The sequence below is a fragment of the Erithacus rubecula genome (assembly GCF_903797595.1).
Source record: "Erithacus rubecula genome assembly, chromosome: 15".
Taxonomy (NCBI): domain Eukaryota; kingdom Metazoa; phylum Chordata; class Aves; order Passeriformes; family Muscicapidae; genus Erithacus; species Erithacus rubecula.
In genome coordinates, this window is record NC_136667.1 from 419943 (window position 1) to 1412369 (window position 992427).

At 47.8% G+C, this 992427-nt stretch overlaps 14 protein-coding genes across 30 annotated transcripts; 7 read left to right on the plus strand and 7 right to left on the minus strand.

Moving 5' to 3' along the window:
- Window positions 1-279: 279 nt before the first annotated feature.
- Window positions 280-145454, minus strand: FGF13 (fibroblast growth factor 13). Of its 3 annotated transcripts, none has more exons than XM_079318674.1 (6): window positions 144952-145454; window positions 70586-70753; window positions 35851-35961; window positions 33549-33652; window positions 2453-2651; window positions 280-1587 (listed from the first exon to the last, which is right to left on the minus strand). In XM_079318674.1, the coding sequence occupies exons 1-6, from the start codon at window positions 144998-145000 to the stop codon at window positions 1451-1453; spliced, it is 768 nt and encodes a 255-aa protein (XP_079174800.1). In that variant the 5' UTR covers window positions 145001-145454; the 3' UTR covers window positions 280-1450. The 3 variants fall into 3 exon arrangements, with proteins under 3 accessions (XP_079174800.1, XP_079174801.1, XP_079174802.1); XM_079318675.1 differs by lacking the exons at window positions 70586-70753; window positions 144952-145454 and adding exons at window positions 37806-38566; window positions 38751-39095; XM_079318676.1 differs by lacking the exon at window positions 70586-70753 and having other exon boundaries at window positions 144952-145298.
- Window positions 145455-184566: 39112 nt separating this feature from the next.
- F9 (coagulation factor IX) lies at window positions 184567-195491 on the plus strand. Its single transcript, XM_079318738.1, has 8 exons — window positions 184567-184635; window positions 186376-186539; window positions 187134-187158; window positions 188932-189045; window positions 191287-191415; window positions 193169-193419; window positions 193916-194039; window positions 194918-195491. Exons 1-8 carry the CDS (start codon window positions 184569-184571, stop codon window positions 195463-195465), a joined length of 1422 nt encoding a protein of 473 aa, XP_079174864.1. The 5' UTR covers window positions 184567-184568; the 3' UTR covers window positions 195466-195491.
- A 757-nt stretch (window positions 195492-196248) lies between these two features.
- On the minus strand, window positions 196249-248791 carry MCF2 (MCF.2 cell line derived transforming sequence). Of its 3 annotated transcripts, none has more exons than XM_079319355.1 (30): window positions 248601-248791; window positions 239891-239959; window positions 239267-239381; window positions 233887-233977; window positions 227615-227734; window positions 226594-226710; window positions 225779-225928; window positions 223981-224105; window positions 223420-223534; window positions 222986-223105; window positions 221788-221979; window positions 220451-220642; window positions 219238-219409; window positions 216981-217069; window positions 216387-216475; window positions 215390-215456; window positions 213615-213730; window positions 213443-213512; window positions 213044-213136; window positions 211621-211713; window positions 210589-210714; window positions 209707-209928; window positions 206205-206297; window positions 205852-205930; window positions 205269-205335; window positions 203881-203987; window positions 203703-203815; window positions 203351-203463; window positions 202150-202250; window positions 196249-198120 (listed from the first exon to the last, which is right to left on the minus strand). In XM_079319355.1, the coding sequence occupies exons 1-30, from the start codon at window positions 248716-248718 to the stop codon at window positions 198080-198082; spliced, it is 3375 nt and encodes a 1124-aa protein (XP_079175481.1). In that variant the 5' UTR covers window positions 248719-248791; the 3' UTR covers window positions 196249-198079. The 3 variants fall into 3 exon arrangements, with proteins under 3 accessions (XP_079175481.1, XP_079175482.1, XP_079175480.1); XM_079319356.1 differs by having other exon boundaries at window positions 196259-198120; window positions 205269-205332; XM_079319354.1 differs by lacking the exon at window positions 196249-198120 and adding an exon at window positions 201358-201898.
- Window positions 248792-252838: 4047 nt separating this feature from the next.
- Window positions 252839-308795, minus strand: ATP11C (ATPase phospholipid transporting 11C (ATP11C blood group)). Of its 6 annotated transcripts, none has more exons than XM_079319350.1 (30): window positions 297821-297959; window positions 291770-291889; window positions 290083-290172; window positions 286801-286881; window positions 285751-285858; window positions 285059-285187; window positions 281378-281481; window positions 280827-280877; window positions 279960-280024; window positions 279334-279415; window positions 278811-278961; window positions 277083-277280; window positions 276066-276227; window positions 275809-275966; window positions 274920-274991; window positions 274001-274074; window positions 273276-273379; window positions 272540-272721; window positions 271204-271467; window positions 270693-270867; window positions 269968-270070; window positions 268682-268827; window positions 268254-268313; window positions 267138-267265; window positions 264739-264874; window positions 261993-262058; window positions 261158-261261; window positions 259766-259919; window positions 257052-257147; window positions 252839-255981 (listed from the first exon to the last, which is right to left on the minus strand). In XM_079319350.1, the coding sequence occupies exons 1-29, from the start codon at window positions 297905-297907 to the stop codon at window positions 257055-257057; spliced, it is 3447 nt and encodes a 1148-aa protein (XP_079175476.1). In that variant the 5' UTR covers window positions 297908-297959; the 3' UTR covers window positions 252839-255981; window positions 257052-257054. The 6 variants fall into 6 exon arrangements, with proteins under 6 accessions (XP_079175476.1, XP_079175477.1, XP_079175479.1 ...); XM_079319351.1 differs by lacking the exon at window positions 257052-257147 and adding an exon at window positions 257885-257975; XM_079319352.1 differs by lacking the exon at window positions 252839-255981 and adding an exon at window positions 257885-257975 and having other exon boundaries at window positions 257070-257147.
- A 6655-nt stretch (window positions 308796-315450) lies between these two features.
- Window positions 315451-319774, minus strand: ARL13A (ARF like GTPase 13A). The gene is made up of 9 exons (XM_079319346.1): window positions 319617-319774; window positions 318562-318632; window positions 317736-317985; window positions 317292-317397; window positions 316997-317151; window positions 316549-316678; window positions 316265-316463; window positions 315837-315938; window positions 315451-315568 (listed from the first exon to the last, which is right to left on the minus strand). Exons 1-9 carry the CDS (start codon window positions 319673-319675, stop codon window positions 315495-315497), a joined length of 1146 nt encoding a protein of 381 aa, XP_079175472.1. The 5' UTR covers window positions 319676-319774; the 3' UTR covers window positions 315451-315494.
- Window positions 319775-322153: 2379 nt separating this feature from the next.
- On the plus strand, window positions 322154-333659 carry XKRX (XK related X-linked). Its single transcript, XM_079318739.1, has 4 exons — window positions 322154-322281; window positions 328175-328529; window positions 331196-331455; window positions 332871-333659. The coding sequence occupies exons 2-4, from the start codon at window positions 328237-328239 to the stop codon at window positions 333614-333616; spliced, it is 1299 nt and encodes a 432-aa protein (XP_079174865.1). The 5' UTR covers window positions 322154-322281; window positions 328175-328236; the 3' UTR covers window positions 333617-333659.
- A 1300-nt stretch (window positions 333660-334959) lies between these two features.
- Window positions 334960-339885, plus strand: NOX1 (NADPH oxidase 1). Of its 2 annotated transcripts, none has more exons than XM_079319317.1 (13): window positions 334960-335271; window positions 336233-336328; window positions 336696-336806; window positions 336889-336973; window positions 337048-337190; window positions 337266-337447; window positions 337702-337840; window positions 337948-338040; window positions 338186-338412; window positions 338492-338654; window positions 338738-338884; window positions 339085-339209; window positions 339343-339885. In XM_079319317.1, exons 1-13 carry the CDS (start codon window positions 335227-335229, stop codon window positions 339467-339469), a joined length of 1683 nt encoding a protein of 560 aa, XP_079175443.1. In that variant the 5' UTR covers window positions 334960-335226; the 3' UTR covers window positions 339470-339885. The 2 variants fall into 2 exon arrangements, with proteins under 2 accessions (XP_079175443.1, XP_079175444.1); XM_079319318.1 differs by lacking the exon at window positions 334960-335271 and adding an exon at window positions 335392-336092.
- A 525-nt stretch (window positions 339886-340410) lies between these two features.
- On the minus strand, window positions 340411-348388 carry CSTF2 (cleavage stimulation factor subunit 2). Its single transcript, XM_079319358.1, is given in 17 exon segments — window positions 340411-340618; window positions 340743-340868; window positions 341009-341134; window positions 341681-341883; window positions 342176-342260; window positions 342262-342328; window positions 342695-342836; window positions 343440-343499; window positions 344567-344629; window positions 344939-345062; window positions 345178-345333; window positions 345429-345548; window positions 345654-345692; window positions 345694-345791; window positions 346228-346397; window positions 348052-348130; window positions 348268-348388. Coding segments are annotated over 16 exon segments (1713 nt in total). The 5' UTR covers window positions 348326-348388; the 3' UTR covers window positions 340411-340618; window positions 340743-340745.
- Window positions 348389-348436: 48 nt separating this feature from the next.
- On the plus strand, window positions 348437-352078 carry TRMT12 (tRNA methyltransferase 12 homolog). 2 transcript variants are annotated; one of them, XM_079319360.1, is made up of 7 exons: window positions 348437-348700; window positions 348779-348926; window positions 349011-349183; window positions 349444-349594; window positions 349696-349805; window positions 350385-350542; window positions 351164-352078. In XM_079319360.1, exons 1-7 carry the CDS (start codon window positions 348655-348657, stop codon window positions 351608-351610), a joined length of 1233 nt encoding a protein of 410 aa, XP_079175486.1. In that variant the 5' UTR covers window positions 348437-348654; the 3' UTR covers window positions 351611-352078. The 2 variants fall into 2 exon arrangements, with proteins under 2 accessions (XP_079175486.1, XP_079175485.1); XM_079319359.1 differs by having other exon boundaries at window positions 348440-348700; window positions 348997-349183.
- A 654-nt stretch (window positions 352079-352732) lies between these two features.
- Window positions 352733-893304, plus strand: SYTL4 (synaptotagmin like 4). 4 transcript variants are annotated; one of them, XM_079319082.1, is made up of 18 exons: window positions 352733-352881; window positions 353740-353887; window positions 354002-354217; window positions 354708-354817; window positions 354976-355090; window positions 355252-355359; window positions 355604-355718; window positions 355826-355916; window positions 356071-356174; window positions 356260-356346; window positions 356694-356872; window positions 357002-357104; window positions 357912-358073; window positions 358487-358592; window positions 358969-359068; window positions 359283-359491; window positions 359569-359713; window positions 893293-893304. In XM_079319082.1, the coding sequence occupies exons 2-17, from the start codon at window positions 353778-353780 to the stop codon at window positions 359709-359711; spliced, it is 2058 nt and encodes a 685-aa protein (XP_079175208.1). In that variant the 5' UTR covers window positions 352733-352881; window positions 353740-353777; the 3' UTR covers window positions 359712-359713; window positions 893293-893304. The 4 variants fall into 4 exon arrangements, with proteins under 4 accessions (XP_079175208.1, XP_079175207.1, XP_079175209.1 ...); XM_079319081.1 differs by having other exon boundaries at window positions 352738-352881; window positions 353737-353887; XM_079319083.1 differs by lacking the exon at window positions 352733-352881 and adding an exon at window positions 353465-353583.
- On the minus strand, window positions 360674-365959 carry SRPX2 (sushi repeat containing protein X-linked 2). Of its 2 annotated transcripts, XM_079319099.1 has the most exons (11): window positions 365861-365959; window positions 364784-365796; window positions 363115-363198; window positions 362841-363032; window positions 362572-362748; window positions 362155-362281; window positions 361948-362069; window positions 361664-361843; window positions 361417-361550; window positions 361229-361350; window positions 360674-360948 (listed from the first exon to the last, which is right to left on the minus strand). In XM_079319099.1, exons 2-11 carry the CDS (start codon window positions 364851-364853, stop codon window positions 360768-360770), a joined length of 1389 nt encoding a protein of 462 aa, XP_079175225.1. In that variant the 5' UTR covers window positions 364854-365796; window positions 365861-365959; the 3' UTR covers window positions 360674-360767. The 2 variants fall into 2 exon arrangements, with proteins under 2 accessions (XP_079175225.1, XP_079175226.1); XM_079319100.1 differs by lacking the exon at window positions 362841-363032.
- Window positions 366321-371473, plus strand: TSPAN6 (tetraspanin 6). Its single transcript, XM_079319313.1, has 8 exons — window positions 366321-366474; window positions 366569-366757; window positions 366990-367064; window positions 367599-367697; window positions 367912-368067; window positions 368768-368851; window positions 370435-370533; window positions 370771-371473. Exons 1-7 carry the CDS (start codon window positions 366331-366333, stop codon window positions 370501-370503), a joined length of 816 nt encoding a protein of 271 aa, XP_079175439.1. The 5' UTR covers window positions 366321-366330; the 3' UTR covers window positions 370504-370533; window positions 370771-371473.
- On the minus strand, window positions 372813-381375 carry TNMD (tenomodulin; the record flags this gene model as incomplete). The annotated part of the gene is made up of 7 exons (XM_079319339.1): window positions 372813-373103; window positions 373970-374139; window positions 375267-375420; window positions 377142-377243; window positions 378043-378183; window positions 381115-381249; window positions 381328-381375. 7 exons carry the CDS (start codon window positions 381373-381375, stop codon window positions 372894-372896), a joined length of 960 nt encoding a protein of 319 aa, XP_079175465.1. The 3' UTR covers window positions 372813-372893.
- PCDH19 (protocadherin 19) lies at window positions 404774-467108 on the plus strand. Of its 2 annotated transcripts, XR_013775930.1 has the most exons (6): window positions 404774-407060; window positions 409911-410232; window positions 433302-433360; window positions 436536-436696; window positions 463313-463956; window positions 464128-467108. XR_013775930.1 is itself a non-coding variant. In XM_079318554.1 (5 exons), exons 1-5 carry the CDS (start codon window positions 404920-404922, stop codon window positions 463888-463890), a joined length of 3261 nt encoding a protein of 1086 aa, XP_079174680.1. In that variant the 5' UTR covers window positions 404774-404919; the 3' UTR covers window positions 463891-463993. The 2 variants fall into 2 exon arrangements, 1 of the variants encoding a protein (XP_079174680.1); XM_079318554.1 differs by lacking the exon at window positions 464128-467108 and having other exon boundaries at window positions 463313-463993.
- Window positions 893305-992427: the final 99123 nt, after the last annotated feature.

A 992427-nucleotide genomic window follows, 5' to 3' on the forward strand; every position in this document is an offset into this window, starting at 1 on the left:
GGGAGCCTGAGCCCTGTGAGAGGCCAGAGCTCCTCCCTGACCTTTCCATGAAGAACAAACCTGACCTGGAACAATCCCCTTCCCCCCCTCAGCCCTGACAGTGCCCAGAGGCAAAGGGGGAATTTCTGCTCGTCTGGTTACAGGAACGACCGTCACACAGAAAGATTTTCAACATTAATTACAGCATCTTTTGTAACTTCATAATTTAATTGCCAACCCTTTTCCCTTTAAATTAATCATGGATGTACAGCATATAATCAAACAAGCTTTTTTAAAAAGTACATCTTAATATAAATAGTTTATTCAGTGCATGGTTGTGTATACAACAAATAATAAACAACTCTTTTTGCAGCAGGCAGGAAGCTGCCTGTACAGAACTAATTCAGGTTTGGAGCACAGAATCCAACGATGATTAATGCACAAAATCTTACACATCATGCAACTCTATGCCAATATTCCAACTTTCTCCCATGCAACAGACATGATGGCCTAAATGGAAACCTAACTACATTTTTAAACGATTGTTTCCAATAGCTTGTATAAGTATAAGTTGTTCAGGGGTAACCTGTCCTAACGCTCCCTCCTACACAACACTCACGTGCCCCTTACAGTGAAAGGACTTTTACAAAGAAGACGTTTCTTATAAAAAATTAAGTCACCTTAATTCCACAGTTTCTGTCTTTAGAAAAGAAGCCACAACGATAGTTTAACATGACACACAAAATGGAATTAAGAGAAATCTACACTGGAGGATAATTTTATCCCTTTCTGTTAACGTCCACTTGGGATAACAAAACAGCTCAGTTCCTACAGACTGGGGTTAGCACAAGAACTTTACCAGAAACTACAAATCTATAAAAATTTATATTTCGTTGTGTTTAAAACCACAAGAATGCTGTTTGCTTGAGCCTGAGACACCAACTCTCAGTTCCAACCCTGAATTTTGAATTATTTTTTTAAAGACACAGCTTTAAAGACCCATTGGAGTTCAGAAATCAAAAAGTTGCACTATTCCAAATTAAAGGAAACATTTTTTTTTTTTATCAAGCCTTAGATATAAAACTGTAAGCCAAGGAAACAACAGAGTTTACATATTTGTTTTTCGTTTGCCCCTATAAAACATACAAGCATTAAAATTTCCTTTGAAGAGCAAAAGTGGTCTTTTTCTGAGTTGGAAAGCAAATTCTTATCAGCAGTGAACGCTGCGAAACGTTTTTGTTTTGTTTTCCACCAAGCACAGGGGAGAGAGAGAAAGAGAGAGAGAAGGGGGAGAGAAGAGCTGGGCAGCTCCTCCCGAGCTCCTGCAGCGCTGCCGCTCCCGCTGGGGCTGCAGGAACTCTGTGCCGGGCTCAGCCCGGCACGGCCAGAGCCTCCTGGCGCCCAGGAGGGAGGGCTGAGTGGGGATGAGGAGCACCCAGAGTCTGCTCTGCCAGGGCCTGGGCTGGCCTGGCTACGTGGACTCGTTCTGGCTCAGGGACTTGCCCCCGTTGAGCACCCCCGAGACGCTGCGGCTCTTGGTCGGGGTCCCGCTGCCCGAGCGCGAGAACTCGGTCAGGTCGTGCAGGGAGGGCTCCTTGTACATGGCCACTGCAAGAGAGAGCAGAGTCAGCACAGCTGGAACAGCTGGGAGCAGAGTCAGCACAGCTGGGGAGCGGGGTCAGCACAGCTGGGGAGCGGGGTCAGCACAGCTGGAACAGCTGGGAGCAGAGTCAGCACAGCTGCACAGCTGGGAGCAGAGTCAGCACAGCTGGAACAGCTGGGAGCAGAGTCAGCACAGCTGGGGAGCGGGGTCAGCACAGCTGCACAGCTGGGAGCAGAGTCAGCACAGCTGCACAGCTGGAGAGCGGGGTCAGCACAGCTGGGGAGCGGGGTCAGCACAGCTGCACAGCTGGGGAGCGGGGTCAGCACAGCTGCACAGCTGGGAGCAGAGTCAGCACAGCTGGAACAGCTGGAGAGCAGAGTCAGCACAGCTGGGGAGCGGGGTCAGCACAGCTGCACAGCTGGGGAGCGGGGTCGGCACAGCTGCACAGCTGGGAGCAGAGTCAGCACAGCTGGCACAGCTGGAATGGGCTGGGGCAAAGCCAGCTGCACACCCTGGGATGGCTCAGCCAGCTGTGTGCACTGACAGGGACTCAAACCCAGGGCAAGGAACGCTCTCCCATTCCCAGCCCTCCCCGAGCCCCTCTGGGCTCCCCTGGCATTTCACACAGGGAAACCACTGCTCCCTCTCAGCCCTCCCCAGGGCACTCCCACTGCCTGGGCTGACCACAGTCTGCATTTCCTCAGAGCACAGGCTGCTCTGAGCAGCTGTGACTGACCTGTCTGAGCTGTGCTTGACAATCCCCAGGTCACAGACCATGACAGTGCTGGCACAGCACAGCTGGGCCCATCACACACACACACACAGAGCTAAACACACCACACCAGACCCATGGGCAAACCAAGCCATTACCTTTTAAGGGTTTTGGAAGAAAGTGTGCTGCAGGTTTGTTTTTCTTCACGTGGTTTCCTTTCATTATTTCTCCTTCTTTGTTAAGACCCAAATACCAGCCCCGGCCAGACTGCTGCTGTCTGTAGATCATGGAGGAATATGTCACATAGTAGTTCTCAAATACTGATTCTTTGAACTTGCATTCAGGTGTAAAATGTTCCTGTAAGAAAGCAACAGATCAGTACCTGAAGGGCTGAATCTCGGAGCAGTTAATGAAACAGCATCCAGTATCATTGCTTTGTGAAAGTTAGAATATACCTCTCATCCTCAGCTATGAAACATGGGCCCTGAAAGTATTAACAGCAGAGTAACACGATTTGAAACCTGTGAAATGATGCTGTGAGCAGTTCCAAGTAGAACATAATGAGATCTTTCTGAACAATGAGTAAAAATCTGAGTGAAGGTTTATTGATTGCTGCAGCTAATGGAGATCAGCAGGCACAGAGCCCTGACCCCTGTTGCTGTCCCTGTTCTGACTGTTCCTGTTCTGCCTGTCCCTGTTCTGCTGTCCCTGTTCTGGCTGTCCCTGTTCTGACTGTCCCTATTCTGACTGTCCCTGTTCTGCTGTCCCTGTTCTGACTGTCCCTATTCTGCCTGTCCCTATTCTGACTGTCCCTGTTCTGCTGTCCCTGTTCTGGCTGTCCCTGTTCTGACTGTCCCTGTTCTGACTGTCCCTATTCTGGCTGTCCCTGTTCTGCTGTCCCTGTTCTGACTGTCCCTGTTCTGACTGTCCCTATTCTGGCTGTCCCTGTTCTGCTGTCCCTGTTCTGCCTGTCCCTATTCTGACTGTCCCTGTTCTGCTGTCCCTGTTCTGCCTGTCCCTGTTCAGCTGTCCCTGTTCTGACTGTCCCTGTTCTGACTGTCCCTATTGTGACTGTCCCTGTTCTGACTGTCCCTGTTCTGCTGTCCCTATTCTGACTGTCCCTATTCTGACTGTCCCTGTTCTGCTGTCCCTGTTCTGCCTGTCCCTGTTCTGCTGTCCCTGTTCTGACTGTCCCTGTTCTGACTGTCCCTATTGTGACTGTCCCTGTTCTGACTGTCCCTGTTCTGCTGTCCCTATTCTGACTGTCCCTATTCTGACTGTCCCTGTTCTGCTGTCCCTGTTCTGACTGTCCCTGTTCTGACTGTCCCTGTTCTGCCTGTCCCTATTCTGGCTGTCCCTGTTGTGCCTGTCCCTGCTGTTCTGCTGTCCCTGTGCAGTGCCCTGAGGGACCCAGAGCCCCTGTCCTGCTGTAAAATCAGCCACAGACAGGGGACAGGCTCTTACAGCAGCATCAGCCCCTCCCAGAGCCCTGGGAATGTGACAGCTCCTGACAGCATCTCACCTGTGGGTTCTGAAAGCCCCTAAAACATGCAGAGGAAGGGCTTGGTGTGGCCCTGCAGATGTTAACATCCCACTGTTCCTGTCACTGCACCCCAGAGCAGCCAGATGTTTGCTGTCCCTGTGCTCACAGTGCCCTGCAGAGGCCTGAGAGAAAGGAGGAAAAATGGTGCTTGTATAATCATTGTAATTTTGATTTTAAAATATCCCAGGAAATTAAATGTCTCAGGAGCTTAAGATATTCTTATCTAGTTTCTAAAATATTCTCATGTGAGAAAAGGATGGTGTTGGGGAAAAAAAAGAAACCCACCACTGCATTTTCTGCACATCTTTTGCCATTTTGTCTTTATAAAAGAAAGAAAAAGCTCCCATTCTCTGACTGGCATTTGCTTCAACAAAGAATGTGAAGCAAGCAATTTTCCTCTTTTTTTTTTTTCCTTTGAGTTAATTGGTTGTTATTTAGTTAATTGACAATTGGTTTCAATTGCTGTCAAATGGGGACAGTCACCGCATTTTTGTAAGATTCCTGCATCAAAGCCTTCCCTCCCTGCTCCCTGCCCAGCACAGCCATGGTAACAAAGACCATTGCAGGGCATCATCCAATTAGCAGCAAAATGGAAAAGCACAGTGCTCCCACTGGCAGATGATGGTTTATGTACAGTAATTTGGAGCTGGTTTGGGTACAAAAGGCACACTTGTACACAGCAGCAGAGGGTCAGACTGCAAACAGAAGCAGAACATTTCCTCTGGAGCCCTCAGGAAGCAAATTCACCTCAGAACGAGCAGCAGCCCAGAGGGACAGAAAGGGAGGACAGGAGGAAAGACACCGAACTCTTCCTTCCCTCACTCCTGCTTCTCCTTGGCTCTCCTGAAATGCTGTGCCCCTGGCAGTGCAGCTGAGGAGCTGCAAGTGCAGCCCAGGGAAATCCATCCTGGAAATCCCAGGAAATCCATCCTGGAAAATCCTCCCTGGAACACCCAGCCTGCCATTCCCAGAGCACCCCAGGGAAATCCATCCTGGAAATCCCAGGGAAACCCATCCTGGAAATCCATCCCTGGAACACCCAGCCTGCCATTCCCAGAGCATCCCAGAAAAATCCATCCTGAAAAATTCCTCCTGGACTATCCAACCTGCCACCCCCAGAGCACCCCAGGGAAATCCATCCTGGAAATCCCAGGAAATCCATCCTGGAAAATCCCAGGAAATCCATCCTGGAGCACCCCAGATCCTGCAGGGGCTCCAGGGGCTGGATGCTCTGGACACAGAACAGACCCCTCTCCATGGCACACTCAGTAAGGAATGGAGCTTGGGGGTTTTCCATGAAAATGGACTTTCCTGAGCTTGGCCAGTGCAGCCCAGGTGAGCACAGGAGTTCCCTGAGCACAGCAGGGCAGGGTCAGGGCAGAGCAGGAGCTGCAGAGTGGCCCCTGGGACAAACCCTTCCTATGGAAAATTTACAAACACCAGTCTTGAATTCTAGGGACAGTTTTTTCCTCTCTCAGCTGTCCTGTCAGTCCATCCTCACAATGAAAACAATGCAAATGAGTTCTGGAAAGTCCAGTGTTATGGATCCATTATCACACCAAACATGAAAACAGCTATTTCAGTGAGACAGAAATGTCCAGTATTTCCATTGTGCTCCCCTCAAAGGTCACTCTGATGGCACCAAATGACAGTGAAGCCACTGGAGCCCCTGACAGCCCCTCCCTGTGAGTGAAGGGAAGGTGACAGTGCCAAGGCAGCTCTGGATTCCCTGCAGCTGGGGCAGCCTCAGGAGCAGCAGCATGAACTGCCAGGGCTGCTGGATCTGGGACCAGCTGAATGCTGAAAGGCTCCTTCAGCAACACACCTGCACCTGCACTATGTGAGAAACAACCAAAAAATAATTATTTGCTGTATAACAATATGGAAAAAAGGCTCGTGGCAGACACTTGGAGTAGCTGCATTTCCAGGCAGCTGAACTAGATTATATCTAAAATAATTCAGGCTGCATTACAGAATGCCAAGCCTGAAAGCTAAAATATCACCAAAGCCAATCTGGAATTCTTCCTGCTCTATTTGTGCAGAAGACACATCTGAAGGCCAAACCCCTCCAATTAGCAGCAGCACACCCACCCACACTGCAGGAAAAATGTTCATTATTCTGTGCTCCCCATGCTGTGGTGCAGAATTCAGGCTCCCCACAGGCCGAGGAGGGCAAGGCTGCTGCAGGGAAGGGGTTAATGAGCTGAAGGGGTTAATGAGTGAAGGGGTTAATGAGCTGAGGGTTAATGAGCTGAGGGTTAATGATCTGCAGCCTCTCCTGGCATGGTCCTGCACTCCATTTGCTGCACTCTCACTCTGCCCTGTGCACACCATCACCAGGCAATCACCAAATCCTCAGGTCAAGAGTGGCTTTGTTCAATGTTTCCCTCACCACAGGTTGAAAATCCTACAGCAGTTTAAGAGAACAATCCCAGCTTTTGTCCAGGTGGACTCAGTGCTAGAGGCATGAGTAAACAGCAAGCAAAGAAAAATTAACTTTGAAAAGTATTCAAGGAAAGTATTGTGTACTTGGGAAACCTGGAAAATGTTCTGATATTTTGAGCATGTAATTATTTTCCTTGTGATCAATGGCTACTCTGCCTATGGGATTTCTCCTTTATTTTCTCCACTTAATGAAAGTTGGATTTTTTTTCCCTCCATATCCCAATTTCTTTCAGAACTATGATGCAGCCCAGGATTCCATTTTATGATCATGAATTTTTGAAGGAGCCTCGTTAAGGCTGCAGAGTGGTGATTTTCTGCACCAGTGAGCCTGCCCTTCTTCATTAACAGGGATTGATTTTCTCCATCCTGGCATGGGAAGCTCCAGGTGCATCCTCTGGACCATCACCCTGTGAGGTGCAGTGGTGTCAACAGCACAGGATGGAAATTCTCCAGCTTTGATAAAACCAGGAATTGCAGCTTTGAGAAGTCTGCAGGAGCTGGGAATTCCTGAGCCACCCAAAGCCTTTGCTGCAGCCATGGGAAACTGAAATTAAAAAGAATTTGGGTCACATCTGGCACTGTCACAGGCAGGTTCCAACCCCATTTTAGCTGAGTGCAGGATTTTGGGGACCCTGTGATGTTGCACACTCCTCTGGGGTGTCTGACCATGGAACTGTGGCTGGACCTGACAAATTCCATAACAAGGGGCTGTGAAAAAAATCCCCTGGAGTTCACTTCAATTACATCAAAAATTATATAGAGAAGAGACACTGAACTTATTCAGGAAAACAACTTAATGACAGGAGAGAGAGGGAGGCAAAGTGTTCTGGAGAGTGATCCCAAAAATCTGCACAGAATGGATTTTCCTTCTTGCCAGTGCAATAAACAGGAATTTATCAAGGGAAACACAGACTGTCAGTGGCATGTAAAATTATTTAGTGCAAAGTTCCTGTGAAGAGGAGAGTGGAGCCCAGGGAACAGCTGGATAACCAGGATCTGCAGGGAAGGGTTTCAGGTTGTCACTAATATTCTCTGAATCCATCAGAAAAGCACTGAAAAATCCTGTAATGATTCCCTTGACACTGCTCCTTTGCACAGCAAACCAAACACACAAATTCAGGGGAAAAGGGACACACTGAAGGGAAGTAAAAACATAAATTACAGAGATTCTGAGGTGTGAATAAAAACATATTAATTACAGCTACAGCCATTCTGAGGTGTGAATAAAAACATATTAATTACAAATACAGCCATTCTGAGGTGTGAATAAAAACATATTAATTACAACTACAGCCATTCTGATCTGTGAGCTTTTCTTTTCCTGCCCCCACCAGTGACTCAGTGGTGCCAAGGTCCCCAGGCCATGTGTGCCAGGTTTTTAAGGGGCATTTAGAGCCAGCTGTTCCCAGCTGTTCCCAGCTGTTCCCAGGGCTCTGCCCTGCAGGATGTGCTGCAGAGGAGCCCAGGGAAGGGACTCAGTGGCTGGGAACAATGCTGGGTTTCACTGGGACAGGAATAATCCCATTACTGTTGCCCTGTCTCTTGGTGATGCTTCACTTGGTGCACACAGAAATCAGGAGCTCCTCTGATCCTGCAGAGGGATCAGTCCTGCTGGGGAGAAGCTGCCCTGGGTTCAGGGATCTGCAGGTGCCCAGGGGTCCATGTGAGATGTCAGGCACAGCTCTGACACAATTCCCAGGTGTGAGGACAGGGGCTCCAGCCCAGCCCAGCTCCTGCCTCCTGCACCACTGGGAGGGAACTCAGCTGTGCTTCAACACATCCTGTGCTTGCACCCTGGGAATTCCTGCAGCTGCAGCCCCATCCCAGCCCTGCTGAGAGCTGCTCCCCTGGGACCCCCAGGGAATCCCTTTCCTCCCAGCCCTGCCCAGAGCAGCCAGCCCTCCTCACAACCCTCCCCAGCTCATTATCTCTGCTCCCTGCCACAGGTGAATCCAGCGCTGCAGAAAACATTTTAAATGTGTCTCTTGTTATTTTTTATCATAAGCACACTCCTTGTCTTTTTTGTTTTGGTTTTTTTTTTACAGCTTTCTTGTCTCAGCTGTTAATTTTGGAAGGCAGAACACAAAGTGCTCAGTGTGTCTCTCCTGTGCCATCCATTACCCCACATCTCCCACCCTGCCTCTGCTTATCCATCTCTTGCCTTAACTAAGCTGGCCTAATCTTTTTTAATCTCTTCCCATATGAAAGGTTCTCGGTGCCTTTAATAATTTTCAATACCCTTCACTGAATTCTTTCTTTTTTTTTTTTTTTTCCTCTATCATTTCCGAAACTGAAACAACATTTCAGAAGAGGCTGCACCACTGAGTTGCATAACAGAGGTAAGATACTTTCAGTCACTTGTCTTGTGACAAAGTAAAATGGACTTTTTTGCTCAACCTCCCTATTGGGCATTTGTAGAAAAGTTCTCTATCTTTTAAGTGTCTCTGATAAATATAGTCCAGTTTGATGGTATTTCTGACCCTCATTTCTGATTTCTGATTAGTCAGTGTACCCAAGCTCAAATATTAAAGGAAGGGAGGAAGATGCAAAAAGCAGCTGGAACAGCTTTCTCCCCAGAACTAGAGCAGAGAGCCCCAAAGATGCCAAGCAATCTATTTTATAATAAATCCATTATTGCAGAGATAACCTGCCAGACACTGCAATCAGATTTCCAGCAGTTATAATTGCCATCAAACCCTGGTATTGTCAAATCCCTCCAGCACAGCTGTTGAGCAGAATGTCCTCAACTGAAGGGTGTGGTTTGAGTGTGTGCTTTTTAAAAAAGAGCAGATTTGAGTTGGAGAAAATCCCTTTGAAGTGTGGGGGTCAATCCTCTGCTAGAGCAGCCAGCCTCACCCCCTGCCCAGTCCCAGCTGTGAGCCCACCCAGGCTGAGGGCAGGGTGGCACTGCCTGGGATGGAGCAGAGCTCACTGCAGCCAGGAATGCACTGCCACTGTCACTGTCACTGTCACTGTCACTGTCACTGTCACAGGGTGGGCAGCAGAGCTCACTGCAGCCAGGAATGCACTGCCACTGTCACTGTCACTGTCACTGTCACTGTCACTGTCACAGGGTGGGCAGCAGAGCTCACTGCAGCCAGGAATGCACTGCCACTGTCACTGTCACTGTCACTGTCACTGTCACTGGGTGGGAAGCAGAGCTCACTGCACCCAGGAATGCACTGTCACTGTCACTGTCACTGCCACTGTCACTGTCACAGGGTGGGCAGCAGAGCTCACTGCAGCCAGGAATGCACTGCCACTGCCACTGTCACTGTCACTGTCACTGTCACAGGGTGGGCAGCAGAGCTCACTGCACCCAGCACTGCACTGCCACTGTCACTGTCACTGTCACTGTCACTGTCACTGTCACAGGGTGGGCAGCAGAGCTCACTGCAGCCAGGAATGCACTGTCACTGTCACTGTCACTGTCACTGTCACTGTCACAGGGTGGGCAGCAGAGCTCACTGCAGCCAGGAATGCACTGTCACTGTCACTGTCACTGTCACTGTCACAGGGTGGGCAGCTGCTCCAACCCTGCCCTGCCAACAGCAGCTCTGCAGCAGGGCAGAGCTCACAGGCTGCTGGAGGAGCCTCTCTGCTCCTGGTAAATGACAGCAGGAGCTGCAGGAGCAGGAATAATCCCAGAGCACATCCCACAGGCTCCTGCCTGGCTGCTCCCAGCACTGCCAAGGGACTGGGAGCCCCTGGGAACCCTGTCAGGTACTGCATGCAGGGCTGGACTGGGGTTGTATTCTGAAAAATAAACCCAAAATAACAGGCCTATTCATTAGTCTTTTATTCTGAAGCATTACACTGCAAGCACAGTTGTTAATATGGATAATGACAGTGCCACTGCACTCAACAAGAGCAGTGACTCCTTCAGAACCTCAGCCAAAATGCATTTTAGCCAAGGCTGATATTTCCCATGCCTTTTCTGCTTTGGTTTGCCCCTGATGTTCAGGCAGCCTGCACAGACACAGGCACCTTGCTTTAAGAAACCAGGATATTTGATATTTGGCACTATGCATTCAGCTCACCTGCTTACTACAAAGTGTAAATATAAAAACTGAGCATAGTAATGATAATGATAATTATAATTATAATGATATGATAATGATAATGATATTATAATGATAATGACAACAATAATAACAATAATAATAATAATAGTAATAATGTTGCAGGTTGAAGAAGTGGTCAGCTCCATCCTGAGCAAACCAGCCCCTGTCTGGCCAAAGCACAATGAGACTGTTCAATGAGCTGGATTTACTGAGATTCATTCACTCCTGGGTGGATGCTCCTCAGAGCTCAGCAGGCTGCCAGAGCCAGGCCATGCCTGCAGCCCAGCTAACTGTGAGATCTGAGAGGTTCCAGATGGAAAAACTGCAGTGCCAAGATAGTGAAGGGTTACCCAGGGAGAGGAGCTGATGCTCTGCTGGGACACGCTGGATTCAGCAGGTGAAGACCCCCCCCAGGGAGGGACCCTGCAGAGAACAAGCCACATTTCCCTCTGGAAATCACATCCATGGTTTGGAAGCATTTTGATTTTGGGGGGAGCTGTCCAGCATGTGTCCCCAGCAGCAGCAAACAGCCCAGTGCCCCGAGCCAGCTGAGCTCAGGAGCTCCCAGAGCTCTGGTTTCTCTCTGCCACAGCCCAGGGCAGTGCCAAGCTCTCCCTGCTGCCCTGGCTGGGACAGGATGACTCTGGAGCCAGACTCTGGGGACACACCACTGTTGTCTAAGCAGCACAGAAACATGTCCCTGGTAAAACACTTGCAAAGCTAATTTAAACCTGGAAGGCACCCAAATGTCTCTGGGAGGTGCAATTTAAACCTTACCCCAAGATAGCCTGGGCTGCAATCACAGGTTTCTGGGAATGCTGTGGGACACTTGCTCCAGGAACCAAATACTGCAGTCCCTGAACTATCACATTTCAACAGCAGAGCTCTCTGACAGTGCACAAACCACAAAAACACAAAATCCAACCACAGGCATGACTTAGACTTCTGCAAATGTCTCAGCTTCCCGAGAATCTGAGTCAGAGAACCATCTCCATTTCCATTTCCATTTCCATTTCCACTTCCATTTCCATTTCCACTTCCATTTCCATTTCCACTTCCATTTCCATTTCCATTTCCACTTCCATTTCCACTTCCATCTCCATCTCATCTCATATCTCCACCTCCTTCCTGACAGTGTTGCCTGGTGAGCAGACAGGGAGCTCCCTGGAAGGATTTGGGAGGTTTGGGTGCAGTCTCTGTCCCTGGACCATGCACAGGGTGGGTGATGTGAGCACTGATTCCCCAGCTCAGCCTTGTGTCTGTGCCCCAGCAGGATTTAAGCTCAGCTCAGCCCAAGCCCTGATGACCTGCTGTGCTGTGTGGCAGGAGGGTCTGCCAGCCCCAGGGGCAGTTTGCAAACTCCTGCTCTGGTTTTTTTGGGGGTATCTGAACTCCTTGGCTCAGCTCTGCCCTGAGCTGGGGCTCTCTGTTTCCATCCCATGTAATTCCCTGTTTGCTGTCTGCAGGCAGCCAGGGGAGGGCAGAGCAAGCCCAAGGCACCAGGTGAGGCACCAGGTGAGGCACCAGGTGAGGCACAGGTGAGGCACAGGTGAGGCACAGGTGAGGCACAGGTGAGGCTCAAGGTGAGGCACAGGTGAGGCACAGGTGAGCCCCACCCTGCCTCTCCCCCTGTCCCTGTCCCTGTCCCAGACCTGCCCTGCAGGGCCTTGGGACACTCCTGGTGCCTCTGGGACTCTGGCTCTGCACACTGACCCCTCTCTCCCTGCAGGTCACACTTTGCTGTCCCCTGTCTCATCTCCAGCTCCTGTGGCTGCCACCCCTGGGTGTTTGTCACTGCAGAGCAGCTGCTGCCAGAGCTGCAAACAGCAGGAAAGCCCAGAATGAAACTGGAACTGATGAGGAGGAAAAAGATGAATTTCTTCCCCTAGATTGTGCAAAGCCATTACCTGTTTCTGAATGGCATTTCCAACTCAACACTGGGAACTGCTGAAGCATTTACATAAGAATGCAAAAATGCACACATTATCACTGCAGGAAGCACTTAAAATTTAAGATAATTACATAGTATGGAAACCATTTCAAAGGACTCCAGCAAAATAACAACTAATTCTAGAGAGTCACCCTTTAAGATGATTATTACTCTGCACTGCTGCTGATCTCCCACTAAAAAAATCCTTCTCTTTACAATTATATGCACATTATAAATTCCTACTTTGTTCTTCCACCATCAAGCTCCTCCAGCTGCCAGTGACAAATCTGCATTCTCTGAGAGCTCAACCAGACAAGCAAAATATTCCCCCTGGGAGCAGAGGCAAAGCCCACGAGTGCCAGGGCAGGGCCACCCTCCCTGCCCCTCTGCTGCCACTCTCTTCTCTTGGCCACAACTGTCCCAGGGAAAAAAACCAGAATATTCCACCCTAGCTCTATTGCTCAAAGCAAACTCATTTGGGGAAAGCCTTATCTGCCAGATCCTAATGTGTTTTTATGGGTGTCTGCTAAGAGAGATTTACAGAAGCTCAGGCCACAGTCAAACTCTTCCCCACTGCAAGGGCAAAACACAAACTGAACTCAGAGCAAATGAAAATTTCTTGTCTCAGGTGTTATGGAGACTCCAGAAAGTGCCATAGCAAGTCTCTGGCTTAGTGGGCAAAATAAAGTGTTTTCTGAGTCTAATAATTTGAAATAATAGCAGCAAGAAGAGCTGGAACTTTCCCACAAACTTCAGCCTGAGAAAGAAAACTGATATATTTAAAATCTTATATCTGGACAAAGTAGAGAGTAAATAAAACAGTGTCTGGTGATGGAAGTGCAGCCACCTCGTTACTGGGTGCTACTGGATTTTTAAATAATGTGATTTATATATAAAAAGTGCTTATAACCTAAGAATTGAATGATGCATAGACTAGTTCACATTGGGTTTTAATATGAAACCTCTAAAATCTGCATAAGGAGCAGTGATTACAAATAACCCACTGTGACAACACAGGCACACAGACAGGGATGCAAACACAACAGCTTTAAAACCTTTAAACCCCCCAATTCCCATTCTCACTGCTATAAAAGAAAGAAAAAAATATTTAAATTAAGTTGGCTTTATTATCCCTTCGTAAGTCTTAATCCACTGCTGGGCTACCTTCTACCACAGCACATAAATAAATCAAAATCAGCCTGTCATTGTCACAGATCTTCACAACATTGCTGTTGTTCCTTTACTTTCAGTTTTCTGGGTATGCTGGGCATAGCCCAGGCATGCAAGAAGGATCTACTCCCTAAAAAACTCCAGATCAAACAATAAATATGATAAAGATGATAAATACTCATGAGGCAGCTGGAAAGCAGGGGAGCAGAGCAGGGCAGACAGGCAGCAGCGATGTGAGGCTCAAACCTGCATTTAGAATAAATAAATGCCTGGAGCTGGGGAGCAGCTCAGAGAGCAGCAGCCTCAGCCCAGGACTGCTCTGCTCATCCCCAAATTCACCCCTGGCTGCTCCTCCACACCAGAGCCTGTCTGCCAGCAGCACCTCCAGCTCAGATGGGATTCCCACAGCAGCATTTACACAAAGCAGGAAATCAAAACCCAGTTCTGGCACGTTTTGCCCAAGGCTGATGAGGAATTTATTGGCCAGCCAGGACACTCCTTGCTGCTCTCAGTGCAGGCTCCTCTGTCTCTGCTGGCTCCACCAGGCTCTCCAAAATTACTTTTGAAAGAACAGCTAAAAAGAAGTTATTTTTTAAATTAAGTGAATATTAGCATTTTTGTCTGTGTTTGCTCAGCTTTCAGGAAAAGCCTCTTTGTTTCTTTGGTGGTTTTTTTGGGTTGTTTTTTTTTTTTTTTGCAATAAATCTGAGCCTGAGGGATTGTGGCTGAGGTCCAGCCCCAGAGCCAAGGGTGGGATGCAGAGATAACAAGGTCACCCTGCTCTGCATGGGGAGGCTCCTCTGTCCACCAGCCCTTCCAGCAGCCCCTGACAAACACCCCGTTATTGAACTGATCACCCTGGGTGACAGGGCAGTGACAAGGAGCCAATTCCACAGCAGAACCAGCAGAACCAGGTGTGCACAGGGCAGGAAATGAGGCTGCAGGCACAGCCACAACACCAGCCAGCAAAATCCAATATTGGGGAGATAAAAGTCTCCATCCCAAGGCTCCTCAGTGACAAGAGTGGAACAGCATAAAAACAGGGAGGAAAAAATCCTGTGAGGAGTGAGAGCTCCCAGGTAATGAAAGAATGTCTGCAGGGATGGGAGAGGGGCAGAGAGGGGTCCAGAGATGGGATCCAGAAATGGGATTTCAGATATGGGATGGGATCCAGAGATGGGATCTATTCCAGAGATGGGATCTCAGTGATGGGATCCCAGATGGGATCTATCTCAGAAATGGGATCTATTCCAGAGATGGAATCTCAGAGATATGTGATCCCAGTGATGGGATCTCAGATGGGATTCCAGTGATGGGATCCCAGAGCTGGGGTGTCTGAAATGGGATCTCAGATGGGACCCCACATGGGATATCAGTGATGGGGTGTCTGAAATGGGATCTCAGATGGGACCCCACATGGGATATCAGTGATGGGGTGTCTGAAATGGGGTCTCAGATGGGATCCCACACAGGATCTGCCCCATGGATGTCCCATGGGTGGATCCCTGTGCCCCTCCCTGCCCTGCTCAGTGCAGGGGCCCAGCCAGGGCTGCCCCCTCCCCTCCCAGCCAGAAGAGAACTGGGCAGGGGCTGGGGAGGCAGAGCACACACAGAGTGGGCCATGACATGTTTTCTAACAGCATGACAGATTTTAATGAGCAAGCTATTATTCAGTTTTGATTTGAGGTGTATATAATTAGGAGATGTGGGTGTTGAGTGATAAAACCCACAAGAAATACACAAATTAGAAGCACTGATTTTTGGAAACTGTGCCCTGTTTCAGACTAAGTGGCATGACCTATTTTTATTGTATTTGGAAATAAAAGGAAATAATATTTGGAAAATAAAAGGGAAATTTTTCTTTTTCATCTGTTCTTCAGCACAGGAAAGATTGGGGACAGATGACACTGTTCTTTTAATGTCTCCTCTTTCAAAACTTAAGAACTTTTATTTGTGGTTTGATTTCTTTTACTGTTTACTGGCTTATTCCTAGAAAAGATGAGATCTGTCCTGTTTTTTCCAGATTTTCCAGTATCACTTGCACAAACTTCCCCACAAACTCAGTTGAGTCTTTCTCTGTTCCAGATTTGGGTAAGACCAGGGAAAGCTAGAAATATTCTCAGACTGCTACCAAAAGCAAGAATTCACAATGGATTTCAAGAATGTCCTTTTGAAGGGAATTAAAAAAAAAAAAATAGGATCCTCTCTGAATTTTTGGGCATTGCCTCACAGGGCAAGACCTTTCCATGGGCTCTGAAAGTGAAATATCCAGTAAGTTCCTGTAAGAATCTCTGCTCCTCACTGCCAGCACAAAACAGATCTGTCTGTCCCAGGAATTCAATCAATTCCTTTACAAATGAGGTGGATTATCTTCATTAAATTGAGAATGTGAGGTCCTTTGGTGTGTCTTGTTCAGTGTCTCCCAGCTCTCCACCCCAGCAATGGGATCATGGCCCATCCTGTCTCTGCTGCCTGCAAAAATCCCCAAAAATTCCCAAATCCCTCAGCAGGGCAGGGCTGGTTGTGGACTCTGTCAGGCACATCTGGCACAGCTCCCCCAGATGTTCTCCCACTGTGCAGAAGCTCTGGGCTCTGCCAGCCCTGCCCAGCTGCTCCCAGAACTGTCACTGTCACCTCTTCCTGCACCATGGCAAGGTATCACCAGAGCCAGAAAATCACATTTAGTGCCATGGGAAACACCAGCACTACAGACCCTGCTCTTGTTTCAAGTCAGTACAAAAACCACCAAACCCCTGCATCTTTTTATAACACAAAATACTATAAACCATCTCCTGATACTCTTAAAATGCTGCATTTAGGCTATTATACAACAAAGGACTGAAATTGCCATTTTGAAATGTTGGGGGTTTTTTTTAGCCATAATAATAGTATTTTCTCAGAAATTTTAGAAATAAGACTCGTAGCTTTCCTCCTGGATCTGCCATCTCTCTGCCAGCTCTGCTGAAACCTGCTCTCCTGATGGAAGCACAGCCCTGCTGTGCAGAGACTGCACACAGCCAGAGCACCCCTGAGCCTCTCCTGAGAGCTGTCACCCATTCCAAGCACAGCAGATTAATGGCACTGAGGATGTGAAGGCAGCAGCAGCAAGAGCTTAGTGACAACCTGCACTGCTCAGTGAAAGTCCAGCTCTCCCTTCTGAACAGCACTGAGCTCCAACACTTCTTGATTCCATCTCTTTTTCTGCCTGGCCTTTTGCAGGGAAAAGATCATTTTTATTCTTATGACTGGGAAGGCACAGGAGCAGCATTCTGAGTGCTCAGCTGCAGACCTGCAGCCACCCCTGGCCCTGCCAGGGTGAGCAAGGACAGGTTCCCAGAGCCTCTCTGGGGAGCACAGGGCACCTTCCCCACAGCAAAGCACTTGCACAGAGCTCAGAGCTCAGCCCTGATCACTTCCTGATGCAAGAAGAAAATGCTTTTACCAGCTAATGGCTCAGAAAAGTGCATGACTGGTTGCTGTAACCACAACAACACATTCAAAAGCAGGGAGACAGAAAGGGAAGTGCTCGATAAGCAGATGTTGTTTTGAATAAGGAATGACCTGGTGCTGAGTGGGGCACAGAGGCTGCTGGGCAAGAGCAGAACGTGGGGGAACCCTGGGGAACCTCCTGAGCCCCTGCAGCACCTGCAGCACCTCCCTGGGTCCTGCTGGGCACCCACCAGGGCTGGCACCTCCTCACCTGCTCACCTGCAGCATCTGCTCACCTGCAGCACCTGCTCACCTGCACCATCTCTCACCTGCAGCACCTGCTCACCTGAACCATCTCTCACCTGCAGCACCTGCAGCACCTCCTCACCTGCAGCACCTGCTCAAATGCAGCACCTGCTCACCTGCAGCACCTGCTCAAATGCAGCACCTCCTCACCTGCACCATCTCCCCACCTGCACCATCTCCCACCTGAGCTGGGCTGCTGTGGCAGCAGTGCCAGTCCCAGGTGTGTGTGTGCCCAGGTGAGGGATGGCAGGAGGGCTGAGCTCTGGGATCCCACCCTGCTCAGAAATGCTGGTGAAATGTTTCCACTTCACCCCGTGCCTGGACCCCAATGCTGAGGAGGCACAAAAGCAGCTGCTGCTCTCACAAAACCCAGGCTCTGATAAGATGCTGCAGGTTCCAGCCCATTTCCTGGAAGGGAGATAAGGACAGAGTTGGACAACTCACATCTGGGCAGTGGTGACTCAGAAAATCTGCTCCGGGTACAAAAAGCACTTTCAGGTAAACTCATCTGCTGATATGGAAAAGTAATTCAAGTACAGAGATGGAAAGTGTTTTAAAATCTCATAAAAACAATCAGAACAAAATGCACTTCAGACTTTACAGAGTCCCTGTCATCCCTGCTCTTAGGGCTGCCCCTGCAGCTCCATAGGTCAGAGCCAAGCCAGAGGAGCACTCTGGGCTCTGAAAATCCCATCAATTCTCCAGAACATCATTTCTGGGGCTCTGCCAAGGGGCAGGGAGGGGTCCCCAGGCTGGCAGCAGCAGGAGTGCAGAGGGGCAGTGTGCAGTCCCAGGGGTGCAGCCAGGGCTGGGCTCACCCTGGGCTCACCCTGGGCTCACCCTGGGGCTCATCCTGGGCTCACCCTGGGCTCACCCTGGGGCTCATCCTGGGGCTCACCCTGGGCTCATTCTGGGGCTCATCCTGGGCTCACCCTGGACTCACCCTGGGGCTCATCCTGGGCTCACCCTGGGGCTCATCCTGGGGCTCACCCTGGGCTCATCCTGGGGCTCACCCTGGGCTCACCCTGGGCTCATCCTGGGCTCACCCTGGGGCTCACCCTGGGCTCACCCTGGGCTCACCCTGGGCTCACCCTGGGGCTCACCCTGGGGCTCACCCTGGGCTCACCCTGGGCTCATCCTGGGCTCATCCTGGGCTCATCCTGGGGCTCACCCTGGGGCTCACCCTGGGGCTCACCCTGGGGCTCACCCTGGGCTCACCCTGGGCTCATCCTGGGCTCACCCTGGGGCTCACCCTGGGCTCATCCTGGGGCTCACCCTGGGGCTCACCCTGGGCTCATCCTGGGCTCACCCTGGGCTCATCCTGGGCTCATCCTGGGGCTCACCCTGGGGCTCACCCTGGGGCTCACTCTGGGGCTCACCCTTGGGCTCATCCTGGGCTCACTCTGGGGCTCACCCTGGGCTCACCCTGGGCTCACTCTGGGGCTCACTCTGGGGCTCACCCTTGGGCTCATCCTGGGCTCATCCTGGGGCTCACCGTGGGCTCACCCTGGGCTCATTCTGGGCTCATCCTGGGCTCACCCTGGGCTCACCCTGGGGCTCACCCTGGGCTCTCCCTGGGCTCATCCTGGGGCTCATCCTGGGCTCATCCTGGGCTCATCCTGGGGCTCACCCTGGGCTCATCCTGGGCTCACCCTGGGCTCACCCTGGGGCTCACCGTGGGCTCACCCTGGGCTCATTCTGGGGCTCACCCTGGGGCTCATCCTGGGCTCATCCTGGGCTCATCCTGGGGCTCACCCTGGGCTCAACCTGGGGCTCATCCTGGGCTCACCCTGGGCTCACTCTGGGGCTCACCCTGGGGCTCATCCTGGGCTCATCCTGGGCTCATCCTGGGCTCATCCTGGGCTCACCCTGGGCTCATCCTGGGGCTCATCCTGGGCTCACCCTGGGGCTCACCCTGGGCTCACCCTGGGCTCATCCTGGGCTCACCCTGGGCTCATCCTGGGCTCATCCTGGGCTCACCCTGGGGCTCATCCTGGGGCTCACCGTGGGCTCACCGTGGGCTCACCCTGGGGCTCATCCTGGGGCTCACCCTGGGCTCATCCTGGGCTCATCCTGGGGCTCACCCTGGGCTCACCCTGGGGCTCATCCTGGGCTCATCCTGGGCTCACCCTGGGCTCACTCTGGGGCTCACCCTGGGGCTCATCCTGGGCTCATCCTGGGCTCACCCTGGGGCTCATCCTGGGGCTCACCGTGGGCTCACCGTGGGCTCATCCTGGGGCTCATCCTAGGGCTCATCCTGGGGCTCACCCTGGGGCTCACCCTGGGGCTCATCCTGGGGCTCACCCTGGGGCTCACCCTGGGGCTCATCCTGGGGCTCACCCTGGGCTCATCCTGGGGCTCACCCTGGGCTCACCCTGGGCTCATCCTGGGCTCATCCTGGGCTCATCCTGGGGCTCACCCTGGGCTCATCCTGGGCTCACCCTGGGGCTCATCCTGGGGCTCATTCTGGGCTCATCCTGCGCTCATCCTGGGCTCACCCTGGGCTCATCCTGGGCTCATCCTGGGGCTCATCCTGGGCTCACCCTGGGCTCACCCTGGGCTCATCCTGGGGCTCATCCTGGGCTCACCCTGGGCTCACCCTGGGCTCACCCTGGGCTCATCCTGGGCTCATTCTGCGCTCATCCTGGGCTCACCCTGGGCTCACCCTGGGGCTCACCCTGGGCTCATCCTGGGCTCATCCTGGGGCTCATCCTGGGCTCATCCTGGGGCTCATCCTGGGCTCACCCTGGGCTCACCCTGGGCTCACCCTGGGCTCATCCTGGGCTCATTCTGGGCTCATCCTGGGCTCACCCTGGGCTCATCCTGGGCTCACCCTGGGCTCACCCTGGGCTCATCCTGGGCTCACCCTGGGCTCATCCTGGGCTCACCCTGGGCTCACCCTGGGCTCATTCTGGGCTCACCCTGGGCTCTCCCTGGGCTCTCCCCCGTTTCTCTCCTCCCTCCCTGTCCCTGGCTCAGCCCAGGTGAGCTCAGCCCTACCTGCACACACAGATCCTGCCCCCTCCAGCCTGGGCTGGAGCTGCCCTGGGCACTCTGGGGCACCCAGAGCTGGAGCTGCCCCTGGCTCTGCTGCTGCACCTTCCCAACACACACAAAGGAAGAACAACTTATTAATTCTATTAAATATATTCTATACAATTATATCTAATTATATTTATTATTATTATTAAACATTAATTAATTATTAAATAATTATCCTTCAGAGCTGCCCTGGCTCTGCTGCTGCCCCTTCCCAATAGACACAAAATAGGAACAACTTCCCTCAAGGCTTTCAGAGTTCTTTCATCACGAGCTGCTGAGACAAAGCTCCCCCCAAAGCCCAAATGCTCAGCTGTCATGAGCCAGCCCGTGGTGAACTGCTATAAATGGGTCGTTCCCATCAAGGTTTGGCTGAGCACTTAATTTAGGCTGGAGGAACAGGCTCTGTGCTAACCCTCTACTCACATATTTCACACCAATATTTGACAATCTCAAATATTCTTCACTCATGCTTATGCTTTTCTTCTTGGTATCAAAAAAAATCAGGACAATTTTAACATGTACCTTCAAATCATCTTCACGCTGAAACAAATGTGAAAGGTGTGCACTTCCCCACAAACCCCCCCAAAAATACCTGCTGCTGCTTCCACAGTGAGCTGAAATTGGAAACTACAGGGAACATCTTTGTTGGGCTTGGCAGGAAAAAGGAACCAAGCAGGATGAGCTGTGGCAGCCCCAGAGAGCAGCACAGCCCAGCCAGGCTCTGCCAGTGTCTCCTTCAGCAACTCTGGAATTCCAAACTCCACTCCCAGGGTGTCACTGGGAAGGAGAACTCCCACCCAAAATGAACATCTCAGGTAAACAAAGGGATCCATCACTGGAAAGTCAGATCAAGGATTTGCAGGGGCTGTTGTTGGTTTTTGGTGGGAGGAAACTGCAATGCTCTTGCTGGCACAGGCTGGTTAAAACTGCCTGTGCCAAACTGTGCTCCAGACCAAAGGAAAAGACACACACGTGCACAGGGAGGCAATCAGCAGTTCTGGAGGAAATGTATTTCCTCTGAGGGAAATTGCTGCATGTTTTAGGATTATGAAGAAGAAGACAGAAAATGCAGCCCTGGTGAATCCTCACTAACCATGTCTGCATTCACCATGTCAATTCTGTGTCAGGGGGCTCAGCACAGGCTGAGCCCTCCTCACCACTCATTAATTCTTTCCCAACACTTCTCTTTCTGAGTAATCTTCTACATGAACAAAAAAAAAATAGATTAATACTTTGCCCATCTGTACTTAGTTAAGAATAATCCCCTCAGACGTGATGGATGGCTGTCTGGTCCATAATACATTTGCTATACAGTATTTTATATTATCCTGCTTGCTTTCCTTGCCTAGTTCTGTTCTTTATTAATTCATTCTCTCCCTGACATTCCCCTTTAGTAATTCTCTGCTTGGTTCCCAGCCTTATTTTTATCCCTGGATTTTTCCATGGCTCCTTTTCCTGGCCCCTTGAAGAGTTTTGATAACCAGAGCTGTGTCCCAGCCCAGGGGCTCCAGACCCTGCCAAGAACAACTTTCCCCATTTCTCTTCTTTTTGAACAAGCTGGCTCCCAAATAGAAAGCACAGTGCTGGAACGGCAGAGCTGCTCTCTGGCAGGGATGATCACCCCAGGGCTCTGCAAAGGCAATTCCAGCACAGCCTTCACCTGGGGCTGGGATTCCCAGAGACAAACCCACTCTGCTGGTTTCATCCCAGCCCTGCACCCCCTGCTCTGCTCTGAATGGATCCCTGGGGCTCACACTACACAGACCTCCCACTCATGGAGATCTCACATTACCCACCATGTAGATGAGTTCAGTTGAATATGTATGCCCACCACCCCCACTCCAAATGGGAAATTGCTTTTTTGGTAACAAATGCCTATTTTGAGCAGAGTGTTTGGAAAAGAAAAGCCCTCCCAAGCCAGGGTGTCCTCTGAAGCAAGTGGGAGAAGAAACAGGTTTCAAACCCACTCCTTTTGTTCCCAAATGTGAATTTATTTGGTTTCTCTCCCAGTCACACACTTGCCACGGGCTCCAGCAGGGGAGGGGGTTGTTTGTAGGGATGCTGGGGCAGGAGGGAGGGCTGTGGGGAGGAAACCTGTCCTGCTGCTGGCAGAGAGGGGTCAGTCAGTGCTGGAGGGGCAGCAGGAGGAGATGCAACAGATGAAATCCTGAGAAGGGTTAGAGGGGGTCCTGCCCTGTGGGGTGACACTCAGGGGTCCCTGAGGTGGAATTTGGGGTCCCTGAGGGTGGATTTTGAGGTCCCTGAGGTGAAATTTGGAGGTCCCTGTGGGTGGAATTTGGGGGTCCCTGCAGGTGGATTTGGGGTCCCTGTGGGTGGATTTTGGGGATGTGGATTTGGGGTCCCTGATGTGGATTTGGGGTCCTTGCAGGTGGATTTTGGGGTCCCTGTGGGTGGATTTTGGGGATGTGGATTTGGGGTCCCTGCAGGCTGCCCCTGCTCTCCCCAGGCTGAGCTTGGCACACTCAGCCCGTGCTCCAAAGCAGCCCCAGGCTCCTCCTGAGCTCATGAACCATTCCTGAGCTGCTGCTTCAGGGCAGGGCTCTCCTGCAAAGCCCTGCAGGTGCCAGCAGCAGCCCCAGCCCTGCTCAGATCCCACTGGCTGCACCAGGATGCTCCTGGGAGCTGTTCCAAGGGATGAAGTGTCAGCATCAGAAAGAAAAGAGGTGTGTGGGTGTGAAGTTACTAAATGCAAAACTGTCAACCTCCTTTCATTTACAACCCTGAATATGCATGCCTGCAAAAATGTAGGGCTTATATTAAAGTTTTTACTCCTGGAGCAGAAAATATCAAGGAAAAAAGAGACTAAAATGAGGCTGTGCAGGTCAGGATTCTTTCTTGCTAATCTTTCCCATCAGTACTGATTCCTGTTAATAAACCCTTAAATGAGACTGTGCTTTAGCATCTCAGGGCAGGGCACTGTCAGCACAGACACCTTTTGCTGGTGACTGGTCCAGGGCAGCAGAGGGGATTTCTGAGTCTCTCACCCAGTAAAAGCTGTGTCAGAGTCAGTGCCCACCCAGAAGAGCTCACAAAGCTGCTGAACAGCCCTGTGCTCAGAGCCAGCTGCAAACAGCTGGGAACAGGGAGGGCTGAAGGGGAATAGAAACACCCTAGTTTGATATTTGGTATTTGATTTTGATAGTGGGTTTTACTAAAGAAGGGCCTGGATTTTGGTTTAAGGACTGCATGAGCTGTAAAACCCCAGCAGACTCTACCAGAGAGTCAAAGATGCCAAAACATCAGAGAGAGGCTCAAACTCTTCTCTTGCCAAGGTGTGTGACCTGCTCAGGTGCCACGGGGGCGAGGGGATGGGAGGGACACCTGAGCACAGGGAATGTCCCCTCCCAGGTGACCCAACACTGGCTCTCAGTGACAGTGGAGATCTTTGCACTTGGCCTTTCAGTAGCAAATGGCTCCAGAGGCATCAGCCTAATGACAGCTGAATTTCCCAACCCTGCCTGACCCAGTGAAAACCCTGCAGATTGAATAATTGCTGTATCAGAAAGGAAAGCAGAGCTACCACAGTTACCCACAGAACTCCAGTTGTTTCACAAGAAACTGTTGTTTAGAGACTGTCAGAGGGGAAAATCCCTTGTGTTCTTTTACTGTCAGTGCTGACAATAAAATGAGGGGCTGCAAGTGCACAGGGTTTGCTTTGGGTGGCAAATGAAGCCTCAGATGATCCATGGCCAAGCCAGGATGACTGAACTCATCCTCCCCTGGCAGCACACAGGAGCTGATTTCCTTTGCACAGATATTCCCACAGGGCTGCTGGACACCAGCGTGAGGAGATTTTGTTTAGAAAAGAGCTGCAGATTGTTTACAGTAAATGCTTGCCCTGCTGGTAGTGCCCCTACAAGTACAATTAAAGGAAATATAAACTGTTAGGGCATCACAGAGAGTACAGGTGTTTTCTGGCATCTCACAGATTAGAAATTCTGATCTGGAAAACAATTAATTAACGGGGATAGAAATCAACAATCTTCATAAAGCTCTTGCAGGTCTTTCCTACCACAGCTGCAATTGCCCCAGAAGAGCCCCAGGAAGTCTGTGCTGAGCTCTCTGCCCGAGTGCCCAAGGGTCTGTGTGCAGAGCAATCAAAGCTTTGCTCCCCACAGAGGCAGCCACAGCAGCAATTCAAGGCAGAGTCTGCAGAGCAGCAGAGTGCTGCTGGCTGCAGGGCTGGGGAGCAAACAGCACCAGGAGGGAGAGGGAGCAGGAGGGGACAGGCTGTGCTGAGCCTGAGCTGAGCCTGAGTCTGAGCTGAGCCTGCACCTGAGCCTGAGTCTGAGCCTGAGCTGAGCCTGAGTCTGAGCTGAGCCTGCACCTGAGCCTGAGTCTGAGCCTGGCACTCCTGCAGCCTCTCCAGCTCCCCCCACACCTGCAGGAGCTGAGGGCTCCAAACTCCTGCAGCTCCCTGCAGTGAATGCCCAAGAGCAGCAGAGTTTGAAGGGAAGGATGAGCTGCTGTGTTGGTGGATGTGGCCAGCAATGGGAATTGTGTCCCATCTGTTAAACCAGGGGGGCAGTGACCCTGATCTCCTGGCACACATTATCTGCTAATGGGCCACCTTTAAACCAGCTGGGACAATCATCTTTATCTTTCCCTTGACCCACCCTTCATCCAGGAGCTATCACCTGTTAATGGGCCATTGTTACAAACTGGGTGTGGCAGAAATTCTTACCCCTGTGGGAGATATCTCCTGTTAATAGGCCATTGTTTAAACTGGGTGTGGCAGTGATCTTTATCTCCTGACACACATTCTCTGCTAATGGGCCATCTTTAAACCAGCTGGGGCAATCATCTTTATCTTCCCACAGCCCATCCTCCCTCCAGGAGATATCTCCTGTTCATGGCCAGTGAGTCCCAGTGCATGGCTGATAAAATTCCATCATCCCACTGGGAGATGCTCCAGCCAGGGGAGGAGCCAAGCCTTTCCTACCCAGATAAAAACTGAGATTTTGGACACCAAGGGACCTTCTTTCCCCTGGATTCCAGAGGAAAGCCAGACCTTTCCACATCATCCCTGGAGCTTCAGAGGAAACTGCACCTTCTCCAGGAGCACTGCTCCAGCTGAGCCACATCTGCCCCTGCAGGAGGATGCAGCACCATGGAATGGGACTGTGCCACCACCCTGACTGACTGAGGGTGTCAGCTTGGATTCTGGCTCTGGCAGGGTTTGGGATTGTTCTGTGTAATACTGTACTTCTATTGGAATTTTCCTAGTAAAGAACTGTTATTCCCAATTCCCATATCTTTGCCTGAGAGCCCCTTAATTTCAAAATTACAACAGTTATTTGGAGGGAAGGGGTTTGTATTCTCCATTTCAAAGAGAAGCTCCTGCCTTTATTGGCAGACACCTGTCCTTCAGACCAGAACATCTGGGAACACAGTCCTGCTCTGGGGCTCTCAGCCAGGGGCTCAGGGTTTGCCATGGCACAGCCAAGGCTCTGTGCCCCTGCTCCAGCCAAGCAGGCACTTTTTTAGTCATTAAGTTCCACAGGCCTCCCAAACGTTCTGTTCATTTTTTAATGACACAGAAATCTCATATTGTAAATCAATGGCTGTCTTGTCCAGACCCTGAACATTTTACTCAGATAAATTAATTCTCCCTCTGGCTGGCAGTCAGAGAAACTGCATGAGAGAAAGGATTACTTACATGAGAAAGGATTTGCAATATCAAGCCCATTAAACTCTTAGTTTATCAGGTGAAGGGAATAGATCTGCACTTCAAACTGTGTCTATCTCACTTATTAGAATTTCTCCTGGTTTTTGTTCTGTTTCAGATCATTCCCTTATTTACTCTGAGCTTACTGTGCCTTCTGCCAGTGTCAGCATGGCTCAGCTGGCAGCAGATGCTCTGCTAGCTCTGAGCACACTGGTGTGAAGAAACAAGAACAGAGTGAGAATTGATGTGAACTTTTGCCTGAAACCTGAGCTCAAACCTTGGTATTTATGAAACTCTGCTTCTAATTCATGTAGCAGCTCACTTTAAAAATACTGCCTGCCAGTTTAGCTGGAGGACAGGAGCACTGCCAGGGGGAGGAGCAGCCCACTCCTGGCAGCTCCCTAAACCCATTTCTTACAACACCAAGCTCTGGAGCTGTCACTTGAGGAAACGTGCTGACAAATCTTCTGAGGTTTGCCCACTCACAGTCAGTCAAGTGCCAGCAGCAGCTGGGCTGGAAGGAGCTGCTGTCTCAGGACAGGGTTGTGGCTCCTGAGAGGGCTCAGGGGGAGGAGGGTCTGTGCTGACCCCTCTCTGCTGTGCCCCCAGGGCAAGCACAGCAAGAGGGGAGCAGCCAGCCACTTGTGCTGTGACTCTGAAAGGAGCTCTCTCATTTCCAGACACCTCCTGAGGCTTTAAATAAACAGAGCTGCACTTCACCAATTATCATGCCTGTTTTGCTCAGCTCCCCAGAGGATTCCATTTTAGAAGAACAGTACTGCTCAATATACAGAGCTGTTTGGGTAAAATTACAAAAATGAAAAAACAATGTGATGGCACCTGTAGCATCAGCAGAATGTAAAATATGAAAGGAATTATCATTCCAATTATTTAGACCATCCCATTCACTGGTAAAAGCTGTTATATAGGCATTATACCCAAAAACTCCCTAATCCATTGTACATTTTGGATTCCTTTGTTAATCCTACATTGCCCAATGAGAGCAGCTCAGTATGCAAATGCAAGTTTCTAGATACAATCTTTGTCCAACAGACTTTTTGCTTTCCCAGTCCCTTTTTGTATTTCCCACCCAGGAGCCCAGCAGATCTAACTCCAAGCCAAGGCTGGAAGGGCACAATGCAAACATGACAATTTTCCATTCCTCTGTGCCTGAGCAGCTCTCAGAAGGGTTCTGCTGCTCTCCAGGACCCCTCCCTGCACACAGGGCTCGTGCCAAGGGGATCCAGCCTGGCACTGAAGGGACAGATTGGCTTTGGAAACCTCCTCCAGCTGTGCTGCAGTTCTCAAAAGCAACCACAAACCTCTGGATCCTGGGCTTAGTGGCTCCTTTTCACCCCCACTGACTCCCCAGTGGTATTTCTCTGTACTCTTTTCAGAAGAAGCCTTTTGGCTGACAAGGTGAACCTTTACAGTCAAGCTGGATCCTCAGTGTTTGCACTCTCCCTTGCAGCAGAGGTTCTGCAAGCAAAAGATGCTTTTAGTAGCTCTTTTAGCAGCCTTGCAAGGATGTAAAGGGCCAGGAGCAGTAAACATTTCCCTGGAGGCTGCCAGGTGGAACAGAAGTGAATTCTGCTCCCCTTAGCACTGCTGTCACTGCAGGGCTGCACAAAGATAAAGACACCAAGAAGAGCTGAACAAACCCACTGCCAGCACCCCATGGCAGTGAGCAAGGACAGGCACCCTGGGCTGCCCAGGGGCTGCTCCTGGCTCAGGAACTGCAGGATTCAGTCTGTGAGGAGCAGGGCTCTGAGTGCTGCCCTGCACTGCACTGCCAGCACACCTGAGCCACCCTCACACCTCCCACCCCACCTGGGCCAGGCTGGCACTCTGGGATTCCTCATCAGAGCAGCAACAGCCCCTGGAAATCACCCACACAGACCAGCAGCAGCCCTGGCACATCCTGCTCAGCCTGCAGCTGCCTCAGCTAACACAGCACAGGAACACTGCAGCTGTCTGTGAGAGACTGCAGGAAAAACTGCAACTGTCTGTGAGAGACTGCAGGAGAAACTGCAACTGTCTGTGAGAGACTGCAGGAGAAACTGCAACTGTCTGTGAGAGACTGCAGGAAAAACTGCAGCTGCCTGTGAGAGACCAGGAAAAACTGCAACTGTCTGTGAGAGACTGCAGGAAAAACTGCAGCTGTCTGTGAGAGACTGCAGGAGAAACTGCAACTGTCTGTGAGAGACTGCAGGAAAAACTGCAACTGTCTGTGAGAGACTGCAGGAAAAACTGCAACTGTCTGTAAGAGACTGCAGGAAAAACTGCAGCTGCCTGTGAGAGACCAGGAAAAACTGCAACTGTCTGTGAGAGACTGCAGGAGAAACTGCAACTGTCTGTGAGAGACTGCAGGAAAAACTGCAGCTGCCTGTGAGAGACTGCAGGAGAAACTGCAGCTGCCTGTGAGAGACTGCAGGAGAAACTGCAGCTGCCTGTGAGAGACTGCAGGAGAAACTGCAGCTGCCTGTGAGAGACTGCAGGAGAAACTGCAACTGTCCATGGGAGAGAATAGGAAAAAACCTGCAGCTGTCTATGAGAGAGTGCAGGGAAAAAACTGCAACTGTCCATGGGAGAGAACAGGAAAAGGGAATCTGACCTCCCCACCACACTGCCCTGGCCTCTGCTCAGTGGAATTCCCAGGTACTTCCAAGCCAAACATAACAGCAAACACAAAAAACCACCAAACACAGCCCCAAACACAGCCCCAAACACAGCCCCAAACACAGCCCCAAACACACCAAACACAGCTAACCCTGACCCTAACCCTGACCCCAAGCACAGCCCCTCTGCAGCTCTCCCCTCTCCAGCACTCCCCAGTGCTGATCCCCCAGCTGAGGGGGTCTGGGCTCCCTGCAATGGGCTCCCAGCTGGGCAGGGGCTGTGTGACCACACTGCTGTGAATTTACAGTGTCAGCCCCTGCCTTCCAGTGCCACCAGGGCAGAGTGCTCTGCTCCCAGCTCTGCTCCTGGGCTGGGCTGGGATCTGCTGGGGCTGTGTGAGTGCCCAGCCCTGCTCTGGGCTCTCCCTGAGCCCCAGCAGCTGCAGGCAGGGCTCTGCTGAGTCCCTGTGCCAGCAGCTGCCCAGGAGCCCAACCTGCAGCCCAGAGGGAGGGGAACCCTGCTGGGCCCCCAGAGCAGCCTCACAGCCCCTCAGGGGGAAAGGCAGGGGCAGGAAAGGGGCTTCATAAGGGCATTTTCTGCTAATTAAGTCACATCCTAAAGAAACAGAGTCACCTTGGAATGGGATCTTGCTTCTGAACTTGAAGACAAATATCAGGAAAAATAATCAGCAGCTCTAAAATCCACACAGATACTGGCACAGACATTTTGCCAGTGAACTGAGCTCTCCAAGGGGCAGGCACACATGCACAGGACCCCACAGCCACAGTGCAGCTCCCACCACAGCTGGGAGCAAAGCTGCACAGAGCAGCAAAGCTGCTCTGCTGAGCTGTCCTGAGCTGACCTGGGCACACAGACCATGGTCCAGCCTGGCAGTGCTCTGCTCACACTCTGCAGGCAGCCCCTACCTGCTCCCTCTGCTCTGCAGGGGCCCAGAGGAGCAGCCCGCAGCCCTGCAGCCCACAGCCCTGCAGTCCTGCAGCCCTGCAGCCCATAGCCCTGCAGCCCACAGCCCTGCAGCCCTGCAGCCCACAGCCCTGCAGCCCACAGCCCTGCAGCCAGGATTCCTTGTCTGCTGCTCACAGTGCTCAGTGTGATCCAAGGTGTGAAGCTCTCAGACTTGAGTCTAACTCCAAATTCTGCCAAGGCTTTTTTTGTCCTCGTGGCAGTTTTGTGTCACTGTGACCCCAGTGAGAAGTGCCAAGGACTGAAAATCTGGGTGTTAAGAGCTCCACTGCCATTTCTGCCACATTCTGAGCTTGCTGAGTCCCCAGCTTCTGCTCTGAGCCGTATCTGAAGTCTGAGCTTACAAAAAACTTTGCCATATCCCTGTGCCATATCCCTGTGCCATCCCTGTGCCATATCCCTGCCATCCCTGTGCCATCCCTGTGCCACATCCCTGTGCCACATCCCTGTGCCACATCCCTGTGCCATATCCCTGTGCCATATCCCTGTGCCATCCCTGTGCCATATCCCTGCCATCCCTGTGCCACATCCCTGTGCCACATCCCTGTGCCACATCCCTGTGCCACATCCCTGTGCCACATCCCTGCCATCCCTGTGCCATGCTGTGCCATCCCTGTGCCACATCCCTGTGCCACATCCCTGTGCCACATCCCTGTGCCACATCCCTGTGCCACATCCCTGCCATCCCTGTGCCATGCTGTGCCATCCCTGTGCCACATCCCTGTGCCACATCCCTGTGCCACATCCCTGTGCTATATCCCTGTGCCACATCCCTGTGCCACATCCCTGTGCCATCCCTTTGCTGCCCCCAGAGAGCCCAGCTGAGCAGGGCTGGGATCCTCCCTGCAGCATCTGCACCAGGGATGGAGGCACAGCAGCTCCCCTGGGCTTTGCAGTGCCTGGGGAAACACTTGTGGAGAAAAGCAGCACAATCCTCCCATGGGGGGACTGTGCCATCTGCACTCCCTGCTGGAGACAGGAGTCTGACCCAGAAACCAACTGCTGCCCCAGAGCATCCCCCAGAGCATCCCCCAGAGCATCCCCCAGCCCAGCACACCCCCCTACAGCAGCACAGCCCTGCTCCTGCCCAGGATCCTGTGACTGATCAGCGACTGACCCAGAGCATCCCCCAGCCCAGCGAGCAGGGCCAGGCAGGCACAGCAGCTGAGCCATTCACATTTGAACAGTCCACCCAAAACAATCCCTCTTTGATTATTTCCCCTATCTATTGGTTTGTGCCATTTCCCTGAGGTGGAAAAAGGCTCTTTGCCAGTAATTCATTATAAATGCCTCAGCCATTCCCATCAGCTGCAGCAGGTCTGCACTGCACTGCTCAGTATTCAAATATGCACAAACTTCTCTTCCCTCCAACTCACCAAAACCAATTTTTGAATCACTCTGAGAATTTAATCACACCTCAGTTCTCTTGGCTATCATCAGTGTGCACGCTTCACACAACATTTACTTTCTGTGCAGGTCCCAAACCTAGAGATGAGTTTATTTTACACACACAGGACACTGTTACTGGATGCTCTCTCAGGGTAAATTACAGGCCCAGCTCTGCACAGGGTTTTATACTAACTGCTCCTTAATCCCGTGCTAACTCCCTGCAGGTTGGTACAGCCCTGATCCCCCTGGAGAAACACACCTGGCTGCTGCAGGGTGGGCAAACACTGCTCTGCCTCTGGGGCACACCTGTGCCCACACACAGGAACCCAACAGAGCCCAGCAATCACTCTGCTCATCAGCTGCACCCAGTGCTGACCTCATTCCTGTCTGGAAAGCTGCAGCCACCACAGTGCAGAGCCCTCTGCCCCTGCTTCTCCCAGCACCTGGCACGGCTTGCAGGGCTGGATCAGTGCTGCTCCTGAAAAACACTCAGGAGCACATCCCTGCAGCCCCTGAGCCCTCAGCATGGATGGATGGATGATGGATGGATGGATGGAGGGATGATGGATGGATGGATGGATGATGGATGGATGGATGGATGGAGGGATGATGGATGGAAGATGGATGGAAGATGGATGGATGATGGATGGATGATGGATGGATGGATGGATGGAGGGATGATGGATGGATGGATGATGGATGGATGATGGATGGATGGATGGATGGATGGATGGATGGATGGATGGATGGATGGATGGATGGATGGATGGATGGATGATGTATGATGGGTGGATGATGGATGGGTGGATGATGATGGATGGATGGATGGATGGATGGATGATGGATGGATGGATGGATGGATGGATGGATGGATGGATGGATGATGGATGGATGGATGGATGGATGGATGGATGGATGGATGGATGGATGGATGGATGGATGATGGATGGATGGATGATGGATGGATGGATGATGGATGATGGATGGATGACGGATGGATGGATGGATGATGTATGATGGATGGATGGATGGATGATGGATGATGGATGGATGATGGATGATGGATGATGGATGATGGATGGATGGATGATGTATGATGGATGGATGATGTATGATGGATGGATGGATGATGTATGATGGGTGGATGATGGATGATGGATGATGGATGGATGGATGATGTATGATGGATGGATGGATGATGTATGATGGATGGATGGATGATGTATGATGGGTGGATGATGGATGGGTGGATGATGGATGGATGGATGATGGATCCATGGATGATGGATGGATGATGGATGGATGTCTTATGAGGAAACAGAAACGACCACTGTTACTAAGGGGGAAATAGGTGTCAGCAGTTAATTTTGCAATGACATAAATATGGAATTCAAAGATACTGAAGGATTCAAGGAAGACCCAATCCATGGGAACGTAACCACATGAAAAATTACCATTAACTGATGCAAAGAATAAAAGTCAGAGCCCAGGTGAATGCCAGAGCTCTGCCTGAGATGCATCCAGGCTAAAAGCTGCACTCCAGCTGAGCCAGGGTCCCACCGTGCCCCTTCTCCCATCAGGGGCTGTCCAGGGACCCCCATCCCCAGAGCTGGCACAGCCCTGCCCTGAGCCTGCAGCCAGGAGGGGCTGCTGCAGCAGCAGGGCACAGGGCAGGGGAGAACCAGGGGAAAACAGAGGAAAAAACAGGGGAAAACTGGGGGAAAACCAGAGCACAAGGCAGGGCAAAACCAGGGGAAAACAGAGCACAAGGCAGGGGAAAACCAGTGGAAAAAACAGAGCACAAAGCGGGGGAAAACCAGAGGAAAAACCAGAGGAAAAACAGAGGAAAAAACAGAGGAAAAAACAGAGCATAAACCAGAGCATAAACCCAGAGCACAAACCAGAGCTCAAACGAAAACTCTGTGTGGCTCCTCCAGCCCCAGCCCTGCTCTGACACAAGACAAACCAAGCAAAGCTGCCCCTGCTCCCAGCTGGCAGGATTGCAAAGTCAATGAGAGATTTCAATAAGTTTGCTGCATTTTTATCAGGATTAAGGGAATCATTTATAGGATAGAATCATTTGTAGTAGATGAAAGAATACACTTTCCTCTACTTCCCTCCTTGAAAAAAATCTATTAAAACTGTATAATTAAAACTCCTGAACATAGTCCAGCTAAATGCTCTTAATTGAAATGTGGTCTATTTTAAAAAATTCTCTTTTGTTTTTTAATAAAACCACTGTCTGCTCTTGTGAGAAACCTCTGAAAATCATTAACTGTCATTCATCACCCAAATTACCAATAAAGCTGTTCTTCACTCACTCACCTAGTGCAAGGCACAGAATTTCTCTCTGCAGTCCTGGCCAAAGGAAGATGATCCTTTCCCCAGTTTAGTGACACAGATGGCACAAGCCATGGTCAGGCACCCTTGGGGTGTGAGCCAAGCTGCCCCTCGTCCCAGTGCCCTCTGCCCAGCCCCAGGGACACAGAGGGATCCCCCAGTCTGGGTTGCTCAGGGTTGGTTTGTTTGCATTCCACACCTGAGGATTATCCAGGGGCCCCTCGTTTGAGCCCACTGGTGCCAGGTGTGGAGGGAGGCACAAAGCAGAACCAGCCCAGCCCAGGCAGGCTCAGAGGGTACTCACTGATGTGTACAGGTATCCTTCACTGTTCATGGCCAGGTACAGCTTGGTTTGGACCCCCTGGATGGCCACCACTCGCAGCCCCACGGGAATGAGGTTAAACAGAGCTGGGGAGAAAGGGGGAGAGCAAAATCAGCCCTGGGCAGCAAAACTGGAGAGAAAATTAAACCAGAACCACCAGAAGCAAACAAAAACGTCTGTTCATGCAGAGATTCACCCCTGTGGGGGCTGCAGGGCAGCACTTGCACCATCAAGTGCTTTTCCAGCAATTTCCACCTGCAGCTCAGGAATTATCTCAGGGTGTGAGTGCATCTCCTCCTCCTGCAGGTGGGAACTGCTGGGAGAACCTGCTGGGCTTTTCTTAGGGGGTTTTCTTTTGCCATCAAGTGCAAAAAGGAATCCAGAAGCAAACAAACAAAAAAAACTTCCAAGACAATCAAACCTTTTTTTCAAAGTCAATAAACATCTCGACCGAAAGGAAGAAGATGAAATTCAGAAAAGTTGAAAACCATCATTAGCATCTCAAAATGTTTCCACTTATAACTCACTGGGGTTTAATTTCTCCTCTTTTTTAGAGGAGAATTGGTTTTGAAAAACAGAGTTAAATAACTTCAAACTGAAATGAAAGGGCAGCATATTCTTTAGATCAACCCCTGAATCTGTGCTTTCAAAACTCTGCTGCTTTGAATGTTCTGCTTGTGCACATGCTAATAGTGGCAGGATTTATAAGCACAGAAACAACTCTTCAAAAAATGAAGATTCTGGTTTGCAAAGTGGCAAAAAAAAAAAAAAAAAAAAAAAAAAAAAAAAAAAAAAAAGAAAAAAAAAAAAGCAAAACTCTGCCATAGCTTGGATTAATGGATATGTTAACACTGAACACAAGAAATAAGGAGTTGAATGGAGCACTCTGTGTTCAGTATGTAGGATTAAAAATAACAAGGAGTTAAGAAAATTATCACAACCCAAAGTATCTCCTTCCACTCTGTGGAAGTGCAGAGATAGGATAAAGTGATGCCAAACTACTTCTCATTTCCAGAGATTTATTACTTGGCTGAAAAACTCTGGTCTGCTTCAGGCACAAGCTTGATATTTATGGTCACTGTCTAAAGCCAATTTAAAATCAAATTATGAATTTGAAATATTTTTATTATTTTCAAAATTATGGCTACGAATTATGACCCATTATAAATTCCCTTTTCAGCCTGAAAACCCCCAAGTGGTCATACTTTAGTAAAAAAAAAATTACAGCTTGACAGCATTTGACACAGATCCCAAATTCTGTGTTTGGGGCTGTCAGGAGCCCTGAGGTGGGAGCACTGCACTTTCTACAGTGGTCAAACATAGCAGAAAAAATGGAAACATCCAGAGCTGGCAAATAAAGGCAGGGAATCATCAAACCTGTGTTTTCCCTGTCACAGCCAGGAGTGCAGACACACCCCAGACCCTCAGGACCATCCCCTCCTCACCCTGAATTCCCTGGGCAGCTTTTGGCAAAAGAAACCTGGATTTTCACTAAGGGAAATGGACTTTTCACTCACTCTACCAAATGAAAATAATCCAAAGTGATTTGCACCCTACTCCTACATGTTTCAAGTGAGGGTATGAGGACAAGGATGTCCATCCAGGCTCAGCAGTCCAGGGACAGGTATCCCTGCTTGAGACAGAAATGAAGTGCTCAGGCAGAGGCAGCAGCACGGCTGCATTTGGGAGCACAAACATTTCCCTGAGCTCCTGGTGGGGCCACCTGGACCTTCCTGCAGGGCACTGCTTCCTGCACTGCCTTCCTTCCCCCTCCTGAAACCTTTCTGCTAGCTCTGTGAGACCCTGGAGTGTTTTTCACACACCAAATCAATGCTCCAGTCATCTTTTCTTGTGTTCTATTAATCCTCAGAGCTGTAAAAATCCCCAATCAAAAACAACAAGTAAAAATCCCCAGAAAAGCTGGCTGGAAGTTGATGGTCCAATTTAGAAGAGGTAATAAATATGAAAAGTGAAGTGGCAAATGCTGCTGGAGTCCCAGGCTGTGGAAGAGCAGGGTGCTATGGAATGAGCCCCTGTGAGAGTGGAGATTGCATTTTTCTATTTCAGGCTCTGAGTAGGCGAGCAAATTTTCCCTGCCGAAAAAAAAAATCTAATAAAATCCAAAGGACAGCAATGAACTTCTCTGGATTACCATGGAGATAACATTTGCTTTGTTTGTCACATGTGTCATCATTGCCTCCCCGAGTTCATTATTCCTGGGAGGATTTCTCCCAGTGTTCCCCCAGACCCAGCCACACACACCACTGATGCTCGTGTCACTTACTGTAGCTACTGTCCTCCTCTTTTGTTCCATCAATTGTTCCATCTGCTTGCAGCTGCAAGTGGTATCCTTGCCTGCTGTACAGCTTTGTTACTATTCCTTTAAGCTGAGGCTCTGCAAAAAAACAACAGGGAGATTAATGTGGGAAATCCTGGTGTGCTGGGAGCAGGACGTGGAAAACAAATCTTCAGGGTTCTTCCCAAGGCTGAGGTAAGAAAAGGACCCGAACAAAAGCAGGGCTACCAGCCTGGCAACACTTTCCACTTAGGCTGAGATCACCTTTATGTCTATGAAATCAACTGCCAAAATGATTAAATGCCACTTTCCATTGCAACGTGAGCAGCACAGGGAAATCTCCTTCCAGTGAATGCAGGTTCCAGCAGCCCAGCTCTATCTCAGTGCAGATTAAAAACGAGCTGGCTAAGAATATAGTCAGTCTTTGAACAAGGTGTGAGTCCTCAGATGGAGAGGAAAAAGGAGACTATTTCAACAGCATTAATAGGAGCCACAGTGACAGCAGAGAGCCTGAATACACAGCAGCAAACGTTTAGCACAGGAACTGCTGCAGCTCCAATAAACAAAGCCCCATTCCTCGCTGCTCCAAAGAGCACAGAGCATCCAGAGAGATAAATTACTCAATGAACATATGGAAAATGGAGAGGGAAACCCTGAAATGCAGCAATGTGTGGAGCTGCAAAATAAATATTACCATAAGGGCTGAGGTAATTACCTCATCAGCTTGAAGAAGGAAGATCAAAACAATGCATAGTTTGGACAGATCTCTTTTTTCCATCCCCAGCTTCACAGCTAGAAAGGGAAGTGTCTCACACAGCTCCATATCAGCCCAGACCACAGGGCACACAGCAGCAGGGCTGCTGTCAGAGTGCCACTCAGCACGTCTGGCTGAAGCAGCAGCAGTGACTGCGAGCCAGCTCTACGTCCCCTGCATGCCAATGCCATCTGCACTGTGCCACACTCAGCTCTGGCTGCCCCTGCAGCTGATGCACAGCCCTGCCTGCCCAGGGCAGGGCTCTGGGATGAGCTGTGTCCCTGGGGCTGGGGTCCTGCAGCCAGGGCACCGGGCTCTGCACTCCAGCAGGGCTGGGCAGCGCCTCCAGCAGCCGGCACCGGGGCAGCAGAGCTTAGCAGCAACTTCGGTAGGAGTCCTGACGCACACACAGCTCTTATCGACCAACTCCTCTGAGCAGAGATCATCCCAGCCCGGCCCATGGCAAAGCTGCGGCAAACTGGGAGCAAGGCAGAGGCAGAGCGGGGGAAGCGCGGCAGCACTGCCGGAGGGGTTTGTTCCTCCCACGCACAATCGCCCCCCGGGGCAGGGGGCGAGTTCCTCGGGCTGATGCTGCCCTGGGAGCAGACAGACCCGTGCCCGGGGCAGCTGCAGCTGGGCATTCCTAGAAAGGCACAGGGCGCCCAGCAGAGCTCTGGCAGTGCCACAAAGCACGGAGCAACCTGCAAACAGGATAAAGCGTGGCACGGGCACGCTGTGAAGCAGGACATGAAAACCTGATCTCCAGAGCACAGAGTTATTTCAAATACAGCTGAGAAAAATGAGTGTGAGGGGACCTTCCCGCTGGCATCTCCCCACAAACAGCCTTGTGCATGTGTGTGACAGGGACAGACAGGTACAGGGACCTGGCTGACACAGGTGTGCACTGAGGCACAGACAGCACTGCCTGCTCCCAGACAGACCAGAACAGGACAGGGGACAGGACTGCCATGGGGTGCCCGGGTCAGCCAGGCCACACAAACCACAGCTGGCAACACCTGTAGGTCTCAACAGCTGGAGCCTGAATCCAACCAGCTCAGGTATTGCCAGGGCCTCTGCAGGAGCACGGAGACACCATCCCTTCCCCACACTGACACACACCCCAGCTTCCATCACATCCCACCCCATCCCATCACCCCAACCCACCCCCAAAGACACAACCCCCGCCAACCTGGTCGCCTCCTTCTCCTTTTCTTGGAGCCAAAGAGTTTGACCCTGGAGAAGACATTGAGCTTGTTCTTGTCGCAGCTGCCCTTGCTCTTGCTGGGGCTGCTGACACACTTGCAGGCGTTGGACTTCTCCCGCTCCCTGGCCTGTCTCTTCTGGCGGATCAGGGAGCTGGCGATGGCAGCGGCCATGGCCGCCACGGCTCAGGCACGGCGGGGCCGCTGGCCGGCGGGGGCCAGCATGCTGCTGGGCGCCCCCGAGCCCGGGGACCCTGCTGGCTGCCCCCGAGCCTGGGGACACTCGGGCCAGGCCGGCCCGGGCCAGCACCGCCCGCCGCGGGACGGGCGCGCAGCCCCGCTCCGCACGGAGCTCCGGCGCTTTTCTCCTCGGATCTTCCCCTTCTGCCTTCCCGGCGCTTTCTTACTCCTCCCGGCCTCTCGCAGGGGGCGGCTTGCAGGCGCAGGGCAGCGTGTCTATGCGGATCGCAGGCAGGACACGCTCCGGGCTGCTCGCTCGCAGACACGGCGCCTCCGCTCGCCGCAGGCTCATCGCATCGCTCCTAGCCCCGACTTCTGCACGGAACTTGTCTCCCCGCCCGTGCCCTCCCCATGGAAATCCCAGCGAACACCTGTTAGACTCCAGCAGGGCAGTCCTGCAGGCTCTGTGGATCCTTCCCCTCCTCTCGCAGGAGGAGCCCGCAGTGCTGGAGGCGCTGGGCTCGGTGCAGCGCCCGGCCGGGGGAGGCTGTGCCAGGTGAGCGCAGCTCTGTCCGGCCTGGGGGGGCTGTTCCAGATGAGCGCAGCCCTGCCAGGTGAGCGCAGCCCTGCCAGGTGAGAACAGCTCTGTCCGGCCGGGGGAGGCTGTGCCAGGTGAGCGCAGCCCTGCCAGGTGAGCGCAGCTCTGTCCGGCCTGGGCGAGGCTCCGCCAGGTGAGCGCAGCCCTGCCCGGCAGCTCGGCTCTCCGCAGCGTTTCCAGCAGGTGAACGAGCGGCTCCGAGCCGGGGCTGCGGCAGGAGGAGCAGGAGGAGCAGGAGGAGCAGCAGCAGCAGCAGGGTCCCTCCGGCAGCGATGCAGGCACCGCGCACTCCCCACGAGCCGTGCGCTGGGTACAGAGATGAGACGACGCAGCAAACCCTGATCACCGCCTCCTCCTCCTCCTCTGTGCCTCCTCCTTCTCCTCCTCCTCCTCCTCCTCCCGCTCTTCTCCAGGCGCGGCGGCGAACGGCGGGGAGAGAACGGCGAGCGGCGAGCGGCGAGCGGAGAGCGGCGAGCCCTGCCCGGCGCTGCGGGGCCACGGCGGGGAGGGGGCTCGGGGCGGGCAGGGGAGCGGCCCCGGGGGAGGATGCTCAGGTGCGGCGGTGCCAGGGCAGAGGATGCTCAGGGGAGCGGGTACCAGGGCAGGGGATGCTCAGGTGCGGCGGTGCCAGGGCAGGGGATGCTCAGGTGCGGCGGTAGCAGGACAGAAGATGCTCAGGGGAGCGGGTACCAGGGCAGGGGGTACCACGGGAGGGGGTGCCAGGGCAGGGGGTACCTGCGGCGCTCGGAGCCGCCTCCCGGGAGCGCAGACACCCAAACAGACGTGACTGCGGTGAGCAAACAGCCCCGCTGGCCGCGCAGCCAGCACACCTGGGCTCTGCAGCCACGGCTCCCCCCGGCCTTCCCCTCATCCCCGCAGGGTGTCCCTCATCCCTGCACCGTGTCCCCTCATCCCCGCAGGGTCTGTCCCCTCATCCCTGCACGGCGTCCCCCCATCCCTGCAGGGTCTGTCCCCTCATCCCTGCACCGTGTCCCCTCATCCCTGCACGATGTCCCCTCATCCCCGCAGGGTCTGTCCCCTCATCCCTGCACGATGTCCCCTCTCCGCCTCACGCATTTCTCGGAGGTTTTTTGCCCCTCTCTCCGCTCCTTTCCACCGCCCGCTCTCAGCCCCACTTTTGCAGGAAATCCCCAGAGCAATTCTTGTCGTTGTCGCGTTCTCCCGTTTGTCTCCTCCAGCCGGGTTTACTCCCCCAGCTCGGTGGCACCAGGGCAGCAGAGCCTTGCTGGGCAGAGCCTGGCACCGCTCAGTGCCCTGCGGTGGCACCGAGCCCCGCACACATCCAGGAGAGGGGACAGGGACAGGGGACACGGGACACGGGACAGGGACAGGGGACACGGGACACGGGACAGGGACACGGGACAGGGACACGGGACACGGGACAGGGACACAGGGAAGGGACGGGACTATGATGGCAACAGGCTGCTGTCACCGAGTGTCACCGAGTGTCACCGGGCTGGCAGCTGAACCCCCGGCCAGCCCTCCTGGACCCGCAGACACTGGGATGGGTGGGCTGGGGGCACAGCACAGCTCCTGGTGTGCCCCCACCCTGGCCAGGCTCCTGAGGGTGTCTGCCCCTTCCTCCTCTGCCCCAGGTGTCCCCAGCCAGCCCTGGTGCTGTCCTGGCCCAGGTCACACACTGGGCTGAGCCCTGGACCCCAACACCTTCCCAGTCCAGCTCAGAGGAGCTTTGCTGTCACTCTGCAGCACCACAGGCTGCACACAGCTCACAGCACTGGGAATTCCCTCTGCCTGGAATAATGCCTGCCCTGCTGGAGCTGGGCACTGGCCAGTCCCAGTGACAGAGAGTGCCCATCCTGAGTGTGACAGAAAGTGCCCACCCTGTTGTCCCCTGTGTCACTGCAGGGACAGCGTGTCCCAGTGAGTGTGAGCCTGGCACCCCAGTGCCCCCAGTAATGCCCCCAGTGCCCCCAGCACTGTCCCCAGTAGTGCCCCCAGTGCCCCCAGTGCCCCCAGCACTGTCCCCAGTAGTGCCCCCAGTGCACACCACACCTACACTCACGGTGTGTGAGGCAGCCCATGCACACAACACGTTGAACAAATACTCCTAATTCCCCATTTCAGTTTACAGCAGGGTAAAAATAGCTGCAATTCACAAGTTCCACCACTACCCTCATGTGCCAGTCCACACAAGATGTGGAACCCAGCCCAGCCCACAGCACTTGGGTATTATTAGCAGTAACTCGTCCCCTCAGCTCACTGGGAACGGATGGATTTGCCATCCTTCCCCTCCCAATGCACTCAGGAGTGAGACTTGGTCTCCTTCCTGAGACTCACCCATTGCTTTATGCACATTCCCAATTTGGAAAGCAGTGTTTGATCTTCAGATCAAAGTGAAGCTGCCTCATTGTGATCTGTCCTACAAGGTCACAAGGCGTTGCATTTTCACAGAGACTAACCAGAACTCAGAACCCAGCTAACCTTGAAAACCCCAGGGAAAAGCAATATATAAAGGCAATATTTGGGATATCTTCCTGCCAGCATTCCAGCCTGCATGCTTAAAATCCATAATGAAAATTCATTTGCACAAATGTTCCTTGACAGATAACTAAAGAGAAGAACAAAAATAGCATATATGCATAATTAGATTTAAGTTCCAAAAAACAGTCCTCCAGTTTTTTTTTGCATGAGCAACCTCTTCCTCTATTGGCACTCCTACAAACATGCCTCCATTTACTATAAATGGCACATGGAAATGAAGATCCTGTTGGGAAAACGTCTTTGGTACAGGACCAGCCTTTGGACTGCTTCAGTGTTCCAGATACCAAAATCTCAAGGAACAGCTTTATTTTCTTTGAAAAGCAAGAGCTGCTCACTCCCCACCACGCTGAGAAGGTAAAATAAAATAAAATTACATTCCAAGTGACTTTTGAACATAGAAGACATTCCCTGAACACAGATTGTGTCTCTCTGTTTATGATTGTTGCATGGGCCCACTAAAGCCAAAGGGTTAAGTGCCAGTGCCATCCAGTCCAGAATCCAGCATGGGCCACTTGTGCAGCCCCTGCCACAGACACTGCCCTGACCTCCCTGCAGCTCCATCTGACCACAAGCAATCCCTGCCTTGAGCAAAGATCTCACCCACTCTGGATTTATGGCTTTCCCTCCCAGTCATGTGCTGAGTGTTTGCTGATGATGATTTCCATGATTCTGCTCATTAAAATGTGCTTGACCCTTGGGCAGCAGCAGAGGCTGCAGTGGCAGCCAAGGCAGGAGTGGCCCTGGGACTGAGGCAGGGCAGGTTTCCAGAGCAGGAGCTTGTCCTGCACAGAGCAGAGCCCCATCACCATCCCAAGTGCAGGCAGGGCTGCCTCTGCCAGGGAAAGAGCCAAAGTTCTGCTTTTCCCTCATCCCTGAGCCATCTGTGCTGTGCAGGTCCCAGACTGACTGCTCTGGGTTTGAATCTACCCTGAGCACTGGAGATTTACTGTCAGTCCCATCCCATGCTGAACAGAACAAAACTGGGTTTGAATCTACCCTGAGCACTGGAGATTTACAGTCAGTCCCATCCCATCCCATGCTGAACAAAACAAAACTGAGTTTGAATCTATCCTGAGTACTTCATCCCTGAGCATCCTTCATCTCATGCTGAACAAAACCAAAATTGAGAGCAGGTGAAGAACACCAAGGCAGCAGCAGAGCCGAGTGCCACGGGAGCAGCTCCAGGACAGACAGACAGACAGACAGAGCCACTGTGCAGCATGGCCAGGGCAGCCCTGAGCAGAGGGATCCTTCCCCAGGTGTGACCCCAGGGCCCCACACTGCTCTGAGCCCTGGGAAGCAGCAGCAATCCCCATGAACTAGAACTGACTCCAGCACCCTGGGACACAACACCCCATCCTCAGAACAAACTGCATTCTCAGTTGTTTCCTATATAAAAGTAGTAAAAGATTTATAGCAGCCCTATATAAACTAACAGTGTTTGGGCAAAAGAAATGCTGCATCAAAATCAGACCAGAATAAAAAAAACCCCAAGCCAGGTCCAAGCCCCACTCAGTCCATCTTAAACCCAAACCACTCCTCTACAGTTACAAGCTTGAAGCTGCTTTGGTGGGACAAAAAAAAAAAAAAAAAAAAAAAAAAAAAAAAAGACACCTCAGCCTGGCACTGGGTGTCAGGAATCCCTCCTGAGGCTCTTTTTTCTTGCTGTTACAGAAAAAGTAGGAAAAAAAGCTTCAAACATCAAACCTATGCACAATTTCCACTGCCTACACTCTCCAAAAGTAGAGCATTCTTTTCTGAAAAGCTGCACCAGGATCTGGTCTCTCTTTTCAGGATGAGACAAACAAGACTCTCCAGTCAGGGATGACACAGCAGCACTGAGGCCCCGGTGGTTTTTGCTCTCCCAAGTAAACAGAATTACAATTCACCAGGAAGCAGAGCTGCTCAGAGCCCAGTCCTGCATCACCGCGCCTGTGAAACATCCCTGCAAATGACTCAGCCCTTCCTGCACAGCCAGCCCAGGCTGGGCTCAGCAGCAGGGCAGGGGCTCTGCTGGCCCTGCACCCCAAACCTGCTGAGCTGCACCCCAAAACCTCCTGAGCTGCCCCTGCACCCCAAACCTGCTGAGCTGCACCCCAAAACCTGCTGAGCTGCCCCCCCGCACCCTAAAACCTGCTGAGCTGCACCCCAAAACCTGCTGAGCTGCACCCCGAAACCTCCTGAGCTGCCCCTGCACCCCAAACCTGCTGAGCTGCCCCTGCACCCCAAACCTGCTGAGCTGCACCCCAAAACCTGCTGAGCTGCACCCCTGCACCCCAAACCCTGCTCTGCTGACCCCTGCACCCCAAACCTACTGAGCTGCACCCCAAACCTGCTGAGCTGCACCCCAAACCCTGCTCTGCTGGCCCTGCACCCCAAAACCTGCTGAGCTGCCCCTGCACATCAAACCTGCTGAGCTGCACCCCAAACCTGCTGAGCTGCACCCCAAACCTGCTGAGCTGCCCCCCTGCACCCCAAACCCTGCTCTGATGACCCCTGCACCCCAAACCCTGCTGAGCTGCCCCCCCTGCACCCCAAAACCTGCTGAGCTGCACCCCAAACCTGCTGAGCTGCACCCCAAAACCTCCTGAGCTGCACCTCAAAACCTGCTGAGCTGCCCCCCTGCACCTCAAACCTGCTGAGCTGCCCCTCTCGCACCCCAAACCCTGCTGTGCTGCCCCCCTGAACCCCAAATCTGCTGAGCTGCCCCCCTGCACCCCAGAGCTGGTTTGCCACCCCAGCTGGAACAGAGCCAGCCTGGCTCTGTGCTGAGGCCAAGATGAAAGCTGCTGTTTGTCAGGGGAAGCTGAGCTTCCATCAGCTCCAGCCCAAGAGCTCAGGTTGAGGAGATTTTGGTAACAGATTGACTGAGCTACCTGAAAATCAGCAGCAAAGAATGGCTACAACCAGCAGCTGCAAACAGAAGGATTGTATGTGGAGAGCAAGAGGACACTTGTAAATAGTGATGTGGATGTTCCTGTGTGTGTCACTACCATAAAAACATGGTTTTTTTGCAGGAGTGCACTGGGCAGCCTTGCTCTGAAACAGGAAAAACAAAGATAGATCCCTGTGACACCAGTGTAGACATGGCACTAAACTCCCCATAAGTTCAGTTCTTCCTCAGAGGAGGTGATTGGTTTATTTTTGTCTTCTCAGGGTACAGAATCACACACCCAACCCCAGGAGAGACCCCAGCACAGCTCTGGATGTGCCAGAACTGTGCAAAGCACAGGAACACACCCTGACTTCAGCACCTGAGACATCTCTCTAGGAGCACTGAGACATTAAAATGTTTGTGCAGCTGATGCAGCACAAAGGTTCTCACAGTCTAAGCCCATTCTCTCCTTGTATCTACTCAACTTTGCCAGGGCAAGCTCTTCAAGAACCTGGGTCTCTTCATGACTTACATGGCCTGCTGAATGCCCACAACACCTCATACAAAAATCACCAGTTTCCTCTCAGATTCTCACAGAAAACACAGAGAAATCCCAGTTCTGCCTTCTCCCAGCTGTGGATTCCAATTCCTTTGCACTGTATCAGTAAAAACTGGGTTTGATGTCACCTGGCAGTGCAGCCATTTTTGGAAAAGGAGGGCATTGTTTGAAGACAGAAAAGTAGAAATATTTTTGCCTAGGTTAATTCATATTCAGTCAACCCAAAATGTCAAGCACAGAAGCTCATCTGTGTGTTGCACAAGAGATCAGTCAGCTGGGAAAGGTCACAGAGCAAACAGAACAAACAGGGAGAGCAGCTCTGCAGAATGGGAATGGGTTATCCCAGTTATCCCAGTTATCCCAGTGCCTGGGCCAGCACAGGATGGGCTCCAGGGATGGAGCAGGGACTGAGTGACTCCAGTGGCAGCACAGCCAAGCCCTCCCACACCAGCAGGATCTGCCTTTGCAAATGACAGCTTTGGGTCCCTGAAATATTCTCATCTCAGCATGGGACACGCCACAAGTGTGGGCTGGATGCCACTGTCAAACTTCAATAAAGCCACTTCACACATGACAAAACCCTGTAAAAAGTCCTTCACAGAGCCAAGGCAAGTTGTCTGGAAATTGCCACGTTACTCAAATAAGATCTTTTCCCACCTTTTCACAGATCTGATGGCTCATCCTTTGTCAACAGCTCCATAAAAACAGACTCAGTGGGTCTCCAGTGAGTTGGAGCTCTGAGAGCTCTGCTCCTTCCTCCTGCAGCCCAGAACTCCCAGCTCCTCACAGCTAGAGCCCATGGAGCCTGGCAGCTCCCACTGCGGTGTTAACGAGCTAAGACTCATTAATGGTCCCTAATGGGGAAAACAAATTGCCTGGGCTGGGGTGAGAAGGGCCTGGCACTGGTTTGTGAGACTTGCACCCAGTGCCAAGGTCATGGCACCACAAGTGAGCAGAGCTGGTCACAAAGGAGGTGACCATCTGAGGAAGAACCCTGGGCTGTGTCCTGGAGGGAAGCAGAGCTGGAGTCAGACCCTGCACTGCTCAGGGATGCTGGAGCTGTGCCAGTCACCCTGGCTCACTCACTGGCACGGACTGGAACCAGTTCACCCAAACACAACGCTGGTCCCAGCCTCTGCCAGCAAAGGGAGGAACATCCTTGAGGACTGGCAAAGGAGCCCTGAGCCTCCATCCTGGCCCACTCCCCATGGCACAGCCATGGCCTGAACAGGGGTGTGGTGTGAAAATCAGGTTTATCTCAGCTCATCTGAGCAGCTGCCTGGGCTGAACACTCCAGAAAGAAGAGAAAGACAACTCCAGATGGCAGCTCATTGCCATGCAAAGAACACCATTATTCTCCATCTGAAGGAACAGCAGCTCTGCTTTACTCAACTTGTTGCAGTGATTCAGGCTGTACCTCATGATGACAAGTAATGCTCACCACCACCAAAATTAAGTAATCACTTAATGAAGGTCAGAGCAGCCCAGGGCCTTGCTTCTGGCAGTGCTCACTCACACATGGGGAGATAAACCCAGCCCAGGCAGTGGCTCAGGCACACTTCCCACACCCAAGGGGCCCTGCAGGAATTATCCTCATGACAGGAGCTGCTGCTGGCAGCAGCAGAACAAAGGTGACATCTCCAAATCACACAGGGACTTTGGATTGAAAAGTGCAGTGCAGCACGAGCAAACAGAAGGGAACTCATTGCCATGGGCTAGATACCCTGTTTTCACAAGCAACACCATGAAAAATACTGGCCAGAAACAGGAACAGGCCAGCACCTGCTCTGTGGGGTTTAAATAAGTCTGGAGACTAGAAAAAAAACATGTATGCAAATTTCACATAAGCAAATTAGAAGAAATTCAGAGAAGTCAATTCAGAGAAGGAAGCTAATGGCAGAACATCTGCTGCTGCTCCCAATATTGGCATTACTGGCTGGGAACATTTCTGGGGACCTCATCAGAAAGCTGAAAAAGGTTCTGTTGCTATGCAGAGAAGAAGGCTCAGAAATCAGAGACAGGGAGCTGCCCAAGCTCAGCCTGCTGATCCTCAGCCCAGCCCAGCCCCAGCAGGGCCACATTTGCTGGCACAGGCTGAGTCCCTGTGTCCCTGTGTACCTGAGTCCCTGTGTACCTGAGTCCCTGTGTACCTGTGTGCCTGTGTACCTGAGTCCCTGTGTACCTGTGTCCCTGTGTACCTGTGTACCTGGGTCCCTGTGTACCTGAGTCCGTGTCCCTGTGTACCTGGATCCCTGTGTGCCTGTGTACCTGAGTCCCTGTGTACCTGAGTCCCTGTGTACCTGTGTCCCTGTGTACCTGTGTACCTGGGTCCCTGTGTACCTGAGTCCGTGTCCCTGTGTACCTGGATCCCTGTGTGCCTGTGTACCTGAGTCCCTGTGTACCTGAGTCCCTGTGTACCTGTGTCCCTGTGTACCTGTGTCCCTGTGTGCCTGTGTACCTGAGTCCCTGTGTGCCTGTGTACCTGTGTACCTGGATCCCTGAGTCCCTGTGTACCTGGATCCCTGTGTGCCTGTGTACCTGAGTCCCTGTGTACCTGAGTCCCTGTGTACCTGTGTCCCTGTGTACCTGTGTACCTGGATCCCTGTGTGCCTGTGTACCTGAGTCCCTGTGTACCTGAGTCCCTGTGTACCTGTGTCCCTGTGTACCTGGATCCCTGTGTGCCTGTGTACCCGAGTCCCTGTGTGCCTGTGTACCTGTGTCCCTGTGTACCTGTGTACCTGGATCCCTGTGTACCTGGATCCCTGTGTGCCTGTGTACCCGAGTCCCTGTGTGCCTGTGTACCTGAGTCCCTGTGTACCTGTGTCCCTGTGTACCTGTGTACCTGGATCCCTGAGTCCCTGTGTACCTGAGTCCCTGTGTCCCTGTGTACCTGTGTACCTGGATCCTTGTGTACCTGTGTACCTGTCCCAGCCTGGCAATTTCTGCCCAAAACACCTCGGGAGGAGCCTGAGCTGCACAATGATGGCACCACGATGTCAAATCCGACTGCCAGCCCACACTGTGGCCCTGGCAGCAGCTGGGCTGGATTTAACACAGCCACAGGCACACAGGTGATGGAAATTGGGATTTCTGTCCTCTCCCTGCAGCCCCCAGCCCCTGTTTATCACTCTCAGTCTCCACCTGTTCCAACCAGACTTCTTTCCTTGTTTCATTAAAAACTACAACACGCTCTGATGAGAAGTAGCCACTAAACCCATCAGTGTCTCCATGTCCTTATCCTTCAGCTGAGGTAATCCTGACCTTGTTTACACACAAATAAACTTACTTCAGCTTTATCCACAACACAACATTCCCAGGCTTGGGAGCTTGTGCTGGGAAGGGACAAGGAGCAGATTTAGATTGCCAGGCACAGAAATAAACCTGCTGGACTGTAAGAGTTCTCTGGGCATATATTCATACAGACACAAGTGTAGGCATTTATCTTCTGCCTTTCTTCTTCCTGACTCACAAATGCAAGCAAGCCCAAAATGTCACAAAAAGGCTGAGCTGCACAAACAGGGAATCACAGGGCAGCTGTCAATGATGCAAGAAACCTTCACCTCCCTCAGTCCTTTCTTTTTTCCCCCAATACATGAAACATCTTATTCAGTGACTATATTTTTAAACCACTACTGCCATAAATTTTAGCCTACTTAAAAAAATTCGGATGTACAGCCTTCCAGGAAGCTTTCAGCAAAACGCAGAGTTTCCTGTACAGGATGTAGGCAGCAAAACCTGAATTTGTAAACAGCTACAAACCCAACAACGGAACAGATTTCCAGTCCCGAAAGTCTGGGAAGGAATAAAGTGCGGGAAATGAGAAGCAAGGGGGACACCTGCAGCCGGAGCGGGTGAGTGCCGGCAGGGCTGGAGCTGCCGAGCGGCTCCGGAGCCGGCGCTGGTCGTGGTGCTGTGGGGCGGCCGCTGTGCCCGGCCCGGAACCGAACCCACCCTGCATCTCCATCCCGCACCCTGCATCTCCATCCCGCACCCTGCATCTCCATCCCGCACCCTGCATCTCCATCCCGCACCCTGCATCTCCATCCCGCACCCTGCATCTCCATCCCGCAGCCTGCATCTCCATCCCGCACCCTGCATCACCATCCCGCACCCTGCATCCAAAATCCCCCTGCATCCTCCACCCTGCATCACCATCCCGCACCCTGCATCACCATCCCACACCCTGCATCTCCATCCCGCACCCTGCATCACCATCCTGCACCCTGCATCTCCATCCCGCACCCTGCATCTCCATCCTGCACCCTGCATCTCCATCCTGCACCCTGCATCTCCATCCCGCACCCTGCATCACCATCCCGCACCCTGCATCACCATCCCGCACCCTGCATCTCCATCCCGCACCCTGCATCACCATCCCGCACCCTGCATCACCATCCCGCACCCTGCATCACCATCCCGCACCCTGCATCTCCATCCCGCACCCTGCATCACCATCCCGCACCCTGCATCACCATCCTGCACCCTGCATCACCATCCCGCACCCTGCATCACCATCCCGCACCCTGCATCACCATCCCGCACCCTGCATCTCCATCCCGCACCCTGCATCACCATCCCGCACCCTGCATCACCATCCCGCACCCTGCATCTCCATCCCGCACCCTGCATCTCCATCCCGCACCCTGCATCTCCATCCCGCACCCTGCATCTCCATCCCGCACCCTGCATCTCCATCCTGCACCCTGCATCACCACCCTGCATCACCATCCTGCACCCTGCATCTCCATCCCGCACCCTGCATCCAAAATCCCCCTGCACCTCCACCCTGCATCTCCATCCTGCACCCTGAAACACCATCCCGCACCCTGCATCACCATCCCGCACCCTGCATCTCCATCCCGCAGCCCGAACCCCATCCTGCATCTCTATCCTGAATCCTGAATCTCCATTCCGCAGCCTGAACCCCATCCTGCATCTCTATCCTGCATCCTAAATCCCGCACCCTGCATCCTCCATCCTGCACCCTGCATCCTGCACCCTGCATCTCCACCCTGCATCCCGCAGCCTGAATCCCATCCTGCATCTCTATCCTGCACCCTGAATCCTGCATCCAAAATCCCCCTGCATTCTGAACCCTGCACCGTGCATCCTGCATCTCCACCCTGCATCTCCACCCTGCATCCTGCAGCCTGAATCCTGCATCTCCATCCTGCACCCTGCATCTCCACCCTGCATCCTGCAGCCTGAATCCCGCATCCTGCATCTCCATGCTGCACCCTGCATCTCCATCCTCCATCCTGCACCCTGCATCCTCCATCCCCAAAACAAGGACACATCCCCAAAACAAGGACACATCCCCAAAACAGGGGCACATCCCCCACCCCAGTGCCATCCCCCCACCCCGCCTGCACCAGCTGCACACTGGGGCCATTCACCAGCCCCACAGCCCAACCCACAGCAAAGGCTCCCGATGCTTCAGCCCCAGCTACAGAACCCACTTAGCTGACAGCCCTGTTAACAGTCCTGGTGATCACACCTGGAAAATGCCAAACCATCACAGAGTGCCCTCCTGGCACTGCACACTCCCCTGCACTCAGGTTTACCAGATTAAAGAGAAAAGGAAAAGTGGATGCCCCAGGCAATGTCATAAAGGGTGATTATTAAGTTTGTTATTTGCAATGCAGAGTGCACAGCCCAGCCAGTATCACAGTTAGTGCAGAGTGCTGTGTGCTGCTGACCAGAGCAGGTTTGGAACTGGGGCACTTCCCAAAGCCCCTGATCTGCTCTGCTCTCCTCCAACGCTGCAGGGCTGGGTTGTTACAGAAATCTCATCATTGCATGCACCCCATGCAGAGAACACCATTTTTTGTTACTGAGGAAAACTAAATTACACCATCAAAAGCCTTCAGCTAAAACCTGGACAAAAGAATAGAGAAATTAAGATGGTTTTGTATTGTAAATGTTTTTACATCACTAACACCATGAAAAGATTGCCTTCAGTTAAGGTTAAGCACAGTACTCTGATGAAAGGCAATTAGAAAAGAAATGGAATCATTTGGTTTTTCTCCAAATCAATCTTTATACCTGACAAAAGCTTTGGTACAAAATTAACTAAATATATGGCACAGATGTTTAAAAGGCCATAAAATCAACCTGTTTGACATGGGAAACACATATTCAATCAGGACAAACCTGCCAGTTCAGGAGCATGTTCAGCCTATTTACAGTCTCAGTCAGTAGGAATGGACAGTAACACCTTTTCCTTCTTAAATGGCATTTTCTGAGAGTTACTAAAGAAAATTCCCCAAGTCAAAGAACAACCACATTCTTAGTATTAAAGAAATACTAACCCCTGATTTCATTATATAGTTTATAACCTGCACAGAGGATTAGCTGCCAGGAAATCCCTTCTCATTTTTTCCTGTAAAAAAATATATCTAAAACCCACCTTACCTGAGTAAGACTTTCTGATGCCCAAAGCCATGGTGCCTCACAAGCTGCTCTGCCCAGGCAGTTGCAGTCTGCATTGGGAGCAGCCCACGGGCAGCAGATCAGAGAAAGTTTAAGGCACATTTAAAGTATTCTCTAAGGTACTGGCCAGAAACATCAAGCCATACTCGTGGTATAGAGAGATCATTAATGGGCATTAGTGACAGACCATTATGACTTTCAGAGTCATTAAAGATTCATAATGGAGCTGCATTGTTCTGGCAACATCTCGCCATTTCTTGGACATAAATGCACGTTTCTCCTACATGATTTACTTAAACTTATTATTTCTCAGCGTCAGATTTTGTTTTCTGCCTCCTAGAATTACAAAGAGAGGCTGTAACAGGATCCTGCAGTCATCACACCAGCCACAGGAGCCTGTGCTTGCTTCACTTGATGCCCTTTCTGAAAAGCAATTTACAACAGGAATAGCTCAACAGCATCCATGAGGCTGAAGACGCACCAGCATTTCTCCCTACTTTAAATAAGGTGAATTATTGATGTAGCACACATGTCACAAGCACAAAAGCACTTGCAAGGATTAAACTAGCTAACAATTCTGAAATAATTACCTTTTGAAATTGTTAAGCTTTGTCACTGCCTTTCAGGAGAGTTCATCATTTGGTATTTGGACAGAGTGAGAAATATTGCAGATATTCAGGGTCAGCCAAACCCGCAGCTCCCAGTGCAGTTTTGGGAAGTGAGGAAAACACTGAGATTTGCTTTTAGAGATGCACAGTACTGCAAGCAGTGAGCTCCAGAATGTGCTGCAGTTACACTTCAGCTGTGTCCATCAAGGGCTGGATTTACATCTCTGCTGAACTAGACTGAGACTTTGTTTAACTCATCCCTCCTCAATACAGAAATGCTCACACATTATGGAAAATATTACATTTAGGCACTTCAGAAACAGAGTCAGATTTCAAAGTCAAATATTGTCTCCAAGTGTGATTTGCTCATTGTGAAACCACAAAATCCCAAACAGAGAGGAGCTGTTTGCAAAGGCTGACTCTCCCAGGGCCACCACTCCCTCCAGACACAGGTACAGCTGAGCCTGAGCTTGGCTGGGTTGGCTTGGTTTGGTGTGGTTTGTTTGGCTTGGTTTGGTTCATTTCATTTGGTTTTGTTGGGCTTGGTTGGTTTCATTTGGTTTGGTTGGTCCGTTGCATTTGGTTTGGTTGGGCTTAGGTGGTTTGGTTGGGTTGGTTTGGTGTAGTTGGTTTGTTTTGTTTGGCTTGGGCTTAGTTGGTTTCAGTTGGTTTGGTTTGGTTGGTTTGGTTTGGGTTGGTTGGTTTCATTTGGTTTGGGTCATTTCATTTGATTTGGTTGGTTTCATTTGGTTTGGTTGGTTTGGTTTGGGTTGGTTGGTTTCATTTGGTTTGGTTGGTTTGGTTTGGTTGGTTTCATTTGGTTTGGTTGGTTTCATTTGGTTTGGTTGGTTTGGTTTGGGTTGGTTGGTTTCATTTGGTTTGGTTGGTTTGGTTTGGTTGGTTTCATTTGGTTTGGGTTGGTTTTTCCTGCTCACTTTGCTCACCCACAACCAGCACACACTCACCTGTCTGCCAGGGCAGCTCCCAAATCCCTGCACACTGTCACTGGAAATGTGACATTTCCAAGGCTCAGACCCCTCAATGCTGGCCCTTGGCTATTAAAGTGAGATGCTGCAGCCAAAGCCTGTGCTGATGCTGATCTAGGCCTGAAAGGTGAAGCTCACCAATTCACCACTAATAAATAATTTCCCCAAAACAGTATTTCAGTGTTTACTAATTCACATTACTGCTTATTTATTTGCAATTGACAACATGGAGCACACAGAAACACACCATGCTGTGAACTGCACAGTTTTAGAACATTCCCTATTTCTTATGCCACAACTGCTCACAATCAAGCTGTGCATAATCCTGATATTCAACTGCACTGTGCAATTAAAAACATCCTTAATTATTGTTGCCAGAGATGAACAGTGCTGCACTGAGGTAAAAATGAAGTTGGTTTTGAGACCCCTCCCCTTGGGCATGGCACTGTTCCCACCAAAGGAGTAAAAAAGGCCCATGGAAGGATGGAGACAAGTGCATTGCTAATGGTCTGCTGAGCTTATTGATCCCAGCCCTGACCTTGAGTCAATCGGTTTTCTGTCGGCCCTGGCAGGCAGAAGCCCAGAGTGGCTTTGCTTACTGCCAGGCAATTACAAACAAGGTTAATCCCCTGGAAATGCAGTTCTTGTTCTACTGGCAACAGGAGATTCCCAAAGCCTCCGTTACCTTGTGATGGTAACTCCCTAAAACTGACACGGATCTCATTAAAAATCCACCATTCCCTGCTCTTCAGCAGGTTCAGATCGTTCCTAAGGTTTTACAATGTAATTGGAGCCGTGTATTGCAAACACACCGGGTTCAGCCAGTCCTTATCACCCTCTAGTTCCTGCTATTAACTGGGTTTGTTTGTCAGTGGGAGGAGGATCCTGTCTGCTCTGCTTTGCTCTGGCCCCTGTCTGTCCCTCGTGTCCCTCAGCACAGGGATTGACCTGGACTGGGGAACTCAGCTCTGAGACCCTCCCTCCAGCCCAGCTCCCCCCTCACCTCTGCTGCTGGGGGGTTAAACAGCTCAAAATAAACAACTCTGTAGTGCAGCAGAAGGACTGCAAGTGGAATTTGCAATCCAACCAGCCATTTTTTATCTTCTCCAGTGCATCAATAGGAATCAAGCTGCTGTTTGCCACGAGCTGCCCCCAGAGACTCTCCTGTGCTGGGGAGGAGCTGCTGGCTGGGACAAGTGAATTTTCCGTGGCAGCTGGAGCAGGGCTGGGCTCAGGGGTTGTGCTGGGAGCTGTTGGTACCTCAGGGATGTTTCTGCTCACACAGAGCCAAGGCTGGGGGTGCCAGGGGGACACAGCCAGCCCAGTGACCCCAGGGATGCTCCAGGGGCCACCCAGCCTCACAGGCAATGAAAAACCTGGGGGAAGGACAAGGAAGGGGTGGGAACTCGAGTCCTTTGCCTTCCCAAGGAGCCTGGACCTGTGGTGGAGCCCCAGGCTCCCTGGAACCCAACAGGAATCCCCCAGGAGTGAGTCTGGCAGGAGAACTGCCCAGCCCCAGTTTGCTGCTGGGACCAGAGCAGCTCCAGCTGACACTGGGGCTGAGCCAGCAACAGGAAAACAGGGAAACAGAGCAGAGAGCTCCTGCTGCTGCCAGGAGGGAATGAGGAGAAAGAGAGCTCTGCTGCTGACTGACAGACTGACAGACTGACAGACTGACAGACACAGCACCCCTTGGCAGCTCTGGAGCCCTGCACAGACTCCTGCTGTCTCAGCCATCATTTCATTTTCATAAAGTGATTCAGAATGATGGATTTTAGCCCCAAAGAAAAGCGACTCAATCCAATTCTATAATTTTGTGTTCCAGATCAGTGGAAATATCCTATGTTTTGTATGGGAAAGTACGTATTTCCTTCTCTTGTTGACCTGACTGCACTACCCTGCCATGCAAATGGAATCAGGAAGAAACTCATGAATGAGTGGAACTGTTCCCTGATGCAGGGAGTGTTCCAGTCTGTGCTTTCCCGAGGGAAGCAGAGGGAAGCCAGTGCAGCAGTTTTGTTCTGGGCTCCATCTGCCACCTGGTGGAGCCTGAGCTGGCAGAGCATCTCTGGGTCACTGCAACAGGCACCTGCAGCTCCCTGCAGCTCACCTCGGAAAAGCTCTTACAGAGAGGGAAACTCGGAACCCTGATCCTCCAGCCTATGGAACTGAACAGCTGCAAACTCCCAAAATGGCAGAAACTGCCCCAACAATTCATTTATTAATTGTTTATCACGTTTAGGAAAACTTCTGAGCCCAAGGGAAGCTCAGTCTCGGAACCAGGACTTGCAGCACACACAGGATGAAACCAGAGGAGCAAAAAGAGGCTTTGATACCTGCAGCTGAAATTCCCTCTGCTCTGGCACACAATAAAGCAGAGACAGAACTGGTGCAGGCTGATCAAGGACTCCTGCAGACACTGCACTCCATTAACAGGATGTTTATTTCAGGTTCTGTTCTCAGCATTTCAGCAGAGCTGCAGGACAGGCACAGCCAGCAGTAACTGCAGTTTGCACCGTGGTGCCTGCAGGGCTCCTGCCCCTGCCAGGGCTGCTCAGGAAATCCTTTGGTCCTTGGAGATGTTTGCTGTGCCCACCAGAAGCAGAGGCACAAACCTCTAGCAGACAAAACAACTGCCACCACTCACTTTGCAGACAAAATTTTGGCCTACTTTCCTCATTAGGTGAAACACTCCCATGACTGGAGCACTCAGAAAAATCTCAATAAAGCATTTACCACTAGAGGAGGCTATTCTATAATTTTTTCCCAGTGACACCTGTACCACCAAAATCTCAGTGGAGTCTCTGTGAAATCACCACTGCTGTTTTCCAGCTATTCCTACTGAGCATTCCTCTGATAACAGGAAATTCCTCAAGAACTGCACTTGTACTTCTTATTCTGGAGCCAAAGAAAAAATCAATTCAGAAAACCCAGAGTTCCTAACCTGGATAATTTGTCTCTTTTAGCATGATGGTGCTTTTGTAGTTCTATGCAAAATGCAGGTGAATAAACTGGGGGCTTTCAGGACTCTGCTAATCTGTAAATACAATAATCCCAGGCAGAGATAAATGGATAAATTATCAGTGTGGCCCTACCATCAGCAAATGCATCCATTTTCTTCACTATTTCCCATCTTTTTAAAAAGCCTTTTGAGCACCTGACCCTCACCTTCAGACCATCAGCCTCCAGCTGACCAGGTTTAGGATTATTCCCTTGAAGAACTCTGTGGTTTTTGCATTATTGCTCCACATCTGCATAGGATCACATTTTGGAACATCCCAATTTCCTAAGAAACACCTTTGCCCTTTCCAGTCTGGCCTAGGTATGAACTGATATGGAGGGAAACAGGCCAGGCAATGCTGTGGGACCAATCCAGAGCTGTGAAACATCTGTGGCTGGTGGTGCCAGAAACATCTGCCCTTTCTGCACCCACAGAACAAGCACATCCCAGAGGAGACCAGGGGGAAAGGTTTGTCCAAAATCCCATTTCTGGTCCATCCATCACAGGCTCCTGCACTCAGGGTGAACCTTCTGTGCTGTTCCTGGCTCAAACTCAAACTCCCATGACTCTGTGCCATTAAACAGCTTCAGCTCCTGTGCAGAGCAGCCCTTGTTTAAAAAAGCACCAGGCTGCAGCTGCCCAGGTCAGCTGGGAGCCAGGAGGAAGCAGCACATCTCCTCTCTGCTCCTCTCCACGCTCTGCTCTGCTCTTCCATCCATCTGTTTTCATCCCTGGCTGCAATTAAACCTGCAGGAAACGTGCTGAACACAGCTTCCCACAGGGCTACTGCTCTGCAAGCCCCTGGGTACCCCCATGGCCCCTCAGGGACAGATGAGCATCCACAGCAGCAGTGCCAACTGCACTGGGGATAAAGGAAACAGCCAGAGGCTGCAGCGAGGGCTGCACTGCTGCAACAGCCAAATGCAACCACAGCAGCCACCCCCAGTCTGCAGCAGCTCTGCAGGACACAGACACTGGAGCTGGGCTGAACCCAGCACAGGTGAGAGCAGCACACACCTGGACACCTGAACACAGCACAGGTGAGAGCAGAACACACCTGAGCACAGCACAGGTGAGAGCAGAACACACCTGGACACCTGAACACAGCACAGGTGAGAGCAGAACACACCTGGACACCTGAACACAGCACAGGTGAGAGCAGAACACACCTGGACACCTGAACACAGCATAGGTGAGAGCAGCACACACCTGGACACCTGAACACAGCACAGGTGAGAGCAGAACACACCTGAGCACAGCACAGGTGAGAGCAGAACACACCTGAACACCTGAACACAGCACAGGTGAGAGCAGAACACACCTGAGCACAGCACAGGTGAGAGCAGAACTCACCTGAACACCTGAACACAGCACAGGTGGGAGCAGAACACACCTGAGCACAGCACAAGTGAGAGCAGAACACACCTGAACACCTGAACACAGCACAGGTGAGAGCAGAACACACCTGAGCACAGCACAGGTGAGAGCAGAACACACCTGGACACCTGAACCCAGCACAGGTGAGAGCAGAACACACCTGAACCCAGCACAGGTGAGAGCAGAACACACCTGAGCACAGCACAGGTGAGAGCAGAACACACCTGGACACCTGAGCACAGCACAGGTGAGAGCTGCACACACCTGAACCCAGCACAGGTGAGAGCTGCACACACCTGAACCCAGGTTCAGCCCAGGGTGTCCCTGCACCTGCTCAGCCCCCTGCACCCCAGCCAAGCCAGGCCAGAGCTCCTCCTGCCCAGGAAAGTTTCAGTTTCACACAATAAAAGCTCCTCCAGCTGTCAGCAGCCTCTGGGCACCCAGGTGAGCAGGCACCTGTATTCCAGGTGCACACTGCAGCCTGGAAGGGATGGCATGAGCACCTCCATCCCCAAATACTGCAATATTTGTAACATGCAAAACCTGGGAGCACAGTGGGGTCCAAAAACTGCATCTGCAAAGGGATGGGGCAGACATGAGCAGGAAAGCAGCATCACACTGACACATCACTGCCCCTGCACCAAGAACTGACTGAAACTGTGCCTGGAAACACAAACTACAGGAGACAAAGCTCTGGGGCATTCTGCACGGCTCTGCCTCGCCTGCTGCAGCCTCACAATTAATCCATTCGCTCCACTGGAAGAAATGCAGATCTGCTCTCAGCTGAAGCAGGAAGGATTTTGTGGTTTTGCTGAGTTTCCCTGTATCTTGCCTCTTTTCAGCCTCTTTGAAGCTCCCAGAGTGACAGAGGTGTGATGGACCAGTTCCTAAGACATCCCAAAACATGGACAGGCAAAAGAATTTAATGAAAAAAAAAAAAAAACACTTTTCTTTTTTTGGCAAATTGAATTATCTGCTGATTTAATTTTGGGTGAAATTTGGCTCTTATACAAGAATATATGATGCATATTTACTATTGTTTCCTTGGCTCAGCCTTTCTTAGTGCTGTATTACAGGGCAGACTTCTCCCAGCACTTTGCACAGGTCACAGATTTAACCCAGGGGAGCAAAGGGGATGTTTCTGTGCACAAACCTGGGAATGGTGGGGAAATTCAGAATAACAGCTTGGAGCTGTGCAGGGACCTGAACATCACCTGAGGCTGCACCTGCACTGGGTGTGAGGGCCCTGACTGGCTGCAAACAACAGAAATACAGATTTATTCCTTATTTCACACACTGCTCTGAGCTCCTGCACTGTGCCCATCCCAACACACACCCACAATAATCAGGATTTTCAAGCACAACCTTCTTCTACCTGCAGGGGACATGAATGACATCCAAGAGCCAGGAAATTTTCTGCAAGGGTTATTTCTATCAGGAATTAACACCAAATAAAGGAGACACCACACCAGGCAGAAATGGAAGCCCACTTACCATAAATACTAAAAAGGAAAGTATATGCATTTTTCAGTAGATACCTCCTCTTCTCTGCCAACTCCATCTGATACTATGAGAGTGGTTTAAATACTGAAACATCTGAATGTGAATCCCTGCCAAAAGCTAGCTGCAATTAATCTACAACTAGATATTTTGATCACTGGCACTTCCATGGAGACACAGACAGCAGAGCCCAAGTACCTCCCCAGCTATCCCCACGTGAACTGCAGTTTCCAGAAGACCCAGCTCAAATTCACTATATTTAACTGTGTGTTTACAGAAAAAAAAATGAACTTTGCATAAAAGTTTAGAAAACTGACACCCAGCCTCAGACTGAAGAGTCTTAAAATAGTGTCAGAGTTGGAGTCTGAGAGGAACTGAATTAACAACTCATTTTAATCACAGCCCCATTCACTGCCAGCAGCAGGAGCTGTGGGATAACCCCAGATTAACCCCTGGCATCCCCAGAGCCAGGGCAGCAGCAGGAGCCCCAAATATGAGCCAGGGCCCCAAACATGAACCAGGGCCCCAAACATGAGCCAGGGCAGGTTTTCTCAGCTCAGCCAGCCCCAGCTCTGCTCTTCCCAGAGATGCTGAACCAAAACCCTCCTGAGGCCATCTGCCCTGACTCTGCTGCATGTCTGCATCAGCAAGCAGCTGGAGAGCTTCTCCCTGGAAATGCTGCAGATTGCAAGTGCCAGAAAGGTTCCTTTGAGCCGTGTTGATAAATCCTTGTTTAGCAGCTGTCAGGGGAAGCTGACAGGCTGGCCAGAAGGGATCTCTGGGCAGGGAGCACAGACACAGAGTGCAGATGTAAGGAATGAGCACAGCACAGCAGGACAGGGAGCAGCCTGGGAGGGACCTGCAGTGGGGCTGCACAGGCAGGGGGACCTGCAGCAGCCCTGGAGGAGCACAGAGCACCAGAGCCATGCTCAGGCTTGCTCCAGAACAACTGCCCCAGCAGGAATTGAGGAACTGCCCCAGAACAATCTGCCCCAGCAGGAACTGCCCCAGCAGGAACTGCACCAACAAGAATTGAGGTTTTACTCCATCAGGAGCTGCCCCAGCAGGAATTGAGGTTTTGCCCCAGCAGGAGTTGAGGTTTTGCCCCAGCAGGAGTTGAGGTTTTGCCCAGCAGGAATTGAGGTTTTGCCCCAGCAGGAATTGCCCCAGCAGGAGTTGAGGTTTTGCCCCAGCAGAAATTGCCCCAGCAGGAGCTGCCCCAGCAGGAATTGAGGTTTTGCCCCAGCAGGAGTTGAGGTTTTGCCCAGCAGGAACTGCCCCAGCAGGAACTGCACCAACAAGAATTCAGGTTTTACCCCATAAGGAACTGCCCCAGCAGGAACTGTCCCAGCAGGAATTGAGGAACTGCCCCAGCAGGAGTTGAGGTTTTGCCCCATCAGGAGTTGAGGTTTCACCCCAGCAGCAGTTGCCCCAGCAGACCCCAGCCTCAGCCTGGCCTGCACAGAACATTCCAGCTGTCTGTGCCTTCCCTCCCCTCTGTGCCTGCCCATGGCACCCCGCAGACTCCCTGGAGCACAAGCACTCTGCTCTTGGTCCAAGCAGCACATCCCAGCTCCCTGTGCTGCTGCTGTCCTGAGCAGCCCCAGCCCAGAGCAGTCATCTCCAGAATGTTTGCAGTATCTCTGCAGGAGTTTCCTCCTGGGCTGCAGTTTGTGTGCAGCCCATGCATACAAGGGCACTGAGGCCAGATGTGCAACCTGCAGCTGAAACCTTGACAAGCAGTGCAAATTCACAGTGGGTGAAAAACCCCTGATGTGGGACAAGCCTGATGTTCTGAGTCTCTGTGTGCCCTCCCATCCCACACTGCTGTACTTCTATGTTAATTTATTTTAATAAAACATACATGTGTTTGGAGACAACATATATCACTGGGCTGTTTCTGCTTTAGAAAACAGAATCATTAACATGATATAGCACACGAGTGCATCTCTACCTCGTGTTATTTTTATTTTCTGCTTTGTCAGTTTGACTCAGTCTGGTTTGAACTGCACAAGCTATTTTAATGTCCTTTTGGCAATTCAAATCTGCACTCTCTAAGTATAACTGAAAAGATAACAGTTCTTTTTCAGTACTGCACTCAAATCTGTTCAAGGAGGCTTTAGCTGAATATTCTGTTACTTAAATTAACTTTTTGACTAGTAATTTTAATACAAATTTGTTTAAAAAGCTGGTCAGTGAGAAAAGGTGAGGCAGCTCCAGGAGTTTCCATTTCTCAGAGACTCCAGAGTCCTGCTCTGCAGTCAGACCACAGACAGAGGGATGCTAACAGCAGAGGAAGAGAACATTTCTGAACTATTGATTTTTAATTAATGCTCATTTTTTAATTACTTGTCTTTTTAATTAAATTGCTACCTTGGAAAGCTGGAGCATCCCCAGAGGTGAGTGCACTGCTCCTCTGTGTCCTCCCCTGGAATGTTTTATTGCTGAAGGGAAGCTGCAGATCCCTGGAGCAGCTGCAGGGCCCAGGATGTACCCAGGACTCTGGGGGCACAGAAATGGGAAATGCAGAGGAGCATTGCTGGAAATGCCCTGACACTGCAGAGCTGGGATCCTCTCCCAGGCCTGGGAACAGACAGAAAATCCCATTTTAACTGACACCTGTGTGTGTTACCCCCCTGTCTCTGCTGCTGCCCAGGACATTCCTCTCCTTTCCCTGCCTCACCTGCAGCACCTGAGCACTCACTGACTCTGGGCTGCTTTGCTCAGAAACTCATTATCTGCCCCCCATCTGCACTGAGCTGTGCTGCCCTGCTGCAACCCAGGTACTCAAAATTAATCCCCATCATGGATCAGATTAAATTGTTGCTCATTATCTGCTTGACTCTCAATTCAGCACCGTTTGTAAAGCTAAAACCTACTTTTCATTCTATTAATCAAGACTTTTGGTGACAAAAAGCCACTGCACTGCAATCTGAATAATCTACACCAGCTCAAGTGATATTTCTTCTGTCAGCCAAACTTGAATGTTTCCATATTTTTCTTTTCCCTTCCTTTTGAAGTTCCTCTCTGCCATCAGCCATTTACAGAAACACAAATTTAATGCATTTAATGCACATTTCTCTAACTTGTATCATCTCCTTGCAGCTAAAGGTTCTCAGTGATCAATCCCAGCATATGCAGCTGTTTCAGAGACCTGATAAACCAATTTCCTATTGCTTTTTTAACTGGATTAACAAGGCCATTTCCTTGCTGCTGGGTGGTGCAGTCACAGAGAGCAGAGCTGTGACCCTGCAGAGAACAACCCTCAGGTTCTGGGCTAGACAAGAGCCAGGTCTGAGGAGACACCAGGGAAAGGCTGATGCTGCTTCAGACTCCACAGGAACATCCTCAGAGGATTCCTGTTTTCCTCCTGACTGCCACTCCCTCCACTGCATCTACCCACGGGTAAAACGGGGAAGGGCAGAAATAAAAACGGACACCTGCTTGAAATGCAATTTAAAATGGCTTTGTTCCAGAACAGAGCAAAGGTTTGCTGTGTCTCAGTGCCAGAAGCACTGAGGGCAGCTCTGAGCCCACACCTGAGCACAGGTGGGCTCTGACCCCACACCTGAGCACAGGTGGGCTCTGACCCCCCACCCTAACCCAGATTCTTACAGTTGCCATTAGATTTTTAAGGACCATGGATGAGCCCAGAACTCTGTGAATTTGCTCTGCAAATCAGCTGTAATGAATGATCTGTTTTGATCCTTCCCTGGAGTCTCATCCTAAATCAAAGTATTGCAACTTAATCTTTTAACAAGTTTCCTTCCTAATGAACCTGCAGCCTCACAAGTCCCTTGAGAAATCTGATGTGTGAGTTTAGGTTTGCACGTTTTTCCTTATAAACCTTGATTTATAGATTATAAAAAATAAAATTTCCAAGGGTCTGTGCCCTTGAAAGTTAAGTGTTCATCCAGCCCAGGAGACTGGAAAGGTGACAGTGTTGGACTGGGCTTTCCTCCTCTTCTGGAGGACAAGGGCAGTCTTGAAACAAGATGTGCAAATATTTAGCACAGTCCTACAAAACCTGGAGCTTTTTGAGCATCTAAACAAATCAAAGAAGTTGTACACAGCAGGAAAATTCTGTAAACAGATACCAGTGGGCAAAAAACCTGAATATGAACAGCCTGAGCCGTGACTTCTCCCCACACACTCAGGTACTACAGAAAAAGCACTCAGTAATTTTATGCAATTGTTCTGTAAATTCTGCCATGGTCCCAGCGCCAGGCACTCAGTGCTTGAACCCTGCAGCCACTGCCACAGGTTTGTCCAAAAATTCTGATTAGTAATAAAGAACTGCATCTCCTGGTTTAAAATGAGGACAGATGGGGAAGGAAGGCTGATGCTTCCTCAGGAGAGTCATGGGATGGAAAAGCAGGACAAAGGCCTTCCTCCATCCAAGGAACACTTTGAAGATCCCAGAGTCCTTTAAAGATGAGATGAGAAGAGAGTATCAGGGTGACTCATTTGCTCTAAATGTCCTACTTCAGCTATGCTGAGTGCCAGATACTGTCTCCATAGTGAATATTTACTTTGAGATTAGAACAAAATAGCAAAAGGCAAAAGATAAAAGATTTCTCTCAAAGGGTACACAGGTAAGATAAGAAATTTTTTTTTGGGTTGCCATGACCTGTTCAGGGGCAAGGGCAAAGTCCAGTGTGAGAATTAAAAATGATTATCTTGAAATAGAAGTTCTACAACTCTACAACCAGATCTTCCTGAGACTTTTCCAGTGGCACAAACCTGGCTCAGAGCTGCAGCACTCACACCCACAGCTGCACCTCTGGCTCTGGAGCAGGAACAGCAGGTCAATAAATCAGTTCATTATTAGCCAGCTTTGTTACTGGCATTTCATCTCCCTCTCTGCAGGCACTCTGCTCCTGTCTGCTGTTTCCTGAGATGCTGAGCACGGGGAGGGTCTGCCCAGACCCCCAGAGGTGCCAGTCAGTGCCTGGGGCTCAGGGGGCTCAGCACTGCTGCTGCTCTTGCTGCTGACAGGGCCAGGCAGTTCTGAGAACCAAACCCTTCTCCTCCCTGGTCACAAAGGGAAGATGGAATTTCCCTCAGGGCTCCTGGGATGAGCTGCATGGTCAGTAACACGGCCACAGGAACTGTGAGTGGGGAAAGAAAAATCAAACTGAACCGTACAAGGGGCTTCTGATCTCATTTGCAGACAAGTAAATACTGAGTAAATCTCAGATTTTGGTGGAATTACTCTGGATTTGCACTGCCTGAGCCTGAACCTGAGCTCAGGTAAGCTCATTAAACACCTCCAGCCCCGGGGCTCTGCTGGGAGCACTCCTGTTCAAAGTTAGTGCTCAAAGTTAATCTCGTGCTTAAAGGCTTGGGAGGAGCAGGGCAGGGCTCAGCCTGGGCAGGGCTGAGAGTTCTGCTGCATCTGCTGAGCTTCTGAGGCAGAGTGCAGGGTCCCACTGCCCCCAGACCCAACCTGGGGGTTAATCAGGGCATCCCCAGCCCCAAAACTGGGGATCACCAGGACATCCCCAGTCCTGGGGGTCACCAGAATGTCACTGCAAGCAGGGACACTTTCTCTGGGGAAGAAACCACTGGAGGGTGGCAGCTGCAGCCCCTGTGCCCCCCCTCAGAGCTCCCTTGACTCAAGCACGGCTCAGCCGTGCCAGGAAAGGGTTAAACACAAACGGGCTCCAGCATCCCCCTGCTCTGCCTCTCACCCACGGCCAGGGAGGAGAGAACAAGCCTCTGTCAAGGGCAACCACAAAGCTGCTTCTTTCACATTAGCATCCTTAACATTCTCTATCTAATCAGATTTCCTGTTGGTTGAGGAAAGCTGCCTTTCCTCATTACCAGCTGCTAGCCCAGATTTCCCTCTCCCCATCCCCAATACACATTTGGCCATGCTTGTCTGCTTTTCTGTGTAAAAAGGTTATGTATGCCCAGAGGGAGACTAAATGTTACCAAAAAAAAAAAAAAAAAAAAAAAAAAAAAAAAAAAAAAAAAGAAAGAAAAAGGCAAAAAAAAAAGTCCCACATGAAAACAGAACTATGGGCAAGTGTCCAAGGCTCCTGACTGTGTGACTGTGACTAACCAGACTAACCAATGGGTGCTTTTTAAAAACATCTCTCTCATTTTATTCCCTTCCCTGGATGTAATAATACAACTGAAATTAGTTTTCCAGGAGCTGACTCCTTTTTATGTAACCATGTTTTATACAGACAGCAGCAGCAGCTTATGTTTAAACTATTTAAGAGAACAAACAGCTGCAGAAGCACTTGAGCTGGGCCCTTGTCCTGTGAGCAGTGAATTCCTGCCCTGAGGGACTCTGGGCTTGCTGCTGCCTGGCTGCAGCTGTGAATGATGCACAGAGGGGCAGCACCCAGGGAAGGATGGAGGGATGGATGATGGATGGATGATGGATGGATGGATGATGGATGGATGGATGATGGATGGATGATGGATGGATGGATGATGGATTGATGGATGGATGATGGATGGATGGATGATGGATGGTGGATGGATGATGGATGGTGGATGGATGGATGGATGGATGGATGGATGGATGGATGGATGGATGATGGATGGATGATGGATGGATGGAGGATGATGGATGGATGGATGGATGGATGGATGGATGGATGGATGATGATGGATGGATGGATGGATTGGATGGATGATGGATGGATGGATGATGGATGATGGATGATGGATGATGGATGGATGGATGGATGATGGATGGGATGGATGGATGATGGATGGATGATGGATGGATGGATGGATGGATGGATGGATGGATGATGGATGGATGGATGGATGGATGGATGGATGGATGGATGGATGGATGGATGATGGATGGATGATGGATGGATGATGGATGGATGATGGATGGATGGATGGATGATGGATGATGGATGGATGGATGATGGATGGATGATGGATGGATGGATGATGGATGGATGATGGATGGATGGATGATGGATGGATGGATGATGGATGGATGGATGATGGATGGATGGATGGATGGATGATGGATGGATGATGGATGGATGGATGGATGATGGATGGATGATGGATGGATGATGGATGGATGGATGGATGGATGGATGATGGATGGATGGATGATGGATGGATGATGGATGGATGGATGGATGGATGGATGGATGGATGGATGGATTGGATGATGGATGGATGGATGGATGGATGGATGGTGGATGATGGATGGATGGATGATGGATGATGGATGGATGGATGGATGATGGATGGATGGATGGATGATGGGTGGATGGATGGATGATGGATGGATGATGGATGGAGGGATGATGGATGGAGGGATGATGGATGATGGATGGATGGATGGATGATGGATGGATGATGGGTGGATGGATGGATGATGGATGGATGATGGATGGATGGATGGATGGATGGATGGATGGATGGATGGATGGATGATGGATGGATGGATGGATGATGGATGGATGATGGATGATGGATGGATGATGGATGGATGGATGATGGATGATGGATGATGGATGGATGATGGATGATGGAGGATGGATGGATGGATGATGGATGATGGATGGATGGATGATGGATGGATGGATGGATGGATGGATGGATGGATGGATGGATGGATGGATGGATGATGGATGATGGATGGATGATGGATGCTCCACTGCCTTTGAGAGCCCCAGGCACTTAAACTGACAAACAAAGCTGGAAGGAGCAGAAAAAGCAGGAGCTCAGCATTTGCACAGCCCCAGCTCCCCAGGGCAGCACCCACCGCAGCACAGGGCTCAGGTGGAATCTCCACTCTGGGGCAGATCTCATCCTGCTGATCTCCTGCTGCAGCTCCTGGCCAAGGACCTCACCTGTGCCTGCAGGTACCAGGGAACTGCCCTGGACCAAAGAACTTCCCCAGATCTGCTTCCCTGAGTGCATTTGAGGCACTGGGGATAAAGATGATGCTGGAAGTAGGTGAGGGGAAAAGAGGAGGAATCCAAGGAATTTTTAATTCAGGAAGCATGGATCTTATTTTCCCACTTTTGATTTTAGAAATAGGCCGAGGATATGAGAAATGATGGAGTCCCAGGCTCAGCCAGAGTGACTGAACACTCCCCACACACCCCTACAAAAAGCCTGGAAAGCCTTTTCTGGTGTCATCCTGCATGTGCAGGGAGCCCAAACCCTCAAGTGATGAGCGAGGCTCCCTAGCACTGCCCTGCCCCAAAGTGGTTCCAGGAGCAGAGAAATCCTGAACAAAGAAACCTGAACAAAAGAGTGGCAGAGTCAGAAACACACAGGCTTTAGTGGGCTCCCATGCCATTATCCAGCAGGTTAAAAAAGTCAATTTTTATACTCTGCTGAGTCCTCCAAGCCTGCAATTTTCCATATAACTTCCATTATGACATTTTACTTGGAGAACCCTGCTAACAGCTTCCTTGTTGTCATACACTCCAATACCTTCAAAAATGTGTAATTTCTGTCACAGTAACAAGTTTAAACGTTCCTTTTCTTTATCCTGACAGCACAATGGGGCTGTTACCTGCTGGGCTCCCACTGGAAGGGATTCCTGCCAGGATTTGTTTCAGCCACTCCATTAACTTCCATGGAAAGCACAGCTCAGATCACCTCCCACCAGAACTGCTCGAGGCTCATGCCCACAGAGGATGGCACACACTGGCACGTGTGTTATCAGTCTTGCAGTGGTCTGACACCACTGCCAAGCAATTCACAGAGACTGGAAAAAAGATAAATGCAGCCCTGGCAATCTGAGCTAAAAGGATTCCTGGTCAGATATTCTCCCTCCTGTGCCAGAGACATCTTTCAGAGAAATCCCTCAACACCAAGAAGTGGCACCCCTCTGAATTTCTCAGGTGGCCACAGCAATGCCAGCGTGGCCAGGGCTCTGGTGCCTGTCTGGGAATGAGCAGCCCAGAGGAGGGACACAGGGGTTCACACCAGCACCATTCCTGCTGGTGCACAGCAGTAGGAGGTGACAAGCCTTCCTCTGAGAAGCAAACATTCCCTGAGGATGAGGGACAGTGCCATGGGGCAGTGACACAAGGCTGCAGAGCTATGGAGAGCACAACAGCAGCAGCTCCTGGCTGCACTGAGCTGCCCCAGAGCCTGCACTGCTCCAGCAGATCCCAAACCCCACACTGCACCACACATGGCCCAGGAGACTGAGGAAAGGCCAGAATGGCTCTGCCTGCCTGGCTCCTCTGGGACAGGCCAGGGATGAACTGCTCATTTAATCACTGGTACCATTGATTGAGCCACTGGAGCCATCTCTGGAACCATCAGGTGAGAACTGGTGATTCCATCACTGGAACCATCAGGGGTCAATTGGTGATTCAGACCCTGGAACCATCACTGGAACTATCAGGTATAAACTGGTGAATCAGTCCCTGAACCATCAGGTCAGAATTGGTGATTTCATCACTGGAATTATCAGGTGTGAATTGGTGATTCAGTCCCTGAATCCATCAGGTGAGAACTGGTGATTCAGTCCCTGAACCAGCAGCCCAGCTCAGGGCTGTGCTCTGCAGGGATCCAGGTCCCAGGGCAGGTTCCACTGGGATGCCCTGGAGCTCCTGCTGGTTCCAGAGCAGCAGAAGGAACTGCCAGCACAGCCAGCAGCCAGGGATGCAGGGGCAGGGCCACCTTCCTTCAGGGCTCTGGGACCCTCCTGCTCACCACGTGCTGAGCACCTGCAGAGACTCAGCTGCCACCACCTTCCCAGAGGAGCCTGGCAGAACAGCTCTGGGCTCAGGACGCACTGTGAGCAGCACAAACCCTGCCAGGGGACAGAAATCAGGAGCTCTGCTAAGCCAGGAGAGTGCTGTGGAATTCACCTGGCCTTCCTGCTCACTGACTCATGAAATCAAACCTCTACCAAGTCAGATCTGAGATAACAACTGGGTTTCTTCAAACCCCAATTTTAACATCCAGTTACATCATCACTGAAACAAGAAACCTCTCCCCAGGCTGGAAACTGGAATGTGATCAGAGTTAGTGTTTCTGGTGAGATGACAAGTGCTATTTTAATAAAATACTTTTACTTTAAAAGATGCAAGTTTCCCAGAGGTGGTAAAAAGAACATTCATGCAAAACTTGGGGAATGTAACAGAAGAAACAATTGACTGAAATATTTTGGGCCAACAGCGACAGCTCAGAAGTGGTGCCCATCATCACAGAGAGAATAATGCAAGTGATTTGCAATGAGAACTCCAACCTGCTCACTCTGCCATTCCTGCAGACACCATGGTGGCAAAATCCAGCCCTGAATATTTCATCTTAAAACACTTCTAGCAGCAGTGGCATTATTAGTCTTGGCAGATACTGGAGCTCATGCAGAAAGTAGAGGCTTACCACGTGGAATAGGGAGCAGTAATGCAAAGCACATTTGGCACAATAAGAGAAAGTATTAAGAAATAGAGTTTAAAATAGCTTAATCTCATGTACACTAGATGAACGAGATACACCTCATTGGCAATTTCATATCAGTGAACACAGCGTGAGGAGAGACCATACCTTTGCTTTATCTGAAAAGGAAAACAATCCACTCATTTTTTTTCTGCTCTGCATGCATTTCATTTCCCAAAATGCAACCAGGCGTGCACTGCAAACAAACTCCATCCTGCTGCACCCCGAGCAGCTGCCACGAGCATTCCCCAGCACTGAGCAGAAGCCTGAGGGGGGCAAGGGGCTGGGGACAAGCTGAGCCCAGCCTGGGGCAGGGGACGGGCTGAGCCCAGTCTGGGGCAGGGGATGGGCTGAGCCCAGCCTGGGGCAGGGGATGGGCTGAGCCCAGCCTGGGGCAGGGGACAGGGGGACAGGCTGAGCCCAGCCTGGGGCAGGGGGACAAGCTGAGCCCAGCCTGGGGCAGGGGACAGGGGGACAGGCTGAGCCCAGCCTGGGGCTGGGGACAGGGGGACAGGCTGAGCCCAGCCTGGGGCAGGGGACAGGCTGAGCCCAGCCTGGGGCAGGGGGACAAGCTGAGCCCAGCCTGGGGCAGGGGACAGGGGGACAGGCTGAGCCCAGCCTGGGGCAGGGGATGGGCTGAGCCCAGCCTGGGGCAGGGGACAGGGGGACGGGCTGAGCCCAGCCTGGGGCAGGGGACGGGCTGAGCCCAGCCTGGGGCAGGGGACGGGGACAAGCTGAGCCCAGCCTGGGGCAGGGACAGGGGGACAGGCTGAGCCCAGCCTGGGGCAGGGGACAGGGGGACAGGCTGAGCCCAGCCTGGGGCAGGGGACAGGGGACAAGCTGAGCCCAGCCTGGGGCAGGGGACAGGGGGACAGGCTGAGCCCAGCCTGGGGCTGGGGACAGGGGGACAGGCTGAGCCCAGCCTGGGGCTGGGGACAGGGGGACAGGCTGAGCCCAGCCTGGGGCTGGGGACAGGGGGACAGGCTGAGCCCAGCCTGGGGCAGGGGACAGGGGGACGGGCTGAGCCCAGCCTGGGGCTGGGGACAGGGGACAAGCTGAGCCCAGCCTGGGGCAGGGGACGGGCTGAGCCCAGCCTGGGGCAGGGGACGGGCTGAGCCCAGCCTGGGGCTGGGGACAGGGGACAAGCTGAGCCCAGCCTGGGGCAGGGGACAGGGGGACGGGCTGAGCCCAGCCTGGGGCAGGGGACGGGCTGAGCCCGGCCTGGGGCAGGGGACGGGCTGAGCCCAGCCTGGGGCTGGGGACAGGGGACAGGCTGAGCCCAGCCTGGGGCTGGGGACAGGGGACAGGCTGAGCCCAGCCTGGGGCTGGGGACAGGGGACAGGCTGAGCCCAGCCTGGGGCAGGGGATGGGCTGAGCCCAGCCTGGGGCAGGGGACGGGCTGAGCCCAGCCTGGGCAGGGCTGAGCAGAGTGCAGCCCCAGCAGTGGGAGCAGAGCCTGGCACTGATGCTGTTGGAGAGCAAGCAGCTTTGGGCAGCCAGAACCAGGGCAGTGTGTGAGGCTGAGCTGAACAAACACCGCACTGGGAAAGCAGCAGCTGTGTCCAGAGGGGCCAGAGGGGCTCTGTGCCAGAGCCTGGCAGCACCAGGCACTGGCAGGCAAGCAGGGACAGGAGTGCACGGCCCCCACACAGGCTGGGACACACAGCACCCCCCAGACACCCCGAGAGGAGCAAACAGACAGAACAAGGATCCAGAGTGCCACAAACCTTCCGGCTCTGTGTTCTCTTTGAGGTGCACTTGCTTCAGTGGGCAGCAGAAGATTTCGTGACACTTAGCACGAAAAGGGGACTCTTTTTTCTTTAATTCCGCAGATTGGATGGAATCTTGCCGTAACATAATGTACTCCTGAGTGCCAGGGGGAGCGTCATCCATAACTGTGGTCACCACACAACAAAATGAACTCAGGTTAGAGCTCGAGGAAAGCAATCCCGAGAAGCAAATCAACTACAAAACGTCAGGGGAGGACAGCAGGGGAAGGAAGGTTCACAGGAAGGAAAACAAACTTTAAAGTGCAAAGTATCTTAGTCATGGTGGCAGAAGGGCAGGGATAAACATTTATTTTATAAACAGTACTTCTCATAAACCTCACCACCACCCCACTTCATGCAGCTTTGATGAACAGTAGATTAACACCCCACTCCAGAAGCAACAGCTCCCTCCTGGGTTTGTTTTATTGTCCCCCAGCACCTCCAGCCACCCTGCATGCAGACCAGGAGAGAGCAAACCAGCCAGGCAAGAACGGCCTGGCCATGGGCAATGTCTGCACCAACCCAGAGAGCAACACCCCACAGCTGGGTACCTGCCCCAAACACAGGGGATGGGCCTTTGCAGGATGGGAAACACACCCCATCCCTTTAGCAGGGGAGAGAAACACACCCCATCCCTTTGTCAGGGGAGAGAACCACACCCCATCCCTTTATCAGAACACAGAAACACACCCCATCCCTTTATCAGGACAGAACCCCATCCCATCCCTTTATCAGGATACAGCCCCACCCCATCCCTTTATCAGGACAGAACCCCACCCCACTCCTCAGAGCAAGGATAATCCAGTGACATTTGACTCCATCATTGTTTTCCACGGATAGAGGAGTAGATGTACAAAGGGAAAGCACATTAATCCTTCTGATGGTTTTCTTGTAAAACAGCAAGTAATTTTTAAAGCTGATCTTATAAATCAATAGTGCCATTAATAACATAATGGATGCACAGGCTGAAACGTTTCTGAATGGGGTCAGACTATTAAATAGCAAAAAGATAAAATATATAGCATAAAGAAAGTTCCAGCTACCTCAAAGTATTACACTGCCAGAAAGAATTGAAACACTTTCCCACTATCTAAGACATGAAGCCTTAATAACAGAGACAGTGAGATTCCCCAGCTTCAGGCACAGAGCATCTCACAGGACAGGAGTCAGCTGCTGGCCCACAGGACAGCCCCGTTGTTATTTATGGTGTAGCACAGACACAGACCCAGCCCAGAGCCTAAGCAGACCCCACAGGAGCATTTCCCTGGAGGCACACCTGGCCCAGGTGCAGCCCCAGGGGCAGGGAGGCTCTGCTGCTCCATTCCAGCTTCTGTCCCTCCAGTGCACTCACCCCACGGGCAGAGCTTGGGTGCTCCATGAATGAAACGTGCCATGGACACATGAATGTACTGCTAAAAACGTGAGTATCCTCAGGTGCAAGTGAGAAATAAATACTGCACAGCTCGAAAAAATGAACCCTTGTTTCTTGCCCTCACAAGGTGAGACCAAACCCACAGCAACTGACTGCACACGAGGAATTTGCTCAGCAGTAAATATAAAATAACTGCAGCAACTATCATGTTTCCTAATCAAAACATTCAGCTTGCTAAATATCACCCTGCAGCACATTCTTTAGCTGAAATAAAATAATAATAATAGTTAATTAATAAAAACTTGCTGTCAAAAAGCCAGCAGGAACACAATTTCTCCTTCCTGTAAGCTTCACTGGGTGATGTCTAGCATGGCTGCTGGCACCAGGATGTTTTTCAAGATAAATTCAAACATGTTTACTTTCCATAAACACACCAGCTAAACAGTCTGCTGGTCTGTATCTTTCTTTCATGTCCAACTGCATTTCAGTCCCATCCACAATTGCCAGAAACCACAACATCAACCCTGTCCACAGGCCTTGGCTCAGGCTCCAACCGAATCATCTCTGATGTAATTCAGAGTTTAATAAACTGTAAGGAAGTATCTTTCCCCCTGATTTGCATAGAGAGGCTGCAGCTCTGCTAGCTACAGGGTAAATAAAATCCAGGCACAACAAACCCTCCTGCTCCTGTTGGACTATTGTTCTCGCATGTACAACACAATTTAACACAAAAAACAAGCATTTCCATGGATGCATTCAGCCTTGGATGAACGTTCCAGGTCATCACCTGGCACAGGCTTTCCTCAGTTCCCTGATGGTTAGATCCACATCTGAGCCCCAGGATGCTCCCACTTGCAGTAAATTCCTTTTGCTGGCATTTTGGGAGGACTGAAGTCGTGGTTCAAGCCACAGAGAGCATCAGAGCATCCCTTAAATCCTGCACGGAGAGAAGGAAACTCCTTCCCTCTGGCACAGGGCAGGGAAACACTGCCAGAGGATGGCTCTGTGGGAATAATGGCCACTGTCACCCCTACTGTCACTGTCACCTCCTACTGTCACTGTCACCCCTATTGTCACTGTCACCCCCATTGTCACTGTCACCCCTCTATTGTCACTGTCACCTCCTATTGTCACTGTCACCCCTATTGTCACTGTCACCCCTCTATTGTCACTGTCACCCCCATTGTCACTGTCACCCCTCTATTGTCACTGTCACCCCTATTGTCACTGTCACCCCCATTGTCACTGTCACCCCTCTATTGTCACTGTCACCCCCATTGTCACTGTCACCCCTCTATTGTCACTGTCACCTCCTATTGTCACTGTCACCCCTACTGTCACTGTCACTTCCTACTGTCACTGTCACCTCCTACTGTCACTGTCACCCCTATTGTCACTGTCACCCCCATTGTCACTGTCACCCCTCTATTGTCACTGTCACCTCCTATTGTCACTGTCACCCCCATTGTCACTGTCACCTCCTACTGTCACTGTCACCTCCTATTGTCACTGTCACCTCCTACTGTCACTGTCACCCCTACTGTCACTGTCACCTCCTACTGTCACTGTCACCCCTATTGTTGCTGTCACCCCTATTGTCACTGTCACCCCCATTGTCACTGTCACCCCTATTGTCACCCTCCTATAGTCACCCCCCCATTGTCACTGTCACCCCTATTGTCACCCCCCATTGTCACTGTCACTGTCACAGCACTGGCCCCCTGCCACCCCCTCCATCCCCTGCCTCCCTCCCCCACACAAAGCAAACAAAGGTCACAGATGAGGTTACCCAGGCCCTGGGGCTGTTTAGAGCTATGCAGGAATTTTTATTTTTTTCTCCTTTTAGGGGAAAACATTCGGCTATCAAGCTGCTTTCAGCTCCTTACAGGAACCAGTCTAAAAAAACCCTCTCTAAAATAACTCCTTCAAGTGCCTGCCTTTTGGGCAGGACATTTTGGGTATTTTGTTGCAGTAACATTTTCCTGCTTGAGACAGCTGAGGCAAATCTCCCAGGTATAGGTGCAGTAACAATTCCCTTCACTTCCTTTCATCACTGTTTTGTTTGTCCCATAATTTCTCCCAGCTGAAGGAGTGATTTTTTTGTTAGCCACCTGCACAACATAATAAACTCAGAGCAATACTTACAAGCTAATTGAAAAAAAAAAAAATTCTATTCTGGGGCTGTAAAACACTCAGAAGCTTTTAATGACCACACAGCCTATCCAATCCATCTCACCATTTAGCCTTGCCAAAATCCTGATGAAGTATTCTCACCAAACAGTCCTGGCACTTGTGCATCACCCAGAAATCTTATTTTCAGCTTGCAGCTGTGTGCTCCCAACTTTGGAGTCTGGTTGACTCTGACTTGCAGCTTTGACAATGAGCTCAGATATGGCAGGAAGCACAAGCAGCCAATTCTCTGATTTTTATTCACAGCAGCCATTTCTCAGTCCCTCATTTACACCACTCCTTCTCCCCAGACCCAGGCACCCACCAGCCTCTTCCAAACTAAAGAAACAAAACAGAAAAAACACCTTGTGAAAGACACAACTTTGTTTAGAGGATTTTTCTCAATTAAAGCAGGCTCCAAACGGGCTGTCCTTGCAGCTGGAGGGGTCTGGGGCAGGGGGGCTGCCAGGGCCAGCCCAGCTCCTGCTCTCTGCTCTCCAACCAGCTCCCCCAGCTCCTCTCAGCCACTGCTCCTGTGCCTGAGCTGGCTCTGCAGCACAGATCCATGGCAAGCACCAGCAGAGCATCCCTGGGATGGGCAGGACTGCAGAACCCAGGCACAGGAGAGAGCCTGGGCTGAGCCCAGAGCTGAGCTCAGAGGGGCTGCAGCCCCTGCACAGCCCCAGGGACTCAGCAGCTCTGGGAGAGCTCTGTGCTGCTGCAAGGGGAGCCTGACCTGCTGCTCACGGCATCAACACCACAGGATGTTGGAATTCTCTCACCACTGGTGTCCAGGGAATGCTCCACGGTCCCAGCTCCTGCTGCCAGGCAGGGGCACCAACAGCCAGAGCCTGAACCCCAACACTTCCCTCCAGGGAAGGGCCCCCATCCCAAACAGCCCCCAACAACCCCCAAACAGCCCCCAGCAGCACCCAGGGGATCCCAACCTCACCCAGGGGATCCCAACCTCACCCAGGGGATCCCAACCTCACCCAAACAGCCCCAACCTGACCCAGGGGATCCCAACCTCACCCAGGGGATCCCAACCTCACCCAGGGGATCCCAACCTGACCCAAACTGCCCCAGATGCTCACAGGCTGCAGCACAAGCACCCCCAGAGCCTCCTGCCAAGCCCTGAGCCTCCCTGGGCTCCCTCCCTGGGCAGCAGGCACAATTCCCTGCGCGGAGGGATGTCCAGCCCTGCTCTGGGTGGATCACTCAGGTCACTGCTGAGACACCCAGGGCAATCCCCACGAGGGAACAGGAGCCAAGAGAGCCAAAGCCAGATGGCTGAAACCTCCTTCAGGCAAAACATTTCATGCTGGATTAATTCTTAAGGTTTGCACAGCTCCACCTTCACACCCACAGCAAAGAATTTCTCTGATGATTTTAAATCATTTGATTTGAAACTACTTTCCATTGTGAAATATTCTAAATAAGTGACTCTCTTGTGATCAAAATTGAAACAGCTGTCAGCTCCTCCAACCTTGCTTCCACCAACATATGTAGAAATATCTTAACTTTTTGTTCTGCTGAAAAAATTCTGAAATAGTCTCTCTTTGGGTCAACACACAGAATAATTTTTTTCAGATGTTCCAAAAATATTTGCACAGAACCCTCCCCCTTGACCTAAAAGAGTAATTGGATTAACTGCCAGCAGTAATAGTCTGTTATGCTCTGAGAGACTAGCCCAGATAAGGATGCATTTAGATAATAAAGACAAAGACATATGACATCAAAAATTTGTTGATAAATGCTGCTTTCTTCTTTTCCCTTTTCCCTTCCATCAGGATCTGTGCTTTGCCATCCCAGACGTGCCACTCTCATTTAAACGGCAGCTCAGCTCAGAGCTCTGCTGTGCTTGCCCCCAATGAATGAATGAATGAGTGAATGAATGAATGAATGAATAAATGAGTGAATATTTCCTCTCTGCCTGTTGTGAGTGGTTCCCTGCTTTTCCCATCTGCTCAAGCAAATGCAAGCTGGCTGCTCTCCAGGCAGGTGGGTCGGTGCAGGCAGCACAGCAGAGTCATTCACAGGGGCCACTCATGTCTGTGGAGTGTGTGCATGGCAGGGGGCAGGCAGCTGTGCAGCTGAGCAGCTGAGCAGGTGAGCAGGTGAGCAGGGACCCAGGGACCATGGAGCCAGGTGACCATGGAGCCAGGTGACAGGTACAGGCACAGCTCAGCACCTCACAGTGAGCTGTGTGCACAGAGATGTCTCACTCACACTCAGCTCCACTCTGACCCAAGAGGGATTTCATGTGTCTGCAGTGAAGAGCTGAAAGCCAGGACTGTGCAAATCCAGCCATGAATAAACCCCTGAACTGGTGGCTCTGGCCATGAATAAACCCCTGAGCTGGTGGCTCTGGCCATAAACCCCTGAGCTGGGGGCTCTGGCCATAAACAAACCCCTGAACTGGTGGCTCTGGCCATGAATAAACCCCTGAACTGGTGGCTCTGGCCATGAATAAACCTCTGAGCTGGTGGCTCTGGCCATAAACAAACCCCTGAGCTGGTGGCTCTGGCCATGAATAAACCCCTGAGCTGGTGGCTCTGGCCATGAACCCCTGAGCTGGTGGCTCTGGCCATGAACCCCTGAGCTGGTGGCTCTGGCCATGAACCCCTGAGCTGGTGGCTCTGGCCATGAATAAACCTCTGAGCTGGTGGCTGTGGCCAGCACTCCCTGCCCTGCCCACACAGCCAGGGTGCTGGGCAGCCTCTCCTGAGTGACCACTGCCACCAGCAGGGAGGACACAGAGGTGACACTGCAGAAATGAAACCTTCTACAAGCCAGAACGTTTCCCCAGAGCTTGGCAGGAGATGCAGGTGTCTGTCCAGGTGATCTCCTGAGAGCCACAGTGCCAGCAGCCACTGCCAGCTCTGGGGACACCTGGAGCTCCCTGCCACCAAACATGCACATGCACTGCTCAGAATTAACCTCTCCAGGAACCAAAAGGAAAAATGATGGAGTAAGTTTGTTCTGTCAGGGCTGAAGTAACAGTGGGGTTGATTGCCTCTGTGTATTTTTATACCACATTGCATAATCTGCTCCTGTTGATGTTCAGCACCGTAAATGACACAAAAAACAACCCAAGGCAGTGGGCACAGCAGAGCTCCAAGAAAAAAATCACATTTCACATTCCAGTGCATGAAGTGAATGCTGCAGTCCTCCAGCTCACAAGTCTATCAGAGTTAGCAAAGACAAATGTGTGTCCTAGGAAAAAAACATTTCAACACTGAGCTATAAATTAGCTTCTGGTTTCCAGGAGGTAGTAAGTTTTTATTTTAGTACAAGGAAAAGCCACTCTTCAAACTGAGGACACTGCATGCTGCAGCTGGGAGCTGCCCTGGACAAAAAAATACCAAGAGAAGCTTCAGAGCAATTTGCAGCAGCTGAAAACTTGCCCCAAAGAACTGCCAGAAGAATTCTGGAGTAGCTGAGCTGTGAATCCCCGTTCCTGAGCACTGGACAGCTCCAGTCTGCAACCCCACAGCAGGCACACACTGCCAGCACCATCCATCCCCACTCCTGCCCTACACTGCTCCCTGCCCTGCACCACACACACCCCCAGGATTTTCAACATCAGCCCCACAGCCCCCTGCACACCACACACACCCCCAGGATTTCAGTGTCAGCCCCAACTCCATGTACAGCACAAACACTCAGAATTTTCAATGTCAGCCCCCAACCCCATGTACACCACACAACACTGAGAATTTTCAGTGTCAGCCCCCAACCCCATGTACAGCACAAAACACCCCCAGGATTTTCAGTGTCAGCCCCACATGCAGGAAAACTTGCAATGAATTTTTAACAGCTTGTCAGAGAACTCATTCAGGGAACCAGGTCCTTGCAGGGTGCAAACAAACCCACCTTTCCTCCTCCCTCTGAATTCACTGATCTGTAACTTCCCCTCTACCCCTGTACTCTGCTCCTGCACTGAAATTCTAAAGAGCATTTATTAGCAATAAATCTATACATTTAACTATATATAAATATATTTTATATTTATATTTATATATATATAAATATATATACATTATATATATTATACATATACATATACATTATATATATATATATATTATACACACACACACACACACATATATATATATATGAATTTATCTAACCCTTGCCCACCAGGCAGCCATCTGGCAGAGGCTGTGCTGCCCTGCACAGGGAGCAGGCTCAGCCAGCCCAGGTGAGCTGTGCCAGCCCCAGTCCTACCTGTGCCCGAGCTGTGGGAGCAGGCTGCCAGCAGCCCTGGCTGGGGGCGAGCCAGCAGGGGCTGGGAGCTGCTCTCCTTGTCCTGGGCTGCCATGCAGAGGTGGGATGGAGCTGTCCTGTGCATCTCCAGCTGCCAGCACAGCGAGCAGATGACTCACTGTCACTCTCACTGTCACTGTCACTGTCACACACTGAGTGCTGCTGGGGATCTCTGGCTGGGCTAGAGCTGGGATTGCTGTGGCTCACAGGGGCTGGGCTCTGCTCTGGGCTGCCTGTCCTGGGGCTCAGACCTTGCACAACCAGCTGTGTCTGACATTCCAGGGCTGGAGTTTCTCTCCAGGAATGCTCTGCAGATCAGGTATTGCAGATTCTGACCAGCAGCCTCAGCTCCACATCCAGTCTAGAGAAAGAGCCCTGCTGTGGGCAGCAGCCTGGAAGGGCACAGGGACAGCTCTGGGTGAGCAGAACATGAACATGAACCGTGCTGCTGGCAGGCTGTGCACACACACTGACTCTCCAGGAAGGGAAAATGTGGGAATGCCACTGCAGGTTTAGGCAGAAAGAGGCCAAAGCTCAGGCTGGCCAGAGAACCAGAACAGCCCATGCTGCCCCAGCCTGGACATCAGGAAGGATTTGTTCCTGGGAGGGGCTGCCCAGGCTGGTGTGGAGCCACTGTCCTTGATGTGTGCAGGGAGCACCTGAGCCTGAGCCCCTAAACCTGAGCCACAGAGCCCCTAAACCTGAGCCCCTAAACCTGAGCCACAGAGCTCCTAAACCTGAGCCCCTAAACCTGAGCCCCTAAACCTGAGCCACTAAGCCTGAGCCACAGAGCCCCTAAACCTGAGCACCTGAGCCTGAGCCCCTAAACCTGAGCCACAGAGCCCCTAAACCTGAGCACCTGAGCCTGAGCCACAGAGCCCCTAAACCTGAGCCCCTAAACCTGAGCCCCTAAACCTGAGCCACAGAGCCCCTGAACCTGAGCCCCTAAACCTGAGCCCCTAAACCTGAGCCACAGAGCCCCTGAACCTGAGCCCCTAAACCTGAGCCACAGAGCCCCTAAACCTGAGCCCCTAAACCTGAGCCCCTAAACCTGAGTCCCAGAGCTGCTGATCTCTGCCAGCCCCTCGTGCTGCCCCACACGAGAGCAGCTCCAGCACTGGGTGCACCACAGACATTTACACCTTCAGACCTAAACCAGGTCTAGGTTTTAGTTTTAATTTTGGCTCACTCTTCATCCCAGGACTCCTCCTGGTCAGATCAAGCTTTTATCCTATCCAAGGCTGGATCAGCCAGGTGCCCCCTCCAGCTCTCAGCATTTCATTGCTGCTGCTCCTGGCAGATGGAGAGCTTAGATGAAAACAAGCAAATACTGGGGAAAAACTATTCCTGAAAAAGCTGAATATTTATGGCTTGTACACAGGAGCCTGACTGGCAAGTGAACGTTCAGGTAGAGATAAAAGGAGTGACAGAAGAGTAACTTTTATCTATGCAGACTGCACTTAATGACTGCATCAACATTTGCAGGTGATTAGGGCCAACCCAGAGCTTTGTTGTTCCTTTGTTCTGTTTCTGAAGGGTTCGGACTTTATTTATTCTTTTTCTTCTTTTTTTCCTTTCTTCCTCCCCCCCATAGCTGCAACTAAATATAAATTTTGGCTTTTAAAGCCCAATTTCCATGAATAGAATGCAGCTGACAGGCTGGGGATGATGCTCGCTAGCTGAGCACTGGCAGAGATAAGCGGGCAGGGTGAGCGGGGTGGGCTCTGTCAGCTCCCCATGCCAAGCTCGGAGCAGTGTCTGCCCCCTCGGGATGTTCTTCCTGCAGGAGATGAGCCCCTGTGCTGAGGAAGGGAGGAGGGCTCTGTGCCACCAGGGACAGGGACACAGCCTGACGCTGCTGCTCTGCAATTGCTCATCATCAGTTTAATTACGGAGCCACTGGAAGGTGTGGCCGAGCTGCCAGGCTGCTCTGCTGGGACAGCTCACTGCTCTGGGCTGCCTGTGCTGGGCAATCCTGCAGCCCCAGCCCTGCAGGGTCACTGCAGGGTCACACCCTGTCCCCAGGACACCGAGGGGACAAGGGCACCGAGTCCAGAGAGGAATCTCCAACAGCTCCATCAGAGTGCCAGAACAAACCCACAGCCCCTCCACTCTCCTTTCAGCTCTGCCTTTGATTTGCACATCAAATGCTCTGCAGCCACAAACCAAATGATGCTGATAAAATTAGATCAAGGTACTCCTTTTCTTTGGAGATGGGCCATTTGATGCTGCAAAGTGTCACCAAGTGAATCCTTCTGGAGGCAGACTGAGTGTCCTGGCTGTGAGGAAAGGAAGCAGCACAGGCTGGAAGGGAGCAGTGAGGAGTCTGAGCCCCCAGAGGATGGGCTGTGACCCACAGCACGGCTTAAATGCAGATGCTTTTGCTCCAATTACCTGAGGCTTAACCAAATAATTACAGAGGATGTTTCCCTCTCACTGTGCTCAGATCTGCTCCTTGCCATGTGCCAACAATTGCATTATTAGCAGAGAGCACAGGCAGGCACGGAGGGCAAAATCAGGCTGATTGCTGCAGCCCGAGCTGCCAGGCACTGACCAGCACTGCCCAGCCAGGCACAGCCTGGGCAGGGTCTGAGGCTGCCACGGGAGCTCTGCAGAGCAAGCAAACCATTAGAGAAAGAAGTAGGAGCTGAGCAGCTCCTGGCGAGAGCCTGGGCTGCTCCTGGCAGGAATCTTGTTCAGCAGGTGATGGCAATGCCCAGGAGGAGAGAGCTGGTGCTGCTGAGCACAGCCCTGCACTGCAGCCCCAGCCCCTCACCTGCTGCCCCTGCCCGCCCCAAGGGCACTGCCAGCATCCCCTGCCCACCACAAGGGCACTGCCAGCATCACCAGTGCACCCCAAAGGCACTGCCAGCATCCCCAGGGTGCCCCAAGGGCACTGCCAGCATCCCCAGGGTGCCCCAAAGGCACTGCCAGCATCCCCAGGGTGCCCCAAGGGCACTGCCAGCATCCCCAGGGTACCCCAAGGGCACTGCCAGCATCCCCTGCCCACCCCAAAGGCACTGCCAGCATCCCCTGCCCACCACAAGGGCACTGCCAGCATCCCCAGGGTGCCCCAAGGGCACTGCCAGCATCCCCTGCCCACCCCAAGGGCACTGCCAGCGTCCCCAGGGTACCCCAAGGGCACTGCCAGCATCCCCTGCCCACCCCATGGGCACTGCCAGCATCCCCAGGGTGCCCCTGCATGGGCTCAACCCTGCCCAGCCTGGCACCCACAGGCCCTCCCCAAAGCCCTCAGCTCTCCCACCTCCACTAAAATTAAAACTGGCAAACTGACTGCTGTCCTTGGCACTCCTGACATCTATTTATCCTTTTTTTTTCTTTCTCTCATTCTTGCTCTCTGCACCTGACACAGGTGTCAGAAAGGACGTAGGTGGAGAGAGCACCTGACACAAGAATGAAACAAACCCTCCACAGTAAAACTTTCCTCCAGAGCAGCAAAGGCTCCAGCCCCAGATTCTGCCTCCCTCTCTGCAGGAGCAGGGCAAGAGATCACCCAGATGTAATTTCAGCAAACAATAAATCCCTTTATCAGTGCTGCTGCCCTGGAAGTCAGGAGATGGAAATCTCAATCTGATTTTCCAGCTTCTACAGCGTTTCATTCCATAAGATCATTAAACTGCAGGCTCAAAGTCACAGTTTAAATCATGGCTTTCTGCAGAAAAGTCTAAGCTGCAAACAATCAAACTGTGATTCATAATCTGTCTTTCCAGTCAATATATCATGTCTAGCAAACATCGATTTACATGTAAGATTAGACTTTGTGGTTGCACTTTCCAAAGCTATTCAATAGCAGCAATCACAGCCAGCAATTGACAGGTGATTTTTCCAGCATGCACAAATTAATCTTTGCTAATTGGACCCTAAATTACAAAAGTCTCATGATTCATTTTCCCATACAAAACCGCAGGTTAGTTTGGTTTCTTGGTCACATTATTCTCCCCCTGCACCTTGTCCTTCCATTATTAACCTCAGTGCTCATCCCTCGTTCTTTCAGAGCTCATTTCCTCTCTGTGTTTGGTGGAAATTCAGCCTTTCCCTCTCCGTGTGTGACCCCCTGGGCTGAGCAGGCTCAGCTCCTGCCCCTGCAGGTGCCAGCCCTGCTGGGGAAGGCACCAGCAGCCCCACAGGGACTGGCACTGGCACCTGCTGATTTATTAATAGAGAGGATCACACAGAGCCTGAGGTAAATTAAAATTCCAATTCTGCTGTTCTGTGTCAGGCTGGAACATGCCAGGCTGCTGTCTGATTTGGTTTCTAGCAAAGCAGGCTAACAAACTTCCTTCCAAGCCATTAATTCAGATCTGCAATAAGCTAACACAACTGCACTGGCTCATTAAAGCAATTTGAGGCAACCTGCAGTCATTAGAGCAGCCACCATCTACATCCTGGGACTGCAGCCTTGTTTCCAGAGATGACCTGCTGTGCCAAATGCCTCTTGAGTCTCAGGGAAACTTCAGGGAAACAGCAAAATGGGAAACCTTGATTTGCTCAGGCTTTGAAATCCATTCAAATGCAAGACTATTAAAACATTTTGAGTCTCTTTCTTTCATCCAGAAAAGGATAATTTAACCAGATGAAGGGGAATTCTTCACTAAAGGCAGGACCATGGTGACAGCCATGCAGGATGCAAGTTTACAGATAAAAGTGATAAACTCCCTGCTGGATCTGCTGGAAAGGAAATAGAGGAATTACAAATTATGAGTGTGCCATAGCTGAAATAACAAGAACCAACCTGTGACCTTGTCTGCCTTCAGTGAGCTGCTGCCCAGGTAAAGGAAAAACAAAAACCTTGCTGTGCTTGGTAAAAAGGGACACCAGCAAGGAGGAGAGAGATCTGAGGCACAGTCACCTTCCAGCAGGGACAGCAGCACCAGGCACCAAGCTCAGCTCAACTAAGCCTGGCCCTGCAACTACATCAGCCCCTTCCAGCAGCTGGAGGTGCAGCACAGAATCCTCCAGTGAGGCTGATTTTGGGTGCTCCTGGAGGAACTGAGCAGTTTAATCAAAGCAATGGACTCAGCACACTGAGGGCTAATGGAAGGGACAGGGTGCAGCTCTGACCTGTGCCACAGGAAAATCATCTGCCTAAACCACAGCAACAGCAGCAAAATCATCCCTGGAGTGTGTCCTGAACAAAACCTGCAATTCCAGAGTTCCCACCAGCACTGGGGATGGGGCTGCACAGGCTCTGCAGCTGCTCCTCCTGCTCTGATGAGCTCATGGAAAACTGTTAAATTGAACGTTTTTATTTTATTTTCATTTCAAATCACTGTATCTCACACACCAGAGCTGGGAGAAGCACCTGGAACGTGCATGGAGGGTTCTGGGACCAGAACCAGAGTTTTCCTACCCTCAATGTCTCATGTGAACATGAAAACTCACTTTATCTGCAGGAGACAGCACATCCTCTGTCCCCCTGGGCTGGCCCAGCTCAGGCTCAGCTCTCAGCTCTGCTTTCCCTCCCCAGGACTGATCCTCCCGTGTCTCCATGACTTCCACAGGGACTGTCAGACAGAAGGAAGGAGAGTTTCCTCCAGAACTTTCTTGCTGAAAACACTTCTGAAGTTCTTCCTCAATTCTTTTTTAGAAAGCCTCCTGAGAAACCTGCTGTGTTTTATTTTGCTCTGTGATGTGAACAGTGAATCTATCCCTCAGTACCTGTCTCACAGGTGGATCCAGGGGGATTCTCCCTCCCCTCCTGGGCTCTGGGCTGGCTCAGGTCCTTGCCAGGCCAGACAGTGAATTCACTCAGCCCTGCCTCTGGTGAGCAGCACAGCCCAAGCCCAGCCCCTCCTGGGAGCTGAGACCCTGGGCCAGCAGGGAGCAGAGCCCACACTCCACAGCAGAATAATCTCAGATTATTCTGGGACACTGCCAAGGTTTTCTGGAGAGCTGCACCAGACACAGCCTGAGCTCTCCTCAAAACCCACCTGCCCACCAAGAAACACTCTGGTATCAAACTGAACAGATTTTATTTTGGTTTTTATAAAAAATCACTGTGCTCCTATTTGCTGCCAAATCTCAGTTTTAATTTTTAAAGATTTTCCTGCCTATGTCAATTAGAATTGTGACCACATCTTGGTTTCATTTTCCTCCCACTTTTTCTCTGGCTAGAAAACCCTCTTAATTTAAGTTTGTTAACATTTCCTGTTTTCCTTCTGTGTGCAGAGAGATTTTAGGCATTAAAACATGGAAATGACTAAATCAGGAGAAGGACAGTGAAGACACACAATTACACAGTAATTAGTGAACCTGCAGCCTTATTTCTGTGAAACAAAGGAAGAAGCTGCTCCAGTCTCTGCAGAAATGTGGAAATGAGCCAGCAGAGCAGGAGCTGGGGGGTTCCAGTGCTCCAGGCTTGGGATTCAATGGGATTTAACTGTGGGAGCCCCCAGGAGCCCAGAGCAGCCCCATCCCTCTGTTTGCTCTGCCCTGGCTCTCCTGGTGCAGGGATGTGCATGGCCAGCACTGCTGCTCCTTCACATCTGTCCTGCTCTAAGGGACACATCTGGAACAGCAGCTCTCAACATCTCAGCTCCCCCAGATGTTCCCCCTCTCTGCCCATGTCCCAAACACAGAATTCCCCCCTCAAACCCAAATGTGGTCGAAGTTCACTGAGCAGTGCAGCTGCTCTTCCCACCCTCCTCTCTCCACTTCTGGCGTTTCAGCACCATCACACCCACAGAGCACCAGCACAAAGCTGAAATGCATCCTGGTGAGGAGCTGGGAGCAGGAGATGTTTGTACAGACAGCCACAACCACACCAGCCTGCCAAGAACCTGCAGCAGGCATTCCACTCCTGACTCCTGCAGGAAATTTCCCCACCCACATTTTCAGCCCTGAGGGTGAAGGAGACTCTTGGAAAAATGGAGCAGAGTGTTCCAAGCAGCAGCAGATCACATGCAGCACAGCCATGCCTCCAAATCCACCAGAAGGTCACCAAGCCTGCACACTGGGAGCTGGGATCTATTTAAACATTGCCCTGCAAAGTGTTATTTCTTCCCTGTGGCCAAAGGCAGCTCAGCCCTGAGCTGTGGGATGTGCTGCAGGGTCTGCAGGCTGCTGAGACCCCTCTGGCAGGGTCACCACTCCCAGCTGGCCAGAGGAAACTCACTCTGCTGGAGTCTAGGATGCTCTTCAGCTGAAAGACACTAAAAGGAAAGGGACAAACCAATTTATACATCCAGAAAGGGAAAGAAAGGCCTGTGAGCATCAGGTTTAAGGATCTCTGGCCAGTGCCTGTCCCAAGCAGCAGAGGAGCTCAGGGGGCTCAGCAATGCCCCAGCCCTGAGCACCCCAGTGCCAGTGGGGACAGCAGGAAAGAACTGCACCCCCTGTGGGCACCAGCCACAGGCAGAAAGCCCCAGGAGCTCAGGGGAGGAGGAGGAGGAGGAGGAAAGGCCGCACAACTCCTCCCTGGGGCTGAGGACCTGCACCTGCTGCCCACTGCATCCCTGCTGGGGGCAAACTGCCCCAGCTGCACCCTGATTAACAAAAATAATCACCCAGGGAGCAGCCAGGCAGGAGGGGGAGAGGGGATGGACAAGAACCTGAACGTGCCACACTCCCCTCCCAGCAGGAGCTGCTGCAGCCCACAGGGGGACAGGGGGACAGGAGAACAGAGGAACAGGGGGACAGAGGGACAGGGGGGACAGAGGGACAGGAGGGACAGAGGGACAGGGGGACAGAGGGACAGGAACACTGCAGGGAGTGATGCAGAGCTGCCCCAGCTCCCTGCTGAGCAGGGACACAAACACCTCCTGGGAACTGGCATTTCCATTCCATTTCTGCCTTCTTGGCTTCAATTTATTATTTTTTTTTCCAAGCTGCTCTAGGCAACATATTTGTACTTCACTGGGCACAGCTTTCCTAATAATCATTACTGTCCCTGGTAATTTTTAATGAGTTGTTGCAAGGCAATTTCACTTCCTTCCCCCTTCAGAAAGAATTTATTAAAAATATCTGTATGGGCATAATAGGCCCATAATCAGAGAAGCCACATGCCATGATCAGAATTAAAGGAGCCATCTGTTTCTTTACAGTCATGCACATCTCAAACAAAAGTACACACACGACATATGTCATTACTTCCACTTTCCTGGGAGAAAATATTTGTCATGATTGCCTCCCACAGGAGCCAGGAAGCTCCACCAGCAGCTCCCAGTGCTGGAGGAACCTTCCCTCCCACTGAAGCTGTGGCTCAGCTTTTACCTCTGCCTCAGCCAGCCCAGCAGAGCTTTCCATGCCTCTGAATCCTCTGCAAACTTATTTTCCACCAGATCTGCAGCTGGGCTTGGTTTGCTGCCCACCACCAGCAGGAGCTGCCCTGCTGAGCTCCACACACACATTGTGTCTTAAAAATTCCAGTTAGGAATCACACTGCTCACTGGGTGACACATTTTCATGTCAGGATGTTGGAATACACAATTTTCCCCCCTTTTATTTCATTTCCAAATGCAGACCCTCCTCAGCACCAGGGACCCACAGGAGCTGGGACAGGGAACAGGGACAAGGAACAGGGACAGGGACAGGGAACAGGGACAGGGACAGGGAACAGGGAACAGGGACACTGCAGGGTCCTGCTGCCCCTGCCCCACACAACAGACAGGGACAAATGTTCTGGAAATATCCTCTCCTGGATCCTTGTAAACCCTCCTCTAAAGCAGCTCCTGCTGTCCCCCTGCCTGGCTCAGTTCAAACCCTGCAGAGTTCAAGCACCCACTGTGCCCTGAGACTCTGGGGAAGCATTTCTGCACACACATCAAAGAGGGGCTGCATTCCAGTTTGTCTGACCTGGGCTGCTGCCCTTGCTTGCAGTTATGGAAAACCTTTAAATAGAAACAGACAAAAAAGAAAAAAAAAAAAAAGAAAAGAAAAGTGAAAGTTGTGTGTGTTTCTTCAGCTTTTCTCCCTGCAGGCTGGGTGTCTGTGCTGTGAGCTGCTGGCCAGGGGAGCAGCTCTGGAGCTGAAACTCTGCAGGGGGATGCTCCTGTCCCTGTGATGTGCACAGACACGAATTCCATCACTGGCAGCTCCCTCTGACCCTGGATGCTCTGTAATCCTCCTGCAGCACTGCCCACCCATGGCAAACACTCCTCTGCTTTGGTCATCCCTGGAATGCACCATCAAACACACTACCATGAAAAATAAATCACTCCCCAGCCTCAATTCAAACACTGCATTAACACTGTTTAAAGTCTAATTTTAAGTCCTGTAGACACACACACACATTTATCCAGTGCATCTATTGTTTATGGAGCCTTCTGAACACACCCTTGTACTGAGAGATGCACTGGGGCCAAGATAAATCCCAGATCTGAGCTCCAGAGGCACAAAATCCAAACCCAGGGATGCCCCAAACCCCAGGGGATGCCCCAAACCCCAGGGGATGCCCCAAACCCCAGGAATGCCCCAGCCTGGCACTGCCCTGCCCACTCCTACATGCTCCATCAGGAAAATTATTAAACCAAACCCATTAATTGGTTCTGAACAGACACAATATGGAAATTGCAGTTACACTGACTCCAGCTGCTGAGGCAGAATGTGAACAGCCACAGACTCTGAATTGCACTTGAGCAGCACTTCCCAAAATTCCCCAAGAAGGCTGATGCACACAGACAATCCTGCTGTGAGGCTGAAGTGTGTTTTCCTAAAAATATCTCTTTCCATTTTTATTGCCTTTTCTAGACTTTTTTTTTCTACACTCTGTGCATAATTGGCACAATACAAATTATAAATATGGTGTGTGCCTGCCACAGCAATGACAGGGCTCAGACCCACAGCAGACCTTTAGTGCAAGTGCAATTATTGCAATATCTGACAGTGTGATAAGTGTGAGGTCAAAAATGTCATGTGGGACAGCTGTGAATGGTTTGGGTTGGAAGGGACCTCAGAGATCATCTGGAGCAACCCTGGAAGCCCCAAAGCTGCTGCATGGTGAAACCTGACCAGAGGCAGGCAGAAGAGGAGAATGCCATTTGCAGTAAGAATTACAAGGGATTACATTGTTTGGAACGATTTTTCCACTCCTACTGAACATCAGCCACAGCTCCCACTCCCCAACTCCCCACTGCTGATACCCTGCTCACAGAACAGTGAAAACAAACTTTGTTCTCTTTCCAGGTGCATCACTCCTGCTGTTCTGTTGGGATTTTTAGCTCTCCCCCCTAAAGATGACCATAAAAAGAACAAAATACATTTTTCCATTAGATAAAAAAACAAGTCTCACATATTTACTGGTTTCTCTTAAGAGCCATTAGGTAAAACCTAAAGAACAGGAAAGAAGCCCCAGTTAAAGCTCCCAAGTGAACTCCTCCTCCAGTCAGGCAGTGAAATAATCTGTGCCAACCTGAGGGTTCTCAATCCTGCCACAACAATCCACAAGCACTGATGGCTATAAAATATATGAAATATTAGTTCTGAACTGCTCTTATTGACCTGAACCAAACCACAAAGTTCAAACTCAGCTCAACTAGAATTAAAAAAAGAGTGTTTGCACCTCTAAGCTGGGCAGGCTCTGATCCTGTGTGGAACACTTGGATTTAAGGAGGGCAGGGCTTGGCAGGGCTTCTCCAAGACTGATCTGCAAGTTCACCTTCAGCAAACAGTGCCAAAAGTGCTCTCAGGAAAAAGAAATGGCACGATGACAACTTGAGCAGGAGATAGAAAATGTCTGTGAAATTATAATGAGAGCTTCTGGAATGCTGCTGTGATCCTGCTCCCATGGGAGCTGCAGGAATCAGCACATCACATTTTCAGGAAAATATGCAACATTTCCAGTTCCTGAAGAGCCATGAAACGTCCTGAGGAGGCCACAGCACCCAGCAGAAAACCTTCAGTGTGCAGGGAGAGCATCCCAGCACACAGGGACCTGCAAACCCCAAACTGCCTGGGGCAGCAGCTGGGCCAGCTGTGGCCAGATGTGCAGCACAGCTGGGAGCAGCCACTGCTGTGAGAGAGCAGCAGAGGGGCTGGGCTGAACTGTGCCAGCCCTGCCTGTGCCACACTGCACTGCCCACACAGCAACCAGCCCCTAGGGTTTGTATTTGTAAATAAATGCCTGTTTGTAAGGCTTTAGTTAACCCTGGGGAAAGGAAAAGGGGAAGGAAAAGGGACAAGGGACAAGGGAAAAGGGAAAAGGGAAAAGGGAAAAGGGAAAAGGGAAAAGGGACAAAGGAAAAGGGAAAAGAAACAGGGGACAAGGGACAAGGGAGAGGGACAAGGGAAAAGGGACAAGTGAAAAGAAACAAGGGACAAGGGAAAAGGGAAAAGGGACAAGGGACAAGGCAGAGCAGGACAGGGAAGGGGGAGAACTTTGCTGTACAGCATGTTTTGCTTCACTGTTATTTTTAATGCCTGCTATTGCCCAGGGCAGTTCACACTGAGTGAAGAGGTGCAGGAACAAGGAACCATTTCTGTTTTTTCTCTCCTACATTCCCATGTTTCAGTCACTGCTGTTGCACAACTTCTGTCCCCATTATGTTCAGGATGGACTTTCCTGCTGCTCCATCACACAATGTTCTGTTTCATCAGAAGCTGAGCAGCAATTTCCTTCAGAGCTCAGATCACAGACATAAAAACATTCAGCACCAGCAGGATGATTTACAAAAGGCACTGTCCTCTGCAGCCTCCACACAGACACTGGCCTCCCTGTCTCCTCTTTTATGACAGGTAGACAGTGAAGTAATGAAGTAGAAATAAGTAATAAAATAAAAATAAATCATTCATCTAAGGAAGGTCTGCATCAGACCAATTAAAATAATGCCTCAGACACACTGCCACAGCAAATCATACCTATGGGAAGGAAGCAGCATGAGCAAGCCTGCAATTACTACTTTCTCCAATTATATCCTCAGAGATTTCCAGCTCCAGCATAATGAAAGATTAACAAATTAAAATATATTTAAAAAAATGAATCTCTATCTTTTTTCCAGTAAGCTATTAAAGGAAGTAACAGTGACAAATCTCTGCCTGGGGAGGAAGCATGCACAGAACCAAGAGCAGCTGCAGGGAGAACCACTGAGGATGAGGAGGGTTTGCAGCAGAATTCTGGGCTAGGATTTTATTCCTTGAGTCCTGGTCCAAAACCAGCTCCCATTCCCTCCACATCTGTTGATTTTCAAACGATTTTCTAGCACTGCTGTCTAATTGGAGCTTATCAGTGCCTGTTGCAATTACAGGGCATTAGTGACTGGGTGACCCATGGAAACCCTTCTCACACTTCAAAGAAAATCTCCATCAATGCCACACTCAAGATTTCAAAGTCCAGCAGAAAAACTGAAGAAAACAGGTTTGGGGGTTTTTAAACTTATCATTTCCGACCACTTCAAAGGTTTACAACAAAATTGAGTGTCAAAAACAGTGAACAGGAGCAGAACATTGGTGAGATTGCAAAGCACAGAAATTGAGTGTGACAGGATTAACTGAAGCATGCTCACACAGGCTCTCAGATCTCATCACCTGAGTGGACTGCAAGGCTTGGGGGGAATTTTCCTTCATTTATAATTAACCAGGGGCTGCCACATCCCTGCATCCCTGGGGTGAGTGTTTACAGGGAGATCTCTGCAGGACAAAACCTCTTGTCCTCCATTGAAAGTGAACACAGAAAAATCAGGTGTTTGCATCAAGTTCTTGGAACTTTTATTCCAGTCCAGAGATGTCCCTTTCTGCCTTGGGGTGAAAAGATAATATCCCCTCACCCATCACCAGTGTGAAAAGCATAAAGCCAAATCCCAGTCCAACAAAAGCAACATTTCATGATGTCACACAAGAAGCAAGAACAAAAAAAAGTTTGGAAAAAACCTGCAGCAGGAAGCAGCACTTGAAATAAACAAGCAGCAAAGGATGTGAAAGGCTGTAATCCATTTTTGTTTGAAATATTCCTACTGGATGGTTCAGCTCAAAGCCTCTGGAGCTGATCCTCCCCAAATGACTCCAGATAAAACCAGCCAGCTGATTTGCAGGATATATTGATTAGAGAGGATTTAGCTAAGGCAACATGAAAACACCCAGCTCTACCCTTCAGTGAGAATGAAGAGAAGAAAGCAAACCTGCAAGTTATCATCACTGGACAGAAATGAGTAATTCATTAACTAACTACAGAGAAAATGCTAGATCAGAGTTAAAATAATGGCATTTCTCGCTGGAAAAAAAATTAAAAGTAGATCTCAGAAAAGGAGTGATGCACTCACCTGGGACACTCACCTGGGACACTCCCACTCACATTCACACACTCACCCTCACCTGGGACACTCACCTGGGACACTCCCACTCACATTCACACACTCACCCTCACCTGGGACAGTCCCACTCACCCTCACCTGTCCCCTCCCTGCCCAGGGCACTTTTCCCACCCTCCCCTGGCCCTGCTTTATTTCCTGGAGCAGCCAGCTGAGCCCACAGTGACTCCAGACTCTTTCCAGGGATGCAGCACCGAAATTCCCTCAGGCTGGGAAGGGAAATGAGCTCAAATCCACAGTCTGAGCTCACCCAGGAGCCACTGGGAACAAGTGCTGCATCCCAGATGTGCTCTTGTTTTATGAATCATGATGCTCCAGTAATTAACTCATTTCAAGAGGACAGAGCTGCTTCGAAGGTTTTTTATTTTTATTTTTGGTTTGAGTTAAAAATATATATTCTTGTCAGTGAGACATGCTGACAAATTCTCCTTTGGTTTCAGAGCATATCTATTTTGTTTTTATGTGCTATTCTAGATCAAGCACAGAGCAAAAATAACAAAAAAACAATGATATATTCAGCTCTCTGATAAAGTTGTTTCATTTAAAGTCAAACCAGAAAGTATTAACAGACAATGACAGGGTAGAGAGTGAAGAGGCAGATTAAAAGATCCAGGAATTCTGCTTACTGGGCACATTTCTGTGTTTCTTGTTACAGCCCTTCCCAAAATTCTCATTATTGGCAAGAAAGCCCCATGAGAAGAAGGCATTCCTGATGACCCTGGAGCCCCAGAGCATCAGCTGGCAGAAGATCCCAGTGAAAATGAAGCAGCCCCTGCACAGAGAGGGGCTCACAGATTGCAGCCCTGCTGCCTTTGCTCACCTGGGCTGGGGATCCCCCAGGGCAGGAACACACTGGAACCCCCAGGTTCAGTTCCAGCCCAACACAGAACTGTGTCCCATGGAAATCAGCTCAGGTCATAAAGCTTCCTTCCAAATTCAGCTGGAAAAAAGGGAATTTTGCCTTCAGGTTCCAGCAGAGGCATTGCCAGCCCCTGGGGCTCTGTGGAAAAGCCCAAACTCCACAACTGCACAGAGAAAAGTTCTCTGGCACTGAGAATGGCCAAGTGAAGCAGGCAGGGTGCCTGAACCAGCAGAGCATCTTCCTCCCCCAGAATGAGCCCATTCCTGCTGGTTTATGCCCAAAGCAGCCTTTCACTGCTTCACCAAAATAAATGTTCAGCCTTTAAAAAAAAACCAACCTCACAGATCCCTCGGTTCCCACACCAAGAGCACTGAAATGAAAATCTCTCTTAATCTGTGAAATTGCTGTTTGTTAAGATCCCATTAATTTAGGTCAGCCAATTGCTTGTAAAAGTGTAAAAGCTCTTGCAGACTTTGTGCATGTTCAGCAATTAAAGCTCCATGGCACCTGGCAGCCCCACCTTGTCTCAGAGAACAGCTCTGGGTTTATGGATGCACAGCATGTGCTGTGTAATTACTTCCCAGAAGTCAGCTAGAGCAGTTGGTCTCTTTTACAGTCCAATAACTTTCAACACTGAAATCACTTTAAAGAAACGCTTTAAATGAAATTAAAGAACCAAATTGAGCTTCCATTACTTGAATTCTTTTTAATTGCTACGAATGCTGAAAAGGAATCTGTGCTCCTTCCATAGTGGCAGCCCAGGCTGGAGGCAGCACCAAAAGCAGAGCATTTCCCTGAGCTCAAAGCCCTGGGGCACTCAGCCTCCATCCCCTGCACTGGAGGCAACAAGAACTTGATTTTGGCAGCAGGTCAGGACTGGAGCCATCCTTGGCTGGACTGTGCAGAGCAGAGCTGGTGCTGTGAGCTCTGCAGGAAATATCCCACAGCCCCTGAGAGAGAGCCCTGGAACCACCCCCAGTGCTGCAGCATCACTGCTGGGATGGTTCAGCACAGCCCAGCAGCTCTTCACACCCCACAAGGTGCCTCATTTCTCTTGCTCTTCCCCTAAATCACTCACATGAGCACAGTCCTGCCCTCTCCCTGCTTGCCAAATAAAGAAATAATTCCAAAGCTGAGGCACTCACTGATGGAAGCTCCACATCATCATTAACACAACTCACCAACACTCCAGAGGAGCATCAGCTGCTCCATCCCCTGTTACCAGCAGCTGCTTTGGGGTCCCACTGCTCTCACAGGCACCCACTGCACCCACTACCCCATCCCAACCCACCCTGGGCTCTCAGCACCCCATGAGACAAACCCCTTCTCTGCCTTGGACAAGCTGGGACACAAAAATACCCTCAGCAAATGGAGCCAGAGCTCCTGACATCACAGCTCTCAACGAGTTCATCTTCAATCCTACAGAGAACTCATGAAACTGAGCAAAATTTCACTAGATCAAAACCAGAGTTCATTATGTGAGAGGATCAGAGGCACCACACCACTGAAATTATTCAGAGAAATGCTGGGCAAAGGCTGCAGGGAAGTTTCTGAGGGTGCCAGTGCCCAGCCCAGAGGGACTCAGCAGCTCCAGGGGCAGCACAGGCAGGAGCCAGGGCAGGACAGCAGGGACTGGGCTGGGCTTGGCAGCTCTGGGCTCAGCCAGGTGGGCTCAGGGCCACTCACACCTGCAGGGATGCTCCAGCAGCACAGAACCTGCTGCTGCTCCTAGCAGGGGGAAAAGCAAAATCCCACCAAGGAGGGTTTGCTCTGAAATTCCCACACTGACAGCTGGGCTCTGGCTGGGATGGAGTTAATTTTCTGTGGCAGCTGGAGCAGGGCTGGGCTCGGGGTTTGTGCTGGACTGTGGAAAACTCAGGGGTGTTCCTGCTGCCCCTGAGCAGCACTGCCAGAGCCAGGGCTGGGGGAATGGGGGGAATGGGGGGGAATGGGGGAATGGGGGAAATGGGGGAATGGGGAAATGGGGGAATGGGGGAAATGGGGGAAATGGGGGAATGGGGGAATGGGGGAATGGGGGGAATGGGGGAATGGGGAAATGGGGGGATGGGGGGAATGGGGGGGAATGGGGGGGAATGGGGGGAATGGGGGGAATGGGGGGAATGGGGGGAATGGGGGGAATGGGGGGAATGGGGGGAATGGGGGGAAATGGGGGGAATGGGGGGAATGGGGGAATGGGAATGGGGGGAATGGGGGGGAATGGGGGGAATGGGGGGAATGGGGGGAATGGGGGGAATGGGGGGAATGGGGGGAATGGGGGAATGGGGGGGAATGGGGGGGAATGGGGGGAATGGGGGGAATGGGGGGAATGGGGGGGAATGGGGGGGAATGGGGGGAATGGGGGGAATGGGGGAATGGGGGGGAATGGGGGGGAATGGGGGGAATGGGGGGAATGGGGGCACCTTGCCATTTTGCCTTGACCCAGCCCCAAACTCTTCTCTCTTCCACCTCAGATGCCTGAAAAGCTCAGGCAGGTTTGATCCCCAGATAAAATCTGAGCAGCAGGGACATGGTGAGTTAGCTCTGGGTGTTATCAGCACTCACTCACTTCAAACACATCAACAGCTCTTTTTTTATTTATGTATTGCCAGGATGTCAATCCATATTATGAATTATGAGCCTGATTCTGCTCCCAGTAATATTAATGGCAGACTAATATGTCTCCACACTTAATATATTCTTTTCAATGTCATTAAGTTATTAGTGAATATCAAGTTCTGCTGTCACTACAAAACACTTCATGTTATTTTACAAAATGATCTAGTATCTCAGAGCAGGAAAAATGCATTCTAGAAGAACAGTCATCTCTCTTCTTAAGAGCCTAAGACAGAACATCCCTCTGATGTCACTACTTTCCACATTAATTTAATTTTAATAATCCATATTTTACTCCAGCCCAAGTGGTTCAAGTAACAAAAGAAGGCAAAATATTGCAGGGAATGTCTCAAAGTGACACCACTTCCTGCAAAATGAACTAAAACAAACCAGCAAAAACCAAAACTAAACTAACACCACAGGAAAAACAAACAAAACCAAAAGCCAACAAGCCAACAAAACCAAACCAACCCCTCACTGTTTTCTAAATCTGATTTTGGATGGGCTCAGCTATTTGCCCAGATCAGCATATCCCCTCCTAACTACAAACTTCACTGAGCACACCACAAATGTAGAAAAAATAAAAAGAAATCCAGACCACTCAGAACCACAGATCAAGGGAAATAATCCTCTCACAGTAAAAAAACCACAAAGCACCAGGGACTTGATGAGCATGAGAAATCAATCGTGCATCAAGTGACTGATGCAGTTTATTTTAAGTCCTTTTCTGATTTATTGCCACCAATTTGCATAGATAATAGAACAAGACATCCTCTTAAAGTCTTACTCAGGAATTAGAGCATAATCCACTGCTGCATCTCTGCTCATCACTGGGCACACAGTTGATGTTGTGCCAGTTTTGTCACAGGAGTGAAGGAGGCACTTGGGCTGCTCTGTGACATCACCACAACTGTGGCTGTAAAAACCCAAAGCCAGCAAAGCCTGCAAGCTGCAGCAGGCTGTGACCATGATCTGCCACAGCCACAACTGCAGCCTGTGCCCCCAACACCCCCAGAGCTGCCAGCTCCTCCCCAGAGCACATCTGGGGTGGGCACTTTGCTGCTCAGCACAGTGACTCCTCTGACAGGTCCCTGCATCATTCACAAACACACAGAGCTGGGTAAAATCAGCAAAACAACAACACAAGCCCCACAGAGCCAGAGCAAAGCAGGAACAGCAGGTGTGACAAAACCTGAGGAGAGAGGGGAACTGAGCACATCAGCACTGAGCTGCTGCCTAAACTCCTGAGGATGTGCAGAGAGGAGGGAGCAAGCTCAAAGTGTGCACTGCCTTCAGCAGGTGCTGCAGAACCTGCTCACAGGGAAGGGAGGCAGCAGAAATCACCCTGTGCCTCAAGGGGAACAGAAATCACCCTGTGCCATAGGGAACAGAAATCACCCTGTGCCTCAAGGGGAATAAAAATCACCCTGTGCCTCATGGGGAACAGAAATCACCCTGTGCCTCAAGGGGAATAAAAATCACCCTGTGCCTCAAGGGGAACAGAAATCACCCCCTGTCTCATGGGGAACAAAACTGGGCAATGAAATGAAACAGAGGCAGGAGACGTGCTGGCCATGTCTACAGGACAGGGTCTGGACAGGATTCTGAGAAATTCAGGACCATACACCCCAAAAGGAGTGAATTCAGGTGAGAATTGGGGTCACTGCTGCACCCCAGTGCCCAGGGAGGCACAAACAGGACTTGGTGCTCCCCTCCCAGAGGAGACCTCTGCAATTCCTGATTTCTTCCCTGTGCTCCCGAGTGCTCAGAGCATCTCTGCTCTCTGCAGTTCCTGATTCCTGTCCCTCTGCTCTCTGCAATTCCTGATTCCTGTCCCTCTCCTCTCTGCAATTCCTGATTCCTGTCCCTCTGCTCTCTGCAGTTCCACATTCCTGTCCCTCTGCTCTCTGCAATTCCTGATTCCTGTCCCTCTCCTCTCTGCAATTCCAGATTCCTGTCCCTCTCCTCTCTGCAATTCCTGATTCCTGTCCCTCTGTCTCTGCAATTCCTGATTCCTGTCCCTCTGCTCTCTGCAATTCCTGATTCCTGTCCCTCTCTCTCTGCAATTCCTGATTCCTGTCCCTCTCCTCTCTGCAATTCCTGATTCCTGTCCCTCTGCTGCCCTGTCTCTGCTCAGGGACACAGCAGCATCCCTGGCTCTGGGACAGAGCAGCTCTCAGCCTGCAGGGCCAGGGCAAAAGAAGTGAGAAATGACAGAGAAATGCCCTGGACCTGCTGAAGCCTCTCCCCAAACCTTCCCAACAATTGTAGGTTGGGTTTGGGGCTTTTTTTGGCTTTGTCATATGTGTGATCTGTGCCTAACAGACCCAGTTCTGGGATTTCACTGAGATCTCAGAGGGTCAAGCACATGGACAGCCAAGTGCTGAAAATAAGGAAAATGTGATGGGGGCTCTGACATAACACAGCTTTATAGGTCTTGCTTCCTTAAACTCTGCTAAAATAATGAAGAATTAGGGTTTGCTGAGAAGCTTCTCCCTTAAAAATCACCTATATTTAGATGAAAGATGAAATCTGCCACATGTCTCCATGTTAAAAATAACTGCAGTATTAAAAATTAAAGTATCCTACAAAGGACTGTCATTATTAGCAGTTCTAATGCCAAGTTAAAAATTAAATCCAATCAGCACAGAAAAAACATTTGGAAACTCTTTTAAAAATGAAAGAGACAAGGATTAGCTACCATAAAATACAGAATCAATTGCATGAAGTGGAAATTTGCTTCCCAGGGAAAAAAAAAAAAGAAATCCCTTTCTGTTCCTGAGGTGTAGCCAGAGCTGGAGCTGGAACAGGAGGGTGGTGGACCTTTAGATCAAATCAATTCCCAAGGCAGTGACCCTGTCAGCAGGGCAGCCCAGGCTGCAGCTTCTGCTCACTGATGGGGGTGACAAACCAGAACCCCTGAAATCCCCAGGAAATTCTCCACACAAACCTGGGAGATCCCTTCACTCCCCAGCTCAGGCCAGGCTCTGGTTCCAGCTCTGTCTCACCCAATGTCCCATTACAGGCATCTCTTCACAAATTCACCAAATTCACTCACTGCACTGAGTGGAATCTGAATTTCACTCTGCTCCACATGGAACAGCTCAGAGCAGCGAGCTCTGGTGTGGGAGAAGGAACTCAGTGAGAATGGAGACAAGAACTGCAGCATTTCACTGGAGAATGAATCCTCAGTGCAGGTAACTGCACCATCCACCATGAATGAGAACCTGAGGAGAGCACTGTCAGCCACAGAACATTTGAAGCATTAACCATGTAAAGCATCTGAGCATCTCTGAGCTGTACCAGGGGTGTTCTCTATTCCCTTCCAGTCACCCTGTTCCACAGTAAAGCTCTGAAATTCACATTACTGCAGAATAATTCCTTCTCAGGCTGCTCCTCCTGAGCAGGACCCTGAGCAGCATCAGACTGGAGATGGGTCCCAGAGATAACCAGACTGCCAGCACCTGAATTACTGTAAATTATAGAAATTATAGAAATTATAGAAATTATAGAAATTATAGAAAGGGGAGTACCTGGAGCTCAGCCTCTGCTCTGGCTGGGGCAAAGGGCAAACATCCCCCACCCAACCTTCTTATCCCAAAGTGGCCAAATTGCTTCAGGAAGCAGAGTTATGCTCATAGATTGTTTATAGTTTTGACACCTTTTCAGGCTCAAAAGCAAAGGGATTGAGTAGATTGAAGATTTGAGGTTTTAAAACATCTTCATCCACGGAGGAAGGTTTTTTTAATCTCTGATACACAGGAGGGGCTGGGCTGCTTTGTGTGGTCCCTTCCCACTGAAAGTGGGACTCATTCCTGCCAGTGGAAAACAGAACTCAGCTTCTGGATTATCTCCTGCATCTTTTCCTTGCTCAGTTGTTACAGCATCCTGAGATGCTCTGGGGTTTGCTTTATTATGCCAAGGATATCTAAATTGTATCTCTTCAGTTACATGCCAGATAAAAACTGCCCAGGATGGTTTTCTTTGACTGTCTTCATGCTCTTATACTTCAGGATCTCTTTATCTTCAGGATACTAAAGCTGGTAAAAAATTATTTTCCCTGTGAAACCGGGTTACTACTTCATTATTGCATTCTGGTTTTTGAGTGAAGGCTACAGAGCAACTCCTCCAACAGTCTAACAAAATTTTAAAAAAGCAAAAAAAAAAACAAAACATCAAACCCAGAGGAAAGTATTTCCCAGAGAATGAACAGCTCATTCTAACAATAAACCTAAGGATAATATTTATTTTTATTTATACTTATGGCATCAGCAGCAGCCTCCCCTCTCACTCCATCCCACAGCCCCAGATGCAAACCAGGGTTCTCAGGGCAGTTTAAAGGACTTTTAAAAGACATTTTCTGGAGCCCAGCTCAGCTCCAGCTCCCCCCTCTCATCAGCACAAGAGCTCTGACTGTCTCCATCCCCCCTTGGTCTCTCAACACCCTCTGCCTCTTCTCAGCTGATTTTGAGAAAATCTCTGAGCCACAGCCCATTGTGCCACGAGCCACGGGGCATTTCAGAGACCCCAAAGCACTTCAGACAAAGACTGGTTCAGGTAGGAGTGCTGGTTTGGTTTGGTTTTAATACAACAGATTGGAAAGAATAAACCTCCAGAGCATCTCCCACCAAACTGAGTTTATATTCCAAGGCTTTTGTGACCATGTCTTGGACTAAAGGTTAGATTTTAACCCAGACATCTGGGGCTGGATTATCCTATTGGAAGACAAACTAAAAACAACTGCTCCCCACCCCACAATCAGGAGCTGACAGGCTCCTTCCACTGTTCCACAACAATCCTGTGGAAATGAGCTTCAAGGAACATTTCCACTCAAGCTTTTGTTAAAGAAGAATGCTAATCATTCCCATCCTGCATCCCAATTACTCACTGCTGATTCCTGAGCTGTTAATGAAGTTGAGAGGCACAGAAACACGAGTCCTGCAGAGTGAAAGGCAGAAATAAACAGCAAAGTCTGGAGGCTGCTCTCCCTGCCAGAGGGAGCCCAGGGGGATGAGCCCTGGCACTGACCCACAGCTCCAGGGCCACATCCTTGGGGTGACCCCAAGAACAGCCTGGGAGGGGCTGGGGCTGCCCCAGAACTGAGTGTCCCCCTTGCTCTGAGCCCTGAGCAGCCTCTGGCTCAGAGCTGGGGCTGCACTGCTGTCCCCTCACTCAGAAGAGCCCAGCTGCTGAGCTCAGGGGTCTCACCTTCACACAGCTGAGCCAGCAGGCAGGGCACTGGGACAGAGCTCATCAAACACCATTCCATCCACGGGAAGGCAAAGGATGGACGGGCTGCAGGAACAAGTCAATGCAGCCAGTGCACATGTGACAGCAGAACACAGAATGCACAGCTGAGTGCTCATTTATTTTAAATCTGACCTTCACAATATGCAACAGAGGTAGTGTACACACACAGCACGGCTCCAGAGGAAGAACTGATCCATCAGGTTCAACTGAGCTTCTATAAATAATGCAGAACAAAACACTAATTGCCTGTTGCAGCAAAACTTTGCATTTCACAACTCGCTGCTCTCCCTGTGCATTAGCTGGGGGTTCATCCTGCCCAATCCAAGAGTGCAGACATCTGCCCAAGCAGCCAGCACACAGCTCCCAGAAAAGCACCAGCTCTTTCTTTTTTAACCTCATTTCCTGTGAAAAACAGCTCAGACACTTCCACTGTCCAACCATCCATCCCTCTATTACTTCATTTCTCCCAGGAAGCCTCTGCAAATTTCAACCACATCTTAAGACAGGAACATGCCTCAAAAATCCTGTTTGTAAAACACAACCCAAAGCAAAATGCAGGCACAGAGAGACCCAAACCAGTGGTGGGACAGCAAACCCCTCCCTAGGCAGCAGGGACCCCTGGAGGATGGGCAGCACTCTCTCTAGCTGGGCCAGAATTACCTTCTAGATATGAAGACAGATGTTATCTTTAGAGAGAAATTCACCCCAAATCTCCAATACAGGCCCCTGAAGAACCTGGCTTTTAGGAAGGAGCAGTGGGAAAGGCATCAGGAAGCTGAATGAAGTTGTTCCACTGATTCCTCTCAGCAGACAGGTTCCCACACTTCCATTGAGAAGAATCCATTCCAAAGCACTGCTGCTGTCCAAGCTGCTTTCCACAGAGAGCAGATCACAGAGAACAGTCCTGGAGGGAGGCCAGGCTAAAGTTTATATTTACAAACAAGATCCTGCCTCAGGGTTTTGCTCCTTAAGAGCCCCTACCAAGTGTGAGTTTTGGACAATGTTCAGAAACCTTGAAATCTTAAGAAAAATTATAAATGCTGAGCCAGAGCCAACCATTCCAGTAATTTAAACAGAATATTTGCTTAGCAGAGGTGATAAGCAAACAAATGACAGTCCACAGGGATTCAGTGTGGAGCAGACTATGGGCAATGCTCTTCTCCTGAGTGTGACCTGGCAAGCTCCTGGTTTGTGCCCTGAGGCAGATTCAGCTCAGGGGCCTGATCTCCCTTCCCAGGGCTTAAAGGTGAGCCTTGCCTAACACTGGATTTCCTAGAGAATCTTCAGAAAGGGAAATTACATCCTTGAAAACAGATAAAAATGAATCCACTGCCATTCTGAATGAAGGTCATCCCAAACTGATGAGACAAATGTTCCTTTATTTCAGTATAAATTGCTCTGGATACTGGTGTGAATTTCACTCCCTCCCAACCCTGCCTGCTCAGTGGCAAGAATTCACTTGTTCCACACTGAGAACCACGTGCTTCCCCAAAACTTCTCTGCACTAAGAGCAGGGATGAGATCCCCCCTTACCCCAGGCTGAAACAAATGGGGGTGACTGTAACACCCACAGCCAGCCCAGGCACACTGAGACACAGGCAGAAACACTCACACACATTGACACACAGGCAGAAACACTGAGACACAGGCAGAAACACTGAGACACACACTGAGACACAGGCAGAAACACTGAGACACACACTGAGACACAGGCAGAAACACTCACACACATTGACACACAGGCAGAAACACTGAGACACAGGCAGAAACACTGAGACACACACTGAGACACAGGCAGAAACACTCACACACATTGACACACAGGCAGAAACACTGAGACACAGGCAGACACACTGAGACACACTTGGGACACTCACACAGGTATTATACAATAAGTGACATAGCACATACCCTATATAAGTGACATATTGCATACCCTGTATATAATCAGTGATATGAGGGATATATATATATATATATATTATATATACAGTATGCACTATATCACTTATCACATACCATGTGTGCAATACGTCACTTATTATATATAAGGTATGTGACGCATCATGTGGAATGTGCAATATAATATAATATAACATACTATAACACCAATTACACAACATTCAGGATGCCCCTGTTTGGACAGATGGCACCTCCTGCAGCACATCAGTAACAGGATTCAGGGCCAGCAGCAGGAGTTGTGTGCCAGAGCTTGTTCCAGCCAGGCTGAACAGCAGCACCCCAAGCACCCCTCTGCTGCTCCTGCAGTGCTACTCACCCCATTTTCAGTTCTGAACTGTGGGCAGACAAGAATTAAAGCTGGCTATCAGCTGGAGGAGCCAGGACGTGCACTGCCCACCCCACACTGCCAGAACTGCCCTGAGCCCCCCGGGCAGGTGGGCAGAGCAGTGAGGGGCAGCAGAGATGAGCCCTGTGCTGCAGGAGGATGCTGCTCCCTCCACCCAGACTGTGCCCCCAGGGCTCAGCTGATGATGATTTATGCATTGTGCTCATTACAGCAATTCCTGCACTCCTGTTCAGAGCCCTGAACACTCAGCACAACTCACATTTAGCCCAACTGCAAAAGATTCACTCAGAGATGAGCAGAAACCCCAAACACCAGCAGATCTGCCCCGTTTCAGTGTCTCCACGTGTCCATCATCTCAGATTCTGTACAAACCTCAGGTGCAGGGGGGCAGACCCTGCCCAGGGCCAGCAGCCAGCATCTCCAGGGTCTCTGGGAGAACCCTGCACCCCCAGCTCTGCTCAGCCCCAGCAGCACTTTGGGGGTGCCCAGGCGCCCCCTTGGTGGGGGCAGAGCAGGAGGGGACACCCCCAGCACTGCTGGCCCCAGCTGGGGACACGGGCAGGGGAGGGGGGCAGGACCCAAAGGCCCCTCAGCCCTGCAGGGCTCAAGGTGGTTTGTAATTATTCTGGGAACTGAGTCTCCTTGCCCAGGGCTAGCAGGAGAGCATGTGCCATCATCCTGAGGACAGACTGGGAATGAAAACCTCACAGATTCTCCTCTTCCCTTTCAGAATCAGATGATCAGCTGTGGCTTTAGTCCTGCCAAATTCTGTCAAATATAGCACAAAATTATACAGAACCATAGTAACTGCACTCCCACTATTGTTCTGGTTTAAAGAGGAGTTTGATTACATTAGGTAAATATTTGTCCTTATGTAATAGCTCCCTCCAACATTCTAAAAATTTTCTGTCTCCTAGAATTTAACTGAAGAGGGTGCTTTTATATGTCACTGCTCTGCCCCAAAATCAAGTACACTCTCTACCACCATGGGTATTAAACTGTGAGTCATGTTATTACAAGCAATAACAGTTATCCAGACAATTATGTAGTTGCAACTGCAGTTTTCCTATTAAATCCAGCAGCTTTAAGCAAATCCAGCGTCAGTAGGAATTGCAACACCATCTCTGATGAGCTAAACAGCAGTTATTTATTCACAGATTGTTAAGTTCTCATGGCCCTGGGACTTCCAGGAAGAAAGCAACAAAGAACTGACTCCCCATCTAAACACTGGCTCATTCCTTGTGTTGATATAATTACGAAGTTTCAGTCATTGCAAAGCTGCTCACACTGCTCTACATGCATTGCAAAATCTATGCTAACTGCAGTTTTTCCATTATAAACTCACTGCTGAAGTCACTGTTCTATTTCCAGCTCAGCTCTGGCACTGTGCAGATGCTTGCTGCTTAGTAAATAGAATTTTTTTTATTTTTTTTTAGGGAAAAAAGAACACACTGAATCAAAAAGCTGGAGGCTTTTGATACCCTTTCTTCCAAGTCATTTCAAATAAGGTAATGAAACAAATGAATAATAAAGAGCAAACAGAAGCTTGTGTGATGACTCAACACAACAGGAGTCATGAGGAAGATGCTGAATTCCTGAGTACACATTCCAGCACAGGAGTGTGCAGGCTGGAAAGCTCTGACCTGCCAGAGCAGGAGCTGCCAGCAGCCAGGCAGCACTGGCAGGGAACAGTGGAACCACACTGCTGCACACGGGCAGAGGGGGAATTCAGGATCCTGAGGCTTGGGAAAGGAAGGACAAGGCAAGAAAGCTCTTGCAGCCTCCTCTCAGCTCCAGCTGGGTCCTTGCTCAGCCTCCCAGAGAGGAAAACAGCTCAGCCCATGCAAATACAGCAGCTCCTTTTCCCAAAAATATCTGCTCAAGAAATTCCTGCCCTTGCTTTGGCTGCATCCGTGGATGCTCTGTGCATCTCGGAGGGGAGGTGATGGTCACAAACATTTGCTCAAACAAAGGAATAAAACAAGCAATGAAACAGATTTCTTCTGAACCTGTGACTGTTTCTACCTGAAGCACAGTTATGGAGAGTCCAGCTCAAACAAAGCCAAACCTGCAGCACTGTCACAGGCCAAAGGGCTCAGTCCCCACAGAGTCTGCAGGAAAAAATTACTGACCCCAAACCCAGGGCCTGGGCATTCCTGACCCCAAACCCAGGGCATTCCTGACCCCAAACCCAGGGCATTACTGACCCTAAACTCAGGGCATTACTGACCCCAAACCCAGGGCATTCCTGACCCCAAACCCAGGGCATTACTGACCCCAAACCCAGGGCCTGGGCATTCCTGACCCCAAACCCAGGGCATTACTGACCCCAAACCCAGGGCATTACTGACCCTAAACTCAGGGCATTACTGACCCCAAACCCAGGGCATTAGTGACCCCAAACCCAGGGCATTACTGACCGCAAACACAGGGCATTACTGACCCCAAACCCAGGGCATTCCTGACCCTAAACTCAGGTCATTCCTGACCCCAAACCCAGGGCATTACTGACCCCAAACACAGGGCATTACTGACCCCAAACACAGGGCATTACTGACCCCAAACCCAGGTCATTTACTGACCCCAACCCAGGGCCTGGGCATTACTGACCCCAACCCAGGGCATTACTGACCCTAAACTCAGGGCATTACTGACCCTAAACTCAGGGTATTACTGACCCCACACCCAGGGAATTCCTGACCCTAAACTCAGGTCATTACTGACCCCAAACACAGGGTATTACTGACCCCACACCCAGGGCCTGGGCATTCCTGACCCCAAACACAGGGCATTCCTGACCCCAAACTCAGGGTATTACTGACCCCAAACACAGGGCATTCCTGACCCTAAACTCAGGGTATTACTGACCCCACACCCAGGTCATTTACTGACCCCTAACCCAGAGCATGGGCATTACTGACCCCAAACACAGGGCATTCCTCACCCCAAATCCAGGCCATTATTGATCCCAAACACAGGGCATTTACTGACCCCACACCCAGGCCATTCCTCTTCTCTTCTAAACCACTTATTAGTTAAAATTATCTGGGAGAGTTACAAATTACTCTAACCACTTCTTTCAGCATGCAAGAATATTTGACTGTAAGGAGATTATAAATGTATTTTCTTACAGCTGAGCAGTTCAAGCCCAACATTTAAATGTTGGTATAAAAATATGCGAAACCAAATTGTATGACAGAGCTTGCTTTGTCAAAACACAAATGTCTCATAAAATATGCTGTCTGGCATCAGAAGCAGTAGGTGATATTTTTCAGACAAACCTTTTCAAGGAAAAATACTAATTAAAATTAACAAAAAGGCATTCAAAATTAGGATTTGATATTTTGTCTTTTGATTTCAAGTGACAACAATTCTGAGGCTTATTAAATTTGTTTAAAGGTCAAAATAAAAAAAATTAGCTGTGGAAAGTATTTTGTTCAAGACTTCATACCTTCCAAAAGTTACTGTTCCTCAGGAGAAAACTGCCCCAAAAACTCCTGTATTTATTTCTGCAGTTCCCCAAACACACCATTTGTTTGGCTCTAATCCAAAGGACTTTCACCCATGCAACTTATCAGAAGGTTTTTTGGGTTTCAAGTCTTCCCAGCAGCTGGGATCTTTTGGCAGCTCGTGTGAGGAGAAGGGAAATTGAATTTCCTGGAAAAGAAACCACTCTGAAGCATTTGTACACAGCTGAGCAGCACTTCTGCCTGGCAGGGTGAGAATGCCCAGGGTGGGGGTTTGGGCAGAATTACAGCCCCAGAGGATGGAAATTGGGGTTTGCACAGAATTACAGCCCCAGAGGATGGATGGTTCTCTCTGGGGTGAGGGGTTTGTACACAATTACAGCCCCAGAGGATGGATGGTTCCCAATGGGGTTTGTACAGAATTACAGCCCCACAGGGATGGATGGTTCCCAATGGGGTTTGCACAGAATTACAGCCCAGAGGGAAGGATGGTTCCCAATGGGGTTTGCACAGAATTACAGCCCCAGAGGATGGAAATTGGGGTTTGTACACAATTACAGCCCCAGAGGATGGATGGTTCCCATTGGGGTTTGGGGTCACAGGAGCTGCTCCAACCCAGCAGGATCCTGACCTGCAGGGGCTCCTGCTCCTCCTGCACTCCTGTGCCCCTGCCTTTCCCTAATTACAGCCCAGAGCTAGCACAGCTCAGCTCTTGAGAGGCAGCCCTGATGATTTCAGAGCAATCAAAGCAACTGAAAGCAAGAGCTGGACATTCACTCCAAGTAAAGCAAAGGGTATTGGGCAGCAACTGTATTATGATCAGTTTTATCCCTCTAGAAAAGGCCTCACAAATAACCAAAAGACCTGTGAGCACCAATTTTTCTACTCAATTGGACTATGAAGTGTTCAGTTTCTTTGATGGTGTGGAGGGTTTGATGTTCTCTAGCTTTGTCCTGGATCCATTCAGTTCCACTGTGGTCACACACAGTAACATGTTTTTGGCAGCAGGGCAGGCACCAGGTGACACAGCCTTGCCCTGCACAGCCTCAAAAGGCTCCTGTGTCACACACAGCCCTGAGAGGAAGGAGATAAAAAAGGGAAAAAGGAAAAAACAGAGCTTTAGCTGAGACAGAGCTGAGCATCCCAAAACCCTTACTATAATCTATTTACACAGCTCCTGCAGAGGCTCTTTGGGTGGACAACTGTTCACATTCCAGCAATCTACCTGAGCAACTCAGAACTGCAGATAAAACCAGAAGAGATCAGAGCTCCTCAGCCAGACAGCTCCAAATGGAAAGCATGGCAGTGAGAGATTCTGTGCCAGGCAGAAAGGAGCAGCAGCTGTGGACACTGCACTTCACACAGGCTGTTATTTAATATCTCACTGGACTGGTCACATTCAAACCACCTGACATGGCCAGTGGCAAAACCTGACCAGGATGACATCTGACTTGCATGATACCCATCCTGCAAACAAACAGCCACATTCTCTCTGATAGGGATGGCAGATTTTTGTTTTTACACAGCAAATGAGTGTGAGAATCAGGTGAGCCACGGGCCCTGCACTGTGTCAGTCAGATCAGAGCCTGCTGAGCACCCTCAGTGCATTTTGCACTGCAGCAGCATTCAGGACATCACTGCATCAGCCCCAGGGCCAGGGAAGAGCTGCTGATGGCAGGGGAGGGTGCAGGAGCCAGGGGGAGATGGTGCAGGACCCAGGGGGAGATGGTGCAGGACCCAGTGAAGGTGTTTTTGGGAGACTCCTCCCTTTGTGGCAGCCCCAGTGCACCCCAGCCCAGCTGCCCCGTGCCAGGGCACAGCTGCAGCTCTGTCCTCAGCTGGTTTCTCCTGAGCAGAGGAACAAGCCCAGCCTGCAGCTGCAGCAGCAGCCAGAGGCACTGGTGGCCACAGGAGCCCTTCCTGCCCACTGAACACTTCTCCTCTGGCTGAGTCTCTATTTCCATTCTGTGTGTTTCCCACCTTGTCACAAAGCCTCTCCCCAGCTCACGCCTTCCCCTCACAGCACAGTTGGATATTCTCCATCCTCTGCACCTCTCCAATCACCAGGACCACAGCAGCAACCATGAGCTCACCCTGATCTCCAAATCCAGCTACAATCAATTCCTGAATACTGGAAGAAAATGAAATAAAAGTTGTACAGCAGGATTTCTTGCTGGCCCTTCAGGCTGCACTCTGTCTTACATTACACAAGCCATAAAATATTTAAAGTGACCATGTCTACACAATTACACATAATTCAGCAGAGAGGAACACACTGCTCAATGATATAAATCATGCTGGCATTTGTGTCTGTGCAGGACTAATACTAAACATAATTAACAAACTTCTGTTTCCTCCTGGGAGGGACCATCAGCTCCTCCCAAAGAGTGCAAGATGCCAAGCCAGGAGCCACCACCACCCTGCCCACGCCTCAGCACCCCAAACCTGACTCTGTGCCCTCCCCTCTGGGCTCAAAAACCTCAAAGCAATTTACCAAAGAGAAAAAAAAATATTTAATCATGATAGATTAAATAAAGAGCAAGTGAAACTCATTGTCCTACAGAGCAGAGCTGTGTGCTCTGGATTTTCCTGCATCTCTGCCCTTTTAGCTGCTTGTTTTAAATAACCTCAGGGGGTTCTGCTTTATTATGTCCAAAGGAAGTATTTTCTGTTCAGGCTCTTTCCCATTTAAGGCTATCATCAGTCATATTGATTTTTCATGGACTAACTAGACTGAGGAAAGGGATAATGTGTTATTCCTCACACACAGCTTTTCCAAAGGGTTTCTCTGCTGATGTGGTGGAGGCTGTGCTGCACCTGCTGCTGAGCAATGCAAATGATGCTGCAATCCCATCCTCTGCAGGATGCAGGGGTGCAGGGGGTGCAAAGGAAAGCAGAGCAGCAAAGAAAAGCTGAGCAGACACATTTCATACCCAGTGTGGGCCATGCAGCACCACAACCTGCTGAGCCCCAGGCAAGGGCAGCCTTGGTAGACACCATCTGTGACAATTTGAGATTTTTTTTTTTTCCCCAGTAAAATTCCAGACAGAAACACAATATTAGAAATTCCTTGATCTAGAGCATGAAATTGTCTCAAAGACACGAGACAGTGCAGGGGGAAAGGAGGAACCATGGACTCATTTCAGAGCTCATGGACTCATTTCAGAGCTCATGGACTCTCATTTCCCAGCTCAGAGGCTGGCAAAGGGGCAGGGCATGGCCCCACAGGCAGTGGCCCCAGCAGGTGCAGGGATGTGCTGGCTCAGCTCTGCCTTGGGCTGACAAGGAAAACCTTCCCAGCCTGTGGAGTTCACCCTTTTACTGGAACTGGGAGGGTATTTATGGAGTAAAGCTCCACTTCCAGCCCTGCCACACACTGCATTACTCAGGAAGTGTCAGAAGTGCAGCAGCAAAACCCAAATGAATTCAAACCATCTTCTGGACCATTTTCCTGGAGCAAGAGGACATGAGGAGCAGTGAGAGCTCTGGAGGCCAAGAGGAGCAGAGTGCTGTGCATCTCTTTGGAGCTGCTCCCCTCTGAGTGTTTGGGGGACTGGCACACCCAGGACAGACTCAGCCCTGACAGAATCTGCACTTACACGTTTTCATCCCTTCCACCCTACCAGGGCCAGCAAATTCTGCAATTCTGCCCCTCTCCCAACCACAAGAGGTGGGACCCCCTCCTCTATTCTCTTATTTTCTTGGGTTTATTTTGCCATCCGTTTAACACAGCTCAAAAAGGAACATAATTAAAAATTTACTCTTCAGAATCAAGTTTTTATCTTTTTTCCCACAGATCCAGTGGAGAGAAGAGGAGAGAGGGAAGAACAGAAAAAAAAAATATTTCCTGTCACATAAATAATGAAAAAGATGCTCAAAGACTGAAATTTTCACATGCAGCTTTTGAAGTTATTTTTTACTTCTTTATATTTTGCTGCATGCTCTACCTGCTGGTTTTTTCCCCTTAGGTAGTTTGACAAGTTCCCTTAAAAAAAAAAAGATTTTTTAAAAGGCAATCCAAGAAGTTTTCACTGATCTTGTCCAAATAAAAGGAAGATTCTTTTCCTTGAGAATGCAAACTGCAACCCTTTGAACAAAAGGCACTTGGCCACATGATGCCAAACCCTCCCTGGGCTGAGAGCTCACAGTGTGGGCTCCATCCTCAGGAGCACCAGTGCAACTGGGGGAAAATGGAATTTGTACTGACAGCAGCCTGCTGCTCTACAGGCACAGCACACAGAAATCCTGGCTCGGGGGGGGATTGGGAGGAGGGGGATGTTTTTTGGGGAAGGGGATGTTTTTTCGGGAAGGGATGTTTTGGAGGAGGGGGATGATTTCTGTGCCACCTCTCTGGAGCTGTGGGAACTGAGGTGACAAAGGCAGCTCAGCCAAGCTCAGAACAGACTCCCAGAGCTCAGCTGGTTTCCCCAGAGCCCTTACAGAACAAAACCACTGGGCTGTGACTGGGCATGGCCAGCACCTGCAGCCAAACGGGAGACCACCTGTGCTGAGCTCACCTTGGCTCAGGTGTGCCCTGCAGGGCTCTGCTGCTAACCCCCTGCACATGCTGTGCTCACAGGAACACCCACTGCACACAGGGACCCCCAAAACCCACCCACTGTCCCTGTGCTAACCCCCTGCACATGCTGTGCTCACACAAAAATCACACTGGTGCTTCTGCACACAGGGACCCCCAAAACCCACCCACTGTCCCTGTGCTAACCCCCTGCACATGCTGTGCTCACAGGAACACCCCCTGGTGCCTCTGCACACCTGGACACCTCAAAGGAGAAGGCACTGCCTGCCCTGCTGCCCCCAGCCCTGCTGCCCCCTGCCCTGCTGCCCCCTGCCCTCACACCCCTCCTGCTGCCTTTGTCCTGCTCCACCTCCTGGGGAAACCCAGAGAGCCAGATGCACTGACCTCCAAATCCCCAGTTACTCTCTGCTGAATTAACTCCAAATTAATGCAGTCCCACAGCCCCAGGGGTGCTGAGAATCCCTTCAGCAGCAGCAGCCCACAGCAGATCCCTGAGCAGCACAGGGCAGCTGAACTGTGCTTGCTGCTGTGGCTCATCCTGACAGCTCCCCAAAACCTCTGACAGGGGCTGTGTGCCCAGAGCAGCTCCCCAAAACCTCTGACAGGGGCTGTGTGCCCAGAGCAGCTCCCCAAAACCTCTGACAGGGGCTGTGTGCCCAGAGCAGCTCCCCAAAACCTCTGACAGGGGCTGTGTGCTCAGAGCAGCTCCCAAAAACCTCTGACAGGGGCTGTGTGCCCAGAGCAGCTCCCCAAAACCTCTGACAGGGGCTGTGTGCTCAGAGCAGCTCCCAAAAACCTCTGACAGGGGCTGTGTGCCCAGAGCAGCTCCCCAAAACCTCTGACAGGGGCTGTGTGTCCCAAAAACCTCTGACAGGGGCTGTGTGCCCAGAGCAGCTCCCAAAAACCTCTGACAGGAGCTGTGTGCCCAGAGCAGCTCCCCAAAACCTCTGACAGGAGCTGTGTGCCCAGAGCAGCTCCCCAAAACCTCTGACAGGGGCTGTGTGTCCCAAAAACCTCTGACAGGGGCTGTGTCCCAAAAACCTCTGACAGGGGCTGTGTGCCCAGAGCAGCTCCCCAAAACCTCTGACAGGGGCTGTGTGTCCCAAAAACCTCTGACAGGGGCTGTGTCCCAAAAACCTCTGACAGGAGCTGTGTGCCCAGAGCAGCTCCCCAAAACCTCTGACAGGGGCTGTGTGTCCCAAAAACCTCTGACAGGGGCTGTGTGTCCCAAAAACCTCTGACAGGAGCTGTGTGCTCCCCAAATCTCTGACAGTGAGCTCTGCCCCAAAGCAGCTCCCCACATTTCTGACATGCAGCTCTGTCCCAGAGCAGCTCCAGCCCCAGGTTTTGCAGGAATTTCTGCAAAGACACACTGCAGAAATCCCCAGCAACACTTCCCTGTAGCAGCCACAACTGTGAGGGCAGAATCTTTTTTCAGCCTGTGCCTGACACCACAGTATCTCTGCAGAACGCCCTCCACGCTTCTGGGACACATGGAAGGAGCTTTTCCTTCCCTTCACACAGATATAGCAGCAGCACAGACAGGATACACACAGCACTCCTCTCCCACAGCCTCAGCACGGAGCTGAGAATGGATCCAAACACCACTGACACCTGATCTCTACACTTTGAGTAAATCCTACAAGCAACAAGCAGCATTGTAACAGTCTGAGGCATCACCATCATTATCTGACAGGGCTCAGAGCACCCAGCTCCATCACTGACCCAGGGCATTGCTCTGTGCAGCACCCAGCTCCATCACTGAGCTCAGGGCAGGGCTCAGAGCACCCAGCTCCATCACTGAGCTCAGGGCATTGCTCTGTGCAGCACCCAGCTCCATCACTGAGCTCAGGGCAGGGCTCTGTGCAGCACCCAGCTCCATCACTGAGCTCAGGGCAGGGCTCAGAGCACCCAGCTCCATCACTGAGCTGAGGGCAGGGCTCTGTGCAGCACCCAGCTCCATCACTGACCCAGGGCATTGCTCTGTACAGCACCCAGCTCCATCACTGAGCTCAGGGCAGGGCTCAGAGCACCCAGCTCCATCACTGAGCTCAGGGCAGGGCTCAGAGCACCCAGCTCCATCACTGAGCTCAGGGCATTGCTCTGTACAGCACCCAGCTCCATCACTGAGCTCAGGGCATTGCTCTGTACAGCACCCAGCTCCATCACTGAGCTCAGGGCATTGCTCTGTGCAGCACCCAGCTCCATCACTGACCCAGGGCATTGCTCTGTACAGCACCCAGCTCCATCACTGAGCTCAGGGCAGGGCTCAGAGCACCCAGCTCCATCACTGAGCTCAGGGCATTGCTCTGTGCAGCACCCAGCTCCATCACTGACCCAGGGCATTGCTCTGTACAGCACCCAGCTCCATCACTGAGCTCAGGGCAGGGCTCAGAGCACCCAGCTCCATCACTGACCCAGGGCATTGCTCTGTACAGCACCCAGCTCCATCACTGAGCTCAGGGCAGGGCTCAGAGCACCCAGCTCCATCACTGAGCTCAGGGCATTGCTCTGTACAGCACCCAGCTCCATCACTGAGCTCAGGGCATTGCTCTGTGCAGCACCCAGCTCCATCACTGAGCTCAGGGCAGGGCTCAGAGCACCCAGCTCCATCACTGAGCTCAGGGCATTGCTCTGTGCAGCACCCAGCTCCATCACTGAGCTCAGGGCATTGCTCTGTACAGCACCCAGCTCCATCACTGAGCTCAGGGCATTGCTCTGTGCAGCACCCAGCTCCATCACTGAGCTCAGGGCATTGCTCTGTGCAGCACCCAGCTCCATCACTGAGCTCAGGGCATTGCTCTGTGCAGCACCCAGCTCCATCACTGAGCTCAGGGCATTGCTCTGTACAGCACCCAGCTCCATCACTGAGCTCAGGGCAGGGCTCTGTACAGCACCCAGCTCCATCACTGAGCTCAGGGCAGGGCTCAGAGCACCCAGCTCCATCACTGAGCTCAGGGCATTGCTCTGTACAGCACCCAGCTCCATCACTGACCCAGGGCATTGCTCTGTGCAGCACCCAGCTCCATCACTGAGCTCAGGGCAGGGCTCTGTGCAGCACCCAGCTCCATCACTGAGCTCAGGGCAGGGCTCTGTACAGCACCCAGCTCCATCACTGAGCTCAGGGCATTGCTCTGTGCAGCACCCAGCTCCATCACTGAGCTCAGGGCAGGGCTCAGAGCACCCAGCTCCATCACTGAGCTCAGGGCATTGCTCTGTGCAGCACCCAGCTCCATCACTGAGCACAGGGCATTGCTCTGTGCAGCACCCAGCTCCATCACTGAGCTCAGGGCATTGCTCTGTGCAGCACCCAGCTCCATCACTGAGCTCAGGGCAGGGCTCAGAGCACCCAGCTCCATCACTGAGCTCAGGGCATTGCTCTGTGCAGCACCCAGCTCCATCACTGAGCTCAGGGCAGGGCTCTGTACAGCACCCAGCTCCATCACTGAGCTCAGGGCATTGCTCTGTGCAGCACCCAGCTCCATCACTGAGCTCAGGGCATTGCTCTGTGCAGCACCCAGCTCCATCACTGAGCTCAGGGCATTGCTCTGTACAGCACCCAGCTCCATCACTGAGCTCAGGGCAGGGCTCTGTACAGCACCCAGCTCCATCACTGAGCTCAGGGCATTGCTCTGTGCAGCACCCAGCTCCATCACTGAGCTCAGGGCAGGGCTCAGAGCACCCAGCTCCATCACTGAGCTCAGGGCATTGCTCTGTGCAGCACCCAGCTCCATCACTGAGCTCAGGGCATTGCTCTGTGCAGCACCCAGCTCCATCACTGAGCTCAAGGCATTGCTCTGTGCAGCACCCAGCTCCATCACTGAGCACAGGGCAGGGCTCAGAGCACCCAGCTCCATCACTGAGCTCAGGGCATTGCTCTGTGCAGCACCCAGCTCCATCACTGACCCAGGGCATTGCTCTGTGCAGCACCCAGCTCCATCACTGAGCTCAGGGCATTGCTCTGTACAGCACCCAGCTCCATCACTGAGCTCAGGGCAGGGCTCAGAGCACCCAGCTCCATCACTGACCCAGGGCATTGCTCTGTGCAGCACCCAGCTCCATCACTGAGCACAGGGCAGGGCTCAGAGCACCCAGCTCCATCACTGAGCTCAGGGCATTGCTCTGTGCAGCACCCAGCTCCATCACTGAGCTCAGGGCAGGGCTCTGTGCAGCACCCAGCTCCATCACTGAGCTCAGGGCAGGGCTCAGAGCACCCAGCTCCATCACTGACCCAGGGTATTGCTCTGTGCAGCACCCAGCTCCATCACTGAGCTCAGGGCATTGCTCTGTGCAGCACCCAGCTCCATCACTGAGCTCAGGGCAGGGCTCAGAGCACCCAGCTCCATCACTGAGCTCAGGATATTCCTCTGCAGCTGCAATCCCACTGCTGCTGAGAGCAAAGTCCTGCCCAGGCAGAAAAGGAAAGGCTTTTATTTGGTTAATGCACTAACAGCAAATGCTTTCCTTATTTGTGATTTTACAATGTTAATCCTGCAATAGCTGGACTGGAGCTATTTATCATCTGGCACTCTAGACTTTGTTTCCATAGAAGGAAATTAAAAAGGCCAGGAAGGTTCAGCCAATTTGTCTTTTAATACTCTTTATTGGTTCATTAATGATTAATTCTCCTTAACACTCTGCCCTAGATCCTAAATTCACAATGGCTCAATTTAGATGAAAGATTTCAAATCCCCATCTCTCCTCCCTCTTCTCCTGTTTGCTGAGCCTATTAAAAAAAAAAAATAAACAATAACAAAAACAAAGCCAAAACCAAAACCCAAACCCATGGCACTGCTCAGCACACTGCTGTCACACAAAATCATCCTGGACAGAAAAACCTTCCTGGAAGCTGAAGTGGTACCAAAGGTGAACCAAGCAAAGAACACCAGGCAAGGCAGCCCTGAGGAGGCACAAAGAGGGAAGGGCTCACTCAATAATGACAATATTGCCACCCTGAGCAGGAGTGGCTGTGCCCAGCCCTGCAGCACTCAGCTTGCTCAGTTACTGAGCTCCTGCTCTGCAAGGAACATGCATTTCCTGCAGGTTACTGAGAACAGAAATGCAGTGCTCCACAAACTGAAACCAAAGAAACACTTGAATCAGAACACTTGGGCATCTCCTTGGATTCCAGACAGCACAGCCCTGCCCACAGTGGGCTGTGCAAGCTCCATCAGAATCCAGGAGCGCTGCATTAGTCCCTGCCCTGTCCTGGGTGCTGCAGCATGCACTGGATATTCTGTGCTGAATTTCCTCCAGGATTTCAGCTCATCCTTCCGTTTCCTGGAGCTGTAAAAGAATCAGATGAGCAGTGGAAGTGTCTCAGATCCTATTCCCACCACAACTATCAGTACAACAATTCTGCCTCTCACTCCTGTTTAGATAAGGCAGCAATGAAATAACCCCCTTGGCAGTGTGCTCTGAGACCTCTGGAGGAATGGATGATGCCTTTTCTGTTCAGTACTTTTATTAATCTGCTTGCATGCTGCTCCTTGCTGTGGCAGCTCGAACACACATTTACCTCAAAGGACACTTGGCAGGACTGAGCTCTCCCATTCATCTCAAATGAAGGGAAACATGCAAACAGAGCATTTCCACACAAAGCAATTAACCCAGGTGATGCATTTACCTGAATCACAGCAGCTTCCTTTCTCATTTAAAATGAAGGGGAAATAAACAAAACCACAATAAAAAACCATCTAAAATAACCACTACAAAGCACCTCAGCTCCCTGGACAGGAGAGTGTTTCTGGCCCAAGGACTGGCAGCACCATCCTGCAGCTCCCTCAGGAATCTAAAGCTCAGGCACCACAGGACTGCCACCCTCAGCTCAAGGTGAATGGGAACTTTACCTGGTCAGTATTGAAAATGCCTCTGGCACAGTGACAGCTGAGCATCCTGCACTCAGCAGTTTCCCCTGCATCACCTGGGAGCAAACCTGCACGAACCAAACACCAGGGCCCGAGTGTTTTTGTAACTCTGGCATCACACAGACACTCAGCACTGCTGGAAATGCCTCTGCAGCTTAACAGCCCCAACAATTCACCCTTAATTCTGCTTTTCCATTCCCTTCCTCCTAGCAGCTTGTGATTCTCATCACTCTTGATCTGCAAACATTGGGAACTATTCCCAACATTTCTGGGTTTAAGGAACCCTGACTTTTTCAGTACAGCATTATGTCATTTTCTCCTGTATTCAAAGGATTTTCAAGATCACCCTTTTCTGTGTTACTGAGCATTCCAAGGGCAGGAAAGCTCAGCTGCCCTTGAGCCTTCCTACTCCAGAGTTCACAGCCTGCCTTGGCAATGCCAGGGTGGGAAACCCCAAGGGGGGATCCCTGGGAGCATCCCCCTGCCAGGTGGGTGCTGGTGGAGCACTGGGAGCAGCAGCAGCTCCCCAGGGCCAGCACTGGGATCTGCACACAAGCACATCCCAACACCCTGCACTCCTGGGCTGGCCCCTTCCAAACCCCCCAAAGTGTTGCACCAGCAGTGCAGGAGCTGCAGGTTTGTTTGGTGGAAAGCCACAGCAGCAGCTCCTGGAGCAGCAGAGCTTCAGCCCCTCTGCAGTGGGGAGAGGGCCAGAGCTGCATCCCTGCATCCCTGCTCCTCATCACACACACAGACCAGAGGCTGCAGCTCCATGAGAAACAAAACAAAACAAAAAAACAAAAAGCAGTCTGCCCTCATGTTATTTTAAGCAACTGCACACTCCAGTTGACTTCACAGGACCTGCTCACACGCCAAGCTGGGCATATGTTTAAATTCTTCCCTGCAATAATGCCAGACCCTACCTCACAAACCCTCTGCCCTCTCCCTCACCCTCCCCCTGAGGGGCTCAGGGCAGCTCTGCCAGGTCACTGTGCCCTGTGGGAGCACTGGTGCCCCAGGGTGATGCTCAGGGATTGCAGACCCTGCTCTGAGAGCCCACCTGAGCCCCAGCCATGGCCACACCTGCCCTGCCTGCATTTCCAGGGAACAAAGAGCAGAACCTGCCAAAGCTGGCATCTCCTCACACAGCCTCTCCTCCCCCCAAAGCCAACCCCTGGATTTCAGTCTGGCTGAAACAGATGCTGAAACCATCTCAGGTGGGTGACAGAACACTCAGGTAACTCCTCCTGGGCTGGATCAGGGGAGCACAGGGAAGGTGCTGGATCAGCCCTGCTCTCACTGCACAGCCAGGACCAGCAGCACCTCAGCATCTGCTCAGGATGGTGCAGATCCCATCCCATCCCTGTCCATCCCATCCCTGCCCATCCCATCCCTGCCCATCCCATCCCTGCCCAGCCCTACTGCCCAGCCCTGCTCATCCCATCCCATCCCATCCCATCCCTGCTCATCCCATCCCATCCCATCCCATCCCATCCCATCCCATCCCATCCCATCCCATCCCATCCCTCCTGCCCATCCCATCCCACCCCACCCAGCCCCTCCTGCAGCCCTGCCAGCTGCAGGCTCACACTCAGCCCAGCTCTGGCAGCACTCAGCCCCTGAGCTGCACAGATCCTGCTCTCTGGATCCCCCTGCACCCTGCTGTGTCTCAGCAGCTGTCACCATCCCTGTGCCCTCCCCCTGCAGCCTGCACTGCCTTTCAGTTTCCAGATGAAGACATGGGGTCAATAGTGCTGGGATTAATTTTAGCCTCCCCCTGGAGGTGACTCGCTGACACCAAAATAAGGTGATAACACTTGACAGAGCAGAACATTCTCCTTGCCAGCATCATCTGCTCTGGGCTCCTCAGGACTGAAATAACCTGTGGAAAAACAATCCCAGGCAAAGAGGTGCTGGGAGCTTTGAGAGCAGGGGAGGAATTAAAATAGCTTCATTCCTGCCAGTCTGCAGATCAGGCTCCAGGCAGGCATGGTCTGAGCACAGAGCACAACAAATCTCCCTGAACTGACACATCTGCAGGCTGAGCCACGCTGGGTGACAGCTCTAAAGGAGCCCACCGTGAGCTCAGGCTCTGCACCCCCAGTGTCCTGCAGCCAAAGCCTCACCAGGCGTGGCTGTACATCAATTTTCCCTCAAATTTGTTGAAATATTGTAATTTAAGCTTCTTTTTGACAAAAATGGTCAGACGTCTTTTCTTGTTGTTATGCTCAGCAATTCCACAATTTTGAAAAAAAAAAAAAATTACATTTCCAAAGTCATAAAACTAAGTAATTCAAAGCAGGGAATTCTGCTAGGCAAAAATGTCAAGACTTTTCTAGTTTTTACCTCTCCTGTCTTTTAAAATAATTTGCAGGAAAGCATGTGGAGAATTCCACCATAAACAAATATGAGCAAAGGAAAAAACCCATATAAATATATGGCAATACTGACAGAAAATAAATCCAGACATCCAGAATGAGACTGATCCAGTTACAGAATAAAAACTTATTGAAAATGGCCAATTCACTTCAAGTTTTACTTACTGAATGTTTGAAAACATCTTGTCATGAGCAATACACAGAACAAGAATTCATCATGCAAACTCAATTAAATTAATAACTTTAAATGTTGTACACTTTTCCCCTCAAGCAGTTTATTTTCTCAGTGGAGAAATAAAACCTACTTTTAGCAAGCATGCAATTATTTGATCAGTTTTCATCTCATCTCTGAATAAAGGCCCACAAAGAGGAGAGAGAAGCTTCATTATAAAACCAAACTGCTCCTGCTGCCAAGGCAGAAACATCTCAGAATCTCAAAGATTTTTACACATCCCTTAATCAGACCTACAAATAAAATTATCAGCTTTAATTGGATCACTCATTGCATCTCTCTGCAACTATTTCTGCACCCACGTTTACCTGCTCTGAAACAAGAGATGTGTGTCTTTATTAGTGGGTAATTCAATTAAGCCAGCTGTGATCTACATTCTGTAATTAACAGATGTTTACAGACACGGTGGCACCCAAATTACCACACTCCCCCCTCATAGAATTCTGATCTTTTCATTAACTCAGCTGTGGAAACCATTCTGCAGAGCCCTGCCAGTGTCCCTGTGCCAGCTGTGACCCTGGCACTGTGCTGGGCACCAGCCCCAGGCCCTGGCAGAGGGAAATGGGCAATGAACCAGCCAGGACCCACCTCAAGAGCTTCAGAGGGAGAAACCCTCACTCCCTGCAAAGCTTTTCCCATTTTGTGTCCTCTGCAAAGCTCCTGCCACGAGCACAGGACAAAAACCTCACTGGGACCTCGCACAGCCCAGGTGAGCTGTGCCACCTGCACCTGGCATGGCAAGCAGCAGAAAAGTGGAAGCATTTGAAAAGTGAAAGAGGCAGAGACAGGGAAAATTAATTTTCCCATTAAACACCACCAGGCACAACCACCAAGGAAAACTTGTCCCTGTTTTCCCAGCCAGAGCTGGAGTGAGAACCAGAGCCAGATCTCTCCTTGGGAGATTCTCCTGTTGCTCCACTGCAGTCTCCAGACTCTGTAAAAACCAGACATTTTAATTTACTTTTCAATGTCAAATAACTGATTTCAAGTGCATTTCCCACAGCAATCCACACATTCTCTGTGTGTGTGATAGCTTGCAGCTCTCTGAGGCTGCACTATAGATTATACTGCAAAATTACCATGTCAACAAATAACTTATCTTTCCCTGTAAACAGATCCTTTCTGGAGCTGGCAGATGTCTGCCAAATCACTCTTTTACTCATTGAGATGTTCATGGGGGAAAGTATCAGGAACAGCAACAAAAGCCTTGATGGAGAATGACTCCCCCAAAATACTCCTGAGTCAGTGAAACCAGCTGGGAGCCAGACCCTGCAGCTGTGGGACCAATTCTTTACCAGGGCTGTGTAAATAAACCCATCAGCAGCTCCCAAACTCTCAGCAGTGCCTGGGGCAGATCCAAGGGGCAGAGCAGCTGCTGTACCTGCACAGGCTGCAGACACAAACCAGCAGAACCCCCTCTGCAGGGCTGGGCTGCCCCCTGCCTGCTGCAGCTGTGCTCCAGCTGTGCTCCAGGGCCATGGCAGGCTCAGACACCTCCAGATGTGCTGAGAGCCTCAGCAGCCCATCCCTGCCTGCTCCAGCTGTGCTCCAGCTGTGCTCCAGCTGTGCTCCAGGGCTGTGTAAGGCTCACCCACCTCCAGATGTGCTGAGAGCCTCAGCAGCCCAGCCCTGCCTGCTCCAGCTGTGCTCCAGCTGTGCTCCAGCTGTGCTCCAGCTGTGCAAGGCTCACCCACCTCCAGATGTGCTGAGAGCCTCAGCAGCCCAGCCCTGCCTGCTCCAGCTGTGCTCCAGCTGTGCTCCAGGGCTGTGTAAGGCTCAGCCATCCTCCAGATGTGCAAACCCCCAGCAGCTCCAGCTGAGTTACTGGTTCCCTGCAGTAATCAAAGCCCCAGTTACCACCAGGATTTTGTCACTGGCACTGAAGTGCTGCACCAAGAAAACACCTTTGTTAAACACCACGTGCTCATTCACTTTTTTTTTTTTTTACTAGTCACACCCTCTCCTTCTCTTTAAAAACAAATTTATCCAAGTTTCCAACACTTGCTCCAAATCTGCTCTTTGCTGAATAAGCCTCCCAGTTTCTATATTCTGAGCACAGCCGATGCAGAAGTCTCAACACCCACTAAACCTGAATAATTTATACTCTTACAGTCTTGTATGGCAAGATACAAAGTGACTTAATCATCAGGTATTCATGGCATTCTCCTCCACAGAAGTATGAAACTTGGTGAAAAATATCATTGCAATGCAAGTCCTCAGGCAGTGTGTTCCAACAGGAGACAGAGCCAAGCTTTCATTAAAAATTTAGAGCCACAGACAAATAAAATACTTTTGGTTCTGTGTGACTGCTTGCCTGGGCATTTGGACAATTCATTATTAAGCACATTTCACTTCCAGAATAAGCTGAGAAAACAGGATAGATTGCTTTAATATTCACCCACGTGTCTGCACGGTGCCCAGTGCATCTCCTGAAGCTTTTTAAGCCTAATTCAGAGTTGAAGTGGCTTTGCAGGGCCTGAGTGCTCCCAGTGAGCTCCATCCTGCCTGAGCATCACTGCACAGACTCTCTCAAAAGGAAATCCCAGCCTGGCAGCAGCTGCCTGCTCCCCTGCTTTGCCTTCATCCTGCTGCTGTGTTTATAAACAAATAAAGCAAACATTTCCCTCATGCCCTCAGACAGAAGCTGCTCCAACAGTCCCACAGGAGAGAACTGATTCTGTCTTTGGGCTCTGTTCTGGTTTTGGACAGAGACAAGGAGCTGCCATTACTCAAACACTGATTTTCAGAGTCCTGCAGCTGTTTAGGTTGGGAAAAACTTTCCAGATCACCAAGTGCTACCATTAAGCTAAACCACCAAGCCCAGCACCAAACCCTGTTTTAAAGTGCCACAACTACACTAAAACTGCCCTTCTCATCCTCCTCCTCTGCCCTTCCTCATGCACCTGCACCCATCCCCTCCCCTCTCCCCTGCCTGCCCATCCTGGCCCTTCCCTCCCTCTCCATCAGAGCTGAGTGTCCACAGCCCAGACAGAGCCAGATCCTCCTCTGTGCAGGCTGGATGCTCAGCTGTCTTTGAGAAAAGAACTCCCTACAAGAGATGGTCTGCTCCTTTAAACACTTTAAAGGTTTATGAAAGTGAAAGGAGATTAAAATCACCTATATGTGACTGTCCGTTACATAAGTGGTTTTTGAAAGCACGCTGAGTTTAATGATCTCTCAGTGGAACAAAATGAACAAAATCACTAATCAGAGTTACAAAAAAGTATTTTCTCATTAGCTTCATTAGTTTCTTGTGTAAAGTGCCAGGGACACAGCAGCCCTGTCTGGGAGGGCAGAGTCACCCAGCCTGCTCTGAGCAGCAGAGGGGCCAGGGCAGCACTGTGAGCACGGGGATGCAGAACTGACCCCCTGGCAGTGCCCAGCCCATCATCTCCTCAGCAGCTGCACATTCACAGCCTCTGACACTGTCACCACCTCTCCTCCTGTCCAGGGACCACCCTGTACCTCCCTCACCCAAAAAACCCTGCTCAGGGCTGTCCTGGGCTCAGCAGAGCTCGGGGCCAGGACAGGAATGGGCTGCATGCCTGTGCCATCCCAAGCTGCTGGTTCTGACACCCAAGGTTTGACAGAAAATCCACCAGCTGGCCAGTCCAGGGGAGTGAATCTCTCTTTTTTATGAACTGCAGACAAGCTGTTGATACTGCAGCTCAGTTAATGCCATGGCTTTGTGGTTTCTCAAAGCATGTTTCAGCATTTCTGCTCTGGCATCTGGCAGCACATCCTCACCATTCCCTGAGAGCACCCAGGGCTGCCAGCACTCAGCCTGGACTGCACTCACCTGGTCAGACCTCCCTCTGCAAGTGCTGCCTCAGGTACCTTCAAACCATTCCCCACAGGAGGGTAAGAGCAATGGATCTGGCCTCAAACACACAAGAACTTGCCAGGGGGAAGATTTAAGGATTGACACCTAAATGAATGAAATCACTCACGTGGCAAAAACCCACCAAAAGCAGAGTCATCAAGGCTTTTATAAATGAAAAAGCTTTTAAGAAATCAGCTCTAATTAGCTGAACTCACTATCATGGAATAAAGTAAAGCTCAGGGTTTTATTTTTAGCATCTGCTGCATTACAAAGTAGTGTCTTTGACAAAAACTCCTCATCACCCAAAAGACCCTTCTGCTGTCCTCAGGTAAAGCCACTGGGGCCAGCTGGCACCCACACTGTCCAGGTGAGTGACCTGTGTCACCTGTGTCCTCAGCCACAGCAGGCAGCCCAAGGGCAATTCCTGGCTGAGCAGGGAGCAGCCAGCACAGGTGGGTCTGTGTGTCAGAGCCTGCAGGGCTATCAACAAACCATTCAACAATCAGACTCTGCTGCTGTGGGTATGGGCTGCCCCCACCAGCACCTCACCCCACAGCCCTGGCACCATTCAACAGCCTCTGAAGGCACAACCTGGGAGTCCCAAGGATGCCCCACCAGCCCCAGGCTGGGAGAGACAGAAAATGAGCAAATCAGGCAAATCCAGCTCAGCTTCTCTCGGCCTCCTCTGTCAGTCTCCCCTGCTGGTTCAGGCACCCCTGAAATGCAGCTCCCTTCCCTCTGCACACAGAACAATTCCTCCCAGACCAGGCACCAGAAAGAGGAAGGGGAAAAGTAACAGGAAAGAAAAACTGAATTGGGATGAGATCCAAACCCTGCCAAAATCAATAGGAGCCTCTCTGTGAACTCCAGTGGGTTTCTGATGCAGCCAGAGAAGCCAAACAGGCTGAATGGTGAGAAAATCAATTTGCTGGATCTCAGCACAGTGAGTGATGCCTTGGGCACAGACTGGGAGCACTGATTTCCTCTCACAATGTTTTTATGTATTATACATCACACACTCACATGCAGATCTCCCAAATAACACTGAACAGGGAGAACACCAGAATAAAGGCATTCTGCATTACCTCATTAAGCACGTCCAAAAAATACTCAGGAGAAAATATCACCCATCACCTCCACTTCTGCCTTCAACATTAGATGTTCCCATTACTTTTTAAATAGCAATAGGCTGGCAAAAACACAGAACAACTGAGACTTGCACTGAAAACATGCACTAGCAGCAATTACTTTTTCTGAAACTTCAAAATATCGTGAAATTGAGTCTAATTTTGAATGCACACAATGAGAATCAAAATATATGTGTCCATTTTTCAATTTCTAATTCACTTATCTCAGCAAGCACATATTCCCATGGAGCACTTAAAAAGATTATTTTTCCAATGCTAAGGAAAAACAGGACTAAAATAAAAGAATTTCTGCAATAAGTTCTGAAAAGGACATTTGCAAACATGGCAGGTAATAACAGAAGAAAGGAACAAGCCAGTGATTATAGATCATGGTCAAGAAACACAAGCAGGAGTGTCTGTACATCATCATTATTGCTAACTGTACTTCATCCTTGTGCCTTGCTGTCTCATATGTTGTTATTCATTTCACTAAACTCAGGCTAACTCTCACCTAAGTTTCTCTTGCTCAGAAAAAAACCCAGAAAACAGAAAGTTCTTGGCTGCCAGGCTTCAAGCAGGGATCCTGCTGGGGGTGGGATCTTGGCACCAGGGTTAGTGTGCAGCAGGTGAGAGCTGCAGAGGAACAGCCCCATTCCCTGGGTCCCCAATTCCCTGGGTCCCCATTCCCCTGATCCCCATTCCCTGTGTCCCCATTCCCCTGGGTCCCTGCTTTCCCCACTAAAACCTTGTTTTTGGGAATCTTTTCTGTGTCCATTCACTGGTTTCCACACCCCAGCAAGCAGGAGTGCCAGGGCAGGTCTTTGGGGCATTGACTGATTGGTGCTTTGGGGTTTGGTTTTTTATCTTTGCATCCTGTCCTTTGCAGTAGGTTCCAAACACACCAAAAGCCTCCTTGAAATTTGGGAAGTGTAACGAGTGGTGGGGCCATTCTGCAGTGCAGGAGCTGCCTCAGCATCACACAGGGAATTATCACTGGATTTCCTGCTCAGCCATGCCAGCCTCCTCCCTGAGCCTCTCCTCACACCCCACACAGGCTCAGCTGTGTTTAGCTCATCAGCCCACAGCTACAGGCCTGCCCTTTTTTTGGTTTTTTGCCTCTCTTTTCTTTTTTTTCCTTTTTAACTGAACTGCTTTGGACACAAGCAGCTCTTCCTGCAGCGGAAATCAATTATGAAATAAATCTAATATTCAGATCAGACTGTATTAGAAGGGACTATTCATCATATATATGATATTTCCAGATTACATCTTAGCAAGGCTCCCTGAGTCATCACTTCAGCATTCTCACTAAATCAAAAATTAAACAAAGCCAGTCAGTCAATTAAGGGGCTGCTCCTTGCTCTGTGCTCACATCATCCTTCCAAGCCCAAGCCTTAACTCAATTTGGAGCAGGGAGTGCTCAGAGCCTGGGAAGGACAGCACAGCCCAGGGGCTGGAGCTGGGCCACCACTCCCCAAATCTGGGCCACCAACCCCAAACCTGGGCCAGCTCCAGCCCAAGCCCCAAATTCCCAGCAGAGAAACCCTGCAGTGCTCAGAGGAATGAACAATCACCACAAACCAGAGCTGATGATCCCTCTGCTCCTTGCACACACCAACATCTCCCCAAACTGTGCCGAGCACGGAGCCACCCTGGGAATCTCTCATTCCTCCATCTATTGATAACCTGGCTGCACCCCCAGCCAGAACAGGAAGGGTGCAGGGACCCCCAGCTCTGATGCTCAGCAGGCACTTGCTGATTGCACACACAGAACTCTGTTTTCAGCAGGTCCCTCTCAAAGGGAAGGGAAGGATGGACTCAGGGCACAATGAAGTATTTTGCCCTTGAGAAATTCCTCCTAGGTCTGAAATATCTGTATCAGCACAGACAGGCCCAGCACCATCAGATGTGATTCATGCAGCCTCTCTGCAGGGTTAGGTGCCTGGTTTTAAAGCACAACAATGGCCTGCATAAACTCCTTTTGGCACAAAAAGCTCCAACTCCCAGTGCCATCCCTGAGCTGGCACAGAACAGTTCTGCCCTGCCCCAGCAGCAGCCCAGCACAAAGCTGGGCTCAGTGTCCAGAGCCACACTCAAACCTCTGCTCAGCTGGGACACAGGCAAAAGCAAGGGGATAAACATCCCTCTGCAGCAGCTCAGGTGAGACTGGTGCTCCCTCTCACACCAGTGTTTGTGCACTTTATCTCCAGTTCAGAACACTCCTCCTTCAATTCTCCATTCCCTCCTCACACACACGTGGCTCCAAGAAAAGAAACTCTCAACTGGTGAGGAAAAGAGTTCTAGTCCCATTAAAGTCTGCAGAGTCCCATTAAAGTCTGCAGAGCAGCTTTGCAATGGCTTTGGAAGGATTAGAGCCTTTATCTAGATTAACAGTGCTTAACAGCACAGCTAACAAACAAGCTGCTCTGCAGGAGGAGAAATGATGGCTGGATTTTTCTTCACTAAACTTTTCCCCCTAACCAGCATCTGCAATGTCTGTGCACATCCCAGCCTAAATATTTCCCACTTTTCCCCAGTTTCTGCCGGGCTGACGTGGTTCTGACCCCCTGCAATCACAGCAGCACCTGCCCAGCCCCCTGAATGTGAAGAGCAGGTTTGAGCCCCCATCTCACTGAAGGTGCTTTGGACCCTTCCCTTGACACAACAGCACTTCCCATGAAGCTGCAGAAAATCAACATTTTTGAGGTGCCACTGACTTTGCTCAGTTCAGGCTTTGCACATATGAAAACATCTGACAGACCATGTAACCATGCACAGCACTGTCCCTGGGAAATCACACTGGGATGTCACATTTCCACAGATGCAGGGGTTGAGTTTAATGTGCTGGGAGTAGGAAACCTGGGGACTCACACCTCACCTTGCACCTGCTGCTATGCTGAGCTGGGCCAGCAGTGCCCCTGACTGGGACAACCAGCTGTGGCAGCAGAGTGCTGCTGCCAAATACCTGCATCATTTCTCTTGTGCTTCATACTGTTTAGATAAACCCAAACAGTTTAACTGCAAGGATGCTGTTGCACCTTGGAAAACAACTGCAGATATCCAGCAGCAAGCACAAACTCCTGGGTTTGGACCAGGAGTGAAGAGATTATTATTAACAGGATTACTGCCCAGTGCTTCCTCTGGGGAACACCTGCCCACAGCTCTGTCCCTGCTTTCCTGTCTCACTGTGGAACCTCCTGGGATGGTCTGAATGTTCAAACACACTGCACTGCAAAGCCAGGCATGCACAGCACCCTGTGCTCTAATGCTTCCCAACAGAGCACTGGCCAGATTTTATCATCTTTAAGACATCTTCTGCCTCTGATTACTTCACACTTAATGCACAAAGAGCATTCACGTGTAATCTAGACATGCAGGACATACAGACTAATAATTATACAGTAAAGAGCTCCCATATTTAAATATGTGCCATTTACATTGAAATTCCTGCTCATTTTTCTTAACATTCTATATTAAAGCTGATTTAAATTATACCCTAATACTGCCTTGTAATTGCAAGAATCAAATTTAGTATTTATTCCAAAGTTAATGAGTATCTATAACTTACATTAACTGGGAAGCAATAAATTACAGTAAAATATTATTTGCTGCACTAAGACCTAGCAGAAATTCTACTGCAGCATAGCAGGTAGTTCCAATTGTGGGATTTACAGAAAAGCCCAAAGCCAGAGCTGCTCAGAACTCCAGGAACAGTTATTTACTCAGCACCACCACTGCCAGGAGAATGGGCCTCTCAACACCTTCTGAAGGCACACACCTGGATTTCTAAGGAAGTGAGATCTGTTTATTGTGCACAGGTGTAATTCCCATCTCCAGAGTGGGTGAGGTACCTCACTCTGCTCCTGGTCACCAATTCAGCCACTCTGAACCTGCAAACTGCACAGCCAGACTCATTACTGTACACCAAGACCACCAGTTGATCCCACCAGGACCTGCCCTCATTAACCCGAGTTTGAAATGACAAAGTCACAGATGTACTCATCAGCTGCTTGATGAAGATCCATGTGCCAATCTCATCTCACAAAAGGAGTAATTAAGGTGAAGACACTGCAGGCTGATGATTGGACTTGTTACAGTGCAGGACTGCAGACAAATGGCAAAGCACCTGCAGATCTGTAACAATTAGAAGCTCTCTCCAAAGTTCCCATTTACCAGCATAATTATAAGAAATGAAGTAAAAAGCACTGAATTGCATCAGTCATGGGCTGGTTGTGCACACAGAAATACAATTCTGACAAATTCATGTCTCTCTGTTTGTGGTTTGAGGACAGAAAGAAAGAACTCTGTCATTTCTTTGGTCATTTTATCAGGAAAGACTGAACAAGTCTTGGGCACAGAATCCCTTCAAGCAGATGTGACAAAAGCAGAAGCAAACCCCAGGTTAAATACAGGTTAGACATGTCACCTGTGGAGGGTGAGTGGGAGATGAAAGGTTGGCAGCTGTGCAGAAAGGAGGCAGGACAGAGGAAAAGGGCCCCAGGGAGCAGCTGAGAAAATAACAGATCAGAGCACAGAGACACCAAAGGCTCAGCATTCCAGGAGCCAAGGCTCTGATCTCCAGGAAAGGGCTGGATGGGATCTCCTTTCCTGCATTTTCTGGATGCTGGAGGAGCAGAGATGCACAGGGTACACAGGGCAAGAAACCCACTGCCCTGTGCAGGGCCCTGGGCAGCAGCAGGGCTGCAGCACTGCTGAAAAACCTGGTACTCACATGCAGGGGCTTGGGTAGGAATTCCAAACTGCACCTCTCTGCAGGCAGAGCAAGGTCCTGTGAGACTGAGCTCCCCTGGCCCCTCCTGGGGTACCTGCAGTGCCCCCACACCTCAGCACAGAGCAGGGAGCAGCTCCCCTCCCAAACCTGAGCTGAGCCTGAGCTGAGCCCTCCAAACCTGAGCTGAGCCTGAGCTGAGCCCTCCCAAACCTGAGCTGAGCCTGAGCTGAGCCCTCCCAAACCTGAGCTGAGCCTGAGCTGAGCCCTCTCAAACCTGAGCTGAGCCCTCCCAAACCTGAGCTGAGTCTGAGCTGAGCACAGCACAGCTCTGAGCTGGCACACACAGCCCCAGGCAGTGACTGCACATCTGTGCTGTTGTGCAGCTGTGCCAGCCCAGCCCTGCAGCTGTGCCAGCCTGGCCACAGCTGGAGGCACAGTCAGAGCATCCCTGCAGGAGCTCCCTGTCCCCTGCTCACAGGTTATTGCAGCATCCCATGGTCTGGGCAGCTCCTGGACCTCTGCAGCCTTTCCCAGCATGGCCATGCCCCAAAATCCAAATTCAAAGGTACAGAACCACAAAATACTGATTTTTGTAGTCAGAACAAAGTTACTGAGGAAAGTGAAAGCTGTGCATCTGCAGGGGTCTCCTGGCAAAGACAAGTGTTCACATCTCCACATTCTTGTTCTTCTTCAATTCTGTCTCACCACTGTCATTTAAGAACTCCCAGGCATTTGCTGAGGATTAGTTCAGCTCCAGACACTCTCCCCCCACCCTGCTTTGCTTGAAACCACCTGATAGTCAAAAGGACCACCAGCACACAAGAAACAAACCACAGCCAGGGGAACCAACACCCCACAGCCAGGGGAACCAACACCCCACACACAGCCAGGAGAACCAACACCCCACACACAGCCAGGGGAACCAACACCCCACACACAGCCAGGTATTTACAGAGCATCACCCTCACAGCACCACTGAGGACTTGGGGCTTTAGCCCAAGCTCATTTACCATGAGCAGAGTAAAATGCAGTAGGTGACAACACCAGCCCAGAAGCATTGCAGGAACTTCAGAGAGAGAATGGATTCCCAAAAAGGCACCACGGATATGTGAGAGGACTGGAAAAGCAAATGAGTGCCCTTGTAAGGAATGCTGAACCAACCTCTTCCCTTCAGTGAAGAGCACTGAGATCTCATGCTAAGATTCTTCAGCAGCTAAGCTTTTCTAAACACACCCAGGGACAGAGAGATGCTATTTTGGAAGATGCCTAGAAGGGTTTTCAGGAGACAAAGACAGAAAAATAAAGTCAATGCTGAGCAGGAACTGCATCATCCCCAGTCTGTAGTGCCCATCTGAATGTCAGCTAATTCATGTCCAGCTCTCCTCTGACATTTCCCTTCCAAGGCTGCTGCCTGCTCAGGGCTCCAGCCACTCATTTCCCAGCTCATCCTGGCCTGGCAAGTTTTATCAGCAGCTATTTCATAGCAATAGTGCTACTGAAAACACAAGAAATGAACAGCTGGAGTGTTAATGGACAGATTTCCTTGCACAAAGGAATAAAGACAATCTGAGGGTGCACACGGCCACTGAGAAGTTCTTCCACTGAAATGAGAAGTGCCAGCTTGTGAAGACCTTGTTATTAATGAGAAGAATTTACTTAGCTAAGCAGCCTGGAAAATCTCATCTTTGGGGATCTGCTTTCAGTGTGAATGCACTGCACTGGAGCCTGGACACACCAAGCAAAGAACAAAACCCTAAAATATTAAATATTAACTAGATACTATTCAATTAAGGAAAGCTTTCACACCATCCATGCTTTACACTGGAAAAGGACTTGACCAGCTTGAAGGCAGCTCAGCATCCAGTGGCTCCACAAGTGCAGGAGCACAGGAACACATTCCACCATCCCTTGTGCTCCAAAGAAAAACACAGACTGTGATCATTTAACATATGAATGTAACAACCTAGAGAATGCCCTGACACCGTGTCCCCAGTTAAAAAAAAAAAAATAAAAAATATAATAAAACCACAGACACCTTCAGAAGTACAGGTATTACATTTTGGTGGCAATTTAAAAGCTCGGAACTCAATGTCAGCCAAGTGCAGCATCCAGCTCTCCACCCTCATAAAGTCAAAAGGCTGAAAGGTAAATGTGGCCAGAATGGTTCTCATCAGCACACACCTGGATTTTCTCAGGCAGGGCACTCAGTGTGCCATCACCTTTGGGGCTGTGGATAAACACTCTCTAAAATGCCATTTCTGACAGGTTATGTACAGTTTATTGGGGTTGTCACTTCACATGAGACAGGATCCATAACTCCTCTCCCCCTGGGCACCCCTGCAGGTTTGGCCATGGACCTGGAGCAGGTTTGGCCACCTCACAGTGGCCCAGGCTGGCACAGAGAGCCCTTTCCTGCCCTTTCCTGCCCCTCCCTGCCCCTCCCCAAACCCTGATCAGGGTGAACAGAACTCCCAGCACACCCACACAGGACCCACAGCCACAGATCTGTGAGGTGCCCTGGGCACCACGTTCATACCCTGATTTTATCCTCACCCCCATCTCCAGAAACACCCAGAACCCTAAACTGGGTCACTGCTGCCTGGAGGGTGGCAGGGGAAAATTCATAAATATTGATGCAGGGAAAGAAATAAACTTTTCTTGGAGGAGTGGGTTTGCCTGCGTGCCCCAGGAGCCTCTGTGCCATCAGCATTTTGTGGTGCCAAACCATCATTTAAAGGCTGAATTTGCTGCCAATTCACTGGCCCTGTCAAGGCTTCCCATTTTCCATTTCAGCCCTCTAATATCACGAGAGCCAAGAGCTGCTTTGGCCTCAGCAGCACCTCTGGAAAGGACCTGTATCCCTCCAGAATCTGCCTTTCCTGATGAGGCTGGAGAGAAGGGGCTCTGCACAAACCCCTCCAAGTCCAGCAGCAGTCAGCAGCATCTGTGCTCCAAAGTCTTGCATTTTCAAGAGACAAGGTTTTCTGATTCAGAAGAGCCTTCTAATAATGAACTGCATGGCCCATAGCTATTTCAGTTTGGTGCTTTTTAAATAGTACAAAAAATTCATGATAAATTGTGTTTTTTAAATAACTCAGGGTAAGGAAAAAATAATCACAAGCAATTCATCCATTTGCAAGGCAAGGCCTTCCAGTAAACACCTCCATCACGAAGGAGAGGACAGACAGGAGAGTTCTCTCTATCACTAAAATTCAGGTTTTGCCAGAGAGGCAAAGAGCAGACAGCAGAGCTGAGCTCAGTACGTCAGCAGCTGATTATCTCCTGAGAGAATAATGCAGCTCTCAGATCAAGAACACACAGCTACAGGTCTCTGCAAGGAACTGCTCAGAAATGCAATTAGCAGGTAATGTCATTGAACAAATACATCTCATGGAAAGGACACAAAGCCCAAATTAACCCAGGGACTTTGCTGCTGGTCCCGTTTCATGCAGAGCACTGCCCACCCCAGCACCCAGCCCTCCCCAGAGCCTGCAGCCTGTGCAGCCACAGGCACCAATAAACCTGACCAAGGGTGAAGGAGACTGAAATAGCTGCTTGCCTCTCTCCTTCTGCAGCCCCTGGCAAAAATCAACCAACTGAAATCAGGATCTGAGTCAGTTCCAGAGCAGAGCTGGGGCTGGATCCCAATCCAGCTGCCAGTGCAGGGAGGGCTCCAGAGGCATTAAGGCATTAATAATGTCAATAATGACAGAGGCAGAGCTCGGGCCACACCATGGGAACAGACCTGCATCAGCTCCCAGCTCCTGTCTGACAGCAAGCCTGGCCCAGGCAGGAATTAAACCAGGAAGCAAAGGGGGAAAATTGAAGGGAATAAAAGAAAAAAACAACAAAAAATGGTGCAAAGACACAGAGTCAATAACGAACATTTTTACAAAGCAGTTTAAACCAAATGTTTTCAATCAGCAGCTGACAAAAGCACCTCACAGAGCATCCATGTGGATGTTTCATGGACAAATTCTGTCACCTGGCCAAGCAGAGAGGGAGGCTGGACCATCACCTCCAGCAGAATAAACACACAGCACAAGCTCTGACAGACCCCTGAATTACTGAAAGAGGTGCACAACAGAGTCTTTGCATTCTGAGGTTCCCACCCTTCACCTCTCTTCCAGATAAAGTGGTGACATGTTTCCAAAAGGACTGGCTGAAAAAAGATTAACCTGGACAGGTGCAAAGAGCAATGCTGAACAGCCAGAGAACTGCCTGCTACTGCACAGGAGGGGAATTCAGCTACCACCATCCACACCACATCAAAAAAACTCCATCATGTTCCAGTTTCCTCATTTAAAATCTGTCCCACGCCTTCCTCACATGTCTGCACGTCCTGAGCAATTAGCTCACGTCAAAGCCTTGCCACACACACTCCCAATTTTAATTGATTTACTCAAGTCAGTGAGCAAGGAATAAATGACATCCTGGGAAACAGAGCTGGGCACACTGGGGCTGCCTGCTGACTGCTGAGGGATTTCAAAGCTCAGGAACAGAGGCACAGCTGGGCTGTTGATCTTCAGCCTGAAACTGCCTGGTGCTCTGAGAGCTGCTAGCCCAGCTGGATGGATTGTGTCAGTGTGGCCACAAATCCAGCCACAAACTGGCACTGACCACAGCAGTGTTAGCCAGAACTCACAGAGCACCTCAGCCAGAACCCACAGAGCCAGAATTCAAACAGCACCTCAGCCAGAACCCACAGAGACAGAACTCATACAGAGCCAGAACTCACAGAGCACCTCAGCCAGAACCCACAGACAGAACTCATACAGAGCCAGAATTCATACAGAGCCAGAATTCAAACAGCACCTCAGCCAGAACCCACAGAGCCAGAATTCATACAGAGCCAGAACTCACACAGCACCTCAGCCAGAACCCACAGACAGAATTCATACAGCACCTCAGCCAGAACCCACAGAGCCAGAACTCATACAGAGCCAGAATTCATACAGCACCTCAGCCAGAACCCACAGAGACAGAATTCATACAGAGCCAGAACTCACACAGCACCTCAGCCAGAACCCACAGAGACAGAATTCAAACAGAGCCAGAACTCACAGAGCACCTCAGCCAGAACCCACAGAGACAGAATTCATACAGAGCCAGAATTCAAACAGCACCTCAGCCAGAACCCACAGAGACAGAATTCATACAGAGCCAGAATTCATACAGCACCAGAACTCACACAGCATCACCTGTCCTCTCTGCACAGTAAAACACAGACATCACTCTGCACATCTGAATGCTGACCAGAAAATGCACATAAAACAACTAACATTTCCATGCTTTGTGCTGGTATTTGACTGGGTCACAAATTGATGCCACCACCTTTTAAAGGCTCTTCATCCACTCTGTATTTACCAAGGTGTTAATGGTCCTCCAAGACCTTTGAGTCAATAATCCTTATGCTTGTGAATAAAGATAAAATATAAATAAGAAACAGATGGAGATAATGCAAGAGACTGAATTACACAGTGTAATTCCCAAAGCCAAGCTTTGGAGCACAAGCAACCAAAACACAGCAGAGCTGTGAGCAGCAGCTGCCCTCAAGGGCATCCAGAACAGGGTGGGACAAACTTCCAACCTCAGTGTTTCAGTTCAGCATCTTCCAGAAAATCTGTGAGGATGCAAACTGAACACAGGACTCTGCTCCCTTTTATTCACCAACATGGTTCTCTGCTGCTGCAAGACCAGATTTCAGGAGCCAGGCCAGTTCCTCTCCCATGCCTCAGTCTCTGCTGAACGTGCTGGAACTACCATGGCAATTCCCTGACACACACAGATCCCAACCTGCAGAACCAAGCCTGAAAACCACAGTTCATTGTGGCAATCTCCAGGCTCATCTTGGAACAGAACACTGATTCAACACATTCCCCATCCACACACTTTCTATAAAGAGAAAAACTGGGGGGAAAAAAGGCAAATATTTTAAATATCCATCACAATAGTGGTCATCACTATGAAACACAAAGCACACCCCACTTCCACTGAGGATTTGGCTCAGAGGGCTGGTGCTGAGCAGCACAAACCAGGTTCCAGTCTGACCTGACAGCACTGCACTGGCTCAGGCTCTGGTACCTACAAGGTGCCACCCAAATAAACACAGATGAGCTATCCAAATCTCCTACCCATGGTTATTCAAACCCATCCAGGCACAGGGACAGCTCAGGATGCTTGAAGCAGCAATAAGAGCAGTAATGGGAGATCTGACTGAGGAGGCAAAAGCACTCTAAGAAAAGCCATTTAAAAGAAGAGTGTCACTCTGAGTGAGAGCTGTGGGTGAATTAACAGCAGAAATGTCCCCAACTCTATGAAAGAAGAGCAGTGCCAGGGTACCTGACAAACAGCTGAGACTGAGCCACAGCATCACAGCTGCCAGGGCTGCTCCTTTTCCTCACCAGCCTTTTGTCACTCCCTCCCTCCCTCCTGCTCAGTGGCTCCTCTGAAATGCATTTAAGGTGAATTTGTGACAGTGGAGCACGACAGGATATCCCACCCTCCCTGGCAGGGCCCAGGGCAGAGCTCCCAGGTTTGGGGTCAATGGAAAGCGTTTGGGATGTTTGGCACCTGCAGGACAGCTTGTCACACCTTTCACCATTTCAGGCTGTCACACCTGTGTGCTTCCACTGCAGCCTGGTTTTACAGCCAGCTGTGCCTGTAGTATCTCCTCTTCCATTACATTCTCCAGAGACTTTGCTAAGTTAATTTTCCATTGTTCAAAGTCTCACAGAATTTGCTTTTCTCTTTTGCCACTGCACCACACTTGCTCCCCTTCCCTTCTCAGCCTGGCACCTCTTATTCATTCCACAAAACAATTTCAAGTTCATCCTTCACGATCAAATGTGGAGTGAAATAAGAACCAGACACTTCCAGGCCAGAAGGCACAGCCCTGACTCCAAACCCTGCTTTTTTCAGCTGTTACATAGTTCAAAATCTCTTCCTAACACTGCTCAGAAGAGCCTAACTAATTTTTCTGATCATACTCAAAAGTCTTATGAAAACATCTCAGATCTGACAGGAGCCTTTTCAGACCAAGGGTGGAACAAGGACAGGGATGGAAAACCTGACAGGTCTTTTTCCTTCAAATAACTCCAGTGTGACCATTTTTCCTGAGTAACCTCAAAAAAAGTTTTGCTTACGTCCCAGTGGGGGAACAAATTCAAATTTTAACCCCTGAAAGTTGCCATGAGAAAACTGACAATTTTCACAGCTCTGCATAATCCTTTTCTCCTCTACATTTATTAATTGCTGCCACTTAAATTAAATATCCTTCAACAGGAGCATCTGCTGCTCTTAAATGAACTGCCAGGGCAAAGTACAAGTTTGTCTTTCTCCTGCTTTCCATGCTGCTCTCTCCTGCTCCAGGAGCTGTGGATCACAGCTTCACTTCTCTCCATCACCCCCTAACAGGACACAAACAGAACTTGAAAACTGGGGTTTGCACTGACCACATAAAAAAAAAAATAAAAACCCAAAAAAACCAAACAAACAAAAAAATAAACCAAACAAAACAAAACAAAACAAAAAACCAAAAAACAAACAACAACAACAAAAAAAACCCCAAAAAAACCCCAAAAATAACCCCAAAACCAAACAATATGAAACCCAGCCCCAAAACAAAGAGCCCAGCCCCTGTTCCACCAAAGGAATGAATCTCTGCTCTGCAGGGCCTGGACAGGTCACAGCCCAGCCCACAACCTGCAGCTGCTGGAGCCTCCCAGGAGGGGCCAGGGGGAGTTTGCCATCTGATCCCTGTGCACTCTGAGCACTCTGAGCACTGCTACTGAGCCTGCCAAAACAAATGAAAGCCAATATCCTTTCCTCAGAGCAAACACGGGCCAGGGCAGCAGAGGAAAGTCACTGCAGCTCTGCTTGGCCATGCCCTGGCAGCAGGCTGCTGCTCTGCTGCCCTGAGCCTGCAGTCACTGCTCACACACGATGCTCTGCCCTGCACAGCCCCTCTGCCCAGCAGCAATCCCATCTCCACACCTGCAGCTGGGCTGCCACCTGCACGGGGGGACGGCCACAAAGCACAGCTCCCTCTGGAAAACATCACCTGTGGGTCCCACAAACACCTCCACTCCCCCACTCCACTGGGGAAATGTCACAGATCAGGTGTTCCTGCACCCACAAGAAGGGACAGATGGGTCCATCCTGCAGCACTCAGAGGACAAAGTGTGAGAGCAGCTCAGAACTGGCTGTGACTACAACAAACACTCAGCATTGCCAGGGCAGAGCTGCAGCACAGCCTGAGATGCAGGAGCATCAAGAATTCACACGTGTGCTGAACATCAAGGCTGCTCAGAGCTCCAGAGCAGATGCAAATCCAAAGGGAAATGTCTTTGTGAAGCAATTTGGCAGCACAGACAGTGTGTGGAAGCAAACCCAGCCTCAGCCACTCCAACACTGTGGGCAGCACTGCTGAAGAGACAAGGGAGGAGAAAGGATAACCATGGAAAACTGCTGGAAGAACAAAACCCTTCTCAATCTCTGTCCCTGTGCCTGCTGGGCAGGGCAGGGTGTGAGCAGAGCTGGGCACTCACCCTGCACTGCTCCCTCCCTGCCCCCTCCCCTTGCTGGCCTCTCTACTTCTTCCACTCTTTATTTCTACTGTATCTTTCCATTTCATGCAAGAAAAAAAATGCCCTGTGCTTTTTCCTTTCATTTAATGAAAACCAGAAATTTCTGAAATTTGAGCAACAAGTCACCTACAACAGAAGAGGGAAAAACTCTGAAAATTCCCGATTCCCTTCCTGGAGGTACTGAAAGCTGTCTGGACACAGTGATGTGCTCAGGAGATCCTGCTTCAGCAGCAGGCTGGACTGAGGAGCTCCAGGGCTCCCCTCCATTGAGGACCATCCTGTGATTCCACACACAGCATGAACAGAAAAGTGAAACAGCCAGAAGAGTGCTAATTACCACTGGATTTGAGTAAACAGGCTATGGGGGCAGGGAGAAATGGCTCAGAACCTCCAAAGCTCTCTAATCAAACTCCCACAGTGACACCAAAGCTGCAGAGCCCTCAGCCAGATGAGAGATGAGGACTCCACCATGGCCTGAGCCCACTGACACTGAACAAACTCATCCCAAACTGGGAGGCAACTAAAAGCTCATCCATCAAAGACATCAAGCACTGGTTGAACAATTGACTCTTGAAGCCACCAAGAGAGCTTTGCACCAGTTATGTCAAGGCCCAGGATGTGCAAAGTCTGGGGAGTCCTGGGCACCAGAGCAGTGATCTCTAAACACACACAGGATGATCTCTGTGAACACACACACACACACACACACACACAATGATCTCTATAAACACACACACACACAATGATCTCTATAAACACACACACACACACACACACACACACACACACATATGATGATCTCTAAACACACCCTACTCCAGCTGCAGGCACACAGGCACAGGTGACAGAGTGCCAGCTCAGATCCAGTCACTCTTGACCTGTGGACATGGAGTGCAGCCCAGATCAATGGCAATTCCATTGCTGTTTCAGGAATATCTCTTCTTCCCACTTCATTTCTGTCCTCTGCTCCCTCCCACCTCACAGTGATGCTCTAATTATTCCAACAACGTAAGCAGTGTTCAATCCGTGCCAGCCCTTTCCTCCTTTAGCACTGACCTTGCCTTATACATCACTCTCACAAAACTAATTAAGTGCAGAACAGTCTCACTTTACACTCTCTTCATGAAAAGAGCTGAACTGTTACCTGCCCGAGGGTGCAATTCAAATTATTTTTGTCTTCACTTCACTCAGCAACACAACACAAATATTGAGCTCGAAACCAGACCAGGCAATTCAAGGAAACCCTTTACCCAAGCTACCACACACAAACTAAAAGGATTATTGTAAATAACATGTATAATGTAGTTGTCTCTTTTTGGTTTTCAACATGCATTTTCATGTAAGCTTTACTAAGACATGTTTTGGGGAAAGCAGGGAATTTTTTTAGATCGAGTGACAGAGTTGAGGAAAGAAAAAACAGTTTGGGCTACACAAGCCCTAGAGCCAGGCTCAGCTAAGAAACCTCCAGTGCCACAGAGGGGACCAGAAAGCACAGAACCTGTGAGAGCATCCAGCCACCAATGGGGCAGCTCCTCCCCAGAATCAAACACAGAATCCCCCTGAGAACACCCAGCTAGAGGCTGCCAGGAGTGAGCCTTGTGCTCTTGGGGTACAAATGTTCTGTTTGCACACAGGACACCTCCAGATTCACAGAGGATTTTACAAAAACAGGGATTCACAGCTCGTCCTCCAGCCTCCTCTGCCTTGGAGTTTTCCCTTTCAGGATGAGATTTGGCACCTGCCAAGAAGCAACTATTGCTAAGTTTTCCTCTAGGAGCAAACAAAGATGACTTTTAATCCTTCTGTACAGCAGGGACAGCAGCCACACAGGAACCAGCACTGTAACAAACCCCAGAGCTTGTCCCTAAAAATCCCCCAAAGCCTTGCTGTGCATTTCCTCAACACTGAAAATCATTCAGGAGCATCAGCACGAATGTGCTGGCATCTTGATCTCAAGATTGCTTCCACTTTTTAGTCACTGACGTTTTATCAACATATGCGAGGGGCCACGTCTGGGGATTGAGAGGGAAGAATGTTTCTTTTTAAACGAGTTCCTGTGGTTGGTGGCAGCAAAGCCAGCCCCAGATCATGAGTCAGAACAGGAGGTAGTTACTGTAAATATTCCAGGCATGGGCACATTAACAACCACCCACTAAGGAGAGGCACAGCCCCAGCAGAGCCGAGCTGGCACCGCTGCCCGGGTGGAGGGACCGGGACGAGCCCAGCACAGCCCATCCTGGCTGCCAAAAACAGAACCCCGGACGGGAACGATGCTGTGAACACAACAAAGCCTCCTGCCCACTGCTCGGGGCCAGGCAGCATCTAAACAAACCAGGTTCTGGTGTGTCAGTGAACAGCACCAAGTGACCACACATGACCCAGATGGGGCAAACACTGCCCCAGCACAGCCCAGCTCACAGCCTAAAGCACAGCTTTAGATACCCCCAGAGCCCGGGGGGATCCGGGCTGAAATGCAGGAGATGTGGCGCCCACATTTCTGACAGACAGACAGACAGACAGACAGACAGCAGTGCCTGCTATCTGCAGGCAGCTCCCTTCCCCCTGCTCACCCAGGGCTGCTCTTGCTGCTAATTTTGAATCCGTGGACTCCGACCAAGACGTGGTCAGCTTACACTCTGCTCCTCCTCAGCCCCTCAAGTAAGTTGCTTTCTCATGATTCAGTACTATGGAAATATAACTGGTGAGATCAGCTGCTTTATTTTTGTCAGCTTTTCCCCAGACCTTTCAATCATAAGCTGCATTACACTATATTCCCATAAAGCCAGGAAAAATCAGTAATAGATACCTCAAAATTGTGACTTGTTTCTCCTGCCAAGTGATTTCTCTAAGTGCTTTGTTTTCTGCTGTCACTGAATTAGAATAGCACCTGTACTTCCAAAGTCTTCACTGTTACTGTCACTATTTCAATTCACTCTTCTCAGATTAGAGCTTCAAAAATGCTCCAATTTTGCTTTCTGCAGAAGAAAATACCCTCTGCATGTTCTCACTGCTTATGGCTGAGGTGATCAGGCTTTTGGACAAAAGCTCTCCAAGTTCCTTGTGGTGACAGGAAAAGATGCACCTGCTTCAATGGGGAAGCCAATAGCACACAAACCCCTTAGCAAAAAGCAAAACAAATGCAGATAAATCCATTCCTCAGCTTCAGTTTGAGACTGTCTGCTCCAACTGTTGACTTTGCTCAGAGCCAGAGAAACTGAGAGCAGCCTCTGGAAAGAGCCAGCAGGAGCTCTCCAAGGCCCAGGTCCAAAGCACTGGGCTTGCAGCACGTCTCAGCTCCTGTCCAGAGCCCAGCATCCTCCCTCTGCCCCTCAGCTCTGCCCAAACAGAAGATAAAGAACATTTAATTCAGAGCAGGTTACACTGGTACAGCCCCAGGAGCAATGGGACACCCCATGCACTGTGCCCAAAGTGCAGGGCAAAAACTTGTGGGGGAAGTGCCCTGCCCTGGCACACCTGAGGCTCTGGGCACAGCAGGACAAGAACCTGCCTGGTGGGAACTGCTCTGGGCTGGGAATGCACCTGGGGCAGCTCCTGAGCTCAGGGCTGCTCAAATCCAACCCAACCCAACCATGAGTGACAGTGCTGGGCTGGGAATGCACCCAGAGCATCTCCTGAGCTCAGGGCTGCTCAAATCCAACCCAACCCAACCATGAGTGACAGTGCTGGGCTGGGAATGTACCCAGAGCATCTCCTGAGCACAGAGCTGCTCAAATCCAACCATGAGTAACCAGTGCTGGGCTGGGAATGCACCCAGAGCATCTCCTGAGCTCAGGGCTGCTCTAACCCAACCCAACCCAACCATCAGTGACCAGTGCTGGGCTGGGAATGCACCCAGAGCATCTCCTGATCTCAGAGCTGCTCTAACTCAACCATCAGTGACCCCTGTGGGATGCTGAGCTGCTCTTCTCCAGATCCTCACATTCCTGCTGCCCCTGGGAACAGGGCACAGTGAGGGCAGCTGCAGCAGATCTCTCGTTAGGGGTAGAAATGAGCCAAGACACAGACTCCCATTTACCATATGAATTCCTATTCCAGATGATCCATCCTGACTCCAGCTCCTCACAGGTTCCCATTTACCACCACAAAAAGGGTCCTGGTCTATTCCCATTCCAGATGGTCCGTCCTGACTCCAGCTCATGGCAGGCTGACTGCAGCACACTCCCTCAGCACACTCTGCACAGGTTATTTCTTGCTGGAATGTGACTGCAAGCACCAGTTTGCAGACTGGCCACAAACCTTCACATTGCCCAACTCTGACTGGAAGCACCCACCAGCACCCACCACAGGTAACTGCAGACCCAGACTGACCTCCCTGAGCTCCTCCAGGCCCTCAGGGCTGCTCCACATCCTCTCCCTCCCACTCCCCAGAGCAGCCACCCACCCCTTTTATCACACTTGCCTTTATTAGCCACAGCTCACTCCCATTTAGGGCAGGACTGTTCTCTGTAATTAACAGGGTTGTGACTATCAGGGGCAAGGTCCCCTGTCATCTCTTCTCTGCCCCTCCAAAGAGAGAGGACGCCTGTCCCAGGGTGAGCAGGGCAGGGGACAGGCTGCTCCCTGGAACCAGCAGCACTGCCCGTCTGCCTTGGGGAGGGTCCCGGGCCCACAGCACCCCCAAAAATCAGCAGGGAGGGGAATCAGTGCCACAGCCTGCTTCACCTTACAGGTGCACACTCCCAGTTCATGCAGCAGCTTGCAGAAAGTAAAGGTGAACATCCCTGACTTCATCCTGTTAATCCACGAGCTTTACTTAATATTAGGGTAGATAATTCTCAGATGTCCACAGTCTCTTTTAAAAGCAGCCAGATGTGAAGCAGAACAGTCACCACTGGGTTTCTAGGCAGGACTTACAAGTGGAACCAACACCAAGCACAATTTTCCTCTTTGGCTTCAGAAAAAAAGTGAAAAAACCCCAAAGGTCTTTAATTAGATTTTGATACTTCTGTAACACCTGCAGAACTCCACTGACACCACCCTAGACTTTACAAAAGTGTAATTTAACAGCAAATAACACTGCAAGGCAGTGAAAGTATTTGCTCTGGATTGTGCTTTTTCCCACCAAAATCCATGGCCCTTCGAGGTTCCATATAAATCAGTTTTTTTCTAAAAATACCCACCCCAAAAGCCAGCTGAGGAAAGTGTCTTTCAACAGCTTGCACAGCACAGCTCCTTCGTTTGGGATGAACATGGCTGTGCCCAAATTCTGCAGAGAACTGCACGAGGTGTCACCTCAGGCAGGGCCCTGCAATGCCCGAGGAAGCTTCAGCAGAAGAAAAGCTGGGACAGCTCTCCCTGAGGAGCATTCCACGTTTATTGGGCAAACATCCCCTGGGACCCCTGTGTTTACTGCAGGTGCTCATCCACACCCTGTCACCCTGCAGAACGGGGTGCAGGAACCAGCACCACAATAAGCAACTCCTAAATAAAATATCATTATTTTGTTCTTTGAAAGAGAGGTTAATACCTGAAAACACAGAGGTTTCTCCAGTGCCACAGCACAACTGCAGAAAGATGCAGGAAATGGGATCCCATCCTTACCAGGCAGGTTTCTGCTTTATTGTATAAAAACTCCAACCAAACAAAAAAAATATATAACAAAAACCCCATCCATCACTTTGCTTTGGCTGGAGCCAAATTCAACATTCCCATTCAAGAGTATTAACACTTGAAATCACCAAAAGAGAATTCGGGGGGTTCAGAGGAAAAATCATTTCCTATTTTCGTCTACAACTGAAGAGGCTGGAGCCGAGCACGCAGCCCTGCCTGAGCCAGTATAAACATGAGCATCCCCCTCCGCAGCCGCTCTCCGGGCGGTGTCTCCGGTGCTGGCACGAAGCACCGCACACACCCCGCACCCAGAGGAGCCTCCGCGCTGGGAGAGCGCACACGAGGTTTCCGTGCGCTCCCGGAGCCGCGGAATATTCACCTGCAGCTGCACCTGTCAGCGCTGACACGCTGGCATCCCTGACTCACCGGGCTGGAACTGCCCGCACGCCGCAATTTCACACGCGAGGGGTGTCGCTGACGCTTGGCATTGTAGCACAAAATGGAAAATGTAAGCTTGATTTTTGAAAAAAAACAGCTTTCAGGCAAGCATAGCCTAAGTATGGCAATTTCTTTTTGTTTACGGTTGTAACACGGTTCTAACTAATTCCTCAAAGGCGGGAATCTTTTGTTCTGCGTTGCTTAATAAATTATTTAAAGCGCAATATAGTGAATAAAGCCACCATGGAAGAAAATCAAAACCAACCCAACTTCAATGGATATAATGTAAAGGCAAGCCATATTTATCCAGAAAATTGTAAGGTTCTGCTATGCATCTAAGCAATGAAGTTGGTTGTGTTGCTGAGAAAAAAAAAAAAATGTCGTGCAAACCCAAAGGATTTGGACATGAGACAGAACATAGTAAGAAGGGGAAAGACAGAGTCGGGGAAAAAACTCACAGGAAAAAAAAAAAAAAAAAAAAAAAAAAGAAGGAAAAGAAAAAAGAAAAAGCTTTGCAAAGTATTAAACATAAATTTTCAGAATCATGAAAACAAAAAGCTTTTTATCAAGAATATACAGGCTGTATTGTTTTTACTCGGCCTCTCAGACTGCTACAAAAGTGGACGACAGGAAAGTATCCCACTCGGTTTTACGAACCAGGGGATTTTGAGGAGTTTTTGGTCCTTTGGGGAGGCCCGGCCCGGTCAGAGACCACACAGGAGGGTGCGGGGAGCCCCGGGGACAGCGAGAACCGGGGGACAGCGAGGGACAGCGAGGGACAGCGAGGGACAGCGAGCCCCGCACCGCCCGGGGATGGGCACGGGGGGTCGGACACCGATACTGCCACTGCCACCTGTGCGACCCGGGCACGGACCCGGGCAAAGAACCGACAGGGACCCCGCCAGGGACCCGGGCAGAGACCACCGCACCCCGGCCATGCCCCCGGCTCGGGCGAACCGGGCCGGGGAAACCCCCCTTACCCAGTCCAGGCTGGGTCCCCCCGTTCCAGCCCCGTGCCCGCCCCGGCCGGAGCCCCCCGTGCCCGGTGCAGCCCCGCTCCGTGTCTCCATGGCGATGTGTCTGTCTCTCCCCCCGCAGCCCCGAGCACCCCCGGCCCGGCCCGGCCCCAGCCGCCCCCTCGCTCTCTCCCTCCGGCGGGGCCCGGGGGCTCCGATCCCCCGGTGCCGCATTGAGCGGCCCCGCAGCCGTGCCGGGATGCCCGGGGTGCCGTGGGGTGCCGTGGGGAGCCCTGGGGTGCCCTGGGTGCCCGGGGTGCCGTGGGGTGCCCGGGGTGCCGTGGGGTTCCCGGGGTGCCGTGGGGTTCCCTGGGGTGCCCGGGGTGCCCGGGGAGCCGCTCCCTCCCGAGCCGGGGTTTGCTCCCCGGGCCGGAGCCGAGCCCCGCTCCCGGCCCGGTAAGGTCGGGCTGCCCGCGGGTACCGGGGCGCTGCGGCTGCCTTACCCTTGGAAGCATCTTTCTCTTCTTTGGGCTTGATCACCTTCCCGCTCATAGACCCCAGCTTGGGTGGGAAAATCCCCGCGAGCGTGGCGAATTCCGTCAGGAGCCAGAGGAAGCTCGGGCGGGGGGCAGCGTGCGTGCGGGTGGGGGATCGCGCACCCCGAGAAGGCAGCGGGGGCCCGGGGGGGTTCGGCCGGCTGCCCGCTCCCCGGGGCGCGGAGCCTGAGCGCAGCGGGGAGCGCGGGGCTCCGGCAGCCGCAGCACCGAGCCCCTGCGCCGCTCGCCGAGCCCGAGACAAAAGCGATCCTCCTTCCCCGAGCGTGCCCGGCCCCGGCCCCCTCCTTCCCCCGCCTCCCCCGCGCTGCCTCCCCTCCCCGGGGCCAGGGAAGCGCAGCTGCTCCTGCAGGTCCCACCGACCGGGGGAGGGGGGTGCCGTCGCTCGGGGGGGCCTGTCTGCTCCGCTGCGCTGGCTTCGGGTTTTTCTCTTTTCGCATCCTCCCCTAATAATAATGGGATGGAGCAGCAGAGCTGCAGCCGCGGATAGGAGGAGGAGGAGGAGGAGGAGGAGGACGCGAGTCCCCGTCACTGCAGAAGGGGCGGCAGGTTTACGCTGGCGGCAGCGAGCGGGGCTGGGGGCGCAGCTCCAGCGGACCCCTCCCCATCGCCCGCCCGGGGCTCCCCCAACAGCCTGGGGGGAACACGGGGCAGCTGGCACCCCGCTGCCCTCTGGGGACACGGCCACGGGCGGAGCGGGGCTGGCCCCAGTGCCACCCCCGTGCCCAGGGCGCTCCAGAGCGGGGCACAGCCTGTTGCTGCCTTCGGGGGAGCGCAGGGCGCCGGCCGGGACCGGGGGAATGGGGGACAGAGAGGGTTCACAGGGCACGGGGGGCACAGGGGATCGCGGGGTAAAGAGGGTTCACAGGGCACAGGGGGGCACAGGGTGATGGGGTTCCCGTTCTCAGGGGGCACAGGTGATGGGGTTCCCGTTCACAGGGCACGGGGGGCACAGGGTGATGGGGTTCCCGTTCACAGAGCACAGGGTGATGGGGTTCCCGTTCACAGGGCACGGGGTGATCGGTTCCCGAAGCAGCCAGCCCGCAGAGCTGCCGCCCAGCCCCGCTGCCCTGCCCGGCGCTCGCCCCCTCTCGCCCTCCCTCCCGCCGCTCCATCCATCCCCTCGGGGAGCAGGATGAGCCCCCCCCGAGCAGCCAGAGCCCCTCACCTGTCCCAGAGCGGCGTGTCCCCCCCTCCTCCCCCTGGCCCCGTTCTCTCGGCGGGCAGAATTTCCTCAGCCGGGGCCGCCGTAAGAGAAACCCGAGGCACCCTTGGAGCCAGCCCCGCTCGCAGCGCCCAAAATAAACCCGGGAAGGGCGAGAGGTGCAGTGCTGGGAACTTCGGGGCTCCTCCTGTCCCTGTTCCACGGCCGGAGGGGCTCTGGGGCCGGGGGACACGAGGGATTGAGCAGGGCAGAGCTGGCACCCGGGGAGGGCACAGCACTCTGTGCCCCGCTGCCCAGCGGGGATCCCCGGCACAGCAGCAGCCCCTGGTTTTAGAGGGGCCGAATTCCTGCCCGGTGCCATCCCCTGCTGCAGCCCGGGACGGCTGGGGACAGCTGGGGACAGCTGGGGACAGCTCAGCTTTCCTGCCCCACGTGTTCTGCCCTGCCCGGCCAAGGCACCGCGCCTGACAGAGCAGCTCCGAGCGAGGAAACACGGCTGGGATGGATTCTCACTGCCCCTGCACACGAGTGGCTGCAGGGCAGGAGCAGCTCGGGATGCTCGGGATGCTCGGGATGCTCAAGCATCGATCAGGAGCGGGGGTGGCAGCTGGTCCTGGCTCGACGGACTCGGTGGGGTCGGGTCTGCTTTGCACAGGACTGCTGGGGAAATGGTGAGGCAATCGCTGGGGACATTTAAAACCGCAGAGATGTGGCACTCAGGGTCACGGGCTAGGGGTGCTGGCTGGCAGATCTGATGATCTCCGAGGCCTTTCCCAATCAGAGTGACTCCAGGGTTCGGTAAGCGCTCCGATGGTAGCGAGTTGCAGTGCTCTCCATGTAAGTCTGTTTCATACAAACCTCTTCAGCTGCTTGTAACACACCAGAGGCTATCCAGGGGTTCAGAACCTGGTCTTTTTCTTGTCTTTTTCTGCAAACAGGGACCACTGAATCCAGAGAGCTGGAAGTGGAATGGGGAAGGAGAGATTCTCTGGTTCAGCTGAGCCAGCACTGTGAGACACAGCTGATGAACCCAGCAAGGAGATTTCAGCTGTCCAATACAACTTGCAGCTGATTTTCAGAGGCACTTGCAGTGTCTTTGCTGAGAGTCAGTGACAATTCACACTTCTGCTCTGAGATCTTTCCAACCCCAAATGTCACTGATAAATGCTGTCAGTGCTGACAGTGAACTTGCCTTACCTGAGCCATTCTCCTCTCTGCCAGACCTGTTCAATTCTGCAGGAATAGTTATTGCACTGTAAAACGAGGCCCACACACTCAAACTTACTGCACTGGAAGGAGGCAGCAGCTCAGCAGGTTGTGGAAGATTTGTACCAACTGGTGGGCAGAGGGAGCTTCCCCTGCTGTTTTAAAATGAGTTAGTTTTCCCCTTACTAGTTTTCAGGGCTTAGAAGTGTCAGTTAAAACAGCAATAAAATACCGTGTTGTGCATGCAAAATACAAGGGGATTTGCATGAAGGCTTATTGCAATCCAGGTACAGTTTGCACAGGCTTTAGTTTGAGCTGCCTTGATGGCTGGAGTATCCTCGTGGAGATGGTGTCTGTGGTCAGGATGGGACTTCTGCCTTCAGATTCCCCCATCAGCTCCTCACTTTCAAGTGAGCATCCCTGGATTTTAGGGGAATCACTTCAGGTCTGGCTTTGCAACAGAATTTCTGTAACTCACAAATCTTTAAGCATGAATTTGAGCCTCAGTGTCTTGGTACATCACTTGCCAGCTATAGTAGGGGAGATTGTCACCTCCTTGCTTTCCAGCGGCAGCCCGGGAAGCTGAGAAGGGCTCGGGTGCTGCGGTGGCAGGAGTGATGCACACACACACCTGCACAGCACAGCCAGGCTCAGGCAGCACCCTCCCCACATGGGCTCTGCCCCGGATCCTGCTCCTCTCACTGGCAGCATTCGCAATTTACAGCGATCTCTGCACCTCCAGATAAATCGGGTAGCCAGGGGAAGAAGATTTAGTGAGGTTTAGAGCACAGAAATCTGATGTGTCTGTGTAAATGCTGTCGAGGAACACCCTGTGTGCCCTGGGGGGGTTTAGATTCAGGACAGCCTTTGTTGGGGGAGCACACTTTAAAGTCAAGTATCAGTAAATTGTCCTACTGCCACACGTTCAGTGTCATGCCCAGCCTGGATGGATGGTTCAGGCTGAGGCAGCACAAAGGGCTGGAGCATCATCCTGCCCTTGGGCGGTGTCAGCTCTCCTTCCCGGGGACAAAGGGCTGTCCCGGGCACGCAGGTGTGCAAGGTGTGTGTACAGGTGTGCAGGGTGTGTGTGCAGGTGTGCAGGGTGTGTGTACAGGTGTGCAGGGTGTGTGTGCAGGTGTGCGGGGTGTGTGTGCAGGTGTGCGGGGTGTGTGTGCAGGTGTGCGGGGTGTGTGTACAGGTGTGCGGGGTGTGTGTGCAGGTGTGCGGGATGTGTGTGCAGGTGTGCAGGGTGTGTGTACAGGTGTGCGGAGTGTGTGTGCAGGTGTGCAGGGTGTGTGTACAGGTGTGCGGGGTGTGTGTGCAGGTGTGCAGGTGTGTGTACAGGTGTGCAGGGTGTGTGTGCAGGGTGTTCACAGGTGTGCAGGGTGTGTACAGGTGTGTGGGGTGTTCACAGGTGTGCAGGGCATGCAGGGTGTGCAAGGTGTGCAGGAACAGGAGGCGCTGGCACCACACACTGTCTGTCAGTCTGTCAGTCTGTCAGTCTGTCTGTCAGTCAGTCAGTCAGTCTGTCAGTCTGTCTGTCAGTCAGTCAGTCAGTCTGTCTGTCAGTCTGTCAGTCAGTCTGTCTGTCAGTCAGTCTGTCTGTCAGTCTGTCTGTCAGTCTGTCAGTCTGTCTGTCTGTCAGTCTGTCTGTCAGTCAGTCAGTCAGTCAGTCAGTCTGTCTGTCTGTCAGTCTGTCTGTCAGTCAGTCTGTCAGTCAGTCTGTCAGTCTGTCTGTCTGTCACTCAGTCAGTCTGTCAGTCTGTCTGTCAGTCTGTCAGTCTGTCAGTCTGTCTGTCAGTCAGTCAGTCTGTCAGTCTGTCTGTCTGTCACTCAGTCAGTCTGTCAGTCTGTCTGTCAGTCTGTCTGTCAGTCTGTCAGTCTGTCTGTCAGTCAGTCAGTCAGTCTGTCTGTCAGTCAGTCTGTCAGTCTGTCAGTCTGTCAGTCTGTCAGTCAGTCTGTCTGTCTGTCAGTCTGTCAGTCTGTCAGTCTGTCTGTCAGTCTGTCAGTCAGTCTGTCTGTCTGTCACTCAGTCAGTCTGTCAGTCTGTCTGTCAGTCTGTCTGTCAGTCTGTCAGTCTGTCACTCAGTCAGTCAGTCTGTCAGTCTGTCTGTCAGTCTGTCTGTCTGTCAGTCTGTCAGTCAGTCTGTCTGTCTGTCAGTCTGTCAGTCTGTCTGTCAGTCAGTCTGTCAGTCTGTCAGTCTGTCAGTCTGTCGGTCAGTCTGTCTGTCTGTCAGTCTGTCTGTCAGTCTGTCTGTCAGTCAGTCTGTCAGTCTGTCAGTCTGTCAGTCAGTCTGTCAGTCTGTCTGTCTGTCAGTCAGTCTGTCAGTCTGTCAGTCTGTCAGTCTGTCGGTCAGTCTGTCTGTCTGTCAGTCTGTCTGTCAGTCTGTCTGTCAGTCTGTCTGTCAGTCAGTCTGTCAGTCTGTCTGTCTGTCACTCAGTCAGTCAGTCTGTCAGTCTGTCTGTCAGTCTGTCTGTCTGTCAGTCTGTCTGTCAGTCTGTCTGTCAGTCTGTCTGTCAGTCTGGGCTCTCTGGACGCTCCAGCCCGGGGTGCTCTGGGCAGCAGAGCTGTGTCTCTGCTTTACTCCCCAGGAACATCTCCCACGTTCTGCCTTGGCTCAGGCTCGTCGAGTCGAGTATCACTTAACAATCTGAATCTGTAAACTCTAAGTGCTTTTATACAGCAAAACTCTTCTGCTTAATGTTCTGCATCTGTGTGCTCTGTCCATAAAACACACTCGAGCCATGAACACGCTTCTCCTGCCCTTGTAGAATATCCAGAGAGACACATATCCCCTGAGGAGTTCTGGAGCTCACACTGATACAGCACTGACATTGCTCCTCCGTGTACTTATGCCTTGGCTCTTTGGCTGATTCTCAAGTTGAAATTTTCGTTTTTTCTCTGTAGGCAGGGGTGTGTGAAAGATCCAGATTCTGATATTGTGCCTTTAAAGCTTTGTCATGATGGTCCTGGTATGTTCCCAGTTAAATCTGAAGTAAAACTCTCCCTGCATTCAGGCAGAGCAGGATTAGGCCTTACATCTAAGATTCCAGACATGACAAAGTCTCACTAATGCAAGCACTTAATCCTCATTTCAATTTATATTTCAATATTCACCCTGGCATCTCGAGGTATCTATTCAATGTTGATAAAATAAGTGAGGCATGTGTCTGGTTTAGCAGCCAGTGTTCTGCAGTGGTGCCTGTAGAATCAGCCCAAAGGAATCCATTGCACATCTCCTTCTTTCCTGGCCTAGCACAGCTTCAGCTGGAATGCCAGATTGCTGTGCCAGCAGCTGTGTGCTCCAGCAGAGCCCACGAGGATGTACAGGTGAGATGAACACTAAACCAGGGCCAAAGCACAGCCTGTCCTCCAGCAGGCACATCCCTGTCCCAGTGCATGTTTCATTTGGCCCCAAATCATTTTCACCATTCCTATTCCCATGCAGTCTCAAGCACTACACAGAAGATCTTTTTCGGGCAGACAGCTTGCTGTGCACAGTCTTCCTCCTTATGATTGCCAAAACCCAACTGCTACACACAAAGAGTTCCAGCTAATGGATGGGATGGAGATTGCACTTTAATTTCTCTGAGTCTGATCCACAGAGATGCCCTCAGGAGATCCAGGGGGAAAGGACAGTGGTCACACATCCCAGGAGTGCCAGGTCCCACTGCTCCATCCCTGCCCTCCTCAGCAGGACCTTTCCTTGCCTTGCCTTGCCTTGCCTTGCCTTTCCCCCAGCCCTGCCCATATTTGCACACACACAGACAAGGTGGGTCCTAGCAGAAGTGATTTCTTAAAGCAAAAACTGAAAGCCATCAGTTTAGTTCAAGAAACTCATCCTAAAGAAAGTTCTAAGGGTTGCAAGGAGCCTACAGTGTGTAAGACAAGATATATTCTGCTAATTTGAACGTGCTCTTTCACAGCAGGCAGCACTAGAATTGTGCAGCCACAAAATAATTTGCTTTTTCTGACATGAGCCTATTACCTCTGCTACTTTTGTTCTTTTCCTCCCTGGAATTGCCTTCTCCTTCAAAGCTCTGTGCAGCTCACCCCATTGCCTGGGTTCTTTTTAACTTGCAGCAATTTTAAGCAGCATCTGATGGAATTTTTTCCTGTCATTTTCTTCACTCAGACACTCAGGTTCAGTCCTCAGCCAGGATCAGAAGGTGAAGCTCCCCCACGTTGCCCTGGGCACTTCTGTCCCATTTCTCCTGTTCCCTTGGGTCATGACCCTCTGACTGAGTGTCCCAGTTCATCTCCACTGAGCTGAGCTCACAGACACCTCACCCACCTCTCCATGTCTTCATCAGGTGGCAGCTGCTGCTGGTGACAGCCAAGCTCTGATCCCGATGACATGCACGGTGCCACGTGTGAGCAGGGGCAAATACATGAGAAATACTTTTCCCTTTTGCTTTTCTGGAACTGTGTGAGTCCTGCTGACCCCCCAGATTCCCACAGCACAGGGCTCTAGCAGCCTGGAGAAAAGCAGAGCTCTACTCTGAAAATCCAGTGTCTCATGACTGGAGATTTTTTTATTTATTTTCTTTTAACAAAGCAGACTTCAGCTAAGTTGGGGGATTTGGATTTGTTCAGGGCAGAGCTTGCAGCTACAGCCTTTCTCCTTTAGACCAGAATCCAGTGCAGCTCCTTGTCTGGCCAGCCAGGAGGATTCTGCTGCTCATCCTTGTGGAGAACCACAACCACTTCAGGAGAGGCACCCTGTGCTTGGAGGTCAGAGTTCAGCAAGGGAAAGGATTTTAAACTGCTTTGTGTGCATTTAAAAATCTCTTTCTAAAGCTCCATATGAACTGTGTTGATAAAATTGATTTTTATGTTTTCCTCTCGCCTCATCTCCAAGCAGCAGCCAAACAGGGCTCAGATCAGAGATGCTGTGTGCAGTCACCTGTGTGCACCAGCACCTGGCCTTTTGAGGGAGGCAGAGCAGCACCTGGGCCCAGTGCTGGGGATGCAAATTGGTGCCACCCTGCTGTGCCATGCTTCCCTGGCCTCTTCCTGAAACCTGGGAGCACCACTAAAACTGATTCCAGCTTTGGCTCCCTGCTCCCCATGTTCTCCTCCAAGTTGTCCCTAGGTGCACATGGTTTTGAATTTCTGGTGGCACTGTGATAGCTGCAGGTGCATTATTTACAGCCCCAGGGTCTGTGTCTCCAATTAGCTCTCACGCTTTGTGTCCCATTTTGTTTTTCCTGCAGGGGATGTGCCAGCAGGGATGGGGCTGAAATGCTGCTGGATCAGGAGCAGAGGCAAATGCTGCTCTGTTTGTAAACACTTCAACCTAAAATTAGCAGGAGTCAGAAGATCATTTATGAACTTCAGGCTCCCCCAGCGTCCTGGGGAAGGTCTCAGGCGTGTGGCCACCTGTGCCAGCTTCAAACTGTGCCCATGTCACCCTCCTGCCACTGCCACTCCACGTGCCCAGCCTGGCCTGGCTCCACACCCTGGCTGGCACCAACACCAGCACCAACACCAGCACCAGCACCAGCACCAACACCAACACCAGCACCAGCACCAGCACCAACACCAACACCAACACCAGCACCAACACCAACACCAGCACCAGCACCAGCACCAACACCAGCACCAGCACCAGCACCAACACCAGCACCAACACCAGCACCAGCACCAACACCAGCACCAACACCAGCACCAACACCAGCACCAGCACCAACACCAGCACCAACACCAACACCAGCACCAACACCAGCACCAGCACCAACACCAGCACCAACACCAGCACCAACACCAGCACCAGCACCAGCACCAACACCAGCACCAACACCAGCACCAACACCAACACCAGCACCAACACCAACACCAGCACCAACACCAGCACCAGCACCAACACCAGCACCGACACCAACACCAGCACCAACACCAGCACCAACACCAGCACCAACACCAACACCAGCACCAACACCAACACCACCACCAACACCAGCACCAACACCAGCACCAACACCAGCACCAACACCAACACCAGCACCAACACCAGCACCAGCACCAACACCAACACCAGCACCAACACCAGCACCAACACCAACACCAGCACCAGCACCAACACCAACACCAGCACCAACACCAGCACCAGCACCAGCACCAACACCAGCACCAACACCAGCACCAACACCAGCACCAGCACCAGCACCAACACCAACACCAGCACCAACACCAGCACCAACACCAGCACCAACACCAGCACCAACACCAGCACCAGCACCAACACCAACACCAGCACCAACACCAGCACCAACACCAACACCAGCACCAACACCAGCACCAACACCAGCACCAACACCAACACCAGCACCAACACCAGCACCAACACCAACACCAGCACCAACACCAGCACCAACACCAGCACCAACACCAACACCAGCACCAGCACCAACACCAGCACCAACACCAACACCAGCACCAGCACCAGCACCAACACCAGCACCAACACCAACACCAGCACCAACACCAGCACCAACACCAGCACCAACACCAGCACCAACACCAACACCAGCACCAACACCAGCACCAGCACCAGCACCAACACCAGCACCAACACCAGCAGCAACACCAGCACCAACACCAACACCAGCACCAACACCAACACCAGCACCAACACCAGCACCAACACCAACACCAGCACCAACACCAGCACCAACACCAGCACCAACACCAGCACCAACACCAACACCAGCACCAACACCAACACCAGAACCAGCACCAACACCAACACCAGCACCACCACCAGCACCCGCACCAACACCAGCACCAACACCAGCACCAGCACCAACACCAGCACCAGCACCAACACCAACACCAGCACCAGCACCAACACCAGCACCAACACCAGCACCAGCACCAGCACCAGCACCAACACCAGCACCAACACCAGCACCAACACCAACACCAGCACCAACACCAGCACCAACACCAGCACCAACACCAGCACCAACACCAACACCAACACAAGCACCAACACCAACACCAGCACCAACACCAACACCAGAACCAGCACCAACACCAACACCAGCACCACCACCAGCACCAGCACCAACACCAACACCAGAACCAGCACCAACACCAGCACCAGCACCACCACCAGCACCAGCACCAACACCAACACCAGAACCAGCACCAACACCAGCACCAGCACCAACACCAACACCAGCACCAACACCAACACCAGCACCAGCACCAACACCAGCAGCAACACCAGCACCAACACCAACACCAGCACCAGCACCAACACCAGCACCAACACCAGCACCAACACCAGCACCAACACCAGCACCAACACCAGCACCAACACCAGCACCAGACACCAACACCAACACCAGCACACACAACACCAGCACCAACACCAACACCAGCACCAGCACCAACACCAGCACCAACACCAGCACCAACACCAGCACCAGCACCAACACCAACACCAGCACCAACACCAGCACCAACACCAACACCAGCACCAACACCAGCACCAGCACCAACACCAGCACCAGCAGCAACACCAGCAGCAACACCAGCACCAACACCAACACCAGCACCAGCACCAACACCAGCACCCACACCAACACCAGCACCAGCACCAACACCAGCACCAGCACCAACACCAGCACCAACACCAGCACCAGCACCAACACCAGCACCAGCACCAACACCAGCACCAACACCAGCACCAGCACCAACACCAGCACCAACACCAGCACCAACACCAACACCAACACCAGCACCAGCACCAGCACCAGCACCAACACCAGCACCAGCACCAGCACCAACACCAACACCAACACCAGCACCAACACCAGCACCAGCACCAGCACCAACATCAGCACCAACACCAGAACCAGCACCAACACTAACACCAGCACCAACACCAACACCAGCACCAACACCAGCACCAACACCAGCACCAGCACCAGCACCAGCACCAACATCAGCACCAACACCAGACCCAGCACCAACACCAACACCAGCACCAACACCAACACCAGCACCAACACCAGCACCAGCACCAGCACCAACACCAACACCAGCACCAGCACCAACACCAGCACCAACACCAACACCAACACCAGTACCAACACCAGCACCAGCACCAACACCAGCACCAACACCAGCACCAGCACCAACACCAACACCAGCACCAGCACCAACACCAGCACCAGCACCAACACCAACACCAGCACCAACACCAGCATCAACACCAGCACCAGCACCAACACCAGCACCAACACCAGCACCAACACCAGCACCAACACCAGCACCAGCACCAACACCAACACCAACACCAGCACCAACACCAACACCAGCACCAACACCAGCACCAACACCAACACCAGCACCAACACCAGCACCAGCACCAACACCAGCATCAACACCAGCACCAACACCAGCACCAGCATCAACACCAGCACCAGCACCAACACCAACACCAGCACCAGCACCAACACCAACACCAGCACCAACACCAACACCAACACCAGCACCAACACCAACACCAGCACCAACACCAGCACCAGCACCAACACCAGCATCAACACCAGCACCAACACCAGCACCAGCATCAACACCAGCACCAGCACCAACACCAACACCAGCACCAGCACCAACACCAGCACCAGCACCAACACCAACACCAGCACCAACACCAGCACCAGCACCAGCATCAACACCAGCACCAACACCAGCACCAGCACCAACACCAACACCAGCACCAGCACCAACACCAGCACCAGCAACAGCACCAGCACCAACACCAGCACCAACACCAGCACCAACACCAACACCAGCACCAGCACCAACACCAGCACCAACACCAACACCAGCACCAGCACCAACACCAGCACCAACACCAGCACCAACACCAGCAGCTGAGCCCATTTCAGCTGCAGGGGCTCTCCAGGGCCCCTCTAGCACGTTGCAGGCGCTGGGGAAAGCCCCTGAGAGTGGAAGTGCCCCCAGGCACCCTGAAGAGCCTCCTCCCTGCCCTCTGCTGTGCTGCTTGTCAGCATTTCCATTCCCCTGCCTTGGCAGGGCACACACATGTCACCATGCCATGTCCCCAGCACACCCAGCTGCACCTGTGTCCCCACACTCTCCTGCATGCAGAATATCCCATCCTTTTGAGCAGGAGGATTGCAGGAGGAGCAGGAAGCTTGGCACAAACAATAGCTGTGCTCCAGCCCTGCCTGCTGAGGGATTTGGGGAAGTGTCAGACCTCAAAGGTGGCAGGTGCTGCTCTGCCTCTGAGCTATTTATACTCCACAAACACTCCTTGCTTTAGAATGCTTGGAGGATTCCTTTCAAAAGGAGAGCAGAGGTGTGGAGTATGAAAGCATGGGCCAAGTCTGTAATTTTAAAGATAACAGAACTAAGTGTTACATAAAAATCCCACAATAATACACAAAGAGGAGTAGCCTGACATGAGCAGCTTCAGAGTAGGGAATCACAACAAACAAGGAAATACATAATGGGGGGAAAGACAAAAGGAGTGGAGGGGAAAAAAAATGAAACATTTTTGTCTTGGAAAGCACAAACCTTAGAGATCCAGGCTCTGACAGGATTTTGTATTTTTACATTTTTAACAAAGGACTCCCAGGGTTAATCCTCTACACTCTCCTTGAATGGGGAGCAGCAGAGATGCCCCAGGCTCTGAGCCCTGCCTCCACCTCCAGCCTCCCTGCAGGGGCTGAGATAACAGCCCAGGGCTGCCAGCCTCACTGGTGGCAGTTTGCAGAGCTGCTGTTTCTGCAATAAAATACAACTGCAGTGTCTGACTCACAGTTCCAGCTGTGTATGACACAAAGGTTAGCACCCATGTCATTTACATCCCAGCTCAGAGCCACTCACAAAGGTTAGAGAAACAAAGTCAGTGAATGTCACCACTTTTTTCTATTTTTCATCCTAAGCCTTTCAGCCTGGCACACCTCTGATAAAATGAATGAGAACTTCTGTGCTAAACTGGCAAATTCACCAAAAATCATCCTCCTCATGTTTGTTACAGCCATGTGGTTTCAGTGCTCCTCAGACACTGTCCTTGTAGGCACGAATTGCATCACTACCAGTTATTTTCTTGATGCACCAAGGATCACTGTCACCATGTCATAACCAAGGCAGCAACACAAGTCTCAGAAGGGATTTAGGGAAATAAAACAGATCTGGTTAGCCAGCATCTTCTTTAAAGCAAACTACCACAAGTCATTAATCATGAAAGTTTCTAATTTCAGAAATGAGTTAACTGAACTTTAATGAGACAAACAGCTTTTAAAAGCTGCCACCATGAGACTGTCTGCACTGGGCTGGGAGAGTGCTGTGAAATGACTGATTCCATCACCAGCCCCAGGAAATGCTCTGCCAGCAGCAGCTTGGGGAATCTGAGACATCTCTAAATCCCTTTTTAAAGCTCTCCTTGTTCATGGTCTCTGGCAGAGCAGCAGCCCCAGACCCCAGGGCTGTGCAGGGACAGTGCTCTGCCCTGCTCTGGCAGAATCCAGCCCTGCTGAGTGCCAGACCTGCAGGGGGACTCAGGGTTAGCAGCACCCCCAGGGACTCATCCCTCTGTACTGGCAGGAATTGGGCAACAAGCTCTTCAAGAACCTCTTCACTGTGCTCATCAGAACAATGTGGTGTCATACTTGGTTTTCTCATTAAAAGATAATTAAGGGAAACAGCAGCAGCCAATAACCTGAGGAAAGGGAATTGAATCAGCTAAAAACTCCCTTCCTTGAGCAAAAAGTTGGATACACCTGTATTTACTGACATCTAGTGTGACAAGATAATGCTTCCCAAAAACAATTCAACTGCTGCTCCTGGCAGAGGCACGAGGAACAATTGCCATGAAGAACCCTCCAGGAGCTGCTTCTTCCTGAAGGAGGGATGAGCTGAGAGCTCTTCACTGACTCCTTGTCATTCATTTCCTCCAGTGCTGAGGCACGTTGTGTTCTCCTCCCTGAGTGGAGCCCCTGCTCCTCATCCCAGGGCTGTGCCCAGGACACAGCTCAGCTTCTTCCCTTTCCTTACTCAGAGCTTTAAAATGCCATCCCAGCCTTTCTTTGCCCTGGAGCAGAGCCCTTGGCCCAGGGAACACTCAGCCTTGTCCTGAGTGCTCTCTGTTAGCTGCTCTTGAAGGGATGGATTGTACGAAATATTAATTACCATCCTGCAAGTTCCCAAGCGTCCTTTCACCCACAAATCAAGCTGAAGAGATGAATCTGTTGCAGAATGATGCAGTGAGTAGAAGGAGTGAGTGCTCCTCTGTCCCACGCAGGGCTGTGTTTGCTGTGCTCTGGGGTGAATTGCTGTGGCACACCACGCTCAGCAAGGACACCTGGCTCTGGGGGGTGAAAGTCTCTCTAGCCTGAGATGCTCAGAGCTTCACAGCCACTGAGCCCTGCTGCCAGCAGGAAAATCCCAATTACAGCCCCCGGGGAAGAGCAGGGAGAGGGGTGGGTGGGTGGGTGGGCGCTCCTGGGGGGCAGCAGGAAGGAGCTGCCTGTTCTCTCTCACCTCACCTGCTGCAGCTCAGCAATCAGCACTGGGCTGGGGATTGTAATGGGCTAACTGTGTAGGCTGGACACGGCTCTCAGGTGCCCTAATCACAGAGATGAAAGGGGCTTTTTGTCCATCAGTGTCTAAGGGACTTTTGGATCCATTAGCAATTATGATAATGGATCTCTTTCCAGAGAATTAATTGCTCCTTTGCCCAAATCACAGACAAGTTTGCTGTAAAAATTAATTACTTGGCATATACAATACGCTTAAGAGTCAAGTAATAAGCTAATTCTCAGAGAATCCACAGAGGGCCCCCCAGTCTCCCAACTTCTCAGAGCAGTATCTGAATATCCAGTGAGAAGTGCAGTGGCAGCTGCAGCCATTGCATTCTGCAGCATTTCACCAAACTGTGCAGCAGCAGAGGACAGCAGCTCACAACAAGACATCCCTCCTTAGGAAAGCAGACTGGGAATTTGCACAGAGTGTTTGCAAGCAGATAATTATCTCTCCTGAACCACCCACCAGGTAGCCTCAGAGATTGATTGCTGCTGGGTGCTCCTCTTGCCTGCCCCAAAAGCAAACTGGAACATTTCCCTTAGATTAGCACAAAGATGCTGGCTTTGACCAAGATCCAAATCCCTTTGCCAAATGCCCACAATAAGTAAATGCTTTCTGTGCATGTGTGATCACAGGATGGTTAATGAGCTCGGGTTTGTAAGATGATCACTTTACAAAAGGGGAACACTTGGCTGTTTGTGGGAGTGTTTAGTGCAGCTATCTGCAGCCCCTGCAAATTTCTTTCAGCAGCTGAAATATTAAAGGTCTTTTTATAGCCCTCACGAGCACATGGAGCACTTTGCACAAACCCCGTGCAAAGAGAGGCAAAGGGGCTGGAGCTCAGCACAGGGCTGGGCTGAGTGTGGATGGAAATGAGAGCAGAGAGCCTGGGGGAGCAGGGGCAGGAACAGCAGGGCAGGAAGGACAGAAAGGACAGGAACAGCAGGGCAGAAAGGACAGAGACACCAGGGCAGAAAGGGCAGGGACAGCAGGGCAGAAAGGACAGGGACAGCAGGGCAGAAAGGGCAGGGACAGCAGGGCAGAAAGGACAGAAACACCAGGGCAGAAAGGGCAGGGACACCAGGGCAGAAAGGACAGGGACAGTAGGGCAGAAAGGGCAGGGACAGCAGGGCAGAAAGGACAGAGACACCAGGGCAGAAAGGACAGGGACAGTAGGGCAGAAAGGACAGAGACACCAGGGCAGAAAGGACAGAAACAGCAGGGCAGAAAGGACAGGGACAGCAGGGCAGAAAGGACAGAAACACCAGGGCAGAAAGGACAGAAACACCAGGGCAGTAAGGGCAGGGACAGCAGGGCAGAAAGGACAGAAAGGACAGAGACACCAGGGCAGAAAGGACAGAAAGGACAGGGACACCAGGGCAGAAAGGACACAGCCCCACAGGGCCCCCAGAGCCACCCATGGCTGGCCATGCTTTGTTTGATTTCTCCCTGAAGGATTCAGAGACCCCTGACTCCAAAATCAGAGTGCAGGGATTGAACTGGAGCCTGTGGGTGCATTGAAGTGTATCAAACCACTCACACATAAAGTAGAAGTTTAAGTTTTAGTGCAAGGTTAAGTTTTAGGATAAATAAGTTTTAGTGTGAGCTCTAATGCTTTCAGTAAGTAAAAGGTTCAGATACCAAAGTTGCAGTGTGAGTTCTAGTGAAGGCTGAAGAACACATTAATGTTTTCAGTGGAGGCTCCAGGACTGTGGCTGCAGACAGTGCTTAGACACACCAGAGCTATAGTAAGAATATTGCTGACATTTTTCAGATAGAACAAGACAGGTTGTATGCACAGTCTATACATAACCTGGTGTGTTAGGAACTGGAATTCTAGCAGGTTAAGGAGTGGTGGTCTGAGTTTGTGTCAGTTTGTTGGGAAGATTCTGTGTAAGAGTTGGTATTGGGGAGAGTTGGTGATTTTTGTCATTTGTTTTTTGCCATTGTTTTTGTCATTTGCTTTTTGCCATCACTTTTCTGCTTGCCTTTTGAGACTGATGTGCTTCTGCAATAAATAACCTTTTAGCCCCCATCAGCTGCTTTGCTCATTCAAGATCCCCTGATGAGGTTGGTGCCCAGAGCAGCAGAGGATTTTAGCCTCAGTTCTGCTCCTTCCAGCAGAGCTGAGCAGCCACAGCCCAGCTCTGGAGCCCCAGGCTCAGCACAGAGGGTCCCTTCAAACACCTGCCCCCAGGATGGAAACTGCACAGAGGGGAGCCAGCCCAGCTCCCCTGGCTGCCAGGGCAATACCCTGAAAATTATGCTAAGCATCTGGAGGAGAAAAAAATAAAACCAGAAAACCAGCACCTTCCTATTGGTACAAATTGCAATTTTTAACATAAAGCTCCTATTAGTAAAAATTCCCATTTTTAACATAAAGCTTTTTTGCTGGTGGTTCCCATGACCACTTTGCCACATGCAGGTGTTTTATTGCTTTTAGCAATAAAATGATCTACAACAAATCAACAGCCAATCTAAATGTTAATCAAACCTCCCTATAGGAAATTAATCTGTTTTAAAAGTACAGGACAGTCCTGGCTCAGTTATTTTCTTACCCTTCTCACTGCCCTTGGCTGGGCACAATTCATACAAGGAAACAGCATTTCCAATTTCTTGTGGACATATGTTATCCAACCTCACAGAAGAATGCTGGAAATGATCATCTCTGCAGAGCATGGGGCTCCCATCTGGCACTGCTTGGATTTGAGGCTGACAAAAATATCCTGCACAGAAAACACTGAGATTGCTAATGGCCCAAATGCATCTTCTGGGGAAGAAATAGGATAAAGATAATGGAGATCAGACAATCTGCCAAGAGGCATTTCAAATAGAAAAGGGGAGATTTGTGGTTTGGGCTGTGACTCTTTTTCCCTGTAGTGCTGTGAGTGTGCTGGTTCCTGCTGCAGGGAGCCACACAAATCTCCTCCTCAAGTTTTATTCACAGGAGGGGGGGAAATCACAATTGCCAAAGGAAGGCAGGTCAGGATTAAAAGCAAGAAATATGTTGGTTTAGTCCCAAAAAATTCAGTAGGAAAAAATCCCATCAGAAACATTCAGTTCTTTGGCTCATGTCAAATGCAATTGAAATTTTAACTCATCTGAAATAAAACCATAACCAGTATCAGTTTAATAGAGAATTAAAAATAAAATAACAATTTTTAAAAGGTAGGGAAAGAGAGATCCCATGGGAAATCACCCCCTGGTACCACCCAGAGGAGGCTGGAGTGGATCCTGAGTCCAGAACAATTGAGAACAAACAGATGTGGCCACAGAGCTTTTCCCCTCCCAGGAGAGGCTTTCACAGCTCTGTGGCTCAAGGCAGAGAAGGGGTTTGGAGGAGTTTCCACAGCACTCTGCCCCTTGCTCATGTCCAGCTGCAGTTTTATGTGCCAGGAACTGATTAATGGACTAAACATCTCACACAAAAGAGATTCTGCAAAAAATAACTTCTTGCAGTGAAATCCAGTGTGTGGGCTGCACCATCAAACTCTTACAGACTTCCAAACGTCAGCCAGGCTGGCAAGAGCCCTCACTGTGACCCAGGACAGTCATTTCTGAGGAAACACTCACATTTATTTCATGGTGGGGCTTTAAGGGAAGAGTTGAGCTTTCCTGTAATAGCCTGATTGCCTCTGGCTGCAGGGATGAGAGGGTTTTGTGTCTTCTGAGGGATTTTATGAAGTTTGGGCTCTGCTCTCAGACAGGAAACATCTGCAGAGCAGGGCTGTGCCAGGAGCTGCAGGTGGGAGGGAGGGAAGCTCTGTGGGGCAGGATGAGGTGCTGTCCTTCCATCCCCTCCTGGGCTGGAGCAGAGACCTCCACCTGCTCCTGCCTTGGCTCTGAAAGGCTCCCAGAGCAGGGATCTGGCCAGGATGCTGCAGAGCCACCCGTGGGGGATTGCCCCTTCCCCACAATTAAACCAGGCAGAAACTGAGAGCAGCATCTCCCCTGCCCTGAGCTGGGTTGTGGGTTTGCCTCCCCTTCCCTCCCACTGGCATTTGCTCTCTGCCCTCCTTCACACACCCCATGTGCCTCATTTCCTGCCCAGGGCTCAGCACAGACTTCCCAGCAGCTGCAAACAGGGCAAGTCCTCATTAAATGGGGAGGTGCTGCCTGCTCTGCCATCCCATTATCCCATCCCATTATCCCATCCCATCCCATTGTCCCATCCCATTATCCCATCCCATCCCATCCCATGCCAGCTGTGGGGATCCAGCTGTGCTGCCTCCATCCTCATCCTCTCCCTGTCCCTGACCTGCTGCTCTCCAGCCTTGCACACATTTCTGTGCTTGGGGAACATGAAACACACTTTGCAAGCAGAACAAATCCCTTTAGATCCCTTCCTGCAGCAGGATTTCCAGGAATGGCAGAGGAGTTTGGGGGTTTCTCTGCTGCTTGTCCATCACAAGCCCACCCAGGGCCCTTGGCTGTGCCCCAGCTCTGGGTCAGGATCCCCCAGCACAGGGTGAAACCCCTGCAGGGGCTGAGCTGTGATTTCACCTCTCTCAGAGCCTCAGCTGCTGTGCTTTGGAAGAGATATCTCCAGACTGCAGGTGCTGCTTCAGAACATCCACAGAAATGTAGACAAGCTTTAAGCATCATGTTTAAAGGAAATATTCAGCTGTTAAATGCCTCAGCTGTCTACCTCTCTGCAGAGAAGGGTGCAAATCTCTGAGTCTAGGCAGTTTCCAAAAAAAAGGCAAATTTCTGTCTGGCACAGTTACTGTTGGGCTCTAAGAAATGTTTCTCTTTCTCTGATATCTGGTGAACTCAATCCTGGGGAGAATTTAATCTTAAACTAATTTTTCATTTGGTTTAGCTTGACAGATCCTGCACCTTTACCTCCCAGGCACCTGGAAACTCTTACTTGTGACAGATCCATGGCACAGGAATGTGGGGAGAGCTGCAAATCAGGCTGGATTTGCTGCAGGGGATGGGGCTTTCCATAACCCTGGGAAAAGCTCCAGGCAGGCACAAGAACACAGGTGTGGGAGGGGGAACCAAAGGCAAAGCTCAGAGCAGCCAGCTGTGGCCCCAGGGCAGGCACAGCTCTGCTGGCCAGCACAGCCTCTGGCACCCTGTGCTCCTCCTTCACAGCTCTGGCAGGAAAACCAGCAATTCTTACTCTAGAGCATGCAGCTCCTGGCATTGCAGAGCTCCAGGTTAGATTGACATAGACTGAGTGCTGATGGAGCCTGCACATCTCCCAGGGCCCCTCAAGGGGAAAAATGCCTCTGAGATCTCTGAATGAACACAGTGTAGGACCAGAGCCATGAGGCTGCAAAGATCATCAAATGTCTTACAGGAAGAAATCTCCAAACTGTGAAAGCAAACTTCATCATTGGTGAGAACCACGGTTGGGAAACATCCCTGGCAGCTGTTCTTCAGCATCTGGAGCCCTGCCAAGCCTTACACATGTTCCAGCTTTGAGCTGAGAACAAGTGTGATGAGTTCTGGGATGAGTTCCCACCAGGAGGGAAATGGCTTTGAGCTGCAAGCACCAAAAAAATAGTGTTGTGTAATGAAATTGCTCCTGAGCTGTAACTGCTGTGAGGGAACAGGGCACCATGACCCCAGGGCTGGGGGGCTCCTGCACCCACTGAGCAGGACAGCACTGGCAGGGGCTCCTCTCACCTGTGCTCACCTACCTGTGCTCACCTGTGCAGCCAGGACAGCAGTGTTTGCAGCACAGTCCCACTGGGAGAGCAGGGCTTGATCATTTCCAAACATTCCCCTTGCAGTGCACTCAGCTCACTCTGAATCTGATAACATTTGCCAGGAAATCTTTGGGTCAGCAATGAAAGCAAACATTGCCCAGCCTGTGCTGAGCTGCAGGACAGAGCAAGTGCTGCTGCACTTCCCTGAGCCCTGACAGCTTCACTGGCTCCACCTGGGCTGCTGCCCACTCAGCTCACTCAGCTCAGGGTTTGTGCTACTGATTTGCTGTTTCATTCCATCCTCGGTGCCCCTCGCCCTGGATGGATAAACCAGGAGGAGTTAACACCTTCCCTTCCAGCACACACACACACACACACACACACACACTGGGGTTTATCCAGCCCCACTTCCCTGCAGGGCTCTCACATTGGCTGAAATGCTGCAAGATCCATCTTGGCAGCAGCAGGAACGTTCCCAAAGGGGAGTTTGGCAAAGGGAAGGTGCTGGGATCAGAGCAGGAGAGGGACAGGGCCCAGCAGAGGGGTGGGAATGGGTAACAAGTGGCACAGAGAGGGTGGGAGCAGACTGGACCCGTCCCTGTCTGGAGGAGCCATGGAACAATTTCCCCAGGTGTGTCAGCCCATGAAAATGTCATTTCTGCCACTCCTTAGGCACCAAGCCCAGCCTGGGGCAGAGCTGCCTGCTGCAGCCACAGGAGCATCTGAACCTGCAGGGGAGCACAGACAGAGCTGCCACAGTGCCTTTGCTTCCCTCCCTGGGGCTTTTCCAACAGCCTGAGCCTCATGAGCTGGAGTCACAGCCAGTGCCATGGGCAGCCTGAGCTGCCAGAGCCCAGCACAGGCTCCAGGGCACTCTGGAATCACACCAGCTGTGCCTTCCAAGGGCATCTGCACTAAAACATTCCCTAACTAGAGAGTGCAGCAGAAAAAGCAAACTACTGTACTGGAACGTGGAGCAGAGGAAAGGCTGGCTAGGTGCAGCCAGGAGGAGCTGGCCCAGCACCTGAGCTCACCTCTCCAGGGCTCCTGTGAACCATTAACCCTTTGTGTCCCTGCAGAAAGTGGAGCAGAGTGCTCAGTGCCTGCTGTCCCTGACCCTGGTGCCCTCTCACACTGGGCTGAGCCCTTTCCATCCCTCAGGCAGCCCAGGGAGGTGTGTGAGCCATGAACAGGCAGCCCCTGCCTCAGCCCTGCCTGGGGAGGGTTTGTCACAGAGCTCTGTGCCCAGCCACAGCAGGTTTATGGTGGCCACAGTGTGAGAAACACTGAAATATTAAAGTCTGAGTATTGTGATTGCTCAGCTGGCTCTGAGCAGGAGCTGGGGCTCCATAAATAGCAAGTGCTTCATCATTTCTTGCCTGCTTTAAACAGGCTGCTGTATTTCAGTGGTGGCTCAGAGTAACCCAGGATCAGTGCTGTGTGCACCCTGAGCTGTGTAAATCAGGGTGCCAGCTCCTGCCAGCTGCAGGGCAGGACTGGGTGCAAACAAACAAACATCAAACACCAGAGCACTCACTGAGGAATCACTGCCCTCCTGGATCCAACAAAGCAGCTCCAGGAAAGTGTTTATCCCCTCTGATGTCACTCACTCCTAGAAAACTATCAGAAGTCTTGTTAATATTTGCCATAAATCTCCATGTCCACTTTGTTTAGGAATATTACCTGGGAATTAGAAACCCAGTGAGCCATTGATTTTTAAAATGCCATGGGTCCAGAATTTCTCCACGACAGGATGCAAATAAACTCAAACAAATTAGTGCTTGCCAGAGGGGAAAAAAGAACAGGATCTATGTGCTAGGTAATGTCAGAAAACAAAAGATCAATGAAACCCTCACTTTAACGACCAAGGAACTAAGAAGTGTGCCAGTAAAAAGTGCTGTTAACTGGGAAATACACAGCTGTACAGCACCAATGCATTCCTGCATTCTGCAGCACTGTGCACACCCTGTCCTGTGAGCTGTGTAAGAGCAGGATTTAATGCACACCCTGTCCTATGAGCTGCATTGGAGCTTTTAATGCACACTGTGTGCAGTGAGCTGCATTGGAGCTGGATTTAATGCACACCCTGTCCTGTGAGCTGCATTGGAGCTTTTAATGCACTCCCTGTTCTGTGAGCTGCACTGGAGCAAACACTTCTGTGCAGCTGCTTGCAAAGACTCTGAGGTACCTGAAAGGCAGAAGCAAAGATTCCTGTTATCCCATTTTTCTGAGTCCTGGTTTTCAAATAACCTCTGCTGGTGGCATCAAAGCCTCCCAGTGTGTCTCTGCTGCCACAGGAGAGTGCAACAGGCACAGGCACCACACAGGTTCCCCAGCAGCACAGGGGCATGTCCTGAAAGGGTTAAAGCATCACCACCATGGGAAAGCAGGCTGCAGAGCTAAAAATAGAAAACAGCCAAAATAGAAAAAGAAAAAAATTTAAACCCCCTTCAACTCATCTTAAATAAATCCATTTATTCCAGGGTTTCATAGAAACCATATAGCTGAAATTGCTACAGGATAATTCCTTTTAAGCCTTATAAGAAATGTTGCTGTCCCAGAGTCCCACTACAAATCCTGGCAAGAGTATTGGAGATAACAGATTGGATGCCATGGAAACCGAGACAGACCTAATTTGAGCAGTAACCATTGCTGTTATTTATTTAATTCTGATAAGCCATCTAAATGTAGAATGACTAAAGGTTCCACTGGGCTAAAAATAGCAGCCTTGTAATATTTGAATTCGCAGATCTCTGATGTTTAACAATATTTTGGGCATCTGACATTACCATTGCTGGTGCACTTGTGGCAGCTCATCACTAACCCCCTCCTGTTCCACCCTGCAGGGAGGAGAAGGTGCTTGTCCCTCCTGATGCCCATTTTCTGCATGCAGGATGTTTTCCACCAGCCCAGGCTCCTCGTCCCTGCTGCCCCCTTGTCCCCCCAGGCTTAAAGCAAAGGCAGAACTGGCCACAGGAACCAAACCCCTCCTCTGGATGGTGCCAGGGATCTTCTGTGCTTGTTGGGCTCAACTAAAGCTCCTCCTGAGGCACATCCCTCCTGAGCTGCCTGGGAGCTCCCACCTGTCCCTGCAACCTGCCTCCATTTCCTGAGCTGGGGATGCAGAAACCTTCAGGGGTAAATTTGCAATTCCTGGGGTTTTACAGCTTCCAAAATGCCTGGAAGCAGAGGGGACACTGCCTGTGGGATGTCAGTACCAGCCCAGATTGGATTCCTCCTGTCTCTGGCTGTGGTTTTGCCCTTGTAATCTTCCTTGTTTCCCCAGCAGGAATAACACCTCCATTTCTCCACTGCTCTGGGTTTTAACCTTAAAGTGTGAATGCAGCTGTATTCCCTGGGAGGTTGTACACAGCATGTACAACAAATAAACCCTGGATGTGTTTCTGTTCTCCTCTGTTCTTGCTGTGCTGCCTCCAGAGGGGCGTGGGGAGCCTGTTCCTGCTCCTCAGGCAGGATCCCCCCTTGGCAGGGAGGTCCAGCTGCCCCAGGCACTCTCACATCCCCCTCCCCAGGAGCTTCCCTGTGCTCTGACGCCTGCCTGGGGCTTTGTTTTCCCACCTTTGGAGCTGGGGGGTGGTGCTGTGGGAGATGGGGCAGGGCTGGAGCAGCAGCCCAGAGCTGGTGGAGCCTGGGTCCTGCAGCCAGTGGAACCTCAGTGCTGGGGAGAGCAGGGAAGGTCCTGATCCCCAGTGCAGGCTGGGCTTGGGAGGAAGGGAAATGATGACCAATTTTGTGTTTGACTCAGCTGGGCAGAGCCTTCCCTCTCTGCAGCACAGGGCTCAGGGTGAGCTGTCAGTGCTGTTTTCTTCAATGGTGCAGAAGTGGCACTGCAAGAAAGATATTCTGGGCAAGAATCAAAATGAATAAGAGTCGCTTTCAGGATCTGTCACAACTACAGTCAGCATATATTTAGCTTCCATTGCTCTGGTTTAGAAACAGGGAGCAATGCTGGGGTATTTATAGCCCTCAAAGACCTTTTCCAATGGATTGCAGCTCCAGAGGTTCCTGCTGGGGTGGACAGGCACTGATACTCTAGATTAGTACAGTCAATCTCTGTGTGGCACAATAAGACTGGAATTATTCTGAGCACAGAGCACAGGTTGCAATTACAGCTTTTTACCATTTCCCTGGCTGTGCTGCAGGAGTGTTGCCAGTTTAAGGCTTTAATGGTTAGCAATTACTCACACGAGGGAAGGGTTCATTCATCAGCTGGGGTTTAATCTCAGCCATGATCTGGCTGCACAGGCTGCTCTGTTATCTGGGTAAATGAGATTCTGATGGGCAGGCTCAGGGTGAAGAATCTGAACTGGCCCTTCCCTCCAAAAGCCTCTACAAGGCTTCCCACAGCCAGGCTGTGGCTGTTACAGAAATATTTTCCAGTCCAAGTTTCCCAAAAGCCAAAGTTGTGGGGGCAGAGAGCATGTGTGAGCTCACATCCTGGGCTCCTCTCCTCTGATGAGAGTCTGCAGAGATGTTCATCTTCTGAAGGGGATCCAAAGGCTCATTTCACAAAGGAAATCTCTCCTGGGTTATCCAACCAACAGCAAGAAGCAGCTGCTGAAAGGGTTTTGCTCAGACAGTCTCACAGCACGATAAAACACTGATTATTCATAGGTAATAGGAAGATGTTGAATAATTTCAAACTGAGATTTCACATAATAGGTATCTCAGACTGTCTATATTTAGCCTCCCAAATCTATACTTAAACTCCTACGTAAAAATGGCCAAAAGGAAATCAGCCATTTGGAGCAGCTTGTTACAGCTCATTATTATTGCCATGAATTTGTTGGTTTAATTTTCCCTTTCTCTTTCTAATCCTCCTCCTCTCTCATCCTAAGCTTCTTCCCCTCTGTCTTTGCCTTTGAATAATGTGACAGCCAGGTTTGGATGGCAGGCACTTGGACAGCAGCACCTCTGAAGGATTTGGGCAATTCTCAAAAACTGGAGTGGCCCTAAAAGTTGCTGTGGTGCCAGGTCTGCTGCCCAGCTCCCCTTCTCTGGAGAGCCCATCCACCACTCACCACCTGCACTGAACAACACGGGCTCTGTTCACTCATGAATTAAACATAATTTTGGGTCCCAAGTTTAAGCAGACAGACCTGTGGGCTGCTCTGCAGGTGTGTGCACACAGGATGGGAGCACTGCCAGCAGCTCTCCTGCTCAGCCCAAAACCTTTGGCCACCCTTCCCCTGCCTCAAAGCAATTCCAGCAACCACAGCAGAGGACATGGGAAGAAATTGCTAATTCCCTTGAATTCCTGAGCTGCCCTTGGCATTCAGCAGAAAGAGGTGAGTGTGCTGAAATAAGTGAACACATCAAGAGAATTGCAATAAAATTGGGAGGTGCCACGTGCTGGCAGCTCTCAGCTCCTGCCCTCCCTGCTCTCCTGGGCACCCTCTGAGTCCCAGCTCAGCTCATTGGGAGCAGCAGTGTTTGGTGTTTACTTACTGCCTCCATCATCTTGGTGTTTTCACTGTTTTCTTGGTGCCATTTTCCCCCAGAGGAGAAAGATTTATCCTGCTGGTTCTCATGCAGTAGCCCTGAGTTTCTGCATTTTGTTCACTGCTTTCTCATGTCCTCTGCTGCCTCATGAACCTTCAGCAGCACATCCCCTCCCCCAGAGCTGCTGCTTCCCCTCCCTCACCTTCCAGTGGCATTCAATGGAAGTGCCCTGCTGGCAGCCTGATCAAAGCTCACAACATCCCCTAAACCATTGAACAGTCTTCAGAGACTGGGTTTAGTTGTTTTTTGTGTCAAAGAAATTGAAGAGAAACAAAGATAAAATTCCAGCCCCCAGAATATGTTCAGGTAAGTGGCACATGTGAAATTTTGACAAGAAAACACCTCACAGAAACTATTTATGTGAATGCTGATTGTGCCTCAATGAGAAATGTAATTCATCTTTTCTCTGGTTTTTCCTAGCTAGAACTAAATATTGCCATTGGGATATTTTATGTTACATGGAAGAATGAATTTAAGTCTCAATGGGAGGCTTCAACACAGCAAAATACTTAAGCCCTTGTGTAACTTTCAAAGGACAGGAATAGTCCCACTGAAGTCAATGGGATTTAATGCACATTCTCCAGAGCCAAGCTGAATCCTGGCCTGAACAAATGTTGGTTTCATCTTGCAGGATTGTGTGAGCTGATTCCCCACTTGAGCTCACTGCCTGCTCTGCATCTGCCTGAGCCCAGCCCCAAACCCTGCCTCACCTGCAGCTCAGCAGAGCCCCATTTCTAAAAACCACATTCCCATCTTATCCTTTCACCTGCTGTTAGAGGCAGCACTTGAATGGCAATTATGAGCTGAGGTTCCAGGGAAAGGCATTTGTCAGTCCATTGAGTGGTGCCCTTGCCCATCAGCGTTTCACCACTGTCATTATGTGATCTCACTGTCCCTGGGCCTGGTGTCCCCTCCCAGCTCCTCCTGTCCCCAGCAGGTCCTGGCAGCAGCAGGGGCACAGCAAGAGAGCCAGCCCAGCTCCTGCAATTGTCAAAATTGGCCAAAGCAAGAGTCTTCACCATGGACAGTGAGCCCCAGAGCTGTGTCAGAGCAGAGGCTCCATCCTTGCCCTGCACAGGAGATGCTCCAAGTTTCTGTTACCAAAAAGGGAACAGGCAAGGTGAGCAAACCTGTTTGCTTGCCAATTTAAGGATTACAATTCAACTGAATGCTGTGGCTCTGTGCACCAAAGCAGCTAAAATATTGACAAGGCTCCTTCCAGGACTGATAATGTTGCTAAAAAAACCTGCAGTAAATAGGGCAATTGACTGGAAGCTAAAATGGGGAATGTTTTCTGGGCTAAAAATTCCTTCAGATATATTTATTAATTCATTATTCAATGATGACGTGCACGGTGCTGCGTGCATTTAAACACGAGACTGCTGCAACTGCTTCTTGAAATTCTGATTTGCTTAAAATATTTAGTCCATTTTCATGTTAATTAAGGAGCAGTCAAGAAGGGAAGCCACATATCTGTGAGAGGAAAAACAGATCCTCTCAGTGAAAGGAGACTTGCCCCTTTCACCTTGGCCAAAATCCTACATGGCTCTACAAACACCCTCAGGCATTTGGGGCATTTGGAGTAATCCCAGCTACAGAGAGCACAGGCAGCACAGGTCAGGGGTGAGGGATGCCAGGAATCAGAGGTGAGCTAAAAGAGGAGCTAGAGCTGTCCAAAGGAAGCCAAGCTGCTTGCAGCCTGCTGTGCCCCAGGCCAGAGTCTTGTGCTACCTCAAGTGATAATTGTACAGCTGGCAGAGAGGATTTGAGCACAGGAGCAGCTCTCCAGCCTTTTCTCAGTTGCAATTGTGGCTGGAGGATGCCAGAGCTGCCTGACCAGCTGGGAAACAGCAGGTCTTGCCAACAGGATCAAAAGCCTAATCTCTCTGAACACTGTGATTTTATTAGTTCTGAGTTCCAGGTTTTGGGGGCTCAGGATTTTCATCTCTCTGTTTCAGCTCTCCATCTGTTTGCCACCCCACCCACCCTCTTCCTCAGGCAACAAATAAAGTCATCCACAAAAAACCTCTCAGGGAAGAATGAGGGGCTGGCAGCTGCAAACCAAATCCCAAATTTTGTTGTTACAATTGGTTTTGGAGCCATCCCAATAATTAAAGCAGCATTTGTTTGGACAGTGCCATTCTCTGGGTTTCCAAGGCTGCTCCTCCTGCCTGGCTGGCAGGAGGGGACTGACCACAGCAGATCTGCTGGATCCTGGTGCAGGGTGGGAAAGAACCTCAGCAGGACAAGGCAGAGATCCCATTTCATTTTACCCATCAGGCCAAAAGCAATTTTCAAAATGCTGCCCAGAAAACGCTGCTGAGAGAAATAAGTGGAACAGGCAAAGCAGAAGAGAATGATGAGAGAATGATGGCTGGGGAAGCAGTTCTGCTTGGGGAGAACATTGCCCTAAGAAAATCTCTGTTTGCAAGTACATCTTCCAGCATTTCACAGTTCAACAGAAACTACAAGCAGAGCTCCCTCAGGAGATTTTGCTGCAGTGAACAAGCACAAAGAGACTCCAGAGAATAGACAGGCACTTGCATCTTCCTAGATTACTGCACTTCTAGAGCAGCTTGCAGAGAACATGAAATGGATCTGGGTGACTTTTCCCACCTGCACAAGCTTCATGAGCAATTTCCTTGCTTTGTCCTGCTCTACTATCCTGTGTTCAGTGGCAGCAGCAGCACTTCACCGACAGCAGAGGCAGGGAGGGGTCTCCTTCCAGAGCACCCCTGACTCATCCTGGTGAGTCAGGCTGTCATTCACTGCACTTTGTCTGAGACATTTCAGTCCCAGCTTTGGGGGGGTGCACAGATCTTCTCATTGTGAGTGCCAGAGGTTAACCCTCTACCCACCCAATAAAACTGCAGTGAGCTCAAACAGGGTGAGCAGGGCTGGCTCTGCCCTGGGGGCTGGGACAGGCTCTTGGCTTCCCAGAGCTCTGCAGACCCTGAGCTCTGCAAATCCATGTGCAGGAACTCCAACAGCTCTTAATGTCCACAGCTCTTCACTCCAGCTCTGATTCCTCTCTGCAGTCTCCAAATATCCACCACATGATCCAGCAGAAAAGCTGCCTGGCTGCCACCCACCAGCACTGACCCCACTCTGACCTGGGGGATTTCTCTGCACCTTCAGCTCTGCTCTGCCAGCTGAAATTCCTCGCTGCAAATTGCATTTGAGAAGATCTGCAAATATTTTAAGTGCACAGTGAACATGATGTAGATGAAAAATTACTGAGTAGAAAAGGAAAAAATCCATGGCTATAAAGCACGGATTCAATGTTGAATTAAAAAGTCTAATAAAGTGACAGCTACCATCATGAGACACAGACATCTGATTCACTCTGCCAGCAACTGCATTATTTCAAAGAAATATTTATGTGGTATTTATTTTACCCTATTCATCAGCTCCCATCAAATCAAGAGTGTCCCTGCACTGCAGACTGTCTATCCTTAAAATAAAGCTGTGAAAATTGAAAGGGATGAAAGTTATATTATGGATAATGTAGAAATATATGTTAATTAGCCATGTATGCAGGATTTCAGTGCAAACAGTGCTCTGCAGTCAGGCAGCAGTGACTGACACGAGCTGTGATGCAAGAGGCATGTGGGGAAAGCACTTGGCAATGTTTTAATAAACATTTTCCTGTCCAAGGATGATTTTTAAAGTGATCTGAGTAGTGCAGGGAATCACATGGCACAGGATCAGTCTGTGCCCATCCTCCTGATGCCCCTGGGTACCTGATCCTGCCCTGCCTCTGCTGCTGGGCAGAGCCCAAATCCCACACCTGGCAAGGGGACGATGCTCCTCTTGCACTGGAGGCTGAGCTGTGTCTGTGCCTGCTGGGGTGGGCTGCAGACCCAGATGATGCTTTTTACAGAACCATGAAAAAGTTCAAGGATTCACCTTTCAGGTACAGGATTCACAACTCCAAACCTTTGCCTGCAGCTTCAGACCTTTCCCAGCCAGGTGCAAGCCGGTCCATCATTGCTCAGAGAGCAAATTTCCATTTCTCTGGGACAGGGAAAGGAGGAGGGCAAAGAAAAGCCAAAGGAACATGTGGGCACTGCTGAAGGCTCAGGGGAAAATCCAGCTCAGATCTTTCCCAGGCTGGGGACCTTTCTCAGAGACAGAGAAGGGGAAGAATGAATGACAGAGATTAACACCTGGTGTTGGTCACAGAGCTGTGTGTGTGCTGTGTGATGTTTTGCACAAAGCAGCTTTTCAAAGAGGTGTTGTCCTCTTGGAGCAATGAGCCTGTTCTGCTCTCTGTGGCACAATCCTCTGTAAGTGCAGTGCCCTTTCAATAAATGGCTTTTCTGCTGCCTTGGAGGAAGGTGTGTGTGTTGCTGTATTCACCATTCCTAGTCTGACAGTGGCAGGAGCACAGCCAGGTCCCACAGGGGATTGAGGAGCCCACCCAGCAGCACTGCCCCTCCTCAGAGCCCCCAGAGGCAGAGGAGTCCAGCCCAGGGCCCCTGCAGGGCTGAGAGGAGCAGAGCCCTGTGCAGAGGCTCAGCCATTCCCAGCTGCAGGCAGAGCTCTCTGGGACAAGCTCCCCTTACAGATTAGTGTTTTCAACACTTGAGGAAGGAGAAAATTGGGATTTTTGCTCAAAGCATTTTTCCCAAAATCAATCTAACTAAGCCCTAGAATCATTCTCCTCTTCCTCAGCCTTGGTTTTGGATCAGGACCACTCGAGTCTGGTGTCTCAGAGGACTTCCCAGGCATTTTTCTGACAGACATCAGCTGAGCTTTGCCTTTCCTTCTGTCTGTGCTGGCTGGAGGAGCCAAAGGCTCAGTCTGTGGCCATCACTACATGATTTTCACACCTGGGAGAACCCAGCTGAGCAACCACCTTCAGAGGGGCTGCAATGAGATGCACAGAGGCATTTGCTTAATGAGTTTGATGGAGCAAGCATGAGACAGGCAGATGGGTTTGGAAGGCTGCTCCTCTAATGGATGGAAAGGTGCTGGAATCTGAATCTGGCTGGTTTGAATCAGAGGGAATAAACCAGGCTGTAAAAACGAGTGTGAATGAGTGATTGGCCTGTCTCCTTCCTACATAAAAACACCATTAGCTCATATCATGTGCCACATGTTATTTACTGAGCAGGTCGCTGCTCAGCCTGTGCTCTCCACCCAAAATGCTGCTGCTAATGCACAAATGCTTTTTCCAGAGGGTGCACTGAGGCAGGAGGGGCTGTCCCCAGCACAGCCAAGGAGCAGGGGAGGCTGCCTGAGGAGCAAGGAGGAGAATGGCAGGTGGGAGGAGGAACCAGCCCAGGGGACAAACCTGCAGCCCCACTGCCATAGCCACCCATTGATTAGCCCTGCTCCCCTGAGATACCATTGGAATCACTGGGATCGTTGCAAGATTGGGGTGCTGCTGCATTTTGGACCCGTTTGGGGGCTCAAGGCTGGGTGCTGTGGCTCTCAGGGAAGTGTAACAATCCATGTTACACTTGGATTGATTTGAGTGATGCTGAGTGATTGATTTGAGTGGTGCTGAGCAGGAGCACAGGGCACAGAGGGGTGTGAGCTGGGCTGAGAGGCAGCAGCACAACACCAGAACCTGACCCCTGTCCCCAGCCCCTCCACCAGGCTCCTGGAGCTCCATGAGCATCTCCAGGGACAGAGATGCTGCCAGGCCAGGAAAAGCAGGCAGGATGATTCAGAGCTGCTTTTAAACCAAGGCTTCCTTCAAAGTGCAGCAGCTGCAGTCCCAGCAGCTGCAAGACGAGTGCCATGGGGAGACAACTCAGTTTCTTCACTAAATGGAGTGGAAGAGGCACCCTGCTCACTCTCACCAGCTCTAATTGCTGCTCTTTGCATCAACTTTCAGGACTGGATGCTGAATAAGAAATAGAGTTCCTGTTTCAAGAGCCTCCTTGGTTCTTCACCCAGTGCAAAGACAAGGAGATTTAGGAAAAGCCCCAAAGGTTTGATGGGGCAGAGGCTGGAGGTGCTGATTGCCTTTCAGGGAGCACAGGCAGGATGGGCTCTGTCTCCAGGCTGAAAACACAATTTCCCCCAGACTGTCACACTGCAGGGGTCCACAGAGGGTTTGGGACTCTCCCTTAGCAGAGGGGAACATTGCTGTGAAGGAATTGCTTTGAGACTCTGCCCTAAACTGCACAGCAGAGCCACAGGTCACCCCAGTGCTTCACCCTTCAATTCCACATCGATGCTAAATGCATCTGCAGTTCCGCAGCAATGGTCCTTGACCATGACCTCTGTAATTGTCCCAGTGACCATTCACTCCTATTTCTTGAGTGGAGAGGCTTCTTTTCAACCTGCAGGATCTGATTAGAGCTTTATCTCCTCTGCTCCCCTTGCAACCTTCTGTTCCAAATGTGGAGAGTTCAGACTCTTGGTTAACACAAAACTCTTATTTTAACAGCCAAGCAAATTGCTCAGGTTTCTCACAACAAGGCATGCTAATGAATGCTGCTGTTATTTTTGTAAACCTTCCTAGAGGGGGCCCTGATTAACCCCAAACCTTTTGAGCTGCTGGCCTGGGCATGCTCTTCATGCAGCAGTTCTTGCTCAGAGGCTCTGCTCCCTCTCCACAGGATATCTGACCAAGCACCACACTCACACTTTGGCTGGAGGTGAGCTCACATTCAGTATTTTCCCACCCTTTGCCCTCTCCCCGTGGCTCTGCCCTGGTTTGTGGCTGGAATCTCCATTTCCAGCCAGTGCAAAGGGAGACAAGGTGAGATCTGGGGAGCACCCCCTGTGCCAGCAGCTGACAGTGATCCTTTTGAGCATCATTAGTCAGACAATCTCAAATCCTTCTAACACACACTTTATTCATTTTTGTGCTCTCTAGTTACTTACTAGGAAGGACTCTGAGATACAAAATTATCTTGCTGAAGTCTATATATATTCTGCTGTATCAACCCAAGTGTTTTCATCAGCTGGACTTGTACATTCACCTCAAATACTGAGCTCCTCAGACAGATTACATTTCCCTTAGCACACAATGGTAGGAAAGAAAGAAATTTTTCCTCTACAATTCACTGCTCAATCTAATTCTTTGAGATTTCTTTCAGATAACAAAAACAATCCATAACATTTGTGATTCTCTGCATACATTCAGAACCCAGCAGGTTTAGTCACTGTTCTATTTGCATTAGCTTGAAGCATAAACACCAAAGACTTAAAAGAATTTCTATTCAGAGCAGGTAAAAAAAAAGGCAGAAAAAGAAAACAGCAACAAAAATAACTCCTTGCCTCTACATCCCAATGCAAACCTAAATTCATTTTTATTTTAAGGCACTGGATGTTTTCTGCTGTTAAATGTGCCTCAGAGCTGTGGGACAGAGACCTGAATATCCTGTGTAATGGCAAAGAGAGAAGCACTGACAGACTGTACACACATTTGAGCAGCAGCAGGATCAGGATGCATCAAATCTTCATGGGGCAAACAATGGTTCCTTCTCAGAAGGGCTTGTTCCAGCTCCATTTCCCCAGTTACCAGCAGTGAGGCTGATCCTGTCACTGGGCTGGATGAGCCCTGCTGGAATGAATCTTTCCCAGGCCCAGAGGGGAGCCAGGAGCCAGCTCAGCTCCCCCAGCTCATTCCTGCAGAGCCTGGAGGAAAAACCATCAGCTGCTCCCCAGGATCTGAGCAACAGGCTGAGCTGCCCTGGGCTTGGTCAAACCCTAGAGCTGTGCTCCATCTTTGCCCTGTCTCTCATCTCCCTGCAAGGACCTGGGCACTGCAAGGACCTGGGCACTGCAGGGACCTGGGCACTGCAGGGACCTGGGCACTGCAAGGACCTGAGCACTGCAGGGACCTGAGCACTGCAAGGACCTGGGCACTGCAAGGACCTGGGCACTGCAGGGACCTGAGCACTGCAAGGACCTGGGCACTGCAAGGACCTGGGCACTGCAGGGACCTGGGCACTGCAGGGACCTGGGCATTGCAAGGACCTGAGCACTGCAGGGACCTGAGCACTGCAAGGACCTGGGCACTGCAAGGACCTGGGCACTGCAGGGACCTGAGCACTGCAAGGACCTGGGCACTGCAAGGACCTGGGCACTGCAGGGACCTGGGCACTGCAAGGACCTGGGCACTGCAAGGACCTGAGCACTGCAGGGACCTGAGCACTGCAAGGACCTGGGCACTGCAAGGACCTGGGCACTGCAGGGACCTGGGCACTGCAAGGACCTGGGCACTGCAAGGACCTGGGCACTGCAGGGACCTGGGCACTGCAGGGACCTGGGCATTGCAAGGACCTGAGCACTGCAGGGACCTGGGCATTGCAGGGACCTGGGCACTGCAAGGACCTGAGCACTGCAAGGACCTGGACACTGCAGGGACCTGGGCACTGCAGGGACCTGAGCACTGCAGGGACCTGGGCACTGCAGGGACTTGGACACTGCAAGGACCTGGGCACTGCAAGGACCTGGGCACTGCAGGGACTTGGACACTGCAAGGACCTGGGCACTGCAAGGACCTGGGCACTGCAAGGACCTGGGCACTGCCCCAGCTGGGAGTGGCTCTCTCCACCCAAAATCCTCCTCATGACCACGGGGCAGCTGCCCAGACAAACCTGAAACTTTGTGATCAGAGCTGCAGCTTTGTCTTCTGTAGAGAAAAGTTTTAAAGTTCTTTGAAAAACTTTTTTTTAAAAAAGTTTTAAAGCGTTTTTTGTTTTTTCAGAAAGAAGAAATACAGGTATTTGGGTCGTTGAACAGGGAGAAAAAGTTTCCTCAGATTTCCCAAACCTGAAGCTCTTGTCCTCTGAGATTGCAGCAGGCTGTTCCTGCACTGCTGAAGGGAAAAACAGAACCCAGAATAGAACAAAGAGCCCCAAAGTCCCACAGCTACAATGGGGAGCAGCTTGGGGGGTCTGGCAGAGAAACGCCAGTGCTGCTCCAGCAGGGAAAGAACCACAAGAACTTGTAAAGACCAGGAGATTTAAGGGAGGAAAGAACCCAAACACATCCCTAGCTGTGCTACAGAGAAGACAAAGGTGCCAATCGTTTTTCCAGACATTGTAATCTGAAGTGGCATTTTCTGTTTGGTTTTAATCAAATGGATTGTTTCCCTCCTTGGAATGGTGCTGAGCCTTTTAACATTGCTGCAGAGCCAAGAGACTGCTAATAAATATTTAAAGTCTCAGAGCTTTACGTGAAAGGAAGGATTTGTTGGATAATATTTCCTTTCCTTTAAACTGTTTATTCACCATTAAAATTGAAAATTTTAATTTTACGGGGATTGCTCAGAGAGCTGATGTTCAGACACTTCCACAAAACACCAAGAGTCAGGATGACAGTCTATAAATAAGCACCTTGGAAATGAACTTCTGAGAGTTGGACAGAACCCAGATGAGATTTTCAAGTGTGCTGTAAATTACCCACAGCCAGGGCACAGGTCAGAAGTATTTACTAGCACTGAGCTCCATTGCTCACACTTACCTGGCAGCAGAGCTTTAAACCTGGAGCACAGAACTCAGGGGCCTGGGGGAGTTTTGCTCACCTCCAGCCCTGGGGGTTGTTTATTTTATTTATTTTATTTATTTAGTTTATTTTGTTTATTTGTTTATTTTGTTTATTTGTTTATCTGTTTGTTGTATTGGTTCCTGTGCTGGCACAGCAGCTCTGTCCCTGGCCTTGCAGTGGTGCCCATGGTTAAATGCAGGAGGTGAGATGGGCACTCAGTCCCTGCAGTGGAGGTGCCTGCCCTGCTCCCAGTGCCCTTCACCCTCTGCACCCCTGGACCCTGTGCCACCCTCCCCAGGCTCTGCCCTGCTCTCAGTGCCCTTCACCCTCTGCTCCCCTGGACCCTGTGCCACCCTCCCCAAGCCCTGCTCTCAGTGCCCTTCACCCTCTGCACCCCTGGACCCTGTGCCACCCTCCCCAGGCTCTGCTCCCAGTGCCCTTCACCCTCTGCTCCCCTGGACCCTGTGCCACCCTCCCCAGGCTCTGCTCCCAGTGCCACTCACCCTCTGCTCCCCTGGACCCTGTGCCACCCTCCCCAAGCTCTGCCCTGCTCCCAGTGCCATTCACCCTCTGCACCCCTGGACCCTGTGCCACCCTCCCCAGGCTCTGCTCCCAGTGCCACTCACCCTCTGCTCCCCTGGACCCTGTGCCACCCTCCCCAGGCTCTGCTCCCAGTGCCACTCACCCTCTGCTCCCCTGGACCCTGTGCCACCCTCCCCAAGCCCTGCTCCCAGTGCCCTTCACCCTCTGCTCCCCTGGACCCTGTGCCACCCTCCCCAGGCTCTGCTCCCAGTGCCACTCACCCTCTGCTCCCCTGGACCCTGTGCCACCCTCCCCCGGCTCTGCTCCCAGTGCCACTCACCCTCTGCTCCCCTGGACCCTGTGCCACCCTCCCCAAGCTCTGCTCCCAGTGCCATTCACCCTCTGCACCCCTGGACCCTGTGCCACCCTCCCCAGGCTCTGCTCCCAGTGCCACTCACCCTCTGCTCCCCTGGACCCTGTGCCACCCTCCCCAGGCTCTGCTCCCAGTGCCACTCACCCTCTGCTCCCCTGGACCCTGTGCCACCCTCCCCAAGCTCTGCTCCCAGTGCCATTCACCCTCTGCACCCCTGGACCCTGTGCCACCCTCCCCAGGCTCTGCTCCCAGTGCCACTCACCCTCTGCACCCCTGGACCCTGTGCCACCCTCCCCAAGCTCTGCCCTGCTCCCAGTGCCATTCACCCTCTGCTCCCCTGGACCCTGTGCCACCCTCCCCAAGCCCTGCTCCCAGTGCCCTTCACCCTCTGCTCCCCTGGACCCTGTGCCACCCTCCCCAAGCTCTGCTCCCAGTGCCATTCACCCTCTGCACCCCTGGACCCTGTGCCACCCTCCCCAGGCTGTCCCTGCAGGGCTCAGGGCTCTGCTGCCTCTCCTGCTGAACTTGGCAGTGAATGTCTCTTCAGCCCTGCTGGCTCTGAGCACTGGCAGTTCAGAGATGCATCGGTGAGGAGAGGCACTGCAGGGCACTGGGGCAGGGAACAGAGCACTAAGCACAAGCAGGTCACACTGATAAAACCCAGCTCGTTCTCAGGCACCACATCCCAGCTCTGCTCCTGGGGATCTCAGGGGCTCTCTGGAGCAGTGCCCAGTCCCCAGGGGTGAGGTGTGAGGGCACTGCAGGCTGTGCTTCCCTCCCTGATTCCAGCCCTGCCCAAGGAGGGCTCTCATCCCCACTGCCTTGCAGGGATGCTCTAAATCACTTTTATTGAGCAGAGAACGGGCTTTGACTGCCCCTGCTGCCAGTCCCTGTGGTGTCAGGGATGCACAGCCTGGAAAACCCCTCTGCCTCCTCTCACATCCTGCCCTTGGATTTCAGTGCTGCTACCACAGAGAGTCTTGTTCCCAAAGGGCAGAGGCTGAACTGCAAAGAGCAGAGGGAAAGGGAGGGGGGAGAAGTGAACAGGACACAAGGATGCCCTGAGCCAAGGAGCAGATAAAACCTACAGATGAAATATGGTTAAGGCAAAGAAAAGGAACAAGGGAACAGCCACAAATGTTGACTTAGGAAAAGGGCAGAATGTTGTTGTTTTAGCTCAGGGTTAGGGGCAAGAGCTTTGGCTGTGGTGAGTTTGATGTGCTGGTTGAGACTCATTTCACCCCAGTCTGAACTACCCAAAATTAAGTTTGACATGTAATGTGATCTAGTGGACAGAAAAGGAGAGAAGAGAGGACACCTCCCTGTGCAGCAGGCAGAGCAAGGCTCAGGGAGTGCAGAGGAAATCCAGCTCAGAGGGATCCCAGCCTGGGCCAGGACAGGGACCTGTCCCACCCGGGCTGACACTGCCCCAAGCCACATCCACAGCTTGCATTTAATTCAGTTTGCATTCAGTTCAGCTTGCATTTAATTCAGTTTGCATTCAGTTCAGCTTGCATTCAGTTCAGCCCCTGCTCTGGTGTTTGATCTGCCTGACCCATCCTGCAGCAGCTGAGCTCCTTTCATGGCTTTTCCACAGTTTGGAGATGGTGAATTCTGAATTTAGAGTGGCTCCAGCAGCATGCTGGGCACCCCTGCCTGCTCTCTGCCTGCTGAAAAGACGATGGCCAAACCAAATCCAGATTTCCTTTCAGTCTGGCCTATTTTAAATCAAACTGCAAAAAAAGATACTAAAGCTGCTCCAGTGAAACGTGCTGCTCCATGAATTAGTAATTGTGTTTATCTTCCACATTGGGGATTTTTTGCCTGTGTTGCTGTTTTCTTATTGCCACTCAACGTCAGCAGCTTTTATTTGAATGAGACTGTTTCAAAGCACTTTTACACTCATGTGGAGTCAGGCACTTATTGACTTTCTGACAGTTATTTACTTCCTGTAAATATTTCACAGCCACAGGACCTCCCAGATGAAAGCAGAGTTTGCTCTGTGCTCCTGTTCAGGAGTCTAATTAAAAAGAGAATAAAGCAGGAGGGATGGAGCTGAGTGCTGGCTGCAGTGGGGGGATCTGGAGGGAATTCAGCAAGGAGCCTTTTCTTGGCACAGCCCTGGAAGTTCACAAGCAGAGGGGAAGTGCCCAGCTCAAACCTGAGAGGCTGAAAAGGAGAGGAGAGGCTTGGAGAGGAGGCAGAGCCAGGAGGGCTGTGCTGACCCTGCTGCCAGAGCAGACCCCAGAGTAATCACAGGAAGAATAAGAAAAAATAAGGATCAAGCATTACTTCCTCTGATTTGTTGTTTGGCTGTTTGTTTTGGTTTGGGTTTTTTTTTTTTTTTTCAGAAATAGCTTGTTTGCTCTTTGTGAAGGAAAGATTACTTATGACAGCTGTCTAGAGGGCAAAGGCAAATTGCCTCAGGTTTTGAGTGAGGATTTTTCACTTCAAACAGTGTATTTGGAGACAAGGGAGATTATGAACAATCCTTTAACAAGGTCCTCAAGCCATCAGGCAGTTTAACATTATTGATCAGTGCAGCCAGAGCACATTTTTTGAATAATCTATCAATGAAAATGGAAACAGATGTCTGGTTGTGGCTCCTCACAGGCTCCACTCCTCTGGCAGAGAGCTGCAGGTGACCCTGCCAGGAGGAGCTGCCCTGCCCTGGGCACACCTGGGATGCTTCTGCTCCCACAAAAAGGGAATATTTCAACAAAAAACCCAAACCCCACCAAACCAGGAGACACAGCTCATTGCTCCAGCCAGCCTGTTCAATAGCAAGGACCATCACTGGGTGTAAATTTAAACACTCTGAGAACACTGAACTGAGTCCAAACTCATCCAGATCCCATTGGTGTCACCCACCTGAACAGCAAAGGTGTCACCTCCAAATTCTGAGGATTTGTTTGCAAAATAAATAAAAAGAAGCACTTTACTTTCTAATTAGTGCCCCAGAAGTTGACAGCAATAGTAGTAAACAATAGAAATTATTTGTATTAATAGCTAAGCTTATTCTAATCATGTTGGCATTCTCTGTGAAGATTAATTGGCAATAATGTTGCAAAAAACTATTATATGTGAAATAAAAACCATAAACCTTAAATAATTTGACTGACCTGTGTTCTGAAGTAAAATATTTACAGTAATGAGATTCTAATTATCCTTTGTTATGGCAGGCCATTCTCTGCACTCCTCTTTATTGATAGGAGATGTATTGTTTCAGCATTTTAGCTCAATTTATTTTCTCACATTTGCATTTCCTTATGCACAGAAAATGAGAGATGATCATTGCCTTCTTCACTTTGCACTCAATTTACATCAACAGCACATTACCTCATCCTAACTCATTTATCAACCACAGAAATTTGATAACAAAAGCTGCTGTCAGGGATGAATAAAGATCATTTCAAATGGAGAAAGAAGAAACAAGATGGATTATAGGTTTCAGGACCTTTTGTTTGCTGAAGAGAAGGAAGATAAAGGATCTTTTCCACCTGGAGAAGGCAGATCTCAGGAGCTGCTCACCTGCAGCTGCTGGGGCTGTGCTGCTCACAGAGGGAACCCCAAACCAGAACCAGAATGTCTGTGCCATTCACCTCGCAAAGGAATGTTCCTCCTTGTCTGGAGTGCACAGAATTTGGGGTTCAAAGCTCAAACAAGCACACAACCACTGCAGCCTCAGAGCAAGGGGTGCTGCTGCAGCCTGGGGACACCAGCAGGTCCCACAGCATCCCTGTGCCAGTCTGGGGACACCAGCAGGACCCATCCCTGTGCCAGTCTGGGGACACCAGCAGGACCCACAGCATCCCTGTGCCAGTCTGGGGACACCAGCAGGACCCATCCCTGTGCCAATCTGGGGACACCAGCAGGACCCACAGCAACCCTGTGCCAATCTGGGGACACCAGCAGGGCCCATCCCTGCCCCAGCCTGCAGCCCCCCAGAGCAGGAGCCCCCAGGCCAGTCCCTGCACTCTGGGCACTGCAGCATCTGACCCTGCAAGGGTCACCCAGAGTCAGCAAACAAGCAGCTGCCCTTTGGAACCAGGGCTGAGCCCTGCCTGAGGCAGCCAGAGCAGGGGAACCATGGCAAACACCCCCCTCATCCTCTCCATGTGTCTGCTGGGAGCTTGTCTTGGTGCTGAGAGCACAGGTGAGTTGATGCAGAGCCCAGCAAGCCCCACTGTGGCAGCAGGGTGTTACAGACAGGGCACAGGCTGTCACCTGTGCAGCTTGTGCAGCCCTGGAGGGGACAGAGCTCCGAGCACTGCTGCACTCACAGCTGCTCTCTGAGCTCTGCCTCTGTCCTGGGGAAGGAAATGAACCTTTCATGCTGGTTTTATACAGTGTGTCACAGGGATTAGCTTGGAGAATGGGCTTTTTTTCAGGTTTTTGCATCTTTAAGCTTTCAGAGCAGGATTCAGCCATTTTAGAGGGCACACACAGAAGGGGAAAGGGAGAGCACTGCTGGTGGAGTGACAGTCACACCTCAGTGTGTGCCACCCTTTGTCCTGGAGAGCAACCAATGCTCTCCTGCACAGAACACTGTGAGGATGGTTCCGAGGCAGAGCCAGGGTGATTTTAACAAAGCTGGGGCCCAGCAGAGCTGATGGGTGTGGGCAATCACACACACTAATGCAGCAGGGGCTGCCCCAGCAGAGTGAGCTCCTGTTTGCTGCAGGGCTGCCCTTCCTTCTGCCATTACAGCATTGCTGGAACCAGGCTGGGAAAAGGCTCTTTCCAAACTGTTTGCTCAGCAATGGAAAGTGAGCAGAAGCTCATGTTTTGGCACCCCCCAGGCAGGTGTTCCCCAGTAAAATGCAGTGCACAGGACAGGTGTGCCCTGCCAGGACCTGCCCAGGGGCTCTCAGTGTCTCAGACTGTGGTTCAGGGGTTTTGTCGTTATTAGATCATGTGAAACTGCATCTGAGTGATCATCATATGATAAATAATGTGATTGTTAAATGTAATGATTGATTGGTAATTGAATGGAATTAATCATAATAAGAATCATGAGAAACGATGTAATCCTAACAGGAATCATGAGAAGGGATGTTTGGGGGACCTGATGAAAATTACAGGAATTCATACTTGGATAAGATCAATGTATACAATAGAACAATATGGGTTTAATCATTAATATATAGTTATATAACAAAAAGTGTATAAAATCATGTCCATCTCAAATCCACCTCGGAGTCAGATTTGGGTTTGTACCCTGCAGAGGCAAAATCCTTCCACACCAACACAGGCAGGACAAGCTGTGTGCCCAAACTAGACCTCACCAAGCAGCAAGAAAAGCCTTTTGCTCCCCCCTAACAGCTCATTCCAGGCTGTGTATCTGAGCTGGGAGATTCTCAGAGCATCTGCTTTAAGCACCATTCAGCACTGCCCATCCCCCTGCTGCCATTCCTGGAACTGGCTGTGCCCCTCTGGCTCTGCAGGCTGATCCTTTGGGCTGGGCTGGGCTGGCTGATAGAACCAGCTCGGGTCCTTGTGACAGTCCTGGAATGTGGCTGGCAGGGGGCAGAGGAGGGGAGGGTTTGTCTGGGGGAGCAGAGCCTGCCAGCCCTGCCCAGCCCAGTTTAGCCCAGTTTAGTTTAGTCCAGCCCTGCCCAGTTCAGTTCAGCCCATCCCATCCCATCCCAACCCATCCCAGTTTAGCCCAGTCCTGCCCAGCCTAGCCCATCCCTATATCCCTATATCCCATCCCATCATCCCATCCCATCCCATCCCATCCCATCCCATTATCCCATCCCATCCCATAATCCCATCCCATCCCATTATCCCATCCCATTATCCCATCAATCCCATCCCATCAATCCCATTATCCCATCCCATTATCCCATAATCCCATCCCATCAATCCCATTATCCCACCCCATCCGTTGCAGTGTTCATGAGCAGTCCCGAGGCCAGCTCGGTGCTGCAGAGGCACAGGAGAGCCAATTCCAACCGGCTGGAGGAGGTGATTCCTGGCAACCTGGAGAGGGAGTGCATCGAGGAGAGGTGCAGCTACGAGGAGGCCAGGGAGGTGTTTGAGAATGAGGAGAGGACGGTGAGTGAGCAGGGAGCAGCCCTGGCTCCCTGCAGGGACAGGGGAGCAGGGACAGAACCTGCAGGGACAGGGGAGCAGGGACAGAACCTGCAGGGACAGGGGAGCAGGGACAGGGGAGCAGGGACAGGAGAGCAGGGACAGAACCTGCAGGGACAGGAGAGCAGGGACAGGAGAGCAGGGACAGGGGAGCAGGGACAGGAGAGCAGGGACAGAACCTGCAGGGACAGGGGAGCAGAGGGACAGAACCTGCAGGGACAGGGGAGCAGGGACAGGAGAGCAGGGACAGGGGAGCAGGGACAGGGGAGCAGGGACAGAACCTGCAGGGACAGGAGAGCAGGGACAGGGGAGCAGGGACAGGAGAGCAGGGACAGAACCTGCAGGGACAGGAGAGCAGGGACAGAACCTGCAGGGCAGCTCTGCCTCGGTGCTTTATTCTCATTTGTGGGGCTGGGGAGCTGCTCTGACACCCCCATCACCCCCTGGCTGTCCCTGCTGCTGTCCCTGCAGGGCTTCTCCTCCAGCTTTGGAGCAGCCGGGCACTGCTTCACCCAGGAATGAGAAAACAAAGAAACTTCTTCTTCTTTCCCTTTGCAGATGCAGTTTTGGCAAACCTATGTTGGTAAGAGCTGCTTTCTTCGTGTTCTAATGCTTAATGTTCATCTCTGGGTGCATAAAGAGCTGATGTTACTGGGACAAATGTATTTCAGCATCCAGAAACTGTAATGGCAGAGCCAGGCAGAGACCTGCACCCCAAATCCTGCAGCACCCACAGATTGGGTCTGTCCTGTTGGTATAGAAATGGCAAGCAAAAAAATCCCAAAAAAAACAAAACCAAAAAAACCCCAAACAAACAAAAAAACCCCAAACAAACAAACAAAAAAAAAATCCTAAAAACTAAACAAAAAAATCAAAACAAAACAAACCTAAACAAAAAAAAAAGTCTTAGCATTTTAGCATAACTTCAGCATAACTCAAGCAGGGTTCAGGGTTTTTCTGAACACATTTCAGAAACCTCACAGAACAAAACCAGTTCAGGCAGCCTGTGGATCCCACTGAGGCCAGGTCACGCTCTGGGTCTCAGTTCCAGCTGTGGCACAGAGTGAAACAGCCCAGCAATAATTAACACCCCTCAGCCAACAGCAAAGCCTCAGTTCTCAGCAGAGAGCTCAGACAAGGCACAGTGAGAATCCCTGGAAATGCCATTTTGAACTGGAGACTCGTTGTGATCATAGCAAACAGCTGTTTGCAATTCTCACTGGTTTCTTTCCACATCTACTTTTCCTATTCAGCTCCATCCCCAACGACTCCTTGGTCCCTTAACAGAAAGATCCCAATGCCCACTACACCATCTGAAAGTAATTTTAAGGACTTTCAATAAATGAACTGTTTTGTAGATTGGCAAAATGCCCAGAACATCTCACTAAAAAACCTTAAATAATTCAGATTGCTCAGTCCAGGCTATAAAATAAAAACATTACATTTGCATTGCAGGACTGTCCTCTGAATAGACAACTGATGGAGCTCAGGGCTGCATTTGTTTGCTGCCACTGTAACAAATCAGAAATAAGGGATGCCATCTATTCCTTAGTTTGCTGTTCAGGATCTCCCCCTGCACAGCTCCCAGGCACCAACAGCAGCTGCAATCCTCCCCCAACACTCAGACAAGCCCAAACATCCCATCCCTGTTTGCATTTTCCATCCCAGCCCATTGCCTGCCTGTCCTGGCACCTGCAGGACACAAACTCTGCACTGCCCTTCCTGCACACCTGCCACGAGCACTGCAAAGGGCATCCCCCATCATTTAATATTTGCATTTAACATCACTGATTCACTTCCCCTAAGTTTTAGATCACCCATTTTGCACTAGTGAGTGTTTTCATTAAAGCCTGAGGCTGCAGACTGCAGGCAGCTGTGACAATGAAAGCTCTGGAGGAAAAATCTGGAGCAGGTGATGTCAGTACAGGGCTGGGAAGGAAAGAGAAACAAGATTCTTAATCCCAGATACAGACAGGTCTCCACACCCCCATGGACAGACCCAAACCTTCCCAGAACAGCATCAGTGTTAAATTAGTGTTAAAACAACCCAGATTGGGACACTTAAAGCCCTCCTGAAGCAGCAAACCTAAACCTGTGTGATTTGGCCAGATGTGAGGTCCTGCTGGGGAGGCTCTGCTGGAGGAGCAGGAGGAGGGGACAGAGAACAGGGGAGAGGGGACAGGGGACAGGGGACAGGGGACAGGGACAGGGGACAGGGGAGAGGGACAGGGACAGGGGACAGGGGACAGGGACACAGCCCTGCTGCTGCTGCTGTCCCCCAGAGCTGGCAGGGGCTGCCAGGACCTGGCTGCTGTCCCTGGAGCAGCCTGCTGTGACTCTGCTGTGCTCTCTCCAGACGGGGACCAGTGCAGCCCCAACCCGTGCCAGAACGGAGCTGTGTGCAAGGACCAGGTCAACTCCTACGTGTGCTGGTGCCCAGCTGGCTACGAGGGCAAGAACTGTGAGATTGGTAGGTGCCAGGCTGCCCTGCTGAGCCCCGGGCTCCCAGGGCTCCTGTCCCCTCTGGGGCTCCGTGGGACACACCTCGCTGTGCTGCAAGGCCCGGGGGTCGTGCCTGGGGTGCAGCAGGGGGGTCTCTGCTCCCCTCTCTGCCCACCCAGCCTCAAGGGCTGCAGGGCAGTGCTGGCACACAGCCCTTCCTTTGTGTCCCACCACGAGCCCCCGTGGAACCCCCACTGCCCTTTCCCTTCCTCCTGCCAGGCTGAGCAGCAGGTGCTGGGCAGGGCAGGATTATCCTGACTAACTCAATGGCACTCTGCTTAATTCATAATTATAATTATCAGCAGCAACCTTGATTCTGGAGGCAAATTAAAGGCAAATATTTTCCTGACGGGTTGAGGAGTTTATGGAAACCAAACAGCTGATAATTTAAGCAAGAGGGATATTCAGCTCCTATAATATAATCAGGGGCTGTGCAACTGGCATAATGTGCTAGACTCGCTGCACTAATAAAAGATTCTCTTTCTAGTTGTATTTCTGCTCTGGCAAGAGAGGAGTGTACGTTAAAAAGAGCATTTCAAAGTTGCATCAAATTTAAATAGTCTCGTTGCAGACTTCTTGGGGAAGTGAGGAGCAAAAATAGAGCTGGAAGTGAGGCGTGAAGAAGAGCTCTGTAAAAATAGTAAATGATGGCATTGAAATGGCTACAGGAAGGGAGGTGTCCTTGAGGAAGTAGGAGTGGAGTTAATCTGCCGTGAAGTTATTTGGAAACTAGCTGAGAATTGCAGATTGGTGGTTCCCCAGCACAGAGGAGTGAGGGCTGGGCAGGGGAGGGACAGGGGAGTCACTTGCTCCATCACCCTCCTGCTGAAATCTCCCATTTCAGACTGATGGAGCCTCAGCAGGAGCAGAGCCCAGCACAGAACTCAGAGTTCAGCACAGAGCCCAGCACAGAACTCAGAGTTCAGCACAGAGCCCAGCCCAGAGCCCAGCCCAGAGCCCAGCCCAGAGCTCAGCTCAGAGCTCAGCACAGAGCCCAGCACAGAGTCCAGCACAGAGTCCAGCCCAGAGCCCAGCCCAGAGCCCAGCACAGAGCCCAGCACAGAGCTCAGCCCAGAGCTCAGCTCAGAGCTCAGCACAGAGCTCAGCACAGAGCCCAGCCCAGTGCTCAGCTCAGAGCCCAGCCCAGAGCCCAGCACAGAGCCCAGAGCCCAGCACAGAGTCCAGCACAGAGCCCAGCACAGAGCTCAGAGCCCAGCACAGAGCCCAGCACAGAGCTCAGAGCTCAGCACAGAGCTCAGAGCTCATCACAGAGCTCAGAGCTCATCACAGAGCTCAGCACAGAGCCCAGCACAGAGCTCAGAGCTCAACACAGAGCTCAGAGCTCAACACAGAGCTCAGAGCTCAGCACAGAGCTCAGAGCTCAACACAGAGCTCAGAGCTCAGCACAGAGCTCAGAGCTCAACACAGAGCTCAGAGCTCATCACAGAGCTCAGCACAGAGCCCAGCACAGAGCTCAGAGCTCAACACAGAGCTCAGAGCCCAGCACAGAGCTCAGAGCTCAGCACAGAGCTCAGAGCTCAACACAGAGCTCAGAGCTCAGAGCTCAACACAGAGCTCAGAGCTCATCACAGAGCTCAGCACAGAGCCCAGCACAGAGCTCAGAGCCCAGCACAGAGCTCAGAGCCCAGCACAGAGCTCAGAGCTCAGCACAGAGCTCAGAGCTCAACACAGAGCTCAGAGCTCAGCACAGAGCTCAGAGCTCAGCACAGAGCTCAGCACAGAGCCCAGCACAGAGCTCAGAGCCCAGCACAGAGCTCAGAGCCCAGCACAGAGCTCAGAGCCCAGAGCCCAGCTCAGAGCCCAGCACAGAACTCAGACCCCAGCACAGAGCCCTGCCTGGCTCCATCTGGCACAGGCTGTTCTCCCCCTCTGCCAAGAGCACAACTGTGGGGAAATCACGTGGATTGTCACCAAATATTTGCAGGAGCCCGTCAGGGTCAGGCTGCCAAATTCCAGCTGTTGGAGGCAGGAGGCTGTGCCAGGGCTCTGTGAGTTCCTCAACCTGCCTGCTCAGAGAAATGCCCCTTCACCCTGAAGGGATGGGATTGCCCTTCTTCCCATCTCCCTAAAACCATCACCTGCTTCCCTTGGCCTGGGCGTTACTGAGCCCAAACCCCCAAACCTCAGCAAGTGTCTGGCCAGCTGTGCTCCCAAACAGCTCTCACAATTTCATTTTAATTTCTTTCAGACTTCACCTGTGCCATTAAAAATGGAGGCTGCAAGCACTTCTGCAGCCACCAGCCCCCAAAGAAGGTTGTGTGTTCCTGTGCTCCTGGCTACAAGCTCCATGAAGATGGGAAGTCCTGTGAACCTACAGGTCAGCTTTAAAACTGTTTTAAGGGATTTGGGTTCAAGTTTTCAAGGCCTTATCCTGGGTTTAGTTACATGAATTTCCTACCTGCAATACCCTCTTGGAAACCTTGTTGCTTGTTTTCCTGCTTAGCAGATGAAGAGCCTGACCCTGCACTTTCCCAAGGCAGATGTGGGGTCTGCCTGGAGGGACTCAGTGCAAACATCCCTTTTTTAGCCTGGGTGAGTGGGGAGGGAAGGTACTTGTCTAGGAATTTGTTCAAAGGCAAATGCTGGTTTCAGATGGCTGCTCAGACAGGCTCCAGCCATCCTAGAGTTGTAAATCTGGATCAGGAATTTCCTGCAGGCAGGAAGGTGATGCTCAGCTCCACCCAGCCAGGGCTCACTCCTGTGTTCCTCCAGCACGAGTTATTTACTGACTCTACACTGAGGAGCCTCTGAACTTCTCAGAACAAAAGATTTGCTTGCTGTAAATCCTCCTGAGGGTCTGTTTTGAGGCTGGTCATGACCCAGTGTTTTATAATCTGAGCTGGGTGGGTGCTGGTGGAGGTTTGTGGAGGTGCTGTCCTCCCAGCAGTGTGGATCTGCAGGGACCCTCAATGAGAACTGGGCTGTGGGTGGGCTGGAAGGAAAATGCACAGCTTGGGGCTGCAGCTTCCCCAGGGGCTGAAGAATTGCTGTTCCCCAGCCCTACCCTGCTCCCACACTATTGCAATACCCAAAACTACACTGACACAGACCCAACCCACCACAACACAGCAAATTAATTAGGCATGAACCTCTCAGCAGCACATCTGGCAGAGAGGAGAGTGAGCAGATAAATATTTGTTCTCTGAAGTCAGTTGAACATTTGATGCTATCACACTTCTGACACCTGACTGCCTGGAATCCTGGCCACAGGGGATTCATCAAGAGCTCAGGCCTTGTTGCCCAACATGCTGTATCACTTTCACTGGGGCAGAGAGGTTTACAGTGTGCAAGAAGATCAGATTTCAGGCTGGGTGATTGCCCTTCCTGTAAAAGCTTAGCTTTTGTTGGCTCTGAAACCTTCATTTCCTAGGCTAAGCTTGCAGGTACCACTTTCCATCACTCAACACTCAGCTGAGTCCTGTTCCTGAAGTGAACTGTTTAAAAATAAAGGATGAAGTCTCAGTAGACCACACTCAAATCTGATTTTACACTAATGTTTGTTTGCTCTGTGCTTCTGAAAGCTTTTCTGATGAAGGACAATGCCTGGTGCTATTTACTGTTTTGACTGCCACCAGCAGCAGGAATTCAGCACGCACTGTGTGGGAGAGGAATGGGAAGAGCTCGTCTGAAACGAGCTGCTGATGAGCTCTCCATTAGCAGAGAAAATATACAACTCTGGGAAGAGTTTATTAATGTTTTCCTCACCTTGGTGCCAGGCAGGATTATGTGCACAGTTGGCAGCTGCTGCTTCCTGCCCTGTCCCAGCTGCTGCTCTTTGTTCTGCAGTCACTGCAGCCAAGTGCTGCCTGTCCAGCCCGGGGCTCCAGGTGTGCAGCACACCCTGCCAGGAGCAGCCACAGCTGCCCAACAAAGCTGTTCTCCCTGTTAAAGCTGTCCAGGTGTCATTCCAAAGCCCAGGAACAATCCGTGCTTTTGCACACACCACTCTCACTGCAGCTGCCGGGCACAGGTACCCCGGGTACCTGCTGAGCAGAGGCAGCGTCCCCTGCTCACCTGCCCCTTGTCACCGTGTGACACAGCCCGTCCCAGCTGTGCCTGCTCCTCTCCAGTGCCCTTCCCCTGCGGGAGGATCACGGCTCCCGAAGCCAAGAGGAAGCTGACCCGATCCATGAACACCTTCGAGCACTGGAACATCACCGGCGATGACCTTGACGAGGGGCTTGACGAGGGGCTGGAGAACAGCACGGAGAGCAGCGCTGCCAACAGCTCGGAGCCCGGCGCCAGCATCTCCCCCGTGCTCAGGACGGGCACTCGCGTGGTCGGCGGGGCAGACAGCATGAAAGGAGAGGTGCCCTGGCAGGTACCACCCTTCCTGCATCCCCCGGCACCCTACAGTCACTTCTGAGCACAGGATCATCTCACTCCAATCCCCAAAGCCTGTCCCTGAGGTTGGGCTGGCAGTAGTCTCCAGCCTAACAGAGCACAGCTGTTTATTCCAAACACAGCTTTATGCCACAGCAACAAAACCTGTCTGCATGGGGCTCTCCCCTGGCAAAGAAAGCCAGAAGTCAGTCACAGCAGCTTTACCTGGTGGGGCACAAAGGGCTGAGCTTCACCAGCAGATTGCCCAGCAGCCCATGGATGGATCAAAAGTGAGCTCAAGGCTGAGGGAAGCGAGGAGCAATGCAATTGATTTTTTTGGCTGTATCAGTTTTAGCAAATCATAGAATCATCCAACAGTTTCGGTTAAAAGGAACCTTAAAGATCACCTGGTTCCAACCCCCTGGTGTGACCAGGGCCCCTTGCACTGGTCCCGGCTTACCCAAACCCGAGTGTGATTTCCCCTGCTCCCACAGGTGCTGCTGGTGAACAGCGAGGGCTTGGGCTTCTGCGGCGCCTCCATCATCAACGAGAAGTGGGTGGTGACGGCAGCGCACTGCCTGAAGCCGGGCTACACCCACAACCTCACTGCTGTGGCAGGTGAGCACCTGGCCAGGGCAGGGAGCACCTGGGCACGGGGATCCCGCCCCGGGCACGGCCCCGGTGCTGCCCCTTCGCCCACCCGGCCGCTCTCCCTCCCCTGGCCGAGCCCCCCGAGCCGGACAGGTCACCGGCCCTGCGGGCACCAGGGGCGGCACTGTGCTCTGGGGGCTGAGAAAGGGGAAGGTCAGGCTTCTTTTCACTAGTACATTGCTTATTTTAAACCAAGATTTTTCATCAGCGAGTTCTGCGCTCTTTGGAGCAAGGGCGACATCCCCTTATACCTCTCTGAGGATGCTAAATCCCCAAAAGAGCCGGGGGTGCTAAATCCCCAAAACGCAGCTGAATCCCCAAAACAGCCACTTTGCTGCCGACCCCGGCAAAAGCAGCTGCAGCTGTGGTGCCGGGTGTGTGCCCGGTGTCCCAGCCTGGTGCCAGGTGTGTGCCCGGTGTCCCAGCCTGGTGCCGGGTATGTGCCCGGTGTCCCTGCCTGGTACCGGGATCTCTGGTGCCGGGTGTGTGCCCGGTGTCCCAGCCTGGTGCCAGGTGTGTGCCCGGTGTCCCAGCCTGGTGCCGGGTGTGTGCCCGGTGTCCCAGCCTGGTGCCAGGTGTGTGCCCGGTGTCCCAGCCTGGTACCGGGATCTCTGGTGCCGGGTGTGTGCCCGGTGTCCCAGCCTGGTGCCGGCTGTGTGCCCGGTGTCTCGCCGGGCTGTCCCGGGCCCGGCACGGGAGGAACCTTTGCAAGGCTCAGTCCCAGAGCAATCCGGGCCCGCAGCCCCCGGGCTGGGCTGGGATCACAGCGCGGTGGCCCCGCACGGCCCCGGCCCGGTCCCCGCTCCCCGCAGGGAGGACGCAGCCCCGTCCCGCTGTCCGTGCAGGTGAACACGATGTCCGCAGCGATGAGCACACGGAGCAGCGGCGGAAGGTGGTGAGGCTGCTGCCGCACCCCACCTACAACGCCTCCATCAACGAGTACCACAACGACATCGCGCTGCTGGAGCTGGAGCAGCCGCTGACCCTCAGCCCCTACGTGACCCCCATCTGCCTGGGCAGCCGCGAGTTCACCAACGCGCTGCTGAAGCAGGGCGTGGGCACCGTCAGCGGCTGGGGCCGCCAGCTCTTCCGCGGCCGCAAGGCCACCACCCTGCAGGTGCTCAGGGTGCCCTTCGTGGACCGGCCCACCTGCCTGAAGAGCACCTCCACCACCATCCTGCAGAACATGTTCTGCGCCGGCTTCCCGTCCGGGGGCAGGGACACCTGCGAGGGGGACAGCGGGGGGCCCTACACCACCGAGATCGAGGGCACCTGGTTCCTGACGGGCATCACCAGCTGGGGCGAGGAGTGCGCCTTGCCGGGCAAGTACGGCATCTACACCAGGGTCTCCAAGTACGTCAAGTGGATCAAGCAAACCACGAGGCTGCCCTAGCCCGGCGTGCGGCTGCTGGGACGGACCGGGAGCTGCACGGCGATCCCTGCGCTCCAAGAAACACTTCTGAAGGAAATGACTTCTGCCCTTGGGAGGCGACACTGGAGAGAACACAGTGAAAACGTGGTAATAAGGAAATAAAAAGCCCTTTTAATGACCCGTGGTTGCATTTCTGAATGCGCTGGTGCTGTGAGGCCCCAGACCCCGAATGCAGAGGTTGGTGGATCAGCAGGGGAATGGCTCACACGTGTCCCAGGCCAGTGTGCCACCAGCACAGGCACTGGTGCTTCAGCAGCATCCCAGGAGCAGCAGCCAGGGAGGGGAACACGGCCAGCAGGGCACCCACTCTGCTCCCAAACAGATGTTTGCACATGGAACAGGCTGGGGTTCATCACAGGCAGCAGCCATGGTCCGGCTGAGATGGGCACGGGGGGCTGGGGACAGGCTGACCCTGCTGGGATGGGCACGGGGGGCTGGGGACACCCTGACCCTGCTGGGATGGATGCAGGGGGGGCTGGGGACACCCAGACCAGGGCAGGGTGGCAGCAGCTGCTTGTTCAGACTTCACTCTGAGTGCCAAGGTCCCTCTCCCACTCTCACTGCCACTGCATCCAGCAAGAAACTGACTGCATCATCTGCCACTGCTTACCTTAAAACCAAAATGCATGCAAGAAGGTTTTAAGTTGTTCCAAGGAAATTAAATGAGACCAACACTGTGAGCACTTTTTTTTTGTCTGTAATTCCAGCAGATGTGTCTTTGAACAGAAATGCATATTCTCAGATGGATTTATTTAACAAGTTTTTAATCTTTAAATATAGATTTAACACATTTTTACAGGTACATATACAATATAGTTCATTTAAACTTGCAGTCAGAAAATTCTCTACTGTAATTTATACATACACATGAAGAGCCTAGTTCAACAGCATACTCAGGGGAACATACCATGTGTGCAAAGTTTCAAATGTTAAAAACCTCAGACTGTACATTCAGATTTGCAGAACTTACCAACCCCATAAATTAATAAAAGCTTATATTTAAAACTATGGAAGACAAAAAAGATTAAAATCATTGAATATGCAATGTGTGCTATGTTTCAGACAAATATTTACAGTTGTACCTCAAAATGTGCATTGTTACCACAAGAATTGTTACCATCACAAACAGCCCCACCAGGAACTGAAGACACTCCTACTGTCCCAGCTAATTAGTGCACTGTGATTGATTTGAAAGGAGATGAGAGGAACCTTCAGAGGCTGAACACCTCTGCACTGTGACTGCCCTGGCTGAAGGAGCTGCTGGTTTTACTCAGTCCAGACTCAGTTGAGCCCACCCTGAGGGTCACAAGGGTCACCCCAAAAACAGACCCAGAGTGGAGAAATGGCCAGGCAAGCACAGCCAGAGAGCAGCTCCACAATTCCACAATTCCCCCACACAAAAACACTCACAACACAAACCCAGCATGTTTTAACTGAACTTGGGGCTGTGCCTGAGGGCTGGTTCACAAATAAAACTCAGATCATAAAGGTCCCCCTTTAGTCCATGTACAAACATCTCATTTGGCTGGGGCAGAGCAAGCTCACCACTGCATGCACATGTGAACCCTGTTCCCACACACTCAGCTGCTCTTTGCACACATCTGCCTCAAAGTTCAAACCACCTGTACCCACCTATGTTCTACAAAAGCAAATCTAGCCAAAGAAACACTAAATTAAACTATGAGTCTTCAACATTCTTTTTCCTTTCCCAAAAGTTTACTAGATACATTATTGTTAAAGATGCTGAAAAAGTCTCATCACAAGAACATCCTTAGTGCAAACATGGACATTTAGCTTAATTTATGGCACGTGTTCCAAAAGTACATACATGAATGTAAACTTCAACACTTGCTAGATACAGGTTCAGCCCTGGGACACTTGGGGACCCTAAAGTGATTGGTGACAACCCTGAGTTGTCAGTTTGACCTGATCCAGACCTCACTGAAATCAGGAGGCTGCAGTGGGCTGGAGTCAGGCCCTAAGTGCAAAAAGAGGATCTTTAGTGTTATTGCATCCTCACATGTGAGTCAGCCAGATGATGCTCTTACAGAACATTACATTCACATAGCTGAAGCAGAGACTTAAGAAAAATCCACCCATAAAATCAATTAAGCAGGACATAACAGCTTCTTTGTTTGTTTGGTTGGTTTTTTTTCTTTTTGGTTTACCAAAACTCAACTCTTGTTTGCAACTTCAACAGTTGTCAGCTAATAAGTAGGCAAAACCTACTTCCACCTGTAGAGGAAATTTCAAGCATCTAAACAAAGTGTCAGGAAACTGTAGTGTACTTCTCAGATGAAACATGATGTATGTCATGGAAAAACAGCAGGAAAAAAATCAATAAAATCCCATCATTTCCACAGGCAAAAAGAAACAAAGAGCAGAGAATGGCTTCCTTGATGAGCATGAGAAGCTGCTTAGGACCCCAGTCCCACTCAGAGCAGATGGAGCTGGGGAGGTCTGGGAATGTGATGAATTGCACAGGACAACTCCAACTAGTGAGCTAGTTCTCTGTAACACTGAGCTGAAAGTTCCAAAGAGCATCGAAAAGAGGATGCTACAGTTCCCCCTTGACTCAAGGGGAACTAAACTTTCTCGTGTTACACAGGGCAGCATCTATAAAGCAATGGAGAATGATGTTAATATCAAAGCATCTTATTCCAAGAAATACATTGTTCCCTGTAATCAAGTAACATTCGTATCACAGAAAATAACAATGAATGCACTCCTGCACTTCTCCCTAAAAGCTGAACTCCCACTGGCTTCAGTGAGAGCCTTGACTAAGGCAGGAGCACAGGCTTTGACTCATTTCCATCCTCTCTCACTCCATTATCACAGCAAGGCCAGCTGGTACCTCCTCTAGGCTCCTGACTTTGTCAGGCTGGCAATGCTTTCTGCAGTTTCTCAGAGCTGTTCTGGGGCCACAGGTCCTGGGAGAGACCCTGCTGAATGCTTCAGGGGCCAAAAAAAACCAGCAGTGCCCTAAGGGACCCTGCAGAGACACAGCAGCCTGTGGCTGCAGTCACTAAAGTGCTGAGGGGCAGGGAAACAGCTGTGCTGCAGCTGGAAACAGGGACAGGGAAACAGCTGTGCTGCAGCTGAAAACAGAGACAGGGAAACAGCTGTGCTGCAGCTGGAAACAGAGACAGGGCAAACAGCTGTGCTGCAGCTGGACACTGAGGGACACTGCAAACAGCTGTGCTGCAGCTGGAAACAGAGACAGGGCAAACAGCTGTGCTGCAGCTGGAAACAGGGACAGGGCAAACAGCTGTGCTGCAGCTGGAAACAGAGACAGGGCAAACAGCTGTGCTGCAGCTGAAAACAGAGACAGGGAAATAGCTGTGCTGCAGCTGGAAACAGAGACAGGGCAAACAGCTGTGCTGCAGCTGGAAACAGAGACAGGGAAACAGCTGTGCTGCAGCTGGAAACAGAGACAGGGCAAACAGCTGTGCTGCAGCTGGAAACAGAGACAGGGCAAACAGCTGTGCTGCAGCTGGAAACAGAGACAGGGAAACAGCTGTGCTGCAGCTGGAAACAGAGACAGGGCAAACAGCTGTGCTGCAGCTGGAAACAGAGACAGGGCAAACAGCTGTGCTGCAGCTGAAAACAGGGACAGGGCAAACAGCTGTGCTGCAGCTGGAAACAGGGACATTGCAAACAGCTGTGCTGCAGCTGGAAACAGAGACAGGGCAAACAGCTGTGCTGCAGCTGGACACTGAGGGACACTGCAAACAGCTGTGCTGCAGCTGAAAACAGAGACAGGGAAACAGCTGTGCTGCAGCTGGAAACAGGGACACTGCAAACAGCTGTGCTGCAGCTGGAAACAGAGACAGGGAAACAGCTGTGCTGCAGCTGGAAACAGGGACAGGGCAAACAGCTGTGCTGCAGCTGGACACTGAGGGACACTGCAAACAGCTGTGCTGCAGCTGGAAACAGGGACAGGGCAAACAGCTGTGCTGCAGCTGAAAACAGGGACAGGGAAACAGCTGTGCTGCAGCTGGAAACAGGGACAGGGCAAACAGCTGTGCTGCAGCTGGACACTGAGGGACACTGCAAACAGCTGTGCTGCAGCTGGAAACAGAGGCAGGGAAACAGCTGTGCTGCAGCTGGAAACAGGGACACTGCAAAAGCCTCAGCAGCAGTTACATTCTGAGCATTGCTCTTTCTCAGCACAGCTCTCTCCAAATATTTTTCATTTTGAACTCTGCCTATTACCACCTGCAATACAAAATTGTGCCTTCATGCACATTACAAAAATCCACCATGGTTTGCACAGCAGAGAATAAATCTGTCTGGAAGAAAGCAGCAAGGACTAATGTCAGAACTTACAGCTAGAGGCACACCAGAAAGAAAATTCATTTTCAAAATGATCTCCAGGCCAGCCACCTTCCTCCCAGAGAAGCTCATGGCTGATATCCAGGCCAAGATTTACAGGAGGACTGTGGGTTTGTAAAGCTGGAATGGCTGGGGAGTGAAGCACTTAAATACCCCTCTGCTAACTTAGAATGGACAGCAAAAAGATCCCTGTAACTTCATTATGATCTGTATTGGCTCAACACTGGAATAATTAGCAGGAGGGCAGAGGAACAGCCTGTAGCCATGCAGGTACCAGCCATCCTGAGGTGGGCACAGCACAAATCCAAGGAGAAGTGTGAAGGTAAGGAAACTATTTATGCTATTCAGATAAAGGCTTTGGCCTGAAAAAATTCCTGGATTTGTATTAATTCTGCTCTGAAATTCTGTGATTGGACACAGAGTTTTAATTAGGGGACCCTGGAGCTGAGCAATGGGACAGGCACTGCCCCACAAAATGCCAGAGCTGCCTCTCCCCAGCACTGAAGTGACTCCAACCCTCTCCAAGCCCTTGGGGACCCCAGAGGGTTAGTGAGGCTGACACTGCTCACATGCAAACCTGCATTTCTGCACAAGCAGCTGACAATCCTAGAGGGCTCTGCTGCTCCCTCCTGCCCAATCCTCCCTCTGCTCTGCTGGAGCAAGAGCTCCATCTTCTGCAGCAGCAGCACAGAGCCCAGCCCAGAGCATCCCTGAGGAGTCAGTGCTGCAGTGTCACCTGCAGGGTGAAGCCACCAGCCCCAGGGTGACAGAACTGCTGAGTGCAGAAGGACTGCATGGAAATGAATTTTCAGAGTGCAAGTTGGCTGCAAGGACACATTGCTGGGAACCTCCAGGAAACAGCAGGAGAACATCCTACACCATGCCCCAAGGTCTGCTGGAGTGTGGGTAGGATGAGAATCCTCAGGACTGCAGGCATGACCAGAACAGCAAAGGAGACCAGCAGAGCTCAGTGCTGCCAGCCCTGGGACACAGCCCTGGGCAGTGCTGTGCCACTCACTGCAGCCACTGCCTGTGGTTCTCAGTTTGTGCTCAGCAACTTCATGGACCAGGCTGGAGCTGAGTCTCCAGGTTTTTGGGGACATGGCCACTGACAATGCAAACCAGGGTGCAAAGTTTCCCAACACCCTTTTTTGAGATGCATTCCCAGCTGGAAACCCTTCTGCAGAGGGGCTGGGGAAGCTCCACGTGGAGAGAAGATCAAGGGAGCCACAACTGCATCTTGGAAACAGGGTGCCAGCAAACCCTGAACATTGGTTATCAAAAACCACCCCTGACAGAAAATCAGCAAACCTTCAACCTGTGAGATTGGACTGCCCTGCAACAAAGGGGATAAAAATACCTTCCTCTATAGCAAGGATTTCACTGAAATGTACCAAAACACCATCAAGAGCTGACTGGAACTTTATGCCTCTCAGATGGCTTCCTTCACATTCATCAAAATAATAGATTGTGACAGAAAGAAGTGTTTAAAGAGAAATCTCCTTGCAAAATCTGCTTCATGCAGTCATAACTAGTATTTTATTTTTTTTAATGGACTAAGTCTATGTGGGCTTCCTGAGCTGTACCATGTCCAACCCTGGTCTCCCATTTGCAGAGGACAGCATGGTGATGAGGCACACGTGGAGCAGTGACACTGCAGACATGGCAAGGGCAACAGGCTGCTCTTAAGGCATTTTCTTGGGTCATCTCTTATGTTTCCCTGTTCCTATGTACAGCTAGAAAATGAGAAATATGGGCTTGGAGATTCTAAGCCTTTGGCTGAAACCTGGAAACCTGTTCATGATAAACTTGATCTAAGGATGGATTAAGCAGCAGTGAGGCAGCAGTGAGGGCAGGAGTGAGGCAGCAGGGAGGAAGTATTGCCTTTACAGAGCTGGGTCAGGCCACGATGTCTCTTGCAGCAGGAGCAGATTTTTAGGTACCTGCTGTTCACATGGGCTTTGAGTTACAGCAGGGAGGAGCAAAACAGTCACAGGAATCCCTGGTCAGACTCCATCTCTTCTCCCAGGTCTTCTACCCAGTGCTCTTGCAATGAAATCTACATTTTTAAATGTTTGGTTTTAATTTACTAGTGCCTAAAGTCTCAGAAACGTCTCATTGTGTTAGATAAACAATCAGAAAAAGCTTAATTTGCTACTTTTGCAGGCTTTTTGGAATAGCTGCTTGCTTTTCTATTTTTCCAGCAGAGGCAGATGCAGCCAGATTTAGTACATCAAGTGTAATGCAAATGGCTTCAAAGACCTGATTTAAAAATATTGCAATATTTCTGCTAGGTGTGCTGTCAAATACCTGCAACTTTGGCATTCCGAAATCTGCAGTCACCAACTACAATCTGCAGACTGTGCACAGGGACCCAGCCTTCTTTTCTTCTGTTCAGGTTTTTCACCAACCTTGGAATGACAACAGCATTAGGAGCAGAAGCCAACCAAGCCAGCAGCACTTTGGTCAGGCACATCCTGCACAGCCAGGGGTGCAAGCAACCATTTGGTCAAACCATTTTAACAGGGGCTGGCCATGCATTTAAATTTAGGAATTAATTAATTAATTAAAAAGCCTCTAGACAATGGAGAAGAACAGGACTCCCTCTCAAGTCACCCTGCCTGAGATCTCCAGAGATTCCAGCTGAGGAAAACTGAAGGAGCCAGGGGCAATTATTTATCTCATCTCTCTGCTATTTAGACTGGTGGGATGATTTTAGGGTACTGGAAAGAAATTCAAACCAAGATTTAGGCAGCTGGAAATACTCATGGTCATAAGTGACAGCCCTCTGTCTCACCATGCAGTGAAATTTGTGCTAACAAAAAAACTTGGTGTGAGAAATCTGGCTGGCACTGGCTGAAGTCCCCTGGAGTGGTGAAATTCCAGCAAACCTGAGATGCTTTGCACCTGCTTTTGCTAACAACAAACTGAATTTTACAAAATGCAGTGGGCCCAGATGAGCCTTGCAGATCCCTTGCAATTGAAATGTTCTATTTTATCCTATTCTGATTTCCAGTGGACCAAGGTCCAGCAGCCCAGGGGGTGCCCAGGTGATGCTCCCAGGCACCTGGGAAGCAGCTGGGAGCTGGTCTCTTGTGAGCCACAGCTTTGAACACACCAGGAAGAGTCTGAGCCACCCCAGGTCACACTCCTGCAGCTGTCTGAGGGAGGAAATGCTCTGCAGTTACTGTGGCTGCCAATGAGCCCAGAGCTGAGCTGGGATGGGCAAAGGGAACCATCTGAATCCCCATCAGAGCGTGGCAAGAGGGGCTGGGAGGGTGCTGGTAAAACCCAGCTCACACAGACACCCACGGCAGGGCAGCCCTGCCTTTCCCCAGGCCAAGCCAGTGCAGATGGCATCAAGGGCTGGCAGGAGAATGAATCCTCCAGCTCCTGGAATGGTCTAAAGCTCACTCAGGAGTGCAGTGAGTGCATCACCAGGCAAGGGACATTTCAAGGGACTGCCCTGCAGGCTCTCAGAGATAAGGCAAAGCCATCCCAAAATACCTACCACTGTCCCTCACCATCCTCATGCACCAGCTGAATTTCATCCCCGTTTTTCACCAGCAGGTCCTCTGATCCTCTCCTCTTGCAGTCTGCAAGGGCTTTGTACTTTCCTGGAGACTGGCAGAGAGGAAAACTTATCTCATTTAGCTGCATTTTGTGTCATGCAGCTGTGATTTCTGACTGCTGCAGGGAATGTGACAGAGCCCTATCAGCTACCTTAATTAAAATTATTTCAACAACCTTCTCATTCCCCAAGGTGAGCTATGGAAATTCTGAGACAAGGACAAGACCCATGCAAGGTCCAGCAAGGACAGCAGGGCAGGATGCCTGCTCGGGGGTGCCCCACCCCCACCTACCAGCTGGTTCCCCTCCTCCTCCTCGGTGTCCGAGCAGTTGGACAGGTCCTGCTGCCCCGACCACTCCTCCAGCCCCTCGCACATCTCCAGCGACTGGGACATTCCTGGCCAGCCTGCAAGACAGCTGGGGCTCAGGCTGGGAGCCCAGCAGGGCCCGGGGGCGGGGAGGGGGGCTCACCTGGGTGGGCTCTGCCCTGGGGGGAGCCCAGCCCGCTGTCCAGCAGCACGGGGCTGGTGCGCTCCGAGTCGTTCTCCTCCGAGCTGAGGGAGGCTCTCTGCTGCTTCCTGCAGGCAACAGCAACAGAGCCAGCTCAGCTGCATGCACCCCTGGCAGCCCCACCAGCTCTGGGTACATGGGCTCAGAAATAGCACTGCTGGTGCTGTAAAAGAACACCAGCACAATAACACTGCTGGTGCTGTAAAAGAACACCAGCACAATAACACTGCTGGTGCTGTAAAAGAACACCAGCACAATAACACTGCTGGTGCTATAACAGAACACCAGCACAGTAACACTGCTGGTGTTATAACAGAACACCAGCACAGTAACACTGCTGGTGCTAACAGAACACCAGCACAATAACACTGCTGGTACTGTAACAGAACACCAGCACAGTAACACTGCTGGTGCTATAACAGAACACCAGCACAATAACACAGCTGGTGCTGTAACAGAACACCAGCACAATAACACTGCTGGTGCTATAACAGAACACCAGCACAGTAACACTGCTGGTGCTGTAACAGAACACCAGCACAGTAACACTGCTGGTGCTATAACAGAACACCAGCACAATAACACTGCTGGTGTTATAACAGAACACCAGCACAATAACACTGCTGGTACTGTAACAGAACACCAGCACAATAACACTGCTGGTGCTATAACAGAACACCAGCACAATAACACTGCTGGTGTTATAACAGAACACCAGCACAGTAACACTGCTGGTGCTATAACAGAACACCAGCACAGTAACACTGCTGGTACTGTAACAGAACACCAGCACAATAACACTGCTGGTGCTGTAAAAGAACACCAGCACAATAACACTGCTGGTACTGTAACAGAACACCAGCACAGTAACACTGCTGGTGCTGTAAAAGAACACCAGCACAATAACACTGCTGGTGTTATAACAGAACACCAGCACAATAACACTGCTGGTACTGTAACAGAACACCAGCACAGTAACACTGCTGGTACTGTAACAGAACACCAGCACAGTAACACTGCTGGTGCAATAACAGAACACCAGCACAGTAACACTGCTGGTGTTATAATAGAACACCAGCACAATAACACTGCTGGTGCTATAACAGAACACCAGCACAATAACACTGCTGGTGTTATAACAGAACACCAGCACAAAACCACTGCTGGTGCTATAACAGAACACCAGCACAATAACACTGCTGGTGTTATAACAGAACACCAGCACAATAACACTGCTCGTGCTGTAACAGAACACCAGCACAGTAACACTGGGGCAGGGCACCCCCAGGGGGAGGACAGGGCACCCCAAAAGGAGGGCAGGGCACCCAGAGCCCCAGGCTGGCACTCACCTGTCACCCAGCTGGGAGGAGAGTGGGGGCTGCTCCGAGCACGAGCCAGGCTGCTGCTTCTCCACTGCTGGGAGGGCAAACACAGCTGAAAACTCAGCTCCTTACCAGCAACTGTCACACTTGAAGCATTACTTTGAAAATTAGACTTTTTGTACAACCCGATTGATTTCTGTTCAGAGAAAAATAACCTAGGTCTAGAAAAACAGAATCTTGCAAAGAACAGACTTAATTCTGAGTAAAGTGACATGTCAGCACAAATCCAACCCTGAGCATGCTACTGAGGACCACAACATGCTTATGTATCTTGTTGAATTAAACCTGGGACAACAGATGTGAAATAATCCCCAAGGTAATGACAACCAAAAAAAATGTACTTCTGTGATTGATTTCACATGAGCACCCAGTTTTTACTGCTCCAAGTTATGTTATTTCTCTGCAATGTAAGGCCTCACTCCAGCATTTCACTACCAGGCTTCTAAAAATCAATCCTCCAGTGAGAATTAGTGGACTTAATATCAGCAATGTGACAATAGGAAAGCTTCTGCTGCAGAGGGAAAGGCACAGAGAAATTGATTAAATGTACCTTTTATAAGCTCTTGCTGCTTGAACAAAATTTTTCTTATTTCATTCAACCATGCCATCTTCAGATCTACTGTTTGGGCCTGGAAGAAGGGAAAATTGTGTGAATTTTTAATTAAGAGTCATCCATTATAATGTAGGAATAAAATCTCACTTTTCAATGCTGTAATTATCTGAAATCCCCCCTTTCCTCCCAAAGCCACTACTAAATTTTAAACAGTCTTGATCTTTTAAAATTGATGATTCCCATTACACCCAGGCAAGGCACTGTGGAAATTGCAGAGCTGTCACTACAACCACCCAGGAGACATTTTCTTCTCCTGCTCTGTGCCAATGCCATTTTCCTGGAGCACACACCTGTACCACGTACACCTCTTCTCTGCCACTGTACCAGATCTCGAATTTCCTGTGATCTCCTTTCACATTCTCTGTGATTCCAACTGCATTCATCTGCAAATCCAAACCAAACAATTAAACACAATACAAAGCTCCCTCATCCCAGCAATCCAGCAAGTTAAACCCGTGTGCACTGAGTGTTTCATCAATTTTCATTTAAGTAGCAACTGAAATCATTACCTGGCTCATCCCTCCTGACTTTCCATCAGCTGCATTTTGGATAAGCTTTCCAAAACAAATCAGTGGACCTTTGGGAACCTTTCATTGGGAATCAGAAGGACTAACTGGAGCTGCCTCTTTCAGCACAGAATTCCTCTCATATGAAGATTTATAAATACATGACATGTTATTTACCCACATGCATTATTTCTGCCATGTTATCCTTTATTCACTCACTAATTTCCCTGTTTCCCTCTGTCAGTGATCTTTCAAACCCATTTGTGAAGCCCTTAGCTCCTTCAGGAGTTTGAGTCAATGCCTTTTGACCCCTGACCATCCCTGCAGTGGATGAATTTAGAAGAACTAACCTTTCTTCCCAAAAGGAGGGTTAATTTTTGGGATACAGGCTGAGCTGCCCCCAGGCTGGCTTCCAGCACACGTGCAGGCAGGAAGCTGAATGCTCATTATCATCTCACTCATTATCACTGACACTTGGGAGAGTTTGGATGGAAAAAGGCCCAAATCCCTCAGGATCTGCACAATGGGACCCACCTGAGCCAAGCTCAAACCACCAATAGAGACAAGAAACTTCAGACACAGGAGAGCTCTGAGCTCCCCCTGCAGAGCCATAAAGCTGAAAACTGCTGTAACAGCTGACACCACATGAGCCACCCTCTCCTCAAAGCAGGGCTTGCTGGCAATTATCCACTGATTAAAGGATGGCCAAAAGCAGCTCAAGTGTCCCACCTGCATGCTTTGGAACAGATGTAATAATAAAGGTATCATCTATCATAAATTATTCACACAGATTGGATTAGACAAATCCACTCCAAACACAAACAAAACCTTAGAAACAACATCTGTTCAACACTGCTGCTCCTCCTTGGTGATGTGTGTGTGCCCAGAGCTTTTGGCCTGAAAGACTTGGATGATTTGCAGAAGAAGTGCCATGGACAAATGTTCTGTTCCAGCTGTTTCATATCTTAGTGCCCCTTTCCAGGGACACAAACAGCCCCAGGGAGCAGGAACAAGCTGCTCTCAACATCACAAACATTTAGGCTGGAAAAGATCCCTGAGAGCATGGAGTTCAACCCTTCCCCCAGCACTGACCTGTCCCCAGGTGCCACATCCACAGGGCTTTCAATCCCTCCAGGGCAGGGGAGCCTGTCCTGGGCACTGTGCCAGTGCTGCCCACTCCTCAATCCAAGCTGAGCCCCCTGGCACAACTTGAGGCCATTTTCCCTTTAGACAGTTGGGTGAGGCTGCATTTTGATTTTATAAAAATTCAAAATTGATGAAAGCTGTTGGAAGGGCACCTCATCCAGCCACTGCAATCCCTAGCTCTCTGCATCCTGTTTACCTTGGCAATTTATAGAGGCTGCTACAAAACTGCCCAGGCAGCCAGACATTAGAAATTTCAGATGATCTACTGTGATGATGCAAAGAACAAGTGCCAGGAAGAGACAGATTTAAGGTCTGTTCATTCAGGTTAGTGGATTTTAAAATTCCATTTCCTCCCCCTGGCCAGGATTTACTGTCAGCTGTGGGATCTCTGCAGTGCAGACCAAGCTGGGCTGGTGCAAAGCTCTGGGATGTTCATCTGCAGCAGGCAGATTCACCTGGCCCTGCAGTCACCTGCACCCCAGAGCATCCCAGCTGAACAGGTATTCACTGCTCACCTCACAAGGATGCAGAATATCATCCTCAGGGATTCTTTAGTTTGTTTTAAGGATGATCTGTTACACAGCATCTACCCAACAGCTCATTTCAATCCTCAATCCCCCTAAAAACATTGCTGCAAAGAAAAACCATTTCCTGATACTTAGGGACATGGTTTAGTGCTGGCTCAACAGCTGGACTCATCTTGGAGGTCTTATCAATGTCTGCAATTACAACTCAAATCAATGTGCAGCTCCAGAAACAGGATTTTGCCCTCAGGACAGCAATGCTCAGACCATGTGTGCAGATGTAATCCTGCCTCTGTGTGTTAATGGACACATTGCCTGCTCTCCTGAGAGCAGCATTTTCTCCTCTGAGCTGCATTTCCCCTGCCACTCCTCAGTCCTTCCAAGAGCATGTGTGGCAACACAAGCCCTGCAGGGGGAACAAGCTCTCCAGAAAACAAATGATGCTGTTTGGGGAAAACACTGGGTACCAAAGCACACAGCCTGAGGCTTGCTTTTATTTCAGCACTTGTAGTGTGCACAGGGCTGAGCAGACTCTCTGCTGTCACCTTGTTTTCCGACTGCTCATGGCAAACCCCTCCCCACTGAGAGCAGGGACCTGCTCTGCCTCCCAGTTCTCATGTTTTTCCAATCTAAGACATTCCCCCATGGGTTTTCATTTTTCAAGAAAAGGCAGAGCACTGAGGAAAAAAATGCTGGTCTGGAACTGCTCATCACACACAGAATGCCAGAAGGTCTCTGTTAGAGCAGCACTTGGGGAATTTTACTGATGTTAGCATTTACAGGGTTGGGACAGTTGTTTGCATCCCACATATTTTGCCATGGGCTACCCCTGTCATCTGATAATTGTCCTTTTAGCTGCAGCTGGAGCCTCCAAAGCAGAGAGGAGTGGGGAGGAAGAGGAGTTAACCCTGCAGCCTCCTGTGGGTGGAAAACAGGGCTCAGGAGCAGCTGGGCTGGGCAAGACACAGAACCCCCCCATGGGCTCAGGCAGCCCTGGAACAGGAGCTGGAGCAGGGCAGCACTGCAGCACCCTGACACTGGCACAGCTCCATCTCCCTGGCACAGCCCCATCTCCCTGGCACAGCCCCATCTCCCTGGCACTGGCACAGCCCCATCTCCCTGGCACAGCCCCATCTCCCTGGCACTGGCACAGCTCCATCTCCCTGGCACAGCCCCATCTCCCTGGCACTGGCACAGCCCCATCTCCCTGGCACAGCTCCATCTCCCTGGCACTGGCACAGCTCCATCTCCCTGGCACAGCCCCATCTCCCTGGCACTGGCACAGCCCCATCTCCCTGGCACAGCTCCATCTCCCTGGCACTGGCACAGCTCCATCTCCCTGGCACAGCCCCATCTCCCTGGCACTGGCACAGCTCCATCTCCCTGGCACAGCTCCATTTCCCTGGCACTGGCACAGCTCCATCTCCCTGGCACTGGCACAGCCCTGGGGTTCTCAGAGTTCAGCCAAAACCAGCTTTCCATGGACAGGGCAGCACAGCCTCAGCAGCAGAACCAAGCCAGGACAGCACAGAAAATCCCTCTGGCTCTGCAGAATTGCTGCTCTGCAATACACACTGCTGTGTAAAACCCCTAAAAACAAAAATCACACCCCTTACTTTCAGGAAGTGCTTAAAGCTGTAAGATGAGGTTTTGTCATATCCATCCCCGTGCTCCTCTCTCTTCTTGCAGAAGACCAAGGCTTTCTCATAGAGGAACAGGTGCCTCTGCATGGGCTTGAACCTGGCCAGATCCTTCATTTTTGTTGGCCCTTTTCGGTGTCCTGTCCAAACACTGAAAGATCCCTGCATCAACACCTTCCCCAGCTCACTCAGGTCACCCTGGGACAGCGTGGCAAATAAAAAAAGAAAGAAAAACATCAATTCAAATGTGAGGGGACTCTGCAAACAATGATGGGACATGGGGCAGCTCTGCTCCAAGGCACGTCCCTCTAAGAATAGATTTCCTGGAAGGATCAGAGGACCCTGTGGGAGTGAGGAGCTGGTGCCAGGGGAGGACAGGCTCATGCAGGCTGCAGCTGGGCCAGGCAGTCAGAAACTGGGAGAACTAAAGAACAGAAAACCATCCAGCCCCTGTGCAGGAGCACATCAAGGGCTCTGGCTGCTTCAGTGGGACAGAGAAGTGAGACTTGAGCCTGAACTGAGGTGTCAGGGGATGGAACTCTCCAGGAGCCCAGGCCTGGGATCAGCAGCTTCCCTGAAACCCTAGGAAAGAACAACCCCAATGGGAAAGGTTCAAAACCAACCTCAGGGAGTTGTTTGTTAAATGGGAAATGCTGTGAAAACAGCCCAGGTGAGTTATTGGGTCAGCCACAAGGTGGCAAGTGTGGCACTGTGCAGCTCTGGATAATCCCAAAGCCCTGAAATCAGAGGGAGCAATGTCACCTGGCAGGTGACAGCCCTGATCTGGGCTCACACATTCTGGGCACCCCAGTGCCCCCCCAGCCCCTGCAAGGGCTGTCCCTGCTCAGATCCACTCACATCATATCCTGTGATTGAAATCTGATGCATGGAGTCATTGACTGACTTCAGCAAGTCCAGCATTGCAACCAGAGCCTCCTGGAGCTCCTGAACTCCATCACAGCTTGTGCTGTACTTTAGCAGCTCCTGAAAATAGAAACAGAAGAGCACGTGTTAGCACTTGAACAAAGCAGATTTTTCCACCTTGCCCAAAGTTTCCAGTGCCCAGAAGTGACCTACACTGAGTTTCTTTTTTCATGTCACTGGAGAACAGGCTCCCTCTAAAGCACAGTCAGTATGGGGTGTGGAACAGCTCAATAAGGGATGGCCTATTTTAATGTATTTCTTTAAGGATGTGTCAGCAGAGAGCAGCATCACATTCTTCTGATTCCTCTGTCTGTGTTTTCCTGCTTGCTAAGATCTGGCAAACAAGGCTCAGACTTTTCATCAGCTGCCAGTGCCCTCAAATGAGCTTGCAGCAGATGACTGTCTTCAGACTGGCAGACACAAGGAACAGAATTTATAAAATCCAGAGCCTTCAAGTCAGTAAATGGAAGACAGAACTCATTTCCAATCTCCTGTGCCCACACACAGCTGCATGTATTTCCATTCAAGAGGCCAGAAGGTGGTTCAGGAGCTACTACCAAGTGTTATTCAAAATAAGAATAACTGCACTGCCCTGCCTGAGATGGGAGAATAAATGCATTAAATATTAAAGGTGCTATCAACACCTGAGGAGAAGAGATGCAACAATAGATTTCATTCATCAGATTCTCATGATCATCTCTGGCTCAGTTTTCTCATAAGTACTTCTGTAATTTTGCATCTCTGAACAGATTCAAAGAGTCTTTCCTTTAAAAATGGCCTGTTAAAGCACTTGTTCCTTTTTCAAGTGTGTGAACATTCATCTTCACTGAAAGTCACTTCAGGAGAGGCCAAGATAAGCAATATGTCATCCAAAGCTTGGTGCTGATTTACAGGTGAGCTTTAATTGAAAAATGAAACAAATCTAATCCATCAGCTGATGCCCTTTGAAAGCAGAACATGAAATACCTTCAGAAGCAGCTGGTACTTTGTCAGGCGCTGCACTGGCTTGAGCAGATAGGAATCCAGCCCCAGTTTGTGCTCTAATTTTCTTTGGCATTCCTGGAACACAGAACTCAGCCTCAGTAAGTTTTGCAGCATCTGTAAGCAGCTATTCCAACAGCATGGCCATGGGCTTGGATGGCTTCAAAGGCTCCATGTCAAAGGGTTGGATGGTGCCCACAACTACAGAAATATTGTGACAACATGGAAATAACACAGCCAGTGGATCTGCCTCGTGCTCCTGGGGCACAGGAAATGCCAACATCCTTTTTTATGTGCAATTGGTGCTTGGTTTTACACACAACACCAAATAAAATGCAGAACTGTGGGCTGCTGGGGAGGGGTTTAGAATGAGGAGTGTCCCACGGTGGGGCCTGTGTGGGTAGGAGCAGCTCACCTGGTGTCTTGGGTTACAGCACTAGATGTAACCAGCAATGGGAATTCTGTCCCCATCTGCTGACCCTGGTGGGGCAGTGACCCTGATCTCCTGGCACACATTATCTGCTCATGGGCCACCTTTAAACCAGCTGGGCAATCATCCTTATCTTTCCCATGACCCACCCTTCATCCAGGAGCTATCACCTGTTAATGGGCCATTGTTTAAAACTGGGTGTGGCAGTGACTCTTACCCCTGTGGGAGATATCTCCTGTTAATGGGACATTGTTTAGAACTGGGTGGGGCAGAGATTCTTATCTCCTGTTAATGGGCCACTGCTTAAAATTGGGTGGGACTTTGCTCTTTATCTACATGGCACGTATTCTCTGCTAATGGGCCATCTTTAAACCAGCTGGGCAATCATCTTTATCTTCCCACAGCCCATCCTCCCTCCAGCAGATATCTCCTATTCATGGCCAGTGAGTCCCAGTGCATGGCTGATAAAATTCCATCATCCCACTGGGAGATGCTCCAGCCAGGGCAGGAGCCAAGCCTTTCCTACCCAGAGAAAAACTGAGATTTTGGACACCAGAGCACCTTTCCCACTGGATTCCAGAGGAAAGCCAGACCCTTCCACATCATCCCTGGAGCTTCAGAGGAAACTGCACCTTCTCCAGGAGCACTGCTCCAGCTGAGCCACATCTGCCCCTGCAGGAGGATGCAGCACCATGGAATGGGACTGTGCCACCACCCTGACTGACTGACTGTGCCAGCTTGGATTCTGACTCTGGCAGGGTTGGGATTGTTCTGTGTAATACTGTATTTCTATTTTAATTTTCCTAGTAAAGAACTGTTATTCCTAATTCCCATATCTTTTCCTGAGAGCCCCTTAATTTTAAAATTATAATAATTTGGAGGGAGGGGGTTTACATTCTCCATTTCAAAGAGAAGCTTTTGCCTGTATTGGCAGACACCTGTCCTTCAAACCAGGACACCTGGACAGGAGCAGCTCACCTGGAAGAAGGAGCTCTCAGAGCACTGCCTCCACAGGGACTCAGAGCGGGGTTTGTTCTGGCAGTACTTCTCATACATCTGGAAATCCTCCCTCTGCAAAGCAAGCCAAGAGGCAGGTCACCCCCAGGGGCCCAATCCTGCCTCATTTGGGCAGCAAAGGAGCCAACACCAGACTGGGAGGGCTTTTGTCTCATTCATGTCTGAAAGTGACAGATTTGGGGTGAATAAAACACAGCTGGGGGTCACAGGTGTGGTCAGTACAGCTGCTCTGCCCCATCTCTGCTGGTTCTGAGGGTCAGGAGCCTCTCACTCAGCATAACTGAGGTGTTAAGGAGTGTGACAAACCAGCAGAAACACTGACCTTCCAATCTCCTTTATACATGAAAGTTATTCACCCACCCTGTCTAGAAAACAGCATCCCACTCTCTCGGGTGCTCCCAGGCAGTTCTCCAAACTGTGCAGGAAAATTCTGCAAGAGATGGGAGAGGGGACAAAACCACAGCAGTGAGCAGGGTGAGGTCTGGCACCCAGCATGGCAAGGGAGCAGTCTGGGAGCAGAGCAGCACCATACTTGTTGTGGAAGTCGTAGATCTCGGGCATGTTTCCAAAGAGAACATCCTTCCTGTTCCTCAGCACGGGGGGCAGCAGGATGAGCATGGCAGGATTGTCCATCTCAGCTCTGTAGCCCTGCCAGATGGAAAAGGATCATCACTCAGCTGCCACCTCCCCAAAGGCAGGTGGAAAGGGGACACGAGCACACTTTCAATGTGATCTCTGTTTCTCAGTGCAATATTCCTTTTATTCCAGTTTTTGGTCTCTAAATCCTTCTCTTTCAGGCCCTGGGCACACGGGGCTGTGGTCCAGAAGGGGATGGTGTGGGACAGCTCCCGTGGGGCTGGCAGCACTGCAGAGATTCCCAATCCTCCACAGGCAGAGCAGCCTGACCACAGGAACACTTGTGTGGGGAGAGCAGGGCACTGAGCAGTGGCAGTGTGTGTGCAGCTCCACACAGAACCACTGCAGGAGCTGAGCTACAAACAGAGACAGAGACCAAACCCTGCATCAGGCCTTTGGGCCCCTGAACAGTGCTGAGCACGCAGGTCTTACTCCCCTCAATGATTCAGGAACTCTGGGCTCTGCCTGCCCCTTGAAATCCTGGGCTCCCAAACTAGGGAGGAGCGGGAAGGGACAACACTGAAATTCAAATTGTTGAGTGGAACTAGGAAACAATGTAAAGCTCCCTGAAGTAACAGCCCATCACTGCACCAAGAATGGCAAATTTGCACTGCAGTGCAAGGAAAAGGCACAGGCAGAGCTCAGCACCATCAGTGCAAAGAGGCCCCAAAAATGCCACAGGTCAGGCTGGCCCTGCTGCTCAGCAAGGACTGAACTGAACTGAGAATTTTTAACATGAGCAGCAGAAGTGTGTTCAATATGTACAGCACATCTCCTCTGGCTTTCCAAACTAATCTCTCACACTCACTGTGGCTGAATCAATATTCCCCATACTAAGCAGGCATTTTGTACTTGATTAAAGATGCAACAGATGATAAGTATCTGGAAAATTAGTCATTTTTGTTTAAGGCCAGCAAGCAGGCTTCCCTCTTTAAAGGAAATGCTGCTTTCAGAAAACTGAAGTTTATGTGTCCGTTTTTCTCCATCTAGACTCGGTGTGCACAGCAATAAATCTGTGTACCTGCCAACTGCTTCATCACTGAGAGTGTGCTTTAACAAAAAACCCAATCAGGGCAGGGAAATTACCTGTACCTACCTGCAGTCCAACAGATTTATACCCTGCTTGCCCCTGGGTGAGAGAATGTGAGGGGGTGAGATATTTAGCAACCAACTTGGTTTGGCCATCAGCAAGAGTTATTTTGGAATAAAGTAGTAATGTCTAAAATGACAGTGTGAGAAATCATTATCTGCTTTCTAAAGCAATGTGCTTCATACAGTCACAAACTGCACAGTATGGAGACAGAACTCTCCCAAGGATTAAACACAAGCTGCTTCCTTTTGTCTCCTAAAGGTAAAGGAAATGAGGGAGCCATAAAAAAAAATCAGCTTTTTGTATATTTTACAGGCTCTGCTAAGGCTAATTACCAGTGCTTTGTGTACAAACAGAAGGATTCTCCCTCACTGGAGATGAAAAGCTCATCCTGACACCAGCTGTTCCTGCAGATGCCTCCAACAAAGAAAACCTAAGGAGCAAACTGGAGCATTTATGGCTAGGCTGGGACCTGACAGTCTGGTGGAAGCTCAGCTTGAGAGAGGGGCAGTGCCCTTTGCACAAGCCACCAGGGACCAGCAAAGAGCAGCCTGGAGAAGGAGCCTGCAGCAGGCACTCACCGTCAGAACAGTGAACAGCTCCTCCACATACACTCGCTCTGTCTCGATTAGCTCGTTTATCACATGGCTGAAACGGGAACAAAAGAGAGAAGTGCCTTAATTTCACACCTACAAAAGCCCCACAGGTGATCAGTGCAGTTCAAGGAGCCCAAAACACTGTGTGATGTCATTAATAATGCTGTGTGATGTCATTAATAACGCCCTGTGATGTCATTAATAATGCCCTGTGATGTCATTAATAATGCCCTGTGATGTCATTAATAGCATCCTGTGATGTCATTAATAAGTGATGTCATTAATGTGTGATGGCATTAATAACACCCTGTGATGTCATTAATGTGTGATGTCATTAATAATGTCCTGTGATGTCATTAATAACACCCTGTGATGTCATTAATCTGTGATGTCATTAATAACGCCCTGTGATGTCATTAATAAGTGATGTCATTAATAACACAGTGTGATGTCATTAATAACGCCATGTGATGTCATTAATAATGCTGTGTGATGTCATTAATAACGCCCTGTGATGTCATTAATCTGTGATGTCATTAATAACACCCTGTGATGTCATTAATCTGTGATGTCATTAATAATGCCCTGTGATGTCATTAATAACGCCCTGTGATGTCATTAATAAGTGATGTCATTAATGTGTGATGTCATTAATAACGCCCTGTGATGTCATTAATAAGTGATGTCATTAATGTTTGATGTCATTAATAACACCCTGTGATGCCATTAATGTGTGATGTCATTAATAACGCCCTGTGATGCCATTAATAACGCCCTGTGATGCCATTAATCTGTGATGTCATTAATCTGTGATGTCATTAATCTGTGATGCCATTAATAACGCCCTGTGATGCCATTAATAAGCAAAAGGTAAAAGCACACGAGGTGGTGCCCGGGCAGGCTGGGGGAGCGCAGGGATGGGGCCAGGAAGGGCTTTGGGCAGTTCCCAGCACTGGGTGGTGTGGGTGGGCCGAGTGCTCACCCTTTCAGGGTCTCCAAGCTGTCATCACTGTCTGCAATGAGGTACTGCAGGGAATTCCTCTTCTCCTGGTAGTCGTGCATGACTTCGATCTGCAGGAGGAACGGCAGCAGCTGCAGAGGAGCAGCCCAGCCCTGGTGCCAGGCAGGAACCTGGGCAAGGATGGAAGTGCCTCCCACAGGCTCCTGGGCACTGACCCCTCACAGGCAGCCAAATGCTCCCAGCAGTTACCCTGCTACACAGCACCTGCAAGTGCTGCTGCCATCATCCATGGGCCAGAGGACAGCTTCCACAGGGGGAGGACCTGTGGATGGGGACAGCTCCTAACACACACCTCTGCTATGTAAGGAATAAGCTCAGGGAATAGCAGAGGAAATCAGTGTCCAGATATTGGAAAATCAATCCAAGATAGAGCTCAGGGGTTGGACTAATCCAACCAAACCTTATGGATGTAAAAGGTTTGCCTTTGCTTGATTTCTTTTAAAAGGAAAAAGAAAATAACTTTATCATCTCCAAATCCAAAGTACATTCAATCTTTAGAGCAGCTTCAGTTTTCCAGTGTATAAAACTAACTCAGGTTTCATGAATAATTCTTACCTTGCGAGAACTTGGAGTTTTTCTTGAAGTTTTCTTCCCAGGGAGAGAGAGATCAAATGAAAATTTCAAACTGGAATTAAAATCTACACCTTGAAAAAAAGCAGAATTACATAATGTACATCTATAGTGAAGGAGATTCTGCAGAAAGAAACTAATAAATCAGGAAGAGAAATGGGGTACACTTTAAGAATAAATAATAAGCTAGCTAGCACTAATAGCAAACTGACAAAATAAAGAATATTTATCCCAAACAATGCTGATTCCACACAGCACGTCACAGGGTCATGAAGGCCAGAAAGTACAAATATTTAGAAAAAACAAAATGCCCACTAAGAGAACACAGCAATAAAACCCAACAAAGTCTCAGAAGCCTGAGCATATGATAACAGCAAAAACAACAAAAGCAAATAAACCAGAAAAAAGAACATCCCCTGCTAGGACATGGCTTTAAAGTCCTTTTATGAATGTAGGGCAGGATGCTCAGCTGCAATCAAGTGTTTCTCCAGATGGATTGGTACTGTCAGGTGGGCAGCAGTGACTCTGCCAGCCTGCAGGGCCACTCTGCACAGCTCACTGCACTGAGACCTCAGGGGGGGACACATTTACTCTCCCCACCCACAAAAAATGGTTTCAAAATTAGAACCACATTTCTCAGACAGGTTTCAAATCCAGGGCAAAGATAAAAGAGGAGGCACCCATCCTCAGAAAGAGGAGGAAGGGAGGGAAAGGGGCACAGAAACACAAGAGAGAGGAGCAGAGGAGGAAAGTGATGTGCTCAGAGCTGGTTTGGATCCAAGCCCCACACAAACCCATCCAGTCAAAGCTCTCCCAGCAGAGCTCAGCATGTGCCTTTGACACTGCCCATCACACCTGCAGCCTGCAGCAGTTTGATGTTTGATATCAAACAGACTTCATTAAACAGCTCTCCTGTCATGATCCATCCAAAGAGGAGCCTTTTGTCTTTGCCACATTGATCATTTCAGGCAGCATTAAGGGGGATACCTGTGCTGTGCAGGTGACTGGGTGCCTCTGCTGGAAAACCTGTCCCATAAAGGCATGAAATAAATCCAGCTGAGTGATGATGATCTCCCAACACCCCACAGAGCTGGCCATCCATTCACCCCACTCTTTAGGTCAGTAATTTGCCTTTAACCCTTTCCTCTTTCTAGAAAGCTGGAAAAGCTGTGCTAGGTAAAATGGGCAATGCCCTAGTTTAAACACTCAGAGCTGTTTTACTGATGGAGGAAAGGGCTGCTGTGCTTTAGAGAGGGTGGCATCAGCCTGGGAAGAGGAAATCTGGGATTTATTTGCTGCACTGGCTGCATCTTGAGTAGTTTAATTTCCCTCATTGCATCCAGCTTCATTCCACCCCTCCACTTGGCTATTTACATTTCTCAGTCCCTGAACTGAAGCTGCTTTGGTGCTGTTAGACACCTGCTACAACTCACCACAACCAATATCTGTTAATTCAGCATAAAAACCTTGTGCTAAAACACAAATGTTTAATTGCTTTTATGTTGTCAGATGGCTGAATTTAATATTCTGACATAATTTAACAAGTCCCTGGTTGAAAATATACAGATGCTACTTTGAAATCTCTTAACTCTGCCTGATACACTCAGGGCTGCAAAGGATGAAAAGTTGAATATTATCATTTAAACTAACATGGTGCCACATCCCATTACCAAAACTAAGGCAGAACATCCAGTGACCTCAGTTCAGCAAGAATTTGTTCATTTATGGTCTTTAATTATTCCACAACTGGGATTTAAGGAAGACATCCTGAGGAATCTAAAGCAGTTTGATTCCAGCTAATTTCTGTTCATGAGATTTGAGCTCCTCATCTCTCCAAACTCCTTTGCAAACATCAGTCTAACTATATGTCACTTCCAGAGAACAGGCAAGCTAATAAATTTATAAGCCCTGCCCTTTTTTCCCTGCAGTATTAATTCACCAGTTCCCAGCCCAGCAGGATGCCAGAAAAGCAGGACTGGAGCTGTGCAGTACTTCCAGCTCTTTTTCACTGAGTAGGAAGTGGAAATAAATAACAAGCAACCAGCTTCATCCTTCCCACAGGTATGAGAACACAGACACAAATATTGGAATTAATAAATCACCTGATATGTATTTAACACAACCCAATAACTCTATCTGCCAGCAAGGTTTAGTTGGCTTCTCAACACCATCCTAAGCTTTACTCTTCCTGCCTCAAAGCAGAATTAGCAGCTGAAAACACCATAAGTGCACAACCCTTTACCATGTTTAGGAGAGAATAAGGGTGACTTGGATCTGGGAGGGGTCTCAGGCCGAGGAGGCACCAGCTGGACGGGCCTGACGTGTTTGTCCAGCAGCTTCTTGAAGCAGGACTGGCGGCTCTGGAACAGGCTGCGAACGTTCTCCAGCTTCACCTGCACAGCCTGCACCTGGCACTGCAGGGACAGCAAGCACATCACACAGGGAACTGCACTCAGGGCAGGGGCCTCCAACAGTGGCAGCTGTCTTGGGCTGATGTGGCCAGCAATGGGAATTGTGTCCCATCTGTTAAACCAGGGGGGGCAGTGACCCTGATCTCCTGGCACACATTATCTGCTCATGGGCCACCTTTAAACCAGCTGGGCAATCATCTTTATCTCCCCCATGACCCACCCTTCATCCAGGAGCTATCACCTGTTAATGGGCCATTGTTTAGAACTGGGTGTGGCAGAGATTCTTATCCCTGTGGGAGATATCTCCTGTTAATGGGCCATTGTTTAAACTGGGTGTGGCAGTGATCTTTATCTCCTGGCACACATTATCTGCTAATGGGCCATCTTTAAACCAGCTGGGCAATCATCTTTAGCTCCTGGAGGGAGGATGGGGTGTGGGAAGATATCTCCTGTTCATGGCCAGTGAGTCCCAGTGCATGGCTGATAAAATTCCATCATCCCACTGGGAGATGCTCCAGCCAGGGCAGGAGCCAAGCCTTTCCTACCCAGATAAAAACTGAGATTTTGGACACCAAGGGACCTTCTTTCCCCTGGATTCCAGAGGAAAACCAGACCTTTCCACATCATCCCTGGAGCTTCAGAGGAAACTGCACCTTCTCCAGGAGCACTGCTCCAGCTGAGCCACATCTGCCCCTGCAGGAGGATGCAGCACCATGGAATGGGACTGTGCCACCACCCTGACTGACTGACCGTGTCAGCTTGGATTCTGACTCTGGCAGGGTTGGGATTGTTCTGTGTAATACTGCATTGCTATTTTAATTTTCCTAGTAAAGAACTGTTATTCCTAATTCCCATATCTCTGCCTGAGAACCCCTTAATTTTAAAATTATAATAATTTGGAGGGAGGGGGTTTACATTCTCCATTTCAAAGAGAAGCTTTTGCCTGTATTGGCAGACACCTGTCCTTCAAACCAGGACAACAGCACTGCCACAGGTCCAACTCTGCTTTTCACTTGTGTGACCAGGAACTGGAGCCTTGCTTACCTTCAATTCAGGCGTTAAGACTGACTCAAAATCATAGTACAGGGCTTGGGGATCACAGTTCAAGTAGGCTGAAGAGCTTTCAAGAAATCTCTCTATGTCCTGGAGAGCTTTCTGAGCACCTTCCTTAGACTGGCACTTGTCCATCTGCTGGTTGGCGAGCAGGTAGGCACCTTCATCACAGCACTGCAGAGCCTGGGGACAGCATGGGGACAGGGACCTCAGTGCCACCTCCATGCCAGGAGGCTCTCCTGAGGAGCATCCCTGACTGCATCTGCACACAGCTGAGCATTCCCCAAAATCCCCCAGCACTCACTATGCTTCAAGTACAAAGCACAAAAGCCACATTTTTCCTCTGTAAGGTAAGTGCAGTCCTCAACATACCCAGGCAAGTTGTTCCTGAACCTGGCTGAAATCAGTGGTGCACCTGATTTTGGAATGCACCAGTGCACAGCTGATCCCAGTGACCAGCAGGTGCTTATTTCTCCAGCTGGGAAGGCTGCAGTGGGCACTGTGGGGCTTACAGGGAGGCTGGCAGGTTTCCTGGGGCTCACTGCAGCCCTGGACTGGGGGTGCAGAGGGTGAGAAGATGCTCCAGCCAACACCAAGAGTCTCTCCAGTGCTGTGAACAGCAAGGCAGCCAGGGATAGCAGGATCCTGCTGTGCTCCAGCACAGCCCCAGGTACCAGCCAGGCCTGAAGGAGCCCAGCACAGACCCTTGTTCTGCAGCTGAGAGGCACCAAGGAACTGCCTGTCCCTATAGAGCAGCACCATGCTGAAGTGGAGCACACAGAGAGGAAAAAGAGCTCCCCAAAACAGGGAAATGGAACAGGGTCAAAATTCACTGTTTCTCCTAATTGGCCTCAAGCACATTACAGCCATGTGCCTTCTGGCCTAATAAGTGTGAATTTCCCTAAATGAATATTTGATGCTGATTAAGATATCAAGGAGTGTTGGGGCCACATGACTCCACTTCCATGCTAGCACACAGCAGCTGTGCCTATCCACCAATCTGTCACCTTATTTTACACCCAGCTTTGCTCACTCTTAATAAATCACTCAGAAAAAAGTGCTGGGGTTTATGTGAAAGCATTACCTCTGTCACACTGGGCATGGAAAACCCCCAAGTCAATTAATGCATGGATGCAGCAGAAGTTGGTGTTCTGTAGAGATGCCCAGCTCTTTCTGCAGTGCTCACAGCACCGCTGTGTCCTGCCCAGCTAGGGGAGGGGTGTGGAACTCCTCTGTACCATGGCCTGCTGCAGCAATGTGCACACTGCAGCTAAGCAGAGGGGTGACCCCAGGGGGAGCTACCCATCCCTGTCCCAGAGTGTGGGTACCTGCTGGAGGCGGGTGTGCAGCTGCAAGGTGCTCTGCAGGTGTGCCTGCCTGCTGCTGATGCCGTCCAGCAGCAGGTCGCCGTGGTGCCGCAGCTCGTTGCACTGCTGGCAGATCAGGTTCAGGGCGTAGTGGTGGTTGGCTGCCAGCTGGTGCCCGTGCAGGATCACCACCTGAGCCTTGCCTATCAGCTCCTGCAGGCAGAGGGACAGGGCACACTCACAGAAATGGCAGCACAGCTGCTCTCCCACCTTTCAGGGACACCCGGGGTGATGGAGGTGCCATTAGGAGTGGCACAGGATAAAAGGTACCCCCACCATCTGGGAACACAAACCTCTGCTATCCATAAAGAGGATGAAGAATAAAACAGCATTTCAGCAGACTAGCAATACTGAGTGGCTGCTGGCAATGCATCACTGCCCCCTCCAGGCACTGCACCCCAACTAAACTGCAGCTGAGGTCCAGGTCAGGCCCACTGTGCTCCCAAGCAAAGGCAATTGAGTAGTTCAGCTTTATGTGATGCCAAGAACACAACATCTCCTCTGCACACCTCAGTGTAATGGCCATGGCTTCTCCAGGGCTGGCTTCCCACTGGCCATGGTTTTCTGATCCTCCTCCCTCTCTCCATAAACACTTCTTCCAGCAAGCCTCAGACCTCCCTTAGGATTTCTCTGCTGACCCTGGCCCATGTGCCCAGCACATCCCTTTGCAAAGGTCACCTCCTCAGCTGGGCTTCTGTGAATCATTTCACTTCACTCTTCTTTCCCCTACATCTAGTCTTCACCCATATGTTATGTTCAAGTCACAGACACGTCAGAATACAACTTTTTTTTTGTAATTCCATGTGCCTGGTAACAAGTTTCTGCCTATTAGCATAGCTAAAGCACTTAAAATATAAATAATTCTTCTCCCAGCTCATTAAATCCCACGCCTCCCCCACGTTCAGACATTTATCTGTTCCGGATTTTCACGGTGGCTCAGCAATTTATTTTAACTCTGATAATTAAATACCCTGTTTCTGGCTTTCTGAGTGATCCCAGCATGGCTGCTCAGAGCAGAGACATAGAACTGATCCTTTCCTGCAGCCCTTACCAGCAAATTACACCAGAACCAGGCGATTCCAGCAAACACCTCCTGCCACAAACACAGAATGTGGCTCCTGTGTTCCATCAGTGCTGCTTCTGTGCAAGACCAGCTCACCTGAGCCAAGCCATCCAAATGCTCCAAGTCCTTGAGCCTCTGCTTCACCTGGGGGACACTGTCACCAGTGTCAGGCAGCTCTGCCTGCTGACCCATTAAAAACTCAATGGCATTCTTGACCTAGACACAGAGAAGAAGACTGCTGCAAAAGGGGACAAGGCACAGGCAGGAAATCACTGTGAGCCCAACACTAATCACACTTGAGCTAAGATTGCTAAATCCAATATTACAACCAGTGTCTAAGAACTAATTTCTGAATTCAAAGATGCTTCCATCAGCAAAACACACACAGGAAGCACAGCTGCCTCCCCAACCTGCCACAGTCAGGGAACAGCAGCAGAAATTAAACACTTGGAAAAAAAAAAAGCATAAAAACTTCTCTCCGTCAGATCTCCAGCTCTCCCTTCTGCCAATGGAAGCACATCTGATCCTACCTCTTGAAAACTCTGCTCAAACTTCCAGAGTTGCAGATATTGCTCCATTTTTAGCTGGTGTTTTTCCCAGAAGCCATCAAAGGCAGTCTCCATCTCACACAGCTGACCGAGCAACCTTGGGCACAGAGAAAGGACAGGACTGGAACAATCACAGAGGCAAGCAGAGATGGACAAGTCCCAGAGATCACTCACACAGGTTCCTCTGGACCCAAGGTCTCAGAAAAGTCAACAGACATGTACATATGACTGGAGAGGATCTCAGAGACTGAATGAAATCATCCCTGCAGAGGACAGCACCTGTGTGAAGCAGCTGTTGCTGTCTCCTTTGTCTGGGTACCACTGGCATGGGAGAGCCCTGCAGCTGCTGCACAGCCTCATCACAACAGGGGGCACAAAGGCCAGAGATGTCAAATCATCAGAGAAGTCTCCCAGCAATTTGAATGACTGGAGCACAATTCTGGTGCCTTTGTCTTTGTGGGTGACCCAAACACCACATCCACAGCTGAAGAATTGAGTGTTTCCAGTGAGAAGTCAGGGGATTGAGGAACACCATGCACTCACCGATTGACAGTCTCCCAGTCCCCAGGCCTCTCCTGCTGCTGCTCCTCACTGCACTCCCCAGAGCCAGGCTCCTCAAAACTGCTCAGAAGCAGCTTGCCCTCCTTTGTGACTGCTGTGATCTCCTCCTGAATAACACAGAGCATTCCTCATTCAGACTGCTGACTGGGAGATAAGGAGAAGTCATTTTGTGCTCCCCTGTGTGAACAGAAGCACCAATTCCCAACAGACCAAAGGGCTCCCAGCAGATGTTTTAGTCCCTCAACATGGAATGAGCCCCTGGAGCTGCAGGAGCATGGACTGGTCACCAGGCTGGGTGGAAACACATGAATCAGGCCACAGAATGATTCAGAGCCAGCACTGCCCCAGCTCTCTCCTGGTGCTGGCACACTTCTGCCCACAAGTTCATGTCCTAAAGTGAGATTGTCCACAGCTTGAAGGCTGTGCTTCACCAAGGTCAGGAGAGCAGCATCCCATGGGGAACAAAGCCAGGACACAGCACCACTCACTGCAACCTCCACACAGGAAATCAGCAATCCAAACACAACCTCTGCTCAGGGCAAGTTTAAACCCCTGGTGTCATCACTAGCATCAGCTGAGGTGCCCCAGAGCAAACATGTGCATTGAGTCAAGTATTTCAGGAAAAGAAAAAAAACCACAGAAATGAGGAGGGAGAAAACAGAAAACTCATGTGCCAGATGAACTGGGTAGAAAAGGCTCTGAGGAGTGACTGTGGGTGGTTCCACTGGAGAGCAGGTTCTGGAGGAGTCAGAGCCCATCCATGGATAAACCTCTTCAGGAAGAAGATGCACAAAGCCCAGACTTGCTCCAGTGCCTGCCTGCCCCAGACAGCCCCCAGCAGCCTGAACACAGCTAACACAACACCAGCAGGAGCAGGACCTGCAGGGCCCTGCCCTGCCCACACAGTGCCCAGTGCCAGCCCTGCCACTGGAACACCCTGGGATGGCCAGGGCAGAAACCCCTGTGGTGGTGGCACAGGCAGGAGACTCAGAGGAGAGCAGGAATGATGCAGCATGTCACAGGCTGCTGATATTCCATCTCTTACACCTCACTCCAGAGACCTCTGCTCCTCCTCTGATTCACAGCCCTTCATTATCCACAAAGCAAAGTGGCCTGACTGTCAAACAGGTGGTAACTTGGATTTTTCTGTTCAGTGTATCAATGGGGTTAATTTCACAGTTACTCTGTTTAATTAATTTCTGTCATCTGCTCATTGTGCTTGCCACCAGTTTCTGTCCAGCATCACAGCTACATAAATCATTCTGATTGACTAATTGTTTGAATTCAGGAATCAGCTGTACCAGTCTTGGGCTGTCATGAGAGTGACAAGGATCCCATGTCTTGCTGTCACCACAATCTGTGCAGTTTCTCATCTGCTTTTGTGTTTCAGGGGCTTAGAAGGAACAAAAGGAAAAAGCCAACAGACCTCACTTCAGACAAAAGCCAATGAGTGGTTTTGATATTTGAAATTAATAGATGAGGAATTAAAAGCAACAGATGGCCTGTACTGAGTGCTGCTGGGCTTTCTATGCACATGAAAACACGTGATGGGTTTTATTTCTCCACAGAGCCCAGAGCTGTGCTGAGCCCTACCTTGAGCTGGCAGTGCCCAGAGCAGGCACAGAGCTGGCACAGAGCTGGCACAGAGCAGGCACAGAGCTGCCACAGAGCTGGCACAGAGCCCTACCTTGAGCTGGCAGTGCCCAGAGCTGGCACAGAGCTGGCACAGAGCTGGCACAGAGCCCTACCTTGAGCTGGCAGAGCTGGCACAGAGCCCTACCTTGAGCTGGCAGTACCTCTGGGTGCGCAGGGCCAGGATGTGCTCAATGGAGTTCATGTCCTCAGGCAGCTCAGTCTCTGCCAGCTCGGTGCCAAAGCACTGCAGCAGCTGGGCAATCTCCTTCACTGTCAGTGCAAAGCTCTCAATGGCCTGTGGGACACAGGGACTGCAATCAGCTTGGGGTTCCTGGCATTCCTGCAGCCCAGCAGCTGTGCCAGGGCACCCTTGCTCTCAGAGAGCTGGGTGGGATGTGCACAGCACACAGACAGAACATCCCATGATGTTCTCATCAACCTGCCATCCAGCTGGGAGACAACAGCCCAGGGAGAACTGACAGTGAACAGGAAGCATGAAAACATCCAGCAAGGCACAACAACTGATTCCCGGCAGTTTGAAAGGAAAGTTCTTGCAAAGGGAAAGAACCAAACCTAGAAGGAAGTTTTCTGAATTCTCTGCATTTGGTCAGTATTCAGTAGGCAGTCCCATTACCCTTCTTCCCAAACACAGCCCTGATATTAATCACATTAATCACCATTATTAACAGAAAAGCCTATTTGGTATCTCCCATTAAGGGAATTTTAATGAAGATTTACAAAGACAGATCTTCCTGGAGCAGTTTCAGAAGGAGCCTGAGGGAGTCAGTCACCCAGTTCCCCTGCAGACCCATCCTGACAGCTCCTGGCTCCTCTGCATGTCTGGCCCAGGAGGGGCAGTGGCTCTGGGGATGATTTCCAGCCCCCAACATTCCCTGCCTGACTGCAAACCTTCCCAGGGAGTCCCAGGGGGCTGGGGGCCCGAGGCCAGCCCGCACTCACCGTCCTGAAGACCACCCACTCGCTGTGGCAGTACTCCAGGGAGCCCCCCAGCTCGGGGGTCAGCTGCTGCTCATCGATGTAGGTCAGCAGGTCACTCACCGAGCTCAGCATGACCACCTGCAGAGAAATGGGGCACAGCTGAGATGGCATCACCCCCTGCCCTCCATAAACACCTGCAGAGAAATGGGGCACAGCTGAGATGGCATCACCCCCTGCCCTCCATAAACACCTGCAGAGAAATGGGGCACAGCTGAGATGGGCATCACCCCCTGCCCTCCATAAACACCTGCAGAGAAATGGGGCACAGCTGAGATGGGCATCACCCCCTGCCCTCCATAAACACCTGCAGAGAAATGGGGCACAGCTGAGATGGGCATCACCCCCTGCCCTCCATAAACACCTGCAGAGAAATGGGGCACAGCTGAGATGGCATCACCCCCTGCCCTCTATAAACACCTGCAGAGAAATGGGGCACAGCTGAAATGGCATCACCCCCTGCCCTCCATAAACACCTGCAGAGAAACGGGGCACAGCTGAGATGGCATCACCCCCTGCCCTCCATAAACACCTGCAGAGAAACGGGGCACAGCTGAGATGGCATCACCCCCTGCCCTCCATAAACACCTGCACACACACAGGGTATGGCTGGCATCACCCCCTGCCCTCCGTAACACCTGCACAGATACAGAGCACTTGAGCAGGAAATTCCTCGTGGCTGAAGCGAAATCAGAGTGGGATAGAACCCCCTGAGCCCCCCTCATCCCCCCGAGCCCCCCGAGCCCCCCGTACCGGCAGCTTGAGCAGGAAGTCGCGCTGGCTGAACCCAAAGCAGAGTGGGTCAGAGCCCCCCAGGGCCCCCAGCCCCGAGCCCCCCGAGCCCCCCGAGCCCCCCGAGCCCCCCGTACCGGCAGCTTGAGCAGGAAGTCGCGCTGGCTGAACCCAAAGCAGAGTGGGTCAGAGCCCCCCAGGGCCCCCAGCCCCGAGCCCCCCGAGCCCCCCGAGCCCCCCGAGCCCCCCGTACCGGCAGCTTGAGCAGGAAGTCGCGCTGGCTGAAGCGGAAGCCGATGTCGGTGAAGGTGCGCTGCAGGAGGCCCGTGGGCCGCAGGACCATCACCAGGTGCAGGTTCCCGGGGAAGGAGGCCTGGGGGGACAGGGGCAGCTCTGCGGCGGGCACGGGCACAGCACGGCCCCCCGGCTTTGCCCACTGCTGCCGACAGTTCACTTAAAACAGGAGGGAGACGCTGGGAGAGGTTAGGGATGCGGGATGTAACTGCAGCACGGCTGTCCAGCCCCACTTCCCCTAGCTGCAGGCCTGCAGGCACACTTATTACAAACTTTAATAATATAGAGACTGTTCATCGTTATAACTTGGGGAGTGAAATTACAACTTAGCAGGGAACAGAGGGCTGGAACACTGAGAGGGATGACAGATTGAGGAAGCAAAACTTATTGCCAAACTTGCTAATCATCCCGTAACTGCATCAAGCACACTCATCTTGCCCTTGGTAATTACCAGGCAACATTTAATTTGTGGCAAGAATTTGGAATTTCCTGTCTACACTGCTGGAGCCTTTTTCCAAGCATATGGTTGGCAGGTGCATTTTTAAATAGAGCTGTGAAAAGGGTTCTTGAGAACGAAAAAGAATTTTTAAGAAAGTAGGAGTTGCATCATTAAATTATGGATAAGCACATGATGCAAAGAGTTGAGTTAATTAAGACATGATTTGCTCTGAGGTCCTGCCAGGCCAGGTTACATTTCTCTCCTCCTTATATCTCTTGCTCCACAAAACATGATATTAACCTCTCTAGCAAGGGTGAGAACAATGAACATGTTCAGGTACTTTGGGGCACTTCACCTGTGCCTTCCAAACCAAGATCACTGCCACAAACAGCACTGGTGCTGTTTAACACAGGCCTGACTCACCCCTGAGATCTGCATCACTCTCTGCTCTGCTTTCCTGCCCAGGAAGGGGCTGGTTGTGGCTTCCACTGCCCACAACTTCCCTTAGAAATGGACAGGCACTTTTAGGATCATATAAGCCACATAAATCCAATATATTGATCTGCTGTTATTTTAAGTAAGAGCAGAAAAAAAAAATATATTGTGAATGAAACGATAAACCCATTCCCTTTGGAAGTCAACAAGAGTGGTGCCAGGGACAAAGACTTGGCACTGGAAACAGCACAAACCATTAAACTCCAGAGACACTGGTGCTGTCTCCTGCCCCAGCACCTGGGCAGCACAAAATGCCTCCTCTGCAACTGCAGGCTCCCACCCCAACCCTCTCCTGCAAAATGCAGCAGGAATATCCCACCCTCCCTGGGTCTGGGATCATTATTCCTCTCCATCCCTGTCCCTGTAACCCTGTTTGGCTCTTGCAGCTTTGGCCTCTCTTACTCCTCGAGTCCTTTCTGCCAGGAACCCTTTGGGCTCAGAGCAAACTCCCTGCAGGAGGAGGCTGGCTCTCCAAACCCTGCTCCCCACGGGCAAACCTGCAGGTTTTGGATGTCTGAGCCTGGGGCAGGGAAGCCACAGCTCCAGGAAGAGGGAGCAGCAGCAGGAGACAAGCACAGCCTGCCCAAATTCCCCTGCACAGGAGGAATCCCTGAGAGCAGGGATGCCCCTGTGTGGGACACAGAAAAGGTATGAAACTCTCAGAAAGCTGTGAAAACAAACCTCAGGAGGGAGAAATGCAAGGAGGCTGAAGGAAGACACAAGCACTATTGGCTGGAAAGTTGTTAAAAGACTTTGTAACAAAGAGAACTTCAGCTTTCAGATGTTTCAGCTGATCTTACACATACAGGATCAAGGTCAGCACTCAGAAGGAGGGACAAAACAAGTAACACAGCTTTGCAAATGATACCTAACATATTCCAAGCATGGGAAAAAATGAACAAGACAAGAAATGAGCTTGTAGAAAGACAGACACCAGCAAGCCATGTCCTGTGCCCTCTCAGACACTAAAGGGAAAGGATGAAATGTTAGAGGAAAACCTACAGAGACCAGTAATTCCTCAACATTCCTGTAGGGACTGTATCTTTTTTAATCCTTGCAACACTTTTAGTTTTTCTCAGGAATGAAGTACAAGTAAGTTTCCTGAAAACTGAACTCTAACCATACTGAAGGTACTGCTGCAAAAACCCCTTCCCACAATGTATTAAAGAAATCAAAGACAAAAGGATCCTTAACCTTGCCTTATGCTTTATCTTATCATTTGTAAGACCAAAAAGAATCCTGTGCACTTGATAAACCTGGGGTTATGTAACAGAACACCTAAAGAACCCTCTAAAGCTTTGTCCTCTGCAGCACACCAGAAAGGCAGAGAGCTACCAGCACAATTTCACTAAATCAGGCAGCTGGCAACATTTCACTGTGCTCACTGTCTCACTGACCACACACATGGACACCCTAAGGCCAGTTCAGCAACTTTATAAATGCACATTTAACTATAACCACACAGAGAGCCTGGTTTAATCAATACAGACAAACTGGCTAATAAAGCACAGGAAAGGACATGCACTGAAAGCATCACAGTTCCTGCCTCATTACTGAGCATCTCATTCTGACACATTTAGTGGTATTTATACATTTCCCTCAGTTTCAGGAGCTCAGTTTTCAGAGACTATTCTTCCCTGCAGTTCACTGGGGCATCCATGAGGCTGGTAATCAATAAACATTAAAAAAATGTTAATTGCAGTAAGTTTCTTTCTAAGCCCTGCAGACTGAGGCCAGGAGTCCTTATACAGGTGCTGAACTTCATGACTTCCTGCTGTCCCTTAAAGGAAAAGTCATGCAGTAAAAAGGCAGGTACAGCTGCTTTGAGCCTTTAACATCCCCCAGAGCCAGAATGAAACTCCTGAGTGCTCTGCTGCCTTTCCTTCAGCTGGCAGAATTAACCCCCAGAGATGCTGCCAGCAGCACCAGGCACACATCTGTGCAGGGCCCCTTCCTGCCAGGGCAGCAGGAGCTGGGTACCAGTGACACCCAGGGGTACTGGGGCACCAGTGACACCAGTGACACCCAGGGGTACTGGGGCACCAGTGACACCAGTGACACCAGTGACACCAGTGACACCCAGGGGTACTGGGGCACCAGTGACACCCAGGGGCACCAGTGACACCAGTGACACCAGTGACACCCAGGGGTACTGGGGCACCAGTGACACCAGTGACACCAGTGACACCAGTGACACCCAGGGGTACTGGGGCACCAGTGACACCCAGGGGCACCAGTGACACCAGTGACACCAGTGACACCCAGGGGCACTGGGGCACCAGTGACACCAGTGACACCAGTGACACCAGTGACACCAGGGCACTGGGGCACCAGTGACACCAGTGACACCAGTGACACCCAGGGGCACTGGGGTACCAGTGACACCAGTGACACCAGTGACACCAGTGACACCCAGGGGTACTGGGGCACCAGTGACACCAGTGACACCAGTGACACCAGTGACCCCAGGGGTACTGGGGCACCAGTGACACCAGTGACACCAGTGACACCCAGGGGTACTGGGGCACCAGTGACACCAGTGACACCAGTGACACCCAGGGGTACTGGGGCACCAGTGACACCAGTGACACCCAGGGGCACTGGGGTACCAGTGACACCAGTGACACCAGTGACACCAGTGACACCCAGGGGCACTGGGGTACCAGTGACACCAGTGACACGCAGCAGGACAGAGGTACCAGTGGTATCAGTGGTACCCAGGGGTACCATACCCAGCAGTACTGGGTAACCAGTGATACCCAGCAGTACCAGCAGTACCAGTGATACCCAGCAGTACCAGTGATACCCAGCAGTACCAGCAGTACCAGTGATACCCAGCAGTACCAGTGATGCCCAGCAGTACCAGCAGTACCAGCAGTACCAGTGATACCCAGCAGTACCAGCAGCACCAGCAGTACCAGTGATACCCAGTGGTACCAGTGATGCCCAGCAGTACCAGCAGTACCAGCAGCACCAGCCGTGCCCACCGCTCCCGCAGGGATGACCCCACTAAATTCCCCCCGCGCCGCCGGACCCCGAGCGCTGCGGGCGCTGCCCCCGGGCCGTGCCGGTGCCGGTGCCGGTGCCGGTGCCGGTGCCGGTGCCGCAGCAGGCGGCCCAGCCTTACCGCATGCCGGGCGGGCCGGTAGCCCCGGCGCGGGCCCGCCTCCGCCATCGCCCCGCGCCCGGGATGCGAGCGGGGCGCGGACGCTGCGGATGCTGCGGATGCTGCGGATGCTGAGGATGCCGAGGATGCTGATGATGCCGAGGATGCTGCTGATGCCCAGGATGCCGCTGATGCCGAGGATGCTGCGGGTGGAGCGGCGCTGCCCCGCCGGCCCGGCAGCGGTTCGGGCAGGCAGGCACAGCCCTGCCGGCTCCCGGCTCGCAGCCCCGCTCTCCTCCCCAGCGCCGGCTTCGCTTTTAAGGTGGAATGCCAAAAATCATCCTGCAGACTGCCGCTGCGAGGACTGTGCTCCCAGCTCGGGGCTCTCCCCTTGCCTTTCCCCCTGCCGAGCTCCAAGGTGCCTTTGCAGTGCTCCGGGGGCAAACCCGGGGAAAAGGCTCCGGCCACAACCCGGGGCTTGCCCGACACCGCTCCCCACAGCCCGGTCTGCCCAGGCAATTAGAGACACACATAAAGAGTTAAAGCAAAAATCTGTACAGTGTGATAGAAAAATTTCCAAGATCAGATGCACCACCGCAGAGCTGCAGTTGCATATACATATGCTGGAAAAAAATAGGACACGGTCTGTGCTTTAAATTCAGCTTCATGGCACTCCTTTGCTTCAAAATTGTGCAAAGATCAAAAAAGGATTATTTTTTTTTTAATTGCATCAGGATTTATGACGTGTGATTGGAAAAGAAATCAGGATTGAAATTTTTGTCCTTACACCTTCTGGACACAGAGACAGCCATTTAGGACCTGACTCTTTTTAAGGCAATATTCCCAAGTCTTAAGATTCAGTGGACAGAGGTTTCCGGCTTCTCTTCCCTCTTTGCACAGAGCACCTCCCATTCCTTGCATGGACAGCCCAGATACTGCAGGCAAAGTCACCTCTCCACACGGACACACAGCTCACCAGCCACACCAACAGGGTGTATGCTCAGATAATTACATTTCTTATTAACCACAAAATGAACGACACTTCTGTAGAAGCTACAAATTAGGACAGGATTTTTTCCCATTTGAAACTTCCAGACTATGCAAAGCAAGTGCATCACCCTTAAAGGATGCTCTTGGTATTAGCACCTGTTCAAACACTGGCAGCAGGGCTGAATTTTGATGATCACCTTCAAGAACTCCTTTCTAAATGCTGCTTCTTCTCTAGAGGTATGGTAACCACACCTGCAAGTTCAGTTTCTAACATTCAGAAAAATCAGAACCAAAAATACTCTTAGTGGTTCCTCATTCCCACTGCAAAAAGGAAACCCTCTCTGCCTCCTCTGGGATGCTGACCAGCACAGCCAGGTATTTATAACACCCAGTTCAGCTGTAGCAGTACTAACAATTTAAAATTCTGTAAGATCTAACTTTATCAGAACCAGGCAATTTTCTGTCTCAGTACCCACCCTCCACTTCTTCCTTTCTCAGATGGACTGATGTATTTAACCATTCCATGATTATAAACAGAAGCAAACACAATAATAATAATACACCCAGAATATTTCCATTGATCTACCCTCATGGGATGGGGTGGTTGGGAAAGGATTTTTCTGTTAGCTCCTGCCCCCCCATGCACCCATAAACACAACTTTCCTACAGCTGCATGCTCTGTTGGGAATCCAAGCTCTGATTCCAAGTCACAGTGCAATGCAGAATTACCAAACCCCACTTGTGAGCCAGGTTCAGATATGTACTAGATAATTTAAAACACATTAATGCATCCAAACACTTTTAAAATAGATTTTTCCACCCATGCCCACATAGAAATGCTTGTGAAGCCTGTTTAAAGAACTTACAACTTCCAGTCACCAACAATTAGTAAAATGAACTAATAACCAGTGTCAAGAAAGAACACATATGAAGCCAAATTTTCCACCCATCAAAAGCACAGAACATAGCACAAAACATATTTGAACCACTGCAACAGAGTATAAAAACAGCAAATGGATCAAACAAGCAAATTAACACACAAATAGCTCATTTACACAGGGAAATTAATTCCAGGGCCATAAAGCAAACTGCTGCCTGGAGAGAAAGCAGGAGCAGCACTGCTCCTGGCTCCCAGTGCTTTCTGAAGGAGATGCATCAAGGCTTGGTGAACCAAATGCAATTACCATTACACAGGACTTACTGCTATTTTCTGGAGAGTCGTTTTGACTGATGTCCATGTGTCCAGTCTCCTGTCCAGGATCAGGATAAATTTAGTGTCAGACTCATGTTGACTGCAAGACAAGAAAATAACAATAACCAGATCATGTTCCAAGAAAAGTGACTGTTCCCAAAAAAAAAACAAATCCAAGAACTCAGAATGCAAAGCACAATTTAGCATTTCTACAGCTCCTGAAATTCCCTTTGAAATTCTCCTGAACACCCAAACTCTTTCCACTGATGCTTTTACAGCAGGACAAGGGGCAACAAGCACAAAGTGACACACAAGAATTCCACCTGAACATGAGGGAAAATGTCTTTCTGCTGAGGTGACAGCACACTGGAACAGGCTGTGAGGAGAGACTGTGGAACCTCCTTCTCTGGATATTTTAAAAACCCATCTGGAGCTTTCAATACCTCCAGATACTGCAGCACAGCCTGCTCCAGGTGAAGCTGCTCTGGGGGATTTTAGGATCCCTTCCAACCCAAGCTGCTCTCTAGCATCTGCACATCTCCCACCCCAACCCTTCAGTGGTTGTGGAAGCCCAGGGTGAAGCACCTCTGAACTGTGTGCAAGGTGGTGACAGCAGAGTGCTCCTGAGAGCCCAAGGGGTGCTGAGAGGGGCCCTGCAGAGGAGAGCTGAGCCCCTGCCCAGTGCCCAGCCCACAGCAGCAGGGGATGGCTCCTGCCTTGTTCAGGGACAGCAGGGGGACACCAGGGCAGGGCCAGCCTGGCACTGGGATTGGGCTCTGTGGCTCTCCCAGCACGTCCTGCTGGGGAGGCAGTGATTGCTGGCAGGAGTTTTCCAGCACACTCCCCTTGGCTGGGCAGCTCCTGACATCCCTTTTAACACCCCAAGCCTTTGAGCTGCTTTGAAATGCCCAGTCTGCCCAAGCCAGCCCAGGGGATGCTCAGCTGCCCTGTCTGTAATTCAAATATTCCAGCACACCCTGCAGGCAGCTGAGCTACAACCTGCACACAGCTGTGGCCAGGCCAGCTTGGAACCAAGCCCTGCCCCCTGAGTGAATTTACAGGATCCCCAGGTAATATCTGCAATATTTATTTTGTGGATGCTGGAACAGGATTGCCACGTCCACAGCACCTGTCCAGCCAGGGGGAGAGGCTCCAGGACACGTGCAGGTGTCTGCACAGCCCTGGGCCAGCAGCATCTCTGCTAATTCCTGTGCTTGGCAAAGCAAACACATGCTGGGTTACTCAGAAGTATCACACAGCACACAATACTTGGCAAGGCACTACAGAAAAAAAAAAAAAAACAGACACTTGAAGCCAGTGCAGGAGATTTCATTCAGTGCACATCTTGCTCCTCTGGTCTGTGGCAGCTACAGCTCTGACAAATGTACTTAAGAGGAATTAGCAGCTGTGCTCACAGGGATAAAACATAAAATTCCCTTTGACTCATAACAATAACTGACTGAAGACAGGCAGAGGCACCCAACTCCCAAGCCATCCTACAGATCTGATGGATCTGTAACATCACACCCAAAGTGCAAAGGTTCCATTTGAATTTATTCAGTGCCTTTGAAGTGCAGCAAAAAAGAGCAGAGAAAATGAATATCAGATTTTACATATGGGTCATACACAGAACTTTTACATGTAATAAAGTCTGAGGTTGTGAGCATGGTGAGCCTGAATTTTCAGCCAAAACCTTTATTTGCTTAGAATAGTTTAGGCAATGTGAGACAATTCTGCAGGACTCTGCCAGCTCTGGTCACCCCCACCATGAGCTGTGACCCAGGTGGGTGGGAGCAGGAAAAGGGTCCTTTGGTTTCAGGCAAAAACAAAACCCCTGGTTTTTCAGCACACCCTAAAATTTTAAAAGATATGTCTCTGAGCTATAAGAAACAAAACTCCCCTGAGTTCCTAAGAGTCTGTAATTGAAAAATCTAAACTGTGTTTACACAGAACTGCTGTAACCACAAGAAAACCCAAAGAAAACCCCCAGAACCCAAGTGAGGAGAGAGGGCAGCCAGCCTGTGGTGCAGTGGCAGGTAAGAAAAGCTGAAGCAGCCATGAACTCAGGACAAGGTCATGCTCAGAGAGCAGCCCCTGGACATGCTCATTTACTTTTGTCAGCTCCCTCAGAGAAACAAAGAGGAAAGCCCCAGCAGTCAGACAGCCTTGTCCCTACTGTGGGACATTTGCCATTTATTCTAGGGCCAGTGCAGAAAGTCTGTGACTATTTGCAACACAGCCCTTGCAGGTTTATCAGATTTCCAGCCTGTGATGTACCTTTTAGCCTGACAATAAAAATAAATCAATGCTTTCTACCAGGGCTCTGGGGGCTCTTGGTTTGCATCCAGCAGCAGAAAGATGGAGACAAATAACCAAGGCAAGGATTATTTCTCTCTGGGTGTTTCTTGCCCCCTTTCCTTTTCCCCTCATCCTTAACTTTGTATGTGTTGCAGGATGCACCAGACTAAAAATAAAGACCTGGGATGTTTTGCAGGACCTGAAATTGGATCCTGGAGCCTGCAGTTGTGAGATTTAGCACAGGACTGAGAGTCTCCTTGCTGCTGGTGGGATCAGAGCACACCATCACGACCTGGCCAGTGCTGAAATTCAGAGGTATTTATAGCCACCAGCACCCTGCACTGAGCCACTGCTCTGTGCTATCAGTCACAGCTCTGACCCACTCTGCACCTCCCCTCCCAGCCTAGATGGAACAGGCAAGGCTTGTCTGAACACCAAAGAGCTGCAGAGTCAAAGAATAGAATAGAATAGAATAGAATAGAATAGAATAGAATAGAATAGAGCAGAATAGAATAGAATAGAATAGAATAGAATAGAATAGAATAGAATAGAATAGAATAGAATAGAATAGAATAGAATAGAATAGAATAGAATAGAATAGAATAGAATAGAATAGAATAGAATAGAACAGAACAGAATAGGAGTAGAGTAGAATAGAATAGAGTAGAATAGAGTAGAATAGAGTAGAATAGACTAGAATAGACTAGAATAGAATAGACTAGACTAGAATAGAATAGAATAGAATAGAATAGAATAGAATAGAATAGAATAGAATAGAGTAGAATAGAGTAGAATAGAATAGAGTAGAATAGAATAGAATAGAATAGAATAGAATAGAATAGAATAGAATAGAATAGAATAGAATAGAATAGAATAGAATAGAATATATATATGATATTATATTATTGATATGATTTGATATTTCAGTAGGAAGGGAACCACAGTGATCATCTAATCCAATTGACCATTGCAGGCTGACCAAAAGTTAGAAGATATTTTTAAGGACTTTGTCCCAATGCCCCCTAAGCACTGCCAGCTTGGGGAATCAATGACATCTCTAGGAAAATCCCACAGAGGGATTTTTTTTTAGTTTTCAAATTTTACTTTAATAGTAATTAAGTCAGTTTTTTGTAATAACAATTTTGCAGATATTGTAACTGACTTCAATTGATTTTTACTTTTTTCTTTAAGCTTCTACTGGAATTCTGGCTTAACTTGGAAGAGACAAATTCTGTCAGGCTAGAGAAAAGATTTGTATTTTGTGTACAGGCCACACTGTCACTCAATCCAATCCTGATTAAAATGCTGCTTTGTCACTCCTCAGGTCTCTTTTCTGAAATTCAGGATGTCTCACTTCCCTGGGGCTCTGCTTCAAGCACCCCCCTGCAGGCAGCCAGGGCAGCACTTTGAGCTGGATGTGCATGGAATACAAAGTGGGCACCTACTCTATTTTCCCTCACAGCTCACCCACACAAGCACTTTGTGCAGCTGCCTCCTGCCTGCAGACAGTTCCCAGGAACCCTAAAACCTGAACTGCCTGCAGGACTCACCCTGCTCCTGGCTCTGTTCATGCCCTCCCCTTGAGGACTCAGCAGCAGCTCTCACAATCCATCTCCTTCATCTAACAATTACTGCCAGGAGAAAAATGCCTGATGAAATTCAGCTTCCCAGAACACTGCAAACCATCCAGCTTCCCCAAACACTGCCCAGCAGACACCCATGAGCCTTTCCCAGCTGCTGTGGGCAGCACATGCAGCTCCTCTGACAGGACAGGCACAGGGTGAGTCCTTTGGTCTGCCCTGCACACCCACAGGGCAGGAGGTGCTGCTGCACCCACACCTAACCTGATATTTGGGAAATCCAATACTCCTGGCAGGCAGGTATTGACCTCTTTTAGTGAGATCTGAGCTCAAAGCCACGATGTGATGCTGTGAGGGATGGGCACAGAGCTGACACTCCTCACCCAGGGGATGCCCTGCCTGGCCACCTGAGCCTTGCAGCTCCCAGGTTTTAGGGAGCAGATGATTTCAGGGAGATCAGACATTGGGGCAGGCTGGGATGGGGGTGGGAGGAGCAGAGCAGGATGGTTGAAGTGGCTTTGCTAAAAACATGCTGAAGGTGTTTGAATCACCAGCAGCTCTCAGGAGTTTCCTGAGTGGGTTTGACCCATGACAGGGACAGCAGGGCTGCTCATCATACTCGTGCCAGGTGTTTGCAGCCAGGTGGGACAGGAGCTGGAGAAAGCAGACAGAGCTGGCAAGTGCAGATGCACAGACTGCACAGGGTGAAGGAGAAACCCGTGGCCAGCCCCTGGCAGGGACCTGCTCCTGCTGGGCCAGGAGCCCCTGAAACCTCAGAGTCCACCAAAAAGAGGAACCAGAGGCTCCATTTCTTTTTTTTTTTTTTTTATTTTTTTTTATTTTTTTACAGATGTGACTAAACACTGCACACTTCTTCCAAAGCAGCTGCTAATGGAAAGCTCCCATCAGCTGCTGTCAGCCTGCTCTCCCTGCAGGAAAAAAAATACCAAAACAGGCATTATTCAAGAAAATTAAGTATTCCAGGGAACTGAGTCACCAGGCTGAGCAGCAAGAAATAGGAGGGCATTAACCTGAGCAGGCAGCCCTGTATGGGCACAGACAGACTGTCAGCACTGACCTGACACACACAGGGAATGCAGCTGCTGCTCTGCTGAGCATCACCTGCCAGGGGACCACAAACACTTTGTTCCTCTCATTAGTCTCCTCCTCTGGTCTCATTTCTCTTCTCCCACAGTAATGACTCTCTATTTGTACAGGTCAAGCATTCCTTTGCACTGGCATGGCATATTTCAGTGCTGACACATACCAAAGCTTGAGGAAAGCTTGTTGTTAATTAGAAACTTAATCAACTGAATGTGTGATACATTCCAGCTGCCAGCTCACAGGGGTGATGTCCACTCCTTACTCTGCAGTTCTGGCACACAAAGCCCCTCACCTGGACACCTCTGAGAGCTGCAGGAGCCCCTCACCCACAGGGGCTGTGCCCTGAAGATCCCAGGCAGGACCCAGAGCTGTGCCCACCAGAGAGGAGCCAGGAGGGAGCCCCATACCTGGGCACTGAGGTCAGGTAGGTCAGCACTTTGGCCACGTTCTCCTCAGGCACCTCGTTGAAGCCAGCATTGTCAGGGAGGGTGATTATCCAAGCCTTGTCCTTCCCTCTTCCCCCTGGAAAACAGACAAGGATGCTGCCCTGGCCACGAGGAGGGAGCAGCAGAGCCCCAGCTCGCTGCCACTGTCACTGTCACTGTCACTGCACAGGGGCTTTACCCACCAGGACAGCAAAACAAAGCCAAATCTGCCTCTGAGTCCAAGCACAACTCACAGTGCAGCTGCCAGGAACAAATGTGTTCAGTGCCAGGCATTTCCTTCATTTACTGGGTGTGCTTTACACAGGACAGCAACAGAAATCAGAAATACAAGGGCAGAAAAACTGGTCTGGAGCCCAGAACACATCTGACAGCACAGGGCTCTTAGTGCAGGAGGAGCTGGGAATGTTTTACAGAGTGGCACGAGACAGGAACCTGAGCTGCCCTTTCAAACTCCCCCATGTTTTATTAACAGCAATTCTGGTGGCACTGGATCCTACCTGAGGGCCTGAGTGGAGTATCACTGACAAACTGCAGTATTTAATCACCACAGGGACAGAGGGATCCTGGAGATGCTCTCACACTCACCAGACAGAAAAGCAAATTCCTTCATCAGATCATCACTGATGTCCTTTGCACAGATGGGTATTGCAGTTTCTGCACAAGGGAAAAGCAGCAGTCAAAATAAAGCACAAATGCAAAGCAAACATATTTATTTATCAATGTCTTCATCCAAAGGTGGAACTTCAACCAAGCACAGCTTCCCTGAACCAGACATGAAATTGTGTAATAAAGGATAAATGGATCTTAGAGCTGTTATTTCTAATGTTCCTCATGATTCTGACAGGGTGAAAGCCACAGGTCAGCAAGAATTCCACTAAATGTACCAAGTGCCCCTTAGCTGGAGTGCCCTCCCCTCAGTGGGCCACTGTACACTTTATATTCTGGAGTTAATCCTACTCCCAGCTTCACAAAGTCTCCCCAGCCTGGCAGCACAATGGGCTGAGGCTCTGCTGGGAGCTGCAGCATCCAAGCTGCTGCACTGGGAACAAGCCTGAGCTGCCAGACTGTTACAGTCTTTAATTTTGAACAAATAAGCTTCTGAAATCATGTTTTCACCTGGCATGTGGCCACAGACATTGGAGAGGCTGTTCTTATGTTCAGTTATTAGATTTCTTCCTAATTAAATAATGGGAGAGGCTGTTTCAATGCCACATTTAGCACCATGACCATTTCAGTGGCAATGAAGCACATCTGAACACACACAGCTTCACCTTTCCCTGGGAGGAGGAAACAAAGACCAGGCTGGCTAAACACAAGAACAGCTTAAAGCTGGTAAACATTTGTCTGGATTATCTATAAATGGAATGACAGCTAAAAATTAAACATCCTTGTTCCTGCAAATAAATATTTTGAAGCTCATCTATACAGATTAAACTCCTTGTGCTTTCTGATAATCAAATTTTAAACACTGATTATTTCCCAGGCTTGGTCTAGGGAATCATCTCCTGGCTGTTTGAAATCAGACAGGCTGCATAGCTCAGCACACTCCAGCATAATCAATACTTATCCTATTGCCTTTTCTCAAAAGCTTTCTGGTCTGAGGATTTGTCAGCCTCCCCCAGCCCACCAGCCCCAGGCTGCTCTCTGCCCTTCCATGCACACCCTGCTGGTTTTCCCTCCCATAGATAAAATTGTGATTTCTATTTGCTGAGCCTCAGTCCCACTGGCATCTACAGAAGCATTCTTGATTTTAACAGGCCCTGGAACTGGTCTTGGTGAGGAAGAAGTTTGTCTTGCAAGGATATTTCAAATATTTGTCTTTCATTTAACTGTTTCACCCAACATGAGGACAAGCACCAGCAAGAGATTTCTTCTCTATTTGGTGATTTTTTTTTTTACTAAGTCAATGGTTTCATTGCAAAATTCCCATTTAATAACTTAATGAGTTCCAACACACGAACTAGATGATATCAAACGTGTGTTATTGAAAATATGAGACAAAAGCCCAGGCTGTGCACACACAGTCACTCATCAGAGTGGGGCTGCCCTGTGTCCATGGGCTGGGTGAATCCTGTCCCCAGAGCTCAGCCTGGCCCTGGCTGTCCCCAAAATGCAGCAGCAGCCAAGCCAGGCACAGTCTCATTGCTGTGACACCCCTGTGGCTCAAGGGCAACAGCCAGCACAGCTCCAGGCTGGCAGAAAATGAGATTCCTGGCTGGGCTCTGCACTGGTTCCAGAGGGACACACCAGATAACTGAGGCTGACCAGGAAACAGGCAGCAGAAAGATAAAATTTACATTATAAAAAAAAAAATCACTTAATTTAGAAGTTGCACAAGGCATTTCTCCCTGAGAGGCACCCAGCAAGGTGCAGGGAGGCAGGGGAGGTTGTGCCCATCCTCTGGGAGCAGGAAAAGCCCAGAAGAGCAGGATGCTGCCCCTTGGCAAGGTCAGGGCACAACAGCAGCCTGTGCTGTGAGCTGAGCTGCTCCTCAGCCAGCTCACCCTGGCACTCGCTCTGTGCTGGCACTGAGCTCACCCTCCTGGGCAAATATCAGGGAAATCAAGGGCTGGCAGAAACCCACAGCGTGTGGCTGTGCCTGAGGCACATCAGGGGATGCTGCAATAAATCCTCCACTGAAACACGACCTTTGTCCTCAAATATTAATTCTGGAGAAAGAGCAGTGAAAGGCAGGGAGGCACCAAAGACATCAGCCTCTCAAAGGCTGGTGCTCTGCAGCAAACTGGGGGTTTTATTAAAGGACACTCTTGGAACAGCACAGAAACCCCCAGGGTCTGCCCAGTGCCATGAACAGCACAGATCTCCCTTGGCACAGGGTGCAGGCAGTCAGGGCTTCAGCAAAGTCCACTCATCTCTTTCCAAGCCAAAAAAGAGCCTTTGTGTTCATCAGCTGTTACAACAGCAAGCCTGGAGTCCCCAAGCCACAGCACCTCAGAGCCCTGCACAAACTGCTGTCCCCACACAGCTTGCAGGGTCTGACTGAAACCAGCAGCACCTGGGTGGTAAATTGTCACAGCAGCAGTGTCATTTTTAGACAGGTTCTAAAATGGGCATTCATAAAGTCACTGAAGCTCTTCCACTCAGAGACTCCTCTGCAGGGGCAGATTGTTGCCATGACAGAATTTTGGAGGCTGCAGGAATCCCAGCAGAGAAGAGACAAGAGGGATTTCAGAGCCCTTTATCCCATGAGGAAAGGCAGTGTGGGTGAGCAGGGAGCCCTGCTGGGTCTGCCCTGGGCCCATCCCTGCAGGGGGATGCACCTGGGGATGGGAATTAACCTCAGTGCCACCACCAGCCTGCAGGAGACACAGCCAAGGGGGCTCTCCTGCATGGTGGGGGCTGCAGAGACACCAGAGGCACAGCTTCCCTCCTGGAGCACTCAATCCAACTCTGAGCTGCTTTGCTCTTAGCAGCTTTTCTTTCCTTTTCCAAACCTCCCAGGCCCACAGCAAGTGCAGGCAGCAGCTGTGCCACACATCTGCCAAGCTGCACCCCACTGGGCAAACACTGCTGTGAATCACTCATTCTGCCATGAAACCCACTGGAGGAGCTCTGCTGCTGCTGCAGCTTCTGTGGGGGCTGCTGCTGTAGCCTAGGAAACAAAACTGGAGTAAATCCAATGGGAAGTGCAAGGATCCCATGGAGCTTCTCCAGGATCTGCCTGTTCCCAGCTGCTCCCTCTGCACACCCAGCAGGGCAGCATTGCCTGGCACTGGGGGAGCCTCAAGGCATTTCCACAGCCCCTGGAGACACCCTGGGCTGCCTGGGGTCACCAGGGGCTGTCCCACCAAGCAGGGACACCTGGCACCAAGGGGGAGTGTGAAATCCCTGCTGGATGCTGCTGCACTCACCTGCACAGCTGGCAGAGCAGGTAACTCCCAATTCCAGCCATTCCCCACGCCAAGTGAGTGACACAAAGGACACAGTTAAATATTTATGGCACAAACTTCAACACCTGAGAGGGCTGCACGTGCCTTTGTCCCCACAGCCCAGGGGACAGCTCACACCTCTCTGTGGCCAGGGGCTCCTGGCAGCACCTGCACTCCCTGAGCCCTGCCTCAGCCTGCAGGCACCTGCTGCCCACTGCAGCCACTCAAAACCAGTTTTCATCTCCAGGGAAAGGTCAGGATTAGGTTTATAAATACCTGTTTTTCTGGAAGATGTGATGCATTGATTCTGAGCATGTGGCATGTAAGTCCCACCAGGATCAGTCCATCACTAGGAATCATGGCTTGGCCCCCTCACCAGGTTCAAGGATTCCTTCAATTATCATTTCTCAGACTGGGGAAGATTTTTAAGGAAAGGCTGACTCTATTTTCAAGCTCCTTCCTCTACTTCTCCCCAAGCACCTGCTCCAGCACAGTGTAGGAAGCAGCACCAGATGGTTTTATTTTCTGACCCAGGGCTGTGCTTCTCCTCGAGGCCTTCCAGGGCTCCTGAGCTCAGTGCAGAGACATTCCCCCACCCAAACCTGGGGGTGTGCTCAGCTCAGCAACCACAGCAAAAAGGGAAAGCTTCTGAAAAACCAGAATGACCTTTTTGAAAGCTTGGATTTAGACACGCTGAGGATAAGAGGAAATAGGCAAAAAAATGGTGCTGTGAAAGGAAAAGAGAGGAAATAGAAAATGCAACTTGGGGCAATTCAGGTTTGAGGATTGTCACCCAGGCAGCATGGCTGACCCAAGGAGGAATGTCCTCACAGAACCAGGACCAGGATCAGAATCAGGATCAGGACCAGGACCAGGACCAGAATCAGGACCAGGACCAGGACCAGGACCAGGACCAGGACCAGGATCAGGATCCACACCTTCCAGCAGGAGCTGGCCCCTGTGCTCAGAGGGGTGGGACCAGCACACCCAGGTGTGCACAGAGACAGCTGGGTCTGGCTCCACAGCCCAGCTGCAAGCCCTGTGGCAGGAACATCCCTGTGCCAGGCTGGAACATCCCTGTGCCAGGATGGAACATCCCTGTGCCAGGCAGGAACATCCCTGTGCCAGGCTGGAACATCCCTGTGCCAGGCAGGACATCCCTGTGCCAGACAGGAACATCCCTGTGCCAGACAGGAGCATCCCTGTGCCAGGCAGGAGCATCCCTGTGCCAGGCTGGAGCATCCCTGTGCCAGGCAGGAGCATCCCTGTGCCAGGCAGGAACATCCCTGTGCCAGGCTGGAGCATCCCTGTGCCAGGCAGGAGCATCCCTGCAGCAGCTGAGTGGAGAAATCCCATCTGAGAGGCAGCAGGAGCACCCAGGGGAGGCACAGCCCAGCTGCAGCACAGCCTCACTCCTGCTGACCAGGATCCTGACCCATTCCTGCAGCCAGGAGAGATCCCAGCCGTGGAAATGTCATCCTACAACACAGCTCTGGGAGCTGGAGTGGGCAGCAGGGTCTGCAGAGCGTGACCATGGAGTTTTGGGGCTGGGGGAGGGGGGAATCTCTCCCAATTTATATTTAGCAGCTGAGAAACTGTGGAACCTTTGCTAAAAAAAAGGTGAAGCAAAAGCAAATAAAGCAGCAACAAGGCTCAGTTGTTACCTCCTGTCATGCTGTGATGTTTTAATGTCCAATGAGAAAAACTCTATTCTCATATCACACCAAACTAAGCAAAAACCAGGAAAGATAAAATCCTGCACCACCATACATGAATTCACGTCTATGGCAAGAAATGTAATAAAAGATTCTCAACTCCCACTCCTTTGGATTCAACCACAGTGTGGGAGCTGAGAAAATCTAGTTTCTTGCATTTCTAACATATAGGAGCTTCAGTGTACTTTCAGTTTTTTCCTTTTTCCAGTTTCAGTCCCTCTTCCCTCACCACAGAGCAGTACAGGTGTTTGCACTGCCAGCTGTGCAGGAAAAGGAACATTTGGCACCTGCCACCAGTAAACAGCATCCCAGACAAACCATCAGCCCCTACAGCAGACAGAGCCCATTCAGCACAAAACACTTCCAAAACCCAACAAAAACATACAGACATCACTAGCTTTCCCATCATCATTCAGTACCATGCAAACACTGATTTTTCAAAGAGAAATTCTAGCACAAAATAACTCCTGGGAGATATTTCAGCAGTAAATCCTGGGGCCCCACTACCTGCCTAGGAAACCTGGAATGAAGTTCACTGAGGACACTGGAACAAATCCTTTCACAGCTAATATAGCCAGGAAACTAAACTGGAAATGCAGCCAGGTTCTCCCAATGGCATCACCTGGAAACTCTACTGTAAAGTAAGGGAAAATAAACACAATTTTTCCAGAACTGAAAGTGGAAATGCCCAGTCCTGGCATGCCCCCACTGAGCACATTTCCAAACCCAGCCCTGCAGCAAGCCTGTGCAATGGGCAGTGGGATGGGAGGGTACTGCTGGTGCTGCTGGCTCCTCACCCTCCAGCCCTGCACAAACAGCCCAGAGCAGCAGGACAGCTCTGCAGTGCTGGGGCCCAGGAACAGCCCTGCCCCAGCACATCCTGACCCACCTCTCCTCCAAAGCCAAGCCCAGCAGTGCCTGGGAGGAAAAGGGGCTCAGAGAGCAAGAGGCAGCCCCAGCCAGTCCCTTCCAGCAGCACTCCTCACTCAGCTCCCCTGCCCACTGGTTCTCCAGTGCCCTTGTATTTCCCTTGGCCAGGGACACTGGCAGCCCAGCTGGGCCAGGCTGTGGTGGGAGAGCAGGGTGAGCAGGACCTGCCCTGTGCTCAGCACTGCCCTGTGCCCAGCATTGTCCCCAAAGCTGCACTGTCCCCACAGCAGCACTGCCCTGTGCCCAGCATTGTCCCCAAAGCTGCACTGCCCCATGCCCAGCACTGCCCTGTGCCCAGCATTGTCCCCAAAGCTGCACTGCCCTGTGCCCAGCACTGTCCCCAAAGCTGCACTGTCCCCACAGCAGCACTGCCCTGTGCCCAGCATTGTCCCCAAAGCTGCACTGTCCCGTGCCCAGCACTGTCCCGTGCCCAGCACTGCCCTGTGCCCAGCACTGTCCCGTGCCCAGCACTGTCCCGTGCCCAGCACTGTCCCGTGCCCAGCACTGCCCGTGCCCAGCATTGTCCCATGCCCAGCATTGTCCCATGCCCAGCACTGTCCCGTGCCCAGCACTGTCCCGTGCCCAGCACTGTCCCGTGCCCAGCACTGCCACAGCCACACGTGGCACTGCACCTTGGGCACGGCTGCTCTGCACTCCAGGATCTCCTGCCAGCCCCACCTGCCAAAACCAACAGTGACAAAAGGCTCACAGTGGGCAGTGTCCCAGCCCCAATCCATCTCCACACACAAGGGGAGATCTGGAAGCATCCCCCAGGTCAGGGGTGAAGTGAGTGCTTTGGAAAACTCTTTCTTTCCCTCACCATGTTTTACACTTCAGTTGTTCCCTCCCACACAGCCCTGCTGTCACTTCACTTTTGTCCTGGTGCATGAATGATAAGCTGATTAAAGTGGTTGTAGCAAGTGTGATGCAGGGAGAGGAAGCACATCCCACGTACTACTGACTGCTCCCAGACTACTACTGCTCTGTGGCCCCCCCTGAGGTCTGGGCTGATGCAAGCACAGAACTTCTGGAGGCTGCTGTGCTTCTGCCACGCTCTGAGGGAGCCCAAGCCATTTCAGAGATGAGAATGGCCATAAAAGGCTTGGGATCTTTACAGGCTTTTATCTCAGATATGGGGAGATCACCTTCTACCAGAAACAACCAACGAGTTTCCAGTACTGCTGCATGTAGAGAAATGGTTAAAACATGGCCCCAGATCAGGCTGAATGCTCAGAAATCAGCAATAAGGAGAAGAATCTTCTGATTTATTTTTAATCTCATGATTTGGAGGACCTTACTCAACTTTGTCTCTTTCTCAATGTTTTATTTTGAGAACCTGTGTAGATGCCAAATCATGGGTCCGGATCCTGAAGCTCTAACCACACAAATGTGCCTTTGTGGGGATATTTTGGTTCTGTATGACCATTACACAAAGGTCATCTGCCAACAGCTGGTTAGGAGACAGAGCTCATGCTCAGAAGAATCCCAGTGCCTGCTTCCACCTGGTTCCCATGGCACAGCTCATGGCAAACGTGCCCCATCTGTGTCCCCATCCCCTGCCACCAGCTCACCCCAGCAGCGAGGGTGTCTGTGCTGACAGCAGCACAAGGAGCATCTCACCACATCCACTCCAGCAGCATCCTGTGCTTGGGACCATGGCCACCCCTTCCCCCTTTTAGGGACACGAGCAGGGCCAGCACAGGAGGTGCTGGCACCCCTCAGGAGGGCACGGACACACACAGGTGACACGTTGGCAGAGTCCTCACCTGTGACCCTGACAAATTCTTCCTGCAGCCCCAGCTGTGCCTTTCAAAGATGTCAAGAAAGCTGCCATTACACAGGAAGTATTTTTTGTGTCAGTGTGTCTTTTTTGTGCCCAGCAGCAGCTCCACACACTCTGCCAGCTGCAGACAGGTGAGCAGTGATGCCCGTGCTGCTTTTGGCTCCTGACAAGGTGTGCATCCTCCAGAGAGGCTGGAGTCACCGAGGGGACACTTCTGTCCTCTTTAGGAAAGACCTCACTGCCAAAATACCTGAAACTCCTCACAGGAAAACAGCAAAATAATGAAAAGGTGAGGGCTCCACAAACTTCCGAGCAGATCGCTGTCCATCAAAGGAAACATCTCGAGGCAGCTACGGCCGAGAAAAGGGATCGGGTTGCAGCTGCCTCTGACGTTCAGGGCGTGCAGCCACAGACCCACAGCCAGGGCAGCGGCCGGCACTCAGAGGGGCTCCAGGGACACGGCGGGATGACGGGGTGTCCGACGAGACCCACACCTCACACATCTCCTGCTTCCCCATTTCAGCCCGGGCACGGGCAGCACGGCAGCCTGGGAGAAACTTCCCCGGGAAGAGTTCCTTATTCCGGGCCCGGGAACCGGCGCAGGGCGCTCGCACCGGCGAACATCCTCCGGCCCCGGAGCGCCTGCTGGGCTCAGCCCGCACCTGGAGCCGCCAGCCGCGACATGTCGGGGGATGGGTTTCTCCTGAGAGCCCGGGGCCGCTCCGCACCCATCGTGCCGTCCATTGAATAAACACCAGAGGAGCAGCTCGACCCTCCCCGGGCTCCCCGCGGGCGGCGGGACCCGAGCGCGCACAACGCGCCCGGCACCGGCACCGGGAGGGATGGGGCACCTGTGCGCACACCTGGGGCACACCTGCGGGCACACGGGCACACCTGTGCGCACACCTGCGGGCTGTGCCGTGTCCCCGGGGTGCCCGGGAGAGCCACCATCCCCCGCCCGCCCGGCCCGCACTCACCGGCGGCGGCTTCCAACAGCGCGGCGGAGCGGAGCAGGCGGTAATAGCGCTCCATGTCCCCGGCCGAGGTGCCGCCCGGCGGGGGCCCGCCCGGGGCCGGGGCCGGGGCCAGGGCCATGCCGCGGGCAGCGCTCCCCGCCGGCAGCGCCCGCTCCGAGCCCCGGGCCCGCCGGGCGGGGCTGCAGCCTCTGCCCGCCCCGGCTCCGCTCCGGCACCGCCCCGGTACCGCTCGGTACCGCCCCGGTACCGCCCAGCACCGCCCCGGTACCGCTCAGCACCGCCCCGGTACGGCCCCGGTACGGCCAGCACCGCCCCGGTACGGCCCCGGCACCGCCCGGTACAGCCCAGCACCGCCCCGGTACCGCTCAGCACCGCCCCGGTACAGCCCCGGTACGGCCCAGCACCGCCCCGGTACGGCCCCGGTACCGCTCAGCACCGCCCCGGTACGGCCCCGGTACGGCCCCGGTACGGCCCCGGTACGGCCCAGCACCGCCCCGGTACAGCCCCGGTACCGCTCAGCACCGCCCCGGTACGGCCCCGGTACGGCCCAGCACCGCCCCGGTACGGCCCAGCACCGCCCCGGTACCGCTCAGCACCGCCCCGGCACCGCCCCGGTACTGCCCGGCACTGCCTCTGCCCGCTCCGCATCGCCTCGGTACCGCCCGGTACCGGTCCGACTTTGCTCTGCATCGCTCCGCACCGCCCCAGCATCGCCCCGGTACCGCCCGCATCGACCCCCGCCCAGCCCCGGTACCGCCCCGGCACAGCCCCGGTACCGCCCCGGTACCGCCGCCCCCGGCCGCGGGCAGTTCTTTTCCCTTTTTTTTTTTTTTTTTTTTTTTTTTTTTAGCGCCTTCCCCCGCTTTTTCCTTCGTGATTTGTTTGTTTTTGTTTGTTTCCTTTTTTTCCCTCTTCCCCCGTGATTGTTGCCCCCCCCCCCCCCATTTCCCTCTTTCCCCCTTTTTGTCCTCTATTCGTTTTTTCTCTTTCCCCTTTATTCCTATTTCTTTAGTTTATTTCCTTCCCCACCTTTCTCATCCCCTTTTCTTTTCCCTCTTTCCCCCATTTTTCCTTTTTTCCCCCTCTTATTTTTTTCCATTATTTCATTCTATTCCCTCTTCTGCTTTTTTCTCCTTCCCCCCTTTTTCCTTCCTCCCCCTTTCCCTTTTCTTTCATTTCCCTTCCCTTTTATTCCTTTTTTTCCCTTTAATTTGCCATTATACCCCGTGCCCCCCAGCAAAGTACCCTGCAGCTGGATTTGCTCCCTGCCTTAGTGCCTATAGCACTTCTGTAGGAAAAAAAAAAAATAAAATAAAAAGCATTTCCATCCTCTGCAAGCAGCATTCTAGCAAATTCCTTGAACAATTTATGAGAACTACATTAAAGCACACTGCAGCCAGTGCTGGCCAGAGCTCTGAGCACTGCACTGGGCTGGCCCCTCATTCTCAGCTCTGCTGAGGTTCAAACGGTGCCAGCTCATTCTCAACAGGAGCCTGAGCTGCCCAGGAGGGCAGCATGGAGAAGTAGATGTTCCTGTTTTTCCAAAACAACCTTTTAATTATGCTCTTCACTGTAATAGCAGCCTTTTCCCAACACTTCAGCAGTCAGGGCTATTAATTAAAGAGCCAGGGTCTAACAGGTAATATAAAACCCAGCATCTTTTGGCAGCTCCTTCTTACACGGACACAGAATTTTTCAAGGAAAAACAACCCGTTCAGTCAGTGCTCCCTGTTTGTGACACAGCAGGTTCTCACTACCAAAGTCTGGCTGGAGGATTTTCTGCCTGGTCATGAAACACTTCCTGTGTGACAGGGAGAGTTCATGAAAAAATCATTCTGACAGGGAAGGTTACAGGTCAGGAAAGAGCCTTGCCCTGCTTGCTGCTCCCCTTCTGCAGGAGTGCTGGCTGTCCTGAACTGCCACAGCTCCTGAGAAATGGCACATCCAGCTGCTCCAGGCCTGTTTTGTTCTACCCCTGTGCAGGAGCTGCCCTGCTGGAGCTGGGACTCGTCCCCATGAGTGTCACACCCCCACTCCTGACACAGGATTTGGGGAGGATGAAGCTCCCCAGTAGAAGATGCAGCTGTCACCCCAAGGTTTCACAATCACTCCACTTCTTGCTGTCTGAACAGAAGGTAAAACTGAGAGAAGGAGCAAGGAGACATTAAAAAAAGAAACAATGACAGCCAGAAGCATGGCAGCTTCTTTTCCAGGGATTTCCTGTCCCCCATAGCAATGTTCAGCACTCTGAGCTGGCACACACGAATTTCTCTGAAGGGCAAGAGCCCTTTAAAGCTCTGGAAAATCTTGACAGCACCTGCAGCACCTGTTGGCAGAGATTTATTTCATGTGGGTGCAATGCCTCATCCTCAAATCTAATCTTAGGGAGAAGGTGTAGGACGAATTCCAACTAATTTCATTAATTCCGTACCAGGGGCTGAAAAAGCCCACTCAAGTAAAATTCAAAACCTCTTGAATTTGAAAAAGGAAACCCGACTTTTTTTTTTTTTTTTCCTTTCCCAGATTAAAGCTAGAAGGTTGGGTTGAGACTGGAGCCATTATTTGGATTTGAGGAATCACCCTTCAAAAATACCTGTTCAGTCAAGTGCTGGGAACTGGAAAAGCAGAGCAGGCTAAATAAACACAGGTTGGAGTCAAAGTGATGTCCAAGGGAATTGCTCACCCCTGGAGCAAGCACAGCAACAGGAGTAATTAACCTCGGGTTGGTTTCCATGAATAGGGATTTTAGGAGGATTTTAGGAGGATTTCCTGAGCACACAGCAGCATCACCCTCATTCCAGGAGTTCTGCCCAGTGTGGTTCTTTCCAAGGTTCTTTCCAAGGTGGAGCAGACCCTCCACAGCCTGGCAGAAATCCTGGCCCCACTGAAGTCAGCCACACCTGCAGATTTAATCAGGAGGATTTTATGTCTCCTACTTGAACGTGGAAAAAACCCAAAAGGTTTCTCCCACTCTCCTTCCCCTGTCAGTCAGACCTGATTTGCCTTATTTGCTGTTGGAGCTCCTGGATTTGGACAGGAACTCTCACAGGTGCACACACACCCTTTCTCCAGGTCTCTGTGTATTTTCCAGCCTAGCAGGTTATCCCCAGCCGTGTGAAATGCAAAAGCAAAGCCCAGCAGTGAGCAGGCTGTGGCTGCATGTCCTGCAGCAGCTGCAGGGGCCAGCGAGGGACAGGGACACTGGCCCAGCCTGGCCTTGGGTCACTGCTGTCCTTGTCACCTACAGCAGGACACTGCCTCTCCTCTCCAGCCACAAGGGCCACAGGGCTGCTCTAAATGCTGACTGGTGCTTTCTGAAAGCCCTGGCAGCTCCCATGGCTCACACTCAGCCAGCTCAGAGGAAAACCCTCTGCAGCTCTGCAGATTTTCACCAGCACTTTGGATTCCCAGCGTGTCTCGGGTTCCCAACAGCACGAGAGCTTTGGAAAGGTTAGTTTGTTTTAAATAGCTCAGCCATCTGTCCTGCGGGGCCTGATGGGAGCTGCAGGGATCACAGCAGCCAAAACAGAATTTTTCAAACTGTCAGTTTCTCATTACAAACATTTCTCATTGAAACAGACCCCTGTGCTTAAAAACAAAGTTAACTCTGTGTGTTTTTCTTGTGCATTACACAAACACTGCCAGTGGTGCTGCAGCAGTTTCCTTGTGTTGGAATTTCACCAATGCAAATATTGGGCCTGAACCTCACCAGTACCAGGCACTGTGCAAACCTCATTTGTGTCCTTCGAGACTTTGAACTCAAAAATACTTATTTATTACAGGCAGCCCCCACACAGAACCAAGAACCAAAACAGAGCAGTAAGGAAACCCTTGGTGAATGGAAATCAGGCACATGGGCTGACCTTTTTCTCAGCCACTTCCTGCTGCCAGCTGAAAACCTGGGTTCACTATTCTAGGAAGTTAAATCAATTTATTCACTTAATTCACAAGATTCACTTTCTTAATTAAAGATTTATTTCGAGGGGAGTGAGCTGAGAGCACACAGGCCAGCTATGCACAGCAGCTGATACCAGCAATTGCTGATACACTGCTGGAAAAATAAAAATGCATGAGAAGCAAGCAGCATTTCCCTAGGCAAATGCTCCACACCAACACCCAAGCATGGCCTTGTGGCACCTCCCCCAGTGAAAATGCTGATTGACCCCAGTACTGCCCTGGAAAAGGCCTCACAACCACCTGCCCCAGGAGTACCAAAGAGATGAGACACACCACAAATATATATTAATCAGAACAACATACCAAAGTTTATTGATTACTTCAAACAAAAGTTTCTGTAATGAAAAAAGAGCAAGTTGCATTCATAAAAGGTAACATTCACATTCAATTTCCTTGATATAAAGCAACATAAATGTATAAAATTGCATTTAAGTGAAAAAAATGTAAGGTTGCAGTCCTCTTTCTTTGCAAGAAGCTGAAAATGTATCTGCTCATTGCCTGTATATAATTTACATTTTCTATATACTACATGGTTTTTTAAAAAAATTCATAGCTGGGAAATTGGATAAATGGTGCAGTATTAGGAAAGTTTTTCAACTGAGTGTATACAAATTCAATTTGAAGCTTTTATGCAATTCCAAGTCATTTATAATATTCTCTTGATTAGGATTAGTTTTTGAAGAGTCGCTATGACTACACCAAGCTCCACTGTTATCACATAAAGAGTTTTAGAGGGAACCTTAATTAACTTTCCTTATCTTTCAGTGTCACTAGTCAGTGATAAAACTTCAACAAATTCTGATGAGAAAACCCCAGCCTCCTTTCCTTCAAGTTTCTCCACCGAGAAGTCTGTACTGACCTTTTCCTGCACCTGAGGAGCAGCAGGAGTGAGGAGGGGACACAGCAGCCCCACCTGGCCCTGCTGTCCCTCACTGCCATCAACCCTGCTGCCCTACAGCCCCTGCCACCCCTCCCCTCTCTAGAAGGGCTGTTGCCCCTGATTTCACAAGTCACCCCCAGCAATAAGAATTTCTGAGTGATGAGGATCAGCTCTTCTGCAGGACCTGGCTGTCCTGGCCCCAGCACTACACCAGCTGAAGATCCAAGCCCAAGAAAAGCTGCATTTTCCCAGAAGAGCTTCAAGACATCCCACCTGAATTCCACCCCACCTGTCAGCACACACACCTGGGGTTTGAGCCTTCAGCTGTGGCACTGGCTCCTTCCAGCTGCAGACAGGACACTTGGAAACACCAAGAGAAAGATCTGGAGCTCAGGAGGCTGTGTTGAGACAGGCAGCAGAAATTATCCTGTTTCCATGATTATCTGAACAGTTCAGGCTCAGTGCTCCTGCTGGTCACCAGAGGGGTTCCAGGGGAACAGGCTGACCCTGGGAGCAGAGCATGACACAGAACAGAAGCAAGGTGTCAGGCTTGGGACCACTGGGGCTTGGAATGGTTTGGAATCACAGGAATCAGGCAGTTTAGTGCCTGTTTCTGCAAGGTTATGTAAACACAAGTCAGCAACCGTGTATTTAAGGAGAATGGTTGGATTTGGCATAGAGAGCAGATCTTCATTGTGTTCACTGTGTACTTGATCTGTAGGCACCACATTTCAGCAAGAAAACTTGAGAACGGGACAAGGTCTGCAAGTCGAATTCTGGTCTGTGAAATGAGCCAGGAAAATAGGGGGAAAAAAAAAGAAAAAAAGAAGAAAAAGAAAGCTTTGCCCACAGGACACATGCTGGCAGTGCAGCTCCTGCCTTGCATGCAGCAAGAGCTGAGCTGTGCTCACTGACACAGGGCAGACTCTGCTTGTGCTGAGGCAGTGCAGAGTGTATAATACAGGGTCCTGTCCATCTGTCCATCCATCCCCTCCCGTGCTGGGTGATGGCACAGCAGCCACAGGGACCTGCACTCCCCTCTCCCACTGGGGTAAGGCCCATCCAAAATCCTCCTGAGGCAGGGAGTGTGCCAGCAGCTGATCCACACCCTGAACCACAGCCATGGCAGCCAGAGAGCAAGACTTGATCTTTCCAAAAATTGACAGTCTGCAGTTCAACAGAATGTGGTGAGGGGAATGCTCTGTCTAGTCCCAAATTGTTCTGTTGTATATACAGGACACAAAGCCTGAGGAGCAGGAGCCAAACCCAGCACAGAGCTTGCTGTTCTCACAGGAGCTCCTCTGGGGACAGCAGGAGGGAGGGACTGTCACAGCAACCAGCAGTGGCACAGAGGCTGGCTGGCACTGCTTGTGACTTACAACAAAAAAAGCTGCTCTTTCCACATGTGAAGTATCAGAGGAAAAAAAAAATTGAGAGTCAGGCATCTCACCTTTGCTGTGCAGAATCTAGAGAAAAGTTCCTACGACCATGGTGCAGGCAGATTTCAAAAGAACATGCCAATTTAAAAAACAAATAGAACGTAAAATAAAATCAGGTTCATGTACTCGATTTTAAACTGTCTTCTTTTTTCTTAGTGCAAATAACTCAAGATGCAGTTTTGTACAGCTGCAGGTTCACAGGCACAGCCCATGTCCCTGGGCTCAGCCAAGGACTGCACTGTCCCTCAGGCTTTAAAGTGTTGGAGCAACTGCACGGTGCAGTAATGCAAGCACTGCCCCAGCACCTGGGGCTCAGTCTGCCACAGCACAGCTTTGGGACTCCTTTCTCCCCCACGAGTGTTCCTTCCACCACAAACAGCCACAAAACCACCATTTCTTCACCCTCAGCAGGCACAAACCATCAGCAGAGTGGTTTTGGGAGATGCTCTGGCACTTGCCAGCACTGCAGCTCTTCACATGGACACACTGCTGTGGACACAGCACAGATTGTTTCCAGCTACTCCTGGAGCAGGGAGCAGCAAAGATTTCTCCCCAACTTTCAGCTGATCCTGCCATGTGCAATTGGGAACCCGTGGCTGGGAGGGGCTCCAGGGCTGCATCCACTTTGAGTGTGAGGGAGCAGCCTCTTCCCAGCACCTTCAGGGTTGGGGGAATGGGACTGGGCTGGAGTCTGTGCTGCTTCTTTGGTCAGGCAGAGCAGGAGCTGTGAGCAGCTCTGAGAGGGGCTGGCACTGCACTCCTGCCCTTCCATCCATGCTGCTCTGGGTGAACTCCTAAAGATGCCTTCTCAGCCTCCAGTGATGCAGGACTTGGCAAAATTGGTTTTTCAGGGAAGCCACAAGACCAAAGCCTAAGGTGGGGCCAGTGCCCTGCTGCTCACAGTCCTTGGCACTAGCAAAGGGCACTGCCAGCTTCAAACCACAGGTTCCCTACAGCATGACACTGAGCAGTGGCTGTGTGGAGCACTTTAAGGTATCCTGAGAGGATATCTTTCTGCCAGATTAGTAACAGCATCTTCAGCCTTCACATAACCATTCTCTATACGTTTGTATGACACTAACACAGGCAGATCAAAGGGGCCAGCCTGCAAAAATCAGAAGGAAAACAAACATGGATTGCAACTGTTAAATTCGCAAACTCTCAAACCTTTTCCCTGGTTATTAAAAAAAATTATATAGGAAAAGAAGAATGATTAGCCCATGATAAAAGTGCCAAATATCATTCACAACCAAGTAATCAGATGAAAAATGAATTTTCACAATTTGCAAAATGCTGCACTGAAGTCTAGCAGTGTCATCTGCCCCACTGTGGCTCTCACTCTGTGCTGGCCCAGCCTCCCAGCCCAGTCTCCAGCATGTGCTGGTGGAGAGCACCCCCTAATGCCAGGGGCAAGGACTGGCTGCACATCAACACATTTCTTTAGCAGCACTGTGGGCACAAAGCTGAGGCAGGTGTTGGAGAACCTGCAGATTTATGTTTGCAGCAGACACCACACATAACATCCCCCCTGAAAGCAGAATTGTGAATTCAATCAGGCACTTTTACTTTTTTTATTCTGCTTACTACAAAGTTTAAATCAAGTGAATTGATGAGGATGCTCTGGGTGTGTGCACAGGCACAGACACCCAGACATGCCTCTGTCCCATGTGCTGGCACACAGATAAGTACATTTGTTTAGTGTCCATCTATGCAGATGAATTAAAACATATTTATTTCTGACAGAACAGCATGCACCCTAGAGAAAGGGATTTTGGTACAATTCAGATGCAATACTGGAATCATTTTAACAACTGATTTCCATCCTTCACTGTAAATGCATCAGTTTAGCTTTTATAACCAGTGCTAGCACAATTCAGACTGCACTCTCAAATTTTCTGCTAATATGAGACTGAAGTCACAGTTAGATTGAAAGATTTGTTTAGACACTGTCAAATATTTGCAAGGATCTGTACGGATACAGATTCTGAGGAAGTTGGAGAGCACAACACCCCCAAATTAAAATGCATCCCAAGCATTGCATCTCCATTCCACAAGGACAGGTGCCCCACACCAAGAGCCCAAGGATTACAAGAACCACGGTTTAATTGATTTGGAGGGAGTTACACTGGGTTAATCAATGCTTTAGAACCATCCCAACTCCTCCAGACAGGGTACCTGTTACAACACATTAGACTCATCTGAGAATGTTCTCAAAAGAAGTGGTCTGACAGAAGGTCTGGCCGACAATGCCTCAGGTGCCCTCCTGCTGCTCTGCAACAGCCAGGCAAAGAGACTTATAGCACAGAGAGCCCAGGCTGCCTGGGCAAGCAGCACCCACAGCCCTGGCACAGCCACAGACTGGCTGCCTCTGAACTGCTGGGAGATTCATGCTACAGTGCTCTTGGGGCAGGAGGAAAACATTCCTGATCCCCACACAGCTGTTTTTAGAACAGCAGGTAATGGAGACCTGCAGTGGATGCAAACACCAGGGATGTGCAGTCAAGGTGCTTTGCTGTGGGTGACCCCACAAGACCCATGGTCAGCAAGCCCAGGACCACCCCTTGATGTGAGGGCTGTGGTTTAATCACACAAAGGCAGCACTGACAAGTGGGATGGACTGGGCAAGCTGCTCCTAGGTCAGACAAGCCTGAGCCATTTGACAAATCACCCAGAGGACAATCAGCATCAATTCCACCTTGTCCCACTCTTATCTGCTCCACTAACACAAAACTACAGCAAGGAAGGAGAGTGTCACCAGCTTTGTCTGTGTCCCCCTCACTTGGACATCCTGAGCACGACCAGCTCACCCACCTGAGGTGCAGCAGAGACCCAAGGGGAAGAGACAGAGGAAACATTTCAGCAAAAGATTCAAATTAAGGCAGAAGGTGGGGAAAAGCAAGGTTCTGCTGTGTGAGCAAATCTAAACGTGGGTTCTCAGGAGTCAGGCAGTGGAAGGAAGAAAAAAGCAGTTGAGCAAGCAACACATTGCGACTCAGAAAGGAAATCACCTTATTCACTCCAAGAAAAGCTGTGATTGCTGGAAGTTTGAGAAAGCATGAAGATAGTGGATGTTCCTGAGGAAGGAAGGCGCTTCGTTACCTAGTTCACAACAGCACAAAAGACAGAAAATTGCAGTACAAGAAAGAGAAAGGCAGAAACCAAGGAAAACACAAATGCGCCTTGCAGTTAAAAAAAAAACAAACAGAACCAAAACAAAACAAATGCAACCACCACATTTCACACAGAAAATTTAATAAAGGCTGAGCAGAGCTGATGCACTGTGTTACAGGAAACTGGGGTGAAACCTTGTCCCACTGGGATCAGCCTGGCCTCAAATCCATCCTCCCCTTCCAAAAGGGACCCTGGGCCACCAAGTTGTGGCTCAGGCTGCTATAATGTCCCAAAGTTTGTTCTTCACTTAATGCTTCCCTTGGGACACTGATCTTCATTTTATTTCAATATTAAGGTCAAGATTCTCTATAAAGGTTTTGATTTGAAATCTTCTACCTGGTGTTAGATGCCTTTAGAAATCAGGCAGCTGGCTTTGGTGTCTGATGGCTGGGACAGATACCCAGAGCTGGTATCTCCTTCAGGCACCTGGAATAAAGCTCTTACTCAAAATGTACATTTAAATGTGGCTCAGCCTGTGTTTGGTTTGGGATGCACATCTGAGGAGACTTTTCTAGCTGACACTCACTTTGCTTTGCTAAGTGATGTCACAAGAGCCTTTGTGAAATGAATGTAAAGCACTCTTGAAAGTCAGTACTGCAAGGGGGGATGGATCTTTGGCCAGCAGCTGAAGGCAGAAATGGGTCACCTGCCAGGTGAGCTGAGCTGGGGCTCAGAAATCCCCAGGCCACCCTTCAGGGCTCTGTCCCCAAACTGACCTGTGGCTGCAGCTGAGAGCAACTCCCTCCCAGCCAACACAACAGGGGAGTCCAGCTACAAACTGAAACCAGACCCGAGTGGAAGAAGCTCCAGGGATCCTCACAAAACACAACCACAGCTCTCCCACCATCTCTACTGTTTCCAGCTTTGATGGTTCCCCATCCCTGGAAGTGTTCAAGGCAGGCAGGGGCCCTGAGCAGCCTGGTCCAGGCATCCCTGCCATGGCAGGGCTGGAGCTGGGTGATCTCCAGGGAGCCCTCCAGCCCCAGCCATGCTGAGATTCCACCAATACCCAGGGGTGGGGGGCATCGGGCTGCATGTGAGCCCACCCCATCTCCCTGCAAACCCCAGGGTTGTTTTTGGGGGTTTTGCCCCTGTGGGATGCTCAGCCCCCTGTGGGCAGGCAGAGAGAAGGGGCAGGGGCTCAGCACAGCCTGGCAGTGCTGCCTTCACCACCTGCAGGAGAATGGAGAAAACCTGAAAGGGGGTTCATTCCAAAGGGAGCCCCCCTCCCCAGCTCCAAAGAAACCTGGCAACCTCCTGGGAGAGTGAACATCATGGTCTGAGCCTTGGCTATTTATGGAGGATGGGCAAGTGTGACCAGACCTGCCCTGCTCCCACTGCACCAGCACCTGAGGACACACCTGGGGGAGCCTCCTGTGGTGTTTCCTGACACACAAAAGCAGCTTTTTGAGGACAGGATAAGGTGTGCCTGGTGATCAGCTCAGGCTGGACAAGGCTTGTGCACTTCCCTAGAGACACCACATCCCACCCAGGGAGGGCAACTCAGGAAAGAACAGGGGGACTCTCCCTGCTACAGATCTAGGGAGCATTTTTAGAATAACTTCTTGACATTTTTGGCAACTGAAAGAACAAGACAAGACTCTGGAAAGCCTTCCTTGAGATGTGAGTGGTATGTGGGATTCCTAGAGGTTCATCTAATGCCTGAGGGTAAGAAAGGTCTTCCTAAAAATAGTGTGATGCATCATCTTGTTCCTTACCTGATGATTTTTCTCTTTTATATTTTTTAAAACTATTAGAAGAATTTCTGGGAAAAGGCTGATAAAGATCAGGAGAATTATTGCCAGCCATGTGGAAACAGAAGTCAGCATATGAGCAAATACAAAATACATTCTTTGCTGCTTCAAGAAAGGCCTAAAAAAGAAAGGATACAAATAAATTCTGGTTAACATGGGTTTTTCCAAGATCAGAATCAAAGGAGACTTCAGGTGAAGCTATTAGCAGCTATGCCTCCCTGTCAGACAGATGGATACAGCACAGAAACACACTGTCCATCCCTCTCCCAGAGCATCCCTGCCTCCAGCTGCACTATTTCTGGAACACTGTCATGATCCATTTTGCATCTTCCACGTCTGTTTCTTTTCAGGATGGGAAGGAGTTTGAATTTAGCCACCATCACTGAAGAATAAATTATTCACCTCATCAAAATCCAGATCATTTTATCTCAACTTCAGTCTTTGCTGCTATAGCTTCTGGTTTGGTTTTGGCAGCAGAAATCCAGAGTCTCTCAAATCACAACAGGTTATTTGTCCTTCCTCCTTCCCTTGATGAGGGAGAGGAATCAAGAGCTGCTTGTGAAAAACACCTCACCAATAACTGAGGACAAGGATCCCAAAGCAGTTTTTGCTTACTGTTAGATCAAAAATATTGAGTTTTCAGTAGAAAACTCCCATTTAGCATAGAGATGTGGCCAGATTGCAGATCTGGATCTATTGGTCAGCAAAAGTTAACTGAAGAGCTAAAGTTTGTGATCCCCGTACAAAATACTGAAATCTATTCCACATCCTTATTAGCAGGCTGCTGGATCAGGGATCCAGCCAGCAGCCCATGGCAAAGCAGAGGTGTAAAAGAGATGCTGTTTACTGTGAATCTACTGTCAAATGACCATTTACTGCAGCACAGGAAACACAAAACTGCTAATGTTTGTAATGTACTAATGCTTTTGCAACACATTAAACTTAAAACCCTGGGTGCTCTCAAATCAATGGGAATTTCTTCTACGCAGATCCATGATTTCAACACCTCGACCTGGCTTTTTCCTGTTTATTTTCCCTCTGTCCCAGAGGGCCAGGTCCTCTTGCTCTGCATCTGCCTCACCTGTTCCTTCCTTCTGTTTCACTGGGGTTTTTCCCACCACAAACTCTTTCTGTTTCTCTCATCCACATGCACAAACAGACCCTAAAAGCTTCCTCTAGAGCATTGGAGGGTGTTGGAGGAGGCACCCCCTCCTCCCTGAGCACAGAGAGGAGCAGGGCTGCACACACCCTGCCCCTGCAGAGCCCAGGATAATGAGATATCCCCAATATTGCACTGCCACAGCCAGCACTGGGCACTCCCAGCAAAGCACAGTGCAAAGAAGAAAAGATACTTGCCAAATGACTCCTCCCCAAAAGAATGAGAAAAACACATAGAAAGCAAGGGAGCCCCAGATCACAAAGTGGTTCATCCAGGTCCAGAACCGGGTGTCTAACGCCAGCTGTGGGAACAGAGAGACAAAACAGGCTTTAGATGCACACTGGGGAGGGGTGACTGAAATGACATTTCACTGGCTTCACATCAGGGCTGCAGGTTCTCCAAACAGCTCCCTCTGTGCATATGGGCACCAAGAAATACATTTCAATGTCCACAGGCTGGCACAATGCTAGTAGGGAAACAGCCATTGTAATTGTAACTGACATTTTTTAATGGAATAAATTTGATGCAACCCCTGATGCTACAGGAAAGAAACAGCCAAAGGTTACAGGGACTGTAATTGCCTCTTGTCACCACCTGCTGTCCTGAACCAAACACAAAAGACCTTTTGTAAGGTCTTATGCAAACAGTTTGCTCTGGAAAGCTCCATGAAACAAAATAGATTTGCCATTGTTATTTAACACGTGTGCTTTTGTGATCACCCTGGCACTCAGCCTTGTCTGAAACAAGGTGGACAAACCCAAATTCTGGATTGCTCCTCTCCTCTTGCTGGAACTGAACATCAAGAGGTGAAAGAGTGGAGAAAAGTCAACCATAACCAACTGGAGTCCTCAAAAGAGGGAAAAAATAGAAAAAAAATTTAAACAAAACCAACACTTACACAAAGGAAAGCAAGCAGGTTCTGCCTCTATGGAAGAGCAGATTTAAGTGTGGTGGGAAATAGTCAGAGTGAGCACATTGTGTGATTCCCCAGGCACACAGAGCCTGCCAGGGCTGCAGGGAGGGGCTGCTCACCTTGAGAGTGACAGTGAACACCAGCACCGTGAAAACAATCGTCCCAAAGGTCCAGTTCCCAAAGACCTGCAAAACACAGAGCACTGCCACAGGCATCCCTGCCCTGCCCTACAGGCACGGGGACAACGGGGGACACCGGGGGACAACGGGGGACAACGGGGGGACACAGCAAACAGGAGAGAGGGAGGGCTGGCAGGGAGCACTGGGGGGGCACAGACACTGCCAGGGGGGGCACGGACACACTGCCAGGGGGGACAAACAGACACTGCCAGGGGGAACAGACACACAGACACTGCCAGGGGGGACAGACAGACACACAGACACTGCCAGGGGGGACAGATAGACACACAGACACTGCCAGGGGGGACAGATAGACACACAGACACTGCCAGGGGGGACACAGACACTGCCAGGGGGGACAGACAGACACACAGACACTGCCAGGGGGGACAGATAGACACACAGACACTGCCAGGGGGGACACAGACACTGCCAGGGGGGACAGACAGACACACAGACACTGCCAGGGGGGCACACAGACACACAGACACTGCCAGGGGGGGACAGACACACAGACACTGCCAGGGGGGCACAGACACACAGACACTGCCAGGGGGGACAGACAGACACACAGACACTGCCAGGGGGGCACACAGACACACAGACACTGCCAGGGGGGACAGACACACAGACACTGCCAGGGGGGACACACAGACACTGCCAGGGGGGGCACACAGACACACAGACACTGCCAGGGGGGCACACAGACACACAGACACTGCCAGGGGGGACAGACACACAGACACTGCCAGGGGGGACAGACACACAGACACTGCCAGGGGGGACACAGACACACAGACACTGCCAGGGGGGACACAGACACACAGACACTGCCAGGGGGGACACACAGACACACAGACACTGCCAGGGGGGCACACAGACACACAGACACTGCCAGGGGGGGCACAGACACACAGACACTGCCAGGGGGGACAGATAGACACACAGACACTGCCAGGGGGGACACAGACACACAGACACTGCCAGGGGGGACACACAGACACACAGACACTGCCAGGGGGGGCACACAGACACTGCCAGGGGGGGCACACAGACACACAGACACTGCCAGGGGGGACACAGACACACAGACACTGCCAGGGGGGACACAGACACACAGACACTGCTGGGGGGGACAGACAGACACACAGACACTGCCAGGCTCCAGCACACACCCCCCTCACACCCACTCTGCCTCCCTGAGCCATGCAGTGCCACACAGACAGCTGTGAGCTGGGACAGTGACAGGGACACTCTCCTACTATCAGCAATGTCCACCCAGGACAAATCATTGCACCAGCTGCATTTCTTGGCAATTTCCTCAGTTTCTGCTTTCTCAGCACACTCATCATCACCCCTCTGCAGCCCCTGAGCAGAATGCAGCAGTGGGTGCTGCTCCTGCTGGCTCTGTGGCTATCAGTGACTACACACACAAAGAAAATCAGATACTGTCTACAGATCCAAATGATGGCAATGAATGGGAGAGATGCTTACCAAAGCTGTCAAGATCTGAGTGCATACATTAAAACAGAAAGTGAAATGTAAAAGTTTTCAAAAAATGCAAAAAAATTAAAGTCAACAGGAGTGAAAAAACGAGTCAAACATACATGGATATTATGAACAATTGCTGGTAGCAGTTCTTACAGGCATAAGTGTTTACAGAACAGGACATAACCACAGGTCTTACTAGATGTCACACAGACTTGACCTCTGAAGGCATTCACAGAGCCCATCAGTGCTCCATGTGTCACCCAAATACAACCAGAATGGCTACAGGTACAGAGGAGCACTGATCTGACACTACAGGGCTGGACTACAAATAGCTGGGGCCTTAAATGCTGCCATTGATGCCATGTATGAATACACAGACAAATTTCATCAGCTTTTCTCCAAGTGTTAGCCACTAAAAAAAGTTCAGCTATTTTCAAGGGTCACAAGTGATGGTGTAAAGAAGTTTCCCATCAGTCAGGATCCACTGCACATTCCCTTGGGGAAAGAATCCTGAAACAGCTCAGGCCACCACATGTGGCAGCCACCCTGCACTAAGGCTTTGCTCTGTACTCAGTTAACCAGCAAAAAAAAAAATAAAAAAAGGAAAAATTAAAGAGACCTCCATCTTTTTTCCTCCTCTTTCTGTGCAAGTTAACCCCAGCAGCTCCCACAATGATGCAAGCACTGCTCCCACAGCAGAGGCACAGCAAGCAGGAGCAGGGACATCCTGCAGCCTCCTGCAGCTGGGGACTCCTCCTGGCTCCAAAAAGGAATAAAAGACCAGCAGCAGCCTTGCCCCAGGCCAAGGGAGACCAGGGCTGAACTCACAGCTCATCAAGGAGGGCTAATTCTGCTGCTCACAACCAGCCAGGCACCAGCTCTGGTGGGAAGGACAGACAGACACTGCTCCTGCCCTGGGGTCACACAGCACTGTGCTGAGCTCACTGGGTGGGAACAGAGCTGTGTGTAAGACTAGTCATTTTACCTAGTGAGGGTAACCAGCTCTGCCCTGTTTCCATGGCAATCTGGAGAATGTTTTATTTCAAGCAATTGCTGCAGAATCACACCATAAGCAAGGCTAGGCTGTTGGACAGGACTGGAGGCACACTGCACAGAGGAAGCAGGCAGATATTCCCTGCCAGGAGCAGCAGAGGCAGTGCACAAAGCAAACACTCACCATCCTCCCCTTCATTACCTTTCCATTATCTTCCAAAGACGAGTTCTGGAACAGAAAATAAACCCCAAAGAAAAACACGAGTCCTTCAAAGGCGCCCAGGAAGGTCCAGTACAGGAAGGGCCTCCACTGCAGCATTGCATTGTCTGACACCTTCCTGCAAGAGAGGAGGAACAGAACATCAGCATCACATCCAGCATGCACCACAAAGCTCCCTGGAGCAAGCCCTTGCAGCAGGAGGCAAGAGGGGAAACCACAAAAACACCTGTCAGGACACAAAACTTCTCATATACAGCTGCTGCTCATGAGAGATCACAAGAGGTTCAGCACATGAATTGCTTTGCCCTTCTCCTCTAGGTAACTTGGATGAAAAAGCACAAAGTGAACAGAGGCAATGCTGTCCTGAACCTCTCCTGCTGCCCCTGCACTGCCCATGGTATCTGACATTTTCTGTTAAATTCTAAAAGCAGGGATAAGCTGCAGATCCGTGGTGTGCTTCCCTCTTTGTTGAATGTACAAAGTCCTTTTTTGAGAAAAGCTCTGCAAGTCCTGTTCCCTGAAGTGGTGTTTTTCTGCACAGGCTGAAAATAACCTCCTGAATTGTATGGTGGGTGTTTTTATCACAGGGGCTGTAGCAGGAGGCTCTTGGCTGCATACAGGATGAGATCTGGCATGGAGGCAGCAGCAGCAAATGGATGGGCTGTGAGCAGAGCTCTGCAGGGACCAACACAGGGCCTGGGGAATGCAGGGGGGCTATTAGGGCAGGAGAGAGTTAAAAACAGTTCCCCACATAATTCTTTTCAGATTATTTTCCTTAAAGTCCCCACCTTTTTTGCATTATTCTCCTTAACTCCTAAAGCCATACATCCATTTTCAGCAAGGTGCACCTTGCAAACCTGTGTGGTGCTGGGCTCCTGTAACTGCAGTTCCTGAAAGGAGACCCTACTGAAACCCACACATGATGATGCTGTGACCACACTCTAACCCATCCCAATTTGGGTCTGAGAAAAGAGCAAGGATAAACCAGACTGGGAGTGTGGGCTATTGCAAGGAGAGAAAATACAAGCAGCTTCCTCCCTGCCAGCTCTGTTTTGCATTGCCATTTCTGTCCTGCAGTGCTGGTGGTAAACAGGCTTTTTCCAGGATCTGCACTGCAGCAGCTCAGCTCTTCCTCCAGCAGGGCTCTGCAGCCAGCAGCACATGCACAGCCATGAATATGCAAACCCAGGCTGTTTCCCCTCAGACAGACCCCAGAGATCAGAGAGCCCACCAGGGGAAGGACAGGGGTCTGCTGTTACTGCTCTCTGCTGCACAATATTCAATTACCAAGCTATTTAAAAATACAGACTGTGGCATTTTGCATGGAGAGAATGAATAGAGCTCTAATCAATCACAGCTCTGAGTGTTTACTTCAAAACCACCCAAATCCCTTCTCAGCCTTACAGCTCTTATTGCATTCACTGCTTTTCTACACCTAAGGCAACTTGCACACAGTGTTTCAGGCACCTGGTAATTCCCTTTGTCTCTGCACAGAGATCTCTCCTGGCTGGAGCAGCCCTGTGCCACACTGCTGAGGGGCACCACCCACAGTGACAGGGCTGCCACAAACTGCCCTGACCTGGCCCTTCCACAGGGCTGACTGCCAGGCTGGGGAATTAGCAAACAGAGAGGGGCTTCTTCCAAAAAAACATCTTCCTTAGTCTTTGCTGAAGGGCTGCCCCCAGCACATGTGAGGGCAGGGCTGGGAGAAGATGGAAAGCATCTCTGTTTCTGTGCAAGACTGGAGCCTCTCCTGCTGCAGGCAAGGAGAGAAAACAACAAGCAAAGCAGAGAGGGACAGGCTAAGCTGTCTGAAAACTGTGTGGATGGATGAGCAGAGCTCCCTGGGGTCTGATAAGGGGACCTGGCTGTGGAGGGGAAGCCTGGGGGAGCACATCCATTGAGACAAGCTGAGAAAGCACCTGCCTGAGCTGGGCTTCAGAATCATTCATCTTTCTGAAAATGAATGGATCTTTTTTCCTCCTGAAAGCTGCATCTCCTCTCCCTGCATTACAGGCTCCACCATGTGCCTGGCTGAAAGGTAACAGGAATGAATGAATGGTCTGGCCACACTCACAGCTCCATTTTTCTTATGGATGAATTCCACCTACAGCTCACTCTTTCACAGAGATACAGCAGTGCAATTTGCTAAACCAGATACTGTCAGAGAGCACAAACAAGCAGCAACAGGCAGCAAGCACAAGGCTGCTCAGCCTGAATGCAGGAACAGCTGAGCCAGGGGGCACAGAAATGGCTTTTCCTGCATTTCAGTGATCCCAGCCCTGAGACGGGGCAGGGACACCTGCTCACACTCCTGCACCCAGGAAGCTCAGGGCAGCTAGCAGAGCTGTGCAGGGGCTGAGGCAGCCCAGCATACTCACATGTAGAGCTGGGGCTCCGAGGTCAGGGTGTCAATGCTGATGTGCTGCTCCAGCAGGCTGTAAGCCAGGATAGGCAGTGATGTGAAGCAGATGTTGTACATGGTCAGGTAAGCAGCATCATACAGTGGCTTAGGAGGGGAAGAAAGGGTTAAGTGAGAGACAGAAAAAAACACTTCTCTCCACAAAGAAATGAAACCATCAATTTCCAGCCCTTGTCTCCCCCACAGCCTACAGATCAAACCCTTCACTGGGTGGGAGCTGTGCCCCATCTGAGCACCCCAGGCTGCCCAGGAACCTGCTCCCACTGAAGGAACTTTTGTAACTGGCTGGTCTCATCTCCAGCTTATCCCCCAGAAAAACATGATTAACCAGCCTTATCACAGCTTTCCTCTTGCTGCTCCTTTTTCTATTAATACATTTGATGCCTCCTGTGGCTCTCTAAAGACTAGACTGGTTTAGAGGAACTATAGTCTTTTTTTTAAAAAAGAGAAAAGCAAGTGTTTCTGCCAAAACAGAGAATTTTCTCTCTCACCATTTACTCTTCCTGTTACTTTTGAGCCCAAATAGACACAAAAAGCCCCTTAAGTTGGCACAAAAATCAAAGCTCTTGTCTCCAAGCACACGAACCCACTCACATGGATCTACCTCTCTGATGCTTACTTGGACTAAGCAAACCTCTGACAACACCCATTGTGTGTCTTTTTTTAAATCTGCCACAAAAGAATGGTTCATTCCTCCTTCTGAGTGACATTTCTAATGCAGTGAAATGCAGCAGAGGAGACAAAAATCAGAAAACCTTTCAAAACTCGTTCTCATTGAGAGAAGCAGAAGTAGCAAAATCAGGCACTGAGAAATCAGCTAAACCCTTTTCTCATTACTTCAGGAAGGTGTCCACAGCTGGGGGATGGGAAAGGAAAGAAAGCAGATTGCTTTCTTTTCAGTTATGGTCTCAATATCATCTCCCAGATATGGAGCTGAGCAACAAGGTCAGTTCCTACTGTCCTCTAGAGCAAGGTGGTGAAGGGACAGGGTGCCAAAAGCCAAGTCTCTGCTAGGAAGCCTCATTATGCCACTTGCTTTTCATCTTGCCTTTATAGACAAATTACTGGAAGTTACCTGCTGTGAGAATCCACAAAAGAACTGGTATAAAAACTGTGGCAAAATGAAGCAAAGGTTCTAGGAAAACAAAAGACAAATGGTCAGCAGGGAAGCACTTGACTTCTCAGTCTAAACCCAAATGGTTTTTCCTGTTATCAGACATTAGTGTCTGACATTACAACATCAGACAAGGCAGGGCACTTGTTCAATCAAGCACAAAACCAATCCAGTGAGCAGTTAGTATCTGCAGGAGACATCAGAAGAATGCTCACACCCCTCTGGAAGCAGTTTTCAATGGACAGGCACATGGCAGACACAGCCTGTCCTAGGGAAGGAAAACAGAACTACAGAATACCCCAAGGACATTTTTCCTGTTTATTATTTTATTCTATTGCCAAAGAAATGCATAGCACAAACAAAGAAACCAGCTGCACACTGCCCCTTACCTTATAGAAGAAATACTGTACAAGGTGTGCTATTCTCACATAATATAAATGCCCATGTGCCAGTAGCAGTTTTCTCAAGTGTTTAAACTTTGGCACAGCATAGTCACTGTTCCTGGAGGCCTGGCGTCCTTCTTTGCCCTTTATCCCTGGAGACAGAAGCATGGCAAGGGTTAATCCAGGGGGGCTGGGACCCTGAACTGGGTTTGCCCACATCACTCAGCGGCTCAGGGCATGACAAAGCTGAGCTTCCCTCCTGAGTGTCCCAGGAGGCCAAACATGAAAACTTTGTGTGGTTTTGGCTCCACAACACTCAGAGCTGCCTCTGGAGTTTTTAAGCTAAATTTAGGCTGCCCTGAGATTTCCTGTGTGAGTGCAGTGAAGGGTGTCTAGGCAAACCTGATGGAAGATAAGGAACAGGATCCCCACGGGCTGGCCTACACCTCACACAGCTCAGTTATGGCCCTGCAGTGCTCAGCCTCCTGAGACACCCCCACAGAGCTGCTTCTCCTCAAAAAACAATCCAGATGAGCTGCACGGGATTCCCCTCGTTAGGGGGCACCACAGCATTTCCAACAGCCCCAAGTGAAGAACGTGCCCTCTGTCCTGCACTGACCCCTCCTCAGTGTGCTCAGGAGTCTCCATATTTCAGACAGCAGCCTGCAGACAGGAGGGGGCTCCAGCTCCAGCCTGCTGCCAGTCCATGGGCAGAGCAGACACAGCACCTGGGCACCAGCCCCAGCAAACACATGGGTTCCTGTGCTGAGCTGCTGCCACCAGCCAGCACTGAAATCACTGCACTGCCACCCATCACTGATTATCTGCTTCTGCCCCTTCTCTCCATGAGCCCCAAGCAGCCCTTAGCACTGCTCTGGTCACAGTTTCTGAATTCTCTGCAGTGACAGGGAGATCAGTGCCAGCACAGGTGAGCAGCATGTGATGATCTCATCTCATCTCTCTCTTTTACAGTGGGGGTGGTAAAACACTGGCACACTGAGGCTGTGGATGCCCCATTCCTGTTCAGCTTGTACAGCCTCTGAGGAACTGGATGGAGCTGAAGATCTCCCTGCTCATTACAAGTGTTGGACCCTTTTAAAGGTCCCTTCCAACCCAAACTATTCCATTATTCTATGATCTCAAGCATTAATCTGGAGTTAAACTCTGTCTGCAAAGAAAGCAAGAGCAGCCTTCCCACATTTTTCAGTGGGATTGGTGCAGAAACACCAACTGCACCCAGCAGTGAACCCCAGACAGGTGTGGGCTGTGAGATGGGTGTTTCAGGGACTCACCTATTCCAACATGTGCTTCCAAAATCATACTGACATCATTTGCACCATCCCCTATGGAGAGAGTTATTGGGCTTCCTTTCGTGTTCTTCACCATTCTCACAATCTAAAGGATTTTAAGAGGACAGCAGCAGAACCCAAAATTCAGTTTAAAAGCCTCCAGAGACCTTCCCCCTACTCCCCTCAGGACAAGCAATCAGGACTTTACAGCAGCAATACAACACCTGGAGAGCTCAGGTTCATCAAAGCCTTTGTTGCTGGCTTTGCAGTCACAACCAGAGCAAAAGCCCAATCCAGCTGTGCAGGGCTGAAGGACAGAATTTAAAAACAAACCCCAGCAGCAACATCCTGCTCTTCCCTTCTGCCAGACCCTGCCCAAGGTGGGCTCTCACATCCCAGGGTGCAGAAACACACCAGTGATCAGGCTGGGAGTGAGGAAGTCACTGACTCCACTTGACAAATTTGGAAAGGGAAAAAAAAGCAAACTGGGAGGTTTTGTTTATGTCTAATTGGCCTGAGTTTATGGGTTCCTGCCAGCATACTACACAAAGGGCTTGCATTCAGATTTGAAAGAATGGAGTGCTTTCATCATGCTCTGAAGCTCACACATAGCCTGGAGAAGCCCTGCTTGATTAGGATGATCAGGTCAAACCTCAGCTGATGAATTCAGTGTGTATCACATCAGCCAGTGACATGCTCCAGGCAGGGAGAGGTAAATAAACAAATACCTGTGCTTTCTGCAAAGGAGCCATCCTGCAGCACAGCACTGCAGTGCACTTCAGACAGATCTGCAGGAAGATGCTTTTGTAATTGCTGGAGCCAGAGTCCTGAGAAGGGTTGAGGATCAGGGACAGTGTGGAGCCATCTATGATCAGTCCATATTCCTGACTCAGTGTCCAGCTTCTGAGGCACAACAAGGAACATGTTTGAAGCTTAATCAGACTAAGAAGTCAACCTAGCTGCTTGTATCATCTTAGTGAAAAAAAAAAATTGGTTTTGGGTTAATCTTCTTCCTGTCTATTTTCTGGGGCTTAGCAATTTTAAAAGGCTTACACTTAACAGAAGCCCTTCTCTAAAGGAACAGGGCAATGAAGTTCAAAGCCAGCTAATACCAGAGATGATGAGCAAAGCCAAGGAACCAGGCACAGTTCAAGCAACCAGTGCCCAGGCCCACAGCACGGGGCTACCTCTCCCCCAGATGTGTGGGATGCACACAGCTGGGTCCCCTGGCCCACTCACCTCTTCAGGCCTCCCCGGTTTTTGGGAACATCCTGAATCAGTTTTTTGTGGTACTCCAGCAGCAGCTCATGGAGCCGATCCTCCTTCCTCTCCGAGTCCCCCACAGTCCTGGCAGTCAGCTCCAGCAGCTCAGTGCTGGTCTGGAACAGCCTGCAGGCGTAGCAGGTGGACTTGGCTGTTTCCATCTTGTCCCCTGTCAGCACCCAGACCTTCATGCCAGCTGCATGCAGCGCCTCGATGGTCTCAGCCAGCTGCTCCTGCAGCCTGCAAGCACAGGAGAGCCCCAGAGCCCTGACTGCCTCTGCACAAACACACACAGAGCTGCTCCTGCAAGCACAGGAGAGCCCCAGAGCCCTGACTGCCTCTGCACACACACACAGAGCTGCTCCTGCAAGCACAGGAGAGCCCCAGAGCCCTGACTGCCTCTGCACACACACACACACAGAGCTGCTCCTGCAAGCACAGGAGAGCCCCAGAGCCCTGACTGCCTCTGCACAAACACACACAGAGCTGCTCCTGCAAGCACAGGAGAGCCCCAGAGCCCTGACTGCCTCTGCACACACACACACACACACACACACACACACACACACACACACACAGAGCTGCTCCTGCAAGCACAGGAGAGCCCCAGAGCCCTGACTGCCTCTGCACACACACACACACACACACACACACACACACACACACACACACAGAGCTGCTCCTGCAAGCACAGGAGAGCCCCAGAGCCCTGACTGCCTCTGCACACACACACACACACACACACACACACACACACACACACACACACAGAGCTGCTCCTGCAAGCACAGGAGAGCCCCAGAGCCCTGACTGCCTCTGCACAAACACACACACACACACACACACACACACACACACACACACCAGCTCAGGAGATGATAACTGACTGCTCCTGTGCTGGGAGGGCACTGCCACAGGAATAAGGAGTACAAGTCAGCAACACCAAATCTTCATTTGCAGGCAAAAAGAGAAATCACTGCTTTACACGCTTGACTGTTAGGCCTCCCAGTAAGAGTTTAATTTACAGTTGCAGTTCCTACAACTGAATGTGAAATTGAATTTGTTTTGATGTGCAAATTAATGCTCTGTGCTTAATTCACTCTCTAGAAGTGCAAGTATTTCTGTAGTTTCATTAATAAATCCCAATTCCTACTACACCAGCCAATTTAAGCTACTAGGGCACTGTGAAATGAGTTGTGCCATGGTGTAATTAATTGCCCTGGACACTGCCAGCATCTGTTCACCCCACCACAGTGAGTGTGGGCCAGGAGGCCACGTCAGAGCAAGCACAGTGCTGGAGCCAGCTCCTTACCTGTCCTCCACAGCAGTAGCCCCAATCAGGTGCATGTCTGCTTCTGTGTCATCAAAAACCTTGGCCATCTTCTCCTCCCTGTCCTGCAGAGCCATCTTGGCTTCATTGAGCTGCCTGTCAATTTTGTCATACTCCTTCTCAGTGAGCTCTTTGAAGGCCACACACAAAGTTCTGTAGCCATCCTGGCAGCAGGAGGGAAAGAAAATAAAGTGGACAGATGCCCTAAATTCAGATTTTTTACAGCTCCTCACTTTAGGGTTGGTCCTTTTGTCTACCATCAGTGCTTCTGGCAGAACTGACCCTGAGGGCAAGGAAAATTTGTTGGCTTGTGTCAAAAGAGCAATTTTCTGTGTTTATACAGTAACTTCTTCCCAGAGTAATCATGGTTCTGCTTATTATGTGCAGATGGAAACTAAGAGAAGGACCAGGGCTGAGAGTGTGCAGCCAGCAGGGAGAGCAGGGACTGGGTGTCACCACCACAGGGACCAGGCTGCTGATGGTACTTCTATTTTTATCTTGCCTGGGAGATGCTTGGACACAACTGCACTGGAGACCATACAAGTATTTCAAATAAAGGTGGAAGCCAACCAAACAGAAAAGGGAAGAAGCCTGACATCAAAACAATGTGAAGTGACACTGATTTTCAACACTTCCCTCCAAAGCAAGGTCACAGCCCTATTTTTGGAGTAAGGCTTTCCTGACCCCAGAGCCAGCCAAACTCCAGCCCTGTGCTCACCATGGCATTGCGGTCCACGTGGACTTTTGTTTGTTGGATTTCTTCTTGCTGCACCCTTGGAAAAATAGAGGAGTCTGCTCCTTTACAGAAGAGAAGCAACTTTCCTAAAAGTGAATTATAAACAGTTTGTAGTCCTCACAAGCTGCAGAAAGACAAAGTCAATAGCAAGCAAGTGATGCAGAAGGAGGAAATCTGGCAGGACTAAAGAGAGAACTCCAGAAATCCAATTCCTACCCAAAATGGCCTTTGACCAGCCTGTGAAAAACCCCTGGCTGAGACTTTGGGTGTCCCTACCTGCCTCTGAGCAAGTTTTCAGCAACAGGCTGGGCATTGCATCTGTAAGCCTTGGCAACCTCTCCAGGGAGGGTAAAAGCAGCATCCCAAACCTTACAGGGCTGACACTTGAGAGGGACAGAGACCTCGGGAGTTTTGTCTGTTATTCCCATGAAACCCCATCCCACCCAGGGGACATTGTCACATGTCCTCCCTGTGCTTGTTCCAGCCTGGAGCAGGGGCTGGGAGCTCCAATGGCTCACTGTTCTCACCCCCTGATCTGCTGCTGGTCCCAGGCAGCTGCTACAAAGGGAAGTTAACTCTATGGCAACCAGACCATAGAGAACCTTAGTCAAGAAAAGCTCAGAGCTGAGCCTGTGTGGGTGACAGGAGCAAGATGTGTCTCCCAGCTGTGCACACAGGCTGGGAGCCACAGCAGCCCCTGGCTGTACCTGTGCTGGTTCTCACAATGACACTCATCCGGCGACGCACAGGGTCAAAGTTCAGCACGTGGAGAAGTTGGTACCTTTAGAAAAGGGAAAAAAAGCTCTGACTCAGTAAAGGAAAAATAGAAAAAATAACTATTTGAGACAGAAAATCACTAACAATGAGCTGCAGAAATCAATGCACCCTGCAAGTGGCATCAGCCACCTGGGAATGGATTTTACAGCTACTGCACAAGAAACTGGAGGGGGAAAAGCCCCAATTCCAGCAGTGCTGGGGTGCTCTGAGCATGGGACTGGGGGTGTGGGCACCCAGCAGTGCAGCAAGCCCCCAGGCTGGGCAGGGGCTCAGCAGGGAATGGGGCACCACGTGCCACAAGCAGTAACAGTGAGTCTCCCATTTAAACAAGAGCTTTCTTCATGGGGGAAGTAAGAAGTGAAACTTGCTTGTGAAGGCAAGTTTTCAGGGAATGCTGGGATTAGGTCAGTGACTCACAGATGTCCACCAAGCTGTGAGCACAGGGTAAAATCTGTTTTCAGCTTGGGAGGGGAAAAAAGGTTCCAGGGAATGGAGCTGTATCACGAGTTCAGGCTTGCAGTGTCCTGCTGTGAGCCCCAGCCACAGAAGATCAGCAGGCACCTCCTGAACCCCAGGAGCCACCTGCACAGCCTGGTGCAGATGAAGGATGCATACAAAGGACTGCAGGCTCCTGAGGACCTGAATTCAGACATCAGTGAGCCACCCGTGGATTTTTGCAAGCCAGCCTTGTCACCCACACCTTGATGTGCTGTGCTCTGCAAATGGGACAGGAGCTCTGACAGCCTCAAGGAACAGCTTTGACCTTGCCAGGGTGACCAAACCCAACTCAGCTGGGTGGGAGTGGTGCAGAAGAGCAGCCCTGTTCTCAGCAGCCCCAGCAGCACTTACATCTCAGTTTCATTCTTTTGGTTTCGTATTTTCATGAAATCGTTTTCAAGTCCTAGAAAAGTGAAACCATACCTGTCAATAGACAAAAGGACAGAACAACATTGAAAGCACCCATTGGCACACATTATACATAACAATGTTCTTGTTTCACCCCCTGCACTGCAGAGCAGAGCTTGGAGCCTGAGCTAAGGGCTGGATGTTTGTTTGCTCCATGCAGAGCCTGCTATGCTGTCCTGGCACTGCTCCCAGCCCCTGGAGAGCCTGGGCACTGGAGCACACAGACCCAGAGAGCCTCTGGACATGGTCCACTGGATCTCTGGCAGATTTACAAGGCATGAGCAAATGTACACAGCTGCATCAGCCTCCATCTCAAACCTGGGGACTGGCAAGAACACAGAATCTCTGAATGGTCTGGGCTGGAGAACATCTTACAGATCACCTGTCCCTTTCACTAGACCAGGCTCAAATCCCCATCTAGTCTGCCTTGAGCATCTCTGGTAGGATTGAAACATGGGGTTGACAAGAGTAACCATCCCATTATTTTGCCACTGCACAGCAAGGAAAAAATTTCACTGCAATTGCACATGGTCTCTGTTTCTAGGGGTTTAAAGCACAAGGCCATGTGGGCTCCAGCAGAGCCCCTGCCACACCTGGGCACTGCAGCACCCTGGGGCTGCTCTCAGGGAATGCAAACCAGGGAAGATCCTCTACAGAGCATCCCTTTAACAGAGAGCTCACTGAACCCCCAGGGCACAGGACTGCAGGCCAGGCTCAGCAATGGCATCACAACCTGCTTCCCAGACAGCCTGGGGAGGGAGGGATCCATCCCTTCAGGTCACCCTCAGCTCCCTGCAGAGGGGGAATTCCAAACCCATCGTCCCACTCTTACTTTTCGGCGCCTTTCACCAAGGCGATTTCGTCTGGGGAGGAGGAGATGTAGGTGCACCTGCGCCCTGGCTGTGCCAGCAGCCCGTCCACCTGGTCTGCCTCCTTGATCTGAACCGTGTGGCACAGGCACAGGGCTCTCAGGAACAGCTCCTCACGGCTCTGCCAGGAGGGAGGGAGGCTCATTAGCAGCTCAGTGAATGCCACACCCAGCCAGGAGCTGGCCACAAAGCCCCCACAGCCACAGCACACAACCATTACCTTCTCAGCCTTGCCATAGTACTTGAGGGGCCCATCAGCCTGGGAGAAGCCATCCACCTCTGAAATGCAGTCCTTGTACTTGTGCCCATCTATGCAGCACTCGATGAACTCCATGCTGTTCTCTGTCAGTGTCCCAGTTTTGTCTGTGAACACATACTCCACCTGCAAGCACAGGCAGCTGCCACCAGGGCTGGGCAAGGAGGGCTCTGCCCAAAACCAGGGGCTGGGGCATGTGAGTGCCCTGTGCCAGTGCTGGAGAGCCCTTGGCCATGCTAACCTGACTGCAGCTGCCCACCACATCACTCTGCAGTTCTGCTACTTTGCTCCTCTGTTTTTCAGCCTGTTGCACAGGTGGCAGGAGGCAGCTTCTTAAAAGAAGACTTAAAATCTCTCTCCAGGCTCTTCACTTTCCCCTCATTCACTTTCTGGGGTCCTTTTCTATAGCCCTATTGCTTACAGAACTGCTGCTGCCTCCTCTGGGGGATTTGCATCTTGAAGCTGGATTTCAATTAGCTAATTGCAACTCCAAGTATACTTTTATTATTGTTTTTAAAACAAAACCAAAAGCAGGAGGCAGTACACATGCCCTGCTCTCATGTCTCCCAGTGCAGATCAGGAAGGGAAGCCTGAGCTGGGTGCAGCAGCAGCACAGCTGCACGTGCTGTGGCTGCCCAGGGAGACAACTGGGCAGACATTTTCCTTAATCCTCAAAGAGACAGGATTTTTAATTTTTAATTGAAGCAGTGAAAGCAAAGCACCCTGACACGCAGAGTGCTGTGCCTGATATTCCCCAATATGGAAACAATTGGCGTGACCCAATTCCTGCTCTTTCATGCACTATTTATAACCTTATCTGGTTCCAGAGCAAGTGCAATCACATTAAATGAAAAGTGCCACCACAGAGGGTGAAGCTCTGGCCCGAGGGGACCACAAGGGATTGCCACAACAAGGCCTCCTTGCAGGGAGGGCACTTTGATCCACCTTTTCCTGCAAAAACTGTCAGAAAAATGCTCTGACCTGCCCGAGCTCTTCATTCAGGTCTGAGGTGTTCACCAGTGCTCCCTCCTGGATTTCCTCATCATACATCTCCTTGTCCCAGGAGATGAAGAAGGAGCCCAAGAACTTCTGCATCTCCACTGTGACGTACATGGAGACAGGGATAATAAAATTGAAGAGGACCATGAACGACAGGAAGTCCGTGAACATCCTCAGGACCTGCAGAGGGAGAGGAGGAGATGCAGCCTGTGGCTGTCAGGACCCAGGGGCAGTCACAGCAACTCCCCAGGGATTCTAGACAGCTGCTCAGAAAAGGTTAAATAGGAAAAACATGAAAATTAATACAGCTGAGATACAGGGCTAAACCCCATCTTCCTTTGGCACAGGAAATCTCACTGCCCTCTGCAGATCCTCCAGGTACAGGAGTACATCTCACTGCCTCATGGCAATGCTCCATAAGCAGGTTCCTCTACACTGCTACAGGCTCATCCTGAGCCCAAGTCACCAGAAAAAAGGAGCAGGTGGCTTCAGACCAGTCAGGCTGTGGCAGAGGTGCAAGTGGAGCAGTGACATCCCTGAGTCCTCCTCAATAACCCATCCCATGGGGATCCCTGCACACACTCCCTCAATAACCCATCCCATGGGATCTCTGCACACACTCCCTCAATAACCCATCCCATGGAGAGCCCTGCACACACTCCCTCAATAACCCATCCCATGGGGATCCCTGCACACACTCCCTCAATAACCCATCCCATGGGGATCCCTGCACACACTCCCTCAATAACCCATCCCATGGGGATCCCTGCACACACTCCCTCAATAACCCATCCCATGGGGATCCCTGCACACACTCCCTCAATAACCCATCCCATGGGATCCCTGCACACACTCCCTCAATAACCCATCCCATGGGGATCCCTGCACACACTCCCTCTTTTAACCCATCCCATGGGATCTCTGCACACACTCCCTCAATAACCCATCCCATGGGGATCTCTGCACACACTCCCTCAATAACCCATCCCATGGGATCCCTGCACACACTCCCTCAATAACCCATCCCATGGGGATCCCTGCACACACTCCCTCAATAACCCATCCCATGGGATCCCTGCACACACTCCCTCAATAACCCATCCCATGGGATCTCTGCACACACTCCCTCAATAACCCATCCCATGGAGAGCTCTGCACACACTCCCTCAATAACCCATCCCATGGGATCTCTGCACACACTCCCTCAATAACCCATCCCATGGGGATCCCTGCACACACTCCCTCAATAACCCATCCCATGGAGAGCTCTGCACACACTCCCTCAATAACCCATCCCATGGAGAGCCCTGCACACACTCCCTCTTTTAACCCATCCCATGGAGAGCTCTGCACACACTCTCAGGCTTCACTGCCCACTTGGCAAGTTTAACAAATTGGTTGACATGGCCTCAATTTAAGTTCACCTATTCAAAGCTGAAAGACAGCACAGTTCAGATAAGGACCCAGGCTGAACCAGCTGTATTTCTATATTTTATAGTATTTATTTATGCTTTGCCCTGCCCTACAAAAATATCACTGTGCACATCACAAGCATGAGAGAAACACAAACAGAAGGAGAGACCAAAGGAAACAACAGCACTTTCTGTGAGCACACAGGACTCCCAGGGCAGGCAGCAGGCACTATCAGATTCAACAAAACAGCCAGAATAACTCAAGCTGGAGGAGGTGATGAAATCCAAACCCACTTACCTTGAAGGTCTCTCTCTCTTTTTTAGTCTTCTCATTGTACCAAGGCTCATCATTAAATGGATTACTCTGCCAGACATATTTCAGAGTCGTGCATACAGTGGCCTTGCCCAGTAAGATGCACAAATACACTATCAAGAAAGCGTTGATAGATCTGAAAAACAGATTGCTTTTTTTAAATTCTTGCAGCTATTTTTACAGAGAAAAACATGTTAAGTAGGCAGGAACAAAACTTCCTTACTTTTAAGAAGGGAATTACAGAACAACTGCTTTTAACAGTGCTGTTATTGAGGGTCAGGTTTGTATTATTTTAAGATTTCTTAATTTTGCTTTTAAATAAGCAAAGCTACTAAATGATGCTGCTTCTTGCAAGATATGCTTTACCAAATACCCAGATTTTTCTATGCAATCAGAGAGCATCTGAAACAAAAGGCAGCAGATTAGGGGATTATTTCTGTACAAGTCATTCATTAAAAACCCAAGCCAAACAGGTTTTAATGATTTTTTTCTGAACATAAAGACTCACTTTTCCACGGCAGACCGTTTCTGAGATTTCCCTTGGTAGTTGAGAGCCATTTTTGTTTCCATTCCAGTATAGACTGCAACTCCTGCAGGGCATGAAGGCAGAGCTCCTAAGGGACTGGCAGCCCCAGAGGGAGCCAGCTGGCACTTGGCCATCAGGAACATCAGTGTTTGCATCAAACCCCAGCCCCACAAGAGGGAAAGGACATCACCAGGGGCTGCTCAGCTGCACAAACCTCTGGGGCTGCTCATGAATGGCACTGCTGTGCCCCAGAGCATGAGCAGGGGTCTGGGGGTCACATAGAGCCAGGAAAAGCATCAGCCTCCCATCACAGCCCTCAGCAGAGCTGAGACTGCTCCCAGTAAAGGATCTGGGGACAAATCCTGGCTCATCATGTCCCAGGCAGAAAGAAAAGCTGGCTCTGGAGTACTGACACACTGGGCAGCCCTGCAGACAGAACCAGGGCCTCCTAATTTCACCCTGCAATTGCAACCAGCTTGCATGCAAGCTGCAGCTGCACAGCCCAGGCAGACAGGCTGCACAGAAGAATGTGTAGTCCAGACTTAGCAGTGAATATCTACATTTGTCATTACTTATCAGAACTATTTAAATAAACAAAAAAACTTCACCATAAATCTTCTTGGTATTTTTGAGGGTAGCACCTTTCAACAACAGGTTTTCAGGACCCAAAGACCTAAACATAAAAGGAATTATAACATTACATCACTCAAGGAACATTCAAACTCATTTATAAATCAGAAGCAGAAATAGGATATAAAGATAAACAACTTACATCTGATTACATCATTTGTATGTTAAACTGGGGGCTTGTTTGAGTTTGTTTTTCTTTTTATATAATTACATTTCCATTTCATCTTACAAATTCTATCCCCAATGCACAGAGTTACACTCTTGTTGGGAGGTTTTCAGAAAGGCTTTTGAGGAATAATTGCACAATGTTCAGACCCAGTATGCTCCATATTTATATACAAATGCAGTGTTAAAATCATCAGAATCCTGTCCACCCCAGCCCAGGCAATGGCACCAGAGCTGACAGCCCCATTTGTGGTTTTATTTCTCTGTGAAACCCCAGTGACCATCTGCTGCTCCCAGGGTATGATCAGACCCACCAGAGCACAGAACCCACCCTGCTCTGCTGAGAGCCAGCTCTCTTGGATGGCTTATCAACATTATTTGTTAATTTTTTCTGTGAAACACTGATTGATGCTTGAGGGTTTTTTTACCTTTGAATTACAATATTTTGTCATTGCCATCAGCAGGACAGGACATTACAAGTCCTGCACTGCTTCCCCAAAAGGGGCTCAAACAAATCACAGGGTGGCAGAAGGGAAATCAAGGGAAATCTCCTTTTAGAATGAAATCTTTGGAATGGTTTAAGAAAAAAAAAACAAAACAAAACTTTCCAAACAATGGCAGGACAAGCTCAGATCCTTGAAATTCTGTGTAGATGCCCAACCCCTCCAAGGAGGACCAACCTGGCTACAGGCTCTTGATTACTTCTGTAGATGATAATTCTTCCAACAAATCTGTGATAAAAATAGGAAAAACCTGTATTACAAACATATTATAGGTACTACAAACATATCAGAGAAAAGCCATGGACAGGAAATGGAAGCAAATACAGAAACAAGTGAATTTGAGAGCTGAATGTTTCAGAGGGGTGGCTGTGCTCAGGACAGGGAGCAGCCAGCTCCCAGCACATCCCCATTTCTGAAAACCCCCCAAGGGATTCAACCCCAGAGGCCACTGCAATGGCACATGGCCCATTCCTGCTGCTGAGCTGACCCAAACCAGCTCACCACAGCACGAGAAGTGCTGCACAGGGGAGGCCTTTCTGCAAAGCTTTGAAGGCTCTGCCATCCTCACACAGAGGACACCCAGAAGCTCATCCCTGCCTCGAGACACGCTGGTCCCTGATGCAGAAATGGCCTTGGCTTTGCTGAGCTGCAGAGCCCCGGGGATGGTGCTGAGGTGTCAGCAGGGGGGCACAAGGAGCTGCAGGGGGGTGCAGGAGGCACAGACTCACTTGTAGAGGTCGGGCTGGGGCTGCTCACACTCGATGGTGGCCGTGAGGGTGTCGATGGCTCCGTCCGTGCACAGCACGCTGGTGTCCCGCACGGCGTAGTGGGTCTGGGGCAGGAGCACAGGCAGAGTCAGCACAGCCCCACCCCACAAAGGCCACTCTGCACAAGCCTGCAGCACCAGCAGCTCTCCAAGCCCTCACCACGCTACCACAAAGCAGCTGAAGCCTCTCTCAGCAAAGAATGAAGTCACAAACACTTATGAGAAAGCACAGCAGCAAGAGCGTCACCAGTAGGGCATCACCAAAAGCACAGCATCCTTGCCTTGCCCTGGCTGGGGTGGAGGGGAGGTGCAGGTAGCCCCAGGAAGGGGCTTGGGGACCACCTGCCTGGCTGCTGATGGTAACCAGCCACCAGAAACAGCACCAGGGATCACCTGCCCTGGCTGCTGAGGGTAACCAGCCACCATCTCCAGCCCCAGGGATCACCTGCCCTGGCTGCTGATGGTAACCAGCCACCAGCCCCAGCCCCAGGGATCACCTGCCCTGGCTGCTGAGGGTAACCAGCCACCAGAACCAGCACAGGGATCACCTGTCCTGGCTGCTGATGGTAACCAGCCACCATCTCCAGCCCCAGGGACCACCTGCCCTGGCTGCTGAGGGTAACCAGCCACCATCTCCAGCCCCAGGGATCACCTGCCCTGGCTGCTGATGGTAACCAGCCACCAGCCCCAGCCCCAGGGATCACCTGCCCTGGCTGCTGAGGGTAACCAGCCACCATCTCCAGCCCCAGGGATCACCTGTCCTGGCTGCTGATGGTAACCAGCCACCATCTCCAGCCCCAGGGATCACCTGTCCTGGCTGCTGAGGGTAACCAGCCACCAGAACCAGCACAGGGATCACCTGCCCTGGCTGCTGATGGTAACCAGCCACCAGCCCCAGCCCCAGGGATCACCTGCCCTGGCTGCTGAGGGTAACCAGCCACCAGCCCCAGCCCCAGGGATCACCTGCCCTGGCTGCTGAGGGTAACCAGCCACCAGAACCAGCACAGGGATCAGGCAGAGCACCGGCAGACTCCGAGCTATTTTTAGCAGCTGCTGCTGCAAAGGTTCATCTCTCATAATTAACTGAAAAGCCCACAAAGGATCTGCTCTCTGCCTCTCAGGCTCTATTTTTAGGAGCTGCTCAGAGCTCCAAGTCACGGCAGGCTGCCTCAATCCATCTCCACAAACAAACTCATTAGAGCTCTTCCTCCGCTCCTGACGCGTCCCGGGAGGCGCCGCTGTGTCACACAGCCCATGGCAGCACAGACCCCCACCCTCTGCTGCTCTGCCTGCTCCAGCTGGCCCTGCTCCAGCACACCTGCACCCCTGTACACACCACAGCCCTGTATCTCTGTATGGACCACAGCCCTGCACCCCTGTACACACCACAGCCCTGTATCTCTGTATGGACCACAGCCCTGCACCCCTGTACACACCACAGCCCTGTATCTCTGTATGGACCACAGCCCTGTATCTCTGTATGGACCACAGCCCTGTATCCCTGTACACACCACAGCCCTGTATCTCTGGGACAGAGCACAGCCCTGTATCCCTGTACAGACCACAGCCCTGTATCTCTGTATGGACCACAGCCCTGTATCCCTGTACACACCACAGCCCTGTATCTCTGTATGGACCACAGCCCTGTATCCCTGTATGGACCACAGCCCTGCACCCCTGTACACACCACAGCCCTGTATCCCTGTATGGACCACAGCCCTGTATCTCTGTATGGACCACAGCCCTGTATCCCTGTACACACCACAGCCCTGTATCTCTGTATGGACCACAGCCCTGTATCCCTGTACACACCACAGCCCTGTATCTCTGTACAGAGCACAGCCCTGTATCTCTGTACAGACCACAGCCCTGTATCCCTGTATGGACCACAGCCCTGCACCCCTGTACACACCACAGCCCTGTATCTCTGTATGGACCACAGCCCTGTATCCCTGTATGGACCACAGCCCTGCACCCCTGTACACACCACAGCCCTGTATCTCTGGGACAGAGCACAGCCCTGCACCCCTGGGACACACCACAGCTCTTGGGAGGCACAGGTCAGAACTGCCCCTGCAGTGCCCCATACAAACACAGCCCTTGTGGGGTCTTGCAATCTCCCATCAGCACAGACACTGTGCAACCACTGAGTGGCACTTCAAAGCCACCTCCCAATCAATTCCATGATCTTTACATCCTTCAGTGCATTTAGAAAACACATGTTCTTTTAGCTGACACACGGCCAAAGATTCGTGCTTCAAAGACAGAGCCCTGACAAAAATCCCTTCTACAGTCCTATTCCAGTTTCACTTCATCAGGCACCTTTCGCACACCTCAACCTGACACATCCCAAATACCAGAAAAGCCCCCACCAGGAAGGCAGCAGAGAGCCCTGCAGATGAGGTTTGCTGATTACCCAAGAGTGCTTCCCTCACCCCCTTTTGCAGCAAACCCTGGTTCCTAATGTTAGATCCATTTCCCCAAACAGAGCTGGCTTTTCCTTCCCCTTTTTCCTTCCCCTTCAAACTCATCTTCAACTCCTCATGAATCAGGAGGCAGCTCTCAGTCACCTACAGGAATCCATAAACCTAGATAAAAACACCACAGTGCTTGATATAGAAACTCAGCATCACATCTCCAGACTCACAACTTAGTAAGAGCCAAGACTGCAAAAGTAAAGTGAACTCCTGCATATAATACAGCTGATACAAATAAACAATAACCTTTTAAGATGGTTAATGGCTGCCTTTGGCCTCAAGCCACTGCAGAGCTCCAGCTCCTGCTCCCTAGTGGAGCCAGTACTGTGCCACCAGGTTATCCAGCACCAATTAACAGCTGCCCAGAGAGAAGAGCCACAAATCCCAGATAAACGTATCAGATCCACAGTGGCATCCCCACTGACTTCAGAGTATGCTGGAATGAATCCTGTCATTTTAAAGTATCTTCCAGTCCTATTACTGCAGCTGCTAGCATCTGTATAAATATTTATCAAACTCAAGTGCAACCAAATGTTCATGTCCTCTGACATATATAAGGTCTTTGTTGTTGCATTTTTCCCCAGTTTAGAGAAGGGGGGAGAGAGAGAGAAAGAAAGAAAGAAAATAAACTGAAGATATTCATCCTGAGCAAGACCAGTATTAAGTTTCACTGCTTGCTCCAGGGAAAGGAAGAAAAAATCCCAGAAGTGATGCTTTTCTCATGCTGGTGAAAAATTCCCCAAATGAATCCAGACATGCTGCTTCAAAGAAGTCCTAAATCTCACTGGAAATGCTTGGTTAAGTCACAGGAGTGCTGGCAGGTGCTGAAAAAGGGCTGAGAGCTGCAGGCACTGCTGCCCTGCCACACCAGAGTGTGGCTGGAGCAGGGAAGCACAAACACACTGGCTGCATCAATAAATGGCAATAGATTTGGGGCAGTGCCAGCAGAGATGGCCCTGGGAGACAGAACAGAGCACAAACAATCCCCCAGGGCTGCACTGCTGACGCACTGCAAGCTGCAGGGCTGGGAAAGAGCACTCAGGCTCAGGGATGGGCTCCAGGGCAGCCCCTCCAGGGGCACAGCTCTCACCTGGCAAGCAGTGCACTGTCCCCAGTGCCACCCTCCCCAGTGCCACCCTCCCCAGTGCCACCCCCAGCCCCCTCACCTTGAAATTGGACTCGCCATCCAGGCTCGCTGTCGTGACATAACAGGTGCCATCAGTGCTGCTGGAGGCCAAAAATATCAAATCACAGGGGAAGGTCTCATCTGCTTTCACTTCTACTATGTCTCCAACCTAGCAGAAAGGGAACATGCACATGAAAAGTTCTCTTGGTTGTTATTACATAGCGATGGTTGAATTTCTTTCAAAGCCTAAAAGAAATCACCTTGGCTGAAAGGTAAAAGGTGCAGGAGGTGCACAGAGCCCTGAACATCACTGCACAGGCTGATGATGCAGCCCCAGGGACTGAGAGCACCCACCTGGCACAGCCAGTGGCCACTGCTCTGCTAAATCTTGATGGAGCAGGAGGCTGCACTCGCCTGAAGTGTGATAAATTAATGTCAAAGCTAAGTGTACTTTCCTGGTGTCCTTGGGAGAGTTGGAAATAGAAGAGGACTGCCTGTCCTGGAGAAGTGCAAAACACTGACAGATCTGTCACTTGTCAGCCCCAGTGCAGCTTTTGTGAGACAGCTTTGCAAAGGCAATCAAAGGCAGCTCCACTCCTTCCCTGGGAGCAGCTCCCGTGCAAGTGAGCACCCTGGGGCAGCTGTGACCCAGCCCAGCTCCCCTGCCCTCAGCACAGCTCTGTGCTGGGTGACCCCAGGGACAGCCACATGCAAGTTCTCAGTGAACATTACCTTGATTTTTTCACTCTCTTTCCGCACTTGCTTTGCATTTTCCACAACAAAGACGTTGCTTTTGTTCACTTCGTTGTCAGCTCTGTGCCTCAGCCAGTCCTCATACCCCTAAGGCAGACACAGCAAACACAAACTCATAAAGTGAGCAAACTACTGAGAAAGGAGCAGTGAGGATGAGAGGGACACATGAAAACAATGAATAAGGCAACCGTCCTCAGACCTCCTTCATGCCTGACAAAACATCAGCCACAGTAGCTCAGACTGAATCAATTTATTTTAAAAACTTCAATATGCATATTTGACAGATTCAGAACAGATTAAAATAACACAAAAATAATCTATATGCAGGGCATGCAACAAGCAGCCAAACTACAGTAACACATTTCTATTATCCTCAGCTTTGGTAAGAACAGACTGAGAACAGAGAAAATGAAAAATCCACTCAGCAGCCTGCAACTGCTTCCTATGGTAACATAGCAGGAGACTCTTCCTCTTCAGTCTTCACTGGAAGAACAAAGCATTGAGATTTGAAGCAGAGAGATTTTATTCTAGCTCTCCCTTTCCAGCCCCCATAGAAGAAACTTCTTTTTTATTATTCAATCAGGAAATTTTAAATGGCACGTGTGCCTGTGATGGGAGGCAAAAGGTCTTTTACCAGTGCAAGGAGGTGAGGACTGCATGTTTCCAGGAGCAGCTGAGGCTGAGCAGAACCTCCTTTCCACCTACCAACACAGGGGCAGAGCGTGGGTGTATTTGGAGCACGTCTCTGCAAGGACTCAGAGTGTTTCCAAGAAAAGGAAAAACATCCAAGTAACAGCAGGAAGCTTTCCTGACCCTCAGTGCTGCTCTCAGCAGCACAGGGATGCTCTGCACTGCCAGAGCAGGAGACACCAATGCCCAGAGGGGACATGCAGCCCCTCTGAGGGGCACCAGAGCCTGGCTCACCCCTAAGGGGCTGCACCAACCCTCAGCACACCTGGGGCACTCTGAGTGCAGTTCAATGTGTGTCTCTCCACCTGTCTCAAGGAGCAGCTCTCCTCCCCACTGTACCTGTTTGATAGCTGTGACAGTGATGACAAAGAAGAGGGGCAGGCCACTGGTCACAGGGCTGGTTGGGGTGTCCACAATCACCTGCAGAGACAAAAATGCAATGCCAGAGCCCAGAAAGGGAAGGAAGGGCTGGTTGTGAAAGGGAGGGCAGTACCACTTGAACCACTGACACTGGGAGGCTAAAAATAACACCCAGCAGCCCAAATTACCTATGAAACACACTGCAGAACAGACATGAATATTTCAGTAAAACAGAAATCCAGGCTTCATCTTGAAGCTCTCAAATTTGGAGCACAGAGCACCATGGCTGCACAGGGGCCCTGGGGCAGAGCTGGATCCTTCCTGAGCTCAGTCCAGGGCTTGAGCCAGCACCAGGGTAAGGACCAAGCCCCTTGATTAATTAATTAAACCCTCAGGCTGAGGGAAAGCACTGCTCCTCCTGACAGCACCAGGACTTGGTTCCAAGGGTGAGAAAGGCAGGACAGGTTCATCAGTGGGTAGGAGCAATTTCCACCCCCCAAACACCACAAACTTTTGTCATTTTTCCTGCTGCTCCTGGAGAGAACAGGAGCATGAGGCAGATGATGACAGCTCTGATGAAAGGGATGGGGAAACTCAGCAGAAAGGCTTTGTGTGCCCACAAAGGGACTTTGTCTCTTGTTTGTGCTTCCCCAGCACACTCACCACCAGCAGCATTTGGATATTTATTGTTCCAGGCTGCCTGTGAAAAGCTGTGTTAAGGACAGGACTCCTCTCATCAGCTACATGGACATTTTTGACCATGAAATGCTGCACACTGCAATATTGCCCTGCACTGCTGAACCCAGAGAGAAAAGCCAGAAGATTCCCAAGTGGAAGAGAGACACCACAAGAAGCAGCCAGATAAATAGCAGATGAGTTAAGCAGCAGGAGGGAAAACCAATATAAACACCAAAAATATTTCCAGGTATATGAAGCCCTGGCTCACTCAAATGGGTGTAAAATGTTTCCAAGCAGAAAGTCTGGTAGAAACCCCACTTGGGAGGAACAGCCTCAAGTGAGGACAGTGCCAAATGTCACATAGACACTGCACATGGGATGGGCAGTAAGCCACAGTTATCCCACAAAAATTAGACAGGTCTTGGGAATGCAAGAAGAGCTTTCTGCTGAGAAGGGCAAAGCAGAGGATCTCCTGCTGCCCAGGAGAGTTTCCTGCACTGGATAAGATGTAGTTGTATGTATTTATGTAAAAAAATACTATTTCTGTCTACACAGATATAGGATTACAGATACAAGAATATATAATATGAACTGCCTGGAATAATTCATGCATGTATTTGGAGTTGGGCTCCCTGCAAAATCCCATGGCAGGACACTGCTCTTCCCCTTTGTGGCTGGTAAAAAGCTGAGGGACACACAAACAACAAGCCAGGACAAAGGCAGCCTCCTGAAACTATTTTTGGAACTGGTTTAGGACTTCAACAGCTTAATTTGAATCCACTTAAAAGTGACAAAGTCCTCCTGTTACTTAGCAGTTTCTTCTTACAAGATTCCTCAGGGCACTAAGGACCACACTCCCAAAGTTATCTGCACTTTCCTCCTCAAGGAGACTCTTTTCATTCCTGCTGCTCCTGGAACAGCTCATTGCCAGCAGCCTGCTCTGTCTGCAGACACACCTGGTCACACACTCAGCCCCTCCACCAGGAGATTCCCTGCTGTTAGAGTGAGCCAAAGCAACAGCCCTTGGTACCCCTGTTTGTGGGCAGCCTGCTTTGTGTTCAATGCACAAACTCTGTCTCACAGAGCTGGGTCTGGGGTCCCAGAGCAGCAGATGTTTGGATAAAGCATTTCACTGCAGGTAGGGGATGCACCAGGAATGCCTCCAGCACTGTGACCCTCCACTCCTCATGCAGCAACCAGGTGGGACAACCCCACTGATTTGGAGATACTTAAAGATAAGCATGAACATTAAGACAGAGGTGGAATTTTTCAAGGTATAAATGGAGTGGCCCTGATGCCTTTTTGATGCAGGTGACATCTCCAGAATGACAAGCAGCTGGGGCAGGGCTGCTCCACAGTGCTCAGTGCTGTCAGCCTGGGCTCTGACCATGAATGCTGCCTCCTGATTGCAGAGCAAAGGCCAGGAGGAGCAGCCAGGCTCTTCTCTCACCTGCACAGACCTGTGCCTAAGGCAGGCAGGCAGCTAGGCTGAAACCAGGTTTGTATTAGCACCAGGAACATTCCATGCTCTCCACAGCCAGAGGGTCAATAGATAAAATGTAATAGCACGTCACTAAGTGGCCAGCTACACAAAAAGGACATCCTGACTCCAGGGTATCACTGCACTTCAAGGCAAATTACAAATTGGGGCTGACAAAATGGAGCAGCGCCAGCGAAATGAAGAGATGGAGGGCAGCCAGCTGAGGCTGAGCAAATTGGCCTTTCATGTCCCCCTGCCAGGGACTGTGACAGCATGGCTGGGGATCCCTGCAGCAGCCCTGACTGCAGCCACAGCCCTTTGCTGCACTGGCAAGGCAATCCTGCTTTACACAGGAGCCCAGCACAGAGGGAGACCCCAGCCCTGGAGCAGGAGCCTGCAGCAGCCCCATTCCCATCTGCTGGGCTCAGCTCTGGTGCCTGTTTCTGGGCTGAGCCTGAGGGTTTAAAAGGTGACCACAGGCCCTGCAGCTTGAGATTCTCCCCAACTCCCTTTGCCCCAGTGCATTCTGACAGCTTGCTTTTCTTGGATGAGAACAGAAAATGAAATTCCTCAGGATCTGCCCCTTCACCCAAGCCACAAAGAGCAAGAGGAAAAGTTTGTGCCTGTCATAAATTTGCTGTTTTGCCCATGCAGAGCAACTTCCTGAAGTCTCAGGTTTCCAAAACTCTTCCTATGCATTTTCTGAGTTCACTCTCTCTCTCCTGCTTGCCTTGAAAGTCGTGATATCTGGGACATAAAAATATCATATCACTTGGGGAAATATGAAACGAATAACAATGGTGACAAAAACCAGAGCTTAATTGTGTAGTACCAAGTATATTTTCAGTGGTTGAATAATGTTAATAATTAGAATTAAGATGCTTTTTCAGTGTTTTAGCAGTCATTCAAACCCGATCCCAGACAAGCCCAGATATTCTAATTATTTTTATACCTTGGATGGTGTGGCAGAATTACAACAGCTTCCAACTCAAAATTTTCCAAAGGTCTTACAAGCACCAACAGTTTTAAAGCTCAGTTCTTGTTCAAGCTGTGTTTAACACCAGTGCCTAAACAAAACTGACCCTTAGCATCAAAGCTCTTACCTGCACGAGGAAGATGATGAGGAAGTAGAAGTTGGCAATTCTTCTAAACTGCTCAAAAAGGTTCTTCGGGAGGAAATTCCAGAGGGTGTACTGTGGGAGAGAGGGGCACTCACCAAGAGCCAGAGGCAGGGCAGGGAGGGAGCTCCCCCTCCTCCCCCAGGCACAGGGAGGTAAAAGGCACTGGTAGACACTTGAGTTCATCACAACATAACCCACAGTGGATATATTTTTTCCAAATTGTCAAAGCCATCTTAGAGATGCTTTAAAAAAAAAAAAAAAAAAAAAAGCCATGCTGCCCATACAAATTCAGTATGAGGTTGTGCTTCATTATAATTTTAAGAAGGCTGCTGAATCATTTACTCTGGAAAATAATGGGTCTAATATCTATCTTTCAGTCTGCCTGGAGTTAAAAAAAAAAAAAAAAGTAGTCAAGTCTCAAGACCAATGTCCATTTAATTATAGAAGAGACTGGTCAGGTCCCAGGCCCAGCAAATATAAAAGGAAAAAAGAGCAAGGACATAGCATTCAAAAATAAACCAAGGAAGAACTAAAATTAGTGTTAAAGCAAAGCATTTGTCAGGGAGGGAGCTGGGATGGGGGAAGGTGTCCTCACTGAAGGCCCCTCCTGCATGCCAGGGAAGGAACTCTCCAGGAGTTAAACAGACTGATAACTCTGCCCAAAAATAAATCAGACATGCAAAACCAGGCAAGATCCAAGATGTGTAAAGAAAGAAGGAAGAGGGAAAAACCCCCTGCAGCTCAAGTAGAGCAGAGCTGAACCCAAGTGTGTGCTGAGCATCACTGAGTGAACCCTGAGCACTGGGACACGTTTCCAGCTGTGTTGACAACATGAATGCCACTTGTTTGATATTTTACTCAAATTGGCTCCAAATCTTTGGAAATAGCTTCATGAATGTCACAGGAAAAAGCTAAGCAGAAGGCAGAGGGTGTCATCACAGTTTTCCACCATAAACAAAAGCTGCATTAATACCATATGAATGTTTCCCCCCCTCTCATCCAAAGGGATAAACAGAGCATGGTTATTTTTGTCTTATCTCAAGAAAGAAAAATCCCATAGAACAAAAAAGAAGGAATCATATTTTATATCCCTTTATAACATAATGCCACCCCCTTTACAAATTTGAGTTGGTGTTGGAGTGTTTGAGTTGGAGCAGCAGGCAGTGCCCAGAGCAGTGCCAGAGCAGCAGGCAGGGCCAGGCTGTGCCAGAGCAGCAGGCAGGGCCAGGCTGTGCCAGGCAGTGCCAGAGCAGCAGGCAGTGCCCAGAGCAGTGCCAGAGCAGCAGGCAGGGCCAGGCTGTGCCAGAGCAGCAGGCAGGGCCAGGCTGTGCCAGGCAGTGCCAGAGCAGCAGGCAGTGCCCAGAGCAGTGCCAGGCTGTGCCAGAGCAGCAGGCAGGGTCAGGCAGTGCCAGGCAGTGCCAGGGCAGCAGGCAGTGCCCAGAGCAGTGCCAGGCTGTGCCAGAGCAGCAGGCAGTGCCCAGAGCAGTGCCAGGCTGTGCCAGAGCAGCAGGCAGGGTCAGGCAGTGCCAGGCAGTGCCAGGGCAGCAGGCAGTGCCCAGAGCAGTGCCAGGCTGTGCCAGAGCAGCAGGCAGTGCCCAGAGCAGTGCCAGGCAGTGCCCAGAGCAGCAGGCAGGGTCAGGCAGTGCCAGGCAGTGCCAGGGGAGCTCACCTTGGAGGAGACGATCCTGTTGTCACAGAACTTCTGTGCCACGTGTGCCGCGGTGTCCGGCACGGCGCGGTGCCCGACCAGCACGGTGCGTGTGCCCACCCTCTTCTCCTCCCCAGCACACTGTCAGGGAGCCAGCAGAGAAAACACAGCTTTAGCTCACTGCAACCCCAGCACCTGTATGAACAGCTTCCAGCTCCTCAGGGCACCGTGCTGCCCGGTGGGAACAAGGCAGCTGGAACTCAGGAACCCGCCGAGGAACCCACCGAGCCCAGGAACCCGCCCAGGAACCCGCCGAGCCCAGGAACCCGCCGAGCTCAGGAACCCGCCGAGCTCGGGAACCCGCCGAGCCCGGGAACCCGCCGAGCCCGGGAACCCGCCCAGGAACCCGCCGAGCCCGGGAACCCGCCGAGCCCGGGAACCCGCCGAGCCCAGGAACCCGCCAAGCTCAGGAACCCGCCGAGGAACCCGCCGAGCCCGGGAACCCGCCGAGCTCGGGAACCCGCCGAGCTCGGGAACCCGCCGAGCCCGGGAACCCGCCCAGGAACCCGCCGAGCCCGGGAACCCGCCGAGCCCGGGAACCCGCCGAGCCCAGGAACCCGCCGAGCTCAGGAACCCGCCGAGGAACCCGCCGAGCCCGGGAACCCGCCGAGCTCGGGAACCCGCCGAGGAACCCGCCGAGCCCGGGAACCCGCCGAGGAACCCGCCGAGCCCGGGAACCCGCCGAGCCCGGGAACCCGCCGAGCCCGGGAACCCGCCGAGGAACCCGCCGAGCTCAGGAACCCGCCGAGGAACCCGCCGAGCCCGGGAACCCGCCGAGCCCGGGAACCCGCCGAGGAACCCGCCGAGCTCAGGAACCCGCCGAGCCCGGGAACCCGCCGAGCTCTAGAACCCGCCGAACCCGGGAACCCGCCGAGCCCGGGAACCCGCCGAGCTCAGGAACCCGCCGAGCCCAGGAACCCGCCGAGCTCAGGAACCCGCCGAGCCCGGGAACCCGCCGAGCCCGGGAACCCGCCGAGCCCGGGAACCCGCCGAGCTCAGGAACCCGCCGAGGAACCCGCCGAGCCCGGGAACCCGCCGAGCTCAGGAACCCGCCGAGCTCAGGAACCCGCCGAGCCCGGGAACCCGCCGAGCCCGGGAACCCGCCGAGGAACCCGCCGAGCTCAGGAACCCGCCGAGGAACCCGCCGAGCCCGGGAACCCGCCGAGCTCAGGAACCCGCCGAGCTCAGGAACCCGCCGAGCCCAGGAACCCGCCGAGGAACCCGCCGAGCCCAGGAACCCGCCGAGCCCAGGAACCCGCCGAGCCCAGGAACCCGCCGAGGAACCCGCCGAGCTCAGGAACCCGCCGAGCTCAGGAACCCGCCCTCTGCCCCAGCCAGAGCAGGGAACCAAGAACACTGAAGGTGATTTATCAAAATCAAAGCTGTGCTGAGCCTGAAACACCTTTGCTCAGCCATCAGCTCCCAGGAGCACAGCCCACCCTGCACCCACAGGTCACTGCACTCCTGCCCTGTGCAGGACAGCTGCAGCCTGGATCTGCAGCCTGTGCCAGCTTATTCTTTCTTCTTGAAGGAGAATGTCTTTATCAAGCACTTCAAGCCATTAGGAATATCATTTAGCACCAATACATCTCTTGCTAGTCCTGGCCTGGAGAATCCTTCAGCTCTGGTTTATTCATTGCATGGAGGATGATGGCAGCTGCACCCCCCTTACACTTACTCTTCTGTCCAACCCTCAAACCCCTGCAAAATGCCTCAGCACCACACTGGCACACACAGATTCAGTACTCAGCTCAAAAAAAAAAAAAAAAAAAACAGGTCTGCTCCTGCTATTTAAAAATCTCAGCTAAAATCACGAATGATGAAGCAGACAGCTTCACACCACAAACTCCTCAGGATGACACACAGGGTGCTGGGAAGCCAGCTGGGCTTGCTGGGGCTTTAATTTAAAGCAGAATGAGATGTCACAAGTGAATGCCAGCCTCGTGTCATGGGGGCTTGGTGACAGCCCCAGTGCTCTGCAGCAGAGGGATCTGCAGAGGAATAACCCCACAGGGCTGCTGTGCAAAGGGCCAGGAGACACCTGTGATCAGCAGCAGGGCTCTGCAGAGACACCCCAGAGCCCTTCCAGGGAGGGGACAGCACCTGCAATTCAGACAGCTCCTGAGCCAAAGGACGGGATGCTAACACACAGGAAACAAAATATCTGAATAGAACACCTCCGTTACAATGTAACTCTTTAACATCCAATTTCCAACTTCTTGTAACTCTTTCTAAAATCTTTCCCGACTTGTGACAAAGCCCTGGCCAGGCAGGAGCTCCATCTCCATCACCCACCAGCTCTGGCCAGCCCAGCACACTCAAGTTTCTCAGTAGAATAGAAAACTTCATTTTCAAGAACAACAGAACTGTGCAATAGCTTAAAAAATCAGCTTTTTATTCTGTCCAGGTTCCCCCTTTCATGTAACAAAGTGTTCTTGCCACAGATGCTCACAGCCAAGGGAGAAGACCTGGCTGGCACCAGGAAGCATTTGGTGACATTAGACTTAAAATTACAGAGTGAATTTAAAATGCCCACTAAGAGCAAATGGGGGAAAGAATGGTATTAGACCATTAGGTATTAGATTTCCTTAGAGTTCAGGTTTTGAATTTTAAAGCATGAAGAAGGAAGACCTTTGTCACAGTCTGTGATTTGAGAGCATCAGAGCTGCTAAAACAATAGCAGATACTCTTCATACTCCACTTAGTCACACCAATCCTCAACCCTACAGCCTGCCTGATTTGAAACCCCACCATGGCAGGTGCCAAAAATGCCAAATCCCTGTCCTGAGCCAGCTGCCCTGCTGCAGATGGATGCTCTGGAGTGCCTGGATGTGGCTCAGCATCCCCCAAGGGCTCCTCACAGGCAGCTCAGCAAGGGGCACACAAAACCCAGCTAGAGGCAAAGCGCTCTGAAGAAAAACATGCTAAGACAGAAGGCCTGGGACTAACTGCTGCTAGGGGAAAGAGTCAAAACCAAAAATTTAAATAGTTCAGACTGATGGACCTTGAGCAGCAGCAACTGAATGGGTCCTGTAGCACCAGGAGCAGGAGCTGCCCCAAGGAAGTGACAGCTTTTCCCTTCCTCTGTTTCCCACCCATGTCTGCAGACCTTTAATTAATGCAGTGTTTTTACACCATGCCTATGCCTGGGGAGGTGTGCTGAGTGCTCTCCCTCCAGCCACCCTCACACCTCCAGGGGCTGATGCTGGAGCAGGAGGATTCCCACACCCTGCACCTCCTGACAGAGGCAGCAGCACCCCAGCACTGAGCACCTCCAACCCCAGCAGGGCACACACTCCCAGCTGGGGAATGCCACCATCCTCCCAGCCAGCCACACCTGCAGCACCTCTGCCAAGCTACAAACCAGACCCAAAAATGATGTACCTGCTGCACTGCAGGGGTGCCAGCTGTGGTGTCACCAACCTGAGCCCCAGCAGCAAGAGGCAGAGCCATCCCTCCACGCACAGCAGTGGCAGGCAGCTGACACACATGTCCCAGCTCTGGTCCCTGCACAGCTCTGGAGCCAGGCGTGCCTGGGGACATCCCCAGCACAGGGAGGAAGCCACAGCTTCCCCTGGCCGTGCTGCTGGCACACAGCAGGGCCAGGGCTGCCACTCACCCCCTGGCACGGAAACCACAGGGTTCTGCTGACAGCACTTCTGGAAAGTGCACACAAGGATTTCCTGACTGTCCACAGAGAGCACGGGTGTGGGAAGCCCCAGAGCAGAACCCAAATCCAGGTGTGGACACAGAGTTACCTGCACCAGCTCCCAGGAGGGTTTCATCCTGCAATCCCCCAGCTGGGTACCTGCAGCACCACCTGCACAGGTGAGTGCTGTGCCAAGGGGACAGTGGCACTGGGACTCCACAGTGCATGCCAGCCCTCCCTCCAGGGTCTGGCCAGGTTCCCAAACCCACAGCACCTCATTTCCTATTCCCCCAGGCTCCCCATGGTGTCACACCCCCCCACAGAACACCAGAGGCTGAAGGCTTCACTCCCATCTCCCTTCTCCACCCCCAGAAAGTGAGTGCACACCAGACACCTGAGCCAGGTGCTGGCTGAGCCCAGCAATTAAAAACTCTCACTTTGAGCCCAGCCCAGGCCCTGGCTGGGTCATTAGTAGATTGCTACATCTTAATAACTGCTCTACACAGAGACTTAGAGGCAGATTTAGGGAATAACTGCCAGGCTTTGGGGAAAATCATAAAATATGCAGATTAGCAGGGAGAGGATTTAGACTTCTTTTTCCGACTGCCTTTCATGAAAAATTTTAATTCTGATGGAAAAAAAAAAAAAAAAAGAAAAAATGTTACTTGGATGCCATTCAAGCAGCTGCCTTGCTGCCTGGTGGGGCTCTACACAGCCCACAGGGCTGGAGTGAGCTGGTGCAGGCTGGAAGACAAACCAGAGTCAAACACAAATCAGAGGAGGCAAGTGAGGCTGTTCTGCCAGGAGCATCCCTCGGGCTGGCAGCTGCTCCCTGTCCTGGTTTGGTCCTGGGGCAGCTCCAGGTGCCCCCTGCACCCACAGGGACACCTGGCAGGCACAGGGAAAACCTCCCATGAATGTGCTCTGGCAAGTGCCTCGAGGTAACCCACCCTTCCACTCTTGCACCTTCTCTAAAGCCCAGCAGCAGGTCTGGAATCAGGCATTAGGAGGGATGATGACCATTTTCTTACACTGCCCAAACTTAGAAAACCCAACTGTGTGCCCATGGAAGGTCCCCTGAGGCTTGGTATTTCACTATAGTTTTTCTCTCAGGAGATAAGAATGGGTATGATTTGGAGGCACCAGGCCAGGAGTGAAAGTGCCCATGGATGCTATTAATAACCAAACATATTGTAATTAATAACCAAACATATTGATGACCTGAAGCTGTTGGAGCATTACACAGAGATAGCAGAATTACATCTGCAGCCCACAGCAGTCCCCAAATTCCCCACCTGAGTTCAGGCAACTGTCCCTCCATGCCCCCTTGCCCTGCTCCAGAAGGCTCCCTGCTCAACCCTCCCCACTTTCTGGGAATCCACCACAAACCAGGCACAGCACCCAGATGGCACAGGATAAAAGCTGCAAGCCTGGGTAAAAATTAGCAAGCCTGGGTAAAAATTAATGGAGTTAGACTGAGTTCAACAGGAGAGGTGAACCTGTGCTCTGCAGCCACTTCAAGAGGACTGTTCTAGGGCAGCTGCAAACTAAGTGTTTAATTATATCTCCCATATGGAAAGCAAGTGTCTGGGCTACCTTCTGGCCCTGTTTCCTGAAAAAAACAAACAAACAAACAAAAACAAAAAAAACCAGCAGCAGAAGAAAAACTAAAAAAAACACCACCATTTGATTTACTACAGTTCCAGAAAGCACCAAAACCAGAACTAACTGGTAAAAAATAGTCCCCTTTCATGTTGGCTGAAGATAACTTTAAGCCACAAAGTAAACACAAATAACTCATAGAAAACAGATCTAATAAAAACCACAAGTATTTGAAAAAAAAAATCATCTGCTAAACCCAAAGATTATAAAGTACAAGTACAAAGCTCAAACACTTGAATGAAACCACAGCTTGTATTAAATACATGCAAAAGAAAGATTAAATCACATTACTTGGCTTCGATCTCATGAATAGTTTAAAGTCTAATTGCTCCTGTATTGTTCCATTTATGATAAAAGCAGTAGAGAAGGCGACCTGATTTACAAAAAAAGCTTGCAAGAACAACAGCACCTCCCAAAACAGCCTGTTCTAGCTCCTGTTTCATTTAGCCTCAGAAGAACAAAGGAGAACACATCCACAATTTTAAAAAGCTTCCATAAATTTACTGCAGCCTCCCCAAAACATCCATCAGCCTCAGGAAGCTGCTCAGCACATCAACCTCATTGCCCAGCCGATACATTTTTAATTGAGATTTCCACTTGCCAATTCTCCCATGGCTCTTTGTCCTCAGTCATCTCCATGAGGGTACAAGGGATGCTCTGAGAACATCCTTCAATAATTCAGCAGCTCGGGCTGTGCTTACCCACATCTCCAGGCAGATCTCCTGATTCAGGGAGAGCAGGATCAAGCCCTGCACTCTCCCCTGGCTGCATGAAAGGGTCAAGAACATGCCCAGACCTTGGGAAAACAACCACCCACCAGTGGAGCTGCAGCTCTGGCAGCTCATAGGTCCAAGAGGAAGGGCTGAAGGCACACACTGCCCGACCTCATTTCCCACTGGACAGGGCTTGGCTGCTCATTCCTGAGCAGGATGGGAAGGCTGGTATCTTGGGAAAACACAGGGTTGAAATTTAAACCAGTGTCCCTTCTCCTGTGCTGAGGCTGGAGCTCCCACTGATGTTTCAGCCAGGGACAAAACACGACCACCAAGGAGTGAGTGCTGGGGTAAGGCAGCTCCAGCCAAGGTGGGGGAACAGGGACAACCCTGGGAGCCCCCAGAGATAAAGACAAGGCAAGAGAAAAGAGGAGTGATGGGAAAAGGGGTTTTTACAGCACAGCACATGATGGGCTCAACCCCCAGACCTCATCCTGCAGAACAGGATGAACTCCAGCACAGCATCCCTGAACCACATCTCACCACCCTTCAAGTGAAGTGAGAGGCACCAACCAGAGCCTGTCCCCCTGTCCCCAAGACCATGTGGGGAAGGGAGATCACCTTCAGCAAGGACAGCAGAGCCCAACCAGGCTGCATTTCCTGGAAAAGGTGACTTAGCCAACAAAGCCACTGATAAAAACAGACAGAGACATGGCTGGGTGGAGAGAACAGGGGAAAAGGCTACTTGAAAGATTTCATAAGGGTGGAGAGAGGAAATACATGTCTTTTTTTCCTAGTTAATAAATTTAAAGGAGGGCCCAGCCCTATCCTGGACTCGAGGAGTGCCATGGACAGGGGTGACAACTGAAAAGACCTTTTCTGGCAGGGATTTTGTTTTTCCTTCTGGAGGCAGTCCAGCCCCAGAGCAAGCAGCACTGCATCTTCCCAGCAAACACAGGCTGCAATCACAGCTCCTGCTCAGCAGCCCCCTGCACACAGCCAGGCTCAGGGAGTGATGCAGAAAGCCAAACCCAGGCTCAACTGGGGCAGCATCACCTCAGTGCTGCTGCTCTGTGCAAAATCTGTTGCTCCTGCTCCAACACAGCCACCGACCTTTGGAAGTTTTCAGCATCTCAATTCTTTTTTTCCCTGCCCTGTTGGCAGCCAGGGTTATGAAACCATTGCTCATCTTTAAACAAAGGCAGCAGATCTTTATTTTTGGCAGCCCAAAAGAAAAGTTTGACCAGCATGCCGCCAGCATATAAAATTCAGGCTCATAGGAACACTTCAGGCTGGAGAACAGAAAAAGGACTTTGAATAAGAGCCAAATGTTTTGCAGAGGTCACAAAGCAAATACAACGAGGTCTTCCTGCCTCCAAAACTCTTCCTCCCTCCTCTCCCTGACTCAAGCTGTGCACATATGTCTGTTCATCAGCAGCTATTTTAGCAGGGCAGCAAGCTCTCCAGAGCAGTGATTTGGCCTGGCAAAAATTAAAATAAGAGTAAAATGGAAAAAGCCTCCGACTTTGCAATTGTCAGTGCTTGCATCACCCAGCAGAGCTGCAATTTGTTGGTTTTCCCGTTGTTTTCTGGTCTCTGAAAGCCTGAGCTCCTCAGTTATGGAAACAAAAACCCCTAAATGTTATGTTATGCATCCCAGCCCAGCCAGACATTACTCTAACCTCTGCCACCTACAAACACTTTACCCCTTTTTAGGTTTTCCCAGCATTTCAGAGCCAGGCTGCCTGACTGGCCAGAAGCCCATTTCCCAGAGCAGGCTCTTGCCTCTCCCCTGGGAAATGAGCCTGCCTGGCTGTGCCCTGCCAGGGTGCACCCCAGCACAGTGCCCCAGAGCCAGGGCTGCCACCCAGGGCTCTGTCCCATGTCCCAAACTGCCACCAGCAGGGAGGGGAGGCAGGTCCAGCCTGCAGGACTCCCCAGGTTCTGCACCAGCATCCCTCAGGGGGTACTGAGACCCCAGCACCTCCCCATGCACATCCCTCAGATGGCTCATATCAACTTCTTCCCTCCAAACCCAGAAAAGCTGTGCTTTTCTAACTCTGCCCCTTGCTGTACTACAGACAAATGTTCCCACAGGAGCAGCAGGAGATAAAGGGAGGTAGAAATCACCTCCTTCACCCCTTGCTCCACAGCCAAAATCAGCTCCACGTGACCCAGCCCACACTGGGAATATTTTCACCTCTGGGCACTACAGTGACCAATGGTTCCATCCTTGGGGCTTGCAGGCACAGCCATGCCAGGGTATTGGAGCAGTGAAATCCACCCAGTCAGGAGAGAAATCCTCAGCATGTGGCCCAGAACTGTTTATCTGCAGGAAATCCTTTGGTTGCTGCTGTTGGGGCAGGCAGAGAGCAGAGGCTGAGCACAGCACAGGAGAGCTGCAGGGCACAGGGACAGTGACATGGGGTGTCCCTGACCCTGGGGGCCAGGCTTGGAGCCTGGGGGGTCACTGATTTCACCATCAGTGCACAGTCAGCCCATCCCACCTGCAGGGTGGGCCAGCAGCCCCAGAAATCCCACCTCCATCCACCCAGCTGCCCTGGGCAAAACCAGCCCATGGAAATGCTGTGCTCCACAGTATTCATTATATTAATGATTAATGAATAATTAATATACATGGACAGCAGCCCTCCCCCTAATTTTACTGCGCTCCCTCCCTGAGCAAACAATGTAAGAACAGGTGAGCTGTAAGGAAGGAGGAAAAAACAAAAAGAATAAAAACATTCAACAACTCAGACTGAACAAAAGTGGCATGCAAAACACCACCCAAAGCAAACAGGGAAAAAAAAAATGTATTACTAGTGCATTTCAAGGCTGGCTTTGCAGCCCCCTGAGTGCAGTCTGAGTCCCTACAGATAGCAGCTGCCTGGCTTTGGATGAATGCTGGGGAGGAATTACACAGAAATCATAATAAAAGATGGAAGGGCTGCTCACAAAAGTGGATTTTTTTTCTCTCTGCATTTAATTTCCTGGCAGTGAGATTTATTTTTTATTTTTTTCCCCTCTTAAGCCAATTGAGGCTCCAGCAACAGAGCCCAGCGTCGCTGCAGTCAAGCAGTATTTAATTTCTATTACTGCTGAAGAGATCTTGGATGACAGCACCAAAGAAGTGCTTCAAATTGTCTGGTCTTGTCTGTTGCACTTCTTACTCAGCTTTTCTAGGTCCTTCACAGTACAAGGAACAGAGGATCCCTCTGGTTCCCAAATCAGTGCATTTGCCACAACACTGCAAACAAATTACACAGACCAAGTGAGCAATGTCTCCGTTTCCCACTTCAATCATCTCACAGAATCTTGTTAAGGTACACAGCACACTTTAAGACATGCCAGACAAAAAGATTCTTTGAAAACACACGGCAAGAAATTAGCAAGCCCTCCATAAGCAAGGCTGGAGTCCTTTCAACCCATAGATCCTGAAAATTCAGCAGAAAACAAGAGCAAAAAGCCTACAGCAAAGCATTACTCAGCAAAGGCCACAATGGAGTTTAACAGGAATCTTGTTCAAGATGGGAAAAAAGAAAAGCCTGATTAGAGAGCAAAACCCAGCTAGAACAGCCTCACAAGGGCTCCCCCCTCCTCCTGCTGCAGGAGGAAAACAAAAAGCTCTTTACCAACAACTGGAACATGCAGCAAGCTTTCATTAAGGAGAGCAGGACAAGGGTCCCTGCAGCTTTCTCAGCCAGGCTGGATGGCCAGAGGAATAAGCTTCCAAAATAAATGGGCTTCAGCTGGAATTCCATCCCCAACAGCACCACTGGGGCTTGGGGAACAAAAGCACTGGAGCCACAGCATGCAACAGGTGCCCACAGCAGTGGGCAGGCTGAAAATCACACCCAGAAGGGGTTAAACATTTCAGAGTATTGGTTCTGCTCAGCACCTGTGGCAGTGAGCACCTTTATGAGAGCATGGAAAATGATGAAGGGGAGGAGAAGCAAAACCTGGAGCTGCTTTCCTGCCACCAGGGAGCCTCAGCTCCTCTCCCCAGCCCTTCCCACGTGCAGCTCAGTATCCAAATGCACTTTGCAGCCATCACAGTGGTGCCCTGTGCTAATCACTGCCCAGCAGCTCCCTGGGCTTTGGCCAAGCCTGAGAAAGGGCCCATAAGCAAAAACAAAAATTCATATTTAATGCATCTGTACATATTGCTTATATGCATATTTAATGTGCATATATTGCATGCATGTATATTTAATGCATATATATATATTGAAGGCACTGCAGCCTCTGGGCAAAACAGGCTTTTCCTGAGCCAGCAGCTGTGCTGCTGCCAAGCAGGAGCAGGTGAGGGCAGGAGCCAGAGGAGACCGTTTAAAGCAGGAAAGTTTCACTGTTTCCCCAGGCTACAAGTTGTAAGTCAGGCTTTAAACCAGTTTGGCACCCACTGCCATCCCCTGCAGCAGCACTGCCCTCCTCCCACAGCAGGGTTAAGGCACCCCACAGAACAGATCCATGCTCAAGGCTTGGAGCCAAGTTTATTGCAAAAAGAGCAGAACACTGACTGCCCAAATCAAACTCAGCCAGTTCAGCAAACCTAGTGAAGAAGTCACTGGAGGGTGCTGGACAATTGCAGGCAGCTCAGCAAGCTGATGGTGACACCCAGAGCAGCAGGGGCTGCTCCTGCAGCCAGCCATGCAAAGGGTGCAGGGAGCCCCAGGGGGGCAAACTACACAGGGTTCCTGTGTAATTATTTCAGTAGCAATCACAGAAATGCTTACAATCAGCAGCAGTGTCCTTGTCACCTGTGTGCAATGAGCAGGACTCCCCTGTGACTGGCACAGTGTCCCCAAGGGCAGGACAGGGGCTGGCAGAGCCCATCCCAGTGTGTCCTTCATGCTGCCAAAGCCCAGCCCTGCCTGCACCCCACCATCTGCAGGGCCCCACAAGGCAGAGGAAGCTGCAAATCCCCAAAACACTAAAAAACCCACCCCTGAACCCCAATATTGTTTGGTAATAGAAGTAGTGAAAAAAAAAAAAAAAACCAAACAACAACAAAAAAAAAAAAATAAACAAACCCAAAAACCACTTTTCTGCTTGCAAGTAGGGCAGAGCTGCAGATGTGTGCCAGGCTCTCCTGGCTCCCACAGCATCCCCTCCAAGCCCAGGTGTGCTGGTGGGGAGAGCACAGCCAGGTGAAGTCCACAGCATCCTGTGCACAGCACTGGCAAAACCTGCTGGGGAAAAAACAGCCCGTCCTTCCCAGACCTCAGAGAGCACAGGAATATTTCCAATATGAGCAGAGAGATTTCATAGATGCAGAGAGAGGCATTTTCCAAAATAACTTCACCCTGTCCTGTGCCCTGAGCAGGACACATTTGGGCAGAAAGGCACTGGAGTGACCACCCCAGCCATGCAGGAAAACCTGCCTGCTGCCCTCCAGCCCAGCACTGCCTCCCACACACAGCAAACACAGGAAACTCCCAAAAAACCCCTGAGCTAACATCTAAGGGGTTACCAGCACCCTCAGCCACCCTGGCTCCTGCAAAATCCCCCCTTGCCAGCACCCTGCAATGCCAGCTCCCCTGGCAGGCACAGGGATGTTCCCCCACCTGGCCAGCCCAGCATTTTCTCAAAGACAGTGGGGTCAAACCTCCCAAGGGACACAGTCCCACAATGCCAGGAACCATCTGGGATAAGAGATGCAAGCATGCTGCCATGGGAGGAAGATGCTCATAGGGACCAAACCTGCACTGCTAAAAACATGATCACTGGCACACAACAACTAATTTGGGTGTGAGGGTTTCACCTGAATTCCACTGAATGCTCTCCATCAGCTCTGCTTTTAACTAACACTTAAAAAAATAAATCTCTCCACTAGAGACAGCTACAGCCAGAAAACAGCAGTTTTAATCAGAAAGGAAACACATAAACCAAAAGCAATGGGATGAAATTAAAGGCAAGGCTGGAGAGCTTGTTATTAATAGATGTCCTGTTTGCTTTTACAAATTTTATTATTTAAAGCAAATTGCCATGTCTGCAGCTGGAGCTCCAGTCAGCTCAGCTCCAAACCTTTCCCACACAGCCCAGACAATCACCATTACTCTCAGCAAAATACCAACTGGGGACAGAAGTGATATGGAGAGAAGAAGAAAATACAGCCAAGATTTGTTATTCTTCACAGAAAAGTTCCAGCATGACACAGGTTTAATTTGCAGTGTCACTTATCATTAATGTTTGACTGGTGCTTTCCAGCCCTCCCATTTCCAACTTCCCCAGACTTTAACTGCACACACAAATGTTTATCCCAGGCCAAGGTTTTTGTTTGATTTTTATTTATTTTTAGCCAAATGGCTGAGCTATTTTTGGGAATAAGGCTACATTAGGAGACATTAAAGAGGAAATGGTTACAGGAATCTGAGAAACCCCTCTGTCCCCAGAACCTGAGAAACTCCTGTATGCCCATTTTCCAGGAAAGGAGCACCAATGAGGGATTGCAGCCCAAAGCTTTTTGCAATTCCAGCTTCCCTATTTGAGCCTCCCTTGCCTTCTCTGTGGTCAAGCATGGGCTCCCTGTGGCTCTGCAGGGGAACTGGCCTGAGCACGTGGAACACTGCTGTCACACTAAACAGCACTTAGGAAACAACTCCAGCACCTCACATGAACAATCCAGGGGCCTTCATTAAAACCCATCCTCTTCTGAAATGCTGGATTTCTCCCAGCAGAACTGCCACCTGGTGTCACAGGGACACCCCAACCTTTGCTGCTTGCAGGTTTTTGTCACACCAATGGAAGCCAAGCATTTCCTGCAGGAGCTGGCAGTGAGGTACAAGGTGTCTGACACAGCCTCACTCTCCAGGTGCTAACACAGCTGGACTGGGGGAAAAGACAGTTCTTACAGCTTCCAACTCCTACCTGCAGCCATCTCTATTATTAGAATAGCAACTGCAACCACACACTGATGTTTGGTTCACACTCCATGAAAAAAAAAGTGTGAAAGAATCACAGAATGTGTCCACATTTGTGGACATCTGTGTCCACAAATAGATTTTATTACACACCTGCTGCACACCCTAAGGTGTAAATCAGCACCTTCCACTGCAGCCTTGGACATGCCCCACAAGGCATCCAGCACCCCCTGAGCTGGGGGGGACCAGCCCCCAGTGCACCCCAGGGGCTCTCCCCATCCATCCCTGCCCTTCTCTCCTATTCCTCAGTGCCAGTGGGGAAATTATTTCCCACCCAAAAAGTGACTTTGGGCCATTTCCAGCCCTCTGAATAGGTCTCAGTGGAGCATCCTCCAGCCACTGCACACCCATCTCCTTCTCCCAACCCCAGGCAAAGGTTGTTGAGAACCAGCAGCTCACAACAAGCCCAGCACTTGACAAACCCCAGGGATTTACCAGGACACAGGCTGCAAAGAGGATCAGGCCCCAAGGTATTTAATTAAATTGGAATAACACAACTGAGGTCCTATTGTTACACACTGCACAAACACTCAGATTTTGCTCCCAATTACAGAATGTTTGTTGTTTTCTTACTTATCCCAGGTTTGGAACATAAACAGAGCAAGGAGCTGCACTGACTGCAGAGCAGGAGACCCAGGACAGGGCACCACAAAAGGTGAGCACCAGCATCCCAAGAGGAGGGAGAGCACCCTGGGGTGCTTCACCCAGCATCCCAGCCCTCCTGCACCATCAGCTCCCAGACCAGACCAGCCCCAAATAAAAGCAAACTGGGAGGCAAACAGAAGTGATGAGGGCATCAGTAACTTCTCTTTCTGCATGTCTCAGCTCTTTCTCCCAGCAGCCCGAGTGGGCACTGGCAGAGCTGTGGTGCAGAGCTGTGGCCCCGGGGTGCAGCTGCCTGCACCCCCCTGAGGAACATAGGGAGGGTCACACACGAGACAAAGCACACTGTCCTTGGTGACAGCACAGGGACCACTCTCCCCAGCGAGGGGGGAGAGCACAGAGCCCACCCCAGCCCTGAGAGGGACCCCAGCCCTCCCCAGACACCCACACACTTCCCCACTCCACTCCTGCACCCTCCCGGCAACAGCCGTGAAAGCAGCAGGAGACTAAAAATAAGACTCCGGTGCTAGAATTTGTTTCCAAAAAAGAATTAAAGTTACATTTCAAGTTGACAGTATCTCCTAAAAGTGGATTAACCGTGGCAACTCAACACCACCTCCCTGCCGTGATCCCAGCCCCACTCTTTCTTTGGCAGGGATTATTTCAGCGGTGCAAATCAAAGTTCAGAATCCAATTTGTTTCTGCAGAGCACCAGCCTGTACCCCCAGGCAGCTAAGCAGACCCACACTCACCACTCCACCCTTCTTGCCCATTTCACCATCACGTTTCACACCCTACCCAGGATAAGAGTTTATAGGAGGGAAAAACAAAGCCACAACCAGTCATGCTGATAGGGCAAGTCACAGCCATTGTGCCTGAGCTGTGAGCTACAATTGAAAACGGGATTTCTAATACCTGCTGGTATTTATGGGCCCCAGGCAGAGACCACACAGTGGAGAGGTCACAGCATTTATCTGAGTAGCCCAATGAGATCCAAAGTGTCAGAAAACCTGCAGCATTTAATAGCTGCAGTGGATTTCTGCAATGCCACTGCCACAAGAGGAGCATCCCTTGAAGCCCAGCAGTGCCCACCCAGAACTGAGGCAGGACAGCACCTTGGGGACAGCTCCACAGAGACTGGCACAGCTTTCCCTCTCCTCCCATGGGGCAGAGGACTGACCCAAGCCCACTGTGGCACCTGCAGGGCTGGGGACAGGGCAGAGCTGCAGCAGGAGCTGCTCTATCGGCCAAAGGCTGATATGGGGGACCCGTGCCACTTGCACCAGCGTGATAACAAACAGCTCCTTGCTGCAGAAACACTGCTCACACAGCCAGGAGGTGCAAACAACATCTGAGCCCCTGCACAGCACTGCAGGTGACCTGGCACTCCGACCTGGCCCCCAAACAGAGCTGTTCCTCTATCCAAAACCACCTCCACCCTTCCAAACAGGTGCTGCAACAGCTCAGCCCTGCACGGAGCACTTACAAACACCCGGGCTGTTTATTCTCCACCTCAAAGGACATCACACCCCAGCAGCACTGAGGGACACCGAGGGACAGAGAGGTGACACAGAGGGACCCCCGGGCAGGGCAGGGACTGCTCCTCACGGGTCAGGAGGGTGCTGGATCCAGAACCCAGCCTGACACCTGCAGTTCCAGGAAACACCTAAACCTAAAAATGCTTTTAGCTGAACTCGGAGATGCCACAAACCACAAACACATCTCGACATGACTGGGACAAAATCTCCCGCCAGGGTGGGTGGGGTAGGAAGCACTCAGGGCAGAACTGAACTCAAAAGGCATCAAAGCCAGAAGCTCAGAGCACTGAGTTTCCATCTCATCCATCTGTCCCCGAGGCTGAAAAAACAATTGCGGTAGGTATGTTCTCCACGGGGCTAGCCCAGCGCCTGCAACAGAAACAGCCTGCAAATGCAAAAATCAACGCAAAAGTCAAACCGTTCCCCGCTAAGCCCAGCAGAGCTACGTCCAGACTTAAAAAAAAAAAAGAAAAAAAGAGATTTAGACTCCCTTGTGCTCCAAGCCTGGAAAATCTGGCACAAATATCCGGCTCCAAACCGAAAGTGAATTTGAGCGCGGTGCGGCCCTGGGGCAAAACCGGGATCCCGCAGGTGACCCGGGGAGGATCCGCCACGGGCCGGGATCCCGCAGGTGACCCGGGGAGGATCCGGCACGGGCCGGGATCCCGCGGGTGACCCGGGGGGGATCGGGAAGGGCCGGGATCCCGCGGGTGACCCGGGGGGGATCGGGAAGGGCTCCGGGCTGAGCCAGCACCGCGCACCCCGCCCCAACTCCGGCAACTTTGTCACTACGCACTGCGCAATCAATGACACTGCTGAATAAACAGCGGCGCCCCAAAGGATGTGAAAAGGCTGCTTTTTACCGCGTTTGCTGCGGAAAAGGCAAAAATGAGTAACTACAGAGCTCAGGCGGAACGAAGAGGTCAGGGTGAAAGCTCAGCTTATGTGGCACTGAAGGGAGCGGGCACAGCCCGCATCCCGCCCGGCAGGAGAGCCACGCGGCGGGCGAGAGTCCCCGCGGCGAAAACCACAGAGAAAACAGCGAGGCGCCAGGGAGAACCGGGAACCTGTGGAGGAATCGGGGGTCGGACGGAGCCGTGGGGAGGGGGACGCGCCCCGGGATGCGCCGGAAAGCGGCGGCGGCTCAAGGCAGAGACCACAGCAGCGAGCCAACTTCTCCCGCCCGCCCGCCCGGCCCCGCACCGGCCCCGCGCTCCCGCACCGGCCCCGCTCCGGCCCCGCGCTCCCGCACCGACCCCGCACCGGCCCCGCGCTCCCGCACCGGCCCCGCGCTCCCGCACCGGCTCCGCTCCGGCCCCGCGCTCCCGCACCGACCCCGCACCGTCCCCGCGCTCCCGCACCGGCCCCGCGCTCCCGCACCGGCTCCGCTCCGGCCCCGCGCTCCCGCACCGACCCCGCACCGTCCCCGCGCTCCCGCACCGGCCCCGCGCTCCCGCACCGACCCCGCACCGGCTCCGCGCTCCCGCACCGGCCCCGCGCTCCCGCTCCAGCCCCGCGCTCCCGCACCGGCTCCGCTCCGGCCCCGCTCCAGCCCCGCGCTCCCGCACCGGCCCCGCGCTCCCGCTCGCGCTCCCGCTCCCGCACCGCGCTCCCGCTCCGGCCCCGCTCCCGCACCGCGCTCCCGCTCCGGCCCCGCTCCCGCACCGCGCTCCCGCTCCAGCCCCGCTCCCTCTCCGGCCCCGCTCCCGCACCGCGCTCCCTCGCTCACCAGCCGGCTGAGGCTGCGCCGGAGCATCGCGGCGCCCCGGCCCGGCCCCGCTCAGCGCCGCATCGCCCGGCCCGGCCCGGTTCCGTTCCTAGAGCGGCCGCGGGCCGCGCCGGCGGGCCCGTGCCCAGCCGTGCCCCGGGCCCCGCTCCATGCCGCCGCTCCGGCCCAGCCCGGCCCCGCTTTGTCCCGCCGCGCTGGAGGCGGCACCGCCCCGGAGCAGCCTGGGAGCGCGGGCTGCGAGCGCCGCCGCCGCCGCTAGGGGGAGCGGGGGGACAGCGGGACACCGGGGGACACCGGGGGGACAGCGGGACACGGAGGACACCGGGGGGACACCGGGGGGACACCGGGACACGGGGGACAGCGGGACACCGGGGGGACACGTGGGGACACCGGGGGGACACCGGGAGGACACCGGGACACGGGGGAACACGTGGGGACACCGGGGGGACACGTGGGGACACCGGGGGGACACGGGGGAACACGTGGGGACACCGGGGGGGACACGTGGGGACACCGGGGGGACACCGGAGGGACACCGGGACACGGGGGACATGTGGGGACACGTGGGGACACCGGGGCGACACGTGGGGACACCGGAGGGACAGCGCAGGAACGGAGGGGGCAGAGAGACCGGAGACACCGGGGGAATGGGGGACACCGGGCCCGGCGGGGACACGTGGGAACAGCGGAGGAACGGGGACACCGGGGGAATACCGGGGGAATGGGGGACACCGGGCCCGGCGGGGACACGTGGGGACACCGCGGGAACGGGGGGGACACCGAGCCGGGCGCTCGCTCCCCCGGGCCAGGACAGTGCAAAAGGGGAAGCAAAACTGGCCTGAAGTTCTTCCTCCAGGGAGCTTCTCCTGGCCCAGCGGGCACAGAGCATGGGAACACGAAATTAACCACCAGAACTGAAAAAGACGACATGTACCGTAACAAAATCTCGGTGTGTTTGCTATGTTTCAACACCAAGCCGAAAATGACAACGTGGACCCGAACTAAACCTACATGTGTTTGTTATGCTTCCAGTACTAATTGAAAAACACAAAATGTAACCTAACAAAGTCTACATGCATTTGTTATGCTTTCAGCGTCATTATTGCCCAGCAATAAAAATAGATCAATATCCTTTTCTACATCAATATCCTCTGCAGCAGAGCAGGGAATTTTCCTGCTGCTGTCCCTTTCTGGGAGCCCCAAGCACCTCCAGGAGGTGCAAGCTCCTCCACCCCAGTGCCCAGGTGCCACTGCCGCTTCAGTTTGCATGGCCCCCGTTTTAAAGTCAGCTTTTTCCTGGAAACTGAGCGAAACTCAGCTTGGGGCACCACAGCTGGGTCTAGAGAGCAACTGGCAGCTTCTAGAGACCCGGAAAACACACGGAGATTTTTCACTTTGCGTTTTGAAAGTGAAAATAGCATCATATTGATTTTACTGAGGCTAAACCCAGTCACATTTGCTCTACACAAGCACCCACTGTCTGGCAGTTTTACACGGTGTGAGAGATCTCAGCCTGCCCCAGCACCAAAATAGAAGTCAGGTGTTGGGCAGGCAGGAGCCCGCGGGGGTTTTTAACCCCACTTCTGCCAAGGCAGCGAGCACAGGGAGCGGGGAAGGCTCCCCAGCCCTGTGGGGTGAGGGATGCTCCCGAGGGCACAGCCACACTCATCTGCATCCCAAGTGCAACCTTCCCACTCTTCCCTGAGCAGCTGGGCTCTTACTCACCTTTGCACACAAAGGCCTAACCACAACAGAGGAAACCAGAAAACAATGGCAGGCATTTTAAAATAATGAATGGCAATTGTTAAGCACCTTCACATAATGCTTAACCAGTCTGGCTGTAGAGTTCCCTCCCTCACAAACAACAGAGCACTAAAGTCAGGCCAGCACTATCCTGCAGCTTTTGCCTTGTGTTTTGGGTGCTTTCCTGATGTTTTTCTAGATGTTTGTGCTGGCTAGAAGAGGCAGCTGTTGTTCTCAGCCATTTTTCCCTTTGCAGGGCTCAGTGCTAGGTGCTGAACAGCCCAGCCATGCCCAGTGAACCACTAGATTTTGGGATTAGGCACCTGCATGTTTCCAAAGGCCAAGGCAATCTGGCTTACCTGGCCCACAGAAAAACAGCTCTATTCCTCTTCTTATTTTATTGCTACAAGTCAAGTCACTCCTCAGCTTTCACCTGAATTAATTGATCAGGAAAGTTTCCCTTGCCAGCAGAAGAGAAAATCCGTGAAGTTGCAGTTGTCTTTACAATTTCAGTCCCGCAGCCAGGCATGCCCTGCCCGGGGAGGGGAACCACAAGGGACAGAGGGGGGATTTTGCACCGTACAGCTCGGTTGGAGCCCATCACCGCTCCAGTTAGCACCAAAAATGAGTGATCAGCACATCAGCCAAGCACTCTGCAGGCTGCAAACCGGGCGTGAATGGAGCGACCCCAGGGATCGCCTTGGGCACCTCTCAGCTTGGGCAAACCCATTAAATCCTCCCAGCAAACAGTTCTCCTGCCCTTTCTCTGGCTGTTCACAGCGAGGAAGGTTTTCCAAGTTCAGTCCCTGGCAGGTACGCGGCTCCCTCTGACCTTGGGGCACTCACTGGCCCTCACTGCCTTGTGGATTTGATTCTTTTTTTTTTTTTTTTTAATATTTATTTCTGCAATGTTCTTTGCTTCTTCTGCCATCGTGTGGCCAGTTGGAGGATAAAAATCTGTCTGTAAAACAAGCGATTGGCTTTCCACATCTTCCAAATACCATATAGATTTTTACAACACCCTCTGCATTATGAAGTAGATCCATCTGTATTTCTCCTCACCAAGGTCCCTCCTGACCTGACAGGCACTACAGGTTTGTCCTCAGAGTTACCACAGCCTGAAGTAGGTCTCGTTAATCCCAGAGTGTGGGTTGACAAGTAATTTATTGTCAGGGCACAACCTGCCCCTTGACTTTGTGCTCCTCAATGAGAGCACTTTTGCCAGCAGATTCCAACAGAGAATTCTTGCCTGTGCACACCTAAGTCTCTTAATCTACCCTGCCAGCACAGGAGCAGAAGCTCACTTTCTGAAAGCAGCCAAAGCCACCCAAATCCTGTAGCTGCTGGAGCCCCACGCATGTCCTTCAGCTGCTGACAGCTCTGGCAGTGCTCAGTGCCCCTCAGCAGGGCTCGGTGCAGATCTCACCCTCCCCATCTGCTGGAAAAACCAGGTTTCCCTGGGAGTGGCCAGCGAGTGCTCTGTGTGTGTGGGTGTTCCAGGAGGGATTGCATCACCCTTGCAAAAACACGCTGAGAGAGAGGGAGGGAAGGCAGGAGCTGTCTGCAGAGGGGTGTGCATGAATCCTTGCTCCACACCTCCTCTGGAGCCTGTGCATCCCATCCCCTCCCCTCACCATCCCATCCCATCCCATCCCCATCCCCATCCCATCCCCATCCCATCCCCATCCCCTCCCCATCCCATCCCATCCCCATCCCATCCCCATCCCCTCCCCATCCCATCCCATCCCATCCCCATCCCATCCCATCCCCTCCCCTCCCCATCCCATCCCATCCCATCCCCTCCCCATCCCCCTCCCCATCCCCATCCCATCCCCTCCCCATCCCATCCCATCCCATCCCATCCCATCCCATCCCATCCCATCCCATCCCATCCCATCCCATCCCATCCCATCCCATCCCATCCCATCCCATCCCATCCCATCCTATGCCCCTGCAGGACCTGGCCAGCACCAGCTGGGCTCAGCTCACTCAGCACCAGCTCCCCAAGCCCTGCCTCACCAATATCAAATCAACCTGCCCCCAAAATATCAGGTTTAGGCTTAGGGCATCCTCTGAGATGCAGCAGAGAGCTCTTCTGGGCCTTCCCCAGCATTCCTGGAAAAAGGAAAGGGCAAGTTCTGAGCCAGCAGTGACTCCACACCACAGTGTCCAGCACACAAGGGAAGTGCACCTGCTTTTCTCCACACCTCAAGTGCATTTTCAACCAGTTTATTGCTGGGGCAGGGCACAGAGCTCAGATGCTGGTTGCTGCAGGCTTCTGTAGCAATTGCACCTGCAAGCTATGAACACAAGCCTAGCCAAAAAAAAAAAAAAAAAAAAAATCCAACCATAGAAGAACCCTCTGCTACAGGTGCACAATGCATGGAAGGTGGAGCCCAAGATCTAATTAGATGGCAGCTTGGGTAGCAAGGTTTGTGCCACCAGGTCAGGTGTTTGGGCTGCAGTCCTGCTAAACTCAGCTACACTGAAATAACAGTCCAGTTTAAGGGGGGGAAAGTTCTCTCACAGAAAGGCCTGAGCTCTGATGGCTGCAGCCAACTTTCAAATTAAAAACTTTGGTTTATCAATTGGCTCTTGATCCCACATCCAGAGATATCCTGTAGCAAGAGCCCTTCTAATTAACACACTGATAGCTTTTCTCAAGAGGCACTTTCTCCTCATAGTGTGAGATAATCTATTCAAATATGCAGCAACTTACAGAATTATAATTCATGAATGAGAATGCCAGTTTTAGTTAACAAAATTTCCCTTTCTTAAAAGAAGTCTTTTTCTTTTTCAAAGGGGGAAAACCCAGTAAATATATTTGGTGCATGATGTGACAAATCTCTGTATCTCAGACTCCATCATATTTCCTGGTGCCCCAAGACATAGCACATCTACTAAATAAATTTGATTATATCCTTCTTCCTTCTGCCAGCAAGAATTTCTCCAACAAGGCACATTTAACCTAGAAAAGGAAAGTTTTCATAATTTCTCATTTTCCAGTCCTTTGTCTTCTCCTTTCCTAAAGAGTCTTAGCAGCTTCTCTCATGACAATCAATCAGAAGAAGCTTGGGGAGTTACTCTCAACAAATTCAGCCTCATTTTTTCATCATACATGACAGCAAACACTCCAGATCTCATTTTTAATGTAACACAGATAACAAAACATCCCAAAGAAACTCTGTGCATGGTTACTCATTAGTCACCCTGTTAAATGGTGCATATATTGCAATGTTTTGAATCATCTCTTGAAAATCACCTGGACCCTGGTGTGCCCATCTAAAAAAAAAACAAACAAAAAAACCTGAACCACTTCCCAACACTCACTTTCCAGCTGGGAAACTTCCACAAGAGCGTGCTGGCACCAAGCCCACCCAAGTTAGTCAGAGGCTGGAACCTGCAAGCAGGAGAGAGTGTACATAGCAACCAGATTCTCAAGTACAAAAAACCACCCACCCAAGGCTTTTATCAACCCTAACACCCATTCCAAGGTTTAAAATCCACTTACCTTTTTTATACATGTTTATTTAAGTCTGTACATGCTACAAGCAGCTTTCAGACAACAGTGGAACATGAGAATGAACTCCACACCTTAGCAGGGCCTCCCAGGGCACAGCAGAGCTGAGAGCAGGGGCAGCAGCCATTGCTGTGGTGGGATAAGAGCTTTATTTTAATTAATTTTTGTACCTTTGTCATGAAGCAGGGAGGGAGGAGCTCCATGTGAAAATCCCTCACCAGCCCAAAGCTCAGGCTCTGCACCCAGGAATGACCCCCCTGCCCTTTCTTTGGCTGTTTCTATGGCCCAGGAGAGGTGATGGGATTTACAGATGGGTTGGTGGGGAATGAGAGCCACCTGCAGGCACCCCACAGGTTGTGATCCCTTCCATTTGCTTTATGAAACACCCATTAACCTGGATCACTTACAATTAATTCCCTTTACTGCCCTAAATTCCAGTGTCTGAGACTCAAAAAACACCTCCTGGCTCCTTCTGTAAATTTGGCTTAGTGAAGAACAAAGAACTGCCATGTTTTTCACACATCACAAACCTCTGTCTCTTATTGAAGTTGTTTTCTTTCCTCAGGCCTGGCTGCTGAGGGGTTTTGCTCCCTGATGAATGGAACACCCAGGACCAGGCTCACCTTGCCTGTGCTGCCCCTCAGAGCATGGGGCATCCCACTGCTGGGAAAGCTGATTCCCACAGGGTGTCTCCATCAAAATCCTGCAATGACTGTGGAATCCACAGCAGTGCCCACTCCCCTGCAAACACGAATGTCTATGGGAAACCCACACAGTTAATTTTTATTAATAAAACACAACAGAGGATGTACAGCTCTGGTGATTTGCCTTCCCCTGGACCACAAAGGCAGCGCCTGTTAATCAGTAATCAGGGAACAGAGGTGACTAATGCACAGTTCCACTTCTTACACTCTTTGTTGCAGGTGTCACGAGAAAACCCCAAGCCCTGACATCTCCTGAAGTGTTTCCAGGGCCGAGGGCTGCTTTTCCCTGCAGAGCTGGGCAGAAGGAGCCTCTGGCAGGGCTGGGTGCCCGGGCCAGCACAGCTCTGACAGACCCCTGTGCCACTGCTGAAGGGCTGCTGCTGCTGCTTGTCCCGACTCCGAGCAGAGCCCAGCACACATCAGGGGCCAGCTGGGGCAGCAGAGTGCCAGATGTCAGGAGATTTTGCTGCATGGTCCCTCCTGGAAGGAGGATCAGGAGGAGCCTCCAGCAGCCTCCATTGAATGTAAATTTTCACTGACGGGCTGCAGGATGCACAAACACCTTCCTGCGGCGTGTGGAGACGGCCCTGACAGCCCTGCCAGGTGTGGCTGAGGGCTGGCAGAGCTCCTCTGCCCTCCCACCTTCACCAGCAGGGAACGAGACTGTTCCAGGCAGGGAGTGACTGACGGGCTGGCAGGGACCGGCTGTTCCCTTTCCAGACGGGTTTGCAGCCCGGCGTCGCACAAAGGGACTTTGGCTCGCCCCCGTGGGTGCCTGGTTTTCAAGCCGTGATGCTGTTTGTGCCCCAGGATGGTTTCCCAGCTCTGGCCGAGCGCCGCAGGGGCTCTGCCCGAGTGTGGATCCTCCAGGAGCACGCAGCCCGTGCTCTGTGCCCCGCTGCTCAGGGAGCGATGGATGGCGGCTTCCTCTGCTCCTGCCTCATCCTCAGAGCCAGCATGGCCCGGCGGTACAGATCTGGGAACAAGGGCAGCGCCAGGGTCAGCCTGGCAGCCTGTGCTGGGTGAGGGCTGCAGGGACAGCCCAGGCTCCCAGCGCACTCGTGTGGCCTCCCTGCGTCCCAGATCACAGCAGAGGCAGCAGCATCTGCCTCCCCAACAGCCCCACCTCGCCCTGCACTTGCTGTGCCCGTGTCCCCGCACCAAGCACCCCCTGCACAGCTCACAGCCCACTGCCAGCAGGCCAGAGCCCTGATGCTTTCAGCAAAATCCTTACTGAGAATTACCAAAGGTGCTCGAGACCTCCTCACGCTGCTGCTCCAGAGAAGGTTCCCTCGACTTGATTTTATTCTTGATTTTCTTCTTTTTTTTCCTTTTGGTACCCTGTGCTGAATGGAGAAATACAAAATTTCAGGCACGACACACCTGAGCAAAGGTGCCTTTGCCACCAGCCCAGCTGAGAGAAGCACTGGTAGCAGGTTTGAGTCCTCCATTGTTTCCGTGCATCATCCCCTGCAGAGATGCTCCGATGTCTCCTCTTCCCCTCCGGATTGCTGTGACCTGGCTCTGCACCCGGCTGAGCTGCAAGCAAAGCTCATGGAGAGGGCAGGCGCCAGTGGTCCAGCATTTTGTCACATTGCCATGCCTGGCATCCCCCCTGTAGGGTGGCTCTGGGGGTCCATCAGAGCTGGCTGCCCCCCCAGTCCCCTCTCACCTGGCTGCGGGGTGGCCGTGGGCTCCTCCTGCCCGACCCTGTTGGGGAGCAGCAGCCCCCCGGCAGCCCCCGCACGGCTGTCACCCCCTGCTCCCGCTGCCTCCTGCTCCTCGGCCGGGCTTGGCTGCCCCGAGCCCTTCTTCTTCACCTTCACCTTCACCTTCCTCTTCCTCCTCCTGGGGCCCTTGGTGCTCTCCTCCTGGGCAGGTAAAGGGGGATCAGGGGAGGGTGGCAGAGCTCCCCTCCCACCCGAGCCCATCCCCTGCCGGGTGTCCCTCACTCACCAGGGGCAGGAGGCGGCAGGAGGGGCGCACCGCCCGCTGCTCGCCCCGCTGCTCGCCCCGCTGCTCGCCCCGCTGCTCGCCGCTCTTCCCCGCACCCTCCCGAGTGCCTTCCCCGGGGGGCAGCCGGTCCCTGTGGCAGCGAGCACAGCGGGGTGAGCACAGCGCTGCGGGGACAGCGTGGGGACGGGACACGCACACACGGAGCCCCGCACACAGGGGGACACGCACACACACACAGAGCCCCGCACACACACACGGAGCCCCGCACACACACACACACAGAGCCCCGCACAGACACACACAGAGCCCCGCACACACACACACACAGAGCCCCGCACACACACACACACAGAGCCCCGCACACACACACACAGAGCCCCGCACACACACACACACAGAGCCCCGCACACACACACGGAGCCCCGCACACACGGAGCCCCGCACACACCTGCGGGCCGGGCGGGTTCGGGAGGCGCTCGGGGCCGGCGGTACCGGGTCGGGCTGTACCGGGCCGGCGGCGGCAGCGCGGAGCAGCCAGCGCAGCCCCTGCAGGGTGGCACGGGCCGGGCCGGCGGGGGGGACCCTCTTGGCGACACAGGGCTCCTGCGGGGGAGCGGGGATCAGCGCGGGCAGCCCCGCGGCTCGAGGGGCGAGGGCCGGGGCCGGGGCCGGAGCCGGGGTCGGGGTCGGGGTCGGGGTCGGGGTCGGGGTCGGGGTCGGGGTCGGGGCCAGCCCCCACTCACGATGCGGCACGGAGAGTGATGCTCGTTGACCAGGCGCTCCAGGCACAGGCGCTCGATCAGCTCGCAGGGCAGCAGCGCGGCCGCCGTGTCCTGCTTGTTGGCCAGCCTGGGGCACGGGACGGCGGCGGTCACCGCAAGTCATCGTCCAGGGTCACCTCGGCCCCCGGTTCCTCCCCGTGCCCCCCCACCTCCCCGGTGGGAGGCTGTGTGCTTCCTTTGGCCGCAATTAGGTGAAGCATTGCCCCTGGCCACACCTGGCACTGGAGCCCCTTCCTCGCCTCCTCTCCACGGATGCTCCGATCTCCCAAGCGCTGCTGGAGTCTCGTGTCCCCGCACACCCGACAGCTCCCTGGGCACCCCATCCCCGCAGCAGCCCCAAAACCCAGCCACAGGCTCCCTCTCCGCCCTTGACCCCCAGCCTCGCGGGCTGCATCCCAATCTTACAGCAAGAGGGGCTTCCCGGAGACATCGGGGTGGCTCAGGACGCGGCTCAGGACCTTGCGGGCCTCGTCCATGCGCGCCCGGTCACCGGAGTCCAGCACGAAGAGCAGCCCGTGCGCCTCGCTGTAGTGGCCGCGCCAGGCGCTGCGGGAGCGCTGGGCCCCGGGCAGCTCCAGCAGCGTCACCTCCAACCTCTCCACCCGCAGGCGGCTGCGGCCGGGCTGCGCCCCGGGCAGCGCCTCCCCGGGCAGCGCTGCTGTGCGGAGAGGGCAGAGGATGGTGCGGGAGCATCCTTGGGCTGTGTGCCCTGCTGCCCCAGCACATCCCCAACCCCGGAGAGGGCAGAGGATGGTGCGGGAGCATCCTTGGGCTGTGTGCCCTGCTGCCCCAGCACATCCCCAACCCCGGAGAGGGCAGAGGATGGTGCGGGAGCATCCCTGGGCTGTGTGCCCTGCTGCTCCAGCACATCCCCAACCCCGGAGAGGGCAGAGGATGGTGCGGGAGCATCCCTGGGCTGTGTGCCCTGCTGCCCCAGCACATCCCCAATCCCGGAGAGGGCAGAGGATGGTGCGGGAGCATCCCTGGGCTGTGTGCCCTGCTGCCCCAGCACATCCCCAACCCCGGAGAGGGCAGAGAGCTGCAGGAGCATCCCTGAGCCGTGTTCCTCTCCTGCCCCAGCCCCATCCCCAGCCCTGCTCCCGGGCTCCCTGGGACACAGCAGGTGCCCTGCACACTGCCCCAGAACAGCGGCTGCAGCTCCTTTGGTTTCAAAGGACCGTGAAGCTGCTGCCTCCATGTGGGGCTGGCTCTGAGGTGTGCTGCTCCTCACCTCTCTCCATGTCCATGATGACCGAGGTTTTCCCCGCATTGTCCAGCCCCACGACAAGGATGGTCACCTTCCTGGGGAGCAACAGCAGCAGGTGAGCATCCCAGAAAAAGGCTGTGCTCCCTGGGGAGCAGTGACCACAGCTGCCCCCCAGGCAAAGGACCTGCCCATGGCTGCTGCATTTCAGCCAGGAGAGAGGCAGGAGGGTGACACAGGTCCTGTCTCAGCTGGGGACAAGTGCAGGAATGATCGCTGGTGAAAGGGAAAGGGTGAGGACAGACACAAGTGCCTGGGGCCACCCCAACAGCCTGGGACAGCCAGACTCAGAGCCCTAAAGGTGCTTCCTACAAAGATTTCTTTTCAAATCACATAGGATTATGCAATCATATGCACAGGCCAGCATGATTCTTCCTTATATATAGTCAATGATTACACCTTCCTGCACTAAGTTTTGGGCATACACTGCTAGGGAAAGGTAGCAAGCAGGATTTTATGAGCTTCTGCCTGGACTCAGGTGTTTTTCCTGTTGCTAAACAGTCCTGTCCACTCTCCAGCAACATGATCCACCAGAGCCACAGAGACATTTTCTCTGCACTGACAAGCCACTACAGTTATTTGCAATATCATTTTCTCCCTTAAACATACAGAGCAGGCTGCATGGCAGTGGAGGTGGCAGGGCTCCACCTCCAGCACTACAGCAGGTAAGGTGTCCTCTCTGGGATGAGAGCACCATAAACCTCCTTGCAGTGCTGTCCCAGGGAATTATCCTGGATGTCCTGATACATGCAAACAAGGCAGGTGCTCCAGTGCATCCTCCCCAGCTTCCCTGGGGAGCTGCTGACTCTGCAGAGCTGGAATCCCAGTGCAACCATTCCTGCACTGCCTCCCTGCCTGCCACCTCCTGCCTGCTTTGGGGGCAGCAGGACACACGTGTGCCTTGCTCAGCTGTTGGGGACAGTCCCTGCAGTGGGCACACCTTTCCCTGCCACCACACGGGTGCCCTCACCAGTCATAAACACACAGGTAAATATTGTCACCCCTGGGTGACAGGCACCTACCTGATGGGCTCCTGGATGGCCTGCAGCCACGACCAGCAGTGGGAGAAGAGGTGGAACATGGTGTGCAGTCCCGAGCAGAGGGGTGGCCTCTCTCCAGCAGCTACAGAGTGAGCAGCCCAGCGTGTCCCTGTGCTCCATCCTCCTGCCTGGGCTCTCTCTTCAGGGCAGGGAACATCTCATCCCAGGGTGCCCTGTCCCAGGGCACAGCACTGCTGCCTCTGCTCTGGTGCACACGGGCCAAGCCTGGAGAGAAGATCTGTCCTTCTGGGCAATACCCCATGGCACAGAGCTGCTGGCCAGAGCCTGCTCTCCCACCCCTCACACCAGGGGTGCCACTCAGCTCCTCACCTGCTGGTGCCCACTGCACAGCCTCTGCTCACATGCCCTTTGCGTAGCAGCTGCTTAAATCTAATCTGGATTTAAATTACTTACTCCTGCAGGCTCCTTAATCCTGGTGGGTCGGCCCAGGCCAGTGGCAGCTGGGCCATGGCTGTTGTGGGACTGCCTGCCACATGGGTGGCACAGCACTGGCTCCACCCCACTGCAGCTGCTGTCCCATCACTGGTGTGAGTGGTTTGTGGTGGGGACACAGCCTGACAGCCCATGGGGGCTGAACTGGGGGTCTCTAAGGAACAGCACCTCTGGCTCCTCGCTGCCTGATCCCTGAGGGGACATTTCTCTGCATCCCCTTCACGGTGTGCACAGCTCTGCTGCTCACCCAGGGTCCCCTCTGAGCCAGCCTGGGGGACATCTCTGCTCACTGCTTGTATGTGGTGCTCTAGCACTTGAGAGGCAGCAGGTCCTGTGCTCCCTGGGGCAGAAGCAACAACCAGCCCCAGCAGGAGCCTGGCTGGGAGAAGGGAAGTGGTGGAGACCCTCAGAACACAGGGCAGAGGGTGGAGACAAAAAGCCCCAGCTCCTTGATCTTCAGCTCTGAAGTTCTTATCTCGCTTCTCAGGTTTCCTGCTCCTTTTCCCAGCCAGAGCTGCCCTCCCTGGCTTGCTGCCACTGATGTGTGTGGAGGAGAAGTCACACAGGGATGTCTGAGCTGCAGGAGCTCTGGGTGGGGGAAGTGGAGTCCAGAGGGACAAAGGGATCCTTCAAAAGCTGTACCCAGGAGCAAACAGGGAGCCTGCTGGCTCACATCAGCCTGGACTAAACCTCCCAGCACCAGCACTGGGTGAACCACGAGCCAAAGATGCTGAGATACTGCTCTGGCCCAGGGGTGCAAGCCCAGGATGGGCACGGCCCCATGCCCTTCCCTCCATCCCCATACCCTTCCCTCCATCCCCATGCCCTTCCCTCCATCCCCATGCCCTTCCCTCCATCCCCATACCCTTCCCTCCAGCCCCATGCCCTTCCCTCCAGCCCCATACCCTTCCCTCCAGCCCCATGCCCTTCCCTCCATCCCCATACCCTTCCCTCCAGCCCCATGCCCTTCCCTCCAGCCCCATACCCTTCCCTCCATCCCCATACCCTTCCCTCCAGCCCCACACATTGCTGGGAAGTTCTGCACCTGTCCTGGCCAAGGCATGGCAGGCAGCCATGCATGGTTAATGGTTGATGAAATTTCTGTTCTGATATCACAGCCAGGTGCCATATTTGGGGTGGTTGGTCACCCCTGTGCTGCAGGTGGTGGGGCAGTGCCAGCAGCTCCCTGTGCCCATCCTGACAGTCCCTCCTGCTGTGTCCTGTGCCAGCAGCTCCCTGTGCCCACCCTGACAGCCTCTCCTGCTGTGTCCTGTGCCAGCAGCCTGCCAGAAGTGGCAGCCTCACACCCAGCATGGGGCTGGGATGCTTTTGGCATAATCAGCTGTATGAGGGCTGAAATAATTTGCTCTGAGTGTCAACTCTTGCCTCTGTGTTTTGTGTGTCACTGTCAGGGACAGCCCAGCAGGGACAGGAATGTGCTATAACATGACCACGGGTGCTATAAATAGAGAAGTGCCATGTGTCAGGCAGCCCTGGGGGCAGCAGCTCAGCTTCCTGAGGGGCAGCAGCATCTGATCTCCCTCTGGCACACATGGATTTCCAGAGATCTCTGAACACTCAGGGTGCCACTACTTTTAAAACAAGTGCCCAAAATCCCTGCTCAGACCGGAGCTGGGTTCAGGGAAATCCCCCAGGAGCCTGAGGCAGTTCCAGTCACACCAACAGCCAGGGAAACCTCAAAATCCCCCCAAATCTGGTGAAACCCACACTCGGCTCAGGGGAGGTGGCACGATGGCCATGCCCACATGGATGTGTGCGTGCTGAGGGTCCGGGTGGGCAGCTGGTGCTGTGCCCACTCTGGCTGGGGTCAGCCCGACCCCTCTGCCAGAGCCCCGGGCGCCCCCGCAGCATCCATCCCGTTCCCTTGGCGACTGTTGCCAGGTGAGAAACTCCCAGGCAGAATTTATTATCTTGGCAGATCCGTGAAGATGCTCCTCGCCAGAGCTGTAACCAGCACGGTGCCGGGCTGGACCCTCTAGAGCTGCCCGTGCCAGCAGCACCCGGGCGGGCAGTGCCCTGGCCCTGGCACTGCTCCCCGGACGGCAGCGCCTGTTTGGGGCCGTTCCTGCCGCTGGAGCGCCGCAGGAGGGGAATGAGGCGAGGGCACAGGGAGCGGGAGCGGCGCAGATGGCACCGGGCTGGCACGCTGCCCTGCCGCGGCTGCCCTAGAGCTGTGAGTATCTGCCCAGCCGGCAGAGGGCACCCCGGGAACCCCACCGACACCCCGGAACCCCACTGTACCCCGGAACCCCACTGACACCCCGGAACCCCACTGATATCCCGGGAACCCCACTGATATCCCGGGAACCCCACTGCACCCCCGGGCACCCCACTGTACCCCGGAACCCCACTGACACCCCGGGAACCCCACTGCACCCCAGGAATCCCACTGATATCCCGGGAACCCCACTGCACCCCCGGGCACCCCACTGCACCCCGGAACCCCACTGACACCCCGGAACCCCACTGATATCCCGGGAACCCCACCGACACCCCGGGCACCCCACTGACACCCCGGAACCCCACTGACACCCCGGGAACTCCACTGCACTCCGGGAACCCCATTGACACCCCGGGCACCCCACTGCACCCCAGGAACCCCACTGATATCCCGGGAACCCCACTGACACCCCGTGCACCCCACTGACACCCCGGGCACCCCACTGACACCCCGGGAGAAGCAGCAGAGCTGGGGGATGGCCGGGGAGCTGGGAATGGGGAATGATGGTTTGCAAGGGAACACAGTGGCAGAGCAGAAGGAGCTGCCTGCAGCCTTGAGAGCCTTGAGCTGGGGTGACACCAAAGCCAAGGCCATGGCAAAGACCGAAAAGTCCTGGCAGAAATACGAGCAAGCTGCTCTGCTTTGCTTGGAACCTCATTGATCTGCCCAAAAGGGGATCTGTGGCGGCAAGGACGCACAGAGGCTTTGAGGAGAGACTCATCTCCCTGTAGAGTGGCAGATGAGAGCACACGGAGGTGCTCAGCACGCAGACAGTGCATTGTCCCTTTAAATCCCAGCACGCTGCTGGTGCCTAACCCCGGATCACAGCAGCTCCCAAATCCCAAGAGCTAATTACAGGCAAACGCCCCTGCCAGGCTGGGAACTCAGGGTATTTACAGCCTGTGACACCCAGACCTGCTGCTGAGGAACTGAGGCACTGGGGAGGTTTGCTGGCATGGCACTGGGGAGAGTGGATGGTTTGCAGCCATTCCCCGAGCTCTTTGGGATAAGGGAGATGGTTTTTGTAAGGGAGATGTTTTTTCCAGAGTGTTCTTTGCTCCCCCACACTGGTACCATCACCCAGTGCTGGATGCAGGGGCAGGCAGGAAGCAAGCAGGGAGCTGTTTGCTTTTCACCCAGTTCCTGGCAGTGTGCTTCCCAGCCAAAGCATACACAAAATTCTGGGAGAGGCTGGGATGTGAGTGCTCTGCTTGCTCTGCTCCCTGCTGCAGGATGAGCTGCCTCCTTGCTGCTTGCCCCATGCACACAGCCCCTGCCATGGCTACAAGCCCTACCCAGGCTCCTGCTCTGGTTTTGTTGAGAGCATTGTGGTGCTCCTGCTGCTTTCCTGCAAGGGGGAGAGGAGAGTATAAACTATTCCTCCTGCCAGGATGCCCAGGGCACAAGCAGGCACAGCCTGGCTGGGTTAGCACTCTGCCAGTGTGGCCTGGACACTCTTACAGCAGGAGGGACCAGGGGAATCAGTTAATTAAAGGTAATTTTAACCCTTCCTGCCTGGTCTAGTGTTACAGCATCCCCCACTGCCTGTGCTGGGACTGTAGCCAAGGAGGCAGGACTACAAAATGTGTAATTATCACAGAGATCTATAAATGCACCCAAAGGTAACTCTGCTTTCCTGTTAAAGAACTGGAGCATGACATGGCTTGTGCTTTGCCTGCAAGAATCCTGGCTCTGGCAGCACTGAGCCCTGTGCCCAGATCCCAGTGGGCTCAGCACAGCCTCCACTGAGATTTGGAGGGATGAGGTCCTCAGCACAAATACCAGATTCTCTCCCAGCAGGGTCAGAGTGAAGCTGGATGAGGAACTAAAGTGGTAAAAGCAGTCACATGGTGAAGCAAATGGAATAAATATTTCCCCAACCAGAAACTATTCCACAGACTGCTGGGGCAGGAAAAATTACAGCTGAGTTACTGTGAAAGCAATGCAAAATCCAAACAGTTTAGGCTGTGGAAACCAGTCATTTGCAAAGCTATTTCCAAACTAAGTAAAAAATTCCCACTCAGAGATTCCTGGGTAGCTCCCAGCCCTGCTGGTAGGGCAGTGTGGCTGCACTGAGGGGACAAAACTCTGTCCCCTTCCCACATACCTGTCGAGCTGGGGGACTCTTTGTGATTTCCCCTTCACCCAGCACATGGGGCTGATGGACATGTCCCCACTGTCCCTCCCTGTGGCACCAGCTGAGTGTTTAATCCCAGCACAGACTGTGCTGCTGAGGAGGTTCCAGGTCTGAACTCAGCGAGCTTGGCCATCCCCCACCCCAGCAGCTGCCTCCACCTCTGTGTGCAGGGCTATATTTGGGAAGGCAGCAGAGAGCTACTGGCATGTTCCAACCAGCACCCTGGGAGTGCTGCCTGCTCTGGGTCCTGGAGAGCAGAGCTGGGGAGTGCTGGCTGCTCTCTCCACCTGGCCTCTTTAAGAGGCTGTCTCTGAGCTCCCTGCCTTTTCCAAACAATTTTCTCTTCTCCTTTTTCAGGAGCTGGGCCGCCAGGCAGGCATGTGTAAAGCAGACAGGGTTATTTTGGGACTGAGAGCCGGTGAGGAAGCTCACTCCCACCCCATGGACAGCCAGGCTCCCACACACAAATGCCCTGGCACATCTGAGGGGCTGGGAAAGCTGCACTGCAAACCCTGGGGGTTCCACTGCCCTTTGTGCAAAGGGTGAACACTGGGATTAAAAAAAAAAAAAAAAATGGAGGCTGGGATTAAGAAATTAATAAAGCTGGGATGCTGTCCAGATCAGGGCAGGCACTTGTGGAGACAGGAAAATTGACATCTGCTGTGGGAGTGAGACTCAGGCTTGTGTCCTTGGGCATCCCCAGTGATCCTTGTGGGTCTCTTCCAGCTCAGGAGATCTGTGATTCTGTGATTCTGTGATTCTGTGATTCTGTGATTCTGTGATTCATGTCCACCAGCCCAGGGGCTGTTCTGCTTCTGGGAGGTTCCAGAGTGAGGGGCAGTCAGCAGCCACCAGCTCTGCTGGTCCAGAATGCAGAGTGGGAACCCCTGGGTAGGATGTCCCTGCTGGCTGTGGCAGCTCTGGCTCAGGCATTTCTCTGTCCCAGGGGGTCTGTGCAGCCCCAGCTGTGCTGGGCTGGCAGGAAGAGGTGTGGGCCCTGAGTAGGCAGGGACAGGGAGTGGCAGGGAGGTGGCACAGGAGCTCTGGCTGATGCTATCTGTGACCCACATCACTTTTATGGCCTGTCAGCTGTTTACAGCACTGAGCTGTGCACAGGTGGGGTCAGGCTGCACAGGTGACTCACAGCATGAACAGCTTGCTGCCTCTCCGTGCTTGGGACAGAAAATGGGATAATAACTGGTGTGGAAAACGCTGTGAGGCTTTGTCTCTCCATTCCTCTGGATGGCTGCTGGGGCTTATGGATACAGGACTGGAATTCTTGCTTGCTCAAACAATTGCTCTTAAGTATTTTGTCATGAAACAGGGGAAGCTGAAATTAAAACTATGAAGAATTGAAGCCCAGGCATTGCTCAGCCGAGGGTTTGGTGACCTGCCAGACTCCTGGAGAATGCTTCAAATTTGGATAAGTGGAAGTTGCATAAATGGTGCAAACAGCAGGCTGCTGCTGCTCTACAGAGCCCTGGGTGCAGTTGGCAGTGCCACAGGATGTGCTGTCACTGGCTGAGCACCCAGCCAGGCACAGCTGCTCCCACCCTGGCCACTGTCACCAGTCAGCCAGGACACTGCTGCCTTCACCCCCTGCCCTGACAGAGTTTTTTTTTTGGAGAGGCTGTTTTCCAAAAACAGCTTGAAAATATGTAACTATCATACCAGAGCTGAGTGGTCACACAGAGATCTCCTGTCCCCGCCAGTCAGGCCAGTCCCCCTGAGCTCCTGGGGTTTGTGGTTTCCCAGAGCAGCTGCTCATCTTGGAAGGGAGAGCTCTGAGCAGCTGCAGGGACAGGGTTTGCTTCTGTGTGGAAGCTGTTGCTGGGGGAGATCTGGCCTCCAGAGTCTCAGGCAGTTTTATTCTCAGCTCTCTTGCTCACAAGCCCAATAGCCCTGGTAATGCTTCCAGCCTGGTGAAATGGAAAACTCCTGTGTGTGTGGTTTGGGAGGTTTTGTGCTTTTGGCTTGCATGGGGCAGGTGAGTGGATAGTGTCTCTTGTTAGCGTGGGCATCTCCTTGTGAGCTGGCCTAACTGCCCAGGGTTGAGCACTGAGAGCCCTTAAAAAATTACCTGAAAATTCCTGGTCTGCCTAAACTGGGGAATACTGACCAATGTCAAACACTCTTTGGCTTGTCCCATGTGTCCCAGCCAGGCAGTGTGTGCCCAGGCTGGACTGGGTGATGTGGCAGGCAGGGGATGCTCAGGCAGGGCAGTGTGTGCTCATCCCACACCAGCACTCCTGGGAAAGGCAGCAGGGCTGGTGCTGGGGCTGGGTGTGCTGGGCAGAGCAGGGGATGCTCAGGCAGGGCAGTGTGTGCTCATCCCACACCAGCACTCCTGGGAAAGGTGGCAGGGCTGGTGCTGGGGCTGGGTGTGCTGGGCAGAGCAGGGATCCCACGCCAGGCAGCCTTGTGTTCCCACCACCAGATGGGTGATCAGGGTGGGACAGACAGGAGGGATGTGAGGCTGAGAGCTGCGAGCTCCCATTATCTCGAGGCGGGTCCTTGAAGGTGGTGGGAAAAGCCCTCCTGCTCAGCTGGAGTCAGAACATCCAAAATACAGGAGACACATCTGTGTAACATAGTTCCCAAATCTTGCTACACACACCGGGCACTCCCAGGACCCGAAGGGGTGTCCCTGACAGGGGTTGTCTTGCAGGGTACCAAAATGCTCCCTGCCTGGCCAACTTCCCTCTCACATGCTGCCCCATTGAACCCCGGCCCAGCTCCATTTCTGGGTCTGGAGCTGGGGTCAGGCCCTGGATCTGAGGTGCTGGAGGATGCAGGCAACTCTCTGGCAGCTGATTCAGGCACGGCTGGCACCCACACTGGCATCCTTCCTGCCCCACAGTGGGACCCCAGTGTCCCTGGGCTGCCGAGCAATTCTCCCCGGAGGGACCCAGGGTGTTGGGAACTGCCCCGAATTAATTTAGCCTGGACTCGACAGGGGGTCCTGGGGAGGGCTCCAGAGTCCCAAGGGTGCACACAGGGGCAGCAGGGGGATTGTCAGCGCTGAACCCGGGGAGTGCCAAGGTGGGGGCTCCCGGGCTGTGGCTCCTGGCAGTGTCGGGGCTGTCCTGGGGAGGCGGCTCCCCGCAGAGATGGGGAACTCTCCATAGCAGATCCTGCTCCAAGACGGGGAGGTTGGGACAGCGGTGCAGGTGGGGCTGTCCTGGGGCAGAGACCTGCACACCTGGTGAGGAGCAGGGCACAGTGGCGAGGGGCATCCCTGAGCAGGAGGGTGATGGCCGGGGCAGAGCTGGGGTACCGGGAGCCGGGGGCTGGAGGGTACGGGCTGGTGGGGATGCCCGGCCGCCGGACCGGGGCTGCGGTTTCGGGGCGGTGCGGGGCTCCTGTCGGGGCTCCCGTTGGGCTCGGGGCGGTGCGGGGCTCCTGCCGGGGCTCCTGTCGGGCTCGGGGCGGTGCGGGGCTCCTGCCGGGGCTCCTGCCGGGGCTCTTGTCGGGCTCGGGGCGGTGCGGGGCTCCTGTCGGGCTCGGGGCGGTGCGGGGCTCCTGTCGGGGCTCCTATCGGGGCTCCTGTCGGGCTCGGGGCGGTGCGGGGCTCCTGCTGGGGCTCCTGCCGGGGCTCGGGGCGGTGCGGGGCTCCTGTCGGGGCTCCTGCCGGGGCTCCCGTCGGGGCTCGGTGCAGCCCCGCCCCGCCCCGTCCCGCCCCGCAGCGCGGCTCTCTCTCCGCTGCAGCCCGGGATGGCGCCGCGGCGGGGCTGAGCGGCCGGGCCGGGCCGGGCCGGGCCGGTGCCGCCATGGACGGGCCGAGCGGGGGCTGCCCGCCCCTCGCCGCCCCGGCACGGCCGAAGCTGCCGCTCGGCATCGTCTTCTCGACGGCGCTGTTCTGCGGGGAGGGGGCGGCGGCCGCCGTGCTCTGCCTCTCCTACGGCCACTCCGACGACCGCTTCTGGCTGGCGCTCACCGTGTTCTTCGTGCTCTGCCCGTCCGTCCTGGTGCAGCTCACCCTCATCTTCGTGCACCGCGACCTCAGCCGCGACCGCCCGCTCGTCCTGCTCATGCACCTGCTGCAGCTCGGGCCCGTCATCAGGTGAGCGCGGCGGGGACCCGGGCACCTCGGGCACCCTGAGCACCTCCCGGGTACCCCCTGGGCACCCCTGGGACACCCTGAGCACCTCCCGGGTACCCCCTGGGCACCCCTGGGACACCCTGAGCACCCCCCGGGTACCCCCTGGGCACCCCTGGGACACCCTGAGCACCCCCCGGGTACCCCCTGGGCACCCCTGGGACACCCTGAGCACCTCCCGGGTAGTCCCCGGGCACCCCCGGGCACCGGCTGAGAGCCGGGAGCGGTGCCGGGCAGGACAGGCACCCAGCCCCGGCTGTCAGCGCCCATCCGCCCGGGGCTGCTCCGCCGCCTCCCGGTGCCTCCCGCCCGGCGCTGCCGCTCCCGGACCCTTTCTCGCCGCTGGTGCCGCGGCTGCTGCTGCCGCTGGAGCCGCTCCGGGCGGGACGCGGCTCTGCTGGCCCCGCTGTGTCCCAGCTGCTGGGAAAGCTCTGTCCCGGCTCCGGGAGGCAGCCAGCCATTCGCTCAGCCTCTTGGTTTTGCCATCACCATGCTGGGAGCGCAGATGGGAATCCCCGTGGGTGAATATGCACATGGTACCGACCTGAGTCAGGGAAGGTTTCGATTAGATACCAGGAAAAGGTTTTACACCCAGAGACAGGGTGGTGGAGCTCAAACAGACTCTCCAGGGAAGTGGTGACAGTAGCTGGCCTGTCACAAACAATTGTCACAAACATACCTTCGACAAGCGTTTGGACAGCGCTCTTGGGCACATAATGGAGTTATTGGGGTGTCCTGCATAGGGCCAGGAGTGGGACTCAGTGCGGTTATGGGACACAAAGGAGAAGAGTTAGATGCAGGAGTGGGGCTGGCATGGCAACTGTGGGGCCGCTGGGCTGTGCTGGGAAGAGGACAGAGAGGGGGTGGATGGATGTTGCACAAGCTGATCCCTCATTCCTTGGGAATGCTGTGCTGCCTCCCGGGCTGTCATCACCCCGAGCAGCCTGCTGCACGAGAACACACTGCAGGGAGTGTGGCAAAGCCCCATCCCCGTGGGGCTCCTTCCCCAGGACAGATGTGTGCTCACAGAGCTCCCAAACTGCAGTGGCTGCTCTGCACTTCCTCTGCCACTGGAAACAAGCAGTGCCCCAGATGTGTCCCTGTCACCCTGCCTTATCTCCAGAGCCACCTGGGCTCAGTGCTCCCAGCCTGTGCTGGCCCACAGGAGTGCCACACCTCTCACCACAGCAGCCCAGGCTGTCTGAGGCACGGTGCTGCCCAGCCAGGGCTGCCCAGGGGAGGCTGCTTGGGCTGGAGATAGAGCCCAGCCTGCTGAGAAGGTTGGTAGGAGCCAGCTGGGATTACTCTTCAAACTGGGCCTTTGGCATGAAACTTTTCCTAGAGAATTTGTCCTAAACCTCACTCCTTTTGGGTCTGATACACAGCAGTTCATGCCGTCCTGACAAGCACTCATACACAATGATGTCCTGCTGGTCCCAGAGCCAGCAGGTCCCCAGGCAGGAGCCAAGCTGATCCCCTCTGGGCATGCACACCCAAATCAGGCAGTGTGGAGGGGCTGGGATCCCCCTGTCCCTGCAGGCATGGCAGAAAGTCACACACACGAGAGAAAGAGCCGCAGAAGCGCTGCCTTATCTGCCCGTGCCACACGTGGCTTCACCCTGAGCTCTCCTTCCTGCTGTCCCCACCAGGGAGGAAGTGTGAAGCCTTCTGCTCAAGATGAGACATCAAAGAAAACTGTGATATTCAGCTCTGATATTTCAGTGTTTCTTTCTCCTCTGCTTAGAGGAAGAGGTTTCTGGCTGTTGGGAAGACAGAACCCAAGGGTTATTAGCATCTTCCTGTAGCTGTTTTGCTGGCACAAGCTCCCAGCTTTGTACCCTGGATGCTGCACCTCTTCCACCAGGGTTTCACCCCTCATTGGAGCTGCTGTTGCCTCCCTGCTGTGATTCATCCTGAATGTGGAGCAGAGGAGAAGCCACTGGGCATCCCCATGGTCCTGGTGTGACCGGTCAGCACTGCTGGACAGTTGCCCAGAGCAGTTGGGCTGCACTCAGCAGGAGCAGGGTCTGGCCACCACCAAAATTGAGGCCAAAATTTCCAGGTTTTTGGGGCCAGAATCCCTGGGTTTTGGAGCAGGAATTCCTGGGGTTGGGTCTTAGAATTCCAAGGATTTTGGGGCTGAAATTTCCAGAGTTTTGTAGCTGAAATTCTCAGGATTTTAAAGCTAAAATTCCCAAGATTTTCAGGCTGAAATTCCAAAAGTTCTAAGCTTGTAATCCCCAGGTTTTTGGGGACAGAATTCCTGAATCATACCATTTGGAGGATTTTGGGGCTGAGATTCCCATGATTTTGGGGCTGCAATTCCCAGATTTTTGGGCTGCAATTCCCAGATTTTGGGGCTGCAATTCCCAGATTTTTGGGCTAGAATTCCCAGATTTTTGGGCTGCAATTCGCACATTTGGGGCTGCAATTCCCAGATTTTTGGGCTAGAATTCCCAGATTTTTGGGCTGCAATTCCCACATTTGGGGCTGCAATTCCCAGATTTTGGGGCTGCAATTCCCAGATTTTCAGAGCTGAAATTCCCGACTTTTGGGGCAAGGCGGGGCTGGAGGCGCTGGCGGTGGGGGGCAGCAGGAGGGCCGGGGTGACAGCTGCTGCGTGCCCACAGGTGTGTGGAGGCGCTGGTGGTGTACTGCTGGGCAGGGAGGCAGGAGGAGCCCTATGTCACCATCACCCGCAAGCGGCGGCTGCGGAAGGGCTACGAGGTGGAGATGGAGCAGGAGGTGGGGCACTCGGAGCGCCGGCTGGCCACGCACCGCAACGCCTTCAAGCGCATGGCCGTGATCCAGGCGTTCCTGGGCTCCACCCCGCAGCTCACCCTGCAGCTCTACATCAGCGTGCTGGAGAAGTACGTCCCTGCAGCCCGAGGTAAGGGACAGCGCTCCCCGGGACCCCACCAGCAGCTCCGTAGCTGCCTGGGCTCCTGTGACATCAGGCAATCCAAAAAGTCGTTTCCGGGGATGCAGCTTCCCCTGGACGACCCTAAATGTGGAGCACAACGCACAGAGTTTGGGCACTGGTCAGCTCTCTGCTTTGCTGCTTGCAGTGATGCATGACTGAGGTGCCAGGCTCTGCTCCCAGCCCCGTGCTGTATCTGCCCTCCAGAACAAAGCCATCCACCCAGTGCCATGTCTCATTAGAGGGTCAGGTCCCTGTCCTAGCCTGCTCCACTCTCCATTCATTTTTTTCCATCTATCTACAGGCTCAACTCCCTCCACTGTATCTATTTCTGCACATTTTCCAACAACAAGAGCTCCCAGCCCAGCACTCCCACTCCAAGGCTCCCTTGCCTGCTCCCAGGATGTTTATGTGCTTGGGGGTGGATATGCCAGAGCAAACTTTTGACTCCCATTTTGGCATGGTACCAAGCTGGGCAATGGTGCTCCTGCACCATTCCAATTACAGTGCTGGGTGAAGGACCTGCCCTCACTCCCAGCAGTGCTGGGAGCCCAGACCTTGTCAGCTGTGCCCACAGCAGGTGCATGAAAATGGAAGCACAGGAGATGTCCCATAGAAACCCTCTAATTTGCCACACCTCTCTGCAAAGCCGTTTTGGGGAGTTGCAGGCACACAGGAATGATGAGTGCCAGTGCTCCTCTAGCAGTAGATGCAGGAAGTAAACACCAAATGATGTGTTTTGGGTGATTCCCTTGCAGCTGGAATGCCAGCTCAGCCCTGCAGCTGGCAGCCACCATGGATGGGACCAGCTGCACTTTTCTATTCCTCCCCATGGTATTCCTGGCTGTGCTGAATGTGAGCAGCTGCTGGCATTCCCTACAAATGACCTTGGCTTTGCAGCCCTCAGATGGGGCTGGCTCTAGGGATGCCCCTGGGGCTACAGTGATGCAGCTCTTGGCTGGGATGAAGGCAGAGGGGCCCTCACAGCACAGGCTGTGCCCTGCTTACCCTTGAGCAGCATTTCCTGCACAGGCTTTGGGGCAAGGTCCAAGGACAGAAATGGCTCCAATAAACACAGGCCAAGGCTTGTATTTATTGGTGTAGGGAGAAATTTTGGGTTCTGAGCATCCTACTGCCATCGACTTCCCCCACAGCCACCTCACCATGGGGACTGTCACCACCATTCATGAGCTGTTCCAGCAGTGCTCACGCTGGGCCTTCTGCTGTGAGCCCAGGTGTTTGGCACCCTGTACTTCTCACTCAGGACTGGCACCCCACATTTCCCACCTGGGCTTGTCCCCCCACACCTTGCACCCCAGGCAGTGGAGAGGCTGGACACAGCCTGGTGCCCTACACTGCCTGAGTGCCCTGCTGTCTCCCTGCAGCTGTCCTCATGGCCATCTGCCTGGTGTCAGTCACCTACGGAGCGCTGGTGTGCAACATCCTGGCCATCCAGGTCAAGTACGATGACTACAAGGTGCAGCTGCGGCCGCTGGCCTTCCTGTGCATCGTGCTGTGGCGCAGCCTGGAGATCTCCACCCGCATCGCCGTGCTCGTGCTCTTCAGCACTGTCTTCAAGCACTGGATCATCCCCATCGCCCTGGCCAACCTGCTGGTGGTGTTCCTGCTGCCCTGGCTGCAGTTCTGGCGCAGCGGCAGCCGCCTGCCTGACAACATCGAGAAGAACTTCAGCCGCCTGGGCACGGTGGTGGTGCTCTGCGCCTTCACCCTGCTCTACTCCAGCATCAACATGTTCTGCTGGTCGGCCGTGCAGCTCAAGCTGGCTGACAGGGACCTCATCGACAAGTCTCAGAACTGGGGCCGCGTGCTCGTGTACTACGCGACCCGGCTGGCCGAGAACACGGCCCTGGTCGTGCTCTGGTACTTCTTCAAGACTGACGTCTACGAGAACGTCTGCACGGCCCTGCTGGTGCTGCAGCTGCTCTTGGGCTACTGCCTGGGCATCTACTTCATGCTGCTCTTCTTCCAGTACCTGCACCCGTGCCGCCAGCTCTTCAGGCACAACGTGGCAGATTTCCTGCACTGTGTGTGCTGCCGCCGGCGCCCGGCGGGGACCCCCCTGTGCCTGGAGGCGCCCCTGGAGCCCGGCGTGAGGCACAGCATCGTCTGAGCACCCTGCTGCTCCGGCCAGCTGGGCACGGGCACGGGCAGCACCAGCCCGAGCAGCCTGGTGGCACAGCCAGCAGCCGGAGCATGCTGGTGGCACAGACCAAGTGCTGCCTGGTCCTGCAGTGGCAGCAGGTCCCAGTGCATCCCCATGGGGACAGGAGTGTGCTTGCCCACTCAGGACCACTCATATGAACAGGAGGGAGGGTGGATTTGGAGTGGACATAAGGGAGTTGTTTACAATGAGGGTGGAGAGGGACTGGCACGTGTTGCCCAGGGAGATGGTGGATGTGCCATCCCTGAAAACATTCAAGGCCAGGCTGGATGGGCTCTGAGCAACCTGGCCAAGGTGAAGATGTCCCTGCCCATCTCTGGAGTTGAACTGATGGCCTTTAGAGGTCCCTTCCAACCCAAGCTATTTTACGGTTTTACAGTCCTACAACTTACAGGGTGCCCAGGCCAGTTGCCCTTGCAAGCTGGCTGCCACCTGGTGCACAGCCCCCGGGGTGCCCCAACACCTCCCCTTGCTGCTATGGTGCACTTGGTGACCTCGGGCCGTGGGTGCCACCGGGACTGTTTGAAGCAGTAAAGAAACTTTGCTGTGGCTGCACGTGTGGGTGCTGGCAGTGACTCATGGGGAGGGTGGGGACAGGTGCACACACCTGCTGTCCGTGGCAGCCTCTGGTGGGGATGGGGGAGCCCCTCCGTGGAGCTGCTGAGGTTCAGGGGCAGGCGGGATGGGGCTGGCCCGTGCTGTGCTGTGTCAGCAGGGCCATGGCTGTGGGCCAGGAGGGAGCAGCATGCCAGCAGGGAGCAACCCTGCCCGACCTGTTCCTCCAGCCCCAGGGGCCCAGAACAGGCTGCTGTTCCCAGCTGGAGCACTGGACACCCCGCAGCTCAGGGCCCTGAGTGGAGGGCAGGCAGCAGGGGAAGGCTGGCACAGCAGTGGGTACAGATGGGACCCAGGGAGCCTGGCCCCAAACCAGGGACACCCCCCAGCCCAGCACCCATTTTTGGGGTCAGCTCAGTTTGGGTGCTGGACTGGGGATGCTCATCAGCCCTGGGGTCCCATGGAGGTGCAGCACAGCAGGTGCTCAGTCCTAAATCATCCTGCAATGGATTCCTGGGCTGGATCCTGTCACTGGCATAGTGCTGTGACCCCAGGATGCTTCTCTTCCTTCATTATCCTCTGCAAAATGGACAGTGGGTGGAGGTTGGTGAGGGAGGCCAGGGAAAACAGAGCTGCTGGGCCAGGCACAGGATGGATCCTCAACTTCTTCCCAGGAAATTCCTACCTTACAAAACAAGCCCGTTTTTGTCTCAGAGGCTGCAAGACCCCAGGAGGAGCAGCCAGACACCCTGTGCCCCCCAGCCGTGGGGATCTCTCAGCGGGGTCCATCCCCGGCCATCCCCGGGGCTCCTTTCGGTATTGGCCGGTTGGGGCAGCCCTGCCTTCCTGGAAGGTGGCCTTTGAAACCACCAGCATTTCCTTGAAGTCTTCTCAGGGGAAAGTCCCCGTGATGCCGTTGCTGTCGCGCCTCCCGCTGCCTCCATAAAACGCCGGGCGGGCGGCGGCGCGGGGACAGCGCGGGGACATCGCGGGGACATCGCACCATGGGCAACTGGCTGGTCAACCACTGGTTCTCAGCCGCCGTGCTCGTGAGTCGGGGGCTGGGGGGTCAGGGGGGCTCGGGGGCTGCCCTGGGATGGGCTCTGCGGAGAGGCGAGCATCCCCTCTGCCCCGCCAAGCCGCGCGCCCCGGCGGCCAGGGGAGGCGTGGAGAACTGAAGTTTTGGGGAAAACATAGCTCACAGGAAAGGGGGTTCTGGAAAACTTAGAAATGCTGCTGCTTTGCCCAGCCACTTTGGCTGGGAGCCTCCCACGTGCCTCTTCTCTGCTTGTGAGAGGAGGAGGATCCTGTGAGAGCTGTGGCGGGGTGAGGAGCTGGCACCACAGGGACCATCTGGCGCTGCCGTGCTGCAGCATCTCTGATATAACAGAGCTTGCCTGGCCAGCACCATCAGCTGCTCAGCACTGTGTGAGGAGCTGTGAATGCATGGGAACATGGGCGTTTACAGGCAGTTGGGCTATTTTAATTCTCTAAGTTACTTAAAAAAGAAAAAGTAAACAGCCAAAACCCAAATACACTGCAGGGTGGTTTTTTTTTTTTTTTTTGGGACCTGTACAAAAATTCAGTGGCTGTGAGAGGCGGCACTGTGGGGAGCAGTGGGGTTAGTCAGGGGACAGCAGCACAGTGGGGCCAGGTGAATCAGCTCCCTGTGGAACTTCCTTCCAGAACCTTTCCCACACAGCCCTGACCACCCTCTGTGCCTGCTTTCCTTCCCGTTACTCGGACATTACCTGCTCCTGCCCTTCCTCCTTCCTCCTGCATGGGTGATGCACAGGGCAGAGTGTGACAAGACAGCAATTCAGCCAGATTTCCACACCTCTCCCCACCTTTGGCCCTGTGTCCCAGCCCTGTGCGTGACTGGGCAGCTCATAAGGAAGCAGGACAGGGAACGCTGTCCTGACACGCTCTGGCTGCACCTGGCCCTGGCTGCTGCCCTGTGAGAGGCTCCCTGGACAGGGTCCCTCATGAGGCTGTGGCTTTCCCCCACAGGCAGCCTGGCTGGGCATCAACATCTTCCTCTTCACCTACTACTTTCTGTTCTTTGACCGGGACGAGCGGTATTTCTACACCAGGGCCATCCTTGGGGTAAGGTGCTCCCCACAGCACCCTGCCTGCCCAGGCAGAGGAGTCCCTGGGGGCCCTGCTGCAGTGGGGTGGGGGCTGCAACATCCCACTCCCCTTTCACATCCAGCCCACCATCATTCTGTCCCACTCCATGGCCTGGCATTGCACCCTGCTGGTCCCTGTCCGGATCCCTGTCTGGTCTCAGCCCAGCAGCATCCCAGCCCAGCCTAGCATCTCCCCCTCCCAGTGGTCTCCCTCTGCATCTCCCCTCCCAGTCCCCATGCCAGCCCAGCATCTCTCCATCCCAGTTCCCAGTCCAGCATCACTCAGCCCCAGCTCAGCACTGACTGCCCCATCCTGAGGCTGCTCACCCCTCTCTTCTCCCCAGTCCGCCCTGGCGTGGGCTCGAGCATCAGCCAAGTGCCTCAACTTCAACAGCATGCTGATCCTGCTGCCTGTGTGCCGCAACCTGCTCTCCTTCCTGCGTGGCAGCTGCTCGGTGAGTGTCCCGCGGTGGCACAGCCGCTGTCTGTGCTGTCCCCAGCGCTGTCCCCTCCCGACACCGCCGCCTCTCCCCGCAGTGCTGCAGGCGCACGCTGCGCAAGCAGCTGGACCACAACCTCACCTTCCACAAGCTGGTGGCCTACGCCCTGGCCCTGCTCACAGGTACCCCTGGGCTGGGGCGGGGGGCAGTGGGCCCTGGGAGCTGCCCGGTGGGTGACTGCCTGTCCCCTGTGCAGCTGTCCACACCATCGCCCACCTCTTCAACCTGGAGCGCTACAACCAGAGCCAGCAAGCCGCGGACGGCAGCCTGGCCGCCGTGCTCTCCAAGATGCACCTGCAGGGCAGCAAGTGGCTGAACCCCATCCACTCCAACCAGACGGTGAGCGTGGCCCGGGCACCCAGACCCAGCAGGACCCGTCCCCTGCTCCCCTAACCCGCCCTGCTGCCCCTGCAGACCGTCGAGTACGTGGCTTTCACCACCATCCCGGGGCTGACGGGGGTGATCATCACACTGGCACTCATCCTCATGGTCACGTCCTCCACCGAGTTCATCCGCAGGAACTACTTTGAGCTCTTCTGGTACACACACCACCTCTTCCTCGTCTACTTCGCTGGCCTGGTCATCCACGGCATCGCGTAAGGCTCCGCCCGCTCCCCGGGGCAGGACGGCGAGGGGCAGGGCCCCCCTGCTGGGGCAGCTGGGGAGGGTCCGGGGGGCTGTGAACTGCTGTTCCCAGGGCAGGACAGCGAGGGGCAGGGCACACAGAGCTCTGCTGGGGCCGTGGGGAGGGTCCGGGGGGCTGTGAGCTGCCAGCTGGCCTCACGCAGGGGGGCTCAGCCCTGGCTGGGAGCAGAAGCTGCCCCATGGCTCACCCCTCACCTCCCTGCAGCGGGCTGGTGCGTGGGCAGACGGAGCAGAGCATGGCAGAGGTGCACCCCTATCACTGCGCCGAGTACCTCACGCAGCGCGACCAGAACTGCACCCACAGCTGCTGCAAAGACCCCGAGTTTGGGAGCATCCCTGCCGAGGTAGGGCAGTGCTGGGATGGCAGTGGTGGGGGAGAAGCTCTTTCCTTGCCCTTGGGATGCTACAGCCCTGGCCTTTTGCAATCCTTTGCTCTCCTCCATCTTCACAGTCCTGGAAGTGGGTGCTTGCCCCCATCATCCTCTATGTGTTTGAGCGGATCCTGCGGGTCTGGCGTGCCCGGCAGAAGGTGGTTGTCAAAAAGGTGGGTGCTGCAGGGGCTGTTCCTATGCCAGTTCTACCCTTGGAGTCACTGGTGCCACATCTCCTCGCCGTGGTGGCCCTGGGGAGGTCAGCAGGGGCCACAGCCACAGCCCCTTCCCAGGGGCTGAGCCCTGCCCATGCCCCAGGTGGTGATGCACCCTGCCCGTGTGCTGGAGCTGCAGATGCAGAAGAAGGGCTTCTGCATGGAGGTGGGGCAGTACATCTTTGTCAACTGCCCTGCCATCTCCCCGCTGGAGTGGCACCCCTTCACCCTCACCTCTGCACCTGAGGAGGATTTCTTCTCCATCCACATCCGGGCAGCTGGCGACTGGACAGAGCGTCTCATCGACACCTTCCAATCAGAAACACCCAGGTAGGCTGGGCAGAGCCCAGCGGGTCATGCCAGGGATTTGGGGAGGCTGCAGCTCTCACCCAGGCCCTGCTCTGGCCAGGATTGAGGTGGATGGTCCCTTTGGCACGGCCAGTGAAGACGTGTTCCAGTACGAGGTGGCCATGCTGGTCGGAGCGGGCATCGGCGTCACCCCCTTCGCCTCCATCCTCAAATCCATCTGGTACAAGTTCCAGCAGGCTGACCAGACCCTCAAGACCAAGAAGGTGCAGAGTGTCCCATGGGACCAGAGGGTTTGTCCCTCTGGCTCTGCTCCACCTTGAGCAATCCCTCTCTCCCTGCACCCCAGATCTACTTCTACTGGCTGTGCCGGGACACAGGAGCCTTTGCCTGGTTCAACGACCTGCTTGCCTCTCTGGAGCACAAGATGGCTGAGTCGGGCAAGGCAGATTTCCTCACCTACCGTCTCTTCCTCACTGGCTGGGACACCAGCATTGTGAGTCACTAATGGCAGCCATGGCTGCAACAGGGGGACACGGGGGGCCAAGCTGGGCAGGGCCAGCGTGACAGTGGCTTTCAGGCACAAGGCCAGGCCCAGTGTTGGGTGGGATCAACAGTGGGTGCTCCTCCATGGTGAGGGACGGGAGGGGGGCTCATGGGGGGTGCCTGGGGTTCTCATCATCCCTGCCTGCCCAGGCCAACAATGTGGCACTGCACTTTGACACCGCTACGGACACGGTGACGGGGCTCAGGCACAAAACCATCTTCGGGCGGCCCATGTGGAACATGGAGTTTGCAGCAGTGGCTGCAGCCCACCCCAGGTGAGAGCTGAGCAGGGAATTGGGGGTGTTGGAGCTGGAGGCACGTCCCCTACCCTGGCACTGAACACTGGGCTGCCTTTGGGAGAGGTGTGCTATCCCCTGCCTGCCACTGACATCCCCATGCTGCTTGCAGGTCAGTGGTCGGTGTGTTCCTCTGTGGGCCAGAGGCCCTGGCAAAGAGCCTGAAGAAATCCTGCCACCAGCACTCCAGCCTGGACCCCAGGAAGGTCAAATTCTACTTCAACAAGGAAAACTTTTAAGTGGCAGCGAGGCTGGCACCCCAGCAGGCAGGGACCCTGACTGTGCTGCCTCAAGGCTGTTCCAAAGCAGGGCCAGGGATAAGCACCCGTGCATGCACTGAAGCCAGGCCAGACACAGCAAGCTCTCCACGAGGATTCCAGGTTCAAAGACTGCTGCCTGCCTGTCCTGGTGTGCAAGGGGTCCTCATGGAGCAAGTGGGCTCCACCCAGCCCCCTCACTGGGAAACCAGAGACACATTCTGTGATGCTGCTGGAGCAGCAGGAAACAGTGGGAGCCCAGCAGGTTGGGCAGAACCACCTGGGGTGGGGATGGGACATGGGCATCCACACAGGTGTCAGGGGCCAAAGTTTTTTTTTTTCAGGGTTTAAACAGTCTTTTGTATAAGAATAAATTAAACTTCCTTTTCTTTGTAACAGCCTCCGTGGTGACTCAGCTGTGCAGGTAGAAAGAAGCCCATGCTCTGTCCCCCTGTAGGGCTGCAACAGAAGAGCTGGTTGACAGCAAACCCTTTGGGGTGCAGGAGCAGACACCCCTCTGCAGGGGCTCACTGCCACCCTGGCAGCCCCAGAGGCAGCCTGCACCCAGCACACAGCTCAGCTCCCACTGCAGCTCACACCAGGCTCTGCTCCAGGGTATGCAAAGAGGGAAACCCCGCTCCCTGAGCAGGCTGCTGTGGTAAGTGATACTGCAATTGGATCCAGAGCCCTTCCTGCCCTGCCAGCAGGCACAGAAAGCCAAGCTCCCTGTCCTGCCCTTCCCCTACACCCCTGCAAGCAGCACAGCACAAGAAATTCCATGACTAGGTCTTGCCCTGGTGTGGGGAGGAGGGAGGATGGCAAGTGGCTTGGACAAGACTGGAGCCAAGCCACGCTGCCCCCAGAAGCCAACATACCCATTCTGGCCTCCACCAGAGACCAAGCAAGGCAGCCAGGGACATGGATTTATTCAAACTCTCCTCCCACTTTATTTCAAACATCATAAAATATACACAGGAAAAAAAAAAAAAAAAAAAAAGGATGAACTGGAGGGAAAACCCCTTGAGGGTGACACAACCTCTCCCAAAATGCACCATCAGCTCGGGTGGCAATGGGAAGCAGCTGCCATGGAGCACCACCTCTATCCAGGCACAGGGCATCTCCACCTTGTGCCTACGAGGAAGAAGGGCAGGAGGGTGAGCCCAGCACAGAGGGAAGCAGGGCAGAGTGCCATCCTAGGCAGCTCTGTTTACTGGAGGGGAACAGGCACAGGGTGAGAGCAGGTTAAGGACATCACCTGTCAGGGTGCTCCTGTGGATTTCTGGATTTGCTCCTTCAGAATGAGGATGCTCTGCCGCTGCTCTGGGGGCAGCATGGCGATCTGGTCTGCTGTCAGCTGCAGGACCTGCATGATCAGTGCTGCCTGTGGGGAAAGAGGGGTGAGGGATGTGCCTGCCAGAGAAGCCACAGCATACCAGAGCCAGGGAGGGGCTGACCCCGCCACAGAAAGGCACACAGGAAGTGCTGCTCCTGTGTCTCACCCCTTCCCTTCTGTTCTCTCACCTTCTCGTGATCCTGGGGTGTGACCTGGCTCTGTCCAGGGCTGAAGCCTCCAGGCTGACCAGCTCCTTGGACTCCTGCCCCAGGAATGCCTCCTCCCTGCATGCCTGCCCCAGCCATGTTAGGAACCTGGGGGAGTAAAAGAGGGGTTAAGGACTAACAGGATTATGGATTCAGCCATACAAATCATCAAGGTAAAACAGATGATCAGACGGATGCCCTCACAGACTGCTCGAAGACACCTGAGCATGAACAGAGAGTGCATTTTATGTGCTCTCCTCTCCCAAGTCCTGTGCTCCTTGCTGTGCCTCAGGAAGAGGTGGAGAGAGGCCTGAACCCATCTGATGGGCAGTGCCTGGGGAAATGGGACAATGCCCCAACCCCTGAGAGTCAGTGACCAAAGCCTGGTGCTTCCCAGAGCTGCTGCTCAGCAGGACAGCCCCCACCCAGCCCAGCGAGCCCAGCCCAGCCCAGCCCAGCCCAGCGAGCCCAGCCCAGCCCAGCCCAGCCCAGCCCAGCCCAGCCCAGCCCAGCCCAGCCCAGCCCAGCCCGGCCCAGCCCAGCCCAGCCCAGCCCAGCCCGGCCCAGCCCAGCCCAGCCCAGCCCAGCGAGCCCAGCCCAGCCCAGCCCAGCCCAGCCCAGCCCAGCCCCAGCAGGGAGCAGAGCCGCGTGTACCTGGCGGGGCCCCTGCGGGCCACTGGCTCCCATGGCGAGCGGCCCAGGGCCCTGCATGCCAGCAGGCATCGGGCCCCGCGGGGTGGGACCGGGCCCTCGAGGCTCCAGCCCCCGGGGCTCCAGCCCCCTGGCCTCCATGGCCCTGGCCTCCAGCACCCGCGGCTCCAGCCCGCGCGCCTCCAGCCCTCGGGGGTCCCGGCCCACTGCAGAGGAAACACAAGGTGAGCTCCTGAAGGAAGCGGCGCTGCAGGGAGTGTGCCAGTGAGCTGCTGCCTCCTGCCTGGGGCCAGCAAGCACCAGAGGGGCAGGGCTGAGGGCAGAGGGGACATGCCTGCAGAAAGTCCCTTGCACCCTGGGACTGTCCCTGCTCGCCTGCAGTCAGTCATTTCAGTGCCCAAACCCCCTTCCTACGCCTCGGGTGGGGGCAGCCGGCTCCACTCTGCCTTCCTGCCTGCACAATCCAAACCACCCAGTATTTCATGCCCCCTCTCTCACCTCGAGCATCCATCAAGGGCCCCCGCGGCTCTCCCATCAGTGGTCGGGGTTCTCCCATGGGTCCCCCCCTCATCTCATGGGGGGGGGCCACGGCTGTCATGACCAGGCATATGGTGCATAGGGGCTCCCTGGTGGGGCGGCCCAAGGTAACCTCTGACGCAGAGAGACGAGGAGAGCAAAGCAGGAGGAGGAGAAAAAGCGAGAGAGTGTGAATCAGACACTGGCTTGGCACGGGCTGGGCAGAGCGCTGGGATTGCCCCCCGAAGCCGGCCACAGGGGAGGAGGGTGAGGCTGGCACAGGGATGGGTGCTGGTGGCCCCACGCCACAGGGCAGCTGCCATCGCCCCGGGGATGTCCCTTCCCCGGGGAAACGGGCCGGCCCCCGTGGCTGGCAGCACACAGGCCTCCGACCAGGCAGCAGCGACTCCCGGAAGGCTGGTGCCATCCCTGTCCTCAGCGAGAGGCTACCCTTGGGCAGGGGACAGTGCCAAGGGCTCCTCTCCTTCCCTCTCCCCTCACCTGGGCTCCACTTCTCCAGTGACTGAGAGCAGGGTCCCTCCGCGAGGGTCATTCGGGGCATCTCCCAAAAGGCCTCGGGGCGGCGGGCCACTAGCAGGTAGAGGTCCACGCTGCATAGGGGCCCTCGGGTCTGGCATGGGCACTGCCAGGGAGACACACAAGAGCTGGTGAGGATCTGCATGAGCAGTGCCGTGCCAAGCCTGTGCCCGGCGCTCTCAGCCAGCTGCGGGGCAGCCACGCTGCTCCCCTGAGCTGTGCTGCCTGCTGGGGACACAGCCCCACGCACGAGGCTGGAGCACACCACAGCCCCTTCCCTGGCTGACAGCTCTATTCCTGTCTTTTCCTTCTCTGCTTTTATCTCAGGTTCCTTACAGCACCAGGGGCCAAACCAAGTATGGTGTGCCACCATGGCAATCCCTACAAGCGTGGGCATCAACACCCTGCTGATGTGGGGCCGGGAGCAAAGCAAGACCTGGAAGGCTCCTGGAAGCACGGTGTCAAAGGGGGCTGGATTTCAGGCAGAAGCCCTTTCCAAACAGGCTCTTCCTTTCCACTGCAGGCTCCATGCACGGTTCTAGCCTGTTCTCTCCTATAGCCCTAGAGGAAATCCTGTCTCCTTCATCTCCTCTTACTGCTGTCAGGCTACAAGGAGCCACATGCCAGTCCCTGGCCCTGAGACAGTGGGGTGAGAGCTGCTCTCTGCACCCTCCACAAGGAGCTCCACGGGAAGAGGGAGCCAGGATACCTTGAACGCGTTCGATAGACGCAGGCCTGGCAGGTCCCACGGGCGAGAGCTGCAGGTTCCCTGGGCAAGCAGCAGGAAGAGAGGGAAAGAGCAGACACGTAAATAGTGTATGCACACATGCACTGGCTTTGGGGACAGGGCTGCCTGCAGGATCGCCCCCCTCAAGGCCCCAGAAAAAACCTACAGAGAAAATGTTGCAAGTCTGGCTTTATCAACCTCTTCTATTGACACCACCTCTGTCACCACGGGCAGGACAGCCAGCGTGGCACAGTCCTTCCCTCTCTCAGGGAAAGAGGCAGGGAGAGAAGACATCCTACCAAGAGATGCAGCATTCCATGGGGCCATGCTGGCCCCATAACACACACCCAGCTTCTGTTCTCCAAAACCTTTGGGTGCCAAGAACTATCAGGTAGCTTTCAAGAAGACAGTGCCCACCCCAAAGAAAATGAGAGTCAGCTGTCCCTAAGGACAAAGGATCTCAGACTAGGGTTGCTACGTTGCAAAAACAAGGCCTAGGATAGAAGTCAAGGCAACAGAGGTGACAAGTGCCTGCGTGTGCTGTTCCTGGGAGAATAGGAACACCTGGGTCAAACTAACCTACGTGTGGCAACACGTGAAGCACAAGGAATCGGGCCCCAGGGCGGGGCCGTGCAGACCGTGCCTGAGAGGGAAAGCCAAGCCGAGCCGCCCTGCGGAAAGTCCCTGCCAAGCCTGGAGCCAGGGCGGAGGAGAGCCAGCTCCCTCTGCTGGGCACGGCGCGGGAGGCCACGGCAGCTGCTCCCCGCGCCCAGGCACCAAAGGAGCACAAGGAGCAGACAAGAGCAAGCCCTGCCTGCCCGCACAAGCACAGGGACAGACGCGCTCGCAGAGGTGGAAAACACAGGCACATCCCGCTGGGCGGGGACAGGCTGCTCGCCCGCCTTCCAGGGCACCACTGCACAACTGGGCACAGAAGGAGCTGGGAGCCAACTGGGGCTGAGCCCTGGGAGCCAGGAACTGCTACCACAGCCTTGTGCCTCAGTGCACAAACCCGGGCCAGGCACAGCCAGGCTGCAGCAGCTGGGGCTCAGCACTGCTCACTGGAGCCAGGCTCACACCACACACAGCACTACACACGACTGCTTTACCTTGTCCACGCTCCAAGGGGACTGGCCCTGCACCCGGCATCCCAACCTGTGGCTGCATCCCACCTGAGGGGACAGGCAGAGATCAGAGTCCTCCTCAGCCACCCCTGATGACTAGCCCTCTCCTTTGGCCCCAAATACCTTCTTGCTCCCAGCTCCTAGGGGAACATCTGGAGGTTTATTCCCTTGGTGTTGGTTCCCCCCAGAGATAATCTAACTTTGCAGCCCACCTCTGGCAGGAGCACACCCACAATGTGCAGTGCAGGATTATGTGTGCTCTCACAGGGCTGAGCCCTGTGCTTTTAGGGGGAAGGCAGAGGGGAGTGTCTGCAGGACCTGTGTGCTCACAGGTGGGACAGTTCAGCCCAAACTCACCTCCTGGAGCCATGGGGCCTGGGCCTGGGCCCTGCACAGGGGCTGCCATCTGTCCTGGGGCTGGCACTCCCCCCTGCATGGGTGGCTGCATCAGAGGAGGAGCGCCGTTGACGTGCATCCCGCCCTGCCCGGGAGAGACACGGGATCTCAGGGACACCTGGGCACGTGCCCCAGCTGGGAGAGCTGCAGCTGGCACTGCCCACGGCCCTGCACAGCTCGTGTGAGGTGCAGGCTCTTACTATGGGCTGTGGCTGGGAGGACGGGGTGTTCTGCGGGTTCAGCTGCGCGTTGGGCCCTGGCCCAGGCCCCGGTCCTGGCCCAGGCCCTGGCCCTGGCACTGGCTGCTGGTTGCCTGGGATCAGAGGAGGAACACTGGTCTGGCGATGCAGGATTTTCTAGGGGAGGAAGAAGGAGAAAGGAGTTCTTTTCCACTGCCACAAAAGCCACCACCACAACCCTCCCCAGCCCAGAGGAGCAGCAAGGCACAAACCAGCGCGATCTCCGGGTCCACGATCCTCATGACCACCTGGGCCTGCAGCAGGGCATAAGCCAGCTGTGGGTTCTGGAGCAGCATGTTCCTGGCTTCCTGGGGGCTGTTCTGCACACACAGCTGAGGAGACAGGAGCTGGTGAGAGCTCTGCCAAGGTGTGACAGGGGCTGGGAGGGTGCAGGCAGGAGCTGTGCTCTACAGGGAGCACGGCCTCCCTGCACTCACCTTCATCTGCTTCATCAGCTCAAACATCTGCTCGGGGGGGCAGGCTGGCCACGGCCCGGCTGATGGACTCGGGGGCATCCTCTGGGTTGACAGGGTCCCCATAGGGTGACTCTATGATGGGGGCACCTGTGCCCAAGCCTGCAATACAGTTGGTGACTTTGCACGACCAGTGCATGTAAGGGGCTCATCAGGAGGGGAATGCCAGTCCAACAGGGGAAAAGGAGGCAGTGAAAACAGGGAGATGGCAGGAGGAATTTCTGCACAGAAGGGGTGATTAGGCATCGGAACAGGCTGCTCAGGAAGGCTGTGGAGTCACTGCTCCTGGAAGTGTTTAAGCCAAGACTGGACGTGGCATTTAGTGCTCTAGTTTAGTGATACAGTGGTGTTCTGTCAAAGGTTGGACCACGATCTTTAGAATCCTTTCCCAACCTAAGTAACTGTGTGATTCTGTCATCATCTGGGAGCAGAACCACAGAGCCGAGCCCACGCATTCCTCCCCAGCCCTGGGAGCAGGCCAGCCCTGCCAGGCTGGCCCACGAGACACTCCCTGTGCCAGGCCCCCGGGCCGACTCACTCTTGAGCTCCTCCTTGTTCTTCTCGCTGGCGGCGTTGTCCACGCGCAGGGCCCTGCCGCTGAACTCGCGCCCGTTCAGGTTGCGCATGGCGCTCAGCGCCGTCTCCTGGTCCTGGTACTCGCAGAAGCCATAGCCCTTGGGCTTGCCCGTCTCCCTGTCGTACACCAGCCTGGCAGGGAGCAGAGGGCACTGCTGGGGGCAGGCGGGCACCCCACAGACCCACAGCGGCAGGGGGATTGCTGGGGTAGAGGCACAGGAGTGATGGGGGCAGAGCTGGTACAGGAGTGATGGGGACAGAGGCACAGGAGTGATGGGGACAGAGGCACAGGAGTGATGGGGACAGAGGCACAGGAGTGATGGGGACAGAGCTGGCACAGGAGTGATGGGGACAGAGCTGACACAGGAGTGATGGGGACAGAGGCACAGGAGTGATGGGGACAGAGGCACAGGAGTGATGGGGACAGAGCTGGCACAGGAGTGATGGGGGCAGAGCTGGCACAGGAGTGATGGGGGCAGAGCTGACACAGGAGTGATGGGGGCAGAGCTGGCACAGGAGTGATGGGGACAGAGGCACAGGAGTGATGGGGACAGAGGCACAGGAGTGATGGGGACAGAGCTGGCACAGGAGTGATGGGGGCAGAGCTGGCACAGGAGTGATGGGGGCAGAGCTGACACAGGAGTGATGGGGGCAGAGCTGGCACAGGAGTGATGGGGACAGAGCTGGTACAGCCCCACAGCCCCACAGACCCACAGCGGCAGGGGACACTGGGACAGAGGCACAGGAGTGCTGGGGACAGAGCTGGTACAGGAGTGATGGGGACAGAGCTGACACAGGAGTGATGGGGACAGAGCTGACACAGGAGTGATGGGGACAGAGCTGGCACAGGAGTGATGGGGGCAGAGCTGACACAGGAGTGATGGGGACAGAGCTGGCACAGGAGTGATGGGGACAGAGCTGGTACAGGAGTGATGGGGACAGAGCTGGCACAGGAGTGATGGGGACAGAGCTGGCACAGGAGTGATGGGGACAGAGCTGGTACAGGAGTGATGGGGACAGAGCTGGCACAGGAGTGATGGGGACAGAGCTGGCACAGGAGTGATGGGGACAGAGCTGGTACAGGAGTGATGGGGACAGAGCTGGTACAGGAGTGATGGGGACAGAGCTGGCACAGGAGTGATGGGGACAGAGCTGGCACAGGAGTGATGGGGACAGAGCTGGCACAGGAGTGATGGGGACAGAGCCGACACAGGAGTGATGGGGGCAGAGCTGGCACAGGAGTGATGGGGACAGAGCTGGCACAGGAGTGATGGGGACAGAGCTGGCACAGGAGTGATGGGGGCAGAGCTGGTACAGGAGTGATTGGGGCAGAGCTGGCACAGGAGTGCTGGGGACAGAGCTGGTACAGGAGTGCTGGGGACAGAGCTGGCACAGGAGTGCTGGGGACAGAGCTGGCACAGGAGTGATGGGGACAGAGGCACAGGAGTGATGGGGGCAGAGCCGACACAGGAGTGCTGGGGACAGAGCTGGCACAGCCCCACAGCCCCCGCAGGTACTGTCCTCTGAGTGAGGAAATATCCCCGGGGGTGTGGGGGAGGTTTAGCTGGGATATCGGGCAGTTTCCTCGCCAAAGCGGCTGTCGAGCAGCAGCACAGACAGCCCGGGCAGTGGCAGTGACGGTCTCAGCAGGCGGCCAGGTGTGAGCACGGGGCACTGGGCGCCACGGGGCTGTGCGGAGGGGACGGTGGGGCTGGATGGTCTCGGGCTCTTTCCCTACACCGACGATTTCCGACCCGCGCTCCAAGAGCTGCCCGGCCGCTCTCACCTAAAGCTGACCACGGGCCCAACCTCCGAGAAAATGTCCTTCAGCTGCTCCTCCGTGGCCTCATACGGGATGTTCCCCACTGCGGAGACAGACGGAACCGCCGATCAGCGCGGCGGGTACCGGCCCCGGCGGCGAGGGGAGGGACGCGCGCCGGCCCCCGCCTGCCCTGCATGCCCCTGTCCCTCCGCAGGTGGCGGTCCCGCCCCGCGGCCTCACCGAACACGGAGCGCAGGGAGCGATCCACGGCGGGGTCCCGCACCGACAGCCCCGCCATCGCGCCGCCCGCGCCGCTTCCGCTCCGCGCGCCCACCGTCCCCCCGCTTCCGCTTCCGCTTCCGCCCGCGCTCGCGGCAGGCACGGCAGCGGCGCTTCCAGAAAGCGCTCCGGCGGGAAACGCGGCACCGGCGGGAGCGGGGCGGGGGTGCCGGGGCTGGCCGGGACCCCCGAGCGGGCTGCTGCGGTCTCGGGGGTCCCGCGGCACCGCGAGCCGGGCCCCGGGCAGCCCCGCGGCCTCGGGGATGCTCTGAAGGGCACCGGGGCTGTGACGCCGCCGGGAGCTCGGCAGGATGGAAAGCACGGAGGTCCCCACGCCTGTCCCCGTCCATGTCCCCGCGCTGGCCACAGAACAGAGGTTCGCCCAGCGGCTCAGGTGAGGGGCGGTGGGAAGGAGGGGCAGCGGGAGCCCCGTGCGGGGCGGGCGAGGGCCTGAGCAGCCCGTGCCGTGCAGGGAGTGGCTGGAGCAGCAGCAGCTCTCGGACCGGCGCTTCCAGCTGCAGCGGCTGCCGGGGGCCCGCCTGGCGCTGCCCGTGCTGGAGGAGAAGCTGTGCCGGCTCCGCCTGCCCGCGGCGCTGCCCTGCGAGCTGCTGCGGATCCAGGTGGGCAGAGCTGCGCCCCCCGGGCGCTGCGAGGGGCGGCGGGCGCGGTGCCACGGCCGCGCTGCCGCAGCCTGTGCCCTGCAGGGCCGCCCGCCGGCGCCCGCCCGCCCGGCGGCTGCGGGACGAGCTGCGGGCGCTGCTGGGGAGCGGCTGGTCGGAGGAGCTGGAGCGGGATGTGCCCCGCGCCTGGCAGCGCCACGGGGACCTGCTGCTGCTGAGCCACGACAGCTTCAGGGCTGCGGCCTGGGAGCGCCTGGGTAAGGGACCGCAGTGACCCGGTGCTGCCCCGGTGCTGCCCCGGTGCTGCCCCGGTACTGCCCCGGTGCTGCCCACATTCCCCAGTCCTGCCCCCTTTCCCCGGTCCTGCCCCGGTGCTGCCCACATTCCCCAGTCCTGCCCCCTTTCCCCGGTGCTGCCCACATCTCCCGGTGCTGCCCACATGCCCCGGTGCTGCCCCCTTTCCCCGGTCCTGCCCCGGTGCTGCCCCCATGCCCCGGTCTCCCGGGTGCTGTTGCAGGCTCGGCGCTCTGGCAGACGGTGGCCTCGGCGCTGGGGGCGCGGCGGGTGGCCCGGCGCGGGCGGGTGCTGCCCGATGGGATGCGCAGCCCCAGCGTGACCCTGCTGCTGGGCCAGCACGGCTGGGTGGAGCATGTGGACAACGGCATCAGGTGGGCAGGGGCTGCGGGTGGGCGGCGAGGGGAAGGGGCTGCCCGGGGAAGGGGCTGCCCGGGGAAGGGGCTGCCCTCACCGTCTGGGCGGGCTCTTGCAGGTACACCTTCGACGTCACCAAGTGCATGTTCTCCCCGGGCAACATCACGGAGAAGCTGCGGGTGGCCTCCCTGCCCTGCTCCGGGGAGGTCGTGGTGGATCTCTATGCAGGTAGCGTGGATGGAGGAGGGGTGGGGCAGGTGCTGATGGCATCCAGGTAGATGTGAAATGTCATTTCTGGCTTAGAATGAAAAATACTCAGGCCTAGAGCTCCTGTCTTGTTGTGAGCCCTTCAGCTATCCTGGCACTGCTGTCCTGCCTGTGTCCCTGCAGCCTTTGGACATTAAAGATGTCCTGTACTCAGCCTAGTACTGTTTGGGGAATCCCTTGGATCCAGGGGAAAGATTTGCCACTGTTTGTGCTTGAGGAAGTTAGTGGTTTCAGTTTGTGCCACGCTGAAAGGACATTGCACCCACAAAACTGCTCTGGATTAATCAAACTAGACGGTAATCTGGACACTTCTGCAGAGCCAGGCAGGTCTCAACCTGAAGGTAAAATAAGCTCCTCTAAACATTTTTCAAAGCAGATTTTACTTTTGCAGAAGAGGGAAGGATAGATTTCCATTTTTGCAGTGTTTGGCCTTTTTCCAACCCAGAGCAAAGCAGACTTGGTGGCAGCGTGCATCCTGGCCTGCCTCAGTGTGGGACTCGGGAGGTCCCTGCCCTCAGCCACCGCCCCCTCCTGCTGCAGGCATCGGTTACTTCACGCTGCCATTCCTGGTGCACGCGGGAGCTGCTTTTGTGCACGCCTGTGAGTGGAACAGCCACGCCCTGGAGGCCCTGCACAGGACGCTGCTGCTGAACGGGGTGCGGGATCGCTGCCACATCCACGCCGGGGACAGCCGGCAGGTGAGCCCCGCCCCTGCCCGCGGGCCCTCGTGCTGCCATCCCCTCACTCCTCTCTCCTCCCACCTGCCATCCCCTCACTCCTCTCTCCGTGCTGCCATCCCCTCACCTCTCTCCTCCGTGCTGCCATCCCCTCACTCCTCTCTCCTCCCACCTGCCATCCCCTCACTCCTCTCTCCGTGCTGCCATCCCCTCACTCCTCTCTCCATGCTGCCATCCCCTCACTCCTCTCTCCTCCCACCTGCCATCCCCTCACCTCTCTCCTCCGTGCTGCCATCCCCTCACTCCTCTCTCCTCCCACCTGCCATCCCCTCACTCCTCTCTCCGTGCTGCCATCCCCTCACTCCTCTCTCCGTGCTGCCATCCCCTCACTCCTCTCTCCATGCTGCCATCCCCTCACTCCTCTCTCCTCCGTGCTGCCATCCCCTCACTCCTCTCTCCATGCTGCCATCCCCTCACTCCTCTCTCCTCCGTGCTGCCATCCCCTCACTCCTCTCTCCATGCTGCCATCCCCTCACTCCTCTCTCCTCCGTGCTGCCATCCCCTCACTCCTCTCTCCTCCGTGCTGCCATGCCCTCACTCCTCTCTCCATGCTGCCATGCCCTCACTCCTCTCTCCTCCCAGCTGCAGCTGCAGGATGTGGCGCACAGGGTGAGCCTGGGGCTGATTCCCAGCTCGGAGCAGGGCTGGCCGGTGGCCTGCCGCGTGCTGAGGAAGGACACGGGAGGGGTTCTGCACATCCACCACAACGTGGAGAGTCCCCCCGGGCGGGCCCCGCCGCAGGGCGCGGTGCTGCTGGCCCAGCAGGGCTCTGCGGGGGCAGCCAGCCCCGGGGGAGAGGCACAGCCCCCAGCAGAGGACGGTGGGGGGGCGCTGGGGGCCAGGCTCAGGCCCGAGTGGCAGCAGTGGGCTGAAGGCACGGCCGCACGGATCCGGGGGCTGCTGGCAGAGCTGCACGGGCGCCCGTGGCACACCAGCATCCTGCACATCGAGCCCGTGAAATCCTACGCGCCACACGTGCACCACCTCGTGCTGGACCTGCAGTGCCGGCCAGGGCTGCCCCTTCAGTAGGGCTCGGGCACTGCTGGGGCTCCAGCTCCAGGGAAACGTGGTCTCAAGCACCAGGGCAGGGGGATGCTACCAGCAGTGTCCTGCTGCCAGCCTGGATGTGCCTTGTGTCTCCTGGTTCCCAGCAGTGCCTCCCTGTGCCCAGGGCACCCAGGGTTGTGCTTCTCTGGCAGATCCCTTCAGGATCCAGACAAGGATGGAGGAAGCTGGGGCTCGGTGTCAATGTTCTGCCCTGGCTCTGCCAGTCACTGCCCAGGTCTTGGGCATGTGGTAGCACCCTGAGCCCTGTTTTCACACAGGAGAGAGCCACAGTGCTGAGAAGCCTTGGATTCCTGCTGGGTTCATTTCAGCATGTCAGGGACAAGCTTTGTGCTTGTATTTACCAGCATGTTTTTTTAATGTACTGGAAACAAGTCTGTTCATCATGTTTATTTTCTATATTTTTTTCAGAAATAAAGATGTTTCTCACCACCTCTTGTTGGTATCCAGTTAAAATGTGAACTGGTTCAAGCGTGGAGGGTCTGGTCGAGGACTTTGGGGTCTGGGTGGCGCGTGGAGGGGCTCAGGGACCAAAGCCTCTGTGGCATTGTCTGCCTGCAAGCCCAAAGCCCTCTACATATTTATTGTGTACTCCTGATGGAGTGAACTCCTGCCCCATGAGGAAGCTCCCACGGCCCTTTGATGTCTCCGTGTTTTTTTCCACTCTGTCAATGTCCCATCGCTTCCCACAGTGCTGGGAGCCTCTGGCTCTCCCGTCCCTGGGGTGCGGCCGAAAGTGTGGGCAGAGCCGCGTCCTCTCGTTTGCCTTGGGGCTGCACCAGGGTCCCTCCCCCGCTGTCCTGCGTGCCGAGAAACCACCTCCCCACGGCTGGAGCCCCGCGCCTCGTGTGCTCAGGGCTCCCCGCAGCCTGGGCTGGGGGCAGGGGCGAGGCGCCCTGCGGGAACCGGATCTGTGCCGAGAAGGACAAGGGCAGCGGCTGGAGCCTTGCGGCGGGAGGACACCGCGGGCCCTGGGGCTCCTGCCTGGGGTCCCCCCGCAGTTCTCTGTGCTCTTAGGGAGGAGCTGCCCGCCCTGCCAGGGCCGTGGGGCTGGAGCCGCTCTAGCGGGGGCGATGGGGCGGGGAAGGGGCTGGAGGGAGCGGGCACCGCCTCCCGCACGGGCCGCCCCGTCGGTGCCGCAGGTGCGGCCGGCACGGCTCCTTTAAGGCACCAGCACCGCCCTCCCTGCCCGCTCCCCCTCCCGCGGCCGGGAGGCGCCGCCGGAGCCGCTGCAGGTACCGGGCGGGGGTACCGAGGGCTCCTCCGCGGACGGGGAGGACGGGAATCCCTCGGCTGGTGAGGAGTCAGGGGGAGCCAGGGGTCCCTCTGTGATCCGGGGGTCGAGCCGCGGTGTCCCGGGCAGGGGCAGTTCCCAGCCCCGGTGGCCGTGCCGAGAGCGCTGTGCCACCGGCCGCGGTCCCCGTTTCCCGACAGAGAGGAGCCTGGGGTCCGTCCCGCCGCCGCCTCCTCCCCAGGGGACACCGGAGCGCGGCTGCGGGGACGGGCAGGTCCGTCCCGCCGGTTCCGCCGAACCGGGGCGGGGAGCGGGGAGCGGCTGCAGCCCCCGAACCAGCGCTCCGGCTCTGTCGAGGCTGGAGCGGCCGCCGGGTTCCGGTGCTGTGGCTGCGAGGCGGATCCCGTCTGTGCCGCGGCTCCCGGTGCCGCTGGATCCCGTCTGTGCCGCGGATCCCGTCCGTTCCGGGGCTCCCGGTGCCGCTGGATCCCGTCCGTTCCGGGGCTCCCGGTGCCGCTGGATCCCGTCCGTGCCGGGGCTCCCGGTGCCGCCGGATCCCGTGCGTGCCGGGGCTCCCGGTGCCGCCCGCTCCCGGCGGCTCGGAGCCCGGTGCGCCCGTGGGAGGGGCAGCCCGGGGCGGCTCCTTCCTGCCGGGGCTGCCGCGGGTGCTGGGCGTCAGCGCGGTCCCACGGAGCCGGCTGAGGTCAGCGGGGCTGGCAGGCGGCCCGAGCCCAGCCCGGGGCAGGGCGGTGCAGAGGCGGGCGGGCCGGTGTCCCCGGTGATCCCCGGTGATTCCCGGGACGGGCACGGGCAGCTCGCGGGGCGGGACCGGGCTCAGCTGCTGCCATGTCCGCAGCAGGCATCCGGTGAGGAGGGCCAGCCGTCCCGGGCGGAGCGATGTCGGAGGCTGTGGATCTGTCCTTCCTGTCGGACGCGGAGAGAGATTTGATCCTGCAGGTCCTGCAGCGCGACGAGGAGCTCCGCAAGGCAGAGGAGAGAAGGATCAGGTGCGGATCAGACGCGGCCGGAGCTGGGCTGGAGCTGGTTCCCCGCTTTGCTCTGGAAGTGGGTGACGGGTGTCCCGGGGCGCCTGTGACAGCTCCTGGTGTCTGCTCTGACAGGCGCCTGAAGAACGAGCTGCTGGAGATCCGGCGCAGGGGAGCCAAGCGGGGCAGCCAGCGCTACAGCGAGCGGACCTGCGCCCGCTGCCAGCAGAGCCTGGGCCGCGTCAGCCCCAGGGCCAACACCTGCCGGGGCTGCAACCACTTGGTGTGCCGCGACTGCCGCTCCTACAGCCCCAGCGGCTCCTGGCGCTGCAAAGTCTGCACCAAGGAGGCGTGAGTAGCCAGGACGAGTGGCAGGCACATTCAGTACGTGCCTCCTGTCCCCTTCCTCTTCTCAGTTGCCTCAACTTGATGCCCCAAAGTATTTCCTAGCCTGGCTGGTCCTCTCCAGTGCAGGGCAGCTTGCTCTGCTCTCGCTCCCATGTTTGGGTGATGGAGAAATGGGTCATACCCCACTCCTGTGTGTCCTTCATGTCCCTCTGCTCCTTCACTCCCCTGACTTTTCCCTGTGCACCATGCACAGCCTGTGTTTCAAGCATCCCAGGTTTCCTCCCTTTTGGGCTCCCCTGTCCTACAAACCTTGGCTTGCTCCCGTATTTGCTGAGGATGTAGCTGAGCCTGTCAGCCCAGTGAATTGTCTCTGCCCAGTCACCTGCTGATTTTGCCCATCGTGCCTGTGTTCTTGGGTTGTGGCAGCACCGAGGGTGGGTTGGGGCACAGCCCCCACTGCCCCTGACTGCCCCCACCACCCCGTGCCCTGCAGGGAGCTGAAGAAGACCACGGGTGACTGGTTCTATGACCAGAGGGTGAACCGCTTTGCCAACCACCTGGGCAGCGACATGGTGCGGCTGTCCCTGCGGCACAGGCCCACAGGTAGGGCTGCCACAGCAGTGCCCACTCCCACAGCCCAGCCATGGGTGCTCCAGCTCTGCCCTGTGCCCCTCTGCCCAGCGTGCAGCTGCATGGGAGCAGCTCCTGCTCCAGGCAGACAGCTTGGAGCTGTGCTCCTCCTGATGCCTCTCTCCTTCCAGCCAACAAAAGAGAGACTGTGGGACAAACCCTCCTCCAGAAAGCCCAGCTCAGTGAGCCTAAAAGCTGCTCTGCAGCCTGGCAGCCGAGCCCCCCTGCGCCCCGGGAGGGGTCCAGGTAAGAATCCCTGCTGTCCCCTGGGCTCCAGGCACCAGCTCTCATCTGCTGCAGGTTTGAGAGGAATCTGCTGCCCCATGTGGATCATCAGCGGTGCAGAAGCTCTCTCAGACCAACCTCCTTGCCAAACAGGACATACCTGTGGTTTTGCTTGTCTGCAGTTTGTTTCCAGATGCCTCAGACCCTCAGGATGGCAAAAGCGACACAGAGTCCATGGAAAACATGAGCCTGGACAGCTACAGACCGAGTCCTCCTGTTGGGGGGGGCAGGTGAGAGGGGTCCGGGGTGGGTTGTCCTTGGCCAGACTGGCTGGCAGAGGATGGGACCTTCATCTGAAGTGTGTTTTTCTTAGTCTAGTGAAGGGAAGCTGGCTCCTCTGGCTGGGCTGAAGCCTGTCCCTGGGCTCCTCTGCTCCTAGGCTGCTACAGGCAGCTCGAGTGGCACTTCCTGGCCAGCACTTGTTCTGCCAGCTGTACTCGTGGCCTGGGACAGACCTTTCTGTGTCCACCACAGGAGGAACTCCCTGGAGAGAGCCGTCCCTGGAAAACAGGTTGTTGTGCCAGCAGGACCTGCTTCCTCCAGCCTGACTCTCCCTCTCCGCTCCAAAACCACCTTCTCTGACAGCCAGGTGTGTGATGCTGCTGCAGCAGGCTCAGCCCTGTCCTGGGGCATGGGGCTGGGCACCCCACAGGGCTCCTAGCCCTGCCCTGCTCTGAAGGGACTCATCCTCCCCAGGATGCCAGCGTGGGGACCCGCAGCAGCACCTTGGTGGACGAGCAGGAAACTATATTCAAGAAGAACCCGCGGCGGGTGGTGAGGCCTGCGGGTGAGAGATGTTTGGGTGCTGACACAGCCAGGGGTGGGCTGCTCCTCCTCCCTGGGCTGTGAGGGGCTCTCAGTGCAGGTGGGAGAGGCTGGGGCAGCCCCTTGTGTGAGGGGCAGCAGGGCTCTGCCAGTCCTGCTCACCACCTCTCGTGCAGACTACACCAAGTCCGTGATCGACCTGCGCCCCGAGGACCTTGTGGGGGAAGGTGGCTCTTTGGGGGACAGGAGCAAGTCAGTCCCCGGCCTCAACACGGAGCTGGTGAGACCCTCAGAGTGCCACGGAGGTGGCTGGCAGCTGGAGGAGCTGGCAGTGCCCGGGCACTCCCCACTGTGTGTCCCTGCAGGAGGAGGAGGAGGAGGACATCGATAACCTGGTGGAGATCCACCGGCAGCGGGTGGCGCGGGGCAGCATGCGCAGCGGCGCCTCCTCGGTGAGCTCTGCTCTGCTCTGCTCTGCTCTGCTCTGCTCTGCTCTGCTGCAGGGAGAAGTGATGGAGAGAGGCACTGCCAGCGGGGTGGCTGGGAGGGAGGCAGGGCAGGCAGCTCCTGGAGGGAAGGGCTAAGAGGCTTGTGTGTGGGGGCTTCTTCACCTTGAGGGGAATCAAAATGCAGAGACTCAGCCCTCTTCTCTTCTGCTGTGTGTGGGTGGCCTTCCCCTGCCATGGGAGGGTGAGGGGAGCTGTGCAGAAGAGGCACGGGGAATAATAACCTTGCTGAGGATGATGAAGGGGGACTGTCAGGTGCTGCTGTGCCAGCTCAGCCCTGCCTTGCCTTCCAGAGCACGCTGGGAAGCATGGTCAGCATTTACAGCGAGGCTGGTGACTTTGGCAGCGTGGCTGTCACCGGGGGCATCTCCTTCTCCCTGAGCTATGAACAGAGGACACAGACCTTGTTCATCCATGTGAAGGAGTGTCGCCAGCTGGCCTATGGGGATGAGGGCAGGAAGCGCTCCAACCCGTGAGAACCAGGGGGAGACTGGCACTGCTGGTGCCCAGCTGGGCTGTGGGTGCCCAGCAGGGACGGGAGGGTCCTGGGGAGGCAGAAGGGTTGATTGTGGGGGGATCTTGCTGCCCGTTCTCCCTGCAGGTACGTGAAGACCTACCTGCTGCCCGACAAATCCCGGCAGGGCAAGCGCAAGACGACCATCAAACGTAACACCATCAACCCCCTGTACAACGAGCTGCTGAAGGTCAGTGCCAGTGGGCTGGGCTGCAGGTACTCAGGGGATGCTGCTGGAACAAGCAAGGGGAGGGCTGAGCTCCTAACCCCGCAGTAGGGTCTCTGCAGAGGACCTGTGTCCACCCTGAAAGCTGCAAAGTGCCTGCACTCCCAGCTCTGCTCTGCCTGTGCTGCCAAGTCCCAGGGCCACGGCGGGGTGGAGGCACAGCTGCAGATGTGACCTGTCACAGGACATGTCCCTGCTTCCTGGGCATTCCCCAGAGCAGAGGCATCCTGCTTACCCTGGGTATTTCCTTCCAAGGTGAAGGCTTCCAGCCCCTGGAGGCACAGTGGCAGGAGGGAGGGCAGCACACCCTCCACTCTGGGGCAGAGATAAGACAGTTCTGAGCCTCAGGGCAGAACAATTTGGCACTGCCCTTCACCATCCCTGCTGGCTGACTGTCCCCGAGTCTGGCAGTGCACCTCTGAGGCCAGGCACTCTTGCACAGGAAGAAGTGAGAGCTGTGGTTTGGTTTTTAGGTTCCCACAGCCAGGTTTGCTGAGGTCTTGGTGGGCTGGCAGAGCTCTGCTTGTGGTGGGATTGCTGGATGCCATGGGTGCTGGCTCCAAGGGCCATCTGCTGGGAGAGCACAGGCTCCTGCACCACTGCCCTGGGACTCTGAGGTTTTGGCAGGAGTGGAAAGAAAGAGGAGCAGGCTCCTGTGCGCACCCATTGCTCCCCAAACCTGTTTCCTCTCATGCTCATGAGCTGCAGCTGATGGAATTTGCCAAGCCTGCCCCTGTGCTGCCTGCTCACCAGTGGTTTCCTCTCTCCCAGTATGAGATCAGCAAGTCCCTGCTGCTCTCGAGGACGCTGCAGTTCTCGGTGTGGCACCACGACCGCTTCGGCCGCAACACCTTCCTGGGGGAGGTGGAGCTTCCTCTGGCTGCCTGGAACTTGGAGAGCCACCTGGAGGAGTTCCTGCCCCTGCATGGCAAGGTGTGCCCCTGCCACCCACGACCTCCCGTGCCTGATCCTGTTGGGGGCACAGCCCCCAGTGGCAGAGGGTGTGGGGAGCTCAGCTGAGCACTGCCAAAAGGCTTGTGCCAAATCAAGCATTTGAAGCTGTGGAAACCCCAGATGCAGACAGCAGTGCTGTTGTGGGAAACAAGGACAGATCTGCCTTGAGCTTAGCTTCCCTGCTCCTGGGCAGGTGATTGGGCCAAAATAAGATCCCAAAGGAGCTGGGTTACACTGGTTGTGCTGGGGGGGAGTCTGCAGGCACTTGTGCTCAGTCTCATCTGGGAGAAGCCAAGTGCTGTGTCTCAGCCTGGGGAGGTGCTGCATGCCAGGCAGTCACTGTGTGTGCCATGGATTCTCTGCAGTGCTTGGTAATTGTCACCTCTTTGCAGATGGGGGCAGATGCTGCTGGTCTCCACCAGTACAAGGGGGAGCTGGTTGTCTCCATGAAGTACATCCCATCTGCCAAGCATCCTGGGGCTGGGAATGGCAGGAAAGGTGAGTGCTGAAGCTCCAGGAGCAGTGTGTAGCCCTGCAGGCCTGCTCATGGCCATGCTGGCTCTGGATGGGGTTCTTGGGAGCTGTCACTGCAGCCTGCTGGTCTGCAGCACCTGCAAAACTGCTCTGGGTCAGGTCAGACCTGGCTGTCCTCAGGCTGCTGAACCATCTCACTGCTTCCCTGGGGCTGGACCAAGCTTGTCCATGCAGCAATTTTGTCTGCCTTGGGCTCAGCAGGCAGGGCCAATACAGGGGGAGGCAAGAGGAGATGCCAGTCCAAGCTCTGCACCTGCCTCTGGGATGCAGGATGTTTACAGATGTTTTCAGTGGTAGAAGTTAAATTTGATTAATTTCTGCTGTGTTGACTTTTTTCTAGGCAAAACAGGGGAAGGTGGTGAACTCCAGGTCTGGATCAAAGAAGCCAAGAACCTCACTGCAGCCAAGTCTGGGGGGACCTCAGACAGTTTTGTTAAGGGGTGAGTGAGGGTCCTGGGGCAGGGGCCCAGGATGGCACTGTCCTCCCTGGCTGTATTCCCAAACTGGGGGACCTGGAGCAGGGCCCCTTGGGGGTGTCATGGTCCTGCTTCCTGGGCCATGCCAGGAAAGGCAGGAGGGGAGGGGGGCTCCAGGCCAGGTCCTGGCAGGAGCCAGTTGCCCATGTGCTGCTAACCCATGGGCTGCTTCTCCCAGCTACCTCCTGCCACACAAAAACAAAGCCTCCAAGAGGAAGACTCCAGTGGTGAAGAAGACCCTGAACCCTCATTACAACCACACCTTTGTGTACAATGGCATCAGCCCCGAGGAGCTGCAGCACCTGTGCCTGGAGCTGACGGTCTGGGACCGCGAGCCGCTGGCCAGCAATGACTTCCTGGGAGGAGTCCGGCTGGGGGTGGGCAATGGTGAGGAGCGCCGGGGCCAGCGCGGGGCCGCGGCAGCCACCAGGCTGCTGAGCTCTGCCGCTCCATCCTTTCCCCAGGCATGAGCAACGGGCAGGCTGTGGACTGGATGGACTCCACGGGCGAGGAGCTGCAGCTGTGGCAGAAGATGTGCCGGTACCCGGGCTCCTGGGCAGAGGGGACGCTGCAGCTGCGCCCCAGCATGGCCAAGCTCAGGCCCTAGGTGTGGCACCGCCGCTGGCACTGCTGCACAGCCTGGCAAGGCTGCCAAATGTGCCTTGGGTTTTTGGGTTTTTTCTTATACTTTAATAAACATGACCTTCTCTGAACAGGCTTGGGCGGAAAGTCTTCTTGGCCTAGCTCGTTTAAAGGGTTTTTCTCTTGTCGTAAGCCTTGTACCAGATTTCAGGCTGAACTGGAGTCCTTGTGGACCCTCCCTTCTCCCCCAGGCAAAATGCTTTGAAATGTCATTGTTTTTATTTCTTCCTATTCTTTTTTCCTACCACCCCGTTCCACAGTCTGCTCTCTCCCTGTCCTCTCCACCCTCTTCCCCGTACACATCCCAGCCCCAGCTGCAGCCCTGGATGGATGGAACTGTGTGGGGTCAGCCTGGAGGAGTTGAGGATTGTGGTCTCCAGGAAACATTTGTTTCCCAGGCCTCTCAGTGACATATGCTAGCACTGACTTTTTATACAAATTTATTTATTTCAAGTTAATATTCTACTGCCAAAGCAGTTCCCAGCAAGGGTTCCCCGTGGGTGGTGGGAGAGGGAGTGAGTGACAGGGGTGGCAAGCCCTTTAGGGTGGACTGCACTCTGGCTGGCTGCTAGGGGCTCTGCTGAGCATGGGGCCATTTGCTTTTAATAAGGGCTTTCAGAGTGGGAGGCTTGGGTCCAGGTTGTGTACAGGGTGAGCTGTGGGGAGGCTGAAGCTGCTGAGTTAGAGGCTGTGTCACTGCTGGCCAGGCTGCCCTCCCTGCCCTGCCACTCTCCTGCAGCTCCCCATTTCCCCCTGCCCTGGGGTTTGAGCAGGGGCACTCCAGTGTCTCCCATCAGGGTCCTGGTTGGGCTGAGCCATCCCCCAGCTGGAAACAGCTGCTGGGCAGTGGGACACTGCTGGCACACAGTCCCTGCTCACCCTGTGTGCCACAACAGCCAGAGAGGGGCTCCCCTTCCCCGGAGCTCCTTGGCACCCTGCTCCTCCTCTACAGTGGGCGACTAGTAAAGCAGAAAGGAAGGTGTCCGTGCCCGGAGGGCAGTGGGGGCTGTCCCGGCGCTGCTCACTCGCAGGGGTCCCCGCCCTGTGCCCGCCGCGCCGCCTCCCGCTCGCTCAGCAGGAAGGTGTCGATGAACACGAACAGCTCGTCGGGGCTCACCGGGGCGATGTAGCGCTCGCGGTCCGTGCCCGCCTTGTCCAGCAGCACCGCGTTGAAGTGGGAGCGGGTGAGGTGCAGGAAGCGCCTGCGGGTGCGAGGGGATCGCTGCTCAGGGCACTGAGCCTGCCCACCTTTGCAACCGTGCTCAGTCCTCCTGGCGTTGGATTCCCAGCTCTTCCTCGGGGCTGGGAGCTCTGGGAAGCTCTGGGGACACTGCATTCAGACTTGCAGGGGGGTCTCCCATTCCATGAGCCCCTCTCCATGAACCCAGCTGCAACCTCATGCTTTGCCATTCCTAGAGGCACTGCCATTCCCTGTCCCCTTGAATAGCCACCTGGCTCTGCAGGCCAGCCCCCTGCCCCTACCTGAGCTCCTCGATGATGCCCAGGGCCAGCCGGTGCTCCCGGATGCGCCCCACCTCGTGCGGGGGCTGCCCCACCAGCTCCACCGTGGTGACGTGGCGCAGGTCCAGCCCGCAGGCAGCTTGCTGTGGAGGAGAGGGACACTGACGGGGTGCTGGCTGGGGAGGGGGGCAGCAGGAAGGTCTCCTCACCTGCAGCATGGACATCTGCATCTTGTAGTAGCGGTCAGAGGGGTCAGGGGCTGAGATGATGAAGAGGCGCCGTTTCTCGTGGAACTGATCCAGCAGGCTGGCAGCTGAATTCACATCTGTGTTGATCTGCATGGCTGGGGCAAGACACACACAGGTGTGGGGAGGTGGCATCGTGCCCCCATCACCCCTTTGACCCATCAGGCAGCATCCCCCACAGCACCGCCACGGGCAGGTCCCGCCCACGTACGTGCACACAGGGGCTGGGAGCCCGTCCAGCGCTGGGTGGACTGGCAGACCCGCAGGGAGGAGCCCTGGCGCTCGTAGCCCCCGTCGCACTGGTACTCGCAGGTGGCGCCGTAGTTGTTGCCGTCGGAGGTGCAGGAGATGTACCCGTTCTGCGGGGGCTTCAGCACAGGGCAGCGCCTCACTGCACACGGGGGAGCTGGGTGAGGGCTGGGGGTGCTGCGGCACAGCCCCAGCCTGGGGTGGAGGCTGGAGCTGGGGAGCAGCTCCCCACGGGAGCGCTCTCACCTTGGACGCGGATGCGGAACTTGCAGCTGGCTCGGTTGTACGCCTGGTCGTGGGCGGTGTAGCGGATCACATGCTCTCCTTCAGGGAATTCCGAGCCGGGCTCCGGGCCCCGCAGCATCACCCTGAGCCAGCAGACGGGTTTTTCCATCAGCACCCGGCACGGCCTCCAGCCCTGGCTGGCAGTGCCTGCAGCGCCTCTGCCCTCACCTCTTGATGACACCGTCAGCAGAGTCCCTGACGCGGGGAGGGTCCCAGTAGACGGTGGCAGTCAGCTTGCCTGGCTCTGCTATGCGCTCCCGGGACTCCGGGCAGCGGATCTTGGGAGGCTCCAGATCTGCCCAGAGGGAGGAGAGGGATTCATGGAACCTGTGGATGCTTTGGCTGAGCTATGAGAGCGAGGCACCAGCCCAGGTGTTGAAGCACCCCAGTAAAGTCGGAGCCACCCAGACGTGCTGTGTAGCCAGTGCTGGGTGCCCCAGGCCCGGGCTGGTGCCTGTGCTTCAGGGCTAATGGCACAGCAGGGACAGGGGTCCCAAGGGAGGGAGGTGGGGTTGGATGTGGGGTGACACCTGCAGACACCCCAGGCACAGGTGATGAGCCCAGCAGCGTGGGGAGAGAATTTACCTACACATTCTGGCTCGCTGCCGCTCCAGCGCCCATCCTCCATGCAGACACGGCTGCGGTCGCCCTCCAGCTGGTAGCCGGGCTGGCAGGTGTAGTCGCAGCGGGAATCCATCTGCACGCCCGCCGAGCACACGTAGGAGCCGCGCAGCAGCGCCGGCAGCACGTGGCACCGGATCTCTGGGACGGAGAGAGCGCGGAGGGCAGGGAGGCGGCCTGTGCCGGGCGGAGCGCGGGCTGCGGCCCCGCGCACTCGGGGCCGGCACACTCACGTCGGCAGTAGCCCATCCCGGACCAGCGGCGGCTGGGCCCGCAGTGCACGGCGCTGGGCCCCAGCAGGCGGTAGCCACGGGCGCAGCGGAGCTGGCAGCGGGTGCCCAGGCTGCTGCGGTAGCGGCTGCCCTGCGGCGAGTAGCACTCGGCCTCTCCGCGGGGGATGCTGAGCGTGGCGCACCACTGCGGCACTGCGGGACAGCAGGGGCTGAGGGCAGCCTGCCGCGCCTCGGTGCCCCCTGAGCGCCCAAAGGACGGGCGGGGTGCCCTTACCTCGGCGGTAATCCAGGGCAGGCTCGGGGGGCGGCTCTTCTGCGTACACCTCGTTGGTGTGACTCTCCAGGTAGTAGCCAGAGCCTGGGGAGGAAGGAAGAGACGAGCAGGCTGCAAAACGTCCCAAAAGCAACTCCCCAAAGCAATCCCAGCCCTGGGCAGACACTGTTCTGTGGGTTGCTGCCAAGGGTTGAGCTGGGCAGACCGCAAGCCCAGTCCCCAGTGGCACCAGCCGCAGACTAAACAGCAGCAGCTGTGGCTGTGGCAGGAAACGGGGGCTGGCACGGAGCGGGCTGGCACCGACCCCCAGCGCCGTGCTGCCGGGAAATCCTTCCACCCGCTCCCATGGCACCCTCAGTGCCACGGGGCATCCCACGGGAAGGAAGAAAGCAGCACTTTCTGCCCTTTGTTGCCCTTTTTTGCCCTTTGCTGCCCTTTCTGCCCTTTCCTGCCCATCCCCTCACCAAGTCAAGGCACTGCCAGCTCTTTGGGGGCCTTGTTGGGGGTGCAGCCCCTTGCCCGTGCCCCAGGGAAGGATGCGGCTGCTGCAGGGGCTCGGCGGGAGCTGCTGACCCCGCGGGTGGGGATCCCTGCGCCATCCCTGTGCCTTCACGGGCAAGGAACTGAGCCAAGAGGGGGAGAGGGCTGCCGTCCTTCCCCCGGCCCCTCGGCGCCTCGGCCGGCCGCGGCATTCCCCAGCACTGAGCTCACGTTTCCGCCGCGTTTCCGCTGGCCCCCGCCAGCCCCCTGCTCGCCAGCCCAGCCCACCGCGCTCCCCCGGCACGGAGGGGATGCTCGGCCTGGGGGCACCGCAGGAAAGGCGTGCACCCACCTCCCCTGGGCTCTGCTCTGGATTTTGGGAAGGGGGGACCCGCCGGCGCCAATCCGAGCAGAAGCCCCGCCGACACGGGGAGGAAACTCCATTACGATTCTTTCCAAAATGAACTTTACTATGGAGCGGCTCCCCACGGCTTCCCACAAGCCGCCCGCCCGTTTTCTCAACGCGTTTATCCTGCTGCCCTTTTCACGCTGCCGTGGGGGAGCAGAGGAGCAGGGACTGCATCCATGGGGATGCGTCGTGACCTGGTGAACAAAGCTGTTTCCCGGGGGGGCTGCCAAGGCTCCCCCGGGGCCCTGGGGGCAGAGTGCACCGTGTCCCCGCAGGCAGATGTGCCATTTAATGGTGATGTTTCCTTCTACTGCGAGTGCTGCCTTTCCCTTCTCACCTGGGGCCAGCTCAGCCCGGCCGCACCGGGCAGGAGCATCCCCAGCGTGCGGGCAGCATGGCCAGGGGAGGGGACGGAGGCAGAGAAGGCGAAACCACCCCAAACAAGGCCTGTGTCACCTGGCCCTGCAGCCATGGGGCGGCTGGGACTGTGCGCTCCGTCCAGCGAACATCTGCGGGCTGATGGCTCCCGCGGGAGCGGGGAGTCAGCGGGAAGCGGAGGGTGTGAGCGGGAGAGGCTGCTGCTTTTCTGCTGCTCCCTGGATGCCTGCTGCACCCCTTCATTCCTCCCTGCACCCACAGCTCACCCCGCACGCCCCCCGTCCCTCAGGCACTGATGCTGTCGCTGTACCCAGGTACCCTCCATCCCCTCCCAGCAGGAGCAGCAGTGCCAGGGCTGCCATCCCCAGGCTCCCCGCCGTGCCCGCTCACCCCGGCACTCACCTTCGTGCCACGTGGAGGACACCAGCCTGGCAAGGACAAACAGCAGCACGGGGGCTGCCTCCTGCGCCATCCTGGGGGCTCCGGGGGCAGCTCACCTGCCCTGCCGGCTCCGGGAGAAGCTCACCTGCCCTGCCGGCTCCGGGAGCGCAATGAGCCCTGCCGAGATGGAGAGCAGCCGGAGGAAGGACCACGGCCCCCTCTGTCGCCTTGTCACTGCACAGATGTCCGTCCCTCCTGCCCGGACGCTCTGCTTGTGCTGAGCAAACTTACTTTCCCCCTTGGCTGCCCATCCCAAACATTCAAAAGCCGTGAGTCAGGCCCAAAATGATGAGATTGTTAAAAATAATAAGTCCCAGGATCGCCCGTTTTCTAACGCGCCTCCTGCTTCTTGGGGGCTTTAAAAGCTTGTGAGAGGTTTTCTTCTGCAAGCAGAAGAGCCAGGAGCGTGTTTAGACACAGGAGAGAGCCAAAGCGAGCCTGTGCCAGCCCTGACGGGCTCCGGGAACGGGGGGCCGGCGGGGACGAGCACAAAACCGCGGCAGCCAGGTCCCCTTTCCCACTCCTGCCAGGAGGGAGGGAGAGACCCCGCTGCAGAGGGAGGCTCCGGAGCCGCTGCCGAGGCAAGCGCTTCCAGCTGGGGTCTGTTTCTGTTCCTGCCCAATTCGGCCCCCGGCAGGCAGAGGCACCGCATCGCCTTTGTCGGGAGCACGGCCCGCGGTGCTGGGGTCGGGACACAGCTGGGGCACCGGGGGTTTGGGCTCTGGAGGCGAGGAAAAGCCAGGGATGAGCCCGGCACGGACAGGTAGGAGCACTCGCGTGGGGCGTGTGGAGGGGAGGACGTGCTGCTCAATGGGCTAATTATGCGGCGGCCAGGCTAATTAATAACACGCTGTCCTGGGCAGGACAGGGCAGCCGGGGGGCCCCGTGCGGGGCTGCTGCAGCCGATTGCGGGGATCCCGCAGCCCCACAGCCCGGGGACATCCCGGGAGGGCTCAGCCCACCAAGGGCTCGCCCTACCGAGGGCTCACCCCACCGAGGGCTCACCCCACCGAGGGCTCACCCCACCGAGGGCAGGACGCGCCGCCCGCTGGCGGGGTGGCAGTGCCATGCGCTGGCGCCAGGGGTGGCTGTCCCGCTGGACACCTGGACAGGGGTGGGGCACGCCAGGGATGGGGCAGGAGTGCAGGGACTAGCTGGCACCGGGCAGGAGGTGGCACCGGACAGGGGGTGTGACAGGACAGGGGGTGTGACAGAACAGGGGATGTGACAGCGGACAGGGGGCGTCACAGGACAGAGGCGGCCCCGGACAGGGGGTGACAGAGGACGGGGGTGGCTCCGGACAGGGGATGACAGGGACAGGGGGTGTCCCAGGGGGTGTCACAGAACAGGGGGTGACAGAGGACATTGTGGCCCTGGCGCCCCCTGCGGGACGCTCGGGGAAGCGCACAGCTCCTCCCGGCGCGCTCGGCCATTTCCGTGAGCGCTCGGGCACCTCCGGCGGGGGGCGGGACCAGCTCGGCTCAGGGGCGTGTCCGGGGCGTGTCCCCATGCCCCGCCCCGCCCCGCCCCGCCCGGCCCGGTCCCGCAGTCACCCCGTGTCGGCCATGGCGTCCCCGTCGCGGCGGCTGCAGACGAAGCCGGTGATCACCTGCCTCAAGAGCGTCCTGCTCACCTACACCTTCGTCTTCTGGGTGAGCGCCCGCCCTTCCCTCCGCGACGAGTCGCGGCTGCGCCGCGCTGTCGCGATAGTCGCGAGGCACTGCGGCTTTCCCCTCTCCCCACCAGGTGTCGGGCATTGTGCTGCTGGCCGTGGGCATCTGGGGCAGGGTGAGCCTGGCCGTCTACTTCTCCCTGTTGGACGAGAAAGCCACCAATGTCCCGTTCGTGCTGGTGGGCGCTGGCACCGTCGTTGTCCTCCTGGGCACCTTCGGCTGCTTCGCCACCTGCCGCGGCAGCACCTGGATGCTCAAGCTGGTGGGTGGCCTGGGACGGGGCGGGATGGAGCCCCCTCCTCTCCTGATCCATCCCGCCCCGTCCTGATCCGTCCCGGAACATCCCATCCTATTCCTGTCTGATCCCATCCCTACCCTACCCGGCCCCATCCCCTCCTGTCCCATCCCCTCCTGTCCCATCCCCTCCTGTCCCATCCCATCCTGTCCCACCCCATCCCATCCATCCCCTCCCATCCCATCCTTTCTGCCCACAGTATGCCATGCTCCTGTCCCTCATCTTCCTCATCGTCCTGGTGGCTGCCATCGTGGGGTTCGTCTTCAGGCACGAGGTGAGTCTGGGTGGCCACTGTGCTGCAGAGGGAGTTTGTTGCTGCTTTTACCCCAGTGTAGTGGCAGGTGTCACTGGAAGCACAGAGGTGGTGCTTGGTTTAGCAAAAATAGGGTTAAACCAGCTCAAAGAGCAGCTTGGTCCCTGTAAGGACCCAGAAGGATGAGCTTGGGTGCAGGGTCAGTCCATCACAGCATGGTATCCCTCCATCAGAGCAGGCAGAGTAGCCCTGGACTGTAATTTCAGGCTTTGGTCTATCTTCTGCAATAATTTCAGCAATTAAAGCTCCGTGGAGGGTTCCTGTGCTGCCTGGGAGGAGCTGGCACGGTGCATGTCCCTGTTATTACAGCAGCATCCCTGCTGCCACATGCACCCAGCCTGCCCTTTCATGCAGCCTCTAATTGCTGCTGCCTGGGAAATGTCTGCTGGCCAGGGCCAGAGTCATTCCTGCCATCCCCCAGCGGTGACTAACACAGGGACAGGGTCCTGCAGGGCAGGAGGGCACGGCAGCACTGCTGACACCTCTCTCTCACAGATCAAGACAAACTTTGAGAGTAACCTGGAGCTGGCCTTGAAGAACTACAACGTGAGCGCGGACCGGCACAGCGAGGCCGTCGACACCATCCAGAGAACGGTGAGAGCCCGGGCTGGTGGCTGGCTGCCAGCAGCTGGGGATGCTCCCCTGGCCCAGGGCGTCCCCAGGGACCTCTGTGGCACCAGCATCCCTTCACAGGCTTTGGGATTTGGCTGGGTGTATGGTGAGGGTGGATAAGCCGTGGTGGTGATGGTGGGACTAGGGGTCAGTTCCCTGGTGTGACCAGGCTCCCCAAATGTGCTTCCCACTGCAGCTGCACTGCTGTGGGGTGCAGAACTATTCTGACTGGGAGAGGACTGAGTACTTCAGCCAGAGGGGCATCCCCCAGAGCTGCTGCAAGAACCAGAACGACTGCTTGGAGGAAGATCTGAAAGACCCAAACAAGGCCAAGCTGAAAGTGTTTGTGGATGTAAGTTAAACTCAGAAGAATCTGCTGTCAGTCCTGGGTGGGAAGGGCAGGGATGGGTGTGTGGAGGAGGGCTGGTCTGTCCCTAGCAGGCTTGAAGGGAGAGCTGCCCTATTGATGCAGATGGTCAGTGGCACAGGGACTCCCTTTTATCTGAGATTCCCCCATTCCTTCCTTCGAGATCAGGGAGCAGCCAGACCCAGGCACTGGCCTTTGGGGATGTGTGTTTTGATGAACAGGTAAGTGAGGAGGTAGTTTCCCAGTAAAGTTTGTTTCGGCAGTGCTGACATCTCCCTTGGGTGCAAAGTCCTGACCTGGTGGTGAGGACGTGTGAGCTCATCCACAGGGATGGTGGAGTGATGCAAGTTCCTCTGTGAGTCACCTGGCTCAGGCTGGGAGCAGCCCAAGGGCAGTGCTCCCCCTGATAAGGGCTGGGAGAGTGGCAGGGGCAATGTCATTTCCCTGATGTATATGAAGTACCAGAGCAGAGGCTGGGCTCAAGTGAATATTCAAAGATGTGTTATCCCATTCTAGCAAGTGACACTGAATTCCTTTTTTTTTTTCTGTTATTAATAAATTTCTCCTATACACCCTTTAAAGTTTTTAGGCCTGCCTTGTCTTAGCTGGCAGTGCTTTGGGGAGGAGCTGGTTTGTCCTGGGGGTGGAGAGCACTGGATCCACCCTCCTTGCTTTGCCTCTGCAGGGCTGTTTTTTCCTGGTAACGTCAGCCATGGAGTCCAAGATGAGTGTCGTGGCCGGGATCTCCTTTGGCATCGCGTGTTTCCAGGTGAATCCCCCGTGCCTGCTGGGGAGCAGTGCAGGCTGGAGTGTCCCCAGAGGGATTTCATGTCACTGCAAACTTTGGTGTGTACAGAGGCACGCTTGGTTTCAGTCAGGGAGCAGCTACTCTGGATTCCCCCTGGATTTCATCTGCTCTGCAGGCTCCAGTCTCTTACACCCGGGGCTGAAGCCCCAGCTCTGTTTCCTTGAGCCCAGCTTTATTTGGCTCTGAACCAAACAACAGCCTTCAAGGCAAAACAAACGGAGATGGACAAACTGCATGCCTGCTGTTGGCAGGGATCAAATCCTTCCTTCCTTTTCCTACCCACCCACCCTCTTACCAGGAAGGTTTGGCATCCTTTCTGTATGCTGGGGTTGCTGTGAGTGCCTGTGTGGCACCCCTTGTGCTGGTGGCTGACCACCCCACCCTGCCTGGTGTCCTGTCCCTCCCTCTCCCCAGAGTGATCGTGCAGGGCACTTTCTGCAGCAGCAGCAGCAGCAGCAGTGTGCTCACCAGCCCCACTCCATATCCCAGCAGGAAATGGGAGGCCCCTGTCCCCAGCTCAGCCACTCTGGGCTTTCCCGAGGTGCCCAGGGCTTTCCCGTGCCCTGCAGCATGTGCAGCTGGCCCTCCTGCAGCTGGGCTCTGGAACTCAGCCAGCCTTCACTCTGGAGGGGCCCAAATTCTGCCTCCTTTGACCCAGAGCAATGATGGGAGAGTTGAGGTGCTGCTGTTGGGGAGCAGGAGCCTGCCAGGATTCTCAGCTGTAATGAGCTTGTCTCAGTGTGTTTTCCATAATGGAAGGGCTGAACTGGGGGAGAGGTGGGAGCCAGCAGCTCTCAGTGCTGCTGAGTGCTTCAGGAGAGCCAGAGCTGCTCTGCTGTGCCCCTGCTGCCCCAGTCCCCTCCTCAGCTGGGCTGGGCTCACTGAGATGTGGCTGGTACATGAATGGTGAGCTGCACACACACTCCCAGCTGCAGCATTATCTCAGCTGATGGCAGGCTTGGGAATTGTAACCAGTTCTCTCAGCTTTTATTGCCTCTTCAGCAAGCTTGGCTGGGTCATGCATCTGGCAGGGACTCTGTCCTGATGTGCCTCCAACTTGCTTGTGGAGGTCAGAGTCATGCAGGATCTGCCCTGGAGTCTGCACAGGTGCTGGGAGGCTGTGTTGTGATAACAGAGCCTGTTGTGATAGCAGTACCTTCCTGGTGTGAGAGCAGGGAGTGCTCCCCACTGTCCTTGCAGCAGGGAGAGGTGCTGCCATTCTCTGGTGGCTGTGTAATTGGCTGTGACACTCCTGATATCTGTGTAATCTCTGCAATTACCATAAAACAGTGGATGCTTGGTGAAGCACCATGTAGTGGGATGGGACCTGGAGCATCTCCTGTGAGGAGCTGGTTTAGTTGGTGCCTGCCAGGATCCTGTGCTTCAGCCACTTCTGTGATTCTGAAGCAGGGTGCAGCAGCCCTTGTGGTTTGTAAACCCCCACTGTCCATCCTTGGATTTCATAAAACCCTGGATCCATTTTCTCCTGAAAACACTTCTCCCTGGTTTTGGCTGCCTCTGACATGGGGGTTTGTTTTTTTCAGTTGATTGGCATCATCCTGTCCTGCTGCCTGTCCCGGTACATCACAAACAACCAGTATGAGATGGTGTAGCTGCCCCCAGCTCCCTGTGCCTGTGCCTGGGTATGTCTGGAGGCTTGGTGGGCTGCCCTGCCCCCCTGGCTGCTGCTGGGCACCCCTGGGGTGGGGGTACCATGTTTTAGGATTACAGGGCACCTGCAAGACTGTGTCTGCTGTGCCATTTCACCCTGTGCCATTTCACCCTGTCCCATTTCACCCTGTGCCATTTCACCCTGTGCCATTTCAGTGTGTATCAATCCATATAACACTGTCACTAACACTCTGCTGTGTGCCTTGCAGGGAATGGCTGGGGATGATGCCTCCACCTCCAGTTTTCCTCTGAATGCCACGCTGTGAAATCTTCCTTTGAACTGACCAATCTTCTTCTCAACTAGCTCATAGAAAGGAGTGCAGCAGCTGTCCTGGTGCACTCAGAGACTTGTCCTGGCACTACTCTGCTGGGATAATTGGTGTGGCTGTGGTGGCTGCAGCCAGGGCACCCCTCTGGGTGCTGCAGCCCCCAGCTCTTGCCCCAAGTGCCACACTGTGCTGAACTGCCTGTGCCTGGTGCCTCTGGGTGTCCCAGTGCTCATCTTCAGTGCCTCCAGTGGGAAAGATGCTTTCCCTTCCCTCTGGCAGCCTTTGGGCATCCCCTCACTCTCCAGACACAGTTGTTCTCTAGATAGGGCTGTTAAAACAGTCCTGCCTGCCTGAAGCTTTGGCTCAGCCAGATTGTTGCCAAGCTGTCTCATCCCTCCCCTGGGTTTTATATACTTTTTTATAGTTGTACTTCTTTAAGTACAGTCTGTAGTGGTTCTTTGTAAGCTGTAGCAAGGTTTGGTGATGTAGCTCCTGGTGCCTTTACCTTGGTAGGTGTCCTTGCACCGATTCAGCTGTGACTTGATTGTCAGTATTATATGCTGCTTCAACTCATTTTATGTATTGAGTAGAATTCTTTTTGTCCTGAGACACAATAAATATTAAGATATTTTACTCTACAAAACCTCCTTGACTTTTCTTTTCATGTCCTGGAAATTCCTCTGCTTGAAGAGCAGCAAGTCCCCTCAGGGCTGATCTGCTCACTCTGGGCCAGGCAGGAACCTCTGGCCATTGTGGTTTGCATTCCTCCAACGTGCACTGGAGCACTTCTGCTTGGAGATAACTTCTGTAATTGAATTTTCTTCATAACAGTGGTTGTGTAACAGTGCTGGAGCAGAGCAAAGCAAGGAGCTCTGCACGTCCCCAGTGAGGTGAGTGCTGGCAGTGCCCATGTCTGAATTAGGGATGGAACCATACCTGAGTTAGGGATGGAGCTCTGTGCCTGAGTTAGGGATGGAATTCTGTGCCTGAGTTAGGGATGGAATTCTGTGCCTGAGTTAGGGATGGAGCTCTGTGCCTGAGTTAGGGATGGAGCTCTGTGCCTGAATTAGGGATGGAACTCTGTACCTGAGTTAGGGATGGAGCTCTGTGCCTGAGTTAGGGATGGAATTCTGTGCCTGAGTTAGGGATGGAATTCTGTGCCTGAGTTAGGGACGGAGCTCTGTGCCTGAGTTAGGGATGGAGCTCTGTGCCTGAGTTAGGGATGGAATTCTGTACCTGAGTTAGGGATGGAGCTCTGTGCCTGAATTAGGGATGGAGCTCTGTGCCTGAATTAGGGATGGAGCTCTGTGCCTGAATTAGGGATGGAACTCTGTACCTGAGTTAGGGATGGAGCTCTGTGCCTGAATTAGGGATGGAATTCTGTGCCTGAGTTAGGGATGGAATTCTGTGCCTGAGTTAGGGATGGAATTCTGTGCCTGAGTTAGGGATGGAATTCTGTACCTGAGTTAGGGATGGAGCTCCGGATGACTTATGGATGCTGCTGACGAGGCAGCCACGCAATTAGATCACTTCGCAGACCCATTAAGCATCAGACTCAGACTAAACGACTTTCCATTTTCTTTGCAATCGCTCATACAAGACATTTATTGTTTGCCTCTTGCTGCCTGGCGTGACCACACCCGGGAGCCCCGCGGGGTGCGGGGGGGGTCGCTTTGGGAGGTTCCAGGACCCGCAGGTGTGCGGGGGTCGCTTTGGGAGGTTCCAGGAGCCGCAGGTGTGCGGGGGTCGCTTTGGGAGGTTCCAGGAGCCGCAGGTGTGCGGGGGTCGCTTTGGGAGGTTCCAGGAGCCGCAGGTGTGCGGGGGTCGCTTTGGGAGGTTCCAGGACCCGCAGGTGTGCGGGGGTCGCTTTGGGAGGTTCCAGGACTCGCAGGTGTGCGGGGGTCGCTCCGGGCGGTGCGGGACCCGCAGGTGTGCGGGGGTCGCTTTGGGAGGTGCCGGGACCCGCAGGTGTGCGGGGGTCGCTTTGGGAGGTTCCAGGAGCCGCAGGTGTGCGCTGTCCCCGGGCATCCCCCGGCCCGGAGGTGGTAGGGGGCGGGCGGGCTCTACACCCTGCCCAGCATCCGCGCGATCCACCAGTTGCAGGGCATGATGACACGGCAGATGACCCTGCCGCCCTGGTAGCAGTAGGGGTAGGGGTGGTAGCCCAGCAGCGGCTCGCAGACCCGCCGGCAGTAGCGGTGGGCACGGCGGCACTGGGCGCAGCAGTAACCCCGCTCATCCCACAGAGGGTGAAACTCCAGACCGTTCTCCGACTGCCGGGAGAGACAGAGCCACAGCAGTGAGGGGAGTGCGGCTGAGACACCCCAGGAGGGCAGCAGTGAACAGGGACACACCCCAAGGGCATGCACAGGAGCACAGCCTGGGGCCACAGAGAGCCCAGGACATGGCCAGAGCACCCCAGGGTGTGATTCCCCACAGCCTGGGGCCACAGAGAGCCCAGGGTGTGATTCCCCACAGCCTGGGGCCACAGAGAGCCCAGGACATGGCCAGGGCACCCCAGGGTGTGATTCCCCACAGCCTGGGGCCACAGAGAGCCCAGGACATGGCCAGGGCACCCCAGGGTGTGATTCCCCACAGCCTGGCACCACAGAGAGCCCAGGACATGGCCAGAGCACCCCAGGGTGTGATTCCCCACAGCCTGGGGCCACAGAGCACCCCAGGGTGTGATTCCCCACAGCCTGGGGCCACAGAGAGCCCAGGGTGTGATTCCCCACAGCCTGGCACCACAGAGAGCCCAGGACATGGCCAGGGCACCCCAGGGTGTGATTCCCCACAGCCTGGCACCACAGAGAGCCCAGGAGGTGGCCAGGGCACCCCAGGGTGTGATTCCCCACAGCCTGGCACCACAGAGAGCCCAGGACATGGCCAGGGCACCCCAGGGTGTGATTCCCCACAGCCTGGCACCACAGAGAGCCCAGGAGGTGGCCAGGGCACCCCAGGGTGTGATTCCCCACAGCCTGGCACTACAGAGAGCCCAGGGTGTGATTCCCCACAGCCTGGCACCACAGAGAGCCCAGGACATGGCCAGAGCACCCCAGGGTGTGATTCCCCACAGCCTGGCACCACAGAGAGCCCAGGAGGTGGCCAGGGCACCCCAGGGTGTGATTCCCCCACTCACATAGTCGTTGATGGGCAGATCCTCCTCGGTGAGCTGCCGTGCCCGACGCCGGGGTCCTCCCTGCGTGTCCTTCTCCAGCTCCTGTTCGTTCCCCCCATCCAACCAGCTCTGGTTGTCTATCAGCAGCCCAGGGTCTTCTTCTGCTCCTTCAAGGTTGGCCAGCTCAGGAGCTACAGGAATAGTCCAAATGTTGCTGTCAATAACCGCGGAACAGAGGGCAAATGCAGCAGCAAGAATGAATGTCTTCACCAGAATTTGGTGCCAAGGCACAGGAAAACCAGTGCTCCACTGCCTCCTGCTCTCAGGCAGCCCGGGGCAGAGCTGTGGGAGATCATGGCCCATTCCATCCCCATCCCCATGCCCATGGCTGAGTGGTGTTGGTATCTCCTGCATGGGGTGTCTAGAAGCACATCATCATGATGCTGTTGAGGGAGGATTTGTAGAGCCCCATCAAAGCAACATGATTTGGGGCAGACTGTGCCCAGCTATAGCCCTGTTAGCTCGGGAAAGAACCACAGCAGCAATCATTTCCTTTGCTAGGAAAGACACCAGACAGCCTTGGGGCACTGCTGTCCTGGCAAAGGCTTTGGATGCACCTTGGTGACCCAGCTGGAGTCACTGGCCCAGGACACTGCTGCACAAGGGGTCTAACAGCAGGGACAAGGAAGCAGAAAGGGGACAGCACTCAGGGACAGCAGCCTGCCTCTGCTCAGGGAGCTCTGCTGCCCACCTGCCCTCTGAGCCCCTGGTGAGCTGGCCTGTACCTGAGCCATGTGCCTCTGTGGCTGCAGAGCAGGGGGAGTTTTCTCAGCAGGGAGTTTTAAACTGGCTCATTCAGCTGCAAGTGGGTTAGAGAGAGCAGGTAATTACAGCAGCACATCTCAGAGGCCACAACCTCTGCCAGGGCTCTGTAGTGAGCAGCTGGAGGTGGCAACCCCGCCGTGTGATTTAGATGCAGATCTCTGCTCACACTCTGATGTTCATGTGGTGACAAGAATTTAGGCGTCCCAGTTTCCAGCAGAGCTGCTTTCTCTGCAGGTACAAGGGATTATTTTTTTTTTCCCCCTGTTATGAGGAGGGTGGCCACTCTGCACAGTGCAAGGCAGCGGGGAGCCAGCAGAAACAAGTGTTCTGCAGAGAGAAACACCAGCCCCTGCTATTCCACTGGTCATGACCTCCCGTGGTCGTGGGCACACAAACACTGTGCTCGTGTCTGAGGTGTGCAGGGAGCTGGGAGAGGGGGTTCCCACCATGTCACAGTGACACAGCCCCTTGGGGAGGAGGTGGCTCCTTGTACCTGCTATTGGCGTGGGGTGGATCCAGAAGATGGTCACATTTTTGCAGATGTCAAAAATTTTGGAGCTCTTCAGGAATTCCTTGTTCTGGATGGGCTTTTCCCCAGGCACCCAGACCACAGACTGCTCAAAGTAGGTGGTGGTGATCTCTTGTCCCTGGAAGAGGAGCAAGACATCACCCTGGTGTGGTGAGACACCCTGTCCCCACCACTGGCTGCTTTTCCTCCCCTTGGCTTCCAGGCCCCTCTTTCCCCCAGAGAGCAGCTGCACTTCACCTGCCTTGGCTCCTGGTGCTCACAGGATGCTCACGCAATACCCTGACAGCCTCCCCACCCTGCCCTCTTCTCCCTTAGTTCATCATCCAACACCCTTTTCCTGTGCAGTCCCCACGATCTGGAAGAGCCTTCTGGAGCCCCTCTAGTCATTTAAACCACAAGATTAAAACACCTCTGCTCTGCTTTGCTCCTAGGACTTAATTCCTCTCTCCTTCTGCTACTGATTTTTTGATCGAACACTTTAATTTACTCCTCACAGAAATTCTTTGCACGGCTGTATCCTGTAATTTATACCACATGTCTCTGCTGTTGCATTAGTCCATGGTGTGTTTTGGCAGGCACTTAGGGAGGGAGATATATAAAGATTATTGGATGGGTCTGTGCTGAGCTCTCTGCCAAGGCAGCATTGTCTGTGTTGGTGGTGGTAGCCCATAGAGCAAGCTGGCAAAAATGGCTTTTCTCTCCAGAAGCCATTTAGAGCTGTATATCTCTTTTATAGAGTCTTTCCTTTCGGCTTTGGGAAGTCACAGGAAGGAGCCAACACAACCTGCCTCAGTCTGGGTCATTTCTGGAGTCTCTGGTGGGAGCTGTGGCGTAGGGGAGGTGCTGCCTGCAGGACCTGGCAGCGTGCAGGAGACACGACTGCAGCTTAAATCTACATTTATCTCCCTGGGTTTTACATTTCAGCTCTCTACCCGGGGCAATGTTCTGCTAAAGCCTGGGAAGTTATATCCCTTTTACGAGGGGAGCTGAAAAGATCTATTAGCTTCTTAGGGCATAATCAAAGAATCGGTGTCTGGGAATTTGGGTCATGATTCAGGGAAATGTTTCTGCCCACGCTTCATTTCAAACACGTGTCCTGCCGGGGTTTTATCTGCAGCAGCTTCCCCAGGGGGGATTCAATCTGCCAGGACCCCTCCTTGCAAACGGGGAGGCAGCAAGGCTGTGCCACCAGGGCTCGGGGATGGGGACAAAGGGCCTCGGGGGCTGAGCTGCCACTGCAGCTGCCACTGCCAGAGAGGGTTAAATGATGGAGCCCCCTCTCCTTGGCACACAGCACACGGGGGGAGGCTCCTTGCAGCAGGATGCAGTGGGCACTTCAGTGGCTGCAATCAGGCACATCAGTGGGAGGAAGGTCCTTGCAGGACAAGGCAGTGGCCCCAGCCTGGTGCTTCCCACCTCTCAGGTCCGAGTTCTCTCAATTTGCATTTCTTAAATATGGCTGCTGTTTGAAATCCCCTATTTCTGCCTCATTCTGTTTGAAAACACGAGGCTCAAATCTTGGAGAAAACAATTTGATTGACTTTTTGGTGCCTGCTAATCCTGAGCTGCCTTACGACCTTTCGACTACAACAGGATTATTGTTCTTGATCTCTGCTATTGTGCTGAGAGGCTTTTGTCTGTCGCTTTCTAATCCCGTCTCTTTTCACTTGTTTTTATAAGCAATCCTCTGAAATAAGATCATTCTATGAAGTGATCACAGCTCATTATTTCTTTATTGCAGCATCTCTGGGAAGGCTGGAGCAGATGGGAGGGTGGCAGGGATGGCAGCCCCTATGGGGAGAGGAGGGGATTCCACAGGGCAGAGTTTCACTCACCCACCTCAAGCTCAGGGATCTTGGCCTCTGTCGTCTCAGGCAGGACTTTAGGCTGAGTTTTGATGAAACATTTTTGAAGTCCCACAAAGAAGATTCCGGTTATTCCCTGCAGGATCAAAGCAAACACCCCAAAAGCAGTCAGGGCAAAGAGCAGGATGAATAACCCATTGGAGACAGGGTACAGCTGGAGGAGGAGGGTTTAGTCATATTTTTCCTGTTGCTATTTTTGTACCAGTTCCATTCAGCAGTGGTGCTAAGGTGTACTAACAGGTTCTCACAAGGGATATTGCATTTTATGGTTTGGGAGAACTGGGCTTTTTACAAGTATTTTAAGGCAGGTAGTCATAAAATTTTACTCCGCTCCTCTTCTTCTTCTAACTATCATGAGCTCTCATTATCATAAATAAAAATATGCAGAATAGCATCTGACCGTTATGGTTAATGAACATTCAGCCCCCAGTTCCTGCTAAGCTATTAGCTCAAAATTTTGCCATATGTCACTGCACAGGGTATTTCCCTACAAATTTTAATTAGGTTTCATAGAGAGCCTTCTACAGTGTCATGAGGTTTTAATGCTCTGCAGACAGACAAATGCACTGGGCTCAGATAGACTGATGATCATTGCATTCCTTTGCAAGGGTAAATCCAATAATTAGCTCTCACTTCTAAGATGTATTTCATTGGAACTGAACCACTCCACTATTAAACACAGGTGAAAGCTGATGTAGATGACACATCTCCTTTCCTTTGAGAGGATCCCCAGTGGGTCTGGGTCTTGCTCTCCCTGATGCAGGAATAAAAATCCTGGGACTTGCTCCAGTGACCTCACAGCGTCCTGCAGGATCCCTCCAGTCTTGCTGCAGGGCTGCAGGGTGGCAGGGACAAGCTGAAAAACAAAACCTCACGTTTTTGAAGTCATGGATCTCCAGGATCTCCTCACTGCCATTGCCACTGCTGAAGGTCTCTGTCCTGGCCAGAGGGTCGATCTCCATCACAATCTTCTTCTTCTCCCCATTGCTGAAGAATGTGTGCTCCATGTCATACACCTGGGAGGCCAAAGTCACACAGGTCAGCTCAGCACCCCTCTGGTTTCACAGCCTGGTGTGGGGCTGTGAGCACTGCCATGGGGCTGGCTGCTCCTCCCAGCCCAGCTCTGACCACAGCAAGCACCAGGACAGCACGAGGAGGGCAGGAGCCTGGGCTGGGTGAAGGGCAGGCTGCAGGACAGGGGTAATTGTGTGTCAAGCCTGGGAGAAGATGCTCCTCACACACCTGCACCAGGAGCTTTGCCACAGCTCAGCCTCTGCTGGTGCTTTCTGTGGCATGAGCCTGGTTACATCCCAGGCTGGACTGAATTCCTGAATCCACAGGTTTTATTCTCCCTTCTCCCTGGCTTGCTGGCTCCATCACTTCACCCCTGCCCTGTTTGCTCCATCACCATGTCCCCAGCTCACCTGCCCCACTGTATCCTCCCCAGCTTACTCACTCCATCCCTGTGCCTTCTGTTTATCCTGAAAGGCAGAGGAAGGAGCCTCTGTCTGCCTGGAGGAGATCAAGGATTGCCTGTGGATCAAAGACCTCCTCGAGGGCTGCTGCAGAGCTTCCCAGCAGTGCTCATCCCCAGGGGGAGCAGCCCTGTGCCAGCCTGGGTCCCTGTGGGTGCCTGACCCTTGCAGGATGAGTAGTGCCAGATGCTCTTTGAAGCACAAAAACAATCCTGCAGGCGTGGTGAGAGCTGGCAGGCCCTGGGGAGCCACATTTCCCAAATGTGTGGAAGAGAAAGGCTTGTGCAAATCCCCTCAAATCCACGGGACAGGGAGCAGAGATGGAGGATGGGGATGGGAGAGCCCTGTCCATCCCATGGCCATGGAACAGGGCAGGAGCTCTGCCATCAGTGCCAGCCCAAACCCCTTCCACAGCCCCCTGGTTCCTCACACCCCTCCCCTTGGGAGGCTCAAAGCCTCCCAGCAGCATTCCCAGCACTGGTGTGCCCTGTTTGGCACCCACCTGTGTGCAGAGCTGTGTGCAGATGGGAGCTGATTCACCCTGCTCAAAGGTTAGAGGAGTGATCTGTGCCTTGGCAGCCACGGGCATCTCCTGCTGGCCTGCAGCAAGGCTTTGTACAGACATAGAGCTCCCAATGGGTTTTATGACATGGAAAAACAGTCTGAAGCCTCCAATGGGTGGAAGGCCACTGGTTTTGACTGACAAAATGCAGCCAGTCCATAAATCATTTCAAGGAGGGCAGGATCCCGGGTGGCACCTTACCTTCCAGTGCCTCTCCATTTGCACAGAATTACTTTGGCCAGCACAGCAGCCAGTAACCCACTTGGGCTTTGCCAGCTCTGTGCTGCTCAGACAGCTATCAGATGTTTTATAGGGCTAAAAATGACACTTGCTGGTGAATGGCTGAAATATGTCCCTGTGCAAGGCTGGGATGGAGCCCTCATTAGCTGAATCATCAGCTGTGCAGAGGCCAGAGCCGTGTCCAGAGCCTCCCCTCAGGGGAACAACTCCTCTTTCAAGCTTTGTTCCACTCTCCAGTTACATGAAGGAAGCTTGAGGGGTTTCATGCTCTTTAAAGAGTTTAATTCCCCTTGGCTGATATTTTTGATTGCTATGAACTGCCAGTCCTGCCCAGCCTTGTCCTGAGACCTCCTGGGGCAGCTGGAGAAGCCCCTGGCCACAGGGACAGGCAGTGCTGGGCTCAGTGTGCAGCCCCACTGCAGGAACAGCTCTGCTTTCTCCTGCTTGTCTCCCCTCCAGGTGCTGGGGGTGCTGGCTGGACTGCACCCCCCCAGAATGCTGGATGTCCTTTCTGAGCCTGTGGCATTGTCTCTGCTTGGAGAAAACTGTCCCTCCAGGGGTTAACAGCCTCTTCCCCTCGTGGCTGGCATGACCCCTGTTTTTCTAGGAACAGTAGAGACTTCATAACCATCTTGGCAGGATTCTGGAGGAACATATGGCTTTTATTGTTTTTCTCTTTTTTTTTTTTTTTTTTTTCCCGGGGGTATTTATTTCTTTTTGCTGATAAGAAGATAAAGTTTCCAGCGAGCAGGGTGCTTCCTCTGCCCTGCAGGAGGGCAGCCTGGCCAGGCTGGAGCAGCTCCAGGACAGGGCAGGGAGGAGATTGGAGATGCCAGTGTGGGAAAGGGGCTGCCTTGGCTGTGCACAGGAATTTTGGAGATGTCCTTAAGAGCCAGCAAAACCCACTGGTGATGGGGTGCAGTGTGGGGCCTCCTGGATGAGCATGGAAATTCCAAGGAAAGGAGAATGAGGGGCACCAGGCAGGCTGTTCAATTCAAGGTTAAACAATTTGCTTGGGGTGTGGGGTGACAAAGGGTTTTGGCAGCCCTGTCAGGATGCTGGGCAGGGATGGCTGGAGGGGCAGAGTCCTGCTGCTGCCCCAGCACTCAGCACTGACAGCAGTGTCCCTCTGCAGCTGAATAAAGGAGCCCAATCCCGTTAGCAGCAGCTCCTCCAGAAGCTAATCCACCTCACCGTCCCTCACATTGCAGACACATTAAAGTGAGAAATATAATCCATGACAATCAATCACTGCTCGTCCTGCCTTTCTCTCCTCTTTTTGTGGTGGCATAATGACTTTTCCACCGGTTCCTGGCAAGATAATTGAAATGAAATGGAAAATATTTTCTTACTTGTCATAAAATTTGCTGCCGGAGAAATAAGAGGAACTTTAACTCTTCGTGGCGTAGCTCCCATCCCCTGTAATTGTCAACTGGGGAAAGAACGTGGTGACAGGGGAAAAACCCAGCCTGTACAAAGTAAAAGCTGGTTATGAATAATACAAAGATTTTTAAAAGTCCCGTGAATACCTGTGGTTTGAGAAAATGCATTTTGTGAAGTTGCCTGGGTTTTGGGGAGTTGTTAAAAGTTTCAGCGAGTCAAGGGCAGGGGAACAGCTCTGCCTGGAGAAGCAACGCTCTGAAATGCTGGATCAAGGAGTTTTTACTTACTTTTCTGGGTGCAGGGCTCCAGAGGTATTTGACACCAAAAAACAGCAGGATGAGAGAAAGGAGCAGCAGGCTGATGAGCAGTGCACAGAGCTGGTACCTGGGGCAGCTCTTCTTCCCGGGCTTGGCCTCTTCTGCCTATTGAAGGAGACAGCAGTGGCAGCAGGTGTGCAGGACAGCACACTCAGACACTGCAGGGTGGGCAGCAGGACTGACCTGCAGAAAGCAGCAGTGCCCCGGGCTGTGCCGAGCCGTGCCTCCCATGTCTGTCTGCCTGCAGAGGCGCAGGCAGAGCCTCTGCTGCTCCCCTCTGCTGGGGAGGCTGGCCCCGGCCGCCCCATGGAGCCCGGCCAGCTCCCCCCTGGGCTGCTGGCCCGCCCTGCTGGACACGAGCCCGCGGTGGACACGGCAGCCCCAGGATGCTGTGGCTGTCACACACACCCAGGGCCTCGCTTCTTCTTTGCTCTCTGCCTCTGCCCTGCCTTCTGCCCCTCTGCCAATGGCTGGGGGTGCCCAGTGCTGCTCCCTGTGAGCTCGGGGACAGGGATGCTGCTGCACCCTTTGTGTGCTGCTGGGAACAGCCCAGGAGCTGGCAGGGGGGTCCCTGCATGGCAGGGGACACAGCTTGGGAGGGGACATGGGCATGGCAGGGGACATGGGAATGGCAGGGGGACATGGGAATGGCAGGGTACATAGGAATAGCAGGGGACATGGGCATGGCAGGGGACATGGGAATGGCAGGGGGACATGGGAATGGCAGGGGACATGGGAATGGCAGGGGACACAGAATGGCAGGGACACAGGAATGGCAGGGGACAGAATGGCAGGGACACAGGAATGCCAGGGACACAGGAATGGCAGGGGACACAGGAATGGCAGGGACACAGGAATGGCAGGGACACAGGAATGTCAGGGGACTCGTGTGTGCCCACACGGGTGTGTGCAATGTGTGCAGACACATGAGCAGGGTGTGCATGGCTGTGCACACGTGTCTTACCCCAAAGTCAGCCTGACACCAGGAATTTCCTGACTACTTTTTTTTTCCTCTTTTTTCTATGCTCAAAAATTTCCGTTTGTTGAAATCGTAGCATTTCTTCATGGAAATGAACCCATCTCAAGAAAGGCTTTCAGAAATCCGGTGTGAGGTTTCTAGTCTGAACAGGATGAGGCTCCCTGGTGTAGAAGAGCTGGCATGGACTTTTTTTCCAAGCTGTTTACTCTAATAAAAACCCAAAATGCATCATGCACTAATTAAAATTGCACTGAAAAAAGAAAATCCACATCGAATTTTGCTCAGGATGAGAAATGGAGAAAGAAATTGCTTTTAGCAGGTCTGGCACTGGCTTTGTGAGCATTGGGATGCTGCTGCCTGCAGCCTGGGGTAAATCCTGCAGGGACAGCAGTGGAGATGCTGAATGGCTTGGGGAGAGCTGGGGCTGTGCCCTGCTGTGCAGCTGCTCCCTGCAAAGGGCTTTGGGCTCCAGGGCAGCAGCAGCTCCTCAGCCCACAGCCCCTCAGCAGGGCCAGGGGTGTAGAACACACTGGAAGGGGTTCACATCTCTGAGATGGCAATAACAGAAGGGAATCATCCTGACGAGGTTATTTGGAGGAGAACAAAACCCCTTTGTAATGGCAAGCAATCTCAGGCAGCCTTTGAAAACATCTGAGAGGTTCTGGAAATCTAAATGCAGCAAATCTGTGCAGGTTTGTCTGTCTCCAGTTCCCACCAGAAAGTTCCATCTCGGAAGCTTTTGTTATTCACTGGAAACTCAAGTATTTGAAAACATTTTCTTTTCTTGTCAAAATTAGAGTTTCAGAGGAAAACTTTGGAGCAGCTCTACTGAAAGATGGTTCTGATTACAGGAAAGAATTACAGCAGTGCTGCTAAGCAGACATAATTGATCAGCAGATCTTCACCATATCCCCCACTCAAGGCACAGGAAACACTGCAAATACCACTCATAAACCAAATTAAGCATTATTATTTTATTACTGTTGTAAGGTAAATGTCAAGTTTTTTTAATGGCAATCACTGTAACTCCATCAGGAATCGGGTGTGTGAATGAGGTGAGGAGCTCCCAGGGCTGGGAGTTAATAAAACTCAATAAATATCACAGGCCCCTTCCAGCACTGGCAGGGCTGGGGATGGAGAGGCCAGGGTGGCTGGGGGCTGTGGGGGAGCCTGTGGCTGGGCTGGAGCCCTTGGCCTGCTGATCCTGAAAACTGGGCACAGGAGGGCTGGGGGACAGGGGGGGAGCACAGGCACTGATTCCTGACAAGGAGACAGATATTTGGGGTGAAAAGGGGGACAGAAAATGCAGGGTAACACTCAGGGAAAATGTTGAGTTTATTTTCCCCCATTCCCCAGTGGTTTGGTTCAGACTTCAGGGTTTCAGAGGGGAAAAAAAAAAAAAAAAGTACTTTTAATGGAAAGACAGCAATTTTGGGGGAAAACCCCTCAGTGTCCTTAAGATGACAAGCAGGTTCTCTGTATAAAAAGCTGATGAAAATCTTCCATCAATGCCAATGGAGACGGAACAATTGCTAATTTTCCACAAAGCTAATGAGAGCGAGTGTATATGACAGGGGAGAATTTAATCTGATGTGAACTGAGGAAGAGAAGCAATACTGATATTAATGTGTGACTAATTGATACCCAGAAGAACATTTGAAATGATTAAAAGGCATTTGATTTTTATACAGGACAATAGGAGGCTCATTGGCTATGACTGGTGCATCCTTGGTTTTCTACTCCTTGTTCCAATTTGCCCAGAAAAATCTATCATGTCTGCAGCATAGCTTGACTGCTGCAGAAAATCTCTGTGCCTGGAAATGTTATACCACAAAATTCCTCCTGGACAGCACAAAGGATTGTACACGGTGTGAGCAGGGCTGAGCAGACTGGCAGAAATAAAAGGGGTCCCCAAACCACTAAGAAGCAGCTCCTCAAAGCAAGGGGGTTTGGGCAGCAACCTCCAGCTGAAAACCCCTTGTGATTAATATTGTGCTCTTTGTTATAATGAAAAACCCATTAAGGTCAGAGGCAGCATCTCTGAGCAGCACTAAATTGGAACGATGGAGACAGTAAAGTTAAAAATGAGCCATAATATTAATGTGGATAGTGAATTAATTGGGCAATTCCATAGGTAGTAAGTAAATCATATCATTTACTGTGGCACGTGGAGCTGTGCAGCTCTCACTGCTGGCAGGGGTGACACCTGCTCCTGGATGGAGCCAGAGGAGCAGCAGAGCCCAGGGACCCCACTGTGCCCCCCTGCACTGGGGCCCTGCTCCCTGGCTGCCACTGGGAGGCCTCTCAGCAGGGAAAATGCCTCTTGATTTGCTCTTTTTGATGCTTCAGCCCCAAGCATGACCAGAATGCTGACTGCCAGCATGGTTGGACTCACAGCATGGTTGGACTCACAGCATGGTTGGAGTGCTGCATCCCTGCTCCAGTGCTGCATCCCTGCTCCAGTGCTGCATCCCTGCTCCAGTGCTGCATCCCTGCTCCAAGGTGCTTTTCCCTCCATCCTCAGCTGTGCTGTCTGTTTCCCTTTGCAGCTGCACCCATTAAGTGATACCAGACTGCTGACAGACTTATAGAGTCTCATTTGGGTGGTCTCCCAGGAAAGGCTTCCTTACCCCAGAAGATGTGCAGCACCACCAGGCAGCCCAGGACTGTCTCCACTTCCAGCATCATGGAGAGCAAACAGAGAAAGGGAAAAATCCCATACAAAAGAAAGGTGCTCATCAGCCAGTGCCTGATTACCCAGAACTGCCTTTGCTTCAAACTGCCCAATTTTTGGTACCATTTGCCAGATGAGAGGACTTGTGCCTCCTCTTATCAACCAGCCACGCGGCCTCAGCCGAGGGTTTCAGTAGGGGAGGTTTCAGTAATTGGCCAATTCATCATTCATTGTTTATCTTAAGTTCACATCGTCGTAGGGAACTCCAGAGACATCCTTGATTCAAGTTAAGAAACTTAATCATGGTGATGAAACTGCTCAGGGAGTTGGAGTTCATGCTGGAGATGCACGTGGCCGTGTGGCACTCCAGCAGCTGCTGCTCACAGCCAATTACTCAAAACTGACAAAGGTTTGGGAGAGAACAGAAAGAGATAAATTCGTGGTGGCCGTTCTGATGGAGGAGCCCAGAAAGTTATTGCAGCAGAAATGTGCTTGCCTTGCTCAGAGCCCATGAACAGCCCCACTCCTGCCAGCTCCAGGGACAGCTGCTCCCAAGCTCCCTCATCAACAGGAGTTATTAACAGAGCTGGAGAATTTTATCCAAATGCCAGCTTCATCTTGATAAATAACAATTTCATGTCTCTGTTCTACCAGATGACTGCACAGCTCTACTTCAAACACTTCACTTATTCCAAAATGCTTCCCTGTGCACGAGGCTGAGCTCAGCTATGGAATGTGTGCTGAGCAGTTTTTCTTTTCAGGCTTTGGATACCTGTAATGCAAAGACCAAACCCATAATCCTGCACTACTGTAAGTCACTTTTCCCAATAAAGAGCTGCTTCCTACTGGGACAGCTAAAATGTAATTGAAAGCTCCGTGTGTGTTGGTGCTGCACTGAAAAGCCTTTTATTAAAATAGTTGGAGGGTTGTTAAGGAATAGTCTGCAGCTCCTCTGGGATGTGCAAGAGCAAGCAGAGGATAACCTGGGTGATGGGCTGGTGTCCCCCCTGCCCTGCAGGGATCTCCCCTGTGGCCCATCACCCCCAGCCAGCACAGGGTGCTCCTGGGCTCCTGCAGCAGACAGATGCTGGGAGTGATGCCAACACTGCTGGCAGCAGTTAATTGCCAGCCTCCTTCATTAGCAGCAGGCAATTTTGAGGTGGCTGAGGCTGGCCTGGCTGCTCAGAGAGGTGCAGGTGTGGTGCTGCAGGTGTGGGGTGCAGTGCAGGATGCAGGGATGCTCTGGGTACCAGCAATAAACTCCTCAGCACTGGGAGAGGCACCAGGGCACACCTGAGGAACTGCCAGGCAGGTGTCTCACCTCAGATGAGAACTTGGCAGGGGAAACCTACAGGGAGAAGAAAAATTTTGGTAAAAGGGAGTGCATTGCTCTGGGATTGTGTGAAGAGGATAACCAGCCTTTTATCAATAACTGCTTAGCAAACCTAAAGTGTTTAATGTTAACACACTGAACACTGCCCTCTGAATCAGTGCAGTACCACAGTGTCTCCTGCCTTGTTTTACTGTCACCTGACACCTGCACTAATATTGTTTAGTCTAAAGCAAGTAAAGAAAGAGTTGAGATTATTTCCACATGCTACTAATCGAGAAAGGATCCATTAAACTAAAGAGCTTCAACACAGTTAATTTTTGTATGACTGTCATTAAATCTCCCATTGATGGTTTTTACCATTAATTGCCCAGTGATGATGCAAACAGCATTTTCCCCTGTCCTTTGAGAGCACAGGCAGCTGCAGCCCAGGGGTGGGAGGTGAATCCCCAGATCCCCTGGGTGCACTGAGGCTCTGGGGAGATGCTGAGGCTCAGGACGTGGGGGTTTGCCTGGCTCTTTCTCAGTGAGCTCTCCATGCAGCCTCACCTGTTTCCCTGCACCTCCAGCTCTGCTGCTGCCTCTTTCCCAGCTCTCACATGTACAGTCAAGCTGTTCACAGCCCCAGGGCCCTTTTGGAAAAAAGCAGCTATTTTAAAAATCAATAAAATAAATAAAACGAACCAAAGTCAGCATGATTGCCCACGTCTGCCTCGAGTAGAACAAAGTGATGGGAGGCTCTGCAGCCCCAGGAGTTCTGGGGCTCCTCAGCTGTTGCTGGCTCCCCTCTGGCTGTTCCCTGGCAGCTGGGGGTCCCAGAAGGGGCACTCCTCACAACCATGCTTGTTTCTGGGGCATCAGGTGTTCTCCTGAGTGAAGGGGGCTGGAGCCAACCTGCTCACTGCCCGCAGGGGATGGGGGGGTTTGGGGTGTGCCCTCGGCTGGCAGAGTGGGCTCAGCCACCGACAGCTGAGGCTCAGCAGGGGGAAACACAGACGGGAAAGGTGGGAAAGAGAGGTGGGAGGAGGTTCTGGTGCACACAGGTGAGGTGGGAACTGTGGGTCAGGGGGTGGGCACTGCTCATCCCTGCTGCTGTACCAGGCTGGGCTGTGAGGCAGGGGATGGTCTCCTCTTCCTCCTCCTCCTCATCCTCCTGTTCTGCCTCCTCTCTGCCTCTCCCAGCCATGTGTGGTGGCAGATGGGCTGCCAAGGGGGTGCAGAGGGGACACAATGAGCATATTGGTGCTGCTGCACCGTGGCACTGCTGCCAGGGAGGGCTGCCAGCCCATGGGCACAGAGCTGGGCTGTCCCTGGGACCTGGGTGACACACCTATTGCCCTCTGGGGCTGCCAGAGTGCCAGGGCACTGCCCTGCTGAGGGTCTCCCTGTCCCCAGGAGGGCTGCTTGCCCCCGTTGTGTGTCCCACAGCTCCTTCCCCTGCAGCTCTGCCCTTTCCTTCACTCTGTGAGGCTCTGGGACACTCTCACACCCACCTGTGCTGTGTGGGGTGTGTCTGCCTCACCCTGCACCCCCAGGCTCTGCTCTGGGGGCTCAGGTCACTGTCCCAGCCTGGCTGTGCCCCACAGAGACATCCCCAGTGCCTTGGGAGCACCTGGCAATGCAGAGAGCATCTGCAGTGCCCTCTCTCTCTCAGGTAACACCTCCCTCTCTCTCATTTTTTCCATGACATTAAGGCTTGAAGCTCCATCTCACACTCTTCTACTGCTCTGCTCTCCCCTTGCTATACCTGGCAGGCTATTTTTTCACTCCCTCCCTGCCAAGGTGCTTTCCCTTCTGTTGGATTTTTCTCCCTGCTCTTGCTTTGTTCCCACTCTCCCTCCTGGTTCCTGCTGCCCCCTCCTTGCTCTTCCTCTCTCTGTGCCACCTGCTGTGATCTTCTCTTCCCATTGCACCTCCATCTCTCCTGCTCCCTGGTCTGCAGCCCTTGGAAGGGACCCTGGCTCTGTCCCTGCTGATGTGGAAATTCCCAGGAGATTCTGCTTTACTTTGCTGTCACTTGCAGTGATTGGTTTCTACCTTTCCACAATATTTTTTTTGTCCTGTGAGAAACTGCTCGCTAAAGAAAGCACATTTTTCTTGCTTACTGGGAGTTCCTGTTTGTCATTTTTATAAATCAGTGTTTATTGGCCTAATTATTGTAAATGCAGAGCCCAATAAAGGTGACTGTGATTGCAATATCTGATAATGAATTTTATAACAAACCTGCTGAGCCTGAAAGCTGCCAGCAGGAAAGACATTATGTCAGGTTAATGACAGAGAGGAGAAATCCTCCTCACTGAGCTTTTTCCAGAGCATGAAGGATCTCTGCTGGAGGGTCCTGCTGGGCTGGAGCACCTCAGGCTGCTGGGCTCTGACCCTCCAGTGCATCCTGAAGCTTTTGGGGCTCCTTGGCTGCTCCCCTGGCAGGGGAGGCAGGAGGGAGGGGTCAGACCCTGCTCTGGGTGTGCAGGTTTCAGGTGCTTGTACCTCTGCTCCTGCTCCCCCATCTGATTTAATCCCACCATGCAAATGCTGAATGTGAGGCACAGGGAAAGCAGCTTAAATAGCACCTAAAGCCAGCTCAACTCCAAATCTGCAAATAGATTAATGCAAAAAAATCAATTTTGCCCTGCAGGGGTGGGTCATCCATAGGGATGCTGGTGCTTGCTCTCACCTCCTGCCCTCATGGGGCCCTCAGGGGCTCAGAATCCCCTCCCTGCCAGCAGGGCAAGCAGCTCCTGCCTTTCCTCAGCTGTGTAGGAGCAGCCTTTTCCTGCCCACGGTGGAGGGTGTGCAGGTGCAGTTTTCTGGGAGATATGCTGCTGTTCCTGTGAGGCCCTGGGGTGAAGGTGTGGGGGATTGGTGGGCTCCCTGTGGGGTGTCTCTGGTGTGGGGATTGGTGTTTGCTTGGGTGGAGAAAAACCAAGCACTGGACTCGTCACACTGAACAAATCAAGCTGGGTTCAGTGCTCCTGAGCAGAGCCACTTGTCCCTGCAGCTGGAAGTGACCCTGCCTTGCACAGGAGGGACAAGGCAGAGGAAAGGCACAGACAGAAGGTCCTGCTGATGGAGCAAAGGGCAGAAGGTTTGTGCCTGGAGTTTCCCTGGCTGGTGCTCAGCTTGCTGCCAGGAGCATTTCCAGGGCAATATCCTGCCCTGCTCCCTGCCCAGCCCACAGAGCAGCAGCATTTCATTCCTCTCCTTCAGCTGCAATATTGCAGAAATAACTTCCCACTGCTCCCTGAGGAGACTTCAGTGGCCAGGAGAGTTCTTCCATCTCTTCCCTGCTTGCAGTGGCCCCAGAGCTGCCAGAAACTTTGGAAGTCTTTGATTCCTTCTAACTCCTTCAGTCAGGGATGCATAAAAAGCAGCTGAAGCAAAAAAAACCCCGAAACCAAAAACCCAATCAGTCATTATAATAATCAAACCCTTTAAATCCCAGGGAACTTAGCAAGGTCTAGATGAAGTCAGGTCCCTCTCCCAGGCACCAAAGCACCACCTGGCACTGGCTGGTGCCAGCAGATGCTGTCAGCAGCGCTGCTGTGGATCATTCCCCATTCTCTGTGTGTGCCATGGTCCCTCTGCCCCTGGCTGGGTGGGAGCCTGAGAAACGAGGAGCCAGGTGAATCCTTACTCCAGCTCCTAGAATGCTACTTTAATGCAAAATACATGCCCTGGAGTAAATCTCTGTTCCTATTTAAATGTGGGGAAGAGTGAGCTGCTGAATTTTAAGTACATTATCACAGAAAACAATGGCAGTGCTGGGTGAGTGACACATCTAATGAACACTGCAAGGGGAGCAGGGCTGGCAGTGCCACCCCCTCAGCCAGGGCAGCCTCTGTCACCTGCATGGGGGAATCATTTTCCCAAGCACAGTAGTGACAAATTATATGATCGATTCATGGGCTGATTGTGGTCTAATCTTGCTTAGCCCCAGTAAGCCTGGAATTGATCAAGATCTAATCTTGCTTATCCTGGACAAACCCAGGAGCAGCTCCAGATCCTAAGGTAATGCATCCTATGCAAATCCAGAATGGCTCCATTGATTTGCTGGCTGGTCACTCTGTTCTGGCCCCTCCTGCAGAGGGGTTTATCTGCATTATCTGCCCCTTGATGTGTAATGCAATCACAGCACTTGATGGATCTTGATTAACTGTTGGCAGGGAGTGCCAGAAGCTCTGGCTGCAGGACTGTGGTGCCTCTTCCAGCTGTGAGGACAGCACTTCCTAAGAAACTGCAGGACAATAGAGGGAGGAGGCTGAGAGCTGGCTGGGAACCAAGGCACCGTCTGCTCCCCTTCACCTGAGCTGAGGGAGATTTTCTTTGCTCTGACATGGCCAAGGAGCCATGGATGCCTACAAAAGGTGCAGTCTGTGTAAGTGAGGCTCCTGCTCCCACCTAGAGTGCCCCTAACCCTAACCCAGAACCTGACCCTGACCCTAAATCCTGACCCTAACCCTGACCCTGACCCTCCTCTTTGCCCCTGGAGGTTTCCACATGTGAATTCAGTGAGTAGAAGGGCAGTGACATCTGATTGTCCCCTCCCCTTTCCCTGCCCACGCTGGTACCTGCAGCCCATGCACTGAACTCCACAGGGCTGCTGCTCCTCTGATCCAAGCTGCTTCTGCTGAAAGGCCTTCCTGCCACTCTAATAACTTCAGGAAGGAAAAAAAAATAAAGAAAGTAATCACCTTCTGGGGTGGAATTTCTCCAGCCTTTACTCAGCCCACTGGGGAATTTGTCAGGAACATGGACTGTGGTTTTGTTCAGCAGTTCCTGAGTTATACCAGCACAGGGAAAATGGCATGTCTTGCAGCTTGATGTTTTTGTGATGTCTTTCTTTGCTCTCAGCTTTGAAAGAAAAATACCAGACCCAAAAAAACCCTCTCTTCAAAACGTAAAACTTGCCCTTAGCTTAATTCAGTGGAGACTTGAGCAGCTGCTCCTGCATCTCAGAGAAAAAAGGCCCCGTGCTATTAACATGTCTAAAGAAATTGGATGTAGAAATATGAAGGTCCCTCATCTTTTAAAGCTGCACTCCCTGCCTCGGGCTCCTGGCTCTGCCTGAGCAGAGCAGAGCTCTGGGATGCAAATGGCTTTCAGGAGATGCCCCTGCTGGGCTGAAGGGGGAATGTTGAACCCCAGCCCTTTGAGGAGAGGTGCCAGGAGGGGATGAGGGGCTCTCCTCCATCCTTCAGCTTCTGAACCCCCTGCGAGGTGTGGGACTGAATCCTGGGGGCTTGGTGGCAGAGCTGAGCTACAGCTGTGCCTGCAGCCTGGACTCATATTTTTCAGAGTGCTTTGATCTGAAAAGTGCTTTAGCAGTGTAAATATGAACTAGAAGGTTCTCAAACGCCCCAGAAATGTTCTCCAAGAAAATATGTTGCCTTTCCCCTTCCTTTCCCTCAAATGGGAAATAATTCCAAATTCATCCAAATGTGCTTTTCTAATCAAAGGGGCCACTTTGTACTTCTGAATCCAAGGGGAGGGGACGGGAGCAGGAATGAAACAAAACTCCTTCTCAGTGCTGTGTTTGTGGGATGGATCTCCTGTGGCTAAATCCATCTGTGTTTCCCCTTTGGTGGGAGTGGGGGATATTCCCCTGCAGCTGGGCACTTCACTTCAGAGGCTGAGCTGCAGCACAGGAGGAGGAAGAAGTGCTGGAGGAGCCCAGGTTTCTATGGCACTGTGTGCAGCAGCCTCTCTCCTTATCTTTCTAACTTGATCGGGAGAAATTGCTTTTGTCAATTTTAATTTCAGCTGAGCCGAGCAGGATAAACAAAGGGAGGTGCAGGAGAAGCAGATGGTTTGTCACAGAGCACAGAGCAGTCAGGAAGACTCTGCAGCTTTTTATAGCATTTAATGGCCTTTTCTTACATCTAGCTATCCATCACCGTGTAATTCCCAAAATAAACTGGGATTGTGCAACGTGTGTGAAGTAACCCCAATGTCACAGCAGGTCTGGAATATTCAGCCTGCAGGGGTTTTGGTGGTGACTGGGAGCAGTGACACAAACCCTTTTGCTGGTGCCTTGTTTGGAAGAGCCCTGTGGTGGCTGCTCCTGCCCCAGCTGGGGACCCCCTCTGCACTTTGGGAGGTGCAGCAGTGGCACCTGCACTCCCTGGTGTAATGGGATAAATGAGGGGTTTGTGTCCTGCCCCGCAGCCTCTCACCTGGTCACACCCAGCTGGGGACCCCCTCTGCACTTTGGGAGGTGCAGCAGTGGCACCTGCACTCCCTGGTGTAATGGGATAAAGGAGGGGTTTGTGTCCTGCCCTGCAGCCTCTCAGCTGGTCACAGCAGCCAGGGTCACCTCAGAGCTGCTGGCCCAGGTGAGAGATGAAGCAGCAGGGGAAGGACAGATCCCAAGGCCCTGCCCTGCCTTGCCTTGGCCCGTGTGGGAGCTCTGTTATCCATGCAGGAATTGCTGTGGGGGTGGAGGATGTGTGCTCCCACCACAGGGAACACTTTGGTGGGGGGTGTCCCCTCTTGCCCTGGAGGATGCTCCAGGGCTGCTGTGCCATGACAGCGTGCCCAGAGCAGCAGGGAGATGTGATCCTGGCCAGAGCTGCTGCCCTGGGGTGTGACTCAGACTGGGGGGAATTTGTTTCCATCAGAGCCGCGCCGGTGTTTGCGATCCCTTTGAAAAGGCTGCCGCGTCTGGAGCAGAGCTGCCGAAGGGGAGGGAGCTCTGGGGCTGCTGGAAGGACCTGAATCCTTGCCAGGTTTCCATCCCACAGAGCAGGGACGTGCTGAGGCTGCTGCTTGCCTTGGAACAACGGGCAGGCTGTCCCTGCTCCAGAACATCCCATTAAAGCATCCCCCTGCAATTTCACATAATGAGCAAATATGAAGAAAATCAAAGTATGTTTGAACTTCGTTAATGAACAGAAAGAGGGCTAAATGTTTCCAATAAGCTGTTTGCTGCAAATTTGCTGAATACCTACACCAGCTCTGTCCATTGCTGCTCTGCAGAGCCCAAAGCCATGAAAATCTCAGTGCTGGAGTGACAGGAGCAGCCAGAACCCGCGGGGCAGAGCTGCTGCTGGTGGCTGTGGTTCCTTGAGATAGGGGTCTTATTCAAAATCCCGGGGAGACTGTTCCAGGTGCAGGCAGGAGCATCCCCTGGGGGAGGACAACAGGGGACAGAAACAGGAGACACAAACTGGACAGGAGAAGTTGACAGGGACAGAAACAGGGAACAGGAGTAGGGACAGAAACAGGGGACAGCTGCCTGTGCTGCTGGCAGCAGCCAGAGAAGGGAAAACGTGCTCCTGGGCCTGGGAGAGAGCAGAGCTTAAAGGAGGCTCCCTGAGGGGTGGGCAAGCAGCTGGCATTAAACAGGGTTGGTCCCCATGGCGTTGTGTGCACTGCAAAAGACCTAATTAGTGCTAGTGTGCTTTGCTGTGCTGTTTGCAGAGGCTGAGCAGGGCTGTGTGCAGTACATCCCATCCCATCCCATCCCATCCCATCCCATCCCATCCCATCCCATCCCATCCCATCCCATCCCATCCCATCCCATCCCATCCCATCCCATCCCATCCCATCCCATCCCATCCCTATATCCCATCTCATCCCATTATCCCATCCCATCCCTATGTCCCATCCCTATATCCCATCCCATTTTCCCATCCCTACATCCCATTATCCCATCCCACCCTATATCCCATCCCTATATCCCATCCCATCCCAGAGTGCAGGGTTTGCTCGAGGCTTTGTTGACCAGGACAGACGGAATTTCAGCGAGCTGTGCCCTCATTCCCGGGGCTGGAAATCTGATCCTGCTTCCCCCATGGATGGAAGCACAGCTGAGCCCCCACCTGCACCCCCCGAGCTTAAACCCGGCTCAGGGGTGCCCTGCCGGGGCTGCGGGGTCTCCAGCTGCTGGCTGTCCCCTCGGGACCCTCAGCTGTCACCCAGTGCCATCCCTGGCTCCACAGCGCCGACAGCTGATTAACTGGCTAATTAAAGTGACTGATGAGGGCAGGTGGGGTGTGTTTTCACCTAGGGTATCACGTAGTTCTGGCGCAGGGGCTGGGCTGTAATTGCTGCTTTTCCCCTAAGGCTGATGCTGGTTTGCTCCCTGGCTGCAGGAGGGCTCGGTGCCCCGGTGACAGTCACGGCTGGGCTGATGGAGGCTCCTGGACGCCGTGTGGAGAACCAGGGCGTCACAGAAAGGATGGGAAAGGACCTTAAACTCATGTCATTCCAACCCCCCGCCGCTGGACGATGCTGCCCACATCCTCCTCTTCCATCCAGGTCTTGGACACTTCCAGGGATGGGGCACAGCCTCCCCACCCTCTGAGTAAAGAAATCCTAATCTAAATCTTTCCTCTCCATTTAAAACCATTTCCCCTTGTCTCATCACTGTCTGCTGGGGGAAGAGAAGTGTCAGGAGGAGAGAGGGAGAGCTCCAGGCAATGGTTTCTCTGGGATCCTGCAGTGGTGCCAAGCCTGGGCTCTGGCTGGCTGCTGCCTCCCCTGCTCCTTCTCCAGGGCTGGGGATGGCTGTGCTGGCTCCTGGCTCCTCCTGAGTGTGTCACATATCAGAGCCAGGCTTGCTTTAAAGGGGCTGCTGTCCCTCCCACACAGCACCCTCCCTTTCAGGGCTGACTCATGCCTGCAGAAATACAAAATCTCCCTCAGACAGCAGACCAGCCTCTTGGTCTTGTTTACTTCACCTGTAAACAAGATGAACCCAGGGAACAGATGCACCTTTTGCTGTTAATAGATCAAAATTATAGATGATCACAAAATAACAGTGTGCAGAATGCTTAGCTGATGTAAATTACTTTTCCCTCTATTTCCTTCCATTAGCCACCAACCATTTACTCAGGCAGAGCTCTGTCCCAGGGAAACACCCAAGCTGGATGTGGAGCAGCAGGCTGGGTAAGTGCTGGGTGAGACAGCACTGCTGATGGACTGAGATGAGATGAAGTGTGAAAATCAGAGGGACTGGGAGATGGAAGATGCTACCTGTCATATTATCTCTGTTTCTTACCAAAAGAAGGCAGAAAGCTGCTTCTGTCTGATTTGTGGTCTTCTGTTCAGGGTATCACTTGCTCCAGGACAGAATCTGACCTGCAGAGCAGTGAGCAAAGTTTGCAGCATTGGCAACAACACTGTGTGATTCAGGAGTGAGCCCTTAAACAAGATTATTACTCATTTTAGCAAGCACAGCCATACATTATGGTTAATAAAACACTGCATAAGTGATTCTCAGCCTGATCCAAACAATATATCTTGTGGCCCAGCTGGGCTCACTTTTATCCTGAGCCCCACAATCAGGATCTGTTGGCACCAGCAGACACTCAGAGTTGGCACCTGATGGCACAGACAGCCAAGATCTGCCTCTTCCCTGCCAGAGGGGTGAGTGATGTGAGATGCTGGACGGGTTCTGCTGCCACCTCCCTCCTCTGAAGGACAGGGTCCATGCTGGCTGTGCTGGCATGTTGTCCCAGGGCTCAGGGGACAAGGCTGGGCACCCTGTCCCCCTGCTCCAGGGCAGCTGGGTGGCCTCTCGAGGGACCAGACCACGCTTTGTGCCCTTCCCTGCTGGAGCAGCACCTGCTGTTTTGGCTGCCTACATGGGGATGTCTCCTCATCCCAGAACAAATGAGTGCTGCCTGCTGGGGAAGGGCAGGAAGAGCAGCCTGGGCTGCAGAACAAAAGCCTGGTCAGGGCACTCCTGTTGGAGATGAGGCCCAGAAACTTGTGGAGTTGCACCTGATGCAGGGATGGTGACAAGGCTGCCTCCACATGCCAGAGCTGCAGGAGAGCAGAGCCAGCAACCTGCCTGCAGCTGCCCTTTGCATGCAGCACCCCACCTGCTCTGCCAGGGGCTGGGAGCAGCTCGAGCAGGGTGGGACAGCAGCAGGAGCTGCTGCCAGGATGCTGTTACCCCACAAACAGGGAGCAAGCCCTTGCTCTGCAGCACGCTGGGGGGCTCTGCTCCAGTCCATCCATCTGGCATCTTTCTGAGACACTGTACTCATTTTTTTTTCCCCACCATGCCAAAACAAATCCTTGCAGACTATTAATCACTGGCTTGGAACAGCATCCACCCAGGTTCAGTTGTGATAAGAAATGCCAGCCCTTGTCTGACACCGTGTAGCCATTTCAAGAGGACATAATTGCAGCAATTGTTGGACATTTTTCTAGCTTTTTCTGCCTTCTCTCCCAGGTAATGTTATGTGATGAATGACTCCCTGACAGCCCCAGCTCAAACACCACTGCTCACCTGTGCAGGAACATGGAGCTCACTGCAGGCAGTGCAGATGGGGGAGCACAACGTGTGAATCTCAGTTTGATGGGTGAAAATAACCCACGTGGCAGTGCTGGGGCAGAGCTGGGGCTTTGATGGGTGCTTTCTGCAGTTTTCCTGTGTCTGCAGTTGCAGAAGTGGCAGGGGATGCTGGAGAGGAGGGGAGTGCACCAGGACTGGTGCTGGGCTGCCCATTGCTGGGTGTGGGATGAGGGCAGGCAGTGCTGAAATGCCAGAGCCAAGAGCAGTGAGGAAGCAGAGCCAGATTCCCTGGTGTGGGCACCTTGGTGGGATGGAGCTGGAGCCCATCAGCCCCCTGGCTGCACCTCAGCTGCTGCTGCATCTCCATTGGCAGCTCTGGAGCCAGGACAAATTGCAGCAGCTGAGGAATGCTGCTGAGATCCCCCAGCTGATGCTCAGTGCTGCAGCAGGGGCTGGATATCCCAGAAACGTTCCTGCCTGTGGGTGTGCTGGGAAGGAGCCTTGTGGCTCAGGGTAAAGGCAGATGAATGCCTGGCAGCTGTCAGCATCCTGCCAGTGCCAGGTACCCAGCTTGTGCTGCAAGAATTGCAGGGTCTCTGACCCCTTGTGTGGGGTCAGCAGCAGACTAAGGAGCAGGCAGGAATAAAGGGGGAGAAAAGCAGAGACAGGAATGCAGAACAAGTGATTCAGCTCTGTTCACGAGTGCTTTGAAAGAGGGGATGGGTGTTGCTGTGTGGAGCTGGCTGAGCTCTGTTATCTGTGGAGCTGCTCAGACTCGAGGCACTGCACTGCTGTGTTTCACTACATCTCTGTCTTTCCCCAGGTGTCTTTATTCCCCGACCTTCACAATCTGTTTGTCCATTGGGGACCCGCAGACTGAATTAAGATGTGCAGCTTGTAAGCAGGGCAGAAAGAGCAGAGATTGTCCCATCACCTGGGATAACCTTCCCCAGCAGGCAGGTCTCCTGCAGGGAGAGGCTTGGCTGCCTCTTAATTCATCCGTGGCATCACTGCTTGTGGAGCCTGGGGCCGTCTGTTCCTCACCTGAGAGGGGACAGCCAGCAGGGTCTGGTGGCCAAAACCATGCCCAGGGCAGGTCCAGCAGGGTCTGGTGGCCAAAACCATGCCCAGGGCAGGTCCAGCAGGGTCTGGACCACAGGCAGGTGGCCAAGCCCATGCTCAGGGCAGGTCCAGCACAGATCTGCACTTGAGCTGCTCCCTGCCTCACCTCCTGCACGTGCCAATGACACATCCCAACCTCCTTCTGCTTCACTTTCTACCCTCCCTCCTCTCTCCTCCTCGCCTTTAATCTTTGCTTAACTTGTTGTGCAGGCAATTGCAGGGCATTTAGTGCACAGTGATGTGTGTTTGGGGCCTGAGCTGGAAATGCAGCTCATTATCTGGAGTGGGTAATATTAAGCACTTTTCTCTGTTGGCCATTTGATCACAAGGTTATCCTGTTTGATGGTTTTATACCCTGGAATTGATTGCATGGGAAATATTTAGCCAGCATGGCTGGAATGTGTGTGTCCCCACAGGCTGCCAGGTGCAGGTGAGCTACTGCACTGTGGGGAGCCACTCAGGGGGTGATCAGCAGCCCCCTTCAGACCTTCAGGTCATCTTTGCTTGCCAGATCTGGGATTAAATCAAGCAAGCTGCTCAGTATTGTTGTCTGATCCCGCAGCTGCCAGGGGGACACAGCCAAGTGAGGTGGGGAAAAGGCTGTACCACTATTGCAGCCCCCTGAATCGTGCAGCAGTTTTTGCTTCATGTCTCAGGCCCAGGGAGACCTTAGAGCCCCTTGCAGTACCTAAAGGGGCTACAGGAGAGCTGGAGAGGGATTTGAACAAAGGCATGGAATGACAGAGAGGGGAAATGGCTGCATGCTGACAGAGGACAGATTTAGGTAGATATTAGAAATAAATTCTCTGTGGGGAAGCCCTGGCCATGGATACCCCATCTCTGTGAGTGCTCAAGGACAGCTTGGACAGGGCTTGGAGCAGCCTGGGATAATAGAGGAAGGTGTCCCTGGCTGTGGGGAGGTTTGGAAGTGCCTGATGCTTCAGGTCCCTTCCAAGCACTCCATCCTGTGCTGCTGGCTGCCCTTGCCTTGCTCTTGCCCCGTGCAGGCTGGGGAGAGGCAGCTGCCTCCAGCCCTTGTGTGCCCTGTGCTCACACTGTGCCTGCCTGGCTCCTCAGGCACCTTCAGCCAGCACCATCCCACCACTCCTCCCCTTCCCCCTGCTCTGCTGCCAGGCAGGCTGTGGAAATTGGGAGTGGGTCCAGCGGGCTTCCTCTGAACCAACACCAGTGCTGGAGCAGAGAGTCAGCCCTGCACCTGTCACTTTTTAATACAGGCTCTAAATCTGATTATGACTGCCTGTCTGGCTCTGTGCTCTGTGCTTCCTGATTATTCAGCATTATGTAATCTTTGATAAAAGATGCTGCATCAGTAAAAGTGAATTAAACTATTGAGTGATAGGAGTTTATCGAATTCCTCAGAGTGATGTTGTCCTCTCTTTGGCACTTTAACCTCTTCAGTGGAAGGAGCATGCCAGACACTGCCCTTGCTAACAGCCAGGAAACCCTGCTGACTTGGGTGGAATTGCAGGAGTACAAATAAAGTTGGATTTCAGCTTAGAAAGACAGTTTTTTATAGTCTAAAGACTCAATATTTCACAGCAGCGGTCTCTTATCTGCATTATGTGCAGAGTGCTAACAGAGTTACACAGACAGATGTCTGCAATCCTGCAGATGCTCAATAAAGTTTGGCCCTCAGAGGGCTGATGGGCAGAGCTGGCCAGGATCTCCTTACTCCAAATCCTCTTGAGAATGGGCACTGAATTCCTGCGAGATGAAAAGAAAAAAATATGTTTAAATCTAAGCTGAATACTTTGTCTTATTTTCCAAACACCCCCCTAAATATAAAAACTTGTATTTTTCTCTGTTTACGACTTCCCTTTCTCATCATGCAGTAGATGTTTCATGGCTGGATGGTCTAGGGATTTTGCTCTCAGTTTTCCTATTTCTTCATTTCCTTTTTCTATGCTACAGGTTTTTTCTTTTTCTACTTCACTGTGATATTAGAAACATTTCTAGGGAAAGAAAAACCACAAACCTAAACTGTAACTCCTGACACCAGATACTTTGAAAAGCTTTCAAGTTGTGCAGAACCGGATAAGCAAAGAAAGGAAAAAATAAACCTACATCATTTATTTTACTTCACCTAGTAGCTAAAAGGAAAAGGTGCTGGAGAGGGGGAAAACAACGCTTCAGAACTGCAAAATTAAAAGAAAGGTTCTGAAAAATTAAAAAGATATAGTTCCTCTTTGATGTTTAAAACAAATTTCAGAATTTTAAACTATTTTGTGCATGTTCTCTGGAGTTCTGCAGACTGGGGTGCTGGGGTGTGGCTTTGCTCCCCCCTGGCTCCAGCAGAGGATGAGTGGGGTTTGGGCTCCCAAAACCAAGGAGCCTTGGCTGGGGAGGGCTGGGAGCAGGCACTGAGCCCCCCTGGACCCCCCTGGACCCCCCTGGACCCCCCTGCAGCCCCACAGGCCAGGAGAGGCAGGGCTGAGAGCAGCAGATGCCTGTGAGCAAGGGCCAGTCCCCTTTCCCTCCTCCCTGCACAAGGAGTGTTTAATAAAACCCCTGCTGATACCATAGTTTTCAATGCATGTTTCAGATGCTGAGATTTACCTTTTGACAGGGATGAGAGACAGCTCTAAGTGCTGGGCTGGAAAGGAGTCATCACACTGGTGCTCAAACAAAGGGCTGCAAGCTGCACCACTGGTTTATAACTCCCAGCTTTCCTTATCCTACAGCGTGGGCACACCAGGACCCCTGTTCTGTGCTGCCCAGACCCAGCAGTGAGGTGGGTGGTGCCAGGTTCTGGTGCCACCCTGCTCCTCAGCCTGCTCCTGTGAACCCTGGGCTCCAGGGAGGAAGGTGCTGCTGCAAACTGGGCTGGCAGGGGTTTTGGCAAGGGGACACGGGGACCACCATGCCAGCAGCTCTGTGCCCCCAGCCAGGCCAGCAGGCAGTGATGCCAAGGGCATCATCAGGTGCACTGCAACAGGAGTGCTGGGCTTTGGATGAGCTCATTGTGTTGCAAGGAGTGGAGTGAAGCTCTCAGATCTCAGAGCCAACGTGTGGCATCTTTATTAATGTGCCTACTTGAGCTCCCTGGGACGTGCTGTTTTCTCCTCACCCTGGCCATCCATCTGAACTGATAATAGGACTATTAATCCATTTTGGTGACAGCACCACAGACCTCCAGTGAGGCAGGAGATGGGGAGAGGTGGGGCTGCAATCGATGCTCGTTTTGTTCCAAAGGGATCCCGTCACAGCCCCTGACAAACTGAGCACCAGCTGGAGAACAGATGCAGTGTCAACCCAGGCTACAGGTGATGTGCAGCTGGCCAGATGTGGCCTGGTGTCTCCTTGGTCTACTGGAGAGCATCCTGCAGGACAGATTTGAGAGATGATGTGTTCCAAAGAAGCCAAACCTTGTGCTCCAGGGCACGTCAGTGTTCAGGTTCCACACTCAGCAACCTCATATCAGTTATTGACCCACTTCTAATCCCCTTTCATATCCACACAGAGGGGAAGTTTCTCAGATTTCAGGGCCTTTTCAGCCCTGCCTGGTTATGAGGAAACTGGCACAGCATCCATTGTGTCAGTGATTTCCTTTATAGCAGCAGAAATACACATATGCAATAAATAAAAAAATGCAGGTCTTTTATAGGTGTGATCCATAAAGAAATATCTCGGTGGAAAAAAAGCTGGGAAATGAAATGAGGTGCTTCCCTGGCCAGCTCTTGCTCCTCTGACCAGCCCCTGCCAGCAGCTGATCCCAGGAGCCTTTATATTCAGACTGATCCTGTCTGGTTTTAAATATCTCAAGCCACAGAACTTTCTCCCTCCAGGGAACCACGTTGCAACCTCATAATTTTCGCTGTCAGCAGAGGGGATTTTTCCCCTGTGACATTCAACCTAAATGCTCCATTTCTTCATTTCCTGTCATCCCTTCTGGTGATGCCCCTTGTACTCTATTAAATAATTCCTTCCCTCCCTCTCTATTTACTCCAACCAGATCTGTAAGGCTCTTAGTTTGTCTCCCCACGGACAGCTCTTAACCAAGCAATATATATATTTAAGCCTTTTAATCTTCTTTCAGAAATCAGTCTCTCCGTGCCTTTGATCATTGGCGTGGCTTCCCTCTGAACTGCCGCCAGCCCGTGTGTGCCGAGGGACCCCCGTGCTGGGGCTGCAGCCGCACCTGAGCGTCCCTCACCTGAGCGTCCCTCACCTGAGCGTCCCTCACCTGAGCCTCTCTCACCTGAACGTCCCTCACCTGAGCGTCCCTCACCTGAGCGTTCCTCACCTGAGCCTCCCTCACCTGAGCCTCTCTCACCTGAGCCTCTCTCACCTGAGCCTCCCTCACCTGAGCCTCCCTCACCTGAACGTCCCTCACCTGAGCGTCCCTCACCTGAGCCTCTCTCACCTGAACGTCCCTCACCTGAGCGTCCCTCACCTGAGCCTCTCTCACCTGAGCGTCCCTCACCTGAGCGTCCCTCACCTGAGCCTCTCTCACCTGAGCCTCCCTCACCTGAGCGTCCCTCACCTGAGCCTCTCTCACCTGAGCCTCTCTCACCTGAGCCTCCCTCTCCTGATGCTCTCTCACCTGAGCCTCCCTCTCCTGATGTTTCTCACCTGAGCGTCCCGCGCCTCCCGCAGCTCCGGCTGAGCGGACCCAGCGCCGGGGGCTGATCCCTGTGCCCAGCCCCTCCCGCGCCCCCCTGCCGCCCCCCGCCCGCAGCCTTTCCCGGGCCGTTGCTGCGGCTCTGGGCTTGGCTTGGCTGGGCTCAGCCCGTCCTGCTGTCGCTCCGACTCGTCTTTGCGTCCCAGCCGCGCTCGCTCACATCTGTCCAAGCCACAGCTCCTTTCGCTGCTTCCTGCCCATATTTCTAATCTCACTAGGCCCTTTTTTGTGTTAATTTTCTATGCTTGCTGGAGCTCGCAGCACCTCCCAGTATAGCATCATCTGCCAAATTCATTAATGTGTAGTTTACTCCCTCTTTCCAGGTCATTAATGAGGGTATTAAATGAGAGCAGCCCTAACCTAGATCCCTGCAGTACCCCATAAACACCTCCCCCTGCTTCTAATTACCCTTTGTTTATGATCCCTCAGCCAGGTTTTCAATCCACATGGCACAGTTCAAGTCATCAGAATTAATTTTTCGTGGAAGACTTCGACAGGGCTCTGCGCCCTCGCGCCGTCCCGACCCGCCACCCCTCCGTGTCCCACCGCCGCTCCCCCGTGGGTCACAGCGACCTGCGCTGCTGCTTTCGGAGAGGAGAAGGAACACCTGCAGGGCTGCTGTCCCCGGACAGGTGCTGTCGCGCAGGATGGGAACACGGGGACAGTGTCTCTGAACAGACGCTGTCCCAGGGACGGTGCTGGTGGATGGATGCTCTCCCGGCGGTATCCCGGACACTCTCTCCCAGCCGTGTGGGGCCCCTGGCCGGGCCGTGCAGCCCGAAAAGCCCCGCCCGGGTCGGGCGTCCCGGTATCCTGGGGTCCCGGGATCGCGGTGCCCCGGTGTCTCCGCGTCTCTGTGTCCCGTTATTCCGTTATCCCGTTATCTCGGTGTCGCCCCCCGCGCGGCCGCGAGATGGCGCCCTTGTGCCTGGGAAGGCGCGGATGATCCGACGGCGCGGCCGGGCCGGGCCGGGCCGGGCCGGGCCGGGCGGGGCAGAACCGGGCAGGGCAGGGCCGGGCAGAACCGGGCAGGAGCGGGCCGGGCAGAACCGGGCAGGGCAGGGCGGGGCATAACCGGGCCGGGCCGGGCCGGGCAGAACCGGGCAGGGCAGGGTCGGGCAGAACCGGGCAGGACCGGGCCGGGCCGGGCAGAACCGGGCAGGGCAGGGCGGGGCAGAACCGGGCAGGGCAGGGCGGGGCAGAACCGGGCAGGACCGGGCCGGGCAGAACCGGGCAGGGCAGGGCGGGGCAGAACCGGGCAGGGCAGGGCGGGGCAGAACCGGGCAGGACCGGGCCGGGCAGAACCGGGCAGGGCAGGGCGGGGCATAACCGGGCCGGGCCGGGCCGGGCAGAACCGGGCAGGACCGGGCCGGGCGGGGCAGAACCGGGCAGGACCGGGCCGGGCAGGGCGGGGCGGGGCAGAACCGGGCAGGGCAGGGCGGGGCAGAACCGGGCAGGACCGGGTCGGGCAGGGCGGGGCGGGGCAGAACCGGGCAGGACCGGGCCGGGCCGGGCAGGGCGGGGCGGGGCAGAACCGGGCCGGGCCGGGCCGGGCAGGACCGGGCGGGGAGGGACAGAACCGAGCAGGACCGGGCCGGGCCGGGCGGGGCGGGGCAGAACCGGGCAGGACTCCAAGGCGTCATTTCCCGATGCCAACCACGCGGTGGGACCTGTGCCGCGGCAGAGGCACGGACCGTCACCCCTCTGCCCCCCCGGCGGGCTGCGGGGCGGTTCGCCGGGGCCGCACCGGCCCCTCTTTAGTCCTGGCGTGTTGGGAGGTTTCCGAGCCGCCTGCCCTTCCCGGTGACACCTTCCCCGGGACCCTGCGCACGGCGGACGCGGACGCAGGAGGTAAGCACGGCGCACGCACCGGGAACGCTTTATTTCATTGTTGGGACACGGCAGCGCGGTGCTTCCCGCGGGGATCAGCGAACCCCTCGGCGGCTCCCGGGAACGCAGCCCGGCGGGGCGGGATCCTCCTGCCCCAGAGGGTTCGGTCTTTGCTGCATGGACCTGGGGCGCTCCGCGGGGATCCGCCACCGCCCAGGGCGCACCCGCTGAAGTAACCACAGGTGACAGTGGCCGCGGAGCCAAAACACCGCTGCGTCCGCAGCTCTCGGGCAGCGGGACGGGCTCAGCGGCACGGGGCAGCAGGGACAGAAGGGAGAGCACGGATAGAAGGGACAGCGGGTCTCAGGCTTGGACAGCGCGCCTGTCCCGTCCCGCTCCGCTCCGCGCGGCTCCGTGCCCGCTCCGCGCCGCTCCCGTCCGCGCCGCCCCGCCCCGCCCCGGCCCGCGGCGCGATCCCATTGGCTGCCGAGCGGCGCGCCGGTCCCGCCCCCGCGCGCCCATTGGCCGCGGCTCGGCGCCGCCCGCCCCCGCGCCGCCCGCCCCCGCGCCGCCCGCCCCCGCGCCGCCCGCCGGCGCTCCGGACTGCGGGCAGTGGCGTGCGGCCGCCGCAGCGAGCGCCGGCGGGAGCGGGCTCGGCTCGGCGCTGCGCGGCTCGGCTCCTCGCTTCTCGCTCCGCTACGACTCGTCTCAGCATCCCGCTTCTGCTCCCGCGCCCGCTCGCCATGCCCGGCCCTTCCGCGGCGCCGCCGGCACGGAGCGCCTGAGCGGACGGCGTTGGCGTGTGCGCGGGGGAGCGCGGCTCCGGTGCCCGCAGCCGGCCGGCCGCCGGCGGGGCAGCCCGGCGGGCGCTGCCCGATGAGCGCGGCGGGCCCCTGAGGCGCGCGGCCGGCGGCCGTCGGGGCGCGGCGCGGCGCGGAGCGGCGGCGCGGCCATGGGCGCTCTCCCGGCGCTGCTCGGGGCCGCCTTGCTTTGGGCCGGCGCCGGGGCCCTCGTCAACCTCAAGTACTCGGTGGAGGAGGAGCAGCGGGCCGGCACGGTGATCGCCAACGTCGCCAAGGACGCCCGGGACGCCGGGTTCGTGCTGGACCCCCGGCAGCCCGCCGCCTTCCGGGTGGTCTCCAACTCGGCTCCGCACCTGGTGGACATCAGCCCCGGGTCCGGGCTGCTGGTGACCAAGCAGAAGATCGACAGGGACCTGCTGTGCCGGCAGAGCCCCAAGTGTGTCATCTCGCTGGAGGTGATGTCCAGCTCCATGGAGATCTGCGTGATCAAGCTGGAGATCAAGGACCTGAACGACAACGCGCCCAGCTTCCCCACGGACCAGATCGAGCTGGAGATCTCGGAGACGGCCAGCCCCGGCACCCGGGTGCCCCTGGAGAGCGCCTACGACCCCGACTCGGGCAGCTTCGGTGTGCAGAGCTACGAGATCACCCCCAACGACCTCTTTGGGCTGGAGACCAAGACACGGGGTGACGGGTCCCGTTTTGCTGAGCTGGTGGTGGAGAAGAGCCTGGACCGTGAGACGCAGTCCCACTACAGCTACGTGATCACGGCGCTGGACGGCGGCGACCGGCCCAACTTCGGCACGGTGGAGCTCAGCATCCGCGTCATCGACTCCAACGACAACAACCCGCTCTTCGAGGAGCCGGCCTACACCGTCAGCGTGCCTGAGAACGCCCCTCCGGGGACGCCGGTCATCCGCCTCAACGCCTCTGACCCGGACGAGGGCACCAACGGCCAGGTGCTCTACTCCTTCCACAGCTACGTCTCCGAGCGGGCCCGGGAGCTGTTCCAGATCGACCCCCAGAGCGGCCTCATCACCGTGAGCGGGGCCATCGACTACGAGGAGGGCCACGTCTACGAGCTGGACGTGCAGGCCAAGGACTTGGGGCCTAACTCCATCCCTGCCCACTGCAAAGTGACCATTAGCGTGCAGGACGCCAACGACAACCCGCCCCTCATCAACCTGCTCTCTGTCAACAGCGAGCTGGTGGAGGTGAGCGAGAACGCCCCGCTGGGCTACGTCATCGCCCTGGTGCGCGTCTCGGACCGCGACTCCGGCGCCAACGGCCGCGTGCAGTGCAAGCTGCTGGGCAGCGTGCCCTTCCGCCTGCAGGAGTACGAGAGCTTCTCCACCATCCTGGTGGACGGGCGGCTGGACCGCGAGCAGAGGGACCAGTACAACCTCACCATCCAGGCCAGGGATAACGGCATCCCTTCGCTGCAGGCCACCAAATCCTTCACCGTCAAGATCACCGATGAGAACGACAACCATCCCCACTTCTCCAAGCCCTACTACCAGGTGATCGTGCAGGAGAACAACACCCCAGGGGCCTACCTGCTCTCGGTGTCGGCCAGAGACCCCGACCTGGGCCTCAATGGCAGCGTGTCCTACCAGATCGTGCCCTCCCAAGTCAGGGACATGCCTGTGTTCACCTATGTCTCCATCAACCCCAACTCTGGAGATATCTATGCTTTGAGGTCCTTCAATCACGAACAGACCAAGGCCTTCGAGTTCAAGGTCTTGGCAAAAGATGGGGGTAATCCCTCCCTGCAGAGCAACGCCACTGTCAGGGTGATCGTCCTGGACGTCAACGACAACACGCCGGTGATCACGGCCCCGCCGCTGGTCAACGGGACGGCGGAGGTGTACATCCCCAGGAACGCGGGCGTGGGCTACCTGGTCACCGTGGTCAAGGCAGATGACTATGATGAGGGTGAAAATGGCAGACTTTCCTATGAAATGGTGGAAGGAGACAGAGGGTTTTTTGAGATCGACCAGGTTAATGGAGAGATAAGGACCACCAGAGCCTTTGGGGAGAACGCCAAAACAGCCTATGAGCTCATCGTGGTGGCTCACGACCATGGGAAAACGTCTCTCTCGGCTTCTGCCTTGATTTTGATTTACCTGTCTCCGGCCTTGGATGCCCAGGAGTCCATAGGATCTGTTAACCTCTCCTTGATTTTCATTATTGCCCTGGGGTCTATTGCAGCCATTCTTTTTGTCACCATGATCTTTGTGGCAGTCAAGTGCAAAAGGGATAACAAGGAAATCAGGACGTACAACTGCAGGTAAAGAAAGATACCTTTGTTTATGTGCACCTGCGGGTCTGCTTTGATTTTTGCCATCGCAGTTACTTTTGCGTTTGCTGCTGTATACCTGGGGGTGGTGAAGAGGGGTGGATTTGCCTTAGGAACAAAAGTGAGGTTCCTGTCTCTGTGAGAAAATTCCTTGCAAAGCTTTAAGAAACCGCTCTCTGCGAGGAGAGCGGAGTAACGAACCGACTTAACCGCGCGGCTCGACAATCTGTTGCAGCATCCCTGCTTTTCCGCGCTCCACCGCAGCAGGGTTTTACAAGAACGGCTTTACAGGGCACGGCTGCTTCCCCCGGGCATCCCCCGTGCCCACAGCTCCTGGGCCGGCGGGGGGCAGAGCCCCGCTGCCACCGCCGCATCCCCGCGGCACAGCGGCGTGGCTGGGCTGCTGGCCCTTCAAAGGAGCTATTGTGTGCCCGCTGCGGCTGCTGGCCACGCTGGCCAGCCTGGGCCGAGGGCAGCAGAGCCCCTGCAGAGCGCAGAGCAGGGCTGGCAGGGACAGGGCTGGCCAGCGTGCTGCTGCTGCCCCGCTTTGGCTGAGCGCTCCGCGGTCCGAAACGCCGGAGGGGAGGTCAGCCCCGAGCCTGGAGCCCCTGAAAGGCTGATGGGGGAAATCCAGCCCCCTGAATATGTAACAGCCTGGCGATTATTGTCTCTCTTTTACTATTCTCTGTGTTACACAAGTTAGGAGACAAATGCTAACCACACATGAATATCAATCAGATGCCATAAAAGAGCAGCTGCAATGCCTCATAAATGGTTTAATCCTGTTACTGGTGAAATAGCCATGACTTCTCCATTCCTTCGGCACCGAGTCGTTTCAGAGAGGAGGGATGGAAATTAATTTTGCTCTACCTTGGAAACGCACGCTCGCCCCTGGCAGCTCAGCGGCGCGGGGGGATGTGCGGTCTTTAAAGTTTTATTTACGCAGGAATAATGCCCGGAGTCGGGGCATTGTACCCCGTTTTCACAGCAGAAAGTGCGTGTATAAGCCTTTTTGCTCGATGGGGGAAAAATCATCTGCAAATAAAGGTCGGTCTGTGCTGTATTATGGGATGTCTAGCTTCGAGTGAAAGCTCGTAGACCAGATTTCTTGCCAGCTCGGCCCATTAAAGGAGGATAGGAGCTGAATGGATAAAAATCATGTTGTGGTGGTGCCCCTAACAGCTTCACACATACGTATAAACCTGGGTTTGACGGCTTAGGGATTAATGAAGTGCGGTTTAATTAAATAATTGGTCAATAGAGGAAGGACAGCAAAATGAATGCCTGCGGGAAATAATTGGGCTCTCGCATTGCCAAACTTAAACATTTAGGTAAACAAAACAATTAAAGCTTCATCAAGCATTGTTAGACGAGTCAGAGGCATATAGATTGTTGGCACAACAGAGATGCCTGCCTTGCTCTGATGTGTTTGCACACTCGGGGGTGCCATCAGTGTGTGTGAGCAGGAGTCAGCTGCAGAGCTGGGGAGCACCAGGCAGGCTCAGCAGGGCAGTGGCCATGGGGCACCCTCTCCCCACTCCTCCAGGCTTTGCAGTGCCTTGTTCTAGAGATTCTTCACAAGAGCTGCTGGAGAGTCTTCAAAAAAACCTGTTAATTTATGAGGCACATATGAGCGCTGTTTGACTTAGTGGCATTTCCATGCTCAGGCAATTAGCTTTCTGGAGCAAGAATATTTGTTCAAAATTTGTCTTTCCAGATAAACTGTATTATTTATTCATCCCATTATTTTTGTTGCAGCTATTGGATTTTATTTTTTTTTTTTTATGCTGTTATCATAACAAGAAGAGGAGCAAAATCCTGACTTTCAAATATTTCTGACTGTGCAAAGCATTTGATGTGCTTCCCTAGGAAATACCGAGTTGCCCAGTGCTGTGCATGTACAAATTCATGGCAGGGACTGTTGTGGTGCTCACAGTGGGAAGATGAGCTGCAGTCACTCTGAGCCAAGCAGACCCGACTAATGCAAGGTGCAGATAATTTGTCATTATTTGCTTGGGTGGTGTTTTGTAGTAACTTTTTTCCTCTGGTATTTTGCAGAAGGCAAACAAGGCACTTCATCAGTTGATTCTTTTGGCAGGTGGGAAGCAAAGAGGGAAGGAAAGGCAGAGAAAAACAAGCTTGCAGTAAAATAAAAAGGTCAAGAAGGATCATTTTTCTTTCCAAAACACACGGTTGTTTTTCTCTGATTTCTAGAAGGTGAAAGCATTTCCCAGCAGATGTGCGTGTCAGGGTGAGGGAGGAATGGAATTCAATTGGAGAAAAGATCAGGTATGATCAGGAGACAGTCAAAACACCAGCAATTTAGATAAAGCATTAATAAACAAACAGCCTTTGGAGTGGGAGAGAATTGAGCTTGCCAGCTAGGACTCCTTCTGGGTCTGCTTTATTTACTGCTATGGAAAATGAACTGGGAAAAAATTCTGCTATTTGTTTTGAATTTTCATTACGGGGACCAAATTAAATCACTTTAAAAATCCTTATTATGCATGGAAATGAATGCAGGTACCCTTTTCAGTTCATGGATTTTAACATCTCCATTTTTCTCTTCTGCAGGCTGGACTTTACTTCTAGTAACTAGATATCATCAATTACATACACTAGAACAAAACAGAAGCATTCTTCCTTCCCATTTTTTTGTTTTTACATATTTGACCTGAAAATGTTACGCATATGAAAATAAGCTAAAGACATGTCGTGCCACCAGCCCCAAACTATGATGTAACGTGACTAAGGGTGGGGGCCAAGCCCTGTGGGTTTCTGCAGGGTATTTAGCAGGGTTTGGGAGGCTCCCAGCCCCTCACTCTGCCCTCTGTCCCCCAGGATCGCCGAGTACTCCTACGGGCACCAGAAGAAATCCAGCAAGAAGAAGAAGATCAGCAAGAACGACATCCGCCTGGTGCCGCGGGACGTGGAGGAGACGGACAAGATGAACGTGGTGAGCTGCTCCTCCCTCACCTCCTCCCTCAACTACTTCGACTACCACCAGCAGACGCTGCCCCTGGGCTGCCGCCGCTCCGAGAGCACCTTCCTGAGCGTGGAGAGCCAGAGCGGCCGCAGCGCCGGCGCCAAGCACGGCTACCAGCACGGCTTCAGCGCGCCCCAACAGCCCGACCTCATCATCAACGGCGTGCCGCTGCCAGAGGTGGGCTGGGCCACAGCTGGGGGGCACCGACTCCTGGGGGCAGTGTGCACCTAGGGGCGTCTGTGTGCTGGGCACCGACACCTGGGGGACCAGTGTGCACCTTGTGGCGGTCAATGTGCACCTGGATGGGGTCAGTGTGCACCTAGGGGCGTCTGTGTGCTGGGCACAGACACCTGGGGGTGTCAGTGTGCACCTTGGGGGTGTCAGTGTGCACCTTGGGGGGGTCAGTGTGCACCTGGATGGGTCTGTGTGCTGGGCACAGACACCTATGGGGGCCCAGTGTGCACCTGGATGGGGTCAGTGTGCACCTGGATGGGGTCTGTGTGCACCTGGATGGGGTCATTGTGCACCTGGATGGGTCTGTGTGCTGGGCACAGACACCTATGGGGGCCCAGTGTGCACCTGGATGGGTCTGTGTGCACCTGGATGGGGTCAGTGTGCACCTGGATGGGTCAGTGTGCTGGACAGACACCTGGATGGTTTTTGTGTGCTGGACAGAGCACACCTGGATGGATTCTTTGTGGTTGCTGTGTGCTGGACAGAGACACCTAGGTCATTTCTCTGTGCTGAACAGAGCACACCTGGATTGTTTCTGTGTGCTAGACAGAGATATATGAGTGGTTTCTGTGTGCTGGGCACAGACACCTGGGTGTGTTCTGTGTGCACCTGGATGGGTCTGTGTGATAGGCACGGACACCTGGGTGAGTCTGTGTGCACCTGGATGGGTCAGTGTGCTGGGCAGGTCTCACCTGGATGGTTTCTGTGTGCTGGACAGAGCACACCTGGGTGGTTTCTGTGTGGTTTCTTTGTGCTGGACAGAGCACACCTGGATGGTTTCTGTGTGCTGGACAGAGCACACCTGGGTGGTTTCTGTGTGGTTTCTTTGTGCTGGACAGAGCACACCTGGATGGTTTCTGTGTGCTGGACAGAGCACACCTGGGTGGTTTCTGTGTGGTTTCTTTGTGCTGGACAGAGCACACCTGGATGGTTTCTGTGTGCTGGACAGAGCACACCTGGGTGGTTTCTGTGTGGTTTCTGTGTGCTGGACACCCCAGGGGGAGGCAGTGCTGAAGGATGGGCAGGAGGAGCAGCCAGCACTCTCCCACACCTGTGGGTTCTGGGGTCCCTGGTGTGTGGCCAGGGGTGGATGTTTCATCCCCAGACAGTGCAGGGACCCTCAGGAGTGCCCAGGAGGGGATGGGCCAGGCCAGCTCCTCCACCTGTGCAGGTGGCAGTGTGCAGGTGGGTTCTGAGTATGGCAGTGCTCAAGGGAGGAGACACTTGCCTTCCCAGAAGTTTTTTGTGAGGTTGTTGGAGGGATGTTGGTGTGTTGCTGTGGAGGCAGCTGGCTCTGCTGGGGATGCAGACAGTGCAGGATGTCTCACCTGCACCCCTGGCCCAGTGCTGTCCCTTCACTCAGCAGGACCCTGGCTGCCATGGGAGGGGTGTGTGCTACCTGCCAAAGGGACTGCTCTGATCCACACCATCCTCATCAGTTTCTTCTAATTCTTTGGCTTTCCTGTACATCACAGGCATCATTTAGTGTTGCTTGTTTGTCTCTCTTTGAATTATTGTTTGGTTTTAAGCAAAACAATCAAAGGTTTGTCATGTTTCCTGCTTTGAACGGAGTAACAATGCTGGAAAAGCAGCTGAAATATTTATGGCTCACTCTGTTTTGTGTTCAGTGTGCTGGTGTAAATGCAAGATGCTGCTGCTGAAGGCAGTGGAGCTGCTTCAGATTCCTCCTGGTGCTGCAGAGAGCCGAGCCCTCTGCTGGGCTGCTGGAGAGGGCTGGTGCTGGGGCTGGTGCTGCTGTGGCTGTTCTGGCAGGATGCTCACTGAGCCCTGGTGTCTGACTCCACTGAGGCAGAACCAGCTCTGAGAGGTCCTGTACCAGTGAGTGACCTGCTGCTGGCGTGCTGCTGGTCCCTGTCTGCCTGCAGCAGTGTCCTCTGGAGAGCATTCTGGGCTGCATCTCTGGCTGGTGCCTTGCTGTGGGCACTGGAGCAGTGCAGCATCCTGTCAGCCTGTGATTCACTGCCACCAGTCCCAAAATCCATCACATGCTGGCATTCTCCAGAAGTGCATGCTGGCAGTGGGAGGTCTCAGGTGCCAGGGAGGATGGAAGCACCATCAGGAACATCATAACTCAGCTGATAAAGTTAACAGGCAGCTGCATGCACAAGGCAGTGCTGCCTGTGCTTCTCTTTGTTGCAGCAGCTGGGCTGGGGTCTCATGGAATGTGCACTGCAGAGATTTCCCTGCCTGGTTCACCCTTCTGTGAGGGGAGGCAGGGTGCTCATTTCTCCCTGTGGCTCCAGCCCCATTTTGCCATCACTCTGCAGGTGAGCTGCACTGTGGAGAGCTGGTAGCTTGCCTGGAGAAGGCAGTTTGTGTCTTGCAGTGAGTGGCAGGGGTGTCAGAGGAGCAGAGGAACAGAGGGGTGTCCCCAGCAGCTCTGGGAGCTGGCAGGAGGGCAGCAGGCAGCTCCCCACTCTGCCAAGGGACTCTGCAAGGGAAACACGGCCTGGCAGGGATCTGCTCACTCTCTGGAGGTGCTTTTGGACAAAAGGGCAGGGTTGGGGGCTGGCGAGATCCCAGCTGGAAGCTGTGTGGGAGTTTAGCTTAGGTGGGAATGTGGATGTTATTTGGCAGATCCCCAGTGTTACACTTCCAGCTGTTGCAGGTGAAGCTTATATTGCAGGTGCTGTGGGTTCTGTTGGCTTCTAAAAATCCCAGTGTCCCTGAGAGTGAGGTGGTCCATGGTGCTGTCCTGGCACTCAGGGTGACACAGAACCCTGCAGAGGTTGTCCCATGCAGGAGCCCTGTGCTGTGCTGTGGTGCTGTGGCTCTGCAGGGTGCTGTTGGCACAGCTCAGGGTGGTGAGCATTCAGTGGGCACAGTCCCTGCCCAGAGTTTACAGAGCCAGAGCATCCCTGCAGTGCTTCAGGGGCTTTGTCTGGGCTGCTCTGACTCGCTGTTTCCCTGGGAGGCTTTGTGAGGTGCCAGCACTGGGAGACAGCACTGCTGCTCCACTAGGAGCCACTTCCCCTGATGGGAAGGCAAAGCAAGGCTGGATGACAGATCAAATAGGAGGTGACTGTGTCTGTGGCAGTGTCACTTGGCATATGGTGGCTGTGCTGGGTGAGTGATTGCCCCTGCAGAGCCACACTGCCCCGGCAGCAGAGGGTTTGAGATGTGCCTGGGCTTTAGCCTGAGCCTCGATTACCAACAGTCAGGAGCCTTGAAATAAAAGTCCCTGAGGATGGCTTGTTTGTGGAGCCTCAGGAAATGTTTCTTCTAGTGCCGTGGCAGGTCTCGGGGCTGGGAATAATTGGCTTTGTTGGTGCTTCTCATCTTTCCCTGGTGATCCGGAAAGGATTAAAGAGGGGTGTCTGGGGGGGCTGCAGCCCTGCTCTGAGCATGCAAGAGAAGCTCCAGACCACCCTTGGAAAGCTTTTCTCTTTGGGTGGGGCTGGGCTTGGCTGTCAGCTCTGCTTGTGCCAAGGCACAGCTGCCAAGAGAGCGTGGGGAGGCACTGGAGGATGTTCTGGGGGGTATCCTGGGGGGATATCCTGGGGGATATCCTATGGGGATATCTTGGGGGGTATCCTGGGAGGATATCCTGGGGGGATGTCCTGGGGGATATCCTGGGGGGTGTCCTGGGGGGATATTCTGGGGGAATGTCCTGGGGGGATATCCTATGGGGATGTTTTGGGGGATATCCTGGGGGGTGTCCTGGGGGGATATTCTGGGGGAATGTCCTGGGGGGATATCCTATGGGGATGTTTTGGGGGAATATCCTGGGGGAATATCCTGGGGGATATCCTGGGGGATATCCTGGGGGCATGTCCTGGGGAATATCCTATGGGGATGTTCTGGGGGAATATCCTGGGGGATATCCTCGGGTATGTCCTGGGGGGATATCCTGGGGGATGTCCTGGGGTGTTCTGGCCCTGCTGGGAGTCTCTGTCCCCTGGGTACCCCTCGGGGATGCTGCCCAGAGCCTCCCAGCATCCCTGTGGCTGCAGGCAGTGATGGCAGAAGGGTTTGTGAGCAGCTCTGGTGATGCTGCCTGACAGCAGGAGGCTTGGCCCCGTTAGTGTTTGGGCTTGTTTTGCAGCAGGGAGAGTGGGACATGTTGGAGCTGCAAGGGCATTGCTGCTCAGAGGCTTTGCTGCTGCCAAGGGCTCTTTTGTGTCTTCCTTCTGAGCTGGAGGAGAAGTCAGCTTTGAAACCAAAAGGGCTTGTTGTCAGCTTTTGCATGTATGTTCCTGGGAGTTGTACCAGGAGATTAAAAATCAAAATTAATAGGAGCCACTAGGCAGCTTCCTTGATAAAAATGTGTGTTGGGGTGGTGTGGAAACTGGTCTGAATGCTGAGTCTTTGGGATCCAAGGGACATGACTTGCATGTGGAGTAGCCACCCTTGGGTAACACTCACATGCCTGGATTTTGACTTTATGGTTTAAAAAGTCAGCAGTATGTGTGTGATGGCTGTGTCTGTGTTTCAGAGGCAGTTTCACATCCCAGGTTTGCACTGCTTTGGGAGATGATGTGTTTGCTGCTCCAGGAGGGGAAACACCCTGGGGACAGCAGCTCACTCTGTCCCCCAGTGTCCCCTGGGTGGGGGCCAGTGCAGGGCAGGGCCTGAGAGAGCTGTGAGCTGTGTTTGGGGAGTGCTGAGGTGGGATGAGCAGGAGTTCCTGTCTGGGCTGGGGGATGGCTCAGTGCTGGCCCTGCCCTGTGAGCTCAGTGTGCATCAGCTCTGCTCTGCTGCTGCTTTGGAGGAGGTCAGGGTGGAGGAGCAGCCTCTGCTCCAACAGGACCTGAATGCCCTGGGGACCCACAGCAGCCCCAGCACCAGGGTTCCCATGGCCCTGGGACCCACAGCAGCCCCAGCACCAGGGTTCCCATGGCCCTGGGGTCCCACAGCAGCCCCAGCACCAGGGTTCACTGGCCCTGGGACCCACAGCAGCCCCAGCACCAGGGTTCCCATGGCCCTGGGACCCACAGCAGCCCCAGCACCAGGGTTCCCATGGCCCTGGGACCCACAGCAGCCCCAGCACCAGGGTTCCCATGGCCCTGGGGCCCCACAGCAGCCCCAGCACCAGGGTTCCCATGGCCCTGGGGACCCACAGCAGCCCCAGCACCAGGGTTCCCATGGCCCTGGGGACCCACAGCAGCCCCAGCACCAGGGTTCCCATGGCCCTGGGGACCCACAGCAGCCCCAGCACCAGGGTTCACTGGCCCTGGGACCCACAGCAGCCCCAGCACCAGGGTTCCCATGGCCCTGGGACCCACAGCAGCCCCAGCACCAGGGTTCCCATGGCCCTGGGGACCCACAGCAGCCCCAGCACCAGGGTTCCCATGGCCCTGGGGACCCACAGCAGCCCCAGCACCAGGGTTCCCATGGCCCTGGGGACCCACAGCAGCCCCAGCACCAGGGTTCCATGGCCTTGGGGACCCACAGCAGCCCCAGCACCAGGGTTCCCATGGCCCTGGGGACCCACAGCAGCCCCAGCACCAGGGTTCACTGGCCCTGGGACCCACAGCAGCCCCAGCACCAGGGTTCCCATGGCCCTGGGACCCACAGCAGCCCCAGCACCAGGGTTCCCATGGCCCTGGGACCCACAGCAGCCCCAGCACCCGGGTTCCCATGGCCCTGGGACCCACAGCAGCCCCAGCACCAGGGTTCCCATGGCCCTGGGACCCACAGCAGCCCCAGCACCCGGGTTCCCATGGCCCTGGGACCCACAGCAGCCCCAGCACCAGGGTTCCCATGGCCCTGGGACCCACAGCAGCCCCAGCACCAGGGTTCCCATGGCCTTGGGGACCCACAGCAGCCCCAGCACCAGGGTTCCCATGGCCATCCCCCATGGCTGCCTGCCCAGCTGATGGCCACCATCAGTAAGATGGGGAATTACTGGTTTTAGTGCTAATCCTGGTCTAATCCCCAGCCTTGATACACTCCTGGGTAATCCTCACTCACACTGCTGTGGCCGGGGCTCCTCGTGCCTGCAGGGATTATTTGAGGCAGCAGCAGTGGCAGGAGGAGCCCCCTTGGTTTCAGATCTGCTTTGTGCTACCTGGAAAGTGTTCTCCTCACTGTGGGAAATGCTTTTCTCAGCACAATAGAACAATTTTCGTTTCAGGCAGCACCGGCAGCTTTTGCTTTGGCTATCTGGAGGTGTTAACTAAAGCCCATTTCTACAACACACAAAGAGTTTTGTTTTGTAAGAAATGAAATCAGCGTGGCTGTTTCTCTTTCTCTGTCATTTCTCTACTTGTCAATTCTTTCTTCCCCTCCAGCTTATCCTCCTCTTCTCCTCTAGCCTTAAAAAGCCCCCAAAGTGTCTGTTATAATCACATTTTGTGTGTTACAACCAGAATGAATGTACTCACTTTAATATGCTGGGTTTGAGGAAATCAGTTTCTGTCTGGTATAACAGACAATTTGTTATAAACCATGCCATTTAGAAGTGAAGGGCCTGGCTTTAGTGCAGCGCTGGGGAAACCTCATGATATATAATTGGAAGGGATTTGGCTTGCTTCTGAGTTATGCTGTGTATAGAGCAGGGGAAAAGGGAAAAAATGAGAGGATTTCCAACGTGGAGGAGAAAGTTTGCAGTGCAGAGACAGGCCAGGCTGGTGGAACGAGGCTTATGTTCAGGAGTGATAATAATTAAAGCTGTAGCAGAGATGATGTTGCAGTAGCAGGAGGCTGACTTTGCAGCAGTGTTGCCAGTCTTGTTTTCTCCTTGGGAGGTCACTGTAACTCAGCACTTTTTTTGTGCCTGCCACTGATGCACTTGGTGCTGGGTAAGAGCAGGTCACAGCTCTGCCCATCCTGCAGAACCCCAAAAATGCTCAGCTTTAGGCATCCCCTGCTTGTCCCCTCCCTGGGCAGCCAGCATCACTCTGCACTGCCAGGGACTGCAGGGGTGGGACCCCCAAACCTCCCTCCTGCTGTCCCAAACCCCAGCAGGTCACTCAGGCTAACTGCTCCCAAAGTGTTTGGTGTATCACTGAGGGTTCCCTGACCTCTCTGAGTGGAGGAGGCTGACATTATGGAAATCAGCAGCTTTTTATTCCATTCTGAGGTCAGCCTAACCAAATTATACATCTCTTAATGGAATCTCTCCAAGCTGTTGTGGAGAAATTCACTGGAATACCTTGAAAGGGAGATAAATCTGCCAGCTCCCATTCATGTTTAACCGTGCCACGCCCTCTGGGCTTTGGGCAAGCCCTTAATTCAACACCCCTGGGCTTTTCCTAAGATCATCAAATCATTTAGGTTGGAAAAGGCATTTAAGTTGAGTTCAGCTAAGAGCTGAACACTGCCCCAGTAAACAGCACGTTTTGTGATGGTGATTTGGGGCTGTCTCCCCATGCTGGCAGATTTTGGGCTTTCCAGGGGTTTTCTAGCCTGTGTAGGGTCATGGTCAGGAGGGACCAGAGGGATTTTCTCCAAGGGTTCATGGAGGATTAGGGCTGGTGTGGCTGCTTGTATGTAAAGCAGGACCTGAGTGCTCCCATGGATATGATCCTGTTGTTATATATTACATGGTGTTTGCTATGTCTTGTATTTGTGATGTACTGCATGGAATCACAGAATCATTTGTTTTGGAGAAGACCTCTAAGTTCACCAGATTGAAACACTCACCTAACCCTGCTGTGTTCACACTTGTATCCCTATGCATACAAAAAGTGTGTATAGAATTATTACATATTGCACCTAATTATGTGAGTATATAATATGTCATATAATCAGCTACATCTCATTTGTTTTTATGCTACTGCTTTGGGTTTTATGGTTAATTTTTACTGGAAGTGGGGAGGCTGCTCTTGTTTTCATAGAATCATGGAATGGTTTGGGTTGGTAGCTTCCTTAAATATTTCCTCTTGGAAAATTTGAATTTCTGATGCATATTTCTAATGCATAACTCATGAAGTCTATAAAAAAAATCTTTTTCAACTATATTTACGTGGCAGATAAGATTTTTCACTTGAATTGGGGAAGATTTCCAGTAAGGTTTATTTACAATGTCATCAAAAGGGTAGTCTTGCTTGGGCTTTGTTGCAGCAGTATCCAGGTGAATTTGTGTTGTGTGGAGTGATTGAGCTCTGTGGTTTCCCCCTCTGGTTTCTTCTCCACGTGCTCAAGCAGAGGCCAAGTGCAGCCTTTGAATGACCTTGTGCATCTGCTTGGCTGGGTGGAAGAGCTGCATTTTCCAGTGCCATTTCCCCAAGTCCCTCCTGAGGGCTTTGAGCCAGGGAGGCTCCTCAGCCAGGTGCCCTTCTGGGCTCATCCCTCACTGATTGTACCCTGCTGATTTCCTGAAATCCCATCAGCCAGAAAGGGCAGAGCCCTTGTGCCCTGCCTGTTTCCCTGGAGCCTCCATCTCTGCTGGGATCCCTCTCTTGTGTCAGGACCCCCAGCCCTGCCCACTCCCCCTCTCCTGCCAGGCTGCCTGTGGGGCTGGCGTGGCCTTGCTTCAATAAATTATTAGATATTGTTCCCAGCAGAGGCTATAGTTGAGTTCCAATCATTTCCTGTTAATTAAAATACAGGATGGTCTTATTTGTAGCATAAATAGTTGTAATCTGTGTACTTGTAAGTGTAATTATAATTCAATTGAGAGCGTGCTCTGCATTGGTGATGGGTGGGGTGCTCTGCAGGCAGGGCTGTGCTGGTCCCTGGGGCACCCCACACTTCTGTCCCCCCTGTCCCCAGGCCAGCATCACCCAGGGCTGGGCAAAGGGCCCCTGAGGCTGTTGGCAGCTCCCAGTCCCACTGTTCCTGCTGGGCAGAGCCTGTCTGTGGCACCTGCTGGAGGGTTTGGAGGGGACAGCACAACATCTCTGCTTCAGTGTCTCCCTCTAGTTCCTTCTCTAGATTTGGAGGGAAGCAATGGAAGTGCTGAGCCTTGAAGGGTCTCCCTGTTGAACAGGGAATTACAGGGAGTTCTCCTGGGTCTGGTGAGGGCTGGAGCACAGCTGGTGTGTGTCACACAGCAGGCAGGTGTGTGACAGGGACCTGAGACAGGTGTGTGATGGGAACCTGAGCACCCACAGGTGACAGCTGCACCTGACACCAGCACAGGTGGGTCACTGATAAACCCTGCAGGTCAGGGTGTGCTGAGTGGTGTGAATCCTTCTCCTTTCTCACAGGGCTGTGCAGCTTGCAGGATTATGCCATCTTTTGTGATGGCAGGTGGATGCCACAGGGCAGGTTTTAAAATCCCCGTGTTGGTGAATTGCATTAACCCATCCCAAGTCAGGTATGTAAAACTCCATTCAGCAAAACCCCTCTGGCATTTTCTCACCCGTGCTGGAGCTCTGCAGGCTATGCTAATGCACTGTGTTTGCTCATCTATTAGAAGGATGATGGCTTTAAAATAATAACATTTATCTTTGGCAGCAGACCTACAATAGTGCACACCGAGTACAATTTTGTGAAAGGCTCTGCAGATGTTGCCTCATTCAATCTGGGTCAAAAAGAGTGCTTAGATTCATAAAGGTTAGAAAGAGATCAAATAATTCAGTGGTTTTATTGCTGAATAATGTACTTGGAAAATATCATTCACCGTTATTAGACTAAGTGAGTACAGAAAACACAGGACTCAATAGTCATTTCTCAGTATTGGCTGATTTTACTGTTTCTATAATGTAGCTAAATTCCCTGTTATTGATTCCAGCATCGATTATCGATCTGGGAATGTAAATGTAAGTGATGGTGGGAGCACATGAAGCTGGACTTAGGGAATCAGGCTTCCTGTTCCCTGCAGTGCCTGCTGCTGCAGCAGACTCAGGCTGCTCTGGGGCAGCTCTCTGGGGTTTGGGAGCTGTTTTCACAAGCAGAGATGAAAAAACAGGAAAACACCCATTCTGTGTGTTCTTTTCCATGCCTGAGAGCTCATGGAAAGTTGCTGAGACAAGCCCAGATGGGCTGGGACTCCAGCAGCAGGATGGGGCTCGGAGCCTCTGTCACCTGCTCCCTCCTGGACCTTTCATATTCAGATTCACATCTGGATGCTCTGGCAGGGACCCAGCTCTCAGGAAGCACATCCTCATGTTGGCTCAGTTAGAGCACCCTGTCTGCCCTCAGAAACACTTCTCAGGTGTTTGGGAGCTGTTCCTCTGCCTCCCTGTTCAGCCCCCAGCATGGCTGTGTGCAGGGGCAGCACCACACTGGGCTGAGAGCTCTCTCCCTGTGATTATGGGGTTTGGCTGAGTGAGACAGCAAAGCTCTGCCCATGGTGAGCCCCTGAACCAGAGCTGGCAGCATCACTTGGGAGCCACAGGCTCTGATGCTCCTGCTGGGCTGGGGCTTGCTCAGCCACACCATGGGTTCCTTTGTTTGTGGGGGGGAAAAAATAGATGAATTTTGGAATATGTTCATCTCTTGTTCTCTGCACTTAGTTGTTGTCAGCATTAATATGTCATTAACACATGCTCATTAGGAGGAGAATGATTGTACCCTGCAGAGTATGGGGAAAACCTTCATTAGGCACTAACATATTGAACTGAGCTGCAAACTTCACTTGGGGAAGCTGGGGAATGTTCTGCTTGGCATCAGGTCTCACTGATTTCTCCTTTTGGTCTGATGAAAGCCCCTCATCTTCTGGCATGTACTTTTGGCTACAAATGGGGAGGATGTGCAGGAGAGCCTGAGCTCAGCCTGGGCTCAGGGTCCAGCACTGAAATCCTTCTGGGACCTCAAATCCATCTTTCCCCAGATCTGAGACTTCCTCATCAGCACTTATTCTGCCATGCAGAGGGGACACAAACCCATGTCCCCCCTCCTAGGGCTCTGTTGGCTCCTCAGCCTTAATGAGATGGATTTTCCAGGGAGCTGGGAGATGCTGGGAGAGCAGATTTGTTGAGAAAGGAGGTGTCATCTCCACATCCTCTCTTTTCACACTGTAACAACGTTTTAAGCACTCATCTGGCCTTGCTGCCTCCAGTCTGAACCATAACCTGCCATGTGTGACAGGGCAATTGCTGGCCCTGTGATGATTGCAGCCCAGCCTGATGCTGTTCCCGTGTTTGCTCAGCTCCAGGCGTGTGTGTGCTGCTCTCCTGGAGTCAATCAATAAGAATAATTGCAAGTTCAGGTGGTGAGGAGGGAGGAGGGGGCCCTAGCAGACAAATATTTGCTGTTTAGGACCCTGTTGATGTGCAGATGCCTCTGTGATAGGTAACATGGGATGGACAATAAGGAGCATATATGGTATTTAATCAGAATTTGTTCTCAGTGGAGTGATTTCCTAGGTCCTGGAGGAGGATGCTCCTTGTGCAGCCAGGAGGAGCAGGGCTGGGCTGAGCAGTGCCTGCTGCCTGCAGGGTGCTGGAGAAACCCAAACTGCAGCCTGGAGGGCTCTTCCTGCAGAGGGGAGCACAGAGAGGGCTGGGGCTGCCCACCCCAAGCTCACAGTGCCTTTGGTGATCTAACCCCCTTTGTCATTGATCCTAAACCTGGGACAGGCATGCTGCAACCAGGCAGGGGATCCAGGATCATCTGTCCTTGGCAGGGAGGGAAATGAGGAGCTGAGGTGGGATACCAACACGTGGCAGGATTGTGGGTGGACAGGCTTGGAAGCTGTTTGGTGTCTCCCAGTTAGAAAACCATCTGCTGTGGTGGCCAGCTGGCCACTGCAGCTTGAGGAAGCAGCTTGGTGCTGTCCTGCTCCAGCTCCTGGGTGTTTCTGTCTCCCTCTCATCCTGCAGGCAGAGCAGCCACAGGCTCCCATGTAAGCACAGCTCTCATTTTGGGATGGGGCTGTGTCCATTTGCTGGGTGCTGTGTGACTCATGTAATCACCATGCAAAATGCATCATTCATAAACTGTTTAGCGTGACCTTTTGTACAGTAGCACTAATTATTATTATCACAGAAGCCCAGTAAACTAGACTAGTAATTATCAGGGATTTATTTGAATGGACAGCTAAGCTATTCTTGGCAAGTTAGTCAAAGCAGTTGTCATGACAGCCACACAAATGTGTCTTATGAATTGGGTTAATTAGGGTAATTAATAACTGTTGTTTTGCCCTTTTTAAACAAGGTATTGCTGAGACACTATCAAAAAATAGCAATTGTACCTTACAGAAATAGTCTTCTTTTAGCAGCAACCTTCACATCAGAAAATAAAAGTAGCAAATACCTGTTGGGTTGTTGTTTCACAAAGAAACGTGTCATCCAACCTTTTCTTTGAGGAAAAGCAGGGGCTCAGAGGCTCTGCTGTCATTTTTCTGCTGTGCTTCCCCTCCTGGATTACCAATAAATTGATCATCACCCTTACTGATATTACCATTATTTATTGTGATGCTGCACTGAGCTGGTGGCACTCAGAGGTCCCTGGGGCAGTCCCAGGGTGTCCCTGGCAGTCAGAGCAGGCTGCACAAGGGCTGGGAGCTGCTCTGGGGCTGTGTCCCTGCTCTGGGGCTGTGTCCCTGCTCTGGGGCTGTGTCCCTGTTCTGGGGCTGTGTCCCTGCTCTGGGGCTGTGTCCCTGCTCTGGAGCTGTGTCCCTGCTCTGGGGCTGTGTCCCTGCTATGGAGCTGTGTCCCTGCTCTGGGGCTGCTCTGGGGCTGTGTCCCTGCTCTGGGGCTGTGTCCCTGCTCTGGGGCTGCTCTGGAGCTGTTTTGGGGCTGCTCTGGGGCTGTGTCCCTGCTCTGGGGCTGTGTCCCTGCTCTGGGGCTGTTTTGGGGCTGTTTTGGGGCTCTTCTGGGGCTGTGTCCCTGCTCTGGAGCTGTTTTGGAGCTGTTTTGGGGCTGTTCTGAGGCTGTGTCCCTGCTCTGGGGCTGTGTCCCTGCTCTGGGGCTGCTCTGGGGCTGTTTTGGGGCTGCTCTGGGGCTGTGTCCCTGCTCTGGAGCTGTTTTGGGGCTGTTTTGGGGCTGCTCTGGGGCTGTGTCCCTGCTCTGGGGCTGCTCTGCTGACACAGTCCCCATGGGGCAGCAGCTGCCAGAGCACCCTGTCCTCCTCAGCCCAGCATCTGCTGCTCCTGAGAGCTGGGCTTTGCTGAATCAATGGCTTTGGTTCTCATGGAATTGTGCAGGTTCCTGAGCTGAAAGAGACCCACAAGGATGATGGAATCCAACAACTCCTGGCTCTCTCCAAAAACAAAATCGTGACTGTCGTGGCTGTTGCTGATATTGAGCTGAAGCTCTTAAAAACCAAATACCATCAAAAAGCCTCAAAAGGAGAAAAAACAAACAACAGAGTCCCCATCTGAGGGAGCATCCTGTGCACCCTTGGTGGCCTCACAGTGACTTGCAGGCTGTGGTGATGCTCCTGTCCCACAGCAGTGTCTCCCCAAGCACTGCAAGACTTGGTGCTGATTATTAAAAATGACCCAAGATTATGGATGCAACTGAGGAATATTACATAAGTTTTGTAGAAAAATGACCTGAATAGATGAGTGAAGGCTCTGGCTGGTTCTCCAGCTGCACTGAGCTCTATTTATGTCACCTCTGGGCTTTTGAAGCCCTCTTTCAACTAAAGCTCATTTGATAACACGTCTTTTAAAAAGAAAATAATAATAATAAAAAAAGAAAGAAGAAAAGGGGGGAAAAAAAAAACCCTAAAGAAAAAATACCTCTATGGAGAAGGTAGGATTTTAATGAAGAAATATTTTATACTATTCTCCTACAACCTTAGGGCTAATAGCCTGGAACTGGTACTTTGGCTCCTTAAAAAGCCCAACAAGACAAGCCAATTATGGCCCCTGAAACATTTTTATTTTTAGTTCCTTGTAATAGCAATTTATCCTTGGCTATGGTACATTAACTGGAAGGAACAAGAAGTAGTAAGGTTTTGGCATCTTTGTAATAAGCAAAGTGCTGTGTTTACCAGGCTGTTAATAATGGGGGGTGGCTGTGGGCAGGGGAGAGGGCAGTGTGGGCATGGAGAAGGGCATCAGCTGGGCCAGGCTGAGAGCCCTGCTCTGCTCATCACTTCATTGGCATCACTGCCCTGCTGCTCCTCCTGGGAGAGCACGGGCTCCTGTTAGCTGGAATTGCAGTTCCTGCTGCCCCAGAGCAGGCAGCTCAGAGGGGACAGGGGCTGTGCAGAGGTGGAGTGGCCTGGAGTGTCCCCAAGGGTGCTGGTGGCACCTTGGGGAGAAAGGGTGTGCAGAGGGTGCTGGAGTGTCCCCAGGGATGCTGGTGGCACCCTGGGGAGGAAGGGCTTGCTGAGGGTGCTGGAGTGTCCCCAAGGGTGCTGGTGGCACTTTAGGGAGGAAGGGCTTGCTGAGGGTGCTGGAGTGTCCCCAGGGATGCTGGTGGCACCTTTGGGTGGCAGTGGGTTCTGAGAGGGGCTGAGCTGAGCAGAGCCAGGCTCCACATCCACTCCCCACACAGGGTGAGACAGCTCTGGCACTGGGAGGAGGCCAGTCCTGCTCAGATTTGCTGCCAGTCTCATGGCTGCAGGGTGATTCTGTGGGCTGCAGAGCTGCGTTTTCCTACCCAAGTAGAGGAAAAAAAATTAAAATAGCTGAAAACTGGTTTTGATAAAGAATTTTGTTGTGAGCAAAATCCCCTCGAGGCTTCTTCGAGTGGGAGCTGCCTGAGGCTATCCTGATTGCAAGCCTTGCCATGCAATTGCAGATAAACAATGTGAATGATAACACTGAGCAGGACAGTGTTTGTCTGGCTGTGATTATCTGCCAGTGTGGGGGGATTGGAGCTGCAGCCAGGCACAGCTGCTGGGGCAGAGCTGCCACTCAGGGCTGGGGCTGGGTGCCTGTGACCACACCTGGCCCTGGTGCAGCCATGGGGGGAAGGCTGGGGGGTCTGTAGGGTGGGAAACTCTGTCTGCTTGCCCAACAATCAGAATAAATGGGATTTGGGGCAGGGCCAAGGTCCCTGTGCCCCTGACTGCCCCAGGGTTTGTGATGCTGGGGGTGCATCCCATGGCTCTGATGTGCAGAGCTGGCAGCAGCATCTCATGTCCTCCCTATTTTTAACTCAGCTGCAATGATTTTTGGTTTTTGGTTTTTCTTTTTTTTCCCCCTTCTTCTTTTTGCAGTGACAAATCTGTGATTTCTCCTGTTGCCTACAAAACACACTGGTCTGACCTGCCACTCCAGAAGGTGAATGACAGGGAGTTTTATTTAGCCCTAGAGATGGGAACATTTAAAAAAAGGTTCTTCTGTTATATTTGTTTTCATTCCTAATGGCAGGAGGCAGGGAAAGGACAGTTCTGAAAGGTTTTTTAACAAATCTCTAGGCCATGCCCCATCAGCCTGGGCCTGCTGATTAGATCCAGATTGTTTCTCATGCTGCCTAGGGAGGGGTGCAGGCTGTGCTGGGAGCTGCCTTGTGGATCCCTCACACAGCTGCAAGTCCTAGCTACAGGAAAAGCCCCTTCCAATAGGTTCATTGGCTGTTGTATCCCTGCAGGGAGCTCTGCTGGGCAGCCCCTGCCCATCATGGGCACGTGGGAGGGAGGATTGCCCCTGCTGCCCCCAGTCCCTCCTGTCCCAAGCACTGGGTGGCTGCCAGAGCCTCACCTGGCTGCCCTTGGTGCAGGTGAGGATGGTCTGTGTGCTCCTCCCTAGACAACTGCCCCACTTTTGGGTCAGGGTTTTGATTTTCAGTAGGTTTTGAGGGGTGGTGCCAAGCAGGTTTCTGCTGTGATGGACCCCTGTGCCATGTCCCCCCAAAAGCTGTGGGGTTATAGATACCATGTGGATGTAAGGCAGGTGGTTTAAAATTGCATTTGTGCTATTCAGAACCACACTGCAGATTTCTGATCTGTTAACAAACCCAACCTGGTGACACAGTTTGTGGCTTTGTGTGGTGCAATTTTGGCTTTGTTGGGTGTTGCTGCTCCAGGATTCAATCTGGGATTTTAATCCTACACCTTTTTTTTTTTTTTTTTTCAAAATGACATCTCAGCAGCAACTCTTCTCTTGCCTCCCATCCATTTTCAAACAAAATATGACAAAAAATATGTATTTATTTGGGGAGGGAACAGGAGTTTAGTGTGGATTAGTGGGATGCTTGCACTGTAAAAGAGTCTGGCTTGATAGTGCTGCTTAGTCTGATGAGAGGAGTGATGCTAAAGGATGAACTCTCCCAGTGATTTCTCTGCAATGCTTTTTATTTCATCAAGAGAAAATGGAGGCTGGATTCAGTTCCTTCAGTGTTTAATAATGTCCATCATAACAAAATGCCCTTTATTTAAGCTGCAGTGGTAATTAGAGGCTTGGTGGTGGTGTTAAGTAGCCATAGAGTCTGGCTCTGAGGAATGTTCATTGTACCTCATTAAATTTGGAATTACTACTTAAAAGGCCAGAAATAAATATTCTGTTTATATTTTGGGGAGAGTAAATCTAAATGGATGCTGTGTTTGCACATCCTTGTCTCTGCCTGTTCCTGCTGAAGTGAGCAGGGCACTGCTCCAGTGGGCTCAGGCAGCAATCAGTGTCTGCAGAGCTGCCTAACCCCAAAGCCAGCCCTGGTTTCATTGATCAGCTGCAGGAAAATCATCTGCTGTATTACATCTAATTATAAACCATCAATATCAGATGCTAAATGCACTGGGTGTTTTGGAGAGGCTGCCTTGCTGGTTCACAGTTTGCAGTGTCTGCACGAGCAGCTCTGTCAGGGAGCTGCTGTGGGGACAGGCCAGAGGGACAGGCCAGAGGTCAGTCAGCTCCTCTCAGGTGCCTGGCTCTTAAACACCCTCTAAGGGCTCAATTGCTTCTTCTGTCTTGCCTGGGGCTGTGAGTTAGAGGTTTGTGCTTTGGTCCCCTGCCCCTCCCCTGCCTGTGCTCCAGTGGCCACAGAGAGGAGCTGCTGATGGACACCAGTGGCCACAAACTGGAGCTGCTGGTGGACACCAGTGACCACAGACTGGAGCTGCTGGTGGACACCAGTGGCCACAGAGAGGAGCTGCTGGTGGACACCAGTGGCCACAGACTGGAGCTGCTGGTGGACACCAGTGGCCACAGAGAGGAGCTGCTGGTGGACACCAGTGACCACAGACTGGAGCTGCTGATGGACACCAGTGGCCACAGAGAGGAGCTGCTGGTGGACACCAGTGGCCACAGACTGGAGCTGCTGGTGGACACCAGTGGCCAGTGGGTCCTTTCCAAAGGTGCTGACCCTGCTGGGATGTCAGAGCCATGGCACAGCTTGGCTGTCAGGGGACAGGGTGTGTTCCTTGGTGCCACTCACTGTGTCTGTCAGGGTTTGCTGGTTTTCCCCCATGGTGGGAGCCCCAGCACTGTTTGGGTGGTTGGTGTTTAACCCAAAGCCTCAGGCTGCTGCTGCTCTGACACCCACCATGCCAGGAGGTGCCAGTATGGGAGTCAGGACCTGGAAACAGGGAATAGGGAGCTGGGGTCTGTTGGCATCTGCCCAGCTGTGCTCAGTGGGTGCTGCAGGTGCTGGCAGTGCCAAAACTGAGCTGCTGGCAGCAGGGAGAGGAGCAGCACAGCTCCTCAAGTGGCTCAGGCACTGCACCTGGTCACAGGTCCTGGCCCCTGACCCCTCTCTGAGGCTGTGTTGTCCTCCTCAGGGCTGGCAGCACAGGGCTAATTACTGTGCCATCACCACAAAGGGGGAGATCTCTCCTGACATCCTTTGTGATGCTGGTGCAGAGGCAGGAGTGTCACAGCCCAGTGCTGCTGGGTGTGAGAGCCTCAGCTCCAGCCTGGCTGTTCTCTCAGGCCAGGGCTGGATTCCAGAGTTCCCTGGGGTGTCCTACTGTGCCTGCTCCCGTTGGGAAGGAGTCTCAGACCCTCCCTCACTTCCCGTGGCTGAATAAGCAGCTTGCTAAAAGATAATGACTTCCCCTCCTTGCTGATGTGTACTTCATTTGACCTGGTCCCTACTTTCAAATTTTCAGTGTTTCCCAAGCAGCTGGAGAGTTCTTATTTGATTTGCATGAATTCTGTATCACCCACAATATAATTCAAACCCTGACAATTAAATGCTGGTGAGATCTCCTAATAGGCAGCATCAGTTCTGTTGCAGATGCTGGAGCCTGTGATGGAGAACAGGACTGAGGACACAGAAGGACCAGGAGAAGCAGTCTCACCAGCCCTACCCTTCCCACCAGGGAGGCCCAGTGGATTTTTGGGAGCAGTTTGCCATTTGTGTGGTGCCCAGTGATGCCTGCAGCACAGAGGGAAGGTCAGGAGGCTGGTGCTCCAGGTGGAGGTGTGCAGCCTGATGCAGAGGATGAGGAGCCTTCGCTTGTTTCTGGAGGATTTTGTGAAACCCAAAAGGAGAGATGCACATTGCAGCCTTGGAGAAAGGTCCTCTTTGTTTTTTTAATAACAAAGGGTGACATGCAAGCTTTATTAACAAGGCACGTAGGAGAAAAAAAGGCTCAAGGGATAACCCTGAAAAAGTGGTGCTAAATGTGTCATTTTTATGAAGCTGGTTTTGTGAAGAGTCCCTACATGCTTTGGCAGGAGGTTGCAGCAGGTTTACAATAATTTGTGGAAAGATAGAAATGTTTTCACCCTGAAGTGAGAAGAAGGGCAATAAGCCCCTGTGTTGAGATGCTTTAGAGCCTCTTCTGAGGCAGAGGCTGGCAGATGGATGGATCCCTGTCACTTCCATCAGGGAGAGATGGCTCCAGCTCCAGACAGCCCTGGACTCTGCTGGGGGCTGATGCATGGACTGAGGAACCAAACCCTTCCCTGGATCCACATGCACTGGAGAGAGCTGGATTTTCACCTCTGTGGAGTTTGCCTTGAAAAACACCCCACATTTGACATTGCTGAGAAGAGGGAAGAAGGATAAAGCCCCAGATGGCAGGCACCTGCCTGGGACACATCCCTGGGGCTGAGCCCAGCTGCATCCTCTGTTTGTGCAGCAGCCCCACTGTGCTGCTGTGCCTGGAGTTGCTGCAGCCACTGACCTTTCTGCTGGCACTGCATTAGCTCCTCTTAAACTGCCTTGGCTGTGCCAGGGTTTGTTTCTGTTCTGAGGCAGGGAGTGAGCAGTCCCTGTTGCTCACAGACCTTCTGCTGTCGGGGAAGTCACCCCATCAATATCCAGGTCAAGAAGAGTTCTACTGACTTTTGGACATTTTTTTTTTTTATTATTATTATTTTTTCATTTAATGGAATTGGCAGTCCTCAACCAAAAGCAACCACCAGGGGAAAGAAAAAAAGTTTAATATTTGCCTCCTGATTGCTCGATTTGGAGCCTGTCTGTTGTTATATTTATATTTGTGTTGCTAAGGCAGCGGTTAAAAACATTTTTCAAATTAGGCACTGGTAAGCTGTATGCCAAGCCAGGGCTCTTTTTGATGGCATTGACACCAGCACATCTGCATCTGGAAAGCAAATCCTGAGCCCAGAGGACAGCAGGGATTTTCTCCTCCAAGAGAAATGCAGGCTGAGGAAATGCCACAGACTTTATGCAAGGTGTTATCCAGCATTTTCCAATTGTTTATTCATGGCACAGAGGCTGATCATGACAAGTGTGAGCATCCTTTCTCCAGTACAAGGAGCAGGAGATAAGAGTTGGCAGCATGGCTGGGAGGTCCTCACTGCACCTGGCTCTGAGCACAGAAAGGAGAGGCTGAACTTGGGGCTGGGCTCCCCTTTGATTTCTACAGGAGTGATGCTGATTAGTGAGGAAGTGACAGTTCATTTGCTTTTGCCAAAATAATGAAGAAGATGAGGGCCAGCCTCTCAGTGATGCACTTGATGAAGAGCACACTGCCAGCCAGCCTTACCTTTCCCTCTTTCTTGTGCTTTGACTTTGTTCTTTGGGTCTCATTAAGAGAGGGAGTGGATCCTTTCCCAATTAAAATGTTGACATGTCGAAGACACTCTCCTTCCCCATCATTTTGCCTCTGTTTGTAAGTGGTTACACCTTGCAGGATGAACTAGAATTAAATCAAGTGAAATTTGATTGAATAATGCAAGCTGTAAAGCAACCCTTCTCCATGAAAAATCTCATTTCTTTTTTATTTTTCTGTTTTGCATGGAAATAACCTTGACAGATAATCCCACAGCTAAGTGAAGGAACTGGGCTGGAGGAAGGATGGGCAGCACAGGCAGCTCTCACCTCTGAGGGTGCAGACCCAGGGAAGAGCATTTCCCATCCTTATCACTCCTGTTTCTGTCTGAAATCTGGAAGGAACTATCATTATTTGTGCTGTGTCCAGTGGGAATTCCAAGCCTGGGAGCAGATGCTGTGTCAGCCCCTGAGGATCCCTGGCTGTGGCTGTGGGGTTCCACCAGGGTGTGGTGCAGAGGGGGATGGAGCAGGGAGTGCCCAGGAAGGACATTGCTCCAGTCCATTGGCCATCAATCTCAGGAATCTGCTCTGGGCAGCGAGCTGAGCCAGGATGTGCTCTTTGGTTTTGGTCTGAGATCAATAGCAGGGCTCCCAGGGATGTTGGTCTGAGGGGTTGGTGCCAGCTCTGTGTCTGGGCTGGGGCAGTTTGGTGGCAGCACGTGTGGTGTCTGCTCAGCCTGCAGGCTTTTGGTGGCAGTGCTGTCTTTGCCTGTGGATGACCTTGGGTGTTCCTTGGCCCCTGAACCTGCAGTGTCCATGCTCTGAGGTTTTTGCAGCTGAAATGTGCTGTCTGCACCCTCTCACCCAGCTGTTCCTCCCTGCTTTTCCCCAGGCTGAGCTGTGCCCAGGTGGGGATGGAGGTGATGGAGGCAGTGCTGGGTGCAGGGATGGAGCCAGCTGAGCTCTGGGCTTGTGGCAGCTGTTCCACATCTGCCAGGTGGCACAGGGGGCTCCCCACTCTGTGAGGATGGTGCCAGAAGTGCTGCCATCCCTCCTGCCCTGCATTGCCTGGCTGCTCAGCTCATTGCAGGGCTGGGCTGCTGTGGGGTGCACCCACCCCTTGGCATGGTTTTGAGCTTCTTGGGCACACTGTGCTTTGAAAAGCTGTGTTTCTGTGTGCTCCTGAGCATCCTGCAGGAGCGTGGATGCAGGACTGCAGGGAGCAGTGGTTTGTGCAGTGAGTCTCCAGCAGTAATTACTGTGTGCAGTAATCACTGAGCTGTGCTGAGTGCTGGGCTGCTCCCCGAGCTGCTCCTCGCTCGCTCCTCTCTGGGAGGTTCCTGTTTGGTAAATTAGATCCTGTGCTGTATTGCAGAAAAGGTTACACTTCACCAAGGCTGCCTGTGCTGTATTATCCTGGCAGAGCCCTGTAACCTCTGCTGGGTGGGATTGATTCCATTGGGCTGTGCTGCAGTGCCCTGCTCCTGCATCCTGCCATTGTGATTACGTTAGCAGCAGACTCTGCTTTCCTTTATTTATTGAGACATTAAAGATGCATGCATTTATTTTTACCATGTTCATAATTGCCATAAAAACAGGCCAAAGGATCCCAGAGCAGCTCTTTGGGAAGGAGAACAGCCACGAGGAGCGTGGCAGAGGGGAGGCAGGATGGGTTGTGGGCAGGTGGATGTTCATTGCTGCCCTGGGAGGATGCAAAGCTGCTCCCTGTGCTGCCCAGGGGGCAGGGAGCATCCCCAGGGTGCAGGTGGGAGCCCAGGTGGGGTCCCTGCAGGTCTGGGGGGCTCTGGGTGGGTGGGCAGGTGGGCTGCAGTGCCTGGCTTGCACAAGACCCTGCATCCTCAGGGGTCCCTGGGGTGCAGGAAGGATCCTGGCCAGGCTGTGCAGATCCCACCACTGTGGTTCCCCTGCATGTCCCATCACATCCTGCCATGCACCTGCCACTGCATCCCAGTGCACAGCTGTGTCCAGGTGCCACCCCACAGCTCTGTCCAGGTGTCATCACAGAGCTGTGTCCAGGTGTCACCACACAACTCTGTCCAGGTGTCACCACACACCTGTGTCCAGGTGTCACCACACACCTGTGTCCAGGTGCCACCCCACAGCTGTGTCCAGGTGTCACCACACACCTGTGTCCAGGTGTCACCACACACCTGTGTCCAGGTGTCACCACACACCTGTGTCCAGGTGTCATCACACAGCTGTGTCCAGGTGCCACCACACAGCTGTGTCCAGGTGCCACCACACAGCTCCCTCCAGGTGCCACCCCACAGCTGTGTCCAGGTGCCACCCCACAGCTCTGTCCAGGTGTCACCACACACCTGTGTCCAGGTGCCACCCCACAGCTCTGTCCAGATGTCATCACAGAGCTGTGTCCAGGTGTCACCACACACCTGTGTCCAGGTGCCACCACACACCTGTGTCCAGGTGCCACCCCACAGCTCTGTCCAGGTGTCATCACACAGCTCTGTCCAGGTGCCACCCCACAGCTGTGTCCAGGTGTCATCACACACCTGTGTCCAGGTGCCACCACACAGCTGTGTCCAGGTGCCACCACACAGCTCCCTCCAGGTGCCACCCCACAGCTGTGTCCAGGTGCCCCCTGATGCTCCCACCATGGTCTGTGGCTTTCCCCCTGCTCTCTCCCCTTCCTTCTTGTTGCTTTTTTGGTTCCTTACCTGCTGCCAGCACCAGAACCCCAGGGCTGTGCAGTCTGAGGTTAAAGGACAGCGTTTCAAATGCAGAGTTTAGTGCTATTTGCTTGCAAATAACAACTCCTTTGATTTTTCCCCTCTTCTTTTACTCCCCTCCAACTTTTAAGGATGTCACCCACTGTTTGCTCTTTTGTTAATAACAGAGCCCACTGTCTCTGCAAGTGAAATGATGTAAAACAAAGAAAAGTGCCTGCATTAAATTCTCCAGCAGGGGATTACCTTGCTGGCATTTACATATCTGTGCAATAAATATTTTAACATGTTAATTATACACTAATAAGAAAAATACCTTTTGAACTTTCAGTCAAATTGACACGCACAGAACTGAGTCCATCAGGGAATTAAAAGCAATTAGTTTTGTAACAGAGCATAGTCACATTGTTTCTTCTCTGCAAATTGGTCTGTGGTCACCAGCCAGTCTTTTTTTTTTTTTTTTTTTTTTGGTGAAAGTTGGTGGAAAGACTGACAGGTGCTGGAGTTTTCCATGTCCTGCTCTCAGGGGCCCTGTGCCATCATGGGATGCTCCTTCCTCCTCTCAGGGTTTCATCCTGGCCCTGCAAACCTGACTCTTCCCAGTCAGGGAGAAATCAGCCTTGTAACCATCTCCCTTTTCTTTTCCTCCTAGACTGAAAACTACTCCTTTGACTCCAACTACGTGAACAGCAGAGCTCATTTAATAAAAAGGTATGTAGGCTTGGAGGGCTTGGCTCTGCCCAGCCAAATCCCAAGGGTTTAATGTTCCTTCATACTGCTTTATATGCCACTTGCTTATTTTAATATGCAAAACTTTTCAAGAGTAATAATTGGATTTTAAAACAGTACTTACTTCCCATTAAGTCCCAGTGCTCATGGTTTGCAATAAAAGAAATCTTTTTTTCCTCCTCTTTGGCTTCTTCACGCTGGGAAGGTGCAGTGAGTGAGGTAGAGTGCTGTTACCCTGACAACTTTCAAATTCTCAGAGTTTATTCCATTTGAATGCACAGGAATAAAAGGATAGATTTGGGTGGTGAGATCTCCCTGCCATGTGAGGCGGGGAAAATTAAAAAAAAACCAACAAAGCCAAGTTGTTTGGGGGCAGGTAATTGTGCTGGATGCAGCTCATGGTTTTAGCTCACTGTTTTAGTTTGAATACCAAGGCAAACAGCACTTTGCTAGGCTGATTTTTTATCATGTGTCAAAGGAAATAATCAGTTCAACTGCAACCTGGCAGTTCCCCTTGGGGAGATGGGAGCCTTTGGGTGACATGCTGCTGTCCTCAGAGCCTGGCAGTGTGAGGGGATGTCTCTGGGGGTTTCCCTCTGGGGTTACCAGGCTGAACCCCCTGGGCTGTGTTAACCCAGAGCTGGGCATTGCCCCAGGGCAGGAGGCTGGGCTCGACCCAGCACAGTCCATGCTGCTCCCCAGGAGCTGCAGGGCTGCTCCCTGCACAGGGTGAGGTGCAGGATGAGACCAGCAGCTCCTTTCCCAGCTCTCTGCTCTCCCAGGGCTCAGCCAAGGGGTGCAGGGAGCAAGCCATGCCTGTACCCACACCCAGCACAGCTGAGCTCTGTGACTGCAGAAACCCTCACTGAACCCAGGCTTTCACTGGGAGCAGAAGCCAGCCCTGAGCTGCTGAGATCTGATCTGAGCAGTAAAAATATCCAATTATCTGCCTGGCTGAGATGCTGTTTGTTTGCATGTTGAGAGCTGAGCAGTCAGGGAGCTGCTGGCTGGGCTGGCCAAGGGCAGCTGGCTTTGCCTGCTGCCTGGTGCTGTTTAACCATGCTAATGTGACCCTCAGAGCTGGCTGCTCCTGGCCAGAGAGTGCTCAGGCACACTGCAGAGCCCCAGATCTGTTCACCTTTCCTCATTCCCAGCTGAGTGAAGCGAGCAGTGGGCTGGTTCCTGCTGCATTGTTTGGAAATGCTGCTGCTGCTGCTGCCCCAGACCTGCCTGTCCTTTGGAGAAGTGTCAGTGTGGAAACACATCCTGTGGCTGCTGCATCACAGCCTGGCTCGCTGCAGGGAGCATAAATGCCTTGTTGCATGGGCTGCCTGCACATTACCAGCAGCAGCTCCCTTTGCTTTCTGCCTTTGTCTTGTGTCTCCAGTACAACGGGTGCCAGGGATGCTGTGCAGACATCTGAGAACAAAAAATATTTTCTGTAACACACTGTGGCATCATTTTCATCCTTTGCCTTTGTGTAGATGTTGTAGCTCTGCTATCTTTGGTGAGTGAATCTTCTCAAATCCAGCACTTAATTAATCTATTTGTACTTTTCCTGTGTTGTCTGCCTGCCTCTCTTGCTCATCTACACACACTCACAAATGAATTGTAGATTTGTAGTGCTTTCTTAACTTAAAAATCTTTGATGTCACCTGGAATCAAAGCCAGTGGCTTCAATAGGGACATTTTTATTTAAAAGGTAGTGTTTGAAGGTTTACCAATTTATATGTATTTTGGAGCTCCCCCCTCGTGTGCTTTTGCAGAGCATCAGATGGTAGGTGGTCTGCTTGGTTTCCGTGGAGACACAAAAGGGCTTTTCAAAGTAATGAAAATCTCCAGCTCTTCAGGGCTTTGAAGCCCAGGCCATGCCTTGCACGGAGGTTTCACTCCAAATCAGCCAGTGGGGAAGTTTGAGAAGTGGATCCTCCCAGGGAGTGCAGGTTTCCCTTGCCAAGGCTGGGTGTGGAAGGAGCACAGGGTGGGTGTCCCCTGTGTCACCTGGGCCAGGTGTGTCTCAAGGTGTCCCTGCTGCTCACAGCAGCCTGGGGTCCCTCTCAAGGTGTTGGGGTCCCAAATGCTGCTCTTCATAGAATCACTGACTGGTTTGGGTTGGAAGGGACCTTAAAGATCACCTGGTTCCTTCCCTCTGCCACAGGCACTTCCCACTATCCCAAATTGCTCCAAGCCCCATCTGGGACACTTCCAGGGGTGGGGACACTTTCTGCTCTGGGCAGCCTGTGCCAGGGCCTCACCACTCTCACAGGAAATAATTTCTTTCTAATATCTAAACATCATCTCTCCCAGTTTAAAACCATTCCTCCTTGTCCTATCACTCTCTGCCTGTGTAAAAAGTCACTCTCCCTCTTCTTTGTATGTCCTATCACTATTTACCCCATGTGCTTCCTTTTATAAGTCCCCTTTAGGAACTGGAAGGGGCTCTAAGGTCCTCCAGAACTGTCCAGGATGAGCAATCCCAGCTCTCTCAGCCTGTTTTCATAGGAGCTGCCCTTCTTCCATCCCTCTGGCCTGGGGGCTGCATTCCATGGGGTGTTAGGGCTGCTCAGCCCTTGGGGAAATCTGGGAGCAGCTCAGTCCTTGGTCCTCCCAGCAGTGGCTGTGCTTGCAGAGGCTGTCAAGGATGTTTGGGTATCAGATTTCCTTAAAGCTGCATGAACTTGGACCCAGAATCACTGGTTTATTTTTAAAAATGAGAATGCATCATCATGATTAAAAGACATTCCTGTTTCCAGGAAGACTTTTGTTTTTAAGCTTTAAGTGATTAGGATTTGGCTTATAACCTAAAGAAGTGGGGTTTAGATCTTCTGTAACTTCAATATGAGGTAGTACAACTTGAGAGAGCCAAGTTGTAGAAACAGCTCATTTAATGCATATTTTAAAAATTTTGTTTCCACTCCTGCTTCACCCTGAGCTCCTGTAAGGCCCACGGCTGACCCTGCAGGAGCAGCCTGGGGGGCTGCAGGCTGGATGCTGTGTTTTGGGGTGCAGAGGTGGCAGTCAGGGGGTGTCCCCCCACTCCTGCCCCAGCTCTGCATCCCCGGGGGCCGTGGAGGGCAGGGCCCCCTCCCCGCAGCACTCGGGGTGTGCAGAGCCACCTTGTCCCTCCCTGGCAGTGACAGCTGTGTTTGCCCTGCAGCTCCACCTTCAAGGACCTGGAGGGGAACAGCCTGAAGGACAGTGGGCACGAGGAGAGTGACCAGACTGACAGCGAGCACGACGTGCAGCGGGGTCTGTACTGCGACACGGCCGCCAACGACGCGCTGCACAGCAGCCTGCCCTCGGTGGGCTCTGAGCCAGGTGAGACCCTGCCCTGCCCGGCCACAGGGCCCTCAGGGTGCTGCCAGGGTGGGGATGGAGCTGGCCACTGCCACTGTGCTGCCAGGGTGGGGATGGAGCTGGCCACTGCCACAGTGCTGCCAGGGTGGGGATGGAGCTGGCCACTGCCACTGTGCTGGTTGGGTGGGGATGGAGCTGGCCACTGCCACTGTGCTGCCAGGGTGGGGATGCAGCTGGCCACTGCCACTGTGCTGGTTGGGTGGGGATGGAGCTGGCCACTGCCACAGTGCTGCCAGGGTGGGGATGGAGCTGGCCACTGCCACAGTGCTGCCAGGGTGGGGATGGAGCTGGCCACTGCCACAGTGCTGCCAGGGTGGGGATGGAGCTGGCCACTGCCACAGTGCTGCCAGGGTGGGGATGGAGCTGGCCACTGCCACTGTGCTGCCTGCTGGGGATGGAGCTGGCCACTGCCACTGTGCTGGTTGGGTGGGGATGGAGCTGGCCACTGCCACCGTGCTGCCTGCTGGGGATGGAGCTGGCCACTGCCACAGTGCTGCCTGCTGGGGATGGAGCTGGCCACTGCCACTGTGCTGGTTGGATGGGGATGGAGCTGGCCACTGCCAGTGTGCTGCCTGCTGGGGATGGAGCTGGCCACTGCCACTGTGCTGGTTGGGTGGGGATGGAGCTGGCCACTGCCAGTGTGCTGCCTGCTGGGGATGGAGCTGGCCACTGCCACTGTGCTGGTTGGGTGGGGATGGAGCTGGCCACTGCCACTGTGCTGGTTGGGTGGGGATGGAGCTGGCCACTGCCACTGTGCTGCCAGGGTGGGGATGGAGCTGGCCACTGCCACTGTGCTGGTTGGGTGGGGATGGAGCTGGCCACTGCCACTGTGCTGCCAGGGTGGGGATGGAGCTGGCCACTGCCAGTGTGCTGCCTGCTGGGGATGGAGCTGGCCGCTGCCACTGTGCTGGTTGGGTGGGGATGGAGCTGGCCACTGCCACTGTGCTGCCTGCTGGGGATGGAGCTGGCCACTGCCACTGTGCTGCCAGGGTGGGGATGCAGCTGGCCACTGCCACCATGCTGCCTGCTGGGGATGGAGCTGGCCACTGCCACAGTGCTGCCAGGGTGGGGATGGAGCTGGCCACTGCCAGTGTGCTGCCTGCTGGGGATGCAGCTGGCCACTGCCACTGGGCTGGTTGGGTGGGGATGGAGCTGGCCACTGCCACTGTGCTGCCAGGGTGGGGATGGCACTGGCCACTGCCACCGTGCTGATTGGGTGGGGATGGAGCTGGCCACTGCCACTGTGCTGCCTGCTGGGGATGGAGCTGGCCACTGCCACCGTGCTGGTTGGGTGGGGATGGAGCTGCAGGTGCACGAGCAGCTGTGACTGGGTTCTGCTCACAGGCAGGAATCCCTGCCTGGCAGTGAGGGAGGGAGTGCTGGAGTTGGGATTGGGGCAGGGATCTGGGGTGCTGTGCTGCTTCCTGCCTGCCTTCCCTCCAGAGCACTGATGGTGTGTGCCCTTCCCAGTGCTGGAGTTGGGGTTGGGGCAGGGATCTGGGGTGCTGTGCTGTTCCCTGCCCACCTTCCCTCCAGAGCACTGATGGTGTGTGCCCTTCCCAGTGCTGGAGTTGGGGTTGGGGCAGGGATCTGGGGTTCTGTGCTGTGCCCAGGGCTGCTCCCTGCCTGCCTTCCCTCCAGAGCACTGATGGTGTGTGCCCTTCCCAGTGCTGGAGTTGGGATTGGGGCAGGGATCTGGGGTTCTGTGCTGTGCCCAGGGCTGTTCCCTGCCCACCTTCCCTCCAGAGCACTGATGGTGTGTGCCCTTCCCAGTGCTTCTTCCCAGCTCTGAGCTGGCAGGCAACCTTCCCAAAGGCAATTAGGCATCCCACAAGGGATTAGCTCTGCCAGTGGGCAAGGGTTTGCATCTTTCCTCCTGCATAGGCACCTTTCAGCTCTTACCATCCCCGTGTCCCTGCCCTGCTCTGAAATCAGACTGGTATTAGCTAGAGGAAGGAAGTCAGAGTTCAGCTGAGCCCAAGTGTCGTTTGTGCTGGGGCATGAATGTCGCTTTTAATGTCTGAGGGATGCAAACATCCTATGCAAACATCCTGTCTTTTTTCAATTAGGGAGCCTGAGTGCAGTTTGGTGCTCTGGCACAGGGAGCCTCGGGCACTTGGCTGTATCTTGAGATGAGCTGTAGCTGAGGCTCCACTGGAAGCCCCACTGCTAAAAGACTTAAGGATATGAAAACAAAATGCTGTGATTATGAACTGGTCTTCAGCTGTTTAATTCAATTCATGGTAAACATCATTAAAAGCCTTTGTTGTGCTGTCATAAAAGAGTCAAACGGGGGAGAGAGAGTTCTTGCCATCTGCGCCACCGAGTGTGGGATTGTTCTGGGGAGAACCTGATCTCTGTATTAATTCTCCATAGAGTCTGCTAAATGCTCCTAGTTAACCCTGTAAGGCTCCAGGAGGAGGGGACACAGAGGTCACCTACACATTCCAGGCTGCCAGCCACACTAATTGGAGAGGGATGGCATCCGCAGTGATAATGTATTTCCAGACAACCCTACTGTGGCCAAAGATGAAAAAAATTAAACATTTATATAACTGTACAGTGGCAGTTTAATTCTCCACGGACCAGCACCGTGTCAGAGAATGCAGGCTGATAGCTATCATTTATTATTCTTCTATTACAAAGAAATGCTTTTTCATTTCCATCAGGAGAGGGTTTCCTCAGATACATCTGTAGTAAGGGATGACTGTAGAAGCTAAAATGTTCTTAATTGATTCCCATCCTGGTGAATGGTCTGAGCAACATCTGTTAATTTTTTGTCACATTTCTTTGGCAAAAAACCCAATCTCAGTGGACTGCAGGAAGGTTTTTACAAGGATTAAATTTCTGATAAGTCTGTGTGCTGGCTCTGATAACAATGCAAATAAGTTAAAGACACTGAGTTGGAGGCAAAGCTCATCAGAGGAGTCAGTAAAGTAAATATGGTTCAGCCCATTGTAGCATGAGCTCCTCACTGCATGTAAAATACACCCCCAAAACCAGGTGTGATTCCAGAAGGTGCCTTCTGAAGGCCACTGTTCTGTCTCCTGCTCCTGCAGTGGCCAGGGGGGTTGGTGCTCCTGGGTCTGGTTTATTTTTGGGAGGAAAGCAGCATGCCAGTGCTGCCCTGCTGTCCAGCTGCACCTGCAGGCAGGTGTGCCACAGGCTGCTCTTGTCCTGTGGGACCCCTCTGTCCTGTGTGAAGGGCTCAGGGTAACCCTGGGAGGATATCAGGCTGCTGCTGGAGCTGTGAGAGCAGCAGCACAGGCAGGGAAGTGAGTGGTTACTGTCACAGAAGCTTAAAAAATGGTTAAAGAGAGTGTTGCCTGAGCTGATTCATCAAACAGGAACTGCAGAAAATAATCAGGAAAATCAAGAAGCTGAGATGATAGTGATAACACCAGTTCCCACACGATCAAAGTGATGGTTTTGGTTTGGCAGTTTTTACCTGATTTTGGGGCAGAGTGGCAGGGTGGGGAGGAAACACAAGAAATTGATTGTCAGGAATGTGCAGCACTGTTGTCTGAAGAGCAGCCTGGCAGCTCGTGTACCCATGCCTGCTTTCCCTTGCTGTCCCTGCCCAAACCCTTGTACTCCCAGGGAAATGGGCTGGGGTTGTTTTTGGAGTTTGCTGGTTGGTGGTGATGATCTGGTGTGGCTCCCCATGGCCAGTCTCTGCTGGGCAGGGACCTCAGCTTGAGACACCACCACACACGAGTGGCCAGCTCTCAGGCTGTGTCCCAGTGGTTTGTGAGTTTTCTCTGCTCAATGGGTAACCCTGCAGACACTGGTTGGCAGAAATCCTTGCAGCTGAGGATGATCCCTCAGGGTGGTCAGTGTGGACCTGTCTGGCCAGCCTTTGCCTCCTGAGATGCTGCATTTCCTGCAGAGGGGGAGGTTTGGATGGGTCCAGGTTCCTTTGTCCTCTTGAAGCAGTGGCACCAGTGGAGCTCCAGGGAGCTGCTGCTGTTTCGCTTTCCTGGTGCCACTCTGGGGTTGGAATGACACCAGCTGCTGGCAGGAGCCCTTTCTCCTCCTCTGGGAGTGACCTAAATTTCCAGAAAAATGGCAAACCACAGCATGGAGAGTGTGGAGCTTTAGTGGGTGGCAGCAGGTCATCAGCAGCACTGCCTGGAGCTCAGCCACATGGCGTATTTTGGGAGCAGGACTTCTGCCCAGTCCCTCTTTACCTCAGGATCTTAATTATTGATTATAAATTCATCTGATGAAAAGATGGCTTTAATTGCTCTAATATGTACCCAATTTGGAGTTCATTATAGCCCAGGATTGTTTTCCTTCCCTTGCTAATTGTCACCAAATGGGCTGCAGAGGGAGGCGGGTGCTGTTCCTCCTTCTGTGGCTGCCTGGTTTGTTTGGGGAGCTGCTCAGCACTGCTGGAAGTTTGTGTGCACAAACTCTCTTCCTAACCACCTCCTCAGCTGAGCTTCCAGAAGGATTTTTTTGAGACAGAGGTGTTTCTGAGCAGGGAGGTTTTGGGAGAAGTCTGCTGGAGGATGGGGTTAAATCCCTTCCTGTCTTGGCCTGTTTCACTGCAAGTGAAATTGGATTTTCTGCATGTCCTGACTGGAAGTGCAGCCCTGGAGGAAGCCCTGGTTTCCAGGAGGAGCTGGAGAGGGAGGTGCTGCCCCGTGGATGGTGGTGTGGATGGTGCCATTGTGGGATGATGGTGACACTGTGGGAGCTCTGCTGTCAGGCTCACAGTCCTGGCACCTGCTCCTCCCAGCAGCACGGGCACATCTCAGCAGGAAATGTTTTCCAGCACTTCACACTGTGGTGCTGGTGTTCCCTGGAAATGGCAGCGTGGACCAGATGTTTCACAGGGTAATTGAAAATTCCATTTTATCAGAAAGCGTTTGCTGTCAAAAAGTTTTATCTTTACTTCAACAAAGAGGTTGATTAGATCCCTCAGGACCTGAATTAGCATCTTTGAGGCTAGATACTCTGTTTTGTGATTCAGGTAGTTATTCCCCCCTTGGTTTTGCTCATACTGGTACTTTTTTCTTGAAATCCCTTTGCCCTCTCCCAGCCATGGTGTTTGTGCAGGTTTGGCTTGTTTTCTTTGTGTGGATGTGCACGAGCACCTAGATCTGCTTCAATGTATTCTAGTGCCTTTTTCACCTTGCCTTGAGCAAGAGCCATTCTCACACTCTCTAAGTCATAGGAGCTCTTGCCAGCATAGAAATCAGAAAGGAAGTGTTTAGAATATCAGTTTTGAATGTTAGAACAACAGATTTCACACTTATCTTAATTCCCAGTGCTGGCCAGTGTTTTAGCCATCAATTATAGAAAGAAAATCATGGGTCCAATGAAGCAGTGATTCACTGTTTAGATAAAAAATAAAAATAGAAAATACTAAAATAATAAGCACACACTAATCATAAAAAAGGCAGTGTTAGAAATAGTCACCACAGCCATAAAATAGTGAAAAAGCTTTAAAATCAAAATGAGAGGGTTTTAAGCCATGTCAGTAATGGATCTCTACAGAGAATTGCTTCTAAAAGCATCACTTCCACTTTCCTGGTGCCAGATCAGCAGTAAAGGTTCACGTGAAATGTCATTTGGAAAGACCTGATCCCACCTACATTTCCACATCTGGGTAACTTTGCTCACAGGGGAGATTTAATTGTGCCTGAGTCCCATAAACTCCAGCAAGGTGAAGGGTTCTTTGAATAGAAATGGGTTATATTTAAATAGTTATGTTAAGTCTTCTTTATACTATCACACAGTGTAGAAATAAGATTTGGATGTAAAGGAGAAACAGGCCCATGATATTCACTGAAACTTTTCTTGCTGGTTGCATCCCCCATTATTCAGAGGCATCATTTAGGGGATCAGGTTTTATCTGGAATATTCCAACTGGTTCTTATGCTCATCTCCATAGTATCTGGGTGTATTTCAGTTGTGAATTGAGAACATGACTAATGGTATTAACTGGAGGCAAACACAGGTATTAGAAACTGTTGATTTTTTGTAAGCTGATTTCCAGCAGTCGTTCTACCTACAAGCCCCTTTCACTCTGCAGAAAAGCTTTTCTGTGGAGCTGCATGCACACAAAGACCTCAGTGACATATTCTGGGGCTTTGGAGGCTGCATTGCTCTGGAAGTTTCCACAAATTAATAGAAGTACCTGCTCCTTGTATTCATATATGCAGCACAAGACATAAAGTCCAACATCCACATGTGAGTGACAGCACATCCCTTAAGATGGATAAATGCTGTAAGCTTTCTTTCCAGGGCAGTGTCAATTATTCCAGCTCTGATTTCTGTATTAGTGCTGTGCTAAAGCAGCCTCAGTGAGCTCAGAGTGCTCCTGCAGTGGCCAGCCTGGAGGGAGCAATCAGCTCCTCAGTACTTGGGGAGCCTGAGAGGGATTTTCCTGACGAGTGGGTAAGCTGGTCTTTGGGAAGAGGAGCTGATTGTCTCATGATTCCCACTCCTGTCAATGATTGTGTGGTGAGCAGCTGAGCCAGCTCCATGTGGAGGTCACTGGTGGTTCTGTCTGTGCTCTCTCCATCCTCCCCAAGCTGACATTTGCTGACTGGGATTGTGGAGGGGCATAATGCCTGTGAGAGCCCTGAATGTGGCTGAGCTGCTTCTGCAGAGGGTGGTGGGGCAGCAGAGCTGGCACAGGGACAGGTGAGCTCAGCTCCCTTCAGCAGGGCAGGGCAGGGGTCCCATCTTTAAGCAGCCCATGCAGGATTTGCTGCTGGCACAGCCACATCCCTGTGCTGCTCAGGAGCACTGAGCACAGCTTGGGGAGGATGAGGGGCAGGGGGGGCAGTGAAGTCATCTCTGAGCAGTGAGTGAGGCCAATCCCTCTCTGCAACAGCACAGCTCAATAACAAACAGATGTGCAGCCTCCTTTGTTTGCACAAGAGGCATTGTCCTACATCCCACACTCCTGGCACTCTTCCTTCAGTTTTTAGGTTCCTGCAAAGATAGTTCTTGCACTCCTCATCACTGGAGTTACTGCATTCAGGGTTGTGGGAGTTATGACCTTTAGATCCTCAAGTTTTTTCCCCCTGAGCACAGAGAGCACTCACCAGATGTGAACATTTTGGCAACTTGGAGAGGAAAATTAAAACTTGAATCCATGCCCTGTTGTGTAGGTTTGTAATGGATGAATGATCAGCCCAGAAATTTGGAGAGTTTCTACTGTTTTATTGTACTTTTTAATGAGATTTTGTCAAATTCAGTCATTGCTTACCCATATTTTTGCTGGATGACTGGAGAGCAATTTATAGGAGATAGGAAGAAGAGGTATTTCAGATCAGAGAGTTTCAGCTTCTAATTCTGCTTGGCTTTGTTAACTGTTCCTAAGCTCCAGCCCAAGGAGAACCTTTGTCTCAGGGTTCAGCTGAAGATGGGATTGTTCTAACCCTGGCTCTTCCAAAGCCTCTTTTTCTAGAACCCTTATCCGACACTTGGATTTTAAGATATTTTAAGATAAATAAATAAACAGTTCAGGCAAGCTTGCAGCTTCCTTTTGCCTTCCAAACAAGTCAAAAAAAGGCTCTTGTGGCCTCTTTTCCCTCTTTGCCAGTAACTTTTAAGGAAACCTTTAACACTTTCCTTCTCACAGCAGTTCAGGCTGGCAAAGTGGTCAAGGTAATGGCCATCAGATTTAACAGTAGGGAAGGTATATGGATAAAACCAAACCTTCTGCTAACACAGCAAGCCAGCACTTCCCAATCTCCTCCTGTAATCAATCTACATCCTTAATGACTCTGAAAACAGCCTGAACTGCTGGGGCTGGCACTGGGAAACTTGCATTACAAACTAACCACCTCTTATTAACCTTTCCCTGGTTCCTTCACAGCACTAATTAGAGCCAAGTAAAACCACTGTTTGTGAAACTCTTAAGTTAAAATATAATTTTCAGAGAAAATATGGTAAACTCCAGAGCTCCTGTTTGCTTGGCCTTTCTTTTTAATTATGATAGAGGATGACTGTTACTTGTTTAACAGAGGCTTACATGATTAATGCTGGGATGTTACTGTAATTAAAACAGCAAAAAAGATGTGATTGGGGCCTGTATAATTTACAGACATCTCAGCATTCTGGTGGCAGAGCTCTTCTAAGTGTTGCAAAGAGGAATCATAAAAATTTATTCTAATTAAAATTGCCAGATTGACTAAACAACAGGTGACTTATGTAACTTGAGCGACTTGCACTTGGGGTGAGAAATCATCTGAAATCAGTGAATTATACAAAGCTGCCTATTATTCTGCTAAATGGGAAAGTGTGTGCTTGCCATGGCAACCTGCATCAATTTTGCAGCCTCTGGAAAATACAGGGCCCTTTATTAAAGGAATAATCAGCACAAGCAGCCCAGTGACCCCCAGCTCTGCAGGGCAGGGGTGAAACCCTGCCCTGGCACCAGGGGAGCTTCAGGTCTGAACCAGCATTTCCAGAGGGGCTGGGTGCCTGTTGTTTATCCCCCTAAACGTGGTGCAATTACATTTCCATGTGTGATAATGATAAATCATTTGGACCTCTGTTAATTAGAGGGCAGGGGCTGCAGGGGTGGGAACCCACCCATCTCCAAAATTTGGGGATGTGGGTGAGTGTCTGAGCTGCTCCAGTTCCTGCAGATACCTGCTGAATGGAGACACACCACTGGGTTTGTATGTAGGTTGTTTTACTAAATGATCTATGTAATAATATATAAGTCAAAACTCTGTAATAATTGGCACCAAACAGCAAAGAGAGCTCACAGCTTTTATCTGTCTTGAGGGAAGTGCTGCCACTCAAAACTCCTGAGTACTATATTTTATTTCTCTTACAGCATATATGAATGTGAGACTAGATAGTTTTAAATGGGTCACAGAATTATTGAGAAGTTTGGCAGCCTTTCCTCCCAGTGCACTCAGGTTCCTGGGGACTGGGTGGGCTGGGGAGCAGGAGCAGGGGCTGTGCCAGGCTCTGGCTGCCTCTGTGCTGCCTTTGCACAGTCATTTCCCCTTCCATCCTGCATTTAACCCCTGAGTCTGCTTGGAAAACAAGATCTTTATAGCAGTTCTTTATATTATTATAGATCTGTGTTAGTCACCGTGTGTATAATCACAGTACACATAATATGGCCCCTATTTTTAAATATCTGTAATGGCAGTGATCAGTTTCCCTCCTCTCAGCATCAGCTCTCTTAGTGTTTTTATTTTTCAGCAGAAACCCCTGTTTTGCTCCATTTTCCTTATGGCATTTCACCCTTTTTCAAGTGTGAAGAACAGCTTGCTTTGTGGCTTCACTGGCTACCAGCACGTTGTGTTCCACAGCTGGCTGGGGTGCTGGCACATGGCAGCAGGTGACAGGTGGTCACAGCTGTGTCTCCTCACCTTTGGGCAGTGAGAATCACACCTGGGCAGGGCAGGGCAGCTGGGTGAGGCTGGAGCTCTGGGGCTCTGACTGGTTGTAGTGAAACCAGAGCTTCATCCCAAAGAAATCCTGGGTTAGCATCAGTCCCTGCAGGAAAAGGAGGATAAACTGAACCACAGGGGGAAAAAAAGGGAAAAAAGAGATGAAAAGCCTCTCTGAATTGAAGCAATAGGAAATGAAAATTGCTGAGATACACTGTGGGTAGTGGTGCTACCAGCCCTGTGCTGCAGTAATCACCTCTGTGCCTGCAGCTTGTGCATCTAGCACTGATTGCCCACATCACCAGTGCCCAGGCTGTGCTCAGGCTGTCCCAGCTGGGAAAGATACCTTGGATCACTGGGAGGTTTGCAGAGCTGCCCTGGCACAGGCTGGGCTGTGGGGACACTCACAGACACAGGGTGACACCCCTGGGGCTGTGCCAGGGGAGCTGCTGGCACTTCTGGGGAGAAGGCTTGGCTCTGCTGGGTGCTGGAGAGAGGGAATGAGAAGGAGAGAGAGCAGCTTTTGTGGTTGTTGCTGTGCTGTTTCATGTGGAAAATGAAAGAGTGAAGAGTGTTGGTTGGGAATTTCTGTGGGAAGCCAGGGGAGGTGGGTGTCCTCATCTCCTGCAAACCAAAATAGGTGGAGCACTTGATTTCCTGTGGCTGCTTTGGGAGTGTTGGCTTCAGTGGAGGGATGAGGAGCTGCTGTCAGCTCAGTGCACAGTGCTGCTCCCACTGCTCCTTCTGCAGGCACAGCTCCCAGAACAGGAGCTGGGGGTCTGCCCTGGCATGGGAACATTCTCAGCTCACCTGGCTGAGTCCTGGGTTAGGTGAGGAGTTAGAAAGGGACAACTCTTGTGTGGGAAGAGGAATTTGGTGAGAAACCTGAAGTTAAAAGTGGGCTTGGTAGTAATTCAGAACTGCCAGAGAAGGTGTTTGTGGGAACAGTAGCTGCATTACTGGAGGGTATAAATAGCTTTGAGGAGGGTCAGGCACACTCAGGTGTGTCCTGGCAGGTTGCTGTGTGTGTACTGGACTTGGATTTGTGTCTTAGTCTCTGTTTTTATCAATCCTTCATCATAGAATGGTTTGGGTTGGAAAGTATCTTAAATATAATCTCCTTCTAACCCCTCTACAATGGGCAGGGACACCTTCCACTGTCCCCTGGTTCTCAGAGCCCCATCCAGGCTGGCCTTGGACACTTCCAGGAGTGAGGCATCCTCAGCTTCTCTGGGCAGCCTGTGCCACCCTCACAGTAAAGAATTATTTCCTAATGTCTTATCTAACCCACAGTAAAGAATTAATTCCTAAAGTCTTACCCAACCTGTGAGTCTGAAGCTATTCCCCCTTGCCCTGTCACTCCACACCCTTTATTTTAACAAATAAAGCCCCTTCTGGCTCTCCTGCAGCCCCTTTATTTGTTATTTGTGCTGTGGCACTGGTGCTCAGCAGCACATTTCAGTGTGTGCAGGATGTGCCTCAGTGTGTGCTGTGTGCCCAGCAGAGCCCAGTGCCTCACCCTGTGACCTGTCCCTGCCTCTCTTCTGACAGGCAGTGCTCCTGCAGCTGCTCTGTGAGTGTTGGTCCCTCAGCTGCATTGATTTACAGACCTTTCCTGTGCAGCACAGCTTTTCTCCATGACAGGCCATGAAGCACATGATAACTCAGCAGCCTAAATTATTCAGGCAAATTGAATGTGTTTGGCTTGTTCCAAACTTTTGTTTCCTTTCAGTGCTGTCAGGAGCACAGGTAGCCCTGATGCTTGTACTGCAACTCATTCAAGTGCCAAGGAGACACAAACAAGTTGAGTGTAACCCATGTTTTACCTTGTCTGGCACTTGCTTCCACCTTGTCGTGTTTTTTCTGGGCACTTCTGTGCCTCATAAAAATGTTTATCTTGCACCTATGGATTGCTCCCCTCTGGTACACTGCTGGGTTCTGGGAATTCTCTGCATCATGTGGTGGAAAAGCCCCTGTAAAATAATAAAAAAAAATCTGTGTCTGTTGTACCCTTTAGCAGAAGTTTATTCACTCATGCAAATATTTTGACCCATTAGTCATCACTGTAGGATCCAGAAACCTCATCTTAATGAAGATGAGTAATTAAAATTAACAGTTCTACCTGCAGTTCCCTCATTGCCTGACCTGTGCTTTGTCAGTGTTCCTCCATTGTTGCTAGGTGGGTATGTTAAATTAATTCACTGTAAAAATCCACTCAGGCCCTTCTTTGGGCAGCCTTGCTATGGCAGGAACATGCAGAGGAGATGTCAGTGCAGGCATTTCCCCTGGCACTCTGGACACTGTTCAGGAGCTTCTGGGTACAGGTGAACAAATTGGCTTTCACCCTGCAAACGCTGTCTGGAGATTTAGGACCTCACTCAAAGCCTTTTGAATCCACCAGGATTCTTTCAGCTGAGGCCACTGGGCTTGAAATAGCACCCAAGAGGGATGGCATCCTCAGGGGATGTGCTCTGAGCTTGCTGGAGACATTGGTCACCTAAGCCTGGGCTCAGGAGTGAACTGGGGGAGAGATCTCTGCTGCTGAGCATCTCCCTGATTCAGGGAACATGACAGAGCCTTGGGAGATGGAGGCTTGCCTTGGAAAATTCCAGCTGCAAATGAGATGCATGATTTTAGGAATTAGAATAATTACCCCCTGGAACAGGTTCCCAAGGGATGTGATATATTCTGTATCACTTAGAGTCTTTAAATCACATTTGCATGTTTTTCAGAGTGGTGTGCCTAGTCACTGAGAGTGAGGGGCTGTGCTGGAGGAGCAGAGCAGGCAGGGCTGGGCTGGGACCAGCTGCTCCTGCATGGGCTGAGCTCTGCTCACCCCTGGGGCTCTGGGTTTGGCACATCCTGGAGAAGAGCTCACCAGGAATGTGCAGAGCTGAGCAAGTAAGGCTGGGGATGATTCAGGAGCCAGCTCCCCCAGCCAAAATCTGCCTTCTCCTTCCAAACACACGCAGTCCCTTCCTCTGAATCAGATGTCCCCAGGCACTGAGCAATCCTGGCTGTATCAGTGTTTCCAGGACCTTCCCTCCCACCACTCCCTGAGTGATGAGAATATTTTTGAAGATCTCATTTCCTGGCCTTTTCCTTTCATCTCTCAAAACAGCAAGTAAATGAACAGCCCTTTAGTTTTTAGTTACTGCTCTGCACCCAGTGAGCTATCAGAGGCTGTTGACAATGACTTTCCTCTTTTCCATGCTCCTGCCTGCAGGATTTGGGGAGATAATTCATTTGGTCCTGGTGCTTTGTCAACTTTCAGCAGTTGTAATTGCCTAATGATCAGTGCTGATGCTGCTGTTAAGCCTGTTAAAACTTTGTCCTGCTGAACAGCCAGACTGTGCCTGTCTCATCATGTTGTGCCTGCTGTGCTGGCTGGGGCTGCCTTTGATGCTCCCACCCTGGCCCCATCCTTGGCTGCTGCTCCCACCCACCTCAGGGGATGGAGGGCTGCAGCAGGGTGCTCCCCACGCTGAGGAACTGCACCTGCACTTACAAATAGCTGCAGAATAATCCCACAGAGAGCCAGATGCTTTCCAGGGTGAATCCCTCTGACCTGTGCCAGCCCCAAGGAGGCTGGAGCAGGTTGGTGAAGGTGCTCTGGTGTCTGTGCCCTGCTGGGGTGGGTGAGAGCAGCTCTCTGGAGGGGACTGTCACTGGTGGGGCACAGCTGTTTAGCAACCTGCTGCTGTTTCTGCTTTTCCATCTCTCTTGTGCCTTTTCCACCCTCATTATAATTTTTTTAGGTCTCTAATTGGCTGCATTTCACCCTGTCTCCTCTTTTGCCCATCCCAGGTGCCCAACTGGCTGGTGCCATCTCTGGAAGCCCCTGTGGCTCACCCTCACCCATTCCAAGCTGGTTTTTAATGGCACACACTGAACATCAGTGCATTACCATCCCTTTTCCAAGAACAGTCTCCATCCACTCTTCTCTCATCCCCCAGTGCCTCATCCAATTTAATTAATTATACTTAGTATATTACGCATCCTGTCAAAGTTTTTCCTTTCTGAGGTTTAATGGTTTTTTAATTCTAGTGCCTGCTGCATGTGCAAGTGTTCAGCAGTGAGGAGAGCAGTGCCAGGGAGGCAGCATTGCATGTGTGCTGCAGACAGCCAGGTGGGGAGGCTCCAGCAGGATTCTGCAGGACTGTGCTGCCTTCCCTCTGCATCCCCCTCCTGCTGCTCAGGGGAGCTGATCCAGGCTGGCTTTGGGGTGACCCCACTCCTGTGCAGGCTCTGAAAGCACCAGCTCCATCACTCATTCCAGCCTTGCTGTGTCCCTCTGGGGAAGGGTGGTGTTGAGTACCAGACTGATCAGGTACCTCTTGCTCTTTATTTCCCAGTCACACTTAAAAGGTTTGGTCAGGAAAGTGCTTCAGGAGGAATGACTTTGTGGGGTCTCACACTGACTAGCTTTGGGTATTTCCAGATAAAACCTGCTCAGACTAAGAGGGTTGTGGGTTGGTGGTTGCTTTTTTTCCTGCCTGTCAGTGTTGCAAAGTGCTTAGGTTTTGAAAATCCAGCTGGGCACTGTCTGTCTGTAGCACCATCACTGGGAGTGACGGAGCTGTGGTGCAATTTAGCTGACAGCCCTGTGAGCTGGGGCCAGGAGCCAACACAATCCAGCCTGACCTGGGGCACTGCTGCAGGAATGTGCCTCAGGAAACCAGAAATGCTGGGAGGCTGTGCTGGCAGCAGCTGGGGCAGAGCTGGAACAGCCCCTCCTGGGAGCAGGGACTCCCAGCTCTGCACTGCACCCCAGCAGGGGCTGTGGGACCATCCCAGGGGTGTGCAGCACTCAGAGCCTCTGCCCAGGTGCCCATGGCTTGGCAGAGCTTGGCTGGAGAGTGCAGCTGAACTGCTTTCATGCAGAGCTTGTGCAGGTCAGGAAAATACAGTTATTTTCCATTCCTGTTGTTCAGTGATCTCCCTGTGGCTCTGCTACAACCCCAGCCATATTCCAGGGCTCCTTCTCCATCTCACCCCCATGGTTGTGGGGCCAGCAGGATGGGATGGGGTGGGACAGGATGGGACCCCAGCTGGATTGCTGCAATTCAGCTTGGCCATGACTCACAGGTAATTCCCCCAAGCTTACAATGAGGTTTTACATTTAACTTGACTTTATTGTAGTTTTACATGCATGTTTATCTGCCCTCTGGATTAATGAAGGTAAACTTAGTTGCCAGAATGAAGCTTTGTCTAGTTAAATGGATCAGATTCTCAGACTTTGGCAATTCTGTCATCTCTTCTCTTGCCCCTGGGGCCAGTGTAACTCACAGCTGGCATTTCCCTGGCATTGCCATTATCCCTTGTTGGTGCTGAGCCCTCTCTGTAGCTCCATGCAGAGAGAACAGGAGTGTCCCTGTGAGTCCTGGTGCTGGCTCAGGCACTCTTGGCTGCTGAACTGTACAGCAGCTTTTGTCCCTGTGGCTGTCCCAGGTCCCTGTGGGACTTTGTGATGCACCCACCCCCCGTAGCAAACATCTCATCCTGGTGCATCCCTGTGCTTCAGAGTGAAGATCCACCAGCCTGCAAAAGCCCCTGTGGTCATCTGAAAAGGACTGAAAGCAGAGCAGCAGGGAGGGGATAGTGCTGAGCTCCAGGGAGGAGGTGAGAGGTCAGTGTCATGATGAGAGATGGCCAGTGACCAACATTTTGGTTTTTTGAGAAAAGGCATCAAATTCCCCAGCTCTCTCCTGATGCTGGGGAACGCCCCATTGTGCTGGGAAACCTTCCAGCTCCCTCCACTCTTCAGAGCTGCACACTTTTAGGAAGTACAAAGAGCTTCTCATAATGTTTTGCCTTGTGGGTACGTCTATGATTAATTCCGTGCAAGCATTACTGGTGCAATAACAATACTGAAGGTCCTAAAACTGAAAAAGGAAACACATTTGGCTCGTGCTTCATCCACAATCACTTACACTTAAGCTATTGATAGTTGATTGGGATCTGTAGACTGCTGGGCTGGTGCCACTGGGTTTCTGAGCGTGTTCAATGGCTGGAACAGACAGCAAGGCTGTAGGTTTTGGCAAGCTGTAGGTCTCATTAGTCAGGCTGACTGTATCTGACACCAGAGATTCCCATCCACCAAGATGAAGCTCACTTCCCTAGGCTTTGGCTGACATCCCAACAATATTTACATGAAGGACAACAGAGGATCAGTGTTAGATTAAGGCTGTGAGTATCCAGTAGGCAGACAGTTAAATATTCTATTGAAATACTCTTTTGATTATTTAGATAATAATGAAGTTTATGCATGTCCTTGAGAAATCTGGGGAAAGGCGGTTGTTTTATGCTAAGCATGCAAAGATGTGTTTAATCTTGATAATAGGAGTAAATTATGTATCAGCATTTATAACCTCAGCTCCTTTATTTCTCACTTGTGTGGAGCCACCAGAAGCCTCTCAGGGGAGGGGGCAGGAGGAGGGGCAGGCACCCTGGCTCCACATCCCTGTGGGACAGGGTCAGGATGGGTTGTTCTGTTCTGTTCTGTTCTGTTCTGTCCTGTCCTGGCCAAGGGAGGTGCTGGTTGAAGTAAGACATTAACCCTGAGCCCCCCGAGGAGAGGGCAGGGATGTGCTCTGGCAGGTTCTGGGCCAGGAGTTGGCCCAGTGCAGGCATCCAGGAATTGCTTCTTATCTCCCCCAACTGTAATTTCTGCTTTGTTGGATTTTTATCAGAATTGTTGAGTTGCCATTTTCTGACCGATGCCTGGTTTTGAATAGGACAGAGTAATAATTTGATTTATTGCTGCTGTTGGAATGTGGCTGCCTGGCTGGTCCTGCCTTACCCTGACAGAATATGTGAATTTGCTTTGTCTGTGACAATAGCAGAGAACAGTAACCTTTGGATTAATTTGTTTTAGCGACTAAAGCCCCATTAAATGGAAGGCAGCTGGTGTCAGAGGCATAAACGGAGACAAAGTTTTGCTCCCAATTGAGGGAAATGTGTTTAAACAGACTAGAAATGCTTCCATCTCTGCAGGGTATAATACACTCAAATGGTTGCATTAACATGAAAAAAGTATAAGGAAGAGTGTATTTAGGACAATCCCTCTGTATCCAGTGCTAATGAAATTGAATTCCATAATGAAGTCAGGGTTGTGTTCTGTGCCTGTGCTGCCTCAGCAGTGGTGGGAGTGGTGCCATGAGTTGTGGAGCAGTAATGGATCAGGATGGAGAGCTCCATCAGAGCCCAGAGTGCTCTCCCAGGCTGGACCCCACATCCCAGAGCTGTTAGGATGCTAATGAACCCAGTGTGCAGGCATGGTGCAGCTCCAGAGGGGAAATCCCTGCTGCTCAGGGGCCAGCACCAGCTCCACACACCACTTCAGAAAGGGATTAATTGGAGTTTCAATGGTGTGTTCTGCTGGCCTTCTGAAAGGGAATTAATTTCTCCTTGTGAATGAGGTGGGGATTGGCCTGCTGGTCCTGGATAAAGGGGAGCAGCCAGCAGTAAATTGCATTCCAGCCCATAATACCTTCTGGGTCTGCCTGTGCTGCAGCGTGTGGCATAGCCACACTCCAGCTCCTGCTGCTTCTGGTGGTCACCTCCTTCCCACAGCCTGCTCCTCATCCCAGAGGCTTCAGGGAAAATCCTCTGCCTCAGCTCTGGGCCTGCAGCTGCCCAGGCACCCACCTGTCTGTCCTTCTGTCCTTGCTCATAAAACAGGGACAGCTCTGCAGAAGAGAGGGAGTTATTTATTAATGATGGTGCAATGGGCCAGCTCTTGGCTGGTGTGAACCAGAGGGAGTCCTCTGCTGCCCATTCCAGAAGCACTGCCCATCAGCTGCATGGGTCCTCACCAGCAACTGCCCAATAAATGAATCTAAATCACAGCCCTCGTTTCATTACAATAATTCCAGTGCTGGTCAGGTCACTGCTGACCTTCTGTGTTGGGACAGACAATCCAGGATTAAAAACACAGCATTTTTAGCGTGCATAAATCCTGAATGCTGGTGGAAGAGAGGAAGAGAATGCTTCTTGTTGCAGTGGAGAGCATTTGTCACTGTCCCTGTTATTAGTATCCTCTGAGCACTGTGCAGGGGAAGGCACGCCAGGATTACATTGCTGCATTGACTGGAGATTTCTTATTAGCAAAGGAAGGCTCTGTAAAGCCCATAGGTCAGAAATACAATACACTATTCCCCACCTCTTGTTTCCTGATATTATGCTATTAGAGGAGATAAGGGAGAGGTGCAGAGGCTTCATTTACAAGCAAAGGATGAGCCATGGCTGGGGACTGTTTGTGTTTTGCTGGAGCTTTTTATTTGATCTGGAGTGTCCTGGGGTGGATCCCTGCCCTGAGCTGGGAGCAGCCCCTCCTGTTGGGGTTCCACTGGTGTGCTGGGGGTGCTGGGTGCTGCACAGGGACAGCCTTGCACCTTCTGCATACACTCCTGAGAAAATGAAGGTGCTGGAGTTGAAAAGCAACCCCCAAGTAGCTGGAAGAGGAGTGTTAAATAATGCAGTTGCTCATTGTCCATGAAAGATGGCTAACCATGAGTAAACATCCACAACAGTGTTTGATCCCTTCGTGTTTACTATTTATTCATATTTATTATTCATAAATTCTGTCACAAATGTTGGACCCGCACCCCAGTGAGACATTTGCATTTTATTTTAAGTTTGATCCCCCCCCACCCCTCAGTTTCATGAACTGAGATTTAATGATTTGCTTTTCCACATTGCTCCCGTGCTGGCTCTCCCTGATTCTCCTCTTCTTGTTTCAGGAAGAGATTTCTAACATGGAAAAGTGATATTTGAATAGATTCCCCTAAGGCAATCAATTTACTTCTAATTTGTCTGGAACTAAGCTTTTCTTTGTTGCAATGAGAAAGGATTGAAACTGCTGTAAAATTTATTAGCTTCCAGGAAGATTTTGAAATGAATTTTTTAATGATCGTGCTGTTTGCTGTACCCAGGAGCAGTGTCATCATGATTACAGTATAATCATTTGGTTGCTGAAGAAACACTGAAATATGGAGCAGGAGCCAGGCTCCTGCATGAGGGGACCTGTGGCACTGGCCAGGTGTGGGCACTGCCCAGGTACAGGCACTGCACAGGTACAGGCACTGCACAGGTACAGACACTGCACAGGTACAGGCACTGCACAGGTACAGACACTGCACAGGTACAGACACTGCACAGGTGTGGACACTGCACAGGTACAGACACTGCACAGGTACAGACACTGCACAGGTGTGGGCACTGCACAGGTACAGACACTGCACAGGTACAGGCACTGCCCAGGTACAGACACTGCACAGGTACAGGCACTGCCCAGGTACAGGCACTGCCCAGGTACAGACACTGCACAGGTACAGACACTGCACAGGTACAGACACTGCCCAGGTACAGGCACTGCACAGGTACAGGCACTGCACAGGTACAGACACTGCCCAGGTACAGACACTGCACAGGTACAGACACTGCACAGGTACAGACACTGCACAGGTGTGGGCACTGCACAGGTACAGACACTGCACAGGTACAGGCACTGCCCAGGTACAGACACTGCACAGGTACAGGCACTGCCCAGGTACAGGCACTGCCCAGGTACAGACACTGCACAGGTACAGACACTGCACAGGTACAGACACTGCCCAGGTACAGGCACTGCACAGGTACAGGCACTGCACAGGTACAGACACTGCACAGGTACAGACACTGCACAGGTGTGGGCACTGCACAGGTACAGACACTGCCCAGGTACAGACACTGCACAGGTACAGACACTGCACAGGTACAGACACTGCACAGGTACAGGCACTGCACAGGTACAGGCACTGCCCAGGTACAGACACTGCACAGGTACAGACACTGCCCAGGTACGGGCACTGCACAGGTGTGGGCACTGCACAGGTACAGGCACTGCACAGGTACAGGCACTGCACAGGTACAGGCACTGCACAGGTGTGGGCACTGCACAGGTACAGACACTGCACAGGTACAGGCACTGCACAGGTGTGGGCACTGCACAGGTACAGGCACTGCCCAGGTACAGACACTGCACAGGTACAGGCACTGCACAGGTGTGGGCACTGCACAGGTACAGGCACTGCACAGGTACAGACACTGCCCAGGTACAGGCACTGCCCAGGTACAGACACTGCCCAGGTACAGACACTGCACAGGTGTGGGCACTGCACAGGTACAGACACTGCCCAGGTACAGGCACTGCACAGGTACAGGCACTGCACAGGTACAGACACTGCCCAGGTACAGGCACTGCCCAGGTACAGACACTGCCCAGGTACAGACACTGCACAGGTGTGGGCACTGCACAGGTACAGACACTGCCCAGGTACAGACACTGCACAGGTGTGGGCACTGCCCAGGTACAGGCACTGCACAGGTGTGGGCACTGCACAGGTACAGGCACTGCACAGGTGTGGGCACTGCACAGGTACAGGCACTGCACAGGTACAGACACTGCACAGGTACAGACACTGCCCAGGTACAGACACTGCACAGGTACAGGCACTGCCCAGGTACAGGCACTGCACAGGTACAGGCACTGCACAGGTACAGACACTGCACAGGTGTGGGCACTGCCCAGGTACAGGCACTGCCCAGGTACAGGCACTGCCCAGGTACAGACACTGCACAGGTACAGGCACTGCCCAGGTACAGACACTGCACAGGTGTGGGCACTGCACAGGTACAGGCACTGCACAGGTGTGGGCACTGCACAGGTACAGGCACTGCCTAGGTACAGGCACTGCCCAGGTACAGACACTGCACAGGTACAGGCACTGCACAGGTACAGGCACTGCACAGGTACAGACACTGCACAGGTACAGGCACTGCACAGGTACAGACACTGCACAGGTGTGGGCACTGCACAGGTACAGACACTGCACAGGTACAGACACTGCACAGGTACAGGCACTGCACAGGTACAGACACTGCACAGGTGTGGGCACTGCACAGGTACAGGCACTGCACAGGTACAGGCACTGCACAGGTACAGACACTGCCCAGGTACAGGCACTGCCCAGGTGTGGGCACTGCACAGGTACAGACACTGCACAGGTACAGGCACTGCACAGGTGTGGGCACTGCACAGGTACAGGCACTGCACAGGTGTGGGCACTGCACAGGTACAGGCACTGCACAGGTGTGGGCACTGCACAGGTACAGACACTTTCTCTGGGCTGAGGGTTTTGGGCTGGGGCTGCTCAGCACGACTCTCACCTGCCCTGTGCAGCTCCCAGCCGTCTGGGATTTTTGCAGTCTCTCTTTTTCTCCCCTTATTTCTTGTTTTCCTCTCCTCTTCCTTGCTCCCCGTGTGATGGCACAAATGAGCTCCACTTACTCACCCAGCAAAGCTGCTGTGACACGGATTGCATTGCACTGAGCTCCTGTTTGGAAATGGAAACTCCAGGGACTATTGTCATCGCCCAAATTGCACCTCAGATTGTGTAACAGCACATGTCACCTGGCCATTTATCAGCAATATTACATTCCCAGGCGCTTGCACCTTGCTACAGTTTAACTTTGTCTCTTTGGCCAGCGCTGCAGTTCCTCTGGAGATAATTCAATTGCTCTGAGAGCACCTCGTGCACCAGCTCTGTGCTGCTGTGCTGCAGGTGTGGCTGTTGGACAGGAGAATGCAGGATTTTTTCACCTGAATCCCCCCTGTAAGAGGGAAGAGCTCTTGCTGCAGTGCCCACCCCGTGCCCTCCTCCTCTGGGCTTTGGGCATTGTCCTTGTTTCAGTTCAGAACAGAGCAGAAACACCAATTAGTGTAGTGGTTTTGGTTCACCAATCTGAAATCTTTCTGCTGTGAGATAGGATAAGGAGGGAGGCAAAACAGGCTCAACTTTGTCTTGCCTTTGTCAGGTGCAAGGGAGACTGCCCAGGTAGAAATTTCAGGAAACCTTTAAAAACCACCACAGGCATCCATCCTGTGCTCCTGCTCTTCTGACCAAGAGCTTGCACAGTGGATTGGGAAGTGCTGAGGGTCTTGGCTGGGTGAGGAATTTTTCTGAGACCCACAGCAGTTGCCTTTGTGCTGGTCTTCTGAGTGGCAAGTAGAGCTCTGATTTGGAAATCTGGAGCTTAATGTGGATTTTGCTTTACTTGTTGAGGAACATATTTATTCTAGAGGTGGTTGTGGATTTAGTGTTATTTCATATTTGCTATGCAAGAGCTTATGTTTAGTAATGAGTTGTTTTTTCCTGCCAGGTCTGACTTCATGATAACTGCTCACCTCTTGACGAAAAACCTTTTGCCAGGATGTTTTGTACTTGGGCAATGTTTTAAAAGTGACCCTGCCCTAAGGTGCTCTGAAACAAGGTTCTGGGTTTATGCTGGGTAAGGGCAGTCTGGCTGGATTTGGATAATTGGAAATTTGGAAATTTGTCTGGATTTGAAAATTTGGATATTGCTGCAGTGAGACCTGACTGGGCAGAACTTGGTGAGTGCAGTGTCCTCAGCTCCTTAGAAAGCAAAGCTCAGGTCACACCCTAAGCCATGGTGGTCTCCATCCCAAGCTGTGGTGTTCTCAATCTCCAGGCCATGGTGGTCTCCATCCCTGTTTTGGCTGCCAGGCTCTCACCATATCATGTGTTTGTATTACCTGGGCTTTGCTCTGTGCATCAAGAACATTTTGTCAGTGCAGACAGTAACTCTTGTATTGACTGGGGCAGGTTTAGGGCTGTAAAGGAATATCCTGTTGTCCTATTTCTGATTGTTAAAGCAGTAAAGAACAAGGCAGACCAGTGCAGTAATGGGAGTGTGAAGGTGAATGACCAGCCTGGGTGCCATCGGGGCTGGGTGAGTCAGGCTGAGCTGCAAAGGGCAGTGCCAGCAGCTCCCTGCCTTGCCTCTGCCTGGGGCAGGAGGAGGATGCAGGGATCAGCCCTGGGGCACCCACTGGAGGAGCTCAGACCCTGCTGTGCCTGCCTTTGGATCTGGGATAGCAGGGAATGCTGTTGCTTGAGGCATAAAAAATGTGTTTTATATCAGCTGCAGGGCTGGGGCAGTGCTGGGTGGGTGGATAGCTGCAGCTCCCTGTTCTGCCATGGAGAAGGGGCTGCTGCAGGGCTGGGGCAGTGCTGGGTGGGTGGGTAGCTGCAGCTCCCTGTTCTGCCATGGAGAAGGGGCTGCTGCAGGGGCTCTGTGCTGGTCCTTGTGGCTGCTGCCAGGTCTGGGCTGCTCTGGGCAGCCTGGACACGTTGTCCCTGAGAGCAGGATGTGTTCTGGCTGCAGGGCAGGGTCTCAGAGCTGAGATGTGTGCTGAGCACAGGAGCAGAGGGACAGAATGTGCCATGGAATTACTGTTGTCTCAGGTCTGTGGATGATGGTGACTTGTGTCCCCCTCTCTGTCAGCCTCTTTGAGACTTGTTAACATTCCCTCCCTGATACAAAAGATTGAAACAGTGCAATTTAGTGTAAAGCTTTTCAGCTCCTCTCCTCTCTGCATTTCAGCTGCTGCAGGTTCTGGACAATGCTGATGCCCAAAGCTGATCATGCCCCTGGCAGAGGCACCAGGCCAGTGCTCTTTAATGAACTGCCCTTAAAGCACAGGTGCCTTTCTTGGCTTTCAGGAATATCCCCTTGCAGTAATCAGGGAAGTCCTCCCATTGTTCTTAGCTACAAAATGTGCCAGTTTGGAATAAATGGGTCAAGACAAGACAAACCTGCCTGTGCTCCCTCTGGGTGAGGTTTGCCTTGGCTGTGGCAGTGTCCTGGGTTTGGGGCTGAGCTGTGCTGCTGGCCAGGGCAGGTGAGGAGCAGCAGCTCCCCTGTGCTGGACCAGCCAGCCCTGCACACTCCCAGATCCAGCCTTTCATGTTTGTGGAGAGGCTGAAGTGATGTGTGCTCCAGCAACACGCCCAAGGTCACACAGCACAATAAATCAGTGTCTCATCGGGGATGAGAAGCCAAGATATTTTTGTAGCCCCTCCAGCCATCACCAAGTCCTCTGCTATCACAGCCAGACTACACAACTTTGTATGCCTGTAGCACCCTTTTGAAGTTAAGCTGTGGATAAATAGGGAGACAGCAACATTTTCTGGGCATTTTTTTCTTTTTTTCTTTCTATTTTGCTCTAGTACTTGAAATTAACAGAATCAAAGTACAAGATCATGGGCTTTTAGAGCTCGGTGCTGGTTCTTCTGTCTGTAGGGCTCAGGGCATCCTTCTCTCAAGCTGCTGTAAAGGCAAAAACCCAGACCTCCTCCCCTCCACCCAGCCCTGTGCTCCACATCACTGGGTTGCTGCTCTGATGTAGAGAAAAAGCTGATGTTTTACCCATATATTTTTCAATTAATTGGCTTCTTCTCTTTTTTTTTTTTTTTTAAAAAACCCCTTTCTTGGTGTGTTTTTTTCTTTGTTTTTCTTTTCTTTTTATTTTTTCTGAGGTCTGCCTTTTACTCGTTTATTCTCTGTAAGTGTTAAGCTGCTCATATTTTGGTGCATTGTGTTATGTGCTGAGAATTTTTATCAGCCGCCCTAGTGCTGGCATGTGGTGGAAATACCAATGTGTCTGAGGAGTGGAGGTTATGCACACAGATGTACAGAGCATCAGAGTGAATGGTTTGCAGAGGGCTGGGCAGGAAAGCCAGGCTGAGGCTGCACCTTGGAGCCGTCAGAGCTCGTGTGGCTGATGCCATTAGAGCTCCACTGCTGCTCCCAGCCTGTGCAGGTCGTGGCAGGAAGGAGCCACGTCTCTGTGTGGGGAAGGGCTGTGCTTTAGGAGGGCAATTACAAGCTCTTATCAAATGGAGGAAAAGCTGAGACTGAAAAGCAGCCAGGATGCTGCAGGAGCCACGGTCGGGCGCTCAGCAAAGGCTGGGCACGGTGAAACTGCTGAATTTGATTTCCAGCTTTGCACTTGGCTGAGCCTGGCTGCTTCCCCGAGCCCTGGTTTGTCCATCTGGGATGGGGGTGAGGCTGTGCAGTCCCCTGGCAGTGACTGACAGTGCAGGAATGCAGGCAGGCCCTGGGAACGAGGGTTTGCACTCGCCTGGGAGCCTCAGCATGGAGGGAAAGGGTTAAACCACCAGTCCATATTTCTGCACTGTAAAGTGGTGTTGGGACGACAGCCCCAAGTCCAGAGAAGGAATCTTTATTGCTCCTGTATGAATAAAGCCCCAGCACTGGAAATGACACATTTAATCTTCAGTGGAGTGGACAATCTTGGAGATTTATAAAGCCTCTGTTGTGTGAGAGGTCAGTGGGGATTAAGCAACAACTTTAAACACGTATACAGCAGAACCACAGAGAGCTTTCCCTCCTCCCCCTTTTCTTTCCTCCCTCTGTTCCTTACCTTTCTCTGCAAAAAGTCAAGCTTAAATGTCACATCAAACCAAACTTTAAACTTGGTGGCTTTTCACACTGGCCACTAAACCCAGGAACCACTGGCTCTGAGGGCTTGACACACGGACAGCCCTGCTGTGATGGATTTGCTGCCATCACTCCTCCTCCAGGCTGCTGTTCTGGTGGTGACAGGCGACACACAACCTACTGGAAATGAACCTGCAGTCTGTTTGAGGTGGCAGTTTGAGGAACATCACTGCTGTTTGGGGTGGGATCCCCTCTGCTCGGGAGGGGGCAGAGCACAGCACCCAGCTCAGCCTGGTGTCCCCAGTGTGAGGTGAAGGATCTCTGGGCACCAACTTTGTTGGGTTATCTTCTAAAATGAGTGAAGCAGCTGATAGTTGCTAAAAGGTTATTTATTGCAGAAGCACATCAGTCTCAAAAGGCGCAGTCATGGACATTAAAGTCCATGCTAAGTTTTGGTGTAAAGTTCTAAAGAGATGTAGAAGCTGCTCTTGTCAAAGGTCCTGGGAAGCTGATGTTGCTGAGGCAGCTCCTCTCTTCTTCTTGGGTGTTGACTGATCATGGTGAGCAAAAGCAAAAAGGAAAGCAATGGCAGGAAAATCAGAAAAGGCGATGGCAAAAACACCAACTCTCCCCAATACCAACTTAGATAGAATCTTCCCAACAAGCCAAGACACAAACTCAGACCACCACTCCTTAACCTGCTAGAATTCCAGTTCCTAACACACCAGTTTATGTATAGACTGTGCATACAACCTGTCTTGTTCTATCTGAAAAATGTCAGCAATATTCTTACTATAGCTCTGGTGTGTCTAAGCACTGTCTGCAGCCACAGTCCTGGAGCCTCCACTGAAAACATTAATGTGTTCTTCAGCCTTCACTAGAACTCACACTGCAACTTTGGTATCTGAACCTTTTACTTACTGAAAGCATTAGAGCTCACACTAAAACTTATTTATCCTAAAACTTAACCTTGCACTAAAACTTAAACTTCTACTTTATGTGTGAGTGGTTTATTAGAGTTCAATGCACCCACAGGCTCCAGTTCAATCCCTGCACTCTGATTTCTCCCCGAAGGGCTCAGAGATCCCCGGCTGTGGCTCAGGGATGGGTGATTCCTCCCTGTGGCTCAGGGATGGGTGATTTCCCCCCGAAGGGCTCAGAGCCCCCCGGCTGTGGCTCAGGGATGGGTGATTTCTCCCTGTGGCTCAGGGATGGGTGATTTCTCCCTGTGGCTCAGGGATGGGTGATTTCTCCCCGAAGGGCTCAGAGCCCCCCGGCTGTGGCTCAGGGATGGGTGATTTCCCCCTGAAGGGCTCAGAGCCCCCCGGCTGTGGCTCAGGGATGGGTGATTTCCCCCTGAAGGGCTCAGACCCCCCGGCTGTGGCTCAGGGATGGGTGATTTCCCCCCGAAGGGCTCAGAGCCCCCGGCTGTGGCTCAGGGATGGGTGATTTCCCCCTGAAGGGCTCAGAGCCCCCCGGCTGTGGCTCAGGGATGGGTGATTTCCCCCCGAAGGGCTCAGAGCCCCCGGCTGTGGCTCAGGGATGGGTGATTTCCCCCCGAAGGGCTCAGACCCCCCGGCTGTGGCTCAGGGATGGGTGATTTCTCCCCGAAGGGCTCAGACCCCCCGGCTGTGGCTCAGGGATGGGTGATTTCTCCCCGAAGGGCTCAGACCCCCCGGCTGTGGCTCAGGGATGGGTGATTTCTCCCCGAAGGGCTCAGACCCCCCGGCTGTGGCTCAGGGATGGGTGATTTCCCCCCGAAGGGCTCAGAGCCCCCCGGCTGTGGCTCAGGGATGGGTGATTTCTCCCCGAAGGGCTCAGAGCCCCCCGGCTGTGGCTCAGGGATGGGTGGCCGCTGCCCCGCTGACCGCGCCTGTTGTTTCCTCCGCAGAGCCGAGCGAGGGTTTGCAGTGCCGGGAGGAGTGCCGCATCCTGGGCCACTCGGACCGCTGCTGGATGCCGCGCCCGGCCGCGCCCAGCCGCGCCAAGTCCCCCGAGCGCGGCCGCAACGTTATCGCCCTGTCCATCGAGGCCTCGGCGGCGGACGCGGAGCCTTACGCAGACTGCAGCGCAAAAAGGACCTTCGCCACCTTCGGCAAGGAGGGCGGCGAGCCCGCGGCCGAGGAGCGGCCCGCCGCCAAGGCCAAACGAACGGTGGACTCGGCCGCCTGCAGCCCCAAGGTGAGCGGCGCCGTGCGCGAGGCCGGCAACGGCTGCGAGGCCGTCAGCCCCGTCACCTCGCCCCTGCACCTCAAGAGCCCCTTGGCCAAGCCGGCCGCGCCCTACGGCGCCGGGCACTGCCGGGAGCGGGAGCCCTTCGGGACCGGCCCCTCGCGGCCCAGCGAGGCAGAGCCCCGCGGCGCGGACAGCGAGGGCGGCGGCCATGAGGGCAACCCGCTGCTGCAGGAGCGCCGCGAGCGGGACAAGGACTCGCCCGGCGCCCGGAGACTGAAGGACATCGTGCTCTGAGGGGACCGAGGACACCGTCCTCTGAGGAGAGCGGGGACACCGTCCTCTGAGGAGAGCGGGGACACCGTCCTCTGAGGAGATTGGGGACACCGTCCTCTGAGGGGACCGGGGACACCGTCCTCTGAGGGGACCGGGGACACCGTCCTCTGAGGAGATTGGGGACACCGTCCTCTGAGGGGACCGGGGACACCGTCCTCTGAGGGGACTGAGGGCACACCGTCCTCTGAGGGCACTCAGCACTCGGCACGGGGACGAGCACGAGGGGCCGCCCCGCTCCCGGCGCAGATTGTTTTTATCGCTTACCAATGGTTCACAGATTGCTGTATTTAAAAGCTTTCCCTCGATGTGTTGTTGATAAATGGAGCTGTCGTTGGTGTGACAATCCCCCGTGTCTGGCGGGCGGCAGGGGTGTTGCGGTTTTTGGGAGGCGGCGGGTGGCGGGGGCAGAGGCCAGACCCCCCCCGGTCCTCAGGAGCGCTCGGCATCCCCTCCTCGGAATTTATATATTTTTATATCTCAAAACGAAGATAAATTTCCATTCCTGGAGAGAATTGAGTGGCAAATTCCTCACTGGGACATCCTTAGTGACCACCCCGGCGGTTTTGTAGTCTGGACAAAGTAGCGGCTGTTTCTTGTGTGGGACTGTCAGAGTGACAGTCGGGTGAGTTCCAGCTCGAATTCACCCAGCACGAGGTTTGTTTGTATTTTAAGGTGTTGGTGTTTTGCTATGGACACCCTTGCATTTATGAATCCTTTTGCTGTCACATACTTACCTGTACTATTATTGTATTTGATATTGCAAATTACTGTATGTCTAGTGATGGCAAAAGGCTTTCAGGCTTAAAAAAAAAAAAAAGAATAAAAAAAAAAAACCAAGTCACAATCATCTTAGTTAAACTTTGGGGAAGCTGCAGCCCCCTGGCTCCTGCAGGAAATGCCAGGCCATTGTGGGAAGGCGTTTTTGGGGAAATCCTGCCTGGGTTGCAATTGTCAGATGCACTGTGCTGAACTTTTCCCCTTACCCGTTTCTCATCATTTCAAGGCAATGCATGGAAAGGTTTTTTTTTTTTTTTTTTCTTTTCCAGAATTGGTTATTTTGGTTTTTTTTCCAGTTCCCAGATTTAGATATCCCTCGCCTCCAGTCATTTCCAAGTCAAAGAGATGGAATTATTTTAAGAGATCTGAATTACCTCCTCAATTAGACACACACACTTCCAAGTCAGCTTTTCCTAGCCATGATTATGCCAAGTGTGTGTATGTAGGTATGACATCATGGATTTGAGACTGTTCAATTTCTTTCTATCCCTGCATCATAAATAGTATGGAATGAGCAATAGTGATGTTAATTTAGGGGCAGACAGGTGATATGTAACAACGCTACTAATTCAATTAATGTGCCTTCTTAATGGAGAAAAAATTAAAGCAATTCTTTATTTTTTCTCATAATTAAGGACTTTTTTTGTGTGGGTACAAATCTACTCATATAAAATTGATTTGAAAATTGAGCTACTTTAATAGCCATTTTGTAGAAGGGAGAGAGGGAAGGGATTCCACAGCTCTCTGCTCTCTTGCAGTGATGATTCCTCAGTGAGGTATGAGTAAGGTAGGAGGATTTCAGTTAGTGTATTATTATTATTATTATTATTATTATTGCTATTATTGTTAACCCTTCACTGAACAGATTTTTCCTACCCTCAATAATGTTTCCTAGAATTTAAAATTGATTATGGAAGGAAAAATGTATAGCTCTTGCCAATGTTTGCTGTACCAGCAAGTTGAAATTAGTGGTTTCTAGAGAAAGAGTCTTTCTAGGTCTACATATCATGATCAAGTATTTGTTACTTGATTTATTTACATGAAAAAACAACAAGAAAACAAGTTCCAGCAGTTATTATCCTCAAAATAAAATTAAACTCCAGCCATTTATTTCTTCAGGGCAGATTGATGTTGCCTGAAGCCACAGCTGGTCCAAGACAGGTCCAGAGTCAGCCTGTTTCCCCTGCCACTTGCTAGGGCCAGGAATTGGGAAAGAATCAGCAAAAAACCAGCTGTCTAATGAAATTTGTGATGCTTCCCTCACTGGTGTGATGACTACCTCATTCAGCTCCCATCCCACCTGTTAACATGATGTCCTGCATCCCTCCAGAAAGCAATCTGGGGGTTTTGTCCCCCCTTCTGCATTCTGAGCCCATTTTTCAGGGATATGTTATTTCTGTTCCCGCTGTGTTTCCTGCCTGTGTACTGTTACTGCTGTCATTTATTTCTGCTTTTTTTTGCCCAAATGTGTGTTTTATTGCAACAGAAGCAAAGAGGAGAGGGGCTGGCTCGGGGCTGTTGGAGTAACTGGGTGTTCTGTAGCTCTTAAGCTGAGTTTATTCTGATGTTACCTGGTTTTGTCAGCTCTGGGTGGGTTTTTTTGGGGGGGGGGGAAACTTCTCCAGTGTGTTTGCTGAGAGACAGAGCCTGCAATGCCCCATGACTCCATGTGGCCCCATCATCACCCACCCCTTTGGAGGGGACCCATGGAGGGAGTGTGGGTCTCCCCCACGTGCCCCATCATCATCACCATCATCATCATCATCAGCAGCACCCCCAGCTGCCTGGAAAAACACCAGCCCTTAATTCCTGCCCCCTGCCTGCAGAGCTGCCACCACCAGCCTTGTGCTTCGGATGAAAAATAGATGCTAACTGAAAAGGAAGAGAGGGAAAAAAAAAAAAAAAAGAAAAAATAGAAACATTTCTCTAATTTACCCAGAGGAAATGTTCCTTGCCACTCTGAATAAAAGCACAGCCGAGAAAGAACGTGAAATAATTCTGTATTAAAAGGGGGCATTAAAGAGGTCAGTAAACCCTTATGCCTCCAAGAAAATCATTTAAACAGCAGTTTTCTGGGCTGACCCAGGCTGCAGTGGGGGATGTGAGCGAGGGGCCTTTCCCTGGTACTGCCTTGCTGCACGGGGCCGAGGGGACACCCAGAGAGCAGCCCTGCTTTTGCTGCCTTGGCCCTCTCCTGAATATTTTGGTACTCTGTCACTGTCCCTCTGTGTCACTCCAGATGAGTTCAGGCTCCTGGGCAAATCACAGTCTCTTGGTTTTTTTCCCTACTTGCATCAAAACTGGCCATGCAAAAACTGTTCCGAGCTGCAGGGCGGGCAGGAAGGCTCTTTGGAAGGGTTCCAGATGTAATTATTGTGCTCTTTAATAACTTCAACCTGTCCTCAGATGGTGAGGGGATGGTGAGGGGATGGGGGAGGGATGGTGAGGGGATGGGGGAGGGATGGTGAGGGGATGGGGAGGGGATGGTGAGGGGATGGGGAGGGGATGGTGAGGGGATGGTGAGGGGATGGTCAGGGGATGGTGAGGGGATGGTGGAGGGATGGTGAGGGGATGGTGAGGGGATGGTCAGGGGATGGTCAGGGGATGGTGAGGGGATGGTCAGGGGATGGTGAGGGGATGGGGGAGGGATGGTGAGGGGATGGTCAGGGGATGGTGAGGGGATGGTCAGGGGATGGTCAGGGGATGGTGAGGGGATGGGGAGGGGATGGTGAGGGGATGGTGAGGGGATGGTCAGGGGATGGTGAGGGGATGGTGGAGGGATGGTGAGGGGATGGTGGAGGGCTGGGGGACACATGTGATGGCTGGAATAATCCCCCCCAAGCACTGTCTGCTGAGGTTGTTGCCATTCCCTGTTTGTTGTGAGCTGGAGGTGGCCTGTGGATCACACTTTGTGCAAAAGTGGATTCCTTTCTCTCTTTTTTTAATTTTTATTTTTCCAAATAGGAAACGAGTTGCTTTGGTGAAGAACACACTGTCTGATCAATATGTTGAAATTATTCTTGGGGGTTGGAGGTGGTGGGGGGAAGAGAGAGAAAAAAAACAATCCTAATTTTGAATGGAAACACATTTGTCTGTCATTGGGGAAAATTGATGGTCTTGTTGCTCCAGCTGCTCTGGGTAATCTCTGATCCAAGCTGAGCTGCAGAACCGCCGGGGAGAGGCGCGGCCGCCCCCGCTGCCAGCCCTGCTGAGCCTGAGCCCGAGCTGAGAGCATCAGCTGATTTCAGCTGATCTGAGCCTGGAACAGGCTCCAGCACCCTCCAGGGATGCTCAGCTGAGCCGAGCCTGGAACAGGCTCCAGCACCCTCCAGGGATGTTCAGCTGATCTGAGCCTGGAACAGGCTCCAGCACCCTCCAGGGATGCTCAGCTGAGCCGAGCCTGGAACAGGCTCCAGCACCCTCCAGGGATGTTCAGCTGATCTGAGCCTGGAACAGGCTCCAGCACCCTCCAGGGATGCTCAGCTGAGCCGAGCCTGGAACAGGCTCCAGCACCCTCCAGGGATGCTCAGCTGATCTGAGCCTGGAACAGGCTCCAGCACCCTCCGGGGATGCTCAGCTGAGCCGAGCCTGGAACAGGCTCCAGCACCCTCCAGGGATGTTCAGCTGATCTGAGCCTGGAACAGGCTCCAGCACCCTCCAGGGATGTTCAGCTGAGCCTGGAACAGGCTCCAGCACCCTCCAGGGATGTTCAGCTGAGCCTGGAACAGGCTCCAGCACCCTCCAGGGATGCTCAGCTGAGCCTGGAACAGGCTCCAGCACCCTCCAGGGATGTTCAGCTGAGCCTGGAACAGGCTCCAGCACCCTCCAGGGATGCTCAGCTGATCTGAGCCTGGAACAGGCTCCAGCACCCTCCAGGGATGTTCAGCTGATCTGAGCTGGGATCAGGCTCCAGCACCCTCCAGGGATGTTCAGCTGATCTGAGCCTGGAACAGGCTCCAGCACCCTCCAGGGATGCTCAGCTGAGCCTGGAACAGGCTCCAGCACCCTCCAGGGATGTTCAGCTGAGCCTGGAACAGGCTCCAGCACCCTCCAGGGATGCTCAGCTGATCTGAGCCTGGAACAGGCTCCAGCACCCTCCAGGGATGTTCAGCTGATCTGAGCCTGGAACAGGCTCCAGCACCCTCCAGGAATGCTCAGCTGATCTGAGCCTGGAACAGGCTCCAGCACCCTCCAGGGATGCTCTGCTGATCCCAGCCAGGATCAGGCTCCAGCACCCTCCAGGGATGTTCAGTGATCCCAGCTGGGATCAGGCTCCAGCACCCTCCAGGGATGTTCAGCTGATCCCAGCTGGGATCAGGCTCCAGCACCCTCCAGGGATGTTCAGCTGATCCCAGCTGGGATCAGGCTCCAGCACCCTCCAGGGATGTTCAGTGATCCCAGCCAGGATCAGGCTCCAGCACCCTCCCAAATCTCTGAGCAGCCCCCCTCCCCTGGTGGCCGCGGCACCGAGCGCGGTTGGTCTCGTCATGGTGTCTCCGTTGCCGAGTATATGAAGAATAAATTGTTGTATATTCTGATATGTATGTTATGTACATTTTCACAGTGATTGAATCATTGTAAACAACAAAATGGAAAAGGAAAAAAAAAAAAAGAATCACCGTTCTGTCTATTTTATGAAGATGATAAAGCAGCTTTATTAAATTATTATGATTCTGTTTCCAAATGGTGTACCTGCCACATTGGGATTTTTTCATCTGATGAGGACTTTGTTTTCCACCTAAATGTGATTTTCTTTTCTCTGCTTTGAGCATCTAATGCATTTTAGTATTAAAGCAATTATTGAATAAAATGGAAAGTAAGTGTTTGGTTAAGTACGCCTCAGTGGGTTTGCTTTGATGGCTCCAGGTGCTGATCCTGCAGAAGCCACCCCAGCCCTGTCCCTGTCTCCTGGCTGGTCACTTTTGGCACCCAAGGGGCTGCAAACCTCAGGCAGAACTTCCCTGGTGCTGAGGAGGGATCATCACCATCCCCAGCTGTGATCACTGGGGCAGGCAGGCTCGGAGCCCCCTTGGGCACAGTGCTGGTCCCTGGCACTGCCACCTTCACTGCAAGGGAAGCACGGCTGTGAGAGGGATGAGCACCTCCAACACACACTTCTCCACTGAGGCATGGCAGAGAATTTATTTTCTGTAGTTTTTCAGGAGATGGTGAGGAGCATCCACTGCCTCTGCATTAACAGTGGTTCAGGGACCACATTTACACATTGAGCACTTTGTGGCTACCAGGATAAATGCTCCCACAAGGTCTCTGCTCACTCAGTCAAGGTGGAACTGGAACAAGAGCAGTGGTGTGGGAAGCCCTTTCCCTGGGGTGGGAAGACACACCAAGCATCATCCTGCCTGACAGGGACAGCCAGGGACAGAGGCCAGCTGCAGGTAACCAGCTGCAGGTAACCAGCTGCAGGTAACCCACCACTGTGACCCAGCAGGGTCTGACTGACCCGGGGCCAGCCTGGTCACAAGTGTGTGGCACCGAGACCACAGGTGATGGTTCACAGCCAGCACCTGCAGCCCGTCTGCTCCCACATCAGTGAGTCATTGGCAGGTGGGTAAAAGGAGATAAATCCAGGCTGTGGGAGGGAGGTTGGTGCTTGTTCCAGGGGGTGGTTTGCAGCAGGTCTGGGGAGCAGTGGTGCTGCAGCAGAGCAGCTCCCGTGCCCTGGAGGCGCTGGGATGTTGCAGCATTCCCAAACTGTGACCCTGCCTGCACCGAGGAGCTGCAGCCAGAGCTGTGCCAGCACCATGGACTGGGCTGCCAGGTAGGAACTGAGCGTGTTTGGGGAGGAGTTGCTCGGGAACTGAGCGTGTTTGGGGAGGGGTCGCTCAGGTAGGGCTGGGGGTCTGCCCAGGCTGAGTGGGGTCACTGGGGGGCTGTGCAGACCCCCAGCCCAGGGCTGGGCATGGGCTGACTGATGAGACGGGGCTGAAACCCCCGCGGACAGAAGATTTTTCTCGTGGCATCCCAGCCCCATCCACAACTGCCGGAGCCTTGCGGGTGCGGAGTTTGCTCCCGATTTAGTCCCCTCCCTCCGCCCCAAGACCCATCCTCCCGCTGTGCTGGCTGGGGATTGGAGATGTCGGGTGTGGGACGTGTCCCTGCTGTGCTCCCCGGTCGGTTGTCACTGTCCCCTGTCCCCAAACGCCCGCAGCATCCCCGACAGAGCGGGGCCGCTCCGCATCCATCCCCGGGCTGGGCGGCGCGGGGAGGGACCGAGCGGCTGCGGGATAAAAACGGGATCGCCGCTGCCCGGGAGCGTTCCGTCCCGTTTTATCGGGATCGCTGCTGTCTGGGGACGTTTTATCCCGTTTTTTTCGGGATCGCTGCTGCCTGGGAACGTTTTATCTCGTTTTTATCGAGATCGCCCCTTTCTGGGAACGTTTTATCCCGTTTTTATCGGTATCGCCACTTTCTGGGAACGTTTTATCCCATTTTCATAGAGATCGCCAGTCTGGGAACGTTTTATTCCTTTTTTATAGAGATGGCTTCTCTGGGAATGTTTATCCCGTTTTTGTCCGGATTGCTTCTGTCTGGGAGCATTTTATCCCGTTTTATCGGGATTGCTCCTGTCTGTGAACGTTGTATCCCATTTTTATAGAGATCGCTACTGTCTGGGAACGTTTTATCCCGTTTTTATCGAGTTTCACCTAGAAACACGCTGGTCCCTGGGGATGTGCTGGATCTCACTGCTTGTCTGGATCCCGAGTGAGGCATCCCGGGGTGCAGCGAGTCCCTGGGATGGGAATTTGGCCAGGCAGGGCTGGCTGTGGCCCTGCTGACCCAGGGGAGCTCTGGTGGCTGCACTCCCCAGGGACCTGTGGGAATCCATCAGCTGCCCACCCTCCCTAGGAGAGGGTTCCTGGCTGTCCCTCTCCCACGGGAGAGTTTCCAGGGGTGCAGGTGCAGAGCCCCCACCCTGCTGTGCCTCTGGCTGCAGTGAGGACCAGCTCAGTGAGAGAATAAATCAGCAAAGCAAGCAGGCAGCCCTCAGTGGGCAAGGCTCAGAGACACTGATCTTGTTCCTGTTTCTTCTGTACATTATTCTATATTGCATTTGATGTTAAACTGGAATATCTAAATAGAGCCAAGCTGGATTAAGGAACAATGACTTATTGTATACTCTGTTAAGCCCATAAAGACAAGAACAAATGAATTGGAGGAATCAAAGGTGTGAAAGCATAGAGCAAAAATATATATAATATCTGTTAGAAGTAGAGCTCTGCTTAGGGCTTGTTGTGGGCCCAGAGGGGCAGTGATGGTCCCTGTGTTGCTTTTCTGTTGTCTGGATCCAGGTTCTGCTCCCGTGTCTGGTGCTGGTGGGGAAGGTGCTGGATCAGCTGCCTGCCTGCCTTGGCAGGAACCAGAGTCCAAGTTCCTCAGCAGCCCCTGTGGGTTTCCACTTGTTTAACTTGCAGCTGCTTTTTGTTTTGTGTTGTCCTTTCCTTCTGAACGTGCTGTAAGCGAGTGTCCCCAAAGAGCTGTGGCAGAACAAACACAGGCAGGTGCACAATTACAGAGCTCACCTCTGCTGCTGCAGCCTGCCCAGCTCCCTCCTCCTGCTGATGGAACGGGCTCTGCAGGACAGGTGGCTCTTTGGGGACAAACTCTGGGCTTTAGGGGAGACATCACACCACTGGCAGGGGTGTCTGGGCAGCTTCTGTGATCTGCTGTGCTGCAGAGTGATCACTCACTGCAACCCAGCCTGGAAAATAAAACAGCCCAAGAAAGCAGCACTGTGGTGCTGCTATGGAAAACCCTGCAGTGGCAGTTTCCATTAATACAGATAAAAAATTGAGACACAGGGCAAACAATATTAACCCCATCACTGATCAAGCTTAAAAGCTTTTCCCAAGAAAAATTGTCTCTGGATTGCAGTTAAATAATGGGCAGGGGGGTGGCTGCTTGCAGAATCCTCTGCCATGGTGCTGGCAGGAGCTCCTGGCCAGGGCAAGGGAAGGTGCCTGGGATGGCAGCAGAGGGTCAAACACCAGACTGATCCCTTGCAAAGCTCTAGGGCATCAGGAGCTCCAAGTTGGACCTGTGCTTTAGGGGAAAACAGCACACAAGCAGATCATCAGCCTTGGCAGAGGCCAATCTATGCTGCCTGGTGGCGATGAATTGTCTTCCAAGGCAAAAATAAAAAGGAATTATGATAATAAAACCTCCAAGACAGAAGCTTGGTGCAAGGGTTTTCAGCTTCCCAGACAGGAGGAATGGAGGGTGGTTGGTGGGAGCTCATATCCCCTAAATGTGGAGGTACCAGGGGCAGGGACTCCCTGTGCCCATCACTGTGCAGCCTTGGTGGGTGTGAGCCCCCAGCCCGTCAGAGCTGCTGTGCTGCTGCTGCAGCTTCACGGGGCAGGGAGCACCTTGGGGGGCTGGCTGGGGTGGGGATCCAGGGCTGGGAACTGCACAGCTTCATCCTGGCACTGCCAGCAGAAACCCTCTGCTGCTCCACTCCTTGTGCCCATGGGGAGAGCAGGCAGAGACAGGGTTGTTTTGGCTGAGAAAGGGAAAATGAGCAAACAACATCCTCCAGGTTTTTTTTCTTTTTTTCTCTAACTCTCCTGATAAGGAAACAACCTTTTTTAAAACTCCCCTCTCTGTGTCTGCTGCACACCAGCTCAAAGGCTGCTCTTTATGTATTTGATTCTCTCTAAAATTGATCTTATTCTCTTTGGAGGAGTTAGGTTTAAATCACAGGATGAAATTCTGGCCACAGTGAATCAATAATAAATCTCCTATCAATCTCAGGCTGGGGTAGAGACTTTGGCCATGGAACTTTGGTTCCCTGCTTGTCAGTGGGAAATGTCATCTGCTGGTGGAGGACATTCTTTGCTGTCTCAGTGAGTTCCAAGGTCTCCATCAGAGCACACTGGTTCTTCTGTCTGCCCCAGCCCTGCCAGCCTGTGCTGAGAGAGCCTCCCAGGGGAAAAAACCCAAAAAGAATAAAAAAAAACCAACAAAAAACCCCCCACAAAATAATTTTTTCCAATTTAATTTTTTTGTTTTTTCAAATTTTCAATCCTTTCTTCTTGCTGCCTAGTAAATTCATCTACCTCGGAGGTGATGGGGGCTGGCTGGCAGCCACGAGCAGGGTGACAGGGAGGGCCATGCTGGGCTGGGTGGTGGCAGGTGCCACCTCTGCAGGGATGTCCCCAGGGCAGCGCCGCTCCCCTCCGCTGGCACAGGGAACATCCCCGAGGCGCATGGTACAGCAAAGCTGCGCCTTTATCCAGGATACTGCCGGCGTTCAGCTGCTTTTGAAGTCTCCAAAGAGAGCTGGGATATTGCTTGATCTGCTCTTTAATAAGTCATCGGCGCTGCTGTTAGCTCGCATTAGGGGAGGCGCGGGGCTCGCGTTCCGGGCTGCTCCGCATTCCGTGGGCAGAGTTGATTTTAGCCTGAGCCAGGCTGGAATGGCCGAGCCTCCAGGGCGGATGGTTCAGCGCTGGGTTCGTGCCTCAGTTTCCCGTTCCCAGCTGCCTCTGGGTCCCTGCGGGTCCCGGGGCAGGGGCTGTGCCCGAGCCCTGCAGCATCCCCACACCCCCAGGGCTGGGCACTGCATCCCTGCCCACAGCCCTGGCAGAGGCAGGAGATGCTTTTTGCTGGGCCACTCGGTGGTTGACATCCCGATACCCTTTATTTTTTTAATATTAATTTTTCCTGGTCCTCTGCTTGTGCTGGGCTGTGGAAGGAGGAGGGTTTGCAGTGCCTGGTATCCGGGAGGTATTCAGTGTTAACAGAAACACTGACAGGTCGGGCTGTGTTTCTTAAATGCTCCTTTTTCACTTTTGCTCGCTCTCCTTGGACTCTCTTCCCCACCAGCAGCACCTTTAGCATTTATCTCATTCCAGTCCTCTAAGCAAATCTTATCTCTACATTTATTGCATCTTTGGGAATAGTAATTTTCAAGTCAGCTTTCACATTACTCCATATTTGTTACTAGTCCTCTGTCGAGGGAAAACCTGGCTCTTTATTAGTTCTCTGCCTGATACAAAACATTTAATTTGAACAGAAACCACCAGGAGAGAGATACATATTGCTTTTCATAACCAAAGTGTCAACATCTTGACCAGACTGTAGCTGAAGCAATCTTTACCATATGGTGGATTTTTATACTTTAACGTCACATCTGCATCCCTGCTGCCTCTCCTTTCATTCCAGAGATGCTGTGCTGGTGATAAAAGGCACTGTCTCCGTGTCCTTCCACAACACAATCACAAAAGGACCCCTCAGCAGATAAGGAACTGAACCAGAGATACAATAGCTGTGGTTTCCCACTGGCTTTCTGCTCAATAGCTTTCTGCTATGCAGTTAACAAAAAAAAAAAAAAAAAAAAAAAAAAAAAGAGGGGAAAGAAAAGGAAAAGAAGAAAAAGAATAGCAATGAAGGAGCATGTGTTGGGAAAATAAGCCCCAGTAAATCCCAGGGAGGGCACGGCTGTAGAACATGCTGGGAATAGTGACTAGAAGTGGGCTGAAACAAGATGAAGCCTTTTTTTTTTTTTCTCCAGATTCCTGGTAAATGGGATGTTTCCCACAGCTTCACTGAAGCTCAGGGGCCTTCAGAGTATTCAGACTTGGCTTACAGGAAAATGGGGCTGTGCTAGTGTTGAGTTTTATTGCAAGGTAAAGTGAAAATCTGTATTAACTTCTGCTGGATCCTGACAGGAACAGGCTGTACAAAGTTTCTCATTTGAAAGCCTGTTCAGAGCCGGTGCAGAGGGGAAGGATCTGTGTTTGAGCAGCACAGGCTGTGCACACCCTCTGCTGAGCTGGGCCAGGGCTCAGAGAGCTCTGAGTGCCACCCCTGCTTTCTGCCTGCTCAGAAACTGCTCCCCACCCATCCAAGGGTGCCAGGAGAAGAGAGGTGTGAGCATCAGAGCCCTTCCTGCATGCTGTCTGAACTGGCTGCAGGTGCCCAGTTTCATGGTGCTGAGGAGGCAAAGGCTCTGCTGCCAGCTCTTCCCTTCTCTCACCTGTCTTGGGCAGCCCCCACACTTGCTTCCACGGTGGATATTTCCATTTTGGCATTTTCTTAGTCTCTTGTTTGCCCTCTTTCCCACCCCTGGGGCCTCATGTTTTGCCACCCACCTCCCCACCCTGCTTTCCCCATCCCTTTGCAGAGCCTGTGGGTTTGGGTGCAAGAACACCAGGGTTGGGCTCCGTGCTTGGCACGTGCCCCAAACGCTTCTGTCAGCATTTTGCACGCCGCAGAGGATTTTATTGTGTTGCTTTAATGGAAGTCATGCAGCTCTGAACCCCAAATACCCAGCTCTGTACCAGTGGTGGCTGGAGGAATCCGCAGATAATTCAGTCCTGCCTCCCTTAAGTGAAATAGGATGTTAATACAATACAGTGGAGAATCGCTAATACAATCCTATTTTTATACTGGCACTTTCATGTCATATTAGAAGAAGATTCGACTTTTAGATCTTTTTTAGCAATTTAGCACAGTGAGGATTTCATTATACTGACAGAACTATTGACAAAAAGAAACACATTAGAATTGGGAGGATAATGGTCCTGGGGAAGAGGAAGTTTTGCAAGGCTTTTCATTTAAAACTGGACTGGGCAAAGTAACAGGCACTGTGCTGAGGGGAATAATCCTGCATTAGTAAAGGGGTGGACTGGCTGACCTTTTAAGTCTTGTCACAGACTAATAGAAGTCAGAGATGGAAGAGACTTTTAGGTCACATCAAGCGCTTCTTCCAACCCAGCGCAAGATTATTTCTTGATATATTTGACGGTGTTTTTCCCACTTCTGAAAGTTCCAAGTCACGACTCTGCCTCTCCTGAGGAGCCTCTCCCACTGTTTCAGCCGTTAGCGCGCGCTTAACTTTGCGCACCGTCGTTAATTCCCCCGAATTAAAGTTGTTAAATCCTGCCGAGACTTAAATTGGATTACTCGCAGCCTGCAAAGTTAAGCACCTGCATAAGGCTCTGCAAGAGGGAGGTTTAACAGATCTGTACATTAAGTTCTTCTCACTTTTCCACCTTAATCTTTATTTTACTTGGCGGTGCTCTCACCTTTCCCTGGCCTGGCTCGGCTCAGCCTCTCCTCTCCCTCCTCCTGCCAGTTCTCACCTTCCCCGAGGTTGGAGGTGCTGATCTCTCCTCCCCAGCCTGGCTGGGGCTCTGCAGGCACGGGAGGGATGGGAAGTGCCCTGCCAGCCCCAGCCTGGCTCCTGGCACCGGGTTTAACCTGCCACAGCCAGCAATTAAAGAGCTTTTGCCACCCGGGCTGCTTTGGAGCAGGAGGAGAGGGAAGAAGGGGATGGGTGGTGAGTGTTGCTTGCTGTGGGTCTGAGACAAGGGGAGGAGAAACTTTCCTGTTCCATCTGCTGCCAGCCTCCTGACTAGTACCTGCTCTCCAGGCCGAGAGCAGATGTTCCTGCTGGAAACAGGCTTCCCTCCTGAAGCTGCAGCCATCACTTTGCATTAGAGCCTGCAAGCCTGCTCTCTGCCTTATAGTGCTTTCCCTGCTGACAGGGTGTGAGGCACAAAACATTTTAAATGAAGATCTTTACAATTGTGAACATGCTGCAATAAATATTAATGCTGGCTTGTTAAATAGCGAATCAGCAATTTATGTAATGGCTGGGGATGCCTCTCCTGAAGTGACACAGGCACTTGGGTGTTGCTCTGTGCTCCTGCTGCCTTGCAAAGGTGGGTGTTGCCTTCTCCCCCTTCTCCTGGTGCCCAGGGGATGTGGTCCCTGCTGCTGTGACACTCTTGTCACCTTTAGGGACTGCAGCGTGTCCCCAATGGTTTGTAGGGAGGGATGGAAGCTGCTCTGGGAATTTCTCTGTGTGAACCATCCAGGAGGGCTCGAGGACTGCCCTGCAAAGGCCACTGTGACCCAGGCTCCCTCTTCCTCTGTTTAATCATCTCAAAGGGACAGACAAGAGCCTTGTGGAACTCGGGGTGCAGATGAGCCTTGGTGGAGTTTTCATTGAATAAAAGGCTCCTCAGAGGGTGACCTGTTGCTGGTAATTAACATATTACATTAATATGATGGAGCTCTGGATAGACCAAGCAAAGCAAATGCTCAGGTTCAGTTGTTCCCCTGGTGAGCTCTGGTTTGCAAACAGAGCTTGTCCAGCTCTCTGGCTGCCTCCTGAATAGCCCTGCATTGTCCAGGCAGGAGGTGGATTTTCAGAGGAGACAAAAGCAAGACAAGTTCCTTTTTGAGATTTTAAGCTTGAGTTCATCCAGAGGAGACAATTTGCTTCTCTTTGTTGTTTCTAGCATCATTCATCCCTTCTGTTTGTGCTGTGCAGGCGCTGAGCCTGGGATATCATCTGAAAGAAGTTTCTCTTTCAGGATCTTTGATGTTAGGTTTGTTATATGTATATTTGAAAAGTACTTCTGCAGTGACAAAGCTCTGTGCTACTCCTGCTGGGCTGATGTGTGTGTGAACCTTGCCAGTGAGTGGCAGTGATTAATCCAGCAGCACCATGTGCTTTTGTTGCTGAACTGCTCAGTGTGGACAGAGAGCAGCACGCTGGATTTCAGCTGGTGACAAAGGGGATGGAGGAGTTTTCCTTGTGCTCAGGTGTGGGGGTTTGGGGTGGGGCACTGCTGTGGCCCCCAGGGGATGGATGGGCTCCTGCTCTGTTTTACAGGGGGTTTCCAGCCCTGTGAGCCCAGGTGTGTGAAATGCTGCAGGAGCCTGTGAAGCTGGGCTGACTTTTGCAACAGTGCACTGATTTCAAACCTAAATAAAAGCTCTGCAGGTGGCTACCCCCAACCAGGAGGGCTCAGCTGAGGCCTGGGTCTGAACCATCCCTCAAACATCTGCCCTGCAGAGCACAGCTGGAGCACTTCCCAGCTCCTGCCAGGCTGCCCTGACTCCAGGTCTGCTCTTTAGCACCTTGCCACCCGTGAGCAGAGCAGAGGGCACCTGTGCCAGCCCAGGGCTCAGCAGCACAGAGAAGGTTTTGGAAGCAGGTCTGAGCCCTGCTGCAGCAGAGCCAGGGATGGCAGCCAGCCCTGCAGCCAGCTGATCCACTCCCTGCCTGTGTGTGCTGCCTCTTCTCAAGCAGCTTGTGCCCTTGGCTGCCACAACATCTGGTGGTAATAAACTGTACCATGTAATTGTGCTCTGTGTGGAAAAGGCTTCCTTTTTTTGTCAGTTTAAATTTACTCCTTGTGGCACTGGTGGTAATTTGTGGGGTGTTCTTTTTGCCACAGCCTGTGGTGCTGTGGAAGAGCTGGCACCCATGGGGACACACTGAGTGCCCTGAGCAAGCCCAGCACGTGGCCCTGCCAGGCTCTGTGTCCCTGCTAGACGGGGCTGAAATCTGCTTTTGTTTGCTAGATGCTACATAAATAAAATCCAGATCTGTCACATTTGCTGCTAATTGGCTTGCAAGGGCTGCTTGTTTGAATTGTGGAGCTCTCACAGAAATGGGTGACCTTTGGCAGCACTAATGTTTCCAGAGAAATCCCCAAAGCTCCGTGCCTTCCGTCACTCCTGCTGTGAAAATCTGCTGAGAGGAGCTGCTCCCCTGCTCTCCCATGCCTTCCCCCTCTCTCCTGCCTTCCCCTCCCCATTCTCCCATCCCTTCCCCACCACTGCACTCAGCTGCTCTTCAATGACACATGCCAGGAATGCTGCTCGTTAATTAATGAGCAGCAAAAGTCCGATGCTGGAGTTGTTAGGAAAGGGCACTGAAGTAAACATTCTCAACTTTTTTGGCTTCTGGGCTGTTTCTGAGGCAGCACTCAGGGCACTGGCACATCTGTGGGTGTTTCCCAGGCTGGGGACCTGCAGGAGAAAATCCTGATGTGTCTTGGATTGTGATCTGCAGAGCCCCGATGTGGATGGGAGGGGACAGAGCTCTGCTCCATCCCTTCCCAGCCCTGCTGTGTGGGGCTGGGGCTCTGCCCTGGAGCAGCCTGCCTCTGCCATCCCATGGGGCTGCAGCTTGTAGGTTTGGGTTTTTTGCTGGTTCAGCTGCTTGACTCAGCTCAGCAATCCACCAGCTAAGCACTAGTGCTGGGTCAGGGTGAGTACAGGGTGAGTAGTGGAGAGGAACAGTGCCCTAAACCTCCATGGGGCTGCCTGGAGCTCAGCAGGATTTGTGCTTTTTTCCCAGCAGAGTAGCTGGCCCTTTCTTTCCCATTCATGCTTGCAATGTCTCTTCTTATTATTCCTTTATTTGTATTGACTTTTAGTTCACTGCACCCTGCATTGCTGGGTGTGTAAATTGCTGGAGTCTGGCTCTCCCTTCTGTGTGGCTCTGACCTGGGGTGTAATCCCCAAAACAAAATCCCCTCTGGTGGGTCAAGGTCTGTCCTGTTCCTTGCTCCTTGCCCATTCTGCCGGGTTTCCCTGGTTCTGCTGCTGGCAGGGAGTTTTGGGTGCTGCATGCTCAGCCCCTGCTGCTGGTGCTCTCAGCTCCCAGCTTAACCATGGTGATTTACATGGCAACCCGATCAGGCCTGGCATTTCAGGGCCTTGATGCATTTAGCAGCATCAGCTCCCATGTAATTTAATTGTCTGTGTTTTAAACATAAATCAGCAGGCTGTGGGCTGGAGCAGAGCAAACCCCTCTCTGGGCACGGAGGCAGCTCTGCTGACTGCCCCTGTGGTGACACAGCCCATCCTGGTGTCCCTGCTCCCCAGGGATGCACCAGGAGGAAAATCATTTTCTGTGGGTGTTTCAGCTGGAGGAGCCTCCCTTGGGCTGATGTGGGTCAGTGGAGCTGGGTCCTGGCAGTGCCCAGACTGGAGGTGGGTCCTGCCTCCCCCTCTCTGCAGCCCCCAAATCCCCTTGGATTGTGACACCTCCTGGGCTCCCCTTCCAGCCAGTTTTTGTTTGCACTTGGCCAAGGGGCTCGGAATTCATTAGGAGCTGTGACTAATAGTTGTGACTCAACCAGGCTCATTTCCTGAGGAAATTGGGCTAAATGCTTCCCCACAAGTTCACGGGGAGCCGCTCCTCTCAGCAAGGCTTTGATCACCCCGTGTGGAGCATCTGGGTAAACGATGTTTGGGTTTCACTCCCCTTTCTTTGTTGGGGCTCCCTGGTTCCAACAGGGTGAGAACAGCACCCACAGGGCCCGGGGGAATGTGCCAGCAGTGTGGGAATGAGATCCAGGATGTGCTAATTGGGCAGTGTTTGGGCTGGGACTGGCTCCCCCTGCACCCCTTTGAGCATCCTTGCTGGCACAGATTTCAGCTGCCACAGCTGTGTCCCTGCGAGAGGAGCAGGGAAGCAGCGCCAAAATCCTCGAGGGCATTTGGCCCTGCTGTCCTTCCATCCCTGGGAAGCTGCTGGGCTGCCAAGGCCACTGGTTCCTGTCACAGCCAAGGCCAGGGATGAGCTGCAGCTCCCTGCCAGCTCCTTGGGCTGTGGGGAGCAAACTGGGGGTGATCCCGTGCTGGGCAGGTCACAGCTGCTTCTCCCTGACATCCCCCAGGCTGTCCTGCCTTCAGTCCTGCTTGTGTGGCCACCCTGCAGCCCCTTGGATTTCTCCTGCCCTCCCTTCCTTCACCCCTGACTGCCCAACTCCAGCCCACAGGAGCAGCAAACACCAGTGCTGTTTTACCCTCCTTTTGCACCCTTCCACAAAGTGTTTTGCAGGCTCTTTGGAATTTATAAACCCTCCCATGCAGGGTAAATCAAGGACCAGAGGGAGGTAAAAAATAACTTGGGGAAAAAAATAAACCTTATGCTGCTAGGTCTCAGCAGATGTATGTCAGGGTACACGTTATATTCCTACTAGGTTGGAGCTATGGCAGTAAGGAGCTTTTTACACCATGGGAGTGCTCCCTGTAGGGTGAATCAGCTTCCCAGAGCAGTTATCCCCTGCAGCAGCACTGCTCCTCCACACCCAGCACAGGGCAACAGGGGCTAGGAGGGTCCTGGCAGAGCTGGTCACAGCTGGGCAGGTCCTTGCAGGGCTATCTCAGTGTGGAGCCCAGCTCTGCAGGTGACAGGAGCTGTGCTGCCTGTGGCAGGAGCAGTGTGTGGAGCTGATTACCATAGTTAATTCAGCTCCGTGGCTTTTGCTGGAGGAGGTTGGTATTTTGGGATGCAGCAGGTGAGTCAGGGTGAGCCGGGTGGTGACCTGCAAGCATTCCCACAAACACCTCAGTGGGCTGGGGCCAGGAGGGCACAGGGTGGCTGGGGGCAATTTATTCCCTTAAGGACATTCAGAGAGAATGATCTATTTTTGTATGCCCATGGAAAGACTTGTCTCCTTAACTCAGAGCAGTGCAGAGCATGTGGCTCGTGCAGAGCAGAGTCTCTGTCTCCAGGATGGGCTGGAGGTGTGAGAACAGAGCTGTGCTACCAACCCTCCTTCTGCTGAGGCTTTGCTCTCCATGGCTGCTGCCAGCTGAGCCCTTTTTGGGTGCAGGGGAGCCTGGGGAGGTGCTGCAGGCTGGGGCTGCTCCACACCCCGAGGGAGAGGGGCTCCAGGAGGGGAGCAGGGTGGATCCATCGCAGCAGAAGGATTTTCCCTGCCCTAGTGGGACTGGAGTCCTTGTGGAGCCACCTCAGGGACAGAAGGTAGCACTGGGTTTTGTACAGACACTCAGGGATCCAGACAGTGTGAGAGCAATGCAGAGCCTGCATCCCCCTGCCAGGCACACCTAGAGCAGCTCAGGGGCTGGGCTGGCTGTGCCTGGGGAATGCTCTCAGCCTGTCCCACTGCCCAGGCCAGAGCCACCTCCCAGTGGAGCCTTTGCTGCCAAACTGGGGTCCCTGCACCCCCAGGGAGGGTGGTGGGCACGGCACTCACACAGCCCTGCTCCTGGAGCCTGGGCATGCAGCACAAAGCGTGCCAGGCTCACTGTCCTTCTCATCCAGCAGCTCCTGGATAATTTACAAGGAGCCTCCACTGTATGAGTATTTCCCTTAATGAATGCTGGGCTCATTCTCACACTTTCCTTCTGCTCTGTTTGTTTTATTTGCTTTTATCATGAGAGATCCATTCTTAGCCTCTTGCCTAGCCCTGTCCCCATCCTGGCCACGCTGTGTCTGTGTCCCCATCCTGGCCATGCTGTGTCCCTGTTTCTTTGCTGGCTCCTCTCAGAGGTCAGTGCTGGGCTCACCATGGAGCAAGGACAGCAACAAAGGGAAGCAAAGAATCCTCTTCAAAAGGCCAGGGAGGAAGGCAGGTGGCCAGTGAGCATCAGGCAGGAGCACAAAAAGCCAGGAACAATGGGAGCTGCACTGTGTCCCACTCCCCATTCCTGTTATCCCCCCTTTGCCCAGAGTCACCCCAGGGTTGCCAAAATGGAGATTTTATCTCCCACTGGCTCCTGAATGCTGTTGGAGGCTGCACACACATCCTGAGGAGCAGGTCCCCAGCGAGGGGGGATCAGGTGCAGTTCAGGCATTTCCCTGGGAATTCTCCCTCAGCCGGACTCTGCCGAGTGCTGGGAGGGTGAGGAACGAGTGCCTGGTGAACCATGGCATGTCTGGAGTGAAGTGGGGGGAATAAACCTCTCAGCCAGATGAATTCTGCAGGTCAGGCACTGCCTGCTGGCAAATGCAGAGCTAATGACTTGGTTTTTGTCATGTACCAGCATAACTATTCCAGTATGCAGGTGGAGGGCAGGGACAGGTTTTATCTTAGCACACTCATATTTGAAGGTGCTGCTTTGTGATTATATCAATTTCTCCTGCTTTTTCCATTCATCCATCCCTCTGTGATGAGCATCTGCTTGTGTCAGAACAAGGAGCTGTTGATGGCACTCGAGCTGAGCTGCTCTGACCTGCACTTCACGGCACACAAAGGCTTTTCTCTTATGGTGATTAGCTCTGTGGTGCAATATTAGGCTCTGTCTCCCTCCTTTCTGTGCCTTTTGCAGAGTCTGTGAGCTGAGGAGCTCCTGAGAGCCTCGCTGGAGGGTCCTGAGGCTGACTCAGATCTGCTGCTGCCCCCATTGCTCCTGGAGCAGCAATGGTCTGACTCAGTCTGGCTCCATGGGGCTGTGCAGAGGGAGAGGGGATGCAGGGAGAGATTACCCACTGAAACCCACGGGCTGTGCAGCTCTGGGTGAGATGAGATGTTCCTGAGTTAGAGGGACGTGGGAGGATTCAGGCTTGGGGTCACCAGGACTCCCCTCTCTGCCTGCTGCTCTCTTCCATCCTGCAAAACAGCAGCTGGGAAAAAAAATCCAGAAGCTCCCAGAGTGTGAAGGTGAAGTGTTCAATGCTTGAAGGTCCTTCTGAGCTGTTTCATGGACTCTCCCATAGATGGGGATAGTATGGAGACAGTATTTTTATTTTTCCTACATTCAAACCCTTTGATTTCACATTGTTTGGGGCTCCAGCCTTCTGGAAACACTTGTAAAGTGTCCTGTATGACCCCAGACATGTTTGGGCTTTGCCATCTTAGCTCGTGCTGCCCAGAGCACAGGGTGCTCACTGGGCAGGGGCTGGAACTAGAACTGGAGCTTCAGCACAGATTTTTGGCCTTGGGTATCACACAATGACCTCCCTCACTTATGTGTGACCAGAGAATTAGTCTCATCTCTTCCCAGCTCTTTGGTAGAAATCTGAGAAGGAAATTTCCTTCCTTCCACCCCTTTTCTTCGATAATTAATTAAATAAATAGAACCCTTGAGCAAATGAAATGTCATTTCCCACTCAGGCAAATACATTTGGGTTAGAAATCTAGGTCAGAATGTAAATTATCTTGCTGCCTTCTTGAAGGTGAAGTCCCTGAAATGCACTCAATTTAACTGAAATAGGGGATTTCCTAGTTTTTGCAAGCACTTTATTTTCCTCCTAATGAATACAAGGAAAGAACTTTTCTGAAACTGCCAGGGGATACAATCCATCTCGAATGGCCATAATATTGTGTAATAAAATAAACCTTAACAACACATGCCTTATGCTCTTAGAGGCTCTATTTTGAGCATGACAGGTAGGCTGTTAAATTTGGTGGAAAATCTGACCAGAAGTCAGAAATCAATTGTAGTTTTTCAAGATTTCTGCTTGACAAAGAGACTCTCATTTGGGTGCCATGGAGAAGAGGGACCCAGTGGAAGGGAACACACAAATTCAGTCTTGTGTTTGATAGGAAAAGACAAACTTCCAGTTTTACACTGGGGCTGAGACCATTTGGGCACCAAAAACTGCATTAGCACTGTAAATTATTCGTGGGGAGGTGAAGCAGGAGCTGCAATCATTTGGGAGGAATCCTGTGGCAGGAGCTCTGCTCTCACTGCCCCCTCCCACCTCTTATCCAGGGAATTAAATCCTAGAGTGTTTCTATTTATCACACAGTCAGTGTTTGTTTGTCTCAGTGTTAACATTTCCTTGCTTTTTTGTCTTTAATCAGCTGCAATTATTCACTTATATTCATGGGTAGCACTAATATAAAAATAGGTGCATTATGAATATTAAACTCCTGCAAACAAAGCCCTGAATTAGATGATTTGTGAGCTCTGTGTACGTAGATTTTTCTGCTTGCAGTATGCAATGAGCCATATATTTTTCCTCTTCTTTTGTCTTTCATGCAATGCAAACCCTGAAGGGATCACAGGGGAAAGGAGATGGGGAAATTCTGGTGAACATTACTGTGAGGTGCTGCTCACAGTGGAGTCTGCAGGGGGGAGAGTTTTAAATTGCTTTAAATCTGGATTGATGCTGCCCTGCCCTGCCCAGGGAGGATGTCTTGGTTTGTTCCCATCCCTGAGCCCTGCCCAGGGCTAAGCCAGGCTCCTCACCTCCCCAAAATCCCTGCAGAGGATCAGTCCCTTGGCATCCTGCCTGCATTTTCAGGAGTCTCATTTTGACTCACATCACCCATGGTTTGGGGCTATACAGGGAGGAAGTTTTTTTGCTCTAGATCACTACAGAGTGGGATATCTGGGACTAGGCTCTGGGAAATTTGGGGTCTGTCCCTGCTGCTATGAGGGAGACACACCAACCCTGATGTGCTCCCACTGTTGGTACCCTGGGGAGAAGCTGGACCAGGCACCTTATTCCCCAGAAATGCTGTTGTGGGCAAAGCCAGGATCAGACACAGCTCTGTCTTTGTCCCCTGCTGCCTGAGAAGCCCTTGGGTGTGTGGAAGGGAGGCTGCAGCCAGTGCCACAGCCTGCTGCCACTGCCCATGCCACCTCTCTGTCTGGGTGGTGCCTCTTTACATTTTTAATGGTGTTTTGTATTGCTTTTCTTGTACTGCTCCTGGATATTTTGCAGTCCACATCTTTGTGGATGGATGCAATGAATCAATAGCGAATAATAATCTGAGTCTAGAGGGAACAGAGTTTGCAAAGCAGCTCAGCATTCACACTTGCTGCAAGCATGGTGAGAAATCACCAGCACAGGGCCGAGCAGAGAGAAAATTACCTGGGAGAGGGACAAGAAGGAAATCCAATCTCTGAAAATGAAAATAGATTTTTTTAAAGTGCTGTGTAAAATTATACATTTAATTCTTTCTCTTTTAGCATCAAACCTTACAGCAGATCGTGCCACAGCAGCTTCCTTGATGCTCCCTTTTGCTGACTCTCAGCAGCTGGGGTGTTAGCCACTTATTTTTCCCAGTCCTGCCATGGTTTTCTACCTTGTTCCTTGAAGGATTGGACCTGGGAGGCTTTTGAATCCCTGCAGTCACCTGGGGTGCGTGGTGCCCTTGCCATTTCTGGCCTGCAGGCTGTCCCAAGGGGGGGCTGCCACCCTGAGGGGCACAGGCTGGTCCTGGGGCTGTGCCCTGAGGAATGTCCCAGTGCAAATACAATGTGCTCCAGAGCCTTGAGTGCTGTCCCTGCTCATCCCCTCCCTGCTGCTGCCCACTCTCCAGCCAGGACAATTGTCTCAATCTATCACAATTACCAAGAGGCTGCAGCTAAATAACTTCGTAAAGACCCGCTGGGAAAATTCATTGCTCTGAGGTCTGAGAGACAGATTTTATTTACAGGAATCCTAGAGAGGAGCTGGGCCCTGTGCCTGTGGGCAGCTCAGCCCTGTGGGGCAGCTGTCTCTGTGCTCCCCCAGCACTGGGACCCTCACAGGATTCCTGGAAAAGGATTCAGCAAAGAATGGTTTGAGCTGGAAGGGACCTGAGATGATCACCTGGTTCCAACCCTTCCACACCAGATCTTACAGGATCTTACAGGATCTTACAGGATCTTATAGGATCTTACAGGATCTTACAGGATCACAGAGGGATGTTTAACCCCACCTTTGCTGAGAATAAAGGGATAGCAGGGGTCTGATGGCAGAGCCTCTATCCTGACAAAGTTTTCTGCCTGGACTGCCCATACTCCATTTTCAGAGCTGAAAATGTCATCACGTGATGGGCGTGGCCTCCTCACCTGGTGGGCGTGGCCTCCCCACCTGATGGGTGTGGCCTCCTCACCTGATGGGTGTGGTCTCATTCCCGGTGGGCGTGGCCTTTCCCTGGGGGCGGGGCCCCCTGCCCCAGCTCTGCAGAGGGCTGGAGGAGCTGGAAAGGGATGGGGTAGGATGGGTTGGGATGCTTCAGCCCACGAGGGAATTTTCTCCTACTCATTTCCTTTCTTTTCTTGAACTCGAGTGAATTTTAATCATCTGTAAAATCCTGTGGTGAGATATTTCAAAGCTTAACCCCGTGCTGGGCTCAGGGAAGTTTCCTGGTTCAGTGTTTGATGTTCCATGGATCGTTTCTGTGGTGGTTTGGGGTGCACACACGTAGCAGAGGATGTGCTCCTGTGTCCCATCCTACATCCCTGGGCTCAGCAGGGTTGTGGCTCCTAAATCCCACACATTTTGGTGCCTAAACCCTGTACATTCCAGGAGCCTTTATGCTGTGTGAGCAAGCACCCAGCTGGTACAGTGAGATGCCCGTTCCCTTCTCCAGTGTCTGGCTGAATCTCTGTGTGTGCTGGTCAAACCAGGCTGACCCTGCTCTGGCCGTGTCCTTGTGGCCAAGTGTCCAGGCAGAGTGGCACACAGAGGGGATAAGAATTTGTAAAAAATGATGTGAGTGTAGCAGCTGAATAGATGGTGCTTATTGAGCAGTGTCTGAGGGAATGTGCCTGGCTGCTCTCTGTCAGGGATAGCACTTGTTCCAAGAGCTAAATGCCAATTTGGCTTCCTTCAGCCGTTCCCATTCCACTCCAATTAGCTGTCCCTGTGCTGGGGGTGATGGGCAGTGAGGCTGGGCACTGGCTGGGCCTGGCTCTGCTGGGCAGGGGGGGTCAGAGAGGGGCTGCTCTGCCTGTCCCTGCTGGATGGACCTTCCTTCCCCTGCTAATTTAAATACCATAATCTTCGTTTAGCTACTGCATGCAAATCCCTAAATATCGTAATTTTGATTGCCTCTCTGGCAGTTTAAAGGATTATATCTGGGTTATTTTTAGCCCAGATCATTTCCTTGATCTGATTTCCAGGCTGTGCCCAGAAGGAGCGTGAGGCAGGTGGGATGCAGGGGAAGTGGGGGCTGAGCATCCCAGGCGAGGCTGCAGCACAGAGGGGAGTGAGGAGGAGCCCCCAGGCTGTGGGTGCAGTATTTCCATCTCCTGGAGAGTTGCATCACTGCAGCACAGCTGGGCCTCTGGAGGTGCACTCAGTGCTGCATCCTGGTCTCTCATCTCTCCATGGGTTTGGCAAAACACTCTGATTTTCTTCACTCCCTCTCTGAGCGTGTTCAGGACAGACAGGAGGTGCAGGGCTCCCTTTGGCCTCTTGAGTGCTTGTCCTCTCTGCTCCACCTCCACCCAGCTGGCACAAGGTGCCCAGGCTCCTCTCCCCTCCCAGCCTGAGGAGCAGTGTTATCTGCCTGCTCCAAAGCCAGCATCAGCCAGCCCCTTGCTCCTTTCACTGAGGGATTTAGCTAATGCTCTCTCCAATCCATTTTGCTGCCCTGCAGCTTAGTGTGGATTTCCATCCCCATCTCATCAGCCCACTTAGGGTGTGCAGCCCCCTGCCAGCCCCTCCTGTGCTCCTCGGGCAGGGCTGGGGGTGCTGAGCACCAGGTGAGCACCTTGTGGAGAAACTCCAGAGCCAAGAGGAGTTAAAAACAGAGAAAAGCCAGTTCTGGCATGTTTAGGCTCCAGAAACTGCTTCTCCTCCCGTGTGTCTGCACATCCTGGGGGCTCTGGGTGGGGAGCCCATGCAGGAGCAGCAGGGTGGCAGCACCAGCTGTGCCATCAGCCCAAGGATGGCTCTCAGGCTGCTGAGCCTCCCCTGGTGATGGAGCAGGAGCTCTGGACTCATCAGTCATGTCACATTTCATTATGTGATGCAATGCAACATGGCATGACTGATGCAACCCAACGTTAAATGTCATGGAGCAATGGATCAGCTCAAGGCTACGGTGATTTTATGTGCCCATTTAATCTGGTATTTAAAAACAAACACTCATAGCAATCTGCATCACACGCTACATTTTGCAAAATTGAGCAGCAAATCTGTACCAAGCAAATTATATAATTCTGTCATCTCTCAGCCTTATGTACATGTGTGTAAATGCTGCAGTCAGGTCTAAATTGGTGCCTGACTTCCCTCTCACCCCGTGAGTGTCCCCAGAGCTGTGGCAGAGTGCCCAAGGATGGGCTGTCCACTCCTCAGCCAGTGCTGCAGGCAGGTTCTGGGGCATGTCCCCCTCTGTACCCAGCACCTCTGGCTGGGCTGCCACTCTCAGCAGCTGCAGATGGAGCAGCCCCTGCCACCACCAGTGCAGGCTGATCAGCCAGGCTGCTTTAGCTCAGCCAGCCTGGTTTAGATCAGTCACTCTTAGGCTGAAAACCATGAAGGGATTTGCCTGGGGGTCATTTTGGGTGTGCTGGCCTGAGCTGAGGTGAGTGCAGGCGTGGGGGATGAGGTTCTGCACCCACAGCTGTCTGCAGCTGCTCAGGATTTCAGCCCTCTCCCTCGTGGCCTGCAGATGCATCTGCCATGTGTCCCATGGCACAGGCTCTTCTGCAGATCCAGTCTTGCTGTCTTTTAAAGCATCTTGGTCTTTTGAAAGGGAAAAGCTTCCCCTGTTGTTTTTTCTCCCAGCTCTGTGTCTGTGTGGCCTTGGTTTGCCTCTGCTCAGAGAAAAAGAAAAAAAAAAATCCCTTAAGTGCCTGCTTACTCCAGCCCCAAATGAGGGAAACACTTTGACATGAGCTGAATTTTAAGCAGGTGCTTGAGGGCTGTCCTGGGATGCTTTCCCAGATCAGACCAGGGCAGACCTCTCCAGAGCAGGGACCATTCCTCCTTTTAATGGCCAGAACAACAATAATGGTAATTGATGTTTCCCCAGCCTGTCGTAGCAGTGTCACATTTTATGACCAAAAGAAGAACTTGAGTCCTTTTGCCTTGCTGGGCTCCTTTGCTGTGTCCCTGTGCTGGGACAGGAGGAGGGCAGCAGGTTCCCACTGCTGGGCAGTGATCCATGGCAGGGAATGCTGCTTCTTAAAGACAAAGGAAGAACAAAAGAGTCAAACTGAGGAGCAGACCCAGGTGGCTGCCAGGTGTCCCTGCACCTGTGGGTGTTTCCTGGTGCTGAGGACCCTCCACTGGCACCAGCCCATGTGGGTTCCTGCTCCTTCCATCCCCAGTCTCTCACCATTTCAGTTCTTGGTGTGCTTTGCAGGGCCTGTGTCTGCATTTGCAGAACACCCTCGTGTCAGAGCATCCCCTTTCTACCCAAAGATGAGGTCTGGAGGCTTGGGAGAACATGGGCTTTCCCATCAAACTCTCCCAGGAGAGCCCAGCCCAGCACACACAGAGCCAGGCTGGGCTCAGCTGGTGCCAGGCTGAGCTGGGAGCTGTGCTTGTGCTCAGACCTTTCCACAGGGGGCTGGGGATGCTGTGCAGCATCTCCAGCCTTTCCCCTTTAATTCCTGGAGCTGGCTGGCAGGGAGGGCTGGAGTGAGCAGCCAGAGAGGCTCTGTAGAGCCCCAGCACAGCCAGACACCACGGCTGTCTGCAGGGTGTGTGCTCAGCAAACACATCTCCAGGGCTCTGCAGGTGGGGGGAACAGGTAGATGCTTGCAGCCCTGGAAGTCTGTTTTTACATCTTGAATCAGAAACACGCAATGAAAAATTCATATTTCAGTTCAGATCTTATTTTTGGCTCGAGATCAGAAAAAAAAAGTTAAGTGGGGAATCTAATGTGCATTTATATTTGCGTAACTTGCTAGCAGTGGAACTGCTTTGTGTCTCACACAGCTCATGCCAAAGTGAAGGATTTGCTCTTTCATTTTCAGCCTGGGGTGAAATTTTACAGTTGAGATTATAGGATCCTGAAAATAATTGTTGCCCCAACCTTAACTCTTACATTATAAATGAGGATGCATCATACTCAGCATGACTGGGAATTACAGAAATTAAGGATGAAAAAGACCTCATCTTCCAGCCAGTGTAGGATTATTTTGTATGGTGTATTTGATTTTTTAAAGCATTCCCTCTCCTGTTGTGATGGCCATTTTCCTCCCAGAGCAGTGCTGTTAATGAACACCTCCATTTCAGGAAAGACACAACGGTGGTGTCTTCAAGCTGTTCTTCTCCAAAAAAAAGCCAAGTTTCTTTGCCTTGCTCTGACATTCTCCTGGCCCAGGGAGCTCAAGCAGCTCAGGGCTGAGGTGAAGCTGAGGTTTGCTGGATGCAGCATTTCCCTGGCCCCATGAGCCACTGTCAGTGTGAGCCTGGCAGCCAGGAGGCTCCAGCTCCATCCCAGCAGTGACCTCCCAAATCCCTCCTCAGCCTGTCCCTGGCTGCTCTGCCTCCAGCCTGGGCTCGGGACAGCAGCTCTGTGCTGTCCCCACCTGTCCCCTCTGTCCCTCCTGCAGGGCAGCTCCAGGGAGGAGCACAGAGAGCCTCAACTCTAATGGCACTGCTTTTATTCCCAAACTTATCAGGACAGGTTTCTGCTGTGGAATGAATAACCAAAAGCTGTAAAAAGGAAGTTTTCTTTCTCTGCTTTCTTTTTCTCCCTCTTTGCCCATCCAGGCTGGCTCCTTTCCACACTCCTTCCACTTCTCTTTGTTGTTGCTAAAAAGATTAAACTTGTTTGACCAGGTTCTGAGTCAGCACAGTTGTAAGGGGAAGATGAATGAGGCTCTTTAACCCTGCTTATCCTTCCAAATGCCCTCCTCCTGGAAAGAAACACACACACACGTATCTCCGGGAAACATCACTTTTAATGTTCCTTTTATTTTTAAGTCATTCTTTCCCCCAGTCTGATTTCTACTTCTGTCAGATAATGGGGCTGCTCTCACTCCTGCTGCTCTCTGCTGAACCTTTCTCTGCTTTTCCAGGCTGAAAGGGCTCTCCCTTTCTTCTGCATCTTCTGCAGTAAGCCAGAGCAGGACGCCTGATCCCAAAGGCCAAAGTGCTTTTGTTCTTTTGTCCCCAAAACCTTTCCCCTCTCCCCTTGAGTCTCAGATCTCGATCCTTTCTTTCCCTTAGTCCTCAGAGGAGTCTGCTTTCAAAACACTTTGATCCTGGCAGTAAAAATGGTAAGCAGGAAGAGAAAGTTGGAAGATGGTGCAGAGAGATGGGGTTTAAACCCAGGAGGAGCAGTTTGGGATGGGCTGGGATGCTGCTGGGCATGGGGAACACACTGGGAACACGCTGACCTTGGCTCTTGCATCTCCTCTCATGTGGTCACACTTGATGTGTCCCATCCCTGAGCACTGGCAGGGTGAGTCCCTGGCCCTGCAGCACCTGCACCAGCCCCAGAGCATCCTCACAGCCCTGACAGTGGAGACAAGGTGGAACCAAACTCCAGGGCAGGATTTCAGTCCTGCTGTGTTTATTGCATTCCTGTTTGCTTGACATCCTGCCACCAAAGTCCACAGAGCTCCAGGAAATTTCTCAAACTTGAGGCTTGGGAGAGGCAAATATTTTCTTTTCCTGTTTGGGGGATAAACACAAGTAAATGGTGCATCCATAATCCTGGAGTCTGCTTTACAAATGCCTTGTGGTGGTGCTGTGTGTCATTCATGTAGGTGACTTTTACAACGAAAAATCCCATTTAAGCCTGACCTTTCACGTTCTGGAACATAATAGACTGTGCAACCAAATCTCATCCTGCTGGCAGGAGTGAATTCCAGTGAACTGGAATATTGGTTTTGTAAGGGAAGGGGACACTGGAATCCTGGAAATTCATTTGTTGGAAGTTGTGTTCCAGGAAAAGTCAGGGGGAGCTCTGTGGGCAGTGCAGGGCTGCCCACACCACACCATGGTCTGGAGCAGGTGAAAATCTCCTGATGAAAGATCTGAATTTGGAAAGAGTCTCCTAAGAGCTCTCCCTGCAGGGGTGTGTGCTTGTCTCCCAGGGAGCAGGGGAGTGAAAATGCAGAGAAGGTGAATGATGGAGAAACAAGATCCAGCCTTGTGCAAGCAGAGGGTGATGTGTACTCTGCCTGGGTGGGATGGGGTGGGATAATGGGGTGGCATGGGATAATGGGATGGGATAATGGGATGGGATGAGGTCCAGCCCTCAATCCCAGCACCAATCCCTGTCCTGTCTCTGTCTGGCTGGAGGGGCAGCTCGTGCAGGTGGGCACATTTTGGCCTATTTCCAGTGAAACAATGAATGAGCACTGCCATGCTCCTCACGGGGCTCTTTGTGCAGCAGCTCCCTGTGTTGGCTGAGGAGGCTGCACTCTCCCCTGTTCCCTCTGGCTCACGGGGCTGCAGTGCTGCTGCTTGAAGCATTTATGTTAATACTCTATCAGGCAGCCACATCCCATGGCTTATCATTTTCATCAAGTCTTGGTTTTATGGTTGAAAGGAATTACTTTCAAAAGACCATTACCACCTCCCTGTTTCTCATGGCCTTATGCCTACCTGCTGTTAAGCTTTTATAAAGGCATATTTTTTTCCTGTAAAGCTCATAAAAGCTACTACTCAAGTCCCATGCTTGAGTCCACTTCCCTGAGTCGCTGCCTGGGACTCTGGCTGCTGGTGAGGTGCTGTGGGGAGCTGGGCAGTGCAGGAGGGAGCAGCAGCTGCCCTGGGGCTGCAGCTGGGCACGGTGAGGCCAGCAGTGCTCCTGGTGAGGGTGCCCCAGCTCCTTCTCAGGGAGGACAAGGACAAGGGTGTGCCTGGCTGTCTTCAGGCAGGGAGAGGGCAGGATGCTGCTGGCCCTGAGCCTCTGTGGCCCTGCTCATCCCCAGCACAGATTTCAGCCCCTCCTTCACCTGTGGGCTCCTTTTGGAGCTGAGCTCCTCAGGGGTGTGGGGGGCAGGCGCTCCTGTCCTCTGGGGCAGGCACTGCTCTCACAGCCTGCTGCCATCTCCTTTTGATTCCTGCCACATCCACTGCTGCTTTACTTCTTTTTTTTTCCACTGGTGAGTTGAAAAGGGGCAGGCAGCTAGTCACACTGCCTGATAGTCACTTGCCAGTAACATAAAAACTCTTATGCGCCAATATATCAATCAGAATTCTGTGTCAGCCCTGACTCCTGCATTCAGCTTCCATCACCAAACAAAATCCTGCTGGAGCAGCTGGGGAGGAGGCCAAGACTGATGGCTGGAGGCAGGCTGGGCATGCAAAGCATGCCTGGGGAGCTGGTGGCTGCAGGCAGGGGCAGGACTGGGGAGATGCAGGAGGCAGCAGGACTGGGCACAGCCTGTGGTGCCCCTGGGGCAGGGCTGGGGGTGCCCAGTACAGCCTGTGGTGCCCCTGGGACAGGGCTGGGGGTGCCCAGTACAGCCTGTGGTGCCCCTGGGACAGGGCTGGGCAGGGCTGGGGGTGCCCAGCACAGCCTGTGGTGCCCCTGGGACAGGGCAGGGTGAGGGGGCCCTGCATGGTCACATCACCTGCAGCCCAGAGATGCCCACAGCCCCAGGCAGGAACAGCCAGGGGTCGGTACCTGCAGCCCCAGAGCCTCCTCCTGCTCCTCCTCTTTCCATCCAATTAGAATAATTGCAGCTAATTAAAAGCAGGTAATGGTTTCCGGAGGAGCTGTCACCATGTCCCTTTCCACCGAGGCTGCCTTGAGGGTTTTGCTCCCTGTTAGAGCCCCCTGGCAGCCCAGGTCACTCCTGAGCAGGGCCAGTGGGGTGTCCTGGCAGAGCAGGGAGCCCCCCAGCCTGTGCTGGGTCAGCAGGAATGGCTAGCAGTGAGCACTGAGGTCTGAGTTATAGCTTGGATTAAAGGTGTATAAAAATGTAAACGTGATGGGAGCAGTCCCCAGGTCCTTGGCACCCTGCTGGTGCTCAGTGTTTGCACCCCCTGACTTGGGGAGCAGTGGGGGCTCCCTGAGCACCCCCTTGCAGAGCATCCCTGGCCCAGGCTGCTGCAGCACACAGAGCTGGCCTGGGCTCACCCTGGGGTGCAAGGCTGCAGTGTGGGTGCTCTCACAGCAGCAGAATCCTCCAGGCTTTGTGTTTCTTCATATTCAATATGCGAGTGGCCATTGTATCTCCTGATTATTTAATTTGACTGGAATAAGAGGTATTTGTATTCATTTCCAGAGATGATGTACAGGCCTGATCTTAAACTGATTTAGACAGTATTGTACATCATGAAAAATGAGAATGGGGAAATCTAATGTATGGCTGTTTTTTTAAAAAAGGGCACTTCACAAACCTGCAAGGAATTACAAGAGATAGGCAAATGCTGTCACAAAGGTCTCTCTTAAATGACAAAAGGACATGAAGAATAGCACTGCTCAGCAGCACAATACAAGCTCCAATATAATACCCTCACATGCTTCCTCTGGAGCAGTTTGTAGTGGCAGGGCTCTGACAGATGTCCTGTGTCACACCTTCCCCTGGTCCCTGGGGTTGTTGCTGGTGTCTCCTGTGCCCTCTGCCAGCAGCCCTGACCTCTTGGGCAGGGAACTGGCTTCTCCAGGTGCCTGCACATCCCCTGGGCACCTTCACCCCTCCCTGGCAGTGCTCCAGCTCTGGGCTCCTCACCAGGACTCACCTTGTGTCTGCATTTTGGCTGGGCCAGGTACAACACCATAGAATGATTTGGGTAGGAAAGGACTTTAGATATCACCTGGTTCCAAGTCTCCACCATCCCTGTTGTCTGTGTGGGGAGTGGACTGTGGGCTGGAAGTTCCTGGAGCTCTCCTGGGGATGTTTGTCATGGACAGCCCAGGTTTGGGAGGGTGAGAGGGAGGATCCAGCAGGCAGAGGTGAGGCTGCTGCTCTGGGTGTGTTTCCAGCAGCATTATTCATCCTGGCACACACAGATACCTGGGGACAGGTGCTGCTCAGGGCTGGGGCTGCAGGCCAGGAGAGGTGACATCAGTGACAGCGCTCCAGGTGGGGTTCAGGCACTGCTGAGGCTCAGGGGTGCTGTGCCCTCTGCAAGCTCTGATCCAAGCAGTCATTAAAGCTGAGGTGATGGGGGGAGAGGCTCCAGCAGTGCCCTGGCTGGGTTGGAGCACACACCCCCCTCTTGCTGTGTGATTTCTGTAGCTTCCACTCTCACCTTCCTTCCAAAACCATGGCAGAGCAATTCTGGGAGCTGCTAGGAGACAGCAGTGTGATTGGAGGTGGCTGTGTGCCTGTCACTGCTACAGCAAATGGATCCCTCAAGGGGTCTCCAGGATCAGCCCAAACCTTTCCATGGACATACATATGCTTGGATGAGGGCCAGATTTTGACCTTGGCTGGATGGGAGGTTTTAATTATCAGAGTTGAATAACACACAGCATTTTGCCACGGGCAGTTTCTAGGAATTCATCTCAGCATTGCTTACACCTTTTGGGCTCTGTGTGTCTGAAGACATAAATAAACCCACTCCAAAGCAGGTGTTTTCACCTAAGTCACGTGCTGAGGGCACTGTGATGTTATTTACACCTCTTTGTGCTGTTTCTGTGCTTGGTTATAAATACAACTTACACATTACTGCGTTGCTGAAGTGGAAGTGTGAGCTCTCAGTCTGAGGAGTTACAAACCCCAGCGAGTGCCACAGGGTGTTTTTGGGGTCAGGTCTGGCTGTGCAGCCCCCAGTGCCTGCTCCTGATGGCAGAGGAGCCACTGCAGGAACTGGGCACAGCCTCTCCCACCCGCCCTGCCTGCTCCCCAAACTATCCCAAAATGTTCCCTGGGCTGCCCCTCCAGAAAACCGGGGCAGCACTGGGAGGTTTGGAGCTCTGAGTTTCAGGAGATGCTTGCTGCTGCTCAAACAGCAAAGGATCAAATGGGAAGAGGCTTCTGCCGGCTCACGGGAGGGCTCCATCCTTGCGGTGGCACCAAGTGATTCAGCCATTAAGGTTAATGCTCCTCTTCCTGCTGTCTGCTGGAACCCTGGCCAGGCAATGCAAATAGCTTAGCCGGTGCTTTTAAAGGTCATTGTGCATGGAAAAATAAAGATCATCCACCGCTCGTGGAAATGTCCTCAGCAATCACCGCCTCCCCCGGGAGGAGGGAGAGGCGCTCCCGCAGCGATTATCTCGTTTATCTCGTTTATCTCGTCCCACCGAGGGCTCCGGGACAGCCCCGGAGTTTTTGGCAGCTTGAGCATCACCCCCATTGTCCTGTCCCCCGTGTGGTTTGTGTGCTGGTGATGGGGGTTCTGGCAGTCACAGCACCCAAGGCACAGGGCAGGTCTCACCTCTGGGATTCCTGCAGGAATCCTTGGGGTTCACATCTTGCTTTCTTTGCCTTTCCCACAGGACGTCTTGCTCCTAATTTATCTGGGAGGTAATTTTAATCCTCCTCTCCTCAGACAACTGGCTACCTCCATGCCTAATTAATTTATTAACACACTAACCTACTTTAAGGTGATAATCTCTTTAGGGTCACAGCGATCCCAGCCTGGCCTTGTGCCAGGAGTTTTCAGAGAACCTAAATGGCTTGGCATCATCAGGCACCATCTGGGAGCGCCTGTGGCATCCCTGCAGACCCCCGACCCCCAGCCCAAGCTCTGCCTGCAGAGGAGCTGTGATGGGACTCCTGGAGGAGTCAGTGCCCCTCTCTTGGTCTTTGCTGAGTGGAGCTGCTGGATTGAGTTCCCAGAGGAGGAGAGAGGGAGTCTCTGCCTTGCAGCCGCTCTGATGTGGGTGTTGAGCAGCAGCTCTAATAGCCTCCCCTCTCAGAGAGTGAACTGCATCCTCTGCTCATTACTGCAGCCCTTCAGAGAAGGAGAGGAACAGAAAGGATCCCATTCAGCCTCGCTGCTTCCAAACAATGCAAAGAGGATGAGGACTCCTGTTTGGAGTGAGCTTATATCAGAAATAAGCAACAAATGAGGAAATCCTGGTGACCTGCAGGGTGCCCCAAGCCCTACCATTTCTGGAGTTCCACTGTCCGTGGATGGAGCTGCAAAGTGAAATGAAAGCAGCTTTTAAAGTGTCTATTCTTCTCTTCTGCTGTGAAATTCCTGCCTCTCTTTGTTGACTATGATCTTTGTTGGTGTTTTCTTTGTGCCTGGAGTAATTTCTGTGTTGAGAGTCTGTTGTGCTGATTCCTGGCGCTGCCATGCAGGCGCTGCTCATCCTGGCAGGACCCTGCAGGGAGTGGCTGTGCCAGGGAGGCACTGGGGATATCAGACAGGCCCCCAAACCCCCAGAGAAAGCACCCACCATCCTCTGTGAGGTTTTGTGCAGCCAGAGGGGTCACAAAGCTCTCAGTGATGTCCCTGCCCAGGGAGGCTTGGATGTGGTCGTGCTTCAGGTGGAGGTGGGAGGGTGAGCAGAGCATCACCCCACCCATGGATCTCCTGGTGCTGGAGAGGTACAATCCTGCAAAATTTGCTGGGAGAAGCAATTGTGCCTTCTGAGAGAGAGCCAGGAGAGCACCCGGCAGGATTTTGAGACTGTGTTCCACAGTATAGAAAGGATATTAATGAATATGAATAAATATTGATATTAATTATCTCAGCCTGTTTGAAGCTTCTGAAAAGTACATGTTTGGGGCTCTGCAAGATGTGAGCTGGCCTTAGTTCTGCTGTCACAGAGCAGGGTGTGCTGACAGCCTTGCAGGGGTTTCTGCAGTGCTGCTGTCCAGGGGACAGGTGAGATTATGCACAGTGAGAGAAGTGAAAGGTCCCTGAATGTCTGCAGGAGAGCAGGGACTGAACCTTGTACTTTATAACTTTTCTGGCTTCTCATTTGTAAAATTCCCAGTCAGGGTAGCAGATGGGGACAGCTGGGATGTTGCAGGTGCAGTTTGATGCCCATGGATTGAGCCAGTGTCCTGCTGAAGCTGAGGGCTGTGCCCACAGCTTGGCTGCGTGGCTGTGAGCTGGTCAATCAAACAGAGACATGTCACCCTGCCTTGGGATGCTGCAGCTGTCCCTGGCAAGGCTGACAGTGCCCAGTGGCTCTGGGGCTGTGCCGGCAGTAAAACTTCTCTGGGAGCAGAAGTGGGGGTTCATCCTCCCCTTCTCTCCTCCCTCTCCATCACATTTCCTTGGAATAAAGCTGCTTTAAACTTCTTCCCTGGCTCGTCCTGTGAGGGGAGCTGCATCTGCCTGTCAGGTCAGGTTAGTGTTCCCTGCCTGACATCCCAGGCACACCCTGCAAACAAAGTTGCTCCATGTGAAAATGGAAAAGTCGCTGCTTTTCCAGAAAATAGGCTGGAGAACATCAGCTGCAAATGGGAAAAAAAAAAAAAAAAAAAAAAAAAGGGTTTGTCTGAGTGGATGAAGGGATAGCTTTTAAAAGGCAGAGCCAGCTTGCAGGGCTGTCAATGGAAAGCCTTACACAAACGGTAATGGCTCTGGAGTCATGCCCTAGAGCATTATATTTTTTGGGATGATGTCAAATTGTAGCATCTTAAACGAAGCTTTTGTGTTACTGTGATAAGGGATTTTTTTTTATTCGACTACTTAGGTTGGGTCTTTAGTGAAGTCACTTCACCTCTCCCTGCCCTCAAAAACACCTCTCATGAAACCTGTGAAACTTTATCGAGTGCTTGGAGATCTATAGGTGGAGTGAGGCTGTTGGGGCTGTAATGTTATCACCCTCACTAGAGAATGATTTGGGGGAGGAAAAATGTTTGTGATTCTTTGGACAGATCTACAGAGGGTAGAAAAAATGAGTAATTTGTCGCCTATTAAAACGTTGTGAAATACTCCAACTCTGGAATAATTTCCCTTGTGCTTTCAGAAACCCCCTGAGTTCAGAGCATCCACCCCCTGACGCTCCAGCCTGAGCTGTATCTTGTAATCTCTGCTGTACCCTTTGGGAAATCTGCCCACGGCTTTGTGTACACAAGAGGGACTCTGCTAAGGAAATTTTATTAAGAGAGACATTTTTTTTTTTAAGTGGGATTTAAATAAAAGCTCCATTCCCTCTGTCAGCAGTTGTATCCCTTGGTGCCTGGTGGATCCTGCTCTGGAGCAGATATCCATCTCCTGTCTGGTGTGTGGGTATCTCTGACAAGGAGGGCTGGCTGCAAAGACTGGGGCCAGCTGTGCTCCAGCTGTTTGGGGCAGCCCCCAGCACTCCCACCCTCCCCACGGGTGCTGGGACAGGTGACTTCACCTGCTGGCTCCAGAGCAGCTCCTGCAGGATGTGCAGGGACATCCCCCCGGGGACAGGGGCTGGGCTGTGACACCCTGTGAGCAAATCTCTGTTCAAGGACTCCTTCTGGAACAGGCTGATTGCTCATTTTTATTGTCCCTGGTGGTCACCATGCGTGGTCCTCGTGGGGAGGGCACTCAGACTGCTGCCCTGAATTCCCATCCCAATCACATCACAGCAGCCAGCTGAATATTATGGATTCTTTTTGCATTGCTCTGATAAATACTGTCTACAGGGTATGTTGCAGCAAATGTTACAAGTCCCAAATACAGCGTTTCACAGGCAGTACACAACTTGATAATGTCATTATTTGCTACTCCTACACAATAGAAGAGCATCATCACATCAGCCTTATGTTTTGCTGTAATAGAAATAATTAATAAAAATCAAACTGCCACCTATAATGTCTTTAAAAAGCAATAGAGAACATGCAGAATCCACTCTGAAAACAGCTCCAGGACTAGAGCTTCTGAAACTCCTCACCTGAAAAAGGGAAAAATCGTTTTGCATTCAGATTCACTTTGAAAGTTGTGAATACTTTATGACAGTTTGCTTGCAGAAAATGGTGAATTTTTAAGGGCGTATTTGTAAAACATGAATTTTGAGCTTTTGGGAAGAGCTGTTTTTACCAGGTGTTCATTCTCAGGGTTCTGGGTGGCTGAGCAGGGTGCAGCTCTCACTGCAGAGCCTCAGCTTCCCCTCCAGACCCTTCACCTTTTTTACAGCTCTCCTTGGGGCTCATCATGATGATCTAGACCTCACCAGGATGTTTGGGCTGTGGTTTGAGCTCGGGCCAGCCTAACTCAGGCAGGGGTGCATCCACCACAGCATTCCCCATGGTGGCTGTGGGATTATTTTCCATTGGGATTAAACTTCTTTGACCTCCCTGCCACTGACCAGCCCAGGCTGGGCTGGAGGTGCCTGAGCAGCAAGCAGGAGGCTCTGGCTGTGTCTGAGGGGTATCCCAAGGGGTTGGCTTTGCTAAGCACCGTTTAAAAAATAGCAGCAGCAGCAGCAGCAGGAGCTCTGTATTCATAATGAAAAATTCTTCAGCAAGCAAAGCAGTCTAAGGCATAGAAGGGAGCCTGGCCAGCTGGGAGTCATTTGCAGATGGTTCTGGTTCATTTGTTGGCTGCTTTTTCTCTGTCTCCATCAGCCACCACTTGCCTTGCCTTAGCAGCACTCCTTCTCTTAGGAGCTTTCTCTGCTCTAAGCACCTGAGAAGTCCCATTGACTTCAATGGAGCGACTAATGCTCCTGATTAAAGGTAAGTAACTGCTCCGGTGTTTTGCTGAATCTGAGGCTTGGGAATAGAAATAAATGGAAGGATTCTGCCTGCACAGGGGGAGACTTCTCTGGAATATTTGCTCTGGAGGTAGAGGACTCTTTACTCTGGGGGTTTGGCACATTTCCTGCCCTCCCTGTCTTTGGTGATCTCTTTTGGAAGCTGTCCACACTGACTGTGTGGCTCCAGACTGAGCCTGGACCTTTTACCTGTCAAGAAAAGTTTCCTGTTCCATAAGATCCACAGTGTAAAGTCAACCATGAGTGAGGAGGAGCAGACACAAAATGTTTTGGAGGAGGAAGAGGAAGGTGAGGGAGCCATGTCACCTTTCAGAGCACACAGAACGTGGCAGGCTGACCCTGCCTGCCACCAAACCGGGGTGGGAGAGGTGAAACCAGCACTCCCTGGGCAGTGTGAGTTGTTTGAGGCTGGCTTTGCAGTGCCCCAGGCTGGTGCCCTGCAGAGGCTCCAGGTGGGAGCAGGTCTGCTGGGGATGCTCTGCCTGCTTGTGAGAGTGAATCTCTGAGAGCATTAAGTGCTGCCGAGGAGCAGGACAGAACTAATGGGCTACTGGCCTCGGGGGACTAATGGGCTGGCTAATAAGGACACGGATTTTGACATGGCAGAGCAAATAAGAATTGGCAGGCATTAACCTCAGACATGTCTGCTACCTAGAGAAATCCAAGCCCCTCTCTCACTCCTGGTCCTGTTTAGCATATTAATGTTTAATTCCATTAGCATCAGCCCCCTGGCTGCTGCTGGGCGAGCCTCTGGGGGTGCTGCTCGTGGAAAGGGGGCCCGGGGCTGGCCAGGAGCCAGGAGCAGCCCCTGCCCCAGCTCACAGCCCTCTGTGCTTCCCAGCATCTCCTCTTGCCTGTGCTCCCCTGCTGATCCAGCATCAGCCGCTCCACGGGCTGTCTCCCCTGGCACACGGCTCCTGCATTCCATCTCTGCTCACCCCGGGCATTTTCCATCTTCCTCTCTCTCCCACCTCCACCCTCCCCCCTTTCCCCTCCATGCCCAGGGTGCAATTCCTGTGTGCCTTCCAGGAGAAGCAAGGCTGCAGGGATGGAAATGGACAGGGCGGGGGTTCCCCTCCCAGGCAGGAGCCGTGTGGATTCATTGCTCTCTCTGCTCACTAAGTGGCAGTGGCAGCAGCAGCATGGTGCTCAGTGGTGCATCTCCCTGCCTTCGACCTGCACCTCTGGAGAGAGGATTGATCACGGCAGGACAGGAAAGAACCAGACCCGATGTCTGCTGCAATTCCTTGCAGAGCTTGTAAATCTAATCAGAGAGGTGGTGTTCTATATTTCTCTCCTTTCCCCCCTTAATGCTTCCCTTTAAACGAGATATTAAAAATAGGAATATTAATTTGGCAGATGGTGCAATTGGGCTTTTGGCAGGAGTCTGCACGCTGTGCTGTGGAGTTGCAGACCTCTGTCTCCAAGCTGGAGCACTGAGAGATGCTCTGGCTCCTCTCCAGGCTCTGCCTCCCTCCAGCTCCCAGTGCTGGGGCACAGGGAGCTCTGATGGGTCCTTGCTCCAGCTGCAGCCAAGGAGATTTGATTTCTGGCCATTCTGAGCCAGCACCAAAGGGTGGGGAGCTCCTTTCTCCCCAGGTTTGATGGTGGTGGGAGCACTGCATGTGTGGTGCTTTACTGCTGTGGGGCTCAGGTGAGTCTCAGGTCTGAGTTTCTGGGGCTCCTGGGTGCCCTGGGCTTTCTGCAGCATCCAGGAATCCCTGAATCCCTCCTCAGGAGGGTCTGTGGGGGCTGAGTGTGATGGGTAGATGCAAGTAGAGCCTTTCCATCCAGAGACTTCTCTGGCCACTGGGACCATTTTTTTTCTTTCTCTTTTTTTGGTGCTGTGTTCTGGTTGATCTCAGCTCCATCCAAGAGGAGGGTTCTGGTATTTCACTGCCTTCCATTGCCTGAATTTTCAGAAACACTACAGAGTTAAGATTCCCCTACATTTTCTCTGCTGGAGCTTTGGCCCAGTGCTGCAATTTCACCAGGGGCAAAACGAGCCCTAATTAGTCCCAGCATCTCTGTTGTGTCCCTGCAGCCCATCTGTAGCACCCTGTTGTTTAACATGTCTCTCCTCCCACTGTGTCTGAGCCCAGCCTCAGTTTTGGGGCTGCACCTCAGCAGGGTCCTGGGATGGCAGGGAACAAAGGCAGAGCCAGGCCTGGCACTCGCTGCTCATTTTTCACATGCACACAAAGATTTTTTGTTTTCCGAATTCTTTCAGCATTCTTTCTTTGGTCGTCCTTTGAACTCCTTCTGGCTTGTCTGTCTCTGTTAGAACGTGATGCCCAGATCTGGGTGTGTTGCTTCAAACAGAGCCTGAGGAGCAGTGGGAAGAGCAGAATAATTACCTTGCAGGGATGCAGCAGCCTGGTGCTATTGACTCCTGCTCAATCGATCATCCCCCCAGCCCACTCTCTGCTGGATGGCTGTTTGGCCAGATATCTCCATACAGCCTCTCTCCTTTTGTTTATTCCTTCCTATGTGTTAATCTTTTGCATTTGTCCTGCTGAATCTCTTAGTATTGATTGCAGCCCACTTCTTTAATTCATCAAGCTCGTATTGTATTTTATTCCTGTCCTGCAAATTATTTGCTACCCTCCCATCCTGGTAAAATGCTCAGATTTCATTAGCATACCCCTGGTCTGGCTTCCAAGTTGTTAATAAAACTATTGAATGGTATTGACCTTGCAGGGCACTCAGTGGGACCCCACTTAACATTTCTGCCCACTGGACTCTGACCTGTTGAGCTACATGCCCATGTATTTTTCATCAGCAGTACATCCTCACTCCTGTAGTTCATCTCATTTACACTATGTAAGGAGCCATATGATGTTTTGATAATAAAAATTATGATCTGTGTAGCTGCAGCCTGAGGATGTTCCTGGTGATAGATACAGGATCTGACACAGGATCTGAGCCCTCGTCTGAGGAGCTGCCCATAACAACGGGCAGGACTCGTGTGAAATCTGAAATTAAAATATCCCATTGCACTGTCAAAAAAACCCTCCAAGGCCTTGATTGTGTGAGGAGACTCCTCCATCCTGCAGAGCTTTCCTGCCCCACACCTGGCCAGGCTGGGCTCACATTTGAGAGGTTGTGGCTGTGCTCAGCATCTCTCAGGTCCTGCATCAGAGCCCTGTGGATTCTGCCTGTAAGTCAAGGGACCCTCTGAATCCTTCAGGGAGAAATCAGAGTGCAGGGATTGAACTGGAGCCTGTGGGTACATTGAACTGTATTAAACCACTCACACATAAAGTAGAAGTTTAAGTTTTAGTGCAAGGTCAAGTTTTAGGATAAATAAGTTTTAGTGTGAGCTCTAATGCTTTCAGTAAGTAAAAGGTTCAGATACCAAAGTTGCAGTGTGAGTTCTAGTGAAGGCTGAAGAACACATTAATGTTTTCAGTGGAGGCTCCAGGACTGTGGCTGCAGACAGTGCTTAGACACACCAGAGCTATAGTAAGAATATTGCTGACATTTTTCAGATAGAACAAGACAGGTTGTATGCACAGTCTATACATAACCTGGTGTGTTAGGAACTGGAATTCTAACAGGTTAAGGAGTGGTGGTCTGAGTTTGTGTCAGTTTGTTGGGAGGATTCTATACAAGAGTTGGTATTGGGAAGAGTTGGTGCTTTTGCCATTTGTTTTTTTGCCCAGGGGTTCTGCTCTGGCTGCTCTGGGGCTGTGCCAGGCCATGTCCCTCTGCTGCTTTCCTCTGCAGGGTTTCTGTGCTCTGGCACTGCTGCTGTGCCTGTGACAGCTCCCTTTCCTGCTAACTGTTATTGAATTACAGAGCCTCTTAATTGTCTCCTTTTCCTTGAAGACTAAATCAAAGCAACTCTTTAGTTCATTAGTCTCCTTGCTGTCTGTCAGAACTGACTTTTTTGACTGAGCCTGTCAGGCTGTGCTCCTCCTCCCTTCTCTCCCACTGACTCTGAAGGAATTCACTTTCCAGCAGTGTTTTTGTGCCTCAAAGTTGTGTTTTGGGGACTCCTGTGTGACCACCAGGAAAAACCAATGCTTTAAGCTTTAACTTTCATGTTTTTCAGAGTCTGCACTGCCTCAGTGTGTGACTCTGAGCTTCATACAAAGCATTAGCAAGTTCTCTCACAGGGTGCTTAGGCAAAACAATCCTTTTCCAGCCTGAGAGCCAAGGCTGAGCTGTAGCTGTACTGGGGGATCAGTGAGGGCAGGGCTGGCCTGTCCTGTCCCAGCTGCTCATTTCTCCATCCCTGGTGGGTGACTGAGCTCCCAGAGTCAGTCCTGCTCTCCTTGGGCAAAGCTGCAGGATCTGGCCTGTGCTGCCTGACACATGGTAAGGAGAGATATCCTTCCCAGCATGTGGATCAAAAAATTATTCCTACAAGGTGCAGAGTTACATTGATTGTATTACTGGATTATCAAATGATTAAAGCCATTAACAATCCACTCTTGAGCAATCAACGTAACAGTGTTTAGTTGCCTTGCAGTAACAATTAAAAGATGAAGCAATTTGCAATAATTAGGTAGTATCTGGAAAAAGTAGTCCTCATTAAGAGAAGTTAAAAAGACTTTTTCTTATGGTTGAGATGAACCTAGCAGGCCAATTCTGCTCCTTCTCACCCACTTTCCTCCCCCCCCTGCATTTTAAGAAAACAATCTGGGTTTTTTTTGCCTTTTATTCCAGCAAAGATCAAAGGGGACACAATGACTGGATGGCTCCCCCTGCACTCAGGGGATGATGCTGGGGCTGGGAGCTCCTTCCCCTTTTCCTTTCCCCAGGGAAGCTGCCCTGGCTCTGTGCTGAGCTGCCAGGCTGTTCTGCTGCCCAGGGGGATTTCAGGCCATGGAGTCTCAGCAGTTTCTGTGCAGGGGAGGCTTTGGGACTGAGCACTTGCTCAGGCACGTGCCTGGCTCTTCCCCTCCTGCTGGAGTCAGTGAGTCAGGGGTCTCTGAATTCTTCAGAGAGAAATCAGAGTGCAGGGATTGAATTAAAGCCTGTGGATATTAAGCCATTCACACATAACTTTTAGTGTAAGTTTAAGTTTTAGGGTAAGTAAGTCAATAATTTTTTGTGTGAGCTCTAATGCTTTCAGTAAGTAAAAGGTTTAACTGGAATTCTAACAGGTTAAGGAGTGGTGGTCTGAGTTTGTGTCTTTGGGAAGATTCTATGCAAAAGTATGTATTGTCAGGATTTTGGAATACTTGGTGTTGGTCATTCCACTCTTCTGGAACTGGCTCTCAAGGAAACCTCATCCATGTACATTAACAGGCTCTGCTGGGGCTGGTGGCTCAGAAGATGCTGCATTTCCTCACACAGTGAAAAAGTAAACACATTTCTCTTCTGTGCCCTGTCTCCAGGCACATACTTGGGTGGTATTTCTTTGTGTTTGGTACCATCAACCACAGGGAAGTGGAGGAAGAGGATGTGGGGTGTGCTTTGCAGATGGGTTCTGTAAGAAACTTGGATGTGTCAGTGCTGGTCTCTGTGTATGGAAGTAAAAACGAATCCAGTGCTTGTGCATGGAAGGGAATATCTACCTGGGCAACTTCCAGGAACAGGTTTGTCAGATCCATAGCTCATGCAGAGATGGGTATGTTACTTCACTGAAAAATAATCTCCTTGGTGACAGTCCAATCATCCTGTCTGGAAGGGTCTGCTCCAGAATTTCAAACAGATTTTCTACCTGAAGGAACTAGTGAAGATGTTCAGGTCAATAAGTAATTACAGACATTGGGATCTGGCTACTACCCTGGGATTCCCTCTTCTGCTCTGGCAGAACGAGCTGTGGCCAGGATCTCCTCTGGCTGGCAGCAGGCAGGGCTTTGATTATCTGCTGCACTCAAATGGCAGCTGGTCTGTGGCCTCAGAACCACGCTGGGCCACATGTCCCTGGAGAAATGCCATCTATCTCCACACGGGCTCAGAGCTGCCCTGATGGTGCTCAGGAGCTCCTGGGTGAAGCAGAGAAATGCAAGTTCAGAGCACCAGCTTGGGGTGGGCTGCACACAAACAGGGTGCCCACCCCTGCCTGCAGCTTCCTGAAGCAGAAAAGTGAAGTGGTCTCCACCACGTTTTGGGTCCACGTGGCAGAATTTGGGATTTAGGATTCCCAGCACCTCGCAGAGCCTGCAGACTCTATAGGGGGAAGGGCCTGGATTGCCACTGGTGATGCAGCACCAGTGTCCCCCCCTGTGCTGTGCCCATATGGAGAACCATCTGCTGGGGATGCAGACTGTGCCTTTGCACTTCCCTGGAACATCAGCTGCTGGGCTGCACTGCCATTCGAGGCACAGAAATTAGAAATTATATCAGAGACTGCAAAGTTGTCACGAACGATATGAACTGATAGGAGCCGATGTTCTTTAGCAAACTGCTGCTGTCACAAATAGAAAATGAGAATGGATTGAGCTACATTAGGACTGTGAGAGTAAATCATCTGCAGTTTCTGGGATATTTAGAAATACAAGGATACCCTGAAGGTATCTTTTGTTGATGAGAAGACTGGAGTGAAAAAGGCATTTGAATAGTGGATAGACAGGAAAGATGTGGTCACTCTGATAATTTATACAGTCATCAGGAGCTCAGCAGCATTTGCAATGAATGGTCACAAATACCTCAGAAAATGCTCTAGCACATGTTGGCTGCAGCTTATTTTGGCCTTTAGTGTCATGTCTGGAGCAGGGCTGACACCAGAGATCATTCCATGCTCACTGCTGGGCAGGGCAGATGTAGATCAGGCAGGTTTGTTCTCGTGTCTGCTGGAAGATAAACATGGATTACAGCTCAGGGGACCTGACTCCATGCATCACTGTCACTGCCTGACGTTGTTGGACACCACAGGAATGCATCATCCCTTTGGAGCCTCACCCAAGCCCTCCCAGCAGGTCCAGGGGATCCCCAGCACACTGTGCCTGGAAGGGCAGTCAGGACAAATGCAGTCTGTCTGTCTGTCCTCACCAAACCCCAGGGAAGGGGCTGGAGGCAGCTCAGCAGTGTGGCAGAGCTGGGTCTGACCAGGGCTGTGCTGGGTGTGATTGTCTCAGGGTGGCACAGCACAGGCAGTGGCACAGCAGGACACAGCCTCTTGTGCCTGGCACAGGCAGTGGCAGCCCTGACTGGAGGAAAAGGGGATATGATGCAGGAGAAGAGTGACTGAAGGATGTTTTGATGTTTCTCTTGACTGTCACTCAGCATTTCTTAAAAAATCCTGCTGGTTGCACATTTAGATGGAAACCTACTACTTGTCTACTACCATCCTCCTCAACTGCTCCCAGGTTTTTTTCCCAGAAATATCAACGCATTCTCTTGCCGCCCAGAGAATTAATTAATTGCTATTAATTCTGCCTCCTAAGGACCCCATCCCTGCACAGTGCTGCTTGTTTGGGTGCCCATGGGCTGTGTGTGTGCCCAGGCTTGTGTTGGCACACTCAGGATGCTGCAGCAGCAGCTGAATTGTGACCATGGGGGGTGGGTGAGAACCCAGGTGTGAGGCTGACTCACATGGGGCAGCAGAGTGAGCCCCTTGCTGATGCACCCAGGGCTCACAGTGATGCTCTGGGCTCAGCAGGAGTCTGGACAGGCATTGTGAGTGCTGCTGACAGACTGGCAGGAGTCTTGGCCTCTATTTATGTTTCCAGGTATTCAGACTACATCCCAGAGTAATGGACTCTGCCAAAATAATTTATTCCTGATTTCAACACTGTGTGTGCATCTTTCTGCTTTTATCCACGAATAAAAGTTATGTGGAATGCTGTCTTACAAGAACAGAATATATTTAGTGATTCAGGTGGTGTTATAAAGCATGAAAATGAAGCTCATGTTGTCAGTCAGTGGTAGGCTAAGATGTATTTATACCTTTGGTCATAATTTCTTTGCTTTAAGATATGTGGTTCAGGGTTTGAAGTTGCACAGGAAAAGCAATAGCACTTACAGGGGAAATGTTACAGGGATGCTTTAAAGAAAAATTCTGTGTGTGAGTATATGTGTGTATATACAACATATACTTTGTAATATCTATTTGTCTGTCTATAACGTTTTAAACCAAATATACTGTCAGTGCAAAACAGAGCCTTGTGCTTTAGTGGATTTCTTAGGAATTTTCAGAGTCTGAGCCTGTGATACAAGTCCTGAATTGGCCACAATTATTAAGGCTAAGGTTTTTATTTTAATGGGCTAGACACCCTGCTGTACTGGGCAACACACAGCTGCCTCCAGCAGCTCATGGTGCTGCTGCAAATTAATAGAAATAGGTAATTTCCATTTTGGAAATGGAGATAAATGACATATTTGGTCCCATCCAGGAAATCTGCAGCAGAGTAGAAAATTAAGCCTCTGTCACTGAGTCCCCTCCAAGCACTGCAGCCACGAGCCTGTCCCACCTCTTGTCTCTATCAAAGGTTTCCAAGTGTTTTTAAGTCCCAAGCTGAGTTTGGCACAGCTCTGTGGTGCTTTTACGCCAACCTTGAAAGCAGTAATTATATAATTGCTTGCAAAATCACCTATAGCGAAAGATTACCCAGTTCCTGACGCTGATTGCTGCTCCAGTGAGATCTCCTGGAATGCCTTTCAGAGCTCTGCCTGCTCCCCTGGCCCTGGCCAGGCAGATTTGGGGTGCCCCATGCAGGTGCTGCTTCCTGGCTCCATCCCCTCCTGGCTCCCATGAGCAGCAGGCTGGGCAGGAGAGCTGAGCCCAGGGCTCACGGGAGGGTTTGCTGAGCAGGAGGGTTTGCTGAGCCCAGGGCTCACAGCAGGGTTTGCTGAGCCCAGGGCTCACGGGAGGGTTTGCTGAGCAGGAGGGTTTGCTGAGCCCTGGCAAAGGGAGGGAGCTGCTGCCATGCCCAGCTCAAGGGCTGTTTGTTCCTGGTGTGTTCTGGGCTGTTGTCCTGGTTTGAAGGAAGGACAGGTGTCTGCCAATAGAGGCAGGAGCTTCTCTTTGAAATGGAGAATGTAAAACCCCTCCCTCCAAATTATTATAATTTTGAAATTAAGGAACTCTCAGGGAAAGATATGAGAATTAGGAATAACAGTTCTTTACTAGGAAAATTAAAATAGAAATACAGTATTACACAGAACAATCCCAACCCTGCCAGAGTCAGAATCCAAGCTGACACGGTCAGTCAGTCAGGGTGGTGGCACAGTCCCATTCCATGGTGCTGCATCCTCCTGCAGGGGCAGATGTGGCTCAGCTGGAGCAGTGCTCCTGGAGAAGGTGCAGTTTCCTCTGAAGCTCCAGGGATGATGTGGAAGGGTCTGGCTTTCCTCTGGAATCCAGTGGGAAAGGTGCTCTGGTGCTCCAAATCTGAGTTTCTATCTGGGTAGGAAAGGCTTGGCTCCTGCCCTGGCTGGAGCATCTCCCAGTGGGATGATGGAATTTTATCAGTCATGCACTGGGACTCACTGGCCATGAACAGGAGATATCTCCTGGAGGGAGGATGGGCTGTGGGAAGATAAAGATGATTGCCCAGCTGGTTTAAAGATGGCCCATTAGCAGAGAATGTGTGTCAGGAGATCAGGGACACTGCCACACCCAGTTTTAAAGAATGACCCATTAACAGGAGATATCTCCCACAGGGATAAGAGTCACTGCCACACCCAGTTTTAAACAATGGCCCATTAACAGGAGATATCTCCCACAGGGATAAGAGTCACTGCCACACCCAGTTTTAAAGAATGACCCATTAACAGGAGATATCTCCCACAGGGATAAGAGTCACTGCCACACCCAGTTTTTAACAATGGCCCATTAACAGGTGATAGCTCCTGGATGAAGGGTGGGTCATGGGAAAGATAAAGATGATTGCCCAGCTGGTTTAAAGGTGGCCCATTAGCAGATAATGTGTGCCAGGAGATCAGGGTCACTGCCCCACCCGGGTCAGCAGATGGGGACAGAATTCACATTTCTGGCCTCATCCTGGATTGCAGCCCAAGACAGCTGTGGGGAGCCTGAGCTCTGCCATGCTCTGCTTTGTGCCTGTCCTTTTCCCCAGGAGAAGCACCAGGCACTCTCAGCAAAGGAAAAGCCCACGAGCCAAGGTCCATGAGCCACCCCCAGCCCAGGAGAAGTTCCCTGGCTGCTCATAAATCCTCATTAGGCTGCAGTCTCCAAATGATGGGCGCCGAGGTGGGCACAGGATCAGTCAGCTCACGTTCACACTCGGGCTAATTCCTGGTGGCACACGCAGAGCACAGTGTGTGGGGAATTAATTAGCTGTGTTTTCTCAGAGGGAGTGATGGTGCTGCTGCCCTGGGCTCTGCAATGCTGCTTTGCCTTCTCGAAGCAGCAGGGTCAGCTCTGCCTTTCTGCTGCCGAGCTCCAGAGCTGCCAGGCTGGGCTTTGCCTCTGCTCCTGCAATTCTCTCTGCTGAAGGGGCAAAGGCATCCCCAGCTGGGAGGATGCCCATCCCATCTGGAGGGAGCAGCAGCCCCTCTGCTGAGATCACCCTGCTGCACTGGGGAGGGGGCTCGACCTGCCCCAGAGCTCCCTGCAGCCACAGCAGGGGATTGATGTTTTATTCTTTCTCCCTGCTTGATCCTATACTTTCACCTTGGGCTGCTGTGCAAATAGGCTGGGAGATGGGCTGCGTGTCAGGGCTGGACCAGAAGTGGCCAGAGGCCCTTTGCATATGCAGTTGTTTGATGTCTGCTCCCTGTCCTGATCTATTTATAGCCGAGAACTTTCTGCAAATTTGAAATTCGTTTTATGAAAACTTACCCAAACTTTCTTTAAATGACTCTTTGTCCCTGCAGTCCCTGTGGAAAGGTCAAGCTGTACTCATCAATGTATTGATTACACATTTCTCCTTCTATTGATTCTGGTTAAAGACTCTCATGATAGGTGCCCTGGGTACTAATCCCTAAATGCATTGGGGGGTGCAGGAAAAGAGGAAGAATCTCCTAAAATTGTCTCAAAGTTTGCTGGCTTTTAACATGTCAGCTGTGATTTACCCCCATAGAACAGACCTGAAAGCTTAGGGAAAAGATAATTCCTCTGATTTCAGGATGTTTGATGTCAGGCACTTAGGGAACAACAAAGATTTAGTGACTGTGTGCAGCTTGAAAGGAGCAAGCAGGCTTTCTTCCCCATTCCAGCTTTGTGAAACAGAATCACTTTTGTACTGAAATGCAGAAGGGAAAACGTAATCCTGGTTGAGACCCTTCCACATGTAACTTGGCACAAGCCTTTGTTGCAGTCTCACAGCCCCTCTCTGCCAGGAGGAGCTGTACTTCTTGTTACTGATGGCACGCTCTGGCTTATCACAAAATCCTCATTTCTTTTATTTTGGGGCAAAGGACCCACGGTGGCAGATGCATTTGGTTGAATTATCTCCTGTGGTGTTGTCACAGCTCTGCTGACACTCAAGTTTCACTTTCTTGCACCGTGCTCAGTCCAATTCTGTCAGTTCATTGGGATTCCTTTCAAGCTGCAGGATGTAACACTGTAATTAGCACCATTCCCTGCACAAGCACAGAAAAGAGGCACCAGGGGATTGAGCTAATATCCCCTCTGTAGGGGCTTCTTGCAGAGCACTGGGCAGGAGCAGAGGAGCAGGAGAAAACCCCAACCAGAGCGTGCAGCTGGACAAGCTGCAAAGGCTTGGCCCAGCAGGGGAAGGAGAACAAGCAGGGTGATGGTGTCAGGGGTGAGGGAGGAGTTCATCTTCACTGCATGGCAGATAATTGAGGCAGGAGCTGTGGCTGATGGGGTCTGAGCACAGCAGGATGGTGCACAGCTGGCACAGCCCTGCCCTGCCCTGTATAGCACGGGATGGCCCAGGGCACACAGAGCTCCTGGAGGAGGAGGAGGAGGAGGAGGAAGAGGAAGCTGGCCCAGGTGAGGCTGCTCCTGCCACCTGCAGAGCTTCAGGTGATGGACCTGCTGCTTGGAAAGGCTGACCTGGGACAGAGACCAGGCAGAGCAAAGGGATAAAATAGGGATTGATTGAGAGGATTTACCTTGGGCAGTGCAAGAGCCCAGCCAGGGCTGCACCCAAATCAAATCCAAGGTGAATCCTGGTCACCAGTTTTACACTTTTACAGGTTTTGGTTCATCTACACATTGGGATCAATTATCCAACCACAGCCCCAGGCTATGAAGTCTCAGCCCCCTGGCTTTCCCCTTTCCCTCTCATTGTTTCTGCTTTTTGGGTGCCAGTTGTCCTTGATTCTCTATCTGTAAATGAATTGTTTTGTCCAACTACTCTCTGAAGAGAACTTACTAACACCTCACATGAAGTTTCAGAGTGACACACTAAGCAGCAGAGATTCTGATGAATATAAAAGCTGAAGCCCAGGGCATCATTTCCCCAGATCCCTCACAGCAAGCACAGTGAGGACTGTCCAACTGCACTACACAGGGATGAAGGGAAAAGCTGCCAACCTCTCACAGACCCAACTAAACCTCCCTAACATTGTCTGACCATTAATTAGCTGCAAGAAGGTGGTAATTGGAGCCATTTTTTTGCTGTTGCCAGTAGGGGAATTTAATGTGAAAGGCCTGGTGCCATCCAAGACACACCTTGAAGGTGACAGCAGCTTCCAGAGGGTGCTGGTCAGCAGCTGGAGCAGAGAGGTGCCAGCTCCAGCACAGCCCCTCCACTGCTCCAAGGCAGAGCAGCTCTGCAGAGACAACATTGATCTGAAATTTAAATCCAATGTAGTAACTTAAGCATTTTAAAATGCCTGTGGATCAATGGGAATGATTGAAGTCGAAATCCGGATGGCCACGCTGCTGTACCATATAATACCAGCCAAAGGTTGGCTTTTCCTGAGCAAGGCTATCTTCTAACACAGACTTAATCTTCAAAGAATTTTAAATGCTGCAAAATACTCGTGCCAGCAAAAGTCTTTAATGTGAGCCTTTCCTCTGCCCCCTTAGTAATCGTCAGTGCTGTCACTGGGATTGTGATCTAATGCTTTATGGATGTTTTTCTGCTTCATGCTTCCCAACAGCCTGGGAGTGAGTGGTGTGTGCTGGAGAGCCCAGCCCAGGAGCAGCTCTGGCTGCAAACTGCACAGGGATTGCTGAGGATGCACTCAGGGATCCTTGCTGCACACATCATCTCAGTTCCTGCTGGATAAGCCAGGAGATGCTAAATGTGATGGGTATTTAGGATTTGTTTTCAGAGCATAATCCTGCTAATACTTTCCTCTCCATTTGTCTGATCGATGTGAGCGTTGCTGGAGCAGGCTGGTCAAAGCCTGCAGGATTATTGGGGGAATCATTGCTCTGATCACACCCAGGGGCTTGGAGACACGGGAGCAAGATATCAGGATTTCACACAGCACCTCTGAGATCCTTGCTCTGTGAATAAACAGGATTTGCTTGGGGTGCCCTAGGAGTGCCAGTGCTGCCTTCTGAGGGCTTGGCTAAGCCCATGCCCACGTGTGCCTGGGGAATCTTCCCTGATACACTTCTGTTTGGTATAAAAACACCTTCCACCCCTTCCATCAGGGACCCTGTGGAGTTAAGCTGGACTCTAGCTTAACTCTCAGAATGGCAAAAAGACCTTGCCTCAGTTTCTGTTGAATCAGCTGCAAATCATTTCCAGACAGTGATGCCTCCTCCTTGGTGTATTGTGGGAAACAGTAAATAATTGTCCCCTTCATTTTTCCTACATGACATTCCTGATTTTATAGCCTCCTTGGGTGTCTCTTTGCTGGGAATCCCAGCCAGGTAATGGCTTCTTGGATGGGAGCCCTTTCACAGCTATGTCCACATCTGTGCTCTTTATTTGTTGTTTCCAGTTGAGCAGGTTCAGAAGCTGCAGACCAAAGCAGAGCATTTCCCATTTCAAACAGAAATATGCTGGGCAGTCCCGAGTGCAAATAACCTTCACTTCAAGCACTGGCCATTTATTCCCTTCTTCAGCTTTGTTTCTATGGAACAGTTGTTATTTCAAGAGAAGTTTTGATTTTTTGCAGCCTGGCTCCTCAATGTCTTTAAAGCCCTTGGTGCCAGCAGCACTTTGAGGGCTCCCATGGGTTACATCCCCCTGATTCCCACCCCAGGGGGAAATAATCTGGTTTTGATGCTCCCCTCAGGTCCCTGCAGGACAGAGCAGATAGATAAGGCACTCACAAACAGGAGGCATCAGTTCCTATGCCTCAGTCTTTGCCCCACATCCTCAATTTCTGGTTTTACACAGGCTCTACAAGGTCAAGAGTCCAGGCATGAGGAACTCAGCAATTCTGATGGTGAGGATCCTGTGTGCACACGGGTACACATAAAGATTATTTCCACCTTTAGATTAGAATAAAAATTGCACATGAGCCATTTGGGACTACCCCATCTATAGATTTTATTGGGCTAGAACCCTGTCTTGTGAAAAATCCCCGTTGTAAGGTTTTGATTGCATCTCAGAAGCTGCTGGAGGAATTGTATTTTAATGTGGTTTATTTTCCTCTGACAGCTCTCAGGAGGCACACACCCACATGAGGCTGTTCTAAATGATAGTGTCATTACATTTGAACCCTTAGTAAAAGGCTGCTTTTTGGCAATTGAATTCATATGTTTAATTTGGAATTTTTGTTTTGTTGCTGTATACAAATTAAGGTCTCTGCCGGTACAAACACAGCTCTCTTGTAAGCCTGGAGGTGTTGAAATGAAAATTAGAACTGTGCAGAGGTTGGGGGTTTTTTTAATTTTTTTTTTTTTTTTTTTAATGAGGTCTGCAAGGCATGGGCATGAGTTTGCTGCAACCTGAGAGCTCAGTCCAGGATCCCAGCAAACCTGAATTGCAGCTCCCAGAGCCTGGCAGTGTGGGACCCTTGTGATGCTGCAGGGGTGGGTGCAGCAAGCAGCTCTTGGTGCCAGCAGCTGCTGCCAGCAGCCCTGGCTGTGCTGGGCAGCCACAGCATGCTGGAGTTTGGCCCAGGGCTGTGGCAAATCCAGGGCAGCCTGTGCTGCTCCTTGGGTGCTTTTGCACCTAGCAGGTTGTGGTACAGAATCACAGCATGGTTTGAAGGGTCCTGTGAGATTAACCACTGCAAACCCCCTGCCCTGGGCAGGGTCCCCTTCCACTGTCCCAGGCTGCTCAGAGCATCTGCAAGGATGGGCACCCACAGCTTCCCTGGGCAGCCTGTGCCCCTGCCTCATCACCCTCAGTGAGCATTTTATAATATCTAATGCCCAAACCTACCCTCTTTCAGTCTGAAGTCATTCCCCTGTCACCCCATGCCCCTGTCCAAAGCCCCTCTCAGGCACTGAGGGGGTTCCAGGGTCTCCCCAGAGCTCTCTCCTCTGCAGGCAGAGCAGCCCCAGCTCTCAGCCTGGATCCTGAGCCCTCTGAGCATCTCTGTGCCTCCTCTGGGCTCATTCCAGCAGCTCTGTGTCCTTCCTGTGCTGGGGACATTCTGCCATGTCCTGTGACCTGAAGGAAGTCATCAAAATGCCACTTTGTCCCTCAACACTCTCCTCCAGACGTGGGGCATCCATCACAGCAGGGCAGGAGCAGCACAGATCCTGATCCCTCTCCCTGCATTAAGTCATGATTTGGAAAAGTCCTGCTTTACTTCCCACATCTGGGTTATGAGATATCCATGTCTTGAATTATAATGTTTTAATACAGACACATAAAACTTCCTGCCTTAAGACACAAAATGATCTGTAACTATTAGGGATTACAGCTGAATGTTCCTGTTGGGGGAGTTTGAATCCTAAGGCTGCTCAGGGGATTTTAATACTCTTGTCTGGAACAGCTGGTGCCAGTGGAAGTGTGCTGGATGAGACAGGCAATGGGCCTTGTCTTATCTCTCATTCCTCTTTTCATATATTTTTATTTCCATCTGTGAGAGATGTGCCTGTGTTTCAAGATATGAGCAGAGAGCAGGCAACGTGGATTATCAGTGGAAAGGCTGAACAGGGAGACAGGAGAGCCCAGGGAAGTAGGAATGCAGCAGGGAGACACAGCAGAACCAGAGACCAGGAGATGGCAGGAGAAAAATGAGGCTTTTGACAGCCCTGAGTGATGGAAACAAGGGGATTGAGTGGTGGAAAGGCAGAGGGACAAAACCTGCAAAAGGAGACAAAAAACTGGGAATGGGTGAAAGCTGAGAAGGGAAAGAGTTTGTGCTGGAGAGTGGCACCAGACTGGAAGGGTTGAACAGGAGGAGAAATCACAGAAAACATCTGAGGGAGACACCAGCCCTGCATTGCATTGGAAAATTGTAATGGGGAAGGAGCAATTTCCCAATTATTCCTGCAGCACCAACCCCACATCCCATATTGTGGAGCAGGACCATGATGTATAAGCTTCTCTACAAGAAGTTTGTCTCCACCTTACAAAAGTTTTCATTTAAGAGACAAGAAAAACAGAAATGCATTGAGATGGAAAAACAGAAGATAAGTGAGACCGCGGTCTGGACATGCAAGACACCTTTTAAAATGCTGTTTGCAACACATGAACAGTCTAATTGATGTCTGTATTTTTATAGCACAAATTGGCATCTTAAAGACTGAGGAGAACAACAAGGTGAATGCTTCCAAAGGCTCTGTGTTATCCTGAAGGGTAAGGAGAGGAAGTAAGAAAAGGTTTCCCAGGGAATAGAATAGCAGAGGTTTGCACCATCAGGCAAAACTGGTGAGTGTCAGCTGGGACTGGGAGAGATGGTCAGTGATGGGAGAACACAAGGGTGCAGGTTCTGGTTGGTGCCACAGGGATCTGGGGAAGCTCCACCAAGGGGTGCTGTGCTCAGGAAGGTGCTGGTTTGGGCAGCAGTATTCACAGTGAGCTTTAATGCCTCGTGGAGGATGTCATGTTAATGGAGGTCTGAGATAATGAGAGTGCAGACAAAGCTCTGCTGATGCAGATGAATGCAGAATGTGAGGGAGCATGATGCAGAACTTTTAAAAATTCAGACAAGCTCTGGAAGTGAGGCTGTGAGGGCTCCAAGGGGAGGCTGTGTCTGAGTGAGGTGCCCTAATGACCAGCAGCAAAAATGCTCTGAGGAGAGAAACTGGATCCACTGTCTGTGGAGGAAAATGGGGACAGCAGACAATGGAAAGGATAAGTTATCTGCCTGTGTGAGAGAAACATTCTTCTAGCACAGAAAAGATTCACCCAGGGCAAGAGAAGAAATAACTCTAATCACCACCCACCTGCTCCTCTCAGGCATCTTTGCTAATGCCTCACTTCAGCGTGGTGCTTCAGCAGCTGAGGCAGACTGAGATGAAGAATTGCAGTGCACAGCTCCTCCATTTACCCTTCTTTCATCCTCCAGAAACCTCTCCAGCACCCAAGAGGAGGAATATTGCAGGGTTATTGTTCATTCATGGATGCAGAGTGCAAGTGTGCAGTGCAGCTCACAGCTGCTGAGACAACCTGTGCTCATCCCCAGCTGGGCAAACATCTGCTCAGGGGCTTGAGGAAGATGATCCTGTTGGTCATTTATGTTTATCCTGTGTGTCCCAGGATACTGTAGGGGAAGCAAAGAGGGTCCTAAGCCATTAATTGTGATCATCAAAACCACAGCACTGGATTTTATTCAGCATCTCCATCCTCGTTCTGGCAGCCAAAATCCTCAGAGATCCCTAAGGCACTTCCCAGTGCCTGTTGTATGGGCTAGCAATGACTTTGAAGAGATCTGTTCAGCAGTGTCCTTTGTGGGGTTGGGAAATGGTTAATACAGGTTGGGAAATGGTTAATGCAGGGTGGGAAATGGTTAATACAGATTGGGAAATGGCTAATACAGGCTGGGAAATGGTTAATACAGGTTGGAAAATGGTTAATACAGGCTGGGAAATGGTTAATACAGGGCTGAGAAATGGCTAATACAGGTTGGGAAATGGCTAATGCAGGCTGGGAAATGGTTAATGCAGTGTGGAAATGGTTAATGCAGGGTGGGAAATGGTTAATACAGGGTGGGAAATGGCCAATACAGGCTGGGAAATGGTTAATGCAGGGTGGGAAATGGTAAATAGCTCCTGTTATTTCTCTGCATCCTTCCCACTCTGCTCTCCATGCAGTGCCATCCATCACAGAGTTCAGGTGCTCAGGGCTCACCCACTCCAGCCAGGGCACAGCTGAGGTGCCACATCTGCCTCTGTCTGTGCCTTGCCATCCTCCTCACACCCATCCCCTGGGCTGCTCAGGGAAAAAAAAACATCTCAGCCTGCCTCAGGAGCACCATTAAGGGAGAAAACAAGCTGGCAGATATCAGTTTTTGAGCCATTCTTATCTGATTTATTGTGAAAGTCACCTCTTTTGATTTAGGTGGTGCTGATAGTGAATGAGAAAACATGTGTTTCTAAAACAATGGCAATGAAAACATTTCTTGTCAGGGACTGTAGTTTATTGTCTTACTGCTTGAAAAGTAAAATATCCAGCAGGGAAGACACTGTGTCATCATAAAGCAAATGTGGATTATACAAGACGACAGTAACTTCATGGGTAATGCCCAGAGCTGCTTCTGAGCACAACTTATGTGGAGTGGTTTGTGCTCAGCAATGCTCCAAATCCCCTCCATCACCCACAGGTCTTCCAGGACTGGCTTTCTACAGCTGAAAATGTGACACATCTGGCTGTGACTCTGATTCTTCACTCTGATTCTGGCTCTTGACCTGGGCTTTTCTCCAGGGAAGGATCCCTGGGTTGTGTTCAGCACCTCCTTGCTTTCCTCTATTAGATGGCCCTCAAAAAAAAAAAAAATCTCCTCTGAGACATGTCCTAAGGTACCTGAGCAGAAAAGCCTCTTCAGGATCAGCACTGTGCTCACACTCTGTGTCTGACCATGATAACTTTGGCTCCACTCCTCAGAAGGAGCTGCTGCTCTCAGTGCAGGCTCTTGGCAGCACATCCTGCATTTCTTTGCCCCTCTCATTTTGCAGCCTGGGCTCCTCTCCCTGATTCTGTTTGACAATGTTTTCCTTCCCCATTTGGCAAGTCAGCTCACCTCTAAGCCTTATCATATTTAAATGTTTAACTGCTCTCAGACCTTAATTAAGAGTAGTAGCAGCAGCAATAGCTGTAGCTGTAGGAATGGCAGTGATTTTTCCTGTCTTAAATTTTAATGGCTTTTGTACCAGGCTTTCCAGAAAGGTGATTAATGGCACCCAGAGAGGCTGAGGTAAATGTTTCTCCACGCTGATTTTTGCCCTTTCTATTCATGGCCCCCTTTCTTGACATGAAAAACTAAAAAGTCCATTTAGAAATAATTCTGTGATTATATTTTTTTCTGAGGTTCAGTAGGTGCTTAATACAGCACTTAATATATGTGTTGAATAGGAGCTGATCTCTTAAAGACCCAGCTCTTGGTGGTCTCCATGCCAACTCAGCTTTGCTTTGAGCAGTAATTACTAATATTGTTGGTAGTATCCAAGGATTTGGTGGTTTTTGGAGACTAAGCTTCCCTAGGCTAACCTTTGTTTCTTTCATCTTTTGTACCAGGCTGAAAGGAGTATATGGACTTTTCATTTGATAGAAACACTCGTGCCTGAAGTTTTAATGTTTTAGGTTTGTAGAATGGGTCGTTGAGTCATAAGATGTGAAACATCTGTTTGCATTTGCAGTGAGACACCTAAGAGAGTTTTAAGACCAAAATAAAACAGAAAAGGAAAAAAAAAAAAAAACAATAACCCAAAATCAAAGGATGTGAAAACCCTCAGGTCAAGTGGCAGCATTGTGATTATTCTCTTGGACAGAAAATATTTATTGTGGCTTGCAACCGTGTCCACCAGGCGGTTAATTAGCAAAGTAGATATTGTCACAGTGGAAGCAAGTGAATGCAATACATAGCAAATCCTCCAAGATAAGCAGCAGACACCAAGGTGATTAAGCTGTCAATAAAGAAAAAGCCCAGAGCAGGGGAGAGCAGGTGGATTTCAGTCCATGCCCACAAACTCAGGCAGTGCCATTAGGCAGGGAAGCGTTCACACTGATAATATTCACACTCCCCCAGTGCCCCTGAGCTCCAGCCACCAAGCAGGATCCCACACCGTGCTGCTGCTGAGCCAGGAATGCCTGTGCATTAAAGAGCTGATGATTTAAACATTAGCCAGGGGACTGGGGCTGGGGCTGAGCAGGCAGAGGAGCGTGTACGTGGCACCACCAGCACGACCACAACCTGCCTGCTGCCATTTGCTCGTCCTGTGAGCCAAGGCACTGGCATTTTGACAGGGCACACACCGTGCACAGACCTTCCCCCCGCTAATGAAGCATCAGAGAGGCACAGCAGTGCTGCTGTGATCTGGTTGTGCAGTCAGGAGATGAGAGGCAGCTTGGGCTGGGTAGCCCAAGGGGTGAACCTTGCCATCCTCAGTGGCGTTCCCCTGCCCGCCTCTCCCTGCTCACTGCACTCACAGATGATTACAGGAGCTATTTACTTGTGTTTCAAAGCATGTGAACAAAGGCAGCAGCAAAAGCAAAACTTCAGATGGCAGAGGGAAGAAAAATTAGACTACATTTTTAGAATTACTGTATTGTCATCCTCAGTTGGAAAGAGCTCAGATCTAAGCAGGTTATTTTTTTAGCTATGTAGGAGCATCTCTGCTTCCTCTTAGCTTGGCACAGTCTAAGATTAGCATGTGAGTGCCTCTGGCTGTACACATGCCTTCTCTCTAGATCATGAGAGTACCAGCTCCAGGTTTGGACAGGTTATTTCAGATTATTGGGCCATTTGTGTGATGATGGGCCCCTGTAAAAGCAGAGTTCTGCCTCACGGTATTTCCCTCCTAATAAGAGTATGTGGTATGAAATCTACAGTACTTTAAACATCTGGGTTTAGGCTGTGTCTAGCAAAGACAATAAGCTTTGATGATTTTTATTTTGTCTTTCTGGAAACTGAATGTGTTTCCTATGGCTTATGGCCACAATTCATTTCTAAGTGATTTTCCCTGGCCAATTTCCATTTATCATTTAAATAATCTAGGAACAAAGATGAGGTATTCTGCAAGAAGGTGTATGACTCTGTAATCATTCCACCTTCATATCCCCTTTGGGGGAGTTATTAGAGATGAAATGACCTTCCTGGCTATCAAGCACTGCCAGTGTAACACGGATGGATAATGTGACACCCCTGACACAGAGCCAAAGGCAGGTCGAGTGATCATGCAGTACCCAGACCTGAAAATGACAGAAACTTGATTAAAATAAATGTGAGAAAGGAGTCTGAGAGTGATGGGAGCGCTCTGCTAGCTTGCAGGAGAGTGGGAAATCTCACTGTGATGTATGGCCTTTACTGTACTTTTCATTTGGACCATGATGAGAGAAATTTACCATTTTACTGTCCTCTCCAGGGACCTTGTTCTGTTCTCTTTAGGAGGAAACCATACCTAGAGCCTGGAAAATGTTGGTCACTGGCATCCTGTACAAGGATTTGACATCTACAAAACTCAGTTCCCCATTTGCAGGATGATGAGTACTGTACATCTCCTGTATGAGCTGTTAAGAGCTTGGCTTGGTGAACTTGTAGCATGCTCCATCACCCAAAACTACATGGAAAAATCAATATTCTATATTAGTGCAACTATTTATTTTTCCTCCAGAGACTTCTAGAGCAGTCAACAAGATACTTTAGCACTTATTTGCTCAACTTTTGGGCTGAGAAACTTACATAAGATTTTTTTCTTTTTATACTCCCAGGAGCTCTTCTCACACGTCTTGGGTAGGCAGCCATCTGTGGCATGTAACACTGCAGAACAGTGTCTAACAGAACTGAAATTGCAGACCAAAGTCTGGAAAAGGCTTTCATGCAGACCCTCAATCTTGAGTTTGGCCAAGGGAAATTAATTTTGTCAGACTTATCAAGATTTTTGCTGTTATGGAACATATGATGAGGTATGTGAAGCCATGTGGAAGCCTTAATGATCCCATTGCAGGCTTCCTTGGAGGGTAATTGAGAGTGTTGATCAACATGGGGAGGGCTGAGGGGTCAGACCTGACCTGCACTGGTGAGGACTTTGGCTTTAGCCTCTCCATTTATTCCTGCTCTTTAAAATCAGTTTATTTAACATGAGGGTTTGCAGAGGGAATGTCCCAAGGAGCTGTTTGCTGTCCCTACCATCTTTAAATAAGAAACATGGACCCTGGGCTTCCAGGGGATAAAACAAGCAGAAGAGATGCCCAGGAATGAATTCCTCAGAGGCAGGAGAGCAGAGGCACAGCCCTGGGCAGGGTGTGAGTGCCATGGGGATGCACTGGGTGCTGCTCAGCACCCTGATGATGGAGCTGAGGGCTTCTCAAGTCCTCTAACTTCATTTTCTGCTTCATCCTCAGGAACAGTTGTGCAAAGAGCATGATTTATCATGACTGTTATGGTGATCTACCTTGATTTAGTGGTGAAATTACAATGATGGATCATACTTAATTATGATCATTAAAAGACATCAAAAATGTAATCGGCTGTTCATCATATACCTTATAAAGGAAAAAAAAATATAATCTCAGGATTTTAAAGACTGGGACTCTAGGTGTTGATAAAATTAGGATATGTTTTATTCATGCTGTGACACAGCGTTCTTCCTTCACTGATCTTGTCCAGGTGTTTAACTTCACAGCCATTGGGGGTGGATTTGAATGAGACTTTAATGAAGAATGAGCAAGCACATGTCCTGGCTTTTCCAGGGCCCTGTGGGGTGCAGGTCATGCCCCACTTTAATGAAATCCATGAAATCCACTGGGCTCCATCCACGGGAGAGCCTGTGCAGCAGCACAAGCTGCAGATCAGCACCTTGGTACGAGCTGTTTGGATTCTGGAAAGGCAGATTTGCCCCTATTTGACCTTGATTAAAGTCTAGCACAGTTTAATGAGGCAACATAAAATGCAAGTCAAATGCTCAATAGGGAAAATCTTGTCAGACATAAGGAACAATTGGGATCAAGTCAGTCAGGGCTTCCCTGAGCTTTTAATGACCTGTTAGATTCAGCTTTACTGAGGGTTTTACTAAAAAAAAATAAGTGATAATGACTGAAGGGAGCATCATTAGTACAGGAGTGAAATGGCTAATGGCTCCAGATTGCTCACAGGTGTCAGGGAAGAAAAGTTTCTCCCTAGGCAGCAGCTCTGTGATCCCCCCAAGCACTGCCATTGGCACTGCAGGAGGGCCCATCAAGGTTAATGGAGATGGCCCTGGGTGCTGCAGCCTTGTGCAGGGGACAGGGACAGGCAGGAGCTCAGCCCTGGCATCCCTTCCCTGGTGCCAAACCTGCTGAGGGAGCTTGGCAAGATCCAGGGAGGAGCCATATGGCTGAAGGCAGGGAATGGAAGGTTTGATAAATATTACTATTAGTGTGTGTTATCAGTGCAGCTCTGTGCCACAGCAGGGAAGGGAAGGTGCTTTGGTGGTGGGTTTCAGCAAACCTTTCTGCTGGACACTGGTGCTCTGCAAAGTGCAGGAGTCCATCCAGGGAGCTGAACACAGACACTGCTGTCTGTGATGGTAATTAAGGTTGGCACCATTTACCACATTTCCCCTGCATCCTCAGAGTCCAGCTATGAGCAAATCAAAGCAGGATACATTTTCCAAGAGCTTTGCTTTGATTGAAGAGAGAATTCGGGGAAGTCCAGTGGCCTCAGTTACAGAGCACTCCAACTCAGATGATTGCTTATCCTATTTGGCTCCAAAACCTGCAGCACATTATCATGCCCCAGTTAACAGATAGCAAACTGAAGACCAGGGAAGATGTGCCCAAGGTCGTGCAAGGTTGGGAGACTCGGAGGGTACAGAAAACATCTGGTAATTGCACGTGGTAGTGAAATGTTGTGCAGAGAATCTCAGCCAGTGGCCACAGGAGAAGCAGAGTGTCACTGTGAGGGGTTTGTGCTCATGGAGGGGCTGGAGGGAGCTGGGTACCACAGGCAGCTGCTGCTAACACAGAGGGACACTGGTGCCTCACTGCTTGTCCTTCTGAGACTGAGTGCTGACCCAGCCAGGAGGAGCAGCCACTCCTCCTCTCTGAGCCAGCTCTGAGCCTTGGGCTGGGACATTCAGAAGCTGGGGCAGCCACGAGGAAGCTGATGTGGAGGAAGGACCATCACCTGTGATCAGCTCAGATTGCTCCTTCCCAGAGCTCAGAGGGGCTGGGCTTTGATCTCACTGCAGCAACCCCAGCCAGTGCTGTACAGCAGGATTTTGACCTTTTCCTGTAGAAAAGCTCCACTTCTTGCCAAAAGGGCAAATCCTTACAAGTGTGTTTCCTTCTCTCCTGTGGGTCTGGAACGCACGTAACTCACTTTTCATTCTAAGAGCAAAGTGTTTTCACAGAGACAATTGAAAGAAATTAAGAATGGCACATCATGATCATTTATATCATGTGTATCTCAGAAAGTTCATCAATTCATATTGCATTAGGGAATATGTAAACTAAATGTGCACTCATTTGGCATAGTCCTCAGAGCAATTATTCTTCAGTTGATTTAGTACACTTGATAAAAATAAAGGTTAAGGAGGATGTTAATTTGGGATTTTTGTTTTTTTTTGCTGGTTTTTATAATGCATTAGAATGCAGATTAATTCCAGACTTTATAATACTGCATCCAATTCACTATCGTATAAAAATAACTTGCATAAATCAGGGAAGGGGGCCTGATCCTTGTGCTTGAGCACTGGCAGGGAATTTTGACATTGACTTCTATAGGAACAGGCCCAATGTCAAAACCTAGATATAACATGAATCCGTGCCAGACACGTTAGAGCTCTGCTAGGAACATCCTCATTGGAGCAGAATAAAATGTGAGAGAGACACACACTGTGAGCACTCCTGGGGTTGGGGGCCCTGGGCAAAATGTTGGTGGCAGAACTAATTCTAGTCTGAGGAAATTAGAAAGGCAGTGTCGTGAAATGTTGTTGCTTCCAAATCCCAGCCCATCAGACTACCCAAGACCTACATTTTTCTGTCCAATTTTGGGGGTGGGGGAGTGTTGGCAGGACATCCTCCAGAGACAGTGAAAAGAGATAAAACTACTGCAGATTTTTTTTTTTTCTTCTCTGAGTTCAGGAGAGAGGAGTGAAAAACCTGCCAGAGGTGCCCTAAAATTGCTAATGAAAGAGAGTGAGAGAGGCATTTGCTTCAATATGCTCAGCCAAAATGGGATTTTCAAAGGAGTCTGGATAAAGACATCAGACACAAAGAAATCAGTACCTAATAAAAGAACTTACCTGAGTCAATCCTGCTGATTGGCTTCAATAGCAGACATGTGGGTGTTGAAGCAGAATTCACTGCAGAAGTTAAAAAAAAAAAAAAAAAAGGAGAATGAAGAGGAAAAAGAAAAATAACATGCAAGTAGTAGGGAATGCTAATAACAGGAGTAGGAAAGGGCTGAGACTGCTTCACAGCAGCTGGAGGAGTGCTGCAAGTCTTCTCCCTCAGGAATACATCAAACCTCTGTCCTGATGTGCATCTGGGGGCAGACAGAGGGAAGGAAATCTCCCCAGAAGAAAAATGGGATTATAGAAGCACTGAATCAGGAATTACATGGGAGTTATACATGGGAGATTTCACTGTAGAAAAATGGGTTTACACACATAAACCTGTGGCTCAGTTCAGAAAACTCTTATCCATGGCACTCTGGCTGAGGCATGTCTTCATTCTGCTCTCACTGCCACTGCCCACTGGTGCTGTGGGGACAACCCTGTGTCCCCAGAGCTGCCTCAGCCATCACAGCCATGGGAAAAAGCTTTTCCTGCATGAATCCTGACCCCTGTACACTGACCCCACACTCCTGGTGCATTTGGGGTTGGCAGACAGCCCCTCAAACCCCAGCACAGCCCCGGAGTGCCAGGGGCAGTCAGGGACCCGCACTCAGGGAGTGAGAGCTGCTCACCATCCTTTCCCCATCCCCTGGCACTGACATCCCTGCTCCCAGTGTGCTCAGAGCAGCTGTGCCTGCAGAGCTGGGAAATCAGCTCTTCCTTTTGCCCTTTCTGGTCTCCCTCCCCTTCTGGGTCCAGGTTCTCACAGACACAATCAGGGAAGATTTTATTCTGCTGCTTTGACGTCGGCTCCGTTTGGATCTGTGCATGTAGGAGACAGCTGGATTTACATGCCAAGCTCCAGCCATCCCTGGTCCAAATCCTGCTGAGCCATGTGCATCCAATTCTCCTCCCTCCCCCGGGTCTGGAGCTGGCCTTGGCTGGGTTAAATGAGGCACAGCTCTGCTCCTGTGCCCCACTCAGCCACGGCAGGATTTGTCCTGTGTTTGTGCATCCTTGGGTGGTTTTTTCTGCAGGCCAGAGGGGTTGCAGGCAGCTCTCCTCTGCACAGGGCTTTTGCTTCTGATTATCAGGCAGCACAGGCAGGCCCGTGGTGCCTCACTTCCATTAAGCTCATTTTTTGGACCAGTGAGTAAAACCAGGCATTTCGACATTTTTTGGAATAAGAGGAGCATGCTAAGCTGGAGTTCTCAAGATGCCAAATGTGATTTCACAGCCACTATCCAGATAGAATTGCCCTTTAACATCATCCAAGAAGTTCTTACACACAAAAATTATTCTGTCATACATAAAATGGCCCAAGTAATTTGGATGAGTTATTCAATAAACTTTGCCTTGCTCTAATCCACAAACAATTTATGATGTTCTTGAATTTCCTCATAATTCAGTTATTTCTTGCTAGATAAGTTGGAGGAATAAGTTGTGGCCTGTTGCCTGCATGTATGTGATTAATTAATTGCATATTTCTGGATGCTGGAGTTTAAGTGCATTGGTCAGTCTAATTGGATCAGTGGGCCACATGGTGTACTTATGTTCTCAGGTTGGATGGATGCTTCTCCTTGAAAGAATCCTCCAAGAATAAAGATTCCTGATCAAGCATTTAGAGCAGGCATCCAGGCTGAAATGCCAGGATGCAGGCAACCACAAACTCAATCAATTACTGAGTGCTGCTGGCATCCTGGAAAGCAGAGTGCTGCATTGTGCAAGCCTTCTTCCAAAAAAAGAAAGAAAAAAAAATTCCAGCTCCAGAAAATATTCATAGAAGTATTACCTAATAATCACTTTGCCAAGCTCACTCCTGCCAGCAAGTTCAGTTGTTAAAACACATGTAAAGTACAAGCTCAACTGAAGCAAATTTCTATGAAAATTATGTACAGCACATGCTTTCATCCGCTCTTCTGAGCTCTCAGTGTGCTGGTATTAAAAGGATCAGCAACATCTCTCTTTGCACCATGTTTATTGCAGTTTTATGTAACCTGAATGCCACGTACATCCTGGCTCTGTCATTAATTTTAAGCTAGGTCAAGTTCATACATATTAGATAATAAGCATTTTTAGTCCCCAAATGTGTGCGTTAATTAATTTTATTTCATTCAGAATAATTGTCCTTATAGCTCTGTGCTCATTAAAAGAAGAGGTTGAGAATCCTCCTTTGTGCAAGGCTTAATTTGGCTGGAAATCACAGGAGCTGCCTTACAACTTCTCTGTCAATGTAGATGAGTTCTGACTTGCAGGCAGCCCTCCTCCTCCCCACCACCATCCCTGACTCAGGAGTCACTTCCAATCCCTCAGTGGGAGCACACGTCACTCTAAGGAGACAGGAATTACACCAGAGCAGTAGCAATAGCCAGGAAAACCTAGTTTGGAGTATTGTGGTTTTGAAAGGTCTGAGCATCTGAAATCCCTACAATGAAGCAGGTGCTGGAGGGCCACTCCCCATGTCCTTATTGTCCAGTTTACCTGTCCAGGGGCAAAATGTCCTTCCAGGTGACACTCAGGGTCTCTCAGAGTGCCTGTGTCCCGTGCAGGAGGTTTCCAAAGAGTAAAAACAGCACAAACTATAGTTTATAAGCAGCTCATGGGTGATCAGGTAGACTTGCTGAAATTGGTACAGATTCTGAAACTATTTGTGTTGTTTTTTCATTTTTGTGTGTTTTATTAGCAGGGCTTGTGTGCCCCAGACTTGGCTTTTCTCAGTGTCAACTACTTGAGCCTTGAGACTGCTGCTGCAGTAGCTGTTCATTAAAAACCCTTTTGTCATTTATTAGGAATTTGTAAATGAGCCCTGCACAGGCTGGTCTCTCCTGCTGCTGGACATCTCTGTGTCCCCTTGTGTTTCCCACTCATTTTCACTGTGAGAGAAGGGCTCTTCAGGGGTTTGATGTGGAGCCAGTGTTTGAGCTGCTGGATCTGGAGGAGATGTGGCTGGAGCTCATCTCTCACAGATCACAGCAGAGGATGAAGATGCTCAATATGCTGGAATATTCCCTGGTGAAAGGCTGCTCTCAGCTTCTGCCTCCCGTCCCCCCAGTTTTCATTTGCAGTTTGACATCTTCCCTGAGTCAACCAGACATGAAGTACTGAATAACACATTTCAGCTCTGAGTTAGCTATTTGAGGCGTGTCTAAAAAATGTATGAAGCACAAGCCTGGGTCTTGGCTTCTTGGGAAGATGTGACTGGGGAGGAAGCACTGGGGAGGAGACAGTCCCAAAGGGAACGTGGCCCTCCCAGAAGGGGATCCCTAGGGAACAGAGCAGCTCAACCTCTCCTATAAACACATCATTTCTCCTCATCTGGAGAGGGCAATAAGATGTGCAGCCTGTCCTGATGATCATCAGACACGCACGATTCCCTGGCCAAAGGAGAAAAGGCAGTTTAAAACCAAAGGGGCTGGAGGAGACTTCTCTTCCAGGCATAAAGGACTTTCACAGAGAGTGCCTCTGATGGCACTGCACAGGGAGCCTGCCTTTCTCCAGCCCTCTTGAGGGCTTTTTTTGCACCATTTTTGCAATGCTGATCTTCTCAGCTAATGCCTTGAATTCCTCTGCCTGGTAAAGCAGTGTGGTCCTCTGAGACCCCTGGGCCTATTTAATTTCATGCATGTGTGAGATACCTTTTCCCTTTTGGCACCATGATACCAGCTGCAGCCACTTTAAACACTGCCAGTTATCAGAATCTGTACAGGGGACAGAGGGAGGGAGAAGATAATGGATTTGCCTTGAGAGCTCCTCTAGAAATCCAGCCCCACGCAGCAGACTGCCTGTGTAATGCATGACTTTTTAATAATGTAAATATATTAACATTAGAGCTGCCTTCTCAATCTTCCATACCTACACATTACATCACTATCAGGAGCAAATGTAATTAGATATCATAAATATGAAAAATATTGAGGCATTAGCAGGAAGAGCACCAATAAGTTGCTTTGCTTGTCACGTAATTGGAGAGCATTAAGGGTTCCTGTGCTGAGCAGGGATCAGCCCTAATGCAAAGGGACAGCTCCTGCATGCACAGCCTCACCCCAAATAACTTCCCAGGGACACTGGCAGGGCTTTTTTAGGGCTGAAAGTTAACGTTTCTGTGAAGTTGATTAGTGCCTGCAAACGCTCTGTGCTATTTTCTAATCAGTGACATTGGCTCTCTGGTTATTTAATGGTATTAGCAGCAGCAGAAGTGGAACCATTTGTTTCAGGCCAAGCAATCATAATCCTGCTCACTCTGGGTGCTGGTATTTAAGTATGTGTGGGATGTTGTTTTCATCCCACACTCCTCTGCTGTAAGATTTTTGCTTTGCAAAGTTTCCCAGTCTCTTGGTCTTCTGCTTAGCACCCTCCAGGTAAGCCTGGAATTGAAGAAATGTCAACCATTTTAAATAAGGTACAATGCCAAAATGACAGATGAAGATTTTAAACTTCCAAAGCGAAAAAAGAATTATTTAGCATGGCTCTACTGGGAGTACAGACTCATGCTGAGAAAAAATGGGATGCTTTGAATGACTTTCTGGCAAGGAAATCTGTGGAATTACCCAAGAGGGAAATGTTGAGTCCTTGTTCCTGGGGTAGATTAGATCCATGCTGGAAGACAGTCTTGGCTGGAGGGCAGGTCAGTGGTGCTTTCCCAGTGTCAGGGATTTTCCAGGCTCATGAGCTCCTTGGAGCCCCAGTTCCACATTGTCCAGGTGCAGAGGGAAGGCTTGGCTCCTCTCTTGGTGAGGGCAGGAGTGTGAACCCAGAGCTGCATCCTCAGGGCACAGAGAGGGAATGGAGCAGTGCAGGGTGGCTGTGTGCAGCCAGCACCAGGGTCTGGCTGAGATAAGGCTGTGCCCCCCTGTCCCCACCCTGTGCTGCTCTCTGTGCCCTGGGCACACAGCAGGGGTGATCAGCCAAGAGGGGTTTGAGAGTCAGAGGTCTGGCAGGGGCTGCTCCTTGGGTTAGGGTGAGAGGGCACCCTGAGGTGTTGGCAATCTGAACTAGCTGTTCCAAAGCAATCTGTCACTGGGACTTCTTGTTTTATCTCCTGAAATTATCCTTGTTCTAGGTTTGGATGCCAAATCCTCTGTCACCTTCATCTCTTCTTCTTTCTCTACACACCTTGTTCTCTAATTAGTTGAATTTCTGTCTCTGCTCTGCTTCTGCTTTAGTCCTTTTCCCAGCTCTGCTCTTAGATCTCTCTTTTCTTTACTTTTTGTCTGCCCTCTCATGGCTGGATATTTATTTGCTTATTTTAATTTGCCCGCTGGGAAAGCCTTTTCCTCACCACATCTTGTAGACATCAGAGGATCCTCTCGGCCCCTCTCTCCTCCCCTTCCCTGTGCTGGCATTTTTCCTTTGCTCTCCCCCTCTGTGCTGTTGCTCTGCTCTCCTTGCCACAGCCACTGGATACCCCAGGCAAAGGAGAGGTCTGCAGGAGTGATGGGATGTGTCAGGGGAGGAAAGGGAGCATCCCTTCCCTCTCTCCTTTCATTTTTGTGTTCAAAGCATTTCATTACAGCTGCTGGAAGGAGGCAGGCCAGCTGGCTGTGGGGCAGGAGCCCCATCCTGCTGCTGTTTTGGGGCTGGGGATGCTCAGCTGCTCCCTGAGCCCAGCTCCTGGATCCCCAGCAGTGAGGAGGGGGAAAAGAGGCAGCAACATCCTAAAAGTCTAAATCATAGTAAGGAATAGCTCTGCTCCTGAGGGGAGCATAGAGAGTGTTAGGGCTCTTTCCCAGATTTCACATTTATTTGTGAAAGTCTGCAGTGAAGGAAAGCAAACACAGCACTTCAAACCACAGCAGCCACAGGGGATGTGGGGCTGGAGCAGTGATCAGTGGGGCTGGAGCAGTGATCAGTGGGGCTGGAGCAATGATCAGTGGGGCTGGAGCCACAGGGAGGGCAAGATGGGGCAGCTCTCCCTGAGTTTTGGGTTGAGCAGGGGTTTCTCACTGCTGATCCCAGCTGTGCAGAGATCCCTGCAGCCAAACCCTGTGGAAGGACTGGTGGAGGCTGTGGCTGCAGCTTCCAGCCCCTTCCCTACAGAGCTGGCAGCACCATTAGCCCATGGAACCATAAAAAAAGGAATCACAGGTTCATGAATGGTTTGGGTTGGAGGGAACCTTAAAATTGACCTAATTCCAAACTCCCTGCCAGGGGCAGGAGCACCTTCCACTGGACCAGGCTGGTCACAGCCCCATCCAGCCTGGCCTTACAAACTTCCAGGGACTTCCCATCCCTGCCCTGCCCAGAGCAGGCAGCAGAGCCCTGGGTGCTGGTGTGCTGTGTGCCCAGAGCCAGCTGTGCACGTGGAGCCACAGCTGGAGCTGGGTTCCCTCAGTGTCTGCCAGCAAAGGCCACCCTGGGAAATGCAATTACTGTTTTGGACTGGTTGTATAGTTTCCTCACAGCCTCATTTTGAAAGCAATAATGATCTTTTCCTGTCTCCTGGGTACTGGGAAGCAGCCTGGGGAATTGGTTGCACAGCAGGGTTGTGGAAATGGCTCCTGCCTGGCAGCACAAGGGTGCCAGCAGTGAGGAGGACAAGGACACCTCAGCTTCTGCTTCCCCTAGGTTGTTACCAAAAGCTAAGAGAAAATAATAACTGGAGAAATGTCTCTGTTGAGATATTTGTCTTGTCGAGCTGCTGGAATCCCACTGTGGAGGGAGAGGTGCAGCCTCAGGTCTCAAGAGGGCTGCAGGACCATGGGGACCCCATGTGCCACCAAAAGCAGGGCTGGGCCATGCCCAGGGCGCAGGCAGGAGCAGGCTGTCACTGCTGGGGCTGGCACAGCTGCCTTTGCAGGAGGAAGGGTTGAAAGCAGCTTTTCTGCTGCATGGAGCTGGGCAGGAACAACCCCAGTGCTCCACAGGGACCAAGCTGGGGATTATCTCCAAAGATTTCCTTGTATAAATACCCTCCTGTGGCTTTTAATATGGCTGGGGAGGAGGCAGGAACACTGTGGGCCAGCAAACCTGGTTTTCTAATCTGTGAAAACCAAGCAGGTAGAGAATAGAAGGAGGAAAAGAGCAAACAGTGGTGACCTTGCTGTGTGTCTTGAAGGAGCAGAAAGAGGTCCCTGAAATGCTGCTCTGCCCTGCTCACCTGTCCCTGTCCCCTCACACCTCTGGAGCTTTGTAGTGCACCTTTAATGACTGCAGAGGGACAGGGAGGCTTCTAATGAAGCAGAATGTGGTGAAACCTGCTCCCTGGAGCAGTGAGAGCTCAGGTCTGTTATTTTATCCTAGCAGCATCATGGCCAGGCTGTATTAATGCAGAACACTTTTCATTTGCATGGCATTATTGAGTTATCCATGGAAGGATTTGACCAGGTGCACGTGTCCTGCTCCTTGGCTGTGCTGTTCTCACCAGGGAATGCAGCCTGAGACTCACCAGGGAAAATGCAGTCAGTCTTCTTGGCTGAGAGAAGCAGAGGCACACCTGGCCAGGTGGGGCAGGTTGGTCCAGGACTGGACATTCCATGCAGGGTCTGAGTTCAGCTGATGCACAGGCAGGAACAGAAAAACTCCTCAGTCTTGGCTGTGCATCCTTGAATTGATCTGCAGAGCTCCCTGGAGAGGAGAGAACTGATGGGGACGGTCCCAGAGGGAAAATCCAATGAAAATAGATGGAAAGAGAAAAAGGGATATTTCATTTGGATTAATATTGGTTTGGTTTTCATCTGAAAGTATTTAAAAAAATTGGAGGAAACTTGTAAATCAACTGATATTTTGAGCTGAAAAGACCTGAAAGTCTGCTAGTGAAGGCTTTGACTTTATATTTTTCTGTGAGCAAATAGCAGATATGTTTTGATGCTTAAACTCATTTATTTTTATTGGAAAGGGTGTTTGGCTGTTTGGTTTTGTTTTCCCTCGATTTATATTGGAGAGAAAACATCCTTGATGGAAATGTGTGATCCAGGAGGGAATCTGTGAGTCTGCCACCAAACACATCTTTTCAGTACAAAATGTCTCCAGCACCAGAATCCTGGGTTAATTTGCCATTCTTGCTGGGCTACAGACAAACTGTTCAGCTGATTAGAGCTGTGCAAACACACCCACCACCGCACACACTGGTGCTCAAAAACTGCAAACAACAACAACCAGGGGCTGGTTTTTCCTTCCCAGAGCCATCCAGCCTTTGCCCTGTCCAGCTCCAGTGCTGGGTGTGAAATCCAGCCTGTCTCACCCAGAAACAGCTTCATCCTTATCATCCTCATCACCTCTGGCTCTCACTGGGTGTTTTCACTGCCTCCCCACTCCCCACTCCCAGCCCTGTGCTCCTCATTTCCCCAGCAGCCCTGGGGCTTCTGTCCCAAGCAAATGGCAGATATGTTTTGATGCTTAAACTCATTTATTTTATTGGAAAGGGTGTTTGGCTGCTGGGTTTTGTTTTCCCCTCGCTTTATGGTGTGGTGTGGGGAGCTGCTGCTCGTGCTCCATCACAGCAGCTGCAGGAGGATCTGCTCCCTCTGGGAAAGGACAGCCTGGGAGCATCCCTCAGCTTCCCTGGTGGCATGCAGGGGGATGGAGGGGGCAGATGGAGGCAGACTCAGGGATGAAGGTGTCTGGAGGTCCCTCTGGTCCCAGGAGAAATGGCAAGGCTGGTCAGCCTCTCCACTTGTGTCCTGGTTTGAAGGACAGGTGTCTGCCAATAAAGGCAGGAGCTTCTCTTTGAAATGGAGAATGTAAAACCCCTCCCTCCAAATTATTATTATAATTTTGAAATTAAGGGGCTCTCAGGCAAAGATATGGGAATTAGGAATAACAGTTATTTACTAGGAAAATTAAAATAGAAATACAGTATTACAAAGAACAATCCCAACCCTGCAAGAGTCAGAATCCAAGCTGGCACAGTCAGTCAGTCAGGGTGGTGGCACAGTCCCATTCCATGGTGCTGCATCCTCCTGCAGGGGCAGATGTGGCTCAGCTGGAGCAGTGCTCCTGGAGAAGGTGCAGTTTCCTCTGAAGCTCCAGGGATGATGTGGAAGGGTCTGGCTTTCCTCTGGAATCCAGTGGAAAGGTGCTCTGGTGTCCAAAATCTCAGTTTTTATCTGGGTAGGAAAGGCTTGGCTCCTGCCCTGGCTGGAGCATCTCCCAGTGGGATGATGTAATTTTATCAGTCATGCACTGGGACTCACTGGCCATGAATAGGAGATATCTCCTGGAGGGAGGATGGGCTGTGGGAAAGATAAAGATGATTGTCCCAGCTGGTTTAAAGATGGCCCATTAGCAGAGAATATGTGCCAGGAGATCAGGGTCAGTGCCACACCCAGTTTAAACAATGGCCCATTAACAGGAGATATCTCCCACAGGGATAAGAATCACTGCCACACCCAATTTTAAACAATGACCCATTAACAGGTGATAGCTCCTGGATGAAGGGTGGGTCATGGGAAAGATAAAGATGATTGCCCAGCTGGTTTAAAGGTGGCCCATTAGCAGATAATGTGTGCCAGGAGATCAGGGTCACTGCCCCACCCGGGTCAGCAGATGGGGACAGAATTCACATTTCTGGCCACATCAGCCCAACACAACTTGGAAAGGGGGTGCAGTGTTTGACACAGGGGCTCCCAAACCCACCCCAAACCTTCAAGGGCAGGGGCACACCTGTGCTGACCCTCTCTGCTGCCTGATTTGTGACCACCTCTCTCCTTGTGGCTGTGACACCCTGGTGGGGTTGTGTTTTCCTGTGACACCCTGGTGGGATTGTTCTCCCAGGGAAATCTCAGTGGTCACCCAGCTGAACTCCCTGTTGCTGGAGCAACACAGAGCAGTGTGAGCAGCCCTGAGTGCCTAAAACCCTGCTCCCCATGGAACCCGTGGTGTTTCTGAGGCAGGGACACACACAGAGCTCTGCCTGCTCCCAGTCCTGCCCATCATCCCTCCACCTGCCACACCTGGAACACACAGCACCCAAATTCTGCCCCTGGGGAAAACAAACCCACACATCTGTTCTCATACACCATGGGAAAAATACATTTTAAATAAAAAACCCAAACCACAAAAAAAAAAATGGTATTTTAAGTTGAGCTCATATTTTTCCAAACTTCTTTTCTCTTTGTCCTTGAAGAAAGTCTCTTGGTTTCTTCTGTCTGCTTGCTGAGAATGAATTTCCTAGCAGGGACACCTTGTCAGCTTTTTTTCTTGGGCTTGAATTCAATGTTTCAAATGAAATGCCTCTTTTAGTCTCATCTACTTCATCTACAAGAAGATGGGTGAAAAAAAATCTATTTTCTTTCTTCTTTTTAGAAGATTTCTGTTTTTCCTCCAAGTGGCCTTATGGCTCCTTTTAAGAAATTATATAACAAATTGTGAAAATCTGGAAGGGGGCTGGTAGTTTGATTTCTTTAAGACTCTTCCTTCTGCCACTAAGACAAAGAAAGGGAAAGTAACATTCAGTATAAAAAAAAAATAATAAAAAAAATCAAACCTACTGTTTCGCTTTTGAGCAAGGTGCAAATTAGCGAATATTTGTTAAAATTTGAGACAGCAATTGTCTAAAAAAAGTAGTTTCAAAGAGGAAAAGGTTGTTTTTTCTTCTTAAGTAAAAGAGCCCCTGAACCTTTCTTTCTTTTAACTTCAAAAGGGAGCCAGATTGCAGAGGAAGAGAGAAAACCCTTAAATCTCCTCTGAAGGGGAAGCAAATAACTTAGTCAAAGTGATCTTATTTGTGAGGGAATAATTTTTGGTTCACTGTGTTTTTTTTCCCTAAGATCATGATCAAGTGACTTGTGAATTTTTCACAGAGCTGGTGGAACCTCTGCTCCACCTGCAGAGGTGTTAAATTGTTGCTTGGGCATGACTGGGTTATGCTGAGCTGCCCATTTCCAAAAGCTCCATCAGCAGGAGCTCCCCTTGGCTTTGAGGAGGTGTTTTCAATGGAACAAGAGTTAGGAAAATGCTTCCAGCTCCCTGGGATGGTGTTTTTGTGCAGTGCTGGAAGCACCAGAGGCTGGGCACAGAGCCAGGGCTGGGGACAGAAGAGGTGCCTGTCCTGCCTGGCAGCATCACAGCCTCTGCATTTCCAGATAAATAGGGATGATAAAGAGGGCTGCTCAGATGTGACCCACGGGGATTTCATGTTTATGCAAGGGATAATCTCTGGGAAAGATGCTGCTAAGGAGAGTTCTGCTCTATCAGTGAAAACCAGAGCCAGCCTTGTCCAGGCCAATATTAACCAATATTAACACATCTGTATCCCAGCATCTGCTGGGTCCTTGGCTGGGCTGGGGGCACTGAGCTCCTGGTTCCAGCCTCAGCTCTGATAAGGTGTGAGCTGTCCCTGTGGCACAGAGTGCCAGCTCTGCCAAGGAGCTGCAGAGCACCACACAGCAAAAATGGACAAACTCAGGTTCCCCAATTCCAGCTGCTGCCAAGGAGCTGCAGAGCACCACACAGCAAAAATGGACAAACTCAGATTTCCCAGTGCCAGCTCTGCCAAGGAGCTGCAGAGCATCACCACACACCCAAAACAGGGACAAACTCAGATTTCCCAGTGCCAGCTCTGCCAAGGAGCTGCAGAGCACCACACAGCAAAAATGGACAAACTCAGGTTCCCCAATTCCAGCTGCTGCCAAGGAGCTGCAGAGCATCATCACACACCCAAAATGGACAAACTCAGCCTCTCCTGTGCCAGCTGCTGCCAAGGAGCTGCAGAGCATCACCACACACCCAAAACAGGGACAAACTCAGCCTCTCCTGTGCCAGCTGCTGCTCTTCAGCCCCACGTCCTGCAGCCTGGTGGAAATGATGCCCTGGGTTTCAGCTTTTATGTTTTTCAAAATCTTTGCTGCTTAGTGTGTCACTCTGAAACTTCATGTTAGGTGTTAGTAAGTTCTCTTCACAGGGGAATTGGACAAAGCAATTCCTTCCCAGCTAGAGAATCAAGGACAACTGGTATCCAAAATGCAAAAACAATGCCAGGGTCTCTGCCAGAGGGCTGAGACTTCACAGCCTGGGGCTGTGGTTGGATAATTGACCCCAATGTGTTGATGAACCAAAACTTATGAAAGTGTAAAACTGGTGACCAGGATCCATCTTGGATTTGATTTGGGTGCAGCCCTGGCTGGGCTCTTGCACTGCCCAAGGTGAATCCTCTCAATCAATCCCTATTTTATCCCTTTTGCTCTGCCTGGTCTCTGTTCCAGGTCAGCCTCTCCAGGTGACAGAACTGCTGAGTGGAGAGCTCTGTGCCTGCCCTCCAGCCCAGCAGCACAAACAGGGGATGGAGCCTCACACTGGGTGCTGAGTGCTGCTCTCTGCCCTCCCTGATGGGGCTCCAGCAGCTGCCAGCACCAGGGCCATCAGCAGGTCCTGGCAGGGGAAAGGTTTTCTTCACTGGGGTTTGCCTCTCCCAGTTTCCCTCGTGGTCCAGAGCACCCACAGAGCTGCCCCAGCCAGGGCTGGGGCCAGGATGTGCAGCAGAGATGCTCCTGCATGTGCAAGTTGGTTAAAAAAATAAAATTAACAGCAGTAAAAAAACACAGAGCTGGGCAAAACCTGACAGCAGCTGGAGCCTGTGTAAAGGCAGAATTACAAATGCTGTAGCCCAGGGCTGGGCTCTGGCTGGACCTGCTTGTCTTCAGAAAATGAACATTTTTCCCTCTTTTGCAAAAGCTATTCTTGCAGCTGTCGAGTCCTTTTTGAAAGTTAGTAAGGGTTTTTTCTTTTTTGCCTCAATAACCTACAGCAGAGAGTCCTACAGGCTAATTATATGTTTCATTTTAAATCCTTTAATTTTTTTGCAGTTCAAATAGATAACTGTGGTTTTCTCCCACATCTTTGATTCAGACAGATGATTTGCTTCATTAATTGATATGTGGAGGAGGGGGACTAGAAATGAGCTATATTTATGTTTCAAAAATAATCTTTTCCCAACTGCATTTTTTCTTGTATGAATCCTCATATTTATTTCAAAATTATCGTGAAGTGAATGTCATCAACCTTTGTGCAGGAGTCTCTTGCTGGATTAATTAGTTTATAATGAATCTACTTCTCACCCACTTTGATTTTCAACTTTCAGGTTGGCCTGGTGCACCCAGAAATCTGCCAGGAGGAGGGCAGGGTGCTGGGGCTGCCTGAAGAAATGACAATTTGGAGGAGCTGGGGTTTGGGTTGTGGAGGTGAGAACACATTTGGGAAGTGTTTGATTCCTGCAGAGAGATCAGAATGGAGCCTGGGCTGCCTCCAGCCCCTCTCTTGGATGCACATCCCTGTGCCAGCCATGAATTCACATCCCTGAGGGAAGATTTTGTGTGGCCCTGTCCCCTGGTGAGGATTATTTCAGCTCTTCCTTTTCCTGGACAGAAGGTCCCAGCCCCAGAGTGACTCACAGCACTGCTCTGGCATCCCACCAGCCAGGGGCTCATCTCCCCAGGGACTTCTCCAGCTCTGCTTCCTTCTTGGCTTTTTTTCTTTGGCTTTCAACACACTTTGGTGAAAAAAAAAAAAAAATGGGTGTGAACAATTTTTCAGGAGAAGCTTCCATTGCAAAAAGTGCTTTTTTTAGGAACTCAGCATCTTTATGAGTGAAATGCCAGAAATCTCACAAAGCTGAAGCTGAAATGTGCTGGTTGCAACATTAGGTGCTAACAGTTGGCAAAGCTTGAGTCCCAGTGGCTAAAACACCAGGGAAAATGGCAGACAGCTCTTGGCTTTTGAATTTGGGCTGCCTCAACTTGTGTGACAGCAGGAGAGAGGGTAGGGCTGGGCTTGGGCTGGCTGCCTGTGGCTGCCACCATTTGGGGACAGCTTTTTATGGCTATGACATTCTGATTGCCATCCCAGTGCTAATGAAGATATCCCCTAATGGGCCTGCCAGGGAGGAAAATGTGATTAGCTCTGATTTCCAGGTGAGCCTGGCTCCATTTGCTCCACTCTCCATATCAGCAGTGTGAGAAAAACGTGGGAAAAAATGTCCATGTTGGTTTTGTCTTGAAGTTTTCAAACCAAACCAGTTGGTGCCTTCTGGGGAGGATTGTCAGTGGTTTTGTCTAGATAGCTGAGAATTTTTATAGAAATGCCTGCAAAAAGAAAAAAAAAATTGTGCATAACATGTTAGTCTGAAGAAAGCTGGGAGAGGAGAAAACTTTTTTTAGGAGAGTAAAAATGGATAGAATATTTTGTGAGGTTAAAAATGCTTGATGCTGGCACTAGCTTGGGGTAAGATGGGGAGAAATGTTTGTGAAAACCTTCATTTGGGATTAAACCTTTCCAGGTCAGCCTCCAGCACAGCACCAGGGCTGTGTGTGCTGCCAAAATCTCAGAGCCTGCCACCTCTTGGGGACAGCCAGGGGCTGTGACACTGCCCAGGAGGACACACGAGTGGTTTGCAGCAGGTTTGGAGCTCTGCAGGTTGTGACACCAGGGACAGCTGCTGACCCAGGTGAAGGATGAGCCTCTGCTCCCCTCTGACCCCAGCCCAGCAGCAAACTCAGCTTGGCCTCTGGGTGGAGAGGTGCCACATATGGATTTTGATAACTTTCCTCTGCTTAGAGGTCACTGCCCACGTTAAATATTCATGTTCTGAGGGACATTAAATAAAAAAAATGCTGAACTTGTTCAGCTGAGTGGTTGCAACTTCTGCATTTTGTGTCTTGTTTGCAACTGAGAAGGGAAGTGAGGCTGCTAAATACAACCTGCTCTTGAGTTGGGAAAGGTTTTGCTGCTCAGACCCTGTTATCTGCTCACTGGCTCTGAAAAGCAGGACTGAAATTTGGTTTGCAGACTGGTGTGTCCAACACCTGCAGGCTGGTTTCCATTTGGGAGGGGGAGAATAGGAAAAAAGGGTCTGCAAAGGGGAGAAAAGGGAAAAAAGGGTCTGCAAAGGGGAGAAAAGGGAAAAAGGGTCTGCAAATGGATGTTTTTGTGCTGATCAGCTCTGTGCTGTTTCCCGTGCTGGGGGAGGGTGGATTCCCCTCAGGGCAGGCTCCATGAGGCTGGGGAGTGAGAGGAAAATTCATTGTTCTGTAAGTCCCTGGCAGATACAGACTGTGAAGGTGAAGACACCCCCTAAGCCTAAAGCAGATAAAGGAACTTTTCTCTCTGAAGTGAACTGAACTGATTATTTGAGTGCATAACTGACTGAAGTGTTGTCTGCATGTGGTTGGTAAGAAATATGGAATGAAGGGAGGAGGAAACAATCTAGGAATCTTATTCTGAATAACTTTTTTTTGCGTTATTAATAAATTTCTTCTTATACCTTTTCTTTTTAAGTTGTGAGCCTGCGTTGTCTTTACTCCTAAATCCTATCGCTAAAGAAAATTAAATATTTAAATTGGCAAACCCTGTGACAAGCCCCCAGTGGCCAGCATGGGTGGCTGTGGGTGCTGCTGGCCATTCCAGCCTCTGCCCTGCCCTGCTGCAGCCCCAGGGCTCCCCATGCACTCCCTTCCTGTGCCACTGCCTGCAGCAGTGCAGAAAAGGGCAGTTTGCAAGAAATCCCTGTGCCATGAGATGGAAAACAAAATGGCCAGCACCTCATATGTTATTTTTCCATCAATTTGGTTGGTACCAGATTATCCCCTGGTGCAGCTCAATTGACTTGCAGCAAATTCAGACACTCCTGTTTGCTAAAGGTGGTTAATGAGGATGAGGTTTCAAGGTAGGAGCCTTTCAGTGACATGAGATTTATGCAGAGACAGTGATTATAGCTCCTTCCTCCCCCCATCTGCTTCAGAAGGAATATGAATCACCAGTTGAAGGCCCCCTGTATTTGTAAATCAGCTGAAGCATTACGGTGATGTGGGGAAGTTGTACTGAGTTAACTGAGCTACTTCTCAATCTCCCAGCTTTACATAACCCCTTCTTAACACACTGTTATTTCCTTTATAGATAGACTCATAAATTACTCCTGGTACACAAAATGTGTGGGAGGCTGCCTGTTTGCACAGCATGGGACCAGGACCTGCACACTCAAATATCAGCAGACAGCTGGAACACAATCTGTGAAAAGGCACTCAGAGCCTCCAGGTCTATTAAATACAAACTTAGAACATCTACCAAGGATTTTATATCCTGCACTACGTGGTAATGCCAGAAAGAAGAGGTGCAATACCTCTGGGACTTTGTCAATAAATGTCACAGCAGAGCATCCAAAAAATGTTCAGCGTGTGGGTGGATGGTGTGCAGGCAGAGCTGGGGACATATGTGTGCTTCTGCACACGTGCATAGGTGTCTCACTGAGTGTCTGAGTGAGCAGGACCAGCCTGTGATAGCTGCATTTCATTTGTATCCCATTTTGTGCTGAGATCTAACCACATGGAGAGAATCAGGAAACGTGTTACTTTGGGCTCTGCAGACATTTTACTGCAGTCATACAAACCCACAATGCAACCCAAACTGTTCTTTTCTGAAGTGATTTGCTTCCTAATGGGGGGAAAATTTCCATTATGGACAAAGTTGCTTTATTTGCTTTATTTATTTATTTGCTTTATTGGGTCCAAATTAGACCCAGAGTTTTTAGCAGGTGAGATGCAGCCCTCAGACTGAGGGAGGCAGGACAGAGGCTGCAGAGCCTCTGGTTCCACTTCCACCTCATTTTTATCTTACTGACTTCTTCAAACATCAACACCTGATTTGAAATGTGGTCCAAGGCCATCTCCTATCCCAAACTCTCCAGTGGTGTGTGGTAACATTAAATTATGTGGTAACATTTACTCTGCTTTTGCCTCATGTAGCAGCCCAGATTTTATTGATACATCTCAGTTTCCTCTTACTCACACCCAGCAATCAAAATCTGGAAAAAAATGGATAAAATTTACTTTGGTTTTAATCTAAAGGACACCTCTTAGGAATTAGAATATGGAATGAGGAATAAGGAATAATGGATAAAAGCCCAAATGTCTATTTTTTTCATTGCACTGCTAAGGAATTTTAATAAAATTTGATTTAAGAGGCAGAGATTAGGTATGGTGCTGTGTAAAAACATCAATTAGCAGAAGAGCAAAAAGCAGTCATAGAGCTTGAGAAACTTCTACTAGAAATATTTGGTGAAGAATTTCAGAGGCATAAGTTGCCGTGAAGCCTACAATTCTCTTCTTGATTCCTCTGGTAGCTTTCTGTTTTTATAGCCATGGGGAACAAAATAAAAAGGTTAAGGTATCTGGTTTTTAACAATCTATGCAGGGTGTGGAAAAAAGCCCTTCTTACACTTTGCCTTTCAATTCCCCAATAATAAATTAACTATCACAGTTTAAGATGCATCTGTTGTTCTTTCATGTCTCCAGACTAATGCATGGTGACACCTCCATTACATGGAGTGTGGATGGCTCCTCCTGCCCTCCCTGCTCTGGCTGAGAGGATCAAGGGGGATGGGAACACATGGAGGGGATGCTCACCTGCAGCCTGGGCTGCACCTGCCCTGCCCCATCCCCAGCTGTGCCCTGCAGGTGTGCCAGGACACGGGGCACCATCACAGCCCTCCCAGGGTCACCTCTGCAGGGACAGCACCTCTGCCTGTGCTGCTGTGCACCTGCTGTCCTGAGGCATTTGGAAAGCAATGAGAAGAGGGGATTGCAGAGCAGGGGGTGAGAGGCTGTGTGTCCACTGCTGAGAGATGGGAGAGCACCCCACAGTGAGAGCAGGGCAGTGTGCTGTGCCTGGCCCTGCCTGGCCCTGCCTCTGCAGCAGCCAGATCCTGGAATGGCAATTCAGCAAGCTCTGTTTGGTTTGTTTGTTTTGTTTTGTGGGTTTTTTCCAATGGTTGGTTGATCTTTTATCCCATCAGCTGGGCTGTGCATTCCTCCCACTGCCCTCTGCTCACCAGGGCTGGAGAGCAAAGCTGGGCTGTCCCTGAAGCCATCCTGGCCCTCGTGGCTCCCTGAGCAGAACTGCTCAGTCTGGGCACTCCCAGACTCAGGCAGTTCCCCAGCCCATCTCCATGAAAACATGATTTTTGTCATTAAGCACATCCTGTGATACCCTCCTCATCTGACTGAACCTCAGAGCTCCTGCTGGAGCTGCACCAGCACCCAGCTGTGCTGAGTGCCCCACTGTCACACCTGAGAGTCACACTAAATAAAGGTGTTGGCTTTCCTCCCCTCACTTTGGGCTCACTTTGCAAACTGCAGCTGCTGGGGATGGGAAGGAGCCAGAGCAGCACCACTGCAGCTGTGGAGCTGGGCTGCTGCCACAGGGACCTGCAGGAGGGGGAGAAGCACACGGGGCTCCCAGAGCACCGTGTTTTGTGGAGTTACTCTTCCATCTGAGAGCCAGGCTGAGCTCTGCTGCTGCATGGCTGTGGTGACAGGGCTGCCAGCACCTCCCCAGCACTGTGGGCACGTCCTGCTGCTGCAGGGGATGGTGTCACCCTGCAGCTCCTGGGCTCTGCCCATCCCAGACTCAGCACCACCTGAGTAGCCAGTGGCCCTGGCCATTGGGTCAGCACACGAATCCCCTCCTGCCCCATCCCAACAACTCCTTTGTTGTTTGGCCCTTTAGGAATCCTAATGGCACCCATAATATTTAATGGGTTTGCTAGCGATAATGTCATTTTAAGTGACATAGCTGTGATAAATTGCTTGCACACGTCATTGAATTCTGTTTCTAAATTTTTATGTATTTTTGATAGGCCAATTTATCCCTGTTGCAGCTCCAGCCCGTGCAGTCAATGCCATTCCACTGGGGGTGAATTTTGTCTGCTATTTACAGTGTGTGCTTTTAAGCAGTGATTGGTGTGACAGTGTGATCTGTACAGCTGTCTCTCTGTATTTATTCTTTTGCCTATAAGTTTGATTTATACTAGCTTAAAAAAAAAAAAAAACAAAGCTCCTAGCTTTCCATGTGAGTGACTTTAAATAACTGATTAACGATTACTATTAGCAGAGCTGTAATGGGATGGGGTTTGCCAAGTTCATGGGCTGCTCTGTGCCCCTCTCCAGCTCTAGACCTTTCCTGAGGTTTCCTTGATAATTGGCCAGTGCCCTGTGGGCTCAGTCTGGATGTGTCTGACACGAGGGGATGTTTGATGTGTGCTGGAGCCAGGGGGGCTCTGCACCAGCCAGCCCCCCACAGTGGGCACTGGCAGTGCTCTGCTGGGAGTCCTCAGGTTTGTTTTCATGTATTCCAAGAGATTGAAATGGTGTTTGTGCAGGGCAGCATCCTCTGGGGTGGTGACAGGAGGAGCCCCCAAAGCTCTGTGTGGGGCTCTGTGCCTGCACTGAGCTGTCTCCTGCCCCTCTGGCTGCTGATGATGCCTCAATCCTGATTTATTCCCTACCACCCCAGCAATCTCCTGGAGGGATGCAGTGCTGAGTTAACCCTTTCTGCTTGGCTTTGTGCTCCCTCTCTCCTCCTGGAGCAATCAGAGTCTGGAGTCTTTGCTGCTGTGTGTCCTTGGGGTGAGCAGGACCCTCGTGGAGAGCAGCACAACCAGCCCCAGTCAGGATCCTTCAGGCAGCAAAATCCCTCCCAACAGAGCAGCCACTACACAGTTAACATTTCCCAGGACTGAGACCCATGAGATGTTTATTCCAGCATTTCCCTGCTTGAGTTACCACCTGTGGTGCCAAATAGGAGGAAGGATGGTGATGTCAATGAGGTGCTCATGTCCTGCAAAAAGAAGGAATTTGCAAGTCTGTGTGTTTTCCTGGAAGTTTAAGTCCTGAATGTGTTTGTTTTGATGTGTTTGCAGAAGGGGAACCAGAGCAGCAGCAGAGGGGTTCCATTTTTCCCAACATTATGCAGTGAAACCATCCAGCTAGGAGCACCCTGACTGTTTAGTTATCACATTTGTTCCTGTCAAAATCCTAGGAAGGGAATAATGTGGGGATTTTTTTCTCTTTTCTTTAATAAGATGCTTCAAAAGTAGTAGAGGATAAGGCAAAGTCTGGGAATACAAAGCTTTTTTATTGTTGTTACTATTAATCACAGCTCAAGCAGACCTGCCTGAGAATCACTCTTGTTATTTTGTCTGCTTTCCTCTGGTTTATGTTCCCTGAGAAGAGCTTGATTAAAAACTGTTGCATCTCATTTTGCTCACAGGGGTTGAGGAACTGTATCGCTGTCACCTGTCTGCAGCCAAAATTACACCACACATCATGGAAGGGGTTGAATCTTTTCTACTGGTTTTGATCTTCTTCAAAATATCATTTTCACTTTGTGTAGCTAGAGAATAGTTGGCCTCCTGCAGTTCCCATTCACTCTTTACCCTTGAACAATGAGAATAAAATCTGCCTGCAGTAATGTTCAGTTTATGTTGGGGAATTTTTCCAATGCTGAAAGGAAAATAAAGAAGCTTTATGAAATAGCAGTGCCATTCTCAGATAAACAGATATTTTTGCTGTTAACTTCATATTCAAGGGGTAGCAAGGAGGTCAAGTCTAGCTGAACTCATTGCAGAACTGTGAAACTGTGTGGCCATTCATTTGGCCTTTTGAGCTTTTGGAGATGTTTTTGAAAATGCCCTTGACTCATGCAGATTTTACCTTCCTGTGTGAAAAATGGGCAGGTTTATCAGAGATGTGGTGGTGTGTCTCTGGTGGTTCAGAAAGTGGGTTCCTTGGGGCTGAAGGTGCCATGTCCCTGCAGGCAGCACAGCAGGAAATGTGTGCTGGGCAAGGCAAATTCCAGCTGGGAATGTCCAGCTCTGGAGTTCTGCCCTTTCCAGCCCTTCCCTGGCTCCCTGCCTGCCCTGGCACTGATGTGGTGCCAGCCCAGCGGTGGTTCCATGGAGATGGGGGATGGAAGGGGGATGCCAAGCAGGTTCCTCATGAGCACCACAGCTGTACGAAATGAAACTCACACCTTCCCTAGCATGACTCTGCAACCCAGCATCAGCCCAACTACTTTTTATTATTAATTTCAAGCTCCAGCTGCTGCCTTGAAGCATTTTGTTTTGTCATTCTGAGAGATGCTGCTCAGAACAAACAAAAGGGAAAGAAAAATGAAAGCAGGGCCCCTAAAACTCCCCAGTAACGTGAAGTCTAGCAAGGCTGGCTAACTGTGACTAATAACCCGTCAGGGTGGCTCATCTGTCAGATAGAAAAGCATCATTCCTAGAAGTTTACTAAAGCTTTTTTAAAGTTCTCAGCTGAGTTTACTGCTCGTGACAGCAGAGGGGTGGTGGCAGTGTGTGGCCAAAGCTCTGTCACCCACAGGACAGGCTCTCCTTCAGCCCTGGCCATGTGTAACTTTGGCCAGAGGAAATCAAAACCCCAGCAGCCTGGGGTTTGCCAAGAGGGGCTGAGGAGTGTGTGCTGCTTTGGGAGGGTTTTTTCAGCATGCCTGGGTAGTCTCTTATCCCTGCAAAGCTTTGCTCAAGCCTCTGCATGGTTTTGGTGGAGGTGAGGCTGGGGAGGTGGGGAGGGCAGGGACAGCTCCAACCCTGCCTGTGCTGCCAGCACAGACCTGTCCTGGCCAGGGCAGCACAGCAGTCAGCAGCTCCCTGAGAGAGATGAGTACCTGCAGGGCAGGATGCTCAGGGGCTCCCCCCGAGCTGCTGGGCTTGGAGAAACCCACGCTGGGGTTCCTGAGCTGTTTGTCACCAGCTCTGTGCTCTGCCCTGCCTCAGTCTCCTTCTGCAGCCTCTCCCTTTGCCCTGAGCTAATCCATCCTTTGGAGCAGCCCCTTTGCAGTTTGCACTGTGCCCCTCAGGCTTTGCTCCCAGCTGATCCCTGCTCCCCCTGGGCACTGCTGACACGCTCTGGTTTTGAAACAGCTTCACATAAAACTGGAAGGAGGTCTCAAATCCAGATCAAGCTTAACATCCACTGCTGATCCCCCACGTACTCAGCCTCTTCCCTCCTGCAAGTTTTAAGCCATTCTTTTCACTCTGCTGCTTTGTGGGGCTAATGAATTTGCTGCTGCTATTCCCTCTGAGGAGGGGACGAGAACAGTCTCACAATTGCTGTGAAAGGCTTAGAAATACATGGAAGTGGTTTGGGTTTCTCTGTGAAATCTGAATTCAAATCCCCACTCCGAGTAAAAAAGAAAAAAATAAAAGGGAGAAACACCAACACTGAAGAGCAACAACTTAAAAAAAAAATGTTCCTAGGGAGTGTGAGGTTTCAGTGCCTTTATCTTGGACAGGGATGTTGTAGTGTTGCCTACAGAGCCTTTCTTCTCTGCATTAGGCGAGCGAGGAGATTTCATTTCATACATCATTTACAGGGGAGTGCATCAAGAGCAGGGCTGGTGCATATTAACAGGGATGTGGGGAGAGTTGGGCTCTTTGAAAGTTTCAAAGCCTCTCCACCAAAGAGGGGAGCCCAGGCTGCTGATTCCCTCTCACTCTGTCATGGAAACTGCAAAGCAAAAGCCCATGGAATGGAAGGAGGGGAGAGCAAAGGCACTGAGGGCTGGAATGCACCAGCATCAGTGGGAGCTGGAGTGGCTCAGGGATGCTGGAACAGGTGGCCCCAAGCCCTGAGAGGCTCTGCTCTCTCTTCTTGCTCCCCTCTTCTCCTTCTACCACTTACCTGCAGCTGCCCATGGCCAAGCTTTCTTCATTCCTCACCCTGCACTCTGAGCAGGTCTCCAGATCACTGCAGAATGGCTATCCCATGAATTCATGGCAAAGTCTTGTAGATAATGACTTGGGCAGAGAATTGATGCTCTTCTTTCTATTCTTCTTTCTATCCTTCTTCATTATATTTGGCTTGGTTTTGATTTCCTCCTGGAATTTGCATCCTTAAGATATTCTTGAGAAAACTGTAGCCTGTGGTGAGCTGCAAAACTACACCTGGGGGTGCTGATGTTGTCTCATCACAGGACTCAAGGTGCTGGAGCTTTCTGGAAATCAGCAGGCACCACAAATCAGGCTATAAAAACGATGGAAGTGGCAGAGAATGGCAATGTCCTCCCTTCTCTGCTCTCCCTGTTCCCATGCTGATTGCTCCTTTGGCAGGAGCTGCACAGGCCACCCTGCAGGAGGGAGCAGGAGAGTCCCAGTGCCTTGTGGCATCTGTGCCACCTTCCTTGTCACCTCTGTGCCACCTTCCTTGTCACCTCTGTGCCACCTTCCTTGTGACCTCTGTGCCACCTTCCTTGTGGCTGGGAGAGGCACTGGCCAGGGGAGCAGGGGACCTGGGGCCTTTGTGCGAGGAAAAATCCTCTCTGCCTGCTGTCCCTTGCCTTTTCTACAGAAGTCCACCTAAGTGGTGTTGGATTTTGCCTGGAGGAGTCTGGCAGAGAGCCCTGGGAGTGGCTCAAGGGCATCTTCCAGGACTGCTGCACTGGGAACACAGTGATTGCCTTATCTGCCTGATGCTGCTCCTCCACGTACACATTTGTAGGTCAAGGGATTGGGAGAGATTTAAACAGGAGTTCCCATGGCTCCTGAAATTAATACAGAGTCTCATTTGGCAGGCATTAACATAAAGCCTTTCCTGGCTGTTGTAAAATTCACCACATTCCATCCTGGTGGGTCACCTCAGCTCTGTGATCTGAGGGAGGGCAGCAAAACACCCACCAGGTTTGGGAGTGCCCACCTGGACTCAAACATTCTTGGGTTTGGTCAGTAATTGATGTTGAGCAGACAGGTTTCCCTGGATTTACAACATTTGTTTTCAATTAAACTGTTGGCTGGTAGTGCTCAGAGTGTGTTCCCAGAGCTGGTGATGGATTGAAGTCACTCAGGAGACATTCAGCTTGCTCCAGGTGACATCTTCAAGGTTACAGGAGAAAAAAAAAACCCAACCATGTCAGGCTTCTGTCAGCTGCAATTTTTGCCCTGTTAGAGTTAGGAAATGAAAACTTTTCCCATCCCTCCCCCATGACTGTGCTCAAAACTCCACAATCTATTTTCTCTCACTCTTCACCTCTTCTCCTTTATATTGGCTGCTTTGCACCAAAAGCCCCACAGTTACATGCACTTTGACACTTGCATTTCAAAATGCCTGATTGTGGAGTTCTGCCAATACCAGCAATTGATCTGGTGCCACAGACCAGCTTAATTATTCAAGGTCAGTCTCTCTCTGTCTCTTCTTGCCCAGGGAGCAGCAGCTACAGGGAATAAAACTTGAACAGTCTTTAAATTTTAATCGTAAACTTGAGTAAGTCCCAGGTTTGTTTTGCTGCACGTGGGGTTTTCTCTGTTGTTTCCCTGCCCCTTTTGCAGCCTCCCTGCTCAGACAGGGCTCTCCTGCTCAGTGCAGCTCTGGGCTTTTGTCAGGCACAGGGTTTTACACTGCTATTTAAAATGCATAAGTTGTGTGATCTAAGCAGTTTCCAGTTCACTTTGGAGCTCCTGTAAAACACATCCCTGAAGGCATTTCAGCTGAGCAGCTGAGGAGGTGAGGGTATTAGAGGTTGTGAAATGGCTTGTCTGCTAATTCTTTCTATGTGCATCTCTTCAGATAAATCTCCTGTGACCTCCTGCTACAAGCAGAACATTAGTTAAGTATCTTCTTGGTAATGGAGTGTCCTGGACCTGATCCTACATTTCACCCAGGGCTCCTCACATACCTGGGAAGATGTTTGCTTGCAGGGGAATAGCAGAGGTGTCCCTGGGAGCAAGGGAGGTGCAGGTAACCTCACAGAGAGTGCTGGGCTGGCTCAGAGCCCCCTGCCCAGCCTTGGGGCAGGCTGGAGGCTCAGGGGGCTGCTCTGCCCCAGGCTGGTTCATGCAGGGCTAAAGAGAAGCATTTACAGCAGCCCTGGGCATGCCCTGCCCTTCATCTGCCCCAGCTGTGGGCTAACAAAGAAGCCTTTGGACCCCTCAGTCCATCCCTGAAGCAACTTGGATAACTGACAGAGCCTGGTTATAATTTTAATAATAAGCCATCAAAATAATGAGTCTGTATTTCAGAATAGTAATTATAAAATAAGAAGAAATTCTGAAAAAAAGATGATCCAAATGGCTTACAAAATTATTATTAACAATAATGATAAAAATACTACCATGGAAGGGGGGGCAATATTGCAAGGATGCAAGAGGTGCAGTTATTTTGTCTGCTGGGATCAGACAAGGGGAAGAAGGGTTGTAGGAAAGCAAGGCCTGGGGGTGCTGCCCAGGGTTCCAGCCATAGGGCTGATGGAAATGAAGCCTTGACCACAAGGGCAGAGCCAGAGCAGCCTGGGCAGAGCTGAAAGGGGCAGTGGAGGCCCCTGGCCCAAAGGTGAGGGGCTGAGGGTGCCACTTCTTACCTATTGCATTTTTTTGGGAGGGTGGAGAAGTAAAGCTCAGCAATCACTGTTAATTTTCCAACTCAGCATGATGACAGTATCTCAGTTTCCAGTACCCAGCCATTAGAGAAAAGCACCGTGTGAGTCAATTAATGATAATGTCTCTTTCCTGGAGATAAAATGCTTCATTCTTGCAGCAGCTGGGCTGCCCTTGATGGGGCCCAACACCTTCCAGGGCACTGGCTGCCTCTGCTGCAGATTTGAACAGCTCTGTCTGAAGCTTTGCTGTGCTGGGCTGTCCTCCTTTGCAATGAAACCCTCTCCTTTTTCATCATTTTTAATTTCAAAGGCTGCAGGGGCTGATTTCCCCAAGGTCTGCAGGAGCAGGGTGTCTGCTCTTCCTCCCAGTGGCCAAGGCTGGCTGGCTCTCACCTCCTCAGAAATAGTTTATGGCTCTGGCTGCTGTTCACCCAGGACCTTGTCTCACTTTAAAATGTATTTCTCCAAGTGAAGCATTTGTTCCTGATTGTTGGTTTGGGGGAGGTTTGTTTACTGCAGTAACCAGCTTGCTCTGTGTGTATTCCCATCACTCTCCCTTGCTGTAACCTACAAATCTCTTCAACTTACTCAGCTCAATACTGGAGATGGTTTTTGAAGTCTTCTTTAAAGTATAGTGAGTGCCCTTAAAAATTTCCCCAGCTTTGAAAGAGTCTACCTGTTCTAATGCAATTCCCAATTTTAAAGATAGGAAATAAATATCTTGGGGATGGTTGGCTCACATACAGCTCCTATCTCTTGAAACATTAATGGTCCATGCTGTTTGATTCTTTTTGAAAATACTCTGTTCCTGCTTTGTTTATTTAAGTTCTTTTCTCTGTGCTGGGACTTGCCAAATGGAGTTGTGTCCCCCAAACCTCCACTGCCACCCTTTCATTCACAGAAATCAGTCAGATGTAAATATGGCTCATTTAGTTTATGCACTGCCAACTTTTGTTTCAAAAATCAGACATAAGGTCCCTTGAATTTTGAAAAGGGTTTCAAAAACCTTTGTTGAAGAAATAAATTCTGAATAATTTCTGGTTTTGCTTTCTGAATTTTTGTGCCTTTGAAGGTTCACACTTCATGTGCAATCATAAGAGATTGAAGCTTGCTTTGCTGTTAATAACTGCTGCATCCCCTGCAATCACACAGCTCTGAGAGGGAGCCACTGCAGGAAATGAGCCAAGTCAAATACTTAACAAACTCCTAAGACTTGACAACAACAAATTCTGCTCCTGAAAATCACCCTAGGGTTGCCCACAGCAGCTGGGATGCTGCAGGGAGAGCCTGGGACAGGATGATGCACCCAGGAAATCAGGCACAGCGAGGGGACAGGACTGGGGATCACAGAAATCAGATTTGAAGACAGCAAAGAATTTGTGCCCTGAAGAGTGCTCTGGCCCTGAAGGGGTTTATCAGAGCTCAGCTCTGCTTTGTGTTAGAGCTGGTCCCTGAGCCCTGGGCTGAGCTTGGGCTGGCTGAGGCTCCCAGAGCCACCCCTCTGGTTAGCCATGCCTGTAAATCACTGGGCTCATTAGCTGGGGCTGTCTCTCCTCTCTTCATGTCATTTGGGCTTGTCCTGTCCTGTGGCAGGTATCCACACTTGTTTGGCTGGCTGTGACTGATGCCTGCTCTGGCTCCTGTCATGTGTCAAGAGGAGAAGAGCTGGGAAAGGAGCTGCCCTTGGCCAGCACAGGGGGCAGGAGCAGGACCCTGCAGGCTGGGACAGCAGCACAGACACCTGAGCTGCTCCAGGTGAGCACAAGCTGGGCCCAGCCTGATGGCAAAGCTTTGCTCTGCTGGTTTCAGCAGCTTCTTGTGCAGGAGGTGAACAGGGCTGAGCACCAGAGGAAGGTGATTCTGTCTGTCAGAATTATGGGCTGGTTTTCTGTCTGCTGTGGGGACATGCTGATGACATTACACAGATGGTCAGGAGACAAAGCTGGGGATGGCTGTGCCTGGTCATCTCTGCCCCATGTCTGGGGGATGCTGACAAAATCTCAGCCAGTGAAATCCTGCTGTACATACAGACCAGCAGTGACAGCAGCAAGTGAGGGGACCAAAAGCATATTGTGCAGAGTCTTGGCAGTTTGGAACAGAGCCATGTGCAGGCTGCATTCACCACACACGATTTTTGGGCAGCCAGGGCTGGCAGGGAGGCCACCTAACCCCCAAACTTCAGTCAGTGCACCAAAATCCCCCTTTATTTTCTGCCTCTTAACTCTTTTATCTTTCCAGTCTGCAAGATGTGAGATAGCAGCACAGGCTTTCTGCTTTGTTTCTTTTTTTCACACACCATATATATATATATATATAAAAGTATATATAATTTATGGATAACGTATACATAAAATAATATCCTGTCTAAATGCACGCAGACACACACGAAGCACGCTGCAGAGCCTGTGGGAAATGCTGTCTGCAATGGAGTTTGCTAATTACAGCAGCTCCAATGGCAACTTCCCCCCACCCTTCCCAACAGCAACAGAGATCAAAACCTTTTTTGTTTAAAATATTTACTGTACAGCTTGCAAAGCTTTAATCAACGTAACATGACGTTTCCTTGCAGCAGCCGAGTAATAAATATGCAATTAATAGGGAATTGAAATAGCCCCATTAGCTGTTTGCAGAGCCTCCACTTCCCACTGTACAAATGCTTTCAGAGCATTTACTGCTCTGCCTACAGCCAGCTGTGCCAGCAGAGCCCAGCCAGGCAGTGCCCCCTCCTTTGGGGGGGAACAAGGGGTTTCAGAGCAGCTCTGGCACTTTTGGGGTGAGGATCACCCCTGCTCTGGCAGCCACCACAAGCCTGGGTGACACAGGTGGGCTGGGGGTGACAGATCCACACACAGTTTGTGTCTGTCCCACTTGGGAATTGGGCTTTTGAGGATGTTGGTTTTGCTTCAGTGAGGGACTCTGCACAGATCACAGGGCCAGGCAGGTTCTGGTCAGTGGTGCAGGGCTGGCAGTGGGGAGCTGGGCTCTGCATCCTTGGGGATGTGGAGATGGGCTCTGTGCATCCCTGGGGCTGTGGGACTGGGCTCTGCATCCCTGGGGCTGTGGAGATGGGCTCTGCATCCCTGGGGATGTGCAGATGGGCTCTGTGCATCCCTGGGGATGTGGAGATGGGCTCTGCATCCCTGGGGATGTGGGACTGGGCTCTGTCCATCCCGGGGGCTGTGGAGATGGGCTCTGTGCATCCCTGGGGCTGTGGAGATGGGCTCTGCATCCCTGGGGCTGTGGAGATGGGCTTTGCATCCCTGGGGATGTGGAGATGGGCTCTGTGCATTCCTGGGGATGTGGGACTGGGCTCTGCATCCCTGGGGCTGTGGAGATGGGCTCTGTCCATCCCTGGGGATGTGTGACTGGGCTCTGTGCATCCCTGGGGATGTGCAGATGGGCTCTGTGCATCCCTGGGGATGTGGGGCTGGGCTCTGCATCCCTGGGGATGTGCAGATGGGCTCTGTGCATCCCTGGGGATGTGCAGATGGGCTCTGTGCATCCCTGGGGATGTGCAGATGGGCTCTGTGCATCCCTGGGGATGTGGGGCTGGGCTCACAGCAGGGCTGCTCCTGCCCTGGGGCACCCCTTGGGCAGCCTGGCTCTTGCTGCATGGGCTCCAGCCCTGCTGGGCTTGCTCTGCCCTTGTCCTTTGCCCAAGTCATTACGTGCTTTCTCCAATTTACAGGCTGTTTTTACAAAAATTTAACTTCCCACCGTGGCTGGAGCACCACCCTGGCTCTGCCCTAGGAGACAGCACAGTGGTGGCCTGGAGCCCTTGATAACAGAATGGTAAAGCACACACAGCACACCCACTTCAGAGCCTTCTCCAAAGTGCCACACCTGAGGCACAGTGAGTGAGAGGAGCTGAGCTGGAGCAGCAGCCCCTGCCAGCTTTGCTCCTGTTTGGAGCTGCCTGTGCCCTGCAGCCCCATGCAGGGGCTGGGGCTCAGGGGGTCTGGGGGCTCTGTACTGCTCTGAGAGCAGCCAGAGCAGCAGCCAGATGCTGCTTCCCAGCAAAGCCTCCCCTCTGCACGGGGAGGAGGTGCTGCAGAGCCCTGTGCCTCCCAGCTAAGCATTAGTGAAGCTTTTTAATCTCTCACTGTGGGATTTCTTTTTGCTTCAGCGTCGCACCATAAAGTATTTCAGACAAGGTGACATTTTCCATCTGCATGAAGTGCTTGCAAACAGTGTGAAGTTAACTTTTATTGGCCTGATTTAGGGGTATGGGGCTGTGCATAAGTCTTGGTCTCTCAACCTATAGCCTTGTACTTTAAGTGATGAATTAGTCACTAAAATAAACAGGGCATTGTCTGGCTGTACACACGTCTGCATCCTCCAAAGAAAATGAAACTCAGTTTGAACGTGCAAAAGCTAATGATGGCCAAATCAACTTGGCTATAAATTAACCAAAACTCAAAACTAACCCAGAACTTCCTGAGAGCTTTTGAAAGCTCTTCTCCCTGAGCAGGAGGCTTTGCACAGAGAGGGCAGAGGGTGGCCATGCTGCATGGGCTGTGCCATTTGTGCCTCTGCGTGCCTGGTGCTCAGCAGTGCCCACTGTCTGAGCAGTGCTTGGGGTGAGATCCTGCTGCTCCTGCATTCCCACTGCCACCCCAGCTGCCCAGGGAAGGAGTGATCCATCAGCTGCCATCTGCAGCCACCCACAAATGTTGATGTCTTAATGGCAAGCACCACACCTGCAGCTGGCTGTGATGGAATACTGATAGGGACATTAGTACCCAGCCTGGAGAGGGGGTTTTATATTTCATTTAACCCAGAACACAGCACACTGCAATGTATACATTTGTAACTGCTCCCTTGATGGTCTCTCTGGAGTATTATAAAGATTTATCATGTAGTGTTTGGTCAATACTAAATACCGTGAAATGTCAGCAGAGCAGTTCTTGGGACTGCTTGAGCAGTAAATAACAGAATCCTACAATATCCAGAAAGAAATGAGCAGGTGAGCAGGTAACCTTAGAAAAACAAAATGAAACAATCCAAATCCTTAACCTTTAGATAAAAAACAAAGCAGGGAGGATTTTATTATGAATTCCCATTGAGTTTTAATGAGATATAGGAATATTTGTCATTTAGATGCATTAGTCTGGAAATGCTGGATATTCGGGTTCAGGCATCATTCTCTCTCTCTACCCCCATGAAATCCTTGCACCTCCTGCTCCGTGCCCCTGTGGCAGCAGCTGTGGCAGCAGCGAGCAGCAGGAGCATCCTCTGCATCCTCCTCTCCCCAAAAACCTGCCTGGGAAACAGCAGCTGCCTCGTGGGAGGTGGGGGGACACCCCTTCCCTTGCTGACACCTCTCCTGCTAATCACTCCCCAGCTAATGCTGGGGATTGCTCTGAGAAAAACTTCCAGGATGGTTTATTTTTTTTTTTTTTCAGGTCAGAAGTTGGCTACTGCTTAAACATATGTTCCTCTTTCCCTGTCTCTGACTTGCAGAATAGCTGCTAACTAACCAAAAGACAACATGGTGAGCCAAGGCTATTAGTGAATAATAATGCCATTTGCAGGCAGCAAAGGCTGAAAGGCTTCCAGAGCAGTTAGCAGTCTGCAGGCATCTCCCAGAAATGCATGAGCAGAGCTCCTGTGCATCAGCCAAGGAGCAATTATTCTTGGAAAGCACGTCTGCCTCACGCTTGAAAATCCTGCCTGGTGTCTCGTGTTTTTTTAAAAAAATTAAATGTGCTGGAAGAAAGCAGAGGATCTGCAGAGGAGGGTTGTGCAGTGTGTGGGTGAACTGCAGGTGTGCTGTGGGCACTCCTGGCACCCCCAGCTCCATCCATGGCAGAATCCAGGCTGGAGCTTGGCCTGGAGGAACAGGAGGAGGAGGAAGAAATGACCCCTCTCTGGCCCTTCCCAAGAGTAGGGATGCAAAGCTCCTCAAAAATTGCATTTTTAACAGCAATTACAACATGCATCAGTCAACCAGGCTTGTTTGCTGTTGGTTCTTTGGTTTTTGTTCCTTCCTTTTGGCGTTCTTGTGGTTTTCTTTTCCCCAAACATCTCATTTGTAGCAGAAGATTATATTCCTAATGGGGTCTTTCTGAGTGCAGTATTGTACACAGTTCTGCTCTTTAAAGAACTAGCATGGATCCTAACAACTCTCCAGGCAGGAAATCTGGTGGGAGCCCTGCTTTCCTGCTTACTGATCTATTGCTGAATTCAGCCATCCCACTGAGCCCATCAGTGCAGTGCCTTGGTAGCAAGTAATGACACAGGGAGCCACCAAAGGACTCTTTTATGGCCCAAACTTGTTAACTTCAGAGAATAATTCTTTTGCAACATGATTATATTTTTTTGGCAAATCACCGAGATGTTTGCTTGTTTATGCCACAATTTTATTTAACCACTGTAGTGCTATCCTTTTCTCTTTAAATTACATTTTTCAGTTCCTGTATGAGGCTTACTGTCAACATTGGCATTTTGTGTATGTTGCAACATACTTTTTTTTTTTTTTTGGTTCACTTATTTTAATTATGCATTTTATTTTAAGTGCATTTATTTTAAGTGTTTTATGACATCACTTGTTAATTGTTCAATTATCACTCTGTTCCTCTGCTGCTCTGCACTGTGCTATAGCCTTGAAGTGCTGTAGAGGCATGCCACAAAAGGGGAAACAAAAAACAGCTTAAAGACCCAAAGATGCATCGCAGACAGTTCTGTGCTATTTAATTACATCTCGTTTGACAAGTAATTGGTGAGAAATGAGCTGCTGTGTTGGTGTTTGCAGTGTGGCTGGGCAGGGGACCCTGGCTGTGCCAGCTGTGGGGACATTCTCAGCCCCTCCTGGCACCAGCCATGGCTCTGGGGACCTGCTGGATCCCAGAATCCTGGCACTGTTGGGCTTTCTGTGCCTCCTGGCACTGAGCCCTGGAGAGCACTGCTTGAGACCTGATTCCTGGAGAAGGTTCCAGATTTCAGTGATGGAGTTAAAATCACAGGTGTGTAGTTAAATAGAAATTCGTGATTTCACATGGTGAAGGGTTTTAAAGTGTGTGTAGTTAAATAGAAATTCGTGATTTCATATGGTGAAGGGTTTTAAATTTAAAGTTTTTGAATATAGCAATAGGTTTGGGACAAGATAGAGGTTTCTGGGTGTTGTTTTTTTCTCTTTTTTCTTCCTTCTTCTCCAAGTTTCAGGCAGTAGTTTTTGGTTGGACAGTCAGTGCTGCACTGTGGGTCACAGGAGTTTGGTTATTGGGTCAAAAGTATAAATAATACAGGTGTTAGTTATTTATTGAACTGTTTATCTTCAAAAGGCCTGTAACCAGCTAGGTTCACCTCAGTTTTGCTCAGGTGCACAGCTGGATCCAGGTGTGCCTGCAGCTCTGGGGTGCACAGCTGGATCCAGGTGTGCCTGCAGCTCTCACTCAGGTGCACATCTGGACCCAGCTGTGCCTGCAGCTCTCGGGTGCACAGCTGGATCTAGGTGTGCCTGCAGCTCTCACTCAGGTGCACATCTGGACCCAGCTGTGCCTGCAGCTCTCACTCAGGTGCACAGCTGGACCCAGCTGTGCCTGCAGCTCTGGGGTGCACAGCTGGATCCAGGTGTGCCTGCAGCTCTCACTGAGGTGCACATCTGGACCCAGCTGTGCCTGCAGCTCTGGGGTGCACAGCTGGATCCAGCTGTGCCTGCAGCTCTCACTCAGGGGCACATCTGGACCCAGCTGTGCCTGCAGCTCTCACTCAGGTGCACATCTGGACCCAGCTGTGCCTGCAGCTCTCACTCAGGGGCACATCTGGACCCAGCTGTGCCTGCAGCTCTCGGTGCTCAGGTCCTGGCAGCTGGCTGATGCAGACCTGTGTGTCCAGGCTGCTTTTGGGTCAGTCAGGTTCTGAGGAGCTCCTGAAGTGCCCAATTCCTGTCTCGTGCCCAGCCCGAGCTGTGTCCCAGCCTCCAGGCAGCTGTGCACATCTGCTCTCCTGTGTTTATCGAACAAAGCCACCCCAGCCTGAGGCAGGTTTTTAACACCCAGCTCTTCATTAGACAGCTCACACAGAGCATGCCAGGTGCACCGGGGCATGTCCAGGTACAAAACTTTTTCATTTGCAATCCCACACTCTTTACCAATCCAGGAGGGATGTCTGAGTGGATGGCTCGTGTTTCTGTGAGGAATGCAACAGTTTGCAACTCATTTATAACACAAGAGAAGAGAGCTGAAGATGCTGAGATTCCCCATATATTGCCGCAGTTTCTCACTTGTTCTACAGTAATTTGATGTTGCCTGAACACAGTAGTCGACCTTTTTTAAACTCCTGCTTGCAGGGTGGAACAGCAGGGATGATAAACTTCATGCTTTAGTTCAGAAATAGCAGACATCAGCGAGAGGGACCGGGCTGCACGGCGGGAGACAGGGGCAGTGGCAGCACAAAGCACTGCTGAGCTTTAATACATTCACAAGAAAAACACATTGCCTGCCAGAGAAATTGCATGGTGGCCTAAGAGGCTGCTTAGGCTTAGCTTGCTCTTGAACCCTGGCTCATGTCTGGTTTTACATTCTTTCTCTCCTCAAAGTGTGCTCATTTTACAGCTCTGAATTGCACAGAGTGCTCAGAAGCTGAAATGGAGATTTTCATGAGCACCACGATGGTCCTGCTCCCTCTGGAGCTGCCAGTGGCAGAGTCTGCATCAGCTGAACACCTTTAGGTTGCTGTTCTTTCCTAAAGGCAAAACTTGCATTTCACAATATCCTGAAAAACCTGTGAGATGGTTAATGAAGGTGGAAAGGCAAGCACAGTAAGTGCACGGAGGGAAAATCCCACCTCTGGCCAATTGAAATTTTATTTGTGCCCTAAACTGGGGGAGAAAAACAATCAAGAGTAGCAGCCACCTTGCATTCTGTGCAGCCTTGCTGTGTCTGAGCTGTGGAGGACCAGATTTGTTCTTAGGGCAACACAGTTGGGGGAAAGGTAAACCACAGCACAAGGAGGATGGAAAAAATTAACAGAGAGAAACCAGCCAAGGATGAAAGCAGCACTCAGAGTCATCTGGGTGCTGGAGAGCATCTGCTTGTGTGTATACAGAGAGAAACAGAACAGGAGAAATGGATGTTTATTGCACAGACAGGACTGGGACACACGAGAGCACCTCCAGGTCTGCACAGGCTGTGCACAAGGTGTGACTCTCACAGTGACCACAACCTCAGCTGCAGAGGGCAGGAGCCTTCCTTTGAGTAAACTGCATCATCTATTTCCAGCACTGTGCAGCCCAACCTCAGAGATCACAGGACTCTGCCTGATTAAAGACCAGAATAAATTCACAGGCCAGGTTGTCTGGCTGTTGTAGCAGCAAATGTGGGAAGAAGGGCCTTGGGCTATTTTCCTTGACACGGAAAACTTACATGACAGATCATTTGATGTGTTGATTCTATTTTTTAGACATTGCCTAGCACAGACATCAGAGCTGGCTGCAGCTCAGCCAGAGGCAGCTCTGCCCTGCACAGCCCAGCTCTCCTGCCTTGGCAGGCCAGCAGCACCTTCCTTTCCTCAGGTGTGCTCCCACAGGCAGCACAAACTGATAATGATCCCTGTGCCCCTCCATGGCCCATGGACAGCAGCACAGCCCTTGGCACAGCAGTGATGGCTCAGCCTCAGTGACTGGGCTGCCACCAACCCAAAACTGCCCTGAGCTGGCTGCAGGCACACTGACAGACAGACAGACAGACACAGACAGACAGACAGACAGAACAGACACAGACAGACAGACACACAGACACAGACAGACAGACAGACAGAACAGACAGACACACAGACACACACACACACAGACACACAGACACACAGACAGACAGACAGACACACAGAGAGACAGACAGACACACAGACAGACACACAGACAGACACACAGACACAGACAGAACAGACACAGACAGACACACAGACACACAGACAGACACACACACACACAGACACACAGACACACAGATACACAGACACAGACAGACAGAACAGACACAGACAGACACACAGACACACAGACACACAGACACACAGACAGACAGACACACAGACACACAGACAGACACACACAGACACACAGACACACACAGACAGACAGAACAGACACAGACAGACAGACACACAGACACACAGACAGACAGACAGACACACACACAGACACACAGACACACACAGACACACAGACACACAGACAGACACACAGACACAGACAGACAGACAGACAGACACACAGACACACAGACACACAGACAGACAGACAGACAGGTTTCACTACTCTGGGCTCGTTGCTGTGTCTGGCAGGTGGGAGGGAAGTTTCCCTGCTGGGCCCCCCCAGATTCCCCATGTGCATGGGGCAGATGGGGCAGGATGGGGCTCCTGGCACGCTCGGGGTGGCACTGGGCTGGTGGGACTGGGACAAAACCAGCCTGCTGTCAGGTCCTGAGGAGAAATATGCTCAGAAACAAGAAAAAAAGAGAAAACTGTACTTTCTGCTTTGTTGTTGGTTTTGTAGAATAACTTTAAAAGCAAAATCCTAAATCATAAAGGTTGAATCTTTGGGTTTTGACAGATTTTCTTTTCAACACCAGCACTCGAGAGCTTGTGGACAGACCTTTAAAACGAGACCAAAGGGCAGAGCTGAAGTGCAGAGACAGCTGAGACTCTTCCAGCTGGAAGAATTCTCCAGCCCTCACGTCCTGCCAGAGCCATGGGAGGTGGGAGATGGCAGATGGTAGGTGCCATTTGTTTATCAAAACAGCAACTGTGGGATCTCTTGGGGTGCTGGAAAAACCATACAGCTGAGGTGAGGAGTTGTCTGTGTGCACTCATCAGCTGTTTCCTCTGAAATAGGAAACTGCTCCTGTTTGGTGCAAGTTGCAGAAAAAATTATTTTGGCCAAGCAGAACCAACAGGAAGGGCACCAGCCCTGTGCTGGGTTTGAAGGTGAAGCCACCAGGGCTGCCACACCTCTCACCATCCCCAGGAAGCCCCGAGTTTTGATTCCAGAAACAACCACTGCTTCTGCTCTGTGGCATCCAGAAAGTGGTGCCATATTCTGTCATTAATATCTAAAATATTCAGACTATTTGACTAGAGAGGCTGCAGACCTGTTGGGTTGGATTTTTTCCACACATGAATACTGCTGAACTCTCTAAGAATATTCAGGTTTTCCACCCTTTCTAACACCTAACACCATCCCTGTTTTGTCCTAGAAAGAAAAAATAATCCAATTTACTCCTAGTATGCTTCAAACTCCCAAATAACCAAATAATCAGCCACAGCAGAAAGATGAGGTGCTCAAGATGCAGCACAGCTGTAGCATCCTCATGGGAAGTACCTGAGAATTGGAGGTAAATGCCTCTCTCAGGGAATTGGGTGAATTAGCAGGGGCTTCCCTTGGAGCTGTGAAGTTTTTGGCTGCTTTCCTCAGTGGAAAACACTGAGATGGTTGAAGCAAAGTGCTCTGTGTACCAAGGCAGATGTGCATCCAAACAGATGTGGTCATTCTGCCACTGGGACAAAGCCAGAACAGCTTTAGGAGGAGAATGGAGATAAATTGGAATTAAAAAAAAGGTATGGGAGGAGAACTGGAACCCTAATGTTGCTTTTTCTTTCCAACTGATCTGTACACATGTCACACAGTTGGATGTATGAATAGTAAATTATTCTATTCATTTCTTACTCTTGATGAACAGTAAATTAGTCTAATAACATTTACTGTTCAATTCATTGATTGTCAGAGGGAGATTAGAGGCAAATAGCTTTTAAGTCTTTCCAGCTGCAAACATTAGAGTTGTCTAAAGTTATGATTTTTGACTGTAATTAGCTGCAGCTCTGCAGCATCCCCCTGCAGCTCTGTCCCCCCTGCCCAGCCTGTGGCAGCAGGGATCCCGAGGATCACCTCAGCCAGGTGAGCTGAAGCAGGTCACAAAAATCAGTGTTTTTAACACAAATGGCTTCACAGCACTGCAGAGGAAGAACAGCTGGGCAGTGGAGAATAACCCTGAGAGCTGTGAGGCTGGGGGGTGTTTGTGTGTGTGTGTGAGCAGCCAGGCTCTGCCAGGGCAGGGAAAGCCTCACCCTTCATGTCTGGAGGGTCTGGAGTGCTCCCACTCCCTGGACACTGTCAGCAGGGGAATATAAGGGCTGGAGCAGGGAGAACAAGAACAATAAAGCAGCAGAGAATCATCCATCTGCAGGGATCCCTGTGCTCCTCTCTGTCCTCCTGCTGCCCTGGCCCAGCTCTGTCTGTGCCATTCAACAGACATTCAACATTCAACAGACACAGAATTACTTGGAGCCAGGAGAAACCATAAACAGCAGCATCATTTCCAACCCTGCCACGGCTTGCAGGTGTTTATTACCTTTATCTGCACCCTGCCCCCCTTTGTTTCACAGCACTAAAGAAGCAAACAGCAGTAGCCTCCTCTTGCTATGCTGGTCAGGCTCTCTCTCTGCTGGCTGCCAGCTGTGGGTGGGCTGGGATGCTGAGCTTTGGGGAAATCATCCTCTCCCAGCACCAGAGCCTGCTGAATCACAGCCCAGGGATGCTGTGGATCACTCAAAGATCTCCTTCCTCCAAGCCCCTGCTGTGGGTGGGGACACTTGAGCTCCACCAGGTTGTTCAAATCTTCACCAGCCTTGGGCACTTGCAGGGGCTGGGCATCCTCAGCTTCTCTGGGCACCCTGTGCTGGGGTCTCACCACCCCCACAGGGAAGAATTTCTGCCTAAAATCTGATTTAACCCCCCCTTTCAGTTTAAAGTGTATGACCCCCACAGTGGGGTGATTCCCTTGTAGAAGGAGCTGTCCTGCAGCCCCTCCAGGTCCTGGAAGGGGGCTCAGGTGTCCCTGAGGGATGAGCCTGGGTACCCAGCCCAGCCCAGCTGAGGCTCCTGGCACAGGGTGATGGGGATGGTGGGCACAGGTGGGGCTGGTTCAGCTGGGGAGATGCAGCTCCTGCTTCCTGAGCAGCAATAACCCACCCCTCACCACATCCAGGGAAATGTGTTTCCGTCAGAGAACAGCAACTCTGTTAAAGCTCACTGTGTGCAAATTGCTGATTTTTGGTGGAATGTGTGGCTGGGGAGCCTGAGGAGGTGTTTGAGTGGCTGGAACTGGGTTTGGTCTGAGCTCAGCTGGGCTGGGGCAGTTTCTGGGGAGCTCTGGCCCAGGCTGGGCTGGACTGACTCCCAGCCAGTGAGGGGAGAATGGGACCAGGGCTCCAACAAAGGCAAACAATACCTCAGCTGCAGACAGGGATTAATGTCAAAGCAAGATCTTATTAAAGACAAGGCTTCTAATTTAAATTTCTCCGGGTGTTTGCTCATTTCTTTTATTTTTTTTGCTTCCTCTGCTTCCCATGGAGCGACCCAGAGTAATGAAAAATGTCAGAACTTGGGCAACAACTGGAATTGTGACTGTTTGGGTGGGGCTCATTTTCAAAGCTTTGCTGTTGGTGCCTTTCTTATCCTAAGGTTTTCAAATAGAAATATACACACACCTTAACAACAAAAAGCCATAATGACTGCATTGTCACCAGATAAAACTGCACTAAAAATAAATAAATGCTGCAGTTTAGCCTGATTGAGTAGGCAGGGTCCTTGTTGTTCCCCCACCATTGAAAGGAGGGTTTGGTTTCAGCATCTCCATCTCTGCAGCATCCCTCACTCAGGGGCTCCTTTCACAGCCCCTCTGCCCTGATGCAGAGTTAGGGATAACCAGGGTGAGGGCTGTGGTCACTGATGCATGTTTTAAGTGGCAGGACACACTGGAGAATCTTGGTTTAAGTGTAATAAAAGTGAGGTCCCGATTTGTTAATGAGGAGCATTGTCTGCTGCAGACACTAATTTCACTACAGGGTGCAGTCTTCAAACTTTTCATTCTAATTAGAATGCATTTCCATATTCTTTATCAATTTCTTCCCTTATTGAAATCTTCTCAAATGACCTTTTTTTTTTTCTTCACTTATGACTCATCCCGAGATTTTTATTTTTCCCAAAACAATCATTCAGATGCAACTGCATTTTTCCAGTAAACACGTTGAAAAATAAATGACCTTGCCATCTCATGCCTACACAGTGGGAGAGGGGCATTAGCAGTGCACAGGCAGCTACTAATAACACATGGGAAAATTAAATATGGGAGAAGACCATCTTCTTCTAATTCCTGGAGCATTTAATTTCCAAATGCCCTGCAGTAGAATGTGTCTGGAGTAGCAGCTTAATGGCTGCCAATGGAGTTCCAGCAGTGGGAAAACAAGTCCTGACAGAACAAGGGGCATTTTATGCACACAGGAAAATAGGTTATCTGCTAAGGAGGCTTTTTATTTTTCATTATTTATTTCCTTCAGTTCTTCACAGCTGTGTCCAGTTCTGATTTTCCTAATAAAGTGAATTATTAACTCAAGTTGACGAATTGGTTGGTGTTGGTAATAGGCTTTCAAAATGATTAGTGATATATACTCATTACCCAAATTAAAAAGCCATATTAAAAATAAGGAGAGGAAATGTAGCAGCATTATCAAAGTAATAATTTCTATTTAGTGCATATCTTTCCTGAACTTTGGCAAATGTTGAATTATGCAAGACAAACACTAATCTGAAAGCATTCTAATTAATGATGGTATTTCCTTGCTATCAAATTAAACCCAACACATTCACAGTGCATCTGACTTAAATGTTATCACAAATTCTTCACACTTTGAGGAAGATTGTTGGTGTGTTTGAAAATATTATACCTATACACAAGTTACCAGGCTTGAGCCATGATTATTATCTCACCTTAGTGTAAATATTAATGGGAAAGGTCTATGTAACTCAAAGTTCACCCAAAATAATAATAATTATGATGATAATAATAATAATAACAGTAATATTGGTAATAATGGTAATATAGTCATTATAATTGTAGTAATGCTAATAATAAACTATAATAAAAGCAATTTTATAAATAATTGTTTTATTTTTGTTATAATTATGAATAAAAACACCAGAGATTAGTATCTTGACATCAATTAATCACAGTGTTTGTAATCCGGGGTTTGCCATGCTTTTCACCAACTATCAGTATCAAACACTTGTTTTCCCTTTAAAGATGACTTACAGATGAAAACATATTTACAAAACTTCTTTCAAAATAAAACAATAATCAGGCAGCTAATTAAGCACAATGCAAGTGCTGAGCTTTTGAGTTAACGACCTGTCCAGGCTGCAACATAATTTTCACTTTGTTATTATATGCAGAAAGCTAATAAAAATATAATTTTGAAAAAAAAAATCACATTAGTGATTTGCCAGAGTGAATGTAGATGTCAAAAATGCTAATGCAGAGAAGCTGTCAGGAGTTTAAATAGATTTTTCACTGACTTGCCGTTCTTAATTATAGCTCAGCACCCTGTACAGGTTAAAAAAACTCTGGGTTCCTTCGAAACAAACCACGAGCTCCTTACCAGCTCATCAAATTCTCCTTCTCTTTCTTTCAAATGGATCAATCAGATGCCAACACATAACATTTTTCATTTACATCTTTTCTTAAGCTTCCTTATCCACTGCAATTATATTTTTACACAAACCTATCCTGAAGGGGATAGAAGAGATTTCATGGAAGAAGCATAATTGGCAATTGAGCTTGCTCTTTTTGGGCTTCTTTTATGAGAAAAGATATCGTTTTGTGTGGCAGCAATTCAGCACTCAAATGAGGGGGTATGCCGGCTACTTAGTTAAATAATCTAGAATAATCAGGTCAGGAGGGAATAGCACACAGCTTTCGCTTAATGTTTGGTATTAATTTTTCAGATAATGCAATTCCACGTACTAAGCAAGCATTGAAGGAAGAGCTGCCAAGTGCAGGACTGACAAGCTGCTAACCCAACCCCTGCCAGGCACAGGGTGCACAGGAGAAGCTTTGTTCGTGATTGAGCTCCATCAGCAGCCGGACCCGAGCCCTGGCCACAAGAACCGTGCTGACACGGTTCTTCTGGAGATGGGAAGGCGCCGAGGATGAACAATAATCGGCTCTCAGGATCGCTGGGTGTGTTCATGCAGCTCGTCCCGGCTGAGATCCGGCAGCCCCAAACCTTTCTGAGGAGAAAAGGAAAATCCAATTGGCATCTCCCGTGTAGCCCCCCGGCTACTTTCACTGCAGATGACCTTGGGCGGCTGTGCTGCAATTTTGCCAAAACCTCAATTAGGTCTCTAATTCAGTGGTGTTGTTGGGTTTTGCCCAAACAGAAGGGCTGGCTCTGCAGCCCACCTCTCATGCTGGGGAAGACTTGCTCACAGAAGTTCCCTCAGCAGCCTTTGGCATGATCTGAGCTGTGGCACAGATGGATTTCGGGATTTACATGTCCTTGGGGATGTCCAAACAACTGTGGGAAAATCCTCTCCTCTCCTCCCTCCTCTCCTCTCCTCTCCTCATCCTCTCCTCTCCTCTCCTCTCCTCTCTCCTCTCCTCTCCTCGCCTCTCCCGCCCTCTCCTCTCCTCTCCTCTCCTCTCCTCTCCTCTCCTTCTCCTCTCCTCTCCTCTCCTCGTCCTCTCCTCTCCTCTCCTCTCCTCTCCTCTCCTCTCCCTCCTCTCCTCTCCTCTCCTCTCCCTCTCCTCTCCTCTCCTCTCCTCTCCTCTCCTCTCCTCTCCCTCTCCCTCTCCCTCTCCCTCTCCCTCTCCCTCTCCCTCTCCCTCTCCCTCTCCCTCTCCCTCTCCCTCTCCCTCTCCCTCTCCTCTCCTCTCTCCTCTCCCTCTCCTCCTATGGAGTATTTTCATATTTTCATCTGGGGCAGGATAAGAATTTACCTGCATTCACTGCCCAAGGTAGGGAGAGGGAGCAATTGCTATGGAAGAACTCACAAAGAATTTATTTTTTCTGTATGTTGCTCCATTGTCCACTCAATATTTCTCATGGATGAGTCTCCACAGCCTGCTCTCCACATCTCTGCTTCTCTGACAAGCAGCCTGCAGTGAGAGTGCAGATATTGCAGGAGAGTGAGCCCTGCTCTGGAAACCAGATCTGGAGGCAGATCATCCACCAGGTCTGAGCACAGAGCAGGGCTCTGAAAGGAGGGAGGGTCTTGGAAAGAAGGACATTCAATCCAGGCAGCATGGACAGCTTCTGGACACGGAGCTTTTCCTTCTCCTGGCTGTACCATCCACAGGGACAGAGCAAAGAACTTGTTCCTGGCTGTGTTAATGCTACAGAAATATTCAACATGAAATTCTGAGTTGTCTTCAACCTGAATCTTTGTTGCAGCTGCTGTCAACACCACAAGTGAAGATCCCAAAACATGAAGCATTTTGAACTCCTTCTTTTCATTTCCTTTCCATTATGCCAGGGTGAGAGTGCCTTATCTCAAAGACACACGTGCATGCCTGCACTCTATAATGGAGAAACAGCACTACATACAGGTCCCTAAAAGTAAACACCAAACTCTGTAAATCTTGCATATAATTAGGAAGATTCTTCTGGATTTATTATTTTTTTTTACCCTAAAGCTGTTACTGCTTGATTTGGTTGTCATCTGTGTCACTTCTATGGAAAGATTTTCTGTGTTAGAAAGGGAAAATCAGAGCAGCAAGCAAGCAAATTGTTACAACAGGGAGATTTAAGGTAGAAAAGAATGAAGCAGAGCTGCTGGCAGCTCTGTGCTGGCTGTACCTCCTCCTTAAGTGGAACAGGTCAGGATCACCCTTTGTTTTAGAGGGTCTGTTTTAGGAACAATGAGCACAAACCTGATGGACACAAACTGCATAGAAAACAGCTTCCCTGGAAACATCCCCAGCCCAAGACAAACAAATCAAATTCAATCTCAGCTTCATAATTTTGATTTAATTTCCTAGTGTATTAATTTTCACCACTTGATTTCACTGATCTGTTGAGTCCATTCCAGTTGTGGCCTTTATTCCATTGCTTAATTGGCTTAGCAAAGCCTGGGTGCCTCAGCTCTGCCTGCTTGCTCCTCCTTGGGAGATCTATAAAACCCAAGCAGAACTTATTTTACATTAAATGCAGGTCAAGCTTGGAAATCCCAGATAATCTCAGTTGCATAAAAGGCAGTTTCTAGATGGGTTTAATCTCACCTGGTTCTGCCAGCAGCAGCTTTGGCAATTCCTTTGCACAGACACTGAAACTTTCACCACCACACACCTGAGCCAGCCCAGCCTGGGCTGTGCTGGGATTTCCAGCACTCTGATGCAGTGCACTGGCATTTCTGAGTTAGCCTCATTTGCATTTAAACAATCAAGTGCTTTAATTAAAATGCATAAATGAATCATCCACCAGAAGCCCTATCTCCCATGTTATTTATTTTTTATATTAAACCTTCAATTTGATGGATAAGCACTGCCATTGGTCATTTCTGCTGAAATGATCCCATCAGCAGTGAAATATTTGACAAATCTGATGTTAAATTTTTCATCTCTAGCTTTCAGCACTTGTGGCCCATTGAGATAAATAGTACAGCTCCCACTTTTGATCTGCTCTTTGAAGCTGTCTGGGACCAGCTCTCTGTTAAAGAGGGAGAGGCTCAGGTCAAGGGATGGTTTGAGATGCAGCAGAGCTCTCCTGATGCTCTCAGCACATCCACAGTGTCCTTCCCTTCTCCACTGTGTCCATCTGTCAAAACTCTCTTACAGAATTTGGGGATTTGACACTGAACTGTTGATAAAACAGGAATTGATGTGGACTTTCTCCTAAGCAAAACTCATTTTCTTTGTGCTTTTTTTAATTATTATTTTTACCCTGTAACAGTGGTATTGGCAGGCATCACTGGAGACCCTCCTCCTTCTGGAACACACAACTTTGCAGTCTGGCACTGCACACTGAACTCCAAGGAATGTAATTTGTCCTAAGAACTGCATCCTACAGAGAATAAAGCAGAAAACACACTCTGCTGGTGGCTTCTCTCAGAGGATTACTGTAAAACTCAGCTAATAACAATGCAACATTCCTTCAAAAACTGAAATCTTGCTCACATGCTAAGAAGCTGTAAGAGTAACAGCATCATCTGGTGGCTTCTGCCACAAAGAATGGATTAATTGATTTTTTCCTTTTTTTTTTTTTTTTTTGTTCTACTTTCATTTAAATTCCTCATCTCTCAGGTGAGGCCAGGTCCTGAAGGAATGTGTGAGAGGAAAAACAGACGGAAAACACTAAAAATGAGAGAAGGCAATAATGAAATCCTCAGCTATACTGAAACATTAAACTGCATCTGATATCTCAGATCTTTTTAAAAGGATTTTTTAAAGAACATTGAAAAACAGCATCCTGATTGAAGTCAAGCTTCATTTCCAGCAATGCCAGATGGGTTGGGATTTTTGAAGCATACATTAAGAGCAGGAATGATGCTGCTAAAGGCCTTGAACCTTAGATAAGGAGTGGTGTAAAATGTTAAGACAATTCCTTTTCATCATTTCTTTTGGAAGTGCCAAATCAAACCCTTCCAACTGCTCCTTCACCTTCCTTTTGGAATTCTTCCTATTGATCTTCTTCACACTTGGAGAGGTGGTGTGTAAAAATCAGATAAATGTGTATTAATCTGCAAAAGGCTTTTCACTGTGCAGAAGAGTGTTGTGATGATGAGGGCAAAACAAGCAAATGCACCAAAGCTTCCAGCTGAGGTTGGAGCAGAGGCTGAACCAGCCTGCCTGAGGTACCAAACCTCCCCATCCCAAAGGGGCTGAAGCATTCCCACAAATTCCAAAGGCTCCAGAGAAGTTCACCCCAATCCAGTGAAGCACAAGGGCCACCCCAGCCCAGAGAACCCAAAGACTTCAGCATCAGTTGTTGCAAAAGCTTATTAACAAGGCAGTAACATGAAAATTATTCCTTCTGGCTTTATTGGTGTGCAGTGTCTGTTTTACATTCATATAGTTTCTGTCCTATCCTTGGCAGTTGTCTTCTTTGTTGTATTCTTACAAAGAGAGAAATATCAAAACATTAATTTAAGCTGTCACAATGCAAAGGGCTGACAGTCATATAAAGAATTATCATTGTGGCAGAGAATGGAGACAAGTTAGTGAAGGAAAATTAAAGTGACTAGCTAAACAGAACCAAACTTCTTGAAAAATCCAGGATATTGCCATGACAATTCAAATAGCTCCAACTTTTTCTTTTTGTATTTTTCAGCCCTTTCCTACACAGACTATTATCAATCTGATGGGGAAAAGAAAGAAAAAGAAATCACTTCACATGTATTCTAGTTTTAGTGAAATATGTATTTCAAAAGAGAAGATTCATCCTATACCGGTTTGTGAATAAGATAGATTTCAACTAACATCAATCTTTGTAATTTTCCATAATTGTAGAAGTCAGACTGACCAAGATTACAGCCTGTCTAATCCTTCTTGCCAATGCATACAATATAGAAATGTTTCTTTGTCCTATTCAGGTCTCTTTTGGAAAAAAAAAAAGAAAAAGATTCCTTTTCACCAGACAATAAAATTCCTGCAGGTGGTGGCTCAGGGTATCAAATTGCCTAAGAATAATTTTAATTATTTCACAAATGAGAAGCGACTGTTTAAAAGCAGAAAATAACCACTTCACTCTTGTGTTCTGCTTTTCAGCTGTAGCTCTTGGGAATTTCACTCTGTCTCTGAAGACAGCAGGAGCCTGAGAGTCTCAAGGTGCTGGTGCATTCCCACTGCACTCCAACCTGCTTTCTCTGGGAAAGAAAATCAATGGGATCCTTTTCACAGGACAGCTCTTCATCCTGTGCTCTGGCCTCTCAGCAGAAGCTGCCCTCCCCACAGGAGGAGCAGGGTGAGAATTGGATGCACAGAGTTGGTGAAACCTCCCAAATTCCACACCAACATCCCCTCCCAGCTCTGCCCTCAGCAGATCCAACAGATCAGATTGCTAATGCAGCACGAGCCCACAAGATTGCTTTGACACTCTAAATTCATAATGAATTCCCATCCACAGGAGCAATCATGGTCTCTGCTCAGCTAGCACATCAAATCTGAGCAGAGCAGCAAAGGCTGAGCAAATCACTCTCCCCAGGTGGATGGATGAGAGGCTTACACGAGTAAAGCCAGCAGGACACAGACACAGAGCTCCCTGTGCATGTAAGGACATAAGATCCTTTCCACTTGCTCATCATTCTTACCTGTCCTTAAGCACTGTAATCCTGGAATTAGGCAGGCAGGCTGTTGGGAGCTGCACAGCAGCTGCTGGGGTGTGTTTGGAGCTGCAGCTCTCCATTCAGCCAGTGCCAAGCCCAAGGTGCCAGCACTGAGCAGCCTGGCCAGCCTGGGTGTCCCTGCACACTGAAACCACACCAAAGCCATGGCAGAGAAACACCCCAAACAAACAGCAAGGGCTGCAACCACACTATTCTCCAAACAATACATCATGAGTTTGGAAAGAAAGCAAGAAAACACTTAGAAATGTAATAAATGTGAAGAGTCACACAAAACACAGCTTCATACCTCTAATTGTATCAATTGTTTTTATGGTTGTGATCTCAAAAATGTTGAGTTTTGCTAAGAAGATGTATTTGCAGATTACTTTGATTACTGTGACTATGGGAATGTATTTAAAAGCTTCTGCACATTCACTCTGTCCCTCTGATCCCCCTTGCAGCCCCTGAATCAGCTGGCAGAGCATTAGGGGCACTTTGGACCCTTCTACTAAAGCATTCAGCCAATCCTGGAATTATTTGGGCTACTCAGATGGAGAGCCTTTGTCCAAGCTGTCTTTTCACTGATACCTGGGCTCTTATGACTGATTTTGCTTTTCACATTTTTCCCTCTCTTTCATTTTTAATCAGATATGTTTTACTGTGAGGAAGAATTTGACCATTTACTATTGTATTCTAAGAAATAAGCCTACTACACCAAGCATTCAAGGTAATTTCATTTCTGCAATAGAAGCTATAATTGAAGAACCATATTTTCAATGCAAGATACTGTCTAAAACTAGGCCCTAGCGTGAACCCTGGTCAACTATATACAATCCTCTTTAATATGGCCTTTGATAGCATTTAACACTCCAGTGCAAAGCCTTCAGAAGGGCATTCAATGAAATTAAGTTTCCAAAGAACCACAGTAGTAACAGAAGTCCCTTTTCCTGAATTAATGGCAATCTTAGAATCTCCCCTGCTTTGGAACAGCAGATTAATCCACAATGAAAATGTTTACATAGCATTTAAAGCAACAAACAGGATTAGCAAAGAACTTTCCAAGGGCAAGATATATTCTGCTTGGTTTTAAGAGTGAAAGGAAAGTAGGAGGGCTAAAATCAGACTGGGGAATCCTGTGTATTATACATGATCTTTGTGTATAGGGTTCATTCTCTGCAGCAAATTTGGGCTGAAGCCTCCCCACCCTCCCTTTCAAACCTGCACACACATCTCAGCACCTGAGCAGGGACACCCTCTTCCTAAAAGAATTTAGAATGAGATCAGCAGGAATTGTTTTGGGAGCAAAGGGCAAACCTCTGTGAAGCCTTAAAAGCTGTTCTTGGAAGGGTTTTTGATTGTTCCAGGGTGTATATACCCACATGTATGCACTTCTGCAGCAAAAAAGTGCAGCAAAAATGATTAAACACATGAGGAAAGAGGCTTCCATCTAAAAAGTGATTAAAAAGACTGGCACTGTTTAGTTTACAAAACACAAGAGTAAAAGATGATATAACAGAAGCAGAGAGAAGAGGCTATTTATTCTGTTTTCTCTGAAGCACAAATATGCATGGAAAGGTGAAGGAAAAATGCTGAAAACATTTGTGCAGTGTATAATCAACCCTGCAACTCATTGCTGCAGGATATTAAGCAAATTTTTCAGAAATACTTCTAAATGTGTTTGATGTGACAAATAATACTCCTCAGCTCCTGAGGTGAAGGAAAAGCAAAAACAAACCTTCTCCCCAAACTGGAAGGACACTTAGTCCCTGTCCTTGTGCTAGAGATGGGATTTTTGTCTCCAGAGGGATGGCATTATTTATTTATCAAGTGCATGATATGGAGCACTCATTTCCCTCAAGCAGGAGGTTCTGTGGCAGGCAATTAAAAGGGTCAGCAAATGCAGCTGTGTGGAGCCACTGCTTCAAGATTTCTCCCCCAGCACATGAACTTACCAATGGTGAAGTGGCTCAGCTTTGGTTATTCTGTTCTCAGCTGCTTATTTTCCTCAAAGATCATTAACAACAACTGGGTAACAGTCAAGGCTGAGAATGGAAATGGAATTAAATATATTCACTCCCTTAGAAAATTTTTGTTTCCACACACTTAGGGATGCCAAGCAAACTTTTTCACTGAGGATTTCACCTATTTTGGGGATAAAAGGGAAGCTGTGGCATCTCCAATATTGCTCCAAGTGAGTGGAATTGGAGTTTCAGTGGTGCCCTGTGCATGGGAGCACAGGAGGGTGCAGGGTTGGGTGCTCTGGTGCAGACAGAATTAGCACCTGCTTAAAATGTACACTGAGAACAAACTGTCTTTAAAAAAAAGAAAGAAAGAAAGAAATTCAAAATGCTACTTCTGGCTTATGAATAGTTTTCTTGCAACTGTCAGGCCATCTGCTTGGAGAGGGGTCTGTGCAGTCATGAAAGGGATCCTAAAATACACTCTCCTCATGAACATCTTTTGTTTGGAAAATCCACTGGCATCACATAATGCAGTAAATGGCAGCACGGGCTGGAGGGAAACACTTTGAAATGCAGAGGATGCAGCCTTGGACTCAGCTCCCCCCCATTAATGAGCCCCCAGACCCATCCTGTGCTGGCAGCACCCACCTGCTGGGAGAGCTTTGGGCTCACCCAAAATTCCAACCTGCCTGGTGGGCACAGCAGAGAGGATCCTGCAGGGATCTCAGGGATGGCATCATCCTCACAGCCACTTTTCTGCCTACACTGCATTTGCTGTGGGGGGCTTGTGGGGGAAAAAACCCAAAAAAACCCCAACCCAGCATCCGTTTGTGTGTACACAATCAGAAGGGAAATCAGGGGTGTGCCAGCACATCTCCTCCTGGCATTTCCACCAGCTCAGAACTGGAATATATGCAATACGTACATATGCACACAAACATTCATTTGGTTTGCATGCCTAGAATGTGAAATTGTGTGTATGAGAACAGTGCTGTGCTTTCCTTACTTTTTTTTTTTTTTTTTTTTCTGTTTATTTCCATCATTCCTTGGTCATTTTTTTGTTTGCCCGCTTTCTGTTATTGTAACGTAAGTTCAAAATGTACAAAATGCTAATTTTCTTTTACATAAAAATGTAATAAAACTTTCTGGTTTTCTTTATAAACAAATTTCAGCAGGAAGGTTGATGGGATGCTGTATACCAAGTAAAGAAGAAATACTGTTTAATTATCTTCCATATAAAATCCAATAAAACGTTCTGGCTTTTCTTATTTTTCTGTACTGGGGATTAACATCAGCGTCTTTGTGATGAGAAATCTGCATTCATGGCTCCTCTATTTAGATTTAAATAGGAATTATAGTTCTTGGCAGAAAGGGATCTGTCAAATATCACAGCATTTGTGGCAGGTGGTCACTGCATTGCTTGGTACAGACACTGCCTGCTTAACCATAGCCTGAAGTAAACATCAAAAGTCAATTATTCTCTTTGTAAATATTTTATTTATATTTTGGAGGCTAACAAACATCTTTTCAGTGCTTGGCTGAGGCCTTTTCTCCACGGATCATAATCCTCCTGGGCCTGCACTGGGTGGCTGAGTGTGCTCAGCAATGCAGGGAAACCAGCTCAGCTCCCAGTGTCTCCTGGTTCCCAGAGCCCAATTCTCTCCTGGAAACCTTTAATGACTTGGCTGGGTCCAAGTGGACAGGGCTGAATCTTGTCACGGTTGTTACCCATAGCAGCTGCCAATTAGCAGGACAACCATGTATTATTTTGCCTTTCCTCAGTTAAAATGTATTTTTAATATAAATAATGGCAAAGGAGAAAGATGCCCGGGCGGGGTCTAATTCCTGGGATTTAACACTTGGGGGTGGGAAAGCAGCAGCTCTGGTTTAGCAGCCCTGGATGCTCCCTGAGCAGCAAACATGGAGCAGGAGATGAACTCTCAGGGTCAAACGCCTTGAAGAAATGTCTTGTTCAGGGTGAAGCTGCTAAAGCAACGTGACAGTACCTGGCAAGTTCTGCAGCCGTGGCAGAGTCCCTCCCAAAAGCACAGGAAAGCTCTGAAGATGCTGCTGCACATTTCAGATCCTTATCTGAACTCTGTCTGAACTCTTTGGGCCATTAACTGATCAGATCATCCCGTTTAAACAATGTTATAAAAATCATCAAGTACTTCTGCCTACATAAATACAGTTTGAATATATTTACCTTAAAGAAGCAGGGCTTTCTTGGCTATTTACTCCTGACATTCAGGGAACAGAAGGAGCACAAAATGTTAAGGAGGAGCAGAATTCTCCGAGATGGGGCTGTGGGTAATTTTCCCTGTTTGGTGGCAAGTTAATTGACTCCCACATTACCCAAACTGCCATGTAGTAAAGCACTGGGTGCTCATTTTCCTGCACTATTTGCCTGGCAAAGGCCATCTGTTCCACCCCATCCATCCACAGGCACAGCCTCAATTGCTGGAACAGGATCCACGTGCACGAGGATCAAGGCAAGCATGTGCCTCTAACTGTTTTGATCCCTAGAACATGGATTTTTCATTTTCTTTGTTTCTTTGTGCTCACCCAGTAATAATACTTGTCATCTGAGAATTCATATTGATCTTGTCATTGCCTCAAAATTGGATGACAATTACTATCTTTGTCAAATTCGATCTGATGAAATGGCTCCAATTAGGAAGGAAAAGAAGGAATCCATCACAGCAGGGAACATTGCATTTGGCTTCAGAGCAGGGAAGCTTCTCTTAAAGGAAAACTGAGAAGAAAATGGGAGCAAGCACGACAGAGATTAGGATGCCAGTCTCAAAATCCACAGAAATTATCTATACATGTGAAATGAACAGCCATTTAATTTTTGCAGTTCACATCTGTCTGCAAATCTGAGTTGAAGCTCCCCTGACAATAAATGCCAGTAACTGTTGTTTTCATTTTCTGATCTGGTCAGACACACAGTGGCAGTTGGCACCAGGCTTCCTGCATTTTCAAATCCAGCTCTGGCTACCAGTATAATTATAATACATTATCAGGAGTAGATTTGCTGAAGTTCATAAAATGATAACAGCATAAATTACATCGTGTTTCCAGATACTGATCTCACCTTGAAACTAAACAGGAAGAGGTAGTGAAAGAGTTGAAAACAAAAGAGCAAGCACGCTTCCATTGCTCCTGATATTGGCACCACAGCAAACAATTTATCCCTGCTAATTGCAAACAAAATTGTGCTAATTACAGATTTTTTGTTTATAAATCAGCCCTAAAAATTAGTGTGTGCATTTGTGTGTGTCTGTAGAGGGGTGGGGCAATCTTTTTCCAAAACAAAGGCGTTTGTTTCATATTGAACTGATGTTTTATTTGACTGAAAAAGCCCTGCCAGTGTTTTGTTCCTGAGCAGGACTGAAAGGTCAGGCTCACCTGTAATTGTGGGCAGGTCTTACCTGGGAGCTGGAAAATGGATGTTTGCGTTTGGCTACCCCAAAAAATGACCTCAGCTCAAGGCCATTCTTGCATGGATTTCACTGAATCAGGCCAGTGAGTCTTCACAAATAATCATGGTTTTGGATTTGTACAGTCAATGAGCTTCTCAACAGTTTACCTCCCTGGAAAATCACATTTCCTTCCCCACATGGAAGAGCTCCTCAAGGCACTGATGGAGCCCAAGGAAGCACAGCAGGTTTGTGGCAGGTGGTGCCTTCCCAAGCTGAAACTGTGGGGTGTGTGTGATGCAGAGATGAGTCCTCAGAGCCCAGCTCTGCTCAGAGGAGGTGGGCGAGCTGCTGCTCCTCCAGCAAGCTGGGCAGACAGAATTCCCCCAAATCCTTCTCCCCCTGCCTGTTTCCATTAGCTAAGCACACTCACTGCCTCTGACCTACATTTGAAACAGCTCCAGAATGCAACAGAACTGTGTTCCTGGGGAACTTGATAATTGCTAAAAATTTTAATCCAACCCATTTAAAAATGTTATATGCTAACTGAGCAAACACAGCCATCAGAAAAGCAAACAAACCCCAAGCAATTGTCCTGGACTTGTTTACAACACTCTGCTATTAATGAGCATCTGGGACGAGTATGGGATCTCCTACTATGGATCTCATGATCTGTACAATAATGGCTGATTTTAATTGACTTTTGCTTCATATAGCAAATCCCAATTGGAGAAGTTCCAGGATGCTGCTAGTGCAGAGCTGTGGGCGGGTGCATGTTTTGAAGTGATGGTAAACATTGTGACATATACTGTGTGTGCCACATATTCTCGCATGCACATTTTGACTTTTGTTGCCTTGGCTTTCACACAGCATTTCTAACATAGACATCCCTATTTGCCAGTTTGAGTGGAAATCTGTTAATATGAGAGCACTGCTCGCCAGCACACCCCACCTGGCTCTGAGCTCCTCTCCCACTGTGGCATCTGTGGCACAGGGGCTGGAACCACAGCTCTGGGAAGGTGGAGCTCAGCTCAGGAGCAGCCACTGATTTCCCATCTAAGTCACATCACTGAGAAGTCCTCTCTCTTCTGCTGCTCTATTTTCCTTTCAGGAGATGCTGGATGCCAAATTTGGTCAAGCTGTTTTAGCACTTGGAGTGTTGTGGCTATTAAAATACCTCTAAAGGTCTGGCACTGTGAGCCAGATTACCTGTATGATGTGTTTTAATGATTAGCCAGCCCTTCTGCTTGAACTGAAATTTGTCCTGAATGCACAGCAGCTCTTTGGGTACCTGAGCTCAGCCAAGATTTTCACAGGTTTTTTTAATCTGACACATTAAAACCTCCCCTGCCACAGATCCCATCCTGCCTGGCTGCAATATTGTGGCCAATATTAAACTAACAATTTGGGTTTAGGCTCTTTCTGCAAAAACATTTGCATCTCACAGAGCAGGGCTGTAAGGCATTTACAGGCACTGGAGCTCTGTGCATCTCCTCCCTGGCAATAAGGTGCCCTGAGCACAGGGAGGGCGTTCTGCTGCTGTCCACACCCTGCCCATTTCCCCAGAGATGTCACACCTCTGCAGCAGCTCCTCCACTTTAATGATTTTTTTGGAAAAGGAAGGAAAATAAATAAGATTTTTTAAAAAGAGGTACATTTTCCTCACTGCAGCAGAGCCACTTCTCACAGAGCCCACCTGGCTGCTGGACAGGATTCCTGCAGGAGAGATTTGCAGGTGTGAGGAAAGCAGGGAGAGGTGTCTGCTGCACACAGTGAGACAAATGCAGGGAGGTGAAGGGGTGTCCAAGCAAGGTAAAACTCCTCACTCCAGTTCCAGTGTCAGCCAGGACACTGCTGTGCCAGGAGCCTTCTCTGTGCTGCAGGAAACCACCTGTGATGGCAGCTAAATGGGGAGGGAGCAAGATTCCCAATGAGCCAGCATCAGCATCAGCATCAGCATCAGCATCACCATCACCATCACATCATCATCATCATCATCATCATCATCATCATCATCATCACAGCATCATCACCATCACCAGCACCATCACATCATCACAGCATCATTATCACCATCACCAGCACCATCAGCATCAGCAGCAGCTCTCCAGGAGGGGAAGCCCTGCCTGCCCAGCCCCAGAGCTGCCCCAAAGGGATGCTCAGCTCTCCCCTGCCCTTTCCAGGCTGCTCCACACAATCCTTGAGCCCTGACCCAGCTTGGCTGGGAGCAGGAATTGCCACGGGGTGGTGGGAAGGCTGATGGATCATTCTGAGCACGTTATCTAGAGCCCTGTTTTCAGTCTTTTTAACATATCTCCTGGCAGAAAGTGCCCATTGTTTTCATTGATCTCTGCTGCTTCTGGGTTTATTTTTCTTTCTCTATCTTCACCAGCCCCTATCTCGTGTCCCTTTCCCTGCCAAACTATTCATTTGCTGCTGAACAATCGTGTGTTTGTGCTTCAGGAGTTTCCTGTTTTGTGCATCTTTCTGTTCCATTGGCCATGGATCATTTTCTCTGCAGATTTTTCCTTATTGTGCAGTGGCATGTGGCTATCTGCTAATGCCAATATTACTCCCTGAGAATTCTTTTTCCTTGCATCATCAAGGATTTAAGTGGAAAGCCTTCAGCACAGTGCAAATTTCACTCCTGAGAAAATCCATCTTTTGAGGTAGCTGATTTTAATTAAAGAATACTCTCTCCCTCTCTCTCTCTCTCCCTCTCTGGATTATACTTTAATTTCAGTTTCTATCACAACATTAGATACTTCTTAGATAAAATGTATTTTTGTCTCTTTTCATCGGTGATTATCTGTAGTTCTTAAACACTTGGGGTCAGCAGCTGGTCCCCAGTTGATGTAGTTCAGGAATAATTCTATTCAAAGGAATTAATTCAGAACAAAATTGGTTTTAAGTTCAAAATCAGGCAAAATGTTCATAAGATTTTGCCCTTATTACATATGTGAGAGTGAAACTCTCAGAAATATCAGTGCTAGCAATCATGGTAATAAACAATAATCTCTGAAGTGTATAACACCTTCCACCTGAGCATTTTAGGCATGAACACTTTAAGCTGCTGTCATAGGAAGAAATGTCATTATCCTAATTTTACACAAGGGGAAAAGAGGTGACAGGAAGTTAAGAAAGCAGCTGAAAAATCTCATAACAAGAACTGAGCCTGCAGCTCCTGATCTCCTGTTCCTAACACCCAAAGCACAGAGGGAATCTGCTCCCAGAGGATATCAAATTGAGGTCTTGAAAGTTAATAGTTATGGAAGAATTAACACTATTCAAACACAAGTGCAGAAAGCAGTTTCTGCCTCCATCATCTTGCCAAATTAAGAGTGAAATATTATCGGTACCATAACTTAAATTGTTTATGCATGATAAATTTGCACAGTTAAACAACTCCCAGACTTCTCCCAGAAATGGTGAATGCAGGCCTGGGCAGGGAGAGCCTTGCTGCAGGTTCACAGTTCCACTGCTGCAAAGGAAGCTGGAGTCAATCCTGCCACTGCTGAAGCCAAAACCTCCCCCTGGCACAGGTGGGGTTTGGGCAAGGTGCCCACGGGCACAGGGGCTCCTGCACAGCCATGGGCAGCCAGGGATGGGTGTGCACATGTCCATGTGTGGCAGGTCCAGACAAACCCAGCAGAAACGATGGGATGCTCAGGCTGGCAGGATGGGCTTGTTCTGTTTTCTGTCTGCAGCAGGTTAAGTCACTGCAGCAGCCATGGCAGAGTTCCCCTTCCTTTTGTCTGCTTTTTGCCTGTTTTTATGCCCCCTCCGGCCTCTGCACAATGCAGATATGTATCTCTGCTTAGTCATGCATTTCTCTGCTGAACAGAATTAAAGGAAAAAATATCTATGTAGGATAAGGGTAGGAATAAAATGTGCTTTGGCAAAGTGCTTTAAACTGCCTTTCTGCCAGTAAGCCATTAATTTGTGCTCTTTGTTTTCTCCAAGCTCAGAATAATTCCCATCTGCCTTGACTCACTATCTAGCTCAGAAAGGAAGAGGTCCTTTTTTGAGCATGGATGAAATAGGAAACTTCATGTATAAATGAAGAATGGAGCTTGGAATTCTGGTGCTTCTACCACTGGGACCTAAAATAACTTGAGGTCCTGCTCTTTTAATTAATTTCATTATGATGAGCCTGCCTCTCCTGTCCTTGTGTTTTTTCCAAGCTTTTGTGTTCCTGGCCTGCCTGCAACCCATATGTATTCCCATTCTTTCTTCCTGCTGAAGCTGAAGATGCAATCACATCTTTGAACCATCTGGTTTTTAATTTATTCTTCTCCCCCATTGCATTGATGGGCTCTCGTTTTTCTGTCAGGGTAACAAGTTGGCTCCTGTTTATCTAAGATATGTTAACATGCTGTTCCTCTTCTGGGCACTCACTCAGACTATTGTATTTCCTGAAATTAAACACCAGGGAGTTTTTAATATTATTTTCTTCATCAGACCAGGGAATACCCCCTAGCTTTACAGCCTCTCTTCCTCCTTTTGTTGTTCCAGTGAACATCCTATGACTCTTGCTAAATTTAGGCTAATATTTTATTTTTTCTGTCCTCTCCACATCATTGGCAGGATGATTCATGGAGCCTGGACATATTCCTGGTGAAGATCCCAGTGCTGTGAGTGCCAGGGCTCCCCAGAGGGGCACAGGGACCCTGCAGAGCTCCTGCTCTGTCCCCACAGGACACCAGGGTTGGGAAAATCCTTCCCTGTGCTGGGTCACTCACCCCCAAATGAGCAGGGGGGTCCCTGCCAGGTGTGACACCCCAAGGGTGCCTGGGAAGTTCCAGGTAATCACAGGATGGAGAATAATGTGGATTTATATTTGTTACTTTACTTTCCCCCTCGAGAGCCTTCTGAGGCATTCCATTCTTTAATAAGCTGAAAGTGCTCCAAGATTTTTCTAATGAAAATGATATAGGAGCACACAGTGTTATTATTAAAACCTCTCTCTTTTTCTCTAGGAACTGCTAAAACACATTTACAGTTTATATCCTTTTTGGTGAGCATTAAAGTTTCTAATTTAAAATAATAAAGCCTGGTTTGCTCACTTTCTTTCCCTTCTATTTCAAAAATATAAAAACCCGACAGTTTTCTAACTATTCTTATTTTGCTGAGTGATTTTTGGATTTCAATAAAAGTAACACTGTGGTTACAACACTTTGTGTGATAAGCAAAGAGATTTTTTTTTTCTCTTTTTTTTTACAGCACAATTATGGAAATTTCAAAGAATCTTATAAATATCCTGCTATTTGCATATGTGAGATAAGCATATTTTAGTAATGGTTATGACAGGCTAGCAGGGAAAATGTGTGGGCCAGCAAATCCAGGCAAACATGGGGGGTGTCTGTGCAGTGCTGGGTGAAATCTGTGCTCAGGATCCCAGGGGAGGCACCACCCCAGCTGTGCCTCAGTTTCCCCGGGCAGCTGCAAGCCCAGCACTGTTCCCTTTTGCCCCGAGGCAGTTTGGTGAGCCCGGGTGGTGGGAGAGGAGGGAATTCTGCTGCTCTGGGTTTTGGGTGCCCTTAGCAGGTCCAAAGGCTCTGCAGGGTCCCTGTGCCCTCTGGGGAATCCTGGCACTCACAGCAGTGGGTTCCTCACCCAGGAATATGCCCAGGCAAGCTCCACAAACCATCCCAGCAATGATGTGGAGAGGATGGAAAAATAAGATGTTACCTGAAATTTAGCCAGGTGCAAACACATGGAAGGTCTGCCAGGCCCTGGGGACACAGGGACACCTGTGCTGCCCCTGCCTCCCCCTGCCACAGCCCTCAGGGACAAGGTCACCACCTCCAAAAACCCAGCACAGCCCCAAAAACCAGCTGGGAGCAGCTTGGTCCTCAGCACACACCCAGGTCTCCATGAAAACTCCCTGAGAATGGAGCCAGAGCTGAACAGAACTGTGCTTTTCTTCTCTTGCTTGCCTTTGTATTTTTAAGTTGGAAATCGCTCTTCTGGTTATGCCTCAGAGCTGCTGGGAAGCTCCTAGAATTAGTGTGGCAATTTTCTCAGTCCTTTGTTGAAAAGGGAGAGTCCACACAAAAAAATGCACTGGCGTTCCAGCTGCATAAATAGTGTAAATTGCTGTCAAACAAAAAGGCAATTTAGCTAAAAGAAACCCCAAACAAACAACCCCCTCCACACACACTTCTGTGTCCCCATTAGAACTGCAGGTTTCCATTCTGTAGATCTCCCAGCCATCTGCTTGGCCCTTGAAAGAGTCCTTGAGAAACCGAAAAATGAAAAGCACTTACTTTCTGAAAACTAATCTTGGCTTCCCGTGCCTGGCTTTCAGGGGAGCTCCACTCGAGCCTTGATTTCTGTAAGTGCAGATACTCAGGATGGCCCAACAATTAGATGCCTTTGAGGATGTTGAAAGCTAGACATTAAAAAAAACCAAACCAAATCAATCTGGAGTCTTGTTTGACAATCGACACTATTTCTAATGAAAAAAAAAATCGAAACACCAAACAAAATAATAATAAAATAACCCTCAGAAAGATAAAAACTTTAAAAAATTCTACCAAAATCTACTTTGACTCTTTAGTTTTTGAACTACACATTTTTTATATCAAGTTTTCTTTAGCCTGGCTAGAAAAAAATTACAGAGGTGCAGATCCATCTTTTTTCCTCCCTGCTGGGGCAGATGACCTTTTCCAGAAGCCAAAGTCCCCTGGCTCGTGCAGCACAGCCAGGGACCCTCAGGAGGTTGAGGGGTGGTATTGGGTTTCTTTAGGTCCCTGGTGTCTGCAAATCCTCCTTCCTTGCCTAAGATTTGTGAAGAGATGTGCTGACAGCAATACCCACAGATGCTCTGGGGCACTGCCTCAGCCTGGGCAGGAAGGGAGTGATGGCACGGGGAGGGTGCAGAGCTGGGGCTGCCCAAACTGCAGGAATTCTGTCCCATTGCTCCTCAATTCCACAGGAACCTGGCCTGAGCACAGGGAGGGTAACGAGCAGCCACTGCCTCCCAAGCTGATCCAAGAAAAACAGCACAGCAAGGGAAGGGCAGTTCTGCCCTGTCAGCTAATGGTCCTTGACTCTCTCACTTTGTGCCTTCGGTAGCAAACAGAGAGGTCACAGATGAATCCCTGGCAGTGAGAGGTGTCTTTATCCCAGAATCAGTGGGGTTTGTTAATTGGAAGGGTCACAGGGACAGCCAGCCTGGCTGGGCTCAGGGTCACAGGGACACAGGGACAGCCAGCCTGGCTGGGCTCAGGGTCACAGCAGTGTCACAGCTCTGGGGCAGGGACAGCCAGCCTGGCAGGGCTCAGGGACACAGGGACAGCCTGGCTGGGCTCAGGGGCACAGGGACAGGCTGGCTGGGCTCAGAGACACAGGGACAGGGACAGCCAACCTGGCTGGGCTCAGGGACACAGGGACACAGGCACAGCCAGCCTGGCTGGGCTCAGGTCACAGCAGTGTCACAGCTCTGGGGCAGTGCCACGGGCTCCCAGCATGGGCCTGATTAGCAGCCTGGTCCCAGCTGCTTTTGCCTGTGCCCTCTGGCCAGGCTTTGTGTGCAGGGAGCTTTCAGCTCATCCCCCAGGCCAGGCTCTGAGCTCTGAGCACTTCCCATCCTGCAGAGCAGAGCACAAACCCCATCTCTGATTGCCGCAGTGATTGTTTGGGCTCTGGAAGAGTCTTCTTTTTGAAGATCTTTTTCTTTTCTTTATTATTATTATTTTTTAATCTTTCCCCTCCACCTTTTCTTCTCATTTTCAACCAGCACCAGGAGGGCAGAACAGAAGATGCTGCTCAAAGACATTTTTAGTTTTCTCTCAAGAGATCCAAGCTCATGGCAGAAGAAACAAGTTCCTCTGACAGGAAAAAGACCCTCCACCACAACAAGGCAGTTTTCCCTTTTCAGCTGCTGGACTGCTGGGGAGGGCAGAAGATGCAGAAGTGAAGCAGAGCTGAGGGAGGATGTGACCCCGAGGAATGCAGATGGAGGAAGGGACTCAGTGATGGTGGTGGCAGGAACAATAGTGCATGGCTGTGCCTGCAGACATGTCAGACTGGCCTCTCAGGAAAGGGGAACACTCTGAAATTAAAGAGGATGGGACTGCAAAATGGAGGGAAAAGGAAATTAAACATAAGTGCTTGTTGGGTGAGCTGGTGTTTTCCTTCCAGCCCCAGCAAAGCACGACTGGCTCAGGGCAGAGGGGCTGATGCAGCTTTAACCACCCCGTGCATGTCCAGCTGTGCTGAGCAGGGAGCTCAGACACCTGAGAGATGAGGGAGCCCAGCCCAGCCCACGCTGCTGCCCAGCACCTGCTGGGCAAACTGCCTTTTATCCCCCTTGCCCCCAGTGAGGAGAGCTTGGGGTATCCCAGGGAACATCCCTGACAGTGTGAAACACAGGCAGCACCACTCTGCAGGCACAGTGACACAGCTGGCACAACAGAGACCCCAGCACCACTGGAAGTGTGCCCAGCTCAGTAAAATTCGTGCACAAGGCAGCTGGGAGAGCTGCTCTTACCCACCACAGCAGATCCCTGTTTCTGGAGATGGTGAACACACACTCCTTTCTGTCTTCACCTGGGAAGTAAAGACAACTTTTCTTATGGCTTAGTGCTTTTCTCCTTTCCAAAGCTTTGGCTTTGATTGATGAAGCTGCCTGACATTGTCAGAACTTACTTGAACTAATAAACAATGGAAATGCCTTGATTTGTGCTGGTGCCAGATCCATCCCACCCACAGCCCCAGGTGTGCTCTTTGCTGGGAGCCCATGATTTACTACCTGAACCCCTACTCACCATCCTTCATCCTGATTATTTACCTTTTCCTGCCTTTTATCTATTCTATGAACATTTTGCCCTAATTGCTCAGCTATTTGTTGATTATCCTGCAGTCGTTTTTCAGATCCTCTTATTCATTAATCTGTGAGACCCTTCAGTTGCTATTCATCTGATAAGGAAGTTTTTAACCATCAGTTCTCTCAGAGCCATATCTCACTTCATGTCAAGATCTTACAAGGAACAGACTCATGGCTGACTGTGGCTGTTTGTGGAGTCATTTAGATGGGAACACCACATCCTACTTTTTTGCCATTCACCTGTACTAACTTCCTTAGAGCTTCTTTTAGAAGCTAAATGCTTCACATCCTGAGGTTTGTGGGCATTCTGCTCCGTGCAGTCACTGCTTTGTAACCAGACAGGCAAAAAACTTGTTCAGCAAAATGCAACCCTTGCTCCTGGTGTGCTGAGCCCGTGGGGATCACACCTGACAGTGCCTGTGGGATTGCTGCCCTGCTCCTCTCTGCACATCCTGTGCTCTGCACCAGCCCCAGCCACCTGTACAGCACATTGCTGGTTTATGTGGATGCATTCTGACAGAGGCAATTAAACCTGCACAGGCCACTGCACACCAGGAGCTGCAGGTTCTGATGGTGTTCATCACCCTGTACTGCACACAGGAGCTGCAGGATCTGATGGTGTTCATCACCCTGTACTGCACACCAGGAGCTGCAGGATCTGAGGGTGTTCATCACCCTGCACTGCACACAGGAGCTGCAGGATCTGATGGTGTTCATCACCCTGCACTGCACACCAGGAGCTGCAGGATCTGAGGGTGTTCATCACCCTGCACTGCACACCAGGAGCTGCAGGATCTGATGGTGTTCATCACCCTGCACTGCACACCAGGAGCTGCAGGATCTGATGGTGTTCATCACCCTGCACTGCACACCAGGAGCTGCAGGATCTGATGGTGTTCATCACCCTGCACTGCACACCAGGAGCTGCAGGATCTGAGGGTGTTCATCACCCTGCACTGCACACCAGGAGCTGCAGGATCTGATGGTGTTCATCACCCTGCACTGCACACCAGGAGCTGCAGGATCTGATGGTGTTCATCACCCTGCACTGCACACAGGAGCTGCAGGATCTGATGGTGTTCATCACCCTGCACTGCACACCAGGAGCTGCAGGATCTGATGGTGTTCATCACCCTGCACTGCACACCAGGAGCTGCAGGATCTGATGGTGTTCATCACCCTGCACTGCACACCAGGAGCTGCAGGTTCTGATGGTGTTCATCACCCTGCACTGCACACAGGAGCTGCAGGATCTGATGGTGTTCATCACCCTGTACTGCACACAGGAGCTGCAGGTTCTGATGGTGTTCATCACCCTGCACTGCTGGAGCTGCTGTGCCTGCTCCAGCTCTCCTGTCACCCACCAGGGCTGTGCTGCCAGCCCTGAGCTCCACCCTGTGCTGCACTAACACTGTTTCAGGGAAGCATGGCCAGGGTGTTGTGCCACTGGCCTCCCTCCAACACGATAATCCAATTTTTCTGATTCCCAGACTAAATATACTCATTCCCTTTGACAAGGAGTTGCACTGTCAATAAGATTTGAGATGCACAGACAATAGCCTGGAACACGGTATCTCTCTTTCTGTGCCAAATTGGCACTTTTTCCCTGGCTGACAGAGGCAAACCATGCATGAGGAGCCTTCCTGGGTGCAGACAGCCCAGCACTGCAGCTTGGGCTGGCCAGGCTGCCTTCAGCTTGGCTGAGCTCCTGCTCTCCTGCACCCTGCTCCCACTGCCTGCTTTGCTCTAAAAGCTTAGCTGGAGGATGACTCACTTCACTGAACATCAGAATAAAATCCTGCATACAATTAAATGTGCTGTACAGTGCTCCTAGCTAGGCTGAGCACTGGGGCTGGGCAGCTTTGGAATTAATCCCACACTCTGTTTATCAGGAGCCTGGCCTTCAATACCTCGTATTGCTCCTAAATATTTTACCTCTTGTTGCACTAATTGAACCTTTTGTCTGTTGACTTCCAATCCTTCCTCCTGGATTGCAGCCAAATCTTCCAGGCTGCTGACATGCTTGTTCTTCAGAATCTCCCCAGCTCAGGTATAGCCACATCTGATGTCACACACTTCCAGGACCTGCAGGCTAATTTCTCCCACATTTGGGTGATGCAGATGTGACAGATCACAGGAGCTTGTGAAATCCTTGAGGAACTCAAGTGTAATATTCTTTTCCTCTCCTGAACTGTAAACCCCAAACTTTTACCAACATTTCTCTGCTAAAGAGCTACAGAAAAAAGCATTTGCTAGATCTATGGCCAAAACCCACTTAGCTCCTTGTACTGCTACAGCAGTAATTTCTGGCATTTTAACAAGAAGAGGTGATGTTTGCAGAGTTACAACTTTTAATGCTCTGAAATCCACAGTCAGATGCATCTTTCTATTTCCCTTTAATACCAGCCCCACAGGGGAATGACACACACTGGGTCATTGCACTGGCACTCCTGGATCCACCAAACTCTCTGAGCTCTCAGGTATTTACAGCATTTCTGCAGTCCTGGATCAAGCCCTGCTATTAAAGCAAAGGCATTAATCTTCCCATACTCCAACTTATCTCAAGCTTATGCTTGCAGAAAGGTAACTGACCCTCATCCTGAGCTCTTCTGACTGTTTCAGGAGCCTTTACAGGAAAGCATCATTTTGTAGGTGAGGTAATTATGAGTCTTTCTATTTCTGTATTATCCTTGCACAGTTAGCCAGATCCAAACTCACCTATTTTGTTTAAGAAACAGGCTGATGAAAAGCCCATTTTTAACCTGCACATGATGCTGAATACAAAAACCCTCAGGCACACTGTCCAGAAAACAGTTTGCACTGGAGTGTGTGTGGGCCAGAGCTGGGACTCTCCCTGCACCACAGCAGACCCCAGCACACTTGTGTCTCTTGGGGCACCTTATGGGCACCCTCACTCTTGCAGAATTCTGATTTCAGTAGTCACTGAGGCACCAGAATCTAATAACAGTTTGGGCTCCCAGTGGCTTGTTTTTCATTGCTGTTGCACAGTTCTGCCAATTTTTGCATTAAGACACTAATGGATTTTATATTCCATCCAGCCAGATCTTCTCCCAGGCTCTAGCTCCCTCCAAGCCCTATTTCATGTCCACTTCAAATGCCATTTCCAAGATTTATCCAGCCCAGACAGGATATCCTCTGCCTTCCTGCAGGCAGAGAGCCACAAACTGCAGGACAGTCAAGGGCCCTCTCCTCCTGCCCAGCTTTGGGTTTGTTTGTCCTCTGGACCCTGATCCATGAAAGCAATTAGTGCTGGTACCAATTACTTTGCCCAAGAACTTCCAAGTTTCTTTTTTTTTTTTTTTTTTTTTTTCCCCAGAGAATTCTCCCAGTCCTCCTGGCACATCCTTCCAGCCCCTAATTTATGTCAGCAGATTCCCAGGTCCCACAGTCATACCTCACATCCAGCAGCTTCTGAATCCCAGTTCATTATCTGCAACAGTGCATCAGATACACCAGGAACCATTTGCAAGGCATGGGTTTTTTCTTGTTTTTTTTTTTTTTTTAAATTTAGTTTAGGCTCAAAGCCAGCCTTCACTGGTAACAGCTGCAGTTAACTGAATCTCTCAGTGGTCTCTCTGCCCCACTGGCCCCTGTCTCCCTCAACTAACAGCTTTCTTTACCATGATGTCTTGGGCTGCAATCCAGGATGTGACCAGCAATGTGAATTCTGTCCCCATCTGCTGACCCGGGTGGGGCAGTGACCCTGATCTCCTGGCACACATTATCTGCTAATGGGCCACCTTTAAACCAGCTGGGCAATCACCTTTATCTTTCCCATGACCCACCCTTCATCCAGGAGCTATCACCTGTTAATGAGTCATTGTTTAGAACTGGGTGTGGCAGAGATTCTTATCCCTGTGGGAGATATCTCCTGTTAATGGGCCATTGTTTAAACTGGGTGTGGCAGTGCCCCTGATCTCCTGGCACACATTATCTGCTAATGGGCCATCTTTAAACCAGCTGGGGCAATCATCTTTATCTTCCCATAGCCCAATCTCCCTCCAGGAGATATCTCCTGTTCATGGCCAGTGAGTCCCAGTGCATGGCTGATAAAATTCCATCATCCCACTGGGAGATGCTCCAGCCAGGGCAGGAGCCAAGCCTTTCCTACCCAGAGAAAAACTGAGATTTGGAACACCAGAGCACCTTTCCCACTGGATTCCAGAGGAAAACCAGACCCTTCCACATCATCCCTGGAGCTTCAGAGGAAACTGCCCCTTCTCCAGGAGCACTGCTCCAGCTGAGCCACATCTGCCCCTGCAGGAGGATGCAGCACCATGGAATGGGACTGTGCCACCACCCTGACTGACTGACTGTGCCAGCTTGGATTCTGACTCTGGCAGGGTTTGGGATTGTTCTGTGTAATACTGCATTTCTATTTTAATTTTCCTATAAATAACTGTTATTCCTAATTCTCATATCTTTGCCTGAGAGCCCCTAAATTTCAAAATTATAATAATAATTTGGAGGGAGGGGGTTTTCATTCTCCATTTCAAAGGGAATCTTCTGCCTTTCTTGGCAGACACCTGTCCTTCAAACCAGGACTCATGGGGGGATCCTCCTTGCCTGTATCCTTACCATGCAAAGGAGCACAGGGGTCCAGGGTTTGTTCTGGGTGAAACAGGACCATTCCAAATATCCCCATCCCAGTCACCAGGACCACTGCTCCTCCTCCAGTTTGTACTGCACTCAATATATCCAGTTTAGCTGACAGCCTCTGTTTATTTTTCTCACTTGCTTTCTCACTGGAGGCTCAGAATTCAAGTGTCCTTGTTCACTCTGTGTGGCAATGATTTGATTTCTGTTCCCGCTCAGCCTCTCACAGCCTCGCTCTCCTGGACCTGACTGCTGGGTTACCACCAATCTGCCACATGTGAAAAGCAGCCTGTGATGCATTCAGACACCCCCTTGCCTGCCAGCAGAGCAGGATAAAAATGGCTTGGCAAATATCTCTCCTACTAAAGGAAACTGGAGAAGCTGACAAGTGCTGCCCTTGCACCAGACCATTTTGGGGCATTTAAATGTGCATTAAGGCACCCAGATGCCAAAGTCAAGAGCAAGCCTGCCAGTGCTGAGTCCTTTCCACATCCCTGGATGGTGAGTGGCATCTTCGGGCTACCAAGGAGGATTGGTCATGCTTATTGTCCATGTTCTATTACAGCCTTAGTTTTTTCCTTCTATTGCCTGGTTTCAAAGCAAACACTCCTGATCTGCCAGTCCAAACCATTTATTTTCCAGTGCTAACTTTGCAAATATAATCACGTTACAATCTCAGGTACAATGAAATGATCATTGTGAAACAGACCCCAGTTCCCAACAGCTCCCAGCCTGCTCACTTCAGATCCACCTATAACTTTGAGCTGGCAGGAGCCTGGGTGACTAAACACCCACAAAAGTCTCTCTGTGCCATGACCCTTCTCAGGAATGGTCCCCTCACTTTAACCCTTCCTTCCCCAGCTGCACAGACGTGCTGTTGACTACACAGAAAATCCAGGGCACAGCCCAGGGATCACACTGCCCTGCCAGCCAGGGGCTCAGGCTGAAGGACCAGCTGCCCATGGAGGTTTGCCCTCCCCAGGGTGTCCCTTGAGCAGTTTGGGGGTCCCTGATGTCCCTGCTCCCTCTGCAAGCCTGCCATCTCCCAGAGTGCAGGGAATGCAGAGAGGGACTCTATGATTTGTGGTGCTATAAAAGCTGAAAACCTCCATCATTGCCTTTTATATATAATTGAAAACACAATAATTGAGTGCAGTGCCAAGTGAGGAAGGCAGCAGCCCCTTGCAAGCTCAGTGTCTGTGCACACGCAGCCCCTGCCTCACTCCTCCTAATACAAGGCTTAAAATAAATCAGAATTATTTCCAGATTAGAGGGAAAAAAAATCCTGTGAAGATGTTTCAGTTTATGCACAAAGAACACAAAGAGAGCAGTCTCTTTGCCAGGCAGCACAGCATCTGCTTTCCTCTGGTCCTTTGCTCTCCTGATCTCCTCCTGCTCTCAAAAACAAACTGGCTTCATCTTTTTTTTTTTTTTTTTTTTCTGTCTGAGACAGGTGAGCACACAAGATTGTGAAGCTGCTGCATGCACACTGGTGGGTCTGTGAGCTACGTGTCTCCCAGACTCTCCCTTTTAATTTTGTTGACAGAGGTCTCAGCCAAACTCACCAAACCGTGGCTCCTCGCTGAACTCGGTTTCATCAACAGAGAACACTCACCTGTAGACACAGTTCCCAAGGCAATAAACTCTGCTCCTCCTGGCTCCACCTGCCCAAATCCTAACCCTCAGGGCCCCTAAGCCAAACCCAGGTGCCAGAGGCTCAGGAAGAGCTGGGAGTGCAGTTTGCATCCCAAGGGTGCCAAAGCCCATCACAGGGAGCTCTGCCCTGGCTCTGTCTGGGGCTCTCCCAGAGCCCTGGGAAAGCTCCTCTGCTCCCCAGTGGGGTGGAACTGGCAGGAAATTCACTGTGGGGATCCTGCACGACTTCCTTGGTGCTCCTGCTGAGGACAAAGCCTGGCAGAAGTGCTGTGTGAGATGGGAGAAGGACAAAGGCTGAAAGAAAAGCAAGAACCCCTCGCAGAGTGCCAGCAACACCCTCAACTCAGCTGTTTGCATTAGGAGAATATTTCAGTTTTGACTGCTCAAGTGTGTTGGTTTGTTTACCTCGGGGATTTTAGGGCAAATTATAGAAACAGGCCAGTTTACTTCACTCTCATTTTTAGACAGTTTCACTTTCAGCCTCTTCTGCACAAACAACATGCTACAATTTGGGGGCTGCAAAGGCTGCAGGGAAATATTGATTTCCTCACAATAACACTCAAACAGTGTTCGACCCAACATTTTCTGAAGGCTTTTACAAAACATACATTTTGAGGGACAAGTTTGGCTTGACAGACTCCTTTTAAAGAGAGCTGCCTTTCTTGCAACCACCTTAGAACCCTAATTTACCACTTTGTATTACAGAAAGACAATTGTGGGTGTGAGAATTTTCTCAGGTAAATCCCTCTAAAGTTTCAGATTATCTAGCTACTGAAAAACCTGCATTGTAATGCAAGAAAAATTCCAATTATTCAGCTAATTAAAAAAGACTTAATTATAATATAGAATAATTAATTTCTTTTGATACTTACAACTCAGACACTCCCTTGTATACCTCAGGGGCCCAGAAGTTTTAGCAGATGCAACAATGGGAATTGCTTCTTAGAATTGGGGCTTTTCTGAGTCTAGCACAAATTCTGGACACAGGGTAGGGACTGATGGCCAGTATTATAGCTGGAGATCCCTGAGCCATCAGATCTCAAATGCAGAAGGTCAGGTGCCACCTCAACTATCAAATGCATTCCAAAAAAAAATAAGACACCCAAGTTCCCCAGCTGTGACACTGCTCACTGCTGCACTGTGTGAAGTGCAGCTCAGCTTCATCTCATCTTCATCATCTTCATCCCCATCTTCATCTCATATAATCTCATCATCTTCATCTTCATCTTCATATCATGTCCATCTCCACCTTCTTCTTCATCATCTCATCTTCATTTCATCTCATCATATCATCTCATCTTCATCTCATCCCCATCTCCATCTCCATCTCCATCATCTCCATCATCTCCATCTCCATCTCCATCTCCATCTCATCTCATCTGGCAGCCCCTGGAAGTGTGGGGTGCCCAGGCAGAGCCAGCCCTCCTGCACATTCCTGCTTTGCTGACTCTTCTCTCCAGAAAACATTGGGATTGAGACATTTCTGGGAGCTGGGGGCTCTCAGGCCCAGCACCTTGTGCTCTCCCAGCAGCTCCTCTACCCCCTGTGAACAGGAGCCCCATCTCTGCTCTTGGTGGAGCTCTAAATCCCAGTGAAAGTTATTGTGCCATCTTATTTCTTGCTGCAGGCTCTAAATCTCCCCTCCAGCCCTTCATGTGGCACAGATAAGAGCTGCATTTACATCCCTTCAGTCACACCCTGCTGCACTGGAAGGCAAAGCCACTTTGCACAGGTTTGTTAGCAATGCAAGACCCCTTCCCACGATGGCAAACTTCTTTCTGCCATCTTTGATGGCAGAATAGGAAAAGGAAAATTCGATTATATTTCAATCCCTAATAAGATGCACTTATCTTTCATCTTTTTCTATTTTTAAATTATACCTGCATTTGCTACTTTTGCTGGATCTTCTCCCTCTTAATATTCAGTAAACCGTGTGTGCATCCTCACTCATCTCCTCCTCTGTGAAGAATTAGAAAGAATTAATAAGCTGGGATATTTGAATAAAATCCTTTTTATTTCATGGCCTGATTTTACTTCCATAAACTCTGCATTTATAGCAACCTCATAAATTACCAATGTATACAGAAAATAAATACTCCTTGTCTCTCCTCCTAAGCCTGCAGACTTAGCAAACAGATCTCTCAAAATCGCAGGGAAAGGAAAGGATATTTTCTTTTCAACTCATTCAACTGGAAATACAATTTTGAGAAAAGCAAAGCAGTGTTTCCCTTTCGCTGTTTCCATTTCATTTGGGCTGATAAATGCCTCTGGGACATGGCATTTGTGGTTTCACCTCTTCTCAGCTGTCTGTCTGTCCCCTGTCCCTCTGCCCTGTTTTTGCAGCTGCCTGGGGAAGCAGAGGCACTGCAGGGTGGTGCTGTCACTGGGCTGCTGGTCTGGGACATTCTGGGCTGGTTTCCTCAGACTGGGAAGGGGCTGAGCTCTCGCTGCTGACAAGAACCAGAGGATGTTCCAGGAGGTGTCAGAGTGCCACGGCTCAGTGGGCACCAGATGGGAGTGACAGCACTTCACTGCCACCAGTCCCATCCTGTAAAAGCCTGTGATGGCTTTGAAGGAGAAAGCCACTGTGAGTTCCTGTCCTTCTTTGTGCTGCTGCTGGCAGCAAGGCACTGAATTAGTGTGAAAATTGAGCAAAAATTAATCTTTGCCTCATAATCCATTATTTAAAAGGGAACACTCACTCACTATAATTTTCAAGTCACTGCTACAGTGAAGTCATTGTGAAATCTGTAAGTTTGCCATAGGGGAAAAATAGCAACATAAGACTAGGTCTTGAGATTTGCCAGAGTGCCAGACTCCTAATCTCCTTGCTGCAGTCACCATTTGCAATTTTGAGTTGTAGTCAGAGCCTCCCCAAGGTCACCCCAAACATCTCAGAGCTCTTAACCATCTGTCTCTGGCTCCTGGAAGCTGACAGGGAGAGGGGAGGACTGAGGGACTCATTAGGGTCACTCTCCAGGCAGCTCTGACAGAACCAGAGCTCACAGGGCAGATATGGGCTGGGTTTTAGGAAGAAGATTTTTATAGAAAGAGCAATAAAGTGTTGGAGTGCTTTGCCTGGGAGGTGGTGGGGTCACCATCCCTGGGTTTATTTGAGGAGAGACTGGATGTGGCACTGGTGCCATGGTTTAGTTGGGGTGTTGGAGCTGCCCAGCTGGCCCTGCACCCCCTGCCCCACTGGGGTTTGGGGGGTACTGAGGGGATAAATCAGAGAAATGTCCCTCTGTCACCCCACTGGGGTTTGGGGGGCACTGAGGGGATAAATCAAAGAGAAATGTCCCAATGTCACCCCACTGGGGTTTGGGGGGCACTGAGGGGATAAATCAGAGAAATGTCCCAATGTCACCCCACTGGGGTTTGGGGGGCACTGAGGGGATAAATCAGAGAAATGTCCCAATGTCACCCCACTGGGGTTTGGGGGGCACTGAGGGGATAAATCAGAGAAATGTCCCAGTGTCACCCCACTGGGGTTTGGGGGGCACTGAGGGGATAAATCAAAGAGAAATGTCCCAATGTCACCCCACTGGGGTTTGGGGGGCACTGAGGGGATAAATCAGAGAAATGTCCCAATGTCACCCCACTGGGGTTTGGGGGGCACTGAGGGGATAAATCAGAGAAATGTCCCTCTGTCACCCCACTGGGGTTTGGGGAGCACTGAGGGGATAAATCAGAGTCTTGTGGCTGCAGGAACCAGCTCTGGGTGTTTGGGAGGGCTTGGCCAGGTCACTGAGCCCTCTGTGTCCCCTCTGTGTCCCCTCTGTGTCCCCTGCAGCAGGGCACTCACATCCCTCACCCTCCTGCCTGTGGATTTTGCTGCTCTTTGGGCTCCTGTGAGTGTTTTGCAGCCTGGCTCTGTTGGAATCCCCAAGATTTAATGTCATATTACAGCACTGCTAACAACCCAATACATATGTGGCTGAGCACACAAACCCAGCTCCTGCCACCACACAAGAAAGGACTAGCAGGGAAATTTGTATTTTGTTTCTGCTTTTAGGAAAACGCAAAGGAAACAAACAATAATGGCAGACAATAAAACAGCAATAAAAAGAATGGGGATTAGACTGCAGCATGCAGGCACTTAAAAAGAAATAAATAGCAAAATATGTCTAAATTTGTTTCAATTGGGTCTGAAAAACAAATCTGAGACAAAAAAAAAAAACCCCAAACCTGCTCCCCTCCCCAAAAGCCACAGGCTGCCTAAAAAAGGATGTTGTGGAAAGAAAAGACTGATGAATACTTTGAGAATGTGTTAACTTTTGAACAGCTTGAATATTCAAAGTGGAATAAAAATATTCCTTCAATTAAAAATTATTAAAATTAGCTCAAAGTATTTTTTTTGGTGTGTTCACTGCAAGAATTTAATAGGATCTAGTACTCAGCAAAGCTTTGAAGCAAAAATAACGTCTCAGGAGCTCATTAGGCATTAAATCCTATCAAAAAGCAGAATCCCACTATGAAATTAACACAATTTGCAAATCATTATTGCAGGTTACTCCTTCCCCTGCCCTTTTGGTCACTTTTAGCTTGAATCTGTGGTGTTGTCAAAAGCCACAATAACAAAACCCAGTGCCAGGAAGGTGGGGATTGCACCTGAAACACCCTGAGCTGTGAACAGTCACACAGAACAACAAACACAGCAGAGGCTGTCAGGAAAACCAAGAGCTACAGAGTGAAGTGAATCAAGGGATGTGGGTGAAAATAATGTTTGGGAACTTTTTATACAGTGGGAAATGTTAAACCCTGTGCCTCCCCAGGCTTCTGCTAGTGCAGTGGTGGAGTGTTCAGCCTGAGTCTTAGCACAGCTGAATTAATTGGTTATTTTATGGGATGTGTTCACTCACAAGTATTCATGAAATATGAAACACTGGACCAAGTCTCCTCTTAATGAAATGCTGGTTCTTGTTTCCTCTTGCTGAATTGGAGGCAGAGGATAAAAAAAGGCCAATCAATAAGGTCTGGAACAGCAATAGCTCATTAAAATTGGAGGCTGCCAATACAGACTGTGTCCATCACTTGAGGCACTGGAGTGGTGCTGGAAATGGCACTTTGCTCTGTGTTTGTTAAAGGACTGGTGCTGCCTGCTAAAACTCATCAGGTGTTGGCTGCCTGCAGCATTTCTGGGGCCAGAGGGAGGTGACAAGTGAGGGAGAGTCACCAGCCTGTCCTGGGGAAATGTGGAACCAGTGCAGCTGAGTTAGGGGATTCATCTCCACAGAGCCCAGCTGTTATTTTTAATGCAGTATGTGGAATATTAAACTGTTTATCTTGTTATTGAAGCCATAAGAAGGCTCTTTCATGTCATCATTCCTATTTTATTTTGTTTAGAGTCCTTCATTAACTTTTCATATGAAAGATCTGTAATTTAGATCTTCAAAGAACTTTCAAAATGTAAGTTTTAGGGACGACAAGTGCTGTATGTGTGCAGCTCTATTCTAAAGGCAAAGTCAAATTGCAAAAATACCATCAAGAATGTTTCTTCCTTTCCTTTTTTATTTATGAGTAAAACAGGGGGGATTTCTCTGGGGAAAAAAAGAATTATTCTGACTTGATACTAATCAGCACATGCAGAAGGCTAAGAGAGTGTTACCTCTGACAGGCTAAGGAATGATCTGTGGGCCAGGGCAAAAACTCTACATTAATTAGAGGTAAAGACCAGGAATACTCTGCATATAAGCAGTGGGTTTGTTTTGCAGCCCTAATTCTTAGCAATCAAAGCCCCTCAAACCTGCAGGGTTCATCCCCTGTTGGCCACAAGCACAGCCTGGTTTTCCCCTGGGACAGAGCCAGGTTTTCCTCTGGCCAGTGCTGCTCTGCTTTATTCCCCTCTTCTGCTCAGCCCTGGGAAGGAGAGAGCATTTCACTGGGAATGTCATCAGCAGCTGCAGGGCTGCACAGCAAACCCCTGCCCCACACAGTCCCCAACATCCTGACAAACACAACGAGATTTATTTTACTGCATCCCAGGCTGATAACCCCTCTTGGGTCAAGTCCCTTATTATAAACCAGTCGATCAATCCCTGAGATTGCTAAAGCATCTGGTTTCATGTTGTGATGGGGAAGCAATTAAAAGCTCAGCCCTAAACAAATTAGATTTTGTATGTTTGGTTTTACAAACATCCAGAAAGGGGTCAGATCTTTTATCACTGTTGTCAAGGGGGAGGGAGAGAATCCATCAAGTCACACAGAACTAATTTACACCACTTAGGGAAAAAAAAATTTGAGCTACAAATGGTAATCCAAGTAGAAATGTTTCATTCAGGACAGAAATGCACTGGGCTCTGCTGCAGCCTGACAGGTCATGAGTTGGTACTTGCTGAGAAATCAAAAGAATTAGGGACATGCTGGAGAAAAGGGACCTCTAACAGTGACTGGGGAACTGCTGGAATCTGGAGTTGTCTGGCCCTGTTTGTACAGCTGTCCTGTTTCTCCAGGTGCTGTTTCCTCCCTGAGCTCTGGCTGAGCTCAGAGGATCACAGTCCCTGCAGATGTGCCCAGCTGTGCTCACCTGGCATCTCCCATGGGTGCCTGTGATCTCACAGGGGCTCTCAGACCCCTGTTCCTACATTCACCCCATCCTGCTCTCAGCTGCAGTTCCCAGTTTTTGGGATTTACCCCATCCTGCTCTCAGCTCCCAATTGCCAGTTTTTGGGATTCACCCCATCCTGCTCTCAGCTCCCAGTTCCCAGTTTTTGGGATTTACCCCATCCTGCTCTCAGCTCCCAGTTCCCAGTTTTTGAGATTTACCCCATCCTGCTCTCAGCTCCCAGATCCCAGTTTTTGGGATTTACCCCATCCTGCTCTCAGCTCCCAGTTCCCAGTTTTTGGGATTTACCCCATCCTGCTCTCAGCTCCCAATTGCCAGTTTTTGGGATTTACCCCATCCTGCTCTCAGCTCCCAGATCCCAGTTTTTGGGATTTACTCCATCCTGCTCTCAGCTCCCAGTTCCCAGTTTTTGGGATTTACCCCATCCTGCTCTCAGCTCCCAGATCCCAGTTTTTAGGATTTACCCCATCCTGCTCTCAGCTCCCAATTGCCAGTTTTTGGGATTTACCCCATCCTGCTCTCAGCTCCCAATTGCCAGTTTTTGGGATTTACCCCATCCTGCTCTCAGCTCCCAGATCCCAGTTTTTGGGATTTACCCCATCCTGCTCTCAGCTCCCAGATCCCAGTTTTTAGGATTTACCCCATCCTGCTGTCAGCTCCCAATTCCCAGTTTTTGGGATTTACCCCATCCTGCTGTCAGCTCCCAGCCCCCTGTTCCTAATTCCCCCCATCCTGGTGTCTCTCTTGCCTGCCAGGCACTGAGACACAAACAGCAGCACCCTGAGCTGGGGCAGGCAGGGCTGGGCAACTCTGGTAGAACTTGGGGTCTGTATCCAGCCTTGAGTGATGCCAACACATGTTTGGGTTAAATTTCCCCTTAAATTCTGCCAGCAAGTCCACCCAAACTGCTCAGAGTAGGGACCATCACTCACTGTGCTTTTACTCATCAAGGCACAAGGCTAATGCCTTATCTTTAATGAAAGTCTCCACATGTTCCTGTACTATAAATAATAATTTAAATATTGTATGTCTCAGCTCCAGTGGCTGAGCTTGAAGTGATCATTTTGGAAAGATGGAACAGCTCTCATCTAAAAATACGTATCTGAAAAACTATTCTGGAAGAAGCCAGACTTATAAATTGATAAATGAGTTGAAGCTGGGATGGAGACCACGATGAGAGGAAAAATTCAGCTCTCAGAAGGAAGGAAATTAAAGGAGAGCAAGAGCAGTTCCAAGACTTTCATTGTTTGGAATTAAGGATTTGAGGCATAGCAATGGAACAACTGGGAAACTGGCATTCTGAAAATGCTGACCTAGATGAGGAGCTTCTGAATCCAAAAAAACATCATTAAGGAGACTTTCCACTTAACGAAAATAAGCAGGAAAAACGGATTTTTTTTTTTTTTTTTTTTTTTATGGAAATGTAACTTTGTAGGAGATTAAAGAAGCATGACAGAAACCCAAAATGAGGATTCAGAGGAAGCAGATCTCAGGCAGCTAAGTGGCTTTGATCCTAATTGATAGAAGCTCCTTCCACACCAGCAGCAAGGCCAGGCAGCAGAGCCTGGACAGGCTGAGAATCCCTCCCTGCACTGAATTTATCTGCTCCACCCAGCCTGCTGACACACTTCATGACTCAGACTTGGGGCTGGACAAAATCATACACTTTTCATAAATAAACAGCATTTTTATACCTTAAGCCTGCTTTTTTTATTGAAAAAATGTGATATTTCACGTTTTCCTGACACTCACTCTGACATATTTCCTTTAATAATCCAGTAAAATTCTAGCATAATTTTTTGCACATTCCATGTAAAGAGCAGAAAACATTTCTCATTTCCATTTGAATTTTATCACTTCACTAATACAAAAGACATGTACTTCTAAGCATGACCTACCAAAGGTCTTCGAATTTCATAGCACAGAGACCAAATTAATTGCTTTATTAATGATTATGATAAAACCACAGCTCTGCTTCCTACTTAGGAAAACCTTTTTCTCTGAGAGTCTTTATGATGTAAACACGTGAAGGTGAAAGCACTGAGCAACACTGGAGGGTGAAATCTGGGGGAGGGAGGATGCAGAGAAAGTAAAGAAGAGAAAAAAACCAGCAGAACATGGAGCAGGATCCACTTCTGTGGTCATAATGAATGGGGAGCTTTTATTTTCAGGAGCAAAAATCCTTCCCACAGTCCAACTTTTAACCCAGACACAGAGGAGATCTCATGGTGAGCTGAATCTCTGGGGCAGAAATTCATTTGAGGCACACAGAAACCAGAGAGAAGCTCTAGCACTGCAGCAGGATTTGTCTTAGCCCTAAAAAACTTCCAGCACCCACCTGAGTTTCAGTGAAAGTTGCAGCTTTACGAGCAAAAACTGCAGAAAATCACTTTGTGGGCTGAGGAATTGCTCACTTGTAAATGGAGAGAAGGAACCAGGAGGTGATGGAGAGACAGAAAATGAGCCCCTGCCTTGGCTGGGTGAGCAGAGCTGCAGCTCCAGCAGGAGACTGTGATGCTGACAGAATGCAGGCTGGAAAGGGACAGGAGGGCTGATGGATAGGAAAGAATCAAGCAAGTGAAAGTGAATAATAGAGGAGCAGACAGTAATTGTTGAAGGAGATTTGATAAAGTGTTTCAGAGCAAGGCAAGGAGCAAAGAGTCAAATGCTGTGCTGCCATAAAAGCCAAAAGTCAGGGGAAAAAAAAATAAAAGTGATGGGGTTTTTTTTCTTCCTTCTCAGAAAATGCCTAATAGGGGCTACATGAGAGAACAATCAATTGGGCTGATTTAAACTGTGTTAAAAATTATTTTTAAAATAATCCAAATTATTCCACTCAATTTAATTGGTGAATCAGCAAGATCTACCATGTCTTATCTGAGACCTGGGTGGAGGATTATGAAATGAAGCACAGAGAAGAGCAGGGTTCCCACAGGAGCCCTTTGCAAGAAACCTGAGAAGGAAAACATTAGGAAGGTTTGAACAAGAACCTTTTAGCAGGCACTAAAACCATGACCAAGATGTCAACCTTGAGGAGATCCCAAACCAGAAGAAAGGGGAGATAAGAGACAATAGATAAAGGGCCCAAATTGGATGGGACAGTACCCCTCTGTCAGCTGGAATGAGCTCAGATGTAAGGCTGCAGTTGGCCCTTCCCAGAGAAAACTGAATTTCTTTAAGTCTGGTTTTACAGCCCAGCATGGCTGTGCTGCCTTGTCCCCACCCCAAAGCTCTGGCAAAGCCCAGATCATCTCCAGCCCTGCATAATCCTGAGCCTTAACCAAGGCAGAGCAGCACTGGCATGGAACACAGGATCAAGAAAGAGTTGTTGCCTCCTTTAGAGCACAGAACACCTTTAAAGGCAGAAAATCAACTACAAAAAGAGTCTTGGGAAGACATGGAAGCAGCACTCTGAGACAGTGCAGGCTGGAGCCTCACACCTCCCAGCAGGTGTGAAACACAAGCAAGTGTAAAAGCAATCACTGATTAAAGCCTGGCTTTCCACTGTTTGACTGGCCTAGGGGAGACAATAACAGGATAAAAAGGAATAATAACAGCAATCAGCCTATGGGGGTAATTGTTAATAAGAAAGCTGTGCTGAGGAGGAAGCTCTGCCTGCACCTGCCTGTGCTCTGCTGCTCTGGGATCAGAGGGAGGGGACAGGGACAGGGACAGGACACTGTGGGACAGCTCAGGGCAGGGCAGGTTGGTCCCAGTGTGAGCAGAGCAGGGCTGTGGGTGAGGCTGAGGGCTGATGGAAGCACTGGCAGCACTCAGACTCTAATGAAGGCATGAACTGTGTGCTGGGGCTTTTTATTCTTTTTTCAGGACTGCCTAATGAACTCAGCTTTTAGATACATCAAGTGAAATATGTAAAATATGCACTACAGGGGTGAATCTCTGAGAGACCAGGAATAGACAGCACTGGGAAAACACCTGCAAAAAAACCCCAAAAAACCCAACAGCTGCATCTGAGCCTGCAGAACTGCTCAAAGGCCCCCAGACACCCCCAGCTGCCCTGCTGACAGCACATTAGAGATGACACCTCTGGTACCTGTGCCACAGTGGGGGAATCATCTCACTGCAGTGTCTCATTCTGCCACTCTAATAATGGAACTAATCATATTTACCCACCTTACAATAGAGCAGTGAAACTTAACGGGGTGCTTTGAATTCTTGGACAATGCACCCTATAGAATTCCAAAAATTGTAACAGACTCATTCTCAAAGATCCTGCAGTGTTTTATCTTACTGCAAGTGCCATGGGAACTCTCTGCCCTGAAAGTCTTTGATTAAAAGCTCAGTTTTCTGCTGCACATCTGCTTCCAAAGCATTGGTGACCCTGAGTGGGCACTGCTGTGACCAGAGGCTCCTCTCTGGTGATGCTTTTGATAAATGCCCTGCCACAGCTCTGGCCAGGTCCTTCTGTGGCCATCCCAGGACTGCAGGTAGATTTACATCCCCAAAACACAGCTGAGTAAAAAATGTGACTCCAGGGCTGATGGGCCAAACAAAAAAGTGTCAAACTGCCCCCAATTTAAGGATCAGAATTAGGATTGCTAGTTCTTTTCCCTATGCAGGAAAAATCTGCCAAGGAGTTGCAACAGAGCAATATCATGAGTATGCAGTCCTCTTTCCAGGTGGTGGAGACATCATGGAAAGCTCTGTCCTGCCTTTTAAACTTTTTGATACTCATTTTCCAGATTTGTCAACCAATGTGCCAACACCTTCATGGCTTACACCTTCTTTAAAGGAAAATAATGCTAAAATGGCAGAAACAGAAAACCTGACCCTTCATGTACAACTCACACCACCATCAGTTCAGTCTTTATTCCTCACAAAAAGGTGCCAAAAGTACAAGGGAAACTTATTTCGTCAAGTTCAAATGAAACTTATTTTATCTTTGTTCTACAGCAAGAAAGGTGACCTCCAAGTCTTTAAACTGTGGGTTTTTTTGAGTGATAGCTTTTCCTATAGCACTAGCTTATGGTGCCAGAAACTTCAAATGGGGCTGAAAATGAAGATTGCTGCACTTGCCTAAAACTCAGCAGAGACAGGGATGGACCTTGAGCACAGAGCTGATCCCAGCCTGGCCACAGAGTGAGAGCCAGGCAGAAGATGAGATGCTGCCTTGAGGAGGGAGCAGGGTGAGGCAGCAGCAGCCTGGCAGGGTGAGGGCAGAGCTGGCAGGTTTTTGGGATGCTCTCAGCAGCCACAACCTGCCCCAAGCCTCACCTGGGCACTCTGACAGGAGGGACAGTGCTGCTGGAGCAGGGGACACACACCAGGTGACACCAGCACTGAGGACAAGAGGGCTCCACACAGAAAACGTCTTTTCTGCTCACATCTGCTGCTTCTGTCCCCTGAAAAACCCTTTGAGACAAACCAGCAGCAGGCTCTGTTTGGGATAAGGGCAGTGGATTTGTTCCAAGTGCTCACAGAGGTGGGAAATCTCAAAGGCACCTTGCCCAGTTGCAGCTGGGCTGCCCCAGGCTCCATCCCAGGCTCAGGGCTGCTCCTAAACCCAGCTCAGCTGGGCTGCATGGGGCTCTGCAGGGTGCAGATTCTGCTGGGCTGCCCCAGGCTCCATCCCAGGCTCAGGGCTGCTCCTAAACCCAGCTCAGCTGGGCTGCATGGGGCTCTGCAGGGTGCAGATTCTGCTGGGCTGCCCCAGGCTCCATCCCAGGCTCAGGGCTGCTCCTAAACCCAGCTCAGCTGGGCTGCATGGGGCTCTGCAGGGCGCAGATTCTGCTGGGCTGCCCCAGGCTCCATCCCAGGCTCAGGGCTGCTCCTAAACCCAGCTCAGCTGGGCTGCATGGGGCTCTGCAGGGTGCAGATTCTGCTGGGCTGCCCCAGGCTCCATCCCAGGCCCAGGGCTGCTCCTAAACCCAGCTCAGCACCAGCACCTGGGCCTTGGCCTCAGCACAGGGCTGGCACACAGCACTGAAAATCCTGGCTGCCTCTGCTGACAACACCTGCTACTGCCTCCTGATAAGCTGGGCTACACAAGGACAATTATAAATGTCTCCAAGACATGTTAGAACCCGTGTTTTAATTTAATCAGAGAGAACAAAAAAGCACATTAATCACTGCTCTCTTAACAGCAAAGATGTCCAGATATTTGCCAAGATAGCAGCGTTTTTCCCAAACACATCAGGTACAAAAGGACAACAGCAGCCCTGGGTGGGGACAGGGCCAGGCTGAGCTGTGCTGAGTGCTGGCAGGGCTGGGACAGGCTGCTCAGCAGAGCCACCAGCAGCTCTGGCATCCCCACCCTGTGCCTCAGGCACCTCTGCAGGACACGATTTCTTCCCAGTTCTTCTGCAGGAGGAACTGAAAACCAACAAGGAATGTTCTCCAAGATGACAAGTGCACGCTGAGGCACCAATCACAGGGCTGATCAAGGAGCTCTGTGTGTGATCAAGGAGCTCTCTGATGTCACAGCCCTTCCTTGCCATTCTCAGAAGAGAAAATAGCTCTCATCATAATAATTTTTTATTTATTTATTTATTTTTACCCACCATTTTTAAATGAGACCCTTTTAGGATTGTCCTGACTCTGCTGATGGGGTTTTCAGTGGGACCTGAGGCTGCAGCTGCCTGTTTGCCTCCAGGAGATGCATTTAGGATGGAAGCTCACAGTGTATCCTGTGGAAACATATCAGCAGGTGCAGGTGCCCAGGGGCAGCCAGGGTGCTGTGTGTTAATAAAACATGAAAACCAAAACATGAAACATCTTCTCAGGTCTAAAATAAAGAAGGATCAGCTGAGAGACCTAAACACACTTTCCCAAAGACAAGGCTGAGCCCCAGTGTTACAACACCCCATGCAGAAAGGAGCAAGCACAGTTTTTTAAATCCTAAAAAACAGCTCTAAACCTCTGTTCTAAATTAATCAATCTAAATCTGTTAAATCTCTAAAAGTTGCACTGGGACCAGCTATAGCACAGCAGGGCCTGGCTGAACTGACCACATAATTTAAAACTAGGCACCTCAAAAACATTCCAAGTCCAATGGTGTAGGTGAGCACACAGACAAGTTTGTGCTTCCAAATTTGAGAAGTTAAACTTCTCAAATTGAGCTTCTTGTGACATGAGGTTTTCTTTCTTCCTACTCCTGTTATGTTTTCCTCTTTTAAATTAGCACATGCAGCTGAGTCTGGAGGAGCAGGGTAGGGAGGAAAGAGGCACTAGGTAATAATCATTTTCCCTATCTGTCAAAGGATTGTTTTTGCTAATGCAAAATGCAGGCAGCTATTGACAGAGACTGCAGAGGGATGGTTTAGTCTCCTCTCACAGGCTAGGGAATACACAGAGGAGCTGGAGGGATGCTCTGGTTTGATCTCCAGGGGACAGCAAGTCATAATGAAATGTTCAACTGAGAGGCTCAGCTGGGCACGTTTGGCTGGGAGAGGTGAGTGGTGATGGTCTCCATCAGGCTTTTCCTCTGCTCCAAACCAAAGGGGCTCTTGGCTGTTCCCTCTGTGGGGAGAGGGGCTGGGCAGCAGAGCTGGGTGGCAAGTGGGACTGTGCTTTGGTGGCCACACTCAGGTGCCACCCCTGGGCTGCAGCTGGGAGTGCTGATGTGAGAAATGCTGGCAGGATTAGAGCTGGAGCACACTGACAGCCTTGCTGAACATTCCCTTGGCTGGGCTCTGCTGGCTCGGGGGATTTAACAGAATCACTCCAAATGGAAATCCCAAAAGGCACAAGGCCTGCCTGTCCTTCAGGCTGACTGCAGAAATTTAAACTGCCTTTTGTTTTTCTGACCATCCTCACACATCCCTGAGAAATAAAGGACAATTTCCCTAAGAGCTGGTTTAGAGACTGCTCAGCACCCATCCAGTTGTGCTGTGGTACGTGTTAGCACTATCCAACCTCATCTGACAGCAACTAGAAAACATCTTTTTCTTCTGAAGCCACAAGGGAATTTAAAGAGGAAAAGCATAGAGTACAGAAAAAAAATGCAGAAAATACAAAATCAATTCATCTATGGTATTTGGCAATTCAAATTAACCTCAGTTTATTAGCACATGGCTATTCATTAATTTTCTCCTTTTACTCTTCAGGTTGGCAATGGAATGATTACTGCTTAGTCATATTTGATCAAATAAGCTATTATTGTTTTCATTCCACTTCCTCCAAAAGTCTGAGGAAAAACAGTAAATACCAACAAGAGGAACTCTCTGGAAACACAATCACAGAAAAACCTGGAGTCTGTTTCTGCATATTTTTTTTCTGGAATCACAGGTGACAGGAGGTCACCAAAGTGGGGAATTGATTGGAACAACCTCTGTCAAAAGTGCAGGGATCATGTGTCAGGGTGTGCTCAGAGCCTGGCTTTGTGTGCCATTGCAAGGATTGCATTTTGTGGCTCAGATGTGCCATGATTCACCTGCTGAACCCCCAGAGATGGCTCTCAGCAGCCTGGCTGTTCCTTGGAATCCCCAATCTGAGCACCCTGGATTACCCAGAATTTGTGTGAGCTGGAAATATCCCAGGGGGAGTGGGACAGGGAAAAGCTGGGAAGGGACCATTTCTTCATCAGCAGGAAGCTGAAATGCAGCTCTTGGGTCTCGTTACCCTTTGCTCCTGTGGCAAGTGGAGCTGGCAGCTCATGACAAATACCCTGCCCTGGGATGAATATCAGATTACTGGAGAGTGCAGAACTGCTCTGGATCACTGGTGGAGGAGCCTTGTAAAAGGAACAGAGTCACATGCAGAAGCTTTTCAAGTCCCACCGTGTGTCTGAGGGTGTGCAGAGCTTTGCCAGCTGCTGGCTCGTGCCAGTGATGTGCTGGCACACCTTGGCACAGCCTCCAGAGAAGGCAGCTGCCTGCCAGGCCTGTAACTACACCTCCTAACTTGCCAATTAAATCTGGAAGCATGAATTAAATTGTAATTACTGAATATCAGGAACAGTAGGTGAATGGCCTTTGCAGTATTTACTTACTATTCTTATTAAGAATAATAAGAATATTATATTAAGTCTTTATTTATAGGACAAAGGGTAACCCTCTTTAAACTAAGAGAGGGAAGGTTTAGGTTAAATATTAGGAATGAATTGTTCCCTGTGAGGGTGGGCAGGGTGGGCACAGGTGCCCAGAGCAGCTGTGGATGCCCCTGGCTGTGTCCAAGTGTCCAAGGCCAGGCTGGACACTGGGCTGGGAGCACCTGGGACAGTGCTGGAAGGTTCTGCCATGGCAGGGGAGCTGGGATGAGCCAACCTTTAGGGTCCCTGCCAACCCAAACCATTTCATGATGATTGTGTAATTTTAGAGGAAGGTTTTATTGCTGTCAGATTAGTAAGGGAAGAAAACAATGCAGAATTTTTAAAAAGACCTGGGGACAAGCAATGGGTAGGACCCTGAGTCTGTCTCTGCTGGCTACAACTGAGCTGTTCCTTAAGTGCATGAGTGTTTCTGGAATGACAGGTGATTATTACCTGTGAGGCAATGCAGGCTGCCACTGCTCTCCTCCCTCCAGGGAGTGGCAAAGAGCTGCTGCTGGATCTGTGGGATGTTTCTCTGGGAAGGAGCTGATTCCCACACAGCTCCCAGGAGAGCAGGGAGAGCCCAGTGCTGCTGCCAGCACAGCACAGGGGTGATGACAGCAGTGGGACAGCAGCAGCTGTGGAGCAGAGCCTGGGGGTGTCACAGAGCATCAGGGGTGTCAGCAGGACCCTGCCAGCACCTCAGACCCTGCCTGCTGCTGCCTGTGCTCTGAGCATATGCCTGCACATGGCAGGGAATACAGAGGTGGGAAGATTTTCCTTTCATGCCACACATAAAGCTGTGTATCCCCAGCCTGACTGACTTTACTGGCTCAGCCAAAATGCTTCTGTGTGCTCCCATCAGCAGGATTGCACTGGTGGTTCCCAAACCATGGGTCAGCTGGATGGGACCTGCCCTGAGCAGAGGAATGCTGCAGCCACCCCATCCATTCAGCCTGCAATTCAGGAGCAGAGGCTGCAGCTTCCTCTGGGCTTCTCCCTTGGATTATTCCAAGGTTAATGCCTAGGCACTGATAATGAGCACTGCAGCTGCAGGAGGGGTGGGAAGGAGAAGGTCAGATGCACTCACAGCAAAAGCATTTGTCACGTGTGAAGCTGAATCTAGAGACAGAAAGATGCTGCCTTCAGAATTCCTTAATTTCTTTGAGGAGTTCATTACTAAGGCCCTGTTTCCTGCTTCACCAGGAGCTCATCAATACAGGGGAGTTTTGTTCTCTCTGCTTTCTGCTCCACACTCTCCTCACTGCAGACCTTTCAAAGGTATCCAAAATCTCCTGTTCCATTCTTTAACTGGCAGGTCATCATCACCCTCCTCTCACATCACCTGCTCCAGTCAGCTTGCAAACCCTGGCTGCTCTTTGTGCAGCATCTCCCAAACCTGCCTGAACTCTTTTGAGGGGTTAAGCACCTGCCAGAGACCCTCAAGAATAGCAGAGAGTTCTCCACCCCCAGAGGCAGGAGGATTTTGGCCCTGGCAGACCCAGGCACAAAGGCAAGGTTCTCAATGAGGAGCTGCTCCAGCCCCAGCTTCCTTTTCCAGGCACTGGATCCTGTGGAACCATTCCCACCCCAAACCTTGGAGCTGGATCGTGTAAGAAAAGGGAACAGGGAGGCACCACATCAGTTTGGGGCTGGGGTGCACTAGGGAAGGCTGAGAAAACTGAGTGTGGCCGTTTAGAAGGAGGAGGAGGATCCCAGTGCTGTCCAGCTACTGCTGCAGAGTGCAGAGCTCAGAGCTGTGAGGAGGTGACAGAAGGAGAGGCAGAGGACAAGAGCTGTGATAAAAAACAATTCTGAGCACATGCTTGGAAAAAACAATTAGCAGTCCAACACTGGAACCTCCCAGTGAGGCTGTGGAGTTTCCACTGGGAATTTGGGAGCTGGTGCTGGCTGTGTGAGTGAGCTGTCCCACTGGCACCCACTGCTCCTGGAGCCTCCTGCTGTGTCAGGGCACTGCTGGCAAGGCCAGGTGCACAGCCCAGGTGCTCATCCCCAGCCCAGGTGCACAGCCCAGGTGCTCATCCCCAGGTGCTCATCCCCAGCCCAGGTGCTCATCCCCAGGTGCTCATCCCCAGGTGCTCATCCCCAGGTGCACAGCCCAGGTGCTCATCCCCAGCCCAGGTGCTCATCCCCAGGTGCACAGCCCAGGTGCACAGCCCAGGTGCTCATCCCCAGCCCAGGTGCTCATCCCCAGGTGCTCATCCCCAGGTGCTCATCCCCAGGTGCACAGCCCAGGTGCTCATCCCCAGGTGCTCATCCCCAGGTGCACAGCCCAGGTGCTCATCCCCAGGTGCTCATCCCCAGGTGCTCATCCCCAGGTGCACAGCCCAGGTGCTCATCCCCAGCCCAGGTGCTCATCCCCAGGTGCACAGCCCAGGTGCACAGCCCAGGTGCTCATCCCCAGCCCAGGTGCTCATCCCCAGGTGCTCATCCCCAAGTGCTCATCCCCAGGTGCACAGCCCAGGTGCTCATCCCCAGCCCAGGACAGATCCATATCCCTGATGGAAAGCCACAGAAAGTGCCCTGTCAGCAGCCAGAGAATGCAGAGCCCTTCTCTGCTCTTTCTGCAGGGGTGCCATGATTATGATCATCAGTTTGCAATAATGATAATGGAGCTAACCACAGTTCCATTTCCAACTGAGGTAAGCTATGGATTTGTATAAAATACGTATCAAATTATTTCTGGATTTTTTAAGTTCAGAGCCGACAGGAGTTTTTTATTATAATGATTTTGCATTGACAGAACAACGACTCTAAGCTAAGCTGTTAGGACTATATATTTCCCTCATGGCCTCCAAAAGCACTGTAAATTGAAATGTACATTAAAACCAGTCAATCTTTGTTTGCTGGCAACATTGAAGGAGAATTGACTGTGTTTTTATTAAAAAAGCTCATATCTTATAGTGACTGGACTACAACGAGAAGGGGCATTAAAGTGCTCATTAAAGACAAAAAAAATTATAAATCCTCTGTTTGACTAAATCCATAGAAGCATCATTGTGTTCTAAGACGCTCATGAATGTCTTCTCCAAAGTGGTGACTTGATGGCTGAAGCAGTGGCTGGAGCTCTGTGCTGCCCTGGCCAAGCCATGGCTGTGCTGCCTTCAGAGCAGAGCAGACAGGACAGACAGAGCAGACAGGACAGACAGACTGCCCTGGGCACCCAGCACAGCCCCACAGAACCATCTGCAGTGGGGCTCCAGAGGTGCTGCATGAGCAGGACCTGTGAGAGCAGCTCCAGAGCCCCTCCAGCCTGAGCTCCAGTGGCACCCCCAGCTCTGGAAATGCTTCACCACCTCACTTGCAAAAAACTCCTTTAGTCTAATCCAAACCCACCCTCCTTCAGTTTAAATCCATCACCCTGTCTCTCTGCCCTGGTAAATGGTTTGTTCCCATCCCTGCTCAGGCTCCTTTGTTCAAACACTTCAGTACAAACCAGGCCCTAAGCTGGTGGGAAGCAGAGCAGGAAAAAAAGCTGGGATTGCTGATGAGAAAATCCCCCTGGACCTTAAAAACTTCACTCAGGTAAAGCAAGGAAATAGCATCTAAAAAACCAGAAATGATGAATGACAGGAGCTGGCCAGGCCCTAAGGCTGTCTCTTCTGCAAACAAAGTCAGCCATGCAGAAGTGATAGGTGCTAATTAATAAATAGTGCTGCTTTTCCTTTGCCAATTACTTATTGATACACCCGATCCTCCTCTTTGATAAGCCACTCTGAATTGGTAATAGCTTTTATCACAGCTGTGAGCAAGCAGAATCAAGCATCCAGTGCCTTCCCTTTTAAGTTGTTTATCTTCTGCTCTTATAGAATTCTCTGCAGAGTTTGTTTGGAATTGCAGTGAATTAAACACCTTATTTTTTAATTATTATTATTTGTATTGTGATAATGCCTAGAAATCCCACAGTGGGCAAGGGCTTTGCTGCTGTGCCTGCAGCTCTGAAGGCAGGAAAAGCTGTGTCCCAGAGAGCTCACCCCTGAGCTGTGTGATTGATTGCTAATTCCTGTTCCTCCCAAATGTTATCTCTGAGAGGCTGCTTTCTGTAATTTATGTCATATTCTATCTCCTGCCCTGCTTTGTGTCTGTGTTTGGGGATGCAGCTGCAGAAAGCAGACATCCTCCAGTGAGGACTGAGCTCTGCATTCTCTGGAGAGTGAGACCCAATTCAGAGTGGGACAGAAGAGTTTTGACCATGCCATGGAAGTTCATGAGGGAAAGACCACAGGGAAAAAAAGTAAAAATAAAGAGGAGAGAAGAAGATCCTTAGTGGGTAGGTTTGATTTGGAAAACTCAAACACACTGTCACTTAATGTGATCATCTTGGTTTTCTTCAGGGAAAAGCCCAAAGCTGAAAGGCAGCAGGGTAAGCAGAGCAGATTGCTGCCCTTGGAGCACTGAGCCTCCAGAGCAGGACTGAGGCACTCACCTGCACAGCACAGCTCCTCCAAGAACTGGAGATATAATGAATGCCCTCACAGACTATTAGCAGGCTTTCTATTCTCAACAAGACAACCCCGGGGCCCAGCCCTGAAAGGTCAGGAAGTTTTTTTCTGCTCAAACTAAACCTAATCAAGGTTTTCCCAATAGCAAATGCAGAAAAATACTGATTTGTAAGGGAAAAAATCTAAAGAAAGAGCATAATCCTTCTATTCTATACAGTCTCTGTGCAGAGTTGCAAATGATGTGGGACTCTGAGGTGGAAAAAAGTTGAAATTTGGTCTGGAAAAAGAGAGAGGGGTTTGTTCCTGCACTGGGGGGCAGTGATGGAGCCAACACCCAGCAGGTTGTGCTTCAGTGATGCAGCAAGGTTTGAACAAATTCTGAGTTGTGTTCTCTGCTTCCAGTGGCCATGGGGGTTCTCTGTCAGCTCTTTGTCTTCTTTACCCTCCCTTTTGTTATCCTCAGCAAATTTCTGCATTAATCTTGAAGAAACAACCTTTTCTTTGTTAGGGAGAGGGTTTCTTTTCTTTTTCTTTGACTGCAGATGAAGTCTCACACCCAAACTGTCCTCTCACACCTGCACTTTCTCAAGAACACAGAACACATTTTCAGACACCTCCTAAGCTGTCACTGGTGATATTACCCACAGCTTTTGTTAATGATAAAGAATTAAGTTGGGCTCACAGTGCCAAACAGGACAAGCTGAAAAGTTTGATGGTTGATGCAAGAAAATGCATCAAATGACAAAACTGAGGTTGTCCCATATATTTTGACCTTCTCTCCCTTTTTTTTCTTAATACTCCAAAACATCCCAGAAGGACTATTAGCTGCAAAAGAAAAGCATTTGCTAATGATGCAGCTTAAATGAAAAATCAAAAGGTATACAGCTGTCTGCCTCAAAAATGCCCTCCTACAGTTCATGTATGGGTTTTCAAAGTGAAGGATTTTAGAAATGCAAAGAATAACTGACACTTTTTATATCCATAATGCATTCCTCCCTAGGCACATTCACAGCCTATGTAGTCTGTGGTATTTAAAAAAAATATCCTGAGATATAAACCCAGTGACTTAAATCCAAAATCACTTTCTGGAGCTAATGCAGAGTTATCAGTGGCAAGGATCCTGTGCTGTCTCCTCGACTGTGACCTCTGCTTCACTTGGATTAATCTGTGTGTTGGCCAGCCCTGCTTATCAGGGACTTGGTATTTGAGGTGAAGCTCTTTTTCAGGCTCTTTCCACTGCACCATTTGTCTTCACAGCTCAGATTCCCTTTTCTCCTGACTATGGCACTGACATCTTTGCTTGACTTCGTGTTCTCCCATCCGCCCCCCAGGCTATGGCTGCTGCTTATTTATGCTGTCGGCTTAATTCCTTGATTGATATTCTCACATTCCCCCTGCTACTTACTTATTTACACCCTCTGCTTGTTTCCAAGCCCTGCTCCTTTAAGATCTCGGTGCTATTTTATTTATGGGAAAGAATCAGTGTTTTCCACAGCATGTTCTTTATGCTGCTGCCACGACCTTCTACAGCACCAGTTCATCATCCCAAATATTGCCACGCTCCAAGTGCTGTGTTTCCAATCCTCTGAGCTTCTCTGGTGGAATTCTCTTCCTGGGGACACCTCATCAGCTGAGGCAGTGCATCTTTTTTATGATATTCATTATTTAGCACCTAAACAGCCCTACATTCTCTAGGTAAATAAAAGGGAAGGTGTTTGTGCTGTGTTACTCATGACCTGTGATTCTGGGTTACCCTTCTGCAGGGGAAAACAGCAACAGTTCCACAGACAAGGGGTTTACCCTGGGTAAAGCAAATTGGCAAAGAGCAAAGCACCACATCAGCTTGTGGGGTGGTCTGATGGCAAAAGATCCTGCAGGGGACACAGAGAAGGGCTGCTCTCATCTATAAAGGAAATATTCTGGGAGTCTGCAAAGACAGGGGGTAAGATGCTGGCTCAGGAAAGGACCAGTCCCAGTGGTGCCAGGATTTCACTGGGTTTTGTGCAGGAGGATGAATTAGGGTGGGAAGATCAGGGCAGGAATCTCAAGGGGCTCTTTGGGGTGAAAGAAAGGGTGAGGGAAAGTGAGACTGACCCTGGCCAGCAAGCCAGAGAGTTTCACCTTGAGTGAGGGGCCAGAAATGATCCTGCCCCAAGGGCACTGCTCCTTCCAGCTGCTGCCAGAGCATTGCCATGCTCCAGCCACAGGTTTGTCACCAGAAAGGCTGATTAGCATTTCCTACATAACAAAATGCTCTGTGGGCTTGTCCTGATGGATGCTCTGATTCCTGTTAAAGTGATGACTTTGCAGCTCCCACCAGCACAGAGGGGACAAAGAGCTCAGCTCTGGTGCCCAGATCATGCTGGAGGTGAACAGACTGGGAGAGTGACTCCCAGGTGAATCCCCAAACGTGCCACACATGGCACATGGACTCTCTTTTAGAAGTGAACCCAGCACACCCAGAGCCATGCCTGAGTTTATCCTCAGCCCTGCAGCCACAACCTGGGCTCCATGTGATGTTTGTAAAGCACAAGTGGAGCACTTGGAGCTGGACACTGAGCTGAGGGAGGGCAGCCTGCCTCTCTTTGCAGATGCCAAATGGGGGATGCTCTAACAGCCCAAGATGCAGTTAGCTGGCAAAACAGGCTAATTTGTGGCCCTGTTTAAGTGCCTTGCTCAATTTGTTGGCTGCTAAGGAGTTGGAGTGTTTGCTGTGCTCTGGGGTGGAGAGCAGAGCCCAAGCCTGTCCTGTGTTTGTGCTGTGCAGCAGGGGAAGGAGTGAGCTGAGGCTTTTCATTTAACAAGTGGCAAAGTGATGCCACAAGGGGAAAAAATAGATGCAGCTGTGCCTGCAGCATTACTTAATCTTTCTCCTTCCATTTCCTTCCATGAAGATTGAGCCCCAGCCAGCAGAGAAATAGCTGCTGGTGGTTATACAGAATATAATGCCCAGTCCAGTCTGTAGCTGGGAGATATGTGCCTGGGGTTTTTCAGGTTTTACAGTGCCTTTTGTATTAAAGGTTCACAAAACTTCCCTCAGTGCCAGTCCCAGGATGTGCCTCAGTGCTGGGCAATGCAAGGAATTGGGTTTGGCCAAGGTGCAGCTGACAGCAGTGCCCTGGCTGCCCTGCACACCCCAGTGCCTGGCAGGAGTCTCTGCAGCCCCAGAACTGTCCCCTCCCTGCTGGGGCAATGCAGAACTGGGGAGGCTTTCCTGGTGACACCCTGATACTGCAGACTGCATTTCATCACAGAGGCATCAGAACAACAAAAAGCCATAAATACCCATTTTTAATTCTCAGTTATATAAAGGCTCATCCAAATATAAATCACAATGGAAACTTCAAAGAGAGCTAAATTGCCTGATCTGGTGAATGGGATCCAAAGCAGCCTACCACCAAAACACAGCCCACAAGACATTAATTAATACAGGAGCAGAAGGGAAGACTGATGCCAGATTTAAATAGGTGTATTTCAAACCACAATCTGGTCCAAAGCATCTTGAGTTATATTCCTGAATGACACAGTTCGTGGTGGGTGGTAGAGAATGCTGCCCAACTGGAAGATTGTCCCTGTCCTTTTGGCTACAGCAAACCTCAGAGCACTGAGATTTCCCTGGCCTGGTTTCACTCCTTTTCCATGACCTCATCCTCTCACATAGGACAGAAAACTCCATCCTTCCATCCTTTGATGTAAAACAAAAATGATGAAAATTGACAGAGAAATTCAACTCTCAAGAGTCTGACAGAACATGCAAAAAGAAGAGAAACAGAGATGAATGGATCCCAGCAGTGTGCATCCATTTCATGTCCTGTTTGGAGAGGGAGAGTGGAGACACCATGGCTGTGGCTGTCCCTGAATATCTGGAAATGTCCAAGGGCAGCTGGGACAGGGCTTGGAGCACCCTGGGGTAGTGGAAGGTGTCCCTGCCCATGGCAGAGGATTTGGAATGAAATAATCTTCAAATTGCTTTCCAACCCAGGCCATTCTAAGGTTCTGAAATTTACTTAAGAAATGTCTGGTTTAGCTCCTCAGAGTGGCAGTGAGGTTCACACCTCATCTTTAATTCTTGCAGCAGTGTCTTGTGCCATGCAGAGAGCTCCCTGAGGAGCTGCACTGCTCCTCACACACCATCCTGCTCCTCACACATCATCCTCTACTCAGCACATCACCCTCTTCTCAGCATATCCTGCTGCTCCTCAGCACACCATCCTGCTCCTCAGCATGTTATCCTGCTCCTCAGCATGTTATCCTGCTCCTCACACACCATCCTGCTCCTCACACACCATCCTGCTCCTCACACATCATCCTCTACTCAGCACATCACCCTCTTCTCAGCATATCCTGCTGCTCCTCAGCATGTTATCCTGCTCCTCAGCATGTTATCCTGCTCCTCACACACCATCCTGCTCCTCAGCTCATCCTCCTGCTCCTCACACACCATCCTGCTCCTCACACACCATCCTGCTCCTCACACATCATCCTCTACTCAGCACATCACCCTCTTCTCAGCATATCCTGCTGCTCCTCAGCATGTTATCCTGCTCCTCAGCATGTTATCCTGCTCCTCACACACCATCCTGCTCCTCAGCTCATCCTCCTGCTCCTCAGCACACCCTCCTGCTCCTCAGCACACCCTCCTGCTCCTCAGCACACCATCCTGCTCCTCACACACCCTCCTGCTCCTCACACACCCTCCTGCTCCTCACACACCATCCTGCTCCTCAGCACACCCTCCTGCTCCTCACACACCCTCCTGCTCCTCAGCACATCCTCCTGCTCCTCAGCACACCATCCTGCTCCTCACACACCCTCCTGCTCCTCACACACCCTCCTGCTCCTCACACACCCTCCTGCTCCTCAGCACACCATCCTGCTCCTCACACACCCTCCTGCTCCTCACACACCATCCTGCTCCTCAGCACACCATCCTGCTCCTCACACACCATCCTGCTCCTCACACACCATCCTGCTCCTCACACACCATCCTGCTCCTCAGCACACCATCCTGCTCCTCACACACCATCCTGCTCCTCAACTCATCCTCCTGATCCTCAGCACACCATCCTGCTCCTCAGCTCATCCTCCTGCCCCTCACACACCCTCCTGCTCCTCACACACCCTCCTGCTCCTCACACACCCTCCTGCTCCTCACACACCCTCCTGCTCCTCACACACCCTCCTGCTCCTCACACACCATCCTGCTCCTCACACACCCTCCTGCTCCTCACACACCCTCCTGCTCCTCACACACCCTCCTGCTCCTCACACACCATCCTGCTCCTCACACACCCTCCTGCTCCTCACACACCCTCCTGCTCCTCACACACCCTCCTGCTCCTCACACACCCTCCTGATCCTCAGCACACCATCCTGCTCCTCAGCACACCCTCCTGCTCCTCACACACCATCCTGCTCCTCACACACCCTCCTGCTCCTCACACACCCTCCTGCTCCTCACACACCCTCCTGCTCCTCACACACCCTCCTGCTCCTCACACACCCTCCTGCTCCTCACACACCCTCCTGCTCCTCACACACCATCCTGCTCCTCACACACCCTCCTGCTCCTCACACACCCTCCTGCTCCTCACACACCCTCCTGCTCCTCACACACCCTCCTGATCCTCAGCACACCATCCTGCTCCTCAGCACACCCTCCTGCTCCTCAGCACACCCTCCTGCTCCTCACACACCCTCCTGCTCCTCACACACCCTCCTGCTCCTCACACACCCTCCTGCCCCTGCACACCTGCAGAGCAGCCAGGATGGGAAGCCCAGAGCTGTGAGCAGCTCCTGGCCCAGCTGGAGCCTGACATGTCCCCTTCATCCAAGGACACTTCTCTTAAATTTCCTGTTCACTACCCGAAGGGGAGAGCAGGCTGCAGAGCACAGAGACCTTCCAGACACCCAGACACTGCCTGTGCACACTCCCAGTGAGCCCCTGGGAGATTCCATGGCAGCAACAGCCTGGCTTAAGTCCTGGCTTAAGTGGAGTGAGGATGAACGTGTGGGCGTAGGGGCGACGGGTTCCTGAGCCTTGAACCAGCCATGAAAGAGAAGCTGGCTGGAAAAGAAAGCAAGCAGTTGGTTTAGTCAGATGCTTATTAAAAGCTTGTGCATTATCTCCTGACCATGCTATTTTTAAGATCTCACCCTACAAAGGCCTGGTGCCTTCTCAAAGGTAATGAATACCTGGCAGCCAGGCTGGACAAAGGGAGCACTCGGTGACTCTCACAATGAAACTCACAGAGAGCATGGAGGAATTAGAAAAGCAAAGCCTCAGGCTTGGATGATCAGAAAATCCTGAAGGAGTTCAGATGCTTTTCTGAACCTGCTCTGCCTAGAAATCACAAAGGATCTGCTTCTCTCATGTGAATCACAATACTGTTCTGGTTTCAGCTGGAAACTACACCATATTTCAGCAGATTTTTCTGCTTTCAGCCTAAAAGCAAAAATTGCAAGAGCACAATAAACATTCTGTTAAGTCTGACCAAACTTCTAGCCTCAGAAAAAATACTTATCCTTGCTTTATTAGACCCAATTTGGATCACCCATCTGTTGTCTGAGGGAGTTTGAAAGCTCATGGGTGGAATAAAAAAAACCCTTTCCATCTTCTTAACTATTCCACTGGCATTTGCTTACGAGTTTGCTGCCAACCAAGAAGTGTCTGAAGGGGACAGCACCTGAAGCTTTTTGGAACTGGCTTAGTTCAAGCTCTACCTAACAAGCAAGTGACAAGTGTATTGTGTATTGTCACGGGCATCCTTCCTCATAAAGCAAGAAAGGCATGTATAGATCTGGAGTTATTTCCCCCACTGCTCTTTATTACTTTTCCTTTGTTCTCTTGCTTATCTATTCCTTTTTAATGCAGAAGATAATACAATTTCTATTCTCCTGGCTTGTGATGTTCAATGCATTTTGACATGTGATGCTGGTTGATGAAATTGGAGGAGAAAAGCTGCATGATGATTTAAAGTGTTATTTTCATGATTGTGCCACTCTTGAGTATGGCACAAAGGCAAACATGACACATGAGTCTCCCAAAGAAAATAATCAGGATGACAGAACGTTAAATTAAAAATTAGACTGTCCTGGTTAAACCAGGATGTCTGGACATCTAACCTTATAGGATTATATCTAACATCCTTTTACCAGCGACAGTTAATGCTTGAAGGGATTTTATTCTCATGTAATCCCTGCATTGCTTTCAAATCTGCTTGTTTGGGGAGATATAATTAAAACTTATTATTCCTCCTTTCTCTGCCAACCAACTGTCAGAGAGCAGGAACAGAGAAAACAAGATTTCTTTTCCAGTGAAAACCCTTGTTATTTTATAACTAAACCCTTCTATTTCTGCTTAATTTAAAATCAAAGGATCAGCACAGCCTTTTTCACCAGCAAAATGTAGTGGACATGTATTAAATTTTTTTAAAGAAAAAATAAAATAAAATATTGACAAATACTTGTAGAAATAGAGTTTCAGAAATGATATATTTTCTCATCCTCCCTTCTCTTTGTTCTGCATCTTTGCATGTATCAGCTGACTTTTCCATATGATGCAGTAAAATGACTAGACAATTACATTTTTCCATAGCATGCCACCTGTCTTGCCTATTTAGTGGAAAAGAATGAAAAAAACCCCATTGAATAGGGATAAAACATCACTGGATCAAAGTGGTTTCCCCATGAAATTTCCGAGGAACTCTCTAAGCACACACAGCACACATGCACAGTGCTGTGCTGTTTAGATCCCTGAAGGAGTTTCAGAGATTTGACAACCTTAAACCCGGGGATTCAGGACTGTTTCACTGCTGATACACTCTCTCATGTCAGTTCAGGCTGATCTGAGCAGCACAAATCCAGGATGTGAAGGATGGCATTTCTGCTGGCTTCAGGGAGGACAGAGAAACCTGTGAGGAAAGCTTTGCATTCCACCTGGCCAGAAGAAATTACAGCTTCTTATGTTGTAGGCATTTAAATAAACTCATAATGGCAAAACTCAGTGTGGAGTAAAGAGCTGGGGAATCCCTGGTGTCTATTGTTGCATTAAAGAGATTTTTTTTTTCTCCTCTCTACAGACATTTGTCTTGGTAGTGATGCAAACAAATTTCTCCTCTCTCCAGCCAACTCTCCCTGTTCCACAAGCACTGGCTGTTTTTCCAGCTGTCCCACCCTGTGCCAGCCTGCTGAGCCCCTCTGTCACTGTCCTGGTGAGGGGCCACAGGAGATGTGGTGCACAGAGCCCTGCCCCTCCATCTCCCCCTTCCCAAGGCTCACACAGCTGGGCTGGGGTGTGCCTGCCTCTCCTCAAGCCCCAGAGTGCTCCCAGTTTGCTGCTGTTGGTGTTGGGCATCCCTGGCATGGGCACTGTGAGTGACCCTGCCCCAGCACCAACATGACCTTTCTGGAAAAATATGAACCAGTGCAGAGACCCAGAATGGGCACAGCCATCCCACTGTCCTGCAGACCCCAGCCAGGGCAGCTCTGACCCCACACCTGGGCACAGCAGGACCCTCACAGGCACTGCAGCCTCCTGGAATTATTTCTTGGCACACCTCAAAGCACTAACCAGTCAATTACTCCCACAAGGAGGAGGCCACAGCAGCAAACCATCCCATTAAGTTTGGTGTTTGACTCAGTGCTGAAGGTGAGGATGAGGGTGGTTCAGAATGAAAGGGGGAGGTGGAGGGCACTGCCAGCTCTCAGGGCAGGTATCAGCAGCTCCCACATGGGATGAGGGGCAGGAATAACCCAGGACACCTGACAGCAGTGAGGGGATGAGGGGCAGGAATCACCTGGGAGGTTTTGGGGGAGGTACCAGATGGGAGGTCAGGAACCTCCAGTGCTCTGGGCACCAACTTCATTGGGTTATCTTTCAGAGTGAGCAAAGCAGCTGATAGTTGCTAAAAGGTTATTTATTGCAGAAGCACATCAGTCTCAAAAGGCAAGCAGAAAAGTGATGGCAAAAAACAAATGACAAAAGCACCAACTCTCCCCAATACCAACTCTTATGTAGAATCTTCCCAACAAGCCAAGACACAAACTCAGACCACCACTCCTTAACCTGTTAGAATTCCAGTTCCTAACACACCAGGTTATGTATAGACTGTGCATACAGCCTGTCTTGTTCTATCTGAAAAATGTCAGCAATATTCTTACTATAGCTCTGGTGTGTCTAAGCACTGTCTGCAGCCACAGTCCTGGAGCCTCCACTGAAAACATTAATGTGTTCTTCAGCCTTCACTAGAACTCACACTGCAACTTTGGTATCTGAACCTTTTACTTACTGAAAGCATTAGAGCTCACACTAAAACTTACTGACTTACTTATCCTAAAACTTAAACTTACACTAAAACTTACACTTAAACTTCTACTTTATGTGTGAGTGGTTTAATAGAGTTCAATGCAGCCACAGGCTCCAGTTCAATCCCTGCACTCTGATTTCTCCCTGAAGGATGCAGACCCTGACTCTGCCCAGCTATCCTCTGCCCTGGCAGGGGGTGGCTGCTCAGTGGCAGTGCCACCTCCATCACAGCACATTCTGCACTCAAACACAGCAATGAGGGCAGGGCAGAGGCAGTGCCAGGGAGACAAAGCTCCTTGTTTTCTTCAGATGAGATTTTTTGAATAGCAAAAGAATAAAAATACTCAAGCCAATCTTCCCTGCACAAGTGTGGGTGTGATTATCTCATGGTGTGGATCACTCAGCTCAGCCCTGTGATAATTGATGGGGCTGTACTCATTTAATACCAGCTTGGGTCTGATGCATAAACATCCAGCATTCTCTTTAGTAATCAAAATTAAACAGGACTCTGGGCTTTTGGAATTCACTGACTAATTCATTTTTTTATAAAAGAACACTATTGATTATGTAAGTAAAGAAATTCCAAAAGAAGTAAACTTCCTGACAGCTGTTCCTTCAAAAAATGAAAACAAGTAGGTTTTTATTTACCTGGGAGTTTCTCTAACTAGCAATTCTCAGTCACCCAGAGGTGGCTGATTGAAATATTGATTAAGGTCTATTTCCTGCATTGTGCTCCAGTGGCAGCTTTGCTGCAGTTTGTTTTTACATGCTAAAGGAATGCATTGCTTGGGGAAAATGCAGGAACTAGACCAAGCTTTTAAGTCATTTTAAGGCTGAACTAAATTCAGCCTGACTCGTCTAACTCTCTAGCAGACACAAGCAATACACATCTTTGTCTTGGGGTGGAGAGTTTCTATTTCTAAAGGGTGAGAAGATCTGGGTAAGGGATGAGAAGAGTTGGATAAAGGAGAAGCATTTGGGCAATGCTCTGAGGCACATGGTGGCATTTTTGGGGTGGTCCTGTGCAGAACCAGGAGCTGGAGATGATGATTCTCATGTGTTCCTTCCAACTCAGGGATTCTAAGATTCCTCAGCCTCAATGTGTTAAATAGCTGGCCCAGAGATTAATGCTGCAGCACAGTCTCAGCTATTTATACTGGTGGTGTAGAACTTGGCTGCAGTCCTGGAAATGACACATCTCACTCTTCTTCATTCCTTCCTGTTTCTCCTTCTTCCCTCTTAGATCCCAAAACTCAATCCTGTTCAAATACATCCCTATTCAAAGCAGATCATGAATCATAAAATTCCTTTTGACCACTCAGTTCTAGTCTGAATAAGGAGCTTTGTAGCAAACCAAACTTTCTGAAATCTCTAAGGAAAATTCAATCTTCTGGGCACAACCCAAAACACGAGTGTTGAGAGCCAGAATCAGCTGGCAAAAGTGCTGTAGAGCTTCCTGATGCAGTCTCTTGAAGGAGCAGCAGCTTTCAAAAACAGTCTAGGCAAGCCTTCAATAATCCAGCAAGTTCACACCCACTTTTCCTAAGCCATGGAACAGGTATTGGACTGTAAAATCTAACAGATGAAAAAACAGCTCCTTTCCTCCATGTAAAAGCTCTTTGGATGGGGGACTATGAAAAATAATCAGTTTTTAATTGGTTTGTAGCTATAAAAATAAGCAAAATTTGGATAGATACTGTGTCCACTCACAATATGCACTGGTGTGCAGCAGTGAACTGAAGTCACTGAGAGGGGGCCAAGTTCTACTCACCAAGGCTGGTGGTGTTAAAGGAGAGATTTATATCAGGGCAGAACCTGCCTTGTGGCATGGGCTTGGCCAGGTGGACTATTCAGAAAAAGCTCCATCCCCTTTCTGGGACCCCTGGTATCCTATCAGTGTCCTGGTACTGATTTCTCCACACTTGTTATGTCCTTTCCCCCCAGAGCCACTGACTGGGCACCTTTGCATCACTTTTGCTGTTATTTGATCTACTTCTAAGCAGCAGATACAGATCATATCAACCCTGCTGGAATCCCTCTAATACAAGGACATATAATTTTTTTTTTATTGCACAGCAGTTTCATAACTTACTTTGTAAATAGCCCATCCATTTCAGATACTCTGACATGGCAGTTCCCAGTTGGATTTAGCTGTTAGCAAAAAGCTGTGTTATCTTTCCAGAAATGCAAATATATGATTTCAGTCCTGTGTGTTGGTCCAGATCCTAACCTAACATGATTAAGGTAATGTGAGCATCTTTAAGCAGCAGTGTGTTTTTCCAAAGTGCAGCCTGAGTTAAAACCAGAGCTGGGGATTCTGTGAGTTCTGCTGAAGCAAGCAAGGAAATGTCTCATGGCAGCTGCAGGGATGGGAGAGGGGGAAGAGCAGGATGGCAGAGCTACCAGAGGAGCTCAGGGAAGCAGCTGAATGCAGACTGGAATTTGGCCAGCAGACCCAGGTTAATGGTCTTACCCTTGAGAAAGCTGACAGAAGTGCTCAGCATGGGTTTTAGCACTCATGGTTAGGTGCTCAAGAGCCCTGTGAGGATGGTTTTGGTTCAGGGTCAGAGTCTGAGGAAGGAGAGAAGGACAGAAGCACTGCCAGCTTTCTCTGATCCTCAGATCCTTCCACTCAGGTGCAGCCCAGGATCTAAATATGTGGCCCAAAATACAGCCTGAGATCTTCAGAACACTCAATCAGCAATATTTACATACAAAGCAGAACAGCAGTTTGTCACTGCCATAGGGTTCAAATAATTACCTAAATACGACACTCATTATATATTCAATTAAAACTTGTAAGCCACAAAAACTTAGAAACACAAACCTATCCCAGTCTACATTCAACAAAATGCAACCCAGTTAACTCAGTACCAGAAGACTCAGTGGGAACACTGGCATATGCATGCAAGTTATTTTAATTAGACTTTGCAGGAGAGACACACACAATCTGCTCCCTCATGAGCTCCCAGCTGTAGCTCAGAACTTACAACACCTACAGCAAGGAGCAGCAGCAGCCACTGAGCTCCTCAGGAAACATTCCAGCCACCAGCCCTTGGAAAAAGAATTCCTTCCTGAATTTCTAAAGCAGTGCAGCCTCTCCAGCACTCACCCTGAAATAACTCTTGCATCAAGCAGTCAATTACTGCAGCATCTCTCCTACCTGCTTTTATTGGAAGTATCAGCAAACAGTCAGATGTTTTGACATCAGCAGGGGGAAGAGCTTCATTACTTTGCAGACCTAAACCTACAGCTTAATTAGTAGCATAAACATCTATAAAGGAACAAAAGGGAGGGGACAGCTTGTTCAGCCAAGCTCCCATTGAAGTGATTGCGAAATTTGTGTGTTCTGATCTCTGAGCTTGGCCTGTCTCTCCCACGTTCTTCTGGCAGGCTCAGGGCAGGGATGGTGCTGAGGCAAATGAGGAGTGAGGGTTCCTTATCTGCAAAAACACATTTCCCCACTGCCCCTGCCATGATGAGATTCACACAGTCACTGCAAAATGTGCTGACTTGAGTTTTGGGAGACAGCAATCAGAGGTAAGCAGCAGGGCCAACCACCAGTTTGAGAAAATTCAGCTGAGAGCAGAGATGAGCAGTTTGCTGGAGGAAGGAAATTTGCAGCACTGGGGGAGGATCTGCACCATGGCAGAGAATAATCAGGTGCAGCCCCTGCCCAGAGCCAGGGTGGTTGGTGGGGAAAGAGCATCTTTCACACATCACAAAACTGGGTGAGACCAGCACTCGGTAACTTTACCAACTGAAAGTTGCATTTCTTTCTAAAATGGGCAGAAGTCAATAAATTCCTATGGATAGAAGTAGCTAATTGATTTTGCTGCCACCTGTGAGCCCAAGGAAGCTGAGAATATAATATTACTTTCTGGCTTCTTCACACTACTGCGAATATTTCACACGAGAGAACTCCAGACAAATTATTCTAGTCCTGTGTCTTTTTATTGCTGCTAATAGCTTGTTTCAACAAAGAGTCAGACATTCCAAAATTGATGGGAAGAATATTGACATTGGCTTAATAAATCCTTCCAACCAGAAAGAGTTGAACAAAGGGAAATAGGTTACAGTTTTCCTTGTGGACCTGTTCCGTAATTAAGGAGCTTCGGGCAGAATTTTAAGACCCAGAATTCCAAAACATGTGTCAGTTTGTAACTCCTCTGATCATTTCCTCCCTCAGTGTGCCCCTCTACCATCTAAATGCCTTTTAAAGTCTGCCCCTTGAACGCTTCTTTCCTTGGCAATTTGTGCAGATCCTTTTTGATATGCAGGGGAGCTTAGATATGCCTCACACTGATGGGCTGCAGCAATGAAGCCTTAACTAAGATGAAATCAGAAAATCTGGAAAACCACAGGGTCAGGGTTGCCTGAGCAGCTTGTTCCAAGATTAGTGGTGTGCAAAGTGAGGGTTTTAATACAGCCAGCCTTAAGTTCCTCAGATATTCAGAACACAAATGATGTGGCCTTGAATTGAGCCCATCATCAGCTTAGGACCACTTGACTGCCAGAGCCAGGCTGATTTTTATGATGATTGTTAATATCAGCTGCATAATAAACTCATATTGAACACCCCAGGCAGGGTGTACTAACCCCAGGGTTAGTACTTATGTGACAAAGGGGCAGTGGGATGGGAGAGGTGGGATGGGAGAGGTGGGATGGGAGAGGTGAGATGGGACAGGTGAGAATGGACAGGTGAGAATGGACAGGTGAGAATGGACAGGTGAGAATGGACAGGTGAGAATGGACAGGTGAGAATGGACAGGTGAGAATGGACAGGTGAGAATGGACAGGTGGGATGGGACAGGTGAGGTGGGACAGGTGAGGTGGGAGAGGTGAGATGGGACAGGTGAGATGGGAGAGGTGAGATGGGAGAGGTGAGATGGGACAGGTGAGGTGGGACAGGTGAGGTGGGAGAGGTGAGGTGGGAGAGGTGGGATGGGAGAGGTGACCTGTGTCACACAGCGTGGAATTGCTGCAGCTCACCCAGCTGCACAGGGAGGAAAAAACAACTTTGTTAACAGAGAGAGTTTAACCAGCACGGGAGCATCTGGAGGAGAACAGAGGAACAGTGGAAGGTGGATAAATGGCTCTTAAACTCTTTGTGGGCACTTGACAATGAATCTCAGGGTACAAAATGTTAAAAATCCTTACAGTTTCCACATCTTGTAGAAAGAGCTCTGGCTGATAATGTCTGTAAGAAGATCTTTAAAAATATACCTTTGCAAGCAAGTTTCCTTCTATCCAAGGAATTAATGTGAAAAGATACTTTTCTCAGCACCTCCTCCTCTGCCAGCCACTCTGCTCTCTGAAGGACGATCCCATGTTCAGGCAGACCAGGATTTACAAAAATCTTAACAAGAACAAAGGATTTTTTTCCTAAACCCTCCTCTGCTGTAGCAGGCAGAGTTTTGCATGCCTCATTCTCCTGTTATTCTCTCCATGATCCCTTTCCTCTCCCCCTTGCTCAGCCTCAGCTGCAGGGAGGGAGCTCTGCTCCCTGATCTCTCTCCATCAAGATGCATCAAGATTTGGGGAATTTTGGGAAAGAGAAGGGGCTCTCTCACCTGCCTTGCTGTCCACCTGGGCTGCCACATCCCAAAGGGATAATGGAGATATTTGGGAGGAGCCTTCCCACTCAGCAGGATGAATGCTGTCTCACATTTTTACTCCATAACTGGCTGGACCTGTCATCACTCCAGCAAATAAACAGCGAGGATAGGTGTGAAAACTGGCTTTCTGTCTGATCTGAAAATAATTCCTGAGCTGCAGGAACGAGTGTTTGGGGGCTGGCTGCTGAGGAGAACGTGGCTCTGGTATGTGAGAAGGGGAAAAGGAGAAAGTTGTGGTGCTTGGGCTGTGCACCAAAGGTCTGAGGATTTGCTTCCCTAATTTTCACCTCTCAGTGAAAATTTCCTCTCCCTGGCTTATAGAAAACACAGGTCTATTCTAAATGGCTGTTTGCTCAAGAACAGAGTTCTTTGAAGTCCTGGCAAAAGGTCCCTGTGAAAACTGCTGAAAAATTGCAGTGCCACTGCTTTAGAAAAGGGCTTTTCATAAGCAAATATCAAATTACCATGCTATCTTCATATGAGGCATTGTTCAGTAAATAAAGAGTGCTGATAATTGACACTAAAGCCAGACATTCAAATTCCAGAAGGTGAAAAACATTCCTCCTATGGGCCCTTTGATTCCACCCCGATGCAGCTGAACTCTGCCTACAGAGAACTTCTATTTAAAAACCAGCAACAAAATAGCCTGTTCTTTCCTTTGTACTTTTCTCTGCTTTTTGTTAGGGAGTTGTACCGACTTTGTGGAGTCACTGCAGTTACTTGTAAATGATGTATGATATGAAAAGAACAATTCCTGTCCTTTCCATGCACCAAGAGAATACTGGCAGCTCTCAGCAAGCCCAACTTTGCTGCTTGTTTATATTAAATTCGAACCCACCAGCTCCTGAATTTAAGGATAATTCTCATCCATACAATTATCTCTATTGCCATTTCAAAGGAGACACTTTTCAGGAGAGCCTTTACCACTTCATCTCCCTCAGCCCACCTCAAAGTTTTAAAGATTTTGTTTTGAAAGGACAGTTTTTGACATTTAGAGGGAAAAGCTTGAAGTGGGAATTACCAAAGACCTGGGTGTGGTTCTCTCTGACACCACAGGTAAGAATTCCCTAAAATTGATCTGACAATCATAAAAGCCAAAAACCAGAAAAAGACCCCATGACAGAGATCACGAGACAAACTCAGCTGTTTTCCCCTCCTAAATTCCACCCCTCTTGGTCCAGTGGAAATCTAAGTTATTTTGTTTAGGTACTCGATTTTCACAGTGACAAAAGGCTTCACTGTGTAACTGTAAGAGTCTCTGACTGAAAAAAGCACAGAAATGAATATAATCCCCTATTCTGCAGGAGCACCCCCAGAAGTGCAGCACCCCTGGCTGGCTGGGTTACACTGCTGCTTTGTACAAATTGGGATTTTTTCACAAAGATACACAATTCAGTCCACTGTGTCTTGCTCACAGCTACAGGTGAAACCACAGCCTCTGCTCTCCCAGCTCTGTTGACTCCAAAGCCTCAGAATTGCATCTTTTCTCCCTGCCCCACCATTTGATTAGGGGAAGAGTCACCACAGCCCTGCTCTCTGCATTTCAGCATCTTTGACACATCCCCAGCCAGCTGACAGAACGACCCTTAAACATCAAACACTTCACCTCCCCAAAGCTGCATGTAAAGGGGAATGCAGATTTTGATTTTACTCCCTTTCAGTGCTCAACAAGCAGCCTATTCTTCCAGGGACACAGACTGTGCTCCCTGCCTTCCCTAACACGCTGTTCCACTACACAGGCATGTAAATAAATTACCTTATTTTTCCCGTGGGAATAACACGTTGGCATTTAATTCTAACTAATGTTTTAGGGGGTAAAAGATGGGAAGAGCTGGGTCAGAGAAAAGTGTTCTCCTGCTGCTTGGAGTGAGAAGCAAGGAAGAGACAGATGGCAGCTTTCCCTTCCTTCTGAAGCAATAGTGTCTTAAAGCTCTTGGATGCTGCATTCTTAAATCCATAAAGAGGTTTAAAAGTGGCTGTGTATGTGAGAGGCTGGCAAGGGTGTACTTGTTTATGGGGAGAATTCCTGCTCTGGATAGGGCAATAAAAGAAAAGGCAAGAAATGTCTGGGGTGTCTGGACTGTAGGTTTGCACTGCTCTGTGCTGACCAAGTACATTTAGATTTCACTTCAGCAGCTGGATATTAGGAGGGAAAAAATATCTCTAGCCAAACAGTCCATCTTTTAAAATATCACCCCTGCAAATGCTCCTCCATTATTGCTTTTGATCTCACATCACCTTCCCCTGTGCCTCCCGTGGGGTTTTAGAGGAAGCAGACAGTGATCCTTCCCTCCTGCCTGGCTGCTCCTCTGCTGCCTCTCTCCAAGGGGTGGAAGCAGAAAATCCACCCACAAACCCTGCACACTCTCCTCTGCTCCCCCTTCCTCAGCAGAGATCATCCTCTGCTGCAGCTGCCCCAGCCTGGGCAGGACAAAACCATTTCTGGGAAATCCTGGCTTTAAACTCCGTTCCAGGGAGAGCCACTGTGTCCTGTGCTCTGCATGGAGCTGGGATGTCTGTCCACAGAAACCCCCAGCTGGGCTCCTGTCCCAGCCTGGAAACAGTCTGAGTGAGAGCAGAGAGCATGGAATGATTAAAGGTGTTTGGCAGGAGCTCTTTGCACCTTTTCTAACACTCCCTGCATCATTCACTCCTTCACTAGTTTTGAGCTTGGATCTTATCAAAGCCTCCAGTGACTGAAAGCCTCTGCCAATTCCTGCTTGCTCCAAGCAGCTACTGTGGTCTAGGCTCAAGTACAAGGAAAATTAACACCTTAATTAGCTGCACTGAGGAGCTTCCTTTATCTCCTGTGGGCTGTGAGGCTGCTCCAAGCACCCAGAGGCACACGGGCTCCTGCCCTACAACTGCTGGGGCATCTCAGAAAATAAATAAAAATAACAAATATAAAATTTATAGAAATCAGATCTTCCTCGTTTCACCTTTTTCAGGGAAGAAGAGCATTCCAGAGTCACAGTCAGCTGTACACTGACCAACACACCCCAAAGTTTTAGAGCAAGGAAAGGAAAAGAACCTTGAATTCACTTATACCATCCATGGGATGGACAATGGGCTTGGAGCTGCACTGGTGTCTCTCCAGCATCCCTCAGACACACCAGATTAATTCAGATAATGGAAATAAGAAGGTCAAGGTTTGCTCTGGAGCAGATCTTGCCTACTAAGTGAGTAACAATTGCCACAGTTTGTTTTCTGTCTGAGGCTGCCAGGTCTCAGAGGCTTTACCTGGCAGGGATCTTTGTACCAGTACATGAAATGGAGCTACTCCACAATACACTTGATTGCACCCATGCAGAATTGTTTGGTGCAGTTAGAGCTGACTCTGCAGGGCTCCAAGTGAAGGAAGACACAGGATTTTCAGAGTGAAGATGAAGAAATGCCTTTCTGTTTGCAGGAGTGATGCTGTCTTGCTGGGCAAACATCTTGCTGTTTGAGTTTGTGTGCTCGTGTTTACTTAAAGCTGACATGGTTGATCTCTGTGCCAATCACACACAAATATGTACATCAAATCCATTTGCATAAAGCAACTTTGCAGTTAATTAAGAAATACAGAAAGATTTAATCTGGATTTATGCTGCCAATTTAGCTAAAACACAGGGTTATGTTTTTCTGTTCTCTACCAGTTCTTGAGTAAGGAATCCCATATTTCAAACCTGTGCTTAGCTTCAGCCATTCACATGCACAATCACTACAGACTCACAATTACACCAGAGGCACGGTGCCAGCCTTCCTAGGTGACATTTGGACTCTTTGCCAAGTCATTAACCTTACATCCAATTCATTTTCAATCTACCTCCTGAAGGCTTAGGATATTTGTTTGCTCAATCAGTTCTTGTAAATCACAGATTCACCTGAGGCTTGGTCATGGTTTTGCCACTGGAATAAATCTCAGCCCTAAGCACAAGACAAAGACAAAGACAACACAAACTCTGCCCTGCAAAGGTCAAGATCAGGGGTTCCAGCTTTGCCTTGCTCCCTTTAAGGACAGAGTCACACCTGGACTGTGAGATGGTTTGCTCATGCAAGGTATAAACCTCCTTCAGATGTTTCTAAAGTATCATGTATAAAACACTAAAGGAAGTTCCACTCTGGCATTCTTGAGAGAGCTGGAACATTGGACGTTATGTATGAAATATTTAAGGAATAGAGTTTTGATGTGTTATTTTCCTTGTCTCTTTGCCTGCAAGTGGAGAGGTGGATGGGATTCCCAGAGAGTCTCTTTGATAGATTCTGCTGACAGCTCTACAGATCCAGTTCTTTTCAAGCCCTGTTGATTCACTATCTGAGGAAAACACAACACAAAACAAAACAGGTACGCGTCCAAACTTTACAAAGGAAAATAAAAGAACTTTTTTTACAGAGAAGTTTGTTTTAAACCATTCCAATTTTACGAGGTTTCATTAACTCTGGGTTCCCTGAAGCACTAGATACATGTAGAAAACAAAACCCAACAGATCATGTTCCTTGCCCCAAGATTAGGCAAGGCAGCCTTGCAGAGGTCACTGCCAGCAGGTTTGGATGTCTTTAAGACAATACATGATGGATAAAGAAATACAGAAAGACTCCTAAAAATCTATACTCCATTCCTTTCATTTGAACCCTTAAAACTCCAGTGGGTGGGAAATGCCAGACTCTGTGTTAGACCCCAAATATCTCATGGTTCAGTGTCCTTATTTTTAAGTGCTCACAGAATGGCCTGGGGGTTGGAAGAGACCTTAGAGATCATCCAGTGCCATGGCAGGGACACTTTCCAGTGTCCCAGGTTCTCCAGCCCCAGTGTCCAGCCTGGTCTGGGACATTTCCAGGGATCCAGGGGCAGCCACAGCTGTGCCAGGGCCTGCCACCCTCCAGGGACAATTCCTTCTTAATGCCCAGTCTAATTCTGCTCTCTGCCAGTTTAAAGCCATTCCCTTTCCCCCAGTTTACTAGAAAACCAGTGGTGCCAGCCAGCACCTAGAAAGCATTTTGAAATCCATGAATTAAGTTTCCAAAAGTTCCCAAAGTTTCACCTCCTGTGTTATTACCAGCTATAAGTTCTCTGTCAGATGTTAGGGGAAGAGGCAGAGAGGGACAGGGAACAATAACAACACAAATCTTCCACCTTCGGGACTTCCAAATTTATGGTTTTTTTTTTTTTGTTTGCTGGCATTTGTCATACACTGAAGGTGCTGCTGGAGACTGGCACAAAGCAGAGACAGAAATCCAGGGATCAGGCTGAAATTGCAGTGCCAGTGCTACCAGGAAGGAAGGAGGAATTATTGCCTCTCCTCTCAGATTGCTCTGCCATTCTGCCTCCTCTGCAGCATTAGTCCCAGTTAGCACCCCTGATGGCACGAGGGACTCAGCTCTCACACCCCAGCACCCCTGTCAGGGCCTGAGGTGGGCAATAAATCCAAAATCTTTCCACAGCTCATTCACATGAAGGCTTTTTTATACATTTTTGCTGTATGTAGCTGCTGCTGCCCACACAGCTCTGACTAGAAACATGGAAAAGTTGGTAAAGTTCCCTTTTTTTGCCAGCACTTTGCTGTCCCCTCTGCAGAGCTCACTGTGAGCTGGCTCTACAGCACTGGGCCTTTGCCAGCATCAGTTTTTAAAAAGCTTTGCTTGAACCACTGATGCTTGTGGCAGCAATCCCTGTAAACAATGGTTTATAGCATTACTCAGGTTTTACATGTTAGGACAACTGCTGCATTATATTGTTTTCTCCACCAAAGCCTTTGCAGGAGCTGGAGTCAGGAATATGTTCTGCATCTCAGCTGAGGCAGTAAAAGAACCAGCTAAGGAATTATTTGGGGAGCCAAATAATTGGCAATAACGAGCACAAATACCCAGTTTTCTAAGCAAGGTTTTCAGTTCAGCAGCTGCTGGTGTCCGTTTAACTCCTGTTTGCAAACACCTGCTCACCCTGGGGCTCACACAGCCCCAGGTGCTTCCATCAGCCAGGTACCCACAGGCAGCTTGTCTCACAGGTGGGGCTCACCTGTGCAGGAGCTGACACGTCCCAGAACCCATGGCAGGAATGTCCCATCCATCCATCCATCCATCCATCCATCCATCCATCCATCCATCCATCCATCCATCCATCCATCCATCCATCCATCCATCCATCCCAGCCTGCCCCTTCCATCCATCAGCAGGGCCATGCTGGGTGCCAGCAGCTGCCAGCCCAGCCCCAGCTGTCTGAGCTGTGCACCAATAATGAGCCCCAGCACAAGATTAATAGAGGCCAGAGCAGGAATCAGCCCTGCAAAAGGCTCTGGGATTGCTGGGGCTGTGAGCAGGGGCAGCACAGGGCTGTGTGAGAGCCCAGCAGGGCACACACCACTCTGAGAGGGGAATGCTGACAGACCTGGGCAGGAAACCAAGTGGAAATTTCCACTACAAAATAATAAAAAGCCAAGAAATTCTGTTTTAGGAAGATTATATCCACCCATGAGTTCAGATTGGATTGGATAAAACTGTTTTGGTTTCAAACAATGAAGAATTTTTTTCTAATATGTGAAAAATATTAAATTCTTTTCTAAGGGAAAAGTTGTGGCTTTTTATTTTCCAGTGAGATTTCTACTTGTGCTTTAAGCACCGTATTTTGCAATTGTAATAAGACGTGTTTATCATCCTGGAAATAAAATGAAATATTTAATTTTGGACCAAATTGTTCAAATTTGGATCTTCAGCCATAATAATAAGAACACATATTTAGATTTAAGTACATGTACACATGGCTGTGTGCATGCTTTCCTTTCAGCTGGTTAGGCCAACCAAGTGGAAAAACCCTTCTGACAGCTCTACACAAATATTTCTATCAAAACTGCAAAGCCTTTCCTTCACACCCAGAACATGCAAAGAACTGATTTGTTTTCCTGAGCTGCTGCAGATGCCCAGGCTGGCAGTGCAGGCTGAGCTGAGCAGATCTGATGGGTGTGCAGCATCCTGGGGGCTCAGAGCACAAACTGCCCCGAGTCAATCCCCAGCATTTGGAACTGCAGCAGCTCAGAGCCTCCCTGGTGGGGGAGCCCAGGGCGTCCCCCTGACCTCCTTGGGATCTCAAAACCCCCTGGTGAGGGTCTCAAAGACCCCTGAGTGAGACCCTGGTGTCTCAGGAGCTGAATTCTAACCCCTGGGGGAAATTGCCAACACAGAGGGAAAGGAAACATGCCACCAAAATTAGTAAAGTGTAAATTAGATTGTTAGAACGTAGATAAATAGACTTTTGGGAATGTTATGATAAGGGACACATGGCCAAGATGGAGAATTTGGGGGGTGGACACCTTTTCCTCCTTCTTCTCCCTGTCATCCATGTTGGGTGACACGTTGGCACTCTTGGATTGGATGGGGTCAGGGCTGGACCATTTAATAAAATTGTATTGTATTGGGAAAATTTTGTAAACATGTTATACGTAATTTAGACTATATAAAATAAGCCCTGCCTTCACCAGGCAGATTCCACCATGGATGCCAGGCTGAGCAGACCACTGATGGCCAGGCAAAAAGAGCCTGAGATAAGATACAAACAATTCTTGGAACAAGAGAAAACTGTCTCTGGCAATCTCTGTTTGGCTACTTCAGAGAGAACCAGGGTTTGAATCACCTCATGTCCCTCTGGGGTGATCTTGGGGCAAAGGACAAACCTCAGACTGGGACACCTGGCGTCCCTGGGTGGGCAGTGACACCTGGCAAACTCACAACACCTCTGCAGACTGAGCAGGGGCTGGGGATGCTTCTATTACACCAGGCTGCAGCAGGAAGAATCAGATGGTTTCTGAGAGTGCATTGAATGAAAATTCAAGATGAATTTTGTAGCTGCTAATTTTAGATTGCTCCCCTGAGGCATCAGCCTTCAGGGATTTCTGCTGTGGGGAAGAAAGAGGCAGGGGAACTTGCTTCTGCTCTCCTGAAAGCCTCCCTAAATGTGCTCTGGGGCAGGGCTGACACTGGAGCAATTCCTTCCAAAGTCTGGAGCTTAAGTTGCCCTGAAATGGAGCAATTTGTCACTGGGTGCAAAGCACTGCTCCTGACCTTTAACATGCACACTGTATACATCAAATTACATCTCTTCTGTCACATTCCCCTCTCCCTTCTCCACTTGAGCAGTGCTGCAGAATACCTATGGAAATAATCACAGAGAAAACAAGCAGCCACTGGAGGTTTCCAGCACAGGAGCACCAACCCCTTGGCTAACAGCAGAAGCTGTAAAACCCCCAAAGTCATTTCCTCCTCCTAATTCACAACGACATTAACAAGACCTGAACCCTGACCTGCAGGTGACTAAATTGTGTTGCCAAGCAACTCCACATTCAGAGAAAAGGGAGAGGGGAGCCCCACTCCCAGCCCAGACCCAGCTCTTTGCCTTCCATTTTCCCCCTTTTCCCTTGAAATTCCACACAGATAGGTATACTAGAACATTGCTCCAGCTAAAAGTGACAAAATGAAATATAGCAGCCATTTTTCTTTGGAGAAGAGGTGCTTATAAATTCACTTGGTCCAAAGTATCTCTCACTTCAGCAATACATCAAACTATGCAGCCCCATCAGTCTGAATCAATTAGAAATTACTCACCAAGTAAATTACATTGAAAAGCTTTGATTTGTTACTGGAGTTTGTTACTGTTCTCTTCAATCTTAAAAGACTGAAAGCAAAAAAGTAATAATGTGACAGTGATAGTGAAATGTAACTTTTATTGAGATTGATGGGAACCTATTTGCCACAATATTTGCTTTTAATAATTTAATTTTTCAAACTCTGCAAAGAGAGCCATAAATATTTGACTATGAAGTTCTCCCAATTTAAGGTACTTTTGCACCAGTTGCCTATTTTTTCAAGATTTTTGCATCTCATTTCTAAAAATACATCTACCAACCATATGTTCATAACCACCTCTTACTTTGCCTCCTAACCATATTCTTTTAACTTTCATCTGTTGCAGGTTAGTAACCTTTCTACAAAAGGCACTTCAGGCACTGAGAGAAAACACAAAAGGACGACTCCCTTAAGAAAATATTGGTTTTTACAGCTCTGGTTTGTTTTTGAATTCTGAAAAGGGCCCAGCTCTGCCTGCCCTGGGGGGCAAACTTGCAGTGCTGATGGGAGCAGGGCTGGTTTTCCTCATTAGCATCACTTGTGGCACCAGGGATGCTGAGTGACCTGAGAGTGGCATTGTGTGACTGGCACTGAGAGCTCTGTTTGGGCTGAGCCACTCCACAGTGGGAACTTTGAACCACACCACAAAAATGGGAATTTTGAACCACACCACGAAAATGGGAATTTTGAACCACACCACACTGGGAATTTTGAACCACACAATAATGGGAAGTTTGGACCACACCACAGTGAGAATTTTGGACTACACAATAATGGGAAGTTTGGACCACACCACAGTGAGAATTTTGGACCACACCACAATGGGAATTTTGGACCACTCAGTAATGAGAACACCAACAGAATTGATGTTAATCACAGGCAAGGTTTCTATCCAGGAATTTTTCTTGTTCACAGATAGTTTACAAGAGTCCAGACCAGAGGATCTGGCTGCTTGTGAGCACACAGCAGCAGCTGCAGGACTGGGCTTTTCTGAGGTGCCAGCTCCCACAGGTGTGTGCAGGCAGCAGGTGCAGGGGCTGGCCTGTCACTCTCACTTCCCCAGCTCCACACTAAACCAGCTCATTTTACAGCTGCCAGCTGCAGATTTTCTGCTAAAACACCCCTTGAGCCTTTCTGACAGGTTGGCTGCCTTCTATTGGAAATAATTAATAATATTAATAATTCTAGGTGGATGATTCCACCTCATGCATGGCAGTTCTGCTGCTGGAGTTGCCATATCCACCTCACTCCCAAACCTCTGCCATGCTGATCTCACAATCCTATGGGAGGATTAGACTCAGCAACGTGCTAAAACACAGCAGTAACACCTGAAATTAAGACAAATGCAAACCAAAAGCACTTCTAACATCAGTGTCCTATGTAAATGTCAAACTCTAAAATGTGTCATTTGTAGAGAAAATGACTCAGAAACTGAAAGACAAGGCAAAAAGAAGAGTCAGGTTAAGTCCTTTTAAAGGCTACTAACAGATGACAAATGTAGTTCAAATAGCACAGGTGAAGAATGAGTCACTATTAATGACCAAGGGCTTTACTTGGTGTTGAATGGAAAAAAAAAATCATTATGTTTGAAGCTTTATACTGGCATAGAGTGGAAATTATATGCAATCCCTGCTAAGTGCCTGATTTTGCTGCTAGAAAATCCCTCTGAGTGAAATGTACTTCAAAGTAAACTACTTTAGAATTTCTTTGCACTGTTGGATGCCCAACCAAAGGTCATTTTCTCTCTCTCTTTGTGCATCACTTTAGCAATTCCTAAAATTTTTTTTCTCCCCTTCTTCTGCAGCGTGCTTCTATTTCTCTGCACTTCAGAGGGCCTGAACTGAAAATTGGATAACTGGGTGTGGGAATGACATGCAAGATCAGAAGCCCACAGTGATTTAAAATGGAGATGTTTATTCATGGCAGAGCTTTCCCCACGAGGCACTGGACACCCCTTGTGCCACACAGCCCTTCCCCTCCTCCCTCTCACAGCCCAATTACTCCCAAGATTTACTTTTCCCTACAGCCAATTCCCAGAGAGTAAAAAAATCCTTCATGGAAGATGCTTTTTTCTCAGTGTGCTGGGATCCTCTGGCTCTAACAGCCTGCTCAGTCCCTGGGTGTGTTTTTTCCTCTGCTGATAATCACTGACAGTGCACCCTGGCTGGAGCCTGAAAGGAGAGCTGCTCCCTTTGGTGTCGAGCTCCCAGTGAGAGAGAGGAGACTTGAAAGCTGCTGGGTTGGGAGGCAGCACAGGGCTGTGCTCAGGAACGAGTGGGCATGTGAGTCTTTTTTGTTACTTCAAGAGAAACCCCATCCCAAACCTTCAGAAACAGCAAAGCTCCTCGGGGCATAAATTGGGGTACACTTCAGTGTAGGTGCAGACTCACATCTGCTGCCTGGGCTGCTCTGCTCAGGACACTGAGGGTGGCTCTGAACTCATCCTGGCTCAGTATCAAAGCTGAGGGACTCTCCTCCCTCCCACCCACGAGATGTGTGATGGGAACACTCAGTTCAAAGCCTGGAACACAAGCAGAGCCTGAGCATCCCTCTCAGAGCAGGGCAAAGGGGCTGTGAGCACACCACAGAACAGCCAGGCTGCTCTGATTTCATGATTGCTTCAAGATTCTCTCCTGGACTTACCAAAAGAGCTAATTCAGCTGAAAATTAACTCTGCCAATCTTATTCCCCCAGAGAATGGAAGTCAGCATTGCCCTCCAGTGCAGCAGGCACTCACACAGCCCCAGAGCAGCCACAGCAGGCCCTGGGTGTGACAGCTCCCTTTGCCAGCACTCCACACTCCTGAAAAAAACACTGGAAAACACCATTCCTGCTGGCATTTTCTTCCTCAAGTAGTTTTTGAGCAGCACCTGATGCTAAGGAAAGAAGGAAGCAGCAGGAGCAGAAGGACAGGCAGATGTCCCAAGAGGAGGGACAGACAGACACTTTCCAGCCACATGGACTGATGCAATACCTGGCCCTGGGCTTTTCCTTACTGTTTTCAGTAGCAGAAATATGACTTTTGTCTTGCAAAGAGGCATCCCACGCTGCAAATACAGTGAGTCCTGAGGCCCTGCAGTGCTCTTGGTGGAACACAGAGCTGTGCTTGCATGGATCTCTGTGCTACACTGACAGGAGGAAAAGAAAGAGGAAAGAAATAGGACAAGAAGAAAAAACTCTTCAGGGCAAGCTAGTAATAAAAGCAATGGGAAGTTTTTAAACTGGCTGGGGGATCAGCACAACACCCACAAGAAGCCTTCGTTCAGTTTCCAATTTCTGGTGCAGCTCCTGACCAGCTCTCTTCATCTCTCACTTCTCCCATTTATTTTATTTTTTTTCTATTTTAGACCAAAAATGTCACTACTAACCACCTTGCCTTGTATTTGTGTTGTGGAGACTGATTCATTATTAATAGCAGAGAGGTTCAGAAGCACAATGATGCATGCCACACCAGCCAGCAGAAACTCTCTTTTCCCCCCTGCACCACTCTTCATACAAAAGCAGATAAAGGGCTTGATTTCTAGCAGGAAAACTGTGACTCCTGCAGATAAAAGTTCCCTACAGACTTAAGAAGTCCCTATTTGAAGGTATTTAATAGTATAGCTTTCCTTACACAGCCATCTTTATTCTACATAAAAGCATATTTACAGAATCCAGACTTCAATGTGCTGTGAAGTGACAGGGAAAGGGATTTTTAAAGGGATTTTTTTCCCACTGATTTTTCCCCTAAGGGCACCCTGGCTCTATATCCTGCCCCCAGCCTTTCCTGGGGCTGCTCTTTTCTCCCCTGTACCCTCCACCAGCCATGGAATTCCAAACTTCAGAGCACAGGCTCCCTGTCTCTGTAGCCAGGGGACACAGGGAGTGGATCATCACTTGAAACCTGGATTTGTCCTCAAGAAAACCATGTCTAAAAAAACAAACCCAAAATCTCTCTGAGAAAATGTACAGCTCTCTTCTAGGAAAGCAGGGGATGGAAAAGGCACCTGCCAGGTTTGTACCAGGAGTCAGGGATGCACAGTGAGAACTGGGCTGCAATATCTTTCTATCTATCAATTATCTATCTATCTATCTATCTATCTATCTATCTATCTATCTATCTATCTATCATCTATCTATCTATCATCTATCTATCTATCTATCTATCAATCATGTATCTATCTATCTATCTATCTATCTATCTATCTATCTATCTATCTATCTTTCTTTCTATCTATCTATCATCTATCTATCTATCTATCTATCTATCTATCTATCTATCTATCTATCTATCTATCTATCTATCTATCTATCATATATATTTTATTTGGAACAGTGCAGAACAGCCTGGCCATGGGGAAGGGGCTTGCCATGAGAAAACCCAGGCTGAGAGGGGATTCTCTCAGCCCAGACTGAGGCTCAGAAGGAGGGTGAAGGGATCATTTGGCATTTAATTTAGGGTTAATTCTGCCTTTTTGTAATTGATTCCCATTTCTGAAAGATGGTGTGAAGCTAAGTTGAGCCACAGAGCCACAGCTGTGGAAATTCAAACATCTACTCAGAGGAGTAGTGGCTGGAATTTCTGGCACTTCAGCTTTCAGAAAAGTTTAAAAAAAATCCTCAAGAGTTACCAGAACTCACAAGAAGTTGCAGTGTGGGTGACAAGGGCAGGTCAGCAGTGTCCAGGCAGTCACAGACATTTTGAGACATTGCAGCAAACAAGCTGAGAGTTCCCAAGGACAGTGGGACCAACCTCGAGGTGTTCCAGGTCAGGGGTTGGATGGAGCTTTGGATGGACTAGGGAAAGCTGGACTAGGTGACTTGTAAAGATCCATTCTCTGATTTGATGACTGTCCTGACCTCAGATTGGGCTGCACAAGAACAGGGATGACACAGAGCCCAAAGTGGAGCAGATCCACTGCAGCCCTTGGTAAATGCAAACACTTCTCCTCACAGGATTTATGCCAGTTGACATTAGGATTAACTTATTTCTTAATTAGGATTACACACACTTGGCTAATACCAAATGAAAAGACATCCACTGTCTGATAAAATATGGCCCCAAATGCTGTCTCTAATGAAATCTGCAGCCCTGCAGGAGAGGCTGTGGTGAAATAGAGCTGACCTCCATGGTCTGGGGGCTCTGTGTCCTTCAGCTGGGGTGAACACTTTGGAAAGTAAATGATACCCACTGAAAGGGGTCAGGGGCAGAGCAAGGGCTGAGTGATCCATCCCTTCACCATCCCTGGGCTGAACTCATTGCCCATCATCAGACCTCTCCTGCCCACAGCTGATTTGTCTTGTTCTGGGGTGAAAAATGGGGGGTTGGGCAGGATCCAACCCAGCATATTCATCATGGAATTATTTCTGTAAATAATACCTTGAGACTCACAGGAGTGTCTGGAGAATGCCCTCTGGTTTGTACACACAGAAACAGGATTAAATCCTCCAAAAATCCACACCACATTTTACAAAGCTTCCTGCTGGTAAAGAAGTTCATGATTTTTAATTAGTACTATGCAGACATGAGGCCAGACATGCAATGTTCAATAAACCAGTTAGTTTTTACATCAGTAATGAGTCTTAGAATATTAATGTAGGGCCTTCAAAAGTCAGAAACAGATGAGTGAATGTGCAGTGATCCCAACATTACCCCTAGGTGCATGTGACTAGCAGAGATATTAACCACCCCAACAATGTAAAGTTTAAAAAAAATACATCCACAGAGGTGGAAATGTGTATTTCACATGGGTTAATATAATCAGCTGCAGGTAGATTTCAGAGGATTATTTCCAATCTTTTGAGAAGAGATTTCTTTTGTGGGCATGATAAAAATTGTTAATATGTTGCTGCTGTTTTATTCAAGGTGAAAATTTTGCTTTAATCACTTTCAAATAAATGCGAAACTCAACCATTACTCCCTTCTAATAATACTGAAGAAAATAGTTCACACTAAATCTAACATAATGAACACAGCATGTTCATAGAGAACTGAGTGTTCTGAGCTTAAGTCCCCTTTAATCCATAATTCCTTTGGAGCTACATATTACATCCACATGAATACCAAAGAGGTTTATGATTAATGTTATTTTAATGAATAATAAAAAAAAAATTGATGATGATTTACACAGAGTTATTTTCAGGGCTTTTTTTTTTTTTTTTTTTCCCCATTAAGATTTGTTGGTTGGAGACTAGCACATATAAAACAAGCCCTACAATCTGCTTGGGGTGGAAATGTTTTTGCCAGAGCTTGTGAGCCATGTGAGCGAGCAGCTGAGCTGAGCTGGGGATTGCTGTGGGCTCTGACAGCCCCCAGGGCCCCCCTGAATCCCTCACCAGGCTGGGTGAGAGAAACCCTGCAGAGGAGCCTGGGCAGGGTTGAGTGGCTGGGCCTGATTCTCCCCTGGCTCCAGAATCCCAGAATCCCAGAATTCCAGAATTCCAAAATCCCAGAGTCCCAGAATCCTAGCATTCCAGAATCTCAGAATATCAGCATTCCAGAATACCAGAATTCCAGTCTCAGAATTTCAGAGTTTCAGAACCCTGGAATTCCAGAATTCCAGAATCACAGAATTCCAGAGTTCTAGAATCTCAGAATTCCAGAATCCTGGAATCCCAGAACCCTGGAATTCCAGAATCCCAGAATCCCAAATGTTCCAGAATTCCAGAATCCCAGCACATGCCTACAGAATTCCAGAATCTCAGAATACTAGAATTCCAGCACGTGTCTCAAGAACTCCAGAATTCAAAAATCCCTAAACTCCAGAATCCCAGAATCCCAGAATTTCAGAGTTCCCTAATCCCAGAATTTCAGAATTTCCTAATTTCAGAATCCCAGCCCATGTCTCCAGAATTCCAGAGCCCCGAAACCCCAGAATCTTGTAATCCCAGAATCCCAGCATGTGTCTTCAGGGTTCCAGAATCCCAGAATTCCAGAATTTCAGACTTCCAGAATTCCAGATTCCCAGAATTCCAGAATCTCAGAGCCCCAGAGCCCCAGCCCCTGTCAGTCCCTGGGATGCACACCACCAATGGAGTGATATCCAAAATCCACTCAGGCAGATTTCATTCCACGGGAGCTGCAGCCCCCAGCCCAGCCCAGGTCTCTGTGCAGCAGGGCAGGCACTGAGCTGTGCCAGGGATGCTCTGCCTGGGGGGCATTGCAGGGCTGCAGACCCCTGGGCTCAGCCTCCCCCTGTGCTGAGCTGCCTCTCACCCGCTGCTTTCTGAGCCTCTGGCCACCTCTGTTTGGCTCATCTTGCCAGGGAAGTGGAAGGAGGGCTGTGGAGCAGTGATAGCACAGCACAAGCCTGTCTATACTGTATCCAAAGAACCTATTAATGAAAACCCTTTGGCAGCTGTTTAAGTGCTGTGAGTATGGAAATGTCTGCAGTCAGAACTCTGTGGGATCCCTTCCTGAAAATGTCATCACCATGTTATAATTAAAATAACATCCCCTCCATGCCAGCTATCTTTATTAGGTACCAAACACTGAACCTCTTCCCAAATCACTGGGGTGCAAATTACTTTTCAAAAACATTTCTGGAGCTGATAACCATAAGCTTTCACTCTGGAATGAACTTTCCCAGGGGCAACCATTATGTTCCCTTCCCCAGGCTCTGTGCTAGAGACTTCTGACTCACTGCCAGCACCTGACTGGATGCTGGAGCTCCTTTTCTGGACTTAAGTCTTTGTAGACCCTAGATCACATTCCATAATGATTATTTTTTTGATGTTTTTGTCACTTTGATTGAGCAAAGTAAAACAGCCACCACAATACCTCCCAGGGGAACTCCAAATCAAGGTTAGATTTCGGAAGAGATTGCAGGCCTAGAAGCAGGAAAGGTAGGAATGCTCAACTAAATTAACTCAAGTGCCACAATTTACTGTAAAATAACTAATTAATCATTCATGTTTTAGTGTGCAACAATGAAAGTTTCTCACTGGAGGAAAAGTAAGTTTTCTGCTTTCCCATAAACCTGTCTGGAGTTGAGATCCAGGTCAAATCCTGTGTCTTGCTTCCATCAACCCACTTCCAGTATTGCCATTATTTGATGGAGCTCATTACTTCAGAAGGGAGGAGCAGCAGCTGTAAGAGCTGCACTCCTGCTCACAGCATTCCCTGCTTGCCAAGGGATGCCCAAGCTGCTCACCTCTCCTGAGACAGAGCTGCAAACATCCCTCTCAGCACCAAGTGTGGTTTGGCAGAGCCTGGGGCAGTTGCTGAGTCCTCTTCCTTCAAACAAAGACCCCTGAAGGATTCTGGATCCCCAGCCTTGAACTGGAGCAGCTGTTGAAGCAGAGATGAGCTGCACAAAGCAGGAGCAAGGCTCTGGCAGCAGCTCTTGCTCTGCTGCCCCTCCTGTGACCCTTCAGGGGCTTCCCCTGGCACAAGGAGTCCTGCCCAGGGACAGAGCTGCTGGGGGGTGTTTGGGGCTGCAGAGGGTCCCTGAGGTGCTGGATCCCAGCTGGTTCCTCACACACAGCCTGCTGCTGCAGGTGTCCAAACCCACAGCGAGGGTCTGTGCTCAGTCCCTGCTCTGGCCAGGCTCCTCTCAGCAGCTGCCACCAGCACCTCTGAGCCCATCCCTGTGCCCCCTGTGCTGCAGGAGCATCCCCAGGGCTGGCTGTCTGTCTGTCTGTCTGAGCAGCCTGCAGCAGATGGTTCCATAGGCAGAGACAAGTCCCTGTGCCTGCAGCCAGCCCACACCCCACAGGACACTGCAAACAAACCAGCAAAACACCAGGGGCTCAGAGGAAATGACAATTTGAAGGCTTTTAGTCCAATTCCACAGGCTGAACATCCTCAATATCTGTGGGAGATGGTGCCATGCCCTCCCTCCTTCCCAAACAAGCACGTGCTGCTGGTGACACTTTCCCCACCCTGTCCCCATGCATACTGCCAGACCCTTCACAAGTAAATGCCCACTGAAATAATTACAAAGCATTTTCATAGTACAAATTTGATATTCTGCAATTCAATCTACATTCTGTCAAGCATCTACAATGCAGAACACGGTGGGGTCTGCAGGAAACAAGAGCAGCTTTTTCTGAGCAGCATTCTGGCATCAATTCACCCTGGATTTGCTGAGGGCACAGACCATCGGACTGGAGAATATTTAATTCTGAAAATACATCTTCTTGTAACTTTTATATTGCCACTTAAGTCATTTGGCCCTCTTCCAGTTTTTAAAATTACCTCAGTTTTCTAGAGCAACTCGGGTACTTAATAAACAAAATGCCATTTCTGTGCCTCACAAGATCACAGTGCATATCTGCTAATAAGGTCAAAGCCATCCTTCAGAAACTTAGGCAAGCACACCCTAGAATGGCTTTTCCTGCTAAAAAACAAAAGAGCCCTGGACCACATTTTGTTGCAACTAAATGTTTAAAACTCTTGTTCTGGGTGTTTAGGAGCATAAAAAATAGATAAATGCTAAGGGAGACAAGCAAGCAAGCAGCCTGTGTGTGCTGGTGACCTCATCATCCCTCTGTGACCAGCTGGAAGCTGCTGGTTTGCAGCCAGCCCCTCTCGTGCCTGTGAGAGCAGCGTGGAGCTGATCCCAGTGCCTGCTGCTGCACTGGGGGACCTGCAAACCCAGTTCCACACTGGATTTGCTCCTTCCAAAGGGTTTGTGTCCTCCCCTGCAGAGCAGAGAGCAAGACATTTGTCTCGCTATCTCCCACCAAGAGCTGAAACTCTTCTGGTTCCCACACATCTCCAGTCTGGCTTCCAAACACTGTCTGGGCTCCCACAGCTACTGCCAGCTCCAGAAATACAATCTCTAACAGACAAACATCAAAAGTTTCTATTTTATCAGCACCATTTTCTGCACTGGTGTCTCACCTTCAGTGTTTTGCTATCATCTGTGCCACAATCACGTTTTAGCATCTGCTGTGTCAGCATCATGTTTCAGCATCAGCATTTAACCATCAGCTGTTCCACCATATGGCACGAGAAGCATCAGCAGCTCAGCCCTACAACACATCCCAGCAAACAAAAAGCACTTGTAATTCCCCTCCACCCCCCACTGCCCTCTCCTGTGCCACTGCCACCTTTCCTTGGGACAATGCCATCTTTATCTCTTTTTTCCACAAAGAAAATAACATTCTGCAGAGAATTAGAAACAAAACAAATCAAACAACTCAGTTCCTCTAGGCAAATTTGCAGGAGTCTCTCCTGTGATCTGATTTTCCTCTGAGGTTCACTGAAGCATTTTTAAAGAGCAAACTCAGGGTCACTGCCTGTCATGCTTTAATCAGGGCTGCCATTTGGCATGGGAGCTTCCCAGCAGCAGTGACAGCAAACCTCCTGGAGAGCTGGGCTGAATTGCAGCTAATGCAGCCTTTTGCTACCTTGGGGATAAATTGAGGACACTCTTTAGGCTAAAGTTCTTCCGAAGGACCCCATTTATTTCACAAATGTTCAGGTGCAGGGCAGTTGCTTGAAGGGAGCAGCATTTGCACGACTGGCCTGGTGGCTGGGAAAGGTTTTAGGCTGACATTAAAATGCTGGGTAGGTACAGGAGTCTGGGAGGAGACAGGCAGTGTGAGGATGATTCAGGAGCCTTGCTATCCTATTAGTCACATCATGTACCATCAACATTTTCAGATGATATCAAACCCCCAACAAATGCCAGCAACCATTTTTGGGGGGCTGCACTCTGCCGAACCAAAGAGGGATTTAACTCGTGACCAAACAAATTCCATATCTGCTCTGCTTACAAGCAATTATGCCTCCAAGTTTGTTCCTGGTAAAGAGTGACATTTTTCCACCTCATTGTAAAATTTGACAAATGCAAATTTTGCAGGCTTCACTCTGAGTGTGAAATTCTCCAGCACGATGCCTGTTTATCTATAGAAAGCTGGAGCTGGTAAGATATCTTTAAGAAAGATGCAGCAGAAAGGGAATTAAATGAGGCACAAGCTCTTCACCATTGTGGTCAGAGTCTAATCACTCCTCCCCATGCTTTGAAGAACAGTCAGTGTGAATCAGTAATTCTCCATTTTATGGACACTGAGGGAAAATGCCCACTCAGGAGCACAGAACCACAGCACCAAAAAAGAGAGAGCTGCCAAAGCCTCCAAGGGATTGACTGGGCTCTGGTGGTGCCAGGCACAGGGACAATGCCATGGACACCAGTGCCAGCAACTTCAAGGAGGGAGATCAGTATAAAAACTGTCAGAATCCATTCCTTTGCATTAGCAGCTTGTCAACTATGCCACAACCTCATTTAGAATCAGAGAATCACAGAATGGCTGGGGTTGGAAGGAATCCTAAAGATCATCTGGTTCTAACCTCCAGTTTAATTGGATTCGGAGTTTTACATCAGAAAATCAGAATTTTCAGCAGCAATAAATAACAAGTAATATTTATTTATTAACAAAACCGCAGGTGGTGTCTAAAGCACCATTTTTCATGAAATAAGAGAACGATAGAGTTGCTGGAGGAACTGGGACCCCAGTGCAGGTGTGAAGATGTCCAGAGCAGAGCAGAAGTGTCTGCCTGTACAGGTGTAGCTCAGTGGAAATTGAGATTACCTGTGCAGGTTCTACACCATGACCAGGCATCACAGCATTCTCCAGTGTGGGCTGCCTGAGTGAAGGATGGCCACAGCTCCTGCCCCAAAAAAAGCCTCTGTAGTGGCTGCAGGCTCTCAGCTGTGCTTCACAATGAGGAAATTCTGCACTGAGCTCCTGGAGGTCCTGACTGCCCCACCATGGGGATTACAGGGATTTGCCCTCAGGTGCTTTCAGAGCCAGCTCATCCCATGATTTCTGGAATGCACACTGCTATTCAGGGATGGGGGAATCCTGGCAGTGTGTCACCAGTGGCTATTTCCATCTAATTTAAGGATCTCTTCTATTTCTGAATAGCTCCCTAACGAGGCCAAGATTCTCCACTCCCAGCAACACTTTTTACTGTAAAACACTGTATTTTCCTGCCATAAATATGAATCCACTGTTCTTCCCAGCCAAGAGAAGCTTTTGTAACCAGCAGAGCCTGCATCTGCACTGCTAATCACTCCAACCTTGCAAATTGTAAACAGGTCTCTCACAAAGCCACGAGTAACACTTCCAGCTGTAATGCTATTAACCTAATCCCTGGTAGTTATTACAGAAACTCGTGGCACACAGCTTAGCAGATCCTAGAAAATACAGTTTTTCCTCAGTAAAGTTGGAGCTGATCTTTGTATGTTAGAGCATTATTAAAAGCAGCTGAATTAAAGTGTTGAAAGTTGAAGTTTCCAAAGCTTTGATGCCCAGATGGAAAAGGGGCTCTATCAACTTTCCTGGGGCATAAAGATAATGGACTGGGGAGCACGTTCCCTGTGTGACACATTCACTTTTTAATGTTTTGCTTTTCAACCCATACTCCAAGAATTTCATTGTATACAACTCAATTTCCCCAAATTCTCTGCTCTGTGTTGTACTGCCCCTCCACCCTGAGAACCACAGGGCAAAATCAGGTTAAGTCAGAAGATAAGGACACTTTGAATTGTCTTTTGTTGGTAGATTCCAATTTATTCTGAGAAACTTTTAGATTGCTCCTATCATGCAAAAAAAAAAAAAAAAAGAAAAAAAAAAAAAGATGGAAACAGGACTTAACTTACTTATCCTTGTGCATGTCTATGATTGTCACAAATGTATGTTCTAAAAACAACTGCCTTGAAACAATTAAATCTCACACATTTCCAGGGGTGCAAAGAGCCAATTGGTTCTACAATTACTGCAGAGAACTTCAGGAAAGGTATTTCCTGTGGCCTTTCATGGAAACTTTGTTTTTGTTGTTTTTTAATGCTTTTCTTCCACTAAATTAAATTACTTTAGACTGAAAACTCTCTGTTTGCCTTTTTTCTGGGGAGCTGCAAACTCCCACAGATAAAATTCTTGGCAGTCTGTCTGCAGAAGAAGACTGGAAGCCTCACAGATGTGATGTGAAAAACAAGGATTATTTCAGAGATAAATAATGATACACCCTGTTCCTACATCACACACTCATGCTGGCTCCACTCTCCCTGGGGCCAGCTCCTTGAAAAAGCATTTTGGAGCTCCATCACCAGAGCCTGAGCAGCACTCTGAGCCTCCAGGGAAGCTCCTGCTGTGAGATGGGAAATGTTTAATACACCCAGCCTGGTTTGGAGTTTATGGGGTCGCTGATCCTGCGTTGGGGCTGCCAAAGGGATGAGCTCTGGGGTGAGGAGCTGTCTCAGAGGGATCTGTGCCTTTTCCCACTGCAGGATCCAGTTCCAGGCCAGGCTGGGGAGGGCAAGGACAGGGAGTGGCATTGCCAGGCTGGGGTGCTGGGGTGATTCAGGGCAGGGCACAGCTCTGGTAGCAAACCCTGCTCCAACCCAGCTCCAGACCTGCCAGTACAAATCCTCTCCTGGTTGGAAGGCCAGGTTCTGTCAATAAAGGCAGGAGCTTCTCTTTGAAATAGAGAATGTAAAACTCCTCCCTCCAAATTATTATTATAATTTTGAAATTAAGGGGCTCTCAGGCAAAGATATGGGAATTAAGAATAACAGTTATTTATAGGAAAATTAAAATAGAAAAGCAGTATTACACAGAACAATCCCAACCCTGCCAGAGTCAGAATCCAAGCTGACACCCTCAGTCAGTCAGGGTGGTGGCACAGTCCCATTCCATGGTGCTGCATCCTCCTGCAGGGGCAGATGTGGCTCAGCTGGAGCAGTGCTCCTGGAGAAGGTGCAGTTTCCTCTGAAGCTCCAGGGATGATGTGGAAAGGTCTGGCTTTCCTCTGGAATCCAGTGGAAAAGGCTGCTCTGGTGTTCCAATTTCAGTTTTTATCTGGGTAGGAAAGGCTTGGCTCCTGCCCTGGCTGGAGCATCTCCCAGTGGGATGATGGAATTTTATCAGTCATGCACTGGGACTCACTGGCCATGAACAGGAGATATCTCCTGGAGGGAGGATGGGCTGGGGAAAGATAAAGATGATTGCCCAGCTGGTTTAAAGATGGCCCATTAGCAGATAATGTGTGCCAGGAGATCAGGGTCACTGCCACACCCAGTTTTAAACAATGGCCCATTAACAGGAGATATCTCCCACAGGGATAAGAGTCACTGCCACACCCAGTTTGTAACAATGGCCCATTAACAGGTGATAGCTCCTGGATGAAGGGTGGGTCATGGGAAAGATAAAGATGATTGTCCCAGCTGGTTTAAAGGTGGCCCATCAGCAGATAATGTGTGCCAGGAGATCAGGGTCACTGCCCCACCCAGGTCAGCAGATGGGGACAGAATTCACATTGCTGGCCACATCCTGGATTGCAGCCCAAGACAATCCCCAACATTCCCAAGCAGTGAGCAGAGCCCAGCAGAGAGAAGAGGAGCAGCAATGAGCTCTGCCCCAGCCCCACACTCTCCATAAATCCCAACACTCTCCTCTGACAGTGAGGCTGTCAGCTCTGGAAAGTGGCCCAGGGAAGAGGTTTCCCTCCAGAAAAGGAAAGAACATTCTTGTAATTTTAAATTAAACCGTGCAATTACTGTTCTTTATTGTTGCCAGTTAAAAGAGATTTGCTGCAGTTGCTTACATAGATGTATAGGGGCTGGGAGAAAGCAGCAGATTCTATAAGAAGGTTTCCTCCTGAGAGGTGTGAATTTCACAACAGCAATAAAAATGTTTGCTACAGACTGAGAGCTATGATTTAAACACAGACAAATGCTTATTTCCCTTCTGATAGCATTTTCCTCGCTTCTTTCTGACACATATAAATACACTGCTTGGGAAAAGGACCTGGAATATTATTTTAAGATAAGATAGTACAGGTTCATAGTAATTAAGTCAAACTCTTTTTTCTATGAGGAGAAGTGAGCACGTTTCCATGGTAATTCTTTTCTTACCTTTTAAGACAAAGGACAGCTTAGAACTACAGAATTAAGTCATTTTTATCCCTTTCTTCTCATCCTTAACAGAAGCTGTTTCTGTTTTAAACCATCAGAGGCTCATCTTTTCTGATAAATCCAGCTTCAATATCAATTGCTAATGCAAATTTACACTAAATATTTAATGATTTTAAAATTGAAGGCATACAAAGGGTTAATGAAAATACCAACTCCTCATTTTATTCTCAGCCAAATAATTTTCAGGTTAGCATTGGAAGGAGAGTGGGGGTGGCACAAGGCTCACTGAAAGAATTTTACCTAATTATTGAGTTATTCCAAGGCGCAGCTTCAGCGGGTTAATTGGCACTGCAGCAATGACAAATTTGGCCCAATGTAAATTCATCTCTTCTCCATTGTTAGGACTGCTCTAAAGAATGTTTTTGTAACCTATTTCTGAATCCAACCATTGTATTTCATTATGATTTTCTTTTGATTCTGTTACCATGTGAACAGTGAAATACACATAACCACAGCTCATGATCTCAGAATGTCAACCAAGGGGTATTTTGTGCTTCAGAACTGATTGGAGTGACTCAGAGCGCCCTTTGAAGGTCCTTTGAAAAAAGTCACATGTGTGTTTGGATCTAAAAATTAATTGGGGATTAAGGAACCAAAAAGAAAGCAAAGGAAAATTTTGATCAGCTGAAACTCTCTACAAGAACTTTGCTTTGAGAAAGCCTTTTCTCTAAATCCAGTCTTTATTGCGGATTAGACCCTGGGCTGAAGTAAACTTGATTAGTTGCATTGACCAAAATTACTCAAACTCTGGAGCTCCAGCATGCAGGAGGCTGAAGCCAATTTCCAGGAGCTGAAAACTGTGTATTATGACACTGGTTTGCAGATTCCCAGTACATCAGTAATTGACTCCATTTATACTTTATTTGCACCGACAGGACAATAAATTTATCCTGCAAAGTGGCACACTTTGTCCATTTACTCCTCACAGGAATACTGATTATTTATTTTAATTGTGCTCTTTAGCTTCTTGCAGACACAGGCCATGATGAGGGGCTCATCACACAGACTCCCTGTTGCAGCAGGTCCAGTGAGATATTGCACAAGCAAAAGGGTCCTGGGCTTCACTGGTGACAGTGCAGGGAACAGCAGAAACCAGCAAGGACTTCAGATCCCACTTTGAATTTGAGGAGATTCTGATTATAAAGACAAAATTTTGGTACCAACTTGATATTGAGCAGCCAATATAACTGCTGAGTCCATAAAACTGCACTGGGCTCCTTCTCTGGCCTGGGTCTACAGATTCCATATAGCAAAGTGAAGATGAAGGTTTGGGATTGCCCAGGGGACACAGTGAAGATGCAGGTTTGGGATCCTCATATAAACACAGTGAAGATGCAGGTTTGGGATTCTCACAGGGACACAGTGAAGATGCAGGTTTGGGATTCTCATGGGGACACAGTGAAAATGCAGGTTTGGGATTCTCATATGGACACAGTGAAGAGGCAGGTTTGGGATTCTCATATGGACACAGTGAAGAGGCAGGTTTGGGATTCTCACAGGGACACAGTGAAGATGCAGGTGAGGATTTGCCCAGCACTGGGCAGGGCTGCCAGAGTGGCTGCAGAAGCCTGTCTGTCACTGAGCAGCAGTGAGGGAAATCACTGCTCTGCCCCACATCCTTCAGCACCACCAGCCCTGGGATGAGCTTCAGTGGACCTGAGCTTGCTGCCCACAATGGGAGTTGGCAACAGGAGGAAGACTTGTCTGTGTTCTGTTCTTGTCTATGTTTTGGGTCTCTTGAAACCTCACCCACCTCAGGGAAGCTCAGTGCTCTCAGCAAACTGGGGAAAGCTGGGCAGGGTCACCAGACCAGCCAAAAGGTCCCACCATCAAATGCATTTGTCAGAAACTCATCAGAAGCTTTTCAGGGGCTGCTCAGCTTCTGCTGCTCCTTTCCTGATTTAATTTCTCCAAGCTGCATCAATCACTCCAATAGAAAGTGCAAGGGGGATTGTTTTCCTTGTTTCCTTCGTGTAGCTACCTGAGAGTACCAGCCATGCACATTAACAAAGAGTTTTCTGTGTGACAGGCACGGATATGGGAGCACAGCAAGGATCTGAGCAGCAGTTTCCAAACTGCTTTTAGCACTGCCAAAATCTCAGTGGAGACCAAGAGCTAACAGGTGAAAGCAAAACATTCATGCCCCTTGTGCCCTTTGGACTGTGACCCCTTTTCTTTACCAACAGCTGCTCTTGACCTGCATTTTGAAGCCTGAAACAAACTCCAGGTTTTAGTTCTCCAGCCATTTGTGCAGCAGAACCCTCCAGAAGAAACAGTGGATGAGAAACATTATTCCCTTCAGTAATTCATTTCTCCCTAGGAATGCTGAAGGGCTTCTCTCATCTTCACAGGAGAAAAGTAAGCAGTTCAAAACACTGCCAAGGCAGAAAACCTACTGGGGTTGTGTAATTCCTGCAAAGAGCAGAGAAAGAGGAATTGCTCTCCTTTGAGAGAAGCTGTGAGAGGTTTCTGGAAGTGTTTCTGGATTGGGAAAGAGAGACAGATCTGGGATGCACTCAAGACAGGTTTCTGAGTGCCAGCAGAGGCACTGGGCTGGGCTCAGTGACCTGACTGTAAAATGGGGTGGGTAATGCTGCCAGCTCTTTGAAAGAAAGATTATCTGGGTTGTGCTACAGAATCCCCATGTAGCTCGGGATGAGTCACTTAAATTCAATTTTCTTCTGTTTACCTGTCTGAGAAATCAGGGAGCAGAGCAGATAATTTTCTCTGTTCAATTCCTATTCAGATTATAAATGCTCTGGTGCAAGATTGCTCTTCCTTTATGTGGAGAGCCAAATGCCAGGTCAGCAGGGCTCTTGCCTCAGCTGGAGCCTCTTGTTTCTAACATAATACAAATTACAGTGGCTGCTCCCCTCTTCCCTCCTCTGCCAAAACTCCCTTTCCAAAACTGATCCCTGCTATTCCACTTTCCCACTGTCCCTGCTGCTGTCCATGGTGAGGTGCAAGCCATGTGTTCCCTGCTCTCCCAGCTTCAGCTCCAGAGAGAACAACCAGCTCCACATTCCAGCTCCACTTCCACATTTAAATGCCATTTCTTCCCAAGGAGAACAAAAGGAAAACCAATTATAGATGGCTGTTATTTTTATTTAAGAGCAAAATCAATGACTTTTATGTAACTTTCCTTGTATTACCATAATGCTAGCAACTTTAGCAAACATCTTAAACCGGAGGAGCTGCCAAATTCTCAAGTGGCCACACTTGATTTATAAGCTGCAATTATGTTTGTCAGCTGATAACCAGAGACCAGATCGGCTTTCACCAACTCAGTAGATTGGAAGTGAATATTTTATTACCTTTACCCAATCTTTCTTTTCAAACACAAAGTGCTTTTCAGATACAAAGTGCTTTTCAGACACAAGGCAGTGACTTTTCTAAGGAGCAGCAGGAGATGATTCTTGGTCGGGGCAAAGCCGAATGTCTCTGTCACGTGGCAGTGCTCAGAAACCACAAAAGCAATTCCAACCTTTCTAATCCTTAAAAAAAGAGCTTTGAGAGCTGTTCTCCACACACTTCTGGACTGTTAAACTTCTCTTCAGGACTCTCCTGCCCAAGCAGTGTCATTCACAGCCCAATTTTCTGCTATGGACACAGAACTGTGCAAACAATCTCTCTGTTTCTTCTGGATGTCTCTGCCTACCAATCTCACAGTCTGGATGCTCTATGACAAAAGAATCCTAGGTGAGCTCCAGAAACAAATTAACTTTCCATTTTCAGATAATAACTTCCTGGAAAAAAATAAAGCAAGCTATTCTTCCTGTAGTTCACAGTAAGATTGACATTCACTGAAAATTACTGTTCATTTCAAACATATTCTTTTACTGCAAAGACTTCATCCATGCTGCATGCTGGGGTGAGATACCACTGCAGAGCCCAATTTCCACAAAAACACAGTGAAATTAAAATTGAAATTAAAAGGAGAAAGAGGTCTACCTGAAGCAGGAGTTCTAGGATAACCAAGAATAAAGATTCAGCAGAGGAATGTAAGTGTGATGTCAGAGCTGCAATCTGGAGCAAGTGCTGGTTTTTTTAACTTAATAACAATGAATGTCAAATTCTCCAGGAAAGGAATTTGCAAAGTCCTGGTAACAAGTCTGCTGAGGAACTAAATTGCAGTACATTCACCACAGTAGATTATCTGTCACTCATAACATCAGTACTTTCCAAGTCACTTCCTAGCATGGCTCAATGTATAGGCAGAGATAAAAATATTTACAAACCCCAAGCATATCCACCACTGTGACACCACTTTCTTAACTGATTTGTAACTTCAGGCTTTAAAGGGAAGCTCTGCAACAAGCAATCTTACACTGGTGTGACAGTAATTAAATTATCCATTTATAAGGAAACCACCATTTTCATTGGCCAGATAAGAAGGAATGGAGGAAACAACAGCTGGATCACACTCAAAACAGAAGCAAACCCCCTCAGAACCTATCTGGAGGGATCAAATTCCTGAGCTGGGGAAAGTCAGATAAACTGGTTCTCATCCCAGACAGGCATAAATCAGGACTAAACCTGCCAAAAGCCAGACCAGGGTGTTAATCACACTGATGGAATTGCAGATGCCATCAGTGAGATGGAAGCAAGGAAAGTAGTGTTAATGAGATTAGAGCCCATCCAAACCATCCTGCTTCCATGCAACAGGATAATCAGGCTCTGATTAGACAATTCCTGCATTATCACTTCAAAGCAGAGGCAGCAAAGAGCTGGTGGAAGGAGCAGAGTGGATGGGAAGCACACTTCCATCCACTGATGGATGATGGATGGGGGAAGAGTAAAACAGAACCACCACTGGACAGGAATAAAAGTAAAACTTGAGATATGAGGGGCTGAAGCTGTCAGCCTCAAAAACATTGCTTAGCAGGGGTAACAGCAAAATGCCTAATGAAAATCAAAATTTCAGTTTGACATCACCCGGTTAAAAGTGTATTGGCACCACCAAAAGTCTGAGCCACAGGTACATGGAATTACTGTTATTCTAATTGTTTTCTGATTTAGTCTCCCTGCTGCAGTATCCCTGGATACAGACTGAAAATACCTTTCTGTGTGTGAGTGAGACACCCCAGCACACCCCTGCTGCTGCATTCCTCCCTGCCAGCTGCTGCTCTGGGCTCACACTGCACCCCACTGTGCTTTCACCATTTGGCAGCACCCCCAGACCAAGGCACAGCACTGGGAGGAAGCTCTGGGAGGGGCAGGAAGATCCAGTTCCCATCTCAGTGATGGCACAAACGAGCCTTGAGCTGCCCTTTGAAAGAGGCTGACTCAGATAATTTCAGAAATGTTTCATTCAAAGTGGGGGCTGGTTTTGACTCAGCACGGTCCCCCTGATTTCAGGGGGATCACAGAGGAATTTGTCCTTCTGTGCAGGTTTTGCCAAATTAAGCTGTGGAGAACTATTTCCATAGTTTGAATGGAGATATACAGCTTCCTACCTAGTGGTAATTTAATTCTCTGTCTGATAGACAGGAAAATCCTTTCAGTGAATTATATCAATGTCTAGCTTTTCTTATATGCTGCCAGTGCAAGTTTCTTGTAACACAATGGCCAGAACTGTGAAATTTCAAGATATTTGCCAGGCAAATTGGAACTACAAATGATGCTGTAGCTGCAGTCCCTGCTTGGCTGGTAGACCTGAAAAGCCACGCTGATCCTTCCTGAGTGCAGTAAGATGTAACCTTTACTTTTTTCACTGCATCTTCTTTCTTTAGATCATTTTTGTCATTCAGAGCACTGGCAATCTTTCTGGCTAGGTGAGCACAGAAATGTTGAGGTTATAATGTATGGAGCCTCTGAAAGGTGTGACAGGGAAAGGAAGCATTATAACACCTGGAGGAGATTACAGGGAAGGGAGATGTGGCATTAGGAGGAGTATTTGAGAGGCAGGACCAGGAGCAGATATGCAGTGTAAGGAGATCACTGACATAATACCATAAAGAGCTCTTGGCATCGAGGAATGGAGGGGTTTGAGAGATACAGAGAAGAAGAGAATTACCCTGGAGAGTGTCTGAATGAAGGCACAAGAAAAGGAGATAGGAGATATTCCTGAACTTTTTATCATAACTGCAGGATTGATCACCATTGCAAGATGTTGAGGAAAATCTGCATTTCACTGGGTGGTGTGGGGCTGGCATGAGCAGGGAAAATGCAGCTCTGGGGCTCCTTAGCCTGAGGTCTGACTGCAAATGTGACGTGGCAAGGTGGTGAGCAAGTCCAGCAGTGACAGCAGGGGACAGCCCCTACAGAGGGGCTGAGCAGCCACAATCCCACTGGCATCACTCAGCCCTGCAGGGAGTCACCACCTCTGAAAAATCAACTTGTGGGAGCAGAAGGCACCCAGCAGGTTCTGCTCTGAAGTGTCACATTAGGGATGTGACAGCAAAATCCAATAAAATCTCTCTCCACACACACACACACCAGTGAGCAGATGCACACACAGGCCCTTAGACTTTGCCACACTTCTCCATCTTCCCTTGTTAGAATGATAGTAAAATTATCAACTAAATTATAAATTAAAAATGATAATTATAAGCCTGCAACATTTAGTGAGGGCAATCAGAGAAGTGGTAATTATCACAGTGGGTCTGAACACCTCTGGTGGCCACGTAATGGAAAGGAAATACAGCACATCTTGGAAAACAGTGCAAACATGAAAACTCTCCTTAGCTACAGCAACCTGCTTTTCATTCTTTTATTCCTGCTTTAATAACCAGCAATGGTGAGTTGCAGCACAGCTGTGCACGTGCCTTGGGATGGGAGAAATTCTCCTCTGTCATCCAGCAAACAGGCTCAAACCCTGATCTTGACATTGAATCAAGATCTTGAATCTGTTGGTTAAACATTCCCTACCCACCCCAAAGTCCCTCCAAGGCAAAGGCTTGTACAGAAAGGATGCTGTGCAGTCCAGTGTGACAGACAATGGGAGGGTGGCTCAAACACATTCATAGTTTTGGGGCAGACAGGAGAAGCCCCTGGAGCCACAAACCCTGCCAGGGGCACAGTGAAACCTCCCCTTTCCAAACTGATTTTTCCATTTGTTGTGTGGTGAGTGGCTTTTTCCACAGTTTCCCTTTTTCCTCATCCCTCACACAGGCTGTGTGTGCCCTGCTTTATCCCAGCCCAGCTTTGGATGGAGCTGCTGCTGTGCCCCTGCCCAGCACTCTGAGGCTTCTCTGAGCCCTCCTGGGTTGAATTTGCTGCCCTGCCCTTGCTGCAGGAGCACAGAGAGCACTGAGACTCTCCAGAAGCCCCAGCCTGCGTGGGGAAACCAGCCTGGAAAATTCTCTGGGCTTTCTGGAGGGATTCATTCTGCAGCTCTGAGCAGACACTTGAACAAATCTCCGTTTCAGAACTCAGTCACAAGCTGATCTTTTCTTTGGGACTCAATCCCTAAAGATCACAAGAAGGGCTCTTCAAACTTGGATTAGTGCAATTTGCCTTTTCCACCTTTCTTTTGTAGTTTTAAAAACTGCTCTTATACAATTCCTTTTGCAAGAAGTGCAGCACTTCTCAAACCTGAATATAAAATTAACTGGAACTACTAACCTTGTAAAATGACTGTTCTTACTGATCAGCCCTCAGATGTATTCTGATGTGTCTTCCCTTCTGTAGAACATGAAATGTAGTTCCACTTGGCTCAGAGAGATGCCTCTTCATGATAACACTTTCCATAATGTTTGAGAGAGCTGGACCAGCCAGTCAAAGCCTTTCCTCACCCTATTGTCTCTCCAGGCTCCTTGGCTTACACAAGGAGGTTTCTGAAGAAGTGTCAGGGTCACTCAGAATTCTTGGAGCTATCAAGAAGTCAGAGTGAAGTAAGGATGTGGAATCTGCCCATTAAAAGGGAGCTGCCAAAGCAGCATCTGCTGGGGCTGGGAGATCTCCAGGAAAGGAGCCTGACTTCAGAGGGGGAGCAGAGCACAAGCACTGAGGCTGAGCTGCAGGAGGCTGTGCTGCCTCAGGGCATCCCCTGCCTGCTCTGGGGGGCACACCAGGCTCCAGGTGCTCCTGTGCTTGGTAGGATGGGGCATTCTCCCCCCTGAGCTCACCCCACGGGGGTTTCTGGGGTGTCTGGTCTGGAGGAGGCTCTGCTGGGGAGAGCTGCTCACAGATAAGGCACACCAGTCACGATCCCAGCTCAGCTAACTGCAACAAATCCTCTTTTTCTACCTTTTAACATCCCTGCCATGGCTCTGGGGAAGGCACAGATCCCCTGGACTCAGCACAGCGTGCTGGGAACTCTTTTGCCTTTTGCTGATCCTTCTCTCATCCTGCCACACATTTGTTTATCATTAGCACAAATGATGATGGGTGTCTGCACGATTTGAACAACCTTTCCTCTGGCAGCATCATCTCAGGCTTTCTTCTCCCTAAGCTGCAGTTCACTACAAGGGCTGCCACAGCTTTTATGTTTAACAGAATCTTTAGTCTGGCAATCATGATTAACTCCTCTCTACAGAGAAGTGCTATTTTAATAAGACCAAGTGAAGAGTTCTAAGAAAATCTTTTCGTTTCTTTTTTTTTTTTTTTTTTTTTTTTTTTTTTTTTTAGAAGACTTAGACATCTAAGAATTAAGACTCTGTAACTAAAGTTTAGATACAGCATAGCCAATTCTTCTGTTGGCCCCTTGAAATATTCTGGAAGGTTTCCAGCAGACCCAATTATTTCAAATAAGCTTCAGAAGTTACATTAAGGGCAGCATAACAGAATCTGTGAATGTATTCAGTCTTTGCCTCGCCTCCTTCTGACCTCTGATTTATTTCCAAATAAAATATTTAACATAACTTTTTCTAATTTTTCTAGGAGCTTCTGGAGCTCAGGCACTGACATTATTTGACATGTAAATTATCCTAAAAATTTAATAGCTTCTTTAGGGTCACAGTTATGTTTTGGAGCAATAACAAATTAGGAAACCTTGTTCCACCATGCTTAGCCAAAAGAAGATGTTGTCCTTTCTTAGGAGGCTCTTAAAAAGCTTCCTAAACAACAGCTTTGTATGCCTTGTACTAGTCTCATTCTGCAGGAGGTGAAGTCATTGTTCTAAAAAGCCAAATGTCCTCCTCAGAGTTTGAGGAGGAGCAGTGCCACAAAAAGGTAAAAAACAAGGGGATCCAAATGCTGGAAACCACCTGATGTCCCCTAATGTCATTCACACCAAGGTGAATCACTTCTTGTTACATAGGGAGGTTTGGAAATTAAAAAAATAATGATGCAGAAGGAAAGCAAATATGAGTCTCTATCTCCCTCTTCCCTCCCCAGTTCACAGCCCAGTGCTGTTGGATGTTTCACCTGAATTTTAGGATTTAGCCAACACCTGCCCCAAAACTTTCTGGAGAGCTGGGCCAGGCAGAGGGTGAGCTCAGGCTGAGAACATCTTGAGAAAGAAGAGAAAACCCAGCAGGGCTCCTGCTTCAGGTTTTATCACCCACCACGATGCCATACAGGAAGATTTTTAATAAGGAACACAAGTGAAGGAGAAATCTGGAGTCCCTAATAACTCTGTACCTGCAAAGGCTCATACAGTGCTTGTTGGGTTTGTTTTATTGGAAACCCTACAGAGATTGATCTGAGAGCAAAGCAGGGGCTGGGGGGATGGCTCTGCTTTTGACATAACTTTAGCCTGTTCCAGTGCTCAGCTCCTGCCAGACCTGACACAGCACAAAAATCGATATTCAGCAGCCTCTGATGTTTCCACAAGGTAGGAAGAGTAAAGGAAAGGTAGCAGAGGTTATAACTAACATGAATCTTGAGGCTGGACTGGTCAGCCAGCTTCCCAAAGAAACTCATCTCTTCCATGGAGTAAGGGGATTTCTGGTCCTTGCCTCCCTGTAAAATTCATTCCTGCACGAGCAGTGGAAGATAATCACATTGGAACTGGATCAGTGGAGAAGTGTGAAAAATGTGGCAGCATTCAAGTTCCTGTTTGAGAAGAGGCATTTACCAGTCTTGGGAGAGAGAGAATAAGAAAGTGTAAAATTCAACATTTCCTTTTGATCTGTAAACTACTTTTTTCTTCTGAGTTAATTTGCTTAAAAAATGCACAAAGAGGGAGGGCAAAGCAGAAAGTAAATGTGCTAAAATGTTTGACAGAAATTCAAATGTTTGTGAAGAAATGCATTTGTTATTCCACGCACAGAGAGCATCAGTGTTTGCTTTGCTTACTTGGGTGCATAAATCTAATGGCAGGAGAAGTCTGAACACAGCATTAGGCTGGAGCAATTCCCAGAGCTGATGCCCTTTGTGCACTGGGGGAAGGAGATGCCCCTAAGAGCAGCACTGGGGCAAGGCTGCTTCTCAAAGATATTGCTTAATCCATTAAATGACTGCAGGCTGAGCTGCTGCAGCCACAGAGGGAGCACTGAGCTTCCACACAGAAAACACAGCCTGGGGAAGTGAAAAAATGGGGCAAAACCCCAGATCAATAGTTACAGCTGCTGTGCTGGAGCTCCAGAGAGCTGTGCCCAGCCCCTTCCTAACAGGATTGGGCTTAATCTGTGCATGGCAGCTCCCCATGAGCTCCACCTAGGACATGGAGAGGGACTGAAAATGCTGCTGCTGCCCTGAGCCACCTCCTCTGAGAGAGTGCAGCAGCTCCTGGGCACAGCCCTGCTCTGGCAAAGCCTGGCTTAGCTGGGGCTGCCTGGGCAGAGCTGCTCTGGCAAAGCCTGGCTTAGCTGGGGCTGCCTGGGCACAGCCCTGCTCTGTTAAAGCCTGGCTTAGCTGGGGCTGCCTGGGCAGAGCTGCTCTGTTAAAGCCTGGCTTAGCTGGGGCTGCCTTGGCAGAGCTGCTCTGTTAAAGCCTGGCTTAGCTGGGGCTGCCTTGGCAGAGCTGCTCTGTTAAAGCCTGGCTTAGCTGGGGCTGCCTGGGCACAGACCTGCTCTGTTAAAGCCTGGCTTAGCTGGGGCTGCCTGGGCAGAGCTGCTCTGTTAAAGCCTGGCTTAGCTGGGGCTGGTGGCTCCCCTGGGCAAGGCAGAGCAGCAGCTTCTCCTTCCCCAGCCAGGCCAGACAAGCCCAGAGGATGCTGAGCCAGGTTTGTGGAGGATTTCTGTAAATACTCGATGACAATGAATCCGTCCCCATGCACATCTTACAGTGGGAGAGCTGAAAATCAGCTGCAAACAAACACAGCCACAGCCCCAGCCCTGGAACCAACAAAACACACAACACTCTGTGTCCAGCCAGAAAAACAAATGGAATTTTTCTTTAAGATTTTCTTTACGTTCACTGCTCCTGCCCAGATTTTCCAACATCACTGAAATGTTGGAATTTTTCTGTGTTTTTTTTTTTAAATGCTGGTCCATACTATGTTATAATAAATTACAGTGAAACTCCACACCAGTCAGCTGGGACTCTGGAGTATTTAAAATCTGTATCCTAATTTTCGGATTTAGACCTATTTATATGTAAATTTAAAATAGAAAAAAAGACGATTTCCCTATTATTTCCCTTATGATAAATTAGTCTGAATTAGTGATGAATATAAAGAATTAACTCTTATATTCCTTATGTTTTGGCTCATTTACAAATGTCATAAGAGCCCATTAGACACTTAAAAAAATATGCCAAGTAAAAATAAAATTCTCTACAGAAAACAAAGTAAAATGCTTAATGATATAATGAAGACTCATTAATGTAATGCTTATTTTAATATTAAATATTCACAAGAATTGTCATAGCTCTTGTCTTAATCAGATGAGCTTTTGTAATATTTATTTGTCTTGTAATTCCATAAATATTTATACATCCATTTCCAAACTTTACTGGTCTTTGCTGTATTAAATACATTTTAAACTTGTTAATATTTGAGGAGTGTTTTCTCCAAGTGTGCCAGGCAGCCATTTGACAGAGCCATGTGATCCCAACTGTGGGAGCACAAATTGGAGGGACAACCCCTGAGAGGAACCTTCCACACCAACCTGCCAAGGGTTAAAAGCTCTTTTTTTTTTTTTTTCAGGATATAGAACATGCCTTTATATATGATAAATAAGAGATGATATATATTATACATGATAAATAGATAAATATTCATAAATTATATTTATTTATTTATGATATATTTATATATAATAAAATGATATATGATATAATAGATTATATATATTATAAATGATAAATATATAAATATTTATTTATTATATATACTTATTCATTTATATATGATATATATGATATATATTTATATATGATAGAAGGATATATGGCTGTAGAAGTTAAATGTTTTAAATTTAGGATGAAGAATCAGTGTCCCCACTCCTCTCTGCCTGTGCTCTCTGGTCAGCAGGTGGAAGGAGTTGTTCCAATAGAAATCCCAATTTCCAAGAAAGGAACAATCTCTTACTGAGGCTCTTGGCTGCCAGTGCTGTGCCCAGAGAATTTCAGGCTCACAGTGCCACAGTCCATTTTCTTTTCTGCCTGAGCCCATCAGCATCTGCAAACCTAAACTGACTTAAAGCAGGATGTGAACATGAGAATTTCCTGATAGACAAAAGTATTTGAGATAGCAGGCAGCATTCTGAATTTAGTGGATATGTAAATAAATGTGCTGTGGAGCCTTTCAAATAAAAAAAAAAAAAAAAAAATAAAATAAAAAATCAAACATTCGCCCTAACTCAAGGGTGGAATCCCTTGGAGAGTTCTTTCATCACAGAAATTCCCCAAACAAGTAACTATCACATCTGAAGGAAATCAGCAGCATCCATTTGGGGTGAAAACTGGCACAAATTCATACAGAGGCTGCTGTGGAGAATGGCACAAAAAAACCCACAAAAAAAACCCCAAACCTGCTCTTCTCTCCTCTCAACTCCTAAATCTTCACCTGTGGGCTGAAATGAGATTTTCCATTTCATTTTCTGGGCACCCAGGTCCCCCTGTGCTCTGCAGCAAGGAGGGAAGTGCAGCTCTCAGCAGCTCAGGCCAGCAGTGAGTGCCTGACACCCAAACTCTGCAGCCAAAGCTTTGGAATCCCACGGAATTCTCTGGAATTCCATGGCAGGATCACCCCCAAGAGGCCCAGCTGCTGATTGCACCCAGAAAACCAAAATCCCCAAATCTGCCCCTGCTCCTGAGCCCCTCTGAGCACCCCTGAGAGATGAATACCTAGAGATCCTTCAGGAGAGCTTTGCACTTCATCTCTCTTGATTCTCCATCCTCCTCATAATTTGTGCAGTAATATTCATAAACAGTAATTATTTATACGTAGTTATGGACCTCTTGAATTTGATTCTCTTCTCACTTAAGCTATAAATATGGAATAAAATTAATATGAATCAGAAAAATGAGGACCCTGAAGACTGAAATATATATAAAATCACTTACAGTCCTCTAACTTTTTAAAAGAGATTTTTCACTTTAATATTCTCCTGGGCTGCAAACACTAGAGGGGAAAGTTTACATCCAATCAAGAACACATTTATTGAAGTGCTTAAAAATGCACGGAAGTGGTTCTGCTAATATTAAGTTTTCTAACTCTCTCTCTCCTGGATTAAAAAACAAAGCAAGCCCTTTTATCCCTGACATTTTAGCATTTGGAACACATCAAAATGCTTCTTCCACTGAGCTGGTAAGAAATTCAAATTTTGCTGTCCTCCTGTGTTCGAGGGGAAGAGGAGAACACAGAATGTACAAATTGAACTCCTTTGCATTTCCAGGGGAGGAAGATGCAGAATTCAAATCCACTTTTCTGGGCTGGTATCTAAGGCACAAACCTGACCTCTGCACCTTCTGAACCCCTCCTCGGTTCCTTTTTGAAATGCAAGTTCAAATCTTGCACCTCTGATTGGGCTTGCACAGCAACCAAATAAATAGCTGTGCTATTGAGGTCAGATTAGACAATTCAACCCCTTCTGGCCTTAAAACTTCCCAATCAAAAGATGAGATCCTCTGAGGTTTGGATAAAAATGGAAGAAGCACCTGGCAGGCTCAGGAGACATCAGGAGGATTTCACCACTTTGGTTCAGAGCTGATCTGAACCCAGATCTCTTTCAGCACAGGAAACCAAGCCTGAATCCCCCTTCTTTTCCAACCTCTGAAAACACAGTGCTGCTCTAGATCAGGGCAGCCTCTCCTGCCCAGCACTTGGAATTTAACACTCAACTTTGAATTTTACAAACCAGGCTTTGCTTTTCCTTGCACTGCAGTGAGAACTGAAAGCAGAGCAGGTGAAGGAAGAGGAGAACAAACAGAAAACAATTGTGAGAATGAGGCCTTGAAGTTTGCACCACAAACCCTTGTCCTGGGCTGCAGCTTTTCCCATGGCTCCAATTCACTGATTTCTGTAATGTATTCATCCCAAGCAGCACTTCCACTCAGGCATTTGCTGTTAATTTTAATCTGCTTCACTATTATCCCTGCAATTTTATAAATATGAACTCAACTGAAAAGGACATTCAAAGAGTTGGGTGGCTGTTTTTTATTTTTTTTTCTCTCTCTCCTGGAAATGAGTGCTGAGTGATGCTCACCACAAATTAATTTTTCAAGCTTTGTAGAGGTTATGTAAATTTGCAGAATGTTCTTCTGATGTTTAAGCCACATTCTGACAACAGCTTCAAAAACTGGTCAGAGAACTCTTCCTACTAACATCTGCTTGTTGAAATATATGTAATGACATGGTTGTGTAACACTTCCCATTGATCTCTGGATGCCAGGTGATCACTCAAGCTAAAAAAATGCATGTGCACACAATGGGAAATGGGAATTTAGATCTTAAAAGCGTTGGAATGAGGGGGGTGGGGAGAAAGCAGTAAATTTCCTTTACCTTCTTTAAATCTGTATTTTAAAAGACCCAACCCAGCTACAGCTACAGTTACAATGGAAACTAAAATGCCTTGGACTCGTTTTTTATTCCCACTGCTCTTCTTGGTAACTATTTCATCTCCCTTATCACAGCCTAGAAAAAGAATTCAAATTGGGATCCTCAAAACCCTTAAAACCCCTCCCAGTTTAAGCTTTTTTTTTTTTTTTAATAAAGTTTAAAGCATCTCAACAGTTCGTGGGCAAATGGGAATGGCTGTGATTTTTTGTGGGCAAATGGGAATGGCTGTGATTTTTTTGTGGGCAAATGGGAATGGCTGTGATTTTTTTGTGGGAAAATGGGAATGGCTGTGATTTGCTTTGAGGCTGAGCTGTTTGAGGGAGCTCTCAGTTAAAGCAGAAGGGAAAAACTGCTTTACAGTGCCTGACATTCAACGTCTGCAATGCTTTTGTCACAAGTGATGTCTCTTTTCAGCAACATGGTCTCCTTGCCACCAACATAAGGCTGAGTTTAATTTAAAACACAATTTAAAGTTCTGCACACGGTGGGAACTCTCTCTGTCAAAACACTCTGCTGAGCACAATGGGTGCAAACTCCTTTCAAGGCTGCTGGGTTATTTTGGAGAAGCACAGACACACTCACACGTCCCCAGCATCACATTTAGGGGGTGGCTGCTGCAGCTGGCCATGTCCAGAGGAGAAAGATTTCAGTATATGGGCAGATGTGACAATAAATCACAGAATTCCAGTGTGCTCCAAGTAACCTGCCTTGTTTGGTAAGCTGCCTAATGTTTACTCTCAAATATATGATTTTGGATTATATTTCTATATAGCAATGTAAGTAAATATGTAACTTTTCCTCCAAGAAATTAAAGGAATTTAGACTCTCCATTTAAAACACATCAGAAAAAACAATGCAGAAAATATTTTTCCCTTACCAACAACTCCACTTTGAAGCACGACTTGTCTAAAAAGCAGCAAAGAGGATTTGGGGTTAGTTATCAGGGAGGAAAATTGTGGAAAATGAATTGTGAGTTTTTTCAGGATTTTTTTGTTGCTATTTGTTTTGGTTTTGGTTTCTTTTTTGTTAGGTTGGGTTTTTTGTGGTTTATTTATTTTTTTGTGTGTGTGTGTGTTTTTGTTTGGTTTTTTTTGGTTTTTTGTTTTTGTTTTTGTTTTGGTTTGGTTTTTTTGAGATGTGGTTTTGATTGCTGGAATGTGCCCATAGTGAGGGCAGCAGTTGATGTTTGTTGGTGGCCAGAGGAGCCCTCCCTGCAGTGACCCCACTGGGAACTAAACCAGGGGAGATGTCTCACACTCCAAATCCTGCTCATGTAGAGTTTGGAGTAATATCAAGACCACCCTTTAGTGACCTGAATCCTTCCCTCCAAAACACAAGAAAACACTTAATTTACACAGCACAGCACAAATGAGAAGGAAACAATTGTGGATTTCTACCTAAACAAATGAACAACAGATGTGACAAACCCTCCTGGCAGGACACTCTGGACAGTGCTGCCTTTTGGCAGGATGGAGAGCCTGGATTTGGAGGGACTAGAAAATATGATATTGGCTGATGCTGATTTTGGCTGTTCCTGATTCACCTTGCCTTGATGTCACCTGTCACACTGCCACCAGCATTGTCACAGGTGGCAGATCCTCAGAGGGGCCAGGGCAGCTCCTGGGACATGGAGCAGATCTCCCCACCACACCTGGGCAAATTTCACAATTTCAGTGCTTTCCTCTTGACTCCACCTGGCAGATGGCAGTGGCTCCTTGCTGGTTGTTTTTAGTGCTTTCTTTCTTTAATATCTACTCTGTCAGTGTTCAAACAACTTCTTGGCATGTTGTGCCCTTGCTTATTTTCAATGATTTCTTAGGTTAATTATTTGTATTTATCTTGAAAAGTGATGAGATTTTGAAAGCTGTTTTACACAAAGTCATTGGAAAAGTCGATATCAGCACCAGATGTTAACTTTTATAAAAGGACATGAATATAGATTTAAACAGTAATTGGCAAAGTCCCAAAGTCTGGAGGGGAGCCTGTGGATAAGCACCAAAAAAAAAGGGAGTGTCCTACTCAGACCATCATCTCTACTATTCCTAATTCCTTTATTTTTTCCAGATTTGGTGGAAAATCTTTTTAGTCTGGGTTTAGCACAAGTTTCCCAATGTCACCCACATCTGGTCAGGTTAGTGCCACTGCCAGCAATGGTGCTTCAACACTTTCCACCAGCTGAAGCTGGCAGCAGAGGAACGTGAAAATGCAGCATGACAGCAGAGAAAGTGACAAATGCCTTCCAGAACCCAGAGATTCACTCTGAATTTCTGGTGAAGTTTTGGACTGGTTATTTCTCTTGACAAACTGGTGATGAATTTCCGTGGATCCAGACATTGAGTTTGATTTAGAAACGCTGCCCTTCCGTTTGTGAAGCTTTAATTTAGCTGTTGTTATGAAACAGGAATCCAGTAGGGATGGCTAAATAAATCCTTGTTTAGTTTGTAGAAAATACTGCAGGAATAACTACCCTGAGCTGTAACCCTCACTATTCCCCACATAAAGCACTGAAATAAATAAATAATAAAAGAGGGCTTAAAACTTCAGAACAGCACAGAAGTGCAGCCTCCTCTGGTTTAAAACACTTCCCTAAGTTTTGGATTTGTATGTTGTGTATCTTTGTGTCATCTTCCTGTATCTCAAAATCATCCTCTAAAAAGTTCACCTGTACCTTCTGCAGGTGAACATTTTGTAGAGCATCAATCATGTGCCTCCCATCTCCTTTTTCTTTGAAAGTAACTAATTTCTACTGCTTATTTAAACTGGCAGAGAGCCTGCTTTATTATCAGTTAAGAACTTGTGCACAAAAATGACACCAGTTTGCATAATTATCATGAAATAAGACAGGCTTTTTTGGGGGTAACAATCTGGTAACTTCATAATAAATCTGTCTGGAGCAATCGTAATTACACAGTAACTCATCTTAATACATTTGTATTCGCAGCAGATAAGTGTGGTGATAAGAAGTCCCCCTATCATCTGTGTTTCACTCAAATGAGAAATTGCACACAAACCCATTATATGCTGCAATTTCTAGAGCTTTCCACCCTGTCTTAAAGGCTGACTGCAAGAGCCCAAGGGTTTGTTTATCTAATCTGGAAAACAGCTTGAGTTTTGTTTTTATTTTTTCCCCATAACCAATGATACAAAAACGGCATCAGAAGCCAAATTTGCAGTCTGTGTTAGATTTGTGTACATTCCAAACTGTGAACACACGCTCCTTGGTTCAGGCAGCACCAGTTGTGCATGTAAATGGGTTAATTGCCTGCTCACCTCCTCCCAAAACAAGCAACTACTCAATGATCCAGGCACATGTGCATGTACACATCCCCTGCATCACCCAGTGAAAGGCTCTTTGTAAGTACAGCAGTGTGTTGACTCTGCTTTTGTAGGGGATGATGATATGAAAAGGGTCTGAGGAAAAACTCTTTGTTTGGCAGAGGAGCAAAACAAAGGCAGGAAGAGCACAGGTTGTGATATATTCCATGCAACAGGATAATGAGAGGATGTTCTAAAGCTCACTCCTGTGAATAGAAAGTTGAAAGCAGCTCTATAAGCTCACTTCAGTGCTGATAAGAGCACAGAGGATGAGAGATTTTGCCACCTAAGAGACAAGAGGGAAACTGCACAAAGTTGCACAAAGTTGGTTGTTGGGAACCAGAAGCAAAAACTTGAGGAAGAGCAGCTCAGAGGAGCAGCACAACATCTCCCTGATATTCCTACAAAGTTCTGAAACTGGGGCTCTGAACTGACGCTGGATCCTTCTCCTGTCGTGGTCTTGCTTGCAGCTGGCTCTGGCTTTGATCAGAATTGTGCCACTCAAACTCTTCTCGCTGTCCCTTCCAAACTCTGCTTGCTCCTCACCCTGCTCTCGCCTCCCATTCACTGCCCAGCTAATCAATCACTCAGAGCAGATGCAGAGAGACCCCGGGCTCTGTGTCCCTCCTAAAGCAGGGATAACCACAGCCAAGACATCCCTGACAGATGTTTATCTGTGCTGCTTTTAAAAATTTGCAGTCAGCATAAATCCATAACCTTCAGAACTGCTGTCACCAGAAGGAACATTTTCTTCGTGTTAGTTTTAAATTCTCCTTGCTAAAATTTAAGTCTCATACTTCTCACACTATCCACTTCTATTTCTCTAACTCTCCCCAGTCCTTTTTCACTTACTATTTCTCTTCTTATCAGCCCCATTTATCGCTCATAAAATAAATCCAAGGTTTTATTTACAATGACAGACAAAGCTCAGAAAGACACACACCCACCTCCATTCTGCTTTGGATAGAACTTTTCTTTCCTGGTTGCTTCCACCTTTTTTTTCCCTCATTCATTTTAACCCTTCAGGCTGTGTAGGAAAGTACTGAGTACAGAACCTGAAGCTATCAGTGACTCAGAAAAATCAGTTCAGCTCCCAAACACTGAAATCCAGCAGTCTGGTGGGATTCTATGGACAGAGTTATTAGAGGAGAAGGTCCAAGTATTTAAATAAAGGAAAAAAGTAAACTAACATTCATATATTCCACAGCAGTTTATAATCTCTGGCTTTACAAATATTAAGCACAGAACTGTCAAAAGAGAATTTGTGGGCTGGGAATGTGAGCATGGACTGGGTACAGGAATTTTTAATTGCCACCTGAGAAGATTCAGAGTTCCTGTGCAATGAAATTGAGTGGAAGTTGTGGATGGGGGAATGTAAAGTATATATAAGATTAATTTAATGTTGATGAGAAAATTTAAGATGATGCTTGGGGAATTAACTCCAGATGAAGTCTGAACTTTTATGACATATAGCTAATTACACAGGCAATAAAAATAAATTAAAGTTATTATTTTCTTTGACTCTTTAGTTCTAGGATTAACATGCAATGCACAATATTTGGTTCCATTTTCAGAAAGCAAGAATGACTTTCACAAATCAAAACACCTAAAGTGAATTTGGAGATGTAGAGAATGTTTCTCTCCACTTTGAAGAGACAGAATTGAGACAGGAAATATTTTACTGCCACAAATAAACCAACATGACTGAAAGAATAGCACAGGATCAATGAAGAATTTTTTGTCAATATTTCCTCTCCAAACCCCAAGCTGAATCTCTGCCATTGCATTTCTGGTGTCATTAGCACATGGAGACCTCAACAACCAAACCAAAGCAAATACAGGCAGTGGAAACTCCTAAAAGATTAAAGACTTTGATATCAGCTGACCACAATATTTTCAGTGAGTTACAAACATGCCCTGTTTAAATGATTGCCATGTAAGTGTCCTTAAAACACCTTGTTTAAGGCTCTGAGGATGCTAAATATGAACTGTGCTGATTGAGATAATTTTTTTTTGGGATGCAGGAACACCAGCATCATTGTGATTTGTGGACAAGTACTCATGCAGAATAAACAGGCAAGAAATCCCAACATTATCAACACGTGCAACTGTTGGCTGAAACTATTCTAGCACATTTAGAGCTCTGTTGCATTTAGCAGATTTCCACAGACCTGATTGCAGAAGATTCATTGCACTGGGAATGCCCCAGTGCTCGTTTCTAATATTTCCTGACCTTGTGATGTTCTCTGACTACTGCCATAATATAACTATATGATCTCCTGAATTCACTTTATTGATCTGCTCTTTAGTGTTTTAATGGAAACAGGAGAGAGCTGCCCTCAGATCCTGGAGCTCCATCAGCCAAACATTCCTGCAGGGCAGAGCCTCCTCACAGGGCACCCCTGGGCACCCCAAATCCTCAAAAACTGTGGAATTACCAGGCTTCACATCAAAACCTCCCAGCCTTTTGCTCATTTCCATGGTGAGTGTCTGAGGGAAATTGTGAGGAAAGCTCTCAAGGTCTGCATTGCTCAGCACAGCAGCATCAGAGCTGTTTGGCACAAGCACTGGGTTTTATCCTCTTAATCCAAGTGTTGGGTCTGATGTGAGAAGGGATTTTTTGGTGTCTGCCACCATCCACTCTGCACTCCCAGAGCAGAATCCTGACTTTGGAGCAAGGGGAGCATCAATAATCCTGAGAGGGACTCCCAAGAACCTCCCCTGCTTGGGAAACACCAAGGTTGAGACAAATTACTCAAGGGTAACATCTTCCTCTCCTGCCCACCCCTTACCTCTAGGCCATCTACACCTCCACACTTCATTGACATTCTGAAGCTGCAGAAAGCCATTGTGACTTTCTCCTTTAACTTTGAAATATTCAAATAGTGGCTGGTAATTTTATTTTTCCGAATTTCAATCCATAAGCATTTATCTCAAGGACTGAATAAAATGATTCAGGTAACCTCAGCATGCAGATAGCTTGGCAGTAACTAATTTGCTATCTTTGATACACCAGAGGTGAACAGATTAAGCAAGCTAGTTTGCTATCTACTAGATAAGAGAGGAATGTATTATCATTTTCTCTGATTAGTATCTTGTGCAGGTAATTATACTTCTCCTTTGCACATAATTAAAGTGAAGGTTGATTTCCATTCATTCTTCACAGTGGTAAAATTATCAAGTTACTTCTCAACTAATTATTTTCTGTAGTATAGCCCTGTTTCAGATCCCTGTCACATTCCATTTAGCAAACACAATAGCTCTGAATAAGACTTATCACAGTCTGGGACTTTTATGCTATTAATTTGTAGGGGAAAAATCTTTAGATGGATGCTATCCAAGCTGAAAATGAATTGTATTCTAAGACATCCAATTGCTGTGTTGGTTTTTGGGGGTTTTGTTTCTTTTTTTTTTTTTTTTTTTTTTTTTTTTTTTTTTTTTTTTTTTTTTTTTTTCGAAATCTAGCACAGAATCTTTTGTCTTTTTACAATCTCTATCTTTTGTTTGTTTGATTTGTCCTTCACTTGTTCAAGTTCACATCATTTTTCTGGCTAAGATTCAGTGAATGAATTTATGCTAAACTTTTTTTTTTTTCCTGATTATATTAATTGCAGATGAGCTACACCTTGTTTTTAAGCTCTCAGGATGCTAAATATGGAGTGATCTGTGTTGGCTGAGATATTTTTTTGAGATACAGGCAGGAACACCACCATCATTGTGATTATGGACAAGTACTCATGCAGAATAAACGGGCAAGAAATCCCTACATTATCAACACATGCAATTGTTGGTTGAAACCATTTTTTAGAACAATTTCTCTCATTTTTTTTGCTTCCTGCCAGAAGCACTTAAAGACTCTGATTGAAACTGCTGTCATTTGCAGAAGGAAAATTTAGCTCCTGCTATTATTTCCCATCTTTCCATTTACCATCCTCTTGAAACATCTCTAAATTACATGGTCTACCCCAGCCCTGATTCTTAGATTTTATGTCACCCTACTTCCATGGTTTTCCCCTTCCTAGCAGTAAGAACAAAACATAATTACTGCTCCCATTTTGCAGGTGTCAAATTTAGAGCAATCCTTCAGCTGCCACCACTTGTGATTTTTCCTCTCCTGCTCATTGTCCTGCCTGGCCATTGTGGTTCTTTGTTGTGTTTCAAAAGCACAAGTTCTCCACGTTATTTTTTCTGCTCAAATGTAGTTCTTCTCTGCCAATTGGATCAATTTGATTTTATTACAGACCACTCAGAGCTGGATTCTCACCTCTTCTCCCTGAGTAACTGCACAGAAAATGATCTTTTTCTTTACTTCCCTCAGCAAAAATCAGAATAGAATCTCCCTGTCCCTTTTACCCCCTTTCTTTTCCTTTCACAGCACTGAGATGCATTATTTGTCTGCACAGTCCTTTATCCCTTAGGCAGTGACAAATTCCTATTCTCCCCTTTCTGCTCCATCCCTTCAGCCACACCTTGGGAATTTGAGATTTTCTCATGGCCATGAGCAGCCCTGGCCACTGCAGTCATCTGGCATTGCTGGGCCATGAATTATTTTTAATTCTCCTTTGTTTCACTCTGTGATAATTGGATTTATTGGCTCAAAGATCTGATTCCCTTTGCTCCCCTGTGTCCTGAGTCTTTTTTCCTTACACGAGGCAACATTCCTTGAACAATCCTGAGAGTTTTTAAATTTTTAAATTTTCTTTCTGCAGCCTGTCTCTGGTTCCTGCTTCCAGCTGGAAAATTGGGATGTTTGCAAGTCACAAAGCAAACCAACACACCTTCCCTATGAGCCCCTCATTTATGACCCACTGATGATAAAATTAAGAACTTCAAACCAGGTACAGCCCTCCATAATCTTAATTTAATGCCATGAATATTGCTGGACAGGCAGCCTGGAAGAATTAAAGCAGCACCAGCAACACCCACTTCCCAACCACATGTGGCCACTATGCTCCAGTCCACGCAGAAACCATATTAAAAATTAAAGAAACCGTATTTAAAATGAAAGAAACCATACTTAAAATGAAAGCAACCGTATTTAAAATGAAAGAAACCATATTTAAAATGAAAAAAAAAAAAGTTTAAAATGAAAGAAACCATATTTAAAAGAAAAGGAGCAGAGCTGTGTGCCCAGTGCTGCAGGCACTGACCCAGCAGAGCACTTGAGCACATCCACAGCCTGATTGATTTCAGTGGAACTATTATATGCTCAAAGTTCCTCACGGATTTAAGTGTTTTGATGGATTAAAGCCACAATCCCCTGATTCTGATAAAACTGGCCACTACCTATAAAGTTCTTCAGAAGGGTTTTGAGAAGATATGATTGTTCACTGGGACATGGATGTGATCACCAGTTTGATCACACAGCTGACATTCAACTATCTAAAAATAACTTTTCTGTTCTGGAGGTAATACCATAGCAGTAAAAAAAATAATAATAAAAAAAAGTCCTCCAGTTCTGTTATCCCTTACCTAAGCTAGCCAAAATAAGTCTTGCCCTCTCAAACTTAGCAAGTTTATTTTACAGAAATTAAAGAAACTGTCTAGGTTCATACTTAGAAAATGATCAATTAAGAGCTGCATTTCAAAATATGTTTTTGTACCTGGCATTTAAAATGGCTTTTATTAATGCCTGAGCTAGTCCTTTGTTTGGTTTTTCCTCAGGGGTACTGCACATGTGTCTGATTTTGCTCTACAAGAAATAATTGTGAATATAGGAGAGTGAAGTGAGAAAATATATTCTATCCTTTTCACACCTGAAAGCAAATGAATGGCATATTTGTCTGTTTTTTGGTGGTTTTTTTAAATCTAAAAATAGATTTAAGAGATACCTCTCTTAAAAGAATTCTGCCCATGGATATTGAAAATCTGAGTCATCCAAGTTCTCAAATGAAAATCCTGCAAGGCAGAGGAGCAGAGCTCAGAGGCTGAGCAGCTGCCAGGACAGCAATGCCAGCTCAGGGTGGCACCTCCTGTGCCAAGCTGGGACTGTGCCAGTGCCCAGGGCTGAGCTCCCTGACCCTGCCTTGGTGCCCTGGGATTTTGGTTTTTGTATTCTCCATGGATTTGTAGTTCTGCACTTCCTCAGTGTCAAATTCCCAACTCCATATCCAGTGCTCTCCCACTTTGGTCAGACACAATTCCTCCCCAGGCCTGGCAGTCAAGGACACCACAAGTGTGTCATAACAAACCTCAGGAAAAAAAAAAAAAAATCCTCCTAAATCTTAACATCAATCATTTAATTAGCTGAACCTCATTCAAGAGGAATCCTATGAAAACCAGGGCTTTAACATCCATCTTCCCTGATGTTATCATTTACACTAACCCATGCAAATGTACTCAAAGCAAACTCATAAATGCTTTTTGGGGTTTTTTCCCCCCAAAATTACCCTGTAATTAATCCTTCATCACAGACATCACTAGACCAGGGAATCCAAACACAAAAATTCCTCCCATCTGAGTCCTCATCCCAGCCTGCAGAAAACCCAACTCAGAAATTCCTGATTTTCAACTTTACCCAATGCTTTCCCTCATGTGAATGCAGATTTCTCCCTGATGAAAACCAAGCATTATCTATTCTCCTGTGCTTATACTCACATTTATCCCAGAAAACCAGCACCAACAAACCTGATCCATAACCACATCTCCTCCCTGTCCCTAATCCCACCACTGGCCCCTGCCCTAGAGAATAGAAAAACACATTTCACCCAGAATAGAAAACCACATTTCACCCAGAAGTGTTTGATTCCCCAGACTTGCCTCGTGCTGGGATTTCCCTGCAGCCCAGGGACCATTCCTTAGCCAAACACAGAACATCAGGCTCATGGCTGATGAGGCTGGCAGCCTCTGCCTCTCTGGGCCTCCAAAATGCAGCAATAAACTCAGACACTGCAGGTGTGCTTTTCCACAGCCCATTCTTAATCAGTTCTAGGTGATCAGTAGCAATTTTATAATTAATTTATTTTTCAAATATGCTGCCTTTGACACTAAACCTGCACTCTAATCCCAACCTTAATTCAATTTGTCAAGTAGATCTGTGTGACCAAGGCAGAGAGGAAAACATGCTTGTCATTCCTTTTGCGTGACAGAAGACCTGGAAACCATCTCTGCTTCTGTGCCTAAAGAAAAAACAAGCAACACTCTTTCCTCACTGCTAACACTTCAATATTCACATGCAGAATGAAGAATTAAAATCAATTCAAACACCACTATTGCAAAGACTCATTTCCCTCATAAGGTTTTATTCCAGAGTGATTTTTTTTTTAATTTTTGCTGTTTTTCTGGCTCTGTGGTGTGTGTGGAACCTGTGCTTGCATGGCAGTGATCTCCAGCAGCCCTGCAGCCATTCCTGCCCCTCCTGGAGCAGCTTTGGACCCAGCTGGGACCAGCAGGAACCAGTCCCTGGGCAGCTCTGCTCATCCCCCACTTCTGGGCAGAACACAAATGCAATTTAAAAATTACAAATGTATAAAAACACCTGTACCCAGCTTTATCTCTGCTTATCTCTATCTTTCCTCAGTTATGACTTATTTTGGCCAGTACTGAAGCCAAGGCCTCAGCCCTCGCTGTCAGTGCCCACACAGAACAGATTTGACAATTCCATGTCTGCCTCTTCTCCAAAGCTTAACCCAGCCCTCCCTCAACACTCGATCTCAGCAAGAGCAGCACCTGCTGTACATCCCTGCCAGAGCTGCTCCTTCCCACTCGCCCTGCTGTGCAGACTGCAGAGAAAATCTAAATTTACACCCTCAGCTCCCACTGCAGGCTGGCACCTCGCTCTGACTGCAGGGATGAGCAGGGCCTGCAGCAGGACTGCTCATTAGCCAATGACTCATTAGCCAGTGGCTCGTTAGCCAGTGGCTCGTTAGCCACCCTTCCCTGGGCCACACAGCCCTGCCGTGCCCCAGGCCCTGCCTGTGAGGGGTGGTTTAGGCAGGAGCTCCCATGATGTACAATACAGGGAATTCCCTGCTGCCTTTCCCCTGTCCCTGCAGGGCCACCAGGAGTTCTGTGGTGTGAAATGTTGGTATCCAGCTGTTTCTGTGGCACAGCAGTGTGAGGAGTGGCTCAGTGCTGCTGGTAATTTGTTTTACAGCAGTGGCACTGCTTTCCTTGCTCCTCTGCCAGGCCTGGCAATGCTGCAGTTGTTTTTCTCGGTGGGGACAGGGACTGTTCAATCTTTGCAATGGAAGATTTTCTCCCTGGCCTTTCCCAGTGAAAGGAAAAGCTGCAAACCAGTGCCTCTCACCATCTCTTGGTCGTTTTTCATCCTAAGCAGGTAGACACAGAGTTGTTGGGACAATCCTCTTTTATCACCCTGTGACTTCTTCACGTTTCGTGTTCCCCTGTGACACAGGAGTTTTATGGACAAGAGTTATGGGGACAAAGCTGTGAGTGCCCATCCCTTCCATCCCTTCCTGTGCATGGATAGCTCAGCTAAATCCCAAAGTTATGGCACTCTCCTGTGCTCATGAATGCATTAACTGCTCCTCCTATTGAACTCTGAGGGCTGCTGCTCGTTACTCTGATGGAGGATCTATTACACATTATAGATGAGGCATTTCTTAAATAATCGTGCATCTTGTATATAATACAAGGAATGTAAAGCAAACTATAAACACAGAATATCAAATAATCAATGGAACACTCTCACTGAACTGCTCTGCAAACAGTTTATCCACCAGATCAAATAAAAACTATTAATTGAGCAAGTTTGAACAAACACATCCATAACAGTCTTGATCTCCTCAGACAATCTGCAAACACTTTAAATGAGCTCAGTCACACGGGTTCCTCTTCACAGAGCTTCCTCTTTGAACCTGCCTGCTGACAGATCCCTGCCACCTGCAGCTGGAGACACCACGGGCTGTGGGAATGCCAAAGGCTGAGATGGAGCTGCTGTGGTGGCCAGAGAGGAACTTGGGTGAGAGGAGACCCCTGGGCTTCCCTAGGTCATGGTGTGACTGTCACCCTCATGGGCACCTGGTGTGACTGTCACCATCATAACCCCTGGTGTGACTGTCACCATCATAACCCCTGGTGTGATTGTTACCATCATAACCCCTGGTGTGACTGTCACCATCATGAGAACCTGGTGTGACTGTCACCATGATGGGCACCTGGTGTGACTGTCACCCTCATGGGCACCTGGTGTGACTGTCACCATCATAACCCCTGGTGTGACTGTCACCCTCAGCTCTCAGGGTTTCATCCTACACTCAGCAAGCCCCTGCTGCATGTGGGGCTTCTACCCTGATATTTTCTGCACCTGATTAATTATCATTCCCTACCTACAAGAAGAAAAGCAAGAATGGAGCAAATCCATGAAAAGCACAAAACAACAAATCACCATTAAGCCCAAGGGCTTGCACCCAGCACAGCCTGACCAGCTTTGCATTCCTCCTCTCAATATCAGCTCTGAATTTGCAGCTAATGGTTTTTCTTTGGAGCAAACTGAGAGATGGGTCACTCCCCAAACCAGCAGCCAAAAAACCAGCCAGGAGCATCTCCCTGCCCAGCCAAGTGCACTGCAGTGGGTGAGGAACAGCCAGCCAAAGCTGCCATGCTGCTGAACCTGGGCAGGGCACAGGGCTGTCTCACACCCAGCAGGGCAGAGTGCTCAGCCTAACACTGAAAATCCAGTGTACAGAACAGCCCTGACACAGCACCACTGTCCCTCAGCTCAGGCTAGCCATGACTGCCAAATTATCAGATACAAGCAGAGTTTGGTTTTTTTATTACCATAAATATTAATTATTATTGCCATGTTTTGCAAGCTATCATATCCTTCCTGTAGCAAAATAGGTTTGTGCTTTTTATTCCAAGAGGCAGGGGCTTCTCCAGTAACTTCACTTGTTTGAGGACACTGGAAGGAAGTTGTGAAATATCTCTGGGTTCTATGTCCTTTCAGAAATTAATTAACTACTTGGTCCCTTAAAGCTTCTCAAAGTTTTAGAGAGCTACCCAACCTGTCAGGATTCACATGCTAAACACACAAAAGGGAAGTTGAGCAGAGTGCAGAAATTAGGACTCAGAACTGAGAGCTGGGAGGAGTGAGAGTCACTGGGAGATAGCTCAGGAATTCTTTCAGACTGTCTACGAAGAACATTTTTTTAAAGATTAACAATGCTGTGAGATTTTTAAAATAAACTTGTGTACAGCACTGAAGAATGCAAAGCACATCTTATTCAAGAGATCCATCACCCGTGGAATCAGCATTCAGCTCACACAGCACCAGAGTGAAACATTGCAGTTTGCTCTCTCCAGGTCTAACTTATTTTCCAAATATTCAGCTTTTTTTTTTTTTTTTCTTTTTCTTATATTTTTTACCTCTGTAGAGGGTTGGCTAATAAATAAACAGCTCAGGTAAAATGACATGGAGCAGATGAGGAAAGTTGAAATTAATCTGGTAAGCAAAGAAAACCTTAAAATCAAGGTAAGGCAAAGAAAAAAAATAAAATAAAAAAAAAGATGATAAAAAAGAGTCAAAAAAGGACCAGCATATTCCTGAGTGCTATAATTGGTTGAATGTTTTTGAACCAAAAAATACATTTGTCACAGAACATTTTCTGTCACAGAAAGCAACAACTTTGGCAAACAAATTTTAAAACTGAAAACATGATTTAGAGAAAATGGAGCTTTCTATGTTTTCTGTGAATGGCTTGCATCTCTAGGTAGATGGAAAGCAGTAAATAAGCTGAGGCTAGGCTTTTCCTTATTTTTGAATTTCTTGCAGTTTGCTGTCTATAAAAAAGCAAGTGTGAAAAAGCAGAAGCAAAAAGTTTTGTACCTGCACATGGTATTCCAGCAGATAGGAAAAAAGGTAATAAAAAATGAGAAAACTTTTTCCTTTTCCCCAATCTTCCCCTGTCCTTTTTAATTTTCACAGAGGAAAAAAGCTAACTCTCCAGAAAAATTTCAGTGATGTTCTTTCTGAAATCCCCCTGGGAGAATTCTCATTCCTGCTCAGCTCTGTTGAGTTATTCTCATCCCTGGAGATGAGCATCCCCTGTGCCTGTGCCACAGATTCTTTGCTATGACAGATGCTTAAGTCAGTGATTTTATAGCCCCATTTACTTCATTGGCATTTTCAAGTACTGAACTCCAGGGCCCAGCATCAATTTTCACTTATTTATCAATAATTGAGATTACACACAGGAGGCTTTTCCCTGAGCAGCTGTGCAGGAGGCAGCTGAGCCCCTCCTGCCCCCTCCAGCTCCATCCAAGGAGACAGGTTTTATCTGAGGAGAAGAAAAACCAGGGGCAAAGAACCCACTGAGGTTCTGTGATGAACTGCAGGGAGCTGGGCTGGACTCTGATGTAGTGCTTTCAAAAGCTGCTGCTGCTGCTTTAAGGATAAAGATAAAGGACTCACAGAGGCTTCAGATGGGAGAAGTGCAATGGTTTAAACAGCAACAGGTCTTTCTTTGCTCCTACAAACACTGGGATTTCTCAGCTGCCTGTGGGAGCCCAGCATGGGTGCCTGCACCTATTCCTGGATGTGCCAGGAAATCAAAAAATTCCCTACAACTCACAGCCCCAAAACTGGAAATCAACAAATTCCCTACAACTCACAGCCCCATAACTGGGAATGAACAAATTCCCTACAACTCACAGCCCCATAACTGTGGGAATGCACAAATTCCCTACAACTCACAGCCCCAAAACTGGAAATCAACAAATTCCCTACAACTCACAGCCCCATAACTGGGAATGCACAAATTCCCTACAACTCACAGCCCCAAAACTGGAAATCAACAAATTCCCTACAACTCACAGCCCCATAACTGGGAATGCACAAATTCCCTACAACTCACAGCCCCATAACTGGGAATCAACAAATTCCCTACAACTCACAGCCCCAAAACTGTGGGAATGAACAAATTCCCTACAACTCACAGCCCCATAACTGTGGGAATGAACAAATTCCCTACAACTCACAGCCCCATAACTGTGGGAATGCACAAATTCCCTACAACTCACAGCCCCATAACTGGGAATGCACAAATTCCCTACAACTCACAGCCCCATAACTGTGGGAATGCACAAATTCCCTACAACTCACAGCCCCACCACTGCAGTCTCTGCCATTCCCACCAGTTTTCCAGGCATTAGGATCTATTTCTTTGTGTACAAGTAGAACAAGGAGATTATGTTAAATTCATCTAAGTGTGATCACAGTCAGAGGTAGCTGAGCTGGACATCCCTCAAAACATGGAAATAATCTGTGAGCAGTCATCAGGAGCAGAGCAGGTGTCAGAGCAGTTCAGGCACGGAAAGCAGGAAATTAAAGAGGGAATTTCAAGGCGCTGCACATCAGAAAGCTTGTCACCCCTTCCAGGTGAGAGGAATGAGGGAAGGAGCAGAGATTTGGGATCTGGCACAGCTCTGGCACCCTCGTGTGCCACTTGCAGAGTTCTTCCATTTGAGCGAGGCACAGAACCTGTTCTATGAATGTATCATGATAATGAAAATACTTTGCACTTCAAAAGCATCTCCTCTTACACAGTCTGAAAGATTAACGAATGAGACTTCACAAACCCATGCTAGTTAGCATTTAACTGATCACAGTGCTCACACTGACACACACATCTTCATTTTTTAGAAATAACTTCACTGAAAGCTTCAGTAAATTGCCAGGAAAAGGGAGTTATAATCATCAAGGGCCAAATCCTGCCTGCTGGCTCCACACTGATTCAGAGAGCTTCAGGATTTGGTCCAGTTCATTTACCAAGAATTTTTCTTTTCTCTTGTATCCTCATGCACCACAATGTTTTTTTTTGCTTCATTCCCTCACTATTGATTTGATATCATTATTTCTCTTTCTTCCTCTTGCAGTAGTAACTGTGCCTGAGAAGATTAAAGTGAGATCAGTCCTCGAATTGCTCTCCTTGGCTGCTGAATTTTCTTTTTGAGCTGCAAGTACTCCAAAATCTATGGCATATCTGTGGAGCAGAAAGCACAGCATGCAAATCAACAGACATGCCTGGGCTGCTGAGAGAGGGAACTTGACAATCCCAGAATTGGTGCAGGGTGATTCCCTCTCCCCCAGTGCCCACATGCTCCTGTTACCCTCACTCCAGTCCAGCTCCAGCAGCACTCAGGAGTCCTGGCTGTGAACTGCAGGCAGCTCTTTATTCTCATATCTGAGCTATTTTAGTCATTCCTGATCTGCAGGAGGATGGGTTTTTGCTCCTAAGTGTTCAGCTCCTCTGAGACACCCAAACCCATTTGAAAGAGGTTCAGAAAATGCAGAGGACAGAGGGGAGGGTGGTGCTGTCTGCCAGCCCAGCCCTGCACAAACATCTCCATCACCATCACTACCTTGCTCTGGGAGTTGCAGCAGGTGTTGGTTTGCATTTCCCTGCTGCAGGAATGGCAGCCCCATTCTGTCCTGCTCACTCAGGCACAGCTCCAGTGAGATCCCCTGCCCCTCCCAGCTGCAGAAATGCTCTCTGTAGGTAGGACAGTGTGTCTGTGCTGACTGGGGGTGACTGGCCTCATTTTCCCATTCCATCATCATCATGCCACTGATTAAAGCCAAATAATCCAAAGATGCATCTGGGTGGCAAAACGCAGTGCTGTGGGTGAATACAGGATTCTTCTAAGAGCAGTAAACTGATGAGTGCCATGCCACAGGAGGCTTCAAACAACCCTCAGAGACATCACCTGCTTGTAAACCATGGATAGAATATGGGGGGAAATCCATTTATCTGCATACAGTGCAGATACAATGCATTTATCTTTAAATACAGTGGGGAAAATTCAGCATATGCCTTGTTGAGTTACCCCTGGAGGTGAAGCAGTGCTCAGAGCATCTGCACATGGTTTTACCAGGGGCTGTACCCTGCCTGGCACAGCAGCATCACCAGAGGCAGGGACAGAGGCCACTGATGTCCCCTAGAAACCCTGCAGGGCCAGTGCAGCCTCTCTGAGAGATGAACACCACGGTGAAGCCACTAATGAGAGAGTTAATTGATTCAGCAGGTTAGAGCAGTGATGAAGAATCATCTGGATGCCTGAATCAGATCATCTGACACCTGCAGAGCACGAGTGTGCCTCGTCCAAAGTAGTGGCCCTGCTGTTAGCCTGTTATTAATTTCATTGTTCATTTCTCGCTCCTTAATGTGTTTGTTTCACCCAACTTTGTGTGCTTGATTACACAGAAAAGCAAACAAACAAACACTGTAACCATGGCATTTCACAACTGCTGCCTCTCTTGATTAATGCAGTTTTCAACTACTGGCAATGAATTGAGTAATCTGGTACTTCATAGATCTTAACCATCATTCTATTCCAAAGTAGAAATGGGGCACCCTCAGGGGATTGCTGCAGCTTTTAGATGTTGTCATTTTATATACTATTTATACATTGGTTTTTGAAGTAGTGGATGCTTCAGTTTTGCCAGGAATTTGTTCACTTTCCTTGGTGTTACTACCAGTTTCTCCTAGGTGAGCAAAAAGGACAGAATTAAAATTCTATCTGGCCAACTGCAACCTGTAATTGTTGGCAGAAAGCCTGCATGGGAATGAAGCCTACCTGGTGAGTAAGAAATGGAATGCTTGCATCTTTCTGCTGTTTCAAGGGTGGGTTTCTGGAAGTAGAAAAACCATCCAAGTTTCCTTCATGGGATCAAGAGCTAAGTCAGGTATCTCTGTGGCAGAAGTTCACCTGCTATAGGACACTGTGGCACATTTTATTAGCCAAGCACCCTGCAGCATTTTATAATCCAGATTCAGGAACCTAAGTATCAATATCTTCAGAGTCATTACAGAAAAATTGAGAATTCCCCATTGTGTGAAGAATGCACTTATCCTTGGGAAGGAAGCAAACATTCTTACCTCTCAAACTGGGGGTGTCAAACAGCACAGCACCAAGTGCTGACCCTGCAAGGTCTCTGCTGCTTTGGGCTTCTCTGAGCTTTTCCTTTGGCACACAGAGTCACCTGTGTGAGCCAGATACACATTCACAAGTCAGTCCTACTGCAAAAGTACAGACAAAATTCTCTTTCTGCAAATCCAAGTGAAAGGAAAAAGATCCAAAGAATAATCAAGAGTTTCTTGCTCAGAGACCCAAGCTGTTTCAGCATTCCCATGTCAAAAGAAACTCTTCTCAGTTTATTTGGGGGACAATACTTGTACTTGCTGCTCTAGAAATCTGACACACTTCCCTCTCACCCACCTTCCTGCTCCTGCATCTGCAACGACACACAGAGAAATCTTTAAGTTTTTCTGCAAGTCAAACCTCTCTGTGTTTGATGTTTTGAGCAACAAGACCACCCTCTTCAGCTGTATTAAAATGAAACTCAGCTATTTAATGTGAAAGAACAGTACCTGGTAAACCAAGCTGCTACACTGAGGTTTACAATGAAATAAATGTGTTCAAGTCCTCAACATCCAACATGGCAACAGAGAGAAACTCCATGGTGGGAGCAACTGAGGCATTATAAGTGATGGAAACATTTAAATCATTGTAAAAACCCAAATCAGACTTCCAAGCCATTTATATCTAATCCTACTTAGGATACCAACGCCAGAACATTATTTTATTACAAGCTTCAGATATATCAATTATATCTGTGTCTATTTACCACCCCCATGCAAATGAAATGAGCCAAATTCCATTTGTCTTTCCAGACCAGGGACAGGTGACAAGGACATGGATACAAACTGCTTAAGCCAGCACTGCCACCAAAATAAACATTTGTCAGACTGTGGCTTTCAGACAGCCCAAGTCCATTGAAGAGCTGTTTGCTGCCACTCTGGAGGATGTTTGCAGTGAGAACAGCCTGCCAAAATCCCATGTACTGCAGGTTCAGGAAGGTGGGGGCTGGTTGTTTGCTTCAGCCTGGCAAACCAAGCTCCTCCAGCCCCACCAGGAGCAGCAGGCAGATTTTCCCTGGGTGCCAGAGGGGCTGAGCTCCATCCCTGCAGCTGCTGGTGATGCCAAACCTGCCTGTGGCACTCTGCAGTGCCACCCCTCCTGTGTGTCCTTTGTCACCCTGTCATTTATCTGAGCCTGCCCCTTCCCACTGGCGTTTGCAGTTTCCTGTTCCTGTGTTTGGAGGGAATAGACTCAGATGTTGAACATTTTGCTGTAGCAAGGTATTCTCTGCAGGGAGACTTGCAGCTTCTGCTCTTAGTGCCTTCCAGAAATGTTTCTTTAATAACACACATAAATATTAAAGGAAGAGAAGGAAAATTGGGAGGAAGAGAAGGAGGGTTTTGTTATTTCTTTCTGACCCAATTTCCATCCTTCACTTCAATTAAGTTCTCAGAGACAGATGAACTTCTGCATCCTTTTTCCCTCCGATACCTTCTGCACAACTCCATATGGATCTTCAAAAATCCTGTCTTGCTCAACCTTCCCTCCCTTCTCTGTCTGCATGAGTGCCCTATTTCTATTCCTTATTTCTTGGTAATTGTATTCAAACACTCTCTTTGTTCTTTGTTTGCTAACCTGCATTTTTTTTTTCCTCTAGTCAGCTTATCTCTTTTTTAGTCCTTTTGATTAAAGTTCTCAATTCATTTAGTATCTTTCTGTTTCTCCCCAGTCCTTCTAAAGTGGAACTACAAAGCACTGCAGGGAATGCTTGTATTTACCTCCCAATTCTCTTAGCCAGGCTGACTTGAGACTTGCATTCTACCACATCTTAAAAACTTCCCAAGCCTACACTGAGCCTTTTTGCTCTTCCCATGAAGAAAATGAAGTTCACTTTCTGCTCTCATCACAGTCCTTCAGAGCTGTGGTTTGCTGCTGCAGTCCTTCCCTGATGACCACATGGAGTGAGTAACTGCAGAATTTGGAGTGAGTAACTGCAGAATTTGGAGTGAGTAACTGCAGAATTTGGAGTGACAGCCTCTGCTCTGGCAGCAGAGCTGGGGCAGGGCTGGGGAGGTGACAGCTTGCTGTGCTGTGCCATTCTCAATGCACACATTAAACCAGCTTTTCATCCAACGTCTGTCTGAGGCAGGAAGGAAACTGGATGAGTGTTCAGCTGGAATTCTCCTTGGATTTCTCTTGTGTTTTTAAACAAAATCGAGGGAAGCAGCAAAGAGGTGTGCATCATTGCTGGGTTTAATTTGGGCTTTCATTGTTATTTGGAAATACCATTTTTCTCTCTTCCAAGGCAACATCCTGTTTTGCAGCCTGGATGTGCTCCTACTCACCACATCAATACCAGTGAGTTCATCTTTCCATTTTCACCCAAGTTGCTTAGTAACAGAAGATGAGGGGAAAGCGTGTCCAGACTGCACTGCAATGTCTCATCTTCAGGTTCATTGGAAAAGATGGACTAATGGACCACCAATGTGAAAATGCTGCTCACATTTGAATCACTGGATCCATCTGATATTCCTCAAGGAGCTTTTAGAAGAGTATTTTTGTCGTATTTCTTTTCAACACATATATTTTTATGTGCATGCCCTTTGACTATGCCACATCTAAGAAATAATAAAGCATTCTCTTATTTTATTTTCTTCACAAGGCACTCTGGCTGCTTTGGTAAATACTCAGGATGAGAGTTTCTGTCTTTTGGGCAGCCACACTTTGAATCATTTTATAGCATCATTTTGAAAGTGAACTTACAGTCCATTAAAAGGACAGGCAATCTCAAGACTTCTTAATAGTGTGAAGCTGAGCTTAATAAAGATACAGCCTCATGGATGAGTTCCTCCACTGCTATGATCCTGAGAATGATCTCCACTCCCACAGTGACTGTATTACATCGTTCTAAAGCAGTTCTGCATTAAGGAACTGTCCAGCTGGGATTTTCAAGTCTTCAACTCTGGTCTAACTCTACAGCTCCTGAAGGCAAACAGCAAAAGCACAGAGCTCCCAAAATCTACAACAAGATTTTTACTTATGTTTCAATAAATGTGCCTATTCAAAACCCCCAAAACTAACCAAAACCCAAACCAGGCACACACACAAAAATAAATCTCAAACAAAATCCAACAAATAAGGAAAAGAAAGGTCAACAGAAATCATTCTTGATCACCAGTCTCCAGACCTGATTTGGGATAGAGTCAGCTCAGGATTCATCAGCAATCAAAGATTAATTTTACATCCATGTCCTTCTCTTTGATCTTGCACTAAGGAAAGAATTTCTCCTCTAATTTCTATCTTTACTTACATTTATTCCCTGCAGAAACAGCTCTTTTTCTAGAATTCTGGCTCACTGCATCCAAAGCCAAGAGCAGCAGCCATCAGAGCCACAAACCAATGTAGGAGCTGCTTCCTTTTAATCCTGCTAGGTCCAGGGAAAAGGGGGAATAAAGCCCAGGAGTGCTGTGCTGGTTTTGACTGCAATAAAGTTAATTTCTTCAGAGCAGCCATTATGGGGCTGTGTCTTGGGTTTGTGCTGGAAACTGAGCTGATAACTCGGGGATGTTTTTGCTATCCCTGAGCAGCACAGAGCCAAGGCTGGGGGTGCCCAGAGGGGCTGGGGGTGCCCAGGGGGGCTGGGGGTGCCCTGGGGGGCCAGCTCAGCTGTGACATCCCAGACCTTGTGGCCTCATGGTCAGCACATGAAGCTGGGGAAGGGGAAGGACGAGTGGGGCAGTTTGGATTGATGGGGCCATCACTGATCAAGCCACTGCACAGGAGGGAGCCCTGACCTCCAGCTCTGCACTGCAGGGAAAGGAACTTCAGATAAGGGAGCTACAGGTAAAGCAGAGCAGGTAAAGGAGTGCAGGTGAAGGAATTCCAGGTAAAGCAGCTGCAGGTAAAGCAGAGCAGGTAAAGCAGTGCAGGTAAATGAGATGCAGGTAAAGCAGTGCAGGTAAAGCAGCTGCAGGTAAAGGATATTCAAGTAAAGCAGAGCATGTAAAGCAGTGCAAGTAAAGGATATTCAAGTAAATCAGCTGCAGGTAAAGCAGTGCAGGTAAAGCAGAGCAGGTAAAGCAGCTGCAGGTAAAGCAGTGCAGGTAAAGCAGCTGCTCTCTGGGCTCCCTGTGTGGGTGCAGGGCAGTGAGTGGCTCAGCCCACACTGGGGTTGCTCTGTGATGCTGCTGTGTGAACAGCCCCTGCTGGTTCTTCCTGATCCTGAGCTTGTCATGGAAAGCTTACACAGATGAAAGGGGCTGATGGGAATAAATACTGAATATATGCTGGGATGTATGAGATGTGTACTGGTACAAACACAGCTTTTCATTTGTCTGTTAACAGTGAATAATAAGCAGCACTTTTAGAAGATGAGTGCTGGGTTCAGTGCTGGATATATTTTTGTTTTGAAAAGCAGAAATATGCCTGTATATCATTACAGAATACTCCAGGTCTGTGTGAGACTACCTCTTGATCATTAGTTTGTTCTTTATTTCTGTGTTTGAATCTTAAGAGAGAATGTGTTTCTGCTCCACAGCACTACTTATTCAACGTCCTCAAATCCCCAGGGCAGAGAGTTTGGTTAGACACAAGCTGGCAGAGTACAGATCATAATTATACTGAAAGAGAACCTTTTTAAAATTCAAGATTTAAAAAAAAAAAAAAAAAGGTGATTTGAAATACACAGTTTGACTAAGAACTTAGAAATGGATGGCCAGGATCTTACAGGAATATCTTTAAATACTTAAGGGTGCATTATGTAAGCCCTTGAATTATGCATTTATCATTGATCCCAACCTCAGTATTGTAGCAGAAGTGTGATAACAAATTACTCCTATAAATCTTAGCAAACAGTTGATACTTCTCTTGCATGTTTACCTCTGGAGTTTTTTGAAATTCTTAAAAAACTACGGCCACTGTGTTGCAGAGTGAAAATTGTTTTATCTGTCTTGAGAATACAGGGCTGGTTTTATTTGATAAATACACCCAAATTTGGCCCTGTGAAGAATTTTTCTGATGTACCACAGAAACTTAGTCATAGCCAAAAATCAAACACCCTTCAATGCACAGTGTCACTACAGACAGAACAGGAACAGAACATACTGAAAATAGGTGAAAGCAGAAGGAACAAAGATATTAATGGGATACAAAAATAGCTTCAGCCTGTACTTTCTGCTTCACCAAAAAGTCTCAGAGATTCTGAAGTGTCTAAACAACCACCCTAGGAACAGAAGCATCTGCCCAAGTGGAGGCAGCACGTGGGGCAGGCTGTGAGAGGAGCAGCTCTGGAGGCAGCTCTGCCTCCTCCTCCTCTGCCATCAGCACCCAGACTCACCCTGCACAGCCTCAAGAGTAATGTAAAGAACTAGACCATGTCCCAAAGGAATGGAATGAAAGGGAAAGAAATAAAATTCTACTGCAAATATTTTCAGCTTTTCTGTGTTATTTTTCCCCAGATCTTCTCATTTTTAACAAGGGAGGTTCCCTTCTTGGCTTGTGTGCTTTGTAAATAGCAGCAGCCATTATTTATTCAACATATTTGCCTTTTGTAACGTTGGCTTTAATTTTTAAAACTCACACTGATATTCCTTTTCAATAGTGTTGTGTGCAGGGGGCATATCTGTTGGTATTTATTCATTAGCACGTTGCTAATTAAATATGTGTTTCATTAAACTTGTTTAAAACAAAAAAACACAACAACCCAACAAAGCAGGAGAAGTTGAGAAGAATGAACACACTGAAGTGCAACACCCCTAGGCTCTGAGAAAGCTTCCAGAGATGAGTTGTTAAAAGTAATGTGGGCAGCAGGAGTGTCAAAAGCATCTAATGTTTGCTGCACAGCGCCGAGTTTAAACAAAACACGGTGCTAAAGGTAGCAGGTAAAGTTGACATGTATCTGTCTGCTTAGAATATTCATGCTTGGAATCAAAGCACTTCAGTTGCTTTTCCTCTAGCTGCTCCCCTGGCTGGCTTTTTGCCACATGCATTATTTTCTTAGAAGATTCCTTTGCAGAGCTGAGCAGAGATACCTCACGCATAAATGAGCAGAGAGCTCTCGCCCGCTTTGCCTGCTGAGTGCTGAGGAATTGCTCCTCTCTGCAGAGCCCAAACCCTGCCCAGCTGTTTGCATGCTCCTGCATGTTCCCTGTGAAGCTGTGCAGCTGTGCTCTGGTACCTTTGGTACCCCTGCAGCATCCTCTGCATCTCCTGCAGCTCCAAGGGCACAGGTGTGAACTGCAGCACACACCTGCAGGGGTTTGGCAGCTCCTCATCCTGTGCTGCCCGAAGTTCTCCTGAGCTTTTCTGCAGAGCTGTGCCATTCAAGGCAACAGCCACTGCTGCCTTCAGCACTCAGCAGAGCAGCCTGACAGCAGGCAGGGATGAGTTCCAGGAAAAGGGAATTTGCTCCTCTGAATCCCAGCTAGCACCGAGCTCTGCTGCCAGCACCACCACAACAAGCTGGGAGCAGCTCAGGGCAGACACATGGGGAACTACTAAAGACAAACTGTGCTGAGAGTGTCTGATCACAGAAACAGGATGGGAACATAGCCCAGGTACAGAACATATCCCAGGCTAGAGAATATATCCCTGGTAAAGAACATATTCCAGGCTGGGAATGTATCCCAGGTACAGAACATATCTCAAAGAGGGAAAATACCCCAGGCATGGAACATATCCCAGGTACAGAACATATCCCAAACAGAGAACATATCTGAGGTATAGAACATATTCCAGGCATGGAACATATCCCAGACAGGGAACATATCCCAGGTACAGAACATACCCCAGGTTAAAAAATATATCCCAGGTAGAGAAACATATCTGAGGTACAGACCATATATCCCAAACAGAGAATATATCTGAGGTATAGAACATATTCCAGGTACAGAACATACCCCAGGTTAAAAAATATATCCCAGGTAGAGAAACATATCCCAGGTAAAGAATATATCCCAGGTACAGAATATATCCCAGGTACAGAATATATCCCAGGTTATGGAATATATCCCAGGCAGAGAAACTATGCCAAACTGGGAATATATCCCAGCTTATGGAACATCTCCAAACAGAGAAGATATCCCAAACAGGGAACATACCCCAGGTACAGAACATAGCCCAGAATATTAAGGCTCAGCTCCAAAGGCTCCTTTTTTATCCCTTGGGAGGCAGAGTGGGAAAGCAAGGCTGTGACTGGCACAGAGACAATCCCAGCAGGCTGGAGCTCAGGAGTTACAACACAAACTCAGTGGACCAGAGATCTGCAGGAACATTGCAGCACTCTGTAGGTCTTGCACATAAAATGAAAGGATATTTCAGGGGAAATCACTGGTTTATGCAAAACAAAAGGATAGGCAGATGAGAAATATTTTCTGAAGGAACATTTTGTATTCATTTGCTGTGACTACTCATGGACAGATCTGATGATGGTGGACACAGAGGGAATGACCTGGGTGCCACATGAAGTGAAATTGTACTTGCTGTAAAAATGTGCTTGTTAGAAGGAATAATGACAGCTTCAAGAAAACAGAAATAAAAGGTGAGTTTTAATAAAAAGTGTAGGGCATGGAGTGAATCTGTTACAAAGGATTTCAAAAAGCAGTTTTAACAGTCTCAGCATATGTGAAGAAGGAACTTGCAAGGATACTGTACATGATAATATGTACCAGAGAGCAAGGAATGATAAACAGAAGAAAGATCAAGAGTGTGCAGAACAGACAGAGTGAGGAATGGCACAGAACAAAAGGTTTGGAGATAAACTGCTATGGAGCAGATGCAGAACACAAAGTGCAAGAATGACACTCAGCTCCACTGCCACAGCTGCACTGGCAGATGGAAAAATACAAATAAGATATAAAACAATGCTCCAAGATCCATAAGGTGTCTGTTTTGTGGTTACAATGGTCCTAAATGCACTGGTTCACTTCTCAAAAAGAATCAGTATTTAATCTCTAAGTATTTAAATACAATATGTTCTGGGAACAGCCAAGAGCTTCTCACACAGGAATTTCCTCTGTTCAGCCATTCACTCCTGACTTGCCCTCGAGGGCTTGGACAGCAGGAGGATCCAAAAGAAAAACTGTGTGATAAAAGTTACAGATGATCAGACAAACAAGGGATGGGCTGTATCTGTGGCAAGCTGATCTCTATGTACAGCAGTTGGCTGAGAAAAAAAAAAAAAAAACCCAACAAAATTGAATTCCAATTCAGGCACATTTAACAACATATGGAGTGTTTTCATTCAACTGGAAGATTAAATTTTTATTATTTTTTCATCAAACTTTAACTATCATCTGGAAGAACTTTTCATTATTTCCTTAGGTTATTTAATTCTTTTACAGTAAAATATTAATGTTCAATCATGTATATTTTCCTTCTGTTCCTCATTCTCTCCAGTTTGTGTCCATTTAAATGTTAAAACAACAAAATTAAATTATTTCTTCCTCAGTGTTCAAAGACCATTTCTATGATAAAATAAAATTTATTTACCACTGCATCTTTATTATACATGAATAGACTGGAACAGAAACTTTTCTCAAAGTCCTTACAATTTACTGCAAGCAGAATAAAAAAAAAAAGGCAGTTTGATAATGGAGAACAGTTTAAGTGACACTATTTGGGCTATTGATCAGGGAAAGGTAAAAGACTTGCTGTAAAATCCTGAAGTCAATTGAGTGTCTTCACTGATTCCTCTGGACTTGATTTTCTAGGCAGGATTTCTGGCAGAACTTAATGAAAACAGAGAAGTTACTCAGTAGACAAGAAAGCAAGATCGTTCCAGATATGAACTAATTATCTCAGAGACAGTCAAGATAAGGAAATAAAGGTCATATGAGGAAGAGGGATGAATAGAGCAAGTGAAACAGCACAACAAAAGGTTGTAAGAATGAGAAGACAATTTCCAGTGAGGAATCTGGGGGAGGAGCAGGAACAAAAGGACTGAACTGGAAGTGAGACAATGTCTGCACATCTGCAGGGGCAGCAGAGGAGCCTGAGACTGGAGGAGATAATTAACACAGAGATTCCAGGATAGCAATGGAGCAGAGCAAAGGAAAACAAGCCATCCCAGATGTCAGTGCTGAGATATTTACCAGCAGCCAGTGAGGAGGGACTGGATCAGCAGATGCAGATAAAGGAGCAGGAGGTGGGTGATAACATCAGCCAGCAAGATGGGAGCGTTCAGATAGTGACAAAACAGCAACCAGGATTTCAAAGTGATGCTTCAAGAAGCTGCATGGCAGGCCAGGAAGAGAGGTGGTTATTTAGGATTTTTCTGAGTATGAGTATTGATTGTGTCAGTCATGCATGTCAGAGGAGTTGGGAGAGGACCAGAGGCAGAGTAATTTCACTGCAAACACCAGAACTGTCTGTCTCTCATTAGCACCCCAGCACAAGTGCCCCCACAACCCAACTGTGAGGGTTTCCCAATTAAGAGCTGAACTGCCTGCTGAAGAAACTGAAGAAGTGGCTTCTTAGGGTATTTTTGGGTTCTGTTTGGCTGTGCTACAGTCAGCCTTGAGACTGAGAGGGGAATGAATTAATTCAAACGTGAAGTAACTGCTCACAGTGATAGCACCTGCCCAGCAGTCAATGCAAATTAATATTCTGCACTTCTTATATAAGTGTGGATGGACAGTTTGGGGAACTCTCTCAACTACTGACACAAACAGCTCAAATCAAACAAATCCCCTTCCAGCACCACGAAGAATGAACATTTGGATATAAAATCAATACCTGAAGCTTTGAGCCATCTAAACCATGGAGATGCTGGCACTTACTGTGGAACCATGAGGACACAGGCACTTCACCCATCTGACAAAATTAATCTACTCCTAATATTAATGCTAAAACAATAAAATTATTTGAATGCTACCTGTGCTGAATAGCACATATTTTATAACTCCATTACAGTTTTGAGCTAAAATCTCTTTCTATCCTTAGTGTTATATATTAAACAAAAACACCCACCCAACATTATTATTTGTTTTCAATCCCTGCTAGTAAAGATAATGTTATTCCACTTATTATAATGAAGTCAAGTGCTTCAAAAAGTCCTTCATGTGGCAGCATGGTCTGTGTCCTAAGCTGAAGTGTCCATATCTGCCACTTCAAAAAGCATTCTCCTTGCTATGGATCACCATTGAAAAACACCCTGGGCTAAAGACCCCTTCTCATTTCCTGAAAAACTGCTCAGCACCCATCTAAACTCACAAAAACATATCTAATGTTTGAGTACAAAGGAAAATGACAACTGCACTAACATGATTTCAGTGCATCTAGTGTTCATAAAGAAATGACAATTTCAAGCTGTCACGCTGCTGAAGAATTCTAAAATTGCTGTTGATGCACCATGGAACCAGAGAACAGGTGCTAGAAATGATTGGAGCAGTTCATATTAAATAGAGACCTTTGGAAAAGGAAGGCACATTCTGCCAGGGAAATTTGGAGAGGTTCAGCTGATAACACATATTTATGAATACTGGCAAGCAATGGCAAAAGAACAGGAGGTAGAAAGAAAAAAAAAAAATTCTTGGATGAACAGAGTGATATCACAGCAGAAAAGCAGACTCTTTCTCCACAGAGACATTATTGCCATGCACTGTGCAGGACAGTCAAACCTTTAATAATAACAATGACACAGCACGAAAAAGGCTTCCCTCTTGAAAAGAAAAATCAGCAGCTGCAGTTAATGAAAATCCTATTTTCCTAACATTCCCAGTATCTGAAGGACAATCTAGGTGCTTTGGGACACCCCACAGCCATTATCTCACAGAAGGTTAAATGGAGTTACCAACTCTTCAGCAACTTCTCTTTTTACTGAACTCAACAGCTGAAGGGATCCAGGTAGAGATCCAAAACAAAGATAGCCAGAGGTGTGCAGAAAGCTGCTCCAGCCAGCCTGTGAAGCAGTGGGGAGCGTTTGGCAGGTTTTAATCTGGAGCTGAGACAGTCCTTCCAAAGAACCCAGGCAGTTCAATGCCCCTTTTGTACCTCAGTCTCTGGAGCTTCTGCTGATTGTTTGACCAGGCTGCCTTTCCCAGAGCTACTGAAAACTGGGGCTGGGCATGCAAGGGGCTCCTGGGGGAGGGAGAGAGAAAAGGAAATCAAAACCAAGCAAACTCATTCAGCTGTTGGAAGTGGAACTTCAAAGGTTGCTATGAAACTCTTCTCCATCCTGTTCCCTCCTCCTACAAAACACCTCTGAGGTCTCAGTGACCTGGAGCTCTCAACCTGTGCCTGCTGACCTCCCTGAACACTGTCCAGAGCTCTCAAAGATGTGATTTGGGAACCTCACTTGTGTCACTTTGATCTGTGGGTCTGCATTAGTCAAACAGGGCAGAAAAGCAGCTGCAAGGAAAAACCAAAGAGAATTTCCCCTGTTCTTCCCCCACTCCTGCCTCAGCCTCGAAGCCCCTCAGACCTTGAGGAGCCAGCAGGTGTCACAGGCAGCACCCAGCCACTGCTCTGTATGGGCACAGGGATCTGAAAAAGGCAAAACCAAACTCACCAGACATCCACCATACACAGCCAGAGCCAGGCAGAGCTCTACAGCTCATGGGGGGTTATAAATTCCACCTTGACCCCAGTCACCTGCACTATTTTATCCCTGTGGTTATCCTAGATACTGATGTAAAAAAACCCATATTTTCTGAAACCCTGACAATGTTTGCCTTCATGACCATTTGTTCCAGCTAATTCCAGATTTTAACTATTGCAGAAACAAGCAATGTTCTAATATAAAATTGGTCACCTTTATTTCAGTGAATGGTTCCTTGATTCTGTACTGTGGGATGGCAGCAGGAAGGGAATGATCTGATACTGTAGCAATGGAAATGCTGATAAAATCTTATCAATTTGGTATTTCAGTCATAGTCTTTAAATAAACCTAGATTTGCATAACTTCTATTCTTCTATCCTTTTGTACATGCAAATAAAACACCAGCATTTGGGAAAAAGAAGCAGGTTGACAAATAAACCCTTGGGAAAGCCAGGTACTGCCAGCTTCTCCTCTGTGCCTGAATATTCCCCTTTCTAACAGCCACAGTGGGCAGCATTTTTCCAAGCCTAAGACACACAGGTTTGAATCTAGAGAGAATCTAGAGAAGTTTCCAGAGAGATCTAGTTCACAAAATGTGTTTTCAGAGTTTTACCCATGTAAAGTTCCTATAAACTCAAAGCTTCTGGATTTGGACCCACCCTAAATAAGAACAAATCCATCCATTGCTATCCTTGAAATTTGGTTCTAGGTCAGCAGAAAAGAAGATGTGGTTGAGGCTTTAGGAGGGTAAAGAATAAAAACCCCAAGATCAAACATGAAGTGCCTGACAAGAACTTCAGCAGTGCCTTGTAGCTGATGTGACAGACACAGGTGATGCAAGCCTTGCACCCAAAAGCCAGATCCTGGTTACAAAGGGAATTTGCTAATGTGCCAAGAGAGGAGTGCAGAGAATCACCCTGCTGGGCTGCTCCTCCAATCTTTCAAAGGTCAAAATGAAACTGGAAATGATCTAAAATGTCCTGCTCCTGCCCCTCTGTCCCCAGTGACATTTTGGATCCACGTGCTGGACTAAGCAGCTTGACACAGAATGTCCTTGGCCATGTCTGCACAGGAGGGAGAACATGGAAAAGCATTTAACATTGACCTAGCTGTGCTCCCATTGCAATCAGCTGGAAATCACAGCTGCCCAGGAAGGGGTGCATCCAAAAGTCCTACCTGTGAGCATGGATGGTACAAAATTTAAATGTGAACATCAACCTGCTCTCAGATTGCCCAGTGCAGGAGGTTGGGCAGGGACAGCAGAGCACTGGGGTTGGGAAGGATAAAGATGTGACAGGAGGGTCTCACAAATATGTTTGTATAACAGAAAGATCTTTGAATGTAGAATCTGAAGGAGGAATAGAAATGACAGCAAGTTTTGATATAGAAGAAAAGAATTGCTGAGCCAGACTTACTGGGTAACTAAGAAGGCAAAGAGCAAGTGAGTGGGAAGGGGCTTTTATGACTCTGAGCAAAGGATAAACCCACCTCGAACAAAAGATGTTTTTACCAAGCAGAAAGATTTTCACAGACAAACAAAACCACCACGTTGCAAGTAGAGAAAAGGTCTCAGAATTTTCCACTGCAAGAAAACTGAAAAACAACTTCTAGCTTAAACTGTAACACACTAACTTTTGGTGATTGGAAAATAGTACCATGAATATGGTAATGTGAGTAATGATAGGCTATAGGTGGTAATGAAGGTGTTGATTGGTTGTTATGCAATAAGATGCACAGAAGAGAAAGAAACCTAATGCTTTGTAAGATGAATAGAAGGGAGTTTCAGGACACAGCCAGCAGCTCTAGGCCCACCCAGGACCCCCAGCTGGAACCTCATCTGTGCAATTAACAGCATCTCTCTGTGCAATGAACTCCATCTCTCTGTGCAATGAGCTCCATCTCCCTGTGCAATTAACAGCATCTCTCTGTGCAATGAACTCCATCTCTCTATGCAATGAGCTCCATCTCTCTGTGCAATGAGCTCCATCTCTCTGCAATGAGCTCCATCTCTCTGTGCAATGAGCTCCATCTCTCTATGCAATGAGCTCCATCTCTCTGTGCAATGAACTCCATCTCTCTATGCAATGAGCTCCATCTCTCTGTGCAATGAGCTCCATCTCTCTGTGCAATGAGCTCCATCTCTCTGTGCAATGAACTCCATCTCTGTGCAATGAGCTCCATCTCTCTGTGCAATGAGCTCCATCTCTCTGTGCAATGAGCTCCATCTCTGTGCAATGAGCTCCATCTCTGTGCAATGAGCTCCATCTCTCTGTGCAATGAGCTCCATCTCTCTGTGCAATGAGCTCCATCTCTGTGCAATGAACTCCATCTCTCTGTGCAATGAGCTCCATCTCTCTGTGCAATGAACTCCATCTCTGTGCAATGAGCTCCATCTCTCTGTGCAATGAACTCCATCTCTGTGCAATGAGCTCCATCTCTCTGTGCAATGAGCTCCATCTCTGTGCAATGAGCTCCATCTCTCTGTGCAATGAGCTCCATCTCTCTGTGCAATGAGCTCCATCTCTGTGCAATGAGCTCCATCTCTCTGTGCAATGAGCTCCATCTCTCTGTGCAATGAGCTCCATCTCTATGCAATGAGCTCCATCTCTCTGTGCAATGAACTCCATCTCTCTGTGCAATGAGCTCCATCTCTCTATGCAATGAGCTCCATCTCTCTGTGCAATGAACTCCATCTCTCTATGCAATGAGCTCCATCTCTCTGTGCAATGAGCTCCATCTCTCTATGCAATGAGCTCCATCTCTGTGCAATGAGCTCCATCTCTCTGTGCAATGAGCTCCATCTCTCTGTGCAATGAGCTCCATCTCTCTGTGCAATGAGCTCCATCTCTCTGTGCAATGAGCTCCATCTCTCTATGCAATGAGCTCCATCTCTGTGCAATGAGCTCCATCTCTCTGTGCAATGAGCTCCATCTCTCTGTGCAATGAGCTCCATCTCTGTGCAATGAGCTCCATCTCTCTGTGCAATGAGCTCCATCTCTCTGTGCAATGAGCTCCATCTCTGTGCAATGAGCTCCATCTCTCTCTGCAATGAGCTCCATCTCTGTGCAATGAGCTCCATCTCTATGCAATGAGCTCCATCTCTTTGTGTGGCTCTTCCAGACAGGGACACCTGAGGAAGGGCAGGGGAGTTGAGAGGGGCAGTGAGAGTGGAGAGTTTGGAGAGAAATCCTGACTTAAGCAAAGGTTTCTTTCCCTAAGCATGACTCTCCTTTCAAGTCAGGCTTTAAACTTTCTTTGCCACAAGCTTCCCCTCTCTCCCTTTATATGTGGCACAGGTTTTCGTTTCCTGCTGAATTCACACTTTTTGTTTGCTTATATATTTCAAGATCTCAATCAATCATGTTGTCAAAACAGCCTTTTTGTATCATCTACCTAGCAGCACTTGTCATTAGAGATGTTTAAAGCTCCAGTGCTGTAAAGAGCCTGATTTACGCTCTGACATCTCCCACACTGAGCTTATTATAGTCATGTATAAACTGCCCTTTCACAAGCTTTAATTAGGAAATAACAAATGGTTTGGGAGCATGCTGTTAGGCAGCTTATTCTTTCTAAATTCAGTATTTCCACTGTACTCCACCGATCACAATGTCGTGCTATGCAACAATCATGTTGATTTCTAAATTTTTACTTTAACATTTAAATCTCTTTGTGACCTTTTCTCTTCCCCTCCATCTCCTCCTCCTCAAACACATTTTACAGTTCCTTGAATTGTTCTAGATGCAATATTTCTGAGCTGAAACAGGAACAAACTAAAAATAAGCGCTGCACCATCAGAAAACATTTATTTTATTAAAGGCCCACTGGAGAGGTAGTTTTCCTGCTAACACACCATACTCTCTGCATTCTAATACACCACTACAGCCCCACCATTTCACTAGGACTTTAATAAAAACTGAGATGAATTATATTCTTTGGTGGCTCGGAGTCACAAATTCCAGACAGGGTTATATAGTTCAATTAACTAGTCACCACATTGCCAGAGCTTATTTTATACAGTAAAATTAACACTGGGGAAATGCATCTGCAGCACTTGCTGTTATATCAAACACCATGGAAGAGAATCACAGACCCCAAAGTGAAAGGGGAGGAAGTTCTAGAGGCTGAACATGAAAGGAATATTTCAGATGTGCATCTTGCTTGCAAAAGTTTGTTTTCCATGCCTATAAATGGAATAGTTTGTTCAGAGAAGATGCTGATTTGAACCTCACTGACACAGCCAGTCCTGCACTACCTGTTTATTTCCCTAAAAAATGGGTTTGGGTATTTATGAGGCAAAGTCCCACCTGCAATCAGTCACTGCTGCTTTGCAGCAAAGACTTCTGAACAGATTCATCTCTACAACTGCCTAAGGATTATTCTGTTCCAAATCCTGTTTCACTGCCCAGCACCAGTGGCAGCAACAAACAGCCCAAATCACTTTTCCTCATGCCTGGGAGGCTCCAGGCTCTGCTCCACTGGGATGGATCAATCCCTCCAGGCTGAATTATCCCACAGCACAAGGTCCCTTCCAGGTCCTTCCATCCCAAACAACTCCAGGATTTGCTGTCCTGGCTCACACAAACACACGAGCAGCACTTTGCTTTGTCTGGCAATGTGGAATATTCCCCTGCTTGGGAACTCCCCTGTTTTCCTCCAGGAAAACAAATTTTGGGGGCTGGTCAGAAAGCCTGGATCTGCACAGGCAATTTGAGAGGGTTTTTTTCCTGTGATTTTCAGAGAATAAAAAATACATATATACAGAACTACTACTCTGATACTTCATTAAACTCAGCACACAGCACTTGATAATGCACAAATATGGATTTATTTGACACATGAAGATAGATGCATCATTATAAAAGGGGTGCACTGGAGTGCACTGGTGATCAAACTAAGCCCAACCTGTTGAAAATTGTATTTCCACTTTATTAACTCCAATCATTCATCAACTTGCAGAGAAATTCTTGCTCAAACAACATCTTTCTCAAAGGGTGCTTTGGGGAACAGAACACATAGCTTGTTTTAAAAACTGATATATTTTGTTTTAATAAAATGTTTGGCTTTGAGTACACAGACTGATACACTCTGTCAAAATGTGTTAGATCCCCAGATAACTGCATAACACCAGAGTATTCTCTGACACGTTTTTGAAGTCTATTTTTACTTAGTTTTGTCTATTATTTTATTTATGTGTGGCGCTAGGCTTTATTTTTATTTATTCGCATTTGTTACTTTCAAAGTTTAGTCCTGGCATTTCATCTCTAAGTTCTGTGTGCTTTTGGTGTGCTCAGGGACTGGGATGAGCAAAACTTGTCCCAGCTGCTGCCTCCCTCAGGACATGGATCTGAACTGGAATTAGACTCAGCTCTGTGCTCAAGGATTTCCAAGGCAGGGAATTCTCCACCGTCCAGGAATGGGTTTACACTGCAGATAGGAAAAACCAATTTCCAATTCTTCCAGATCTGACTTAAACTCTCATTTACTTGTAGGTCCTGCTATAAACTCTGGCAATGTGCTGTTATCCTACATCAAATAAATGTGGGGGATACCTCAGGGGTGAATTAGCCTCTATCAAAACAAGTAAGTGAAACTAAATTATTTGTGTCCAAAGTTCCAAGGAATAAAAAGGACAGAATTCTAAAATTCCAGTAATTAACTGATTAGTTAGCATTCTTTCTAATCTCTCTGCTCTGCTGAACATTTTGCCAGATTGAGTTTCCCAAGGCAAAAATGCAGTTCTAGTTTATAAATAATTTCCTGAGTCCACAGGAACACCTCTACAGAACTTACAGGCAATAAACAATCTCACAGACATCTGAAATATCCTTCCTTTTTTTTTTACCACAGTTTTTTTTCCTCCACTCTGTTTTTGCAGACAGACTCTGAATATGATCATCTCCTGAGCATTTGCTCACCCCTCCTTTCAGCACTTATGCTTTTTTAGCAGGGAGATTTATATACCAGCAGCAAAATACCTTTCAAAGTCCAGCAGGTAAAATTTGGTACCATTTGGAAGGATCCATCTGGATCAATTTACAGCCACAAATGGCCAAATCCTGAATGTTGAGACTATTATATGAAATTCAAGACAAACATAAAAAACTCAGGGGGGGACTCAGAGTGCTCAGATACACGTTAGTGAGAGACACAATTTAACCAAAATATATCACTTGTAAACTTTTATATCATTCTCTGTAAAGTCATTCCAGTAATCTGCATTGAGAAATCCCTGTTCTTCATGTGTAAATAAGCAGAAGAATTGAAGAAAAGATTTCCTTCTATTCCATTCTCATGCCCATCTGCTTCTTCCCATCCAGAATCCATCCTCAGCTCCTCAAAACCCCTTTGTCACAGGTGAACAATGCTGGCATTTCTGCTGGGTATTACAGGAATAGCACATCTTCCCTGTGAATGGCTGCAGAGCTCAACAACCCTAAATTAAGTTTCTGTGTGTAGTGGAGGTGCCTGGATTGCACAGCAGCTGCACCTCTGCTCCTCCCCAAGGCACACAATGTGTCAGGGATGGAATGCCTGCACAAAATAATTCAGGTATTTGTGCTAATATTCTCTACAGGAGATGCAGGGTTTAGTGTGAAATTCATCTGAAAAGCAGCTTTTCAAAGAGAGGAGCTGCTGCCTTTCAGTGCATGAGGTAGAGAACAGATGCACAAACCCATTCCCTCTGTGGGTGCTTTTCGTGCTATCAAAAATTCCTTCCGGGAATTCAATTTTCTGAGAGGCAGTAAAAGCCTCTAGAACCCAAAAGAGAGCACCAAAATATGGTGAAGCCTCCAAAAACCACTGAAAAATCTCATGGATTGCAATAAAGAGAGGGAAGGAAGCAGGGATATTGTTTCACCCTGCCCTTTGTTTCCTTCCCCCATTTCTCTGTTCTGCTCTGCAGCCTGGAGCAGCAGTGGGGATAGTCCTAATTAGAGCTGGAAGCTTTTGTGGGGAGGGAGGGCTGAGCCAAAATCTGAAAGGCTGAGCAGCCCCAAAAAGCCCAGGCTGGAGATGTGTGCTCTGCTCTGCCCAGGGACAGCAGCACCACGGAGCAGTGACAAGGAGATCAAGTTAACAAGACCTGCTGGGAGGAATTTGCTGCAAACAAAAGGGTAGATGGGTCTTTCTGGTTCCAATATGTTCTGTGTTGGCTTTAGGAGCTTTTCCCTCTCTCCAAAACAAAAAAAAAAAAAAAAAGCAAAAAAAAAGCACAGGAATCTTGGTGGGCAGCAAGGAAATCATGGGGAAGTTAAATAGCAGCAGAAGTTAAATAGCAGCAGAAGGGCTGGTGGCTGAGAGGAGCAGAGCCAAAATCCCAGATGAGTGACAAACAGGCAGAGGGAATCAGAGGAAGGCACTGCAATGTCAGGATGCTGAGAACAGGATGGATTACAGAGCCCATCATTTCTAATAAACAGCCCCTTGAAATAAAGCTCTAATGCCTCACTGGATAAAGCTGAACAAACAGGTCAAAGATCTCTTCTGCAGCATTAAGGAGAGGCTGTGACTCTGCTGCTCTCTGTCTTTTTGGGTTTGGATCCTCTTTGGCTCCTGCTGTGCCTGTGGGGATTGAGCCATGGAGCTCAGGAAGGTGTGAGTGCCTCCTTCCAAAGTGGATTATTGACAGGAGTCATTCCTGGTGGGAATTTACACCCTGAACAAGGAGCACAGTCCTGAGATCACTAATTAGCCAAATACACTCATTAAATAATCCAAAGCCAGAGAAGAGCTCGCCACTGTTGTGAGTTAGGACTTGCAATCTATTTATCCTGCCAAAATGACACATTCCTAAAGCTCTTACACTAACTGGACTCTGCTGGTTTTCAAGAGGTTTCTGTGATACTCCAGCTGCAGCAGGTAAGATTTATAAAAGCACACAATATTTCATGTCATGCCTTTCATCCAGAGATATTTTAAAATCTTAAATTAAATTATTAAAATAATTTATTTCAGCTCTGTAGTGCAGCCCTACTCTATGGTGGGGTGCACTAACCATTATTTCAAAGACCACAGCACACCAGGTTTGCAAAAAAAAGAAAAATCCTGAAGTGACTGTTAACCTAAATGCAGATTAATATCAACAGCAAATCACTTGGGTATTTCTTTCAGGATTGACTAAGGAAGTCTGAAATAATTTCTCACAGGCTGCTAAATGCCAGTTAGCAGGGGGCCCTTTCCTTATTTGTTTGTCTTCTTTATGAAGAAAGATTTTTGCCTACCTGGGCTAGACCCAGAACAGTCAGCTGCTCCCCAGTTCCTGCATAAACCACTGAGGTGTCCAGACCCTGAGAATTATTTGAAATTAATATCTGAAGCCATCTGGTCAAAGAAAATATACAGAAGCTTGAAAAAAAAAAAAAAAAAGACAACTGGCAGGAGACAGAGGCATAATTATTTCAATGTGAGCATCCACACAGAGGCAATGCTAAGGCAGGACCAGGGGAACCAAGAATTTAATTTCTCTGCTCCAAACTTTCTGCCACTCTGGAAGAATAACTGCAGCTGCTGCTGTCTGCAAACGCTCTCAGCAAAAGCCTCAACCTTCCAAATGGGCCTGCAAATCTCATTCCTGCGTGGTTTTCAAGTTGTTTAGCTCTGAATCAGCAGTCTGAAAGTGTGTTTAAACACTGCAGGTACCCATTTCCCACGGAACAAATAGGGAGGAAATCAGGTTATGGGGAGGGCACCCAGCAGGGCTCTGCCACTGTCTGCTCTGTGTCAGTGCAAAGTGATTCCTTCAAGAAAGACACTGGGGGAGAAGGGAACAGATTGTGGGAAACATGTTCTGCATGCAAGAAAAGAGCCAGGAGAGAAATGCTGGGTACTATGAGGTAATTATGCACAGGGAAGAAGAGAGGAATCAGACAGGGTAGCAGCAGAATAACAATATTTCAGGAGAGGGGAGCTGCACCAAGCAGGCAGCACAAGGCAGATAATAGATGAGCATCCTCTCCCACTCTGGGCTCACTTACTAATTCATGGAAAATAACTGCCACACTGCAAGTTTCTGATGGTTTATCATTGTTCAGGCCACTAAAACTACTGGTTTTGCCAACCACTGAGTTATGAACTAAACAAGAAACATGCTACAGAGAACTGTAAATGTTTATGCATTAAATGAAAAAAAAAATACTTCCAGACATACTTAAAAAAAAATGGATTATGACAGCTGGAAAATTGAGCAAAGGTTGCTGTAAGAAGCACAAAAAAATCCTAGCTAGAAAAATGCTAAATAGGCACAAATCTGATCTGTGGGCAGCCCAAAACCTGTTTGTGACCTTCCCTCCAGGGGGGCTGTAGGGAACAAAAATCTCCCTGGCACCTCACACCCACTAAAATCTGAGAGCACTCAAAGGAGCACGGGGTGGAAATGGGGTTCACTGACACAAAATCAAGATTTGGATGGATTTCCACTGGTTCTACCAAGGGTCTAGCAGAATATAACACATTTCATCTATCAAAAGAGTGGATTACTTTAGTGATGAATGGAAGACAATGATACTTTGAGAGGGAGTTTTTGTTATTTTGTGGTTTTGTACTATAGAGTCACTAAAGGGGCTACAAAAGTGATGCACAGCCAAGAGAAATGACCCATCAAAACAAATCTGTTTCTTCTCCATTTTCAAATCCACTTGATTATTGGGAATTTGAAATTTCAACTTTTCATGAATTTCTTTTTTAGAAGAGAGAATGTAATTAGAGAAGAGAGGCTGAAAATATCTATTGGAAAAATGGCTCAGGGAAACAAGAGGTACTTGCAAACAAAAAACCAATATATGTACCTGGGCCAGGTGAGGACTGAGTGTCCCTTTTCCTTTCCTGCATATGCACAAGAAAAAAAGAAGAAAAATCTTTTGAACTGACTCATTCTTGAAACAAACCTAAGGCTTCCATGAGCAGTAAAAGTCTAGTCAAAGAAGTACTTGAACCTTAAAACAGATGACCTCTTCCCATTTTAAATAATCAATAAGTCCATGGCAAGGTCTGAGCCTTTATCTTCTTCTGAATCTGTTGCTTCCATTCCAAAACCTTTATAAGCAGAGCAGCAGCACAAAGCCAACCAGTGGTTCCAGGACTATCTACAGCATGTAGCTATCAAGGAAATAAACCCTAAATTTAGAATATGACAGAGCAACAGCTTTGATTTTGCTTGGTTTAAGCCTTTGCTTCAGGAAAAAGGAAAAGGAACATTGCACAAGTCATCACTAAACAAGACTTTGAGATTCTTCCCCTCAATTCACAAATTCAAATTATCTAAAGGGCATGGAGGCAAGGTCAAATAAAATCAAAAGAGAAAACTGTGAAACAGCAAGGAATGGCAGCTGCCCAAATCCCATCTGAGCTGCAGGTCCCCATCACATCACCCAAAACCAGAGAAACTGGGTGCTGGGACTGTGGAATGGGAGAGGGTGACAACAGCAGGAGCAAGGAACACAAATGACAGGGCACAAATCACAGATTTCAGAGCTGGAAAGGTCTCAGGACTAATGAAGTGAGAGCAAACAGGAGCTCTCTGCATTGCTGCAAAAGCAGTCAACAAAATTAGGGAGCAAATGAAACACTCTGGAATGGTTGGTAATTACCAGGGCTTACAAATGAGAAGTGTGATACTCAATCACAGAAAGCAGCAGCAGAAGAAGCCCAGATATTGTAATTGCAGGAAAAGATAATCATGTGTATAATAAAGTAACAAAGAAAATTGTGGTAACCAGGAGATCAGAGAGGATTCTGCAAGGGATAATACAAAAGAGGGAGTAATACAGAACAATTTCAGAGACCAAAATGAGGAAGCTGGGGAGAAAGAATGGTGAGGGAGTAGGAGGGATTTTATAACATGCTGGAGAGAGTTGGTTTTTTCTATTTTAAAGACCAAGCTAATTAGACACTGAATAGTCATCTGGAACAAAGGTTAAGCATCAGCTGTTAAGACAGGAGAGAGCACTCAAGGTGAACCTATCACAGATTTCAAAGCTGCAGTAAAAAATAAAAAGAAGATGATGGAAGGCTGACTTAAAATTTTAGGGACAGAAATTGCACATGAAGTGACAATTTCTCCTGTGGTTTTGTTATTGTTGGGAACAAGTGGTGTGCATACAAATTATGAAATGTGTTTTTTGATGCACTTTTAGAAAGAGTGTATCATGGTGCAGTAGCTTACAGTTAATGGAAATATTGTAATTATTGGATGTATGTGAAAATAACATCGACACAAGCCAGAAGACTTTTATCTTGTAAAATGTACTTGGTTTGCTTTTCTGCCTGTTAAGACATGATTCCTGGAAAAGTGATTGCAACCAAATATTGATGTTAATGCAGAGCAGGACCTGCATGTCTCAGCTCCCAAGCAGAAGGGGAAATGGATCCTACATGAGGAATAATTACTCAGGGCAGCACCTCATCCCATACATCATAATCCTTTAGTTTGGAATCATTATTCTTCCAAATCTGGAAAATTTGGCTCTTTGTGTAGTCTTATGGTGAGTCTGGGTGTGTTGAAGAGTCTCAGTCCTGTAAACACCAGAGACCAAACCCAGCTCAAACATTTCCCTGCTGTGTGTGATCACCCCAAAAACTCACCCCAGCCCTGCTCAGCCTTGGGGCAGTGTCATTTTGGAAAAAGAGTTTTTGTCAAGCTCTACAACCACACTGCTGTGTCTTGGGCTCATTCCTGATACCCACAGCAGGGCTGCCTCACTCCTTTCCATCCCTTTTGCTCAAATACAACAGCATCCAATGAATTTATACTGTATGTATTTATTAGAAACATCTGCACTTCTAAAACCCTATAAAGACTTTCAAAGTATCCTATAAAAATAAGTAAAAGCACCATCAAATTCATGGGGATTTTCTGTATGTTTTAAATTTTTTTCAATATTTTTCCTAAGGAATCATTTTACTAAGTGTAAAAGAAATCTGTGTATAAATAATTCATTTTATCTGAACACATATTGGCGATTGAAATGCAACTTATCTTTATTTTGAGAGTCTAAATGGACTTCAGATGTTCTTCCTTTGATATGCTGTAAGGTGATACAAGAATTATGGACTCTGCATTTCTCACTACATCTTTTTGTATTTTTTTTCCCTAGGAATATTTAATGAGGTTTTTTTTTTTTTTGGTTTGTTTTCTTGTTGTGTTATGTCTGGGGTTATTTTAAGTGGGAGTTATATTTTACAGTGCCATAGAAGAATCCAGGCTGATGCAGTGGGTGATGCAAACTCCTGTTCAGAGCAGAGCCATGGGATCAGCCAGATCACCCAGCACTTCACCCACTCATGCCATGAAAACCACTCAGGATGGAGCCAATCCAACCTCTCTGCACAGCCTGCTTCTGTCTGACTGCTCCAGGAGTGAAAAAATAAAAAAATAGAAAAGTAATAAATGTCAAAAAAGGCTTTGCTTCCACCCAGCAAGAGCCTCTCAGCCCACTGTCTCTCATCCTCCCACTGCAGCACTGACAGGATGCTCGTGGCCCCTGTGCCTTCCCTGCCTGCTGCAGCCTGAACAAGCCCACAGCCCTGCTGGCTTCACCTGGGGCTTCTGATAAATACATTTAAAAATTTAAAAAAATTGAAATATATATATTAAAAAAATAAATAAGCACTTTTTTTTTGGTCCTGGGTGTCTGCAGGGATGGGGACTGAGCTGGGACAGCAGCCTGGCTGTGTGTCCCTATGTCCCTGCTGCTCCCTCTCCTCACCTGGCTGTGCCCTGTCCCTGTCCCTGTCCCTGTCCCTGTCCCTGTCCCTGTCCCTGTCCCTGTTCTTGTCCTTGTCCCCAGGCTGTGCTGCTGCCTCCAGCTCCCCTTGCTGCCAGCTGCTTTTTGGCAGAGCTGTTTTTTGGCAGAGCTGCTCCCATCTCTGCCAGGGGTTCATCCCTCCCAGCCCCCTGCATCCCTCCTTGTGCCTTGGTCCCTCCTGCCCCTTCTCCCAGCCTGGCCTTGGAGAGCAGCACCATTCCCTGAAAAGCTGAGGAGAGCTTGGTCTCATTAGCCACAGCAGATTAAACTGCCTGTTTGACAGGACAAATAAAATTGCTGCTGTCTTAATGGGTGATTCCACATGTGGAATTTAATTGGGATGACTGATACCTCATTTCACCTGCACACACATAAAAAATAGGAGGATTGAGACTGTCAAGAACAAATCTATTCCCTTGAAATGAAGGGCAGATCCTGAGCCCAACAGCTCACTCCTCTGCTGAAAACATTCCAATTTACTCCAGAGCATTGCACACACACAGCACTGAGCAAACACTGAGGGAAGTCAGTCCCACAATCTCTGCAAGTGTGCAAAACTTCCTAAATAGGGAAAAAGCAAGTGAAAACATAAAGCTAAGAAGACAAGAGTCGATTATTTCCCTGTATAAGCATTAGTAAACATGCTGTGATTGTAAACCACAAACATTTTTGAGGTGTGATACTCCAAGTGCAGTGCTTCTGCAACAACAAATTTGGTGAAACCTGGAAAATGACTGGATACATAAAATATCAAGCTGCAGTGTCAGTTAAGTGACAGGTAAATTAAAGCACAACAGAACAAGGACACTGATTTGGTTCAAAATTCTATGTCTGCAGCAAGAATTACATAAATAAATTGGCAGGCAGGCACAGACATTTCATATAGATGACAACAAAACCAGCAGAGAGTTATGAAATCGTGAGTTGTTATTACAATTCTTGGAGACATTTCCTGACCTTCTTCAAACTATTTATACTGGGGAAAGCTCAGACAGAAGCAGCAGCACACTGGGCAGGCACAGCTGAGCTGCTGGGCTGGTTGTGGGATCTTTGGGGGCTCTGTGAGCAGCAGGAGCTGATCCCTGTGCCCCATGGGGACAGCTCAGCAGGATGCTGATGCTTCCAGCTTCCCCTGGTGGCTCAGAGGTTGTTCCCAACCAGCCTCACTCCTGTAGAAAAGAGTTCTGACAGGAATCTGTGTGTGCTGAGCAGATGAGCCAGCTCCAGGTGTGAGCTCCACTCTGACTTTACACTGGCTTCACCATCCCTGCAGGGATTAAAGGAATGCAGATGTGGCACTTGGGGACAGGGTTTAGTGGTTTTAGCTCTTGCCAGAGCTGGGTCAGTGGTTGGGCTCTGTCTCACAAGCCTTTTCCAACTAAATGATTCCATAACTCTTGGATAAACAGATAATTTTGAGGTTGTTAGCTGAGGAAAATGAAAACAAAGAGTGGAAGGGGAAAAAAGAAGGAAAATGCATGTTGCTCCAGCATAATTGCCACAAATGTAACAGTGCTGCTAAAAATGTCTGGAAAAACTTTCTATAGGAATGGGCAGAGACAAAGAAATGATCAAATCAGTTTTCAAAATGTTCTGCCTGGAAACAGACCCATCATCAGCTGAGGCAAAATAATCTGCATTTATTCCCAGTCCAAAGTGTGTAAACTGAAAACACCTTCATTAAAAAGGGTTTAACGTGCAAGGTGTAATCTCATTCTGCAATAAAGCAGGAATTTACTCATGGTCAATTATCCCATATCAGCTGGGGGCAGCTGCAGGGGGGAGGATGGAGCTCCCAGCTGAGTGCCAGTAATTTCTTAAATAGCTGCAACTCATTTGCTTGTTATAGCCCAAATATCATTTAATTATCATAACAGTGCAGAACATGTGGCACTTACTGACCAAAATCTGCAGATTAATTCTCTGCAGTACAAGTGTGGGTTTGACTTCTGAAAGGTGCAGTATCTGCAGCTCTGCCCAGGATCCTGATGATTTTAGAGAGCTTCTGTGAGCAGTGACTTGAATGAAGGTATCAGGAATTTGGTGCCTTGAAGAAGCAAACCTACTTGAAAAGGTAAATTCTGTGAGCCCTGCACATGCAGAACTCTCCCAGACAAGTTTCAAACGAGCCCTGCTGTTACTGCATCACACTGCTCTATTCACAGTCAGGAAAAAAGAAATGTAAACATGAAAGATCTTTAGAAAGTGTCCTTCCTCAGAGATATTTTTTTCCTCTTTATATTTCAATTCCTTTTTCTATTTCCACTAAGCCTGTGGGTTTTTGTTTTCTTTGCTGAGAGAAGTTTTAGGCCAATTGCTTCCAAGAATGCCAATAATCACATATCACTGTCCACAGTATCTTTTATGAAGCTCTGCTGTACCTGACTGCATTTCCTTTCCCAACATTTTAGATCAGAACAGCATGAAACTGCTGTTTCTCATGTCATAGAGGTGAGTTCTCTTGTGAGATTGTATGGAACAGCTTGTGAAAAGTCACTATTATCTGAATCCAAATACACAAAATAATCCTAAGTGGTTCCCATTTTACTGATAGTCTGTGAGACATGATTGTGTCATTTACTGAATTCAGCCACTAAATGACAACATGAGCTGGAACTGTGTGAACAATTCTTTTCAGAGCCATATGTCTGCAAATTGTCAGAAAATTGCCAGCACAGTAGAGGGAAAAAAAACCCCAAAAACAACAAATCAACAAAACAACAACACTAAAAAAAAAATCCTCCCAAAACAAACAAGCAATTGCTTTGAGAATCCAATTTGGAATAATACCACTCCACCCAACTGAAGTGACTTCCACTCTTCCCTCCAAATGCATACATGTGAATGGAGCAGGATATGATTCAGGGAAATTGCACATGGAGCTGCAGATAGAACCAATAAAAGTCACAGAAAGTGACATTTCTTTGTGTGCTGTGCATCAGTGTTAATGTGGGAGATCAGCATGACAGGACAAAATACAGCAAATACAGATAGAGCAGCATCCGTGGAGAGATAGAACCCTGTAATCCCCCCAGAGACTCCAGAATACAGACATTATTTACACTGATTTGGAACAGAAAATAGTCTGCTTTTTGCAAGTAGAGGGGATTTTTTTTTTTCCTAGCTAGAAAAGCAGAAGCATTTGCTCAGAGCTGAATGAAACTTGGGTGACAATTAGTTACTTGTCACACCCTGAGCTGTGCCACACCCTGGGCTCTGTCACACCCTGAGCTCTGTCACACCCTGTGCCACACCCTGACTCTGTCACACCCTGTGTCACACCCTGAGCTCTGTCACACCCTGGGCTCTGTCACACCCTGCCTCTGTCACACCCTGAGCTGTGTCACACCCTGGGCTGTGTCACACCCTGACTCTGTTACACCCTGAGCTGTGTCACACCCTAACTCTGTCACACCCTGAGCTGTGCCACACCCTGAGCTGTGTCACACCCTGACTCTGTCACACCCTGAGTTCTGTCACACCCTGAGCTGTGTCACACCCTGACTCTGTCACACCCTGAGTTCTGTCACACCCTGGGCTGTGTCACACCCTGACTCTGTCACACCCTGAGTTCTGTCACACCCTGGGCTGTGTCACACCCTGACTCTGTCACACCCTGACTCTGTCACACCCTGAGTTCTGTCACACCCTGGGCTCTGTCACACCCTGCCTCTGTCACACCCTGAGCTGTGTCACACCCTGAGCTGTGTCACACCCTGGGCTCTGTCACACCCTGCATCCCCTCCATCACCTCTGAGACCCCAAAGCTTCTCCCTGTCCCAGCAGTGCCTGGCAGGTCTCAGTCCCACTTTTCCAGGTGAATCCACTCAGAGCTGCAGTTGTGAGTTCCAATCCCTTGCCAGCGCAGCCCATGGCATCAGCTGCTCTTTGGGACAAAGGATCTCAGCCTTTCATCCTGATCTCAAAGCTCCCCCACAGAGTGGAACAGGGCCTCGCTTCAGCTCACCCCAGTGGGAAAGGCTGATCACAAAAGTCACTGCTGAGTCAATTACCTGTCTTTTATTAGCAGGAGATTTTAAATAAAACATTTAATTTGTGATGTTTCTTGGTGGAAAGTGAAAAATGGGAAATATTGAGCACAGTTATTAGCTTGCACTGCACGTACAATTATTTCTCCATATTAGCACAGTTGTGACTATCTGAGAAAACAAATTGTTAAGCTGGTAGATGTGAAGATGCACAGGAAATATTTTAAATTCAACTTCCATGAGCTCATTTGAATTATTTGAGTTGTTCAAATATTATTCAAGTTAGACTCATCTTATTGGCAACAGAAACAATGCCATGTGACTTATTATTTCAGATTCCTGCATCTAATCAGTGCAGCTGGAAAAGTGAATATTGAATTAACAATTGATCATTAATTCATGACAAATGGTACTGAATAAATCCACAGAGGAAACAACTGTGAACACTCACTCTTCTGGCAAGTGAACACTCACTCCTCTCTCCATCAGCTGGTAGGGCCAAAATCTGCCTCATAAATTTTAGACTATAATTCAGCTCTGAGTTGCAGATTAATACTGATGAAGAGGCATTTCATTTTGACACTCCATTTTCAGTGGGATGGGATGAAAAGCTGTTTTGTAGGTTCTACCACACTGATTTTTAATTTTTCTTAAAATAGAGAGTATCTGATGCTCCCAAAGGAATAAAGTTTCTTTTCAGGTCACTTAATTCCCTCATCCTTGGTACACATTTCAGGGCATTGCCCTTTCTTAGCAGAGCCAGAGCTCAGCTAAGCTGACCTGCTGAAACCACCCCTCCTGCCCACAAACACTTAACCCTGCCCCTCTGACAGCCAGAATTCTGCAAGTTTAAATTAAAATTTAAAATGTGTATGCTGATCAAATTTATCTTAATAGAAGTCATTAGAAAACAAACAGCAGAGAAATCAGGGAGCAGCTGCCCCCACACACACAGCAGCACTGGGAGCTGAGGGTGCTGATTTCTTCAGCTAAAAAAGTTACAGCTGGGAGAGAGCTTGGAGGGGATCTTTTATGAGATATCCATAATGTTTATTTTGGTATGAGATAGCCTTTTACTAGGTAGGTCACATTCATTCCTGATTAAAAGCATCCACATGGGAAATTATCCACAGGACTGCAGCAGCACAGCACAGTGATACAGCTCCACTGTTAAATCACTTCCTTCAGACAAGCTGAGCATTTATTTTCTCCATGTATGAGTCCTCTAAAATCAATGTATTATCAAATTTACTTTGGGGGAGAGATAACCAGACTAACTGGTGATGGAGGAGACAGTCTGAGCTGAAACACAGCAAGCATGGCACATTTTGCCAAAAAGGAGATGCCTGGGGAGCTTCACCTCCCAAGTGCCTCTGAAGCAGCACAGCAGAGGGAGAGGGAAGGAAGAACAGGAGTGAGCAGAGGTGTGCACAGGCAGGAGAAGATGAGTGGGATGCAGTGCTCTCCTGCTGGCTGAGAGCTGCCTGAAGCAAAGGGGCTCTGCTGCATGTCCCTGTGTGGGATCTGTGCTGCAAACACCAGCCCAGCCACCACCAGAGGCAGGAGCTGCTGGGATGGGTTTGCCAGCACTTCCACTGAAATGAAATGCCTCTTCATCAGCATTAATCTGCAGCTCAGAGCACGCTGGCTCAGTAAGAGCTGTGCTCTCACAGCCCTCACCAGCTCTGCACGGGCTCTCAGCTGGGGCTGGGGCTGGGGCTGGGCTCAGGGAGCACAAACAGCAAGGAAAAGATGCAGAACCTGCCAGAGCAAAATGCTGGGCACAGGAACTCTGGTATTGGTGAGATCTGGAGCTCAGGTGCCCAAAACCATCAGCCAGCCCAAGGAGCATCAGCTCAGAGGATTTGCTGAGTCAGGTCAAACTGGCCCCAGCAGGTCAGGCCACAGGACAGTGAGGGAGGGCAGGGATTGCTGCTTTGGGGTGACCCCTGTGGGGCTCACCACCCCAGAAACAGCCCTGCTCCCTGCAGGGAGGCTGCAGAGGCACCTCTGGCAGGGCATGGAGGGGCAGGGCACAGGGATGGCCAGCAGGAAGGGGCTGGACAAACACACAACATTTCAGGCTCTCCTGCATCACACATCACAAAGAGCCAGGTGAGCAAGGGCTGGGAGGAACCACTCAAACAGCAGTGGCAATGTGAGGGAAGTCACTGGTGCCTGAGCTCAGGAATAGCTTTACTTGTAGAATGTTGGGATAAAATCCATCACAAACAACTGGGAGGGACCTTTTTTATATTTCACCTGTCTGGGCCACAGTCCTGGACTGAATGTCTGTGAGAAATGAGAATAGTGCATGATGGAATTTAGCTGATCTCACCATTATATTTAGGGGGAAATGCTTTAAAGAGGTACTGAAGCAACCAAGACAAATCCCATGGAGGCATCACAAACTAATGAGCAGGGCCCTGGCATGCTCTGCAGATCAGAATGCTTTTCTCAATTAAACAGTAGGAGTGGACTGCTTTGCAAATATTTAATTTCCAAGCTTCTAATTACAGTGGCTGAGTTTTTCCCCCTGAGGAAACAGGTGTTGACACAAGATCTGACAGATCCTAGCAACTGGCATTTGCTGGTCCCTTTCTCAGTTTTACAAACACACATGGAAAAAAGGAAAATGCACGATCTAACCTAAGAGACAAATATTTGGGCTGTGCATGGAGAATTTTTTGATCTGTGTTTGCATGGTGAGCTGTTTGTAATCTGGCTCAGTTCTGCCAGAGATGGAAGTTTCAGCTTGCTCCATTCTGGAATGGCACCATCCTGGCTGTGAAAAGCTGCACACATGGGCCACTAAGGAGGAAGCAATTAAATACATTCACAATTAAATCCTTCAGAGAGAGGGATTTAATCTTGTCATCTTCCCTAGACGCATCAAAAAGGGAAAGCAAATGCACAGAAGAAAATATAAAGAAAAACCCATGAAAACCTATGGTGCATCCAAACTACAAATGGAAATAAAGGCAAATTCAAAGTATAAGCCAGTTCATTAGCATGCTCTAATGCTGCTAAAATTTTGATGTATTTGGTGGAAGCAAGATAACCATAAAAATGCCACCTCTTGCACATTGTTTTGCTGCACTGCCTGCATGGAGCTAATTACAGCCTCCCTGCCTTCACTCTGAAATGTCTTGCTTTTGTGGTTTTTATCCATTGTCCTTAATGTTCAAATGCAGGGGTTTGTCTGAATTACCATTTCATTGTAGTACTAAACTTGTGTTGAGGCACATTGACAGCACTATGTTATCACAAGTCCAGTTATTAATATAAATAACCACTATATTTAGTTTATTTCTGTACTTGGTGCCCACCCTCCCTAACCTCCATCCCCCCAAAAAATTATTATTTACTTGTCCCCTGGAAGTGTTGTGTTCCACCAGCTGAATGCACCCATTCTTTGAGCTGAGTACTGTTTAGGAAATGCACAGTACTTACCCATTTTAGTAGCCTATTGTCTCTGTTCCTACTGAGGGGGTTTTGAAAGTGCATTTCTGGCACAAGGCACTGAAATCTCTATGGGCTGGCTACTGCACACACACAATAAATCCATCATTTATTCATGCTTCTGCCTCAATCACAGAAAAATCAGCTAAGTGTCTTTTACACCACTGAAAAACGGCTGATGAACCTGCCTTGCCTTGTTTTTTTTCTGATTGGAAGATTATTTCTTGCTGTTCCTCCACTCCCCTCAGGAGGTCAAGAAGGTTCTGCTGGCACAGCCCAGCTGCTGTGACACCCTCAGGTGCAAGGTGAGAGCTCAGTGGCTCACCCCTCCCCTGAGCCATCCCAAAATTGCTGTGCCCTGGGATCCCCCAGCTCCAGGGAATCCTGGCTGTGCCAGGGGGATCTGAGCTCCCAGCCCTGCAGACCTGCAGCTGCTCATATTCACCTATATATATAATATTCACCTATATATATAATATTCAACTGTATATATAATATTCAACTATATATATAATATATATTATATATATAGTATCCAGCTATATATATTATATTCAGATATATATATAATATTCAGTTGCATATATATAGTATTCAGTTATATATAATATTCAGTTATATATAATATTCAGCTATATATATAATATATATTATATATATAGTATCCAGCTATATATATTATATTCAGCTATATATATAATATTCAGTTATATATAATATTCAGCCATATATATAATATTCAACTATATATATAATATATAATATATATAATATCCAGCTATATATATATAATATTCAGCTATATATATAATATTCAGTTGCATATATATAATATTCAGTTATATATAATATTTGGCTATCTATATAAAATTCAACTATATATATAATATTTAGCTATCTAATATCTATATAATATTCAACTATATTTATAATATTCAGCTATATATATAATATCCACATATATATATAAAATATTCAGCTATATATGTATAATATTCAGCTATATATATGTAATATTCAGCTGTTTCAAGGCTATCTGAAAGAGGCTGCAGTGGCACAGACCCATGGCAGGTGTATTAGAGAAGGGGTTTATTTCATTTTGTTCAAACCTATTCTCTTTTATATTGAATTCCCTGCTATGTAAATAAGAAACCAGCCCAAAATCTGTTGGATTATTTGTTACTTCCACATCATTCAAAGCCACACCAAGCCCAGAGATGAATTCAGCCAGAAAGGACTTTTGAAAATGTCTGGTCTGACCTTTCATGTACCACAAAATCCAAAACACAGGAGCATAAAAGTGAATGTCTTTAGCACAGGATGGATCAGCCTGAGCTGCACAGAATTCATCCATTTTTAGTGCTGGAGGTTCCTCATATCCAGTCCCTGTCAGCTTTACCTGGGCTGATCTTTCTGGGTTTTACAGAAGCCAAACCTCCACAGAGCCACATGCTTGGTTTATACCTTGGGTTTTGTTTGCTTTCCAATGCATCTCAGCTCAGGCAATTCTGTCCAGTCCACTGTCTTCAGAAATGAAGAATATTTCAGTTCTAAATTTACTGAAATGAAACTCAGTAGGAGGGACCAAGCCTTGAGCCTACAAAGTCAACATGGTCCCAACAGATGGAGTCCACCCATGCTGAAAAAAAGGACAAAATCCTCACAAGGTCCAATAATCAGAGAACAGTGGGAGCACACGTGCTGAGTGTAAATGTGGCAGGCAGTAAATGTGTGAATGTGCAGGAGCCACTCGAGTGTGGCAGAAAGAGAAGCTGCTCCCAACTCTCACAATGCCCAGGCACGGGTCCCTCTCCTTCCATCCCTCTGCCACCTCCTCTTATTGCTTGACAGCCAAGTCATCTCAGCCTCTTCTTAAATTATCTGACTGATAATCTGAACATAAACTCCCTTCCAGTCCCAGGAATGTTTCTAACCCGTGTGAAACTCTCCTTGCTGTGTCTGCATCCCTTTGGAGCTCTGACACCAGGGGTGGGCACAGATGTTCTGGTGACAGTCTGTACCCAAAGCCAGCCTCACTTTCCCACTTATGCTTTAGAAACTTCATTTATCTTAGAAGATCTGGCTCCCTTTCAGCCCCAGCACTGTGCTGGGAGCTCAGATTTAGGGGTTTTCTGCTGCCACCCCCCTAAACCTGGAGTGAATTTACAAATCCAGAGCCTGAATCTGCACTGGCTGCTCCCACACTAGTTACCTTGCACTGGTTTTATTAGAGACAGACCAACTAACAAACCTGGAGACCTCAATAAAAGCAATTTGTCTTCTCTTTTGTTACTACTCTGCCAATATTTGAAAAGCCTGCAAGCTCTGCAAAAAAATTACATGGACAAAGAAATTCACTGAAAATGATGTTAAATGTTAGACCTCAGCTCAGCCCCTCGCTGGCCCTCCAGAAAGAGCACTGCTCACTGATCTCTCTCTTCACAGCTGTATTTTGATACCTACCAATGACTCAGTTTTTAAAAGGCACACAGTTGAATCCAAGCTTCTAGTCCAAATGTCATGCAGTATTAAGTTCTGAAGCACGGGCACACAATGTCAGTTAATCTGACTTCATCAACCTGCCCATAATCCACTTAAAAAAAAAAAAAAAACCAAAAACACTAACTAAAAAAAAGACACTAATTGTCTATCTGACAAGGTCTGTATTTTCCAAGTAACTGCTACTGTTAATGAAATTTTTAGCTGCCAAGCCTTGCTGATGAACTCCTGAATCAAGTGTTTTGTTATTTTACACAGAATCAATACCAGGCCAATTTGCCTACAGCTTCCTGTTGGTTCTTCTTTACCTCTTTGAAGTAAGGAACAGTATAAATGTTGTCTCAGATTCTGTGGCAATTCTTTGCATTTCAACTCTGTTTAATTAGTGATTCAGAAAACCTCTCAACTTTTTAAAATGATTCTTTTGAAATTCAACATATTTTTTCCCCATTCTCCTTTGTTACAAATGACAAACCTATTCCTGCCACAACAGGATGGATGGATGCATCCATGCCAAATTCCAAGCAGATTTTTCAGTTGGACATCTCAGTTTATTGGTTCTGCATTAATTATGATATTCTGGCAATCACACTTATTCCAGATCTCCCCTTGAAGAAAGTCCCCCTTGGAACCAAGATCTGCACAAATTCACAAACAGCTTCAGGCTGTAAGGAGGAAATAAAAATGCTCTTGAATTTTCCAGAGAGGATTTTTGTGGCCTGGCACACACCTAAAAGGAAACCACGACCCTCACAGTCACCTTGACACAGAATTTCTGCCTCTCAGGTTTACTCCCCTTTTTCTGAGCAATCTCTCTGCAGAGCAGGGAAAATATTGGAGCTTTGCAGGTTGGTTCCTCTGGGAGAACAGAGTTAGTGACACAGAGGCTGCCAACACTCTTGTACCTCAAAATCCCCCAAACAATCCCATCTTCTGGGATTTGCAGCTCTCAGTTCTGGAGGAGCAGCCTCAGACCCAGGGGAGAGCTTAATTTGTGTTGGAGCAAAGACTCTTTTGCCTAACTCCTTTTACTCAGAATTTTCTATAGCCCAAAGTTAATGGATTCTTTCTATCAGGACTAAAAATTTACCAGTGCACCAAGAAGAAGAAGCTAAAATTATTTGTGCAGCACTGCTTGGCATTTTCTGTATTGCAAGTGTCAGTGCCCCCCAGCACTCAGCTCTTTGCATGTCAGGGTTGTATCCTACACCCACCAGGAGCAGAGATTTTATCAGACAGGTGCAAGTGGCTGCTCATGTTAATGATTCTGAAATAAAACAAAAAAAAAGAAGTTTTGGCTATTTTGTGTTGCATATTTTTCAATGGGCACTGCTGTCTCATGCAACAAATAAAATTTAAACCAAATAAAAAACGCAGGATCAAACCTGCCAAATTTAAAAACTCAAAATGAAGCCAGTTTTCATCCCAGAAATTAAAATTTCTGAGGACTCCCAAGCACGCATCCCACTACTTGAAAGTGGAAATGCCTCTGAACTATCAAAAACCCCCCAATGCACAAATGCTGAATTTCAGCCAGCTTCAGTAAACAGTTTATCAACACTCATTACTCACAGTCAGAGCAGCAGAGCACACAGGCTCAGCATATGCTGCCTGACACCCAGGCTCCCAGGGAAAAGAGCCTCTGCTCCAAAGATCTGGTTACTTAAGCCTGAGAGCTAAGAGACATAAAGGAGATGAATCTGTAATTATAGCCCAGTTACTATGCAAATACTTCAGCACACTATCTCACTGAGAAATCTAGGTCTTGCTTTTCAGAACAGCTTCATTATTAGAAATGATTATTGCCTTTATTCCACCACTGTGATATTTCATGCATTTTATAGAGCACAGATAAGGAGCAAACAAGAACAAACAGCTTCTACCTCTGCAATCCTCACTGGCAGCCTCAAAATCACAGCCCTGAAAGGACCTGAGCTGAGAAACACCCAGGGATCTTAAATCTGTGTTTAGCAGGAAGCCTCAATGAAAACTTGCATCTCACATCTCAAGGCTGCAGCAATTTTTATGGAGTTCAGAAGGTTGCACACTCTGCTGGACCTGCACAGGTGATCCTGGTGCCAGGCAGCTGCTGAGCCTGTGATGGGCCATTAACATGCTGTCCTGGCTGTGAGCAGATTTTTTAAGCCTGTTTTCCTCAACTCCCACTCCTGGCCATGCCTGTGTGATAGAACCAAGCAGGAATTTCACTGATGTCACAAAGCCCAAGGGTGGCTGGAGGCTGCTGGCTCTGCAGGGAGCCAGGAGCTCACAATTCTTGCAGGCAGCAGGGCTGGCTCTGCTCTGGGGGAGCACACTGCCCTGGGTGAGCACATCAGGCCAGCTGTGCATGGCAGGGCTTTATCTGCACAGGAGGCAAGCTGCTTTATTTCAGCCTGGCTGGAATAGAATTCAGAAAGGAGAGAAATCCGTGGGCAAAACTTGCCATTGGAAATGCCCTGCACCTTAGCCACAGCTTCATTATCTCACATTCACTGGGCTACTTCAAACACCCAACATGTTATTCACAGCCACAGAGCTTTCACAGAATCAGCAGAGGAAGGAAAAAAAGATGCTTAAAAAGAACTTGCTGCTCAAGGAAGTGAAAAAGCAAGCTGTCCTGCATACTTCATCCAGTGCCTCCCATTTATTAAAGGCAAAATAATTTCTGTCTTCTGCTGACATAAATGGACCAGATAGAATATCTCTCCCCAGAGCTCCAGGAGCCACCAGGGCCAGCTAGATTGGGCTCAGATGCAACCTGTGTGAGGCATCCCTTGGAGAAGTGGTGAGTTAGCAATTTGGGCTTTTTGCAAAAGATTTCCTTTGCATCTTCTGCCAAGCAAACAAAGGCAGTGATTGTGGGGGGATGAGTTTTGATTTCTCTGTGCTGCTGCCTGGTCCCAGATGCAAGCACCGTGTCAGGCAATTCACAAATGGCACCTCTGCCTGCAAACAAACATTCTGCTTGATCATTACAGATTGCTGTGATATTTGCAGAAAGGATAAGAGGGATCTGGACAAAACCAGAGTGCTACCTGATACATGCAAGCAGTTGGTTTTATGGAGTGCTGGATGAATTCACTGCCATTTTTTGCATCTCCCTGCCTGCTATATTTCCTCATTTGAAGGACAGATCTGTTTTCGTTTCCAAACAGAGAGCATACTGTTCCACATGTTCTACAGCTCCTGAATCACACTAATTTATATTACTACATTTTTTAATTTAATGATTGATGTGTTGGCTTTGCAAACTGCCTGTCAGAATAATTCATATAGTATTTAAAAACCCAAGTGTACAGCAGTTTCATTAGTGCACCCTTAAAGAATAATGAAACCTTCCCTCTAATGAATTCTGGTGAAACCCTTCTGCAGGATGTGCCTGTCCTCAGCTGGGGAGGGGGCTGGGGGAAGGCAGGCAGTGAGGAACAGCATTCCCAAGGATTTCCAGTGATAAAATGGAAACATTTTCCAGAATAACCTTCAGCTATTGAGTCCTGGTGGGAGCAATGGCAGCTTCAGACCTCCACTTGTTCATTGCCCAGGATTCTGAAGGATTGTTTCTTGGTTTCCTCATTGCAAACCCCAGGCACAGCCACTCCAGACTCTGCACAGCACCAAGGCAAGGTCTGGGCACCTCAGGTCAGCCCTGAATCATCTTTCCAGTGGCTGCTGAGCTTCAGGGGCAAATGCTGCTGCCAGCCCAGCCCCAGGCAGGGTGGGTGTGAGCACAGGGGGCTCAGAGCCCTGTGCACAGGAGGAATGCTCCCAGGGCACAGCAGGGTTTGCTGGCAGACACCCCAGCTCTCTGTGCCAAGGGATGAGCCACCAGGCACTGCAGAGCTCCTTCTGCACTTCTGCCTAAGGACACTCCAGCACAACTTCTGATATTGCACTGCAAAACATCAGAGCACTGTGGCTTTCCCTCAAAATCCAAAATTTAATAACTTTCAGTGAGTCCCAGAGTTATAAAGCGTGGCCCAGGCTCCTGGCTGCTGATAAGATGTCAGGAAATATTATGCACAAAGGGTTGTAATGTCCAGGCTAGTTGAAGGACAGACTGGATCAATAAAGCTACAAGAGCAGATGGATGGGAATGTCCCTCCTGAGAATACTCTGCTTCTGGCAACCTGCACAGGGCTGCAGAATAAAATGAAACCTCCACAAGAGACTCCTCAGGTGTGAAGTGGTGTGTTCCAGAAACACCCAACCCAAAGCAAACAAAAGGAGAACCCCAACCTGCAGAAGTTACAGTGGCAGAGAGGAGATGTGAAAAGTGTCAGAGCAGGGAAGGGACCCAGCAGCAGCCCTGAGCCCTCCCTGCCAGCCCCATCCCATTCAGGGGGACAGGACTCAGGACTGCAGCTGACTGACTGCCCACATCTGTTTCTGCTGATAACCTCCCAAATCCTCACCTGAAAACACCATCCCCCCCTCTCCATTAACAGCCACCATGGCAATGAAAACTCTCAGAGACAAGTGAACTGGTGTTGTTCTCCTCCTGCCACACCAGAACACCAGGGTAACACCAAATCTGCATTTGGATTAGTGGTGGATTGCTCCTGATGCCAGGGCTTGGGCTTAAAAATGAGAAATATTTTCATAGTAATCAGGAGAGGGCTGAAGAGATACTGAGTGGAATTGGGTGAGGATCAGAAAAGTTTTCTCCATTTCTACAATATTTCAGCTGCAGATGAGGAATATAAAAGAAACCCAGAAAAAGCAGGTTTTCTCATTTTTAGGATGTGTCCTCAGCCAGTTTTGTCTGCATTCTTCCAGCTGGTAGCCCTGCTCAGGCTCTCCCTCAAAGCAGGATTCACTACAATGCAAAGGCTCACTCTGCAGAAACTCTAAGTGGGTTTATTTTGTTGGCTATTTTACTGTGCCATGGCATAAAATTTTGCCAGGTAAAACATATTTCCCTGCTTTTAGGAGTACATAAGCACAGAAGACAGCAATAGATGAGGAATGCTGTTCCAGAGGCAGCCAAGGCTAAAGGCCTGGAATGGGAACTGCATCCAGCAGAGTGCTGAGCTTCTCCCAGTACTAATGGCATGTTAGGACACACAGGGATCTTTGCAAAATGTGCAGAAAAATCCCAGAATTTACAAAAAAACCCCACTTGCTGCCCTTTTTGGGGAGGGGGAACTGAGGGGCTGCAGGAACAAGGAGTGGCTGTGTTGCCCTGCCACTCTCCATCAGCACAAACCCTCCTGTGTGACACTGCTGCCACAGCAGAGATGTGCTCACTGCCTCTCACGGAATTTTTGTGACATTGCTGGTAAGAATTATTCAAGACTGTAATCCTGATCTGGGAGACAAAGCCCAGCACAGTCAAAACAAACCAGGCTCAGCCTCCCCTCGTGCCTGGGACAGGATGGGGATTCTGGGGATGCCACAGAAAGGGCAAGGAGCAACCAGTTCTGCCTGTAAAACATCTTATAAAACACACAAAACCAACAACTAAAAGTGTTTTTCCTCATCTGTGTGTTTCTCCCCTGCCTGCTGTGAGATGGGTTCTATTTTGGAAGAGTAAAGCAACAAGCTGCACCCAGTCAATAGTGCACAGAAACTTCAGAGTGGAGCCATGGCACACTGCAGAGACCTTTTTTTCAGACCTTGCCAACACATCTGATGCTTTCTGCAAGCTCCACAGAAAATCAGATGTCACTTTTCTCTGTCTCTCAAACAGCATCTGCATCGTGCCACAGAATTCCCAGTGGGAAAGAATTCCAGCCAGTAGAGAGAACCCAGTCTATGCTGAAAAAGCATTAGCAGGTATTGTTAGGAATGAAGTAAACAGTCTTGCTTTTATCTCTTGTCTGTATTTGTTAGTCCAGGAACCAGAAAAAAATACTGAGGTGGATTGTGGAATGACAGAAAATCCTGAGTTGGCTCATCTAGGCAGGTATCAGTCACAGAAATTCACTGAAGAGCAGTAAATATGTTAATTTTCTGTTTGTAAGAAAAGATGAAGGCGATTCAGGCAGGTTTGGCAGAACAGGACTTCTGGGTTATAAAAACCTGCCCCATCCCTCAGTTTTTCAGGAGTTCCCACTTTGAGCCCATTTAATAATCTAGACCAGTTACTGCCCTCTCACAACTCTGCTCATTAGAGTCATTTTCAACAAATGCCTTTTGGTACACCAGGACTACCAAACAAAAAAAAAAAATATTAACATTTTTAAAAACTAGCTAATCTGAAAGAGAACAAAAAAATGTTTTGAGAAATTTTGATTCTAACTTCATTTCTTTATTCACTGAGAAAATGACAAGTGTCATCACATCACAATATCTACAATGCTTGTACTGACTCTTTACACAACAATTCTCCTCTTTACCCAGAAAAAAAGAACAAAGGCAGAAAAGGAGAAATGCAATATTAGCACTGGATTTATGTGCTGCAGCAGAAATGAGATGAATACACAACTCTCAGGCTTGTCAAAGACATTTGGGTAGTGGCAAAGACTCATTTCAGAAAATGGGCTACAGCCTCTTGTCTGTCAGATGAAGTGCAGATACAAGTTCAACATTAAAACAAAAAAAGAAAAATCCAAGATGAAAGTAAAAATGTGAAAAAAACAAAAAAATCCAAAAACTCCAAAGACTTTCAGGGAAATTCATTGCTTTCTGAAGAGAACAATCAGCTCCAAGTGCCAGTGTCTGGTTTGCAGCACATTCAGACAGATCCAGTCTGGCAATAACACACTACAAATACTTCCAGAGCTTCTCTACCCTGTGCTGCTCTGCTTTGAGGGTTTTTTTTTTTTTTTGGAGTTTTTTATTTTTTTGAACATGCAAGTTAAAGGTTGATTCAGTTCTCCCCTGCAAAACCCTTTCTTTCCAAAGGTTGTATATTTGGATTTACTGTGGCTGGTTATTGCAACGAGGAGAGGGAGGAGGGTGCAGTCCTACAAGCCTCAGAAAATTGGAAGAATAAATCACAGTGGAGACTTTTTCTTCTCTTACATTTACTTTTAGGAGAGCAGTATAAATAAAAGGCTGCAAACGAGAACGAAACAGAAAGCAGGAAACTCAAATCATCCCCACTTCTATCCCTTTCTTACCCCTGCTGAGGCTTTTTCTGTCTTTACTCTGGAAACACAACACTCTCAAAGTCTATTAATATTCCTGGTTTTCCCTAGCTGACTGTCATTATCAGGGAAGTGAGAAATGGCTGTCAAGCTCAAAAGCAAACCCAAGCACATTCCAAATCCCCTCCAGCCACTCTTGTTCCATGTAAGGGCTTTGCTGCTATTATGGCAGCAAGCAGAGTAAATAATTTTTAAAAAAATAATTAAAGATGTTAATAATGAACAATCTCCAAGATTGTTTTTCTCCCAGTTTGCTCTCCCAGAGGAAGAAGGGATCTCTCAGCCCACACAGGGTTTATCAGTGCCCAGGACACAGGAGACAAGGAAATGGAGATCACTCAGCATGGATTGCACTTGTGGGAAAACACACTTAAACAAGATAAAAATCTGTGGCCAAATGGAAAAATCATCAGAATAGGAGGTGGTGCTCTGAGACACAATTCTGCACTTCCATCCTCAGCACAATCTGTCCTGCTCAAGGACTTCACCCTACTTTCCTCCAGAGAGCAATGAGGAGAGAAGAAATAGGAATAACTTCTCATGAGAAGCAGCCTTAAATAAAGTCTGGAATTAGTTCATTAGTTCATATTCCAAGTGTAGGGTCAGATTTTAATGACAAGGCCAACACCAGCCAGTAACTTCCAGTCATAATCACACATCCAGAAATAAAACAGGCTGTTGCATGACTCCCAGCTTTCTGGGAAATGTCCTTTTAATCTGTCCAGCTGAAAGTCATTTCAAGTCATTTAGGGCTGTTGATTCTCAGTGGAGCTGAGATTTACCCAGCTATTGGTCAGATATTTAACACAGCCAAGGGTGGATCTCCAGCAGTGTCATTGTTTCACCTCCCTGACTGCTGAAAATAAGCTGGCCCCCAAAATGCAGAAAGTTTCTGAAAGCTTGCTTGTCCTCTGCCTTCCCTGCTGAGCTGAAACCTTTCAGAAGAAAAAAAAAAACCCTGAAGCTCCTTTCTAGCCTTCAGCATCCCCTGTATCCTGTTCCATCCCCTGTATCCTGTTCCATCCCCTGTATCCTGCTCCATCCCCTGTATCCTGCTCCATCCCTTCTATCCTGCCCCATCCCTTCTATCCTGCTCCATCCCCTCTATCCTGCTCCATCCCTTCTATCCTGCTCCATCCCCTCTATCCTGCTCCATCCCCTCTATCCTGCTCCATCCCTTCTATCCTGCTCCATCCCCTCTGTCCTGCTCCATCCCCTCTATCCTGCTCCATCCCCTGTATCCTGCTCCATCCCCTCTATCCTGCCCCATCCCCTCTATCCTGCTCCATCCCCTCTATCCTCACCCCAGGCAGGACCTCCTGTGCCTTTTCTGGAAGTTCCTTTTCTGGAAATTCCTTTTCTGGAAGTTCCTTCTCCAAACCCCCCAGCTTTGACCAGGCTCTCGAGTCATTCTGCTACAATTTTTTCTGTAATGATAATTGCAGAGCCTTCTTTCTGATCATTTAAAATTATATTAAAATACAGCCCTGAGGCAATGAACAACTGGCAAAAGAGTAGCAGTCCCAAGGAAATCTGGGATTTCCTTGTCATTTTTCTCTCTTTTTTATTTTTTTTCTTTTCCCAAGCAGCATTCTAGAGGAGAGGTAATGTACTCATTAAACCAAATAATGCAGCCAGGAGAGGCAGACAACCTTGCACACACTCAGTTTCTTCAGGTCAAACATCACAATGAAATAATGCCCAAATCATTGCAGAAGTGTGCTTATCTCCAGTGATAACAAATGTGCATTTGAGCTTGACCACTGCTTATTAAAGCCTTAACATTTTGGTTTGGGAATGTACACAAGCTCTACTGGGACAGAAAACTTCTCCATTTGAGCTGTACCAGAAAGAAAACCAAAACTGCAGAATTCTTCTATTCCTCCTTGAGCATATGAGTTAGTATTTTTGTACAAGTGAGTTGTACCTAACTTTATTACCCTACATCTCAGAGTCATAAAAATTCTTTTCATATAACACTCTAATCTTCCTCTTTATTGACTATGCCACCTAACCTTCTGTAAATGGCAGATTTCATTGGCACACTCTTGATTTTTCATAAAGTTCCCCAGTGAAAACATTAAATTTGATCAGGCCTAAATCTGAGACAGTTGAATTTCAGATGCAACTTCCCCCATTGTTTGGAATGTGAGACCTGAGACTAAACCAGAGCTGATGCCCTAACCCAAGGGAATTGAATTTAAATAACCTGTGCAATGCACTGTCCACCAGGGGCACCAAGATTTAGGGCAGAAAAGGGCAGTTTGATGGGTTTGCTCTGTGTAACTGCTGCTGTGGGGTTTTCTTGTTTGGGGACAAGAACAGGCTCCAACAAGTTGAGAGGCTTTTCTCATATTTAGAGAATTCATCTAGAGCCTGACTGGAGGGATTTGTCTATCAATCCTTCACACTTGGTGCTGCCCTGAACTGATCACCCCTTTAATTAACCATGTTAAACTAGCTCCCTGAAGCTTATGATGCTTCTGTCACTTGCCTCTGGGTTTCCTCTTCACTACAAGCCTGAGTGCTTCCATTAAGTTTACAGTGAGAAGAAACCAACAGAGGAAATGGTGAAGGATATCCCTGGGCTCCATTTGAAAGACTGTTAAAGAAAGGCTGCACAGCAAAAGAGAATTTAACAAAATCACACTTTGTTTTGGGTTTTTTTTTTTTTTTTCAATGCCTAGGGAAAAGAAAACAGAAAGAATATATTTATTTTACTGTACTTAAAATGTCTTTTGTAATAGCAAAAAAAAAAACCCAAAAAACCCAAAAACCAGTAACAGAAAACAATTGCCAAGCTATGGCACCCACCAGAGGGGACACAGGGCATGCAGCAGCTGTGATACCCTGGGCTGGTGAATCAGTGTTTGCAGTGGAAATGGGAATATTAATATCATCTGTATGGCAAGGAGCTGGAAACAAAGAAGGGTTTGCTTGGGCTGGAAATGGATGGACAATACCCACAGAGATTCTTCCCAAAAGCTTTGTCTGGATATTAAAATGCAGTGGCTACCTTGGAGATCTGCAAAATTTTGTCAGGTCACTATTTGTAGCATCACCATTATCTCCTTTAATGAGCATTGTAAATGATGAAGTGTCAAACAATTAACACATTTCTCCTTGTCTTGCACTTAGGATAACACATATTTCCCAAGAGTGGGAAAGAATTTATTTGGCTTGCTTTCAATTTGTGCAAGGAGGGTACAAATGTAGCCTCAAGAGCAGCAAGTCTGGTACATCATTACCACTTTCTGCAGGTACACATTGAAAAAGTTAGGAAGCTTCTGCCTGAGTTCACAAAACTGATAATGATGAAGCAAATATGACTGTTGGCAAACACACATTTTGCAAAATGAGTTAAGTATTTTAGCACCTTGGAAAAGTAATGGAGATATGAAAACAATCTTCCTCCTTGCCTTGCTCTGAGCAAAGACAAAACCCCCAAACTTTCAAAGCTCTAAGTGGATTTATACATTTTTCAGTGGTTCATTCTGCCATCATCTTTTTAGCCAAACATTTGTATTTTTTAATACAGGACAGACAATGTGCAGATTATTTGGAGCTGCAGCAGATAGATACAAACAATGCCCTCTGTAAATCCATTGGAACCAGTTTACAAGAACCAGGTTTCCATGTCAGTGTGTGCAACTCCTGTGGATGAACAAGGCAGTGATTCAGCTCCCTCTGACAGAACCTTTGTGCCACAAACACAACTGGAAGCAAACTGCAAAGCTCCTGCTGCTGTCCTGGGAAAGCAGGACAAGCAGGAAAAGCAGGAAAGCTTGTCCTGCATTGAGTGCAGAGTGGGCTGAGGTTCCAGCTGTGGCCAGCTGTGTGTGCTCCATCCCAGTCACCAGCACTAGAGAGAGAAGGAAAAGTGGCAGCACAGCCAGGAAATGTGCAGCATTCTACATAAATAAAAGATTACTGCTCACAGAGCTCTTGTCTCCTCCAATTCCTGCTTCTCCTCCCCACAGACCAATAGCAGAGTTGAATTCTGATGAAGCAAAGTGTGGTTCAACCTCAGGCATTTTTTGAGGCAGAGAGCAATTAATTGGCATTAAAGCAGCACACAGCAGCTCACTTTCCTGCCAGGGGAATGGCCAGCTAAAGAGTTAACTTTGGCATTACCAGCAAACTTTGACCACAAGTTTAAATGCTTGCTTTATTTATCTATCCCCAATGCAAAGTAAGTGCTGCCCATTTCATCCAGGCATTTAAGAATGATTTTAATTCCAGCCTGCCCATACAGTCCATGGAAGCCAAAAGACAAATCAAGTGCCTCCCATTAAATACTTGCTGAAATATCTGCTGAACAGAGCCTGGATGAATTAAGGACTGGGTGATGAGCCTTGGGAGGAGAGAATTCAGTGAAATTTGCATTTCCAGACTCCAGAAGAGAGAGGAGCAGTTGCACCATGCCCTGTAAAATAGAAATGATCCATGGCACCATGGCCACTGCTCTCTTGTTCCCTGAAAACACAGACCCCAGAATGGGAGGTGGTAAAGGGGAGATACAGACCCAAAACTTGGCCCATTCCTGAGGCAGCCCTTAGGACTCCTCTGTCCCACCTTTGGAAAATCACTGTTAACTCTGGGCCCCCTTTGCACATCTAGCAAAGAATGAAGAATGTTCAGCTTTTTTCTGGTTCTACTTTCAAGAAGCTGCACGGTTGACAGAACATATGAGACACAGCAAGATGGACAGTGTGCCTAGATCCTTCAAGTTTACAACTGTCAAAATTGTTAAACTATGCTATTTTTAGTGAAATTACAATTTGGAGCTGGCATGTTGATTCCACACAGTTGGAGCTTGCTTCAATGCAGTGAGCAAACTTTGATTTATTGCTCTTTTATTCAGGTCAGGGACCACAACCTCCAGAGCAGGGAATTCATTGGTTTAGTGCTCTAGACAAGAGGTGATCATGGCCTTCAAATTAAAGCTGTTTATGTTTTGAAGGAGAGGACAATCTTCAAAGTGATGAAACTGGTTTTCCCTAATTAGCTAGAACTAAATTTGATGGCAACCTACTGAAACAGACAACAGGGTAGGAAAATAGAATTGTTCAACATGCTTAAGAGAAGTGAAATCTGGTAATCAGAAATTAGCCTGAGTGTAAAAAAACAGCCTCTGAGAGAAACATTAAAGAAAAAAAAAATTAAAAGCTGAGAGATAATTAATTTTAAGCATAAATTGTTCCTTACATAGATGGGGACTGGCAGCATTTTAAGATGGTGCCCGTGGAATCATCCTAAATGTCTTGAAATTAAAATAGAAACCAGTCAGCTTCTGACAGCAGCTAATTCCTCTCTTCCACAGAACCTCAGCTCAAGTGTTATTTGTGCATTTCTATGCTTTGATCAATAATGTACCAGCACCTAAAGTACAAGCAGCAGCATCTGTACTCCAAGAAAAGAAAAGGAAGGAAAACAAACCACCCTGTGGAGTGAGGGAGGAGCTGAGCATCACCCAGGAACTGCTTCTCTAAATGCCCTGTCCCAAAATCAGTGAGGAATTTGGCAGGTTCAGGAGTTGGGAGCAGGAGCATCCCAACAAAATCCAGACTCCCTGAAGAGCTGTGCAATAGCAGGAGGGTTTGCTGAGGAGTGGAAGGATTGTCTGGATTTGTGCTGCTGGGAGACAAAGAGGAGAATTCAACTCACTAATATTCCCTCTCAGACTGGGGGTGGCCAAGTTTGAAAAGTCTCATGTTATGACAGGTGTCAAGGAGAAGTATATACAAAGCCCTGCAATCTTAAAATAAAGTCCATGAAAATATAATAAACCTCTAAACCTGGCTCCATTCATTTAAAGTGAAAACAATTAAGCACCATTTTAAGCAAAGTAGCCGAGGGGAATGACAGAAATCAAACATTTTTATTTCCAGATAAAGTAACATTACGAGAAGAAAAACACAAAACACAAAGAATAAAAGGGATTGGTTCTGCATTGCTAAACCATAAGGGACAAAAACCAGTGTTGGCATAACATTTTTCATTAACTACAGCAAAAGCAAAATGTACATATCAGTGTTACACATCCTTTTCTTGCCTAAGGCTCTGATTAAGTTCCCCAAACTTCCTTTGCTGTATAGCTTTTAATGCACCACCACATATTTTTCTGCTATCATTGAACATGTCAGAGAAATATCTCTGCAGCATGCTAAATCTAGGTTAAGACTCATGGAGACAAAGAGGGTTCTTTTTTTCCTGCTCAGGATATTGAAATGGCCATGCTGAGGGATTTTTTCCTACTCAGCTCCATCCATTTCTGTGAAATAACCACCTCACTTTTGCTACAGCATCAGCCACCAGTGCTCAGCTGACTCAAAGAAATTATTATTTGACTGATAATGGCCACAGGAGAATTTCTCTTGCATAAGAAGCTATCCTGATATGAATCTGATAAAAGCAGCATGGTCTCCTCCCATGTAAATTCCTTTCAATCTCTGCTGTACACAGGGAGCAGAGCAGGAGAGAACATGGCCTGTTGGATTTTACAGAAGCACACAAGAAAAGTTCCTCAATTTTTCATCTTGCTGAGTCCCAGAGTGTAAAACCTTTCCTTGAGAGAATTCCCTGTCCTTTAGCAATTCAATAACTGATGTGTGTGAGATCAGCCTCTGCTCCTGCCAGAGCCCAGAGTGCTGGGGGCTGAGCAGGGTGCCCAGCTCCTCTGGGAAATGCCAGCCAGCACCTCTCACCCAGGCAGCAGCCAGGACAGGGGCAGTGTGCACAGCAGCACCCACTGCAGAGCTCACAGAAATTAAACTGGATGCAGAAATTATTCACTGGGTGCTACAACCCAAAACTCAGCACCCACCTCCCCGTGCCAGCGATTCCCATTGTGCGGCGCCCGATTCAGATTCTGCCGACTTCAGCTCTCTCCAGCCTCGTGAGCTTCTGGAAACTGGGGTAATATTTCAATATCAATAAAACAAGACCAGCTGTTGAACTGATATAGAAAACTTCTTTGGCCTGAGCTAGCGAACGAAATTTTCCCTGCAGCAGGAGGAATTTTGATCAGGCTCAGATGCGCTGGCGTGGCAAACACGGTCCTGCCTGGAGACACGTGTGGGACAGGGAGGGAAATGGGCAGCATCCAGCTCTGGAACTGAGAGAAATTACCTGCATCCAGCTCTGGGGCTGGGAATGAACTGCATCCAGCTCTGGAACTGAGAGAAATTACCTGCATCCAGCTCTGGAACTGAGAGAAATTACCTGCATCCAGCTCTGGGGCTGGGAATGAACTGCATCCAGCTCTGGAACTGAGAGAAATTAACTGCATCCAGCTCTGGAACTGAGAGAAATTACCTGCATCCAGCTCTGGAACTGAGAGAAATTAACTGCATCCAGCTCTGGAACTGAGAGAAATTAACTGCATCCAGCTCTGGAACTGAGAGAAATTAACTGCATCCAGCTCTGGAACTGAGAGAAATTACCTGCATCCAGCACTGGGGCTGGGAACGAACTGCATCCAGCTCTGGAACTGAGAATTAACTGCATCCAGCTCTAGAACTGGGAATTAACTGCATCCAGCTCTAGAACTGAGAGAATTATCTGCATCCAGCTCTGGAGCAGAGGAGAGAAAGGGAAAGGGACAGGGACAGGGACAGGGACAGGGACAGGGACAGGGACAGGGACAGGGACAGGGACAGGGACAGCTCCTGCTCCCTCCACCCTCCCCAGCTCTTCTCTCAGTGAAGGATTTCATCTCAGGGTGAAACTCAGGGGAAATGGGCTCGATTTGCATTTCACACCGAACAAATGGTGAGACACAAAAAAAAAAAAAAATAAAAAGAGGCAAACATCAGCTACTGACTGCTCAAATCTGCTAAAGGCACTGCTGGCTGTACCTTTCACTTGCAAACACCTCAGCCAGGCAGGTGAGAAAAACGTGTTATTTTAGGCTTTTGTGGCTCTGAAGGCACTGGGTTTGCACTGGTTTGGAGATCAATATGAGGGTAGTGAGCTATCCACATAATTCTGTATTTCAAACCTTGACTGACTCTTTCAGGCACCATTAAAATCTCATTTATGCGCTGAGCTTAGCATGAAGCAAATGTACAAGTTGTGTACATGTCAAGCTTAGTGCCACCAAGACAATTTCTTAAGAGAGAGGCACACAGTCAAGTGCTCTTGTCACAGCTACAGGAAAAAAAAAAAAAAGATGTTTATTCTAGTAAAGCTCCTCCACTGTGCCCTTCCCAGCAGAATCAAAGGATTAAATGTGATGATAGGGTGACCAAAATGAAATACAGATATTTCATCATTATTCTGGAGTGTCAAAGTGAATTTTATGCTGTTAAATATATCACCCCTGAAAGAATAGCCTGAGGTTTAGGCAACTCAATTAGTAATTGAGTGTGTGCCCAAGGAATTCGTGTATAATCCAAGTAAACACATGGTCCAAGAACTCTTTTGACATCTAGGCCAGAACTCCAGGACTAAATATTTGCATTTCAGCTTTCATTTCAGGTCCCCACCAGGCCTCCTGGAGGCTGCAAAGTATGATGTTGTTTTCTTTTCCCCTGATTTTATTTTTCCACACAACTCTGCATTGCCAAAATCTGCCTGGAAACAGAATACAGGAAATGAATGTAACAGGGAAAGTGAGGATTTCAGAAGAATTCAGAAATCAAAATTCAATATTAGGGTTTTCAGGAGGTCACCATTAGTAGACTTCCAACAAACTTCTGAATTCTAAGGAGGTTCAGGCTGATTTAGAAGGGTAAGTCAAAGCAAAATACCAAAATTGTTGTTGTGCCATATATCAGCAATTACTGTTAACACACAGCATTTGATTTAATCCCAGTTTCACATTTCCACTGACAGTCTCCATAAAATCAGTGAAAATTTAGTTACTGGATTTCTCACGCCATTCTCCCAAGCGTTGGGAAAGTTTTAGACTCTGTCTGTAACAGATCATTGGATATTGCCAGTAAAACATCTCATGCAGAAGCCAGTAAATAAAAGAGTTTCTCCTGTCTTAATTCTAATGCACTCTGTAATGTGTGAAATCTCTCCTTGGCAGAAGGAACAGGGCTCTGCTTTCTGCCTTCCTTGTTCTCTCTGCCTCCTTCCTCAATTTCTTGATTCTCTCTGGACCCAGAACCACCAAAAAATGACTCAACTCCTTTACCTGACCCAAAAAACCCAAAAAACCTGTTTATCTCCTACAGCAAGAAATTAAAGGCAGCTATATTTTCTTTAAGCATCACTTAAAGGATGCTCTATCTGGAGCTGTTACACCTCACACACATCAGCCACCTCAATCTAAGAAATAACTCATTATCAGCATTGCTCCATGTTTTGTGACACCCCATGACCAGCTGGGTGAGGCCCAAAATGTGCAGTGACATCACAGCAAACAGCACCTGCAGCAAAGCCCCTGAGCTGTGGGGTCTGGGGTTCCAAAAAAAGGAATTTTTTGGAAAGGCACAGAATGACCCTGGTGCTGGTGGGAGCCTCTCAGAGCCTGAATTGTTCAGCTTTCCAAAATGAGAGCTGCAAACTGCTCCAATTGCTGCCCATAAATACAGCCAGGGAACACACAGCCAGGCTGGGAAATCACATTGCCAGAGGAGCTGGAGTGCAGAAAGTGGCCATGATTAAACTGCAGCTGGAAAAGTCCCAGGAGGAATTCCTGCCTTGGGGGTAATGGGGCTCCAAAACTCTCTCCTCCCATTAGCAACTGGACAAAATGCTTGACTTGGGTGAGGGAAGAACTAAAACAATTTAAACCATGATTTGTGCAGTCCAGAAATCTGGATTTTGTAACTTTAACGAGGATGTGACTTTGGGATGGAATCTTCTGTCTGGTGTGAGACAAATGTTGGTGCAGGTTCTGCCCTGATGCCAGACCAGCCATTCCATGTTCTTACTTTCACAACAATTCTTGTTTACAAAGCTCTGCACTTTACTTTTTAACCAACTAAAGGTGCTGCAGGGACACACAGGTTTAATATCAAAGGGAGAAATATCCAGTGAATTCCTCCTCGGGCTGGAAATCCAGAACTGCTGGGAGAAAAAGATCTTCAGACTCAAGCCTCCCAAAAATCTCCAAAGCTTTTCTCCTTTCTTTTCCAGAAGTCTCCCCTCCATCTCAATTCCCTTTTAACATCACAATCACAGACAGTCCATGTGTCTGCACCACACTGGCAGACATTATATTCTCAATATTTTATTGCAGCTATTAAAAGCCATCACAAGATTGGTTTGTTTCCGAGCTGAACAAAGCCATATTAAATAAAAAGCACGGTGCAGGAGTAGAGGAAGAGCTCTACAATCATAGTTGACAGCTTAGCTATTTATGCTGTAAATGCATCATAAATAATTTCTGAAATCTTCCTACATCCCTGTACTTGGTCTGTAGGAGGCTGATGGATGGATGGATGGATGGATGGATGGATGGATGGATGGATGGATGGATGGACCTTTGTGAGCCAGTGACACCCAAAGCTTGCAGTGCAGGGGCTGCTCCCCCAGTGTGGGGAACTGCCCCCAACCAGCACAGATGGATTTTACACCTCCAAAAACCAGAAGATCCAGTTCCCAGAGACTCCAATAGGCAATTGCACACCCAGCTCAGCCTGCCAGGGCAGAAAATTTTTCTACTTTTGTTTGTCTTTTTTTGTTTTGTTTTGGTTTTTTTGTTGTTTTTTTTTAATCCCCAGAAAAAAAATAATAAAAAAAAAAAGAAGCTAGAAAGATGACAAAATTCTGCCAAGATTTTGCGACACTGGAATTTACAAGTGGTGGTATTTATACAAAAATAAGGTTATTTACCAACATAAAACAACCTACAAGGCTTAAAACTGACAGAAATTTATGTAAGGAAAAAAAAAAATCCATCAAGATTTATTAAATAAAAACATACTACCTGCCAACAGAAACATTAAAAAAGAAAAATAATTTTAAAAATGCAAATTATTTGCACACCAGCAGGTATCTGGTATCAGAGCTGAGCAGTGGCAGCCTCTGGCCTGACCCTGCAGGGCTGTTCCTGCCCAGCTCTGCTATTGCATCCACTTTGTCCTGCCCACACATCCCTGTCCCAGCCCCAGCTGCAGCCTCTGGAACACCCCTGATATCTGAAATAACCTTGATATCTGCAATATCCCTGATATTGAAATAACCTTTATACCTGGAACATCCCTGATATCTGAAATAACCTTGATATCTGCAATATCCCTGATATTGAAATAACCTTTATACCTGGAACATCCCTGATATCTGAAATAACCTTGGTATCTGCAATATCCCTGATATTGAAATATCCCTGATACCTAGAATACCCTTGATATCTAGAATATTCTTAATATTTGGAATATCCTGATACCTGGAATACTCCTGATACCTGAATATTACTGCTATCTGGAACACCCCTGATACCTGGAATACCCCTGATATCTGGAATATCCTGATATCTGAAATATCCCTGATATCTGGAACACCCCTGATACCTACAATATCCTTGATATCTAGAATATTCCTGATACTTGGAATATCCTGATACCTGGAATATCCTGATACCTGGAACACCCCTGATATCTGGAATATCCCTGATATTTGGATTATTTCTGATACCTGGGATATCCCTGATACCTGGAATATCCTGATATCTGAAACACCCCTGATACCTAGAATACCCTTGATACCTGGAATACCCCTGATATCTGGAATATCCTGATATCTGAAATATCCCTGATATCTGAAACACCCCTGATACCTAGAATACCCTTGATACCTGGAATATCCCTGATATCTGGAATCCTGTGCACTCCACACAGGGAGAGCAGGTGACTCAGATCCTTCCATCCTGGAGTTTTGCAGAGCTCTGGGTGCTCAGCCTGGCCTGAGCAGCCCCTGGACAGCTCCCCCACAGCAAGCACTGCACACAAGGCACCACCCAGCTGCTATTTAAAGCCTTAAAATATTCAACACTTTCCAGGCCAATTTATTATTCAATTGCTCAGAAATGACAATTTAAGTCTGCTGCTGAATCCTCACTGCCCCCCTCTGTACACAGCATGCCTAACTGTGCTGCTCACAGCCCTGGAGCTGCTCAGGAACAGCAGGATGGAGTTTTGGGCAGAGATTTCTCTGCTGTGGCCCCTCTGGACAGGCTGAAACACTCAGGGTGATGTTTCTGCACCCCAGAGTCAAGGCAGATTCAGCACTGCTCCCTGCTTAGGCACTGCTGATCCCACAAGGCAGCCCCCAGCCCCCAGTACCCCCAAAACATCCTCTGGAGGGTGAGGCACAGTGGTGGATCTGGGCACAGACAGCTCCTGATTTCATTCTGGCCACTGAGTTAAGTGATTGTAAAATCCTCAGCTCTGCCTCTACCTGGCAGATGTTGTGCAGGATGGAACAAGCAGCATTTCCACACCCTTATTGGTAAATTTACAAATATTCACCCACTGCCACACTGGGACTTCAATTGGGTAGGATCCCAAAAGAAGGAGATTGGGAAACAGGGAAAAAGGGTCCTGCTTTTACAAGTTAAGAATGTGGAAGGGCTTGGCAAGTAAAGGAGCAGTGGAGGAGGCAAGGAGAAATTCAGAGATGATAAAGGTGGTCTGTAGTGCAGTGAAGGACCCAGCAGTGATAACCAGACAAGGAAAAAAACCAAGGAACCAGAGGAGTCAGATGAGAAAGAATGTGAGTCAGAGATAGAGACAGGGTGGCAGAACAGCAATTTCAAGGTGTGCTGCAAGTGTTGGAGATACAACATGGTGTAGAGTCACTTATGCAATAATTCTGTGAAGGAGTGGGAAAAGAACAGTGAGATCACATTTCACAATCAAAATCTCTCTAGAGACTCACAGGAAGGAGCAGCAAGGTCCATAAAGACCTGCACAATCAAACTCAAATATAGCTGAAATCTTAATGTTGTCAGAGAGATAAATCCTGACAGAAATCTTAGCAAAAAGGAAAGGAGAAGGCAAATATCACCTGGAGGTGATTACTGTGTTCCAGTGGCTTGGCACATGCAGGAACTGAAATCTCCCAATTCAGCCCTTCTCCCTTCAGCCTCATCACAAACAGCCTCAGGAAATATTCCCTTTGACACCCAGAATATTGACATAATGCTATAAGAGACTTACAACAACATTCCTTCTTTGGAATACAAAAAAAATTGAATCTACTGTCCAATCACCAAAGGATCCTGAGCCTGTAATTTAATACAGATGTGAGAGGTTTCATCAGGAGAGGTTTTTGGGCAGTGCCAGTGAAGCTTCATCTGGAAAAGTGTGGAAGGTTCCACCCAAGGAAAATAAATTCAATCTGCATTAGTAGTGGTATGACTGAGGGAATTAAAGCTTCTCTTAAAGAGGAAGCTTTTGGTTTGGATAACCTCACAAAATGAAAGTTGAGAAGATTGTTATCTATTTTTCACTCTTCCTCACCCTAGAACCAGTCTGCAATGAGAACAAAGAGCATTTTAACTAAAGGCTGGAGCTGGCACAAGAACAAATGTTATAAATTGACCATAAATCCACCCTAGATTAGAAATGACAATATAACTATCATACAAGCAAGGAGTAAAAAGGGATAGGAACAACAGATGCAAGAAACCACAACCATTTCTGCTGATGAATGTAAAATATTGGTTCCTTAGACAGAGCTGGCTGCATGAGCCTGGGTTTGATGCCCCACAGGGTTTGTTCTCCTGTTTCCCCAAATCCCCAGGTCAGACTTTTCCCAGTTCATGCAGCCCTGCCACAGTCTGACTTACCCACCCTGCCAGGAGGACCCATGCTGAATTATGACTCATGTGAATTAGGGAGTAGAAACCAGGCTTGCCAGATGTGCTTTTTTCACATATTTTGACAATTATAGTTCAGCTTAATCATTTATGATAATACTTCATAATGTTCTAGCAAATGCTCTGGTGTATACTTTGCAAAAAATAATGAAGTCTTAAGTAACATGGCAACTCATTCAGCTTTTAAATCTTTGCTGAGAAGCAGGAGGAAGCAGCCAGTGTTTTGTGCAGATTATGGAGAGTTATTGTAGTGAAATTAGGAACACTTCCATTATTGCTTCCCCATCAGGTTCTTAAGTATTTACTACTGTAAAAACACCGTGGTTCTACAGCAACAAGACACCCTCAAATGAGATCAAATCAGAGCAGAGCTGCAGAGCAATGCTATTAAAGAGAAACACGGGGCTATACAATAGAAACCAAGGCAAAGGACTGACAATTTCTGTGTCTGCACTCAGCTCTGTACTCTTAATTCTCATTGCAAGTCAGCTGTCAAAGTCCTAAATAACAACCCTCTAAGCACAGCTTTGCTCAGCAAAAGCTACAAGCTACCATAAAATGCTTCTTTTACTTAAAAAAAAAGCTCAGCCTAAAAAATTATTCTAATCGAAATTTTCCATCTGACTCCTTTATCACAACTTCTGGCCAGGGTTGGAGAAGAACCAGAAAATGAATCGTGTGATCTGGCAGAGCTGACTCAGAGCACACACCAAAGTTGATATGAGCTCTCCAACATCCTGTGACAGCACCACTGACACTGCCTCAGCTTGAGAAATGCCAGCAGTTCAACAGTGCCTCTGCTTAATTCCAAGGGAATTAAGGAAGCCGGTGGCATTCCCAGGAAATTCCCATTTCCCAGCTTCCTTGCTTTGCTGGTTGGCAGCAGTTGCCATTATAACATAAGGTGGAGAATAGGAACAACTTGCACAGATCTCTCATATGTCTCACATTCTGGGAGTGTTTAGGTGGAGGGAGTTATTGTTCCAAGGCTCAGGGGGAGGTAAGGGAGCATTCAGTGCAGATGCAAGTCTGAGGCACTCTCCATTTCAGAACATCAGAATCCCTCCAAATGTTGTGCCAATGGAGACAGTAAACTGACAAGAAATGTAGATCAATGTTCTTTAAACATTTCAGCTTTTCTGATAAGCAAACATTTCAGTCTGTGTAATATTGTCAAACTACAGCTGCAGAGAATTTTGAAGAGGCTCCTATGTGCTCTTTAAATATTCCTATTTCTCTGTAGCAGCAAATGCTCTGGAGAGCAGAACGCCAACACACTCCTGTTCTGAGAGCATCCCTCCCTCCCTGTGAGAGCCTGAACCTGCCACCCCAGGGCTGCCCCAGCACAGGCAGGGACACACAAAACCCTGCACACAAAACTCAAGTGACATTACAGGGAGAGGGGTTTGGCAAAGCAGGCAGAATGGCATTACACTGCCATTAAATTAGCATTTAATCTTGCCTCCACAAGATGCAGCCTTTTCCTGAGAAATGTGATCTTTGCGAGATACCAGGCTCAGGGATCTGACAAATAATCAAAAAGCTGATTTCCTACCACGGGAAAAAAAATAAATCTTTCCATGAAATAAGAGTTCTTGAATGACACACAAAGAAATTACAGGGAGGTAGTGAACGCTTCTTGTATGATGGGAAGAAAAATTCTAAAGAGCTCATACTAAAAAATATTAAAACTAAGAAGATTTTAGATGTGGAGGAATCTATATAAAATTGAGACTCCATCATTCAAATTGAGTCCAAAAGGTGCAAGGAGATAAATAGAGTAATGAACTAAAGTCCTGATGGCCTCAGGAAATCCTGTCTCATGTAATGACAGAGGAAAAGTGATTTGGACAATGAGGTCCATGTTCTGCACCTGCACAGCAAATTCAAAAGGTGGGAATCAATTCTGCAACTGAGAAACATCCTTTCCACACCAGCCAGTAAAGCTCTCAAACTGCTCACAGCTAGGAAAGCAAGAAAATATTCTGTAAAAATAAATGATGATTCCATACCCATTTCAATATTTCTCTTTGTAGCTTCCTCCTTTCTTTTTACTTTTGTTATCAAATCCAGGAATGAAGAACAAAGGGTTTGTCTTGGGCAGTTTCTGGATGTGACAGCAATGTCTACTGGCCTTTCAACATTTTACAGTTCTGTTTGGTGAGGAAAATGAATCTGCACTTGTGAGACACCAAGCAGAGGTGTTCTCCAGGTGGCAGAAACTTCATCTACTTAGGAGATAAAATACAAGAAAACAAATAGCAAGAGTTGTGTTCAACTTTCCAAAAGGCAGAAAATAGTAACCTGGCTTGCTATTCACTTTGCAATGCCTGTCAATAGTTTGGCTATGGCTCTGCCAAATAAAAAGCTTCACCCAGCTGACTCATCCTTGCTCTTCACAATAGCCAAATTCATCATCTAAAGCAAAGGCAGGAATAAGAGTAAGAACTAGAAAAGTGAATGTTCCTGTCATATTTCAAAGAGATTGAGCTCTGCAGGTTTTACAAACACTTCAAGGGAATTTTAGTCACAGTGTTTGAGCTCATTACAAGAGCTCAAAATCGAAGAAGATCAGAAATGTCAAGAAAAAACAAAAGATATGTCTAGCATCTTCCAGAAAATCAACTCATCCCTATGATTTTACATCAACATATAAAATGATAGTAACAAAAGAGTCAAACACCTTTGCATCAAGTTGGTTCTACAAAGTGGCATTAAAACATTGTGAGTTTGTGTGGGTTTATGAAAGCAGAGCCTCCACATCCATACAAAAGCTGAGCCAGTTCCAACCCCGTGGAACAAATACAGCTCTGCTCTGGGAGGAGCTGCTGGCTCTGCCTCTCAGTGGCTTTGTCACATCCCTGTCCCAGTGCCACTGTCCTCTCAGAGCCCTGGGGGTCACTGCACTGCTTTGCACTCCCCCTCCACTTCACTTTCATCCTGAATTTTTCCTCTCACCCTTCATCTGCCCTGGGCTGGGGGAGCACTCAGGATGGGGAGGCTGCTCCTGGCAACTCCCAGAGTCAGGTTTAAACTGAGAAAACGGATCATAAAGAATGCAATGGGCACCTGCAGGGAGGCAGCTGCAGCTCAACACCTTCCAGCTGTTTGATTCATCTCCAGCAGCAAGGCCCCAGAGGCACAGACAACACTGAGCCAACCCCAAATGGCAAAGGGAATTAACCCTTTCCTGAGCTGGCTGCTCTGCACCCTGGCACTCCACAGAGTCCTGCTGGGACCAAGGTATAAAGTGAGACAGGCTCATCCAGCAGCTCAACACCAGCAAAAAGCCTCTCAGGTCTTATCTTGTATTGATTCAGCTCTTCACACAACTGTTAAAGCAAAAATCTTCTTCCTCTCTGGGCAAAAAAAAAAAAAAAAAAAAAAAAAAAAAAAAAAAAAAAAAATCAAGCAATCTTACAGCATAGAGATGTTTTGTTCCAGACAGTATTTATTTCTCTACAGGATTAAGCAGGCATCTATTCTCAAGGAGCACAGGGGATAACCTGGATTAAGTTTGTTGCTTCTCCTAGTGAGAAATAACTTGTTTGCCAAATATTTTTGAAGCAACTGTGACATCCAGAAAGTCTACTTGAATCTGGGAAGCAGAGAAAAGTGCTAGTAAAGAAAAAAGCTTAGGAATCAAACATGCCATCAAGAAAAATAACATCCTGAATAGGTACATGGCAAATCCTTGCTGGTGTGTATCTATCTGACTTCCTCTGGAAAAATACACCAGGGGCCCATAGATGGAGAGAAGGGAAAACAGCATCCAGCAGAACAATAAGAGATCCTGAGGAAGCATATATAATAAAAAAGAGCTATAAACACTTAGCAAGATAGTAACAATTGTTTCCTGGAAACTTAGCACCTCATTTGGCAACAAAAAAACCCAACAACAACAAAAAAAGATTTGCAGCAAAGTGAAATCCACAGTGAAATTTGTTGCTCTAATTCAGACTATCCATTCTATTGCAGTCCTTACATCCATCCAAGGATGTTCTCCTGTGGTTTTGGGTGTTCAACTCCTCCAGACCCCAGAGCAGCCCCTCCCTGGGAACAGAGGATGGAGGAGGATGTTTGACCCCAGGAGGGAGGGAGGGAGGCACAGAACCTTGGCTGGTCCACACAGAATGAGCAAACCTGCCACAGCCTGAACACTCCAGCAGGACAGACCTTGTCTGTGCAAGCAAACCCACTGTCAGGATGGCATGGAAGGAAGAAATGCAACCCCCAGAAATGCTGGGAGATGCTGGGAGCAGCCAAGGACCCAGGGCTGGCTGAGAGCCACAGCCCATGGCTGGTTCAGAAGCTGATTGCTGCAAGAGACAGAGCCAAAAACCTGCCTCAACCTATTTTATTAGAATATTCCATCAAGGTAGGGAGATCTCTGAGATCCCCACAGGATGAAATGGTCACAGATGTGCCCAGGAGGGCAGTTCATGCTCACAAGTGCAGATTTCCAGCAACGAGTCCACTGCATCACAGAAGGAACAAATATTTAAATACTGAGAAACATTATCCTGTTCATGTCGGATGCTAAGAACAAAATGACAACTATTAAACACATTTGTTCTTCTCTTGTTATAAGGGTCTGAAAGGGGACAACTTTCTTGAAACTGTGACAGCACTTGGGAAATGCAAGCACATGCTGATAGCAGGAGCTGCCCCCCTCCCCCGGTGACAGATGGACAAATGGGAGCAGCAGAAATGTTTTGTTCTTTCTGTGCAGAGTGGAACCAGACCCAGCCACAGCCGTGGCAGCAACAGCGTGAGCAGCACTCCCACTTCACTGCTGAGCATCCTCCAGAAACTATTAATTAGTTACAAAGTTTAAATAGGCGCCTTGCACCGGGCTCTTTATGAGAGCACGTTATTCATCTCAATTAAGTGGAACCCCACAGAATGGCTGTGGGGAGTTCAGAATAACACCAACTTTTTCAGAAGCCTCTTTTCTTATTTTACTGCTTTCACTTCTTTTGTTAATTGCCTAATTCCACCTTTTCCTGACTGCACTCCCCTTGGGAGGTAAAGACCACTTGGCTATTTATTCACACAAGCAATGGGGCTTTGAAAAAAAAAAACAACAAAAACAAAACCAACAACCTGTGTTCACATTTTCAGACATCTGACAAATGAGGCTAATTCATTAGTAATTAAAAAGTATAGCACTTGGAATGCTCATCTTATTGGCACACTGGCAGGTGGAGGGAGGAGAACAGAGCAGCTCTGGAGGATGGATCTGGATGTTTGCTCACATGAGAAAGGTGGAATTCTCTTCCTTCATCTGTAATAACTGAGCCTTGGGATTTGAATTCTGTGGCTGCTGATAGGAAGGAGAATTTCCATCTGGTACCACTTCTGAAAAGTCAGAGTGCCTGGGAGTTCCTCATCTGAACATCCTGCCTCTAAAGGAAGACACAGAACATTGTTGGGATCATTGCTGTTGAAGAGGAAACTGCAACTCACCTGCTCTAATACAGTCATTGTGTTCTAATTTTGATTGTAAAGAATTATCTCAACACTACACCTAGACAAGAATAAATATCCATGACAGGACATTCTGCCCTATTGACTTCCAGCAAAATCTTCTGTCATTGCCCAGGAAGTAAGAGCAACACTTTGAAAGTCTCAGCTTCTTGACTTGCTTTAGGATTTTTTGTTAAGTCCTGTTTTACATCCATGAAAGAAGTCAAAGTTGGGAAAGTTTTAACTCTACGAGTAACAGGCTTGAAATTTTGAAACAAATTTCTGAAAAAGAAAATTAACACATTTATCTTATTATTTGCAGTTAGCAATTCTGCATTTCACTGGATTTAGATTCAAAATAGTTTCACCTTTTGTCTTTCCCCTCCTATTCAGAATTTCCCATCTCAGTATGTACTGCAATGTTTAATTTGGATTTTCTGTGCCAGCTTTGTATTCCTACTAATATCAGGCTTTCAAGTTGCTTTGCTAATGTATCATTTTGGCACATGCTGACTGAAACAATAATTAAACCATGCTGGTTCTGACAAGGAACAAAGAGATTTTCACTCCTAACTGGAGGCAGAGGTGCTGGATTAGGCCATAGTCAAAGGAATTCCTTTTGATAGCACTTATTAAAAACATCTCCAGAACAGGGGCTCTGCTCTGAAGCCCTTTCCAGCTTTCTGAGCTCACCAGTCGCTTCCCTCTGCTCATTGCCACCACCCTGAGTCACCCAGCTCAGGTCTCAATGCCCAACTCCCACTCCAGGAATTTCTTGCAAAGACTCAAGATTCTGGCTTAGCAATATTTCTTTTTCCTCCTGAGCTTCTCCTTGCTGCTTTAACACAATAAATACCATCTGCAAATCCATCAATAATAACAGAAATAATGTTCAGCTGGGCATTTTCACCCCCTTTCAGGGGGACACTAACCCAGCCCAGACCTTCCCCTCTCCCTTCCAGGACCTGCTCTGCTCTCCCCCAGCTCCCCTGGAGCTCTGGGGACCACAAAGACTTTGGGATCTTTCACCCCAAAAACACAGCTGGTGCTCCCAGCTGGGACCCAGCCCCATCCAGGCTCCTCTGCGAGGATTTTAAAAAAACCAGAGGGTCCTTTCTGCCCCTGGAGCCTTTTTAATAAACTTTGTCTGAAGCTCCCCCTCCTCCCACAGCACAAATAGAGCACCCTTCGATTATGGTGTTAACTTCATTATTAACCAGGCAAATCTAAACTCAACAAAATCCCCGTTTTTTTTTAAATAATTAATTAGCAAATGACAGCATAAGTGGTTTTGTATTGAGTATAAACCTCTGAAATCAATGAAGCTGTTTTACATGAAAGAAATGTATTATTTTAAACACCTTAATAGTGTCAGGAGACTTGCATCAACATTAATCTCAGGCAGAGAACATATTCAAAAACACAGCTCTCATTGGGAACAAGACTCATTAATAGTTTGTAATAAATATGATGTGCTGAGACAAGCATCCAAGCTCACCAATTTTTGGTCTTTTCTGTATTCTTCTCATCTATAATTAACCTAGCAGCAATTTTGGGATTTTTAGGGCAGAGGTCTGTGCACTCTGTGCTTTGACCTGGAGTGCAATTATTATCTGGGCAAAGAGGATTCTCTAACAGCAAGCTTGAAAACCTCAGTTATTAGGGCTTGATCCTGAAATTGGCTTAATATTTTAAGGAGATGAGCAGGATGGGGTCAGTTGATGCTGCTAATTGAGTGTGACATCATCACACATATTGGAGAATTGTCTTCATTGTGTGAAGACAAAGTGACAGCCCAGCACTGATCAATTCTGCAATAAACTGCTGCTCTGCTGGGATTGGAAACTTGCATGTTTGGGAGGTGAGGAATATTGAACAGGAATCCCATTCCCCATAAAAATCAAACAAGCACAGTCATTAAAGGGGCTGTTCTGTGCTAGGGGTGGATTTTTCCTCTGGGTCAGGGGTGATCTCTGTGTCCAGACACTCCGAGAGGAATTTGTGATGTAAAATCACTTCCTCCAGTGAGTCTGGAACACCTTCAAAGCAAATCAGCATTTCCTGAGCAACACCTCCCAGTGTGCATGGAGCCACTCTGGCCATGTTTTCCCTTCTTTGCTTCTGCCCCCAAACCAAAAGCACATCAACAAGGGGGGTGTCCTGCAGAAAAAACAAAATCAGAGTGCAAAACAGAGATGTGGCTCTGAAATAACCATCAGGGCTGACATCAGCTGTGTCCCTGAGGAAATAAAACACCTCCAAAACACTGCAGGACAAGCTGTGGAGCCTTGCAGCAGAACCAGGGGCTAAAACCAGACTCCAAATACAATTTCAAAGAACCAAACTCAACCCCAAAACTACTTCAAATTCCCAACAACAACCACTTCACAATAACACAGGTTTTTACTCTTCCTATTGTGGACTCCACCAAAAGAAATTAAAAGCTTCCAAATGCTTTTTCCAGATTCCAATGGAATATTTAATTGTTTGGGAGGAAGCAGTTTTGCATTGCAATAATAGCTGGTATAAAAGAATTCAAGTCAGAAATAACAGGATCTTCCTGGGGAAAAGTCTGGACCTTTGGAGAATTCTTCAGCACAACAAAAACCCAGATGTGGGACCTTCAAATCCACAGCATTGTCTCAGGGCAAATGGCAAATTTATTCATAGTTTCTCTGGGTTTTTGGCTAACAGGATAAAAAAAAAAAAAACTTTTCCATTTTGACCTCAAATTTCTTGTGCTTGCTGCATATTCTTCTGGCTCTTGTTTGGAATATTTATATTATTCTGAGTAATTGCATGCTGGCGGTTTTCATAATCACTAATTGCACTGGATGACTCTTGTGATCACAAATAAAACATTTGGGAGGGAATAAATGAATGGAACCATCCTCAGAATCAATAACTGCTGAAGTCTTCCTACATACAGATAAATCTTGTTTTGTTGTGCACAGAATAAGTTATCTGCTATTTTCATCTTCGTTGTTGATGTGGGAGCAAACTTTTTGTTCATTTTTGAATTTAGCATTGTGTCAGATTTCTCACTGTTTCTCATGTACAGCACTTTGAAGTGGCAGAGAAAATAATCCATTAGTGTTGGATCTGAATCTGGATAATAGAAACTTATAAAATAAATTAAGGGAATTGAAATGAAAACAGTACACAGAAAAATAAAAATAAAAAATAAAAGGACGACAGCACCGCGTTTCTTTGTTGGTGTTGGTTTTGGAATGATTCATAATTCAATTAGTATAGATCACAAGTTTGTTGATTTGCTAAAGAGAGCTCTCCAGGGCATAAAAATATTTATATAATGATTGGAGCAGCAAATAAAATTCATAAACAAAAATAATCTGAAAATTTATCATCCTTTAAAACATAAATCAGAAATGTCAGGAGAGAAATCCCTGTGAGGAAACATTTCCAGTCTAACAAAACCTACAACCCCAGCCAGCCTGAGCTCTCCCTGCTCCCAAATGACAATTCTTGCTCTCCAGGATTTTTGCAGTGCCCAGCTCTGCCCCTGATCCCAGCTCAGTCCCTGCCCACAGGCAGCTCAGATTTGGCTTTTCAGCTCCCCAGGGCTCCAGACTCTCTCCTCTTTTCCTGGCCATGCAGGGAATCACCAGACCCAGGAATGTCCCTGCCCTGCTCCCCTCCACAGCCCCACTGCACAGGTGGCAACTGGAAACACTCTGTGGTCACATATTGAACGTGCTCTGAGTGACTGCAGCCTGCTGAGCTCAGTGATTTCTGGTAATTAATGACAGCACAGAGTGAAGGGTTTGGTTTTCTGTCCCCCCCTGAGCACCTCTCCATCCCCAGCTCTCCCCAGCCTCACATCAGCTCTGGCTGCAGGATTGCTCAGGCAAGTGTGATCACCTGCAGGCAGTCAGCACATTTCCTTCAAATGCACACTCAGGATCCAAATCAGAATGCAAATGGAAATTCAGAATCTGCCAGCCCAGTCAAACGTGCACACAATTCACTGACTGCAGCAATGATCTGCAATTAGCAGATGAGAGCAAACTGCAGAATCATTTTCTCCCAGGTATTTATGCACAGGTTCCACTGCCACACAACCTCCCCTCGTCTCCATCCCAGATCTAAATCTCATCATGGTATATTTAGTGACACATGGATGAAATGCAAAGTTATAGAAATTAAATGATAATCTCCTCCTCAGTTGGCAGATCTGAATCTGGGAGAAGCTAAAGCTCCTATTAAATGCAAAAATAAGAGATCTGATTCGAGATGCATTTCTGCTGTATTTCTACATGTGTTCAGCAGCTGCAGCTTCTATTGGGATAACAAAACACCTACTACAAATAAATAATTGTACAATTTCCAAATGCACAGAGCTCTCCTAGAAATCTGCAGTTAATGTTCCTTAGGCATGCTTAGCCCAGCCACCCAAACTAACTGTGACTTCTGCAAGGTCTGGGAATTACACCAGTTATCCAGTGGATAATGAAAATAAAAATTAAGCAAAAAAATTTCCATAGAGTTAGGTTGAGACAGACTGGAATTTATAAGCAAATGATTAGAAATGATTAAACAATGGAGCTTAGCTTTAAATGGTGTGAAATTACTTCAGGACCAGCAGAACTTCATTACTTTCTCTGTTTGTGCATAATGGATTTTTTGGAGTATAATTTCTCTCTTGAAAAGCTCCATAATATTAAAATGTTTTTGATTAACTAGTCAAGAAGCAAAGCAAACAACAGACGTTTTTATATACTGGTGTCCAAATAACTCAGGAGGATAACTGGGAGCACAATGAAAACTAAACTGAGCCAGAAATGCCTTGTAAATATTACAGTAGATGCTTCTGCCAAAATATTGTCAGCTAGTACAGATTGCACAGTGCCATAATTACAGTGGATGACATAAAATTATTATAAATTAACAGTTTATAGTACAAAGTCATGCATTATGTATTTTTATTAAGTAGCTACACAAGTGTGTGAAATGAAGAACTGTGAAGTTGTGTAAAAAGTGATTGATCTACACTTTGTCTACAACACAAATTACAAGCCCAGTTTTTTTTCACAAGTTTTAAACTCAACACACGTTCTTAGGCAAGAATTGTTGGAACTGGGGAGGAATGTGTTAAAGGCTGAAATTCCCTTTCTGTACCACACACATAAATGTCAGTGGCCATAGACACTAATTCCCCTCTCAGGGCTGGGCAGGATTGTCTGAGCACACCCTGCTCTGTCTGTGCACAGCTGTGTCCAGCTCAAACCCATCTCAGCCAGGGAAACCAACTCCAAACTCAGCTTTCCTAAATTTGTTGTCACTTCTGTGACCCAGAATGGGGCTTTGGAGATGCATGAAGTGCTCTGAGTGGCCAGAATCAAATCTTAGTGCAGCAGAGGCACTCCCAGGAATTAACTGGGCTGTGTTTCTCTTTGTCTCAGCTGCCAGAGTCTCACAAGAAAGGTTTTACATCAAGGCAGACACTGCTCTCCTTTAGAGCATCTCTGTATTTTGGCAATGCCTGAGAATGTATTTTGGATCAAGCCAAGACACAAAAAAAAGCCTGTTGTTTATTTTACAGTTTAACATGGCCTTAATCTATTTTCTACTTGCAAACATTCACCATTTCTGGTCAACCTCACTTCTAAAAACAACTTTGCTTTAATTCTGTTACATTAAATTCAGCCTCTGATTAATCCATCACAGATATTATTAATATAACTTTGATTTATTAGCTATAAATACATCTGTTAAGTATCAGCCAGTGAATTTATCTAACAGAAGTTATCTTGCAGAGGAAATGTGCCTTTCCCCAAGGAGCACTGGTGCACAGTCACAGTAGTTGTCACATTTAGGAAACAAATCTGTCTGTGACTTGCCATTTCCTTCCTGCATCACTCTGGTCTATTAGGGATTAGAAATGGTTTTGTGGTACACACACAAGGCAAGAACCTGCCCTGCACAATATTCCACATCTGCTAAAGGATGTTAAACCTGCAGTGAACCATCAGAGTCTCATCAAAGACAAAACCCCAACCCACAAATGCAAATTACTCAGAGATTTTGGAAGTGTTGCAATCACCTCTTGCTGGTTGTGTCACCCAAGAAGATTCTGCTTCACCTTGGCCAAACAGCAAATGATTAGTGCAAAGAACAGAGAAATGAACAACAATAGCAGGTGATGAATAGCAAAACCAGAGTTAACAGAGCAGCTTTGCCCAGGCTCCTGTCACAGCACATAATTCCTGTTTACAGAACATTTTGCCATAATCCTGTTCATTCCATTTATCAGCAGCAGAAGTCACCACGTGGAAAAAAAATACAGATTTCCTACCTACAAGAAATGAAGGTTGGTTGCTCATTTTCATGGAACATGACACTGAGTGAGGAATTAGAGGCACAAAACACTTTGGAGAAGTGAAAATCCTACTACACAAAACACAGCTCCTATTACACAAAAACATTCATGCAAATAAGTCCCTGAAGATCTGTGTCCACCTACAATCATAATTTATAGAACATGAGTAGAGAAAAAACCTCAGAAAACCTTTTCCTACTTCAACTCAAACTCTACTTTTCAAGCTGCTTGCACAACTCCAGATCATCATAACCAAACAGGAACTTAAAAATCATATACCTAAAAAAAGCAGCTAAAACTCTTGAATTTCACACCTCTATTTTACCAAGCATTTCCACAAAAGATCTCAGGCAGAGTGGATACTGAAGTGCTCACCTGTTTGTTTTATTCCTTCCCAAAAATCCTCATACTGAAATAAATGCCAGCAGCTGCTCTAGCTGAGGCTGTTTCTGCAATCCCTCATTTTGGGGAGACCAACACGTGCTTTCCCTGAGGATTGAAAGTTCCTACAATCAGGTTTTAGGCAGCAAATCCAACCTCCAGTGCTCCTGGAACTGCAACATTTCCCCCTGTCAGTGAATTCCCCTGAACCAGGCAGGATTCTCCCCTGGGGAATGCCAGGAAAAGGGGAGGCAGCACTGAAACAAAGGATGGATTCAGTGCTGGCTCAAATCTGGCAGGGCAACCCCTGCACTGGTTATCACCAGCAGAACATGGTAGGAAATGGAAGGAACACCAAGAAGTTCTTCATTAAAACTTATTCCCATTTTCTTTTCATGGTATTTTCTCAGTGTTTGATTTCTTTTCTAATGACAGTGTAATGCACACTGACACCTTTTCATTTCCACATCATCAGAAGTTCTCTGAAGGCTCACACTGAAATCTCACTGCAATAATCACAGAGGAATCAAATTAGCATCCTAATGAATTCTCCATGGACTTGTGCCCTTCTGTGTTTTCCCCATTCTAATCTCCTGTCATAATGGCACCTTGACTGGGTCCCTACAGATTCCTAGGAAAATTATTGTCAGCTAATTCATGTGATAGCTGCACTGCATTCATCTGAGCAGAGTCAGAGGCAATGGGAAAGAGCAGATCCTGGAGAGGAGCTACTAGATGCAGTTATGATTAATATATATATATATATATATACATATAAGGTTTGCTACTCTCAGGTTTTTTCCCATACTGTTCCCAAAAAAGTTGGTCTGAAAAAAGGCCCCTCCAAAATTCTTATTATTTAACATATTCATCTGGAAAACTTTCAAACCCTGCAGCAAAAATAGTAAAAAGAAAAAGAAAAAAAAAAAAAAAAGCCAAGACTGCTGCAGAGAGAACAGAGAGAAGACACTGAATTTTCTGACTACACAGGGGTCTCATAGTCAGTGGCATTAATTATGAAGAAATGCAAACTCTTCAACCTCTCCAGTCCATTTCTGTGCTCACAGAGGCTTCTCAAGCACCACTGGATTGTAAAGAGCATTTCACTCAAGTATTCAAAGTTTTGATATGAGGCTGACAACAGCCTTGTCAGAAAATATCCTTTATGGGACAAATGTGTGGAACTCTCCTGCCTGGACCCTCCTCAGCCCCAGCACACCAAGCCCTACAGAACATTTGCCACAGCAAAGCCCCAGATGTGCTGATGATTTTGGCCCTAAGTGTTATTTGTGGAGACATTCTGCACATCAATATTTCATTTTTCTGTCTTTACACACAGCTTTTAGCATCCTGATGGTCTTAATGTCAGCTTAGGCCTCTAGGTGCTTTTGCAATGTGAGCCACAGATGCAGTGAAAGCTGGGAAAATATTCATTATTAATAATTTGTGGCAAGTTTTGCGATTTGTTTTGAAACCAACTGCTCCCAAAGACTCACAATTCAGAGCTGTTTGACAAACAGTGAAATAATATCAGTGAATAAATCCCTGGACATTATTCCAGTGCTGGCTGAGACCACCACCAGTTTGGAGAGTGGCTGGGGCAGAGAACAGCAGGTAAGGAAAATAATTCTTCCTGCTTTTGGTGCAGGAAATTTTTCTAAGTGATCTTCCCTTTCTTTACTCTGTTTCCTTGAAAAAATTAAAAAAAAAATCCTTTCTTATCTTTTTCACTATTTCTGTTTAATATAAAAGCAAGCCAAATTGAGGGTTAAAATGAGTTAAGGGTTCATTCCCCTTTAACTTCATGAGTGAAGATTTTTAATTATTACAGGCAACATGGCTCTTGGCCCAAGCTTATTTCTGATTCCTGTTGCCATATTTGAGTAGAAATCCTTTAAGATAACATTAAAAATACCTTTGTGCCTCTTGCTCCTCAAACACAAAATCTAATCTCTGCTTGTGGCCACAGCAGCTCTTTTTGTGCAGCTGTAATTATACAGCTGGGATGGCACCAACACAATTTTATCAGTTCACTTGAAGGGTAGACAAAGAAAATCACAGAACACAGATAGAAAGGCTCTAGTGTGATGAGTATTTGCCTTTTTTTTTTTTTTCATTATATATTTGTTATTTCTTTTGGGTTACAAATTTAAAGGAAATGTGAGAACACTGGGCAGGCTTGCTGGGGTATGAAACTTTGCCTCTGTGAGATTTGTTCTGTATCAGGAACTGAACTCTGCTGAAATGTCAGCATCAAATTGTCATGATTAATAAAATGTCTGAATTGAATCAGATTTGCAACTGGAAAAGGCAGAACTCCTGTTCCCAGCCTTGGAACATTGACTGTGCTGTCACTGCTGCTAATGCTGCTAAGTCCCATTTATACAACAAAATTTGTTTGTTTCTTTAATGAACATATGGGAATTTAATTATAACAAAGCTGATGCACACAAAAATTTGCAAAAAACATTACATATACAGTAAGAAACATACTCAGTTTCAGCTTCCCCAGTTCTGCATACAGTGACATCAGATGAATTTGTATTCCACTTCTAAACTCAGACATATGCATCACAATTTCTTGTAATCAAGATATATAAAGGTTACAACCATCTGCTTCTCAGACTGCCTCACTAAGTTATAAGACAAACCCAAGTTTTGAATTTTCATTGCATTTAAAGGGCTGACTTATTGATATTTGGGTGGGAAAAAGAGCCCACCCCCAAAAACAACAAAGGTCAAATCAATAGCTAAGAGCAGCTCTAATGGTGTTTGTGCTAAAGTGAAAACATGACTGATAAGGTTGTAAAGTTCAGTACTGGAATATTCTCCTTACACCTGTATTCCTGGAAAGGTTTTTTCCTTCTGAGGAATTGGCTTAGCACTGCTCTTAACCTCACTAAGACTCAATTCAAGAAAACAAAGCAGAGCAAGTTTGCAACAAAAGAAAAAAAAAAATCTATTAAAGAAAGAACTATTTAAAAAAGAACTATTAAAAAATGAACTAGTAAAACAAAACCCCTTCTCTGAAGAACCAGTTAAAAGGAGAGCAAACTGATGTAAATCATTAACTGGGGTCATGCAGTATCAGCTCTCTCGTTAAAAAGTGGCAATTAAGAAAACAGAAAATGCCACATGAAAGGCAACCTGCCTCCCTCCCTTCACAAAGTGCTCCCATGATATATTTTTAAAGAATAATTACATAATTGGCCCATATGCTGCATGGAATACAATTGGATCTTGATTTTGCTTCTGATTCCTGATTGCTGCCGTGGTTAAGGCTGGCAGCTCGGTGATTGAAATGTTCCTCAGACAGACAGAACACAAATGTGTGCTGCTCTGAGTAACACATTTTGTTGCTAATTATTTGCCTTATGTCAGTTGGTAATTTAGGATATACAGAGGACACATTTCCCAATTAATCTCTCAGAACCCTGAAGCGTGATTCTCTCTTGCATGTAACAGCTGGCATTCCCAAACCTAAAGCAGAAATGCAAAATCCCTCCAAGATACCTTGAAAACAGTGATATTGAAATCCCTGCTGCTAAAACCAAATCATTTCCAGCCCAAATAATGCAATTTTAGATTAATGAGAGAGATGGACCAAGAAGGAATGAGCACTCCCTTCTGAGAGGGGTGGGATTTGTGCTTTCAGAGAATCACAGCACTGATGCTGAAGAGTTTGACAAACCAGGAAAGTTTCCAGCTAAAACAGGCACAGCATCCAGCAGGGCCAGTGATAGGATTTTTAAAGCCCTAAGTAGCCACACCTCTGAAAGTGGCTGCTTTTGGTATTTGCTGCTAAAAGGGATGAAGAGGGATCAGAAAAACTATGGGCTGTGAACAGGATTTGTGCAGCTTTCCCTAAGCAAACAAAGCCAATTTCCTTCTCTGTGAGCAGCCATTTCTGCTAGATCTAGCCAGGTTTTACCTGTGAGTGTCAATTTGATGAAATCAATCTGAAAATGGTTTTTATCAGCTTCATAATAGGATTTCCAGTCAGGGGCAGAAGGGTGTACACACATTTTCACTTACTGCAGGTGAGTCTGAAACACTGAATTTCATATTTGATATCTCTTTATTTTAGGCTGACACCACAATTCTCAGTTTTCCATGTCTCCCTCGAGTGTGGCAGACTCCCAGCTGGTTTGGAGGGGTCTGGACCCTTCCCAAGGAGCTCACAGAGGATGGGACAGGGACACACCAAGGCAGATCCTGAGAGCACCCAAACCCCTGCACCAGGGGCTGGGGAAATTTGGCTCTTCCCATTGCATTGCTGGCACTCTTCCCCTTTTTACAGCTAGAAAAAGAGTTTTGAAAAGACATTTGCATGGATCTTGATTTAAAAAAAAAAAAACAACCAAACATTTTTCTGCCTTATTTACACCTTAGAATCTAAATTTGATGCTCAAACACACTACATGTACCTGGAGGTCCCCAAATGCAGGTCCAGCCTATCAGGGATGTTACAAACACCTAAATCTGACACACAGTTTAGTTTTATCTCAGATTATTTGTTTCCCATCTCCTGTTTTAAAGTCTGGCAACCTGACCTTTTTCTTTAATTTAATTAATTTATTCTGTTGCTATGGTGGCAGCTCATCCTATCAATCAGCAGCAGAAGAGGAAGGAACACCTTCCTGTAAGCAGCTGCAGAAAGGCAACATTCTGTAGGCACAACCATTAAGAAATTGGATTACTTTTGAGGAAATTGATCTATACCCTCACAGGAAGAAGTCCAAATGATGCTCAACTCCCTACAACCTTTGGTTTTGTCATTAGAGGGCACGTGGGTAGGGAAATGCAATGATCTGAACCAAGGAGTTGGATGCAGGTTCTCTCTGAGCCCTGGGGAGAGGAGACTGCTGTGGAGAAGATGGGACAGAGCAGATGAAATTTTAAATTGCTTTTGCTGGGCTCCTAGCCCATTCCAGCAGGTGTGGGGTGAGTACCTGTGACCTCAATAAAACAGGGCATGGGTGCTAAACTGAGCAGAGCTGAGCACCAAGGAGGTGCCTCTGTGTGCCATCAGTGAAATGGAGATTCATGGAGAGCTCCAGAGCAAAGCTGAGTTGAAATCTCATTTCCCAGCAAGGGAGAGCTTTGCTGTGGGGGTTGGATTGTGCTGAGATCTCTCCCTCCTGCCCAGCACTCCATCCCACTTCTCACTCCATTATTCCAGGTCAGGAGAGGACACAGGACCACTGAACTCAGCCAACAGCTTTCAACACTTCAGCAGATTTTCTCCACTGGATCACTTGCTTTTAGTGCTCACCATTAAATGAAATCTAGCAAAATATTGAATATAAGTTGAATACTTCTTTTTTCTGTATTTTAGGACCCAAGTTTTGCACTTCTTCCATGACTTTAAATTTCATGTATTTTTTCTTATAATAAAATACTTTACCATGCTTATTCTTGCAGATATCATGAAGAAATAATCTAGCTATTGTTTGCATTACTCTTTATGCTCACCCATCATTATTTTTTGCTTTACTAATTCAGTTGAATTAAACTGAGTTACAATATCATTACTGCTAATAATTTCTGAAACATCCCAAATTTCTCTGTTAAGTGATTCCCTATATATTACATGGATACTTAAAATCTTAGTGCATTTTATTATTCCCTCAACATCAGCTGCTTCACAATCAAACTTTTGTTTCTTTCTTTCTTCTTAACGTGTCTGTTCAGATAACATTGTTATCACTAGTTCCTACACGCTCCTTTATTGATGAGACTTGTCTTTTTCACAGGATTAGCTCTCAAACAGCCATGGATTGTTCCACAAATTCTCTCACTAGGCAATGCAGTATTGTCATCCAAAAATATATTTGAAATAATATAGTTATCACAGTCAAAATCTCCAGAATAAAATCCCTCCACGATCAAAGTTCTGGTTCCCTTGCAGATTTTTTCCCTCTAAATCAGCAATGCATTTTTCTATCTGCTTTCCCTAACTGCCCTCCAGGGCTTTAATAACTGGATTGCTTTATTGTTCTTATCTATTAGAGCTTTTTATGTATCAGCCAAAGTTCAGCCTGAATTCACTGCCCAGCACCATCTCACACCAACATCAGAACAGCTTTGCTGCTCCTTGTTCATCCCACAACAAATCTGAAGGTTTTCAATGTTAAATTTTTAGTGATTTTTCTTCCTGGAGAAGCTCTGATTTCTGTTTAGCACATTTCATTTGGTATGGCCCTCGAGACAAAAGGAAGTGATTTTCTCTTCACTTTTCCATTAATTCTAATAGGTGAAGATTAAGGGGCTCACGTTGGGTTGTGTCTTTATTTTTATTTCACATCTAGCCTGGAACAATTCACATCAGCCAGCTGTGTCCCCTCAGGACCCCTGGGTGGGTCTGACCAGCAGTGCCACCAGTGTCCCTTCCCACAGGAATGCCAAAATCCTGAGCCAGCAGAGTCCTCTGCACCCTGGGGTGCAGGGAAGGGATAATGGGATAATGGGATAATGGGATGGGATAATGGGATAATGGGATAATGGGATGGGATAATGGGATGGGATGGGATGGGATGGGATGGGATGGGATGGGATGGGATGGGATGGGATGGGATGGGATGGGATGGGATGGGATGGGATGGGATGGGATGGGATGGAAAAATGGGATGGGAAAATGAGATGGGAAAATGGGATGGGATAATGGGATGAGGATGGAATGAGGATAACATAAGGATGAGGATGGGGATGAAGATTGGGATGAGGATGAAGACTGGGATGAAGATTGGATGAGGATGAGGTGGGAAGGCACTGCCAGGACTCTGTGAACAACTGCAGATTTTGGAGCAGTGGGGGGAATGAAAGGGCCAGAGGTGCCCAGGATGCACATCCAGGAGCAGCAGCACTTCATTGCACCCCATGGTGACCCCAGGAACCCCTGTGCTGGAGGCTGGGGGAATACAGCACAAATGGTGAATTTCCAGTGGTGCTTTAGCTCCCAACACACACAAAACAAATGATCTCAGTGATCACAGTGATTGTGCTACAAATCCAGATGTTAAGAGTTGTCTTTGTTGCTGTTTTTTATCACAAAATGTGATAAAATACCCATTCAAGCCTTTTGTGGGGTAAGGAAAATCTCTGGGGGATTGAGATCTCATCCCTCTTGCCAGCAGATGGTTACTGTGGAATTGCCAAAACACAGGATATAAAAGGTACCAGGCACTCTTTGGAGCCCTGTCCCCACTGGTGATTAATTTCCATCACCAACATTAACAGGCTCAGCAGAGCCAAATCCCATTTAAATATCAGCCCATGTGCTTGGCTTTGCTCCTGCAATATGCTTCAGCTGTAGGGAGACAGGAACTCCTGTACCCAAATACATTAATTTTTAAAGGGATGTCTGAGGGGTGGCAGGATTTGGGCTTGGTTTATTTTGAAAAGCAGCTGTGCTGCAAAATCCAAGACCAAAATCTTGAAGATTAAATATCCAGAGAGCACAAAACCGTGTGACAGTGGGAGAAGCCAAGCAAGGACAGATGAGACAACTTTTCTATCGACTCCCTGTATGAAGAATCAACTTTTTCACCTTATCTGCTGTGAAATTAATCAGATTTTCACATTATGATAGTACAAAGAGCTACCACCTGTGTAATTTCCTGAGCTCACTGGGTTTTCTTTTGTCTGGCACCTTCTGTGCTGCCCAGTGTCATTCCTGTTTTGTTCATGGGCTTTGACAGTGTGAGTACATTTTCTCTCCAGAGCAGACAGCCCCCAGCTGTAGCTTTCCACATTGTGAAGCTGACACCACACAAATCAAGATGTGCCTTAAACTTGTCCTTGAAGTGCTTCACTTCTCTCCTGACCCCTCAGCTTTTCACTGCAATTTCATACCAAACAAAAAGAGGGAAATTTCTAGCACCTTCCCAGCGTGTACAACCCATAAATAAATCAAAATAGATGAATCCACAGGAGGATCACTACAATAATATTTAATCATGCCCTCAGAATTCAGCTGTCAAAATATTTTCCCACAAATATTCAGGTATATAAGGAGGGTAAACACAGAAACACCTGAGATCTTGATGAAATAATTACATATTCTTCCAAATTTTACAACTGCATAGAAAAGCAGCAACTAAAGAGGACTTTGTTGAAAGTTATTTCTGTTTGAAGTTCATTGATTCTCATTCTGGATACTTTTATTTCACCAGGCAGTAGTTTGGGAGTAGTTTTACTATTGATCATCTCTGACACAGCAGGCTGCTGAGGAAAAAGTTAAACTAAGTACAACTAATGAGCAAAAAAACTCCCTAGCACAGGTCCTGCAGTGGGCAATGCCTAAATGGTGTGGTTAAATGTTTACAAAGACCCAATCAGATCCATAACCCAGACAGTGGCCCATCAAACTGATAAAAAGGGAGAAAATTATAAAAAGAGAGAATTTCACCCAGTCTTGAAATGCATATCTACCACATGAATTAATTCTGGAGAAAAGAAAAATAGTAAGAATTGCTCAAAGGATCCTCATTTTTTACTTGATGTACTTCTTTCCACCCATAGAAAATGCAATACCTTCTGTCTTTAGCCAAAATTAGCAATGTCCTATATTAAATTAATGATTTAATTGCAGATGAAGGCACTGATAACTGTTTCCATGGACTTTCAATCTATGTGAAACTGTTTCTAAATTAAAGATTCTTTCCCCTTTTCTGCTGTTCCCCACCCCCTAATTCTTCAGCATTTCATCTGTTTGTCAAATGTGGTTTGGACCTCACTCTTTCCTTTCCTTTCCAATGAAAATGTAATTAATTCCTGCAGGACTCAATTAAGATTTTGAGTGCAAATTGTGCTGCAGGAGTGGCACCAGAGGGCTGGTGCAGTGCCCAGCTCTGGTGAGCAGCAGGGTCACTGCTCCACCTGTGGCACCACAAACACCCTGAGCCTGACACCAGCCCAGAGGGGGCCTTTCATTTGCTAATTTTTAATTTGCTTTTTCTTGTCGCACAGTAATGAAATTTACAGAAACCAGTCAAAATACGCAGCTAAGTAAATGTGACTTGAAATATTAAAGGATTAATATCACACAGAGGAACGTTTTGAGACTTTCTAGCATCACAATATTGGAAGAGACAACGAGCAACTTCTGAGAACCAGCTAATTAGCAAAAAAAGAGCATGATTAGAAGTGCTCCTAAGAAAGTTTTTCCTGCAGATTTTAAGGAAACCAGCGGTGTCAAAGAGAGCTTGGGTTTCTCAAGAGCTTGAGAAGAGTCAAATAAGGGGAATAAAAGATGGAAAGACAAAAAATGGAACTTTTTGAAAGCTGAGGAAAAGCCTGAATAGACAAGTCTAATGAAAGGAGATAAAATCTTATAGACCAGAGTAGAAATATTTGAGAAGTAGATCCAAGATGAAATCCTCAGGCTACATGGGCTCCCATATGATCTGGGTAAGAAAGTGCTGGTTAATTTTCTTGAAAATTGGATTGCAAAAGCTTAACAGCTTGCAGTTGAAGATGACCCACTTTGCGTTAAAAAGGCAGACAAAAAACCTTTAGAATGATAAAAGAAAGGAGAAAAAAGAGAAAAAGAAAGGAATCCTGAGTAGGAGGCAGGAGGATGCTCAGATCAGAGATTTGAGGGAAGGATCCTCCTCAAGGCAGCCCATAAGGACAGTTACCTCATCTAACAGATATTCCTTCATATTTCCTTTAATTTCTCCTATTTCTTGTTCTTTCTGTCTCACAGCAGCAAAGATTCAAACCAACCAAAAAGAGAAGTGAGGGACATTTCCACCCCTGTCTCACAGGAATCAAAGTTTCCCACCTGCTTCCCAGGTAGGATTGGGAAGTGCAGGATGTGCAATGCTGGTACAAAACCCACACCTGCCTCAGCATTTCCTCGGGTTTCAGAGACATTCAGAGCTCCAGAGCTCTGAAAAACTCCCAGCAGAAAACACAGCCTAGGAGATAATGGTATTAATGAGGCTTCATAATTGAGTTTTGAATCTCTTTTAGGAAAACACCTCATTGACTAAAAAATTTCCAGTCAGCTCCAGGTTGGGCTCTTGACCACTGAATATCAAATGGTATCAAATGACAACAGACATCCCATTTAGAAACTGGAAATGACCACAAATGTCCTGGTTTTGCAAACCTGCACCTGTTCAGCAGCTCTGGAGATGAGCTGAGATATTTGGTGAAATATGAATATCCATATGAAAACTGAAATGAGCAAATCCCTCTGGCCTTACTTTCACCACACTCTGCTCAGCAGCCAACTCTTTTCTCCTTTTTTCCATTTCCAAATTCCTTTATAATCCTCCCAAATCACACAAACCTCCCAAACCCACAACCTCTCAACAGCTTTTTCAAAGGAGTTCTGCATTCACCACCTGCTGGAAAGATGCAAAGAAACCTCTGAGGCTGTGGCATGTTGGATTAAAGTGCCCAAAAATCTGCTATTCTTACCTGGCTTCCACTGCTATTAGGAGAGACAGAAAGATAGAACTGTGACTTTTTATAGATAACTGTGGGAATTTCACACTTCAAGGGTTTTGCTCATATCAATTTTCTTATTCATTTCCACTTAGATAAATGAACACTGGGTTATGCAACACCTCATAGCTGAACAGCTGCCTCAAAATTTTAATTAAAACATTCCAAACATTATTAGTTTTCAAACTTTCCAAACCCAGTTTTTTTTTAGTTCTGCCTGTAGTCTGTTGATCTGCTCTAGGTGACATTCTCAATTGTTATTTGTAAATAATTTTTCTCCCACCTAACAAATTATTCCATTTCTTCAGAAAAGGATTGACACTGTCAATTTAAACCACTATTTATCCCATGAATTCTGTTTTAAGATATATAATTGACCTACAGTTGGAATAATCAATGCCCAGATTTCTTTGAAAGTCCTATATAAATATACAGTCTGATTTACCACACTGAGATTTTTATTTAAATGAAACATGTTGTTTCTCACTGCGAATGTAATGAAGGGAAAAAGAGAAGATAATTCAGCTTGAATACATAATTAGAGAGCTACTTCAATGAATTTTGAAAAGATTCTCAGACTTCTTTTGGTTTTTTTTTTTTTTTGTTTCATTTTAAAATACTATTAAAGATTTTTTAAATGGTTAGTTGGAGAATATTGGCCTGCATTGAAAAATTTAAAGCATAGTGCATAATCTAAGGAATAAAACATTTGTGATAACTATTTGAATTTTTGTTTTTAGATTGTCAAATCAAGTGTGTCTTAAACTAGGCTCTTTTGAGTGTACATAATGAAAAAAAAATTCTATTTCAGCAGGTAATTTTTCAGGTGATTTGCTTGCAGCAAAACAAAATGCTCAGCTAAAAGGATAATAGAAAACCCCCCGTGTTATTTCCATTTTTTTAGAAATAAGTATTGTTATGGTTAGAAATGAGTGATTTCTTTATTGGTGACAGAAAAAACAAGGCAGGGCCAGATTTCTTTCTGCTCAGGTAATGCTGGATCTTGCAATTCACTTAATTGAGTGACTGTCAGTGTTAGAGTCCTGGGCTTTGACCCAATTATTTCCATTATCTTCCAGACTGACATTCCCACTCCACAACATGCAAGAACCCCAACTCCATCTAGAGTGTGATACAGAGAAAGAATAAACTAACTTTCAAACTGTGGAAAGAATAAAATAACTTTTAAATTGTATAAAATTTCTCAGATGCCTCAGTGCTTGAAAGTGCCACATACCCTTGGGTATAAATTTTTAATCCAGTTCACCAAGATCTCACCACTCTTCACATCCACTTTTCATGCCATGATATTTTATTTTCTAAATGTTTGACAAAGTTAGTTCCTGCATAAAGTTTGGGTCAGAACTGCACAATTACATATCTTTGGGTCTCCATCTCAGATGTATTTGTATTCTCCTGTACCAACAGCTTCACAGTCCTTCCTGAACTCCCCTGGCAAAGTTATTCTTCCTCCTAAACCCCTGCATGAAATGTTCTTTCAGCTCAGTCACTGAAGGAAATTCCTGCAGCTCCAATTAACCCAGCTCTCTCTCTTTGAGGTGATTATTTTATTCTTTCCACAGAAACACAAAGTAATTTTGGGCTGCTCAGAGCCAGAAGTGCTGTGAGGTCACAGAGGGGCTGCAGCCCCAGGGGAACACTGAGCTGGGTGGGAGCAGGAGCAGCAGGTTTGGAGCTGTGTTGGGCTGCAATCCAGGATGTGACCAGCAATGTGAATTCTGTCCCCATCTGCTGACCCGGGTGGGGCAGTGACCCTGATCTCCTGGCACACATTATCTGCTCATGGGCCACCTTTAAACCAGCTGGGCAATCATCTTTATCTTTCCCATGACCCACCCTTCATCCAGGAGCTATCACCTGTTAATGGGCCATTGTTAAAACTGGGTGTGGCAGTGATTCTTATCCCTGTGGGAGATATCTCCTGTTAATGGCCCATTGTTAAAAACTGGGTGGGGCAGTGACCCTGATCTCCTGGCTCACATTCTCTGCTAATGGGCCATCTTTAAACCAGCTGGGCAATCATCTTTATCTTCCCACAGCCCATCCTCCCTCCAGGAGATATCTCCTGTTCATGGCCAGTGAGTCCCAGTGCATGACTGATAAAATTCCATCATCCCACTGGGAGATGCTCCAGCCAGAGGAGGAGACAAACATTTACTACCCAGATAAAAACAGTTTTTTGGACACCAAGGGACCTTCTTTCCCCTGGATTCCAGAGGAAAACCAGACCCTTCCACATCATCCCTGGAGCTTCAGAGGAAACTGCACCTTCTCCAGGAGCACTGCTCCAGCTGAGCCACATCTGCCCCTGCAGGAGGATGCAGCACCATGGAATGGGACTGTGCCACCACCCAAGACTTTAAGCCCTGTTATTTGGACACAAATATAAGCAGCAGTGAATACCTGTGAACATCACAAATTATCCAAAAGGAAACTTCTTAAAAATGCAAAGGTTTTTTGTTTTTTTTTCAAAATAAATCTCTGCTTAAGCTCTCAGACTGGGGTGACAAACATCAGAAAACCAGAGCCATCCACTGTCCTACACACACAGGACAAACAGAGCAACTGTGGAAACTGCAAGTACCACAGTCAGAAACGATAGAAATCGGCAGGGAATTTAAAATATTCTTTTCTCATGAAGATAAAATCACATTACACTTCCACAAGAAGAATCCAAAACCTTCTAAGCAGCAGAGCAATCGTAAAAATTTAAATCCAAGTCAGCAAAATAAGATCATTAACATCAATTTATATCCTTCAAGTCCTACCTTGTCTTCCTAGATCTTGATTATGAAGCTCCATCAGTGCCCTGGATGGGAAGAGAAGGGAGAGCAATGCTTAGTACACAAAAAACTATTGCAAGTGATGAATAAGAGCTGTCAGCAGGAGTTTAATTTCAATTTAGCAGTTAAACATTTCAATTCTCTATCAGCAACACAACTAAAATTTAACTCTAATGAGAAAATAATTTTTCTAACTTTATAGCATAGAAGAAAAATGTGTTAACTCATTCTGGTGTCATAAGACTTCTGCTGTTATAACGATTTTAGATTTCATATATTTTCAAAGTTGTTTTTTCCCCAAAGAGAAAGGGATGACTCTTGTGCCTTTTGGCAACAAAGTACTTGAGATTTTACTTCAAATCAGAAAATGGTGTTGGGACAATGCAGAAAACATCAAGACAAAATCACCCAACAGAGTATTTTGTGTTTTGTGTAGGCATTTGTGTCCAGGCAAAAGGAATCCACATTCCCACCACGACAAGAGGAACCATCTCCCAACAAAAATCATTGTCAGGCACAACTTGTATCCACTTTGCAAACTGAAGAATCCACACTATATCACAAGGAGTCAAGGTATAAGATACAAAATGAAGCACGAGGAATAATTATCTTACTAAGAAAACATGGTTAAGCCAATCAGCACCATCAAAATGGAACAATTTCCAGATCTCTGGAAAGCTTTCTCCTTTGTCTACAAACCATTCCACTGCTGCATCAACAGCAAACACAAACTCCTCCTGCAATTTCTATTCATGCTACTCAATTAAAATCCACTTGAAAACATCTATCTATCAATTCAGCAGATTATTCAAGCAAAAACATTTAAAAAAAAAGTGGGAGAAGAAGTGAAATTCTGAGCTCAGTAATTACAGATACAGCTCACTTTATTTTGACCAATCAGTTCTTAATTGTTTAGCCTGGTAAGATGAGAGTCAATTAGTACTTCTTTAATAGACTAATCCTTCTGCTTTTAATTGTCATATCAATAATACTGGCATATCCCTAAAGAAAAGTCAATAGTTATTATATCAGCTAATTAAAATCTGACTTCAAAGGTAACTCACTGAAGGTGCTGCTCAGAAATTGCAAGTTCCTAGAACTAAAACAATTCTTCATGGGACAGGGTAGGGGAGGCTCATTTTTTTTTCTGTGAATCCACCAAAAATGTGTGGCTCTTCTCACTACTAGAAGTGACTTTTTGATTGGCATAATGAGAAGATCAGTAAAACAGATGGGTCTCCTGTGAAGCTGCACAAGATTCCCACTGGATAATATAAAATGCTGACAGATAACAAAGGAATTCCATGCTTGTTATTCACTGCAGATTAAATTTTAAACATTGTGTGAGCAAGCCAAGCTTTTATACCAATTTTCTCAGCACAGAATTATAAAATAAAATAACCTGAGATGGGAAATGATTTTTTGAGGATACAGGTCTACTAATGATTAAAAAAAAAAATTATTTTCCGTAATGAGAGCAGGAGCACTACAAGGATGTTTTACATTCTTCTGCTGAGTGTGAGAAGCTCTTCAGGCAGCTCTGTGCAGCAGCACCATGTGTGTTACCTGCTGAGGAGAACACTCCAAAGACACAAAAAAGATCAAATATTCCATGTGCCACGTTGGACTTCTCAGAATGATGCTACTGAACAAGTTGTTTTATGGATTAAAACCAGCCCAAAACAGAGGCTAGGATAGAGTTTGATATTTAAGCCTTAGCCAAAATTGCTGCTATTTTTCCTGTTTTACTAGCAGATAATAAAAAAAAATATTAAAAAGAAATAAAAATCTAGGAACTCTGAAACTCCAGGATTTATGGTTGCACTCAATCTTTATTGTAAAACTGAAAAGCAAAAACAAAGTGAAAACTTTGTTTGTTTGTTTGTTTGTTTTTTCCCAAAGGGAAGGGAGACAAATCAATCAGAGAATTAACATACCCAAATGAATGTACAATAGAGAAAAAGTGGGAGGGGGAAAAAGAGCAGCAGTCATTAACAGGAGGAACAATTTTGGAGATGGATGATCAATGATGCTTGTGGAACACAGTAGTTTGTGGAGATTAAAGGAAACTCTGAAGTGCCTGAGCTAAATAACCTTGTATTTGAAGCTGAGCAGCATGAAAAGCTGAGATTCTTCTCCCACTGCATACAATACTTCACAGGTCAATTTATAAATAAATTATAGGGATAATTGTGCCATGAGCTCATGGGCAGATGTATTCATGGTGCACCACAGCAAATACACAATTCCTGCCTGATCAGGAGCTAAGGCAACTTCTGCTGGAATTTACAACACAGAACTGACCTGATGAGCTTCATAAAGGAAACTCTGAAAGCACAGGAGAAAATGAAATACCATTAACACACACCTTCCAATATGTATGTTCTACATGAAATGGCCTCATATGCAGTTTAACACAGGTATTAAATACAATTCTATTATATAGCTAATACTTTCCTGATAAAACCAATCAGATGAAACTAAAATAAATGATCAAGAATTGGTTATGAAAGGAGAGGTAGAACAAAACATAGCACAAATGCCAAATTCTTAATGTTCCACAACAGTACAAAGTGTTAGATCATCTCTAAAGGTGAAGACAAGATGTACAAATTAATGAGCTCAAATTTGGGCAAAGCGAACTGATGGGAATAAATTTCTCTATATACCTGATCCTTCAGCTTCAAGGATATAAATCTCTAACAATTTAAATAAGGTTTTTTCCTAAAAAATTGTTGATGGTGTTAGTATTTTCAGTGTGTGTATATATATATACACACACACATATATATGTATATGAATTCACACACAAGCATTTATATATATGCATATATATATATATATATATATATATATATGTATATATATGAATTCACACATACTACTGGCAAGTCTGGTTGGATGTTTTACCATAACAAAAAAAAAAAAAAAAAAAGGGAAGAGAAGTAATTTGTGCTGTCTAGGAAAAAATAACTTCAGTGCTTCTCCATGCAAAATCCACCCATTTGCTTCCTGCACTCTACCACATTGTTTTCATGGTTAGAAGAGCTAAAAAGCCAGCCTAAAAAAATTACATTATTGCAGTCCTGGAACAGATTGCTTAGGGAAGGTGTGAAGTTACTATCATTAGAGATCTTTTAGTATGGGTTTTGCCAGCATCTATTTGTGCTTTGATTCCATCTTGCAGAAGGAGAGGGCCCAGGGAGGCTCCTGAGCTCCCTCCCTCCCTCCCTGCAGCTCCACTTTTCCACCTCGTGCCACGGAATGCAGGAGAGAAGTCAGAGCAAGTGCAATGGGATTTTTATTCATAGCAAATAATACTTATGAAAATAGAATGCAGGAGGCCTATCTATCACCTCTGTGATTTGACTACTAAACCACAATACTTCAAAGCACATAATCTCTTCCCTCATGACCCAGTAATGTGTTCAGGAAAAACTGCAAGAGCCAGAGATTTATTCCACTTCCAAGCCGTGTAGTTTGTTGTAGGAACCAACCAGAGCACAATATATATTAGAATTAAACCCTGTCCACCTCTTCAGAAACTACTCCAGGAAATTCATATCAAATCTGTCTGCTGCAGTTAGTTTTTGTGACAGAACCATTACAGAGAAATAAAGTGTCACTGGTGAAAGGAATGTCAAGCTGCTTTGAATTGGCTAAACAGCATCTGATGTCCTCCAGGATTAGAGTGCATTCTGACCCTGCCCTGCCAATCTGTTTAGCTGCTGATGCTTCAGCAGATGGGGTCAGAGCAGGGATTTCTCCTGCAATGCCAAATGACCTAGAAAAGCCCCTGGCAAACTCTGGTGAGTGTCCTGGAGGCTGCAGCAGGAACCTTGAACAGATGTGTGTGTCTGGAGCCTCTCACACTGCCCAGCAGGGCTGCTCCCATCCCCTGCAGACCCAAATTAACACCCCTGGCTGGGTTTCATGTGCACATGGAAATTTATAACAAATCTCTGTTTGCATGGTTTCTGATTCCACAGGAAACACAGAGGTTCTGATTTCACCCTGAGATGGGACAGGGTCGTTTTTCACTGATCCTGGCTTTTCATGGAAATCATCAGAGCTTGCTAGGCTAACAGTGCTCCTGGGGAAAGCCAAGAGGAGGTGATAAAAATGAAAAACTCCTGTTCTGGCTCAAGAAGAGCATTCTGAGCAAACAGCACACTGAAGTGGTCAGTGTGAGTAAAGAGGTTTCTTGTGATGTGGTTTATCCAAGCTAACAGCAAGGCACACACAAGTCATCCCAAGTCAATACAAAATTTATATCTCTGAAGACAGAAAAATCATCAAAAAAAAGAAAAAAAAAAGCATGCTAAACTGAGCAAAACATATACAAAGTTTTAAGTCTGGCAAATGAGTGGATACAAAGAAACTGGAACAATATGGGAGAGAAGATGATCTCAATAAAGATGTATTAATGCATTCTTTAAACTTTCAAAACTTGTGGTTTCAATGGGAGTACCAATCTAAAAATATCCAGGGCTGCAGAGCCATACATAAACAATGAACAGAAGGAGCTTTAGAAGCTGGAAGGTTTTATCAAGACTTTATTTCCCTTTTTTCTTAAGATAAATTGGTCTGTGCTCATGACTAACGTTCATAAAAGTATCATTTAAACCAAGAGAAACAACACAATCAAACATTCAATTCCTTCCAAACAAATAATGTTACTGCAACAAAACACCACTAAACTCCTCATAAAAAAAAAAATTCTCTCCTGGAATATACATGTGTTTAATCTCCAGCATCAGTGTGGGAGCTGCAGAAAATGGGAAAGCAAAGAGGAATGGGGGGAGAGAAGCAAAGCAGGGGCAGATCAGGAGGTGGAACATCTCCAGCAGGTGAATAACTCTGGAATAGCTCCAATTAGCAGAAAATGCCCAAAAAGAGGCAAAGGGGTGAGGACTGCACGTCCCAGAGGTGATTTTGGAGTGTTGACAGCTCTGCTGTGGTTTGGTTTTACAGACAGTCGTGGGGCAGGGAGCAGCCAGGGAATGGAATATTACCAGGGGTGAGAACTGGAATTGTGGTTGGAGTGGGATTGCCTGGCTCCACAAACCCCAGGGCTACAAACAAAACCCACTGAGGCACCTGAGGGAGAGAGACTCCAGCAGGGAAAGGAATTCTCAGCACCTGTGACAGTGTTTCCTATTCTGCCTCTTTCTAAGAAATAATCTCCTGCTTCTCTTTGTCCTCACTCCTACGTTTCCCTGCCCCTTCTACATTAAAATATAATAAAATGGCATTTATTTCCCTATTTACAAAGCTGCTCTTCTGCACATTCACTGAGCCATTATTTATCCATGAGTTCCTTCCCCATGTTTTCTTTTTCTTTTTTTTTTTTTTTATGCTTAAGGGAAAGGTTGACTAGAAAACAAGAATTCAATGTAATGAGAAACAAAGAGTAGCAGATAGCTTAGAAATGTTTTGCAAAAACATTTTCCAGCCCACACATACAGACTGTAAATCTTGCAGCTAAGGCTCTCACCTGTGATATGGCAGACTGGGGCTGGTGTCACTGCTCCCCTAATAAACACCCCAGGAATGGAAGAACAGCCACACTGACTGTTTAACTCACTGTCTGCTGACAAAATCACTTATTTGATGTCTTCACCTCTACAACAACCTGCAGCTCAGGACCTTCTTAAATATTTCTGCATCCAGCAGACTGTACCACTGCAATGGTTTATTTTTCTTCCTAGAATCAGTACAGTTCTCCCTGAATCTGAGAAAACTCTTACATCCAAAGGAGTTCCAAAGTTTTTACTAAAAGACCACCCAATAGAGTCCCTTCTCCAGCTCCTTATTTCCAGTGGAGGGCTAAATCCCTGCCCAGGCCACCTGAGCTATCCTGGTGTGCCCAAAGACTGAAGAGCTCTCATTCTCCTCAGGAGTTTCCCACTTCTTGTAATTGCTGGCACTTTCCCTAGGGCCCAGCAGGAGACTTGGTCCAGTGATTAAAGCACTTGACAAGACCTGCAAGAACCTAATAACTGGCATTTTTCCAGCAGAAAATATATTTTGCTGAACAATTCACATCGAGGTGCTGGGACAGAGGAATGACCCTGTTCTCATTTGGAGGAAATTCCACTTTAAAGTCCATCTCCTTGAGAAGCTGCAAAGTGTCCCCACAGTGGGAATGCACTGTACTGAAATCTGGACCAAAGACACAAAACAGAGGGCAGAGGGTGCAAAATATTCATTTCTTAACCCTCCAAGCTTACTGCACTAACCAGCACACCTCTGGATATTGTCTAGCAGAAAAGAAGATACCTGACAAGGTTCACAGATCAGCAATAAATGCAGCAGAAAATGTAAAATGCCCACAAACTCCTGGGTGTCTGGTTCCTTTGAGCCAGGCTGATCACACAGCCTGCACAGCCTGAATCACTTGTTTGCTCAGCAGTTGACCCCTCTTTGAGAAAAGAGCCACTGAACACAATTCAGAGTTTACTGCTTAGGACAGCATCAAAACAGGGATATCAAAGTCCTGTGCAGGCTGCAGCTTTCAGGGTGGTTTCAACAATTGGGCAAGAGAGACCTGCAGTCTTTAGGGTCACTTGGCACAGAGCAAATGAGAAAGGCACTCACAATACTGCACAAAACCTCTTTGGATCCATCCTCCTGTTTACTCCACACACTGGAGTGCTCAATATCTACCCATCATTCATTTAACAATGATGAACAGGAAAATTTAAATTCAGGACTGCTACGCTATAGACTAAAATCCACATTTTTTTGTAAATCTTATTTCTTTAGCCCCATAATTCCATGAAAAATATCAGCGAGCACAAATGGCATTATAAACAGCAATGCTCATGGAGAGCACAGACAAACAAGTCAGCACCTATTACACAGACAGGAGCTCAAATGGGTTGGAGCTTTGACAAAAATCCATCTAGACCTTTTCTTAAAAACAAGCACATCTAAAAAGATCAGAACAGCTTTTAAGCTCAAATGCCTTTTTTTTTTTTTTTTAATATGCAACAGAACAAATAATTTTTGGTATGGGGAGAAGTAGAAATAACTGAGAGAGATCAGAAATAAAGGAGATTTGTAAACAACCATCTTCCTATTGCCTCCTTGCAGGGTTTTCCCTTATTCCCAGCCTTGCTCTCAATCAAGCTGCTCTTCAGGGCTTGCAGAATTTTCACATTTCTGGTGTGTCTGGAGGAGAAATGGTTCATGTGCTCCCTCAGCAGTCTCAGCCCTTGCACTGGAGGTTTCCTGCACTATTTTATTCCTGCCTCAGCTTGCACAGCAGGAGTTTATTTCCTCTTGACTCTGTCCATGAGGAGGAGAAACCTTGGGGCTTCATCCCACCCTATATCAGGACAAGGCAAACTGGGGATGTGTCTGTGCCCAGCCCCAGCCTTCCCAACAATGCTGAAAAGGAACAAAGAGGCTCTGGCTGTAATAATTGCCTGGCTGTAATAATTCCTGTCTCCCAACAGGAACTCTGCTGGCAGGTTCCTACAGCAAAATAAGATCACAGGATTCCAGGGTTTGGTTCTAGAAACTGAGGCATTAGTCAGGAGATCTCAGAGCAGCTGAACAGGTCAGAGAGACTGGGTGCCAAAAGGCAGAATTTCAGAAAAAATGGATAAAAGATCTGCTATGTAAGTAATCCATGTTTTATGATCAATGGGCTGTCAAAGATGAGACAATGGAGGCTGTCACCAAGCTGGGTGACACAAGGGGTTCCTCCTCAAGGCACCTTGTCCTTGTAACCAGAGCAGGACTTCTGGCTTCACCCCAAATTGCCTTATTTAGTTCCATTTGCTCACAGTAGAACCAGCAGCTTGTAGGTGCCACAAAGCATTTAACACACACAGAAACTCACATAGAATCAATCACCCTACTTCCCATGCTATGGAAAAATCAAATATTTTTTCAAACAGCAAATTTTTCCCTCAGCATTCAGATGATTTAGCTTATTTTGTTTTCAGCCAACAATTAGCTAAGATTTTTTTTTTCTCTAAATTCTTCTGCCATCCATCCCAGCTTCAATCAAATCGAAATTTGTGAACATATTTTCCAGAAATATCTAGTTAAAACTATTAAAAGAGGGGCAGATAATATTAGACTTCATTGGCAGGCTACCAGGAAGGAAAGATCCCAGCCAGAATGTTATCTCAGCTCCTGTGAACAGAACTGGGCTCAAGTCAAACGACCTTCACAGATGTCCCCTCCTGCCTGTGGAACTCTCCATCACTCTGTGTAACAACATCTGCTGGTGGAGACCTGGCCTGGACCTCTGAGCTCAGCTGACAGAGAAAAGCTCCTCACGTCACCTCAGAGCATGGAAATGCTCTCAAGCCCTCCTGTCAGAGCTCATCCTGCCAGAGACTCGGGAGTTTTAAAAGGGAACTCCTCCCTGGGAGGACTCTCCATGTGCAGGGACCCTCCTGCCTCTGAGCCTCGTGCTGTGCAAACATTTCCCTCTGCTTGTTTTTCAAGTGGCATCTTGGAGTGGAGCAGATATTCCCTCGAGTGCATTTCCTTTCTTTACCATCACTCTCCTCTATACAAACAACAGATTGCTTTGCTGCTGCCCTTTAAATTTAGAGAATAAAAATCCCCCTCTGCAGATGCCTGGGGATGGGGGAGGGATACTCTTCCACAACTCCTTGGGAAGTCACACAGCCCCAGCCTGGCTCTGCAGAGGATGCAGACCTCGGGTTCTCCTCCTCTGAGGATGGTTCTCACTCTGATTTACAGAATTGCTGCAATGCAAGATCATCCTGAGCACTCCATAATCCTTTCCTGCACTATTTTTAATCCCAGTGCAGTTGGATAATTGTCTAGAAGGACTGAGGATTACTGGGGTTGAGCCTCCTGCAGGATTGTACAGGAGGAAAGGTGATTTTTTCTATACTGGTTTTGCACAAACAGTTAATCCCACAAAACAACATTGCAATACTGAAAGATTCTATTGTTTCCAGAAGTTTCAGCTATTTCACTGCCAATATATTTCTGCAAGAGTTCCTCAAAAGCTCTGCCAAAAGGAGCTGCAAATTTGACAGGAAGGAGACCCTCCAGGAAGACTTTCAAATCCCCAGAAGGAGGGAATAAGCAGTTCCATTTGGCAATTATTTTCCTCTGGTTCTAAAACTCGTATCTTCCTGCTTTTCAGAGAATTTTTCATGATGCCTTTCTTCTCCAGAAGTCAATGGCTTAGTCAATTTTCAATTTCAGTACCCTTAACAGACATTGACTTTTTTAAAAAAAACAAAGGCTTATTTAAACCTCTAGCTGTGATTCCTCCAGCTACTGAAGCCATGGTCAGCAGCCTCCACCACAAAAATAACTTTTCTGCCTCCTTACCCTCTCACCACGGGTGATCACAAGTCTGCCAACCCTGATATCTTCTTCTGCCTCTCTGTTCTCACAGAAACGTTGGGTCAGGAAGTTAAAAAATATCAGAATTTTCTTTTTTATCCTTGTGTCCCTCTGGGATTTAAGGGACATTAGCCACGAGCTCTGCTTTCACTGCAGAGCAAGGGAGAAGGCAAACAGCAGAGCTGGATAAGGGATGGAATAAAAGCCATAAAGTGCTTTGGTGACAAAGGTTATGCAGGCATGAATCAACACCTCCCATCAGCGGGAGGAAGGACTGTAAAGAACAATTTAATGGCCAAAATCCAGGAGCTGCCCCAGAGTTTGGGGTTGGCTGCAGAGCAAACAGTGGCACCACGAAGAGCTGGATTGTTCTGATGGGATAAAGGAGCTGGAAAAGCAGCAGCAGATGAGAACTCACCATAAACCTCAGGGGAGGGGGCTCTGCTGGGCCACTGGACATTCACAGGCAGGACCAGATGCAGAACTGAAAATCAGACAACACCTGCCAGAGTGGAAGAGTCAGCACAAAAAACAAAGTAATGCTGTAAACATAAAAATAAACATCCAAATTGATATTAAAGTATCTTTAAAAACACCTCAATTTAACAAATTTATCCTGCTGCACTGCTCTAAAGAGAAATGGAGAACACACCAACTAATGCAAAATTGGATATCTTGCTATATATATATATATATATATATATATATATATATATATATATATATATTTAATACTGGATACAAAGCCCAGTTTCTTGTTGAAACCAGGGCTGTTCAGCTCAGTTTTGCCTGGGTTGTGACATCTCTGTGCCCTGCTCCTGTGCCACACACGTTCAGCAGCAAGGCTGCCACCAACTGCTCACAAAATCCTCTCCCCCCTTAATGACCATGGGAAACAGGAGATGGAAAATATCACATGGAGACCATTAAATCAACCATGAGTTGCTTACTTAGCAACACTTCAGCAATTAAAAGTTTGGAATATATGTACGTGCATATAAATAAAAATAATGGGAGGAAAAGGACTTTTAAATCACCCATAAATTTCAGCCTCTCCTCCTGTTTTCCACAACCTGATTTATAAATCTAATATTTAAATTTCAAGTGACTTTCCACAAAAAAGAAAGAAAGGAAAAAATAAAAAAAGGCAAGGCAACCAAGCAGAGGTTGTTAAAACAATTTAAGTTTCCTACATTTTTTGTTTCCTCTAACTTTATTGTTGATGTAGATTTTTCTGTCATACAGAAACCATGTTTCTAGAAATAATGGACTCTTTCAAGAAAAAATTCCTTTATTCTTAAAATTCCTTAAAAATCAAATGCAAATCATATCAAGTTTCCTTCCAAATTATGCCTTGAAATAATTTTGATGTATTTTAATAAATTTTTAAGTAATGTTTACTCCTGAAACATAGCAATGGTTTATGACATTTCTTTGATCTATACTGAATTTTATCTATTTTTATTGTACTATAGAATGCACCTGGTTCATATATTGACATCTTTTGATGTACTGAAGTCTTCATAGAATTTTTGTTACACATCATCATATTTAAAAAAAAAAAAAAGTGCAAAAAAACCCCATATGGAGAATATTTATACACTGAATGCATCAGATCACAAGTAAATTCAGTCAGTTTTTCATGAATAATAGAGAGCAGAATTCTGACTGGGAACAATTGCACCTAAAGCCAGCAGCACTCAGAGCAATCCTGGGCTCTGACCCAGCAGCTGCAGGAGAAAAGAGCAGCACAGAGCTGTTAATGGGTTATTAAACACAAAAATTCCATATATCATAGGTCATGCTTCCATGTCTTACAAGAACACCAGAAAGTTTCTCAGGTTTTATTATGGCTCCTATGACCTGATCTTATTTTCTATTGTATTACCAAAATCTGCTGCTTCTCCTCCTCCCCTTTCTTGGTTAAACAATTAGTTACCGTGGAAACAAATCAATTTCTGGTGTGGACACCAGGCTGTGACTCCAGCATTAATGTGAAATGTCTCCTCTTTCTGTGGATGTGACCATGGAATAGACTTTGTGTGAGAAACAGCCCCTCACTCTCTGTGACAACAAAGAATATTAAATTTGGATAACATTGATGTGCAAATGATAGAATCAGAAACTTATTTAAGTTATTTTAATGGAAATGGGTTTAGATGATATGCTGAGCAAGTAGTTTATGTTGCTCAACTTACAGTTCATCACTTCTCAAAGGGGAATCAGGATCATTTCCACAAAGGAGGAATCAGGTATCCCTTGGACCTCAAATGACAACAAGGCACGTGGGTTTTTAATTTCAATTATAATAATAAAATAAAAATAATTGCAATTGTTTTGCCAAAATTTCACCTGGCTGGTGAAAAGGATTTTCCTGTCATTTTAGGAATCTTACATTAACTCAGGGGATGCAGTTCCAAGCAGGAGCTGTTCCACCCCAGGACATGAACAACCCTCAGGAATGAGGGTGCAGCTCCCACCCCAACACCCCCAGGTGTTCCAGGTGTGGATGGAGCTGCAATGTGCAGCCCAGCCCTTCACTGAGCAGAGCTCCCTGCCACTCCCAACTCCAAATGACTTTATTTATCTCATTTATTGCTGTGATTGTTCCCACAGGAAAAGGAAAGTCAGAGTTTGAGACTGTGACTGAAACCTGACACAGCTCCAGGGCTGGAAATACCACCCTGTGTTTTCAGTTCTTCATCTGCTTTTTGTGTTGTTTTTTTGCCAAGGGAAGGGAAAGAGAGGTAGTGATTTAGGAAGACATAAAATAATATGGAAAAGAAGAAGAATAATCACGTTTTTGGATGAATTTTGCATAAGATCGCTTTAAAATATTTACAAGCTCACGATTTTGAGTAGTTTTCTCAGCCTCACCATTTCTGTCTTCCAAATCCTTAGTTTGAGATTAGCTGGAATTATCAATTCATTTAGAGTGCTTTTCCTGCTGAGTATGGAAATGGATCAATGGGGAGGAGCAGAAGGAAAAAATAACAAGAAATTTTTAAAAAATCAAAAGTCCTGTTTCCTCAACATACTTCAGAAGTTAAGACAGTTAATCTTTCAAAAGGAGCTAAAGGCAGCAGAAATTGTGCAATAACCCACAGAGATACAATCTATCTGTGTGCAAAGATTGGACACGCCAATTAAAATCTCATGAGAAATTTTTGGGTTTTTTGACACTCACCCACCCCCACTTACCCCTGGCATGTCTTTTCTGGAAGGGAGAGTCAAAAAGCAAATGCAGAACTCTGCAGACAGCTCAGCCTGCAGCTGGAAGGAGATTCCTGGAGCTGAAATGGGATGTGGCAAAATGTGAGACAGGCAAAGGGAAACACTGATGGATGGAATATCAGCATGGGCTTCACCCCAGTGAGGAATTCTCTAACACAGACTGCCAGGGGATGGGAAAGGGTGAATTATTTCATGTTGCTATTATTTGATAATTAATAATCAGGTATTAATTGTGCAAAATGTGTGGCTTTATGCACATTAAGAGCCAACAGAAACTAACAGGAATTGTTTTGCTAAGGCCATGGGCACAGCAAACCCTCTGATTACCTATGCAGCTCCTGCTCTTCAGCACAAAACCCCTTTACTTTTGCACCCCTCATATTTCAGGGGGATGAATAATAATAATAATAATGATAATTTCAGCTGCTCTCTCCATCCTTCCTTTCCACTCACAGAATATCCGCCCTCAAACCTTGCAGGGGTGAACCATTAATGAGATTATAACATCACAGGTGACTCCTTCCCCATGCCCTGCTGTCCTGCAGCCTAACAGAGCAAAGATTTACAGACACACCACAAAAATGCCTCCAACTATTCACCAGAAGCTGTCTCTAGCTGCAGTTAGAAGCACATTTTAATTTTTTTTTGCCTCCTTTTCTCAGGAAAGACAGCTGCCACAATGGCACTGTGAAGTGCAAATTGGCAGTTTAAGCACCCAGCACTCTGCTGGATGTCACTCATACCTGGGAGCTTTGGAGCTGATTGACCAATTACAAAAACGATGACAAAACCACAGCAGCTTCACAAACCATTGAATTCTGACTGGGAGGGGTTTGAGCAGGGCACAGGGAATCAGCAGAGTGATAGAGATATAATATCAAAATTACTGCATCTTAATACAGCAAAGGCTTCTGTGTCAGCTCCATAGTTCTCTCTTCAACAAATAATTAACCAGAATTAATTATGGTGCTTGTCATCTATTTTTCAGCTGGAACACGGGAAGGTTTGAAAAGGCTGTGGAAGAAGGGGCAATTGGAGGTGGGAGGAAATGGATGAGCTTGTTAACACTTCAGGAGAGCTCCAAAAATACTGAACGTGGTGCTGAAGTGGAAGAGACTAAGAGAAAACCTGCAGGAAGCCCAAGTCCATTAGGCACGAATCAATTTTGTAATCATCTGCCCGCCAAGCACTCCAAGGTGTTTGAGAGCAGGTTTCTCCTTACAGGAGAAATCACGCTAAAAACAGTATTTTCAAAACGGAAAGGTGCCATCATTACCTGTCCAGTATTTTCAAAGCTCAGTTGGGATGAGAAGGGGCTGGTGAAAGGTGCCATCATTGCCTGTGATGGGCTCAGAATCCCATCACTCTGTCTGCTGCCCCTCTGGAGTGTGACAGTGACTGGGTTCAATGGGCAGTAGAACAATTTTTGCCCTCAGGAGTTATTCTAATAAAGAAAGGAAATGCCCAGGGCTTTTGAAATACAAAGTGTTGTGCAAAGGGAGCAGGAACAGGGGCAGAGACAGGAGCAGATCACCAGGCTCAGCAGCCAGAGCAGACCTGGCATTTCAGAGGCTGAAACCCAACCCATGAACAGGAGTGAATTCCTAAGCATTCCTGCCTCCCCCAGCCCTTGTTTCTTGTCAATCAGTTTGTATTCCACTGAGGCAGGAAATGACAGTGACAATGGCAGTGGATGTGGGGAGACACAGCGAGAACACTCAGGATAAATGGATTGACACCTTGCTGATCAAGGGGCTGGGTTATTTCAGAAATCCCTTCCAGCAGAGCTGGGGGTGTCCTTCCCTGCCCTGTGGAAGCTCAGGGTGATGCTGAGCCTGTGGCAGGTGCAGTCCCAGGAGGGCTCTGGTGTGATAAATGGTGTGGGATGGTCAGTGCAGAAACTGAGGAAGGTGGGTCAGTGCAGGTGGGACAGTGCAGGTGGGACAGTGCAGGTGAGACAATCCAGGTGGGACAGTGCAGGTGGGACAGTGCAGGGGGGACAGTGCAGGTGGGACAATGCAGGTGGGACAGTGCAGGTGGGACAGTGCAGGTGAGACAATCCAGGTGGGACAGTGCAGGTGGGACAGTGCAGGTGGGACAGTGCAGGTGGGACAATCCAGGTGGGACAGTGCAGGTGGGACAGTGCAGGTGGGACAGTGCAGGTGAGACAATCCAGGTGGGACAGTGCAGGTGGGACAGTGCAGGTGGGACAGTGCAGGTGAGACAATCCAGGTGGGACAGTGCAGGTGGGACAGTGCAGGGGGGACAGTGCAGGTGGGACAATGCAGGTGGGACAGTGCAGGTGGGACAGTGCAGGTGAGACAATCCAGGTGGGACAGTGCAGGTGGGACAGTGCAGGTGGGACAGTGCAGGTGGGACAATCCAGGTGGGACAGTGCAGGTGGGACAGTGCAGGTGGGACAGTGCAGGTGAGACAATCCAGGTGGGACAGTGCAGGTGGGACAGTGCAGGTGGGACAGTGCAGGGGGGACAGTGCAGGTGGGACAATGCAGGTGGGACAGTGCAGGTGGGACAGTGCAGGTGAGACAATCCAGGTGGGACAGTGCAGGTGGGACAGTGCAGGGGGGACAGTGCAGGTGGGACAATGCAGGTGGGACAGTGCAGGTGAGACAATGCAGGTGGGACAGTGCAGGTGGGACAGTGCAGGTGAGACAATCCAGGTGGGACAGTGCAGGTGAGACAGTGCAGGTGGGACAGTGCAGGTGGGACAGTGCAGGTGAGACAATCCAGGTGGGACAGTGCAGGTGAGACAGTGCAGGTGAGACAGTGCAGGGGGGACAGTGCAGGTGGGACAGTGCAGGGGGGACAATGCAGGTGAGACAATGCAGGTGGGACAGTGCAGGTGGGACAGTGCAGGTGGGACAGTGCTGCTGCTGGGAGAGGAACCAGTGGCCAGTGACCAGGCAGGTGCCCCTGTGCTTGCCCTCAGCTCCCAGCAGCTGCTCCAGCTCATGAGGAAACAGAACAGCCCATCCAGTGCTGCTTTCCACCAAAAAAACCCCAAATCCAGGAAATGGAAAGGTAAGAATTGGCCTCCCACACTGTGCTTGGGGCTCTGCACTGCTCTCCTTCTGAGCATCCCTCACTGTCAGAAAATCCTCTGATATTCCACAAGTGGCACTGCCACTGCTTCATTTCCATCTTGGATGGGCCACCAGGAGCTCTGGGGGGCAAATTCAGGAATTTAGGCCAAGTGCAGTTCTAGAACAAGTAGTTGTGTTTACACCTGGGTGAGACCTATTGTGACACAGAGTTCCAGACACAGGCAACTAGCTCTGATCTGCCATCTTAAGTGGAGGAATAATAATTCCATTTCCTTTTGCACTGTAGTTTGTTTGACAGCTCTGGTCTAGAATCCACAACACTGACACTGAGCCAAACTGTCAGTGACATTTCCATGTCTGGGAAAGCCTGGATCTCACAGGTAAACTGTGAAAGCTGAGAGGCAGGCAGTGAAAGTGTGAGCCTCAGAGCTACTGCAGCAGACAAACTCTAAAAAGTCACTTTGTGTGACCTCTGCTTGCTTGGAATCGGGGGCATCTTAAAGCTGGGAGAATAGGAAAAGAATGAAAATCCACAGAACTTTCTGCAGACAGAAGAAACATATGCTCTACAAAGTAAAAATAAAATAAAATTACTCATATGTGATAGACTTGATGAGCCAGACATCATTTAAAGTGAAATATACTCTTTAAATCTAGATAAAGAACACAAGAAAAAGAAATTATGTTTTCATTTTTGTGCACTGTTGAGCAGGCAAAAAGGAACATATCACAATTTGGAATCTGCTCAGCAGATTTTTCTTTTGTACTGGTAAGAAAGAATGTCTGGGGGCTTTCTAAGGGTCAAAAGAAGAGCTGAGACCTACTGCCCTCAATAATTACAAGTTATTGATTAAAGTGAGGTGTTGATATCCCAGCAGCACATTTAATGCAGTTAACGTTTACACAGACATACAGATCTCATTTAGATGACACTCACACTCTTAATACCCTCTGTTTCTCCAAAGAGGAAGAAATAAAACCCTTCTAGGTTAATGCACACACGAGAAAAATGTTAGCACTTCAAAGGAGGGAACAAATGTGGCTCAAGAGCAGCACAGGTCTGGAAAACAAAGCCCCATCAGAGCTGAGTGAAGTTCACAAAGCACAAAACCACATTTATCTGCAGCGATTCCTCATCACCTCATTTATACAGAATGTCCCAGACACGGAACAGCTCCCACCCAAAAGAGGGCAAGGATATTTACTGGAAGCATTAGGGACTGGCTTGGAGAGATGCATTTTGTCAAGTCAATTAATCTGCTAAGAAAACAACATTTTCAGAGGAACGCAGCAGAGTCAGGGCTGTTTGAAATGCTTATTTTAAGCATCCATTTGTGCATTGTCTGAAAGAGGGAAATGTGCCCAAAGGCATCAGTTAGTGTTTCACAAAAACCCATTTTCAGTGGTTCAGGACCTTTCTCCTAGAGCAGACAGATGATGCTCACAGAACAAGGAAAAGGTTTATTATTCTCCTATTAAATATAGAGAAATTAGGCGTGAACTCACAAAACAAAGTCTTATAAGAAAGAATTAGAAGATTTCTACGTTGAATTTTTGATCCCCTGTTCTTAAAATAGGATGATTTGTTCCTAAAAGCTTTCCATAAAATCCTGACAAAGACATGGGGTTTAAAACAAACATCAGTTCCTAAAAGTCTGTTAATCCCTGGTCTCTTTGAAAGAATGAAAGATAACAAGTGGCAATTAAGACACCTGGCATTTTATCTGGACACAAAACACCTTTTTTTCCTCTCTTATGTCATGTCTCTCCAGACTGGAATTCATTTAAAACAAAAACACCACCCCCATCCCAAGCTGCATTCAGTTCTTCCAAGAATTTAATATTCTCCAGTGACATATGCTTCTCACTCTTCTGAAATGCTCTCTGGGAGTTTAAGTTTTATCCCAAACCTGCAGGAAAATTTAAGGAAGATTTTTTAACTCGCATTTTGCATAATTGGCACTTGCATAATCTCATCCAAATAATCTGCTACTTCCTACTAGAGGATTTTTATGCAGTGTTTGTACCCAGTTGGCTTTTCATAGTACTATCACCCAACCCTGAATTTTAAAGGCAGTTTATTCATGTAAGCAGTCTTAAAATACACATTTTCCAGGGGAGAGCTGTCAGGCATGGAGGAGCTGGGTAACAAGCTAAATCAGCAGTACAAATAGGAGCAGGAGAACTACCTGCTCCAACAGTTTGAATAATTGTGTGATGGATGGGGAATAGAAGAGGCACTTTTTCCATAAGAAGCCATGGAAGGCATGAGAAAGAGCAAAAAACTGAAATTCTCCACTGATCAGCAGAAGCAGTGCAATTTCACATCCCCATTCTGCTGCTCCCGTGTCCTTCAGCATAACCCAGAGACCATCTGTAAAGCAGAGCAGGAAAATGTCGAGGAAAGTTCCAGGCTCATTAAATTCCTGGCCAGAATGGGCAGAAATACCTGAGTGTGAGAGCTGCAGGAAGGACTTGAACTGTGACCTCCCCAGGAACACTTCAGCAATTCCCAGAGGTAGAATTTACAATATGACCCAACCTGTTATTTCAGCAGCAGCAACAAAAAACCTGAACTTGAAAACAAATGCACATATTTCTCAGCTCACAAGAGAGACAGTTCAACCTGCTTATGCTCAAATATATGAAACACATAACTGTGGCAAAAAAATACAAAACTGTGATGGCAAGATCAGCCTAAGTGAGTAAAATCGGTGTTTAATTTAAATGAACTTCAGGGAGTGAATATCAAAATAAGGGTTTGCAAAAGTTTGTGAATGTTTCCCAGAGCTGAGCATTGTGTGAAGAGCCTGCAAAGCTGCCAAGATGGAGAGCCAATTTGGATTATTAGGGGGTGATAAAGAGTGACATTTTGTGTTCAGGAAGCATCTGACAGGAGCTGCCATGCACCTTGTCACACTGCAGAGACTACAACTGCTGATAATGCTGAAAAAACCCTATTGAAACTGTTCCCAGACACACACACTGAAAAAAATATCCACAGTAATGTCTCCAAATCAACAGAAGAACCGTGTATTAGTGGCCTCAATTGTTCAGTATTTGTATTTTTTATTCACTGAAGAAAAAACTAAAATAAGAACCGCTCACCTACTGTGCCCTTTTCCACTTTTCTTGAGAATATTATACTAATTTTTTTTCTGGCTGTCCTAGAAGCAAGCTTTGTGTCTTGAAATGGCATTTGGTACTGGACAGAAATGCACACATTGAATAAACACAATTATACAAGTGATATTTGCAACTATTTGAGTTTATAGCTGGCTGTACTCAAATGCCTGCTCCAGTGCTCTGAAATGTGACACACACACACACCCCACACTCTCTCAGAAAGCACTTTGCATTTCAGCCCCTTGATTCCATTCTAGCTCAGCACAGGGGAGAATTTCCAGCATTAAAACACAAAGATCTGAAGCAATACCTGAGGAATGTGCTCCACCTTTCCCCTGTGGACCTGCACACCCCATCCACACCAGCTCTGTGAGCACTGACTGCAACTCTGCAATTTGCCTCAACTTCCACACCAAGACAGACTCAGCCTGCTGTGGGCAGGTAAAAACATCTGTGCCTGATGCACCTTGGCCAAGCTCAGCTGAAATCCAGGTTTTATCTGGATTACAAAGCATTTACCTGATTAGGAGCACACTGGATGCTCTCCCCATTTTATGAAAATGCCAAATTTATGAATTTCCATCAATATCAAGCAAGTCTCTGAACTGAGATGAAATCTGATTGCTGCCTTTCCAGCTCTTATTGGCATTCTAGATTTATTCCTACACAAAATCTTTCTTTACTTTTAATATATGGTTTGGTATAGGCAGCTATGAGAGGCTTTTAAAGAATCCAATGAATCTTTTGCTGCAGTCTCTGCAACTTCCATCAGCTCATATTAAAACATGATTGTTATAAGGGTGAAAGGAATTAATATGGTAAAGTTCTGTGTACCACATTAAGCTAAAGAATATTTGGCAGATGTGTATTTATGGCAGAATTACACAGACATATAAATTCCTTGCACAATGAAATGGTTGCACAATAAAATGTCTGCACGTTCAGTACACTGCTGTTCTATTCCATTTATGTAATGATTTGTAGTTTCTAAAAGTTGTTAGGCATTCTAAAAGCCAATGGGATTACAATCTATCTTAAAATTTACTGCTTTCAGTAAAGCAGCAGAGCACTCAGGCTTTGAAGTCAGGGACTGCAAAGGCTGTTTATTCCACACATAAAGTGTTCCAGGATGTTGTAGGGACAGAGATAGAAGGGCTGCAGTAGAACAGACTGCTAAGCAGCTCAAATATTAATTCATTAGCTCCCAAAGTTGTGTTCAGAGAGCATACAGAATGAAACAAAATGAGGGACTGGGGGAAAAAAAAATGAGGAAAAAGAGCACAAGAGTGTGGCTGAACTGCAGAGCAGCCCACTGACATTCTGAGGCTGGGAGTTGTGTGAATGGAAGATGAACATGAACAAATGGATTTATAAAGCAGCTTTTTAAATACACACCATTAAGGCTGTTTCATTTCCCTACACTTACACAAGCAAAAAGAGGGGGAAGGCAAGAAGAGTTTTAAGGAGAAAATGCTGGAATGAGAAAGGGAAGAGGAAAAGCAGCTTTGTAAAAGATTATTTCCCCTCCATTAACCTGCCCACACCATTGATTTCCTCCCCAAGTTTAATGGTGATCAAGAAGCCATATTCCTGCTTCTTCCATGTATTCCTTGAATCATTTAGAGAAGAGAAAAATGCATTCACACTGGTGGATGTACCCCAAACACCCAAGAATAGAGGTCCAGAATTCCAAATACCCTTTTCTAAAATAACTGTGATGAGTTACATTTCTCCCCTGAGGTGGAAGCCTCCATCAAGGTGTGACTGTAGCATTGTTCCAACACCTGAACACCTGCAGGGCTTCTCTTGCTGGCTTGGCTTTGGTTCTGCACAGGTTACCTGAGAGGTTTGGATGTTCCTGTGACCCCACAAAGGAGTGACCTCGTTGTCCTTTGGATTATGGAAAGCTTGGAGTAATGTGAATTACAGGTGGATTTGTTCACAATAGTTTGTTCTACCCTGAAAGCTCCTGTGGTAAATGCCCTTACCCATGGTAGCCCATCCCCTGCCCAGTGTCCTGGGTCTGCAGGTGAAGGGGAGGGAGAGCTCAGGAGAAAGCAGAGGTGCCTCCAGCCTCAGCCTGACTCCAGTCCCAAAGAAACCTGAGACATCAGCAAGCAGCTCTCATTTCTTAGAGTGCAAACCCAAAAATTTACCCAAAGAAACAGAAATCAAGACCTAGAGTGAGAGAACCTAAAACTCAAGTGAGGTGTTTTAGCCAGAAGGACATTTATTCTCTCTGAAAATTAATGATGATTAGTTCTAAATGAAGCATCATCTTCCCAGGGTGATTTCCATACCCAGCAGCTATGAACACTAACGAGACATCCAGTTGATATTAAGGATGCTGCTGGCTTCTGTAATTTGGGCATCTGTGTGTCAGGAACTGAACTGACAGGCCAGATCCTACTATGCATTTCACTGAGAGCACCACAAGAAATCTCTGTGCAGACAAATGTCTGGTTGGAATCCATGATCTGGCTGGTAAACATCCCCAGACCTCTCAGAATCCAAATAATAAAATTTTAGTGCTTTGCAATGCCAACACCTGAATCCTTTAATAAAAAGCCACCTCCCAATAGGAATTGTGTATGGGGATGCATTTGCAGTGTAAGGAAATGATCCAGAATACATCATGGAGCTGAACCAACCTCCAAAGGCAGCAGCTGCATGACCAAGACCCTCAGTAAATCCCTGCTCTGCTGACAGTGCTGCTGTTTGGTGCTGTTTTTAAATAAAGAGCTGATCTCCCTGTGCAGGTGGATCCCTCTGGGCCAGAAGAAGGCACAGGTACATGTGCACAGCTGTGCTGCTGCTGTGCACACAGGAGAGAAAATGCAGGAGCTGAAGAGCAGAAACTTTCAAGTTGCAGGTACCAAGAGGATCTGGAATTTTTGCATGATGTGCACTGAGATGCCTCTTCTGGACAAGGCAGCTACAGGAATTTTTTTGCTCTCAGATTTCAAGATTCACCATATCAAGCCACAGACAATTTTCTTTCTCTTGCAGGAAACTGGGCCAAGTTACAGCATCAGGGAACAGTCTGTTCACAGAATCCTCTGCATGGCACAGCACCAGACCCAAGGAGACAGGAAATCTCTTTCCTGCTAGAGAGAGATTTTATTTCTTTGCAGCAACAGAAGACCAACTCCCAAGACTAAAAAGAAACCAGTTTGAAGCAGGAGACTGAAAGAGAAGTGCCATCAAAAGCCAGTTTGATGGGAGAGGCTTCTGGCTCCTCACTAATGCACAGCCACTCTCCAGTCAAAAGCAGCACAGATGCTCAGAGCAGTTGTCTTGGTGGAAATTTGTCTGAAAGAAATAATTATTTGCCAGCATACTGTTCCTTCTCAGAAGCACACAGAAGCCATGGGAAATGTTTGTATGGGTGAAACACGGCAAGGTTTCAGCAAGAAAACCAGACAATGCCACGTGCACTGCCAAGGGCTGTGATCCTGTGGGTTTCCTGCCTCAATTCCCAGCACAGTGCCCATTCACACACCATTAATGAATTGCTCCAGGAATGTTGATGCATCATTGATAAGTCAGACCTCTTCATCAAGTATTTTGAAACTGCCATAAAAATCCAAGCAAAATCTATTATTTATCTCTTTCAAAATTATGTGAAGTTATTGTGGTGTCTTAGGGGTGAAGGAATTAAACAGACCCAAAAGTTCAAGATTTGCCAGTGACTGTATCTAGAGACTCAACTAATAAAGTATTTTTCTTAGAAGCTGTCTGGATGGTAGGAAGTTGTGTGAAAGCTGCATGCTCAGCTGTCCAGACCTTTCTAAAATCCACACCAATTTTCACCGTAACAACAAAAAAGAAACCCAGTGAGTCTGGTTCCCTTAGCAACCAGTAAAATATTATCTACGTTATTCACATTAACATTATTTAGGACTAAGAGACACCAACTCACAAAGAGCTCACACATTCCTCATTGCACAGCTTTTCCCTGAGGTGCTGACATTCCCCCTTGATCCCCACAAACATGCAGCAAAAATGGGTGAGAACCAAGAGTGAGGGTGAAGCCTCACTAACAGATTACATATAATTAATCAATGTTAGCAGCTGAACATTCTGAGCAGGAAATGCTGGAAAGTTTTGAGTCCAGAGGAAAACCATTGATTGAAATTTCACTTACAAGAAACATGCAATTCCCCCCCTGAACAATCAGAATATTAGATCATGTAATATTTGCATCCCTTCTGCCCCACTCTGGTGTCAGAGCAGTGATTCACTGCACAGAGAGTTTCTGCTGGACTTTTCACAATTTCAGAAATGGACACATAAAAGTAGAACTGAAGAAAACTTTTCCAATGTCTAAAACTAAAAGACCTGGATGAAACTTCAAGGGTTGAAATGAAGTTCTCTATTTCCCTATTTGTCTATTGCTTCTCACTCTCAATTGCACATAATTTTTGAATGAAATGTAGAAATGCAACTTCAGCAACACAAGCCCACAATGAATATATCACAACTGAAAACCAGCATGCTGATTCCATTAGTTATCAACAGAACCTTGCTACCAAAAGGGTTATAAACACTGAACTTCACAAGAGTGAGAAAACATTATGTTAATCATGTGTTTCTATTGAACAATTAAAATCAGAATCAGGATGACACTAAGATCTAAACCCCCTACACAGGGAACAATTAACCAAAGCTTGAACTGATATACTCTGAGATTCTCTTACCAAGGGTCATTTCACATGCATTAAAGGTTTTATAAATAGCATGTTAAACTGAGAAAAATTAAAAAATAGCACAGCTCTCCAAGCATCTTTTACATGAAAAGTGCTTTTTGCCTTAATGATTAAAATTTTATGCATAACCAATACAAGATTCTTGTGTGGTTCTCTCTGCTTAGCTGCTCCTCACTATTGATGTTAAAAACTGTTCTCCTTGGTGCACTCTGAAAAGATGAGTTTAAAGAGACAGGAGGAGACCAAAGTGTTCAACAGCAGATCTGTAGGCGTGTGCTGAAACTGGGCCAAGACATAGCAGTGCTCTGATCACAGGGGTAAAAGTGGCTTTTGTGGGGGAAAGAAGGGTTTGAATAAGATTAACACAGCCCAGCACTGGCCAGCAAGGGTCAGGGGTGCAGAGCAGCTGCCCTTTGCTCAGGGATTATTCCAGCTGCACGTGAAGAACATTCCCAGAGCAGCTCCAGGAAAGCAAATCACTTCAATCTGATTTAAAAAAAAAAAATAAATCAAACAGGAAGCCAAGCATCCTGCTCTCATGTGCTGGCTGGAGGGGCATTCTGCAGCAAAATTCAGCTTTTCCTACAGCAAACCCAGGAGTGCCCAGTGAGGGCACAGCATCCCCTCCTCAGAAAAATGAGAATATTTCTATGCCAGGCACCACTGGAAAAATCTCATTCACCTCTATAGGTAAAAGCCTGCTGCAAGTCAGGTTTCCTTATATATTCTCTCTCCAAAAATATTATTTTCTCTTTTAACTCCTCTGAAAAGAAACAGAAAAAAAAAATCTTCCCATTCAGAGAAACTTTAGAAAATGGGCAAATTACATAGGAATGTCAAGTCCTGTATTTTAAGAGCTCTTTAAAATGCTTGTCCTCTCAAAAGAGACTTTTCAGTGCTTTCCACCAACTATTTCAAAGTCACTGGAAATTAAACAGTTAAGCACTTAAAAAACCCAAACAAACAAAGAAATACCTACCAAAACCACTCCAGAAAATAATAAGAAAAACATTCCTAAATTCTCTGAATCTGTTTGCAGCTAAATGGCTTTATGGAGTGGAGTTGGCTCACTTTTTTTCCAACAGCCCTGGGCTACATAGATGCTTTTACACACAAGTGTTTTTCTGCAACCTTATTTACTTCTCCAACAAAAATGCTGATTTCACACCTGACAGAGTGCATTTATAATAATTCAGTAAAAGAAGAACTAAAAGGGAGTCTGTTTAGCTCCTGTTCTCATTTGATTCCCTTCACTGGCACTTAACACATTCTAACACATCCAGCAGTGGAGTTTTTTTTTTGTGTTCTGGCATTTTATTTTTTTCTTTTGCACATTGGTTAAACACATCTCTCATCATCATCATCATCTAAATTCTTAAAGGAATCCAGGATCCCTGAATTCCTACAGATCTTAATGCCATAAAACATGTTTCAAGGTGCACTTTAGTACAACTATTAAGGAGGTGACAGGAAAAGCAAAGAGAGAGAGAAAAAAGGTGTGAAGCTAATGTTTTTTACTGCTAATCCTAAATTAAATATAGATAGTGTTGGGAAATTGCCTGAATGTCCTCCTCTTTCCTTTAAAAAAATCTAAATTGAAAAGAAAAAAAATAACCAATTGAACTTGAAAGTTTACAGAGGAAAATTCCAATCTCCCTTCCAGAACAAGTGAATGAAGAAATAAAGTTTAAATATTCTAACTCATAAACTTATCATCTCTGTTAAAAAAAAAAATAAAAAAAGCTGGTTTTATTTACTTTGGGGGGCAAAAGATTGTTTGTTTTTTTCCTGGGTAACCTCTGCCTTGTAAAAGCTTAGCCCTGATGGATTAGCAGCAGTGTAAATAGTTGTAGCAAACAATCCCAACCTCGTGTTTCTGCTCAGACTTTTCACCCACCTTGTACACCCAGAACTCACACCTGCACTGCATCAATACCTGGCAGACATTTCAGCTCCTGTGTTTAGCCTTGTCCTTCAAACAGCAGCTACAGGGGCAGCTTTACAATCTGAAAAACAAGGTGCTTGAGCACTGCCAGCTCTGCTGGAGCAGCCCCAGAGGGTTTGCAGTAATTCTGCACATTTTGGATCTCCTTTCTGGAGAGCAGCTCGTGTTTCCAGCTCGATTTAAGGTTTGCTGGAGAGCACAGCACAGGCAGGGTGAGGTTCTCAGTGTGCTGTGCTTCAGCCCCTGAGCAGCCAGGGGATCCCTCACCTGCTCTGTGACACTCAGAGTGGTGACACTGCACTGAGTCACCAAGGAACAGAATGGGGTAATTCTGGCATAAATGTGCAGAATTCACCCACAGCAGGAGTTAAAACACTGCACATCACCACACACTCCACCTTTTACATGCTTAATTCCAACCTGGCTTTAACAGACAATTATTTACAAAATCACAGGTCAGAAACAAGACCTGCCCAAGTTACAGCTGTTCATGGGTAAACACCCAAAGGACAGAGCAGCCTTAAGGATTTCCACCAAATGTGAATGAAACCCCAACACTTGAGAGCTGAAATGAGCCCTGAACACCAAACCTGTGCCAGGGCATGAGGCTGTGTGGGGTTTGGAGCTCTGTGTGTGCCAGTTTCCAAGGCCAGCAGATCACAGCACTGCAGGGAACAGCACCAGGTCCCCACTCCTCACACATCCCTGAACTGGAGGGGTTCCTGGATGTGATGCTGCACAAACCCTTAGGAGAAAATCACCAAACAAACTGGGAATGCAGAAAGCAGGGGCAGCAACCAGTCAGAAGCCAAGGAGCACATCCCTGCTGCCAGGCAGGAATCAGGAGAATTCCAGTTCCCTGAGCCTGTGCCTGCTGCACTGACCCTGCTCTGAGCCCCCCTTGTCTGGACACACCTGGACCCAGTCCTGCCAGCTAGAGAAAACACAGACAGAACATGGATTTCCTCCTCAACTCTCTCTCCTCAAGTCCAGCTGCCTTACATAACTCCAGGGAAACCAGATTGACAAAAGAGAACAGGATCCCAAAATAACCACCATGACATTGCCTTATGTTTAAACATTAACTTCTAATAAGTCTGTGCACTATGGCAAACATTAATCTTGTTCTCTGAAATCTATTTTTAGGAAATATGTTTATATCCAGGCTGAAACTCAGTATAAACTTAAGCATGCTGCAATTGAAAAAAAAAAAATTAATTAAAGCCAAAAAATGGAGTCTCAGAAATACTGCATCAGCCTTTGTAATGAGAGCAAAATGGTTGAAAGATTCTGTAAGCTGTATCTGATCCAGTTTGAATTTATTGGCAGAATCTTACAGGCAAGAGACTAAGCTACTTTAGAATATAGAATTAAATGGTTGGGTTTATTTAATATCCACATAATACTACTTTGAAAAGAAATCCTTTATTCTATTGCCACTAGAACAAGGAAAATGTAGGTTTTTCTTTACTGGTTGTCAAGGGTTTTTTTGTTTTTGTTTTTTTTTCCTTTTTTCTTACGTACATGTGCTGTGTGAAATTCAGCAATTCCATTTCACAGGGTGTCTTTGGCATTAGCCACAGTGTAATGTAACTGGAACTACTGAAGTTCATCTGATTTCACACCTAACCCATGCAGCCTCACAAATTAGACATTACCTCAATAAGAAAAAAAAAAAGCATAAATTGCCTAAGTTTTGTTGGAATAAGGTTCATATTCCCTTGAGTTTCCTGATTAAGACAAGCTTGCCAATGAACCCAACACGTGCTTGAGCTTTGTGATAAAATGTCCACATAGAACCATGAGATTTTTATGTAATTTGAGAGATTTCTGTGGTTTGGAGTTTGTTTTGTTTTTCCTCAGAAAACACTGTATAATGATGACACTGAAAAATCATGTTTCATGCACAACTTCTACCTCAATACTCAATATTGTGGAAAAGCAATGTTAAGACTTTCAAATGAGGAACAAGAGCTTCCAAACATCAACAAATGTGAAGGAACAGATTTGGATTTGACTACACAGGAGTAATTACTGAACCCAGCAGCTTTGGAACCTTCACAATCTCATCCAGATCCCCACTGCACTCTGGATTTTGTGATCCTGACCTCAGGCTCATACCAAACTGCTGCCACAAACCCTGAACTATTCCCACCTGGATTTTTGTTCACTTTGCAGCCTTCCCCAGCTCTGATGATCCCTGTCCCTGATCCTGAATCCTGTTCTGTGCCTCTCCCAGAAATGCAGATCCCAGCAGTGGTTCCATCTCTGGCACAGCAGAAGGAGCACAGGAGCTGAAAGCTCATCCCAGCTAGAGGCAAATAACAAATTACTGCTCCTTGCCCAGCTGTTTATGCTGCCTCAGCCCAGGCTCTCACCTCCAAGCTGAACAGAGAAATAGCCCTCAAATTATTCCTGTTTATTTCAGGGTAAAATGCTCTGCGTAGTCTGCGATCATAAAACCAGAATTGATTTGAGGAAAACAGAGGTTATGGCAGAAAACTGCAATGAGGCAACTCTGCCCTGCTCATCTTTTGTTCATTATGGACAATTTTTCAGCCTGTTTCTAGAACACAGGAGAAGCAGGGTAATGAATTCTGTCACAGTCATTTCAGCTGCTGAAGAATCTTCAGAAAGTTTGGGGCAGGGTGGGGGGGATGAAGCCCCAAAACACACACAACACTTTCCTCTGGTGTGGATGAAAGAGAAGATGATCCAGGGCCATCAGAATGTATTAATGTAAAGCAAAGATGTCTCTGGGGGAGCTCTGCTTGAAGAAAATTCACTGCATATATCTTTAATTACAAGCTGGCGTACATTTTATCCTTTAGCCACAATTTATATTCCTTTTATCACCTCTGTTGTGAAACACCAATGTGTTTTCCCACTTTCATCTAGAATCCACACCATTAGACACCCAGCACTGTCTTTCCATTCCTCTGCAGCTCCCTTTTCCCTGAACAGTCAATCAACACCAGCAAACACACAGAGAGATGCAGCCTGATGCACAGTTCAACCACTGCCATTGCAGATGTGAAAAGACAATTTTCAGGAAGAAAGAATTATACATCAGTAGGTGAGGGGAGGGAAAGGATAGAAAAAAAGAGAAGGAGGTGTATTTATTCTCTTACATCTCTTCAAATTTCCCTCATTTGTTTCAGTCCTCATTTCTGGCTGCAAGGGAGAGCAGCTTCACTTCATCACCCACCCAAGGAAAAAGCAGCAAATTCATTATTTCAGCCCTTGTGGCTCCCTCCCAGCAGCCACTGTCTGTTCTGGCAGCCTGTCCAGTGGCACATGGCAGTGACAAGAGTCCCACCAGCAATGGCACAGAACCCACCAGGGCACTCCTGCAGTGTCCTGAAGCACAGCCAGCTCCAGCAGCCAGAATTCTGCAAACATGCAGAGCTGATCCACCAGGCACTCCCTCTTCTACAGCACACCTTCCTGAAAAGCTGATTCTTTATCTGCATCAGTGTTTCATCCTTGTAAATCACAGAGAGAGACACTTCACAGGAATGGAAAACAACATTCTGGATAAACACCCAATGTCACTTTGAGACTTGAAACTCTGCATTCCATGCAAATAAAGTTTAGCTTCTCTCAATTTGGAATCAACTATTTAAAACTGATATTGAAGCACATTGATGAATTTAATTAGGCAGACAGATTACAGCCTGAAGTTATTAGAAGCACACACGTTCATGCCCTAGGTGACATATTCACTGGTTTTATTACCATTGTATGATAATTTCCTTTTTTTTATTTTTTTGTACAAAGCTCTCTCTGGACTAAATAATTGGTAGCTGTTCATGCATGTTTTAACAGTCTCTGAAAAAAGGTTTCCCAACAAATATTATCTGGTAAGAAAGACTACTTGAACTGCATTTATTCCTATGGCAGATTTCCCTCGTTGGCCAATTAATTACAAAGTATGAGAGTCTTCCTGAAATCACTTGGAAAAAGAAAAAAAATCAACACATAACCTATGACTTCTGGTGCATTGTTCCTATCTTGAACTGATTCTACTTTGTTTACACAGAACTGCTAAAAATGGGGTATTTAATATTTCTGGTACAAGCCTCTAAGACATCAAGAGCAGCACACAAGGTTATGTTTCTACATGCTAATTTCCCCCATTTATCCACCATGGATCACATAATTAAATCAATGTCACAGAAGGGTCACACAGTGTGCATGTGACTCCATGAGCAGTTTGTCTTGTGCTGTGTGTGCAGTTTATATTCTGTATGTGCAGTTTATATTGTTCTATATCTACTGTTTATATTGTTCTATGTGTACAATTTCTATTCTATGTGCAGTTTATATTGTTCTATATGTGCTGTTTACACTGTTCTGTATGTACAGTTTACATTCTGTATGTGCAGTTTACATTGTTCTGTGTGTGCAGTTTATATTCTATATGTGCAGTTTATATTGTTCTATATGTGCTGTTTACACTGTTCTGTATGTGCAGTTTACATTGTTCTGTGTGTGCAGTTTATATTCTATATGTGCAGTTTATATTGTTCTATATGTGCTGTTTACACTGTTCTGTATGTGCAGTTTACATTCTGTGTGTGCAGTTTATATTGTTCTGTGTGTACAATTTCTATTCTGTGTGTTTGTATTGTTCAATATGTGCTGTTTACACTGTTCTATGTGTGCAGTTTATATTCTGTGTGTTTGTATTGTTCAATATGTGCTGTTTACACTGTTCTGTGTGTGCAGTTTACATTGTTCTATATGTGCAGTTTACATTGTTCTATGTGTGCAGTTTACATTGTTCTGTATGTGTTGTTTCTGTTTCTGTTCTGTGCTGTTTGTGTTCTGTGTGTGCAGTTTATATTGTTCTGTATATGAAGTTGATATTGTTTTATATGTAATGTTTATGTTGTGTGTGCAGTTCACATTGTTCTATATGTGCTGTTTATGTTCTATATGTGCAGTTTATATTCTATATGTGCTGTTTATATTCTATATGTGCGCTTTACATGCTACATGTGCTGTTTATGTTCTACATGTGCTGTTTATGTTCTATAAGTGCAGTTTATACTGTTCTCTATGTGCTGTTTATGTTCTATATGTGCAGTTTATACTGTTCTATATGTGCTGTTTACATTCTATATGTGCTGTTTATGTTCTATAAGTGCAGTTTATACTGTTCTATATGTGCTGTTTATATTCTATATATGCTGTTTATACTGTTCTGTATGTGCTGTTTATGTTCTGTATGTGCTGTTTACATTCTCTATGTGCAGTTTATACTGTTCTATATGTGCAGTTTATACTGTTCTATATGTGCTGTTTATGTTCTATATGTGCAGTTTATACTGTTCTATATGTGCTGTTTACATTCTATATATGCTGTTTATACTGTTCTGTATGTGCTGTTCATGTTCTATATGTGCAGTTTATACTGTTCTATATGTGCTGTTTACATTCTATATGTGCTGTTTATGTTCTATATGTGCTGTTTATACTGTTCTATATGTGCTGTTTATATTCTATATATGCTGTTTATACTGTTCTGTATGTGCTGTTTATGTTCTCTATGTGCAGTTTACATTCTATATGTGCTGTTCATGTTCTATATGTGCAGTTTATACTGTTCTATATGTGCAGTTTACATTCTATATGTGCTGTTTATGTTCTCTATGTGCAGTTTATACTGCTCTGTATGTGCTGTTTGTGTTGTTCTGTGTGTGCAGTTCATGTTCTGTGGGCACTGTGCTCACAGAAAGCACAACTGCCAGAGGAAGTTACAAACCAGCATGACAAATCAAATGTCATTCTCAGGGACTGGCAGAGTTCTTGCAGCAGAAAAAAAGTGACTGCAGTGCAAACACACAAAGCTTTTTTGGGAACAAAAGACAGCACTTGACTCGATTTTTATGGTGTGTTCTGCCATGGTAATTGTGGTGAACTCACAGCTCTTCCACTGAGAGCTTCTGCCCACAGATGTCACAAAAATAATGGCAATAAATCTGGTGCAGCAAGAACCTTTAGAAGTGACCACTTAGCCTTGCACATTTGAAAAAGCAAGGTGGCACTGCAAAGGGCTGAGCAGCCAGTGAGTCCAGGCCCTCCTAACCTGAATTATTTGTGAATTTGTTCTGGTAGTGATGAGGTGAAATTTGTAACAATCTGCAAAGTTCAGGCATTTCAGCAATCCATGAAACAATTCTCCATTTATGCAGCACAGCAGTGGGATCTACATTTTGATGTTTAATTCTACCACAAACACATCATAAATTCTAAACAGTTGCAGCTTCTGGGGGTCATGGTGAGGAGCAAAGCACCAAAGGGCTCAACAATCCAACCACCATCAGAGGCATTTGGTTTGGATTAGCTAAAATTTCAACCCATGGGGAGAACTAGAATTCAGACCTGCAGAACTGTAATAAAATGCTGGTGGTTATGAAGACATAATCACAACCACCCAAGAAATGACTTTATGGCATGAACTCAGGCATGGGTTTGCTCTGTTTGGGAACACTATTTATTTTGCTCCATGTGTGCTCCTTGCAGAGATTTCTAGAACTCCTCAAGGACAGGATGCTTCTAAAAAGAGAAAATTAATATAGGAAAAGTAGCATTTGATATTTAAAGATGTGAAAAAGGTGCCATCAGATTAATAAAAACAAACCTAGCAAAGCCAGAGAGAAAAATTCATCGGTGAAACTTGGATTTCCACATTTCATCAGCACTGACAATGGATGAACAGCTGTGGCAGGATGGCACCAGTGGGGTGAGAAAATGCAAATTGTGCAGAGCTGTGTGTGTGCCTGACACAGCCACTGGAGGAGGTTTCCAGCAGGAATCCACTGGATGCACCCATAAAACAAAAGCTTTGCACTAAATGTCCTGTCCTAACCCATTGCTTCTCATTCCAGGCTCTACAGAAACAATACCCAGAGGTTAACAAGCTGTTTCCAAAAACCCAACAAGCTAAAACACAAGGAATGACCCAACTGAAGCTGAAAATAGGGAATTAAATGCCTGTTTGAATATGGCAGTGAATCAAGATCATGGGAACAGGCAGCTTTCTGAGCATGACTGCCCTCTCTCTTGTCCTTTTCTTCTGCAACTGTTTTTATTTATTATTAAGAATTATTTAATTCTTAAATAATCTGTTTGTTTTCTGCTACAAGCAGATGTGGTTGCATTTATTTCACTTTCCTACCCTGTTTAATTAATCTATTCTGTCCCCAAAATTTTAGTAGCATATTTTTTCCTGCTCAGCAGAGAAGCTTCAGGGATGAGTGGAAAAGAATGTTAATTTGTTATGTTTTTTTTGGGGGGTGGTTAATGATTCCATTTCTTCAGTAACAAACAAAGCAGCACTCAGGAAAATTAGTAAAGAAAACATCCCAGAAATAAATTGAATAAATTAGTCTAAAAGAGGTTGACACTGTCAGTAAACTTAAACAAATTACAGCAGTTAATCCCAGAAAATCAGTCCTTTTCCATGGGCAGCACATGAGCAGGAGGGAGAGCACACAGAAAACATTGCTGAAGACTGTTCCCTTGACAATGCACTCCAAAAATCATATATCAGAGATAATACTGTTATTATGAAATTTTTTATCAACAACTAAAAATCAATAATCTGTGATCACTCAAGCTTGCTGTAATGTGAGTCATACAGTATATCAGAGGAAAAAAATCTATAGCAAACTTTGCAGTATTATGATTATTTTTGGAAGGAGAAAAGGATATAAATGATAACTGAAATAGTTTCCAACTCTAAACCACAAAATGATGCACAGTTTGCTGATAAAGTTACCAAAAAAATTGTCCTTGGTGCCTGAAAAACTACATTGGGCTGCAAATACATAAAATAATGAGTCAGACTGGCTCCTGGCTGGGTGCAGGCAGTGCTGTGGGTTTCTCCTCTGGCTGTTTGGGTCTGTCTCACATCAGAAGGATGAACTGGGATCTGAGTGGAACATTCTGGATTTCCCAGGCCAGCAGCAGCCAGGAGTGCCCAGATGTGCCCAGATGTGCCCAGGAGTGCCCAGCTGTGCCCAGGGCAGAGCTCTCCCTGCAATCCCCAGCTGGGACAGGGCTGCTCTGGCACCTTGATTCCCCTGAGAGAACCAAGCCTGGCTCTGATTCTGCTCCCCAAACCCTCCTGCCACTGCAGTTTAGTTATCCACATGAACAGCACCTCACCACAGCAGAACTTGTGTTTGCAGGAACATTAAACATCCACAGACAATGTGCAAACATGCAGAGCCAGCAGTGCAGCAAAGGCCAATCTGGATGAGGTGGGATGTATTCCAAATTTCCTGACACCAAAAGGATGAAGGTCCAGCATGTTTGGTGGAGTTAGTCACATCACACAAAGAAATGGGAATTCCACCTCATGCTTTGGATCCCTAATGACACTGGATGTCCTTTTATTCTCTCCCAAGACACAAAGCCCTCCTTTGCTTATTTTTTTTCATTTTTTTTCTGAGAGGAATAATTTACTCCATCAATAGGTTTATCTGAAAAAATCTGAGTAGAAAATAGTGGGGGAAAATGATCAAGCAGCTCTATTAATTTTGAAAATCCAAGTCAGTTCTCAGAGATACTACCCAGAGGAAGCCTCATATCTGCCATAAATATTCCTCTTACCATAAACCATTAAAATACAAGCTCACACTGAAAGAAACAAAACCAAAACCTTTTCCAGCCTGAATGTTGTTTGGAGTTCATAAAGCAACAAGATGAAAATCAATTCTACTGTCATGATTAAAACTTTCTTTTTGCTTTGTTCTTAATACTTCATACAGGGCTTTATTCTACATTTCTAAATCTGTATTTTCCCACTGAGGGTTCTGAAGAAGGGGACAAAGCTGGGAATGTGTCACAGCAGCCAGAGTCACCTGGCAGGGAGAGGAGCACAGGATCCACCCCACCTGCTCTGTGCAGAGCATCCCTGGTGCCACCCAGACTCTCAGCACAAGGAGATTTCCAAGTTAAAAAAAAAAAATCTGGCAGCTAAAACTCCTTTTTAAGCATTAATGAGTGTGTTAATGACCCACACCAAAATGTAGAAACCCATAACCCCAGACACTCATTAATTCTGCACAAAATATATTGGCCAGAAATCATTAATGTTGCGAGAAGCTTCTGTAACTGGAGCAGTTTTAATCAACTCTCAAATCTTCTGTAATTATACACTTATGGCACACTTTATTTATTTGGATTTCAACTTCATAAAAGAAGTACCCATCTCAGATGCTGGGTTATTATTAGAACAAAAAAATGATTGCAAACCTGATCTATCACTTCAGCTACAAGGTAAGCATAACTTGTATGGACATGAATTAGAATTTCATGCATCTGTAACACTCAGCCTTCTCAAAAACACTGGAAAGACCCAAAAAGGCCCCAAAACTGGGCTTGGGGTGTTAGATCAGCTCTGTAATCTCTCACACTCAGTGCTCATAAGAAGCTGTTCAGATTTAAAAATCAGTATAAGAAGACTTTGCCTCTCCTGCCTCTGAACATTCCAACCCACAGCTATTTATGTGAAACAAGAAATTTCTCCTCGAGATTTGCCTAACCCATCCCCTCCCCTTCCCACTCCTGGCCTCTTGTTAAAGGCAGCCTCTGGTCTGGATAACACACTAACAGAGTTGTTAGGCAAAAATCAAATTGTAAAGCAAAATCAATGCAACTTTTAGTTCTTGGTGCAGATCCAGAAGACTAACCAAGGACAGATTTGGCTGGCAGGATTCTGGCTCACTTTCCTGATCTCAACACAGCCTTTGAGAGACGTGTACTTCAGAGAGGAAAAAAAATCTTTGTAACTGTGAAGTAAACTGAATTTTCTCTGAAGTCACTGAGTCAATGCGAGGTGTGGAAAGATGGAAGCTTCCCTTTCACAATTTTAAACATGGAACTCACTTCAAAAGGCACACAAGGAAAAGGTTACTATTAACATGCAAATCTGCAGCTTCAGAATTCCCAGGAAGGCAATGAAAACTCCCCTCTAATCATGCACAGCAACCCCAACTCAGGGCAAGTCGAGGCAATCTCATTTTCTCATTATTTGCAAGCTGCAGATGAGGTTCCACTCCCTGGCACTCAACAGGAACCAGCAGCCCCTCCACACAAAGGGAAATTTGGACAAATGATGACTGGAGCTCTGGTTCTTGTCCAAACAATGAACAAGAACTTTGGCCCTTGCAGCAGGAAAATGGCTTTTCTGACAAGAGAAGGGCTTTGGAGAGGGAAGAGCATGGCTCCTTGTGGGACACCCCTTTCCCTGCCTCTTCCTAATTCTTCTTTAGCTCCAAATGTGACAAACCAGAATCAGTTTTTGTTTTTTTTTTTTTTTTTTTTAATGACTGATCCGAAGAAAAACTTCAGGAAAATGAAATCATGAAATTGAAATTCAGTTGATGCAGTAAATACAGGCTTTGGGGAGATACCCATCACTTCTGTCAGTTTGTTTCTCTAGGATAAATGCTAAATATTGGCTTTAAGAGAGACAGAAACAAACCTCAAGACATAACCAGAGTTTTCTAGCACAGCATTTCCCCAAGGAAAAAGTCAAGGTCCTTTGTAATTGCTGTAATTGTTTTTGATGTTGGCTAAGTTAAGTGATATAAACAGGACACAAAAATGTTGCATTTCAGTAGGAAAAATTCTCAGTGTGTGCCCTCCAGAAACAGAGCCCGTTCCCATCAGTCAATCTTTCAGAAAGTGCTTACTTATTTCTCCCTCCAAAGGAAAAATTCATTTTCCTGGAGTGAGGGTCAGGCTGAAGCAGCAGCTGAGTGTCAGACCTGCCCTGAGCAGGGAAAGGAGCTGGTCCCAAGCACTGCCATGTTCTACAGGATATTCTATAGGATAAATCTATAGGATATCCTATGGGATATATCTATAGGACACTCTATGGAATATATAGGATATTCTATGGCTTGTATCTATAGGATATTCTATGGGATATATCTATAGGATGTACCTATAGGATATATCTAGAGGATGTATCTATAGGATGCTCTATGGGTTATATCTATAGGATATTCTATGGGATATTTTATAGGATGTTCTATGGCTTGTATCTATAGGGTATTCTATAGGATATATCTATGGGATATATCTATAGGATATTCTATAGGATGTGTCTATAGGATATTCTATGGAATATTCTATAGGATATTCTATGGGATATATCTATAGAATATATCTATAGGATATTCTACAGGATTTTATCCCACTTTGGAAACTTCAGAGCCAGGCCTGGAGAACATGGAAGGATAGGCAGAGTATGAAGGAGAAAATCATCCTAAAACCACTTAATAACAGTAATCTAAGGAATACATGCACTTTTCAGGATTTGCCTGACATTTGACATTTCTTTCTAGAAACATCCTGAGATATGTGAGTTTTTTGTTCTCTGTCCAAAATTCTCAGCCTCAGAGGGCAAGAAGGGAATAAATTCAAGGCAATGTAGAGAATGTGCAGCAATTCAAACTAAATAATATAAATCAATTCAAACTAAATATAATATAAATAACCCTTAAAAGTAATAAAGTTTGGAAAAAGAGACCAAGCTGACAAAATATTCATATTTTACAGCAAAGCAATTGACAGGTGGGTCTGCACAACCTCTGCTCATGACACAGGTGTGATGGAGGCCACTCCACACAGATAAACAGAACACACTCAGCTCCAAGGGCAACATTTACAGCAGGTCTCATCTTATTCATTGTCTGAATATTTGAATATTTAAATATTTTAACAGTGGTCAGCCACCCTCAGAAGCAAAGACAGGAGCCCTGAGCTGTTTTTCCCCGTTGCAGCACAGGCAGGCAGCACGAGTCCCTGTGTGAGTGTTTTCTCCATCTCCATTTGTTTGCACTGGTGACCTGCTGTGCATTATTTGTGCCTTGTTTCTTCCACAGCATTTCCTTTTCCTGACACGCTGTCCCAGCGTTTACCAGGCTGTCAGTTCTGACATCCCAACTCCCTGTAATAGGGGAAGGGCAGGGAATGGTTCCCCTGCAGACAAAGCTGGGAATAACCAGCAAAGCCCCTGCACCCTTCCAGCTGCTGAGAGTTTCCATCAATCCCAGCACAGAGAGCAGAGCTGCTGTAGAACAGCTGAGCCCACTTGTCTTTTTCAGGAGACAACCTCTTGACCCACTGAGGCTTCTGTGTTCCAAAGAAACTCAAGAAATGTTCTCACAGAAATTTTAATTTAGTGTTTTACTCAAAGAGAACAGGGATGGTGTCCAGCAGCTGCTGGTGATCCATGCTTTCCTAAAGATACAGAACTAAAACCCCACAATAATAATAATAATAATAAAAACATTTAAAGAAGTGGCATAAGCAACAAAGGCAGTGAATATGACTGAATCAGCCAGGCCCTCAGTCAGTTTGCCACAATGAGTAAAAGGTCTTGGGAGAAAAACAAATAAATTAATTTTCAGGATGTGTTATGGCACAGGGGCTGCAAATGTTGAAAATACACATCACTACCAATTGAATATTCAAAGTTTCTATATCAATTGGATACTAAAATTGATGTGGCAGGATGTTATTCTGATTTCTAACTAAGAATCCTGAAAGGCAAAAGTAAGTGGGAAGATCCTACCAAAGTTTCTATTGAAGAGTGATACCCTTATATTGCCAATGTTTTTTCCTCTTGCTGCAAATAAAAAAGAAACCCAAAACAAACAAGACAAGCAGAAAACCCTTTTTGTGAAAAGATAAAGTTGTGCTCATTGCTTCAGTGCCTCTGAGTTTGTGCCTGGCAGTTTTCATAGCCCCTCACTGAGCCTGTGATGCCTGGAGAGGCTCCTGGGACAGAGGCTGGCAGAGTTAAAGGAATAAAGCAGGGATTTATTAAGAGCTTTCCAAATATTCACCTTGGGCAGTGCAAGAGCCTGGCCAAGGCTACACACCCAGGATGGACCCAGGGTCACGAGTTTCACACATTTATAAATTTTGGTCCATGTCAATATTGGGGTTAATTGTCCAGCTCCAGGTTCTGCAGTCCCATCCTCCCAGACTGCTCTCCTCAATACAGCAATTTTTATGCTTTTTGGGCCTGAAGCTGCAGTGATATCCTTTGATGAAAACACCAAAGCTGAAACTCAGGGCATCACCTGTCCTGCTCTCCCAGCTCCCACAGCTGCTCTGGCCAGGACCCACCTGGTGAGGGGCACCCTGCCCAGGCAGGAGCTGCTCTGCCCTCCCAGACGGCACTGCAGGCTCAGCTTGGGGGCTGAGCTCACCCTGGGGGCTGAGCTCACCCTGGGGACTGAGCTCACCCTGGGGGCTGAGCTCACCCTGGGGACTGAGCTCACCCTGGGGGCTGAGCTCACCCTGGGGGCTGAGCTCAGCTTGGGGACTGAGCTCACCCTGGGGGCAGAGCTCACCCTGGGGGCTGAGCTCACCTTGGGGACTGAGCTCAGCTTGGGGACTGAGCTCACCCTGGGGGCTGAGCTCACCTTGGGGGCTGAGCTCAGCTTGGGGACTGAGCTCACCCTGGGGGCTGAGCTCACCTTGGGGGCCAAACTCACCCTCTCCCATCTGCTCTCTCCTCTCTCAGAGGTGAGCTCAATTTCCACTTTTCTGAGCACCTTTCCGGAGCTCCTCGTTAACCTTCCTCCTGCCCTGCCTTTCACACTCCCTGCCCTGGTGATTCAGATTTGACCTGCCAAATACACTCATGAATAATTGATTCCCCCTGACTGCAGCTCAGGATGAACCTGTTCCCATTCCAGCCTGGATCTGCTCCTGTCCTCCTGTGATCCCCCTGGTGCAGTTCAGGATGATCCTGGTTCCTGGTCCCATTCCAGCCTGGATCTGCTCCCTGTGATCCCCCTGGTGCAGCTCAGGGTGCTCCTGGTCCCATTCCAGCCTGGATCTGCTCCCTGTGATCCCCTGGTGCAGCTCAGGGTGATCCTGGTCCCATTCCAGCCTGGATCTGCTCCCTGTGATCCCCTGGTGCAGCTCAGGGTGCTCCTGTTCCCATTCCAGCCTGGATCTGCTCCCTGTGATCCCCCTGGTGCAGCTCAGGGTGCTCCTGGTCCCACTCCAGCCTGGATCTGCTCCCTGTGATCCCCTGGTGCAGCTCAGGGTGCTCCTGGTCCCATTCCAGCCTGGATCTGCTCCCTGTGATCCCCTGGTGCAGCTCAGGGTGCTCCTGGTCCCATTCCAGCCTGGATCTGCTCCCTGTGATCCCCCTGGTGCAGCTCAGGGTGCTCCTGGTCCCATTCCAGCCTGGATCTGCTCCCTGTGATCCCCTGGTGCAGCTCAGGGTGCTCCTGGTCCCATTCCAGCCTGGATCTGCTCCCTGTGATCCCCTGGTGCAGCTCAGGGTGCTCCTGGTCCCATTCCAGCCTGGATCTGCTCCCTGTGATCCCTGGTGCAGCTCAGGGTGATCCTGGTCCCATTCCAGCCTGGATCTGCTCCCTGTGATCCCCTGGTGCAGCTCAGGGTGATCCTGGTCCCATTCCAGCCTGGATCTGCTCCCTGTGATCCCCTGGTGCAGCTCAGGATGAACCTGTTCCCATTCCAGCCTGGATCTGCTCCCTGTGATCCCCTGGTGCAGCTCAGGGTGCTCCTGGTCCCATTCCAGCCTGGATCTGCTCCCTGTGATCCCCTGGTGCAGCTCAGGGTGATCCTGGTCCCATTCCAGCCTGGATCTGCTCCCTGTGATCCCCTGGTGCAGCTCAGGGTGATCCTGCTCTCAGCAGTGGCAGCTCAGGCAGGGATCATCCAGCCACCTCCCCCTGCCTGGGAGCACAAACCCGAATCAAACAGCAGAATATTCACATCCAGCCCCAACAGCCAGCTCCAGAGACACTCATGCATTATTCATCCCAGGAAATCTGGGAGCTTTTCCAGAGAATGTGCCACAGACTGGAGATAGGGTTTATCAACTGCTTTAAATCAGCATGTTTTATCTAATACAATAACAATTTATTTACTAAGGATATTTATACCATTGCAGCTTTCCAGGCTTAATTGATTCTTTTCATCAAGATCCCGTGCACTGAGAAAATGAGCTCACAAAGGATTTGAAAAGACACTGTGCTGAATATCTACAAAATGATTTAGGTAATAATGGAGCAAAGTTATGGATCTGTTAGCATTTCAATCACCAGATTCTTTTCCTTTGGAGCTATTCTGCATCCTAAACCATCCTCATCTTAAGGATGTAAAAATAGTTTTTCATTTGATACAGCAGTTTATGTGGGCTTAAATAATCAATCAGCAAAGCTCCAGTCAAGCAAGAGAGTCTGTAAATACCACTCTCATTGACAAAAGTCTTAACTAAGAAAGCTAACACAAAATGAAAACTTTAGCTATTAATATTATAAAAATATGCACCAAGCACAACCCTGCCCAGCATTTTTCCTCTAAATCTGACACCACATGAGTGAGAGGAGTTCCACCACAGTGAGAACACAGGTCAGAGTTTATCCTTCCTGCACTGCCATGCCCAACTTCAAGTCATGAAACATCCATCTCAAATTAAGAAATAATTCAAAAAGTCAAGATTGCAAACAAGCAGTTGAGCTAATTCATCACTTGATGTTCAGCCTTAAATCTGTTTATTCCAGGAGCTGGTGTTTTAAGATGTGAAAATTGAACTTTAATATTCAGGTGTTTAATGGAATAAATGCAAAAAGACCTTGCTGTACTCCTCAACTTCTGTTTGTAAAAAAATACATATCAGTGGCACATATCAGAGAATATATTTTCATTTATGTGTTACAAGTTTTTGTGCAAAAATTTTGACTCTTAGCTGGAGAGATTAGCCTGGTAGAGAATTTCCCCCCTATTTTAAAGGTTCATGAACATATTGCAGTGTAATCTGGAGAGTGTTTTTGATCTGATATTTCTAACAAAACTATTTTTAATACTTTTGGCCCAGAATGCAACCCCTGGTTGTAGTGCACATATTTGTCTGCAGCTTCAGCCCAACCCAAGCAGGCTTTTTTTTTCTTTTCTTGGTTTGTTTGCTTTTTTAGAGTTAAATTTGTTTATTTGCTTGTTTTGTTTAAATCCAGAAGCCTTTTTCTCTGGGAAGGTAAATGTTCATAGGTTCCCAAAAACCCAAGCTGTTGATTTTTGAGGCCATTTTTTTTTTAAATATAGTTTTCACAGCTTCTGAGCCCAGCCCTAATCTGTCTGCAAGCAGCACCATAACCAGCAATAATTGCCTGTCCTAGCAAGGCCCACTAGTCCCACAGGATGTGTCTTTTAAGGCAAAATAACTTGGAGAAGGGACAATATGCCAAGTGACAGCAGATTAAAGAATGATGGAAATTAAAAGTTTAAAAAGCATGAGAAAGCAATTAACCAAGGAACAAAATGATGTTTCTAAGCATATAGAAGCTCAGAGTCTGTGGCAGAATCAAAGTCTCTTGAAAAAAAAAAAAAAAAGGAAAATAATAAAGCAGCTAGGGAAACTACCAAAAAATGAAATGTTTTTTTATATATATATATTTTTTTTAAATAGATTATAAGATAAATGCCATTTCACCTTCTAATCCCCACTACAAGGGCAGAGACAGGAGCATTAAAACAAGCAAATCCAATATAAAGTGATGGAGGAATCACCAGCAAGGCTCCAGAGCCAGACTGGGCTCCAGTAACAGTGGTCTGCTGCTTCATCCAGGCTACTAATAAATTGTCAAGATACTAATAAAATATTCAAATGAACTCTGAGAACCCAAATTTAATTGCTTCCTGGTCTGAAATGGAAACCAGATCAATAGATTGATCTCAAGCTTTGTTTAGTCCTTCTGCAGATTTTACATGGAAAAAGGGAGGAGCAGTTTTTCTCTGGACCTTAAGGGAATTTTGTTTTTCTTCTCACACAGATCTCCTCTGAAACAGCATGAAAAGATTTTCCAAAAAGCTTGGAGCAAAGTCCACCACAAAATTTGCTCAGGAAAATAGTTATGGATGAGAGCTGTGACATCCCTGCTCTCCTACTTCCACCTAATGCCAAATGTTTATCAAATTATAAAGAAAAAAGACCTAGCTGTTGGTTTGAAAAGTCAGTAAGACCGTTGACTTCTACAATATTGGATAAAAGCAAAGAGAATTAAATATAAGATAAAAAAAAAAAAATCTGGAGAAAATTTCATATCACAAGCAGAAATTTAGCCTCCTGTGCAATAATCCAGTTTTTTTTTTTTTACACCCATTTTAAAGTGACAGCAGAAAGAGAAGCTGTTAAATGGATATGAACTTCCCCAAAAAATAAAAAATGAACATTTTTCTCTGAAACTGTAGTCCATCTCCAACTGAATGAAATATTAATGAATGAATGAATGAAATATCACAGGATTGGGTTATAACTGTGTGCTGAAATAAAGCATGGGCCAGCAAATTAAAGACCTGTGCTCAATAACTTTAAACAAGTAATTTAACCTTTCCTTCCTCACTTTCCTGACCTTTTCAAAAGGGTGAGGCACTTTTTGCTCAAAAACCTCAGGCAAAACCCAAGCTGTTGTAACAGTTATTAAAAAATTAATAAACATTTAATTAGGCTAATTTGAAAACTTATTTCTAACCCCTTAATTCTGTGTAGATGAAAACATCATTTGTAACCAGACAACCATCTGAGTAGAAACCAATATAAATCAGCCAGAGCTATTCCAGTAACAGAAACTGCAGCTCCATCATTAAGAACAATTTGAAATGCTTACAGCTTTCCTAATCACTCACATTTTATTTCCAAACTTTTTTTATTACAAGATCGACTCGTCATTATCCTGGCCCAGCTAAGTGGGGCAGAATCAATGCCCTGCTGCCTGGCTGCTCTGCTCTTTGTGATAAACACTGGCTCACAAGTTTTAAAAAAATCCATTTTGATACTGCTTCCCAATTAGAGCTGCTAAGTGCTTCTTGAATGACTAAATTCTGTTTGCTTTCACACCCAGGTGTTTTGCTAAGCTAATATTTGAAATGGAGGAGCACTGTACAGTTTCTAGGTGTTTTCTGATCAAATTTCAAGCCAAGCAAATTAAATTGTCACTCTTTTCTTAGGATGCAATGCAATTTGTGGTGTCCTTGGTAACTTCTGGAATTCCAGTGACTCCTGCTCACAGCAGCAGCTGAGGAAATGCTCCATGGCAGGAGACAGCCCTTCCACACGTGGCACAAAGTAAATAAAATAAATACCAAATAAAACCAGCAGATCTCAGCAAGGAACAAAAATGCCAGCCTGGTTTAATCACCACAAAAAGCACTTTTTTTAGAATCATGGGATAGTTTGGCTCAGAAAGGACCTTTAAAGCCCATCCAGTGCAGTTCTACCTCAGATTCTGAAACATCCTATACTCCCTAAAGACCATCTTGCACTGGAAATTAGAATATCTTGTTATTTTCTTTTTTTTTTTCCTCAAACTGATCTCTGCCCTTCCTTCTCTTACCCTCTCACCCTTTCTTCTTGCTGTATTATTCTGTCTGCATTAAGCTTGTAGCTCTTCCCATTTGCAAATTCACTTAATCTTCAATATAACTTGCCTCTAAGTTATGCATACTTCAGTTTAATAAAACTGTATTTTCACATCTTAGCAGTCTGGGTCACCAATTGAAATGAATATTAAAAACTGTAAGCAAGCATGTCAAGATCTGGCTAATGGACCATTACAAAGGAACAGGAATAAACCAACCATCTCCAGGGCTCTCAAAATCCTCTTCTCAGAGAGTTATTAAGAGAGAATATTAAAAAAAAAATTGAAATTGTTGTTTTATTAACAAACCCAAAGTTGTGTGAAAGGAGTTCTCAGACTCAGCTAAGCAGCTGCCAGGATTGTTGCACTCAGAGTGATTAAACCTAAAGGAGTTCAACAACACCTGAATTACCTGAATTCAGGTAATTATATATATTTATATATATATATAAATATATATAAAAAATGCTCCTTGCCATTGCCCTGAGCACATCCCACCCTGAGCACCCAGAGCTGCCAATCCCTGAGGAATTGTTCATGATCAGGATCCAGGAATTGCTGGGCTGCTTTCCTGGAACCCATCACAGCAAAATGATCCAAATCTGACCAAGCAAAGGGAGAGGATGTGCTGAGCTCAATTTTGTGCTGAGTGTCTTAAGGAAAAAAATGTAAAGTTTGGAAATGTAAAGCCTGGAAAAGAGAATTTGTGCCATTAGGGCCCAAGGTTTACATTCAGCATGGATAGATCTCCTCTTGATTTGCATTAAATGATGATTAAAATTGTCCCGAAGATGTAATTGGAAATGACAGAAAACCTGAATTCACTGCCTTTTATATCAGCCACTCAAGAATGAATTACCTTAAATCAGACCAAAGATTTTCCTCCCCAGATATTTAAGGAAAAAATACACAAGTTTAATGTTCAGAAATGGTCCTTGAAATACTTTTTCCATAGTAACTGATGCCTGTTTTTCTGTGGTAAATTTCTTTTTGCTGCCCATATTTACTTTAACTTCGATTCTTTCACATGATGGCAAAAAATTCACATAAAGATTTTTGTAGATGCTGATGATTGTCAGATTATTTGCCATTTGCTTCAAGAAAAAAAAAAAAAAAGGACAAAACTTTCAGGCAAAATGCAGACAGGACCTATTATCCAACCAAGAGGAGCAATGAAAGAAACTTTGACAAATTTCCCAGAGCTGTGCAGAACACTGAGCATGGACTTGCAGCCAAAACAATACCAGTTCACAGGAAGAAACCAGAATTCTCAGCCTCAAATCAAAACAAATTGATCAGAGTAGCATTTCTTAAACAATTACCAGTGACATCTCTCAGGTTTATAAAGTTAAGAAGTCCAAATGGCAGCTAGCAGGAACATTTTTGTTTATTAGGGGAGAATGGGAAGAAGCTCTAATTACTGCATACAAATGTTTGCATTAGTGTTGGTATTGAAATCTGTTAATTGCCTTGAATCTCTAGCAGGGTTTCATGTGCTTTAGGGTAAAATAAGAATAAACACCTGTAGCCAAAAAAACCCAGTTTCATTCTGTCATGCTGGAGGGGCTGAAATGCTGCTGACTCAGCAGGAGCAGAAATAAAAGTGCTCTTGCAAAGAAATCCCTGTTTTGGAGAGCAGACATGACAAAGTGCAATAAATCCATGGGACAGGCTGTTTCATGTGTTTGCTTTTTGAAAAATCAGTAATATCTAAAAAAAATAAAAAAAAAATAAAAAAAAAGGAAGAAAATTCCCAAGCCCAGCATGATGATGTTATTTCAGCAGCTAAGCCCCTAAATTAACTTGTAATGGAAATGCTCCTGGCACTGGAAAGAAGCCAAATTGTGACACTTAAACTTCCAAGACCTGTTTGCTGAACTATTCCCCCCAAACTGCAGCAAACCTTTGTATGTGTTTGATTTATTTTCTGTATCTGTTTGGGAATTTGCATCGATCTGTGTGCCAATAAAATTCCTGGAGAAAATAGATGAGTACACAAAAACCAGATGAAAATATTCCAGAGCTGCTGGTTGTCTCAGTTTTTTGAGGAACAAAATAGAATTCTGGGATCTTTTGTCACTAAAAAAACAACACCCCAGAGGAAGTTGTTTGTCTTTATTCCAGGAACAAATTAGGTCACAGCCATGGAGTAGACAGTGGAGCAGCCTGAGTTGGGTCTTTAATTAGCAAATGGTTCACAGCATTAGCTCTGGGTTTTGTTTTTCCTTTCCCCCAGTCCATTGGTTTATGGAAATGTGTGTTCACACGAGAATTGGATTACAGGAACCATTTGTGTCCCAGTGCTCACACTGATTGCCCATGACATCCATAGGGTGGCAACTCCCCCAGCCTTGGGAGAGTCTCAGTTCACCACAACCCTTTCCAGTTTGGTGACCACTTGTAGCAAAAGCAAAGTGAATTTAACATTCAGGACTATTCCTCCTCTTTTAGCATTCTCACTTCACTCATGGGTGGCCAATTCACTGCACAAAATGGACAGAGAGCACATGAAAACCAGAATCTGCTGCCCAGCAGTGCTGGTGCCTCGTGCTCACATGGAGCAATCTGAGCCCCTTTTTTATGGATATTGAATTTTCAAGCAGTTTCCACCCAGCCCATTCCTTAACACCAGCCATAAATCCACTTTGGTGCCCAAAATTTGCCATGTTTTTCGTTCTTTAGGAGCATTCTGCACTGCAGAATTTGCTGCTCATTTGAAGACCCTCATTTTCTGCTCCTGAGATGAGCCCTGGCTGCAGTGCTGATTAAACATATTGCTAATGTTTCAGCTGACATATTTTCCTGGGCTCTGGAGGTGTGTGTCTCGCTGCTGCTGATTTGTGAATGCTCATGAACTGATCCACGTGCAAAGGACTGAAAAAAACTGTAAAAACTGCCAAAATGTAAACTGTGAGGCAGCAGTAACAATGGCTTGGCAATATCATGGCATCAGAAAGAGGCAGAAGTAGGCAGGACAAGAAGAGTCACCTCAGAAATGACAAATTTTGAAAACTACCACATCATGTGCAGTGGTAAAGGCTGGGGGAGAATGGTGGAGAAAGAAAAGGTGAGGAAAAACAAAGCCAAAAAGGAAGTTAATAAGCATAATGAAATTATAACACAGACTGATGAGGAGATCCAAAGCAATTAGAACATACAAATCTAATGTTATTAAATAAATGCACAGAAAAACATCCACCCAATTGATTTCCTAAGGCAGCACAGGCAGTGGCAGGACTGAAACAGTGACAATGGCAAAAAACTGAGACTAAAGCACAGACATCTGATCAGTAACCAGTAAGATCTTGCTGGAGAGAGAATAAAAGTGGGAGGAAAACACAGCTGGGGTAGGAGGTGGACAAGGAGTGGATCCATCCCATGGCCACAAATGGGAGATCACACTGGAGATTCTTCAGCAGAGGCACAAAAACTGTTCCAATGTGCCAGAGCAGGGATTTAGGCAACACCTCTGGAATTAATTCACTCTGGGGAAAAGCAGACAAAGCACACACACCCCCCCAAATCAATTAATCAATTGATAAATCCACACCAAAAATAAATCCAAAAGCTACACTGAGAGAAAATATGAATTCTAGAACCTTTGACAGAAGTTCCAACAGAAATTTAAATGAGAAGGTTTTAGCTCTAAAGACTGAAACACCCCTTTCTTTCAGAGGTGTTTGGCATATGACAAAAAGCAGAGTAGAAATATTCTTCTGTTGCCACTTACAACTGTTAGATAACATATCTCAAATTTCCAGGGTTAGCAGGTTGTCATGAGCCCTATGTTAACAGAAGGAGCATTTTATTCTTGAAGACACTTGCTATTTCTGGAAGTTAAACAAGATATTCCAATAAAGTAGAAAAGATCAAGCAGGGAAATTAATATTCCATCTCTCCTTCCATACTGATTTGCAAGTTATGTATGGAATAGGAAGAGACAATTAAATCCCTTTCCTTTTTTTGGGCAGACATTTATATTTTGGATTTTGATTAAATATATTGTTAGCTGTGCTTACCCCTCAGCACAATTTGTGGATGTCTAATGCCAGAGCAACACTGAAATGGCCAAATTTGAGAAAAGTCACCTTTCATTACAGAATCCTTCAGTTTTTTGCAGAAACATATTCAGGAGCTCTCCAGTGTTATTTCCTTTTTCTCCTTCTATCATCATGAAGAGTCAATAAAACCTCTGCTCAAAAAGAAACTCATCTTTTTCTCCCTGTCCAAGCAGTTCTGCAGGGTTCCACAGCAGGGGCTTTTCTTCTTTTTTAGACTATGGACATTGGACTTGGCTGCAGAATTCCTTCCTGGATTGCAATAACAGTTTATCCATAAAAACCTGAATGGGATCACAACCTCCAGGGTCATCCAAGTGAGATCTTTCAGAATGGATCTGGTTTCAGAGAAAAACTAAATTTCTATGGCCAGGAACATTTCAAACAGAGCTTTTGAATGAATGCATCTTTCAGAGATTGTGCAAGTTTCTTGAAGATTTTCAGCATTTTTCTGCACACAATTAATTGTCTCAGTTAAACCAGACTATCCCTGTTCCTGGTTTTGGCAAAACTTTCCCTTAGTTAAACCATTCCTACTAAGGACAACAGAACCTGATAAACTTAAACTGTTTAGAACTCAGCATTCTGCAACATTAAATTAAGAGTAAAAATCAAATGCAAAGCTTCCAAACCAAATACAACTCAATTAAAGGCTTCTCTTTTTACACTTTACACTGAAACAACTTTGGAGTTTTCATATTCTCTTCCATAGCCCTGCAATGGAATGAGTTCCTCCCAGAAAATGCTACTCAACTGAGATAATTCATATTCAGATCTGTTAAGATTCAAAAAGATCCAACAGAAGATTCATTGCACAGCAAAGCTCTGAAAAACACTTTATCCTAATTGAATGTTTGCAAGGAAATTCATATGGTGTTTTATAGTACAATTTTATGCATCATCAATTAGCAATTGAACCAGTTTCAAACTCTGAACTCTTGAAAGCATCAAGCACAAAGAAAATTGTGTAGCCCACATTCATTTCAGAACAAACTGACAGGTAATGCTGAACCTGGAGCATCTCCTGCAAAAACTTATTCACTTTGCTTCCACACACACAAACTCCCACACAAAGGAGCCCCACACAATGACAACAACCTGCACAAAAATGAAACCTTCCTCATCCAAGGATGAGGAGAAGCTGAACCATATATTCTAAACAAATGACATTTCAATTACTGCTTTGGATTATTCATATTTTTATCCCCTAGGCTCTTCTAAAAATCCTCACCAGAGTTGCATCAAACTCTTACTTTGTATGTAAATGTACTGATTGAAAATCTTTATAATTCTGTTCTGGATATTGGTCCATAAGGTAACCTTGGTTTCTCCATCACACTGTTATTTGTAACAGAACTGAGGGGATTGAAGACAGGACTGAGACACCAGAGAAATGGGGAAAATGCACAAATTCACAGCAGATTCTCCCTGAAACAGCCTTTTCAAACTAAGCTAATGCAGTCTAACTAAACTTGCAGGGGAGTAACTGTGAGCTCTTTATGTTTATTCTCTCTCTGTGTATGATTTGCTCTCAAAGACAGAACAGGCAATGACTCAGACTTGTGATCCCAGTCAGAATCAGGACTGGAAGGAACAAAAAGAAATCACACCAGCATTTAAGGAAAATCAGTATGCACACTGCTATTTTCCTCATTTTACCTTAGCACAGGAAGAGAACTGATCTCATACATCAGGAGCCCTGCACTGGATCAGCAGCTATTGGATCTATTAACAAAACTGGCCAGTGCATCTCTTTCTGAGTAAGAACAAGACAGGGGAGGAAAAAATGCAAAATCCATTCCATCTGTAGCTTGGCTTCCAATATTTTCTTTCACCTTTGCAGCATTTTTATCAAATGACTTTTTTTTTTTTTTTTTTTTTTTCACTCTGTAAACCTATATGAGAACAACTTGATGTTGGTACTGTACTTTATTCATATGAAAATGTCAAGCCAAGTAAGGAAGCAATAAAAAGCAAAGAAGAAATATGATGAGAATTTATAATATGATCTTAGTAGGCATCTTGCTTCTCTGATGCTCAGTGTTGTCTGCAAAAATACAGAGCCAGATTAATGAAAGGTGTGAGAAGAAAACATTTTTCATGTATTCAGTTTTAACCAATAAAAGAGCTCATACAGTACCAGCTCTCAGCACTCAACAAAATATTTTCAGCTTTCATTTCTATGCAGACAAAATAGCAAGTGTAGCTATTTAGCACTGTTCCATCTTATTTAAATGGATATTTGCCTTGGGTGTGTTTTCATGGAGAGGGTTCAGCCTCAGGTGTGAGCAGCAGGCAGGGGTGGGGAGGAGCAATGGGAATATTGTAAAGTGCAATCCCAATTTTTGCCACAGCACTCAGGGTCACCAAGCAGCCCCAGAGAAACTCAGGGCAGCCTTTGGTGCTGCTCTCCCCTGAGCCATCCCTCAGAGAGCATCCCAGCCATCCCTTCTGCCTCAATTTCTGCTTGACACCCCTGGTTGTGGCTGTTGGTGTTGATCTGGATGCTCCTAAAAACGTAGGGGAAACCTCAGCAGAAATGTGAGCAGCACCAAGTGGGGGGCATGTCTCTCATTCTGGCAGTGCCACGTTTCTCTGAGCCTCAGCCAGTTCACTCCCATCTGCTGCAGACTGAAAAAACTCCAAGTTTTCACTCCATTTAACCAAGATTATTATTTCCATTTTCATTTTTGCTTCCACTCCTTTTTCTCTCTCTTTCTTACCTGGTACCTTCCATCCAACATTCTTGATTTCTCTATTTGTTCATCTTCTATTCTTTAAGATGTATTCCACATCCTATTAGTCACTGTCCCCTCTGCTCTTTAAACTCCAAGAATCCCATTTCAGCTGGAAAATCTCTCCAGCACAATCCTTCAGCACGAGGCAGGCAAATTCTCCTCTCCCACCAACACAATCCATTACTTACAAACTATTTTTGAGATGCAGAACTGAGAGCAGGAAAGTTCAATTCTGACATCTGTGTGCTTTCCTGCATATTAGCACTTCACTTTTGGTTGCCAGCAGTATTAATTTGATTGTGCTTCATGAGAGACTTTGAGCTACTTGACTTAAAGACTTTGAGAGAATTTCTTCCCTCCCACCCCAGCTCCCCTTTTCTGTGCCATGCAGAACATTGTGTGTATTTATAATTGGCTCTGCTCAATGACAATATTTCTACATCTTGGCCTGAAGAGGGAAGCTGGAAGTTCACAGGATGTGATATTGAGAAATAGTTTTGTTTAATGCCTTCCTTGTCACTAGGTGGAAATCAAACTTACAGTTTATTATATTGATTCAGCTCTTAATAACTCTGGACAGTCTTACAGGTCTCCCCAGCTGGCAGTAGAAAATTCATCCTGAGAGCTCCAAAAAAGAAAAAAAAAAAGAGGGCAAAAAGCCACCTAAATCTGCAGTTTAGAACTCCTCTAAAAAGAAGGAAAATAATGACCCATTTGGAAAGTATCCCCAGTACAATTCATCAGACACTGTTGAAGATAACAGAATATGCAGAGAATCTCAGAGGGAGACAGTGTGGATCTGTTGTCTGAGTTAACAATATTCCTTTCAAAACCTGTTTCATGGGCACAGACAGTAATCAAATAAATATTGGTATTTGTTTATTCTGGCTGAAAACCAGAATAGGGATTACAAGCATAATTTTTAGGAGCAGTAAAGAAAAAATATGAGATTTTTTTTTTTTTTTTGCAACAGCGTTAATTATATTGAATTGAGTGTGTTTGAACAGGTATTTTGTAATAGGAATAAAACAACACAAATCAGTGATGTCCAAAGCTCTGTTTAGAGCATAGTCCCATAATTCTTTTATAGTTAAGAGCTACTCCCATGAAAGATGACATGCTCAATAAGAGCAAGATAAGGGCACACATGAACATTTTCCTTTCCTTTATGTTCTACAAAAGCTTGCTGAGCATCTTTAAAAAGGGCAGTGAATACATCTTTCAAAGTGCAAATACTTCTGGAAAACATTAGATAAAATATTTGCTTAACAATCCAGGAACAGATTCCTCATATTCTGACAAAAACCTCCACATTAAAAAAACCCAAAACTCACTAACCAGCCCCCAAAGAATCCCAATAAAATCCTCATAATAAAAAGGCATAGAAATTATCTAGCAAAACCCCTAAACCTGAGAATATAATAGAATAAATTTGGTGTAAGAGGAAATGGCTTTTACATATTCTCTACTCTAGGGCAGAGATTTGGCAGGTAAAATAGAAACAAGCACTGTGAAGAGGAAAGAACCATGCAGGCAATCAGAGAGTGGGCAGGCAGAAGGATGGATTGGACTCAGGATTCCCTGTTAATATTCCCATTTTGGGCAAGCAGTGATTGCTCCATTCTCCCTTCACAGCCTCTCTTGAGGTGCCCATGCTGCTGCCCAGCAGCTTTCCCACCAAAATAATGTTCATGTGCAGTAAATGGCACATCACTAATCCTTCAACTCCCCAGTTTTAGCAAGATAAGCACTTACTTTCCCTCTGCTTCAAACTGTGTAAATACACTTCAAGAAATTTTTCCCAAACCAGCAGGAAACATTTCCTTTTCCACTGTTACCTAAGAAACCACATGTGCCTGGGCCTGGCACCAGCACTCTGCTTTTTAATGGACAACTTTCTGTGATCTAACTCAGGAAACTTTCACCTTGATGGAAATAGAGCACAACTCAGCAGAGATGCTGCTCATCACTGAGTGTGAGATGCACAGCAGAGTTTACACCAGATTTCACCCCCTGCTCCAGGAATAGGCAGCAACAGCATCAGGACACATCATCTCTGCAAGAACCACTGATTGCTCTTTGCCTTCCAGCCTGATTTGCTATTATTTACCAATTCCTCCTTTCTCTCTTTACATATTCAGAGGGTTGTATTGGGAAATGGCTTTCTTCAATTACCAAACTTTTTACAGCACCAGTTCTTCAGCTATCAGAATTTGTATTTATTTCTTCCCTGCCCAGAGATCTTTGCAAGCAGGTAGGGAACAGAAAAAAAAAAATCCCCCACTGGTTTATAAATCAAACATGCAGCACAAAAGCAGCACATCAACCAGGGCAGTCAGTGCTGAAGGAAGTGAGAGCAGTTCCAGGTGTTCAACAGCAATGGCCACAGTCACAGGTACTGAGTTAAAGAGTTAAAGAATGGTTCATTCTGCAACAAATATCCAAATGTACACAAATGTGTTACTTATTTGCAAATATATAACAAATATATATACAAATATGTTGCATATTTGCAAATATATAACAAATATATATACAAATATGTTATAAATTTGTAAATATATAAGAAATATATCAAATATGTTGTAAAAAATAACAGGCAGTTCCCCCTATGGAGGAACAGGAGTAGGAAAAGCTGAGTTCTGCTGCTCCAGGAGGAGAGGATGGGGTTTAGGGAAGGCTGGCTCAGGGGATGGAGCTGCTGACCCCTCCTGCTGCACAGCTCATCTCCCCAGAGCTCTAATGCAGCCAAATCAGCCAGAAAAACCCTTCTGTTGCCCTAGGCAACTACATGCATGGCTTTGTTTTTGTAGCCATGAAACTTTCTGTAGTGCTTCTTTCTGTTTGGGTGCATGGCAAAGTGCAGATCCATTCTTGAAATCCCACCATTAAACATTTCTCATTAGCATCCACTTAACATAAAGATCACAGCTATTTACGAGCTCTTTTATTGTTACAGACAGGAAAATTCACTTCTATAGGAAATTTCTGCTTCATTTCTAGAACCTGCAATATTTCAGAAGCCATTTAGCCTGCACTCAAAACAAAAGTTTAGAGTCCATTCTTATTTCCATCCACTATTGAATATTTAGATTTTAATAGTATTACATTTTCATAGCTTTTTTAGTTCTGCCTCCCCATCCGTAAATAAGTCATGGAAAAAAAAAAATATGATTTTCCCCTTCAAGCTGTGCTGTCGCATAATAAAATATTTCATCATATTTGGTTACATTAAGAATCTAACTTTCAATGTATACCCTCACTTCCAAAATTTCTGAATATATGTATGCTGGAATTAAGCAAGTGTGACACAGTTCTTGGTTCCCTTGGGAACAATATTCAGAGCTCATTTGAGTTGTGACCTGCTTATGCTGCCTGGGAGTATTAGTGTTTGTGTTGGATCTTTAGAATAGAGATATGGAGTGAAGGACAAAGGCAAAAATAAGGCTCTAAATTCACAGATTAAAAGTAGATGAGATGCTGCTCTATTTCAGAAGGCAGTGTTGGCTTTTTAAAGAATCTGCCCCATTTCGGGATCTCTGCTGAAGAGATTTCACTTTTTCATAGTAAAATGTTTCAATGAACTCTGCATGGAGAAACTCACAGCACAACTTATGGCCAAGGTGTCTAAACAGGCTTCAATGAAGAAATGAGAATGGAAATTAACTCTAGGAATGATTCTGCAAAATGGATGGAGGTTCAAAGTGGGATAGAACCACACTGTTGGTGTCATTTCTGCTCCTGTGTACACCTTAACTTAATGGCTTGCTCCCTGTTCATTGGAAGTGGTGCTCAGATATAATACCTGTAATATCTATGATTTCTATAATATATCTATAATATAATATTTATAATATAATATCTAAAATATCTATATATCCTCCTTTATCTAAATCTGTCTGCTGAGCTGGATCTCTGACACTCCTTCCTCTCGGTCCATTGCCACTCACAAAATCCATAGACAGATCAGACAGATTTTAGGATTAGGCTTCTCTTTCTTTTCACTTCTATTCTCTTCCTGTGAGTTCCAGGGAGTGATTCTCCATAATTAGTAATTAGGCCAGGGAGTATTTCTGCATCCCTCCTCTCCAAGCTGCCTTGGGCTCCATTTCCTCCCTTCCTCATGGAGAGATGACCTGAACTCACATTTCATTTCAATTGGTGCCATTTGATGCAGAGACTCACTAAAGTATTTATCCCATTTCTGAAGTAAATAAGCATTTGCCACATGGGAGGTTGTAAGTGCTCCCATAACAGAAATTACATTTCAAAATCTCTTCATGGACAAGCTGGAAGGACCCAAACCTTGGATCTATTGAGCACATGGTCACAGGGCCACCAAAATAACCTGAGTGCAGCTCTCTGAAACCCTCCTCAGATCTGAATTCTTTCTGGCTCCAACAACAAAAACCAGCTGAAAACAACAAAAACCAGGGCAGAAAAACCTGCCAGACACTGCCAAGGAGTTTTCCTCCAGTGCAGATTATCAATACAGTTCTGTTAAAGCAGTCTCATTTTTAATACTGCACTGAATAATCTTAAGCCTATTAAAGCCTCATGTTCCAAGTCTAGACAGTTGTACTCAAATATGAAAATAAGTCAAGGAAGAAAACCAAACTGTTCCTCATTAGAACTGCAAATATGAATGTGTTCCTTTAGTTTTCACAACATATTTAAGTTTGCCTTTCTTGTCTTCATTTTTTTCCTCTAAGAGGGAACAGTGAACTTGTTCCTACTGAATAGGGATAATTTATTATTACCTTGTTGAATTTTATTATTTTGCTGCCTTAAGTTCTTGTTTACAATGCCTTTTCTGCAGCAGAACAAAAATCCCTTTAAAGTTCAACCTGCTAAATTAATAAACTGTGTTCTCAGTTTTAGTTCCATGTTAAATGGAGCTGCATAAAATTGTTATAACACACCCATAAAACAGCAGCAGATGCAATATGTTCAAAACGATTATTTTCTTTTAATTTTGTAAACATACAGAAAGTTTGCATTATAGCCTACCCTTAAGCACATCCCTGCTGTAAATTAAAAATGTGCCAAATCAGCTCCAAACACATTTTGCAGTAAACAAACAATGAGACGTGGGACACTGCAAAATGAGAGCAGTGAGACATCAAGGCACAGGAAAAAGCAGTGGCCAACACTGAGCAAAGAATTTGACAAATCTAAAATAATTTCTGCTTCTCTGACTATTTGGGCACACACCCATGTTTTGATCAAGGTTTTATACAATGTAGATAAAGTCTGCAGTGGTATTTTACAGATAAGGCAACAAGAAAATTATCATCTTGCTCCCCACTTTTATCCTCTGGGTCTCAAAGGCTCAGGAAATATCTGAGATGTCAGGGTACAAAATAAAGTGGAATTGACCCAAAGAGGATTGTGTGCCAAAGAATGAAGAGCTGTGTGCTTTTATTAGCAGTAGTTACAAAGTTTCTGTGTGATAGACAGTTCTGTCAAAAGTAATAAAAAAATTCCAGCATAAGTTATCTGCTGATCAGTAGAAAACTGAGTAAACTAATATGAAACCCAAGGATTGTATAGATTATACACTAAATACCAAGGCACAAACCAACACCACCTCTAAAATATGTAGAATCAGATCTAAAAGAAGAAAATATCCAAAGGTAACAACAGAACACAGACATTTCTGCTTTCATGCTTTCAGAACAAGCCCATGTCTATATATAACATTTGCATATGTTTTTCAAAAGAGACATTCACAACCCTAATCTGCTTTAACTTAGCATTGAGAAAGTGTTCAAAATTCATGCAGTGCTTCATAAATTTGGCAACAGTAAAAATTGATCCAAGCTTCAATCAAAGTAACAGGAGATTGTACACTGACCTCAATTAGCTTTGGATCAAGCCCTGGGAGAATTACCAATGTTCTCAGCATCCTCCACCCTGGGTACATGCACAGAGTAACCCATGAGCTCCTCCAGAATGGGCACAGTTACTCCAAATGAGAGCAAGAGCTGCCACATCATTTTTTTAATATTTTTTTTTTTCCCCCTGTTAAACAATGGTTTCATTAAAAGTCTGCCAAATCAGGCTTGCCCTGTTGCTGAACTGAACCTCAAGGTAATCTTAAAAAAAAAATGACATGTTGAGAGAAAAGAAAACAGAGTTGGTGACCTGGAGCAGCTGCAAATGCAACCCAGGGCTGAGTCCTGTCCATTCCCTTTCCTTTTTCCTTTGTCAGAAGCACCAAGGAAAGCAGAGCTGTCCCCACCACCAACAGCAACAGGGAGGAGAAAGAAACTGAATGCTAATTATTTGTCATTAATTTCTCCTTTCAAGGAAAAATAGCAGACTTGCTGGGATGGATCAAACTGCAGGAGCACCGTGGGGTTCTACACTTTATACAAGCTACAGGGGAGTTACCTGGTAAATGAGGTTAAAAAATCCTATTTAATCAGGCAAAGAGGATATGGACAAATTGTCAGTAATTTTTCTGTGTTGGTCTTATGTCCCATTCAAAAGATTGCAGTTCAAAATGGTGGCTTCCTTTTTTTGACCCTTAGAGAACCTTTTCAATGGGAACAGGAATTTCTTCCAAGGATGTGCTCTTGACTTCCTCTTGCACTGATTCTTCCTGAGCAGTGAAAGTGCAACAACTCCTCAAATACTTCACACTGCCATCTAAAGAGATCACTTGTAAGATGCCAGGCCCAAGGAAAGTCCTTGGAATTTCTGATGAGGCTTCCATAAATTTACAAGTTAAATCAGTTATGAAGAAATTGTTCCACTCTCATTTCAAAGACTATTTTTTTACAGAGACACACACACACACACACCACAAGAAGAATGTAATGAGAATTTCTTTTATTCATGAAGAAACAAAAGCAGGAAAAGTCACATTTGAAAATATAACCAGTTGGAATCAGCACATTAAGGAACTTCTGGCACATACTGGGAAACTGGGGGGGAAGAGGGGGAAAACAAGAGAAACATCAAACCTCCAACATATAGAGAGCACTAAACAGCTAAACAATGTAAATCCTCAGCAACAGTAATAAATACAGGCCTTGTGAAACATGTGCTGTGCACAGTGAATTAGAATGTGGGCACTTGTAGTTTGGTGTAAGGGGAGAGAAGAAAAGACAAAGCACAGAGGAAGGAGAGCACACAGCTGCCCCAGGTGTAGTCACATCCATATCTTCTGGTTATTTTAAATTTCAGCCAGCTCAGAACAAACCACCAGAGGAAACTCTAATTTCTGACAATGAAAATGGACAAAATATGATAATATGCTTAGTAGTTTGTAGGGAAAGAGGCAGGAAAAATCCACCTTCTAAACCACTGTGTGAGGTATTTAACCAGGCCATACCAGCCCTGAGCTACCAATTGTCACAACACAAAATATTGAAACCACAAGCTGTTCCTCCCTAACTTACACCACAAGAAAACCCTAATACTAAAATTCTTCTGGCATTTTTCAGAGGCTGAGGCTGGAAGGTTAAACCCTGGGCAGCAATGCCATTGTAGCAGATCAGCTTTAATCACCTTATACTGGCACCTGGTTTAGAGATGAGGGAAGAAAAAACTCCACACCTACACTGAACTCCAAAGGACATGTACATTATTCATAGCTTATTTTTTAAAAATTTCTTTTTGGATAAATAAAGGTTTTAATTATACAGGTCCCAGTTTGTTCTGTTTCTTTCCTAATTAGAGAAAAATGGCAAGCCTCCCAATCTAAGCTCTTTCCCTCTGAAGAATTTAACAATACATTTGGACAGGCACATATATTTATTTGGAGACTGCACAATGAATAAAATCCCACTTGCACTTAACAGAGCAAAGTTTGCCAGAATTCAGTGTGTGAGCCAAGGCTGCACACACAGCTAATGGCAAAAATAGCTCTGCAGTCCAGCAGTGGATTATGTGCATTCCTGTATGTGCCTGGAAACACCCACAGCACCTGTTGTTTATTAGAAATGGCTGCATTGAAAATAGACATGTTTCAACTGAGAAAGAAGGAAAAAAAAAAAAAAAAAAAGCAAACAAAAAAACCCCCAAAAAACCCCAACAAAACAACCCCAAAAAAAAAAAACCCCAAAAAACCAAACAAACCAAAGAAGCAAAAAGAAAGGAAAAAAAGTTTGTGAGTGGGAAGATAAGGACAAGGATGGAAACTGTGAATTCTGAAGTGTTTCTGCTGAAGGGACTCAACTGCAAAGTGCAGCATCCAATAACTTTCACCCAAAGCCCTCAAAACACAAAAACTTTCTGGGAAGACTTTTAAAGATTATTGTTAAGGCAGGTTATCAAGCAGAGTGAGGTGAAGAAACTGAAGGAGGCCAGGAGCAAAGCCAAGAAATCTCAATTCTAGTGACAAGGAAATGACCAGGATTCTGTGCTCAGTTAAATCCAGACTCACACATGCTGTACACAGAAAATTCTCTGTGTATTTAACCAGTGCAGAACTGGAGTCAGGACTCTTCCCTCCAATTGCACAGAATTGATTTTCAGGTTCTACCTGCATGAGAATACTGAAACACTGCCAAAGAACAAGGATAGGGATGTGAGCATCCCAAATAACTATTTACTCAGAAAGACAAAAAAACAACCCAAATCACACAAACACTGAAAATCTCCTTCTGCTTTTAGCAGCAATTACAATGAGATCTGACTCCTCTGGTCTCTCCCTGCTCCCATTTCTTTGAGCTGGGTGATTTTCCTGAATGTTCCCCCTTACTCCACCCTCTCCCCATCTCTAAGCTTTTCCTTGAGAAAAAAAATCTTTCTGCAACTGCAAAAATTTTTGCAGAATTTGTTTCAAAATTCTACAGAAAAGCAGCTGCATCATTTTTGCTTTGTCCACAGCTTTTGAGGTGATGATGGAAGTGATGCTAACATGAATTTTGGCTTGATTCACTCCTCCCAGCAGGACACTGATCAGATCTCAGGGGCTGACCTTTCACTCCTTTTGGTGAAATAGGTGAGTCCCTCTTTCCCTGGGTCTGTTTGCAGAAGAAGAGCAATAAAACTACACTGCAGATCAGACAGTGGTTATTTCATTTTCCTTGAGAGCAGCCAGATCAGTCCACAGCTCCTCTGCACAGGGTGAGCCCCTCACAGCAAAAACTCTGCTGTCCAGGATCTTTGATATCCAGGTATTGTCATCATCCTCTTTGAATTGTGAGAAATGAAGCCCTGGGTAGAAATGACATTCACAGGAAACCTGCACAGACCCAGAAATTAAAATGAGACTTTCAAAGCCTCCCAATCTGTGGTTTTCTCCTCCATCCCTTGGCAAAGGTCCTCAGTAAAAGGAACTTTCCTGGTTTTATTCAAAATGTATTGAAAAGTTTCTGTCCATTTCAGCCTGGGACAGTGCCTGTCACCTTTGATCCTCTGCACGTCAACCTGATCTCCCACTTCAGCCTTTCCTTTTTCCAGCCAGCTTTTCTAACACTCTTCCAAATTAAACCATATTTCCCCCTTTTCTTACACCACCAACCATCCCATCAGAATGTTCACCCCTCAATTCATTTTTAACATTTTCTGTCTCCTCCAGCACGCTCTGTGCATTTCCCCAGCTCTGAAATTGCCTTTGCACCTCTCTGCCCCATCATAAAAAGGAAGCAAGCCTGTTTTATTTGTGTTTTTGTGTAACTGGGCTTTGAGTCTGGCCAAGGCAGAGCTGTCAGCAGGGCTGAGCTGGGCTGTGCTTTATGCAGGCAGGGCCAGGGCTGTCAGTTCCACTGGCCTGGCAGTGCCTGCAGCTCCCACTGCTGAAAATCCACATTCACCCCATGACAAATCCAGCCCTGCTCCCACAGTGACAGAAATCTGCAATTCAAAAACCACATTCTCAGCAGCAGGGGAAATAAATTGGGAGACAATCTATATTAATATTGGAAGCCTGAATGCTGACTGTTTATTTCTCCCATTTAGATTCATAACTGAGGCTAAAATATTTTGCTTAAACAGAGACACAATAAAGAAAAAAACTACAGCTTGATTTATGATTTAAAGAGAGACCACATGGATTCTAATATTACTATTTATTAGAATTTCCCACAACTGTGACAGAACCTAATACCTTCAAAACACCAAAATGCAGTTTGACAAAGCTCCCTCCATTTCATCCCAAGCAGGATTTATGTGGCTGAAGTTGTTCTGAGGTTAAGAAATGATTGTTTTGCCAGCAATTCCCCAGCATTACCTCAGCCACATGATGAAAATCAGTATTTAAATATTGTGGTGGACCATCCATCTCAATCAGCCCATTCAGGGAGGGGAGCTGAGTCCTGCTCAGCTGCCAAGGTGACACTAAATGTGGAGTTGGAATCCTAATCTTGCCTGGGGACTCCAAATCTGGCTGCAGGAGCTTCTTGCTGACACCTCCAGAACTATCTTAGGATATGCTTAACTTTTAGCTTTAGTGGGTCTAATTCCCACATGATACAGGTTATGATGCTTAGAAATATTATTTTTGGCACTTTCTTAAGTTTACAAGCAAGATATCTACAGCAGCTGCTTGAAGAACTGCCCAAATCAGCTTAATAGAACCTGACCTTAATTCAAGGGGAAGGATGGGTATTAATCTGTTTGAAGAAATACAGGGAAGGTTCTTTGGCATAAGAAATTTCCTTAACATGATCTGTCCTGCAGCTTCCTTTTCCTCAGGTCACAAGAGGAATAATAAGCCATGCACACAAGAATCACAGAAGAAATTCTAATTATTTCTATATTTCTAATTAAGAAGTAAACCTGAATGGCTGATTTAAAAATTTCCTGACTCTAGAGGAACAAAAATTTCACCATCACCTCTGCTCTTCCCTCCCAAGGAATCATGTCCACAATCTCTGTGAGAATTTTCCTTCCACCCTCATTCCATTCCTGCCCTGTGCTAGAACACACAAGCCCTGCTATGAAACTCTAAAATGAGAATTCACTATGCAAAAAAAGGGCATTTTATTGCTTCCTTTCTTGGAGGTGCCTCTGCTAGGATGGATAAAATCTTACATGAGCATTGTGAGCCAGGACATCAACTAGAAAATGTACAAAACCAGCTTTTCTGCAAAGGCAACCACATCCATTTGCAGAATGCAAGAAGGGAATCATCAGTAAATCTAATGTGTGTGTTATTTATTCCTCCTGTCCTGACAAAGATAAAATGTGCAGCCAGCAATGCTGTGGGTATCATCACACACACAAATTTCAGCACCTGTAAATGTGGACAATAATCTGATATCCTGTCCAAGGAACAAACCTGCATCTTGCACAGGGTGGAGTGGAGCTGCTTTCTATTATTTAAATTAGTGATGTGGAGATTAGAAATAAAAACCAAGGAAGAATGTTTTTCTGCAAACAGTAAATATGCATTTCTTGCAATGTTTGCTGAAGATTCTTTCACATGAGTAATTCACTTTTAATCCGTGTACTCCATGTTCTGAATAACATCAGACCCAAAGGAAAGCTCTCAGTCACTGACATACAGACAACAGCATTAAGTTGGCTTGAGAAATTCAGGATTTTCCCTCATTTTATCCCTAATCTCCCTTTTTCAGGGATTTCTGAACTATATTGGTGTCAGTGACAGACCAGTGTGTTCCAAACTGTTTTGCTAACCAAACTAAAAACAAAACTCCAAAGCAAATAAGTAACTATCTCTGAGACAGAGTGACAGGATTTTTTTTTCCCCTAGGAGAAGATGAAGTGGGTAACAGTTGCTTGGGGTTTTTTATGGACATGTTCAGTGACATGTTTATGAAAATTAGATATTAAAAGCTCAGCACCTAATTCCTCATCTTAAATAAATTCTCACCACTCTCAAGGAGAGGCATGGAATGTTCTGCTTCCTTGAAAAACAGCCCACTGCTCAAGTCAGGCTTTTTTTAGGAATATGTATAAATTATATTTGATCATTTTACAGGATGTGACTACAGGATGCTTCCTCCTTTTCCACAGCTCCAAAGAGCTGATGGGACTCCTTCAGAGTTCCACATGAGGCTGAAGGAGCTGATATTTCATTTTACATACACCTGAAAATAAAACCAACTCTTCTGTTTATTTACTTCTTCTCTGAAATAAGCACCAAGCCATGAATCTGCAAGCAAATGGTCAATTATAATTCCTCAGCTAATGCAGCAGGCCCTCAGCATTTCATTTTATTGCAAATTATAATGATATGGACAGGGCAAGTGCCTACAGCCATTACTCAGCCTGATCAAAGAAATCAAACCTGGGTGCAGATGAATGACACCACTCTCCAGCCCATTCCTTCCTTGGAACCCATTAACCTCTTCCTTTTGAGAGCTCCAACTGATTTTTAATTTTTTATTCTTTTTCTAAACTAGATTCAAGGTTCCTTTATTATCAGTTCATCACATGCTGGTGTGCAAATGTGCTCTCCACACAGCTGTAGTTAGAGAGCTCACAAATTAAACAGCAACCTTGTACAGTGGGGAGGAAATAGCTCTGTGGAAAATAAGGAGGTCACTAGTGATGGAAACACAATTCAACAAGATCCCTGCCCACTGTAATTGAGAAAGGCTCAAAAGCCATTTATGGCAGGGACAAAAACCCCATCAACTCCTATTGATAACAAAACCCAGTATTTTACTACACTCCAGGAACAGCTGTGGCTGCCCCTGGATCCCTGGCAGTGCCCAAGGCCAGGAGGGGCTTGGAGCAGCCTGGGACAGTGGAAAGTGTCTGGAACAAGATGAGTTTTAAAGTCCTTTCCAACCCAAGGTGCAATTTCAGGCATTGAAATTAGTGGTGCCTTAAATTTACTGTCCTACATAATTTATTACCAATATTCAGCATCTCTGTATTGCTCCCTTTTTTTCACTCTTACATTTTCATTTGCCTCTCCATCACTCTGAAACTAAAGGGAGAAGAGTCTCCCCAGAAGTATGCAAATAACAGCACAGCTCTGCTTATTTATTAATAAAAATTAAGGAATGGCAATGTGATCCAGTGAACAGGATGTTTTAATAGGGGAGCCTGAGGCAGCAGCAGTACATGAATAGAGAACCTTTCTTTTAGTCAAGCAATTTATAAAAGATTGCACAGCCCCTGTGGGAGCTCAGAGCAGCTCTCTGCAGTCAGGTCAGGGCAAGGAAATACAAATGCTTTTTGCAGATGTCTGTAACACTCCTAAAGTGAGCCCTTAAATGGTGACTCCACTCTCCAAAACAAAATTTAACATAAAAATGAAAACTGAATGAACAACAACAACCAAAAAACCCCAGTCAGGACAGCAGTTGGGAAGTGCTGGTGCTGTTCCTGATGCTCTCTCCTGCCCACCCAGGTGTTTTCCTGGGGGCACTGAAGCCCCCAGGGGCTCAAGACACAGAATTCTGCTGTTCCTTGTGCCAAGTGAGCATCACCAGCCTGCTCAGGCTCGTGGGCTCTGCTTGCCCCAAATTTCCCCTCTTTGCACCCTGAGTTTCCCCTCTTTTCACCCTGAATTTCCCCTCTTTTCACCCTGAGTTTCCCTTCTTTTCACCCTGAGTTTCCCCTCTTTGCACCCTGAATTTCCCCTCTTTGCACCCTGAATTTCCCCTCTTTGCACCCTGAATTTCCCTTCTTTTCACCCTGAGTTTCCCCTCTTTGCACCCTGAATTTCCCCTCTTTGCACCCTGAACTTCCCCTCTTTTCACCCTGAATTTCCCTCTTTGCACCCTGAATTTCCCCTCTTTTCACCCTGAATTTCCCCTCTTTGCACCCTGAATTTTCCCTCTTTGCACCCTGAATTTCCCCTTTTCACCTCCTCACTGGGTTGGCATGGGCAGAACACACGAGGAATAAATGAAATATAAGAACTTTGAGTTAAAATTGGGGGTGAGGGACTGATCACTCTGTTCCCCAAAAGTGAGAAATCTCTCTGAGCTCCAGCAGAGCCATTCTGCAGGAGCTCAGCTCAGTTATTCTGATTTTCTGGGAGCACAGCAAGGGGACACAACTCCTGTGGCCAGAGCATCCCCTGGCCTGGCCCTGGGCACTGTCACCAGAGCTGCACCCTGGGCAGAGACTGGCTGCTGAAATAAGATTTATTGGAATTAGGAGTGGCCACCTCCATTTATTTTAGAGGATTTGAGTCATGCCAGAGTGTTCTGATGCACAGAGCCCTGGGAAGTTACAAGCTTGCATTTCAAAAGGATCCCTGCTTAAAATCCTCCCTCTGCAGATTGACAACAGCTTAAATATTTGATTTTGCACTACTTAAAAAAAAAAACTCTGTTGCTAATAGCAATATAATCACTAAAGCACCTACCAACCACTGAATGTACAAAAAAATCATATATGATGGCACATAAGCAAAAGTTACAGAATTGAAGTTCTTTAGAAATTATATTGTCCCAAATGAAAAAAAAAAATAGTATTTCATAAATTTTATTTTCAGGTTAGTTGATTTTGTAACCTAAATTCTTTTTAAACAACAAAGCTGGAGAAAATAATAAAATAAAAATCAAGGCTTAATTTGATCATTTCTCCAAATTTCATTTGGCTTTGAGCATGCTAAAAAGGAAAGAACAAAGATGCAAATCCTGATACTATTTCTTTGTAAACCACAAACAAAAATATTTTGTATTAATAATTTAACTAAAATATTCCTCATCTACTCTAAAGCAAGAAACAGTATGATGCCTTTTTTTAATGGTATTTTTGGCAATTAAAATTACTCCTCCCCAAAGCCTTAATGATTTCTTTGTTTCTCCTGTGCAGGTGAAATTCCCAAAAGGAAAAGAGTTACCACCAAAATTCAAGATGATCTGTCTCATATTCCAGAGACACTGACAAATTTTTTTAATTAAAAAGAATCCAACACTTTGTACATCCAGTACAAACAGAAGCTGCATTTCACATATCAGTTTTTGATCATAATTTATGCACATTCTTTGCCTAATGCAACAAATCCATGCTAGAAAGGAATGAAAAAGCCTTAAAGGGTGAAAACTTGATTTAAATCCTGCAACCCACCTGCTCAGACCTTTAGCAACCCAAACATGATTTTTGGTCTGTTTGGTAATACAATTGTTGTTGGTATCTTTGCTTTTCTAAAGTTCTTCTTTGTAAATACAAGGTCAAGTGAGAGTAGAGAGCTTCAAGTTGAAATAATGTACATAAAACCAGCAATATCACATCAGGGTTCCTCAGCCATGGGAGATAAAGAAACCCCCTCCCCTTTGTGATGGAACCACAGTGCCTGACAAGCAATGCCAATCTTCTGAAGGAAAAAGAAAATTACTGCAGAGATAATGAGCCAGATAAATGAGCTTTAAGGTATCTCAGTCCATCCTTCTCAAGTGTGATGGTTTCACCTCCTTGTCTCTAATTAACAGCCTCAGGTTTGTCACCCCTGTCCCCTCTGCTGCCTCAGGGTGACCAGGGGCAGGAGAACTAGACTGGAGCAGGGATGTAAAAAAAAAACCAAAAAACTTCTAAACCATCCCCAGGGCTCAGCTGCAGCAAGGGAAACCTCTCTACAGCCCCAGCCAAACCCACCCTGGCTGTCACCTGCTGAGTCAGTCACCAAGAAATAAATGAGCATTGGTGCACTAATAAACCAGTCCTGGTGCACTAATAAACCAGTATTGGTGCACTAATAAACCAGTTCTGGTGCAGTAATAAACCAGTATTGGTGCACTAATAAACCAGTCCTGGTGCACTAATAAACCAGTATTGGTGCACTAATAAACCAGTTCTGGTGCAGTAATAAACCAGTTCTGGTGCACTAATAAACCAGTCCTGGTGCACTAATAAACCAGCTCTGGTGCACTAATAAACCAGTATTGGTGCACTAATAAACCAGTCCTGGTGCACTAATAAACCAGCTCTGGTACACTAATAAACCAGCTCTGGTGCACTAATAAACCAGTATTGGTGCACTAATAAACCAGCTATAGTGCACTAATAAACCAGTTCTGGTGCACTAATAAACCAGCTCTGGTGCACTAATAAACCAGTTCTGGTGCACTAATAAACCAGTCCTGGTGCACTAATAAACCAGTATTGGTGCACTAATAAACCAGCTCTGGTGCACTAATAAACCAGTATTGGTACACTAATAAAGCAGTCCTGGTGCACTAATAAACCAGCTCTGGTACACTAATAAACCAGTTCTGGTGCACTAATAAACCAGTTCTGGTGCACTAATAAACCAGTATTGGTGCACTAATAAACCAGTATTGGTGCACTAATAAACCAGTTCTGGTGCACTAATAAACCAGTCCTGGTGCATGAGCTCTTTGCAGAGCAGCATCTGTAACTCAGTGGTTCCAGATCCATGTTCAGCTCATAAATCTCTCTAAAAAATTCTCTAAAGAATCTCCATCAGCTGAAGACTCAGCACCCTAGGAATTCCTGTGACCAGGAATTCAACAGGTGTATAAAGAGACTGCACAGATTTACCTCCACCCTAGAGCTCCTAATTATTGTAAAAAAATGAAATTTGTGTGCAGTGTTTCTTTTTAAAGGTCCTGAAGGTGTTTAGCATCTTAAAATTCCCTGCCAGGTTGTTCTAATGACAGCAGGACTCTCCCTTCATTAAAGCACACTGGGATTGCAGCAGGGCAAAGAAAACTAAGGAGTTAACACATTAAAAAAATCAACATTCAGAAAGAATTCTGAGATGCTGTAATAATTTAATGAGCTCAGCAAAGCATACATAGCATGTGCAAAATCACAGATTGAAGTTTGTCCTCCTGGATATTCTCCTCTCCTGCCACCTGATGTTAGATTAGCATGCCCCCCCCCCCACCAAATTTACTGTTTCTAATGGAAACAGATTTCACTTTGTGAATATATTTCTGGAATCAGAAAAAATGTAAAACATCAAAGACCTATCATGTCACTAACCTGTCTGTCTGGAGAGGATGCAGGAATTCTGATTAGAGTGCATTGGCCTGTTTAGCTCAGTTGTAATGAGATGAGGCTTTCATCATTTCCCTTCTGGAATCAGTTTCATTATTTGCTGAAATTCACTCTTAAGATATTTTTGATCCTAAAATACAACATTAAGTCATCCTTTTTTTCTTTTTCTTTTTCTTTTTCCTCCTTGCTGCTTTCAGGATTTACATTTCATGTTACTGCAAGCAATCCCTGTCCTTCCCTGGTGTTTGCACCACTCCATCACTTGGTTTTCCACTGGATTTGGAGCAAATATCTCAAGTACCATAAGCACCTCTGGTAAAGTTCAGACTCAAGTTAAGCACCTGTCTCACTGGGATACAGCTCCTTTTTATAGTGTTTTATCACAGTACCAGTCAGGAAATCTGATTAATGCAGTCATTTGGTAAAATATGGCAATATTAAGACCAATATTGCAGCATTTACCTTGAAGAGATTTTTAATAATGAAAACTTGCCTATTATGATCTGCCATTTCTGCAAAATCTGCTGTCCTGGACAGCAGCAACTAAAGGCTGCAATCTTCAGCACAAAAATTTCATCTGAAGAGCAGCACATCCTCTGGCTGCCAGGCTCCACAGCAGCATTTCCAGGATTCATTTTACTTGCATTACCTAGAAAAGACTTTGCCAGTCTTGTGAGACTCTTCCATAACCTGGCTGCCCCTTTTTGCAAGGCTGACTTCAAACCTTGACTAATATAAAGAACTATTAATTTTATCAGGGACATTTAATAGTGCTTACATATGAACCTTGATTTTTTTTTAAAGTCATCATCTACATATTAAAAAAAAAAAATTAATTCTTCACCAAAAGTTTATCTTAGAGAAAAAGTTTTTTATTTCTGTACAGGAAAATCCAGCAGTGGGGAGACCTTGGTTCTCCCACATCCCAGAGAGTCTGGAACATTTCCAATTAAATATCTCTGCCCTTCACATGGATAACTTGTACACTCCTTGGAGTACTGAGCTGCCCTTTTTTTGGAACTCTGAAAGCATCTCTCATGCTTTGGCAAGTATTACAATAAATTATAAGTGGCCTGAGAATTTTTAAATGTACATTTTTTGGCTGTCCCCATCCACATTAAGTAACTGCAGTCCATCATGTGCATTTCATAGCATCTGAGCACTGAGGACAAGTGAATAATTAGCTTTAGCAAGAATAGCCAGATTTATGGGAGGAAAAATTTAACTCCTAGAAAGCTCAGCAACTTGAGATGGATTTCTCTCTTCATGCAACACTAATCTCAGTTCATATTTCCCTTGTACTTAAGACAAATTGGTGAAAATGGACATGATTTAATTAAAATCTGAAGCCTTCACAGTGCTTGTCTCCTAAATGAAACTTGTAATGAAAATGAAAAAGACCATTCCTAAAAATTGCAAGCACCAGATTTTTTGCTTTTTTCTTTTTTTCCTTTTTTTTTTTTTCCCTTTACATTAATAAATAACTTATGAATAGAGAGTCTTTCTGGTAGCAATAGAGGTAGAGAAGAATTGAAAACTTCTAGATTTCTACTCACCAAGACAGGAGAGATTTCAGCTCCATTGCTCCCCCAAACCCACCCCCTGTGCATGAAGAGGCACAGACATTAAAAGATTCCTCAATACCTGCCCAAAAAAAGGAAAAAAGGAACAGGCTGCATGGGGTTCCCAGCATTTAATGGAAAAAATGACCAGAATCTCAACAAGGAAATTCATCCCTATGAAAATTCAGAAGGTTGGAATATTTATTTTCTGTCTTTCTCCTTCCCTGAGGGATGCTCAATAAAAATCAGATGGCTGAAAATATTTTTTCCCCCATGTTGACCATTGTTGCATTTCAGATGTGAATTTAAATTCCTTTTAACTCACAAACACAAGCAGGTGATTTCTGGCTTGCTGTTTTCTCTTAATGCTCATACAGACATAAAATCAAGCACCTCAGGGTATGGCTTTTGAGCAGCATATTTTTTAATTTTCTCCTTTGGTATGGATTCACTCTTTGACTTTGTAAAAGATCAGTTAAAAAGTGTCCTCCCTGGACCTCAGCAGCGCTGAGCACATTGACACAGAGCAGCTGAGAGGAAAACACCTCCCTTTGCCAGCACCAGCCCCCCCAGATTTACAGCAGGTTCAAACCTCTTCTCCTGCAGGGAAATGGGCTTAGTTAAAGCATAAACTTGAAATAAAGAGAAAAAAGAACCCCCAGCATTGCAAGCTTTTTAGCATAAATTACCATCTACAATAAGGACGCTCCACAAAATCTCCTTATATTAAAAGTCTCCCAGCATTTGCAACTTCCAGCTAAAATCTGGTCCTTACTTGTCAAAGCAGAGCCTCAAATAAAGTTCAAAACAGACAGGCAGTCTTGTTCAAGATAACTGAACTATTTGATTCTTCACACATGTTTAAATAAAGTATTTTATTAAATACTCCAGCACAGTTGTGTGGCTGCTGAAAAGGGCTCACCTGCCTTTCCCCTCTGTGTTTTCCTTTGAGGGCTACTAAATACAAATAGAAAAGCTCAAACTCAGTAAATCCTGAAGCCTAAAGTTTCTGAAATGAAGCAGCATTGTGGGGAAACCTTGCTGCAGTGCATTTCATCCTCCCATTCCTCTTTGCCATCCACAGCACGCTGCACCAGACACAGGTTTGGGCTGATCCAATAAATACACACAGTCTTATGTTATTTTAAGTTTTGTTTCCAGAGGAAATGCCAATTAAGCAATGACATTCTCCATCTGCCTGCCTGCCAGTACTTCATGTCCCAATACAATTTTGGAATCAGCAAATTAATTTTGACAAAGTTTTCAGAGATTATTTAATTCCAGCAGGCTCTGTGAGCTTTGGCTGCTTGTAAAGGGAGTCCCAGGTCCACTGGAACAGTAAAAGCACACACAGGGTGCAGCAGTGGGATGATTTCCTCTTTAAGATATCCAAATCCACTCCTAGCAGCCCAGCCAAAGAGCTGTTTCAGGCATTTGTTATTAAAACTAAGAAAACAAAGTTATTTACTTTTATTTTCCCCCCCCAGCTAGCAGCCTTACAAAACAGAAATGAAACAAAAATCATTACAAGAGAAAGTGACACTTTCAACAGCATCTTGATCCAAAGTATGTGAAAGATCCCATAGCTCAAATCTGAATCACCATTAATAATAAAGCAAAAGGATTTTATCTAAAAGAAAACAAAATTCTTCCCCATTTTTGGTACTGATGTGTATTATGAAGGAGAAAGCCAAAGGAGTAAACTGTTCTTTATTTAATGATGATGCTGCACTTTATATGCACAAGCAGACTTCTGGTTTTTTTCAACCTCCCAATAACAAACAGAGAAAACATGTATTATTGATTAGTTGTCTTCTTTTGAATTAAAAATAAGCGTTGAGATTGTCCACACAGTTACTGGGAATTTAAAGTTTTTTTCGGGCCATTGTAAATACAAATCTGAAAAGCAAGATCGTTATTAGAATTACATCTTTGTAGTGGAAAAAATAAAGAAAAAAGATCAAAACTGAACATGCTAAACACAAAACCAACTGGCAGAAAGAGGTGGACAGCAGATCTGGAGATCAATTGGTGGCTTTCACACACAGGTAGCCAAGGAGAAGGAGTTACACAAAAAAAAAGATTTCAGAGAGCACAGGCATGAGTTCCACATCCTCCCAGAGCTGCAAAATCCAACTTCTTTTCAAGCCTTTCCTCTGCCCACAAATTAAAACCTTTTTCAGTGTCTTTCCCATTCTTCTCTCTCCACTGAGAAACGAACACATTTTAACAAATCAAGGATGCATGAAAAATTCATTCATGTATTTGTACAAGTCTTTTAAGACACAATTATGAATCCTTGATTCTCCATACTTTAGAAACTGTCCAATTAATAGCAGGAATCCTAATTTGTAAAAAGCAAATTGACCTGCTGTACTGTTCAAGATGGTATCTTTATTTAGAATGAGTTTAGAGAGGAATCCAGAAGGATGTTTAAAAAATAGACAATATACCATTGGGAGATGTTTTATTCATAGAGACATTGTGAGAAAAGGATTGAAAACACTGAAGATGACTTAATTACAATCTTGAAATTAATGAAACAATTATGTCTATTTCTCTAGGCAGTGCATGAACTTTTAACATAGACTGCATCAGTACCAGGCTACAGATTTGGGGGAAAGAATTAGAAATAACAAGATTTCAGATCCAGCTTGCTAACCCCCTGTATTTATCTGGTTTGTTTGTATAAAATAGTAGAAAAACAAAATACACCTTTTTTTCCTGAGAATTCCCTGCAATTCTGGAACAGGCTGTGCTGCTCGACCTGTAGGCAGCACTACAGAAATTCCACAGAGCACCAACTGTGGAAATGCATTTTCCACATGAAAAGAAGGACTTGAAAACAAGGGGTAACCTTTTCCCCACCCCAGAGAGGGTGTGCAGGGAGGAAAAAACCCTCCATCCATCCCTGCCTTCCTGTAAGATACAAACACTAGCAGAGAATGGAGCAGCTCTGCCCTGGCTGGAATTATTCCTGGAGAAATAATTTGATAGAAAAGATTGGCCAGAGCTGAAGCACTTCAGTGAAAGTGGGCAAAGCCTGAAGGGAACACACATAAATGCAAAAAAAAGCAAAATGTATGACTAAAAAATAATAATATTATATATTGATCTGTTAAGGAACAATAATTGTCTGAAGGGCACTGCTTAATTTTCTTTAACATTTGTATAATTGTTGAACCAATTATTATAAATATATTTCTGTAACTGATGGCAACACTAAATAATTTTTCTGTGCAGAATAGACCAGGATCTCAGTACAACAATGCAGTGGGAAGGAGCACAGAGTGAGGAGCTCTGGCTAATTACTGCTCAAACAGCCTCTCTGGCAAAAGCCCATCATGACTCTGCTTCTGCTCTTGGTCAAGGAAAGGAAGGGAAACAAAAGGGGAAAAACAAAGCATCTGTTCAAAATGTCAACATTTGAGTCTGGCACGTGTTATGGAAATGCAGAATGATTTCTTTTCTTCACCAAGGTCTCCAAGAGTTTATACAAAAGGCAGAGAATGCAAGGAGCTGTTTGTTTACTGACTTCTGCTGCAGATTGGACATTTGGGATCTCTTTATTGTAGTTTTGGCCTAAGCTAACTGACCTGGAACAACTCACTAATTATTCCATGCCTTAGTTTGCCCATCTAAAAGGAATATATTATCACCTGAAGAGCCTTGGGAGGTGACTTTGATATTTTTTAATAGAAGTGCAAATTCACATGGCAGTTTACAAATTGCAATGCATTTCAAACAACTGGAATTTAAATAAGTCTCCTTTGATCGTCCAGAGAGAATTCTGGAGGATCTCAATTCCTGTTCTTAAAACTAGATGTTCATATTTAAAGATTATCAGTTTAGCAACCATTCCCATTATAATGTGAAGTGTCTTCTGTCTTTATTATTTGTAAACAAGCAATTTCTTTAATAAAGGGAAAAATCACTCTCCTGCTGCTTGAGGCATGTGCTAACACTGTAGATGAGTTTTGTTTCTCTTTTATTCATGTTAGGATTTACAACCAAGCAAGACACAGCTTCACTTAAAGCAAAAAATCCTGGTATCATATAGGAAACGATTTCAGCAATTCTCAAGATGATTCCTCACTTATTACTTTGCAGAGGGAAAACAAACAAGAACCACAATACACCAGCTGGGCTAAAATCTCTTCAGCTTTTAGCTTGACCCAGATGCAATTTCTTTTTAAATGGGGTAGAAAAAACCCACACAATTCGTGGAGTTACCTAAGTATTAGAAACATAAGTAAATAAAATGTTTTAGCTATTAGATTTGTGCCTCAGGTGTGTTTTCCAAATTAATATGCCTTAAAACAATGTTTGAAATAGCAACATACACCTGGCATAGTGAAAAAAAAAAAATTCTTTTTCTACAGAGAGGCAATGAAGTGGAAATAAAATGTGAGGCCAGTAGAGATTTTTGTGCTGAATCACTTCCATGGCCAAGGATATTGAGATGGTCTGAGGTGCCCTGGTGCTCAAAGCAACCCTGATCCTTTGTCCTTAGTGCAGGAATCCCTTTTTCCCAAAAGGAAAGACAAGGTGCAAAATAAAGGGAAGAAGTAGTCACTGTCTCTTATTATTCCCATTAAAAAATCTGCCTTAATTGCAATGAAGTGACCTCAGCTGTCCTTGGAGAGAACTCAACACTCTTTAAACATCCAGGACAGTCCTCAGGCAGTCCTGGCACCACCTTGTGTTACCAAACCTGGGCCCATCTCATCTCTCCACCCCATCAGCAGAAAACACACAGGTTGGAGGAGTTAAAAAGGGAATGCATCACCATTTAAAAAATTCCATCCTTTTTACAAGGTGCCATCATCCCAGCACCTTCATCCCATGCACTGAGGCCAGTGCACTGCCCCAGGAATTCCCAATAAACACTGAGTGAAACTCCAAGCCCTGAAGGCTCCACAGGGATCACTGGCAGGAAAAGGAACCCCTTAGAACCAGGGAGAAAGGTTTTATCTCTTCTGGCATGTGATCATTTTCACTAAAAGCATTTCTCTAAAGCAATGTCATCTTTTATGTCTAATGATATTCCTCCAAACTCAGAGCAGGGCAGCATTGCAGAGAGGGTTGGGTTTGCACAAGAACCTGAAGTTAACACCATTTTAAAGCAGTTTTGGAGCAAAGTTTCATTGGAGAGCTAATTACAGAGAGCTGAGAATGCCTCCAGTTCAAAAGTGCTTAATCCCTCATGGAGGAGCTGTGGCTGCTGACTTTCTTACCTTCTTTCTAAAGTGCAAGCTGTTAAAAATGCTAATTGTCTGCATTCACAAAATTCCCTCTTCAAAGAGAAATAGCACTGTTTTGAAAGGCAGCTTTTGAATACGATTTTGATTCTAAAGCAGCCAATTTAGAGAAAATGGGATCCATAAATGTCACCACCACCTGTAGTCTGCTTGATAATGTGCCTGCTTTCTGACAACAGCATTGATAAGCCACAGGCACACTAGAACAAACATCTCCTACTTTATCTGCTAGATAAAACTTGAAGGGGCTGCTGGTTACTAGGAAACTTTCTGTTCCTAATTTGTTTCAACAGAAATCTGCAAATACAAGTTTAAGCATCAAACAATGCCAAGTAAAATTGGGTGGATTAGCAGGGAGGTTGTGAACCTCCCTAGCTTTGTACAACAGTGAAAAAAAAACTACAGAATTTAGAGGTAAACTGTCTTTGGAGCATGTTGTGACCATGAGCAAAAGCTGTGTGACACATTAAATGAGAAATAAACATTCTGACAATGCAAAACCCAAACTTCTGCCTCCTACTTCTAGAAAAGACATGACAGGAAAAGCCTTCAGGCACACAGAAAACACCTCAACAGGTTATGAAATAAAAGCTCTGAGACAGTATTTTACATGAAACCACTGGATATAAGTTATGGTTATTCCAATTATGAAGAATGAAATTTTGGTGTTGTGATAAGCACAGCTAAAAAGAACAAAGGAGGAACAGCTACAGCTAGCAAATTTTTTTGTCTGCTGGAAGTTTCCTGGGGAAATTTTAAATAATGAATGTCATTTTCCTACAGGAGTTTTTGTCAGTATGTTATGATGGCACAAAATGGTAGCTTAAGTCCAAGAAGTAACAAAATACTTTTAAAAAGCAGCTATGAAGTTGTAAAAATTTTGCACTCATTTTTGAAATGAGTGGTGATCTTAATAAGGTATTAAAATGTGATATTCCAATGAACCTTCTTCTTATATTATTTGTTTCTTATTTTGATTGCCAGGTTATTTGTTGGCAAAGAAAAAGATGCAGAGGAATGAGAAAGGAAAATCTGAAGTCAAGCAGCATCACAGTCCTCTATGAAATATTCATTGGTGCTTGAACAGGACAATTCCAATGTTTTGCATTAAAATCTTGTAAAGGGGAGAAAAAGGGAAAAGAAAACACAGAGATCATGGGAATTACCAGGCAAAAAGTGAGATCCGTGTTCCATTTAGATCCAGATCTCAGTGACAATGGCCAGGACAGAGCAGAGAACAACCGAGAGTCTGTCCCCCCAATCTCCATCTGGGAAATCACCCAAAGCTGTTTTGCTCCACCTTCCCCACCCCTCCTCTACAAAATCAATCCAGCTCAGCCAGGCAAAGCCTGATCATTGAGGGAGATCCTTCCTCCAGCCTCATCAATTCCTCTGTGGCTGCAGAGAGAACCAACATCCAATTTAACAGCTCCCCACGCCAGCTCAAGATCCTTTCCCACAGAATGTTAAATGCACTGTCCAATCCAACTTCAAATAAAATCAAGGCAAAGGGCTTCAAAACCACTTCAGACAGATTATTGCAAAGTCTAATACGTTTTATTGGTTCTAAGTAAAAGGCTTTCTTTCATTAGCTTAATTTAATTCCCTCAGTGAGTTGCTATTCTTTTGAAACTACCAAAATACTCACAATTGCTCCATGGTGGTTATAAAAGAGCCTTTGAATATGTACTGATATTTCCTTCCAGTTAGCCAGCCTCTTAAAAATCCAGGCCAAACTCTCTGCTACTGTAAATCAACACTGCCAAATTGAAATTAATGACAGCAAACATGAACCTGGCCCACTGCAGGAGCCCAGGAGGAGGTGGGATGGAAAACATGGACTAAGCAGAAAACAAACACTGAGCCTGCCCTGCTCACTTTGCTGCAGAGGACAAGAGATGGAAATTCAGTTCCATATGAAAAAAATCACCTGGGGAATATTTACCAATTTCCTTGGGTTGCTCACATTCATATATTATTTTTTTCCCACCTTTCTTCATACAATTAAAGTGGAGTAGTGGTGCCTAAGGTCCAACAGGTACTCAAAGGTGAAATACAGATGAACTTTGCATAGGGTATCTATAACCTGCTTTCACTAATCTCACAGATAAAAACCACTAGAAATTATTTCTTCACACATTTATTTTATCTTCTCTTTCAATTAGCAGAGGTGCCAACACTCTGCATGCACCAGTTGAGCTCCCTTTTATTTTTTTTCTTTTTACTTAATGAAAGAGCTGTAAGATTCTCTGGAAACATGCATGAAATGAGACTCACTTGGACATGAGTGAAATTGTCTTCATTTGGTTGTGGGGTTTATTCCCCTAAATAATTCTTTGAGGTTGATTTTAAAATAATCATCATCACCTACACTCATTAACAGTATTGATATAACCACAAATAAACTCCTATTAAACAGTTACTGAGCAGGCAGACTAGAGGCAATAGAAACAAAGTTTTCTCCTGACTAAAACTGCCTTATTTACAGGACTTAAAAGGTGCCCATAAACCTCATCTTTTGTAGACACAGTAGAAAAATTCAATCTGTATCATTTGCTTTGAGACTCCTATGAAGTGCATAAAACAACAGCTGAAAAAAATGGGAATCCTTGATTTTGATAAAGGAAATGAAGACATTTGCCTGGAGTGTTGCACAGTCTGACAGCAGCTTCACAAACACATATTTCAGCTAATCTAGATTTGAAATTGTTTTAATGCAGTGCAGCTTGAACCCTATTGAAATAATTGTTGAATTCTACAGAAATGCCAGAAACATGCTAAGACTGATATTTTTTTTTCCCCCTTTAGTTTCCCACATAATTCTCTTGTAGAATCCCTGAATAAAACTGGGCAAGGCTGTTTATAGTTTGGGTTTTTGGTTTTTTTTTTTTGGTAACCTAGTTTTCCATGGAAATGGTTGCTTCACCTTCTAACTTGGATTTTGAATAATATCAAATCTCTTCCCTCTTTCTGACATTCCCTCTTAGATGAAAGTCAAAGAGCAAAAAAGTAAAATAACTTCTCAATTTTCCTCAGCTGAAAAGTCCTGCCAGGACATGGATGAGCAAAGATTTCATTCCTCAGCATGAGGAACAGAGATTTTCAGTCTGGCTCAGAACTGAGGCTGTGACATTGCTTCAGCTGGCTCAGTCTGATCCTCATCTCAGTTTTTGGGTTAGGATACAATTTTCCATGGTTTTGACACCCAAATGTGTTCGTGTTTGCAAAATCACATAATTGAGTTTATGGATTCCTTGAGCAAACCACTGACTGCCTTGCACATCAATCACCTCATAAAGAAAAAGCTTCTTTTTGAAGCTCATTTCTTCTGGTGTCACCTGCAGAAAGTTGATTAGTTCTTCATGCAGAAAGTTCACTCCAAAAAAACCTGCTGCTGCCTAAGAAAATCTGTAACTAATGAAAAAATTTCCTTAAACAAACCTGGTCAAACTAAAAACTACTTTTGGTGGTAAATTCACAAAGACAATGCAAAAGAAATCTAACTTCTCTCACTGAGGAACTCTCCCAGAGCAGCAGAGAGATTGACAGCAGGGCCAACTTCTCTCCAAATTGTGAGAGTCAAACAAGAAAGATCACATTCAGTAGTTAGAAGCATTTTTCCACTTAGTCATATATTTATATGACACTTCAGATAGAAACCAGGCCTCTCAACATTCCAGATAAGAATATCTCATGAGAATGAATATATTTTCAGCTTCCATCTGTGATGTCATTACAGCTCCAATCTGTTCCAAAGCAGAAAGTCAGGCCTGAGTGGAAGTGTCTCAATCTGATTTTCATACACCTTGGCAGTAGCTGCCCAGATTTCTAATTTAATAAAGTTTTGGGTCAGCTATAAATGCTGCATTCTCTAATTGTCAGGCTGGCTGCCTGCATGATGAACCATGAGGAGCTTTTAAATGTTTGCTGCTCTAAGTTCTTCAAAAAGAACTTAAAAAGAGGGGAGGTTGCCCAAGTCCACTTCTGCTTAGGAAAGGAATTAAATTGCACAAAGTCCCCTAAGGGCAGAGATGAAATTCTCATGAATTTTATTGATTTATTCCCTAGTGCAGAAGATTCCAGTCACACAGTGCCAGGTTTGCCCTGGCAAACCCTGTCCTGGTTTCCTTCTCCAGAACTTTCAGGGCTCTTCACACCCCCTGTCCCAGGTGATCCCCACTTGAACAATTAAACACAACAATGATCCTTCAAGAGGACATTTGGGTGAATTTTCATGCTTGAAAACTGCTCCCCTCCCTTCATTCTCTCCTGAAGCTTCAATTTCCTCCTCTACAACTTTTTGGGTAAAATAAACTTCAGTGGATTTCTTATAGAAATGTCAAAGGAAAGGTTAAACTGTTCTGTCTCCTTCATCAGAATTATATTTCTCCTCCTTTCATACTTTTTCTGTGGTAGGAAATAAAGAAGCAGATCATTTGAAATAGTACTGGATGATAAATAAAGGAGTTTAATATTAACTTGGGGAAATCTGAAGTTAGATCATGTACAAAACCCTTAACAGTTGACACTAGAATTTTCTCCTTATCTATCTGATTTCTGACATTCAAGAATGTGGCCTTCAAAATTAATTTCCTTTTGAGCCTGATTTTTTTCTGTTCCTTCTTGTTTAACAGTTATTAACTATCTCATAAGCACACACTGCACATCAAAGTAAAATACCAGAACACAGACCTTTATTTTCCTCCATTTGTTCTACTCTGTATTTTCATCTCATATGATGTATAGGCTGCCAGGTGATGTTTAAACAAAATTCTTTCAAGTTAATAATTTTTTTCTATATTTATTTTAAACCAGCACCTGCTATCTCTCTGCTGTACCTTCTGTGGTTTCCCAGCACCTGATGGAGCTGAATTTGGCATTCCTTAGCTCCTGGAGCAATACTCATCCTGCCTTTATTCCATTTAATTGCCCCCTGTGTGCAAGAGGAGGAGTTGGAGAATTTAGGAAGGAGGGAATGGCAATTTTGTGATGTTGCTCATTTCAGGCAGATTTCTGTTGTGGTTTGGGTTTGTTTGTTTGACATGCTGAATCGAGACAGAAACCAGGTTGTGATGAATTACTGCAACTTCCCATGATGAAACTGGACAAATAATCACAGAGGGTGATTCTCTATTAATTACTGCAACTTCCCACGATGAAACTGGACAAATAATCACTGAGGGTGATTCTCTATGAATTACTGCAACTTCCCACGATTAAACTGGACAAATAATCACAGAGGGTGATTCTCCACCTGCACAGCTGAACTGAAGCACAGAACACTGCAGGTGTCACAAAGTGCCTGAACCACCCACTTCCACCACTTCTTAGGAGGATTTAAGAACTTCCAGTTCCCATCTGGAATAGAAATCTAATACCAAAACTAGAGGCAAACAAGAGATGAAACTGTAACCAGCCCAAACCACCTTCTGAGGTTCCTAAATTACTGAGAATTCAGATCCAAACTCATGATTTAGTGACACAGGCTATGACTAAAATACACATAGTGCAGTCAAAGGATTATGAAAATGAATCAGCCTAGTACCAAGTAGATTTAAAAATTAGGATATCAAAGGGAGTTTAGCTCTAAGTGCCCATGGCAGCAAGGGGAGGGGGACAGTTTGCTTTTTAGGCTTTTGATTTTCCTACCAAGGAAATGATTTGCTCTAAGCTGGATGGAAGGAGCAGGTACATGATTCTGAAAACATAGTGTGCCACTGCTCAGCTCAGGAGATGCTCACTTCTCTCCTAAATTCACCCATCCAGGGATCCCTGTGTCATTTTGGGACCCTGGCAGCCACACCTTGAGGAGCAGAAGGTTTTTATTTGTACCCAAAAGGACTAATGACAACAACCCTCTTAATTCTCACACTAAAACCCTGAGCACCTTCCATTAGGAATTTACCACACACTCCATCACCTTGGTACAGCAGACCCAGCACAGAACTGCTCTATTTTTATGAGCTGGATAAAAGTGAAGAGTCAGGAAACAGCACAAAGAAAGGAAAGGTGAATTGAACCCCAAAGGTGGGTCCAGGGCACCTCCCTTGCAACCTGAACCATTCTGGGATTTTGTCAGAGGAACCTTTTTTGTGTTTTGGAAAAGATAAGATGTAGCCTTTGTGCAAGTCAAGTTCTAAGTTTAATATTCCTCTCCTAAAAAGCTGATGCAGCCACTAAATCACTGAATTGCCACAAAATGAAGATGTTTACAGCCCTGAGGAGGGGGACAAAGCACACAGAGAACTTGACCCTCAGGGGTTTATCTGGTTTCCTCTCCTATATCTATAAATACACATACAGTGCCACCAGGGCAACCAAGCCAGCTCTTGACAAAGTTATTTCCAGGGAATTACAATGGAAGGAAGAGCCTTTCTATCCACAATTATAAAAAAAAAAAAAAAAAATTAATTTTAATTCTTGAAAGTTACAGATGGAGATTGGCTCTCGATTAAACCAGCAGAAAGTTTAACCAGACACAGACAACTCCATCCCAAAATTCCTCTGGCCACCCCATTCTGTAAGAAGGCTGGGACCAGAGAAGCAGCACAGAAAGAAAACCACCTCAGGAGTTTTGTTGGGATGGGGTTTAGCACCACAAACCCACAAGTTGTGCAACAGAGCAAATTAGGAAGTTATTAAGGTTCTTTTTCTCCCCCCAAATTCACATTTATTGCCTGCACTGCAGTAATGCCCATGTCTATCAGTCAGATTAAACCATGCTGTAGTAGCCACTGTTAAATATTTATGGGCACTACCCAAGGATTAAAACACTTGAAAAATTACAATAACTTACCCTATTCCCAGGTACAAGCTTTGAAAGCTGAATTTTAAACATAAAAGCACTTTCAGCTACTTGAATAACACCCAGAGAAGTGAAAAGCACCATAACCCAGATGAAAGATGTGTTGCTTGTCAGTACCACTGGATTTTTTTTTTTAAATCCCTACAACTTTTCCTACCTCTCTCGAGGAAATAGAAGAGAAAGGTGCTTGCTAAGGGGCTAAGAGACACTTCATCTTGCCTTCCCACTCATAATCTGAAGATGACTGTCAAAGGAGTTTTAATTTCCTGTGCTAGGGAGATCAGGTTAATCTCCAGTGAGAGGTGTTAACAAAATCCTATCAGCAGAGCTCAGTTCCATGCACAGAAACCCAAAGCCATTGGCATCCATCATTAGTAATTACTCCCATGCCCAAATAAACCTTTTTAAATGACAATCACTGCAAATATTAACTCCAAGTCTGGAGTGCATGTGTGGCTACTGAGTTAAGGGTGTTATGTATTTACAGTTTGCTCTGGACAGGTAGCAAGACCTTTGCTTTTAGAAACTTCTGGGTTCTTCCAGCATCTAAATCCATCTGGAATATGGGAGAATTCTTGAAATTAAAGCCACTTGTAGCAGAATACCTATAAATTACTAGCATGAAGATCACTGATCAGACCCAGTGAAGGCTTTACACATCTCCCTACCTAGACAACACTCACTCTTGAATTTATTTACACTTGTACAGACTAAAGCAGCACCTCAGAGGCTGCTGAACCCTCCAAATGTGCTGCCTGCAACCACTAAGAGACAGATTTCAAACAATAATACTACTAATAATACTAATGATAATACTACAGGAACTTTTAACCAAGTATTTGCTAATAAGTGCATTTTCCAGCCTGTGTTACCAGCTTGTGATACTCTACAGCCTGAAAACACTCACCCTGGAGATGTTTGTCAGTTTAGTTTTCTGTTTGAACACTTAGAAGTCTTTCCTTTGTCTTGATGTCTCAAGCAACAAGCTTGCTGTGAACAGTCTTCAAGTCAAAAGAAGTAACTGAACACAAGAAAATCATGCACCATGTAATCACAGAAATAATGGAAATTTTCTTCTCTCTCTAATGTATCCCAGATATTCCTCTTGAACAGAGTTCTGCAGAACCCTGAGTAGAAGATATCAGGGACCACAGAGTCAATTCCCAGCTCAGCATTACTCTCATTATTGTACTGTGTCTGACATGGATTAAAAAATGTGTATCAGTTTCAGCATTCTAGGACTTCAGGGAAAAAACCTCACATTTGCAGCCTTCTTTCATATTCTGGCTGGCACTGCAGAGTGATCTAAGGGTGTCCAAGCTGAACTCCTCTCAGCCATACCTAATCCAAAGATAAACTCCAGGATCATATTCAGTGCTATCAAATTCCTAATGGACACTGAATCCACAAGTGGGAACCTGTGGAGTGTGTGAGTGGGTATCTCATTCTGAGTGCCACCATCTCTGTGATGCTAAATCCCCTTCTGCTGTGCTCTGTTAATTTGAAATCCAGGTCTCAGGTCAGCTGGGAGCTGTTTGTGAGCCTCAGAAACGTTTCTGTGCTGACATTCATAATGACACAATGCTGGGCCTTTGTGCAAGTTCTCCAGAGATGCTCTCAGTGTCAGAGGGATGGCTCCACTCAGCCAGAGCAGGATCCTGTTTGCTTTCACAGCACACACAATTGTTCAGCCAAGAAAGATGCAGAAAGGGCATTGCTTCCAAGCCACACCATCTTTCCAGCTGCCCTGCAATGGTCCCTCCTTTCTGCAGGCTGAATTCCCTCTGAACCACAAATGTTCTGCAGTATCAGCAGCAAGAGGAGCTAAAGCAGGAGGAACAGAGGCCAATCCTCCAGTGAGGGGGAATGAACTTAAACAAAATCCTTCTATTTCCAGTGTCTCAACAACAACAAAACCCCCACTGTGCAAGAATTCAGTATTCTCTGGATTGCCTCCACAGTTTGTCCATTCACCAGTGCTGCATCATCCATAAGGAAATCCCAGTCCTGCTGTCTCTGCCATGCTGCACAGCCACTCCTGGCACTGGAACTCCAGCACTGCTGCAGCAGATTAATGCAGATTTCTAAGGGATGGGATTATGGCTAGAATCTTCCATCTCTCTGTGGGAAGGCTTCCTGCTCACGTGGCTGCTTTGGGCTCAGCTTTTGAGATTTAATGTTTTCCAGTAGCCTTTCTATTGCACTCCTCTGCAAAACAAGTTACAAGAGAGTGGGGAAGTTATTTATTGGGCTGCTGGGAGGAAGTTGATTTTCTTTCAGAGTATTTATCAAATTCTTTCAAGTCTCTGTGGTTCAACATATTTAGCTACATCAAAGCCAAAGCATACACTTTTGAGCTATTCATTTTCTGTTAAAATCCACATTCTTGGATGCTGAAATGTTTACTGCACTTTTTCCAAGCTTTTAGCAGTCTACTGGCTGTATCAGTACCAAAACTATTTTGGATGACTGCAGCCTGCAAGAATATTTACTGAAATGATGTACTAAGGGAACAGGTTCATTGTTTACCCTAGGAAGATTAAATTAGGGCTAAGCATTTACAGGAAAGTTCTTTTTATTCCTTCTACCCTGCAGCCATATTCTCAGTCACACATCAGCTCCCAAAACCTGAATTTACAACATGAAATAAAGCTGGTGTCATCTGCCATCACCATAAAACACCAGGGTTCACACTGCACCTTTCAGACAATGGAAATGTTCCCTTCCAGGTGCTGAGGTTTCCTCACCCCAGGCTTCTAAACCAGCAAACTGCACCCCAGATGCCCATCCCTCTCCTCTCAGCTTGTCTCAAACACCTGAGATATATCACCACATGTCAAGCTGGGACCTAACAGCAGCAAAATATTGCTCAGCACACTGAGCATGGAACACAGACCTGCTGTAAAGTTCCCCACTGCTGCTGATTACTCATTAGTGCTTCAGAGAGAGGAGAGGAGCTGCTGGTGGAATCCTTATTCCTCAGGGCTGCTGCACTCAGGTTTGATAGACACATTTCCACAGGGCTGTGCATGAAAAACAAACAGCAGTGGATGAAGCAGAAGATGAGAATCTCAAAGGGAAAGGTTCACCTTGAAAACAGATCCTCACTATGATTCCCTCCACTCATAGCTGGGATCAGCCTCTTACCACAGGTCTTTTCATGTAAGAGCACTTCACCTTCCACGTGCTCACTCTGACAGAAATGAGACAGTAAAACTCTATTTTCAGAGGCTACAGAAAACCAGAACGAGCAGAAAGCAACTTCCCCACCTTGCTGCTCCCAGAGATTCCAAAAATCCAAGTCATTAATTACTACTGTGGCTAAAACAGCACAAAAAAAGCCCAAAATGTGACACTCCTGACAGCTTGATGCACGAGTGGCCAAATGAGCATCAGCACCTTGGGCACTGTTGGGTTTCAGGTTTCTCCTCCTGCTGACCATGGTCCCTCTGTGCTGTCCCCAAAATCTGTGTCCCCTTCCAAAGCCAGGCTGGTTTAACACAAGGCTGATATTAACAGAGCTAAACCAGCACCTGCTGCACTAATTCACATTTCCAGCCCTTCCTCACAGTTTGGGAAGAGCCAGAATAGTTTCCACCTCCTACACCAGAAAAGTAATTCAATCGACTTCAATCCCTTTTACAAATTAGCCTTCAGCTGGCAATTTTCACTGCAAAACTATTATAACAATTTTCTAACTGATTCAGTTCAAGTAATAGCTATCCAATAACATTTTCCAAGTAAGAGGCACACAGATTTGTCAGTTTGCATGTCTAGAAAGGCCTTTACAGGCTATTATTGTATTTCTTACTCTAGGTATGGATTGTGTGACACAACAAAAAAATCCACTTGCTTCATTTGTTTAATCACAAACCACTGTACACACCCTCCCCACCATCAATGGCAGCCAAAAATCTCCCCACAGCACTGAAAACAGGGGAAATATTTAGTCCCAGTACAAGCAGTCACCTCTCATTGTGAAAGGAGTAGAGAGGATTTAAAAATAACTCTGGTTATAGAAGATTAATCCCCAGTTACCAAGTGCAATAAAAACCTTGAATTCTCCTTCTTTGACCAAAAGGACAAATCACTCTTCTCACCCCAAAATATGTCAACAATTCAGTGTGATCTGGTCACAAAGACAAAATAAATGACTGCAAAGCAGGTTATTGCTTTGATAGTTAATATATGATGGGAAAATACACCTAAAGCAACATGTTTCACAGCATGCAGTACTGAAATCACTCTTGCAGAGTCCTGCAGAAAAGCCATAAATCTGCATGAAACCACAGCCAGATGCAAATCAAAGTTAAGCTGGAAAGCCTTGGAGGTTTAGTCCATTTGGAGAGTTGTGGGCACTCACTGAAAAATGACCTTCCTTGTGTTTGGCTCTGTCAAACACAAAAGACAATCTGGGGGGGAAAAAAAAAAATCAAGTGAGCACTAATTTTAATTCAGAATACATTAATCAATTTTTTTTTTCCTGCAATATAGGAGACCTATATACCTTTTCCCTGTGTTTCTGTGGTTGCTTTGGTCTACTTGTTAAAAGAAAATAGTTAGAATAACTTCAGGGCATTCAACTTCTTGGTTCTCCTTTTATTAAAAACTTCTCGTCTATCATGAGAATTCTGCTCACATTCTCCTAATGTGCCTAAAACTTTTTTTTTTTTTTAAATTGGATTTTTATTCCAGAGGTCTTGACTCGTTCTGGTAATTTGCAAATGCTGCCAATCCCTAGCAACAACTGTGTTGTAAAATTGTGTATTTCTTTTATCATCAAGTTGCATTACAGAAATTTAGTACCAGTCAAAACATGTGTTTAATACCTTTCAAAGGTACAACACTAACAACAACAGAGCTATGATTTTTTTAAAATCTTCTTTTAAATTTTAGCTGGTTAGAAAAAGTACACAAAACATTATCTAATTTGACAAAGGCCATTTATCACTGACTTTACTCAAGAGTAGAAATAATGAATTTGTTAGGTATTATACTAAATCTTATCTCTGTAAAGAAGGAAAAAGTAAAATATTTCTGTGAATTAAACTACAGAACAGTGAAACCATGTGACCAACAGCTCTAACTCCAAGAAACAGGAATTAATAATTATCTAAAAATTTGATGCAAAAAACCAGTTCCCAAGAGTTTCAGTTCAAAAATTCTATGATTTCCAAATTAGATGTATGTTCCATTAGGGGTTGCACTAAACTTCCATAGCTTTTGGTTCTGCACATTTTACTGTAATGTAGAATAGAATAAATTATGTAGCAACCTGTTAGGAGCCAGTGGTAGTAGAACTGTATTAAAAGAAATAGATTAAGAAAAAGATTACTCTATAGTGGTTTGGCATAAAAGGAAGGAAACAGCCAATGAAGATGACACAAATTGAAAAAGCCTCCAAAGGAATCTGATTTTGCAGGAAAAGCCTTCTCCTGCATGGAGGGGCTGTTTTGGGGTGGAGAGGGGAGGCTTTGGTTTGAGGTTTGGGGTTTTTTGTTCTCTCCAACCACAGGGGTAACCACAAATCAATGCAATGGAAACTGCAAATCACCAGAAATAGCAATGCCAACTCCCTCAAGCCTACAAGGCATTTCTTTTCATAAACACCTCCAGCAGCAGCAGGTATTTGCAGCAGAGCTGGGAGCTGGTGCCAGTCTGAGTGCTGGGGATGGGGGAGCCCAGGGTCCCTCTCACCCCCACCCTGGGCAGGGCTGGGCAGGTGCCCCAGGAGAACCCAAACCTTTGGCACTTTGCACCAAGGCTCTCCTACCCTCAGCAAGGGCAGAGCCAGTGCAGGAGATGCCTGAAGTTTCAGCTTTTATATTTCCCAGATTCTGAACTGCATTGGGATATAACTCTGAACTTCACACAAAGTTTGGCCAGTTCTGCTCCCAGCTCAGTCACACCAAACAATCCTTGTCCAGCCCAGAGCCAAGGGCAGCTCCAGCCCCAAAAAGTGCAAACAGAGAGAATGGAGGAGAGAATCTGGGACTGCAGAACCTGGAGCTGGAATTGGACAATTAACACAAAATAGAAATGCACCAGAACTTATAAAAGTGTGAAACTTGTGTCTCTGAGTCCATCCTGGGTGTAGCCACAGCCAGGCTCTTGCTCTGCCCAAGGTGAATCCTTGGAAGCCTTTTAATAAATCCCTTTTTTATTCCTTTAACTCTGCCAGCCTCTGTTCCAGATCAGTCTCTCCAGGCATCACAGGAGCTGCTGCTCATCCCTGGGCTCCCAAACCCTGAACTTTAAATGCCATTTGTGAGGGGACATAATCAAAATGCACGGTAAAGTTCATCCCCTCTTCTCCCATCTCTTCAAAACTCTGCTTCAGCAACTTCCACAAACTGTTTTGCTCTTCCTGCATAGAAAGGCAAATATAACAGTCTAAAGGTCTTTTGAAGAAAGGGGAAAGAAAGCCTTTTGAATATCTCTGTAGATAGCAGGAGATCTTTCTCTTCCCAAGAAAGTGCTGAATATACAATTAAATGCTAAACAGTGCTACAGACATTGTTATATTCAGAACTGTTCCATAGAGAAAAATCCCCTTTCACAGGTTTGACAACTGTAAACTCTTGTTTTATACAAGAGCTCACCATCTTTGTTGATCAAAAAGACAGACTTGTAAGATACAGATATTTATAAGTCTGAGTGAAATAGATCCTGTTCCTATTCACAGACCTTGGTGCTACTTGCCCATGACACACACAATTCCATATGTGTAAATAACACACGTGTTAAATGTGTTATATTATCTGTATTCCCTGATTTCTTGGCTTGCCTAGATTAGAAATGATCACAGAGTTCTCAAGTTCTGTCAGAAAAAAAACAAAGTGTGAGTGAGGTCAGTGCTCCCAGTTAATTAATGTGGCACCCAGCTTTCTGTCCAAGAAGTCAGAGACAAAGACTCATAAGATGTATAGTGATTTTAGTTACCAATTTATATTTATACTTGGAAGTAGATGTAAGTCCTTTTCCCTTTCAGATTTTTAAAAGTTTATTTTTTTTTTTTAGACCAGATACATGTAAGTAATCTACCAAGTAAGAACAGAAACACAAGGTCAAGGCAAAGACCCTGCAGTTCCATCCTGCAGCAGCTGCCAGCAGATGACTGAGGAAGCTTGTGGGAACACAAGCACCCAGAGTGTGCACAGTGTTCTCTGGGAATGTTCCACCAGCCAGAGATTCAGGGGCCAAGAACTTCTTGAAGAGAAGTAATTTTTAAAAACACAGTAAGCCTTAATAATTTGAATTTGTTACCTCCCTGTCCAATTGCTTTTGAACCCACACAGATTTTATTATCTGCACACAATGCATTGGATCAACAACTTGCACAGCTTAACTTCATGCTGTGTGAGGAACTGTTTGCTTTAATCATCCTGAGCCAAGCACTTGCTGAGTTTGATAGCTCTTAATTCTCATATGGAAGACACAACTCCCTCCTGTTCTCTTTCTCCAGCTAATTCACACTTCCTCTCTCTTTTCTTTTTCTCAGCCTAAAAGCTCCTAACATGAGTTACTTAAAAACAACAGTTCCATTCTGCTGATCATCATGCAGAATTCTTTTCTAGACCTTCTGCAGATCTACATCACCCTGAGAAAAAGCTCAAATCAACAGACAATATGAGATGTCCATGAAGGACACAATCATGTTCTTTATTTTTCATTCTCTATCAATTTTCTAACACTCTGTCTGGATTTTAACCACTGCCATCCAATATTCCCATAAGCCATGGGGAATATTAAGACCTTGTTTCAGAACCTGTAATTTTGTTTATAAATCTAGGTCTGTCCAGGATACCTGGAATGAATGTGGGGAAACCAGGACATTTCACTCAGCCACACGCTTTTTACATCCTTATCTATCAGACTTCAAATGTGCTTTGCTGGTGTGTTTGCCAGCATTTCACAGTAAATGCATTCACCATAATTTTTCTTCCTGGAAGAGTGATTCTGCTCTGAATGGAATTCAGGACTAACAGGAGCAGTTTTTCTTTACATCTGTGTGTGAATGGTTCCCCAGCCAGCCCAGCCAGTGGACAGCCCAACCCCAGAAAACACATGGATGTTTTGAATGCATGTCAATGCATGTAAGTCACTTAATCCTGAAAACAAAATTAATAAAATAATGTCTAAGTCTTCTAAATCCAATCATTTGCAGTTTTGGACAGTCTTGAAGTCCTCCAAAACTTGCTTTAACCTTGGCAGGGTAGCTGTGCAGGATTAGAGGCAATAACATGAATTATATTTTATATACTGGGTTATTTAAATGTACACTAATATTTAACATATAAAATAAGATGTTGGAATGTATTTTGGCCAATAACTGTATCAAACTCAATAGAATCCAGTGCCAAATTTGATTGGCATCAGTTAACAATCCCCTGCTTTTCAGACAGGGAAAATATCACCAAATGCAAATGTTGTATTTTATTTTCACCCCATAAACAGTCATTTTATAGTGTCTATTAAGCATTAAAAGTAAACACAATCACAACTCTGGAATTTCCAGAAACATGCAGAACTAATTTAGGCAGCTCCTGAGCACAAAAAGTGCCATATCACTGAGCAGTTTACATTTTTATGGATTCCTTTGGGAATTTTCTGTACAGGCTTCTGTTATCAGAGTGGCAATTCCCATCTTTTGTTTTGTCTCTAACAACCTGCCAGGATAATTAAACTCACAACTCAGCACGACTCAGTGCCTGCAGAATCTTCTGGACAGACATCAGAAGACTGGCATGGAAGCAACTTGTGTCTCTTTAATGAAGAGGAGAAAATCTCCAGCACCAGATGTCCAGTTAATCCAGCCTCAAAGGCAGAAACTAATGCCAGGCACAAAATAAATAAACCAGAGCAGAAAAGAGCAGAAAAGAGCAGAAAAGAGCACATGTCCCCCTGCCCCAGAAAAGGAGGAGGTCTGCTGAGCACATCCATCTATCCTATTGGACCTGAGCAAGTGCAAATCCTCAGCAAGAATGCCAAAGGAAGTCTCTGCAGCCTTTGTTTCAGAGCCCTTGGTCCTGCCAGAACTGACCCCAGCTCATCCCCAGCTGCCCTTGCAGATCTGCTCTGCTATTTCACCACCTGCACAAACCCTGAGTTTCACCCAGGAACCCCTTCAGGAGCTCCTGTTAGCAGGGAATCATCAAACTCCATCACTTGGGATAATCCCTCACCTGGTCTAAGCTCTGCTCTACTCCAAGAAAACCCTTAAGCCATGGCTTCCTTCCTTACAAGGCCCCTTTTGTCAAATATTCTCAGAAAATCAAGACTTGGCTGGAGAAATGGAGTATTCTATAGATAACCAGAGCAAGAGGAGGGAAACATTTGGGAGCTGTTTGGCCAGCATGTGTCTCTGTCTGTTCAGCAGCCCCTTGAAGACACTCAGCAAAGAGGGGATCTATTTTCACTTCTTCTATCAGACTCATTTAGGGACATGTTTTGACTCGGTTCTTTCACACTTAGGTCATTCTCCAGGAATAAACTGACTGGGTTTTCAAGTTTTTCTTGAAGAGACTTGTTCAAACTGTTTTGTTCTGCATAATTACTCATAGTCATCCGCTAAGAGTTGGCCCAGCTGACCCTTGAGCTTCTTCTTGGCATTTCAGAGTGTCTATTTTAGATAAGTCCCACTCAGATTATATTGGCTGTTGCAAATTACACATGTGGAACTCAACAGTTACTAGATATTTTATAGAGATATTATTTCTTAAGACCAGGTATTCTTCTGGCACTGACCAATGGCACAACAAGGAGGGATCAGGCAGATTTGTCATTCACTGCTGAAAACAAAGAATATTCAACCCCCTTTTCCATCTGAAGGGAAAATGTGCAGCTGAATTGCTGGGAGGATGCTCTGCTCTCCATCCAGTGCAAAAGATACTCAAGACATTTATGTTAAGTAGGTTCATTATAAGGGGAATGAATTTTAAAGCCAGAAAGCTCAACCTTGTTATAGAATCTGAACTAGATTTTAAGGAATTAAAAAGAATACTAAGGAGCCTTTTTTTTGTGCCATTTGGGTCTTTTTTTAAACAGAAAAAGACTAAAGCCACTAAGAAATTTGAGCAGCTAGAAATTGATCAAAACTCTCATGCATGGTGGTGAGAAAGTCTGGAAGAATATCCTTTCCCATAAAAACTTAAAAATACCTGATGCATATGCTCACTAGAACTTGTGGAGTGAGTACTGGTGGAAATAGAATCTGTTCAGGATAATCTCCTAATGTTTGACATGGTCCAGGACCCACCATCAAAAAACAGGCATAAATAAAGTTATTATAAACTCCATCTGCATCTGCTTCATTCTGGGATCCAAACATCCCACCACAAACTGCAGGATGTGACTCTCTGCAGTGTTACATTTCCCAGATCCCTTCCCAAACCAGGAGCATCAGTTGGAATGGAACAGCAAAATCCAGCTCTGGGCTCCAGGCTGATGCAGAATTAGAGTTTCTAGAACCAAGGTGGGTCATGGCAATCCTCAATTAGCACCTAATGACTCCTTCTGTAATGGGCATGAGGAAGTTCCAGTGTCCTCAACAATTTAATGAATGTTTTCCTTTAAGAGAAAAAAGAAAAGCATTGCACATTTTACACCCAGAAAATGGGATATAGCTCTTTTCTCTGAACTAGTAACGGGTGCAAGGAGATTCTTACTAAAAAGTTTTAAAAGCCAACAGATTTTTTATTTCAGTATTTCCAGCAAGGCATCATTATTCCTACTGTTCTCCAGGGTAAACCTCACTTAAGCTTGGCCCATTTAATATAATAGAAGAATAACCAGAAATCAAATAGAATTTTGCCTGTGACTTGCTCAACAGTGTTAAAATAACTAAAAAAACTTTGAGTGCTTTGGTGGCAAATTGCCACCTGCCCCAAGTGTGTCCCAAAGGCTCTGGGAAGTGAGAACTGATTTTTCAGTGTTCTGAACTTCTTTCAAAAGAAATCTTTCATCCCTTATTTCACCAACAGTAGTAGGAGTCAGAAAAAGTGTTTTGTAAATAGCTGGACAATCAGATCACCTGCATGGACACATTCCCAGCACCTCCTCAACAATGACAGCACAGAAAGAAAATAAAATGACATGGAACAAATCCTCACTCCCAACATGATGAAAGCTGAAGAACAGTGGAAGACCATTTGTGATTTCAGGAACTAGATACTAACAACACCTAAAATAAAAGAGAAACTAAAATTCTCTTACAGTGAGGCACAGCCATTAAAGATGCAGGGGTCAGCATTTGTATAGTTGTGTTTTTAAAATTATTTTAGGCTAAAGTAATAACAGATATTTTCTTTCAGTCTTGAAGAGGTATTTTTGAAGATCAAAGGATATGAGGCTAATTTTGATAATCAAGTATGTTTGGTATTTTGCCAGTTTAAAAAGCATATTTTCCAAAAGGAAAAAACCCTCAGATTTTTATATAGGCAAGTATAAGAAAAGCAACAAAAACCAGTGTATTGGTTATGAAAAAGAGAGAAGATATGAATGGTTTGGGGGATTTTTGAGGGTCATTTTTTCTTAAATATGATCTAAAATTCAGGGAAATAGCTGAACATAAAGATTCCCCTCGTCTCTTAAAGCAGCTGTAAGACATTCCCAGAACACTTGTCAGGAATTCCTGCTGGTTGCCCACGTGAAATCCTGCAGGTTCCTCCTGCATCCTCAGGCAGGGACTGTTCTGAAGCTCTAATTAGAATACAGAAACCTGGATTCAGTGGAGTGCTTAAGCCACCAAGTGATCATATTGTTAGATTTAACCTCTCCCGTGAGATGCATCTTCTGGCGACAAAATAAAAAATGTAGCAACATTTATTGTGTCATATTCATTACTCAAACACATTGTGCAATCGTTCTGTTGATAAAATAGCAGTGGGGATGAAAAAATATTTTCAGTATCAGGCCCTTCATTAGTGTCATACAGCATCAAGGGACTGGAGCTTTTCATTTGGCTGCAAAGCCAAACTAAGGAACTGCTTCCCCACCAAAATATCAACACTGAGGAGGGTGGGCAGCCCATAATATGTAAATGCTACACACCAGGGTCCAAAGCAGCACTTCAGGGAAAAAATGCTGTAAATAAAGACTGGCTGAACCCAGTCTCAAGCATAGAATACCCCTGAACTGCAAAGATTTCTGCATTTCAGACTGATAAAAGCCAAGAGGATTCACCAAATATGTTCTCTTATTGGCACCTAACAGATTGAGATTTTCATGTGCAAGGATTATTAACAGGAACCTGCACCCACAGAATATCTGTAACTAACTGGTTGTTAAGTGAAGTCCACTGGTGATAAAAGTAATGGAGAAACATGCCCTGTTTTGCATTTTAATCTTGAGTCTGAAGAGTTCTGAAAACTCCAAATATTGGGAAAAAAAAAAAAAAAAATATAAAATGACTATAAATTGCAGTGAAAGATCAGTTCAGCTCCTGGTGCCAGAGCCTCTTGGCTTTGTCAGTGTGTGCACATTTGCATTTCTGCATTTTCATTTTCTCCCATCAAGCACAGCACAGTAACAGCATCCCAAGGGTTGTTCTGTGATGGAATCCACAGGAAGTTTCCCAGCCTGACTTTTTTGATGAAGCAAATCTATTGATATGAAATGCTCAGTACTAGATTAAACCAAAAACCACCAGCCACATTCCAGGCCATTCTTAATTTGTTCTCAGCTGGAGTCTTTATCTAGAGCTGTTTGATAGAACTGGGTGCCTTTCAAATGCATTCTTGCATCTTTTGAAATGGTTTGAAATGTTGAATTTTGTGATGTTTGCCTGCATGCTTGTTCAGGGAGTATAATGACCATGGAGCTGCCTCTTGTACACTTTAAAGCCTGACTTTGCTTTCCCAAACAATTTGTAACTGTTGTCTCCATTGAAAGTTCTTAAGAGAGGAACACTCCACTACATAAGATCAGCTATCATTAATTTTGTTCTTTTGCATTTAGTTATTTTCATTTTTATTATCTTCAAAAAGCCAGATGATACAGCATCACACGCATTCCCATTCTGAAATGTCCATTTTATTTTCTCCAGCAATGCTGCTTTCAGTTAACTAGTAAAGTGTAAATGAGATGAGCTCACAAACAATTGAAAAAAAGTTACTGCTGTGCTCAAAATATTAAAAACTTTAGAGAAGGCAATAAAGGTCTTGCCAAAGCAAAAATATACTTTGCAGAAAGTGAGAAAGTATCTCAGATATATATATATATATACACACACACACAAAGATCCTGCCTGAAGCTACTTATTTCCATTGTTAATTACAAAACTTACTGTGGAAAGCAAGGAATGGTATCTGGCTCATAAAAATGCTTACTAATTGTTAAGAATTAAGAAAAGAACTCATCTAATTTAAGATATATCTCACAATTAGTATTGTGTTGTTTTTTGTGCATTATGTTTACTCTGCAGAATTTCTCCACAAGGAATCAGATAATGCACATCAGTTATCATCTTGCTTTGCTACATGTGTGTGACATTATGAAGGAAAAAAACCAGAACCCTGCAGCTGCAAGGGAAAACAAGAGCAGTCAATTAAAAATAAAAATCAAGGAGGACAACATCAATTCAAAGAAGTCAATCTTTCTACTCCATTTTGACCACATTCACTGGGATTTTGGTTTTACTTTCAGAAGTCCATAATTTCAACACACCTCAAAACAAAAATGAAGTCAGGCACTTGTCACAAGCTCATTTTTAAGGTGGTTGTTGATGGTTGGATCAAAGCTCAGTGAGGCTTGAGGCTCCTGCAAGCAGATCAAATCTGGTGCACCAACAGAATAATTACAAATTGCAGGATTTTAGCTACATGCTCTTCAGTCGCCTCTATGAACTTGCAGGGAAGATTTTCAGATTTATTAATGAGCAAAATTCCACAACCATCTTGCCACCCCTCAGTGCAAGAGCAACATTTATATTTCCTGTCTGAAATCACAGCAGGTGAGGGACATAAAACAAAGTGAAGGCCAGTGAAAAATATCAACTGCCTGTGATTCAGGAAGGGAACTCACACTCACAATCAGATTAATCAAAAATAGCTCCAACATCACCATCCTCTGCTGCCCACACTGCCCCTCTCCAGGATTCCTACCAAACAATGCCAGTGGGAGCAGCTCATTAATCCAACACATCATTATGAGCTGAAGCTGGCACAGCTTGGCATTGCCATCCACCAGCAAACCCCAAACCCATTTCTTTCCAAACCAGTTCTTTAGAGAAGTTTTCAATGAGGAAAACAAACATTGCAGCCACTCTCAAACACCAAAGGATTCTACAAACTGCAGAGCAAACCCACAAAAACTGCCCCAGGAACTCTCAGGGGGCAGCAGCTGCAAGGCAGGGCAGGGATGGGACAGGGCAGAGCCCCCAAAACATCCCTGCAGGGAGAGGAGATGGCAGCAGCTCCAGCAGGGCCAGGGGATGAGGCAGAGCCAGGACAGGACCTGGAGATGGGCTTAAGGCTGGTCCAGAGGGATGGGGAGGGATGGGATGGAATGGGATGGGATGGGATGGGATGGGATGGGATAATGGGATGGGATGGGATGGGATGGGATAATGGGATGGGATGGGATAATGGGATGGGATGGGATGGGATGGGATGATGGGATGGGATGGGATAATGGGATGGGATAATGGGATGGGATAATGGGATGGGATGGGATGGGATAATGGGATGCCAATGCTCCAGCTGGGGCAGGTCAGGGCTATCAACAACACCTAGCAGGGCTTGCAAACCCTCTCAGGGATTCTTCATTCCCCAGCCCAATCCCCATTTCCTCCCAGAGAGAGCCAGCTGTTCTGAGCATCCTGCCCATGTCACACCAGACACAACTGGCACCTGCTCCAGTTTTCATTTGTTTCTGCAGCCCACCCCACCCTGGCAAGGACAAGATTAGAGATCAAAATACACAATCTTTTGACAGAGAAGATAAAAGAAAGCCAGGTGTAGATAAGCATTATTAAGAAATTGCAGAATGAGGCAGAAAATAGAAAGGAAAAGGGATAGATGTTAGCCCTGGCATTGAATTAATTGGGTTCTTCCCCCACCCACTAATAATATCCAGATTGCACAGAATCAATTTATTCTCCTCCAAAGACCAATCTCAACGAAATTTCATAATAATAAGAATAAGGGAAGAAGAGAAGGGAAGTAAGTAAAACCAAAATGATGCTACTTAAAGACCAGCAGTATGATTTTTTTTTTCCCTTGGATAATTCAGAATTGGAATTCCCTGTCTTAAGTTAAACCAAGAAATAAGGACAGTTCAAAAAAATAATTAGACATTTCAAAGAATGAGACTATCTCCATAATTACATAATATTTTTCCTTTATCTTAAAAAGGAGTGAGGATTGTATTACAAGGTATAGGTCAACAACTAATGAACAAGATGAAGGATAAATGGTTTTAGAGAGACTCAGGCAGCCATCTGCAAGAGCAGAAAAAAAGAAATGGCAAGCCTCTTAACCTTTGCTGTTTTAGCTCACAATTAATCTGGTGGGAGATAAGAGGCCCATAATCCTTTTATGAGTTTTATCAGAAATAATAAGCCAACAAATTTACAGAATGCATATGCAAACCAGTGTATCCTAAGCTTATTAAGGATGAAGCAATCCCACAAAAGAAGGTCATAACTGAAACATCCTGTAACAGATGCTTAGAGAAAGGATGTGAGAAACAGGACAAGTAAAGAAAGCCCTTTCCTTGTTCAACCCTGCCAGGTACAATCCATAATTTCAGAGCTCCTGTGCTAGAGGTTGCATTTAGAAAGTTATTTTCAGCTGCTCCCTCTGGACCATTCTTCCATAAGGGCTGTGTATAATCCTTTTTTGAACCCATTTGTATTTTGACTCCTGCAATGCCCAGTGTAAAGTCTTCCATCATTTATTTACACATTGTATAAAAAAAAAAAAAAACAACAAACTTGTGTTTTCTTAAGCTTCCACATGACAGATTTATTGAGGTAGAGATTAGCTCTTAAAACAGAGGATAGTTTAAATGGCAAAAGTGCTAGGGATGAGAATACTTAGGAATAATCAATACCACCTGTGCCAAAAGAATAATTGAATTGCAGTAGTTTGCCTAAAGACAGAAAAATGAGACAACATTATAGCAGTCATCAGGAAAATAAAAGGCTGTTGGAAAGAGGAATAGAATTATCTGTTCCTCATGGCCACAGTGAATAAGCAATAGCTTTAAATGGCAAAAGGAAGCTCAAAGCTGGATATTAGAGGCAAAAACATCATCCTAAGAGCCAGGCTAATCCCAAGGACTGCTCTGCTGGTTCCTCTGGTAGCACATGCACAGAACCTTTCTGGAAGGAGGCAGATGTTCAGTGTGTGTCAGCCAGGAGAGCTGCACTCTGTGCCCTCCTGGTGTCCCTCCCAGGCAGCTCTGCAAGGCCACAGCGAGAGGAAATCCTCACACATCTGGATCTGGGCTCATGTCACCCTCCCAGAGCCCTGCTCCTCTATCTGTGTCACCAGAGAGTGGACACTGGATTTTCAGAGCTGCTCAAAATCTTCACACATCTGGATCTGGGCTCCTCTCAGAGCCCTGCTCCTTTATCTGTGTCACTGGATTTTCAGAGCTGCTCAAAATCTTCACACATCTGGATCTGGGCTCCTCTCAGAGCCCTGCTCCTTTATCTGTGTCACTGGATTTTCAGAGCTGCTCAAAATCTTCACACATCTGGATCTGGGGCTCATGTCACCCTCCCAGAGCCCTGCTCCTCTATGTGTGTCACTGGATTTTCAGAGCTGCTCAAAATCCTCCCACATCTGGATCTGGGGCTCATGTCACCCTCCCAGAGCCCTGCTCCTCTATCTGTGCCACTGGATTTTCAGAGCTGCTCAAAATCCTCCCACATCTGGATCTGGGGCTCATGTCACCCTCCCAGAGCCCTGCTCCTCTATGTGTGTCACTGGATTTTCAGAGCTGCTCAAAATCCTCCCACATCTGGATCTGGGGCTCATGTCACCCTCCCAGAGCCCTGCTCCTCTATCTGTGCCACTGGATTTTCAGAGCTGCTGACCCCCCCACTGGGAGGAAGCTCCTGAAGCACAGGGGAGCAGAGCAGTGAGGGTGGGCAGGATTCACCCTGGGCTCTGCTCAGCTCTGCAGCTGCTGCCTCTGCTCCAACACACCCACAGCTGCTGCTCCACACACTGAACCCCCTGCCCTGAATTCCAGACACTGGTCTGAGCTGCAATCTGCCTTTCCACAGGCAGGACACCTTTTCCTTTTGTACAGCATCACACTGGTCATGGTAAAAACCACAGATCTCACCTAAAATCACCTAAAACTGAAGAGCCAGTGGCCATCTAAATCAAAACTGCACATTTTCCTGCAAGGAATGGGAACTGCTGGAACCATGTCTGCTGAACACAGTGTGCAGTGAGGATGTAACTTTGGGGTTTAGCTTTTCTATCCACATACAGTGATGAGAATGAGATAATTCTGCATAAAACAGAATTCCTTGGAAATGGATACATATGGGTAAAGTTGTTTGCTCATAATAAAAGAATGTGTTTAATCCAAACACCTTGTTTTGGTGTTCATTCCTGACCATATTTCACATTGAGGTATCTCAGAGGCCAAAATTATTTACAGAGATAGTTAATTGTAAATTGCTTACCTTGTTGGTATAAATCAGGGTTATAATGAACTATCAGCTGCTACTTAAAGTGCTTGGCAGGAGAGTTCATCTCATATTTATGTGCAAGCATAAACTTTGTGTGTCCTGATATATAATTGCAGTAACAATTCTATTGAATTTATCCCTGCAAAGCTGCAGAAAGAAGTGTGCAGCAAATCTCATCATTTTCATAATAAATGTTTTATATGTTTTCCAAACTGTTCGTGTTTTTCCAAATCCTCCAAGCTTGGAAAATACATTTTGAAAAATTATTGTCAGAATCTTGAAAGGATTGAAATCCAAGTCAAAGTTAGAACCCCAAACACCAACCCTGAGCCAGAAGCAGCAGCTCTGAGGCAATGAATGGATCCCCTCTCACTTCTGCAATGTCCTCAACATCTCCTTGTCTGGCAGCTGGATGTTTATTCATTCTGCATTGCTTCCTTTGTTATTTTCCTTTATTCCATTTCCTATTTCAGTCTCCTCATTAATTTTTATGCACTTTTATTTTCATTTGTATACTTTTCATCACTTCAATATCCTAATATTTCAGCAGTCCAATTAGCTGCTTCCATATCTTAATCACACTGAGACTCCTTATTCAGCTATAAATATAATTTTATTACTGCTGTTTTAATGACTAAGTGTTATAATAACTATTCTATATAAAACAATTTCTCTTAAAACTTTCCCCATTTCCTTCACCTGTCTATAATTCATTTCATCTCTCATCATACTTTCCATTTTGTTCAGTAGATTCTACATCATCCCAAAATATTTCCTGTGTTGGAAGCCAATTACCTGGGGAGTGGCAAACTTTCACTGGTTCTCCATAAACATAAAGAGCAAATATTGAAACATTTCCCCCACATTTATCTGTCCTAAACTTGCTGAATGATCCCAGAGCTGAAGCAGAGATCATCTCCACATTAAAAGGAACTGTATTTCAATTAAAATGAGAGCACAGCCCTGATGGGCATTATGAATATAATACACAGCTCTCTTCTGAATATCAACATCATCAATAAAAAATGTCTTAGTAATATATGAAACCATTACTTCTGAAGTGAAAATCCAGCATTATTCTCAGCTTCAATTTCAGACAGACCATATACTTGCAGTGAAATAGTTAATATTTATTATATTTATTAATTTAGTAACGTTCCATCTTCTAAAACCCCCATTACTTCAGGCAGATCATTAACTTCTGAGATGCTTCTAACTATCAAACAAACCACAGTGAAAGTCTCCAAGTCAAAATTGATTGATCCAATTCCTCAAAAACCATAAAGATTTCTTACATTCTAATTATCCCCATTCTGTGAGCTGGAAGATTTGTCAGTGGCATGAAGGTGCAGGGAGAGCAAGGTCTCCTGCAGGAAACAGGAACAAAAATGTTCATTCTGTGCCATCCTGGAGATGGAAACAAAGAGGATTTTAGGTCATTTCACTCAGCCCCCTTCAGAATCAAAACCACCATTATTCACTGTTAACTTCTCTTCAACTGCTACACTTTTTATCTTTAATTTGGTTTTATGAGGGAAGAATTAAAACCATTAAAGGAAGTACAAAGTTATGCAATTTTAATATTCTACATTTATTTATAAAGCCCCATCACATTGAACTCCTTCATAGGGGTGTGCAGGACCTTTTGGTAAAATTTTTTAAAACTTTATATTTAAATTTAAATTCATTCCTTTCCCAGCCTGTGGTCACACTTTGCCTTGTGACTCCTGTACTGATGCAAATCCTCCTGTACAGAGAATTTCAGCTCCTCTTGACATTTTGTCATCTTTCATCAATATTTCATCAATAGAGCCCTATTTTTTAGGGGATAGTATCTTATTACCCAAAATGGAGACATAAATTGTTATTATATCATACACTCTATTATTTTAAGACAAGCCAGGTGGACATGAGACTTACTGATGCATTTTAAACTCAGAAACATAAAATCCTGATCAACCAGATTGAATTGTATCAATATCACTGTCAATTTCTATCAGCTGAACGTGTGATTGTGTTTCACAAACCCAAAATTCTCTTGCCATCCCCAAAGGATACCAGAAAAATGGTCTTGTGAAGTGTAGGTTTCCTAAAATCAAATTCAGTGAATCCTAGCACAGGTTTAAGATATCAATTGATAATGCAATTATCTATATCTGATATCTTGTATGATTGATCACCTGCAGGTTGAGCAGCCATGGAACAGTTTCCCTTTCAGTGGGAAATAAAGAAACTTTATCTGCTGCTGAGACAGTTTGATTTAATTTCACAGAAATACAAAAGCTCATGTTGCTTACACTTTGTTAATTGACATTTCTAATCACTACTGGTGTCTACTTTTTAAAATGCTTTTCTACTTTCCACTGAAGTGTACCATTAAATATTTTCATTTAGAAATTCATGGTATGCAAGGTTTGCTACTTATTGCCTAAAAATTAGCACTGATATCAAGGTATGAGACCTCAAAGTTGCTCAAACCTCTTTCAATAATAATTTTTAAAACCTCTACTGTTAAAAAATGAGAGATGCATTATTTTGCAGATTTTTTTCTTCACTTTGGTGATCTCATCCATCAGAAAGAAGCCTCCCCCTCCAGCCTTATTTGGAAACTTTACTGTCTTGACCTAACTTATTATCAGCACAATAACATTTGTCTTGATTTGATACCTTGCATTACTCTTGCATGTTTGGAAAGGTTTGATTTTTTAACAATACACAATCCATTTCCTTCTTACTATCATCACTCTTCCTGTGTTCTCTAGAGACTTTTCTCATGTTTCAAATTCAAGTAGCTGGCAAGATGCTGTCAAAAACTGGATGTTTCAGTATTGTCTCAAAACCTTTTGAGACATAAAAATATCATTTTTTAATGCTGTTTTGGACTGTGAAGTGTTACAAGTCAAAATTTAAAATTTCCTGAGTGAAATGTTTGTTCTGTTCATCAAAGTTTCTCTGTTTCAGAGTGCAAAAGGCAGAGCAGGGGTCAGCTGAGAAGGAGAGAAACCTCTACCAAAAGGTCATCAAAAACCATTCAGTGGGAGAATAAATAAACATTTTACAGTAGGTCACACCCATTGGACATCTGGACCATGTCCAGAAAAATCTGAGTTAAGTGCATCTCTGACAAACTCCCAGAAAGAAAATTTCAGCAGAGCTAACTAATATTTTGGAATATTTTTCCTTCTTTTCTTGGAAACTCTGCGAGTATTTATCCTTCAGATTCATCTCACAAAGAAATTTCAGCAGACTTTCCAACCACCCTCATCAAACTCAATGCTGATTGCAGTTTTCCCCACAAGGAATGAGTGTCAGTGCTTGCACTTGTTTCCATTTTGTGATTTTAACTATGCAATAATTGGTTTTACTTGCCATCCCAGAGAGCTAGAACAATTCTAATTATTTTATAAATGAAGTTGAAGGAGACACTGCTCCAGTGCTCACAGTGTACCCCTGTGTGTCTGTGCACGTTCCTCAGAGGATAATAAGGTTTAGGAGTTGAAAGTGTGTTTGTATTCTTGGGTCAACAGAAGTGCAATATAAAACTGAGAGACTGGAAATATATTAATACTGATTTAGGGGTGAAACATTGGCAGTGCTGAGATATTTACTGAGAAAGGCAATGAGGTGGTGGCAGGAATGAAAATTGCTTCCCAGTTTTCTGTATTTCCAAAGGCAATGAACTTTTACCTGTCCCTAAATCTGCCACTCCACCCAACCCAAATATCTCACACATTCAGAATAACAAAGCAACGATAAAGACCATTATTCTCACACTCTCTATTTATTTTTTTCCCCCTAAACAACATCCATTATTTTAGGATATCTAATTTTTTGTGGCATCCTCAGGGGACTAAAGCTGCCCAGCATCAGGCTCCAGACTGCAGGGCTGATTCCTCTTTGCAGGAAACAGTTGTCACAAACAGTGACAACAGAAAATACTCACAGCACTCTTGCTCCAGCAGTATCTGATTTCTGACTGCACAGAGTCATTTTCTCCACGAGATTGTCTTGCAGTGTTTACAAGATAACAACCAATAACTGTTCAGGGCTGCTTAGGTGGGAAGAAAAGGGTTATAGAAATTTCAAGGCCAAGTCTAGGTAAATATGATCCTTGTATTTCCACTACAGGCATCTAGACACTTCCAGCTGTTGAAATTATTGCTAAATATATTTACAGTCTTTGTACAATAAAAAGCTTTATTACTTTTACTACAGGCAGAAGAAAAAAGCTTTAAATCTTTAGTTCTGAAGCAATATCTCCTGTCTTAAAGGCAATGAAGCCTTTCAAGGGGAAAAACCAGCACACTTTAAAAAAGGTGGTTTATGATGTTGTATCTTTGTTGCAATTTTGGTTCATATATTTTTATTAAGTGCAACCTTTATATGTAAATGAAATGATTATCCAACACAAAGTATGTTTTCATAAAGTAAGAATAGGTTTTATGTCCTCAAAGATAAAGCAGCATAAAGCAGTCAGGCAGCTCAGCATGTACTTGATGGCTGTGAAATGAACTATTTGATTTCCTATTACAGCCTCAAGAGCCTGCACTGTACCACAGCCACCAAACCCACACCATTAGACAGCCAACCCTTCATCAGGGAGCCCAGGAACATCAATCAACCTCTGCACTCCTAATAGGCAAAATACCTCCCTGAAAAAGGCTTGGAGAAAAACCCCACATTGCAAAATGTAGGGAGAGGGAAATGAGAATCATGTCCTGAAAGCCCAGGGGGAGATGAATGTCCTCAGCACAAACAAAAGGCTCCAGACCCACTGTGCAGTTTATGTGGTTGAGTTTTTATTGTCTCTGTTTGCAATTGCAGCATTTTTTAGGAAGGGAAAGGAAATTTTCAACGTGGCTGGGCTGGGAGGGCATCTGAAGCATCTGAACATCTCAGCAGAAAACCTCTGGTGTTCTTTCACTCAGCACAGGGGTTCTGCCCCTGCCACTGACCAGAGAAGGGCTGCACAGCACCCAGGGAAATAAAAAAATTCACATTGCAGTTTGTGTGTGGCTTGTTTGCTATGAACACAACTAAAACCATCAGGCCAACCAACAGCATAAAATTAATTTGAAGGAGAGAATAGGGTGACTTTTAATATTATTATTTCTGATATCATAACAAAACCATGGGAAGCAGGATCAAAGCCACCAAGGAATGCCTGGATAAGAACCCCATCAACACTGGATTTACTGAGAGAGAGATACAAAACCATAAAATCACAAATCCAAACATCATGCATGTCTTTATTTCTCTCTAAAACTCCTCTTTGGTTGAGAAGATGAAGTTCTAACCCACCATGGGATCACCTGGAGAGCCCAGGGATGTGTCTCCTTTGAGCAGAGTGAAAGTGGCTAAAAGCCAAAGAACTCAGGGCACTGCAACCCCAGATGGCAAATTAAACCTGTCACTGAGCAGCTTTTTGGGTAAGCAGCTGTCATAAAAATCTTTATTAATGAATTGATGAATAAAATTGTTCTGCTCCTAAGCAAGGTTGTTTATTCCTGAATCAACAACCCCACAAAGAGTTTATACAGACAGCTTTGCTACTTGTTATATAAATCTGGATCTTCACAGTCCATCTATTTATTATCTCTTTATTTCCTTGTTGAGCAGGTGTACAGTGCTGAGCACAATGACTCCTCATTAGATCCTGTAAATGCTACAAGAACAAAAAAAAAATAAAAATAAAAATCTGCCACACAGTTTAAAAACAACACACTAGGTCAGTCCCTGTATTTTTTCCTGATTTTACATTTTTTGTGGTCTTGAGCTTTCCTTTAATTTATCATCACAAGAGAGTCTGTCAATAGAGAGAGTTACAAAAATAAGATAGGATTGGAGAAAAAAAAATATAGATTTTTTTTACTTTGGGTGATTAAATTCTCACTGACATTAACATATGACAACCTGTTCGAATGATTTGTAAGTCTTTACAGTTTTATAAATAGCTTTATCTCTCCATTCCACACGAGGAAAAAAAGAGAAATATTATTTATTGTACCTCTCTACCACGGCAGCATGGAATATTTCAAAGACTCATTTTCAGTTCTGTGGAAGTCTCTTGATATTAAAGGGCTGCAGACTGAAGGTGATGAAACCTTTCAGTGCTGGCCCCTGCTTGTTCCACAGTTCCTTCAATCCTGCTGAATTCCTCAGAAATGCTGAGGGTGCCTCAAAATGTGCAATGTTTGCTTTATGGATGGACTGAATATTTATAATATTTAGTTTACGTGGGGTTTTTGGTTTTTTTTCTCTTACAAAAAATGAAATATTTGGTTTTGTTCTCTTAGTGGAGCACAAGGCAAATTATATTAATTAGTCTATTTACATGATTTCCTAACTTGGATCAGTGAAAGTTGCCTTTAGCTAGCAAATAATTGAAATTACAATTGCTGGAGATATCACAAGTTGTTTTTTTTTTTTTTTTTAATTATATCAAGCCCCATCAAGCTCTGATAGGACATTAATAGCTACTTCCCTTCACTGCTGTTATTTTTTCTCCCCACTAAGCCTTTCCAGTGTAGTCAACACCATAAAACAGAAATACATGACAAGAAACAGTAATCTTCAAATTTTTATTCCCCAGCCTTCAGGTTTACTGGTACATCCCTTTGGGAACATAATGACAGAGCTTTGCTTTCATAAAGACACTGGAAATAGATTGTAGTCTAAAAAGTTATCACAAGATTTTGGGGAAGCAACCAGTTTTGTTAGGAACAAAAGAGAAGCATGAAAAAATACAGAAAAGCCAGCACAGCACAAATATGTTTTAGTACTGTGGGAAATCCTTGCCAACATGAACATTGTTCTTTGCTTTGCTTTTGGGAATCAGAGGGGAGGAAGAAGCTCATTAATTCAACATTTCATTTCTAAAATAGAGGGAAACCTGAGGCAAACACAACAGTTTCCATGACAAGAGAGCTGGAGACCATCTCTTATCAGGCAGATGCAATCTAGGCTTCTACCAGGCAGGGTTTTAATTAAGTAACAGGCATTAGAGATCTTTAATAAGGCTGTGAATAACATTGATTCCTCCCAGCCTGACAGGGCTACTCCAGGAACTTCAGCCAAAATCCTCAGGGGCACAGTGCAGAGCTTGGGAGCAGAACTGGCTCCAAATGGAACTTAATTTTCTCCCTTCAGACTCATCCCACAAAACCCCATGGTTTGCACTGGTTGTGGGTGAGGAGAGAGCACAGAAAAAGAACTGTGATGTTCTGATTTATAAAGAGAGGCAGAGTTGTGGATTGTTTTTTTCAACAAAATATTGTCTAGAAACTCCAAGGACAGCATTCAACAGGTGTCTGTGAACAATCTTTTAAATTCACTAGATGATGATGAATGCAGAGAAATACACCCAGCAGTTGCTACTGGATGTTCAAAAGTTTTCTATCTCTGAAATGCCTGGCAGCTGTTTAAAACTTGACATGGGGCTGAACTCTCTCAGAAAATCCATGAAACATGAGAAAATCTGAGCAAAACTCCAGCAAACATTTTAAAGACTTCTGTTTGGTGAACTGAAAATTCACCCCTCGGGAGCTAGTGTGCCAAATTTGGAGATTAAAGTCAATTATAGAGTGAAATGGGCAGTTTTATTTCTGCTTGGAGTGCAAGTTGCAGCACATTGTTGAAAATGAAGTTGCTTCCAGAGCCTCCATTACAGTTTTGAGGAGAGAAATTACGGCTGAACTTTTGTGTACTTGTTGCCCATTAATAATGAGTGGCTCAGAAGGAGGTGACAGAGCAGGGACTTGCATATGGAGCAGGTCACCAGGAAGATAAGACACAGACCCAGACTGTGAATGCACAGGAGCAAAACTCTTTTCAGCCTCTCCAGCCCCCAGTAAATCCATTGCTGTCCCTTTAGAGACAATAAATCCCTTCTAAAGAGCTGAACTTCATTTTCAACAATACACTCTACACATCTGAATGTTCTAACAGACTCTGTTAGTGACTCTTTTTTTTCTGCTGCACTGACATCAATGTTCCTTTTTTCTCTCTGTGCTTTGACTTGTCTGTTCTGTATCTCTGTCACTAGCACTGTGCCAAGGAGAAGCTCTGCAAAGCAGCAGAGAAACTAAAAGGGAGGCTTGGAAAGCAGATGACAACAAAATCTGAAACTGGAGAAACCCTGCTGGGCATGAGTGCAAATGGACAATTCAGGTTCCAGAAGGTCACTCAGTGCAGAGAAGAGACTTTTACCTCCAGGCACTTTGCTGTAGACACCAGACATCTCTTATCATCTTGAGTTCATCAGCAATTTCTCTGTTTTTAGGGATTACAGATGCTGATTAACACAAACCTCTGGTTTTCCTGCAGCAGTCTGCCTCCAGAGCCAGGAAAGCACCAGCACAGAAACATTTCTGCGAGACAGCATCGTGCCACAGGTGCCTCTCACCACGGCAAGAGCCCCAGATGTGTGCCCAGTTTTCATGGAAGCACAAAATGCAGGATATTCCAAAGGCTGAGCAAAGGAAAATGAGCCCTGAGTTCCCTGTTTCCAGGATTATACACCACTGCTTACGTCTTAATCAGAAATTCTTTTTAAAGATATTTTATATTATTGTATTATTTTAGATTCTTTCCACTGGGAAATCAAAACTGAAAACGATACACTTTTTCACTCATCTGCATGTTTCATCCTCATTAAGTGAACTCTGCTGCATTCTGTGCATTAATCTTGCATAAATTAGAGTGTGAGGAGCTCTGACCTTTGTTTCCCTTATCCTTGGGAAGAAAATCAATGTGCTTGCTGCCTTCATGCACACATGCATGCAAGTTGAGCACTGGGTATTCTGATGGAGCCATTCCACTATGAGCTGAAAGACTTGAATCTAGAGACCATTCATTATCATTAATTTTGATATATAAAATTAAGTGAAGATATAAAGAAAAACCACATTCAATAAACAACACACCCATTGTAGGATCTCAGTGATCTAAACTCACAGAAGTCAGCAAAACACTCAGCATTTTTCTCACCAAAATTCCAGTTTGAAAATTTTACCCCTGACCAAGCTGACTTGACAGCATGAAAAATTTAGAGGAATGTAGCAGTAACCTTTTTGCACTCATTTCAGTAAAATCACCATCCAAAAAATAGAGCCCCAGGTAAGGGAATAACCAAGAACTGTATTGCAATGGCACTGGCAAGAATATGAAAGTGTTTTAGTAGAGGCAGCTATTAAAAAACACAGTTTAGTAACCAAGATATGAGCCAGGCTTTAGGAGGGAAAAACATCTGAAACCTGCCCAGTTTTACTGAAGAGTCTGTAGAAACCTGAAGGCACCACTTTTCTCTGTGCCCCAAAGCACCCCTAGAAAAAAAACCACAGCCCTTGATAAGCACAAGAGGTTTTAGGAAGGGAACAGGCAGTGAATAAATGGCTCCAGCTCTAGGGACACAGAAGAATAAGGAATGGACAAGCCAAAAAGGGGGGAAAAAACCCAATTCTGACTGGAAGTCTTAAGTGTAACAATTTATAGCATGAGTAGGCAATAAAACATGGAGGAAAGGAATATATTAAATAAGGAGAGAAAGTTTATTTTGACTGGCGTGTTCCTCTGCTGTAAGAAATAAATCTGGTTTTGTGAGAGCTAATCCTGCTATACTGTATTTTTTGCCACTACTGCCACTCTGATGTTCCTTCCCTGGTATAATTAAAGAGGTGTCACAGGACCTGCTTGCTTTCATACTGGGAATAAGGAATAAGTGCTGATACAAGCTAACAGCTGGAAGTGTGTAAAATAAACATAAGCTAAGCTGCTGAAATCACGGATCCTTTTCAAGGAAAATATCTGTCTGCCAATCACAATTGAAACTCACATGCCACATGGCCTTAAAATAGCACTTAGGAGGAATAATCAGTGCTCTATGTTATTTTGGGAAGGTTAATGGGTTAGAAAGATGCATTGTTTTAAATCAGTCATCAGCTAAAGGAGTGGCAAATCTTTAATAATGCCAAGATTGGTTTTGTAAGTGAAGAAACCAGCAAAAAGCTGGCTGGGTGCTAGTAATCTTCAAAGCTTGATTGCTTTTTCTGATAGCTTTAGAAAATTAGTGGATGAAAGCATGTGTAATATATCTGGTCTGAGTAAAACACTTGATGTAGTGTCTTACAAAATCTCTACTTGCAAAATTAATTCAAATTGGCTTGGACATGGAGTACTGTCACTTGGATTTAAAAATGGCTGGCTGAGTGCAAATAAAGGGTAATGAAAAATGGCAATGCATCAAGTTGGTGGGAGGTGTCTGGTGGAGCTCTGCAGGGATCACTGTTTGGTCCTGTTTATTTAACATCTTCATTAACAATCTGGAAGAGGGAGTGAAACAGCATGTTAATTAAAGTGACACATAATAATAAATCAGGAATTGCTCCTAATGCCAGTGCTAATACTTCACAAACGCCACCAGGGCTTCTGGAAAGGTTAAACGTGGCACTACAGAGGCTCAGCTCAGATCTCCTAATTGCATCCTACCTTTTAAAGAGAACAGTGCAAGCCACACACAGAGTGGGAGCCAGGAGCCTGCTGGCAATCCAGTAATTTAGAGCATGATTGCCCCGTGTGTACAAACTCAAGTAACTGGAAACTTCCATGGAAAGACACGATTTCCTTCTCCCCCGACACCTGCAGAGCATCACAGCCAGTGGGGAAGATTAAACCAGTTCAGTTCACTCATCTGATGGAAAACCAGTGCTTGGGGGGAGGTTTTAAATCAGTTTTCAGTTGTTTCATGTTTTGCATGAGTGCTAAATATAATGCAATAGAGGAAAGAGAGGGATGGGAGGAACTGGTGACAGGACTGCATCTCTTTCTATCAGTTCAATTGGAGGAGTTATAAAACATCCCTTCATGCATAGATTTATAGCTACAAAAGACAAAATTCAGCATTTTAAAGTAGTGTTTCTACAATGGCAGGACTACTGCTACAACATACTGGCTTCACTTTAATATAAATACTTTTAAAAAGCCTTAGATAAGTAAACATAAAATTGTTCACTGAACAGTGGTGAAAATTGATCAAAGACTCCATAAGTCCCAGAAAAGAGTTCCCAAAATAGGCTGGAATGTTGGCACTCAGTCAGAGACACCTATTTCTGTTTTATAAACATACATAATATAAAACCAGATCTTAAATAAGAAGTTATTATCTCCCTGCTTTGAATGATTTATAGCAGCTTATCTGGGCTGGCCCTTGGGCTGCTGCACTGCACTGAATCATAAATGTAGACTCATTTTTAAAGGACAGTTTGATGCTACTTCCTAAAAGGTAAGAAAAAGGAGGAGAACTTTTAAGGTCTCCTTTACCACACTGAGTATAAATTGCTCTGGGAACTTGTGAAGTCCCCAGAAAACACAGGAGCAGTTTAAAGCTGTGAGACTCTCCCAGCCATGAAGAGATTTCCTGCATTAGCAGGAAGGGATTGTAGAACAATAAAGGGAAGCAGAGGGAAGCTTGGTCTGCTCAGAAGAGCCCTGAGGGATGGATGGATGGATGATGGATGGATGATGGATGGATGGATGGATGGATGGATGGATGGATGGATGGATGGATGGAGGGATGGATGGATGGATGGATGGATGGATGGATGGATGGATGGATGGTGGATGGATGGATGATGGATGGATGGATGGATGGATGGATGGATGGATGGATGGATGGATGGATGGATGGATGGATGATGGATGGATGGATGATGGATGGAGGGATGGATGGATGGATGGATGGATGGATGATGGATGGATGGATGGATGGATGGATGGATGGATGGATGGATGGATGGATGGATGGATGGATGGATGGATGGATGGATGGATGGATGGATGGATGATGGATGGATGGATGGATGGATGGATGGATGGATGGATGGATGGAGGGATGGATGGATGGATGGATGGATGGATGGATGGATGGATGGATGGATGGATGGATGGATGGATGGATGGATGGATGGATGGATGGATGGATGGATGGATGGATGGAGGGATGGATGGATGGATGATGGATGGATGGATGGATGGATGGATGGATGGATGGATGGATGGATGGATGGATGGATGGATGGATGGATGGATGGATGATGGATGGATGGATGGATGGATGATGGATGGATGGAGGATGGAGGATGGATGGATGGATGGATGGATGGATGGATGGATGGATGGATGGATGGATGGATGGATGGATGGATGGATGGAGGGGTGGATGGATGGATGATGGATGGATGGATGGATGGATGGATGGATGGATGGATGGATGGAGGGATGGATGGATGGATGGATGATGGATGGAGGGATGGAGGGATGGAGGGATGGATGGATGGATGGATGGATGGATGGAGGGATGGATGGATGGATGGATGGATGGATGGATGGATGGATGGAGGGGTGGATGGATGGATGATGGATGGATGGATGGATGGATGGATGGATGGAGGGATGGATGGATGGATGGATGATGGATGGAGGGATGGATGATGGATGGATGATGGATGGATGGAGGGATGGATGGAGGATGGATGGATGGATGATGGATGGATGGAGGGATGGATGGATGGATGATGGATGGATGGATGGATGATGGATGGATGGATGGATGATGGATGGATGATGGATGGATGATGGATGGATGATGGATGGATGATGGATGGAGGGATGGATGGAGGGATGGATGGATGATGGATGGATGATGGATGGATGATGGATGGAGGGATGGATGGAGGGATGGATGGAGGGATGGATGATGGATGGATGATGGATGGATGGAGGGATGGATGGAACCCAACTTCCCCTGTGCCATGGAGAAGGGAGCTCTGGGAAACTCCCTGAATTCCCTGGCTTGGATCCATCTGGATTTTCCTTTCAAACCAGCGCAAACCAACCTCTGAAGGCAGCCAGAGCTGCTGCATGGTTTTGATGCCACATTCATTGGGGAACTTTTATTCCTCAATTAACACTGACCCTCGTTCATCCAGAGGGGTAAAACATGAACTGGCTGCAGTTACACCACAGTAATGAGAGCACTGAAACCCAAATTTATCTGTCAATACATCATAAAATCTAATGGGCATAGAAAGGCATTCAATAGATGGAAATTCCCTGGCAGCTGTTATGTAATATCCCCAAAGCACAGAAACACTAAAGCTGTTTAGGTGCCAGCTATTGTGCTACACTTTTCTCAACTAATTTATCCTCCATGGTCTTATTGCTACTATCCATTAATGGCACTAGTCTTGTTTAGTTGTATTTTTAATCTTCTCTTTTAAAAATTTCTCTTGTTGTTTGGTTGGGTGTTTTTTAAATTATTCCCCTATTTTTTGAACTCCAGTAATTTGTGAAGCAGCTGCATTGGTCATGAACTACTTGCATTTTATTATACCTACAATGACTTTTAAACAGAAAGAATCTGCTCATGGGAACACTAATCCTTCCATTATGGAAATAATTAAGCTTTTTTATTTGCAAGATGAAAATCTTTAGGGAACATATGAAAACTAGCAAAGAGCATTTTTTTTTTTTCTTTTTAAGAGAAAAAAATGATGATATAAACAGACCTGCTAGTGTCTGTTAAACTGTGGCATATGGAAAGGCACACAAACTCTCAGAGAAATGTTTCTCAGTAATTCTTCCACTTGGCTCAGGAAAAAAGGATATTTTACAGAACTTTCTGTACAAAAACACAGCAGCACTCTCTCGTGAGATGTTTTCCAAGTCTTCTCAATAGTAATCTGCTCCTGTTCTTTTATGGTAAATGTTAACCTAAATATTGTTATCCTTACTTTTCTATAATTATCTTTGGACTTTTCTTGTTTGCAAAACATTCTCTTCCTCGGTAAACAAAGCTACTTATATTAAATTTTTACTTATTTTTTAGGGTTTTTTTTTGCAGTGGAGCATTTTTCATGGGGCAGCTCCTGCTCCTGACCCTCCTGCATTGTTTGGTGCTATAACCTGCACTACATTGACACATACAGGATCTAGCACATCACACTCCAATGTTTTTGCAAACTTACTGGCACAAAAGTGGTGTCCAATCAGCAGATTTTGGCTGAGAGGAGAGGGAGGAATATGGGAATATCCCTTTGGTGGTGTCTGATGAGGCTGCCATAGGCTGAGGTCACTGAGAACAAAAAACAGCAAACCAAGAGAAACCAGAGTTCCTTTTTACTTCTCCCCAGACCAGTTACTTTCTGTACTTTGGAGAACAAAAAACAGCAAACCAAGAGAAACCAGAGTTCATTTTTTACTCTGCTCCCCAGTCCTGTGCTGCTGGTTGGTGCCACACCTGGTGGAGCTCTGCTGTCCTGGGCATGGCTCAGCCCTTGGGGAAATGTGAATTAATTCCTTTTTCTGCTTTGCACAGCTCTGGCTTCACCTGCTGAGCTGCTTCATCTCACCCCACGAGTTTCCTCCCTTTCACCCCTCCAGTCCTGTCCCCCATCCCATTCTGGGGTTGGTGCCTGTGTGGGGCTGAACTGCTGCTGGCATTATAATTTATATATATATAAATATATCAGGATTATCCAAAAGGAGACAAAAAATGAGACAATTCCAGATAATTCCAGAGGAGATCTTGTGATGAATAAGACCATGCCTAAGGGCTTTGAAAAGATCCCTTGCTAAAGGTTTCTACATAAAGTTTTTTGGGGTCTAGGTTAACTTTTATGGTGGAGAAGGGTTGTACTGGGTCCTATATTCAGAAAAAAAAAAATAGAAATAAAACTTTATTAAGTTACAAAGTTTTCTGTTTCTCATCTATTGATGTTAATAAAATGAGATTTTATTGCAAGTTTGAGAAAGTGGCAATAAAATGTCAGCTAAAATATGATGTTGATAGACATAAAACCAATGTACAATGAGGGGAAAAAAAATCTTAATTTACATCTCCAGTGTTGGGCTCTGACCAAGCTGCATAGAAATATGCTGCTGGAATTATGATAGAAAATTCTACAAAAACATCAGCTCAAAGGCAAACAGAAAGCAATTGAATGTTTAGAAAATGGAAAGAGAGCAAAATTGAAAACGTTATTGTTTTAGGACAGAAATCCATTCTATGCTTTTGAATCCTTTGTGCATTACAGGTTATTCATATAGAAAAAGTCAAATAGTAAATCAGTAGAATAGCAGTAAAAATGTGTGGAGATATTTCCTTACAGCTAAACTTGAGAAGTTTGGTTTTTTTCCCCTGGTGGGCACAAAATCCACCAGGTTTTTATCAAAGCCTCTCAGTCATGAGTGGATGGACTCCAGGAACAGGGAGTTACATTTCAGCATTTCTGGGATGCAAGAACTGGAGTGCATCAAACAAAACCAGCAACTGAGGGGTTCAAAACAAGCAAAAAGAGGGAATTCTTCACTTGGCACTCAATAAAACACAAACTTCAACAATGGAATTGTTGCTTCCAGACTCAGGAAACCTTAAGACAGTGGGAGTTTTAGCACAGATTGGAGGAACAAGTCCCCAAAAAAATCTCTGAAATAGATCCCTGCCTTTGGTGAGGATGGTTAGAAGATGGTAGAGTATCCCTGAATTACTGATAAATATATTCCTCCTCATCCTTGCTATTGGACTTGAAATATACTGAAATATTAATCTGTGGATGTTTCAATGGGGAAGTGTTAAACACCTAAAATGCAAAAGGAAAAAAATCCTTTGGTAAACAGGAGCAGCAGCACTGGAAATTTCATTGACAGTGTTTTCTGACAGCATCACTGATGCATTTCCTTGTCATGGTTAAAAACTAGAGAAGTGCAAAGATTAATTAAAGTAATACAAGCTCTATAAAAAGCTTCACTTAATTTTGGGCTTACCTTTTTTCTGAAGGAGATGAGTGGCAGAGCTCCAGATGGGAGGTTGCTGATGGTGGCAGTTAAGGCTCAATTTTGCCATTGTTCTCCCAAGGGTTTGTTTGTGTTCTCACTGCAGAACGTTCAACATCTCATTTAACACGTGCTTATTAAACGTAATTATTTTCTGTCTGTTTTAGTCAGACTTGTATTCAAATGTTGATTTGGTTGCTATAAATCAAGTTAAACTTCAGCACCCAGCTGAGTTATCAACAAGGAGTAAATGGGATAAGACTCTACAGATACTGACCTAAGAGCTTTTAATGCCTACCCAGGAAAGATTCGCTGCTTCTGCTCTGTATGAGCTGCTGCATTGCAATTCCATTTAAAAATCCATTTACAGGCTGGGAAAACAACAACAACAACAACAACAACAACAAGAACAACCACAACAAAAAAAAAAAAAGAAAACAAAAAATGGGTAGGAAAGGCTTGGCTTCTCCCCTGGCTGGAGCATCTCCCAGTGGGGTTGTGTAATTTCATCAGTCATGCACTGGGACTCAGTTTTTTAACAATGGCCATTAACAGGAGATATCTCCCACAGGAATAAGAATCCCTGCCACACCCAGTTCTAAACAATGGCCCATTAACAGGAGATATCTCCCACAGTGATAAGAATCTCTGCCACACCCAGTTTTAAACAATGGCCCATTAACAGGAGATATCTCTCACAGTGATAAGAATCTCTGGCACACCCAGTTTTAACAATGGCCCATTAACAGGTGATAGCTCCTGGATGAAGGGTGGGTCATGGGAAAGATAAAGATGATTGCCCAGCTGGTTTAAAGGTGGCCCATTAGCAGATAATGTGTGCCAGGAGATCAGGGGCACTGCCCCACCCGGGTCAGCAGATGGGGACAGAATTCACATTTCTGGCCACATCAGCCCAACACACCAGGAGTATCACAGATCTGAGCTGCCATCCCTCCCCTGGGCATATTTCACCACCACTCTGTTTGTATTTCTGGGGGTACTGGGGCTGTACCTGTTCCCAGTGCTGTGATGTTCATTTTCCCTCCATTTCCAACACGTGTGCCATAGCCAAGTTTCTCCCATCCTTGCCACCCATGTCATTCCCATCATCCAGCCAACAAGAAATTCCATAGATATTTAATTTACATACTCTGAAAAAGACAGTCTCTCAATGGCTAAATAAAATAAATAAAATAAAATAAATAAATAAAATCACTGTAATTGTGCCCAAATGTTGAGATAAAATGAGATGTGCCTGCACTATAATAATATGATAATGAAAATAATAATTGATGATGAAAATAATAATAAAAATTATAATAATAAATTTTAAATAATAACAAAAATATGAGGAAGGTTTGCACTGTTGTGACGCTCTATATGAGAATCATTACATGTGCACATGAATGGATTCCCAAATATTTCTCTTGATTCTAAACAAAATTTGAATTCTGAAGATTTTGGAGGTATCTGTACTTGTTAATCACAGGCTGATGCTTTCTTAATGAGCAATTATTGTCCAGCAGCCTCTCTCCCACTCCAGGAGTTTTTTATTCCACCCCTTGCTCAGAAATGTCAGATTAGCATTCATATCCTAACATTGGGATGAGCAGCACAATTTATCTTTTAACTTTTGTGCCCTGCAAACTCCCAAGATAATATTTTTAAATGATTGCAAGCCTGAGCAGCTATTTCAGGAAAGAGAGAAGACAGTATTTCCACAGCACTTTGTGAGAGAAAGGTATTAAAGCCCTTTTAATCTTGCCATAAAAAAGGTCTAAAGTAATATCAGTGTCACAATTTTAAGGATTATACATTGCTATCATGGGCTTGTCTGAAAATTCTGGAATTGCTTCTTTTAGCTAAATAAATGTGGTGGAATTACAATAGAAGTTCAGCCCAGGTATTGAGGTTTTAAATGGCTGAGAATGAGTTTGGGGAAAAAAAAAAAATGCAACTGCCTTTGTTGCTCAAGAATCTGTGAATTTATTACTTTGCACTTAGGAATATTGCAGACTACTCAGATAAATTAATAATTTGATAATTAAAGAAAAGATAAATATACTCCCTAACATTTATAAATTTGATTTAAGGAAAAGAAATAGCAAATGAAAGCAGAGAGTTTATTTTTCCCTGTTAAAATCATAAATGAAAATATTTTTCTGGAAAAATTCTGCATTTGGACTGAAAATATTACTTTTTTAACATAATTACTGCAAAAGCTCTTAAACAGCAATTAAAAAATAAAAATCAGATTGAAAATGGGATTTTGATTGGGTTTAAGGGGAATTGATAAACTATTCAATTCCTGAGAGTGACAAAATCATTGGTTTGTAATTCCAATCTCCTTTGCTTTTTGCTTATCTGAACTGGATAGACTGGAATACTTTTTAAATGTATTGAGCTGCCTTTTTATCAAAGTCTGTGGGAAGTCACTATATTTATTTTCTGATATAATTCAAAATAGGAGGCTAAATTTTCAAAAATTATAGGTTTGATTCTTAGTTTCTTTCCCCCCCTCAAGCTTGTTTTAATCAGTTTTAATCTATTTGATTGATAGAATAACTTATGGTTTTAAGAAGGAATTCAGCCTCTTAGTATAGTTTTTTATAAACACATTTATCTGTAGAAACAAAAAGTATTTTAATTCTTATCAAGAAAATGAACTGGAGTGGAAAAAAGAAAACCAGGTAACTAAAGGCCTGAGGTTCAATAAAATTAGTATTTTTGAAAGAGCCACAAAATTAGAAAAGGTTAATGCTGTGCTTATGGATTCAATTAAAATGAATGTTTATATAAATAGAAGATGGAAGGAGGGAATGCAGCATCCCAGAGATCCAGAGGGATGCAGAGAGCAGGAATAATTCTCATTTATTCTGAAAATCCCAGGCAGTGAGAAAGGGCCACTTTTCTGCTTTAACCTGTGCACTTGAAAATTGCTTCATTCTGTATGAAGGGATAAAGTTAAGGAGCTGAGGATGTGAAAATGTAACCTTCACAAAATTTTATTTTGATAAACACCTCAGTTCATCTTTCTATGGCAGACTGATAAGGAAAATTAACATAGTTCAGCAGAGTGCAGGTCAGTGAATGTGTCCATGCAGGGGAAAAAATGGAACAGAGTTTGTTCACAAAGGCTCTGCTTTCCCAAGGCAAGTGGGAAGAATAGAAATAATAATAAAAAATTCTGAGTCTGAGAATTTCATTAGGAAAAAAAGGCTCCATTTCTCTGAAAAACACCTAGGTAAAGAAAAAGCATCAAAACTTCAATATTAATAGCAAATGAACAGGAGGGATCGTGGCCAGAAGAAAATGCAACAGTAACTTGGATTTAGGATGGAGAGTTTCCAGAAGGAAGTTAATAATTGCATTAATATTGGAACAGTAAATTCAATTTCAGGCATTCTGAAGTAGAAATGAATTTATGTTACATTTAATATTAATAAAAGCAATGGGCAAGGAAGAGGACAAACAAAACTACAAAAGAAAATATTGAGAACATTTTAGCTCCTTAGCTGAATGGGGCAGACTTTAGGTCACAGAGAAAAGGAAGAGTCTGTCCAGTGACAATAAAAAATATTGGAATTCAGGGCATTTTCCAGAAAAAAATCCCACATTAGTCTCAGCAGAGAGAGAATTTAATTTGTTTATTTCCCAGCATACAGCAGGAAAATGTTCAATGGCAAAGGAAATCTGTTCGTAAAAATCTCCAATTTCTGCCATGCAGCCAAAGCCTGAACTCCACATTGTCTGAGAAAGTTCTCAATTCCACAACTTCAGATTTTTTCCAGGTTTTTCTGTCCTCTCACACACAAAGGAGGAATATCAAATACAACATTTTTTTTTTATCAGGACTGGAGTATCTTTTGAAATACATTTATAGGAATTTAAATAGTTCTGAGGGAAGCTAATCTGTGTTTCCTAATTAAAAATAGTGGCCAAATTCTGCTGGCTGGTGGAATTCCACTGGAATTCCTTGGTACTTCAGGAATCTTACCCAGATTTTTTGTGTGGAAGATGAGATTTTGATCAAACCTTGCAAAGCAGTCATAAAAAACCCTCCTATCATGTCTCTCTTCAACTTTCATACCACTGAGAAACTCAGAGAAACAAAAATCCACAAACACTCCCACTCCAAAAGAGAAAAAAACCCAACAAAACAAAAAAACAAAAAAAACCCCAAAAAAACCCAAAATCAACTACAACCAAAAAAAAACCCTCTGGAGGATTTACAACTGTGCTTATGTTGGGGAATTTCTGGAGATGGTACAGACAGATTAAAAAATGCAATTAATGCCATGAAGGTGCACTCACATTTCAGCTGGCATTTTCATCCATGATTTATGCTTTGCCTACTACTCAGATGCTGGATCAGTCAAACTATCTTAGCCTGAAGCATCAAAAAGTGAAAATGCTGTATGTCCTCTGGCTTGGAGCTTTCCCTGGGGTGACTTTGAAAGTGTTTTCTGCACTTGGAAAAAAAAAGTAAAAGGTGGAAAAAAGTAGTTTATATAAAGATAGATTAAAAAAAAAGAACACAAACCAGCAGCATTTTAATCTTTGCAAATATTGTGCAAACTTTTATTGAAAGTATCATATTTGAAAAAAAAGGCCCTTGAACTCAGAGTTGAGGTAAGCAGCAGTTTTATCTCTAAACATGAACACAAGTCTCTTGTGGTAGGATTGTTAAAATGCCATGGTTTTGATCTTGTTTGACTGTTTTTTCAGACTTTAGGGTATTGATTTGAAAACAGAAGGAAAACCAGCTTATATTTGGTAGGGAAATGTATTGATCAAAGTCTGAGACCAACAAACCTCAGCTTGACCTGCTGAAATTACCAAAAAAGCTGAAATTACCAAAAAAGATAAAGGATACAGAGAAAAGATAAAACAAGATGCAGAGAGAAAAGATGGGAAAATCCATATTAGCAAAAAAACATTTTTCAGGTCCTTCTGGGAATAAAGTTTTCTAAAATTCCACAGTGCAAAGCAGCAGTGAGAACATTTATTGGGGTTAGAGGAGACAAAGATTTCATCCTCCCAAGGCACTGCCCCTTAGCAGAGCCTGCAGTGAAAGCCCTGCACGTTCCAGGGAAAAAGAAAAACTCTTTTGACATGGGGAGGATTCTACCAACACTCATCCAAGCCAAAAATCCCACTCATTGCATCAAGAGAGTGGGAAATATCCACATTTATTGCTGGGAGGAATGCTGTGCTCTTCTGCAGGTCCAAAGGCCATCAAGGTTCTGTGGAGAAGATCTTGAACCAGAAACTGTTCCCAATTAGATCAAAGCTAAAAACAGCAGAAAAAAAAAGGGGGAAAGAGGGAAAAAAAATAAAAAACAAACCCTGAAGCAACGGACAACACACCACAGAACTGCTAGAAGCATCAAGTAAAAATCTCTTTTTTTTACACAAACTCTCCAAGAGCCTGGGTCCATACAGCAAAAATGGATAAAATGCAATTTTGGGGTGAAGATAAGTTACAGTCTGTTGGTATAAAAGGCTTTTAAAACATCTACAACAGTAAAAAAAAAATGCAGAGGGAAGAATTCTGCAGTACTGTCCCAAAATGCAGTAAAGTCTTATGAGCAAACAAGGAAGAGATCTTTGTTACCAGATGAGTTATTTCCACTCGTTTTTCTGGGTGTAAGTTAATTAGAACGAGGAGTTTCTTAATGAATTTAAAGATTGACTATGCAGGAGTGAGATTGTTTCAGACTTTTATCAAATGCAGATTTTGCTGCTTCCTCATCTCTTTGGGGATTTGGAAATTTTCAACCAGGCTGAAATTTCTTCAGAAGTCTTTAAGTGTGTTTTGGTAACATTATTAATAGAGTGTCTCTAATTACTGCTTTCAGTGTAATTATGGAGACGTGTTTTTATCAATTATGAATTTGATACAAATATAAATTTGTGGTTTTGGTGTAAGCTTCACCTCCAGCTCTTATCTAAAGCATTATTATTTCTTATCCCCAGAGGCAAAATAACTTCCCTGTGACACTTGGCACTTTTCTGGGAAAGCCACCATCAAATCACCTAAAGCAGTTGTTTATTTGCAGCCTGAGTTCCACCCTGCAAGAATTGTCAAGCCTGTGATTGTTTATTCTGTTTTACAAAGAGAAGGCTGAGTGGAAATGCTCATGAGTCTTGATGAATTTTCTTTTGTCATGATAAAGGGAAATTCTACCCTTTCCATGCACAAAAGAAAAAAAAAATATTTGTTTGGTTTTGTTTGTTTGTTTGGGGGCTTTGTTTGGTTTTTTGTTTTGTTCGGTTTGGGGTGTTTTTTGTTGGTTTGTTTAGTTGTTTTTGTTTGGGTTTTTTTTTCATTTCAGCTTAGATAAAAATAGAGGGGAGTAAGCACATTCCTGTCAAATGAATCCATATAGTAGTCTCCATTACAACCATCACTAAGGGACTCTAAACCTTAATTTCTAGAGAAATTAGGAAAGAAAACAGAAAAAATATTAAGATATTTACCCTCAAATTCTCTGTATTTCTATCGATATATATGTCACCAGTGAAGACAAATTCACAGTAGGCAGCTGGGTAGAAAATAATGATCACTGAAATATCAACTGCTCACTTGGATTGTGCAGATCCTGTTATTTCAAATCAGTTGAGCAATTTTGCACATGCACTGATAATAATTTACATTTGTGCAAACATGCAGGACCTTCCCTCCCAAGTCATGCACTAAATGCAAGACAATGGCAAAAGGAAGGATTTAATGGAGTGTTTGAAGGAAATCCTGACTTCTCTGTTAGCTGTGTAACTACAGTATTGCTCTCAGGATTATCTGAGATCTGAGCAAATATGACACAAGAAGTTCTGCAATCATTTCTCCCCAGCACTATTTACCCAATTTTAAGGCTCAGTTTTCATCGTTTGGCTGAGCAGCTTCAATGGAACAGTCACATCCTTGGAAATGCCTGCATTATCTTCTCTCCAAAAGTCATCACCTATCAAACAAGCTGAATTCATGATTTCTATCAATCCTGAATAACAATTTCAAAACAAACCCCATTGATCTGAGCCCTCTCCATGGTGACTTAAATCAGGGATTTTCCTTTGTAATCATGGGCAAGGTTCTGTAGAAGTTCTGTGGATAATCATCCATTAATGGTGGTTTTCCTTTGCATGGAAAGGAAACAGGCTGGAATAGCAACACAGGGATGGTGGGGGTCTTTGTTTGGTTGGTTTTGGGTTTTTTAAAATATATATAAAAGCTAGAAGTATTCCAAAATACACAGCTGGAGAAATCACATCAAAAGAAATGCCTGGAGATGAGCCTGCTTGTCCCATTTCCATATATATCAATATTTAAATTGATATCATTGTGAAATTTGGAACTCTGACTGGTAAATTTGGGGTTTCTTTCCTTCATATGTAAATCATAACAGTCTCCCCTCTGGTCTGAAGAAAATCTAATGCTTTGCAAAATCACATTTAGCCCAATCCCCATATCAATTGTTATGATCTATAAAAACAAGAATACCTCCTTACCTTTTGGAAGAGTTTAATTAGGAGGAAATGTTACATTTTAAAAAGATAATATATAATTAATAACTTCAGCAAAGATGGACAAAGAAGAAATTGCAGGCTTTGTACGTCCTTAAAAGCATTTAATGCTCTATTCATTTAGAATTAACAATCAAACTGTGTAGTAATAAGAGTTAGAAAAGCTCAAATTATATCCCTGACTGTAGTTTTGTTCTCTCATTCTTCAATGAAAAATTGTTCTACTGGCTGTCTCTGCCTTTTGCTGCCTGAATTATATTTTTAATTAAGAGCTGCACTGTCATGCCTAAGAAATTTGATTGTCAAGAATTCTTTTCTAAGCATGTTGACAAAGAACGAGTTATTAATACACAGAAAAATAAAATAAAATAAATCTGAAATTTAGGAAAGTATTTAGAGGGAAAAAATGAACAAAGAATTCTTTTCCCTTTAACAAACATTCCAAAAGTTCAGATTTTAGATTTAGAAAAGATTCTGTAGAACCACAAGGTGTCTTTTGTGCTGCCAGCACATGACAGAAGCACATTCCCAGTGAGGACAAAACCAGGAATTCTGTTGATTTCTCAGCTTTCCTGTGTGACAGACCTTGTACATCATTGTGGCAATGCCTCAGCAACAATTCTCCTGGTTTTTGAGCTAATTTGCTAGAGGAATAAATATGCAAGCAGAGTTCCTTCACAGTGTTCTGAACAAAGACCCTGAAGGTGTTTGTTCTTGGTATGGGTTGAAAGAATATTACCAGGAAAAATAAATGAAACAGAGAAATTATGGTTGAGCCTGGTGTTGTTTTTTTTTTTTTTTAAAGTGACATCCAGGTTGTGCAGGCTTAAAAAGAGCAATCCTGCTTCTCTCACCTGTGATCCAAGGATGGATAGAACTGAGGGATCAGCTGGAAAATAACCTGTGTCTGCTACTGCCACACAGCCAGGCTGAAATCCTGCAGGAAAATTCCTCCTGGTTCCTTATGGATGCAAAGTTCAAGGCAAACTTAGCCAAAAAAATTTATGACTTGATAAGTTTAAAAAAGATTGGATTTCTTCATAAAAATCAGTAGCTCTGTGGTGATGGGTTTTCCCCCCAGAGCCTGGAATTTTTTTTCTGTTCAAATTCAGAGCATTGATTTAAACACATAAAATTGAAGTTTTCTGAAATTAGCAAAAGCTTTTGTCCTCGGTGTCTTTGGTTTTTACTGTCTTATCTGTGAAATGCTCCATCTCCAAGGAGCAGGAGGAGAGGGTATAAATCAAATGGAAGTTTGAGAGGCACTGGGCATTGTATTGATGAGAGGCACTCACAGACAATGCAGTGATGAACAGCTCCTTCCCCAGACCAAAGCCCTGGGGGATCCAGCAAGCCAGGCAGACAAACAGCAATTAACAGTAAGAATTAAATGAAATATTGAACCTCTGCTCATTGGGTGAATTACATTATCTTGGTGTCCAAGGCAAAGCCCAGGTTTGGAGTTAAAAATGTGAGTAATGCACAAGGAAAGAATCCACTCACACAAGAGACCCAAACAAGGTTCTGCTGGAAACATTCATTTTGCTGTGTAATAACTTTTAAGTGTATGTCTTTACCACCTCTAATTATGTATTGCCTCTTTTTTCTTTTTTATTTTTTTCTGGGCATATTTAATCTAAAGTTACAACTACCTTCAGTAATCACACATAATTTTTGGTCTGGAATTTATCAGTGCCCAGTTGCTGTTCAACAACTGAGATTATCTCATATTTGTTTCATTCATATTCTCCCTCAGAACAACACCAGCAGTAAACAATTCCTGCTTAATTACCCAAAAATTACCCAAAATGTGTTTGCACTGCAAATAGTTCCCTCTGCACTGCCATTTTTCCTTTGCTGACACCAGATCTGAGCAGGGAGCAGCAGAATAAAAATCCAATTGAGGTAGTTTTGTGTGCTTGTCTTCCTCAACATTTCAGCTCAAGTGTTTATTCGTAGATAAAATAAAATATAGCTATAATTTTATCTTCTCTGACAAGCATAAAGATTTTAATCATAACATTAGATAATATTATGAAAGCATAGGAGGAATCTTTTTTAATTAATGGCCCTAAAGTGCAGCTCATTCTTCTTTTGCACATCCCAGGCAAAGCTTGTCATGTCAGCATGGAACAAAACCTCACCTGGAGTTACCCAGCTAATCCATGCAGTGTCTGACAACACTTTTTCCTTTAGTCCCTACAAGTTATAAACTGCTTACATTAAGTGAAACTGTATTTCACAATGAGATAAATAAACAGAAGGAGTGGTGGATGGCTAATTCACACAAACCCAATTCAAGCAAAGCTCCTGGCACTGTTAACCTCAAACTGCAGCCCAGGACAGAGGCAGGAATTGCAGAGAGGTTTGCAAGTGATGCTGCAGCCACAGGCCACTGGGAAATTGTCATCCTCATGAGGAACAGCTGCTGCAAATATGGAACATTTCACTATAGCTGCAAAGTCAGATATTGATCCTGCTTAGTCAGCACGACAATTAAAATATTCACCAATAAAACCACAGGAGGATAAATAAAACTGATTCTAAAGCTGGAAGGAAATTTTGCATTAAGGAAAAATTCCAAATAATGTCCTTGGAGGGGTGAAATTTAAGTTACAGGAAACAGATGTATCAGAAAAAGAGTTTGGCTTTGTTTTTTGATTATAAAACATATACTGGCATGTTTCAGGAACTTCAAATAATTATTGACATCTTCGACACTTGCTGGTTTTTTAGTATTTGAAATTTATACATTGAAATAACTGCAAATTTTTATCCACAGTAATTGTTATACAAACTCACTAACTAATCTGCTGCTGACCAAAATCCAGTTTAATCCATCCATGGATAATTTGTGGACCCTCCATGAAAAGGAGGAGCCTTGACAGTCCCAGGTGAGCTCCTGCACATGAGGAGGAGTAAAGATGGAACTAACAGCAAGTACAATAGTGATCCTAAAAATGTGGAAGGGGAAAAGAAGATTTAAGTTCTGCAGAACCAAATGGATGGATCTTAGATGGAGACATTCCTATATAAAATTTGAAGATGGTTTGCTGCCATGAATTTAAGTAGTGTGGCTTTATGGTGGAAATTAGTTAAAATTCATGTCATGAAAATGTCAGATTATAAACACTCCACACCAGCAAATCTTGTCACTGCCTGCTTTTCCTCCATCTGATGCAAAGCCTTAAAAATATGGATATGCTGAAATGCACAGACATGTCTTAAAACCTACAGAGAACTTCCCACCCAACAAGGGTCCCAGAGGAGGAAAAACCTTGGCAGGTTTTCTTAATCTGGATGTTTCTGTGTGAACCCAGTTAATTCACAAAGAAAGATCTCACACAGCACATGTAACCCACCTGCACTCCAAACATCTCCCCAGAAAGAGGTGCCTCAGAACTGCTTTGGAAGTAACAATTTTAAGACACTTTGGGTTTTTTTGTTTTTTTACATATAAGAACACAGGACAGCAAACAATCTCTAGTAAATACTATTTGGAGATTTATTAAATATAATGAATGAGCTGCTCAAGAATTGCTTTTTGTCTCCCAGCTGAGCTGAAATGTAGTGATTCTTTTTTGCTTCTGCTTTTTGGTGAAGAGCAGCAAAGCAATTAATACTGTGAGGAGCAGAAATAAGAAAAGCTGGTCTTTGTGAGTTCATGCATCACTCCTGATTTATTCTGCTCCCTCATATTCACAACCCATCCCTGTGTAATTCCTCACACTCCAGCAGCCTGGTTCCCTCTCTCTTCTTTTTCCTGAGCTCCCATCCATTCCACATGTACAAACAATTTCTTTTTATCCTGCTGAGTGGCATCTGCTGTGGTTTGGTGTGCAGTTGACACAGTCTGTTCTGCTGATTGTTCTGCATGGCTCAGCAGAGGCAGCACCTCCAGACCCAAGGCCAGGAGAATAAATAACCCAGAATCAGCTCCAGCCTGAGCCAGAGCTCCCCAGAGCTGTGTCTTGCCTGGAATTGCCAACAAACATCCAAGTTCATGGGTTAAAAGGGATGAGGAACAAGTAATAGTGGTCAGGAATCTCTGGAAAGGGTTTTATTATATGTAGAAAAATCAAGAAAAAAATCCTAGACAGCAGACCTATAGTGACTGATTCACAGTAACATAAACCCACTCAGGCACGTGCTAAAAGAGAATGAAAAGGAAAACACTTCTTGGCATATTTTTCCTCCTGTATTCATTTTCTTCATGATTCTCCACACTCCCAAATCAGTAAGTGGAAAGCAAACTCCCCCTCCTGCTTCCATCTCAAGGCTCCTTTCAGATAAGTATTTGAATTTAACCTTCATTCCCTTCCGCTGTGATACTCACTTGAGTCACACAAGTAGGACTCAAGTACATGCTGTAAGGTACATTTCTGAGTAAAATGTGTCATTCTCTAAGCCAGGATGACATTTTCAGTGGTTCCCTGGGTTGATACTTTGGTCAGAGAGTAGAAACCTTGAAGCCCAATAAAATAAAATATCAGCCCCGAAATAAAAGCAATGAAATTTTAAATCAGAACATTTCCCATTGACTTCTAGGTAGTTCAATGTTTACAAATTCACATTGAGTTGTGTTTTCAGAGAGAATTACTGAGATAATCCATTTTTCTTCATGCTTATATTCTTGACAGGGCTTTTCAAGTAAAGTTACAATCAAATCCAATACACTACCTACCTTATAAAAACCACTTATTTTCCACATTTTCAGAACTAGGAATTCTGTCTGAATACCAGATGCAAAATCAGTAGAAATACCTCTTTAATGATTGCCAATTGAGATGTGTTCAAAGTGGTTTCAATCTCTCATCTGCAGCCTGGCTGCTCATTCTGTTTGATACTAGCACTGCATGACTAAAATTTACAGCAGTTTGCTATTTCGTGGGATTCTAGCAGCATTTTATTACTCTTGAACCCTATCAGAATTAACACCCACTTGTGCTATTAAACTTCAGAGATAGAAACATTATCTTGCCTTAAAGTCAGTGAGAATTAAATAATGCACAAACAAACCACCTGCCATTTGAATAGTGGAACAACATTTGAATATTTTCTTGCTGGTGAGCAGAGCTGGAAGGACTGTGCTTGGGTTAAAGCATTTTGGGACATTCAGGGGGTGACAAGGACTAACTTTCTTGCCAGTGTTGTCTCACTGACTGGGGCAGGACAGAGAGGTGGAAATTTCCCCAGAGCAGCTGTGGCTGCCCCTGGATCCCTGAAGTGCCCAAAGCCAGGTTGGACATTGGGCTGGAGCACCCTGGGGTGGTGAAAGGTCCCTGGCATGGTAGGAAGAGTGGAATGAGATGGTTTTTAGGTTCCTTCCAACCCAAACCATCCCAGGATTCAACAAAAGTTATTTTCTCCTGAATACAAGACACACTTTCCCATTCTACTCTAGAGCAGCCAAAATCAGGTGCCAGGCCCCAGCTGTGCCAGGCACATCCAGAGCAGCAGGACATTCCAGCAGGACATTCCAGCAGGACATTGCAGCAGGACATTGCAGCAGGACATTCCCAGCAGGACATTCCCAGCAGGACATTCCCAGCAGGACATTCCAGCAGGACATTCCCACCAGGACATTCCCACCAGGACATTCCAGCAGGACATTCCAGCAGAACATTCCCACCAGGACATTTCCACCAGGACATTTCCACCAGGACATTCCCAGCAGGCCATTCCCAGCAGGACATTCCAGCAGGACATTCCAGCAGGACATTCCCAGCAGAACATTCCCAGCAGGACATTCCAGCAGGACATTCCCAGCAGGACATTCCAGCAGGACATTCCAGCAGGACATTCCCAGCAGGACATTCCAGCAGGACATTCCAGCAGGACATTCCAGCAGGACATTCCCAGCAGAACATTCCCAGCTGGACATTCCCACCAGGACATTCCAGCAGGACATTCCCAGCAGAACATTCCCAGCAGGACATTCCAGCAGGACATTCCCAGCAGGACATTCCAGCAGGACAGGGCTGGAGGGTGGCACCAGCCAGGGCAGGAATCTCCCAGCAGATTTTTCTCCTGCTTTGCTTTCCCACCTCACTGCCAGGATGCTGCTGGGAGCCAAGAAAGCAGCCCCTTGTCAGGACAAGGAATTAAACCAAACTAAACACCTGCAGGGTGTGTGAGAGCTGTGAGTGCCTGTGATGTTTGGCACAAAGCATGTTTTCAAAGAGGTGTTGCCTTCTTGGCCCAATGACTCTTTTCTATTTTGTTTTGCACCAACTACCCCATATATTTGCAGTGTTTCTTTAAATAAAGTTCTTTTTCTGCTTCTCCATTACACAAAGAACTTTGTTGCATTATCCTTTGTGCCTCTCCTGTAGCCAAAATGCAACACCTCATCTGCCCGGGGATATCACAACAGAAGTGATCACATATGTGTTCCTCCAAAATGCTTTGTGAGAGAGGCTCATTACAGAGAAACCAAATCACTACCAAGGCCTCCTGTCCCTTACATCTGCTATCTGTAATGGGAAGAAAAGCTCCTCTAAAGATTAACAAATGCTTTCAAACAATAAGGTTCCAAAATACTTATATGAGCAGCTTTATCACATATTTTAACAAATGGGAAAACTGTAAGACATCATTTCACAAGGCTGTGTAAATGTAGCAATCTTTGTAGAACATTTACCCTAAAGTGCCTCTGCTAAGGATGCACAGCAAGAGAGAACCAGGAATAAAAAGAAGCACAAAATCACCACATCAAAGAAAAATTTTGTGTTAGTCCCCACCAAATTGCAATTTCTGGAAAAAATTGGAAGCAGCAAACTGAAATTATTAATTTTGGTTCAAAAAAGTTTACTGGAAGAAAAAAAAAACCAGTGGTTTGGAACTGCTCAAGCACCCAAATTATCTGGGTTTTTCCTATTAGGAACTGTTCATTTCCTTTAATTGGTAATGTCCTCCAAAATAAGTAGTAACTGATATTCTAAAATTGTATGAGCTAAATTCCAAAACCTGTGGAGGGAAGGCACATACAGAGTATTACCATGGAAGTCAACTGGGACCTGAGTTCTGTGAACAAACATTCAGCAAATCATTTCTAAATGATTTCCATCTCCAGTGGAAGGCTGTTTCCCAAACCAGCACTCCTCATTTCATTACATTTTACTGACACTGCCAGAATTCTCCTTTTCTGAAACAAAAACTACTCCCTTCAAAGGAATGGAGGAGGACAAACAGCAAAGAATTTCCTTTAGGTGAAATTTTTAATGCATGTGCTGTAAAACATTATCTGTACATCAACACTTCAGCATTAATAGTGGAAACATTTTCTTAATCTGACCTTGAAAATACTCCATTTCTTCACAGTTAAAGCAAATTATATTTTGGGAGTTTCTGTATCTTGTGAAAGTTTTTATATCAGCACTTTAAGTAAAATTTAAAGAAAATAAAGACAGGACAAGAGAAAAAACCACCTGAAAATATCTCTCAGTGCTTTGCTAATAACTGTTGTACAGTAAATTAGCTGACTTTTTTTCTGTGCATTTAACAGCTTCTAATCCAATCTGTATCAGTTTTCTCTGTTCTCTAAGGCAGATTGCTGGCTGCTGTAGAAGGGAGTTAATTAGCTATAAATACCAAACTGCACCCAAAGAAAAAGGATCATTATTAACACCCAGTGAACAGCTGGACCATGTGATAAATTGGTTTTGTTTCTAACACTGCTCCTATCTAAACACTCCCTATGCTGAGGAGGATTTTCTCTTTACTGTCCCTGTGGAAACTGAACCAGTTCTGCACAGGAGGGGCCAGGAAGGAAAGAGGGAATGAGCTGCATTTGTGTAAGGATGGATCAAGTTTGGATTAGATTGCATTGGCAATAATTTATTCACTATCAACAATACAAGCACTAATACAGATGAAATAATTTGTGTATGAAATCATCATTAGATTGTGATGGGGCTGGATGAATTTTTACTTATCATCATCATTTAAAAAAATATGATTTTATTTACCTTACTGACTAAATTTAGAACTACTCAAAAATAGTAGAAAAGTGCATGCAGAGAGGAAAACTCTCCTACTTCTTATGTTGAAGAATTTTGAATTAGAAGAGATTGTATGAAAAAGCAAAGCTTGAGAATTAAGTTTTCCAAGAATTCCACACACCAGTCTATCCTTCATTTTCAGAAGTGATTGATCATGTAGAAATCTGATGCTAACCTAAAATTATTAAAATATAAACTGTCCCATCAATAAAAAGTGGAAGCTTAAATCAACATGAAAGAAGTTCTCAGAGTTTTAATTTCCTATGCTCACTGATACCCATCGTGGATGTTTTATGAATGAGATCCAGTTTACACTACTGAAATTGCACTCCAAATCCAGATGTTGTATAAGAAATCACAAGTTATTTAAAAACACACAGAAGTCATAGATCCAATTAATTTCCAGATGTTCTGAGTCATCACCACCTCAGAATTTTTGAAAGATTAATTTAATTCCTATTTGATAAAGTGATTGAGGGCTGGATTTTCCTGGCCTGGGCATTGAAGGGGCAGGGGCTGAGTGGGAGTTGCAGACTGGCTCACCAAACAGGGAGCACATTTTCCATTCTTGCACATTTTCCTTTCTTTCACATTTTCCATTCTTTCACATTTTCCTTTCTTTCACATTTTCCTTTCTTTCAGCTCCAGCTCCTGGCCTGAGCTGGGAAATGGAGCTGCAGGAACCTCTCTGCTGTGGAGCCAAATTTCCCTGACACCCAGTCATAATGTTTGCTGTCCTCAGTGCCAAATTGACTTTGTGCATTTGGCAGAGGCAGTTCTGAATAAAGGGTTGTTAACTTAATTCTAAGCTACAATTTCAGCAGAGGATATAATGATGTACCTGGATTACTCAGGGAATCTGAGCAATTTGGTCACACAGAGCAACCCCCACACACAGAATCACTGACATGCAAAGCAAGGTTTCCCAAATTTACAGGAAAGATCCTGCAAGGCTGTTTCCAGGTGGGGTTAAACCACAAGAAAAATTAAAAGAAAAAGTCATCACATCCACTTGGACTTCAGGTCATAACAATGCCTAAATTTGGGACTTATTCATATGGAACTTTTCTATTTCTTTTGTAGCAGACTGAGCAGTTTCAAGTTACAGGAATCCTTTTCAATCACAGAAAGCTCCAGTTGCTGGATTTGTTCTTGGCAGAATTTGGTATTAAAAAGTATCCTCCAGTCATATAAATACAAAGGTGAAAATTAGAACCTCTTATGTCTCGTGTCCCTCTGGTATTTGTAATAGGAATGTGAGTATGAGGAGAGAAATTCAGTGTAATAGAGATCTCACTTATTAGTGAAATGCATCAAATAGAAAGGAATTGTCACAAGGAGAATTTTGGCAGAGTTTCTGTTGGCAGAGGAGAGATTCCATCATTGCATTGGCATTCCCAGGATTCACACCCACTGCTCTCCTGTGAGCCACTGAAGGAATTCACCCCTGAGAAAATAAGGTCAAGGTGAAACCACCCAGATGTGGGGAGTCACTGTAATGCCCCACAAAACAACTGAGAGGTCAAACCAAACCAACCAAGACCTGCAAAAATAGCCCCTTGGTTTTGTCCTTCCAGCTATTTTCTATCCTGAAAAAAATTTCCTTTGGGGAGGAAAAAGGAGGAAATACCCCAACACAATCAGTTTTAAGGAATCACATAAAATTTTCAAACCCTTAAACTGTGCTGCTGTAAAGTCAAACACTCTGCAGCAATCCTGAGGATATAGTATTTTTTAAATGTTCTTTTTTTCTAGCACACTCAAGATTGTCATAATGAAGATGCATTTTTTCATATTTTTCATCCCATATTGCTCCCATTATTATATTTTATCAGGATGAAATATTACAACTGTAGGACATGGCATTTATTTTCCTTTATCAACATAAACACTTTTCTAGACACTCCAACCTGTACAAAATGCCTATGGAGATGACTAAGTGTGATTACACTCACTCCTGAAATCATTTCAGATACAATTGGAAATGGTAGTTTTCATTCCAGAAGTGAGCTATAAAATTTTCCCTTTCTTAGCTTGGTATTTGATTTTGCAACCTAACAGAGAAAAAAAAGAGCTGGCTAATAAATGACTTTTCCCTTTCAAACAATCTGCAAAACCTGAACAGATTCAGCCCACAGTGTGAGGTTCACCTTTTAATTCACATGTTTAATTACTCATTATATTATTACTCAACTTTCAGAGCTGAAGACTTGAAATAGAATCCTAAAGAGGTTTAACCAAGGTGTAATTCTTTCCTTGCAGTAAAAGCTGCTGGGGTTTGGATTTGGGAATTATTTCAGATTTCAGTGCCTGGCCCAGGGAAATCAGCACATCAGGAGCCACTGGAAAAAAGAAAAAATACAAACAGGTGAATTCCTTGGCCCAACAACTGCACTTTCTTCTTTGGAGTTTGGGCAGCACAGTATATTAACCACAAACTAAAGAAAGTAAATTTTTGTCTGGTGCCAAAAGAATTTGAAAGCTCAGAAAGCAAAAGGGAAATTCTTCTGCCTCCCCAATCAGAATTATGAAAAGACAGATGTTGAGAACCACTGGAAGAAAATGTCTCTGCTGATGGGGCACAGCCTCCAAATCCATCCTGATCCCTGCATGTCACACACAGCACCAGCTTTCACTCAGTTTTACATCCAAACCACTCTCCTGATGTTCCAAAAGTAATTCTTATCTTCTTTCAGAGGAAACATAAACCAATGCACTCTTAAGTCTAAAGCTAAACCATTTGCAGTGGTTATATTCAGTTAATTGTGAAAGAAAAATTGCACAACTCCCATCCATTCCCTTTACTTCCATTCACTTCCATCTTTACATCTATTTGAATATTTCACTTATTTTCATCTTTGCTATTTATATCTTTACATCTCTTCCCTTTTTGAAATAGGAATTTGTTGCTCAAAAATTTGTGCTGCCTGAAATATGTTCTCTCTGAACACACAGTGGGGCCAGAGAAAAACTTCTGCAGAAATAAAAAATCCTCAAAAAGAAACAAACACAAAGGATATGAGGATGTGGAAATTGATGCTCCTTCCTCCTCAGCCTTTTCAGCACTAAAGGGAACACAGTTTTATGGCATCTCCTTCCCAGTCTCTTTATTTTTCCCTGACTAATTCAGTGATTAATTTGAATCCATTAGCTCATTATATGTTTTATGTTGCACCAGCCCCTTGCAAACTCTGCACAATCGTGTTTTGTTCTGTGTCATTATAAAAATGTCTATACAATTATCAATAACTTAGCAGCAAATGGCACGTCAAGTATTTAATAGATAAAGAGGCACTTAGACAATAAAGCAAGAAAAAAACAATCTATTCTATTTATTTGCTTAAAAAACACCACCTTGAAGTGGAAGCTCCATCTTTGTATGAAATTAAAGTTATTTATTATCTCTCAATGTGTAAATGTTCAGGCATTACAGTAGTAAGTGCATTAAGAAAAAATTAAGGAAAATATATTTGATATTGCCAATGTCTGTTCATCAGTTGGTACTGAGAGAATTTGGAGAATTATTTTTAAAAGTCTACTCCATTTGCATTATGGGTCATTATTAACAGCTAAGAATGTTTCACAGTCTTTAAATTGACACAGAACAATGTTTTATTTACTATTTCTGTATCACAATCATGTCCTATTTGCCTGATTTTCTCTAATTCTAAATTAAGTAATATATCCAAAATTATTTCAATTAATCCCTAATTTCAAGTCTCCAGGCAGCATTATTGTGAGATTAATGTGATCAGTTTAAATTTCCATGTTGTTAAAAATCATCATTTCCACAAAAAACAAAGATTTTGTGTTTCTCCTTGAGGACTCCTCAGTGCAGGTTTAGGCTGTGTCTGGAGATTCCTTCTCACCCAAATTCTCCTCTTTGTATTAAATGTGACAAAAGGAAAATGGCAAAAATATTAAATATTAAACTCAGATTCAGGAAATAGAAGGATGCAAGGAGAAATGGGAAAACCACAAGGGTGGAAAGCAGGAAAACCCAATGACTGAAGTGTTTAAGAATGATAAAATTATTAAAATTAAATTGTTCACATATCTATAAAGCTCTGTATACATTTTGCAAATCTGACATTTACAAAGTGCTGGGAAACTGGAGGCAGACTAAACTCAATTACAGGGAGAAATGTCAGAGCTTTAAAAAGGAAACCCCCAAAGAATCCAACTAGATCTACTTTTAGTTCAAATTTGTAAAGGGACTGAGGAAGGGGTTAAATTGGCAGTGCAGGATTAGGTGGCAAAAATGAATCATTTTCTCTTAGAGAGATGAAATAATGCTGGCCATTTTTAGTGACATTTTATGGATGTAAAATTTATAGCAATATGATGGAAAATTCCCTGTTCGTGTCTTTTGAGACTGGCATAAGAACGAGGGAAATTCAGGTGGATCTCAAAACCTTTTCAGAGGAAATTTCCAGGTTCTTCTGGAAATATAAACTATGTTCAGAATGCAATGTAATCTCAAATGATAAAACAAATAAAAGCAAAATACACTTATCACAAGAAGAGATGATTTGAGGCTCCCCTTCAAATAACCTGCATTTCTTCTGCGGGCATTGCAAGACTTTCAAGTTTTTGCTCTTTCAAGGGTTTCCTTCTGGATGTTTTTTTTTAATATTATAGTTATTTTTACTAAAATATTTCTTTTTGGCACCTTAATAATATCCTTAAAACTGGAGCTTGAGTAGCTTTTTGTTCCATGTAGAATACCTTAAAATAACTTTACAGCTTAAGAAAGTGATGGTATATATGTCATTATATTCCTAAAATAATGCTTTTAGGAAAAAGTGGGATTGCCCAGGAAAAAATAAGGGTATCCTCAAGTGAAATGGAAAAACAATAAATTCAAACCTTTATACAAGTAATTCTCTTCATATTTTATTCCTCATTCAGTAAATCAGCAGTACATGGATTTTCACCTGTAAAATACTGCTGCAGGAAATTGCTCAATATGAATTATAAAGAGAACAGTTTAGTTAATTAAAAGTTTGAGTAAGTAACAAGTTACTTAGACAACTAAGTCCCAATTTGAAGATAATTTATCCACTTTGCCTGTCTCATGAAAAATTAATGGCAAAAGACTCATACAGACTTTAAATCACTTCTGCAGGTATGGTTTGGGTGGGTTTAAATGTGCTTTACCAAAAGTCATTTTTAAAATGAAACAAAGCTGTACCCAAATGCTTTTTTGATGTCACCATATTGAGAACTGCTCCATTTCTGCTGCCAGACTGTGGCAAGAGGCAGCAGCCTAATGACATTAATTAATGCTGGAGTGCCCAGAATCCTCTTAACCACCAGGACAATTTCTGGAATAATCTATTTTATAACAACTGTTTCATAACAATTATCTATTTAATAACAACTATCTATTTAATAGCAACTATCTATTTAATAACAACTATCTATTTAACAACAACTATCTATTTAATAACAATTGTGTATTTAATAACAATTATCTGTTTCCAATTGCCTGCTCCATACCCAGCAGTTCCTCTCAGCTCTGGTGCAGTTGGGTCTTGGCAGAGCCAGGACAAGAGTGTTGAGAACAGGGCCAAAAAAATACTCTGAGACAAATATGACCCCAAATATTTTTTCCCCTTCTCTGGGTGGAGCTCCTGGGGTTGTTGCAGCTCCCCTTGGCTTCACTCTGCCCAGAATCATTTTGGCAGCTCCAGGATTTCCCCTGGCCAGGGTCAGTCCCAGAGTGCCAGAAATGCCACAGAATTCCCTTGGCCTCTCCTGATTCCCCCTGGAGCTGTCCCAAACTCAGGCTCAGCAGCTTTTTCCAGTTCCCCCACTGTTTTCAAGTTCTCCCTCTCTGTTTTTATCCTAAGTGAGAAGATGTTTCTCCCAATCCATTTCTCTGCACTGTTCAACGCTCTCAAAGTTTTATAAAAAGCATCATTTTTGGCTGGCTTCCCTTGATTTAGCTGCAAACTGCAGAGCAGAGCTTGGAGCCAGGATTTTGCTGCTGGAAGGCATCCACTGCTCAGAGTGAAACCCTGCAAACCTCCTCCAGTTGTTCTTCACAAATCCTGGAAGGTTCTCTGCTCTGTTTCTCACTCAGAGTTTATTTTAATCTGCTCTTCTGGCAATGGGGGCAGCTTTCAGTTGTGCAATTAGTCACAAAGAATTTCCCCAAACAGGAAAGTTCAGGCTTTCCACGTAGCAGGAACAGGGGCAAAGAGAACAAATATTATTTGAAAACTGATAATTGTATATGAATATTTGTAAAGCAGATGCAGAGCCAAGGAAATTGTCATCTATACAATGGCTGATTGAAACAAATTGGTTTGTTAAAATTAACTTTTAAAGAACTTCCATTATGACCTTACAAAGTGTAGGGTTTTTCTGAAACGTTGGAAGGGTACTAGAAATTCAAATTGCATTATTACAAAGACACAAGGCAAAGAGAGAAGCCAGAAAAATAGGACAGAAAGATGAAATAGCCATAAAATTAAGCCAGAGGAAATAGCAAAATGCTATGGAATCTATAAAAATATGCAATGTATGTGTTTAATTCCTCCAGTAGGAGGAGTTTTTTAATTTTTTTTTATTTTATTTTTTGTGACATTCAGGGAAATTTAGCATTTTGTTATGTGAAAAAAAATAAAGCTTAAACTATTGAGTTGTTGCATATCTGGGCAATGGTACCATAAAAAGAAATGATCTCCATGGTGTCCCAGTTAAACTCAATTGTAGCAACCTGAGCTCTACCAGATTTCATGAGGAGAGCACTAAAATGAGGAAAAACAGCACAAATGACAAAACCCCAGATTTTTCCATGTTCCACAGGACCCTGGGGCTGTGGTGGGACTCAGAGCCAGCCCAGAGAGGCACCCAAAGGTGGGGTACAAGGAGCAAATATCCAGAAATTTTCCATGAAAATTCTAGAGTTTCTCATATTTTTTTTTCTCCTAAAAGTCTAAAATGAATATAAAGAAGCCATTTCTTCACAGGAAACCTCTCCAAGCAAGGAAAGACTTCACATTGTGCAGGTCAACCTTAAAACCATGAGGAGTTCAAGAAGGGAACAGAAAAACAAACACAGCAGATCTGCACTGGCATCAAAAAGCCAAGGTGGAACAAAAATCCCCTCACACACAACTCACTCCATCCTTCATGAAATGCACTGTGCCAAGGCCAAAAATACAATTAAACTCAGATTCCATCCCTTGGTTGGCTCCTGACCATTTAAAAGCTGCTAATGCCATTGTCTGTGAGAAAGCAATCATCCACTCTAGTGAGAACCTGTTTGGTTTTCTTTGACCTGCACTGAAATCAATGAAAATGTGTCAAGAATCATCAAAACAACTTTCTGTGAATATTGGCATAAAATGAGATGAAATCCCTTTGTTTCAGGAATGTCTAATCAAAGCATTTGTGCTGCCACTGCATTTCACGGGATGTTAATAATATCTCAGCCCCATTTAACTATTCACCTTTACTTCTATCAGGTGAAAGGCATTGCCATAAGACCTGCATGTCTGCCCCAGTTTTGTGTAAAATACTCTGTAAGCACAGTAGAAATTGCCCTGTCATCCCTCAGTGCCTATGGGTTATCAATGAGAAGAACAGATTTCCAAACCCCATTTCATTTTTCACTCTGTGCAGTGATACCAACAGGAACCAAACATGCTGATCAAGATCCATGATTGCTAACAAGGCATGATTAGACTCCAAATACAAAAGTTAAAAACTAGAGAGTCAGGAATAAGGGAAAATCCAAATATACTGCTAAAGCAGTATGATTAATATTCCTTGTACAAAGTTATTTATTTAAATGTATTTATTTAAAATATTTAACCAGGAAATTACCATCAAGATTAAAAGAATTACACTTAGCCTACAGCAACAATATGCTAACGTTGCCAGCACTTAAAGGCTAATAATTTACATTAGGGACATATCTAAGCACAGCAGATATTAGCAAGGATGTCATATTAGGGATTTTAGAGGAGAATTTACCCACATGTGATGAAAGTGAGGCAAAGAGATCACACACACAGTGAATATTCACAGGCACAAATAGGCAGGAGCAGAGGCACTAATGGGGAATTTTCCAGACACTGAAATGCATCAGGGTGCAATGCCCATGGCTGGGGCTGGAACTGGAGGGGGATTAAGGTCCCTCCCAGCCCAAACCCTTCTGGAATTATGGGATTCTGGGATTCCATGAATGCAAATCCTTGTGGAGAGTGCCAGCTGTCTCAGGAGGGGCAGGATGCAGCATTCTAACTGGGAGTGCTGCACTGACATCAGTTCTGTGTTGAAAAAAGGAGAATTGCACCAATGAAGGGTTTTTCCTTCCAGCATGTGCTGCCCTCTGTGCCAGCCCCAGGCTGCTCCAGCACACCTTGGGAAGGCAGGGCAGTGCTGGCTGAGGATGCCCTGGAGGGGAGGGATGCTCAGCCTGGCATGGACTCGGTGCTCAGGGAAAGTCAGGAGTTCCTGCTGCTCTCTGCAGCCTGGAGAAATGTGGGAGCCCAGGGCGCACCTCTGGCCTCCTTGGGGGTCTCAAAACCCCCCTGGCGAGGGTCTCAAAGACTCCTGAGTGAGACCCTGGTGTCTCAGGAGCTGAATTCTAACCCCTGGGGGAAGTTGTCAGCACAAAGAGAATGGAAACAAGCCATCAAAATTAGTAAAGTATAAATTAGATTGTTAGAACATAGATAGATTTTTTTTTAATGTTTATGATAAGGGACACGTGGCTAAGATGGAGAATTTGGGGATGGACACCTTTTCCTCCTTCTTCTCAATGTCATCCATGCTGGGTGACACGTTGGCACTTTTAAATTGGATGGGATCAGGGCTGGACCATTTAATAAAACTGTATTGTATTAGGAAAACTTTGTAAACATGTAATACGTAGTACAAACTAAGATAAGCCCTGCCCTCACCAGGCAGATTCCACCATGGATGCCAGGCTGAGCAGACCCTGCTGGCCAGGCAAAAAGTCCCTGAGATAAGAAATAATAAATAATCCTTGGAAAAGAGAAAACTGTCTCTGGCAATCTCTCTTTGGCTGCTTCAGAGAGAACCAGGGTTTGAACCACCTCATGTCCCTCTGGGGTGATCTCAGGGCAAAGGACAAACCTCAGACTGGGACACCTGGCGTCCCTGGGTGGGCAGTGACAGAGAAAGATCTCACCCTCACTGAAAGGGATCACATCACACTCGTGGAGCCCCTGAATCACACAGCTCCTGCTCTAGTGGTTTGCTTGCTTCTCAGTTGTAATGAGATGAGAAAAAGTCTAGTGTATTCTTACCTCAAGAGGAAGTAAATCAGTAGCCTTTTGCTAAGGCCCTCAGTTATTTCTTTTCAGACCCTTCTGCACTTGCCTGTCCTGGCCTTGCAGACATCTCCTGGATCATCCAGGAATTCCCTTCCTCAAGAGCACTGTCACTCCTTGCCCTGGGAATGACATCCTTCCCTTTCCAGGCTCTGGAGTACAGACTGTTATTAGACAAAACACGTTTTAAATAAAAACCTGGAGAGGTTCTCATCACCCCCTATATTCACCTCAGTTCTTAAAATAATATCCTGCTGGACTATAACATTCTGCAATTTCATGTACAGACTGTGTCCTCTGGAAGAGGAAATGTGAGTTCTGTCATTGAGTGCTGGTCTGCATCATCTGGAATATCCTTCAGTGACAATTCCTGTGCATTAAAAGCAAGACAGTTTCCATGCAGGGAAGTAAATATTTAAATTTAAACTTTTTTTTTTTTTTTTTCACCCAGCAATTTACAAAAACTCAGCTCTGGCTCAGGAAATTCCTCAAGAATATTATTTATTATTGAGATATTACTGAGATATTATTTATGTCCTTGTGGCTGGAGACCTGGAAAATGTTCACAGGGACCCCACTGTGCTCCTGTCATTGTCCCCAGGTTTTCCTGCTGTAGCAGTGTACTGTACACAATAATATAAAACACTAAACCATAATAAATGGGGAAGTTTTTGATAAGAAATACTTCAGATTCAATTGTATCTCCAAAGGATTCATATTTTGAAATGAAGCTTTTTCAAAGTGGAGTTTTAGACAATGAGAAGAGGGTGAAGGTTGCAGGAGGCAGAGGAGAGAAAGGAACCCATTGAATTTGTTACCAAATGCAAAAATGTGATTTGTGGAGAGCAGATAATGAAGGGCTCAAAACTTATAAAATACAATTCCCCTGGAATATTCCCTATAAATACTTCCATTTTCATAGAAGCAATAAATGTTCGTGTACTTGGTATGTTTTCATGTCTCTAATGTTTGCACTTGACTTTCCAGCCCCCACTCGAGTTTTTATTTCTCTGAATGCAAATGGGATTCTCAGAATAGCAAGATGGAAACCTGGACTCTTCCTCTACTGTTTTCCTTTAAAAAATAATTTCAGAAGAAGGTAATAAATTTTACTTATCTCACTATTGAAAAGATCTCTACTTCATTAAAGTTAAACTGTGGAAGTGCCATTTGGCACAGTTTTTCATAACCTAAATTGTGCCCTGACTCATTTCATCCCTCCCACCCTGGGGCATGATGAGCACACACCACAGCAGAGAAATCCCAATTTAAACAGAGACAAATTATTAGATAGCACTTCTGTAGGAGACCATTTCCTGAGAGTGGTTCCAGATGATATAAATCACTTTATTTTAACAGCACTTTCCCCCTGCCAATTCTGTTTCCTCTGCATGTGTTCATATGGTCATAACACAATTCTGTATTCAGATGAGTTAAAAAATCCCATTTTTCAGCTCCTACAACAGGTAACACTAATTATGAAAAGAATTGATTTGGCATCTACATTTAACACATCTCTAAGCATAAAACTTAATTATCTTATCTGGGGATATTTGGCATTTATTAATAAATGCAATACAATTTCTAATACATCATTCTGGACAAGTTTCAGTCTACCTTTAAGAAAAATTTACCTATTTCAATCTTGTAAATTCTGCTTTATCTCCCAATGTCACCTAGCAGAATGGAGAGAGTAGTAAGAAATGGAGTAGGGAGCTCATAAGAACAAATTGGATTTCTAATTTAAAACTGGAATCAAAGCCATTATTCAGTGCTATATTATTTTATTCTTTTGGAGAAGGGCAAAACCTTTCAGCTTCAAAGTTATATATAGTTTTCTACTTCCCCCCCACCTACTGACAAATAGATTAGTTCAGGCAATTTCTCTCCATTAAAGGTTTTGCACCTGACACTGTAATGCAGCCACTGCTCCAGTTACCCTTCAGGGGAGCCCTTTTTAATCCAAGGTAACAGAAGGATTTGCATTTGTCACTCAGCTGAGCTCAGCCCTTATTGCTCCCCTCCCCTGCCCCATCTGATCCTGGAAACAAAACAGCATTTTGCTAGGAAAAGTTAATTCACAAGTTTATGCCAAAGAGCTTTTGAGGTAGAAATAAAAGACAATTATTTAGAGGACAAATTGAGGAAAATTCAAATTATAATTGCAGACTAAGGGACATGAAATATAGACAGCAGAGCAAGAGAGAGGGACAGGAGGCTTCCCAATACAAAGGGAGAAATTTGATTTTTTTTAAAAGCTGCCCAAGATTAGACTGGAACTGTAAGACACAAACCTAGAATATATTATGTAATACACAGGGAGCCTGGAAAGTTAGAATGACTTACTTAAAAAAAGAACATATTTTAAAATAAAATTATAAAGCAGACAGAGTTAATATAATTAATATAGAGAGATTCTAAAGATGTATCTGTCTTCATGTCACCAAAACTGATATTTTCCCTCAGGGCATTTTGGATGAGCCAACTGTGCCAGCCCAGGCCACTGTCCCACTTCTAAAAAAAGATTCTTATTAAGACTTCACCAGGAAATCATGACATGAGGATTTGCTGCCAAAATCTTATTTCTTCAGAATTGTTTTCTCTTAATTCTGACTGAGGGTAGACATTTCTTTTCTGCTTGCTATCAGCCACAGAAGCCAAATTTTGGCTAGTGGCAGCTGGGAGTAAACAGTGGATTAACCATGACAAAAAATGTGGTTTTTCTTTCAGATGCACTTTGCGAGGTTTCTTTAAAATCAAACAAACAAAAATAAAACACAGAATTCTCTACTAAACCTTACACCACAAAGAGGAAACAAAATGATTATATTTATAATTAATTAAAAAGACATTTTACCTGCTCTGCAGTGGCCATAAAACTGCAAATCTCCAATCTGAGACTGCACAAATTTCCTCTCCTTGCTCAGCAGCTCCTCAGGTTCAGACACAGAGCACACTTGGGGAACTCATTCCCAATTGTTTCAACACAAATTCATGATCTTCACCATTTTATGACTCACATTCATTGGGCATAGGGATAATATCTTTTCTTTGCCTCCTATCTATGCCATAATTATCTATAATATCTGTGAATTAATGCAATTATTGCTCTAAACTCCCATTCTTGGAAACAGAGATCACAGAAGCACTTGGCAGTTTCCCTGCAATTCAGATATAATTATGGGATTTCTTGACTGCAATTCTTGTACTTTGCCCCAAAAGAACTGACTAAACCTTTTCTGGTTTCTCCACAAAGAAAAGAGTCCAAGGATTCTCCAGGTTCTGTCAAGGAGCTGAATAATTCTTCTGTCTCTCACTGAAATTCTAACTCCAAATTCTCACTCTCCACAAAGCTGGTTCCTATTTTCTTCTCTGCCAGGCAAATCTCATTCCACTTGACATGGAGGTATATATTCAATAACCGTGTCAAGTTTGAATTTTACCTTTGCATTAAATTCAATTTTGTGTGATATTTATTAAATCACTGGATAAATTGCCCACACAGTACAATAACCAGGATTATGCCCTTCATCTCTCACACAAAACAGATTACAGTATTGATTTAGATGAAGTAATAAGGGGAACAAGTTTTGCACACCCTAAAATGACTCGTGTGGGAGTGCAATTATTGTAGGAGATATCACACCTATCCCACACTGCTCTGTTGTTTAACAGTGCTACTGTGAGATAAGTAAAAAGGCATTGTAGGAGAAAAAAAATGCAAATCTGTTGCAGCAATTTCATCTGCATGTCAGAGAGAAAACACACATTTAAAACACTTGAAGCTTTTCTGGTATGTGCAAGGAACTGGGACGTGAGCAAGAAAATTTCTTAGAAAAAAATTGCATACTCAATTATTTTCTAATCATATTAATAGCTCTTCTTTGTACCTATTCCAGCTTGAAGTGGTTTCTTTTCAAAGATCATGATGGAGAGTAAAAGTTCAGCTGAGTTCATCACAATGCAGATGTAGATAATACATTTATAGTGGCAGCATTATCCTCATACCAAACACAGCGTGGTGTTGAAATGCTGAGTTAGAAAACAGCAACTTTTTTGACAATGAGAGCACAGGGAGGTGAAATGGCAGGTAAGGGGCACAAACACTGCAATTATTGCCATTGTTGGATCTCCAGCTTTCAGGGGCTGGAGTCCTGAGCAGGGCTGGGTGTGCACAGCTCTCAGGGCACAGGATTAAAAACCCACAGCTCTGCCTAAAGCACAGCTGGAGCAGCCCCAGGAGATGAGGAGCCTCAGATGCTGCCCCTGGGCATCAGCTTGAAATGCACAGCTCTGCTCAGAAACCTCTTTGCAGAGAGAGGAGCTTTGGGGAATGAGCTGGCAGGACACAGAGGCAGGGAAATGCTGGTAGCAGCAGTGCAGCTGTGGGGGTTACAGACTCTTTGAAAGACTCAAAGGCCTAATTTTGAGCTCTGCCTTGCTGAAAGAGGTCCAAACCTTCACATCCCACCTCCCAGGAGAGTCCACTCTCACCCTCTCATGACACAAAGCAAATAGAAGATACATTTAGACTAAAAAAATAGCAGCAGGGGAATTTCAGCTCTGTACCCTATGAACTCTAGGTTTAATTCTTTGCTTCCAAGACTTGGATCTCTGAAATCCCAAGGTGCAGCCTAAACCTGTATTCTCATCCTCCTCTGTTGGGAATCTCAGCTACAAACTGGGTACAGCTCAGTGGAATCTTGGGTCAGGAGCACTTAATTCTTCCCTAATAATTGACAGCATCACAACAAATTACGAAGGATTTCCAACTGCTTTGAGTCAGTGTATTTGTCCTTAGTCAATGAAATTTTAAATTATAAATATTAATAGTAGAAGTAATAGAAAAAAATATAATGTAAAAGGAAAGTTACAGGCACCTTGGACTTCTGAAATAAGATTTGCAGCCTCAAGAAGAAGAGCAAACAGGAGAGTCATAGTGAGTTATTAGTGATTAGATCTTTCATTAAAAGGCACTTCTTGCAGGAAACAATCCATGGAAATAGTCCAGTCAAAGGTCAGCTAGATCCTCTGAGTTAACAGACACCCATATTGGGATGGGATAACTGCAGTCTTCCAGAATAAAACATTCATTCAGCCTTGCTCCCAAACCTCTCCCACTTTAAATTATCCCAGCATGAAAATAAAATTTTTATATCAACAGCAATAAGCCACAAGTCTTGGTAATGATGACAGTCAGACAGACATCAAGCCATAAATACTGAAAACAGCAAAACATTTTAGGAACAATAGAGAAAACAAATAAGCTCAAAAGCCCAGATTTTTCCAGGAATTGACCAAGAATCTGCAGGCAGCTCAGAGAACAGGATGGGTGATGAGCTGGTGGTTTGAAGATAACATTTTATTTATTCCAGCTCACTGCAGTGGGTACTTCTTTCTCCCCATTTGTCTCATTAACTATTCCAGCCTGCTCTGATTTTGATGCAGTAGGATGAAATCCCTGTGCAGAGCTCAGGCAAAGGACTGGCAATGAAATCAGAGTGGCCTTTGGAGGTGCTGCCCCAAAACCATGATGGGAAACTGCACCAGAGGAAAATCCCTGGGACCTCATTAACAAGCAGCAAAATGAAATCTTACCACAAACACTAACAGATCAATTAGAGGAGAAACACCTCCAAGGAAATTTCATCCACAGAGACTTCTGAGAAACAAATAAGATCATTTCCAAATGATAGACTTCACTGTTGTTAGATTCTTTTGCTAATTGCTTTTGCTTTCTTGTAAATTGTTTTGATTCTTCAGTTTCAATTAGTAGCCTCAGCAAGGTGTGAACTCAGACAACCTTGCTATTCTGTTTTTCTGCTCCAACAAGAACATTTCTACATTTTTATTTTGAGAATGCTACTCAGATAAATTACTGGATTATTTACCAGGAAGGATGATGGAAGTGATATTTGTTCCCCTGTGTTGACACTGTGAATGGTGTAAGCCCATTGAAATGGAAGGAGTTGAGCCTATTTCTGCCAACTGAGAATCTATTTGTGTGAAGCAAAGCAAAATTTTCCCTCTGGGCTCTATCTTTATTGGTAACTCAAACTAGTATCTAAAATCTATACTATAAGGGAAATATTCCCCAGGAATTTTTCATTGAAAAGATCTGTTCCTTCTGCTCAAAGATTCTTCTCCTTATGCCCATCCCAGTTAAGGCCAACAAACCCCACTGAGCAAGATCAATCTCAGAAAATAAATGTAGCATATCTCAGCATTAATGGTATGGATCAATAGAAGAAGCACATTAAAAGCTGAGAAGAAAATAGAAATAAAGCTTAAATACCATTAAAATCCATAATGCCTCTCTTTTACAAGCCATTCATAATCCACATCTGAAATTCTACATGGGAAATTTTACAACACCATGTACAGAACTTCAGGAAATCCAAGAAAAAAATTTAAACATCAACTAGAATTTGAATTATTTTAGCTAGAATTTGAATTAATTATCCCTGTTTAATCTATGAAGCTTTACTGCTCCATATTTGCAAGCAAGTGAAATGGATTTGGAGAGGCAGAAATATTAACAACTCCTGAACTCTCCTACTGAAAAATGTGACAACTGAGAGAGCAAATTCTCAACCTTTATCTTCAATGAACTCCCTTTAATGGTATCAGGTAATTTCAACTTTGATCAAAAAAAATCAAACCCCTGTGCTGACAAGAACAAGTTTTAGCTGTAACAGTGATGAGGGGAGACCACAGCTCCTGGTTTTAGGATGAGTTTATCCATGAGCCTTGCAGCAATCCAGGTTCTGCTCACCTCCCAGTTTTCCATCAAATCCTCTCAACCCCAAATGAACAAGTTTTCCTTCCACCTTTCTGTATAAATGCAGCAAAGCACAGTGCTCTGTGCCCTCCTTGAACCCTGTTTGATTTTGATATACATTTTGATATTCTGATTTATATCTCACACCCGCTGTCACTCAGGGCTGCTCTCAGATACTGAGCAGTGATTTCTGAAACACATTCAAAAGTGACACCTCCAACAAGTAAACAATCCACTTTTCATATGCAGACATCTCATCCTGTAAACAAAAGAAGATGCTGTCACCAAAATAATCTGCAATTTGCATCCAAAACACTCAAGATCAAAAGGGTGCTTCTCTGAGATTTTGCTGAGGCCAAGGCAAGAGGGAGCGAGGTCCTCCAGTCAAACTGCACTTCTTGATTTATCTACAAACCTCTGGCCTGGAAGTTGAGGACAAGATGGAACAATTTTAGTTCTGATAACATTCTTCCTGTGACCTGTGGCTTCAGCTGAGTAATTACAGTGGCCTTGACAAATATGAGTTAAGCAGTGTTGTCATGCCAACACACGTCCTTCTCCTTTCAAATATTTTACAGACACTCTGAGCTTGGAGCACACTTCCCACCACTCAGACTCCTAGAAGTTTCTTCTGACCTCAAAATCGTGTTAAATGCTTAATAGGATCAAGTATAAGCATTAATCAGTCATTCTCATATTGGTTTTTTCTGAGCATGGTATGGTAATTGTGATCCCTATTGCTGGTATTCAGCAATAAAACAAATTCATGTTTGCTGGTATTCCACCTGGAGAAAGGTCTTTAATTCTCTGGTCAAAGCATATCAATATTACATGGCTGATACAAAAAGATTATCTTTTTCCAGATCAAAAATGAAAAACAATGTGGAGGTTTTTAATTCTGGACTAAATTTTGCCAGGGTGGCCAGTTTTAGGAAAAGAGATGAAAACAGCATGTAGCCCAAACCATCTGTAGCAACTTTGGATGTAAAGTGGAATTCCACACCAAAGAAGAAATATCAAGCTACGGAGGATTTCAATAGATAACTTGAAAATGAACCAATGCAGAATTTGCCATAAGAAATTAAAAAGTATCAATATCCTGATTGTCCCAGCAAAGGTCAAAGGATTTTCTGTACCCTGTGCCACAAGTGGAGCTGTTGACCCCCTGAAGTGGGAGGTACTGGAATATTTGTGTGTATTTATTTTAACTGTCTACAATTTGCACAACCACCATAACACAATTAATGATATTTTTAGAGTGTTAAGACTTTAGCTGAACTAATAATAAAATTTCAACTTCAAGCATGAATTGTGTTTCCTTTTTTTCTATTACAGGATTCTGCCTGGGAAATTGATGGAGGATTCCTGCAACATTTCCATAATTTGGATGCAACAAATTGATAGCACCAGCAAAGGCTATTGATTATTAAAAACCCTCTTAGATAAGCAGAAACTCCAAGCACATATTTTCAACAATATGTAGCATAATGTGAGCCTGATCCTCATTTTTAGTCCTTTCCTGGTTTTTATTTATTCATTTATAAAATATCAGCACTATAGAATGACAGCAGCACAACCAACACGAGCTGTTGTTTTGGGAAAATGTTGCTTCCTGCAGCTGCACTTGCAGTGCTTTTACCAGCACCACCAATCATAAAAGGACAATTTGAAAACAGATTTTTGCAGTCTAAAAATAGATCCTTCTGGATTAGTGTTCACCTGTACATGTAAATAAGTCAGTCTGATTTTCAGGCAGGCTTTAAGGGAAATGAGATTAACATAATATAAAAATAATTCAATTATTCACAAGGAGATGCAATTATTATACAATCAGCGTTCAGGAATCCAAATAAATCAGCATCTTCATATTTATATTTAAACAAAGAAATCCATCTGCCAATGATAGAAGATTCAAAGACAATTAATTTATTATAGAACAAAAGACGTCGTTCTGACAATTTGAAAATCAGGTACAAGGGAAGCAACAGAACTGATAATGACTCTAATGCTTGCTTTGATTGCTGGAGATGGAAACTGCAGGCAGGCAGAGCTAAGTGACAGCTTGTTCTGCACTGTGGGCCAGGCTGCTGCCATTGTCTGGTCTCTGATGGGTTCTAAATAAACCTTTCTGCAGCCCTGTCCTGTGCAGCTCCTCTCTTGGAACCACAGATTTCTGTCACCTACAGGGAAACCTGGATTTCTCTTCTCTACCCAGCTGCTGGTCACTAAACTGTGAATCTGAATTACTTAGGGCTGTCTGCACTTTTGAGATATTCATCTGAGGACTAAAATGAGGGGTGGTTGCAGAAGCATAGACAGGTACCACAAAAACCCCCAAACCAACCAACCAACCAATTAACCAACCAACCAACCAACCAACCAACCAATTAACCAATTAACCAATTAACCAACCAACCAACCAACCAATTAACCAACCAACCAACCAACCAACCAACCAACCAACCAACCAACCAACCAATTAACCAATTAACCAACCAACCAACCAATTAACCAATCAACCAATCAACCAACCAATCAACTAACCAACCAACCAACCAATTAACCAACCAACCAACCAATCAACTAACCAACCAACCAACCAACCAACCAACCAACCAACCAACCAACCAACCAACCAACCCACCCAGGCAGCCAATCCTGGTTTTGGTGGAATAACTAGGTTAAAACATGCAAACAGTTATGGGCGTTCATTCCATTTGCTAACTATGAATAAGACAATATTTGTTCTCCAGGCCTGTCCATAGACACTGAATATTAATTACCTCAGAACAGTGACAGTGTGAGCCCTGGAGGCTTTACAGCCCCCCAGGTGTGTAAAGCACCTGATTGTCAAATACAGCCAGGGCCATCCTCCACCCCTGAACTGGCTGCATTAACACCCAGCAATCACAAACCACCTTTTTAGATGTAATTACCACCACTTATGTAAACTGCATGTCTGCGAGTCAAAACAACGGTTCAAGCTAATCCAATTTTTTAAAAAATTAAACTAGGTGAGTCCACCATGGGTTTTTCTCTCAGCTCTCAGCAGTACCAGTCACCAGCACAGAGTTAAAAACTTGTGCATGTGTTTGCAAAGCCAGGGCCCACAGAAGCCATCTAGCAGTCAGACAGACCAAGTTTTTCCCTTCTAATTTTAAATTTGGAAAGCTAATATTGATTTTTAGTCCATATTTTCAGTATCATTGCAATGAAAGCTTAAAATATTTGCTGCTTCAATAATAAAATAGAAATTGTGGTAACTGCTCTAGTTTGTCATGGTGTTCTTTAGAAAATATTTAGAAAATATTAGCATTGTTTTTTCCTCTCTAACAGTCTGATATTTCCAACAGCCATTTTCCTGACATCTCTGTATTTCTTTGGGACTGATGTTTGCCCTGAATAATATTAAAATACTTATTAATCAATCTGAAATGCTGAACTAATTCCAGTTAGTGCAAGACAGATGTAAAAAGGCATTTTGCAGGCAACAGGGAGTCAGCTGTGGGCACGCAGCTCTCTTCAGCCAGCTGAGTCTGACACCAGGGTATTGCCTGGATTCTCCTGAGAGAAGAAGACCCAGCTGTGCTTCTGCTGCAGCACATCCTGCCAGATGATCCAAAGGCCTGGCAATTCCAGGGAGACTGCAGCCTTGCCTTTGCCTTGCCTCTGAAGTGTTAAAATGATGCCATGCTTGTTCCAGCACAAGGTGTGTCCTTTATTGCCACTTATTCATTATTTATTATTAGGAAACAGTTGGAAAGCAATTAGAAAGTCAGAAGATTTCCATGATTTTGTTGGGTTTTCTTTTCCTTCCTATATTCTAAATGGTGATTAGAAATAAAGAAGAGGCAGGGATTCACCACCAAGGACTACTGAACAGAAAGAACAGACTCCATTCTTCCTCCAGCTCCCTAAAATTTTCTTACTAAAACCACCAGACACAAAGAACATAGAGTCTTTGTTAACTAGGAAAATACTCACCCAAATTTGCAGCCTTCACTTGCTGTCCTAAAAATAGGTGAGCTTGAGGCCATTCTTTCCAAAGGGTAAACTGATTTTCTGCTCATGTTCCACAGATAAACCAGAGGGGCAACAAATGTTCACATGAAGTCAAATAAGGAAAGAAATCCTGTTGAAGGAGGATTTTAAATTGAAAGAAATTAAGTAAAGTCAAAGTTTCCATCAGAACCTGAATTAAAACTCAGCTTTTGGGAAGCTGTTTGAAAAGAAAAGCCAAGTTTTCTTATCAAAAGTTTGATCAAATTGTTATTGATGCAGGGCCTTTGATTCTGCAGTGGGGGGAGCAGACTGTGCCTGCACTGACCTGAGCTCACATTTGCCATTTCTGGAGACACTGCCCTAGGTGGGCTATTGATGCATGCTTTTCTTATTATCTTATGGATTTATTCCACCCTGCATGAATCTTTAAGGCCTGGAGAAGAGTCTGATTGCTCCATGCCCCATTTTCCCAGGTGAGTTACCAATTTAGTGACTTATTCCTTCTCTGGCTTGGAGATTATATAAATATTTTATACAAATATATTTGCTGGCTCCAGCTACAAAAATTCAGAAAAATCCATTTGAAATTACTCACAACTTCTTTAACTAAGTAGTGGAATATACCTCTAAAAATCCACTCTGCAGCAGGTTCAGAGAGGGGATTTGGAAGAGGATTTTGACAGACAGTGACTCTGTATCCTCCTGAGAACTGGGCTTGGGTCTCTCTCATCTTGGTGAGAGCTGCTGATCTCCCAAGGAAATTCTAAAGATACCGTGTCTAAAAAAAAAAAAAAGAGCTTTCAGAAAACTGTTTTTCTGAACAATTTCAGAAATTGTTCAGTGATTTTGGCCCAGATAGTTTTGAGGCAATGGAAGGTTAGACTCAAATTTGAAAGGTTCCTTTTTCAGTTGAAAAAAAAAAAATCTTTGAGTTAGTTTATCACTCTAAAGAATCACAGGTTATCATAAGATACAGAACTGGGCAACTCTCCCTAATTTTCTTGTATTCTATTTGCAGCTTCATTCAGGCACCTGTTTCATTCCCTTTCTACCCTTACACCTCAGCCCTGACACCAAAGAATGTCCATAAGAACAAAACTACTGGAAAAAAAAAAAACCCTGGTGATACCTATCAAAAAGCAAGACAGTTAAAACCAGATGGTTAAGCACCAAATTTTCAGCAGAGCCCAAGTTTCTAAGGCATGTTCCAGAGGAATAACAAAAATAAACATCTGAATGCAAAACTCTGAACCATATGTTGACATTAATATTAAAGCAGCACCTCTGGTGTGTGTATTTGTATCAATACATGATGTGGGTGTGCTCCTGATACCCTGGTCTATATATTGATTATGTGAATGGACTTGCAGGTTATTCTGATGTTCTGAAGTCAAACATTCCCTTACCTGCTCTGCCTTTAGGGGCCATATGTTTTCTTTTCCACACCACTGAGAATCTCTAAGTTCCATATGCACGATGGAAATGGGAATTTACATTTGCAGAGTGAGCACACACTTGTCAAATTTAAAGTAACATGTCAGAAGCCTGGGATTTCATTATCCAGAGCAGAAGTGCAGGAGTTAGTGATGAATAAAAGGCCTGGTCCCAGTCTGGGCTGTGGTCACAGGGAGATGTGTGAGAGAACCTGCAGTGTGTGTGCAGCCAGAATTCTGCTTTGTTCCACCAGAAACAGAGAATTAAATTACATCTCCAGCCCATCCTGTGGGCACTGAGAAGGGTTTGGCTGTACCAAGGAGATCTTTTGCTATGATCATCATGTTTTCTCTCTCAATTCCCCTCAGCTCCACGTGAAAGCAGGAGCCAACATATGCTGTGAGCATCCTGTGCCCTGCACACCCGTGCACAGTGTCACTTTGAGTTATCCCAGGAACCTCTGAGCACACGGGAGCAGAGCTCCACTGGCTTGGAAATTCATGCTTCAGCTCATGCATTGTCAATCTGTGGCCATCTGTAATTTACAGAAGTCTTGTTTTGTGCTGTGCCAATGAATAAGGCAGGGTTTAGATTTCAGGGCAGACCCAGGAATGTTCTGGATGCCCTGTGGGTTTGGAAAGCCCAAGGATTAAACATTGTATGATATCTATTCCTTCAGGTGAGCACACCCCAACACAGCTCCCATATCAGAGGCATTTACACTTACAGGTGAACATTGCAGAATATTGTGAATATTGCAGACCAGCACAAAAAGCAAGAAAAAGCAAACTTCTAGAAGTTCCAGGATGAAGCATTAATTGCCTTCATACTGCTCTGGAGAAAACCAAATTTTCAGTGGTGGTCAGTTAAAAGACACAAAATTTATCTGTGTTCTTTCCTCTGAGTGTAAATGAGCAATATATACGAGAAACAATTAACTATGTCATGAGGAATTTCGGCTTTAAAAGCAAAACTTTCAAAGAGTGATCAGGGATGAGTGAAAATGGTATTTTTCAGTTGAAAAATCATTCCCAGCATTGTTTATAGGTTTTCTATCCAGCATTCAGGACATCCACATCCCTGAGCTGGTGGTCTGCTGCAAACACTGAAAACTCAGGCAAGCATGACCATCTTATCAGGGCAATTTAGGAACTGAATGTTGGCCATCGTTTCCTTTATTAACAGCAGCAGCCTCCTCCTTGTCCCATTGAAACAGAATTTACAAGAGACAAAAAGATCCAGCTCACATAACCCCTCCCTAAAACAACTCCACAAGAGTTTTCTTCCTTCCTGTTCTCTCTAATCCTCATGAGGAGATGGTGAAATATTAGTGAATTACGTTCATTATTCACCTGTCATGCTGATAAATGATTTTTCCAGAGGGGAACCCACATAATACATCTTTACTACAGTGAATTAGGGAAGCCCAGAATGAAGCAGTGTCTCCTTAGCTGCATTTGCATAACCTGGGAAAATATCTTCTCCTGAATCATTTCTGTGCCCTTTCTTGTTTGTTTTCTTATAGCAGGATTTGAGCACTGGCATTTGAGAGGGATGCTAATGAATTCCCAGAGGATTAAAATAAAGCTACAGTAAATAGAGTTACCTTTCTGTCACCTCTCTGTGTGCAGAAAGGACCTGAATGGAAATCATTTCCCTCCTCCTCCACAGGTTACTGTGTTGATTTTGGGGGGTTTGTACTGATCTCACTGCAGTGGCACTGGCAAAACACAAAAAAAACCTGGAGAAATTCCAGAAGCACTTGGGAAAAATCCCATCTTGGGGTCTAACAGCAGTTTGCCTTTTACCATTTGGAATCACAGGATGGTTTTGGGCTGGAAGGAGCCTTAAAGACCACCCAGTTCCAACCCTCTGCCATGGCAGGGACACTTTCCACTGTCCCAGGTGCTCCCAGTGCCCAGCCTGGCATCACTGCCAGGGATCCAGGGCAGCCACAACTGCTCTGGGAATTCCATCCCAGCCATGCCCACCCTCCCAGGGAACAATTCCTTCCTGATATTCGATCTGAACCTGCCAGTTTGAAGCCATTCCCTGTGTCCTGTCCCTCCCTGCCTTGTCCCTCTCCAGCTCTCCAGGCTCTGAGCTCTCCCTGGATCCTTCTCCTCTCCAGGTGAGCACCCCCAGGTGTCCCAGCCTGGCTCAGAGCAGGACCTTGTTGAATTCCCTGACATTTCCCCTTCTCCCCCTCTCCAGCCTGTCCTGCCCATCAGAACAAACCATTCTGGGCTCTTGGAAGCTCCTCAATAGGACAGAACATTCCACTCCAAAAATTACACTTTAAAAAAAATATATATATTCCCCTTCAAATCTGCTTCTTTTCCTGGTTCTATTTTGGTTTCAGGTTTCTCAACACTGGTTACCTGAGAAAAAGACACCACTCTTAGAGTCAGAGCACTCCCATTAATCTTCATGTCCTGAGCACAGAAAAATCCACCATTCAAAGGAGTGAAGGGAAAATGGAACATTTCCAAGGAAATTCAAGGAAATGCTCAGATTGTAACCTGTTTAGCTTAGCTGGAAATAGAGCTCTGTGTCTGGACCAGTGCCATGCTGCCCAAATTTACAGCATTTATATGTATCTAAATTATATAATTGCTTTTAGCTGTTTTGCAGCAAACTGCTTAGGAACTTGGAAATTTTCACTGTTATTTGTTGCAGCAGGGCAATCTTATAAACCTTATCAACCTGTAGATAGGATCTTGTGAAAATCTGCCATATCTTCTGCTGTTTGTACAACATTTAAAAACTTTTATTCAAACAGTCCTATTTTACTGAAATGGGCTTAAAACTTTCTTAATCAGGTTTAATAACCTTATTTTACTTTAATTTTTTCCAGCTTTAAAGTGCTTAGGCTCAGTCACACTTATTCAGTCAGGAGTCTGGGCTGGATAGCCACTGTCACCAGAAAATATTTTATCCCCAAACAAGTCATTTGTAAGATCCTAAAGTGGCCTTAATCAGTTTTCTTTTTTTTTGTTGTGGAGACCTGCACTGTGATATTGGGTTCTGCCTGAAAGATCTGGAAATTAATTTTAAATTATTTTCACACTCTCTGGATTTAAAAACTTAAATCAGACTGGCTTTAGGCTCAAGTACAGCTAAATAGCCTAATAAATGTGATTTTTGCTGATATCAGTAGATGGCAGAGGGCTCTGCTAAGTCCTAAGCACTGGGATGCCACACACAACAAAGGCCTGACAAATATTTAATGCCACACATTCAAAGGGTAAAACTTTGATTTAGATGCAAACTTCACTTTGTAAACATTCACAGAATGCTTCTATTCATTTATTTATTTATTCTATTTATCACAAAACTCTTCTATTCCCTTAAAGGACATTTATTCACTGTTTCTTCAGTATATATAGAAAGTCCAGTTCTTATTATTCAAGTGGAAAAATCCATCAAAATGAAAAAAAAACCCCAAACCCTGTCACTTGCAGGAGGTACAAATCTGCTTCAGCAGTTGCTGAAATTAAGCCAATACTCGACTTTAAGCTGCCCTCAGTTTTGTCAGTAATTACTCAGCCCAGAATTAGGCCAGGTGCACCATATTAACATATATGTGAACATTTGCATAAGAAAATTTGGCTGTGACAGGTTTTTAAGTGCTACCAAGGAGCCTGAATCCCCTGGATTTGATTGCAAAGCTGGCTCAGGGTTACTGAGCTACATTTCTGAATGGGCAATTCCAAAACAGTGGAAAATGCTGTTTGCTCTTGCTCAGCCCTCACAGTTGCCACTGATTTCTGTGAAGTCTTACATTCCTTACTTGCCTCTAATTTGTTTCTTTTTTTTATAAGACATTGCCCCAGGTATGCCAAAAGAAAAACAAAATATCAGTAGGTTAAGAGAAACTTCAATCTTTTACTTATAAGCATATATTTACACATTATATATATATATATATATATATTCCAGAAAAATTGGTGAACTGTTATAAGCAACAGCAGAAATCCTAATTGAGTTCTAGACTAATAATGAGCATTAATATTGCAACTTAACTAAGCAAAGAATTAACAGTGCTGTGCAAACTCTAACTGTATAACATTTATACTGTTTATATTTATATATATATTTATTTATATTATTATATATTTATTTATATATCTGTTTTATTTATACTGTTTATATCTGTATACATATGCACTGTTGAACTGTAAAAGTTGTTGAGAGGATGCTGAGGAAAGGGAACAAAACTTTAATTTTTTTATTTTAGTCTGCTTTAGCTGCAAGACCACAGCTACAACAATTAATAAAAAAATTCCAATACAGCTCTATTTTTAAAAGCTAATATCAATGCTATTATTCCTACTGACACTAACAATGAGAAATCCTCATGCAAACAAAAAAAAGATTTTCAAATAATTTCTCATTTATATAATGCAAGAGAAACAACTGAAAGGGAAGAAGATAAAGCAGATGCATCATTCTGCATCACATTTTAGAGCTGAACTTGTAGGATTGTACAGCACAAGCAACTTCCAGCAGCACTCCATCAATGTGATAAATGCTGCCTTTCTATGACACACAGCTGTGACACCCAGAAAAATCAGTGCACTGGAAAGGTGAGATTGTTGTGAGAGCAGAATAAAATCAAAGTTACAGAGCAGCACGTTGCTGTACAAGAATTAGCATTTCCTCTGGCACTGGCAGCACTGCTGAGGCCTGTGAATTATTCAGCATCTACAATCAGCTTGCCAAATTCCAGTGGAAACCTTGATGCTTTGTAAGGAAATTCTTGTCTTTTGTGATTGACTCAGGTGTTTCACTGAGGAGTCTCTCCTGCCTGATTGGTAACGCTGATCTTGTGCTTCCTCAAGGAAAAATTAGCTGTTTGCATTTGAAATTCATGTCATAAACCCCTCAGTATTCAGGTTTGTCACCTCTCTTATAGCCTCGTTCTATCTCTACAATCTTTGGCTTTGATGGAGCCAGGAGAAACTACAAGGAACTACAAACAGATCTGTAAGGACCATCCATTTATTGCCTTTGATAAAAGCTTTTTTTTGATCCACAAGGCTTGGACATTTAATTAAAGTAAATGGAAAAGATGCTGTAAAAAATCAGAGTAAAATGCAATATTAGATCAGCCTAAAGAAATACAGGAGAAAACAGAGAGGATTGATAATGCCTGATGGATGGGGAAGGGTATGATGGCTCAGGGAGAGGGGATGTTGAGGATTGTCCCAGCTCCAGGGCAGGAGAACTCATTCACATTCAAGGGCTGGCTGGAATGACACAGAGAAGAAAAGCCTGAGATCAATGATTTAAGGGCTGGAGGTGCAGTTCACACTTCCCCTGCTCTGTTTTTTGGCACATATCCATCCTCCCTCCAGTTCAAACCAGCAGCTCATGGAGGAGTGCCAGTGCTGGGGCAGCAATGATGCTTTAGGATTTTAACTTTTATATTTTCCATCTATTTGTAATCCTGCAGTTCTTTAGTGTAGAACTCCAGACTCCATGTCCAGTGTGAGCTGCTGCTCTCCCGTTTTGGTCAGACACAACAATTCATCTCCAGGGAATCAAGGACACCTCACTGCCTCAGAAACACAAACAAAAATGAGTTGGGGATGGAGCAAACAAGGAGTAAATTACTCCATTACCTGAAGTTGTAATTGGGAGATTAACCCTCAATATGCAAATGGACCAAATTTATAGAAGTGTGAAAATTCCTGACCCATGGTCCATTTTGAGTGTAGCTCCTGTGTGGCTTTGTCTGCCCCAAGTGTACCTGAATTCCTTCCAATAAATTTAAATAAACTGCTTTTATTCCCTTAATTCTCTCTGATCCTAGGAAGCCCCAGAAGGCTCCAGCACCACAAAACTCCTGCAGCAGAGCTGGAATAACCTGGGGGAAGGAGCTGCAGAGGATTTTTCACCCCTCAGCCAAGCTGGAGGCTCCCTGAGCAGCCAGCCCAGCCCCTGCTCCCCTCCCAGCCTGTTTCCCCCAGTGCTGCAGGAACATTCTCATTGTTGTGATGGGCTTGTCAAGCCTTCACATCCCTAATTTCTCACTTTGGATGACTAGATCTCTGCTACAATACTAAGAGCAGTGCAGGAAGTGAGTGAAGGACTGACAATCTTTCATTTTCTGAGACACAAAATAAGCTTTTCCTGTCTACAAGTCAATCCTGTTTTATTCTTGGCTTCTCTGGAACACACTTCCTCAGACAAGAACTAAACTCTTTTGTCAAAGACACCAATGCTGTAGCAACATTGTTCAAACCCTTCCTTCTTGGATTGTGCTGGCAGATTGCAATTTGTCTGGTAGCATTAAAGTTCTAAAAGTTTTTGCTTAAAAAGTTGCCATTGAGTAAAAAGAAAAAAAAAATTAAAATCTGTCATTTAAGTTACATAGAATTCCTGGTATTCTGCTGAGGTAATTAACAATCTAAGCATAAGCAACAACTCCTATGTAACATTTTTCAGTCAATATCAGGAGAGATTAAGAAGATATTTCTTAAAACAGTGAAATAGAAAATTACATTTTTGGCGTTTGATTGATGATAAAGAAGAAACACTTTATATTCCTTGCACAAAACAGGCTGAAACACAAATATTAATACTATCTAAGACTTCAGCGTGGCTAAATAATTCATAAAAGTTAATTGAATTTTGTTGGTTGGGAAGGGGATGAGATTGATTGGGAATGAGCCAGGTGAGATAATCCCCTCCAGCCTGGGGTGTGTGGATTGCCCTGCTCCACAACTCCTCAATTTGTTCCCTAATTGCTGAAGGAGCAGCCAGCAAACAGTCCCAGGGACTCCTGGAATGAATCCCAGGGGAGTGGAAAAGTCAGCAACAATTGAAATGCTTCATTTGTACATATTTAGCACCATATTCTGAGGTAAATATTTTCCTGACCCAAATCACCAAGAGCTGTTTATAATTTTCCTTCTGTTTTGCATACTCCAGTTATTTTGCATTGTCCACTTGAATATTAATCTATAATTCACTTTACTTTGCAATGCAGTATTCCACAAAGAGAAATGCATGAAAATTTAAAGAAATCTGATGAGCAACCAAATCAAATAGTGCTCAGTGAGCTGAGAGAAATCAAAACTTTACCCAGTCTAAAAATCTAAGAAGAAAGAACTTGTTTGTGCCATTGATGTGGAGAATTTAGCCCAATGTTGGTGTCAGTACCTCCCACCACTCAGACTATGACAGAAGGGTATAAAAGCAACTTAACAGAACTTTTATTCACAGTTTCAATGCTGTTAATTCAATAAAAACTCTGATTTACAGGAAGAAACTGTAGCAGCAAGAGTTGTTGAGGAAGAACAGAAAATTACAGTCTGGAAACTGTGATTATTTAAACTATTTCATCTACAGATTAAGGAAATTTATTTTGGTCCTCTGCTACCTAAATCCCCAATTCAAATCCCAAACTGCAGTCACTCATTCACTTGGTGAAATACTGTAGCCTGGTGAACACTCAAAACCCAGAATATTAAAAAGGTCAAAATAATATTAAATGTGGGGCTTTGTAAAATTAAAGAAGAGTCTTTCAAAGGTCTGGCTGGGCTGACAGAGCAAGGCAGAGGAATTCAGCTCTGTGGGACTTTGCACTTGGAAGGATTGTGCTGGAGGGAATGCTGACACTACACCCTTGTCATGAATTTAGTGAAAAGAGAAGGGGCTAAATATCAATTAATATCAGTAAATACTGCAAAAGCAGCACGAAGGAGAGGCTGCTGTGGGAATCAGTGCTGTGCAGAGGATCAGGATTGATCATTTCCCCATGTCAGGATGAGCAGGGGAAGCAGGAGAGCACTGGAGGAGGTGCTGCCATTCCCAGCTCCTTCTCTCAGGCTCTGGGACAGGATTCCTGCCCATCCTCAGGGGAAGCCCCCAGCCCACAGCAGCTGCTCTTTGGGGTTATTTTCCAGCATTTCTCCCTCTGACAGGCACACAAACACGGGCAGGAATCCTTTCCCTGGCACAGGCTGATTGTGAGGCTCCACTGGCAGCTCTCTGAGCCAGCAGCACCAGAGCAGGGCAGCTCTGGAGAGCCAGCACAGACACCTCCAGCAAAGCACTGCAGGCATCTGTATCCTAAAGTCCTGAAATAGGAAAATATTGAACCCAACTTGTTTATTTTATTATTGTAAAAGGCTCCTGGATTGACAGAAAAACAAATTGACTCATATGGAGTTGGTAGGGTGACAAATACTCTGCTAATTCACATGGGAGGCTCTTCTGTTTCAAAAATTATGGCCAGAATCAAGCAATTAATGTATATAAAATATAGCATTATATGATTAAAAGCAATTATGTATTGTATATTGTAATTAATACATTATTATATATATTTATATATATAATTTATGTATATCATAATTAACATAATATAGACATTATAATATATTACAATTAGTATATAATTATATAATGCACATAATATATATTATATGTATATATATATGTATATAATTAATATAGCTGTATAAATTATAAATATATAATTAATATATATCTGATTACAGGTTCTTACCACAGAAGAGTTAAATCTTATTAGATCTGTGTCTTACTCATCCTCTGCTTTTAAATCACAGCAGAGCAACTCCACAAAACAAAGACTTCAGGCTGTTTCCAAGGTGATCAATCAAGAGGCAATATTACATGTGGCAAGAAGTTCACATTGCAGTTATTTAAGCCTTAAAAATCTTCTTTGCTAGAGGATCTGCAAACCCCCTTCCCTCTCACTCCCCCCTTTCTGTGTTTTTTTTCCAAGTGAAGGATTATGCAGGGTAAGGAAATGCAGGTAGGTATTTGTACTGCCAAGAGCAGAACAGGCACCTAAATGCAAAGACAAACTTTCAGAGAAAATGCTCTTTGTCCTGCAGTGCTCAAACCTTCCCAGACTGCAGCAGGGGGGGCACAGAGATGTTTTTGTGATTTTCCCAGCAGGCAGATTCCCAGAGGATTATCTCCAATCTCTCAGCTTTGCTCACAGGACAGCACTCTGCCCTCTGCAGAGGTTGTTATGGGAGGGATTGTTGGATGTAGGACAGGGCACAGGTGAGACTCCAGCTCTCAGTTTGGGTCACCTGCAGCTCCCATGGCTGGATATTTCTCCATCCTGGGGCACATCCAGGTTTCACAGGCAGCTCAGGTGGGACACTGAAGCACAGCTGGTGGCTGAGATGGATCTGCTGGGAGAATCCATCCCTGCATCCCACAGCCCTGGATGGGATGGATAAAGGCCAAAGAAAGAGACTGGTGTCTGAAAAATAAAAATGTTCTCAAGCCTCATTCCAGGATCATAAATTATGCTTTTAAAATACAATTGTCCACTTCAACCTTCATTATTTTTCTGCATTTTCACATCCTAAAATAACAAATGGCTGATTTTTGGTCATGGCAGACTAACACGACAAAGTTGATACATTAAACCCCCTTTTTTCTGTTTTTACTCAAAATGCTCAAGTACTTTTTATACTCTTTATTTTTTTTTCTTTTCTGGCTGCCTATGTCCTGAGCAATTCCTTTTATGAGCACAAAGTGCTGTTATTAGTGGAAGTCTGGAGGGGTCTGCACAAGAACATTAAGCAGGGTTGTGACCCAAGAGACTGAAGCTTTGATCCAGTAATAAGATCATCAGGAAAACTCCCAGCAGTGCTGCAGATGTGCTGCACAATAAAACAGAACTAACTACAGCATCAGGAAATGCAGATCTAGAACAACCACACACAGAGTAACTGGGGAACATAAGGGTGAGGAAATAAAGGCTGGAAAATGACTTTCACTCCAAGGACTAAATGGTTATTACAGTTTCAACTTCAAAAATACAAACTGCATAAGTCATTTGCATTACAGATATTATCTTGGTATCTCTGCAGTACAAAACACAGATCAGAAGGGAAAATGGAGCTTTCAAAATCCAGGAAGATTAGATGGGATCTAACCACCTATGAAATACTTCATTGGGCTATATCATGAAGGAAATACAGGTATGGATTTTACCAGAGAACATATGAGTTTCACTCTTAGTTAAAAAAGTCATCAGGCAGCAGGGAAATTCTGCTACACTTCTTGTTTCCACAGCAGGAGGATTTTCAGCCTCCAAATTGTCTTAAGGATGGAGAAGGGACTGTCAGTGCAGTGACTTTTTCCACAATGGAACTGCATTTTTCTGTAGGACAATGCAGCAGTGGCAGCTCCTGAGCTCAGCTGGGGATCAGCTGTTGGAACCCTGATTATCCTAAACTTGCTCAAGAGAGGCTCCTCACCTGTGTCACCTCATCAATTACCACTTAATAAGGAGTGCTACTCCTCTTTAAATGTTCAGCATGGACAGAGACAAATTCTGACATTAGCATAATGAAGTCTAATATCTCAATAAAGGGCAGGAGTCAATGGCTGCCATGAGCCATGGCCTGGATTCAGCCAGTCCTTTAAAATCCCCAGGGGAAACATAGCCCAGCTACTAAAGGGCTCAGACAGAGGTGTTTAAAAGGTGTTTAAATTAAAATATGCAAGTGGAACTGAGTCATTTAGGTTGCTTGAAAGCCAGGATCTGACAATTGTTTTTTGCCAATTGCAAGTCAGCAGTTCTGCTTCTGATTTAATCTGAAAACTATAAAGAAAGATTTCAATGCTCAATTACTCAGAACTGCTCCCCCTGCACTATGTGCCAGACAAGCCTTGTCAGATTCTTGTTTTACTGGTGTAAAGCATCATCTGCTTTATCCTCAGCCCAGACTTTTACAGTCACTTTAATTAGTGTAGTTTAAGGAAGATTCATCTGTTCTAAAATGTATACCTGAGCTGCTTGCATCACAGGCTGTCCATAATTATTGAGGCTTTTTCAAGGAGCTGTAACTTATGTTTCATATTGTCTGAATTCAAAAGAATAAATGGTTTTGTTAGAAACACTAATATTTATGAACACAGAAGTTTGATGCACATAATAAAAAGTAGTAATGCACGAAATACCAGCACTTAGTGCAGATTGCTTTTTTTAGGGATAAAAAAAATAAGGAAGTCACATGCATACATACATTTAGCAACACTCCAGAAAAGTCAAATGAGGCATGTCACATTATCCAGCCTGGATAACTCAGTGACCAACAAAGCTTTCAAGTCATCTTCCCAAAAAGTTAACATCAGTAACACACAGGTGCTGGTTTTAAATCCAAATTAAATGGCTGATAATCCTGCTTGCACCCACATTCACCCCTGAATACAGCAGCAAATTCACATGGGAACCTTTATTACAAATAATTCCAGCCAATGCCTCAGAAGAGACATTGAGAAAACAATGGGGTGTGATTGTAAGTTCTGCTTCACTCAGTGGATGTGGGACCAGACCACTCTTACCTGAAATATCCAGAATCTAGATTTAACCCTTCTGTAAAAACATTTCAATTTGGCCCTTCTCCCTCCCAGGAAACTCAAATCCCCCCTTTCCCTCTGCTTTGGTGTTTCCAGTCCCTGAAGTGGAGAGAAGCAAACAGACACCAGAAATCTTCTTCTCCTGAGTGACTATTTAGCTGTGGAACCATCACATCATTTATTCATTCTGTCTTTTTAAGCATTTTGCACAACAACTGAACAGCTCAGCCAAAGGCACTGAGATATTTGCTTCACTACACAGGAAACTTCCTTTCCCAAAATTTACTCCTAATTCAACAGAATTGTCTGGAATCTGTAAACACAAATGCAGGGAGAAATGCTCACCAAGGTGTTCACCAACACCTCTAATTGGAGTTTGATTTCAGCTTTAATGTTCAAGTCAGGTACATGTCTGCCTTCAGCAGTCAAAGTCTAAAGCTTTTATCAAGATAACCAACTCCTGAGTTTTGCACTGTGACATCTGAGAGAAACATTATGTCTCATACTTCCTGGAAGAAAAATGATTTCCATTAAGTCAGGTGTACAATAGTTATAAAAGCACAGTCTAATACTGTTAAAGAAATACTTTGACATCCTGCTGATAAGATCATTCTACCCTTGCAGAATGTCAACAGCTAATCATATTCTTTATCTGCACAGATATTATACTGAGAAATTGACTTTGCCATCTGGCTCTCCAGAATTTTTATCAGGTCTTTTTAATTAGGTTCAAATCATTGATTTCCATTGTTCCCCTGCTCCTGTGTTTTTCAGACTGAATCCATTTGCAGTGCACTGCAGTGTTCTCAAGTGGAACCTGAAATGAATGGGATTTCCCCACAGGTTTTCACACTTTACATCTGCTAGCAAAAGTCCTGTCATGCTTGCTTAGTGGTGCATATAATTCAATTTTTGTTTTATTAAGATATGAGGATGACCAATCTATTAACAGCTAAAAAAAAAATTTAAAAAGTAAATCAAACAACCTTAAAAACACCATATGAAAAATGGTCCCATAAATTAAAGACATCTGCAAGGAGTCTGGGAGGTTGGGTTGCTCTAATTGTGATGAACATATTGAATTCAAAGTTGGAAAGGTTTTCATGGGCCAGGACATATTTCTGGGTTTGATTGGGTTTTCTGGTCTGCTGCAATGCTGAAGGCATTCGTGGGGCATTTCAAGTTCAGAAAGAGTTTATAATACAAAATATTGCTGTACACCTCACACACAGGTACTGACAATTTCAGCTCTCAGAGCAGAAGCTCCTGCAAGAATATTGATTTTCAACCTTGCACAAAACAGTAATTAAACTATAAAGTAACTTTGGTAATGCTAATCTATGAGGAAGATACTCTTCTGGGTAAGAAAAGTCTTTAGGAATTTGCATCCCTCCAAAGAAAATTGAAGACAAGTCCCTAAATAATTAAAGACAAATTTGATTTTCAAAGTATGCAAAATCCAGGTCTGAACTTCCCTCGGAATTTAATGGATGGAGGGGCTTGGATAGAGTCCTTAAACTTAGTTTTGGTTTTAAAAAAAGAAGGAAAAAAACAAAACCAACACAAGAAGAAACAAAGCAAGCACACACTCACCACTCAGTGATAGAATCTAAAAGCTGAACAGTGAGGTTTTCATTTTCTGCTCTTTTATTTCATTAATTACATAAAAAATTATATGTGTTCTAGATATAAAATGCAGCAAATCCTTTGGGAAGGAGACCACACCACCAACTTGGGGTCCACACAACGAGGCTCTCAAAACCTGGAGTCAAAATGACAAGACAGAGCAGAACTCCTCCAAACACTCCCAGGGCACTGCTCTCCCATTTAACACCCAAACTCATCCCAGACTGGCTGAAACCCTCACTGCTGACCCAAGAAACTCTGGGCAGGGTCCTGCAGAGCAACCTTTGCTTTTCAGCTGAGACAGGAAGGATCCAGCACTGGAACAAGGTTATTTCCCTTTTTTCTCCCCTAGAAGAGAGGGCAAATTATGGCAGAAGGGTTGCCAGGCTGTGTCTTTCTCTTGATGCAAACACAACTTTCATTATGGGCACAAGAGTCGGCTCAGGTACTTGGAAATTCAGCCTGCAAAATATTTCAGAGAGTGTCTGGAATCAAACAGGAGCTGAAGAAATTAGAACCCTTGGAAAAAAATTACTCTAAGGCTGTGCTAACCCCATACCCACTTAATAATGTATCAATAGCAGAGTTTACTTCAAAACAAATCAGAGGATCTGCAGTGCAGCAAACCTGGGGCACCAGGATCCAACTATAATTCTCCTGCTCTTATATATATATATATATATATATATATATAAATGAATCCCATCTACCAATCTGTCTTTTTTTTTCTTTTAATTTGTTTGTTTTTTCTTTTCAAGCTATACTCCTGCTAAATTCAAATATTTAGGATTTATAATATGTGAATTATTCCTTAAAGCCTCTGAAATCCAGTTACATCATATGCTTGACACTGTGCTGACTCCCAGTTCCTCTCTCTCATTGTATATGTTTTTCAGTTGCTTCCTTATGTTTTTGTAGGGATCCAGACATACAAGATATTTGATAAAGGAATATTATTCTTCTACTTTTTGCTATTATGACATTATTATGAATAAAGTTCTCTCATTTAAAATCCCTGTTCTCTTAATTCTTTTCACAGTTACAAGTGTTATTTCTTGCTTTGGAACCACTGAGCCATTCAGAAACACTTCAGTAATTCTTTTTTTTTTTAATTGATCAGAGACATTTTTGATGATTTATAGTTAAATGACCTTGACTCTGCCTCATCCTGTGGTTACACATTTGACTATCTGGCATTTTCTGTGCTGCCTTTGTGGGTTTGGTGCTCAGAGAGAGCAGAGCAGGGGTGACATCCCTGAAATCAGCCTGAGCCCCACACCAGGCTCCAGAAGAGCTGGAGATTGATGAACCCAGGCACAAACACTGTGACAGCTCCAGGCTTTTACTGCAGAGCATCAGGAGTCCTACAGGACACTGCAGAATATCCCTGACACATTTCAGCTGCTCTCACAGCTGATAAAAGCACAGCCACAGTTCATCCCTTCAGCTTCTTAAACAGTTTCCCCTTCCAGAGAATCTGCCTGCATTAGAGTCAAACAGGCAAACTCAGCCAAACAAAGCTCAGGAATTGCACCCAGTTGGGAGCAATAACCAAATGCTCTCCTGCAGCCACTTTTCTTCAGGCTGGGAGAAGGAAGAGCCAGGCTCTCATTGCTGCAGAGCTTTCTGAGCTGGGAGGAAATCAATAACAGGCCTGATGCCTTGTCAATTATCCCTCAGTGCATTCTCACTTTTCCTGCTTTTTCCACAGTTTACCTTCTCCCAGTTCATGGCTAAGGGATGCTCACAGGAATGAGAAACTTTTCCTCACATCATCTGAAATAACCAAACTGTTTAATATTACTCTGAAGAGTTCATGAACTATTAACTGCAATTTCAGAACTATACATTAAAAAATTGCATACTATATATATATATACATATAAAAGGATAAAACTATTACCTCTGCCATGGCTCTTTTCTCTCCCCTGTGATGAAAATTGTGATGATGGTGAAGAGATGAAGCAACAAAATAAGAAAGTGATTCCAGAGTCCCTTGAGCAGCAGCCACAGCTGGGCTGGGCTTAACTGGGAGCCACAGCTGGGCTGGGCTTAACTGGGAGCCACAGTTGGGCTGGGCTTAACTGGGAGCCACAGCTGCTTGTGCCAGACCCCCCAAACACAGCAGGACATTGATTACAAACAGCATAATTTAAATAAAATCCCTTTTGCATGGCAGATAAATAGTGCATTCCTCATTAATCATCTTCAGAGTCTTTCTGGAGATACTCAGTGTTTCCTGGTGATTTGTTGAAACTTTTCCTTTTTTGATTTTTCTTGTTCTTGTTGGAATTCAAAATGCAACATTGGCCCTGTAAGCCTGTGAGCCACAGCTTAAAATTAAGCACAGCTGAGATAGATTAAGCTTTAGAGTATAAGATATTGAAAAAATAAAGGTAACAAGAAGTTTTAGAGTGCAGCAATGTGAGTTTGTGTGTCAGAACAGGATTGGCTAAGGAAGGCCACACTGCAATTAGATAAAAACACTAAGTATTAGTTTAATAATGCAAATATCTCATTAGATAAAAATACTAAGTATTAGTTTAATAATGTAAATATCTCATTAAATAAAAATACTAAGTGTTAGTTTAATAATGTAAATATCTCTGTTAGCAGTGTTTTATTTGTTAATAAATCCTTGAAAGACCCCATGACCATAAGCCTTGTAACTTCTAGCTACACTTGTAACAAGAATTCTCACTTTCTGTACAAAATAATAAAAAATGAACTGTACTTACAGACCCCTGCAGAACAGATGGGCCCAGATCAGCTGCTGAGGAGCTGCTGGTGTAACTATCCATCAATGCCTTTAATTACAGTTTGCTTGTTTTCAAAACAGCCCATATTGATTTTTTTTTTTTTTTAAAGCAGAGCATAAAATAAACTGCTCTGTAAACACAGAATAAACACAAATAGTGTTGTTCTTTCTTCTCCATGCAAAGACTCACCTGTAGAAAATAAGCAGAAATATATTGTAAATATAGGTGATCTTAAGGTGTGCCAAAGGTTCCTCCTCAGCTGAGCACAACATTTTAATCACCTGTTCCCAGAGTCCATAAATTAAGTGCTGTGTAAAAAATTCTATTGCAGAAAATCTCCCTCCTCTTAGAAAATGTAATTTAAATAAAATGTATCATTTTCTGCTTTGGGAAATAATAGACGTATTTCCATAAAAAAACTTATGGATGAAAACTTATCTCTGCTTTTATGCAGTTAGGATATTAGTTTGGTAAACTCTCTGAGGATATTACAGTGAAAGCCATTTCATTTTTATTTTAATTACAGTGAATTGCTTGTTAAATGAAAAAAAATTCTTCCACTGATAAGAGCTTCACACACCAAATTTTCTTCTTTCAGGAGCCTGGTGAGAGCCAATCCAACTTTATTAATCTTCTGGACTTCTAGAGATGTAGTGATGTTGTTTTGTTTTTTTTTTCTCACTGCTCCCAAGTTTTGTGCAGGTAAAAAGGAAAGATGAATCCCAAACCTCTAATTTCAATTTTTTACTATTTTAATCTATCATTTTAAGACATGGCATGGGTTTTTCTAACAAAGGCACTCTGGAATAAGCTGCAAATTAAAGCATAAAAAGGCCACTGAAAATGCACATATCCTTGGGAAGATTTATATATATAAAATAAACAACTGAGCCTGTAGCTGTGAAGCATTTTATTTGAAAGGTAATGTTTGGTGGAATAATTTTCTCTATTGTATGATAGTTTAATTCTTATAAATAAGGGTTTTTCTTTTTAGAGAAGAAAAGTCTCCAAAAATTCTCTGCCACAAGAAACTTTTGAAAAGTGTGTTTTAAGAGAAAAATTCACCTTTGCAAGTTGAACAATGACAAAAGAAGTAATTTTGGGATCTCTACAATTTTTTTTCATTGATTACCTGGAATGGCAGCAAGGTTTTACTTCCCTGAAGGTAAACATTGAAATTGTGAAAAGTTCTGTATTGCAGCAGGGCAAGCTCTGCTGTGCATCAGCTGCATGTATCTCCTTAAAACCACGTTAAAAACCATTTATCTGCTTAAAACCTCCCAACCAAACTTAACAGTGAATTAAAAACCACTTTTCATGTCTTTCTTCACAACATGGTCGTTCCCCCAAAGTCTTTGTTCCAAAAAGAATAACTATTTTGTGTGGGTTTTTGTATCTCAAATGGTGTTTTAATGATGCTCATCCTTAATAAAAGCAATAAAACTGCAAGGAGGGAAGAAGGGGAGTGAGGAAAGAGAAGGGAAGAAACTAGTCTGTGGTATTCCTGCTGAATTATTTGGAATGTCAAAGTGGCAGGAAAACCTGTAGGTATTTTGCCTCGGGGTCTACCCTTGGCAAGACTCAGTGCAAGCAGGAGGGAAAGGAGAAATGCAAGCAGTGGTGTAGCAGAAAATACAAAATTCAGCCTGTGCAGAGCCAGAGCTCCTGTTTGCATCCATGAGAGTGTGTGTGTATAATGTGAGCTCAGCACGGGCCACACCAGCCTGAACAAAAGTGACATTTAAAATATGTCAGCCCACGCTAAGTGTGGCACAGAGCTGTGAAAAAATCAGCTGTAAATGTTTAATAGGAGCCATTGAGATGCACGTGGCCAGGAGCTGACCTCTCCCTGAATTAATGATGGATCACCCAGGCCCAGGGTCTCCTTCTGCCACAGCCCCTGAACTTCCCTTCAGTGACTGCTCAAAATCACTTGTAATTTATTCTGATGCCTGGAACTTGCTCCACAGTTTTGAGGCACTAAAGCTGTTCTCTGATTAGTGATTAGGGTGTATATTATCTATTTTAGGGGAGTGTTTGAAGTGGGAGTTCTCTGACAGGTCCCTGGCTCCCTGCTGACCCCAGGCAGAGCTGCCCAGGGCACATTTTATCCTCTGGATGCTCTCAATTGATGGGTTTGGTCCAGAGCTCCACTGGATAAATATCCCCATCCCAAAGTGTCTCCAGAACTGTTTTATAATGACATTCTCAGCAGAGGTCCAGGGGTGAGCTGGCAGAGAAACTGAATTGTGTTTGCAAACCTGGGAGGCAAAATAAAAACAGATTAACTGGGTGACCTGGAAAAAACCCACCCTGCTCCTGTGGCTGATCCAGAGCTGCTGCTCCAGGACTCCTGACAATCTGAGCTCACTTTCCAAAAGGATTTACCACTGGGAGGATTTCTAAGACAGTGAACTGTTGAGAAAATGCAATGTTTATTGGTGGCTATGAAACTACAGGTCCAAGTAGCAAATAATGCTGCAAATATTGCTGCAAATATTGCTGCTGCAATCCCCTCAATCAGTCTGTACTTTGGAAAATCAATTAATTGAAATTAGCAAATGAAGCAGCTGATCTGGTCTTACCTTCCTGCAGCCTCCTGCCAGCAGAAGTTTAACCTTTGCTCTGAAGTGCCCAAATTATTGCACACACTCCCATGACACCATTTGCACCAAATGCTTTTCTTTCACTGCTTTCCTTTAGACTTTATTTAGACACTTTCCTAAAATATGTGTATTTTTCAGGAGAAGGTGTTGATCTTAATGAAAGGGTTTCCAAGAGGAGTGAGCTCCAAAAAAACGAGTGAACTTCACCAGTTCATAAATATCTTGGCAACCAATCTTGCATTAATATTCAATGGAATTAATTAAATAATTGCCAAGCTCTTCCACTCCAGTCATTACAGCCAATAAAAAAGAGCTATTCCAGTTGTTTACTGGCTTGGGCAGAAAAGCAAAGATAAATGGAGATATTAAAATGTATATCCAAGCTCTCTTTTGGAGGGACTGAGTTTATTTTAACAGTGTCAATAAATGTCTGCTCATATGGGCTCAGTGGAAATGGATGTTCACCAGGAGGAACATTTGAGGAACAAGAACCAAGAAAACCTCTATAAACACAGATGGGAAGATTAAAAGTGGAGTGAAAATTAAATCTCTTAGGAATTCCCCTTTAATTTCTATAATTTCATCATTTGGGAAAAGCTCTACTTTCAGTTTTGTCATAGGACAGAAATCCAGTTTTTTACAAGGTTTGAAAAGTAACCAATTTACTTATTAAAATACAGGAAACGTGAATGACAGCATTACTGTGTTATTAAAATTTAATTTTAAAATATAATTTACAGGATAAACTGCTCTTTCTTCATCATGCTCACTGCCATGGAACAGCTTTAGTAAAGTGTATTATTGGATAATTTTACTTTCTTGTTAAGAAATTAATTCTGAGTATTAAAAATTGCTTGATATATTATACATATATCTTACATATATATATAATATATAAATAATATAAATATATACATAATTTTTAAATATAATATAAATATCTTTTTTTCCCTTTTGAGCCTGGACACAGACTTTATGCAGAGGATCATAGAAGAGAGGACAGCATGGATAATGTCAGTCCAGTGAGAAATGAGCAGGAAAAAGGGAAATTTTCAGATCAAGCCATCTTTTCATAGGATTCTAAAATCACATTATTTGAGGCTGATCTTTCCAGGAAGAGACTGGTTGGAATCTAAATCCAGATTCCTACAGCTCAATTCAGGTGAGGGTGGATGAACCAGACCTCTTCATTGCAATCATTTCTGATTAGCAGGGACATTGTTCCTTCAGTCCCAATAAAAATCTGGTTTTAACAATGGTGCTTAATTTATTGCCAAATTAAACAGGCAGGATTTTCAAATAAGAAAAGGATAAAAAGCAAGTAATTCAAATGCAGCAGTGCTGTTCTCTGATTAAGATTGGTCTCTCTACACATTCAAATAGAAGCCAGGGCATAGTCAGAGCTGACAAGTAACATTATCTGACCTCTATTTTTGTTTATGAATATGTGACAGAGTTATTTTAAAGAGATAGGCTAAGATCTTTCAGATAAGTCACTCTGCATCAACTCCACACCGTGATTAAATATTACTGATAAGTGCCAGCTATCACAGTAAGCCCACTGAGAAAAGGCAAAAAAACACATTTCTCCCCTTGAAGTGCAATAATCTGGCATTTTTAGCAGCCTCCTGTACAAGTGCAGAGAACAAGGGACACACAAATAGGGAAGTCACATTCCTACAGCAGAATTCCACTCCCTCCTTAATTGTCATGGGAAATGCAGTGAGCTCATCATTGAGATGAGCATTACCAAAATTCCAGTCACTAATATTCTCAGGAACAGCGTTAATTGTACATGCTAATTGAGTGGATAAAGAGAATTTCCATCCCTGAGGGAGGAGAGGAGGCTGGCTGGGTGTGATCTGCCCCCAGTCTGGGACTGGGATGTGCTGTTTGGGAGGGTTTATGTGGAGAGAGCAGACCAGTGTGGTGGCTTTTCCTAGGAGTGTAATGCTTTATTGATAGAAATAGCATTTTATTAGGGTATTATGGCACGGGGAGGCAATTAGAGGTGGGATAATTAACGTGGAACATGCAAATCTTTACTTTCAGGGAATGCTTAATGCAGGACACTGTGGAAGGTTGTCTGGATATAGTAATAGCTTGGTGCTCTCTTTTAATCCTCACCACTGGAAAATGAATTTATTCCTTCAGATAATTCAAATCAAACTGCAAATACTGCAGTGAAAAAAAAAAACCCTAAACCGCCACCACAAACACACAGGGAAAAAATATAATAACACAACAACCCAACTGGCAATTTATTTATCTCCTTAAGCAGAAAAGAAAAACAAAGCTATCTACAAATTTTCTCTCTAATAAATGAAGTCTACTGACAAACTTATTGATAGACAGATATTCTGGCAACAGATTGTCAAAAACGTTTCACCAGGCCACACAAGTAACCCCCACTCACTGACAAGCTGTCTGCAAAGTTAATCTAAGAACCTGTAAAATATCCCAGGTTTGGAGCTCCAATATTTAAATGATGAAGGAAATTCTGAATTAGTTATGTGTTATTATTTGCATATTTAAATGCACGCAGTTGTTAAAGATGCAAAGACCTAAATTCAACTTCAATATTAAGAGATATTTGATATCTCTAATAACAGAAAATAAATACTCATGGCTCCCCAAGTGAAAAATGCAGAGTTAGAAATCCAAGGGTTGCCTCACGTGCTGCTCGTGGAGCAGTGTTGGACATCTACTCCTGCACACCAAATGTGGCAGTGCCTGGTGTGAGATTCATGGTTGGATTCCAGCCATTCCAGTTCCATGGTTGAATATCTGGGGGAAGATTTGGCTCTGGTTCCTCCTCACCAGCCTTAACATTTACCTAAACCTCTTCTGAGAACTTGCTCCATCAGCAGGTTCCACACTGTGCAGGCACCACATGGATAAAGAGATCTGTAATTATTTAAAGAGTCCAATTCTGTTTCTTCTGCTCCTCCTGAATCCTTCATCTGTTCCAGCAGCCATTGGGAAAATGGGGAAGGCCTTTGTTAAGCAAACCATGTCCTGCTGCACCAGTAATTGCTTTTTGGTTGTAGCAGCTGTTCAGCCGTGTTAACACCTCTCTAATGATTCTGGGGAGATGCTCAAACCAAATGGACACAATCCTGAGTAGCCTGCTCAGTCTAGCCCTGTTTGAGCAGGGTTTGGACTGGCTGCTCCAAGGGATTCTTGAGAATGGTGTTTTCTTCACAGGTATTTTACTTTTATTGCTGGAAAGCCTGAGATATAAAATGAAAGTTGCACAGAAGTCAAAAAAGGAACTTTCTGCACCCTCTTGTTTCCAGCTGGCTGAGCACTAGACCAGGGAGAACAGAGGGTGTGGGGTCAGTGTGGAAAAGAACCAGCTAGAAACTTCACTTCTAGATGGTTTCTCTGGCTGACAAGCTGCTCTTGATCCCTGCTGGTATTTCCTGGATGATTTTGTTTCTTCATCCAAGAAAACACCACTGCCCCAGAGCTGGCTCAGAGCTCCAGCAGAGACTCAGCTGCACTAAGACCACTTGGCAGGAAGAGCAGGAGGAAGGTGTTCTGCTTAGAAGAGGAAATGTTTGCAAGATAGGAGATGGGTATCAGACACAAGGAGGTCAGCAGATAGGATAGACACAAAAAAAAAAATAAATAAAACAAGTGTTGCATATTCACCCAGGATTCACATATTACACCAAGAAATACACAGGACATTCTCCCATTTCTCAAACTCCACGAGTTAATAAAAATGGACAAATCTATAATAGAACAGGACATAAAATGTCCTGAGCAATGCATCTGCTCCATCTGAACTGAGATATGTCAATGTGCAGCCCTACGTATCCCTCAGGCCAGGGACTCCTTCAAATGCAATTTTTGGTAGCTAAAGCAACATTTGCCTACAGCACCTGTCAAGAAGCACTGAGAAGTGAGTCATGTGGTTTCTAAGAACACTTCATCTTGGGCTGCTGTCAGGATCTGCTGCTGACCTGATGTTGAGTGCTGCAGCAGAAGTGTGTTCCAATTTTGCTCAGGAAAAAGAGACTTTGTTCAGGGAGAAGATGCTTTGCTCAGGGTAAAGATTCTTTGCTCAGAACATCTTGGCCACGATGAAACGAAAGGCAAAGGCAAATCCCAGCACAGCAGGAGGGGGCAGAGCTTCCACAGAAGCTCAGGAATTCCAGCTGTGCGTGGCAACACCTGGATTTGACAAAATGTGTTCTCCAATTCCTCAGAGTGAGGTCACAGTCTCTACCTTGGCTGGCTTCATTTTCCCTCTGCAGCCACACTCAGCAGGATTTTCCTGCTGGATGGAGCAGAGGGGCCCAAGCTGCAGTGGAGCTGCTCCTTTCTGCCTGGGGGAAATCCTGGTTTCCCTTCCTGCCTTCCCTGCCCCACGTTGGGCACAGCAAAGCCCCAGGTGAGCTCAGGCTTGGAGGGTTGGAGGAGCTCCCTGGGATGGCTCTGCCAGCTGCAAACCAAGCCCTCACCTCATCATTACCAAGGGCTGCATGCAGCTCTCCTGGCTTGGCAGCTCTGCCCCAGCCAGGGGGGCCAAGCAATTACCAGGCACAATGTCAGATGGAAATGGAATGGCTGCAGGCAGCCAAGGTTCTCTGCATTCTCATCAACCTTTTTATTTTTTTTTTTTTAATAACTCAAAACCAGATTTCTAAGTCAAAAGCACAAAATTGTTATTAATTTGGATGCCTGTCTTAAGTTATCTCTGTTAAGTTCACCTCCCTATTTTTATTTTATTTTATTTCTTTTATTTCTATATTTCTTTTGTTTATTTTATTTCTATATTTCTCTTATTTCTATATTCTATTTCTATTTATTTTATTCCTATTTTTATAGAAAATACAGAAATCTTTGACGTCAGAAAAGAGGCATCATAAATATATATTGATTTATAGAGTTTCATGCTAAAACCCGCTCAAAGAATGCAGCTGTGCTTCATTAACACACTGATAAGAACTAAATGAGATATGAGTAAGGAGTTCTTGGTCTGTACTCCTACCATGCACTTGTACACCCAAAACTGCTTCTTTCCTGTCCAGTGGAGCTCTGGAATTGAGGTTAAAGAAATCCTTTCTGCATTTTGCCTGATACTTCTCCTGTTTAGTTTTCAGATTCCACACGTTTTAAAAAACATTTTTCAAAGCATGCAAACTGAACATTCATTAGAATGGGATCTACACTAAGAAACCTTCCAGAATAATTTGAAAAACTCAAGAAAAAATTAGAGACATTGCACAAAAGTGAAACAATTAAATTAGCAAGGTTGCCCCAAAGTGCAGTTTTACATCCCAGTCTATGCAAGACATGCAGTGTTCTGTTCCTGCTCTGATACATCAGTGGAAGCATAATTTCACTGAAATTGGCTTAAAAGCCTCAATTTCCAAAGGAAACATTTCGTCATTTTCATAAATGTTTGCTTTGCACGAGAAGATTTCTCGTTATAAACAAACAAACAAGAAGTGGTAGAAACTGAGAGAGATTAGCTCTAAGAAGCAGGAGTAGCCTCAGAAATCAATTTTTCCCCATAAAGATACTATTATTCCTTCTGGTCCAAAAAAAAAGGGAAAAAAAAAGGCAACTAGAAAAGTGGATATTACAACAGAAACTAAAAATAGCAAATAACTGTTTGAGAAAAAGCCTCTTGATTTTCCAGAAGAACTTGTCTTTGAAAAGCAATTCTAAAGTGTTTCCTCTGCGCTTCCTTCAGTGGTGTTAAATGGCAAATAAAAAAGGTTTAAGATAAATTTGACACTTCTGTCAAAATTAACACATTATTCTTCTGTCATGCCTTTTGTGGTTTGCACAGGTGGGAGTTTGGACCTGCTGTAGGAAGAGGAGACACTTTCAGTTGTAGATTTATAGGAGACATTTCAAAAAACTCCAGTGAATCCAACATTTCCTACAAAACTCTGTTCACTCTTCAGCACAGTGGTTCTGTCTCTGAAGTTAAGGCCAAACTCACCAAACATTTTAAAATTATCTGGTATATACCAAATATCACCCACCTGTACAGAACAGTTCCAAAATACAGATTGTCCTTTAAAGATTCTTTTTCAGGTGTTTTCTCCCCAAATACTGACCTTTGATTTCTTTTTGCCCTGACAAACTGGTCCTGTCCCATAAATCCATTTATTCCCATCAGTAGCACAGAAACACCCTGGGCTGGTGCCTCCCTCCTCTTCCTCACACAAGGATGTTGTAACTGCTCTGAGGGGAAAAGGGAGTCAGTTTATCCATAATTTGAATCTTTCATTGTGAATAATTAGCAAATATAATAAGAGGGGAAAAAATCATCCTGTATTTCCATTAATTGTTTGACCATTGTCACCAAGGAGTCAGACACAGAATTTGGGTGTCCCCTCCCTCCTGGGGGTCACTCAGCCCAAGCTGGGCACTCAGTGCACACATTTTTGTCACAACAGTTGTGCTGCATTTGTGTTTAGAAAATATTTGTGTTCTAACAGCAACTATGGATCACAGGAACAGGACCTTGCTGATCCTAAATGCTGAAAGCCTTGTTAAAGAAAAAAACCCTGCAATTTAAACTTGTCAGAGTATTTACCTTTCAAAGAAGGCAGGAAGACAACAAACATCTATGTGCTGACCCTTGCTGATGTGGAGAGGACACTCTGCTTCCTTTCCAGCTCCTGGCTGAGCTGGAGTGCTCTGACAAATATTTTCCCTTCCCAGGTAAGGATAACACAAACAGAAACTCACTTAAATGTTCTTCAAGGCCATAAAACCCAGGGAGGAGGAAGGGAAGGTGATTGTGCCTAAGTGCTGCTGGTAAACACACACATGGAAAACCAAACCTGAACATTTTCTATCAGTAAAATGAGCAGGAAGCAACCAAAATCTGAACAGCAGGAGCCAGGAGGATGAGATGAGCTCCCACCTCCAGACACAAAACACTGCAGCTTCCAGTTTCATCTTGTGAGACCCTACAGCACTTACAAAGTTAGTGGAGACTATAAATTTATGTTATTATTGTCCAGACCATGCAAATGGAGAAAGCACCTGGACTTACAGCTCTCAAAACAAAAAGCAAAAAATCAAAAATCCAGAAAATCCAATCCTTCTCTCTGGGACCATTAATCCTGTAAGACCTTGGAGTTTTGGACAATTTTTCTGTGGTGTTAAAGCCCTGCAGTTCCAGCAGCTCCCCAGCTCTCCTCAGCTGCTCTCTTGTTCCAATTCAGAAGACAACCTGAGAACATCACTATCCTTCAGTTTAACCAGTCTATTTAACATTAGTGCTTTTCTGAGCAAAAACCCCATCCTGTGATCTCTTCCCAGATCACTCCTGTAGCTGCTCTCACTGAGTGTGTGATCTATGGCACAGTCCCAGCCAGCAAGTGGCAGATTAAATACAGACCGAGCAAGAGTGCGACATGAAATTGATAAAATAAGTCTGGATTTATAAATTATACATACATTTCCCAAATTGTCATATCTCCCAATCTTCTCTCTGCTATTTGCCAGATTTTCTCCCACCAGTCACTGTCACATCACAGCTTCTCCTTTCTTTTTTATGTCCTGATTAATGGGACATCTATATTCTCCCTTGAGCTCTCTTCCTCCCAGCAAGATTATTTTCCATATCCCTGCAGAGGGTCCAAGAAAGCATTTGTGAGCCTGAGATGCTTCTTTTTCAAGATACATGTTGTAATCTAATAAAAGATAATACTTTTTCTTATAAATGTAGCTCCAGGAGTACAATTCAAATGCTTCAATATCAGTTCAGAAAAAAATCTATATGAAAACAATTTATTCTTAGATTACTTAAAAAAAAAAAAATCAAATTTAAACCTTTCCCCCTATATGTTAGGAGATTCTATTAATCATTTGGGGGGAATAGTTTGACTCTTCAAATATTGATAAAGGCCGCGGATTTTTCAGTAGGAAAAAACAGCCAAACATGGAGTGATCAGATTCTCTTGGTAGCACTGATTGTTTAGTGGTGTTCAGGACAATTTTGAAAGCCACTGCCTTAACATAAAACATTTACACCTCCTGCCTTATTTTAAAACTTACCCATCAGAGTAATGAATCTAGAACAAAGTCAAACATAACTCACAAGAGTTTTGGGGGATTTGGGAGGGTTTTTTTTTCCCCAAACTTTTGCCAGGTGTGGCCCAGCAAAGAGCCCAGAGATGCAGGGCTGTGGAATGCAGGTGGGTTTATTTGCCAAAACATCAACACCATCATTTTTGCCAAGGAACAAGTTCCACTAAGTACCAAATTATTCCAGGAGAACAGTGGATGGTGCTGAAAAATGCTTCATTAACACTGAATTTCCTTCAGTGCTTGAGCAGAACCAAGCCACCTGTAACTGCTGCAAACTCCCTTCACACCTTGTGCCCAGCTCCACAATTTTATTCAAAATCCAGGGAAGGTCCCCAGAGGTCTTTTTGTTTTTCCTATGCAGTGTCTTCTCCTGTGCATTTCCATCTTGAATAGGCACCACTTTATTTTTCAAAATGTGTCTTTTTCTGATGTGGGTATTACACACACGAGGCACTCTCAGCAGCTGTATAAAAATCACTTAGCATAAAGGGTTGATAGGAAAAAAACCCTCTTGAAAACAGAACTCTCCTGCAGTTTTACTCTTTAATTGCACACTGTAAGTTGCTTTTGACTTTCCTTTTTTATAATAGGCCTTGGTTATACAAGTCAAGCTTTTAGCCTTAAACTGAGGAGAAGTGTTCACAATACATCAAACAATGTGTAGGAAATACCAAAATAATCTGATTGGTATAGGCATGTCTCAGTGAGCAGAGCTCAGTGGTTCAAGGCTAATTCTGCTTGTCTTAAAGTGAATTTACAGGTAAAAGGCAGTGCCTGTGCATGGGCTGCACAAGCACAAATCCAGACTCACCCTGGAGTTCAACTCACTTTTTCTAGCACAAAATAACACACAACACAAAGAGGAAGCAAAGTCCTTGACTGGTACAAGGCACATTTCTCAGGTGCCTTCCCTCCCACTGCTTCAGAGCTGCCAGAAGAAGAATGTCTTATTCCTGAACAGCAGCTCTGGGTGACAGACACTGAGCTTGTCCCTGTCTCTGCTGTCAGCAGGGCAGGAAATGTGTTCAATACAAAACTCAGACAGAGCTCTGATGCTTCCATTACAGAACTCAATGTGCTTAAGAGACATAACAGCCCAACCTCTGAGTGTCACTTTTTATTCCAAAATGTTCCTTTCTAAGTGGTCTAAAAGCACTGTAGTTCTGTAGCAAAGGGTGGTAAAAGTCACTCTGTGTTTCACTTGTAAGGGGAATATTTTGTTGGAGTTAATAATAACCAGGAGTTGATTATCATTTCACGGGTCCATGCTGAAATTAAATCTGTACTGCATGGTTTGACCTTGAAAAATGATTTGGTTCAGTATCAGTGGCAAAAAAAAAACCCTCATATTTTTTAAAAAAGAAAAGGATTAGAGTTCCAGGAGTATCTTAAATATGCTGTGCTTTTGTAAGGAAATGCATACCTGATGTTAGCAAATAGCACATTTATCACCTGACTGCCTAGGGAAACTGCTGTCACCTGAACTCTTTAGACTTTCCACATTTTAAAGAGAAAGGCTGTAATTCTGTAAGAGTTTAGAGAATGTATTTAACCATCAAAGTTCATTTTTCTGCTACCTGTGAAAGATAAGCTTTGAACCTGTTTAAGAGTTGAGACATCCAATGATTTTCAGTCATTAGGTGCTGCTCTTCTAAAAGCTGTTCATGGCTCTTGGATTTATGAATCTTAGCAAAGTAGACTTTACCATTTCCATGGTTCATCTGTTCCCCTGCATTACTCTCATGCTAAATCAATCTTCAGGTTCATAAAACAAGTCTGTAAATATTAATGCAGGCCAAAGCAGCCTCATCTCACAGCAGAAGGAAACTGGGGGAGCAGCAGCTTTTTGAAAGTCCTTTCCAGCAAAATTCGACTCCTGGGCAAGACAAGAGAAGAATATTCTAGTGAGGAAAACTGTAAAAATAATCCAGGAAAAGAGTGGAATTCATAAGGCCATTGGACAAAGACAAGAAAGGGGAAAGTTGAAAGTAAGGAAAAGTGCAATGTGCTGAGAAAATATGAAAGGGAAGAACAGAATCAAGGAAGGAAGACAGAAAGGAGAAGAAAGCACCAAGCAGTGACAGAAAAGAAGTGAATAACAAAGTGGGGGAAAGGAGAACAAACACTAATGAGATTGTATAATGAGATTATATTTCCTTTTCTTCAGTGTCTGGAGAAGCAGCAATGAGAAAGCACACAGCTAAATGAATGAATGAATGAATGAATAAATGAATGAATAAATGAATGAATGAATGTATAAATTGGGTAAGATATCAGTGGAGATCAGGGCACATAAATTCAGACCCACCAAGAGCAAGGGGCTGGTTCCTAATCCCATCACATTGACACAGCAGCATGAATTGCCCTGGATTTCTTCTTAAAAAACCCCAAAATTGCTGCCAATCTCTCAGTCTTTGATATGTATCATCCTACAAAATGATGATGACTGGTATTTTCTTATGCACTGATTTCTGTTGATTCCTTGGGGTTTTTTTTTCTTGTTTCTTTAATTTCCAATTTTCTGTTTACTTTAATTTATCTTTCTTCAGGTTGTCAAGCCTCACAGGTGATTTTTGTAAGCAAATTCTCTCACCTGGGTACATTTTTTTCTTCCCTCCTGGCTTTTTTGCAGGAACAGAAGGAAAGATTTCAGTGGCATTGAGCACAGGCAGCAAAAATGGACACTTGTCTTGCAGTGCTTTTTTTTTTTTTTTTTTTTTTTTTTTTTTTTTTAATTGGCAATCAAGAGGAATTAAAACAAGAGGGGAAAACAAGAACTCCTGCCAAGACAGAGAGAGCAAGAGCCTGTATTCCTGCTTCCAGTTTCTGACATGATATGTTCAAATACCTTTTGGTTACAGTGTGTCAGCTCGTGTTTCACCAAATGATGTGACAAGATGCAACCTGACACGCCAATTGTTTTTGACAGAAATGTAAGGAAAAGAGAGTCTCTGCTCTGCTGGTAAAGAAATAATTTTAAGCAGAAGAACAGCCAGATTTGTCCTAAACATGAATGCATCAAAGTGGAATGGGCTTGAGAGCTCTGTTCCCCTGGAGCTGCAGCTGCCAGGGCTCAGGGCAGCTCAGTCCCTGTGTCCCCCCAGCTCTGGGGGTGCCCTGGGCCAGGGCTGAGCCCCCCTTGCTGCTTTTCACCTGGCACTGGAGTGTTTGGCTGCAGCCTGACCCTCAGCCCAGCTGTGCCACATCTGGGGCTGTGCCTGACTGTGGGTCCTGGGGATCCCCAGCACATCTGGGGCTGTGTCTTATCCTGGGAATCCCCAGCACATCTGGAGCTGTGCCTAGTCCTGGGGGGATCCCCAGCACATCTGGGATAGTGCCTCATCCTGGGGATCCCCAGCACATCTGGGGCTGTGCCTGGTCCTGACTCTGGTGATCCCTGCCTGCACCAGGACACCCCTGTGGCTCCCCAGCCTCACCCCAGACCTGTTCCAGCTGTGCAGGAACATCTGGCAGGCTCTGGGACATGGCTGTGACTCCCCAGGACTTGTCCCCTGTCACCTCAGACCTGTCCCAGCTGTGCAGGAACATCTGGCAGGCTCTGGGACATGGCTGTGACTCCCCAGGGCCTGTCCCCTGTCACCTCAGACCTGTCCCAGCTGTGCAGGAACATCTGGCAGGCTCTGGGACATGGCTGTGACTCCCCAGGGCCTGTCCCCTGTCACCCCAGACCTGTCCCAGCTGTGCAGGAACATCTGGCAGGCTCTGGGACACTGCTGGCCACGGGCAGCATCCCTCCCCTGCCCCTGAGCTCACCCACATCACTGAGCAGAGCTGCCAGGGGCAGGGGCTGCTCCCCCTGCCTGATCCCACCCAGCCCCTCTCTCTCAGCCCCAACACCAAATCAAAACTGCTCATGGCCCTGACCAGCCCTGCCCCATCCCCACAGGCCCTGCTGAAACCTCCCAGTCCTGGTGGATTTTAATTGTAAACCTTTTAATGTCAAAGCACGTTTGTAGGGCCCTGGGTGAGTGGATGACCTTTAATTTTAGACATGTATTATGTGTTCAGAGTGATTAAAGGAGGAATCAAGTTCAGCTTTTAACAGCTGGAAATTTCATGCAATCAGTTTGAGTATTATAATTTTGGAGCTTTTCAGCAGCAGCATTTCCAGACATCTAGAGGTTTGTGGTTTGTTTTTCCCTTTTATTAACTGTTCTCTTTTCAGCAGGTCTGCCTGACCCAGGAGGCTGCATCTGCCTTCCTGGGGCACAAACTGTGGCTAAAGAAATGGACACTGGGGCAGAGAAAAACTGGAAATTGCCACCCCTTTCACTCCTATCTATGACTGATTTCCAGGTGAAAGTCACACCACCAAGGGAAGTGGGTGAGGTGTGATAAAGGATTTTTTGGTCACACAAAAAATAACAAAGGAAACAAAGCCTTTTTTGAATATTCCAATTAATGTTTTTGGGCACACATCTCCTGTATTCTGGTAGCTTGAGGTCAGTGATATTTCCAGCCCTTTTTCTGCAGCACAGGTTAGTTTGGCTGCTGGGATGGTGGGAGTGCAGGAAAGAAACTGCAAACAACATTTTTGTTGTTCTGTTCCCTGATAAGGAGTGAGAGAATGGGAGAAGAGTGGCAATAATCCTCTGTGTAGTTACTGAGCCCATTCTGTCCTCTGTGCTCAGGTACAGAGCTGCTAAGACATTTTGATAAAGAAAAATAGGTTTTGTCTTAACTGACTCTTGAAATTCTTTCAACTGGGGAATTGCAACAGTGCTATTAAAAACCAGTTTTATTGACATGACACGTTCCCTAGGATAGGCCATTAATCATTTTGTGTTATTGTACCAGTAGTACACTTAACATCTGAAATTCAAGCAAAATCCTAATGATACAACTATCAGGAGGAAAAATGGAACTGAATCTACCTAAAGTGCTGCTTGGGCTGTGACTGAGCAGCACATGCAGACCAGTTCCTGCCAGCTGGGCTCCTGCTGGTAGTGTGGAGTTTTATACCTTAAAATATTGTTCACAAAGAGGGAAGGAGGTGAACAATGTCATCCTTGTCCCCTACCTGCTCAGAACTGCCTGGATGCAGAATCCTGCTGTGTCCTCATCTCTGGGGCTTTCTTTTAAAATATCTGCATAAACATCTCCTTAATCACAACACTGGGCATCTGTTTCAGCCCCAAGCAACTCTGATTATTATGGGTCTATACCAAAATAATTTAATGAGATAGAGGCTACAGGTTCTGCTCCTGTTTTCCAAATAATAACCTGTCCTCGTTTACATGTCACTAAAAGAGGATTAATTTTGACTTTACAACGTATGGTGATTTCAAACCTCTAGAAAAGCAATCTATTAATGTGTGACTGCCTTAATTAGTATCTGTGAATTTTATAGGTCCTGGCTGGTCCCCTAAAAGCATTTTTTGGCAAAATAAACAAATTAATATTATTTTGAAGAGCAGGAGGGGCAGAAAGCAATAATGTTGATAAAAAGGGAGGAAATCCCTGGGCAGAGAGGAGCAGGACTGCAAACCCCAACCAGCAAGGAGCAGAGTGAAGCATGAGAATTAGGAAAAGAGTAATGAATATTGATAGCCTGGAGTTAAGGGAAGGCAGATTTAGGTTTGATATTAGGAAGGAACTGTCCCCTGGGAAGGTGGGTGGGTGCTGGCACAGCTGTGGCTGCCCCTGGATCCCTGGCAGTGCCCAAGGCCAGGCTGGACACTGGGTTGGAGTCCCTGGGACAGTGAAGGTGTCCCTGCCATGGACAGGGTGGAACAGGATGAGCTTTCAGGTCTCTTCCAACCCAAACCATTCAGGGATTCTAAAAAGCTCCCTGCAGGTCCAATCTGTGCCAGCTCAATCCTGTCCCTGCTGTGACACCCCAGGGAATTGTGTCAGGGCTCAGCACTGGCACAGAGCAGCTGGTTCTGCTCTGGCTCTGCTCTGGCTCTGCTCTGGTTCTGTTCTGGTTCTGCTCTGGCTCTGCTCTGGCTCTGCTCTGGTTCTGCTCTGGTTCTGCTCTGGCTCTGCTCTGGTTCTGCTCTGGTTCTGTTCTGGCTCTGCTCTGGCTCTGTTCTGGCTCTGCTCTGGTTCTGCTCTGGTTCTGCTGTGATCCTGCTCTGGCTCTGCTCTGGCTCTGCTCTGGTTCTGCTCTGGTTCTGCTCTGGCTCTGCTCTGGTTCTGCTCTGGTTCTGCTCTGGTTCTGCTCTATTTCTGCTCTATTTCTGCTCTGGTTCTGCTCTGGCTCTGCTCTGGTTCTGTTCTGGTTCTGCTCTGGCTTTATTTCTGCTGTGGTCCTGCCCTGGCTCTGCTGTTGTGTTATCCCAGCTCCAGGTGTCTGTCCTGCACTGAGTTTTGGTCCCCACTGCCCCTTTTTTCAGGGTAAATCCCATTTCCACCCTGTCCTGCTGCTGGGCTTGTCTCCACACCTTGCTGAAGCCAAACCACCCATGGCCACTAGAATTTCCCTTCAGGTTTTTTGTGTAAACAGTTTTGTGTGAGATTTGGGGGGTCTCCAGAGAGCAGCTGGTGAACACAAACACCTCATCTGAGAATTCCACAGCAGCACAACCCTCACACTGCCCTAACTCACTCCAGGATGAGTAAAGGACAAAACCCACAATAATAGAGCAATAGAAACCAGCAAGGGACAAAGGGAGAGGAATCAGAACTGAGGAGAAAGGATCAGAAAACACAAACTGCACCAAAGCTCTTTTCTTACCAAATTAAACATGACAATCTGCTGTGTTTTGGAGGCTGGGTTTGCAAACACATTAGCTCACCACATTTCTTTCAGGTTTAATAAAAAAAAAAACAAACCCAGCTCGAATGAGTAATAGTCAGTTTTGTTGTCTGATAATAGATTGATGGCCTTAAGCTTTCTCAAAGGAAATTCAATTTGAATAAGGATTAAACTCGAATTGTCAGTGAAGTATCCATCCACAAATACTTATTTCTCACACTCATTCTAAATTCTGGTTGTACTTTGTCTTCCAAAACATCATGTTTTGAAGCTAGACACAGCTAAATCACACAGTATCCATATTAATAAAGATGTTTAATGTAAGAGCATTGCTTTTCTCACAATCCTTCATGTCCCAAAAAGGTCTTTTACAGCACCACAGGTAAAGAAGATGTATCTGTGAGAAGTGTCACAAGTATTGAAGCAAAAATAAACACTGTTGTTTTCTTTTGATATTTTGGTTGAGGCTTTTAAGTTCAAGTAATTAACTCATGGTTTCCTTGTACCCTTCTGCTGCTTCTTCTGTCTCTGTGTCAAAATAATTTCATTAAAACACTCCCAAATTATCATTTTAATGAATTTCTGACAAGTTAATATACTCCTTGTAGAGGTGTAGCTACAGGTTTGGGTTTGATTCAGTGCCTGATACATTTGCTGTTTTCAGAGCAGGAAAAACACCAGGTGTAATGAGTGCTGCTAAACCAGAAAAAAAGAGAAATTGAACTCACATTTTTTAACTTCTAACCATCTTTTCAGTCAATATTTAAAATACATGTCATTCAACTGAGCTCAAATACCTTTACCCCAGATTTTACAAGAGAAAATCATTGCAAGTGTGGAGTGCACACTTGGCCATGAACAGCAGGAGCTACAGATCCTTCTGAATAGCCACTACAAGTCAAAACAAGCTGATGAGGTTTGAAAAGAGCACTCACTGGAGCCAGCTGAGGCAAGGAAGGAGATTATCTAATTAATTTATGAGTTTTCAATTCCTTCTCTGTTAGCTGCCTAGAGTATCTTCTTCAAAGTTGTCCTAAAATGCAGCAAAACAGGGAAAAATCAAAGAAAAAAAAATCTGCTTTTCATGTGAGGCAGTGAGGAGAGGAAGACAGGAAAAAAAAAAGTGGGTTTACTTCTCTTGTGTGTGAAAAGGAGTGGGGGTAGAGTTGCTTTAGACAATCATTCCAAAATATTTTCCATAAATGAACTAATTTTGAAATCACCTATATATTGAACACACAGATAATTTGAGCTTTGCACGTGAAGGATGGTGTTGCAGAAACTGCAAAAAGAGGAAATGCCATGTGATATGTTTGTTGAATTTAGAAACAGCAAACTCAGAGGAAAAGTCTCTTTTCCTCCAAAAAAAGATTCTGGCAGTCAGTGGAAACAGTCAAGTCCTAAGCAGGGTAATGAGCAGTGATGCTGCTCTAAACATTACTCTCAACATGAGAAACAAACAGAAAGGATGAAAAATCCACCATGGATGAGCCATTCTTCCTTGAGCTCACTCCATTCAAGGTGATGACTAATTAGGAAAATCTCCAAAACTGACTTTTGCTTTCTTTAAGTGCAACAGTGAAGATAATATAAATATAACTCAGCCCTATCAACTGATTCTGCTCCTGAAAATAAACTTTTAAGCATATGGTCAGGAAAATCAATATATAGGAAGAACAATTCTTGAACAGCATGACAACAGTCTGGAATTACATGCTAGGGCTCACACAAGTGGGTTTCCACAGCCATAACCTCATCAAATAAAATTTTGGAGTTTGACAGTCAATCAGACAGAAACACAAGGAGGATTTCCAGGAAATGTTTACAATGCTCCACTTGGTTTTTTGAGCAGTGGGATTCATTTCTAGTGGGGGAAATAGGAATTTCTCTTTGTTAATGGGGCAGATTTCTTCATTAAGCAAAATGAGATGGAAATAAGAGTCTGAATTGCATCAGGGAACTGATTCCCATGGGGAACTCTGAATCAAAATGCTCCACTGGTTCTGGCCTGGAACATATGGACAAGATCAGCAGAGCTTTAACCCATCATCCCTGCACTGGTTTTTGGAAACAGAACCCATTGATCCACCTCCTGATGGTGATTTCCATGAGTGGATTTGGTCCCACATTGCCACCGAATTCCTTTTTATTTTTCTGATGTTCTAATTTATCAACCAGGCTCCTGATATTTGTTAACACTCTTGTTAACAAAAAATGGAACAACAGCACCCCTCCAAGATAAATTGATTCTTTCTTCAGAGTTCTTTGGGAATAAATGTATTGAGTGTATTTGATGCCTACAGAAGCATTGCTCCCACTGAAAGGGAACTTGAGCAAAACTGGATATGCTGCCAATATTTTGGATAAGTAGATGTTTCCTGATGCCCTGCAAATCCAGTCACTTGTGATACAAATGATCTGTAACTGGAGTATCATAAAATTAGAAATGTAAAAACTGATTTGTGCTCAAAGGGATTCTCAAAAAAGCAAAATAATGTGAAGGTGATGTCACTGAGAAACTTTCCCTGGAGGAACAAATGTAAATGTTCTATGTGTTATAGAAACCCTGAATTACAAAAGGAGAACATTGTTGTTCAGAAAATCTTTTCCAGAATTGCAGAAAAGATATCAGCACCTCCCCACTGTTAGACTTCTTTACTCATAAATCATTGCAATAAATTGCAAGTGTCCAGTAGCATTCAGTGAAATGTGCAAATGTCAAAATCACTTGTCACAAAATCCTCATCACCATTACCAGCTGGTTTTTAAAGGAAACAATAAGAAAAAAATCCAGAATTTGCATAATGAAGCACTTTAAATTTCTTTGTTTGGTTTTCACATTTCAGTGAAGATCAGCTTTATGATCGAGTTGAGTCACGGATTTGGAACTTCTTAACTCAGTCTTATTTTACAACTCTTACCCAGTTTGTTTTAGAGCTGATATTTGGCAGCTGATTTTCACCTGCCTTCTTCCAAACACAGCACATGCAAAGCTGGCATGACTGGGAAAGTTTTGACTATCTCTGCACTAATCCATATTTGTTGTGGGAAGAATGCAGAGAGTATTTCTATACCACACCTGCTTGTTTAACTGTATTTCCTGGAAAACTGTTCAGAAAAAGAAATGAAAAGAGGAGGAAATCCTTGGAGAAGTCTGTTTGCTCAATCTCCTTTTCTGTTCTTCTCCTGACCTGCAGTTGGATGTTTATTTGGTGCTTCCACTGGGAATGGGGAGCTCCAACCTGCATTTATTTAGGATCCACACCTGTTTATCAGTTAAGCTGTTTTCACACCTCGTTCTCCAGGTAAAGCAAGGCTGGTGCAATAATCACAGATCACAGGTTGGATTAGATGATATTAAAGGTCTTTTCCAACCTAGTTCATTCTGTGGTTCTGTGAGTCTATGATTTTTTGACTCTATGATTTTTAGATTCTGTGATTTGGTGATTTTGTGATTTGGCGATTCTGTGATTTCTGATTTTGTGATTCTGTGACAGTGTGATTTGATGATTTTGTAATTCTGTGGTCCCCACCCTGCAGTGCCTGCAATCTCCTGTGAGCAATTCCAAACCAGTCTGATTAGCAAAATTCTCTTATGCCAGCCCTGTTTGCTAATTTGGATCATTTAGCTGAGGAGGGCCCAGGTGAGCAGATTATAGGAATGTATTATGTGGAATTATGAGGAATATTTTACATTCCACAGGGAATGTTGTGTGGAGAGGAAGGAGCAGCAGCCTCCAGCTGGTGGGACTCCAGACAGAAGCCCAGATCTGCCTCAAGTGAGCCTGGCTGCCCAGGGAAATGAATATTCTGCTTTATCCTTGAGCCAGGACACATCTAACTTCTGTCAGCTGCAGAACAGACAGCACCTGACCCAGCATGAAGCTGCATTCTCACAAACAGATGATTCTTGATTTAGCACAACCTCTTCAGAGACAAAGTTGCTCCCTCAAACACGTTCATAAATAAGATCTGGCAGAGAACATTTCTATGAGCTCAGCAGAATGTCTTCCCTGGGCTCAGCATTTCTGGGCTGTGCTCACAGTTAATATCCCATGGAAGTGCAGCCTGAGTCCTTCAGACAGGCAGGGCTACACCCCCTGCTAAATTACAGAGATTTGGAAATTAACTCTTCTGTCTGTGCAGAAAGGCTGCAGGGCAAAGAAAGTAAGTGATCCTGTTCTCAAGCTTTGCAGATGCAGAAAAACCATGCTGAGATTTAAAATAATTTTCTTAAAAAAACTAGAGAGTAACTGCATGGGTATCATATCCAGTTTAGGTGACAATTAATCCTGGACAGAAGCTTTTTAAATACTTCTAACCATTATTGGGCTTCTTTTCTCAACATCAGCTACATGCTATTTTTAATCTCTATATTAAATGTTATCTGATTTTCCTATTGTACCTACAACCTTTATTAACACAGCCATTTAAAGTTAGCAACATGAATTATGGTTTTTGTGCTAAGATTGTGTAAAACATAGAAGTGTTTCCTGCAGCTGCTGTGCCCTGCACAGCCTCACAGTATTCTGATTTACTGTGTAATTTCTCAGAAGATCCCTTAGCATAAGAGTAAGCAATTTTGCACCATACCTATGTCATGTTTTGTTGAATCCACATCAAGATGCCAATGCCCTGCAGCACCTGGAAATGTGCACTGATCTTCTGCAACACCAGTTTGAGCTCCTCAAGACGGAAATTGATTTTTCTCAAAGTGGCATGTGAAGGTACAAAGTGTACCCAGTGATCCATGGCACAAATGAGTGTAACAATAGCAGTCTCAGTCGTTGAAGAAGCAGTAACTTTTTAAGTCTTTGCAAGCAACAGTGCACGAAAAAACAGAGTGTAGTGAAGAATTTATCTTGTAAAATGCCAGGCAGTCAAGTTGTTTTAGTGCTGCTGCAGGCTATTGTCAGAGCTGCTAAGTAAATGGTGGGAATAGTTTTCTTTAATTGGAAAGAGCTGGGATACCATGGTGATGTGCTTTTTATAGCACCCCAACACAAAGATAAACCAGGACCCCTGAGCTCAGGCTGGAGTTCAGGGGGGGCTGAGAAGGGCTCAGCTCCTCCTCTGAGCATGGAATAACCTGTGCCCACCACAGTCCTGTCTGCAGGCTGAAGGGAGGGCAGGCAGGAGCCAGGATTTGCACACAGAGCCTGTCAGCAGCAGAGCTTTCACTGCCCCAGTATCCCAAAATAAACACACAACTATTAAAACAATTAATGTTCCTACCTGGTTCCTGCAGGGTCCAGGGCTTTAAAAAGCCTGTTAACTTCTCATTAAATGTGTGTAACTGGAGGAGAATTTTCACAAGCCCCAGCAGAGGCGGCACCTCAGTGAATAAAAGAATTTCCACGTTGCAACACCTGAGATAACAGATCTTTGCAGTTACAAGTGAAAAGTGACCTCTGTGGGTTTCATTCCTTTTTTTTTTTTTTTTTCTCATGGAATGTGATATTTTCTGTCTTTTTTTTTTCTCCTGCTTACAAAAAAGGATTGTAAAAAGTTAGGGTTTGACTTTCTGGAACAGTTCTCAGAGGCCATTGGAGGTGAACAGGCGCAGCTGCTTTGGCATTTTTAAAATTCAAATATAAACAAGGAAGAGCACGTGAGGTCTGTCAGGTCCTGGATTAAATTCCAGCACTGAGGAAAGGACTTGTGGTCAGGGAGCTGAACCTGAGCTGCTCTTGAACCAAGCTGGAGGAACAACCATCCCCTCTCACAGCACCAGAGCCCAAATGTGGTTTTTTTGCATCCATCTGAATACAGTGGTAGCTGCTCACTCAGGATCTGTGCTCAGCAACACAGGGAATTGTTTCTCACCAATCCCACCTGCTCAAAACTGGTTATAAAATACTGGGAGTTAAGTGGGAAATTTGTATGAATTCTGAGAAAATCAGTGTAAGTCTTACGGACAAGAAAACAGAATAAACTGAGCCCAACTTTGAAGGCTCAGGCTGTGTCAACACCACGTTTCTGCTGTTCTGACAAAATTATATGGAAATGAGTGTTAATAAATTACAAAGATGGTTTCAGCTAAGATATCATTTCCTTAAAACTCTAATGGCACGTGTAGTTTTAAAGAACAGATTATGCTAATGGTGTCCTTGCTTGCAGCCACTTACCTTTTGCAATGATGCAGCTGCTGATAAAGACAATTTCCGTGTGGCTGTGATGCCAAACAGTTTCTGATTCTGCTCACAGAAAGAGTAAATGAGGATTAGATTTCAGCAATTTCCTCTGGCTGTGGTGAATTGGGCAGAGTTCAAGGGGGCTCATGGGCATGGAGGGAATTCTGCCACATTCCCAGGCTCAGGTCCTGCTTTGGAAAAGGATCTGCCATGGCAGCACCCAGGTGTCCCTGCAGCCCAAATGCAGAGATATTAATAGTCTGCTTCACTTTTACTAAAAGGAGAGCTGGTAACACTGCCTTGCTTTTAAATTATGGCTTGTTAGGACTATTTCTTAATGTGATTAATGGCACATCAGTGCTCAGAGCACGGGACATCCATCAGCAGAGCTGTGTGCCCTCAGCACAGGTGTTGAGGGAATTCCAGAACGTTACAGCACCAAGTTCTGCTGGTTCCACCAGGCTCTGAAATGACAAATCACCAAAGAACAGAAACCATTACCATCTTGGAGCAGGAATTAATTGGTGTGTATTTAGTGAGAGGTGTTTTCCTCTGAATTGCAAGTGTTCCATAAACCTGTATGTGCAGGGCATGTGACTGTAAATATAAACATGGGAAAAACTAGATAGGAACAATTCAAATTTAAACATTTTCCAGTGCAGAATGGGAGACAACAGGAAAATAATCTTTCTTGAAGATAGAAACTAGCTTTGGTCAAGGTTTTCTCAATGGAAGAAACATGTTCTGAATCTTGAGTTAACAATTTAGAGAGAGAGCTGATGTGTAGAATGCTGACCAAGGGCATATTCTATATAAAATGCAAAAATAATGCAACTTACTTCTCAGCATTTCTGTAATTAGAGCATGAATGATCAGTTCTCAAAATCAGTCACAAATGACAAAAAACACCCAAAGAAATGGCTGCCCACAGAGAACACTGAGAAGCAGACCAGGTAAACCAAAGCCCCTGAGGACAAAAGCTCTCAAAATTCTGAGAGAAATGGAAAAAAGCCTGAAAAGCAAAGAGAGGCAGAGAGTCTTGGTCTCTAAAATGTAAAGATGGCTGTGAAATTCAGCAATTAATTACAAATAATGCAAGCAGAATTTATTACCTTTTGTAACATCTGTGCATCTCAGAATATTTTTTGATCAAATATCACACTTTCACATTTGTTTCTTGTTTTACCAGGAGTCATGAGTGACTTCTGTTTTCTGCCTAGTTCTGTTCATTTTTTATCTTGCTTTTCTTCCCCAGCCTTGATTGTCTGCCTTGCTCTGTTATTTCATCTTCTCTTTCATGTATGCTGTAAATTCTCTGGAGTACTTGTTTCTTTGTTATAGGTCTGCAGAGAGCCCTGAATAACCCAGCCATGATCTAAAAAATGAGGGGATCTAAGTGATAACATACAAATAAATGAATAAAATGTGTTTATTGCACTTACATCCCAATAGAAGGAGATGATTAATGGATATTAAACACTGATTTTATTAATTTAGGAAAAAAAAAAAAAAAAAGAGGGAAATCTTGTTGATAAGCAAGTCTTGAAAAACATATTTCTATACAATCTGTTGCAGCTATCTCCAGGAAAACATCCTGGTTCTGCCTTCAAAAGCAGAACTATTCTGAAAGAATGAAAAATTAGGGAAAAAAAAGAAGCTAATAATCTGTCCTGTCTGTCAAAAGGAGGCCTGTGAATTATGCAGTGCTTTAGTGCCCTGGCCACGGTGGAAGATTGAAGATTGACACTCTGGAATTGAAATTAAAGAGGTGTTGCAATATCTGCCACAAACCCCCATTTTTCATGGATCCAATTCCTTCAGAACTGGCCATTATTAAATGGACATTTATATCAGAATGCAGAGTTTTTGTGGAACCTTCTGGGGCTGCTGCTGGAGAGAAGAACTGAGTGTGACCATTCCCAGTTCTGTTTCAGGTTGGGTTTGTGGGATGCCTGTCAAACAAAGAATTTTAATTTTAATTTAATTTGGCTATTTTAATAACTCTGCTATTCCATCCAACAGATCCCTCATCTCTCAGAGCTCAGCTGAAACTCAAAGCTTTGGCCAATGTGGTTTTGTCTCCCATTTCAGAACATTTTGCCTTCCTGCATTCCTAACATGGTTCAACCCCAAGAAAGAAATTAAAAAAAAAATACCCCAAACAACCTGGAATTTGTGAAAGATGAAATTAAAAAAACAAAAAAGGCAGAAGAAGGAAGACTCAAAGTGCAAGTGCAGCCAGAACATTGTCTTTGTGGAGGGACAGCCTGAGCACAGTGAAATCATCCCAGGTCCCAGCAGAGCCCAGCCCATCCCAGGGCAGATTCCTGGGAAATATTTCAAATGTTTCATTTCAAATGTGAAATATTTGCTGGGTGACCTTGGTTGCTGTTGGAGGAGAATGCTTGAGGATGGCTGATCCTGTGCCAAAAAACTGCTGGAGCAGCTCTCAAATGTGGCATTTGATTTCTCATATCTGTGCTGTTACTTTTGTGTGTTTCTAAACCTGACCTCCAAATTCATCCCCTTAAGAATTTCTAAAATAATGGCATTCCATTAAGAATAATAATTGTTAAAAGTTTCCATGGTTTGTTTTGCCTCCTTAAAAACTACTTACAAAAGTGAAATTTCATCCTTTATCTCACCTCTACCTTTGAGATTATTTTTTTTTCTGCTCTTTAGAAATCAACAATCTGCTAATAATAGATACTTCACACAAGATGTGTTAAGTGGTGTTTTATAAATGATGTTTCACAGCAATGGATTACTCACAACACTCCAGCCATCTAAATCAGAATACATTTTAACAAAGAAGTGAAAGATCAACTTTTTGGAGTTATTATAAAGTTTGCATTTAATTTTTGTCTATTTGACTTTATATTTCCATTTTCACTTAGTAGAACCTTCTAATAAATAAATACAGGATAAATCTGTACCTGCTTTAGACAAAGAAATTTTTGTTGACTTTATCATGAAATTTTCATCTCTTCAAGTGATCACCCTCATGCAGAGAAAAGTGAAAGAATTATCACAAATTTTTTAAGGTTTCTACCTTCTGATAAGTTACTTTTATTTATAATTTGGGAAAAAAAAAATTGCAAATATTTAAACAGAATTTGGTTTATCTTTTTCCTCACCTATTAAACTGTCCTTACCTGTTTTCAGTGCTTCTATTTGTGCTGGTCAACCTCTGACCAAGAGATGGGAGAAATATTCCATTTGTCTTTGCCCTCTTGCTGTGGTTATCCTTTATTTACAAACTGCCTGGCTGAACCTTTTTGGGACATTCTAGGAACAGAATTTGAGGACAGCTCCATCACTGTGACACTCCAGGAGCAGAATTTGGGGACAGCTCCATCTCTGGGACATTCCAGGAGCAGAATTTGGGGACAGCTCCACCACTGGGACATTCCAGGAGCAGAATTTGGGGACAGCTCCATCTCTGGGACATTCCAGGAGCAGAATTTGGGGACAGCTCCACCACTGGGACATTCCAGGAGCAGAATTTGGGGACAGCTCCATCACTGGAACACTCCAGGAGCAGAATTTGGGGACAGCTCCATCTCTGGAACACTCCAGGAGCAGAATTTGGGGACAGCTCCATCACTGGAACATTCCAGGAGCAGAATTTGGGGACAGCTCCATCACTGGGACACTCCAAGAGCAGAATTTGGGGACAGCTCCATCTCTGGGACATTCCAGGAGCAGAATTTGGGGACAGCTCCATCACTGGGACACTCCAGAAGCAGAATTTGGGGACAGCTCCATCTCTGCCTGCTCCACATCTGTGCCATGGAAAGAGACTGCCTGGGAAATGAATAAGGCATGAGTCAGTTTTTATATCCCCATAAAAAACAAATATGGAATAAATCAAATTATTGTTTAATATGCTTAATTATCTTTTAATGTGTCTCCAGTCACATAGCATATGTCCTGTTTGGTCCTGTGAACATGTCATGTAGCTCCTAATGAGGAGAGATGGCACAACAACTTCTTGCCAGACTCAGAATCCATGAGAAAAATGTGAGTTGGAATATAGATTTCTGCTGCAAAACCTGTGCTGGCAGAGGTATAATTCACTTTGAAAAGGGTGCATTAATTAGAAATTCCTTTCTCTGGAACCAGTGAATAATCCCTTTTGCTGATTCACATTTAGCAGAGAACCCTTGAGGTTGGAACCTCAAGCTCAAGGTTGGAGCTCAGCTGCTTCCACCCCTGCTCAAGCAAACCTGGCCAGTCTGTTTGGTTTTTTTTTCCAATAATTCTCTTTCTCAGCCTGTCACAAACCTATTGCACCACCTTAGCTACCAAAAAGTTGGTTTTCTTATATTTAAATTAAATTTCCTGCATCATGGTTTATGCTCACTGCTGCTCATCCTGTCACAGGGCAGCACTGACATCTGATTGTGGGTTTTTAAAGGAACTTAATCCTAATAATTGATTATGTAAAATAAAACCTGCAAAAGAAAATATTTGCAGTTCTGAAAAAATACAAAAGGCACTGTTTAATTCAAAGTGTCTTTTTACAACTGGGTAGAACACAGCACTTTCAGAATGTGACATAACAACTTTTAGTCACAAATTTAGCACTTAAAAGGACTTTGAAAACCAGACAAAATTACAAAGATTATTTGGAAGCAACTTAATAATATTTGCTTGGATGTAGACAAAAATGGGATGTAATCCAAACGATTTTGTGGGCTAACATCACTGAGATGAGCAATTTGCTGTTCAAGAGCCCAGACTTAGTCATTAAAATCTGGATTAAGGGTTTCACTGCCTGATTTCCCTGCATGCACTGGAGCAATTCCTGCATCCACACCTGTTGGGCAACATTGCATCTCCTCACCTCCCCATTTTTAACGAGCTGGGAGAAGGAACCTGTTCAGTGCCTACAATATGTTCACCTTTCCCAGTGCATAATAAAGTTAAAGATGTTTTAAAGATGCAAACACCCTGGCACAGAAATGAAGCTTTGATGGAGAGAATTCTGCTGCAGCTGCTGCTCAAACATCCTCCCATCCCAGGGAAGGGGAATTTCAGCCCTGCACACCCTGCCAGCCTCCAGGTGCTCCAGAATTCACCTTCTTCCCCCATCAGGGTGAACTTTCTGCCAGCTTAGATTCATTCATTCCACTCCCTGCATGCAAAGAGAATTCCCACTTGCTCCTTGCTATTCTCAAGGAAATAACCAGCTCCATGTGACTCATCGTTTTGTGGGAGTTCAATGCCAAGCCTGCTTGCACACAAAAGAAAATTACATAATTATGCTGAATTCTGCAAATCAAAAACTTCTTTGTAATTGCCTTAAGATTATTTCATATTCCATTCTCAGAAGATGCTTCCCTGTGTAGCCATTTAGAAGGAACATTTATTACAGAAGTTAATTACAGTTTCTTAAAGAATTAAATAGGGGTTTTTTTTGATCTTTTGGGGGTTTTTGGTTCCAAAGAATATCTCTGTTGCACACCTGTCCGAATTTTGGGGTTATGTTTCAGTTTTGCCCATGTTTTTGACAATCTGATTAAGGAAATGTTATTTAGTTTTCCTGTACATGTATGTAATCAGTAAAAAATAAAATTATTGAAATGATATTGGGCAAAAAAATGCCAGACACTACATCACTGCTGTTCTTAACAGTCTGAACTAATTTTAACTTCAGGAAAATACTTTAAAATTAAAAACAAAGGGGGGAAACTACAGAAACATTTCAAATAACATGATATTTCAACATATAGATGAAAACAGACAAGACTTTCAAAACATCACTTGATTGGAGGAAAGAAAGGCTGGGAAGATAATAGATTTTAAAAAATAAAGTTTTTCCAATTTCTGACATATTTTTGTGGGGCTTCTTGGAGTTCCACACTGCCAATCCAGCAATCAGCAGCTATTTCTGACATTTTATTTCCTAATTTAGTCACAGTCTGTCACTTGAATTTCTAGAGAAAGTTATTGTCTAGGAAACTCAACTGGTAAAGGGGAGAAAAAAACCCAGAAAAATCCCTTCTAATTATTTCTATATCCATTTGGGGACTGGCCAGAAACATCAAAAATCTCTCCTTATTTCTCTCAATAGAGAAAAACCAAAGAAAAGTCTCAATTTGAACTCAACTTTGCCTGGGTCCTGAGAAAGTGTTTTACCAAAAGGAATTTCTGGGCTCCAGGCAAGTGGGGAGAGGCAATAAAGGACTTCACATAATTTAATAACCAGTCACAGAGTTCTGTTTAGGCAATTCTAATGCTTCAGAAAATTGGATTTGGATGAGGTCTCTGCACCTTAATTTCCTCTCCCTTTGCATTTCCTGTAAAGGGCTGTTCCATAAAATACAGCCCCAGAGTTTCCCCTCCCCCTGCAGCCCCAGGTGTTTTATTGCCTTTGTGACCACAGAGTTCCCCAGAACAGGGCAGGAAATGTCTGATCTGGCACTGCTGGGCTTTTATCCCAAAATGCTGGGATTTTATCCCAAAATGCTGGGATTTTATCCCACCTTGGGCACCCTCTGCCCTGCTCTGAATGCTCTGCAAAAGCAGCTCTGCCTCTGCTCACCTTCCCCTGCACCTCCACACCTGGAGAAGCACAGGGAATTCTCAGCACAATAACCTGGAAAAGCACAGGGAATTCTGAGCCTAACTCACCTGGATCAGAGCACAGGGAATTCATAATTCATTTGGAAAAGCACAGGGAATTCTCAGCCCAACACACCTGGATCAGAGCACAGGGAATTCTCAGCCCAGTTCACCTGGATCAGAGCACAGGGAATTCTCAGCCCAGTGCTCTTTTCCCTCTGCTCTGGCGACAACTTTGAGCCCTTCACAACTCCAGCCTGCAGCCTGGCTGAATTCCAGCCTCAGAATTGCCTTCCACCTACCCCAAATTCTCCCTTTAGCTCAAGTGGGACCCTGTGCCACTTCCTGAGCTCTGATGCTTTGCTTGTAAACTCCCAGTGAAACTAAAGAGAAAGGCAGGCAGGATTTGGTTCACTGGTCTAAAACCACTGAACTCAATGCAGCAATTGCTCAGGACAGGCAGAGAAACCTCCAGCACAAACCTGGGCTGGAATTCTGAATCAAAAGCTGCTGCAGCCCCATAACCAGACAGCTCTGTGACAGCCCTTAAGCTCCTGTTCTGCTTTGTTCAAAGAGGTGTGGAATGAAAATATTTTGATATGGAATCTGGGGCTCAAAAGCAAATGGCCAATATAAGCTTGAGAATAACATTCCCCCATTCTGAAAACTATTAAGTGGCTCCATTTTTATTTCAGTGGGGAATTAAAGGTTTCCAAAACTTTGTTTTCCAGGAAGAAGAAATGTCAGTCAGTAGTGGAATTTGCTTTTCAGGCCCTAATGTAAATCTTACTCTTGGATTAGAGGAGAGACCTGAATCTTCCAGAAATTCCAGCTTTTTTCTTTATTAACACCTTCCAGTCATGTGAATTTTCACGATTAGCAAACTGATCATGAAACCTAAAGGGAGATAACCAGTCAGAAGGACTGACATTTGCAAGATAAAAGCAGTTTAACATGAGTTAAATATGAACTATTAAGCAGTAAGATTTTTTGAGACTTCCAAAATCTTTTGGTGTTTAAAATTTAAAGCCAGAACAGAGAAGAATAATTAATAAGAGGAATAAAAGTGGCATTTTGATGCATATGGGAAGAGGGGTATAACTATGCATACAAAATTCTGTTCTTGAAGAAAGATTGCCAGAACATGAATAAAATGAGAAAAATTGTGTGAGCTGGAGTTAAGAGAGACAGACAAAAGGAAGTTAAAAAGGAAGACAGTGGAAGAGAAGGAAAATTGTCATAATTTCCTGCTCAGCATTTCAATTATTTTCCTTTGGCTCACAGCAGCATCATGAAATCAGCATTTTCCTTTCTCTATTTTACCCATCCTAGCAAAGCTCCTGGTGGCTGGATTTGCTGCTAGGTTGACAGAGGGATTTTGTCAGTAATTTGTTTTGGTTGCTCACTGCTTGCCAGTCTGTTGTGATGTGTATTCACACAGAACATATTTGTTTTCCTGCTGAGTGGGAGGAATGGGAAGAGGACACCAGAGTGGTGTGGGCACAGTGACCTCCCCTGGGAGTTTTTGGGATGTTGGGGGGAACTCTGTGCTCTGCCAGAAACTCTGTGAAACCCCCCTGGTTTCACACACAGCACCCCCCAAATGTCACCCTGGAATCAGCTCTGTGCTCTCTGAGAGCAGAGCTGCAGATGAGAAGCCACAAAATCCTGCCTCAATTATTTAATTTTTCTCCCTACCAACTCTCACACCTTAGGGAAAGTCACTTAACTCCACTAAAAACCCACTGTCCCTCCAAGGAAAAAAGTACAAACCAAAATAAGCAAGCCTTCCCAAACAGTCTCAGCAAGGATTTTGTTTGTGCTCTGAAAACGCAAAAGCTCATAAAAGCTGGATATCCTGGGTGGGACGTGCTTGGACAAATGAACAAAATGCTTCTTAGAGGCATCTAAATGTGTGAATAGTTCTCTTTCACAGCAGGAGCACAAGGGTGCCAAATTCTGATTTTAGTGTCACATTATCAGCACGAGGACAATTAGAGTTTCACCAATGTTCACTGAGTGGATACCATGGGAAATTTCACCTCCACTCAGCAGTTAATAAATACATTAGATTAGAATTTATTCAATACATTCTATTAGAAGTTAGTAAATACATTAGATTAGAATTTATTAAATACATTCTATTAGAAGTTAGTGAAACCAAATATTTTCCATCAAGCTGGAATTGAGCATTTGACTTTCTCCTGCAGTTTTCTGCAGTCCTTTAGCAATTGTTCTTTGTGGCAGAACAAGCAACAAATCCCTTTTTCCTGGACACTTCTGAGCCTCCTAAAGCAACCTGGCTCCCTTGTTTCCAGTCATTGATAACATTTGCATCTGCTGCACCTGATTGTCCCTGATGGTTTTCTCCACTGCTAATGGTTTATTTTTCCTTTTGAATTACTGCAGATGTTTGCTGATAACATACAAACTGCAGCTGCCTTTTAAACAAGCTACAAATTCATTCCAAAATGCACTGGACATCAGAAGAGAATTTCACTAGCAGCAGGTTTTCCAGATGATGAAGAGACAGAATGCTAAGAAAAACTAATTTACTTTTGGTAGGAGGTAGAAGGGCTCTGCTCCTCTGGGCCTTTATTCCTGTTCATGCCACTTTGCAAATGGAACTCACCACATGGGCTGCATGAGGAAAAGCACCATGAATACTAAGTCAGCCCTGAGCTGCACAGGAATAAAAAATGCATTGGTTCTAGTTAAAATCGATTTTTGCCTTGGAAGTAAATATTGGATTCACTTTCTGTCTCTCTCCCCAAAACACTTTGGGCAGATGGAAAATATCACTGTAACTGCTGTATGGTGAAGTGGTAAATAAACAGCCAAGCAGCCCAGAAATTGTGTTGGGAGTGTCAGGGAAACTCATTCTCCTTGTTTCCCTGCAAAGGGGATAAAGCCTCTGAAATGAATTCAGAGTTAATCCAAAAAATGAGCAATTTCTCTTCCCTTCCCTCCCCCAGTACTAACAAGGTATAACTGGGGCAGAACAGTTTCCAGAACCCCAGAGTCCCTAGAACTATGGAATTATCAAAAGAAAAGGGAAGAAATGGAACATGAGCCAATCCACTTGTGTTCTGAACAGAATTTTAAGGAAGATTTTCATTTTCCCTTTTTAAAAAAAAATAAACAAGGTCACAAAGGGTTACATGAAATTATAGAAATAAGGTTTTGTGAACTGTAGTAGTAAACAGAGCAGCTACTGGGTTCTTCATGCTCCTCTTTAAATTAAGATAAAATAAATTGCTGATTGGATTTTTTTTTTAAATAATTACTGACTTTAAGTAAAGACACTGATGAGTGTAGATGAGGGGACTCAGTGGATATTCAGAGGTGGGAAAAGCTGCAGCAAGAGCTGCTGAATCATGGAATTGCCAAAGGTGGGAAAGCTCTGTAGGATCTGGGAGCACAGCCCTGAGCACATCTAAACTTTTCTGAACTTTTCCAGGGTGCAGATTCCAGCAGTGCCCTGTGCCAGGGCTTGGCCATCACTGCCAGGGCAGAAACCTGGACTGAGACTTTTTGCCCAGGCTGTTTTATGGGAGAAAAATATCCCCAAAACTCTTCAGTGGTCTGAGAGGTTCCTGTGAGATCACAGAGAGAATTTTATTCTAGTCTTGCCAATTTAAATTACACACTGCTAATGAAAACACCTGGTGAAAATTTCCTGTGAAGCTCCTCAGGTGTGAGTTGTGAAACACGAGCAAAGGACTAAAAAAAATCATCAGGGTTGGAAATGAGGGGGGAAAAAAAGAAGCCACAAGATGTGACACAAAGCCTGGAGAGAACATCCAGCACTGTCCAGCCCAAGGAATCTCCTGCTGCAGCTCAGGACCCTCTGGATGTGACCCTGGTGTGCATCAAGGAATTCAGGGCTGGGAGAATCTGCCCTCAGCAGGATCTGCTCCCTCCCCACTCCCAGCTGTTTCTGCTCTGCTTTAAAGCATGGTGAAACTCATTCTCTTTCTATTGTAATCCCAATTTTCTTTGTGGGGCTTCTGCAAATTCATCTGCTGCTTAGCTGCAACACTTTAAAAATCACTGATATGTGCCTTTAAAGATTAATTCCTATTTTCTTCAATTTGCATGCAAATATTGATGAGCTGAGGAACGCTTCTCAGTTTTGTACATCTGCACTACTACAGGTATTTTTGCATTATGTCACATTTTCACATTTCCCTTCCTATCTCATCAAGCTGCAGTTAATAACTATAACAAACCCCTCATGTCCCTGCTTTCAGTGCTCCTCATCCTTTATGTGAAATGCCACATTTTGCATATCTACACCAAACTCTCCCAAGCTGAATTCTGAACCTCAGAGCTTTATACTGTATAAAATGTCATTCTTAGGCTTGAATATATTCTGATAAGGTACAGAGATTTCTCTCCCCAACTCCCCAAAATACATCCTTTTCACCCAAAAAAAACCTCTGAAATTTTCTGTAAATTATTCCCTTTGTGGTCACACATCCTCCTTCAACACAGAGAAAATCACTTGTTCAAACTAAGAATTAGCTGTCTGCTATTCTCTTCTCTCCCTGGATCTCAGACCTGTGCACACAAACCCCACAGTCCTCTCCACTTCTTTAAAATGAAACTGATTTTTCTCTATTTTGAGGTGAGATACATCAGGAGAATAATGCCTCCAAGAGAGCTGGGGAAAACTGCTTTGAAAAGATTTGCTTTCTCAAGACTGGATTTTTCAGTTGGTGGATTTGTATTTTTTCAAAGTTGCTGGCACAGAAATGATCAGTTTGCTTTGCCTAGTTGAGCATGGTGAATATTTTCTCCTGGATAATTCTCCTGGGAAAAGACACAGGCATAATGAGACTTATTCATGTACATAAAGTGTATGCAGTTAATGTGGAGCCACAATTACCAGAAATTAAATTCTAAATGCTCCTGTAATAAAAGCACATCTATGAAAGCCTCAGAAAAGGCAGAAAGAGATCTCATAAAGGGTAAGGCAGCCATCTAATAATGGGAAAAAAGGAGAGCTGCTGGGTGATGGTTCTGCCTCAGCCCAGATCTTGTGTCTGTCCCTGCAGCCCCTGATGCCCCAAACACCTTCTGGGACATTTGCAGAGCCAACTAAACTCCCATGGGAAATAAATTCATAAAATGCAGCTGAGAGTGCAAAGAACAGCTTTTAAAGCAAATGAAAACCTGGAAGGATCTTTGCTGTTCAGCCCTTTTTCAGTCTATGAATTTACTTGGTTATCAGTTTTTCACTTGTTCCTTATACAAAAACATGCTAAAAATAATCTTCTTTTTGTAGAATAAAAGAGAATATTTGCACTCCATGTCCCACTTTTGAGTCTGAGAATTCCCCAGCCTAGGACAGGACACCAGATGTCTCACATTTGGGGACATCACTGTGCCTGTCCCACTTGCATTTGGAAAGTCATAAACACAAAGCAGAGAAGGCTGATTTCAATCCTTTATGTACATGACCAAATGAATATAGGAATATATTGAATATATTCATATAGATTTGTATATAAACATGTATTTTATATATGAATATATCTATATAATATATATAATATGAATATATCATCAGAGGGGAGATGCACTTTGTGCATGCAGCACCAATCTGGAGCTAATGAGTTTTGCCATTATGCAAAGTCTGAGATCACTGCACCATTTCCATGACAGAAAATATTAAAATGAATGTTTTACCTTGCAAGTTCACTGTGTCACCCCTGGGAATTCTGTTTCACTGCTAAAAGATGTACTTCAGGTGTTAATAAAAGCCAAACAATACAAATGTTTCCTTAACCTAGAACACTTGAAAAAATATTTAGAGAATGTTTTAACAGAGACTTCCAGTTCTACCTTCCCCTGGCTGAAATAAAATCTAGAAGTGACTATCATAATCATAATTTGACACTTCCATCATGTATTAATTATGAAAGAATAAAGGTGGAGGGAAAACCCCACATTTTCCATGTGTCCATGTGTGTTTATTTCTTTATATGTAATATTAGAATATTACAAGGTTGGGTACTGAGCATAGCCGTTTGAACTTGACTTCAATCAAGCTATAATTGGGACTAAACATCCTTTTCCAAGTCACTTACTGTGTCCTGAAAGTGATAAATTATAGAAGGATGGGAAAGCAGAACAAAGACAGGAAAGCTTCAGAAGGAACTGCCAGCCACCAGTTCCTACACATTTCCATCAGAGCAGCTCATGAAGTGCTGATATGGAATTCAGAGCTAAATCTCAGATTCAAAAGAGGTCACACACCCCATGACAGATTTCTTGTAGAACAATCTTGATAATTTATTCATCAAGATGGTACCAGCTAGGATATGAGTGTGGGGAGGGGAAGCAGAAGCAGGGCAGGATGAGGAAAGATGGGGCAGAATTAGAATGTGCTGTGCAATTATCAGGACATCAGGGAAACAGTACTAATAAAACAAAATTTTAAAATGAGAATTAAAAGTAGATAAAATAGTAAAGGAACCTAAAACATTGCATCAGGTCTGTATAATAATGATAGTGTCAAAAACAGGTGTGGAAGCAAAAAGCACTGCAGTGTGAAAATAATACCAAAAAAAAGGAATAAAGTGAACTACAAAACTGTGATTGAAGGGTACACAGCAATAAGCACAAAATTAAGGAGACTATAATATACATCTAGGACAAAAGCACTGGAGAAAATCTTTGGTAGTTCAGAGCAGGAAAAGGAAAAGTGTCATTTACATAAAAGTGTTGAATGAAATGAGAGGGATATGTAGTAAACACATATTTGCAGGGGCTAAACAAAGATGAAGATAAATAATGAGTTCTATATAAATTAGTGATAAATTAATAAAATTCTATTACAAAACAGGAAACTGAACCATGTCTCAGAAATAAACAGAAACCAACGACAGTGTGCTGTTAGCTGAGAGGAAACTGCAGGATTATGAACAGGGATGGAGCACTGGTGGCTGCATTTCCATCCCACTGAACCTCTGGAATTTTGCTGGAGTGGAACAGCCTGTTGGAATGTGTTGCTCACTGCACCTGCCAGGTGAGGACTGCCCTGAATTCCCAACCTGCCTGACTTTTCTGTCTTGGTGCAAAGAAAATGAAAGAACATCAGGGAACGAGCTCCTTGAGTTCCCCTGCAAATATCAGCACTCATGCATTCTCAACAAAATCCAAATTCCTCCCCCTGGTTCTGTGCAATCTGCTTTTTTAGTTAAAAAATTCCTCCCCTGGAAACCACCCGAGAAATCCTTAACTGATTCTGTGAAATCTGCATTTTCTGTTAGAAAATTGCTTTCCCAGGAGCAAGTTCAGTGGGAGTGTCTCTGTTCCAGTTCCTTTTCCCAAGCTGGGGCACAGTGGGAAGTTATGACTGAGGAGAACTGCACACAGCTACTCACCCAGATATTTTATCTGCATAAAGGACCAAAAATATACTTCGATTGTTGTTGTTTTTTTTTCTGAAATTGAAAAATACTTCATTTGCACTGAAACCATCATTCTAAATAGCAGTGCAAATCAGTCATCCTGAATAACAGTGCAAAATAAGCTTATTTACTATTACATTAAGCAACAATTTTGCACCTTGTTGAGTAGGACTCCAGTTTTCATTTTTCCCTGACAGGTTGAAATTATTTTCTGGGTTGATAGACAAGGACTCACAAGAAGCCCTGTAATTTAATTCATCTTTTTTGGTTCTCCATTAAGCATCCAATATATGCATGTTGCTCTGACCTTGCAATAACTCCCAACTCCAGCTGGAACAGGTCTCCAACATTCTCCTAAAATAATAATGACCAATAGGGAAAAAATACACATTGGCTTCAAAATCAACAGGATTGAAGACTCTTCAAAAGAATCCAAGATTCCCCAGATTTCTCAAGATTTAGGCCACCTGAAATCTTTTTCTAGGCTTTCAAAATAATCAAAGTGCAAGCAAAGGAATTGCCTTTCTCTGTACCTTTTATCCATTTTAGTTTTATAATACCTTCTCTGCTTTTTATTGTAACTAGGAATAGATCTGTGCAGAAGATCACTTGGAGCTGGCTCATACTGAAAGACATTTTATTGAATTAACAAGATTAGGGGGCTTTGGTGTGGGATACTTGCAGTAATCAGACTTAATATATGAATTCTCCCAGCTGATCAGAGGTGTGAAAGGCATCTTGTAATTAAGACCTACATAGCACCACACTGGCAGGAATTTTATCTGCACACTCAGAAATCCACAGACATCCAGGAGATCCCACCCCACTGCAAGAAGAAAGGACAGAAAGAACTTGCATTTCTTGTCAAGAAAAATATAATTCCGTTGTTTTTTTTTTTTAATTTAGTAAATACAGAGAATTGACTTTTGTTACCACCACCAAAGAGTTTCTTCATCAGTAAATCCAGAGGACAGCTGGCACTTAATTGCTGACAAACCCTTGCTGGTTTTTCTCTGGAATCTGTAGAATTCCTTCTCAATGGTAGCTGTTGATGAGCTGCAGTTTGATTTATATTTGATTTGCAGTTGGGTTTGTGTTTGATTTGCAGTTTGTTTGATTTGTGTGAAGGATTGAACATGCAGAGCACCACGAGCTGTGCAGGGATCAGCTGGCACTTGTTAGTGATGCCAATTATGATTTATTGTATTAATGGCACTGCAGGACTGCTGCCTCTCCCTTTGCAGACCAATATTGAAGTTTGGGGAAGAAATTTGGGGTTGCCCAATTAGGTGAAAAGAGGAATCTAAAATGCATTGATTATTTAACACTGATTTTGGAGACCTCATGGACTGGCTTGAGCAGTGTGAAACCAAATATTTAAACTCTTCCACTAATATTTATAGACAAAATGTCATTTTCTTTTTCCATAATATTGACTCAGTTTCACCCGTTTTTACATGTAGCATAAAATTCCCAGATCTGTGTTCAGCTGTGGAGATATCAAAATAGAAAAGCTTTTCTTAGATCTGCAGTTCTGGTGACAGTGAGTCCTTTCAGCTGCAGGGGAGGATACAGACAGGAGTTCCAAAATAAGCCTTGAGCTTCCTCCTTACCCAGATCTGTGACTTTTAAAGCACAGGTGAGGGTTCTGCTGTAATTTTGGCTTGTGAGATGCAGGGATGCAAGCTGTGCTATGAGGCATCCAGCTCACAAAAATCCATCTCTAGTGACAGTTACCCAGAAAAGGCAAATCACTCTCATTTGTGCTGGAATGGGTGCATCAAAATGCCACAAATTCTATTTATTTTAATGAAGAAACAAGTATTTGGCATTTAAAAAACCCAAACAAACAAACAAAACAAAACCAAAAAAACAAACAACCCCAACCAATCAACTAAAAAAAAAAAAAAAGGGGTAACATAAAAAAGGAAATCCAATAAATCTGTCTCCTTGGCTTCCTTTGGAACACAATAATAGCAATTTTTTCACAGAGGCACAGTGTTTACTAAGAAATCTGCTCCTAGGGTAAGCTATTATTACTTCAGCAGTCTCCAGGCTCCAAAAGGAATGAAAATGGTTTCAGAAATGCAAGGCATGCCTGGTTTGGGGGGTGGATGATGAATTGGTGCCACTCACAGCACCTTGGTGGCTTTTTGCTGTCCAGCAGCAGCTGCAGAGGCTCAGCAGGGCCAGAGAGGCAAACCTGGGGCTGGGGAACATCCATAATTCATCTGCAGGAATTTGTGACCTGGCAAGAACTGATGGATCCAATCTTGAGAGTGTTTGGTGGGGAGTTGAGGGATCTACAAGGGGAAGCTGCTGAAAATACTTGTTCTAGAAATGAGCAGAGAGCTCACTGGAAATCCACTGGGTTGTACAAACAGTGGTCAGCATCTCCCTGGAACCTGGGAAATGGAATTTTGGTTATGGCAGAGGACAGATGCCTAACAAATGGAATTTTTGTGCTGCTCAATGCACCTGGGAACAGACAGAATTTCTGCTTCCCCCAGCCAAGCAGAAAGGAGCAAACCAACCTCAATTTTCTCTTTCTTTTCTGTGTCATAAGGCTAAAAATAGCCCAAATACTGTTCATAATAAAAATCTGCATTTATTGATTTTGAGAGTGGTGTGATGGTAACTAAATTTAAAAGTTTTGTTCATAAACACTGACTTGTCAAGTAAAGCAACAAATCTTTTTAAAAGAAGAAATTAATCACTCTCATAATTGTAAAGTCTAATAAAATAAAAACTCATTTCACTGTTACTGCAACCCCTTATTACAAACTACAATTTATACTATATTACAAATCCTCCTAAAGGTAATAAATTTGATGCTGAAAAAATTAATACAAAATCTAATTACATCTAATTTGATTGAATTAGAATGGATTTTTTTTCCCTGTAATCTCATTTAATTCAAAACATTTGTAAAACACCAAAATTATTAACAAGGCCTAAAAAACCCCCCACATCTAAATTTATAGACTTGAGTAAATGTCTACCTTGCTCTCCACCACAGCAGATGAGAATGGAAATTTTGTGTTCTGGGCCAAATTTTGCCACAAATTCTGCTGAGCTCAGTCTGTTCTTGGGATCCCCAGTTTTAAAGGCAGACAAGAAATAGAGCACAGAGTATTTTTGCAAGTCACTATTTCTCTGAAAATCCCTGCTATATCTCTGCAAATGAAAAAGGATCTCATTGCCTGTCTCATCACATTTACCCTGAAACAATTCCAGATTTGCAGGAGTGAATATTTTCCTTTTCAGGGGAGGAGCTTTGTCCTGGCCTGAGCCTGGCCGGGCGCTCCCACTGCTGATCCTGGCCCTGATTTCTGTGGAAGGGACAGTCATGCTCTGCACTGCCCAGCTAGGGAATTCAATATTCCCTCCTGATGGAGGAAATCTGCTTTAAACCCTGTTTAAACCCTGTTCTTTTCTCAGGGAGTGATTTCAGCTGGGAGCCCCAGGGACTCACACACAGCACTTTCAATGGGAGGAACTGCCCAATGCTGCTTTCCCTCTCTTTTTAAAAGCTGCTTTTCCTCTCTTTTCAATGCTGTTTTTTCTCTCTTTTCAATGCTGTTTTTTCTCTCTTTTCCCCCCAAACCTGGCTCTCTGAGCTCTCTGCTGGTTTTTCTCCACACTTTTTGCTCCCCTCTTGCCAATCGTGCCTCAAACTCGGCTCTCTCCAGAGGAGAAACCCTCCAGAAAAGGAACATTCCTCCTGCCAAAACTTCCTGCACAGCTCCCAGCACTGCCATGGGATGACACAGATTATTAATTGACCCCCAGGCAGCTTTTCCAGCTGCCAATTCCTCATTTCTCTGCAGGGTTTTGATTCAAAGGAAAAGATGGGTGATGCATCTTGGACATCTCCAAGGTTGGGTGAGGCACCTTGGACAGAAATTTCTGAGCAAAACTCTGCTTTCCTTGCCTTTCTTCCCATCTTTGTGTGCTGCAGAACTGGCTTTAAAACATCCCCAAAACCCAGGAATTAAAAGAAAAGAAAATTTCATTCTGAGAGAGAACAGCCACCATTTATACTCCACGTATGAAAACAAGTTCCACACAGAAAATATTTAGGCAGATTTTTTTTAATTAACACCTTAGGCTTTCTTAAAGATTGATTCACTTCAGTGACTCAGTATATCATGGTTTGCACTTGATTTCTTTTTTTTTTTCTGTGCTGTGAAATAAGCTTGGTTTATGTAGCAAAAACATTATGATTTCCCATTTAGCTGCATAGAAATTGCCTTCTGTTCAAATTCTTCCCTGTAAGATTCCAATACTTTCCAGGGAGCAGCAGTTTATTATCAGAACAGAAAAATGCATTTTGTGAGCAAACTCAGCCTTGCCATGACAAGCTGGGATGAGTTTGTATTGACAAGATGTCAGAACCTAAAGAAATTTTAGGTTTGCATGTGGCATTTACTAAATCAAATTGTGGCAAGCAGCTGAGATCATATCTAAATGATTTTACACAGTTTTGTTCTGTGATTATCAGAATTTTGCAACTTACATTTATATGTAAGCAACCAAAGTCTTAAAGTACTTGGACAAAAAACTTCAATACCATTGCTCAAGGTGGTGTTTGTTGTGTGTCCAAAATTAAATCCTGAATGTGTTAACGAGGTTACAGCACATATTGATTGAATTTACTGGCAAAATGGAAAAATTCCAGTTAATATTTACTTTGGGTTAAAATGGAATTCAATATCAGTTTTGCATTTTGAAAAAATGGATGGAAATCTGAGAGAAATCTCAAAATCTTAATGATGTGGAGCTATTAAAGTATTTCCATATTAATATTCAAGAGATAATTCCATAATATTCAAATAGATCACAAAACAAAATAAAAAGCACACAGAAAGCTGGATGAACCAAAATACCTTCTGAAAAACAAATATTTAAACATTGTCAACATTCAAATAAAAATATAAATATCTACAACATTTGCTTTGGCTTGATTTAATTGGTAAAACAAAATAAGCATTCCTGTTTTCAGGGAATTGCTTTATCTGCAAAGGTTTGAGCTTGTCAGAAAAAGTTTTGAACAGTTCTGTGCTCAAGATTGACAGCAGTGTCTGTATGTTTGTGATTACAGCTGTGATACATGTGTATAAAATTGTGAATTCTATCACATTTGAGTCAAATATGGAATCTTACTTAAGCTATATGATTAAAAAATAACTCCATCCTGAAGTTCCCCCTTTAGAGGCATTGCTAGAGTTACTATTTGACTTTATTTCAGTTTTAAGAAGGGCCTATAAACATTCTGCTTCCTGTTATGAATGAAAAAACCTCTGAACCATATCACTTGATGAATGCTCAAAAGAAAGTTTGCTCTTTGTGATCCTTAAGACAAAAGATAAAATTCAAATGGCATTTTCCAGCAACACAAACCTATTTCAGACTTTGGGAATCTTACCAGAAAACCAAAAAAATCCTTATGGATTATATCTTCCTGCCCATTAGAAATAACATCCTTATTTCCACAAGCAGCAGAATTGTTTATTACAAGGGAATCTAAATATAAAGTTGTTCTAAATTCTACTCATTCAAACTGAGTTCTGGAAAAAAAGCCTCCAGGAGCTGGAGCTGTGTTTGGGAAGGAAAGAGGAATGAGGAGAGGAATAATTCCAGAAATGTTCCTGGGGAGTGCAAACCTTCCAGAAATGTTCCTGGGGAGAGCAAACCTTCCAGAAATGTTCTTGGGGAGAGCAAACCTTCCAGAAATGTTCCTGGGGAGAGCAAACCTTCCAGAAATGTTCCTGGGGAGATAAAACCTTCCAGGAGCAGCCCTGCCCTGGTGCTGGAGGTGCCCAGTGAAAATTCCCCAGGCATTTGCTCCTCTGAGTCACCACACCATGATGAGCAGCTCCTTCAGCACCTTCCCACAGGGATGTTTGAGCATCCAGACACTGAAAAACAGATGGGAAGGGGGAGAGGCAGAAGTCTCAGTGTGACCAAAATAGTAATTTTTTTTTTTTTAGGGGTTTCAGGAGTTCTGAACAATCCCTCTCCAGGTCTGACCTAATGGGCTCCAAATGATCCCCAGCACCAGGCTGGGAATTAACAGATTTTGGCTGCAGATTGGAATGCACAGCGAGGGGCTGGGATGCTCTGAGGAGAAAAATCACAGCCTGAATGAGTTTGCATTTGAGGTTTTATTTATTTTCAATGTAACCTTTACATAGTACAAACCCTTCTGTAGGTGGCAAGCAGCTTGCTTAAGACGTTGCTTTTAGTTGAAAGAAAAAGCCTTAAACCAAATACCAGCAAAGTGAATTCTTTGATTTATTTGCAATAATGTTCCAGCAGTATAGAAGGGGTGTAAAGAATGTGCTGCCTTTCCCTACTCGTAATCTTTCACAATATTTAAATGTTGTTTAACAACAGGCAAATAAAAGAAACATTTCACATGAAAGCAGCTGCTGAACTGATAAACATGATTTTGTAACTGAATATTTTAACTTTTATTTGTCCATTTTCTCATCTACACCACGATGGCACCATGACCATCTTCAGTAGGGTGGGAATGGGAAAATGCAGCATAAGTGCATGAAAATTAAAATAATTAGCAAGCACATGCTATCTCTGCCATTCCTATAGAAACCATATCCATTTTTGGATTTGCTGTGTGCTGACATTTATTTTGTGCTGAACATGCAGTTGCAACAGCGGCCATTGCTAAAGTTCATCCTTTGGAGAGGTAAATGCAAAATGCAACAGTTTGACAAATCCCCCCAAACTGCTAAAAGAGTCTACTCAGCAATGTCTGAACATTGTTTTAGTGTAATTTATTCAGCATTACAGAAAAAGGACCATGACAAGGGAGTGTCTCACTGCTTCCTCCCAGCTGCAATGGCATTCTATTAAAAAAAATTGCATCAGCATCCATCTTTGAAGCATCAGTCTCTGGCTTGATCTTTAATTTGATTAGTCTGAAATCCCAAAGGTTTAAACTGAATCCTGTACTTTAGCAAAAGGAAAGTGCTGCCTGATTGCTGCATTAAACACAGATGTTGCTGACTTGACAAAGATCCTGAAATTATGTTTTGTTTTCCTTGTTCAAAAATTAGTGTGATCTTTCAACAGCTGCTTTGTTGAGTCCACAGGTAGCTGCACTTTATTTGGAGAGAAATAATTAATATATAGAGCATCCATATGTTTCCTTCATTTCAAAGGCTTGGTGGAAATTAGATAAACAAACAAAAAATCCTCTTTCAAGCTGCAATGTGAAGAAAGAATTCTGTGACCACATCGAGTCCAACAGCAGCATCAAGGTGGTAACTGGGGTCAGAAGTCTTCCCATTTACCTGGAGTTAAAGCTGTGTTTGAATCCTGACACCTGGGGCAGAATCTGCAATTTTGGGGTCTCCAGGTGGGAGTGCAGCTTCCCAGGTGCTCCCAGGTGAGCAGAGAAAATGCACTAATGAATTGAAGTGAGACTTTTACCTGACTCACATCTGCATTACAGAAATAACAATAGCTCCTGGTCTGTGAACGACAAGCATTTGAAGAAATGGGGTCAGGCATCTTATCATCCTGAGTTAGAGATCACCTGCTCTGTTTTCCTCAGCACATTGCCACACATGCTGCCAGACATTTATTTCATTCTTCCACAAGTACAAAAGAGGCTCCTATCAAATCCCTGCACTTCAAGTTTCAGCTCCTACAGCATTTGATTTCATTTCTTTCATTACTTCTTTACCATTTTTGCTTGATTTGATTCTTATATTTGTGCCTTGTAAGAATACTATAAAAATCTCTTCAGTTTGTGATATGGGCAGAAAACACTTTGATGCCTCTGATGTTGAATCCCAGCTTAATTTGTAAGTGATAAGTTAGAAGGTTTAATCTCAGTGCCCACATGGCACATCTCAGAACCAGATCACACTTTGGCAGGCTGAGCTTAGCAAAGCCCTGGATTGACAGACTGCAGTGGGTCTGGGAGATGCTCCTGGGGAAAGCTGATTCATCTTTTATCATGGTGGAAATATTCATGCTTCAGTTATCTCACATGGAAAACCAACATTTTCAAATCAAAGGATTCTTATGGACAGCTATGAAATCAGATTTTCCTTGGAGCCACTGCTCTGTGTGTAAGAATTGTCTTTACCTGAGCCAGTGCTCTGAAGAGCAGGGACTGTGTCCATCCAGCATTTCTGGGTCCCAGAGTGTGACAACAGAATATGGAGAGGTGGCTGCAGGCTTCCATGTAATTATTGGTCTAATAAAATATACACAGCATCAGTAACTAATGCATACTCACCATCAGCACGTTTCACTGCAGAAAAACCCATCAGTGGTCTTTGCTTTCTTCACTAGCAGGCCAAAGAACAGGAGTTCTTTAATTCCAGCTCTTCAGACTCTTGTTCAAAGGCAGGACAGCTGGAAAGGGAGACATTACAAGATCAGGTTTGATGGACCAAGATCAACCAGAAAGTGCCAATGTGCAACTCCTTTAAAGTTAAGAGCAATGTATTTTAATGGAATTTTTCTCTGTGTCTTTTCTACAAGGAATGAAGTGTTGAAGTAGAAAAGGTATGAAAATTCAGAAGAGAGCCATGGCTCACAGGACTCCTGGCCAGAGTTACCTGTGGCTGCTGCTCCTGAGCCTGGCAATGCTCCTGCACTCTGAGCCACAACCAGCCACAGAAAATGAGAGTGTGTGGGACTGGCACCATGTACCCACAGCAGCCTGGATTTGCTCTGATATGCACTGGGATTGAAACTGGGGCTGAGATTTGTGCAATATTTTACTTTCCAATTCTAACCTTTGCTCCAGTCCTGAGACACGTTCAGTGTCTCACTGTGCTTTGCAGAGACTGAATTTTACTCTCTTATTTTTTCCTTATATCTATTCCTTCCACCTCTTGCTGAATGAAATCTGATGTTGCCTCCTTGTTCCCTAAAGCTGGTGAGGAGTTGTGTCCAGCCATGCAGAGCTCTCAGGGGCAGAGAGGCACTCACAGATGGAATTTTTCACTGCTGCTCACACAGCTCAGCCCTGTGGAAGGAGAAGGAGAAAAGTTATTCCCAGGGAAGGTGAAGCAGTGTCTGGCTGGAAGAAGCTGCCTCTGTGGATAATGATCATCCCTGGTATTTCTTCATCATTCCTGGAGAGCACAGCTATCAATCCATGCCTAATCTAGACAATGTATTTCTGCCACAAAGTCCCCACATAGCAGGAAATGACAACTGCAAAAGCTGATTTATCCAAGCTGCTCTGCTAGCTCCTATTCCATGGCAGAACAGATAATATGCTGACAGACAGACAGCTTAAGGCTGAGCTCTCACTTGATCTCATTATGTGCCAACTGATGCAAGTTAGGAACTAAAGTAGTAAATTGCCATGTAGCAAACAAAACTTTTGCAACAGCTCGTATAAATAGTTTCCAGATAAAGCCATAAAGCCAATAAACTTTAATTCCTTTGTTTTCTTGAAAAGTGGCCTAGACACTGACCTGTGCCACCACAGCTTCTTGTGGAATTATTCCAATAAAAGCTGCTCTATCAGAGAAATATTTGAAAGAACAGCACTTTACTAGTTACCATGCATGATTAAATTGAAATTAATTAGTGATTGATTAGAGCCAATTACATCTAGGTCAAAATGTTAAATACACCTGAGCAGTGACATTTATTCCTGTTTGTTGTGCTCAAAACAAGCAGGGTCTGAGTCCTTCCAGCAGAGCTGGGTTTTTCTGCAGTGCCACCTCAGCCTGAGCTGGGGCAGATTCCAGGAGCAGGAGTGTCTGACCTCATCCAGCTCTGCCTCAGACTTGGCACCTGGCAGAGGCAGAAAAGGAGGAGAGCTCTCTATTTGAATAATATTTTAAAGCTTTCTCCACATGCTACACTTTACCACAAAAATATTTGTGATAAGTGAGCCTATTCTGCAGGACTGAAATAACACGAGCAAATTTAAAAAAAAAAAAAAACTAATTAGTGTTAATCCTCGAAAACATATTAAATATTTACAATTTTATCTTTTTCTTGTCCATTTCATTGACTTTGAAAGTCAATCCTGTTTGCTGGTTTCATTTGGATGCTTCATTAGCTGCTGGGTCACCACCTCTCGCTCCACTGACTACTGGTTATTTCTCATGCCAACCCAGACAAATACTGATTTGTATTGCAGGTAATAAATGGCAATTATCTGCACCTTTTTCTGATGTGAATCTCTGTCTCTGTATTGAGGGAACTAAATCTTTGTGACTTTGATGAAAGTGGATTAAAGTATAACCAGTCCTCCCCTGGTAACTTGCTGGGGCAAACACTTAGAGGTCATGCATTCAATTTGGTGTAATTACTGTCAGTTTAATGATGAAGATGAAAGAAGATAGTGTATACTTAATCAAGCAGATAAGCATATGAAGCTTTTGCATTAAAGATTTAATGGAACAATAGACACAGAGCTGGGAAATGGACAGTGAGCAAAGTATGGCCCTGCTCTCCTTTACTCAGGACAAACAGTAAATCCTATTTTTTTTTCCTCCATCCATTTTCTAGAGATGCTACAGCAAAAATCAGGTAAAGAGTAGAAGTTCAGCTTCAAGAAATGTAGTTAAATTTCACTTTTTTGCCCTAGATGACAAAAGTGAAAGGTGCCAGAGTAGTTTGAGATTCCTGGAATCATGAAAGGGTGGGGTTGGCAGTGACCCTAAAGATCCCTTAATCCAGCCCCCCTTTCATGGACTCACCTTCCACTACTCCAGGCTGCTGAAATCCCCATCCAACCCTGCCTTGAACAATTCCAGATTATTTATGGAGCAGACACAGCACTGCACAATGACATCAGCTTTGTTTTCTCTGCAGAAATGCAATCTGTCCTGGCTCATATACCTAAAATCCAAACTTTTCTTTTGTCTATCATCAAAACCACTGGTGATCACTGGGGTGTCTGCAGTGTGTAAAATTCTGCATTTCCTCATCCTCACAAGGAATTCCCACTCCAGGCTGCCTGTCTCTGGGCTGGGATGCTCAGCACAGGCATCACACATCCAAATCCACTCTGCTGTGTGTCCCTGGGATGCAGCACTTCCCAGTGGGCTGTTCCTGGCCATGCTTTACATGCATTATCATGCTCTGCAGGAAACCCAGCAAGCACAGCAGCTTGCCAGAGTAAAAGCAGTTAGTTGGGGCCTCTTGTAATACAGCAGTTCAGCAGTTGAAAGGATTGTCTGTACATTTTGCAGCAAGGAAAAAAAAAAAAAAAAAAAAAAAAAGGTGTTGAATAAATATATTCCATGGAGTGGGGAACATGAGCATGAGCCTGGAGTAGTCTGAGGAATGCTAACACTGAGCCAGGACAGTGCTGCCTCCTGCTTCTGGGAAGATTATTTTCCCAGCCTGAAAAAAACTACAGGACCACAAATTGTATGAAAGGAGATAGCAGGAAGCAGAAATGCATCTTTCTTTAGATGAGCATTAAGAGAAAACAATTATGATTATTGAGACATATGACATAGCAATTCAACTCCAAGATTCTGATCTAAGATATAAAACCTCAGACCAGGATTGGGCTCCTAAACCCACAAGGAATTTAAGTTTTAATATATCCTCCTCTTCATCACTTCCTATTGATTAATGTGGGTGAATATCCCAGTTGGATAAAGCCTGTGTTAGACAAAAGGTCAGCACTTTATTGTCACCATAATTGTGTTCAGACTGATGAACAGGAGAGCCTGATACTCAACTCTGCCCAATGCAGTGTTTAGTGCAATATCAGTTATTTGCTGCATCTCCTTAGAGCCTCTACAAGCAGTGGGACTGAAATCCCAGGGACAGCTGAAGGCAAACAATGGAAGGGGACACTGTAGATTTTCTAAACCTCAGATAATTGCAAGATGAGCCTTAGTAAAACATCTCACTGTGTCATTTCTATTTGGGAAAGCAATTCTTCACCTTCTGCCACGAGGGCTGTGTTCACCTGTGGTTAAATATCTCCTGCCTGCAACATCTGTTAAGAACTGGAGGGGTTTCAGACTGTGAACTGGGAAACTCTGATAAGCAGACAGAGAGCCTGGCCCAGTGACCCAAAACAAAGGAAGCAATGGATGTAAAAGGGAAATGCTGGGAGAAAGAAGGGAAGTTCTGAATTAACCTGGGATGATTATGTGTTCTGACAGGATGAAGTAACTCCTGCTCACTGTGCTAAAGCTCCATGGCAGCAGAATGGAACAAAAACAGATGTAGACTTTGCAAGGAGTACATAATAGAGTCTCTCCTCTCATACATGAGTAAATAGAGCTGCTGGAATAAATTCTGTCAACAGCCACTAAAAATACAAGTAATTAGACATATATTTAATATGCTAGATTTAATGCATATTCATTTGAAGAGTCCATAAAGCTATAGCACACCATCCCAGAGCCCCTGCCTGCCTCCTGTAGGACGTTTTGTTGTGTTTATCTGCAGGATATATCACTCCCATCACAGCAGCTCTGCTCCCCCCACATATCACTTGCAGTAAAGCTGTGCAGCAGCTGCATGGAGAAGGGTTTTCTTTGCTTCCATCTCCCTGTGCAGCTGCTGCTTCCTCCAGCTCACACTCCTCATGGCTGGAGGGACCTACAGAAGCCAAAACCTCAAATTCCACTGGGCAGGGAACTCCTGCTGCTCCCACAGGGATGATTGCTTGTCTGCCTTGGATTTCTCACTTTCACTGGAGTCTCCTGGCACCATTAAACAATTTTATATTTCCCTGGTAGCAGCAGAGGCTGCAGTGTGCTGGGCAATATCCCCCAGCCCCTGCCCTCTGCCCAGGCTCACCCTGGTGAAATGGAGTGCAAACAAAAACCTCTCAAGCACCCACCAGCCCCTGGCTGCTCTCAGTGTAGAGCAGGGCTCAGGGGCTGCATGGAAAAGCCTTTTCTATGCACTTAAAAGTGCCTAGAAAGCTTTTATAATCTGTACTGTCCTGCCAGACTGAGAATATTCCATCCCCACTTTCAATTTTCTAGTTAATTTTAGTTGTTAACCCCAGATAAATATGGCAGCAAGAGTTGTCTCATGGGGAAAGAAAACTCTGCAGCTCATAGGATTTTTTTCTGATCTTTTCAGGAATTTATTAAAATTAATTTTGAACTATGACAACCTTTTCTGGGTCCTAATTTGAACCAAGTCTCCTAAAGGGCTGGACCAGAGAAAAGGGAAGTGATGCTTCACTGTGCTGATATTTCAAGGTGATGGTTGAAATTCTGGCCATCACTGGAGCCCAGAGAAATGATGCCTGAGAATGTCATGTTATTGATTGAAAATGTGAATACTACCATCATGTTTTGAAAGCCACAACAAGTGAAAACAAAAATAATAATTCCCCAAATGCCAGTGTAATAAATAATGGACCAGGAATCATTTAAAGAGATTGCAATGTATCCTCTGAAAAATTCCTCTTGTGACATTCAACACATAGAAAGGTGCTTTGTCTGGGATTATTTTCCTACATAAATATTCTCAGTATGTAATACCCTCTTCTTCCCACATCCCTCAGACTGTTTTTATCATCCTGCTCCAGAACATTTTCTGCTAGCAAGGAATTCCTGGAGCTCTCTGCCATGGCAATGGGAGCCAGCTTTGTGCCTGAAAGGGATCCCAAGGAATCTGTGATGAGAATCTGACACTGGCCCATCAGCAGTTGGGTTCATGTGGAGGGAAGGCTGTTTTTACCTGGGTGAGCAGTTTCTGTGCTCAGCAATTGCTCCCTCCTGCTCCTTCTGCACCCACCAGCAGCAGCTGGGTGAGCTGAGCCCTTCAACACAAGTGCACTGCAGAAGGTAAAGGGTTAAATTAGGAATGCACAGATGTTTCTGTGTGAGTCTAAAGGAGGATGTTTGACTGACAGGCAGTCAGAGGAATTTATATTTATATTATTTTTATATTTATATGTATTTATATTTATATTTGTATTTATATTTATAACAGGCAGTATTGGTGGAGGGCTCCTCCTCCTCTGCCATCCCATCCCCAGTGCCTTGCCAGCACATCTTTTGTTTCATAACATAATGACCAATAATGCAGGCAGCAGAGAAATTCAGTCTCCAGTCCACTCACCCTTTAACATCTCCTGCAAAGGAGCTCACAGATGTCTCTGCAAACCACTGGGTTCCCCAATTCCTCCCTGAATATTTCCCCCAGGGCACATTTGAGAAAATTGGATTCCTGGGGTGACCCTGGAGGGTCAGGAGCTGGACTTGATCTCTGTGGGTCCCTTCCAACCCAGAATATTCTGTGACTCTGGAATGAATTCACTGATAATATAAACTGATAATCCCTGCAGTGAATTCACTGATAATATAAACTGATAATATAAACTGCTCCACCTTGGGATTCTAAACCTTCCCAGCCCAGTTCAGAATCCACTTAAGAACAGGGGGACTAACATTAAGAATCTTATTTACTTTCATACTCTCCATCTCCTAGGCAAAGAATGCACTGTGACAAATGAGTGAAGTGTTAAAAATGAATGTCCTTACTTGGCAAAGTAAATTAATATTACTGCCCATAAAACTAGGAACACAATGTGTGTGGTTTGCATCTCTGATCTGTCAGTGTTGCTGCAACAAACAGAGCTGAAACACTGCAAAAATTTTAAAAGTTGATTTCTTTGACAATTCTTAGGGGCCTCTCTGCCACCAGCCCTAATGTCTGTTGTTATCATGTGCTGTTCCTGTCTGGTGTACAAAATGTCTGGCTGGAAGCAAAATATTACAGTGTGTCAAATAAAACAAATTTAATTCCAATCAGCTGCACTAATTGGAATGACAGTGACATTCTGCACTACACTAAAGAGTGGAAATACCTTACAGACAAGGTCCTGACATCTGACAGATTCCCTGCTCAGCCTAATGGCATTGTTTAGGAATCACAACACAGAACTCAAAATGTATTAAGACAGTTATAGTACTTACAAAATATCCTAAGCCTTTGACACAGGAAATTCTGCTTAGAGAAGGAAAAAGCATTTCTCTCTCACTCTGTCAAAGAAGGATCTCCTTTTAATTTAATAATGTCAATGCAAAAAAGAAAGACCAACACACTACTGACTTAAAATCACATTTCCTCTGCTCCTGTATTAAAATTCAGGGTTCTTTATAAACTCATCTTCAAAAAATTGAGTTTTTAAAAACTTTTTCCAGCTCCAAGCAAGAAATTCTTTGTGTCAGCCAGTAGTGACAGCTGGTAATCAGCTGCAAGAGGAGTCCTGGCCAGTTTCCACAGCCCTGCTCCACCTCAGCCCAGGGAGATGAGCTTGACACTGGGGATAAAATCATTGCTTGCTTTGCATTTCCATCAGTCTGGCAAGACTAAGGTGGAATCTGAGACTGGAGACACTTGTTCACAAAATAAAAATCAACATGAGCAAGGAGGATTGAAAAATAAATAAATTATATTATATATCTTATTATTGCATAAGAATTAAGAGTTGATAGTAACAATGAACTGGGTTAAAAGCTGCTTTGGGATGGAGGTCATTCCCTTTTCCAGCTCAGAGCACCAATTTATGGTGACTCTCAAGTACTAGAAAACAGAACTCATTCTGGATAAAATAGTCTTTCAAAAGTATAAAATCCTGGAGTTCTAAATCAGCTCAGGGCAGCAATCACAGAGTGCAGTTCCACACCAAGCTCTGGAACAAAACTGGGACACAAAAACTGGGATGGAAACTTCAGCTTGTGCTGAGATTCCCCCAGTGCAACTCCCTCAAAACTGAGAACTAAAACCAGCACACCTGAAATGAGGATGTTTAAAATTCAGATCTCAATCTTTCTTTTCCTAGCAATTAAATAGGATAAATGTTTAATTTAATTTTTTTTTTTTTAAAGCACACAGCTAGGGGCATGAGGAACTTAGAGTGATAAAGAAGCTTAGAGTGGTTCTGCCATGTTGGTTCACTGATGATTAAATTGGTTTAAATATTAGCTATAGTTAGAACTGTACAAAATAGACTTTGTTTTCCAGGAGTTACACAGAACTTTTCAATTTCATAGAATTCTGCACTGCCTCAGCTACGGGCTCCATTTGCAGTGCTGATTAAATAGCTTTTTGCATCAAAAATGCAAATATATACACATTTTTGATGCAAAAAACACTCTTTGCTTGAACACTCTTATGTCTGCTGTGATACTGTCCTGTTTGTGCTCAACAAATTTTTCTGTTCCTGGAACTTCACAGTACATTATGGGCTCAAAACAGACCCACTTGGGGATAAAGCAAACATCCTTAAAGTTATGCAAAACATTCATAACAAAATGCAAATGGTGTTTACACTTTTCAGCACCAGTACAGCAAATCATATTCTAAATTGCAAGCAGCTACCAGCACTATGGAAAAGTTTCTAATCAGCCTCTGTGCTGGGTGTTTCTGGTGTTGCCCCAGCTTTAGGTGGGAGCCCAGAGATGGTGAAATTAGAGATATTTAATTCTGCCAGAAACAGATTCATCTCTTCATTCCTCAGGTGGTTTTTTGGGAAGGACATTCAGCCAGGCAGGGGCTGCCTCCTCTGGGGGAGACAAAAACAACACTCAACAGATTGGATTTTAATTCCACCACTGTTAAAATTAATTGGGGCCAAAATAATTATTGCCATGCCAGGCTGCTGGGCAGTTACAGACTGATGGATTTACATTTTCTGAGAAGCACAAACCCCTGCAGCAGGGGAGGACACACATTTACCCTGCACAAGGGCAAATCCTCACATCCAGGACCCAAATTTCCATTTCCTGGCACTCTGCACCAATAAACTCTGGCCTGGTCAGTGCTGCCTCCAGTGCTGCTCACCAAACTCCTCCTCCCCACAACCAACTCACACCCAAAATGATTCTGGAGGGTGGGGAAGAAAAAACCACATTGCAGAAGAGGCTCAGCTTGCAGAGAAGGAAGCAGAGGAAGGTGGATGGAGAGCAGAGCTCAGGATTTGTTCAGGTGGGGAGCTCAGCCAAGAGGAGCAGAGAGAAGTGAAGGAAGTTTGAGCATCTCTCCCCTGTGAGCAGTGAAGCTGCTGTGAAATCTGGGAGGATCTGCTCTCCTTCCTTCATTTGCTGAATTTTGTGCCTTTAGAAAATTCTCCCACCTGTTCTGCTGGACACTCCTTGCTTCTCCAGTTGGAAAATGTCCACTGAGAACTTCAATGTTCTGCTCTGCAAAGGGCAGCCCCTGAAATGGAGAGACACAAAGCAACTGAAAGAGCAGGGGACAAAAAACAGTGCAAGGAAAATTGGATTCATAGGTGAAAAAAATCTAAGGTTCAACAGAAACCTTCTGGTTTAAATCAGCCACCAGATTGTACCTGATCTTTCACACCTGCTCCCTTCTAGACTCAGGCACCTGCCACTGATCCCCCGTGAAAGAAATGTGATGAAAATCAAAATGAAAAGAAAATGATGACTGGGTTGGTACTGGATTGTAACAAAAATTGCAGGCTCTGCCTTCATTAGGAGCAAACAGGATATTAATGTAGGAAGAGTTGCATACTTTGCATGGAAAACATCTTCATGATCAAAGATCTGGTTTATATAATTTGCTTCCTTGATTATACAAAGAACTACATGTAAAAATATAGTTTTGCTTTACAGAAGAATTTACTTAAAAGCTTCCCCTGCTCATCTCCTCAGTTCCCACCTCCCTGATCAATGCACCTGTCCTCACTGCAAGGGTTCATCAGTCTGCTCAGACTGAATGCCAAAAACCTGAGCAGGGAATAATCCTCACAGTTTGCAATACTTAAAGTAAAACCTGGCATAACTTTTCTACAGATATCTTAATAAAATGCATAACTAGGTTTTATTCAAAGGCCAAAATTCTCTGACAGTCCAACCAGACCAAGACATCAGAGCTGGAGCTCTGCAGATGCATTTTTGTTGCCCTCCAGGTTCTCTTTACTTTGCATTTGGTGTTTTAAATTTTGCCTCCCAGGAAGCCAAGCTTGACCCTCAGACTGGAGCCTGTGTGGCTCACAGATAAGTAGCTCAAGTCTGAATCACTTGTTGGGCCACACAGGGAAACACATCAAGAGACCTTTTATCTACTGTGTCAGTCCTTTGCCAAATCCAGGAATCAGGAAAATTCAGATTTTACAGGGCAAAACACATGGTGAGCTCAAGGCAAACACAAATGAATGGCAAAAGACAACACTCACCTGATAAAGTTCACTGAAATGCAGAAAAATGAAGTTTGTCCTTTTTAAATTGTTCCTTTGTGTAAAGGGGATTACACTGCCTGTGATTTAGTGCTGCTTTCAATGGCTGCTGCTGTAAAAGTCAGATTACCAAAATGAAATGATTTAGGAAGAAAATACAAGGGCAGGTGCCAAAAGCCCCCAGAAGCACCTGAAATCATTTCTCCTGAATTACTTAGCCCAGTTATGTTCTTGTCCCTTCCTGTAAGTTGTGTCTACTCCAGTTTATGACCATCACATTCTGGAACAGCTCCAGGTGGAAAGAGCACTAAGCCCCTCACTTCAGTATGGGAGTCTTGCAATAAATACAGAACTATTGCAGGGGCAGAGCTGTTTCTTCTGATACCAGGTTTTTAAAAATGAGGTATCTAATTCCACCTTCTCATTAAGAAACATCCTTTAAATTAATTTCAGCTTTACCTGTTGTAAAGTATTGCACTAGAAAATCTGTTTTCTATGCTTATTGCAGTTCCTTGGTGGTCTCAGAAGAGAACACTCCACTTTAGAGATGGGCACTTCTGTCTGAAATTTGCAGGGAAATTTTGCAGTAGATTTTATCAGTGCAGTGCTGAGGGTGGGGACCAAACCTCAGCAGGCAAGAGAAGAATGGCCACCATTTGAAAAAGGCAATTTGGACATTTGGAAAGAGGTTGTGGCTGAGTGAGGGGATGAACCCTGACCTCCCCCTCCCCATGGGCACCTCTGGGCTGTGCAGGACACCTGATGGACATGAAGCTGACTCTCTGGACATGGATCTGTCACTCTGGACATGGATCTGTCACTCTGGACATGGACATCTTCATGGACATCTTCATGGTTCTGGCACTCTGGACACATTTGTTCTCTCTGTGCCACCAGGTTTTTTTCTCTTCCAGACATTTCTGTGTTTTCACTACTTTGTGAAACACCAGCTTCCAGAAATCTCTCTGTAACACAGATTTGTGAGTATTTTGTTCTTCTTCATGATTTCTTTCTGTCCTTTCTGGCACTGTATGTTATTTCCAAATGTGCAAATGATGAAGTTACTTGGGATATTTTTGCCAGCATGATTGAGAGCTCAGACTGACAGCTGGTTATCACCACCCCACTCCCTCCTTTTGTTGATCCCTCACTATTCAAAAGTCAGATGCTTGTCTCCCACTCTCCTGAGCAGAGAGAGCTCTTTTCTACCAGTGTGTGCTTTAAATACCCAGCTGAGTAGGGCTGCTATCATAAAGTAATAATTAGGTGCTGCTGTTGTGAATGACTGCACTGCTGTTAGGTGCAAACATAATGGGGATGATTCAAAAGACACTTCCATTGTGCCTGAATGTTTCCTCCCAAACAGAATCCATGCCCAGTTTTGTGAAAAAGAATTTATGAAATGATTTTTAACCACCTGGAACCAAAATTAAGTGTACTTTTAAGTTTCACATTATGAGTATTCATAGGCAGGGAATCAGCCACTTCTAGGTAATTATGAGATGAAACCATTAATGTCATAAACCAACAAATGCTCTATCAGCATGCAAGGGGTGCTAAAAAAGCAATGACAATTTTAATAAACCCATACAAGTGATATTAACATCATTTTAAAAAACCCACAATTGATAAAGCTTCAAGAATCAAAGCTTATATAAAATTTAATATTTATGTGGGCACTTGCAGAAGGTTTGGGGGGAATTTTATATATATATAAATTTATATGGTGCCTTTGACCAAGTTTTCCACATATAAAAAGTTACTTAAGGAGAGTTGTATCAGCATGGCTGCTCATATTCATTAGGGTTATACCCAGTTAGAATTTAGAGTAAATTCAGAGCTATCTCTCCACACTGTTGTGCAGCTCAGTCTGTTCTGGTGACATCCATCATTAACAGTTTTGAAGGGAAGAGTCTGTCACGTTTCTCTTCTGATAAGACCATTTTGGGAATGAATTAAATAATTTGGAAAACATCAGCAATGTCTGACTATATGCCTGCTTAAAAATTCTATACTGAAATCCAGCCTCTTAAAATAAAAATGGGCCCATGGGATTTGTTCATTGATTCCCTTTTATTGTTATTTTTGTAAGAATTAAATGGTATGACCATGATTTAATGTTGGGGGTTTTTAATTATAAACGTTTTTGGATTTTTTTATTTTTTTTTAAAGTCCTCCTTCAAAGGAAAAGGCACCTTGTTCCCCTAACTCAAGTCAAACAGAATTGACACGTCAGAGAAAAAAAAAAGACAGAAATCCATAAAATGACAGTAAGCTAAAATGGAATGTAATTTCAGCATGACAATTTTATACAGCAAACCCAGGCTTTGAGGTGATGGTGCTCAATAGGAAATAATCATGATAATCAAATAAAACATTGGTGCATCTGCCAGAATCATGGTATGTATATCTTTATTACAGTTTTCAGAATACATGGGTTAACAATGGCCAGGCTGTGATTTCATCAAATTCCTATTTTAAACATTACATACAAACACAGAGCTGTTTAAAAAATAGAAATGCATGAGTTTTGTCACCTTTTTTTTTTTTTTATTATTTTTATTTTTTATCTTTTTTTTTTGGCATCAGGAGTCCTATGACTTCCAAAAGGGAAATCAAATGGTGCATGATAGCAGTGACTGAACTGTAATAGTTATTGTTCACATTCTGTGGCATATGTATCACCTCAAACAGTGCTAAAAGCACTCCAAGAACAAACCCTTCTCCTCTCCCTCTGCCAGTGGCATCAGTGGGTGCTTGCAGGACTGCAGGATGCCCAGGCTCACCCAACTCCCTCCCTGGAGCACAAAAAGCAGCACTAGGAGACCTGGAGACACCTGAACTGAGGCATTTGGCTGCATCTGCTTTGATTTCTTCTTTTTTTTTTTTTAAAAAAAAAAAAAAAGACATTTTAAAATTTTATTTACATTTCGTGTTCATGCGCGAGCGTGTGTGGACACACAGAAGAAGAAATTTCTCACAAACACTTCTTGAAAAATGAGTTTCCAACTTGCAAATACAGTATGGCACATCAGAGGTGGGCTGGACACTGCTCAGCACTCGCCCTGCCCCACCTTGCAGCACTTGGAAGGCAAAGAGCAAAGTAGAACTCAGCCAAGCCTTTGCTGAGTGGAAAAGAAGCAATTTACACACAGAGGGAAGTTTGCTCCCACAGAACCATCACCAGCTTGAAATATTGACCAGCCAGATCATTCTCAGGGCAGCAGGGACTAAAGTCACCCACCAAAGCAGGGCTTGCCTGAGGGATGCAAAAGCTGCAAAGTTTCCTTGACAAAAGCTAAAGGAGGATTTCCAGACCTCAAACTCAGCCAGATTTCTCAGAGCTTGGTGTGTTGTGGGATGAATTTAAAGTAGGGCACTAATGAATTGTGGTTTGGATAGAAATCATGAAAATATTATGTTTTTTTTTTTTTACAGCATTTGTCTGAGGTAGTACATATACCACACACAAAAATGCAAAAATATACAGATATGGTTATTTGCATATTACAGAAGGGAACTATGGGAACACTCTTGGATCTCAGTTCTCAAGAAGAACAGATCATTTCAGATCTCTCATTTTGACCACAGTCAGCTAAAACCAGAACAAATGCCAATTTTCCTTTGCCTGTGCCTCTGGAGGCACTGGCTCTGTTCTGGTTTTAGCCAAATAATTTGATTAACACATAATCAGTGGATGCTGGGGAAGGATCCCTGCTGAAGCACAAACAGACAAGACAGAATTTGTTTGCCCAAAACTGGAGCAAAAAGAGCCCAGACCCTTCCCCCTCTGACCTGCCCAGCCACACATTTCTACATTTGTACACGACTGAAACTTCTCATTCCCATGACATTTGGAGCTTTGATTCATTGCAAAGGTAAAATTATCTTCCTCTTAAATAAACTAAGAAATGTAAACAGTGTAACATCATTAAAAAAAAAACAAACCTCTCTCAGTACTTGTAACTGGTAAAAGTGAATGCAAACAGATGTGCTGGTATATTGTCAACGTCATGTCTCAGAGGACAGAGAGTGAAACATAATTAGCAAGAAATTTATGTATGAACCCTCCAGTGATTTTCTTTCTGGGATTACTTTGAATACAAATATAATTTAACTGATATATTTCATTTTTTTTTTAAATTAGAAAATAAGGCAAGTGCATTTCTGAA

Bases quoted from the DNA above. Each gene is read 5' to 3' on its own strand.
- FGF13 (XM_079318674.1), bottom strand. From the start codon at position 145,000: ATGAGCGGGAAGGTGATCAAGCCCAAAGAAGAGAAAGATGCTTCCAAG. The intron at 33,653-35,850 runs GTAAGTGACACG...CTTTCTCCCCAG, and splicing joins AGAGGAGGACAGTAGCTACA to CTCTGTTTAACCTCATTCCC. The intron at 1,588-2,452 runs GTAATGGCTTGG...TCTCTCTTGCAG, and splicing joins TCTTCCAAAACCCTTAAAAG to TGGCCATGTACAAGGAGCCC.
- F9 (XM_079318738.1), top strand. From the start codon at position 184,569: ATGGCAAACACCCCCCTCATCCTCTCCATGTGTCTGCTGGGAGCTTGT. The intron at 186,540-187,133 runs GTGAGTGAGCAG...TTCCCTTTGCAG, and splicing joins TTGAGAATGAGGAGAGGACG to ATGCAGTTTTGGCAAACCTA. The intron at 189,046-191,286 runs GTAGGTGCCAGG...AATTTCTTTCAG, and splicing joins GGGCAAGAACTGTGAGATTG to ACTTCACCTGTGCCATTAAA.
- MCF2 (XM_079319354.1), bottom strand. From the start codon at position 248,718: ATGGCCCTGGCCCCGGCCCCGGCCCCGGGCGGGCCCCCGCCGGGCGGC. The intron at 224,106-225,778 runs GTAGGGCTCTGT...TGTGTTATTCAG, and splicing joins AGAGGTACTGCCAGCTCAAG to GAGGAGATCACAGCAGTCAC. The intron at 203,464-203,702 runs GTAGGTGGGGGT...CCTCTCTGCCAG, and splicing joins AGGAGGAGGGGAACCAGCTG to TCTCCAGGAAAGTACAAAGC.
- ATP11C (XM_079319348.1), bottom strand. From the start codon at position 297,907: ATGTTCTTGACCCTTTCATGCAGCCAGGGGAGAGTGCAGGGCTTGATC. The intron at 281,482-285,058 runs GTGAGGGGGCTG...CTCCTGCCCCAG, and splicing joins ATGGCGAGTCCAATTTCAAG to ACCCACTACGCCGTGCGGGA. The intron at 280,025-280,826 runs GTTGGTCCTCCT...TTTTATGTTTAG, and splicing joins AATCAAGAGCCTGTAGCCAG to GTCTTTGGGTCCTGAAAACC.
- ARL13A (XM_079319346.1), bottom strand. From the start codon at position 319,675: ATGTTCCACCTCTTCTCCCACTGCTGGTCGTGGCTGCAGGCCATCCAG. The intron at 317,152-317,291 runs GTGAGTGGGGGC...GCTCCCCCGCAG, and splicing joins ATCACTCTCCGTGCCGCATC to GAGCCCTGTGTCGCCAAGAG. The intron at 316,464-316,548 runs GTGAGTGAGGGA...TTACCTGCCCAG, and splicing joins CCTGCCGCCTCCTGCCCCTG to GAGGAGAGCACCAAGGGCCC.
- XKRX (XM_079318739.1), top strand. From the start codon at position 328,237: ATGGACGGGCCGAGCGGGGGCTGCCCGCCCCTCGCCGCCCCGGCACGG. The intron at 328,530-331,195 runs GTGAGCGCGGCG...GCGTGCCCACAG, and splicing joins CAGCTCGGGCCCGTCATCAG to GTGTGTGGAGGCGCTGGTGG. The intron at 331,456-332,870 runs GTAAGGGACAGC...GTCTCCCTGCAG, and splicing joins GTACGTCCCTGCAGCCCGAG to CTGTCCTCATGGCCATCTGC.
- NOX1 (XM_079319317.1), top strand. From the start codon at position 335,227: ATGGGCAACTGGCTGGTCAACCACTGGTTCTCAGCCGCCGTGCTC. The intron at 337,191-337,265 runs GTGAGCGTGGCC...CTGCCCCTGCAG, and splicing joins CCATCCACTCCAACCAGACG to ACCGTCGAGTACGTGGCTTT. The intron at 337,841-337,947 runs GTAGGGCAGTGC...CCATCTTCACAG, and splicing joins TTGGGAGCATCCCTGCCGAG to TCCTGGAAGTGGGTGCTTGC.
- TRMT12 (XM_079319359.1), top strand. From the start codon at position 348,618: ATGGAAAGCACGGAGGTCCCCACGCCTGTCCCCGTCCATGTCCCCGCG. The intron at 349,184-349,443 runs GTAAGGGACCGC...GTGCTGTTGCAG, and splicing joins TGCGGCCTGGGAGCGCCTGG to GCTCGGCGCTCTGGCAGACG. The intron at 350,543-351,163 runs GTGAGCCCCGCC...CTCTCCTCCCAG, and splicing joins ACGCCGGGGACAGCCGGCAG to CTGCAGCTGCAGGATGTGGC.
- SYTL4 (XM_079319082.1), top strand. From the start codon at position 353,778: ATGTCGGAGGCTGTGGATCTGTCCTTCCTGTCGGACGCGGAGAGAGAT. The intron at 354,218-354,707 runs GTGAGTAGCCAG...CGTGCCCTGCAG, and splicing joins AAAGTCTGCACCAAGGAGGC to GGAGCTGAAGAAGACCACGG. The intron at 355,360-355,603 runs GTGAGAGGGGTC...TGTCCACCACAG, and splicing joins CCTCCTGTTGGGGGGGGCAG to GAGGAACTCCCTGGAGAGAG.
- SRPX2 (XM_079319099.1), bottom strand. From the start codon at position 364,853: ATGGCGCAGGAGGCAGCCCCCGTGCTGCTGTTTGTCCTTGCCAGGCTG. The intron at 363,033-363,114 runs GTAAGGGCACCC...GCTGTCCCGCAG, and splicing joins TGCCCTGGATTACCGCCGAG to TGCCGCAGTGGTGCGCCACG. The intron at 362,282-362,571 runs GTAAATTCTCTC...CCCTCTGGGCAG, and splicing joins CAGCGAGCCAGAATGTGTAG to ATCTGGAGCCTCCCAAGATC.
- TSPAN6 (XM_079319313.1), top strand. From the start codon at position 366,331: ATGCCCCGCCCCGCCCCGCCCCGCCCGGCCCGGTCCCGCAGTCACCCC. The intron at 366,475-366,568 runs GTGAGCGCCCGC...TCTCCCCACCAG, and splicing joins CCTACACCTTCGTCTTCTGG to GTGTCGGGCATTGTGCTGCT. The intron at 366,758-366,989 runs GTGGGTGGCCTG...TTCTGCCCACAG, and splicing joins GCACCTGGATGCTCAAGCTG to TATGCCATGCTCCTGTCCCT.
- PCDH19 (XM_079318554.1), top strand. From the start codon at position 404,920: ATGGGCGCTCTCCCGGCGCTGCTCGGGGCCGCCTTGCTTTGGGCCGGC. The intron at 407,061-409,910 runs GTAAAGAAAGAT...TCTGTCCCCCAG, and splicing joins ATCAGGACGTACAACTGCAG to GATCGCCGAGTACTCCTACG. The intron at 433,361-436,535 runs GTATGTAGGCTT...TTTGCCCTGCAG, and splicing joins AGAGCTCATTTAATAAAAAG to CTCCACCTTCAAGGACCTGG.